This window comes from Heteronotia binoei, chromosome 3 (assembly GCF_032191835.1).
Source record: "Heteronotia binoei isolate CCM8104 ecotype False Entrance Well chromosome 3, APGP_CSIRO_Hbin_v1, whole genome shotgun sequence".
Classification (NCBI taxonomy): Eukaryota; Metazoa; Chordata; class Lepidosauria; order Squamata; family Gekkonidae; genus Heteronotia; species Heteronotia binoei.
Window position 1 is genome coordinate 25,910,141 of NC_083225.1, and position 1,003,760 is coordinate 26,913,900.

Here is a 1,003,760-nt window from a genome sequence, read left to right on the forward strand (position 1 = left end):
TAAAGTGTACGTTGGATATACCTTTTATTACGCTAAAAGATAAGAGGAAAAGACTCTGCCTGCAATCCTGAAGAACTGCTGCCCATAGCAGCAGACAATATAAAGCTAAATGAACCAATGCCTTGATAATACAAGCATATATGTTAAAGCCTTGCATAATGTCTACATCTTATATTACTGGAAAGACTCATGGGGTAGCGAATAAAGCCAGGAACAAGGAAACAGAAAGCAATGGACTAGTTCTGGAAAAATAGCATTCCGCTTCTGTCTTCAAGACGATTAATATAATAACAGTCAGCTTAGGTGTTTCCAAAAACGCGTATACCCTCATACGGCAACATTTTTTCAGGGCAGAACAGACACTGTTCAGACGTGGTTCCTGATGTGATATGATCTAAAGCCAGCTACTTCCACTTGATCGGTTAGGTCATCTCTATCCTGAACCTATCACCCACCAATTTAATTGGATGACCACAACTTCAAGTAATACAAGGTGGTGAGGGTCTCTATCCGAACCCAGCACCATGCACAAGGAGAGGCACTGTGGACTAGTTGTTAGAGCACGGTTGTCAAACATGCAGCCTGCAGGACACTTCTAGCCCACTCAGGGCTCAAATCTGGTCCCCAAGCAACTTCCTTCTGCTTCCTTACCTACAATGCAGCCACACCATAGTCTATCCCTCTGCATATCACACCTAATCCAATCAAGCTTGCTATTGTCATTCACCTGCTATTGCCATGTGACATCCGAAATTACCTTTATAAAGTTTATATCTCTGCTACCTCATGTTACATTTTCTAGCATGCATGGCCTGGCCCAACAAAGTGAAATTTACATTAGATCCAGCCCTTGAAACATGAGTTTGACACCTCAGGGTTAGAGTACTGGAATAAGCAGGGGAGACACAGGTTTCTATCCCCACGTAGTACCATGTGAGTTCAGACAACATGTACACTTAGGCATGTGTCAGCGTGTATATGGTGTACTATCCAATTCAAGATGGAATCCACAGTAAAACAGACCAAGTCTGAGGAAGCTTCCATGTCTCGCTCCATTCCTTCAAAGCAAACCCTGAAATCTAAACAGTGACTTCAATTAATTTCAAAGAGTGTAACTTCTAAGGAATGCTGAAATCGCATGAAGCAAAAACCAGAAACCAAATTTGTTATGGGGAAAGTGATAAATATCCAGACTAGGAAATTGGCAAATCTCTCAAGCAGTCTAATAATACCAAGTACTCAGCACTGAGGGCCCAGTAGAGAAATACATAACTGTCATCATCACAGACGACCTATGGTGATCCCAGCAAGAGACTTTCAAAGCAAGTGAGAAGCAGAGGTGGTTTGCCAGAGGTGTCAGCAGCACAAATACATGTCTGTTGTGAGGACAGGAAGGGAAGTGTCAGTTGCGGGGAGAGGAAAGGAAAGTGATTATAAGCCGCTTTGAGACTCTTTTGGGTAGTGAAAGGTGGGGCATAAAAACCAACTCTTCTTCTTCCTTCTAAGTACTAACTGTGCTTGAGCTTCCATGATCTGATCAGGTGCCACTTTCCTTCCCTCCCAGTAAAGAGCAAATACCCACATTATAAACAAGTTATTCTACTCAAGAGGTTAAGGAAGAAGAAAAGGAGGAGGAGGAAGAAGGAGAAATGGGATTTATACCCTGCCCTTCACTACCTGGAAAGAGTCTCAGAGCGGCTTACAATTTCCTTTCCCTCCCCCACCCCTCACAACAGACACCCTGTGAGCAATGTTCCCTCTGAGCTGCAGAGTCTTGTGAGCAAAAATTCTACTTTGTGAGCTAGTGGCATTAAAGTTGTGAGCTACTGCATAATTGTGCTTTGGAGTCAATTTTCTTGAGCTAAGACAAAAATGTATGAGCTGGAGGCTAAAAATCTGTAAGCTAGCTCACGCTAACTCAGTTTAGAGGGAACACTGCCTGTAAGGTAGGTGGGACTGAGAGAGCTCTCCAAGAACTGCTGTTGAGCAGAAAAGGTCTGAGAGAGTTGTGAATGACCCAAGGGCACTCCAGCAGGAGCATGCAGAAGAGTGGGGAACCAAACCCAGTTCTCCGAGACAAGAGTCTGTGCACTTAACCAGTACACCATAAAGGACAGCATGAGAGAGAGAAATCAACTACCAATCCTGAAGTCTGATGGGGTCCAATGCTTGGGGGTGGGGGGAGTAGCTAATAATCCAAAGGGGGAAAAAAAGCACCAAGGGCTTTTAATACAGCTGTGGATTTAGAAGAGGGAAGGTAGCATATGTGGTATAGTTACCTAAGTGTCCTGGCTGGTAAAAGTAAAAAAGTCCTGGGAATAATTATATTGTTTTACCTATCAGAACATTTCAGAGCCGCATTCCACCACTTCAATATTCTACAACCACTTTCTCTGGCATGTGTCAATCAGGTACAGGTGGAAAGGGTTAAATTGCATGCACAGCATCCCCTACCCGATGCTGTACCCCTAATCTGAATTGGAGACATTCGTGGGAGCCCGCCTGATGGATTTCCTAATGTCTCACCTAGGTACGGGCCAAGAAATGAGGTGCAGAGGGCCCAGGTGGTAGAGAAAAAGAAAAAAGGACACACAGCTGGGAGTGCAGGCAGGACAGCAAGCCTACCATGCACAAGGAAAGATGAAGGAATGCTGTGGAGCAGCCAGAAAATTATTATTGTTATTATCATATGGCATTGTTTGTAGAATAGCCAGGAGATCCTAAGATTGTCTGGCAGCCAAAAGTTCTAGATCGTTTAGTGTTATGCGCTACTGGCTAGCTGGACTTGTTTTCAAGGCAAGTAACATTGCCTGCCCTCCTGTCAGGAGCTGGAGCCTGCTATTCCTTTGAGGTTGCCTATCCAAATACTAGCCTAAGGCAACCTTGCTTAGCTTCTGAGATCTTATGAGACTGGGCTAGTCTGTGCTATCCAGATCAGGGTAGCCAGAAAATAACAGGGGCAGAAACAGAAATTAAGAGTGCCCTGTGGAGATACACACAAGAAGGACAAGGTGCTGAGAATAAGGAGGAGGGAGGTAATCGGTCAGGGGGGAAGGCAACCATTAAATTATAGCAAAAATAGTGCAATTAATCACAAAAACACTTAATGATGACAACAATATCCTTTTTAAAAACAGAAAAACTGGTCACCAAAGTAATCTGAGGCATGTACTTGACACAGATTCAGCCCAGCGCCATCCCACATTGGTTCAGGTTCTCACTGTACACAAAAATTAAGAAGGAAAGACTAATTGGGCAATAGTTTTCTCGTGCTTGTGGGTCACCCTTCTTATAAATTAGGACAACTATGGTATTTGTCCATGAATCAGGCATGGTCCCTGTTCCTTCACTGTGATTTTTGTGGGGAAGTGTGGGACTGGATAATCAAACTTATCCCGTCTAACCTTTATGGATTACCTGAGGTGAAGCTGGTTTTCTTTTTACTATCTGACCCATGTTTCCACATCACAAGCCTAGCTGCCATAACAATCAGAGAGCAGAAGATTAGTTCCCCTTCTTGATGTTTGACTGTTTTTTATAACTGAAACGCTCTGTAAATTTGCCATGCTGTACTTTTTATTTCTATGCCAATAAAGGTGTTTGGATTGAACAAGGCAAGATACAATGTCCCCTCTAAGCTGTGGAGTCTTGTGAGCAAAGATTCTACTTTGTGAGCTACTGGCATTAAAGCTGTGAGCTGCTGTATAAATTAGCTTGCTCTAGGAGCATTTTTCCTGAGCTAAGACAAAAATGTTGTGAGCCAGAGGCTAAAAAATTGTGAGCTAGCTTACACTAACTCAGCCTAGAGGGAACACTGGAGATCAGGCATCATTCATGCCACCAAGAAAACCATTAACCAGCTGATGAAACGGAGGGAAGTGAAAACTCTCCTTCCCAATGGCTTGGTCCATTACCCACGAGCTCCGGGAACCCCCCCCCCCCGTTTCCCAGCGCTCCCCCCCCCAAGAGGGACCGAAGCCCCGCCTATTTATCCAGGCCACGCCCCCTTCGCTTCCTCCCATGTCCCAAGTTCAGAATCTTGAGAACTCCGCCGAGGCAGCAGTCGCTGTCGTTGCCGGCCCGGATTGGAACGCGGCTTTGACCAATGGGGAGAGCCGTGCCGCGGGACCTTGAAGAGAACGAGGCGGGCGCTGGAAGCGGGAGAGCGCCGCCATTGGATGGACCGAGGGGAGGGGGCGGAGCTGTAGCCTTCCCTTGGAAGCAGCTTTGCGTGGCAGCGTCTCCCCGGCATCTCCAGGAAGGGGGTCATGGCGGGGCTCGTGCCGGCGGCTCTCTTGGCCGGGCTGCTGCTCCTGCTGTCCGTCTCCCCGCGCGGGATCTGGAGCTCCCCGCGCAAAAGGGTGACCGCACGGCTGGCGGCGAAGAGACCGGCGACGCCGCTGCTGCTGGAGGCAAGGTGCGTGCGAGTGCGGGGATAGGATCTAGGGGAAGGACTGTGGCTCAGTGGTAGAGCATAAGCAGAAGGTCCCAGGTTCAGTCCCCGGCATCTCCAGCTCAAAAGGGTCCAGGCAAAGAGGCGTGAAAAACCTCAGCTTGAGACCCTGGAGAGCCGCTGCCAGTCTGAGTAGACAACACTGACTTTGATGGACCCAGGGTCTGGTTCAGTATAAGGCAGTTTCATATGTTCATATGATTTCTCCCCGGGCTAGAGAGGAGGAGGGGGGACTCCGCAGGTGGACCCCTAGAAAGAAGATAGATCCAGGTGGGCAGCCGTGTTGGTCTGAAGCAGTAGAACAAAGCAGAGTCCAGAGGCACGTTTAAGACCAACACAGTTTTATTCAGAATGGAAGCTTTCGTGTACTCTAAGCACACTCTATCAGACAGTAGGATGGAATGGCAAACTTGTGATTCTTTTTAATCTGCTAAGGGGCATCTTCATGGTTTTGCATGCTGATTCACTGCCCACTTTCTCTATATTTAGGACTGCTTGCCATTCCATCCTACCGTTTTATGAAGTGTGCTTAGAGCCCACGAAAGCTTCCATTCTGAATAAAACTTTGTTGGTCTTAAAGGTGCTACTGGACTCTGCTTTGCCCTAGAAAGGATATCTGTTGCTCCACAAACCCCAGCACTTAGTGGGGAGGGTGCAAACCAACGAGCCTGCTTTGCACTGGCTCTCTGAAGGGAGGTTGCAAACCACTTTCTTCCTCCAAGTGCAAAGGCGGGATGAGAAGAGTCAAGGTGTGCGGGGATCTGGGGGCGTGTCTCTTGCTTCCGAGGAAGAGAGAAGGGAGTTGCTTTGCCAGAACAGCAGGTGGTGGGGGCTAGGAAGGGGTTTAGGATATGAGGAGTTCCTTGTAAGTGTGGTTGTTGGGCTGAGCACAGTGCAATCCTGAACAGTTACTCCTTTCTTAGTATGAACTGGTTGGGGACTGCACTGTCAGGGAGTGGACAATGAATGTCCCCTATGGAGCTCCAAGCCCCTATGGGGAGACAGGGCATAATCTGAGCGGTACCCACATGGGTTGCAGAAGTAAAATGTGATGTTAAATTTGTTGTCTGAGGATATTCGCACATGCATGCCCCTCCCTTGGTGTAGGAGTTGTTTCTTTGAACTCCCGTTGAAGTTTAAAGGTTTGTTCCAGGGTACTTTTAAAAACTTTAGTTTGGTGCTTTTAAAAACTTTAGTTTGATGCCCCTGACTTTTGTTTCTCAACCCTTTTGTCATACATTTATATAATTTGAAGTAGTGTGTGGATCATAGAGTTGGAAGGGACCTCCGGGATCATCTAGTCCAACCCCCTGTTGAAGGATGTCCTTCAATAAGACATTCCAACAAAGAAGGAAAAGTGCTTGACTAGAAGCATATTTCTTACATGATCTGTGACCACGTCTGTGGCATTTTGCTTCCAGTAGCCCCATGTCTTATGACTTAAGTGACATAAGGTGTCAGGTGACATGCTATACATACATTGCAGTCCCGTGTAGAGATACCCCAGTAGCTGACATATGACTGAACTGATAAGTGCTTAATTGTACATGGTCATCTGTGCCAATGACATGATAGCATGTGAAAATGCTTATTATCCTGAATACTTGAGAGTTTGACCAATTATTTAATTTTAAATACATGTGTTTTTGCTTTCTTTGTGTGTATTTTCTCTTTCTTTCCAATACCCTCTGTCCTGTTAAAACAATTCTGACACGATTAGCAAAAAAACCCAAACAAAGTAAGAGTCCAGGACAGGAATGGCCAAACTTGCTTGACATAAGAGCCACATAGAAAAAATGTCAGAGGTTTGAGAGCCTCAAGGCATGAACATCAGAGAGGTTTGAGAGCCGGAAGGAAGGAAGGCAGGCAGGCAGATGAGGAAGGAGGGAGGGTTGGAAAGAAAGCCACTTAAACTTTAAATGCATTTTCCAAACTGGCTTGGCTTGGAGAAGTGATTTAAAGAGGCAAATGCTTTCTCCAAGCCAACTGACGGGGCAGTGGAGGTTCCAAGAGCTACACAATATGTGTGAAAGAGCCACATGTGGCTTCCAAGCCGCAGTTTTGCCACTCCTGATCCAGGGGCACTTTTAAGATCAACAAGGTTCCTTACACAAAAGCTTATACCTTGAATTAATACACTGTGCTCTGCTGCTTCAGACCAACATGGCTACACGCCTGGATCTACTGTCACCAAAAGTAAAAAAACAAACTGGAGTGAGCGACAGGATTTAAAAAGAATAAAAGTAATCTCTTGTGCTCAGCCAGAGACTGTTTCAGTGGAGTTCAGTTTGGTATCCTGTGGTCACTCCCACAACCCCCAAAATAGTTGCGTTTGAATTCAAGCAATGTCTCAGCAATAAATAAGCCAGTCCGTCTTCCGAGGCTGTGCCATAAAAGTCCGCTGTTGGGTTGAAGACATTGCCTAGCTATTCATATTCCTTTCATAAAAGGAAGAAAAAATTCAGTTAGAAGTTCTAAAAATTGTGTGCGAGAATTATAACAAAGTTTGAGTCCTATGTGCCACCTTTTAAGACCAACACATTTTTATTCAAGATATAAGCTTTCATGTGCTCACACATTTCTTTCTTTTTTTTTATAGAAACACACAGTCTCTAATTTAACCCAATCAGGAGACTACAAAGTAATTATATAACAAGTATTTAACACTACTTGTTTTGAGGAATAGTATAGAACAGGGGTGGCCAAAGGTAGCTCTCCAGATGTTTTTTGCCTACAACTCCCATCAGCCCCAGCCAGCATGGCCAATGGCTGAGGCTGATGGGAGTAGTAGGCAAAAAACATCTGGAGAGCTACCATTGGCCACCCCTGGTATAGAATCAGTTAGGTAAGAAAACAAAACACACACCCTCCCCAAAAAAAATCTTGATATTGTTCATTACTTGTTTTAAAAGATGCAAGAGTTTTTCCTTGGTGATCTTTGTGCCATCAATTTTTGGAAGTGCTATATTTGTTTGAGAATGAGATGTCTTAGCTTGCTTCTCTTCTTTTTGCCCTTGGTTTGATGTACTCATTTTAGGCATGCAGTCCTGTCTGCTGAGCTCATAGCCAACAGAGTTAATTTTATATGGGTGGATGATAATAGTAGACTTGTTAAATACGTTTCCCATCAGTTGAACTTGTCATCTAAGCAACTGATGACTTAATACCCAATATATTTGTGGGTCACGAGTCCTTTGATTTCAGTAGAACAGGGATCCCCAGCATGGCACTTGTGAGCTCATGGCACCTTCCAACACCTTTTCTGGTTCCCAAAAAGTGCTTTTAGAGAATGCATGGTGCTTTAGCCCAGCAGGGCATCGGTTTTGCCATTGGAGATCTGATTGGCTGTGCATATTTTTAAAAAACTCCTTAATGACAGCTACCACCATATTAGTCTTATTCTTTCTCTGACTCCTCCTTCCCAGTGCATTTTTAAAAATGGCGTCTATTTCCCCCTACACGTGGGCTTCCTGCGTGTGTGTGTGTCTGGCTCCACCATGGTAGCCATTTTATGCACCTATTGCCTTGTATCAGAAGCTCTCTGTGTGAAGTTCTTTGCTTCCCACCTGCATGGGCGCAATTGAAATTAGGGACACAAAGAGAAAGGGTAAGGGGTGTCGAACTAATTTGTTATGAGGGCCAAATCTGACATAAATGAGACCTTGTTTGGCCGGGCCATGTCGGGCCAGGCCATGTGTGTACCTATTTAATATTAGGTAGCTGAAATATAAATTTTATAAAGAATACAAATATATGTTTTTTAAAAACTTAAAACCTGCTTAAAACGTTAGCACTCATTGGTCTTAAAGATGCTTTCTTTTAATTTCTCCCATGGGATCCAGTGAACTGGACAAAGGAAGCTCTGGCTCTTTCCTTTCTTACCCAGGGAACTGGGGGGGGGGCTTAGCCAATAGAAGGAAGAGAGGCTTGGCTCAGTAACTCTGCTGTGCAATTGAAAGAGCCTGGCAAAGCAAGATATTCTTCCCCCCTTCCTCCCCAATGGAGGAGCCTCAGCCAATGAAGAAAATAGAGGTTTTGCTCTGTAGCTCCTGTGCAGTTGAGCAAGCCTTGTTATGCAGAAGGAAGCAAGATACAGAGAGGAAGCAGATGACAGCTAGTTGCTTGGGGGCCTGATAGAAGCCCTCCAGGGACCTGATTCGGCCCCTGAACTGCACCCCGACTTAGACCTTACTAATGCACCAGTTTTCTCACCCAAAACAACTCCAGGGAGCCATTTTTTGTCCCACTGAGGGCTGTATGTGTATTGATGAGGTAATGTTACATTTCCACAACTAGCCAAATAGCACCCATTTGGGGTCATTTGAAGCCAGGAAACTGGCATGGAAGGGCGGGGGGAGGGTCTCTGCCATTTCTGTCTGTGCACCTCAGTCATGTAGACAGGCCCTGGACCTTAATGTGTTTCCTTTGGAGTAGCACTGCAATGCTAACATTGCTTTCTGAAGATTTTTGTTTCTGCTTTGAGCTCTGTGGTAGATTCCAATGTTATAACTCTTCGGGTTTGATTTCCTCAAAAAGGTGTGCATTGTGAATTCTTTCAATGGACTAACAATTATGAACCTTTTAAACAGTGAATTCATTGCCGAAGAAAGCAACGAGCAATTCTGGCAGTTTTTGGAAACGGTGAAAGAATTATCAATATATAAAAAAGGAGGTAAGTGACTTAAATGTTTGCTGTGTCTGCAGTGGCCAGTCTTGGCATAACTCATACCTCGTAGTACCAGGGACTGCATTCAGATGTTACAACAAACCTCTATTCTTTATGGGTGGGAACTTAATTTTTTTGTGCTCATATACTGCTCTCCCTCCTCTCTGGGATGCAGAACATGAGTGAAAGCTTCCTGAAAACCTTCTTCCCCAGCATACTCTTTTGCTTTGTGTAATAATAGGGCCAAGTTGTGTTATTAATAGGTTCTGTTACAATATCCATTTATGTATTTAGGCAAATACTATGTCCTGTTCCTACACATTATCCTGCATTTCCTTCTTAGTTATCAGAGATGTTTTCCTTTTAAAAATTTCTTTCCAGCATATAGAATCATAGAGTTGGAAGGGACCTCCAGGGGCATCTAGTCCAACCCCTTGCACAATGCAGGAAACTCACAAATAACTCACAAATGTTAAATGTATTTACCGTTAACATCTTAAAGGGGGGCAAGATGATGGGAGGGGAGGAGACCATTTTTATCTACACACTCTACAATCTCATTGAGATATCTAGAGATATTCGTTTATTTTTATTCCATTTTATTCCATTATTCCATTATTATTTTATTCCATTTTATTCCATTTTATTCCATTATTCCAATGTTAGTGGTGTGCGCAGGGATGTGTAGTGGTGTGTGTAAAGATGTGCAGTTGTTACATCTACAGTAACCCTGAAGCCACATTCTGAGAGCAATGAAGCCTGTGCAACCAATCCGTGAATGTCTGGAAGACAAACAAAAGGAAACACTACTAACCGAAAAACAGGAGCTCCACACTAGACAATGCTCTAAAACCACCTGTTTGACTATGTATTTTATAGTACAGAGGGGTCCAAGGGGATATAGAAGTTCTGCCTCTGGTGTTGATATGTAATGGCTGTTTTCATATGGAGGCCATGGCTTGATGTCACAGTCACTCTGTGATAACTGTGCCTTCAAGTACTGAACCAGAAGTCTGATGCCTTTGTTTGTAATGTGCTGTCAAGCTGCAGATGACTTACATCAGCCTCAGAAGGGGCTTTCAGAGCCAGTGAGAAACAGAAGAGGTTTGCCGTTGCCTCCTTCTGCAGGGTTATCCTTGGTGGACTCCCTTCCAAGAAGCGACCCTGGTCAGCTTCCGAGATCTGACAAGATTGGGCTATATTGTGCCACCTTCCCTCCTGACATCAGCCATGGAAGAATTAAATATACTAATAGATTGGATTCACTGGAAAATGTGCTGGGGTCATTGTGCTGGAGGAAGTGGGGAGGGGCGTGGCTCAGTGGTAGAGCATCTACTTGGTAAGGAGAAGGTCCCAGGTTCAATCCCTGGCATCTCCAGCTAAAAAGGTCCAGGCAAACTGGTGTGAAAAACCTCAGCTTGAGACCCTGGAGAGCCGCTGCCAGTCTGAGTAGACAATACTGACTTGATGGACCAAGGGTCTGATTTAGTATAAGGCAGCTTCATATGTTCATATGTGTGTGGGGGGAACCCACAATCTAATCTCATGTCCCAAATTAAACACAGCCTGTCCCGAACCATTTTCCCAGTTGTGCAAGGTTTTGTGCAGGGAATTTCTTGGTACTATGAGATACAGAAAGCACTAGATGTTGTACAGAACTGCACTAACTCTGTTTACATTTCTACTTATACATCCCTGGGTCCAAGCCATTGTAGTAAATAGCCCTGGGCTGATTCTGAACCATGAACACCGCACAGCTTGAAGAATATTAGCACATTCTGAATTCGGAGAAGCTGTCTCCTTCCTACCATTTGGGTTTGCATTAATGTTTTTGATATGCTACTAGAAGGAGGGGAGTTTTGGACTTGATTAATCAAGCCCCACCCCCCCACTCCCGTCTTTCACAACCAGAACATTCTGTGCATAGTGGGGATAACATAGTTCTTGTACAACACCTTTTTACTGTGTTGTTGTGAGGGCAGCATTCTCATCTCAATCTTTAGTCCTTAAGGACTTGCCCAGGTGTTCAGTCAGTATTGCAGCCATAATTGCTATTTGCGAAGCAAAATTATACACCTAAACACTCAGTGGGGAAAGGGCCTGATTTCTGTTCTTTGTTTATCCATTCTTCTAGTACCAGTTTCTGGGCTTTTTTCTTTTAACTCAACAAATAGCCAGCCGGTCTCCGTTTTTCTTTTTGCCAGCCGGTCTCCGTTTTTCTTTTTGCCTTCAAATCTCTGTTTTTCCTTTTGCCTTTGCTTCAGTGGAGCAGTTTGTGTTCACGATGTTTCAGGCCTTTTGTCTTTTGCCATCTTTCACTTCATAAAGTGACACAACATTATGTTAGCTGTCTTGTACTTCTTTGGTTCTCTCTGCCTCTCTTTTAGAAACAGATGAGGCGCGGAGAGGTGATGTTGGGAGTAGGGTCAAGTGTCTGCACTCCTAGAATGTCTTTCTGCATTCTTCATGTTGTCTTGCAGCCAATTTTGGCATCAACAGCTGCTGCAAATTCTCCCTGCCCCTCAGAAACCCTAGAGAGGTAACTGGTGCAGTCACGGCCATCCCTGTGTTTACTTCAGCCTCTGTTCTTATGGACCATCTTATGGACGTCTTGGAAAGCTAGGTCCCTCATACCAACTAATTTTCCTCACAACCTTATTAGTATTCTAGGCATGGACAACTCCAAAATAGGACAGATAACACCCCCCCCCCCCGACTCAGGAAAATGGCATGGAGTCTCTCCGTCCCCACACCAAAACTCCGGGTTGAATCAGGCTCCCACTAGTGGGCTGCAAGGAAGGGAAGTCAGGTATAGGAGACCCCACCCATTTCACAATACATGTCTTGTTTCATCCTATGTTGTGCCCCATTTAGAGTCCAATGCATTTTATAACAGTTGATGTTTAATGGCTATCCTTATAATGTCTGACTCTCAAACAACCTCTTAGCAAAGCAAAACTTAAGCACATTTTATGTTTTAGTAATGTTTGTCAGTTAGTACAATCCCTCTCTGGTGAGCAGCATTTCATAATCTGTTTCTATGCTGGGTACCTAAATAGCTGGAAATATTTCATAGAATCATAGAGTTGGAGGGGACCTCCAGGGTAATCTAGTCCAACCCTCTGCACAATGCAGGAAACTCACAAATACCTCCCCCCTAAGTTCACAGGATCTTCATTGCTGTTAGATGGCCATCTAGCCTCTGTTTAAAAACCTCCAAGGAATGAGAGCCCACCACCTCCTGAGGAAGCCTGTTCCACTGAGGAACCGCTCTAACAGTCGAGAAGTTCTTCCTAATGTTGAGATGGAAACTTTTTTGATTTAATTTCAACCCATTGGTTCTGGTCCTACCTTCTGGGGCCACAGAAAACAATTCAGCACCATCCTCTATATGACAGCCCTTCAAGTACTTGAAGATGGTGATCATATCACCTCTAAGCCACCTCCTCTCTTGGTTAAACATGCCCAGCTCCTTCAACCTTTCGTCATAAGACTTGGTCTCCAGACCCCTCACCATCTTCTGTGCTTCTGTGTTTTTTAGTAGCCAAGATCCAGTTGTTGTGTTGACCATTTTTCATCATTGTGGCCAAATATTAACATCTGCTTGTATTTATTGTTTTTTTAATATACAGTCTCTGAACAGTCCTATTACGACTTAATCTTGAAGAAAGCTGGGCAGTTCCTGTCAAATGTACAGATTAACCTGCTGAAATTTTCTCTTGCTTTACGAGCACACTCTCCAACCGTTCAGATGTTTCAACAGGTACGTAATCCTGGGTGGGGTATATTTTGGATTTAAGCAGGGGTGGAATTCTAGCAGGAGCTTCTTTGCATATTAGACCACACTCCCTTATGTAGCCAATCCTCCAAGAGCTTACAAAAAAAGAGCCTTGTAAGCTCTTGGAGGATTGGCTACATCAGGGGTGTGTGGCCTAATATGCAAAGGAGCTCCTGCTAGAATTCCACCCCTGGATTTAAGTATGAAAGATACCTGTAGTATTGGCTACCATTCATAAGCTGTTTGACAACTGCTTCATGTGTAACTGTTTTAAGTACTGGCTGCTGTAGACAATTCCAATAGTGTTTGTCTTCAAGCAGTGAGCCCTTTTTATGCAGAATGGGTATGGATGGGTCTTCACAAAACAGTTTGCCGTAGTACCAAAAAACCCTGTTTCTTGCTTGGTCATGCTCATCAGCTACAGCTTATCCTGAGGAGACAACCAGCTTAGCCATTTAGAGTAACCCCATGTTGTACTTGTTTGGTAAATGTCTGTGGCAGTGTTGCTGCCTTGTGTAAGACTAGACACAAAGAGAATGTCACCCGATTATGTGATAAGAATAAGAATAATTAAGTGTCATCAAGTCACAGTTGACTTATGGCAACTATCAGTGAGGTTCTCAAGGCAAGGGATAAGCAGAGGTGGTTTGCCATTGCCTGCCTCAGTGTAGCAGCTTGACTTCCTTGGTGGTCTCTCATCCAAGTACTTATCCTGCTTAGCTTCCAAGTTTATGCTAATCTGGGTGATTCAGGCTGTTGATAGAGTGTTATTCATCCTCAAAAATTTGCCAAGAATAACAGCAAGAAGCCTCAGATGGTGTCTACTGCAATGACAGAAGCTAGCGAGTGCTCCAGAGTATTTTACTTTCTCAAAAATTCAGGATCTTGCAGTTCACTTGTTAGCTTCTACTTGCTGTGAAAGGAATAAAGAAGGGATCAATCAAGTTTAAGATCCATTTTCAGTGTCTCTTGTAGGATACGGGGGATGAAATCACATCTGAAAAGACAGCTAGACATTTTCCCTCACATAGAGGGAAAACAGCCATGCCTCGTTTTTAGGATTGTCTCTGTTAGAGGGGGTTGTTTTTTAGAAGAAAGAAGTTATATTAAAAGTCGGAGTTCAAGACCTGTCAAGAGTTCCAGCTTATCTCTGTGCCCAACTGACAGCTGAAACTAATTTTTTCTATTCCGTTCTACTGGCCCCCAGGAACAAAATGTCAGGGGACTGAATGGGAAGAAAAAGTGGGAAAGTCCTGATCTGTGAAGTCAACAAATGGTTGGATATGCTTAACTGTTTGTAGACTGGTTTAAACCTTATACTCTAAACCAGTGGCCCCAACCTTTGGCACCAGGGACCAGTTTTGTGGAAGACAATTTTTCCACGAACCAGTAGGGGTGAGGGTGCTGGGGTTTTTGCTGTTCCAGGCTGCCCCCAAGCCCATACCCCATCCCTGCCCCCCGCATGGGGATTTTTAATTAAGGAGTAGATGAAGGTCTCTGCCTCACTCCACGGTCCAGTTGCTAACAGGCCATGGACCGGGGGTTGGGGAACCCTGCCCTAACCTATCCTCCAGGTTTAGAATGGTTCACTTCTTCAGTTTTTTTCATTCTTTGGGCTGGATCAAAAAAATTACGAATGAAAGTAGATGTTAGTAAGTGTTCTACAAAAACACTTGGACAAGTGCTGGTAAAAATATTCAGACATTCAATAGCAACTCTCAGGGGTGTGAAAAAACATCTTGAGATTTCCCTCTCTCATAAATCAGCACTTCTATGAGCAGAAGTCATATTTCACATGGAGAAGAGCTCATCCAAAGTACCGCAACTGGTATACTCTCTTCTTTCTCCTATACCCCTGCAGCCCCGAGAGCCTCTGAAAAGCCACTCATGAGAGCCAATGGATCATCAGGAACAGATGAGGAGGTGTAGGGCACAACAATTTGAAAAAATCAGCAGAAATAACCAGTGTCCTTCATTGTTCTTCCACAGATGAAAAAGGAGCTCACACAAGAGTAGAGAGGGATTTTTACCAATTAACCATTCTTGGTTGAAGCCTCCATTCTGCACCCTTCCTGGGCTCAAGTGAAAAATATCACAAAATTTCCCAGAGAAACACACTCAAGTCTGATGAATATGCAGTAATATATTATATAGAACAAAAATGTTGGTCTATAACGATCTATAACAATAGCAAGTATACTGGTCAGATAACAAGCATGTAATGTATAATGTCAAAAATGCAAAACCAACAAGCATGCAAAAAATACAGAGTCCACTAACAAATGAAACAATAGTCCTCAAAATGTCAAAGTACAAAGGATATAATAATCTTTATGAAAAAGGATATTCTCATACTCTCAATGGATTGTAAAATTGACCTGTTTTGGTATCAAAGACTTTTCTCAAGAGTAACAGGAGAGTAAGACACTGATACACTTGTAAAACCACAATGGGTGCAGTGAAAAGGGAGATTATTTCTGTACATTTATATCCCACTCCTCCCAAAAACAGCTTGGAGTTCCAACAGCCTCAAAAATACTACACAACATAGTAGTATGCAATGCTAAGGGCCACTGCATACTGCTATGTTGTGTATTATTGTAGACAAATCTTCCTGGAGGGACAGTTCTAGAGCTTTGGTGCCATGACCAAGAAGGCCCTCTCCCTGGTTGCCACCCACCTAATCTCAGAATATGGGGGCACCTGAATCAGGTGAATATAGTGGTTGGGCAGGTTCATAAGCAAAACCATATAGGCCTTTGAAGGTCAACATCAGGACCTTGAATTGTGCCAGGAAACAAACTGGGAGCCAATATAGATGGGCTGAGACTGGAGAGATATGGTCTCTGTGACTCACTCCAATCAACAACCTGGCTGTAGTATTCTGTACCAACTGAAGTTCCCAGACACTCCTCAAAGGCAGCCTGTAAAGTTGCCCTGGAGGACCAACAAACATGTCATGAAAGGCAAGGACTCCTTCTGATGCTTTCTTTTAGTATTCTCTGGTATGCACAGTTCTACTGTCTCTGGATGTGAACACAGACCAAGTAAAATTGAAGCAACTCATCTGGCTTATCAGGGAGGGTTATGCAGCAGAGCTGTTTAGCCACAAATTTTGTTAGTCTTTAAGGTGCTACTGGACTCTTGCCTTTTTCTGCTGGGCTTGGATGTCCACTTCAGTCAACGTAGCTAGTAAACTCTACCCAGGTTCTGTCCTGACAGTAGTCTCTAAGACTGAATTGTCACTGGGAACTAGTGATCTTGGCTAGAGTTGAGGGATGCACAGGGTTGAGAGGCTAAGTCCAAGAAAGCGGAAGCTAAAAAACCCAACCGACTAGTAATGGGTAGAATCCTGAGAAACTTGATATGCTGCAATTCCAGATGGATAAAACGCTTCTAGGGTTTTTATCTCTTCATTATTTTCTCCTCACATACTCAGCACTTAGATGCACAATGCGATAGCAGCTGATGAGTTATTTTAATCAAAGGAAGGTGCGTTGCTGTTAGGATGCAGTAGAATTAAGCCAGCCGGGTTGAGTGTAATTGTTGAAATATTAGATTGCAGCTGATGAACCGCCACCGAAAGGCTGCAGTGCGTTTGTGGTTATCCATGGGAAGAGCACCTGTAAGGCTAATGAAATTAAGAAGCTTCTGACGAAGGCGGCTGCAAGGTAACAGTAATGAACTTCGTTAACTGATGTGGTTTTTTATGTTAGAAAAAAAGATATGTGATATTGCATGTGTCTTGAAAGCACATGCTTAAGTTGGTTTGGTCAAAGAAACCATTATGCTGAAGCAGGGGCAGCCAGACTGTGGCTTGGGAACCACATGTGGCTCTTTCACGCATATTGGGTGGCTCTTGAGGCCTCCACCACCCCATCAGCCAGCTTGGAGCAGGCATTTGTCTCTTTAAGATGCCCCAGCTGCAGCTACGGGCCTGAGTGTAGAGCTCTGTCATACAAAGCTCTGTTGCCTTCTCACAGAAATTTATTTTTAAAATAAAATTGGGGATTTTTTTGGGGGAAAGGTATGTTAAAAATCATGGGATCACTTAAATGTTGTTTTAACAGGACCTTAAGCAAGCAGTGGTCAAACAAAATAGTGAGGGAGATAAATTTTTCATACTTTGCTGTTCCCCCCTCCCTTCTCCAAGGAAACTTCAAAGCAGCCAAGAGAGATGAAAAGTTCTCTGATCTCTTATCAGTTGCCGATTCCCCCTTATGGGACCCTCTTTAATCTGACTTGCTTTCTGGTTCTCTGCATGCTTCAACTTTGATGTAGGCATTTACCTTAACAGAACTTCACCTTTTCTGGGTTCAGCTTGTCTTCTAAACATCAACAGTAAGGATCAAGTGGCATGTGATGTTGGGGATTCTTGCTCAGATCTCTTGATGTGTAATTGAATCATAAAAAGCAGCCGCTGCAGGGGGCTCAATACAGATAGGGGCCATGACACTGAGGAAGGTGAGTGTGACAGGTAAAGCCAAGAAAGGTCCCCTAGCAACAGAGCAGCCAATGAGAGCAGTGCTCTGAATCCACCAATGGGGTTGCCCTGGTGGAGTTAACAATGGACAGGAGTGGAGAGGATGTTTAGGCTGAGAGAAAATTATCTTTTGAGGGCTGGTTCAACAGAAGTGCTAATACTCATCTCGAGTTGTGCATTTGTCCTTATTCACTTTTTAAAAAGAAACCGTCTCCTGTTTCATTGGATGGTTCCAAGCCTAGTTCTTAATTTCCCATTGGAGACCCCGGTGCAGTGGAAATAGGCGGGAAATTAAAACTGCGACAGGAGGATGGAAAAATCCTGTGTGAGGCGGTGGCTAGCTTTCAGAGATATCTGCCACAGTGTGTTTTGCTGTTTGATCCTTCTCCCCCCACCCCAACACACACACACATACATATACTGGGCTGCTTTCAGACCCAGACCCGAGTAAAGACAGATACACTTTACTTATTGTGCCTGTTTGGCAGTGGAGGGAGTTATAATCCCCTTTCTGTAGCGCCTTGAGCGTAGTATAGATTGCTTTACTCCTCCCATCAGCTGTTTTTGGTTATCTTTGAATCACCCGCCAGGGGGGTTATCATGACTGCCCACCCAGCATCCCATGTAGTTTAGCTTGTGGGGGTCCAGCCTGAAGCGTTTAAAAAAAGAGAAATGCTCAGATTCAGGTTTTAAAATGCTTACAAATAACTGGATAGATTTTGTAAAAACTCAAACCTACAAATTGCAATGTTCAAAGAATTCTTTAACATCAGGAATGAAATAGATGAAGGTGGCAGCATGGCATTGCTTGAGTGGGGGTGACAGTTTATAAATCCCATTCTGTCCCCCCCCCCCCGAACTAATCTTTTCCCCATGCACACTTTTCCGTTGAACTTGTCTCCTCTCAAAAATATCCCATTCCTCGTTCTTGAGTATATGTAGCCCTCGTAAAGCTGTTTTGAGGATTCCCCCCTTCCTTTTGATAAAGTTGGTGGTTGTACTTTTCTGCGTACCTGGAGAGACCCCCATGGAGATAAAGACTCCCACATTTTGTCTTGGGGTAGCCTGGTTTTCCTTATTGTGTCATCTGTACAGGAGGCAGCCAGTTTGCTATTCAAGAGGGGGACCCTTGAGGAACCATGGGTGAGGCTGGTAGAGATGAGGAACATTTCCTTCACCATGTATAAGCTTGCACTGAAGTAACCAGTTGGGAAATGTATAGCTGGGGTAGGAAAGTGAGGCATTTGAAGTTGTGTGCATGCAGATATGTGCAGATGTATGTCTGTTATGGGGTGTGTCCCCTTTTTAACCTTCTCCCTAATATGGCCAGTAAAATAAGACCTTTGTGAGTTAATCTGCTTTTTTCAAGGATGCCTGTGAGCTGCTCTTTAGAGAGATAGCATATACCTTGTCTAAATAAATAAGAAAACCTTTTTAAAAGAGAGGGCATTTTTTAATAGAAATGAGGGATTTTTGAAAGGTAAAGGAAAAAATCAAGATTTTTAAAGAGAGGGGTATTGAAGAGAAATGTGAAAGAGAAAAGGGGGGAATTGAAAGAGATCTGAGGCGGAAATATGTACCTGCCTTAAGGGTTGCCGACCTCCAGGTAGTGACTACGATCTCCAGGGAGTACAGCTGATCAGGCAACAGGTTGGTTCACCTGAAGAAAATGGCTGCTTTGGAAGGTGGCTTCTGTGGCATTCTACTCCCCTTTCCAAACCCTGCCCTTCTCAGGCTCCACCCCCATATCTCCAGAGCTGGTAACCATTCCTCTCATGGGCCTGTTGAATGTGGCTCAAGTATGCTGGCTGGACACAATTAAGATGCTCTTATTCTGGGCTGTGGCAGATGAAATCGCAGCTTTTCAAGTCACCTGTCAGCGGCATCATGGGCAGGCCTTGAGAAGTGCTGTCATGATATGTGCTGCGCTGTGAGACAGAGGCCTAGTGGGCCTAGGGAGTCTGTGAGGCCTGTGTCTCAGTAGGAAGAGACAGCCTGCAATCCCTAGAATGCTTGGCGCTGGTTTCAGCCAGTCAGCGTCCAAATAGGCTCTGAGGAGAATGGCTTGAAACAGGGGTGGAAGCTTCAGGTGGCACCCCCATTTGGGTCGTGACAGGTGCACTGTCCTTCTCATCAGCAAAATTCTTTTGTTATCCAAGGAGGGAGGGTTAGGCTTCAGCACTCTTTTGGCCTGGCCATGCAGTGTAATGGGGCACAGAGAGAGCCATGTTTGTGGCCCTTTGTCCCTTGGTGAAGGTTAGGATTAAAACACACTAGGCAGAAAAAGAGGCTCTGTAGAAGGTCTGGCTGCTGGGTTTTCCCATCAGACAGCACAGTTTCTATGGCAGCCTCCCAGTATTAAAACTTCTGCATGGGTGAAATCTTGAATAATTTAAAGGGTGTAGGGGGTGCTGGTTAAATCTGTATTGCTGTTTCTAGCAAATAAGCCTTGTTGTCTTTGCTGGATTTCCCTGTTGAAAGTTTACCTACTGGACCACTGCCAAAAACAAATTAACCTAAAAGCATTCTTAAAATGGCTAGGTGTTGCTCTTCACAACAAATGACAGAAAATAGATGTCCTGTTTCAGCTCATTGGATCCCCACAGTAGAAAAAGTGCCCGATCCTCTCAAATGGCTGCTGCTGTAGGTTATTTATGAGGAACAGATGGACGCACATCCTGCCTGCAGTTGCAGGCTTTCTCTGGTTGAGGGAAAATGGTGCCACATTTTCCTAGAAAGTTTCTTGTCTCTTCTTTGGCTGCCACAATGCTTTTTTGACTGCCACAATGAGAGCCAGTTTGGTGTAGTGGTTAAGTGCGTGGTCTTTTATCTGGGAGAACTGGGTTTGATTCCCCACTCCTCCACATGCAGCTGCTGGAGTGACCTTGGGTCAGTCACAATTCTTGAAAGAGCTATCTCAGGAGTGGTTCTCAAAAGAGTTCTCTCAGCCCCACCTACCTTACAAGGTGTCCTCTGGGGAGAGGAAGGGAAAGGAGATTGTAAGCCGCTCTGAGACTCCATGTGAAGAGCGGGGTATAAATCCAGTCTCTTCTTCTCCTTGCTTGACTGGAAGCTCTGGGTGCGCTTTTCAGAATAAATGCTGTACTTCTTTGCATCTTTTCCCCCCTGCTGCCTACGGACATCCTGTGAACAGAACCCAAAACAGTTCTGAGTTCAAACCAAACGTGGGGGGGAAGGGAACGAGATTAGATAGTCATTAAATGTTTGTATTTAACAAATCACTACTGCTTTCACTATGAACACTTCATTAGGCCTTCTTGACTGGGGACTAAGTTCTACTGTTCCACTGAAATCAGTCGGGAGTACTTCTGAATAAGCATGGATGGCACTGGTCTGCACACTTTCTGCTGTGGTTTCTAAGAAGAAGAAGAATTGCAGATTTATACCATGCCCTTCACTCTGAATCAGACTCAGAGCAGTTTACAATCTCCTTTATCTTCCCCCACAACAGGCACCTTGTGAGGTGCATGGGGCTGAGACAGCTTTCACAGCAGCTGCCCTTTCAAGGACAACTGCGAGAGCTATGGCTGACCCAAGGCCATTCCAGCAGCTGCAGGTGGAGGAGTGGGGAGTCAAACCAGGTTCTTCCAGATAAGAGTCCATGCACTTAACCACTACACCAAACTGGCTCTCTAAGGCGAGCGGCGTTGAAGGTGAGCTCATTTCTTGGCTTTCTCAAGAGCAGCTCATGTCAAGATCTACTGATGTCACTCAGCTACAGGCAAGACTGTTCTGCTCTTCCCTGAGGGTTCAGGTTTCAGGACTTGCAGGATGAGACACAAAGTCCTATTGTTGTATGAGACTTGAAAACAAAGATTAAATCTCGGGTTGCCAGCAACACCCCACTCCGGCCACTGGCTGGGGTTGTAGGGGGAAGGGTTGCCAGATCCAGGTTGGAAACCTCATGGAGATTTGAGGATGGAGTATGGAGAGGACAGGGACCTCAGTGGGGTATAATGCCATAGAGTCCACCCTCCAAAGCAGCCATTTTCTCCAGGAGAACTTAGTCCTTTACACTGGAGATAAGCTGTAATTCCATGGGATCCCCAGGTACCCCCTGGAAGCTGGGATCCTTAGCTTGATACTAAGACCTATTTACATTGCAATTTTTAAGAAAGTGATCCCCTTCAGTGAATTTAGAAGGGTGTAACCATTTAGAATTTCACTGCTAGTTATGGAGCTTGAATTGCCCATGTACTGGTCACTTTGCATGCATTCCAGTAACTGTAACAAACGGTATTAAATAAAAAGTCTACATATTACTGGACAAGAAAAACAGAGTAGCTTTTAGTGCCTTTTCTTGCAGCTGCGTGGCTTTTATTTGTGTCTTCATAAAATTGCCATGTGGCGAATGCCAAGTCTCATCTGTGGTTTGAAACCGGAGTTCAGCTCTTTTCTGCAACAAGGTACAGCAATTGTGATGTTCTTTCCATGTCTTTAAATGCTTTTTTCAATTGTTCAGTGACCAGGAAATGGAATAAAGCCTCTTTCCTTCTGCCACACTCATTCAAGCGTCATTTGCTCTGAGCTGAAAAATTATCTGTTCTCAATCCAAGGCCCAGGCCGTATCTGTTCAAAGGAGACCATAAATTCCCCGCGCGCAGTGAGACTGGCCCAGTGGTGATCCTTTATGCTGAAATGGGTACAAAGGACTTTGCCACGTTTCACAAAGTTTTGTCCGAAAAAGCACAAAAGGAGGAAATCGTTTACGTTCTCCGACATTTTGTTCAGGTAGGTGTATGGGGGAAGTGATAGAATTATTTGTCATTAAAAGTTAAGTTTCTCTAAACTTCCCTTGATTTTTGCAGTATGCCTTATTGTTGCATATTCTGTTCTCCTCCCCCCTCCCCCACGACAAAAAAAAAAGCCTTTTGGTCACACCCAGGGCTTTTTTTGTAGCAGAATCTCCTTTGCATATTAGGCCACACACCCCTGATGTAGCCAATCCTCCAAGAGCTTACAGGGCCTACTGTAAGCTCCAGGAGGATTGGCTACATCAGGGGATGTGGCCTAATATGCAAAGGAGTTCCTGCTAGAGAAAAAGCCCTGGTCACACCTAAACACAAAAGGAAGAACACTGTGGGACAAAAGAGATATTCCTGATCTAGGACATCTGTATTGGCACTAAGCATGGTTAATACTAACCAGGGGAATGCCACTGCGACTAGGTTTGGAAAGAATTTTGTACATTCCCATTGTGAAGGAATATGATGAGTACTAAAAGAAGTCTGCCACGGTGCAAACTAATGCTACCTAAAGCAAACCTCTGTAGGAAATGAGTTTGTGAGGCCATGTGTTGATTTGTGGTCCTCTTCCTGAATCATGCATGCCCAGTAGGGTTGCTAACTGGTGGTGGAAATTGCCCTCAAGTCACAGCCAATTTATGGTGACCCCTGTTGGGATTTCCAAGGCATGAGACATTTAGAGGTGGTTTGCCATTGCCTGCCTCTGCGTAGCAATCCTAATATTCCTTGGTGGTTTCCCATCTAACTTATAACTACGGCTGTTCTAGCTTTGCTCCCAAGATCTGATGAGATTGGGCTGGTCTGGGCTATGCCAACTATGGCTTGGCAAATTCCTGGCAATTTGGGATTGGTGCCTGGAAAAAGGAGCTCAGTAAAGATGTAATTCCATAAGAACAAAAGAGCATAAGAACAAAAGAGAAGCCATGTTGGATCAGGCCAATGGCTCATCCAGTCCAACACTCTGTGTCACACAGTGGCCAAAAACCAAATACCATCAGGAAGCCCGCCAGTGGGGCCAGGACACTAGAAGTCCTTCCACTGTTGCCCCCCCCCCCCCCCAAACACCAAGAATACGGAATAACATTGCCCCAGACAGAGAGTTCCACCAAAACCCTGTGAGTAATAGCCACTGATGGACCCCAGCGCCATATATTTATCCAAGCCCCTCTTGAAACTGTCTGTGCTTGTAGCCACCGCCACCTCCTGTGGCAGTGAATTCCACGTGTTAATCACCCTTTGGGTGAAGAAGTATTTCCTTTTATCTGTTCTAACTTGACTGCTCAGCAATTTCATTGAGTGTCCACTTCTTGTATTGTGAGAGAGAGGGAAAAACGCTTCTTTCTCTACCTTCTTTATCCCATGCATAATCTTGTAAACCTCTATCATGTCACCCCTCAGTCGACGTTTCTCCAAGCTGAAGAGCCCCAGTCTTTCTTCATAGGGAAAGTGTTCCAACCCTTTAAAGATGGGGGTGACATTCCATGGAGGCCGTCCTCTGAAATGGCTGTTACCTCAGGAAGAGCTGACCTCTATAGACTGGAGACTCATTAACATAGACCCATGGTTCATAAGGTAAAGCAGTACTGCAGTCCGAACTCTGCTTACGACCTGAGTTTGATCCCAGTGGAAGCTGGGTTCAGGTAGCTGTCTCGAGGCTCACTCAGCCTTCCATCCTTCCGAGGTCGGTAAAATGAGTACCCAGCTTGCTGGGGGGAAAGTGTAGATGACTGGGGAAGGCAATGGCAAACCACCCTGTAAAAAGTCTGCCGTGAAAACATCGTGATGCAACGTCACCCCAGAGTCGGAAATGACTAGTGCTTGCACAAGGGACTACCTTTACCTTTTTACCATTCATTAAAGCATAACAGCTTTCTCCAGCCAAAGGAAGCTCAAAGAGCCACTTAATAAGTGGAAGGAAGGTTTCAGACTTAGCGAAGCAGAGTAGTACTATCCAGACAACATATCTGTGCCAAGTCTTCACAGGCAAGAGAAACAGCAGGCATTCTTGCTGCTTGTATATCAAAAAGTACATGATTGGCATTAGAAGGTAGACATCCAAAAATATGCACTGAGTTTCCATGACAACAAGTTAATAACTATCACTGTCATTGTAATGGGAGCCAGGTTGTGTACATTGAAGTGGCGGGGGGGGGGGGGGCTTTATGTTCAGAGCTATTAAGTGCATTAAATGATTAATTTTACTTAAAAGCTTCAAGCATCTGTCAGTTTCTAATAAACTTATTTCTTTTGAGCAAAGAAGCTGTACTGCCTGGAGTAACCGTAGCTTGCCCATACCTTATTTAAAATATTGCCCATGTACCTATGTGAAATTGAATTAATTGTACCCATGGGATTCATTCCCCAGACAGAAAGGCCAAACTGTGGTTGCGAGCACTATGCCCTCTAAGCTGAGTTAGTGTGAGCTAGCTTACACTTTTTTATCCTCTGGCTCTCACATTTTTGCCTTAGCTCAAGAAGGATGGCCCCAGAGCAAACTAATGTATGCAGCAACTCACAACTTTAATGCCAGTAGCTCACAAAGTAAAATTTTTGCTCACACGACACCACAGCTTAGAGGGAGCATTGTTAGCTGGCCCCAGTTCTGTGCTCAACACTATGTAGGCTGTTCCTAAAACCTTGACTGGTACAGTCCCTGTAAAGCACATGCAGATAGGTAATTCAAACTCTATTGGCTCTGGAGCCAGAATGTTCAGAGTCCATATTAACCTGTTACAACTACCTGTTGCAATAAAGTTTTAGCGTAAATCTTTTGCTTTTGAGAATGTAGCTTTCTTTAAAGTATTAGAGCTTAATCCCTTTTCCAGAATAGAATCTCCCAGTTGAAAGAAACATTTCCCCCCTAACGTTTGCTTTTATTTCATTTTCAAGGTAACATCAATTCACACTAGTTTAGATTAAGTACCTCTTAATACTGTCTGACCATTGGCTCATCTAATTCAATGTCATTCTTTTTAAACCCATCTTCCTTCCAGGGAGTTCAGGGCAGCTTACGTGCCTCCCCTCTTCTGTCCTCATAGGATCTCTGTAAATTGGGCTATGCCAAGAACATAAGAACTTAAGAGAAGCTATATTGGATCAGGCCAAAAACAAAAAAAGAGAGAGAGCATGGGAGGGCTTCTAGTGTCCTAGCCCCACTGATGGACCTCCTGATGGTACCTGTTTTTGGGTTTTTTTGCCACTGTGTGATACAGAGGCCGATTCCTCACCTCATTTGCTCCGCCCCTGCTCTTCTCCCTGTGCCAGCTCAGGCAATGGATTCCCCACTAGTTGCTCCGCAGGTGCCTCTTACTTCGTAGCTACTTCCTGTTACTGTCACAGCAACAGGATGCTGTTTTTTTGGAGTTCCAGATGCCGCGACAGGAATTGGAAGGAGCCCTGAGGCAAGAGGTGCTGCGGGGTGACTGGTGGGGAATTGACAGCTTGTGCCGATGCAAGGAGATCCGCAGGGGCAGAACAAATGCTGGTGAGGAATCGGCCATAGTGTTGAACTGGATGGGCCATTGGCCTGATCCAACATGGCATCTCTTATTTTTTTATGTTCTGTGCCAAGTACATTCAGTGACCTTTGTGGCAGAATGGGAATTTGAACAGATCTGGTCTTGACGCTTCTAGCTCATCACTTTAACTGCTGTTCTATGTTGCCTCTGTATACAGTTCACACTGGTAACATCTCAGTTAGAGGATCTGCTCCCAGACCTTGTTCTAAATGAAGAGACCAGTGGAGCCTTATTGCTTAATTCCTATGCTTACGTCCTAGGGAGTAAGCTCCATTGAGCTCAATGAGACTTATTTCTGAGTAAATGTGCTGAGCCTCGTGGTGCAGAGTGATAAAGCTGCAATACTGCAGTCCTAAACTCTGCTCACAACCTGAGTTTGATCCCAGCGGAAGCTGGGTTCAGGTAGCCGGCTCCAGGTTGACTCAGCCTTCCATCCTTCCGAGGTCGGTAAAATGAGTACCCAGCTTGCTGGGGGAAAGTGTAGATGACTGGGGAAGGCAATGATAAACCACCTCGTAAAAAGTCTGCCATGAAAACGTTGTGATTCAACGTCACCCCAGAGTTGGAAACGACTGATGCTTGCACAGGGGACTACCTTTAAAAAAAATGTGCTGCGGATTGCACTATCAATACTCAAAGAATGTTATTTCATTGAAATATATGTTATTGATTAAAGAAATAGGGCCTAATATTTTGCTGTTTGTTCTACATTCCTATTAAAACTTTTTCTTCCAACTGTAATTTGTAGAAATTCTGTAGAGGGGTTTTTTTTTTTAATCAAAGTAAAATCTGAACAATCTATCCCCAACTATTTCCTTCTCTCTGAACGGATGTAAACGAAAGAAGAGTATACGGTTGTTGGAACGTTTCTGATCAGAACAGTGGCATCTGGTCCTGTGTTTGAAAATACAGCTGTTTCAAAGAATACAGCTGTTTGCAAGCAACGTGCGGCAAGGTGACTGTTGGGTGCCTCTTGGAGTGAATAGCATAGCTCTGCACCCTGCTGCTGGCCACAGCACGATAAGGATCGGCCCTTCTCTTTAGATCAGCTCTTCCTTCTCTTTAGACAAGTAGCTTAAAGAGGATCTGATACGGTCCCTGCTATAGGAAGGAGCTGCTGTTCTCGTGGCCTGCCTCAGAGAAGAAACATCCCTGATTTCACAGAATCATAGAGTTGGGCCGTATAGGCCAGGGGTGTCAAACTCATTTTGTTATGAGGGCCGAATCTGACATAAATGAGACCTTGTTGGGCCAGGCCATGTGTGTTCCTTTATAAGATTAGGTAGCAGAGATATAAACTTGATAAAGGACACAAACACAATTAAAGATTTTTAAAAAACTTAAATTATGCTTAAAACATTAGCACTCATTGACCTTAAAGGTGTTTTCTTTGCATTTCTCCCATGGGATCCAGGGAACTGGGTGAAGGAAGCTCTGGCTCTTTCCTTCCTTCCTCAGGGGACCAGGAGGGGGAGGAGACTCCCCCAATAGAAGGAAGAGAGGCTTGGCTTAGTAGCTCTGCGGTGCAGTTGAGAGAGCCTAGCAAGGAAAGCTCTCCTCCCCAAGGGAGGAGTCTCAGCCAATAGAGAAAATAGAGGCTTTGCTCCTGCGTGATTGAGCAAGCCTTGCAAAGCAAGCTGTTATGCAGAAAGAAGCAAGAGAGAGGGAGACGGAAGCAAATGACAGACAGTTGCTCAGGGGTCTGATTTGGCCCTTGGGCCACACATTTGACACCCCCTGATATAGGCCATCTAGTCCAATCCCCTGCTCAGTGCAGGATTAGCCTAACCTGTCCTAAAGCATCCCTAACAACAGAGCCAGATTAACAATCAGGCCAAGTCGGCACTGGTGTATGGGTCCCCATGTGTTTAGGGGCTCTGGACCGTCTTTCCCCCCCCATTTTCCCCCTGCTTGCAGCCCTCCCAGCCTGCATGTGCAGCCAGCAACTAGCTCTTTGCCCGACTTGCCTAATGTGACTGCTGCTGGTGTCATTGCCAAGTTTGCCTCTGCCTCTCCCCTGCAGCTTTGTCAAAGAGGTTTTGAGAAGGTTCTTGCAGGCTACAGTGGGGGCACTCTGATTCTGAGATAATTTGCGAGGGGCCCCCCATGATTTTGACTGCCTAGGGGCCTCCACAGGGTTTAATCCGGCACTGCCTGACAAGTGTTCATCCAGCTGCAGTTTAAAGACTGCCAGTAAGGGGGAGTTCACCACCTCACTAGGCACTCCGTTCCACTGCTTAACTACCAAAACAAAGTTTAGAGTCCGATGGCACCTTGAAGACCAGCAAAGTTTAATTCAGGATGTGAGCTGTGTGCCAAGCACGCCTCATCAGCCAATAGAATGGGATGGAATTAGCAGTCCTACATATAGCAGGTGAGCAGTGAATTAGTATGCAAAATAGTGAAAATATTTTAACAGATTACGTTTAAACCAATTTTTATTATTCTGTAATATATTGTGATAATACTCATCATCTATTATTAAAAGTTCATACAAAAACATTAAATTTTTCTCCTCCCTCCCCCCCTTTTCATGACCTCCGATGGTGTATTTTAAGTAAATTGCTAAAACTAAAAGGTAATTTTTTCAACTAAAGAATCTTCATAAAAAATCTTACAACAAGAAGATAAAAATGAAAGAAAAAACCATATGTTAAAATTATAATCCATCTTCATTATAATCCTTTAGACCTTATCAAAAGAAAATTAAAAAGAAAATATATTCCCACATTCCTGCTTTTTGACTATAGTCCATGTATTCTTCCTCCAAAGTTCAACTATTGTCAAAAATCGCCAAGTATCCTTTAACCTTCCATTGTTTTTCAACTTATGTTTGAAATTTTCCCCATTCATTTTTAAACTTCTCTAGATCATTTTCTTTTAAGATTCTTGTAAACTTGTCCATTTCACTCCAATGCATAACTTTTAAAGTCCAGTCCATTTTTCTGGTATTTTATCCTTCTTCCACATCTGCGCATATAATGTCCTTGCGGCTGAAAGCATATACCAAATTATCGTTCTATCTTGTTTTGGAAATTTTTCCATTTATAATCCCAATAAAAAGATGTCTGGTGCCTACTTAATATTATAACCCAAAATTTTTGAGATCTCTTGCTGAATCATTTGCCAAAATTGTTTTGCCTTTTCACAAGTCCACCATATATGGTAGAAAGATCCTTCATGTTTTTCACATTTCCAACATCTATCTGATACCTGATTATTCATTTTTGCCAGTTTCTTAGGTGTCCTATACCACCTATATAACATTTTGAAACAGTTTTCTTTAATATTATAACTTGTCAATATCTTCATAGAGTTTTTCCATAAGTACTCCCATGACTCCATCTGTATTTTCTTATTTATATTTATTGCCCATTTTATAATTTGAGATTTAACTAATTCATCTTCCGTAGACCATTTCAACAATAGTTTATAAATTCTGTAAATCAATTTTTTGTTATCACCCAACAGCATTCTCTCCAGTTCTGTTTGTTCTTGTCTTATTCCATCATTTTTAATGTCCTGTTCAAGCAAACTCTTAATCTGTTGCAATTGAAACCAGTTATATATATATTGTAATTTTTCAGCCGATTTTAATTCCACCTTCCCTCCATGTATTTTTAACAATTGTTTGTATGATAGCCATTTCTCTTCATTGATATCAGAATATAATTTTATTACTTCTGTTGGCACAATCCAAAGTGGTTTCCTTTCATCTCCATATCTCTTATATTTTAACCAGGTATTTAACGAATTGCTTCTTATATAGTGATAGGAGAAAAAACTATCCATCTTACTTTTCGCATAACACATATATGCATGCCAACCAAAAACATTTCCATGACCTAGTACTAGTAGTTTTCTATTTAATAACGTCATTCATTCCTTGACCCACACCAGGCGTACTGCATCATGATACAACTTTAAAACAGGTAATTGGAAACCTCCCCTTTCTTTTGCATCAATCAAAATTTTCATTTTAATTCTTGGTTCTGAAATTTTCCTTTGCCATTTGCTAAATTGTTTATTATCTTTCACTATTGAAATTCTTTGAAACAGGAACATAATTCTTGGTAAGACATTCATTTTAATTGCAGAAATTCTGCCCAGTAAAGACAAATTCAACGTGTTCCATTTTATCAAATCTCCATCAATCTTACACCAAAGTTTCTCATAATTATTTTTATACAAATCAATATTTTTGTTGTGATTTTCACATCTAAATATTTTACTTTAGAAGTAACTTCACATTCTGTTAAGTTTTGTAGTTCTTTCTGTTTACTCTTTGACATATTTTTGCACAATATTTTTGATTTTTCTTTGTTTATGTAAAAACCTGCCAGTTCTCCATACTCTTGTATCTTATGAAGCACCAATGGTGTTACATGAGTGGGATTTTCATTTATAAACATTACATCATCTGCAAACGCTCTGTATTTATAAGAAGAACCTCTCAGTTTCAACCCCTCTATCTCCTTATCTTCTTGAATTTGCATAAGCAAAACCTCTAAGTTTTTAAGTACAAGTTACGATTTACTGCTTGCTTATGCTAACAGCCCAGTCCTTTGCATGTTTGCTTAGAAGTCCAGCTTCTTACAACAGGATTTAGGCTGAAATGTTGAATTGCATGTGGTTTAGCACCGGTGGCTCTCAAAATCTCTTGTCTTCTCTCCTTTTTCCAAATGATATGCTCGGCTAGAAACCCAGCTCTGAAAAGATGTATTTGTCTGGGTATGGTGTGGAACTTGCAATAAAAAGCACAGAATACAAAGCAGTAGATGACTCTCAAGCTAAAGGTACGTTTTCCCCCTTCCTGTGTGTGATGTTATTGGAGACATTATTATCACAAAATATTCCACAGTGTCTAGAATTAATCTTCTGCATGGCCACATTGAAGTTAATGGAAAATGTCTTGTTGGGTCAGTAATTCACCCAATATTTGTTTTTTTTCCTGACACACATGGTTGGATGTGATTGCATTTTGTGGGATATGGCAAAGGTAGCCATGGGCATTGAGAATCAATACAGAAATATACTTCTGTAATTTTTGTGTGTGTGTAGATGGGTGGCTTTATGGAATAGAAAATATCTTTTCTCTAACACAGTACACCAAGCCCAATCGACTCTTTTGTCATCTGTTTTGAAGACAGGCTAGTTTCCCCCCTCATTTTAGAAAGTATAAGTTAGGGTCTTCGATGGAAAATCAAATGTCATTTTAATAACTTCTGGAAAGCCAATGTATTCTGAGATTATTATTTTTTTTTATGTGTCATGTTTAGCTGCAAGGAATGTAACAGAGGAAGAAGACAACAAGGGAAGTGATGTCCAGGGATTTCTCTTTGACACATTGAAGTGAGTTAATATGAACCCCATTCCCATATACTGGAGTTTATAAATCGGCTTAAAGAAATCCATCAGCTTGGATCCAGCAAATGCAGGAAAGGAAATACAGGGCTTTTTTGTAGCAAGAACTCCTTTGCATATTAGGCCACACAACACAACCCTGATGTAGCCAATCCTCCAAGAGCTTACAGTAGAAGAAGAAGATTGCAGATTTATACCCCGTCCTTCTCTCTGAATCAGAGACTCAAAGCAGCTTACAATATCCTATATCTTCTCTCCCCAAAACAGACACCCTGTGAGGTCAGTGGGGCTGAGAGGGCTCTCACAGCAGCTGCCCTTTCAAGGACAACTCCTGTGAGAGCTATGGCTAACCCAAGGCCATTCCAGCAGCTGCAAGTGGCGGAGTGGGGAATCAAACCTGATTCTCCCAGGTAAGAGTCCACGCACTTAACCACTACACCAAACTGACTCTCCACAAGAAGAAGGGTTGGCACTTGTTTCACACTTTTTGCTGTATCCAAAGGAGTATCAAAGCGGGTTACACTCACCTTCCCCTCCTCTCCCCCCAACAAGCACCTTGTGAGATAGGTGGGGCTGAGAGAACGTGACTGGCCCGGGGTCACCCAGCAGGTTTTGTGGTTGGAAGACGGAATTGTACCCGGTTGATCAAGCCAGATCTGAGTCCACTGCTCTTCCCCACTACGCCACACAACTACATAGTAGTCCCTGCACTAAGAGCCCTGTAAACTCTTGGAGGATTGGCTGCATCAGGGGTGTGTGCCCTAATATGCAAAGGAGTTCCTGGTACAAAAAAAAAAAGCCCTCTAGAAATGTAAAGGCACTTGGTCCAATTCTCCTTACACAAGCAGTAGCTTTGGTTGTACTGCAATATTTGATTATCCTGATAATTACTTACACCATGTCTTGCATAAGTGTAAATGCAAGTTGGAATACAGTATAAGTGTAACATAATGCAAGGTACTTTTAGTGTTTCTGCTTGTACCAGGGGTCTAGTGAGTGCACCACTGCATCCTACCTAGTGGTTTTGAAATCATTACATTCATTTGTCTTAGTTCATTCATTTGTATTAATGTCCTAGCTAGTCCAATTTTGTCAGATCTAGGAAGCTAAGCAGGTTCAGCCCTGGTTATTATGTTGATGGGAGACCCCCAAGGAAGTCCAGAGTTGCTATGCAGAGGCAGGTAATGACAAACACCGTCTGAATGTCTCTTGCCTTGAAAACCCTACGGGGTTGTCATAAGTCGAGTGTCACTTGATGGCACTTTCTACCACCAGTTCATTTAAATGCCTTGAATCTACCTTATACTAAATTGGTCTGTCAAGGTCAATATTGTCTCCTCAGACTGGCAACAGTTCTCCAGGGTCTCAGATAGAGGTCTTTCAACTCACCTACTTGCCTGGTCCTTTTTAAACTGGAGATGCCAGAGACTGAACTTAGGACCTTCTGCACGCAAAGTAGATTCTTCTGCTAAGCCACGTTCCCTCTCTGCCAATAACATACAATTTCTGCTGTTTGTCTTTAATAGCCATATAATTTTCAAATATTACGGCAGGTAAACTATGGTAGCAAGTAGATTTTTTTAAAAAAACCATACATTTAAAAGAACAGAGTCTCAGCATTTTATTTCCTATAAGCATTGAAATCCTTGTTCACAGGCAACGCATAAATATGCATGGATTCAAAAGTCGTCCACCACTGCCTTAGGGAAAAGCACTGAAAGTACCATTTGTAATATCTGTGGTATTGTAACCTGATAGGTGTAGGGTTACAGATGCCCCTGGACACAGGAAACTCTGCTCCAGGTTGGAAAACTCCCAGAAATTTGGAGTTAGAGTCCGGGGAGGACAGGGAATTCAGTGGAGTACAATGCTATAGAGCCCACCGTCCAAAACATCCACTTTCCCCAGGGGAATTGATCTCAGTAGTCTGGAGGTGAGCTGTAATTCCAGGGGATCCAGAGTTTTCACTTGGAGGCTGGCTTCCCTAGATAGGTGCTGGGTTGTGCTGACTTTTCCCCGTTTTATAATCTAGGCAAAACTACCCGGATCTCAAAGATAATCTGACGGAGTTGAGAAAATACTTAGTTGAAAGCAGCAATGATGCAGAACCTTTGAAAGTCTGGGAACTACAAGGTAATTCACTTTTATCCTGGTTCCAGTTGTGATATGTGATACAATGGAGGCATACATGAAAATAAGCAGGAACAGCCATGAAATCTGTGTAATGGCTACAGTCCTTGAAGGCCAAGGTTTAGAAAACAGGAAGCCCTTGCTTCATCAGCCTCCAAATCAGCCTTTATGTTTAGAATTTGACGAGTTTCCTTTACCACATTACTCAAGAAGCATCTTCCTAAATTCTCTCTTTAGATCACATCTTTTAATTCGACCCTTTTCATCTCTGAATAGTGATTTGCTGCCTTACTCAATATCGTACCAATACCGAGAGCCACTTTGGTGTAGCAGTTAAGTTCGTGGACTCTTATCTTAACTGGGTTTGATTCCCCACTCCTCCACTTGCAGCTGCTGGAATGGCCTTGGGTCAGTCATAGCTCTCACAGGAGTTGTCCTTGAAAGGGCAGTTTCTGGGAGAGCTCTCTCAGCCCCACTCACCGCACAGGGTATTCGTTGTGGGGCAGGAAGGTAAAGGAGATTGTGAGCCACTCTGAGATTCAGAGTGAAGGGTGGGATATAAATCCAATATAGTCGTCATCTGCCTCATTTTCCTCTTCTTCCCCTCCCCCCCCCCGTGGGTCTGATTAAACATACCTAACTTCTCCTCCTCCTTGTTAAAGTCCAGTATAGTTTACAATCATAATAATGTGATGTTTTGAGATTTCTAAATTCCCTCTACACCACTGACACACAGCTGCCATTTTGGGTGGTATTTTGGTCATAAATTAGAACATGTATTGTATTTTTTTATGTTAATTTATTATAAATTTATTTATCTTGATTATTCTATCCTGATGTAATGCTTGCAGGGTCCTTCTTGCAACGAAGGGCAGCCTAGAAGTGTAAAGAGTAAATAAATAAAATCCGTGCATTTATCCTAACTCCTAGTTAGCTCTAAAGAGACCTGTCATTAAATCCTGGATAGGCCAGGCTAGCCTAATCTCATCAGATCTTGGAATTTTAAGCAGGGTTAGCTCTGGTTAGTACTTGGATGGAAGACCACCAAGGAAGTCCAGGGTTGTCACATGGAGGCAGGCAACGGCAGACCACCTCTGAACATCGTTTGCCTTGGAAACCATATTGGGTTGCTGTAAGGTGGCTGTTACTTGACAGACATTCTATAAGCCATTAGGAATGTCTAAAGAGCAAGATCAATGCCTCATCAGACTGGAACTATCATATCCTGCCATTGCAGGTGGTGGTGGGGGAACCACTTAAGAAAAACAAAATCTGTTGTTCTCTTCTGATTTTTTTTGTAATCAAAACACTTGATTTTACTGGTGAATTTTTAATGCAGCATCAGCTGAAGAAATGCATTTAAAATGCTCTTTGGATTATGGCAAAGAAAAGATCTGGGTTCCCCCCCCCCTCGTGATGACCTGCAGGAGGATATTCTGAGGCTGAGTCACTGTCGTACAATTTATCTTTACTGTTTCTATTAATGTGGCACAGGAGTAGGCCATGAAGTGTTATCATTGTAAAATAAAAGCCATAATATTGCTTAAAAAGCTATTTCCTCACACAGACGATATGTTGAGGATGAGGGAAATTGACCGTGAAGCTTGCAGAAGATTAGGCTGTCCCCCCTCCCCGAACCTGGTAATACTTGGGAAGGTTGCATGATAGCATTTCTCCCTTCGAGCATTATGGGTAACCGTTTCTGATATTCTTCACATTAGAGACGGTAGATCTTTTTTGGCTAAAGAAATAGAAATACAGAAGCACATATATTAAAACAAGCTCAGAATCATTGGTCTCAATCCAGTTAAAGTTAATCAGTGCAAGTTAGGGCTGAGGTATATGCCTGTTCGTCCTTTCCTTGGTCTATGCATGTCCTCCATCACATGATCTGAAAACATGTGGAGCCTGGGGAAAGGGAAAACAAGCCCCCCACCACAATTGGTTGAGTCTACCAGGGAAAACAGCACAGGAGAGAAGGCAGAAACCCCTTCCCTTTTAACAGTACTCTGAGACTTGATGGGTATGTGACGTCTCTGAGCACATGACGTGTATAACTAGGCCCTATTTACAGTGCAGTCCTAATTTATGATGCACCTTTTCATAGAACTTACACCCACTGAATAACTCTGAGCAGGGCTGTTTTGTAACAGGAGCTGCTTTGCATATTAGGCCGCACACCCCAGATGTAGCCAATCCTCCAAGAGTTTACAGGGCTCTTAGTACAGAGCCTATTGTAAGCTCTTGGAGGATTTGCTACGTCAGGGGTGTGTGGTCTAATGTGCAAAGGCGTTCCTGCTACAAAAATGCCCTGGATCTGAGTAGGATTGCTGACTTAGAGGTTTTAGTTCAGTGCATTGTGATGAAATTTGGTTGGATTTGTGGAGGGGGAAGGATATCATTTTTGAACTACTAATTCCTTCTGATGCACATGTATTTTCACTAGTTTGTTGTCACCCTCCTAGAGTTTGTGTAAAATAAGTGGAATAATTTTTGTAACGACTTCTCAGGAACTGATTAAGATATTTAGGATTTGAGGGTAACCAAAATTAAGGCTAACTACTTTTAAGGCTGTGTGTGTTCCTACATGGTAAAAAATGGCATTCTGTCCCAAGGCAATTCAGATTGCATGTGAAAAATAAGATGAATTCTGTAACCTGTATGTGCAGATTAAATTTCCTCCTAAAAGCTCAGGTTAACGCTCTAACCATTGCTGATTATGACTTTCTTAAATATTAGTCACTTTTTTTGTAATTTATTTTGCCATTTTCTTGTCATGAGAAATGACTGTGAATGTACACATGGAAACTTGGATCTGTGGAAATTTTGTTCTGCAACCCTGGTGACCTCTGAGATTTCACCAGGCATTGCATGAAACTTTTCGAGTGTATCTCTGGGACCAAAAGGCTATGAACATGCTCTAAAAAGCTGATATTCTTGGGAAGCAGAATTCTGTGATTTTTCTGCACTCCTACAGAATTGCAACATACAAGAGTTATGATAATAAAGCATGCACATGGAGGCTATTGGGAATGTGGAGAGAGGCAAGAGAGGTTAGTAGCAACACTTCCTCACAGTTCGATGTCTTTGGTCAAGTCCACAAAACAGGGTTTGCAGGACTGTAAATGAATTGTAGGCTTGTACCTTCCCTCCCTTCCATTGTCCCTGTAGCTTCCCTGTATGTTTCCTGTTAAGCCTTAGTCATACAGTAGAATCATAAAGTTGGAAGGGGTACCAAACAGGCCATCTAGTCAAGCCTCTTGCTCAATGCAGGGTCATCCTAGAACAGGGGTGGCCAAACTTGCTTAATGTAAGAGCCACATAGAATAAATGTCAGATGTAAGGAAGGAAGGAAGGAAAACAGATGGGAGGAGGGAGAGGTGGAAAGAAAGGAACTTTAAATTGATTCCTTAAAACCAATATAGCTGAGATTTGAACACCTAGGTTGGGACAAGTATGCCTAATCGATCTGTCCATACCATCTATGCCGTCTTCACTAATGTGGGTTGTGGCTTAATTGTCTTAACTTTAAACTGTTTTAACTGTTTTAATTGTTCTTAAACTGCTTTGATGTTTTCTTATGTTGGAAGCCGCCCTGAGCCCACTACGGGAAAGGGCGGCCTATAAATCTACGGAAATAAATAAATAGAATAAAAATGCCAGCTGGCTTGGCTTGGAGAAGTGATTTAAAAAGAGAACTGGGTGGTGGGGGCCTGGAGAGCCGCACAATTTGTGTGCAAGAGCCACATGTGACTCCTGAGCCATAGTTTGGCCACCCCTGTCCTAGAGCATCCCGACGAGTGTTCATCCAGCCACAGCTTAAACACTGTCAGCGAGGGGAAGCTCACCAGCTTCCTCGGTAGCTGATTTCACTGTTGAACAGCTCTTCCTCTGTGTGTGTGTATTTGCTATAGACTCAGGTGGGTAGCTATGTTGCCACCTTGAAGGCAAATCTGGGTATAAGCTTTCGCGTGCATGCACACTTCAGATACTTGAAGAGGTCTGCATGCACATGAAAGCTTATAGGCAGAATTCAGTAGTTTGTTGTGTCATCCGTTATTGGCAAAATGTGATTAGCACTTGCCCTCCAAACCAGCAGCAGCTCTTATCAGGGAACAGAGAACCAGGAAATGCAGATACGGGAACCCCTGACTCGAGCTGACAGCTCTTTGGATTATCCAAACGAAGCTTGTGTTGTCAGCCGTTTCAAAACAAGCTTGACAAACCACTGAGACTGCTGTATAATGAATTCGCTGTCTGAGATGTTTTCATACTATTTACTAACTCAGATAATGATGGCCCTTCTAAAACTGTATGAATACTGATCCCTGTGTCTGGAATAATGTAGTATTTCAAATCCTTTACCATGGGCTTGATACCCGAAATAGATTGCAAGGCTGCATTTTCTTTCCTCTCTCCACAGTTAAAGAAAAAAACCCTCAGTATTATTCTGGAAACTAGTCTCTGATCCATCACATAGGTCACCTGTTTTGCCAGATGCCTGGTTACATCATTATACGATGGTATATGGGGAAACAATTACAAGCCCACTTAATTTTGATATCATTCATAACTTACCAACTTGGCCTCCAGTGGGGTGTACAGAAGTAAAGCAGCTCATTGATACTTTGAAGCCAGGGAAAGCCCCAGCCATTAACCTAATTCCACCAGACCTATTTAAAATGAATGCAGAATTGTGGGCCCCAGTTTTGGCAGCTTTGTTTTCACAAATTGATCAATCAGGGAAAATTCCCAAGGACTGGGGAGCAGCTGTCATCATCCCCATATATAAAAAAGGTAATAAAGAAGATCCAAACAACTATAGGCCGATCAGCCTGTTGAGCGTAACAAGCAAGCTATATGCTAGACACTTACTGTGGAAATGTAGAGACTGGCTTGAGAACGATTTTTGCCTAGGTGAGGAACAGGCTGGCTTCAGAGAAGGTTGTGCCATATGAAACTACTGCATGCTGTTGGACCACTTGATTGTAAAATATTCCTCAAGCTCAAGTGTGTCATTATATGCTGCATTTCTAGACCTGAAGTCAGCCTTTGATTCTATCTCTAGGACCATCCTATGGGATAAATTAAGAGCCACCAATATTGATAGACGGCTGTTATTTCTTATTCAGGCCCTTTATGATCAAACAACCATCCGGGTCAAATATTCCCATCAAGGCTATTTGACAGACCCCATTTCTACCAGCAAAGGGGTTAAACAAGGATGCCTCCTGGCCCCCTACTTATTTAACTTCTATATCAATGATTTGGCGTCGCATATAAATAAACCAGAATGCCACCCACCGAAGCTAGGTAACAAACATATAGGGGTGCTCCTTTATGCTGATGATGCTGTTTTACTTTCAAGGACTCCCTTAGGCCTCAGAAGAGCCTTGAAAGCTTTCGCTCAATATTGCCTGGAAAACAATCTAGAGGTAAATTATGCTAAAACCAAAGTAATGGCCTTTGGCAAAAAGACACCCGGATCACACCATTGGTACTTAAATTCTATTCCCATTGAACAAGTTTCATGCTTTAAGTACCTGGGGGTCATGTTTCAAGCGAATGGAAGAAGAACCACCAATATAAACATGATTGCCTCAAATGCCAAAAGGAGTGCGGGGGCTATCCAAAAATTCTACTGGGGCAAAGGGGGTAAATGCATAATTGCGGCCCTTAGATTGTTTAAGGATAAATCCTTCTGCCAGCTAACATTTGGTGCCCCAATCAACATCACTACAAAAAACTGGAGAGTGTTCAATCAAAATTTTTAAGAACAGTTCTCCAGGTACCCAAGGGCATTCCGAATGCATTAATTAGAATAGAAACTGGCATGATTACGGTAGAAGTGAGACTTTGGATTCTGGCCATCCAGTTCTGGTTGAAACTTATGTTTTTGTCTAAGGGCTTGATCAGTTTAATTCTGCAAGATACTTTGGTCCCAAGATGGATTAGGGCTGTAGAGGACAGAATTCATTATTACGGCCTTTCCAAACAATATCTCAGTTCTCTCACTTATGATAATGCTAGGGAGATAGTGAAACAGAGAATATTGGATGTTGTCAGACAAAATGACCTCAATAGCACAACGAAATGGCGAGCTCTGACAGAAGCAATCAACAGGGTGACCCCGATGCCCTACCTATACTGCTTAACAAACATTGAATACAGGAGAACGTTTACTCTTATGAGGTGGGATGTTCTCCCTTCAGTGATGGTGGAGGAGAGATACAAAAAGGTGCCGTTCCAAGAATGATTATGTCCCCGCTGCTGCAATGATGGTATTGAATCTCTAGTCCATGTCATATTTGACCATGAGGCTTATAATGATCATCGAGAAGTACTTCCATTTTCCACGGCCATACCTTTTACCAGTAGCCAAAAATTGCAACTCCTTAAGGATCTTCTTAGCGATAGGAACCCTGAGGTTACATACAAATTAGCAAAATTTGGCTGGCTTGCCACAAGAATAAGGAAAACTCTAATGATTCAGTAAGGAAATGGCTAAACACCTTTGGCAATCTGTAACTGCCATGTTTTGTTATATTTGTAGTTTTATAACAGTATTTTATGCCCAATCAGTTTTAATTTTGTATGATTTTACTGCTTTAAATGCTGGCTTAGGCAGTGAATAAATAATTTATTTATTAAGGGAAGAAACAAAGAGGTCTAGACAGGGTTTTTAGTTTATCCTTGGTTTTAACACTAATTTTACATCTTTAGTGTCAGTGTCTTAAAGTCTGTATTCGTATTTTATGTATGTTTTAGGTGGTATCATATTTTAGTGTATAATAATTATTGTATATTTATATCACCTTTTATTGGTTATGAATTGGACTTTTATGAATTGTTTGCTGGTCTATGACCATTATAAATAAAAATTCTCCACAGTCCTCCCTGCCATCCCTAACCATGGCTAAGGCCTAACCATGCTTAACCATGCTAGTTGGGGTTCACTATCAACCAGGTTCTTCAGCAATGCTCTATTTTCTTACAGATATTAGTCTGCAAGCAGCATCTCAGATCCTCTCTGTCCCTGCTCACAATGCATTAAAAGTAATGAGGGACATCGCACAAAATTTCCCAATCAAGGCCAGGTATGATAAGTTTGCTTTTGATACATTCATGAAGATTTGGGGTTTGTGAATGTTTAGAACGGCCTTACAAAGAAGCCCCCCAAAGCTACTATCTTGATTACCCACATACAGGGCTTTCTTTGAGCAGGAACACACAGGAATGTAGTTCCGGCTGGCTTTGGTGTCAGGGGTGTGGCCTAATATGCAAGTGAGTTCCTGTTGGGATTTTTCTGCAAGAAAAGCCCTGTCCTCATATACCTACCCAAGATATTTGTAGCCTTAAAGGGAAACAGAAACAACTTTTGAACACCTTTCTGCAGGCTTTTTTTGAGCAGGAACGCAGTTCTGGCTGGCTTGGTGTCAAGGGGGTGTGGCCTAATATGCAAATGAGTTCTAATATGCAAATGAGTTCTAAAAAAAGGGCTTGCTTTTCTGTTTTCCTTGGAATCAGCTAGCGTGTTATAGTGGTTAAAGTGTCAGACTATGATCTGGGTAAACCTGGGTTCGAATCCCTGCCCTGCTGTGGAAACTTGCTGGGCGACCTTGGGCCAGTCACATGCTCTCAGCCTCACCTACCTCACAGGGCTGTTGTGACAATAACACTGGAAGGGAGGAGAATGATGTAAGCCATTTTGGATGCCCATTGGGGAGAAAGAGTGGGATATGAATTAAGTAAGTACAGGCCTCAGATTCAGTGGGAGCTCACAGGAGAACAGCTTCTGAACCTTTCTGAGAGTTCCACCTCCTTGTCCATTGAATAGTATGTGCAGCTGCATAACAATCCCTGGATGAGCTCCACCACCTGTTTTTCTACAAAATGACCCCTGAGTAAGTAAATATATGACTCCAGCTAGCCCCATGTGATGGAGGATGTGACTATTTACCAGTCTGGCACAGTATTGCTAGATTCCACAGGAAAGAGCATCCAGTGGCTCTGGCATTCTCCTGTTCCACTGAGCAAAGTTTTGAAGCCTTTCTGCCATTTCAGGGAAGGGTGTTTTATAAATTGAATCATTCAATCATTCAATTTAAGTGACTCTTTTTGTGGGGAGGCTCTTTAGGCTGGAAGAAGCCTTTGAACTTTGTTCAGTGAGAGTGGGCAGAATACTGTTAATACGGATGTCAAAACACAAAGTCTCTTAGTCCACCGTCAAATTAGAGAACACGTCCCCCGCTGTAGTCAGTTGTGGTAATAGGTAGGTCTGTGTCATCCTTCCTCTTTGTAAGGAGAGATGACTCATAACAGCAGAGATGACTACCAGTGATTATACAGCTTGGGTCTTGTATGAAATTTCCTCCACTTCCAGTCGTTGTCTATTGTGGCTGCACAGATTCTATAGCACTTCCCACATCGCAGACTGCTTTACAACCCTTAACTCCAGAGCTTTTTTTTTCCTGAGGGAATGTGGCAGAATGGTATTCTGGAACCTCTTAATGGAAACAAAATTCTCAAAAAATGTTTAAAAGTTCATGAGAGGCACCCATGTGGTTCTCCTTCATTTCTCTCTTGAAAGTTCCAGCACTTCTTTTTCTGGGGGGAAAAAGTTCTGCATATCTCATATTCCCCTCCCAACAACCCTGTGATGTGCTCTTCCTTCCAGAATCCAGATGCCTTCTCCAGCTGTCCCATCAAGTAATAAACCATGGCCACAGTCTTGCCATGCCTTGAATCCCACATCCTACTTTCTGTACTTCTTTGACATTGTAAGGGCCAGTTGGTCATAGCTTTTGTGATACTGTACCTGTGGTGCAGAGTGGTAAGCTGCAGTACTGCAGTCGAAGCTCTGCTCATGACCTGGGTTCGATCCTGGTGGAAGCTGGGTTCAGGTAGCCAGCTCAAGGTTGACTCAGCCTTCCATCCAAGGTCAGTAAAATGAGTACCCAGCTTGCTGGGGGGAAAGTGTAGATGACTGGAGAAGACGATGGCAAACCACCCAAGTCTGCCAAGAATTCATGATGCGATCAATGTTCCCTCTAAGCTGCGGAGACCTGTGAGCAAAAATTCTACTTTATGAGCCACTGGCATTAAGGTTGTGAACTACTGGCATTAAAGTTGTGAGCTATAGCATGAATTAGTATGCACTGGGGTCATCCTTCCTGAGCTAAGACAAAAATGTGAGAGCTGGAGGCTTAAAATCTGTGAGCTAGCTCTAACTAACTCAGCTTAGAGGGAACACTAGATGTGATGTCACCCCAGGGGTCAGTAACAACTTGGGCTTGCACAAGGACTACCTTTACCTTTTTACTTTCATTCTACAGGGCAGCAGTAAGAATGTACAATTTCTGTTTAACAAAAAAAAAAAGACCAGTAATGCCTGTCATATTGCAGAAACTTAAATAATCTTCTCTCCTGGAATATGAACAGCTTTGTAATTTAGGTGCGTAGAGTTTGGGGGGTGTTTTTTGCACACTTGCATGTTACTATTGTTGAAACTGATGCTTAAATAGAATACCTTTCGCCACCAAAGCCGTTAAAAAAAAATCCTTATCTTTTTCTTTTAAGTTTACAAACCTTACCAAAGAAGAAAGGTTATTTTATTTCTGTCACATAGCCACCTACAATTTTCCATAAGAAGAAATTGTGAGTGGTTGAGCACCCTGTGGTGTGTAACATTTACAAAAAAAAAAATCTCTGCAAAGGCTGAAGTCATGAAAGGATAACTACAAAGAGAAATCAAAGAGAAATTCCTGTTGTGGGCAGAAGTCCTTCCTTCCAGCAAAAAAGTTTCCCTGGATCCAAGCCCCTACCCAATAGTCCCACTTAGAGGAATTCTCTTTATTCCTCTTTGCCCAGTTCCTCCCTGAAATGGAAGAATCTGTTTATTTCCTTCTTTTTTGGAATTTGGCATTTGTTTTGAATCAATTCTGTTTTGATCAAAAGAGAAATTTGAAGAGAGGAGAGGCAGGAGGAAGGTTCTTTTAAATTTCAGAAATTGTCTGTAGATCAGAGGTGTCAAATGTGCGGCCCGTGGGCTGGATCAGGTCCCCGGAGGGCTCCTATCAGGCCTGTGAGCAAGTCTGCTTCCTTCTCCCTTTCTCTTCTTTCTGTGTCACAGCTTGCTTTGCCAGGATTTCTCAATTGTATAGGAGCTACATTGGCCGAGGCTCCTCTTCTGGGGAGCAAGAGGGGGAGACACAGTTTGATTTGATACTGACCACAATATTGCAAGAGTGCTAATGCTTTAAGCATGTTTTATTTTAGTATTTTTTAAAGACATCTTTAATTGTTTCTGTCTGTGTCCTTTATAAAGTTTGTATCCCCGCTACCTGGCATTGCATTTTATGACACATGGCAAGGTCTCATTTATTTATTTTGGTAAATTTATATTCCACCCTTTTCCAGATGGGCTCAGGGTGGATTACATCCAGATAAAACCAGTCACATACAATAAAACCAATAAATACAATTAAAACAGCAACACGACACAGTACTGTATAACAAAGGCGGGTGGGTTCATAGTGCAGGTCAGATCAAGCCCTCATAACAAATGAGTTTAACATCCCTGCTGTAGAGGCTCAGAAGGCAGCAGCGTTTTCCCAGACACACTGCCACTTAATAATGTTATTTTTCCATAAGAGAAAATCATGAGTGTACCTCTGGTTTGCACATTCTCTCCCTCACCTGCTCCTGTGTACAGAATGGAGGGTTTAATTTTCCAAGTTCTGGAGAGATCTTGTATTAATTACTGGGCCTGCTATTTGGTTAGTACTTCTCCCTGCAGTGAGATGGGCAAGGAAGGGAAAATGCAAATCCTCGTCTTTTCCATTGTAGACTGAAGGTGAAAGCTCAGGTGGTAAAATGTACTTTGACAAAAAACTTCCTTCCATCTGGAAAGAGATGTAAAAAATCCAGGAGAAGTTCCTGCCATCTAGTGCTTTATGTGGAGGATTTTTCCCCCTTCTGTCATGTGAGCTCTTCCCCTCGTGTGGTCATTTTCTTGCTGTGGTACCACTGAAATGCAAGCTTAGGATTTGGCCATTGCCTCCTTTACTTAAAAAAATACAACCAACCTATTCTCTACATCAGGGGTGGCCAACGGTAGCTCTCCAGATGTTTTTTGCCTACAACTCCCATCAGCCCCAGCCATTGGCCATGCAGTCTGGGGCTGCTGGGAGTTGTAGGCAAAAAACATCCGGAGAGCTGCCGTTGGCCACCCCTGCTCTACATTCCTGAAATTTAGCTGCTCTCTGTTGTACCTTACAAAGAAAAAAGGCAATTTCTCTGTCACAGGTCAGACCCAACTCTTGTAAAAATCAGAAGTATCTCACAGCACCAAGTACAAAAAGAAGGATGTGCCATTGAATTGTAAACAACTCAAGGTGACCCCATTTTGTGAGGCGTCCCAGTCAGGAGATGAGCAGAAGTGCTTTGCCCATTGCCATCTTCCCAGGGCTGGGCTGGGAAATACCTGGAGCTTTGGGAGGTGGAGCCTGAGGAGGGGATTGGAGGGACTTCAGTGGGGGTACAGTGCCATAGAGTTCACCTTCAAAATCCTAGCACGAGCCTCATTAGGAGAATTGGGGGGAATCTGTGCAACCTTCTAGAAGAAGAGTTGGTTTTAAATCCCGCCTTTCACTACCCAACAGAGTGCTGGAGTGGCTTACAATCAACTTCCTTCCTCTCCCTGCAACGGGCACCTTGTTTGGTAGGTGAGGCTGAGAGAGCTCTGAGAGAACTGGGACTGGCCCAAGGTCACCCATCAGGCTTCATGTGAAGGAGGAGTGGGGAATCAAACCCGGTTCTCCAGGTTAGAATCCACCGCTCTTAACCGCTACACCAAGCTGGCTGGAGTACTGGCAAATTTGTTTCCCAACAGCATCAACAAAGTTGTCATGCCCCCACAATATGCATCAAAACTCCATCTGTTTATTCCCTCCCACAAGATAAAGGGGGGGGAATTTTCAAAGGCAGAACCATTTTTTAGTGATGTCAGGCATTTTTTCCCCTTCAGATCCCTGAGCAGAGTGCTGGCAAACCTGCAAATGCGGAAAGAAATAAAGGAAAATCAAAAGGTTGGTCGATGTTCTTTTTTTTTTTAAATTATCCAAAGGAAATAATGACTCATACCATTCTTCAAGATAATATAGTATCATGTAACTTAAAAAAATAACCAAAATGTTAGTCCCTCCCCTCCCTACAAAAGGATAGTCTTGCGCTAATCAATTATGGTCTTTACCGCTTGTGACATTTTTCTGAAGTAATGCGTGGCCTGGCCTCGTTTGCCAGACTGTTGAGCAACTGGAGTTCCTACTGACAGTGAGGCCCGAAAACCAGGCCATTAATGTTCAAACGATGCCCCCAGGGGCTGAGCTTTGTCAGAAGGAAGCACCTTTAGGTGACCTCTGAAGTCAAACATCAATCAGTTCAGTGCACAAATGCCCACAAACAGGGTAATTTTATACATTTCTCTGTTGGAAATGCATGCCCATTATGCTTTAAGATCTTGCCTTCAGTGCTTAAGTTGTTAGCCATTCTGCTGCTCTTTAGCGTGGACGTTAAATGTGAATTGACGCACAAATCCTTTGCTTGCGTTAGGCCAGGGCTGCTGGCTCTGGTTTCAGAAAATACAGGAAATTTGGAGCTGGTGCAGGGCAGGAAGGAGGGCTGGGGAGGGGACGGAACCACTACTCCCTCTAAGCCAGGGGTATCAAACATGCTACCTGGGGGCTGAATTAGGCCCCCCGGAGAGCTCCTATCAGGCTCCCAAGCAACTGGCTGTCATCCGCTTCCTTCTCCTTCTCTTTTGCTTCCTTCTGTATCACAGCTTGCTTTTGCCAGGTTTGCTCAATTGCACAGGAGCTACAGAGCAAAGCCTCTATTTTCTCCATTAGCTGAGGTTCCTCCCTTGGGGCAGAAGGGGGCGAGGGATAGCTTGCTTTGCCAAGCTCTCTCAATCATACAGCAGAGCTACTGAGCCAAGCCTCTCTTCCTTCTATTGGCTGAGGCTCCTTCCCGCAGTCTCCTGAGGAAGGAAGGAAAGAGCTAGAGCTTCCGTTGCTCAGTTTCCTGGATCCCATGGGTGAAATACAAAGAAAGCATCTTTAAGACCAAGGTGTGCTAACGTTTTAAATATGTTTTAAGTTTTTTAATAGGGAAGGCAATGGCAAACCACCCCATAAAAAGTCTGCCATGAAAACTTTGTGAAAGCAACGTCATCCCAGAGTCGAAAACTACTGGTAGTTGCATAGGGGACTACCTTTACCTTTTTAAGTTTTTTAAAACATATTTTTGTGTTTGTCTGTGTCCTTTATGAAGTTTATCTCTGCTACCTAATCTTAAATAGGTACACACGTGGCCTGGCCCAACAAGGTCAGATCCGGCCCTCATAACAAATGAGTTTGACACCCCTGCTCTAAGCTGCGGAGTTTTGTGAGTAAAATTTTTACTTTGTGAGCTGTTGGCATTAACGTTGTGAGCTACTGCGTTTGCTCTGGGGCCATTTTTCCTGAGCTAAGACCAAGATGTGTGAGTCGGAGGCTAAAAAATTGTGAGCTAGCTCACACTAACTCAACTTAGAGGGAACACTGGAAGGAACCACAGCAGGGCAGGACTTTTTTTGAACAGGAATGCAGTTCAGGCTGGCTTGGCATCAGGGGGTGTGGCCTAATATGCAAATGAGTTCCTGCTGGGCTTTTTCTTTAAACAAAAAAGAAAGCCCCGTGGGAGGGTTTAATGCTTCACAGAGTCCACTCTCCAGAATAGCCATTCTCCCCCCCCCCCCAAAAAAAAAAAGAACTGGTCTCTAGAGATCAGTTGTAATTCTAGATCTCCAGGCCCCTCCTGGAAGTTGACAGCCCTAGTAGACCTTCATCTTTTTTTCTTATTGTTTCCCTTCTCTTTTCCTTCAAGGCATTTTGCTTCTATTGTAATGGAAAACTTGGATTTTCTCCTTCCCCTATTAATTAATCTGAAGTGCAGTCTTCTGTCTTTTTATTATTTATATCCCTTTTTTCTTCCTGCTCAGGGGCTTTTCACATTGTTCCCTCTCCTGCACTTAACGCTCGCAACAACCTCCTTGTGAGGGTTGGTTAGGCTGACAGATTGTGGTGGGCTCAAGGTCCCTTAGTGGGCTTCCCATGTGGAAGAGGGGATTCTAACCTGGTCACCCCAGATCCTAGTCTCTGACACTGTGTAACCCAGGGGTGTTGAACTCATTTGTTATGAGGGATAGATCTGACATAAATGAGACCTTGTTGGGCTGGGCCATGTTGGGCTGGGCCTTGTGTGTAAGATTAGGTAGCAGAGATACAAACTTTATAAAGGACACAGACAAACACAATTAAAGATTTTTTTAAAAACAAAACTTAAAACATGCTTTAAATGCTAGCACTCATTGGTCTTAAAGGTGCTTTCTTTGTATCTCTCCCATGGGATCCAGGGAACTGGGCAAATGAAGCTGTGACTCTTTCCTTCTTTCCCCAGGGAACTTGGGGGGAAAGGCGCCTCAGACAATAGAAGGAAAAGAGATTTGGCTAAGTAGCTCTGATGTGCAATTGAGAGAGCCTGGAAAAGCAAGCTCTGCCTTTTCCCCTTTCCTCCCCAAGGGAGGAGCCTCAGCCAATGGAGAAAATAGGGATTTTGCTCAGAAGTATTTCCCTGTACTTCTGATCAGTTCAGTGGGGGTTGCATGAGAGCACTTGCTGTTCCCTTGGGCCTTGTGTCAGGTCTGTGCCAGCGTGGCATCCTGACTATAGTGTCAGACTAAGATCTGAGGCACCCGGGTTCAAATCCCTACTCTACTGTCGAAGCCTGCTGGGGATCTTGGGCCAGTCACACACTCAGCCTGACCTACTTCAAAGGAAGGTCAGAGCCTTTTTGGCCCTGGCCCCCACCTGGTGGAACTCTCTGCCAGAGAACATCCATGTCCTACAGGATTTATTGCCTTTTCCTAGGGCTTGCAAGGCAGGGATGTTCTGCCAGGCGTTTGGTTGAGGACAGCAACTCTCATACTCCCATCTCTCCCTTTTTCTCCATATCCTCTCCACCCAGGGGTCTGGTGGATAGCAAAATTATCCATCATCTTGGACACAGGAGATGGTATTGCTTAGTATTGATTTTTGATGAATTGTTTTAACGTATTTGAATATTAAGTATTGTATTTTAGCAAACTTATGTAAGCTGCCCTGAGACCTGTTTTCAGGGAACGGGAGGCCTAGTAAATAAAAATGTATAAATAATGAAGGGTTCTTGTGAGGATACGGTGCAGGAGAGGAGAAAGACATAAGCCACTCTGGTTCTCCATTGGATAGAAGAGTCTAGTATGGGGGTGGCCAAACTTGCTTAATGTAAGAGCCACATAGAATAAATGTCAGATGTTTGAGAGGCACAAGACAGGAAGGCAGGCAGGCAAATAGATGAGAGGAAGGAGAGGTGGAAAGAAAGCAACTTTAAATGCATTCTCCAAGCTGCCAGCTGGCTTGGCTCGGAGAAGTGATTTAAAGAGAGAAATGCCTTTTCGAAGTCAGCCAACGGGGTGGTGGGAGCTTCAAGAGCCGCGCAATAAGTGTGCAAGAGCCACATGTGGCTCCCGAGCCACAGTTTGGCCACCCCTGGTTTACTATAAATAGAGTAAATAAATGAAGGCTGCCACAGTAAAGATGCTAGCCTTTAGCAAAGCAACACTTCTATCCTTCCGTGTCTGTTGACATTTTGGGGTATCCTTGACTGCTGAATTGGGACCATTTCACGTTTTGTCGTATGGGGACGCATCTGGCCAAAACGTTCCTCTTCTTCAGGTTTTTAACTTTGTCGTTCCGAATTTAGCAGTGCATTTTCAAAAATGGAACTCTTGCTGAAGAAGTATTTGTTCTACATTTTGTTAAATTTTACACTGATTAAAATGTTAAAATTGCTTGCAGAAAAGAAATCTCATTGATGTCATTGGAACATACTGTTTCTGAGGAACAGTGCTTACTGGCAGGATACATCTCTTTTCCATAGATACTGCAGTGCAATTCTGAACTTCATGTCCATAAACTCTCTATTGAGAACGCAGTGGCTTTTATTCCACAAGACATGGGAGTAGAGCTGGTGGAGGAATCTCTCCCGCTGTACCACACTGAGACTTCCAATATGTTTATTGGTTTGGTGTAGTGCAGGGGTAGCCAATGGTAGCTCTCCATATTTTTTTTTGCCTACAACTCCCATCAGCCCCAGCCAGCATGGCCAATGGCTGAGGCTGATGGGAGTTGTAGGCAAAAAAAACATCTGGAGAGCTACCGTTAGCCATCCCTGGTGTAGTGGTTAAATGTGTGGACTCTTATCTGGGAGAATCGGGTTTGATTCCCCACGCCTCAAATTTCAGCTGCTGGAATGGCCTTGGTTCAGCCAGAGCTCTCTCAGAGTTGTCCTTGAAAGGGCAGCTTCTGGGAGAACTCTCTCAGCCTCACCCACCTCATAGGGTGTCTGTATTGGGGGAGGAAGATAAGGGAGATTGTGAGCCATTCTGAGTGGAAGGCGGGATATAAATCCAGTATCATCATTATCATCATCATCATCATTATGAGGTTGAGGGAGGATCCTCATGAATAGCATAAGGGCCAAAGTGTAGGATGGGGTCTGCAATGGGGAAGGGGGATTCATGGAAACTCCACCCCCCCCATCTCTGCTGACAGGATGCTCCCCAAAACAGACAGTACAATACAGGCCTTTTTGTTTTCATGAACTCCTGACACGTTTATGCCGTGGCCTAACAATTTTCTTCAGTTTTAAAGCCCTGGAGCTGTTTTTTCTCTCTCATCTTTTTGAGCCTCTTGCTCTTTTCAGTAGGCATCTTTTCACAACCCCCTATTTTAATTTTTCCTCGCTCTCTTTGCCTCACTGCAGATTACTCACTTTTATTAGACTGCAGCAGCTGTAGAAAACGCAGTATAAAGATGGTATTGAGATCTGGTAGTTAAACAGCTCTTAAAATAGATCTGAGTGTGTTCTGATGTCAGCGACCGTCTCTTTTAGAAAAATCCTGTTACCTGACAGAAGACCTTTGAGCCTCTCCTTCAAATGTCATCTCCAAACTAACGTTTCATTAGATGCGGCCCTAATACATTTGCACAAATTATATTGTCAAAATGGCAAGCGGGAGCGTATTTAGACACATGCGTTAAATTGTCACTCCCTGTTTTGAACCTGCCATGCGAAGGAGATTAAAACGTAACTTTAAAGAGCGGCAGCAAAAGGCTGTTGGTCCTTTGAACGTGTGTCTGTATAAAACAACATTTTGGGATTAATTTGGGTGTAAATTAAACCTGACCGCATACTGTTAACGCTGTCCTCAGAGACTCCATGAAAAAAATGTTTTGAGTTCACATGAACATAATGGTAAAAAGCAATCCCTATTTTGTCGTAATATAAGTTTTTGGCAGCTATTCAGACATCACTGGTACAGCAGAATAAATTGTCATGCCGTTTTAAGCTACAGGATATTCGTCTAACAGCGGGAGAGGCAAGGTCTCAAGCTGTGCAGAACTGAAAGATTCCCCTCTAAGATAATGAAAGTTGAATAGAAAATGCAATACAGGGAAGAGGCTAAAGGCTATTAAGGACTGAAAAGTATATGATGATTAGATGCAGTCAGGAAAGCATTCAGGGGAACTAGCTACGTTTCGGAGGATGTTCCAACCAAAATAATATATTAAATTTTGTAGGCTTGTGAAAGCCATCTTCTCATTTTTACTTTGGATTTTTACTTAACCCAGTGGAAGGAGCTCACCTCATATGGCCCTTGTGCAGCACAGCTTTTGTAGCAGGCTTGGCGAAATCGTGTCTCCTGATTGAGATGTTCCTTTTTTTCATTGTACATAGGACAGACGGAACACAGTACCGCCCTGTTATACAAAGAGCTTTACAAGCCTTTAATTTTGCTTGTCCTTGTCACACCTACGTTATATTCTGACTCCTATTTTATAGGCTATCTCTGATCCATAAGCAAATGCGGAACTGAGCCATTATTTGAATGCAGGAGGCATGACATGTTGCCGTCCCTTATTGGTGGAATTGACTCCCAAAAGATGTCAGAGCCTTGTGGGACCATGTGCAGTTCTGCAAAGCCTGCAAGATCATGCTATTCCATCTTGCATTTGACTGTTAACTGGAATTAGATGGAATGATTGTACCATCAAACCTGCTAAGCCATTTCTGAGGGCACTAGATATGAAGGATGTCTATTAAGACTACCTGAATGCCACCTACTTATTTATTTATTTAACTGTGGTTTCTGGGAAACTGCTGTTTTTTGGTTGAGTGGGCTGAAGGTGAAGGTGATTGGTGCTGGCTGATTAGGAGTGGCTGTGTTCCCCACCCTCTTTGCATTGTTAAGCTGCGCCTTGCCAGAGGCTGAGCACACTTCAGAGAGGTCTGAGAGAGAGCAGAGCAACTCTGAGATAAGCTGAGATGGCTGGGGAAGTTGCTGAGAATTTCTGAGTTTGGTGACTGCTGAAAATTCTGAGTTGTGGTTGCTGGGAAACTGCTGTTTGCTTGGTTGAGTGGGCTGAAGGTGAAGGTGATTGAAGGTGATTGGTGCTGGCTGATTAGGAGTGGCTGTGTTTCCCACCCTCTTTGCATTGTTAAGCTGCGCCTTGCCAGAGGCTGAGCACACTTCAGAGAGGTCTGAGAGAGAGCAGAGCAACTCTGAGATAAGCTGAGATGGCTGGGGAAGTTGCTGAGAATTTCTGAGTTTGGTGACTGCTGAAAATTCTGAGTTGTGGTTGCTGGGAATCTGCTGTTTGTTTGGTTGAGTGGGCTGAAGGTGAAGGTGATTGGTGCTGATTGATTAGGAGTGGCTGTGTTCCCCACCCTCTTTGCATTGTTAAGCTGTGCCTTGCCAGAGAGCTAAAGGGCCCTTGGCCTGTGGCTCTTAGCCTGAGGGCTCTGTAAGGACCAAGAACCCAGATTCCTAATTTCCTTGTGCTCCCAATAAGGTAAGTTGGCCCTCCAGAAGGGGAGCCACATAAACAAACAGGATTTAAAGGGGACTGTATATTTTTGAAAAAAGCTATCATGAAGGTAGAATGCCAGCAGGGGGGTGGGGGCTTTCCAGTGTTTTGTACTGAGTGTCACATGTATGACTATCTGCCCACTGGACAGAAATGTTGGGTGTGTGCTCGATGCAAGGAGCTCCTGGTCCTCAGGGAATGAGTTTGTACCCTTGAGGCCGAGGTGACTGACCTGGAGAAGCAGAGGCAGTCAGTTAGGCACTCGAGGAAGACTCTCGGGGGCGTACTAGATGAGCCCCGCTCGGAACGTGGCAGCCCCGTTGCTTCCAGGGAGCATGAGGGTTGAGAGGAAACAGGGCACCGTGCTGAGGATAAGGGGAATGCGCCCTCAGAAGGGACCTCTTCTTCAGTTGGTGAGCAGGAATCCTTTCGGGCCAAGGAACCATCCCTGGGCGGGGAGAGAGGAGGGGTCTTGGTAGTTGGTGATTTGATCCTTAGGCAAGTAGACAGCTGGGTGGCAAAACCGCGTACTGACCGTATGGTGCAAAGGTAGCAGACATTTCGTGTGTAGTAGATAGGCTGATAGTGCTGGGGAGGAGCCAGTGGTCGTGGTGCATGTTGGCACCAACGATGTGGGGAAATGCAGTCATGAGGTCCTGGAGGAAAAATTTAGGCTGCTAGGCGGGAGACTTAAGGCCAGGACCTCCAAGGTAGCCTTCTCAGAAGTGCTACCTGTTCCACGTGCAGGGCAGGAGAGACAGGCACAAATTAGAAGTCTCAGTGTGTGGATGAGACAATGGTGTAAGGAGGAAGGGTTTAAGTTTGTTAGGCACTGGGATGCTTTCTGGAACAAGCAGGAGCTGTACAAAAGAGACTGTCTCCACTTGTCCCCAGATGAAACCAGGCTGCTGGCGCTTAAAATCAAAAAGGTGGCGGAGCAGTTTTTAAACTAAATCTTGGGGGAAAGCCGACAGGAGATGAAATGTCTCTGGTTCGGGAGGACTCATCTCAAAGAGATGAAGGGTTAGCTGTTACTTTTCTACCGGGTAATGGATCAGAGTTGTCCACTGAGATGGTGACAAACAGTATGGACTGTCTGCCAAAGTCTCGAGGCAGCAGGAGGAAGGTTGCGGGCCTAACTTGCCTGGGAAGTTATAGATGTTTGTATGCAAATACAAGAAGTGTTCGAAAAAAAAATGGTGAGTTGGAATGTTTAGTGTTGGGAGAAAACATAGAAATTGTGAGAATTTCAGAAACTTGGTGCAATGAGGAGAATCCGTGGGACACTGTGATTCCTGGATATAAGTTATATCGGAAGAATAGGGAGGGAAGGGTTGGAGGTGGGGTGGCTCTGTATGTCAGAGAGGGTATACGGTCCAGTAAGACTGAGGTCAGAGAATTAGATTCCCTTCTAGAAATGCTTTGGGTTGAAATAGAGGGCCCAAAAGGAAATTTAACTATGGGAGTTTGTAATCGCCCACCAAATCAAAAGATAGAGGACTATTATAATATGATGGAAGGATTAAAGATAGTGGCTAAACTTAAAAACTGTGTCGTTATAGGTGATTTTAACTATCTGCAGATTGATTGGGTCAATATGTGTTCTGGTCGAGAGAAAGAGATTGAGTTTCTTGATGCTCTCAATGACTGTGCTATGGAGCAGATGGTCTCAGAACCTACCAGGGGTGGGGCGATCCTGGATTTGGTCTTAAGTAATGTCCAAGACTTGGTGAGAGATGTAAAAGTGATCGCACCGCTTGGGAGCAGTGTCCATAACGTTGTTGATTTCATCATTTGTATAAATAGAGAGTTGCCCCAAAAGACAAGCACAACCACGTTTAACTTTAAAAGGGGTAAATTCTCTGAGATTAGGAGGCATGTGAAGAGGAAACTGAAAGGAAAGGTAAATACAGTCAAAACCCTTGGGGAAGCTTGGAGGCTATTTAAAACTACAATCCTAGAAGCTCAGATAAAATATGTACCACAAGTTAGGAAAGGCACAAACAGGTATAAGAAAAGGCCTGTTTGGTTAACAAACAAAGTAATGGAAGCTGTAAAAGGTAAGAAGGACTCTTTTAAGCGGTGGAAAGCTAGCACAAGTGAGATTAATAAAAGGGAACACAGGCTGTGGCAAATCAAATGCAAGACTGTGTTCAGGCAGGCAAAAAGGGACTATGAGGAGCATATTGCAAAAAACATAAAGACCAACAATAAAAATTTCTTCAAATATATTAGAAGCAGGAAACCAGCCAGGGAGGCAGTGGGGCCCTTGGATGACCAAGGGGTAAAAGGATTACTGAAGGAGGACAGGGAAATGTCTGAGAAGCTTAATACATTTTTTGTCTCCGTCTTCACTGTGGAAGATGAGAAGCGTTTGCCCGCTCCAGAACCACTTATTTTGGAAGGGGTGTTGAAAGACCTGAGTCAGCTTGAGGTGACAAAAGAGGAGGTCCTACAACTGATAGACAAATTAAAAACTAATAAGTCACCAGGTCCGGATGGCATACATCCAAGAGTTCTGAAAGAACTCAAAGTTGAACTTGTGGATCTCCTGACAAACATATGTAATCTTTCATTGAAATCTGCCTCCGTTCCTGAGGACTGGAAGGTAGCAAATGTCACCCTCATCTTTAAAAAGGGTTCCAGAGGAGATCCGGGAAATTACAGGCCAGTCAGTCTGACTTCAATACCGGGAAAGTTGATAGAAAGCATTATCAAGGACAGAATGAGTAGGCACATTGATGAACACGGGTTATTGAGGAAGACTCAGCATGGGTTCTGTAAGAGAAGATCTTGCCTCACTAACCTGTTGCATTTATTTGAGGGGGTGAAAAAACATGTGGACAAAGCAGACCCAATAGATGTCGTTTACCTTGACTTCCAGAAAGCTTTTGATAAAGTTCCTCATCAAAGGCTCCTTAGAAAGCTCGAGAGTCATGGAGTAAAAGAACAGGTCCTCTTGTGGATCAAAAACTGGCTAATTAATACGAAGCAGAGAGTGAATATAAATGGGCAGTCTTTGCAGTGGAGGACGGTAAGCAGTGGGGTGCCGCAGGGCTCAGTACTGGGTCCCATGCTCTTTAACTTGTTCATAAATGATTTGGAGTTGGGAGTGAGCAGTGAAGTGGCCAAGTTTGCAGATGACACTAAATTGTTCAGGGTGGTGAGAACCAGAGAGGATTGTGAGGCACTCCAGAGGGATCTGTTGAGGCTAGGTGAGTGGGCGTCAACGTGGCAGATGAGGTTCAATGTGGCCAAGTGCAAAGTAATGCACATTGGGGCCAAGAATCCCAGCTACAAATACAAAGTTGATGGGGTGTGAACTGGCAGAGTCTGACCAAGAGAGAAACTTGGGGTCATGGTAGATAACTCACTGAAAATGTCAAGACAGTGTGTGATTGCAATAAAAAAGGCCAATGCCATGCTGGGAATTATTAGGAAGGGAACTGAAAACAAATCAGCCAGTATCATAATGCTCCTGTATAAATCGATGGTGCAGTCTTCTTTGGAATACTTTGTGCAATTCTGGTCACCGCACCTCAAAAAGGATATTATAGCATTGGAAAAAGTGCAGAAAAGGGCAACTAGAATGATTAAAGGGTTGGAACACTTTCCCTATGAAGAAAGGTTAAAATGCTTGGGGCTCTTTAGCTTGGAGAAATGTCGACTGCAGGGTGACATGATAGAGGTTTACAAGATAATGCATGGGATGGAGAAAGTAGAGAAAGAAGTACTTTTCTCCCTTTCTCACAATACAAGAACTCGTGGGCATTTGATGAAATTGCTGAGCAGTCAGGTTAAAATGGATAAAAGGAAGTCCTTCTTCACCCAAAGGGTAATTAACATGTGGAATTCACTGCCACAGGAGGTGGTGGCGGCTACAAGCATAGACAGCTTCAAGAGGGGGTTAGATAAAAATATGGAGCAGAGGTCCATCAGTGGCTATTAGCCACAGTGTGTATATATACATGTGTGTGGATATATATATATCATTTTTTTTTTTTTGGCCACTGTGTGACACAGAGTGTTGGACTGGATGGGCCATTGACCTGATCCAACATGGCTTCTCTTATGTTCTTATGTTATTGTATTGTAATTAGCACCTGATCGTTACTTTTTAGTTTAATATTTTTATATTGATGTTGTTTTTTTTATTATGAATTGTGAGCTGCCCTGAGCCTTCTTTGGCAGGGCGGGATATAAATCAAATAAACTAACTCCAAGAACATGAGAGAAGCCATGTTGGATCAGGCCAGTGGCCCATCCAGTCCAACATTCTGTGTCACACAGTCGCCAAAAAACCCCAAGTGTCATCAGGAGGTCCACCAGTGGGGCCAGGACACTAGAAGCCCTCCCACTGTGCCCCCCAATGCACAAGCACTGGGGGTTATACGATGTATCTGTTACCATGTTATCCTTCAAACATACAAGCGGCTAGACTAGTCTAGTCTTGGACCAGATTGGGTAGATGAATTGGTCAACCTCATCCAGTCTAATAGGCAAGTGAGCCCAGTTGTTTCAGCTGGATGTTCTTTCTGTAATGGAGTCTGTAGTAATTACAACGGTGACCACTGTACAAATGCATTTGTGTTCATCCGGTGTTGAAACTCAGGCATCTGGCACCAAGCCTCATTTTCGATGTCAAGAACAAATCTCATTTTGTTTCGTAAAGGGACTGAACCGGGTTAATTGCTGGCTCGCACACTGCCACCTCTCCTCATGCCAGGCCTGAAGACCGAAGTCTTCAGTGAGTTGTGACATTTGAATGTAATTGCCTGGCCAAATGGAGGTTGCTTTTCTTCACCACCACCCCCTCTTAAAAAAACAATAACAACCAGTAAGTGAAATTCCTCACTAGTTGGTATAATAAAAATCAACCTCAGTAAGGTTGTCTACACCAAGTTTTCCTCCGTTGTAGACCGTACTGATCCCCATGAATCCAGTCAAAGGTTTTTCACTAAATGGTTCCCAATCTTGGAGAAAATAGATAATGAGCTTGTATATGTTCATTCTTTTAATAAGAATATGATTTATAAAGAGATTTTGTATTTATAATTTGTCCAGAATCCAGTGTCATGTTCTAAATTCTTGATCCTAATGTTATTTTCATTGTTGTTATTATTTATCATTATTACTATTTTTAATATCATTAATATTACTGTTATTGTTTTTAATATGGATATTGTTTGTGAAATTTATAGTAATATTTTTGTACTTGATCTCACTGTTTATAATTTCTTTAAATTTTTCAATAAAGTTCATATTTTCTTATTAAAAAAAATTAAGGGTGTCTACGCAAGGGGAAAGGAGTGCAGGAGGGAGTGGAGTCTGGCAATTAACCAGGCTGATAATTGTCAAAAATCAACAAATGTTTGGTTTGTGGTATCTGAAATGGGCCTAAAACACAGGGAAGTTGCTTATTTTGAAAGCTTGAAAGATATTTTTCAGTAACACCTTGAATGTCTTGAGCTTCGCTGGATTTCTAAGTAGGACTGAATTCAAATTAGCAATATTGATTAGGGTCACCAGTTGTGGGTTGAGAAGTACCTGGAGATTTGGGGGCGGAGCCTGAGGAGGGTTGGGGGTTGGGGCATCATGCCATAGAGTCTGACTTCCAAAGCAGCCATTTTCTCCAGAGGAACTGATTTCTGTCACCTGGAGATCAGTTGTAATAGTGAGAGATATCCAGTCACCACCTGGAAGTTGGCAATCCCAGTGAATGTTAATGGTAGTTTTGACCCAAAAAGGTTAATACATGAATAAGGCCCAGCCAACTCCAGTTCCCTGCAGCCAGCCAAAGTACTGAGGCAATCGGCCACCGGTGACCAAATTGCAACTTGCCATGTGTGGCTCCTTTATACATGTTGTGTGGTTCTTGAATCCCCCACTGCCCCATTGAACAGCTTGGAGAAGGCATTTGTCTCTTTAAATCACTTCGCCAAGCCAGTTGGTGGCTTGGAGAAGGCATTTAAATTTGCTTTATTTCCACCTCTTTTTCCTCCCTCATCTCCCTCCCTCCCTCCCTCCTTCCCACCTCTGATGTTCATGTCTGATGCTTATTCTATGTGGCTCTTACATTAAGCAAGTTTGGCCACCCCTGCGATAGGCTATGACCTGGGGCCCTCAGACAAAAGCAAGATGAGGCGTAACTGCCCAATGTATTCCTGCTTCCCTCCCTCCAGACACAACAGACACTCCTGTTTGAGACACTCCTCAAAGTTGTTATGCAGAAAAGAAGAGACATTCCTCATCTGTGATAATACTTTAGTTTCATCTCCCCAAATTGACTTGATTCAAGTATTTTGGTCTGAAATCCTTGTGTTTTCCTTAGTTTCCTGTTTTGTACTGTTTGACTAAGTCACAGTAAACTTGGCATTTTGTTTTTATTTTTTTTAGCATTTGCATGAAACCCTCGGACTTCAGCCTGGTGAAGCACGTTTATTCCTAAATGGTCTTCCTATAGACTTGGATTTCCATGATCCATTTAGGTAAAGTATTAGCTATGCCGCTTCTCTTCTTATATTTATTAGTTCAAAAGTGCCGTTACCCTTATCAATAACCTGCTGTAAGCTGTGGTTAGCTGTACCTGAGCGATCCTAAGAGGAATATTAATAGGTCATTCTGCGGTTGGTTCAATACTGTGCTTTATGTCTGAGTCTGGGAGAAAAAAAAAAAGATTGATTGGGAAACAACCTTGTGGCTTAGTAAATAAGCAACAGCTTTTATTGTTAAACCACTGAGCTCGTTACAACAATTATGCTATAAATAAAACAAGATAAATGTGCATTAGCAAGGTTTGAATAAACAACAGAGATTACATATATTGAAGTGGACCCAACCAGCTTTCCTGTTGATAAAAAGGGGGGAAGATTCCCCATCTGACCACTCAAAAAAGCTCTGCTGGGGGAGAATGGATACTTGAAGGGCTGTCATATTGAGGATGGTGTGGAATTGTTTTCCGCGGCCCCAGAAGGTGGGCCAGAACCAGGGGGTTGAAATTTAATCAGAAGAGTTTCTGGCTCAACATTAGGAAGAACTTCCTAACAGTTAGAGCAGTTCCTCACAGGCTTCCTCGGGAGGTGGTGGGCTCTCCTTCCTTGGAGGTTTTTAAACAGAGGCTAGATGGCCATTTGACAGCAATGGGGATTCTGTGAATTTAGGGGGAGGTGTTTGTGAGTTTCCTGCATTGTGCAGGGGGTTGGACTAGACGACCCTGGAGGTCCCTTCCAACTCTATGATTCTATTATTCTTAAGTTGTGAGGTGAGAGGTGTAGCAGGGAGGGGGAAATGAGTAAGTGGGAGATCTGGTTGGATCCACCATCTTTGGAATTTGCTGAATGAAAATCTGCATATTTTTGCCAAACACGCAAAGGAGTGGAGTATAATAAGTCTCATATAATATCCCACAACTCACCAGATTAAGCTGAGCAAATATTTTCCTTCCATTTTTATGCATCTCCCACAGACCGGGCTGCTTGATCGCTAACAACTTTATCTTGATTAGACAACAGGCGTACCACTTGTGCTTTCATTTGCATTTTCGAGAAAAGACACCTAGATTGGTGGTTGCTGAATTTGTTTTTTTTTTAACATGCAGTATAGTCAGTGTGAATACACACAACAATTAGATGGCTATGTCCCGCTAATAATGTGCCAAACAGTTCCCCAGATTTTCAGCTGACTCTCAGGATGTGTTAATTTACAACCTCTCGAAGAGCTAGAAACTGCAAACAGCCATCTCTATACACAGTTAACGTGATCGTGAGACAAGTACTTAAGTAGCTACACTTGAAACAGCCATGACATTTAAAAAAAATAGTAAAGGTGAGGTTTGAAGTTTGTAGCCAAAGAACAAGCTGGTCAGTTCAAGTCAGTATGTGAAATTCAGCCACTTTGCTCCCCCTTTCCCCACTCACATAGCCAAACCATATGGGAATGGGGTATTTTTAGCCCTTGATGGCTGCTGCTGTGATGGTAGAAGCCAGAAATGGTAATATTACCCTGTCAGGATCTTGACCAGGGGTGTCAAACATGTGGCCCGGGGACCAAATCAGACCCCTGTTGGACTCCTATTAGGCCCCCAAGCAACTGGCTGTTATCTGCTTCCTTCTCCCTCTCTCTTGCTTCCTCCTGCTTGCTTTACAAGGCTTGCACAATCTCACAGGAGCTTCCTTTGCCCAGTTCCCTGGATCCCATGGGAGAGATGCAACGAAAGCACTTTTAAGACCAACGAGTGTTAATGTTTTAAGTTTTTAAATTTTTAATTGTGTTTGTATGTCTCTTTTATGAAGTTTATATCTCTGCTACCTGGCATTACATTTTATGACACATAGCCTGGCCCAACAAGGTCTCATTTATGTTGGATCTGGCCCTCATGAGTTCAACACCCCTGATCTAGACTGCATGCCTTGCTTGGCTCCCTCTTCCAGCCCATTTCCTTTCTACCATAGTATGCAACCCTTCTATCCTCTGTGCCCTGTTTTGCTTCAGTCCCACATACTCCATATCTCAGCCACCCACTGTGTCCTCAGACCATTGCTTTTCTCTCTATTTTTCATCTCTTCCTTTAGCTACCTTGTGTCATATTTTCGCTCTGATGTAGAAGATCTTGTCAAATCTTCGAATCTAAGCAGGATCAGCCCTGGTTAATATATGGGTGGGAGACCACCAAGGAAGGCCAGGGCAAAGACAGGCAATGGCAAACCACCTTTGAATGTATCTTGCCTTGGAAACCCTGTGTGGTTGCCATAAGCCATCTGCAACTTAGTGGCACTTTCCACCATCACCAGTCAAGCTTTCTGCCTATTTCAGTTTCCTGTGCTCTCCTCTCCCCTTCTGGCCAGAGCATCCGGCCCTTCCTGTTAAAGTAAAGGTAGTCCCCTGTGCAAGCACCAGTCGTTTTCGACTCTAGAGTGACATTGCTTTCACAATGTTTTCATGGCAGATTTTTTATGGGGTGGTTTGCCATTGCCTTCCCCATTCATCTACACTTTCCCCCCAGCAAGCTGGATTCTCATTGTACCGACCTTGGAAGGATGGAAGGCTGAGTCAATCTGGAGCCAGCTACCTGACCAGCTTCTGCTGGGATCGAACTCAGGTCGTGAGCAGAGGGCTCCGACTGCTGTATTGCAGCTTTACCACTCTGTGCCACAGGGCTCTTCTTCCTGTTAAAAGAGCTCCCTAACTCTGATTGGTCTCATTTTTTCCTGCCTGTTCCTCAAGATGTGATCTCCATCTATTTTTTTCTTCAGGTTCTTTTTTACCAGTCTGTTGATTCCACTGCACCACGTTTTCAGTTTCCTTGCCTTGAACTCTCTGTCCCTTAGATTTTCCTTTGCCTCCCAGGATCCCTTCCCAAAAATCAGCTTCCTGCCTTATAAGGGTTTAGCCCCCAGCCAAACTGACAACTTTCCGTCTCCACATAAAAGATGGACTACATGTTGCTTAGTTCCCAGAGCGACTGACATTCTTTGCCACCAGTCAAAGGACATTGGTGTCAAAGCACTGAATGCTAGAAGTGCAAATGCAGTGTATGTTAAGAGAACACATTATTCATGAAACACTTCATTTATTAAGCTCTCTTTCCTGTGTGGATTTTTATTTTGTTTTGTTTTTTGTTCAAATGCAAAGTATTTTAGAAACTCTGAAGAGTGAAGGGAGAGCAATGCATGGACTTCACACCCTGGGAATTAAGGGAGATATTCTTAGTAAATTCATGAGATTATCCGTCCATGATGCTGATGATGCTTATGCGTTAGACTTCCGTCACTCTTCAATAATAGTGAGTAACATTTATTTTGAAATTCTTAAGTGCTAAAAAAAAATCCCGTAATCGATCAATTGCTAAGAAATGTTTGGGGCTCTACCTTTCTCTTCATTCCGATGTAGCTTTATATGATTGACAGGTGTCACGTTCTCAGGGTGTAGGCAGCCAGGAGTCCAAAGCCAGTCCAAAGTCAAAGTCCAGGAAGTCAAGCAAGAGCCAAGTCACCAATGCAGAATCACAAACCGGAATCAGAAGTCAATGTCCAAAAGCCAAAAGGTCAGGGTGCCAAGGAAATCAAGCAGGTCAGGATCAGGAATCAGGAAGGAGTGTGGATGCAAGCCGGAGAATAGACTTGTTGCTTCCACAAGGTTACCAGGTCCTGGGTGGGAGCTATATGGGAGTCTCAATCAGCCAGCTCCCTGGGTGGCAGTGACTCTGCTAGAACTCAGGGCTGAGAGATCTGAAGCATCGGTGTGCCTCATGTCTTCGCTCTGAAAGTTCTTTCCAGAGCCTGCTTCGAACTCTTGAGATGGGAGGAGGAGATTAATTGTCAACAGCTGACACTGGTGCCTGGAGAGTGATTGATGGGCCAGCTGCTGTTTGTTCAGCTGAGGAACTGGCTGGCAACTCTTCCAGGTCTGTTAACCCTTTCAGCTCCTTGTCAGGGCTCATGACAACAGGTTGCGTAATTCTTTCTAAAGCTTCTGCTGCTTTCCAGCAGTGCTGTTCAGCAGCATTTCTAGGAAGTCCTTGGAATTTCAATTATTTTATTTTAGTTTATTTATATCCCCTCCTCCCCCACAAGGGAGCTCAGGGTCACAATGTGTCAATAGAATACATAAAATACACAGAATGAAAACATTTTAAAAGAGCCAGTTTGGTATAGTGGTTAAGTGCACGGATTCTTATCTGAGAGAACCGGGCTTGATTCCTCACTCCTCCACTTGCAGCTGCTGGAATGGCCTTGGATCAGCCATAGCTCTTGCAGAAATTGTCCTTGAAAGGGCAGCTTCTGGGAGATCTCTCTCAGCCCCACCTACCTCACAGGGTGTCCGTTGTGGGGGAGGAAGATAAAGGAGATTGTGAGCCATTCTGAGATTCAGAGTGAAGGGCGGGATATAAATCCAATAACATCACCAAACCTTCCTCCTCCTCCTTAAATTAACAACTAATTATACATTACTAATCAGATCTAAGATGGCAGCTATTCTGGGCCTTCAGTGCCTTCTGAGGAAGCTGTCCTATTGTCTGGTAATGCTTTGAAGATCTCGTAAGCTGAAGTGACGAGTCAAAACTTTATTCAACAAGCAATGATGTAATTATTTTTGGGAAGAATGCTAATAGCGATGGTAACAGCCATTTATACAGGGCCATCAGTGTACATGGAGCTTTACAGAATGGCATCAGGAGTTAACAGGCAAATTATTGATAACTGGATAGGCAAAGATAAGAAGTGTGAGGGAGTTTAGATTACGAGGGGACAAGAGAATATCTGTCTAAAAATTCTAATGAGTTATGTTAATATGATTGATGATTCTTTGAATGATTTTCATGTCTAATGTTGAAGAGTACAGGATGAAAAATGGGGCTTTGGGAAAGGATTTGAGTATTACAGCCAGCATTCTGATAAACAGCAGTGAGTGTATGGCTGCAGGGATTAAGGCTTGGTGCAGACATCAGAGGAAACCATGGTTTAATTAAAGCTGACTTTGATTAGTATGATTGTCCAAATTTGGGCCACTATGCTAACTGTGGTTAACATTTATATGTGTCAAAAAAGAAGCTGAGATCATGGTTTGATGTTGGTTTATTCACAACCATTAGTCATAAGTATAGTTTCATTCGAGGTATAGAGGTATGCAAAAAAAAACTCCACACCACAACCTCTCCCCACCTCCCCAAATCAGTATTACCTGATATTTCTGAATCCCAATACTGTTATGGTATTCTGATTCAGGATTTTTTTTGGAGAATCTCGAGATTATTTCAGCTCTATTATACCCTCTGGGGACCATCGTACTCAATGTGGAATCTATCTGGGGGTGTCTGGGAGGGCCTATTTTTTGAGGTAGAGAGACAGCTTTTCATCATAACTGTTGGTGCCTCTCCTCAGAAGAACTCCCAGGTTTCAAAAAGATTAGACCAGGGATCTAATTCAACGATCCCTCTAAAACTGTGGTGTCTTTGTGGGCTAAATTAGTTTGCTCTGGGGTAATTTTTTGTGAGCTAAGACAAAAATGTGTGAGCTGGAGGCTAAAAAGCTGTGAGCTAGCTCACACTAACTCAGCTTAGAGGGAACATTGGTCCAGTTCTATTGGCTCCCAAAGAAGGTGCCCCCATCCTCCATTGCTTCCAATGGAGGGGGTAGCAAGGGAGATAGAACCCCAGCAGAACAGAATCGAAGTAATCTCTGCAGTAGAAACTGAAGTGGGAAGGAGGGATTTTTGCAAACCTAGCAGAACCAGTGCTACTGTGGCAGTACAAACCTCACAGGACTAAGACAAACCAGAGAATCTCTGCAGCAGAAACTGAAGGAGGGGGGCATTTCTGCAAGCGCAGTAGAACAAGTGAAAAACACAGAGTGCCCAGCAGAACTCAGTGCCATTGTGCCAATGCCAGCTCAACAGGATGGATGTTAAACACAGACTCACAGTCCAAGCAAGGGGGGATTGGAACTCTGTTGGACCAACCTCTTATTATTATTCAAGCTTCCTAATTATATATGCAATCCATTCTGCCTGTTAAAGGCTTTCATTCAGCTCACAAGCTTTTATAGATGTATCCAGAGTAAGGAAATTTGTTTTGTATGGATCTTTCAATTGTTTGGCTGTGGAGAACTTGAATATCATTCATTAATAACATCCCCAGTTCTTCTTCGTTCAGAATGCTGTTGTTGAATTTGTTAAGACTCGAGTGCAATTGAAAAACCAATTATTCCTCTGTTCAGCCACCATATTTCATCCTTGTATTTGTTAACTGTAAGTGTGCTTTAGCGGATAAACAATTAAAGAAGGATCTTTGGCAATGAATGATAAATTTTCTTATAATTGAGGAAGAAATCGAAAGCGGGAATCTCAGAGAGTGCCAAATTGCCCTATATTGACATGTACAGAAATACTCGTAGTGGCTAAACAAAATTTAATTTCTTACTTAATGCAACAGGTATTGTAGCATTTCGAAGAGGAGTAAATTCTTCTCTTTATGTCGTTTTTAAGTGAAATGTTAATGACTGAAGTGCATTGGGCTGCAGTAGACTGGGTTTTGTCTGTTTTTAAGTCGCTTTTCTCCTTTTTTATTCATTGTGTTTTAACTGTGCATATAAATCACAGTGTCCCCCCCCCCCCCAATTTAACTAATTTAAAAATATATCAGTGCTAAAACACTTTCAGTATTTAGCACTGGAAAATTTTTAAATAACTCCTGGGAAATATATTGGGGCCTCTTCTGTGAAAAGATCATAACACTGAATAAGTTTCGAGTCAAGTGGCAGCTTTTAGACCAACAAAATTTTATTCAAGGTATAAGCTTTGGGTGCGTGCACACTTCTTCAGATACATTGAAGTTGAAGTTACCAGTCCATCCATATAGAGGGTAAGAAGCTAATGAGCATACAGCGTAACAAAGGTGTTTAACAGATAGAGTTGCCAGCCCCCAGGTCTGAGTGGGGTATCCCCCATTTTAGGGGATGTCTCCCCACTACCAGCCAGGTGGCCAATGAGGGGAACCCCAACCCCAAGCAGTGACACACCTGACATGATGATATCACACAGAAGTGGTGTCATCACATGAGGATGCTCTGGTTTGAGGGCAGAACTCTATGGTTTGACAGCAATTTTGCTAGAGTTTTGCCCTCAGACCATAGCATCCCTGTGTGACATCCCCAATATGATGACATCATTGTGTTGGCGACATCACTGCTTGAGGGCACAGCCCCACTTCCTCAAAGTAGGCTCCTTCCCCCCACTGGTGAGAGGGATGGACCTAGCAATGCTGTTAACAGTTGCAAGGGCCAAACTGAAATAACAAGCTTTGTTTATATGGCCACCGTTTGATTGGATTTAATTCTGAGGGGGAAACTTTGTTCTTTCTACTTACTGCTATGGTATGCATAGCTGTAGGAGTCCCGTGGTGCAGAGTGGTAAAGTTGCAGTACTGCAGTCCAAGCTCTCTGCTCACAACCTGAGTTTGATCCTGGCGGAAGCTGGGTTCAGGTAGCTGGCTCCAGGTTGACTCAGCCTTCCATCCTTCCGAGGTCAGTAAACTGCATATCCAGCTTGCTGAGGGGATAGTGTAGATGAATGGGGAAGGCAATGACAAACCACCCCATAAAAAATCTGCCATGAAAATGTCATGATGCAACATCACCCCAGAGTCAGAAACAACTGGTGCTTGCACATGGGACTACCTTTACCTTTTCTATGCATAGCTGCAGGGACATGTGTCTATGCTTTCAGTTCACCTTTCAATAGGCACAGGTAGAACATGCTGCAAAACTGTCTGCAATTTGTGGCAGTTGTTTCATAGATGCTAAGGAGTTCCTTAGAAGAGGAGTCAATGTAGGAAACATTTCCAGGTGGTAGGAAGCTTTAAAAATGCTGCTGTAGCATAATTGGCTGTATAAGTCCTTTTTGTTAAATACAAATTTTAAACATGATACAAGTTTCCATGTATCATGTAAGGGAAACAGTTATCGACCCAGCCGAATGTGGTGGGGACCACTCACACAGGGTCTGACCAAAGAAAATCTGTCCTGCTGAAAGGGTGATACTCAGCAGAGAAGACCTGAATGATCAGTTCCTGTCTTTATGGCTGAGTCATCTTATACAGTTCCTGGCTGTGCAAGAATCCTTGGGGAAGAGCTGTTGTTCAGTGGTAAAGTATCTGCTTTTCAGGCTTGCTTTCGAGCATCTTCAGTTAAAGGGATTAGGTGGTAGGTGTTATGAAAGACTTGTGACCCTGGAGATCTGCTACCAGCACAAATAGGCAATGAGAAGAGGTTGGATTTATACCCTGCTCTTCACACAGAGTCTCAAAGTGGCTTACAAATGCCTTCCCTTCCTCTCCCCACAACAGACACCTTGTGAGGTAGGTGGGGCTGAGTGAGAGAACAGCTCTGAGAGAACTGTGGCTTGCCCAAGGTTACCCAGCAGCTGCATGTGGGGGAATCAAACTCAGTTCTCCAGACTAGAGTCTGGCAACCACTACACCAGGGGTGGCCAAACTGTGACTTGGGGGCCACATGTGGTTCTTTCGCACATATTGTGTGGCACTTGAAGCCCCCACCACCCTGTCAGCCAGCTTGGAGAGGGCATTTCTCTCTTTAAATCACTTCTCCAAGCCAAGTCAACTAACAGATTGGATAATGCATTTTAAGTTAAGTTAAAGTTGCATTTTAAGTTAAAGTTGCTTTCTTTCCACCTCTCCTCCCCAACTATTTCCTCCTTCCCTCTGGCTCCCAGCTCTCAAACATCTGACATTCATGTCTTGCAGCTGTGTTTATTCTATGTGGCTCTTACTTTGAGCAAGTTTGGCTACCCCTGGGCTACGCCAGACTGGTTGTACTTACTTTGAAAGACCAATGGTCTGACTCAGTATAAGGCAGCTTCTTGTGTACATATGGAAAAGCAGCTGCCGCTCAGTTAAGTAAAGGCTTATAAGGGCCTAAGCAATACTGACAGCCTTACACCCTCAGGGGCTTTAGCATGGAACATTCAGGAATGTATTGGTCATAAATACCTTATCTGGTTTCCCCCCCCCCCCCCCTAGTGGATCAATAACATAGAAAAGGACCAGACCTATAATGAGTGGCCTACAAGTTTTCAGGAACTTCTTAAGCCAGCGTTTAGAGGAATGATGCGACAGATTCGGCGCAATTTGTATAACTTGGTATGTATAAGTGTGCTACTGAATTTCTCTGAAATTACAGTCTGTTCAGACACTGGGGTTCTGGATGAGGAGGCCACTAAAAATCCAGTTTCCTGTAGAGCAGCAGTCCACACGTGTGGGTATAACGCTTAGAAGCGCATCAATTGCTTGCAGTGTATACATAGCAAAGCTGGCCTTTTCCTGCTGTCACTAGTGCATGCATGCATACTTTGTGTACAACTGGCAATGAATAGGACATGATGGTTGACAGCATTGCTACATCAAGGGGGGTTTGGCCTAATATGCAAAGGAGTTCCTGCTACAAAAAAGCCCTGCTAAAAATTAAATGTCAGTTAAAAATTTTGAAAGCATCCAAATTAACTTCTACCTGCAGATCACCCACTGATTCTTTTCTAGCCCATCTTTTAGGGAGGAAGCACTTTGATTGTATTAGTCCAAAGAAAGCAGTTGTGTGAATACCGGCATTGATCATGTTTGGGCTGCTACAACCCAACTTTTTTGTACCCTTCCTGCTAGGAAATGACATTAAAATGTGCAGCCTTATGGTTGGGTAGCTTTTAAATACCAAACTTTCAATTCATCCTTACAGAGAAAGCAGAGTTCTATTATCCCTTATGATTAGACTTTTAATTTAAGAACATTTAACTATGAAAGAACCTATTGATGTCTGTCTGGAAGTGTAACTAAACACCGTATTAAATCCTAATGCGGTTTACGTGACGCGGCTTATCTTAGCCTGATTGCTACTGCCTGCACGTATTTGAAAAGGCATGTTCTCAAAGTCAAGAAGCGGAGGCAACCAGAGTTCATTTGTCAATGGCGCATAGGGTTGTGTGAATGGCCCCCACGTCCCTGAAGTCCAAGTTCCTATTTGCACCTGCATAGCGCTGGGTATGAGTTAAGAATTCGAGCACCAGTCTGAAGTATTAAACACCCTGACAAACTGAAAAATAAAAATATATGTCAAGAGTAATATTTTTCCCAAGAGTAAAAAAAACTGCACAAAGCATACCGATTGATTGTATACAGGGCTTTTTTTTTTGTAGGAGGGACTCCTTTGCATGTTAGGCCACATGCCCCTGATATAGCCAATCCTCCAAGAGCTGTTAGTACAGGGCCTACTGTAAGCTCCAGGAGGACTGGCTACATCAGGGGTGTGTGGCCTAATATGCAAAGGAGTTCCTCCTACAAAAAAAGCCCTGTTTGTGTATATTTTAGATTTGATTCTTTTTGGCCAGGGAGAAGAGGTTTACTGCAGGTATTGATAGGCATACAAGTTTTGGGTTTCTGCAAAGTTAGAATAACGATTTTATTACTGTTTATTGCACAGAACCAAATCAATTCTAAAGTTGCTCTTTCTTTTCTTACTTAAAAAAAACACGTCCCTAGCTATTTAACCGGGAATATGCGAGATTACACACTTTGTTCTACTGCTATTTAGCATAGCTCTCATTTATATGGTAAACCTGTATCTGAGCTGTACAAGTTCAGACTGTAATAGGGGATTCACATTAGCATACCAGTAAACAGCTATATTAATTTTTAATTATTCAGAAAACATGGATGCTGCCTCTCCAGAGACGTATTGGAGGCAGCTCTCAAAGAAAAAATGTAAAACTTGCAAAACAGCTGTGTAAAGATAAGCCATAAAAACAAACTAGCTAGAACCTTCCTCTCCAACATGTAGATTTCTTTCTGACAGAAATCTTCTTGTAAGGAGGGAAATTCTGTCCTGTGAGCCAGCTTCAGGGTTGCCAGCTGGGGGCTGGGAGATTGGAGCTTTGGGGGTGGAGCCTGTGGGGTTTGGGGAGGAACTTCAATGGAGTATAATGCCCTAGAATCTACCTTCCCAGGGCTTTTTTTGAGCAGGAACACACAGGATTGCAGTTCCGGCTGGCTCGGTGTCAGGGGGTGTGGCCTAATATGCAAATGAGTTCATGTTGGCTTTTTCTACAAAAAATGCCCTGTCCAAAACAATGGTGCCATCAGGGGATGTGGCCTAATATGCAAATGAGTACCTGCTGGGCTTTTTCTACAAAAGAAGCCCTGCACCTTCCAAAACGGCCATTTTCTCCAGGTAATCTGATCTCTTGTTAACTGGAGATTAGTTGTAGTCATGGGAGATCTCCAGCCACAACTTGGAGGTTAGCAACCATGGTCACCATTTGCAATAACGGAAGAGCCGAGGCACAAGTTTATTTCCTTAGTCAGAACTTGTTTTGTGTGTGTGCGTGTGCTCTCATGTGGCTTTCAGGTCAGCAAGGGAACGGAAAAGTGAGATGAACATAAGGTTGCCAATCCCCAGTTGGGCAGAGAAATAGGTTACAAAAACCTCCGTCAAAAACCAGCCTCAAACGTTATACACCATACCAATGTTCCCTCTAAGCTGTGGAGTCTTGTGAGCAAAAATTCTACTTCATTAACTACTGGCATTAAACTTGTGAGCTGCTGCATAAATTAGTTTGCTCTGGGTCCATTTTTCCTGAGCCGAGACAAAAAATGTGTGAGCTGGAGGCTAAACAATTGTGAACTAGCTCACAGTAACTCAGCTTAGAGGGAACGCTGCACCATACATATATTTCATAAATAACTACAGAAAAATCCTTCAAAATTCATCATAAATCATATTCACAATACATAAGGAACCTATACCCTCACCCACAATCACTTAAGATGAATCAACATCCAATATTTCCAATGGCTGGGTGTAGGCAAAAAATTCCAACGATGAAGTCTTATACGAAGAACAATGCTCCTAATGTTTTTAATGATTTATTGCAATTTTATTTTAGCACTGTGTTGTTTTAACTGTTGTTAGCCACCCTGAGCCCTTCAGGGGAGGGCGGGATACAAATGTAATATAATAAAATAAATAAAGGTTTTAGTTCCAAGTAGCAAAGTCTTCCATGGAGACCAAAGCTCCTACAGGTTTCTTTTTCGTACAGCCAGGCACAGTAAGTGATACCCCACGCGGCAGTCTAGTACTCTAGTCCACGTTTTGCATTCGCTTCTACGAGCCCAATCTTTACAATACATTCATAGAAGACCATCAAGGTTCTGGAACCTGGAAATCTAACAGACATGTTCTGAACCTTGTTGGTCTTCTATGAATGTATTGTAAAGATTGGACTCGTAGAAGCAAATGCGAAACATGGACTAGAGTAGTGTAGCGTATCACTTCCTGTGCCTGGCTGTACGAAAGAAAAACCTGTAGGAGCCTTGGTCTCCATGGAAGACTTTGCTACTTGGAACTAAAACCTTTAGGAGCATTGTTCTCCATATAGAAGAAGAAGATATTGGATTTATATTCCGCCCTCCACTCCAAAGAGTCTCAGAGCGGCTCACAATCTCTATTAACTTCCTCCCCCACAACAGACACCCTGTGAGGTGGGTGGGGCTGGAGAGGGCTCTCACAGCAGCTGCCAGAGCTATGGCTGACCCAAGGCCATTCCAGCAGGTGCAAGTGGAGGAGTGGGGAATCAAACCCAGTTCTCCCAGATAAGAGTCGGCACACTTAACCACTACACCAAACTGGCTTCATCGTTGGAATTTTTTGCCTACGTCCAGCCATTGGAAATATTGGATGCTGATTCATTGTTCAGTGACTATGGGTGAGGGTATAGGTTCCTTATGTATTGTGAATATGATTTATGATGAATTTTGAAGGATCTTTCTGTAGTTATTTATAAAATATATGTATGGTATATAACGTTTGAGGCTGGTTTTTCACAGAGGTTTTTGTAACCTATTTCTCTGCTCCACTATCTGCATAGCTCTTTGTTGGTTGCTCAATCCCCAGTTGGGAGCAGGGTTTGGAGGCTCTCCCCCCGCTTCGAGGTCATCAGAAAGTGGGGCAGGGAGAGAAATGTCTACTGGACATTCCATTCTGCCCTATGGAGACCGATTCCCATAGGCTGTAATGGAGAATTGATCCACAGGTATCTGGGGCTCTGGTGGGGCTGTTTTTTAAGATAGAAGCACCAAATTTGCAGCGTAGCATCTGACGCTTCTCCTCAAAACAATCCCCAAGTTTCAACAGGATGGGACCAGAGGGTTCCATTCTGTGAGCCCCAAAAGTAGATACTCCTATCCTTCATTACTCCAAATGGAGGAAAGGCATTTAGAAGGTGTGTGGCCCCTTTAAATGTGATGGCCGGAACTCCATTTGGAGTTCAATTATGCTTGTCACACCCTTGCTTCTGGCTCCACCCCCAATGTTTCCTGGTTGCACCCCCAAAATCCCCAGCTATTTCTTTAATTGGACCTGGCAGCCCTAGATGAACATTGTGTTGGACCTGTGAAACTTTTTCTCCTGCTAGGTCCTCTTTATTGACCCACTACAGGAGGAGGCACTTGCCTTCATGAAACTTGTAGAAGTCATCTACAATCAAAAAGTACCTATAAGGTAATTTCAATATTATTGTGTCTCTTTTTTTAAAGATGCCATTTTGTTACATACAGGCGGAATCAAATCCTGCTCTAACTGCATTTGATGGGAACCTGGATTTCCCGTGGTAGAACATGTTCTGCCTTGTCGATATATATGCACTGCGTACAGCGTGCAACATTGCTCATCCAACCACCTATCTAAAGGGTTTACTAAAATATTTATACTCCTCCTTTCCCACCATCAAATGGGATGTCAGCTGCAGAATCAGAATTAGTCGTGCCCAGTTTCTGTCTCTGGGGAAATCACTCCTTTTGCTTCCAGCTGTGTTCAGCATTACTGGTCAGCAGAACAAGGAAACTTGATGGAGCAGTTCTCTAATAGGCCACAATGAATGCGACAGAAATGTAGGTGGGTTGCTTAACCCTCAGCTTTAGAGTGATTGCTGTGACAGTGGATCTGTCTTTGAACTACTTCTGCAAAGACCTTGCAGCCATCAGAGTATCGGTGGTTGCCCCCTATCCCCCATTGAGGGAGGCTGGCAATCCTACTAGGGCTTTTTTTTTTGTAGCAGGAACTCCTTTGCATATTAGGCCACAACCCTCTTATGTAGCCAATCCTCCAAGAGTTTACAGGACCCTTAGTACGGGGTCTACTGTAAGCTCTTGGAGGATTGGCTAAATCAGGGATGTGTGGCTTAATATACAAAGGATTTCCTGCTCCAAAAAAATGCCCTGAACCCCCTACACATTATTTTGGGAAGTTTAACCCAAAGCAGGCAAAGCCAAAGTAGACAAGACAACAGGAGCTACGTAAACATCCCTCCCTCTCTCTCTCTTCCCCCCACCCTTGCTCTCCTTTTCTCTTCCTCACAGTAAAATGAATCCTTAATTTGAGTCAGGGCTGCAGCATGCAAAGGGGAGGTGTTCAGCTCTTTCCTCTATGCTATGTGCATTATCTGAATCCTCCTCTCACTCCCAAGAAATGTTCTGTTTCCACGGGGAGTGCTGTGTCTTGCATTTCGGTCCCTGAATTTACATCACAGTGCGGTTACGCGCGCTAAAGGGACCAGCGGGAACCCACGGGTCACCTGACTGCAAGGGACTGCTATAAACAGTCTATGAAAATCTGTGGTGGGAAGTTTAACTGGTCTGGATTGGACCTGACTGGGGAGAGGGTTGTTTCGGGTGAATGTATATAAACGGGGACCCGGCCCCGCCATGTTGTCTTTTGTGATGTACTAGCTAAATAAAGTATGTTGACTGTTACTCGTGTCTGAACCCAGTACATTACAGGGAGCAAAATAAGTCCCTGTGTATTTATCTATTTTTTTTTTAAATTCAGACTGCAAAAATGGTGTGGGATGAAAGATTAGTCTCTTCCCTCCCCCATCCCAAATAAAAACTGGGATTCCATATGCAGCTGCAAGTGAAATTTTTAAAAACGGTGGTGAGTTCCGTTTACAAGATCTCCCATCACTGCCTCAAGCGGAAGTAAAAAGCAACATACGCTGGGTTATCTCTCAGTCTTGCCATATTTCAGCCTTGATCCAATATGGCTTTTGTCTGTGCTGGTCACATGATCGCCAACAGAGCCTTTTTGGACAGGCATAGGGGACCCCCTTTTCCTTTTCACCAGTGGAAAAGTGGGTTGGATTGAACCCGTTGTCTCCTTTCTTCATGCACTGACTGCTGGTACAGTACTGGAGGATACCTTGCATATTATGCTAAAAACCATTGTTTCTGGCACTTTTCTTCTATGTATCTTCAAAAAAATGGTCAAGTGTTTTTGTACTAGTTTAAGCTACTCAGCTTTCTAATGTACCTCCTTGGTCACTTACCTAGGCCACCAAAGTCACTAGTAGGATGTTGTAAGATAACACTTGACTACAATTATTTTAAATGCTGTGTTCCACTGGTACTAGTCTTTTGAATCTCTTGCCATTTCAATTTTGCACACTAAAAATGTCAACGTGCCTGTTTGTGCATATCTAATGTGTGTATCTGTGTTAATCTGCTTTGAATATATGGTGTGTGTGATTCTTGTACAATTTTCATCTTTCCTGAGCAGAATTGGATTTGTTTTCATCTTAAATACTGACAAAGAGGTTGATGGAAATAAGGATGCAGGAGTAGCTTTGTGGAGAGCCTTTAACTACATTGCAGACGAAGTCGACGTTGCTAAAGCTTTCACCATCATAACAAAGGTTAGTGCTGTAAACAGATGAAAATTCATGCTTGCCTCAGGGTTACCTTTGCTTTCCTAGAGGTATGAAGTAGCCACAGGCAATGTTCCCTCTAAGCTACATAATCTTGTGAGCAAAAATTCTACGTTGTAAGCTACTGGCATTAAAATTGTGAACTGCTGCATACATTAGGGTGCTCTGGGGTCATCCTTCCTGAGCTAAGCCAAAAATGTGTGAGCTGGAAGCTAAAAATCCCTGAGCTAGCTCATGCTAACTCAGCTTAGAGGGAACACTGGCCACAGGACATGGTCTCTTCATTTGGAGGCTATGGAAATGCAGTCTTTATTTTTAAAAAAATACCATCTTTTCTTCCTGCCCAGTTTCATTCTTATCAAAACAGCTATTTGCCTGCTTCCTTCCCCCCCCCCAATATATATATATATATATATATATATATATATATATATATATATATATATATATATATATATATATATTGATAGTTTGAGAAAGTTAGAAAGTTACAGTGCAACGATATATGCATAAGTTTTGATTAACAAAATTTAAATTGAATATACCAAGTAAAATGCAGTATTACATCAAATAGCATGAGTATGCATTTGTGTAACTGCTTGTGAATGTTTATGGGATCAACATAAGAGCCCATGAATTACCCCACCGCTTAGCCCCGCACCGCTATATGTGCCCATGCTCAAGCCAAATCTATTGATATGAGAAGAAAAATAAGTAAACATTCAAAAGAAATAATTAGAAGATAAAGAGAGAATTAGAGGGAAAGCAGAGCCTGGTAGAGTGCATTAGGAGGTGAAATGTTTTGTATGGATATATAGGTGGCCCCATGGCACAGAGTAGTAAAACTCAAGTACTGCAGTCTGAGCCCTCTGCTCTTTACCTGAGTTTGTCCTTGCGGAAGCTGGATTCAGGTAGCTTGCTCCAGGTTGACTCAGCCTTCCGTCCTTCTGAGGTCAGTAAAATGAGTACCCAGCTTGCTGGGGGGAAAGTGTAGATGACTGGGGAAGGCAATGGCAAACCACCCTATGCCCACCCTGTAAAAAGTCTGCCATGAAAACATCGTGATGTGACATCATCGCAGAGGCAGAAATGACTGCTGCTTGCACAGGGGACTAACTTTTTTATAGGCAAGAAACAGAAACCATTTTTCAGCAAAAGATTTTTCATGCTTCCTTGAGAACAGCCTGATGTTCTGCATGCACAACTACATGGACCCTAATCAGAGAGGACCAGAAGTAATTTTGGTTCACTGCCTCCGGAAACAGCTGGATTCAAGGCTGTTAGCCCCTTAGAGCTTTGACTCTCTAGAGTTCATAGTCCAAAGATCTTCTTGGACTCTGATATTCTATTAGACTCAAATTTAGCTGTTCCCCTACAGACCAGCAAAGCTAACCCTCTGAAACATCCTCAAGGTAGGGTCCCTCATACGTCTCAGTTCCTTCTAGTTGTCTAGATGGGCAGAGGGGGTTAGATCAGGTCTCAAGATGACACAAATAATCAACCCTTGAGGTGCACATCAAGTGAAGCAATGGAAACTTAGCAATTTACTACTTGATATGGTGGCAGCATGGAGGGAGGGGATGGAATTTCCTTCCTATACCAAAATATGGTTTTCATTGAAGCAATGAGCGTGACTGCGAGTCTAGGTGGGAAAACATTGATAGTAATGGCAAAAAGGGAAGATTCCATGCTAAGAGTTTATGAGATAAAAGACTGAAAGCACAGCGGCCAGTCTTGTAATACCTTTTTAGTCTTAGAAATATGATGTACCTGATCTCAAAAATTGCCTCCTCTCAAAAAGTAAAGCTGATAAAGATGCTGCAAAATGGTCAGTGGAATTGAGCTTTCCTTCCTCTCAAAGAAAGAAACCGTTGTCACTTTTTAGTTCAGAAAGAAAAAAAGATGGTGCACAGCCTATCAGAAGTTTATAATGTTCAAATTTGGGATCTCCCTGGTGAAATTGATCGGCATTGCCTTCAGAGTAGGCAAAAGGCCAACAGTACTTCACACAACACAGAAACTGGCTACTGTGTTTGGATAGCCATAGAAGGAGGTTTGAACCAATTCGTGGAGCAAGAGCTAAATGAAACTTCAGAGGCAGTGTAACTCTGACCACCAGTTGCTTGGGGACAACAGCTGGGGGAAATCCGTGCCTTTATGCAATGCTTATTAGCTTCCTGGAGACATCTCTGGCCGCTGTGTGAAACAGAATGCTGGTCTAGATGGATCTGGGTCTGAGGTAGCAGGACTGTTCTTTCAGGCAGTGTGGCCCAGTGGTGTCACCCACCAGGGTAATAAGCACAAGTCTTAAGACAAGAACTCCTGAGGAGTGAACTGGTAGAGTGACTGGGAGTGAATGTTAAGAACATAAGAGAAGCCATGTTGGATCAGGCCAATGGCCCATCCAGTCCAACACTCTGTGTCGCACAGTGGCCAAAAAACCAGGTGCCATCAGCAGGTCCACTAGTGGGGCCAGGACACTAGAAGCTCTCCCATTGTTGCTCACCCTCAAGCACCAAAAATACAGAGCATCACTACCCCAGACAGAGAGTTCCATCTATACCCTGTGGCTAATAGCCACTGATGGCCCTGATGTTATTTCGCTGTTGTTATTTCACTGATGTTATTGCACTCCCTGATGAGGGAATTCAAGATGTTTTAACAAGGATTAAAACAAATCCTCCCGGACCCACGTAGCCTGAATAAAATAATATTTCTTGAATTCTGTACAACTCTCTTTCTCAAAGCCAGTCGAGTTCCTCCCCCCCCCCCCCCCCGCCAAAGCTATTACAAGGGTTCCAGAGTTGTGCTCCAGTTTCCAGCCCAAATTTATTAACAGCTAATTTATAGTTGTGAGATTTTTTTTATGTCCCCACTTGCCAAATTAAATAGCTCTGCTCAGCCGGATAGAATATTTCTAAAATGACTCTGTATCTGGCAATTCACTCATATTTCTAGCACTCTGCTTTGGAATAGTCTACATGACAGTTTTATTGTGTAAATATCTGTCTTGGTTGCTTGACCCAGTTCATGGTTGGGTGCTGGAAGAAAGCCAGGTGAAATGCACATAATTATGTAGAAAATAAGTATTGCTTTCATTCATTTCTTCCCCCCGCCCAGTACCTTTCCTTTCCCTTAGTGCATAGAAATGCACACGATAGATTAATTTAAGAGTGAGAACAGTTCATTGAAGTTTAATTGGCTGAAGGTATTAAAGTTTCCTGGATACTGCTGGAAACTGGGTAATAAACTTAACTGAATAGATCTGTGATTGGGTGGCAGACACCCACTTGCAGAGTTTGGTAGTAGAGATTTAATGTAATAGGAATATTTCAATAGGTAACCTCTTTCCACCCCTTCTCTTTCACTCTCTCTCCTTTTAATTAGATGTACCATGAAGTAAAAGATGGAGGTGTACTTTCTGTGGCGCACGTGAAGCTTGTTCTTCGCAGAGAATTTCCTTACGCCGACATGCAAGACATCCTGGGTGTCCACTCAGACTACGATGATAAGAGAACGGTATAAGGGGGCAATTGCATGATAAAGGAGAAAAGGTCTTTTAAACATCATGCTTTATTGTAACAACTGACTCTGAAAGCCCAGAGAATGTTTGGCATTGAACACTGTGGGTTCTGACAGGAGAGGTGCCTGAAGACACAGGGTTTCTTCTGTCCCCCCCAGCCCGCACTAGTCTTCTGTGACCCTCATGCTGTAATAATCTGTTCAAACTCATGGGCTGGAAGTAGCCACCACCTCATGACAATATAGTATTTTTAGAAAAAGAAGAGCAAGAACACAACAGCACCTTAAAGACTAACAAAATCGGTGGCACAGCATGAGTTGGTGGACCTCCTGATGTCACCTGGTTGGTCTTTTTTGCCACTATGTGACAGAGTGTTGGACTGGATGGGCACTGGCCTGATCCAACATGGCTTTTCTTATATTCTTAGCTTTTGTGAGTCACTGCTCACTTCTTCAGATACGGAAGAAGTGAACAGTGACTCACGAAAGTTCATACCCTGCCACAAATTTTGTTAGTCTTTAAGGTTCTACTAGACTCTTGTTCTTTTCTACTGCTACAGACCCATCCGGAACTTCAGAAAGAGCGTTACGCATCACACCCAAAGATGGACAGAGTTCAAATGGGGAGCACTAAGAATAGAAACTCCCTCTAGTTTTAAAAGCTTTACTTAGTTTGGAGTCTCTAGTTCAGAGCCCACCAACATCTTTCTTGGCACCCCCTGGGTGTTTCTAGAAAGTGGGAGTGGCCATGTGAGGCTTTTGAGCAGCAGGGCTTCTGATTGACCACTGGAGGTTTAATTGGCTGTGTGTATTTTTAAAACGTTGCTTTGGCAGCAGTTGCCGCCATCTCAAAGATTTTCACTGCTCCTGAACATAAGCTGCAGCAGCCATTTTGTGGCTGTCTTCACCGCTTGCAGTAGGCATTTTGTGGCAATCATTTTGTGGCTGCACCCACCATTTTCTCTCAGAATTCCAGAGGTGCCTATAAAGGGTGGGGACCCCTGCTCAGGAACACCATTTTCTGTTAAGGAAGCAGTCCAACAGAGGTTCTTCTGTCCCTAGCCAGTTGGCCTACCAGAATGACCATCTGCTCTGAAAGGTAAGTGGGTTTGTTCTGCTTAAAAAGAACATGAGGAAAACTGGCGAGGATGTAGCCAATCTTCCTGGAGCTTACAGTAGATCCTTTACTAAAAGCTCTGAAATCTCTTGGAGGATTGGCTACATTGGGGGTGTGTGGCCTAATATGCAAAGGAGTTCCTGCTAAAATAAAGCCCTGGCGATGCATGTTCCTATATGCATGTGTTCATGACTGGAGTGCACAGAGCTTGTAGCAGGAACTCCTTTGCATATTTGGCTACACCCCTCTGATGTAGCCAATCCTCCAAGATCTTACAGTGCCTCCTGTAAGCTCCAGGAGGACTGGCTACATCAGGGGGGTATAGCCTAATATGCAAAGGAGTTCCTGCTACAAATAAAGCACTGGCGATGCATGTTCCTATATGCATGTGTTCATGACTGGAGTGCACAGAGCTTGTAGCAGGAACTCCTTTGCATATTTGGCTACACCCCTCTGATGTAGCCAATCCTCCAAGATCTTACCGTGCCTCCTGTAAGCTCCAGGAGGACTGGCTACATCAGGGGGGGTATAGCCTAATATGCAAAGGAGTTCCTGCTACAAATAAAGCCCTGGGAGTGCAGATATTCGAACACTCCTGTTTAAATGGCGAGATTGTCAACCCAAATAGTTTTTGTAAATTCACAATGATTTCTATAGGTTGTGTATGTGTTCTCACGTGACTGTATTTTGTTTTAGGTTTTGCTTTCTGGGAAGTTGTGCAAGAACAATACATCACTCCTCACCCCCCCCCTCTCTTTCCCGAGAACAGCGCATGGATGTTTGTGTTCCTTGTCTGTTGGCATTTAATCACTCCTTTCCCCTGCAGCCAGCTGCATTCCCCGTAACTGTGACATCCCTGATCTCTCTAGGCAGGAGCAGCATTTTATCAGAAGGCTGGCTTGGGTCCCTTGCCTCAAGCCCTCTTTAATGGCGTGCCCTTTAATAGAAAAGAGATGAATGTCGCAGAGCTCGAGACCTCTCTGCAGAAGATCATGGATGCTACAGAGTCCTTCCAGCGGGCAGTGTTCATGGTGTGTTTAGCATTATCTGTATATATATAATTTTTTTTAAAAAAAATTAAAACCGTGTAATGAAATATTGGGCATCAGATCGCTTTGGTTGTGCTTCTGTGCTACATCTTTTTGTAATGAGGTGGTTTGGAATTAATGTTGTGAGAACCTTAAATGGCATCATTACTTTAATTTGCAGTCATGATTTTGAAACCTAATACATAATGATTATCCATGCCTTAGAATTTAACTAAGCGCTTGTTAATCCTCGAGGCTCTTGGAGTCTTTGTAGGGAGAGAAGTATCGGTAAGAAAACATGGACCAGAAAAGAGTTCTCTCCCTCACCACCACCTTTCCCTCTTTTCTCTCTTTTCTAATCCTTTTCTGCTTAAAAAAAGAGGGAAAGGTAGTCCCCTGTGCAAGCACCAGTTGTTTCCGACTCTGGGGTGACGTTGCTTTCCCAACGTTTTCACGGCAGACTTTTTACGGGGTGGTTTGCCATTGCCTTCCCCAGTCATCTACACTTTCCCCCCAGCAAGCTGGGGACTCATTCTCCCGACCTCGGAAGGATGGAAGGCTGAGTCAACCTCAAGCCGGCTAGCTGAACCCAGCTTCTGCTGGGATAGAACTCAGGTCACGAGCAGAGCTTAGGTTTGCAGTACTGCAGCTTTACCACTCTGCGCCACAGGGCTCTTTGCTGCTAAAGAATCACCTATTTATTAATGGATGTATGGCTGCCCTAACAGCCCAGAAGAGCCTGATCTTGTCAGGGCTTGGAAGCTAAGCAGGGCAGACCACAGTCCGTACCTAGATGGGGCTGCTATGCAGAGGAAGGAAATGGCAAAGCACCTCTGCTCGTGCGACTTCATGCCGTTGCTGTGAGCTGGTTGCAGCTGGACAGCACACTTTACCTTCTTTAAATCTTTGTATTAGAGCATATGTAGGGGAAATATCTATTCAGATCTACCTCATTACTGAAGTTGGTGGGACGCCACAAATACACGCTAGTGCAGGGGTGGCCAAACTTGCTTAGCATAAGAGCCACATAGAATAAACGTCAGATGTTCGAGAGCTGCAAGATGTGAACATCCAAGGTAGGAAGGAAGGAAAAAAATAGATGGGAGAGGGAGAAATGGAAAGAAATCACCTTTAAATGCCTTCTCCATGCTGGCTGATGGGGTGGTGGGGGCTTTGAGAGCCGCACAGTATGTGTGAAAGAGCCGCATGTGGTTCCTGACTGAGCCACAGTTTGGCCCCCCCTGTGCTAGCATCTGTTGTGATGTTAGTTCTTTGGCAGCCTTAGAGAGCCAGAATGGTGGAAATTCCAATAGTTTGAGTCTGCAAAAGCAGCAAATATGACTTGAAATATTCTACTTAACACAGGGGACTTGTGTGAAATTTCACCCCCCCCCCCCAAGTGCAGGTACTGTAGTGTGTGAATACATTTTCTGGCTGATTCTTCTGCCTGTAATGACTTTCTCCATTGCTCAGCTGTGTAGTCCCTTGCCATTAAGAAATCCTGTGAAATCTTCACACTCTGTCTCCTCAGCCTACACTTCACTGAGTTGAGACAGATCCTCTTCCTTACTGGGAAGACCCACAGCCTCCTACTGTCTCTGGGTAGAACTGCACCCTTCCCCCTCTTGGGCAACCCCTCAGGATTTGAGATGGGCTGGCCCTCCCCTGCGTGGGTCACCTGGGCTCCCTTTTCTCCTACAGTAACTAGAGCCACTTCCTCCCCCTGGCCAGTGGAGACCTGCTCTCTGTAGAGACATGTTCTTCCCCCTTATCCTCCTGCTAGGGTTTGGCTGCATGTTACCCAAGGGTGGAATTCTACCAGGAGCTCCTTTTCATATTAGGCCACACTCTGCTGATGTAGCCAATCCTCCAAGAGCTTACAAGGCTCTTTTTTGTAAGCTCTTGGAGGATTGGCTACATCAAGGGTGTGTGGCCTAATATGCAAAGGAGCTCCTGGTAGAATTCCACCCCTGGTGTTACTACATTTACTGACTACTTGCTACCAAGGAGATCTTGGCCAAGTATCACAGGCAGTGTTCCCTCTAAGCTGAGTTAGTGTGAGCTAGCTCAGTTTTTTAGTCTCTCGTTCACATATTTGTCTTAGCTCAGGAAACATGGGCCCACAGCAAACTGATTTATGCAATAGCTCACAACTTCAATGCCAGTAGCACACAAAGTAGAATTTTTGCTCACAAAGTAGAATTTTTTGTTCACCCCAAAGTCTCCTGGCTCCACTCCGAAAGCTTAGAGGGGACATTGATCACAGGATGAGACTGGTTCTGCATAACCCCCATTTCTTTGAGTCCTACCAGCCCTCTCCATTCCACGGTGCCACAGGAACACTCAGGGCAAGTGACTACACAGCCGAGAAATGAAAGAAAGTCATTACGGGCATAAGAATCAGTGACTTGAATCCACCAGAAAAATTCCATTATACACAATAGTCCTTGCACAAATGGAAGAGTGGGAAACAATTTCACCCAAGCCCCCCCCCCCCCCCAGGGCCAAGTTAAACATAGAATATTCCAAGCCAGTTTTGCTGCTTTTGGAAGACACAGTGCAAGAAGTCTGTGGGCAATATCAAATATAGAAAGGGAAGCAGTTGGTGTTGCACAAATAGACCTGCCCTAAGACAGTTTACTTTCCCACTTGCACGTCACTGAACCCAAGCCAAGATTTGCTGCTTGGAACAGTTGGAGCTGCTTGGAACAGTTGGATTTGCTGCTTGGAACAGTTGGAGCTGTTCTTTCGAAGGCCAACCCCCACCTGGGGTCATTAATAACCTTGCCAGGTCAGGAGCGAACAGTGGGCTGGGTGGAGGGAATCTCTCAGGAGCTTGAGAGAGCATGATAGTCTTAGGGTTGCCAGTCCCCAGTTGGGGGCAGGGGATCTCCCTGCTTTAGGGTCATCAGAAAGCGGGGAGGGGGGGGAGGAAAATGTCTGCTGGGCACTCATTATTCCTTATGAAGACTGAATCCCATAGAGTATAATAGATAATTGAACTGTGGGTATCTGGGTCTCTGGGGGGTGTTTTTTGAGATAGACGCACTAAATTTGCAGCATAGCATCCGGTGTGTCCCCTCAAAACACCTTCCAAGTTTCAAATTCTATGAGCCCCAAAAGCAGGTGCCCCTACGTGATTTCCAACAGAGGGAAGGCATCTAAAAGGGGTGTGGTCCCATTAAATGTGATGTCCAGAACTCCCTTTAGAGTTCAGTTATGCTCATTACAACCTTGCTCCTGGCTCCACCCCGATGCCTCCCTGCTCCACCCCCAGAGTCTCCTGGCTTCACCCTCTAAGTCCCCAGATATTTCTTGAATTGGACTTGGCAACGCTATATAGCCTACAGAACTTTCCAACCCATAATTCCTGAGCAGCAGAGCAGACCTCTAAAGGCTCCTGCCTCTGGCGGTTCTTGGCATCCTCTGGCCCAGAACCTCATGTGCACTCAGGGCAGTGACCCTTTTCTGATCGAAAACTGCTTGGGTGCTACAGAATTCGAAGCAGAACGTCTGATGTTGTCCTTTCAGGGCCAGCTGAATGATCACAAAGATGCAGTGGACTTCATCATCGAACAGCAAAATGTCGTTTCCCATATACATGAGAAAATTCTTAGTACTGAAAAAAGATATTTGAATTTCATATCTTTACCAGGTAAACCAAGCCCTGCCCTCCTCCTCCTTCCTCTGGTTTTGGTCATAAAGTTGCTTGATCTTTGATGCTGTCTCATTTTAACTTTTTGCAGTTCCTGTAGATATGGAGGATTACGCCACTTTTTCTTTTTTGGATTCTCAAGACAAAACTGTTGTACTTTCAGATAGTATGAACTATGTCACAAGGAAAGGTATGTTTGTTTTATTAAATCACTTAAGTACAGATCATTATACCTAAACTTCTGCAGTTCCATCTGTTGTAGATGTGTAAGACTTAATCATATCTACCATTAACTTTCGTTTGTTGCCTTAATCGTGGTTAAGATTCTTTAAATATACAGTGAAACTCTTCCTTCCTCCCCCAGCACATAGAGAAAGTTTAGCATGACCTGCAGATGGTGAATTGCCTTAGCCATAATTAGAGTAGTTAACACAAACCACTGTTTGCAAGGCCACTTTCCAAACTTGAAAAACCACTCCTGGGATACAGATTCTGAGAGAGATCTCTTGAATTATAATTAGGAGTTACATTCCTGGTCATTCTCGCTGCTGTTGATATACAAACAGGAATTAGCAGTTTCAGTGGGTAGTCATGTCGGTTTGCAGTAGAACAGCTAGATTCGAGTCCAGTAATGCCTTAGAGGTCGACAAGATCTTCAAAGTATGAGTACTTTCAGAGAGGCAGTTTGGTTTAGAGGTTAAGAGTGGTAGACTCTGATTTGGAGAACCAGGCTTGATTCCCCACCTCCACATGCAGCTGCTGGGTGACCTTGGACCAGTCAGAGTTCTCAAGAACAGTTCTCTCAGAGCTCTCTTAGCCCCTCCTACCTCACAGGGTGTCTGATATGTGGAGAGGAAGGGAAGGCGAGCATAAGCCACTCTGAGACTCCAAGTTAAGGGGGTGGTGGTAAAAATCCAACTCTTCTTCTTTTGGGAGTCAAAGCTCTCTTTGTCAGATACCAAGGGAGGGTATCTGAAGGGCGCTTTGAACTCTGGAAGGCTCATGACCTGAAAATCTTATTGGTTTCTGTGGAAAAACGCCATTTTGTGTGTGTGGGTTTCACCGTCTGTGAATTGGACGGGAAGAGACTGTCAGACTTCAAGTAGGCCTTGGCCTAGTCTCCTCATTTCCCCCATTCCCTTCTGTCTGTAACCAGTAATCTGAGGGCAACTCCTTAGAGAGGACAGGAAATCCTTCAAGGTTAGAGGAGATCTGCCCCAGAATGCTGCAGGAGAGAGAGGCAGTTCCTGGGTGGGAACTGCTGTTTATATTACTGAGTTTGGGGCAGAAAGCCAGTCACTCTTTGGTATACAGTCAGTGGCCATTTGGGGGAAAATATGTGACCAGCTTACCCCAAGAGCAATTAAGTAAGGTGCCTGGCCTGCATACCAACAAGATAGGGTTATGGTAGGGAGAGAGATGGAATGTTTTTGCTGATGTTATTTTATTTCTTCTGTTCCCTTCTGATACGCCTGTAAATAATTGTGAGTTTTAAATGAATCTTTTAACTACTGAAGAAGAGAAGGCCCTCTGTACCTCATAGTTTCCCCAGACTGCTTGGAAATGCTAGGAGCGGGTCAGGGAATCCCAGGGAAAGAGAAAAGTGTTAAAATGGCTATTTGCCAACTCTCCAGAGGAGCCCTGAGGCAGGTTCCTAGTGACACAGGAGGGAGGTTAGGGGACTGTCCCACCTAACCAGAGCCCAAGAGAGGGACAGTGGTGGCAGCAATACCCCGAGGCAGTGGAGTGGATTGACCCCTTCAGGGAAGAATACAAGGAGGGGTTGGCACTGCCGGGGCTCACCAGCTGACACAGGCATGGTCTGCCACAGTTTCTGAGGTGCTACTGGACTCAGATGTAAGAATTAGCAGATTATTATTGATTCACCTGGCCTCCTTAGAAGGTATATACTGCACAGCTGTGACCTAGAAACAAACAAAATGGTCCCTCCCACTTTCACTGTTTCCCAAGTAGAATTGTATTAGATCGACCAACTTAAAGAATCCATCCCACCAAAGTACCAGTGGATAGTGTATTGAGTGGCTTAAGTGTTTTAAGGCTATTATAATATGTAGCCAGAGACGCTTCCCCAAACACTTCTGTATATAGAAGTATACACTTTGTAGCATATTTTTAAAAAAATATTTGTGTATACAGTAATCCTTTTTTTGTTTGTTTACTATTTCACTTTCCCCACTGCGCTCACCTGCCTTATCTTATTTCTCAGGAAAAACTTTGACATGAGTTATGTGTTGCTTTTCAGATGAAGATGTAATATATGCAGTTACCGTATGGATTGTGGCAGATTTTGACAGGCCAGATGGAAGGCAGTTGCTTTCGAATGCACTGAAACACCTGGTCAGTTCATTACAATTCCCGTGTCCATTTATATGGTAAATGTTGCTGAGGATTCTCCTTAGCAAATCTGACAAGAATGGTAATGTAGACTTGATAGCTTCAGTTTCACTCAGCTGAAGAAGATGCCTACTAAACAAATAGCTACCACATCCCCAGAAATAAGAAAGAACTGCAACCCTTCTGAAACGTTTGGGGACTGAACAGCTCTTGAACCTGGAAGCGATACTTTGTGATACGCAGTGAAAAGAGTCCTGCCTAGCTGGGACTGGGGCGGGAAATGAATAAGCTAGCAAGTGGTACACAGCCCCACTAAATAAAACCAGTCAGAGAGATTAATTTGACACAACAGTTCTTTGTTATATACAATAGTTAGCTGTTTGCTGTAGATCAGGGTTGGCCAAATTTGCATAAAACCCACATAGAATAAATGTCAGATGTTTGAGAGCCACAATACATGAACATCAGATGTTTGAGGGCTGGGAGGGAGTAAGGAAACTTTAACTTCAGAAGCATTCTCCAAACTGCTGACTGGCTTGGCTTGGAGAAGTGATTTAAAGAGATAAATGCCTTCTCCAAGCTGGCTGACGGAGTGGGTGGGGGCTTCGGGAACCACACAATATGTGTGAAAGAGCCACATGTGGCTCCTGAGCCACAATTTAGTCACCCCTGCTGTAGATACACACGTTGTAGAGTCAAAATTTCAAAGCTTTTCTTTGACGTGTGTTCCTAAAAAGGAAGGGTACAGTTTAACTGATGATGCACTCCCCGGTCGGACCCTTCAGTTTCATGGTCTTCCCCATCTCTCAAGTACAGAGCTGTTTATGTGCTATGCTCTCATTGGACCGAATCGGCTTTCCAAACAAATAATGATTCAAAAAGAAACCAGTACTTACAAAGTGTTTTGTTCTAAGGGAAGAGAATCGATGTCCTGGGTGTGAAAGGGTACTAATAACAAGCAAGGGTTTACAAGTCTTATTTGTCTTACAGAAAACAAGTAGCCAAGTTCAGTTTGGGATTGTGAATAATCCCGCATCAAAAATAACCAAGGATAACACATTGATCGCAAGGGCAATCATGGCAGCTTTTCTGACGCAGAAAAACACTAGTTTGAGGAGCTTTCTTGATAAGATTGTTAAAGAAGAAACAGCAAAGTCCCTGGCGAGAGGGACAAAGATCAAGAAGTTTTTTGTTCTGGTGAGTAGATATAAAATAAAATGATAGTCTCCCCTTCACGAGTGGTACACAAAACAACACACTGCTCTTCTTTGATATTTCTGAGTGCTGTGCATTATGAATGATACAATTGTGTGATCCTTTAAGATGCTTGCTGGCACCAGTAATGTAACAGCTGTGGTCTTGAATGTTAACTGTGACATCTGTACAGTTGGATTTGTTATATCATGGGCAGTTTAGAATTTGTTGACATTCCTTTACTATAAAGTATAGCTATTTTTACATGATTCTTTAAGGTAAATGCCTTGCTTTAGTTTCACTTCTTACTTGAGTTGTTGGTTGCTGGCTGTGACTTCTTATGGCCTAGCAGTGCTCAGACCGGGCCTTATGTCCTAATAAAGTCAGGGCTACCAAGTTCCCGCTGGGGGTGAGGGATACCCTGCTTTGGCAAGCCCCAACCTACCAACAGGCCACCAGCCCCACCTCCGAAAGAGTCCCAGTGCCGTGCAATGTGTGTGGTGCCTGGAAGTGACATATCATGCCAGACACATTACATGGGGATGCTCTAGCAATTTAGGGGAAAACTCATTTCCCTGCAAATTGCTAGAGCATCCTCATGCAAAACCATAGGGTTTTCTGCAAATTCCTAGAGCTTCCCCGCATGACATGACTGGTGCGGTACGTCACTTCTGGGTGATGTCATTGTGCCGTGCATGCTGCGCTTGTGCAAAAAGTCCCCCACCAGCAGCCTTGAGGGACTTGGCAACCCTAAATAAAGTTGTGTTCTGTTTTGGGACCAGGTGCTGTGGAATTATTACAGTATTCAGCAGGTTTAGACTGAAGGAAATTTGCTTAGGCTTTCGCTGTAAATCTGGTTGTTGATTTCAGGGCCTTTTAACTGTGGAGAGCGAATGACTATAAGGCTTTTATTTATTTAGCCTATATTCCACCCTTTCGCATAACAGGCTCAGGGCATATCACAACATAAACTGAGCAACAATAGGCAAGCATGGTTCCAAAGCCAAGTTATCAAAGACGGTTAAAGATCAATAATATTTTGGATCCGTTCCTCTCATTGCAGTTTTCATTCTGGGTAACACTGATGTTGTGTTGAAGAAGCTGCTCCAGTTAGGGTTGCCAGACGAGGCTATGCCACACTGTGAATTGGATGCTTGAATCTGAGAGGAGGAAGTCCTTGATGGTGCCTTGCTAGAGAGAAATAATAGAATTGAAAATATTGGGGTGTTGTGGGAAATTGCCATAATTTACTTTGGACCTTTTTAGTCAGCGCAGTAGGTTCACCAAAGAAGAGTATTCACAATATACCTAGGATTTTAGTATGAACATATAATTTTCATATGAACAAATATAATGAAGTGAATTTTGAATACTGAATAGGTGGATTTATATTGTATTTGTTGCTTGTAAATGTTATATTGATACTATCAATGTAATTTTTGTGCCCTTGTAGTTATATTCTGTATTATTCTGATATTTACATATGCCTGTCATTCCTAAGGATATTCTATGTAAGTGACTAACAACAAAAAATACATACACATTGTGGTGGGTTTTGGAATTTATTGAGACGTTATTACAGCCAATTTTTTTTCTGTACTTAAGTCCCCAGTTGGGGGCAGGGATCCCCTGGTTTGGAACCCCTCCCCCATTCAGAGCTATCAGAAAACGGGGGGAACAGCCATCGGGCACTCCTCACTACCGTGGAATTACCCCCCCCACACACACACACGCAGGCAAGAAGCTGGAAATAACATGATGTGCCTACATCACCCAGCAGTGACATAGACATGTTGGGTGACGTTGATGGGGGGGCAACACTGGGTTTTTTTTGCAACATTCTATGGTGGAATTAGCTTTTTTGGCAACACTCTATGGTAGAATCACCTGGAGGTGACATAGGCACAGCATGTTTCTTCCCACCGCTCTTCCAGAGTGTCCTGGTAAGTCCCCCACTGACTTGTCCTTCAGACTGGGCAACCCTAGCCCCAGTGCATGGGCTAGCCAAGGCCAGTGCATGCAATCCACATATAAATGTCTTGCTGTGGAATGTGTGATGATGTACTTGGATATTCTCTCACATCTCCTAGCAATTAGGAAAGTACAGTTTCAAGGACATAAGACACAGGTTAGGTCGTTCACCTGAAAATGCCCTCCCCCAAATGTGAGGCCATTTGTCCCTTCCTCCCTCAGGAATATTAGTACAAAGCACTGTTTTCTATCCCTCTCCCTTATTTCCAGCATGATATTTGTATAGGGATGCCAGCTTCCAGGTGGGTCCTGGAGATCCCCTGGAATTACAGTTCATCTCCAGACTAGAGATCAGCTCCTCTGAAAAAAGAGATGGATACTTTGGCGGGCACCACTAAGTCCCCCTTACTTTTTAACATGCCCCCCTGCCCTCCAAACTTTTCAAATCCTGACTACGGACCTGGAGCTGGGAATCCTATGGAGAATGTTTATTTTCCCTTCAGAGACTCGCATGTGTAATGCATGGATGTGAAGAGACATACAAACATGCACAAACTTCGAGTGAGATTCGGAAGCAGGGGGCAGGGGAGAAGTAGGCCAAGTCAGCAAGCTTCTCTCTTCCCATTCCTTTGACTGTAACAATAAAACTTTTTAATGAAGCAGCATTTTCCTTAATATGGCAGAGTTCAGCATGTCTCGCGTAACTTCCTTTTAAGTCGGGTTTTCTCTTAATAAGCACCTGCCGCGTTGTTTGACCGTGAGATTAAAAAAAGCAAAACTCTGAATTCAGTGCTAACAAGGACAATGTCTCCTGCAGGGGTGGATTTGCATCCAGTGTTCTTTTGGGAGACAGTCCTTGAGGTTTTAGATACGTTTTGCTTCTATCTCTAACTTTAGTTTATCTGTTATTGAATGCCTTCTTTATTCTTTCTGTTCCAGGGCATGGATGATGATGCTTTTGAAAAGAAGTACAACACGCTGGGTGTAGATTTCATTCGAGCTCATCGGATCTTTTGTCAGGAGGTTCTTAAGCTGCTCCCTGGGCAAATGGCTGTAGTTAGTAATGGGAGGGTAAGTTTTACAAATCATCATCATTATTATTATTATTATTATTATTATTATTATTATTATTATTATTTATTTGGTTATTTACAGTCTGCCTTCCTCACTGTGACTTATGGCGGATTGCATAGTGACAGGGCTTTTTTATTTAGCAGGAACGCAGTTCTGACTGTCTCGGCATCAGGGGGTGTGGCCTAATATGCAAATGAGTTCCTGCTGGGCTTTTTCTACCAAAAAAGCCCTGCATAGTGAAGCCAATATAGTCAACTGGATGGGACATCCAATGAACACTACTACTGGGTTTGGACTACAGAAGTCTGAAAACAAAGAGAGATCTCATAAGAGAGCTGCAACAAAGCATGAGCTTTTAAACTCATGCTTTGTTGCATGTCTGCAGTGTACTTACAGTGATAGGTAGCATCCCTTTACCAATGCAGCTTTCTGACCACTTCATTACAGTACAGTCTTACTTATCTGTGCCAGAAGCCTGCTTGAGTAATTCAACTTCCCATAGTTTCAGTTCCCACTGTATTGCTGAATTGTCTCTCCCTCACCTCTTGTTCACAGTTCTTATGCATGGTTTAGGCTGGCCTTTGTAATTCCAATGGAGAAATGCCAGTTCTCCTAGATAAGAGTCCGCACATTTAACCAAACTGGCTTTCATTGCCATATAATGCCGTAAAATCCACCCTCCAAAGCATCCATTTTCTCCAGTGGAACTGATCTCTGTAGTCTGGAAATGAATTGTAATTTTGGAAGGTCCCCAGGCCTCACCTGGAGGTTGGCATCCCTATAGCCAGATGGCATTGTCAGCCATTGCTTTGTTATTTTCTGTATTTTATTGGGCCTGGTTGCTGTGGCAACATTAAAAACAATGGCAGTATTATACAAGCGTGAATTGCCACAAGGTTCTCAAAGATTATTAGGACTGCCTGTCCCTTTAAATTTTCTTCTGTTTCACAGCCTAACTACTTCCTGTTCATCTGTTCTTTTTTTTAATCAGGTCTTCACCTGAGGATCTTGGCACAGTACTCCCTTTTCCATTTGTCCTCTCAGCAGTCCTGTGCAATAGACTGGCAAGGAGTGACTGGCCCAAGATCACCCAGTGAATTTCAGGGCGGAGTGCGTCTCCCAGGACCTAGTCCAACACTCTGACTTCATGCCAGGCAATATACACTCTCCCTAAACCCCAGCTTTCGTGAACGCAGCCTTAATCAGTTGTCAAGGGGTGGGGGGGATGGCTTTAATTATGCTTTTGTCTTTGCAGCCAAAGAGATTCATTAATTTCTTTCTCTTGAGAGTGTAATTGTGCAATTATGATCTGAATAAATACAAAAGGGAATTAATGAGCAATCTTTTTTTGATTGCAAACCTAAAAGCTGTAATTAAATTTTCCCCCAACCCAGAATTTATTGTCATCTGGGAAGGCCTGGGTTGCTGTAAGTAGGATTGCTGGCATCCAGGTGGGGCCTGGAGATCTCTTCGAATTGCGACAGATCTCTAGATTGAAGAGGCAAGTTCTTTTGAAGGAAGTGATTGAAGGAATCACTTCCTTCAAAAGAACTGTATGTAATTATACCCTCCTGAACTCCCTCCTTCTCCCTAGGAGGCGGAGGACATCTTGGGTGCTTTCCCACCGTCCAATCAGGGAGGCAGGAATCAAAACTTCCTCTTCCTGTGGCTGTGGGGAACCACCCATCTTCAGTTCCTTTCCTGCCTCGACAGGGAGAGCATGTGCTTAGGATAGGTCCTATCCCTTTAAGTGCCTTTCCTTTCAAAAAAAAAAAAAAAAGATCTTTCTTCCTCCTTCCTTCTATTCATCTTACCAAGCTTTCTCTACTGCTTCTTTGGATCCTTATTCACCTGCCAATACTTCTTCCTTGCTTCTTTGCTTCTTGGCTTCTCTGCTCCTGGGGATTCTCGAATCCCCCCCCCCCCCGAAGAGAAGCGGCGCACCGGCGGCTCGGGCTGCACTCAAGCCGCGGCGCGGAACAGATGGCGCGCAGGGCAAAGGACGCTTGCCCCAACGAGGACTCGGCTGCCTGCGCATCGCGCGGGACCGTGAGGCCGCTTCCCGGAGCCGGCATGACCACGGGGCTTGCCGCGGCTGCCGGCAACGTGCCCTGTAGGGGCAGAACAGGGAGAAGATCCGAAGAGGAGCGAGCGGAGCGGAAGCGGCGCTGGTCGTCCTCGGCAGCAGAGGAGACTTCCTCCTCAGAGCGCCGCCCTGGCCACGAGGGCCATTTTGAAAAGCGCAAACGCGCACGGAAGGACGGGGACCAGCAACTGAGCAGCCTCCAGGGGCGGGGAACCCCCCATGCCAACCTCCAGGCGGGAGATTTCGACACCTTCTAGGTGCAGCCGCAGCAGGAGGCCACGCAGACCCTCCAGCCCCAGACGGGCTTGGGTAATGTACCCATGATGGGACCTTCTCTGTTTTTTCTGATTTCCTAGAATCAATCAGGCAGACTGTAGGAGCTGCAGTTGAGGCAGCCACCCTCAAGAGGCCAAGGCCCTCTAGCCCACCCTCTCCTCCCGGGTCCCCCGCACCCAAAAGGTCTAGGGAACGGGGCTCCCATTACAGGGCCACCAGAGACTCCATAGCCGGTGACTCCCGGGAGGGCGAGAGATCCCAGTACTGGGATCACTCAGATGAGTCAGAACAGGGGGAAAGGGAGGAGGGCGAACTCATATCGGATGAGGAGATAGAGGGTACGACTGTACCAGAACTCTCCTCACGCTTCTTCAGGGCAGAGGAGTTCCAATCCCTCTTACCCAAAGTGCTGGCTGCTCTGGACCTCCAAGGGTCGCCAGAGGACCAGGAGGTTGTCAACCCCCTGACTAGCCCCAGGAACATACCCAAGGGGAACTCAGAGTTCTTCCCCCAGGCACCGACCCTCTGACAGGATCTTCCCCTTTCCAGAGTTCTTCGAGCGCCAGCTAAGAGCCGAACGGGCAAAACCAAGTACCAGCAGGCAGGTTCCCAACTCTTTTAAGAAGCTATATGAGCTACCTGCCTTTGCTAATAACTTACTGCAGGTTCCCCTGGCTGATGCACCTGTGGCAGATCTACAGTCCCAGGGTCTACTAGCAGAAGATGCAGAGTTCCCCACTTATGGCACAAGGTATTCCTTTAGCAAGGACTTGCTCCAGACACTGCTACATGAGCAAGCCTCAGCCCTTTACGCCAGAAATTTTCTGTCTTTAGCTCATCCCATTTGGGGAATTTGAAAGCCAGAATTCTGTGGAACCTCAGGGAATGGTAGTCCCGCATGGGCAGGCAAGGTTCCTTTGTCTCTGAACCTCCCCCCCTACCCAAAGGAAAATCTAACATCTAGACTCGAATGTCTCTTAAAACAGAGAGATCTGGCCTTATTAGGTTTAAAGGTAACAAGGGCGCCTTTTCCCTTGACTAAATAGGAAAACATACAAGCAATGACTTGGACTACAATTAGACCAGGCCATTTCTCCAGGTGAGGCCTGGAGATCTCCTGGAATCCCAGCAAGGGTTCCAGCCTGCAGAGTTAGTTTTCTCTGCAGGGTAATGGGAGCTTGATGTAATATATTTAGGTTAACCCTTTAAAGATGCCAGCATCAAGTACCTGAGAAAGAGAGATTGAACTAGTTTTTATTCATTCAAAGCATTTATAGCAAAATGTAAGAAACTGACCAGCTTTAACTTTCAAATTGGCTGAATGAAATTTAAATGGTATAGCCTCTGAGCTTGTACAGAGTGCCTGCAGATTAGCCCAAATAGAACTGGCTAAAATATGCAAATGCTCAGCACTCCTGCCATCAGGAAGAAATGCTAATTGTTCTCCCTCTTGCTCAATGGAAATCTGTAGCAGTAAAGATTTGATAAGCAACTAAGGCAAAGGAATAGAATTTTAAATGCATTGCCCTGAGAAATTAAATTTTTGTTTATCTCAGGTCTCCTTAAGGTACAAGCAACTCAGTGTCTTTGAGAGAAAGCCTCATTTTCTTATAGACCTATAACTAGCCAGTGGCAAGAGGAACCACAGTTTTTTGGTTTGCCACCATTCTTGTACAGAACTTGTCCCAATATCTTCCAGTGGATGGCTGGCTAGGAAAGTTTTCTTGCAGAGCCTCAGAAAAGATCAAATTCAGTGTTTGTAATATAAAAGGTGTTGCCTCTCCTTCTCAAAGGTCACAGTAACACAAGACAGCTAACCTCAAATGGGCAAGTTTGTCATTTAAATCTGAACGTACAGAAAGTAGAACCTCCAGCTGCAGGAGCAGCAACAACTAATGTAGTACTGATTGGCAAATCTCATGCAGACCCTCTTGAATTAAACTCAGCCAAATTCAGCTTGAGTTAAAGAAACTGGAAAGAGTTACAATTTTGAGTCCCACCCAGGCAGAAAGCTCATTATTCTCCTCCTCCACCTTTCCTTTGTAAAAACTTATCAGGGTCAGATAAGAGTACTGGCCAAATCCATTGTGTCTGTTTTTAGCCTTTGTTAAGGTAAGCATTCACCTAATCCAAGAGGGAAGAAATTTTGGTTTGTCTGTTCAAACCTTCCCCTCCTTTCACATCTGGAGGGGGGGGAGGGTGGAAATAGTGTGGAAATACAGTTGAGGTATTTTTTGTGCTATTTTGAATTCTCATCTTCTGATTTTGGGTCTAAAAAGATATAATTTCAAAAGTTGTTCATTACCAAACTTTTTTTTAATATTGCAGTCTCTCACAGAGACAGCCTCTTCCCAGCCAGAGAAATACCTGGATGGAAGATGTGCATACTACTTTGTTTTTTGTAAGGTTGCCTGTCTCCAGGTGGGACTCTCCGGTTGGGGGGCAACCCTCAACGAGATCCCAACACAGGGCCAGTGGTCGACCAGGGAATCGAACCTCCCAATCAACCTACTAGAGCTTCGGGCAGTTCGCCTAGCCCTCCTACACTCCCAGGACCAGGTCTCAGACCAACACGTCCTAGTGCGAACGGACAACATAGCAGCGAAGGCCTACTTAAACAATCAAGGGGGGTCCAGGTCCAGCTCCCTCTACAGGGAGGCCGGAAAACTGTTCGGCTGGGCAGAACTTCATCTGAAGTCAATAAGAGCAGAACACATCAAGGGGGCGCACAACGTGCAGGCGGACTGGCTCAGTCGAGAGAGCATCCAGGCAGGGGAGTGGTCTCTCAACAGGACTATATTCCTACAGATAGTGGATCACTTCGGCCCGCCAACCCTGGACCTCTTCGCATCTCCGCAGAATCACCAGCTGCCCCGGTTCTTCACAAGGTACTTTCACAGTCAGGCGGAGGCCACAGACGCCCTAACATCCCCGTGGCCTCAAGGTCTCCTGTATGCCTTCCCGCCAATCCCGGTCATCCCAAAAGTTCTCAGAAGGATCAGGTCGCTGGGGGCAGAAGTCATCTTAGTTGCGCCCTGGTGGCCTCGGCGTCCCTGGTTCTCTTCAATCCAGCAGATGTCGGCGGAGCAACCCCTCCACCTACCAACCGGGCCGGACATGCTGCTGCAGGGACCAGTGTGGCACCCCCGCCCAGAATGGCTGAGATTGACCGCGTGGAGGTTGAGAGGAGATCGCTACTAGACCTAGGGTACACCAGCGAAGTGACGAATACCATCTTAGCATCCAGAAAGGAATCCACGACGCGGATCTACAACATGTCTTGGAAAGCCTTCCACAGGTGGTGCCGGAGAAAGAGTGTGGATCCATTACACCCTACTGTTCCCAGGGTGCTACAATTCCTTCAGGATGGGCTACAGCCCGGCCTGAAGCCAGCCACCCTCAAACGCCAGATCGCGGCACTGTCATCAGTACTTCAGCAGGTGGATGGTGTATCCCTGTCGTCTCACCCTCACATCCGACGGTTCCTTAGAGGGGCTTCCTTAAGCTCCCCACCGCAGACCCATCGGTTCCCGACCTGGAGGCTGAACCCAGTGCTGACCGCCCTAACAGGTCCACCCTTCGAACCGCTCATGCAAGTGCCCTTAAAGATGCTTCGCATGAAGACGATTTTCCTGGTGGCAATAACATCGGCCAGAAGGGTCTCCGAGTTAGGAGCTCTATCTGCTAGGAAGGAGCTATGCGTGTTCCACAAGGACAAAGTCGTACTCTACCCGGATCCTACCTTCCAACCAAAGGTGTCATCCAGATTCCACCAAAATCAAGAGATCAACCTACCATCCTTTTGTCCGGATCCCAGACACCCCAAGGAACGAACCTGGCACACCCTGGACGTGCACAGGGCGATCAAAGTCTACCTGATTAGAACAGAGTCACTACGTAAGTCAGACTCTATGTTCATCAATATCTCTGCACCCAGATTGGGGCAAAAGATGTCCAAGTCGGCCATTAGTCATGCCATTAAGCAGTGCATAGCGGAGGCCTACAAGGCCTTGCACCTCGAGGTTCCGCCTGGGATCACAGCACACTCGACCAGAAGCGCAGCCGCCAACGCAGCCTTCAGCAGGAACGCCTCAGTCGAGGAAGTGTGTAAGGCAGCTACGTGGTCGTCAATCTCCACCTTCGTTCAACACTACAAGCTGAACTCTTACGCGTCGGCGGATGCGGCCTTCGGTAGACGAATCTTACAGCATGTACTGCCTGAGTAGGGCGATCCCTCCCTAAGTAACCTACTGCTCTAGGAGCACCCAAGATGTCCTCCGCCTCCTAGGGAGAACGACCCTTGGCACTTACCGTGAGGGGTCCTTCTCCTAGGAGGAAAGGAGGACATCTTGCCCTCCCATCTATCGCCCTACCTCGGGCAGCTGAATTCTCCACTGTACCTAACTACATCTCTACCAACATTTGATGGCCTTCGAGCCTGTTCCCTACTTTTCCTATCAATAAAGTTTATACCTTCGTCGATCGCCCATCTCCTTTATGGGCACCGACAGACTAATAGTTGTTGTTGTTTCACTTGTTAGAAGTTTTTATTTTTATAGATACAGTTAACGTTATACTGCTGCTCGGAGTCACCCGAACTGAAGATGGGTGGTTCCCCACAGCCACAGGAAGAGGAAGTTTTGATTCCTGCCTCCCTGATTGGACGGTGGGAAAGCACCCAAGATGTCCTCCTTTCCTCCTAGGAGAAGGACCCCTCACGGTAAGTGCCAAGGGTCGTTCCCAGGTTCCTGGGATTTCCCAACCCAGAGTTGGCAACGTTAGCTGTAAAAACCCAGAAATAAACAGAATTTCCCTCTCTCCATCAGAGCAACAACAAAAGAGGACACAGGAAGAAAGAGGAAGACAGGAGTGAGGAGTTACGGGAGGGGTGGGAAGGTTACTTTATACCTTGCAGCCTTTGCCCCCTCTCCTCTAGCAGTGGGCTGCTAGTATTGAGAGCCAGTTTGGTGTAGTGGTTAAGAGTGGTGGAATCTAATTTGGAGAACTGGGTTTTATTCCGCACTCTTCCACATGCAGCTGCTGGGTGACCTTGGGTCAGCCACAAGCTCTTTCAGAGCAGTTCTCTCAGAACTCTCTCAGCCCCACCTGCCTCACTGGGTGTCTGTTGTGGGAAGAGGAAGGGAAAGGAGATTGTAAACCACTCTGAGATTCAAAGCGAAGGGTAAGGTATAAATCCAGTCTCCTTCTCCTCCTTGTCATCCTCCTCCTCCTCACTGGGCTAAGTAGTGTTTTCACTTCACATTTGTATTCCTCCTCTTCTTAAGCCAACCTGAGGCTATGGGGAGAAAGACGGGAGCCTGGAGAAGGAAGTGCTTTGTTGGGCATGGGTGCTGGGGATGGGGAAGACAGCAAAGGCTGTGGGTGGAATGAGCTCAGCACAGATTAATGAAAGGACTACTCAGCTGCTCTTCTACACACACCTTTGTCAGTGCAACAGGGCTTGCTGTTGAGTAAGTATTTAGGATCAGCCCTGTGTGACTGGCGTTGTGGAGTTCTTAGGAGGAATATAGCGCTGCGCTAAGTACCATGTGGAGGAGGGATGCCAGGGAATTACAGCTCATCTCTAAACTACAAATATCAGTTCCCCTTGTGAAAATGGATGCTCTGGAGCAGGGGTGTCTGAACTTGCTAAACGTAAAAGTCGCTTTGAATAAACGTCAGATGTTTGAGAGCTGTAAGACATGAACATCAGATGTTTGAGAGCTGCAAGAGAGGGAAGGAGGAAGAAAGACAAACAGATGGGGGAGGGAGAGGTGGAAAGAAAGCAACTTTAACTTTAAATGCATTCTCTTAAGCTGCCAGCTGGCTTGACTTGGAGTAGTGATTTAAAGAGAGAAATGCCTTCTCTAAGCCGGCCGACAGGGCAGTGGTGGCTTTGAAAGCCACCTAATATGTGTGAAAGAGCCACATGTGGCTCCCGAGCCACAGCTTGGCCACCCCTGCTCTGGAGGGTGGACTCTGGCATTTTGACCACTGAGGTTCCTCTTCTCCCCAGGCTCCATCCCCAAATCTCAAAAGAGTTTCCCAACCTGGATCTGGCAGCACTAATGTAGAGCTATGGATCTATTTTTCTGCTTCTGGTTCTGGCTGATAGTAGACTAACCCCTACGAGCTAATGGGCATTAATTTGGAAAGGGCTTTCTTTAATTATGTCTGAGAATAAGTCAATTTGTTGTTTTGTGAATAAGCTTGCCACCCCTGAGCAAAGGGCAAAGTTTATAAAATGAATAATTGAAGGTTATGAAGCAATTTGAGGTTTCTCTACTGGATTCTCCAGAGGTACCTCTTGACTTCAAATGCAGTTGTCATTTTATTAAATCTGAGTTTATTTGTATTCTGACCCTCAGGCCAAAAGCTCTGGATGTGGCAAATACTGCAAATGGCAAAAGTTAACTCTGCGATAAGTAGGGAGGAGTTTGTGTTTTGCAGAGGGTTTGAAACCTTAGAGCCAGCTGCATCACGCCTTGGTTACCAGCTGTATCATTGTCAAGAGTATTTTAGCAGAAGAACTTGATTTGCTGGATCCTAGGATTGTCTAGTGTGAAAGCAGAGCTGTGGTTACTGATAGAGTGCCCAGAAGTAAGGTGTGATCATGGAACTGAGACCTGGATTTATTTATTTATTATTAAATTAGACTATTAGGCTGTCCTCCCATGAAAAACAGGGCTTAGGGCAGTGTTGTTGTTGTAGTAAAGTCACACAGTCGAGTCCGACTCTTTGCAACTCCATGGACCAAGTCACGCCAGGCCCTCCTGTCTTCCACCATCCTTCAAGTCTGCTCAAATTCTTGTTAGTTACATCAAGAATGCTTTTGCTGTCCCCTTCTTCTTTTGCCTTCTGTTTTTCCGAGCATCGGGGTCTTCTTCAGTGAGTGTTCCCTTCTCATTTGGTGGCCAAAGGATTTGAGCTTCATCTTCAGCATCTGACCTTCCAGGGAACAGTCAGGGTTGATTTCCCTTAAGACTGACTGATTTGATCATCTTTCAGTGCAAGGGACTCTGAAGAGTCTTCTTCAGCACAGATTCTTTCAAGATTTCAAATAGTTCTTATGGATATGTATAGTTATCCCTTTTGTTTAAGATGTTGGCTTTTGCTGTAAATAAAATCTATCTAATCTATCTTTCAGGATTCTTCTCTAGGGCAGCATACAGCACAGTAAAATCCCAATAATATTTACAAATTATAGTGAAACATTCCAGAATTTAACAATCAATTATATAATACAATTTAAAACCAATAAAAAACATTTAAAACATTGTGTGGTGCTATACAACTTTGATATTGCGGGATCTTTCTTTTTTCTGTTCATGACCCCATGATATTCGTAGCTCCTCAGCGGTGAGAGGTGGTGGTTCTCTCCCAGATTCAGGTGTTGAAGGCCTGTCGAAACAGTTCAGTTTTATAGGCCCTGTGGAATTGTGAAAGATCCTGCAGGGCCCTTATGGCCTTTGGAAGGGCATTCCACATTTCTGGTGCCACCACCGAAAAAGCCCTAGCCCGTGTGGAGCATAGCCTGGTTTTCTGTGGTCCAGGGATGGACAATAGATTTTGTGTCCCTGAATGCAGTGCTTTCTGGGGAACATGCGGAGAAAGGCGGTCCCGTAGATAGGCAGGCCCCCCGACCATAATGAGAATGACAATGCCATCCCTGTACCGAACACCTGGTAGAACATCTCTACCTTACATGCCCTATGGAAAGGTAGCAGATCCTGCAGGGTGAGGATATTACCCAGCAGAGAATTCCACTAGGTAGGAGCCAGGGGAGAAAAAGCCCTGGCTCTGGTTGACGACAGTTGGGTCTCTCTTGGGCTAGGGACAATCTAGGATCCCAAGTGTAAGAAACCATTCATATCCTTGGTGGAATAAGTATTGAATATACATAAAGAATGTAAATAATGGCTGTATTTTAGTATTAAGAAATTGTAAATAATAAAAAGCTAACCTCAGCCACGTTGCTTGCTTGTTACATGCTTGTGGTTCAGTGGTTCCATGCTGTTGCTTGAATTTAAAAGTGATCTAAGCCTGGAAAAGTTGAGTATCACTTATCCATGAGTGTGGGGAAAGGTGCAAAGCAATATTCCTGGATCCTTCTTAAATGGAGCAAACTTCTAACAACTGTGGCATTGTTTCGCTTTGTTTCCTCAAGGAAGGCATACGATTACACTTTTAGTTGTTGTGTAATTCCCTTGCTTTCTTGAGCATACAGTTCTGACTGCCTTTCTAATAGTGCTGTTCAGGGCTGGAATTCTAGCAGGAGCTCCTTTGCATATTAGGCCATACCCCCTGATGTAGACAATCCTCCAAGAGCTTACAAAAAAGAGCCTTGTAAGCTCTAAGAGGATTGACTACATCAGGAGTGTGTGGCCTTTTTTTTTTAATAAATATTTTTATGTTTTATTGACTCTTGTACAATTGGCCATTACAGCATATGAATGTTGGAATTACAAATAACCCTCTCCCCGCCCCAACCCTCCCCAGGAATGTGTGGCCTAATATGCAAAGGAGCTCCTGCTAGAATCCCACCCCTGGTGTTGTTACTCATAATATTTACAGTTGTAGGTGTGCCCTGTTTTCTCAGGAATTTTTTTCTTCAAGTCTTTTTAGATATTTCTATAGAGCGTTTGAGTTTCTAGATTGAATTGTGGTTAGAAGTGGCTGTGATTATTCAATGAAGGGGAAAAAATGTGTCCAAAGACAAGCACAGGTACAGGAAAAAAATGTGTGTGTGCACTGAAGCGGCATGCATTAAAATAACCAGCATGTGCACCCACTCTATATCTGCGTGTGTAAAAAGTGCTGTCAATCACAGCTGACTTAGGATAACCCTGTTGGCTTTTCAAGGCAAGAAATGTTCAGAGATGGCATGCCATTGCCTGCCTCTTTGTAGCAATCCTGGACTTCCTTGGTGGTCTCCCATCTGAATACCTCAAAGCATCACATGCCAAGTGAAAAGTGTCTGTTTACAGTTTAGAACTACAGTTGCTTAAAAATGCCTTCCCGTTTGTTCCAGGGGACTTTCTACCCCACTGATGAATTTTCATGGTTTATCCTGAGTCTTCTGTGCACATAGGAGACCCACATTAATGCCCTCTGTCCTTTTCTTTCTGTCATTCTTCTGCTTGGCTGTTCTCTTCAAGTCAAATCTTCCTGAATTTGCTGCACATGTTGGCATTATTATCACAATCCATGGATTGGCACTGCAGTTTTATTCTGCTGTTTCCAGTGTAGTTTGGAGAGCCTTCTCCTTAAGGAGCTATTGCTAGAGTTTGGCTTTGGTTCCTGATCCACAAAGGGATACAATTCTGAAAACTGAGATTGGTCTTCAGAATGAAAGGGGAACAGGAATTTGCACTGTGTGAAACTTGGGTGGGGGGCAGGCAGTTGGATTAATTAAGCAATTTTTTCTAAATGCCAAACTGAACATGATGCTATTGAATATAATAGTGGTTCAATGAATTAGGCCCTGGAAATCTCCTAGAATTACAGCATCCTCCAGCTACAGAGGCCAGTTCCCCTGGAGAAAATGGCTGCTTTGGATGGTGGACTGTGTGACATTGTACCCTGCTGAAGTTCCTCTTTTCCCCAAACATCACATTTGCCAGGATCCATCCCCAAATCACAGGGATTTCCCAGCTCAGAGTTGGCAACTCTTATCATTAGCCCAGATGAATTGCTGAAGGAAGATGGAGAAGTGTTCTTATTAGGAAATGTCAGGGTACTGGCTTCCTAAGTATAATATGGTGAGTTCAATGCATGGAGGAGACGAGGTTGCAGTGATCATAGCTCTTTATTGAGTTACAGCATAGTAACTAGTAAGCTGGAAAAGACTGCTGAACGGGCCCAACTATACACAGTCCTGGGTTCCCGTGCTAGAATGCCATTGGATCGTTTGAACCAGCACGGGGCTTCTGATTCGCCCAGGGCAGCAGGGCTTTGGCTTCTACTGCCCATTGTTCCTGAGTCCTCAAGCTCAGTCCTTAAGGCTCCAATGAGCCAGACAGGAACACTGATAAGGAATATAACATGAGTCCACATACACAACACTAAGACGACAAGATTTTCTTGTTATTTAGAAATTGCATAAAGGGGGTAAGGAGCCTCTGTTTTTCTCGTGATTCTTGTTATTTAGAGATTGCGTAAGGGTTTTTTTCAGGAGTGGTGGGGGTAACAAACCCCTAGAGGTCCTGTGGTGCCCACAAAAGCAACTTTGTGCTACTTCAGGACTCACCTTTTGTCTGCATTTTTGAAAACTCTTCTTTCTGGCCTTTCCGTTAAAGCGCAGTATTGTTGCTGGGGCCATTTAAGTAGTACAAGATTCCATCACCTCTCCTCTCCGTGTAATCATTCTTGCCTTTAAGGGCGCAGTGATGTTCAGCCCTTTTTAAAAAGCAGGATGTAGCTTTTTTTTTTTTTTTTTAATGCAAGACCTGTCAGCCTCTTGATTTTCTGTTTGCAAAGGTAATTGGCCCTTTACATGAAAACGAATTCCATACAAAAGATTTCGACTTGCTGGAGAAAGTGACACTAAGCTCTGCGGCAATGAAGATTAAGACCCTTGTCAAGGAAATGGGCCTTGGCAGTAAACGGTAACATTTCTGGAGTTCATACGTTAAAATAATTTTTGTGTCATTTTACTGAACCTAGCCAAGTCTCTCTCACTAGCCCAGAGCGATACAGCCTTCAGAATTCATTCCTTCATATTCAGATCAATGTGACCCTTGCATTTGAAGCTTAAAACCCATCGTTTGAACGTGAACACCATGAAAGGGAAAACTGGATAAATCTATCTGTATTAGGAAGGTTAATATTTTTTAAGAGCCATATATCTTTATTTTAACAAATCTGATACTCGCATGAAAGGAGAAAATTTCTCAAACTGAAAGTGCTTTTTCTGCAGTATACAATTTATATCCTTGGATGAAATCATATTTTACAAATGTATTGTATTTCTGTCATAAAATAATAAATCTCTGGCTTATGATACCGTAAGAAAAAACAAAAACAAATTAAAAATAGAAGAATCAGATCAATGTCTCAAACTGCTTAGTAATTCTCCAAACGTGGAAGAAGAGAATAGTCAGCATTTTTTCTTTGAGTGGGCTTGGTGTATTTCCCTTAAGAGGGAGCTTCACAAGAGAAAGGAAAACCATACATGCTACAGATCTTTTGCTGTGTTTTGATAATTAAAAAAAGAAATAACTGTAATGTGTGTGTTTTCTGTGACAGGTGCTGATCTAAAGAGCCGGTGGCTTTAAAAAAAGCACCTTAATGTCTACAACAGAATATTTAATGACCAATAAGCAATTTGATCTCGTGCACTTCCATCTATAAATGACCTCACACCCCTTCTAAGTCCACTGAAGTCAATGGGCTTAGAATGGTGTAACCCTGCTTAAAATGGTACTGTTACACACCTTATGCCTGTATGAATAGGGTGGGTAATACAACTAAAGTAAGAAAATTGAAAATCTTCAATTGCTTGTGTTTGCCCAGTTCAGAATAGATCATTAAGTTGCACACTGCCCCTGGTATTGATAATAGAAGAGGAAGTCCGTTTTCCTTCCTCAGTTACAGTGTTTTCTACCGGTATAAGATCTGCAATGTTGAATTTCTGGAGCAAAACCTGGTGATTAAAAACAGATTTTTTTTTTGAAGCTTCAAGTCATTTTTGATGGCTTCAGCTGATGCAATTTGCACATTGCTGGAACAGACACACACAGTTAAGGTGGAATACCAGAAAATGAACCAGCTCTAGAGCAATACACATTTTTGAATAAGTTTCCCAAACAAACTGTTGCGGTTCAAATTCTTGTTTTCTAATGTTTTAAAGTTCATTAATACCATTGAGAGTTTACATCCTTCTCATGTTTTTGGCCACCAAAAATCCTTGAAGAGAATATGCTATATTGGATGTTAATGTAATGTAATGTTATATTTGAAGGATCATATGGGGGCAGTCTCCACTACTGAGGAATTTACTTGTGACTGAAAGGCAGACTGAAAAATAAATGCTGGATTTTCCTCTCCTTTTAGTGGCAGTTGTTTAGTTATGAAAGTGGATGCCCTCCTTTCTTCCTTGCCGAAAACAGAGGCCCGCCAAGATGTTGAATTTCTCAAAGAGCAACTCAGGTTAAAAGACTCTAAGTCGTTTGTTTTGTTTAAATCATAATGCATTTGTGGTTTTATGATATGTTAGTGTATCCAAGTGTCATATATAAGATCATTCAAAACCTCAAGAACCTTCTTATAACTCTTGATTTACAGTTAAATACATGGTGAATACTAGGGAGGCAATGAGCAGTGCTCTCCATCTACAGTGATTTATTGAGGCCTCAGCTGCCCGACTTTGCCCATCAAACATGATTCAGCTTCCAATAAGGTGTTTTCTTGTCTAATCTGAAAAATAAAAAACCTAAATGTGCTGTCATAAGAGAGCTTAGTGATGCCGTTAAGAGTACAGATTAAATACTTTTACTAGAATACCCAGAAACAGACCTTATTCTAAGACATCATCAGCTAAAATCTTCATAACTGAAAATAAATGTTCTTCATTTTCATTTTGTGGTGAGACACCAAATTATGTGGTTGTATGTTCTGAGCCAGGATACATATTTTGAAATAATGTAAAAGTACACAAAGTTTGTGTTATGTAATGGTTCCTGTAGATAAGTGGTCCCCAACATATGGTAACCATTGCTCCACGATTGTCACCAAATGTTTTTAGAAAGTGGATGTGGTCAGGGGAGCTCCTTCCAGCAGGACTTCTGATTGGTTAAAATAATATTTTGGTGGTAGCTGCCACCACAGTGTTGGTTTTAGTTTCTCTCTCTTCTTTTTCTGTGCATTTTTTAAAAATCACACCTCCTTTACACTTAGGCTTCCTCTGTGTGTGTCTCTGGCTCTGCCTTCTATGGTGACCATTTTGTGGCCAGCTCTGCCTTCTGTGGCAGACATTTTATGGTTGTACCCACCAGTCTGTGTTAGAATTCTAAAGGTGCCCACAAGCTAGAAATGGTTGGAGACCTCTGCTGTAGACATTATGCCTTCAAATCGCACATGACCTTTTCCATGTCACACTTAAAGTCTGAATTTATTTTCCCTCTGCAGTGTACTGAAGTTAGAGCCACAGCAAAATGAACCTTTCCTGGATGTCATTGGTATTGTAGATCCACTGACACGAGAAGCACAGAAGTTGTCACACTTATTAATCGTAAGTTTTTACTTATTCCTTGTATGCAAATGCAACGTTGTGATTTATCTTTCTGTTAATTTAGCAAGTATATGCTGTTAGAAGACATTTGATTACTATTTCCAAGGTATGAGTTGTGTGTGTAATGTGTTGAGAGATCCAGATTCCATTCCCTCCTTAGCCACGAAACTTGGTGGGTGACTTTGGGTCAGCCACATGCTCTCTTGGAGGTGACCCGCCTCACGGAATATTTCCCTGAGATACTTGAGGGAAGGATAGGCAGCAAATGTGGCACATCAAATATAATAATTTTAATATGACTTAGGAGAGAAAGTATTTAAAATGGATTGCCTCACTAGAAAGCTACTGTAAAGTATGGGTTTTTCTATTTATGAAACTGAACATATGAAGCTGCCTTATACTGAATCAGACTCTCGGTCCATCAAAGTCAGTATTGTCCACTCAGACTGGCAGCGGCTTTCCAGGATCTCAAGCTGAGTTTTTTCATGATTCCACAGTAGCAGTTGCTCCGCTCTCGGGCTTCTGCTTTTCCCAGCTCAACCGATCAATTCCCTACCAGTTGCTATGCAGCCGCATTTTGACCCGTGTCTTGCCCTGATTCTCTCTGCATATTCCTGATCTCTGAAAAACAAGATCAGGAAGACATGGGGAAAACTGGAGAGAGATGCAGGTCAAAATGTGACTGTGCAGTAACTGGTGGAGAACTGAACAGTTGAGCCAGGGAAAGCAGAAGCCCCAAGGGCTGAGTAACTGCTACTGCGGAATCACTCTGAATATTTCCCTCCAACCACTTTTTTTAGCCAACCAATGACACTTCATGGTGTCTAACAAATGTTACATCATACATTTCTCTCCCCCCCGCCCCTCAAGTCCTGGAATCAGAGCAGGGATGTTGGCCTACAAAATGGAGGAGGGGACAGGCCTACTGTGCCTTCTAATCTCCGTACAACAGTCCTGGTAATGGGGATGGTTGTTCACCGTTCCTTCTTTTACAGCAGTTTTTCCTCAGACACATTATAATTCCTGAAAGCCTGGGCCTTCCCCTCTCCCTGGTGTTGCCCTCTGACCTCACTAGCTGACTTTGGAACTCCAAAGGATGTTGTTGTCCACCACTTAAGTGGGAAGTTCAGAAAATTAGGGTAATCTGGATAGCTACCTTTCCTGCAGCTGCTAACTTTGACACCTGACCTCACCTCACCTTAACAAGTAAAAATTCGCCCCTCCCTTCAGCAGCAGGAAGAACTTTTGATCTCCTGAAAGTAAGAGCCTTATCCAACTTTTCAATGCTGGGTGATAAACGTATGGAGCAGAGGTCCATCAGTGGCTGTTAGGCACAGCATATTGTTGGAACTCTCTGTCTGGGGCAATGATGCTCTGTATTCTTGGTGCTTGGGGGGGGGTCACAGTGGGAGGGCTTCTAGTAGCCCTGGACCCATTGGTGGACCTCCTGGTGGCACTTGGTTTTTTTGGCCCCTGTGTGACACAGAGTGTTAGACTGGATGGGCCATTGACCTGATCCAACATGGCTTCTCTTATGTTCTTATGACTTAAAGTAGCAAACTGCTTCTCCCCAACAGAGGGAGAACAGGAAGAAACCAGCATTATTTCTGCCTGCTTAAATTCGAGTCTATGCTCAAAAGCTGTTTATCTCAAAATCAATCAATCAATCAATCAAATTTTATTCTTATATCCCGCCCTCCCCCACCAGAAGGCGGGCTCAGGGCGGCTCACAGACATGACACGTCATGATTCAATTAAAACAAATAAGCAACATTTTAAATATAATACAGTTACATAAATAGATTAAAATAGATAAAATAGGTGCTAGGGGGGTAGCTGTGTAAATGTTAGTGAGCCACAATATAAAGTTTAGTAAGCCACTTAAATATGGGGCTTCATTTATCACAAAGAATAAAAGAGTTTATACCAGGAAGAATGTTTGTGTGTCTAGATCTGGAGACAGTCCACCGAAGTAATGTTTTAAAATGCGAAAATTGTTTTTGTTAGGTTCTTGGTCAGGTGGTCAACATGAGGGTGAAGCTGTTCATGAACTGTAGAATCAAGCTGTCAGAAGCACCTTTGAACAGGTAAGTAGGAGGCAAAAAAAAAATCTGGGTGAAATATGTGATGTAATCAAGCCTTTTTTTTTTTAGCAAGAATGCATGGGGATGCAGTTCCAGCTGGCTTGCCATCAGGGGTGTGGCCTAAGGTGCAAACGAGTTCCTGCTGGGCTTGTCCCACAAAAAGCCCTGCGTGAAACAATGGTGGCATCAGGGGGTGTGGCCTAATATGCAAATGAGTTCCTCCTGGGCTCTTTCTACAAAAAAGTCTTGGATGTAATACAAGATGCATCTTGAAGTAGTAGCCTTGCCTGTAAGGGGGGGCGGGGTCACTTTCCCAGTCCACTCCAAAACGTTGTGAAAGCAATGTCACCCCAGAGTCGGAAATGACTGGTGCTTGCTTCCCTTTTCCTTAACTTCCATCGAGTCATGGCCAACTTAGGGCAATCTTTTACGGTTTTCAAGGTGAAAGATGTTCAGGGTGGTTTGCCGTTGCCTGTCCCTGTGTCGCAACCTTGGACTTCCTCTGTTGTCTCCCATCCGAGTGTGAACCTGGGCCAACCCTGCTTAGATTTCAAGAGTTGAAGAGATTGGGCTAGCCTGGGCCATCCAGGTCAGGGAAACAGTATTTGCAATATATTAAAAAGTTGCACAGCAGAAATGTTGGAATTCTCCATCCTTTGGTGTGCATAAGAAACCTTAGTCTTGAATTAATGCGGCAAAATTATCCTTTAATCAAAGTATGTCCTCACAGTAAGAAAGCTCATAATTAGAAACGCTTATCGCAGCTAATAGTGTTACCATTTATTTATCATTTTTGCTGTATTTGCTTTTTTACTTTGTAACCAACAGCCAAGAAACCTGTTCCTTTTACCAAACTAATTAGATCATTTGTTACAATATTATGAATTTCTGTGATTTGTATTTTGCTTTCTCCCAGGCATAAAATGGATTTTGGGCAGCAAATTAATCATTATCTGCTTCATGTTTGTGACAAGGTAGTGGACTTGCCCATAGAATAGGACAGTCGCATTTTGCTTGCAAATGCTATATCCTGAAATGTTGTTCTATTTTTAGAGGGGTTTTGATGATTGCTAGTACATTCATAGCACATGTTGACCATGAACAGAATGTTTTGTTGAGCATTGGACTAGTAGTCGTCGTACATTATTCAGATCTGGGTTAGAACTTTTATAAAGCCTTTAGAAATCAAAAGGGACCAAAAGGTTGTCTCCTAAACTTTGTTAAAAAAAGAAAAAAAGAGCCCCAAGGCGCAGAGTGGTAAGCTTGCAGTACTGTAATCCAAGCTCTGTTCATAACCTGAGTTCTTTCCCGGCGGAAGCTGGGTTCAGGTAGCCGGCTCAAGGTTGACTTAGCCTTCCATCCTTCCGAGGTCGGTAAAATGAGTACCTAGCTTGCTGGGGGGAAAGTGTAGATGACTGGGGAAGGCAATGGCAAACCACCCTGTAAAAAGTCTGCAATGAAAACATTGTGATGTTATGTCACCCCAGGGTCAGAAACAACTGGTGCTTGCACCTTTACCTTTTAAAACTTTGTAAAGTAAGGACTCACGACTTCACAAAGAGTGTTGTTACAAGCAGGGACCCACAAGGAATTTGCAGGATGGAGGCATCCCATTCACCCTGCCTTTATTTAATCTCTCCCACCCCTTTGCTGACACTCATTCCTTCCCCCCCAGCCTCTAAGTTTGTGCCCTCCCCCCCTTGTAACATTGCTAGCTTGGTGGAGATGGTGAATAGCAACTACTGCAACTGCACCTCCCTCCGGTGTTGCAAGCTTAAACTTCCCTCCCCACCTGCTTCTTTCCCAGCTGGGTGGGAGTTAGCATTGACTCCCACGAACCTCCCCGCTCCTCTCCAGTTTTGTTGCCTCAGCAACTTAGGGGAGGGAGCAGAGAACGACTGTACCTTTTCTCAGCCTCCTCCTCACCTGACAGCAGGTGCTTCAGCAGCAATCTGGAGTGCTCCTGGGCTCCACCACCACCACAGTCAGAGGAGGTAAATCCATTGTCTGCACATGCGCAGACAGTAGTATCGTTTGGGGAAGATTTAACCTCCCCCCCTTTTTTTTGTTTCACATTTTTCTGCAAACTTGGGGGGGGGTCCCCAATGCATATATTCCATTTCCCCCTCCAAATTCCACTTTTTGCCAGGAATAAAATGGAGGAAGATATCATTCCGTGGTTTCAAAATTTCCAGGAGTTGTACGTCACCAGATACAAATTTTTGCAGCTGCTTTTTACCTGTTATTTTTCACTCTTGTCTAACACCTGCCTTCTTGTGTTATTTCTGTTCAGTTTTTATCGTTTTGTTTTGGAACCAGAGCTCACTTCTGGGACCAATAATGTCTTTCCTCGTGCACCTGGAGCAAACTTCCTGGAAATGCCAGAATCTCCTCTTCTTACTCTAAACATGATCACACCAGAAAGCTGGATTGTTGAAGCAGTGAACAGTTCTTATGACCTTGATAACATTCATTTAAAAGAGGTAAGTACTAGTTCCTGAACAAATTTGTAGGAATTGTGAAGTATAATTCAGTGAATTTGTAGGAATTGTGAAGCAATTTGTGAACTTTTCATCAGGATAAAATAGAAGTTATGCCAGTTACAGGTCAAGAACCTATGAAAAATTCACAGGGAGGAGAATTTTCATTCCTCTCACTGGTCTCTCCTTCCTTTCCCCTGCCTCACATCCCCACCTGCCTGTCACGACCTTCTCTTTCTTCCCCCTAATCTCCCATGCAAGGCTTTTTCTGTAGCAGGAGCTCCTTTGCATATTAGGCCACACTTCCCTGATGTAGCCTATCCTCCAAGAGCTTACAGGGCTCTTATTACAGGGCCTACGGTAAGCTCTTGGAGGATTGGCTACATCAGGGGGTGTGGCTTAATATGCTAAGGATTTCCTGCTACAAAAAAAGCCGCGCTTCCTCCTTGCCTGCACTGCTACCTTTTATTCTCTCCACCACCCTCCTGCCATGGCTTTCTCCCCCTCCTCTCTACTACTCGTAACTCTTTTTTTTTAGAATTCCTTGTTGGATGGGATTCCTAAGCAATCCCATAATGTTGTGGGATCTTGATTAGCATTCTTTGAAACCTGTGATATATGTGTGCGCACACATTGCTTCTCCTTCTAAATTCCTCCGCCTCAGTATCGTTTATTAATTTATGGGATTTTTTAAAGCTTTTCCTTCTTTTGTATCTGATCCCAGTATGCAGATGTTCTGATTCTTACTTTGAGGTCACATTCAGAATTAGACATATGATACAGAAGCGACTTATTGCTTCTCCTTGTGTTACTGAGAACGTTGCACTTATGAGCATTTTGGGGTGAGAGACTTGTTAGAACAGAATAGCGTTTGGGTTCTAACTCTCCAGTATTGGCAGTATCAGATACTCCCCACTACACAACCCACTTTAGCTTAGAGATCCACTAAAATGAGAGCAAGCCCTAGATCAGGGGTGTCAAACATGTGGTTCAGGGGCTAAATCAGGCCCCCAGAGGGCTCCTATCAGGTCCCCAAGCAACTGTCTGTCATCTGCTTCCTTCTTCCTCTCTCTTGCTTCTTTCTGCATCACAGCTTGCTCTGCCAGGCTTGCTCAATCACACAGTAGAGCTACTGAGCTAAGCTGTTCTTCCTTCTATTGGCTGAGGCTCCTCCCCCCTCTTGGTCTTCTGGGGAAGGAAGGAAGGAAAGAGCCAGAGCTTCCTTTGCCCAGTTCCCTGGATTGCAAGGGAGAGATACAAAGCAAGCACCATTAAGACCAACAAGTGCTGATGTTTTAAGCATGTTTTATTTTAAGGGGTTTTTTTTTAAAGAAAAAGATTTAATTGTGTTTGTTTGTGTCCTTTATATAGTTTATATCTCTGCTACCTTCCATGACATTTTATGACACACATGGCCCGGACTGACAAGGCCTCATTTATGTCAGATCTGGCCCTCCTAACAAATGAGTTCGACACACCTGCCCTAGAGTTTTGTAGACATCGTGATGGGTGTAATGTTGCGGTGTGCTGTCGCTTTGCAGTAAGCTCAGTTAGGTTGGGAGGCAGTTAAGTTCACTGCCGTATTCTTCCCGTGAACCCAAAGACCAGGAGTCAGCCTTGCTTTTGCATTTATTAAAAGCTAATTATTAGCTTTATCCAAAATATGTGGATGAAGATAAGTTCTAAATAGGAGCTGCTCTAATAGAATTGTGCTGCATTTGCATCTATAGCTGCTAAAAGGATGGGCAAGGAAAAGAAGTCTATTGTATTTTGGATGAAGAGCGAGGATCTGATGTAATTACCACCTTTGTAGTTACTGCAGAGTGGGATTATTTTTCTTCCTTGTGTTTAAATGAAGGCTTCAGTTTGGACACTATTCACCAACTTTCACAACTGCTAAAATTTAGTACTAATTCCTCTCCCAAATTGGCCTGTCTGCAAAAAAGAATTCTCCTCTGTGTGTTGGAAATTCTGAGGAAAGGAAAAGACTTCCACCCGCCAACAGTCTGGACGTTTGGCAGTGCTGAAGCTGCAGGACAATACTTTAAATTTGGTGTTACCCTGTGCTCTGAAGGCCAAGTTAGATGTGACAAAACAGAGCCTAATTACAATGCTCTTACCATTTTTAAAAAGCTATATAGTAGCCCCACTGTGACCTAATAGCCCAGACTAGTCCGAGCTTATCAGAGCTTGAAAGCTAAGCATAGCCAACCATGAGTAGTACCGAGATGGAAGATCACCAAGGAAGACTGAGTTTACTATACAGAGGCAAGCAATGGCAAACCACCTCTGCTTGTCCCTTCCCTCCTGATCCTGGGGTTGCAATGTGTTGGATGCTGGTAGTAGTAGTGGCTCTACGTGGCTACTTTGAGTTGGATAAGGATCTCTGAGCTAGTAGTTGTGTCAAATCTTTCTTCCTCTTCCACAGTTAAAATTCCCTTTAATACTCTGATTACCCCACGTGGGAGAAAAAAGATAGGCGCCTAACTCAAACCCGTCTTTTTTCTACTCCAGAGTTAAGTACAGATTAAGAGGAGGAGGTAATTAACTGATGGAAAGAGATCTGGAGAAAATTTAAACACTCCATCAGCTGATAACTCTCCCACTCTGTATATTCAAATCAGCCTCATGGGGGTTGCTAATTATGATTTCAAAAGCTGCTAGAGATTTTAATCACAGATACTCTAGAAAAGAAAATGAACAGAGCAGAGACTGCTGTGGCCCCTTTCAATGGCCACTTTCCTAGTTTGGGAGGTTCAGGTGCTGCTGGAATCAAAGTACAGTGAATTGCTTGAAACAATAGCCTCAGCTGTTGAGGCAGGCGATATGGGGCGGCAGTGGTGCTTCCAGTCCCTTTCTCATCTCCAAAAATGCAGAGCGAGGCAAAGATACCTGTTTCTCTGTTTATCACACTTTTATCCTGTCCTTCCTCAGAGGAAAGAGCAAGAATCCAATAGCACCTTAAAGACTAACAAAATGTGTGACAGGAGTATGAGCTTTCGTGAGTCATTACTGACTTTCTTCGGTGACTCACAAAAGCTCATAACCCACCACAAATTTTGTTGGCCTTTAAGCTGCTACTGGATTCTTGCTCTTTTCTACTGCTTATGTACAGACTAACAAGGCTACCCATCTCGAACTCCTCAGAGGAGTTCATGACGGTGTACATGGTACCAGCCCCTTGAGGCATCTTTCTGCTGTTGTTGCAGCACATACTCTTTTGAGGAAGCCTCTTTTTTCCTCACAGAGGAGAACTCCCAGTCCTATATCCTCTTAATACGACTGCAAAATTTTTACAGCATGAAATATAGGGTGCAGTGGGACTAAGCATTGGTATCTTATATCCAAAACACTGTCCTCGGGTGAAATTCTAGCAGGAGCTCCTTTGCTTACTAGGCCACACACCCCTGATGTAGCCAATCCTCCGAGGGCTTACAAGGCTCTTTTTTGTAAGCTCTTGGGGGATTGGCTACATCAGGGTGTGTGGCCTAATACGCAAAGGAACTCCTGCTGGAATTCCACCCCTGACTGTCCTTATATATTTTTTTTCTTGCAAATGGGCTTCTAAACCAATGTATTTTTCACAGGTGGAGGGAATGGTTGCAGCAGAGTATGAATTAGAATATTTGTTGCTCGAAGGACATTGTTTTGATGTGACCACAAGACAACCACCTCGTGGCCTGCAATTCACCTTGGGAACCAAGAATATTCCCGTGAAGGTTGATACTATTGTGATGGCTAATCTGGTAGGTGTTGGTTGAATTTAGCTGGGACAAAGTAGGAGGTTATGATACAGAGACAATATTTCCAAAAGAAAATTTGAGATTAATTTAATAACTTGGAACAAATATTCACAGTAAGCTGGGATAGCAGTGGGGAGAGGAACAAAAAGGGCTTTTATTGAGCAGGAATGCAGTTCTGGCTGGCTTTGTGTCAGGGGGTGTGGCCTAATATGCAAATGAGTTCTTGCTGGCCTTTTTCTATAAAAAAGCCCTGTATGAAACAGTGGTGATGTCAGGGGTGCGTGGCCTAATATGCAAATGAGTTCCTGCTGGGATTTTTTCTACAAACAACCCCCTGGGGAAAACTAACTGAATCCACTAACTGAGAGGAAACCTCTCTGCTTTGAATATCTTGGTGCAGAATTAAGAAGATGAGCTGCTTTGATTTAGATGTGAACTTTGAAATTTCCATTGGACTATTTATGGTAAACTTTAATTCAGTTATGAAGGGTAGATAGTGTTTGGTCATGCATATTTGATGAGTTAGACACGAAAGCATGGTTTAATTGGGTTGTTGATTTTTACCAATCCCTGCCCCCCCCCCCCCCGCCTTCATCAAATCTCCACATTGAACTCAGTGCTGTTTCTGGATGCCCCCAGAAGCCCCTGGTAGCATTTTGGGGGGACCAGTGAGTTACCGCTGTACAGGGAAGGGAGGAAGTTTCATTCCATAATTGGAGGTGATTATGTGCTGGCTTTTTTATTACTGATATAAGTGTACCTACCGCTATCTACCAAAGCATATCCATCCACCATCCACCATCCAGATGAACCAGTGGTACCCCCCATGCCCCCACCAAATAACAGTGTTTTTTTTTTTATTTTAGGGATATTTTCAGTTGAAAGCAAACCCAGGTGTTTGGACTTTAAGGCTGCGTGAAGGAAGATCTGAAGAGATCTACCAAATATTCAAGTAAGTCATAAAGTAATCTTGAAATAGTGTTTGTGAACACAGCAAGACATCAGAGTTGCTTTCAGGATACCATCTAAGGCCTCCTCAAAAGATGCTGTTAGTTTTGATTATCATCATATGGCATCATGACTAACTTTGCTTGTTCCTGCCATCCATGGCCTCTGCAGAATTGATGGTGACTGAACCTTTTGTGCTTTGAGAGGAGCCTGTACTTTTAGTCTCTTTCTTTAATTTCAGCTGAAGTGGGAATCTGACATACTTACAGTATAAACTAAGCCCAAATCTATTTAAATGCTCTGTGATTCTGTACATGAGAGAAGGAGAGATTAAAAGGAGATACTAGTGAAAGATGCGGTAAACAAATCTTCCCATACGTTTGCATATTTTATATTAATTTGCTCTGTTTATAATGGCCAAACCAGATAGGATGGTTTGTAACTCATATATAAAATGAGAAGGTGGTGGTGGTCTTGCATTAATAAAAAGAGGGACTGGCAGAGCTGTGCAACCCTAGTCAATATTGTGTCCTTCTAAATCTGTTGACCTCATTCTGAGGCCTAGCCCCCAGAAATGGAAGAAAGTAAGCTAAAATATGCAACTATGTACTCATTTTCTTTGAATACTATATTACTACAAATAGTCCAAAGCAGCTCATCTTCTTAATTCTGTACCAGCATATTCAAAGGAGAGAGATTTCCTCCCAGTTAGTGGATTCAGTTGGTAGTTCCTCTTCCCACTGCTATCCCAGCTTACTGTGAATATTCATTCTAAATCATTAAATTGATGTCGAATCTTTTGAGAGCCAGTTTGGTGTAGTGGTTAAGTTTGCAGACTCTTATCTGGAAGAACCGGGTTTGAGTCCCCACTCCTCCATTTGCAGTTGCTGGAATGGCCTTGGGTCAGTCATAGCTATTGCAGAGCTGTCCTTGAAAGGGCAACTTCTGTGAGAACTCTCTTAGCCCCACCTACCTCACAGGGTGTCTATTGTGGGGGAAGAAGATAAAGGAGATTGTAAGCTGCTCTGAGACTCTGATTCAGAGAGAAGGGCAGGGTATAAATCTACGATCTTCTTTCCTTCATGAGTATATTTTTCAGAATTTATTTCTTCTTTGTGCAGGACTTGAGTTAACTGTGGCTTAGAATTTTTCCAAGCCCTGAATGTATGCCCTGCCATGATCCACGTTACTGCAAAGTGCACCGAATGTTAGAGAATTCGTTGAAAGTAGACATGTTCGGTTTGTTAGCTTTTAGAGTCATGGGGTAATCAGGCATTTTTTTTCAGAACATATTAGCTTTCAGGCAACCAGCTCCCTCCTTGTAATTAATTCTTTTTAAAAAACCCTTCTGCTATTTAGACATTATGTTGATGCTGTTCGTGACAACAATCATCTTGAAGTAGCTGCACCTGTAAGCCAGAGTCTCTTATGATGTGTCACTGTGGATGACAGCAGCTCTAAATTTGCTACATCGGATGACAAGATTTCAGTCTGATTATATTATGATTCATTTGCAGTCCAATCCTGTGCCTTCTCTATTTATAACTTCATCAGTTGCTCTGGGGGTCCCCAGCCAAGAGCCTTGAAGGGTCAGGCACCAATCCCTATAACTCTGCACCATCAATGCTGCTAGTTTGTAGGGTTGCCAGCTCTGGGTTGGGAAATTTGTGGAGATTTGGGCTGGAGGCCTGGGTGGGGTGGAGTTTGGAGAGGGCCCTCTGCAGCATATAGTTCCACAGAATCCATCCTCTAGAGCAGCCATTTATTTCGGGGGAACTGATCTCAGTAAGAACATAAGAGAAGCCATGTTGGATCAGGCCAATGGCCCATCCAGTCCAACACTCTGTGTCACACAGTAGCCAAAAAAAAATTATATATACACACACACACACTGTGGCTGATAGCCACTGATGGACCTCTGTTCCATATTTTTATCTAACCCCCTCTTGAAGCTGTCTATGCTTGTAGCCACCACCACCTCCTGTGGCAGTGAATTCCACATGTTAATCACCCTTTAGGTAAAGAAGTACTTCCTTTTACCTGTTTTAACCTGACTGCTCTGCAATTTCATCAAATGCCCACGAGTTCTTGTATTGTGAGAAAGGGAGAAAAGTACTTCTTTCTCTACTTTCTCCATCCCATGCATTATCTTGTAAACCTCTATCATGTCACCCCGCAGTCGACGTTTCTCCAAGCTAAAGAGTCCCAAGTGTTTTAACCTTTCTTCATAGGGAAAGTGTTCTAACCCTTTAATCATTCTAGTTGCCCTTTTCTGGACTTTTTCTAATGCTATAATATCCTTTTAGTAGTCTGGGTATCAGTTGTAATCCCAGGGGATCTCCAGGTTCCACATAGAGGTTGGCAACCATAGCTGAGTGGATGATTATACTGTTTGTCCCTGAGGTTGATTCATCTCAGGAAATCAACAAAGGGAAGCAGGTTAACCCACAAGCCTCTTGTAGCTTGAGCCCCACAGCTCCTGGGAATGTTATAAATAGAGAAGGCACAGGGTTGGACTGGAAATTAATCAATAATCAAACCAAAGTCTTGTTACTTGGTTTGTGCTGATCATAATGTCTCGTTTGGACCTTAAGAAGTTACTGGCCGAAGGTCAGTCACCAAGCTTTGTGGCAGAATGGGGATTTGAACCTAGATTTCCCTGATCATAGTCTTGACGCCTTTAACTATTACACAACACTGTTATAGATGGCTTTAAAGGGGGATTAGACAACTTCCTGGCAAATAGGTCTGTCGGTGGCTATTAACCATGGTGGCTAAATGGAACCTCCACATCCAGAGGCAGTAAACCTCTGAATCCCAGAGCCAGGAGACAACATCAGGGGAAGACCTTTCCTCTGGGCCCTGTTGCTGGACCTGTAAAGGAACTGGTTGGCCACTGTGTGCGACAGGATGCTGGACTAGATGGACCACTGGTCTGATTGAGAAGGGCTCTTCTTATGTTCTTACTGTGAGGCAGGTAACAATACTTGTGACAGTGACACAGAACACCCTAGTAAGTTGTGAAATGCACCTTACTGAAAAGAAATTAAATTTTCTGTCTATTGTGTGTTGGGGAAAGATTGCATTCTACTATAACTTTAAGATTTTCTATCTGGGAGTAGGTATGAACATGAAAATGTTGTTAGCACATTAGAGAAATTAAGTAGACATGGGGAAAAAACAGTCTTTGGAGAAATGTCTTGATGGACATCCAATAATCCTGGGCGGGGGTGTTTGTGTGACAGTTTAATTTAGAAATTAAATAGACTATTCCCTGAATAGCATGTAGAAACATCTTGATTAGGAGGAGAAAGATTGGATACTTTGTAAAATAAGGCTAAGGTCATTATTGTGTCCAAATCTCTCACAGAACTGATGCTGTAGAAAATGAAAAAATGTAAGAAGTTGGTGGAGGGGCAGAGGTTTGTTACTGTAGATTCTAAGCACTTTGTACTTCTTAAATTCTTAAAATTGGCAAGGTTTCCTGGGGGGGGAAAGTGTTGGCATTGCACTAATTATAATTGGTTGGTGGCAAAATGTCTTGTTTTCACTTTGGCACTTGGCTTTCTGAAAGACCTTCTAAAAGAAGTGAACATTCTGGGGACAATCAGAATTATGCAGTGACGTTACTCTCAAAACCATACGGCTTGCTTAAGCATTTGACATATGTTCTAAGAATTCAAAACATCAAGAGGTGGTAAGATTTAAGAACTTAGCATCTTCTTTCAATTGTAAAACATAATGGTGAATCTTCAGTATGGCCCGGGCACGAACCCTCCCCCCCCCCCCATATGTTCTAGCACTAGAACATAGCGGTAACAGCATTGGCCTTCCAGCAATACAAGTGAGCTGTCTCAAGCTTCTTCATTGATTTATTTACTTCACTTATACCCCATGTTGCTCCCCAATGGAGCCCCAAAACAGCTTGCATCATTCTCCACGTTATTTTTACAACAGGTCTGTGAGGGTAGGTTAGGCTGGGAGTCCACAAAGTGGCCCAAGGTCACCCAGCAAGCTTCCATGTCAGCACGAGGATTCAAACCTGGATCTCCTAGATCCTAATCTGACACTCTAAGCACCACACCACTCTGGTTCTAGCTAATACACCAGATTGCCTCTCACAAGTTGCTTCTTACTCTTTATATCATTGTGGTTGAATTATATTTTGTTCACATGTGAGAGAAGACTTCACCTTCAACAGAGAGCTTTGGTATGTACCTTCAGGGGAGCCAGGGCATACAGTGCTGGGCCAATATCGGACTACGTATTGAGCTGTTTGCTGCTGTGGCCTTTCCGTTGACTACCTAGATGTCTCATGCCCATTCTTCCTTCTCCTTGGTGGGCCTTAGGAACGTCGCCCTCCTTGGTTCTAGTCCTTTCTCCCCCCCCCCCAAAAAAACTGTAGTTTGGCTTGCACATGTGGTTATTGGTTGTGAAGCAAGGCAGCGGCCTTTGCTTTTCAAGAGGGTGCTTTAGCAGCTGTGAGTGAAAAAGGAGGCTATTAACTATTGGTTTCCTTTAGCCTTTCTTCTCATTGGGATGCATTAACCTCTACACCAAACCAAATGCATTACCTAGGTTTCTAGTATTGCCCTGCTATTATTAAAAATTCATCCATCTATCATCCATCCTTCCTATCCTATATCCTATCTTATCCATCCAACCTATTTTATCCATCCAATCTAATCTATCGACCCATCCCATCCCATCTCATCTCATCCCATTACTGCTGCTTTCTGGCAACTCTTATCGGGTTTCGAAGTCAAGAGACATTCAGAGGTGGTTTGCCATTGCCTGCCTCTGCATAGCAACCCTGGACTTCTTTGGTGACCTCCCATCCAAGCACTAACAAGGACCAGCTTGGTTCTGAGATCTGACGAGGTCTGGTTAGCCTGGGATATCTGAGTCAGGGCGCCATGATCAATATGTATGTGCCTACTTGTGGCAGGTGGGAAGCAGAGCTAACTTGCCATTGCCTTCCTCTGCAGAGAAGATGATGATGATGATACTGGATTTATATCTCACCCTCCACTCCGAAGAGTCTCAGAGCGGCTCACAATCTCCTTTACCTTCCTCCCCCACAACAGACACCCTGTGAGGTGGGTGGGGCTGGAGAGGGCTCTCACAGCAGCTGCCCTTTCAAGGACAACCTCTGCCAGAGCTATGGCTGACCCAAGGCCATGCTAGCAGGTACAAGTGGAGGAGTGGGGAATCAAACCCAGTTCTCCCAGATAAGAGTCCGCACACTTAACCACTACACCAAACTGGCTCTCCTTCTTTCGCAGTCTCCCATCCAAGTATCAACCCTGCTTGGCTTCTGAGAACTGACAAGATCATGCTATAGTGTTGTGCCTTCCCTTCCACGGTTATCAATAGGGAGACAAAATTGATATTTGGAGTGGGGGGAAGATTGCACAAATCAAGTTTACAAAACGAGATGTGCTTTCTAGCTAGTGTGTGTGTGTGTGGAGAGGATGATGTATACTTGTTTCCCATACTGTTGAAGTTCTCAACTAGTTGAATATGTGAATTGGCCCCTTAAACCAGTGGTCCCCAATCTTTTTGGCACCAGGGACCGGTTTTGTGGAAGGCAAATTTTCCATGGATTGGGGAGGTGGTGGGGCATGATGGTTCCAGATGATACAATTGTGCATTTTATTTCTATTAGTTTGGTGTGGTGGTTAAGTGTGCAGACTCTTATCTGGGAGAATTGGGTTTGATTTCCCACTCCGCCACTTGCAGCTACTGGAATGGCCTTGGGTCAGCTCTTGCAGAGTTGTCCTTGAGAGGGCAGCTTCTGGGAGAGCTCTGTCAGCCCCACCCACCTCACAGGGTGTCTGTTGTGGGGGCAGAAGGTAAAGGAGATTGTGAGCCAGTCTAAGACTCTGAAATTTGGAGTGGAGGACTGGATATAAATCCAATGTCGCCTTATTATTATTATTGCGTTGTAATATATAATGACATAATTATACAACTCATGGCTCAGTTGCTAATGGGCCATGGACTGGTACTGCTTCACAGCCCGGGGGTTGGGGACCCCTTCCTTACACAGACTATTTACAGAGATGAGATTAAAAGAAATTCCACTGATTCGCCTCTCTGTTTAAAACAGAAAGATGTTGGATCAAGACATTAATGAATAGCTAGAGCAGGGGGAATTGGTTTTTTTGTTGTTGTAACGATGGTCTAGCTGTTACACCAAGCTACCAATGGGGATCTTGATGTCTCTTTTTGAAGGCCATCTATTTGTAATATTCTGTGCCTGCTCTCCTTACTTAAGGCTTACAGAGAAAGGGGCAGATATTTGCAAGAGACTGCCAGATGGCTCTTTTCCTTCTCTTCTGTGGATGCCTAAAAGCAGCTCGGAGGCTGAAATCAGTAAACCTTTTTTTCTTAAATGGAGTAATCCAGTCTTGCAGATACTTGTGCGCGATATCGGCATTAGCAAAAGGGGCTTCAAGGGCTTGGCGGATGGGTTTGGCAACAGACTTCTGAGCAGCCACTTGTTGCCATTCAGCGTGATTGGGGATTATTGTTTTAAATGGAGCTTTGGCTACATATTTTTGCATTCTGAATTAGCTTTGAGAAGCGGAGTCCGTGGCTCGTAACTACGGATATCTCCCCTGTGCGGCGTAACGGCAGGCAATTTTCTGCACAAAGACTTCTGCTCTGGAATTCAGCTGTTGTGTATATTAGGGAACATATTGCTTATGCTCTGTTGAGCCAGCTTGCTTGCTAAATTGATACACACTTTTCCCAAAAAAATCTCCTGGTAGAAGCCTCTGCTGATGTACAAAAATGTTAAGAAGCCTTCCTAAATTAGTCAGTTCATACAATATGGGGGTTTCCATTCGCATCTGAGCAAACTGTTTTGTGTGTGTGTGTTGTATTTAAATTACACATGAATATTTTGAGCTGACATTATGTAATTGACTCTTTCTCCTCCCCCCCCCCCCCCCCACCATAGGCACGAAGGGGCTGAATCTTCTGATGCTCTAGAAGAGGTTATTGTGGTATTAAACAGTTTCAGAAGCAAAATCATCAAAGTCCAGGTACGTAAGCCAGTAAATCCTTAAAGGGGATTATTAGGCTTCTGTTTTTTTTTCAGTGAAGTTAAAGCTCAACATGCTGAGTAAGGGTACTTGCCTAGTGACTTAACCAGTGCTTTTTTTGAGCAGGAATGCAGTCCCGGCTGGCTTGGCATCAGGGACTGTGGCCTAATATGCAAATGAGTGAAACAATGGTGACGTCAGGGTTTGTGGGGCCTAATATGCAAATGAGTTCCTGCTGGGCTAAAAAGCCCTATGTGAAACAAAGGTGATATCGGGGGTGTGGCCTAATATACAAATGAGTTCCTGCTGGGCTTTTTCTACAAAAAAAAGCTCTGGTCTTAACCATGTTTGACCACACTACTTAACTTTAATGGGCAGGTACAGAAGAAAGAGAATAAAATTAATGAAGATCTCTTAAGCGATGGGGTGACAGAAGAGGACAGTTCCTTTGCAAGGTAAACAAGCTACCTTCTCTTGGGCCTTGGGTTGCCCAATCTTAATTCTCTTACATCTGTCTATGTGTCCGCTAGCTCATTGCTGGATCCAAGCCATGGGATCCAACCTGATTCTTATAAAATCTGGATTACCTTTTTAAAGTGGTGTGTTATCTTTGTATTGTGATGACACAAGCATGCTTACTGCTTTATGTATAATCATAAATTAAAACTGAATAACAGTCTTTTAAAGTTCTGCAGGACGAGCTCAACTGGAAGAGAAAGAGAAGAAAACTGATATTTTAAACATTTTTTCGGTTGCTTCTGGCCATTTATACGAACGCTTTTTAAGGTAGCTGAAAACTTCTGTTGGGGTAGAATGTGTTGCTCCTCTGCATTCTGATCTTTGTAGAGGGGAGCAGAATGTAACTTGCGTCTTATGAATGCTGGGGTCAGGCCTTTTTTTGAGCAGGAACACACAGGAATTCAGTTCCAGCTGGCTTGGCATTGCGGTGTGGCCTAATATGCAAATGAGTTCCTGCTGGCCTTTGTCTACAAAAAGCCCAGTGTGAAACAATGGTGATGTCGGGGATGTGGCCTAATATGCAAATATGTTCTGCTGGGCTTTTTCTTAAAAAAAAAAAAAGCCCAGTGTGAAACAATGGTGATTTCTGGGGGTGTGGCCTAATATTTATTTATTTATTTTAAGATTTATATCCTGCCCTTCCCACTAGGTGGCTCAGGGCGGCTTACAACATATAAAACTAACATAAAATATAAAATTAAACATTAAAATTGACATTTCATAATTTATAGTTAAAAATCTAAACATTTGTAATATACATGAACATGCAAATGAGCTCCTGCAAATGAGCACCTGCTCAGCTTTTTCTTAAAAAAAAAAAAGCCCTGTGTGAGAAAATTCTGATGTCAGGGGCTGTGGCCTAATATGCAAATGAGTTCCTGCTGGGCTTTTTCTACAAAAAAAGCACTGGCTGCGGTCCTGCTTGCTCGAGCTGTACATGCAAGAAGGATGTTTGTTAGATAGGTTTACTACTGGCTTGTTTTACCCCTGGTTGTGAAGATCTGCAATATAAAGTTACCTTCTGGCATTTTTGTGACAATATTATGTTGTGCAAATGCTAGCATACTTATCGATTGCATTTTCCCTTCCCCGCAGAATCATGATGCTATCAGTTCTGCGTCATACCAAGACTCCAGTTAAATTTTGGTTTTTGAAAAACTATCTGTCACCAACTTTTAAAGTAAGTACTATTTTCTCTCTCTCTTAAATTCCTTTGTGAGACTTTTTAATAAGTATCAGTGCTTGGCTTTTATAGCTGACAAGTGTTAATGCCAATTCGTATTTCACTTCTGACACTGTGAATTAAATGTTATGTAAGACAACCTTATTGCCTTTTTCATAATTAAGTGTCAGCTTTGCCTATATATGTTTACAGAGCTATCCACAGCCATTTTCTGTGTTGGTACTGCTATCAGGACATCTCATTAGTAGATTGTTAGATTTCTTCTGAGGGTAAAAGCAAGTTTTTGTAAGCTTTGTTTTGCAGCTGATTGCATGACCTAAAAAAATTCAGCAATGCAGTTACTTAAGACTGTATATCACTTGATTCTGAACAATTGGCTAGAAAAGAGGAGGAAGCAAGCAGTTAACCCCTGGACAATGTTGTAACTATGGTGAAGAGATTGGAAGAGGGCCAGGGAACCACACTGTTACCCAAATGGGGGGAGGGGGCTTCTAGTATCCTGGCCCCACTAGTGGACCTCCTGATGGCACCTGGGTTTTTGGCTACTGTGTGACAGAGTGTTGGACTGGACAGGCCATTGGCCTGATCCAGCATGGCTTCTCTTATGTTCTTAAATTTCCATATATGTGCAGGTCCTTTCGCTAGCAAAAGCATCCTTTTGGTAGTACGGAGAAAACACATCCATTTGGGGGTAAAAATCTAATCAAGATCTTTAATCCTATGTATTCCTAGGTCAAGACTCAGACCAACCCTCAAAAAAAAAATGAGGGGGAGTAAGCTTTTAAAAATAAAAAGAGGTTTTTATTTCATTAATAGGGAAGAAAATTAGGTTCAAAAGTGTGAGAAGCCTATGAGGTAAACATGGCGATTCACAGAACTGAAAAAAACAACAGTAAATCCTACCCCTAGCCAGCGCCTGCCTATAAGGGAGAAACTGAAAAGGGGAGAACCCAAAACATTCAAACCTGGTCTTTGACAAGAAGAGGAAAGGTTCCTCTGCTGGGACAGAGCAGCTCTGGGAGAGTGACCAGGCAGGAGAAAGAGCACAACAAAGCCAGCCTCTATAGTAGAGAGGCAGAGAAGCCAACCGTGAAGTTGGGGTAACTGTAGAGGGGTTGAGGGGTCACTTTTTATATGCTTCTGCCAAGAATGGGGAGGCGGCATTGTCAGTGGGAAGTGAGAGTAATATAAATCCAATCTTTCCAGAGATGGGCTGTCTGAAAAGAAATCCTTCATTTTCATCATGGAGAGGGGTTTTTTCCTCCCTTTGCATTAAAAGTATCAGAGTTCCTTTGGGGAGGTTTGGAAGTAGATATGTGAATATTGATGGCTAGATACTTGGCATGATTAAGGAAACGTTTCCTGACCAGTCATTAGGAGAAGGGGGAAATTGCTGGAATTGGCGCATTGCTTATTGTCTTGGAGATCTGGGTTGTTCATTAAGAACATAAGAGAAGCCATGTTGGATCAGGCCAGTGGCCCATCCAGTCCAACACTCTGTGTCACACAGTGGCCAAAAACCCCAGGTGCCATCAGGAGGTCCACCAGTGAGGCCAGGACACGAGAAGCCCTCCCACTGCTGCTCCCCAAGCACCAAGAATACAGGGCATCACTGCCTCAGACAGAGAGTTGCATCTATGCCCTGTGGCTAATAGCCACTGATGAACCTCTGCTCCGCATGTTTATCCAATCCCCACTTGAAGCTTTCTATGCTTGTAGCTGCCACTACTTCTTTACCAGGGAGGCGGATCCTAGGTCCTTGGGGAAAACAGCCCCCTCTGTTGACTCCTTTTTAGAATGGGCTTTGCATAACTGATGGAGGAGTTGCCTTTCATTCCTTTATGCCTTTTGAGTGACTCACTGCCATTTCATGCAGTTTAATACAGACTTCATCTTTCATTTCTAGTCCCATGCTGAGATGTATATGTGCACAAGTGGGGATCAAAATACAGGTCCCTGTGAGTGGGGAGGGGTCCGACTCCTGGGGCATCACCACAGCTCTCCCCCCCTCCTCAAGCAAATTCCCAATTCAGCTGCATTTGTTCAGCACCACCAATTTTTGGGTAGCTGCTCTTCATCTCCAGACTGAAGTATTCTCTCTCATTACAGACCCTGGAGTTAAAATCTGTAGTATTTGGAGAAGGTATAGTTTATCACAAAGTATGCCTGGAAGCATACTCGAAAAAATACAGCAGACACACTTGACTAGACAGCTAGCCAGAAAATGCCTTTGCTTAAGGACACAAGTTTTGAGAGGACAAATTTGTGAGTACTGTGTAGAAAAGGAGCCAGGGCTTCTCACCTTCTAAAGTAAGAGATTTCCCAAATGATTTGGCAATTGGTGACCTAATAGGGAACAATTAAATGAAGATCTGCTTACAAAGTGCCATGGAGATGGAATATGTTTCAGTTGTAAAGTGAGCTTATATTGGTGCTTTGATGGTACTCTAATAGCAGATGAAATTGTTAAACACATTAGAAAAATATATGCCATTAAAATAGGAGCCAAGGATATATTAGATTCCCTTAGGACAAAAAATATTTTGCGTTAGAAGGTAGGTTCCATGGTACTGAAGGACTGAGATCAGTTTTCTCATCTACTTTGCACTTTTTCTCATTTCTGCTTAGAGTAATTAAGGGAATATCAATGATATGATAGCCAAAAAACTAACATGGCTAATGACAGGTAATGCACTTGCTTAAATCAACACGACAAGTCTTCTCATAAGCTCCCAGGAACTGCAGTTCTTTTTTCCTTGTTATCTGCCATGGTCTCACTGTGGCTGCTTCCATTCAGAGGTTTGCTCTGGTTTGGCTTCCAAATCAGAGCTGTTTTCTTGGGGAGCGGCCGCATGGTGTTCCTTAACTGTCCACTTTCTGTGTTTCCCCCCTGCTTTTCTTCAGTCTCTCCCAAACCTGGTTTGATACAGTCTTTTGGGAAAGGTCACATTCAAGGTGTGTTGTTGTGCCACGTGGGAAGGTGTGCATGTTTTCCATGCCACAGCTGCAATTTCACCATGCCTTCAGAGGGCTTTTAAAAAAATCAGGAATTGACCTATCTGCTAGTTTAAAATGCAGGCAGATCTTTATTTTTTGCCTTCCTCAGTATATCTCTGCAACAAAAAGGGTTAGAGGGACACGTTTTAAAATGAAAGCTGGGAATTCAGAGGTACTTTACTTTATTTGATTTATAGCCCACCCTCCCCACCGAAGCAGGCTCAGGGCGGCTCACAACAGTAAAATCACAACAACCAATTAAAATTTCACAGCATTAATACATCCAATTTTAAAATTCAGTAGTTAAAACAATCTGGTGCTAACATCATTTGGTGTTATTTCACTTCCGATGGCTTCAGTATTAGTCGGTAGTAGTAGATAGCTCATTAAAATGTCATAGCACTCCAGGAATAATACGTCAATGACTGATTTAAAGAAAAAGCCCTCCAATGGTGTGGAAGGGGAAAGGGTGGCCACAGAGGGCTGAAGCAAGGGAATTGTAGGGAAAACTACTACGTAGATGCTCTGCTGCCATTTTCAGTGGCAAAGAAAACCATACAAAGAATCATCACCATGTGAAAGTAGCCTGTATTTCAATCAGGATTCATTTGAGAAACCAGCATTTGTGTGATTTTATCTGCAAAGAAGCCCCGTTTTGCTGCAGAGATGTACTGAGGAAGTTAAAAAAAAAAAGATGTATATGGTAGCAGGAACCAGTACTGAAAAAATTCAAATAAATAAAGAATATTCAATAAATTGTGCAATTCACTAATTTGTTATTTGTCCCCTAAGACCATAGTAAACTCCAGATACGACAAATTCAATCACTTTGGTAGGACTAGATTTTTTTAAAAAAATACATAGATGTGACATTTGGGAGCCTACTCACTTTTGTCACTACAGCACTGGAAACATCTTTCATGTATTATTTGACATTGAAAACTACTGAGTTACACAGAGATTTTCTTCTTACCATACTTAGGAGATACTTGCCCCCAAAGAGCGATTGTCATCAGATTCAAAGAAGGTGTCCTCCCATGTTCCATGCACCAATGTTCCCAAGGCTTTTTACTTGCTCGTGTGTAATTGTGCAAGTCAGCTTTGACTTTTGGGGAGGGGGAGGGGCTTTGCCAGGAATTGGACTAATACTTTCACCATCTATGATGAAACTGGATTACTCTGTTTTAAGAATAATATGGCCTTCAAGGATACAAATGTAGGCCAAGTCTGAGATGTTTTCATCAGTGGAGTTTCTCATGTAACCTAGACTAATTTGTGTTGGCAGCTGTAAACTCATAGCCTGGGCTTTTTTTGTAGCAGGAACTCCTTTGCATATTAGGCCACACACCCCTGACGTAGCCAATCTTCCTGGAGCTCACAGTAGACCCTGTAAGAAGAGCCCTGTAAGCTCTTGGAGGACTGGCTACATCAGCGGTGTGTGGCCTAATATGCAAAGGAGTTCCTGCTACAAAAAAAGCCTCGCTCACAGCATTCTTTCCTCTTTTTTTGTAGGAGGTTATCCCTTACATGGCAGAAGAATATGGATTCCAGTATGAGCTTGTGCAGTACAAATGGCCCCGTTGGCTTCATCAACAGACAGAAAAGCAAAGGATCATCTGGGGCTACAAAATTCTCTTCCTGGATGTCCTTTTCCCCTTGGCTGTAGACAAGATAATATTTGTTGATGCTGATCAGGTACAAAGGTCAAGTTTTCAAAAATTCACATAGAAAGTTATTTGCACTGGTGGGGTGAGGTCCCTCACAGGGCTGCATATCTGCCTCATGACCAGATTAGTAGAATAAAAAGGTAAAGCTTTTCCTGGTCTGGAAGTGGGGCACGATTTGAATATTCCCCCACTGAAATAACATTCTCTGAACATGTTAGGAGGGCGAGGCAGTTGGCCCCCTTCCTGGAACGTAGCGAACTGGCAACAGTGATCCATGCAACGGTCACCTCAAGGTTGGACTACTGCAATGCCCTCTACATGGGGCTGCCCCTGTACCGAACTCAGAAACTGCAGCTAGTCCAGAATGCGGCAGCCAGGCTGTTAGTGGGACTACCTTGGTGGGAACATGTACAGCCTAGGCTGCGGGAGCTACACTGGCTGCCAATTGTGTTCCGAGTTCGTTACAAGGTGCTGGTTATTACCTTTAAAGCCCTATATGGCTGAGGACCTGCCTACCTTAGGGACCGCCTCTCTCCATATATCCCCCAGAGAGCACTGAGATCTAGTTCTCAAAATCTTCAAAAAATCCCTGGACCAAGGGAGGCCAAACTGAAAACAACGAGAGAACAGGCCTTCTCAATAATGGCTCCCCACTGGTGGAATCAACTGCCAGAGGAGGTGTGAGCCCTGCGGGACTTTAATCAGTTCCGCAGGGCTTGCAAAACTGCCCTTTTCCAACTGGCCTATAAGATGGAATCCTGAATGTGACATCTAACCATCTGTATATATATATATATACACACTGTACTGCAGCACCTTTTAATTTGTACTGATTTTAATTAATTTATCTAATGTGTTTTAATTGTATCTTTTTGTATAATTGTGTTTTATAATCATGGTACACTCCATGTCTTGTGAACCGCCCTGAGCCTGCCTCGGCAGGGAGGGCGGGATATAAATAAAAGATTATTATTAGATGATGGGGGAACATCTCATTGAATGTTTCCCCTGATTTGCTGATTATGTGCCAGGAGGGCCTTTGTATGGCAGCTGTGCATGAGAGTTGGGATGGAGAAACCAGCAAAAAGCACCGTCACTTGTTGCCAGCCTTCTAAACCCGATGCTTAGCTGGGAGACTTGTATGCTCCATTATGCAATAGTGTAATGGTTCCTCTAACAGTGCAGAATTGTTTTCTGTGCTTGTCAAGGTAGGACCCTCTTCAAGTACCTGAAGGACTATCATATAGACGAGGATGGTGTGGAATTGTTTTCTGTGGCCCCGGAAGGTAGGGCCAGAACCAATGGGTTGAAATTAAATCAAAAGAATTTCTGGCTCAGCATTAGGAAGAACTTCCTGACGGTTAGAGCAGCTCCTTAGTGGAACAGGCTTCCTCGGGAGGTGATGGGCTCTCCTTCCTTGAAGGTTTTTAAACAGAGGCTTGATGGCCATCTGACAGCAATGTGGATCCTGTGAATTTAGGGGGAGGAATTTCCTGCATTGTGCAGGCAGCTGGACTAGACGATCCTGGAGGTCTCTTCCAAATCTATGATTCTATGGCCTCGGCACACAGGTTTATTTTCTCACTTGCCACTTTGGCCAATAACTTCCACAAAGCTCAATGATCCCAATTTGCCACCCAGGCTAATAACTGTCACAATAACTGTTATCTAATGCTCTTCAGCACCTCACTTAAGCTCCACAGACAGACTCGCACATACACTATTCAGCGCTAACTCTCACAAGAGCCTCTCTCTGAACAAAATAGTCAACTTCACGCCTTAGAGCACGGTACCATCTAATCATAAAACATTTCACTCACCCCATCCAGCCCCCATCTTTCTTACTCCGTAGGCATGCATTTTAGATCATCGTAACATATGTTTAACACTCCATATCTAAAACTCCTTATTAAAACATAGAATCAAACATCCATACAGTATTTACACAACAAAACACCGCAGGAGGTAAAGAATCTTGGAGAGGCTCATTAGCAGAAAGTCAGTCTCTTCTGATAATTGAGGTCTATAAATGAACACACAGAGTTCTTCTGAGTGCTGAAGACTATGTAAAGGTTGGGATCCTACGATATATGAAGCATTTATAGTGAAGAGCCAGTACTGAATGCCCAGTGCAATCCTTCTTATATGCCGCCTTCTTAAGGAGGAGTGATTTGCTTAATGTCACTGGTTTTTGCTAGGGGGAAAATTCATCCTCTTGACAAATGTCAAGTTTTTGCAGCTAGTAAACAAGGACATTCCAAACCTTGCTAATCACTTTTTCAAGGCTTTTTTAAAAAGTGGTCAAATTATTGATCTTGTGACATGACCAACAAATGTCTTTAATAACATTTCTAGAAAAGAAAGGATTTGTTGTTGTTTTTTTGCTGGCAAGTCACAGGCGACTTACAGCATAGGGTTTTCAAGACAAAAGACATTCGGAGTTGGTTTGCTGTTGCCTGCCTCTGCGTCACAACCCTGGACTTCCTTGGTGGTCTCCCATCCACGTACTAGCCAGGGCCAGCTCTGCTTTGCTTCCGAGATCTGATGAGATCAGGCTAGCCTGGGTCAAGAAAGGATTTGTTCTTTATCTAAATAAAAACAACAATCCAGATATTTACACAAATCCTAATTCTCTGGGAGTTTAGGGTTTCATTAGGAATATATGTCAGACAACACTGAGCTGTTACACAGAATGTCTCCTTTCTCTTTCAGCTGAATGGAACCTTTGATAGCTACTGACACAATACAGGCAAGATGGCCTTCTGCCATAAATCTCTCTCTCTCTCTCTTCCCTAACCATCCTATTTCATTCTCCTAATGTCTAGATTGTAAGAAGTGACTTGAAAGAACTCAGAGATGTAAACCTGAAAGGAGCACCTTATGGTTATACTCCATTCTGTGACAGTCGTAAAGAAATGGATGGCTACCGTTTTTGGAAGTCAGGCTATTGGGCTTCACATCTTGGAAGAAGGAAATACCACATCAGGTAGAAGAATTAAGCCAAGTAATCTCCCCACCCCCTTTTTCCATGTATGGAGGTTTATTAAAAAGGTAAAGGTGCAAGCACCAGTCATTTCCAACTCTAGGGTGACGTTGCTTTCACAACGTTTTCACGGCAGACTTTTAATGGGATGGTTTGCCATTGCCTTCCCCAGTCATCTACACTTTCCCCCCAGCAAGCTGGGTACTCATTTTACCGACCTTGGAAGGATGGAAGGTTGAGTCAACCTGGAGCCGGCTACCTGAACCAGCTTCTGCTGGGATCAAACTCAGGTCATAAGCAGAGGGCTCCGACTACAGTACTGCAGCTTTACCACTCTGCGCCACGTGGCTCTTATGGAAGTTTATTACCAGGTGTTTTTTCTAACAGTGTTCCTTGCTGAGAATCTCAGTAAAAAGGAAATTCCGAAAGGCATGTAAATAAAAACATCAGAGCTTCAGTGGCTGCTGTATTTGATCACCATATGTGCTTTATCTAACAATGACAGAGTGACATTTGGGTCTTGCATTTGGCGTTTTCTTAAATGTGGCTAAATAAGATGCTCCAAAAGTTTCTCTCTCTCTCTCCCTCTCTATTTTCTGTTTCTGTTTTTTTGGCAGTGCTCTGTATGTTGTGGATCTGAAGAGGTTCAGAAAAATAGCTGCAGGAGACAGACTTAGAGGTCAATACCAGGCCCTCAGCCAGGACCCGAACAGCCTGTCCAACCTGGATCAGGTATTCTGCAACAAATAGTGAATGTCACACATATATAAGATGGTGGGGTGTTTAGATACTTCATGCCTTAGCATCTCTTAGTGGCTTTCCAGAAGGATAAAGACAGGATGGAGATACCGCAGGGCCAAGACAATGGAAATTATAGAGGAGTGCTGAGCCCAATTCTTACAGCTGTCCAGTTTCCCTGCCATGGAAACAATGGAAGGAGAATATGCTAGCTGCTTCCTTATTTGTTCTGCAGTATCAGTGGTAGGGTAGTGGGAAGGAGGAATCCTTTAGTTGCTGTGACCTAGCCTTCTTTCAGTATCCAGTTTCCCACCTTCCAGCAAATAGAGCTTCAAAACCACACTTTGCAGTATTAACTTGAGGCTTACTCTTATAATTTTTTTTCCAGGATCTTCCCAATAACATGATCCATCAAGTGGCCATCAAGTCTCTCCCTCAAGAGTGGCTATGGTGTGAAACTTGGTGTGATGATGAATCCAAGCGAAAAGCCAAAACGATCGATCTGGTAAGTCAGTGTATTACAGCAGCACCTCCACTCCCACTCCAAGCACTCATTCTAAATGTCTTTTTCAGGCCTTGAGGTTTATGCTGGATTGGTGTTTGATTTATGTATTCAACATATCTAAATACTACTCTGAAGATTATATTGGATTTATATCCCACCCTCCATTCTGAATCTCAGAGTGGCTCACAATCTCCTTTATCTTCCTCCCCTGCAACAGACACCCTGTGAGGTGGGTGGGGCTGAGAGGGCTCTCCAAGAAGCTGCCCTTTCAAGGACAACCTTTGCCAGAGCTATGGCTGAACCAAGACCATTCCAACAGCTGCAAGTGGAGGAGTCGGGAATCAAACCTGGTTTTCCCAGATAAGAGTCCGCGCACTTAACCACTACACCAAACTGGTTCTCACTCTGAATAAAGTTCTCAAGGCAGTAGTAGTGTTGTGAAGGCAGTTCTTATGTGCCTTGTCCTTGGCCTCTAGGATCTGACCTGTGCTAAGGTCAAGAATGTATCTTGGGCTAGCTCAGGGTGGATGAGATGCTGGAAGTTCTGTGAATGCAGATCTCAGGTCCTTTTCCTCTTTTTTTCCAAAATATCAATTGAGAGGGGTCATGATTTAGATCAGGACTACAGTATGAGGAAAGGGGGGATTTAAGCCTCCTCTTCAATATAACTGATCCGAAACAAGCCCTGGGGAACTTTTCTAAGGCAATTTCAGATCATGAAAATAGGGGGCAGGGGAGAGTGACGAGAGAATCCCCTTGTGCCATTGTCTTCATCTAAATCAAAATATTGCAAACCTGATTTTACATAATGGGAAAAAGCATGTCTTTGAGTTACGCTTACCATTCTCTATTTGGGGATGGGGTATTCCCTCGTTTTGTGTGTTCCTGCCTGCCACCAGTCAACTGGCAGGTAGAAGAAAATCCGCCCCCCCCCCCGCCCCAACATTAATGTTGCACGATGTGCTACATTACCTGGAAGAGCTGTGGGCACACCAGAGGTGATTCTCTGGTTTTTGGGCAAAACTCTATGGTTTGAGGGTATTTTCACTGCAGAGCTTTGCTCAACAACCAGAGCATTGCCACCGACATCATTTCCAGGTGACATAGATGTGTGATCTTGGGACATCGGGGTGGTGACACTTCTGGCTCTCAAAATGTCACCCTCACCCCTGTTGGCATCTCAAATGAACCTGGCATGCCTACTTTGAGTCCTGACTTGCTCCATGCCATTCCTGTCTTTGGTAGTAATGAACAACTTAACCAAGGACATATTGTTATGTATTCCAATGTAGATGCACTCTGTTTCTGCAAGAGAGAACCCGTGGGGGAGAGAGGGGTCATTTTTAGATTTGGAGATATTCTCTGTTTAAAATGAACTTATTTTTGTTGCTTGTCCATCGATTCCTACTCCAGAAGGAGGCATGTAGTAGGAATCAAGAAGTCTAAGCTCTGCTTCAGTCACTCATGAGTGAGTGAAAAGGCCTAAAAAAATCATTCGCATAAAGACTGTCAGTAGCTTGGACAGATGTTGATTGTTAAACTTTTCTGATGCTTCATTCTTTAAAAGGGGAGGGACTGTGGCTCAGAAGTAGAGCATCTGCTTGGTATGCAGAAGGTCCCAGGTTCAGTCCCTGGCATCTCAAGTTAAAAAGGATCAAGCAGTAGGTCATGTGAGAGACCTCTGCCTGAGACCCTGGAGAGCAGCCAGTCCGAGTAGACAATAGTGACCTTGATGGACCAATGGTCTGTCTCAGTATAAAGCAAAATACATGTGTTCTGGACAGGGCTTTTTTTGTAGCAGGAGCTCCTTTGCATATTAGGCCACACACCCCTGATGTAGCCAATCCTCCAAGAGCTTACAGGGGTCTTCTTACAGGGCCTACTGTAAGCTCCAGGAGGATTGGCTACATCAGGGGTGTGTGCAGGGCCAGAATAACAATTATGCCAAGTTGGAAATGGCTTATGGGCCCCCACACCTTTAGGGGGCCCAGACCACCTTTCCTCCTGCTTGCAGCCCTCCCAACCTGCACACACAGCCAGCAACTGAGCTGCTCTTTACCCGACTTGCCTGGTGTGGCTGCTGTTGGCATCATTGCCAAGTTTGCCCCTCTCTGCCTCTCCCCTACAGCTTTATCAAAGGGCCTTTTGAGAAGGTGCCTGCAGGCTGCAGTAGGGGCCAAAAGTGGCGGGGTGGGCACTCAGACTCTTGAGATAATTTGCAAGAGGCCCCCCAAGATTTTGACTGCCTAGAGGCCTCCACAGTGTTTAATCCAGCACTGGGTATGTAGCCTAATATGCAAAGGAGTTCCTACTACAATAAAAGCCCTGGTTCTGGAACAGGAAGCTGGTGTTTTACAGCATCATCGGTCCACCTTGTTCAGTATTGTGTGCTCTGACTGACACCACTTCTCTGTAGTCTCAGACAGAGTCTTTCTTAGCACCTATCACCTTCAACTGGGGATAAAACGTGGATGCTTCAATGTGCAGTTCAGGTATTCTACCACTGAACCCCTACAAAAATACCTTGGCTCATGCAAGATACAGCTGTGGGTTCCTTTTTTAGGAAGAACAAAATGCTGTCAGTCTTACTCTACTATATCTTTACTTTAATGGGCTTGTGTTACTGAAGATTCCTGCCAAATTTCATATTCTTGCCCATTTTTGTGAGTTGTAGCAGAGACAGAAGAAACTAGTTGGGGACAAGCCAGTTGAAAAAGATGAATGGTGGGATTGAAGACTCCTGGGGGCTGGTGACAGATGCTCCTGTTTATAAAAAGAATGCTTTCCAGATGTTGAGGCTGCCTAATAGAGCGGTGATTGAAAAGCATGGCATGCTGTTCTCTAAAAAATTAATAAGTGGCTTCTTTTTTGCCAGAATAATTTGCATAGTAGTTTGCTGAGGTGTCAGCAGTTACAAGCTCTAATTTTGTTGTGGAACCCAAAATGGGGGTGTATCTCCAGACATATGGGGGTCATTTTGCTGCTAACCTACCAACTTGCTGAATAACCTTGGGGAAGCGCCAGCAAAAAGAATTCTGCTGTATCCTACCAGTCTGCTCATCACCATTTGGTGCTCTCCTTCAGCTTAATTAGTATGAACAAGTTATGTTCGGAGAAGATCCCTTGCTAAGATTGTCAGCTCCGGGTGGGGAAATACCTGGAGATTTGACTTAGAGTATAATGCCATTGAGTCCATCCTCCAAAGCAGTCATTTTCTCCAGGGGAACTGATTTCTATTGCCTGGAAACTAATTGAAATAATGGGAGATCCCCAGGTCCCACCTGGAGGTTGGCAGCCATAATCCTTGGGCTGGAGGTCACCATCTGGTTTTGCTGAATGGAGTAGTGGGATACAGAACAACAACAGTGACTTACTTCACAGTTGTCTACTTTCTCCCAACTACCAGTCTTTAGTGAATGCTGTTTCTGAATATATAGTTTGATTCTCAGCAAGTCCATTGCCTGGGTTTTAATTTAGCTGATCATGCAGGGCTTTTTTTTGTAGCAGGAACTCCTCTGCATATTAGGCCACACCCCATGATGTAGCCAGTCCTCCTGGAGCTTACAGGTCCTGTACAAAGAACCCAGTAAGCTCTTGGCTACATCAGGGGGTGTGGCCTGATAGGCAAAGGAGTTCCTGCTACAAAAAAAGTCCTGATCCTATATTTTTTAATTGGTGTGTTAAAACTTACACTTGATGATCTCTGTACTTGATTAAGAAGCCTTCTTACTGTTGTTTTGTCTAAATGTTATTGCTTGTTTTTTTTTTTAATGAACAACTTCAGTGTAACAACCCGAAAACTAAAGAACCCAAACTTGAAGCTGCTCTCAGGATAGTTCCTGAATGGGCTGAGTACGATTCTGAAATACAGCAGCTAATCAATCGAAACAGGAGAAAAAAGGGAACTGTGATCCAGCCCTCCAAAAAAGGTGAGGCCCTGAAATGTTTTTAAAGACTTGTGGAAATAGGGTGTGTGGGGGGGAGATATTGAATGAAAGGTTTTGAGGTGTTCTAGATATGTGCTACAGAAAACAGGATGTGGGGGTCCCTTTGGCAAATTATTCTGAGGACTTCCTTAACCTGGAAGAGATGATGTCTGTAAACAGAATTTGTTGGATGCTATGTGTGAAATGTGAGCAAAGGTACTGTTGGGGGATTGGGTTCTTCCTTAGTTTTGGAACCCTGGCAAATGTTTACACCAAATCTGGCCCTGTTACAAATCCACTTCAGGCCATCATTCATATATCATCCTTGATGGTCAACTAAGAACATAAGAAAAGACATGTTGGATCAGGCCAGTGGCTCATCCAGTCCAACACAGTGACCAAAACCCAGGTGCTATCAGGAGGTCCACCAGCCAGAACTCCAGAAGCCCCGTCCCACTGTGGCCCTGCACGTACTGAGAATACTTCACTGCCCCAGATGCTGCTATGTTCTGTTTCTGTTCTCTGCTTCCATAAATGGAAGCTCAATCATAAACCTGTTTACTTGAAAGGAAGTCCCACTGAGTTTAGTATGATTTACTTCCAAGAAAGTGTGCATTATACTACAGCTTTAGTGAAAGGCGGCGAGAATAGTGTAAGCTGTTCTGGGTCTCCATTCAGGAAAAAGATGGGGCATAAATTAATTCCCAGGCAACTTTAATATCCATATATAACAATATTTGTGCTTAAACTTATTTTGGATTTGGCTCCCTATAGCTTACTTCCACTATCTCTCAATATGCCTCGGGTGCTGGCCTTCTGGGGGTACCAAATTGGGCACACCCCACATGACTTGGTGACATTATCAGTGCAGGGAGAGGGGCGGGGGGGGCGCCAGAAATTAGCCTTGCCTAATCAGCATTACTGATTTAACAAACACAAATTTGAGCAGGCTTCGGAGGATGGTGGAAGACAGGAGGGCCTGGCATGACTTTGTCCATGGGGTCGCAAAGAGTCGGACTCGACTGCAACTGAACAACAAAAAGGGTGCCGGACAGTCTAGGTCTGGCCCTGAGAATCCTCAGTATCTAGAACGCTGCATTATAATTCTTCTCTAGATTATACTTTATTTTAAAGATTGACACTGTATTATATATCATAAAATGCATACTGATCGATTGTATCTGACTTTTAAAATTTAATAAAAGTTATATTGGGGGAGGCTGACTTACAATGACCCTGACAGAGATTTCAGGGCAAGAGACAGACATTTGGGAGTGGTTCGCCCTTGCCTTCATTTCCATTGCGACCCTGGACTTTCTTGGGGGCCTCCCATTCAAGTACTAACCCGGGTTGACCCTGCTTAGCTTCCAAGATCAGAGAAGATTGGTCTATGACTCAGTCCACCTTCCATTGGCATAATACGGGATACCTGGCAAAGTTATCTGAAGGAATTTTGAGGTAATCCACATGGAGCTTTTTAACATACTGAAAGACCAGTACTTACAATGAGATCCTTGAATATGAGAACTAGCCCTCATAAGGACGTTAAAAAACTCGATTACAGGGCTGGTTGTTTGATATTATTGTGCCATATAACCAATTGGAAGTCTCTGGAAGAAGCAGGTATTGTAGAAGAAGAAGACTGCAGATTTATACCCCGCCCTTCTCTCTGAATCAGAGTGTCAGAGTGGCTTACAATCTCCTTTATCTTCTTCCCCCACAACAGACACCCTGTGAGGTAGGTGGGGCTGAGAGGGCTCTCACAGCAGCTGCCCTTTCAAGGACAACCTCTGCAAGAGCTCTGGCTGACCCAAGGCCATTCCAGCAGCTGCAAGTGGAGGAGTGGGGAATCAAACCTGGTTCTCCCAGATAAGAGTCAGTACATGTAACCACTACACCAAACTGGCTTTCTGTGGGCGCTATTTTATCACTTGTTTCAACCCTATGAACACACTTTGGATTTTTTGAAAGGGTCGTGGTCATCACCACCAAATAGCTGCCACCGTGGGGCCACTCACAAAAGGTTGCAAACTGAAGGCAGCTACTTCCTGTAGAAAGAAAGGTGGTGTCTTTTGGGCTCTTCTGAACTAATGTCTACACTGAAAAGGGGAAAGAAAGCTGACATCAGCTTTTTATTTTGTGAAAGGAATACAGTTTGCTTTCGATTCCCAAGGGAAAATGTTTGTCCCCCCATGGCCAGAGCAAGAGATTTCCAATCCAAGAGATAAGAAAGCCTGCAGCTAAACGGAGGGTACGGAGCTGTAACATACCCAACCGGGATAAGCTCTTTGCTAACCAAACAGCTGGTTGGAGTGGGGAGGGGGTAACCTTAAGCTCCCTGTTTACTGCCCATCCATTCAAGACCCTTTGGATTTTATCCCCAAGACTTGAGAAATAAGTGGCCACCAGGAAACATTACTTTGGGAATTAGTGAGGTAATATATGACTCCTGGCTGTCTCTTTTTCCAAAGGCACCACTTAATATTATTGCCACCAGCTTGGACAGAGGATTAAGGCATCAAATTAAAATAACGATTCTAGCCGTAATGAAACCGTGACATTAAGAATTATCCAAACATTCTCAGCTGTGTGAATTAACATTTTTTGTTTGGCTCTGTTAAAGTCATGGTGTTCTTGAACGCACAGAACAAATGCATGGGTTTTTTTTTTCTTGTTGCAGAATCTAAACACGATGAACTTTAATTGCTGCTTGGAATTCATGACGACGACGCAACTGCCCTCCTACCTACCGTGGACTTGAGGGGGGAGGGAAGAAACAGGGCAGACTGCTGTTGGCCATGGATGTAAATATTTCAGAGACGCTCTATTTTTTAAGATTCATGGATGTGATATTAAATTAATACATTACTTCAGTGCCTATTTTCCTTGGAAAGTGAAAAAGCAGAATAGGATGGAGCTCCAACAAAACCAGCAGCTCTATGGTTTCTAGTTCAGCCTTGCTGGGCTTTGCCCCTCTCTTTTGTTTCCAGAGGCCATGAAGATTCTGGTGCTATTTACCCTAAAGCACAACGTGCTTCTATTCCACACACAGTTCTGGTCTGTGGTCTCTGGTCATTCAGAGTGTGTGCCTTTGCACGGTCATGTTAAACTGACCGGCTGCAGCAAACACAGCACTTCCTCCAATAACTTCAGGCAACAGAATTGGAAGCCTGAATAGCTTTTTCTGTCTTCTATCCGGTAGCTTCCTCAGACAACTCGAGTGTACTCTTACTAATTTAAGAATCGATTGATAAAATACTTTCTCAGTGGATTAAGTGCTGGATTAGAAGTGCCTCCTGATGTCATGGCTCACCTCTTCTCAGTGTCATTTGTAAAATGTATTTAAAAGCATTGATGGTGGGGGGGCTGTCACTGTTCCGTTCTCTTATTAAAACTGTCAGTTCCTAGCGACTGTTTTAATTTGTTCCAAGTGCATCAAATCTACATGTTGTCAGCATTTTTTATACATACACACACAGTACCTTCAGCACTGTAGAGAAGGGGCAAGATTGAAAAAGTGAGTAGCTAAGGCTGCAATCCTATGCCTGTTTTCTTGAAAGTGAACACTAGAAGATTTGGTAAACTAACTCTTACCTCTAAATTAAGCAAGCACAGGATTGGGCTGTATAAAAATATCAATAGGTTAGTAATGTCTCTCTTTGAAGAGTTTCCCTTTTTATTTTACTTCTCCCCAAGGCTTTTCTTGTAGCAGGAACTCCTTTGCATATTAGGCCACACTGTCAAGCATGGTGAAATTGCATTGATAATTGATTGTTATAGGGTCCTGCCTAACCCTGGTCTGTGAAGTATCATGGAGGATCCAGCTTTGCTAGTTTTCTTATTCTTTCCCTCTCTCCTCCTTGCTTTATTGCCTGAATAGTAGAAGTAGGGAGAAATGAAACTAACTTGAGAAGAAGTAATCAGCACCTTCCCATACATTCCTGGTAGGCAGTGCGACACATCTGGGGAAAGCAAGGACAGAGTCTTGATAATACTGTGAGAATGTAGACATTTATGATAGTTGACGTGTGAGAGCTACCCCGCACCCCCATCCTTTGGAATCCTTTTGAAGTAAGCCTTAAAATTATTGTATCAATGTATATTCTCAAGAATCTGTTACACAGAAAGTATCGGTCTATCAATAAACGTAGTCTTTGTATCAACTTCAACTCGTCATTGAACCCGCATGCTTGACACACACACCTGATGTAGCCAATCTTCTTGGAGCTTACAGGAGGCCCTGTAAGCTCTTGTAGGATTGGCTACATCAGGGGTGTGTGGCCTAATATGCAAAGGAGTTCCTGCTACAAGAAAACTTGCATCTCCCATTGTTGCTCTGTAACAAATTTTGCTAGTAAAGCAGTTAAAATGATGGGTAAACAATTGCCTGGGTGGTTCGACACACTGGACTATTTTTAAATGTTCAGATTCTATTTTTAAAAATGCACCTTCTGTCAAAACCCCATTCTTTGTCAGTCTGTTTCTCTGTAAGAACCAGATGTCACAGTGGGGGGGGGGGGGGAGGGTTAGCTGTTTTGAATTAATTACTTTTTCAGCATGCTGTAAAGTTTGCTCATGTATCGATGCCACCGCAGTGTATATTTCCTGGGCCTGGCCAGTGGCAGCCAGTGCTGTAAAGTTGGGTGAGAGGAAATCATGAAAAATAAATTAAACTTGATATGTTACTTTCTTTTTAAAATGCACTTTGTAATAAATGCACTTTGTAATAAATGCATATATTCTGTTTGCATGCATACATTGTGGAGCTGCCGCTGCCGTGCCTCTAAACCTGGCCCCTATTATGTGGAGTCCTTCCCTGTGGTCCATATCCCACCATTGCAGAGTGGGAAAGAGCCATGTTGGAGTAGCCTCCACTGTCCTGAAGGCAAAAGGACACAATTTTACACTGCCCGCCAAGAAATGTTTATACTGTTAACTACATCACGTGCATGAATTGCTCAGAGTGCAGAATCCAAACCTGACAAGAGATGTGATGTGCTCTGTCACCACAAATTTAACGTGACTATTTATGAACACAGAGCAGCTTCCAGACATTCAAAAGAGAATTAAAAATATAATTTTAAGAACATAAGGGAAGCCATGTTGGATGAGGAATTGCCCATCCAGTCCAAGACTATGTCACACAGTGGCCAAAACCCAGGTACCACCAGGAGGTCCACCAGTGGAACCAGAACTCCAGAAGCTCTCCCACTGTTTCCCCCCAAGCCCCAGGAATACAGAGCATCACTGCCCCACATACAGTGTTCCCTTTATTCCTTGTGCCTTAATAGCCACTGATGGGCCTCTGCTCCACATGTTTATCCAATCCCCTCTTGAAGCTGTCTATGCTTGTGACAGCAATTTCAATGTTTTTAGTAGTACATTCTTCAACTCAAGACTATTTACCTTATTTACAAACCAAACTACCACAGGGCCAAAGGGAGATTTGTTGCTGGAGAATATCTGAGCAAATAAAGTGAAACTACTTCATTGTTTTCACGTCACAGGGATTGACAGAACAGCAGCAAAAATGGAAGATTTCTAAAGGCTAAGGGGAGGAGCTCACGGCCAGAAGGTGTAGCAATGGCCACAGGCATTGACAGTGTTAAAGAGGGATTTGGCAGATTCACAGAGGATAGGTCTATCAGTGGCTACTAGCCATGGTGACCAGAGCCAGGAGGCAACATTGCGGAAGGCCTTGGCCTCTTTGCCCAGTTGTTGGCCATCCAGGCTGGCCACTGTGTGGGACAGGATGCTGGACTGGATAGACCACTGATCTGATCCAGCAGGCTTTTCTCATGTTCTAGGTTCTGTGGGTGATTAGTAACCTTATGGCTCAAGAACAGCCCACAAAAGCTATTGCTGGCCTCCTTGGCACAGCCAGGGCTTTTTTTGTAGCAGGAACTCTTTTGCACATTAGATTACAACCCCTTGATGGAGCCAATCCTCCAAGAGTTTACAGGGCTACTGTAAACTCCAGGAGGATTGGCTACATCAGGGGTGTGTGACCTAATATGCAAAGGAGTTCCTGCTACAAAAAAAGCCCTGGGTACCATTATTCACTGGAAGCAAGTGCCACATTGCATCCCTGTTGTCCTGCAAGGGGAGAAAAGACTTGATCTGCTATTCCGCTGCAGTGCATACACTGTTACATCGAAGTACCAGTAGAGGGCAATTCTGCACTCGTTTGGCCTAATTAGATACAAATGGGCAGCTCCATCTATCTAAAACAGGTTGAGGAGAACGGAACTCTCTGCTCCTTCCACCTCTCTAAGCTAGGAGGAAAACAGCATGAATCCCAGGCACCTTTTCTCCTGACAAAGCAGAACGAGGACTGCTAACTGGCTTGGAGAAAGTTGTCTTCTCCTTTTTAACAGAGGGTTAACAGGATGAGGTTTACCTGCACACATAGACAAGCTTCAATTGCTTGTCATTAAGCCTCTGTGAAAGGGACACGTTTTTCTCCAAGCTGTCTAGCAACCTAAAGTAGACCTCATTTGAGATATGAAAGGTGCAGGCCTAGGAACAGTGATGGCTGCCATCATGGCTTGGCTTGCTCTAATAAACAAGTGTCTGGCCTAGGCCACCTCAAACTGTATATGGAATGGTCCCCCCATTCACAAAAATCTCACAGAAAAGTAAGATGCCAGACAGAAGGGTAGATCAGAAGCCACACAGTTGCAATTGGGCGGTGGGTCAAATGAAATAACGAAACAGAATTTTAACTTCCAGTATTCACTCAAAGTAAAGGTAAAGGTAGTCCCCTGTGCGAGCACCAGTTGTTTCTGACTCTGGGGTGATGTCACATCATGACTTTTCATGGCAGACTTTTTTTACAGGGTGGTTTGCCATTGTCTTCCCCAGTCATCTACACTTTCCCCCCAGCAAGCTGGGTGCTCATTTTACTGACCTCAGAAGGATGGAAGGCTGAATCAACCTTGAGCTAGCTACCTGAACCCAGCTTCCACCAGAATCAAACTCAGGTCATGAGCAGAGGGCTTCGACTGCAGTACTGCAGCTTTACCACTCTGCACCACGGGGCAGCATTAGTTATTCACTCAGCATGTATTAAATTTCAGGGTGCCTTTAAAGACCTATGAACAATGGTTTTTGGAAAAAGAAAAAGGTCTCACAGCTTGTCCACGTTTAAGGCATTTAATAACAAATACCGATATCGTCCTACAGCAACCCAGAAAACAACCCCTGAATTGCTCTGTAAATTGCTCTCTTAAGTTTCCAAAGAGGAGAAGTGGATGCATTTCCCATCATATTCCCTCCCCTCCCACTCTCATCCAATGAAATACAAGCGCACGGAAACACTGGCACAGTAGAAAAGTTTCTGTAGCATATAACCAATTTTTAAAACTATGGCACTCTTGTTCATATTAATCTGGTTTCACATATCCACACAGACGAAAAAAAAAATAGGCTTGCTGGTGTTAACAGAAGTTTGAAACTGTTCGATAAAACTAGGAAACAGCTTTTATCTAAATTGTTGCTGCCAGTTTGCTACCTAGCTTGTTTTCAAACTTATCTTCAAAAGAACGTCTTAGCTTCATAGCACTGCTGTTTTTTTAAAAAAATTCGGATCTTTACAAACATTTGGACAGTGTGCCTCTACTACAAGGGCTTATGTTAATTGACAGAGGCTGGTCTTTACCGATGTGATTAGCAAACCTGCCTTGAAGGACTCCTGGCCCAGTCCGCTTTGCTGCTGCTAACAGTGCCCCGGGCAACAGCGACAGACTTGAAAAGCCACATGCAGCTGAGTCCATGCTTAAAAGTGTATGTAACGAGCCATCAAGTTCCAGCTGACTTACGGTGACCCCAGCAAGGGGCTTTCAAGACACAGGAGAAGCTGAGGTGCTTTGCCGTTGCCTTCCTCTGCAGAGCCTTCCTTGGTGATCTCCCTTCCAAGCACTGAGCTTGCTTAGCTTCTTAGATCTCCCAGGCCACCTTCCCTCCCATCCATGCAAAATGGGGCTTGTCACTGAACCTCCTTGTTAGAACCAAAATGCGGCGAGCCTGAGCATTCAGAAACAAGCCCCGTTGAGCTCAGGGGCACTTACACCTTTGTAACTGCGTTTGGGATTGCAGCAGAAAGCGAGAAACGTTTTCTACCCCCTGGCTATTCCATTTCTGATGATGGTGCTAAAAAGGAATAAAGCATTATAAATACTGTTGAAAATACCTGGCATTAGTTGATTTACAAGTTTCCTGGTTAATACAGTGAGACCCATACATCTTGACAAACAGTACCAACCCTTCCAGTGCTTCCAAAACGATGCAAGCCAGTTAATGGTATCCGTAAGATACCCATTACCAGCATTTAACTTCTTCTCAAATAGATGGAGTTATAAAACATCCTACAGCCACAACACTGCCATCTTACAAGTCACCCCTAAACATATCCCATCCCTTTCTTTTAAGAAACAGTCTCAAGGGCCGAAATAAAATTCCGCAGATCTGGCACAGTGTCCACCCCGCTCCAATGCCAAGTATATACTGAGTGCAAAGTTCAGAATGGTTTGCAGAACAACAATTAAGAATACCGCTTTAGGTATCTTTCTGTAGCAAGTCTTCAAGACAAAAGGGGGTAAGATATGTTCTTAATCAGAGAAAATCATCCTTTATGAATCAGAATACTATCCACAAGCCAGGACCCCTTTCCACAAACACAAGTCTCAGAAAGCAATCCTCAGCAGGTCAACTGAGAGATATATCCTATTTTACTGAATGGGGTTTACTTCCAGGAAAGTGCTCATAGGATTGCAGCCTTACAGATGCTCCTGATGGACATCTGGGGCACTGGAATGACCTGAAGCTGCCTTCAGCCATCATACAGAACACTGAAACAGAAAAATGTGCAGAGACCCAGCACATTTCTTATATAGAGAATTGCACTTAAAAACTAACTCCTTTAACCTGCATCTTACCAATGCAGGCATGCAAATTAGCTCAAGTTGCCTTCCCCATCTAGATTCTACACCAGGTTCACTATCCTAGTGAATGAGGACCACTCACTCTAGTGAATGCACACACATCTATGTGTAAATCCCAGGCAACTGCACTTAGTTTTTAAGCTGATTTTCTGCAAGAGAAAGGAACAGGGGAGTAGCGAGGCGCACATGCAAACCTGGAAACAGTTTGCAGTTTATGCACATTTTTCTGAACCCTAGTTCAGTGTCTGAATTCAGTCTTGCTAAAGCATTCCCATATCATCATCCTAAAAGGTAGCAGAGAAGGGGATATTATGCCGACTCCCAGGGCAGGTCTAAATAAGCTCGAGCCTCTCTTGGAAATTTCTCCACTTGAGTTTCTTCCTGTTTCAAGGGTAGACCTGGATGGTAACGCAGAAGTGTTTTTGACAAGATGGCAGCTTGCAGGAGTGAGGGGGAGGGGCATCCAGTGTTTCCCAAAATGCAGCCAATCAAGAAGAAGAAGAAGAAGAAGATATTGGATTTATATCCCGCCTTCCACTTCGAAGAGTCTCAGAGCGGCTCACAATCTCCTTTACCTTCCTCCCCCACAACAGACACCCTGTGAGGTGGGAGGGGCTGGAGATGGCTCTCCCAGCAGCTGCCCTTTCAAGGACAACCTCTGCCAGAGCTATGGCTGACCCAAGGCCATGCCAGCAGGTGCAAGTGGAGGAGTGGGGAATCAAACCCGGTTCTCCCAGATAAGGGTCCGCACAATCAAAATATTGGCATCCATACTGAATACAATATTGTACTTTCTCATCATTTCTACAAGCAAAAACAGAGTCCCACAAAAGTAACTAGAAAGTATGCAAAAGTGTAAAGTGCATTCTTGAATAAGATGCTTTCTTTGACAGGGATATGATGGGCTAAAGGCTTCGAATCGCTTGTGAAAAAGCGGTCCAAGGACTGCAGCCTTACCTGTTCTTTCACATCTTTTAGCAGAGGTCAGGAATTTGACATCCAGAAACAGAAAATCAATTAGTACTAATAGGACTGCTGCCGTTATCACATTCATTTACCCTTCCATCACCAAAGGGCTGGTTTTCATTGAAGTCCTTGAAAGATTTCACTATTTTAAGTTACTCTAGAAATAAAATAAAATCAAACTCATAGAAGCAAAGCGGGAAGGGAGAGAGGGAAGTTTTCTAACTGAAGTGGAACTTAAATTTAAAAGGTCCTCCAGAACTGAAGGGGTCAAACCCCTGCCAGGAATTCCATCCTCTGTGGAAAGGGTTTCCTCCGCCTTGCTGGCTTTCCGCGTCCAGGGGGTCTTCTCCTGCGTCAAACTTCCGCCGCATTTCTTTTTTAAAAAGATGAAATCCGTAAGCATGAGATCATAAAGCATGGCAAACAATGCATTCTGCAAATAAAACAACCAGGAATGGTTGAGTTAAAAGCAGGGGGACTATTGTAGCAGGAACTCCTTTGCATATTAGGCCACACACCCCTGATGTAGCCAATTCTCCGAGAGCTTACAGGACTCTTCTTATAGTGCTTATTGTAAGCTCTTTGAGGATTGGCTACATCATAGGCGTGTGGCTTAATATGCAATGGAGTTTCTGCTATTAAAAAAGCCCTGGTTAAAAGGAAAAGGGAGATGCATGAGGAATCAAGAGCCTATGAGAACCAAGATGGCATCTCTATGTTACTGTATCTTTGTCCTAGCAATGAGAACCCTCAATGCAATTTCTTATGGATGTGGCTTGAGGTCTGGGTGTGGCCAGAGGCAAGGGGGAGGGAGGGAACTGGGGACATCTAAGCCATAGAGAAAGGCCTGCGCACAGACCAAAAGCTCTTGGTTCTTTACCCGAGGCACTGTGTGCCTTAGACTGAATAGGAGTCTCTGGGTTGAGTCCAATGCCTCCTTCTGCACCGTGGGGACCAAAGCAGCTTATATCATTCTCCTTCCACCTTCTTTATCCACACAACAATCCTGTGTGGTCGGTTAGGCTGAAAATGTGTGACTGGTCCAAAATCACCCAGTGAGTTTCCATAGCAAGATGAGGATTCAAACCTGGGTTTCGTAGACCCTACTCTGAAGCCCTAACCACTATGCCACACTGGCTTTCACAGGGTAGCTAATGTGAAACAGTAACAAGGAGCCATGCCTAGTTCAATCATGCATGGTATCAGGCAGGGCCTTTTTTGTAGAAAAAGCCCAGCAGGAACTCATTTTCATATTAGGCCACACCCCCTGACCACCATTGTTTAGCATAGGGCTTTTTGTGGAAAAAGCCCAGCAGAGGCTCATTTGCATATTAGGCCACACACCCTGATGCCAAGCCAGCCGGAACTGCGTTCCTGTTCCTGCTCAAAAAAAAGCCCTGCTATCAGGTCACCCAGAGACTGCCAATTTCCAAATGGGACCTGGAAATATCCCAAAATTACAACTGAACTCTAGATAACAGAAATCTGCCCCCCTGGAGAACGTGACGGCTTTAGAGGGTGGACTCTGTGGCATTATATTTAGCTGAGGCCTCTCCTCCTCAGATCCTGCACTCCTCACAGACTTCATCACAAAATCTCCAGGAATTTCCTAACCTGGAGTCAGCAACCCTAGCCAGGCCAGGCCCCGATTAATTCTCCCTCAAAGGCCAAAATAGGGCTGGGAAGGGCCTTCCTCCCTCCCCCTGCCTTTTTACTGACAAATTAAAGGCTAGAATACTGAGGTTGCCTAGCAACAGCTCTGAGGGAATCTGCTGCTTAAAGATACAGGCATTCCTTTTATCTTTTTTGGATCTGTTTAAGCTGCCCAGTGTCTTTTTTAAATTATTATATTCTAAGATTTCACATTTTCCTGCAAACCTAGGGCCCTTCTCAGATTTTGAGAGAGATCTGTCTGGTCTGCTCACAGCTCCAGTCACCAGATTTAAGTATTCAAAGGTACCTTGACTTTGCTATTAAAATATAAGACAGGGTGAAATCCCAAACTTGTTTGATGTTAGGTTCTTCATTATCAGTGAGGCCTACTGAAAACACAAAGGAGCTGGCAGATAACAGACCTGGATCAGTGAGGACTTCTTTGGCCGCTGCTATGTCAATGAATTTTTTCTCCGCTTTCTTCTTCTCTTCTTCATCCTGGAAGTTATCTGGGTGCCACTGCATTGCTAGCTTTCTATACGCTTTTACAATTTCTTGTTTCCTGGCGTTCCTGCAGAAACAAACAGGAAAGAACTACAAAATGAACCTCCCAGTGTTTTCATGCCAAACAAGACCTCCATCTTACTGGATTTACGAAAAATGAGAGGAAGTCAACATTTCCTAGATGGAGCCTTTTCTTTTACTGAGCTTTAAAAATTTTTCTAGTGATATATCTAAAGAATAACAATAAAAAATAAAATTTACTTTGCACTATGGAGGGTGCATCAGACTTATCAGTTGTCTCACATAAGCCCTTCTCCATTTATTTATCTATTTTATTTATTTAGTTCTATTTATATCCCACCCTCCCTGCCCAAAGCAGGCTCGGGGCTCAGGGTGTTAAACAAGGTCAATGGCAAACCAATTAAACCCATAGGTACAATTATAGCTTTAAAACATTTAAAACGGCAATACAATAGTATTGAGCATTGTGTTAGTAATGGCAGTGCGCCAATCCTTTCCATCATAATTTGCATCATAAATTCAAATGCCTTCTGAATTTTATCCTCCTCCATTGGATTTTGGGTCAAGTGGAGCATCTACTGTGATCCTGGGACCGAATTAATCCAGTTTTGATACAGGTTGCTCTGCTGTTAACCAACATTCAAAAGAGTTAAGGAATCCATAGGAGATGTGGGGGTTGGGGGTGCTGGGATTAGTCATTCTTCAGTCTAGTGCAGGGGTGTCAAACATGCAGTTTGGGGGCTGAATCAGGCTCTCAGAGGGCTCCTATCAGGCCCCAAGCAACTGGCTGTCCTCTGCTTCCTTCTCCCTCTCTCTTGCTTCCTTCTGCATCATAGTGTTTGGAAACGCCAGCGGTCTGTGCTGGGCTCACAAGAGCGTTGTAAAGGCAATATTGTCCCTCAAAATATGTAATTTGGAGCACACAGGCGCCTGAGGAAACGATTCCAGGAAACGGGGTCCTGTTGCACATGACCTCCACACTAGGGACTTTTGGGCTTTTTTGGACTGAGGCACCAACACTGGAAGCTCTACAAAGCCATTATAAAACATGTACAAATTTGTATGTGTCCTTAAGGGTCCTCAGGAAATGAAGCGAGTGCTTTCTATGTACCACTTCAAGTTTTTCGACTGAGACAGCACGCAGGATTAAAAACACCGATGAATTTATAGAAGTGTTTTATAAGTATTTGCACCACTACAGGCTGTGTGCCCTGCATGGGCTTGTTTTTTTCCGGTGTCTGTTACACAGCCTTCTCTTTGGTTTGGATTGGTCCTTCTGCATCACAGCTTGCTTTGCAAGGCTTGCTCATTCGCACAGGAGCTACAGAGGAAAGACTCTATTTTACCCACTGGCTGAGGCTCCTCCCTTGGGGAGGAATAGCTTGCTTTGCCAGGCTCTCTCAATCGCACAGCAGAGTTACTGAGCCAAGCCTCCTTCCCTTCTATTGGCTGAGGCTCCTCCGCCTCCTTGTCCCTGGGGAAGGAAGGAACGAGCCAAAGCTTCCTTTGCCCAGTTCCCTGGATCCCATGGGAGAAATACAAAGAAAGCATCTTTAAGACCAACGAGTGCTAACATTTTAAGTATGCTTTAAGTTTTTTAAAAAAAATATATTTGTGTTTGTCTGTGTTCTTTATAAAATTTATACCTCTGCTACCTAATCTTAAATAGGTACACACATGGCCCGGCCCAACAAGGTCTCATTTATGTCAGATCTGGCCCTCAAAGCAAATGAGTTCGACACCCCTGCGTAGTGGGCAGTTAGTTGCCTCAGAATTCTCTCCCCCTCCCCCACACACACAGCTGCTGCACTCTCTCTCTCAGTCTAACCTATCTCACAGGTTTGCTGAAGGGATAAAAGAACCCTCTTATGCCATCCGGAGGGCTTCGGAGAACAGGCCTCAACAAATGCGCCGACTAAGCAAACACATGAGAGCAGGTTTGCCTTTCGAGCGCTCACCTTTTCACGCCTAAGATTTTGTAGTAATCTCTCTTCTGAGACTGCTTCAGCATCCTCTGGGCTCTCTCCAGGCCTTCCAGGATCTCTTGATCATTGTCGTTGTGCTCTTTTGCCGCTTCGAAGTCCCGAATAGCTACCCAGAACACATAATTAGCGTGCCTTTAATTATTCCGCAATGATTTATCTTCTGCAGATGGTTAAGCCTCAAATTTTAACTTACGCCAAATAAATTATCTGATTTAGTTGAGCATATGAATGTCAGAAGCTGCCTTGTCAGTGAGTCTGCTGGCCCAGTCTACTCTCCTCAGATGCTGAGGCTCTCCCTGGTTTCAGGCCGAGATCCGCCCCTCGCATCTGCAGTCTGAAGATGTCAAGGGCTTGAGGCCCTCAAGGATTCTGAGCTGGGCACTCTCTCCAGGAGCTAAAGCTGAGTCTTTTATTAGGTCTGATGCAGCTCAACAAAGAGCATGACCTGAGCCTGCTGCCTAGGGTTGCAGCTGCCTACTGGGAGCTGTGTGGGAGACCTCCCTACCGCCACTGCTTGCTGCCTACCTGCTCAACCGGGTTTGATTCCCCGCTCCTCCATTTGCACCTGCTGGATTGGCCTTGGGTCAGCCATAGCTTTGGCAGAGGTTGTCCTTGTAAAGCAGGGATGGGGAACCTCTGTCCCGAGGGCCATATGCGGCCCTCGAGGTCACTTGGTGTGGCCCTCGGGGATTGCTGGGCTGAACCGAGCTATGTGGCAGCCTCTCTGGGGCCTGGCTGGCCAGCGAGGATCGTGGGGCCCAGCTACGCTGTGCAGCAGCCTCCCCAGGGCCAGGCAGAGATCACAGGGCCCAGATGTACTGTACGGCAGCCTCCCTGGGGCCTGGCTGGCCGACCAGAATTGCTGCAGGGCCTGGAAAAGTTACTGCCACGATTCAGTTTGCACTTGATTATCCCAGAGGGTGTGGCCTAATATGCTAATGAGTGTGTGACCTAATATGATAATATTAGGGGATGTGGTCTAATATACTACTGAGTTCCTGCTGGGCTTTTTCTACATAAAAGCCCTGGACCTATGCATTTGCCTAGGGCAGCGGGCCGTGTGTGTGTGTGCGTGCGCTCCAGATTAGGCTCTCCCCACATGACTTCAAATAGAAAAACAATTATTTGTATTAATTTTGCCTGCCTGAATCATTCTCCCTTGGTGGAGCAGTTTTTTAAGTTGATAATTTTTTATGGCCCGCGAATGATGTTATAAATATCCATATGGCCCTTGGCAGAAAAAAGGTTCCCCACCCCTGTTGTAAAGGCATCTGCTGTGAGAGTCCTCTCAGCTCCACCCACCTCACAGGACTCGGGCGGATGAAAGAGGCGGTGTGGCCTCACTCCGTGCTGGCTGTGCTGCCTCTTTAGTTCAGGGCTGCTCTGCCTCGCTCTGTGGCCCGGTTGCTAGCAAGCCACGGACTGGTGGTTGGGGACCCCTTCTCTAGTTTATGAGCAAAACTCTATGGTAAATTTGGGTTCAAGCCAGAAGCTCCTGGGAAGGCCTGAGGATCCCGCCAGCTAAGAATCAGGCAGGACCTGGTAACCTTACTGTTCAGCTGGGTGGCGGGAGAAAAACAGTGAGCAAAATAGAGGGCGCACAATCAGCATCCCCAGCATAATGGTGTCACTTCCAGTGAGACCCGGAAGTGATATCATCATCTAACACTCTAGCATTCACCCAAAACTCTATGGTTAACCCTGCACAATGACATCAGTTCTTCAGGTTGCGCCTGGCCTCTCACTCCTCCACTACTCGACTAAGGCCATTATATAACATGTTCCTTTTCCATAAAAGTAAGAATTTCAGAAACTCAGTTATCCTGCGGTAAAGCAGAGCTTCTTTAAAACAAACATTACAAAATGGATTTCCATAATTGCATTACTACTCTAAGCCAAGAAACGGAATGCTTAAAGCTTCAGCCGCCGTGCCCTTTGCCCAGGACTGCTTTGCATTCCCTACGTAATGAGTCCTTTCTGGTTTTCTCTGTTTCTAATCTTGGAACGTCTCATTACGGATCTAAGACTTCTAGCTTCCCTAAGTAAGACAAAGTATTTGCATCAGATTATCTCCCAGCAGCTGTTCCCTCTCAGTAGGCATTACATTTATCTTTTCGTTGTTTCTGGGCAGGCCGGCAGGAGATGGTGACCAATTTATATCACTTAGACGCTCGGGGGCTGCCAGCAATTCTTTTCTGAAGATTCTTTTTTTTTTTAAATACTTTTGATGCCCCAGTGATTTAAGCATCCATCCACCGACAAAGTGCAAACATCACTTTCTTCTTTCATCCTCGCTAGCTGGCCTACTGTGACAAGCCACTAAAGTGCCTTGCTTGCCGCATATGTTTTTTTTTAACATTCTGGCCATTCAGCTTGGAAAGCCAGCAGGAGAGAGCTGTACCTGCCCATAACAAACACTCCACGGCTACATCTGAATGGGAAAGGGAAACTTCGGGGACCTTTCCATCACGCGGCTTTATTGCTCTGGTAACATTAAGCACCTGATGACCACATCTATTCCATCTAGTGAACCCGTTATGAAGCCTCAGTAATGAAGGCCTACCGCAAGATAGCCTTTACCATTTATTGCTACTGGCAATGGCCATACACCCCTGCTTGGGGTGGAACACCACCATGCTGTTAAAACAATCCAGTTTATATACTTGACCCTGCTGCAAAGCATAAAAGGTAGCCCACTCAAATGCCCAGGTTTCCCTGAATGCAGTTTTACATTTAGGACAGACGGGTCGTCAGTGACAACCACAAGACTCCCAGCCCTGGGTTTGCACCTTTGGTAGGGAGGGCTTCCACCTTTGGCAGGGAGGGCTGGCTGTCAGCAGGAGAGGCAGGCAGGGACTGAGAGAATGGCACCATGCCAGCGATATGATTGTCCTTTCCAGCAAATACCAAAAGCTCTAGTTTTTTGCCAAAATCCTAGAGCAAGGTGGCCAAACAGTGGCTCAAGAGCCACCTGTGGCTCTTTCACACATACTGTGTGGCTTTTAAAGCCCCCACCACCCTGTCGGCCAGCTTGGAGAAGGCATTTCTCTCTTTAAATCAATTTTCCAAGCCAAGCCAAGCCTGTGGCTTGGAGCTGCTTTCTTTCCCTCCCTCCCCCCATTTGTCTTCTTTCCTTCCTGCTTTGTGGCTCTCAAACATCTGATGTTCATGTCTTGTGGCTTTCAAACATCTGATGTTTGTGTCTTGTGGCTTTCAAACATCTGATGTTTGTGTCTTGTGGCTCTCAAACATCTGATGTTCGTGTCTTGTGGCTCTCAAACATCTGATGTTCGTGTTTTGTGGCTTTCAAACATCTGATGTTCGTGCCTTGTGGCTATAAAACATCTGATGTTCATGTTTTCCAGCTCTCAAACATCTGAGGTTTATTCTATGTGGCTCTTACGTGAAGCAAGTTTGGCCACCCCATCCTAGAGCATTGCATCGATGTCACATCAGTGACATGACATCACTTCTGAATATGTTAGAAGTGACATCACATTACTGGCATGCCGCCATTTAAAAAACCATTTACCTCCTGCCAGCCTTCAGCAGGCTGGTGGGCAACAGAGAGGGAGAGCCAGTATCCTTACCACCAGCAAGCCAAAGTGGTGATGGCCGGTTGGGGGGAAGCAGTGCTAGAAGGACAGCAGATGCTTAACGCTCCCCTCACCTGCTGCTTTGTTTCTGCAGCCTCTTTTTTCTCTAGCTTTCTCATTCCACATGAGCACACCTGATATCACCCTTGGGTCCATCAAGGTCAGTATTGTGTAGTCAGACTGGCAACGGTTCTCCAGGGTCCCAGGTTCAGTCCCCAGCATCTCCAGTTAAAAGGGTAACAGGTGACATGAAAGGCCAAGCAGATGCTCTACCACTGAGCCACACCCCCTCCCCGTGTGGCATCAGGACTGGACTCTGGGACACAAGTCCAGGGCCTCAGGTGGGGCAGGAGAAGGAGGAGGGAGAGCAGGCTGTACTTTTGCATTTCAGCCTTGGCCCCTGCCTGGTGGGATGAGCTCCCCCTCGAGATCCGGGCTCTGTGGGATTTACTTCAATTCCTCAGAGCTCTTTTGCCAGGCTTTCAGCTGTAGAAGAAGAAGAAGACCATAGATTTATACCTCTCCCTTCTATCTAATCAGAGTCTCAGAGCGGCTTACAATCTCCTTTATCTTCTTCCCCCACAATCGACACCCTGTGAGGTGGGTGGGGTTGAGAGAGCTCTCACAGCAGCTGCCCTATCAAGGCCATTCCAGTAGGTGCAAGTGGAGAATCAAACCCGGTTCTCCCAGATAAGAGTCTGCACACTTAACCACTACACCAAACTGGCTCTCTGAGGCAGCGGATACCACTTGTTATTGGCCTCCCCCCTTCCATTCCATCTCAGTGCTGTTGGACCTGGACAATAGGCCATGCTTGTGAGACAGAATTTGTTATTTTAGTCTCCACTGTTTACTCTGTAATTTTAGACCTTATATATTTTATTTGGTTTTAACTGCTGGTTGTCTTCTTTTACAAGAAGGGCGGGCTAAAAATCTAAATCAACCAATCCAGGGCTTTTTTCTGAGCAGGAACGCACGGGAACGAAGTTCCAGCTGGCTTGGCATCAGAGGGTGTGGCCTAATATGCAAATAGGTTCCTGCTGGGCTTTTTCTACAAAAAGTCCTGTGTGACGGGGGTGTGGCCTAACATGCAAATGAGTTCTTGCTGGGCTTTTTCTACGAATAAAACCCTCAACCAACCAACCAATCAATCAATAACCACAAGGCACGGTCCCCATAACACCTTCCAGTCCAGCATCTAAAATCCCCCTTCTCTATCTCCTCCCCTGCCTGCCAGAAGTGAGTATGGGAGTGGGAACCCCACGCTTGCTGCTGATGGAGTGTCTCGGACATCACCCACAAACATAACCTTGCTCTGTTCTCTTTCTCCTGCCCATTCTCCTTGGCGTGCTGCAGAGCTGTGTCTGTGGCATGATTAAATGGATCAGGTATTTTGGGGCAGAAGGGCCAGATAACAACTTACAGATATACAAATTTGCCCTTTACTGAGCCCAAATCATCTGAATCCATCTAACAGCATTTTTCCATTTCTCAAGCTACGTACAATAGAATCGTTCAGGCTGGTATTTTTGTAATAGTGGGAGGGCTATACTGTAATATAATATAAACCTTCTTTGGAGATTTTTAAGCAGGGGCTAGATGGCCATAAGGAGCCCCGTGGTGCAGAGTGACAAGCTGCAGTACTGCAGGTCCAAGCTCTGCTCATGACCTGAGTTCGATCCCAGGGAAGCTGGGTTCAGGTAGCCAGCTCAAGGTTGACTCAGCCTTCCATCCTTTCAAGGTTGGTAAAATGAGTACCCAGCTTGCTGGGGGGGTGGGTGGGTGGGTGGGATGTAGATTACTGGGGAAGGCAGTGGCAAATCACCCCATTAAAAAGTCTGCCGGGAAAACGTTGTGATACGACGTCACCTCAGTCGGAAACGACTGGTGTTTGCGCAGGGGACTACCTTTACTAGATGGCCATCTGACAGCAATGCTGATTCTATGAACTTAGGCAGATCATGAGAAGGGGGAGGTACTTGTGATTTTCCTGCATTGTGCAGGGGGTTGGACTAGATGACCCTGGAGGTCCTTCCAACTCTATGATCCTATGAATAGTTCAAGAAGGCACTTAATAAAGGGAAAGGGGCTGTGCACTATATCACTATGTACGCAACATATTTCTTTGCTGTTGTGTACTATCCTGCTCTCGCCCCATTGTTTTCTACTGATGTAATGCCATTTTTCTGCCTTGCTTAACATACTGCATCTAATACTCTACTTCAGATGTCTGTAATCTCAAGTCTTTGTACACTGCTTATTAGATGTCTTATCCTATTGATTGCATTGACTTTCACCATGTAATCCACCTTGAATCTCAGTGAGAAAGATGGATTAGAAGCGTAGCGAATAAATAAACAACCCTGACTGATGCTGGTTCTCCATGGGTCTTTCTTGGGATCTTTTTTAACTAGTACATTAACATGAATGGAGCTTGGAAACTTCCGAAGGCCATCATAGGCATTACGTTTTAAGTGTGCCCATAACATGATAAGTGTGAATGGAAACAAGTACGTTTTTCAAAATGTGTATCATACAGGTACAACCTGTCAGGGAACCAGGACTGGCTACGTAACCCTACTGAGGTTATACTAACATTTCACAACCAAGCTTATGGTTTGAACCCACCCATTCAGCCATATGGTTTGAGCACACCCATTCAGCCACATTCACAACCCTGGGAAGCTGAACTGTCAGGGCTCATTCAAGGTATTTTTGTACCCATTCCGTTTTGGGGCCCAGGGATTCCAGAGGGGAAGGGAAGCCAACCGCATGCCATGCCTTTTGTGTTAGGGACTCAGCCAAGTGCATTGGTCACCTCACTGGGTCAGCCCAAGCAGTCACATGAAAGCCTTGGCCAGAGAACCAGTCCTCCAACCTATATCCTTTTTCTGCTACTAAGTCACAGGTGATTTATGGGAACCCTGTAATGCAGGGGTGTCAAACAAGTGGCCTGGGGGCCAAATCAGACCCCTGGAGGGCTCCTAGGCCACGAGCAACTGGCTGTTATCTGCTTCCTTCTCCCTCTCTCTTGCTTCCTTCTGCATCGCAGCTTGTTTTGCCAAGGCTTGCTCAATTGCACAGGAGCTAAAGAACAAAGCTATTTTCTCCACTGGCTGAGTTTCCTCCCTTGGGAAGGAAGGGGGGGAGGGCTGGCTTGTTTTGCCAGGCTCTCTTCATTGCTCAGCAAAGCTACTGAGCCAAGCCTCTCTTCTTTCTATTGGCTGAGGCTCCTCCCCCCTCCTGGTCCGCTGGGGAAGGAAGGAAAGAGGCAGAGCTTCCTTTGCCCCGTTCCCTGGATCCCATGGGAGAAATACAAAGAAAGCATCTTCAAGACCAATGAGTGCTAATGTTTTAAGCATGTTTTAAACTTTTTTTTACAAAAATTGTGTTTGTCTGTGTCCTTTATAAAATGTATATCTCTGCTACCTAATCTTAAATAGGCATACACATGGCCCAGCCTGACATGGCCGGGCCCAACAAGGTCTCATTTCTGTCAGATTTGGCCCTCATAACAAATTAGTTTGATACCCTGTAAGGTTTTCAAGACAAGAGATGTTCAGGGGCAGTTTGCCATTGCCTAACTCTGATTGCGACCCTGGACTTTCTTGGCAGTTTTCCATCCAAGTACTACAGGGCTGATCCTGCTTAGCTTCTGATCAGCATTTTCTCTAAGCTGAGTTAGTGTGAGTTAGCTCACCATTTTTTAGCCTCTGGCTCTCACATTTTTGTCTTAGTTCAGGAAAAATGGCCCCATACTAATTTAGCAGTAGCTCACAACTTTAATGCCAGTAGCACTCACAAAGTAGAATTTTTGCTCACAAGACTCCACCGCTTAGAGGGAGCATTGCTTCTGATATTTGACAAGATTGGGCTATCCAGGTTAGAGCAATTTGTACCCTGGTCTCTGTATATAAATTGTACATGTTGCCAGGACAAGAAAACCCATCATGAGGGGGAAAATTGCCTTTTTGGGGGGCTGAGCCCTTTCATGTTCCCACCATGCTACTTATTATCACATTGGTATGCAATTCCTCAAGCTTTGCTGTTAATTACTCAAGGGCTTGCAGCAAAAACCAAGGAGATTGCAATCATCCTCCCCCTTGACATGCTGCCATACAAAAAAAAGAAAAACAAACCCCAAAAACACCAAACCACAATTCTTACAGCTGCATAGAGCAACAAAAATGAAGCTCCAAACACAATCTATCAGGGCACAGTGTCTGTTGGAACATACTGGGCAGTGTGTGTGTGTGCGTGTGTGTGTTCAGAACCATTTGTTTTGAACTGGATCCTATGATCTCCTGTCATTTTTTCCCCCAGCCAACAAGCAAAGAACTTTTCACTTAACCTGAACGAGCTTTCACACCATTCGGACCTCCACCCAAACCTTTATACCCCAAAAGTTCTGCAGTAACATGAATATTTGAGGCCAACCTGGCCTGTCGTATGTTCAGAAACGTTATCCATAATCCATGACGGCATACAGCAAACAGCCAAATACCACACAAAAATGAAAAAAAAAAAAGGTTTAGCTGTTTTTCTGTATGCTGTAGCTCTACATCCCTGTCACACAACATAAATACATATACATACTGAAAAATCGTACCTTCTGTATAGCATGCTTACTCCTACACAGCACCATGCTTAATCCTTACCTTCTATATACCACAAATTCAGCATATTTAAAGAGGAGAGCCAGTTTGGTGTAGTGGTTAAGTGTGCGGACTCTTATCTGGGAGAACCAGGTTTGATTCCCCACTCCTCCACTTGCACCTGCTAGGATGGCCTTGGGTCAGCCATAGCCCTGGCAGAGGTTGTCCTTGAAAGGGCAGCTGCTGTGAGAGCCCTCTCCAGCCCCACCCACCTCACAGGGTGTCTGTTGTGGGGGGGGGGAAGGTAAAGGAGATTGTGAGCCGCTCTGAGACTCTTCGGAGTGGAGGGCGGGATATAAATTCAATATCTTCTTCTTCTAAAAGGGATTAACTTATTGAGAGGGTAAGAGACTTGGGGACCTTCTGAAAACCACGGTTCCCTTCCCACTACCACGGATTGCTAGACAAATCCACACCCTTTCTCCCTACACTCAGTTCCATTTTTGTCACGGTTCGAAGGTATTCTTAGCCAATGAGGATGTACACAGATATACCTTTAGACAAAACTCGCTCTGGTTCTGCTTCACAAAATGAACTTGGACTCATCCCACTACAGGAGGATGAGGGGGTGTCAGGGGGTGGACTCCTTAGACAACTCAAACACTGATCGTCTGTCTTGCCACTCTCGTCCTATGTCCTGTCCATCTTCTTTATTTCTAGCATAACATAAATGCTAAGTCATCACTTCATTATTATTTTTTTTAACAAAAGAAAAGTTGTAAAACTGCTTAGGGACTGGGATGGGCTTGTGACATCAAAGGCACCAGCCAATCCATACTATGCATACCTGGCTTCCTTTGCAAAAAAACAGAAAAAAGTGGCAGAACTGATTTTCTCAGAGCTGAACTTGAGAGACGAATTATTTGTACACTTCCACAGTGGGATGACTGCTCTAGACAATAAATTTAGATGCACAAATTATTCTTAAACTAGAGGCTTTTGGTGAGATTATTCTTCTATGATGCCAAAATGGCAGACACACATGCTGGCAAGTTTCCCCTGTAACGCAGCACTGCCAATGAATGCAGCCTGTCTTCCTTCAACTTTTACCTTCCTCGTACTGCTCTTCCAACAAATATGCTTCAGCTCTGGCTTTGAGGACGTTCACGTTGTCTCGTTCCAGTTGCAGAACTTCAGTGCAGAGCTTGATGGCTTCCGCTGACTGCTGGTCCTGGAAAAGGGAAAACGGACGAGGTCAATGTTTGTTTTGTTTCGCTGCACTAAGCTCCTATAAAGGGCAGACCGAACATTTTACCTTGGAGAGGCAGTGGCAGATTCTCTCTTTGGCACGTGTGGTATAAGCAGGAACGTTGGGCTCCGTTTTCATCACTGTCTTGTATTTATCAATGGCATCCTCGTACCTAGACACGGTAATTAAAAAACTAACAGTAGTTCCCTTGCATCAAGGCTCCTGCTTAATAATTAAAAATTCGGCTGTTCCTCCTGAGAGCCAGTTTGGTGTAATGGTTAAGTGTGCAGACTCTTATCAGGGAGAACAGGATTTGATTCCCTACTTCTCCACTTGCAGCTGCTGGAATGGCCTTGGGTTAGCCATAGCTTTCGTAGGAGTTGTCCTTGAAGGGCAGCTTCTGGGAGAGATCTCAGCTCCACCCACCTCACAGGGTGTCTGTTGTGGGGGGAGAAGATATAGAAGATTGTAAGCTGCTCTGAGTCTCTGATTCAGAGAGAAAGGCAGGGTATAAATCTGCAGTCTTCTTCTTCTTCCCTTGCCAACAATGTGCACCCCAGAGTATGACAGCAGAAATGCTCAGCAAGAAAGGAAGACTTGTGCCAGAGGTGAAACCAACTTTGGGACTTCAGTACAGCTTTTGGTGCAGCAGGAATTGGATTCTGGGCTTCGGATTGGTGACTCACATTATCTAAATGTTCCGTCATACAACTTCCTGTCCCAGAAGTAGAAGACAGAGGGAGCTAGAAGTTCTGGAAGCCACCCTTATTAGTCAGTAAAGACTGTTGCTGCAGTCATGCCTGACTGACAAAGGACAGGGGAAGGTACGGGGTTAGCAGAGGCTGGTTTGTTGCGGAGGGAAGGGCCAAGCTGAGCTGAACTAACGTGAGCAAGGAGAGAAGTAGAGCTCAAGTTGTGAGCAGACAGGACAAGCCAGCTGATTTGCCATTGACAGTATATATAAAAATAACAATGTGGCTGGAAGAAGAAGACTGCAGATTTATACCCCATCCTATACTCTGAATCTCAGAGTAGTCACAATCTCCTATATCTTCTCCCCCCAGAACAGACACCCTGTGAGGTGGGTGTGGCTGGAGATGGCTCTCACAGCAGCTGCCCTTTCAAGGACAACTCTGCGAGAGCTATGGCTGACCCAAGGGCATTCCAGCAGGTGCAAGTGGGGAAGTGGGGAATCAAACCTGGTTCTCCCAGATAAGAGTCGGCACACTTAACCACTATACCAAACTGGCTCTCCCACCTTAACCATTACACCAAACTGGACATTGTGCCAAAGGCAAAAGTGGCAAAACCAGGTTATCCACAGACAAGGCAAGAGGTAGCAACATGAGAAAAGGCCTTTCCTGTGGTGGCACCAACATTTTGGAAATCCTTCTCCAGGTAGATTAATCTGTTTCTCTCTATTGGTGTCTTTTGCCATCATGTGAAAACTTTCTATTTCATTTGGTATAACCCAAGTAATGGTTATTGGCCCTCTTTCTAGTTTGGTTTGTTTATGGGTTTTTAATTGAACTGTATTTTAATTGCTTAAATATTTTGATTTTTTTAAAACGTTTGCTACCTTGTGGACCCTGATTGGGTGGGAAAGGCGGCATGAAAATATTCCAAATAAATAAATATGCATTCCCTCACCCCAGAATAAATAAATCCCCCCAAATAAATATGCTCTAGAACTGAATATGCTAGAAGGAGGAGGAGATTGGAAGGGAAAGGAGACTGCAAGCCACTCTGAGACTCCTTTGTGAGCTCCTGCATAAATTATTGTGCTCTGAGGTCTTTTTTCCTGAGCTAAGACAAAAATGTGTGAGCTGGAGGCTAAAAATCCGTGAGCTAGCTCACACTAACTCAGCTCAGGGGAAAGTGCCTGGAAGAGCCCAGGCTAGCACAGCCTCATCAGATCTCAGAAGCTAAACAGGATCAGCCTTGATTAGTACCCGGATGGGAGTTCATGGTTGCTACGCAGAGGCAGACAATGGCCAACCACCTCTGAATAGCTCTTGCCTAGAAAGCCCTAGGGGATTGCCATAAATCGCCCACAACTGGACAGCAAAAAGCAGGGGAGAATGCCATATCCCTGAGAAAAACGAGTCATTCTTCGATGGAAAACATCTGGATTCCATGCGGCAAACAAGCCACCATGAGCAAGGCAGCCCAACGATGAAGCATCAATGGTCTCGGTGGCTAAAGATAGATCCAGGTGGGTAGCTGTGTTGGTCTAAAGCAGTAGAACAGATTTTGAGTCCAGTGGCACCTTTAAGAGAGCCAGTTTGGTGTAGTGGTTAACTGCGCAGACTCTTATTTGGGAGAACCGGGTTTGATTCCCCACTCCTCCACCTGCAGCTGCTGGAATGGCCTTGGGTCAGCCAAAGCTCTTGTAGGAGTTGTCCTTGAAAGGGCAGCTGTTGTGAGAGTTCTCTCAGCCCCACCCACCTCACAGGGTGTCTGTTGTGGGGGAGGATGATAAAGGAGATTGTGAGCCGCTCTGAGATTCGGAGTAGAGGGCGGGATATAAATCCAATATCATCATCATATCGTCATTAGGACCAACAAATTTTTACTCAAGGTATGAACTTTTGTGTGCACGCACACTTCTTCAGATATCAAGCTCCTACCTTGAATAAACTTTTGTTGGTCTTAAAGGTGCCACTGGACTCAAAATCAGTTTGACAGCGGCTAAAGGTATGAAAACAGTAGGGGCCAAGCAAATCCAGCTCCTGTATGAGTTCAGTGGCAGGGCAGAGAAGCATGGGCACTAGACTCTGTTCTCATTACTGGATAAACTGCACAGTTCCAAACAAATGCCTACGCTTATTAAAATGCATTAAAAGACAACACCAGTCACAGAGCCAGAAAGCCAGCAGAGGGAGGTCGGGGGGGATTATCCAGCGCATTATAAAACACAATTCTTGTATGACTCTTTGCCTGACAGGCTTCGTGCAATTGGCTACTAGCTCTCCAAGGCTAAGGTTGCTGACCTGGAGAAGTGACAAGAGCAGGGGTCGTTTTGTAGAAAAATAGGTGGTGGGACTCATTAGCATATGCCGTCCCCTCCCCCAGCCAAAAGCAACCCGATGCAAGAAAGGAGAGCCCCGGGCGAGCAAGGCCTGCTTGGTCTGGCTAGAGATCCAGCCAGCCCAAGCAGGCCTCGCTCACCTGTGGCTCTCTTTGGCCCCACAGTTAAAAGACCAGCAAGCTACCTGCTGCCCAAAATCACATCAGAAGTGGAGAAAGGGTGGTGTGGGCTTCTCCAGGGGTTAATGAGGGGTGCTGGGATGTGGCAAAGCCCCTGGTGGCTGACCGGCTGCCCGCTCTCCTAATCTAGAGATTGTTATGCAGCTGCAGTTACTATTCAATGGACAAGGTAGGTGGGGAGGAAGAGGGGGAACCCTCAGAAAGGTTCAGGAGCTGTGCTCATGTGAGCTCCTGCTGAATCTGAGGCCTGGACAAGAGGGCAGAGAGAGGTGACCTTCAGGTGCGCCACCGAGCATCTTCCAATGCCACGTTCAAGTTTGGACTAACTGTACCTTTTGTTATGTTTCAAGTTCCACACTGAAGTGACATTTGGAACAACGTTCTGCACAAAGCATCTCTCGCAAGCCTCCTGGAGCTGCGCTCTGATCTTATTTCCCCCGAGCACCAGCAACCTGATGAAGATTTATTTATGGGGCAGCTGTAACATTTTATTTGCAAATATGCTGTGATCTCCACATTTAAACGCTGAGACATTAAAATACCGTTTTAAATAAGAGATGGCATTTAGCGCTAAAACTAACAACCCTGACACTTTAATTTACTGGGGAGATGAATAACTACATAAAGCTTTCCACAGAGGCCAGGCGGTAAACCTCTCTAATTACTCACAAAGCCAATCGATTTCCTTTTTTTGTGTTTATCAGCAACCGGGCTGATAATGAAGCTCCACTTCCCTTTGTGTTCTGTGCAGCATCGCAAAGCAAACTTCCCAACACCTTCGGCTATGGAGGGGTAGCTTGCGCTCAGATGTGCCAGACTGCATGCAAGGAGAAGTCTGGAATATGAAACGCTGCAAACTGGAACATCTATGTGAAGTTATACTCTAATTACGCTCTAATAGCAACCTCGCCCCCCAAGTGGTACGCTCTTTCCTAAACTAGCTTTTCCATTATGCGCAGTCCCAAGAGCATTATTATGCCATTTGCCTAGGGAAGTGTGTGTCTCCCAAAGTCCCAGTCACATCAGAGCCAGTTTGGTGCACTGGGTGAGTGCACTGACCCTTATCTGGAAGAACCGGGTTTGATTCCCCACTCCTCTACTTGCAGCTGCTGGAATGGCCTTGGGTCAGCCATAGCTCTTGCAGAGCTGTCCTTGAAACGGCAGCTTCTGGGAGAGCTCTCTCAGCCTCACCTACCTCACAGGGTGTCTTTTGTGGGGAGGGGAAGGGAAAGGAGACTGTGAGTCATTCAGAGACTCTGAGATTCAGAGTATAGGGCAGGGTACAAATCCAATTATCAGTGCCATTTTCCTTCCACTGGATCACTTTTTTAAAAAAACACCAGCAACTGCTATAGCATTAGAGCATTATACAATGCTACAGCATTATGATGCTGCAGCAATCACTGCTGTTTTGTGAGCTGAGAGAATGCACAGGTTGCACCTTACCTGTCTTCTTGGATTAGTTCTTCTGCCGACATAATCTGCTTGTTTAGCTTCTTCACTTGCTTATAATGAGAGAAGCATTCCTTGTGGTCTTGGTCGAGCTTCAGGCACTCACGAACTTCACTTTTCACCAAGGAGAGAGAAATAAGAGAAGAGTCAGTTTGCATCTGTGGACAGCATGCTACATTCCAGAGGTTTCGGTTCAAATGTTACTTTGAGACTCACAGAATGAGGCATGTGTGTGGAAGTGTAGCAAACCGTACTATCTCAACGCACACTTCTGAAAAAGGAGGCTATTAGTGGCCCATCAGAGGTCCCAGGTGAATATACATGTAACAGCAGCAATAGCAAAGGCCTTTGTACAGCCAGTTTGGTGTAGTGGTTAAGCCAGTTTGCTATAGTGGTTAAGTGTACGGACTCTTATCTGGGAGAACCGGGTTTGATTCCCCACTCCTCCACTGGCAGCTGCTGGAATGGCCTTGGGTTAGCCATAGCTATTGCAGGAGTTGTCCTTGAAAGGGCAGCTGCTGTGAGAGCCCTCTCAGCCCCACCCACCTCACAGAGTGTCTGTTGTGGGGGGAGAAGATATAGGAGATTGTAAGCCGCTCTGAGAGAGAAGGGCGGGGTATAAATCTGCAGTCTTCTTCTTTTAACACTAATTGTAAGCTTTATGGCTTGCAAGTCATTTTAAAGGGGAGTATTTAGAGAAAACAACTGTTTTCTCTGCTTCCACATGTGTTTCTCCAGTGTGTCTCACTCAAAGTTCTATAGAACCAGTATTTTAGGATTTGGGGCTAATATTGGATAGATGTCTCAGTGTACTTGTTAAGAATTATAAAGTAGTGTTGGGGGTGGAGTGGGAAGATTTGGATCATACCCAGGGCTTTTTTTGTAGCAGAAACTCCTCTGCATATTAGGCCACACACCCCTGATGTAGCCAATCCTCCGGGAGCTTACGGGGTTCTTATTACAGGGTCTACTGTAAGCTCCAGGGGGATTGGCTACATCAGGGGTGTGTGGCCTAATATGCAGAGGAGTTTCTGCTACAAAAAAAGCCCTGATCATACCCACAGCATGCACCGCCCCCCACCCCCCCAGCTGCAAGTATCCTCACTAAGGAAAAATGACACCATTTCACAGAGCCCGTTTTTCATAATCCTCCCGTTTCATCATTAAAATCTTCTCTATAAAAGCTTCTTCTGCTCCCTACCTGAACTATCAGCTATCTACAAAAGCATTCTTCTAGTATCAACAGAACACAGAGGAATCTCCACACAGGTTTCTGGAAAAGAAGTCCCTCCCCAATATATTTAGCTTTAAAACCATGTAACTTTAATTTAGTTTCCCAGCACTGGAAGCAATGCCTCTGGGAGTTTCCTGATAATTTAAGTTGTTTGGTTTTCAAAGGGAGAGTCGGTAGCCCTCGCAGGCATGGGGAAAAAAACCTGCAACGAATGTGCAATCTCATGAGAACACCCCCCTCATGCATTTATGTTTTAATTTTGAAACTGATAAACAGACCGTTGCTACATTTTAAAAATTTAATTCAATTGGGACCCCACTTTTCTTCAAAATAGGGATTCAAAGCAGCTTATGTTGTTCTTTTCTCCTCTGTTTTACCCTCACAACAGCCCTTGGGATGAAGGTTAAGCTGGGAGGGCATGCCCAAGTTCACCCAGTGAGCTACCATGGCATGAGTGGGGATTCGAACATGGGTCTCTCCGATCCTAGCCCGACATTCTTAGCCACTACGGCTACTCACTGAGCAGCCTTGGACATACTCTGGTTTGTTTATGAAGTGTGATTTATCCTTCCAGTTCCACACGTGTGCTCCCAACTCCCCCTGGACAGAGAGCCGCCACTTCAGACTTCCTGATTTAGGAAGTCCTCATTCTAAGAACAATTTGTTGTAACATGCAGGGCCTTTTTCATAGAAAAAGCTCAGCAGGAACTCATTTGCATATTAGGCCACACCCACTGATGCCAAGCCAGCCAGGGCTGCGTTCCTGCTCAAAAAAGGCCCTGGTAACATGTAAACTGAGGCTCTAATAAATTGTAGGGGGTGGGGGGAGCAAACCACATACTTGAATTCCAAACCAGGGCTTAACCTTGGTTTCTAGGTAATATACAGCCATTTATTAATGGCCGTTAAAGCACATCATTTGAAGGCCACAACCACTTACTATTTGATCGAAGACTTCCTAAATCAATCAGGAGGTCTTCAATCAGTACTGCAAACCACAGGAAAGGGAAGGGCGAGAGCCGGAAGACAAGCCAGGTTTGTTCTCATCATAAACAACCCGGAGCTTATTTATGACCACTGAATGCAGGCTGCATCCCTGTAAAGTTTCATTTCTCTGGCCTCTCTCATCGCAAAATCACGAGTGATTTCACTACAGTCAGTTTCTCTTTGGTTCATGCTTTGCAGACAAAACAGCAAGGTAAATGACAGTGCCATCCCGAGCAGGTCTACCGAGAATCCTACTCAGGCCTACTCAGTGGGGCTGACTCCCAGTTCAGTGTTTTTAGGAGTGCACAGCTAACCCTTCTTCTATCATAACGGGACCCCTGTGGCTTTCGATGAACGCTGGTTTGCGGTTGCCTCTTTCACCTTCCGCCACAGTTATCGGCAGCGTTCACGAAATCTGTCAAGACTATGTATACTTCACTGAACATTAATTGCTGAGAGGCTTTGTTATACATCTTATTTAATAAGGTAAGCGAAGGCAGTTCAAGCTCTCTTCTGAAATTAAAACTGCACCCCCCCCCCATTCAACATTTCACACAGAAAGTTCTTAAGAGCTGTAAGATTGTTGCAAAGGACACATTTAACAGCATCAGATAGTTCTTCAAGCAACATGTTTTAGGACTAGGATTGCCAGGTCCTCACCACCACCACTGGCAGGGGAGGGGGGGGGCAGGGGTTGCTAGCTCCAGGTTGAGAAACTCCTGGAGATTTGCAGGTAGAAGAAGATATTGGATTTATACCCCACCCTATATTCTGAATCTCAATCTCAGAGCAGTTCACAATCTCCTTTACCTCCCCCCCCCCCAACAGATGCCCTGTGAGGTAGGGGGGCTGAGAGAACTCTCCCAGAAGCTGCCCTTTCAAGGACAACTCTGCGAGAGCTATGGCTGACCCAAGGCCATTCCAGCAGCTGCAAGTGGAGGAGTGGGGAATCAAACCTGGTTCTCCCAGATAAGAGTCTGTGTTCTTAACCACTACACCAAACTGGGGAGAACCATGGGAGGACAGAAACTTCAGTAGGGTACACTGCCATAAGAGTCCACCACTGCATCCATTTTCTCCAAGGGAACTGATCTTGGTATTCTGGAGATGAGCTGCAATTCCAGGGGATCCCCAGGTCCTACCTGGAAGCTGACATCCCTAACTTAGGGCTGAATGGAATGTGGAATAAACAATATCACATCAGAGTCCTAACTGACAGATGACACTCGACAATACTCCACAGAACACATGCCTTCAGAAACCAGGGGAAGAGTGGACTAGTTTTGGAGCTTGACAAGTTCTGGAGGAGGGTTGCCTGAGCACCACATACCTCTCCAAGTCTTGGATCCTTCCTGCTCAGTATTTATACAGCCTCACCAGTATAAAGTAACAAAAGCAAAAATCATGTCTCCTGCAATAAACAGCTTACAATAAAAATTAATTCTGCATTTATTAAACAGAAAACTTTGTTTTAATTCCCATGAGAATACTGCAGAACTCACAGTGGATAATATCATCACTCAGAATGTATGGGCAGAACCACAGAAAAAAACTGGATTTCTAACCCAACTTTTCCCCATGATGCAAACAGAAAAAAGTAAAGAAACACTTGCAGGGGAGAATTAGAAGGCAGGAGAGGCGTGATTTCTTTATTTCCCCTGCAAATGCATCTCTTGGATGTTTTTTTTTTAAATCACCTTTTCTCTTGAGCCTTGGCCCCAAAATCCAACCTAAGCCCAGAAGAGGGGAAAGTTTCTGAGAAGGGTATTTCTGAGGGTGAATTAGCGGGCCCAGGTTACATCCTTATTCTCTTGCTTCTTCTTTGGACTTATTATCCCAGCAAACAGGGAGTTTGTTTCTGCCAAGGTAGGGTGTTTTGTTTAAGGATTAGTGCTCCGAGAAAACATTTTACACTATTACAGATAACAACCACCTTACCTCAGAGACAGCTCATGGTCCCCTAGCTGGTAGTATATAGTGCTGAGCTTATAGAATGCTTCTGTATTATCACTCTTCAGTTTGGAGGAAGCTTTTAAATCACTGATGGCCTTCTCGGGTTCTCCTTCCTTGATGTAGCATTCTGCTCGAAGCTCACGCAGTTCTGCAGCCCAAACAGAAACCTTGAGAAGCCAAAATAGAAGGAAGACTTTGGTACACAAATCACTTTAAACATCTTTTAAGACAGAATGGAGCTTGATGTTCTCTTAAGGTGAGGCCAAGTTTGTTAGGGACACACATTATTTGAGACAATCATATTTTAAAACGTTTATATGCAGGGCTTTTTGGGTAGCAGGAACTCCTTTGCATATTAGGCCGCACCTCCCTGATGTAGCCAATCCTCCAACAGCTTACAGGGCTCTTATTACAGAGCCTACTGCAAACTCCAGGAGGATTGGCTACATCAGGGGTGTGTGGCCTAATATGCAAAGGAGTTCCTGCTACAAAAAACCACGCTTATATGCCCCCTCTTCAGGCACTGAGTAAAGAAATCTAACAACTAGAGCCCCCATCGCCCATGATGTGAACTTCAGTGCAATATGCTCCTACAGGTTCCGATTTTCTTCCACAAGTAGGGTTCCCAGATAGGAAATAACTGGAGATTTTGTGGGTGGGGTCTGGGGAGGGCAGGGTTTGGGGAGGGTTAGTATCTCTATACCAGGGGTGGGCAAACTTGCTTAATGTCAGAGGCTCATAAAATAAACATCAGATGTTTGAGAGCTGAAAGGTATAGAAATCAGATGTGGGAGGGAGGGAGGAAGGAAAATAGATGGGAGTGGGAAGATATGGAAAGAAAGCAACTTTAACTTTAAATGCATTCTCCAAGCTGCCGGCTGGCTTGATTTGGAGAAGTGATTTAGAGACAAATGCCTTCTGCAAGCCAGTTGATGGGGTGGTGGGAGCTTTGAAAGCCACACAATATATGTGAAAGAACCAACTGTGGTTCTGAACCACAGTTTGGCCACCCCTGCTCTATACTGTGTAAAGACTGAGGATATTTCATAAGCATTCGGCCAAAAGATCTCATTCCATATACAAGCATTTTATTGATGTGCAATTTATTGTCCGAGTAATTGGTTCTTAAAACACTTCTGCAATATAGGAGTATTCATTACCAGTAAAAATTACTTTTTAAAAAATCACATTACTGCTATTTTATTGGTATAGACACAGTCTTTTCTATTCGCATTTGTTCTACTGTGTGATTCACTTGTTATATTTCCCCACCTGAAGGCTGGCAACCCTATCTGCAAGAGGGACTAGAAACTTGGATTTGGTTTGAAACCAACCACATTATATGTTGAGACAACAGTCAGTTAAAGACTTAAAGTCATGCAGGAATTTAACCAGCTGTGAGCGCTGACCCTCTGAGGAGGCTTTTGTTTCTGGTTCTGTCAAAGTAGAGTTTGTTAGGAGGAGATGTTCAGTGGCTATTTGCAGAACCCCCCATTTATTTCTTGTCAGCTGTTTCCCCTCTGGGACTTACATCCAGAATCTCATCCAAGAAGCCGATAGAGGTATAGTAATTCCCCTGGTGATACGCAGACTGTGCTTGAGAACACAGGAGCTGCATCTCATCAGACTTCAGCAGCTGGGAGCGAGCATCTGTTTCTTCCTTATCACTAGGATTAGACTGGAGCTGTGAATGTTGACAAAAATACAACCACCGTTACACTTTGAAAGTGAAAGATTCTACAAACTGACGCAGGCCGCACAAAAGGCAGAAAAAAAGAGGACACTGAACTCCTTTGAAAAGCTCCTCTAGAAAAGAACTCTTGTTACCGAACCTCAGTGATTCAAGGCAGTGGTAAATGTAATCAGGGCTTTTTTTGTAGCAAGAACTCCTTTGCATATTAAGCCACACACCCCTGATGTAGCCAATCCCCTTGGAGCTTACAGTAGGCCCTGTAAGCTCTTGGAGGACTGGCTACATCAGGGGGTTCTGGCCTAATATGCAAAGGAGTTCCTGCTACAAAAAGATGGCCGGAATGTGATAGTTGTAAGTGGGGAGCTCTTACCAAACCACAACCAATCCCCTATTCATGTCAATGGAGAGGCAGCATTCTCCGTGTGAAGCGCATAGGAAAACTCACACAAGGTGGCTGGCTGCTACGTAGTCACCAGAAAGCATCACTACTTCTGAACAGGAATCCGGTAGTCATACATTATTGAAAGACCACATCATTCTTCACAAACCCATATGCCAGTTTCATTCAGTTCAACAATTCCTTTTGGAAACGTCTGTCTTGGTGGGTGGCTCAATCAGCTGCTATCCAGTTGGACCAGGGAGACAGGGGTGCTCTAGACACGTGTCTGGCAAAACAGGGCTCACTTTCTAATTTGGTGCCAAATCTATACTCATTTGGGGAAAATGGCGCAGGACCAGATAAGTTGGCCAGCATGCTCTCTGATTGGCTGAAAGTGAAGATGGAATTCTCAAGTTCCCATCTCTGAATAAGGAAAACAAAGGGAGGATCCCAAAAGAATGTTGCATTCACAGACTTGAATAGACTTAAATCTGCAAAGGATAACAACTGTTCTTAGCTCGCTTAGCCAGAGTTTTGGCAGAAGATTTCCACAGGTCAAATTAGATCAGCTTGGACCAAGGACTACTGAATGGAGGATCCCAGCACGGCCCTGGTTCTTTTTAAGACTGGGTTACTAGTGAGACCCAGTCCTCAATATATTCTGATTAACTACTTTGAGTAACGATCTAAGCTCTAGACATGGGACATGGTTGCATTGTTTTGGGATCTGCTACTATTCTGATGACCTTACTGTGTGGTTACAATGGATTCTGCCCTCTCTCTGCAAGATCTCCGCCCCTGTCTTGGAGGGCAACCCAAAACTCATTTTCTGGGCCTGATATGATTGGCAGAAATGGTCTTGGCATCATAATGATGAAGAAGAAAGAGAACATGCCAAAAGTCTACCTTGGTAACAACAGTCTACCCAAGGACCATCTTGGTTGTTGACTTTACCCTTTGGGATGGACTCCAAGAAAAGTCTGGATGGCTCCAGCACTTCAAGCATAAGGGTCACTATTTTATTTGCAAATATCCTGGAAAATTTATGGAATTAATGAATTTGGCATTGAAGTCCCTACCTATTGTTTGAGGACTTTAAACTGATTTTTTAAGGTCTGATCTAGTAGGGGTTTTTTAAATTTTTAATTAATACTTAGAAGACAGGTTATTGGTTCGTGGTGCAAATATATTTGCTAATTGCTCTGGAGTCATTTGGAAGGGCATGGTTCAACACTTGTCATAAAGAAATATTATAAAACTTCCTGATTACCTTCACTGTCTTGGTCGCTTATTTGGTGGCCTGCCTTCCCTTCTTCCTACAAATGTCAAAGTCAACCCCACAAAACAAGCATTTTCACATCTAAAGTGTAAAGTAACAACCCCACATCAATTTTTTAAAAAGAGGGTTTCCCTGAGTGCAATTTCTGTTTTACGTGGTTAGGTCTCAAGCACGTATGCCTGTTTCCTTTGGACTCCATATAGCATATATAGCATATAGATGACCTTGAGCCAGACATCCTGGAGAGTGAAGTCAAATGGGCTTTAGAAAGCATTACTAACAACAAAGTGAGCGGAGATGATGGTATCCCAGTTGAGCTATTCACAGTCCTAAAAGATGATGCTGTTAAAGTGATGCACACATTATGTCAACAAATTTGGAAAACACAACAGTGGCCACAGGATTGGAAAAGATCGGTTTATATTCCAATCCCAAAGAAGGGTAACGCCAAGATATCTTCAAACTATCACACCATTGCACTCATTTCACATGCCAGCAAGGTCATGTTAAAGATCCTACAAGCTAGGCTTCAGGAGTATGTAGATCGGGAGCTACCAGAAGTTCAAGCTGGGTTTCAGAGAGGTAGAGGAACTAGAGATCAAATTGCCAACATTCGATGGATTATGGAGAAAGCACGGGAGTATCAGAAAAATGTCTATTTCTGCTTCTTTGACTATGCTAAAGTCTTTGATTGTGTGGATCACAACAACCTGTGGCAAGTCCTTAAAGAGATGGGAGTACCAGACCACCTGACATGTCTCCTGAGAAATCTGTATAAGGGTCAAGAAGCAACTGTCAGAACAGGATATGGAACAACTGATTGGTTTAGAATAAGAAAAGAAGTTCGACAAGGATGTATATTGTCACCCTGCTTATTTAATGTATATGCAGAGTACATCATGTGGAATGCTGGCCTGGAAGAAGCACAAACCGGAATTAAGATTGCTGGGAAAAACATCAACAACCTCAGATATGCAGATGACACTACTCTAATGGAAGAAAATGAGGAGGACCTAAAGAACCTCTTGTTGAGGGTGAAAAAGGAGAGCACAAAAGTAGGCTTGAAACTCAACATAAAAAAAAAATAAGATCATGGTATCAGGCCCCTTCACACCTTGGCAAATAGAAGGGGAAGACATGGAAGTAGTGACAGACTTCACATTTCTGGAATCCAAGTTCACTGCGGATGATGACCGTAGCCATGAAATTAAAAGACGTTTGCTCCTTGGGAGGAAAGCTATGGCGAACCTGGGCAGTATAATAAAAAGTAGAGACATCAGCCTGCCAACAAAAGTCCGTATAGTTAAAGCAATGGTACTCCCAGTAGTAATGTATGGCTGTGAGAGCTGGACCATAAGGAAGGCCATGCAGAAGAATAGATGCTTTTGAGCTGTGGTGCTGGAGAAGACTCTTGAGAGTCCCTTGGACTGCAAGAAGATCAAATCAGTCAGTCCTAAGAAAAATCAACCCAGACTGTTCACTGGAAGATCAGATGCTGAGGCTGAAGCTCAAATACTTTGGCCACCAAATGAGAAGGGAGCACTCCCTGGAGAAGATCCTGATGCTGGGAAAGACAGAAGGCAAAAGAAGAAGGGGATGGCAAAAGATGAAATGGCTGGACAGTGTTACTGATGTAACAAACATGAATTTCAGCATACTTTGGAGGATGGTGGAAGACAGGAGGGCCTGGCGTGACTTTGTCCATGGGGTCGCAAAGAGTCGGACTCGACTGTGCGACTTAACAACAAAAAAAGCAGCAGTTATATTTCAGGAATTTTGCCACTTAACAAATGAGGCTGATTACCTTCCCCCAAATCCTGCCCTTGCATTTGTAAAGGAATCTTTATTTCCATTTGTGAAAATATATTCATCATGATTACAGAAACGCTTGAAGACTAAGAAGAGATGAAAGTGAGGCCATGTATCTTCCTTATGCCCTCTCGCAAGTGCAAGGTAGGAGCACTAGAGAATGTCAAGAGAGGGAGGCAAGGAGGTACATACAAAGATGGCTGCAGGATTACACAGGAAAACCTACAGTAACTCCTGGTTGGAAAACTCCTGGAGATTTTGAGGTGGAGCCTGGGGAGGACAGGAACCTCAGTGGGGTACAAGGCCACAGTACCCAAAGCTTCCACTTTCTCCAGGTAGGGTTGGCAGCCCCCAGGAACTGGGGGATCCCCCAGCAGCCATGTGACATAATAATGCTGGGGATGCTCAATCCGCCTGTCATGATCCTGGGCCTAGTGAGGCCTGCAGGCCCAGAGAAGCCTGCCTAGGAGTTACAAAAGAGCCTACATTGCCCAGGATCCCCTCTGATTGGGTGGCCAGGTTTTGGAGGGAAACTGGCCCAGAGAGGGGTGGGGCCTGGGAGGAGAACATAAAAAGGCCAAGCCCAGGCAGGGTGTGTTCTTTCCCTGGAAAGCTGAGCTGGAGAGTTTGCAGCAGGGAAAAGCTCCCTCATCCAAGGCAAGGGGTGAGTGTTGATTAGTAGAGTAGGGATTGGATAGTTAAACACGTCAGGGCTTTTGTTTCTCTGCACCAACCGTTACTGTTTTCATATTCCCTTTAGCACTCAATCTTTGTCACCCACTTAGTATTTGAGCACTGTAAATAAACTGTTGTTGTTATACTCCTTGGATCCTCACATCTCCTTGGTCACAACTAGGGGGTATCTATTAATAAGGAGGATACAGGGGTGGTTAGGTGCTCTGGGCCCTTCCATACAGACCTGTACCAGAGTGGTGGCAGCCAGTAGAAGGGCCCTGCTAGGCCTGGCTGTGTGACACTGCCCCACTCCTAGAAAGCTCTCTTTCACCCCCCGCCAGTAAGAAGGTAGGACCCATCAACCCTATATCCAAGGGAACTGATCTCTATAGTCTGGAAATGAGCTGTAATTCCAGGTCCCACCTGGAGGCTGGCAACCACAGGTGGCCAACCTAATGACAAAATGAAGCACAGGATTCTCTGCATTCACTCCAATTGCAAAAGCTGTAGCAGCCTGAAAAGATCACACCTGTGTCTGTTTGGCTTCCAGGCACAGACGGAGAAAGAACCCAGAAGCTGTTTGATGTTCCTGTATGTTGAAGGTTACTTTGCACAGTATAGGAAACATTTTGTGATTTGTGCATGATGGAATCATTTGCCTTCTGGTATGCCCGTGCTAAGAGGATCAGCATTTGAAAACAGCCCTCTCCTATGAGCGAGTGAATGGAAAAGACATCACAGTTTTCATTCAAACCAGACGTCTGAAGAGGGACCAGGCATCCAGAACCCATCACAGCAGGGAGGCCAAAATATACATATAAACCTCAGGCTCCTGCAGTGAATTTTTAACGATGTCTCTATCAAGTAAAATCAAGCACTTGAGAAATGAGCAGAACAGTTTATGCTAACAGCAGCTTCATACAAGATACTCTTGACAGGGCTTTTTTTCTGGAAAAAGAGGTGCCGGAACTCTCAAGAGAGAAAAGGATTATTTGAAACAAAAACACGAGATTCTTTGAAACAATATTGTTTTCATGCACTACATACTAACTCTACTTTAAAGCAGTTTCCAAACTTTAGACATGTCACCAACTTCCTCAGTTCTTTTTCAGGTCTTGCTTTGGTGCCTAATGCTGAGTGATCACCTTGAAGCAACCATGTTTTAACATACTTTGTTGGATCAAAGACTGCCATGCTTCCCTGGTGTCCTTCATGAACTTTTAGACACTTTTGAGACTTCTGTTTCCACAAAGAAGTTCCAGAACTCTGTTCCGGTGAGTTCCCCCAGAAAAAAACCTCTTGCTTTTGCAGTATGATATCACTTCATCTCCACACAGCATCACTGCACAAAATAATTGTGTGGGTTTCCTCCACCCCCTTGCACTGGGGTCAAATAAAACTAGCAATGCCATCCTACACAGAATTACCACCTTTCTAAATCCATTGATGTCAATGGGATTAAAAGGATATAACTCTGCTTAGGGTGGAATGGACGGTCATTCATCCAGCTAACTTGGTTGCTGTTTAAAGAGGCATAAAACAAACCACACAGTAGCAGCCATTGACAGCATCTGAATCAGGTCTTCATTTTACGTGGAAAGCCATTCTAAGCAGTGATATCCTTCTAAAACCATGGAAGTCAGTGCACTGAATAAGGTGGGGCTCTGTTGAGGACGGCTCTGTCTGATTCAGCCCATATATGCCAAACTGAGTTCCATATAGGAAGTGTAGCATACAGGTTTGAAAAATACATTTTCTAAAAATCGATGGTAGTTAAATTAGGATGGCTATCAGATTAAGCCCATACAGCCAAACTGAGTTCCGTATAGGAAATGTAGCATACAGGTTTGAAAAATACATTTTCTAAAAGTCTATGGAAGTTAAATTTTATCATGTAACGATATTGGGGAGGGGAATTTTCCACAAACAGGAGGGCATGTACACTTTACGTACACCACAACTGGGGAATAAAGACCGAGAACGACTACAGCTTTCTTAAACACTACCTTGTGGAAACAGTGTAAGAGTACACAGATCTGAGGAGTAACCATGTTAGTCTGTTGCTGCAAAACAGTAAAAAGGCCAGTAGCATCTTTAAGACTAACCAATTTTATCGTAGCATAAGCTTTTGAGAAACACAGCTCTCTTCGTCAGATGCATCTAATGAAGAAACAATAAAATTTGTTATGTCTTAAAAGGTGTTACTGGACTCTACTATCACCTTTCCTATTTGTGGCCCTCTTTCCAAGTGCTTCAGTGCCATCCAGTCCATATCTGACAGCCAGCCATGTGGTTACATCATTAATAATAGGACACTTTGGAGGTCATTAATTCTTATTTTTTTAAAAGTTTTATTGGTTTTCTAAAAGTTGGGGGTAAAGGGGTAAGAGGGAATAGAAAATTATAGTTACAAATATATCTTAATCTGCATGTAGTATACTTTCTTTGAATACAGGTGTGCATCTAATATACTTTCTTAGGATACATATATTGTCACATATTATCTTTAAATCGTCAACATTTTAATATATTTATGTTATGTCTTCCTGCTGAAGTACCTATTCAGGTTGACATTTCCAACAAAGACAGTCTTATAATAATAAAAGATACAGGAGAAAGGAAATATAAGTTCATACCAAAGAATCTTAAGAGTCTTGAGTATCTAGCCAAATATGTAGTTTCAACCAGTATTTTCTTGCTTCTTCCTTAGATTTCCCAGCCAACAACTGGGATAAGTAGTCCAACTCAGCCGTTTCCACAATTTCCCCCACCAAGTCCATTCTCGTGGGGATCTCCTGAAGCTTCCATCTCTGTGCCAAAAGAATCCTGGTCGCTGTGTTAATATGCGACAACAAATGTCTCATCTATTTGGAATAATCATCTGGATATATGTTCAATAAAAACAGTTCTGGTTTAAATTGAATCTGTGTCTTCAAAATTTTCTGTAATGGTTCATGAACCATTTTCCAATAGTCTTTCACCACCTCACATGTTCACCACATATGATAAAAAGATCCCACATGTTTAGTATATTTCCAACATTTGTTAGACATGTTGGTATACATCTTACACAATTTCTGTGTTATGTACCGTCTATAAAACATCTTATGCAAATTTTCTTTAAAGGTAACTGACTTAGTTAGTTTAATGTTAAATTTCCACAGCCTCTCCCATTCTTCTAACCTGATGTTATGTCCCAAGTTTTTCGCTCATTGGACCACAGAATCTTTTACCACCCCATCTTGCATCTTCATCTGTAATAGGTTTGCATATAGCTTAGAGGTTAGCTTTTCTTGAGGACCTAAAAAGATTTTGTCGAGGACTTCCAGATTTTGGTCACGGTGGATTGAGCTGCTTCTCAGTTGAGGAGCAGACCAGAACTTTCTCTGTTCTGGGCAGAGAAGGTGATTACAACACCTGCTGCCTACTTCTTCCAGGCAGGGAGAAGGCCAAGATATCCATATTAAGTTCTGAGGGGATTTACTTTGGCTGATGAGGGACTCCAGTGGGGTTCTTTTTCGGCTTTGAAGAGTCCCCTGAGAAGGACTGCATTCAATCATCTACAGAGGATCTCTGAGGTCATTAAGTTGGCTTAAATCCATCAAGATACAAAGCTTCTTTGGGACTGATTAACATCTATTTTCGAAAAGAGCAGTGCGCAGAAGGATATTGGCATTGAAGGTAAAAGATTTATATCTATCACTCTGGGACTAATATAAGACTAATTTAAAATAAAAACAAAGGTCTGGATCCAAAAATTGGGACTGGTGATAATGGAGGGATAAGATTAAAAGAGGAAAAACAAATATTGTTTGGAATACCTGTAGTCAGGAACAGACAACCCCCTCCGAGGAGGACTGCTGATTTGGTAAATACAACACAAGAAATGTCATCATTGAAATAACGCGAGACTACTTAACCACTGAGAACGAGACTTTGTGTCAAGAAAGGAAGGAAGGAGCCATTAAGAGAAAGGAAAATAACAAACCTCCCAGCCCTCTCTAGGACCTCAAATCATAGAGAAGTACCAGCGGCCATTATGAGAAGGTCAAAATTTTAAAAATTAATTAAAAGAAAACGGGACATTGAAAAATAGTGGAGTCAGCAGATATTGTTATTAAAAGGTGAGATCTATTGGATTTTATGCTTAGAATTAATTTTGGTGCAGATTTGGAGAAAAAAAACTTTTTAAAAGGACAAAAAAGCCGTGGATGCCATTTTGAAGGATTTTTTTTTTAATTAATATTTGGACTCAGGAGCATCAGAGAACGGCGATTTTGGGCTCATATAAAATGGCATGCCCTAATCTATGTGTATTTGAAATTAGATTCTGAGAGGTCAACTCTTGAGCCTATTTAAGTAATGGGCAAACAGTGATGTCCCTGCAGAAATCAGCAACAAAGCAGATCCGAACGAGGATTGGGTCACTTGAAGAAGAAAAAATGGCTAAATGGCAAGATGCAATGGATACTATGAAAGCAAGACTGGCAAAGATGATTAAGGAATCAAAAATAGAAATAAAAAAAAAGCTAAAAAAAGATATTGAGTCCAGTACATAAGAAATTAAAAAAGGCATTGAAGAGCTCAGAAAAGACCTCAAGCAGTGTTAAAGAAAGTTCAAGAAGTGAAGAAAAAGGTGAAAGACCATGATGCAAGAATGGACACAGTGGATTCCACTATTCAAAAATGCAGGAGAAAACATTACTACTAGACTGTAAATTAATGGAAAACCAGATACAGCTAAGAGGGGTGCCTGAATCTATTGAGATTGACTTAAGGTCATACATAATAAAAATTATTGCTGAATTTTTAGAAGACGACCCAGATGAAACTAACCATTTCTATGACTACATATACAGGGTCAATTCAGAATATGCCAAAAGAAATAAGCTACCAAGAGATGTGATGGTGAGATTTGTAACAAGAGATATGGTGGGAAAGATTCTGAGTAAACAATTTAAGAGCACATTGGAGGTGGATGGCAGTAGAGTAAGAATCATGAAAGAGTTGCCAAGGAAAGTCATCAACGACAGAAGACACTATAAAAAGTTGAGAGAAAAAGAAATGAGATACAGATGGGAACTTCCAGAGGGCTTAAGTTTTGAATTCAAAGGACTGAGATTTACTATCACAAACACTCAGGAAATGACAAAGTTTCTGGGGGAACATGAGGACTTGGGGGAACAGATTAAGAATAAAAGCCATTATGGATTACAAATTAATATCATGGAATGTAAATGGACTTATTTTATTTATTTATTTAAGATTTGTATCCCGCCCTTCCCACAAGTGGCTCAGGGCGGCTTCCAATAGTAGATCCAACAAAATTACAATAGTTAAACATATAAAGGGATCCGTATTTAAAACAGATAAAACAGATAAAACCTTAGTTATTAATACACATTAATAAATATTGCAACTGTATATAAAAGAAATCCAGCAAGTTACATTAAAATTCTCAAGCTTGATCATGGTGTCTCCCCTGCCAGGCTGCGAAGTGGTAATGTGCAGAAATGCCGGGAGGAATGGGACCCTGTATACGACTGGGTTAAAAACAGAGGTTTTGATATAAAATAATTATATCAAGTTAAAGTAGCGATGGAGCAATGAATGTTTTATTTACAAGTTTAATCTTCTCCTTCTCCAGTGGGGGGGTATTTGTAGTTAGTAGTTGTTGTTTAAAGATTAGAGGTTGTATGGTGTAGTATGTATATTGTGTTTTGTGTTTTATGTTTCAGTGCTTTTGTGTTTTGTTCTGTTTGTATTTTATCTTTCACAATAAAAAACTTAAAAAAAAAAATAAAATTCTCAAGCTAGTTATAATTCAGCACAAAAAAGAAGGGCAACCTTTAATTGGATTGGGAAACAAAAATGTAACATAATTTGTTTGCAAGAAGTACATATCAAACAAACGGATTATAAATTTTTATGGAACGAACAGCTTGGCATGGAATTTTATTCATTGGCTAAGGAGAAAAAAGGGATGTGGTTTTTTACATCAAACAAGAACTGGATCCAAAATTAATTTTTAAGGGTGATAATGGAAGATATACTGCGGTGGAAGTAGCATTGAACTGCAAAAGAACCTTGTTGTTGGGAATATATGCCCCAAATGGAGCAAAAGACTCTTTTTAAAAAGATATTTTGCAACAATTAGACCAAGTTGTACATGAACAAATTATGATAATGGGAGATTTTAATGGAACAGTTAAAAATACTTTGGATAGATCGGGGGAAAAAATAATGAAGGAAAATTACCAAAGTCATTTTTTTAATTGGTGTAACAAGGGAGTTTAGAAGATATTTGGAGGGAGTTAAACCCCAAAGAACGTGACTATACCTATTTTTCAGCAAGACATAATTCTTTTTCTACAATTGATATGATATGGACTACAAAAGATCTTGGACTGTTAACAAAAAAAGTAGAGATACTTCCTAAAATAAGAGCAGACCACAATCCAATAATGTTGTCTGCAAAGTCAGGGAAAAAGACTCTGAGGTGGCGGATAAATGAAGACCTGTTACAGAAACAGGAGATAGTGGTGTCTCTGAAAAAGGAAACTAAATGCTTCTTCCAAATACATGGGAATGAGGACACTCAATTTCAAATTGTGTGGGATGCCTATAACGCACTAATGAAGGGTATTTTAATTACATTGAACAATAAAGATAAAAGAACTAACATAAGCAAATGATGGATATTCAGAAAAAAATTGGAAAAAAGGAGAAGGAGCTTAAAAAGCGACTGGAGAAAAAGAAAATTATAAGAGAAATAACAATACTACAAAGCCAATTAAGACATTTGTTGAACAAAGAAGTGGAATGGAATTTAAAAAGACTTCAACAGAAATCTTTTGAAAGAGTGAATAAACCTGGAAAATATCTTGCTTGGTAAATGAAAAAAAGAGGGGAGAATAAAGTAATTAATAAGATTGTGTCGAGAGGAAAAGAGACTGTTGATCATGAAGGAATTAAAAGGGAATTTTATAAATACTATGCCAAGTTTTTTAAGTCAAAGTGTAGATAAGGAAAAAGCTGATGTATCTGTACAGAAAATTAAGATAAATCCTTTAACAGAAAATATGGAGAAGATGTTGAACAAACCAATTAAAAGAGGAGAAATTGAGGAGGCAATTAATTCAATGAAGCTAGGAAAAGCACCTGGTCCAGATGGCTTTACGGCAAAAAGTAAACACAGAGACGTTATTACCAAAACTTCAGAAATTGATGAATATTATAAAAGATGGAAAAATTCCCAGTACATGGAAAGAAGCAGTAATTTCTTTGATATCAAAAGAAGACAGATGCTACAAATGTGAAAAATTACAGACCAATTTCATTACTTAATAACGACGATAAAATATATGCAAGAATTTTAGCAGAACACCTTAAATAGCATTTGAACAGTTTTATTAAGGAAGAACAAGCAGGATTCCTTCCCAAGAGACAAATTAGAGACAATATTAGAACACTTATAGACATCATTGAATACTATGAAAAACATCCTGAAAAAGAAGTAGCAGTAATTTTTTTGCAGATGCTGAGAAAGCATTTGATAATGTGCATTGGGATTGTTGCTTCGTAAAATACAAGAATATGGAGAATTGGCAGGTTTTTATATAAATAAAGAAAAATCAATAATTATGTGCAAAAATATGTCAAAGAGTAAACAGGAAGATCTACAGAGGTTAACAGAGTGTGAAATTACCTCTAAAGTAAATATTTAGGGGTGGAAATAACAATGAAAAATATCGATCTGTATAAAAATAATTAAGACAAACTTTGGTGTAAGATTGATGACGATATGATAAAATGGAATAAACTGAATCTGTCTATGCTGGGAACAATGTCTGCAATTAAGATGAATGTCTTACCGAGAATGATGTTCCTGTTTCAAACAATCCCAATAGTGAAAGATAACAAACAATTTAATAAATGGCAAAGGAAACTTTCAGAATTTGTTTGGGCCGGGAAAAAACCAAGAATCAAAATGAAAATTTTGACAGATACGAAAGAAGGGTGGATTTCAATTGCCCAATTTAAAACTGTATCATGATGCAGTAAGCCTGGTGTGGATTAAGGAATGGATGATATTACTAAACATTCTTTGACCCTTGCCCTTTGTGAGGAATATATTGATTCTATTGTTCTCAAGAAATTCTCACCACATTCCATTCCCTTCAATTGTTGCAACATAAATTGCCAACGAACGTTATCAAAGGCCTTCTCTGCACCCAGACAGATTAATGCCAATTGTTTCTCTGGGTGACTCTCATAGTATTTCATTATATTACATACTGTTCTAACATTGTCTTTCAAACATCTTCTAGGGAGAAATCCTGCCTGGTCTTGATGTATTGTGGACTGTAAGCCCTTCTTCAGGCGTTGTGCCAGTATTGCTGCAAAAATGTTATAGTCCACATTTAAAAGAGAGATAGGCTGATAATTTTTAATATCTTTCAGATCTGCACCTTCTTTTGGAATTAAGGATATTGTAGCTTCTTGCCATGAAACTGGTATTTGGGCTTCCTCTTGAATCCTTTCAAGAAGACGTTTAAATGGCTCCTCATAGGCTTTACAGAACTCAGCAAGTAGTCCATCTGGACCCAGAGCTTTGTCATTCTTTTGAGATGCCATTGCGTCTTCCACTTCCCTTATTGTTACTGGTTCATTTAAAAAATTTTGTTGGTCTTCTGTGGATTTGTTATGGTTATTAAGGTCTTCTAAGTCTATCTTTTGAACTTGTTTGTCTTCATATAGTTTTTTATAAAATTGTTCCACAATTTGGTGTCTCTCCTGTCTTTGAACTTTCTCCTTATTAGTCTCGTCTTTCAAAACCGGTATTATTCTTTTGACATTCTCCTTTCTCATCCTGTAAGCCAACCACCTTCCAGGTTTATTAGCATGTTCAAAAAAATTTTGTCTGGCAAATTTCAATTTTTTCTCCGTCTCCTCTATAAATAAAATTAAGTTGATGCTGTGTTTCTTTAACCTTATTTTGGAACCTCTATCTTGTCAGTTGTGCTTTTAAATTCGTTTCAGCTTCTCCTGCTTGTAACAATAATTTTTGAAAATTTTCAGTTCTTTCTTTCTTCTTCTTTGCACTGTGTCTAATTGCAAGACCCCTAAAATATGCTTTAGCAGTGTCCCAAACTACTTGCATCTTTACATCTTGAGTTATGTTCTATTTAAAAAAAGATTCCATTTCAGCCTTGGATTCTTTAAGAAAATCTTTATCTTTTAAAAAAGAAGTATTTAACCTCCACGTTCTTCTCATTTGTGTACCTTTGAGTTTTACCATTACAGGACTATGATCTGATATGACTCTAGTTTGGATTTCTGTCTCAACTAAGTCTTTAACCAAATTTGTGGAGAGCCAACATATAACAATTCTTGACCACGTTTGATGACTGGCAGAGTAGTATATAAAGTCTTTTGAATTTGGATATCTTGTTCTCCATACATCAACCAGGTCTAGTTCTTCTACTAACTTCCAAAAACTTGTTGGTAGTCGAGGACTTTTAATTTTGGTATATTTATGTGATTTTTTTTGTCCAACTGTCTGTCAGAAACAGCATTAAAATCTCCTACGATGAAGAATTCTGCATACTCCAAATTTGACAACTTGAAATGTAAATCTTGGAAAAATTTCTCTTGGTGATCATTTGGAGCATAAATATTTGCCAATAAGATTTTTTTATTGTCCACCATGACTTCCACTAATAGAATTCTTCCATCTTCAGAGGCATACTGTAATTGCGGGTTAAATTTGTCCTTGGCATAAATTGCCAATCTCCTTTTCTTTTTGTTCATAACTGTTGCTATAAACAAATTGCCAAGTTTCTTATTTTTCAAAAAGTGTTGATCTTTAGCCAAAATATGGGTTTCTTGTAAACAAACTATATCAGTTTCCAATTTTGTCAAATATCTAAAGGTCTTCCTCCTTTTTACAGGAGAATTAAGTCTATTCACATTAATAGAGATTATTAATGCCATTATGGATTTTTCTTATCACTATCTTTTTTATCTTTTTTAGTCTGGAATCTTGTTGGATATTTCCATGGTTCATTTGGATCCTCTTCATCTGAGCCTTCTTCCTATTCCTCTTCCTTTTCCTTCCCTTCTTTTTTCTTCACTCTCTCCAGAAAATTCTGAGCTTTAAAGATAGAGTTTATCCTATATCTGTTATCTTCATAAGTTCTTTTCCCAGTTGTTCCACCTTTTGTATATTGTCTGTCACCTGTGCATCTAGTACCTTTAAGGCTTTATTGGTCTCTGTCTGTTTTCTGTTCTCTTGAAGCTCTTGTCTGCCATCTGCTCTCCTATGTTATTTACTTTGCCAGTCAACTGCGCTATGGCAGTAGAGTATTTTGCATCTCTTTCATATTTCCCTGCATGGTCATAAATTTCCCTGGGCATTGGTGGTTTATCTTCTCGATTGTCTTTTTCTTTAATTGTCTCTTTAAAACCAGCGGCAGATTTATTTTCCATCCTTATTAGTATATTTGCACTCACGACCACAAATTCCATGCGCTGCCGCTTTAGGGATTTGTTTTAGAACTCAGTGTTCCTGTTTATATTAGATAAGCTAGTATCTTTCAGACAGTACCAGTATTATACAGCGATCATAGAAAAACAGCCTTCTAGCTTCTATCAACAATTTGCCAAACCCCAAACAGTGTTGAAACATATTAAACAAAACCTTTATAGTACAACATCTTTAGCACCACCTAGCCAAAACAGTTCAACTGATTGAAACAGAAACAGTTCGCTGTGATGTCTTTTCTAAAGAAGATAGTTCAATGAAGTCCAAGTCTTAACAAACTTCTCCAACTGCTCTAAATTATAAATTGTAATCCAGGGCTGAATGATCAATTTGTAATCCCCAGGTAAAATCAGAAATTAAAAATTAAAAAGTAACCCAGAGAAAAAATAGGATAAACCAAAACAAAGCAATTCAGATATTCCCAAAATAAAAATAAAAAGATAAAAAAACACAGAGGATATAGAAAAGAGGAGAAATGGAAAAAATGAGTATATAAAAATACAAAGTCAAAAGTATTCAAACCATATAAAAAATAAGACCAAAATTAAAAGGTTATATCCATAATATCCACCACCAGGAGTTTATAATCCACTTTAAAAGCTTTCACAGGTATTCTTCCATCAGCCAACAATAAAGTTATATTTTATAATCCAGTATAGAAATCCCACAAGGGTTTAAATGTCTATTTAAATCTCACATAAATGTATTTAGAGCACTTCAGCATAGACTTCAAACTCCTTATGCCAGTTGTCCTTCTCATCCATATATACTTGCAAACAACTTTCCAAAAGCCAAGTCTTTCTCCAAAAAGAAGTTTAAAACGAATCAGTTTAATTCAGCCATCAAGCCTTTTCTATCTTTAGAAACTGGTGTGATTCATATTTCTCATGTAAAAGTTGTAAAAGTCAGCAGGTTAGGCAGGAACTTTTGGAAGCCTCGGAGGAGAAAGGAAGAGAGTTCCCCCCCCTCTTTCTCAGCCTTTGCCTCTATCTGTGTTCCGCTTCAGACCCAGCTCTCCAGTTCCTCTGCTTAACGAAGTAGTGTCTCAAAACTTGATATTAAAAAAGGAAGGAAAACTTACAGTCTTCATAATAATGATGCAGCTTATTCGGCTCATGCAGAGACGTTAGATGAAGAAAGAAGAAGTCCGGCAGTCAACCCCTATGCCATTTAAAAATGGCGATTGGGGCAGCGAGGCTCACAGCGAGCCGGGATCGGAAGACAGCCGCCGTTGTCAGCCCTGATCCGCAGCTCAAGCTGTCTGCCTTCTGGGACCCTTCCTGGGTCCCAGAGTCGTGTCTCCAAAGAGGAGAGACCCCTTGACTGCTCGATTAAGGAGAGGCTCTGGATGCGCTGGTCCGAGTCGCTCCTTAGGTCGGGTTGCCGAAACTGGAAGTCTGGAGGTTATTAATTCATAGGGTTGTCATAAGTCAGAACTGACTTGGCAGCAGTGTTCCCTCTAAGCTTAGTTAGTGTGAGCTAGCTCACAGTTTTTTAGCCTCTGACTCACATATTTTTGTCTTAACTCAGGAAACTTGGGCCCACAGCAAAATGATTTATGCAGCAGCTCACAACTTCAATGCCGGTAGCCCCCAAACAGAATTTTTCCTCTTAAGACTCCACAGCTTAGAGGGAACATTGCAGTAGCAGTATATAACATGCACATGCAATATATATATATACCTTGCCCATACAATATCTAAATTGTTTATGGGTTAGTAGGTTTTTAGTGGCCTCCCCTCTTCCTTACAAAATCTTCCCTTTTTTTTTAAGAAAATACAATACTAAAGGGGGGGGGGGAAGAATGATCTACAAGACAGGGACTATTCTCCCAAATTTTGTTGGCTTAAGCTCTGTAGCCATAAAAAAATAACCATCTCAGCAGAATTTGGGGCTATAAAAACAACACTACGGTGAACTCCCTATAGCAAGACAATGTAGACAATAAAAAAATCATTTAGTACAGTTTAATTAGTGTATTAACACCAATATAAAACCGATGAGATGCGCGCAGTCAAAGCAGTTTTAAAAATGATTTATATGTGCGATTCATTCCTGCTTTATGAATTCAGTGCACTTTTTAAAGCAAACAACAACAAAAAACCACACCAAAGGAAGACCGACAACATGTGTCGAGTTTAACAATTCCTCCACTGAGCTCCATCAGCTTGCTGCTTTGGACTGCATATTCCTGAAGCCAGAGATGTGCAGTGTATTCATTTTTCATAGCTAAGCAATCTTATAGTCTGCAGTGAACCATCTTTTTTTTAAAAATCCATAAACACGCCACTAGGCACGGCCAGGAGTCTTTTAATCAAACTCTGAAAGCAAATCTTTTTGAAGAAATAGATAACTTGGATGAAACAAAGAAACTTTCTGAAGTTCAGGTTTTGCAAATACATTCAGCAATGCTCATTGCTGAAGTGAGATCACCTACTACAGGGCCTGGAAAACGGAGCTTTTCCACTTGGTCTGAGGTTGGCAGCAGACATCTCCTTTCTACCAGGCCTCCCCCTCACTCCAGTGACCCCGAATGACCATCTGTATCTGTCGAGGTATCGACTATTGTTCTGAATTTTAGATGTCTTTTAATCTGTGAATTTTAAAAGCTGTGCTTTTAAATGTTGTTAACTTATGGTGAAACCTGTTATGTATTGAATCTCACTGGGTCTTGTTGCCTGAGCTTGAGACAGGCACTCCTTGCAAACCAGGATCCGGAAGCCTGGAAGAACTGGCCAATCAGGATGCTAGGCGTGGAACAACTTGTAACAAAGGGATGCAAATGAAGGATTCTGGAGTGAGCCAATAAGAGTGACTGTTGCCTGCTAAGAGGGCGTGGTTAACCATGGCCAGATTGTATATAGTTACAGTTTTGCCTGTGTTCCTCTGTGACTGTTTCCTTTTTGCAATACAGTGTTCTTGGTTGATTCAGAGCTGGTTGATTCACCTTATTTAAGAACCTGCCCTGTGCCTGCTTGAGGGAAAGGGAGGATATAAATAAAATAAAAATAAATTTGTCTGCATCCAGGCTTTGCAATAAACTGTGGTTTGTTCAAGCTAGTTTGTCACACAAACCTGATTCGCCTAGCAGACGTACATAAAAGACTACACTGGAGAGGAGATGACTGAGAGATGATAAGATCACCATCTTCATGTACTTCAAAGGCTGTCACATAGAGGATGGTGTGGAATTGTTTTCTGTGGCCCTGGACGGTAGGACCAGAACCAATGGGTTGAAATTAAATCAGAAGAGTTTCTGGCTCAGCATTAGGAAGAACTTCCTGACTGTTAGAGCGATTCCTCAGCGGAACAGGCTTCCTCGGGAGGTGGTGGGCTCTCCTTTCTTGGAGGTTTTTAAACAGAGGCTACATGGCCATCTGACAGTGATGAAGATCCTGTGAATTTGAGGTAGGTATTTGTGGGTTTCCTGCATTGTGCAGGGGGTTGGACTAGATGACCCTGGAGGTCCCATCCAACTCTATGATTCTATGAGTGTGCAAGTCCCAGTTAATCTGCTGCTTTCCTTCCTGCCCACCTCCAAACAGAGTCCCCACATGCTATTCTAAATTTAACTTGGCACCTATCCATATTGCTACTGGTTGTTGTGAATAAATGAGAAAGAAAATGGAAGTGAAGCACAAGACAAGTCAAGTCTCCTTTGGTGGAGTGGTTAAGTATGCGAACTTTTATGTGGGAGAACCGAGTATGATTCCCCACTTCTCCATTTGCACCTGCTGGAATGGCCTTGGGTCAGCCATAGCTCTGGCAGGTATTGTCCTTGAAAGGGCAGCTGCAGTGAGAGTCCTCTCAGCCCCACCCACCTCACAGGGTGTCTGTTGTGGGGGAGGAAGATAAAGGAGATTGTGAGCCGCTCTGAGACTCGGAGTGGAGGGCGGGATATAAATCCAATATCCAAAATCCGATATCATCTTCTTCTTACTCACTCTTGGGTAAAGACAGAACAAAGCGTGAGTCCAGTGGCACCTTTAAGTGGCACCCTTTATTCAATTAAATAAAACTTTGTTGGTCTTAAAGGTGCCATTGGACTCCAACTTTCTTCTGCTGCTTCAGACCAACATGGCTGCCCACCGGATTCTGGCTAAAGATAATTAGTCTGACTTCTCTTCACCCTTTACATTTAACACCTTCACTGGATTCTATTTTTTTTTTTGTCTGTGAAAACAAAACAGTTATACATGCCCGCCTCCTTCTCTAGTTTTGGCACCTTTTGAATTTCTCTTTAGGAAAGTCTCTGAAACACACTCTTGCCTTGCGAGCCATGGCTAGCACAGATGGTCCAATTCTATGAGACCCAAAAGAAGGTGCCCTTATCCTTCATTACTTCTAAGGTGTCCTGTCCCTTTGAATGTGAAGGCCAGAACTCCCGTTGGAGTTCAATAATGCTTACCACCAATGTTCCCCCAATGTTGCCCCTAAGCCGCAGTGTCTTCTGAGCAAAAATTCTACTTTGTGAGCTACTGGCATTAAAGTTGTGAGCTACTGCATAAATTAAGTGCTCTGTGGTTATCCTTCCTGAGCTAAGACAAAAATGCGTGAGCTGGAGGCTAAAAATCTGTGAGCTACCTCACATTAACTCAGCTTAGAAGGAACACTGCTTGCCACATCCTTGCTCCTGGCTCCACCCCCAAAGTCCTCAGATATTTCTTGAATTGGACCTGGCAACTCTAGCTGCAACATAGGTTGAATTTCCTTATCTCTGTGCACTTTTGATGACACAGTGTATATAGATACACTCAGCTGGCTCTCACTGCATTAGAAACAGAGTCCACATAAACATTGAGGGACGCTTCAAAAACATCACTCAGGATATTCTGGCACTGTTCTGCCTTGCCCTTCATGGAAGAAAAATCCTCTGCCAAAAGGTACCCATGCAAAAGTGGGAGAAGTTAACATTCTGCAGGGGAGAACTTTTGTCTTAGGAGGAAGAAAACAAGGAGAAAGCAGACTATTTTTAGAGAACAGACTGGATAAATATCAAATGCGTATCTGAAAATTTCAGCTCTGGAGATGGTGATTGATGAGCTTTCTTCAAAACAATAAAGGGAAGATTAGAATAAATATGGAGTGGACAATGAAATCTATTGTTACACTGAAAAACACTCCAGCATGTCTAATTGTACATTAAGGAGTTTGCATTCAAGCACACATTACACAAGAGAGATAATTTTTAAGTAGTTTTTAATTGTAAATAAGCATGTTCCAAGTTGGGGTGGGGGGAGCTGTTTGTAATTATCTATCCTCTAGGATAGTGTTTGCTGGCCTCTAGTGGAACAACACAAAATGGTCAATAAATTTACCATTTGTAACTCCAGAAGCAGATCCACAAGAGAAAGTCTTCCGCACATAACTGTGAGGCACAGGGTTAGATGTGGGACAACTGCAGAAACACCAGTTCTGTATGTTCAGGACCAATAGTACACATAAACTTGTACAGAAGAAATCACACACATATGCATAACACCAGAACTCCAGGTTCTTTCCACTGTGCATAACCCATGTACATGGGCTGAGATCGTTCCAACAGCCAGTTAGGCAAATGGAAGCTAGGTCTATCAATGGCTGTTATCCTGCTAATTAAAATGTGTGGATCAACAGGCAGCATGCCTCCAAATACCACTTGCTGGGGCCAAGGCACATAGCAGGGGAAACCTGCACCACTTTCCCACTCACCTTACGCCACTCTCACATTCCTCTTCTCAGTGGGGCTTCTTTCCCATTTCACACTATCTGCCCCCGGGGCTGCAAGTAACGTCAGCATTTTCACGCAGCAAAAAAAACCCCTTCTAAAAACAAGTTTCTGTTTGCCGTGCAAAAACGTCGACATTACTTGCAGCCCCGGGGCAGATAGTGTGAAATCGGAAGGAAGCCCCGCTGAGAAGAGGAACATGAGAGTGGCGTAAGGTGAGTGGGAAATCTGTCCTGTACAAGTATATAAACCTTACGTCTGATCCAGCAGGGCTGGATTTGTGCCAGTCAAAGGAATCTTCCTCCAAAATGCACCAGATAGACAACTCAGCAACTGCCCCAGGGAAAGGACACATTGGATATCTGTACCACATCATACCCTTGTGCCTATTTCATAGATTAGAGCCTTTACTTTCAATGACGCTGCTGATGACACCCCGAACTTACCACTTTTCTAAAATCCTCTGCTGCTTCATCAAACTTGCCCTGCTTAAGAAGCAGCTGTCCTCTTTGTAGCCTTGCCTAAAATACAGAAAACAATTCCATAATCCACAGGATTCTAAAAGGGAAGAAAACATTCAACACATTTTTACAGTTAAAAACATAGAATGTTTGTTTTTCTGCTTACATCCACACGTTCTAAACTTTCTTACCCTACAATTTTACCAAGACAAATATTCTCTGGGTTTTAAATTCAAATACTAAGGAGCATATCCCTGGAATGAATCCAAAAACAAGCTATTTCTTTGTGGGACTCCTTAGGCGACACCTTTTCACAAATACCTAGGCTTGGATTCCACCTACATTTGGGGGGGGGGGGGCGGCGGGCAGGGTAGAGATCTTCTCTGATCCCCTTCTCCAATAAGAGATCTCTGACCCTCCTCCCATCTAGTCTTGGGGTGCTCTGTCTTTAATGTTTTTAATTGTTGATTTGTAAACCACCTTAAGCCACAAAGAAAGGTGGAACATACATATTGTATTAAATAACTGCAGATTTTAGAAGAGTTCAGGTTCTGGTTTGAGTATTCTAATGTTCATGCTCCATTTTTTATCCTAAATTCTGATGTGTAATCTAAGACGTGTCAAGTATCTCTAGATTTAAAAGGAAGTGAGGGAGGGGAGTAGTTTTCTTGATCAAAATGGTTAAGAACATCAGACCTCTAAGTATCCTGATGGAGAATTTCTCAGCACCAGTAACCTTGCTAGTGTGAGCGCCCTCTCTTTATAGGTTAACTCAGGGGTGGCCAAACTTGCTTAACGTAAGAGCCATGTAGAATAAACATCAGATGTTTGAGAGAAGGGAGGGTGGGAAGGAGGGAAGGGAAATAGATGAGGAGGGAGAAGGGAGGAAGAGGTGGAAAGAACTTTAAATACATGCTCTAAGTCGCCAGCTGGCTTGGCTTCCAAAAATGATTTAAAGAAAGAAATTCCTTCTCCAAGCTGGCTGACAGGGCAGTGGGGGCTTCAACAGCCATGCAATATGTGTGAAAGAGCCACCCCTAGGTTAGCTTAAGCAAAAGAGACACATCCGTGGCCAAAGAGTTTATGGCCCAACTTTCAGTAGAGAGCGGGGCACTTTATGGAGCTACATCATATATATGGACATATGAAGCTGCCTTATACTGAATCAGACCCTCGGTCCATCAAAGTCAGTATTGTCTACTCAGACTGGCAGCGGCTCTCCAGGGTCTCCAGCTGAGGTTTTTCACACCTATTTGCCTGGACCCTTTTTTGGAGATGCCAGGGATTGAACCTGGGACCCTCTGCTTCCCAAGCAGATGCTCTACCACTGAGCCACCATCCCTCCCCATATATAGGTTCAGAACAGGCCCAGATTTTGTTACTCCCTTTAAATTGCAAAATGTTTCTACATTTTTACACAGAGAACTCAAAGCAACAGAGGGGGCTGGAAGCTGCACTCCACAAACTGAAGGCACACAGATTTTTCCTGGGTTCTCCTCCCTCCAACACAGCTTATTCCCAGGGTTGACTGCAGTGGGGAGGAGGAAGTGGGGCCATGAAAATGCTCATTTTTTCCTCTGCCATCAACAAAGCTGCACAGACAAAAGGGGCAATTTTCATCTCCTTCTCCCTCCCCATTACAGCCTCCAGACCAGGGGTGGCCAAACTGTGGCTCGGGAGCCACATGTGGCTCTTTCGAATGTATTGTGTGGCTCTTGAAGCTCCCATCACCCTGTCAGCTGGTTTGGAGAAGGCATTTCTCTCTTTAAATCACTTCTCCAAGCCAAGCCAGCTGGTGACTTGGAAAATGCATTTAAAGTTGCTTTCTTTCTCTCTTTCCCTCCATTCCCCATTTATTTGCCTTCCTTCCTTCTGTCCATCCATCTTGTGGCTCTCAAACATCCGATGTTCATGTCTTGCAGCTCTCAAAATCTAACATTCATTCTATGTGGCTCTTACGTTAAGCAAGTTTGGCCATCCCTGCTACAGACCTAAGGGGCTGTTACTTCACACAGGTCCCCCATCCCTGAGAATAAGTTTTTCTGGGGGTCAGAAAGGACTGAGGAGGTAGGGGAACTCACAATAACATCTGACACCATCAGTGCCCTTCACTGACAGAACATGCAATAGATCAAAGGAGGAGTCCAGTAGCACCTTTAAGACCAACCAAATTTTATTCCGAATGTAAGCTTTCGTATGCATGCACACTTCTTCAGAAGAAGGAATGCTGTACAGTGAGCACCACCAGCTATATGTAACTCTGTTCACTGTACACCATTCCTTCGTCTGATGAAGTGTGCATGCATACAAAAGCTTACATTCTGAATAAAACTTGGTTGGTCTTAAAGGTGCTACTGGACTCCAACTTCAATGGAGCGGGGTACAGTGAGCTGGTGGGCAGAAGTTAAGAATGCAAAGTGGTTCAAAGTTAGAATCCAATGGCAAAATGGTGAAATTAACAAATTGAAAGAACATGCAACTCTCAAAGATTTCAGGTTTTCACGGCTGGTAACATCATTAGGGTTTGTAGAATCTTTCGGGCTCAAGTGCCGTGTTCTACTGGAGAAAGTTTTCCTTCCAGACGTTTCGTTCTCAGCTGCGGAGAACATCCTCAGTGGCGTTGCATCCTCAGAGCGCCTGCTTCAGCTGCAACGCCACTGAGGATGTTCTCCGCAGCTGAGAACGAAACGTCTGGAAGAAAAACTTTCTCCAGTAGAACACGGCACTTGAGCCCGAAAGATTCTACAAACCCTAACATGCAACTCTGTTTGGATTCAGGGCTTGGTAATAATATTAAAAACATCAACATGCCATTTGGCATAACAGTGTAGTATAACAAGTTCGAAAAGAACGCCTTCCCTGTTAATAAGCCTCTTTGTATTGCACAGCTGCTAGATTCAGGATCGCATTTAACCACTCCAAGTTATGGGAATAATAAAAGTTTTCCTCTGAATTGTACCACTTCGTGGAAACTCCCATTTATTTGAAAAAGCAACACAACAGACACACACACACACACAAAAACCCAAGACACAAAGCCATTTCTCATCACCCTGAAGGAATCTTTAGGAAGTCTTACTTACCGATGTGAAATCCTGCTTTAACTCAACCACCCTGCTTAAGTCACGAATGGCAGCTTTAGATTTGCCCAGGGCTAAATATACTGTGGCTCTTCTGTAATAGGCAAAGTAGTTATCAGAGTCCCCTTCTGCAAGTGAAGAAGGAGCAATCAGAATGGTGCCTCAAGCTAGCCAAATCTTCGGATACAGCTAAGCAAGCAATAAGGAGGAATAATAGCCCCGCTGCCAGAATTTTTAAACAGCGTGACACCTACCTTTAATTAGTATTTCATATTACAGTCATACTTCACGTGGCATGCATTTGCATGTATTAATGCTAATGAACCTTTTTAAACGGTATGCATTCTGCAGCATTTCGGCTCCCAGGTTATATTTAAGGGCTTCAGAAAGGTGGGCATCTAAGTGCATTCCAGCTGCGGAGTAAAGTCAGCCCCCCCCCCCGCCGGACCTGTTAAAGCTTTTTATCGCAAACTGCAGGCTTGCGTTCAGTGGGCTGTTTTACATTTTGCCACTTGGCGGTCCTGGCTCCCGCGTCTCTCGTTTACAGAAGGCCAAATAACTATCTCACTAGAGATCAGCTAGGGAAAGTTCTTCTAAGCACCCCCAACAATTCCACTCGTACCACCAAATCCAACTCGGCTTTCGTTGCTATTTGCGAGTCGAGACACAATGGGAGTTTTACGGGACTGTCTCCTAGATCTTTACTGAACAAAGTTTGAGACCGGGAAAGCTTACCAGGGCTTTTTTGGTAGAAAAAGCCCAGCAGGAACTCATTTGCATATGAGGCCACATCCCCTGATGGCACCATTGTTTCACACAGGGCTTTTTTCTAGAAAAAGCCCAGCAAGCATTCATTTACTTATTAGGCCACACCCCTGACGCCAAGCCAGCCGGAAATGCATTCCTGTGTGTTCCTCCTCCTCCTCCTCCTCAAAAAAAAAAAAAAAGCCCTGCTTACACCAGAATTAAAATAGAATTAAATTTTTAACCCATCCGGTGGATTCTTGAGGAAGTGAATTCCATAACTGTTATAACAGTGGAAAAGAGCAAGAGTCCGGTAGCACCTTAAGGACTTGCAGCCTTTGTGGCAGGCTATGAACTTTTCTGAATAAGTGAACAATGACTCATGAAAGCTCATGTCTTGCCATAGACTGTGTTAGTCATTAATGTGCTACTGAGTCTGGCTTTTTTCTACATCTACAGACAACTAACATGGTTACCCAGGACTTTTTTTTGAGCAGGAACGCAGTTCCGGCTGGCTTGGTATCAGAGGGTGTGACCTAATATGCAAATGACCTCCTACTGTGCTTTTTCTAAAAAAAAAAAGCCCCGCGTGAAACATCGGGGTGGGACCTAATATGCAAATGAGTTTCTGCTGGCTTCTTCCGCAAAAAGAGCCCTGCGGCTACCCATTTTGAGGTGCTATAACTGAGATGGCAATGCAGCATCCACCTGGTTCCCTACATCTAATCTATAAAAGTGAGAGATATTGGAAACCATACTCTTTGAAAGTCACCCCCAAAGAAGCCCTGGAGGAGTCTCTTTTTGGCATGGGGCTTTTACAGCAAGACAGGGGCGCAACGGCAGTTGTTCCTGTTCTTTCTGTATGTCCTGAAGCTCTCCTCGTCGTGATCACCATTACAGCAGCAAGAGGTGAACGCCCAATCACTTGCTTCTCTTCTCTTCAATAAGCTTTTGATCTTCAATAAGCTCTCTACCTCAAGCATGACAATTCTACATTGCAAGTAAGTCGGCTTTCAATTGCCAATGGCTAATGGTCGGTTTTAAATTTCAATAAACTGGCAGTTCAAAGGAAGAGAAAGAGGTTGATACCTCTATTTTCCCTGTGAATGAGCTAAAGAACATCTCTAAGTACTGGAAACAATTTGAATTAATCTGAATATGAATATTTAAATCGACCCAGATCATAATTGGATATTTGTTAAAGAAACTATTATTCGGCTGCAACATAGTCTGAACAAATTGAGATACTTGAGAGGGATTTCTCCTTGTAGTCTGATTTGAAATTCATACGCTAACATTTAAAACTCCAGTTGGAGGAGATTGGGAAGGACGGACTATCTGGGACTCTGAGCTACTTTTCAACCTGGATTAATGGACTGAGTTTGCTGAAAGAGAAAAATGGCTTTGCTATGCAAAATTTTTCACAAAAAAAAAGATATTTTAAGCAGTTTGAAGTCTCTGAGGCAAGATCTTGGTTTATTGACAGAGTTGGTTAAGAAGCCAATTGAGCTTTTGTGCTGAAAGCTAGAGAAATCTCAAATCTACATTAGCAGAGTGCTAAAGAGAACCCCGTTACATTTGTGGAATTGAAATGGGAGAGTGACTCGTTGGGAAACGAACAAAAGAAAATCAAAATGGAACCCTATGGCGTAATTAAAAAAAGAACACCGGAAATGGAGACTGATTCAAGTTAGAGAGGAACAAAGGCTGTGGAATTTTCCCCACTTTCTTTGAGAAGGATGACTGCATTAAGAAGAAGCATTTTAACCAGAAAATCATGATGTGGAAATCTTTCAGAAAGAAGAGCCTCCTGAACAAGATTTTTCTTTGTGGATAGTTGGATATGGACTTTGTAAGAAAATCTGATATGTGATATTAGAAGGCTAAGTGAGATTCCTTTTTCTTTTTTTGTTTTTTTTGGGCTACAATTAAGTTGTCTTGTATAAAATAATATGGATATAAAAACTAAAGGACTAAAAAGTCTTTGAAAAGAATTTTATGTAAAAATAATTAATCTAGATTAATTTTTAAGAAGGCAGATAGCGTAATTATTTGATAAATTGGTGAACTTGTCTTTAATAGATAATTATACTAGCTTCTTATGTTTGTTATTGATATGGGTAATCCTACAAATTAATCTATAATTGTTAAGAAGGTCGACCGTAATTATTTTGTAAATTAGTAGCTCTCCTAATATGTTTGTTTGAAGAAACTGTCTATAATAAGATAGATAAATTATTGTGCTCTATTTCTAATCTGTCAAGGATAAAGATATTGGTCACAAACTGTATTAAGGAGACAGAAGGTGCATATTAGATACAAATGAGGAGATATATTTCTTTTAAGAAGGGTTTCTTGAAATGTCCTTATCATGGTGGGTAGTTGGGTATGAAACTCAATAAGAACAGGCATGTGATTTTTACTTTTGGGTTATAATAAGTTGTTTTTTCTAGCCCAATAGGGATATAAGAGTTGGATTAATTGTTAAAAAGGCAGACAGCACAGTTATTATGTAAACTGGCAGATTTGTCTTTAGTATGTCTCCCAGGAGAAACTGTTTGTATTGAGATAGACAAAATACTATGTTGTATTTTTTCTTTTAGCTTCTTAAGGATAAAGATATGATTTTTTTTGTGTCTATGTTAATGAGGATAGTGTTAAACTAACAAACTAGCCTGTGTTTTCAACATGGTTAAGCCAAAGCAGCTAGTTCCAGCTTAAGCTGGTCGGATGACCGTGAATAAAGTACTACTACTACTAGTTCCGTGTTGAGATTGCTCTGACTTGTTTATACTTATATGTGTTGAAGAAGAATTGTTTAGACTTATATTACAAATAATAGTTTAGTAAAAATGTTTTACAATGAAAGATAAAGATGGTAAAATATATGGAGAACTCTATACTTGCAGGTAGAATGAATTGGGTATTTTATTTGGAGGTAGAATTAAAATTGATATATTTGCATTTTTTTTCCTGCTTTTCCCATTCTGTATATGCCCTGCCCCCCCTTTTTGTATCTATGCTTACTCTTCTTTCTTTTGTAGTTAAAACCAATAAAAATTACAAAAACCTCAAAAGTCATGCCTTCTGCTAGGAGGCCTGCCAACCTAATACCTGCAATTGCACAGTGGTGCAGAATGTCTTTGGTACATGCTCAGACGGATTCATCTTTGAAGAATAGTCTCCACACCCACACAAAGAAAGGAACACTCAAGTTGCTATACTGGAAATGGAGATTTGTAAGCCAGACAATAACTTTTTTTTGCAATAGATTATTTTAAAAAAACAACTTGGCTTCTTGCTCAGTTCCTGAAAAGTGGTTGTTCAAATTTCACCCACAGAAATGAAAATAAGGGTAAACGTGCTACAAAACTGCTGATTTTAGATTGGGAACATCCGGAATGGAAAAGACCTGCGAAGACTAATTGATCCCTTCACCTCAGATCTGGGCTTTGAGATTAGCGATGCAGGATCACAGCTCCAGCAAATGCTCAGTCAGTCCAACTATCTGTTTATGTCTACAAAGAACCCAAACTTCTTATCACATACATAAAAACAGCTCAAGATTTAGAGCCCGAGTACTTTTCTGCTGCACAAAATGGATGTGCCGATGCCTCAGCTCAGTAAATCGGGAGAATCAAACTCAGGTTTAACAAACTGTGTCTAAGAACAATTCTGAAAATCATCACTGCACGCAGTGAAGGTTCAGAGATGGAAAAGCTTATCAGTAGCATTCCAGGAGCATCCTTATCAAAGGGGTAAATTGGGGTCCAGGGAGAGAAGGAGTCATTGGGAGGGGAGACAGAAAATCTCAAAATAGTAAAAACAAACATCTTGAACATTAATTACTACACTGATGTTGCTATTCTAAAAAAAACCCTGAGCCTTCTTGATGTTCACTGGCTATCTGCAAATTTACTCCCCGGAAAGTCAGAGCTGCCTCTTCACCAGCAGCCTTTTACTCCAATAGGGAGAAAATCTCTGTGCATGAAAAGAAAAACATTGAGTCTCCTATGAAGAGCAGCCCTTTTCACATGCTAAATTTTGGTTATTCAAGCATGCGTAATGTGTGAACTTCCCACCATGTGAGCTTGCCATTTTAGGTGCAGATGAACAGAAGTTCAGATTTTTGCAGAAATGTATTTGTGCATACTAAAGCCATTTAAACACACTACATACACACACAGAATGCTGCATTGAAAATATATGCATTGCTCCATCCACATAAAATGGTGCCTGCATTTACCAGGAAGACTGCACATAGCACGTGCTCCCATTATGCATTTCTGGAATGTCAAAATCAAACACTGAAAAGGGGCTACACAGCTCAAGTACTTCTTTAGCCCTGAGTAGCCACACTAACATGGAGCTGCATCTCCATGTTGCAAGCCCTGGCAACCAGTGAGAGATGGGGGAAGTGGGAGTGACATCACTTACCAGGCAACCTAGAAATGGTGTCAACCCTCTCTAGGAATCACCAGAAACTCTATGGTAAAATCATAACTTTTCCACTGATTCCTAGAGAGGAGTGAGATTACCTCCAGGTTTTCCCCAGAAGTGACTTCACACTGTCAAACTAGCTATTTTTTGTTTGTTTGTTCATTTTTCTTTCCTGACGCTCCCCCAATTTCCTCTACCAATCTCCAGGAAAATTCCAAGCCAGGGTTGGCTAATCTTCTCTAGATTTTGAATGCTCAAAGCAAGGTACAGACCTGGGCCTGCATAGGATATTAATTGTGGTCAGGCCTATTTTTGAGCAGGAATGCACAGGAACACAGTTCCAGCTAGCTTGGAGTCAGTGGTGTGGTCTAATATGCAAATGAGTTCCTGCTGGGCTTTCTCTACAAAAAAAGAGCCATGATTGTGGTCCAGAGACAGCTTCAATAAGGTAGGATACCTAAACAGGTCCCAGGTCCTGGAAATAAGGTAGGATACCTAAACAGGTCCTAGGTCAAATTATGCCACCAAAAGAACACTGTACAAGAAAAGAAGTTCAGCAACTTCAGGAAGAAACCTGAGCATATTTCTCCTAGACTTAAGCCCTGTCTAGATCTTGGGAGCATCTGAAATAAAAGTAATGTGCCGGACACAAAAACAAAGAAATCTTTCTCTGACAGGGGTTATTACCTACACAGCAAAGGAACGTCAGTGTGCACTTGTGCACTGAATGTGCCCAATAAAGTGAAGTCTATTGAACATGACAAAAGACTCCCCCAGAATACACAACCAAGACTGCTCATCACAGCACTGATTCCCAACCTGCTTTTACTACCCAAGCGTGAAAATGCTCACTGAGAACTAACGTTACTGCCAAGAGCACATCACTTTCATTTACAGAAGCTCAAAGAATAAGCACCGTTGAGGCAGAACAGACTGCACCCCAGTCCTCCTAACCCGCCAGCTGATATGAGCCATGCCCACGGCTTGATTGTTTAAAGGGCTTTTTTTCTGGAAAAAGAGGTGCTGGAACTCTCAAGAGGAAAATGAAAGAGAAACAGATGGGGGCCCCTCATGAACTTTTAAACATTTTTTGAGAACTATGTTTCCAAGGAGAGGCTCTGAATTCCATTCTGCCGCGTTCCCCCAGAAAAAAATCCCTGTTTATACAGACTCTTCAGGATAGGTGGCACTTCACATGGCCGGTCCCAGGTCTGGCCCTGCCTCTAGGCAAATTAGGCATTTGCCTAGGGCACCGGGCTGGGGGAGGTGCCAAATTGGACACACACACCCCACTTCTGGTGCCCTAGGCAAATGCCCTGGTTGCACAGTGGCCAGCAGCTTTGCTTCCCTTCCGATTGGAAGGAAGGTAGAGCGAAGCCAGCATCTGTGCACAGGCCCACTGGCTTTGATTTGAGGTGAGGCCAGTAGGCTGGTGCAGAACTGCAGGCTTCGCCCTACCTCCCTTCCAATTGAAAGGGAGGTGGAGCAAAGCAAGCCAGCTGGATGGCTTGCATGCCTTCACCTGCCTTTCCAGGTGCCCTCCCTGCCCTACTTCACCTGCCCTACTTCACCAGGCGGGGGCCGCGGAGGAGGGCAGCCGGTCTGCCTAGGGTGCCATGTGCCCTAAGACCAGCCCTGGTTGGTCCATGTATCAAGGAGCTCACAATCTCTACTTCACCAATGTGGAAGAAAGACATAAAAAGAACAGGATATGGGTTTTAGACAGCCGGTGTGGTGTCATGGTTTAGAAGTTGAATGCTGGACTAGGAACTGAAGAAACCCTCGTTCAAATCCTCACTTGCCGTGAAACTTACTGAGTGGCCCTGGGCCAGTCACCCTCTCACAAGCCATCTCACAGGACTGTTGTGAAGATGATATGAAAGGGGGGGAAACAGGTACACTCTCCTGAGCTCCTTGGACAAAGAGTGGGATAAAACACACACTACACAATAAAATGAAATAATAGCCTGTCAGGGAGCCATTACAGGTGCTTTTAGATTTGTTGCATCAGAGGAGGAGAAGCCATGACCAGGGTTACAGGTTTAGTGGAATGTCCTGCTGCTCACCAAAGGCTAAAGGAAGACAGACTGAATAGACATAATCCCCAATGTTCCAGAACTTTTAAAAAAAGAACAAAGAACACAGGAAGCAACTTTACATCAGGGCTTTTTTTGTAGCAGGAACTCCTTTGCATATTGGCCACGCACCCCTGATGTAGCCAATCCTCCTTGAGCTTACCATAGGCCCTGTACTAGGAAAGGAAAGGTCCTCTGTGCAAGCACTAGTTATTTCCGACTCTGGGGTGATGTTGTTTTCACAATGTTTTTACGGCAGACTTTTTACGGGGTGGTTTGCCATTGCCTTCCCCAGTCATCTACACTTTTCCCCCAGCAAGCTGGGTACTCATTTTACTGACCTCGGAAGGATGGAAGGCTGAGTCAACCTTGAGTCAGCTACCTGAAAACCCAGCTTCCGCTGGGGATCAAACTCAGGTCGTGAACAGAGCTTAGTACTGCAGTACTGCAGCTTTAACACTGTGCGCCACAGGGCTCTTAGGCTCTGTACTAAGAGCCCTGTAAACTCCAGGAGGATTGGCTACATCAGGTGTGTGTGGCCTAATATGCAAAGGAATTCCTGCTATTAAAAAAGCCCTGCATCAACTTATTACAATACTAAGACACCAGCAAGCAGAGAGGCCAAGAATATTTTCAACACTGAATAATAGTCCTATAAAGTCCAGTTTCCCATCTCTCTGGGAGACAGAAGTCACTGCAAAGCGAAAGAAACCCCAGATATTGTTAGTGGCCTTCCGATACAGACCTATCGCGGCATGGAAGTGAGACAAAGCATCTGCCAGCTGCCCAGCGGCTAACAGCTTCTTTCCCATTTCGAGCTGCTTTTCCACTTCTGCATTTATTCCGCATTCTGCTCCTGGAGGAAGAAAACAAAAATGATGTCAGCAGCTGAATTGTGACTTCACTTGCTTTCTTGTCCCACTGACATCATAAAGTTATGAGAGACGCAGAAGGGAGGAAACTGGACCGGCAGGCCACAGTGTAAGTCCTGATGCTGAGTATGTTATCTCCCACCCAAGGCGATATTTTTGAAAAGCACCTTAAGCCTGAACTGGTCCAGAGGCACAAGACCTGGACGGGATCCACAGAACAACAACTCAAGTGCTCTTGGCCTGTGACCCTGCCAGCTGGGAGGGGGACCCATCTGATAAGAAGAGTAAGAGATTCTCAGTTCTTGGCTTGTCCTGAAGGCTGTTATGAGAAGGAAGAGAGAGGAGGATCAAATCCAAAGAAAGAGCTACATACCAGGTTGGCTTGGAGGAGTACCGTTTATTGGATTTCCCCACTTAAATTGTGGGTGGTGGGTGGGTTGGCAGGGGGGTGTTGTATGTCACTTTTGATCCCCATTAGATAAAAAAGCACGGTAAAGTACCTAGATTAAGTTATTGGTAGGGGAGACCACAGAAGTGTTAAGTCTTTTCTGACAGGCTACGAAAAAGAATAGTTCATGAGATCCAACCCTCCACTCCTAGCTTTTGGCTGTGGCTCAAACCAGTTTGGTGCTTACAAAAGATGAACTTTGAAATATCAGGCTCAATAACATTAACTTTCCTGCATCCATAATCTCTTGGGGGACTACTGCAAAAAAGGATAACTCCTCACCCTGTATTAGATAGCACTTCACAGCTAATTTTCTACTTTTGTTGCTTTATGTACCATTTTATTAAAAGTGCTATTTCACTCTATGCAGCTATTCCAGCTCTGCATGAAAATAAAGAATTAAGAGTAAAATGCATTTATGAATACTTTTCAATTAAAAAAAAAACACAGTGCCACATATATATGTTGATGCCAACTTTCTTTGTTCAGTCATGATTGACTGGAAGTTATTTTTCATAGGCCTCTTAATAACATGTACTGATAATGTGTGGGCGTGAAATAATATACGGGAGATAAATGCGTAACTGAGAGAGCGGCATTTGCAATTCCCACATGACTACTGTATGCCCCAAGTCCAACAACACACAGCCAACAACGAATAACATTTTAAATTACCAGAGCATCTCTGAGAATGTTGGGTTATATTCCCCCATTGCTGGGAGTTTTGCTGCTCACCAAAAGATACATATGTGTATATCATGGTTTTGAACAGAAAGAAGTAATGATGCCTAGCAACCAGTGGGACGGCTGTGGGCACGGATGGGGGAGGGGGCTATGACACTAACTGGGTTAGTGTCATGGTAAAAACCTGAAAGTTTTTACCTGAAACCTGAAAAAACTGGGTTGTCATGGTAAAAACCTGAAAGTGACAAATGTAGATGTAGGAATTGCCAGAAACATATATTTTCACACACGCTGAATAGTGCAGTACTGCAGTCCTAAGCTCTGCTCACGACCTGAGTTCAATCCCGGCGGAAGCTGGTTCAGGTAGCTGGCTCAGGTTGACTCAGCCTTCCACCCTTCCAAGGTCGGTAAAATGAGTATCCAGCTTGCTGGGGGGAAGTGTAGATGACTGGGGAAGGCAATGGCAAACCACCCTGTAAAAAGTCTGCCGTGAAAACGATGTGAAAGCAACGTCACCCCAGAGTCAAAAACGACTGCTGCTTGCGCAGTTACCTTTTAGAGCCCCATGGTGCAGAGTGGTAAAGCTGCAGTACTGCAATCGGAGCCCTCTGCTCATGACCTGAGTTCGATCCCAGCAGAAGCTGGTTCAGGTAGCCAGCTCCAGGTTGACTCAGTCTTCCATTCTTCTGAGGTTGGTAAAATGAGTACCCAGCTTGCTGGGAGGAAAGTGTAGATGACTGGGGAAGGCAATGGCAAACCACCCCGTAAAAAGTCTGCTGTGAAAACGTTGTGAAAGCAACGTCACCCCAGACTACTTTTACCTTTTTTTAAAATTCATTTCCAATGCACTTTACAACTTAACTTTACCATGTAAAATGGCAAAACCCACTTGAAACCATCTCTAAAGTGCATTCAAAGTGGACTGGAAGTGCGTTATTCAGGGAATGTGACAGTTTCTGGCGTTTTCTAGAGTTACCTTTTGTCACTTTGAGGTGTTTTTTTTTCCTGTGTGTAAGTGATGCAACATCACATCCAGAGTCCCTTTTATAAAAAATTTTTTCCTCCACTACTGCTCTGTGCAGCAGCGAGGGATCTCCCCCCAACCAGGGGCCTGGTAGCCCTGTTGTGTTATGGATTAGTATTTAACAATGGCAAACCCTATTCCACCACCTCATTGTTTTATCTTGGGACAATAGTAACGATGAAATTACCCCAATGTCTAAAGTGATTACCTACTTTCCCTGAACATGGGGTAGGTGACACATTGGGGAACGGCAGGGCTTTTTTTGTAGCAGGAACTCCTTTGCATATTAGGCCACACACACACACACACACACACACACACCGTTGTAGCCAATCCACCTGGAGCTTACAGTAAGCCCTGCACTAAGAGCCCTGTAAGCTCTTGGAGGATTGGCTACATCAGGGGTGTGGGGCCTAATATGCAAAGAAGTTCCTGCTAAAAAAGCCCTGGGGAACAGTTTGGAAGAGCTACAGGTGGCTCATCAAGGGGCCACACATGGTACTGGAAGCAGTGCATATCGCTGGTATAACTGATGAAAAACGGAACAGGTAGGAAGGAACAAAGTGATCTGCTATAGGTCACTGAGTGAATATTTGTGTAACAATTCTTCAATCTATTACGTCCTGGTCTTGCCAAGAATGCTTCTTAGCTAAAGATTGCTGAGGTGTGACTCTTTCAGACTCAATTCCCTATATGAATGAGGTGGACTGTTGTGGAAGTCACATCGAGTGTCACTGTAAAACAGCTCCACTCCTTAGTTAGCAGGCTACCCATGTATAACCTTAAAATGCTTCTTGAATTACAATGGTCATAATAAAACCTTACTCCCTTAATACTTTTTAAATTACTTTCTCCTATGTGGCCACAGTGGCATGATGAAGATCTGTCTGCTTTATATGTTTTGTTATTTTCCCCTTTTTTGTGGGGAAAAATAATAGAAAGTTTGTCAAATCTTAAAGTTCAGCAAAATTCTCAGAGGGGGTTTGAACAATGGAACCCAGAAGCAAGTATTTGGGGGAGGTTGGTAAGAAAGAAAGAGCACAATAAAATTTAGAGATTCTGGAGTTTTACCCTTGTGAGTTCTTGCCCAAAATGAGGCATGCTTCTACTGAAACTTATTCCTAATCATTACTTCTTTCTATTCAGAACCATGACTTACATCCAGTGTATCTAGAGTATCTAGTAAACACTACATGGCAGTTTAAGTTTTTCCCCCCTCAGGTACTATCACTCTTATACATATCTACTCCTCACGCAAAGAGTAATGCTTGTATGCTTGTAGCTGCCAATGGGTTTTTTTGTTTGTTATTGTTACTGGATTATGTTTCATGCAATTGTACATATTCAGTGCACATATATAGGCCTGATTCACTGTGTTTATTTAAAGCCAAATCGCTCACACCCTTATTTATTTAGGAAATTGATAAGTCTCTTCCCCAGAAGCTGCAAAAAAGCGGCTCACAATATAACACTTCAAAACCCATCCGCTCAAGTAAAAGTGTGGCCAACAACAAAACCTTCAGCCTAGCAGCCATAAAACCAATAGCATATCAGTCATCCCCCCAAACACCCCCCCCCAAAAGAAGCATGATATAAAAGCACACTAGAGCCTGACTTTTGGGTGCTAGTTTTACTTTTCACAGAAGATAAGTAGCTAACTAAAAAGTGGGATAAAACTCAAATATCTGGACAAACAAGTCAGTTTGGACATACGGTTGCCAGCTTGGTGGTTTAAATTATTACCTCACATCAATTATTATATACCAGAGTCAGTTCATACACAGAAACTGCCCAAGAACTGTTCATACATGGATTTTGTCAATTCAATGCTGCAACGCTAGCAGTGATAGGCATGTGGGAGTGGGCCATCACAGATGTAAAACACAACAGAAAGAAATATGTCACCTCAGGCAGAAACGCTTTTTCAGTTCACATTTTCATCTGCCAATCACCACTTGTATCATAATCAAGTATAGACAATTGAAGAGATCACTGCTAATGATTACTTATCAGGCACTCATGGGAAACAGGGTTGTCTGTTACTCACATGTGTTGTTGGTGCTATCTCATGTACTAAATAATGCAGTTTCAATCCACTTTCAGTGACTGTCTGCAAGCAGATTTTGCCGTTTCACACCGTAAAAACCAGTTGCAAAGTGAACTGAAAGTAGATTGTAAGTATAGTATTTAGTATGTATGAATTGCTCTGCCTTGCCCCACACCCAGAGAAATCTGCAGCGACGGCCCTACAAGGACCCAAACTTGTGTAATAGTTAAGAGTGGTAGACTCTAATCTGGAGAACTGGGTTTGAGTCCTCACTTTTCCTCCACATGAAGCCTGCTGAGTGATCTTGGGCCAGTCACAGTTCTCTCAGAACTCTCTCAGACCCCCTACCTTACAGGGTGCTTGTTGTGGGGAGAGGAAGGGAAGGTGATGGTAAGCCACCTTGAGACCCTTAAGGTAGAGAAGAGCAAGGTATAAAATCCTTCTCTTCTTCTTCCATTGGGAATGCCAGTGCAACAGCCCCCTCACCTGATGGGACCTTCCCCCCCACAAGCCACAGAGCCGTGCCATACAGCAGGTAAACTGCCTGGGTGCCAGTGCCAACCTCCAAGTGGTGGCTGGAGATCTTCCAGGATCACAACTGAGGCAACAAAGATCAGTTCATCTGGAGTTCACCCTCCTCAGGCCCCAACTCTCCAGATGTTCCCCAACCCAGAGCTGGCAACCCAAATGACAGCCCTCTGGGACCATTGGCTCATGAACGGCCATGGCAGGCTGAGCGGGAAACAGAGGCACACGAGGGTGGTATCAGCTGACAGAGACGGCTTTCAGAAGCCCAGTGACAAATGCGTCCCAAAATGCAGGGGTCCGGTGGCTAAGGGGGAGGAGCTTGCCCTCTGAGCAATGCTGGTTAACTGAGCTTTTTATAATAATAATAATAATAATAACAACAATAAATTTTATTTATATCCCGCCCTCCCCACCTCGGCAGGCTCAGGGCGGCTAACAACATTTTATAAAAACATACAATAGTAGATAAAAGCCTGGATCATCAAGAGAAGTTTTCACTATCCACACATGTGCAAACCAGATCTCAGCCACCAGAAACAATAATAAAACAAAACCTTTCCTTATTCAGCTACAATATTCTCTAGATGACATTTGACCACTATGTCTAAGCCAAGTAAGGCAGATAAAATGGCACAGAGGAAAGCTTTATGCTTCAAAGGCGGTGAGATAAATACCTAACACTTTAATATATTTTTGTTTCATTAACAGGCAAAATACAAAATAATCCCAAGTGTCTTTACATGCCATTAAAACAGGCATATTCTCTTGGTGATGATAGCTATCAGGACGTTCTGTAATTTCTCTTTTCTAAAAACGAAACACTTTTGAGTTCAATCTCTCAGATAAGTAAAACAGCCGGAGGCAGTATATATAATTCATTTGAGTTGGAGGACCTCAAGCACGTGCTTTGCATTTAATAGTGCCATCAATGCTAACAAACATTACCTCACTATACTTTCTAGCAAGTTATATTTAAAAAGCAAAGCAGATACATGGAAAGTGGTGTGCGTGTGTGTATGTGTGGCAGTTAGGTGTGTTGCACCGACTTCCAAATCAAAGTTGCCATTTTCCAGCCCAAATAACTTTTCCTTCTAAATGTTCAACAGATTCGCTGAGCTCTGACAGCCAATATGGTGATTTTCTTCCCCATTTCACGCATCATCAGGGACAATAAAAACTCTGGAGGCCAAATTACATTATATCAGCACAATCTCTTCTTACCTCATGCATGCCCTCAAAAATATGAAGTGGGGTTATCTGGGTGTTATTAAGAGAAAAAACTGAAAGCAAATGCTACACTAGTGTTTTCAGAGATTATACAAGACTCTATTGCAGGGGTGGCCAACGGTAGCTCTCCAGATGTTTTTTGCCTACAACTTCCATCAGCCCCAGCCATTGGCCATGCTGGCTGGGGCTGATGGGAGTTGTAGGCAAAAAACATCTGGAGAGCTACCGTTGGCCACCCCTGCTCTATTGCTTTTCGATAAGGGAGCTATAAAAAAAAATACAACTTTATCTTGCAAAACCAGAGGGAGCATTTTATAAAACTGGAAATTACTTGTGTGTGTTCCTCAAAAAGACAAACTTCAAAACTCCAGCTGCTCACAAACACCTGTTAAACATACAGCCCTATCTGGGACTGTACCACTTTAGAGGACTGTTTACATGCTACTGTGTGTATATAAGTGGTCACTAGTGTACTTTGGTGCTTAGAATACTAGCAAAATAGGGACGGAGATTCTTTCCTTGACCTCTCCTTGATAAGAAATTCACTGTATGCAGACAACTAGCTTATGTGAACTAATGTTTAAAACATGCTGCTCTACCAATTTACAGTTTAAAGTGGCAAAGCCCTGACTGGACCCAACCACATGACTATTTTGAACATACATAGGCCCTTTTCACACTTACCAGTGGAAACCGGAAGGGAGTCGGTATTGTGCCGCTTGCAGTAATCCGAGACAGGGATGGGAGTTTTCAGACACGTTTTTTTTTCCAGTAGGGTTCCGTGATTGAAGCGAGCCATTTCACACTGTTCCGCTCTTATCTCGCTTCCACCAGCGCCAGCCGTTTTTGCCTGCCGGCTCGCGATCTCCAGCTTATTTTTTTTTTTTGGAACGTCAGGCTAAGATCGCTATAGCGACGTATCACAACAGCAACACCATAGAGATGGCTAGGCTCTATTGAGATAAGTTACCAGGTTTCAGCAGTGGCGATATCTGGTATCTTAATGGAGCCCAGGCATCCCTATGGTGATGCTGTTGTGATACGTCGCTATAAAAAAAAAAAAAAAAAGCCGGAGATCGCGCGCGCCGGCGGGCGAAAAAGGGCGCGAAAACTGCTCCCGGGTTAGATACTGGACATTTCACACAGCACCCCATAGCGATTTCAACCCGGAAGGAGGGGTTGAAAAGTGGAAGAAGCTGCTCTTTGTTTGTAACGACTCAGGCACGCCTCACTACCGGGACAGCCGCGGGAGTGTGTGAAAAGGTGAGAGTATTCCGGTAGCAGCCAGTTACTGAATCGGGTCTGTCTGAAATGCCAGCAGAAACCCGTTACTGTTCAGTAACTGACCAGCTTCCATACTGGAATACATAGACTGTGTGAAAAAGCCCAACGTAAGCCATTACCGCTTGGAAGCTGCGCTATTTATTTGATCCAAGTATATTCCTCTTCAATAGTATATGCAGTGCGATCCTAAGCATGTATACTCAAAAGAAAGCCTTAGTGAAATCAGTGGGACTTATTCCCTGGTTAAGTGTATTTAGGATTACAGCTTCTGGGGACTAATAATAGTCAAAGCGATGGTATTCCCAGTAGTAATGTATGGCTGTGAGAGCTGGACCATAAGGAAGGCTGAGCGAAGAATAGATGCTTTTGAGCTGTGGTGCTGGAGAAGAATCTTGAGAGTCCCTTGGACTGCAAGAAGATCAAATCAGTCAGTCTTAAGGGAAATCAACCCTGACTGTTCCCTGGAAGGTCAGATACTGAAGCTAAAGCTCAAATACTTTGGCCACCAAATGAGAAGGGAGCCCTCACTGAAGAAGACCCTGATGCTGGTAAAGACAGAAGGCAAAAGAAGAAGGGGACGGCAAAAGATGAGATGGCTGGACAGCGTTACTGATGTAACAAACACTAATTTGAGCAGACTTTGGAAGATGGCGGAAAACAGGAGGGCCTGGCTTGACTTTGTCCATGGGGTTGCAAAGAGTTGGACTCGACTGTGCGACTGAACAACAACCCTGTCTCACATATAGGGATTACAACTTTCTGGTGGGTGGAGATCTCCTGGAATTACAATTGTTCTCCATGCAACAGAGATCAATTCACCTGGAGAAAAATGCCACTTTGGAAGGTGGACTCTATAGCATTATACCCTACTGAAGTCCTCTCCCCAAACCCTGCCTTCCTCAGGCTCCACCCCCCAAATCTCCTGATGTTTCCAGAGCTGGCAATTCTCCCCACGTGGCCATCATGAGCCAAGAAGAAAGGCATGTAGGTGTTTGAAGGGGCGGAATTCTAGCAGGAGCTCCTTTGCATATTAGGTCACCCCCCCCCCCGATGTAGCCAATCCTCCAAGAGCTTACAAGGCCTGGAGACTGGCTACATCAGGGGTTTGTGGCCTAATATGCAAAGGAGCTCCTGCTAGAATTCCACCCCGGGTGTTTGTATAATATAAAGTGTGTGACTGCATCCTCAAACACCAGTATTAATATACAACATTATATTACTAACTTAACACTTTAATATGTATCATGCATCCCTAGAGCAAAGTCCTATAACCTAAGCAGCCTACGTAGACTTACAATTAAATTGCAATGTTTTTAATGTGCAAAATTTATACCCTGCCTCTCTGTCCTCATGAAGGCCACCAAGGCTGAGGACAGTGTCAGGACAATAAATAACCTGGCATTCTCAGGTTCCCCAGCCTCCGTACCTACCTCCGAAATTGGGGAGTGGTGACACCTAACTTTTTGCCATCTGAATTATTTTAAATTAGAATCTGTATTTGAACTGCATTTTAATTATTTGGTGTGACTGATTTAGACTGTTTATCGTTTTGAGTGTTTTAGCTTGTAAGCTGCCCTTAGCCCTGTGTGCTAACTGATTTAAAACATAATAAAAGCACATATAGAATCACACATGATTAAAACCAAAGCTAAATTACACACACCAAAACTTCAAGCAACAATTAAAACATCAGGCTGGAAGGAGGGGGTCACTGGGGGAATACCAGATGAAACAAATAAAAAAGTCTCCACCTTCTGGTGAAAGACAGCAACAGAAGAGGACAGATGAGTCTCTGGAGAGAGAGAAAGAGAGTTCTGGTGTCACCACCAAGAAGGCCTTCTCCCACATTGCCACCTGCTTCATTTCAGAAGGTTCCAAATTCTTCTGTCGTTTGGCCTTCCCTGCCGGTGGCCTTGCAGCTAGTGGCCAATGTCACGACACCACTTATAATACATTATAGTTAAGCCGCCATCAAGACAATGTCCTATACTGTTTTTTATTAACACTGTTTTAACACTTCATTTATGTCACAGCTTGTGCGACTTGTAACCCGCCCTGAGCTGCTCACAGGGAAGGCGGGATATAAATTGAATAAAATAAATAAAGCAGCGCCTCAAAAGATGTTGTGTGACACACCAACATGATGAGGCATTATCACATAATTCTAGCCCACCATTACCCAGTGCCAAAGTTTGATTGACGCACAGTTTACGTAAACTACAGTCTGGGGCCTCATACAATGAGCAGGCACAATATTTTTAAAAGCTACTAAACTGCCATTTCCCCCCTGATCCTATGGGATCTCTTAAACTTGCCTTAAACTGGTCCTGGTGGATTGACCTCACCCCCACAGTGACTGAGGGTAAGCACTGCTGCACTTGCAGGAAGCCGTTATTTACGATGCTCTTGATCTCCCAGTTCACACATTACATTTGCCAATGCAAAAGCACCAGGAGTGCTTGAGACTGACTGCATTCATCAAAACCTAACAGAGAGAATTAAACTCCATTGCACCACGTTTTCCGCTAACAAGAGTTACTTTTCGATCCCACAGAATAACAGCAGCAATAACTCAAACCTCTACTACCGAATAAAAAAGACAGTATTAAGAATGCCTATAGTTCTTCCCCCAGCTTCACAAATCACTTTATACACTTACTCTCAACAGTGAATATGCAACGGCCACCTGAAGCTGCATTGTTATTTCCACATTGATCAAGAGATAACATTAAGCCTGGAAGGCATTTTTTGTTGTTGTTTTGGCCTTTTTAAAAAACCATCCAGGGATGTGGAATGGTATAGTATAGGCCAGTCCCGTCAGACCTTGGAAGCTAAGCAGGGTGGGTACTTGGATGGGAGTCCACCGAGGAAGACTCTGCAGAGGAAGGTCATGGCTGACCACCTCTGCTTCTCCCTTGCCTTGAAAGTCCCTTGATGGGGTCGCCACAAGTCAACTGCGACCTGACAGCACTTTACACAAACGCAAGCACAGTGATATTTCAACAAAGTGGAAATGAGGTAAGATGTGAGCTGGAAAATGCCAAGTTCACAATACCACACCAACAGAGGCCTTCTCCAGTGACGGGCAAACGTAAGATATCAAAGCGACACAACTCTTGGCCAATGTTCCCTCTAAGCTGCAGAGCAAAAATTTTCTTTTGTGAGCTACTGGTATTAAGGTTGCAAGCTACTCGCTTTAAAGTTGTGAGCTACTACATAAATTATTGATCTCTGGGGTCATCCTTCCTGAGCTAAGACAAAAATGTGTGAACTAGCTCACGCTAACTCACGCTAGAGGGAACACTGCTCCTGGCACATGTTTCAAGTCTCCTTTCTCCCAGGGCCAGTGAATGAAAGAGAAGACCCTCCATACTCCTCAGCAGTGTTCTCTCTAAGTTGTGAGCTAGCTCAGTTTTTTAGCCTTCGACTCACACATTTTTGTCATACCTCAGGAAAAATGGCCCCAGAGCAAACTAATGAATGCAGTAGCTCACAACTTTAATGCCAGCAGCTCACAAGGTCAAAATTCGCTCACAAGACTCCACAGCTTAGAGGGAGCTTTGCTCCCCAGTCTTTCCAACCCTTGCAGCACCATCCACTGGCACTGCCCAGCCAAGAGTCCTATTCTGCCAGGACTGCGCAGACCCCCACTACAAGGGCAGCAACCTCTGCTTCCCCCCAACACTGGCTTCGCGCCTTGGATCCTAAAAAGCTAGCTGACTGATGCTGCCAACTCGCCAGGGAAAGGAAAAATGCCCTTTCGTCGCATACCCACCAAAGGCAACTGGTGCACCCCCGCCTAGGGTTGCCAGATCCAAGTCAAGAAATATCTGGGGACTTTAGGGGTGGAGCCAGGAGACTTTGGGAGTGGAGCCCAGAGACACTGGGGGTGGAGCCAGGAGCAAGGCTGTGACAAGCGTAGTTGAACTCCAAAGGAAGTCCTGGCCATCACATTTTAAATGTTTTCCCTCCACTGAAGGAAGGGGCACCTTCTTCTGGTGCTCATATAATTGGACACCCTGGTCCAACCTGTTTGAAACTTGGAGGGTATTTTGGGGGGAGACGCTGGATGCTATGCTGAAAATTCGGTGCCTCTGCCTAAAAAAACAGCCCACCTAGCGCTCCAGATACCCGTGGATCAATTCTCAATTATACTCTAAGCCTATGAGAAACGGTCTCCATAGGGCATAATGGAGTGCCCAGCAGACATTTCCCTCCCCCGCCCCCCGCATTCTGATCACCTCTGATCCAAACCGGCAGAATCCCCTCCACCCCTATTCCCTGGACGGAGCATGCCAGGGCTGGCGCCCACCTCGTTCCCTCCTGCCTCCTCCTCCTCACCCTCGTAGTGTAGATCCCAGAGCACCAACAGCAAGGGCAGCGCGGAGCCCAGCCTATTCACGCCGGCCCGAGGAGACACCATGACTGCTGCCACGCACGTGCCGCCCCGCCAAAGAGTTCGCCTCCGAACTCTGAAACTCTTGCAAACATTCTACAGCTGGTTCCCCGGGGTGGGTCGTGGGAGCCGCAGATTGGCTGCTGGGGCCCTCGCCCCGCCCCTTGCTAGGCAAACGTGGAGAGCAGGAGAGGCTACTGTCAAGAGGCCCCGCTCCCTCCTCCGCGCGGCTGCGCGCAAAGGAGAAAGGAAGCCGGAGATTGCACCGGGGTGCCCTCACTTGGCCAAGGGAGACTGGGGACAAAACCCAACAAACTTGTTTTTCCTCTGGGATTCAGAGGAATGTGGAGGTTCCCCTCATTCACCAGGGCTAGTGGCCACTGATAACTAAATCAGGGATGGCCGAACTAGCTCAGGGCTTTTTTTGAGCAGCAACGCAGTGCCAGCTGGCTAGGTGTCAGAGGGTGTGTCCTAATATGCAAATGAGTCCCTTCTGGACTTTTTCTATAAAAAGTCATTTGTGAAACAATGGTGTTGTCAAGGGGTGTGTCCTAATATGCAAATGAGTTCCTGCTGGGCTTTTCTACAACCCCCCCTGAATTAGCTTAATGTAAGAGCCACATAGAATAAACGCCAGATGTTTGAAAGCCGCAAGACACAAACATCAGATGTTTGAGACCTGAAAGTCGAGGAAGGAAGTTCAAATAGAAGAGATGGAAATAAGGCAACTTTAACTTTAAATGCATTCTCCAAGCCACTGACTGGGCTTGGAGAAGTGATTTGAAGAGACAAAGGCCTTCTCCAAGCTGGCTGACAGGGCAGTGGAGGCTTCGAGAGCCTCACAATATGTGTGAAAGAGCCACAGACATGAGGCTCCTGAGCCACAGTTTGGCCACCCCTGGACTAAATGAATCCCTCTAATCCCCCTTTAAAGCTGTTTATCCCTGCATCCTCTGGCAGCAAAGTTCACGTTTTAATCACTCTGCGTAATTCCTCTGTAGTATTTCCTTGGTCCATCCTGAACCTGTTGCCCATCAGCTTATTGGATGCCCTCAAGTTCTAGTGTTTGGTGAGAGAGAGAGAAAATTCTTTTTATTAGCTCTCTCCACCCCATGCATTATTTTATAAACCTCTATCGTGTCCAGTGTTCCCTCTAAGTTGAGTTAGTGTGAGCCTAGCTCACAGTTGTTTAGCCTCTGGCTCACACATTTTTGTCTTAGCTCAAGAAAAATGGCCCCAGAGCAAACTAATTTACACAGCAGCGCACAACTTTCAGGCCAGTGGCTCACAAAGCAGAATTTTTGCTTACAAGACTCCACAAATTTGAGGGAAAACTTAGTTGTCTCTTTTCTAAACTGAAAAGTCACAAACTCTTACCTTCCTCCCCAACAACAGACACCCTGTGAGGTGGGTGGGGCTGAGAGGACTCTCACAGCAGCTGCCCTTTCAAGGATACCCTCTGCCAGAGCTATGGCTGACCCAAGGCCATTCTGGCAGCTTTAAGTGGAGGAGTAGGGGAATCAAACCTGGTTCTCCCAGATAAGAGTCCACACACTTAAGGACAACACTAAACTGGCTCTCTTTCTCTTTAGCCTTTCTTATAAGGGCACAGACTTCTGGGAGCTTCAGAAGGGTACAGAATTCTTGCGTATCTTCTGTTTGTCTGAACAAGAGAACTTCCCAACGGATTCTCGTGTCATAGTACAGATCTGTCCGTCTCTTCCTTGAACGGTTGTCAAATCCCATGGCCTGAAGTAGTCCCTGTGGCAAGACTCCTTCTGATGCTGAGAAAGGCTGCGGCCTCTAGCAACTGACCAAGCTTTTCCTGGATTTTCCAGTTGAATACCATTTCCTTTCATAAACTGAAGACATTTTCATCTCCTGCAAATTAAAATCAGCCTTAAGGGAGAGCAGAGTGGGGTGCAAACCAGATAAGGGAAATGCAATCGTGCTGAGATGTTGACATGATGCATTTCTGTCCCAGGTAATTGCTTCAGTGTTTCATACACTGTTCCAAAAACACTCCAGCATCTTAGAATGCTTTCTTGATTTTATTGCAATTCCTGGAGCACACTGCTTCAGACTTTCATGACAACTCTCTGGTTTTGTATCAACTTGGTTACATATTTTATATCATCACATACTGTGTGTAACTCCTGTGTGTAACTCTGTCATACGATAAGTAAGGAAATAAATTTCTTGGCAACCCTGGGAAGAGATAGCTTTTCGGTCCAGCAGAGGAGACAGCTTTCACATTACCAAAAGGCTTCCATGGCTAAAGAGCAGCTGTTGTAAACAGTGTTCCCTCTAAGCTGAGTTAGCATGAGCTAGCTCACAGATTTTTAGCCTCCAGCTTACACATTTTTGTCTTAGCTCAGGAAGGATGACCCCAGAGCACAATGATTTATGCAGTAGCTCACAACTTTAATGCCAGTAGCTCACAAAGTAGATTTTTTGCTCACAAGACTCTGCAGCCTAGAGGGAACATTGATTGTAAAAGGCTAATTGTCCATCGGTGTATGTGTAAAGAGCTGTCAAATTGCAACTGACTTATGGTGACCCCAGCAAGGGGTTTCCAAGGCAAGTGAGAAAGAGAGGTGGGTTGCCACGTCCTTCCTTGGCAGAGTCTTCCTTGGTGGTCTCTCTTTCAAATATGGACCCTGCTTGGTTTCCAAGACCTGCTGAGATTGGGCTGTGCTGTGCTGCCTTCCCTCCCTAAATGTACATAACCCAAAACAAGAGCATCAAAGCACAGGTGGGCATGGCTCTGTACATCTGAACACCTTAACTAATACAAATGTAGGTGGTCTTTATCTAGCAAATTACACTTAGCAGAATCAAGCACCAGTCAAAGGAAGCCAGCAACAGCCACTGCAGGTCCAGTCAAAACAGCCCAGTAATTAATTGTGTACTACAGGCAGTGGTGTAGTAGTTTATGAATGGCTGCTGTTGGCTGAACAGGATTGTAGTACTTCATGGGATATTACACTCCTAGCCTGACTACTGCCAGTATCTGCTGCTGGCTGTGTAGAAAAAAACCAGTTTTCCTTCTTTGGATTCATTAGAAGAATTACATTTCCTAAAAACACAATTATACTCCCACACAATCTAATATAGTATTCTTATGAGGGAGTGTTAATGTTAATTTTATGCATGCATGCATACATACATACAGGGCTTTTTTTGTAGAAACGGCCCAGCAGGAACTCATTTGCATATTAAACCACTCCCCCTGACATCACCATTGTTTCACACAGGGTTTGTTTGTAGGAAAAAACCAGGAGGAACTTATTTGCATACTATACTACACCCCCTGGTACCAAGCCAGCCGGAACTGCGTTCCTGTGCGTTCCTGTTAACAACAACAACAAAAAAGCCCTGCATGCCTACATATGCATGAGCACACACATATATCTTATTTATTTATTGATATTACAGGGATTTTGGGGAGCAGGAACTCCTTTACATATTAGGCCACACACACCCTGATGTAGTCAATCCTCCAAGAGTTTCCAGGGCTCTTAGTACAGGGCCTACTGTAAGCTCTTGGAGGATTGGCTACATCAGGGGAGTATGGCCTAATATGCAAATGAGTTCCTGCTACAAAAAAAAGCTCTAAGGTTTCGAGACTGCTCTATAAAGCAGGGCTTAGGGCAGTGTACAGCAATAAAAACACATGCAGACATTAGTCAACAATTAAATCAGTAAAAAAATACAACAATTAACATTTCTAGATGGTGCTGAAAACCTCAGATTGTGCTACTGCCCCCATGGGGGGAAGGCAAGAAGCAAAGTCCAGGGAAGGAGAAAACCATCGCTGTCCTCAACCAAAAACCTGATGTAACATTTCTGCCTTACTGGCCCTGCAGAACTGCATTAAGTCCCACAGGGCACAGATGCTATTTGGCAGAGAGTTCCACCAAGTTGGAGCCAGGATTGGGACAAAAAAATAATTAATTTATACTCCACCTTTCCCCCAGCAGGGACTCAAAGTGGCTTACATCATTCTCCTTTTCTCCGTTCTGTCCTCACCACAACCCTGTAAGGTAAGTTAGTCACCCAGTGAGCTTCAATGGCATGAATGGGAATTCGAACTTGGGTCTTCCAGACACTAGTCTAACATTTCTAACCACAATACCACACTGGTTCTCATATATAATGTTCCACCTCCAAAAAAATCTCACTTGTAGGGCAGCAACATGACATCATACAAGTCGCCAGTACTCATAATCCAATAGAATGCTTGCATGCTTATAGAGACAACCCCCCCCCCCCCCTTAATTTCTACCACTGGCACAAAAACAAATTTTGAGTCCAGTGGCTCCTTGAAACAAACAAAGTTTTATTCAAGATGTGAGCTTTCATGTACACATACACTTCCTCAGACGTGTGTAGCCCAGACAGCCTCAGAAGTCCTGGCTTCTGTCTCATAAAAGACCGTTGTAAGGCAGAGGACACAAGAGAGTTGAGAAAATTATGCGCGTGATGAAGAAAATTCTCCCACTCCCACAATTCTATACCTCAGGGACAGCCACTGAAGCTGATGGGCAATATGTACAGGACAGATAACAACTCATTGAGTAATTGGCAGTGGAAAATGCCATCAAGTCACAACTGACTTACAGTGACCACTCATGGTTTTTTTCAAGGCAAGAGATGTTCAAGGCAAGAGGTGGTTTTCCGTTGCCTGCTTCTGCATAGCAACCCTGGACTTCCTCGATGTTCTTCCATCCAAGTCCTCACCAGGCCCTGCCTCTTGAGCTTCTGAGACAGACAGGTTCAAACAGGGCTTGGATAAAAATATGGAACAGAGGTCAACCAATCCACAAAGTATAGATGGGGCGTCATGTATGGGGAAGTGATGCCCAGCATCCTTGGTGCTTGGGAGGCAGTGGGAGGGCTTCGGGAGTTCTGGCCCTGATGGCACCTGAGTTTTGGCCACTGTGTGACACAGTGTTGGACTGGATGGGCCATCAGCCTGATCCAAAATGGCTTCCTTTAGGTAACTTAAGAACATCTCTTATAACAAGGTTGGGATAGCCGGGGCAGAGTCAATGCCTAATTAAACTGGAATTTGCTGTGGGTGGGTGTAGTCACGTCCCCCAGTGTAGATAGCTTTTGACAAATTTTGAGACTCGGCGTGGTGCAGACCCAGTGGCCAAAGTTTTCCAGACTAGGATCTGGAAAACCCAGGTGTGAGTTCTCACTCTTCCAGGAAAGCTTGCTGGAGAATCTTGGGCCAGTCACTCTCTGCCTAACCTATGTCACAGGGCTGTTGTGAGGACAAAACGGAGGAGAGGAGAGCAATGTAAGCCGCTTCGGGTCCCCAACGAGGAGGAAGGTGGGATATAAATAAAGTAAAAACAAGAAAATGAAGGAGACCTCTGTCAGTGGCTAGTAGCTACTAGCCATGCTGACAAAGGGGAAACTCCAGAAGCAATTGGCTTTTGAATAGTAGCGCTAGGCTTGCCAGTCTCCAGATGAGACCTGGAGATCTCCTGCTTTTACAACTGCCTCTGGAGAAAATGGCTGCTTTGAAGGGTGGACCCGGCCTATGACATTGTGCCATGAGGCCCCACCCCTCCCCAAACCCCACCCACTCCCAGATCCACCCCCAAAGTCTCCAGGTTTTTCCCAACACAGACCTGGTAACCCTAATCAGGAAGCATTAGGGCAATGCTTTGGCCTTAAGCACAGAAGCAGTTGGCTTTTGAATACTGGCGCTATCACTGATGTGGAAGGACAAGGGCAAGGCCTTTGGCCTCCGTGCTGCACCGTTTGTTCGCCCTGTGAAACAGGCTGGCCTCGGCCCTCTCTGGCCTGATCCAACATGGGTCTCCTTCTCCTTGGCTCACACTCTGACAACCGCGCCTCCTGCAAGCACCCGGGCCCTCGTGCCTCAGCTCGCCCCTTCTGCAAATCCTGCGATCCTCGAGGAAGGACGAGCCGAGGCACGAAGGCGGACGGAGAGGGACCCAGGAGAGGTGGGAGGCGGCGGTCTGTTCCGAGGGCGGGTGGGAAATCCGATCCCCCCCCCCTCGGGGACGTGCAAAGAAGGGAGCGCGGAGGCCAGTGGGGAGCAGAAAGGAAAGCCACTGAGCTGCAGGGGAGTGGGGCCGCCCGATCCTGCGGCTTAGCGCTTGCAAAGCGTCTTTGGGGCCGAGTGAAAGACAGCTAGTGGCCGAGAAAGAAGGAGAGCAGATGCCTGGTGCGCCTTTTCTCCTTTGCACCGGCGCATCGCTGCCGGCAGGGGGAACCCGTCGTTCTCCAAAGAAACAGGCGAAGAAAAGCAAAGAGGTGTCTCGGGGGGAGTCCTGCGCGCCTCCTTCGTAGGCCTCGGGCGCCTGGCTCTGACCTCCCGGCTTCATCTTTTTGCAGGGCATCCGAAGGCAAACGCTTAGGAGACCTGGCCAGCTTCCGGCGCCAGCTGCTTCTGCAATGTTTCTTTGCGCGCTTTAGGTCTGGCCGCCTCTGCCTCCAAGAAACGCTGAGAGTCCCCGCGGAATCTTCGCGCCCGGACCCCTTCCCAGATTCCATCCCTGGGATCAGAGTAAGTTTTGCGCATCTTCGAGAAGTTTGCGGGTATTGGTTGGCACTGCAAATGTGTGTGTGGCTGCGGTCCAACGCCTAAGCGAAAGCTTTCCTTGGCGGATTGAAATCGCCTCTCCGTTCATCAGCCGGGTTGCAGTTTGCGTGCATGCCGACCTACATGAATGGAAAGGAAGTTTGAATCCACATGGAAGTGGCACGTGGAAGACCAACGAGGTTTTATTCTGGGTGTAAGTTTTCGTTTTCACGCACCTTCCTTCAAATACATTGAAATGGAAATTGCCAGTCCATACCTATAGGTAGAGGGCCAGCAGCAAATTAGCATAAGCATAATAAAGGTGTGTTTTACAGATGGATTGTTGTATGAACTGGTAACTTCCGTTTCAAAGTATCTGAGGAAGAGTGCGTGCACATGAAAGATTATACCAGGCGTGGCCAAACTTGCTTAAGGTAAGAGCCCCATAGAATAATCTCAGATGTTTGAGAGCCGCAAGACAGGAGTGTTAGATGTCTGAGAGCCGCAAGACAAGGAAGGAAGGAAAGCAACTAGAGGGGGGGGGGAGTACAGGTGAAAATATAGCAACTTTAACTTTAAATGTATTCTCCAAGCTGGTCTATGGGGCAGTGGGGGCTTTGAGAGCCACACAATGTGTGTGAAAGAGCCACATGTGGCTCCCGAGCCACATTTTGGTCACCCCTGGATTATACCTCGACATAAACTAAGCTTGTTGTTCCAGTTTGGTCCTTGCATCTGTTAAACACCTTTGTAATGCTGTATGCTAATTTGCCACTCACCCCTCTACCTATATGTATGGACAGGTAACAATTAGTTTTGAGGTTACTAGTGTCTGATGAATGGAACTCTGGGAAGCTTATCCCCTGAAAACCTTGTTGATCTTTAAGCCTAAGGTACTACAGGCCTCTGATCCAGCTGTTGTCCAACTTTGTATCCAAGGACAGCTGATGTTTCACTTTCATAGTTTTCCTTTTGGCAAGAGTCAGGAGTAAGTGAAGCTTGGCTAACTGGGTTCTCTTGAAATTAATGTTGCTGCACCTTTTCAATCTAGAGCTTTCAAAACACTGATGGGATTTTATTTCATTCCATGTTAGGCCATTGTGACCTACAATGTTGCTAAAAGGGGAATATGTCATGATGCAAAAATCCCAAAGCTGGAAAAAAGAAGTTAAAGATGTCGCTCTCTTATCTAGTAATGATTGTAAGCCTAATAGAGATATAAACTATTTACATTTGAGCAAAACTGTGCTGTTTTCTGTAACACGCACACACATTAAAGATTTGAGGGGGGGGGGGGAACAATCCATTTTACTGAAATTGGATTGATTACAATTGAAATGATTAGTCTGCTAAAAACACCTTTGACCAGTTGACAGATTTACAGTGCAACCCTATGCGTTCTTACTCAAAAGTAAGTTGCACTGTGTTGAATGGGATTTAGTGCCAGGTACTTGTTTATAAGATTTCAACCTCTGTATTATGCAACTCACAAACTACTGGAACAGATACATTTACACAAACCCATCTACATCCCAGTCTTATGGATGTCTATTTGGGAAATTATTGGTAAGACTGTGGCCTTCCTTTGTTAATGGGCTGTTCAAGTGTGTTGGTTTCAGAAGTAGCAGGTAAGCCCTCAGCCATACGCGGAAATACTGGCTATTAACATACTGGCTTCAATGACAATATTAAGGATTTAATTAAGGTAATCCCCAATGCTAGATCAGTTCTGAAATAGTTGATGTTTCAATAGAGAGAAGTCTTTCAAAAATGTTCAGAATGCTTCTTTCCTAACCATTGAGTAATTCCTACTCGCCTCTGCATGTCAGAGAGCGTGCCCTTTAGGCATTCTGAAAATCTGGCACCTTCGTTTGCTGAAAATACTCACAGAGACTATGGCAAATGGGGCATGTTGGCAAAAGAATCTCCTTTCTTAATTCTTCAGACAAAACAAGAGAGTCTCTGTGTTATAAAACTTAAATGTTTATGTATGACTTTCAAAGTCCATTCACGGCTCTCAAACATCTGACACTTATTCTATGTGGCTCTTACGTTAAGCAAGTTTGGCCACCCCTGGTCTTTATGAATTGGAACCTGCCATCAGGTTAATTAACAAGTCCTTGGGATTTCTCACTACAGATGCTGATAGCATATCCCTCACCTCTTACAGAGGATCACTTTACCTTTATGCATGTTAACTTTTATACTTTTCTAATTGAATCTACTTACTATATTTAGCCTTGCCCATTCTGTTAACCATTAACACCGCTTAAGCAATCTGAGTGGATTGATTACTCTTGTTTTAGAAGAAGACTGCAGATTTATACCCCGCCCTTCTCTCTGAATCAGAGACTCAGAGCAGCTTACAATCTCCTATATCTTCTCCCCCCACAACAGACATCCTGTGTGGTGGGTAGGGCTGAGAGAGCTCTCACAGCAGCTGCTCTTTCAAGGACAACTTCTGTGAGAGCCATGGCTGACCCATGTGGAGGAGTGCAGAATCAAACCCAGTTCTCCCAGTTAAGAGTCGGTGCACTTAACCACTACACCAAACTGGTTTAAAGTAGCCTCTCTTTGTAACACCCCCCTCCCCATCTTTTTGTATACATGTACCTGGCTAGTGGATGAACTCTTCATGCTTCTGATGAAGTGAACTGTGACGTTCAAAAAAAATTATACGCTGAGATAAGTTTTGCTACTCTCAGTGTCAGGTTTCCCCAGCATGATGGCTGTGAGTGCCAAGGTGCTTGTCAATACTTTGGCATCTGCCAAGCTTTTCAGAAAGTGGGCAGAACCATTGCAAGAAAGGGCTGCATCTCTGCTCTGGGAATTAAGGTGCTCTGATTGTTTTAACCTTGATCTTGACTTTTGGGTAAAGGAAGATAATGGTGCAGAACCTTTGAACTATCTGTCCTTATTTAGTTTCTTAAATCTGGGTTCTAAAAGTATCCTGTAGTAAAATCTGGAGGAGTGGCCATGTTAGTCAGTTGCACTGAAAAACAACAGTCCTGAGGCAACTGGCAATACGATCTCAAAAAGAATTACTGCAGTCTTAGGCAATTTAAACCAATTGGCTTGAACTGGAGTAACTATGCTTAGGACTGTACTATTAAAGGCACAAACATATGCTTGTAGCATTAGCTTTTATACATGAGCCACCTACTGGATCAGATGTTTTAAAATAATATTCAGTGTTGAGTTATAAGGCATTGACTCTGCATAGTTGAATCTGAAAATATCTTCAGTTATAAAATTAGCTGAAATATTGTGTTCTGTACAGTCGGACCTGTCTTGGCGGCTCGTTGTTGTTAGTTTATATCCAAACTTGGATATAAAAATAAGTAAACAAATTAAAGTTTTATCTTTCATGCATATTAATTCCAAGAAAAGAGTATGATTTCCGCAAGATGATGCAGGTTTTGATAAAGTTAAAACATAAATATATTGTTATAAGCTAAAATATCAGACATAAATTCAAACAGATTAGATTGTAAGAAAGTGTAGTCTATAAAGATTATTTTTTAATTTGTATTTTTATTGCTGTCAACAGCTACTGTTCTCTGAGCTATAAGATTTTTAAATGTTAACAAATCATTGGAGGAAGTCACAGAATCTTGTTCAACAATTACTTATAGATATTAATTTGAGTAATTTGCTCATTGAAAGGGGGAACTATTAGCTTTCTAAAGTAGGGGGATGGAGTAAAGTAATAATTTTTAAAGTTTTGCTTTAAAAAAAAGAGAGGTACCACAGACTGTATATGTTGAAAACAGAATGCTGATAGCAAACCTGTTATGTATCACGCTACAATCTGATGCACAATTCCTTGGGAGGAAGTCTAGGTCAGACTAACCTCTGAATAAACATATATGACTGAAAATCCCATTTTGCCCCATCATTAGAACTAAAAGTAAAGTGGAGATTCTGACTGATTCCCCACTAGCCTTATGCTGCTCTCACTCTCCTCTTCTCCGTGGTGCTTCCATCAGATTTCACACTGTCTGCCCTGCCCTATCTTCAACTTGCTCCACCTCTTTGGTGCAGCAAACAAGATCTTCTAAAAACGGTTTTGTTTGCTGCGCGAAAAAGGCAAAGTGAGTTGCAGCCCCAGGGCAGATAGTGTGACATCCAATGGAAGCCCCACAGAGAAGAGGAGCAGGAGAGCAGCATAAGGCTAGTGGGAAATCAGTCTCTCTTCTCCTCTCATGCCCCAAGATCTGTGGACAGCAGTAAATTAGCATACAAATACAAGAGTTAATAAACAGATGTGAGAATTGAATTTGGGTCCAGGGGCATCTCCAAGACCAACGAAGTTCAATTCTGGGTATAAGCAAGAACTGAGAGACTTTAGTGTGTGTAGATGCACACTTTTAGATACATTGAAACAGATTTCTTCAAATGTTACATATAGGTAAAAGGAAAGGCTAGAAGATGAGCAAGTGAATAAGCCTGAGATGGTGTAGTTGATGTTGTTAGGTCCAGTGATTGTGTTGTCTGGGTGTATGTGGCAGCAAAATCGGCATTTGGGTTTATTACAAGTTCTGGTACCAGTGTCCATGTCCAAATTAGATGTTGTATTATAGTGAGTGAGAAATTGTTTGAGATGCGTGAAAGTTTTTGTAAATCGTTTGTAAATATTTTGTAAATAGCTTGTCACTCAAAGACAGGGTCTGTGTTCCAAACTGAGCTAACATTACCTCTATGTAAACCTTGAGGACACTATCAGAAGAAGTATGTGTACACCTGAAAGCTTATACCTAGAATAAAACTTCGTTGGTCCTAAAGGTGTCACTGGACTGGTGTGCACACACACGAAATATCCAGAATTAGACTTTGTTGGTCTTAAAGGTGCCACTGGACACAAACTTTGTACTACGGTGAATGGTAACTGTATTTCAATTACAGCAGTCGTGTGCATCTATGAACCTAGGTTAGCACAGCAAACGTTTGATGCTTTTTGAGGGAGGCCTCTTGTCTCTTTTTAACATAAAAACATAAGAGAAGCCATGTTGGAGCAGACCAATGGCCCATCCAGTCCAACACACTGTGTCACACAGTGGCCAAAAAACCCAGGTGCCATCAGGAGGTCCATCAGTGGGGCCAGGGCACTAGAAGCCCTCCCACTGTTGCCCCCACCCCCAAGCACCAAGAATACAGAGCATCACTTGCCCCAGACACAGAGTTCCAACAATACGCTGTGGCTAATAGCCACTGATGGACCTCTGCTCCAAAAGAATAGAGCAGATGGGTTAGGACCAGACGAGGTCTACCCTATAAGGCAGGGGTGGCCAAGGGTAGTTCTCCAGATGTGTTTTTGCCTACAACTCCCATCAGCCCCAGCTGCTGGCCATGCTGGCCTAGGCTGATGGGAGTTGTAGGCAAAACATCTGGAGAGCTACCCTTGGCCACCCCTGGTGTAAGGTAGAGAGGCCTACAGGGAGAAGAAGACCAAGATAAATCGCATTGTTGTTAGGACCCTGAGAAGGGCCGGGTGTGGGCTTCCTTTGCAGGTCGTTTGTAAGGGGGTGGGGGGGAGCTGCAGTGGGGTCTCCGGTCGCTGTGTGGCCGGGGAAGCCGCGCGGGGCGAGGGGACCCCCTCCCTCCCTGCGCCTGGGGAGGCCTCTGCAGCAGGCGCAGGCCCTGAAGAGGCCGCCGCGGCCTGCGCTCCTTGGTCTCCATAGCAACGCGGGCGACGCGCGGGAGGCAGCGAGGCCTCGCCGGCCCGCCCGCCGGCCAACCGGCCTCGGAGAGCCGTCGAGGGTCGGGGGGGGATGCCGGCGGTGGCGTCCGGGAGGGTGGCCGGCCGGGCCCGTCCCGCCTCGAGCGCCGACTGAGCGGCGGCCCCGGCCTGTTGTCTCCTTCTCCTTCCTCCCCTCAGGCCGGCCATGGCTTCGGCGCCCGCGCTGCCCCCTTTCCAGTTCCGTGCCCGGCACGAGAGCCCGGACTGGCGGCGGCTGAGCGCGGTGGACGCGGGGCGGGTGGCGGCCGAGCTGGACGTGGCGGCGCTGCAGGAGCACCTGGAGCACGTCACCTTCTGCAGCGCCGAGCGGGAGCGCTGCCCGCACTGCCAGGCCCCCGCCGACCCGCTCCTGCTGCGGCTCTTCCGCCTGGCCCAGCTCTGCCTCGAGTACCTCCTCCACTCGCAGGACTACCTCAGCGGCCAGCTGCGCGCCCTCCACGCCCACCTGCGCGACGCCGACGCCCACCGCGCCCGGCTGGCCGACGACCTGGCCGCCAAGGAGCAGCTCCTGCGCGCCCTCAAGGACGAGTGCAAGCGCCGCCGCAGGATGATCGGCACCCAGCAGATGATGCTCCAGACCGCCGCTGCCGCCTGCCACCAGGTAGGGTTGCCAGCCTCCAGGTGGGGCCTGCACATCTCCCGCTGGCAGGGGTCAGCTCCCTTGGAGAAAATGGCTGCTTGGAAGGGCGGTCCCCACGCTCTCCCAGCTCCACCCCCAAGGCCTCCAGGGATTTCCCAACACGGACCTGGCAATCTACTCGGAATTAACCCATCAGAATTTTGAGAAGAGGGAACATGGTTCAGTGTAGGGGATGATCAGCACCCAGCAGATGACGCACCAGACCACCGCCTGTCGGCAGGTAGGGCAGCAGGGGCCACAGCCCCCTCTCTTCACTCCGGAATTAGGGTTGCCAGCCTCCAGGTGGGGCCTGCAGATCTCCCGCTTTTACAGCTGATCTCCAGATGGCAGAGATCAGCTCCCCTGGAGAAAAAGGCTGCTTTGAAGGGTGGACTCTGTGGCATTGTGCCATGCCCCAGACCTCGCCATCTCCCGGCTCCTCCCTGGTCCTGGCAACCCTACTCCGAATTAACCTGGGAAGAGGGAACATGGTTAAGTGTAGGGCAGAGTTTCCCAAACTTCTTTCCTGTGGCCCAGTTATTTTTACACGTCTCCTTCATGGCCCACTAAAATTTGGGGGTGGAGCCAGGAGACAGGAATTATGTCATTTCCTGTGGTGTCAAGGGCCAAGTGATGTCATTTCTGGGGCACACTGAAACAAAACACCACCCTTTCCTGCGATGTCACTTCAAGGGCACTCCCCCAAACGTGTCGTGTCTCTTCTGAAGTAAATTCATTTTCAGAAAAATCTCTCTGAAACTCGTGCTGAGCCAAAATGAGGGTGGAAAGTGGGCGGTCCTCTCTTTCCACCCCCACACCTGCTTGCACCTACCTGTTTGTGTGTTCTTCTTTAGCTTGCAAGCACTCCTAATGCCCATGTTCAATTGCTTGCACCACCTACACATCCCTTCTTCAACAACACTGACCAGTGTATGCAGTTGGGAGTGCTGTTGCCGTTGCCATCAGGAATGTCAGCACTGTGTACCACCCACACTGGGCCCTGACAGCTGCTCTACTTCAAAATATGCTGACACATTTAGTAGGCCCTTCCTTCAGCTGCTACTAATGGAACCCTAATACAAGCTTGCTTGGTTTCAAGAAAATCTTTCGACAGCTATTTTTCATACTTTTCTTTGGTTGAAACACTGGGAAATTGCTGTGAAAGGTAGCAGAGAATTGTACTGCAATTAATGAATTAATTTCAAGTTATATGTTCCTACAAGCTTTTCTGCAGTTATCCCAAAAAGGATATTTATGAGGGGCTTGCAGCTTCTTACTGGCCGTGTTTCCCATGCCTTTAAAAGCAACCAGTTGTGCAGATACTTAGCCAGTGAACTTTTCATCCTTTTTAATATCTACAGGAGGAGTTTAATTTTGGGGTCAGACAGCTGTAAAAAGCAGGACCAGTAAAATGGTGCCAAGTTCATAGTACCATCACTTCCAGTGCTGTCGAGATATACCTCAGTAATCTTCAATAATCTCTTTCTGCCCCACACCTCTCACTTTCACTCACTCACACAGAAATCTCATAGAAGGCCAGCTGGCTACAACTGGGGGTGCCAGCTTTTCATTGGCAGAGCTCCTATGTCTGCAGCAGCAGTATGATGAACATACTGTTCATCCAGTAAAAATGGAAGAAAAAGAAAGAAAAAGGGAAAGAAATAAAAGGAAAGAATGAAATAGAAGGAAAGGAAAAGAAAGACATGGGAAAGAAAGAACATAAACATAAGAGGAGCCATGTTGGATCAGGCCAGTGGACTATCCAGTCCAGAATTCCCTCATACAATGTCCAAAAAGCACCAGAATGTCCTCCAGTGGGGCGAGGACACTAGAAGTCCTCCTACTGTCGCTTCTCCCCCACTCCCAGCACCAAGAATACAGACAGAGCATCACTTGCAGGGAAAGAAAAAAAGAAGGGAGGGACAAAGAAAAAAAAAGCCTTCCTCACCATCAGATGACAACAGCCAGCAACAATTCTGCCCAGGGGTCATTTGGTAAAAAAAATAGCTACTAGAATGCCCACTCCCCCCCTCCTGGCTGAAAAAAACCCACACACACCCTTCCCAGCTCCACCCCCAACGTCTCCAGGTATTTTAGACCTGGCAACCCTACTTGGAATTAACCCATCAGGATTTTGGGAAGAGGGAACATGGTTCAGCATAGGAGATGATCAGCACCCAGCAGATGATAATTCCAGACTGCCACCAGGTGGGGAGGGAGGAAGGGTTGCCATCTCTGGGGTGGGGAATACCTGGAGATTGTGGGAGGCGTTTCAAGGATGTATAATGGCATAAAGGCTGCCTCCCACTTTCACCAGGTGAATTGATCTCAGGTTCTGCCACCTAGAGGTCCGTTGTCATCCCAGATCTCCAGTCGCCACTTGGAGACTGGCAACCTTACCTGAGGTAGGGCAGCAGGGACCACATTGCACCCCTTTCACTCCAAAGTAACCCGTAGGGGTTTTGGGAAGAGGTTGTGTGGTTAAGTGTATGGTTGCCAACTCTTGGTTGGGAACGACCTGGAGATTTTGGGTGGGGAGCCTGGAGAGAGGAGCAGAGGAACCTCAACATGGTACATTGCCATAGGCCCCATCCTCCAAAGTAGCCACAAAGAACTAATTCCTGTTCTCTGAAGATCAGCTGTAATTGCAGGAGATCTACAGGCCTCACCAGGAGGTTATAACCTCAAAATGAACCAAGGGTTTTAAAGAATAAACATCAGATGTTTGAGAGCCCCAAGACATGAATGTCAGATGTTTGAGAGCTGTGAGATGGATGGATGGAAGGAAGGAAAATAGATGGCAGGAGGTGGAAAGAAAGCAACAAGCTGGCCAATGGGATAGTGGGGGCTTTGAGAGCTGCACAATATGTGTGAAAGAGCCATGTGTGGCTCCCGAGCTGCAGTTTGGCCACCCCTGATTTATACAATCCTGACATATTGAAAAGATTAGATCATGAAAGTGTTTTGAAGCACTTTATTGTGGAAGAACAAGGACTGGTACTTTAAGCTTGCCCTTGGAGCAGGTGAGATGACGTCAGCACTTTATGAACTTTGTTGAACAATATATGAACTGTCTATGAAGATCTGTGATGAGATTGACTCTATTGCGAATATTTTTGATGAAATTTTAGTATATCGATTATTGGTTATTTCTGATATACTATTGTTTATGAGCATAGAGTCTTAGTATCGATCTCAATTTGTTCATTTTGGTTGGTTCATTTTGAGGTTGTATCCTGCTTCTGTGGTTCTCTGTGGTCTCACCAGGAGGTTGGCAGCCATAGATCAGTGGTCCGCTGCATGTGTAGGGATCTGGTTTACTGTCCAGTTAAAAGGACTAGGCAGTTGGTGATGTGAAAGATCTCCACTGGAACCCCAGGCAACCTGTTGCCGATCAGAATTGGCAATACTGACCTGGATAAAATGGTTACTCTGAGGCTGGTCACTGTAGGTGCCCTCTAGCTCAACCCTCATGGTTCATAACTTAATGGTTCTTTTCTAGGCAGAGAGTCAGTGCAAGGTACTGGTTGCAGTCTTGGCCAGGTTCAAATGCCCACTCTTGCTATGGAAACTTGTTGATTGACCTGTGTGTGTGTGACTGTTAAGTGCCATCAGGTTGTTTCCACGGCAACCCTGTGGTTGGCCTAGGGCTAGCTATAGACCAGGGGTGGCCAGTGGTAGATCTCCAGGTGTTTTTTGCCTACAACTCGCATCAGCCCTGCCATTGGCTATGCTGGCTGGGGCTGATGGGAGTTGTAGGCAAAAAACGTCTGGAGAGCTACCGTTGGCCACCCCTGCTATAGACTACTCTCAGCCTAAACTACCTCACAAGGTTTTTAGGAGGATGAAAATGGAAAACAACGCAAGCTGTTTTGGGGAGAAAGGTGGAGTTTTAATGAAATAAAATAAGTGTTATGGTCTTTTAGGCCCATTGGCAACTGTAAGCTTCTCAAACGACATGTGAAGGAGGCCTCAGAAAAAAAGCAAAGCAAGTGTCCTTTTAAGTAATGGATTTCATATTTCTATTGAAGCTACTCATTCTAAGCTGTGGAGTCTTGTGAGCAAAAATTCTACTTTGTGAGCTGCTGGCATTAAAGTTATGAGTTACTGCAGAAATTAGTTTGATCTGTGGCCATTTTTTCCTGAGCCAAGACAAAAATGTTCGAGCCAGAGGCTAAAAACTATGTGAGCTAGCTCACACAAACTCAGCTTAGAGGAAACACTGGTTGAAGGCTATGCAAACCAGTGCATCGTCCTTTCAGAGAAATGATCACACCCTTGCTTTGTACCATATTGATTTTCAAAAATGTATTGTTTAAGACAGCGGTGTCAAACTCATTTGTTGTGAGGGCCAGATCTGACATAAATGAGACCTCGTTGGGCCGGGCTGGGCCATGTCAGGCTAGGCCATATGTGTACCTATTTAATATTAGGTAGCAGAGATAAACTTTTTAAAGGACACAGACAAACACGACTAAAGTTTTTTTTTTTTTAAACTTAAAATAAAACATAGTTAAAACATTATTAGCACTTGTTGGACTTTTTTGTATTTCTCCCATGGGATCCAGGAAACTGGGTAAAGGAAGCTCTGACTCTTTCCCTCCCTCCCCAGGGGTCAGGAAGGGGAGGAGCCTCAGCCAATGGAGAAAATCGAGGTTTTGCTCTGTAGCTGCTGTGCAATTGAGCAAGCCTGGCAAAGCAAGTTGAGATGCAGAGGAAGCAAGAGAGAAGGAGAAGAAAGCAGACAAGAGCCAGTTGCTTGGGAGCCTGATAGGAGCCCTCTGAGGGCCTGATTCAGCTCCCAGTCAACATGTTTGACACTCCTGGTTTAAGATTGCCATCATATCTGTATGGTGCAATTTCATCCTATCATTTCTGTGAGAGGCTCAGGGTGACGTACATGGTTCTCCTTTCCCCTTTTTTATTTTCACAACAGCCCTGTGAGGTGGGTCAGGCTGAAAGTGCATGACTGGCTCAGGTTCACCCAGTGACCTTCCACTGTCGGAGAATGGCACTTCCGTGGCAGATGTTATAGCACACTGGTTTATAGTATACTAAATAGAACTAGTTATGTAGATCCCTGTGTTAGATTGAAAGGAAATGATTGGGTGGATTCTTTCTCCTGGCCCTTGAAGGTACAGATTGGCAGGGGTTACATAACAACTCACTCTTCACAAAATCCTCAACTGCATTAACAATAGCAGAGATACCACTGGACCTTACTAGACATGTCAAAGTTCTGGAACCTTGTGAAAAAAACAGAAATCTCAGGGAAAATTGAAATATTTGCAATATATGTTTAAACGACACATTATATGCTTAAGCAACGTAAAATGCATCACTGCACTGTTTGTAAGTATGTGGTATTAGCTGGCATATTTGTGGAATTTAAAAGTATAAAATCCAAAGAACATTTTCTCGGGGCAGGGGGGAGGGGAAGAGGCACTTAAATGTTTGACTTGCAGCTGCTTTTTTCTATTAAAAAATACTGATGTCGAATTAAGAGACTGCCCAGCCTCCTGCTTTTAAGTCTGAATTGCATAATGTTACTCACTCAGTTAAAAACGGTGTCAGCAAGAGACACAGAGGCTGTAACTGAAACATCTGTTTGCCTGTTGTCTTTATGAGCACGACTGCAAACATTTACTTGTCGTCTGTCGATAAGATTGAAGTCGTTGGGTACTGTTGAATCCAGAGCCTGGTTGTCTGTGCCCAGATTCCATTGAAATCTTACCTGCCTCTATTTATTTAGAATATTAGTGACCTCTGCTCATCATGAAACCATTTGAGACAGCTTACAACGCTATACTAATATAGTAAAAGCAACTACATCAGTAAAACACAAAGCTGCATCATACACTTCTAACAGAGAGGATAAAATAGCAGCAGTGCAAGCAAGCAGGAGCATACAAGAATTAAATACAATAAATGATTGGATATATTTACACTGGTGCCTTCTGCCAAGGTTCCCAGAGTAACTTTGAGCACAACTGTACCAGAGTTGCATCCCAGGTTAGTGATCTTGGCTAACACACATGGAATATCATTCACTGAAACAGAGAAGGGATTGGATCCTAGGTGTTTGTTCCACTAATGTCAGTTCCATCTTCCAGCACAAAATGCCTCCTCCTAATGCAAGAGACTCTTTCACTAGGAGTGTCAGGGGAACCCAAAGACCGTAACCAAGGCTTTTTTTGTAGCAGGAACTCCTTTGCATATTAGGCCACACACACACAACACCCTCCCGATGATGTAGCCAATCCTCCAAGACCTTACAGGGCTCTTAGTACAGGGCCTACTATAAGCTCCAGAGGATTGGCTACATCATCCTGAGTACCCTGGTGAAATAATAATTGTGTGCCATCAAGTTGCAACCAAATCATGACCACCCCAGGACTCTGGGGTTTTCAAGGCAAGAGATGAACAGAGGTGGTTTTACCATTGCCTTCCTCTGTGTAGTAGTCCTGTTCCTGTCTGAGTACTAACCATGGCCTACCCTGCTTAACTTCCAAGCTGTGGCAAAATCAGGCAAGTCAGAGCTACTCAGCCGGCTACCAATACGTAGTAAGCCAGTAAATGACTAAATTTTTGCCTGGTACATAAAGGTGTTAGAGGAATGGATGCAGAGAAGGAATTTCATAGGTAGGCACAACAGGAGCAACAAAAACCCTTTTATATATGATCCTTGTGATGTATAAGTCTCAGAATGCTTCTGAGCATCAAGGGTAAGAACCAGCCGTTTTTGATTGTGCCTGGAAACAAATAATCAGCCATGTAATTCTTTCAGTACTGGCAAACTAGACCTATCTCTGCTTCATTTGCATCCCAAATTATATGTGCCCGCACTCATTGCAGTCATTCGTGCAGTTTCATTCATTACATTTCTTGTCATCTTCACTGATAGGACCGTGTATAGGTAGGAATTGGGCCATGCACACGTTGTGGGGGAGAGGGGGGAGAATAAATGAAGCAGTAACTGGTAACTCAGCTCTAAAGCTCTTTACAAATTAGCATCGTTTTAATTTGTATTTAATGCATGATTATGCAAAGAAAGCCAGAAACATTAAAATGTCACTCAAACGTGACTGCTGCTGAGATGAGAGATGGCATCAAGGGACCAACTCCAAACCTCTTTCCTTTCTTTTAAAGTGTGAAAATACTTTGTTGTTGCATAGAATTTATATTTATTTAGGAATAAGAGGGCTGATTTAAGACCTCAGTATGTGGCTTTTCACTGCCAACACGAATGCAGTTGCCTGTGGAATCAGGCATTGCATCCACTACAGACAAGTGGGACCATTACAACACCAGCGCTTAGTTAGATATAATATTTTATGGCCAATTTGATGCATTAAGTCATGCAGTGCACTTTGGACGAGAAGTCCCTGCTGCGTTTTGGCATTTCCGCAGCATTCAACCCTTTCTGCCAGGGCTTTTTGTGTTCTTGCATTTATCCAACAAAAAATGTAACTCAATTATTTATGCTCTTAGTGGCTGTTTCAACACATTTATATTTAATAGCGTAGTAGCTATCAGTAGTGGGTTTTTAAATAGTAGATGAGAGTTGAGAATTCAGCCATAAGAATCGGGTTCTGATTCTGCTGAACACGGTCCTAAATTGCGTTTACATGTGTTTCACACCATGCTCATTGGTTGCCTTAAATGCAGCGGTAGGGACTCTGGCAGGAAAGTCTGTCTATACCAGGTGTGGTCAAACTTGCTAAACGTAAGAACTGCATAGTATAAGCACCAGATGTTTGAGAGCTGGAAGAAAGGAAGATGGGGAGGGAGATGTGGGAAGAAAGCAATGTTACGTGCATTCTCCAAGCTGCCAGCTGTCTTGGCTTGGAGGAAGTGATTTAAAGAGAGAAATGACTTTTCTGAGCCAGCCAACAGGATAGGGAGGGGGTTTCAATATATGTTGAAAGAGCCACATGTGGCTCTCGAGCAGCAGTTTGGCCACTCTTCATCTATACTCTTTAGGAGTGAGGAGCAAGTGATTGCAAGATCATGCATCTTCAGATTGCTAACAGAAGAAAGCTAAATCCAAATAGGCAGCCCTGTCGGTCTGAAGTAGTAGAACAAAATAGGAGTCGATTGCACATTTAAGACCAACTTAGTTTTATTCAGAACGTAAGCTTTCGTGTGCATGCACACTTCTTCAGACGAGGAATGATGTACAGTAAGCAGAGCCACATATAGCTGGTGGGGTTTGGAATGCCAAGTTAAAATCCAGTAGCAGAATAGTAAAATTAACAAATTCAGAAAACCTTTGATCTGGGTTGCATTAGCGTGGGAAACCATAAAACAGTAACATGTCAGAATGTAAGAATGCCTGTTAATCATTCTATTGCTAATAAACCTGGGTTCAAAAGAGGGCATTTCTTTCCTAGCAGCCGGTTCATTTTTCATTCTTTATACATCAACAAATGAACAAAGTGGTTACATCTAACAATTTTAAAACATAAATGTAGAGCAACTGATCATGTGCCCATTTATATTTTTTCTGAAGCAGTCGAACATATGTAAAAAGCACTTCATGTCTCAGTTATCTGCTGACTTTATAATATTTTGTGTTAACAAAGCTTTTTGGGAATCAGTCTACCATGGAGTATTTCATCTGTTTGTAGAAAAAACCCATTCAAAATGGAGAGCCATCCAGTTGAGAATGGGCTCCAGGCTAGCATGTATGGAGACATGTTTCCTCAGCTGTATGCAGGGGAGGGATTCTAGGAGGAGCTCCTTTGCATATTAGGCCACACACCCCTGATGTAGCCAATCCTCCAAGAGCTTACAAGGCTCTTTTTTGTAAGCTCTTTGGGGATTGGCTACACCAGAGGTGTCTGGCCTAATATGCAAAGGAGCTCCTGCTAAAATTCCACCCCTGGCTGTATGTATTACAATTGTATATACTAATGTTTTGTTTTTTAATTGAAGCTCAACTTTTATTTTGCAGTGTCAGTTCTGTGAAAAAAGTTTTATGAACTATTCCTTCCTGCACAATCATTTGCAGCGTCGCCACGCCGAGGAATCACTCAGTGGTAAGCTGAAGTTCTGGAAGAAAATAACATATAGATCAGAGCTGGCCATTCATCTTGTTTTGTTTTGTTTTGTTCTGGCATAGAAAGTGTAACTAAATGCAGTTGACAGTAACCATTCAAAGAAGGAGTTGGCTTTGGAGTCCCATCACTTTAACCCAGTTGAATGTGATCGTGATTTAAGGGTTCAGTCCTGTGACACTTAACCTGGGTGTATGTCCCACCGAATACAGTGCAGTTTCAAGTAAGCATGCATAGAATGAGCCTACACATAGGAGTGCCAACTGCCAGGGATGAAAAATGTCATGTCCCTTTAACAGAGGGTTAATGGGTGGCTATTTATCAGTTGGTATTATGAGCCCTGTGGCACAGAGTGGTAAAGCTGCAGTACTGCAGTCTTAAGCTCTGCTCACGACCTTTCGATCCTGGCAGAAGCTGGGTTCAGGTAGCCAGCTCAAGGTTGACTCAGCCTTCCACGGTCGGTAAAATGAGTACCCAGCTTGCTGGGGGTAAGGAGTAGATGACTGGGGAAGGCAATGGCAAACCACCCTGTAAAAAGTCTGCTGTGAAAACGTTGTGAAAACAACGTCACCCCAGAGTCGGAAACAACTGGTGTTTGCAGAGGGGATTACCTTTACCTTTATTATTTTCCCACCCTGCTATGAAAAGCTTCACTTTGTCCGTTTCTACTCATTAAATTTCTATTAAAGGGATAGAATATTTTTCCCCAGGCCTGTTGACAACTCTGCTTATATGGCATGCCTGGATTTCATTTGTAGCAGCTAGTTGACTGGTAGTCCAATTTTACTAGAAGCAGGGCTTTTTTTGACCAGGGACGCAGTTCTGGCTGGCTTGCCATTGGGAGGTGTGGCCTAATAGGCAAATGAGTTCCTGCTGGGCCTTTTCTACAAAAAAGCGCTGTGTGAAACAATGGTGATGTCAAGGGGTGTGGCCTAATATGTAAATAAGTTCCTGCTAGGCTTTTTCTACAAAAAATAGCCCTGACTAGAAGTAAGTCTCACTGTAACCAGTGAGGCTTATTTCTAGGTAGGTGTGCATAGGATCCAGCTATCAGCTACTAATGGTATTCTACCCAAACCCTCGCCAATTTCTTTTCTCTGACATAATTGAACCTGTAATCACCGTAGTCTTTGCTCTAGTGATTTGCTCTAGTGATTTGCAGGCACCTGAAAGGGGCCTTTTCTTTATTCAGATCATTGTCTCTCCTGTTCTGTTTTTCTTGTTTTCTTCCTATAGTAATCTCCACTGCAGCTGCTGTCTGATTAGATTAGAGGATTGATTTTTGGGGGGGTGGGCTGGGGATGGGAACTACTAGGTCTGAAAGAAATTATAGTCCCCCCCCTCACACACAGCAGTTCAACTTTCCTGTTTATCATTCCCCCCCCTTTTTTTTTTGCCTTGCAGAGGTGGGGCCTATAACAAAAGTGATGCCTGAAATAGCAAAAACTTTGGTATAATTTTTCAGGATTCAGAGCCCACAAAGCTTGTTCATGGTCTGATATGGGGACCCCATTCTTTTTGAGCCTGTGGGCACCTTTGGAATTCTTAAACGGGGTTGTGGGTGCAACTACAAAATGGCTGCCAGAAGGGGTGGAGCCAGAGACAAAAAGTCAGTGTGGTCATGCACAACTCTAATAGTAACTCTTCAGCATTTTAGGCAGAAGCTCTGTTTAACAAGATGTCTTTTACAGTGAACAAACTACTTAAAAATATTAGGGTTTGTAGAATCTTTTGGGCTCAAGTGCCGTGTTCTATTAGAGAAAGTTTTTCTTCCAGACGTTTCGTTCTCAGCTGTGGAGAACATCCTCAGTGGCGTTGCAGCCGGAGCAGGCGCTCTGACCTTCTTGGCTGCTGTGCATTGAGCTGCTGTGCATTGAGCTTGGCTGCTGTGCATTGAGCACATCAATGCACAGCAGTCAAGAAGGTCAGAGCGCCTGCTCCAGCTGCAACGCCACTGAGGATGTTCTCCGCAGCTGAGAACGAAACGTCTGGAAGGAAAACTTTCTCCAGTAGAACACGGCACTTGAGCCCGAAAGATTCTACAAACCCTAACGATGTTACCAGCCGTGAAAACCTGAAATCTTTGATACTTAAAAATATTGCGCTTCAGTGGCATCTGCTGCACAGCCAATGAGATCTCCAATGGCCAGTTAGAATCCCTGGTGGGCAAAAGTTCCATTTGGCTCTGCCCACTATCTAAAAACCCTTGGCAGGCACCAGGAAAAAAATTGGCGGACACCATGGCACGCACAGGCCCCGTGTTGGTCTGTAAGGTACTGTGAGGCTCATTGTTACTTTGGCAGCAGAAGACTTAACATGGGTACCTCTTTGAAATTCCTCACTATAGTCAAAGACGACTCTTGTGAAGAGCTGGGGCTGTTTGAGAAGCACAGTCACTACGTATTTCATTTGAGGTTAAATCCTGAGAAAACAAACAAAATGCAACATAGAAACAGAACTGGAAGGGATCTCAAGGATCATTTAGTCCAACCCCCCCGCACAATGCAGGAAATTCACAACTATTCCCCCCTCCCACTTCCCCAGTGACCCCTACTCTATGCCCAAGACAGGCAAAAAAAAAAAAAAAACCCTTCAGGATCCCTGGGCCAATCTGGCCTGTAGGAAAATTCCTTCCTGACTCCAGAGGCAATTGGCATTACCAAGTATGTAAGAAAGGGCCACAAGAGCCAAGCACTGACAAATCTCTTTCTGCCCTCCCTCTCATGATCTGGCTAAATTCACAGAATCCACATTGCTGTCAGATGGGCATCTAGCCTCTGTTTAAAAACATCCAGAGAAGGAGAGTCCACCACCTCCTGAGGAAGTCTGTTCAACTAAGGAACCACTCCCAGCTGTCAGGAAGTTCTTTCTAATGCAGTGCCCCAAACTGAACATAGTACTCCAGGTGAGGTCTAACCAGAGCAAAGTGTCATCATCACTTTGTGTGTTCTGAACACTATACTTCTGTCGCTGCAGCCCCAAATTGCATTTGTCATTTTAGGTACCGCATCATACTGCTGACTCATGTTCAGTGTATGGTCTGCTGAGACCCCTAAGATCCTTTTTGTATATACTACATTCAAGGCAAGTCTCCCACGTCCTATAGCTATACATTTGATTCTTCTTACCTAAATGCAGAACTTTACATTTATCTGTGTTGAGATTCATTATGTTTTAGCCCAGTTTTCCATCTTTTCAAGATCATCCTGTGTCTTGACTCTGTCTTTTACTGTATTTGCTACAACTCCCAATTCAGTATCATCTGCAGTATCATAATTTAATGAGCATTCCCTGTATTCCTTCATCACCATTTATCAAGGTGTTGAACAGTACAGAGTCAAGGACAGATGCCAGAGCCATGCTGAAATCAAGATACGCTATGTTCACAGCATTCCCCTAATCCAACAAGGTAATAGCTCTCTCAAAAAAGAAAATAAGGTTAATCTGCCATGACTTGTTCTTGAGGAACCTGTGCTGGCTCTTAGTAATCACAGCCATCCTTTCTACATACTCAGGGTGATTTGTTTTAAAATCTGTTTGGTGATTTGTTCTAAAACCTTTCTAAGCCTTTCACAAAAGTGACGACTGCAGATTTATACCCCGCCCTTCTCTGAATCAGAGACTCAGAGCGGCTTACAATCTCCTGTATCTTCTCCCCCCCCCCACCCGCAACAAACACCCTGTGAGGTGGGTGGGCCTGAGAGGGCTCTCACAGCAGCTGCCCTTTCAAGGACAACTGAGATAGGCTATTGCTAGCCTAAGGACATTCCAGCAGCTGCAAGCGGAGGAATAGGGAATCAAAGCTGCTTCTCCCAGATAAGAATCCACACACTTAACCACTACACCAAACTTGCTCTCTAAGCTGTGGAGTCTTGTGAGCAAAAATTCTTTTTTTATGAGCTGCTAGCATGAAAATTGTGAGCTGCTGCATAAATTAGTTTGCTCTGGGGCCATTTTTCCTGAACTAAGACAAAAACGTGTGAGCCATAGGCTTAAAAAAGTGTGAGCTAGTTCACACTAACTCAGCTTAGAGGGAACACTGGTAGCCACCTAGATCTTTCTTTTTCCTCCTCTTAAAGATGGGGATGACATTTGTCCAGTTTTCAAGCATTTCACTTGTTCTCAGAAAATTCTCAAAAATAATGGACCAAATTTTTGAAATTATGTCAGCAAGTTCCTTTAGTTCCTTTGTTTGCAGCAAAAGCTGGCTGTGGATAGTACTGATTGGTTAGGGATTATGACATGACCAGCCTACCTACCTGCCTTCCTCATGCCTTAAAACAGTCTTAAACTTCTTTTTCATGTTTACAGCTGTTACCAAACAAAGAATAATTGAATTGGAATGTATATAATCCCTCACCAAAAAAAAATAAAAATCAGAAGTTGGGCAAAGATTTCAGGTTTTCACGGCTGGTAACATCATTAGGGTTTGTAGAATCTTTCGGGCTCAAGTGCCATGTTCTACTGGAGAAAGTTTTTCTTACAGACGTTTCGTTCTCGGCTGCAGAGAACATCCTAAGTGGCGTTGCAGCCAGAGCAGGCGCTCTGACCTTCTTGGCTGCTGTGCATTGAGAGCAGAAGTTGGGCAGCCTGTCCAAAGCGTTGAGACAGGACGAGACTGATGGCTGACTTCATTTTCTGCTAGATAAAATATTTGCCATTTAGATTAGGAAATGGAAGAAAGCTGGACTCATCTTTATGGGAAAAAATTGGTTCAAATTTCTCATTCTGGGTTCATCTTATATTTGAAAGAGGGGAACTGGCTGGCGTAGTTAAAAGGAGATGGAATATTAAGAGCCATTGATTAAATCAAAAGTAGCTGCATTGCTTTTATTCATTCACACTGCTCTTTCTCTTAATTTAGGATAATGTTTGAGAACTACATGAAACCAAATGTTTTTCTGTCTAATGAGCAAAGGAGAAAGGGGGAATCAAACTGAACCATAAATGTTCTGAGAATGTCTCAAAGGTTGAGCTACAGCAGATAAAATTTGTCTCAAAAGAAATATATTCTGTACACAATAATGTAGTTTAAAACATAGGGCCTAAATATCAGGCTACATTAAAAATAATTGAGAATCAGTTTTACATAAGCTATTATAATCTTTCATACAAAGCTGTAGCCAGCTCGAGTTTGGCTCAGTCTTCCATCTTTCCGAGATTGGTAAAATGAGTACCCAGCTTGCAGGGGGGAAAGGGTAGATGACTGGGGAAGGCAATGGCAAACCACCCCATAAAAAGTCTGCCATGAAAACATTGTGAGAGCAACATCATCCCAGAGTTGGAAATGACAGGTGCTTGCACAGGGGACCTTTCCTTTCCAGTGGTCAATAATACATAATAACATCGTTTTTAGAAACACATCTTGGAAATAAACGATATACATCAAATCTGACCAGATGATTGTATCTCATATATAGTGTGGTTTCTCTTATCTTATAAAGCAAAAAATAATTATGGAATCACCTTAAAAATACAGATAAAAATGCTGTGATAAAATTTGTTATTACACTAATATGGTGCATTTAGATGACCCTGGGATGAATTCAGAACGTCTAAATGCACCATATTAGTGTAATAACAAATTTTATCACAGCATTGTTATCTGTATTTTTAAGGTGATGCCTTCATGGAGAGTTTTGGCCAGCAATGAAATGGAAGGCTCTGCACAAGTTTTAAAAAAAGATACTGGCTTACGCCTTCACTACATATAGCTCAACAAGAAAACATTAATAATACTGAAGAAGTGGCAACACGAAATGCGTTATTATTATTATTAGTTTATTACAGGATGTATGACTAATCTACAACGAGCGCTGTTGAAAATTGTTTTTGTCTATTATTGTGAAATTCATAAGTAAAAGGAGCTATGTTTAACGGTCTTATAAATCAGCATGCCGTTTAAAACTATTTTCTTGCATACTGACAGCTTGCCTTTAACTCATGTAGCGAAGAGCCTTGTGTTGTGGTGGCAGCTGCTGCCAAAGTAATGTCTTTAAAAATTTGCATAGCCAATCAGATCTCCAACAACCAGTTAGAAGCCCTGCTGAGTAAGAACCCCATCCCCTCCCTAAAAACAAGGGCTTTTTTTATAGCAGGAACTCCTTTGCAAATTAGGCCACACGCCTGATGTAGCCAATCCTCCAAGAGCTTACAGTAATCCCTATACTAAGAGCCCTGTAAGCTCCAGGAGGATTGGCTACATCAGGGGTGTGTGGCCTAATATGCAAAGGAGTTCCTGTTACAAAAAAAGCCCTGCTAAAAACACTTGGCGGGCACCATGAAAGGTGTTAGTGGGTACTGTGTTGCCCACGGGTACCCTGTTGGGGAACCTTTCATCACTTTGTCAGCAGGCAGCCTCGTTTTACTGCTTTTGCGATTGGCAGGGAAGCCAGCCTCGACTTGAGTGATGACAGAAAGGCTTCTATAGGAAGGACTGCATTTCCCAAACTGTAATGAAAAGACCCCTCAATGTGTGTTTCTTTCAAGCAGATCAGAAGAAGAAAGAACAGACAGATAAACTGCAGGAGGAGATTGACAAGCTGAAGGATCAGTTGCAGCTCACCAGGTCTCAGTTAGAAGCTGAGCAGCACACTCACATGGTCAAATTGGCTAAGGTGGGGCATGTTTTGTGTCTGTGTTCTGTCGATCCAACGATAGCCTTAATCCACTGCCTGTACTGTCATCACATAGGTCATATTTAATGCTATTGACCATACTAGAATAAAACTGGAATTGTTCTATTCCTCTGCCATGTGGCACTCATTGCTTCTGGGGACTCCATTACAAGACAAGAAAGTTGCTCAGCATGTCTGAACAGAAGAAGAAGAAGACTGCAGATTTATACCCCGCCCTTCTCTCTGAATCAGAGACTCAGAGCAGCTTACAATCTCCTTTATCTTCTTCCCCCACAACAGACACCCTGTGAGGTGGGTGGGACTGAGAGGGCTCTCACAGCAGCTGCCCTTTCAAGGACAACTCTGCGAGAGTTATGGCTAACCCAAGGCCATTCCAGTGGCTGAGTGGAGGAGTGGGGGATCAAACCCGGTTCTCCCAGATAAGAGTCCATACACTTAATCACTACACCAAACGGGGGCCTAGCTGCACTGGCAAGCAGGCCTTGTTTTTTGAAAAGCGCTTTCACTGCTTTTCATTGTTAAGCAAACCTTGTGAGAGACTGAAATACTGCAAGGAGCAGAGTCAAATATAAGGTTATTTCAGTAAGTAACAAGCAGCTTAAAAGCTATTGGGGAATCCACCAAAAGAGACATACATGTAACTTGGGTTTCTCAGCATGCCGACTTTGTGCTGTTTTGAACTCAGGTGTTTGTGGCCTCCTTGGCAGAATTCTCAGCATAACTTGAATGATTTCAGGAATATGAGGAACACAGGTCCAAAGAGGAGGAGATTCGGCACTTGTTTCACAAATGGAAAGAAGAGGAAAAAGAAAAACTGGCCACTGAGTTAGAGAAAGTGAAAGAGATGTTTATGAAGGAGTTTAAAGAGCTAACTACAAAGAATACAGAATTAGAAAATGTAAGTATTTGGAATTCAATTTCAAACTGCATCTTGTCAAAACGTTTAAAGTGCAGAATATAACCCCACAAACTTAAACACTGGTTTTCTTGGGCTAAAGGTTTACAAAGTCTTTGGTATATAGTTTTATGTAGCAATGATGAAACATGCTAAAGCTCCTAAACTTGTCCCCCTGCCCAATTTAGTTAGGGCAAAATAAAACTAACACACTGTTAGCTGTAATAGCACACAAATAAAGAACAATTTTCAAAAATGTCAATGATGACAAAATCTTATTGTATTTTTACACAATATTATTGCCTCTTAACATAGAGCATTAAAGCAACAGGGAGAATACATAAAGTCTAATAAACAAAGAAATTAATTCACAAAGTCCATTATAAGTTCACACTCATTAGTTCTCAAATGGAAATCACCAAGTCCATGAGAAGTCCAGTATGAAATCCTAGTCCACACGAGGATTCTAGATAATCCCTGGTTCCGATGACTTCTTCCTCAGTGAACTATACAACTATACTATAAACAATGTTTTACACTATGCACTATGTAAAGCCGCAAAGAATTTAACAGAAACCAATGTAATGCATCTTACCCCCCAGATAGTAATGGCATGTACCAAACAATGCCATCATAGTGGTTTTTATGTCCACCCTGAATATTTTGTAGGTAGAATTAATTAATTGCGTGATTAAGTCTGTAAAAACAAAGAAATTATTCTGGTATTTTTATTTTCTAAAAAAGATGGAAAATTCCTAGCAATATTATGTTACTTCTATCAATCCCATATTACTTAAACTAAATTTAGACTTACCCATGTTTTCAGGTAATTATTTTAGGCAAGGCACTCTATTTGATTCCAAAGCACTTAAGGCAATTTAGTTAGGGGCCAAACAGTTATGGAATCAAGCCTTTTGCATGCGTTTTGTGTCTGTCTGTCTGCTCACCTGTCTCTGAAAAGGGCAGATTACTATTTTCCTTGCAACCATTTAAAAAAACCAAACAAACCTCATAACAATCTTTAAAAGAAAACTGGTTTCCATTTTGTAGTGCTTTCTTGTATTGTGTATTGAGAGTATCATTTTTTTTAATTTTTCCTTGTAGCATCTGGTAGAATTACAGAAGTCCAACAAACACTTGAAATCTAATTTAGGCACGTTAAAAGACAGCTTTGAATTTCCAGAAGAGAAACCTCGGAACGTTGCAGAAGACCAGAGTGTAATTCAGCTTCTTGAAAAACAGGTAATTTGTGATTGAAGTCAATGAGCAATGATCACAGAGGCTGGTTCCCTCGTGCCTGTTTATACAAGAGGGGGCATTAAGAAGAAGACAACTGCAGATTTATACCCCGCCCTTCTCTCTGAACCAGAGACTCAGCAGCTTACCATCTCCTATATCTTCTCCCCCTATAACAGACACCCCGTGGGGCTAAGAGGGGTCTCACAGCAGCTGCCCTTTCAAGGACAACTCCTGCAAAAGTTATGGCTGACCCAAGGCCATTCCAGCAGGTGCAAGTGGAGGAGTGGGGAATCAAACCCGATTCTCTCAGATAAGAGTCCGCACACTTAACCACTGCACCAAACTGGCTCTCTTAAACATTGGGTCTTTGGGGTGATCTTCTCTTGCTTTCTCAAGGGAAGAAGCACCAGTTCCAGAGCCCCCAAGCTTGCAAACTTGTGCTTGAGAGATGCGGTGAATGTGCCTTTCAATCCACGATTGGATTTAGATTTCACGTCCTATAAGCATTGCAAAACATGCCATAGAAAAACAAACAGTTTCTAATAATAAGGTAAAGCCTTTGTGAATTAACATGCATCCATTAAGGATAATAAAGCATAGTGTAGCTAAACAAAAGGAAAACAGCCTGCGGAATGTAGTGATTTGGCACAGCACTGTAATGATGCATTGCTTCACGGTGGCTGTTTGTAGAGCAGACTCAGGCATCAGATGTTTTGTGCAGAGGCTGCAGCTGTGGGCATATTATGTCTGACCACACATGCCTCAAAGAGGTTCGCAGGTTACTCCTGCTCTCTGCACCCAAAACTGAATTAGCTTGCCCCAGCATAGTACAAATACTGCCTTCTGCTATGTGTTGTGAAAGGCTTTCATGGCTGGTGTTCATTAGCTGTTGTCAGGGCTTTTTTTTGAGCAGGAACGCAGTTCCAGGTGGCTCGGCATCAGAGGGTGTGGTCTAATATGCAAATGAGGTTTTGCTGGGCTTTTTCTTAAAAAAAACTTGTGAAACAATGGCGATGTCAAGGGGTGTGGCCTAATACGCAAATGAGTTCCTGCTGGGCTTTTTCTACCAAAAAAGCCCTGGCTGTTGTAGATTTCTTGGGCTGTATGGCCATGGTTTTGACATTGTGAGGCCTGACGTTTCGCTAGCAACTGTGACTGGCATCTCGGTTATACCTCTGAGGATGCCAGTTGCAGTTGCTGGTGAAACATCGGGTCTCACAATGCCAAGATCATGGCCATACAGCCCGGGAAATCTACAACAACTGATGCCTTCTGTTAATTGGGAAGTTTGTGCAAGCAACTGCTTTCCTCCAGCAGCCCTCCCTGCCCATCCGGCAAGCCAAACAGCATGAATGACTACCACCCATTGACTGTTTCATCTCAGATAACTCATTTGAACTGTCTGCGTTGCTATAGCAAGTGTGGATGAGTATGTGGGTGCTGTGAATGCTCTCTGCTCTACTCTTCTGTACCGACACATTATTGTAATGTTACTAACTAATTTTAACACATTATTCATGAATCATAATGTTATGCCAGTAGAGCAGCAATTACACATTGTTCAGACTGACTGCTTTCTGGTGTGGCAGGGCATATGGTGGTAGTATGTAGTATAAAGGATATTCTCTTAATATGTTAAACACTCACTGCTGCATTGGGTATCTAACAGTGTGATGTATGACCCTTTTGCCACATATGCTCTCTTTTATGGGCATCCTTAGACACGTCTGGTCTCTCTGACTTGGGCTCACAGGACCACAGCCAATTTGGGGCAGTGCTAGGGAGCACTCTTCCTACCGCCGCAGCTTGGCTAGCTTGGAAATGTGACACATTCAACCAGCTCAGGGGAGCAGAATGTGTGGTTTTCTTGGATAGTGGGCAAGCATGCTCAGAGTGCCTCTGTTAGGCTACCATGCAACAACTGTATCCTGTAAAAAGGTAAAGGTAGTCCCTTGTGCGAGTCATTACTGACCCATGGGGTGGCGTCACATCATGATGTTTTCTTGGCAGACTTTTAACGGGGTGGTTTGCCATTGCCTTCCCCAGTCATCTACACTTTACCCCCAGCAAGCTGGGTACACATTTTACCGATCTTGAAAGGATGGAAAGCTGAGTCAACATGAGCCGGCAATCTGAACCCAGCTTCCACCGGGATCAAACTCAGGTCGTGAGCAGCTTACCACTCTGCGCCATGCGGCTCCTAAGCCTTAGATCTGTAGAAAGATATAAAACGTGTGCGTATACAGGGCTTTTTTGTAGCAGAAACTCTTTTGTATATTAGGCCCCCCCCCCCGATGTAGCCAATCCTCCTGGAGCTTACAGTAGGTCCTGTAAGAAGAGCCCTGTAAGCTCTTGGAGGATTGGCTACATCAGGGGTGTGTGGCCTAATATGCAAAGGAGTTCCTGCTACAAAAAAAGTCGTGTGTGTGTGTTTAGTTGACCCTTCCAGTAACCTGCCACTATGCTTGTACAGATGTGGTAGAAATCGAACAAAGCACTCCTTTAAAAAAATAGGATTTTTTTTTTAAGAGGGGTAAGGATCAGCTAATGGAGGGGCACACAAGTCCAGGGTGTTTGGGGAGTTGGAAGGAAAATGTACAAGCGGACAAGTTAGGGTTGCAAGAGGAAAATGCTCTACTCCATGTATTTGGGATGGTGGTTCATGGGGAGAGAGCAGCAGGGAACAAAAAGGGCGGTTAGGCAGAGCAGGGTGGGGTGGAGCTGCAGGGAATGGATTTCCCCTGCCCTGTGAGTCTTCACGCTATCTTTATAAAGTCATGTTCCTGAGTCTTCATGCTGTGTTTTATTTAGTTCAATTTAAATGTAAAGTATGCTTGAAATATAAAATATACAAATGGTTAAACAGTATGTACTGTGTTTTACGCAGGAAAGTAAGTGGGCTTCTAAAGTACAGACTCTTCAAGAAGAACATGAAAATGAAAAACATCAGGTAAAACTATACCTTAATTTGTGTATACCCAAAGCTATCTTTAATGGAGGGAAATCGACCTTGGGGTCATAATGGATAGTTACATGAAAATGTCAGCAAAGTGCTACAGCAGTGAAAAAGACAAACTCTGTGCTGGGGATGTTTGACACCCCTGCACTAACCCGTTCTTTAAAAAGAGAGGGGACCATAATGTTTCAGGCGACGTCTAGAACATCTTGTATTTCCTGGGCTTGTATTTTTCCCCCCCTTCAGCTTCTGTCCCAAATTGAGAAGCTCAAGACGACGATGACCGAGGACCTAAACACAAGCAACGCCTTCTATAAGAAGAGGATAGAAGAACTGGGGCAGAGGCTTCAAGAACAGAATGATCTTATTATTGCACAGAAGCACCAGGTCGGTTTGATACTGATATCGTGCCCCTGAGACCCCAGGGCTGAAGGCAAAAGGCCTGTCTTGTTTTAGAACAGAAGAGGCAATTTCCAGATGGTGTCGGTGGTAAAAACAGTGCCATCAAGTCACAGCCAGTTCACGGCATCCCTGTAGGCAAAACAGGTTCAGAGATGGCTTGCCACTGCCTTGCCTCTGCACAGCAACCTGGGACTTCCTCAGCGGTCTCCCATCCAAGTACTAACCAGGGCTTGACCCTGCTTTGCTTCCAAGATCTGATGAGACTGGGCCATTTCATAAGCTGTGTTTCCCACAATGATCCCAGGCTCTGTAGCATCGCAGTCCCTTCCACTGGCGCAAAAACACATGGTGCAGCACTGCAGTCATGCCACAAGCTGTACAGTGGTGACGCAGGGAATGGAACACCCTTCCTCCTGATAATCGACCCACCCTGAGTATTTGCAGCTCAGCTGGGGGTTCCCCATGCAGAAATAAAAGATCTTGCTTTCTCTTACCACCCAGGGCTCCGCCATTAAGTGCCGGGTGGGGGTGGTCTGCTGCACTGCTAGGGGCTCATCTGTCAGCCTGGAGACAAGCGGGATGTTCAGAAGCATCCCTGCTTGCCCCCATGCCATCCTGCTTGTCAGGTGGAATTCTAGCAGGAGTCCCTTTGCATATTAGGCCACCCCCACCCACCCCCGATGTAGCCAATCCTCTAAGAGCTTTCAAGGCTCTTTTTTGTAAGCTCCTGGAGGATTGGCTGCATCAGGGGTGTGTGGCCTAATATGCAAAGGTGCTCCTGCTTGAATTCCACCCCTGCTGCTTGTAAAGATTCCTCCCTCTTTCCCCCCTTGGTAATATTAGACAGCATAGACAGCTTGAAGCATAGACAGCTTCAAGAGGGGATTGGATAAACATGGAGCAGAGGTCCATCAGTGGCTATTAGCCACAGTATATATATTTTTTTCATTTCTTGAAATTTATTGGATAAAACAAAAATCACAAAACACATGTCAAAGAAACAATACAAGAAAAATAAAAAAACTAACATAACATATAACAAACAAAGGAGCTTAAGGATTAAATCATTAAATCATTAGATGAATCATTTTCCATCTTTTCCATTATCATACATTTTTGCCCAACCGTATAACGGTTTCCAAGTTTCTTTACATTTCTCTGTCTTTCCTTCTCTCAGTTTAGTCATTAAAAAGTCAATTTCTGCCACTTCATATAACTTTTGTAAAAATTCTTCTTTCCCTGGCACCTGCTGGGTTTTCCAGTGTCTAGCATATATTAGTCTAGCCACAGTTACTATATATAATAATAATTTTCTGGTTACTTTAGGAATGGAGTTCTTACATATATTTAACAAATATAATTCAGGTGTATGCGGTATATTTATTTTCAATATTTTTTTTGCCCATACGTAAATCTGGGCCCAGTATTTTTTGGCCTTCTCACATTGCCACCAACAATGATATAAAGTTCCTTTTGTCTTATTACATTTCCAGCATTTGTTAGATGAGTTAGGGTAAATTTTTGCTAATTTCTCAGGCATGAAGTACCAACGATATACCATCTTGTGGAGGTTTTCCTTAAGTGTAGCCGATTTAGTTAGTTTAAGATTTTCTTTCCAGATTTTCTCCCAATCCACTAATTCTATGTTATAACCAAAATCCTGCATCCACTTTACCCAACTTTCTTTAACGACTTCATCCTGCATTCTTACCTCTAACAACCAATTATAAATTTTTGAGATCAACTTTTGATCTGTACTTAAAATTAAAATGTCAAATTTGTTAAATTTTTAACAAAACCTAATTCTTTGTCAGCTTTATATCTTGATCTAATTTGTAATTTAACCCACCAATCTAAGGAATTTCCATCAAGTTGTAAACCACCTTTATCATCTAATAAGGACCCATAGTTATGATTATGTTCTCACTGAAAAAGATTCGAATGGATTAATGCTTCTACCGGGGATAACCATACAGGCGTGTATTTGTAGAATTGGGATTTTACTCCTATTCAAATTCTATAAATAGATTTTCTTATTTCATGACTGAAAAATATACTATTCTTTTGAGGGGGTTGATACCAAATATAGGAATGCCACCCCCTTATTAAGTCCGCCCCTTCCAGTATCAACAATCTCTTATTCTTTAATAATAGTCAATCCTTAACCCAAGTTAAAACACACGCCTTATAATATGTTTGCCATTCTGGCAATTCGAAACCCCCTCTTTGTTTACTGTCTTGTAATATCTTCAGTTTTATTCTGGGTCTCTTATTTTGCCATATAAACTTATTTATTGCCTTATTCAGTTGTTGAAAGAAAACTGTTGGGATTACAATCGGAAGCCACAGTATATTGATGGAACTCTCTGGCTGGGGCAAGTGATGCTCTGTATTCTTGGTGCTTGGAGGGGGACAACAGTGGGAGGGCTTCTGGTGTCCTGGCCCCACTGGTGGACCTCCTGGTGGTGCCTGGTTTTTTGCCTGCTATGTGGCACAGAGTGTTGGACTGGGTGGGCCACTGGCCTGATCCAACTTGGCTTCTCTTATGTTCTTATTAGCTTCCAATATTGTACTTGGCCTTTTTTCAAGACAAGATCAAATAGCAGTTTAGGGAAAAGGGCATTGTGGGGGGTGGTAAACTCCCTGCTGCCATCTGTGCCTGGGCCTCAATCCATACTCGGGGGGTGGGGCTTACAGCTCCTTGTTAACATAAAAAATATGTTGGGAAATCTCCCACGCCTTGCATAATTTGACCACAAGTAGCAGGTTCTCGCCTAAATCTGTGTCCGGCCTTCACTGTTTTTGTCTTCCAGATACAGAAATTGGCTACGAGGTCAGTCGAAAGCATCAAGCTGTCTGACAGTAAGTAGAAATCAGAAGCGAGGGAAACTTCAAAGTGACATGCCTCTTCCCTGCTTGATAGACAGTGGCATATATCCCACCCCACTGAGCAAAGGTTATTTTTAAAATTTATTAAAAAGTTTTGTCTGGGGGGGGGGGGTAGTCGCAGCTTCCTCCCTGTTTACGAGGGGTGAAGAGGAGAGGGTCAGCTGGCACAGGCTGTCTGCAACAGCCCTGCCTTTGCCGGTCAACTCAGCAAAGGCAATCCAGTCTTGAATGGACAGCTTCAAGAAAGGGGTTGGATCAGCATCTGGAACAGAGGTCCATCAGTGGCTATTAGCCACAGGGTATGGATGGAACTCTCTGTCTGGGGCAGTGATGCTCTGAATTTTTGGTGCTTGGGAGGGAAACAGTGGGAGGGCTTCTAGCATCCTGGCCTCACTGAGGGACCTCCTAATGGCACCTGGGTTTTTTTGGGCACTGTGTGACACAGAGCATTGGACTGGATGGGCCATTGGCCTGATCCAACATGGCTCCTCTTATGTGACACAGAGTGTTGGACTGGAAGGGCCATTGGCCTGATCCAGCAGGGCTTCTCTTATGTTCTTATGTGACACAGAGTGTTGGACTGGATGGGCCACTGGCCTGATCCAACATGGCTTCTCTTATGTTCTTATGTGACACAGTGTTGGACTGGATGGGCCATTGGCCTGATCCAACATGGCTCCTCTTAGGTTCTTATGTGACACAGCGTGTTGGACTGGATGGGCCATTGGCCTGATCCAACATGGCTTCTCTTATGTTCTTATGTGACACAGAATGTTGGACTGGATGGGCCATGGGCCTGATCCAACATGGCTCCTCTTATGTTCTTATGTGACACAGCGTATTGGACTGGATGGGCCATTGGCCTGATCCAACATGGCTTCTCTTACGTTCTTATGTGACACAGAGTGTTGGACTGGATGGGCCATTGGCCTGATCCAACATGGCTTCTCTTATGTTCTTATGTCTCCATCTAGTAGGTCCGTTGAAACTGGGCCTACCCAAGAGGCCGGCAGCACTCCCCACCCAGCAGAGTCAGGCAAGGGAGAAACAGTTGCCGTGTGGGGTGACCCTGAGTTATTATGTGCCAGTGCCAGCGGGTTGCAGGGCAGCTTTTGAATGGGGGTGGAGGGTGAGGCGGGAGGCCACTCTAGCATAGTCACACCAGAATCACAATAGCTCCTGTCAGTCGACCAATGAGAGGGAGCAGTCGTCATGGAGACGGGGAGGGAAAGGGGGTGGGCATACCCCTGGGGATGCTCCCTCAGAAGGGCCAGGGGACTCAGATCTGGGAGGATGTGTGAGCAGTTTTCCCTCTAGCTGAGTTAGTGGGAGCTAGCTCACAGTATTTTAGCCTCTGGCTCACACATTTTTGTCTTAGCTCAGGAAGGATGGCCCCAGAGGCAACTGATTTATGCAGGAGCTAAATCACTCACTTGCAGCTTTAAGGCCAGTGGCTCACAAAGTAGAATTTGGGCTCCCAAGACTGCAGAAGACTGCAGATTTATACCCCGCCTTTCTCTCTGAAAGAGACTCAGAGCGGCTTACAATCTCCTGTATCTTCTCCCCTCACAACAGACACCCTGTGAGGTGGGTGGGTCTGAGAGAGCTCTCACAGCAGCTGCCCTTTCAAGAACAACCTCTGCCAGAGCTATGGCTAACCCAAGGCCATTCTAGCAGCTCCAAGTGGAGGAGTGGGGAATCAAACCTGGTTCTCCCAGATCAGAGTCCGCCCACTTAACCACTAAGCCAAACTGGCTCTCCACAGCCTAGAGGGACCATTGCATGGAAGTCCTCCTGTTCACTAACCAGCTATGTGGGAGGGCAGTAGAAAGAGGAGGAAGATTTAAGGTGCTGCAGACTCCTCCTCCTCTCTAATCTAAGGCCTGAGGACCTGAGGTGGTGGAGGTTGGGCTGCCTTGTCCAACACTGACATTGCAGAGATGCTCACACAGTCATACCTCAGGTTTCCTTATGGCTCAGATTTTAAGCCTTCCTCCAGTGTAAGTGGCTCTTCCATTGGATGAAGAAGAAGAAGACCGTAGATTTATACCCCGCCCTTCTCTCTCATTCAGAATCTCAGAGCGGCTTACAATATCCTATATCTTCTTCCCCCGCAACAGACATGCTGTGAGGTAGGTGGGGCTGAGAGGGCTCTCACAGCAGCTGCCCATTCAAGGACAATCTCTGTCAGAGCTATGGCTGACCCAAGGCCATTCCAGCAGCTGCAAGTGGAGGAGTGGGGAATCAAACCCGGTTCTCCCAGATAAGAGTCCAGTACACCAAACTGAAGAACCCCTTAAGGTTGGACAAAAGGCTACTTGAAAGATGGTTGAATCTACTCCATTGTTTCTCTATTGATAATTGCTAAATATGTAGTGGAGGAGAGGAAACAACTCCTGCTATTGGAATTGCATTGAGAAGGATCTTTGGAAGCAGAAGGATCTATAGTTTCTGTCTTTTCCCTTCACTTTTCCAGCAAAAGCTTCAGGACAGAATGTTGCCCCGCCTAAATCAAGCCTGTCATCTGTGCCTGGTGAGTGTCTTCGGCAGACATGTAATCTTGAATGATCACTGTCCTCTGTGATGACAATAAACAGGGGTGGAATTCTAGCAGGAGCTCATTTGCATATTAGGCCACACCCCTCTGATGTAGCCAATCCTCCAAGAGCTTACAAGGTTCTTTTTTGCTACATCAGAGGGCTGTGGCCTCATATGCACAGGAGTTCTTGTTAGAATTCCAGCCTTGACAATAAGTCACAGCTAAATTTAATAGAGCAAGAGTTTTCCCATTAGACTTTTCTCAAAGATGTTGGTCAGATCAACGTCAGGGATCACCTGGAAATTTAACATGTTGGCCTTTTCTTCCTGAGCAGCGATTCATTCTATAGCCAGTCAGAACTTCTTGATGGAGCAAGACTTGACTGTGTGGTTCTGCTGTACTAAAACAAACAGGGCTGGGCAGATCCAGATTATTGCCCCCAGCAGCCAGAATGCTGAGCATATTAGGTCTTGGAGGCCACCCTAATCCTGAGTGAGGAGCCCATGGTGTGGAGTGGTAAGCTGCAGCACTGCAGTCCAGCCTTTGATCACAACTTGAGTTCGATCCTGGCGGAAACTGGGTTAAGGTAGCCAGCTCCAGGTTGACTCAGCCTTCCATGCTTCCGAGGTTGATAAAATGAGTACCCAGCTTGCTGGGGGGAAAGTGTAGATGACTGGGGAAGGCAATGGCAAACCACCCTGTAAAAGTCTGCCAACAAAACGTCGTTATGTGACATCACCCTACGGGTCAGTAATGACTTGGTGCTTGCACAGGGGACTGCCTTTATCTTTATATTTAATCCTTTATCTTTATATTTAATATCTTTATATTTAATCCTGAGTCAGCCACCTCCACTGCCTAATAGTAGGGCAAACCCAGAATGAAGCTCACAATAATAAAATCGTAAAATAGTAGACAACCGTATTTAAGTTCAGTTTTATCTCACAATCTCTGAACACGCTAACGGTGTGGGAAATGAATACATTTGTGAGCATGGAAGCCAGTTTGTTGACTCTTCCAGTTCACAAAAAGGGTAAAGGCAGTCCCCTGAGCAAGCACCAGTCGTTTATGACTCTGGGGTGACGTCACATCACGTTTTCATGGCAGACTTTTTAACGGGGTGGTTTGCCATTGCCTTCCCCAGTCATCTACACTTTTCCCCCAGCAAGCTGGGTACTCATTTTACCGACCTTGAAAGGATGGAAGACTGAGTCAACCTTGAGCTTACGACCTGAACCCAGCTTCCGCCAGGATCGAACTCAGGTCGTGACGTGTGAGCAGAGAGTTTGGACTGCAGTACTGCAGCTTTACCATTCTGCGCCACGGAGCTGCTTTCCGTTTCACAAGGCCATGTTTATGGCATGGCGATTGCAGTCCTATTGTCTGGAATGACCATCTCCTCTGGCATCTCGCAGATGGAGGCTGATGGTCACGCAGGTCCTTGGCTAGAGGCTGTTGTACCCTGTGATAACTGTCATCTCCACTAAACTTATTGAAAGAGCAAAGACAAGAGGAATATTCTCCACACTTTCTCCAATCACTGTTTTTTATCTGTTCTGTTTCCATGTTTTTGACAGGCGGGGGGGGGGGAATGGTTTTCATTAAATTTAAATCCATGTGTTTAGTGTCCATTACTATTTCTTTTTAGTATAGGCAGTGGGAGCTGTGATTGTTGGTAATATCCAGGGCTTCTTTCAAACCGGAGAGCCGGTTTGGTGTAGTGGTTAAGTGTGCGGACTCTTATCTGGGAGAACCGGGTTTGATTCCCCACTCCTCCACTTGCACCTGCTAGCATGGCCTTGGGTCCGCCATAGCTCTGGCAGAGGTTGTCCTTGAAAGGGCAGCTGCTGTGAGAGCCCTCTCCAGCCCCACCCACCTCACAGGGTGACTGTTGTGGGGGAGGAAGATAAAGGAGATTGTGAGCCGCTCTGAGACTCTTCGGAGTGGAGGGCGGGATATAAATCCAATATCATCATCATCATCATCTTCTTTTGTAGAAAAAGCCCAGCAGGAACTCATTTGCATATTAGGCCTTGCCCCCTGATGTCACCATTGTTTCACAGGGCTTTTTGTAGAAAAGCCCAGCAGGAGCTCATTTACATATTAGGCTACACCCCCTGACACCAAGCCAGCTGGAACTTTGTTCCTGTGCATTCCTGCTCAAAGAAAGCCCTTTATCTCTAGGCATATAAAAAAAGAACTGTTTTTTCAGTATTCAAAAGGGGGTGGTGGTGAGAGGTGCTGGGCTTAAGGACTGAAACCGCAATTGGGTATTCACTTTGGTTTATGTTGCTGGTGATTATTTACTTCTATTTATCTCTGCAGGTCTTTTCTATCTCTCTTTTCCTACCTTGTTCCACTTCTCCTGGCCTTTTTAATAATGAGTTATTGTAATTATTATAACTGTAATTATAGTTATAAAAATTATAATTCAAGCTGTGTCTTAAAGGGAAAACCCTAACTCACCTCCTTTCTAGCAACAGACTGTAAAAGTCCGATAAGACGTGTTGCTTTTTTGAGTAAACAGTTGAAACATTTGGAGTTGTATTAATAATCCATGCTTTTGGATAAATAAATGGCTTGGATCCACTGGATCACACACGACTCCTAGTTCGATCCTAAGTTGCACCCCTTTGAAAGCCTAAGGGTGCCATTTGGTTATATTTAATCAGTGGAGAATTACATTTTGGCTCTAATCCAGAGAAAGTTTGTAATGCCTAATATCTGTTGAAATCAGCAGGACTTAAAATCTTGATCAGCAAGACTTGTAAACAATTTGAAGAGCACTGGCAGAAAACCTGCACGAACTTTTTGTTGGCTGCACGTCTTGTTGAGTAGAAAGGAGGGAATGGTGTTAATCAGCTGAATGATACAAAAATGGTCATAACTCACATTTGAATGGTATTTCTTCCACGCTCCTGTTTGTGGACATTGAAATCGGGAATGGGATTTCGGCTTGCACACAGTCTCCTCCCCACAGGAAGCCATTTCGCTTCACACTTTTTTTTAAAAAAAAAATCTATTTTACTTATATTCTGCCTTTCTCCCTAATGGGGACTCGAAGCGGTTTACTTCATTCTCCTCTCCTCCATTTTATCCTCGCAACAACCCTGTGAGGTAGGTTAGGCTGAGTGTGTGACTGGCCCCGGGTCACCCAGCGAGCTTCCATGGCGGAATGGGGATTCAAACCTGGATTTCCCAGATCCTAGTCTGCCACTTTAACCACTGCCCCATGGTGGCTCACGTACCCTGTACATAGAGGCTGTGGGGGAAAGTGTCATCTGGTCTCCCCAATTGTGTTCTCTGGCCTCCTTGTGCCAATCCCAAAAATGGTTTTGGCTTGCAGAGGGATCAGGGCTTTTTTTGTAGCAGGAGCTCCTTTGCATATTAGGTCACACCCCCATGATGTAGCCAATCCTCCAAGTGCTTACAGTAGGCCTTGTAATAAGAGCCCTGTAAACTCTTGGAGGACTGGCTACAACAGGGGCTGTGGCCTAATATGCAGAGGAGCTCCTGCTACAAAAAAAGCCCTGAGATGGATAACCGCTTAAACCGAAGCAGAGAGGCAACTGTAGCCGAACGTGACTGTAATCCGTCACTTTCTTTTGTACTGTGGACTGCAGACAGTAGCATGTCTTAACCTAAGCCAGGAGTGGCCAAACTTTCTTAAAGTAAGAGCCACATAGAATAAACGCCAGATGTCTGAGAGCCGCAAGACGTGAACGTCAGATGTTTGAGATTTGGAAGACATGAACATCAGATGTTTGAGAGCCACAAGACATGAAGGAAGAGAGAGAGGGAGGGAAAGAGGAAAGCAAATATATGGGGCAGGGGAGATAGAAAGAAAGCAACTTTAACTTCAGATGCATTATCCAAACTGCCAACTGGCTTGGCTTGGAGAAGTGATTTAAAGAAGTGATTTAAATGCCTTCTCCAAGGCAGTGGGGGCTTCGAGAGCCACACAATGTGTGTGAAAGAGCCACATGTGGCTCCCAAGCCACAGTTGGCCGCCCCAACCTAAGTGGTCACTGCAATTCCTGGTGTCCTGAACGGATGAGTGATTGCGGTTTGCTGGGCTCTGGAGTTAGCGAGCAGGAAGAAAATCATCAAATGCAGCCTCCTCCGTGTATTCTTCTGTGTAGCTTTCACCCTCTGAACCTTTAGCTTGATCTACTTCTGTCCTGTTTGTCTTGTCTTTCTGTCTGTGCTATTCCTCTTTTCTCCTCATTATTAGAACAGGCCCTTTTGGTGCACATGCTGGAGCCCATAGAGGAGCTTCCAGAGGATGAAAAAGGTAATGTTAGGACCAGTCAACTGCCCTGCCATGGTAAATTTACTGGGAATGTAAATACATCCATTTTTGGTGTCTCGCAGGCTTCAAGCATGGTTTATGGCTCGGGTGGCGGAATAACATTTTCCAGTCACATGCAGAAACTGTCAATTGGGTCAGGTTCTAAAACATTCCACCGATCATTTCTGTCTCCCCTCCAAAACAGTTTGTCCTTTGCTGCCCTTCAATTCCTACATCATTCTTCCTCCGGACTGCTAAGACTGCAGGTTTAACTCTGGATCGGGGTGGCCAAACTTGCTTAATGTAAGAGCCACATAGAATAAACGTCAGATGCTTCAGGGCCTCAGGACATGAATATCAGATATTTCAGAGTGGAAGGAAGGCAGGCAGGCAGGCATGCAAATAAATGGGGAAGGAGGGAGGGAGAGGCAGAAAGAAAGCAACTTTAACTTTAAATGCATTCTCCAAGCCGCTGGCTTGGTTTGGAGAAGTGATTTAAAAAGACAAATGCCTTCTCCAAGCTGGCCAGCGGGGCAGTGAGAGCTTCAAGAGCTGCACAGTATGTGTGAAAGAGCCACATGTGGCTCCTGAGCTGCAGTTCACCCATTCCTGCTCTGGATTAAATTTAGTGAAAGTCCATCATATATGACTGGAAGTGTAGATATTATGATGAGGTTAGAACGCACAGAACGCCATGTGTGAAAATGGGAGCGTGCAGTGGGTCACACTTTAACCCTTACATGTGAAAATGCTGGCTTAGGAGTTGTTCACAGCAGAGGGTTTTGGAACCAGCATGCCAGGTATATGGATTTAGAGATGCCCTCTTGCATTATTTTAGGGCCTATCTGTACTTAAAGTGACTTTGTTTTTGTGTTGGCTGAAGATGCCATCTACCCTTTACTGTAGGGTTACCAGTTGTCCTCTAACAAGAGCATATCCTCTTTTTTGTGTGTTTGTTGAGGCTTTTTTTAAAAAGCTGACAAAAATATCCTCATTTTGGGTTGGAAGGTTAGAAATATTCCTATTTACTTCCAGAGCTCATTTTGTAGCAGGAGCTCCTTTGCATATTAGGCCACACACCCCTGATGTAGCCAATCCTCCAAGAGCTTACAGTAGGCCCTGCAATAAAGTCCCTGTAAGCTCTTGGAGGATTGGCTACATCAGGGGGTGTGGCCTATTGTGCGAAGGAGCTCCTGCTACAAAATGAGCCCTGGTTACTTCTCCTTGCAGAGTAACAAACTATTGTTTGTTCTTGCTCTCTAAACTAGCTTCACACTGCAGTTTGCAATCTTGTTCAGAGGGAAAGTGCAAACCATGTTTTTGTGATTTGGAAGTAAACCTTTCATTAAATCAGAAGTCCCCAGTTATCTCTAAGAAGGAGGGGTGGCTAGCTGAGCATGGGCTTATTCATGTAATTCCAAACAATTGTTTGATGTTGTATCAGTCTGAACCATCTTGATCTTCTTCACATTCAGAAATTTGGGGCATTATTATAGATCAGGGAGGGTTGGTGGCTCAGTGGTAGAGCATCTGCTTAGTAAGCAGAAGGTCCCAGGTTCAATCCCCGGCATCTCCAACTAAAAAGGGTCCAGGCAAATAGGCATGAAAAACCTCAGCCTGAGACTCTGGAGAGCCACGGCCAGTCTGAATAGACAAGACTGACTTTGATGAACTGAGGGTCTGATTCAGTGTAAGCCAGCTTCATATATTTACAGTTCTTCTTATCTTTTCTGTAGCTCTTTCCCATGTACAAAGTGATTACTCTCATCCTTTATCCTCATAAAACCTGTGAGATGTGTCAGGGTGGGGAACTGTGACTTGCCCAAGAATGCGTTAAGACTTTTATTACCAGGCTAGAATTTGAATTACAGTCTCTTACAACCAAACCAAATTTATATATAGCAAACTTGCATTGTTTTCAGAATTGCAAATTAACCAAGCGGCGTTACAAATGTCCATATGATATCATTGCAAACCTCTTTCATGAAGTTGTAATGACCCACGCCCCTCCCTAACTGAAACAGGGTGGGGCTGTTTTTCGGTGGCTCAGAGATTTACACAGAAGGTACTGGAGTGGGCAAAAAACCCCCACTCCAGTCTGACAAGGTAGAACTGTCACCAACTTGTCTCTCCCTTTATTGGAAGCCCACTTTATAACAGATATGGTAGCATGTCTGTTAGAGGCATTAGGTCCCTTGTCTATTGTGGCAACCAAGACAGTGGAGGAAACAAGGGTTTATCAAAATTCCAATTTATTACTAAAGCAAGCAATTTAAGGTAAGACTGGTGAGCAAAAGAAATAACAGCTCATAAAGTTTCACTAGGTTACCTTCAGCGACAGGATCACCAATCCTTAACAGGTTCCTAAACTTCAAAGAGAGTGCTGCCCTGATCTCCTTCAGGAAGGCCTTTCACTAGTGAAGGTAAATCTCAAGTTTTAAACCCCCCAGCCCACACCTCCCACCCCAGGAGCACACAACACAAATTGATATCAGCTGGCCTACAAGTGGTACAGTTGTCAGCATACAGTAATTGGATGGAAGATATGGGATCCAGTTAACTTACATAAGCACTTACACACAGGTGTTAGTGCATTAACATTTCAGCTTCACACGTCTTTAGAACACTATTATTTAAAAAAAACCCATTTAAAAGGCTGTATTCATTACAGAAGTGTTTGTATAGCGGTTTTTGCCTCTGTGAAGTGTAGACCTGGTGTATTTTGATGCTGTGACATATTGCTTGAAAAAATAATTCCTGTTGTGTTTCAGAAACGGAGAAAAGTGAGACCAGAGTAGGGAAGAATAAGCATCATATTATAAGCACTTTGAAGAATAACCCTTCTTTAACAAAAGAGTTGAGAGCAGTATTGGAGCAGACTCTGACAGAGAAGTTGGAATCCTTGGGAATTAAATCAGTAAGATCACTTTACATTCTTTCAAGAGATGGAGGGGACAGATACTTCTCCCAGTCACTCAAATTTCTCAAGATTCTTTTGAGACAACCGCCTCTTCACATGTTACAGGACCATGGGCATTTGTGTTATCCTTGCCCTTCGTATTTGAATTATGGTTAGCATATTTCCATAATGCTAGCAATATTTGTTATACTTAACTTAGGGGTAATTTGAGTCATGGACATAATGCACTCTGCCCTTGAAATCAGTATTTCATCAGAGCATCTAACTTGAGCTGGTGAATTAGGTGCACGTTAAGGAGAAACGCTCATTAGTGAACGGGTAAAGGCAGTGATAAAATCTGTTTTGTTTGTTTAAAAAAGCTACACATACGTCATTATTATTGAAAAATTAGGAGGGGGAATTGGTCTTCCCACACGTAACTTGTGTCAGAGCAAACTACTGTACAAAAGCAGCGCTTTAATGGGACAAAACGGAAGCCCTGTGGTTTCTTAAAGACTAAAGGCTCTTCTGAATTCTCCTTTTCTTGCTTGTAAATTCCTGTTTCTTTGTGGGGGTGGGTTTATGCTCTACACATGTTTTGCTCATTCTGTTGGTTGATTCAGTATCACATGGGTTCAGGGGTCATATAATAGAAAAACAGGTTCCGGAGCTCATCAGACCCTGGAGAGCCGCTGCCAGTCTGAGTAGAATTCAGTATAAGGCAGCTTTCATATATGTTCACAACTCATTTGGATATGCCACACACCGCTGACATCACCAGAAGGTGTACTAAATTAAATCAGCAGTTCAGCATCTACCTTAAAATGCTTCTTGAATTATAATTGTCATAATAAAACCTTACTCCCATCATACTTTTAAAATTATTTTCTCCTCTGTGGCCATAGTGTCATGATGATGATTTCCATCTGCTTTATATATTTTGATTATTTCCCCATTTTTTGTGGGGGGAGATATTGGAAAGTTTGTCCAGGAAAATTCTCCCAGGGGGTTTGAACAATGGAGCCCAGAAGAAAATATTGGGGGGGATTAAGAAAGAAAGAGCACAATAAAATTTAGAAGTTCCGGAGCTCTGGTCCTGTGAGCTCCTGCCCAAAATGAGGCCTGCATGGATTTATGTTCAGGATATCTCGCAGCAGAATTAAACTGCAGGTTTTTATGCTAGACATAAGCTGCTGTAATATCAAATCAACCACTAGAGAGGGCAAAACATACCCCCCTCCCTCCCAAGGAACAGGAACTTAAAGAAAGGGAAATCTCTAACACTGTTTATTCCACTTGGAGTGTTGTGAGTCAGAGATTGTGTCCTTAGATACAGATTCTTACACAGTAGCATAAGTAATGTAAGAATCCTTCTGAAGGACAAATACTATATTTTAGCTTGGAACAAGTCCAGAAAAGGGCAACTGGAATGATTAAAGGTTTGGAACACTTTCCCTAAGAAAAAAGGTTAAAACGCTTGGGGCTCTTTAGCTTGGAGAAACGTCGACTGTGGGGTGACATGATAGAGGTTTACAAGATTATGTATGGGATGGAGAAAGTAAAGAAAGAAGTACTTTTCTCCCTTTCTCACAATACAAGAACTTGTGGCCATTCAATGAAATTGCTGAGCAGTAGGGTTAGAACGGATAAAAGGAAGTACTTCTTCACCCAAAGGATGATTAACATGTGGAATTCACTGCCACAGGACGTGGTGGCGGCTACAAGCATAGCCAGCTTCAAGAGAGGTTTGGATAAAAATATGGAGCAGAGGTCCATCAGTGGCTATTAGTCACAGCATATTATTGGAACTGTCTGGGGCAGTGATGCTCTTTATTCTTGGTGCTTTGTGGGGGGGCAAAGTGGAAGGGCTTCTAGCCCGACTTGTTAACCTCCTTTTTTTTTGGCCACTCTGTGACACAGAGTGTTGAACTGGATGGGCCATTGGCCTGATCCAACATGGCTTCTGTTATGTTCTTATAAGCAAAAGTATTTATATCCTATAATGGAACAAAAGAGTGTTTAAATCTTAATAAGTATTACCAGGCCTCAGATTCAGCAGGAGCTCACAGGAGCACAGCTCCTGAACCTTTCTGAGGGTTCCACCTCCTCCTCCCCACCTACCTTGTCCATCGAATAGTAGGTTCAGCTGCATAACAATTCCTGGATTAGGAGAGCAGCCAGCCAGCCACCAGGGACTTTGTCATACCCTCAACAGCCCTCATTAACCCCTGGAGAAGCCCACGCCACCCTTTCTCCAGTTCTTATGTGATTTTGGGTGGTGTGTGGCTTGCTGGGCTTTTGACTGTGGGGGAGTAGGGTGGCCACGGAGAGCCTCAGGTGAGTGAAGCCTGCTTGGGCTGGCAGGCCTCTCTTGCCCAGGGCTCTCCTTTCTTGCGCTGGGTTGCTTTTGGGGGGGGGGTGACATATGCTAATGAGCTCCACCACCTATTTTTCTACAAAACAACCCCTGAGTATTACATTGCTGTACATTAAGAGTGCAATCTTCCTCTCCCAGGGAGTTCGTGGTATCCCCAGTGATCATTTGACCAGAGTGTTAATGTCTGTCGAATCTGCTCGGGAAGAGAGAAAGAAAGAAGTCCCCGACATTCAGCACATCCGAGAGCAGCTGGAACGGCAAATGAACGTCAGAGTTGCAGAAAAAGCATCTTGCATTCGGCATTTTTCCAGCCCTCTTCTGTCTTCAGAAGGTGTTGTAGCTTCCCAAGTGTTTTGTTGTTGTTGTTTCCCGTCACTGGATTCAGATTTGGGTAACAATGCCCCCATATAAATTATTCTTGGAAGTAATTTGCCTGCTCAATTTATAACAGTGAGCTCTTCACACTTAATTAATCCTTTTAAAAACTGATTGTCTTTTGACTAGTTTATGATTGAGCACTTTAAAAATGATGTTGCAAAATCGTGTTACTGATGCTGTGTTGAGGGCAATCAGCCAAGGCCACAGGGTTTCTTTGTGTGCATCAGTTTCTTATCTTATTTTTATTTATTTACATAAATTATCGTCTGCCTTTCTGACTTGGACTCAAGACGGGGTACGCAGGGTGAGCCAGTACAATCGAAAGGATGGGACGTTTAATGAACAATGTAATAGAGAGACGGTTTGGTGTAGTGGTTAAGTGTGTGGACTCTTACCTGGGAGAACCGGGTTTGATTCCCCACTCCTCCACTTGCACCTGCTAGCATGGCCTTGGGTCAGCCATAGCTCTGGCAGAGGTTGTCCTTGAAAGGGCAGCTGCTGTGAGAGCCCTCTCCAGCCCCACCCACCTCACAGGGTCTCTGTTGTGGGGGAGGAAGGTAAAGGAGATTGTGAGCCGCTCTGAGACTCTTCAGAGTGGAGGGCGGGATATAAATCCAATATCATCTTCTTCTTCTAATAGGATGCAGGGCTCTTTTTCTAGCAGAAGCTCCTCTGCTAGATGTAGCCTGATGTAGCCAATCCTCCACGAGCTTACAAGGCTCTTAGTACAGGGCCTACTGTAAGCTCCAGGAGGATCGGCTACATCGGGGGAGTGGCCTAATATGCAGAGGAGCTCCTGCTAGAAAAAGAGCCATGGGGTTAGGGTTGTAGAACTATTCGGGAATCTGAAAACAGAACTGAAGCAAAGCTTCAGTGTAAGTCTTTGCTTGGCACTTCAAATGATACAAAAATTGCATAGTAGTATCCTAGTTTCAGCAAGTTAAACACAGTAGCATAGACCAGAGTCCCTGATAACTTTCCTAAGTAAAATCAAGATGAATAGCTGGATGAGTCTTTCTGTAGCTGCTCTTTTCGTATCTAAGTAACTTTGTGAATCATTTAGTACAGTGTGACTCTATTGCCTGCATTGAAAAGCTCTCTTTTGCAGAGGTTGCGGAAAGCCAGGAGAGTGGGAGCCTCCCTGACCTCCTCTGGCAGGCCAGTCTATAAAGTGGGGGCCGCCACAGAGAAGGCATGTGTAGGGCAGTTGTTGATTTTGCCCACTTGCAGGTTGGCACCTGCAGAAGACCTGGCTCGGATGAGCGAATCCAGGGCCATGCATGGCCTGCAGAGGGCTAGATATGGGCTTGCACCATCTTCCGAAATGCCTTTAATTTCCTCAGGAGAATCTTCAGCTCTGGCACTAGATACTTTTATAAACTGTGGTTTAATGTTTTGGCAGCTGGATGAAGATCTCACAGTTTCTGTCTGTGATTATGAGGTCACACCAGTTTGTCTACTTGTAATTTTATGCTTTAAACACCTCTCTCCTTTTCCGAATGTCACAAACTCCTTTCTTTCCACAAAAACTTGGGAACATCACTCATTTGATGACCTTCACTGGGATAACACAATACTGAAGAGGGTACCTGAAGTGATCTTAGGTTCTTCACTATGTAATCTTTTACTAAATTTAGGGGAAGTTTTTTTGGGGATTTCTTGTGAACAGTATACAAAATGTTTCTATCCAATTTGGAGGAAGCAAAGTCACTTGTATTTATTATGGACATAACATTTATCTGGATTTTATTAGACCGACTCCTCCCTGGGTTTGTGGGAAGGATACCCGTAATTACCACTAAGAACGTAAGAGATGCCATATTGGATCAGACCAGTAGCCCATCCAGTCCAACACTCTGTGTCGCACAGTGACCAAAAAAAACAGGCTCCATCAGGAGGTCCATCAGTGGGGCCAGGGCACTAGAAGTGCTCCCACTGTTGCCCCCCCCCAAGCACCAAGAATACAGAGCATCACTGCCCTAGACATAGAGTTCCAACAATACTCTGTGACTAATAGCCACTGATGGACCTCTGCTCCACATGTTTATCCAATCCCCTCTTGAAGCTGTCTATGCTTGTAGCTGCCACCACGTCCTGTGGCAGTGAATTCCATGTGTTAATCATTCTTTGGGTGAAGAAGTACTTTCTTTTATCCATTGTAACCCGACTGCTCAGCAATTTCATTGAATGTCCACGAGTTCTTGTATTGTGAGAAAGGGAGAAAAGTACTTTCTCTACCTTCTGTATCCCATGCATAATCTTGTAAACCTCTGTTCTTTCTTACCCAGATGCCATTTGACTGTATGTTCCTTACTAGCAGTGATTTGTTGCTTTCCTTTTGGGTACCTGCATTCTGATTAGAACTTGCATTTCCTTACAGTGAGGCAGAAGGCCCATCGTATAGGAGGCTCGTTATCTACCGTGTTACCCAAACCAGCAAAGCGCTCATTTGTCAAGCGCCCAACTGGACGAAGAACGATGGCTGTTGAAAAAACATCTACACCAAAGTAGGAGGCACCTTGCAACTAAGTCTATACTGTTGAAGTGTTGGGTTGGTTTTACAGTTATAAAGTGGCTTCACGGCCAATACAGTATAAAAGTGAGAAGGAAACAGGAAACCTATTCCTTTGATCCCGGCTTCTTCCAGGTGAAGTTTGACATGTTCTTTTTGTTTCAAACAATTTTTATTAGTAACATATGGTAATATATTCAGTTTCTTACATCCTTAATAACTACTTTTTCCTCTATCCCATGTATTACTTTCTACCTACCCCTCCCCCCGTTACTTGACCCCCGCCGGTGTACTATACTTAAAACATTATTATTAAAGGTACCCTTAATTAAGAAGAACCAAAATTCATATCCTCCTCCCTCTTATACTTAATTATTATCAAAAATGGTCCAATGCCCTCTCTTTTTCTTCAGTTGCCAAGCCAAGTACTTCCCAGGCTTGTTTGCTCCCTCAAAAGATTTCTGTTGTAATTTTTTTAAATTCCATTCCATTTCCTTATTTAACAAATGTCTCATTTGTGTTTGCAATATTGTAATCTCCCTTATAATTTTCTTTTTCCTGGGCCTTTTTCTTAATTTCATTTTGAATGTCCAAGATCTGCTTATCTTTTGCTCTCATCTTTATTATTCAATGTTATTAATATTCCTCTCATTACAGCCTTATAGGCATCCCACACCGTCTGGAATTCTATATTTTCTCTGTCGTTTATTTGGAAGAAAGCTTTAGTCTCATTTTCTAGAGATGTCACTATTTCTTTATTTTGTAGTAAATCATTTATTCTTCATCTTCTCAATTTTTTAGACAATTTTGTAATCCACATTATTGGGTTATGATCAGCTCCTATTTTGGATAAAACCTCTATTTTCTTTGTTATAAGTCCCAGATCTTTGGTACCTCACAACATGTCAATTCTAGAAAAAGAATTATGTCTGGCTGAAAAAAAGGTGTAGTCCCGTACCTCAGGATTGAACTTCCTCCATATATCCTCCAAACTCTCTTGTTTAACCAGTTCAAAAAAAGATTTTGACAATTTCTCTTCTTTGTCATTTTTTTTCTTCCCAGATCTATCTATTGTGTTCTGGATTGTTCCATTAAAGTCCCCCATCAACAAAATTTGGTCATAAGTCATTTCATCAAGATGTTGCATAATATTTTTTAAAAAAATGTTCTTTGCACCATTTGGAGCATAAAGTCCCAACAACAAAGTTTTTTTAGCATTCAATAAAATTTCCACTGCGAATGTACGTTCCATCTTTATCTTTAAAAACCAATATCGAGTCTAATTCTTTTTTAATATAAAAAATTACTCCTCTCTTCTTCTGTTCAGCCAATGTATAAAATTCTAGTCCCAACTATATTACAATTTTGGTTTTTTATCCAATGAAATGTTGCCCTTCTTTTTTGTGGTGAATTTAGTCCGTTTACATTCCAAGATATTAATTTGTAATCCATCATGATGCAAATTCTTTATTTTCTCCATAAAATCTACGCAGTTCCTGTGTGTTTGTAATTGTAATCCTTTTCCCTTGAGGTTCAAAGCTCATACCTTCAGGTATTATCCATCTATATCTCATTCCATTGTCACGTAATTTTTCTGTCAGTTTTTTATATGCATTCCTGTCAGTTAACACTTGTCTTGGCAACTCTTTCATAATTCTTATCCTACTACCTCCACTATCAATGTCTTTTCAAAATTTTTGTTCATGATTTTTCCCGCCATTTCTTTTGTCATAAATCTTATGACCACATCTCTTGGCAGATTGTTCTTTTTTGCATAGAGTGAATTCACTCTATACATATAATCATACATATTTCTATTCCCTTCAGGATCTTCCTCCAAAAATTCTGCAATTATTTTTATTATGTATTCTTTCAAGTCAGATTCTTCATCTTCTGGTACACCTCTCAGACGAATCTGTGTCTCCATCAACTTGCAGTCATGTATTATCACCTTTTCTTGTAATTTTAATAAGGTGGAATCATGTGTTTTCACTCTCTCTTCCACCTCCTGTACTTTTTTTGTTATTACTACAGTCTCATTTCTGAGATTCTCTATCTCTTTTTTTAATTCTTTTTTTGAGTCCTCAATATCCTTTCTTATTTCTTTTTTAGAGGCAGTTATCATTTCTTTCACCTCCTTCATTATCCTGGCTTCCATTGCATCTAGTTGGGCTTGCATTTTCTCCATTGAAGCAGACCTAGTACGAATTTGCTTTGGGTCTGACATGTAAAGATCGAAAATTTTTATCTCACCAAATTAAATTTGGACCATCAGGTTTAATAGAGTGAAGCTTGCCCTTTCCAATGAACCCAATTTCGCCGTCCTCTGAGCCTCACAGGCTCAGATATTAATGCTTAAACTTTTTATTTTCCCCAAAATGGCGGACTCAACTTTTGCTTCACTTTAAACATTTTTCCTTCTTTTCCCTTTATCCAATTCAGATCTTCTTCACCACTGTCCAATAGTCCTTATTTTAAAATTACCAACTCAATTAACTCCACCAATTTTTAATGTCCCAGTCACTTTAAAAACGTTTTTAAAACTTTGTCCTCCCAACAATGGCTGCCGATGTTTCTCTCTGATATTATAATCCTAGAGTAGGCTGTTTACTTCTTTTACTTCCTTCTTCTTCCTCTGGTACTTCTTGCTTTTCCTGCTACCAAGTCTCGTTTTGCTGGTAGAGAAATCTCGCGATGTCTGACATACTTCCTGTGTTGACTGTGAGTGCTGCAGATCTATGACGATGGGGCTACTTCCTCAACCGCAGATAGACAAAACAATAAATTCCTTTCTCCTTTTAGCACTGTCTTTAAAATTTACAAAGTTCAAATTTAGCCCCTTTTCTTCTCCTCCTTTCAGGCTTCCATTATATCCAACTCCCACCTTTTAATTTTGCTTTAGTTTTGCTTTAGTTTTAGTTAGTCCCGGAGTTAATTTTGCTTTAGTTTTAGTTAGTCCCGGAGTGAAAAGATAGCGATCAATACCATTTTTTTGTAGTTTATCCAAATCGACACCAGTCTTTTGTAGATTAGATGTTTAAAGTTGTAAAAGAAGACTCAGATCCTGTCGAGTTTAAGTCAAATAAATGACTCTGGAAACTTCTGTAGATGATGAATATGCAACTTCTCTCTGGAGATCCCTCAAAGGAGCCCCCTCCGGGACTCCCTTTCAGTCAAGGTAAGTCTCCTCAAAGTATCTGTGAATATCTTGGACAATTCTCTAGCTGAGAAAAGTAGGCAGAAGGCATCAGTTTGCCTTTTACTACCCCGAACAAAAGTGCCAGCCTGCCCCCGTTAGGGAAAGCAGCTCAGCTCGCCATTTTCCGATCCCGGAAGTTTGGCATGTTCTTTTAAGCAGGGCTTCTCTTGGAAGTGTAGTGTACACTGCATGTTTTGTTTACTTAGCAGGGCCTTTTTTGTAACAGGAACTCCTTTGCATATTAGGCCACACCCCCTGATGTAGCCAATGCTCCTGGAGCTTACAGTACACCCTGTACTAAGAACCCTGTAAGCTCTTGGAGGATTGGCTACATCAGGGATGTGTGGCCTAATATGCAAAGGAGTTCCTGATACAAAAATAGCCCTGCTTAGAACATTTATAATGTTTGTCTCTTCCAAAACTTACAGTGCAGAGATAATGCCCTCCTACACCCATTGTCTTCAGTGTACTTAGAAAGGTTTACCTCTGGGTAGGAATGTATTCTAAATTGTCCAGCTCAAGCATGTTAAGTAAAATTGTAAGAGGTCAATATTTCTAACGCTGTTACAGGAAAGAGTAGTTTGCATATAGCTTCTCTTTGTTTCTTCCAGAACCAAGGAGAGTGTTTTGGGGGATAACGTTCCCAGAAAGTCGCTTAGTATTACGTAAGTTTTTCTTCTTTTTGGGCTATGTGCAACACCGTAACCCAAATTCTGTACTCTGCTGAAATACTGCACAAGAATACATGTGAATTGGTGTAAACCATTTTGCAAAATCAATTCTAAGATCCAAGTTTGTCAGTTTGCAATTTAGGGGTGCCAGCTGACTTGAAGAAGAGCGTCCTTTCCCTTCAATAAGAGGTCATTTCCCAGGAGAAGTGACTTGCTTCCCTGCTGCGATGACCTTCAGCTGCCTATTTCCACACATTGAACCTCTATTAAAGCGACAGGGCATTTTTCTCCAGGTCAGTTGGCAACCTACTGTGGAGCAAAATGTGTACGAGCTTTAGGATAGATAGTTAGGCAGTAGGTTTCTGGGGCAAGAGAGCGCTGTGGTGCAGAGTGTTAAAGCTGCAGTACTGCAGTCCTAAGCTCTGCTCACGACCTGAGTTCGATCCCCGGTGGAAGCTGGGTTTTCAGGTAGCCGGCTCGAGGTTGACTCAGCCTTCCATCCTTCCGAAGTTGGTAAAATGAGTACCCAGCTTGCTGGGTGGAAAGTGTAGATGACTGGGGAAGGCAGTGAAACCCGTAAAAAGTCTGCCGTGAAAACGTCGTGAAAGCAACGTCAACCCAGAGTCGAAAATGACTGGTGCTTGCACAGGGGACCTTACTTTTCTTTCTGGGGCAAGGCAGTGAAAGAGAAAAGGGACAGGCTATTGCACAGTCTATTGGGCTTGAACATCTGCAAGCGTTTTAATAATAATAATAAATTTTTATTTATATCCCGCCCTCCCCGCCGGGGCAGGCTCAGGGCGGCTCACAAAAACATGATGTGGTATCATTTTGCTGATTTTTATTTATTTTTTTGCTCTCAACAGCTGTTAACAAGCAATCAGGAGGGATAGAAACGTGTTTTATTAAAACAAATCAATGAACGATTCTTTTGATGTAATAATTGTTGCGTATCAAAATTCACTGATGGATCATGTATTTATAGCCCTGCTTATTCTGGACTTGCTTACTATCTTTTTTTTTTTTTTTGCCATTAAGTCACAGCTGACTTATGGTGAACCTGTAGAGTTTTCAAGGCAAGAGATGTTTATAGGTCGTTTGCCATTGCCTGCGTCTGTGTAGTGATGCTGGTATTCCTTCCCCCCCACCCCCAAAATTAAAAGTTTTATTGGATTTCAGATATAGGAAAAGGGAAAGGAAAGATTCTGTGGGGAAATATAGGAAAATCAGGGTTGGAGGGGGAGAGCAAATGTTTCTCTTGCTTACATTTTCTTCCTTATTACAAATGCATCTAGTTCAATCACATCTCCATCTGTATATCATTTACAATTAGTATTTTCCATTTTGTCTCTTATAACATTCTGTCTCTTTATAACTCTTACTTTGGCTTACAAATACACATTTCTTATAATTGCACCATCTTATTCAGTGTATAATACAGTACTCACTCCTTCTCTTATATTCTTATCTACAAATATGTTGCCACTTAATTGTCTCAAATTCCAACCTTATACTGCACCCAACCAATCGTACAGTGGCTGCCAAATCTTCTTATTGTCTTGTATATTTCCTTCTCATAATTTTACAGAAAGCAAGTCCATTTCTGCTGTCTCTAAGATGCTGGTATTCCCTGGTGGTCTCTTGTCCAAATACTGACCAGCAACGTAAACCCAAAGGATACTTTGACCAAAATTACTAAAATACATACATTGATTTTTTCCCCCTTTTAGAACCCCACCATTTAGCTCAGAGGATGAAGTGGACGACAACGACATCATGCAGTCCTACATCTCACCCGAATTATCGCAGCCCCGACCCTCCGTGAGCGGTAGCAAGAACGCCTTGGCCAGAGCAGCAAGCCAGAGTGACGGGAACTCCCTGGAAGAAGACGAGGTGGAAGAAATCAAGGGGAATCTGAAGCCTTCGCAAGGTGAGGGAAACTACTTCCACTGACATCCTTACAGAGGAGCAGGCAGCACCCCGCACTTTCGTGAAGCACAGCTAGCACATATCCACCGAGTCTGACCCACCCCAGACTTCGTTTCACTGTGGTTTCCTATATGGCCCCCAGAGACTATGCTGAACCCACTGACGATTGTAGTAAACTTCCATTAGATCCTAGCTTTAATATTCCTGATCAAGCAGACCACAAATGGGGGCTCACAGATTTCCGTTCCCCGTGTGCATTTGAATCATCTTGCCCTATTTCTCTTTCTCACCAATCCATAGTTTGCCCAGAAACCAGAACTGCAAATCACAATCAGATGGTTTGATCCTTGGCAGGGCTTTTTTAATAGCAGGAACTCCTTTGCATATTAGGCCACGCACCCCTGATGTAGCCAGTCCTCCAAGAGCTTACAGGGCTCTTATTACCAGGCCTACTGTAAGTGTCAGGAGGATTGGCAACATCAGGGGTGTGTGGCCTGATATGCAAAGGAGTTCCTACTACAAAAAAAGCCCTGATCCTTGGTATGGAATACCAGTTGCCAGCCAAACAACAGGGAGAGCAGCATGCCTGCATGTTCAAAGAAACTCCCCCACAAGGCTGGGCCCATTGTACCACTCGTGAGCTTCCTCCTTTGAACCAGAAATTATGGGGAGGCTGCAGGTAGAACTAAAAGACTTCAGCCTGTTGATGCTGCCGCTTTTCAGGTCATCCATCAGAATAAAAGTGTCATCCCTGTTTCCCACTTCAAACAGATGAGCTTGTTATTCTAAATTCCTATCCATTTCATAACATCATCTGCCAAAGTGCATCACCGCAATCTTTGTGTGTTGCGCAGCAACAGTTGCATGTGATTTTGTTTGTAAGCCGACCTCGTCTCATTTCTGCAACCGCATAGGTGTGCCCATTCAGAAGGGGACCGAACAAGTGGAGAAGACTTCTCTGTGCCAAAGAAAAGAAAGCCAGTCTTCCGGAGGAATTAACGTTGCCCTGTCATTTGTTCAGAAGAACGCTCAGGGAGTGAAGGTATTGGACGGTATTGTTAATGACTTGTATCGTCAGTGAGATATGCTTCCTTTCATGAAACTCCCGCTTTTATAGGGGACAGTTTGAAGGATAATTTATTATTGCAAGAAGCTCCTTTCCAAATCATATTGATTGCTTTCTGTAAATGAGTATGTTTCTAAAATGTTTATGGTCTTCATTTATTCAGGGTACACTATCTGTCTATTAATGTACACTAAAGGTAAAGGTAGTCCCCTGTGCAAACACAAGTGGTTTCTGACTCTGGGGTGATGCTGTTTCACAATGTTTTCATGGCAGACTTTTTACGAGGTGGTTTGCCATTGCCTTCCCCAGTCATCTACACTTTTCCCCAGCAAGCTGAGTACTCATTTTAACAACCTCGGAAGGATGGAAGGCTGAGTCAACTTCGAGCCAGCTGCCTGAACTCAGCTTCCGCCGGGATCAAACTCAGGTTGTGAGCAGAGCTTAGGACTGCAGTACTGCAGCTTTACCACTCTGCGCCATGGGGCTCTTTAATGTACACTACCTATCTGTTAAAAGAAACCCTTGAGGCTGCAGCCAGGTATCATTCAAAGCATATCTGGAAAAACAGAGCCTGCACTTTTTGTTTTGTTCTAATTTATATCCTGCTTAAGAGCCCCATGGTGCAGAGTGATAAAGCTGCAGTCCTACAGTCCAAGCTCTGCTTAGGACCTGATTTCGATCCTGGCAGAAGCTTGGTTCAGGTAACCAGCTCAAGGTTGACTCAGCCTTCCATCCTTCCAAGGTCAGTAAAATGAGTACCCAGCTTGCTAGGGGTAAAATGTAGATGAGTGGGGAAGGCAATGGCAAACTATCCCATAAAAAGTTTGCCAAGATGGTGATGTGACATCACCCCATGGATCGGTAACGACTCAGTACTTGCACGGGGAACTACTTTTACCTTTTTATACCCTGCTTTTCTTCCTGATCTGTGGCCCAGAACAGTTTTTCACATGGTCCCTGCCTAGGGTGGCCAGACCGTCCCGGTCTCCCGGGACTTTCCCGGTTCTGGCCACCAATTCCCGCCTCCCGGGCTGCCTATACCGGGACCATTAAAGGTCCCGGTTTAGCCAGCCCCGGAGGCGGTGGGCCGCGGGCGCCTGCGGGGAAGGCGGCGAGTGAGGGAGGGAGTGTCCCTGCGCGTGCGCAGGGCCCCTCCCTCCCTCACTCGCCGCCTTCCCCGCCCACACGCGGGGCCCGGCGGCGGTGGCGGAGGCCTCTCCGCGGCCTCCGCTGGTCGCAGGAGGCCCTCCAGAGACTCTGGAGGGCCTCCAGCGACCAGCGGAGGCCCCGGAGAGGCCCCGGAGCGACCAGCGCCGAACAGCTGAGGCCTCTCCGCGGCCTCCGCTGGTCCCTGGAGGCCCTCCAGAGTCTCTGGAGGGCCTCCAGCGACCAGCGCCGAACAGCGGAGGCCTCTCCGCGGCCTCCGCTGGTCCCTGGAGGCCCTCCAGAGACTCTGGAGGGCCTCCAGCGACCAGCACCGAACAGCGGCACGCTGAAGCAGCCTGTCGGTCACTTCCAGGTTCCTGTCCTGCATCTCGACCTGTGTTATTAGTGACAGGCTGCTTCAGCGTGCCGCTGCACCAGCCCCCTGGGTCCCACAACGATGGGACTGATGCCACAGGGACGGGCTCGAAACACTCTATAACCCCTCAAAAGAACAGCAGTCTAGCTCGCTTCCCCCGAGCCCTGCCGCCATAAGCCTCAAGGGGGCTAATTTTGCGGCATTTCCTGGCGGGAGGGTGGCACCCGCACGGGACACCTATCAAATGAAAGAGGGGGCGCAGGGCTATCAGAAATAGCCGGCGGAGGGAGTCGGGAGACCACCCCACTGGGGGATCCACACCCCGAAAGTGATGAAGGTGGCGCAGATAGAGCCAACAGAGCAAACAGGACAAAATAAATAGGCTGCATTATGCAGCACAGTTGAGAAAGTGCCTTATCCCATATACTGATGAAGTATATACAGGATTTGAGAACAAAATTGTTTCCGGCGGTGATATTTGGGGGATTTTTGGGGACGTCACAGGAAGTGCTGTGAAGTCACTTCCTGTTTCCAGCAGTGGCATTTGGGGGAAATGATGTCATTTGGGGGAAGTGATGTCACTTCCCGTTTCCGGCAGGTGACGTGGGGGAAATGATGCCACAGGAAGTGGCGTCACTTCCTGTTTCCGGCGGTGGCATGACGTCACCGGAAGTGACGTCACTTCCTGTTTCCGGCGGCGCACGCGCTTCGCGCGCACGCACCCCTACCTTCCCCCCCCCCCAAAGGTGTCCCTGGCTGGCCTTCAGACATTATGGTCACCCTATCCCTGCCCCCCTCTACCCAGTCCTCACAGCAGCAACGTTATGAAGACAGGTTATACTAAGGGGTCATCTGAGGTCCCAAGATCATCCCAACAGGCTTCCCTGGCTGAGCAGAGGATTTGAAACCAGCCTTCCTAGGTCCTAGTCCACTACTCTAACCGGTATGCTGTCCCAGCCCTCGTATGATTAAAAACAACAACAATCTCCTATGCTCTGTAACTGCATGAGCTCCTTCCTGGCTTCTGAGCCCATTCAAGCTGTTGGTGTAGCTTTAGGAAACTGTAAAAACTCTTCCAACATTCTTACAAATGGTAAAATATTTTTAACGATAATATTGCTACTTTTTTGCGTTCATGTCTTGTTCATACTAATTTTGCCTGCTATGGCACAAGGCGACCGAAGCTAAGGATGTTCCAGGCCTTTTTAATTTCAGTGGAGAGTGCCTTACCTGTCTCCAGCAGAAACTGGTAGAAAGTAAAACTGATTGAATCTTGGCCAGGTTGTAAGAACATCAGATGAGCACTGCTGGATTAGACCAAGGGTCCGTGTAGTCCTGCATCACACAGTGGAGGACCAATATGTGTTAGATAGCATAACAAAGAAATTATAAATGTATGCAACTGATCTATTGTGAAAATGATACTATTTTTGAGCTAGACCTATTATTGTATCCTGTCAGTAGAGGGCACTGTCTTCATTGCTAGAGACCAACAATGGCCTCCCCCCCCCTTCCTGTTTGTTCCGGTAGTATTGGTAATGTGTTTCATAAAGCAGTTCACACTACTGATCTTTCAGCACACACACACACACACACGCACGCCTTTTGTCTAGTAGAGAATGGTGTTTTTCCCCAGAAAAAATGGCACTTATTTTGTGATTTCACAGTATATTTAGACCTAAGAAGCAGATTCCTATCTGGAATTTTAAGCCAAGTATACAATTTATCTGAAAAAGAAGAGTTGATTTTTTAACTGTCAGACACAAACTCCTTGGTCTCACGCAAGGCAAGGCTTTTTGCACTTGCAGCTAGAAAAGTTAGATCCAAGGCGCTCCTAGTAATGCACTACATTGAGCTTTATAGTTCAGCATATTTATTTATTTATTTAGAATTTATATCCCGCCCTTCCCACAAGTGGCTCAGGGCGGCTTCCAACAGTAAATAAAAAATTAAACAATATTTAAATATGAAAGAATTAAACATTTAAAACAGATAAAACCTTAAAAATTAATAAATATTCTAAATATAAAAGAGGAAAACTGGCAAGTTGCATTAAATTCTCAAGCTAGGTATAAGCTAGCCGGAAGAGGGTCGTCTTACAGGCCCTGCGGAACTGAACAAGGTCATAGTAGTTATAATTTTAAAGATGCATTCTTGAAATTTTAGAAGTGTATAGTTTTAATCTGAAGATTTGGTTTTTAAGGAAGATATTTTTGAATGTAAATCTTTATTTTAAAAAAAGGTAAAGGTAGTCCCCTGTGCAAGCACCAGTGGTTTTCGACTCTGGGGTGACGTTGCTTTCACGTTTTCATGGCAGACTTTTTACGGGGTGGTTTGCCATTGCCTTCCCCAGTCATCTACACTTTCCCCCCCAGCAAGCTGGAGACTCATTTTCCCAACCTCGAGCCGGCTACCTGAACCCAGCTTCCACCAGGATTGAACTCAGGTCATGAGCAGAGCTTAGGACTGCAGTACTGCATTTTCACCACTCTGTGCCACGGGGCTCTTCTGTAAATCCTTATACTGTGATCTTATATTGTAATGGTCAATGCCCACATACAATAAAATTATCCATTCATACTAGGCTGTTGACAGGTTAACAGGACATACACAGAACTGTTCTTCTGGAACAGCTCCAGCGTTTCAGAAAGTGGAATTTTTTAAAAAACACAGTTCTTCCCTCCCCATTTTAGTTCACAGGAGTCATGGAAGAGGATGAGGACGACTGGGATTTGTCCTCTCTGGAAGAGGAGACCTCTTTGCCAGCCAAAGATGCGAAAGTCAGAAATGGAGCTGCCACTAAGAAGGATGATACAAACACCACATCCGCGGTCCAGCCTGTGGGGAAACTTACCAAGACAGAACGTACGATATTAGCGGTGGTAATAAGTCCTTCTCGGAAGCTCTGATGCTCCCAGGTGGAGCTGGGTCACGTACCTCCCCTTGAGTAGACTGGGACCAGTTTCTCACTAGACCTTTAATTCTGGTTTAGCCGTGTCCCCAAGCTGACATTCTACACTAAAATCATAGAGATGGTTTCTCTAAATCCCCGATTCTGGTGTAAAATGTCAGTTTGGGGGCAGGGGTAAACTAGGGTTAAAGGTCTAGTGCGAAATTGGTTTGGGAGAGATGAAGATCTCACGGTCCACATGGTGGGACTAAGGGTGGGGTTTAGTCAGACCTACGGAGGCTGCAGAAGGAAGATATTAACCAGTGTATTTCCTGTATTAGGGCTAGAAAGAACTGCAGCAGAGCGTTCTGCCGAAAGGCAAATTTCCCTTGGCAAATGCTCATGATGAAAGTTCTTGAATCAGGGCAGCTTCCCTCTCTCACGTGCACTTCCTAATTGCCCCCTGAGCCTCCTTTCATCTCCTCCCAGGCATCCCTTCTCAACCGAACGAGATTGCCTGTGATCCAGCTGTATCCAGTTTGGTGTAGTGGTTAAGTGCGTGGACTCTTATTTGGGAGAACCGGGTTTGATTCCCCACTCCTCCACTTGCACCTGCTGGGATGGCCTTGTGTCAGCCATAGCCCTGGCAGAGGTTGTCCTTGAAAGGGCAGCTGCTGTGAGAGTCCTCTCAGCCCCACCAACCTCACAGGGTGTCTGTTGTGGGGGATGAAGGTAAAGGAGATTGTGAGCCACTCTGAGACTCTTTGGAGTGGAGGGTGGGATAGAAATCCAATATCTTCTTCTTCCTTTGCTCTTGCAATCAAACCTTGGGCCTTCCCCCCCCCCCCCCCGCTTAATCTTAACGCATTTGGAAACAGCTTGGTTGCACTGCACTCGCTGGTTACTTCTTGTCCTTCATCACCTGATGTGTGTTCTCTGCAGGGTCATTATGCAGAGAGTTGCTTCATACCATCCCAGAATCACAAGCATCCCACAGCCCAAGCGGAGTTACATTCAACACCTTTTACCCTGCAAAAGTATTGCTTTTGGGATTAGAAGGCGATGGGTACCTGGTACCTACTTCCCACCCAGAACCTCTTCCCAAATTCCTTTTTCACCTTCGGTTTTCTGCAAGACCATCAGTGTACTCAGCTGGGCAAAAAGCACTTGGGGAGATGGGTGATGGGGGGGAGGCAAGCAGTGGGTCTGAGGAGGATTGGATTACCGCCTCCTTCCTCTTTCTGTACAACTGAGAGAGTTTGCAACCGAGGAGGAATTGCTGCTGCCATAGAAGTTTTCATGGACAGTGGAGGTCTTTGGCATGATGGTATTGTTTAGCTAAAGAAATAGTCTTGCAGCCTGTCCCATAATACTGAATAATTGGTACATCTGATCTTCACAAGCTATGCAGCACTGATCCCTGTCAGTCCACAGTGCCGGGAGAGGAGTAGGGGCTCCGTGAGGCCCAAAGATGTGCAGTTCACCAGGTCTCATATCACTTATAGCAACCCCAGATGGCACCTGCAAAGTAACGCTGGGCCAAAGGGATGAGCAGGCGGTCAAAGGAGCCAACTGGGTGAGGGGAGGAAGGTTCCTTCCCCGCAGGTCCTTCTCTGTGGATCCCTGTGGGTCCTCCTCATTTAGAGCCAGTTTGGTGTAGTGGTTAAGTGTGCAAGCTCTTATCTGGGAGAACTGGGTTTGATTCCCCACTCCTCCACTTGCAGCTGCTGGAATGGCCTTGGGTCAGCCATCGCTTCTCACAGAGTTGTCCTTGAAAGGGCAGCTTCTGGGAGAGCTCTCTCAGCCCCACCCACCTCACAGGGTGTCTGTTGTGGGAGTAGAAGATATAGGAGATTGTAAGCTGCTCTGAGTCTCTGATTCAGAAAGAAGGACGGGGTATAAATCTGCAGTCTTCTTTTTTAAATGTTTTGATTTTCCACTGCTGTTTGGCCCATCTAATTGAGTATTTCCTTTTTTTTCTTTTTTCAAACCAACAGGTCTTCAAGATGCAGATAGCACACTGAAAAGCAGCTTAGTCACGGTCACAGACTGGAGCGACTCTTCAGATATCTGACTGTCCATCTTTGGAATGCGATCTTATCTATAACGAACTGATTTCTGTTGACTTTTCATGTGCGCTAACAAGGGACTTTTGCTTACAAACCTCAGACATCTTTAATTTCTTTCTGAATGTGCAACGCTGGTTAAATACCTCTAGCTGGTTCTCCACTTTCAGGAAGGCAGTATTCATCAATAAAACAGTATTACCCGATCCAGTATTTTAAGTAATCGAAAACAAAATAAAGCAACTTTATACTGAACTTCATATAAAAGGGGAGCAGCATTTGAAATAAAGTTATTGTTTTTTTCATTCAGATACTACTTTGTTCAGACACAGGAAACTGCAAGTATGAAATTGGTAATACGGTGACATGACCAGGACATATTTTAACTAAAATGAAGACCTAGGTATTTAAAATGCCTGACCTGTTCTATTTCTTTCCCATCGAATAGCCATTTGTGGATTTTACAAGACTTAGCAAGCACCAGCATCTTAGATTTTTCATAGTTCAGATGCAATTTGTTTTCTTGAAAAAAACGGAGACATCTATTCAACGGTCATCTGAGCCCAACCCTCGTGTGAGAAAGGAGTACTGTGTCATCCGCGTATAACAAGATGGGTACGTGCAGACAGCCCAATTTTGGGGGGTGGCAGTCTATTTCTGTTAGTACAGGAGCCAAATCATTGAGGAATAGATTGAATAAAAAAGGAGCAAGTATGCATCCTTGTTTAACTCCTTTATCCAAGGTAATTTTGGGTGTTAGTTCCCCAGTAGTTGAGGTTTTGATTGGGCAAGTGGTGGAGGAATGTCGAGTTGTGATTAATTTGAGAAGTCTCTTATCAATGCCCAGTTGATGGAGTTTAATCTGTAGTTGCTCTCTGTCTAGAGTCGAATGCCCCTTTAAAGTCCGGAAAAAGCTGCATAAAGTTTGGAATTCCTAGGGGTAGTACTCCATAGAATCATCAGGCCCTCAAATTAGTAACCACCTACTCTGCCTGGCAGCACTTTCCAAGGTTGCCAACGGAGAATAAGTAATTCCTGGCCCCTGCTAATGGAGACCCTCTTAACTGGAGATGTCAAGGATTGACCTTTTGCATACAAAGCCATGCTCTTCTGCAGGGAGGGCTGAAGCGTTTCTTTGACCAGAGGAATCTGCAAGGGGTTCTGCGGAGCACACTCCTGCCCCATCACCCCAGAGGCTCCGCCTTTGTTTGTGACGGCATCTTTGCCCTGCACATCCCAGGGAGGAGAGGGGAAGCGATTGTGCCATCTGGTTGAGAGCCAGTTTGGTGTAGTGGTTCAGTGCGCAGACTCTTACCTGGGAGTACCTGGTTTGATTCCCCACTCCTCCACTTGCACCTGCTGGAATGGCCTTGGGTTAGCCATGGCTCTCACCAGAGTTGTCCTTGAAAGGGCAGCTGCTATGAGAGCTCTCTCAGCCCCACCCACCTCACAGGGTGTCTGTTGTGGGGCAAAGGAGATTGTAAGCTGCTCTGAGACTCCAATTCAGAGAGAAGGGCGGGGTATAAATCTGCAGTTGTCGTCTTCCTCCTCCTCTCCATTGGGCGCAGCTCCCTCTTGAGCTCTGGCACCCCCTGAATCCTCCCCCACTTGCCAGCAGATCCTCCCTTTCCATCCCCCTTCGTTCAGGATATGCCCTTCCCCTAAATGACCAGTGCAGCCTTTTCCTTGGGGCCTGCTGTGAGGGAGGCAATTTGGGGCCCTGGGTTTGCTCCTCCTGCCCATCTCTCCGGGTAGCTGCAGCTGAGCCCTCCCAGGCACCACAAGTTGCCCCTGACCTTGGAGGAAGGCTACACTCTCCTGGACATGCTCATTCTGTTCTTACTGCTGATGGGTCGGGGGTCTTGGGGTTGGCCTCACCCAAGGTGGGGCCCCAATTGCTCTTTGTTGTCCCAGAAACACAGTCAGCAGCAGGGCTTTTTTGAGCAGGAATGCAGTTCCGGCTGGCTTGGTGTCAGGGGTGTAGCCTAATAGGCAAATGAGTTCCTGTTGGGCTTTTTCTACAAAAAAGTCCTGCGTGAAACAATGGTGCTGTCAGGGGGTGTGGCCTAATAGGCAAATGAGTTCCTGCTGGGCTTTTTCTACAAAAAAAATTCCCGTGTGAAACAATGGTGATGTCAGGGTGTGTGGCCTAATAGGCAAATTAGTTCCTGCTGGGCTTTCCCCACAAAAAGTCCTGTGAAACAATGGTGGTGTCAGGGGGTGTGACCTAATAGGCAAATGAGTTCCTGTTGGGCTCTTTCTACAAAAAAAATCCCTGGTCCGCAGTTGCCTTTTAGCCAGCCCAGGGATGATACAAAAGACCTGCAGTGTGCCAGGTGAGGGTGGATGTTGTCCCCCAAACAAAAACTTTCTCCTCAGCGGGAGAGAGAGGGCTGTGTAGAAAGGCTCTGCTATGTTTGTCACCCTCAAAACCTATAAGCGGGACTCCTTTTCACCAAGGGCATATCATAGGCTTGCTGTATCACAGAAAGGCTCCATGTAGGACTTAAGCTTGTTCAGTGAATTATGTTACAATGCAGTGATATGTAACATACTACAATCTAAGCCATTGCAAGCATTACTTGGGTGGTATCAGGGCATCATATAACCACTGCGTCCGTGCCACACATGACAGCTAAGGGTGCCAGGTTCCCTCACCCAAAGATAGTGCCTACTCATTTACTTGTTCTGAGAGACGATGCTGCTTCTGCCCTCTTCTTCATCCCCACCTCCTGTGGGTGGCAGGTCTCCCAATTTTGTAGGTAGTGGGGAAGAGCGGCTGAGGGAATAAGTGGAGGAGTTCAGAAAGTGCATCTTCCAACGCCTTGGAGCCTCGAACAGGGTTGCCACCATCTTCAGGAAAGGAGATGACAACTGTAACAATTAGTCATCATTGAAATTCATCCTGAAATGAACTTTGAGGGGTTCAGCTGAAGAATTTCAAGAACGGCTAAAAGAGTTAACCTGGTGAGTACAGGCTGTTTTTGAAGACCCAATACGGTTTTGCAGATTTCCGTGAGGAAGATACAGGCAGGGGTCGTTTTGTAGAAAAATACGGTAGGTGGTGGAGCTCATCCAGGGATTATTATGCAGCTGCACCTACTGTTCAATGGATGAGGTGGGAAGGAGGAGGTGGAACTGTCAGAAAGGTTCAGGAGCTGTGCTCCTGTGAGCTCCCGTTGAATCCGAGGCCTGGATACAGGCATGGAGAATTTTTATGTTGGCTTTGTGTGAGAGAACTCTGGAAGTCTTAGGAAGCGTCGCTTTGAGGTTTGTTGTGAAATGTAAAGCACTGGGAATGTGCACCAGAACTGTTTCAGCAGAGTGGATCCCAAGGTCTATAGCCACATTGGCACCCAAGATAAAAAATGCAACTTTTTGAGGTCTCCTGCAGTGTCCCAGTCTACAGAACCTTCGACGTCACTGGCCACAGCCAATATGACTTTATTTGTAAATGGTTGTTTTTTTTTACAGAAAGCAAAAATAGTAAATGATTTACAGATATAATTTACGCACGGCATCTGTATAAATCTTAATACAAGGCATGAGGAAAATTTACAAGTAGACAAAAAGTTCATTTATAAAATATTTTCGTTCCCGGTGCAAACGACACCAGTGCCTTTCTAAAAAATTATTCTGTGAATGAACAGCACAAACACGATTTATAAAAATAGGACTCTTGGAACCATCGGGGTTTACACATAGACGTTTTTGTCAAAGTGCTTTGGGGAGGCGCTGGGTGATTTCAAATCTGGCGAGTCGTTGTAGACCTTTGTTCGAGTTGATATCGCCGAAGCCGCTGTGTTGTACGTATATCCCATCCTGAGAAAAGAAAAAGCTACTGAGTTTAAAATGCATTCCCAAATACAAGCAGATATTTAGAGGAAAATAGCTGTTATTTTCATTGGTTAAACCCCCCCACACACAAACACATACTGCTGTTTTGAAACAAAGTCCATTGACTGTCAATACAAAAAGTGGCAAAATTTGTTTTTGTTTTTCTAACATGAAACTTAATGAGGACAGCATTTATAACACTTTTCAGGCTTCCAAATCTTATTACCGGGGTGGATCCTGCCTGTATCTGTTTCTACCACTCAAATGAAAAGAACACCACTGTAGATTTATAACCCGCCCTTCTTTCTGAATCAGAGTCCCAAGTGGCTTACAATCTCCTTTATCTTCTTCCCCCACAACAGACACTCTGTGAGGTGGGTGGGGCTGAGAGAGCTCTGAGAAACTGTCCTTTCAAGGACAACCTCTGAGAAAAATGGCTGACCCAAGGCCATTCCAGCAGCTGCAAGTGGAGCAGTGGAGAATCAAACCCGGTTCTCCCAGATAAGAGTCCACGCACTTAACCACTTCACCAAACTGAGTGAAGCTTGAAGCCTTCCTCCAACCAAAGGAGCCCTTTTCTAAACGGTTCTTCCTCCACTGAATACACACAAAGCTGCCTTAAACTGAATCAGATCATCTGTCCATCAGAATTGTCTGCCGATTGGCAGTGGTTCTCAGGGTTCCAGGCAGAAGTCTTTCACATCACCTACTGGAGATGCTGGGGATCGAACTTGGGACCTTCTGCATGCAAAGCCGAGGCTCTTCCACTGCGCCACCGCCCTTCGCTGGAAGAGCCATCCAAGTTGGAAGGCCTGCAGCAATGTTTGCTTGATTGTCAGGCGACCTTCAGAACAGTGGCTGAGATCTTGCAACACAGCTTTGTAAGATCTTATGTTTTCTCCAGTATGTTTCAGCTTGGGGTCATTTTTCAGTTGACACCCTAGGACCATTGTTCAGAAACATGTAACAAGTGGGAATCCATGATAATTTCAGGGAAGGATTCCCTTCTCCCCCTTAGCTGCAGCTCCTCCTCACCATTACTGGAAACTGTTGCAGCTACCTCCCATCATCTGCACTAGATACATCTCTAGCTCCTCCCACATACCTTACAGTGCCACCAGGCCTGCCACGTCCCCTTGCCTCCATTCCTGGCAAGCCCAGTGTGGATCTTAGCCTTTGCTTTGGGTGGGGGGGATTAAGCTCCTCCGATGTATTCTTTTAAAGTTTTCAGATTTTCTCAGGTTTGCAAAACTATAAGTTTTGGGTAAGTGTGGCTCACATTCACAGATTCAGATATCTGAAGGTGGGGACCACAGTTGAGAAATAGATATATAATGATAGAGATGCTTTGTCTGGAATGCTGTTTTTAAATCCTAATTTTTTACTAGTGACTAGAGGAGCATTCAGTGATAGTGGTACATACTGGGATTAAAGGTTATGAACCACTGTGATAAATCTTACATGGAACAAAGTTAGATTCCAATGGCATCTTTAAGACCAACAAAAGTTTAAGTCAGGGTGTGAGCTTTCGTGTGCATGCACACTTTGTCAGATAGAATGGAATGATGCTTACCAGTCCATACATATAAGGCAGAGGTTGCACAGTAGATTGGCATGCAATATAATGAAATGTTTTAACAGATACAAACAAGAATAACAAGCTAAGTTTATAAGGTCATTGTTGTTTAGATTCAATTCTGGGAGAAAACAGGCAAATAAATGTGTTAATTATGCAATGTTATTTTACATAATAAGTCTTCAGTTTGTGGAATGAGAAACTCATGTAGATCTCACCTAAGCTCTCTTATTTAATCTTTCAAGTAGGGATACACACAAAAATTCAGATTTTTTGGATTCAGGTATATTGTACCCCCCCCCCCCCCCAAATTTGAGATTCCCAAAAAACCACCCCAAATTCTAATACCAATATGGTATTTGGATTTTTTTCAGGAATCCTGAATTTTTTTGGTTCTGTTCTACTCTATCGGACCATTATAATCAATGGGGAATCCAGAGGGTCTGGAGGTGGCTTTTCTTTTTTTCGTGGCATCACATTTTCAACATAGCTTCTAGTGTCTCTCCTCAAAAGACTCCCCAAGTTTCAAAAAGACTGGACCAGGGAGTCCAATTCTATGCCCCCAAAGAAAGTGCCCCCATCCTCCATTGTTTTCAGTGGATGGAAAAAACAGCAAAACCAAAAAACAAGGACTGATGTCAAACTAGAAAGTCTGTTCATTTTTGCAAGTCTAGCAAAATCCAGTGCCCCTCCCCCACTGCCAGTTTGACATCAATCCCTGCTTTTCTTTTTGCTGGGTTCCCCCCCTCCCCCTTCCCCGTTTGTTGTCATAAGATTGTATCTTTCAATTTTTTTTGTGAGTGAAGGTGACTGAAGTGCTGTTATCTTGCTTTCCCAGATAATCCAAATTATTTTGGGGGGGATTATTCGGTATGGGCTATGGTGGATAGCCGAAAATACCCCCAAAAAAATATTCAGCTGAAAGAATACCAATAAGGTGGTGGGTTTTTTGGGGGGGTATTTTCTCAGCTGGGATGTACTTCTAAGCCACCTGTCCCTTTAACAGACTTCTCCTTTGCACCCATCTTGGGCTGCCACAGAATGTCCTAGAGAATTCACCTTTATCTTGAACTCTGCTACAGGAGAGATTCTGTTGCCATTCTTAAGAACATAACAGAAGCCATGTTGGATCAGGCCAGTGGCCCATAAAGTCCAAAACTCTGTGTCACACAGTGGCCAAAAACACCAAGTGCCATCAGGAGATCCACCAGTGGGGCCAGGACACTAGAAGCCCTCCCACTGTGCCCCCCCCCCACTGCCACACTCACGACACTACAGGGTACTGTGATTGTTGGGGCAAAATTAAAGTTCTGTGTGCTTCTTCAGATGAAGGAAGTGGGTGATCAGTAGGGCCTAGGAAAGAAAAGGGCCCAGTGGAAACCATTCCTTCCGCAGTTTTGCTGAAGGTTGTAATTCAGCAACCCCCAATCCATCTTCATATGAAAGCAATAAAGTGTCTGGGAGACTCAGAGGTCACATAGCCCAGTTCTTGAGTCATGACATTTTTCTTACTTAAGAACAATGAATGAACACACATCCCTTTACAGAGGACACGTTAAAGCATTCATGTAGTGAAAACGATAGCTTTGCTATCGGCTCCTTCCATACGACATTTCATACCACACTAAAACTTACGCAGACAAATGATACCCAATAAATATGCTCCTTAAAAGGAGCTGGGGTGTGTGTGTGTGCGCTTCCAACTCTTTAAATCCCTTTTGTGTTTCCCAAGCCCTCGTTCCAAACTTCAATTGTAAGGTTGGTTGGGAAAGATATGCAAACCGGATCTGTGTAGCATACCCTCTTAACATAGTTAATAATTAGAAATATGCTAATGCATTAATTTCAATCAAGCCGGGTTTGTTCCGTACCTTCGATTCTTATTGTCTTTAACCAATGAGAAGCAGAATATGCTGCCGCCAATTATGCAAAGCGACGATCCCGCCCATCCGATGAACAAAGCTGCTCCTAGTTCATACCTGCAGGAGAGCGATACACTCACACTTAGTAAAAAAGTTACATTGGCAAAATGGATTTTGTGCTAAAAGTTCTATCAGCAAAATGGGTTTCGTGTTATTTTATTTTGGTTTTTGTGAGCAAGACAAACAAAACCATCCAAAGCATTTACATATATTTCACTAGACGGTTGCAGAAGATGCACTTAATATGCAACAAAAGAGAACAAGAAAACTTCTGCTTTCCCCTTGAATATTGGGTTTTTAAAAATCCAATGAAGAAGGAGACTGCAGATTTATACCCCACCCTCTTCTCTGAATCAGAGACTACAATCTCCTTTATCTTCCTCCTCCACAACAGACACCCTGTGAGGTAGGTGGGGTTGAGAGGACTCTCACAGCAGCTGCCCTGTCAAGGACAACTTCTGCCAGAGCTATGGCTGACCCAAGGCCATTCCAGCAGCTGCAAGTGGAGAATCAAACCCGGTTCTCCCAAATAAGAGTCTGCAAACTTAACCACTACACCAAACTGGCTCTCCTGATTGTCACTTAATAGCAGGGCCCCCCAACCTGTTTAAGTTGGCAGGCACCTTTGGAAATCTGATAGGGAGGTGGGTGCAACCACAAAATGGTCACCACAAAACGGATTAAGAGGCATCATTTAAAAAAAAATACAATGGGAAGGAGGAACAGGAGAGAATAAAACCAACACTGTGGTGGAAGCTGCTGCTGGAATAAAGTTATTGTAATTTATACAACCGATCAGAAGCCCTACTGGTCAGAAGCAGTGTTCCCTCTAAGCTGAGATAATGTGAGCTAGCTCACAGTTTTTTAGCCTCTGGCTCACACATTTTTGTCTTAGCTCAGGAAGGATGGCCCCAGAGCAAACTAATTTATGCAGTAGTGCACAACTTTAATGCCAATAGCTCACAAAGTAGAATTTTTGTTCACAAGACTCCACAGCTTAGAGGGAGTATTGGTCAAGAGCCCCATTTGGCCCTACTCACTTTCTAAAAACACTTGGTGGGCACCAGGAGAGGGGTCAGCTATTTTTTTTTTTAAAAAATGGAATTCAGATTTATCAAACTAATCCCCCATCTATCCATCATTTCCTCTGTTTTTTCTCTCTCCTGTTTTGCATTCATTGCAAGCAGAAGAATTACACAGACAAGTCAATACACAGTAAATTAGTTTATTAGAGTTACAGGGGTATAAAGCGTCACACCATCAAAACATACTTGTAACAAAGAGTGATAACATTTCACATCCTAGAAAAGCAATTTTATAACCCTCTCTGTAGTTGTACCCAACCAAGTGGCATAAAGTTAGTTTGTTTAGGAAATTACATTGCTTTGTGGATTCTATCTGAAATATTCTCCATTATATATTGATCCTACAGTTTGCAATTGAGTTAAGTTTTAAGTTGATATAAGTTCTATAGGATTCCTCAGCTTCTGTTGTAAGCCCCAGAGTGGAGCCATCAGCTGCATGGTATCAGGCCTTGATCGCCAATTCGAAGCTGGTGGACTAGTAAAAGGGGAGATTTTCCTCCTAGCTTTAGTCTTCTGGCTTTTTGCTTAGGCAAGGAGCTGTGGCGATCTGAGGGTCAGTAAGAGCATTATTGGGAATCCTAGTGGACTTGACTGGACCATCCCAGACGGGAGTGCCTGTGGAACTCTGAACCTTTTTAACTCTCCACAACTGGCCGGAGGGTCAAGGTAACTAGACAGCTTTTGAAGCTTTTTGTTATTTTGTTACGTGGTGTTGGGGAAAATACCTGTACTGTTAAGAATAAATTTTTGTTAGCCTTTTGTTTGGTGTCAGTGGCTTGCAAAGGGACCGGTGCCTTTCAGCCCTACTCAGAAGAAGGTGTGAATGCTATTAAGCATCTCTTTGGTTATCTGGAGGCTGTTGATCTCTCTGGGGAACCACGATGGATTGGGCCCTGTAAAAAATACCAGTCTGGTGGCAGCAACCTTGGCAGAAGGTGGAAGAGCTTTGCCTTCCCCTTGATATTAGATTTAAAGTGCCCTGGTAGTAAGTCCCTAGACTGGCCTCCTCACAGGGAGATGGCTAGAGGGTCTACTGGGCACCACAGCAATACCATAGAGATAGGCTAGGTGCTGCTTGGTTTTTCCATTTGGTGGTAATTGATGTTCTGGCAGCTACAGTCATTGTATCTATTAGGTCTTTTGTTTCTTGGAGGATATGTTCCTTGGGGCCAATAGTTCAGCCATAAGATTTCAGGTCTAAGTGGAATGTCCCACCTAGATATCAATTTAATTCGGGATAGTGCCTCCTTCCAGAATTTTTTGTATTTTTTTCACAGGACCACCAACAATGAATATATGTCTGTCTGTTTACAGTCTTTCCAACATTTAAGGCTTTGGGATGGTATTATATGTGAGATCTTAAGAGGTGTATTATACCATCTAGTCATGTGAATGATTGGAGCTTTGTTGTTAAGATCGGTGAAGTTAACAGTTTTGAGTTCCACAGCTTGGTCCAGATTCCGCAATCCCTTTGCCATTTGGATTGGTATCATGATGTGTTAGGTTTCAGACTATTTTGTAATGTTTTGTAAATACGTGAGACTAAGCCACGATTTATATTGCCATATTCCTGTATTATTTTTTTCAAATTCTATTAAGGGCTCTTTTGAGAATTTTAGAGATTTTTAATCGATCAAACATGTGGTTAAATTGCAGGTAAAGAAACCAGAGTATGGTTTGCGTGCTAAGTCTATTCTTTCCCAGTTTGCGTTCTAAGTCTATTCTTTGTAAGATGCCACTACTTGAAGATATATCAGTTATTCATGGCATATTTTGCTGTGCCCAGTATTTAAATAATATAGATCAGGGGTGTCAAACATGTGGCCCAGGGGCTGAATCAGGCTCCCAGAGGACTCCTATCAACCCCCCTGAGCAACTGGCTGTCATCTGCTTCCTTCTCCCTCTCTCTTGCTTCCTTCTACATCACCACTTGCTTTGCCAGGCTTACTCAATTGCACAGGAGCTACAGAGCAAAGTCTGTTTTTTTTCCATTGCCTGAGGTTCCTCCCTTGGGGAGGAAGAGAAGGAGGAATAGTTGCTTTGCCAGACTCTCTCAATCACACAGCAGAGCTACTGAACCAAGCCTCTCTTCCTTCTATTGGCTGAGGCTCCTCTCCATCCTGGTCCTTTGGGGAAGGAAGGAAAGAGCCACAGCTTCCTTTGCCCAGTTCCCTGGATTGCACAGGAGACATACAAAGAAAGCACCTTTAAGACCAACGAATGCTAATGTTTTAAGCATGTTTCATTTTAAGCTTTTAAAAAATCTCTGTGTTTGTCTATGTCCTTTATATTTCTGCTATCTGGCATTATATTTTATGACATACATGGCCTGGCCTGACAAGGTCTCATTTATGTCAGATCCGGCCCTCATAACAAATAAATTTGAAACCCTTGATATAGAGTTTTGGCCAGGGGCAAACCAGTTTTGATTAAGAAATGTTGAAAACCTTGAAATTATTGGTAGGAGTTGGTGCCTTTTGTTATTCTTGAAAGTTATAGATGGGTATATAAATTCATTTTGTGTGATCTCTGTGGGAATTTTTCCTTTACCATTCCATAGTATTTTGTCTATTCTTTTAGGCACTATGTTATTGTTACATATTTTAACCCAGTCTATTACCCTTAACATTTTAATAGTACACGAGAGGTGTATTGCTTTGTAGTATAGGGTAGGGTAGTTGAAACCTCCTTTATTGGTTTGTTTACTCAATATATGAAAACTTATTCTACACCTTTTCCCTGTTTCCAGAAATTTGAGCATTGTGTTGTGCCACTTTTTATGAATCCTAACTGAAATTAGGATTGGAATAGATCTGAAAAGGAAAATGAATTTTGATAAGATAAAGGATTTTATCCCATGAAAATGATCAAACCAAGATAGATTAAGTTGGTTCCATTTATGCATCTTACTTTGAATGTCTTTATATATTTGATGATGATTTAAATTGAGAATATTTGCTATGGTCAGAGGGATTTTAACACCTAAATATGTTAATGATGTTATTTCCCACAGATTTCAACTCATTAATTATAAAAGGATAAAGGTAGTCCCTTGTGGAAGCACCAGTCGTTTCCAACTCTGGGGTGATGTCGCATCACGACATTTTCCTGGCAGACTTTTTTACGGGGTGGTTTGCCATTGTCTTCCCCAGTCATCTACACTTTACCCCCAGTGAGCTGGGTACTCATTTTACTGACCTCGGAAGGATTATATTGGTAGGTAAATGACTGGGTAGTAGGTTGGATTTGGAGTGATTTCTTTTTAATCCAGAATGTTGGCCAAATTGACACAGGGTTTTTTGGTTAGCAGGAAATGAGGGGATTGGTGACATATAATAACACGTCATCCATGAAGTGTTTCAGGTTCAGAGTTGCTAGAATGCAACCTCTGGAAAATACACTTATTCTTTTAAAGTTGGCCTTAGTCCTTTAAAGTCACCAGTGCAGGAGGGAGAGAAGGAGCCTTTTATCTGCTTTTGGCAACAAGAGAATTGCTTCATTTAACTGTCTATGACATTTCTATGCCACCGTAAGGGAAATGAATTTTTCCACCACAGCCACCGTCCTCTCTAAGGAGCTTGCTGCAGTGTATGTCAGGAGCAGTGTTCCCTCTAAGCTGAGTTAGTGTGAACTAGCTCAGTTTTTTAGCTTCCTGCTCATACATTTTTGTCTTCGCTCAGGAAAAGTGGCCCCAGAGCAAACTAATTTATGCAGCAGCTCACAATTTCAATGCCAGTAGCTCACAAAGTAGAATTTTTGCCCACAGTTTAGAGGGAACATTTGTCAGGAGTCCCCAAAATGGCGCTCGTGGGCACTGCTGTGCCTGCAGAAACCTTTTCTGACATCCACCAGCTGTTTTTAGAAAGCGGGTGCAGCCAGGTAAGGCTTTTGCCCAGGAGGCGTTCTTATTGCCCACTGGAGATCTCATTGGCTATGCAGATATAACATTTGTTTCCAAAGCAGCTGCTACCACAGTGTTTATTTTATTCTCTCTCTCTCTCTCCTCTTTCCTGGTGTGTTTTTTTTTTAATCTACCCCTCTGCACATGGGCTGCCTCTTTGTGGCTGGCTCTACCTCCTGAAGCCACCATTTTGTGATTCTGCCACCACCCTGTGTCAGAATTGCAAAGGGGCCCATAGGCTCAAAAAGACTAGGGATCCCTGGCGGTACATGGTTCTCCCCTCTTCATCCTCACAGCAACCCCAAGAAGTAGCTAAAGCTGAGAGAGACAACCCAGTAAATGTCATAGCCAAACACACTTTTGAACCTGGATTAGTTAAGAGCCCCTTGGTGCAGAATGGTAAAGCTGCAGTACTGCAGTCAGAGCCCTCTGATCACGACTTGAGTTCGATCCCAGCGGAAGCTGGTTCAGGTGGCTGGCTCCAGATTGACTCAGCCTTCCATCCTTCTGAAGTCGGTAAAATGAGAACCCAGCTTGCTGGGGGGAAGTGTAGATGACTGGGTAAGGCAATGGCATTCTGTCGTAAAAACGCTGTGAAAGCAACGTCACCCCAGGGTCGAAAATGACTGGTACTTGCACAGGGAACTATCTTTTACCTTTTAGTTTAGTTCAGGGGTGGCCAAACTGTGGCTCAGGAGCCACATGTGGCTCTTTCACACATATTGTGTGGCTCTCAGAGCCCCCCTCCAGCCCCGTCAACTGGCTTGGAGAATGCATTTAAAGTTAAAAGTTCCTTTCTTTCCACCTTTCCCTCCCCTCTCCCCATCTATTTTCCTCCTTCCTTCCTTCCTGCCTTCCTTCCTGTCTTGTCAAACACCTGACATTTATTCTATGTGGCTCTTACAGTAACCAAGTTTGGCCACCCCAGGTTTAGTTTTATTTGATTTATATCCCGCCCTCCCGGGCGAAGCAGGCTCAGGGCGGCTCACAATACACAGGAGAGTAACAAATTACATTAAACATTAAATTAAAACAATTTAAAACAGTTTAAACAATTTGGTGCTAATTTCCATTTAGTTTAAGGATGGCATTCAGTGTTCTTGGACATCCATTTGAATCTAATATTTTGGCAGTGGTCGTCATTCAGTTAAAGACTAAGTGAAATAGTATCGTCTTGCAGGCCTTGCAGAACTGGGCATGCTGACCCTTTAGCTGTTACACCATGCTGGCTTTCTGTACAATGTACAGCACCTGGCCGAGAAGGCGGGTGCCAGGACCAAAACAGACAGAAGGGGGAGCATCTGCCTCTTCTCTGTCAGCAGCAGGATACATGCATGTAATCCGGCTGCAACCAAGCTGGACTATTCATGTTATTTTCATCTCACGCTTCCTGCAAGTCATTTGTGTTCTCACATAGACAATAAAACAGATTGTAGAAACCACTGATTCAAGCATTTGATGGGCCAAAGGGTAAACTGTGACACAGCATCAAATCCGGACATTTTCCCAGCAATACTTACTTTTGAGCGACGTACGAAGGGTCAAAGAATTCGACGGTGATTCGGTTTGCGTACAAGGAACAGCTCGTCATGGCGCACAGCCCTAAAATGGATCAGATGGAGAACTGTTCAGCAACAGAAGCCTGTAATGAATGCACCTAGCCCTGATCCTCTTGACTGGTAAGGGTACTGCAGCAAAGGGGTTTTAAAAACTTTCTTTCATATGGTTATACGCAGGGAATTCTAGCAGGAGCTCCTTTGCATATTAGGCCACATACCCCTGATATAGCCAATCTTCCAAGAGCTTACAAAAAAGAACCTTGTAACCTCTTGGAGGATGGGCTACATCAGGGGCGGGGAGTGGCCTAATATGCAAAGGAGCTCCTGCTAGAATTCCACCCCTGGTTACACACACACACACACACACACAAGGAGGGACCAGGAAGTATTCCTGGAGAAAAAGCATTTGAGGAGGGTTTTGTTTTGGTTTTTTTTTTTTTTTGCAATTTTATATTTACCACAAAGGATGAAAATCATCCCTGCTAAACAAGCAATTCTAGCTTTATTCTGTTCTGAGCCTCCAATTTTTGTGCACTTCATCCCAACCAGGGCAAAGATGGAGCCGAAAAAGCCAAGGCAGATGGCGGCGATCATCAGTCCCCTGCAAGCTTGGATGTAACCTGCACAGACACAACACAAAGGCAAAAGCTGGGGTTAGTTGGCAGTTTCCAAGAGCTTGTATTCTAGGGTCTAGTCTAGTTAGATTGGGAGCAAGCCGCAACCTCCCTCCCATGAATATTTCTTCCCTTCTCAGTCTTACCCATGATTCATTAGTGCCTTCTAATCGTTAGGCTCAAGGGTATTTGATTTCATGTTGAGGCATACCAGCAGTCCTCCTGATACCTTGGTTTTACGTAGCAACCCTGACCATATGCACAGTGCCCACTTCAAACAAAATGGTGACCATGTGTGTAATCTATGAAGTCATGATCGTTAGCCTTATTCCTCCACCCTGCTGTATTCCAGGAGACACATTTTATTGACTTGGGCGGTGAGCTCTCTGGAAGTCAATCCATCTCAACAAGGTTATCTAAAGAATTATTCTCATCAAGGTTGACATACCCATTGCTAATAGTTCCAGCATACCTAGAGGATTCATTTTGGGCCTTAAACTTTAGAACATGTGTGTAATATTTCTGGGTCCTAAAACAAGGAAAGTAGAAGGTGAACAGTTTTTAATCTAAGGAGCAACTCCAACAGGTTTATGCAAGAACTCCCCATTAACTGAACTGCCTGGGGTTGCCAGGTCCTTCCTGGCATATTTATGAAGGACTAGGGCCGATTCCCCACTAGCCTTGCTACCACCTCACATTCCTTTTTCCCGCAGTGCTTCTGCCCGATTTTGCACATGCTACTGCAAAGCTGTGACTTGCCTCACCTCTTCCACAAGTTCTCTGCAGCTTCAGAATCCAGCTTCAGAGAATCCTACAGCCATGGAGAGAACTTGGGAAAGAGGCAGGGCAAGTCACAGCTTCATAGCAGCGTGTGCAAAATCGGGCAGAAGCACCACAGGAAAAAGGAATGCGAGACCACAGCAAGGCTAGAGGGGAAACAGCCTATAAATTGTCACTAATTATTTTCTATTCACTAATCCCATGATCTCTCTTTGGTCACCTTAAGGTCCTACCTGGCTATCAGTGGGGGACTCCAGTGTCCCTTCTGGGATCCTGTGGTGTGTGCACCATCATAGCATCCCCCAGAAGTGATGTCACATTGCAAATGTTGGAGGGGACACTCTAGTTTTGGGGCAAGACTATAGGTTGGGCTGAATTTTACCATAGAGTTTTGCTCAAAAATGAGAATGTCACCCCCTAATTGCAACTTGATGATGTCACTTTCAGGTGATGTCATTACATCACATTTGTGGGCAGGGTTTCCCCCACTGTCAGGTGGCGGAAAGGGGCTCACAAAAGTGGGGGAACCCGAGCCCAGACTGGGGGCCTGGCAACCCTAGAACTGCCTCTTGAACATGTGACGTTAGGGAAATTAACACACAAGGCTAATATAAGTAAATATTTTGAAAGGATTGTGGAGTAGCATACATTTCTTGTGCATGAATTTGGATATCCTAAATTGTAATGTCCAAAGAAGACTCGTTTTAAGTTGACGCTGGTACTAACCAAGATTGCTTTCATTAAAAGTGGACTTTCAAATTCTGGTTGTAATGATAGTCCTGGTTATTATTACTGATGGTTATTCAAGCTACAATACTATGCTTTGGTTAAATGCTAACCAAAAAGGACTGGATGACTTTGTGGAGGACAGGGAAGAATGCATGGCCTTAGCTCAGATTTTGCTCTCTTGGACCATTGTTTGGCTGATTGTCAAAAATTGGGCACAGCTGCAATTCTTCTTTGGGAGTAAGTCCCATAGAATTCTCTCTGGTCTATGTCCTCTCTCTACCCTCCTCCATCCCAACACAACCACTTGTCATTAAGTATACTCCTAGTGCCTGCTGAAAGCCTTGAGCCCAGAACAGAATTCTACACAGAAGAAGCAGATTACAAAATTCAAAATTGATTGATGGACACCCAGGAAGTCTGACAACAGAATCATGGCCAACCTTCCTGCAGTTACAATGTGCATATGATTTGGGTCTTCCAGGAAAATAACCAGACCGATTTTGCACTAGGCTTGTTCTAGGCGGAGAGCCCTTTTGCTCCTGGTGCTTCTCTTGGTTTTTGCACAAGCTGCCCCGGAGCTGCGAGTTGGTGCACTGCTTTTCTGCAGCAAGCGAGATCCTCTTACAAGCGGTTTCTGCTTGCCGCGGAAAAGTGGCGCACCAACTTGCGCTCCGGGGCAGCTTGTGTGAAAACCGAGAGAAGCGCTGGGGGCAAAAGGGCTCTCCACCCAGAACAAGCTCTAGTGCGAAATTGGTCCCAGTTTCAAGGACTAATTTGTGTTTGCTTAAGCACTGTGCAGAATAGCTAGAAATCTGGGTAAACCGCTTTCTTACCAATGCAGCAACCATAAAATTGAAACAATGCAATAAAGATGAACTTGTTGAAATCTCCTAACACGGCCAATAGCCTCTCTGCCCATTTCCTTCTTCCTCTCCCTTGATACTTACCTTGCCTATCTAATGGGTGTCACAACTGTTGACATCCATAAGAATTAAGCAAAAGAATGACGCATAACAAAGTGATTGTTTACAATTACTGCATCCGATTGGGATTTTTTTCATATAACTTTGAAAGGTTGAAGTTTAACCCTCCTGCAAACGCCATGCCCAAACATTGGGCTAATTCAGAGATACGGAGAACCATTTGCGTCCATATCCCAATGCGCATGGATCACTTTTGCTCAGTTAAAAAAAAACAAATATAAGCTCTTTCCATCAAAGGCTTCCAACTGATACCTTGCTATGCCAATCAACTGATATTGTTGGAAAGATATTTACCAAATAATCTTGGTAGAATATTTTATTTTTATTATTTTAAATAATTTTTTCTTTATTATAAACTCAAACAGCTTACAGAAAAACATAAATGTTCCAAAATAGGAAACAACATAAACTCAACAGTAATGTTACACAAATTAAGACAAAGTTAAATAATTAGCAAAACGGATTCTTAAAAAAGGAGACCATTTTTCCATTACAGATTTATGTTGTGGTGTATTAGCACGTGACTGCACCTCATCAGTAATCTTATCTAGTCTAAAGTAATCCCAAACTTTGTGATACCAAGCCCATAGACTAGGGGATCGCTAATCTTTCCATTTACAAGCAATAACCGCTTTAGCAGCAGTGAGTAAAGTCATTATAAGCTCTTTATCCTGTTTCAAAGCAAATCCAGATTCCCAGAGATTTAAAAGAATCAAACTCGGAGAGAATGGGATCATAACCCCTGTAATTCTGAAAATTTCCTTAACCACCTGTTTCCAGAAGGTGACAATCAGCGGGCAAGACCACCAAGCATGGTGGAATATTTTATAATGTATCTTAGAGATGGGCATGAACCAACAAATGAACCCAGTTCGAGCACGGAAACCAGGGGGTTGGGAGAATATGTCTCCCATGATCCACCCATGAACCTTCATGTATCTGACTAAATAAAGATGTTTCCAGGCCTATCTAATAAATGTTGGAAATGCGAGAATAATGTGGAAACGTTTTTCCATGTATGGTGGTCTTCTAAAAGAGTCAAGGGATTTTGGACAAAAGTCCATGAAACACTCAAAAAAATGTTAAAAACTGTTGTTTCTTGCCAGATAAAATGGGGAAAGTTGAGAAGCACCTGATAGTCCATGTCATTATGGCTGTGAGGATTTTGTTAGCGGAAAATAAATGAAATGCCAACAATGGATGAGTTAATTGTAAAAATAATAGATACTGCTGAAATGGATAAACTTCCTAATATGTTAAGAACTAAACTTAAGAAGTATGTTGATGAAAATTGGAATTTATTTTATGAGTGGTTAACAAAGGGTTGAGTTGTTAAAACTGAGAGAGATAAACGAAGGTCACTGAAATGAGATGATATATATACGCTAAGTGAATATTTTCTGATATCGAGGTTTATATTTACTTAAGATTGTGAGGTTTACAGGGAGTTTTACCATATCCCCTATCTCCATTTTGTTGAATTTGTATTTTCTGTTTGTCTGTTTTCATTATTGTTGGTTACTTGTCAGTTAATAATAAAATATAAATATCCAAACAGACCACAAATGAAATCTAGTCCAAGGAAGGTTGGGGTTGCTATGCAAAGGCGGGCAACGGCAAAATGCCTCTAAACATCTCCTGGGATTGGTTCAGATCAGGAAAATGGCACTGGAGAGAGGTTTCACTCCCTTTTCTCTCAGTCCTGATCTGAATTGGGGTCTTGTGCCTCAGACTTTTTTTTTTTTTAATTGCTGGCTGCTCCATTTGCCGAATTCTCAGCATTTTCTCTGCTTAAGCCCTATCAAACTGATCCTATCTCTCTGGACTTAGCTGAACTTGTAAGAGAAGGAAGGGGATTTATCAGTTTTGGGGGCTGAAAGTTTATGAAAAGAGAGAAAATCGTGCACTTGAAGCCCAACAATAAGCACTGGGAGCTAGGATGCACTTGAAATGCAACTTGAAATGCAATCACACAATGGGAGAAGGCAGCTGTGGCTGGTCCCATCCTTTCTGCCCTCGGTGCTCTTGTCTGCACTCCTTCCCTGCCTGCAGTAGAAAGCAGAATTTTATCTTTGCTCTAGACAGAGCCAGAAGCAGGAGGAAGGCAAGAAGGGCCAAGAGACAAACTAGCAGGAGCATTTTCCAGCTGGTCGCTCGAGCACTCGTATTACTGCAATAGTCAATGACTTCATTTTCAAGCCTGTTCTTTGGGAATGATGGATATGTTGCTTATTAAAAATCTGAGATGGCTTAGGATGCTAAAAAAGAAGAGAAAAGCCAGTGGGTCCTTTGCAGATTGCACTAAGAGAAAACTGCAGCCCCCAAGCCTTGCTTAGCCCATGAGATCCAATTCGTATTGCAATCCGCTGCTGAACAGGTGGAATGGATCCACAGAGCCACTCCAGGTGGATGAATGCATCTTATTCACATCTGCCAATTTTTCTTCCACGCACTCTATTGTATAATACCCAAGCTGACGGCAGTATTAGTACCCAAGGGTCCGACTCAGAGTAAGGCAGCCTCCTGTGTTCAACAGGTGTACTCCTGGTCTATTAAGATCATATATGAACATATGAAGTTGCCTTATACTGAATCAGACCCTTGGTCCATCTAAGTCAGTACTGTCTATTCAGACTGGCCGTGGCTCTCCAGGGTCTCAAGCTGAGGTTTTTCATGCCTATTTGCCTTAACCCTTTTTAGTTGGAGATGCTGGGGATTGAACCTGGGACCTTCTGCTTACCAAGCAGATGCTCTACCACTGAGTCACCATCCCTCCCATGAAGGTCAGCACTGTCTACTGGTAAATCTATGCCAGAGCAAAACCTCCTTATACAGAGGCAGCAGACTTTCTGAATAGCGGCAGCATTTCCCTGGTGTCAACCCCCCCCCCCCCGCCCCCAATTGGAGAGTGATAACAAGAGGCTGACGATTGCGGGATGGGATAAGGATGATGCTGTCTGATTGTGCATTTTAAATCTGGAGGGGAGCAACAGCAACACCAGATCAAACATCGGACCGCACCCCTGGAATACCACGTGCAGTTCTGGAGGCCACATGAAAAAGGATGTGGACAGAATGCAGCGGATGCAGAAGAGAGCAATGAAGACGACGAGGGGCCTGGAGACCAAGCCCTGGGAGGAAAGGCTGAGGGACTTGAGGATGTTCAGTCTGCAGAGCGGGACACTGCAGTCAAACATAAGAACATAAGAGAAGCCATGTCGGATCAGACCTATAGCCCATCCCATCCAACACTGCGTCACACAGTGGCCAACAAATTAGGTGTCATCAGGAGGTCCATCAGTGAGGCCAGGACACTAGAAGCCCTCCCACTGTTGCCCCCCCACAAGCATCCAGAATACAGCGCATTGCTGCCCCAGACAGGGAGCTCCAACAATACATTGTGGCTAAAAGCCACTGATGGACCTCTGCTCCATATTCTTATTCAATCCCCTCTTGAAGCTGTCTATGCTGAACATGATTGCCCTCTTTAAGTGTTTGAAGGGCTGTTGCTCAGAGGTTATTCCTCCTGGCAGCAGAGGATAGGACTTGCAATAATGGGTTTATATTATGGGTGGAAAGATACCCCCAGGGTATTAGGAAAAAATTATTCACAGGAAGAGTAGATTAGCAGTGGAATTGGCTGCTTAGGGAGGTGGTGAGCTTCCCTACACTGGCAGCCTTTAAACAGCAACTGGATGAAGACTCGTCAGGGATGCTTTAGGCTAATCCTGCATTGAACAGGGGGCTGGACTCAGGGCTGGCAGCAAGGTTCCTGGTGCCCTAGACCCCACGCCTGCCAGACCCGGGAAGGCAAGGGCAGGGCGGCAGCCTGTGCACTCCTCAGAGCCTGCCTTTGAGGAGCACAGAGGCTGCCGCCCCGACCTCACCTTCCTGGGGCTCTGAGGAGAGCACATACTGCTGCACCACCCCACTGCTCTCGTCTTCCCAGGTCTGTGCAGACCAAAGAAGGTGAGAGTGGCAGGGTGGGGGGATGGGTGCCCGGCGGTGCCCCTGTCAGCTAGGTGGTGCCCTAGGCAGCCACCTACCTGGCCTACTCCTACATGCTGGCCCCGGTTGGACTACATGGCCTGTATGGCTACTTCTAACTCTATGATTCTATGAAGACGCTCATTCTGTTTTGGCCTTTTAAACGCACAAGGTGGATCGTTATCACGCTCCGTCTTCTGGCAGCAAATGACAGCTAAAAGTTTCTGCGAACTTCAGCGGTATAACAGGGAAGAGAGAGATGCCGTTTTATGACTGCAAATTAGGGACCGCCAAAGGGCAGGATTATTCCTTGTGATTTCATTTGCCTTTTAAGTTCAAACGAACCTTTCATAGCCTTTCACTTCAACTTACAGATCAGCAGTGAAGTGAAACAAACCTTCTCTAGGATACAACAAATGAGGAAGGGACCAAGAGTCTATCAACAAATTTCTCAGTGCATGAATGAGGGGGAACTTTACATGTATCCATGGGGGCAAGGAAACAATGAAAACAGAACTCAATTTAGATTTTTTAAGAGAGGCAAGAATATCCAAAAGATTATTACAATCTGCTATTACATTGAAATACCTCACACACATACAATAAGACATGGCAATTTGACAATCCTTCCACGGAAGCTGTAAAATTTCAATAAAATATGATAGCAGAGCTATCACGGGTTGACAGGGTTTGTGTGTGTTTTGGCTAGCCCTATTCTTGTGCCTTTAATAGCAGTCGTACATGGTAGATTTGCCAGTGAAGATTTCCGCAACTCTGGTCTGTGTCAGGATAAATGTATCTATTTGACGTCTGCTTGTCATGCTGACACTCTAGCTATTTGGATTGTAGACCCTGCTTTTCTCCTCAATCTACAGAGCCCCGTGGCGCAGAGTGTTAAACCTGCAGTACTGCAGTCCTCAGCTCTGCTCATGAACTGAGTTCAATCCCCGGCGGAAGCTGGGTTTTCAGGTAGCCGGCTTGAGGTTGACTCAGCCTTCCATCCTTCCGAGGTTGGTAAAATGAGTACCCAGCTTGCTGGGGAGAAAGTGTAGATGACTGGGGAAGGTAATGGCAAACCACCCCATAAAAAGTCTGCTGTGAAAACGTTGTGAAAGCAACGTCACCCCAGAGCCAGGAACGACTGGTGCTTGCACAGGGGACCTTCCCTTTCCTTTCTCCTCAATGGGGATCCAAAGCAGTTGATATCATTCTGCTGTTCTCCAGGTTCACAATGTGCTTCAATGACAGAGTAAAAAGGGCCTACCCTGAATCTTCCAGATCTTGGCACAACACTCTGACCACTAAACCCGACTGCAGTGACCCCCAACATGGAGCACATAAACAACACACTGCCTGTTGGTGGGTTTCATGGTGCCCATTTCTTTACCTTCCCAGAGCATCTCTTCCTCAAAGCAAAGAGTCACCTCTGGCTGACTTTCATCTCACTGGAGGAGGGGAACCCATAAGCAGTTGACTTCATAGAAGAATGCCTGATCAAACATTTTCTGATTGGCCCTGGCTCTCAGTGGCAGCCGTTTTGTCGCAGCATCCATCCCCTCTTGTTCTTAAAATTTTTGAAGTGCCCACATTTTAGGGTTGCCAGGCTATGTCATGTAATGTCAGTGCCAGAGAGTTTCCAGCAATCCCTAGAGCCACCTGAAATCACTTCCAGGTTTCTCTGGAAGTGATATCATGGTGCACATGACACTGAGTGGTTTTGTTGGGCAACAAGGGTTGTCGATGCAAGGGTCAATACACTTGGTTATTCTTGCTCTATACACATTATTCAGCCATGCTGCAAGGGAGGCAATGTTGTCCTGTACAGAGCAGGGGAGCTGCCCATAAACTGTTGTTCCTGCATATCTCACCATCACACTCTCCAGTTCTGCTGAAGACAGTAACAAGGAGGAGATTGTGGTCTGCAATTTGCCATTATTTTGTCACCAGGGAAATATGCCTATCCACAGAGCTTTGCAGGACTTGTTCCATAACATATTGCAAGCGTCTTAAAGGAAGTTGGAGAAGCCAGTCGTTTTAAAGCAGACCCACAGACACCAATCACTAGATGGTGCCCATTCTTCCAGCTAATTTGGATTGTGATCTCTGGAGCCAGTCAATTCTGAAAGCCTCCTTTCTGAGTCAGAAGTTTAATGCAAACATGGCAAGATCATGGGGAAACCACCATGGAGCTGCTGAAACAGGCAATGCACACAGTTACTACTTTCCTGTGATGCCTGCATCATCCGATGTGTTAAGAAAGGGATATTTCAAAAAGCTACCAGCTGAGTTGACTACTGAATCTATTCCCCATCAAATTTGATTGGGTTTGGTGCAAAATTTGGGTATGACTCCCGGGCAATTGCAGGGTGGGAATCTGGCCCTCCAACTCGTGTGAATTTAAACCCTGTGCCAGGGTGATCAGGTGCAGAGGAAGACAGGGATCCTGTACCTGGATAAAAATATGGAGCAGAGGTCCACCAGTGGCTTTTAGCCACAAAGTAAAGATGGAACTCTCTGTCTGGGGCATGTGATGCTCTTTATTCTTAGTGCTTGGGGGCAGATGTGGGAGGGCTTCTAGTGTCCTGGTCCCACTGGTGGACCTCCTGATGGCACCTGTTTTTTTTGGCCACTATGAAACACAGTGTTGGACTGGATGGGCCATTGGTCTGATCCAACACAACTTCCGTTATGTTCTCTATGTACCTGTAATGGCTATTAACAATGCATTTTTTACAAATAATCTTGCAAGGATGAGGAAAACTGCCCTTCTGCAAGTGTCTTTGGAATACAGCTGTTAAAAGCATAGAACTGCTTCCTTCCTTCTCTTGCAACTGATCACTATAAACACAGGAGCGTCCATTTAAACCCTCCAAAGCAGACATTTTCTCCAACAATGTGACCTGTCGCCTGGATATGACCTGTAATTTGGGGGGATCTCCATGTTCCTCCTGGAGGCTGGCATCCCTCTGTCCCATAGAGTCACTGTTGGACACTAGGAAAATTATATGTAACCACACAAGTAATGTTTTCTTTGCAAAGGAGTCAATGGCAGCTCTGCAGTGAAAAGTGCACTGCGAAGGAGAGGCTGAAGCTGCTTCATCCTTATATTAGGCCACAAACCCCTGATGCAGCCTCTTGGAGCTTACTACGAGCCCTGTAAACGCTTGGGAGGATTGGCTGCATCAGGGGTGTGTGGCCTAATATGCAAAGGAGTTCCTGCTACAAAGAAAAGCCCTGGGGAAACTGCTGGAGATTTGGGGGTAAAGCCCGGGGAGGGTAGTGGGAGGGCCCTCAGCAGAGTGTAATGCCATAGTCCACCCACCAAGGCAGCCATTTTCTCCAGTGGAATTGAGCTCTGGAGATCCGTCAGAATTCTGGGAGATCTCCAGACCCCACCTGGTCTGGTAATCCTATCCTATACCCACTTGCACGATACAGATTATTTATATGTAGTCCTTGTCCGATGAGCACCTGTGCCACAGTGTTCTGCTATACTAGTCCTTGGTCAAACTCTAAGGCTAATCTTTTTAAAGGAATATTTGCTTTAGCTTCCAAGACTGAGAGGGAAATTGTACTTCAGCTCAGGGGCTTGGACTGGATGACCATTCGGCTAATTATTGTTCTCCCCCTCCCCTCCAAGCTGAGACTCTGTGCTGGTTGAATTTACTGATTATGCCTCACACTGTTCGGCTCCCCAACAAATCTTGCGTTGACCTTTGGCCAGTGAATGGCGGCCATTTTGTTGTTTAGCCCATACGAGTTAGGGTTGGTTGGGGTAAATGTTTACCCATTTCTACCTAGGAGATTTAGCTATAAATTAAACTTGAGAGGACCTCTGGGTAAATACCTTCACACTTCAGCGCCTTAATGCGTTAATTAGCTACTAACAGTGCCAGTAAATTAGACCCGTCAGAAAAATAATGGCTTCCTCAGGCCAGTCTTGATTTACAGGTGTTCCTAAAGAATGTAACCTAGAAAACCACTACAGAGAAGAAAAATCTTTGAAATTAATACCCACATTTAAGAATATTAGATCAGGTCTACATAACTGAGGTCCGAAGCCGTATCCTGGTCACGGCTATGTCCGGTGGCCCACCAGGGCCTGGCCTGGCTAGTTTTTCTGGTGGTTTCTTGGGACAGCAACAGTGAAGGGATTGCCAGGCATGTGGCAAGGGAGAATATCCTGTGTTTGGTTCAGTGGGTCACAGGTTTTTGTAGACGTGCGTTAGAATTTAGCAGTAGTTAATCTTGACTACGTGACCCTTCTTAAAGACCATTTCAACTTCTGCTTAGGGGGCTTAAATCTATGTCTAAAATGCAAGAGTGAATGGCAATGTTTTTAATGGGAAAAGGCACTTTCCTCCCATGGTAAAATAATAAGGAACTCACTGTCCCTTTTCTTTTTATCTGCTTCTTTACCTAGAGTTGCCAATCCCCACTTAGGGGCAAGGGAATCCCCTGGTTTGGAGACCAAGGGTTATCAGAAAGCAGGGGTGAGGTATGAATGTCTGCTGGGCACTCCATTTTAACCTATGGAGACTAGTTTCCACAGGGTATAATGGAGAATCACTCCATGGGTATTCGGGGCTTGGGGGCGGGGGAGCTGTTTTTGAGGTAGAGGCAACAAATTTTCCACATAGCATCTGGTGCCTCTCCTAAAACGCCCCCCCCCAAATTTAAAAAAAAATGGGGCCAGAGGGTCCAATTCTATGAGCCCCAATGAAGGGAAGGCATTTAAAAGGAGTGCAGTCCCTTTAAATGTGATGGCCAGAACTCCCTTCGAAGAGCAATTGTGCTTGTCAAACCTTGCTCCCGGCTCCACCCCCAAAGTCTCCTGGCTCCACCCCGCAAATTCCCAGATATTTCCTGAGTCAGACCTTACTTTGGGGACCCTACTATCCAAAGAACCAGTAGGACAGGGCTCCCCAACCTTTTTGTGCTCATAGGTGCCTTTGGAATCCTCACACAGGGTGGTGAGCGCAAATACAAAATGGCTGCTACAGGAGGCGGGGCCAACAACAACATTTCAGGGAGTGCAATCATGCATAACTCTACTGGTAACTCTTCAATTTTTCAGGCAAAAGCTCTATTTAATAGGATACGTCTTGCAATAACACATACAGTAACACAGTGAAGACCCTTATGTTATGGTGGCAGCTTTCGCTGAAGCAACTTTTCAAATATTTGCACAACTGATCAAAACCCCAGTTGACCAATCAAGAGCCCTGCTGGGTAAAAGCCCCACCAACTTTCTAAGAACACTTGGTGGGCATTAGGAAAGGATTCAGAAGGCTCCATGATGCCCATTAGGAGCATGCTGGAGATCCCTGTTTAGAGGGCAAGGTTGGCCAAATATTGCCGAGGAACCCTTTCGCCCCTTTAAAGGCCCAGAGTGATTTGCAGTATTCCTGCCATACTCAGTGGGCAAAATTTTCCTTCTATATCTCCATGCATGGAAAAGCATCATTGGTTGAATTTCCCTCTCAAAAGGCAGATAAGCATGGGAAATGGAATTGTGACATCTATCTAAACAGATGCCATCAGAGACTGTGGAATCCTAACGTCACGCATGGAACATTCTTGAACAGAAAAGCCTCTCGGCACTTGACAAAAATCTATCTTTTGCAGAAATGCAAAACGGTTGCGTACTGCTGTGTTGATTTAATATTCCCATTCCGACACAACCCGCCCCCGTTCATAATGTTCCAAAGCAATCTTATTTCAGGACAGGTCATTTTCAGTATAGAACTTGGCAATGAACATGTTGGATGGATATGCCACATTCTGATAGATAAGTAGGTAGGTAGGTAGGTAGATAGATGGATGAATGAATAGATATGCCACATTCTGGTAGGTAGGTGGATGGATGGATATGCCACATTCCATAAGAAAGTCCTACAGTGGTGTACAACAACAACAAAAACTATAGCAACTGCAGTGGGACAGAACTAAAAACTAAAACTAAACCAACAAACCCACCAGCACCCCTCCCATCCTATAAAATAGCAATGCACCCTTAGGAGTAGACAGCTAGTTCCTTAAAACTAATCCCAAAAGTAAAATGTCAAGTCTGGCAAACATATTAACTGGTTCTCTGAATTTTTTTATAACGATGCAACCTCTTAAAAACCTACTTAGTGCTTAACCTGTTCTTTCAATACTTGGGGAATCCCGAAGACTTATCTCAAGTAGCCAATCTAAAGAGAAAATGGGATGCCTTGGAGAACCCAGACGGCTCTCATGATAACACTGTCATTTCCTTACGAGACAAATGGACAGATTTTTTTTTTTTAAAAGCAGCCTGATGCATTAGAGATCATGCTAGGATTCACATTACAATTATACCTGCCAACCTGTTTCTAATTCTTTCAGAGCCAAGGGGCAGAAAGACATTCTTTGCAGACAGAAAAGGAAAAGAAAACACAGACTCTCTCTGGGTCAAAAGGTGTCTAGAGTGGTCTTCAGCAATGCCACTCCCTGAAAAAAAATACCACCATGGCTCCAAAGCATAAACAAATGGGAGGAGGAGTCTACGGTTACCTTGCTCTTCTTCAGAAAAGAAAGGTTACCTGCAGGACTTTTTTTGTAGCAGGAATTCCTTTGCATATTAGGCCACACACCCCTGATGTAGCCAATCCCCCTGGAGCTTACAGTAGGCCCTGTACTAAGAGCTCTGTAAGCTCTTGGAGGATTGGCTACATCGGGGGTGCGTTGCCTAACATGCAAAGGAGTTCCAGCTACAAAAAAAGCCCTGCTTACCCCCATTGTATCTTCCCGATAAGTCTCCCTCTAAGTTGCTGCAAAATTTCTATCAGGTGTTTCTGAGAAACGTGACTCAAAAACCACATTGTAAACTCAAGGCATATGTTGTTACACAGTGCAGGGGTAAAATACTTGTTAGATGTATCTATAATGACTTGATTACATGATCCGGGTCCAGCAACATTCCAGCAGAAATCGATCTCAATCTTTTTTTTTTTCTTTAAAAGATATATTTAAAAGAATCCAATCAGACTCGGCCGCTTCAACTCTGGATCCCCTTTCCAATGTCAGGCCTGACTAGGCCTCCAGTCACGACCCCCGGTCCCATCGCTTGATGCTGCACCAAACAATAGTGGGAAACAAATATTTAACAGCTGTGTTGCATGTGCTGTTATGTCACTTCCTAGGGAAACCCAGAAGTGACGTGGGTAGCTCTAGGATTGGCTAGATTTTTCAGCAATTCCTAGATCTACTCTCCATCATCACTTCCAGGTTTTCCCAGCACATGTGACAGGTTCCCACCACCCATCCATCCCTCCTGCCAACTGCAACCTTAGGCCTAATTCATGAGGACCACACCTACGACAGCAGTCTGCTTTTTATCACTCTCCAATGGTTTTTTCAACCCTGTTTTGTCCTACACTAACAAACACAGATCCCTAGCGGTGATTCTTTTACTCTGCTAAAAACATTCCCATGATTCCACACTGCCCACTTATATTAAGTATTGCCGCTTGCCATTCCCATTTTGTCTGATGAAGTCTGCTTAAGAGCATACAAAAGCTTACATTCTAAATAAAACTTAGTTGGTCTTAAAGGTACACTTGTCTACTGCTTTGTTCTATTGCTTCAGACCAACATGGCTGCCTACTGGGATCTATCTTCATGAGGAAGGGGAACGTACCTTTCAGAACAAACATCCATTCACACAGGCAGCACCATTCTAAGTGAGATTACACCTTCTCTGTTGTGCTTAAAAGGGTGTAACTCGGTTTAGGACTGCACTGTTTGTAGCCTTAACACAGAGAGAAGGAAAACTTGGGAGAGCTTTTTAAGATCAGAGAGGGAGAATTCTAAGAAAACTTCAGTCCCAGCATTTTCTATAAATGAATGGCCATTATTTTAGCAACTGATTTGCTGAAGGAAACCACAGTAAGTCACGTGCTTCTTTACTGTGTTCCAATATTATCTATCATGTTTGACTGGAGCAACTTGATGGTATTCCATATCTGTTGTACTCAGGGCTTTTTTTGAGCAGAAACGCACAGGAACACAGTTCCGGCTGGCTTGGTGTCAGGGGATGTGGCCTAATATGCAAATGAGTTCTTGCAGGGCTTTTGCTGTAATAAAGCCCTGTGTGAAACAATGGTGACATCACAGGGTGTGGCCTAATATGCAAATGAGTTCTGCTGGGCTTAAAAAAACCCCCCAAAACAGAAAAGCCCTGTACATAGAAGCCTGTCACGCTTTTTCTGTTTTAAGAACGGGAAGGCGATCTAAAACTTTCCAATTTCACCAGTACTGGATTTGAGGCATCAGGGGGACAAAATACCATTCAGGTTGCCAGCTGACCAGGAAACCTGACTTTGTATGATCTTATGCATTTAACACAAGTGCAATCTGTACAAATAAAAAATATATCCTTTCACAGCATTGGGGGAAACCATCAACATCCACTATTGTCTGCCTATCAAGGAACTGCAAAAGGTACAGTAGCCAAAACCCAATGTAAAAAAATGGTAACCTGATATTGCAAGAGCTGCAGGCATATACTCCGAATGTGACATTCTGGGCTGAGAAAACTGTTCCCAGTTGACCTTCTCTGCCGAAATACTGGGAAAGGTTCAGAAGTCCTTTTGCGTTTGATCAAGATGAAAGAGAAATGGCATTCCCCCCCCCCCCCCCCCCGCCAAGGTGCTCTCTCTCCTCAAACCCCAGGGCTCAGGTTTTAGGAAATACTCTGCTTCATTGGCTATGGCTTCCATTTCAGCTCATAAATTTACCTCAAAGACAAGGTGAAGACCTTTATGTTTTGCATTCCAAACTCAAGAATGAGTTCACAATAGCAGGATCCCTTAGTCTCTTGTAATAGCAAAAAAAATACTGTCTGTAGAGAAAGCTATAGAAGCACACTAGGCCTTAAATGAAAGGGAGAGAGATGCTCAACAGCAGACATTTGGCAAGGACCTTGACAAGGCAGATGTCGGGAGCAATCCCTCTTGGAATCCTACTCTTAAATAGGGCTTACTGTCAGAGAAGGGGCCTTAACAAACAGGCCAAGTAGGCACCGGCCTATGGGCCCCCACACCTTTAGGGGATCCAGGCCAGTTTGCCTCTTTCTGCCTCTCCCCTGCAGCCTTGTCAAAGGGGCTCTTGAGAAGGCACCTGCAGGAGATAATTTGTGAGGGGACCCCCCCAAGATTTTGACTGCCTAGGGGCCTCCACAGGGTTTAATCCGGCACTGAAGACTTTCAATAAGCACTGGAGAAGATTTATGATAAATGTGCATCCTTAACAAAAACGAGGACAGTTCTTCTCAGCTCAAATACTTGCCTACCAAATCCACATAAAAAAGGATCAGTTCCTTCCTTTGCTTGCCTATGATCTTCCCTCCTTTGCTTGCCTAAGCACTCCTCCAAGATGTCACTTTGCAAAATGTTGGATCAGCCCTGTCCTTTTATTCTCATAACTGGGTGATAACAGTGGTGGCAGATATCTATGTCCTTCTGATGCCGGCATGCTGCAGAAAGCCACACATGACCAAAATCGATATGAGATTTGAAATAAGGGAGATGGAAGAATCAGCAGAAGGTACAGAACATTACTCAGGTGTAGGTGCTCATTGGGAATGATGTTGCTCACGGAGTTTCGTTGATCCTTGAAAAGAGTGGATACCATACAGTGATTGTAAAAGCTATCATTCTAAAGACATTCTCAGTATCACTTGAAGACAGATGGTATCTGTTTTGTGCTGTCAAGCTGGTTCTGACTGATGGTGACCCGATGAACTAATGACCTCTAAAACATCCTATCATTAACAGCCTGGCTCAGGGCTTACAAAATGAAGGCCACGGCTTCCTTTACTGAGTCAATCCACCTCATGTTGAGTCTTCCTCTTTTCCTATCGGCTTCAAGTTTTCCTAGCATGATGTTTTTCCAGTGAGTCTTGTCTTCTTATGATGTGACCTAATAGCCTCAGTTTACTAAATAAGAAGCTAAGTGATAGTGATTCAACATGGGATGAAACTGGACTTCAGATTCTTTGTCGAGCTCTATCACAGAAATGCCAAGGAGTCCTTGAGTACAGACATACATGAGGGAGGCCACTACTGAGAGAAAAATCCGTTCCCAAAGCTGTCCCAAACAGAAAAATCTGCTTATTCCCATAGCTTAAAAAATGCTTCCAGATTGCAGAACTACACAGAACACATCCAGAAGAACAAGTCTAGAAAATTGCCACAAGAGAGAGAGAGAGAGGGAGAGATCATTCCTGTTATACCAGATTTAAACAAACTCCTTGTTCGTGGTGCTGTTTAATGTAATCTGGAAAAAGGGCAAGTTATTAATAAGGTGTTGGTGCAGTACATGACTTTGTTCATATTTATTTAGAAAATGAGTAAGCTCCCTCTCTAGAACCTGTTCAAGGTGGCTCAGCACTAAAACAACAAGTAAAAACAAGCCAAACCAATAAACAATCAAAACAAGTCAATCCATAAACAAATAAAGCTAATGAAACCAGGTCATCCAAAACCCGCCAAGGAAGAAAAGCAGTTTAAAACAAACAGTGCAGTCTAAAATGATAATTGTAAAATAGTCCTCAGCCTTAGGCCACAGAAAAGATGGATCCTCTTAGTTAAAAGAGAAATGTTTTGACCCGGAGCCTAAAGGATAGCAAGGCAGGTGTTGGGGAAGCCTCAAGGCAAGGTGCCATCACTGAAAAGGCCCTGTCTGGAGTGGCCACCTGACTCACCTCTGCAAGTGCAGGCACAGAGAGGAGAGCTTGAGAAGATGACTTCAACGGGTACTCTAGTCCCATACGGTAGCACCTTGACTTGTGCTTGGAGACAGACGGGCAACCAACATAGCTCTTTCAACACTGGGTGATATGAAACCTGTATCCAACCCCGACAATAACCTGGCTACCACATTCTGGACGTCAAACAGTTTCCAAAGCCAGCCCCATCTATTTATTGTAAACAAAGGTGAAAATGTGGCATAGCGTGTGGTCGCTGCCATGACGTGGGTGGCCCAGGTTAACCCGATCTCATCAGATTTCAGAAGCTAAGCAGGGCTGGCCCTCGTTAGTATTTTGGATGGCAGATCACCAGGGAAACCCAGGGTTGCTACACAGAGGCAGGCAATGGCAAACCACCTCTGAATGTCTCTTGCCTTGAAAACTGCACAGGGAGGAAGGAATTCAATTTTGGTGAGGGATGGTGGCTCAGTGGTAGAGCCTGGTAAGCAGAAGGTCCCAGGTTCAATCCCCGGCATCTCCCACTAAAGAAGGGTCCAGGCAAGTAGGCATGAAAAACCTCAGCTGGAGACCCTGGAGAGCCACTGCCAGTCTGAGTAGACAATACTGACTTTGATGGGCCGAAGGTCTGAGTCAATATAAGGCAGCTTCATATATTCAACACATTATTTTTATAGCTATTTACATACTCAATAAAAGCATCTCACCCCTGTACATATGTTCACTGGAAGCCACAACCAATCTCAGCTCTCTTTCAAGTTAAACACAGGTGGCTTCCCCAAACAGGCTGTTTCCACATGGACCCTTGCTCCATCCTGTCGTCTGTACAGCAGTGCCATTTTCAGGAGCATCCATACAACGTCATCCTCTCTTCATCCTGCTTTGGTGTTTTCTCTTGCTTTGCTGTGATCTTTCCACAACTTTGTCTTTTGACAGGAAAGTGCCTTTGAACATCTTGTGGGTAAGAAGGTGTGCATTTTTGCAAATCCCGGTCTCAGTGATGTCATTTCCCTTGCTTCAGCCCCTGCAGCCACCCCCCACAAGCGCTTTTGAAACAACATACTAGTTTCCTGCTTTCATTTTCTTCCAGCAAAAGTAAGTCTCTAGCCTTTTTGGTTGTAGGATCATAAGGGAAAAAGTGTGCCTGCTGCACATTTCCCATTATAATTCTGCAATGAAAAGGGCTAGAGGCTTTTTAAAATGACCACTGGAAACTAGTATGTTGTTGTGACAGATTGTGAACAATACTGTGATCCCTGAGGCTTTTTAAAAAGTTCTCAGGTGGAGAAATGGTGGCTGCAGGGGTCTAAGACAAGGAAAGCACAAGGAAAACTGTTGTGTGGATGCTCCATTGCTGCTGTGAACATCTCCACATTCAAAGTGGCAGTGAGAGCTATAGAGACAATCATAATCATGTGCAAGCAGCAAGAGTGCCCAAACACAACCAAGTACTTAGCTTTCTGAAGGCAGACTCTGCCAGTCCCCAGGGAGGGAGCTGGGTAGGAGGCGGCAGGGAAATAACCTTCTAGCTTTGTGTATTCTGTCTCTCTCTAGTATCTTTTTTGTCTGTGAAAGGTGGGTGTTCTTGGTTATTTGGCCCTGCGTGTAAACTTCCTTCAGAACAGGGGTGGCCAAACTGTAGCTCAGGAGTCACATGTGGCTCTTTCACACACATTGTGTGGTTCTTGAAGCCCCCACTGGCTGGCTTGGAGAAGGCATCTGTTTCTTTAAATCACTTCTCCAAGTCAAGCCAGCCGGGGGATTGGAGAATGTATTTAAAGTTGCTTTCTTTCCACCCTTCCCTCCCTTCCTGTCTTGTGGCTCTCAAATATCTGATGTTCATGTCTTGTGGCTCTCAAACATCTGACATTTATTCTGTGTAGCCTTTATGTTAAGCAAGTTTGGCCACCCCTGCTTGAGAAGAAAAACCTACCAACTCAGTAGACCTTACCGCTGAGTAATGATGCTTAGAATCAGATTATTTATTTCATTTGTATTTTGTCTTTCTCCCCAATGGGCACTCAAATCAGCTTACACTGGCCTTCTTTCCTGTTTTATCTTCACAAAACCCGTGTGGTAGGTCTGTCTGAGAGTAAACTACTGGTCCCAGGTCATCCAAAAAGCCTCCATGGAAGAGCAGGGATCCCAACCTGCATCTATCAGATTCAAGTCCACCTGTGTACCCTACATGCTGATCTGCGGAGATGGTACAGTACAAAGAGATGCGCTAAGTGAATGCTCTTTTGGTGCTTTGCATTTGGCTAATAACATTAAGAGCTCCGTGGCGCAGAGTGGTAAAGCTGCAGTACTGCAAGTCGGAGCCCTCTGCTCACGACCTGGTTCGATCCCAGTGGAAGCTGGTTCAGGTAGCCTCCAGGTTGACCCAGCCTTCCATCCTTCCGAGGTCGATAAAATGAGTACCCAGCTTGCTGGGGGGAAAGTGTAGATGACTGGGGAAGGCAATGACAAACCACCCCGTAAAAAGGCTGCCGTGAAAACGTTGTGAAAGCAACATCACCCCAGAGTCGAAAACGACTGGTGCTTGCACAGGGGACTACCTTTACCTTTTTAATAACATTTTACCAGGGTTTGTTTGTTTCTTTTTTTTTTTGAGCAGGAACGCAGTTCTGGCTGGCTTGGCATCGGGGTGTGGCCTAATATGCAAATTAATTCCTGCTGGGTTTTTCCTACAACCCCCCCCCCTGCATATTACCATCTAAGGGCCCCCACCTTTATGACTGTGCCAGCCAGAGTCTGAAATTCCTTAACGGCACCACTGGTGATAAGAAAAATACTGTTTCCTTTATAGATTCTGTGGGTCAAGCAATGTAATTACTCCTCCTCACCCCCCGCAGACTGTGGGAATTAAAAAAATCCGCACCCAATAATACTGCTGCTGGATTTCAAAGCCAGGATTCAGCTGGAATGGAGCCAAATGGGGCAGCGATTTCACCTCTGGGACTCGGATGTGGGTCTGCTTATGCTTGTTACAGATTTTTATTTAACGCATTAAATGATGCTTTTGATTTTTAAATACACGAAGCCTTTGGGGATTAGGGCTGGCGGACAACTGCACCAAAATTAAGTCTCACTGATTTTCTTAGCAGAGCTAAACGTGTCCAGGATGCTATGGTTAAGAGGGTTTTGGATTCGGATCAGGCAAGCCCATGTTCAAACAGTACTGCCGTGAAGCGAACTGAGTGATCTTGGGCAAGTCACACTCACCCTACCTCACAGGGCTGTTAGGAGGAGAAAACGAAGGAGGTGAGAAGTGTTCCCCTTGCCCTGGTGGTTAGACAAATGGATTAACTAATGGCACCTGCTGAGATTGTACCTTTGACTAATATGCTTGAACATATGAACATATGAAGCTGCCTTATACTGAATCAGTATTTGCCTGGACCCTTTTTTGGAGATGCCAGGGATTGAACCTGGGACCTTCTGCTTCCCAAGCAGATGCTCTACCACTGAGCCACCGTCCCTCCCCAATGCTTAATTTTCTATTCCTTTAATTTTCTATTCCTTTTAGCCAACCAGCCTGATTCTTTACCTCCACAAATGCACAAATATTTTCCCACTCAAAGTATACTGCATCCTTTTATATCATAAAAGAGGGCGATTGTGCGATCAACTTCCCCTCCCTCAAAAGATCAGACGACACTCAAAACATATCCATTTTCCTGCCTAGGCATCACTACTGTGCCGGCAAGAGAAACTTTGATCTTTGTGACACTTGGCCTTAGGCACCTTGTGTTGGATTCTCTGGTTTTAGTACAGCCAGGAATCACTATCAATGTAGCAGAGTGCACAAAGCATTTACACGCAGCAACACCTTGGTACTCAGCGTGCTAGCAGACTTACAAAGTTACACAGAGCCAGTGGTCAGATTCAAAACTAATAAAGAGTTCATTATCTGAAACTCTATTATAGTCAATATAGATGAGAGACAGAGATAGGATCTAACTTAGCTAACTAGGATGGGTGTGGATGCAAAGGACCTGTCTACCTAACTGAATCTATTGTGACCTCCTGAAGTCTGAGACAGGAGACAGCAGCCAGTCCTTCTCTTTTCTAACACTTGGAAGACTTGCGTCAGTTCCATTTGCTCATTTCTATCAAGAACAGCGGTGGCCAAACTGTGGCTCGGGAGCCACATGTGGCTCTTTCACACCTATTGTGTGGCTCTCAAAGCCCCCACTGCCCTGTCAGCTGGCTAGGAGAAGGAATTTGTCTTTTTAAATCAATTCTCCAATCCAAGCCAGCTAGACACTTGGAGAATTAATTTAAAGCTAAAGTTGCTTTCTTTCTGCCTCTCCCTCCCTCCCCATCTTCCTTCCTTCCCCCCTCCCTGTCTTGTGGCTCTTGAACTTCTATTTGGCTCTTCTGTTAAGCAAGTTTGGTCACCCTTGCACTAGAAAAACTGAACTGTTCCTTCCAACAAAGAAGACGACAACCACAGATTTATACCCCACCTTCTCTCTGAAGCAAAGTCTCAGAGCGGCTTACAATCTCCTTTATCTCTTCTGCCACAACAGACACGCTGTGAGGTGGGTGGAGCTGAGAGAGCTCTCACAGAAGCTGCTCTTTCAAGGACAGCTCTGCAATAGCTATGGCTGACTCAAGGCCATTCCAGCAGCTGCAAGTGGAGGAGTGGGGAATCAAATGCGGTTCTCCCAGATAAGAGAGTCCACACACTTAACTACTGCACCAAACTGGCTCTCTTAGCCCTGAAGCAGTTGCTGTACCAGCTGATTGGCTATTCACTCCTACAGCAGAAGACTGTCTTTAAGAAGCAAAACCACCCCAAAGCTCTTCCACGGAAAAAGGTGAACAATCTCCCCCAACACATAACACTTTCTTCCAAACAACAGTTAACTCAGACCAGTGCTGGCTCCAGTTTGGGATCGGGGCTGCAAACGAGACATTCCTGGTGAGCCCCTTGAAAACAGCAGGGACTGGAATCTAGATCTGCCCATCCTCCATAAACCCAGCAGCTCTTGAGGCTTCATTCCCTACTACAAAAAGGAGAAGATGGCAGCCAGGCAAGGGAGCAGAACACTGGTGGAAGAGAGAGCCCCTTCCCGTCTTGCCCAGTCTCCTCTTCACTGCTCCTGCCTTCCCATCAGCTGTCCAGGTGAGCAAGGAATCAGATGACATCACCGCTGTAAAGGCAGGCCAGGAGCCCGGGCAGATAGCACAGTGGGGTGGGACTGGCCGCAGCTCTTCCCTGCCTTGCCAGCTGGCTGCCCTGCAGTGACACGTCTGGCATCAGGAAGTTCAATCAGTGGTGGGTCCCCTGCCAGCATCTGGGCCCTGACAGATGCCCAACCGTGCCAGGCGGGGAACCCAGGCCCACTTCCAAAACATTTTGCTAAAACCAAGAGCAAGGTTTGATTCAGGGGAAACATGCACACAGCTGTTTTCACAATGGACTATTACCGTACGTACTTCCATCAATGTGACACACACACACCCCGGTAGGTAGAGGAGGCTGCAGTGTTCAGTTCCACTACAATTGCAAACTTTTGGCTCCAAGTAAAAGTGCCAGTTCCTTCTTATGCAAACTTAAAGAGACTGATTCTGAAGTTAATACATAATAGGATAATTGCACGTTTACTAGGAAGCAAACCCCACCTAATTCAACAGGGCCTATGACCTAGACTTATTGCAAGAGCAATTAACAGGCAACTTTTATTACCTTTTATTGGTTTCCCACGCAAATGCTATCCAGACCAAATGGTCTTCCAATTTATTACAGTTTTGCCACTGATCCTATCTTTGTATCAGTTTACACTCTTAACCCAGCAGCTATATGTAGTTCTGATCACTGTACCCCATTCCCTCGTCTGAAGAAGCATGCATGCATACGAAAGCTTACATTCTGAATAAAACTTTGTTGTCTTAAAGGTGCCACTTGACTCCTACTTTGTTCTACTGCTTTAGACCAAAGTTGTCTCTTCCTGTATATGCCCCGGAGGTCGGTTCGTTCAGCCTCCCAAGATAGGCTGACTGTCCCCGGCCCAAGAGATGCCCGCCTTGCCTCTACCAGGGCCAGGTCCTTCTCGATCCTGGCCCCAACCTGGTAGAATCAGCTCCCTATGGAGATCCAGGGCCTACCTGGCTCGCTAGCCTTTCGTAGGGCTTGTAAAGCAGAGCTGTTCTGCCAGGTCTTTGAGTGAGGTGGCGGGCATCTATCCGTTAGATCGGTTGGCCTCCACTACTGTACTATCCTACGGCGTTGATTTGCTGCACTGTCCTGCTACGCCATCTTATCATATTGCTCTGTTGGACTATTGTGTTGTATTGAATATTGTAATGGGTTTTTTATTATTATGCTGTGATTTTATTATGTTGGACTCTGCCCTAAGCCCCTATGGGGGAATGGGCGGAATATAAATAAACTAATAATAATAATCTACCAGTAAGCATGTAATCCTATGCACACTTACCTGCAAGTAAATCCCACTAAACCCTGTGGGATTACTTTCAGGGAAATAGGCATAGGATCAGACTCAGTTCAGTACAAACCACTGTAGAATGTTCACATCAACAGGAAAGCACTACATTGAGTTAAAAGCTATTAAGGGAAGCAGATAGACGTTCTTGGTCAAATAAGAGGCTGGTTTCCAAGCACTGCAAAATAACATGAATAGTTTGCAGGGGGCAGGGAGTGTCAGAGAATAACGAAGATTCAGGTGGTAGCTGTGATGGACTGAAGCAATGCAGCGAAATTTGAGCCCAGTGGCTCCTTTAAGACCAACAAAAGTTTATTTCTGGGTAAAAGCTTTAATGTGCCGCCAGACACAAACTTTGTTCTAGCAAATAAAGAACTCGTGCATGGCATACCTTTGTACAAATCAGGATCCGGCATGGATGCAATAACTCCCTGCTTCTATACAGCGAGAAGGGGACCCAGAACTAAGTCCTGCGCAATGGCAAAATGCTTCAGCTACACTTGGCGACCTCTTTCCAGCAAATAACAGACACAAAGCCAGGCAGGGGAGCAGAGATAGCAGAATGTATGTTGGACAGAACTGTGGCTAGATCCAAGTGGGCAATTGTGTTGCTCTGAAATAGTACAAGTAGGAGTCCAGTTGCACCTTTAAGACCAGCAAAGTTTTATTCAGAATGTAAGCTTTTGTATGCATGCATACGCCTACAGACGAGGGGAGTGCAACTTGATCCTACTTACGATCCGTGGCTAGCGAGGGGCAATGGCTCAAGTGGCAAAGCATCTGCTTTGCCTGCAGAAGGTCTGAGGTTCAATCTCCAGCATCTTCAGTTGGCAGGGGGTAGTGAACAACCAATACCCAAGACAGCCGCTGCCAGCAAGAATGGACAAAACTGACCTTGACAGATCAAGAAACTAAGGCAGCTACACATTCATGTGAAGACACTAGGGGTGCCAACTCTGGGTTGGAAAAACCTGGGGATTTGAGGGGCGGAGCCTGAGAAGGGAGGGGCGTGGGAGGAGCAGGACCTCAATGGGGAATAATGTCATAGAGTTCACTCTCCAAAACAGCCATTTTCTCCAGGGGAACTGATCTCTGTTGCCTGGAGATCAGCTCTAATTCTGGGAGGTCACCAGGCCCCACCTGGAGGTTGGTAACTCTAGAGAACACCTGCTTCTTGATGAATAAGGAGCTAGGGTTTGGCCATGCAACAGGTGGGGTTGGGAGAGTTCCGGACATTTGCAAAAGAAAGTGTGTTTCAGGTACAAAGTTTGAGTCCAGTGGCACCTTTAAGATCATTGAAGTTTAATTCTGGCTTTTGTGTGCATGCACACATCTACCTGCAGATGCATTGAGAAAAGCTAGAGACAAACATCCCTGTGATGGATTAGACCTCTGTTTCTCAGGAATACATTTGTTCCAACAGGTAGATGTCCTCTGTGATAAACTTATCAGCCACATATGCTGTGTGGGAGGAGGGGGAGAATCATACCAAAAACGCTGCATTCCAGGATTTTTAAACATGTCTATACCTTTATTCATCCAAGCAGAACGGGACACACTTCAAGCTGGAATCTGTTCCAGTGTGCCTTTGGAGTCCCAAGCAATCACAGGCAAGACAGTGGGATCTATTTCAAAACTAGCTTTTTAGGAGAAAGAAATCTGGTCCAAGTGATGGCAGCTAAACTGTTCTGCACAAGTGGTGTATGCCATTCACAGAGTGTTATCAGGAACCAGATCATTTCTTTTTTTTAGGAACAAATATTTTGTTCACTAGTTCTGGTTAGTTAGTAAACTCCAAAGACTGGCCAAAATGTTCTTAGAAATATCCGGAGAAGAATGCAAGGGGAGGGGAGGGGAGGATCAACTCAGGCACTGATTTTTTTCCCTTACTGGCACTTTACATTTTTGCCTGTGCGTAAAATGTCAATTTTTGTGCACATCCCTATCTCAAACCAGCTGTCACCCCAAGGTGTTAGGCAACTTATAGACCACAAGCTCAGCAAAAACCAAGGCAGAGAGGAAGGAAATCATAGCTGCGTGTGTGTTTATTCCTTCAAATAAGAATTCTCTCCCTAATTCAAATCTTTGGATTTTAGTTGGCAGACGAATGCCCATCTCGTCTTATGAATCTCTCCCCTTCCTCGCCGCCCCCCCCCGCCCAATCTAAATGCTGCTGCCTTTGCAGCTCCATCATGCTTAACGCGCGTTTACTTGGAAAGAAGTCCCACTGAGCTCAGCAGGCTTACTCCCAAGTAAGGATCCGGCTCTACCCCTCCTCCCCCGCCCAGGCCCTGCAAAAGCACATGGGCAAGCCGAGGGGGTGGGGTTGGGAAACCGCGCGTTGCGATGCAGACCGTCGAGCGCCAGCATGGAGGGGAAGTCCTTGCAGTTGGAGACGCCGGTGGAGTCGGTCACGCAGGTCTTCCAGAGGTTGGCCCAGAAGGTGGCGGTGGTGATGACCGTGCCGTCGATGGAGGACACCTTCCAGTAGTCGGTGGGCAGCGTGGACGACACCAGCACCCAGCCCGAGATGACCAGCAGGAAGGCGACGAGCTCGGCCGTGCCGGCGGCCATGGCTGGGAACGCGGGAGTCCGGCGAGAGCGCACCAGCCAGCCGCCGCCGTCGCCTCCTCTTTGCGCAGCTGGCCGGCCGTGGCCCTGCGGGAGAGGAGACCCCACCCGCGCAGCATCCTCCCGGGGAGGAGGAGGAGGAGGAGGGAGGGAGGAGCCAGCCCGGCCGGCCCGGCCCCAAGCTGGTCACAGGCGGGCAGAAAGCACCAGGCGCTCCGGCCGTGCTCCTGCGCCCTGAAGGCGCGTGGTGAAGGTGGTGGTGGAGGAGGAGGCCTGGAAGGGCGGGCTGCCGGCTTGGGGGCGGGGAGAGGAGTCAGGGAACCTCCCCCCTTCGCCACATTGAGACGCCCGGTTGGTCCGGCAAGCTCGGTCTTGGCAGCTCTTTGACCAGCAAGGCCAGCAAATAAGGATGCCAAGTCTGGGTTGGAAATAGTATCACCAGGTCCAATTCAAGAATTATCTGGGGGCTTTGCGGGCGGAGCCAGGAGACACTGGGGGGTGGAGCCAGGAGCAAGGGTGTGACAAGCATAAGCGAGGGAGTTCTGGCCATCACATTTAAAGGGACTGCACAGCTTTTAAATGCCTTCACGCCACTGGAAATAATGAAGGATGGGGGCACCTTCTTTGGGAGCTCGGAGAATTGGACTTCCTGGTCGAATCCTTTTGAAACTTGAAGGGTACTTTGGGGAGAGGCACTGGATGCTACACTGAAAATTTGGTGCCTCTATCTCAAAAAACAGCTCTCCCAGAGCCACAGATACCCGTGGATCAATTCTCCATTATACCCTATGAGAACCAGTCTCCATAGGGAATAATGGAATGCCCAGCAGATATTCCTGCTTTCTGATGACCTTGAAGTGGGGGGAGGGCCTCCAAACCGGGGGATCTCCTGCCCCCACCTGGGTATTGGCAACCCTAGGCAGGCAGCCGGCTTAGGGGCGGGGAGAGGAGTCATGGAACCTCCCCCCCCCCATATGGAGTCACCTGGTCAGTCTGCTCTTGGACTCACAAGGCCAACGAAGTTGAATTCAAGGTCAGTAGACACGTAAAGGTTGTGCCCAGTAGCGCCTTTAAGACCAACGAAGTTACATTCTGGATATTAGTTTTCTTGTATATAATATAGTGGGTTTGATGCATGGCGAGACGAGGTTGCAGTGATCAAAGCTCTTTTGCAGGTACAGCATGGTGGGGACTGAACTCTAAGACTGGAGAACTGGGGCAACGGAGCCAACTATATGCACCTCAAGGTTCCCGTGCAAAGACGCCATTGGATCATTCAAACCAGCAGGGGGCCATGATTGGCACAGGGCAGTTGGGATTTGGATCCTACCGCCCATTGTTCCCGAGTCCCCAAGCTCAGTCCTACAGGCTCCAGTGAGCCAGGCAGGGACACCATTAAATGTGCACACCCTTAGTTCACATACACAACAGTGTACATGCACGCTTCAGTCCAGTGGTACCTTTAAGTAGGGCTCTTTTGTAGAACCAGCCCAGCAGGGACTCATTTGCATATTAGGCCACACCCCTCGCCCCCAAGCCAGCTGATTCTGCGTTCCTGTGGCTTTGAAGAGATGTGCATTTTTCAGCCCACAGAAAGTTTTGTTTTTTAGAGTAGCTTTAAAAAAAAAATGTCTGATGTAGTGGTTAAGAGCAGTAGACTTCAATCTGGGAGACCTGGGTTTGATTCTCCACGCCTCCACATGCACCTGCTGGGTGACCTTAAGCCAGTCACAGTTCTCTCAAGCGCAGTTCTCTCATAACTTTCTCAGCTCCACCTACCTCACAGGGTGTGTGTTGTTAGAAGAGGAAGGGAAAGAGATTGCAAAGTGGAGGGTGGATCATAAATCCAATCTCTTTAAAAATCACATGAAAATTAGCCATGAGCTAAATGTAAAATGTGATAGAGCTTTTGGTGCCAATCACTGCCTCTCATCTCCCGTTTGTTTGTGGGATAGTCATGACAACCTGCCATATATCTGCAGTATAGCAAACCACCAGCTAATTCAGGGAAAAGTGATTTGCTTATGATCATACCAAGAGCTCGTTGTTGATATAATTACAGGACTTACGTTCTCCTCTCAAAAGATGCTGCAGGGCAGTGTTCAAACCAGCACTGAGAAAGCTAGGAGTGGCTGGATGGGGGAAAACAGCAATTAATCAGCGCCTTAATTACTGAAATGGGAGATTCCCAAGTTGCATCTACCTACGGATCGCTTCCTCCTAACCTGATACCAGGTTGACATTTATTGAATGAAACTATTTTTATCTTGCTTCACCTCCTTAGTCTCAAGGCAGCTAACCAAGCAACAATGAGTCATTCTGGTGTAGTGAGAGGAAAGTGCTCTGTGCATGTGAAGAGTGCTTCCAGTCTTCACATTCAGATAATGGTCTGTTCTTGGGGCAGAATTATTTTGAGCTTCCCATAGATCTTCTTTTTCTTCTTTTTGAAGAAAAAGCCCAGCAGGAACTCATTTGCGTAATAGGCCACACCCCCTGACATCACTCTTGTTTCGCACAGGGCTTTTGTCGAAAAAGCCTAACAGGAACTCATTTGCTTGTTAGGCCACACCCTCTGACATCACTATTGTTTTGTGCAGGGCTTTTGTAAAAAAAGCCAACGGGCTCATTTGCATGCTAGGCCACACCCACTGAAACCACCATTGTTTTGCATTGGGATGTTTGTGTAAAAAAAGCCCAGAAGGACCTCATTTGCATGTTAGGCCACACACCCTGACGCCAAGCCAGCTGGAACTGTGTTCCTGCTATTAAAAAAAGCCCTGGTGATAAGTGATAGGATCGTCTGGGTGGGCTTTGTTTTTTGTTTTTGGCCTCATCAGCCTTTTGACCTTTGTAGTAAAGTTATTCTTTTTTTCTGTTGTGAAAGATTCTCAAGTTTAAATCTGCCCAAACATTATGCCCTAATTCCCAGATTCTTCTTCTTTTAGGAGGAAGGGGTTGGAAGAAGTGTGGTTATTCATTGTTGGGTAAAAGACAGGAGCCTGATTGTGGTTATTCATAGTTGGATAAAAGACATTTTGCACATGGTCAGAGGCATACGTTCCTTTGCACAGGCAAGTTACAGCAAGATGGTTTGCAACTGAATGACTTCAAAGCGAGATACTAGGTTGAGTGAAGCTGTGCCTGCCCCCCCACTCCCACAGCCCCACAGACTCCTAAGGCAAATCTCCCGGTGGGGGATGTTTCTGTGGTATCATAGAGTTTTTAACCCAAATGCTAGAGCATCCTCTGCATGATGACATCACTTCCGGGTGTCGTCATCATGCTGGGCATGTTGGCCGCCAATGGAGCTCTTTGGGGACAGGGATCTCCCTGCTAGCCAGCTCTTAGTAGGGGTTTGAATGTATTACATCAGGATATGAATACTAAGATTTTTATTTATTTTTAGCTCCAACTGCAACTGTCTATACAACTATTGTAAAAGCTGGAAAGTGTCTAAATATAAATTTGAAGGAAATACTGGGCATTCCATTACTGAATGGCCGAGGACCTGCCTACCTTAGGGACCGCCTCTCCCCATATGTCCCCCAGAGAGCACTGAGATCTAGCTCTCAAAACCTTTTACAAATCCCTGGGCCAAGAGAAGCTAGACTGAAGACAACTAGGGAGCAAGCTTTTTCAGCAATGGCCCCTCGATGGTGGAACCAACTTCCAGAAACGATGCGAGCCCTGCGGGACCTGAATCAATTCCGCAGGGCTTGCAAAACCTATCTTTTCCAGCTGGCTTTTGAGGTAGAACCTGGCTAAATTGAAATTAGAATTGACCTGTAACCATCTAGCCATCTTATGTTTGATTGTAATTTTATAGCACCTTATAACATCTGTTTTTATTTATTTTAACTAATTTGTGTATTTGAACTGTATTTTAAAATTTGTGTTTACATTGTATTGTATTTTATTTAAATCACGGTTTCCATGTCTGTGAGCCGCCCTGAGACCGCCTTTTGCGGGGGAGGGCGGGATATAAAAATAAATTTGAATTGAATTGAATTGAAGGGTGAGAATATTTTCCAGTTTTCAGAATTGTAACCCTTCTGAGGTTTTTGGTTCATATAATTGTTATAGTTTTTACTTGCATATTTACAGCTTTACCTAGTGCACTGCAGCCTGAAGAAGGCGAATGAAATGGATAGTGACCTAGGCAAGCCATTGCTGCTGCTGCTGCTGTAACATCAACTTTTTTTGTAATTCCGTAGGGTCTGCAGGACGGAGCTGTTCCGCCGGGCCTGTGGTTGAGGCAGCGGGCGTCCTATTATTCCAGCATTGGGCCTCCCTTGTGGTGAGATCATGCTTATTACAGTGCTATCCTATTGTTATTACCATCGTTTAAGGTGGGCCTACAACTGGTTACTGATATGCTGTGCCCTGACCACCGGTGGTGCATTTTATTTATTTTTTGTACTGTTAATTTTAAATTGGTGTTTTAACTTTTTATGTGTAGGTTTTTATTGTTATTTTTATAAGTTGTGATCTGCCTTGAGCCCATTTACGGGAAAAGGCGGAATATAAGCCTATTAAATAAATAAATAAATTTTGCCAATGTTGTTAAAATCCGGCATGTAGTGTGTCGTGTTTTTCTGTCAATAATACTGATAATAAATGGTTTGTTTCAAAATATAGACTAGCAAGCCAAGACTTGTATCAACAGTTGTTACTTTTATAGTTTTTTCCTTTTGTTACAATATCACTTTTCTGTATAGCCATCTCTTTCTGTAAAACTTCAGGTGGTGGCTGGACACCGCCTGGGATTACTACTGATCTCCAGGTGACAGATCAGTTCACCTAAAGCAGGGGTGGCCAAGGGTAGCTCTCCAGATTTTTTTTGCCTACAACTCTCATCAGCCCTAGCCAGCATTGCCAATGGCTGGGGCTGATGGGAGTTGTAGGCAAAAAACATCTGGAGAGCTACTATTGGCCACCCCTGAAAAGAATTTGGAAGGTGGACTCTATGGCATTATACCCCTCCCCTCCTCAGACTCGACCCCCTCAGTCTCCATCCCCCACATCTCCAGGTATTTCCCAACATGGAGCCGACTACCAGTGTTCCCTCTAAGCTGAGTTAGTGTGAGCTAGCTCACAGTTTTTTAACCTCTGGCTCACACATTTTTGTCTTAGCTCTGGAAAAATGGCCCCAGAGCAGGCTAATTTATGCAGTAGCTCAGAACTTTAATGCCAGGAGCTCACAAAGTAGAATTTTTGCTTACAAGACTTCACAGCTTAGAGGGTAGGCTTGCTGATTTCCAGGTCCCAGCAAGGGATCTCCTACTTTTGCAGGCTCCTTCCTGCCCCCCAGTCAGCTGGCCGGTGGGGGGAAACCCCGCCCCAACAGCCACCATGTGCCTTTCCACTTTAGAAGGCTTAAGAAGACACTTGGAAAGGTTTCATTTTTAGATGGTGTGTGTGCCTTTAAGTCTGTAGAGGCCAGGCTGAATGGGGGTGGGGTGAGCCAGCAGAACAACATGGCTACTCCCAGTAGCTGTGAAAGCAGCCCACACCCTCTGTTTGTCTTACATTCTGTTCAGAGGTTGTATGCATAGTAAAGGGTAAACTTGAACCTTTGGTTTCCGTGTGTTAGTCTGAAGAACTTGGAACTTCATCAACTCGTAAATTGCCCCAATGAGACCACACAAACGTGGGATTGCAAACTGTTTATTTTGGCTGCTCAGTGTGTGTGTGTGTGTGTGTGTGAGTGAGAGAGAGAGAGAGTATACAGGAGACCTGCAGCTGCTTGGGGGCTGAGGAAATGAAGACTGTATTCAGGGAAACCGCACTGCTGTGTTTTTACTTATTTATTTTTGGGAATGTGAAAATCTCCTGGCTCCACCCCCAAAGTCCCCAGATATTTTCTGAGTTAGATTTGGCAATCCTAAGAGGGAGTATTCTGACCTAATTGAAAGCGAATTCCACTATTTAATTGCTCTTTGAATAAAGAAGTACTTGCTTTTGTCCATCCTGAAAGCAGGTCACAAAATATATGCAACAGGAGAAAACAAGTAGCCTAGTTAAACACAAGCAGAATGGTAGGAAATTAATTAAAAGCCTATAAAACATTTTAAGTTTACTTTGGGGAGTAAATCCTACAGAATGCATATGCAAAAGGCCTACTCTGGAAAAGGCTTAGGTTGGTAGGGATTCCGGTGTGTTAAAGGAGGCATGACAAAGACATTGTTGCCCAGATTGCAGACACATTTCGCCTTGTCCATTAATTGCATCTGCTAAAACGGGTTTGTCAGGTTTTGGAAACATTACAAAAACCTGCAAAACCAGAGAGAAACACATGAATCTGCCTTATAGGCTGTGATCTCACACACACTAAATAATGCACCTTCAATCCACCATCAATGCACTTTCCAACTGGATTTTGCCAGTTCACACAGTAAAATCCAGGTGGAAAGTGCATTGCATCTGTATTGAAAGTGCATTAATTAGTGTGTGTGAGCACAGCCATTCTGAGTCAAACCTAAGGTCAGTATTGTCAGAGAGGTCTTTGACATAACCGACTGCCTTTTAACTGGAGACGCTGAGCCTGGAACCTGGGACCTTCTGCATGCCAGGGTGGTACTCTTATCACTGAGCCACAGCTCTTCCCTGATGGTGGTAGTGGGAAGAGCATATATAGCCAAGCTTGAGCAACAGTATTGCATTCCAGCAACCTGTGAAGATACCCTCTCTTGCATTAGTTCAGGGGTGGCCAAACTGTGGCTCTTCCACACACATTGTGTGGCTCTTGAAGCCCCCATCTCCCCATTGGCCAACTTGGAAAAGGCATTTCTCTCTTTAAATCACTTCACCAATCCAAGCCAGCCAGCAACTTGGAGAATGCATTAAAGGTTAAAGTTGGTTTCTTTGCACCTCTCTCCCCCTCTCCCCCATCTACCGTATTTTCCTTCCTTCCTTTTCTTGCAGCTCTCAAACATCTGACGTTTAGTCTATGTGGCTCATACAGTAAGCAAGTTGAGCCACCCCTGCTTTAGTTTATCTTTCCACAGATTATTCAGAAGCCAGTCAGTTAAAGCACTGCAGCCCAAAGCTGAATCCATTGTCAAGGCCAAAGCTGTGAGCATACAAAATGAAAGCCTGGCTGGCATCAGGATCTTGCCCCCTTTTGGCCATAGAGCTGACTACAGGGGCCATTAATGACCCAGACAACAACTAGAGTTGCCAATCCCCAGGTGGGGGCAGGGGATTCCTGTTTTGGAGGCCCTCTCCCTGCTTCAGGGTCATCAGAAATTGGGGAGCGGGGAGGGAAACGTCTGCAGGGCATTCCATTATTCCCTTTGGAGACCGGCTCCCATAGGATATAATGGAATCTATCTGGGGCTCTGGGAGAGCTGTTTTTTTTAGGTAAAGGGACCAAATTCTCAGCATAGCATCCAATGCTTCTCAAAATACCCTCAATGTTTCAAAAAGATTGGAGCAGGGGGTCGAATTCTTTGAGCCCCAAAAGAAGGTGCTCCCATCCTTCATTATTTCCAATGGAGGGAAAGCATTTAAAAGGTGTGCAGTCCCTTTAAATGCAATGGCCAGAACTCCCTTCGGAGTTCAATTGTGCTTATCACAACCTTGCTCCTGACTCCACCCCAAAGTTTCCTGGCTCCACCCCCAAAGTCCCCAGATATTTCTTGAATTGGACCCGGCAATCCTAGCAACAACAGAGTATTTCTGCGATTCCATTACAGAAAGTGACTCGTTCCACCTTGAGATTACTTAATTGAGGTGTCCCAGACTGGATTGGGTCGCCCATCAGTCCCATATTGGGTTGAAGAACCCAGAGTTCTGCAGAGACTATTTTGCTTGTCATGGCTGAAAGACAATCTATCACCGACAGCCTTCTTTTACAGGGGTTAAAAAAAAAATCACAAGCAACTATTTCTCGTTCCATAAATTAAATGCCGGATGACAGTATTGTTTGTTCTTTAGCCAGAATAAACAGATTAGGGTCGTCATGCCTGCTGTTCAGGGATTGGTTCTTTCTGTTTCATGGTTGGGCCACATCAAACTCTTCCTTGCCCCTTAAAAAGACAAGAGTTTGGGTGGAAGGGTATGCGGTGTGTAGGGGGGAAGTGCAGTTGACCAAAAAAAAATCAGAATCATTAATGCAGGGCTGAAACGTTAACCCTTGTGTATGTAGAACAAAGTTTGAATCCAGAGGCACCTTTAAGTCCAACAAAGTTCAATTCTGGGTATAAACTTTTGTGCAGATGCGGATGAAAGCTCTTACCCAGAATTAAACTTTGTTGGTCTTAAAGGTGCCGCTGGATTCAAACTTTGTTCTGTTGCTTCAGAGCAACATGGCTACCCACCTGAAGCTACCTTGTGTATCTAATCCTGTTTGTTTGGATTCTTGGATACTGAAAAGGAAAATACTTCCAGAATTTAGTAGCTTTCCCCCCCTTCAAACAAAAATAACAAGGGAAAAAATTAAAACCCAGCGACTAAATAAGATTTTTTTTAAAGATAAGGAAAGAAACTTATAAAGTAAAAACAAAAATTTAACAACAGTGGTAGAGGATCTACACATAGGTTTCTATAAATAGTTTCCAAATATATAAAAATAAGTCCATATGCAATTGTAAGCTGTATGCCGGGCATTCAAATATTGATAGAAGTCTAAATTCCTCAATCTATTGATTTACCGTGAGTGGGTTTTTATTTTTCCATTGTTGCAATATGGGATTTTTTTTAGCTGTGTGTAGTGGTTAAGTGTGCGGACTCTTATCTGGGAGAACCGGGTTTGATTCCCCACTCCTCCACTCGCACCTGCTGGAATGGCCTTGAGTCAGCCAAAGCTCTGGCAGAGGTTGTCCTTGAAAGGGCAGCTGCTGTGAGAGCCCTCTCAGCCCCACCCACCTCACAGGGTGTCTGTTGTGGGGGAGGAAGGTAAAGGAGATTGTGAGCCGCTCTGAGACTCTTCGGAGTGGAGGGTGGGATATAAATCCAATATCATCTTCTTCATCTACAGATGATCCATTTTTGTTGACCATTGGATAGCTCCCCAAAGGCATGCAAATAGTTTAAAAGTACATACACTTCCTAAGGGTTAAGGCCTCATAAAATTATTTCCTTGGCTGAAAAATGCTGGGTGACATGTACAGTACACCAGGGTGGTTAAAAATGGAGATTGTTCAAAAAACATTCAAAAGGATTTAATACAGTTCTGTGCCGTTACAGCAACCTTAGCCCAGTGGTTTGGCTCCTACCACCTTTTCTTGCTCATGATCCTCAATGCAGACTCTTCCATAGTCATTTGCCAGTGGAAAAGCTGGCAAGATCCTGCCATCGAAATTGATGGACTTACAGTAACTGTGCATAGAACTGCAGGTTAAAGAAATTGCAGGCAGAATTTGCTGAGTAGCAAAATGGCAGCTTCACGTGGTGGGATTTGGGGTTCTGTGTCTAAAGAAGGGAAGGGGAACCCCAGGGTTTGGTCCACATTCAGTGTGAGAGTTGCAAGCCTGCAGGTGAGTCTTGGAGATCTGGAATTATAACAAATCTCCAGACTAAACAGATCAGTTCACCCGGGGAAAGTGGTTGCTTTGAAGGGTGGATTCAGTAGTATTGGTGTCGTTTTTAAGTGCGCAGACTCTTATCTGGGAGAACCGGGTTTGATTCCCCACTCCTCCACTTGCAGCTGCTGGAATGACCTTGGGTCAGCCATAGCTCTCGCAGAGTTGTCCTTGAAAGGGCAGCTGCTGTAAAAGCTCTCTCAGATCCATCTACCTCACAGGATGTCTGTTGTGGGGGGAGAGATAAAAAAGATTGTGACCGCTCTGAGACTCTGAGATCCAGAGTATAGGGTGGGATATAAATCCAATATCTTCTTCTTCATCATCATAATCTTTTTCTTCTTCTTCTTCCCTGATGAGGGTCCCACTCTGTCCGAAATCCCACCCTCCCTAGGCTGTACCTCCCAAATCTCCAGGAATTTCCAAACCCAGAATTGGAAACCCTATAAAATACATCTTTCGGTCTTTGAATGCCATTGTTTTCATTCCAGTGGGCAAGAGGCTTGGTTGTGGATCTCTGCAGGTGCAGTTGCTGAGTTTCCTGCCCACAGGTGCCTCCTTGAGCAGCTGTTTCTTTCTCCTCTCCATGCTTGGGTGCACGCTAATGAACTCCCTTCCTTGACCTGTTCCCGCTTAACGGTGTGTCTTGTTCCAATAACCCTCTGCCCACATGAAAAAAAAAAGGATAACACTTCCAGGACTCCTGCATTGTTATTAATCTATTTCCAATTATTTCCAAAGCACTAAAGTCAACCAGGCACGGTACAAAGGAGGCAGCGATTCCTGCCCGCAACATGCAAGCTAAACAAGGCGGACACATTGTGAGCAGGGGAAGGAGAAAGAGACGGTTGTTAATTGCAGTTTTATTTAAAGGCTCTGGAACCTCTAAATTGCATTGTGCTCTTTATTTTATTTATTTATTTTAGTACATTTCTATTCCGCGCTCAGATTACCATGTCATCACATATTGCCCAGCCTAGCTGTTTCACATCATGGCAGCTTTTATTCCATTTCCTAGCACAGAATTACAGTAGTCTAGTCTGGAAGTGACCATTGCATGGATCACTGTAGCCAGGTCCTGGGGGGATAGATATGTTGCTAGCTGCCTGATCTGCCGAAGATAACAAAAGGCAGACCTGGCAGCCATCATGATCTGGGCCTCCATGGAAAGGGAGGCATCCAAGGTCACTCCTAAGCTCTTCACCTGTTGGGCTAGCACCAATGGGGCACCGTCCAAAACTGGAAGCTCGTTGCCGATACCCACCCCACCCCGACTCAGGTACAGGATCTCCACCTTAGCTGGATTCAATTTCAGCCGACTCTGTTGTAACCACCCAGCCACGGCTTCCGATGCCTCAGACAACTGGTCAGGGGCGGCGACTGGCCGGCCACTCATCAATAGATAGAGCTGGGTGTCATCAGCATACTGGTGGCAACCCATCCCAAAACCTCGGGCAATCTGGGCAAGGGGGCGCATATAGTTGTTAGGGTTAGGCGAGAGAATGGCTCCCTGCGGCACTCCACATATAAGTGGATGCCACAAGGAAGTCTGCTCGCCAAGCACCACCCTTTGTCCCCGTCCCTGGAGAAAGGAGAAAAACCATTGTAAGGCCACCCCCCGAACTCCGGCGATGGCGAGGCAGTGGGTCATAAGGTCGTAATCGACTGTGTCAAATGCTGCTGACAGATCGAGAAGTATCAGCAGTGCTGACCTGCCTTGATCCAGGTGCCGTCTTAGGTCATCTGTGAGAGTGACTAGGACAGTCTCCGTCCCATAGCCAGGGCAAAAGCCAGACTGGAATGGGTCCAAGGCGAATGTCTTATCCGGGAAAACCTGTAACTGCTCCACCACCGCTTTCTCAACTACCTTACCCAGAAACGGTAAATTTGAAACTGGGCGGTAGTTGGCCAAGACCCCAAGGTCTAATGATGGTTTTTTCAAAAGGGGACGAACCACTGCCTCCTTCAGTTTCTCTGGGTCCCTGTTGAAAGGGACCAGTTGACAATATCACCCAGGGAGTCCCTGATACCATCCCGGCTGGCTTTCACCAACCAGGAAGGACAGGGATCCAGGGGGCAAGTGGTAGGCTTCACTGCAGCCAGGATTCTGTCCACATCCTCCGGTAAGAGCCTGCTGAAGCAGTCCAATATAGGACCAGAAGACAGCCAAGGGGCTTCCAGCTCATGTACTTATAAATCGTGGCAGGTAGGTCCTGGTGGAGAGTCAGGATTTTATCTGTGAAATATGCCGCAAAAGCCTCAGAGCCAATATCCAATTCTCTACCATTTTGATTGCCTGATGGCAAGACTGTTAATGACCGAATTACTCTAAAAAGTTGGGCTGGGCGCGACTTCGCAGACTCTATGGAGGCCTCATAGAACTCTTTCTTAGCGGACTTCACGGCTCCTTCATAGACCTTCATAAATGTTCTATAAGACGTTCTTGACTCTTCATCACGAGCATGTTGCCACACTCTAGCCATCTAAGTTGCCGTTTCATCCTCAGCAGCTCCACGGCATACCAAGGGGCAGCTTTGGTGCGACAACGAAGAAGGTGCCAGGGAGTGATGTCATCTATGGCGGTGGAGAACCGGAAGTGCCAGGCCTCCACTAACTCGTTCAATGACCCGCCAGGAGGCATCAGATCCCACAGAGCCTCCTGAAACTGCTCTGGGTCCATTTGGCTTTTACCACCCCCCCCCCCCCAAAAAAAAAATTACTTCTGGACTTCATTGTTCAAATCCACTGTAAGAATTTCACTGAACTTTGACAAACTTCCTAAAAAAAAGGCACACACACAAAAAAGGGAAAAATAACCAAAACATATAAAATAGACAGATGGAAATCTTTATCATGTGACTCCCGTGACTCCTTTTCCCTCATTTATTGAGAAAAGATAGGGGGCAAAGGGAGGTCACCATCCTGTACCTGCTCCAACACTCAATATGCCTCCCAGTTCTGGGGCTGTTAAGACATGTAGTGGCGACGGCAGTGTCCCTTTGCCCCTCCACAGGCTTCCAAGACCAGGACATCTTTCCCCTCAGAGTGGCATGCACAAGACAGCCTAGTTGCTTCCCAATCCATGTATTGATCTCCTTTCTCCCCAACTTGCTTCATTTCTTCATTGGCAGACCACGTGCCCACACTCACTAACCCCCTTCGCAGTCACCATTTGAAAAAAAAGTGAAGCTGGTTGATAGTGGTGGCAGCATTGGCTTTTTGGCTCCACCCCCCATCCAGTGGTTTTACCAATCCTTGTTGAGCTGTGGTCAGAGGAGGCGGGACGGGAAAAACACTGCACTTCCTTTTACTCCACTTTTGTTGCTATTCCCTTCCTATTTTACCTCAGCCTCTTAGCCTCTCCCTTGTAGCCATTTCCTTTTTATTTCTTGACAGATTCAACCACACACACCTCACTGCGTGTGCCCATTCACCCCTCTCCCAGCAGCCTCCTGCCTTCCCTCCCTCACACCAGTTGCCCATTCACCCCTCTCCCAGCAGCCTCCTGCCTTCCTTCCCTCACACCAGTTGCTTGTGGGCTGGATACAAGCCCTGATGGGCTGGTTCTGTCCCACAAGCCATATGTTTGACACCCCATCTAAACTAATTTAGAAACACTTTTCTGTTTTGTTTTGGGTTCTGTGTGTCTGAATGAATCACTTTGGGTTTGTTTGCATCATCCTGGGAAACTAAAATATGTTTCCAAGGTAACTAATTTACTAATCCTTAACCTCAGGTTTAACACTCATTGTGAATGCCACAGCTTTGAAATCACGCCTCTGTGCGTCCTTTAGCACTTGCGGTCATTTTTGATGTGAGATGTGGAACATGTATAACTCCACCCAACTACAATTTTGACTGTAGTGCTATTTATAAAATCTGCAATCTGAAAACAACCCAAGACAAAAGGAAAGAGTACCCGAAAAACTGGGTTTCAGGAGCATAGTCATGTTGGTCTGTGGTGGAAGCACTAGATTTGAGTCAGAGGGTTGCCAGCTCTGGGTTCAAAAATTCCTGGAAATTTGGGCGTGGGGCCTGAGGAGGGCAAAGTTTGGGGAGAGAAGGACCTCAGAGCAGTATACAGTCATACAGTCCATCTTCCAAAGCTAGGATTGCCAATCCCCAGGTGGGGGCAGGGGATCTCCCGGTTTAGGGGCCCTCCCTCACTTTAGGATTATCAGAAAGTGGGGGCAGGGGAGGAAACGTCTGCTGGGCACTCCATTATTCCCTATGGAGACCGATTCCCATAAGGCATAAAGGAGAATTGATCTGCAGGTATCTGGCACTCTGGAGGGGATGTGTTTTGAGGTAGAGGCACCAAATTTGCAGCATAGTATCCAATGCCTCTCCTCAAAACACCCTCTAAGTTTCAAAAAGATTGGACCAGGGGGTCCTATTCCATGAGCCCCCAAAGAAGGTGCCCCTATCCTTCATTATTTCCAATGGAGGGAAGGCATATAAAAGGTGTGCGGTTCCTTTAAATGTGATGGCCAGAACTTCCTTTGGAGTTCAATTATGTTTGTCACAACCTTGCTCCTGGCTCCACCCCCAAAATCTTCTGGCTCCACCCCCAAAATCCCCAGATATTTCTTGAATTGGAATTGGCAATCTTATCCAAAACAGTCATTCTCTCCAGGCTATTGTGCAGATGACTGCTTGAAGCATTGTGTATTTCTTGGCTTCCTCCCTCACTGCCAATGATCTTGTAAAGCCAAGCGCAGTAAAGAAACAATACAGAGCATATCGGTCTCTGTGGACTAATCTGGCTTAAGCAAAACTGGGATGGCAAAGATAAAAAGAAGAATGAGGCCAGAGCGACAAAGAAAGGGTATCTTTGATGGGCAGCACAGGAAGCAAAAGGGAAGGAGGTCACACGGGAAAGCGGCTTCAGACATAAGACCAAAGCACACACCTTCCAAAATTGCATATAAAAGAAGAACAAGAATTGCAGATTTATACCCCACTCTTCTCTCTGAATCAGAGACTCAGTGGGGCTTTCAATCTCCTATATCTTCTCCCTCCACAACAGACACCCTGTGAGGTGGGTGGGGCTGAGAGAGCTCTCACAGAAGCTGCCCTTTCAAGGACAAGCTCTGTGAGAGCAATGGCTGACCCAAGGCCATTCCAGCAGGTGCAAGTGGAGGAGTGGGGAATCAAACCTGGTTCTCCCAGATAAGAGTCCGCGCACTTAACCACTACACCAAACTGGTTCTCATATAACTGACACTGCAATCCCTAAAAAATGGCTTGTGCTGACATAACCTGAGAACCTGAGGATTCTGTCTTTATTATGCAGTGAACTTTTTGTCTGTGATCTGGTTCCAAAAGAAGCAGCTGGCAAGCAGTTAGCCAGATGGAAATTGCAACTGATGAAGATTAATTGAAACACCGCAATATCTAGAATGGGTCTTTAAAACTGCTATCTTGTTTGTATGAGCATTTTTTTGTCTTGGCACAGTGAGTTTTTCTGCTGTTCTATATTCAGAGTTGGCTATTGTGGAAATATTATATTTACCTTATTGGTAGAAGGAACTCCATTGCATATTAGGCCGCACTCCCCTCATGTTGCCAATCCACCGAGAGCTTACACTAGTCCCTGTAAGAGGAACCTTGTAAGCTCTTTCAGGATTGGCTACAGCAGGGGTGCGTGTCCTAATATGCAAAGAAGTATTAGTACACAACCTGACTTAAAAAAAAAAACAACTTAAATTTTTATTATTATTTTTCAAAATTTTAGCTTTGTCAACATACAAATAATATAAAATAGCAAATGAACAGATATTAAGAAAGAATTTGGTAATACAGAAGGCATATCAACAAAATCTAAATCAAATAAACATATGAACCTAAATACAGTCTAGCATTAGCCAAAAGGAGTAAGTCAATAGTTATACAAATTATGTTAATATAAGATAAAGTCCAAGTATTTTCTTGGCATTCAATTCTATTTTGAAGATTTTTTCATTGACGTGTTAAAAAAAAAGGTGAACAATTTTTCCAAAAATGTATCCCCTGCCGTAGGGTTCTCACTTAATAAAATTTGTGAAGCAATTTTATCCTGAATCACAATGTCCCATATTTTTTGAAACCACAAAGTAAGGGAGGGAATTTTTACCATTTCCCAATGTTTAGCTAGTAAGATTTTTCCTGGTAATATTAGTAGGGAGATAAGTTCCACTTTAAGTTCAGCTTTGAGAGGAGTGAATTTGTTGTGTGGCCAAAAGTTTAAAAGGATAGATTCTGGGGAGCGAGGGATAGAGTCATTTATTATAACCTCGATCTTCTATTATAGAATTCCAAAAGGTTTGGATCTTCGGACAAGGCCACCAACAACGCAAAAACGTTCCTGCTTCCCCACAACCCTTCCAACAAAAAGGATTTGGATTTAACTTCACCCTGTAGAGAGAGAATGGAGTTAAATACCAACGGGAAACAATTTTGTAGTGTTGTGGTTTAAAAATGGCAGATTTTGATTTAAACGGTGGTGAGACCCAAAGTCTTGACCGCTGCTCTTCTGTAAGCTGTAAAGCGCAATCTTTTTGCCATGAGTTTTGCTGAGAAGTATTGTGTGACCACTCTTTCTGATTCAATAAACAATATATTATAGAAATTACCCCCCTCATGTTTGCGTTTTCCTCTTTCATGAGTTTTTCAAACTTATTTAGTTGATTTGTTGCTGGTATCACAGGAATTGTTTTATTTCGAGTATCGTGAACTTGGTGATATTCGTACCATGGCATCTTAATTTTTAACTTGGATTTCAGTTGTTTATGTGAACATAAATGGCCTAGTGTACTGATGTCTGTAAGCCTGAGAATTTTATTTTTTGCCTCCATATTTTAAAATTAGAAGAAGGATGCCCAGGAGGAAACCATGGTTGACCTAACACAATCTGACATTTTGATGTCTGTGTGCACACGTTGCTGAAATGATTGTTGGCGTCTGTAAGCACTATATGATTTTCATGAATATACTTTTGTAGAATCGCCTTTAGTGTTGTTTACCACCAACCTTATATTTTTATATTAATAAGCAATACAGAAATCTTTATATATTTATACTATTGTGATGGTATTTTCCTAGCGTGCTTTCTTTCACATGACATAACCACAGTGGTATTGCATGTACACGGCTGGGACTGGTTATGCAGCAGTGCTGCCCACCCATGCTCCCTCTAAGCTGTGGAATCTTGTGAGCAAAAATTCTACTTTGTGATTGCTACTGGTATCCAAGTTGTGAGCTACTGAATCAATTCGTTGGCTCTAGGGCTAACCTTCCGGAGCCAAGAGAAAAATGTGTGAGCCGGAGGCTAAAAAACGTTGAGCTAGCTCACACTAAACTCGGCTTAGAAGGAACACCACTGGCCACCTGCGATTCAGGAGGTCACCAGTTAGGGGTCCCAAATCCCCCGCTAGGCCTGGAGACCCCCGATTTGGAGCCTCCTCCTCCCGCTGGCCATAAAAGGGAAAGCGGGGGGGGGGAGGGGGAGAACGGCAGCCCTTCGCACCCAGCCCCGATCGCAGCAGCCAGAGCTCTTCCGTTTTCTCAGGCTGCTTCCCGCCCCAGTCAGCTGGCCGGTGAAGGGAGGGGAGCCCAGCCACGCCCCCAAAGGACCATGTGCCTTTGCACCTCCGGAGGTGAGTGAGTTCTGTCCCCTGCATCAGATTTCCCAGAAACGGGCGGGGGGGGAGGGGGGTGGAGAGGGAAACGTCTTCTCATAGGGTATAATGGGGAATTGATCTGGAGGTTTCGGGGGCTCTGGGGGAGCTGTTTTTTGAGGTAGAGGCACCAAATTTTCAATATAGTATCTAGTGCCTCTCCCCAAAGTATCCCCCAAATTTCAAAACGATTGGACCAGGGGGTCCAATTCTATAAGCCCCAAAAGAAGGTGCCCTTATCCTTCATTATTTCCTATGGAAGGAAGACATTTAAAAAGGTGTGCTGTCCCTTTAAATGTGATGGCCAGAACTCTCTTGGAGTTCAATTATGCTTGTCACACTCTTGTTCCTGGCTCCGCCCCAATGTCTCCTGGCTCCACCCCCAAAGTCTCCTGGCTCCACCCTCAAAGTCCCCAGATATTTCTTGAATTGGACTTGGCAACCCTATCACCAGTTCGAATCTCAACACAGCTGGAAATTCACCAGTTGGACATTGCAGGCCGGTTTCAGTGGCCGTTGGGTTATAGGTGCTGCTGCGGCAGAAACTCCTGACTCTGGCTGCCGATACTATTCCAGAAGGTGATACATGCACTCAGGGCTTTTTTTTTGTGGCAGGAACTCCTTTGCATATTAGACCGCACTCCCCTGATGCAGCAAATCCACCAAGAGCTTACAGTAGTCCCTGTAAGAGGAACCCTGTAAGCTCTTTCAGGATTGGCTACGGCAGGGGTGTGTGTCCTAATATGCAAAGGAGTTCCTGCTGCAAAAAAAGCCCTGCATGCACCTCCATCCCTCCACCCAATCCCACATAGCAATTTGCCAGCACTGAGTTGTCAGATTATTTTTTAACAATCCTATTCATGACAGTCGCACTAAATGCCCAACTTTACCTGTAGTAAAATTGACAGTAGAGTAGATACTGGGAAGATTGGGTTTCAGAAGCTGGCGTCTAAGAATTAAAAAGAACCGATAAGATCTGCAAAAGCTTGCTCCCAGTAAAGATTTTAAACACCTATCGCGTGGGTGCAAGATGAAGAAGCAGGAAATAGCGTCAAAATTGCCATATGGGAAAGGGTAATTTACAGATTAAATGCAGGCACTGTTTAGGAGCTCGTTAGGGCTAAAAAATAATTAGGCTACCTTTCAACCGTTCTTCTGGTGCTATTTTAAGGAGTTGCTCAGGTGTTCCGAGCCAGATGAATATCGTTTCAGCTATTATTCTCCGTGTTTCTTCTTGGCCAATTATATACAGAAAAAAAAGAACACGTTGTGATTCTGGTCAGAGTAACTGAGACCTCATGTCACGAAGCGGCTTAAGAAGTCATGCCGAAAGGCCCATGTTCAGATCTGACCTCTTAACTATGAGCACATGGGGTGGCTTTTAAAGTCATACAGAAGTTGCTATATTGTGGGTTAGATCCAGGGATTTTTTTTTGAGCAGGAACGCAGCACCAGCTGGCTTGGCATCAGGGTGTGTGGTCTAATATGCAAATTAGTTCCCGCTGGACTTTTTCCACAATAGAGCCCAGTGCAAAACCATGGTGATGTCAGGGGTGTGACCCAATATGTAAATGAGTTCCTGCTGGGCTTTTTCTACAAAAAAAGTCCTAGTTAGATCCAACCAGCTTTTTCCGCTGCTAAAAAAGGGACGAGGAGGTTCCCTGGCCATCAAAAAGGCAATGCTGGGGATCATTGGATGTGCTTGTGCAAAAGCTATGTGAGATCAAGGCTGTAGTAAGCGGGCAGGATTGGTGACCCTGAGTGGAAAAGCCAGCTGTATCCCACTCTCCACATTTAAGCACAATTGTCTCATCATGTGGACAGATTGGGGTGTGTGTCCAATTTTAACAGGAAAAGAGACCCCTTCGAGTGATGAGTGCAAATACACTCTTCTCTTTACCTGTGTCCCAATAGTCCTGCTGCCCAAACGTAATTTCTGGCATTGGGAGGCAATATGGCTTAGTGGTAGAGCACCTGGTTGGCATGCAGAAGGTCCCAAGTTCATTCCCTGGCATTAGAACATATATTTTTCAATTGTCCATATTATAAGAGAAAAAGAGCAGGAATCATTAATCCCCTAATAGAAAGATTCCCAGGTAGAGCAAACAAAACTATGTTGGAATACTTGCTTTCAGATAACGATCGTGTGACAACACACCAGGTACTGTGCACAGGTTTACAAACATTGAACGCTACAGATGGTCATTTAAGAAAGATCTGTTCTTTTAGGTAGACAACTGAGGATTTTGTATTTTATATTTTATTATGCTACTATATATAATTTGTTTAGATTTTAATATTGAAGCTAAAATGTTAATTTCAAATTTTAATGGATTTCCTAATATGACTTGTCCTATTTGTTTGGACTATACTGGTTGTTGACTGTAATAATAAAATATGCATAATCCCTGGCATCTCTAGTTAGAAAATATCAAGTTGTAGGTGGTGTGAAAGAACACCTTAGACCCTGGAGAGCTGCTGCCAGCCAAAGTAGACAATATTGACCTTAATCAGGGCTCTTTTTCTAGCAGGAGGTCATCTGCATATTAGGCCACACCCCCTGATGTAGCCAGTCCTCCTGGAGCTTAGAGGGCTCTTAATGCAGGGCCTACTGTAAACTCCAGGAGGATTGGCTACATCAGGGGGGCGGGGCCTAATTTGCAGAGGAGCTCCTGCTAGAAAAAAAGCCCTGATCTTGATGGACCATTGGCCTGACTCAGTATAAAGTAGTTTCATTTGGCATAGGAGTTCAGATAAACTGGGATTAGACAGATTAATGGAAGATTTGTGATTATACTAGCCATGGGGATTAAGGGAACCTCCACATTCTGAGGCAGTCGGCCTCTGAATGCCAGTGCCAGGAGGCAACATCATAGAAAGGTCTCATCTATGCCCTGCTATAGGCCCTCCAGAATAACTTGGTTGGCCACTGTGCGAGACAGGATGCTACCCTAGATGGACTACTGGCAGGGGTGGAATTCTAGCAGGAGCTCCTTTGCATATTAGGCCACACACCCCTAATGTAGCCAATCCTCACAAAAAAGAGCCTTGTAAACTCCAAGAGAATTGGCTACATCAGGGATGTGTGGCCTAATATTCAAAGGAGCTCCTGCTAGAATTCCACCCCTGACTACTGGTATGATCCAGCCAGACCTCTTCTTATGTTCTTAAGAAAGCATTCAGGGAGGGAAAAAAAGGGTGGAATGGTAAACTGTCAACTAGGATAGAGTTCTGGATCCTTAATCTGTGACCTTCTTTTGCTTTTAAAATTAAGTGCTGTTCTTCTATTTCTAATGTTTAGGCATGTAAATCACACTCACTTCACAGACTTTTACAGGTGCCCGTGAAGCACTACATGCTAAGTATTGGTGGAGGGAGATGATTGGAGTAATGGCCTGGGAGAGTACTAAATCCCCTATCAGTTCTCTGTGCAAAAACGCCCCTCCCCAAAGTGTTTTTGCTTCCAAGAGCTTGCAGGTGATGTGTAAAGTTAACTTTTGATAAAGTTCCTCATCAAAGGCTCCTTAGTAAGCTTGAGAGTCACGGAGTAAAAGGTCAGGTCCTCTTGTGGATCAAAAACTGGCTAATTAATAGGAAGCAGGGAGTGAGTATAAATAGGCAGTCTTCGCAGTGGAGGACGGTAAGCAGTGGGGTGCCGCAGGGCTCAGTACTGGGTCCCATGCTCTTTAACTTGTTCATTAATTATCTGGAGTTGGGAGTAAGCAGTGAAGTGGCCAAGTTTGCAGATGACACTAAATTGTTCAGGGTGGTGAGAACCAAAGAGGATTGTGAGGCACTCCAAAGGGATCTGTTGAGGCTGGGTGAGTGGGCGTCAACGTGGCAGATGAGGATCAATGTGGCCAAGTGCGAAGTAATGCACATTGGGGCCAAAAATCCCAGCTACAAATACAAGTTGATGGGGTGTGAACTGGCAGAGACTGACCAAGAGAGAGAGATCTTGGGGTCGTGGTAGATAAATCACTGAAAATGTCAAGACAGTGTGCGATTGCAATAAAAAAGGCCAATGCCATGCTGGGAATTATTAGGAAGGGAATTGAAAACAAATCAGCCAGTATCATAATGCCCCTGTATAAATCGATGGTGTGGTCTCATTTGGAATACTGTGTGCAATTCTGGTCACCGTACCTCAAAAAGGATATTATAGCATTGGAAGAAGTGCAGAAAAGGGCAACTAGAATGATTAAAGATTTGGAACACTTTCCCTATGAAGAAAGGTTAAAACGCTTGGGCTCTTTAGCTTGGAGAAACGTCGACTACAGGGTGACATGATAGAGGTTTACAAGATTATGCATGGGATGGAGAAAGTAGAGAAAGAAGTACTTTTCTCCCTTTCTCACAATACAAGAACTCGTGGGCATTAAATGAAATTGCTGAGCAGTCAGGTTAAAATGGATAGAAGGAAGTATTTCTTCACCCAATGGGTGATTAACATGTGGAATTCACTGCCACAGGAGGTGGTGGCGGCTACAAGCATAGCCAGCTTCAAGAGGGGGTTAGATAAACATATGGAGCAGAGGTCCATCAGTGGCTATTAGCCACAGTGTGTGTGTGTGTATATATATATTTGGCCACTGTGTGACACAGAGTATCGGACTGTATGGGCCATTGGCCTGATCCAACATGGCTTCTCTTATGTTCTTATGTGCACTTTCCCCCTAAATGACTGTGGGTGTTTTTACACTGACAGTTTGTGACTATCAATGCATTGGAAACTCACCTTTTACATTACCTAACGTTCTCACAACTGTTTTGCATCATTGCTACCTGAAGCATCTACATTTGTTTTGGTGAGATGAGTTCCGGTGCTGCTGTTGCAACGTTTTTCTCAAAACTAGTTTTGATCCGGTCATTTCTCTATAGGCATTTCAAACTTTTATTGTAGACGTTTTCATGTGTTTTAAAAGACTCCTCCAAAAGCCACAAGGTGCAGTAATTTGCATGAGAAGTGACAGCATTTGAAATTTTTACATATCATTGCTTGCATCATCTTGTAAATTTGTATGGTTTTTGCAGTGTTGACATGATTTCCAAGCAATCGTATACCTTTAACTAAGCACTGGCATTCTGTCTGCCCTCTGATTAGAGACCCTTCCCCCCCCCCAAAAAAACCCCCAACAACCCTGAAACGCTTTCAGCAGGAAATATAGAAGTTTGGCTATGCAAAATGAGCGCAGCAAATCCACCAATGTAAAAGGAAAACAATTAAAGTGGAACGGTGGCAGGCGATTTGAAGACTCAAACTTTGGATCAAACTGAATGTAAAAACATCCTGTGGCAGTTTCTGGTGAAAGTTATACCTGAACTTGTGAACCTTCTTCAGCTTGCTTGGATGAGCAGGCTGGGTGGGGTTCCCATGTAAAGTATTTGTTACTGTGCTTATCCTACTGATTCATACTGCATTCCGCAAGTTCATCTTTTTATCCTTTCATGTGGTGTGTTTTGTAGCGTTGAATATTCTGAGCAATTGTTCATTGCACTATAAACCTATGCGGCTTGGTGTGCCCGTTGGCCACAAATAATAGATCTTGGGCTATCAAATCTCTCGAAAAAGTCAGTCTTTCCCTTCAAAATAAGAATGTCCCGCAGTTTCTTTCCAAATGCTTCCTGCTACTGTGCCATTAATAGGCAATGAAAAGACCACTGAGAAGAACAATATTTCCAAATTTGATTAAACGTATGTTCCATTCAGTTCTCAGATTCTTATATCAATTTATATAAAGTGTTTATACAATACATAAAATTCATTAATAAATTTCAGACAGAAAAACAAATTTCCATGAGTACAATTCTTAGCCAGAGTATAGACTTCTCTCATAATTTCCTTTTTAACCCCCACAATAATTTAAAGTTCAGTCATCTGAATCCACACTTTTCCATGAAGGATATGAGGACGGAGCATATAATATCTAGTCAGCCTTCACAAAAGCCGCCCATTCCAGATATTCTGAGGCGTTTCCAATCTTCCTCGGTTTTGAGGCTGTAAAACGGAACCCGATTTCAATATCTCCATTCAAAGATATACCGTTCATAGTTTTCACAGAAGAACCCAATGACTGAATATACATTTAATTAAATTTGGAAATATTTTTCTACTCTGGTCTTTTCATTGCCTAGTACTAACACTTAGATCCCTTCATAGGTCCGTTTCTACTGTGCCATTAATAGCAGTGTTGACACCCAGAATTGGACCCGGCTAAATTTCCATTGGCATAGAGTACCAACTGCCACTCAGTGGCCCTGTTCACACAGCGTGTTGAGTCCATGGCGTTTTCGCACTGACCTTAATCGGCAGCGACGTCCTTCTTCACCGTGCAGGATCTGCGCGGATTTCGCACCAATTGCTGCGGAGCACCCAGAAGAGCCGCAAAGTCCCGCGGCTTTTGCGGCGCAAATGGAAACCGCCAAAAACCAGTTTCCATTTGCGCCGCAAAAGCCGCGGGACTTTGCGGCTCTTCTGGGTGCTCCGCAGCAATTGGTGCGAAATCCGCGCAGATCCTGCGCGGTGAAGAGGGACGTCGCTGCCGATTAGGGTCAGTGCGAAAACGCCCCATGTTAAACTGACCCGGTTCTGTTCCGAATATCTCTGTTCTGGAAATTATCGATCAAACTGCCATACTGCAATTCGAATCACTCCATGGTGAAACCATCTTCTGCCGTCCACAAGACGGCAACATGCAGTTCTTTTTTTCTCCGCTATTATGCACATGTGCGCATTATGCACATATGCGCATGCACATGGGTTAAACATTATGTGGTTATGCAGTTATGCGCATATTGCTAAGCAGTAAAAAAAATGGCGACCATAAACCGGATGCCTGAGGCTCCTTTTGCTCTGGGACAGTCTTCAGACATCCGGAAGTTGGTTAATATCGCAGCAGAACTATCCAGATGGAGAAAACTATGAGGTGAAACCGGAGAACTCAAAAAACACCGCAAAGAAGCAGGTAACAAAATAATCCGGTTCCGAGAAGGATTGGAGGGGGCTACCATGAGTTAATACCGGGAGGCAGGTGTTGCTGTCTGATCAGCCACTTTAAATCTGGAAGGAAACAGCAGCGACATCTGATTATACTGTGCATCTGAACAGGGCCAGTGTGTGAGCCACAGGATAAGAACGTAAGAAAATTCCTGATGGCTCAGACCAGTGGTCCTTCTAGTCCAGCATTCTCTCTAACACAGAGGTCAACAACAGGGCATAGAGGCTGAGACCTTCCCCTGATGCTGCCTGCTGGCTTTGGTATTCAGAGATTGAATGCCTCTGAATTAGGGCTGCCAAGCTCCTGGGTGGGACAGGCGTTCTCCCACCCTGGAGGTTCTCAACCCACTGGCCCACAGTGGGCCAGCGGTGGGATCCCCACCCAATGTCACTGGCGCGATGTCATCACTCGCACGTGACATCACATGCCGGCCGTTCTAGGAGCTTCTGAGGAAACTCTATGGTTTCCCGTATACTCTAGCAATTTGGGAGGAAAACCTCTATGGTACCATAGTGGTTTCCTCCCAAATTGCTAGAGTGTCTGGGAAAACCATAGTTTTCCCGGAAGCTCCTAGAGCAACCAGTGTGAGATGCCGCTGGTGCAATGACGTCACTTCCGAGTGACTTCAACATGCCGTACGAGCTATGTGCGTGTGAAAAAAGTCCTCCAGCAGAAGCCACGGGGGACTTGGCAACCTTACTCTGAATGTGGAGGCTCACTTTAGTCACCATGGCTAGCAGCAACTGATAGACCTACCCTTCATGAATCTGTCTGATCTCCTTTTACAGCTTTCTATGACTGTGGCCATTACAACCTCCTTTGGCAGCGAATTCCGCATTTCAATCACTCAGTGTGTAAAGAAGTATTTCCTTTTGTTCATCCTGAATCAGCTGCCCATTAGCTTCACTGGATGCCAGGACCGGATCTACATATTATAAAAAAATGGCGCCCCCTTATGGGCCATTCTATCTTATGGTCCCATAGAATACAATGGACTCCATACCCAATTTGGCTCCCCTCCATCCGTCGGTGCCCAGGGCAAGCACCCCCTCTGTCCCCCCTAGATCCAGCCCTGCTGGATGCCCTCGAGTTCTTGCATTTTAGGGAGAGCAAGAAAAAGCTCGTTTTGTCAACTATTCACCCTGTGCATGATTTTATAAACCTCTATTATGTCTCCCATAGTCGTCTCTTTTCTAAACTGAAGAGTCCTTAACTCTTCAGCCTTTCCTCACAGGGAAGGTGCTTCAGTCATCTTGGTTGCCCTCTTCTGCACTTTTCCCAGCTTTACAATGTCCTTCTATGAGATACAGTGACTAGAACTGTACACAGCATTCCAAACAAGTCCATACTGTAGATCTATACAGGGGAATTATAATATCAGCTGTTTTATTATCTACCCCTTTCCTAATAATCCCTACCTCAGAGTTTGCCTTTTTCACTGCTGGAGCGCACTGGGTTGACACTTTCATTCAGCTGTCTACAACCCCAAAGCCTCTCAGTCTCAGCAAGTTCAGACCCCATTAGCCTATACTTGTTAGAGATTTTTCTGTCCCAGTGTGCATCACCTTATGCTTACTGATGTTAAACTTAACTTGCCACATTATCACCCACCCAATTTGTGGAGACACTCTTGAATCTCTTCACAATTGTCCTTGATTTTCACCATCCTGAATAATTCTGTGTCATCTGCAAATCTGACCACTGCATTACTCACCCCTAGTTCTCAATTGTTTATGAACAAATGTAAAAATACCAGCTCTAATACCAATCCTTGCAAGGCTATCTGCTTACTTCCCTCCATTGTGTGAACTGTTCATTTATTCCTTTTCTTTCTTTCCTGTCATTTAACCAGGTTTTAATCCATAAGAGAACATGTCTGTTTATCCCATTAATGCCAAGTTTACTCAGGAATCTTTGGTGAGGTACCTTGTCAAAAGCCTTTTGAAAGACCACATGTCTAATGTCTGCACACACACCAGTATTTACATGTTTGTTTACTTTCTCAAAGAACTCCAAAGGGTTGGTGAAGCAGGACTTCCCTATGCTGAAGCCATGCTGATTTTCCCTCAGCAAGCTTTGTTCTTCTATGTGCCTAGTAATTCTATCTTGGATTACAGTTTCTGCTAATTTGTCTGGGAAAGGCTGACTGGCCTGTACTTTCCTGGTTCTTCTCTGGACCCCCCTTTTAAAAAAAGTTTAAAATTTGCTACTATGCAGTCTTCAAGTACAGAAGCTGGATTTGATGACAGGATTGGGGTTGCCAGCCTCCAGGTGGGGCCTGAAGATCTCTCACTTTTGCAACTGATCTCCAGCTGGCAGAGATCAGCTCCCCTGCTTTGAAAATGGCTGCTCTGAAGGGTGGGCCCTATGGCATTGTGCCGTGCTGAGGCCCCTCTCCTGGATCCACCCCCAAATTCTCCAGGTATTTTCCAATCCCTAATGGGTTAGTAGATCAACTGTCTCACATTTCTCACAGGATACTACATCAATGTGTCCCTATGGAGGCAGGGTTGCCAACTCCAGGTTGGGAAATTCCTGGTGATTTTGAGGGTGGTGCTTAGGGTGGGCAAAGTTTTTTTTTTTAATTTATTGTCTTTACCATTTTTGAAACCAGAGTAATCAACAGCAAACCTTTGTCCCACAATAAACCTCATTCCACAGGAAAACATGGAAGAACTGAAAGGTTGCTGCTGCAAATGTTGTCACGTGATTTGACAAAAGCTGATAGAAATTTTGCCACACAGGGTAGTTAATTTGTCTTAGTCACTAAGCAACTAGGATAATTTTACTTCTGGAGAGAGGAAGTCCTGATTAAATAAAGAGGAGGTCAGGTTGTCTCTTAGAGCTGAAAATTTGGGGCAATCATGCAAAATATGATCCACAGAGTCGATTGTATTTTTGCTGTAATTACAGAGTTGATCTGAATATGAAATCCCATCAAATATTCCTGACATCACAAGTGAAGGTAGGGCTCTCAGGCATGCTAGCATGAATGCTTTTCTACATTTGGGAAGAATTACCTCAGACAGGGCTTTTCTTATAGAAAAAGCCCAGTAAGAACTCATTTGCATATTAGACCACACCTCCTGACTCCTAGCCAGCTGGAACTGCATTCCTGTGTGTTCCTACTAAAACAAAAACAAAAAACATCCTGACCTCAGATAAAGATTGAAGGAGCAGGGCATGTTTAGCCTGGAGAGGAGGCAGCTGAGAGATGGTATGATCACCATCTTCAAGTACTTGAAGGGCTGTCATATAGAGGAGGTTTGCAGAATTGTTTTCTGTTGCCCCAAAAGGCAAGACCAGAACTAATGGGTTGAAATTAAATCAGAAGAGTTTCCAACAGAGCAGTTCCTCAGTGGAACAGGCTTCCTCGAGAGGTGGTGGACTCTCCTTCCTTGGAGGTTTTTAAACAGAGGTTAGATGGCCATCTGACAGCGATGCTGATCCTGTGATTTTAGGGGGAGGTATTATTGAATTTCTTGCATTGTGCAGGGAGTTGGACTAGATGACTCTGGAGATCCCTTCCAACTCTATGATTCTATGACATCGTTCAGCATTGTTTTGGAGTTTAAATGCCCGCTGAAAAGGATGAGCATACTCTGTGTCCTCTAATGGATGAACTCTTGCAAAGTCTCTCTAATGGCTTCCAATGAGCTGTGACAATGTTCAGGAAGGGGTGGGATTTCACTGGGGTGTAATACCACAGAGCCCACCCTTCAAAGCAGCCATTTTCCTTCAGGGAACTGCCCTCTATAGTCCGAAGATTATTTGTAATTTCAGGAAACATCCAGGCCCCACCTTTAGGTTGGCAACTGTTTTGAGGGAGGGGTGTGAGGTTGCCACCTGGGGCGTTGCTCACCTGCTTTAAAATTTCCTGATGAAGCTGTAGTGGTGCTACCCTGCGAATGGTTGAGATCGACAACTGCCCGTTTCCAGGCATTCTGCATTGAGGCCTCCACTAGGTGGAACAGCCTGTCTGAAGAGGCCAGGAAGGTCCCCCTCATGACTGCCGTTCCATGGGCACACCAAAACTGTTGAGCAAGTCGTTTCTATCTCTTGTATAAGTTTTTTAAATAAGTTGTTAATGCCTGTGGAAATTTTCTACGTCTTTTTTTATTGTAGGCTTTGTTTTATTTTTTATTTTACTTATGATTTTATTACGTTGTCAGTTTTTAACTTCTGCAAGTCACCTTTAGTCCCTCTGTGAGAAAGGTAGAATATAAATGAAGTAATAAGTAAGCAAATAAATGGTTTCCCCTGCTGTTTCCTCGTCTATTGCTTCTCCTCTCTCATGTCCTCTCGTCTCCCTCCCCACCGCAGGGCAAGCAGAATACTAGGACCTGCTGGTGGGATCATAGTTTAGTGCAGGGCTTTTTTTGTAGCAGGAACTCCTTTGCATATTGGGCCATACCCCCTGATGTAGCCAATCTTCCAAGAGCTTACAGGAGGCCCTGTACTAAGAGCCGTGTGTGCTCTTGGAGGATTGGCTACATCAGAGGGCTGTGGCCTAATATGCAAAGGAGTTCCTGCTACAAAAAAAGTCCTGGTTTAGTGTTTTGCATGCACAGAAGCCAAGGTTTACCTCCAGGTGCCTTCTGCTAAAGGATGAGCTCATCTTTTTATCCTAAGGAAAGACTTTTCTTGGCCCAAGTCCCCGGAGGGTTGCTGCCAGTCAGTCAACAGTGCTGTGGTCTGACTCAATCTAAGATGAACCTGTGGTCTGACCAGGGGTGGAATTCTTAACAGGAGCTCCTTTGCACATTTTTGGAGCCAGGCCTTTTGGTGGTCAAAGAACCAGGCCTCGTTTTATGCAGGAGCTCACAGGAGTGGAGTTCCAGAACCTCTATATTTTATTGTGCTTTTTCTTTCTTATCCCACCCCTCCCAAATACTTGCTCCTGAGCTCCACTGTTCAAACCCCCTGTGAGAATTCTGTTGAATTCTAAGATTTGACAAACTTTCTAATATCCCCCCGCCCCCCCCACAATGGGAAAATAACCAAAATATATAAAGCAGACAGATGGAAATCTTCATCATGCTACTGTGGCCACAGTGGAGAAAGTAATTTAAAAAGTATGATGGGAGTAAGGTTTTATTATGACAGTTGTAGTTCAAGAAGCATTTTAAGGTAGATGCTGAGCTGATAAAATTGAATACATCTTCCAGTGATGTCAGGGGCAGTGTTCCCTCTAAGCTGCAGAGTCTTGTGAGCAAAAATTCTACTTTGTGAGCTGCTGGCATTAAAGTGGTGAGCTACTGCATCAATTATCGTGCTCTGGGTTCCTCCTTCCTGAGCTAAGAGAAAAATGTGTGAGCTGCAGGCTAAAAATCTGTGAGCTGGCTCACACTCACTCAGCTTAGGGGGAACACTGCTCAGGGGTGTGTGGCAGATGCAAATGAGTCATGCAAATGAGTTGTCCTAATGAGCTCTGGCACCTCTTTCTCTACGAAATGACCCCTGCAAAGAACCATCTTGGTGGATGGGAGGAAAGAGTCATCGACAGGGCTTTTTGTGTAGCAGGAAGTCCTTTGCATATTAGGACAAAAACCCCTGACGTAGCCAGTCCTCCAAGAGCTTACAGGGCTTTTCTTACAGGGCCTGCTGTAAGCTCTTGGAGGATTGGCTACATCAGGGGTGTGTGGCCTAATATGCTAAAGAGTTCCTGTTACAAAAAAAAAAAGCCCTTGTCATCAAGCACTGATTCTGAAACCATTACTAATGTTTTGACAGCTTAACTTGCCTTTGAGAGATCTCTTTATCTCCAGAGAAGCTGAGAGATTCCAGCCCAAACGCATTCCCTCCGTTTGCCAACTGACAGCAGCCACTTGATCTGCCGAAATCAGCAGAGGGAGCTTTCCATGACATCGCCATAAAGTTTGCAACCCTACATTATTATACCGTAAAGGCAGAATTGGTTTCCTGTAGTCAGATTTGATAGCTATTAAGATTGCCTAGTCCACACCCTGAGAGGGGGCCTAGAGCGTGTGTTGCGTGAAAGGGAAAACACAGCTGGGCACAGTTTCTTCCGTCAATGTTGCTGCGAAGAGATAAGGAAAGCGGTTTCTGCGTATGTTTTCCCTGAGTCAGAATTGCTCTGCAGGAATATGGTTTATTAGGGTTGCCAGGTCTGTGTTGGAAAATACCTGGAGATTTTGGGGGTAGATCCGGGAGATGGTGGGGTTTGGGGAGGGAAGGGACCTCAGCATGGTCCAATGCCATAGAGTCCACCCTTCAGAGCAGCCATTTTCCCCAGGGGAGCTGACCTCTGCCAGCAGGAGATCAGCTGTAAAAGTGGGAGATCTCCAGGCCCCACCTGGAGGCTGGCAACCTCTACCAACATTTGCATACATACTTATGTTTATTATAAGATCTGAGTCCGATCTTGTATTTTGCCAGCTGGGACTAAGTCCCACTATTTCAGTTACAAAGTATATTATCTAACCAAAGGCCATTAAAACAATATTTGGTAGAATATAAAACACAACAGAGGCTAACAACAACAAAAAAGACAATCTCCAAGGGATTCCACTGTCTATTCCAATAAGTTTCTTAAATCCAACCAAATTAAACTAATCTCCTTGACGCTTCACCAGATCATCTTTTACAAAAGCAGCCTTTACTTTTGGACAGATACAGCAAACACCTATAAGGCAGGTTAGTAACCAAGGTGTGTCTGTAGATTAGGGTTGCCCAGTCCCCCATGGTATCTGGTGGGGGACTGTTTCCGCACGCCGTAGAGTTTTCTTCTGAAACTGCTAGAGTATCCAGGGAAACCATAGAGTTTTCCCGGGTGCTCCTAGAGCGGCTGGTGCACGACGTCACGTCTGAGTGATGTCATCATTGCAGCGACATCGGCAGAGGATCCCCAATGTGGGCCGGCAGGTTGGGAACCTCCAGGGTGGGAGAACCCCTGCCCCTGCCCGGCCCGGGAACTTGGCAGCCCTACTGGAGATATTTGGGGAATTTGAAAAAAGGCACTGGGCATCACCACAAAATGTTTATCACAGGTGAAGGGCCAGATAATTTAAATGGCAGTCTCTGCCACTGGTAGGCTTGCCAGGTCCCCCCATCCCCTGTCCACCAGCACGGGATGGAGTGGTTAGGGTTGCTAGACCCAGGTTGGGAAACTCTTGGAGATTTGGGGATGGAGCCAGGGGAGGACAGGGACTTCAGCAGGATACTGCACAGAGTTGCCATAAGTCAACTAGAACTTGATGGCCCTTTACACCACCCCAAAGACAAAATGCATGTGCCAATGAAAGGCAAACCTTCAGGAACAAATGGCAGTTAATTCCCTGTTTTTTCCACTTGCTTTCATCCTTCTAAAGCAGTGGTCCCCAACCTTTTTGGCACCAGGGATCGGTTTTGTGAAAGACAGTTTTTCCACAGACCGGCGGGTGTGGGGCGGGGAGTGATGGTTTTGGGATGATACAATTGTGCACTATTTTGGTGCGGTGGTTAAGTGTGCAGATTCTTATCTGGGAGAACTGGGTTTGATTCCCCTCTCCTCCACTTGCAGCTGCTGAAATGGCCTTGGGTCAGCCATAGCTCTTGCAGAACTGTCCTTGAAAGGGCAGCTTCTGTCACAGTTCTCTCAGCCCCACCTACCTCACAGGGTGTCTGTTTTGGGGCAGGAAGATAAAGGAGTTTGTGAGCCACTCTGAAAGGAGTCCTCACGGTTTCTCTTGTCTCATACTTCATCAGCCTCTGGAGAGCCAGTTTGGTGTAGTGGTTAAGTGCATGGACTCTTATCTGGGAGAACCGGGTTTGATTCCCCACTCCTCCACTTGCACCTGCTAGCATGGCCTGGGTCAGCCATAGCTCTGGCAGAAGTTGTCCTTGAAAGGGCAGCTGCTGTGAGAGCCCTCTGCAGCCCCACCCACCTCACAGGGTGTCTGTTGTGGGGGAGGAAGGTAAAGGAGATTGTGAGCCGCTCTGAGACTCTTCGGAGTGGAGGGCGGGATATAAATCCAATATCTTCTTCTTCTTCTTCACCGTTTTCTGGAGAGCCAGCAGCAAAGGTTTAGAGCATACATTGATCTGTGTCTGAAACAAAGTTACTGTGGCTCCAAAAAAAGTTGAGAAAAGAGGCTGACGAAGTATGAGACAAGAGAAACCATGAGGATTCTTTTCTGTACAGTTCCTCCATATTCTCTCCATTACAACGTTACAAGTGGAAATTTTAAGGTCTCCACCCTACAGCACTTAACTTATGAACTTTGCTAAGGCTGTTTCCTATGTAGAAATTTCAAAGCGTATGAAGTGTATGTTCCTTTGTCTTTTTTTGTCTTATATTTGCACTAAATCAAATGCATGTACACACAGTGAGAGTGTGAATATCTTTATTGTTGATTGGTGGTTTTTGTAAATATTCCATTTTCTTCAGGGGAACTGATCTCTGTTGTTTGGAAGTCAGTTGAAATTCTGAGACATCTCCAGGCCCCACCAGGAGATTGACAACCCTAGCCTGTCCTCCTGAGGCTGTTCATATATGAACATATGAAGCTGCCTTATACTGAATCAGACCCTCCTGGGTCCATCAAAGTCAGTATTGTCTTCTCAGACTGGGAGTGGCTCTCTAGGGTCTCAAGCTGAGGTTTTTCACACCTATTTGCCTGGACCCTTTTTTGGAGATGCCAGGGATTGAACCTGGGACCTTCTGCTTCCCAAGCAGATGCTCTGCCACTGAGCCACCGTCCCTCCCCTAAATTCCTGAATTAAAATGGAGTTCTGTGGATTAAGCATGGCATTTGAACAAGATTGTGTTAAAGTCTGCCTACAAAGTTTCTTCTCCATGTATAGTCGGGAAATCGAAATCCTACTTCTCAGTTTATGTTTATTTCAGCTTTTGTTGGTTTAAATTGACTTGGCTCCTGTTGTTTTGTTTTTAAAAAGAAAGCCATCCCATCGCCATCCATCTCACCCCTCAGCAACAAGCGTTAGTAGAGGATTAGTAGACCCTAGTCTGGATTTTTGATTTTAGACCCAAGTCTGTTATTCCTGCTGGAATTCCTCAGTGCAGTAGGTAGGGTTGCCACTTCCGGGTTGGGAAATACCTGCTGATTTGGGGGACGGTTAAGCCAAGAGAGGGCATGGTTTGGAGAGGGGAGGGACTTCGGTGGGGTACCATGCCACAGAGTCTCCCATGCAAAGCGGCCATTTTCTCCAGAGGAACTATCTCTGTCGCCTGAAGATCAATTGTAATAGCGGGAGGTCTCCAGCCACCACCCAGAGGTTGGCAACCCTAGAATGGGGAAGGTGGGACAGAGATGCAAAATTGATAAGGTGGTATCTGGAGCCCTGGGAACTGATAACTGCTCTCCCCTGCATGCCACAATCTTCATTTGAATTGGGCCACCCCCACATATGGAAAGAGCCCCGTGGCACAGAGTGTTAAATCTGCAGTACTGCAGTCCTAAGCTCTGCTCACGACCTGAGTTCGATCCCCGTTGGAAGCTGGGTTTTCAGGTAGCCAGCTTGAGGCTGACTCAGCCTTCCATCCTTCTGAGGTCGGTAAAATGAGTATCCAGCTTGCTGGGGGGGAAGTGTAGATGACTGGGGAAGGCAATGGCAAACCACCTCGTAAAAACTCTGCTGTGAAAACGTTGTGAAAGCAACGTCACCCCAGAGTCGGAGACGACTGGTGCTTGCACAGGGGACCTTTCCTTTCCACATCTGGAACTTGCATTTCACGCATGCAACTGCAAGTGTACATGGGTTGACAGGATTCATGGGGGTGGGGAACATGTGAAGAACATGAGGACTTTGTGATTAGGCCCCAAGAAACTGAAATAAAGAGCTTTGATCTCTGCCAAGTAGAGAGATCCATGATCAACACTAGATGTGTTTTAGATTTTAAAATATGTGTGGGTAAAGGCAGGGGCATTTGAGCACTGTGGTGCTAACCGGGTGGTTAACCTTCTTCCCCTCAGCTGATTGCATAACTAGGGAATAATCACTGCACAATTCTTGATTGCAACTGAATTTCACCCAATCACATTTCACCCTGTGGTTCTTGCATTTCATGGCCCCTTGGCCCTACTGTGTTTTTCTCATCTATAAAGTGCCAACATAGAGAAGGTTCGCTCATTGTATCTGAAGAAGTGGGCATTTGACTCTTTGCTGGAACAGCGTTTGGTTAGTCTTTAAAGTATAGCAGAAGAGGGTCACATCAAAAATAAAGCAACCCCCCCAAAATTAAAAAAATAAAATAAAAGAACATTAGGGTAGTGAGGAGAAAAATTGTTTCATTTAACTGTGCTGCCCCAACATATTTCACATACGTTTCTTCAGGAGGGATCTATAAGAATGTAAATAAAACCAAGGACAAAAATAGTTTGCCACAGAAAGCAGAATTAAGGAGCTTAGTAAAAAGACAGTAGTCACTGAGCGTGCGAAAAATGCATAAATGTATCCAGAACCACGAATCCATGAGCATGGTTCAGACATTGTACAGGCACCGTAAAGGGACACTACACAGATGATGCACGAACCAGTAACAGAGATCTTAAAACAAAGAAACTATATAGATCGCTCTAAAAACTTTCACAAGTTAGAAAAATATAACTAACCTGTAAAACTGTATACCTAAAGAAGTTCCCACAGCAACAGGGCTTCAGACAGAGGAGTCTGATGGGGTGACTCAGATATTATCTCACATAAGAGATAACAATTGGAGGCTTTCGTTTAACCCTCGAGGGACCAGAGCCGTCACTCTAAAAATTCCACTCTGCCTCTTTTTCAGTGACCAATTATCACTATAGTGTTCTGATGTAAAAATAACCTAAAATGTGAAGCCCATTGGATCACAGTTATGGTCTAGAGAGTGCTGAATCAAAGGGGTATCTGTTTGCTTGGGAAGACAAAACATTTGTGTTCTGCAGCAAACGTTCCAAGTTTTCGCAAGGCTTATCACAAAGACTTTGGTAGCACGATCTTGAGGGCCACTGGAGTGGAGGTGGCCAGTTGCTGATGCGGTCACCCCTGCTCTGTTCCCTATGGACATCCTGCGGGTGGGGGCAAGTAACAACCCCTCTGTGAAGCGCCGAGGCAAGCAAGCCATAGCAATTTCGGCAAGACCCACCAATCTGAAATGGCCCCCATTGATCCCCCTGTGGGTGGCACAGGCAGGCACAGCCAATCACTGCCTGTCTATCTGGCCACTGCCTCTTGACACCGCTCCCCCCCCCCCACAGTGGAGAGCCAGCAGACAGGAGGGAAGGCCCAGGAACAGCATGACCACGACAAAGGCACAAAGGGAAAACTCTATGGTTTTTCCTGGACGCTGTAGCAATTTGGGATGTAAAAACTCTATGATACCTATTGTACCATAAAGTTTTCCCTCCCAAATTCTAGAGCATCTGGGAAAACCATAGAGTTTTCCTGGAAATGCCTAGGGCAGCTGGTGTGTAGCGGTGTCGGCGTGATGATGCCACTTCCGGGTGATATCATTGCACCGGCGATGTAAGGGGAGGTTCTCCCCGCGGGCTCAATGTGGGCCGGCAGGTTGGGAACCTCCAGGACAGGGAAACCCCGCCTGGCCCGGGGGGCTCACCAGCCCTAGTCCCTCTGGCAAGGGAGGGGAGAGTAGGGTTGTCAGATCCACGTTGGGAATTCCTGGAGATTTGCGCGTAGAAGCTGGGGAGGACAGTGACCTCAGTGAGGTACAGTGCCACAGAGTTAGGCTTGCCAAGTCTCTCAGCTGCTGTGGCAGAGGACTCCTCTTGTGTGCGCTTTGTGCATGCAGCATTATGACATCATCCCGCCAGGCACATTGCACAGCAACGTCCCCGTTTGTAGACGGGGTTTCCCCTGCAAGCCAGCTGGCCAGTGGCAGAGCAGATCAAGGTCCCGAAAAAACAGCAGAACCCCTACTAGGACCTGGGGGCTGGCAACCCTGCAGTAATATATACTACCCAATCAGAGCTGTATGTGGTAGAACTGCTGAGAGTGTATTGTCTAGGGTTCCCAGCTCAGGGTCAAGAAATTCCTGGAGATGTGGGGGTGGAGCTAGGGTTGCCAGGCCCTACCTTATCTCCCATGGGGGATGGGAATGATCTTTCTGGAAGTTGGGAGGGTGGACACTGGGGATGTCCTGTAGCGACACTCTGAAGATTGGGTCAAAACTCTATGGTTACCAGAGCGTCACCATGTGACTTCCCTGGCATGAGGACATCATTTCCACATTGATATCATTATGCTGGGGATATTCTTCTGGGTGCTGGCTGTTGGGGGCAGTGTTTCCTCCTGCTGGTGAGGAGCCCACAAAATCAGGGGATTCCCCCACTCCCACCTGGGGGCTGGCAACTTTAGGTGGGGCCTTGGGAAGGGTGGGGTTTGGGGAGGAGAGGAACCTCAGCAATAAACTATTATGCAGTCTACCTCCAGAGGAATTGATCTCTGCAGGGATGGAATTCTAGCAGGAGCTCCTTTGCATATTAGGTCACGTACCCCTGATGTAGCCAATCCTCCAAGAGCTTCTAGGGCTCTTTTTTGTAAGCTCTTGGAGGACTGGCTACATCAGGGGGTGTGGCCTAATATGCAAAGGAGCTCCTGCTAGAATTCCACTCCTAGATCTCTGTAGACTGGAGATCCGTGGTCATTCTGGAAGATCACCAGGCCTCACCTGGAGGCTGGCAACCATAGTATTGTTCTTTGTGTGGGTTAATACATTTTCTTAGGCTGCCAATAAGCTCACAGGATGAGCATGTCCCACAACAAAAATGTCCCATCGGTGGACTGAATCCCAGCAAGGTTTGTTACAAATCACCAGGCTGATATGTATTAACAGTGCACCAATTGATCTTTCACCTTAGGTGTTCTTCTGAATGAGGTGATTAGTTTCTTATTACATCTAGGAGTATCGTACGATATAGTTCCATTTATATATGCTGGCAGATATATGCAAGGGTGGAATTCTAGCAGGAGCTCCTTTGCATATTAGGCCACGCACCCCTGATGTAGCCAATCCTCCAAGAGCTTACAAGGCTCTTTTTTGTGAGCTCTCGGAGGATCGGCTACATCAGGGGTGTGTGGCCTAATATGCAAAGGAGCTCCTGCTAGAATTCCACCCCTGCTTATATGATTGATGCTTTGGCTGCACGTGAGTCTCCCAAGGTCAATTTTGTCCTTTCTTTGCAACAAACATCTCCAGTTACAAGCAGTGGCCTTGAGATAAACAAACTGTAAACCCTGACGGTATCCCATAGTTGCCGGATTCCACTCTACAATAGTAGCCTCCCTGTGCTGTTGTGGGAACTTCTTTGGGCATACAGTTTTACAGGTTAGTTATATTCTCCTAACTTGCGATAGCTGTAGAATGATCCATATAATTTTTTTGTTTTAAGATCATTCCGCCACGCATAATCTGTGTAATGTCCCTTTATTGCATCTGTATAATGTCTGAAACATGTCCACCAGATTTGTGGTTCCATTTATGCCCTTTTCACGTGCTCAGTGATTACTGTCTTTTTATTAAGCTTCTTAATCCTGCTTTCTAATGATAAATTATTTTTCCTTGGTTTTAGTTACATTATTATAGATCTCTACAGGGCTTTCTTTGTAGCTGGAACTCCTTTGCATATAAGGCCACAGACCCCTGATGCAGCCAATCCTCCAAGAGTTTACAGGGCTCTTCTTACAGGGTCTACTGTAAGCTCTTGGAAGATTGGCTACATCGGGGAGGGGGGGTGTAGCCTAATATGCAAAGGAGTTCCTGCTACAAAAAAAGCCCTTAGTGGCAGCCAGCTGAATATAATAATGTTTAATTCCATTAACCCCATTGCTTTTTTTTGTTAAGGTCTCATGGGTCTCTGGTGCGTTTTGCCCATGCTGTTTCCTAGAAACAAATTGCCCCCCTCCTGAAGCTGCTATAAGTTCTTATGGGGGGGGGGTAAGACTGTCAACCAGTGCTTTTTTTGAGCAGGAACACAGTTCCAGCTGGCTTGGTGTCAGGAGGCGTGGTCTGATATGCAAATGAGTTCCTGCTGGGCCTCTTCTGAAAAAAAAGACCAGCGCAAAACAATGGTGAGGTCAGGGTGTGTGGCTTAATATGCAAATGAGTTCCTACTGGGTTTTTTCTTTTTTAAAAAAGCCCTGCAGTCAACTATCTTTTATTCCTCTGTATTGGGGTTATCAAGAAGAAGAAGACTGCAGATTTATACCCTGCCTTTCTCTCTGAATCAGAGACGCAGAGCGGCTTACAATCTCCTATATCTTCTTCCCCCACAACAGACACCCTGTGAGGTGGGTGGGGCTGAGAGGGCTCTCACAGCAGCTGCCCTTTCAAGGACAACCTCTACCAGAGCTATGGCTGACCGAAGGCCATTCCAGCAGCTGCAAGTGGAGGAGTTGGGCATCAAACCTGGTTCTCCCAGATAAGAGTCCGTGCACTTAACCACTACACCAAACTGGCTCTCCGCAGCTGCTGAGAAATGGCACTAGATGGAAAGAGCTATTCATTCTCTACAGACTTCAGTGCAAACACCTTGATCCAAATCAGTCCCCACCCACCCGTCCACAGCTGCTTTGTACCCCAAATTAAAGACCTTTCGATCTTGGGATCTTGTGTGTCTTTTCTAAGGTATTTGTATTCCCCCAGTTCATACACTTTGAAATTTCTACATAGGAAACAGCCTTAGCAAAGTTCATAAGTAAATGCTGTAGGGTGGAGTTGCCAGGTCTGTGCTGGAAAATACCAGGAGACTTTGGGGGTGGATCCAGGAGAGGGCGGGGGTTGGGAAGGGAATGGGTCAGCATGGTACAGCACCATAGAGTCCACCCTTCAAAGCAGCCATTTTCTCCAGGGAGGCTGATCTCTGCCAGCTGGAGATCAGTTGTAAAAGCGGGAGATCTCCAGGCCCCACCTGGAGGCTGGTAACTCTAGCTCAGGTCCCTATAAAGTTGATCAACAAGGAAAGAGACTGTTTGTTTCATGATTATTGTTTTGTAGTACTAACTTTTCCATCTATGGCTCATCTAGACAAGTTTCTTTGTAATAAAACTTAGCCTGACACATCCAAATATATGGCAATTATAGCTTATCACATGGAACTTAAGATATTTAAGTATCACCTTTATTCACATATTGCAAGCCTGGCCTTTTACTGATAACCTCTTAGATTGTATTGAATTCAGATAGCAGGGAGTGGATTGGTTGATAGGCCACTGATGTCACAATGCCTCTAACTCTCCAGGGTAGTTTCTCCTAGCAGGATATGGTCCTTGGAGGGGAACCACCTCCCTGATGATAGTCAGGGGTGGAATTCTAGCAAGAGCATCTTTGCATATTAGGCCCCCCCCCCCCCGATGTTGCCAATCCTCCTGGAGTTTACAGTAGGCCCTGTACTAAGAGCCCTGGAAGCTCTTGGAGGAATGGCTACATCAGGAGTGTGTGGCCTAATATGCAAAGGAGCTTCTGCTAGAATTCCAACCCTGACGATAGTCACCAGTTCCTCAAGCACAGCTTGTTCAACTTCTCCCTCTCAGCTGTCTGATAGAACTTTCCTCACCTTTGCCAGCAAAACACTTCAGGAAATGGACATACAAATTCATAGACGAATGGACCTTGAGTGATCTTGCAAGGAATAGCAATGTAGAAATTTAAGACGGGGCATCACTTGGTTTGAACAACGGGACCACTATATGGTTTTGGCAGTGGAATCTGCAGAGGTGAGAAGGCTGTTGGGTGAAGGACAGAGAGGAAAGGGTTGTGGTGGTAGCCAAGACTGAAATGATGAGAATGAAGCATGAACTGGTGGAAGGAAGTGAAGAGAGGAGCAGGTTTTCAAGTATAGGGAGAATGGTGTGACTTGGAGGGAGATTGACTATGGGCACCCAAAGGAGAGAGGGGAATGAAAAATAAGAACCAAGATTTGGTGCCTGATTGATAGAGAGGGTGAAGTCATTGGAAACAGAATGTAAACAAGGAGGGAAGGTTTAGGTGGGGAGGGACTATTTCTGTTTCACCTCTACTATCAAGTATGTTAGTTCATAAATAAACCTTTATCTACTCTTCAATCAGGTTGCTCACCATTGCTATAATTACTTTGCCAATATTCTGCTCCATTCAGCCACTGCCCCTCAGTTCAACTGCCTGCCCAACATATCTTCTTGGATGTCTCTAACTAAGAGAATGTGGAACTTCTGAGAAGAAGAAGGAAGGGACTTCAGTGGTGTACATACCAAATTTTACGTAGCGATGAGACATCCAAGAAAGATATGTTGGACAGGCAGTTGGAATTGAGGGGCAGGGGCTGAATGAAGCAGAATATTGGCAACATAATTAACATACCAATGGTGCACAACCTGATTGAAGAGTAGATAAAGGTTTATTTAGGAACTATCATACTTGATAGTAAAGAGGTGAAACAGAGATAGGGTCCTCACTACATCTCTAGCTGAGAGAGGGGGTAAGACTGAGTGTGGAACTTCTGAGAAGAAGAAGGAAATTGACCTAAGAATAGAGATCTGCAGATAGACAAGGAATGACACTTAAAAGAGAGAAGGTGCTGACCTATCTAATGGTCTTCTTGTGGCCCCCTGCAGGGCCTTCTTCTTTGTACACTGGACATTTTTTTTCCTAACAGAGAAAAGTTTAATACAGATACGTAATAGAATGAGGAGCTGGGAAGGTGGTGTGGCATAGCCCAGTCTTGTCAGATCTCAGAAGTTAAGCAGGGTCAGCAGGGGTGGAATTCTAGCAGGAGCTCCTTTGCCTATTAGGCCACCTTTGATGTAGCCAATCCTCCAAGGGCTTACAAGGCTCTTTTTTTGTAAGCTCTTGGAGGATTGGCTACATCAGGGGTGTGTGGCCTAATAAGCAAAGGAGCTCCTGCTAGAATTCCACCCCCGAGGGTCAGTACTTGGAAGTGAGGCCACCAAGGGTAATTCTGCCGATGAAGGCAATGGCAAACCATCTCTGCTTCTCACTTGTCGTGAAAGCCCCTTGCTGGAATGGCAGCAACTTGGTCCAAGTTGACCTTTCAGTGTCAAGCCCTTGAAATAAAAGCACATGTGCTGCGCAGAGGTTTCAGGAATGTTTTATTGGTTATGGCAAAGATTGCATTAGCAGTGATTGTGGCAGCTTCTGTTGAGATGACATTTTGATTTTTACGGTTTAATGGTTTTACCGCTTTATTGTGCTTTTTTATGAAATGTAAGGCCTGAACATGCCTTTGGAAAGCGGAGTTGCAAGTTAATAAAATAAACCAATGAAACTGGGTTATCGTGAACGCCGTGAGATCATCTGGGGTGAAAAAGCAGGGGGCCAGGTAGGGGGCTCTGGATACCTGCAATGGACAGGAAGAAAGCAGAGCAGAGCCATCTCACGGTGGAAAGGTTGAAGGATCAATTTGATTGTGAGGACGAGAACCAGCTAAAGGTCACTGAGATCCAGGGGTGGAATTCTAGCAGGAGCTCCTTTGCATATTAGGTCACACACCCCTGATGTAGCCAATCCTCCAAGAGCTTACAAAGTTCTTTTTTGTAATCCCTTAGAGGATTGGCTACATCAGGGGTGTGTGGCCTACTATGCAAAGGAGCTCCTGCTAGAATTCCACCCCTGCTGAGATCTAATGCAAAGAGGAAATATGTCAGTGGACCAAAAGCGGACCGAGTCTCCGTTGACCATAATAGTCCCCATTTGGGTATTATAGAGCAGAAAAAAAATTGAGATTTCTGAAAAATCCTGAATCTGATACCATACTGGTATTGGGATTCAGGAATATTAGAAAATACCATTTTCCCCCAGATTCAGTATGCCCAAACCCCAAAAATACTTTGCTTATTAGATATCTCATTCTTTTGACTTCAATGACTTACATTCTATAATCTGCCTTGGGCCTCAGTGAGAAGCCAATTTGGTGTAGTGGTTAAGTGCATAGACTCTTATCTGGGAGTTTGGTTCCTCCTCCACTTGCAGCTGCTGGAATGTCTTGAGTCAGCCATATCTCTTGCAGAGCTGTCCTTGAAAGGGCAGCTTCTGTGAGAACTCTCTCAGCCCCACCTACCTCACAGGGTGTCTGTTGTGGGGAAGGAAGGTAAATGAGATTGTGAGTCACTCTGAGATTCTGAGTGAAGGGTGGGGTATAAATCCAATATCTTCTTCTAAGAAGGTGGTCTATAAATAACACAAGTATTTGTTTCTTCTTGTGTCTTGTTGTAGCATCGTCAACAGCCTTGAGTCTAAGGGGAATAGCTGAAATGTTTTAACTAAATACATAAAATAAAGAACACTCCTTTTTTAATTTTGCTGCAACAAACATGGCTGGGCCCTATATAATTATTATTGCACCTGACTTTCTTTTTAGAGGAATGTGAGGGATGGAAGGTAGATTATATTGTATGACAACAGGAATTTGAAGAAAAAAGCTGGAAGAGCAGGAATAATTCTAGAGGGTTTTGTAGGTGAAGTACAGGATAGAAATGAATGGTTTAACAGTCAGTAGAGACTAGGGGGAGTTTTTGACAATAAATGAAGTGGCAATGTGTTTCAATGCAGTAGGAAGAAGCTATGGAGGGATGAGTGGATCGTACGGTAGAGTGGGAAAAGAATGGTGAAGGAGCAGAGAAAGGGTAGGATCAAAGTGGACAGAGGAAGACAACAGGTACCGTATCTATTTTCGAAGGTGGCACCACTGTACAGATGAAAACATCCACACAATGGAGCAATATGGGGATGGGGGAGATGACCCCCTAGGTTTGCAGGAAAAAAAATGGGGATAAAAAACCCTACAAAACATAAAAACTACATCTGTGAAGACAGTGGTTATAACTTTTACAGCCCAAAAAGAATGCCAAATGACATCTCAGGAGTCTTCACCTTAAGATCTAGAATACACAGGAATGCATGAAGCTGCCTTGTACTGAATCAGACCCTTGGCTCATCGAAGTCAGAATTTAATTTAATTTAATTTTTGGATTCATATCCCGCCTATCCCGCAAGTGGTCTCACAGCAGCTTAGAACAGTAAAAACAAACATAAGGAATGAAATGATAATAAAAACAGTCTACCCCGACTGGCGGTGGCTCTCCAGGGTTTCAGAAAGAGGTCTTTCATACCCCCTGCTATCTGATCCTTAACTAGAGATGCCAGAGATTGACCCTATGACCACCTGCATGCCAAGTAGATGCACTATCGCTAAGCCGCAGCCCCTTCTTGTTACCCTGTTGGAGTTGCTAGGCAACCTCATACAACATTGCCACCCCCACTCCCACCCCCAAAATACAGAGTGGTCTTCTTGAGTATTTGCTGAAGGTCTTCGAGGCGTCAGTTTTCAATAGCAACAGTTAAGGGGGACAGAGTTGTGGTGAGATCTAGGAGAGGAAAGCAGGGGCGAAAAGAGTGTGGGGAGGAGGAATGTCAAAGGGAAGAGAGGCTTCCCTCCTCCAGAAGTCCTAGCAGTCTCCTTGCGTACAAACATCTAAAGAGGGAGGACCAGGGCTTTTTTTGTAGCAGGAACTCCTTTGGATATTAGGCCACACAACCCCGATGTAGCCAATCCTCTAAGAGCTTACAATAGGCCCTGTAAGAAGAGCTCTGTAAGCTCCAGGAGGATTGGCTACATTCAGGGGTGTGTGGTCTAATATGCAACGGATTTCCTGCTACAAAAAAAGCCCTGGGGAGGACTGCGCAAACGACAAATATCAACACAGCTTGCCAGCTATTTTGCATGCAGTGAGGCCCATGTAACTTCCCTGGAGGAAACACTGCTGCTTCTTTTCCTAGCAGTTGCACTTCTAGGTGAAGAAAATTAATTTGCTGGTTCTTTCCTATTCAGAAGCCTTGCCAAAAAGGAATAACTGAGGAGACCAGGTAATAATGTCCCCCTAGGGCAGCAGGGAGCATATTTAGGGAGAGCACGTGCAGGAAAAAAGTAAAGGAGGATGCAACCCGGCTACCTTGCCTGGTTCTCTACTGTGGTAATGCCGGCAGAGCTGCGAAGAACAGGGCAACCTATTTCCTTCTGAGCACACTGCCGCTTCCTGCTCCACACCCGATAATAATGTCAGGCTCCAGCAGCCCAATGAGCAGATCTTTATAAGCAGCGGCTGACTCCCGCCTTAGCAATTACAAGATCCCAGCTGTTTAATAATATAATCAGATTGGCCTCTCAGGGGAAGGAATGGATTACTGGAATGGATTACTCGGCTACTGGAAGGAAGAGGGTAGAGAGAAGGAAATAAGTGGTGGCTTCAGGCCAGCTGGCTTCCTTCTCTGCGGGAATTTTTTTCTTCTTGCTGTTAAGTCACAGCTGACTTCCGGTGACCCAGTAGGACAGGGGTGGGGAACCTTTTTTCTGCCAAGGGCCATATGGAAATTTATAACATCATTTGCAGGCCATAAAAAATTATCAACTTAAAAAACAGTGCTTATATAATAAGGCGGGTTTACAACTTATGGAATTTTGTATTCCATATGGGTCACCCATATGGCTTCCTAAATGGGTCACCCAGACCGTTTTTGCACACAGCTCACCTCGCAGTCACTATCCTGTTCCCTCCGCAACGTCTGGTCGGATTTCCCACCATCTGCGCCGAAGTTACAGGAAGTGCCGCAGCTTTTGCGTAGCAAACGTAAACCGCTAAAACCCAGTTTTCGTTTGCTATGCAAAAGCCGCGGCACTTCCTGTAACTCCGGCGCAGATGGTGGGAAATCCGACAGATGCCGCGGAGGGAACAGGATTGTGACTGAGAGGTAAGCTGTGTGCGAAAACGGTCCCAGTTTCCCAAATGCAAATGAATTTACCTACTCCGTTATTTCCAATGGAGGGAAGGCATTAAAAAGGTGTGCTGCAAGTGGAGTGGGGAATCAAAGCTGGTTCTCCCAGATAAGAGTTCACACACTTAACCACTACACCAAACTTGCTCTCTCTACTCCTTTAGTAAACCTAAAGACTACTCCTTCAGTGAACCTTTAGTTCTGCATAAAGGATAGTTAAGATACAGGTGGTTTATGTAGAGAAGAGAGATGGGAAGTCAAGACAGGATTGCAGAATCATACGTAGGTGAACCAATTTAAACTAAAAACATATAACCAGTGGTCTTTTTTTTCCTTCCCTCATTATGTGCTCTAAAATCTTTCACAGCTTTTCTTTCTGACTGGCTTTCTAGCATGGTGTTGCTGAAGGTCTCAGGAAGTTACAGCTCTCTTTCATGGTGCTCTGAAGGTTAGTCAATTTCCTATCGGAAGAGCACCTTATCTTTCTTTCCCCCTCAGAAATCTCTTTCTCTTTCCTCAGCTGTTCCCTCCATCTCCCCCAAAAGCAGGGCCGGCCCTGCCTATAGGCAAACTAGGCAATTGCCTAGGGTGCCAACCTTCTGGGTGCGCCAAATTGGGCACCCCCCATGTGACAGCCCGGGGCCAGCACTGCCCGGGGCCAGCACTGCCGACAAGGACAAAGGCTGCTATTCTAAGAGCACTTTCTTGGGATAGCCTGGGAAGGACAGAGTTTGAGGAGGGGAGGAACCTCAGTGCGGTGGAACCCCATCAAGTCCATTTTTCAAAGCAGCCATTTTCTCCAGGAGAACAGATCTCTGTAGTCTGGAGAACAATTGTAATTCTGGGAGATTTGAATCCCACTTTAATGTGGAAAAGAGGGATCGTTCGATAGATGGTTGTGTGCAGCCATCCAAAGCTGCGTTTAGTAGTGACTCATTTGGAAAAATCAAATGCAGAGAGAAATGATGATAAATCTTTACCGCCACTAGAGGGCAGTAAATGCAAAGGATCTCTATTTGCGGGAAAAAAGTTGGGAGTCCAGCGGCACCTTTAAGTCCAACAATATACTCAGAAGAAAACTCATCTCACAAACCGGTCTGAGGAACAGTGACAGCTGTGCTATTTGAGGGACATATTTTGTGGCCCATGCCTGCTGAGCAGCCAGGTTAAAACGGATAAAAGGAAGTCCTTCTTCACCCAAAGGGTGATTAATGTGGAATTCACTGCCACAGGAGGTGGTGGTGGCTACAAGCATAGCCAGCTTTAAGAGGGGATTAGATAAAATATGGAGCAGAGGTCCATCAGTGGCTATTAGCCACAGTATATATATATATGTGTGTGTGTGTGTGTGTGTGTGTGTGTATGTACACACACACATATATGGGCCACTGTGTGACACAGAGCGTTGGATCCAACATGGCTTCTCTTATGTTCCATGTTTTTAAGTTTTGTCCTTTTAGGGGCGGGCAAATGCCTAGGAAAAGGAGTTGTGTGCTGGTTTTGCTATCATGCCCTTACCCCGGGGTTGCCTCTCTCCCTCCAGGTGGGGGATGAGCACTTCCAGGGATTACAAGCAACAGATCAGTTCTCCTGGAGAAAACGGCTGCTTTGGAAGGCAGACTCTGTGTCATTGTACCCCGCTGAAGTCCCTCCTCCAAACCCCACCCTCCTCAGCCCCCACTCCCACAATCTCCAGGTATCTCCTAACCTGAAGCTGGCAACTCTTTGCTATGCTGATGTATTCAAATGGATCAGCCGTCTCCCTCTTTCGTCAACTGATAACAGCAGGTTTGGACTGGGGTGCCCTTTAGGCTGGGGAAAATAGCAAGGGGGCTTCATTCAAGCTGGTTGGTCCTGTCTATGGCTACCTCAAAGGGACAAAATGGCAGGAGACGTGATCTCTTAACTCTGCCTTCCAGCTCCCCTTCCCCAGACTCCCACCAGCAGGCCAAAGTGGCCAGGGGTGGAGTTCTAGCAGGAGCTCCTTTGCATTTTAGGCCACACACCCCTGATGTAGCTAATCCTCCAAGAGCTTACAAGGCTCTTTTTTGTAAGCTCTTGGAGGATTGGCTACATCAGGGGTGTGTGGCCTAATATGCAAAGGAGCTCCTGCTAGAATTCTACCCCTGACAGTGGCCATGGGAAGGTTTACCTGTTTTTTTTTTTCTGGGGGAATGTGCCGGAACAGAGTTCCAGAACCCCTTTGTGGAAACAAAATTCACCCCAAAAAGGTTTCAGAATTCATGAGGGGCACCGGCACTTGTGACATCACAAAAACATTAAAATAATTTTTTTAAAAAAAATATTTAGATGAGGGGATGTCCAGTAGTGGCTGGGGGTGAACAGGGAAGCAGCTTCAATGTTATCATTCAGCGTTAGGCACCAAAAGCAAGGCTCAAAAAAGAACTGAGGAAGAAGAAGAGAAGAGATTGAGTTTATATCCCACTCTTCATTCAGAGTCTCAGAGTAGCTTATGATCCCCTTTCCCTTCCCCTTACCACAAAAAAAACACCCTGTGAGCAGTGTGCCCTCAAAGCTGAATTAGTGTGAGCTAGCTCACAGATTTTTAGCCTCCAGCTCACACATTTTTGTTTTAGCTCAGGAAAGATGGCCCCAGATCACAATAATGTATGCAGTAGCTCACAAATTTAATACCAGTAGCTCACAAAGTAGAATTTTTGCTCACAAGACTCTGCAGCTTAGAGGGAACATTGCCTGTGAAGAAGGTGGGGCTGAGAGAGCTTTTTCCAGAACTGCTCTTGAGAGGAACAGCTCTTTCAAGTACTTTGACTGACCAATGGTTGCTCCAGCAGGTGCTTGTGGAGAAGTGGGGAATCAAACCAAGTTCTCTAAGAGTCCACACATTCAACCACAACACCAAATAGGCTCTCAGTTTGTTGACAAGTTGGTGATACCTAAAGTTTGGAAACTGCGCATGAAAATAATATTGTTTCAAAGAATTCCATTTGTTTCCTCCTTCATTTCCCTCTTGAGAGTTCTGGCACCTCTTTCTCCAGAAGAAAAGCCCTGGGCCTACTCTTTCCCTCTTGTCCCCAAATCCCTTGCCCCTGGCATTCTGTGTCCCATGTGCTAGGAGCTCTGGGGTGTACAGTTTCTAGAGCACTAGACATCTGTAAGGTGTGTCTGGGCACCCTAGAGAATAATGTTTCCTGGGCTCTCAGGTGTGCTATGCTCAGTGCTGGGTGTGAACTTGAATACGCAAAGATAAATGGGAAGGGTGTGTGTCTGAATGAATTAGAATGCCACTGGAACCTAGACTCGCTTATAAGAGGATGAGGGAGAGGCAAGTTTGCTCCCCTTTACAGATGTTGGCTTGGCACCATTGCTACTGGCAGCCAATAGTCTCGAGATTGTCATGTTACACCGAGACTAAAGAATCCACCGAGTTCCTAGCCACCTCTTCTCATACCCTCCTGTTTCCGCATCCTCAGGTTGTTGGCACTTAAATTATTTGAACTCTTTACCTTGCCAATCACAGTCCTGACGCCTATGACAGCACAGCCCTGAAGTTTTCCGTATCTGTGGATGATCGTTGTGTTTTGAATGTTAGACACTATTGCAAACTTGCGCTGTAAAGCTTTGTCGATAATTGTCCGGAGGGCTGTGGGGGAGGGGGGGGGGAACCCTGCAAAAGAACAATAGTGCTGGAAATGACATATGAATTTACTTCCTTTCCGTAAATGGGCTGCCTCTGTTTCCTTTGCATGGAAAAGAAGTAGCTGATTGCCGCTTGTCTGCCAAGGAACTGAATCATTGGTTGAAATGAAAAGGTGGCTTGCTCTTTGCATACTCTCCGGGGTTGCCTTCATCCCATTTCCCTGCTAACCTTCTGGATCTCTAGGGCTTTTCTAGGAACACAGGAGGGTCTCCTCCACACCTCTGCCAGCACCCTGATCAAAGCCTCTTCTCACCTGTTAGCTAGACTAGGGGCAAAGTGTAGCCACAATCCCAGTGTACTGGGAATGGGAGCATTTTGCAGGGAAGAACTGGCCTACTGGAAGTGGCGTGGCGCTCCTGTTTATTCCTCCGGCTGGTTCTCTTCTGTGAATGCACTGGAATTCGTTGCCAGGGGATGTAGTGATGATGGCCACAGGTGTAGACGTCTTTAAAAAAAGGGATCTGACAGGTTCATGGAGGCAGGGCCGGTGCTAGGGGTTCTGCCACTCAAGGCAGACCCCTGTGCAGTGCCCCCCCGACCAGCTCCCTCGGGAAATGAAATCGCGCGTGTGTGCAAAGCGCTGTGCGCATGTGGCGCAATGATGTCAAAAGTGATGTCATCAAGCAGGCCAGGGACAGAGAGAGCCAACGCTTGTGCATCGCACTCCTGCAAGGAGCGTGGTATGCAAGCCACCCCCTGCTCAGGCTTCTTGCTTTGCAGGAAGCCTGATCATGGGTGGGGAGAGCTGATGCTTGCATATCACGCTCCTTGCAAGGAGCGCAGGACACAACCCCCAGGCCTGGCTCATCAAGGGAGAGAGGGGGCGCCCAGCGGCACCCCCAAGTGGGGTGGCACCCTAGGCAGCCGTCTACCTCACCTTCTCCCACATGCCAGCTGTGCATGGAGGAGAGGTCTGTCAGTGGCTACTAGCAATGGTGAGTAAAAGGAACACTGAGAGGCAATCTGCACTTGATAGTCCAGGCAAGCCCGATCTCATAAGATCTTGGATGCTTAGCAGGGCTGACCCTGGCAAGGACTTGGATCTCCAAAGGAATACCAGGGCTGGGATGCAGAGGCAGATGTATCAAGCCACCTCTTTGCAAAAGTCCAGGCCCCAGTTGGGTGTCACCAAAGAGAGCCAGTTTGGTGTAGTGGTTAAGTGTGCGGACTGTTATCTGAGAGAACCTGGTTTGATTCCCCACTCCTCCACTTGCACCTGCTGGAATGGCCTTGGGTCAGCCATAGCTCTGGTAGGAGTTGTCCTTGAAAGGGCAGCTGCTGTGAGAGCCCTCTCCAGCCCAACCCACCTCACAGGGTGTCTGTTGTGGGGGAGGAAGGTAAAGGAGATTGTGAGCCGCTCTGAGACTCTTCGGAGTGGAGGGCGGGATATAAATCCAATATCATCATCATATCATCATCACCAAAGGTCACCATGCATGCAAGTACACACACACACAGAGACATAGAAAATACTAACTCCCCCCCCCCCCGAAAAAAAAAAATTAATAGCACTAGGAGACAACATCAAGGGAAGGCCTTGGCCTCTATGCCTTGTTATTGGCCCTCTAAATTCACTGGTTAGCAGCTGTGTGAAACAGGGTGCTGGACTAGATGGACCACTGGTCTGATCCAGCAGGGCTCTTCTTAAGTTCTTACGTGTTTAACTTCTTCCCCCTCCAGCCAGACTGTCTCTTTGTCAGACAGTCTTCATGTTTACATCCGCCTTTGTCAGAAAGACTGAGCGAGAGTAGAAATTGCTTGGGGAAGTGGGAAACAGTGGATGTGGAATGGGTTAAGCAGGGTTAAGAAAACAGAGTGATTCCCTCCTGCCCATTCATTCCTAGGCCTGAGACAGAATGACTTGCAGGGAGTCATTTTGCAACTTTCCGGCTGTCCCAGTCTCTGCCGACCAATCCTGCTGTCAACACAATACAAAGTAGGATGTATATCAGAAGGAATTCCAACAAGTGCAGCGTCTTGGGTCATGTCAAGGCATGCTTGGTGGAGTTCCCTCTTCTATGCAACCAGAAGAGGAATCTTGCTTCACTGGGCTTCGGGTCACTCTTTTCCAGGGCTGGTTCCACGTGGGCGTTCAGCTCCACCTTGGCTTCCTTACATCAGCGCTCTTTTTGTGAGCCTCAATCTTACATCAGCCCTGCTTGCCCTGCTTCTGTGCTCCCCTCGCTTTGTTGTGATCTTTCGCAAATCTGGTATGATCTTTTTGTAAAGGTCACAGTCAAAGGACATTTGGATGCTGTGTGGATGGGAAGGTGTGCCTTTTTACAAGTCCTGCCCACAGCAGCACAGCTTTCCTTTCTTCAGCCTTCAATTGCCATTTTGCCCTCAAATACACACCAGGGGCCGGGGGTGGTGGTGGTTTAAAAATCAGAAATTGCTAGATCATCATAGCATTATTATATGTTGCAGCAAAGTGCTGATCTATCTATCTATCTATCTTTCTTTCTTTCTTTCTTTCTTTCTTTCTTTCTTTCTTTCTTTCTTTCTTTCTTTCTTTCTTTCTTTCTTTCTTTCTTTCTTTCTCTTTCTTTCTTTCTCCCTTTCTTTCTTTCTTTCTTTCTTTCTTTCTTTCTTTCTTTCTTTCTTTCTTTCTTTCTTTCTTTCTTTCTTTCTTTCTTTCTTTCTTTCTTTCTTTCTCTTTCTTTCTTTCTCCCTTTCTTTCTATCTCCCTATCTATCTATCTCCCTATCTATCTATCTATCTATCTATCTATCTATCTATCTATCTATCTATCTATCTATCTATCTATCTATCTATCTATCTGAACCGGGTTTGATTCCCCACTCCTCCACTTGCACCTGCTAGCATGGCCTTGGGTCAGCCATAGCTCTGGCAGAGGGTGTCCTTGAAAGGGCAGCTGCTTTGAGAACCCTCTCCAGCCGCACCCACCTCTCAGGGTGTCTGTTGTGGGGGAGGAAAGTAAAGAAGATTGTGAGCTGCTCTGAGACTCTTCGGAGTGGAGGGCGGGATATAAATCCAATATCATAACCTTCCTTCCTTCCTTCCTTCCTTCCTTCCTTCCTGTCTCTGGAACCATAGAGTTCTTCCCCAAATTGCTAGAGTGTCCCCATGTGAAACCATCGAGTTTCCTGCGAATTCCTAGAGCATCCCATGCAACGTGTCCAGTGTGATAATAACTTCTGGGTGAACCGCGGGGGACTTGGCAGCCCTATTTGCCAATAAGCCCATCTGGGAAGGGTGGGGTGTAAATATAATTGATAAATAAATTTTGCATTATTGTTGCTGCCTACTTTGAGTGCCAGGCCTGGGATCTTTCTGCAGTTCACAAATACTTTTCTCTCAAATCAGACTAGATTTCACATTCTAATAAAATGGGTTCTAAGGACTCAAGCTGACCAGATCCATATTTACAGACTCGGTCCAAATATGCCAGTGCCTGCAAATTGGCCTTCTAGTATGACTGATGGAAAAAAGTTTAACTGAGCAAGCATAAGTGCTTTTCTATAATGAGGGCTCCTTAGAAGAAGAAGAGATGAAGAAGAGAAGAGATTGGATTTATACCCCATCCTTCACTTAGAGTCTCAGAACAGTCTCCTTTCCCTTCCTCTCCCCACACAACAGACATCCTGTGAGATAGGTGGAGCTGAGGGAGCGCTTTCAAGAACTGCTCTGCTGAGAACTTGTGACTGACATAAGGTCACACCAGCCGCTGCATGTAGAGGAATGGAGAATCAAGCTCAGCTCTCCTAGATTGGAGTCCATGCTCTGAACCACTACACCAAACTGGCTCTCAAACTTGTTAGGTCTTCTTCAATGCTTAGAGCTTAAAAGCACTTTTGGCTCTGAATGACAACTGTTTTGGAGCTCTTCAAATCAGCTAGACCTTGCAGTCACAGCTCTCCAGATATGTCCAATCTGCTTCCTTCAGAAGATACTCACTATGGAATCAGGCCAATTTTCCTCAGCAGCATTAAGCTAATAAACTGCTTTACCCGAGCCAACCCTCAGCCAGTGCCTTTTCTTTCTTAGAACCGGGGTGGAATTCTAGCAGGAGCTCCTTTGCATATTAGGCCACACACTCCTGATGTAGCCAATCCTCCAAGAGCTTACAAGGCTCTTTTTTTGTAAGCTCTTGGAGGATTGGCTACATCACAGGGGTGTGGTCTAATATGCAAAGAAGCTCCTGCTAGAATTCCACCCCTGTATAGAACAACCGTTGGGAGTCTCCCACACAGTAGTCTAACGTTTTCTCCCTCCTGATTGGATCTTGCTATGACAATGCATGTTCAAAACTCAGTGATGGGATTGGTCCTTGACTCAAAAAAGGACAGGACAGCCACCGACCTGTTCAGCACACCATTCAACACACTCTGGCAGCATCTTAAATCTTTGTTCGAGAACAAACTCTGATTTTGTGCCCTGCCCTGGAAGCTAAGCAGGCTGACTCTGAGAAGTATTTGGATGGGAGACCTCCAAAGAATACCATGGCTGGGATGCTGAGGCAAGCAATAGAGCTGCTTTTCTGAATATCCAAGCCCCAATAGGGTTGCCAAAAGTCAGCCATAACTTCCAGGCGTGTGTCTGTGTGGATGCACACATACACAAAATACACAAAAAATAAAAGAACAAGCTCTGATTTTGACATGCTGTTACTGGAGGACCTTGGTGATATTTTGGATGAAGGTACTTACCCCTATTACACTTTGTATCCTGAGTCATTAGAAGAAAATGTATAACAAACATCTTCACCCTTGCTTTGAAATTTCACTACTGGGCATTATCTTATTTTCTAGCATCTGAAATAAGAACTCTGCTAGAGCCAAGTCAGAGCATGCTGCTTTTTATCTGTACGTGATGTTATATTTTGCATCTGAAATTGTGCCAGTTACCCTGTACTATATCTCTGTTCATCAAACAGTAAAAAAGTCAGGGCTCACTGTCTAGCAGGTGCTGCTTTGCATGTTAGGCCACACCCCCTGATGTAGCCAATCCTCGAAGAGCTTACAGCAGGCCCTGTAAGAAGAGCCCTGTAAGCTCTTGGAGGATTGGCTACATTAGGGGGATGTGGCCTAATATGCAAAGGAGTTCCTGCTAGAAAGTGAGCCCTGAAAAAAGTAATGTATTTCTGGGCTTGGAGATCCTCAGAAACTGAGGCTTGAAGCATCAGAGGACCAACAAACACTGGAAGTCTGACCATCTTTGGTTTCAAAACAAAAGCAAAAGTACTCCTCATAAAAGCTTGCAGTATAACCTCACAACGACTAAAGATGCTTGGAGAAAGAAATATTCTGATGACATCTCCAGAGGGGAAGTGTCACAATCACATGACTTCTAAATGAGGCTTTTCAAGTTAAGTCATGCAGCTTTTAGAAGTGCCTTTTGAAGTTTAGAGCTTTACTTTGAAGGTAGCCTCTCTCTGTCTGGGTCTACCAAAAAGTGGAAAGGGGGAACCCTTTGTGCTGGCCTCAGTCTCACAGTGTACTTTCCAAAGACTTCCAAAAGCAGTTCTTGTTCTGCCTCCCTGGAACAAAATGATTGACTGGTGGTTAAAGTACAGCAGAGAAGGGTGACTTGATTGACATAACATCTTTCCATAATCCTTGGTGGAGGAGAGGCTGGATAGGAAGGGCAACTTTAATCTGACTTCAGCTAGGGCACCGGACCAGCTAGGGCTGACCCTGTGCCACGTTTTGTGCGGGTGTGTGTTGATGATGATGACATGGGATTTATATCCTGCCCTACGTTCTGAATCTCAGAGTCTCAGAGTGATCAAAATCTCCTTTACCGCGCCCCCCCCCCACAACAGACACCCTGTGAGGTGGGTGGGACTGAGAGAGCTTTCACAGCAGTTGCCCTTTCAAGGACAACTCTTACAACAGCTATGGCTGACCCAGGGCCATTTCAGCAGCTGCAAGTGGAGGAGTGGGGAATCAAACCCAGGGCTGGCTTGCCTGCTAGGCAAACTAGGCAGTTGCCTAGGGTGCCGGCAAGGCAGGGGCGCTGAATTCGGCCTTCCACCCCCTCTTCTCTAGGCAAACGCCCAGTTTGCCTGTTTACCAGCCGCCTCCTCCTCCCTCCCTCCCCCACCAGATGAATTTTAGTGGCAAGGAATGGGCGGTCATGCCGCGTTCCCCTCCATGTTATTCTCACAACAACCCTGTGAGGCAGGTTAGACTGAGAGAGTGTGGACTAGTCCAAGGTCACCCAGCAAACTTCCATGGCAGAGTGGGGATTTGAACTCGGGTCTCCCCGACCCTCCAACCCTCGTCCGACACTCTAACCACTATACCACACTCGTTTTCAAACACCGAGCTGGTTTGGTGTAGTGGTGAAGCATGCTGACTCTTATCTGGGAGAACCGGGTTTGATTCCCCACTCCTCCACTTGCACCTGCTAGCATGGCCTTGGGTCAGCCATAGCTCTGGCACAGGTTGTCCTTGAAAGGGCAGCTGCTGTGAGAGCCCTCTCCAGCCCCACCCACCTCACAGGGTGACTGTTGTGGGGGAGGAAGGGAAAGGAGATTGTGAGCCGCTCTGAGACTCTTCGGAGTGGAGGGCGGGATATAAATCCAATATCTTCTTCTTCTTCATCTTCTTCACATCTCAAACTCTCCAGGTTTAACGTATGTCTAATTCAATTCCAACATTCATACTTTACCTGCCTAAATCCAAAGCAGGTAAATGAGGGAACTAAGATTTTGGAAGGGAAAAAAAAAAGACTTCAGGGCGATTAAAATAACTTTTCTGCTTTGCTGGTTCCAAGCGGCCAAAGGCAAAAGCTTACAAATCTCTTTCACTTCTTTTCTCAGTTATGTGCCAATATGCCGATGCTGGTTTCAATAGAGTTAAATTAGCTTTAATAAGACCAGGTTAACAACTTTATTCTCCCAGCTGAAACTGTGTTGCCAAGTATTTTGGTACGGAATGTGCTTGTGGAAGGACTTAGTTCCCTAACAAGTGATCCGATCATGCTGTGTAGCTTGGGACACTCTGTGTGTTGTAAATCTCAGCTTCATTACTGTAGGAACTGTACAGAGGTGTGTGTGCATGGGTGGGGGAGGAGATGAGCAGTAGATTCAAAAGCATGATGCAGATGTCTCCTATGTTAGGGACCAGGGGTCGTTTTGTAGAAAAATAGGTGGCAGAGCTCATTAGCATAACATTAGCATATGCCGCCCCCCACCCAGCCAAAAAGAACGTGATGCAAGAAAGGAGAGCCCCAGGTGAGCGAGGCCTGCTTGGGCTGGCTGGATCTCTAGCCAGCTGAAGCAGGCCTCACTTGCCTGGGGCTCTCCTTCCTAGCTGCCCCTGCCCCAGTCAAAAGACTAGAAAGCCACCTGCTGCCCCAAATACCATGAGAAGTGGAGAAAGGCTGGCACGGGCTTCTCCAGAGGTTAATGAGGGCTGCTGGGGGTGTGGCAAAGCCCCTGGTGGCTGGCTGGCTGGCTGCCCGCTCTCCTAATCCAGGGATTGTTATGCAGCTGCACCTGCTATTCAATGGACAAGATAGGTGGAGGGGGAAGGGGGAGAACCCTCAAAAAGGTTCAGGAGCTCCTGCTGAATCTGAGGCCTGGTTGCCAGTCTCCAGGTGGGGCTTGGTGATCTCCTGGAATCACCATGGATTTCCAGACTACAGAGATCTATTCCTATGGAGGACATGGTTGCTTTGGTGGTGGATTGCATGGCATTTTAGTGCTGAGGTTTCTCTTCTCCCCAAACCCCACCCCAAGGCCCCACCTAAAGTTGCCAACCCCCCGGGTGGGAGTGGGGGATCCCCTGATTTTGTGGGCTTCTGACCAGTGGGGGGAAACACTGCCCCCAACAGCCAGCACTTGGAACAACACCCCCAGTATAATGATGTCAATGTGGAAGTGATGTCATAATGCTAGGGACGTCACACGGTAACCATAGAGTTTTGCCCCAAACACTGAGCGACGCTACAAGAATTCTATCTTTTTGCAGCTGTGCTGGGTTTGGCAGTTCTGAGTTGGGAAATACATGGAGATTTTGGGGGCAGAGTCTGAGGAGGGCGGGGTTTGGGAAGGGGAAGGACTCCAATGGGATATAATGCCTCAGTGTCCACCTTCCAAAGCAGCTGTTTTCTCCAGGTGAACTGATCTCTGCCTCTGGGATGCTTCTGTGATACCTAGAGAGCCTTCTCTCACCTTTGGCTGATATGCCAGCTATGCTCTGCTAGAATGCAGTTTTTTTGAGATTATGAGGGATTACTATATTAAACCTTTATTCAACCACTTGTCCCCCCACACACCAGAAACCCTGGCTCTTTTGCTCAGTGATAAGGCTACAAAGATCACTCTAGCAATTGCAGAATTTGTCTCAGTCCTTTTAGCCCTTGCATAAAAAAAAATAAGAAATAAATGTCTTCTGCTGCTCAAGATTTGTAAATCAATGAGCTTCTAAGGGTACAAAAGGAAAGGAAAGAACATGCCAGCTATGGCTGTTCCTTGAAAAGCATGATCTGGCTGTGTTGCTCCTCACTTGGATCGCATCCAGGATAGACGACTGTAGTCCACCTTACATGGGGCAGCCCTTGAAGACTGTCCAGAAACTTCAGCTGCTTTAAAACACAGCAGCCAGCCTTCTGTCGGGATTGATACAGGGACCTCACCACTTTAGTGTTGAAAAATCTGCACTGGCTACCTATCTGTTTCCAGGTGCAATCCATGCCTTTAATGCCCTAAATGTTTTTAGGGATGCCAGCCTCCAGGTGGGACCTGGAGATGCCCCAGTGTGGTTGGTAGATAGAACTTGGTGTCATTCCGATTGTTTATATGCATTTTTATAGAGCACGGGACATTAACCTTCAAACGGCTGTGCCTTTTGGAAGCTCTCCATTTGGGAAAGGAAATATTTAAACCCTCGAGTCCTTGTTTCTGAATCAGAGTTCCTCACTCAAAGCAAATCTACCATTTCTCAAATAATATTTTCCAGGAATAGGTTGTATCACAGTTCCAGCTCAAAAGGCATGATCAAAGCCTACCCAAGCACTCTGCTCTAGAAAGACAGAAAAAGGAAAGGTCCCCTGTGCAAGCACCAGTCGTTTCCAACTCTGGGGTGACGTTGCTTTCATAACGTTTTCACGGCAGACTTTTTACGGGGTGGTTTGCCATTGCCTTCCCCAGTCATCTACACTTTCCTCCCAGCAAGCTGGGTACTCATTTTACTGACCTCGGAAGGATGGAAGGCTGAGTCAACCTTGAGCCGGCTACCTGAAAACCCAGCTTCTGCCAGGGAACCTGCCTGCTACTATCTCATAAGATGCCATGTCTTGAAATAAAAGGGGGGAGCACAGTGGGAGGGCTTCTAGTGTCCTGGCCCCACTGATGGACCTCCTGATGGCACCTGGGTTTTTTGGCCACTGCGTGACACAGAGGCCCTGTTCAAACAGTGTGTTGAGTCCGTGTTAAACTGACGCGGTTCTGTTCTGAATATCTTTGTTCCAGATATTATCGATCAGACTGTCTTACTGCAATTCGAATCACTCTGCGGTGAAACCATCTTCTGCCGTCCACACGACGGCACCATGAAGCTTTTTTTTTGTTTCCCGCACTATTATGCACATAAGCACATAAGCATTATGTGCAAATTGCTAAGTAGTAAAAAAAAAGTGATTGTAAACCGGATGCCTGAGGCTGCTTTTGCTCTGGGACAGCCTTCAGACATTCAGAAGTTGGTTAATCTCTCAGCAGAACTATCCAGATGGAGAAAACGACGAGGTGAAACCGGACAACTCAAAAAACACCACAAAGGAGCAGGTAACAAAACAATCCGGTTTGGAGAAGGATTTGGTGGGGGGACAAGAACAACTGACTACCGGGAGGCAGATGTTGCTGTCTGATGAGCCACTTTTAATCCAGTAGGAAGCAGCAGTAACAACTGATTAAACTGTGCGTCTGAACAGGCCCAGAGTGTTGGACTGGATGGGCCACTGGCCTGATCCAACAAGCTTTCTCTTATGTTCTTAGGTGCAGAAAATAACTGCCTACAGCAGGGGTGGCCAAACTTGCTTAATGTAAGAGCCACAAAAAATAAACATCAGATGTTTGAGAGCCGCAAGACATGGATGTCAGAGCTGGAAGGAAGGAAGGAAGGAAGGAAGGAAGGAAGGAAGGAAGGAAGGAAGGAAGGAAAGGAAGGAAGGAAGGAAAGGAAGGAAGGAAGGAAGGAAGGAAGGAAGGAAGGAAGGAAGGAAGGAAGGAAGGAAGGAAGGAAGGAAGGAAGGAAGGAAGGAAGGAAGGAAGGAAGGAAGGAAGGAAGGAAGAGGAGGGATGGAGGAGGGATGGGAGGGGGGCTTTGAGAGCTACACAATATATGTGAAAAAATCCCATGTGGCTCCTGAGCCACAGTTTGGCTATCCCTGGCCTAGAGAATATGCATGGCTGGAAACCATTTAGTTGAAATATTGTGGCATATATTTAATATAGGGTTGTCAACCTCCAGATGTAGCCTAGAGACCTCCCAGAAGTACAACTGACCTCTTGTCTATAGAGACTGGTTCCTTTTGGGGGAATAAAGGCTGCTTTGGAGGGTGGAGTCTATGGCATTATGCCCCCCGAGGCCCCTCTCCAAACTCCACCTTCCCCAGGCTCCACCCCCAAATCTCCAGGAATTTCCCATCCCACAGCTGGCAACCTTATGAGTAAATGATAGTTCTAAAGGGCAAACACAAAGCTAGCACAATGAAAAGCGGGATCTCAGTGTTCTTAGCTTAGTTTTTTAGCAGGAACACACAGGAATGCAGTTCTGGCTGACTTGGCATCAGGGGGTGTGGCCCAATATGCAAATGAATTCCTGCTGGGCTTTTCTACAAAAATTGGGTGATTAACGGGGACCTCCTATGCTTTTTCCACCCGTGGAGATGCTGGCTGGAACCAACCCATGACCTATTATCATATGTGCTCCCAAACTATGATTTAGGGTCTGGTCTACATGTTGCTTGTAGTTCTCGCCACCAAATATTGAACCATGTTGCTAACTTCCAAGCACAACCTCAGATGGAAACAGGATTGCCAGGCTGACCCTGCCAGTGTTGGGAACAGGAACATGCAGGGCAGTGTCACAAGTGTGGTGACATCACTTCCAGGGAAACCCCAGAAGTTACGGAGGTAGCTCTAGGAATTGTTGGAAACTCTATGGTAAAACCATGGCATTTCCAGGGATTCCTAGAGCTGCTACCATCACATCTGGGTTTTCCCTGGAAGTGATGCCATCACCTTCACGATGCCAGTAGGTTTTTCTCCCCACTGCTTGGGGCAGGGAATCCCCAGCCCTGAACAGGGTCTTGACAGGTCCAGGTGGAAAGGCACTCAAAAACCATAGCATATTCCCCCCCCCACTGTTATTATAGTTTAAAGTTAAGCTGGCTGTAGGGGAAGATCTTGCCTCACTAACCTGCTACATTTCTTTGAGGGGGTGAACAAACATGTGGACAAAGGAGACCCGATAGATGTTGTTTACCTTGACTTCCAGAAAGCTTTTGATAAAGTTCCTCATCAAAGGCTCCTTAGAAAGAGTCATGGAGTAAAAGGACAGGTCCTCTTGTGGATCAAAAACTGGCTGAGTAATAGGAAGCAGAGAGTGAGTATAAATGGGCAGCCTTCGCAGTGGAGGACGGTAAGCAGTGGGGTGCCGCAGGGCTCGGTACTGGGTCCCATGCTCTTTAACTTGTTCATAAATGATTTAGAGTTGGGAGTGAGCAGTGAAGTGGCCAAATTTGCGGATGACACTAAATTGTTCAGGGTGGTGAGAACCTGAGAGGATTGTGAGGAACTCCAAAGGGATCTGTTGAGGCTGGGTGAGTGGGCATCAACGTGGCAGATGCGGTTCAATGTGGCCAAGTGCAAAGTAATGCACATTGGGGCCAAGAATCCCAGCTACAAATACAAGTTGATGGGGTGTGAACTGGCAGAGACTGACCATGAGAGAGATCTTGGGGTCATGGTAGATAATTCACTGAAAATGTCAAGACAGTGTGCGTTTGCAATAAAAAAGGCCAACGCCATGCTGGGAATTATTAGGAAGGGAATTGAAAACAAATCAGCCAGTATCATAATGCCCCTGTATAAATCGATGGTGCGGTCTCATTTGGAGTACTGTGTGCAGTTCTGTTCGCCGCACCTCAAAAAGGATATTATAGCATTGGAGAAAGTCCAGAAAAGGGCAACTAGAATGATTAACGGGCTGGAACACTTTCCCTATGAAAAAAGGTTGAAACGCTTAGGGCTCTTTAGCTTGGAGAAACGTCGACTGCGGGGTGACATGATAGAAGTTTACAAGATAATGCATGGGATGGAGAAAGTAGAGAAAAAAGTACTTTTCTCCCTTTCTCACAATACAAGAATTCGTGGGCATTCGATGAAATTGCTGAGCAGACAGGTTAAAACGGATAAAAGAAAGTACTTCTTCACCCAAAGGGTGATTAACATGTGGAATTCACTGCCACAGGAGGTGGTGGCGGCCACAAGCATAGCCACCTTCAAGAGGGGGTTAGATAAAAATATGGAGCAGAGGTCCATCAGTGGCTATTAGCCACAGTGTGTGTGTGTGTGTGTGTGTATATATATATATTTGGCCGCTGTGTGACACAGAATGTTGGACTGGATGGGCCATTGGCCTGATCTAACATGGCTTCTCTTATGTTCTTATGGCTATGGATAGTCTGTTTTTTCATAGAATTAAAAGCTGTAGCTGAGAGTGGTTTCTTTGATAAGCATACTCATCTATCACCTCTGCCAAAGTGATTTTAGAAATTTTAAATAGCATTTGGGAAAAAAATTGCCAAAACTATTTTGCATTGATGGGGCTTTAAATACTTCCATTCAGTTTTCTCCTGCTTTAAACCAGACAGCTGTAATAATGGTAACATTTCCTCTATTGCCCATGCGTTTTCTTTAGCTTGTACAACAGTTATCTTGTACAACAGTGGTAATTTCCCTCCATATTTACCAGAATGCTCCAGGCTAAATTCTTAGTGCCCTACTGACACAGAACTTCATTGTTTCTCTCAATAATGATTACTTTTGTGATGGCTCTGGAAGAAGAGTTCTGTAATGAATAAACCCAAAGTGAATAGAGGAAGCGGAGATGTGTTTGACGGGGAGGGCCCTGATGTCAAATAGCCTATTGGATGGATGGACTTGAGGAATTCAACCACTGACTTTAATAAGAATGTTAATTAACAGTGCAGTGAGATGGGGTGAACTGAGGGGAAGATAGACTCAAAGATGGCGATGGAAGTTGTTCATTCAATCTCTAGCAATAGGTGGGCAGCCATGTTGGTCTGAAGCAGAGGTGGCCAAACTATGGCTCAGGAGCCACATGTGACTCTTTCACACATACTGTGTGGCTCTCAAAGCCACCACCACCCCATCGGCTAGATGAAGAAGGCATTTGTCTCTTTAAGTCACTTTTCCAAGGCAAGCCAGCTGGTAGCTTGGAGAATGCATTTAAATTTAAAGTTGCTTTACTTCCACCTCTTCCTCCCTCCCCATCAATCTTCCTTCCTTCCTTCCTTCCTTCCTTCCTTCCTTCCTTCCTTCCTTCCTTCCTTCCTTCCTTCCTTCCTTCCTTCCTTCTTCCCTCCCTCCCTCCCTCAGACATTCATGTCTTGCTGCTCTCAAATATCTGATGTTTATTCAATGTGGCTCTTACATTAAGCAAGTTTGGCCACCCTGAAGCAATAGAGCAAAGTCGGTGTCCAGTAGCACCTTTAAGACCAACAAAATTTTATTCGGAATGTAAGCTTTCATGTGTATACATACTTCATCAGATGATGAAATGGGGGTACAGTGAGCAGAGTTACATATAGCTGGTGGGCAGTGATTAGTACCAAGTCAGAATCTATGCCAAAATAGTACAATTAACAAATTGAAAGAACAACAGGATCGATTTCCCACTCACCCTATGCCGCTCTGACGCTCCTCTTTTCAGCGTGGCATCCTTCCGATTTCCCACTATCTGCCCCAGGGCTTCAGCAAAGATTGATGTTTTTGTTCGGCAAGGAGAAACTGGTTTTTAGCGGTTTCTCTTTGCCGTGCAAAAATGCTGATGCAGGCTGAAGCCCCGGGGCAGATAGTGGGAAATCAGAAGGACGCCGCGCTGAAAAGAGGAATGTGAGAGTAGGGTAGGGTGAGTGGGAAATTGGCCCAGGTTTGGTTTTAGATACCATTGGTTGTATTGGAAAACAGCATAGTCAAGAAACATGTCAGAATTGAAGAGTGATGGTGAGAGTGTCACGGGCAATAAATGCAGTCTGTCTGGATGGCCCAGATTAGCCTGATCTCATTAGATCTCGGAAGTTAAGTAGGGAAGCCCTGGTCAGTACTTGGATGGGAGACCACCATGGAAGTCCAGGATTGCTATATAGAGGCAGGCAAAGGCAAACCACTTGCCTTGGCTTGGAAACCCCATGGAGTTCCCATAAGTCAGCTTCAACTGACGCGCAGGGCTTTTTTTTTGAGCAGGAACACACAGGAATGCAGCTCCAGCCGGCTTGGTGTCAGGGCTGTGTGGCCTAATATGCAAAGGAGTCCCTGGTGGGCTTTTTCTACAAAAAAGCCTTGTGCCTAAAAATGGTGACATTGGGGGATGTGGCCTAATACGCAAAGGAGTTCCTGCTGGGCTTTTCCTTCCAGAAAAGCCCTTCTGACATGTATAAGATGAATTCTATAAAATAAGTTAAAAAATACTCAAGTATGTGGCATACCTAAAACAGGACAGGCTTAACTGTAGAGAATCTTCTTTTCTTTTAATCCTCGCAATTATAAACTGTTTTTAAAAATGCTGGGTTACTATTCAGTATTTAGTTTCACATGGAATAACATAGGTTATTCTATCCTGCACAAACCCTTGCATGGAGCAGTTAAAATTAGTCTTCCTAAATGTCACTTCCGCGTGCGGCTGCCTGAACTGGAGCGCCTGTCAGTCTTGTTTATCCGAGGATTTACAAACAGGGCAGTCTAAAGTTTGTATAGTATGCTGTCCTGCGGCTCCAGAAACATTTGTTGCACTGCTAGATGTTAGTGGAAAATGCATGGTAAAGAGTAAATAAATCAGGAATAGTTCTAAACAGCGATGTTTCTGGTTATCTGTCTGACGCATGTATTAAGGTTGCTTACACTTTGGAATCCTTAGTAGGGAAAAGGCCAAAATTGCTATCAGTGGTGCTTTGAAGATAATAAAGTAGACCCTACTGTCATGGAAGAGGATCCAATCACTTCTTGCCTGAGGCCGAGGCACGGAATGGGGAAGGCCCATGGCTCAGTGACAGAGCATCTGCTTGGTGTGCAGAAGGTCCCAGGTTCAATTCCTGGCATTCACATCTAAAGGACTGGGCTGTAGGTGATATAAAAGACCTTTGCCTGAGACCCCTGAGAACCGTTGCCTGTCTGAGAAGACACTACAGGATCACTGCCAGAAGAAAGAAGACTGTAGATTTATACCTCGCCCTTCTCTCTGAATCAGAGACTCAGAGTGGCTTACAATCTCCTATATCTTCTTCCCCCACAACAACCCTATGAGGTGGGTGGGGCTGAGAGGGCTCTCACAGCAGCTGCCCTTTCAAGGACAGCTCCTGAGAGAGCTATGGCTAACCCAAGGCCATTCCAGCAGGTGTAAGTGGAGGAGTGGGAAATCAAATCCGGTTCTCCCAGATAAGAGTCCGCACACTTAACCACTACGCCAAACTGGCTACACCAAGCTATGATCCCGCCTATACTGAAGTTTTGAGCAGCACCATGAAATGCATTTTAATTGTTATTTTATTGTTTTAAATTACAATCATAAATTGTTTTTGAACTGACTGTTAGCCACCCTGAGTCTGCTTGTGGAAGAGGGTGGGATAGAAAACTAAAGTAATAATAAACAATCTGTGAAGAATGTACATATTTGTACACCGACGCTGCCTTATTTCATTTTAATGGTTTTAACTGCTTAAAATTAATTGTCTTATGATGTGATTTTAACTATTTTATTATGTTGTAATCCGCCCTGAGCCCGACCTGGGAAAGGGTGGACTAGAAATCAGCAAAAGTAAATAATAAATAAATATTAAATAAATAAACAAATGTCTACAAACCTTAATGGGTCTGATACAGCCTAAGGTAGCTTCAGGTATGCTCCTATGTGGGGTATTTGTTTCTAGGTGATAATTGTTCGGTTCTTTTGAGTCCAAGGAAGGCTTTTACAGGAAGGACTTCACCACTGCCTCTTTCATGGCATTCAGCATTTCCCTCCCTTAAAGATTCATTTGTTAGTTCCTGGATCCACACAGTTGATTCCCTACATCCCCCTTCCCCTTCTAGTAGACTTAATCTACCCGGCATGGCCAGGTTTGTATTGATTGGCTCAGCTGGTCTCCACCAAAACATTTGTCCACATCTGTGGGCAACTGGAAGCCAGCTGAACTACTCTAGACCGTGTTCTGGTAATGTTCTGAGGCTGAACTGCAGAACTGAGAGTCCAAATCATGGTGGATGAGAATGACTTAGCCTGCAAAATGTCTTGTGAGCATGCGACAGCATGTGGCCAATGCATTCGATTCAGCTTCCGTGTGTGTGTGTGTGTGTGTCAGGTTTCTTTAAAAATGACTTGGAGCAACTCAGCTGGACACCTGTTACATTTGACCTGGGCCAGACCTTGAGGGGATAGTTTTTAGCCTTTCCTCATTGGCTGGTTCAAAGAAAGATAGCTGCATGTTTTCTAGGAACTACTGTGTATCGGAGTGGATACTGTGGTACATTCTAAGACAGGGGTGTCAAATGTTTGGCCTGAGGGCTGGATCAGGTCCCCAGAGGCCCGTGAGCACCTCACTGTCATCTGCTTCCTTCTCTTTTTCTTGTTTCCTTCTGCATCACAGCTTGTTTTGCCAGGCTTGCTCAATGACACAGGAGCTACAGAGCAAAGACTCTCTTTTCTCCATTAAACAATATGAGATAACCACTGGAAGCAATGAAACTTTCACGCAAAGCATGTAAATATGCGTATTTAGTGAGATTAAACAAAAACAGAACTAAGGAACATTGAACATTCTTGAAATTTCCCCCACAAAGTCTCTCAACAGTCACAAAGAACGATAGCCTCTTCAAATAGGACTTAGTGAAGATGTGGGTGAAGTCTTTAATTTCTTAGTGTTCCACTCATGATGGTGTGGAGAGAATAAGGAACTGCTTTTAAAAGGACTCCTCACGGTTTCAATAGTTCTTCCTCAGCCTCTTTCTCCCGATGTTACATGGAGCCACAGCTCTACTCTTTACAACATGGATCCACACATGCTCTAATTTGCTGCTACCGGCTCTATTTTCTCCATTGGCTGATCAGCACATGAAGCAGTTTATGTACAAAAGCTCACAATGCCCAGCCATTTCATGTTTTCCTCTGGGTCTTAGGCTCAAAGCATTGACCAGGAGATTTTTGTAATGGATGTCAATAAATCAAAAGTGGGTTTGCAGCTTACAGACAGACCCCTGAACTACACCTGAACAGCATAGTTAAGCTTGCTACAGCACAGACATTGTCTCCAGATTGTGATGCAATAATTCAGAGCAAGAGGTGTCAGTTATCAGTGACTGTTAAATAAGCAAAATATTGCAAGAATGCTAATCTTTTAAACATCATATATAAGTTTAAAAAGCTTTCATTGTGTTTGTCTCCGTCCTTTATAAAGTTTATATTTCTGCTACCTGGCATTACATTTTACGACACTCTTGGCCTGGCTTGACAAGGTCTCATTTACGTCCGTTCTGGTCCTCATAGCACATGAGTTTGACACCCCTGCTCTAAGACATAATACACTCTGTTTGTAGCTGGATCTGTGTGCCCTGTGGCACAGAGTGGTAAAGCTGCAGTACTGCAGTTGGAGCCCTCTGCTCACGACCTGAGTTCGATTCCAGCAGAAGGTGGTTCAGGTAGCAGGCTCCAGGTTGACTCAGCCTTCCATCCTTCCAAGGTCCGTAAAATAAGTATCCAGCTTGTTGGGGGGAAAGTATAATGACCGGGGAAGGCAATGGCAAACCACCCCGTAAAAAGGTCTGCTGTGAAAACTTTGTGAAAGCAGCATCACCCCAGATTCGGATACGACTGGTGCTTGCACAGGGGACCTTTCCTTTTCCTGTGGGCATCACTAGCTTTGTGTCCCCTCTCTACGTTACCTAATATACACTCAATGTAATCTTTTATTGCAAATCGACATTCTGTCCTTCGAGGAACTTGGATGTGAATAAATTCTCTGGTAGTGTTGGAATAATTTAAGGAATGGAGATTCTAGCTTCCATACAGTTTTCCTGGTGGTTTCCCTTCTCTTCTGACCTACTGTTTTGGAATGGTTTAAAGCCAGATATCCCTGTGTGCTCCAGTCCTAGACTTTCCCCGGAGGGGTAATCCTCGAGACACTGAGCCCAGTGTCAAGGGTGAGCTCTCAAGGAAGGGGGTGAGGGTGCAGTAACCATGGCCCACACTTCTGTTCCTGTGTAGCCCACCACGATGGAGGGGGGCAGAGGTTAACCGGCAGGTGCAGGAATATAAAGTTCAGTAGTGCCGCGTTCTCTTGAAAAGGGATTTGCATGCCAATGTGGGAAAGATGCATAGAATATACAAACTGGCTTTGTTCGTCCTTTAGACAGGAGCGTCTAAACCTCTGAGAGGCATGTGCTTCACAGCTATTTCCCCCCTCGTCTGACATCTTCATTCTGCCTACCTGCTCCTGCTGTCTGTGTTACAGTTTGTTGGCAGGCTGACTGCCATTTTTGAGCTCAATACATATTTAGGCACTTGGTAAAATGCCCACCGTATATTAATAAACACAACAATGATGCCCCTATGGGCGGTACCATGGTGGTTAAGTATAATGTCCATTCTTACATTAAAGCATTAGGTGTATACAAACGTTTGGATGAAAACATGGTGACATTCATAGGTGGGGAGGCAGGAGGAATAGTAGTTGTAATGTCACCTTTTGGCTGCAGATTTTCAGGTTAGAGTACTCACTCAGGTCTCAGTTCCATTCAGCAAAGACAAGCTGGCTCGAAACATCAGCCATATATTTGCAAAGAGACAACCCCAACAACCAACACTTCAGCTAACATCCAAAACTGGAAACTGAACAAGAGCTCCACCCAATCAGACCAACTAAATGACACAGAGGAGGAGCAGACTGTTTCATTCTATACACTCATGTACAGAATCGGGGGTAGAATTCTAGCAGGAGCTCCTTTGCATATTAGGCCACACACCCCTGAGGTAGCCAATCCTCTTGGAGCTTACCAAAAAAAGAGGCTTGTAAGCTCTTGGAGGATTGGCTGCATCAGGGGTGAGTGGCCTAATATGCAAATCAGCTCCAGCTAGAATTCCACCCCTGTATAGAATAAATATGCCACAGTGGTGGTAGCAGAAGGTAAAGGAGAAAGAAGTAGCAGGTAGGACTCAGAGTAGAAGCTAACACCCCACCAATCTTGGTCCCTCTCCAGCGATCTAAATAAATATACTTAGCTTTGGTACATACCTCTAAATAGCATCAAAGCTACATTTGTTCGAATATCCCTATGACCCAATGGGAAAACTTATGGACAAAAGAAATCAAGTTCATTGAATCTCACATGCTAAGAGAGAGAATTGGCACAAAATGTTTTTCTGATGGTACATCACGCCCAAAGAAATTGCAAAAGCAAACATGAGCCGCAATACCAGATGTTGGAAATGCAAGACACAGCTTTCTATCATATGTGGGGGTCTTGTAACAAAGCTAAAAAATATATTGAAAAAGATCCACAAAGCTACATTTGTTCCTTAGCCCACAAGGTCTACACTTAGATACAGCTTCTCAGCTGCTGCACTGACTGCTGCAAGTTTCCCTTTGACTTACCTTCTGTTTTGAAGATAGTGAGATGAGGTCTACAGTGGAAAGCCCCTAGCGCGTTCCCCGCACAATCCATCCAGAGACCCTGGAAGACCCACGTTGCTGTTATCACCGACGAAGCTCTGCTAGTCACTCTCCATTCATTCGAGGCCACGGCTGCAATAATCGCTGCAATGCCACAAAAACTGAAGACGAACCCTATGATCTGCGTCCCTAGCATGTTCTCCGGGTGGCACGGAATCCTTCAGTGGCTTTTTGCGTCAGTGCGGGATGCTGTTTGCTGCCTAGTACAACATTAGCAAATTGCATGTTAACAAGCGCCACCAAACGTTAATATGGATGTAAATTTTGTTTTCTGTCATGTTTGGCGGGCACCCAAAGCTGTCAGCCTGCTAGTTAGGTGGTGACAAAGGGCAGCCAATACGGACAGGAAATGATTAGCAATAGCAGTCGATACCAACATCAGATTATTGATTTGCAGCGCTAGATGTTTGTATCATTTTCTCTTTTGGCAAAGCTCGATGTTCATATTATTTTCTCTTTTGGACATCTGTTATGAAGTTAATGCTTAATTTTCAGTTAATCTCAAACACGACAGACCTCATAGCTAGAAAATAAGTGCAGAGTCCAAGTTGCACAGCGTATTTGACTTTAGCAAAATTCGGTTTGAATCCATTTAATAGGGGGGGCTGAAATTTTCAGATGTGATTCAGGGCTGCATTCCGGCATCCATCAGACTTCACAGAATTCTTTTTCTGTCTTTAAAAAAACCCTGCCGTGATGAAATTTGTTATGCTTTTAGATGGGACTCATTGAAGGTCTGCCGTGATCTGAATAGCACGGCTAGCCCGATCTCATCAGACCTTAGAAGCTAAGCAGGATCAGCCCTGGCTAGTATTTGGATGGGAGACCACCAAGGAATGCCAGAGTCATGATGGGGACCTGATCCAAAATGGCCGCATGCAGGGCTTTTTCTGTAGTAGGAGCTCCTTTGCATATTAGGTCACACACCCCTCTGATGTAGCCAATCCTCGAAGACCTTACAGGGCTCTTCTTACAGGGCCTAGTGTAAGCTCCAGGAGGATTGGCTACATCGTGTGTGTGTGTGGCCTAATACGCAAAGGAGTTCCGGCTACAAAAAAAGCCCTGGCTGCATGTGATTATTAAAACACAAATAATTGTCTTGCTGTAGGAGAACAATTTGCGGCTGATGCCATCACGTCGGCCCACCCTATGGCTCTTGCTATATGTGGCAAATGGCCCTGACCAGAGCGGCAGGAGGATGTCAAACTCATTTGTTATGAGGGCCGGATCAGACATAAATGGGACTTTGTTGAGCCGGGCCTTGTTAGGCCAGGCAATGTGTGTACCTTTTTAAGATTAGATAGCAGAGATATAAATTTTATAAAAGACACAAACACAATTGAAGATTTTTTTTAAAAAAAACCTTAAAATAAAATATGCTTAAAACATATTTGGTCTTAAAAACATATAATTGGTCTTAAAGGTGCTTTGTATTTCTCCCAAGGGATCCAGGGAACTGGGCAAAAGAAGCTCTGGCTCTATCCTTCCTTCCCTAGGGTACCAGGAGAGGGAGGATCTTCAGCCAATAGAAGGAAGAGAGTCTTGGCTCAGTAGCTCTGCAGTGCGATTGAGAGAGCCTGGCAAAGCAAGTTCTCTTCCCCTTCCTCCCCAAGGGAGGAGCCTCAGCCAATGGAGAAAATAGAGGTAGTTCCTGTGCGATTTAGCAAGCCTTTGCAAAGCAAGCTGTTATGCAGAAGGAAGCAAGAGAGAGGGAGAAGGAAGCAGACAAGAGCCAGTTGCTTGGGGTCCTGATAGGAGCACTCCGGGGGACTCATTCGGCCCCCAGGCTGCATGCTTGACATCCCTGCCATAAGGGGTTGCCATAAGTCAACTGTGACTTGACGTCACTTTCCACCATCATATGACAAACTGTGGCTCACCACAGGGATCAGCTGTAGAAAAATCCTCAGCACATGAATGACTCTCTTCATAAAAATAGCTACCATATGCAATCATTGAAAGCGGCTTCCGCATTAATGTGTCGATCCTTTGTAGTGATCATTATCTGAGTCCAATAAACAGGGGGCCCACAATCTAAATTAAAAGAAAAGCAGAGCAGGGCGAGAAGTCAGAAGCAAGGGGAAGAGCCAATAGAATTGTTCAGATTCTGGGTCAGATTCTTGAATCTGATCCAGCAACATGGGCCTCATATTCTTGCATTCCATTTCCCTGGTGGCTCAAAAACATATGATAATGAAATGTGTGTTGTTTCTCCTTTTAAAATCTCTCTCTCAAAAAAAGTTGTGTCTCTGTAGGTTGCAAGAAACACATTAGTGGGAGGGACTTCTAACCCTTTCTTCTCTGGAAATTGATCATATGTGCCCTCCATCCATCCCAAGGAGCGAATGCAGAGCTTTTTTGGTAGCAGGAACTCCTTTGCATATTAGGCCATACCCCTCTGATGTAGCCAATCCCCAAGAGCTTACAGAAGGCCCTGTAAGAAGAGCCCTGTAAGATCCTGGAGGATTGGCTACATCTGGGGTGTGTGACTAATATGCAAAGGGAAATGGATCAGAATTGTCCACTGAGATGGTGACAAACAGTATGGACTGTCTGCCAAAGTCTCGAGGCGGCAGGAGGAAGGTTGCGGGCCTAGCTTGCCTGGGAAGTTATAGATGTTTGTATACAAATGCTAGAAGTGTTTGAAGTAAAATTGGTGACTTGGAATGCTTAGTGTTGGGAGAAAACATAGACATTGTGGGAATTTCAGAAACTTGGTGGAATGAGGAGAATCAGTGGGACATGGTAATTCCTGGATATAGAAAGTTATATCGGAAGGATAGGGAGGGAAGGGTTGGAGGTGGGGTGGCTCTGTATGTCAGAGAGGGTATACAGTCCAGTAAGACTGAGGCCAGAGAATTAGATTCCCTTCTAGAAATGCTTTGGGTCGAAATAGAGGGCCCCAAAGGAAATTTAACTATGGGAGTTTGTTATCGCCCACCAAATCAAAAGATAGAGGACGATTATAATATGATGGAAGGATTAAAGATAGTGGCTAAACGTAAAAACTGTGTTGTAATAGGTGATTTTAACTACCCGCAGATTGATTGGGTCAATATGTGTTCTGGTCGAGAGAAAGAGATTGAGTTTCTTGATGCTCTCAATGACTGTGCTATGGAGCAGATGGTCACAGAACCTACCAGGGGTGAGGCGATCCTGGATTTGGCCCTAAGTAATGCTCAAGGCTTGATGAGAGATGTAAAAGTGATCGCACCCCTTAGGAGCAGTGACCATAATGTTATTGATTTCACCATTTGTATAAATAGAGAGTTGCCCCAAAAGACCAGCACAACCACGTTTAACTTTAAAAGGGGTAAATTCTTTGAGATGAGGAGGCATGTGAAGAGGAAACTGAAAGGAAAGGTAAATACAGTCAAAACCCTTGGGGAAGCTTGGAGGCTATTTAAAACTACAATCCTAGAAGCTCAGATAAAATATATACCACAAGTTAGGAAAGGCACAAACAGGTATAAGAAAAGGCATGCATGGTTAACAAACAAAGTAATGGAAGCTGTAAAAGGTAAGAAGCACTCCTTTAAGCGGTGGAAAGCTAGTCCAAATGAGATTAATAAAAGGGAACATAGGCTGTGGCAAATCAAATGCAAGACTGTGATCAAGCAGGCAAAAAGGGACTATGAGGAGCATATTGCAAAAACATAAAGACCAACAATAAAAATTTCTTCAAATATATTAGAAGCAGGAAACCAGTCAGGGAGGCAGTGGGGCCCTTGGATGACCAAGGGGTAAAAGGATTATTGAAGGAAGATAGGGAAATGGCTGAGAAGCTGAATGCATTTTTTGCCTCTGTCTTCACTGTGGAAGATGAGAAGTGTTTGCCCACTCCAGAACCACTTATTTTGGAAGGGGTGTTGAAAGACCTGAGTCAGCTTGAGGTGACAAGAGAGGAGGTCCTACAACTGATAGATGAATTAAAAACTAATAAGCCACCAGGTCCGGATGGCATACATCCAAGAGTTCTGAAAGAACTCAAGGTTGAACTTGTGGATCTTCTGACAAAAATCTGTAATCTTTCATTGAAATCTGCCTCCGTTCCTGAGGACTGGAAGGTAGCAAATGTCACCCCCATCTTTAAAAAGGGTTCCAGAGGAGATCTGGGAAATTACAGGCCAGTCAGTCTGACTTCAATACCGGGAAAGTTGGTAGAAACCATTATCAAGGACAGAATGAGTAGGCACATTGATGAACACGAGTTATTGAGAAAGACTCAGCATAGGTTCTATAAGGGAAGATCTTGCCTCACTAACCTGTTACATTTCTTTGAGGGGCTGAACAAACATGTGGACAAAAGAGACCCAATAGATGTTGTTTACCTTGACTTCCAGAAAGCTTTTGATAAAGTTCCTTGTGGAGAAACGCCATCTTGGTTAATGTTGGTGCTTGGTTGGAGGGGAACATGAAACTACTAGGCAGGCTGTGTGGCCTAGCCTTCCCTTCACTCCCCCCCTCCCTTCTGGAGTTAAACCATCAACTCTAGGGGGAAAGCCTCCTAGAGGGGCAGGAAGTTCTTTAGACTTCCCCTCATTCCCTCCTCCCTTCTGGAGTTAAACCAGCAACTCTAGGGGGAAAGCCTCCTAGAGGGGCAGGAAGTTCTTTTGGTTTTTTTATTTGAATTAGGCAGGAAAAGGGCAGTTTGCAGCTGGCCCTCAAAGAGAGAGGTTGTGAGTCTGTGGGCTCCTGACTGTGGGAGAGGCCTACTCAGGAGGAGGAGGACCCCAGGCAGTCAGACCGAGTAAGTAATTCACAAGGTAGATCAAGTTTACACCAGGGACGAGAGGATGCGTTTAAATCCACCTTTTATTTGTCCTGCTTGTTGCTGTTCAGGTGCTGTGCTAAACTTTTACATGTAACTGTTTTTGTTTTTATTTTTCTTTCTCTTCTTATTAAACATTTTTACTGTTTTGAATGCTGGCAGTCAAACTCTGTATCACATAGATCCCCAACCGCTTAGACCACGCTGCTTTATGAAGGAGGCCCCGGGGAAGGGGGAAGGCATGCAGTTGGATAAGGTGCCAATCCTCCAGGAGTTCCCCGAAGAAGTTCTGTGGTCTCTGTGATACCCAAGCACAGGGTGGCAGAGGACCTTGAGGCCTGGCCTCAGAGCTGGAGAGGGGGATTGGGAGTCCTGTTCCTCTCAATCTGAACCCCTAGACTGAGCAGGTGGTGGCAGCGAGCCCAAGTGGCCGAAGGAGAAATAGCTCCCTCCAGGAGTTGCCGACTCAATGGGGAGTTGACGGGACCTGGTCTGAAGGCAGAATTGGGCCGGTTCCGTGACATTCCTCATCAAAGGCTCCTTAGTAAGCTTGAGAGTCATGGAATAAAAGGACAGGTCCTCTTGTGGATCAAAAACTGGCTAATTAATAGGAAGCAGAGAGTGAGTATAAATGGGCAGTCTTTGCAGTGGAGGACGGTAAGCAGTGGGGTGCCGCAGGGCTCAGTACTGGGTCCCATGCTCTTTAACTTGTTCATGAATGCTTTGGAGTTGGGAGTAAGCAGTGAAGTGGCCAAGTTTGCAGATGACACTAAATTGTTCAGGGTGGTGAGAAACAGAGAGGATTGTGAGGCACTCCAAAGGGATCTGTTGAGGCTGGGTGAGTGGGCGTCAACGTGGCAGATGAGGTTCAATGTGGCCAAGTGCAAAGTAATGCACATAGGGGACAAAAATCCCAGCTACAAATACAAGTTGATGGGCTGTGAACTGGCAGAGACTGACCAAGAGAGAGAGATCTTGGGGTCATGGTAGATAACTCACTGAAAATGTCAAGACAGTGAGCGATTGCAATAAAAAAGGCCAACGCCATGCTGGGAATTATTAAGAAGGGAATTGAAAACAAATCAGCCAGTATCATAATGCCCCTGTATAAATCGATGGTGCGGTCTCATTTGGAATACTGCGTACAATTCTGGTCCCCATACCTCAAAAAGGATATTATAGCATTGGAAAAAGTGCAGAAAAGGGCAACTAGAATGATTAAAGGGTTGGAACACTTTCCCTATGAAGAAAGGTTAAAACGCTTGGGGCTCTTTAGCTTGGAGAAACGTTGACTACGGGGTGACATGATAGAGGTTTACAAGATAATGCATGGGATGGAGAAAGTAGAGAAAGAAGTACTTTTCTCCCTTTCTCACAATACAGGAACTCGTAGGCATTCGATGAAATTGCTGAGCAGTCAGGTTAAAATGGATAAAAGGAAGTACTTCTTCACCCAAAGGGTGATTAACATGTGGAATTCACTGCCACAGGAGGTGGTGGCGGCTACAAGCATAGCCAGCTTCAAGAGGGGGTTAGATAAAAATATGGAGCAGAGGTCCATCAGTGGCTATTAGCCACAGTGTGTATATATATATAAATTTTTTTTGGCCACTGTTTGACACAGAGTGTTGGACTTGATGGGCCATTGGCCTGATCCAACATGGCCTCTCTTATGTTCTTATGCGTTCCTGCTACAAAAAAAAGCCCTGAGTGAATGAAAGGTATGAGCACCAGTTTGGGGGGGGGGGGGCAGTTTGGTGTAGTGGTGTGCGGACTCTTATCTGGGAGAACCGGGTTTGATTCCCCACTCCTCCACTTGCACCTGCTAGCATGGCCTTGGGTCAGCCATAGCTCTGGCAGAGGTTGTCCTTGAAAGAGCAGCTGCTGTGAGAGCCCTCTCCAGCCCCACCCACCTCACAGGGTGTCTGTTGTGGGGGAGGAAGGTAAAGGAGATTGTGAACCACTCTGAGACTCTTCAGAGTGGAGGGCGGGATATAAATCCAATATCATCTTCTTCTTCTTCAGTGGAGAATGAATTTTTTCACAGTGAAAAAATGCTCCAGGAGGAAAGGTGAAGCGTCATCCCCCGCCCCCCTTCCAGCATCGCAACTCTCAACCAACACACTGAAAGCTCAGAAGTGGGAGGAGAAAGTGAATCAGTCATTGGTTTCAAAGTTAAAACCTAATGTGCTAACCTATTTGCACCTTCCTTAAACAAGGAGCCAACTGAGGCATGGGAGTGGGGGGAGGGGACTGGCATAGTGGGTGAAAAAGTATTTTTGTGTAAGGAGACAAGGCAGCCATTCAGGCTTGTGTAATGACTTTTCGTGTTACTAACCTCAAAGTTGGCATCTAATACAGAGCTAGGGACATATGAGCCCCTGGAAAACTAGAAGGGTATGTGTCTCTAGCTGTGGGATGATACAGAACATTTGGTGTAGTCAGGGATCTTTTTGTAGCAGGAACTCCTTTGCATATTAAGTCACACACCCCTGATGTAGCCAACCTTCGAAGAGCTCACAGGGCTCTTAGTACAGGGTCTACTGTAAGCTCCAGGAGGATTGGCTGCATCAGGCGTGTGTGGCCTAATATCAGGGGTGGAATTCTAGCTTGAGCTCCATTGCATATTAGGCTACACCCCCTGATGTAGCCAATCTTCCAAGAGCTGACAAAGCTCTTTTTTGTAAGCTATTGGAGGATTGGCTACATCAGGGGTGTGTGGCCTATTATGCAATGGAGCTCCTGCTAGAATTGCACCTCGGCCTAATATACAAAGGAGTTCCTGCTACAAAAAAAGCCCTGGGTGTCGTGGTTAAGAACAGCACACTCTAATCTGGAGAACCAGTTTGATTCCCCATTCCCCCACATAAAGCCAACTGGGAGACTTCGGGTCAGTTGCAGTTCTCTCAGAACTTGCTCAGCCCCATGTGTCTCACAGGGTGTCTGTTTTGAGGAGAGGAAAGGAAGGTGATTGTAAGCCACTCCGTGACTCTTAACGGATAGTGAAGGGTGAGCTATAAAACCATCTTCCTCCTCTTTTAGAAGAAACCAGATTACTATATGAAGTGAAGCAGATGTTGGTAACCTAATTGAAAGGCATGGGAACATCCCAAGAAAATGTTAGAAGCTGACCACGTAGTACACTTATGAGGAGTGTCTCTCTGTAACCCGCTCTTATGACAGCACCACATGGTCAACTTTGATAATTGAAGTCCTTTTCCAGAAAGCTCTAAGTCTGTTTGGTGGAAGCAACAATCAGGAGGGCGGTCACACTACAGGCTTTGGTGCCTCTAAAGGGCTCAAGTCCGCTACAGAGAGATCAGATGCTGGAAGTTTATTGGGTGTTTATCCAGAAAGTGGGGGGTGAGGCTGGGCAGGCAATGAGAGGGGAACGAAGGACAGATGCAGATGTCTGGACGAGCACTTTAAATCCGTTGGGGAGAAGCAACAACAACGGAGCAAAGTGTCGTCTGACCACGCCCAAGGTGTATATGCTGTGTCACCATACCTTGGTTGCCTTCTGTAGTGATGATTCCAGAGGGTGTCCTCTGGTGGTGGGTGGAAACTGCCAGCAAGTTGCAGCTAATTTACGGTGACACAATAAGGTTTTCAAGGAAAGAGGCGTTCAGAGATGGCTAGGGGCAGGGCTTTTTTAATAGCAGGAACTCCTTTGCATATTAGGCCACACACCCTGATGTAGCCAATCCTCCTGGAGCTTACAGGGATTTTCTTACAGGGCCTACAGTAAATTGCAGGAGGATTAGCTACATCCGGGGTGTGTGGCCTAATATGCAAAGGAGTTCCTGCTACAAAAAAAGCCCTGGCTAGCGGCTCCTTAATGTCTAACAAAATTTTATTCCAGGATAAATTTTCATGGATTAAGGCTCACTTGGTGGGATTTCTGTAGCTGTTTTCACTAAGTAGACAATTCTATATGAAGCTGTTTGGTGTAATGGTTAAGTGCATGGACTCTTATCTGGAAGAACCGGGTTTGATTCCCCACTCCTCCACTTGCAGCTGCTAGAATGGCCTTAGGTCAGCCATAGCTCTCATAGGAGTTGTCCTTAAAAGGGCAGCTTCTGGGAGAGCTCTCTCAGCCCCACCCACCTCATAGGGTGTCTGTTGTGTGGGAAGAAGATATAGGAGACTGTAAGCCGCTTTGAGACTCTGATTCAGAGAGAAGGGCGGGGTATAAATCTGCAATTCTTCTTTTTCTTCTTCTTCTTAGCTTTTTTTTTTTTAATAAACAATAGAATTAGTGGGCTATGAAATGCAGGGAATATCTGGAGAGTTGTAATTATGTAAAATTCACAAGTGATCAAGGAAAGTACAGAGACCAATCTCAGAATATCAATCATTGACAAGCTCCCTAGTTTTGTTAAAACTAATTAACACCTGTAATTGCTGAGAAGTCCAAAGTTTGACCAGGCTTGTCTGCATGCTTGGCCTACTCCTGATTTTCTTGGAAGTCAACTCACAAGCCCTGGAGTCAGACTGGGCACAGTTCTTCTGCCCTTTTGCATTTTCACGGTTGTGAGGGTCAGTTTATTTTCTTCTGCACATGCCCTAAATAATAAGGATTTCCAAGAGAGGGCGCTGTTGTCATCAGTGTTGTCACAGCACCTTCCCTTTTTATTTTCTGTGCATGCTTATATTGATATATCAATATACCAAACTTGGCCAAACTTGCTTCATGTAAGAGCCACAATGAATAAACAGCAGATGTTTGAGAGCCGCAAGACGTAAATGTGACCTAATCTTGTCAGATCTCAGAAGCTAAGCAGGACCAACTCTGGCAAGTACTTGGATGGAAGACCTCTTTGAAGTACCAGGAGGGCAGAGACAAATTTTATTCAGCCTCTCTCTCTCTCTCTCTCTCCCCCCCCCCCTCTCTCTCTCTCACACACACACACGCACAAATACCAAAGGGGGTGGGGAAGGAATACCAGAACCTCTACACAGAGGCAGGTGATGGCAAGCTGCTTTTGAACATTTCTTGCCCTGAAAACCCCATGGGGTCACCATAAGTCAGCTGTGACTCAGTAGTGATAATAGTAATGGTAATAATAATAAAATTATTAATTATATTAGTGTTAATACAAGATATGAGTCCTCTGCATTGTGATTGGGAAAGGGACTTGATCAGAAGCTGAAGTTTAAGGAGGCAGTCTGGAAGACGCCTTCCTTTAAATCAATTGATGTCAAGAGAAAACTCCTTGGAACTATTATACACGTGGTGCTTTATACTAGTAAAACTTAAATATATCTATAAAACATTTTAGACTAGTATTGAGGATGCCATAATATTGGTACCTACTTTCATATGTGGTAGAGCCAAGGATTTTTTAAAGCAGGAACACAGTTCAGGCTGGCTTGGTATCAGGGGGTGTGGCCTAATATGCAAATGAGTTCCTGCTGGGCTTTTTCTAAAAAAAAAGCCTTGGGTAGAGCTGCCTAAAAATTTTGAGGTTGGGGAGTTGATATATGATGAGATTAATGAAAATTTTAAAATAAATCTAATACTTGATCCAAAAGTAGCTTTGGAAGAAAGTAATTAGCACACAAATCATTAATCAAAATTTTAAAAATAGCAGTGAGTAAAATCAACCAATCAGATTAGATTAGTGCAAAATGAAATGAGTGATGCTTTCGTGATGCCACCTGGAATCCATTTATATATTTTGATAATCAACACTCAACAACTCTTCATCCTCCACTCGATACTGGGAAGCTATGGAAAGCTTAACAGTAATTTGACAAATTAGTAGGCATGTGGTGGAGCTGTAGTAACATCTTGTTAAAGCTGCAAAACCAAATGTATGAAAATAAGTGTAAATCTTTCTTTCTTTCTTTCTTTCTTTCTTTCTTTCTTTCTTTCTTTCTTTCTTTCTTTCTTTCTTTCTTTCTTTCTTTCTTTCTTCCTTCCTTCCTTCCTTCCTTCCTTCCTTCCTTCCTTCCTTCCTTCCTTCCTTCCTTCCTTCCTCATTTGCCTTTTGGGGTATGGCTTTTTGTTGTGTTTTTGTTAATGTATGATTATACGCAATTAAAAATACCCCGCTTTCCATCCTTTTCTCTTTTAAAATTCTGTACTAATCAGTCTGACAAAGTGTTCTGCTGAGCTCAAAAGCTTGCACAAATTTCCGTATCAGTTTGTTTGATCGTATTAAAAGGTGTGATGTGAACTGAGCCCCAGCTATTGCCTTCCATGGGAAATGCCTGCTGTTTTGTTCTCAGAGGAGCACCTGTCCATCGTAATCAGATCCCCGACTCTTTCAGTGTAATCAATCTCTCAGGGCCATTTGAAGATAAAACGAGATAACCTCATGGATGATACAGGGAATTCACTGGGAAACGTGTGGGAAATGAAAGAGATGAATCAGCTGTAGTTCTCAAAAGACTACGGAAAAGAAATGTAGTTCTCAAGAGACTACGGAAATATTATGTAACAAAATGAAAAACTGTATTGAAGTAACAATTGTTAATACAAGTCTTGGCTTGCTACTCTATATTTTGAAACGAACAATTTATTATCAATATTATTAACAAAAAACACTAGATGCCAGATTTTAACAGTTGCACAGAGACATTTTGAATCTGACAAAGCGTAACCGCTAGTGGAAGACTGTTGATCTCTGAGGCTGCAACTGCCAACTGTCTATGCAACAATTGTAAAAGCTGGAGAGTGTCGAAGGATAAATTTGAAGGAAATACTGGGTATTCCATTATTGAATTCAAGGCTTTACCTAATGTACTACAGCCTGAAGAAGGCAAATGAAATGGATAGTCCAAAGAGCCAGTTTGGTGTAGTGGTTAAGTGCGTGGACTCTTATCTGGGAGAACCAGGTTTGATTCCCCACTCCTCCGCTTGCACCTGCTGGAATGGCCTTGGGTCAGCCATAGCTCTCACAGGAGTTGTCCTTGAAAGGGCAGCTGCAGTGAGAGTCCTCTCAGCCCTGCTCACCTCACAGGGTGTCTGTTGTGGGGGGAGAAGACATAGGAGATTGTAAACCGAGTGGATATCATCATCATCTTCTTCTTTTGCTGTAACATCAACCCCCTATTATAATTTTGCCAATTGTTGTTAAAATCTGGCATCTAGTGTTTTTTGTTAATAATATTGATAATAAATTGTTTGTTTCAAAATATAGAGTAGCAGGCCAAGACTTGTATTAACAGTTGTTACTTCAATACAGTGTTTCATTTTGTTACAATATCACTTTTCTGTATAGCCATCTTTTTCTGTGTATGTAATATTATGGGGCTTTTGTTTTGTTCCAGTGGATTACTTGCAAACCTTTTTCCAGGGTGTTTTTTGAGCAGGAACCCACAGGAATGCAGTTCCATCTGGCTTGTTGCCAGGGGGTGTGGCCTAATATGCAAAACCAGAAATATACTTATTATCACACCAAAGTGTATACAAACATATTTTAGTGACAAAAACAACATACAGTGATGCTCCCAGAATAACAGCTGGTTACAAAATGCAATCACGGAAGAAGTATAACGCTGAAAAAGTCCACACAACTCCATATATGGGGGAAATATGACTTCCTGTGCACGTCTCTGTGACCTGCTGTCTTCCGTGCTGCTACTAATGAATAAAAAAAATTCCACTGGAGAGAGAAAGGGGACCACACTCCTAGGTCAAATTACGGTTTCGTTCCTTGTCCCTTCATCAGTCTGGTCTCTTCACAACCATTGTTTCACGGAGCCACAGAGAAATACTTTTGCTTTTGGATCAACGCATTTCTTTTTTGCTCTTCCCTCCTCAACCCTGTTCTTATGCTTCTTGGCTCCAAATGTTCAGAAACTGAGATTAAATTCAGAAAAATCACATTTTGTGACTTCTGTCCTTTCCTCTTGCTCATTGCCCCTTTATATTGACCTGTTTGTTTCTGGCTTGCCCTAAAGGACAGAGAGAGATACCTCCTATCCATAAGTCACTCAGTAATGTAAATATTCTCTGTACTTAAATGGAAATCCTTCTTTAGTTGATGACTAATCAGTGCCACCAGAGGTAGTGGTGGCCACAAGTATAGATAGCTTTAAAAGGGGGTTAGACAGATTCATGGAGGAGAGATTCAATCGTGGCTACCAGCCATGGTAACTGAAGGGAGCATCCATGTACAGAGGCCATGAATATCAGTGGGAGGCAGCGACGCAGAAGGGCCTCAGTTTCTAGGCCCTGTTTGTTGGCCCTCCAGGGCAGTTGATGGGCTGCTGGGTGACACAAGATGCTTGACTAGATGGACCACCAGTCTGATCCAGCATGCTCCCATTATGTTCTTAAGAACATAATTATGTTGTTTAAGAACATAGATTGTTAAAGAACATAGGGAACAGCAGGTGGGGAAGGGGAGTGGCAGCAGGGGGTGGGTGGGTGGGGACGCTGCAGAAAACCAGTGTGAGAATTTGCATGCACAGCCGAGAACATATATTCAAACACAAGTGAACAATTTATTGACCATTCAGCTGTGCTGATCCTAAGCTGCATGCCCCTTGAGAACAAAACTGTGGTGCAAGTATCTATTTACACTAAAATTGCCCCCTAAGTTGGAGAGCTGTGATAACTGACATAGAACTGCCCTTTGTCCATGGAAGTTATGAGCAACAGTCAGAGCTTTTTTTGTAGAAAAAGCCCAGCAGAAGTTCCCCATGCCTTCTCTAGCATGCCTGAGGGGGCATGGTGGGGAAAACTGAAGCCCTCGGGGAGGCGTTTAAAGATGCCTTCCTCAGCGTGCCAGCCGGAGCCCTGGCCAGCCCAGGTGAAGCTCTGCTCCTGTGAGCTCCTGCCCCCCAAAAGCCCTGGTGATAGTTCTTAGAAAAAATGTGCAGCCCTTTTTGTGCCCTTGGCTTCCTTAATACTTCAGGCAACAAAGTTGGATGGCATGTTCAGATAACCAGAAATCCTCAGAGAAAATTACCACATCATCCCAGCCTCTAGGTGGGACCTGGGGATCCCCTGGAATTACAAGGGATCCTCAGACTACAGAGATCAAGTTCCCCTGGAGAAAATGGATGCTTTGGAGGGGTGGGCTGTATGGCACTGTATCACACTGAGGTCTCCTCTCTAGGCTTCACCTCCAAATCTCTAGGCATTTCCCAACCTGGAGCTGGCAACCCTACGCATCATAAAGCAGCCTTGCTGGAGATAAGCAGGTCTAGGCCTTGTCAATGTGCAGATGGGAGATCTGGAAATTTCAGGTAAGTCACCGAATCAGGGTTGCCAGGTCCAATTCAAGAAATATCTGGAGACATCGGGGATGGAGCCAGGAGCAAGGTTGTGACAAGCATAACTGAACTCCAAAAAGAGTTCTGGCCATCACATTTAAAGGGACTGCACACCTTTTAAATGCCTTCCCCCCCACTGGAAATAATGAAGGATGGGGGCACCTTTTTTTTTTCACTGGATGCTTTTGGCACTGAAGACTCCATAAGTGCCGAGTGCAATAAGGTGCTTGTATAATAATAATTTTAGAAAGTTCATTCCCAGAAGACCCCAACGGAGGTGGACTTATGGAGTCTTCTGGGAATTAACTTTCTAAAATTATTATTATACAAGCACCTTATTGCACTCAGCACTTTATTGTGTAAGTGTACGGTATTTGTTTTGAGAAATTCTTCTTGTGCTCAGTGGTTGTCTATATTCATGTATTACTAATGTTGTTACTATATTTCATTGATGTGATGTAGAAATATTAATATAATAAGTTATTTGTAAGAGTAGAGGTAATAGTATTCATTATTAGGGTTTGTAGAATCTTTCGGGATCAAGTGCCGTGTTCTACTGGAGAAAGTTTTCCTTCCAGACGTTTCGTTCTCAGCTGCGGAGAACATCCTCAGTGGCGTTGCAGCCGGAGCAGGCGGTCAGACCCTCTTGGCTGCTTTGCATAGCAGCTAAGAAGGTCTGAGTGCCTGCTCCGGCTGCAACGCCACTGAGGATGTTCTCCGCAGCTGAGAACGAAACGTCTGGAAGGAAAACTTTCTCCAGTAGAACACGGCACTTGATCCCGAAAGATTCTACAAACCCTAATGATGTTACCAGCCGTGAAAACCTGAAATCTTTGATAGTATTCATTATTCTTTCATGGTATTTTTTGGTTTTGCTATCTCCCCGTGATTCTCCCTGTTTATATTGTATCCCACCTGGGGATTGGCAACCGTACACTGAATGGTAGGATACATGAATGCGATTGATGTGCACACAAGCTATAATACACATAAACTGACACCTCTTTTCCATCTCAGTTGCTTATCATGATAAAATGTAATCCCAAGGCTTTTCCAAATGTCATGTTTTTGGGAAAAATCCAACGATGTAAACTGCAAGTGTGCCTATCAGTGATGCTCCTGTTACTCACAGTTTTCTCTGAACAGAAAAAAAAATGCATATTTTCCAGCTTCAGTGTTTGTAAATGGAATACAAAATAGTTTAAGGTACCTAAACTGGAAAAGACATGTTTCCCCAATCAGACAAAATGGCAACTACATGTATCAGGCACATAGTGGGTAGTATGTTCTCCAGAGTGCACTGTTGCATCCCTCCCAAATCTAACATCTGAAAACATCTCCAGGGAATTTAAAGAGGTTTTATAGAGAGAGTTGCTGGAAAGAAAACAAATGTAAAATCCCATGATTGCGAAGTCTAATTCTACTTTACAAGAATTCCAGAATGCTTCACTTATATAAGAACGTCCAGAAACTAATCGTTAGTGATGTAATAACTTCCTTGACAATTTTAAGAGATGTAGCAAAGACAGACTTCTACGAATAGTATCTTAAGCAACAAGGAACTGGATAAGAATCACAAAGACTGAGAACTGGGGAAGAAGACACAGGTGCTCTTGCGTTAAATCTTGCCTTTAAAAAAAGGTAAAAGGTAAAGGTGCAAGCACCGAGTTGTTACCGACCCATGGGGTGATGTCACATCACGTTTTCTTGGCAGACTTTTTACAGGGTGGTTTGCCATTGCCTTCCTCAGCCTTGCCTATACATGTCTAAAAACACCATTTTAAAACCAAGCCTTTGTGAGAGAAATCAGGACAATCACTCTTTACTCGCATGCACAAAACGACTAAAATGTGGTGTAACAGTAGATTTTAAGAAGGGATTGTAGATTCTAAACTGCAGTAGATACTCTAGAAAAGATGCCTTGAATTGTTGATGTTTTCAGATGGGATTGTGGTGCCCCAAATAATTACCTCAGATAATTCAGTGCCAAGTTCATTCTGTTCCTTTGGGTTTTGCTTTCTGCCATAATTGTTGTGAAATTGTTCACTTCGTATTTCAAAGGTATGTGCTTCTGGGAAGAAATACTTGTTCTTTTGTCTTTTTGATCACACAAACTGCTAATTTTACATCCCTTAGAACCGCTGGTGGCGGATTATAGGAATTAAGTAGTTTATAGAAAATCTCACTAGGTACTACTCAGGTTTCGGAAGTGTGTGAAGGGGTGTATACCACTTCAGAAGTCCACCCCAATTATCCTTACTCCATGTTTTGTAGTACTTTACAGTAGTTTACATCCTATGTACGTTCAGTTTGGAATAAATCCCACTTATGTCGGTGTTTTCTTTTTAGTGAACATGTCCGGGGATTAGGCTGCAATCCTAAACTCAAATTCTAGATGGCATGTTCCTTTGAGCACAGTGGGATTTACTCAGAGCCGGATTAACAATTAGGCCAAGTAAGCACTGGCCTATGGGCCCCCATACCTTTAGGGGCCCCAAACCAGCTCCCCCCCACCCAGTTTCCACCCTGCTTGCAGCACTCCCAGTCTTCATGCACAGCCAGCAACTGAGCTGCTCTTTGCCCGACTTGCCTGGTGTGGCTGCTGCTGGCGTTGTTGCCAAATTTGCCTCTCACTGCCTCTCCCCTGCAGTTTTGTCAAAGGGGCTTTTGAGAAGGGCCCTGCAGGCTGCAGCGAGGGCCAATTGCGGTGGGGCTGATGCTCAGATTCTGAGATAATTTGCAAGGGGCCCCCGAGATTTTGACTGCCTAAGGGCCTCCACAGGGTTTAATTCAGCACTGGATTTACTTCTGAGTAAGCCTACAAGTGTATCAGATTCCAGTCCAAGTTTTATGTACTGCTCAACTTCTCCGAAGAGTAGTCCTAGCAGGTTGCCAGGACAGATTCTGGTTTATACTGGTGTTTGCACCTATTTGTTTATAATAAACCCACACTGCCTGGACCATCTCTCTGTATGAAGACTGGGAACTTTTTTGCAGGGTGGGCTCTATGACATTATAACCCACTGAGGCCCCCCCCCCTTTCTCCCCTTCCCAAATCTTGCTCACCCCTAAATCTCCTGGAATTTCCCAGACAGGAGCTGGCAACCTTATGCACTATGTTGCTGTGGTCGGAGTGTCTGACTAGCAGTGATGAGGCCTGGGCTCAGTTCCTTTCTCTGTCAAATCCTGGGCTAGTCACGAGGAGGTGGAGGAGGAGGAGGAACAGAAGATTAGTAGGGTTGCCTGGTCTGTGTTGGAAAATACCTGGAGACTTTGGGGGTGGATCTGGGAGACAGCAGGGTTTGAGAAGGGGAGGGGCCTCAGCATGGTACAATGCCACAGAGTCCACCCTTCAAAGCAGCCATTTTCTCCAGGGGGACTGATCTCTGCCAGCTGGAGATCTCCAGGCTCCACCTGGAGGCCAGCGACCCTAGGTTGGATTTATACACCACCCTCCACTTGGAGTTTCAGAGCGGTTTACAATCTCCTTGCGTTCCTCTCCCCACAACAGACATCCAGTGAGGTAGGCGGGGCTAAGAGAGCTCTTTTGAGAGCTGCTCAAAAGAACAGCTCTGAGAGAACGGTGGTTTGCCCAGGGTCACACCGCCAGCTGCATGTGAAAGAGTGAAGAATCAAACCCGGTTCTCTCAGATAAGAGTCTGCTGCTCTTAATCACTACACCAGACTGGCTCTCCTAACAAAACACATCAAACCATCTCTCAGCCTAACCTACCTCACAGGATCGATGTACATATAAAGTACAGGATAGTCTGTTCATCTGTCCATCCATGGCTTTTTTTTTTCATAGCAGGAGCTCCTTTGCATATCAGGCCACACACCCCTGATGTAGCCAACCCTCCAAGAGCTCACAGGGCTCTTAGTACAGGGCCTACTGTAAGTTCCAGGAGGATTGGCAACATCAGGGGTGTGTGGCCTAATATGCAAAGGAGTTCCTGCTGCAAAAAAGTTATCTATCTATCTATCTATCTATCTATCTATCTATCTATCTATCTATCTATCTATCTATCTATCTATCTATCTATCTATCTATCAACGTCTGTCTGTCTGTCATCATCATCATCGTCGTCTGCTGCTGCCCCTGAGCTCCATGGAGAAAGAGTAAGCTAAAAAATTCAGTGTTTTAAAAATCGCAATAAATGTTCCATCTAATTTTTTCCGCTCTTGAGTGGAGCAGTTCACATCCTGAGCAGAATGTCACTGAAGTAATCTTAGAAGGGGCAAAGGGCAGTGGAAGACCCTGGAGGGCTCCGGAGCGGGGCTTCTTGTGTTCATGAGCGGCCCCTCACCCGCCCAGTTTAGAGGGAATGCTGAAAATTTGTAATAATCCATTTTGTGATGTATTTTAAAATGTCCATGGTCAGAACTGAGGAGACAGGGTTGTCTCAGCTGCGACGCTCCCTGCCAGATGTGCAGACAAAAGCCATTAAGGATACAGACTGCACATTTTGGGTGGGTATTCCGGCAGAGACCGGCCTTCCTTTAAGGAACTATTAAACTGGTACAATAAACATTAGCAACAAAGGGATCTTCAACTAAGAGAAAGATTTAACGGTTTGTTCTGAAGCCCTATGCTATGCAAAAACATTTCAGACACAATGGCCAGTTTTGGAATATTTGCTTTTTTTGAAACTGGAGACAGACTTGATTATTGGATATTTTAGGAGGTTACTGGTTGTTGTACATTTCCTCTTGAAACAGAGAGGAAGTGTGGAGTAGTGGTCAGAACAGGGGCCCCAGTGGGACGTCCAGGGCTTTTTTTGTAGTGGAAACTCCTTTGCATATTAGGCCACACACCCCTGATGTAGCCAATCCTCCAAGAGCTCACAGGGCTCTCATTACAGGGCCTACTGTAAGCTCCAGGAGGATTGGCTACATCAGGAGATCCTGCTACAAAAAAAGCCCTGTGGATGCCTATGGGCACAATGCCACCTGCCAACACTTTTCTTGGTGCTCACTGAGCGTTTTTTGGAAACTGGGTGGGGCCAGCTGGAGCAGTTGTCCAGCAGGGCTTCTGATTGGCTGTGCAGATCTTTTAAAACTGTTGTTTTGGCAGCAGCTGCCACCACAGCACAAGGACCTCCACATATGACCGAAAGTAAGCTGTACTGGAGAGAAAAATTATGTTCATTTAAAGCAGATCTTCTACCTGGAATGCTGAAGAGTTACTATTAGAGTTACTGTATGTGTAATTGACTCCCTGGCAAGTTGTGGTTGGTGCTGCCTCCTGTGACAGTCAAGGGCTTTTTTAAATAGAAAAAGCCCAGCAGGAACTCATTTGCATATTAGGCCACACACCCCTGATGCCAAGCCAGCTGGAACTGAGTTCCTGTACGCTCCTGCTAAAAAAAAAAGCCCTGGAAATAGCCACGTTGTGGATGCACCCACTCTCTCGAGTCTGAATTCCAAATGAGCCTGCAGGCTCAAAAAGATCAAGGAAGCTGGGTTAGACTGTCAGTCTAGGACTTGGGAGCCTCAGGTTCAAATCCCCAGTCTGCTGTTATGCCCACCAAGTGATCCTGACCCAGTGACTCCCACTCAGCCTAACCCACCTCACAGGGCTGTTGCGAAAACAAACATGCACAGCCTTGGAGTAGAACCGACCACACTAGCTTAATACAGAAAGCATACAGCAGTTGGGGGGAGTGTGCTGTTTTTGGGAAGCTGCACTATACGGCAAGCAAAACCATCTAGGTGAAAATGAGAATTTTACTGGTAGAATACAGAAGAATAAAGCAGCCCCAAAATAGGGGGCTTGAGAAATACGACTTTTGCTCGTTTGGTGTTGATGTAGGTTTTGAGGAAATAATATTCCGTTTCTTGGACATTCCTACACAGTAGCTGGCCCTGGCCTGGATAGCCTGGTCTCATAGAACTCAGAAGCTAAACTTTGGTTAATACTTGGATTGGAGACCACCAAGGAAGTCCAGGGTTGCTACACAGGGGCAGGCAACGGCAAACCCCCTCTGCTCATCTCTTGCCTTGAAAACCTTATGGGGATCACCCTAAGTTGGTTGCTACTTAAGGGCACTTTCTACCACTGCACAAAGGGTGAGCATATTTGCAACTTGGCAAGAAATACAACGGGCATCAGTTTCCTTTGACCTGTCGGCAATAGCCTCATTTTTCAAAACTCGATTGGGCTCAACATGTTGATTGCAGCAAAACAGCCTTGAGAAAAACTTCTAGGGCAGGCCAACATAGACAATTTCCATGATTTATGACTTCTCCAATTTTGAGCTGGTATTGTATTTTTTTTTTTTTTAAAAAAGCACTTTTCTCCCTTTCTCACAATACAAGAACTCGTGGGGATTCGATGAAATTGCTGAGCAGCCAGGTTAAAATGGATAAAAGGAAGTACTTCTTCACCCTAAGGGTGATTAACATGCGGAATTCACTGCCACAGGAGGTGGTAGCGGCCACAAGCATAGCCACCTTCAAGAGGGGTTTAGATAAAAATATGGAGCACAGGTCCATCAGTGGCTATTAGCCACATTGTGTGTGTATGTATAAAATGTTTTGCCACTGTGTGACACAGAGTGTTGGACTGGATGGGCCATTGGCCTGGTCCAGCATGGCTTCTCTTATGTTCTTATGTTCTTACCCTTAAAGAAAGTTACCTTTTGCAATTACCTATTGTCAGGGCTTTTTTTGAGCAGGAATGCACAGGGACGCAGTTCCGGCTGGGTTGGTGTCAGGGGGTGTGGCCTCATGTGCAAATTAATTTCTGCTTGGCTTTTTCTACAAAAAGCCCTATGTGAAACGATGGTGACATCAGGGGGTGTGGCCTAATATGCAAATGAGTTCCTGCTGGGCTTTTTCTACCCCAAAAGCCCTGCTTATTGTCTTTGTAATGTTCTAGCCCAAGAAATTTTCTGCCTCAATACATTTGTTAACATCAGGGCTTTTTTTTTGAGCAGACGTCTTTCTTCTTAGATCAATTTGTAAAGAAGTGAAGCCGGGTTTCTCCTCCCAGTGTGTTAATAGTCCAAGGCAGATGGGTTGGGAAAGCGGTTCCGGCTGGCTTGGCATTAGGGGTGTGGCCTAATATGCAAATAAGTTCCTGCTAGGCTTTTCCTTCAAAATAGCCTCACGTGAAACAATGGTGACATCAGGGGGTGTGGCCTAATATGCAAATGAGTCTCTGCTGGGCTTTTTCTTTAAAAAAAGCTCTGGTTAAGCTTGGTGTAGAAGAAGATTGAAGATTTATACCCTACCCTTCTCTCTGAATTCAGAGCGACTTACAATCTCCTATATCTTCTCCCCCCACAACATACACCCTGTGAGGTGTGTGGCACAGAAGAACTCTCCCAGAAGACAACTCCTACGAGAGCTATGGCTGACCAAAGGCCATTCCAGCAGGTGCAAGTGGAGGAGTGGGGAATCAAACCTGGCTCTCCCAGATAAGAGTCCACACACTTAACCACTACACCAAACTGGTTCCCCTGTAGTGGTTAGGTGTGTGGACTCTGATCTGGGAGAACCTGGTTTGATTCCCCACTCCTCCATCTGCACCTGCTGGAATGGCCTTGGGTCAGCCATAGCTCTGGCAGAGGTTGTCCTTTTGCAATTACCTATTTGCAGCTGCTGTGAGACCCCTCTCAGCCCCACCCACCTCACAGGGCGTCTGTTGTGGGGATAGAAGACATAGGAGATTGCAAGCCACTCGGAGTCTCTGATTCAGAGAGAAGGGTGGGGTATAAATCTGCAGTCTTCTTAACATCTTTTAAGGTAACAGGACTACGTTTGTGGGGTGCCATTGGACTCAAACTTTTGTTCTGTTGCTTGAGACCAAGGCGGCTGCACAGCTGAATCCGTCATTCCAGTGGAAAGAAGTGAAGCCGGGCTTCTCCTCCCAGTGTGTTAATAGTCCAAGGCAGATGGGTTGGGAAAGGTTATTACTTCTTATCAGGGTAATGATGTTTCTTGATGTGCCCCATTTAACTCGAATGCATTAATCAGGCTCTGTGTCTCAGCTAACCTAACTTAGGATATGGAAAAACAACCCAGGCGTGAATATTCCCTGGAGCCTGTCGTCTGTTTTCCCGGGCCGGAATCAGTAAACATGCTGTGCAACCATCCTGGGTTCAACTTGTGTACAAAAGGAGATTTGTGGCGTCTTTCTTCTTAGATCAATTTTATATTGCTACAGTACACATGCAGGGCCAGCCTTAGACTGCCTGGCACCCTAGGCAATGCTAACTTCTGGCACCTCCCCCCCCCAACTGATAACGTCACTGAGTCTCATGGGCGTGCCCAATTTGGCACCCCCTGAAGGCTGGCACCCTAGGTAATAGCCTAGTTTGCCTAGTGGCCCTGTTACTGTACACATGGAAAAATATATTTCCTACTTATGATCTCCCATCAGTTTCAGTTCCAGTCCTGGGCACTTCCTTTATGGCATACGATTATACAAAGTGCTCTTTCTGTCGTCATGCCCTGCTCTTTGCCGTTGGGTTTCCTATTTTTAATCTTAAGTGAGGATCTTATGATTCTGCTGACTCATGTCCGCGGCCAGCTTTCCTCTCCCGGGTCTGTACTTGGTCGTTTCCTTTGGTGTTTTAAAGGTCTCCGATTTGATTTGGAACCCGACACTCACTCTCCGGGCCTCCTAATCTGCCGATTCCAATCCAAACCAAATAAAATCAATCGGACATTATTGTGCTGTGCCAGGAGGTTTGGCTTTGCTTTCCTGCAGCCAGACTTGCCGTGCAGTTCTCTGCAGAGGTGGGTAGCCCTATCGGTCTGAAGCAGCAGAACGAAGTTGGAGTCCAGAAGGGCGCTGGCCCTTGAAGACCCACGAAGTTGAATTCTTGGTATGCACTTTCGTGTGCACGCATGAAGTGTGCGTGCACCTTGAAGACCAGCTAAGTTTTTTTATTTTGGGTATGCACTTTCGTGTGCGTGCGTAAAGTGCACGCGCACACAAAACCTCATACCTCAAAACTTCGTGGGTCTTCAAGGTTCCCCTGGACACCATCTGAATTCTCTGCAGAGGGACTCCAGTGCTCGAAGTGACTCTTGCAAGGGCTGGCACGCACCCGCCTGCCTGCGAACCCCGCCTTCCGTTGCGCTCCTGGGCGCATTCGCCGCAGGCCTCTATCCAAAAATCCAGCAAGAACGCGCTGGATTAAAGTGCAAATTCGCAAGGGACTGCGGCACTTTGCTGGGAACCTCCGTGCAAGCTTTGGAGGGCTATGCACCGCTTTCTGCAACTCCACCCACCCCGGCTAGGGTTGCCAATCCCCAGGTGAGGGCAGGGGATCCCTCGGATTGGAGCCCCCCCCCCCCCGCTTTAGGGTCATCAGAAAGTGGGGGGAGGGGAGGGGAGGGACATGTCTGCTGGGAACTCTATTATTCCCTATGGAGTCTTATTTCCATAGGAAATAATGGAGAATTGATCTGCGGGTATCTGGGGCTCTGGGGGGGGGGTGCGTTTTTTTGAGTTAGAGGCATCAAATTTGCAGCACAGCATCCAGTGTCTCGCCCCGAAATGCCCCTCCTCCAAGTTTCAAAACGACTGGTCCAATTCTATGAACCCCCAAAGAAGGTGCCCCTTGCTCGTCACACCCTTGCTCCTGGCTCCACCCCCAAAGTCTCCTGGCTCCACCCCCAACGTCCCCAGATATTCCTTGAACTGGACCTGGCAACCCTAACCCCGGCAGCGGATCTCGCAGAGCCCACCAAGGGAGCCCCGGGCCAGCGAGGCGAAGGCGCGCACAGCAATTTCTGGCCCCGCGGCGGCGGCTGCGGAGCGCGCGTCCGCGGCCCCCTCTAGAGGCGCCCGGGGCTACAGCAGGTGAAGCGGGGCGGGCGGGCTCAGGTTCCCCGGAAGTTGCCCTGCGCCCGAGGAGCCGCTTCCCCCAGCAAAAGCCGGGCTGGGAACGCCGCGCGTGGCGGCGGCTGCAGCAGCAGCAGGAGGAGGAAGAGGCGCAGTTTCTGGGGCTTTGTTTGGAGAGCGGCGGCCGGCGATGGAGGCGCTGGGCGGCCGGGACGACGACAAGCCCAACCCGCTGAGCCAGGCCAACTTCTGCTCGCGGCTCTTCTTCTGGTGAGTCCCCGGCGGCCCCGGCCGAGCACCTGCCCGCCTTTCCCCCTCCTGCTCGCCGGCTCCTGGCTGCCACCAGCTCCTAGGGAGGGAGGGAGGGGGGGGGAAGAGGCTACGCTTGAGCGGGGCTTTGTTTGGACCCACGCCCCCCGGATTTATTGAGCCCTGGAAGGCTTCTGAAACAAGTGGAGCTTTCTGGGCATATGCAGAGTGTCGGTTTCTGATCTGGGGTTTTTTTTTTGACGCCCTCTCCCTGATTTATTTAGCTCGGGAAGGCTGAAACAAATAGAACTTTCTGGGCATGTGCAGAGTGCCGGTTTCTGATCTGGGCTTTATTTGATCCCCCTCTCCCTGATTTAGGCTGTCATCACGCGTATGAAGTAAGGCACTTTCAGTGCACTTTCCAACTGCATTTTGCCAGTTCAGACAGTAAAATCCAATTGGGAAGTCCACTGAAGGTGAATTGAAAGTGCATTGTTTAGTGTGTGTGATCACAGCCCTTGTTAGCCCTGGAAGGCTAACAAGTGGAGCTTCCTGGGCATGTGCAGAGTGCTGGTTTCTGATCAGGGCTTTATTTGACCCCGCTCTGCCTGATTTATTTAGCCCTGAAAGGCTTAAACAAGTGGAGCTTTCTGAGCATGTACAGAGTGCTGGTTCTGATCGGGGCTTTATTTGATCCCCCCTCTGATTTATTTAGCCCTGAAAGGCTGAAACAAATGGAGCTTTCTGGGCATGCGCAGAGTGCTGGTTCTGATCGGGGCTTTATTTGACACCCCCCCACCCCCCAATTTAGTTAGCCTTCGAAGGCTTAAACAAGTGGAGCTTTCTGGGCATGAAGGGCGGGGTATAAATCTGCAATTGGTCTTATTTTCATTTAAATAATTTTATTTATAACATATGGTAACATTATCCATTAATAACTTTTTTTAATCTTCCCCATATGCTATTTTCTAAATCCCCCTCCCCCCGTTACTTGACTCCTGCTGATGTTATAAACTTAAAATGTTAACATTTAAAGGTACCCTTAAACCATATGAACCATATAAGCCTAAATTCATATTCTTATTTTTTCTAATACTTAATCATTATTAAAAAATTGTCCAATGTCCTTTTATTTTCCATTGTTTTTCTACATAACCTCTAAACTTTTTCCACTCCTTTCTATAAACTTCCAAATCATAGTCTCTTAAGAGTCTTGTTAGTTTATCCATCTCACTCCATGTTATTACTTTTGTAATCCAATCCCATTTTTCTGGTATTTTTTCTTGCTTCCATAACTGCGCATACAATGTCCTAGCTGCTGAAAGCAAGTACCAAATCAAAGTTCTATCTTCTTTGGAAATGTTTCCATTTGTAATCCCAACAGAAATGTTTCTGCTACTTTCTTAAATTCATATCCCAAGATCTTAGAAATTTCTTGTTGAATCATCTGCCAATACTTTTTTGCTCTTTCACAAGTCCACCACATATGGTAGAAAGAACCTTCATGTTTTTTACATTTCCAACATCTATCTGGCATCTTATTGTTCATGTTTGCCAACTTTTTAGGGGTCATATACTATCTGTACATCATTTTAAAACAGTTCTCTTTAATACTCTGACATGTTGAAAGTTTCATAGAGTTCTTCCAAAGATATTCCCATGTATCCATCTGTATTTCTTTATTTACATTGATTGCCCATTTAATCATTTGAGATTTTACTACTTTATCTTCCGTAGACCATTTTAAGAGTAACATTTATTTTTGAAATTAATTTTTCATTATCTCCAAGCAGAACTTTCTCCATTTCTGTTTGCTCTCGTCTTATTCCTTCAGCTTTAATATAATTTTCCACCAGGCTCTTTATTTGTTGCATTTGAAACCAATCATATTTGTTATTCAACTCCTCCGCAGATTTCAATTCTATTTTACCACTTTGTATTTTTAATAGTTGGTTGTATGACAACCCTCTTTCTTCATCGGTCTTAGCTGTTATTTTTATCACTTCTTCTGGCACTATCCATAATGGCTTTCTCTCATCACCATACTTCTTATACTTCATCCATGTATTTAACAGATTATTTCTGCAATTCGTCTTCTGAGCTGCTGGCATTAAAGTTGTGAGCTGCTGCATACATTAATGTGCTCTGTGGTCATCCTTGAGCTAAGACAAAAAGGTGTGAGCTGGAGGCTAAAAATCTGTGAGCTAGCTCACACTAACTTGCCTTAGAGGGAACACTGGTCCTGAAATAATTTGTTAACATCCAGGAGCGAGTGGAAGAAGTGTTTAAATGAAACCGGCAAGTTCTCCTGTTCCTGTAGGTCCACCAGTGGCATGGACGATTTTTGCCTGCGCTGCACACTGAATTTCACACCTTTGGGTGGGCCAGAAACTACACCAGGATCATAGAACAGTTGATTGAAGTTTGTCACATTTTCAGTCGTGGACTTTTGGGGGCTAGCTACTGTATGTTTAGAGCAGGGGTGTCAAACATGCGGCATAGGGGCCGAATCAGGCCCCCGGAGGACTCCTGTCGCCCCCCCCCCCCGAGCAACTGGCTGTCGTCTGCTTCCTTCTCCCTCTCTCTTGCTTCCTTCTGCATCTCAGCTTGCGTTGCAAGGCTTGCTCAATTGCACAGGAGCCACAGAGCAAAACCTCGATTTTCTCCATTGGCTGAAGCTCCTCCCTTTCTTTGCCCAGTTCCCTGGATCCCATGGGAGAAATACAAAGAAAGCACCTTTAAGAACAACAAGTGCTAATGTTGTAAGCATGTTTTATTTTAAGTTTTTTTTAAAAAAATCTTTAGTCGTGTTTGTCTGTGTCCTTTAAAAAGTTTATATCTCTGCTACCTAATCTTAAATAGGTACACTCGCGGCCTGGCCTGACAAGGCCTCATTTATGCCAGATCCGGCCCTCATAACAAATGAGTTCAACACCCCTGGTTTAGAGTGTGGACACTAAAGCCTCTGTTTCCTTATTGTAGTCTCCCATAGAGTGTGGCTAGCATTGATAGTTTAGCAACTTGTGTGTTTGAATTCATTGCCTGTTTCTGAATCTGAATCTTATATATTTATGTCCGAATGAGAATATTCAAAATAAGACACAGGTGTTTTTTAGAAAAGCTTATTGGTTCGTTGTTTCAGGGAATATTACTCTTCCTCGTTGATTATCACACTGGTACTGTCCATGTTGTTGTAAGCTGGTGACGGCAAAGGCATCGCTGGGTTCGTCTGTCAGAGCAAAAGAAAGCCGAAGTCAAGTGGCACCCTAAAAAACTAACAAAATTTTTTTGGATGTGAGCTTTTCTGAGTCGCTCACTGCTGACTTCTGCAGATCCACTGGCCCTGGACTGTGGCACCTAGGGAAGGCTAACTTCTGGTGCCCCCCCCCCGCACTGATAACATCACTGAGTCACATGGGGGTGTCCAATTTGATGGCCTCAGAAGGCTAGCGCTCTAGGCAATCACCTAGTTCAGGGGTCCCCAACCCTCGGTCCGTGGATCGGCACTGGTCCGTGGCCTGTTAGCAGCTGGGTCGTGAGTTGTATAATTATTTCATTGTATATTACAATGTAGTAGTAGTAATAATAATAATAAGATATTGGATTTATATCCTGCCCTGCACTTTGAATTTCAGAGTCTCAGAGCGTCTCACAGTCTCCTTTAGCTTCCTCCCCCACAACAGACACCCTGTGAGGTGGGTGGGGCTGAGAGAGCTCTCACAGAAGCTGCCCTTTCAGGGACAGCTCTGCAAGAGCCATGACTGACCCAAGGCCCTTCCAGCAGCTGCAAGCGGAGGAGTGGAGAATCAAACCTGGTTCTCCCAGATAAGAGTCTGCACACTTAACCACTACACCAAACTAATAGAAAAATGAACAATTGTATCATCCCAAATCCATCCCCCCCTTCCTGGCTCATGGAAAAATTGTCTTCCACAAAACTAGTCCCTGGTGCCAAAAAGGTTGGGGACCGCTGGCCTAGTTTACCTAGTGGCAAGGTCGGCCCTGGGAACCAGCCAGAATTTTATGAAGGCCATTTCTATGTAAAAGCAGCAAAAAGTGTTTTGTCTTATTCAAATGATGCTTCACAGGCCTGGCCAGTTTGCTAGCCTTCCCCTCTCCTCTTGGCGAGCCTGTGTTCTGTCTAGAAAAAAAATGACTAGTTTATTGTGGATTGACTGTACAATCAAGAAAGGGACTAACTCAGATCTTTTGATTTCAGTCAGGTTCCCTGGTTTGAAATTCACACATTTCCTGAAGGTTTCGTGGTGGTTGGCTGAACTTGGTATAGTGATTTGGGTGAAGGCTTTGGGAGATCCAGGTTTGAATCTCGACTCTGCCATGAAGTTTTGGTGGGTGACCTTAGGCTGGACACATACATGCTCTCTCTCAACCTGCCCTACCTCACAAGGTTGTTGTGAAAGTAAAATAATGGAGGACAGGGGGATCAGTGTATGCCGCCCTGTGCTCTTTGGAAGAAGGAAAGGAAAGGTTCCCTGTGCAATCACCAGTTGTTTCCGACTCTGGGGTGACTTTGCTTTTACAACGTTTTCACGGCAGACTTTTAACGGGGTGGTTTGCCATTGCCTTCCCCAGCAATCTGGGGACTCATTTTACCGAGCTTGGAAGGATGGAAGGCTGAGTCAGCCTCGAGCCGGCTACCTGAAAACCCACCTTCTGCCAGGGATCGAACTCAGGTTGTGAGCAGAGCTTAGGACTGCAGTATGGCAGCTTTAACACTCTGCACCACGGGGCTCTTTCTTTGGAAGAAAGACAGGATTAAAATGTAATAAAATAAACTGCCACAATGCATATTAGTTTGCAGCTGAATAGAGCCCTTTATAAAAGTAAACGTAGTCTCCTGTGCAAACACCTCAGTTGTTTCCAACTCTGGGGTGACGTCACATCATGATGTTTTCACAGGGTGGTTTGCCATTGCCTTCTCCAGTCATCTACACTTCCTCCCCAGCAAGCTGGGTCCTCATTTACCGACCTCGGAAGGATGGAAGGCTGAGTCACCTTTGAGCCAGCTACCTGAACCCAGCTTCAGGTCGTGAGCAGAGCTTCGACTGCAATACTGCAGCTTAGCACTTTGCACCACGGGGCTCTCTAGAGCCCTTTATATAGCATCCCTAATTGCCTGATTTCTTCAAAGCTTGAAAGCTAAGCAGGGTCAGTATTTGGATGGGAGACCACCAAGGAAGTCTGGAGTTGTTTTGCAGAGAAAGGCAGTGGCATACCATCTCCGCTCATCTCTTTGCCTGGAAAACCTTGTAAGGTGGAATTTCATGGAGTTGCTATGAGTCAGTTGTGACTCAATGGCAAATGTTACCCTTTGAAGCCCTTTAGGCATGATTCAGAACCTCTAGCTGTACATCCTACATCCTTTTTGCCTTATACCAGGGGCAGCCAAACTTGCTTAATGTAAGAGCCACATAGAGTAAACGTCAGATGTTTGAGAGCCGCAAGACAGGAAGGAAGGAAGGCAAATATATGGGGGTGGGAGGAGGAGGGGGAGAGAGGTGGAAAGAAAGCAGCTTTAACTTTAAATGCATTCTCCAAGCTGCTGGCTGGCTTGGCTTGGAGAAGTGATTTAAAGAGAGAAATGCCTTCTCCAAGCTGGCCGACAGGGTGGTGGTGGCTTCAAGAGCCACACAATATGTGTGAAAGAGCCACAGTTTGGTCACCCCTGCCTTACACTGTTACCAATGTTCCCTCTAAGCTGCAGAGTCTTGTGAGCAAAAATTCTACTTTGTGAGCTACTGGCATTAAATTTGTGAGTTACCAGCATTAGCGTTGTGAGCTACTGCATAAATTAGTGTGCTCTGAGGCCATTTTTCCTGAGCTGAGACAAAAATGTGTGAGCTGGAAGCTAAAAATCTGTGAGCTAGCTCACGCTAACTCAGCTTAGGGGGAACACTGACTGTGACACAGGTTTAATGGGAGTAATTGTGAAATTAAGGAATTTCTGATTACCCACGCTGAGGTCACTTCCTTGAAAGTGAGGTTTACATGCTGGATTGTGGGTTGGATGCCCAGAACTTTCCAGAAGCGAGGCTGGTAAACTCATTGAGTAAATCATGGTTTTTCCATGAGGCTGAATGGAAATATTTATGTTCTTTCATAGCATCATCAATACTTGTCATTTATTGCCGTCTCAAATATATGGTGTTTGACCTTGTGCATCTTATTTACAGTCTTGACCACAAGTTAAATATTTTCCCTCAGGGTTTTCTTTTATTTAGAAAAGAGGATTCAGTGTTGTTTGTAAAGGTCGTGAACTCAGTTTTGAATTTAGGGAGCTTGTCTTGACATGACGTGGTCAATTCTGAACTTGGCCCCAATGCGTAGTTATAAAATGCCCCTCAGCTGAGGAAATGATACTTAGGCTTATGCAGACATGACAAGTCAAAAAGGGAAGGGTGAATGAGGTCCTGCGACATTATGTGGTCAGAGCTCTGTGGCAACCTGGCCAGAAGTGGTGTCTGTAGTTTTGTGTTTCCCAACCTGTGGGTTTCTCAAAAAGCATCTGGTTACCTCCTGTAGAAAATGGAATGCTGAATTAGTTGGGTTCTAAAGTCATCGTTTGCTTAGGGTGCCAAAGAACCTTGGGCCAGGCTTGGATAGGTCACTGTACCAACTAAATTTGGGCTTGTGGGTCACCGTACCGAAATTGTTGAGAACCGCTGGTGTAGAGAAGAAGAGGAGATTGGATTTATACTCCACCCTTTACTCTGAGTTTCAGAGCGGCTTACAATCTCTTTCCCCTCCCCCTCCCCACAACAGACACCCTGTGAGGCAGGTGGAGCTGAGAGAGCCCTGACAGAAACTGCTCTTGAAAGGAACAGCTCTGAGAGAGTTATGACTGACCCAAGGTCATTCCAGCAGCTGCATGTGGAGGAGTGGAGAATCAAACCTGGTTCTCCCAGATAAGTTCACACACCTAACCACTACACCAAACTTATAATGGTGAATTCTTTACTCCAATAGCTGGCTGGCAGGATCACTTGACATTGCAGTGGGGCTTGGGGGAGGATGCTTGGAGAATGCATACTTTTTGCTCCAAACTTCTCTCTCTGCCTGGTCCTTTCCGTAACCTGACCAGTGGTGGGGGAGGCTTACAGTGGTAAACTGCTGTGTACAGTTTCTACTTCAAACCACCTCTTGCCAAAGTGGGGTACCAGCATGGGAGGGGAAAATGTGATGTCCCAGGCTAGTGAGTGCACAGAAACCCTCTGCAGGCCTGACGTTTGCACTGACTTGGAGCCTGGCAACTGTGTTTATTAGGAATGGGCAACTCCTTGGAAGCAGCCTGATACATGCAAATGTTGTACCATGGGTATTAGGCAGCAGAGGTCATTTTGTAGAAAAATAGGTGGTGGAACTCAATAGCATAATTCATTAGCATATGCTGCCCTCTCACTAGCCAAAAGCAACCCAACGCAAGAAAGGAGAGCACTGGGTGAGTGAGGCCTGCTTGTGCTGGCTAGAGATCCAGCCAGCCCAAGCAGGTCTTGCTCACTTGGTGCTCTCCTTGTCCACCCCCCCAAGTGAAGAGGCCAGCAAGCCACCCGCCATTCCAAATCACATAAGAAGAGGAGAAAGGGTGGCGTGGGCTTCTCCAGGGGTTAATGAGGGCTGCTGGGGGCGTGGCAAAGCCCCTGGTGGCTGGCTGGCTGCTCGCTCTCCTAATCCAGAAATTGTTATGCAGCTGCACCTACTATTCAGTGGACAAGGTAGGTGGAGAGGAAGAGGGGGAACCCTCGGAAAGGTTTGGGAGCTTCATTCTTGTGAGCTCCTGTTGAATTCAAGACCTGTTAGGCAGCATATAGAATGTACTTAGCTGATAAATTGGGTAACACATTCCACACATTGCCCAGTAAACATAGCGGTTGCCTGCATTGGGTGCCTTGTGGGGGCCACACAGTCCTGATCCACGCAGTTGGCAGTCCCTGAGTGCATGTGAACATGTCTATACTAGTCTTAACAGAACAGAAAACCAGCTGTGCAATAGCAGCCCACTGATAAAGCAGTGTATACGAAAAACTCTTCTGTTGTCTCAATAAACACATATCATGGACAACTTAGCAAAAAGTCCAGCGATACCCAGTGATTAATATAAATGTCCAAATAATAGAAGGACCCCAACTGTCCTCAAAAATGAATGAACGTGATGCTGTGAATAGTCCTTTAGATTCTCAGAACCGTGGAGATGTTGGCTTCTTGGTAAGGCAGTTTGCATGCGAAATGCGGAATATCAGCTGGCGATCACGTAGAAGGAAGAAGAGCATTTTTAGGACCAACTTACACTTGAGGAGGACTCCATCCTATTTATACTTTGAACATTGGGTGCAATGATATAGAAGCAAAGCATTGCTGAGCATGCCTTTTTGACAACTGTTGGGGTCCTTCCATTATTTGGACATTGATAGTACTCATTGGGTATCACTGGGCTTTTTGCTAAGTTGTTCATGATACATGTTTATTGAGACAATAGAAGAGTTTTGGCATGCACTGCTTTATCAGTGGATTGATACTGCCTGGTTGTTTTTCTGTTCTGTTTGTGCCCTGTGCTGCCGCTTTGTTTTGCACTAATTTTAAAGCAGAGTTGCTACAGACCGAACCTTGAACTTTCTGTGTGCAGTGCAGATGCTCTGCGAGACAGCCCCTTTGCCAGCAGACTCAGCATAAGGAGAGCTGACACTGTCAAGAGGGATAGTTAAAGCAGGGATCAGGCCCCCGGAGGGCTCTTATCAGATCCTTGAGCACCTCACTCTCACCTGCTTCCTGCTCTCTCTCTTGCTTCTTTCTGCATCACAGCTTGCTTTGCCAGGCTTGCTCAATTGCACTGGAGCTACAGAGCAAAGCCTCTATTTTCTCCCTTGGCTGACCAGCACACTAAGCAGCTTATGTACAAAAGCTCATAATGCCCAGCCTTGCCATGTTTTCCCCTGGGTCTTAGGCTCAAAGCATTGACCATGAGATTTTTGTAATGAATGTCAGTAAATCAAAAAGTAGGTTTGCAACGTACACACACACACACCTGAACAGCATACTCAAGATTGCTACAGCACAGACATTGTCTCCAGATTTTGTTGCAGTAATTCAGAGCAAGAGATGTCAGTTATCAGAGACTGTTAAATAAACAAAATATTGCAAGAGTGCTGATCTTTCTAGCATTCTTTTAAGTTGTCCTTTATAAAGTTTATATTTCTGCTACCTGGCATTACATTTTGTGACATACATGGCCCAGCCCAACAAGGTCTCGTTTATGTCAGATGATCCATCCCTCGTAACAGATGAGTTCGACACCCCTGAGTTAAAGGGCTTTATTTATTCCTTTTACAGTGATGACAGAAGGATCTGCAATATGAATCCTTTTTTACAATAACACATTTTATTGACTTTTCATTTTTTAAAATAAATAGTTGAACAATGATGATATATGAAAAAAATGTTAACGTACATCAGTATAAAGACTGTATCAGTATATTTGATAAATGAAGGATAACATTAAAATATCTCTATTACATTTGAGGTAAGTAATGATAATATTACGCAGATGCAAATTATTGTAAGTATTAACCTTATAGAACTAGGGGTTAGAAGTAAGTAAATAGAATGTAATAGCAATTAGTAGGGGTTTTCGTATATTGACTATCTTATTGGTAAGGTAAGATAAAATTGGAAACCGTTGTTCTGCAAAACTTGAATTATAATTTTGGTGATTCAGAAAGGCAGATCTGATCTGACAACTTTGCCATTACGGAGAAATCCAATAGTTTGTTAATGCAGAGGTTTTCTCTTAGGGGTATGATTACACACAGCCAGGGTTTTTTTTTTTTTAAAGCAGGAATGCAGTTTAGACTGACTTGGCATCAGGGGGTGTCGCCTAATGTGCAGATGAGTTCCTGCTGGGCTTTCCTCACAAAAAAGTCCTGTGTGAAGCAATGGTGATGTATGGCCTAATATGCAAATATGTGGCCTAATATGCAAAAGGGGTGTGTCCTAATATGCAAATGAATTCCTGCTAGGCTTCTACAAAAAAACCCCTGCACACAGCCCTGCTTATGTGAAGAGTTGTGGAGTCTTGAGGGAGAATCTAAGTGCTAAGGGCTTTTCCAAGGTACATTTGTTTGGAATAAATTTTATCTTGAGTGTATTTTCCATGAAACAAGCTCCACTGAAGCCAGTAGCTGGCATTTCTGACCTCTGTCTCTGAACTTTGTTGATCTTGGAGGTGGACTCAAACTTCTTATTCTCGCATCAGTTTGTTATATTTGTATGCTAATTTACTTCCACCAGGCCTCAGATTCAGTGGGAGCTCACAGGAGTGCAGCTCCTGAACCTTTCTGAGAGTTCCACCTCTGCCTTCTGAGAGTTCCACCTCCTCCTGAGAGTTCCACCTCCTTGTCCATTGACTAGTATGTGCAGCTGCATGACAATCCCTGGAAGAGCTCCACCACCTATTTTTCTACAAAATGACCTCTGACTGCCACTCACAGATCTTTACCTACCACCTTAATCCAATCACAGTTATAACCACCCAATTATTTATGCATTTTTACTCTAATTAGCCCTTCCTAGCAACTAATCCTTTCCCTATATGTAATGGTTGAGGAAATTCTGTTTCAATGTATCTGACGAAGTGTGCTTGCACACAGAAGCTTACACCTTGAATAAAACTTTGTTGGTCTGGAACAGGGTGGCCAAACTTGCTTAATGTAAGAACCACATAGAATAGGCATCAGATGTTTGTGAGCTGGAAGAGAAGACCACAGCGGGGCTCATCTGGCCTACCAGCTCCCGAGACGCTGACCATGCCCCCTCTGATTCACTGTGCAGATGTACTGGTATATTATTACACATTCAGAGAGAGAAAGAGAGCAGCCTTGAATAAAATAAAGAAAACATGCTGTGCCAGGCTGCTTTTAACTTATTTCAATTTTTAGCTGATCTTTGATGTAATAAACTGAACTACTAGATAACTAGACCTATTTGTTTCCTGAATTTTTTCTTGAAAGTGATATATTTTGGCAAGCATTCTCTAGCTCCTTCATTGGGAAACAAATGAGAAAGAGAGTGGAAGGAAGGAAGAAAATAGATGGGGGAGGAAGGAAAAGGTGGAAAGAAAGCAACTTTAACTTAAATGCATTCTCCAAGCCCCCCATGCGAACTGGTTTGGCAAAGGGATTTAAAGAGACAAATGCTTTGTCCAAGCTGGCTGACATGGCAGTAGAGGCTTCAAGAGCCACACAATATGTGTGAAAGACCCACATGTGGCTCCTGAGCCAGTTTGGCCACCCCTGGTCTGGAAGGTGCTAGTGGACTTAGACTTAGTTCTGACCTCTACTTGAACATTCATGAAAGGAAGAGATCTTCCAAGAAGCTGGAGAAAGCCACAGAGATAGGCAGGACTTTGTTTGTAGTAGGAACTCATTTGCATATTAGGCCACACACCCCTGATGTAGCCAATCCTCCAAGAGCTTACAGGGCTCTTCTTACAGGGCCTACTGTAAGCTCCAGGTGGATTGGCTACATCAGGAATGTGTGGCCTAATATGCAAATGAGTTCCTGCTACAAAAAATGCCCTGTGGATAGGGTTGCCAACATCCAAATGGGCCTGGAAATCTGCTGTTACAACTAATCTCAGTCTAGACCAATAGAGATCAGTTGCCCTGGAGAAAATGGCTGCTTTGGAGGTTGGACTTTGGAGGTTATAACCCTGCTGAGGTCCCTCCCCTCTCTAAACCCTGCCCTCTCCAGGTTCCACCCTTAAGGTCTCTAGGTATTTCTCAGTCCAGAACTGGCAACTGTGCTCATGGGTCATGTGTGGCATGCCTCACAGTATTTGGCAGAAGAAGGGAGCCAACCGAGGAGGAGGAGAAGGAGAAGGAGAAGATGATGATGAAGATGATGATATTGGATTTATATCCCGCCCTCCACTCCGAAGAGTCTCAGAGCGGCTCACAATCTCCTTTACCTTCCTCCCCCACAACAGACACCCTGTGAGGTGGGTGGGGCTGGAGAAGGCTCTCACAGCAGCTGCCCTTTCAAGGACAACCTCTGCCAGAGCTATGGCTGACCCAAGGCCATGCTAGCAGGTGCAAGTGAAGGAGTGGGGAATCAAACCCGGTTCTCCCAGATAAGAGTCCGCACACTTAACCACTACACCAAACTGGCTCTCCACTTTGGAGAACTTTGTCTGGCTTCTTCCTGGGTGAGTTTTGGAGCAGAGGGCACAGGTGCTGCAGGGAAATTTTTGAATGCTGTGGTGAGCTGGGACCTGGGTGGTTTGCCATGGCCTGCCTCTGTATAACAACCCTGGGCTTGAAGAAGAAGAAGAATGCAGATTTATACCCCGCCCTTCTCTCTGAATCAGAGACTCGGAGCGGCTTACAATCTCCTATATCTTCTCCCCCCCCCCACAACAGACACCCTGGGTGGGGCGGAGAGGGCTCTCACAGCAGCTGCCCTTTCAAGGACAACCTCTGCCAGAGCTATGGCTGACCCAAGGCCATTCCAGCAGCTGCTAGTGGAGGAGTGGGGAATCAAACCGGGTTCTCTCAGATAAGAGTCTGCACACTTAACCACTACACCAAACTGGCTCACTTGCCTGTGGTGTCGCATCCGGGTATTAACCAGGGCCAACCCTGCTTAGCTTCCAGGATCTGATGAGATAAGACTAGTAACTAGGAACAAATGGAGCCATGCCCCAGTAGCTCTCCTTCAGCACTCCATGGGATGCTCAGCTGGAGTTGCTTCAGGGCCATTTGAACTTCCCAGTTCATGCCTGCCCTCCTAATAGGTTGGGGTAAACTTGACCACCAGCAATGTCCTATCTAAGCTGAGTTGCTGTGAGCTAGCTTACAGTTTTTTAGCCTCTGGCTCACACATATTAGTCTTTGCTCAGGAAAAATGGCCCCAAAGGAAGCTAATTTTTGCACTAACTCAAAACTTCAATGCCAGTGGCTCACAAAGTAGAATTTTTGCTCCACAGTTTAGAAGGTATATTGGCCACCAGTTCTAGTACACTTATAGACCTCAGCTCTCAGTCGCTCAGTGTTGCTTGGGGACATTTAATACTGTAAATCTCAAAATCTTGTTTGGACAGAGTTTTTAGTTGGCTCACAGCAGGGCTTAACCAGTTGGGGGTATCAGCATTGCCCTTTTGTGTTAGTTGCCGATAGACTAGGAAACGGATCCTGCTGATTTGTTTTATCAACCAAGCAATGTTGCTTTGGGTATGATTTGGCCTGATTAAATTTGTCATGTTTCCTTTGCTGAATTGTTGGCATAAAAGGGAGAAAAAAGGCTCAAAGTCACTTGCTGGCCTTTAGTGGTTTTTCTAACAGAAGGTCTTACAGTTGCATAATAGATTCTGCCTGTAAGCAATTTATATTTACAATAAACTATGAAATGTCAAAAATAATAATAATGCGGCTCTCACTGGTCAAGGTAGTATATCCTGGGCTGGAATTATGTATACTTTTTTTTACTGAGATTAATTCAGAAGAAATGTGTTTGCACACAAGAGCTTATACTTTGCATCAGGGCTTTTTTGTAGCAGGAACTCCTTTGCATATATATTAGGCCACACACCCCTGATGTAGCCAATCCTCCAAGAGCTTACAGGGCCTACTGCAAGCTCCAGGAGGATTGGCTACATCAGGGGGTGTGGCCTAATATGCAAAGGAGTTCTTGCTACAAAAAAAGCCCTGCTTTGCATAAAACTTCGTTGGTCTTGAAGGTGCTACTGAATTCACACCTTGTTCATACACTGATAATAGTTTCCGTTGTGTTGTGTTGGTGCAATTCCAGCCCAATACATTGATATAGATCCTAGAGCTGTACCCAAAGGAAGATGAGTCCCGTATCTGGAAAGGTCGAAGATCGCTGAGCTAATGGTATACTTTGTGAGCCTCTACAATTAATCGCTGTTTTCCAACAGCTAAACAGATGTTGCTGCAGAGTTGCCATGTTTATAGCTGGAAGTCCAGATAGTATAATGTGTAAACAGCCTAGCATTTTGGTAGTTTCTCTTCTGAATTGTTGGTACAGCTAAAGGGATTCACAGCGTCTGAAAATAATTTTTAAGGCTGAATGAGCGTCATGGCATCCAGGTGACGTGATGGCTGTATATCTGGTTCTTCTGATTCCTTTAGTCTTTTGTGTTTCAGTTGTCATCAGGTGAGGTTTGCAATAATCAAATCCTTCTTGTTTGCTTTTGCAGACCCATGGATAGTTTTGCAATCTTTCCTGGGGATAAAGAAGGATCGTCAAGCAATTTTTTTGAAAGAGCTGCTGACTTTTTGTAATAGTTACGTAGGAGTTTGGGCAGTAGCCACAACATTGCTTTAGAAAGATGGGTTATCGTGAGTTGGTTTGGGCACTCATTGAGATCTAAGGAGTAAGAGCATTCCAGCTTTGTCTACAGTAGCTACGCACAACTGGTTGACCCACCAAGATGAACACAGTCAAACGATCTTGTTTGCCAAGAGGAAAGGCAAGGTATAGACATTTTAGTAAATAAAAAATTTAATAAATGTCGAATACTTTTGAGTCCTGGGCACACAACAAAAAGAGGAAGGAAGCTTATGGACTGTCAGAGGCTTGGTGGACTTCAAATTAATGCAAGTTTGGTCTAGAAACTCAGTGTTTTGAAATATTGCTGGACCCACAAGTGAATTGGATTTACCCTCCAGGGATTGCAATATAGGATCCAGATAAGATGCACAGTATCTACCACAGTAGAATCTACAGGATAAAAGTACGTGGTCTGTTCCTTCAGTTTCCTTCAGCTCACAGGGACATAGCCTTTCTAAGAATGGTATTTTTTTAAACCTCCCATATAACACAGGAGAAGGAAGCACATTAAAACGGCTTAACGTAAACACCCTTCAAATATGGGGGTCAATCAAACAAGAAAAATACTCTGTAAGTGAACCTCTACAAGGAATCCCCCATTGCATGGGAGAGCAACGCCCAGAAGCGAGACAGGGTGTCTGTTGTGGGGAGGGGAAGGGAAGGGAAAGGAGATTATTGTCGGAACTTGTATCTGTTATGTATGCTGAGCTTGGTGATATTAGCCTAACCGACTCCATATTGTAACTGTCTACTAATTCTGTGTCCTTGTAGTCAGGCCTACTAACCAAATGCTTTGCATTTCAAACAAACTGTAACCACTGAAGGGTGACAGATAGCCTCTGGAAAACATCTGCAGGTGTCCTTTGAAGCTAGCCTGCCAGAGCATCACAGCAGGGCTCCTTCCTCCTCCATGGAGATAAGGGACCCTGGGAACAGACAACTGTCTCCCAGAGTGTGAGAAATGGTTTTATTGTTTCTGTTACAACTGCATAAAGAATGTATCGATAGCTGAACCCGTTATCAGAGTCAACTTGTGCTTTCCCTGAACACAGTTCTCAATAAACGTCTTATACTTTTGCAACAAAGTAATGAGTTTCGTTTGAAGTTCTTCAAGTTCTGACAATTATAAACTGCTCTGAGTGAAGGGGGTTTAAATCTAATCTCCACCACCACCAAAACTTCTTGTAAGTAACAATTATAACGAATGTATCTCGTCAGATCTTAAAGGATTCCGTTGGCTCCTCTCCTTCCCTCTCCTCTCCAAAAGCTGTATGACTCAGTGCCTTGAACAGTGTAACAATTTGAAATTTCATTTGTACTCTGTTTACTTTCCAAAATGTTATAAATTGCCTTGAGCCCTGTCTGGGGGAGGGCAATCTAGATATAATAATAATAATAATAATAATAATAGGATGAAGATGATGCTTAGTCAACAGACACATAAGGGAAAACATTTAAGGCAGAACTTCTATCCTTTGAGCCAGACCTCTTAAGGGAATTGGACTTCCAACATGAACTGTTGGAAGATTTGAAAGTAATTGCTACTCTTTGCCTGGACTTATTCTGTGAAGACGGTCTTAGTGGAATCATCGCCCTTCTTTGAGTTTTGCTACTGTGGACTTTGGTATCATTTTCATTTTGCTATAATGATGTTTGCATAAGAAACAGAAACAATGCAAAATTTTTTTTCTATATTATCTGGGTGCGCACGGTTGTTTTTGCTTGCTCGTTCTTTACCGTGTTACCACTTGCTTGCTGCTGTTCGCTACCTGTGCTTCACAGTGCTGGGGTGGGAAGATCCATTTCTTCATACCACAAGGAAAGTGCTGCTCCGGATGATGCCCTAGTGCAGGGTTCTCCAACACAGCACCCATGGACCTTTTCAGAAAGTGTTCAGAGCCGCTATAAGGCTGGCTTTATTACTGGCTCTTTCCCCTCCCTTGGCTTTATTTCTTTTTTTATTCTCCCTTCTCTCCCTTCTCTTTCTCCCCCCACCTATAGGCTGCCTTTCATTCCTTTTTAATTCCACTTCTGAGATTTCTTTTGCAAAGTGTGGAAGACGACATTAGGTTTTGCTTCCGCCTCCTGAGGCAGCCGTTTTTGGAGTGCGACGGACCATGCCATCTCAAAATCCCTGTGGTGACCTCAGATTCAGAAAGGTTGGGAACTTTTGGCCTAGTGGACAGGCTGGCTGTGTTGGAGAGTGAGTGCTCAAGAGTGTCATTTTTCTCAGATTTCAGTAGGAACAAGCATTAAAGTGTCACTAATTAATAACTGGGGAAAGGCTTTGACGAGGGGCACAACTTGCAGAGTAATTGAAAGTCCAAAGGGCAGTGAATCAGAGGATTTGCAACACAAAGCTTCTTTCTTGAAGAACTGAGAATGGTTTCTGGGGCTTGAGCAGTAGCGTATTTTCTCCCCTTGGCTTGCCCTTGCCTTGCTACAGGTTGCTGTACAGAAAGAAACAGGCATGCCAGTAACTAGCAATACCAGTGTAAGGGATTGTTTGTTTCCCGAGTGTGACGTTACAGCCCCTTTTGTTGAAAGTGTGAGATTCAAATCTCTTTTCTGCTATGGAATGCTAGATGTAGAATTTTCTTCTTTTGAAGTGAGGCCAAAAACAAAAAAAATGGGAGGAGGGAAAGAAAAATCTCTCGGCTTGACTTCGCGAATGAAGATTTAAGAAGGGTGCAGTAGTCCACATCTGCTGCAGGCTCGCTGGTGGCTGACAAGACCAAAGCGGGACAGGCAGATCCGGCCACAGTGGCTGCAGGGAAAAGTCTGATTTGGGGTTGGTGCTGTAGCAGTGCGATTCTTCCTCAATCTCCTTTTGTCCTCAAGACCAGCTATGCGTGCGTTCTCAAAGGAAGAGACAGCCTGGTGGATGGTGTGCCTCCATGCTTTGCGATCTGAGGCTAGGTCAGACCACTGGTGATGGTTGATGCGACAGGTGCCAAGGGATTTCTTCAAGGAGTCCTTGTACCTCTTCTTTGGTGCCCCTCTATTTCGATGGCCGGTGGAAAGTTCGCCATACAGAGCAATCTTGGGAAGGCGGTGGTTTTCCATCCTAGAAATATGCCCTGCCCAGAGCAGCTGCGTCTTCAACAGCAGTGCCTCGATGCTTGAAAGAAAAATATGAACCTTATATAAACTGAGATCTTAGTTGTGTGGGAAGGCTTGGCAGTGAATTTGGTTAAAAACACAGGGTTTTTTTGTAGCAGGAACTCCTTTGCATATTAGGCCATACCCCTCTGATGCAGCCAATCCTCCTGGAGCTTACAGTAGGCCCTGTACTAAGAGCCCTTTAAGCTCTTGGAGAATTGGCTACCTCAGAGGCGTGTGGCCTAATATGCAAAGGAGCTCCTGCTGCAAAATGAGCCCTGTTAAAAACATAAGAGGATGACTGTTTTATGTCACTTTTGGAGTATTCAAAGTGCTTCTTGGGCAGTTTCTGTTTTGACAAGCCTATTATAAGCCTGGTCGGTATCATCCCATTAAGCAGGCGAGAGAGCTGAAGCTGACAAAGGCCAAGTGATATACACAGTTGAACTGGGCTTTGAACCAGAACCTAGAAATGTCTCAGCTTATGTTCAGCTGCACCACCAGCTGCAAAGTCCAATGATGCATATGTCAAGTGAAGTAAAAGGCTGATTAGGGAAAGAGCTTATATAATTCAGGAGCAGCAGAAGATGGAAAATGAGTTGTTGAGCAGTTGCGGACGGTTCCAGAAAGGCATAGTGGTTGAAACTGTGCTAGCTGGTGTTGCGTCCTGCATTGACAGTGGTGAAGGGGATCAGGACAGATGTGTAGATTGATTTAGGGTTGCTAATTTTCAGTTGGAGCAGGGAAGAAAGTTATAAAACCCTCCACGAAAACCAACCTCCAAAAGTATACAAAATTAATATTTACTAAATATGTTCTAAGAGTAGTTCAAATATTCAGCAATATGCCATTCCATTGAAAAGCGCAAAAGGAACATCCACCCTTCTCTCAAAGTCGCTAGAAAGGCAATAAATGTCCAATATTTTTTGATAGACTGGTGCGGATAGTAATTCCACAGGTTGAGTTTCCCACGGAGAACAATGCTTCTGATGATTTCTTCTGTACAGCAAGGCACAAAAGGTGATACGCGATGCAGTTGTACTTGTCCCACATTTCTCAATGACTTCTACAAGCTTATGAAAAATATTATCCAATTCAAATGCTGACGCTTACAGATACTCTGTAAGCATCAGTATTTGAACTGGATAATATTTTTCGGAAGCTCTTTGTTGGCTGCACAATCTCCAATTGGAGGAGGCAGGGGGTCCCCCAGTTTGGAGGCCCTCCCTCAGCTTCAGGGTTATCAGAAAGCAGGGGAGAGGGAACTGTCCACTGGGCACTCCATTGTTTCCTATGGAGACCAGTCTCCATAGCATATATTGGAGAATCAATGTGTGGGTATCTGGGGCTCTGGAGGGGCTATTTTTTGAGGCAGAGGCACAGTTTTTCAGCGCAGCATCTTGTGCCTCTCCTCAAAACCTCCTCCAAGTTTCAAAAAGATTGGAACATTGGGTCCAGTTCTATGAGCCCCAAAAGAAGGTGCCCCCATCCTCTATGGTTTCCAAGGGAAGGAAGGCATTTAAAAGGAATGCAGTCCCTTTAAATCTGATGGTCAGAGCTCTCTTTGGAGTTCAGTCATGCTTGTCACACCCTTGCTCCTGGCTCCACCCTCTTAAGTCTCCTGGCTCCACTCCCAAAGTCCCCAGATACTTCCTGAGTTGGACCTGGCAACCCTAGACTTGCTGCATGGTTTGATCCTCCTCCAGTTGCCGTGAACAAAAATACAAAAGTGAGAAAACGGGGGGGGGGGGGGGGGGTGAAAAAACCCAAGACTCTCCCATCGGCTCACTGCTTGGGCATTTAAAATGAGGCTGTTACACCTCGGCAAAAGGTCTCACACAGGGATTCAGCAGCACCCAAATCTCTTCTGGGCTTGGCTTTCTGCTAATTCCGCTAGCCGTCTGGATAGGTTCTTTGCAGTGTTTTCTCCTGCTCACATCTGGCTTGCAAGCAAAGTTTGCCTCCTGTAGCTTTTGTTCTTTTCATTGTATTGTATTTTGCTGGCCAGTTTGTGGAGCTGGCAGCATGGGATGGGAGACAGTGCATAGCTTTGCAGTGCATATAGTGAGGTCTGAAGGCCAAATGTTATGCTGCTTTTTGTTATCCGGGTGGCTTTGTGTGCAGTCACCTAGGACTCTGGAATGCATACAAGAGAATGGCTGTTTTTACACTTGACAGAAGATCCTCTCTTGGTGCACATTTAAAATGTTCATCTGCATTTGCATACCACTGTCACTTCTGTCTTGTTTTGCATTATTTTCCATTTCATTTATTAGCTTCTATGACCAAAGGTCCTAAGCTCAATCAGGATGTAACAATCGTCAAAACATGCATTAGTATACAGCAGAACTAAGCATATTCACAGAATTCAAATGTTACAGTCAAAATATTCAAATCTAAAAATAAAATGGTAAAACAGCCATTTCTAATAAAACCTATCATAAGGTAAACCTAAAATTGTCATGTTAACCACATATATGCCAGATTCCATTACCATCAGATCAGTCCAGATTTCTGTCGTTTCGCAGATAAGATTATCGTTAAAAATTTTGTAACAAAATAGGTGGTTTCAGGATTAGTACCTGCTAGCAAATAAGGGACCACTCAAAGTTCAGTTGGCAGTTGGTGTTTAATAAGAACAGGAGTTATCTAAATTGATCTAGGAATCGACCACTGACGACAGTGTAATAGAAGATGGCCAAGTGTTTCCACAATTCCAGACCCACAATCACATAAGCGATCTGCGTATGGGACTCTAGAAAAACGACCTGTCCACTCAGCAGTGGGAAAAGAATTAAGCCTAGCAAAAGTGAAAGCACGTCTATGACGAGGTGTTTTTAGGGATCTAGTATATGAAGGAAGCGACTCCGGAGGAGGAATACCTAGGGCAAGAGTGGAACATATGCGTCTTGCTCGATCTAAGGTACCAGCCTGGTCAAGATTGATCACCTTCATTATAGTCCGCTTCAAAGCTTCCTGGTAAATTAAACTATTCCAGGCTGTTGGAGGAAAGCCCAAGGACTCAAATCTAGTATCTAGATTTCTTTCCCAACTGCTTTTGTAATTGTCCTCCAAGGCCACCTTGGACATTTGGTGCTAAATAAAAGACTTTTAGTCTCAATTTAAAAGCTGCAATCCAGGCTCTAGACTCCAAAGAGCGTTGGGCAAATTCCACTCTAATTGCAGTTCCAGCCACACACCTAGGAGCCTCTGCCATCCTGCACAGAAAATAAAGTATACGATCAAGGGATTCAGAAACTGCATTAATCCAAATGGCCATGCCAAATAAAATCTGAGAAGTTACTTTAGCATGAAAAGCTGCAGTGGCACATATTGACCCCCCCCCCAGAGAAGAAATATCTAAGGATAGCATTTGCTTTGCATTATCTTAAGTCTACGCTAATTTTCTTGAATTGACACTGAAATCGGGTTCACTCCGGAGTTGCTCCTCACTTTACAAGGGTACTTTTGAACAGGAATTTTCTGCAGGCAGATTCAGTACTCATAAAATCAGAATCAGCCCTGAGTGTAGAAACAGCTTATGACTGACATGTTGCTCTCCTGTTTTTGGAACAGGTGGCTGAATCCTTTGTTTGTGCTTGGCCATAAACGGAGACTAGACGAAGATGACATGTATAAAGTGCTGCCTGAAGATTCCTCGAAGGTGCTCGGGGAAGGGTTACAATGGTAAGTAGCTGAACATTGGCTTTCTGTGCAGTTTGGTGCAGTGGTTAAGAACGCAGACTCTGATCTGGGAGAAATGGGTTTGGTTGCCTGCTCCTCCACATGCACCTGCTGGGTGACCTTGGGTCAGCTACAGTTCTCTCAGAACTCTCTCAGCCCCACCTGGCTTATAGGGTGTCTGTTGTGCAGAGAGGAAGGGGTGGTGATTGTGAAGCCACCCTGAATGAAGGACGGAGTATAAAGCCAATCTCCTTCTCCTCCTTTGCCACATAGATGCCAAGGTCACTTTCTATCCCCTCAACCATCTCAGCCTCTCTTGCCCCCCTGCCTCTCATTCACCACAGGGGCTTTTTTATTTTAAATAGGTTTGGATAAGAACATTAGAGAAGGCCAGTGGCCTATCCAGTCCAAAACTCTGTCTCACAATGGCCAAAAAACCAGGTGCCATTAGGAGGTCCACTGGTGGGACCAGGCCACTAGAAGCTCTCCCACTGTTGCCCCTTCCCCCCCAAGCACTCAGAATACAGAGCATCACTTGCCCCAGACAGTGAGTTCTATCTATGCCTTAGGGACAGTGTCCCCTGTAAGCTGCAGAGTCTTGCGAGCAAAAATTCTACTTTGTGAGGTACTAGTATTAAAGTTGTGAGCTACTGCAATAAATTAGTGTGCTCTGGGGTCATCCTTCCTGAGCTAAGACAAAAATGTGTGAGCTGGAGGCTAAACATCTGTGAGCTAGCTCACGCTAACTCAGCTTACAGGGAACACTGCTTGTAGCAAATAACCACTGATTGACCTTTGCTCCATATATTTATCCAATCCTCTCTTAAAGCTATGCATGTAGCCGCCACCACCTCCTGTGTTAATCACCCTTTGGGTGAAGAAGTACTTCCTTTTATCCCTTTTATTGTTATATCAAATAATGTTGTAACAGTCGGAGTGCCAAGATATCTGAATTCCTGCCTTTTAAAAACATCTCTAGCCTAGGGTGGCTAGGTCACTGCCTGTCATCACCAGAAGTTTTGGAGGTGGGCCAAGGGACAGAAATGACATCATGTAATGCTGCAGTGTCATGCCCAGGTGAAAACCTGGATGTGATGTCAGCATGCCAGGCGATGCTCTGGAATTTCTGTGAACCTCTGGAGGTTTCAGGGAAATTTCCAAGCAACACCTGATACGTTGAGTAAGGCATCTGGGTTTTTACCTGGAATTTACATTGGTGTGGGCTAGGAGGCAGATGTGACATCACACAGCACATTTCTCCCGCTGGCTTGGAGGCAAAGATGGGTGCGTAGGCTGAACAACTGGGAGACTTAAGTCTGCTGTACCAATTTCATTGTGGAGATATAAAGGGAAAGCCGTATCTCTGCAGTGAAATGGGCTAGAAACTTGCTTTATAAAAATGAAATCTGGGAGTCTAGAGAATAGGTTGTTGAAATGTTGTATTGCTAATATTTAATTGTTGATTTTTTTTAAAAAAGCCCCAGTGGTCAGTGGGGTGGGGGGCTGCTGCCAAGGGGCTGGGACAGGAAAGCTGTGGGGAAATTGGCCATATGGAAGCCCCGTTGCTGCTGCGCTGTATTTGTATTTGCAGCAGCAATGAGGAACCAGGGGTGGAATTCTAGCAGGAGCTCCTTTGCATATTAGGCCACACCTGCCTGATGTAGCCTATCCTCCAAGAGCTTACAAAAAGTGCCTTGTAAGCTCTTGGAGGACTGGCTACATCAGGGGGTGTGGCCTAATATGCTAAGAAGCTTCTGCTAGAATTCCACTCCTGGGGGAAACCTTACAAACTGCTCCCTGTGTGGATGCCACTTTATTTCCCTGCTTTTGAAGGAAAGGCAAACAATTCCTGCTTCCAGTTTCTCCAGTTATATCAATGTCTTGGATTATAGGCAGACTGAATTCCAGCTTTCTGTGGCTTAACTGTTTTGGTGACTATCTATGAGTGTGGCTCAAGTAAATTGATAGCTGCAGTCTTTGTAAGGAGGCTGTGGATCCATCTCAGCTTAGTGATGGTAGGACTCCTAAGATTTCACCCCCTACAGCAGAACCTTTTCCACCCACGTGATGGAGAAAATACAAAAGTGTTTTTGGGAAGGCTAAAAGAAAGGAACCTTGGGTAATATGTATTTCCAGAATGCTGGAGTCATTGGGCTAGAGACTCTGGACTATACGTCCCAGGACTATTTGGCTGTTCAAAGCACCAGAGAGGGAAATGAATCTTCACAGAGAGGATTCTAGTAACACTTTTTCTGCTGTTGATAGCACAAGAGGACACAGTAATCATGATTCAGAAATTGTGTGTGTGTGTGTGTGTGTGTGTGTGGCAGGAGGCATTTGACCTTGTCACACTATCAACCATGATTTATTTTGGAAAACAAAACAAACTTGTGCATATAGCCTGTTTTAAAGCGAGAGAAATCTTTTATTCAGGGTTTTCTTTCAGGTAAATACGGCAGACGCTGTTGTGAGAGGCACAGATCTAGATATATTTTAAACTTTTGAAAGGCGCCTGAGAGGACATTCGACCATGCACTGGAGCTGTGGGAAGAAGTGGGAATGTCTCCTTTTTCTTGCAGTGTGCCGATTCTCCTCCCTTTCTCATAAATATAACTTGTTCTTCATGTGCTGCTCTGAATTGATTTTATATTGTTAATTGTCTTGGAGGCTCTTTGAGTCGAGCAGCAGATTATAAATGAAGTGAAATACATAAAGGTGTCGCATGGGGTCAACTTGGTGGCTGCCTGTCTTCACCTTGGTTCATTTCTATATTATTTATTTTCCCCCTGTAACATTTGCACGTGTTTTATTGGCACCTTACAATACTCTGGAAAGCTTGGGGGAAAATGATATCTGCATGATACTGCCTAATAGGTAAAACGATCCGTTTAGCCTTTATATAGTCTCTAATACCTGTGTAATTTAGAGATATTGTCAGATTTTTCTGTATCGTGTTGGAAATAAAATATTAGGTAATTTGTGGGCCTACTTTCCGGAGAAAAGACTAGTAAGTGTACTATGCCATGTGCAAATGGCTAATAAGCACTAAAGGCAATAAGTAATATTATTTGCAAGAGAGAAATAGAATATGACTTTTAAAAAGTTTATGGGAAAAAAACTCTCTGGAAAGTTATTTTATCAGGGTTCTAAGCTTACCGTGAAGAGCCCCGTGGCGCAGAGTGTTAAAGCTGCAGTACTGCAGTCCTAAGCTCTGCTCACGACCTGAGTTCAATCTCCGGTGGAAGCTGGGTTTTCAGGTAGCCGGCTCGAGGTTGACTCAGCCTTCCATCCTTCCGAGGTCAGTAAAATGAGTACCCAGCTTGCTGGGGGGAAAGTGTAGATGACTGGGGAAGGCAATGGCAAACCACCCTGTAAAAAGTCTGCTGTGAAAACGTCGTGAAAGCAACGTCACCCCAGAGTCAGAAACGACTGGTGCTTGCACAGGGGACCTTTCCTTTTTTCCTTTCCAAGCTTACCCTAAGAGCTCCGTGGTGCAGAGTGGTAAAGCTGCAGTACTGCAGTCGAAGCTTTCTGCTCACTCCCTGAGTGCGATCCTGGGGGAAGGTGGGTTCAGGTAGCCGACTCGAGGTTGACTCAGCCTTCCATCCTTCTGAGGTCGGTAAAATGAGTACCCAGCTTGCTGGGGGAAAGTGCAGATGACTGGGGAAGGCAATGGCAAACCACCCCATAAAAAGTCTGCCGTGAAAACGTCGTGATACGACGTCACCCCAGAGTCGGAAACAACTGGTGCTTGCACAGGGGACTACCTTTACCTTTTTAAGCTTACCCTCTCCATGACATCTTAGGTGTCTACATCCGAAGACCTTTTAAAATGCTGCATCTCAGCTACATCACATTTGCTTCCTCAGTGGGAACTTGGGCTATGATGCGAGTTGAAGGCAACCCTGGTCCCTAACCTGTATTTCTGTCTTGCCTGCTAATCCTTGAGGGGCCTACAGTGACTGTAGCCCCAGCAGGTAAAGGTTTCTGACTCTGTTGCGGGACAGAAGCAAAATGCCATGATGTAATAATGCTGTCTTATTCTGATAGAAGTTCAAGTCCCTAATTGCCTTGTTTTTTCTGCAAAGAACATCCAAGTAACATTTCTGTTGCTTTCTTAAACCAGAGAGAAGGCTTTTTGTTTTGCCCAGTAAAAATATTTTCCTGGACAGTGAATCCGTCAAAGCAATCGATCTGTGGGCTGTTCATGTGAATTTTGGTTGCGGTGCTCTTCTCGACAGTCTCTCCCACCCCCCCTGGTTTGTTGTTACACCTCCTCTTCTTCTTTCCTTCTTGCAGGTTCTGGGACAAAGAGGTGCAAAAAGCCAAAAAGGAAGCAAGAGTCCCACACTTGACAAAGGCCATTATACTTTGTTACTGGAAGTCTTACTTGGTTCTGGGATTTTTCACCCTGATTGAGGTAAAAGACCAAAACAGACGTGCTATCGTTACTTTGCCAGCAAGAATTCAAGGAGGGCTTGGCCTCCCACAGTCATACGAACATATGAAGCTGCCTTATACTGAATCAAACCCTCAGTCCATCCAAGTCAGTACTGTCTACTCAGACTGGCAGCGGCTCTCCAGGGTCTCAAGTTGAGGATTTTCACACCTATTTGCCTTAACCCTTTTTAGTTGGAGATGCCAGGGATTGAACCTGGGACCTTCTGCTTACCAAGCGGATGCTCTACCACTGAGCCACCATCTCTCCCCAGCCGGTTTCTCTTTCCCTCTCCTTTGTTATTTAATATCAGGGCAGTATAACTTTTGTGTGGCTTTTGCTGATCTCTGATATTAAATTTGGGGTGGGGAGCTGTGAATATTAGTGCTAAATGGTGCATTTTTGCTTTTTGCTGCATAAGAGGAGTCCTGCTGGATTGGACCAGTAGTCCATCTATTCCAGCAACCTGTTTAACACAGTGGCCAGCCAGTTTCCATAGAGGATCAATGAACAAGTATTCTTCGCTTTAAGCTGCCTCTCAGCAGTGGTATTGAACACGTGAAGATTTCCTATACAAAATTTGATCATTGGTCCATCAAAGTCAGTCTTGTCTGCAGCTCCCCAGGCTCTCCCCAATTTGGTGTAGTGGTTAAGTGTGTGGACTCTTATCTGGGAGAACCGGGTTCGATTCCCTACTCCTCCACTTGCAGCTGCTGGAATGGCCTTGGGTCAGCCATAGCTCTCGTAGGACTTGTCCTTGAAAGGGCAGTTGCTGTGAGAGCCCTCTAAGCCCCACCCACCTCACAGGGTGTCTGTTGTGGGGGGAGAAGATATAGGAGACTGTAAGCCACTCTGAGTCTCTGATTCAGAGAGAAGGGTGGGATATAAATCTGCAGTCTACTTCTTAGACAGAGGTTTTCCTCATCATCTACTTCCTGGTTTTTTTAACTGGAGATGCCAGGGATTGAATCTGGCACCTTCTGCGTGTCATACAGATGCTCTACCAGTGAAGCTTGCTGGCTCTGCACATGGAAGTTCCCTTTATTCAGCACGGCTGGTAGCCGTTGATGGGGATGTTTTTAACACTTTATAAAAGCCTCTTTGAGAACAGCAGCTGAGAAACAGTTTACAGCCTTTACCAACATCTTTGAGGTACAATTCTTCCCCAACTGCATTTTTGGGAAGCAGAATACATAGAGATGCTAGTCCACTGGTTTGACTCCTCTGTTTAAGGCAGGAGGGAGGTAAAGATCTGAGCTTGTCTGAATTGGATTCTTGGTCTAGGCCAGGGGTGGCCAAACTTGCTTAATATAAGAGCCACATAGAATAAATGTCAGATGTTTGAGAGCTGCAGCACATAAACGTCAGATGTTTGAGAGTCACAAGGAAGGAAGGAAGGCAAAGAGATGGGGGGGGGAAGGGAGGACGGGGAGAGAGGTGATAAGAAAGCAACATTAACTTTCAATGCATTCTCCAAGCTGCTGCCTGGCTTGGCTTGGAGAAGTGATTTAAAGAAACAAATGCCTTCTCCAAGCTGGCCGACGAGGCAGTGGGGGCGTTGAGAGCCATGCAATATGTGTGAAAGAGCCATATGTGGCTCCCGAGCTGCAGTTTGGCCACCTCTGGTCTAGGCATTCTTTCTGCCATGAGGGTGGAGTCCTCAAAGCCCACTGCTGTGATTGCTGCTGGTCACTTGTGTCTTCACTAGATAAGACCTTTTCAGTCACTAAATGTGAGGGTGTCGAACGACAAGATCCATGGGTATGTGGCACCGATGATGTGCCTGATACATTCAGTTGCCATTTTGTCTGAATGGAACCCTGCGCATATGTATTCAGACAAAATGGTGCCCACATATAGGGGGATCTTGGGTAGTGTACACTCCTGGTATTGGTGGCTGGACAGCTCTATGACCAGCAACCCAAATGGGCTACAGTGTTGAAGCAGCAGCTTCTGCTATGATCAGAACAGAACAACCCAGATACGAAGCACACTTAAAAGGTTTGTTTTTGCTGCAAAGTGTGCTTCCTTCCAGGGCCGGCTCTAGACTGTCTGACACCCTATTGTGTCAAAAAACTAATTGACAGCTTACGAAAAATTAATGCATTATATTATGGAAAACATCCAGACTTAATACCAACATTCAGACATTAAAGAACAAAGAACAATATCCCATATAAACAATATCAAAGGATGACTCCGAAAACCAGTCTTCATAAAGTCTATAAGGAGTGCTATGACTCAAGTGTAAAGTTTCAAACGGAGTCCTTCCATAGCGTCGGCTTCAAAGGAGAAATTCTTTCCTTCGCGCAACCACCGGTTTGAATTGCGTTCCGCTGCCTTTACAGCTTCTTCGTAAGCCAACTCTGAAATGGTCCTCAGACCAATATCTCTCACAGCGCATTCAGGATATCAAATTAATGATTTTTGCTTATATTGTGTTGCCATTGTTCAATTGTCCGGCACCCTAGGCAAGGCTAACTTTTGGTGCTTCCCCCCGCAGTAATAAAGTCATTGTGTCATATGAGAGGCACCCAATTCGGTGCCCCCAGAAGACTGGCGCCCGAAGCTATCGCCTAGTTTGCCTAGTGCAGGGGCGGCCAAACTTGCCTTACATAAGAGCCACATAGAATAAATATCAGATGTTTGAGAGCCACAAGATGTGAACGTCAGATGTTTGAGAGCTGCAAGATGGATGGAAGGAAGGAAAACATAAATGGAGACCAGAGGTGGAAAGAAAGCAACTTTAACTTTAAATGCATTCTCCAAGCTGCTGGATGTCTTGGCTTGAAGAAGTGACTTATAGAGACAAATGCCTTCTCCAAGCCAGCCAAGTGGGCAGTGGGGGCTTCAAGAGCCACACAATATGTATGAAAGAGTCACGTGTGGCTCCCGAGCCACAATTTGGCTACCCCTGGCCTAGTGGCAGGGCCAGCCCTGCTTCCTTCGGAGCTCAGACCTTACAACTTAGCTGCGTAATTACAAGAATGCCGTCTGGTCTTTGGGGTGGGATGTGGATACCTGGCTCATGATCAGATTTCAGGGTTCTTTGGAGAGGCGTGGATAGAGTATAGTGATACTTGATACACGAAAGCTGCCCTGTACTGAATCAGACCCTTGGTCCTTCAAGGTCTGTGTTGTCTACTCAGACTGGCAGCGGCTCCCCAGGGTCTCTGGTAGAGATTGTTTACATCACCTAGTGATGTCACAGTTGAACTATGGCAATGGGGAGAGTGGAACCCAAGCGAGTCGTTTCTCACAGCTTCAGCCTTCATCTGAACTGTGGGGAGAATTATCCTCCTCTCCTACCTTTCAAGGTTGTTGAGAAGATCAGGGCCTTAGCCAGGATTTTACAAATAGGGGGGCTTTTTTAAAAGTCAGGGGGCACCCTTTTCCATCCACTTGCCACCTCAGAAGCTTTCTGCGGTAGGGGCAAAAGCTGGAAGCTCTGAATGTGGCCAAATTGAGGCAGCCAACACTAAAATTTCGGAGTGAAGGAGGGACTGCAATCAGGGGGAATTCCTTCCACCTCCCTCTCCCCCACCCTGGCACTTTGCAGCCAGCAGCTCCGTCTGTCCAACCCCCCAGCCCATTCCACGTGGCTTCCTCTGCCTCCCTCCTTTCCACCTGTTGCTTTGGCTGCCGCAGCACACTGTGCCCTGCTCAGTTGTCTGGGCTGTGACTGCCACTGATGACGCTTTGCCGGCTCCGCCATGGCAGAAAGAAAAGGAAGAAAGCAAGCTGCACACCAGAGGCTCTGCCCGAAAGTCAGGAGGCAGTGCCCTCACAGGCCCCCCTTGTGGCTACAGGCCTGGAGAGGATACAGTGCATGGTTATTGGAACATGATACATCCTGCATTTTGGCCACCACACCAGAAACACACCAATGTCAGCACTGGGCACAGGGTGTTGATATAACGATAAGCAGGGCTTTTTTTTTTTGTAGAAAAAGCCCAGCAGGAACGTATTTGCATATTAGGCCATACCCCCTCATGTCACCAGTGTTTTGCACAGGGCTTTTTTGGTAGAAAAAGTCCAGCAGGAACTTATTTGGATATTAGGCAACACCCCTTGACACCAAGCCAGCCGAAATTGCATTCCTGCTCAAAAAAAGCCCTGGGGATAAGAATGCGTTAATGATTATTGCAGAAATATATAGTAATTGCATAGGCTGTATTAGCGAAGAGAGACTTATTGTTTCCTGGCTAAACCGAATTAGTTTTTGATGCAAGGTAGAGTGAGGCAGCTGTCACTGAAAAAAAGTTTTATTTGTAACATTTTCTCTTTAGGAAACACTCAAAATAATCCAGCCAATCTTTCTGGGAAATATTATTAGCTATTTTGAAAAGACCGGTTCATCTGGCCCCCTTGAAGACAGCAGTGGGGCTCTGAAATACGCTTATGCCTCCGCGGCGGCCTTGTCGGCGTGTACTTTGCTTTTGGCCATAACGCATCACTTGTATTTTTATCACGTACAACGTGCCGGCATGAAGCTGAGAGTGGCCATGTGCCATATGATTTATCAGAAGGTAAGTGACTCTTTTTTTTGTAAATAAACGGGGAACTTGACGTTGGCTCACCTCTTTGCCTTCTTTGTCTTTAAAGCAAACACTCAAAATGTTAGCTTGGCGTCAGAAATGCTTCTTAAAAGATGTGGATGTTCAGTGAAAGGCATCTTTGGACTGCCCTCAGTGTTTCCGATATTCTGCATGATTCCAGCGTGAATGACAAGAAACTGCGAGTGAGGGGGGGCATCAGGATCTGTTTACATGTATATACCAACCACTAGGCCGCAGACCTGTACCAGTCCGTGGCTTGATAGCAACCGGGCTGCACCGCCCCCTTTTGCCCACCTAAGACCTGGACGGATGAAAGAGGCGGTATGACCTTGCTCCGAAGTTGCCTCCCCTTGCCGGGGAGTCAGCCTCAGAGCAAGGCAACACCGCCTCTTTTGTCTGCCTGGTTCCGGGCTGGCAGAAGGGGCAGCATGGCGACCCTACCCCTGATTTAAAGATCACCTAATCTGTGGGGGTCTTTACATAGGAAGGGGAGGCAGATTGGCTGCTTCTGCCCCTCGTCACTTAGCGGGGAGGTGACAGAAGCAGCTCTAGGCTCACCCCCCCATTTACAGACTCTCATGGTGGGGACAGGGGCAGGGGGAGAGGCAGCCTGGGGCAGCAAAAACTCCAGCACTGCCCCCCCCCTTCCCCCGGTCCCTGGAAAAATTGTTTTTTTAGGAAACCGGCCCTTAGTGCTTAAAAGGTTGTCAACTGCTGCCTTAGAGAAAGTAGAGCATCTCACACTGAGGATGCATCCAGGCATATGACAGGAAGTCACATGGCATCAGAGTCATGTGACAAGAAGAGGGGAAGCCAGCGTTACGGCCCCTCTGGCATGGGGTCTAGGGCCACAGTGAGCAGACCAAGTTAGTTGGGCAGGATGCCCAAGCCAGGCAATGTGAAGTGTAATTTAGGGTCAGAGCCGTGGAGGAATTATCACCACTGCTGAGTGACCTCACCTTACTATCCCTTTGCTCCTCCTGGTGTGTGTACAAGGGCAGGCAACAATGTGTCCTCATTCTCTCTGCATGTGCACTGGCAGCTGCCGCTTCCAAAAATGAGCAAAACCCTCCTTCCATTTCTGTAGGATGTTGTGACCCAGCAGGTAGGTCCTCTTTATTTATTTAATTTGATTTTTAGCCTGCCCTTCCCGTAGAACAGGCTCAGGACGAGATACATCATAAAAATAGTCAACAGTAAAAGACTAGTTTAAAATATAAAATTAGATGGACTAAGATGGCAGATTCTGCCTCACAGATGTGACCTATTGTCCAGGTGCAGCAGATCTCGTAGTGCTGGGATGGAATGAGGCGGTGAGGCTGATAACAAGTGACGCCCACAAGAGCTCTGTTTTACAGGCCCTGCAGAATAGTTCCTGACCCTTAAATGGTGGGCTTATGAGTATAGTATGTACACATGTTGGCTCTGTCCTAGCGATTAGAGCTGAGTTTTTGAAAAAAAGCAGAATTCCTGGTCTTGGGGATGGAGCCTGTGTGCATACCCTTTATTGTTTTCACAACATTATGGGCGGTATGGCCTCTGAATATGTTTTGTATGGATGTTCGTATGAACATATGAAGCTGCCTTAAACTGAATCAGACCCTGGGTCCATCGAAGTCAGTACTGTCTACTCAGACTGGCAGTGGCTCTCCAGGGTCTCAAGCTGAGGTTTTTCATGCCTACTTGCCTGGACCCTTTTTAGTTGGAGATGCTGGGGATTGAACCTGGGGCCTTCTGCTTACCAAGCAGATGCTCTACCACTGAGCCACCGTCCCTCCCTATGTAGATGCTTTTCTTACAAGCTGGTGTCTGCACATAGGTGGGGCGAGTGCTTTTGTGACCGCTCACCCTCCTGTGTGTATTGATTTCAAAGTACATAATATTGTTGGAAGAGTTGTTGCGATAGGGCTTGTTGAAAGAGCACAAGCCCCTTCCTTTTTTGGGATATTGTCCCACAGGGGAGTGTTTTCACACTCTGAATGTACCTGAGAACTTCCAGCAGGAAGAACTGATGTGGGTTAATAGCACTCTTAAGAGAGATGGGCATTGCTGACAATCTGGAACAAGGGTGGCCAAACTTGCTACACATAAGAGCCACATAGAATAAATGTCAGATGTCTGAGAGCCGCAAGGCATGAACATCAGATGTCCGAGAGCCAGAAGACATGAACATCAGATGTCTGAAAGCCACAAAATACGAAGGAAGAGAGGAAGGGCGGGAAGAAAGCAAATAGATGGGGAAGGGGAGGGAGAGAGAGGTGGAAAGAAAGCAACTTTAACTTTAAATGCATTCTCCAAGCTTCCAGTTGACTTTGCTTGGGGAAGTGATTTAAAGAGACAAATGGCTTCTCCAACCTGGCCAACAGGACAGTGGGGGCTTCAAGAGCCACAGAATTTGTGTGAAAGAGCCAGATGTGGCCCCTGAGCCACAGTTTGGCCACCCCTGAACTGGGAAGTGAGTATAAGTGTTTTCTCCACCCCTCTCCCCCAGCTTCTGGGTTTCAGTCCCATTAGGAGCCCCAAAGCAGAACACTTTGCTATTGTTAGCCATCCTCGCTAAGAGAGGATGCTTCCTTGGTTCTTGAAGCGCCTGAAATCTCCCCTGCTCCTTAGGGGAGGGTTACCTTGTCTAACCTCACCGGTGGTGGCTTCAGTCAAGGCGCATTTTGCAGCACAAATCAGTGCATGTTTACTCTGAAGTCAGCCCTCTCTGAGTCCAGTGAGATTTCTTGCCTGCTTGGGGATTGCGGCCATAGATGCCCCCGGGGCTTGCGGAGCTCATTCCGTAGGTGTTCAGATCAGACTTATGGAGTGCAGCGTGTGGGCAGAAGATGAAGTCAGCAGAATCTTGGGCCATCTTGGGAGAGCAGAATTTGTTTTTCTTGCTCCCTCTTTGGATACCGGGGAAATGATCCCGGAGGAGCCATGCTGTAATAACTCAGACCGCTTCCTTGAACATAAACACATCTCAGAGGTATTAATTTGCCGTTCCAGTGAATCATAACTTGAGATCTGATGAGGGTTTAATAAGTAGCCCTTCACAATAAACGCTGCTGGTCGTGCAGCGAAAGCTTGCACGGGTGGGTTGGAAACTTGGAAAGACACAAAGAGATTTTCATATTTCATCATTTTATCTGTAGTAGTTTCCTGCACCTCTTATGGCACCCTTTAGATGCGCAAACAATTAAAAATTGGAAACCAGCTGGTGGTGCTTGTAGAAAACATTAAAAGATTCATTCATTCATTCATAGACCTTTATTGGCATATCAGCTGTCACATAATAAATAAAATACTCAATCCATAATATATAAAATATATCCAGTGCAAAATTCCAAACAAAAAATTACATGGGACAAAACAATACCGTCTGAAATTTCCTTGAACTTTGAGGAATTTGACAAGAAGTTTAGCAACAACATTAGTAATTTCAGGAGCCGAATCATTCAGAAGAAACGGACACAATAAAAGATTGTTGTCACCTGTGAAATGGCCCACTGAAAATGTCAAAAGACCAGGATCCTGGCAGAGTGAACAGTGTGCACATCTGGAATAGAACGCCTGGATCATCGAGCACAGGTTGTTCCACAGCTGAAGGTCCCGCTGTGCTTCTGGGACTCAGACAATGGACCACAGCTTGGGCGTGCCCCATAGGTTCCTTTCCAGAAAACACCGAGAACACGGTCATGCTAGAGATGAAGGAAGAGAAATTGATCTGATGCCTAGTCCTCAACTTTGACTAAAACACATTCACTAGAAATGCTTCAGTAACGACAGGAGTCCTCAATTTTAAGAAAGGTTCTTTTTTGTTGTGCAAAAATGTTGTGGTCCATGTTAAAAAGTGCCTGCAAGCAAGTGCTTAGATGAGGAAGTTATCAGTTGTGACAATGCAATTCCACAGACTGACATAACAAGCATTGTGGAAATTCTGTCCCCACCAGTACTCCCTTTAAGCTGTGGAGTCTTTTGAGCAAAAATTCAGCTTTGTGAGTTACTGGCATTAAAGTTGTGAGCTACTGCCTAAATTAGTCTGCTCTGGGGCCATTTTTCCTGAACCAAGACAAAAATGTGTGAGCTGGAGGCTAAAAAACTGTGCGAGCTAGGTCACACTAACTCAGCTTAGAGGGAACGCTGGTCCCCACATCTCAATATCTTTTCATGGCCAATCAAGACAGCCATGTTTGAATATATGTTCCAGTATCCTCACTATTTCCCCTCCACATCATATTAGTTCTCTGCTAAATCTTAGATAAGCTTATTTGGAATTAGGACCTATGTACAGAGTACTGCTTTTAGGGGTGAGCCGAAAAGGCCAGTGGTGTTTCTTACAAAGAGTTTTTGGCATGGTTGATACAGTAAGTATTCTTTCTCTTTTTGGGGGTTTGGAGGGGGGTTGTGTTGGCCAAGGTGTTCAGCCATGCTGACTGAGGGCAGTCACTAATCTGATTGGCTGTTGGCTGAGGTTATATCCATGACTGATGTTAGAAGTGCTGTCTTCACTTTCAGTTGGCTTGCAGTCAGTAATGTTGTCACAGAGCCCATTGTGGGTTCATCATTGTGCCTCATGGCATCAGAAAACATAAGTGTGTCTGTTGGCATAACTCTAGTTATAAAACCTTAGAGTGTTGTGTCTCTTTTTTGTAGGCACTTCGTCTGAGTAATACAGCTATGGCAAAAACGACAACTGGTCAAATTGTGAACCTCTTATCGAATGATGTGAACAAGTTTGATCAGGTACGAACCGTTAGGGGTTTAAAACTATAGACTTAGTACTGTACTGGCTGGATGTTGGAAGACCGCTGTGTGTGTATATGATGTATATATTTTTGGTTTGTCTAAACCATGGAGGTAAAACACTGACAAATTTTAGACTTGAGGTTCAAGCAACGAGACACCTCTTGAACCTGAGTCAATTTTGCTGCATCTGGACGCCCACACCACTTAAAAACGTAACTGTTCAGTAATGGCGAAATCAGCAACTTCTCCATCTTGAAATATGAGGAGGGGTGGATTGTATATTATGCAAGCAGGAGACAAACTTAAAATGAGAAACTCTAAAAATGGTTTTTAATGCGAGACAGAAAGATGCAGTATAATGCTGAAAAAGAGAACCAGTTCTGAATATAAATGTATAAGGAAGTGGATTTTGAAGTAGATAATAGATTTTTCTTTAAATTTTGCCATATAGTATGTCATATTGGTATGTAATACAGAATATGTATCTGTGATGAACCATTGTGGAAAATCTAACAATTCTAATGAAGGGAAGATTGGGAAGAAGTATTTATCTGCTTCCTTGTTAAATATATCCTATAAGTATAACAACAACCTTTGATAAATCCCTGTATAATAATCCCTAGATAACCCCTTTCTTTTTTTTTTTGGTACCTCTTTCACATTTTGTTTTTAAAATAGTAAAAAAGTATTAAAGAACTAATTGCCATAGTATGCAAAAGCAGTTGCCACTGCACAGACTGTTAACGATGAGGAGGTTGCTGCTGGTTTGTAGTGATTTCTTTAAAAGCTGGGAGTACTGAACTTTGGTAGTTTTTGCCCCCCACCCCCATTGGCTCAATTAGTTTTTGAAAAGGAGAGTTTCTTGCTTTGCTGTGGGTCCATGCGGGTACTTGGAGGTGTTGCTTAAATTACTCTCCCTTGGGGTCCTGTGGCTTACAGATAGTTCATAGACCTAGAGCAGCAGCATTGGCGGTTATGCTATCGTTGCCCTGTAGCAACCATCTGCAACTAGACTGTCCTGCGTGGAGAACTCAGTCCAATAGCAAATGTGATTGCATGATAGCCCTTCATGTGGCTCTGATTGCGCAATATCCAGTGTTGCACAGAGGTAGCCCTGCATGGCCATATGCATATGGGCACATTGGGCTGCAGCTGAACTGCTGCTTCCAGCTCCCACGGGATAGTCTCCATGCCGTCGACAGCTCATCTGAACCCAGGGGCAGTCAAACGATGAAGTGATTCTTCCATCACTCCTGTCAGTGAATCAGTGAATACTGAGACACGTCAACTGCTGTCAGTCTTCTTGGTTGATCTTAGCATTCCCACATTTAAGACGGAGACTTTTATACAACCGGTCTCTCATTTTGACATATTTATTGTACTCCCCCACCCATTGAATCCAAACAAAAGGTGAGCATGTGAACTTATTATTCCTGATTAGTTTTTGCATCTGTTAAAGCTTCCTTGTGTTTTGTGCTGATTTGCTGCTCACCCTCTCTCTATATCATTGAACTGTTACCTTCCATTTCAGTGTGCACGCACACAAAAGCTTGTGCCTTTAATAAAACTTTGTTGGTCTTAAAGGTGCCACTGGACTCAAACTTTGTTCTGCCGCTTCAGGCCAACGCAGTCTTCTGACTCAGTTTGTGTAGTTCTGCTTTCTGTTTGCCTAGGTGACCATTTTCTTGCATTTCTTATGGGCCGGACCACTGCAGGCGGTTGCAGTGACAGTCCTCCTTTGGCTTGAGATCGGCCCGTCTTGCCTTGCTGGGATGGCAGTTCTCATTATCCTACTCCCTCTGCAAACCTGCTTTGGAAGGTTGTTCTCCTCGCTAAGGTCAGTGGGTTTCCTGTCTGCAGCTTAACTGCAACATAAATCTTAGAATAGAAAATATAGGATAGGTGTAAGAGGACATTATTGCAGTGGGATTGTTCTGAGGCTGCAGCAAAGACCAGCCAGCATTAAGGTCCGGTCAAGGGATCCCAGTGCTCCTGGGGCGGGGAAAGTATAGCGGTGGGAACAGGCAAAAAGTGGAATGCCCTCCCTGAAAACATCAGGGCCTTGTGGGACTGCCGCAGTTCCGCAGGGCCGTAAGACCAAATTATTTAAACTTGCTTTCAACAGTTAGGGGGAGGTGGCTGTTATTCCACAGCACCGGCAATCTCACTGAACGGAAAGAACTGAAACCAAAACATTGGAATAATCAGAATATCAATGTAGGCGGAGACCATCTTGGACGTAACGATTGTAAAATGTATGGAAATGATTTTACCGTATATCTGGTTTTAAAATTTTATGTTTGTTTTAACGGTTGGGAGCCGCCCTGAGCCCGTTAGGGGGAGGGCAGAATATAAATTTGATAAAATAATAAATATATAAATAAAAAACTTGGAAATTTATGCCTTCTGAAAATGTGAAAGCTTAGAAGAAAGCGACAAATTCCATCCTTACCTACCTATGTGCAGAGCTTTTCTGAACTGGAACGCACAGGAACGCAGTTCCGGTTGGCTTGGTGCCAGGGGTGTGTGGCCTAATATGCAAATGAGTTCCTACTGGATTTCCCCCACCAAAAAGCCCTGTGCGAAATAATGGTGATACCAGGGGGTGTGGCCTAATAGGCAAATGAGTTCCTGCTGGGCTTCTCCTACACCCCCCCCCGGCTTGTGTGTCTTGTGTTTGTGCATGACTCATCGCAAAAGTTCAGAAATACAAGTGCACTGAAGTCCAGTGGTGTCTGAGAGGGAGAATATACCTCGATTGCTTTAACACACACACACTTTTGAAAAGGCCAAGATGCTTGGTTTTGAAATACCGGGCAAGCCAGGCTAAGGAAGACATTCCTGCATACTTTCCTTGCCTGTTGTCATGGGTGTGTTGAAGTGGCACGCTCTGAGCGAAATTGCTTAGAAAGGTTGGACATTTCAACATTTGGGGTTGTTTTTGAAAAGATAAATTGACGGCTTGCACTGTTCCTACGTAAACTGAAAGCCTGGTAATGCATTTTGAACATTTTTAGCCCATTAGTCCAGTTAATGTTTAAGTGCATGTAGATTGTTGGCTGCCTAACATCTATATGTCCTAACAAGATATTTCCTGTCTCAGGGCTGGCCTCTTAGGGTGTGCAAAGGGTTTTTCAGTCTCAAGTTCCTTCAGTCCCAGGCAGTGTTCCCTCTAATCTGTGCAGCCTTGTAAGCAAAAATTCTGCTTCATGAGCTACTGGCATTAAAGCTGTGAGCTACTGCATGAATTAGTTTGCTCTGGGGCCATTTTTCCTGAGCTAATGTGTGAGCCAGAGGCTGAAAAACTGTGAGCTAGCTTAGAGGGAACACTGGTCCCAGGTGCTCCCTTATTCTCAGTCCAAAAGCTTTAAAGCTGCCCTGAGCCTGCTTTGGTGGGGTAGGGCGGGATAAATTGAATGAAATAAAAAATAAAAATAGAAATCCACACTGGGCACACTTTTCTTTGTCTCTTACAGTAACCAGAACATCTTTTACGGTCTTCTTTTGCAACAAGCCAGTGGGCACCTTATTTGTTAAGAGGACCACATGCTTATCCTTGTTGGTTTTTTTAAATAGTTGCATATTATTTAGGCCAGGGTTGTCGAACTCTTTTGCTATGAGGACCTGATCTGACATAAATGAGACCTTGTTGGGCCGGGCCATGTCAGGTTGGGCCGGGCCATGTGTGTACCTATTTATGATTAGGTAGCAGAGATATAAACTTTATAAAGGACACAGACAAACACAAAGACTTTTTTAAAACCTTGAAGTATCCTTAAAATATTAGTACTCAGTCTTAAAGGTGCTTTCTTTGTATTTCTCCCATAGGGCCCAGGGAATTGGGCAAAGGAAGCTCTGGCTCTTTCCTTCCTTTCCCAGGGGGACCAGGAGGGGGAGGAGCCTCAGCCAATAGAAGGAAGAGAGGCTTGGCTCAATAACTCTGCTGTGCCTGCCAAAGCAAGCCCAAGAGAGGAGTGTCAGCCAATGGAGAAAATACAGGTTTTACTTCGTAGCTCCTGTGTTAGAGAGGCTTGGCTCCTGTGAAGAGAGGCTTGGCTCAATAACTCTCTATGCCTGGCAAAGCAAGCCCAAGGGAGGAGTGTCAGCCAATGGAGAAAATACAGGTTTTGCTTTGTAGCTCCTGTGTTATTGAGCAAGCCTGGCAAAGCAAGCTGTGATGCTGAAGGAAGCAAGAGAGAGGAATAAGGAAGCAGATAACCAGTTGCTGATAGGAGCCCTCCGGCGGCCCGATTTAGCCCCTGGGTCGCATGTTTGACATCCCTGGTTTAGGCTGTAATTTTATTAAATTTGATTTTAAACTGAGCTCAGGGCAGTGTACAACATTACTGTCATATAAACCTATGATTTAAAAGCAGATCAAAGCCCCTTTTTGATTGACGTTGCAATTACAGGAGTAGGACCGCATCCTTCACAGACGTGAGGATCAGGACCATGAATGAGGTCATAACCGGGATGAGGATCATCAAGATGTATGCCTGGGAAAAATCGTTTGCTGATCTGGTGAACAGCATGAGAAGGTAATTGGAGTCCCACGGACAGCGTTGCATCAATAGCCTTGCCATTTTTCAAAGGGTTTTTGAAACACAGTGTTTGTGTTGGAATATAAGATAGCAGTGGCATTTTTCTTTGACTCTGGAAAAGAATCTGAGAACATTTTTCTTGAGGCCATAGAGCAGCTTTTTACTATTTTATGATGGTGGTGATGATATTGGATTTATATCCTGCCTTCCACTCCAAATGTCAGAGTCTCAGAGTGGCTCACAATCTCCTTTATCTTCCTCCCCCACAACAGGCACCCTGTGAGGTGGGAGGGGCTGGAGAGGGCTCTCACAGCAGCTGCCCTTTCAAGGACAACCTCTGCCAGAGTTATGGCTGACCCCAGACCATTCCAGCAGGTGCAAGTGGAAGAGTGGGGAATCAAACCCCGTTCTCCCAGATAAGAGTCTGCACACTTAACCACCACACCAAACTGGCTCTCAGCTTTACCTGAAATAAATCTGTGTTGCCTGTTTTCTTCTGCTTAATACTGGTGGTACTTCTGCTTAAGTAATACGTTAACAAAATTATGATTGTCACATAAAAAGAACTAGATTTATCATTATTTTAAAAATTAAAAAACAACAACAAAATAATGTGGAATATTGATTTTGCAAGAGGAATAATGAGGTGATGAGAGCCAGTTTGGTGTAGTGGTGAAGAGCGGAAAACCCTAATCTGGAGAACCGGGTTCGATTCTCCACTGCTCCTCTGCATGTAGCTGCTAGTTGTCCTTGGGCCAGTCACAGTTCTCTGGGAACTCTCGACCCCACCTGCCTCATGACACATACACACTTTTGAAACAATACACACATTGTTCTGGGGAGAGGAAGGGAAGGCAATTGTAAGCTGCTTTAAGAATCCCAAAGCTAAAAAAAAATTAGGGTATAAAAATCTACTCTTCTTCAACTCTCCTATCATCCTGGAATGTATTTTCAAATCTGCAGGAGAAAATAGAAGATCCCTCCCATCTATTTTCACTATTGGAAAAGTTGGTTGGATCTGAAGCATTGTGGTGTGCTCTAAAGCATTCTAAAATGCTCATGTTTTTCAGGGACTTTTACAAGCTGGACGCAAATTTAGGTATTTATAGTAAACATCAAATTGTTTCAAATGGTTCTCTCTTTCTTTTTTAATTCCAGGAAGGAGATTTCCATGGTTCTTAAGAGTTCTTATCTTCGGGGATTGAACTTGGCCTTTTTCTTTGTTGCCAGCAAAATAACTGTGTTTATGACCTTCATGACCTACGTACTACTTGGCAATGTTATCTCGGCAAGTCGAGTTTTCGTGGCCGTGTCGCTGTACAGTGCGGTGAGGCTGACGGTCACTCTCTTCTTCCCAGCAGCCATTGAGAAGGCATCTGAGGCAATGGTCAGCATTCGACGAATCAAGGTATTGCCGGCCATGAAATTTCGATGTTTGTGAGTTTTTTTCACTGCACTGTTGCAAACAAGTCCACAGAAGTTGCATACAAAAAGTTTTATTATTTCCTCCTCCTCCCCTCAACATACCCATGTTAGTCATTTGTGGACTGCTAGTTATTATTTTTTAAATAAAACAAACGTGAAGACTTCCTGTCAGATTACAATATGGAGTGTTAGGATTAGAATTAAGCAGAGGAATCTGTTTGTGGGTAAAGGCCTACATGTTTTCTGCGGCCTTGCAAAACAGTCATGATGAGTCACAGAGGAGGTGCAGTGTGTGTGGGGGGTCAGTTTCACTGATTTTGAGCCTGGTCCAGCCAGGTCCAGAATCAGAGTTAATTATTTATTAAATAACTGCCATTTGAGCATAAGGTGATTTCTCTACTTGTTATATTTTTAGCCTTAACAAGATTAAGAGCAGTGGACTCTAACCTGGAGAACCAGGTTTAATCCCCAGCTCCTGCTCTGCATGAAACCTTCTGGGTGACCCTGGGCCAGTCATAGTTCTCTCAGAACTCTCTTAGCCCCACCTGCCTCACAAGGTGCATGTTGTGGGGAGAGGAAGGGAAGGCGATTGTAAGCCACTTAGAGTGTCCTTGGGGTGGAGAAAATTGGGGTATAAAAAACTAACTCTTCTCCGATAGTCTCTTTCACCAACAACTTTCCTTTCTGCCATTTTGCCCTGTGAGGAGATTGGGCTGAGAGAGTGTGGCGGGGCCAAGGCCCCCTAGTGAACTTCATGATGGAGTGTAGATTTGAATCTGGGTCTTCCAGTTCTAAGTCCAATATTATAATCAGTGCCTCACACTGGCTCTTAGTGTCTGTTGTTCATGTCTTTATTTGGACCTAGGGCACACTCCAGTGGCATATATCTTCTTGCTGCCCACCCCTCCATCTGCACATGATGATTGAATTCCCCTGTCCTTCCAGAGAACTGGGTTGGGAGAAATAACGGCTTTTTGCCTTGCAGGGGACATTCTGACTGAAAGCATGAACTCTTTGGAAGAAGGGAGGGCCAGGAATGCAACTCTAGGAAGGAATTCCTGCAGAAAGCCACCTCGCTTTTCATTCCTGTTGACTATATTACCATTCTGCTTTTGCATGACTGCTTTGGCTCTCAAAAACCATAGAGTTAAAAATGTTTTGCTTGCATTTTGTGGGGAGTGTATTTCCGGATAATACTTGCTAAGTTTATCAAAGTATCTTTCCTGTGTATGTCTGCAACATTTTGGAGCCAGTGGTACCTTGTCCCCATGTTGCCCTCAAGTTGCTGTTTCCTTATATTGAATTCTAGTTTCTACCGTACTTATAGAATGGTGCAGCCTCCGTGAAAATTGGCTTGGCTTCCTCTAAGAGGAATTCCTTATATTGTTTTGTGTTACAAAGAGATAAATGTGAATGGTGGGTGGGTGGGGGGGTAACCTGGTCTAGTGGCAAACCGTTACTTTGCACTTTGGTTTTTTTTCCGCTTATGTGTCATTGAATTCACCTCAGAAACTGTCCTAGTAGGCCGTTGCTGGGCTACAGTTCATCATGTGAGGAAATATAGGAAGAGGCAGCACCTGTGCTTTGTACGACATATGGTAGTTTAAAAACATATTTTTTTTTCCTGGCCTTTTGGTGGAGTAAATGTTATTCATTTTAGAGCTGTAATTTTTTTATATTGTAAGACTTTCATTGTAAAAATAAGAATTAAAAATGCAAATTGCACCTCTCCCCATTAGGTTTTTTTTTTTAAGTTAAAGTTGTGTGGGGTGGGATTGTTGAGGAAGGAGCTGCTACTTGGACGTTACTGTTTCGGATCAGGGCCAAAGGGTAGGTCACTTATTTCTTGGTGCCTGTACCTGTCAGCACCCTTGGCTCTCTGCTGAATATAGTTGCTTCTGGGAGCTCATCTATGAATGGTTGTAGCAGAGATGGGGGAATTTTTTCTTTAAGTTAGTTTCTCACTGCCCTGACCTGGACAGCTCAGGTGGACTCGATCTCCTCAGATTTTGGCAGCTAAGCATAGAATCATAGAGTCTGAAGGGACCTCCAGGGTCATTTAGTCCAACCCCCTGCACAGTGCAGGAAACTTACAAATACGTCCCCCTAAATTCACAGGATCTTCATTGCTGTTAGATGGCTATCTAGCCTCTGTTTAAAAATCTCAAAGGAAGGAGAGCCCACCAGCTCCTGAGGAAGTCTGTTCCACTAAGGAACCACTCTGACAGGAAGTTCTTCCTAATGTTGAACCGGAAACTCTTTTGATTTAATTTCAACTTGTTGGTTCTGGTCCTACCTTCTGGGGCCACAGAAAACAATTCCACACTATCCCTTCAAGTATTTGAAGATGGTGATCTTATCACCTCTCAGCCACCTCCTCTCCAAGCTAAACATGCCCAGCTCCTTCAACCTTTCTTCATAGTACTTGGTCTCCAGACCCCTCACCATCTTCGTTGCCCTCCTCTGGACCTGTTCCAGCTTGTCTATATCCTTCTTAAAATGTGGTGCCCAAAACTGAACACAATACTCTAGGTGAGGTCTTACCAGAGCAAAGTAAAGCAATACCATCACTTAACGTGATCTGGACACTATACTTCTGTTGATACAGCTCAAAATTGCATTTGTCTTTTTAGCCACCACATCACACTGTTGACTCATGTTCAGCGTAAGGTCAGCTCTGGTCAGTATTTGGATTGGAGACCACCAGGGAAGCCCAGGGTCACAACGCAGAGGCAAGGAATGGCAAACCACCTCTGTTTGTCTCTTGCCTTTGAGGCTGCCATAAGTCAGCTGTGACTTGAGGGAGAAAAAAGTTTGAGGAGAAGCAGCATTATGGATTGATTTACTTTCTACCTTTCATGTTTTATGCTTAAGAACTCTTTGTGCTTCCCCCTGACCCCAGAACTTTTTGATACTCGACGAGATTTCTGAGCTTAGCCCACAACTCAAAACCGATGATGAAAATGCCCTTCTTCGCGTGCAAGATTTGACCTGTTACTGGGACAAGGTAACACCTCTTTTCATTAGGAAGCCATAATATAGGATGTGCTTTCAAGTCCCACCTCAAATTCACCTTTGGCAAACTTCTTTCTCCCTGTTTTTAGTAAGTAGAGATCATAATGCTAGTGTAGCGTATGAGCTTTTTTTTGTTGAGAATTTCTGAGGTAATGTATACAAATCACATAGGAATGTTTGATACCTTATGAATGCTAAGAATTTTTTTAAAAAAATTCATACATTTATCATGCTCTCTTTCCTGGGGTCCTAGTAGTCTACTCTGTCCTACAGGCTTACTAGATCTGTGTAGGACAGCCAGGCAAGCCGGACAACCAGTAGCAGGGTTGGGGGGGGGGGGCAGATATGTTGATGACATCACCAAATTCACTGCATGTGGTACAACCCAGAAGTGACAAAGGGTAGCTCTAGGAGGAACTGGTGGAAGCTCTGTGATAAAACCATAGAATTTCCAGCAATTCCTAGAGGTACCAATTGTTACACTGTACACACACCCCAAGATACCCAGAGGAAGTACACAGTGGAATGATTTTGCTACTAAGTGCTGTTTCTAAAAACAGTTCATCTGCAGAGGTAAGTGCTGATAAGCCTGCTGCGTTCAGTGGGCTTGAGGGCACTTAACTCTGTGTTGGATAAGTGGCCAGCAGTTTTGTTTTAAAAAATATCTTCAGGTGCTATCAGTCCTAAGGCGCCGAGTGTGGCGTCTCGACTATCGGGCCTTCCCCGTTCTGTGCGGTTTGAACTGGGGAGTGATAATGAAACATGATGTTGCTGCCACCATGTGGAGCAGCTTGAGAATAGGATTTATGAAGACGAATGCTTCCAGAGGGTTGTTTTCTGTAGATAGTTTTCTGGAATAGAGCCACTTAAGTGTGATGAGCAGACATTGTCTCCAGATTGGGTGACCTAGAGTGGAATTGTTTTCCAATTTGGTTGAGAGTAATTGGCTTGGATCCTGTGGAGAGTAGTAGGTAATTCTGCTGATAGAAACATTTCTGTCAGTGCCATGTGACTTTCTGACCCTGCCCCCTAGTGGTAGCCCAGAATGCCCACTGAAGTGCTATTCCTGGGGGACAGAGGACCTCACAAACAACATGAGGGAACAGTGGGAGAGCTGTAGTCAGAGGGAGGAATCAGTTAAAATTCTCCCCTTCCATCAGTTAAAATCCACCCCGCTTCCATAAAGTTGTAGAATCCAACTTGTTACCTTTTCCTTCTCCTTAGTTCTCCTCCCTTCAACTTGGTTTCCTAAAAGCAGGTTTTGTTTTTTTTAACAGGAACTTCTTTGCAGATTAGGCCACACCCCCCTGATGTAGCCAAACCTCCTGAGGCTTACAGTAGGCCCTGTACTAAGAGCCCTGTAAGCTCTTGGAGGATTGGCTGCATCAGGGGTGTGTGGCTTAATGTGCAAAGGAGCTCCTGCCACAAAAAAAAAAGCCCTGCCTAAAAGTCCTAGAGTCACGTTATGTGTGTGTTTTAGTATTTTCTTTGGCCTTAAGAAAATAGCACACTTTTAGTTTTTAGAGTTAGATTTCCTATATGTTTTTCTAAACGAGTTAATGTTGGTTTTAACTGGTACAATGTAAATAAGTTGCCATGAGACCCTTTGGGTGAGCGGTGATAAAAAAAAAATCTAATAAGTGAATGAATGAATAAATTAAAGACTTTATTTGCAGGGCTTCTTTATAGTGGAATGTATTATAAAATGAGTAAGTTGATCCTAAAATGCCACAGATGTTGATAAACCACAGCTGATTACAAAACAGAGAGTGAAAATATGCTGCATAGATTAAACCTGTCAGAAATTATGCTGAGAATGTATGTGTCCCTCATAATTCTGAGGCATTTACTCTGAGACTTATGCTATTTACTTGGAAGTGAATCCTGTTTAATTTCAGCTTAGGCAGTCAGGATTCTCAACCTTCAAATCTAATACTCGGTAAGAATTAACACACAGCTTTTCTTCACAAATGCATAGACTCTGGAAGCGCCAACCCTTCAGAACATTTCCTTTTCTGTCAGACGGGGAGAATTGCTAGTCGTGGTTGGTCCAGTGGGAGCCGGAAAAGTAAGTAATAACTTCAGCTCTTTTCTGTGTTGAGAATTAGAATTAAGCTGTTCATAACATGTTAAGAATGCGTTCTTCTAATCCAGAGGCATTTGGAAGTTACAGAAAGCAGTGTTTCTTCTCCTCTGGTTCTCTGCGACTGTAGGCTAAACCTGTTAGAATTTCGTTTTTGCTGAATTTTGTACTCTTAAAAAATGTATACAGGTATTATTATGATGTGTGCTGTACCTGAATTGTGATGTGCCAGGAAACCACAAAATACGAAATACCTTTGAATAGGTGTACACTGGTAATGTTGAGAGACATTTATGCCTGACGGGGCTGCTCTGGCCTAGTAAGACAGTTCTCTTGTTGTAAGTGATCCATTGAAGGCTCTGCAATTCTCTGTCCCTTCCCAAATCCCAGTTTATGGCATAACTCAGCAGTCTTAAACCTTAGGAACGGGGCTTTTTTTGTAGCAGGAGCTCCTTTGCATATTTGGCCGCACACCCCTTCAAGAGCTTCCAGGGCTCTTCTTACAGAGACTACCATAAACTCTTGGAGGATTGGCTACATCGGGGGGTGTGGTCTAATGTTTTTTTGTAGTTCCTGCTACAAAAAAAAAGCTCTACTTAAGAGCCATAGGAACTACTGAGCATCAATCATGTGATAGAAAAACATGTGACATCAGAATCATGTGATGGGGAAAGCACAGGGTCAAGTCTTCTGTTACAACTTGGACCGTAGTTCAGTGGTAGCCTTGTGTGCTGAAGGTTCCAGGTTCAATCTCTGGCATCTCCAGTTACAAGAATCAGATAGCAGGTGATGTGAAAGACCTCCACCCGAAACCCTGGAGTGCCAATGAGCAATAGAAAAGGAGATACTGACCTTCATAGGCCGATGGTCTGACGCAGGATAAGGCAACTTCGTTTGTTTGTGATCTCATTGGTGTCAAGGCCAGGACATGGGCAGCAGATGAAAAGAGCTGGATGGGCAACGTAAGGCAAATGCCAGGACCATGTGGTGAGGGTCAGAAGCATGGAGCAGTCTTATCTGCTGTAGAGTGATCTTGCCGGCCGCTCTTCTCCTCATGAAAGCATAGAGGGCAGGAGGTACGACAGTTGGGGTTATGATTTGTCCACTTATGGGAAGCTTCCACTGGAGGGCCCGCCCCCCCACCCTTGCTCCCTAGACTACTGGAAGAAAGGCCTGGGAGTAGAAATGATGTTGCATGACATCACATCACTTGGATGTGATGTAAGTGTGTTGGGCAATGCCCTGGCCATCCCCCAAAACTCCAGTTTTTGGAGCTTGCCAGATCATCATCTGACATGCTCATGTCCATGGGTGAAATTCTAGCAGGAGCTCCTTTGCATATTAGGCCACACACCCCTGATGTAGCCTTTCCTCCTGGAGCTTACGAAAAAGAGCCTTGTTAGCTCTTTGAAGATTGGCTACATCAGGGGTGTGTGGCCTAATATGCAAAGGAGCTCCTGCTAGAATTCCACCCCTGCTCACATCACACCTGGATTTTGGGGCAGATTAATGTCACATGTGGCATGTTTTCTTTACTCATTGTCCTGCCTCTGAAGGTCTGAGAGGTGCTGGTGGGCGGCTTTCTTGCATGGAACCCTTGCTTCCTGTGCAAGAGGTATTTCCGATATGCAGCAAAAATAACCCACCTATGGTTCGCACCTTAGTAGTGCTTTAGTAGGAAATGACAAACCACCTCTGAACATCTTTTGCCTTGAAAACCCTATGGAGTCACTAGAGGTCGGCTGCAATTTCACATTAAGGAAAAAGTAACTTTTGATGTATGTATTCTGGCAAAGCAGTGTTATAATTATTATTATTTATTAGATTTTTTAATGGCCCTGTTCCAGCTTGCGCCATTAACAGTGGTGGTTACAGAGTGGTGGTTGATTGGTCTCTGTATTAGAGCAACGCTCAGTGCGGGGGCGGGGGGCACAGTTACTAACGCCAATTCTTTTGTGCAACTGTCATTGTCTGGTGGAGATTTGTATCCAGTGGTCTGTTGGAAGTATAAATAAATTTAAGCATTGATAATGCTTTTAATTTGTTTTTGAGAAACCAGTTTTTAAAAATCTAGAACAACTACAGTGGTGTAAGCATTTGTGTCCAGTCGACTAGCATGCCTTGGTTAAGAGGACACACATGGTTAGCATTAATTATGGCTAAAAACAAACCCGAACAAGTCTTAACTATGGGAAGAGCTGGTAGAAAGGTCAGGAGTGTGCTAGAAGCTGGGAGTGGGTGGGTGAGAAGAGGAGCACACATTCCTGAGACTGACCCCCAGTTTCAGAACCATAGATAAGAGATGGGGGCAGGGCTTTTTATTTATTATTTTAGCAGAAACACAGTTCCAGCTGACTTGGTGTTGCGGTGTGTGACCTAGTATGCAGATAAGTTCCTGCTGGACCTCCTGTACAAAAAAGCCCTGTGTGCAAAAACGGTGACATCAGGGGTGTGGCCTAGTATGCAAATGAGTTCCTGCTGGGATCTTTGCACAAAAGCCCTGCGTGCAAAAAAATGGTGACATCAGGGGGCGTGACCTAATATGCAAATGAGTTTCTGCTGGACTTTTTCTACAAAAAAAGCCCTGGATGGGGGTTTTATATTTGTAAATGCGATATTAAGAATGAGAGGATTTTAGCTTGTGTACATATTTCATCTTTGAAAACCTGATCTTTGTTTTCCCCAAATGCTCCTGCAGTCTTCAGTCTTAAGTGCGATCCTCAGTGAGCTGACTTCAAGCAAAGGTTTCGTAGACGCTCGGGGGAAAATTGCCTATGTTTCTCAGCAGCCTTGGGTGTTCTCTGGCACTGTCCGAAATAACATCCTATTTGGAAAAGCCTATGAAAAAGAAAAATACGAAAAGATTCTACGAGCCTGTGCTCTTAAAAAAGTAAGTTGTTCCTTTTGAAATAATACGCGTTAGGTGTTTTGCCATGACAAAAAATCTGGTGTTTAAAGCTTACCCGTTAATGTGTAAAACTGAAACTAATGTCTTTGAGGAACCATTTTTGTTTTAACATGTCTTGTAAATAGTAGGAATGGGTTATGTCAAAAAAGGTTGTTGTTATTGTTGTTGTTAGTAGGAATGGCAAGTAAAAGGTAAAGGTAGTCCCCTGTGCAAGCACCAGTCGTTTTTGACGACGTTGCTTTCACAACGTTTTTACGGTAGACTTTTTACGGGGTGGTTTGCCATTGCCTTCCCCAGTCCCCAGATGATTTTACAGGCAAACTACCCCATAAAAAAGTCTGCCATGAAAATGTCGTGATGCGATGTCACCCCAGATTCGGAAACGACTGGTGCTTGTATAGGGAACTAGCTTTATCTTAAATATTAGGAAAACCAGGTTCGGTGTGCTTACTTGGATGCAAATGCTATCGATTATACTGGAATTTACTTGGTGTCAGGGGGTGTGGCCTAATATGCAAATGAGTCCCTGCTGGGCTTTTTCTACCAAAAAAGCCCTGTGTATAACCTCAACCAAAGCCCTGAGTGTGCTCTTCTTTCTCTCTCTGCTATGAGACTGATACAGATACCCTACATGTGGTATGATGCCGCAGCAAAGTGTTGCTGAGTGCCCAATGCCAGGGCACTCACAAAGAGCCTTTCTGGAGCCTGTTGTATTTATTTTCACATTGGTCCTTATTCCTAGTAGGTTATAAATAAGTTAAATTAAACTATAACTTGGAAGTCATTTGAAAAGTGAGGTTAATCAGAGTAACTTCCTTTCTATCACACACAAAATATAAACAAATATATAGTATGTGTGCATGTATAAAAGACATAGAAAAGTTCATGGTAGCAACTTACTGGTCATTTATACATAATTTTTTCCAAATGAGCAAGGCGGCTACATTCCTCATATTATCTATGATGTCAGTGAATACTAATCAGATTTCAGTTTATGATAATATGTGACTTGGGCCATCTTTCAAAGATTATTCTGCTGCTGTTGTAAGAAGAACAAAAGAAACCCTCCCAGAAAATAGAGTATGTCAGACCATCCTTTATGCTGTCCCGATTGTAGTAGAAAAGGTTGCTAGAGGCTGTATCCACATGGAGATGATTTTCTGTTTTGAATTCATTGGCAGTGTGAATACAATGACATTTGCAGCAGCAACCGAGAAACCACATGGAGGTTTCCGACGCACTTTCTTTGGTCATCTCGTAGCTGCCATCTCCCCTGTCACTATTCCCCTGTTGTGCCATTGAAAGGCTTTAAAAAACGTTGCTAGTTCTTACAGATTCTGTTTAAAAATGCTTTGCTGCCATAGTCAGGAAAATGATGTTCAAAAATGGGATGAAACAGTAATGTGGTGCTGGAGATGCAAAAATACATCTTTTACAGCAGAATTAAAACATCAATCATTTAAAAAATAAAATCAGATCCAAGTTCTTTAAGTTTATGCAGAACTCACAACTGATGAAATAAAATCCCCCAAAGCACTTGAAGGTTAAAACTGCTCTCTAGCGTAGACCTGGGCACAAACTGAACCATGAATCACAATTCATGCATGAATTAGGCTGATTCGTGGTTTGCTCCGAACCAGTGCGGACCTTGGTGCTTCATTGGGTTTGTTTTCTCAGACAGGCTGGTGCTGATTCAATCAATTCCTAGGCAACACTGGGAGATGGTCTTCTGGGAGCCCTAAAAACACCCATAGCAGTTGTCCATAGCTTGATTGGGAGCTCTGGGAGCCAATTACAGAGTTCCCATTCTGCAGCATAAGGAGTCGTCGTGAGAGCTGAATCTGAGCTTTCCTGGGGGCACCTGTTTTGCAGGGCTATAACTCGGACATTTCAAATCCAGTCTTCGCCGAACTTGGAGGGTGGGTGGAGGAGAGCCTGCTGAAGACTCCCAGTGAATTTTACACCTCCCAAACCAACAAAACACAAACTGGGTCAAAAATCATACGAAACAAACTGGGTCAGAAATCAAATGAACCGCCATTTCCCCTGGTTTGTGCCCATTCCTACTCTAGTGTGACGTTCATCTGCAGCTTTGTGGAACTCTTTCATGAACATATGTAAATGAGCATATATAGTGTGTGTACATATGGGTGTTCTTTTTGAAGGAAAGTGTCAGATTCATTCTATAATGGTGTATTTATGTCTGTTTTAGTTACAGAAGTATGATCCTTAAATATACAATGTTGAATCCTAATGTTTGTGCATTTGGGGAAGGAGCTAGAGTGTAGTTGGCTTTACCCGCAATGGCAGCCATTTTTGGGATTTACTTCACCTTCCGTGTCAGCCATTTTGTGGTTGGTCTGCCTCCTGTATCAGCCATTTTGTGGTAGTGCCCACCACCCTATGTCAGAATTCCAGAAGTGCCCACAGACTCAAAAAGGCTTAAACCAGTTAATTTCTGTGGCTCTAAAAATTTAATCTCACTCTCTGTTGGGATATATTAAAGCTCCCCCCACCGACAGTTACGTTTCTTGTAAACTGTTTCATTCCCTATAGGTTATTGGGCCCTTCCTTTGTCTATTCTTCCTTGGTCCTCAGTCCATTAAGTAGCAACCATTTTGGAAGCTGAAATATTAATTCCTAGGTTGACCCATCAGTGCTTCTGTTTCTTTTGGAATCAACCAGCTATGCAGTTGAGTAAAATTATTCTCATACAGGAAATTCACCTTTACAAATAGGATCTGGAAATGCTGCCGGATGGTGACCTGACAGTGATAGGAGATCGGGGAGCTACACTGAGTGGAGGACAAAAAGCCAGAGTTAATCTTGCCAGGTGAGTCTTTTCCAAGACTTTTTAAAGTTCACCCAAGCCTGTAAATGAAAATTTAGTGTACTTAACTTAATGGATAGCTTCTCAGGAACTTACAATACGTGATAGGCCCACAATAGCAACAACTGCAAATCAGTAGCACTTTTTGAAAATATGGCGTCTGCTTGCACCCTGACTTTCAGTATTGTAAGCTGCATTATAGAGAGTATCCGTCATTGCTCTGGCAAGTAAACAGTGAAAACACCTCATTAGATTGATGTACATTTATCTGTATCCTACTTTTCTCCTCAGTGTTGGGATGGATTATAATCCACAAAACCCTACAAGAGAAACAAAGAGGACACAAGAGTGGGAAAAAGCATCTTTGTAGAAAGGAGGATTCCTCTCACTCTCTCTGACCGATTTCCAACTAGTCTTCTACCGCTCTTACTCTCCTCTTCTTCTTGGGGCTTCTGTTGGATTTCACACTATCTGTCCTGGGGCTGCAATTTGCTCCGCCTCTTTTGTGCAGCAAACAAGATTGTCTAAAACCCAGTTTTTGTTTGCTGCGAAAAAAAGGTGAAGCTAGTTGCATCCCCGGGGCAGATAGTGTGAAATCCGATGGAAGCCCTGTGGAGAAGAGGAGTGTGAGAGTGGCATAGGGCTAGTGGGAAATCAGTCTCTGTCTTTTGGCAGATCTTATGAGGTAAAAGATATGTTACAGGTTATATGAGCTCTCTGCTATTCATAGCTTGTAAATTGGGGGCCAGCCTTGTCCTCCCCTCTCCGGAACAAATCCCACCCTTCTTTTGTCTGAATTAGCCATAGGGTAGAGTTGTACGTATGCCAGCTGTAACAGTAGTCCTCACAAATCAGAATTTGAAACCCTGGTTTGAAATGGGAGAGAGAAAAAGCCTGGCTCGCTGAGGCTAGCTTGTGATTGGAAAGACCTGGTTTGCAGACAGAGTTCCCTCTGTGTCAATCATTGTGTAGTTACAATCAGCTGAAGGAGAAAATGTGGCATCTTGGCAAGGTGAGCCATCCTTTTGTTCAGAGCAGGGTCAATGGTGAGTGTGTGTGTATTGTTCAGGGTTTTTTTTTTGTAGCAGGAACTCCTTTGCATATAGGAAATCTAACTCTAAAAACTAAAAGTGTGTTATCTTCTTAAGGCCAAGGAAAATACTAAAACGCATACACACACAATGTGACTCTAGGACTTTTAGGCAGGAACTCCTTTGCACATTAGGCCACACACCCCTGATGCAGCCAATCCTCCCCCCCCCAAAAAAAAGTGGTGGGGATCCTTTCAAAAGTATACACTTGCTTTGGGCAATGATTCAACCGATACTTTTTTGTGTGTGTGCTTTCAGAGCAGTGTACCAGGATGCGGACATCTACCTCCTGGATGATCCGTTGAGCGCAGTGGATGCAGAAGTGAGCAGGCATTTGTTTGAAAAGTAGGTGGCTTTCCAAGCTGTTTATATTCTTATCTCTCTAAATGGGCTCTTGTGTGCGAAAATCTTTGTTTGGCTTGTGGCATCTTCGGTTTTTGCAAGCACAATCTTTAGCTGAATTATACCTCTGATAGTAAAACTCTGGTTTGGATGTCTCTACGCTTGTCTGCTAAAAGAAAACTGTTGGCATCTTTGCATTTGATTGGATGATGCTGCCTTATACTCTGGGCTTTTTTGTAGCAGGAACTCCTTTGCATATTAGGCCACTCACCCCTGATGTAGCCAATCCTTCAAGAGCTTACAGTAGACCCTGTACTTTTAGCCCTGTAAGCCCTTGGCGGATTGGCTACATCGGGTGTGTGTGGCCTAATAGGCAAAGGAGTTTCTGCTTGAAAATAACCTCTGCTTATACTGAATCAGACTCTCAGTCCTCCAATGTCAGTATTGTCTACTCAGACTGGCAGCTGCTCTCCAAGGTTCTCAAGCAGAGGTCTTTCTTATGATCTACTACCTGGCCCCTTTTAAGTGAAGATGCTGGGGACTGAACCTGGGACCTTCTCCATGCCAGACTGGTGCTCTGTCACTGCGTCATGGCCCTTTCTTAAAAATTTAACAATGTTCAGTATGAGATTTTGTGGCTGCCATCAGACATACTAAATAATGCACTTTCAATCCACTTTCAGTGCACTTTACAACTGGATATTGCCAGTTCACATAGTAAAATTCACTTGGAAAGTGCATTGAAAGTGGATTGAAAGTGCATTATTTAGTGTGACTGATCACAGCCTAAGAGTCACAGCTCATGTCCTTAGATGTGCTTGTCTGGGCATTTCTAATGGGTGAAATGAAATCTCTCCCCCCAGCATTGTATCTGTGTTCCATAGTGGGACTTCTGCTCCCCTCCTCCCTTCTTTCTTCTGCTTGACTACATCTCTATGGTTGTGAATGTGGATCTTCCAGTATTATGTATAGTTTGGCTCCAAATGTTTACCTTTTGGAACTTCCTGTTTCAGCAGTAAAGAATTCAGAACAGCGATAGAGAATTTGTAATTGAATTAGACTTTTTTCTCTCTAAGATTGGTTATGCACAGATTTTAAACATAAAATTTATGTAGTTCATTAACTGTTACAAGCTGAGAAGGTAGAGAGCCAATAGCAAGCAGATTGTTTTTGCATAATAATATTTTGAATGCTAGTGGGCTGTCATCCAGTTAAAGTAACAGCTGATTAATTGTGTGCCGTTTAACTGATTTAATGAGCTGATTAAGTCTGCAGCATCTACATGTGAATAAAACTATAGTTGAAGAGAGTTTTTAAAAGTAGCTTATAATGTATTGCAACAGTTACTACAGAAAATCATTTCACGTATGCACATTATCATTTCTAAGTTCTAACAGTTCTAAGCAACTCTCTGTATTAACACAAGAACATAAGAAGAGCCCTGCTGGATCACACCAGTGGTCCATCTAGTCCAGCATCCTGTTTGATTCCACCCAGTGGCCAAACAGCACCTTCCCCTGTTGTAGCCTCCTGGCTCTGGGATTCAGAAGCTTAGTGCTGTAGCCACCAATAGACTTATCCTCCATGAATCTTTCTGATTCCGTTTTAAAGCTGTTTATTGCTGTGGCCATCACTCTATCCTCTGACAGTGAATTTCATATTTTAATCAATCTCCGTGTAATATAGTATTTCCTTCTATCTATCCTGAACCTACTGACTGTTAGTTTCATTGGATGCTCTTGAGTTCTAACGTTTTGGGAGAGGGAGAAAAAAATTCTCTTTGCCAACTCTCTCCACCCCATGCATAATTGTACAAGCTTCTATCATGTCCAATGTTCCCTCTAAGCTGCAGAGTCTTGTGAGCAAAAATTCTACTTTGTGAGCTACTGATATTAAAGTTGTGAGTTACTGGCATTAAAGCTGTGAGCTGCTGCATAAATTAAGGTGCTCCGGGGTCATCCTTCCTGAGCTAAGACAAAAATGTGTGAGCTGGAGGCTAATTCAGCTTAGAGGGAACACTGATCATGTCTCTCCTTAGTCGTCTGTTTTCTAAACTGAAAAGTTCCCAACTCTTCAGCCTTTCCTCATAGAGAAGGTGCTCCAGTCATCTTGGTTGCCCTTCTCTGTACTATTTAATTGGAATATTGTATGGTTATAGTAGCCAATACTTAAGATTTTTCTCTCAGGACCCTGCTTTCCAGTTTTGTTCCTCTGCCTACTACTCTCATATCCTCTTTTCTTTTATTTAAAGTTGTTGTTTTCAGATACTGCCTATTACATATTAATGTACATTATCTGAGAGAAAAGTGTCCAGTACCAAAGAGGTGGTGAATACCTCAAAAAAGATGGCATCTGAGGCCTTCCATGTCAATGATGTGTCCATTAATAAACAGACAAAACCTGTAAACTGAAATCTAGTTTTTCTCTTGGTTCTTGTCTACATGTTTTCTTACTCTCTGAAAGCACTTGTATGTAAAATATTAATATCATATACGTAATTCTAAACTTGGTCTTCAAGAATAATGATGCCTAATGAAGCAAGTTACAGAAAAGGAAGATCTGTTTTCTGCAAACCTACCCTCATTTTGTGAGGAAAATTCTAGAATAGAGAACTTTTAAAAAAGCATTCAGTATCTCATGAGGTCACAGTTGGCATTATGGGATCATCTAGCAACCCCACACAACCAGGCTTTTTTTGTTTTAAAGTAGTGAGCAGAGGTGGAACAGGGATAGGTGGTGGAACTGGGATAGAGGAGGTGAAACTGGAATAGAGGAAAGAAGAGGTGTTTTGAGGGATGAAAGAGAGGGGAATGATGGAAGAGGTGTGAAATATGAGGTGTGTAGAGCATGTGGAGAGATGAGAAGGACAGAAGAGAAACAAAAGCTTTGATAGAAGAGGAAAAGGGAATGCTGTGGAGGAAAGGATAATGGTATGATCAGAGGAGGAACAAAAACAGTGTGGAAAGGAGACCATCAGGAAAAGGATAAGGCAGGGGCTATGCCTGTGATTGGGGAGAAATGGAATGGGGTGATGAATGGTTTTGGGGAGAATGAGGCAAATTATAGAAAGGAAAGATCCATCTTCTGCAAACCTGAGAAGACTCTGATTTTTTTTTTTGTAAAACAAATTTTATTTTTTTGCAACATATTGAAATATATTAAAACATATACTTTAAGATTTTAACCAGTACATTACAAATTTCCTCCTCCCCCCAACCCTCAGTTTCTTGACCTCCGCCGGTGCTTAAAATAATTTTTTTAAAACGTAAAATTCACAATTATAGAATCTTCACTTAGATTTCCAGTTAACACAAAATAAACCAAGACTATTCGTTAGTAATTATTAATATTAACCTTCTATTTTTCTCATAAACTAACCACCTATAAAATTGCATATCAGATCAGAAAACCATATTAACAACTTTATCTTCCCATTAAAAGTTCATGTAATATTATCAAAGACCACCAAGAGTCTCTTGACTTTCCATTGTTTTTCAACACATTCTTGAAATTTCTTCCAATCCCCTTAAATTTTCCTGAATTACAGTCTTTTAAGATTCTAGTAAGTTTATCCATTTCACTCCAGTGTAACACTTTTAAGATCCAGTCCCATTTCTCTGGTATTTTATCTTCCACATTTGTGCATATAACGTTCTTGCAGTTGAAAGCAAGTACCACAACAATGTCCTATCTTATCAAAGATTTCAGATTTTCACGGCTGGTAACATCATTAGGGTTTGTAGAATCTTTCGGGATCAAGTGCCGTGTTCTACTGGAGAAAGTTTTCGTACCAGACGTTTCGTTCTCAGCTGCGGAGAACATCCTCAGTGGCGTTGCAGCCGGAGCAGGCGCTCAGACCTTCTTGGCTGCTGTGTATTGAGTGGGGCCAGGGCTGCTGGAGAGCTGCTATTTCTAGGCTGGAGGGGGTGTGATGAAAGGGCAATTGGTTTGTGGATGTGCCCATTGTTTGGTGGGGCTTCCTGGAAGGGTAGTGATAAGGAAACTGGCTGTTGAATGTGACCATTGTTCCGTGTTAATTGCTGGGAGGGTTGGAAGGGGTTTGAAGATAAGGAAGATGGTTGTTGACTGTGCTGATTGTTCTGTGGAATTTGCTGGTTGTTCTGAGACTTTCTGCAATTTATAGTCTGTGGGGTGTTTTGCAGAGTCCTATCTTGTTTCAGAAAACTTTCCATTTGTAATCCCACCAGAAAGATATCTGGTGCTCTCTTAATGTCATAACCCAAAATTTTCGAGGTCTCTTGTTGGATCATTTGCCAAAACTGTTTCGCTTTTTCACAAGTCCACCACATATGGTAGAAAGAACCTTCATGTTTTTTACATTTCCAACACCTATCTGATATTTGATTATTCATTTTTGCTAGTTTCTTAGGTGTTATATACCATCTGTACAACATTTTGAAACAGTTCTCTTTAATATTGTAACACGTCGATATTTTCATAGAGTTCTTCCATAGGTGTTCCCATGTTTCCATTTGTATTTCTTTGTTCATATTTATTGCCCATTTTATCATTTGAGGTTTCACTACTTCCTCTTCTGTAGACCATTTCAATAGTAACTTATAAGTCCTTGAAATCAATTTTTCATTCTCACCCAACAGCATTTTTTCCAATTCTGTTTGGTCTTATTCCTGTATTCCTAATATCCTGCTCCACCAAGCTTTTGATTTGTTGCAGTTGGTACCAATTAAATTTATCCTGCAACTCTTCCACTGGTTTTAGTTCCACCTTGCCTCCCTGTATTTTTAGCAGTTGTTTATATGATAACCATTTATCTTCCTGTGAACATATGAACATATGAAGCTGCCTTATACTGAATCAGACCCTTGGTCCATCAAAGTCAGTATTGTCTTCTCAGACTGGCAGCGGCTCTCCAGGGTCTCAAGCTGAGGCTTTTCACACCTATTTGCCTGGACCCTTTTTTGGAGATGCCAGGGATTGAACCTGGGACCTTCTGCTTCCCAAGCAGATGCTCTACCACTGAGCCCCGTCCTTCCCCTGAGACTGAGACCCCGTCCTGTGGGTCTGACAATAACTTTATGACTTCGGTTGGCACAATCCATAGTGGTTTTCTCTCATCACCATATTTATTATATTTTTTCCCAAGTATTCAACAAGTTTCTTCTTATGTAATGATGTGAGAACAAACCATCCATCTTCTCCTTCCCATAAGCATGCCAACCAAAAACATTCCCATGGCCTTCTAATGCCAATAGCTTCCTGTTAAGTAAAGTTTTCCAGTCCTCAATCCATACCAAACAAACAGCATCGTGGTATAACTTAAAATTGGGCAACTGGAAGCCACCCCTCTCTTTGGCATCCGTCAGAATTTTCATTTTAATTCTTGGTTTTTTACCTGCCCATACAAATTCTGAAACCCTTTTTTTGCCAATGATTAAATTGTTTAATGTCTTTCACTATTGGAATTGTTTGAAAGAAACATCATTCTTGGTAGAACATTCATTTTGATTGCAGAGATCCTACCCAGCATAGACAAAATCAGCTTATTTCACTTTAACAAATCTTCTTCAATTTTATGGCAAAGCTTTTCATAATTGTTTTTATACAGATCAATATTTCTCATCGTAATCTCTACACCTAGATATTTTACTTTCGAGGTAACTTCACATCCAGTTACACTTTGTAGTTCTTTCTGTTTGCTTAATGACAGATTCTTGCTTAAAATTTTCAATTTTTCTTTATTTATATAAAAGCCCGCCAACTCTCCATACTCTTTAATTTTACTTAACAACAATGGCGTCACCTGTAATGGATTTTTGTTAATAAACATCACATCATCTGCAAAAGCCCTATATTTATAAGAAAAACTTTTCAATTTCAGCCCCTCTATTTCTTTATCCTCTTTGATTTGCATCAGCAAAATCTCCAAAGTCATTATAAATAGCAATGGAGATAGAGGGCAACCTTGCCTTGTACCTTTACTAATTATCATTTGTTCTGTCAGATCTGCATTCACACAAAGTTTAGCTTTTTGTTCTGTATAGATTGCCATGACCATTCTTATAAAATCATTTCCCAATTTCAATTTCTCCATCACTCCAAACATAAAGTCCCAGTTAAGATTGTCAAAAGCTTTCTCTGCATCAGCAAAAAATAATGCCACCTCTTTTTCTGGATGCTTTTCGTAATATTCTACAATATCTATTACTGTTCTGATATTGTCTCTTATTTGCCTTCTCGGGAGAAAACCTGCTTGCTCCTCCTGAATAAAAGTGTTTAAATGCTGTTTGAGTCGTTCTGCTAGTATCCTAGCAAATATTTTATAGTCATTATTGAGTAATGAAATCAGTCCATAATTTTTAACACATATGGCATCTCTGTCTTTGTTTGGTATCAATGAAACAACTGCTTCCTTCCATGTGTTTGGCACTTTTCCTTCTTGACTAATAATATTCATCAACTTTTGGAGCTTCGGTACTAATGCATCTGCCAGGACTTTGTAAAATTTTGCTGAAAAGCCATTGGGACCCAGTGCTTTACCTAATTTCATTGAACTAATTGCTGCTTCTATTTCAACTTTTTCAGTTGGTTCATTTAAGGCTTTTTCCATGGTTTCTGTAAAAGGCTTTACTTTTACTTTCTGCAAGTATGCTTCTATTTTCTCTTTATCTTCTTGTTGGACTTTAAATAGTTTAGCATAGTGTTTATAAAATTCCCTTTTAATTCCTGCTTGATCCACAATCTCTTTACCTTCAACTATAATTTTGTTTATAAATTTGTTCTCCCTTTTTTTCTTCATTTGCCACGCCAAGTATTTCCCAGGTTTGTTAGCTCCTTCAAAAGATTTCTGCTGCAGTCTTTTTAGGTTCCATTCCATCTCCTTATTCAATAGGTGCTTCAGTTGGCTCTGTAAAATTGTAATCTTCCACAAAATTTTCTTTTTCCCCAGTCTCTTTCTTAATTCTCTTTTTTGCCCGTTTCTTTTTGTAAATCCACCATTTGTTTTTCCTTGTCTCTTCTGTCTTTATTGTTCAATGTAATTAAGATTCCTCTCATTACAGCTTTATAAGCGTCCCACACGGTCTGGTATTGAATGTCCTGATTTTCATTCATTTGGAAGAAAAATGTAGTTTCTTTTTCAAGAGATGCCACTGTTTCTGCGTTTTGCAATAAGTCCTCATTTAATCTCCATCTCCTCACCTTTTTCCTGACTTTTGCCAACCATAATAATGGATTACGGTCTGCACCTATTTTCGGAAGAATCTCTATTTTATTAGTAATAAGTCCCAAGTCTTTGGTGATCCATAACATGTCAATTCTTGAGAAGGAGTTATGCCTTGCTGAAAAGAAGGTGTAATCATGCACATTAGGATTAAACTTTCTCCATACATCCTCCAAACCTTCTTGTTTTATTAGTTCAAAAAATGACTTTGGTAACTTGCCGTCTGTATTTTTTTTTCCGAATCTGTCCAAAGAATTTTTAATGGTTCCATTAAAATCTCCCATTAACATTATCTGATCATATGTCACTTGGTCTAACTGTTGCATAATGTCTTTGAAAAAATCATTCTTTATAGTCCCAATAGCGTTTTTTTCTCGTTTATCAACACCTCCACTGCAACATATCTACCATCACTGTCCTTAAAAATCAACTTTGGTTCCAATTCTTTTTTAATGTAAAAAAATCATTCCCCCTTTTTTCCCCTTAGCCAATGAAAAAAATTCTTCACCTAAAAATTTATTCCATAAAAATTTATAATCCATTTGTTTGATATGTACTTCTTGTAGACAAATTATATTACATTTTTGTTTTTTAATCCAATGAAATGTTTTTCTTTTTTGTGGTGAATTTAGTCCATTTACATTCCAAGAAATTAATTTGTAATCCATAGTGATTCTTCAATTATTCTGTATCTCCAAATTCCTTGTCCGTAAAAAACCTTTCCATGCCTTGAATATCTATTATTGTAATTCTCAGTCTTTTATACTCAAAGCTAAGACCTTCTGGTAAAATCCATCTATATCTTATTCCCTTCACCCTTCGCTTTTCTGTCAATTTTTTGAAATGTCTTCTGTCACTTATAACTTTCCTTGGCAGCTCCTTCATTATTCTTATTCTGCTTTCTTCCACCACCATTGCTTTTTCAAATTGTTAACTTAAAATCCTTCCCACCATGTCTCTTGTAGTAAATTTTACTACCACATCCCTTGGTAGCTTGTTCTTTCTAGCAAATTCAGAGTTAACCCTGTAAACATAGTCATACAGATGTCCCGTCACCTCAGGGTCCTCTCCCATATACTCAGCAATAATTGTTGAAATATACTTCTTTAAGTCCTCTTGTTCATTTTCAGGCATTCCTCTTAGACGAATTAGGTTTTCCATTAACTTACAGTCTTGTAGTGTTGCTTTCACCTGCATTTTCTTGATGGTAGCATCTTGGTCCTTAACTTTAATTTCTATTTCCTGTGTCTTCTGAGCTGTAGCTTGTGACTCTTTCCTGAGCTCTTCAATCTCTTTTTTAATTTCTTTCTTGACTTCTTCAGCACTGGAGTTTATTTCCTTCGTTAGTTTCTTCTCAGTTCCAATTGCTAAGTCTTTCATCTCCTTCAACAGTCTTGTCTCCATCGCATCTAATTGCTCTTGAACTTTAGCCATCTTTCCACCTCCCAGTGAACCTGATCTTAGTCGCGTAAGCCTTGGTTCCAACTTTTGATCAGACATCACTGTCCTCCCATTGCACAGAATGGGCTTATAGGTTGACCTCACCAATCAGCAAACAAATGATATATTCCAATAGATTAGGGCATGCCCTTTCCAACAAGCCCAAAATCGCCGTCCTCTGAGCTTCCTAGCTCAAGATATTAATTTTTAAAGTTCTAAAAAAATCCAAAATGGTCGTTGTGATTTTTCCAAGCCCCTTTTTTTCAAAAAGTTTTCCTTTTTCCAATAAGCCTTAAAGTTTATTTTTAAACAAATAGTCCAAAATGTTTCTTCTTTTTAGGATGATTGCTGCCAGTTTTATAAACTTTTAAAGTCCCATTCTGTTTTAAAAATATAAAACCTTTGACCCTTCTTTAATGGCTGCTGATGTTTCTCTATGATTTCTGTCTCTAGAGACGCCCCCAGAGGGTAAAAGAAAGCTCTTCTTTCAGTGCTTACTTCCTGACTTTCTGGCCATGAAGTCTCGTTCTCTATGGTTAGTAGTCTCACGATAGTTGTAGCACGTCACTTCCTGTTTCGTCTTGAAGATCAGCAACCTTGTTATGTTGGGATATTTTTTTTTCAAAGCCACAGGTACGTCAAACATCAGTTATTTTTCTGCATTTTCCTGCTTATCTTAAATTCCAAAAAGTCCAAATTTACCCCCTTTTACTTCTTAACTTTATGCTCTTACAGTTCATTCCATATCTTAATCATTTGCTTTTAAAAACCTTATTTTAGTCCCGGAGTGGTAGATAACAATCTTTACCTTAACAAAAGGTCTCTTCTTCTTTACACCAATCTTATTCACTTCAGAAGTGACTTCCGGGGTTGGGAAAATAGAGAGCTGACCCGCTTCTTCCAGAGGAGCGGACAGGAGCCTTTGTTTTGGACATAAAAGGCGATCCCAACACCTGCTGTCTACCTTTTCCAGAGAGGAAACCGTCTATGACATGCTTGAAGAATTTTGAGGGGTTTACTTTGGCTGGTGAGGAGTCCCTGAGGGATTCCTTTTCGGCTTTGAAGAGCCCCCCGGTGAAGAACTGCATTCCATCGTCTACAAAGGATCTCCTGGGTCATTAAATTGACATAAGCACACCAAGATTCCAACTTTCTAGAAGACTCTGATTTTGTGAGGAAAATTCCAGAATGGAGAACTTTAAAAACATCTAATATATCACGAAGTCACAGTTGGCATTAGGGGGTCGCCTGGCAACACTATGCGACCAGGCTTTTTTTGTTTTAAAGTTGTGAGAAAGAGACAAAATACTGGCAAGAGGGATGGGGCAGGAAGAAAGTAGGTGGAAACAAGCGTGTTGAGAAGGAGAGGACAGGAGCTGAAAGGCCAAGTAAGATGACGTGGATAGGGATGTTGGAGGAAGAGAAAGAGGCAGAATTAGGGAAAGGCAGAGGGGAAGAGAAGGGAAAAGAAAAAAAGAAAAGGAAAAAAGAAAACATTTAGGGAGGAGAGTTAGGGAGAGCAGAGGTCTAAAAATTATGTTGAAATTTCTTCTCATCAACTCCATAATTCATACTTCTGCCTGCAGGATGAGTTAAGGGGCACATGAAGAGCAAATTATTGTATTGTGAGTTCCTCAGCTGTACTTTCAAAAAGTATTAAGCCACTCTCTCTGACATACTTTGCCCATTTCCTATATCTGCAAAAGTAGGTAATGTAATTGCAGCGTGACAAGTATTTTTGTATTTTACTTTCATGTTTTAAAAAAATGTTGGGATCTGAATCTCTCTTCCTCCCCCTCCCCCCTTAGAAAACCATCAGTGCTCAGCAAGTGAACATGAGATGGTGAAACCGAAAGAATAGACTACAGTCTCGTTTCATGCCTTGCCTTTGTAGCAGGATTGCTTTTGCAAAACTGGTCTCCTATGTCACAGTGGTAGCATATTGGTAGTATCTGTTGATGTGGGTACCTTGAGGTCATGAGAGGACTTTGTACATGAGTATCAGTGGCCCTGAGGGAAGGGGATGCTAATTTGGGTTGTACCCGCATGATGCATGCTGCCTAAGTTGCTGGATTGTCCCAACAATACTGATAGAAGAAGATGATTATATTGGATTTATACCCTGGCTCTTCACTCTGAATCTCAGAGCGGGTTACAATCTCCTTTGGCTTCCTCCCCCACAACAGACACCCTGTGAGGTGGGTGGGTCTGAGAGAGCTCTCCAAGAAGCTGCCCTTTAAGGGACCACTCTGCGAGAGCTATGGCTGACCCAAGGCAATTCCAGCAACTCCGAGTGGAGGAGTGGGGAATCAAACCTGGTTCTCCCAGATAAGAGTCCGCGCACTTAACCACTACATCGAACTGGCTCTGATGTGCCATGGGAGGCAGTTTAGGGACAGCCTCTTTGACGTATCAATAGTGAATGAATGGGATCTCAGCCCTGCTGTAAAACCCTTATGTGTTACCTTTGAATGAGTAGTGGTGTGGTTTTGCAAAAAGATGCATCATCCGTCAGTCTGGATGGAGCATCCAGGTGAGTGACTGTTGTGCACCACAGAACGCCATTAAAAATAGCCTGTTCTTTCAGGTTTGCTGAAGGCAAATCCTGCTGATTTTTCCATCCCCAAAGTAAAGCACACCCCGTTCGACATGCTAAGCTGCCACAGCCGTGCAAACCACCAAGGCGTCACCCTAACCAGAGTGACAAGACAAAGAAGGATGGGTAAGTGGCTATTTCACCCCACAGTGGTCTCCCCTTTCGAGCTTTTCAGTTTTGCCTTTGCAATTAGATAATGTAGCTGTGCGTGCAGTTCTAGAACTTGTTCTAAATATTGTATAGGGCATTAAATTTTTAGCACGGGCCGTGTCGAAAGAACAGTGCCGAAGAGCTACGGGCGCATTATTTAGTTTCGAAAGGCAATTTGAAAGGCTTCAAGGCCACCTCTTCCTATTGTGCATTTTTGCAGCTTTTAGTTTCATCCGGTGCATCTTTCCTCCCCTGCCCTTTTCTAATAATTGCAAATGGCACAATATGATTTTAAAAAGCCACTTACGCAATCACTTCCAAGTCTAGCTTTAAACTCTGCGTGGTTCTCGTGGTGCGTTACCACTAGTTTTTAGAATGGATTTACGCATTACAGGGCAAGCAAGGGTTTTCAGGCTTGTGTTTTCCTAGTGCTGAAATGCTGCAAGCAGGGCTTTTTTTGAGCTGGAGCGCACAGAAATGCAGTTTCGGCTGGCTTGGTGTCAGGGGATATGGCCTAATATACAAATGAGTTCCTGCTGGTCTTTTTTTAAACAAAAAAGCCCTGTGTGAAACAATGGTGATGGCAGGGTGTGCAGCTTAGTATGCAAATGAGTTCCTGCTGGGCTTTTTAAAACAAAAAAGCCCTGTGTGAGACCATGGTGATGTCGGGGTGTGAGGCTTAATATGCAAATGAGTTCCTGCTGGGCTTTTTCCACCCAAAAAAGCCCTGGCTGCAGGGAAGGGAATTTTTCAGGGGGGAATGACAAGTGGGAGGGAGGGCTTATCCCTGCTCCCACCCACTGAATTCTTTCTGCAAATATCATTTATGTCTGTGTTTAATCTCTGCCCTTTGACTGCCCCAGACAAGGGAAAAAAACTGGGGAGAGGGGTTTTGCAGAGTAGAATAAGTTGGAGTAAGAAACGTTAAGCATTGTTCCTGAGCTTGCATGACAGTTACAAACAAAGATCTGGGAACCAGCATTCCTTCTAATTTTTATCCCCTACGGAGCAGAACAGTTCACATCCTGAGCAGAATATAACAGCTGTGATCAGGACTTTTTTTGCAGCAGGAGCTCCTTTGCATATTAGGCCACACACCCCTGATGTAGCCAATCCTCCACAAGCTTACAGGGCTCTTCTTACAGGACCTACTGTAAGCTCTTGGAGAATTGGCTGTATCAGGAGGTTGTAGCGTAATATGCAAAGGGGTTCCTGCTACAAAAAAAGACCTGACTGTGATCTTAGAAGGAGCGAACGGCAGTGCAAGACCCTGTGCGGCTCCAGATTGCTACTGAACGGAGCTTCCTGTGTTAATGAACAACTGCTCACTCACAGTTTAAAGGGAATGCTCTTGGAGGAATGTCTTTTTGCTGTGTTTGATGTGTAGTCCCTTCCTTTTGCTCTTTTTCCTTTGTTGTTGTTGTTGTTCAGTTACACAATCAAGTCCGACTCTTTGCGACCCCATGGACAAAGTCACTCCAGGCTCCTGTCTTCCGCCCTCCTCCGAAGTCTGCTCAATTTCGTGTTTGTTACATCAGTAACACTGTCCAGCCATCTCATGTTTTTCTGTCCCGTTCTTCTTTTGCCTTCTGTCTTTCCCAGCATCAGGATCTTCTCCAGTGAGTGTTCCCTTCTCACTTGGTGGCCAAAGTATTGGAGCTTTCCTAGATGAGTGAATCTGTTTCCTAGATGAATGTATATAGAATTGCAAAGCTAGTTGCTTAAAATTCCAAGGGAAAACACCTGTTAGATGTTTAAAAAATTGATCTGATTTTTTGAAAAAATCCTGATTTGTCTTGATGATGCTTTTTATTTTGTTTTCGCACGTTTTATCCACCTTGCGTAGTTATATTCCTGCACAAGGTCTCATGGCAGCTTTGAGTCAGCCCTGTTGTCTGCTTTCCCCTCATAGTACAAGCAAACAAAAGAGGAAGCCCAGTAGGAAGCCGTGTTGGTCTGAAGCAATAGAACATAAGAACATACGAGAAGCCATGTTGGATCAGGCCAGTGGCCCATCCAGTCCAACACTCTATGTCACACAGTGGCCAAAATATATATGTATATATACATACACGCTGTGGCTAATAGCCACTGATGGGCCTCTGCTCCATATTTTATCCAATCCCCTCTTGAAGCTGGCTATGCTTGTAACTGCCGCCACCTCCTGTGGCAGTGAATTCCACAAGTTAATCACCCTTTGGGTGAAGAAGTACTTCCTTTTATCCGTTTTAACCTGCCTGCTCAGCAATTTCATTGAATATGAGTTCTTGTATTGTGAGAGAGGGAGAAAAGTACTTCTTTCTCTACTTTCTCCATCCCATGCATAATCTTGTAAACCTCTATCATGTCACCCCACAGTCGACGTTTCTCCAAGCTAAAGACCCCAAGCGTTTTAACCTTTCTTTATAGGGAAAGTGTTCCAACCCTTTAATCATTCTAGTTGCCCTTGACAGGGCACCATTGCTACACGCCTTTGGGTGAAGAAGTACTTCCTTTTATCCGTTTTAACCTGTCTGCTCAGCAATTTCATCGAATGCCCACGAGTTCTTGTATTGTGAGAAAGGGAGAAAAGTACTTCTTTCTCTACTTTCTCCATCCCATGCATTATCTTGTAAACCTCTATCATGTCACCCCGCAGTCGACGTTTCTCCAAGCTAAAGAGTCCCAAGCGTTTCAACCTTTCTTCATAGGGAAAGTGCTCCAGCCCTTTAATCATTCTAGTTGCCCTTCTCTGGACTTTCTCCAATGCTATAATATCCTTTTTGAGGTGTGGTGACCAGAATTGCACACAGTACTCCAAATGAGACCGCACCATCGATTTATACAGGGGCATTATGATACTGGTGATAAAAAGCAGACTGCTGTCATAAGTTTGGGGTGCCATAAATGTAGGTAACATTCTGGCTTTGTTAGTTTAAATAGAACAAAGCAGTAGACAAGTGCACCTTTAAGACCAACTAAGTTTTATTCAGAATGTAAGCTTTCGTATGCTCTTAAGCACCATCAGACAAATGGGAATGGAAGCAGCAATTCTTAATATAAGTGGGCAGTGTGGAATCATGGGAATGTTTTTAGCAGATTAAAAGAATCACAAATAGGGATCTGTGTTTGTTAGTGTTAGGACAAAACAGGGCTGAAAAAACACTGGAGGGTGATAAAAAGCAGACTGCTGTCGTAGGTTCGGGGTGCCATAAATGTAGGTAACTGGCTTTGTTAGTTTAAATAGAGGGCGTGGTTTCTCAAGAGATTATAACATCCATATAGTTTGCACGGAAGCCGTGTAAGCAAGCCAGAAATATCAAAGCACAAGGCTCACAGAGGAATACTCCAAATACTTATATATTTATACACACATGAAAATTGACATTAAAAATACCTTGTCAAAAATACAATTTTATATGCACACACAGTCGCAAAATCACAAAACTGATCCAAACCAAAACAGTCATTTCATAATTCTGCTCCACTTGCAAGATACGCGTCTTTTCTTAGTTAAAGAGCAAGCACTCTATTTTAATCCATAAGATCACATGGAGTCCAATGAAGTAAGGTGAAATTCTCTTGTAGATGACCAGTATATTCCAGATGTCCCAAAGTTGGAAACCCAGGTGTCCGGAAGAGACAGCACTGCATGACTGACTTGAAAAGCAACTGTGATTGCATCACTTGTTAGTTCCAATATTACATCTGCGCCTGACGAAGCATTCTGGGAAATGGTTTGTTTACCGGTCCACCGTTGCACTTGGGTTTAGTGCGCTTGCGACAGTGTATGCATATAAAATTGTATTTTTGACAAGTCAGTTTTCATGTGTGTATAAATATATAAGTATTTGCAGTATTTAGCCGTGAGCCTTGTGCTTTTGTATTTCTGGCTTCCCCTCATAGTACAGGGGAAGGGACGGTGGCTCAGTGGTAGAGCATCTGCTTGGTAAGCAAAAGGCCCCAGGTTCAATCCCCGGCATCTCCAACTAAAAAGGGTCCAGGCAAATAGGCATGAAAAACCTCAGCTTGAGACCCTGGAGAGCCGCTGCCAGTCTGAGCAGACAAGACTGACTTCGACGGACCGAGGGTCTGTTTCAGTATAAGGCAGCTTCATATGTTCATACGTACATCTGTTTCTTCCCTGGCTTAGACAACCAGAAGGAAAACTAAGAGCTTCCTATGTACTTTCATGACCGGTGGTTTCCTTGACAGAAAGCTTGGTTACTGTAGCATTACCATTGTTGCCTTTGCAAAGCAAGAAGTGCTTTTTGTTGGGCCAAAACTTTCCATTTTATTATGTTTTGGCCGCATAGGAAGTTGAGGTGTAGAAGCAACTGTGTGGTTCTCTGCTCTAACACATATTTATGTAGTTTGAGGCCAGCGGCACCTTTAAGACCAACATAGTTTAATCTGGGTATAAGCTTTGATGGGAATGAACACTTCTTTAGAAAGCTTATATCCAGAATTAAACTTTGTTGTTCTAAAGAAGAAGAAGAGGAGTAGTAGCTTGGATTTATACCCTGCCCTTCACTTGGAGTCACAGAGCAGTTTACAATCTCTTTTCCTTTCCCCTCTCCACAACAGACACCGTGTGAGGTAGGTGGGGCTGAGAGTGCTCTGAGAGAAACTGCTTTTGAGAGAACAGCTCAGAGTTATGACTGACCCAAGATCACACCAGCAGGTACATTTGGAGGAGTAGGGAATCAAATCCAGTTCTCCCCAGATTGGAGTCTCCACTCTTAATCACTACACTAACTGGCTCTTCTGTTGCTTCAGACCAACAAGGCTACCCATCTGAACATGTTTATTTATTATGTGCAGGAATTACACACAGGGATTGCTTTGTAGAAAAACAGGTGGTGGAGCTCATTAGCATAACTCATTAGCATATGCTCCCCCCCCACCAACCAAGAACAACCCAATGCAAGAAAAGAGAGCCCCAGATGAGCGAGGCTTGCTTGAGCTGGCTAAAGATCCAGCCAGCCCAAGCAGGCCTCGCTCGCCTGGGGCTCTCCTTGCCCCCCCCAGTCAAAAGGCCAGCAAGCCACTTGCTGCCCAAAATCACATAAGAAGTGGAGAAAGGATGGTGTGAGTTTCTCCAGGGGCTAATGAGGGCTGCTGGGGGTGTGGCAAAGCTCCTGGCGGCTGGCTGACTGCCCACTCTCCTAATCCAGGGATTGTTATGCAGCTGCACCTACTATTCAGTGGACAAGGTAGGTAGGTGGGGAGGAGGAGGGGGGGAACCCTCAGAAAGGTTCAGGAGCTGTGCTCCTGTGAGCTCCTGCTGAATTCAAGGCCTGGTTACACATATGAGTTTGCATGTGTGATCTGGTGAGGTATAGTAGTTAAGTGTCAGGCTGTGATTTGGGAAACCTAAGCTCAGATCCCTGCTGTGCTAAGATGCTTGCTTGATGGCCTTGGGCCAGTTGTGAACTCAGTTGCCCTGCCTCAAAGGGTCCTTATGAAGATAAAACAAGGAAGGGAGAGCAATGCACTTTTTAGAGGAAACACACAATAAAAATGTACCAGATAGATGGCTAAGTAGATAGATAGCATGTATATGTTATTTTGTTCAAAATTTTCTTCAGGTAAGCCCTGAATTAGTAATATGGTACCTCTGTTCAAGAGACTCTGGCACTTAACTCCAGGTTCACACGCGTCTGCCTGAATAGCATTGCAGGCTGGTCGGGTGGCCTGGCCAGTAACAAGATGTGTCAAATTCAAGCCTTACATTTTGTAGCTTGTACTGCCTGTAAATGATCTGTGTACTGGTCAATGTGAGTAGCTTCATGCCTGACTACTCTTATCTATGCTGTGAAAATGGTGACTTGGCATTCTTTTTCTCAGTTGATGAATCTCTGTGTCGTTGGGTCAGTTTTGAAAGGGGTGTGTCTCTGCTCCCAAATGTGGTGTTCCTTCTGCCTAGAAATGTGAAGACCTGGAAAAAAACCAGAAAAAAATCGGGAAAAAAAACTTTTTTCCCTGAAGCCTTTTTTGTCCCCCCCCCCCCCCCCCCAAATAGGAAAAATTGAAAAAATAAAATAAATTGATTATGGAACATTTTATTTTAACATGATAAATAAAATATTTTAAGACAAGGTGTTCAAATATTTTCCAAATCATTTCTAAAAAATATGTATGGTATCATATTATTCTAATTTCTGTGCACTGAGGACAAGCAGGTCCTGGATCATGCCCATTCATTGAAATTTAGTCCTACACTCCCTTCTGTACACTTCCCCCCTCTTCAATTATTTCTATGAGAATGAGTTTTTTTATTTTTATTTAATACTGTGGAGAGGAAATATGAATAATTGTTACTTCTGGATTTTTAAAATTGTTTTGTGGAGATTTTTTTTGTCTGTTCCACATAAGCTAGTAAACAGTTCAGGAGATTGTTGCTCCATTTGTTACAATTACAAATAAATATTATTTAAAAAGTGAATTCTGTTCATAATAATTGTTTGGATACACTATATTTTTGATATGCTAGTTGTGATAATTTCATGCCAAGTAAAATTGTCCATAGTCATATTCTGTGTTCCTAAAGTAACACAATGACTTTCAATCTGGAAAAGAAAAAAGTGGTATTGTAGCATTTTTTTTTCAATTTTTCTGAAAATTTCCGGTTTTTTACAGAAAAAAACGGGTTTTTAACGAGCTTCAAAATTTCTGGAAATTTTACATATCTACTTCTGCCTTCTCTTCCATTTAACCCCCCCCTCCCACCATGTGGAGTCCTTTGATGGGGGAGGGGACTTCATTTGGGGACATAATTGAAGAGCAAGAAAAATTTACCTCCCAACATTCATAGCGACCCTATTTTCCTTCTCCATTGGTGTTGCATAGACTAGAGTGGCCATTTTCTTTTCTGTGAGAAGGTGAACTGGCTCAGTTCCATTCTAGTAATCTGCTTTGTGAAAAATATCCCCTCATATAGACATCTAGATGTGCATTTGTGATCTTTGATTAGAATCGCTGTTGTTTGATTATTCAAACCGCTAAGGGACTATGGTCTTTCTTTTCTCTTTGTAGTACAACCGAGTCTAAAAGCATTATAATTAACTTCTGATTCCTCTCAAGCATTGTGTGCTGTTTCTGTGGTAAACAACAGTTTTGCCCACTATTTCATATGAAAAGCCCCCTTTCCCTTTTTCCTCCTTTAAAAGGAATTAAACATCTCATGGGAATTTCCTCTTTATTACGTTGAAGAAAAGAGAGGTGGATTTTGACTGCTTTCCTTTCACTTGGTTCTTTTCTGGACAATGCAAACGAGCAAGGTGTGAAATCTGGTAGAATTGGTGTTCTTTTGAATCTAGGGTAGATTAGTTTTAGATTTCAGTTCTTCTTGCTTTGTTTTGAATATTAGACACTACAATACAGGCTTTTTGAATATATGTTCGTACTTTATCCTGGAGCACCTTTCTTCCTGTTTTTTGGGGAGTAAAATCTGCAGATGTTTAGGAACCTGGAGTTTCACTTTGTTTCTTCCTTTTTTTTTTTTTTTGCAGGTGCATTTGTCAGGCTTTGCGTAAAAAGGTGTCTGTTTTAGTGACCCACCAGTTACAATATCTCCAGGCTGCGAGCCAGATCCTAATTTTAAAGGAGGTAGGTAGTGATAAGTTTGTTTTTGGAAAGTTGGCTGTGTTTGTGTGGTTATGTTTGTTCCAACACTCTAATGCTGAAGGGTTGTAAAGTGAAAATAGCCTATTCAGCCCACAGACCTGCTTTGGAACTACAGAGTCAACTGAACTAACATAGCTAGCATGCATTCCTGCTGTATTTCTTTCTTAAAATGTATTTTTACATTAAATTCAGTGCCACGTAATACTGCAGTCATAAAGCCAATATGAAACTAGTATAACACTAAGTAAATTATTATTTATGTTGGGTCCCAGGATGTGGAGGTCATGTAATGGGACAGGTGCGCTATTTAGATATCTACGAGTAACTTGAGTTCTTCCAGTTCTAATTGACTGGTTGACTCCAGGGGTGGTAATGGGGGATTGCTTCTTGGCCCCACTGCATTTATTCTGTAGATCTCATAGGGGATTCATTGAGTTCTCTATGCTCTGTAAGTTCAACATGAAACTGCTGGGAGAGATTGGAGTAAGGTGAAACCAATATGCAGATGACACCCAGTTTTGTTTCTCCCTAACCATTGGGTTGGGTGGGAGGAGGGCTTTTACACTGGCCAGATGTGATGCCATGCTGTCCATGATTTTGGAAGGGAGGTATAAGAAGATTGCATACTCTGAAAAGATTTCCCCTGCCCTCTAGTGGAGGTGGAAACAATGGGACATTTTTTTTTCTGTTGCCCCCTCTATAAACATGTTTGAGATGAGAGATTCTTTCTGTTGTAGACAGTCCTGTGGTACGGGCGGACCAGATATGCTTAGATAAATTATTAACAGATGAAATCTCGGCTATTACCAAACTAACTGCTAGATTCTATGCTCAGGCAATTAAAGTGTCCAATAAATTTCAGTCCTGTCCTCCTGAGCCCGGATTTAAGTTCTCTAGGTGGTTTACTGTATAGTTCCCATTTTTTAGATTTCTAGGTTCAAATTTTGAAATAGTTATCTGCACTGTTACTTATGTATTTTATGTATTAGCTTTCAATGATGTAGTTTTATCTAGTTTTTGATACATTTTATTATTTACATTTTAACTAGAATTTTTAACTTGTATACTAGTATACCCAGGGCCAGGGGTGGAATTCTAGGAGGAGGTCCTTTGCATATTAAGCCACACATCCCTGATGTAGCCAAGAGCTTACAAAAAAGAGCCTTGTAAGCTCTTGGAGGATTGGCAACATCAGGGGTGTGTGGCCTAATATGCAAAGGAGCTCCTGCTAGAATTCCACCCCTGAGTATGCCTGGTAATGTTTTGTTTCATCAATTGGATCTGGTCATGGACTGTAATAAAGCTGAATCTGACTTGGGTGGGTCTGTGGAAGTCCCGAATGGGGGCTTGGAGTGCAGCATTGGATGGATAATGACCAGTAAACTGAATCTCGAACTGAAGTTATCCCCCCATGGCTTCAGGATTTCTGGAAATGTTATGTCTTTGGGTCTTGGGTCTTTTTTTTAAGATTAGAAGAAAATAACACAGTAGAGTTTATATAGACTTCAGTCGTAAACACATTGGTCAAGAAACACTCCTGGAATCCTAGGGAATTTGCGACTAGGGGTATTGGAATGCCCTTGCATATAAGGTGTTTGGTTTGAATTACTGTAAAATATTCTGCATGTTTGATATGATGATAATCAGTTTAACTTCTGAAGCCATGACCTGGATAGCCCAGGCAAACCCAGTCTCATCAGATCTCAGAAGCTAAGTAGGGTTGACTCTGGTAAGTACTTGGATGGGAGACCTCCTTGGAATACCAGCAGTCAGGAGACAGGAGCAGGCTTTATTCAGCCACCTCTCTGTAAATCCTCCAGATCCCTAGTTGGGGTCAGTCACCAGAGGTCAATCAACATGACTTCCAGGTGCAGACAGACAGATACATGTAACTTCTGAAAGGAAGGAGCTGAATGCCCCCTTCAGGCTGAAAGACTGATGAGATACCATTGTGTTTTTGACATTAACATAGAAAAAGGGCTTTAGCGTTGACCTGCTGTTCACAAAAACTTCTTCCCATCTCTTTTTAAAAAGAGGGCGAATCCATACGTCACCTCCTATTGTGAACCAGTTGCTATATCTCTTTCTGAATGTCACCTTAAAATCTTAATGATAAAGAGGTGCTCTGGACACATAGGTATGAAAAGTAAGATCACTTATTGTGTCTTCCAAAATATTGAATGCCCTATAGCATTAGAACTTTCTCGTTGGTTTATACAGAATTGGTATAGGAGGCCAGCAATTGCAGTACAGTTGATCTGATGGGGCTGCTAGGTTTCATGCTGAAAATGGCCATTTCATTAAGAGTATTGTATATTCTACTTCCAGGGCAAGGAGGTAGCAAAGGGGACCTATTCAGACTTCCTGAAATCTGGAATAGACTTTGCTTCTCTTTTGAAAAAACGTGACGATGATGAATCGCAGCCCGTTCCAGGAACCCCCAGTCACAAGTTATCCAGAGTGCGTACATTTTCACAGTCCTCTATTTGGTCAATGGAATCTTCCGTACAATCGCAGAAAGAAGGGGCTGCAGAACCGCTGTCTGTGAGTAAATGAGATACATAACTTTTTAAAAGTTACATAGTTTTATTCTGAATTGTGAGTGGCAAAAGATCAAAAGGGACAAACTGGGAATCTAGGAGATACTCAGGGTTGGGAAATCTCTTGTCTCCCCCCACACTTGCTCCCACCTTCTCTGTAGCCTTTTCACCACCACCTCACCTAGTTTTCCTTCCTCATATCTCCCTGTCCTTTCCTCCACTTCGTTCCACTCCTCACTTTGCCTTCTCTCCAGCTGCTGCTGTAGCTTTCCCTGAACCTTCCATCCTGTCAGCTTTGCTTAGGCCCAGAATCTGGTGTCTTACTTGCTTGGTCAGCGGCTCCCAACCTTTTTGGCACCAGGGACTGGTTTTGTGGAAGACAATTTTTCCACGGACTGGTGGGGGGGTAGTGCTGGGGTTTTTGCCGCCCCAGGTCCACTTCCTTATCCTGTCCCTGCCCCCCATAGGGATCTTAAAATGTGGGGTAGATTAAGGTTGCTGCCGCGCTGTCCCTTTGACCCACCCTGGACCCAACTGAATGAAAGAGGTGGTGCTTAGGAGCGAGACCATGCTGCCTCTTTCATTGGCCCAGATCGTGGGTGGGCGAAAGGGGCAGTGTGGTACCTCTGCCTCACTCCATGGCCTGGCTGCTAACAGGCGATGGACCGGTACCAGTCTGCGGCCTGGGGTACCCCTGTGCTAGGTGACCTTGCAGTGCTGACTGTGACATCATAGAATTTCATGAAATCTCAGTCAACTTTCTCTCCGCCCCCCCCCCCCCGCCCCCAACTGCATATATTTCCTGCAAACCTGGGTTTGGCCCTGAGCCTGTAGAAAAAAGTCCTCTCACCTGTACACGGCCTCATTATGTGAATTTTTTGGTCCGGGTTCTGTGGCCATGTTCATAATTAGATACACCAGGGATGGTTCGTGGTAGCTCTCCAGATGTTTTTTTGCCTACAATTCCCATCAGCCCCAGCCAGCATGGCCAATGGCTGGGGCTGATGGGAGTTGTAGGCAAAAAAACATTGGAGAGCTACCGTTGGCCACCCCTGTGATACACAGATTTGAAAATATCCTTGTTTGAGATTTCTGTGGGGTATGTTCCACTGGTGCATCTGTTATTGGTGTTGTCCAATGTTCCTTCTAAGCTGCATAGCCTTGTGAGAAAAAATTCTACTTTGTGAGCCTACTGGTATTAAAGTTGTGAGCTACTGCGTAAATTATTGTGCTCTGGGGTCGTCTTTTCTGAGCTAAGACAAAAATGTGTGAGCTGGAGGCTAAAAATCTGTGAGCTATTTCGCACTAACTCAGCTTAGAGGGAACACTGGCGTTGTCATGCAGTAATTTTTTTTCTAGAAGCTATTTTAGATTGTTAAAATAATGCTAGGGGTTGCAAACTGTGATTGCTAGATCAATTAGCAAAAAGTGAACTCTAATGAAGAGAGCAAACGGAAGTATTTATGGCAGTCTTCCCTTCACATACTGTGTAAAAGCTTTGGTTTATTAAACTGAAAACTGTTGCAGTATTTCAGAAAACAGTTTGCGTTAAGGTTTTATAGTATGCAGTAATAGATTTGTTGAAATGGTCAATCAACTGAAATCCTTTGGTTGACAGTCTGTCAGAAGTTGGTTTTTATAAATGCACCTGGATGTATTACATTATTTTGACATGGGAGAAGTTAGCTGCTAATTTATTTCTGACTCCCCACAAAAATGAAAATTGAGAGACACATTTTGAAGTTGTTTATGCCTCCATTAAGAATTTAATGGATTTTATTTAATTCTCAGAGGTGCCTTTTTGGAAATATTAGTTTTAGAGATGTTTTGCTGGATCCTGGTACAATTTGAATGCCGACTTTCTTACTTCACTCTTCATTTTATAGATGGAGCCTGTGCTAACCACGTTGCCAGAAGAGAGCCGTTCAGAGGGGAAAATCGGATTGAACGTTTATAAGAAGTATTTTGCTGCTGGGGCAAACTACTTTGTCATTTTAATACTTTTATTCCTCAGTGTTTTGGCACAGGTAAGTCATTTGGCATCATGAATAAAAGCATTATTGAGGTATGCTTTTACAGGCTTTCAACACATCTGACTTGCTGCTTTTTTTTTTTGGCACAACAATTTTCAAATGTGTTAAGATTTTCCCCCCTCCTTTGGATTAAAAGGTGTAGATGACAAACTAGCTGGAGGCTTGTTTGGTCCTGTTAACTTCATTGGGAGTCGATTCAACCAAAGTCAAGTAAATATGGTTTAACAGAAGCCATCTTGGATTTACTCCAGTTGTCTTGGATTGTGTCTCATATAACCCCATGTAAAAAGCTGTCTCCCTTTACCCCACCTCAAAATATAGAATTTGGATTTTCTATGTTAGAATTCTGAATATGTGAAATCTTAGCAATGGGGCAATTCAGAGAAGGGTGCACTTACAGATTTCTCCAATGTGGTGGGAGACAGGAGTGTGTCCCTAAACATTGTCCCATGTCTGGCCACAGCATTTGCACAGGGGCAGCTTGAAACTGTGCTGTGGCTTCCAGGACTTTCTGCAAGTTCAACAGGTACTATTCAGTCCAACAGGCGCTATGCTGTATACCTGGAGATTAGGTGCAGACCAGTGTTCCCTCTAATATGAGTTAGCGTGAGCTAGCTCACAGATTTTTAGCCTCTAGCTCACACATTTTTGTCTTAGCTCAGGAAGGGTGGCCCCAGAGCACACTGATTTTATGCATTAGCTCACAACTTTAATGCCAGTTGCTCACAAAGCAAAATTTTTGCTCATAAGACACTGCAGCTTAGAGGGAACATTGGTGCAGACCAGTGTTTAATTTAATTTATATCCCTCCCTATCCCGTGAGCAGGCTCAGGGCGGCTTACATCAATAAAACTACAGAATTAAAATAATATAAAAACAGATATTACGAAACAGGAGTAGCACAGTAAACAATCTTACAGACATAGGCGGTAAACAGCATGTGGCTGATGGCTAACAGCATAACATAACACCATAATGGTGAAATGCTGGGGGAAGTGATGACTTTCAAAGGATGCCCGCTGGATTAATTAAAAGCCTAGCGGAAGAACTCTGTCTTACAGGCCCTGCAAAACTGTGATAAGTCCCGCAGGGCCCGGTTCTCCAGCCGGAGCTCATTCCACCAGGTAGGGGGCCGGACTGAAAAGGCCTGGCTCTTGTTGAAGCTAGCTGGGTATCCTTAGGACCAGGGACTATGAGAAGATGTTGAGCAGCAGACCTCAGAGCCCGGGGGGGGGGGGGGGGGTTCAAATGGGGAGAGGTGGTCCTGAAGATATGCTGGCCCCTGGCCGTAAAGGGTCTTAAAGCGAGAGATTTGGCTACCACTGCCTCTAAGCTGAGTTTGTGTGAGTTAGCTCACTGTTTTTTAGCCTCTGACTCACACATTTTTGTCTCAGCTCAGGAAGGATGGCCCCAGAGCAAACTCATTTATGCATTAGCCAAATCTCTCACAACTTTAATGCCAGTAGCTCACAAAGTAGAATTATTGCTCACAGGACTTAAGAGTGGATGTCTGTCTGTATCTTAGGTATGTCCTACAGTGAGGTGAGTGGGCATGAGTCCCCTTCCCATATCATCTGTAGGAGGAGCTACATCTTACAGCCATATAGATGTTCCTTGACCTCTTTTCTATCTTAGACGCTTGTTTCTAAACTAAAGTGCTTTGCGAAGCTTTCCTGGCTGTTCACTGGGTGATGTTGGAATTCATCCCAAGCAACGGGGGAGGTTAGAAGATTGGTATTGGAAGGGTGCAATTGGGGAGGCAGCCCTCTGCAGGAAGAGTGGGTTATAAATTCAATAACATAAAAATAAAATAGAATTTTAAAAATGTTTGTTTCTGAAAAAACTGACGAGTGAACTGGTGCCCCTGACCATTAACATGGATTCAGGTGGGTGGCCATGTTGGTCTGGAGTAGTAGAACAAAGTTTGAGTCCAGTGGTACCTTTAAGACCCAGAGTTTTATTTAAGGTATAAACTTTCATGTGCAAGCAAATGAATTTACTTTAAATTCATTTCTATTGATTTTCAGTGGACAACATCAACTTTCTTAGACCACATATGAAGCTACCTTATACTGAATCAGACCCCCGGTCCACCAAAGTCAGAATTGTCTACTCAGACTGGCAGCGGCTCTCCAGAGTCTCATGCTGAGATTTTTCACGCCTATTTGCCTGGACCCTTTTTTCATTAGAGATGCCGGAGATTGAACCTGGAACCTTCTGCTTACCAAGCAGTTGCTCTACCACTGAGCCACCGTCCCTCCCCATATTCCATACCAATGAGATTCCCTTTGTCAGAACACAAAAGGGTCCCAGTTTCTAAAGAAAATCTGAAGCAAGATTGTCATTCCCCCCCCCCCCCATTGGGTTGTTAGAATGTGTAGAAAAGTATTTATCTGATTATTTTGGTGCTAGGGGAGACATCTGCACCCATCAGGGGATTTTTCAAGTAAACAGGAAGCTTTCAATCATTCATGAAAGTAGAAGTGATCTCTCATGGCTGGTATGAGGGAGGTAAAGAGAAAGTCAGGAGATGTGCAGAGATACGAGGCTGACACACAGGAAGCATTCAATCAGTCATCGAAAGAGATCTTTCATTTCTGGGACCTGTTTTGATATTTAATTGCTTATTAGAATGGGGATGCTTTCTCCTGCTTTCTTGAAACTTGGCAGAGAAGATTCCTTCCAGTGAGGTATCCAGTCCTTGAAAATTTCATCTGAATTGGATGGAAAATGACCAGGGGGGAAGTGAGAATTAGAAATATTTCCCATTGATATTGCCAGGAATTGGAAATAATACAAAAACCAGATGAATAAAAGAAAGGAGGAACATTTTTGAAGCTGAAGCGAAACTAAGAATGCTCCCAATGTATTCAGGTCTCAAAATTTCAAAGAGCTTCCCCCAAATGCTTGAGGTTAGTGCAGAAATAAGGGCCTTCAAAAAAAAAAAAACCCCTTTCTAAAAAGACATAAAGAATACTTGAGCAAATCTAGTTTCAGAAGGAAGCCATATTGGTATGCAGTAGAACAGCTAGATTAAAGTTCAGTAGTGTGGTAGAGATCAACCACAGTTTTGGGGCATAAGCAGGACTTTTTTTTGTAGCAGGAACTCCTTTACAAATTAGGCCACACACCCCTGATGTACCAATCCTCCTGGAACTTACAGTAGGCTCTGTACTAAGAGTCCCGTAAGCTCTTGGAGGATTGGCTACATCAGGGTGTGTGGCCTAAAATGTAAAGGAGTTCCTGCTACAAAAAGAAAAGCCCTGGGTATAAGCTTTCGAGAGTCTGACAAAGGGGGCTTTGATTTTTCAGAAGATTATACACTGAAAATCTTGGTTGATTCTCTGAAGATGCTACTGGACTCGAATCTACTGCTGACCCTCTGAAATGATATCTTCACGGAATGCACCTCATTCAACAGCATAGTATCTGATGAAGAAAGTATTGACTCTCAAAAGTTTATAACCGGGAAATCGTGTTACTCTCTAGGGCACTATTGGACTCAAATCTCATCGAGAAAAATCTAGTTTTCTTATGCTTTCCCCCCTTGCCCTGTTTCCTCTGATATTTCTTTAAATTTCTTTATTCAAGGTTTCCTATGTGCTTCAGGATTGGTGGCTTTCTTACTGGTAGGTTAATTATTTTTTTTTTTAAAAAAACCCTTTCTATTCAATAAACGTAAAAATTGAATTTTTAAGTGTAGAGTCTGATGGTTGGTATGGTTGAGATGGGAAATAGGAAGAGGCCGTCGAGATGACTGAATTGTTATTAAAGGGGACGAAGATGATATTTTGCCCTGCTGGAAAATAGCATTTTTCCAGTAAACAAGCCTCTGTTTTGCTTTACATTACAGCATAAAAATAGCCCATAAAGGCAGTTTAAAACTAATCAGTAAGATAGCAACCAGTAATTTGACAACAGTGCATCTTCTCTCAGAATGGCTTATACGTCGTGTGCATTGTGGATGTCAGGATAACATCAGGTAAAGCAGATGTACAACCTAAAAGCAAAGCAGCAAAGCAGGGGGAGGCCAATACAGATGGAATTGCCAGCACTTCACTCATAGGCCTGGCAGAACATCCTGGTTTTGTAGGCCCTGCAGTAGATCCTACAGGGCCCAGCTCTCACTTGGGAGAGTGTTCCAGAAGGCTGATGTCTTGAGTTGAGAAGAGTCTGGCTCTGGTTGAGGCTAAGCAGATGTCTTTTGGGCTTGGGACCACCAGAAGACTTAGATCCATTGAGTGCAATGCTCTTTGAGGGACATATCAGGAGAGATGGTCTCATGGGTATGTTGGTCCCAGACCACAAAGGGCTTTGAAGGATAAAGCCAGCACCTTGAACTTGAACTGGTACTCTACGTGGAACCACTACAGCTGGTGGAGCACAGGTTGATACTCTTGCAAGAGTTTCCGAGTCAGCCTCAAGGGGAGCCCTGTGCAGAGTGAATTACAGTAGTCCAAATTGGAGGTGACCATTGCATGGATCACTGTAGCTAAGTCAGTAGGAGAGAGAAAGGGAACCAGTTGCTTGACCTGACATTGATGGGGAAAAGCCAGTTGAACAACGTTTTTGATCTGGGCCTGTATTGAGAGAGAAGTGTCCAGAAGCACACCCGGGCTCTTGACTGTTGGCATTGAAGTCAACGACACTTATCAAGAGTTGGGAACGTTGGATCCCTGTCCCAACTTCCCTTCAACCCAGATACAGGACCTCTGTCTTTGATGGATTTTATTTCAGCAGGCTCTGCTTTAACCAACCAGCCATAGCTTCCAAACCCTCAGCTAAAGTATCTGGGGTGGCATTCTGGACTCTGTCCATCAGGACTCTGGCATTCTGGACTCTGTCCATCTGGACTCTAGGTGCGGGAGGGGGAGACAGTTGCTCTCTCCCAAGTTGCCCCGCCTGGGTTCTCTGTCCTTCACCAGGCCCGGACTAGCGGGCGGGGGGGAGGGGTGGCTTTTTTCATACGGGAGGATTGCTCCTTCAGGATACTTCCGCCACCAGAGATCAAGGGCGTGGAGCGTGTGGGCCTGGTGTGGGACGTTGGGGAAAGTTTGGCAATCTGGCTGGTGTACCGTCCGCCTAACGCACCGGCCAGTGCCCTGCCGTCCCTGATGGAGGCTGTAGCAGGCTGGGCATTGGAGCACCCTTGACTTATAGTCCTGGGTGACTTCAATGTCCATGCTGAGGACGCAGCTTCCACTCGTGCGACGGACCTAGTGCTTTCCATGGCAGCACTAGGACTTTCCCAATATGTAACAGCGCCCACGCATCAGGCTGGACACACACTAGACCTGATCTTTGCGGCGGGAGTAGTAGTGGGTCAGATATCTACCGAGGCAGTGCCATGGTCTGACCACCAGGCCCTGAAGGCCCGTGTGGACATGCCACCCCTGTCCTGTTTAGGCGGTGAGCAGATTTTGGCTCGCCTGCGTAGTCAGATGGACCCGTTGCGGCTTCAAATGGCTATACGGAATCCTTGGCCCACCGGCGACTCGTTGGATGAACTAGTGGAGACCTGGAATAACCGGCTCTCCGAGGCCATTGACGAAATCGCTCCCCGACGTCCTATTCATCCTCAATCACGATCCGCTCCGTGGTATACCCCGGAGCTGCGATCAATGAAGCGACGATTAAGATGACTAGAGAGACAATGGCGCCACGCTCGTGACGAAGCTACGAGAACATCATATAGGTCATTTATGAGGACCTATGAGATGGCTATTCGGATTGCAAAGAAGGATCACTTTGCGTCCAGAATCGCATCTGCGACCTCGCGCCCGGCACAATTGTTTAGTATAATTCGGTCATTAACAGAACTGCCGCAGGGCAAACAAAATAACAGAGAATTGGAAATAGGCTGTGAGGCTTTTGCGAGCTTTTTCGCAGATAAGGTCTCGTCGCTCCGACACGACTTACCCGCTATAATTAATACAGTAGATGAACTTGGGGCACCGAGCACGTCTTCTGGTCCAATTCTGGACTCCTTCGGTCCACTCAGTCTGGAGGAAGTCGACAGGATCCTTGCAGCTGTGCGCCCTACGACCTGTAGGTTAGACCCGTGCCCGTGTTGGCTTATAAAGGCCAGCCAAACGTGGCTGCGTGAACCACTACAGGACATTATCAACAGGTCCCTGATTGAAGGGATCTTTCCCACACCTCTTAAAGAGGCAGTGGTCCGTCCCCTCTTAAAAAAACCATCAGCAGACCTGGCCATATTGGCGAACTATCGGCCGGTGTCAAACCTTCCCTTTCTGGGTAAGGTCATAGAGCGGGCGGTGGCGATTCAGCTGCAGGGATTCCTGGAGGGCACTTCCGCACTGGATCCATTCCAGTCCGGCTTTAGGCCAGGTCACGGGATGGAGACAGTTCTGGTCGCTCTCATAGATGACCTTATGCGACATCTGGATCAGGGCGACTCTGCGGTGCTGTTATTATTAGATCTGTCAGCCGCTTTTGACACGGTTGACCATCAGCTACTGACTAGCCGCCTCGCCGATGTGGGGATTCGGGGATTTGCCTTACAGTGGCTGACCTCCTTTCTCCAAGATCGGGAACAAAGGGTGGTGATAGGGGAGGAAGCATCCCAGAGGCACTCTCTTAGTTGCGGGGTGCCGCAGGGAGCGGTCCTATCCCCGATGCTATTTAACATCTATATGCGCCCCCTTGCCCAGATTGTCAGGAGGTACGGACTGGGTTGCCATCAATATGCAGATGACACCCAGCTCTATCTATTGATGGGTGGCCAGTCTGACTGTACCCTGGAAAATCTAGACCTGCCGTTACAAGCCGTGGCTTCTTGGCTCAGGCTGAGTCGGCTGAAATTGAATCCGACGAAGACGGAGGTTCTCTACCTGGGTCGGGGCGGTCCAGGGAGAGAGATCCAGCTGCCGACTCTTGACGGGGCACCACTGACACCGGTCCCTAAGGTCAAGAGCTTAGGCGTGCTTCTTGAGTCCTCCCTTACAATGGAGGCTCAGGTGGCAGCCACTGTTAGATCTGCCTTCTTCCATCTTTGGCAAGCGCGGCAGCTGGCTCCTTACCTGGAGTGCAACGACTTAGCGATGGTAATCCATGCTACGGTCACCTCAAGAATAGATCACTGTAATGCTCTCTACATGGGGCTACCCTTGACGCTAACCTGGAGACTACAACTAGTGCAGAACGCTGCGGCACGGCTGTTAATGGGGCTGCCGCGACGGGAGCACATTCAGCCAGTGCTGAGAGAGCTGCACTGGTTGCCTGTTGTGTTCCGAGTTCGCTTCAAGGTGTTGGTATTAACCTTTAAAGCCCTCTATGGTTAGGGACCTGCCTATCTACGGGACCGCCTTTCCCCATATATCCCCCAGAGAGCACTGCGATCAGGGACAAAAAATCTGTTGTCTGCCCCTGGCCCAAAAGAAGCCAGGCTATGTGTAACGAGATCCAGGGCTTTTTCGGTGGCAGCACCAGAACTTTGGAACACCCTCCCAGAAGCCATAAGGGCCCTGTGGGATTTGTCTGCGTTCCGCAGGGCCTGTAAGACCGAATTGTTCAAACAGGCTTTTGTGGTTTGACCGAAAAAAGGCTGCCACCGGACATCCTACAGAATGCTGGCGATCTTGGTCGAGAAGTCAATACCGCCTATATTGGACTGAAACAGCGCTATAGAATGGTTTTAAAGTTAATATATGTAAATTATGGTTTTATATTTTTTATTGGACTGATTGTTTTTATAATGTTGTAAGCCGCCCTGAGTCCGCTTGCGGAGAGGGCGGGGTATAAATGGGAAGTAATAAATAATAAATAAATAAATAATAACAGATACAGCTGGGTTTTATCAGCATACTGTTGGCAGCCCAGCTCGAAACTCCAGACCACCTAGGCACAGGGGAGCATATAGATATTGAATAACATTGGGGAGAAGATTGCCCCTTGAGGGGCACCACATATCAAAGCGTATTGCGGTGAGACCCTCTCCCCTAGCGCCACCCTCTGTCCCCGACCGTGGAGAAATGAGACAAACCACTCCAAGGCTGTCCTGCATATCCCCACATTGGTGAGACAGTGAGTCATCAGATCTTAATCGACTGTGTCAGACACTGCTGTCATAAGAGAAGCCATGTTGGATCAGGCCAATGGTCCATTCAGTCCAACACTCTGTGTCACACAGTGGTCAAAAAACCCAGGTACCATCAGGAGGTCCATCAGTGGGGCCAGGACACTAGAAGCCCTCTTACTGTTGCCCCTCCCAAGCACCAAGAATACAGAGCGTCACTTGCCCCAGACAGAGAGTTCCAAGAATATGCTGTGACTAATAGCCACTGATGGACCTCTGCTCCATATGTTTATCCAGTCCCCTCTTGAAGCCATCTGTGCATGGAGCTGCCACCACCTCCTGTGGCAGTAAATTCCATGTGTTAAACACCCTTTGGGTGAAGAAGTACTTCCTTTTATCTGTTCTAACCCGACTGCTCAGCAATTTCATTAAATGTCCACGAGTTCTTGTATTGTGAGAAAGGGAGAAAAGTACTTTTTTCTCTACCTTCTCTATCCCATACATATAAAACAGTCTACTACTGCCTCTTAAAGATTGAGAGTGAGGGGTCCAAATGCACCTTCTTTGTGAGGGTTTCCATAATTGTGGGGCTGCCACCAAGAAGGGCCTCTCTTGTGTACTCACTATTATCAAATCCAATAGAAACAAAAGCGCTGACCTTCCTTGATTCAGGTTTCTCCGGAGGTCGTCCATGAGGGCGATCACAACTGTCTATGTCCCATAGCTAGGTGGAGGCTGGACTGGAATGGACTTGTTTGTGGGTTTTCAAGAATTACTTGTATTACTTGTTTGTGGGTTTCCCAGAAATATCTGACTGGGTGCTGTTAGGATGTAGATGAGGTTTACTTTAAATGGTTCACAGCTGCTGTTATGCACAACATTAAAGGCTTTCTTCTCCTTATACAGGGCAAATCAACAAGAAAAGCTGAACATTACAACAGAGGGCACTAGTGAAATGAATGAGTTGAAAACTCTCCGCTGGTATTTAGGCATATATGCAGGTAAAAAACATTTTCATAATTGCTTTAAGGCTTACAAGGGCTCACTAAATAGTCATGATGGGTGTATTCCTCTGGTTACTCTTTTCTTCCTCCCCCATCACAAAAATGCTCCCTTCCCAAGCACCAAACCCAACCATTGCAAAGGCAGCTGGAGTAACTGCTGCCAGAAATGCTGGGGGAGGGGGTGGTCTCCTCTTTTTATGGGGGAATTAGCAGAGGCAGATGTAGATGGAGCTCTTCAGGAGCAAGATTCCCACAAAGGGTGTACCAGTACTAGTTCAGAGAGATATATTTTGAAATGACCAAACTAATTTTTTTTTAAAAAGGACTTCTATTAAAAATAAAATAATACAATAAAAACACATTCACACTGAATTAAACAAACAGACACACAAGAACAGCAGAAAAATAATAGTTAGCAGAGCAAACAGGAAATGAGGGGGTTTTTTTGGGGGGGAGGAAGGAAGATTCGTAGCTACCTGTACAAAGAGTAGAAGGAGGGGGGCAAGGTGGGGCATCTTGGGTTTGTGGTTGGATCCAGGAACACACAACACGAGTTTGGCCAAAGTGCCGCCTCTCTCCATATGAGCCCCCCCCCCCGGGCACTGCAGTCAGCTACACAACATCTTCTTGTGATCCCTGTGCCTAAGGATGCCCGTCTGGCTTCGATGAGGGCCAGGGCCTTTTCAGTCCAGGCCCCTACCTGGTGGAAGGAACTCCCGCTGGATATCCGGGCCCTGCGGGACCTATCCAAGTTCTGCAGGGCTTGTAAGATGGAGTTCTTCCACCAGGCTTTTACTTGATCCAGTGGGTGTCCTATGAAGCCATCGCTCCCCCAGCATCCAGCACTTTACCATCAAGGTGCACAAGCTGTGTTGAAAGCTTCCAGCCTATACGATGTTGTGTGGTTAGTTGTACTGACTACTGCTCTCAAATCTGATCGACATTTTTGTGGTGACGATGTTTTGAAGTGATTCATTTTAATGTTGTTTTAATGTTGTAAGCCGCCCTTAGGCGGCTTGAGGGATAGGGCGGGGTATAAATTGAAAAATTAAATTAAGTAGGCAAAAACATATCCTGAGGCATAGGTGGTCAGGATGTTCCTTTGAACAATACAAGATGGGATTATGAAGTGATGCGACAATGTGTGCAGGGGCCGGTTGAGGGGTTTTGCTGAGACAGGCTAGGGGTCTTAGGAAGCTGGGTGATGGGTTTTGGGTATGCCTAATAGGTGCAGATGGCCCATTGCTGAAAAGGTTGGTCAAGAAGAATTGGGACTTGGGCAAGGTGATTATATTATTTGAATAGAAGAAGGGAAGCAATTAATTTCTGAGATGGAGCAAGAGAGTCAAGAGTTAGAGACAGGGTGTTGCCAGGAAATAGAGATACACCCAGAGATGTTATTGACAGAAGACAAAGACTGGAGGACAGGAAAATTTTCATAAAAGGAGGAACGTCTTCCAAGTCTTTCCATGGAACTTTCCATGGAAGTTGGAGGAATGATGGGATTAGCCAGGTGGCAGTTTGTTCCAGGGCCACCTTAGCCAGAGACGAAGAGATTGATGCCTACTTCTCTTCCTAAATGCTTGTATGTCCTGAGCCTAGGGGCCATGATGCGTTTGGAGCTGGGGCAGCTTGACCAAAATGCGGCCAGCCTCCATTTTGTGTGCCAAGCCTGGCTTAAAAGTGTCAAAGTGTTCCATGTGCCAGATGTTATTGAGGGTTGCCCACAGCCCCGCGCCACAATGAAGCCTGGCTGTGTCCTCCACAAAGCACATAGGTCAGGGGTCGCCAACCCCCCGGGCTGTGGACCAATCCCGGTCCGTGGCCTGTTAGCAACCGAGCCGTGAGTTGTATAATTATTTCATTATATATTACAATGTAATAATAATAATAATAATAAGATGACGACATTGGATTTATATCCTGCCCTCCACTTCGAATTTCAGCGTCTCAGAGTGGCTCACAATCTCCTTTACCTTCCTCTCCCACAACAGACACCCTGTGAGGTGGATAGGGCTGAGAGAGCTTTCCCCAGAAGCTGCCCTTTCAAGGACAGCTCTGCGAGAGCTATGGCTGGCTCAAGGGCATTCCAGCAGCTGCAAGTGGAGGAATGGGGAATCAAACCTCGTTCTCCCAGATAAGAGTCTGCAGATTTAACCACCACACCAAACTAACAGAAATAAAGTGTACAATTGTATCATCCCAAAACCATCACGCCCTGGCCTGTGGAAAAATTGTCTTCTGCAAAATCAACCCCTGATGCCAAAAAAGGGTGACCAGAACCTATAGGTGGGGTAATATAACCACAGGGAGAGGGGAATAGTTAGCGGTCTTCCAATATTGAGGCTTTTTTGCATTATGACTCCCTCCCCCCCCAGTCCATTTTGAGCTTTATCAAGCAGCGATAGCTAAAAGGTTGTCTTTTCCTACAGTGATTCAGAATCACCTTTTAAAGATTAGCAAGGCTCAGGCTTGTCTCCTGACTAAGGTAATTGGATGTCATGGGGGGAAGAATGGAATTTATCCTAGAAGGAAGAGGTTGAGTGCAGATGTTTTAATTTTCTCTTTTCTGGATTTTGGAAGGCAGATCCGAAACTGAGCACTCCAGAAACCGTTTGCTGTAAGCGCGTGGATATTGCCTTTCCAAACAGAGTGTTCCAGCTAAATCTTCAGTTCTTTTATGGATGGGCAGAAGGATTAGAAATTGATCCTCATTTTTTTTGCTGTGCTCCATTTCAGTTTTGTCGATATAAAAAAGATCAGCCCCTTTAAAAAGGCAACATAGATACATTTTGTTCTCAAGTGCTATAGCAAATTAACTGATTACAACAGAGAATCTGAGAGATGCACACGATTACCAAACTTAACACTCATTTTAAGAGATGTTTTCATGGATTGAGAAGAGTAGAGTGGAAAAGCGGCATGTATGGAAAAATAGGGTGGCGTAGACAAAATTTGGGTTCACATGCCACAACAGGCTCTGCTTAAGCTGAGGCGTATGTGAACACAGCTTGTTGCTGTTCTTGTGGACACACTTCCTCCTCCTCCCCTTCTCACGTGGACCGTGTTTATTAAAGATTCCTGGCTTGCAGGTAACTTCAGTTTCCTGTGAAATGCAAAGGCAGGTACTCAGGTGAACCTTGAGTTCTCCTTCCTGGAAGCTGGGATTCTGAATCAGAGTTTAAACAGAAATAGGTTTCCAGTTCCTGGAAAGGAAGCCAACCCGCTTTCCTGTGGGCTGTGCATTTGTATGTCACAGGGAACTGGAGTGTGTTTCAAGCCAGGAATCCTTAATTGCACTCTGTGTAAAAAGAGACTGTGGAGGGGGAAGCAGCTATTTTTTAAATAATTTTTTCTTTTGTATTTTCCAAAAACTTGGAAAAAAGTGTAAACAGCAAACAATAAATCAGTACTTTTTTTTTTTTTGGCAATTGCTTCTCTCCCCCCCCCCCCCGATAAAAGAAATTTTATTGAACAAATTATTTTATTACAGTCAACATCAAAAATATATCATGATATACAGGATTTGTGGTAAAATATCATTATTATAAGATAAGTCACAACTGGAAACCAAGGTATCGCAACTTTTTTTTTTGGAAGATTGAGAAAAATTTGAAGAATAATATGCCATTTTTGTTAAAATGAATTAATCCCGTATTTTATCTTTCCAGTTACTCAAAGATGGAGGGTTTTTTTATCTTTCCATTTCGTAGCTAGTTCAGTCTTAGCTATGGATAACAATATAGATATAACATCTCTTTTACTGTTTTCAACCTCATAGTCAATCCAGCAATCGAACAATACCAAAAGAAGAAGAACTGCAGATTTATACCCCGTCCTTCTCTTTGAATCAGAGACTCAGAGCGGTTTACAATCTCCTATATCTTCTCCCCCTGCAACAGACACCCTGTGAAGTGGGTGGGGCTGAGAGGGCTCTCACAGCAGCTGTCCTTTCAAGGACAACCCCTGCGAGAGCTATGGCTAACTCAAGGCCATTCCATCAGGTGCAAGTGGATGCGTGAGGAATCAAACCCGGTTCTCTGAGATAAGAGTCCACGCACTTAACCACTACACCAAACTGGCTCTCAAACTGGCTCTCAAAACAGGGTCAATAGGCAGATTAACACTCAACACTTGATTTAACACTGAAACAGTTAAAGGTCCAAGAAAACAGGCTAATAACCCAGAGGAGAGAGTCAGTAATAGAATCTAAATGTCCAGTAAATATAGAGAGCCTTACACAAGCCCAGTAAATAATGGCAGAGTATGACACAGAAATTTTCAAAGTCAAAAGGCTATGTTGAGTGTGCCTCTCACTTAACTGGATGTAAATACAGCCATGATGGTCTCCACTTTCTTAGTAATCTTGTTCTGTGCTGCCAAGTCCAACTGACTCATGGTTTTCCAGGATTACAGGGGTTTCAGGGCAGGAGATGAGCAGATAGATAGGCAGTTTATTACGGCAGTGAGCCATATATAACTAAAACATATAACCACTAATAGCATAGCTAAAAATTACATAAAAACATAGGCAAGTATGGGTACTAGTTAAATGTGTAAAGTTAGGACAAATTTAAGACTTTTTCGAATACTGTAACAAGCAGCACAGGATTTAGCTGCAGCTTTAGTGATCACCTGGTTTTCATCAGATAAAAGATACTTAATGGAATCAGCTTCCGTCCGACTGAACTTTACCTCTTTTAAGGGAGCAATGTATTTGTTGTGTACTAGCTTGTACCAGGGACATCTGAGAAACACATGCTTCCCCTAGATTACGTTGGCAGAGTCTCTGGGCAAAAGAAGTCCTCTTATATCTACTCTCAAGCACTGCTCAGGAGAGCACCGAGTACCTAGCTAAAATAAAGGCCCTTCTAAATTTATGAACAGGACTTTTCTTAGTTCTTGTGGCCCCTTCTTACATGCCTGGGGGAATGCTGTTCAGCAGTTTGGGGTCAAGCAGCAATTTTTCTCCAGGGCAGTTTTACCAGGGATCTTGGAGAGGGTTGTGTGTGTGTGTGTATTTTTTTTTTTTTTTTGCCATCTTCTGGGCATGGAACAGGGGTCGTTGCGTGTTTTGCGGGGGCGGGGGGGAGGCAGGGCTTTTGTTGAGCAGGAATGCACAGGAATGCAGTTCTGGCTGGCTTGGTATCAGGGGGTGTGGCCTAATATGCAAATGAGTTCATGCTAGGCTTTTTCTACCCCCAAAAAGCCCTGGGGGGAGGTATTTGTGAATTTCCTGCATTGTGCAGAGGGTTGGACTAGATGACCCTGGAGGTACCTTCCAACTCTATGGCTGAATTCAGACGGCCAATTTGAGGTGACATAGGCACGGCCCCCAGGCGAATTTAAAAAGCAAGGCCAGACATGCACAGCTGCTGCCTGTCCCACTCTCGCACTCACCCTGTCCTCCGATGTCTCTGAGATGGATCCAGTTCTGCCACACTCTGTCCGTCTTTCCAGGCATCTGAATGTGGGAGCATGCGAATTGGTAGTGTAAACCCACCCATCCGCTCTAGACATTCACCAGTATTCTTTTTTTAAAAAAAAATCACTGCCCAGTGTGCACGACCACTAAAAATGTAAGAGGGGAACAAGAAACCTAAACTGCGCTGTGGGGATGGCGCAGAACAACCATGTGAACGTCGAAAGCACCCCCTGTGTGAGATACAGGCACATCATGCAGGAGCGTCTGATTGGGGTTTGGGTGCTCCATTTTGGGATGCCTCTGGTGCGCCTGAAGCTGCCCGTCTGTACCCAGCCTATGATTCTATGGCACGGGGGGAGGGGGGGGGAGGGACGTTATAGCTGTATATGTCAATGGATGTGTCTGAAACAGAGCGAGCGCATGCTCTTGGAATCTTGAGAATCAGTTAATGAAGACAGATCTAGGTGGGAGATTGGCCTGGAGAAGACCTTCTGGAAGGGAAAATTTGTGTCCGGAAGATTTGTGTCAGGATAAGAATGTTCCCATTCATATCTTCTCTCCCATTTCCCCTCTGCAAGTTGTACATGATTGGATCCAGAATTCACTCACCACTCATCTGAAATTCTTGCTTGAGTCTGTAGATTACATTTCATTCTCTTTATTCTCAGGCTTCACGGTGGCTACCATACTGTTCAGCTTATTGAGGTGTCTCCTCTTATTTCAAGTTTTGGTTAATGCTGCTCAGACATTGCATGACAAAATGTTCCAGTCGATTTTGAGAGCGCCTGTGCTGTTTTTTGACAGAAACCCTATAGGTAAGTTGGAGTCGTTCCTATATAACAGCGGTGAATACGGTTCATTCACGTTATATGATACAGAATTATGATCATTTCTTCTTCTTACAGTTTCTTAGCTGGTGAGAAGAGTAAAAGATTGTGTGTGTGTGGAAATTTTAATATAGCTGATTTGTGATTGTTGAAAATTTTCTTGTGCTGCTAATTCACCTTAAGTCATAATGTCACATGTAGAGAAAATCCAGCATGTTGGTACTGCATGAAAAGGTATTCTATTGTGCTGATGATTTGCTAATAGGAATCTAAATATTTCTAGGCTTAATGAATATGCCCACTCTAGCCTTAAATAAATTATCTGTTTAAAGCTCAACATGGTTTTGAAAAGCATCTTGCTGTCTTGCTTATGTTTCCACTGAGAATGTGTGCTTTTCTTAGGTTCCAGCTAATATTGTCAGTTGTATTGGAGGAGAAATATTGAAATAGCCCTTACAGTTTACAATCTGTGGAGAGGAGACCGATGGAGGATGTTCTTTATTTTATTGCCTCATCTCTGAGAAAGGGGAGGGGAATAAATTCCCTTCCACCCTTCTAGGTTACTTCTAGAACCCTTCTATTCTATTCTGGGTTACTTCTAGAACAGGGGCAGCCACATGTGGCTCTTTCACACATATGCGGCTCTCAAAGCCCTCACTACCCCATTAGCCAGCTTGGAGAAGGCATTTCTCTCTTTAAATCATTTCTCCAAGCCAAGCCACCAACAGCTTGGAGAAGATACTTAAAAGTTAAAGTTGCTTTCTTTCTACTCTTTACTTTCTTTCCACTACCTTTTTACTTTCTTTCCACCTTCCTTCCTTCCATCCTCCCTCCCTCCCATCTCTCAAACATCTGATGTTCATGTCTTGCGGCTCTCAAATATCTAACATTTATTCTTTGTGGCTCTTTTTTTTGGCCACCCCTATTCTAGAATGTAAATATTATAGTGCAGTCTCAAGAAGCTATAGCGTTGTAAATTCTTCTAAGTCCACTGAAGAAAATGGGATATTTAGGCTTGCACTGTAAGTCACAATAGCAAAATCCAGCTTTCTTATTTATAAATAATACCAAGGGTAATTATATTTTTCAAAATTTTTGCTTTGACTCTTGGAAAACAAGATTGGTTTCCCTTGATCACGGAGATAATAGATTTTTATCTGGATTCTGAACTTTCATGATATGTAGATCTGTAGTGATTTATTCCTAAGAGTAATAGTTCCTTATAACTTTGCAGTTCTCTACTTTGTAGAACTGGTTTGGTGTAGTGGTTAAGTGCGCGGACTCTTATCTGGGAGAACCAGGTTTGATTCCCCGCTCCTCCACATGCAACTGGAATCAGTCATAACTCTGCCAGAGCTGTTCTCTAAAGAGAAGTTTCTATCAGAGCTCTCTCAGCCCCACCTACCTCACAGGGTGTCTGTTGTGGGGAGAGGCAGGGAAGGAGATTGTAAGCCGCTTTGAGACTCCAAGTAAAGGGTGTGGTATAAATAAATCCAATCTCTTCATTTTCTTTTTTTTTACCTGTTGTTGAATTACTGTGACTGGTGGAAATTAAAGGAATGTACCTTGCAGCCCCATCCCTGCCCCCAGCAGACATGGGAAGGTGAGGGCAGGGTGGCGGCCTGTGTGGGAGGAGTGCACACGCCCAATGCTCCACCCGGCCACTCTTGCCTTCAAGGCGAGAGCAGCAGGGCAGGGCACACTCTCCTCTGAGCCCGCCTTCCCTTGCAAGGGATTGTGGGCTCGGGGCACATGCTGACATGCTACCCGGCTACTCTCATTTTCTTGGGTCTGCGCAGACCCGGGAAGATGAGAACAGCAGTGCGGAGGGCACTTCTGGTTGCCACCCCTATAGGCTAGGTGTTGACCTAGGTATTCGCCTACCTGGCATACTCCTATGCACTGTCCCTGCTACCCTGGATGTAAAGCAAGCCTTGACAATTTTTCTTTGGATCTACGAGCCAGCCCCAGATTTAAGAAGCTCAGATTCATCCCATTCCAAATACTCCCCCCCCCCCCCGTTATATTAAGCAAGTTTAAGATTAACTGTAGGATATAAATGGAGTTGCCCACTGGCCTGGAGAAAAACGTCCTGCCTCTTTAATCCTTTCTCTTTTCCAACTTTCATACCCATACATAGTAATGAGGACTATTATGGCATGGGTTAACTTCCTCTTGGTTGCCAATGATACATCCTTACTCTTAAAGATTTTTTTAGCTCCTTCATGGCTACCCTTCCCAGTTTCAATCTCCTGTTTTTTTGGGCGCCATCTCCCTTTTCATTGATGATGGAGCCAAGGAATAGAAAATCTTGAACAATTTCTTCACCCTCAACCTTAAAGTTGTATAACTGTCTAGAAGCCGTTACTTTTGTCGTCTTGAAGTTCAGCTGTAATCCTGCTTTGGCACTTTCTGCTTTAACCTTCATCCATGGATGTTTCAAATCTTCACTTGCTTTCTACTGATAACATGGGGTCATCTGCACATCTCAAATGGTTAATGTTCCTTCCACCAATTTTTACTCCACTGTGACCTGAATCTTATCCAGTCTTTGTTGTGATACGTTCTGCATTCAGATTGAAGAGATGGGAAGAGAAAATGCATCCTTGTCTGACACTTTTTCCAATTGGAAGCCATTCTATTTCTTCATATTCTGTTCTAACAGTGGCCTCTTTCCCAGAGTGTAGATTTCACATTAAATAATCAGAAGCTGTGACACACCCATTTAAAGCCTAGTTAACTTTCCATGATCCACGCAGTCGAAAGCTTTGCTGTATTCCATAAAATACAAGATGTTTTTCTTCTTTTATGCTCTAATAATTGACGTAAATTTGCAGTATGATCTCTAGCGCCTCTTTCTTTTCTGAATCCAGTTAGAATACCTGCCATTTCTCATTTCATATACAGTAGCAGAGTTTGCTCTGAGATTTTGAGCATCCGTTTACTTGCATGAGAAATTAATGCTATGGTTCGATAGTTGCTGCAGTCTTTGATGTCTTCTTTTTTGGAATTAGGATATAAATAGAGCGTTTCAAGTCTATGTGTTATTGTTTTGTTCTCCATATGTGTTGGCACAATCTTGTTAAGATTTTAATGGCTCTGTTTCTGTTACTTGGAACAGCTCTATTGATATCCCAACTACTCCTGGTCGTTTGCTTCACTAATTGTTCCCGTTTCACTTTCTAAAGCTGTAGGTTCTTCTTCAAAAGATTCTTCTTGGAAAGAATCTGTCATCCTTTTGCCTCTTTTATATAGTTCTTCAGTGTACCGTTCCCATTTTTTCTTTGTTTTGTCCTGTTCAGTTAATGTATTTCCACGCTGACCTTTAGCATACCTAACTGAGATTTAAATTTTCCTTTGATTTTTTTTGATCTTGTTCTTCCTCCGCCCTCCCCTCCCTGCTCTCTCTATTTCTTTACCCTGTTTGTTATAATAATTCACCTTGTCTCTACATGTGAGTTGCTGGAAAGCTGCATTTAGCCTTTTGATTCTGCGCGGATTGCGCCTGCTTGGAACAGCTGATGAGTTTGTGATTCTTCTTGTGCATGCATGGAGGTCGTGGTGGGGAAGGGGTCAGTGCTGTCAGCAAATTATGACCGGCCACCAAATGAGAAGGGAGCACTCACTGGAGAAGATCCTGATGCTGGGAAAGACAGAAGGCAAAAGATGAAGTGGGCGGCAAAAGATGAGATGGCTGGACAGCATTACTGATGTAACAAACACGAATATGAGCAGACTTCGGAGGATGGTGGAAGACAGGAGGGCCTGGCGTGACTTTGTCCATGGGGTCACAAAGAGTCGAACTCGACTGTGCGACTGAACAACAACAAGCAAGCCAAGCTACAACTTGCAGACCCCCATCATTAGCCGATGACAAGGGTTTAGTCTGTGCAGAGCACCCCAGTGTTAAGGCAGTCTATCTGCCTTTTCAGCCTCTCTGCTTTCAGGGTGACAAACAGATTTCATGAGCAACTAACTGCAGTGATAAAGGTTTGCTGGGCAAATTAAATCACGTCTCCACTGTAAGTTCAGGGGTTTAGTATTAGGGCACCAAACAAGGTCTGGACACTATAATTGCACTGGTCTGCATATATCCGGGCAAGCCCCTCCAGGAGTTTTCCATGTGCTACTTAATGGATCCAGTTGTGTCAGATTATTGGTCAAACATTTTGTCTGACTGTGCCCTGCACTTCTCACTTTCTGGAATAAAAATCCTTTATTCCGCCTTTTCTGGGTTTTCTGTAACTCTATCACAAGAGGGCAGCATGCTCTACTTCATTCTGCTTTTAGCTTGGCAGCAAATTCACTGGAAGCGGCAATAGTTTCTCGTGATTATTTTTACTGGAAGCATTTTAGAATGACTAATTCTTCAAACAGTTTATTGGGTGACAAAGAAATACAGTTACAGCTTTCACCGCGTGCAGGTAAAAAATGGGTTTGGTCTCAGCTGCCTTGCTTCCTTGAAGGTTGGTGTCGGGGGTAACATTGTCTTTTCTGTGGGCTAGCAAATTAAAGCCCCAATTCTGAGAACGCTTATTTGGGAAGTAACCCTATTGAGCTCAGTGGGACTTATTTCCAACTAAATACACAGAAGTTTAAGTTGAGAGTTGTCGTCTATTTTTATCATCTGTTAGCATTGGCTGAGAGTGGAAGCATTTCTGAAACAGATGTTGCAGGGAATGAATGGGGAGATAGTTCAGGATTGTGCTACTAGTGGAGTTTTGTGGGCTAGAAACCTCCACTCTGGGGTGTGAAAACCTTGTTGATATCTTGCTTTGATGGAGTACTGTGTGCCATAGGTACTGGAGAAAGAGCATGCAGAAAAGCTTGTGTCCATATACATTATTTTGATGGGAAAGTGCATCAAGAAACAGGATTCCAGCAGACGAAAGAGAGAGAGAGAGATCAAGACTGAGACTGTAAACTTGATAAAAGGCTTAACAAAACTTAACTTGGGAAGAGAGACTGTAAAGCATTAACTTTGTACATAAAATATCTTAATTCCAATCCCTGGGCTGCCTAGTTAAAAAAAGATTTCTGACATGGGACTATCTGAGAAAGACCTCTGCTTGAGTTATTGTAGACAGTGTGATCAACCGGAAGTCTGAGTCATTATAAGGCAACTTCACGTATTCACCCAATGCTGATAGGGAAGCCAAATACATGCAGAGGAAGTTGTTGTGATTTTCGTATACAAGCTGTTTCCTTTTCTTTTTTAAAAAAATACTGTGCTGCTGCTTGAGAAAAAAGGCCTAGCTGTCATCTCCGTAAGATGCACCAAAAACAGTGTTGAACAAAGCATAATAACATTACCTGTTAGGAAGTGCTGCTTCTGCAAAGCCACGAGGAGGACTTTTCAGTTGGTTAGTGACCAATACCGTGTTTGTGATAGTGTGTGTGTTTGTGTAAAAGGTGTGGAGGGGAGATGAAGCTGAGGTGGCCTCCAAGACCAGGGGTCTCAGACCTCCAGCATATTGAACACACATGCCGTTTCGGAGCGCTGAAAAGTAGCCCATCGATAGCTGAGCGGTTTTAAATTACAGTGCCTATCAGCTGAATGGCGAGACGGCTCTCGGTAATGTTCATTAATCTGTTCTTGTTCACACAAGCGATTTCTGCTGAACCGGTAGCATGTTTGAGCAAGAAGAACTAGTCTGAAGGCCTTTGATTTTTATAGCAGGTAGTATTTTCTTTCCAGATCATACAGGCCATACAGAAGGGAACGCTTCGTGTTAAAATATTTCGCTGGTTGTGTCATTCATCACCGGCATAAACGGTCTGGCGCAGTGCCATAAGGTTTGAGTGTAATGTCTGTTTAGAGTGAATTGCTGAGCTATTCTTTTTGGAAACTTGCTATATTTTGGTTTCTTAAAAAACAAAGGAACAAAACGAGCGCTAAGAGGTATGAATTAACGCAGCAAAAGCTTGGACATCTTCTGACCTGCTGAGTTTGGGTTGTTGTTTTTTTTGGGGGGGGGGGAGATAAATGTATTGGTAGCTTAGGCTTTCTTTTCGCTTTATATTAAATTCTTGCACTGAACTGGCTTTATATTCAGGAGAAATCTATTTATTACAGGTTTTATTTTGGTTGTCAGAAGAATGACAAAGAAGACGCTTGTTTGTTTCTTTCCTCTGGTTCTTTAAAAAGCAACCCCAAGAAGTTCTGACAAAAGAGATCCCTTTTCAAGACAGACGAGCACAATAGAGTGCATCAATCATAAAGATCCCCGGACAGCCACAGAACACTCTAAATATTATTGTTGGGCATTTGTGTGGAATGGTTAGTAGGCTGCAGTTGGAGGTGTGGCACTTAAACCTGTTTGGCTGTCACAAGTTTAAAGGGGGAAAAAAACACCTTAAATGTTTTTTCATATAACAAAAGTTCAGTGTACTTAAAGACTTAATCAGGGTGTGGTGTTGAATTAGTTTTATGGGAGTTGCTCTTTTATGGCTAATAATGTCATAATAGCTTTTGTTACAAGTTTAAATAGTCTTACTTACACATGCACCCAATCTGATTATAACTCTCGACATTGTGATAGCAACTTTTTAATATAGCTGATATCTATAGGAGTAAGTCTTACTTTGGTACATATCACACTAAAGAGTTGTGTGTGTTTATTATCTATGAATACAGTCAACGTTCATCTGTATTTTTAAGAATAATTAAAAAAGAGATAACTTATCGAAGGCTGAATGTATGTGAAGAAGATGAAGATACTGGATTTATACCCCGCCCTGTACTCTGAATCCCAGAGCGGCTTACAATCTACTTTACCTTCCTCCCCCACAAGAGACACCCTGTGAGTTGGGTGGGGTTGAGAGAGCTCTCACAGAACCTGCCTTTTCAAGGACAGCTCTGCGATAGCTATAGCTGACCCAAGGCTATTCCAGCAGCTGCAAGTGAAGAAGTGGGCAGGAACGGATCTACATGTTTTTTGAGGGGGGGGGATTAAAAAACGACACCCCCTTATGGGCCTGTTCTATCTTATGGGTCCATAGAACAGAATGGACTCCATACCCAATTTGGTGCCCCCCTTTCAGCAGTGCCTGGGGCAAGAGCCCCCTCTGCTCCCTAGATCCGGCCCCGGGAGTGGGGAATCATCCCGGTTCTCCAAGATAAGAGTCCGTGCACTCAACCACTACACCAAACTGGCTCTCTTTGTTGCAAAGGACGCGGGACTGTGACTAAAAACGGCAGCTCTGTGTTGAGTTGCTCATTTTTCATTGGTAGCCAGTGTCATGGCACCAGGACATAGGATAACTTGTACTTGAAATGCAACCTAAGGCTGCCCGTGTTGGTGGCAATCCTGTGCCTTTTGTAACATATCAATCTGTTCTGAAAGTCTCCCAAAGAAGCAAACACCAAGTATTCTCGCTGTTACATAAAAGCTCATAAAATAGCCAGGTCAGGGAAGAAGGCTGTGCTACATCTATTAAATGTGTTTGAGTGTGTTCCCACATCACGTTATCAATTGATGTGCTAAGCTAGTGCAGCACAGAAAAGCTAGAGAGGTCCCCCCCCCTTAATTACTGGTTCTGCACTTGTGAGGAGATTCGAAGAAAAAGACTGCAGATTTATACCCCGCCCTTCTCTCTGAATCAGAGTCTCAGAGTGGCTTACAATCTCTTTTATCTTCTTCCCCCACAGCAGATATCCTGTGAGGTGGGTGGGGCTGAGAGAGCGCTCACAGCAGCTGCCCTTTCAAGGACAACCACTCTGAGGGCTGTGGCTGACCCAAGGCCATTTCAGCAGCTGCAAGTGGAGGAATGGGGAATCAAATCTGGTTTTCCCACACACTTAACCACTACACCAAACTGGCTCTCAGGGATGGAGACACTTTCAGAGCTATATTATGGATATAGATTGAGACGACATATAATCCCTTGAGGACTGACCGTACCACATGTCACACTGGATTCTTTTTTTTTTAACATATGATAAGTTTATTGAAAATTCCTAGTTATACAGAACTTTGTTGAGTGAAGTAGTGTCAAGTAGATTAATTCCACACATAACAAAAATTCTACTGTGCATAAAGTACATAGCATATATAACCTTATAGCACATATTATTTAGCATTTAAGATAAAGTCCAGTTCACCAATAATAAATAAATAAATAAATATCCTATATGGGATACGTTAATTGATAATTGGGCCAGAATTTTTGACTCTTACGTTAAGAAAATTGCCTTGCTCCACCCCAAAGGAATACTTAAATGAAATGAGAAAGAGGAGATAGCATAAGTTAGAAAGAATTATAGTTAGAGAAACTGAAGGTAAGTTGTGTTAATAGGTAAGATGTTTTTAGATTCGGTATATTCCAGAAACAGAAGCCGTTTTTCTTCAAAAGATGTGACCTTGGGGTAAATGTTGGACAAGGAAAGTTGTGCCGTGATTTTCTCCAAGATTAAAATTTCCCAGATTTTTGTAAACCAGAATTCAAGTGATGGTGAGGTGTTGGATTTCCATAGAGATGCTATAGCCATTTAGCAGCTGTGAGAAGACTTTCAGTCAAATCGCGAGAAAGCTTTGGAATCTTCAGAGTTTGACACTGATTCTTGAGGGGACTGGGCACTAAATAGATGCGGTTTGAGGTGTTTAGAAGATGTAAAATGGAAAGGAATGGTTAACTGATGTACTTCTGTTGGTGGTCAAGGTTTCTCTTGGAAGCTGTTTGTCTGTCTGTGCTTACTCACACTTCCCAGATCAGTGTCAACAATAAAGTTATGATAGGCAACTTGGTTTTTCTACCCTAAGCACTTACTCTGCCCGGACACTTTGCGGAAGGCTCAAGCAGTTTTTTGGCAGCTTACCTGGTAAGGAAGGTAGGGTGCCAGAGGGAATGAGACTCTGTTATACTACAACCCATCCATGAATTCTGATGAAAAGAAAAGGATACAATTGGACGAGTCTTAAGTCTTGATCACAGACAGATTGAATTCTTAAGGTGCTTTTTCAGGCAGCAAATGCTGCCATTTGACTGTGGCCTTTAAAGGAAATGAAATATTGCTATCACTGGTGGCATACTGTTTGCGGAATGGCTTCAGTAGCCTCTTTGATAAAGGAATGCTGCCCGTTTTGTGGAAAATTCATCTGAAATTTTAAATGTAACTTGAAATGTCCCCTCCCCTTTTTTGTTTGCTTGAGTCTCGAATATTGGTTTGCAATTCAGAATGGACAGTCACTGTGAGCAGTTTTGTATTTTCACCATAGCAGCATTTGATGTGGTGGATGGCCAGGTAGCCACTGATCACCTGTGCTCAATTACTGTGTCCTGTGTCTTTGTGGGATGACTCTTTTGAAAACCACTAAGGTGGTATGCACTGCTTTTTTACCTGCCAAAGGGTATCTTTTGGCAGGGCTTTTTTTTGGTAGCAGGAACTCTTTTGCATATTAGACCCCACCCCCTTGATGTACCCAATCCTCCAAGAGCTTACAGAGCTCTTAGTGCAGGGCCTACTGTAAGCTCCAGGAGAATTGGTTACATCAGGGGTGTGTGGCCTAATATGCAATGGAGTTCCAACTTCCTGCTACAAAAAAAGCTCTGTCTTTTGGCATTCCTCTTCCCTGGCTCCCTCCACAACCTTCCTTTCCTTCCCCCACCACTTTGGTTCTGTTTTTATCCCAGAGGTGCACATCTCTACAGCTAAGAGAGCCGTGGTCAGTTTCACTGTCACTCCTAGTCTCTGGCTTGGGCTGCTATCCAAACTAATATAGGGGGTGCTCACCCAGTTAATGGAAAAGGAAATGGACAAAGGGTTTCCAGCTGCTATGAAAGCTTTGGTCAGTTTCATTTTTCTATACCTTGGGAGAGCATTGACCTATTAAGTTGGGGTGGGAGTTTAGCTGCCAGTCTAGGGAAGGAAGTGAAATGGAAGAAGGCTGTTGAAAGCGAAGGGTCAGTTTCATTTTCAGTCCACTGGGGGAGCACCCAGTTTTTATTAGTTTTGGTGGGGGCACGCTGTAAAAGGAAGATGAAATTAGCCAAGGCTTCATTAGAGGCAGAAGAGCTCCAGTAAACACAACCACAACAAAATATTCCACCTGTCTACAACTTAACGCTTACTAAGAAGCAACAAAATATTTGTCTCTGGCCCACACCTTTGGCAGAAAACTGTTTTTCTTGAGATAATTTTTCTTTGGTGAGACAGACATGGAGGAATGGGCACAAACAGGGCTTTTTTTGAGCAGGAACGCACAGGAGCACAGTTCCAGCTGGCTTGGTGTAAGGGGTGTGGCCTAATATGCAGTTCCTGGTGGGCTTTTTGTACAAAAAAATCCCATGTGAAACAATGGTGACATAAGGAGGTGTGGCCTAATATGCAAATGAGTTCCCGCTGGACCTTTTCTTCCAAAAAAGCCCTGGGCATGAGGCATAGTGAAGCATTGCACCATTATGCATGTGTGGTGTATTTATCATCCAGTACTAGGTATTTTTGAACTTTTTTGGGGGAGAAACAGCCTTTCCCTCCGTGTGTTTGAGGGTGTTGGTAGCAGTTTGCTCCCAGATTTCAATCTGAGCATAGGAGTAATCAGGGCTCTCTTTTTTTGTAGAAAAAGCTCACCCGGAACTAATTTGCATACCAGACCACATCCCCTGACATCCCCATTGTTTCACACAGGGCTTTTTTGTAGTAAAAGCCCAGCTGGAACTCAATTGCATAATTAGGCCACACATCCCTGATGCCAAGCCAGCCGGAACTGTGTTCCTGTGCATTCCTGTGCGTTCCTGCTCAAGAAAAGCCCTGGGAGTAATGAAGCATCTTTTTCTTTTATACAGGGCTTTGGGGGTAGCAGGAACTCCTTTACATATTAGGCCACACACCCCTGATGTAGCCAATCCTCCTGGAGCTTACAGTAGGCCCTGTAATAAGAGCCCTGTAAGATCTTGAAGGGTTGGCTACGTAAGAGGAGTGCGGCCTAATATCCAAAGGAGTTCCTGCTACAAAACACCCCTTATATAAGCCTTTTCTAGTTGTGATAATTCAACAAGCCTTTTTATGACCATAGCAGGACTCCTATAAATGCCCTGGAGAGTAGACCTCCTTCCCCACTTCTACCACTTGGACCATATCTCTAGTGCCAGTGGAAGATGGTGCATTTTGAGAGAAAGTCCACTGCGCGCAAGGAACCTGGCATGTTTTTCTTCAGGTTGTGGCTGTAGTCTTTCAAATTAAAAAAGTAGGTTTTCCTGTAAAGTTGAAATCTTGGAATGTCTCTCTTTCCTGATCACTTCTACTGGGTCTCCAAAACCAGATTTCTTCCATGGGAGCTGCAGATGCAAGACTTGCTAAATGACATTCTATTAAATGGAAGCTCGACTTCCACTTTTCCAATTCACCTTTGAGGAATTTTGAAATTTTTGGAGTACTTCTTTCTTATACACGCCATCACCTTCTTTCAATTAACTTGAAATGCCCACCTAAGCAAAACATAGGTAAGCGTGCTGTTGCCGCTTTGGTTTTTCAACTCGCCCGAAACAGAGAAAAGTTCTCCCCTGCATAAATAAGAGAGCAGCTTCTTGGATATAGTGACTTGGGCAGCTGTGAGTTGGAATACACCAAAGGCCCTTACAATTAAAAGTTATTTCATTAATAGTCTGTAGTTGTTTTGCAGTGCACAGAATATTCTCTCCCAGATGATCCTGGGTAATCTGCGCCATAGCATCTGGATGAATTAATTAGGCTTCTGCCAGATTGCAAGCACCTGGCAGATTATGTAACAGTTGCGGAACATTTTCATGCTCAGGAGAATTGGGGAAAGACTTCTTCTGGGTTTTTTTGAGAGACATTTCTCAGGCTTAAAAGCCAAACCACATATTCTGCAAATGAGAAGCATGAAGGAGAAGACAAGCGGTTCCATTAAGCCTACAGGTTTTAAAAATGAAGATTAAAATCTGAATGGTAGAAACTAGCATTTGGGGTTTCAGTCCTATACAGATTAGCTCCCAAATGCTTTTTAATTTAGAAACAAAATACTTACAATAGCCAAAATGTGCTCCTGGGCACTTTGTAAATAATGGTAAATAAAGCCAGTTATTTTAGTCTGTTCATCATGAAAAAATTTTTCAACTCAAGTTGCAGCATCTGGTGTGTCCACAAAAGCTGCTGCCATTACTGCACCTGTAAATTTTAGGTACTTCTAGTTAGATCTTTTAGAATCTCTAGTAATGTGTCTGGTTGTTTAAATATTGTTTTCAGTTATTATAAGACTATGAATAGGCCTGTTATGAGGAAAAATACAATGGGCTCTAGAAAGAGGTTCTGGGTGAGTGCCCCCCCACCAGACATCTCCAGCCCTCACCTGAAGATTGGCAACAGTGCTTTCCCAGGAGAAAATGGTTGATTTGGAGGGTGGAGTCAATGGCATTGTAGCTCCTCAAACTCCACCCTCTCTAGATTCCACCCTTCAAATCTCCAGGAATTTCCAAACCTGGAGTTGGCAACCCTATCTCCTTCCCAGACAACTGTCAGCCTGCTTTTATTTGCTCCTCTGACTTCAGCTTTCCATCTCCTCCCCACTCCTGCAGCCTCTACCTAGAAAAAATAGTCTTTCTCCACAGTGAGGACCAAAGCAGCTTACATCCTTCTCTCCCCTTTTTGATCTGCACAACAATCCTGTGAGGTAGGTGAGGCTGAAGTCTGTGACTGGTCCAAAATCTCCCAGTCAGCTTCCACAGCAAGAACTTGGATCTAGCAGACCCTGCTCTGAAGCGCTCACTCCTATGCTGCGCTGGTTGTCCTAGGGGGGTTGCTGCTGAACAATAGGAAGCAGCCAAGCCTAGGGTAGCCAGCCTCCAGGTGAAGCCTGAAGATCTAGGACAGCCAGTGCAGCATAGGAGTGAGCGCTTCATAGCTGAATTACAGACAATAGATCTCTCACTCCCTGGAGACAATAATTGCTTTGGAGGGTGGACTCTATGGCATTATATTCAGCTGAGGACTCCTCCTTTACTGGCAGAACCAAGCTTGGTTGCCCAGCAACAGCCACTTCCTAGCAGCCTCCCCAGTGGCCCAATCCTTGTCTGTCCTGGGCAAGTCTGAGAGGAGGAGGGAGGGAGTGAAAGGAAAGAGGTGGCCACCATGGCCTCTGAGAAAACACTCCTGGTGGGTCCAGACCTTGCCGCCTAGTCACATCACCACCTTCATTCTACATTACCACCTCCGTCTCCTTACTGCTGCTGCTTATTATGTTCTCTTCCCAATTCTACAGAGAGTGGGTAGGCAACTATGAGTGGGAGAGAGGCGTGGACTCAACCAATGGAACACAATGGAATTTGAGTGGCAGTTGACAGGCCAATGGCTGATGCAGTGAGTTGTGGCCAATACGTTTGGGCTTTTATATTATAAGGAGATTACCTGATTAATATAAGTGGTTCATTGCATAGGGACCAAGGTTCTGCAGTATCAAAATTCAATTTAGTAACACAGCTTAACAAATAACTGTAGATTTCTGCATTATAATGTGTCAAAGAGAACTGTGGGTGTTTTTGGTCTTGCTGTTGGACATGCTGTGTGCAAAACATCATCCCAAATTACTCAGCTTGGGAAAATGGATCAGCAGCAGGAGGAGAAAAGGAGACAATTTCAGTGGAAGGCTTAGATCCCAAGGAGTCCTCAGTTGTGTGCAAGGAAGCTGGAGAGGTTTGGGGAAGTGGTGTATTCACCACGGTGGGAAACAAAGTTTGAGCCGAGTGGCACCTTTAAGACCAACAAAGTTGTATTCAAGGTATAAGCTTTCATGTGCATGTAGCATGAAAGCTTATACCCAGAATAAAACTTCGTTGGTCTTAAAGATTCCACTGAACATATGAAGCTGCCTTATACTGAATCAGACCCTCATTCCATCAAAGTCAGTCTTGTCTTCTCAGACTGGCAGCAGCTCTCCAGGGTCTCAAGCTGAGGTTTTTCACGCCTATTTGCCTGGATCCTTTTTAGTTGGAGATGCCGGAGATTGAACCTGGGACCTTCTGCTTACCAAGCAGATGCTCTACCACTGAGCCACCGTCCCTCCCCAAATACGTTTGGCCAAACTGGACTCAAACTTTGCTCTGTTACTTCAGACCAACACAGCTACCCACCTGAATCTATCATCACAAGTGCGTGATTCAAGTAATTCATGTGGCAGGTGAGGAAAAATGATTAGCAGATTGTTTGAGTAGGTTTCCCTTGGGAAACCAGGTGTGAGTACAGGGTTGGACAAATACTGTCTACCTGTGTTCAGGCTGTGTTTCCAGAAATAAATCTGTTTGTGAAAGGCTTGGTCCAGTGTGTCTTAGATTCCGCTCCCTGCCACCACAAGAGCCTTGATTACTGGCGGTGGGGGTGGGGGCTTTGTAGGTTCTTTTGTGGGGAACTCTCGCTTATGCATTTCTTCAAATTCTGTTGCTTGCTGGAGCATTGTACTCAAAGTGATGGGAGCATGTTTGCTATGCATCCTTTCCCTGTATTGACTAAGACAACCTGTAATGTTGCTGCTATGTTCTGTATCCCCACGTAAGTAACCTTAAAAGAAAATGGATAGAGAGCCATTGTGGTGTAGTGGTTAAGAGTGATGGACTCAAATCTGGAGAACTGGGTTTGATTCCCTGCTCCCACAGGTTAAGCCAGCTTGGTGACCTGGGGCCAGTCCTCTCAGAACTCGTCAGCCTCGCACTTGCCTCACAAAGGTGCCTGTTGTTGGGAGAGGAAGGGAAGGCAATTGTAAGCTGCTTTGAGACTCCTTAAAGCAGGAGTGGCCGAACTTGCTTAACGTAAGAGCCACATAAAATAAATGCCAGATATTTGAGAACCGCAAGACATGAATGTCAGATGTTTGAGAGCCACAAGCCTTGAACATTAGATGTTTGAGAGCAGGCAGGAAAAGAGATGGGGGGAGGGAGAGGTAGAAAGAAAGCAACTTTCACTTTAAATACATTCTCCAAGCCACTGGCTGACTTGGCTGGAGAAGTGATTTAAAAAGAGTAAGGCCTTCTCCAAGCCAGCTGATGGGGTGGTGGGACCTTTAAGAGCCACACAATATGTATGAAAGAGCCACATGTAGCTCCCAAGCCACAGTTTGGCCACCCCTGCCTTAAAGTAAAGAAAAGCAGGTTATAAAAACCCAACTTTCTTCATATAAATGTGTATGTCAATTCTTTTTGGTTCTGTCTCCAAATCACAATGTTCAGTCATTGATTGTTAGCAGCCTGGAACATTCAGTTAATGAATGAAGGGATTTTGTTTTGTTTTTTTAACTGTAGCAGGGAATGTAACCAGGGAGGCAGTTAATGAATGCAGCTAGTCTGGTGCTTGATCCTAAGTGGAGAAAATGGATTTTTTTCCACACTTCACCAGCAAGATCAGTGAAGTTGAAGAACCAACTGGATCTCTGAAGGAATCCAAGCTATCTTATGCGAGCCTCCTGCAGTTCTCTTCCGTATGCTGATCTGGATTTTCAGAAATTATTCCCTCTTTTTAAAGATTTTTGAAGTCCCGTAATGATTTGTCTCATTTACACCCTGAAACCTTTAAGTGCAGTCCTGTGCGACATGACTCCTTTTGATTTCAATGGGCTTAGACTGGAGAAACTCTCCACAGGAGCGTATGGTCAATTGTGTAACTTGAAATGTTTGTAGAAAAGGTAGCACGTGGAAGTATCCAGGCTGTCTTCACACTCTGAGGACACAATTCTGTATCCTAACATGAGTGCTTGAGCACATGCTGGACTAAGCATTGATAGGTGGATGAAGGATATTGGCTTTTGAAGGGCTAACCTAGTCAGATAATCATCGGATTTCATTTGGGGTGATACAAGAGAGAAAATGGACACAGGTGGCGAGTTTAGTTTATTTTCTCTCTGCAGTTTTGTTGTTGTTCAGTCACACAGTCGAGTCCGAATCTTTGCGACCCCATGGACCAAGTCACACCAGGCCCTCCTGTCTTCCACTGTCCTCCATAGTCCGCTCAAATTCATGTTAGTTACATCAGTAACGCTGTCCAGCCATCTCATCTTTTGCTGTCTCCTTCTTTTGCCTTCTGTCTTTCCCAGCATCATACATCTATACTAATGAGTGAAGAATTACAGAGATCCAAAGACTTGTGACTGAACCCTATATAAAGTCTGATACTGGCAAATATTGTTGGCAGAGCTAATTCTGTTGACTTACTTCCCTAGCCTCTTCGGTAATAAGGAACAGTCTCTCTCTCATCCACTATTTAATTGATGAATGTTACGGAATGTGAATTCTTGGCTGAAGAGTTTGTGAATAAAATAAGTCTTGGTTTCTTTAAAGCCTTTGATCCTCAATTGGCTTATAAAAAATATTTGCATTCCAAGGGTCTTGCTATTTTTTGCATGGTTTGCTGAAGCAAAGTTTGGGTACTACCAAAGACATAGTAACAATTGTTTGATTTCTTTTTGGTGGGGGGAGCCAAGAGAATGAGCTTAGTCTCGGATCCTTTTAAAGTTAAAACATCTACCACTAGGAGCGAAACTTGTTTTTCCTAAAGGCAGCCGACACTCTCTTTTTTTGCACGATTACTCCTTGTAGTGGATAATCTAATTTAGACCTTAGAGGTGAGTCATCCTTCCTCGGTGGGATTTGAAATCCAGTTTAAACTCGGATGTCCCTTTTGAGTTGTATCTGTTTTTCAAACCAAAAAGTGGCCTTTGAGTTGTCTTGGTCTATGCAGAGAAGTGGAGATGAAGCATGAGTATGTAGTCTGTCGATTGTTGAATCCTCAACATGTTTTTAAGTGGGAAGCACACATATCTAGACTTGGTGCCTGATGCTTATTGGATTTGAAAACATCAGCAGTCTTCCCCTTCTTTCCGGTTAGTTGCTACCAGCATTAGTCTGGGATTAGGAATGGTGTGGTGTGGCTTCCTGTTGACATGCTGATAACTTTAGAAGCATTGGGTGAAGCAAAACCCTTGTTACCAGCGAACAACCCCGCATTCCCTTTGTACTCCAGGGATGCTGATTCTCTGCTCTGTTGCAGTAGGTACCGTAGTTGCTTGCTTGGGAACACTCAGTCTTCTTGCCCAGGGCTTTTTTGCATATTAGGCCACACACTCCTGATGTAGCCGATCCTCCAAGAGCTTACAGTAGGCCCTATAATAAGAGCACTGTAAGCTCGCAGAGGATCGGCTACATCAGGGGTGTGTGGCCTAATATGCAAATGAGTTCCTGCTACCCAAAAAAGCCCTGCTCTTGCCCATTTAGTAGGAACTTGGAGCGTGTAGGGCAGTGCTTGCTTCAAGAGATTTCTTCCTAACATGGCTGACGTCAGCAAAGCCTGAGGTGGAGCGGCCTTGGGGCCCAGGTCTCCTTGTGGGGATCACTGCTGCTGACCCCCACCCCACACAACTACCTGCCCACCTATCTGCATGCTTTTCCCCAGGGCTTTTTTTGTAGTAAGAACTCCTTTGCATATGAGGCCACCCCTCCCGATGTAGCCAGCCCTCCAAGAGCTTGCAGTACTCCCTGTAAGGTCTTGGAGGATTGGCTGCATCAGGGGTGTGTGGCCTCATATGCAAAGGAGCTCCTGCTACAAAAAAGCCCCGCTTTCCCCCCTCTGCCTGCTGTCAGTGCTGTCAGATTCCAGTGTGACATGTGGTACGGTCAGTCCTCAAGGGATTATATGTCGTCTCAATCTATATCCATAATGTAGTTCTGAAAGTGTCTCCCTCCCTGAGAGCCAGTTTGGTGTAGTGGTTAAGTGTGTGGATTCTTATCTGGGAGAACCAGCTTTGATTCCCCACTCCTCCGCTTGCACCTGCTGGAATGTCCATAGGCTAGCAATAGCCTATCTCAGGAGTTGTCCTTGAAAGGGCAGCTGCTGTGAGAGTGCTCTCAGCCCCACCCACCTCACAGGATGTTTGTTGCGGGGGGAGAAGATATAGGAGATTGTAAGCCGCTCTGAGTCTCTGATTCAGAGAGAAGGGCGGGGCATAAATCTGCAGTCTTCTTCTTCCAGCATCGGGGAAAGGCATGTGGTATGCAGAGATATCAGTGGGAGCAATGGCAGCTCCACACACCAGCCAGTGCTGTTGGAGAAAGAGCGTGCAGGTGGTCGAGGGAACTGAGCATGGGCAATGGGGAGAAGGTGCAGGAGGAAAGGTATGGGTGGGCCTGGTGCTGGGCAGATGATGGCCCCTTGGCGCTGTCTTCCCAGGGCCCCTCAAAACCTGGAACTGACCCTCTTCTGTACTGTACTGTACTGACACTCTTCTGTATTGTACTGACAGGGCAAATTCTTGTCCTTGCACCATTACAACTGCTCTGGTTTAACTAGTAGCCTGAAGGTCTGCGATCCCTGCAGCAGAGGAGGGCCACAGTTCCCCTGTCCACAAGTACCATGGCCAGTCATCTAAGATTGCTTTTCTGTTGTGGCACCAAGGATATTTGATTCCAGTGCTTTGGGGTGCACTTGAGTCCCCTTTTTGCTGTATTGGTTATGCTCCTTGGACGATCTGGCTTCTTCCTCTTCTTTCCTTAGTTTGGGTTGCCCCAAACATGGCTGGTGCCAAAGACCACGATGGCACATCTAGTTCCCTCCCCCTCTCCCCGGCCCAGCAAGAAAAATTTATCCAGGTAGCAATGTTCTGCATTCTGCCCCAATGACTGACTGGAATACACTTGTTTTGGGATATCTCTTTGAGGTTTTCACCTCTTTTGTATTCCCCGATTTCTTTAATATGGAAGCCTGACTTGAATCAAAGCTCTGTGACTTTTTTCTATGTCAACCATCAAGTTCCTTTTAAATGTACCTAGAGAGAGCTGTTCTTGATCTTCATAAACTAACTGAAAGGGCTACGGATGCTTTTATGATGCACTTTTTGAACAAAGAGTTGTTTTGTCCCCGTGTATCTGTTCAGTCTGAACATGAAATAAAATGAAAACCTGTTTAAAGTGAAATCGGTTTTCCCCCTGTGCTGTGAAATCTGGAGTTCTCTCTGCAATAAAAGGTGCACCAAAAAAGTGGATAGTGTAGAGATAGTAGCCCTTGTTCAAATGAATAGTCCCTTGTTGGTTTCTGGGAAAAGTTAGAAAAATTAGAAATGAATTTTGTTACGCACATGAAAACATGTTAACTGCGCATCTAAAATGTTTAGTTCATTTGGAAGCGGTCATTAGATTTCGTGTTTATATTTTAGATAGACACTGATGTTTAGCTCATTTTGCTTCAAGAAGGTGAATTAGCACGCCCTCTTTCAAGGATTGAAAGAGCCCCGTGGCGCAGAGTGTTAAAGCTGCAGTACTCTGCTCACAACCTGAGTTCGATCCCCGGCGGAAGCTGGGTTTTCAGGTAGCTGGCTCGAGGTTGACTCAGCCTTCCATCCTTCCGAGGTCGATAAAATGAGTACCCAGCTTGCTTGGGGGGGGGGGAAGTGTAGATGACTGGGGAAGGCAATGGCAAACCATCCCGTAAAAAGTCTGCTGTGAAAACGTTGTGAAAGCAATGTCACCCCAGAGTCGGAAACGACTGGTACTTTGCACAGGGGATCTTTCCTTTTTCCTTTCCTTTCAAGGATTGCTGTGCAAATAAAGTCAATATTGTGATAATCTGGTAGTGAACATATGAAGCTGCCTTATACTGAAACAGACCCTCGGTCCATCAAAGTCAGTATTGTCTTCTCAGACTGGCAGTGGCTCTCCAGGGTCTCAAGCTGAGGTTTTTCACACCTATTTGCCTGGATACTTTTTTGGAGATGCCAGGGATTGAACCTGGGACCTTCTGCTTCCCAAGCAGATGCTCTACCACTGAGCCACTGTCCCTCCCCATATAGTGTGAATATAGTGTGAGGCTTGACTACATCGTTAAGACTAGCTAGAGGGACAAGACTTTAAAAGCATTTTTGAAGAGGCAATTGGAACGATGATTAAGATGCTTTCACTAAACTTGAATAGATCTCTCTATACATCACGTCAGTAAGGCTTTTTGTTCAGATTAGTGAGCGGAGCTTGCATTGTGAGCCAGGGGCCAATTGGTATTAATTATTCTGATTGTTTGTTGACTGGGAGAAGAAAACCAGAAATGATTTAGGAAATGATTGGAATATAAATCAAAAGAGAGCAAAGGGTTTTTTTTATAAAATAAAAGATAACAAAAATATTCTCCCAGGTAGGCCTCTGAAGAATATTAAATCGCATAATGACAGAACTACAGTAGATTGATGATGAAGCAGAACAGTGTTTCGATGCCTCAGGCTGATGGCTTTGTAAGGGAGTAGCAAAGGTGTACCAGACAGGCAGTCTCTCCCTTTCCCTCCCTCCCCCTGAAACACACACACAAACACACACACACACACACACACACTTATTCTCAGTAGCTCTTACTCCAACTTCAGAGGTATTTGTTTTCTATCCTCGCACTCACTCCTCCCTCTAGAAATAATAATCCAATGTATTTCTGTGCTTAAGATGTGATTTTTGGAGTGGATGCTGTTATTTATAGATATGTGTAACTGTAAATCAGAGAATCATAGAGTTGGAAGAAGCCAGACAGGCCACTGCTTAATGTGGGATCAGCCTAAAACATCCCTGGGAAGTGCTTGTCCAGTTGCTGTTTGAAGATGGCCAATGAGGGGGATTTCGCCCTTGATCCATTTGGTACCCAGTTGCACCCAGGAGAGCTCTTCCATAACAAGCTCAACAAAACTCTCTCTCTCTCTGTAGCAAGACAAAAAGCTCAGACCTTGAATAAAACGTTGTTGATCTTAAAGGTGCTTTGTATCTCTCCCTGTGACTGAGGTAACTGGGCAAAGTAAGGGGATGAGGAGGGAGCCAATGGAAGGAAGATGTCTCTGTGGCTCTGCTGTGTGATTGAGAGAGCCTGGCAAAGCGAGCTCTCTTGCTCCTGTGCAAAGCAAGCTGAGATGCAGAAGGAAGCAGGAAAGGGAGAAGGAAGTAGATGTCAGTGAGTTGCTCGTGGGTCTGATAGAAACCCTCCGGGGACCTCCAGCCCCCAGGCTGCAAGTTTAACACCCCTGGACTAGATGACCTTGGAGGTACCTTCCAACTCTATAATTCTATAAAGGGCTTTTTTTTTGTAGCAGGAACTCCTTTGCATATTAGGCTACACCCCCCTGATGCAGCCAATCTTCCAAGAGCTTACAGGGCTCTTCTTGCAGGGATATCATTGGCAGATTCTCCTGACTAAATTTGGAAGATAGCAAGCATCACACCTGTACTGGACCAAAATCTGCCAGGCTTTCCCCAATTAAAAAGACAAAATAAACCCCCTGATGCTTTTATTTTTCTTTCTGAGCCTTCCACTGCCTGACTGAGAGTCTTGTTGAAATGGTAAATTAATTTTGGTTTTAAACAACGCACCTAGATCTCTTACATGTGGCAGCTTAGAAAATGGGTATTATCTGAGCACACTTCTGCTTAGTACCTTGGTGGCTGTTTGTAGAAGTTGGGGAAAGCTATTATGGTCTTGTCAATTTCAGTCCTCTGGGGGGATATTTAGGAGGGGAGGGGTGAAAAACTGAGCGTACTTTCCCTGGTTGCATTTAGAGAATCCCTGTAGCGAAGCCAGTAATAACTGCATAGCAGTATACATGGATAGGCAATGTTAATGACATATTTTTTAAAAAGATAAGAAGTATATATAAACATTTCTTTCAAAGAACATGGAAAGGAAGCTGGAAGAGATCAGTAATTGTCAACAATTCAAGATATATACATTTCTCCCCTTCATTTTTTTTCTCTAGAAAGATTTTTTTTTTCAGAAACATGGTTCCTTTCAGAGCTTATAACCCAATTTTAATGGTTTTGATGATTTAACGATTGTAGTACATTGAACTTCACTAGTGTTGCCGTGGGGTGTGTTTTCTGTCAGCATTTGATATGGGCAAAACTCACTTGTTTGTCAACGCTTTGATAAACAGGAAAATGCTTACAGTTGCATTGAAAATGTTTTGTTGAAGCAGTTTCTGTTGTAGTCTAACAGGCACAGAGGTAACAGTTATCCTCTTCAAATATTATCAATTCTGAGGAGGGGACCATTCCCGTGGTTGCTTCCATAATGAATTTCAAGTCTGGGGCACGCTTGCACAGTAACAAAGCAACAATCTGGTTATGCAGTTGTGTCTTATTCTGTGTTTCCCTTGTCGAATGTGTGGGCATGATTCAGGCCTGCGCAAGCAGAATGGATCCCTGCAGTGTTCAGTAAAACTCCCCCTCTACACACACACATACATAATAACCTCAGTTAGATTCACCTAGAAAGAAGAAGATGGTGGTGATGATATTGGATATATATCCCATCCTCCGCTCTGAATCTCAGTCTCAGAGCGACTCACAATCTCCTTTACCTTCCTCCCCCACAACAGACACCCTGTGAGCTGGGTGGAGCTGAGAGGGCTCTCACAGCAGCTGCTCTTTCAAGGACAACCTCTGCCAGAGCTATGGCTGACCCAAAGCCATTCCAGCAGGTGCAAGTGGAGGACCGGGGAATCAAACACGGTTCTCTCAGATAAGAGTTCGTGCACTTAACCACTTCACCAAACTGGCTCTACAACTGAGTTCATTGCCAGGCCACCCCACTGTTATCTGGAATGGGATGTGGCTGACATATTCCAAAGTTGTCATGCCAGAGCAATACAGAAAGTTGGGTTTGTTATGGAGAGGAACGATATGGCATCAGATCACATGCCGGTAAGGTAATATCAGGAGATGGCCATTCGAGGCTTCCGTTCCTTGGGTGTTGCTGGTTTTTTTGTTGATGGCTCACATTTTTCAGGATGTTGAAGGCAAAAGGATATTTGGGGTCCATTGCACAGTTTGTTCAAATACAATACAGTAACAAAGGTAACATGCTGAGCACGTGTTTGGGGAAAGTATCATCAAGTCGCAGACAAATTATAGTGACCTCATAGCATAAGAACATAAGAGAAACCATGTTGGATCAGGCCAATGCCTCATCCAGTCCAATACTCTGTGTCACACAGTGGCCAAAACCCCCAAGTGCCATCAGGAGGTCCACCAGTGGGGCCAGGACACTAGAAGCCCTCCCGCTGTGCCCCCCTGCCCCAAGCACCAAGAATACAGAGCATCACTGTCCCAGACAGAGAGTTCCGATAAGCTGTGGCTAATAGCCGCTGATGAACCTCTGCTCCATATGCTTATCCAGTCCCCTCTTGAAGCTGTCTATGCTTGTAGTCGCCACCACCTCCGGCAGTGAATTCCATATGTTATTCACCCTTTGGGTGAAGAAGTACTTCCCTTTATCCGTTCTAACCCAACTGCTCAGCAATTTCATTGAATGTCCACGAGTTCTCATATTGTGAGAAAGGGAGAAAAGTACTTCTTTATCTTCTCTATCCCATGAAAAAAAAAGGATTTTTTTCTAGGCAAGAGACAATCAGAGGTAGTTTGCCTTTGCCTTCGCCTGTGTAGCAACTCTGGACTTCTTTGGTGATCTCCCATCAAAATACTGGTCTGACCCTGCTTAACTTCCCAGATCTGACAAGATCTGGCTAGGACAGCACAGGTTTGGGGTTTTTTTTGCTATCTACTTACATCGGTGGCTACTTATGACTTGCTATCTTCCAGAAAGCAGCAACACCCAAGAAACAGAAGCCTCACATGGCCATCTTCTGATGTTACCTTACTGATGTGGACCTGATGTCATATGTGCTCTCTCCATAACAAACTCAACTTTCTGTGTTCCTCTAGAAGCTGTGAATATAGCAAACAGTGGAGCAAGTAGGTCGTCTTGTTAAACCTGCCAAGAAGTATGGCGGAGGGCAGAGCAAGAGAGAAAGCTCTTTGGTGCTGGGGTGTCAATAAAAGGTTTTGAGACTCTGCTTAGCGTCTGAGGTCTGATGAGAGGAGACTAGCCTGGGCCATTCAGGTCGGGGCTTAAGCAGAAATAATACAGTCAAAATCAAAAGTACTTTCACAGCACTCGGCAAGCCTATCTGAATTTTGGTGACGTTTCCAGTCTTCAGATCCTTTGGCGCTTCAGATTTAAACTCCATTGGGGTTTTTGTTTTTTCCCGACGAAGCATGAATAAGGTTTTCTTTCCTTTTTGAAAGAGGTGGGGTCAGTTGACAATTGCTTCCATTATTTGGATGGGGGCAAAAAATTGAACATCCACTCCGGAGTGTCAACGAACACCTGCATCAGTAAAAGTGGGTATCCAGCCACCTGAGCACATTCTGATTCATGCAACTAAAGCAGTTTACAGAGTTTGTTAAGAAAAAGGATATCACATAATGAGGTTTAATGTCTCTTTTATGAGGAACAAAAGAGTTTCGGTGCTTTCACTTCAAGTTTGCCCTAACCATTGTACAGAGAGGGAGGTTGAACAAATCATTGTTTAACTTAGATACCGCCAAGTATTTGACTGTTACATAGTCCCAAATGTGTACATAGCACTTTGCTGACAGACCCTTATTTAACTATGATTAATTGGCATTGGATAGTTATTTAATTACTTCAGAAGAAATCTTAAGTGCAGTGTGTGTTCTGATTAAGTTATTTAATGTAATAACATTCACAGAACTGCTCAGGTGAGTTCATTCCCACTGAAGTTTAGCATGTATCGGCCGAAGGAGGCAGGAGCTTGAAAATCCCCTACTCTCGTTTACTAAAATCTGGGACATTTTAATCATGGAGAAAATCATGGCACAGCTTTCCATGTCCGAGTCCGTCATACACCCTAAGACCACATCTTCTGAGGAAAAATGGTTTCCTTTTCTCAAGTATACTCAGAACTTTCTTTGTAGAAAAAGCCGAGCAGGAACTCATTTGCAAATTAGGCCAACCCCCCCCCCCCCCGATGTCACTTGATTCACACAGGGTTTTTTTGTAGAAAAAGCCCAGCAGGAGCTCATTTGCATGTTTGGCCACACCCCCGGATGCTGTACCAGCCAGAACCACACTCCTGTACATTCCTGCTAAAAAAAAAAAAAAAAAGCCCGGAGTATACTGCATCTAAAGACATCCTATCTTTTAATACAACTTACCTTCAATTTCTTTCATTATAATTATTTCCTAGTTTATGCTTTCCTCGCTTTCTCCTTTTATTTGATTATTCCCTTTCGTTTGGTTTGGAGTGGTGCAAGGTAATATTCTTAACTTAAGAATCAGTACATTTGGCCCAACTATAATTTATTTTACCCTTAGTAGGATATATATTTATTTATTGGTGAACTGGATTTTATTTATCTTAAATTCTATATGAAATGCTCTACAAAAGGGCTGTTGAACTTATTTGTTATGAGGACCTGTTCCGACATAAATGAGATCTTGTTGGGCCGAGCCATGGGCTGGGTCATGCTGGGCCAGGCCATGTGTATACCTGTTTAAGATTAGGTAGCAGAGATATAAACTTTATAAAGGACACAGACAAACACAATTAAATATTTAATTTTTTTTTTTCAAAAAATGCTTAAAACATTAGTGCTCATTGGTCTTAAAGATGCTTTCTTTGTATCTCTCCCCTGGGAGCCAAGGAACTGGGCAAAGGAAGTTTTGGCTCTTTCCTTCCTTCCCCAGGGGACCAGGAGGGGGAGGAACTTCAGCCAATAGAAGGAAGAGAGACTTGGCTCAGTAGCTCTGCTGTAATTGAGAGAGCCTGGAAAAACAAGCTTTGCCTTCTCCCCCAAGGGAGGAGCCTCAGCCAATGAAGAAAATAGAGGTTTTGCTCTGTAGCTCCTGTGTGATTGAGCAAGCCTTGCAAAACAAGCTGTGATGCAGAAGGAAGCAAGAACATATGAACATATGAAGCTGCCTTATACTGAATCAGACCCTTGGTCCATCAAAGTCAGTATTGTCTTCTCAGACTGGCAGCAGCTCTCCAGGGTCTCAAGCTGAGGTTTTTCACACCTATTTGCCTGGACGCTTTTTTGGAGCTGCCAGGGATTGAACCTGGGACCTTCTGCTTCCCAAGCAGATGCTCTACCACTGAGCCACCGTCCCTCCCCAAGAGATAGGGAGACAGAAGCAGATGACAGCCAGTTGCTCAGGGGCCTGATAGGAGACCTCTGTGGGCCTGATTAGACCCTTGAACTGCATGTTTGACATCCCTGTTCGACAAGATTATATATACTATATCATACTCTATGCACAGTAGAATTTTGTTATGTGCTGAATCAGTTTATTTGACATTACTTCATTTTACAAGGCTATGTACAACTTGGAATTTTTCAATTAAGTATGTCTTATTTTTTTAAAAAGAAAATCCCCTAAAATTTTAGGATGGAATCCCCAGTGTGGTACCCTTGGGTGCCATGGTGTTTTAAGGGAGTGAATGGGGCCTGGGAGAGCTTTTGCCCAGCAAGGCTTCTGAATGACTATTGGAGATTTGATTGGCTGTGCAGATTTTTTTTTATGTTGCTTTGACAGCTGTTGAGGGGGGATTTAACCCAAACAGAATTGAATTAAGAACCTAAAAGTGAAGAAGATCTGAATGTGCAGGCCCAATAATTCTGTTAAATTAAAAACATTAATTATGGATCAAATTGTACAGTGACAACCTAAAATGATGCATTGTAATGTCAGGAGCCATTCTGCAATATCATTTGTTTGGCCACTGAGGAAGGACAGTGGGCTGAAATGCATATGGTCAAGGTCAGTAATGGTCATTTTTGGTTGTCACCATACAATTTGATTCTTAATTGAGGCTATCACCAGGGCCGATATCTGTTTTGAATCTGCTTTGTAATAAATCCATGTATATTTTTTGTGTATCTGTTAATGTTTTTAATTTGACTAACAGAATTATTTGGCCTATGCATTCAGATCATGATAGAGGTTTACAAGATTATTCATGGGCTAGGGAAGATAGAGAAAGAAGTACTTTCTCACAATACAAGAACTCATGGGCATTCAATGAGATGGCTGAGCAGTTGGGTTAAAATGGATAAAAGGAAGTACTTCTTTACTCAAAGGGTGATTGACACATGGAATTCACTGCCATAGGAGGTGGGGGCAGCTACAACCATAGACAACTTCAAGAGAGGATTGGATAAACATATGGAACAGAGGTCCATCAGTGGCTATAAACCACAAGGTATAGATGGAACTCTCTGTCTGGGGCAGTGATTCTCTGTATTCTTGGTACTGGGGGGGCAACAGTGGGAGGGCTTCTAGTGTCCTACCCCACTAGTGGACCTCCTGATGGTACCTGTTGTTTTTTTCCGCCACTGTGTGACAGTGTTGGACTGGATGGACCATTGGCCTGATCCATCATGGCTTCTTTTATGTTCTTACTTTCTTAAACTTTGGCAGCAGCTGCCACCACAGCCCAAATCTGTACTGTGTAACCAAAGCTAAGTGGTGGCAATAATTTTGTTCCTTGCTCTGCCTCCTGTAGCAACCATTTTGTTGCTACACCCACCATGCTGTGTCAGAATTCCAGATGTGTCTGCGGGCCCAGAAATGTTGGGGATCCCTGGTTTAAGGTATGTAAAGTTGAATTTTTCAGGATTGTGGCCACCATTTTCTAAGCAAACCACCCCCAATCCTTGTGCAAAGCCTTGGCAAAGGGGAGCAAACCAGCAACATTCCATTAATAGATCAGTGACTGGATGGTCTTTCTGCATGGCTCTGGGAAAGATTTCATCTTCTGATTCACTTGCATTCAAATAGTAATAGTTTAAATGTTAAAATATGTGTATTGAAGGGCCAGGTTTCCACAGAATGAAAATGGGGAGCAAAATATGAGTTTATGAAGCCCAGCTATTGAAATGTGTGTTTCATATGCATGTCACAGGCTGGATTGCAAAATTTAAAATTCCTGTATCATTATATATTTTTGTGGTGTTGGAAGAGGGGATGTCAACTAGGTGCCCTTAACATATGGGATTCCCCGGTGGTCAGTCCTCTCCCTGATGTCATTTAACATCTATATGCACCTTCTTGCCAACTGGCACAGAGTTTTGGGCTGGGATGCCATCAGTACACTGACGACACAGCTATATCTGTTAACGGAGGCCTCCCAGATACTGTCCCACAAAATCTGGCGGTGGAGTTGGAGGCCGTGGTGAGATGGTTAAAAAAGTTGGCTGAGACTGAATCCAACAAAGATGAAAGTTCTGAGGTTGGGGTTGGGGGGGTGGCTTTGGGGCTGGGGCACAAACTTCTGGCTCTTGACAGGGCACCATTGCTAAGGTGGAAACCGTCAGGAGTCTGGGCATGATCTTGGAATCCTCCATATTGATAGAGGCCCAGGTCACAAATGTTGCCAGGCTGGTATTTTCCCCCCATCTACGCCCTGACCTAGCCACAGTTATTCACGCAATGGTCACCTCCAGGTTAGACTACTGTAACTTGGTTTAGCAGCAGCAGCCACAACAACACAAAAAATCTTCACTGGGTGACTGAAGGTCAGCTATGAGAACCATTTGAGGCTGGCTTGGCGTCCTGTGGAAGCCATTTTGTGGTTGCGCCCTCCATGCTGTGTTAGATTCCCAAAGCTGCCTGCTGTAGGTATTGAGTTATGACACTTAGATCCTGGGAAGAAGCAGCAGCAAGCAGATTGTCTCCTTGGAATGCTGCTGCAGGTTGTATGGGGACCCTCCATATGAACATAAGAGAAGCCATGTTGGATCAGGCTTTTCAGTGAGCTCTCTACCATGACCCCAAGATCTCTCTCTTGGTCAGTCTCTGCCAGTTCACACCCCATCAACTTGTATTTGTAGCTGGGATTTTTGGCTGCAATGTGCATTACTTTGCATTTGGCCACATTGAACTTCATCTGCCACGTTGATGCCCACTTATCCAGCCTTAACGGATCCCTTTGGAGTGCCTCACAATCTTCTCTGGTTCTCACCACCGTGAATAATTTAGTGTCATCTGCAAACTTAGCCACTTCACTGCTTACTCCCAACTCCAAATCATTAATGAACAAGTTAAAGAGCATGGGAGCCCTGCGGTACCCCACTGCTTACCGTCTTCCATTGCGAAGATTGTCCAGAGGTTCACTTGATGAAGTGGAAGGGGCTGTAACTGGGAAGGGGAAACAGGCAATTTCTCTGGGTATGAGCTGAAATGCCTTGGCTGTACACAAATAGCTCTTTGGGTTCCAGCCATGCAGTTTTCATTATTTGCTGTGGCGGTACAAAATGTCGGCTTCACGTCTTCTGAGTGGTGCCATTTGGTGTGCTGTACTCCTTCTCTGGAGCTCGGCTTTCTACACCGCGTATCATTGGAGTCCCTTCTGCTTTGCTGTTTTAATCATGCTCATGTACCGATTCTTTCCAAATCTCATGCTTCCACTTGTTATCCAGAATTAACATGCGAATTAGGGTTAGGCTGATTAAAAGAAATGCCTCGACACCGAGCAAAACTTAGACTGAAAAAAGCTGTTTGCTATACTTTTATTGATTAAAGAGACCCCCCCCCCTTTTTTTTTTTGCCTACCAGAAGCCCTGACAAAATACTCTTTAGAACGCTACGTTACTTAGCAGCACATTATAAGACAGGCACCAAAGCTACAGTTTGTTGGCGTTGATTAGCGACTTGATTACCCATGAGAACTAAGTCGTTATTTTAAAATGTGAATATTGCATATAAATAATCTTCCTCTCAGAATGATTAGTGTAGCTGTTGGCTAGGCTGATCCTCGCTTGGCTCCGAAACGAAATGATATTATTCTGGCACTCACTGGCAGTTGTCATAACTTTAGACGTTACTTTATGCAACACTTTTTTTTTTTGGTGTATTTGTTTTGGGTCACGGTGCCAAGACGGTGCTTCTGTGCTGTACTTATCTCATAAAGCTTATTTATTATGAGCTTTGAAAAGTTTATGGGGGGGGGAGTGAATTACAAGCCTCTGAACTGGGAGGGATCCCTCTTCAAAAACTCCTCAAGCAACCTTTAGTGGTGAAGGCGGGGGGGGGGGAAGGGGGCAAGGCTGGAACTTGGGGAAGGACTGGAGTCGAAGCCCAAGATGTGCTCTGGATTGAGACTTCAAAGAACGGGAAAGCTGCGTGTGACATAGTTTGTGCATATTTTATTACAAGCTCTGCCTGCCCTCCGGCCCTCCTAGGTCCTATATCAGAGTTATAAAGTGAAACTGACTTCTCAAGCAGTTCAGAAGAACTGCATTGGCATCAACAGTGTCAGGCAAGCAAATGTGATTTCACTAATGCAAAGCGAAGACTTTCCAGCACTTGGGGACATTTCATCCGTTCATGTACCTTGTGAGTGCAGTAACTCTGGACCCAAACAGTAGTGTGCCCCAGAGAGCTTTGGATTGATTGATTTATAATATTTCTCTATGTCCTCTTCAGAAACAATAAAAAAACCAACAATCACCCAAACCACACACACACACAAGCTTTGAGATGTAAGCAGCATAAAACTGTCCATAGAAACTATCCACAAAACAGAAGCAGACCACTTAAAAAAAATTAAGGTGAAACCCCTGATTAAAAGCCTGCATAAAAAATATGTATTTTAGCCTGACACCTAAAAGAGAATAAAGTATGTGCAAGGTGAGCCTCAAGGCAGATGGACATTCCAAAAGAAAGATGCCACGGCAGGAAATGAGTGATCAGTGCAGATCTTTCAGTAATGGGGTGATACGGTCCCTGTCGCCATCTCCTGATGGTAGTCTGGCCACTGTATTTTGGGCCGGTTGAAGTTTCAAAGGCAGCCCCACACACAGTTCCTTATGATCATCTAACTTAGATATGATCAGAACATGGATTACCATGGTCAGATTGCACTTTTTGAGGAACTGTGAACCAGCCAGAGCTGATAAAAGGTTTTGTGTACCACAGAGCAGCCCTGAGCCTCCAACTGTAGGCCAGGATCTAGTGGTACCCCCCCCCCCGAAATACAAACCTACTCCTAGAGGGGAGTGCAACTCCCTCCAGGACAGGCTGACTCTGCCGTCTCTGAGCAAGCTTCTCTGTTGACTAATGATGCCTTAGTCTTGTCTGGGTTGAGCTTCAGTTTACTGACTCTCTCATCCATTCCCATAACCTTTAGAAGGCACCTATTCAGGGCTTCCACAGACCCACCTGGCCTAGTTGTTAAAGAGAAATAAAGTTGGGTATTATCCACATATTGATGACATCTCCATCCAAAACTTTACATGACCTCTCCTAGCTGTTTTATGTAGATGTTATGTAGTACGTGGGATAAGATGGAACCCTGTGGGATCCCAAAGCATAGGATGGGGTCAAGTAAGACAGAACCACTGAAAAGCAGTGCCCCTAACTTCCAGCCAGCCTTGCCAGAAGGCTACCATGTGTCAATTAACCACAAACAAGGTCTCATTTCTGTCAGATTCAGCCCTCATAACAAATGAGTTTGACACCCCTGTGAGAGACCTCAGCCGGAGACCCTAGAGCAGGGATGTCAAACATACAGTTTGGAGGCTGAATCAGGCCCTTGGAAGGCTCCTATAAGGCTCTTGAGCAACTGTCTGTCATCTGCTTCCTTCTCCCTATATCTTGCTTCCTTCTGCATCACAGCTTGCTTTGCAAGGTTTGCTCAATTGCACAGGAGCTACAGAGCAAGTCTCTGTTTTCTCCATTGGTTGAGGCTCATCCCTTGGGGAGAAGGGGGGGGGGGAGAGCTTGCTTTGCCAAACTCTCTCAATTGCGCAGCAGAGCTGCTGAGCCAAGCCTCTCTTCTTTCTATTGGCTGAGGCTCCTCTCTCCCCTGGTCCCCTGGGGAAGGAAGGAAAGAGCGAGAGCTTCCTTTATCCAGTTCCCTAGATCCCATGGGAGCTGTACAAAGAAAGCATCTTTAAGACCGATGAGTGCTAACATTTGAAGCCTGTTTTAATGTTTAAAAGGATACATTTGTGTTTGTGTCCTTTATAAAATTTATATATCTGCTACTTAATCTTAAATAGGTACACACATGGCCCAACCTGACATGACCTGGCCCTACAAGGTCTCATTTATGTCAGATCCGGCTCTCATAACAAATGAGTTTGACACCTCTGGCCTGGAGAGGGGGCTGCCAGTCTGAGCAGACAATATTTCCCTTGATGGGCCAGAGGTCTGATTTGGTATATAGCAGCAACATGTCTGTTCATGTGAGTCCATGTATTTCCTGGTGTCCTGCTGTAACACCAGAGCATGTTCTAGACTTGGCACTGGAGAGCCAGTTTGGTGTAGTGGTTAAGTGTGCGGACTCTTATCTGGGAGAACCGGGTTTGATTCCCCACTCCTCCACTTGCACCTGCTAGAATGGCCTTGGGTCAGCCATAGCTCTGGCAGAGGTTGTCCTTGAAAGGGCAGCTGCTGTGAGAGCCCTCTCCAGCCCCACCCACCTCACAGGGTGCCTGTTGTGGGGGAGGAAGGTAGAGGAGATTGTGAGCCGCTCTGAGACTCTTCGGAGTGGAGGGCGGGATATAAATCCAGTATCATCTTCTTCTTTCCTCGGGTAAAGTTTTTGCAACGGGAGTTTAGCATAGGCCTTTGCGATCTCTGAGGATTCACTGTGACTCTTTTGCAATGCAAGGCTAAGTGCTTTGCATCGGTCTGCTGCAAATACTTTCTCTGAAGGACTGTTAACTGGTTGTTGTTTGCTTGAGCCACCGAAGCCAATTTTGTTTTATCAGTTTTGTGAGAAGCAGTCACTGCCTTTAAACACACACACACACACTTTACCACTCTGCTGTTGCCACTCCTGGAAATGAGTAACAAGCAAAGTGGCAACACAGTATATTACAGACCAAAATCAACACCACTGTGTATACAGACAGCAAAGAATTTATAAATCCAAATTTGAAAAGTCTCTTCTTATTTTCCAAAGATACCTTATACACAGTACAAAAATTCCCAAGAGGGGTGGATTCCACAATACAAATTTCTAACCAGTTCTTTCACTGTTGTTCCATACATTTTTTACAGGAAAGTTCCTTGTTGAAACTTTCATTTAGAGCATAAGTTCCTAGTCCTTCTTGTTGTGGCAAATCCAATCCCCTAGAATAACAGCTCCAAAGGCTTCCGTCTTCTCCTTATGTTCCTGTCGACTTTATGGGTCACGTTTCGCAGAGATGCTTGATCACAGAGCCATTCTGCAAATTCAATCTTTTGACATCAAAACTAAGACCGTGCAGTCACAAAAGGCACAAGCCTCAAGCAATGTCCCCTCTAAGCTGTGGAGTCTTATCAGCAACAATGAGCTACTGGCATTAAAGTTGTGAGCTACTGCATAAATTAGTTTGCTCTGGGGCCATTTTTCCTGAACTGAGACAAAAATGTGTGAGCTGGAGGCAACAAAAATGTGTGAGCTGGAGGCTAAAAAAATGTGAGCTAGCTCACACTTAACTCAGCTTAGAGGGAACACTGGCCTCAAGGTACGTGACTGGATAAGCGTGTGCCTTAAAGTTGATAGGCACGTAAAGAGGAGACTGGAGCCTTTGGAGCCATTATTCTAGGGGACTGGATTTGCCACAACAATGAGAAGGCCTAAGAACTTATGCTCTAAATGAAAGTTTCAACAAGGAACTTTCCTATAAAAATTGTACGGAACATTGGTGAAAGAATTGGTTAGAAATTTGTGTTGTGGAATCCACCTCTTTTGGAAATTTTTAGACTGTGTATAAGGTATCTTTGGAAAATACGAGACTTTTCAAATTGTGAAGTGAGTCAGTATGTTTCTCCTACTCAGACCCAGTGTTGGAGTGACTTATTACCCATTCAAAGTATAGCCTACCTTGTTTTCACACTGACACCTTTAAATACCTGCTTTCAGTTTAGCATATATTGTTACATATTTGTCCTCTAGGATGTAAGGTAACTCATTTGCACGAGTTCCCGAAACTGACATGACAATTGTTTCAAGCAAAAACAGGCAATTTGAGGCTTGCTTAGATCTAAGCCAGAGCTTCTGAATTAACACTGGGCGAATTATGATTGTACATAAGGAAAATGGTTTATTCTTTAGAGGCCGGGAAGTCAAGGTATGTAAGATTTATAGGAAATGTAAAAGGCACTTATACTGTATTATCTCAGATGCTGAAGGCTAAATGATAAGGGAAAACAAAAAAAGTAAATGTATGTTTTCCAAAGAGCAGAAGTCTTTTTCAGGAGGCTTCCCAAAGGTTCAAGGGCTGCTCTCAATTCAAAGGAAACACATTTCTGTGCTGACTGGCTGGCTCAGCTTTAACACGTGGTGTGTTTTTAAGTATACAGGGATGTCAGTGAGGTGTGAAAGCCAATCAGGTGTGCCTGTTAGAGTGTTGGGTTATGCTCTGGGGGACTCAGGTTTGAATCCCCCCCTTCTGCCATGTAAACTTACGGGTGACTTTTGGGACAGTCCCACGCTCTCACCCTAACCTCTTCCTCACAGGGTTGTTGCTGTGAGGATAAAATGGAAGAAAGGAGAATTCTGTTAAGGCACTTTAGGTTCTTATTAATGAGAAAGGTGGGGTATGAATTAAAAATAAATAATACCTGGTTAAGGAAATATCAGATATATTTTATCTGTTTAAGCATTTTATACCTCACTTTTCCTCATGGTTTTAGGCAGTTTACAGTAATTGTTTAAAAAAAAAATCCAGTTAAAACCAAAAATGAAATAACCAGGGCTTTTTTTATAGCAGGAACTCCTTTGCATATTAAGCTACACCCCTCCTGATGTGGCCAATCCTCCTGGAGCTTATAGTAGGCCCTGTAAGAACAGCCCTATAAGCTCTTGGAGGATTGGCTAGGGTGGGGGGGGGGGGCGGCAGGATGTAGCCTAATATGTAAAAGAGTTTCTGCTACAAAAAAAGCCCTGGAAATAACAAACCCCAAACCTTTCCCTTCCTCCCCTCTTAAAAGATGCCTGCCAATTAAAACCCCTTCAAAAGCTCTGGCAAATAACTAGGCCTTGGAGCACCTTCTGATGATTTCCAAAGAGGGGGCTTCCCTCACCTCTTCTGGGAACCATTCCACAGATCAAGAGCCATGACAGAAAAGGCCTGAGCTCCAGCCACTGCTAGGTGAGCTGTGCTAAATGGCAGGATACCCAGCAAATGGCTGCTTGAAGACCAGAGTTGGTGAACAGTGACATATCGAGATGGCTCTTCAAATAGGTGGTTTCAGTGTTCCCTCTAAGCTGAGCAAGTGTGAGCTAGCTCAGTTTTTTAGCCTCTGGCTCACACACAAATTTTGTCTTAGCTCAGGGAAAATGGCCCCCGAGGAAACCAATTTATGCAGTAACTCACAACTTTAATGCCAGTTGCTCGTGAAGTAGAATTTTTGCTCACAGGACTCTCCACATCTTAGAGCAGGGGTGTCAAACTCATTTGTTATGAGGGCCGGATCTGACCTTTTCGGGCCAAGCCATATATCTGTGTATCATAAAATGTAATGCCAGGTAGCAGAGAGAGAAACTTTATATAGGACACAGACAAGATTTTTTAAAAGCTTAAAATAAAACATACTTAAAATATTGGCACTCATTGGTCTTCAAGGTGCTTTATTTGTATCTCTCCTGTGTGATCCAGAGACCTGGGCAAAGGAAGCTCTGGGTCTTTCCTTTCTTCCCCAGGGAACCAGGAGGGGGATGAGCATCAGCCAGTAGAAGGAAAAGAGGCTTGGCTCAGTAGCTCTCCTGTGTGATTGAGAGAGCCTGGTGAAACAAGCTATTTCCCTCCCTTCCTCTCCAAGGGAGGAGCTTCAGCCAATGGAGAAAATAGAGGTTTTGCTCTGTAGCTCCTGTGTGATTGAGCAAGCCTGGGAAGGCAAGCTGTTATGCAGAAGGAGGCAAGAGAGAGGGAGAAGGAAGCAGACAACAGCCAGTTGCTCAGGGACCTGATAGGAGCCCTCCATGGGCCTGATTAGGCCCCCGGGCTGCATGTTTGACACTCCTGGCTTAGAGGGAACATAGTGAAGGTATTTGGGACCCATGTATTTGAAGGATTGTCTCCTTCCGTATGTCCCTTGTGCCAGCTATGGTCTTCAGGCAGCCATCTATTGACCATCCCGCCACTCAGGGTGGCGCATCTGGTATTTTGGGGTGCTTTTAAATAAAAAGTATAGTTTATCTGGCCATTAGGGATGGGCATGAACTGAATTATGAACCAAAATTAATCATGACCTGGGCCTGGTTCATGCTTTGTGAATCTGGGTTCATGCCATCCCACCCTCACGAACTTCTCAGGTGGTTCATGTCGGCAGACATGCTGGTGTTGGCAGCGGGATTTGGAAAAGGCATATTTAAATCTCCTTAAATGTCTTCTCCAAGTGCAACATGGCTTGAAAAAACCATTTATGGGGATCCCTTTAAATGGCTTTTGCGAGCTGCATCACTGCCATGGCGTGTCTCACAAGTGAACTGAGAAGGCATTTAAATGGCTCGAACTGGTTCATTAAATGGAAAGGTTCACGGAGGTTCACCATGAACCTCCATTTTCCTGGTTTGTGGCTACTGCCCATCCACTTTCCACTCTAAAGTAAGTAATGTTTATAATAATCTGCATGTCTTATTACACACTTAAACAACTTTTTTATATGGATCCTATATATGCCAAAGCTTCTGTGAGTTCTTGAAGTTCTTGCCTGCAATAGGTTTTATATGCAGATGGACATGGAGGATTACAACATTCTTCTGGAGCAGCCTGATGTAATTGCCAGGAACTAGTTGCATAGTTGGTGGGACGAGATCAAAGATCGAGTGATAGCTATAAAATCGATATTGAAATCCAATATACATCTAGATGGGTTTGTCACAGTTCCAGAGCCTTTTAACTTGAACATTTTTACCTAAAGCAAGCTGAACAAGCAATATGGAAACTTGGGAATTTAATGGTAATATTTGGTTAAAGCCCAAAGACTTGCAGATAGAAGAAATCTGGTGTCTTGTTTTGTTGTAAAAAGATAACTGATACATTTTTTGCTCTTCTCTTGTTTTTTCTGTTTTTCCCCTTCTTTTTTTCTTCTGTACCCCCTTTCTTAAACTTTTTAATATGGATCCTATATATGCCAAAGCTTCTGAGTTCTTGAAGTTCTTGCCTGCAATAGGTTTTATATGCAGATGGACATGGAGGATTACAAAATTCTTGTGGAGAGCCAGTTTGGTGTAGTGGTTAAGTGTGCGGACCCTTATCTGGGAGAACTGGGTTTGATTCCCCACTCCTCCACTTGCACCTGCTAGCATGGCCTTGGGTTAGCCCTAGCTCTGGCAGAGGTTGTCCTTGAAAGGGCAGCTGCTGTGAGAGCCCTCTCCAGCCCCACCCACCTCACAGGGTGTCTGTTGTGGGGGAGGAAGGTAAAGGAGATTGTGAGTCGCTCTGAGACTCTTCGGAGTGGAGGGCGGGATAGAAATCCAATATCTTCTTCTTATCTTCTTATCCTTAAGACCAGGGATTGCTTTGTAGAAAAATAGGTGGTGGAGCTCATCCAGGGATTGTTATGCAGCTGCACCTACTATTCAATGGACGAGGTGGAACTCTCAGAAAGGTTCAGGAGCTGCGCTTCTGTGAGCTCCCACTGAATCTGAGGCCTGCTTAAAACTAATAAAAAGTTAAAATGCAAACGCCTGATGTTTATTCTATGTGGCTCTTACGTTAAGCGAGCTTGGCCACCCCTGACCTAGAACAATATTTCTCAATTTTTCATATTCCACACATTAAAGAACTTGGGTCCCACCGTGATAGGGGTTGCCAGGTACCTCCTGGCAAGTACTGGGAGGGTGGGGGGACATAATTACGGGCAGCAAAGAGAGGCCTAGGCCAGCATTGGCAGTGACGTCATTTCTGGCTTGCGCCGGAAGCGATCTCGTCACCTCACTGGCAACATGGGAATACTCTGGCATTTGGGAAAAGACTGTTATGGGAGAAAACCTTGGAGGTTTTTAGACAGAGACTAGATGGCCATCTGACAGCAGTGAGGGTCCTGAGAATTTAGGGGGAGGTATTTGTGAGTTTCCTGCATTGTGCAGGGGGCTGGACTAGAGTCCCTTCCAATTCTGTGATTCTATGATTCTAAGTTGTTTTTACCATATCTTGCCCAAATACTAGATTGTCCTGTGTTGTGAATAGGTCACCTCCAGTGCGCTCTGGAAGAGACATTGCCAATGATGCCAGTGTAGGCTTTCTTTTGCTGCTGGTAACCCATCCCGCAAGCCAGCTGATCAGTGCCTGGAGGAGGGACGGGTGGGAGCCAGGCAACCCTACACCACGACAGAAACAAAAGGCCTACTTTTCTCTGAGAATAACATATGGCTAATAGCCACTGATGGACCTCTGCTCCATATTTTTGTCCAATCCCCTCTTGAAGCTGTCTGTGATGTAGCCAGTCCTCCCAAGAGTTTACAGTAGGCCCTGTAAGAAGAGCCTTGTAAGCTCTTGGAGGATTGGCTACATCAGAGGTGTGTGTGGCCTGATATGCAAAGGAGTTCCTGCTTAAAAAAAAAAAAAAGCCCTGACTACTGTACCAAAAGGTCAAGGATGGGCAATCTGCAGCATGTAGGATTGGTATATTTCACTTGCAGGTAGACATTGTGGGGGGAAAGTGAGTCTCACAAAAGCTCAGATAGAAATAACCAATTCGGCTTTAGCCTTTGTCCTGGTCTCATTGTCGGCTCCCAAGTTTGCATGGGGCATGGAGCAGGCAGAAAACGTACAGCCTTGCTCCAGGGATGCCAATGAAGAATCTGGGAAAAAGAGCCGCCACGAGGGCACCCTGTGAAGAAAGGTGGAAGCGCTAATTGTGGAATGTGTTGATGTTAGTCTTCAAAGTGCCACTGCTCTTCTTGTTTTATTTTGCTGCAACAGAGTAACGCAACTACTCCTTTGCAAATTGTTAGCAATTTCCCCCCAACGAACTACTTCTGCATCCCACTCATGGTATGTGTATCATCGGTTTACCACGACTGCTTTAGAAAACTCAGAAAAGTCTGCTCTGCTTTCTCTTTTTCATAAAAGCTTTTATTTTGTAATATTTTTTTCTGTGCAGCTTGTGGGGGGTGGGGGGGAGAGTAGCTTAGGATATTTTTTTCATCCCCCAGAAGTAGCTCTCATTAAAGAAAAGGTTGGTGACCCCTTGATAGGAGATCCATTCATTCTTTCTGGAAATGACGTGCCATGTCCTCTAAACAGTAGCAGAACTCTGGTTTCAGAAATAGCTGCAACGTCAGTGGGTATGCATCAACCGTACCTGCTGTGTTGAAACCTTCCATGAAATCTAATTAGCTGAAATGCTCAAAGTTAGCAGCATATCTTCTATCCAGACGCATGGCTCAGTCTAGGCCCAGCTTGGCTCCAGTTGTTTCATCAAGTACTGATGTAGGGGGAGATGTTCCTCTGTTGCTCACCGTTGGTAATAAGGGATTAGCGAGAGTGATCTTGAAACCAAGCAAGCTTGAGAAGTAATTCAGTGCAGCTCTTTTTGCATACGCAAAGTAGAATCTCTCCCCATCCCCCCATAACAGTCCTTTTTGTAGAGGTAACAGTCACTGTCTTTATACCCGCTGATACATTGGTTCAACTGCACGTCAGTGGCAGCAGTTTTGTTTGGATTTAATCAGCTCATCTAGCCAATTTACTAGTGTGTGTGGCCTAGTATGTAAAGGAGTTTAAAAATACTTTCTGTTTTTAAATGGCAGAACCAAACCATTAGCCGTGTACACCCTCGGTTTAAACAAACAAACTTCAATTTCTTTCACATCCTGTTTTGTAGGAAGGATTCTAAACCGTTTCTCCAAAGATATTGGCCACCTGGATGACTTACTTCCCTTAACATTTCTGGACTTTATACAGGTAAAAGCAGAAAGTGTTGTAGAATCTGATGTTGTATTTATACTCTCTCTCTCTTTCTCTCTCTCTCTCTCTCTCTTTTCCATCCCCTCTCAGCATTTCAGCTGGGTTTTAATGAAAGAAATTTTTTAAGAAGGGTGTAGTCAAAGTGGAGTGCAGGGGGGGAAAGGAATGAGCAATGGGGGGGGGGAAGGGTGGTGTTGGCTCCCTCACAGTTTACCATCATGTCAGGGTTTCTGTACGTAGTAGCTACATGCTTGGTAAGTTGCACCTAGTTTTGCCTCGGAGCTATTTGGCAAGCTTGCCGCAGCGTTATGAAATATGTCCACAGTAAAGAAACAGTCAGCTCACATGAAAAGATAGCACCGATTAACCTAATTATGCGTGTACTTCCTCAAAGAAGCCAATGTTTACCACACTGTTTGGGATTAAAACAGGTGGGGCTATTTACAAAGAAGAGATTAGCAATAATAGGGCTGAAAATAATAGCTGTAATGAGAACAAAAGAAAGAAGTTGTTATAAATACAAAAAAAGAGAGAGAGCAGTTTAAGTGCAAAAGTGTCGGGGGAAGTAGGGAGGAATTAATTCTGTGGCAATGAACTGGCTTGCTAATGGCTTCTCCACCGGCAAAACTTGCGCCTCACTTCCCCGTAGACTGTCTCACGGCCTTGTCTTGGGATTCCTGTTGTACTCAGATCTTTCAGTAGCTTGAATCTGAAGTGGCATTTTTATTCACACAGAGGACTACAGGCAGACTTTTCATTGGCAGGGCTTTTTTTGTAGCTTGAACTCATTTGCATATTAGGCCACACACCCATGATGTAGCCAGTCCTCCTGGAGCTTACAGTAGGCCCTGTACGAAGAGCCCTGTAAGCTCTTGGAAGATTGGCTACATCGGGAGTGTGTGGCCTAATATGTAAAGGAGTTCCTGCTACAGAAAAGCCCTGTTTATTGGTATGCATAGAAGAGTAATGTGCAAGCCCTGTAGCATCTTAAAAGTCCAACACAATTTCTAGGGTATAAGCTTTCAAAAGTCAAAGCTCTGATAAAGGGAGCTGTCATGAGCCCTGACGAGGAGGAGCTGGAAGGGTTAACAGACCTGGAAGAGTTGCCAGCCAGTTCCTCAGCTGAACAAACAGCAGCTGGCCCATCAACCACTCTCCAGGCACCAGTGTCAGCTGTTGACGATCAATCTCCTCCAAGCTCTCCTCCTCCCATCTCAAGAGTTCGAAGCAGGCTTTGGAAAGAACTTTCAGAGTGAAGACATGAGGAATGCCGATGCTTCAGATCTCTCAGCCCTGACTTCTAGCAGAGTCACTGCCACCCAGGGAGCAAGTTGATTGGGACTCCCATACAGCTCCCACCCAGGAGTCCAGGACCTGGTAACCTTATGGAAGCAACAAGTCCATTCTCTGGCTTCCATCCACGCTCCTTCCTGATCCTGACCTGCTTGATTTCCTTGGCACCCTGACCTTTTGGCTTTTGGACATTGACTTCTGATTCCAGTTTGTGATTCTGCATTGGTTACTTGGCTCCTGCTTGACTTCCTGGACTTTGACCTTGGACTGGCTTTGGACTCCTGCCTGCCTGCACCCTGAGAACAGGAGCTTTGACTCTTGAAAGGTTATACCCTGGAAATCATGTTGGTGTTGAAGATACTACCAGACTCAAATCTTCCTATTCATGTTGTACACAACCTTTTACATAAAGTTCATGTGTTATCAGTGTCTGTTCATGTGATCTCACCCTCCCCACCCTGTCATCTTTTATGAGGAGGACGGATTGCATAGATTTGGTGGCCCCACAATCAGGGATCAGAATAAAAACCCCACGGGACAGAATGGGGTGAGAAATGGTGCCATGATTGATAGTATGTGAGGCAGGGTGAGGTATGGTGAAGTGAAAAGAACAGGCTGGGGAAGGGATAGCAGAGACTTGCATGCTGTGGCCCCTTATGGTTCTTCTTCCAGCCAAAGTGATGTTCCATATCAACAACCCGCCAGGCTGTAGAATCCTGTTGCTAACTGCTAGAGCAGTCTCTGGAAAAACTGCAACCCTCCAGGATTTAACTCTAGATGAGAGGGCTGACTTGGCAGGTATTACTGAGACTTGACTTGGGGAAGAAGAAGATGAAGACGACAACATTGGATTTTATTCCGCCCTCCACTCTGAATCGGCGTTTCAGCGTGGCTCACAATCTCCTTTATCTTCCTCCCCCAGAACAGACACCCTGTGAGCTGAGAGAGCTCTCCCAGAAGCTGCTCTTTTAAGGACAGCTCTGCGAGAGCTATGGCTGACCCAAGGCCATTCCAGAACTGTTCTACAGATAGGGGGCAGTCTTGGAAAATGGCAAGCTGAGATCATCAGAGCAATGGTCCATCTAGTCCAGCATCCTGTCTCACACAGTGGCTTACGTTCTGAATAAAACTAAGTTGGTCTTAAAGGTGCAACTTGACTCCTATTTTGTTCTACTACTTCAGACCAACACGGCTAACTACTTGGATCTATCTACAGTAGCCAACCAGTTTCTGAATGGCCAACAACAGGGCATAGAGGCCGAGGCCTTCCTCTGGTGTTGCCTCCTGGCTCTGACATTCAGAGGCTTAGCGAATGTGGAGATTTTCCTTAGTTACCATCAATGTTCCCTCTAACTGCAGAGTCTTGTGAGCAAAAATTCTACTTTGTGAGCTACTTATATTGAAGTTGTGCGTTACTGGCATTAAAATTGTGAGCTACTGCATAAATTGTTATGCTCTGGGGTCATCTTTCCTGAGCTAAGACAAAAATGTGTGAGCTGGAGGCTAAAAATCTGTGAGCTGGCTCATGCTAACTCAGCTTAGAGGGAACACTGGTTACCATCAATACTTTCTCTAAGCTGTGGGGTTCTGTGAACAAAAATTCTACTTTGTGAGGCACTGGCTTTAAAGTTGTGAGGGAGCAATTTGGCTACTGCATAAATGTGTTTGCTCTGGAACCATCCTTTTTGAGCTAAGACAAAAGCGTGTGAGCTGGAGGCTAAAAAACTGTGAGCTAGCTCACATTAACTCAGCTTAGAGGGAACACAGGTCATCATGGCTAGTAGAAAACCAGAGTACTGTCAGCGGAAGAAGGAAATTGTCACATAGGAACGTGGAGGGAGAGATTGTCCTTCAGATATGTGGACCCCGGGTCATGAAACTAGGCATCAGCGACTGATGCGTAGCCTGGAATCTAATTGGCAGCCTGTGTAGTGACCTCATAATGGGAGTTATATGGTCTTGTGCCAGACACATCACTGCTTAAATCAAGAATAAATATTCAGCTTCTCCATACATGACAAAGACAGAAGAAAATTTCATTTGGATGTCCATTCATTGGGCTCAGTGGATAGGTGGATAAAAGAATAAATACCAGTCAGCAGACAACATGGAGAGAGAGACATACAGCTCACATAAATTGAAACCAGTGAGTAGTCCACCAGCTTGGACCAATGATCACATGGTTTGTGCGTGTGTGTGTTGTGATGGGTTTTATATAATAATTGCGTTAGCAAAGGAGTTCATCCAAATAAAAGTGATACTTAACACTTAGGGAAAGCATAACTGTACAACAAAAGCAGGGAAATACAACACTTTCCCTATGAAGAAAGGTTAAAACTCTTGAGGCTTCTTAGCTCGGAGAAACGTCGAGTGAGGGGTGACATGATAGAGGTTTACAAGATTATGCACGGGGTAAAGAAAGAAGTACTTTTCTCCCTTTCTCACAATATAAGAATTCGTGGACACTCGATGGCATTGCTGAGCAGTTGGGTTAGAATGGATAAAAGGAAGTACTTCTTCACCCAAAGAGTGATTAGCACATGGAATACACTGCCACAGGAGGTGGTGGCAGCTACACCCATAGATGGCTTCAAAGAGGGATTGGATAAACATATGGAGCAGAGGTCCATCAGTAGCTTTTAGCCACAGGGCTGTGATGCTCTGTATTCTTGGTGCCGGGGGAGGGCAACAGTGGGAGGGCTTCTTGTGCCCTGACCCCACTGGTGGACCTCCTGATGACACCTGGGTTTTTTGTGGTTGTTTTTTTTTTTGGCCACTGTGTGACAGAGTGTTGGACTGGATGGCCCATTGACCTGATCCAACATGGCTTCTCTTATGTTCTTAACTCACCATTACAAGCAAAATCCAGAAAGCTTTTGATAAAGTTCCTCATCAAAGGCTCCTTAGTAAGCTTGAGAGTCATGGAGTAAAAGGATAGGTCCTCTTGTGGATCAAAAACTGGGTAATTAAAAGGAAGCAGAGAGTGAGTATAAATGGGCAGTCTTCGCAGTGGAGGACGGTAAGCAGTGGGGTGCCACAGGGCTCAGTACTGGGTCGCATGCTCTTTAACTTGTTCATAAATGATTTGGAGTTGGGAGTAAGCAGTGAAGTGGCCAAGTTTGCAGATGACACTAAATTGTTCAGGGTGGTGAGAACCAGAGAGGATTGTGAGGCACTCCAAAGGGATCTGTTGAGGCTGGGTGAGTGGGCGTCAACGTGGCAGATGAGGTTCAGTGTGGCCAAGTGCAAAGTAATGCACATTGGGGCCAAAAATCCCAGCTACAAATACAAGTTGATGGGGTGTGAACTGGCAGGGACTGACCAAGAGAGAGATCTTGGGGTCGTGGTAGATAATTCACTGAAAATGTCAAGACTGTGCGATTGCAATAAAAAAGGCCAACGCCATGCTGGGAATTATTAGGAAGGGAATTGAAAACAAATCAGCCAGTATCATAATGCCCCTGTATAAATCGATGGTGTGGTCTCATTTGGAATACTGTGTACAATTCTGGTCACTGCACCTCAAAAAGGATATTATAGCATTGGAAAAAGTGCAGAAAAGGGCAACTAGAATGATTAAAGGGTTGGAACACTTTCCCTATGAAGAAAGGTTGAAATGCTTGGGGCTCTTTAATTTGGAGAAACATCTACTGCGGGGTGACATGATAGAGGTTTACAAGATAATGCATGCGATGGAGAAAGTAGAGAAAGAAGGACTTTTCTCCCTTTCTCACAATACAAGAACTCGTGGGCATTTGATGAAATTGCTGAGCAGTCGGGTTAAAACGGATAAAAGGAAGTACTTCTTCACCCAATTAACATGATTAACATGGGGAATTCACTGCCACAGGAGGTGGTGGCTGCTACAAGCATATCCAGCTTCAAGAGGAGGTTAGATAAAAATATGGAGCAGAGGTCCATCAGTGGCTATTAGCCACTGTGTGTGTGTGTGTGTATACACACACACACACACACTCTCTCTCTCTCTCTCTCTCTCTCTCTCTCTCTCTCTCTCTATATATATATATATATACATATATACATATAATTTTTGGGTGCACTGAGTGACACAGAATGTTGGATTGGATGGGCCATTGGCCTGATCCAGCATGGCTTCTCTTATGTTCTTATGTAAACCCAGCTGGTCACTATAACCACTGTTTCTGCCTTTAATGGAGTTCCATCCAGCCACCTTTGGGTTCTTTGTGGCAGTTTGCCTCTAAATTTTCTTGCAGATAGGAAAGAGTGAATCGAGGGGGATACACATTTTCCATGGCAACAGTTTATGTACCAGCTGGGAAACCAGCCTGGTATGTTTTGAACCCTTGACTCTGTTTTCTATGTTCTTTGTGCCCTGACTTTGGGAACTGCCACCTTGAGCCAATAGGAAAGGTGGTGTATAAATATTTGACTAAACAAAAACTGCTCATTCACTTTTAATGTGACTGCTATGGTCACATTTGTATTGGCATCCGTTGCTTTTCTGACATTGACTGGTGCTTTATCTGATACAAAATCATATTCTGAGGAAGGAGGTGAAACAGTTGATTTAAATACGGGTTTTTAAAAAGCAGTGTTTACTCAGTGTTAACACAGTCTGTGTTTTCCATTTCTCCTGAAAGTAAACATTGACATAGCAATCTACTGAGTGGTATCCTTTCTTCTTTAAAAAAGGAAGACTAATCTTGTCAGCAGTATTTGGGGGAGGGGGGGGGGAGAAACCCAACGTTTCCTACTGCATCGTGTCCTGTTTTTCAAGGGCTCTGTGGTTCAACAGATTTTAGGAAACTAGCCGTTTCTTAAATCTATTTTATAAGCTTTCTTTCATCTTACAGTTCTATCTTTCCAACACAATATATTAAGCTTTTAAACTTACAGGCGTACTAAACTATTCAAGAAAATCTACTCTGGACAAAAAAACCCCCCTTGCAAACTACCATAGCAGACTGTCCCACTCAGTTGTGTCAATTGCATTGAAACAAATACTAAGCTCTCCATGCAGTTTTGTAGTGCCAGATGGCAAGGTGCCCTTGGTAAGCCATGACACTTTGTATTGTTGGCTGTATGAACCTTTATTAGAACAACTGGCTGTTCCATGCTTGTATCTTACAGTCATCTTGTGCTAGATTTATAGCCTATTAATTTGTTGCATCAGACCTAAAAAACAGGTGCGCACGGCAATTAAACCATGCAGTTCAGAGCGCTCACTTTTTTCCGTGCAGCTTTCTACCATGGAATGTTGTCTTCCTCACTCAGATAGAAAGACTGACCTCCTCTTTGACCAGTTGAATTTTATGACAATAGGCAGGATATATATTGCTTGATTTGTACTTTTGTTGCAGAAGCCGTGGATCCCTCTTTCTTAGCTGTGGTTGAGAGACTGGCAGTGCAGTCTTATGCAGTGTTGTTCCAGTCTCAGCTCGTTGATTTTTGTAGGCTTAGATTGGATTAACTACATAGGATTTCATTGTGGGAGTGGGTTTGTACAAATTCTCCCCAGCTTCCCACAGTGACCTTGCTATTTAAGCGTTTTATATGTAGCACCCTTTAGCCATTGTCAATGTGAACCAGGATTCAACCAGCAATTTATATTGTATGGGGGAGCGAGACAATAATTCAAAGCCTCGTATGATGCCAATAACTGGAATAAGAACCCTAAAGATTTGCAGAGAGTGGCGCATATGCTAGGTGACATTAACTTGCAGGTATGTACAGAAACCAAACCCTCAGGATGCGTAAAACATGGATTCCGATGTCGCTACACTAATGCACAGAGTATGGGAAACAAACAGGAGGAACTGAAAGTCCTAACACAGGTTGGACTTCGCCTGAAGCTCTGGTAAGACCTCACCTGGAGTATTGTGTTCCGTTTTGGGCACTACATTTTAAGAAGGATATAGACAAGCTTGGAACGGATCCAGAGGAGGGTGATGAAGACGGTAATGGGGCTGGAGATCAAGTCCTATGAAGAAAGGTTGAAGGAGCAGGGCATATTTAGCCTGGAGAGGAGGAGGCTGAGAGGTGATATGATCACCATCTTCAAGTACTTGAAGGGCTGTCATGCAGGATGGTGTAGAATTGTTTTCTGTGGCCCCACAAGGTAGAACCAGAACCAACGGGTTGAAATTACATCAAAAATGTTTCCAGCTCAACATTAGGAAGAACTTCCTGACATTCAGAGCGGTTCCTCAGTGGAACAGGCTTCCTTGGGGGGGGGGGGGCTCTCCTTCCTTGGAGGTTTTTAAACAGAAGCTAGATGGCCATCTGACAGCAATACAGATCCTGTGTATTTAAGGTGAGTGTGAATTCCCTGCATTGTGCTGGGGGTTGGACTAGATGACCCTGGAGGTCCCTTCCAACTCTATGATTCTATATCAGATTTGACCAAACCAGGTTCTCCATATTGCCTACCTATCACATGGGCCAGTATTCTAGACTCCTGCTGGTTTCTGTGTGCTCTTAAAGTTGTGAAGATTCTGAATATTTGATTTGAGTTCTAGCTACAAATCACAAGTTTCCTAGTTTAGGTCCCAGAGTCCCTGGGGGTTGTATCCTGCTGCTGTGAGGAGACAAGTCTTAATCCTTCCAACCAGCAGAATATTGTGGGAAATTATATTGATCTTTTAAGGTATTATTAGTCTTAAATGTGTTCTATTGACATGGCTACATACCTGAAACTGTCCTGCAACAGAAGGGCTCTTGGGCCAAAAGAAAGATTTGGACTTTCTAACCAGAGTTGCCCAGGGTAGCCTGGTCTAGTCAGATCTTGGAAGTCAAGCAAGGTCGGCCCTATTTAGTAGTTGGATGGGAGATCACCAGGGAAGGCCAGGATTATGACACAGAGGCAGGCAATGGCAAACCACCTCTGAACGTCTCTTGCCTTGAAAATCCTATGGGGTCAACATAAGTCAGCTGTGACTTGATGACCCAAAAAACCAACCAAACAAGAAGTAGTAGTATATAAGCAATGTAAAAGCATTTTGTATAGTGTCATATGAAGGGTTCATTCAGGGATATATGAATTTATCCTTCATACCCATGCTTTTCATATATTTTGTTTGGCCTAAGATTCTCTTAGATGCCTTCTTTCTAGATATGTGGTATGGCTTGCCCTCCATTCAGCCCTTCTTTCTATATTTTACCTCAGTTGAATATTGGCAGTACTGATTTAGTTGATGTATGTTGAGCTGAATTGTGAAGGACTGCTGGTTTATTTACGTCTGCAGAAGCCCAGCTTTGTACAAAGGATAACTGTTATGGAATATGATAGAGATCCTTTGTCACTTGTTTTGTTTGCAGGTGTCTTTTATAAGACATCCTCTAATCCCTTCAGGAAGAAATATTTTCTCCTTCTTAAAAAAGAGAGCGAGAGAGAAAGGAATCAGTATTAACTAAGTATAAAAGCGCTGAGCCTCTCCCATTGTTGTTGATTCTTTGAGGGACATTTCCCAACAGTCATTGTTCAAATGGTTGTCAGGAGGAATCAAGTGAAACTCGGTAAACAATGCAGTAACTGGTTCTTCTCTCACTTTGTGTGGAGAAGCTTTTCTTGAGAGGATTTGCATCGAAGAAGTGGTCCATTTTCTGAGTTATCGTTTGGTCATTGAGAAGCCTTCCAGCCTTTTTTTGCTAGTCAAGCAGTTGCATATTTCAGTTCTGCACAAATAAACCTGGCCTGTCAGGACCTTGGGATGCTTCAAGAAATGCACTGAAGAGAATTTAAAAAATAAAAATAAAAACTCTCTATGGATACCATAGTGTTACTTTTAAGCCTTTCAGAGCCAGGAGTGTGAATTTTAAGAGAAATTTAAAATTTCCATAGTCATATTGTCAATCTGCTTGTAGCACAGTTGTAATTATGATTAGCATAGGAGGCTTTATAGGAACAAAGAGTTTTAAGTGATTTATCCCCCCCTCTCCCATTTTGCTGCTTTATTAGTTGAAACCAGAAAGTCACATACAGCATGATTCTGTTCACGCTTACCTAGAAATAGACCCCTCTTTATCTAGTGGGCCATAGCCATGAGTAAATGTTCACAAGATTTCAGCTGTGATCTGTGCACATTTTGAATTAAGCCTTCTTGTACCCATTGGGATTTAATTCCAGTCAAAAGAGGGGATTTGAGTGAGAAAGAGATGTTGTGAGACATACAGAAGCTTTTATTTCATACATATGAAGCCTTCTTGTTCCAGAAGTCTTGATTTAAACTGTTCAGAAAGCTTTGTGACCTGTAGAGAGCTTTAAACATGGCTCTCTTGGTGATTCTATTTAGCAACTTCGAAAAATATTGCCTCTTAAATTATTCTGGTTGTGTTTGTCTCAGTCTTCCATTTTCTCCCCCCCCCCCCCCGTTATCTCTTCTCTGTCTTTTTTTGAGAGTAGATATTGATAAACTACAAATTACAGTTGTTAATTACAAAACATTTGTTTTTTGATGTTTTAATTATACTGCATTTTCCTAGACCAGAGAGCTGCTTATTAGGTTAATTTATAGGACATTTGAAACTATTTTGCCCATGAACTTTTATTTCTATTTCACCCCGCCCCCCCTTTAAAAAAAAAGTTGCATTTTTAAAGCCTACCTCAGACTTTGCTTTGTTTCTGAGAGAACATTGTGTGCTATCCGCAGCTGCCCTTGGAAAAAAAAAGGGCAGTGATTTATTGAAGCAAGTTGAATTGAAAACTCCTTTTTTTCTCCCCAAAATCAACAGCTTGACTGAGTTTAAATAACTGACTTTTCATATCCTTTCATCGCACACAAAGACCTAATCCTGAGACTACTTGAGCCACCAATGTGGGCTGTGGACAAGACCACCACTAGAAATGTCACTCCCTTCTCACCGCACACAAAAACACATTGACTGCAGCTTTATGAAGTGAAAATGCCGAAGAAAAGGAAAAATGCGAGCGAGGTGGCCACAGTCATTTCTTTGAAATAAAAAGGCTGCTGCATCTGGATATTAAGAACAAAAAAGCGCCTAAGACAACAAGAATAGCTCTGGGTCACTCGCTTTCATAAGTTCGAAGGAGTGGAACTGCTTCTGTTAGTTTCACTACCACTGACCCTTATATTTTGTTGTGTGGAAATGTCAGGGAAAGTGTGTTGAAGGCATTCCGGCTTCTCTTTGCTTCCCATTTACTTTGTCATTTTAAGATATTCGCAAGTGTTTCTTCCACCATTTTCTACTTTTCTTTTCTCACCTTCTCTGTAAGGGCATGTGAGGAAAACTGAAAATGTCATCTTGGACAACTAATGCAAGTACTACTTTGGGGCTGGTTTTCATTTGCAAGCTTAATGACACAATCATCCTTTCTCCACCTAACCTACCCATACCTGCCCCCACTTCTGGGGGGGGGGCGGAGTTGCAGTCACACAATTCTTATAGGATTCTGTGAAACAAATAGGCAAAGCACCATGATGTGAAATTACTGCCACAATTTGGAAAGCTATCTAAGTATTTCTGCTACTTCTTTCCTGCCAAAGAGGTTAGATTCCTAGACAACCTCTGGCCCAGTCTTTCCTGCATCAATGAGAAGTAGACAGATTCCCTATCTGGCACCAGTAATCTGGTATGAGTTAATGTGCACAGCATCTTCCTGCTCTCTACCTGCTCAACCAATTAAAGATGGCATTGACAAAGAAAAGTTCTAGTGCATGCCAATCTACAGTGAATAAGAGCAGTGTTCCCTCTAAGCAAGTTCCTCTGAGCTAGCTCACAGTTTTTTAGCCTCCAGGTCACACATTTCTGTTTTAGCTCAGGAAAAATGGCCCCAGAGCAAACTAATTTCTGCAGTAGCTCACAACTTTAATGCCAGTACCTCATGAAGTTGAATTTTTGTTCACAAGAGGGAGTATCGGATAAGAGGCTTGTTAAATTTATCAATTAGTTAAAATTACGTCAGACTAAGACAACTAAGGATGACTAAGACAACAGAGAGTTGGAAGCAGAGGAATACCTTTGCACCTCTTCACATTTCATATTGTATAGCGGGTTTCCCCAACATGGTACCCGCCACTACTTCCCCTTGGTGCCTGCCAAACTTCAGAAAGAGGGTGGAGCCATTGTAAGGCATGGCTTATTGGTTGCCCTCATTCAACCAATTTGGTGTAGAGCCAGTTTGGTGTAGTGGTTAAGTGTGCGGACTCTTATCTGGGAGAACCGGGTTTGATTCTCCACTCCTCCACTTGCAGCTGCTGGAATGGCCTTGGGTTAGCCATAGCTCTGGCATAGGTTGTCCTTGAAAGGGCAGCTGCTGTGAGAGCCCTCTCAGCCCCACCCACCTCACAGGGTGTCTGTTGTGGGGGAGGAAGATAAAGGAGATTGTGAGCCACTCTGAGATTCGGAGTGGAGGGTGGAATATAAATCCAATATCTTCATCTTCTTCAATGCAAGGGCTTTCCACTGGAAGATCAAAAGGTCTAGTGAACACCTGGGCTTTCCTTAGTCAGTGTGTGTGGTTCTATTTCTCTTTCGTACTATCCTTCATCCCAGAAGGTGTGATAAGGGGATATTCCATTCATTCTGCCTCCTGTGGCGGTCATTTTGAGGTAGTGTTTACCACCCCCTCGCAAAATCTCAAATGTGCCTGCAAGTCAGGGCTGGCCCTAGACTGTCTGGCACCCTAGGCAAAGCTAACTTCTGGAGCCCCACCCCCAACTGATACCATCACCGAGTCACGTGGGGGCACCCAATTTGGCACCCCCAGAAGGCCGGCGCCCTAGGCAATTGCCTAGTTTGCCTAATGACAGGGCTGGCCCTGCTGCAGGCTCAAAAAGATTGGGGACCCCTCTTGTCTAGGCATTCGCTGGAAACTGTAAAGCATGAATATGGCACACTCACCATACAAATCAGCTTGACAGAGTTAGGATTGTCTGTGGCTCTGTGACAGACACAGGTTTGCTGCAATGTAATGTGTGAAATGCCTCCTACTCAGAGTAGACAGCCCTGACCTTGGTAAATGAAGGGTCTGATTCAGTAGAAGGCAAACCTTCTACTGTGCCACATATTTGCATTTAATTCAGGCTTCAAGGAAGCATTCTGGGCTACCCTAACTTGTTCTGCGTTTGTTTGTTTTTTTGCATTATAAATTTCCTTTTGCTTGGAGCGTTTATCCTTTCGGAACATTTTATAAAATAACTTGCCATTCTGGTAACATAGCTGTGGAGGAAGGGGGAAGAGAAAAAGAAAAGACCAAGCAAGGTCATTAACATTTCTAACACCTTCTCTGCTGCTCCAAATCTTTTAATTCTCCTGTCAGTCATAGAGTGTAACAATCCTGTTCTAAATGGTGATAAAGTACAAATCTTCTAGATTGCCTTGAACTATTGATATACTAAAGATATGACTTAACTATGCTTACAAACAAAGTAGGTTTTTCCCGTTTGGCAAAAAGATTTCTCTTTTTGATTCAATGGGGGAGGGGGGAAGTCTTTAAATATAATTTGAATTGCCAGAGTATGTTTAGTGCTGTTGCATCTTGGTACATAAATATGCATAATGAGTTAAACAGATCTGGGTACAGGACTCTGTTACTGGCAACAAACAAAACACACACACCCCTTGCAATGTTCTTGTAGGTATTTGTGCACATTTTGTATGGAATTATTTCACTTTTCATGAGATCTAAAAACAATACACGGGCTCATCAGCAAGTCTTCTGGCAGATGAAGTAGTGTTGATAGCAAAAAAAATTATTTCCTTGCTGGCCAAAAAATAATAGCTTCTAGGGAAATGATGAATGGTAGTCTTTGAAATAGGAAACAAATTCAAATACTTGGAGTAAACCCAACAATAGTCACCTGGTTGGTTGTGGCAAGTAAGAACATTTTTTAGACAACGAGACAGTGAACTGAAAGTTGTTTCTTCAGTCTCACCCCACTTCTGTTTAAGAACATAAGAATGTAAGAGAAGCCATGTTGGATCAGACCAGTGGCCCATCCAGTCCAGCACTCTGTGTCACATAGTGACCAAAAATCCAAGTGCCATCAGGAGGTCCACCGGGGGGCCATTTCTTCATGTGAAACTCCTGGTCATGTTTTACGAAAGCAGAACATCCCAAATTTGCTTTGAATTTCACTTTAGATTGGGGTTCTTCAAACTTCTGGTCATAGGCAGCATGGCAGCTGCCACTATATTTCTTGGTGCCCACTTATTTCTCACCCAAACCCAAGAGTCAGTCCTAGTTTTCTTCTGTTTCACTAGGAGATGTTTCTGAAGAGCCCCAAAGTGAATGAATTTTAAAACAGCTGTCTCTGCATTGGAGAATATTTGGCTTCGAACCTCTGAACACTTTGAGAACCTCCTGGCATTTTGTGATTGGTCCCCCGCCCCACATACACCATAGCCGTTATCAGCACTTTTTTATAGCGGGAACTCCTTTGCATATTGAGCCACACCTCCATGATATAGCCAATCTCCCAAGAGCTTACAGGGCTCTTAGTACTGGGCCTACTGTAAGCTCCAGGAGGATTGGCTACATCAAGGGTGTGTGGCCTGATATGCAAAGGAGTTCCTGCTACAAAAAAAGCCCTGCCAAAACAAACAAAGAGTCATGGCTATAAATTATTGGCACTAACCAACAATTGTACAAAAATATATATAATTAATATTGTAAGAAGAAGAAGAATTGCAAATTTATACCCCTCCCTTCTCTGAATCAGAGAGGCTTACAATCTCCTTTATCTTTTCCCCCCACAACAGACAGCCTGTGAGGTGGGTGGGGCTGAGAGAGCTTTCACGGAAGCTGCCCTTTCAAGGTTAACTCATATGAGAGCTATGGCTAACCCAAAGCCATTCCAGCAGCTGCAAGAGGACGAGTGGGGAATCAAACCCAGTTCTCCCAGATAAGAGTCCACATACTTAACCACTACACCAAACTGAATCAATGAAGAACAATTTAAAGTGTGCTAATAAGCATTCCACAACAACTTAATGCTTGTTTTTTCTTCTTTGACTTGACAAAATCCTGCTGGAAACGGGAACCAGAAATCAGCAGTTCAAAATTCCATGAATTCCACTGCAATCATTTTAGTGACTTCATAATGAAAACCAGTGCTCTTCTTTTCATTTTATGATGAAAACCAGTGCTCTTCTTCAGTGATTGTCATGGAGATGAGACTGTGTCCCAAATTTCTGAACTAATCACGGGGCTGCAGGCTGGAACCCGCCATTTCACATGTTGCTTCGTCAGATATTCAGACTGGGGTTGTAGGGTTGCATACACATTCATATATTTACACTCCGTTCTCAAACATGAAGAGTCAAAGGATGTTGGCTCCTCCCAGGACATCCAGATTCAACAATATTGGGGACTTCTGCTTTATGAAAAATGTGTTGCTGTGTTTTTGATGTGTTTTAATGGAGGAGAGAGGTATAGGAGAAAAATAGTTGCGTGCATATACATCTGTGTATAATGTTTAATTTGTGTATGTGCATACAGTTTGTCCTTTAGATTCCTGCTCTTACAATGGCAGCGTTGTGAGAAGTGCTTCCATTTTTTAAGGATGCTATTCAACCTGCATGGGAGAAAGGACTGTTGGGAAAATAGGCAATTAAGTCCCTCTACTTTTTTTTTTTAAAAAAGATGAGCTTAGTTGGTATTTATACATAGCACTGTCTGCCTTTGGAGATAACTTCATTAAGAGTTCATTTGCATGCAAGTTTGATTTTCCAAAATGCACAAACGTTAGAGTGATCCGCCCTATTGTAAATTTGATAGTGATCAGATGCTGCAGACTTGTCTGAAATTCCTTCCAAAGATGGAGTCAGACTTCCATCTTAGTCATCCAAAGAACTTTCCCTTCTAATTTGCATCCCAGTTTTGTTGTACTAATAACATATAGCTTCCCCTTCAGCAGTTCTAGTGCTGCAACTGAGTGTTGTAGATTAATATAACCAGAGAAGAACCAGTTTGGTGTAGTGGTTAAGAGAGGTGGACTTTAATTTGAACAGTGGGGTTACTCCTCCACATGCAGCTTCTGGGTGACCGTGGGTCAGTCACAGTTCTCAAAGCTGTTCTCTCAAAAGCAGTTAGAGCTCTCTCAGCCTTATCTCCTTCATAGGGTGTCTGTTGTGGGGAGAGGAAGTAAAGGAGATTGTAAATTGCTCTGAGACTCCAAGTGAAGAGTGCGGTATAATTCAATCTCCTCCTCCTCTTTCTCTAAATTCTAAAATAAAAATACTAGCCAGAAATGGACTAAAAGCAGTGAAACAAAATAGGCATTGACTGGAAGTACTGGGATATGAAGATGCAGTGTGTAGTGAAGGCATGAGAAAAGCAGAGCTGTGGAAAACCACAGATTTATTTATTTATTTGATTTGATTTGTATCCCGCCCTCCCGGCCGAAGCAGGCTCAGGGCGGCTCACAACATAAAATCCCACAAACAATTAAATTAATATTAAAATTACACATTCGATAATAAAATAGATATACAATGATTAAAGCAGTTAAAAAAAATAAAACAGAATATTGAGTTGGTGCTATTCTGGTGGTGACGGCCTTCTTCCACTTCTCTTGAATACCGGTGCCGAGTCAATTGAATGCCAGCTGGAAGAGGACAGTCTTGCAGGCCTTGCGGAACTGCACAAGGTTCAACAAGGCCCTCACTTCATCTGGCCATATAGGGCTTTAAAGGTAATAACCAGCACCTTGTAACGAATCCGGTATACTATTGGCAGCCAGTGCAGTTACCGCAGTCCCGGTTGAATGTGCTCCCACCTGGGGAGTCCCAATAACAGCCGGGCAGCCGCGTTCTGCACTAGCTGCAGCTTCCGGGTTCGGCACAAGGGCAGCCACATGTAGAGGGCATTACAGTAGTCCAGCCTCGAGGTGACCGTTGCATTGATCACTGTTGCCAGGTCGCCGTGCTCCAGGAAGGGAACCAACTGCCTTGCCCGCCTAAGGTGGAAAAATGTGGATTTAGCAGTAGCTGCTATCTGGGCCTCCATTGTCAAGGCAGGCTCCAGTAGCACCCGCAAACTCTTAACCCTGTGTGCCATTGCCAGTGGCGCACCATGAAACGCCGGTAGGGGAATTTCCCTTTCCAGACCGCCACGACTCAGGCAAAAGACCTCTGTTTTCGCTGGATTGAGCGTCATTCTACTCAGCCTAAGCCATCCAACCACGGCTTGTAGCGCCAGGTCCAGATTTTCTGGGACACAGTCAGGCCAGCTGTCCATCAGTAGATAGAGCTGGGTGTCATCAGCGTGCTGGTGACAACCCAACCCATGCCTCTGGGCAAGGGGGCGCATGTAGATGTTGAACAAAATCAGGGAGAGTGCTGCCCCCTGAGGCACCCCGTAGTCAAGCGCGTGTCTCCGGGACAGTTCACCCCCCAATCACCACCCTTTGTCTCCGACCATCAAGGAAGGAGGAAAGCCACTGCAAGGCCAACCCCTGAATCCCTGCGTTGATGAGACGGTGGGTCAGCAACCGATGGTCGACCGTATCGAACGCTGCCGATAGGTCCAACAACATCAGTACCGCTGAGCCGCCTTAATCCAGATGCCGCTGGAGGTCATCCACCAGGATGACCAGCACTGTCTCCGTCCCATGACCTGGGCAGAAGCCGGACTGATGAAGGCCTAGGACGGAAGCATCATCCAGAAAGCTCCATAACTGTAGCGCTACTGCCCTCTCAATAATTTTACCCAAAAAGGGTAAATTTGAGACCAGCCGGTAATGTGCTAATTCGGCCGGGTCTAATGTCGATTTTTTGGGTCCTAAGTTCAGGAAGTGCTCTGTACTAGGTGTACAAGCAAAGTGAATAGCAAAGAAAGGGTTAGAAAATTGGAGACTGTGAACCAAGAAACGCACAACATATAGATGCCAGAAAGAACGGTATTGGGATCGTAACAGGAACTGAAACAAATGGTTTTTATGAGTTCTTTGTGCCCTTTTAAAAGCATTTTTTAAAAATTAAAAGGAGACTTTGGGTTTAATCAGGACTGCTGTGTGATTTTGTTGTTGCAGGTTCTATTTCAGATTTGTGGCGTGGTCGCAGTGGCCGTGGTTGTGATTCCATGGATCCTCATTCCTCTAGTCCCGCTTCTTATTCTTTTTATCTTTCTTCGCCGGTATTTCTTGGATACATCAAGAGATATTAAACGTCTAGAATCCACAAGTAAGTGTATTGATGTGATTTGTTTTTTAAAGATGAGAGTATAAGTTCAAAAATGACCAAAGAAGGAAGTCTTGTCCTCCACAATGTCCTCACTTTTCCCCAGCTCTTTATTTCCTTCTCTCCCACCTCATCATCAGCTATTTCTTTTCTCCTATTTACTGCTGTTGCTCTCCTCCAAGCTGCTGTCAGGGTAGAATTGCCTAGGCCTGGATTCTACTACTGCAGTTGTTGCTAGGTAACAACGTAGTTCCGACTGTGATCATGTGAGTTTTCACGATATCTCAGTAAGTATTCTCCATCTGGGGAAGGGATTATCCCTCTACAATTGTTTTTATTAACTTTTGGGATTTTTTTGCAAACCCTAGAATGCCTAAGCTTGCAGAAAAATCCCCCCATCTGTACATGACCCCGGTGTCTGGATTTTTTAATCCTCTTTCTAGGGCCATATTTATAATTAGATAAATTGTTTAATAACATGGGATTCTCAAATATTGCTAATGATACAGGAGCAGGATTTACACTGTATTCTGGTCTTGAGACTGTAATAAACTAAACTACAGGAGCAGGATTGGTTTTCTTCCTTTTGTACAAACCATGTATGTCTTAATGCTGATTTTCAAATTTGACTTGCTTATTCTTGCTTCAGTATCTGTTAGATCCTGTTTTACCCTACTGTTACTCCCGGTACAGTAGGCTTAATGAGATTTGGAGCAGCCTGTGAATTGAATCCTGTAGTAAATCTCTCCTGACTGAAAGCAGCAGAATGGGACTTCTCCACTAATCTGCACTATAACCCAAAGTAGTTCTTGAAATGTTGCTCCAGGGAGACACGGGAGCACAGGAACAGCATGGGACTGGGGAGTCAGGTTGGCTAGACATATGGAGCAGAAGTCCATCATTGGCTATTAGCCACAGGGTATAGATGGAACTCTGTCCGGGGCAGTGATGCTTTGTATTCTTAGTGTATGGGGACAACAGTGAGAGGGCCAGAGCTCTTTTTCTAGCAGGAGTTCCTCTGCATATTAGGCCATGCCCCCCTGATGTAGCCAATCCTCCAAGAGCTTAGAGGGTTCTTAGTACAGGGTCTACTGTAAGCTTTAGGCGAATTGGCTACATCAGAGGGGCATGGCCTAATATGCAGAGGAGCTGCTGCTAGAAAAAGAGCCCTGGGGAGGGCTTCTGGTGTCCTGGCCTCACTGGTGGACCTCCAGATGGCACCTGGTTTTTTGGCCACTGTGTGGCAGAGTATTGGAGTGGGTGGACCATTGACCTGATCCAACATGTCTTCTCTTACGTTCTTATGTTCTGCCATGGGAGAGAGGAATTAATGCAGAATAGGCAGTTGAAGGTAGAATGCCAACAAGTGGTTGAGGGCTATCCAATATATTGCACTGAGTGCAACTTGTATGACTGTCTCCCATACTGGACAGAAGTCATGGGTGTGTGCTCAGTGTAAGGAGCTCCTGGTTCGCAGGGAACGAGTTCACCCCTTCAGGGTCAATGTGGCTATCCTGGAGAAGCAGAGAAGGTCAACTAGGCAGATGAGACTCTTGCAGACTTCTTAGACGTGTCTCACTCTGAGAATGGCAGCCCGGCCGCTGTCAGGGAGCATGATGGTCAAGGGGAAATGGCACCATGCCGAAGAAAGGGGGAATGTTCCTGCAGAAGAGACTCCTTCTACAGTGGGTGAACAGGTATCCCTTTGCACCAAGAAACCATCCCTGGGCAGGGCGGGAGGATGGTTCTTGGTAGTTGGTGATTTGATCCTTAGGCATGGAGATGGAAGGGTCGCAAATCTGTGTACTGACTGCATGGAGACTTGCCTGCCTGATGCAAAGGTAGCAGACATTACACGTGGTCAAGACAGACTGGTAGACAGTGTTCAGGAGGAGACAGTGAACAGGGTACATGCTGGCACAGATGATATACTACCAGAACTCGAGCTTTTTCGGTGGCAGCCCTTGCCCTCTGGAACGCTCTCCCCAAAAATATCAGAGCCCTGTAGGACTTGCCACAATTCTGCAGGGCCTACAAAACAGAACTATTTAAATTAGCTTTTAACAACTAACGGGGAAGCGACCACTATACCCCACAGCATTGATAACTAAACCCATCCCAGTATAAATATGGAGCGCTAAACAATATTTAACAACATTATCATATGCAGTGCCAAATACAAATTAATAATATTGACGCCAACCTGGATTTTAGGACTGAAACTGCAAATGTATGTGTACAATGAATTTTTTCGATTTTATTGTATTTTATTTTAACACTATGTATTTTAACTGTTGTTAGCCGCCCTGAGCTTATTAGGGAAGGGCAGTATATTGAATGAATGAATGAATGAATAAATAAATAAATAAATAAATAAATAAATAAATAAATGTGGTTGTGTGGTCCTTAGGAAAAATTTAGGTTGCTAGGCAAGAGACTCCAAAATATCCTTCTCGGAAGTGTTTCCTGTTCCATGCATAGGTGAGATGATGATATAGAGAAGAAGGCTGTAAGTTTGTTAGGCACTGGGAGGCTCTTTGGAACTAGCAGAACCTGTACAAAAGAGACAGCCTCCACTTGTCCCAAGAAGAAATCAGGCTTCTGGCATTTAAAATAAAAAAGACGATAGAGCAGTTTTAAAACTAAATCTTGTGGGAAAGCTGATAAGAGATGTAATGTCTTTTGTTCAGGATGGCTCATCTCAATGTGATGTTACTGTTCTAAAGGGAAGTGAATTAGAACTAGCCACTAAGAGGGTGACAAGCAGTCTTGACTGCCTGACAAAGTCTAGAGGCTACAGGAGAAAGTTTGCAGGCCGTCTGTGTCTGGAGAAATATAGACGTTTATATGCAAATGCTTGAAGTGTCCGAGGTAGAATTGGGGAGCTGGAGTGCTTTGTGTCAGAGGAGAACATAGACACTGTGGACATTTCAGAAACTTGATGGGATGAAGATAATCTGTGGGATACAGTAATTCCTGAATATAAATGATTTTGGGAAGGAAGGGTTGGGGTGAAGGGTCTATAGTCCAGTAAAATCGAGAGTATAAGAGAAATAGATTTTGTTACAGAAATGCTGTGGGTGGAAATAGTGGGTTGAAATGGAAGCTTAACTCTGGGGTTGCTGTCGCCTGCCAGACCACAGGCTAGAGAATGATGTAAAAACAGTGAAAGAATCAAGGAAAACAGCTAGACAAAATAACTGTGCCATAATAGGTGATTTTAACTGATAGGGTCAATGCGTGTTCAAGTCAGGAGAAAGAGGTTGGGTTTCTGGATCGTTTCAGTAACTGTGCCATGGATCAGATGAACACTGAACCTCCAGGAGGGAGGTGACCCTGGACTTGGTCCTGAGTAATACTCAAGACCTGATGAGAGATGTAAACATGGTAGCACGTTGGGAACAGTGACCATAATGCTATTAAGTCATTTATATAAATAGGGAGTTGCCAAAAAGACCAATAGTACAACCACATTTAGCTTTAGAAGGGGTAACTTCTCTCAAATGAAGGGGGCTTGTAAAGAAGAAACTGAAAGGAAAGGAAACAGACGCTTCAGTTTGGGAAGCTTGGGGGCTATTTAAAAGTAAAATACTGGAAACTTAGATAAAATATATAGTACAGGTTTTTTTTGTTGTTCTTCAGTCGCACAGTCGAGTCTGACTCTTTGCGACCCTATGGACAAAGTCACGGCAGGCCCTCCTGTCTTCCAACATCATACGAAGTCTGCTCAAATTCGTGTTTGTTACATCAGTAACACTGTCCAGCCATCTCATCTTTTGCCGTCCCCTTCTTTTGCCTTCTGTCTTTCCCAGCATCAGGATCTTCTCCAGGGAGTGCTCCCTTCTCATTTGATGGCTAAAGTATTTGAGCTTCAGCTTCAGCATCTGACCTTCCAGGGTACAGGTTAGGAAAGGCATAAATAGGTATTTTTAAAAGGCCTGCATGGCTAATGAACAAAAAAATGGACGCAGTAAAAGATAAGAAGGATTCTTTTTAATTGATGGAAGACTTGTCTGAGTGAGGTAAATAAAAGGAAGCACAAGCTTTGGTAAATAAAATGCAAATGGGTGATCAGATAGTCAAAAAGAGACTATGATGACCAACAATAAAAATTCCTTCAAATACATGTGAAGCAGAAAACCAGCCAGAGAGGCAGTAGGATGTTTGGTTGATGAAGGGGAGAAAGGATTACTAAAGGATGATAGGGAGATGGCAGAAAAGCTGCATGCGTTTTTCACCTCTGTGGAAGATGGAGAGCTTGCCTACTTCAGAACTTCAGACTTCAGGAAGGATGTTGAAAATCGTGAGTCGGATTGAGGTGACAAGGGAAGCAGTCCTATGACTGACGGGCAAATTAAAAACTGACAAACCACCAGGCCCAGATGGCATTCATCCTGGAGTTCTGAAAGAAATCAAATGTGAACTTGTGGATCTCCTTTGCACCAGTCCACAGAAACAATATCTGAAAAAGTGTCTTACTTCCATGAACTTGAACGGAACATGGAAGAGCCACAGAATAGTTTGTTAATAAGAAACCCTAGAAAGAAATTGCCTTCCCTTGTTTTATAAATTGGGTAGCAAATAGCATGCATTTTTGCAGATAAATTTAGTGTCTGGCTGTAAGAATGATCAGTGCCGATGGGTTACAGTATTCATTTAATCCCCATGTTGCAGCTCGAAGCCCAGTATTCTCCCATCTGTCATCGTCTCTCCAAGGACTTTGGACCATTCGAGCGTTTAAAGCGGAGCAAAGATTCCAAGAGTTATTTGATGCCCATCAAGACCTGCACTCAGGTTTGCAAAAACTAAAGCAGGCATTTTGCTTCTAAACACTGTATGTTTTTTAGACCCAGTGACAAAACCTCCCTGGAACTGTGGTGCTCCGAGATTCTGGTGTAGACATGAATATGAGATGGGGTATGGGATTACCATCCTGCTCACAGAAACTTATTATGTCAGGGAGCAAGAAACAGCTTGCCTTTTCTCTGACATGCTCCCCCTCCCAAGAGGAGCAATCCATCATCTGAATCCAGAAAGTAGAGTCCAGAAGGGACATTGCTACTTGAACCTGCTACCCAGGGGTCGTTTTGTAGAAAAATAGGTGGTGGAGCTCATCCAGGGATTGTTACGCAGCTGCACCTACTATTCGATGGACAAGGTGGGAAGGAGGAGGTGCAATTCTCAGAAGGGTTCAGGAGCTGTGCTCCTGTGAGCTCCTGCTGAATCCGAGGCCTGCTGTTACCTATATAAGTGAGTCCTGGTGTGTCTTCCTCACGAGTTTCCAGGAACACTCGCCTGGGTTGGATGTGTTCCACTTTTCTGAATATCTCCCATTCCCTTTCAAGTGCAATACCAGTACTCGCAGAATGTGAATTAGTGTATGTGAACAAGTTCCTTAATCTTGGTTGGTCACAGGATAGATGATCCCTTTTCCACTCTCCTATGCACCTCCTGATCTAACACTGATAAGAGGTTGGTATGTGGCCGGGATGGCCAAACTGCGGCTTGTTAGCCACATGTGACTCTTTCACACATACTGTGTGTCTCTTGAAGCTCGCATCGGCTGACTTGGAGAAGGCATTTCTCTCTTTAAATCACTTATCCGAGCCAAGCCAGCTGGCAGTTTGGAGAATGCAATTGAAATTAAAGTTGCTTTCCTTCCACCTTTCCCTCCCTCCTACCTCCTCTCCGTCTATTTTCCTTCCTGCCTGCCTGCCTGCCTTGCAGCTCTCAAACATATGATGTTCATGTCTACTGAATAGTAGGTGCAGCTGTATAAGAATCCCTGGATTAGGAGAGCAGGCAGGCAGCCAGCCAACAGGGGCTTGGCCACACCCCCAGTAGCCCTCATTAACCCCTGGAGAAGCCCACACCACCCTTTCTCCACTTACGGTATGTGATTTTGGGCAGTGGGTAGCTTGCTGGCCTTTTGACTGTGTGGGGGTGGTGGCCAAGGAGAGCCCCAGGCGAGCGAGGCCTGCTTGGGCTGGCTGGATCTCTACCCAGCCCAAGCAGGCCTCGCTCGCCTGGGGTTCTCCTTTCTTGCGTCAGGTTGCTTTGGCTGATGGGGGACTGGCATATGCTAATGTTATGCTAATGAGCTCCACCACCTATTTTTACAAAACGACCCCTGGTGACCTGGATAACCAGGCTAGCCTGATCTTGTCATATCTTGGAAGCTAAGCAGGGTTGGCCATGGTCAGTATTTGGAAAACAGATCACCAAAGAACACCGGGGTTCTGACATAGAGGCAGGCAATAGCAAACCACTTCTGAACATCTCTTGCTTTAAGAAACCCACAGGACAGGGCTGGTGTGTGGGAGTAGGCCAAGTAGGCAGCTGCCTCGGGCGCCACTCTCCCTCTCCCCGCACCCACTGACGTCCTCTCCCCGCTGCCATACTGTCCCCTCCCCACAGCCGCCAGCCGCTGTTCAACTGCCCGCGGCTGCTCACAGCCGTCCCCATCCCACAGCTGCCCGCCACCATTCGCCTCCCTGTGGCTGCTTGCTGCTGTCCCCACCCCTCAGCTGCCCACCGCCATCCCCTCCCCGTCCCCCCCGCTCCAGCTGCTGGCTCAGCAAAGTCCCAGGGGGGGTTGCGTGGCCGTGATGTCATTATGACGTCATTGGGGCACGTACAAATATCAATGGGGGGGCGGAGGTCAGGTCTTCGGCCTAGGGGCGTAGGCACCCCCAGCCCCAGGCCTGCTACAGGGTCGCCATAAGTCAGCTGTGACTTGACAGTGAAACAACAATGAAACGGTGTCATACAGCAGATTTCTTTTTGGTCTTCTGGCTGCCTCACTGAGTGATCAGGTTTCTCCCTGAACTTCCTGAATGGGTCTCAGATTTTGTTCTTGTTCTTTGAGTTTAGCTTGGAACTCCGTAACTTCATTAAAAAGAAAAGAAAAAAACCAAACTTGTTTTCCTCTTTCTTTTTAGGGGCTTGGTTCTTATTTTTGACTACCTCAAGATGGTTTGCTGTCCGCCTGGATGCCATATGTGCTGTTTTCGTGGTGGTGGTCGCCTTTGGGTGCTTGCTGCTTGCCCAGAGTAAGTATGCATCCTATGGGGAACTTAGCATTTTATACTTTCACTTTGCATTCTTGTTTCCCTCCGATGGTTTTAAGGGCAGCAGCTGAGTGAAATGCTTGGTTTCAGACACTGATCTCTCTCTGCCTGAGGCCAAGGTATCTAGCAAATAGACTATGAATGCGCAAGTAGACTTCAAGTTTCTTTACCAAAGCTTTAGGCCAGGGGTGTCAAACATGCAGCTTGGGGGCTGAGTTAGGCTCCTGGAGGGCTCCTAGCAGACCCACGAGCAACTGGCTGTCGTCTGCTTCCTTCTCTCTCTCTCTTGCTTCCTGCTGCATCACAGCTTGTTTTGCTAGGCTTGCTCAATTGCACAGGAGCTACAGAGCAAAGCCTCTATTTTCTCCATTGACTGAGGCTCCTCCCTTGGGGAGGAAGGGGGAAGGAATAGCTTGCTTTGCCAGACTCTCTCAATCACACAGCAGGGCTACTGAGCCGAGCCTCTTTCCCTTCTATTGGCTGAGGCTCCTCCCCTCCTTTCCCCTGGAGAAGGAAGGAAAGAGCCAGAGCTTCCTTTACCCAGTTCCCTGGATCCCATGGGAGAAATACAAGGAAAGCACCTTTAAGACCGAGTGTTAACGTTTTAAGCATGCTTTAAGGGTTTTTTTTTAAAAAAATCTTTGTCTGTGTCTTATATAAAGTTTATATCTCTGCTACCCAATCTTAAATAAGTACACACATGGCCCGGCCCAACCTGACATGGCCCAGCCCAACAACATCTCATTTATGTCCGATCTGGCCCTCATAACAAATGAGTTTGACACTTCTGCTCTAGGCCACTCTCATACCAGCTCCATCCCTCAAACTTCAAATCTAAACCTAACCTAGCCTTTTGCATCCTCAGCAGTTGAGTTCTCTAAAAGATGGGCTTATCTGAAGCTGAGGAGGGAGGAGGTACAAAATACCCTTATTCTGATTTAAAAGGCAGTATGATCTCTGGCACTGTCAAGTATGAGGGTTAAGAACAGTCGGAACTCTGGTCAGCAAAGACGTTTGGGAAGTTGCCATTTTTACTTCTGACCCAACCAGGGCTTTTTTTGTAGCAGGAACTCCTTTGCATATTAGGCCGCACCCCAATGATGTAGCCAGTCCTCCAAGAGCTTACAGGAGGCCCTGTAATGAGAGCCCTGTAAGCTCCTGGAGGACTGGCTACATCAGGGGTGTGTGGCCTAATATGCAAAGGAGCTCCTGCTACAAAAAAAGCCCTGGACCCAACTATTTTTGACACGGGAGTGTTCCTGTCTGCTTGCTAATCAGACATCATAGCAGAGACTACTTGTTCAAAAATGTTTATGTTCATACAGAAGTTTAAATATTATGTGGAGACACCCCCCCCACACATAAATTCACCCTTTTGCTGGGATGTGGGTGGTATGTATACTCCCCTTCTTTCTGTCATGTTCAATTGCATGCATTTTGTCCATTCTCCTCCAGTGTTCATGTATTTATATACACACTCTCTTGTTTGGCCCTTATACATGCAATCAGCCAGCACATCCAAGAGTTGCTTGTTTTTTTTTCTGGCCTCTTTCCTAGAAACAACACTCAGTCCCATCTATTGACCTGACTTGTTGTTCTGACTGTTTTTAAGCATGTGAAGTTGGAATGTTCCTCAACATTCCGTAGCTCCTCAGCAACCGGTTAAAGTGTTGATAGATTCCTTTTTAATTGGGTGAGCGGCAGGGGGGGGAGGGGTAACAAACTAACATGGCAATCCCTCTGGAATTGTCCCCTGTTTGTCTCTTGGTGTTTTTGGGGAGTGTTGAGTTACTCTGATTTGGGGAGGCCAAAAATCACTGTGGTTCTCCAAATATGAATGACCTATCATTAACTTTTGTATCACCTTCATCTTGTGGCGGCCATTGGACATACTCTAAAGAATATCCAAACCTCCTTTGACCGCACAGCTAGAGTTGTACTGAATACTTTTTGAAGCTATGTTTCTTCGGTTTTGCATAAATGACTTTACTAAACAGTAAAACTAATTCTTCTGAACTTGTACATGTTTTGAAAAACGTGCCTTTGTCTCTCATTCTGTAGCTCTTGATGCGGGGCAGGTCGGTTTGGCTCTGTCCTACGCCATTACTCTCATGGGAATGTTTCAGTGGGGAGTTCGGCAGAGCGCTGAAATTGAAAACTTGGTAACGTTATTCATTTGCTCCTTTTTGAGGCTTTTACGCTCTTTTGTGCTGTAGTCTGAAACCAGTCCAGATAGCCTGTCAAACGTTCCTGGGGCTTTGTTGAGAAATGCCATTACTTGCTTAAAGGTCTTTGTCCGATGATAATTTTTCTTCAGCCTAATGGAAACGTAAATGTGCATAATCGTCATTCAGGTAGGGTTAGAAACAATCAGCTGATCTTTGTGCATATCTGTAAAATGTGGCAATCCAGAATGTCAGATTCCTGTCCCTTCCCAGACTACTCTCCTGTACCTTATGTACTTAGTAGCAAACTGCTCATCAGTATGTCAAGCTGTTATTTATTTACCCCTGTCAAGAAGAATGAGAGCCATTTATCACCCCAAAGGGCAAATAGAAGTTGGAAGTTGGTGACAGTGTTAAACTGGGGACAAAACATGGACCCCGCTCCTTCTATCAGGATTGCCAATCTCTGAACTCGAATTTTGTTCTGACATCAGAAGTTTTATCTCTTAGCCCCCTCTCCCCTCCTCATGACAGTGACCAGCCATTTCAAGAGAAAACGGAAGTGTCTGGTGGGGGTGGGGAGGCTCCTTTCTGGACAAAGAGGAAGCAGTGCTATGAAGTGAGGGGAAAATGGCATTTCCTCAGCCTCATCTGCCACCTGAGAGCCAGTCTGGTGTAGTGGTTAAGTGCGTGGACTCTTATCTGGGAGAACCGGGTTTGATTCCCCACTCCTCCACATGCACCTGCTGACATGACCTTGGGTCAGCCACGAGTTCTCTCAAAGCTGTTCTGCTCAAGAGCAGTCCTGGGAGAGCTCTCTCAGCCCCACCTACCTCGCAGGGTGTCTCTTGTGGGGAGGGGAAGGAGATTGTAAACCGCTCTGAGACTCCTTCGGGTAGTGAATGGCAGGGTATAAATCCAGTCTCCTCTACTTCTTTTCCTTCTTCACTATGGTTGCACCGGTTACTGCTCTGATCTTTTCAGCCTGCTGACTCAAAATGGGAATAGAACAAAGTTCGAGCCCAGTGGCAGCTTTAAGACCAATGAAGTTTAATTCTGGCTGTAAGTTTTCACGTGCTTGCACATGTCATCAGATATCAGATGAAAGTTTATATCCAGAATTAAACTCTGTTCTGTTGCTTCAGACCAGCACAGCTTTTCACCTGAATCTATTTAAATACGAATGTGAGGTGAGAGAAGCTAATGGTAGTAGATAGAGCAGGTCAGAAGCCCTTAAGAGCATACTGTAAAGCAATCTTTCCCCCTTCCCTCCAGTGCATCTGTCCACGTCTCACACTTCTGTTGTGGCCAGATAGACTCTGAGTGATTGCGTCTCGCAATCTAGGGCAGATGAGAACTCTGAGAGTTAATTACAGCTGCGTAGGCTATAGGCCATCTTGATGTACACTAGGTTTAAACCTACCATGGATCATTCATGAAGATAGATTCTGGTGGGTTTGCTGTGTTTGTCTGAAGCAATAGAACAAAGTTTCAATCCAGTGGCACCTTTAAGACCAACAGAGTTTAATTCTGGGTTTGTGCTTTCACGTGCACACAAAATTTTATGCCCAGAATTAAACTTCGTTGGTCTTAAAGATACCACTGGACTCAAACTTAGTTCTTTGGTCCAATCAGATTGTGTCAGGTCTTCAGGACTAATCACCCCCATCTGTAAAATGGAGTGACACTGAAGTGGATGAAGGAAATGGTGAGTGGGATGGGGAAAACGCTGTCCACAGTTCCAGGCTCTAGAGGACTGGGTAATTTTTTTTGTTAGCTCACTAACAAAAGATGAAATCTGGAAATAGCTGCTTGGAAGAGTGGCAAAATCTGTATGAAGTCCCTGACCTGGATGGTCCACATTAAACTAATCTCATCAGCTCTCAGAAGCTAAGCAGGGTTGGCTCTGATTAGTATGTGGATGGGAGACCACCAGGGAAGTACAGGGTCGCTATGCAGAGGCAGGCAATAGGAAACCACCACTGAACTTCTCTTGCCTTGAAAACCCTATGGGGTCACCATAAAGTTGGCTATTCAGAAGAAGACGACTGTAGATTTATACTCTGCCCTTCTCTCTGAATCAGTCTCAGAGCAGCTCACAATTTCCTTTGTCCTCTTCCCCCACAGCAGACACCCTGTGATGTGAGTGGGGCTGAGTGAGCTCTCCCAGAAGTTGCCCTTTCAAGGACAGCTCTGTGAGAGCTATGGCCGACCCAAGAGCCATTCCAGCAGCTACAAGTGGAGAAGTGGGCAATCGAACCCGAACACTTAACCACTACACCAAACTACACACATCACACTACACCAAACTTCTTGTTAAGAAGCAACAAACTTTTTTGAATTGCACAGAATTAGAAGTAGATTTGGGGAGGGGGGGACTGAGAGAGGTAGGTGAGACTGAGAGAGCTCTCCCAGAACTGCTCTTGAGCAGAACAGCTTTGAAAGAACTTGTGGCTGACTCAAGGTCACATCAGCAGATGCATGCAGAGGAGTGGGGAATCAAACCCGGTTCTCCTAGATAAGAGTCTGTGCACTTAACCACTACACCAAACAAATTGGTAGCACTTTCAACCACTACCAGATGCAGTGGAGGGAAAGGTTCTGGAGAGACGTAGAAGTCTTTTCAGTTGAATGGTTGTTTTTTGCAAGCCCTGATTCTCCAAAAAGTATGCTGTTAGCTTTTGTACTTGCATCGGTGCTGATGTTGGTTAACATACATGAATTAAAGTTGCGTTGCTCTTCCCCCCCTCAGATGATTTCAGTAGAAAGAGTACTGGAATACACAGAACTTGAGAAGGAAGCTGCTTGGGATTCCAACAAACACCCACCTCCTGAGTGGCCGGCGGAAGGAGTTATAGCGTTTGAAAATGTGAGCTTCACTTACAGCTTAGATGGGCCTCTGGTGCTGAGACATTTATCTGCTTTAATCAAGTCGAAAGAGAAGGTAGGCATTGGATTACTTACTTGTGTGACATAGAGCTAAAATGGATCTCAAGAGTAATGCCATCTGATTTTCTTCACGTCTTGGCTATAAGATAAAACCATAAACAGGAACGCACATTGCCTTCAAAGATAAAGACTTAAAAATTAAAGTATTATATCCCAGTCCTCTTCTGACGCTCACTTTCCCCATGTGCAGACAACAATTTTTGGGGCCCATGCAATGCTTCCTTTAAGCTGTGGGGTCTTGTGAGCAAAAATTCTACATTGTGAGCTGCTGGCATTAAAGTTGTGAGCTACTGCATAAATTATTGTGCTCTGAGGTCATCCTTCCTGAGCTGAGACAAAAATGTGTGAGCTAGAGGCTAAAAATCTGTGAGCTAGTTTACACTAACTCAGCTTAGAACACTGGGTCCATGTGTTGTGCAAAACCTGAGATAACCTTGACGCCCAGTCTTTGATGTCTCCCTTAGCCATTGGCTGAGGTCCTGTGATGTCACAAGAGCTTAGCAATTACATATACCCTCCTCCCTTCTTGGCTGGATTAGAGAGTTGCCATGTGTCTAAAGGGGAGAAGAGGCTGAGCTATTGATGGGAAAAGAGTAAGTCTGTTGAAGCGGTAATGATAGCAGAGTATGTGAATAGGAGGCCTAAATGGTGATTGAACAAAATATATATTTGTGTAAGACTTGGATGGTGTGCAAGAGCCCATGGCTCAGAGTGTTAAAGCTGCAATACTGCAGTCCTAATATCTGCTCACGACCTGAGCTTGATCCCCAATGGAAGCTGGGTTTTCAGGTAGCCGGCTCAAGGTTGACTCAGCCTTCCATCCTTCCGAGGTCGGTAAAATGAGTACCCTGCTTGCTGGGGGGAAAGGTTAGATGACTGGGGAAGGCAATGGCAAACCACCCTGTAAAAAGTCTGCCATGAAAACGTTGTGAAAGCAACGTCACCCCAGAGTCAGAACCGACTGGTGCTTGCACAGGGGACCTTTCCTTTCCTGGATGGTGTGCATGAGAGAGAACCATGTGGGTGAATAGTGTTACAGGTTTGGCTTGGCACCAGAAGCCCCCATGTGTGTGTCCAAAGCATGGATTGGTGAATGCATGGGGGGGGGGGGCAGTTCTGCAGTCTGAAAAAAAGCTTTTCATGAGAGGTGTCCAACCTAGATTGTGGAAAACCTGCCACCAGAAAGGAGAAGCTGTAACACTCCCCCCTGCCGCATAAGCAGTTGCAATCTCGTATTTCCTGGTTCCAAACGAAACCAAATTATATTGCAAGTGAAAAATGTCTCCCTATTTCTCCAGTCTTCCGATGTAATATTACAGGTATATTAATTTTCTGGAAACAGTAATTTGGGTGAAGGGGAGTAGATGCTGGAATAGAGAAACATTGGTGTGCGTCTTTGTGTACAGACAGGGACTGCTTGGCAACGAACACGTGTGTATGTGCATGCGTGAGTATAAAGTGCTATCCAGTTGTCAGGGTTGTAGCCAGGATTTCATGTTTGGTGGGGCTCGCTGCAGGATTTGTTTCTTGGGGGAGCCTGGGGGCCAGATTTGATGGCCACATGCACTTGGCACTGTAAGCTGCCTTGAGTTCTACAAGCTAAGCCCCCTTCACCTGAGCAGTTACAGCAGCGTCGCTCTCCCTACCCCCTTTCTTATGTGCCCCTCTCACGGCAGAGAGTCCGGCAGAAATGTTACAACTTCTTTAGAGTGGCGGTGAGCAAAGGGGACAGATTGGGGGTGCTCCAATGGAGGGGCCATGCAGTTGGAAGGGTTTTTTTTTGAAAAGATGGGCCTGGCCTCCCTCGGGCCCCACTGTATCTACGGGCCCTACCAATTGTGCTCATGGTGACCCCGGTAGAGTTTACAAGGCAAGAGTAGTTCAGAGGTGGTTTGCCATTGCCTGCCTTTGCATAGTATCCCTGAACTTCCCTTGGTGGTCTCCCATCCAAATATTAACCAGGTCCAATCCTGCTGAGATTCTGAGATCTGACCAGATCAAACCAGCCTGGGCCATCCAAGTCAGGAGACAGACTTACTAAATTTATTCTTAGAATTAACGTTTTGAAGCCAGTTTACAAAATGCAAAGATGACAACTGAGATAGACACCAGGCTTACATAAGAACATAAGAGAAGCCATGTTGGATCAGGCCAACGGCCCATCAAGTCCAACACTCTGTGTCACACAGTGGCAAAAAATTTTATATACACACATACACTGTGGCTAATAGCCACTGATGGACCTGTGCTCCATATTTTTATCTAAACCCTTCTTGAAGGTGGCTATACTTGTGGCCGCCACCACCTCCTGTGGCAGTGAATTCCACATGTTAATCACCCTTTGGGTGAAGAAGTACTTCCTTTTATCCATTTTAACCTGTCTGCTCAGCAAAGAGTAAGATGCTCTGACTTCCTGGGGTGGTGTTGTTTTCAGTAGTTCATCTTGCTCTGAGAGCCAGTTTGGTGTAGTGGTTAAGTGTGTGGACTCATATCTGGGAGAACTGGGTTTGATTCCCCATTCCTCCACTTGCAGCTGCTGGAATGGCCTTGGGTCAGCCATAGCTCTCGCAGGAGTTGTCCTTGAATGGGCAGCTTCTGGAAGAGCTCCCTCAGCCCCACCTGCCTCACAGGGTGTCTGTATGGGAGGGGGAAGGTAAAGGAGACTGTGACCGCTCTGAGACTCTGAGATTCAGAGTATAGGGCAGGATATAAATCCAATATTTTCTTCTTCTGTGCCACAAGGACGGGGGCATGGGGCTTGAGAGCCCTTTGGCTCATCCCCAGGGATAAAGACCTGCAGCAGAGAAGAAGAAGAAGATATTGGATTTATATCCCGCCCTTCACTTCAAATCTCAGAGTCTCAGAGCGGCTCACAATCTCCTTTATCTTCCTCCCCCACAAAAGACACCCTGTGAGGTGGATGGGACTGACAGAACTCTTCCCAGAAGGTGCCCTTTCAAGGACAACTCCCGCAAGAGATATGGCTGACCCAAGGCCATTCCAGCAGGTGCAAGTGCAGGAGTGGGGAATCAAACCCAGTTCTCCCCGATTCTGCACACTTAACCACTACACCAAACTGGCAGAAGATCTGTCCAGGTCTTGTCTGGCAAAGAGATGTTCCCATCCTCCCTGTCCTTAAGGGCAGAACCACTTAAGAATAGTTGAGCAATCCAGTGGGATGTCTGGACAGCTTATGAGTTCCCATGCATTGGTCATACTCAGAAGGAAGTTGGACAAACCTCTGGTCGGGATTTGGGTGGGGTGTGGTCGAATATCATTTCCTAGATTGTGGGTTAGATGAGATGTTTCATGGAATACTTTCTGTGATCATAGTTTGCATGATTCTAAAGTGCTTTCTCATCTGCCTAATTAAATTCTGAAAGAGAATTATTTTTCCAGAGGGTGGGGGGGATAATCATCCTGGCTTTTACTGTCGTTGAGGTGGCTTTGCATGAAAAAAGACAGGAGCTGAAGCTCTTGAGGTTTTTATGCAGTGCGTCTGTTTATCTTTTTTTATGCTTCCTCTTGCCTTTGGGCCAACTCTCTTGCAGTGGTAATAAGCCTTTCTAATAGTGGATAAGAAGATTTACATTTCACGGGAAGAAACAAACAAAATAAAAGATGAAACACGAGAGGGGAGAGAGAAAATGTTGCATAGACAGTAGCTCAACGCTGCTCACTGTTTTAGTTTTCTGTCATTCTATCTTCTTCTCTTTTTTTGATCGAGTGATAGTGCAGTTGGTCTTGCCACCATAAAGTAGGGCTGTGCACCCTGGAGCACTTTCTAAATTTTGATATAGGTATCTTCCCCCCCCCCCCCCCACTTTTAAGTTGGTATTAAGTTCTATGGATTGCATTCCACACTTACCTGCCTCTGCTAAGAAACCTGCCCATGGCCGAGCTTGCAAAAGAAGAGGAAAATATTCTTTTTCTCATCATGGTTATCTAGAGGCCCCATTGGACTATGTAATGGCATATTTTTTTAAAAAATAAAAATGTAATATGAGATCTGCTTATTTCTCACCCACATTGCCATTCTACATATGCAAAATTCCAGTTTGGTATAGTGGTTGAGTTTGCGGACTCTTATCTGGGAGAACCGGATTTGATTTCCCACTTGCACCTGCTGGAATGGCCTTGGGTTAGCCATAGCTATCACAGGGGTTGTCCTTGAAAGGGCAGCTGCTGTGAGAGCCCTCTCAGCCCCACCCACCTCACAGGGTGTCTGTTGTGGGGGGAGAAGATATAGGAGATTGTAAGCTGCTCTGAGTCTCTGATTCAGGGAGAAGGGCTGGGTATAAATCTGCAATTCTTCTTCTGCAATTCAGAATAACTTGTATATATGGAGGACGGAGAAGGTTGGGATCAATGTTCCCTCTAAGCTGCAGAGCCTTGTGAGGAAAAATTCTACTTTGTGAGCTACTGTCATTAAAGTTGTGAGCCTACTTGCATATATTAGTGTGCTCTGGGGTCATCTTTCCTGAGCTAAAACAAAAAGGTGTAGGCTGGATGCAGGCCCGTAGCTAACCAGGGGCCTACGGGGCCTGGCCCCCTAACAGGGTTTTGGGCCCTCACACCCTTCCCATGGCCACCCCCTCCTATTGATTTAAATAGCACCACTGTGCCTTCCATGCCATTTAAAGGCCCACCAATCAGATGATTGGCAGGCTCTTTAAATTACACAGGAGGGAGAGGGATGGCTTTCAGTCTCTCCAGCTTTCTGCACTCACCCCTATGGGCCCCCTCCCCCTGTGGCCCTGAGCTACAGGGCTGACTGGCAGCTAGTGCCCTCCAATCCCTCTCTCTTCAGCTTCTGGGACAACCATGGGGGAGCTTCCACCCAGTGCTGAATTTGCAGTGTTGAGCATGGTTTTAAAGCCATTAATGTCGGTGGGTTAAGGTATGCCTGGGATTGGAGCTTTCAGTAGCCAGGAATTTGAATTGTGAACCAGGAAATCTGCCCTTCAGATTTCACTTTTCAAAGTAGTAGTAAAATAGCTTTCGAATTAGCCACCTCCCACTCCCTCATGGGTATCATTATAAAGACATTATATTGTGATGGACAGCCTCTAGTATCACCCTCCACTTCTCCTGGTGGTTTCTCCTGTTTCTCTATTACTTCCAGGGCTTTTTTTTTTTTTTGTAGCAGGAACTGTTTTGCATATTAGGCCACACTCCCCTGATGTAGCCAATCCTCCAGGGCCGTACAGGGCCTACTGTAAGCTCCTGAGGATTGGCTATATCAGAGGTGTGTGGCCTAATATTTATTTATTTATTTAATTTAGTATATTTCTATTCTGTCCATTCCTCGCAGGGCTCAGGGCAGAGTACAACATACGATAAAACAATATAATACAATAAAAACATTCTATATGCAAAGGAGTTCCTACAAAAAAAGCCCTGGTTACTTTTCCAAGCCCTGCTTTCCTTCCCCTTAACTCACCTCAAGGTTCCATAGTCTCTCATTGCCTATTTAATATCTGCCTGATTGTCCTGTAGGCAGGGATTTGCTGGGTTGCCTGGTGGGTGAAACTAGAGACCGTCCATCATGTTTGCCTCATAAAGATTGTCAGAATGCATGGCCACTCCCCATCTCACCTCAAGCCAACACAGAATAATTCCACCACCATTCCTATGTGTGCTTAGTTAGATGGAAGATCCCAGGTCCGGGAGCTAGTAAGTCAACTGCAGGCCAAGGAAGCTAAGCTAGAAGGGTAAGCTTTTGTATGGATTTCCTCATCCAGCCCTAATAGCTCCAAGTCTGAAGAAATGAGCAGCTCCTCATGGGCATTATAGATTGGGGAGAATGGGGGGGTTGTGCCATAGTCCCAGGGCTTTTTTTGTAGCAGGAACTCCTTTGCATACTAGGCCACACACTCCTGATGTAGCCAATCCTCCAAGATCTTACAGGGCTCTTGGTACAGGGCCTACTGTAAGCTCCAGGAGGATTGGCTACATCAGGGGTGTGTCGCCTAATATGCAAAGGAGTTCCTGCTACAAAAAAAGCCCTGCATAGTCCTAATCTGGATCAGGGTCCTGTGACCTTGTAAATAAAAATAATAAAAGCACTAGGAGCTCATGATGCACAACTCCCAGCACCTTACGTGGCACGGCCCCAGTCCCAGTCGATTGAGAGCTATAAGCAGGACCAGATCTACATGTTTTTTTAGGAGGTGCAAAATTAAAAAATGGTGTGCCCCCCCTTATGGGCTCATTCTACCTTATGGGCCCATAAAATAGAATGGACTCCGTACCCTATTTGGTGCCCTCCTCCAGTGGTGCCTGGGGCAAGCACCCCCCTCTGCCCCCCCCTAGATCCAGCCCTGGCTTTAAGGGGCATCTTTTTGAAGGTTCTTGGAACCACATCTGCAGCCACTAAAGCTCTTGCAGAGCTTGCGAGAACTATTCCTGTCTAGCGCTTGGCTTCGCATACATGCATTCTGCATTCACTGAGGTGTCTGGACAGATTTTCCAGGCTGCCATAGTTAGAGAGGGCTGCCATAATTAGCTCTAGATGTGGTCAGATAGAAGGGGTGGATGAGCTGTATGTTGGGACAAGGGGGAGTGTTGTACCATCTTAAATACCTGGTTGCTTTTAACTGTCAGCCACTTTGCTCCAAAATGATAAACCATCTTCTGATGCACTCAGTGTGTTCTTTTCCATTGGATGCCAGCCTGAAGGAAGAAGGGTTTTGTTTTGTTTTTTTGACAATGAACAGAGCAGCTGCATTTTTATTTTAAGTATCAATTTTATAAAGGACTTTTATGCAGCTAATACCCTACTGTACAAGAGTGACATCAGAGGAAACACTTGAACTCTTTTGTTCTTATGCAGAACTCTGCATAGAAAGATGGTTTTGCTTTCTTCTTTTTTTTCCTGGTTTCCTTACGATTTTTAAATTCTCATTCATGCTTCAGAGAGAAAAGCCACTCTACTAAATACTTTTTCTGAAGTCCTAGCCCTTGTTTGCCTTTCCTGTTAATTTCCATTTAAAGCCAGAGCTGCACAAAATACAATTTTATTTTCATATATTATTTTAAATGACTTGTTTTGATCTTGTAGCAAAATTTAAAGAGACAGCAATTGTGATGGGAGATTTGTCTAAGGAAGAATTAATCTCATACTATTGAGAAGTGCCCATAATAGCTGAGTATGGGATATATTGTGGTTTGATTGTCCACCAGAACATGGGGACCAAGATCTATTCAATAATCTCTTGACCACCCAACAGTGGTGGGAGGAAATAATGTTTGAACTGTCACTTAAAGTTCAGTTTTGCAGATAGGACATTTCTAAGCACTTTCAGAGTGCTATATTCTCTGTTAACTGGTACCAGGAAAATGGCTAAAATATTTTTAATGGTTTAAATTCTACCTTTCAGGTAATCCATAACTAAAAACAGATTAGCTTGATGAGGCCAAGGAATGGTTTTTGAATTTGTATTTCTTAAACAATAGCTCCCCGCCCAAGATGCGTGTAGGTAGTTCTCAAAACTGAAGAGAGCTTCAAAGGCCATTTGTGATAATCAGCATGAACTCATTTGCATATTAGGCCACACCCTCTGACATCACCATTGTTTTGCACAGGGTTTCTTTGTAGAAAAAGCCCAGCAGAAACTCTTTTGCATATTAGACCACACCCCTGACACCAAGTCAGCTGGAACGTGTTCCTGTGCATTCCTGCTCTCTCCCCCTCCCCCCCCCCAAAAAACCCCCTCCGGTGATCATTACTAATTATATACAGAGCTTTTTGGGTAGCAAAAGCCCAGCAGAAACTCATTTGCATATTAGGCCACACCCCCTGACACCAAGCCAGCCAGAACTGCGTTCCTGCTCAAAAAAAGCCCTGATTATATATGTTTATCTTTATTATTTTTATTTTTAACCTGTCCTTCCCACAATGGACTCAGGGCAGGTAACAAGAAAATAAATTTACAAAGTTAAAAATTAATTCATATTATTGAAAACAGTATTGCACACTAAAAGAAGGATTTAAATTCTACAGATGGCAGTATCAGATTTCATCTACTCACAAAATTATCCTAAATATCCCCCCAGCTGGTATAAACCAGATGACAGACCCTTAAGGTAGCGGCTCAATTCAAGCAGGATCATTTCAGCAGGGCCGTTGCAGCAGGGAGGCCCCATATTGATAAAACACCCACTGTCTCAGCCAAAGGCCTGGTGGAACAGCTCTGTCTGATATATTTATAAATATATAAATAAAATAATATAAATATATAAATTTATTTATTTATATCCCATCTTCCTCCCCTATGGAGATCCAAAGCAGCTTACATCATTCTCTTCTCATCCACCTTATGAAAGTATGATATTGAGGGAAGGCAGAAGTTTAAATTTCCGCCAAACGTCGCCTAAGTAACTGTTGCTTGGGTCTTGTCTCCCATTTCTTGTGTTAAAGCTGTTCTGAAGACTTCACATTATACTTGTTACACTTGAACAAGTTTACTTGTAGATGACATGAATGAGAACTATCAACCTTAGAGAAGGCCCCCCCCCCCACCGCCCCAATTTCTGGGTGCTTTGGACTTTTCAGTATATTGAAAGTTAAAATGTAGCATGCAGAGATTCAGCGCACAGTTTTCCTTTTAAGGACAAGCAGGGGTGGAATTCTAGCAGGAGCTCCTTTGCATATTAGGCCACACACCCCTGATGTAGCCAATCCTCCAGGAGCTTACAAGACTCTTTTTTGTAAGCTTGTGGAGGATTGGCTACATCAGGGGTGTGTGGCCTAATATGCAAAGGAGCTCCTGCTAGAATTCTACCTGCTGGGTGTTTTGTAATGGGAATGATTGAATGGTCCAATGATTCATGGTGTGGAGATCAAGGAAGGAGGATCTTCCCCGGCTGGGGGCTATTAAGCCAGTCTAGAGCAGAAAACCCAAGATGGCCAGCAAGTACTGTGGAACTAGATTAGACTTTGCATTTATCTCAGGACATATAGTTCGAGAATTGCTCTAAGGGGAAAATGGATGTGCTTATGTCTGTTTTGGCCCTAAAAGTTTCCTGAATTAGAAAATCATTGGGTGGATCACCCAATTGTTCTCTTTTCGTAGCCCCCCTCCTCGCTGTCTTTTGTCTAGGCAGGTCCCATGTTCCCCAGCATAGCTTTTTTGGGTGGCAGTGATCCCTCTAAGCTGAGTTAGTGTGAGCTAGCTCACAGTTTTTTAGCCTCTGGCTCACACATTTTTGTCTTAGACGCTCAGGAAGGATGGCTTCAGACCAATCTAATTTATAAGGTAGCCAAATTGCTTGCTCACAACTTTAATGCCAATAGTTCACAAAGTAGAATTTTTGCTCTCAAGACTCCACAGCTTAGAGGGAACATTGTTGGGTGGTCAAATGGGATCCCTCCTCTCCTTTTTTTACCCAGGGAAGAGCCCATTCTTTGTACAAAGGTACTCGCCTGGTTTTGCATTTTTCCTAGATTTTTCACTGCAAAAGAGGGTTCTGTTTTGCTATAATGTTGTTTATCAAACTCCCAAATCATATTATTTAAAAATGCATTTTGTATTTTAGTAGCGTGGCATTGTGAAGGAATTAGTTGAGGTCTGCCCAATGGGGGAGCTAGATCCTGTGCTGGTGTAGTGGAATTTGGACAAGAAATAACAGAGGTTCACCATGCTTTAATGGAAAAACCCAAGAGACTTGCTTAGAGGGTAGGTGGAGTAAAGGAAATGATATCTCCATCTTGGGGGGAAAAATGTTTTGTGAGCCAGCTCCCCAAAGATTCATCATATTTGACAATAACTTAAAATGACCAGTGTTTCCTCTGAGTTACCATGAGCTAGCTCACAGATTTTTAGCCCCCCGGCTCACAGGTTTTTGTCTTAGCTCAGGAAAATTGACCCCAGAGCACGATAATTTATTTAGTAGTTCACAACTTTAATACCTGTGGCTCACAAAGTAGAATTTTTGCTCACAAGACTCTGCAGCTTAGAGGGAACATTGGAGGTGACATAAAATTTAAGCTCAGTTTAAATGGTGGCAAGACAGTTATGCCTTCCAGGAAGGGTGGCGTTCTGGTTAGAAAGGACTTTGTTTTATCCATTTCACTTTGGAAGAAGAAATCATTTGCATCTGACTGATGCTGGCTCTATATCACTTGGGTGGGTTTTGTGTATCTAGGATGGTTTACAGATCGTTTCTAGCGATCTGCACTTCTTTGTCCCCTTGTCTTTCTCCTGTGTGGCTTGTAAACCTTGTCCAACATGAATCTGAAATTTACAGTGCAAGATAATTATGAATCGTGCAACAGGAAAAAAAATGCTCTGTTAATCAAAACTGGCTTGGCTGGTTGTTTGTGTCTGGTTTTTTTATAAGGTTGGAATTGTGGGAAGAACAGGAGCTGGGAAGAGTTCTCTAATAGCTGCTCTTTTCCGGTTGGCTGAGCCCCAGGGAAGAATTTGGATTGATAAGTTTTTGACATCAGAACTTGGGCTACACGACTTGAGGAAGAAAATTTCCATCATACCTCAGGTACAAAGTCTGCTTTTCTGTATCAGTATGTTTCAGAGGTCCAGCAGATTCCACAGATCTTAGTCTTGTAATACACTCTTTATTTATTATGCACGCTGTCCATGATAATTTTTTTTTAAATCCTTTATATTGCAGTGTTCCCTCTTTCTTTTTTGCAAGTGTTAATCCTGGTTTTTCTGAACATCTTTCAATGTAAAATGATTTCTTTAAGGGTCATAAAATTTGCTTCAGTCATACGCAAAATTGTTTGGTTTGGGTTATTAGTTATCACTGCGGATACCTAGTAAAATCAGCAAAATAATCCCTCCCCCATATGGTTTTCATGGGGATAAAAATGCAAGAGGGGTAGGAACCCTTCCTCCCCTGCAGTACTATTCTTTAAAAAAAAAAAATCATTCCCTGCAACTGCTAATGTGGCTGCAGGGAACACAGTCAAACTAGTGAAAACAAGTGAACAAACGTCTTGTGTAGTCTGCCCCTAATATGCTGTATTCCACAGAAATGATCTAAAAGCATTTTTAAAATACAGTTATAATCTGATGACCTAACAATCTTGAACAGAACTAGACTTACAAGTTACAAATACCATCGTCTGTTTGCATCCCTGCACAGAAGCCATTCACAGAAAGGGTCTTATATATCTTAGAGCAGACACTGTGCTATGATGCCCCCTTCCCAGATAGGCACTGGGAAAAATAAACCGTTCTTACATTATACTAGTTTCTTTGTTTTCACCAGAACATGACCTGTAGAGGAAGCAGTTTGTGTGAAATTGATCCCCATGTGGTTTGGGTGATTGTAATCATGCTGGCAAAGCCCTCCATTGAGGGGAGTTATTCTAGTGTGCTTGAAATATCCTGGACAAGTTGATTTAGGAGCTCGTGGGATTTGTGTTTTCGTGTAATGGAACAGGTTCTAAGCTTCTGCGATGTTGCAGAATGTTCATTAATACTCTAATTTTTGAGGCAGAAGATACTCACAAGTTCTATCTACTGCCACTTTATAGCCCACTCTTCTTTCAAGGAGCTCAAGGTTCTGTCTTCCCCAAATTCTCCTCACCTGACCTTAATTTTTTGAGATAAGTGAGGCTGAGGGAGCGACTGGACCAAAGCTACCTACTAATGGCAGAGTGGGTTTAATAATAATAAAAATATTTAATTGGTATTCCGCCCTCCCCGCCGAAGCAGGCTCAGAGCGGCTCACATAGCGTAACATAACATAAGACACTTCAGCAGTTAAAGCAAACATCATAAATCATACATACGTATTATAAATAATACATTTAAAACCATCTAAGTTCATTTTGGTGCTAAAATCTTGATGTTATGCATCTTTCAGTTTTATCCATGGCGGCGGTATTCCGTCTACAGTAGATTCCACATTAAGTAAAAGCCAGCTGGAAGAGGGTAGTCTTGCAGGCCCTGCGGAACTGGGCAAGGTTCCGCAAGGCCCACACCTTTTCTGGTAATTGGTTCCACCAGTGGGGAGCTGTAATCGAGAAGGCCCTTTCTCTGATTTCAGTTTGGCCTCCTTCGGCCCAGGGATTGCCAATAGGTGTTGAGAACCAGACTGTAGTACCCTCTGGGGAATATATGGGGAGAGACGGTCACTAAGGTAGGCAGGTCCTCGGCCATATAGGGCTTTAAAGGTAATAACCAGCACCTTGTAACGAATCCGGTACACTATTGGCAGCCAGTGCAGTTCCCGCAGCCCCAGCTGTATGTGCTCCCACCTAGGGAGCCTCAATAACAGCCTGGCTGCTGCGTTCTACCCTAGCTGTAGTTTCCGGGTTCGGCACAGGGACAGTCCCATGTAGAGGGCATTACAGTAGTCCAACCTCAAGGTGACCATTGCATGGATCACTGTTGCTAGGTTGCCGTGCTCCAGGAAGGGGACCAGCTGCCTCGCCTGCCTGTTTGAAGCCAGTTCTTCCAGATCCTGGTCAATATACTACACTGGTTCTCTGTTATGACCGTTTCTTCTTAGCTGCTTGTGCTGTGGAATTCTACCCCGCTCCCCATTGCACTTTTGTACTCTGGAACATTTTCTGAGTACAAAATGTACAAAACTTAATATTGGTGCTGAATGATGTATACATGTTTGAATTGCCCCTTCCTCAGCCAAGTAGCATGAGCTTCGTCTTTTCCCGGTTAGCTGTTGTATTGTCTTGTTGTATTAAATGGTAATTTTGAAATGTGCATTTGTCATTCAGAAGAGAAAAGAAAAGCACTTGTCCTGTACTTGGGTATCTTTGTGAACTCTGTTGAAAAGCATTGTTGTTTTGAGGTGATGAGGTGATGTGATATGAACGCTCTTTCGGTGGAATTTAATCTGTGTTGGCTTTTTCACATATGACAATTATCGGAGGATGTCTTCTGGAGAAAATGGCTACTTTGGAGGGTGAACTTTAGAGGTGTGTGCTCGGCATATACCAGGACGAATACTCCAAAAACCCCCTTATTGGTACTTTTCAGGTTTTTATTCAGCTGAATACAAATTAGACAATCTGATTCAGCTACTAAATAGTCACACCTAAATAAAAGCCAACTTTAAGTGTCTTCTGAACTCATTGAATGAAATTCTCCACTATACCCTTTGGGGTCGGTCCCAATAAGATATACTGGATCCAAATAAATGTGGGTTTCCTGGATATATACTCAAATACCAGTACAATCGTGATACTGGTATTTGAGAATATTGATATTTTTCTGGTCCAGTAGACCTAAATTTGGGGGGGAGGGAAATATATATATATATATATATATATATATATATATATATATATATATATATATATATATATATATATATATATATATATATATATATATATATACACACACACACACACACACACACACCCCTAATGAACATTATGGTATTATACCTGAGGCCCCTTGCCTCCCCAAACTTCTTTATCTCCAGGCTGCACCCTAAAATCTCCAGGAATTTCCCAACTCAGAGCTGCCAACCTTGCATCAGCCCTAGACCCTCTTTTCAGTGTCAAGGCCCATACCAGGAAAGAAAACATAAGGAAGTTCTGACTCTGCAGTCCTCTCCCTCAATACTAAATACTCAAACAAAGTTCTGGAAGGAGGAGGAACACCAGGACCAAAATGTGAACTTGCAGGTTGCATACTTTGTTTTAAAAAACATCCGCCAGATTAAAGAGAGACTTGGGTACTGTTGGTAGATGGAGGGATGGGAAAAACAGAATAGGAATTGGCTCTGAGGAACAGGGAACTTGGAAGATATATAAGAGGGAACCAAGGAAGGAGTGAACTTAGTGAAGGAAAAACTTCATATGAGAAATCTCAGGACCAGAAAGGTGGCGGGCTATGGAGAAGAAGAATTGCAGATTTATACCCTGCCCTTCTTTCTGAATCAGAGACTTAGAGCAGTTTACAATCTCCCATATCTTCTCCCCCCACAACAGACACCCTGTGAGGTGAGTGGGACTGAGAGGGCTCTCCCAGCAGCTGCCCTTTCAAGGACAACTCCTACGAGAGCTGTGGCTGATGCAATGCCATTCTAGCAGGTGCAAGTGGAGGAGCGGGGAATCAAACCCGGTTCTCCCAGATAAGGAGGAAAAACAACAGCTGGTGAGAAGAAGGGTCTAGTTTGGGTGTTTCTGTATATGTTTCATAAAACTGACATAAAAATCCATCACATTATGCTGATTTTGGAATGTGCCTATTCCTAAAAGCATGAACCCAACAAAGAACCCTCCATGGCATTTAGCCGGGATTGTGATAGATCAGTAGCCATGTTTTCTCAAGAAAAGAGGGCTGACACTTCTTTGCTTATCCATCTTTTTTTTGTTTCTTGTGCTTGGCTGTTTGTTACAATGCAGCTCAGCCCTGGGAAACCTGGAAGTTGCTCTGATTTTTGTAATGCCTATTTATCTCTATGGAGGGACTGCAGTAATTATGTTTATGTGGGGGGATTTCGCCCCACCTTATTTTTTTTAACCACCATGGTAAAAAGTTTATTAAGCGAAATGGCTCTCTCTAAAAGAGAGAGAGAGACCCTCTTTGGATAATCCTTCTCCCCCCCCCCCCCCTTAGAAGAATAGAAGGCAAAGAAAGAGGTAGGTATGCTATTACTAGCAAAGAAATACAATTGGATTGCAGCCTAATGCGCCCTCCCTTTTTGTTTCTGAACACTGAAGGCTTCATTAATGCACAGTAGTGCTACTGAGTGAAGTTGGTGACCTTTTTGTGTCTGAAGAGGACTTTACATGGACTTAAATTCTTCGGCTTTTGTGTTTGCACAATGCCCTTTTCTCTTGAAAATGGACGGTGATCAGTTCATTCAATGGCTTCAGGGTTTTGAAAGCCCCTTTTCCAAGGCTCTCCGCTCCCCCACCCCCAGGTAGGATTGTAAAAGATGGATTCTGTCATTGCTCAGGAAATGCACATTTTAAGAGGTAGCATGGTTCTCACTAAGCGAATTTTGCCTCCCATCCTTCGATACATTTATTGTTGTGTGCATTATTGATACACTAGTATTCTGGTATAGGTGTATGAGCTGCTGAAAGGGATTTAAAAAAAAAAAAAAACCACAGGGCTTCAGTTATAAGTAAGCTTTTAGTCAAAAATCCCTGAGGGGAGTTCAAGTGTCTTAGGGCTAGCAGGTAAGATTACTTTTGCAGGTGAAAAGAGGGTTTTTGTTTTCCTCCTATCTGGAAGCTCATGTTTGGGACTTGGAAGGTTGGTGAAGATATTAACCATGTGAAGAGGAGCTTCTTTTGCCAACAAGGCTACATTTATTGAAAGCAGCTAATTCTCCCTCTGAGTCGGAGGCCATCTTGGGTGCTTTCCACCATCTTGTCAGGGAGGCAGGAAATAGAATAATTCTTCTTCCTCTTCCTTGACCCTGGAGCACCCAGATCTCCTCAGTTTCTTTCCTGCCTCTAAAGGGAGAGCAACTAGCTACTTTAGCTCCTAGAAAACAGGAAGCAATTTAATCCTATTCCTTATTCCTAATCTAATTCTTCCTTTTTTCCCAACCTTACTCCTCTGTCTAACAATCTTCTTAAGTTCCAGTCTTTTACACTGAGCTACTTTCACTTTCCATCTGCCGTCACACCTTCACAGTAGTTGGGAGAGCGGCACGGCCGCGACTGCCTTTAAAGCGGCTGACTTTTTTTCCCCCTTACCTTCACTTGCGGATTGCGGCAAAGAGCGGCAGTTGGAAAGTTTCAGAAACGAGTTCCTAGAAGACGTGTCCTCCGTAAGTCCTCGCACCGAGGCTGTGGGAGTGGACCCCGGGACCGGCATGTCTTCCCAGCTTGCTGCGGTTCCCAGCATCGTTGCCCATTTTAGTAACTCCAGTCACTGCGGGCTGAAACGTCCAGGGGCTTCAACGGAAGGGCTTGAAGTTCCTCCCCACCAGAAGCTCACATCGGACGGCAGCCATTTTGAAGGAGGATTTTTGGCGCGTGTTTTGCCAGACAGGCAGGGCGGGATATAAATAAAATGATGATGATGATGATGATGATGATGATGATGATGATGATAAGGCTAGTGGGAAATCAGTCTATGTCTCTCTCCTCCTTTCAGACTCCTCTCAGGAGATAACCCACAAAGTTGCTAGATTTTGCCTGTGGGTGTACAGGATACGCAAGTGGCGGTAACTTCGCCTGTCTGTTGGAGGAGGGGTTTTACTTTTCTTGTCCTCCTTCTTCACCTGTGTTCATTGTTCTATGTTTGCCGCATTGCATGCATTTCACTATTTGCTGATTTTTCAGAGCTGATCTTGTATCAAAATAAAGTTCAATATACTATGTGTTCAAAGCAAATGAGTGGCCAACGTTTGCCAGATTGAAGATTGCAGTGAATTATTAGAACAAAGTAGGAGTCAAGTGCACCTTTAAGACCAATAAAGTTTTATTCAGAATGTAAGCTTTCATGTGCTCCAAGCAAACTTCATCAGACGTTCTGAGAAAGAAATGCCATCCTTTTTTTTTGGCCCAGGCTTATACAGTAGAGTGATTAACAAATATTCTCACATTTTGACATATTACTGTTTTATTGCTTTCTCGTACTCATGCTACCCAGATCAAAGGTTTGCTCAGTTTGTTCATTTTACTATTCTGTCATTGGATCTTAAATGTGTACCATTTTGCACTCTAAACCACTGTCTTCCAGCTATATGTCGCTCTGCTCATTGTACCTGATTTCTTGTCTGATAAAGCACACGAAAGATTACGTTCTGAATAAAACTTTGTTGGTCTTAAAGGTGACTTGACTCCTACTTTGTTCTACTGCTTCAGATCAACACGGCTGCCCACTTGGATATATCCGCAGTGAATTATGACATTGCGAAAAACAGAAAATAGAAGATAGAATTAGTGTCAAGAGAGGTTTATTTTTATTTATTTATTTGATTTGATTTATATCCCACCCTCCCCGCCAGAGCAGGCTCAGGGTGGCTGGGCAGTCTGCCCCAAATGAGTCCTAGATTAATCTGCTTCTGAGCTTGGTGGTCATTTCCAGGCAGGATTCGGAGATACCCATCATGCCGGTAGAAATCATGCTACTTAAACTCCTAATTGGGTTCTTTGGATAGGATTGTGTGGAGTTTGTATTTCTCTCTCTTGATGCAGTTATCATCTGTTTCCCTTATAAATTACAATTATTTATTGGTTTGGCTTATTAACTTCCTCTCGTGGAACAGGCAATTTTAATATAACAATCCTTGTCAGAAATGGTAATTAAAATTATCCTTATCTGCTGTTGCAGTACATGTGTGCCGTTATAATTTTATAACAGTTATGAAGATTTTATGAATTCAGATTTCCCATTTTGCCTGCCTATAAAAAATAGATTGAAATAGAAAACAACCTTAATAATTTTAAAATGCATCCAATAATGTAATATAATCTGTATTGGTAAAAATTATGGGCTTTTTAGGAGGTTAAAAAAAAATCTTCTTAATGTTTTACTGAATCTCCTGATCAACAAGTTTTGCAATTGAAGTTATACTGAGATTTTAAAAAATGGAACATCTTAATTTGAGAAGAAAATACAAACCTTTATTAAACTGTGTTCTGTTTGAGTTTGACTTGAAATAATTTTATAGTTTGCCAGAAACCGTTCAGAAATAATAATAGCTTTGAGTAGGCAGCTTAATTTGGCTTGGTGTACCAGTTTATTAAAATCAGAATAGCTAAATGAGGTGTAATCATGTCTCCAATTAATCTGAAATTGTTTCAGAATTAATCGTTGAACAAGCTAGCTCCTTTTTTTGGTAAAACTTGTACAACTGAAGAACTCTGGTTACCAGTACAGTGTTTTAGTACCTCGGCTCACTTATGGACAGAAAACCAGAGTATGCATCGATTCCTTTTCTTTTTGCTCACTCTCATCCAATTTATAATAAGTTCCATTTGGTAAGACATCTTTCAGTGAATCACTTCATGAGAAACGTGCTAGGGGTGTGCAAAAAAAAAATCATGTTCAAATATGGTGGACTGGGAAAATACCAGTATTCCCCAATATTCCCAATTCCCAAATCCCAATAAATATTTGGGATTGCTGAATTTTTTTCAGCATGTAGACCTTGCTGGGATTTGTTGGGCTCCAAGCTTCAGTCACAGTTTGTAATTTTATATGAAGCTCTTCTAAGAGATTGAACTTTGTTAGAGCTCATATCTTCAGCAGCAATTCATTTTTTGAAATCTCTTTAGGTGAATTCAGTATCTCCTAAACAGGAATATAGCAGCAGTGGTGGCTGACAATTACCATATCATAAAGCTTGCTGTGATTTATACAAGGTCGCTTTTTAGTATGTTGACAAAGCAAACAGTTTATGTTGTTTTCAGCTGTAGATTTGATAAACAGTTGCAGGGTGATAAATACCACTACTTGAAGACCTTGAAACGATTCTTGTACGGTGCTAAACATAATGAATATTGTGATTCTCTCACAAAGAGAAAAATCCACATTTGTTTAGTACGAGGGTATTCTCTCCATTCTGACATGGAACAGTTATAATCTTTTATCATTCATACATACACATGTGCCCTCATCACAACCAACTCATGGCCACTTCTACAAGGGGTTTTCAAGGCAGGAGTGACTTGGCATTGCCTTCACCTGCACAGTTTTCCTGTAGGTGATCCATGTACCAACCCTTCTTAACTTCTGAGATCTGACAAGATCAACCTGTATCAGGTTGCCTTCCCTCGTGGTTTTCCTTTTCTCTAAAGGATGTTGCCTTCTCTCATTTTATCATTAAAAATGACCTGACTTTGGTTGGATCCTATCAGGTTTCTGTTGGTGCAAGATGAAGCTGGGGTAATCTTGCTTGATTCACTGCTTCTTACTGCAGCTCCTCTCCCAGTGTAGCTTTGTGTGTAGTGGTTAAATGCATGGACTCTTATCTGGGAGAACCAGGTTTGTTTCCCCACTCCTCCACTTGCAGCTGTTGGAATGGCCTTGGGTCAGCTGTAGCTGTTGCAGAGCTGTCTTTGAAAGGGCAGCTTCTGTGAAAGTTCTCTCAGCCCCACCTACCTCACAGGGTTTCTGTTGTGGGGGAAGAAGATAAAGGAGATTGTAAGCCACTTGGAGACTTTGATTCAGAGAGAAGGGTGGGATATACATCTATGGTTTTCTTCTTCTTCTTCTTCTTTATTCCCTGAACCACAGGATAGTCTTGATCAGTCAAAAGGAGGGGGTATATGATGGGAAGGCAGGATGTTATCCACTTGGTCCATTGCAAACCTGGTAGCTGGTAGTATCCATCTCTATATGTTTAACGTTTTTTTTCCTACATAGATTTGTTAATTTCTCAAAATCTTTGGCTCCACAGTAGGCCTGTAGCCATGGGGGGGGGGCATGGCCCCCCACCCAACTTCCCCCTTGGACCTTTATGGCCCTCTGTTCTCTGGCCTCCGCTCTCTTCACGCTGCTTTGGCGGCCCCCACTCCACTCCGTGGGCGCCTCCCCCTTCCTCCCTCTCAGCTCACCAACACGGTGAAACAGGGAAGAGCGGGCTTCACTGGCTCTTTCAAGATGGCCCCCCCCGCCACTGCTGGTCACATGACCAGCGGGAAAAGCCACTCAGAGGCCGGCAGTTCATATGCTGGCTTTCCAGTGTGCTCAGCAAGTTCAGCACTGAATGCCCCAGCGTTGAAGGTCCTGAACACGCTGGAAAGCTGGCTTAGGAACTGCCGGCCTCAAAGCGGCTTTTCCCGGCGGGGGGGCATCTTGAAAGAGCCCTTGAAGCCTGCTCTTTCCTGTTTCGCCACATTGGTGAGTTGGGAGGGAGGGGGAGGTGCCGCGTGGAGGGGGGCGGGGCCACCAGACCGGCGCAGAGATTGGGGCCAGAGCGGGGCCGCCAGAGGGGGGCCCTCCATCCAAAAATGTTTCCCGTGCCCCCCCCATCTGGAATTTTCTGGCTACTGGCCTGCTCCACAGACTGACTTCCTTTGTGTGTTCGAGAAGTTATCATATAGTATAATTTGCAGATTAAATATAAAAATCTATTGAAAGTTATCTTATATTCATCTTGTTGTAGGGATTTACTCATACATAGGATTTAGTTATATAGTTAGTGACTGAATATTTCTCTCTCTCAAGCGGTTGTGATGACAACCCTGATCTACGGCTCCGAATCGTGGGTTTTATACCGTCATCACCTGCGACTCTCTCTCTCACTCTCTTTCTGCCTTGTATTTTCCCCATTATTTGAACCTCTGACTGTTATTGCCTTAAATGAATAACGAGGCTTTTCTCATGAAAGTTTTGGCACAACCAAAGGATCTCTTAGGTCTACTCTTAGACCCTTTAAGGGTTATCCATCAAGGGCGGTGTACCATTTTAGTGAAAGGAAAAACCTTTCCCAGTACTTCTTGCAGTCTTATTTTTATTGCATTTATTTCATGCACATGGGTGTAATAAAAACACCATGGCTGCTACATCTAGGCACCTTTTAAATAAGAAGACTTATTGTGAAAAATGGCACATTGCAATTTAGCCCTTCTCTGTCCACCACTCTTTCCCCACAAAACTTGTCCTATTCCAAGGTAGAGTTCTGAAAGAATGTTGGCAAAGAAGGGGGTGGGATCCTAAAAGTAGAGGGAAGGATTACTGGATCAAGGTTTATTGCACTCATGTGAACACCCCCACTGCTAGTCCAGTGCAAATCTCCCCCCCCCCCCGAGCTATTTTGCCTAGAAAAAGTAGCTGTTGATGTTGTGTTGTCTGTCTTTTTGTGCAGCATGTAGTTATACCCTGAGCAGCCTTTCACATGACTGGAAAAATCTCCCTTTCCCTTTCCAAATGTGAGTTTAAATTCTCTGACCTACCAAAGCAAAACATTTTGAACAATATTATGTTGTGTTTTAGGAGCCAGTTTTGTTCACTGGAACTATGAGAAAAAACTTGGATCCTTTCAACGAATACAGCGATGAGGCGCTATGGAATTCTTTGGAAGAGGTAATTGTGTTTTTTCATTCACTCACTTCTGTGCTTTTCTCCCCTGTTGGGACCCAAAACAACACATAACATTATTCTCCTCCTCCTCCACTCTCTCTTTATAACTCCACTTTGCTGAGGCAAGTTAGGCTGAGAGAATGTGATTGGCTGAAGGAAGCGTCTGTGGGCAAAGCGGAGATCTGAGCTTCAGTCCCCCAGATCCTAGTCTTACAGTCTCAATTAAAAAAAAACATTTTTTTTGCTGTCAAGTCATAGCTTATATATGGTAACCACAGGATTTTCAAGGTGCAAGATGAATAAATGTGGTTTGCTGTTGCCTGCCTCTGCATGGTGACCCCAGTATTCCTTGGTGGCCTCCCATTAGTGTTGCCAAGTCCAACTCAAGAAATACCTGGGGACTTTGTGGGGTGGAGCCAGGAGACTTTGGGGGTGGAGCCAGAAGCAAGCACAGTTGACCTCCGAAGGGAATTCTGGCCATCACATTTAAAGGGACCACGCTGCTTTTAAATGCCTTCCCTCCATTTAGAATAATGAAGGATAGGAGCACCTTTATTTGGGGGCTCATAGAATTGGACCCCTGGTCCAATCTTTTTGAAACTTGGGGGATGTTTTGAGGAGAGGCACCAGATGCTATGCTGAAAATTTGGTGCCTCTACCTCAAAAAAGAGCCCCCCGCCAAGCCACAGATACTGACAGATCACCTCTCTATTATACTCTATGGGAGTATAATGAAGTGCTCAGCAGACATTTCCCTCCCCCGCCACACTTTCTGATGACCCTGAAGCAGGGGGAGGGCTTCTAAACCAGGAGATCCCCTGCTCCCCACTGGGGATTGGCAACCCTACCTCCCATCCAAATACTAACTTAGCTTCCAAGACCTGATGAAATTGGGCTAGCCTGGGCCATCCTGGTCAGGGCAATAGTCTTAACTATGCCACCACATTTTTAAAAAAATGTATTAAAATATGCTTCTGCATACTGAATGATTGTCCCCCTTACGTTTGTGCTAGGGTTTCTAGTTCTCCTTAGCCACCGGTGGGGGGGGGGGGGATTAGGGGCGTGGGTGCCAGCTCCAGAATGGGAAACTCCTGGATATTTGGGGGTGGAGCCCATGAAGGACAGGGACTCCAGTGGGGTACAGTGCCGTAAAGTCCACCTTCCAAAGCCTCCATTTCACCCTCTGAAGCATCCATTTTCTCTGGGAGATCTGATCTCTGTAGTTTGGAGATGAGCTGTAAGCCCAGGGGATCCCCAGGTCCCACCCGCAGGCTGGCTTTCCTGGTTTGTGTACGTTAATTTCAGAGCTTTTTTTTGTAGCAGGAACTCCTTTGCATATTAGGCCACATACCCCTGATACAGCCTCCAAGAGCTTACAGGGCTCTTAGTACAGGGCCTACTGTAAGCTCCAGGAGGAGTGGCATACTCCTAATATGCAAAGGAGTTCCTGCTACAAAAAAAGCCGTGGTTAATTTAGTTTAACGTGTCCCAACCTAAGTCTATTTGATGGTGTCTTTGTAGTTAGGTAAATCCAGAATAGAATTTTAATTTTAAAAACCAGCTTCGTGCTGTGAAAAGGTGTTGCTTACCATCGGGCTTGTGTCTGCAGGTCCAGCTAAAGGAGGCTGTGGAAGAGCTGCCCAACAAACTGGAAACACAGTTGGCAGAATCTGGCTCTAATTTTAGTGTCGGGCAGAGACAACTGGTTTGCCTGGCCAGGGCTATCCTCAAGAAGAATAAAATACTAATTATCGATGAAGCAACAGCCAACGTGGATCCAAGGTAGGGCTTGTTGAATCAGTTGGCCTTCATTTTAACTTCTGTCCCAGTTCTTAGTATAAAAGTCAGTATAAAGTTAGCATCTCCTAGTCTTCACATCTTTTGATGGCATCCTTGAGAGAGCAACTGTTCTTAGAAAAGGCCCAGAAGAAGGCTTTACTATATGTTCTGTGTGTGTTTGTGGTGTGTGTGTAGTGATTTTTTAAAAACCAATATAGAATTATACTTAATAACATCAAATGTTGTTGGTAGTTGTGGCTTTTGTCATATAAGTTTTATGGGAGGGACGGTGGCTCAATGGTAGAGCATCTGCTTGGTAAGCAGAAAGTCCCAGGTCCAATCCTTGGCATTTCCAACTAAAAAGGGTCCAGGCAAGTAGGCATGAAAAACCTTAGCTTGAGACCCTGGAGAGCCGCTGCCAGTCTGAGTAGACAAGACTGATTTTGATTCAGTATAAGGCAGCTTCATATGTTCATAAGTTGCAGCCTTGGCCTGGGAACTGGGTTTGATTCCTCACTTCTCCACATAGAGCCTGCTGGGTAACCTGAGGCCAGTCCCAGTTTTCTCTCTCAGCTCCACCTACATCACATGCTGTCTGTTGTGGCATGAGGAAGGGAGGGAGATTGTAAGCTGTGAGACTCTGAGAGAAGAGCAGGCTATAAATCAAATTCCTCCTCTACAGATACATTTAACATTCAGAAGCTGGATGTCATACTTCATGGAGGGGGTTGTGGATAGCTACCATGAGATCATTTTATGCACACAGAAAAGGACTAATGAAGCTAGGGGAAACTTCCATTTGTGTTTCCTTTCTCTGTAATATATGAGAGGAATGGAAGTGTCTTACCACAACTTGGTGTGTGTTGGGTGGAGGGTTGCTGTCAAGTCACAGATGACTTATGGCGACCTCTGGCAAGAAATGTTCAAAAGATGGTTTGGTATTCCTTGCCTCTCTGTCACAACCCCGGTATTGGTTGTAGGTTTTCTGGGCTGTGTGGCCATAGTATTGGCATTGTGAGACCTGATGTCTCGCCAGCAACTGTGACTGGCATCCTCAGAGGTGTAACTCAGAAAACTGGAGTTCTCTCTGGGTCAAATTGAGGATAAGTTGGTAGGCAGGTAATTTATATTTACTCAGGCAGGTGGAGTAGGGCAGAGTCATTATCTTGCGGGAGCTTCCTGGGCTGTGACATTCTCATGGAGGAGCTTACCTGAGGGGGTTCTTTTGTATGCGGATTAGCTATTGAAATTCTAAGCTTATCTGTAGTGCTGTTGTAAATTGTAGGGCATTTTGTGTTTTTCAGGACTGGAAGCCCTGCCCTATTCATTTTTAAACTTCCTTGCTTCCTGTTGAAATTGTGTTTATATTTATGGATTTCAATGGCTTCTCTGTGTAATCTAACATAATAATAATAATAATAAAAATTTTATTTATACCCCGCCCTCCCCGCCGAGGCAGGCTCAGGGCGGCTTACATGGTAATTGGATGTGTTGTCCAGCATTACAGTGTCTTGGAATAAAATATGGTGTCCTGTTTGAGTTAGGCTATGTTCAGCCACTGCTGATTTTACAGGTTGGCCAAGACACTGCAGAAAATCTATAACAACCAATGGACTCTGGCCTTGAAAGCCTTCAACAACATATTATATGACCCAGTTATTCTTTGGCAGTGTCCCATCCAAATACTGACCAAGGCCGACCCTCCTTAGCTTCCAAGATCTGGTGAGATCGGTTTTGTTTGGGGTATCCAGATCAGGGCCCACCACTGTATAACTGATTATTTCCTTAATTCTGTGACAATGAATGTGGAGGGAGAGAATGTCCTACAAGTTAAGTCTTTTTTCTCTGGCAGACAATCTTTTCCCACCACATCTGTATGTAACTTTTATTTCAGAACGGATGAGCTGATCCAAAAAACAATCCGTGAGAAGTTTGCCCAGTGTACCGTGTTGACCATTGCGCATCGACTGAATACTATCATCGACAGTGACAAGATTATGGTGAGTTGCATGTTTTAATGGCCTAATACGTTCATGCTTTGGGATTTTAATTTAGGAGAAGAAAAGCTACAGTCTTGCTGAGTGGAATTGTATAGAAACTGTGGGCAGGTTCAGAAGTAACATTAGAACAGGATAGATCCAGGTGGGCAACTGTGTTGGTCTGAAGCAGTAGAACACATGTTAAGACCAGCAAAAGTTTATTTAGGGTATGAGCTTTTGTGTGCACACTTTTTCAGATACATAGAAATGGAAACTAACATTTCATATGGGGGGGTGGGGAAAGGCAGATGTGTTTACATAGGTGAACAACAAATTAGCATACCAGCTTAATGAAGATGTTTTAACATCTAAATAGCAAGGTAAGGTCACTTTATGTTTGAATTTAATTGGGGGGGAACAGTGGAGCAATAAATATGTCAGAGTAGGAGACTAATGTGTAAAAGTATCATCTTGTTAAGAGTAATTGAGACTCTGCTGTTACATACTGTTTGTAACAGCAGAGTCTCAATTAAAAGATACTTTTACATGTTAACTTACTCTCCTTCATTGCCCTTTTGGAAGACAGAATATGCCAATAAAGGTTGATATGCCAATAAAGGTCTATGGATAGATGGATGTAGAAGACAGCGGTTTTGCTGCAGAAGAGTTATCTTTCAGTCATTGGTTCCAATTTCAACACGGGAAACAAGCATGACCAAGAAGAAGATACTGGAAACACGTTAATAGTCCGGAATACATGCTGTCACTTGCTACAGTTGCGAATGTCTTTGAGTCCTTGGACACAGTCCTTTGGAAACTTATGGGAGTCCTTGTGTGACCACCATTAGGGTCTGTAAAGACCTTGCTTCTGTTTTCTTCATTTGTGTTGTAGTTACATCAGGAGTAGTATTTGTTACTGGTTCAAGTAGCTGGTGGTCATTTATTTCGTTGTTATATTTCAAATCATAACAAAACTATTGTAATAGACTTAAGTACTATATCTCTAATGAAAGTGTATTATATACAGTGGTTTTTTGTTGTTTCATGCTGAGCCATCAGAATCAGCTGCTGTGGGCTGCATTGCGTGCATTGGCAAGCTATGTGTCTTTTCTAGGCTGTATGTTGTATGCCCCAAACATAACCTTCTATACCTTATAGTTTTTGTTATGCCTGGTGTGGTTTTCCTCTAAGCTCAGTACTTTAAATGCTTTTTCTGTTTTAACCCTGTTAAACCAAAAGCTCAGTTCCAGTAAGGTTGCGTATTTTCATTTTCATTAAGTACAGCATCATCTTAATGACAACTAATTGTTCGTTTTGACTTCGACTGCAAAATACCGGAGGAAGACAAATTAGACATTTCCTTTCTTCTCCCAAGTGTTTGTTCCCTGATTACTAAAGACAGATTCTCTTTGTACTTGGGGAATTAACTTTCCATTTTTGCTTTTTTTTTATTAGGCCCCTTTAGCCAATGGTTTACAGCACAGACTTTGAAAGCACTCCTCCATCACCAGCGCAGGCACCATGTAATTAGTACGGTCGGTGGTGGAACATTTTGAGGATCATAGTCTACAGTTTCTGTACAAACTCATTATGTCCCTTATTATCCCATCAAGCTTGCATTACAATCTGCTCCACAGCTTCTCTTAACCATTTTTATTATCCCATGATTATTGTTTATCTTGATATCTCTTTCTGTCAGTAGCTGGGAGATTATATTTGAATGGCAGGGAGAAATAGTCAGTAGTCTTAAGTTTATATAATCATTTTCAGTAGGGTAAAGGTTCATTTATATGTTTATCTTTCCTGTCATTCTTGCCCAGAGATGTTTTCTTGTAATCGTGCCTTTGCTAATCTAGAGTGGTTATAGCCTAAGATTGACAGGTTGAATTCAGCTACATTTCCCCCCTCAATTTCATTGAATTCTCCTTGCTGTAGTATATGTGTGTATATTCGGCTCACTTTTCCGTTTGTGTATTTATCAGGCTCAAAAACAAAAACACAAACCATTTGATAGGTCAGGGGTGGCCAAAATGTGGCTCAGGAGCCACATGTGGCTCTTTCAACATATTGAAACTAGCATGGCAGGTTCCAGTGAGGTAGCTCTAGTAATATATTGTATCAGAACAATAACAAATCTTGTGGCACCTTAAAAACTAATGAATGTATTGTAGCATAGGCTTTCATTAGGCAGGGCCCACTTTATCTGATCCCTGGAGCATTATGTTGGCAGACACGTGCACAGCCTCAAACTGGAGGAGGGAAATGCTGTAACGTTTCCTCTCGAAATGCTGCGTTTTCATAAGGAGAGAAATGTCTCTGTGGGGAATGTTCAGATGTGTACAGCCAGTGTGGCATAGTGCAGGGCCCGCCCACCTTTTGAGCCCATGGGTGCTGTGACGGAACCAGATTGATTTGACCTTCAGTCCCAGCCCTGTCAACTCCCTTTTGGGTTGCTAACTCCTGGAGGGAGCTAATCTTCTTCCTGCCACTTGGGCCCGCTGCCACCACCTGCTCAATTTAGGGGTTCCTGACTGAGAGGAACAGGACTCCCAATCCCCCTTTCCAGTTCTTGGTCTGGCCTCAAGGTCCTCTACCAACTCAGCACTTGGTTATCACAGAGACCAAAGTCTTTCTTTGGGAGACCCCTGGAGGATTGGTACCCTTGCCAACTACATGCTTTCCTCCTTCCCTGGACTCACCTCTTACAGGAGCATGGTCTAAGGCAGTTGCGGAAACTATGTGGCACAGAGGGACTCAAAATTATAACAAACAAATATTTATTTACATTATATAACTATTTACAGGCATTTTAAAAAAAAGTGAACAGAAGCAACAAATCATAGTAGGGGAAAAACGCTCCTTCTCTCCCTATTCTAATACTTGCACTGACCATACCTTCCAGAACAGACAGACTCACCAACTCAACTGAACTGACTGAACTACAAGACTCAGCTGAAAGGCTTCCTGCCCAAAATCTTCAATATCAAACCCAGTTTCCACCTAGGAACTGGTTTACCCTCCTGCAGCCTTCTGGGAGACCAGCCTGACAGACTTCCTGTCACTCTAGGAGGCCTCTTCAGAATTGCTGGTTCCAGATAGGAGGGGAGGGGGGAGGAGGAGGAGACTAGGCCCCAAAGCCTGCTGCCAGAGTTTAATAGACTCCAGCCAACTCCCAGAAAAAGACCAGCCGATATGGCATTTCTCCACAGGTGCCATTGGAATTCTGTCACAAAGTGGTGCATACAACTATAAAATGTCAGCCAAGGAGGTGGCGCCAACCACAAAATGGCTACACCCCTTTCCTTGCAGGACAAGGAGCTTATCACAGAATTTCTCAGGGAGTAAGATTATAACCCTAATTGTAAATCTCTAATGTTACAAGCCAGAACCTCTGCTGAATAGGATGCCTTTTATTATGAACATAGTGTTTAAAAATATTTCCTTACTTCAACGAACAGTAAGGCAGTGGCAGGTCTTGAGCTGTGGTGGCAACTGTTGCTGAAGCAGTTTTTAAAAAAAATCTGCACAGCCAATCAGATGTCCAGGGACCAATCAGCGACCCCGCTGGGCAAAAGCCTTACCTGGTCCCACTCAGTTTCTAAAAATACTTGGAAAGGTACCAGGAAAAGGGTCAGCAGGTGCCGAAGGGGACCATGTTGGAGACCCCTGGCATAGTGGCTTGAGTGCTGGACTAGGATCTGAGAGACCTGTATTCAAATCTGCACGTGGCCATGTAGCTTGCTGGGTGACTTTGGAGTAGTTGCACACTGTCAACCTAACCTTCCTCATAGGGGAGTTATGAGCCTCTCTCCCTAGAGGAGGAGCAAGATAAACATATACTAGGTATATTTGGCTGTCTCTAATCCAGGATGCTGTTTATTCTTAACCTGTGGGTCAGTCCAGGTTTGTCTCTGTCAGAGAAGATGTTAGCAACTCAGGTTACCATGGGCAAGCAAGCAATAAATATACTTCCCTCTTAAGCCTTTGTGTGTTGCTACAGAACAGGGGTGGTCAAACTGTGACTCGGGAGCTACATGTAGCTCTTTCACACATATTGTGTGGCTCTTGAAGCCCCTGGCGCCCTGTCAGCTATCTTGGCGAAGACATTTTTCTCTTTAAATCCCTGCTCCAAGTTAAGCCAACCAGTGGCTTGGAGAATGCATTTAAAGTTAAAAGTTGCTTTCTTTCCCCTTCCCCCATATATTTTCCCTTCTTTCCTTCCCTTACTTCCTTGTGGCTCTCAAATTATAATAATAATAATAATAAATTTTATTTATATCCCGCCCTCCCCGCCTAGGCGGCTCAGGGCGGCTAACAACAATTCAACATTAACATAAATAGATAAAACATTGAATTTAACAATTAAAATTAAACATATAAAAACCAGTTAGTTAAGTTAAAATACATAGTTTAAGTTACATTATATATATCTGGCAGCAATAAAACTGTTCTGGCGCTGGTTCTGCCAGTTTAGATAATATTATAGATGGCGGTTCTTCGTTCCTAGCAGCTCAGCAGTCGATATCATTATAAGCTTGTCTAAAAAGGGCGGTCTTGCAGGCCCTGCGGAACTGGTCGAGGCTCCGCAGGGCCCGCACTTCCTCCGGGAGCTGGTTCCACAGTGCAGGAGCCGCAACTGAAAAGGCCCGTGCTCTGGTGTTTTGGAGTTTGACCTCTCTCAGCCCAGGGATGGTCATTTTATTTTTACCCACTGACCTCAGTGCCCTCTGGGGTTCATATGGGGAGAGACGGTCCCTTAGGTAGGCTGGTCCTCGGCCATATAGGGCTTTAAAGGTAATAACCAACACTTTGTACTGGACTCGGTAGGTAATTGGCAGCCAGTGCAGTCCGCGCAGCCTCGGCCGTATGTGCTCCCATTTCGAGAGCCCCAATAGTAGCCTGGCCGACGCGTTCTGCACCAGCTGCAACCTCCGGGTCCGGCACAGAGGTAGCCCCAAGTAGAGGGCATTACAGTAGTCCAATCTTGAGGTGACCGTTGCATGGATCACTGTTGCGAGGTCGCGACGTTCGAGGAAGGGGGCCAACTGCCTTGACCGCTTCAGATGGAAGAATGCTGACTTGGCAGTGGCTGCCAACATCTGACATTCATGTCTTGTGGCTCTCAAACATCTGATGTTTATTCTATGTGGCTCTTAGATTAAGCAATTTGGCCACCCCTGCTACAGAGTCTCTGATCTCAAAAGGGTATGACACTTAAGAATTTAAAGGGGGCAGGGGACAGCATATAATTATTTGCAATTTAAAATGCAAGAAAAAAGACAACCTGGAAATAGTGAATTACTAATTGTGCGTTATATAAAAAGAATCGTTATTTATAATGAAAGGAAAGTCAAACTAAAGTGAGTGGAAGTAACAGACCTCCCTCCTGCTGCTGTCTTTAAAAGGCACCTGTAGTCAAATAGGTGAAGTTGTTAATAATTTGCCTGTAGGAAAGGGGTGTAAGAGAAACTAAAAAGCTGTGGAATTTCTTTTCCTTTTGAGAAAGCCATGAGCCAGCTGGAAATAGTTGGAGTCTAGTGGATCCTTGGTGACGGTGTGTGAATCAGAGCAAGTAGTCGCCTTCGGTTTTCATCGGGTTTTATTTTCCCTAATGAGAGGAGCCTACCGGGAGAACAAAAGAAAGAAAAGAATGCACTTTACACAACTGCAGACAGAATTGGCCCCAGGGGCTGTTTAATTCCAAGTTTGTTCCCTACTCCAAAGCCATACTTCTGGTTTCATAACCCAGTCACGCCTTGAGCGGGGTATCTCCACAATATCTTTTTTTAATTACGAATATGCTTATCAGACTTCAAAAGGCACCGAATCGTTGAGAGGATCTGTATTGTGTAAGGTGATACTGTCCTAAGACAATCACCCCAATGAGTAATAATAGTTTGTTCTTATAAGTAGCTTTTCTTCTGGGAATGACAAAGCCTGGTTACAGACATGTATTGACTAAAACAATGCAACATTCTGTCCAGGTAGGGAAGTCATTGTAGACTTACAGATCCACCCACTCTGCTCAGCAAAGTTGGAAGCTTTCTCCAGCCTAAGGAGCCTTCCTCCACACTGGAAGAAGAGGAAGGAGGTCTGGTCTCATCCAGTCCCTCTACCTTATTGCCATTCCGTTTCATTTTTAAAAAAAATCTGCACAAGTCCCACAGTCCTCTGGCATAGTACTTTGGAAATCTAAAGGAATCTTTCTTAAAAGATTTGCCTGCAACAATGCTGTGCATTAATAGTGCTTATGTACTTCACCCCTCTGCTAGGATAACGTGGGTTCTGAGCAGGGGTGGAACTCTAGCAGGAGCTCCTTTGCATATTAAGCCACACACCCCTGATGTCGCCAATCCTCTTACAAAAAAGAGTCTTGTAAGCTCTTGGAGGATTGGCGACATCAAGAGTGCGTGGCCTAATATATGCAAAGGAGCTCCTGCTAGAATTCCACCCCTGGTTTCGAGAGGTAAACAAAAAAAAGTCAGTCTGGCCATAGCCAAATGCTGTTCAACAGTGATGGCGCATCATACAGCTGTTCAGAACCAGTACGTTGATGGAACAGTAATTTTATCAGTGTCATCAGGGTAAAAATGTTAGAAGGGTTTGATTTACTGAAATGTGAAGATCCTGGTAGAATAAATTATGGCTAGTGCTTTTTTGTACACAAAATGAAGGTGGCTTCCATGTGGTTTCCCTGTCGCTGGAGCAGCTGCTAATGCAGTATAGCAGCAATGGGGCTTCCCCATGGCAGATGGAAGCGCTAGAATATCATTATATTGATATATCACTGTAATTATAGGTATAGCAGGTTCTCTGAATTTCCAGCTTTCATTTTTAAAATAGTAAATCTCTATCTACCTCCCTTGTGGAGTTATAAGGAAAATAACATTTCTTCACAGGGGAAGATACTAGAGACTTACTATTTAAACAAAAGGAGGCTGAGAATTTAGAGAACCTACTTTACTTATTGTTACAACAGTATATCATTTTAACAATATTCTAGTGCTGAATGTTAAAAACACCTAAAAGCACCCGGAAGGTGGGGAATTAAATGGCTGTCACCTGGGCCGGAAAATCTGAATTTTCCAACCCACACAGCGGCCATTAAGACATCATTGCTATCTTTCTGAAAATTTCAGAGCAAAACTGGTTTGAAAAAGATCAGAGAAAAGCCTGGAAAATCCCTGGAGATCCAGGAAAGCAGAGGTGGAAAAACTCCACTTGCCAAAAGTATTGAACTCAGGGCAACAATGGTCATAAAAATATTCTGGATTTTTACATTTCATTTCTCAGCTATGGATGGAGCAGCCAAGATGTAGGAAAAACTGTTTGATCTGGAATTGTAAACTGTGAATATGGTATGAATGTTTCCCTTGTGGAAAGTATTTTAAGGTGCAGTGTAAGCAAGTCTACAAAAGTTACTTGCACACAGTTTTTCCCACTAATGGTCTTATTCACACATACCCATGTGTAGTAGTGGTGAAAATGTCTCAAGGGACTAATGATTAAATATTTTTAGAATAAGAGGTCTGTGGAAAGCCTTATGTAAAATCTAAATTATACAGGACTTCCCTTGCTAAATCCTCCTGCAGTAGTGTTTTCAACTGAAAAGGGTCCCTTTGCACATCAGCCTATCTGTCTTAGAATTAGGGTAGCCAAGTCCCCAGCTTCCTGTGGCGGGTGACTTTTGCGTGCAAAGCACAACACAGTGACGTCACCTGGAAGTGATGTCATCAAAAAGGCAGCGTGCTCGTGGGGCCACTCTAGGCGTTTCCAGGGAGCCTCTATGTTTTCCTGGACACTCTGGCCATTTGGGAGGTAAAAACTCTATGGTACCTATTGTAGCGGTGTAGGGGGGGTTCCCCCGCCCGGACCGGAGGCTTGGCAGCCCTAGTTAGAATCCATGTCCTTTGCAGAAGATTCAGGGATCAGTTCAACAGCACATAGTGTAGTCCTCTCCCAAGGAACAGAATATTGGCTGCCTTTGCAACTGCTTGGGGAGGAGCCAAGAACATCATGTTTGATAGAGAGAAGTCTTGCATTCATGAAAGTGCTGTGCTATATCCAAACTTCCATTTCTCATAGTAGAACCCCTTATAAGATTCCAAAGAATGCCCGGGTTTCTTAAAATACTGCTCGGAGATGACCATCATACTTAGGGTGTTTTCAGATGTTCGTTGTTTCAGTCTGATAGGAAAGCATTGCATAACTTGGTATCATTTTCCAGTCAGTTTATGGCTACATGGCTGGTAATGATTTTCCCCCCCCTGGGTGGCAATGTCAGTAGGATGTACGGTTGCCAGGCATCAGCCAGAAGTTTCCATGAGGAAATGAGGGGCGGGGTCTGGTGTGCCAGCATCATGCAGTCACACTTGCATCGATTCTAGTGAAAACTGGAAGTAACATGGTAGACTCTCTAGCATTTTTGAAAACTCTATGGTTTTACCATAGAGGTTTTACCGAATCCTAATGTGTCTTTCATGTCATTTCCAGTTTTTGCTGGAAGTGATGTAAGCACATTGGTGTGTGTTCTCCTTTACCCCTTTCCTTCTGTCGGGATCTCAGGGGCCAACAGGTAATGAGACAGGGTGCTGAGAGATGTTCCACTATAGGGGGAAGTCTGGCGTCCCTACTTGGATGCCATGGGACAATTTGCTACTACTTTGACCTTCAGAAAGTAAAATATGGTAATATCTTAAACTAATTCCTCTGATAAAGCATTATAATTCTTACATGAACTATGAAATATCTTCAAGGGGGCTTTCCGGTCAGGAAGTTTTGCAGTCATATTTGTTATGCTCACTGTCAATGGTTCATTTTGTATCTGACTGCTTTGAATTAAAAGGCAGGCCTTGTGCAAATTCCTCAGAAATAGCTGTTTTCAGATACATTCTACCTCCACAATCTTTAAGGTTCATTGCAGTGTTGTGAATGAAACAGGCAATTTATATACCGGTCAGAGCTGCTTTTTAAAAGGGTGTTGATATTTTCTGATTCCTAAGTAAAGGTGACCCGAACCATGTTCAGTGTAAAGAAATTCATTCTGCCAACTAAAAATTCCTTCATGACAAGGTTTTTGGGTTGACCCAGAAATGCCCTGATGGTTCCCTAAGGAGGCATTGCCAGATTACAGCTGAGCTGAGAAATGTATCAGGATTGATTATTTACCTTGCCAAGTCTAGGCCACACCTCACAGACAAATTGGCACCACTAATACATATCCTTAAAGAAAGAGTCAGGCTTAGTTTCAGTGGGACGCCCAAAATGATTGCCTTCACTGAAGTAAGGCTTCTAATAGATTGCTCCCGTCTCTCCACTGTTTTTGGATCTGCCTGGTAATTCTCAAATACATTCAGAAATTTTTTCAGAATTTTTTCCTCCGGTTTTCCTAAGACAACCCAGATACATTTGGGGTGCTGGAATCTGCCCCCAAAATACTGATAAGGTATTTTGGGGGGTAGATTTTTGGCTCAGATAAATTTGAATGCATACCCCTAGTGAACTCTTTAAAACTACAAAAACAACAACAAACAAAAAACAATTATTCTTGTGCAAACAAAAGTGCTGGTGCAAGACAAAGTGCCCTCCACAGCAGGGACTATCTAGCATAGATAGACTCGTCCATAGGATCCAAGTCATGGTCTCTAGAAAACACAGAGTGAGCGAACAAACCTTGCCTCTTTGAAGCAGGAATTCCATGGAAACAGAGAAGGTTGACTGGATTACCCAGTGAACAGATAGCAGGGCTTCAGCAAGGTATCTCCAGAAGATCTTAAAGCAGGGATGTCAATTCATTTGTTATGAGGGCTGGATCTGACATAAATGAGACCTTGTTGGGCCGGGCCATGTTGGACTGTGCTGCGTTTGTTCCTATTTAAGATTAGGTAGCAGAGATATAAACTTTATAAAGGACACAGGCAAACACAATTAAAAAATAATAACTTTTTAAAAAAACCCTTAAAATAAAACATGCTTAAAACATTAGCACTTGTTGATCTTAAAGGTTCTTTCTTTGTATTTCTCCCATGGGATCCAGGGAACAGGGCAAACAAAGCTCTGGCTCTTTCCTTCCTTCCCCAGGGGACAAGGAGGGGGAGGAGCCTCATTCAATAGAAGGAAGAGGCTTGGCTTAGTAGCTCTGCTGCGCAATTGAGAGAGCCTGGCATAGCAAACTCTCCCTCCCCAATTGAGCAAGCCAAGGGAGGAGCCCTCCCCCTGAGACTCTGGAGTAGACAATACTGACCTTATAACAAGCCTATCGAGGCAATTTCATGTGCTTTTGTGTGTTTATATATGTGCACAGATAAAATGTTTTGTCTTTAGATGGATAACTTTAGTGGAGTCAGTTCATATTCACCGTAAATCATCAATTGTGAGGTAATAAGGGAGATGCTCAAAAACTTGACTTCATGGGAATATATTAAAGTTGTAGTTTATGAAGGTAACTTTCAGGAAAGTAAAACAATACAGTCTTGTTTTATTATTAGGCCTATAAGGACTATAAGAGATCAGCAAGTATTCCATCAAGCACATTGAAGAAATTATTCCTCAGATATAATAATATGGACTACAAAGGGTTTATCAATGAGAGAAAATTGTCAAATAGGAGTAGGTGGGAAATACTGTAAACCAGGGGCGTGAAACTCATTTGTTATGAGGGCCGGATCTGACATAAATGAGATCTTTCCGGCCGGGCCATGTGTGTACCTATTTAAGATTAGGTAGCAGAGTTACAAACTTTATAAAGGACACAAACAAACACAAAGATTTTTTTTTAAAAAAACCCTTAAAATAAAACATTAACGCTCGTTCGTCTTAAAGGTGCTTATTTCTCCCATTGGTTCCAGGAAGCTGGGCAAAGGAAGCTCTCTGGAGGTGGGTGGGAGGGTGGGTGGGTGGGTGGGGAGAAACTGGGAATATATTTGCTTTGGCAAAAATATAACTATATTCTGTCAATGTGTTGTCTCTGTTAATGCATTAGGACATGTACCAAGTTCAATAAGATGCTAAAAGTATAAGACTAATATGAGTAAATCAGAAATCATGGAGATAAATGTGGGTGACAATATTGAGCAGGAATTGGTAAGACATCTCAATAGGATATGAAAAAAAACCCAGCAGTTAGATGAATGTCATGCCTAAATCTTGTTTTAAAATGTTGCATTCCCTTAACAAAGTGGGTCCCTGAAGGAACCATGAGTAGACCAAAAAACTGGGAATTCCTGCTTGCTCCTAAATTATTATTGTGTATGCTGACTCAAGGGAAGACTGAAAATGGGTGTTCCTGCAGGCTCATTGGAGCCAGATGAATGGAGCTTGGCGACTTGGGAGCAATGGACAGCAGGATCCAAATCCCTGCTTCCTTGCACCAATCACAGGCCCCCTGCTGGTTTGAATGGTCCAATAGCATGCTTGCGTGGGAACCCTGAGTTGTATATAGTTGGCCCTGTCGGCTCAGTTCCTCAGTCTTTTAAGTGCAGTCTGCTTTATGCTGTACCTAATAAAGAGCTGATGTTCACTACCATCTTGCCTCTTCCATGCATCGAACTCACTATAATTATAAACTCTTGGGGACTTCAGTAGGGCAGTTTCCTCTCTTCCCTTAACTGACTCACTATTGGACAGTATTCCAAAGGTAATGGGCAAATTTAGTCATCAGATTGATAAGGTTTTTGTTTGGTAGGGGGTGTCTTTTTGTTTTGCAAACTGAATATTTTCTGCCTCCTTTGGGAATCGCTCAAGTGTGTAAAAATCCTTACCTCATCTGTGACTAGTTGTTCTTAGCAGCTTTTGGGTCCGAGGCTCTTGATCAAAAACGTTTGGATTAGAGGGAATCATTTTAAAACTGCATTACTGGAAAAACAAAAATGTCAAATGGTTTTGTATGGGGTAGTAAAACAAGCTAGAGTAAAACTACAAATGTTGCTGAGGGAGGAGGCAACATAGTGAGGCAACATAGCACATCAAACTAGGAAATGAGCAGAGAAAGAGGAGATTCCTCATAGACAGGGGGGCGCACAGTTTGTCTTACAGGGCTTTTTTTGTAGCAGGAACTCCTTTGCATATTAGACCACACCTCCCTGACGTAGCCAATCCTCCTGGAGCTTACAGTAGCCCCTGTTCTAAGACCCCTGTAAGCTTTTAGAGGATTGGCTGCATCAGGTGTGTGTGTGTATGGCCTAATATGCAAAGGAATTCCTGCTACAAAAAAAGTCCTGGTCTTGAAACAGCAAACTATATAAGGGCCATTGGAAAAATATCCCATGTGACAGGAGGAAGAGAAGAGATACTGTGTGAGAAGGATGATGCAACGTCTGTGAAATTCTGAGATAACTATCAGAGAAGCCTTAGTCCAAGAGCTTCTCTTGTTGAATCAATCAGTCAATCGCACATCATAATGATTTTAATCAAGGATCCTTTGTAGGCCTAGTTCAGCATAGATGTTATAAAGAGTTTGTTATGAAAACAGAAAAGGGTTGCTTCCTATGGTTGTGATGTATTATTGGGATTGGTTAGTGATAAAATAGATGACTATCAATAGCAATAGTGCCGAGTTTTTCTGCAGTCCTTGAAGTGGAACAATGGAATCTAATATTACAAACATAAAATATGAATCACTTTCACCAGATTTTGTGTCAATCCTACTTTTCCTGTCTTTGCCTATCGTTGGAGTGCCCCTCACCCACTCTGAGTGAACTGATTATGCTTTTTGTTAGATCTTAATTTTAATCCACCTCTGTTTGTAATAACATTGAAGAAGACTTCAGATTTATACCCCACCCTTCTCTCTGAATCAGATTTCCTATATCTTCTCCCCCCACAACAGACACCCTGTGAGGTGGGAGGGGCTGGAGAGGGCTCTCACAGCAGCTGCCCTTTCAAGGACAACCCCTGCCGAAGCTATGGCTGACCCAAGGCTATTCCAGCAGGTGCAAGTGGAGGAGTGGAGAATCAAACCCGATTCTCCCAGATAAGAGTCCGCACACTTAACCACTACTCCAAACTGGCTCTCACTGTTGACCTAATAGATGCGCCCTTCAATGTGTGTGATGATGTGAGGTGTGACTCCCAAAAGCTTAGGCTGGAATAATTTGGGGGGGGGGGGGCGGCTTTAAGGTGCCACTGAATTCCTGTTTCAGATTTTAAAAATTGTTTAAAGGAGTGCCATCTTCTAAGTACTTTATAGGTGGTGTCTTATACTATTATGACAACCCTGGTGCAGCCCAGGCCAGAGGCAGGGCAGTGGTCACTCACCCAAGGGGTCTGCACTCTGCCGAAGCCAACAGGAGTGGGGCCAAAGACACAGCAGTGATGGAGCTGAGCTCTGTTTCTGGTGCACCAACCAGCTGAGTAGCAGGAGCTGGTGTGTGGCTAGCAGGAGCTGTTGTATGGCTTCTGGCCCCTGCAGGTGCTGCCAAAAGGTGCGTAATTGCCTATGGATGGGCCAAGCCACTTGGCACCCCTGGGGCACAGGACTAGATCTGAGGGGAGCGTGACAGGGGAGATGGTGAGTCCTGATGGCTCATGAGAAGGCTACATAGGAAGAGATGGGCTGGACACCTGATATAAATGAGGCAGAAGATGGGCAATGGGGGTAGGCAAGAGAAGTTCTAGGAGGAGTTGGAGGGAGGAGGGAGAGAAAGCAGGAATTATTTTGTAAAACTTTGTTTTTAGATTTTTCTGCAAGTCTGCAGAGAAATCTGTTTAGCTTCCATATGTACCTGATATGTGGGAGTAAGTATTAGAATGGCAGGAATGACTATTAGATATATAGGTAGGCATTGTAAATTAAGCTTGGTTCCACCTCTGGCAAGATGCAGAAATTAAGAAAATATAAGGTATTGACAATAAGGAAAGATATTCCACTAGACAGTGTTCTACTGACAGAGAGCCAGTTTGGTGTAGTGGTTAGGACCACAGACTCTAATCTGGGAGAAGTGGGTTTGATTCCCCACTCTTCCACAAGCAGCTGCTGGAGTAACCTTGGTCAGTCACAAGTTCTCACAGAAAGCCAGTTTGTTGAGCGGAGGGGAGAGCTCTCTCAGCCACACTGACCTCACTGGATATCTGTTGTGGGGAGAGGAAGGAAAGGAGACTGTAAGCTAAACCCAATCTTTTCCTCCTCCTCCTTCAGCTGTTAGTTAAAGTGATGATATGAATGTGGCCATGAATCTCAGACAGATTTTGCACTAGGGTGTGTTCTGAGTGGAGAACCCTTATGCTCCCGGGGCTTCTCTCCATTTTTGCACATGTTGCCCTGGAGCTGTGAGTTGGTGTGCCGCTCTCCCATGGCAAGCAGAAACCTCTTGGAAGAGGATCTTGCTTGCTGCAGAATAGCGCTGCGCCAACTCGCAGTTCCGGGGCAACTTGTGTGAAAATGAAGCCCTGGGAGTGAAAGGGCTCTCCACCTGGAACAAGCCTCGTGCAAAATCGGTCTCAGTGTAGGATTTTTAAAAATAAGTGTTAAACTTTTTTTTGTTTTGGTGGTGATAAGGCTTGACTGATCACTGTTGCCAATCAAAGGAAACTTTTAAAAGTGTGTGGATTGATCCTTATTGTGCTTGAAGGCATTACTCAATTTGGGATTCAAATTTTTGAGCTTTTTTTTTGTTTAAGTAATGTAATTAAGAGGTAATCAAGTAATTAACTCAAAGAAGTTGTTAAATAAAAATTACAGACTTCTGAATATTCTTTCAACCCCAGGAGTCCGTTTGGTTATGAAGAGCTTAACAGAACATTGGTTAAAAGTATTTTCCTGAATGCTTAGAAATGTAAAAGCAATCAGATACACCCCCTAAGAGATTAGCTTCCTTTTGAATTGGGGAACAAAGCAACATTTATGGTCAACCCTTAAATGTCCAATTTTGCCTCTAGCCATAGGAGGAATACATGAATATAAATCTTTAATAGCCTGATATACACCCACCGCTACCTTCTTCACCCTTGTTTAAAAACTTCAAAATAAAATCTAACAACTTGTTTTCTCTGACTCTTCCTTATTGGTGTTCCTGTTGTAACTTTTGACACAATAATGTAATACATTAAAGCCATCATTTCAGTCTTTTTTTAAAAGCAGGATTCTGTAGGTTGGATCCAGGCTCAGGTTTCCACTCACTCAAAGCACTTTTGTCAATGTAAGAGAATGTTCCTGACATCCTCCATTCACTGCTGTCCACTCATCTCTCCAAAATGCTGCTCTTGGGGGACAAGGAGGGACCCATAGGAGATGCCTAAGAGGCAAATTGGATGTCTGCAGCAGGAAACGTTCCCTATCTGAGATGTATGACAGGGAGGTCAAGTGCCTTTCCTTGCAGCTGCTAATGCAGGCGTGTCGAACTCATTTGTTATGAGGGCCGGATCTGACATAAAAGAGACCCTGTTGGGCCAGGCCACGTCTGGTCGGGCCAAGCCATGTCGGGTCAGGTTATGTGTGTACCTATTTAAGACTAGGTAGCAGAGATATAAATTTTATAAAGAAACAAATATATTTTTAAAAACTTAAAACATGCTTAAAATGTTAGCACTCATTGGTGTTAAAGGTGCTTTCTTTGTATTTTTCTCATGGGCAAAGGAAGCTCTGGCTCTTTCCTGCCTTCCCCAAGGGAGGAGCCTCAGCCAATGGTTATGTTCAGGATATGTTCTGTAGCTCCTGTGCAAGCCTTGCAAAGCAAGCTGTTATGCAGAAGGAAGCAAGGTATAGGGAGAAGGAAGCAGATGACAGCCAGTTGGTCAGGGGCCTGATAGGAGCCCTCCGGGGGCCTGATTTGGCCCCCAAACTGCATGTTTGACACTCCTGTATTAATGTGTCCTTACCTCTATAGCAGGGGTGGCCAGACTGTGTCTTGGGAGTCACATGTGGCTCTTTCACACATATTGTGTGGCTCTTGAAGTCCCCACTGCCCTGTCAGCCAGCTTAGAGAAGATATTGGTCTGTTTAAACCACTTCTCCAAGCCAAGCCAGCTGGTGGCTTGGAGAATGCAAACTTTCCTTTCCTTCCACCTCTCTCTTTTCCCATCTGTTTGCTTTCCTTCCTTTCTTGTGACTCTCAAACATCTGAAGTTTATTCTGTGTGGCTCTTAAATTAAGCAAGTTTGGCCACCCCTGCTGTGAACATTCAGGTTCTTTTCACTTCATGAGGTATGAAGTTGATGGAACTTTTCTAATATGCTGAATTATACCAGAGAGAAGAAATGTTTACCTGTTGTAAGTGTTCCTTCTAAGCTCAGTTAGTGTGAGCTAGTTCACAGTTTTTTTAGTCTCTGGCCTCACATATTTTGGTCTTAGCTCAGAAAAAATGGCCCCCGAGGAACCCAATTTATGCAGTAGCTCACAACTTTAATGCCAGTAGCTCACAAAGTAGAATTTTTGCTCACAAGACTCCACAGTTTAGAGGGAACATTGGCTGTAACTAATAACTAATGGGAGCCAGCATAGTATTGTGGTTATAGTTGTCAGACTAGGATCTGGAATACCCAGGTTTGAATACCCACAATGCCATGGAAGCTTGCTGGGTCAGTCTTAACCCAGTCACACACTCTCAGGCATTAGCTAACTCACACGGTTGTTGTGAGGAAAAAGCACACACATGAAGCTGCCGTATACTGAATCAGACCCTTGGTCCATCAAAGTCAGTATTGTCTACTCAGACTGGCAGCAGCTCTCAGGGGTCTCAGGTCATCACCTAATGCCTGGTCCTTTGAATTGGAGATGCCAGGGATTGAACCTTCTGCACACCAAACAGATGTTGTTCCACTGAGTCATGGCCCCTCTGCCTAAGATGATGGTCAGGTAGATCCAGGTGGACAGCCGTGTTGGTCTGAAACAATAGGACAACGTTGGAGTCCAGTGGCACCTTTAAGACCAACAAAGTTTTATTGAGAATATAAGCTTTTGTGTGCTAGAATCACACTTCATCAGACAATGAAATGGGGTACAAGCTATATGTAGTACTGCTAACCGTACTCCACTTCATTGTTTGATGAAGTGTGCTTCTAGCACATGAAAGCTTACATTCTCAATAAAACTTTTTTGGTCTTGACACAGTTAGAGTCTAGTAGCAGCTTTATCTTGGTCAACGTTGTATTTGCTCTAAAGCAGGGGTGGCCAATGGTAGCTCTGCAGATGTTTTTTGCCTACAACAACCATCAGCCCCAGCCATTGGCCATGCTGGCTGGGGCTGATGGGAGTTGTAGGCAAAAAACATCTGCAGAGCTACCGTTGGCCACCCCTGCTCTAAAGGATCAGTTCTGGGTCTAGTCCTGTGTTTCTGCACTTACATTTATCAAGTGTGTGTTCTTCCAATTCTTTTTAACATGCCAAATGCACATGAGAACCTAGATATCCTACTGTGGAATCATGTTGGCTAGAACCATTGATGTGTTCTGCCTGAAATTTCCATTTAAAACAAAGGAAGCCACAGGTAAATGGCACCAGTTTACATATTTCCTGTATATTGAGACACTCTAGATGGAAGCTGGAGCTGCAGTATCCTTAGTAATAGAATCAATCAGTAGGAAACATGTTTTTCTTCTTTGGGCAGAGTTGTTTTGGTTGCCTGTCTGATTCCTGGCTCAGCTCAAGGTCCTGGTTATCACCTGGAAAGTAGGTAGCAGCTTGGGAATGCCAAGTGAATCTCTCCGAGGTCGTCTGTTATGGTAATCCCAGGAAGTCCTGCTCAGTGGGATTAAATGTGAGAGCAGGGTCACCTTTCTGGAGCACCATAACTAGAGAACTCACTTCCCATAGTCAGCTGTATTGCTTTTCTCTTTTAAAAGAGGGTATGTAAAGATTTGTTGGGTTTTAAGCAGTATGTGTGAAGTGGGAAGTTGCGTAAATTGATCAAGCAGCAGAGCTGAAATTTCAGCAGGATATTATTCATTTGGTGGTGGAAAATGACCATCAAGCTACAGCTGACTTATGGAGACCCTGTATGTTTTTCAAGACAAGAGACGTTCAGAGGTGGTTTGCCATTGCCTGCCTCTGCATAGGCATCCAAGTGCTCCCATCCGGGGCTTTTTTTTTGGTGGCAGGAAACTCCTTTGCATATTAGGTCACCTCCCCGATGTAGCCCATCCTCCTGGAGCTTACAGTAGGCCCTGTACTAAGAGCCCTGTAAGCTCTTGGAGGATTGGCTACATCAGGGAGGTGTGGCCTAATATGCATAGGAGTTCCTGCTACAAAAAAAGGCCCGTCTCCCATTCAAGTACTAATCAGGGCTTACCCTGCTTAGCTTCCAAGGTCTGACAAGATCAGGCTAGCCTAGGCTATCCAGGTCAGGGCAAATATTCATTTAAAAAGGAAAAGGTGGTCTCCTGTGCAAGCACCAGTCGTTTCCAACTCTGGGGTGACATTGCATCATGACGTTTTCATAGCAAACTTTTTACAGGGTGGTTTGCCATTGCCTTCCCCAGTCATCTATACGTTTACAGCCCCCCAAACAACAACTACAGGGTTTTTGTTTTGTGTTTTTTTTTAAAAAAACTTTTGTGAACTCTTTCCCCAAGGATTTATGCCTCATAAGTTGTAGAAGACTGTGGCACCTCTTCTCAGGTACAAGAGCTATTCAAGGTGCTAACTCATTTACCAGATCTCATTGCTGCCCTGGGTGAAGTGAGAGTGCTACCCTATAATTTAGCAATGATAAGCTATTAGAATAATAAACAACTTTTCTTTTGAATAGCATAAGAAGTCATGCAGGAGATATAGGAGAAAGACACCATTTATAGCTGTGCTGCTGACCACTCAAGTTGTATAAACTTAGGCCTGGGATACAGGTTGATTTGAAGGTCTATGCCTCTCGCTCCTGTAGTCATTCTACATCAGCATTTAAGAGTGCTTGAATGTTATGTCTGCACTGAGGGCTTCTTGTGTCCTGGCCCCACTGGTGGACGTCCTAATGGCACCTGGGTTTTTTGTCCATTGTGTGACACAGAATGTTGGACCGGATGGGCCACTGGCCTGATCCAACATGGCTTCTCTTATGTTCTTAACTGCACATGAAGAATTGGGCTTGGTCTGGACTTGGAGTCCTTTTTCCCCTGTGCAGACTTTAAAATAAAATAAGAGGTAAACAGGAGGAGTCCTTTTTTGGTTGGTGAAGATTCAGACCAGTGTAGGAATTATGTCTTCTTTTCTCACAGGGGTTCTAAACTCATCTCAGACATACACCTATAGCCATAAAAAAGGTGTTTCAGAGGGGATTACTGTCCGAAATCAAATTTTAAAAACTTAATTAGGAATGTTGATGTCCCTTTTGCATCTCCCCGCCTCCCCCCTCCTAATACCATCAACTGCTTTATCTCCTCTTGCTTTGCTGCTGTGTTCTTATACTCCCCAGGGCTTTTTTTGTTGCAGGAACTCCTTTGCATATTAGGCCTAATGTAGCCAATCCTCCTGGAGCTTACACTAGGCCCTGTGCTAAAAGCCCTGTAAGCTCTTGGAGGATTGGCTACATCAGGGGTGTGTGGCCTAATATGCAAAGGAGCTCCTGCTACCAAAAAAAAAAAAAGCCCTGCTATTCCCAGTACATGCCAGTGAGTAGCACCAGCTCACTTATCAATAAGCCATGGATAAAAGGGACAGTAGAAGGCAGCAGCGGGTTTCTCCATCTGCCCAAACTCAAATTTGCTTCTCGTTTGAGACCCATCTGGTCACATCTGGCTGTTCTCCCTAGGAGGCGGAGGACATCTTGGGTGCTTTCCCACCGTCCAATCAGGGAGGCAGGAATCAAAACTTCCTCTTCCTGTGGCTGTGGGGAACCACCCATCTTCAGTTCCTTTCCTGCCTCGACAGGGAGAGCATGTGCTTAGGATAGGTCCTATCCCTTTAAGTGCCTTTCCTTTCAAAAAAAAAGATCTTTCTTCCTCCTTCCTTCTATTCATCTTACCAAGCTTTCTCTGCTGCTTCTTTGAATCCTTATTCACCTGCCAATACTTCTTCCTTGCTTCTTTGCTTCTTGGCTTCTCTGCTCCTGGGGATTCTCGAATCCCCCCCCCCCCCGAAGAGAAGCGGCGCGCCGGCGGCTCGGGCTGCACTCAAGCCGCGGCGCGGAACAGATGGCGCGCAGGGCAAAGGACGCTTGCCCCAACGAGGACTCGGCTGCCTGCGCATCGCGCGGGACCGAGAGGCCGCTTCCCGGAGCCGGCATGACCACGGGGCTTGCCGCGGCTGCCGGCAACGTGCCCTGTAGGGGCAGAACAGGGAGAAGATCCGAAGAGGAGCGAGCGGAGCGGAAGCGGCGCTGGTCGTCCTCGGCAGCAGAGGAGACTTCCTCCTCAGAGCGCCGCCCTGGCCACGAGGGCCATTTTGAAAAGCGCAAACGCGCACGGAAGGACGGGGACCAGCAACTGAGCAGCCTCCAGGGGCGGGGAACCCCCCATGCCAACCTCCAGGCGGGAGATTTCGACACCTTCTAGGTGCAGCCGCAGCAGGAGGCCACGCAGACCCTCCAGCCCCAGACGGGCTTGGGTAATGTACCCATGATGGGACCTTCTCTGTTTTTCTGATTTCCTAGAATCAATCAGGCAGACTGTAGGAGCTGCAGTTGAGGCAGCCACCCTCAAGAGGCCAAGGCCCTCTAGCCCACCCTCTCCTCCCGGGTCCCCCTCACCCAAAAGGTCTAGGGAACGGGGCTCCCATTACAGGGTCACCAGAGACTCCATAGCCGGTGACTCCCTGGAGGGCGAGAGATCCCAGTACTGGGATCACTCAGATGAGTCAGAACAGGGGGAAAGGGAGGAGGGCGAACTCATATCGGATGAGGAGATAGAGGGTACGACTGTACCAGAACCCTCCTCACGCTTCTTCAGGGCAGAGGAGTTCCAATCCCTCGTACCCAAAGTGCTGGCTGCTCTGGACCTCCAAGGGTCGCCAGAGGACCAGGAGGTTGTCAACCCCCTGACTAGCCCCAGGAACATACCCAAGGGGAACTCAGAGTTCTTCCCCAGGCACCGACCCTCTGACAGGATCTTCCCCTTTCCAGAGTTCTTCGAGCGCCAGCTAAGAGCCGAAGGGGCAAAACCAAGTACCAGCAGGCAGGTTCCCAACTCTTTTAAGAAGCTATATGAGCTACCTGCCTTTGCTAATAACTTACTGCAGGTTCCCCTGGTTGATGCACCTGTGGCAGATCTACAGTCCCAGGGTCTACTAGCAGAAGATGCAGAGTTCCCCACTTATGGCACAAGGTATTCCTTTAGCAAGGACTTGCTCCAGACACTGCTACATGAGCAAGCCTCAGCCCTTTACGCCAGAAATTTTCTGTCTTTAGCTCATCCCATTTGGGGAATTTGAAAGCCAGAATTCTGTGGAACCTCAGGGAATGGTAGTCCCGCATGGGCAGGCAAGGTTCCTTTGTCTCTGAACCTCCCCCCCCTACCCAAAGGAAAATCTAACATCTAGACTTGAATGTCTCTTAAAACAGAGAGATCTGGCTTTATTAGGTTTAAAGGTAACAAGGGCGCCTTTTCCCTTGACTAAATAAGAAAACATACAAGCAATGACTTGGACTACAATTAGACCAGGCCATTTCTCCAGGTGAGGCCTGGAGATCTCCTGGAATCCCAGCAAGGGTTCCAGCCTGCAGAGTTAGTTTTCTCTGCAGGGTAATGGGAGCTTGATGTAATATATTTAGGTTAACCCTTTAAAGATGCCAGCATCAAGTACCTGAGAAAGAGAGATTGAACTAGTTTTTATTCATTCAAAGCATTTATAGCAAAATGTAAGAAACTGACCAGTTTTAACTTTCAAATTGGCTGAATGAAAATCTGTGAAACTCCCAAGTTCATCTTTCTCTCTCTTGCTTATAAAGTCAGGAAATATTTATTTCCTCAGTTCTATGAAATTTAAATGGTATAGCCTCTGAGCTTGTACAGAGTGCCTGCAGATTAGCCCAAATAGAACTGGCTAAAATATGTAAATGCTCAGCACTCCTGCCATCAGGAAGAAATGCTAATTGTTCTCCCTCTTGCTCAATGGAAATCTGTAGCAGTAAAGATTTGATAAGCAACTAAGGCAAAGGAATAGAATTTTAAATGCATTGCCCTGAGAAATTAAATTTTTGTTTATCTCAGGTCTCCTTAAGGTACAAGCAACTCAGTGTCTTTGAGAGAAAGCCTCATTTTCTTATAGACCTATAACTAGCCAGTGGCAAGAGGAACCACAGTTTTTGGTTTGCCACCATTCTTGTACAGAACTTATCCCAATATCTTCCAGTGGATGGCTGGCTAGGAAAGTTTTCTTGCAGAGCCTCAGAAAAGATCAAATTCAGTGTTTGTAATATAAGAGGTGTTGCCTCTCCTTCTCAAAGGTCACAGTAACACAAGACAGCTAACCTCAAATGGGCAAGTTTGTCATTTAAATCTGAAAGTACAGAAAGTAGAACCTCCAGCTGCAGGAGCAGCAACAACTAATGTAGTACTGATTGGCAAATCTCATGCAGACCCTCTTGAATTAAACTCAGCCAAATTCAGCTTGAGTTAAAGAAACTGGAAAGAGTTACAATTTTGAGTCCCACCCAGGCAGAAAGCTCATTATTCTCCCCCTCCACCTTTCCTTTGTAAAAACTTATCAGGGTCAGATAAGAGTACTGGCCAAATCCATTGTGTCTGTTTTTAGCCTTTGTTAAGGTAAGCATTCACCTAATCCAAGAGGGAAAGAATTTTGGTTTGTCTGTTCAAACCTTCCCCTCCTTTCACATCTGGAGGGGGGGGAGGGTGGAAATAGTGTGGAAATACAGTTGAGGTATTTTTTGTGCTATTTTGAATTCTCATCTTCTGATTTTGGGTCTAAAAAGATATAATTTCAAAAGTTGTTCATTACCAAACTTTTTTAATATTGCAGTCTCTCACAGAGACAGCCTCTTCCCAGCCAGAGAAATACCTGGATGGAAGATGTGCATACTACTTTGTTTTTTGTAAGGTTGCCTGTCTCCAGGTGGGACTCTCCGGTTGGGGGGCAACCCTCAACGAGATCCCAACACAGGGCCAGTGGTCGACCAGGGAATCGAACCTCCCAATCAACCTACTAGAGCTTCGGGCAGTTCGCCTAGCCCTCCTACACTTCCAGGACCAGGTCTCAGGCCAACACGTCCTAGTGCGAACGGACAACATAGCAGCGAAGGCCTACTTAAACAATCAAGGGGGGTCCAGGTCCAGCTCCCTCTACAGGGAGGCCGGAAAACTGTTCGGCTGGGCAGAACTTCATCTGAAGTCAATAAGAGCAGAACACATCAAGGGGGCGCACAACGTGCAGGCGGACTGGCTCAGTCGAGAGAGCATCCAGGCAGGGGAGTGGTCTCTCAACAGGACTATATTCCTACAGATAGTGGATCACTTCGGCCCGCCAACCCTGGACCTCTTCGCATCTCCGCAGAATCACCAGCTGCCCCGGTTCTTCACAAGGTACTTTCACAGTCAGGCGGAGGCCACAGACGCCCTAACATCCCCGTGGCCTCAAGGTCTCCTGTATGCCTTCCCGCCAATCCCGGTCATCCCAAAAGTTCTCAGAAGGATCAGGTCGCTGGGGGCAGAAGTCATCTTAGTTGCGCCCTGGTGGCCTCGGCGTCCCTGGTTCTCTTCAATCCAGCAGATGTCAGCGGAGAAACCCCTCCACCTACCAACCGGGCCGGACATGCTGCTACAGGGACCAGTGTGGCACCCCCGCCCAGAATGGCTGAGATTGACCGCGAGGAGGTTGAGAGGAGATCGCTACTAGACCTAGGGTACACCAGCGAAGTGACGAATACCATCTTAGCATCCAGAAAGGAATCCACGACGCGGATCTACAACATGTCTTGGAAAGCCTTCCACAGGTGGTGCCGGAGAAAGAGTGTGGATCCATTACACCCTACTGTTCCCAGGGTGCTACAATTCCTTCAGGATGGGCTACAGTCCGGCCTGAAGCCAGCCACCCTCAAACGCCAGATCGCGGCACTGTCATCAGTACTTCAGCAGGTGGATGGTGTATCCCTGTCGTCTCACCCTCACATCCGACGGTTCCTTAGAGGGGCTTCCTTAAGCTCCCCACCGCAGACCCATCGGTTCCCGACCTGGAGGCTGAACCCAGTGCTGACCGCCCTAACAGGTCCACCCTTCGAACCGCTCATGCAAGTGCCCTTAAAGATGCTTCGCATGAAGACGATTTTCCTGGTGGCAATAACATCGGCCAGAAGGGTCTCCGAGTTAGGAGCTCTATCTGCTAGGAAGGAGCTATACGTGTTCCACAAGGACAAAGTCGTACTCTACCCGGATCCTACCTTCCAACCAAAGGTGTCATCCAGATTCCACCAAAATCAAGAGATCAACCTACCATCCTTTTGTCCGGATCCCAGACACCCCAAGGAACGAACCTGGCACACCCTGGACGTGCGCAGGGCGATCAAAGTCTACCTGATTAGAACAGAGTCACTACGTAAGTCAGACTCTATGTTCATCAATATCTCTGCACCCAGATTGGGACAAAAGATGTCCAAGTCGGCCATTAGTCATGCCATTAAGCAGTGCATAGTGGAGGCCTACAAGGCCTTGCACCTCGAGGTTCCGCCTGGGATCACAGCACACTCGACCAGAAGCGCAGCCACCAACGCAGCCTTCAGCAGGAACGCCTCAGTCGAGGAAGTGTGTAAGGCAGCTACGTGGTCGTCAATCTCCACCTTCGTTCAACACTACAAGCTGAACTCTTACGCGTCGGCGGATGCGGCCTTCGGTAGACGAATCTTACAGCATGTACTGCCTGAGTAGGGCGATCCCTCCCTAAGTAACCTACTGCTCTAGGAGCACCCAAGATGTCCTCCGCCTCCTAGGGAGAACGACCCTTGGCACTTACCGTGAGGGGTCCTTCTCCTAGGAGGAAAGGAGGACATCTTGCCCTCCCATCTATCGCCCTACCTCGGGCAGCTGAATTCTCCACTGTACCTAACTACATCTCTACCAACATTTGATGGCCTTCGGGCCTGTTCCCTACTTTTCCTATCAATAAAGTTTATACCTTCGTCGATCGCCCATCTCCTTTATGGGCACCGACAGACTAATAGTTGTTGTTGTTTCACTTGTTAGAAGTTTTTATTTTTATAGATACAGTTAACGTTATACTGCTGCTCGGAGTCACCCGAACTGAAGATGGGTGGTTCCCCACAGCCACAGGAAGAGGAAGTTTTGATTCCTGCCTCCCTGATTGGACGGTGGGAAAGCACCCAAGATGTCCTCCTTTCCTCCTAGGAGAAGGACCCCTCACGGTAAGTGCCAAGGGTCGTTCTCTGAAGCCCTGTGAACGAATCAATCTATATTCAAGTAGGAAACAACAACAAACCCCACAGAAATAACAGGGTTGCAATCAGTTCTACAGAAGTTGTCACCCAGGTCATGTTCTCTTGAGTTCACTTCTCAAATGTTTTTCCCTTTCCTGTCTTTTGACTTAATTCTTGTCTTGCGGCAACCCTGGGTCTGTCTGGATTATGAAGAGTGAATTTAAGCAGTCGCATTTCTCAGACGTGTCTAGAGCAAAATTAAGTCGTCATGTTTTCTTGGGCGAGCCCCAGAATCTGGGCATAATCTTGACGACAAAAGCATGAACGGTTGTGTGTCAGATGGATTCTGTCACCCTCTTCCACCGAATTTAGCCTCTCTTTCGCCTGGCTTGGGAATTTTCTCTTTTATCTGAGTTCGGCTCGTGGAGCGAAAGACACTTACTCAGCCCAAGCAGGAATGTCAGAAACTTGGCTGGAGCTTTGGGTTTTGATTTTAATTTATATACACGGCTGTTGAGAAAGAAGCACCCATCCCTTGCCCCGGGCCTGACTTGACATCTGTGACTTGACATCAGGCGCTATTCTGAAATACAATCGCACAATAAACTGCTCTTCCAAGCCTCCCCAACGCAAAACACTTTTAACCGTTTCATTCCACCGGGCTGCGAGTGAAAGGCCTGCAGCTGTCAGGAATTCCCACTGGATCCTTGGCATCGCGTCCTTGCAGATTATCAGTTGGAAAAATTCACCATGTTTCATTTAGCCTGGGAGGGAACGGAAACTTTACCTTATAAAGGGGTACTCCCCTGCTCAGCTACCTTCCCTCCTGTCTCAGGGCCATATTAAACATAATGTGTGATCTCTACAGATGTCTCTACAGCCACTGGGAGGCTTCTTTTCACATCACAACTTGTTAAGAACAAGTACATGAGTCAGGACTATGTTTATGCTTTTTTTGTGTGTGCAAAAACAACCCCCCCCCCCAAAAAAAAAGAGAACCGCCTTATACTTTATAGAAGAAAGCGAAGCCTGTATTTACAAGCTTCTCCCCCTTTTATTTTGAAGGGAGCGGTTCCACAACAAAAAGCGCTACTTAAAAACACACATTCAAAGCATCTAAATTGGAATACAAAATTATAGGACATCATATTGTGCCGATGCAGTGCGTAGAGATTCCCTGGTGTCTTAAGAAAATTGCTTTTAATTGTGATTAACTGTGGTGAATAAAAGGTACAATGAACATAACATTGTAAGGTGGTTGTATAATATTAGTAATGCATCTTTGTGTGTGTGTATAATTTATTTATATTTATTGTGTGTGTGTGTATGTATATATCACACACACACAAAGATGTATTACTAATATTAATAACAATAATATTATAATACAATTACAATTCTAATAATTTGTTTCAGTTCTGTTTTTAGATTTCTGATTGGTTCTACAATGTTCCCTCTAATACTTGTTGTTTTTTTGCCTGCTGAGCGGAGCAGTTGACATCTTGAGTAGAATATACCTGCTGTAATCTTAAAATGCAACAATTCAAAATAAACCACACCATGCAAAACTCAAATCACTCCTCTATATGAATAATCTCTAAAGGAGTGGACTGCTTTGAACAAAAATATATATGGAACACATGCAAATATTTGTGACATGGTGGAAAATATTGACTGAAGTTTATTCAGACTCAGACGACTAGAAACTCAGACGACTAGAGAGGCAATGGTGGCGTGCTCAAAAAGAAGCGACTAGAACATCTTATAGAGAGTTTATGAGGTCCTATGAGATGGCAGCCAAAGCCGCAAAGAAAACATACTTTGCAGCTAAGATTGCGTCTGCAATTTCGTGCCCAGCATAATTGTTCAATACAATTCAGACTTTTACAACGCTGCCGCAAGGCAGACCAAATTCTAAGGAATTGGAGATCGGTTGTGAGGCTTTTGCGAATTTCTTTGCAGATAAGATCGTATCGCTCCGCCACGACCTCCCCGCCACATTGGAGACGGTATGCGAACCTGAGGCCCTGTGCCTGTCTTCTGATCGTGTTCTGGATTGTTTCAGTGTTCTCAGCCTAGATCCTCTTGACTGCACACCCTACAACTTGGATCTGGACCCTTGCCCCTCCTGGCTTATTAAAGCTTGCCAGAGGGAGTTCAGATATCCTGTATGGGATATCGTGAATAGATCCCTGATGGAAGGGCGTTTTCCAGCACCTCTTAAAGAGGCGGTGGTCTGCCCTCTCCTGAAAAAATCAACAATAGATCTGGCCGAATTGGCACACTATCGGCCGGTCTCGAATTTACCCTTTTGGGGTAAAATTATTGAGAGGGCAGTGGCGCTGCAGTTACAGAGTTTTCTGGAGGATGCTTCCGTTCTCGACCCCCATCAGTCCGGCTTTCTCCTGGGCCATGGGGCGGAGACAGTGCTGGTTGCTTTGGTGGATGACCTTCAGTGGCATCTGGACTGAGGCGGCTCGGCGGTGCTGATGTTGTTAGACCTATCGGCAGTATTCGATACGGTCGACCATCGGTTGCTGACTTGCCATCTCGTCGATGCGTGGATTCAGGGGCTGGCCTTACAATGGCTTTCCTCTTTCCTTGATGGTCGGGGATGAAGGGTGGCAATTGGGGGTGAACTGTCCTGGAGACACACACTTGATTGCGGGGTGCTTCAGGAGGTGGTGCTTTCCCCGATGTTGTTCAACATCTACATGCGCCCCCTTGCCCAGATTGCCCGGAGGTATGGGTTGGGTTGTCACCAGTATGCTGATGACACCCAGCTCTATCTACTCATGGATGGCTGGCCTGACTGTGTCCCAGAAAATCTGGACCTGGCGTTACAAGCCATGGCTAGATGGCTTAGGCTGAGTAGATTGAAACTAAATCCAGTGAAGACAGAAGTTTTTTGCTTGGGTTGACGTGGCCCGGGAAGGGAAATTCCCCTACCAGCCTTTGACGGTGTGCCACTGACAGTGGCACACATGCTCAAGAGATTGGGGGTACTATTGGAGCCTGCTCTGAGAATGGAGGCCCAAATAGCAGCCACTGCTAAGTCCGCATTCTTTCATCTTAGGTGGGCGAGGCAGCTGGCCCCTTTCCTGGAGCATGGCGATCTGGCAACAGTAATCCATGCAATGGTCACCTTGAGGTTGAACTACTGTAATGCCCTCTACATGGGGCTGCCCCTGTGCTGAACCCGGAAGTTGCAGCTAGTGCAGAATGCCACCGCCTGGCTGTTATTAGGGCTCCCCAGGTGGGAGCACATTCAGCCGGGGTTCCGGGGACTGCACTGGCTGCCAATAACATACCGAGTTCGGTACAAGGTGCTGGTTATCACCTTTAAAGCCCTATATGGCCTAGGACCTGCCTACCTTAGGGACCATCTCTCCCCACATGTTCCCCAGTGAGTGCTTAGATCTGGTTTGCAAAATCTGCTAGTAATCCCCGGGCCAAAGGAGACCCGTCTGAAGTCAACCAGGGATAGGGCCTTTTCGATTACAGCCCCCTGCTGGTGGAACCAGCTACCGGAAGAGGTGAGGGCCTTGCGGAACCTTGGGCAGTTCCGCAAGGCCTGTAAGTCCTCTTCCGGTTGGCATATAACTGACTGGTGTCTAAAAACTACAAAGGAAGGTTGTAGAATAGCACCACACTGTTAGATCATTTTGTTTTATTGTTTTAGCTGTTGTAAATTATTTAATGTATTTTAATATTTATTAATCTTATTGTTAGAATTCCATGTTGTAAGCCGCCCTGAGCCCGCCTCGGTGGGGAGGGCGGGATATAAATAGAATAAATAAATAAATTATTGTATTATTTTTTCCCCCACTCTGGGTTGTTTTCTTAGGGTGTTATTGGATAAATTTTAAATCCTTATAATTTATTATTGATAATTCAGCCTAAATTTTATCGTGATCCATAATTTTACTGTTGTATTGAATGTTTTATTGAGGTGTTTTTCTATTAAGTCTAGTTAGTTGCTATGGCATTTTGTTACTAATGAACTAAAGCTTGATCGATTATTGTATTAATTGTTTATGTATGCAGCAAGTTTAAGAGATTATGGGTTTGTAGTAGATATTTGCCCGGGGCTCTCCCAGTAGTAATGTACGGCTGTGAGAGTTGGACCATAAGGAAGGCCAAGTGCAGGAGAATAGATGGTTTTGAGAAGTGGTGCTGGAGAAGAATCTTGAGAGTCCCTTGGACTGCAGGAAGATCAAATCAGTCAGTCCTAAGGGAAATCAACCCAGACTGTTCCCTGGAAGGTCAGATGCTAAAGCTGAAGCTCAAATCCTTTGGCCACCAAATGAGAAGGGAGCACTCACTGGAGAAGACCCTGATGCTGGGAAATACAGAAGGCAAAAGAAGAAGGGGACGGCAAAAGATGAGATGGCTGGACAGCGTTACTGATGTAATTTGAGCAGACTTTGGAGGATGGTAGAAGTCAGGAGGGCCTGGCGTGACTTTGTCCATGGGGTCGCAAAGAGTCGGACTCGACTGTGCGACTGAACATCAACAACAAAAGTAGATATTTACCTTTTGTAGTATTTATCACACACTAATAAATATAAGTTATTTAGAGATATAGCAGGAAGAAATTGAGATATAGAAAGAGATATAGAAACAGAGATCTAGCAGGAAGAAATGGGAGTGGGTGGGGGAATAAGAGAAACGGACAAGGAACAGGCCACCAGTGACAGACAGAAGCAAGATCAGAAAGAAGCAGAGAGTGAAGAAACCAGACCTCAGATTCAACAGGAGCTCACAGGAGTACAGCTCCTGAACCTTTTTGAGGACTCCCCCTCTTTCTCCTCACCTACCCCCCTGTCCATTGAATAGTAGGTGCAGCTGCATAACAATCCCTGGATTAGGAGAGCAGCCAGCCAGCCACCAGGGGCTTTGCCACGCCCCAAGCAGCCCTCATTAACCCCCGGAAAAGTCTGTGCCACCCTTTCTCCACTTCTTATGTGATTTTGGGTGGCAGGTGGCTTGGTGGCCTTTTGACTGGGGGGAGGGCTATCCAGGAGAGCCCTGAGCGAGCAAGGCCCGCTTGGGCTGGCTGGTCTCTAGCCAGCCCAAGCAGGCCTCACTTGCCCGGGGCTCTCCTTTCTTGCATTGGTTTGCTTTTGGCTGAGGGTGGGGTTGGCATATGCTAATAAGTTATGCCAGTGAGCTCCACCACCTATTTTTCTACAAAACGACCCCTGAAGAAAACTATGCAGAAGCATGGCATTCATCAAGGGAGTCCAGGAGGGATGGGACAGAGATGGCTATCGTACTTCGTTTGTGCTAGTAAGCGTGTTTTCCTGGACTTTTCGGACTGACAGTGAGTTTGTAACATACAAGGGCGCAGGGCTTTTTTTTTTAAAGCAGGAACACAGTTATGGCTGGCTTATCACCAGGGGTGTGGCCTAATATGCAAATGAGTCCCTTCTGGGCTTTTTCTACCAAAAAGCCTTGTGTGAAACAAATGGTGATGTCAGGGGATGTGGTCTGATATGCAAATGAGTTCCTGTTGGGCTTTTTCTACCAAACAAGCCCTGGAAAGGCACCTTCAGCAAACCTCCCTCTGTCACGGAAAGCTGCGTGCTTCTTTAATGGCTTTCCCCTTGCATGTTACAGTCTTCATATTCTGTTGTTTTCTTTATCTGTGATTATTTATGGGATGGGGAAGTTGTTACCTATGAGCATACCCCACAGCTAACAACACATGTCAGTTTTATTCCAAGGGTTTGTCACACCCACAGATTGCTTAGTCTTCCTCTTGCAACTTTTGCAATGTCATACCCATTTCTGGTATCATACATGTAGACAGTGATTGAGACTGATGTTCCAAATAGGGTTGCCAGGCCCGACTCAAGAAATATCTGGGAACTTTGGAGGTGGAGCCAGGAACAGGGGTGTGGCAAGCATGGTTGAACTCCAAAGATAGTTCTGGCTATCACATTTAAAGGGACTGCATGCCTTTTAAATGTCTTCCCTCCATTTGGAAATAATGAAGGATGGGGCACCTTCTTTTGGGGCTCATAGAATCGGACCCCCTGGTCCAATGTTTTTGAAACTTGGGGGGTGTTTTGAGGAGAGGCACCAGATGCTTTGCTGGAAATTTGGTGTATCTATCTCAAAAAAAAAAAAACCCAGCCACCCCTGAGCCGCCTATACCCACAGACTGACTCTCCATTATACCCCATATAGTCTTCATAGGGTATAATGGAGTGCCCAGCAGACATTTCCCTCCCCCCACTTTCAAATGACCCTGAAGTGGAGGGATGGCCTCCAAACCAGGGGATTCCTTGTCCCCAACTGGGGATGGTCAACTCTAGTTGCAAAAAAGTTATAAGCCTAATGAAGGAAGTGAAAGCTGTCCTTATGCAATGTTGACAGTTGTTGGAGATTGATCCATTAACCAGGGAAGTCCTGTGCTCATTGTATAGACAAGGCAAATTGTATTGCTCTTATGGCAGTGAAGCCTATGTAGGGTGACCATAATGTCTGAAGGCCAGCCAGGAACAACGGGGGGGGGGGGAGGCAGGGGTGCGCGCGTGTGGAGCGTGCGCCGCCGGAAACAGGAAGTGACGTCACTTCCGGTGACGTCATGCCACCACCGGAAACAGGAAGTGGCATCACTTCCTGTGACATCATTTTCCCCGCGTCACCTGCCGGAAACGGGAAGTGACGTCACTTCCGGTGACGTCATGCCACCACCGGAAACAGGAAGTGGCATCACTTCCTGTGACATCATTTTCCCCGCGTCACCTGCCGGAAACGGGAAGTGACATCACTTCCTGTGACATCATTTCCCCCAAATGACATCATTTCCCCCAAATGCCACTGCCGGAAACAGGAAGTGACTTCACAGCACTTCCTGTGACGTCCCCAAAAATCCCCCAAATATCACCGCCGGAAACAATTTTGTTCTCAAATCCTGTATATACTTCATCAGTATATGGGATAAGGCACTTTCTCAACTGTGCTGCATAATGCAGCCTATTTATTTTGTCCTGTTGGCTCTGTTGGCTCTATCTGCGCCACCTTCATCACTTTCGGGGTGTGGATCCCCCAGTGGGGTGGTCTCCCGACTCCCTCCGCTGACTGTTTCTGATAGCCCTGCGCCCCCTCTTTCATTTGATATGTGTCCCGTGCGGGTGCCACCCTCCTGCCGGGAGATGCCGCAAAATGAGCCCCCTTGAGGCTTATGGCGGCAGGGCTCGGGGGAAGCGAGCTAGACTGCTGTTCTTTTGAGGGGTTATAGAGTGTTTCGAGCCCGTCCCTGTGGCATCGGTCCCATCGTTGTGGGACCCAGGGGGCCGGCGCAGCGGCACGCCGAAGCAGCCTGTCACTAATAACACAGGTCGAGATGCAGGACAGGAACCTGGAAGTGACCGACAGGCTGCTTCAGTGAAATCTCAAATGATAAAATGGGCAATTAATGTAAATAAAGAAATAAAGATGGAATCTTGGGAATATCTGTGGAAAAATTCCATGAAACGCGCAACATGTCATAGTATTAAAGAGAACTGTTTTAAGATGATGTATAGATGGTATATGACTCCAAAAAAATTAGCAAAGATGAACAATAAGATGCCAGATAGGTGCTGGAAATGTAAAAAGCATGAAGGTTCTTTCTACCATATGTGGTGGACTTGTGAAAGAGCTAAAATGTTTTGGCAAATGATTCAACAAGAGATATCTAAGATCCTGGGATATGAATTCAATAAAGAGGCAGAGACTTTTCTGCTGGGATTACAAATGGAAAAATTTCCAAAAGAAGATAGAACATTAATATGGTACTTGCTCTCAGCTGCTAGGACATTGTATGCGCAGTTGTGGAAGCAAGAAAAAATACCAGAAAAATGGGACTGGATTATGAAAGTTATGTCATGGAGTGAAATGGACAAATTAACAAGAAAATTAAGAGACTGTGATTTAGAACTTTTTAACCAAGAGTGGAAGAAATTCAGAAGATATGTAGAGAAAGAGTGGAAAATAAAAGGACATTGGACAATTTTTGAGGATTAAGATTTTTAAGATAACAATATAACTCTTGAAGGGGGTTCTTCTTCCCTATGTTTCTTTTTTGTTTCGTTTTTTTTCTTGATAGTTAAGGGTACCTTTAATATCTGTTTTTTTAAAGAAAATAACACTGGCGGGGGTCAAGTAATTGGGGGAGGGGTGGGAGAAAGTAAGATGTGGGGTAGAATGATGGTCTTTTTCTTAATATATATTAAGCTTTTTATAAGTTGTAGTTATAGTTCTACTACCATATGTTACTAATAAAATTGTTTATTCACATAAGAACATAAGAGAAGCCCTGTTGGATCAGGCCAGTGGCCCATCCAGTCCAACACTCTGCGTCACATAAGAACATAGGAGAAGCCCTGTTGGATCAGGCCAGTGGCCCATCCAGTCCAACACTCTGTGTCACACTTAAGAACATAAGAGAAGCCCTGTTGGATCAGGCCAGTGGCCCATCCAGTCCAACACTCTGCGTCACATAAGAACATAAGAGAAGCCCTGTTGGATCAGGCCAGTGGCCCATCCAGTCCAACACTCTGTGTCACATAAGAACATAAGGAAGGAAGGAAGGAAGGAAGGAAGGAAGGAAGGAAGGAAGGAAGGAAGGAAGGAAGGAAGGAAGGGAGGGAGGGAGGGAGAAAGGGAGGGAGAAAGGGAGGGAGGGAAGAAGGGAAGAAAGAAAGGAAGGAAGGAAGGAGGGAGGAAGGAAGGAAGGAGGGAAGGAAGGAAGGAAGAAAGGAAGGAAGGAAGGAAGGAAGGAGGGAGGGAAGAAAGGAAGGCCACCCCCAACCGCCAGCCCCCCCCGCTTTCGGCCCCCTTACCTACGGCGGTGGCGAGTCCGGCGGTGGCGGCGGAGAGGCCTTTCCGATGCCCTCCCGGGCCTCCGCCAGCATGGGGGGTGGTGGTAGAGGCCGGGGAAGCGTCGGAAAGGCCCGCGGGGGTCGCTGGAGGGCCTCCAGCGACCCCCGCGGGCCTTTCCGACGCCCTCCCGGGCGGAGGAGGACAGGGGGTGGGGGTTTCGAGCCCCGGGAAGCGTCGGAAAGGCCCGCGGGGGTCGCTGGAGGGCCTCCAGCGACCACCGCGGGCCTTTCCGACGCCCTCCCGGGCCTCCGCCGCCACCGCCGGGCCCCGTGCGCGGGCGGGGAAGGCGGCGAGTGAGGGAGGGAGCGTCCCTGCGCGTGCGCAGGGCGATCTGCGCACGCGCAGGGTCGCTCCCTCCCTCACTCGCCGCCTTCCCCGCCCGGGCGCGCGGCCCCCGGCTCTCTGGCTGGCTAAACCGGGACCTCAAAATGGTCCCGGTATACCCAGCCCGGGAACCGGGAATTGGGGGCCAGATCCGGGAAAGTCCCGGGAGACCGGGACGGTCTGGCCACCCTAAGCCTATGTCACCTGTTGACTAAGGGTATGCAAAAAAGTTTCACTATCTGTATTCCTGAATGCTCCTAAATATCAGGATTGGTATTGTATTGGTATTCAGGTAAATATTCAGGGAACTTGAATTTATTTGACTCCATTATGCCCTGTGGGGACGGTCCCCATAGGGTATAATGGAGAATTTCACTCATCGAGTTATGCCATGGCTGTTTTGGGTGTGGCTATTTGGTAGCCAGATCAGATTGGCTAATCTGTATTCAGCTGAATAAATACCAGGAAAACATCGATAATGTTTATTTATTTATTTACTCAGGGTATATCAAGTGCACATCTCTACTGTTGACTGGTCTAGTGATAGCACTGGATGTCCCCACTACTCTGGAAACAAATCAAAGGTTTACATTCAAATTTCTGTAAGAAAGAAAAAGCAGAATAAAATTTAGAGGTTTCGGAGCTTTGCTCCTATGAGCTCCTGCCCAAAATGAGGCCTGATTTGAAGAAAGGTCGGATGAGAGAACCAGTTATCTGAACGAAAGGCCTGGAAACGTCTCTTTCTTCCGTCACTTCAGTAGTGTGACTTGGCAGTCTTCATGAGGCAGTGAGGGGGGAAACAAGCTGAAGTGTTGAATTTTATGTGATGATACTTGGTGGCGTGCTTCCATCTCTAGATAATTAACTGCATATTAATAAAACGTATGCTCGTTTTAATGCACCACTTTACTATATTTTAAACCCTATTATTTACTTATCTTTTGCCCACCTTTTTCTTAGAAATTCTGTTTCTCCAAGTTTGCCTGTTTCGAGGGTGATTATCTTTCCCTTTCTGAGAATTAATTTTATTTTTCTTGTCCATCTGCTGCTAACGTCACATTATCAAGAGAGTACTCTGATCCACCCTGGGTGGGGCTCTGTCAGATGATTTTCTGCCTCTATACTTCAGATTCTTACAGTCACTTTTGTGTGTTATGTGGCGGCCAGGAAATTACCTTTGCCTTTCGTTTTTTGTACCATGGGCACCTTGTTTTGAATGTGCTGCTGCGTAGTAAAGTCAGAGGCTTAATGACATCCTTCATAACCCAATCTTCAGATAGTTCTGTAAGTCACTATCTCACCATACTTTGCAGTTAAAGGCTTGGATCCACCAAAACATTTTCCCATGCCACTCGCCTTCTGTGTTGTTAGACATAGCATATCCTGAGCCATTTTCCTCTTTGCTGAAGATGTACACGCAATTTCTGAGGTGTACACTCTGAGGTGTAGGTAGGGAAATGCTAAGCAGAACTGTGCTCAGGGCTGGCCCTGCCACTAAGCAAACTAGGCAATTGCCTAGGGTGCCAACCTTCTGTGCGCATCAAATTGGGTGCCCCCATGTGACTCGGTGATGTTATCAGTGTGTGTGGGGGGGGCGGGGACCAGAAGTTAGCCTTGCCTAGCTGCCAGACACCCTGACCAATGTTCCCTCTAAGCTGCAGAGTCTTGTGAGCACCTGGCATTAAAGTTGTGAGTTACTGCATAAATTAGTGTGCTCTGGGGTCATCCTTCCTGAGCTAAGACAAAAATGTGTGAGCTAGAGGCTATAAATCTGCGAGCTAACTCGCTAACTTTGAGGGAGCAAAGCTCCGAAACCTCTAAATTTTATTCTGCTTTATAAATCTCACGCTAACTCAGCTTTGAGGGAGCACTGACTCTGACTGCACTTGGCCCACTTACATTTCTGCTCACATATCATCGGATCCACGTCAAGGTGCTGAAGAGCACGACAGAACTTACATTCTGTGTGTACTGTGGAAGAACTTGGGAGAAAATACTGAAGAAAGAATGAGAGAGCTTTTTATGTTGGATTCTGGCACTTGGCTGATGCATTTGCAGCATGTTGTTCATGCTGTTAAGAGTGTTTTGAGTACATCAGGATTCAAAATCTCTTAATGTCTGCTGTTTGCCATTCCCGGTCCAGCTATCCATACTCTTTTGATCGAACCATCTGAAGTCAAGTCACAGTCAACTTATGGTAACCCCATAGGGTTTTCAAGGCCAGGGATGTTCAGAGGTGGCTTGCCGTTGCCTGCCTCTGCATATGAACCTTTGACTTTCTTGGTGGTCTCCCAGCCAAATACTAACCTGGGCCAACCCTGCTTATCTTCTGAGATCTGACAAGATTGGACTACAGGTTAGGGCTGTTGATAAATCACTGTGTATTAATAAAATTTATACTCATTTTAATGTACCACAACTATATTTTAAAACCCTATTATTATTGTCCTCCTTTGGTGTCTAAATAGTGTTTCCCAAGTTTGCCTGTTCTAAGGATCTTTACATAAGAACATAAGAGAAGCCATGTTGGATCAGGCCAATGGCTCATCCAGTCCAACACTCCCAGTGCCATCAGGAGGTCCACCAGTGGGGCTAGAAGCCCTCCCACTGTGCCCCCCTCCCCCCAGCACCAAGAATACAGAGCATCACTGCCCCAGACAAAGAGTTCCAACAATATGCTGTGGCTAATAGCTACTGATGGACCTCTGCTCCATATGCTTATCCAATCCCCTCTTGAAGCTGTCTATGTTTGTAGCCGCCACCACCTCCTGTGGCAGTGAATTCCATGAGTGAAGGGCAGGATATAAATTCAGTATCATTATCATCTTCTTGATACAGCAGCCTATATGGTTCTACGTGTCTTTCCATTTCTTTGAAATAATTTTAATTTTGGAAGACCTCTTCCTAGAGGCTTGGGAAGACGGGTGTTGATTTGGCTTTTGTTCCCGTACTTGCCTTTTCTGTGAGGTTTAGCCTTTTAATCTTCATTCCAAACCTGTAGTCAATATTAAGCATATATAACTATGATCTCTCACTTGTATCCTTTGCTAGCATTGTTTCTGTTGGCTCTTCATTTATTTTGTTTTTGTTTCCCCTCCACCTGATTTAGACTGGCTAGGGTCAGAGACCTGTCTGATTGTTTACTCCTTAAGCTCTTTAAAGTGCTGTACAAACTGATGGGACTGGGTAGTCTATTGCGATAGAGGGAAGTGAGTGTAAATGACTAAGGAATAGTTACAACTAGCATATCTTTAGCAGCCCTAGCATATCCAGCTGTTAGGCCCTAAAATCCATGTTAATCCATGTTAAAATCCATGAGAGCCAGTTTGGTTTTATGGTTAAGTGCGCGGACTCTTATCTGGGAAAAGCGGGTTTAATTCCCCACTCCTCCACTTGCAGCTGCCGGAATGGTCTTGGGTCAGCCATAGCTCTCCCAGAGCTGTCCTCGAAAGAGCAGCTTCTGTAAGAGCTTTCTCAGCCCCACCTACTTCACAGGGTGTCTGTTGTGGGGAAGGAAGGTAAAGGAGATTGTGAGCCACTCTGAGATTCAGAGTGAAGGGCAGGGTATAAATCCAATATCATCTTCTTCTTCTTGATACAGCAGCCTATATGGTTGCCAAATTTCACCTGTTGTTAACTATCTTCCTCCCGCTGATTCATCAGGTCCTGGATTCGGGACGGCTGAAAGAATTTGACGAGCCATACATCTTGCTACAAGATACGGAGAGCCTGTTTTACAAGATGGTTCAACAAGTGGGTAAGGCTGAAGCCACATCACTGGTGGAAACAGCAAAACAGGCAAGGCATTTCCCTCCTTTCTTCTTTCCCCCTCTCCACAAAATGTTATAATTAAGTCTTGTCTCAATGGTTTATTTTTCACAAGTTAGCACATTCAGTATTGCAGAATGCCCTGTCTTTTCCACTATAGTTAACAGCACTCATTGCTTCTCAGTTCTAAACCCTTGTTTTTCAGGGCTTTATTACTGGGATTTGGAATAATATATACCCAGAGTTTGCAAATGACATGCTTCATTGGCTGTAAACAACTGTGCAGGGGATTGTTTGTTTTCATAAATGTGGGGAGATAATACCCACTGTGCTCCTAAACATACTCTGGTACAGTGCATACGTCGCCCCACCGCTGCATTACATACTGTAGTTAGAAGTGAAGTGAGGCTTTACTGTGATCCTCAAGGTCTTGCTTTGGACTACCAAATTTGCTGCTTATGCATGAGCAAATGCGGGGTGGGGGGGATGACATATTTACTTGTTGGCTGCGGGCATATAAACAATGCTAAAATATAATACTTTTTAAAAACACTGAATATGTTGCATTCCAACTCAGAAGATACATATACACAGGGCTTTTTTTTTTGTAGCAGGAACTCTTTTGCATATTAGGCCACACTCCCCTGATGTAGTCAGTCCTCTAAGAGCTTACAGGGCTCTTCTTACAGGACCTACTGTAAGCTCCAGGAGGATTGGCTACATCAGGTGTATGTGGCCTAATATGCAAAGGAGTTCCTGCTACAAAAAAGCCCTGCATATACAAATAATCCCATTTCCATCAACTTCCATTAAAATACTTGTTTGCAATAATGTTTACTAGCCCTCAGCCCCATGCACACATATAGATTCTCATGCATGCAGCAGTCCTAGAACAAGCGGTATTAGTAAAATTACTTCTTGTTGTCTACTTGTGCAAAGAGAAAGTGATTGTATCCCCACTGTGTTTTCTGCATGCTCAAGACATAGCACAGGTACAGTCTTAAAAGCAAATTAAGTAAAATCCATGCAAAACCATCTGATGTATATTCTGATGCTTCAAGTGTGCTCTGTTATTTTGTTAAAAGTTACATTTCAGGGCCATGCAGCTACAGACGTTGCACTACTGCCAGCGGCGTCACTAGGGCGGGGCCAGGGGGGCCATCGGCCCTCCCCCAGAGCATTCTCATTGGTCCCAGTTTGCAGAAGGCCGGGCCGAGGAGCGAATGTCAAAGGTGCAAACGTAAAGCGTGCTCTTGTCTCTTAACAAACATCGTACCCCTATTTAGGATTTAAGTAGCGTTATGCATTTGCATTCTTTTTTTTTTAGAACAGTTTTCAATATATATCGTAACCCACCCGCAGTCTTCTGGATACGCTAGGGGGGGGATTATTGAATCTAAATGCAATATCATATTTTCAGGGGGGGAAACCCTCCGGAGACGCTGCTAACAACTTTGCACGCTGCTTTCTCTTCCCCCCCACTCCCTCCTTGCTCCCGCTCCCTGCGAGGACTTGCACCGGCTCTGTGTTGGGGAGCGCCAGCTCCCGCAGGCTGCTGCTGCTGCACGAACAGTGCACGGAGAGAAAGGAAGCGGATCAGCTCCACACCGGTCCCAAAGGCGAAAAGGAAACTGAGGAGGGCCGGAACCAGCAACAAGAAGGGCAGAGGGGGTGACGCAGCCCTCCAAAAGGGGTGATGCCCAATGGGGGGGGGGTGACTTGAATCAGTTACACCCCAGGGTGCAACCCACCCTAGTGACGCCTCTGACTACTGCTTGAGCATGCATTACAGTCAGTGTTCCCTGTAAGCTGTGTCAGCGTGAGCTAGATCACAGTTTTTTAGCCTCTGGCTCACATGTTTTTGTCTTAGCTCTGGAAAAATGGCCCCAAGCTAAGTTAAGCATTAGCTTCCAACTTTAAAGCCAGTAGCTCACAAAGTAGAATTTTTGTTCCCGAGACCACATCTTAGAGGAAGCATGAAATAACATTTTTCTTTCCCCCTTTTGCATTGTTGAATCCATCCCATACTTCTGTACCATCTTCAACCTGAAAGAACAAAAACAAAGTGCCTCTCTGTGGAAGGGACTTATTTGTCACAGGAGTGTGGCTGATAACCTCTCAACTGCTTCATTCAGGGTTCTGAGTAATAGAAATAATAGTAGAAGTTGTTGAACAGTGGTGCAGCTCTTTGCAGGATGGTGTGGAATCTCTTCCATTGAAGGCTATCCCAAGAGTAAAGATGGACACCTGGGGTGAAGTCAGAGGTAGAATTCTAGCAGGAGCTCCTTTGCATATTAGGCCATACAAACCTGATGCAGCCAATCCTCCTGGAGCTTACAGTAGGCCCTGTACTAAGAGCCCTGTAAGCTCTTGGAGGATTGGCTACATCAGGGGTGTGTGGCCTGATATGCAAAGGAGCTCCTGCTAGAATTCTACCCCTGGGTGAAGTATGTATAGCACTTAGTGGTTTGGCTAGCTTCAAGTCCGGTAACACTTTAGAGACCCAACAAGATTTTGTGAAGGTGAGCTTCTAACAGTCAAAAGCCTCCCAAATCTGGTCTCAGAGGTGCACCTGAACTCAAATATGGCTGTTCTACTGCAGACCAACATGGCTACCCATTGAAATTGCTTTCTGGTTTAGTGCTGGAAAGCAGAATTAGGGGGGGAAGAACCCTCCCGTGGCTTGCTTTGAATCTGAGCATATGCAGCAAAAATTTAGATTTTCAGCTATGGCAAGTAACTTCTTCTAGAAAGTTTCATCAGTTTATTATTGTGGTGGAATGTCCCTGTTTCTGTGCAGTGGAAGATCCTTCTAGCATATATCAGGGCCTTTCTGTATCTTACAGTGTTAGACTTGGGCACAAGGAAAATGCTTTTTTCCCTCCTCTCTGAGAAGCTTTCAATGATATGGTTGAAAAGCTGCTGCTGCTGCTGCTTTCATGATGTCCTAGAGTAAAGTAGCAGTTTTATAATAAAGGAGGCTCACTTTTACAACCTATGTTAAAAAAATGTTTTGATGGCATGCCACATTTCTAAGAACGTAACAAAATGATTTGAGAGATACAGAGATCTGTCTCTTTTCCTCTTTGCTTCATAATCTCTCTCTCTATAAAAGACAAGCCGTGTAGCCAGTGATTCACCTAGCCTTGCATTGGCTGAGCTATGTGTCACTCCGTCTTAACAGAGAGCAACCCCACCCTCCAGCCCCAGGACAGATGAGGATTGGGACACTTGGGAAGCTGCCTTCATTGATGACTCACTTTTCCCTCAGTGGCAGTTCCAAGGCTACCATACTATTCCAAATTTTGTTCTGTCAGTAAAAGGCAGGGGGAAGAATTTCTAGGCCTATTTTGGCCTTTGAGGGATGACTCATTGGGGCCAGTTCTGACTAGGGTTGCCAGCTCCAGATCAGTGGGAAATTCCTGGAGATTTTGTGGTTGGAGTCTAAGGAAGCCAGAATTTGGGGAGGGGAGAGGCCTTTGCTGAATATAATGCCATAGGGTTCACCCTCTAAAGCAGTTATTTTATCTGGGGGAGGGGGGGAGAGATCTGTTGACTGGAGTTCAGTTGTGATACTAGGAGATATTCAGGCTCCAGCTGGAGGTTGGCTACCCTAGCTTGGCAGCACCCTCTGGGTAACTTGAGGCCACTAGACTGGCATGTCTTAACTAGGCTTGGCTGCTTGCTACTGTTCAGCAGCAGCTCCCTATGCCAGTGTGGCGTAGCAGTTAGCACTTCACACCAGAGTCTGCCAGATCTAGGTGCTTGCTGTGAAAGCTGACTGCTGATTTTGGACCAGTAAAAACCTCCAAAGGAAGTTTAGAATACTAAGGGAACAATAGTTAAAAACATCAATAGTTATTGACAACAGTGCATGTTTATTACAAAAACATATAAAAACCTTGTAGGGGACTCAAATGAAGCCTCATGAAATGCGCATGACTGATACATGCTGATGTTACACTGGCCCTGATAAGGGAATTTTACTCTTAGGACCTAAACTGGAAAGTGCATATTTACAATATTATTTGCTGTATAGGCAATTGCTGCTGACATAAGGCCAGACACATTTTTGGCCTTCAAAAAATTGTGTCAGTTCTTTCCATATTGGAACATTCCATTTTGGTCCTATTTTAAATGGTTTATTGATTTATAAGTGTAACTGGGACTTTGTTGTATTTTGACCTCTGAAGAAGGCCTCTGTAGGCTGAAACACATCAGGTTATATATGTATCTTTCATGTGCATTTGTCACTTTAATGATTTTATGAGGCTTCATTTGGGCCATACAAGGTTTTTATATGTTTTTTGTAATAAACACGTGTACTTTTGTCTATAACTATTGATGTTTTTAACCTTTGGCCCCCTTAGTATTCTAAACTTCCTTTACAGGTTTTTGCTTTTTTGGTTTAGTTTCTCTTTCCCTTTTTTTTGTGGTTGATTTTGGACCAGACGCAGGCTTTCAGCCTACCTCACAGTGGGAGAGGAAAATGATGTCAGCTGCTTTGTTCCCCATTGTGGAGAAAGACTGTCCTTTTCTTAGGTAGAGGCTGCAGGGAGAGAGGGAGGAGATGGAAAGTTGAAGTCAGATCACTTCCCCTACAGAAAACAGCCACCTTGAGGTACATACTCTGTGGTATAACATAACACAACCATGCCAAGCCAAAAAAGACAGATCATACCACAAGCATACACTGCTGCTAAATGCCACAAGACCAAATACAACAGGAAAAGGCAGCAACTATGCACTGCAGACAAAAGGAATGCTAGGCTTCAGCATCTGCAGGATTGTCATCATATTATGCTGTTGCAGAGAACTGAGAGTATGAGAGTGCCAGTTTATATACTGTCCTGCTGATGTCCTCAACCAAATGCCCGGCAGAACATGTCTGCCTTGCATGCCCTGCAAAAAGACAACAGATCCCCCAGGGCACAGATGTTCTCTGGCAGAGAGTTCTATCAGGTGGGGGCCAGGGCCAAAAAAGCCTAGTTGAGGACAGCCCAATCTCTCTCAGGCTGGGGGGCCACTAGGAGGTTCTTGGTTTTTTTTTTTAATTTATTCATTCATTTATTTATATTTTTATTTATATTCTGCCCTTTCCCAGACGTGCTCAGGGCAGATTACATCCAAGTGAAACCAATCAAATACAATAAAACCAATAAAATGCAATTAAAAACAAAACAACACAACACATTACTATACTATATAACAAAGGCGGGTGGGCTCATAGTGCAGGTTGGAGTATAGGCGGTGGTCCAGATATAATAGTTCAGATGACGAATCACTGTGGGGAGGATAGCTGATGGTAAAGGCAATGAGGAGAAGGACGCCCGCTTGCCTCAACCGAAGGCCTGGCGGAGCAGCTCCCATTTTACAGACCCTATGGAAAGGTAGCAAATCCGGTAGGGCCCATATCTCTACAGGGAGCTGATTCAACCTGGTCGAGGCAAGATGGACGTCCTTTGGGCCAGGGATGGCCAAAAGATGTTGGTTGGCAGATCACAGCAACCTTCGGGGCTTATTTCCTGAGCGTGATGCTTATTCAGGGGCATACTAAGAGAGGCGGTCCCGAAAGTATGTGGGTCCCTCCCCCCATGACCCTGTTTCTCAATGTTATGTAGGCTTTCCGTACCAACAGCCCTTTAAACATAAATCTCATTGGTGCAATCTTCACCCTCTCTTTGAGCTGGAAGAACAGAATAAACCAAGTCTCCGATACAAATATTATCTGAACTTCAGATTCTAGCCCAGTTTAGCCCAAGCTCATTAGAGCTTGGAAGGTATGCAGTGTCAGCTTGGACAGGAGACAACTAAGGATGACTGGGGTTGCTGTATGGAGAAAGTCAGTGGCAAACCACCTCTCCTCACCTGTTGTCTGGAACTCCCCGTGGATGGGGTCACCGTGAATCATTTGCAACTCAACCTCATGTTCTTCTTGTCCTTAAAAGTCCACTTTAGGTCTCTAAATTTTCCGTGCACTGAATCCAAAGTTACGTTTAAAATGGGGACCACCGGTCTTGTTTTGTATTACAGCTCCTTTGCGGCTGGCAGATATTCATCCTAAGCAGGGGTGGAATTTTAGCAGGAGCTCCTTTGCATGTTAGGCCACACCCCCTGATGTAGCCAATCCTCCAAGAGCTTACAAAAAAGAGCTTTCTAAGCTCTTAGAGGATTGGCTACATCAGGGGTGTGTGGCCTAATATGCAAAGGAGCTCCTGCTAGAATTCCACCACTGATCCTATGAACAGATGAAGCTGCCTTATACTGAATCAGACCCTCAGTCCATCAAAGTCAGTATTGTCTCCTCAGACTGGCAGCGGCTCTCCAGGGTCTCAAGCTGAGGTTTTTCACACCTATTTGCCTGGACCCTTTTTTTGGAGATGACAGGGATTGAACCTGGGACCTTCTGCTTCCCAAGCAGATGCTCTACCACTGAGCCACCGTCCCATCCCCTAAGAACCTTTGCTCTGCATCAGGGGTGTGTGGCCTAATATGCAAAGGAGCTCCTGCTAGAATTCCACCACTGATCCTAAGAACCTTTCCTCTGTGTTCAGATGCATCGGTAGAAATATGTCAGTTGGACAGCTACAAACCCAAGCTCAGACAGACTTGGGAGCCCCTGCCAGAAAATGTTACCCTTATCTGACTCTAAAGGGAATTTTGAAACTGCTTTGGTTTACATGGGATAGTGGTTATGCCGAAAAGTTATGCCAGTCCCATTGCATATGTGTTAGGAGTCTGCTGGATTGTGGCCCTTGTCTATGAGAATGACGTATTATCCAAGTAAGTACTTTGGTGGGAGCATCTCCCAGTGATGGAAAAATTACTGGAAATGGTTTTGCCCTTTATTTCCAGGGCAGCATAAATATTAGGCCCAACTTATGACATATGTCGGCCTTGGGGAAGATAGTGTATTTTCTCTCTCTCTGTGTATGTTTTTTTTAAGGACTCAAACAAAACTTTTCACATTCTTCTTTGGGGAAAAAATACATTTTGAAGTCCTTTTTCACCCAAACACATTTTTCGATAAGAGCACACAAGCCTTGACATTATTTCATTTTGTTACACGCATCTGTCAAGGAACAGAGATATGATACAGCTCCTAAAAACTGATGATTGTGGAACAGTGAAACTTGACAGCATTTCATTTCCTTTATGTTCTGATTATACATTTATCAGGGAACCTGTATCTCTTTGGCAGTTGAGCTAGAAATTGGTAGAATTCAAGAACTCAAAGGGCCTCGGTAAAGAACTGTCCTATTATTTGGTATCATCTTACATTTTTGAGAAGTTGCTTGGTGGAGCCATTGTTCCTGCTTTCCCTTTCCCCTTTCATTATTGTGGCACCCTATCCCCAGATCACATTTCTATATACGGCTCTATGACTCCTCCACAGCGCAAATTAAACGCCGGGATATTTTGTACGTACATCCTGAAGGTTCAATGGCTGTCAATCATAGTTTGTAAAATGCAGGGGATTACAACCTTGATATTAACATCCAAATCCATTGTGCTCATTTTTATGTGTTGAAATGAAAAGCCCCGTTGGCAGACACTAGGTTTCGAAGCTGCTTTTTTTGTCACCCTGTTTTTAATTTATCTCCATTTCTGAGCAGGTAAAAGGATTTTATTTATCAGTTTAATGTCAAGTGATAAAGTTATCCGTTGATCTGAATTATTAGCACTTTGAGTGGGACAGCAGACCCATATGTTGATATTGTCTGGCTTTGTTGCAAATGAGTAGGAGACCAGAAAGTAATTTTTAAAACTGTTTTTTTTTGGGGGGGGAGGGAATAATTCTGGATGGGGAGCCATGCTTGTGGGTAGCAGCAAAATAAAACTGGAGTCCCGAGGCACTTTAAAGTCAGACAAATTCTAGCATAAACTTTTGTGATTTAGAGCTCATTTCATCAGATACACAAAGTATCCATAGTAGTTATATATACTAAAAGTTAAGAGCCCTGTGGTGCAGAGTGGTAAAGCTGCAGTACTACAGTCCTAAGCTCTGCTCATGACTTGAGTTCAGTCCCGGCGGAAGCTGGGTTCAGGTAGCCAGCTCAGGGTTGACCCAGCCTTCCATCCTTCCAAGGTCAGTAAAATGAGTACCCAGCTTGCTGGGGGGAAAGTGCAGATGACTGGGGATGGCAATGGCAAACCACCCTGTAAAAAGTCTGCCGTGAAAAGGTTGCAAAAGCAACATCACCCCAGTGTCAGAAATGACTGGTGCTTGCACAGGGGACTACCTTTTGATACTAAAAGTTAACAAGCAATGTATCAATAACTGCTGTGGATGTACATTGCACGCATCTGATGAAGTGAGGTCTGACTCACAAAACCTTAACGTTTGGTGGAGTAAATTGTTTTAGACTTTAAGGAACAACTGAACTGCTGTTTGATATAGGGAAAATAGGAACGCTTCAGAAATCCTTGTGGTAAACTTTTTCTTTTCCTAAAGAAGATTTGTAATGCGTACTTGATTCACAATCTTTAGAATAATCTGTATTATAAAATTATCATGAGAACTTTTTTTCTCTCTCTCTACCAGGTTTATTTCAAAAAGCATTACCCTAAAGTTATTCCACATGATCAAGCAGTCGCCAATTCATCAGCTGACATTTCTCCAGGACTAATTATTTTTGAGACTGCACTATGATCTATACAACAACAGAGGATTTTTTTTTTTAAAGAAGAAGAATGGAATAATAATATAACGCAAACCAGATGTTGCTAATAATTGAAAAGACTTTTTACACTTGATAGATAATCGCTGTATTGGAAATATTTTTCATGACTCGTTCCTTTCATTTGAATGCGTAATAGTTGAATGTTTTTTTAAAAAACGTGATAGATTTTTACTAATGACTGGCTGATCCCATGGATTAGTCTCAGCAAGCAGTTTTCCCTACAGAATCAGACTCCATATTTTATATTGGACAAGCGAATATCAGGGCGACCAGATTTGCCTTGCTTGTTATCGACGTGCCTTGAAATGGGGAAGTTGCGGAGCTACAGCGTAAATGTCCTTTGCCCCAGTTGAGTCCTCCTTACGATACAGCTGTTTTATGTGGGCAGCTGGGGAATGTTGCCAAACAGCTGTGTCCCCGGTTGCTGCAGCATCGGCCTCTGCATTGGGCCTGAGATCAGGCTTGGCTAGTGGCACCCCATAAACCTGCTTCGGTTGTCCCAAAGGCTCAGACAGTGAAGAAGTCCCGCATGCCTTGTAACCTGTTCTACTGCCTTTGGCCCGCAGGCCATGTGTTGTGGCCCGTCTCTTGTGTTTCAGCCTTCAACCTTGGACTGCCTTGAAGAAAGCTCTCAAGTGCCTGGCAGGCCTCGTTCTGCTTGGTGGGCCTGTATCTTCTGTGTAGGCCTGTTGTGAAGGAGCGAGGCCCCTGCATACTTCATTTGATTGTAACACTGCCTGGAGGCATGTGTTTGAATCACAGGTTCCCAGGGTGCCTTGTACTCGGGAATGTGCGGTCCACTTTCTCAGGATAGAAATGAAGAGCGTGTTTTTCTAAGGCTGTGAGTAGGAGCAAACCGAAGGGAAGCATAAATGGCTGCATCCTGACCAATACATGGCTCTAAATTCTCAGCGGCGTTCACAATACGTTTATGGCAATGCTTTTCAAAGCTGATTTACAAACTGGCTAGTTCCAGAAATGAGCAGAGCCACATTTTATTTTTATTTTATTTTTTATCTGGGAGGGGAATTCTAAACATTTGTGCCTTCAATTCGTGCTTTTAACTTGTTTAGATTTGGGGACTAGACAACTGAATAGAAAGACATGAAGGAATGACTTTCAGGCTCATATACGCAACATAATGCCGCTGGTCGTAAAGGAGTGTCACCAGCGGCAGTTCGGCTTTCTTGGTTGAATCAGTGCTTCCAGAGGTGAGAAGCAAGAGATGTACGCCTTCACCTGGCATATTTGCAGAGGCTGGGTGAACTGCTTGACCAAACAGTGACTCGGCACTGCATTTCTGTGACTAGAAGCTTGTTGCATCCGTCCCTTGAACTGTTGTCATTGCTAGTGACATGCAAGGGTAGAATTCTAGCAGAAGTGCATATTAGGCCACACCCCCTGATGTAGCCGATCCTCCAAGAGCTTACAAAAAAGAGCCTTGTAAGCTCTTGGATGATTGGTGGCCTAATACGCAAAGGAGCTCCTACTAGAATTCCACCCCTGGTGGCATGGATCTGACTTCCCGCTACATCTGTTCCTCATTGGAATGGAGGAACCATGTGAGCAGGGGGAATGTTGTGGACAGGGCTTTTTTTGTAGCAGGAACTCCTTTGCATATTAGGCCACATACCCCTGATGTAGCCAATCCTCCTGGAGCTTACAGTAGGCCTTGTAAGAAGAATCCTGTAAGCTCGTGTAGGATTGGCTACATCAGGGGTGTGTGGCCTAATATGCAAAGGAGTTACAAAAAACAAAAAAAAAAAGCTCTGGTTGTGGAAGGTCTGGATGGGTCGGGGGGGACTGTACGATTCCTCAGTGGTTCTCACCCAACCCGAATACGTGGTTCTGCCTGACCTATGTTAAGCCACAAGAAAGAATAGCCCATGCCAGAACCAATGAGGTCTGAATTCATTCACTGTGATATCCAGAGAAGCATTAGAGTCAAACAGACCTTGGTGTAAAAAAAAAAAAAAGTTAATGTACATGCTTCTATGTTGAACATTGGACCAGAAAGAAGTCACGTATGGGATTATTCATGTTTTGTGAAGCTGTTGGTTCACAGACTGTTAAAATGTATTTCCACATGTGTCTTTCTTTTTAGCAAGCATTGCATCAGAATGTTTTGCCAACCTAAACTCTTTGAAATGAAAGTTCTCAGTGCATTGTATAGGTTTGTTCTGTGTGCCTTACTGCACTGCGAGCCAAACTTATTTAAATAAATCAGGTTTTGAGCCCTCGGTGTGGTTTTGTTTTATTAAAAGTTACATCACATTTTTGTGCAGTTCCTTGTCTGTGGATAGAATTACCCATGATGTTTTGCGCCACTGAAGAAAGAAAGTCCAATATAAACCCAACAGCCATTTCGTGAAACGTTTCTCAGGACCCAACTGAGTATCTTACTGAAAGCATCAATATTCATGTCCGCTGCACAACCAGGACAAAAGTTGTACCCTGGGCTTTTTTTGTAGCAGGAACTTCTCTGCATATTGGGCCACACCCCTGTTATGTAGCCAATCTTCCAAGAACTTATAGGGCTCTTATTACAGGGCCTACTGTAAGCTCATGGAGGATTGGCTACATCAGGGGTGTGTGGCCTAATATGCAAAGGAGTTCCTGCTACAAAAAAAGCCCTGGTTGTACCTAATAGGCAGCCACATTGCGCTGATTTCTTGACGAGCATATATCAGCGGTGCAAGTCATCCTGTTTGTATTGGCAGCCTTTAGGCTTTTTAGAAAAGCTTTTAAAAGAGAGAGAGTTCAGAAAGCTCTGACAAGTCTTTAAATGGTGCTTTCACTTTAAAGAAGAAACATTAACATACCTTTATAAGGGGGGTAAGGACAAACTGGGTAGGTGCATCATGACTACCACAGTTGGCACTGGCTCCTTGTTTGTTGATTGGATGGTCAAAAGTGCTTCCTCCCACATTCTGTTAACCTGTCGCAAATATCCTTGCTGTGTGAAGTGTTAACTCTGCTCTTAGACACTATGTGGTTTCCAGGAAATGCTGCTGATGAAAGGGAATGATAATGGGTCCAATGTGACCGCCTCAAGATCCTACCCAAGCTTTTGTTTCCTTGATTGTGTTTTGATTTCTTATCTAGGTAGTTCTCACCAAAGTTCCTGGTTTCTACCGTTGCAAGCTGCATGTGGGTGGCTCACATGATTCAGATGTTCCTCCTTCCCGCTCAAAAAAATAGAAAACCAGTAGCTCAGAACAAGGCAAGCCTGGAACTCTTTCCCACAATACCTAGCTTTCTGTTTATTTCTCTGTCTGCGACAGTGATGCTCTGTATTCTTGGTGCTTTTCCTACGGTTCTGCTCTTTACACATGTGCCTTCTTCTGGGTTGGCAGCTGGGTTCCAAAGTAGTATCCTCCAGGATCCCAAATTAGACCTGATGGTCCCCTCTAAGCCAGGGTTGTCAAACATGAGACCCGGGGGCCGAATTAGGCCCCTGGAAGGCTCCTATCGGGCCCCCAAGCAACTGGCTGTCATCTGCTTCCTTCTCTCTTTCTCTTGCTTCTTTTTGCATCACAGCTTGCTTTGCCAGGCTTGCTCAATCACACAGCAGAGCTGCTGAGCCAAGCCTCTCTTCTTTCTATTTGTTGAGGATCCTCCCCCTCCTGGTCCCCTGGGGAAGGAAGGAAAGAGCCAGAGCTTCCTTTGCCCAGTTCTCTGGATCGCACGAGAGCACCATTAAGACCAATTAAGATTGAGTGCTAATATTTTAAGCATGCTTTTTAAGTTTTTTAAAAACCTTTAATTGTGTTTGTGTCCTTTATAAAGTTTATATCTCTGCTACCTGGCCTTACATTTTATGACACACATGGCCTGGCCTGACAAGGTCCCATACGTCAGATCCGGCCCTCATAACAGATGAGTTCAAGACCCTTGCTCTAAGCTATGCAATCTTGTGAGTAAAAATTCTACTTTGTGAGCTACTGCATCAATTAGTGTGCTCAGGGGCCATTTTGCCTGAACGAAGACAAAAATGTGTGCGCTGGAAGCTAAAGAACTATGAACCAGCTCACACTAACTCAGCTTAGAGGGAACTCTGGACCTGACGCCACCAATTGCTGATCCTTGCATTAACAGTTCACAGTGTGATAACCCTGCACTTGAAAGTTGTCCTTCAAGAGTGCAAATAATCCAGTTGAAATTTAACATGCTTGCAAATACTTAGTGCACTTAGAACTGTTCAGTTTTGGAGGGGTTTTTTTTCTTTTTCCTTTTGCTCCAGATGAACTCTTTGAGGATCAGCATCTTAGCTTTGGAAAAGGTCAAGTGTGTTTCAAATTACTGGTGTTGGAGATTAAAAATATATATATGTCAAACACTTTTCTGGTTAGTACCTTTTAAAAAGGCATTTCTCCCCTGGATATAAGCAGAAGTGAGCCAAGACCATAACAACCACTATAATATTTTAAAATCAAATGCCTGCAGAAACTTGTACAGGAGAGAAAACACAGGTAGGAACCAATTTTGTCATGTTATAATCATTGTGGAATAACTTCCGCTGCATTTATCTTGAAGAGTGACCAAACAGAATCGACTGCCATCACCAAGGATGCGAGACTTAGCTGCACAATAAATTTAGAGGCATTAAAACCAGTGTTGGGGCTGGTGATCTCAAAGGTGTGCGAGGATGGGGAGTCCAAGAGAGTGCTGTATCCAGTGATAACTAAGCTATTAGTCTGTGACAGTAAAAATCTCAAACTTGCCTTTTCAATTGTGGCTCTGAGTGAACCTGTTTCAATTGTGCTTGGTCCAAAATAGTCCCATTACAACTTCTTAAGAAGCTCAGTCTTATTTAAATAGCCAATGTGTGGTCTACTTTAGATTTAATTTTATAATAGTGCAGTTCTTCTCAATTCACTCGATACCAGATTTGTATTGGGGTTGACTACTATAATACTATTTCGTTAGCAGAATTTTGTACTATAGTAATTAGAAAGCAGAAATGTTTGGAATTATTGAATAGATTTTTAGTGTTCTGAGTTTTATGAACGTAAGATGGCCTTAAGAGATGTTTTGATTTTATGTTGCTCTTCAACTGTAATAAATACTGACATAATACCATTCACTTGTTTCTACTTTTTTAAAAAAAAGCAATAACAGTTTTTAGAGCCAATAGGGGTGGAATTCTAGCAGGAGCTCCTTTGCATATTTGGCCACACCCCCATAATGTAGCCAATCCTACAAGAGCTTACAAAAAAGAGTCTTGTAAGCTCTTGGAGGATTGGCTACATCAAAGGGAGTGGCCTAATATGCAAAGGAGTTCCTGCTAGAATTCCTCCCTTGAGTGCCAGTCCAAAACCTTCTAAGTTAGTAAAAATATTTACATGTACTGGTCCAATGGCGTTTAATATACATCATTTCATCCCCAAATTGAATCCAAGGTGCTAATCAAGAAAGCAGAAAGCAGGAGAGATTGGTTTCAGCAGAGCCTCCCTGTCAGAAAAATCAGACAGATCTTGCTACACCAGGCTGTAAAAAAGCATACTTTCCAAATAAGAATCAATTTGATATTTTAGTTTTTAAAATGCTAGGTATCTGAGAGAATGCTGAATGTGCTGTTTGAACGTGTTTTGACAGGATAATCTTGGCTTTTTGCAGCTGATGTCATTGTAATAGATATCAAAATGGGGCAGGAACCCCACTAAGAACTGAATTGGTATTTTGTGTTGGGGAACATTAAACAGCACCATTAAATCTTACGTTTTCGTGCCTTTCTAAAAAAAAGTAAATAGGAACTTTGGCTTGGATCCAACCTATTACTTACACATTGGGAGTCTCCCGTACTCCCCCAGCAGCAATCCCTTCTGTATTCCACATGCCACACCACTCAAGAATAACAACTTGTGAGTAATGAGTGAGTAAAAATGTGTTTGCTCATGTACCTGGGAAGTTGAATCCAGGCCACGCTTTTTGAAACCGAGATGGTTGGTTGATTGTAATTATTACTGAAGAGACGCTGGGTTTCAATAATGACCTTTCTTATTTCTCTTGTATTAAGCAATACTTGATTAATATAAAATAATATGGGTTTGGAGGGTAAATTTGAATAAGACAAGGAATGCTATCCCTAGCTTCTTTTCACACATACAGTCCTGTTCAATTTGTGGACAACCGTATTTCTGAAAATTGTTAGTTGCCGCTAGTAGAAAACAGCTAGTAGCTGCTGGATTTCCTGAATAAATGCATCTTAATATATTTGGATACTACTACTGCAGCCCAGTTTTTAAAAAGAAATAAACAGACACTGGAGAGAGGACTCCCAATTACTGCACAATTAAGAAGTTCCTCTGTCTTAATTTTTTGTCTTTGTAATTCTCCTGGAACTTTATAGAGGACATGTGTCCAGGGCTTTTTTGTAGCAGGAGCTCCTTTGCATATTAGGCCACATGCCCCTGATGTAGCCAATCCTCCAAGAGTTTCCAGGGCTCTTAGTACAGGGCCTACTGTACAGGCCAACTCTGCTTAACTCCCAAGATCTAACAAAATCAGGCTAGACTGGTAAAGGCAGACATAGTATTAAAAAGGTAAAGGTAGTCCCCTGCACAAGCACCAGTCATTTCTGACTCTGGGGTGACGTCACATCACGTTTTCATGGCAGACCTTTTTATGGGGTGGTTTGCCATTGCCTTCCTCAGTCATCTACACTTTACCCCCAGCAAGCTGGATACTCATTTTATCGACCTTGGAAGGATGGAAGGCTAAGCTTACAGAATGCTGGCAATCACAGTCGAGAATTCGATACCGCCTATATTGTACTGAAATAGCGCCATAGAATGGTTTTAAAGTTGATATATGTAAATTATGGTTTTATATGTTTTATGGATTGATTGTATTTTATGATGTTGTGAGCCGCCCTGAGTCCGCTTCCGGAGAGGGCGGGATATAAATGGAAAGTAATAAGAAATAATAATAATAATAAGTCAACTCTGAGCCGGCTACCTGAACCCAGCTTCTGCTGGGATTGAACTCAGGTCGTGAGCAAAGCTTGGACTGTAGTATTACAGCTTACCACTCTGCACCCTGGGCTATACTATACCTAGTATATATTAAGTATATACTTAATATAGTGCACTGGAAATGGTCCTGAAATTCTGGTGTTAAGATTAATGCAATAGCCAAAGACTCTTTTATCAAAAGGAAGGCCTGAGGAATTTCCTGAGGGAACTGGGGAAACAAAAGTCACCTGAAGAAACACCCTGCGCAGAGCCCATTTAGTGAACCAAAACTACTGTTTATTTGTGTACGCAGGCAGGAAATGATGTACTTGTGCTCCATTTTTACCAGAACAATTGATGGGTTAGGTAGAGTTGAGACAGAATCCTGATTTGTTTCCAGACCCAAAGGGTCACATGGAATTCACTGCCACAAGAGGTCATGGCAGCTACAAGCATAGACAGCTTCTAGAAGGGATCGGATAAACATGTAGCAGAGGTCCATCAGTGGTTTTTAGCCTCATGGTATAGATGGAACTCTCTGTCTGGGGCAGTGATACACTATTCTTGGTGCTTTGGGGGGCAACAGTGGGAGGGCTTCTAGTGTCCTGGCCCCACTAGTGGACCTCCTGATGGCACCTGGGATTTTGCCCATTGTGTGACTGAGTGTTGGACTGGATGGGCCATTGGCCTGATCCAACATAGCTTCTTTTACGTTCTTATGACAAGGTAAGGAAAGACTTGAGTCTGGGTCAATAAAACAGGGTGGAGGAAGAACAGGAGCACTCCTAACAAATATCTTTTTAAAACATACAGAAGTTTTCATTTCTTCCTGCCTCCTTCGCTCACTCTCCACTCACTCAGTGGGTTGAATCTAATGGGGAAATTCTGCTAATGGAATGGAGGTATGAGTGATTTTCGTCATTGCCCCCACTCACTACAGAACCCTGACTCACCCCTCTCGCTATTCCTGGGTGTATTCTGCCCAGGAGCAATATTTTGGGTTCTAGCGGAAGCTCTGCTCCATCAACTGATAGCCTTTCCATCCACATAAATTTTCCTCAGGATCTAAGCCAGTATCTTTCCAACTCCCACAGCTTAATTCCTGCCTCAAAAAAAAAAAATGCTGCTTTGCTGGATAGAAACAGTTAATGGCTCTGAGTATTTGTTCTCTACTTCAGTCTTCGGAAGATGGTATTGAATTGTATGTGTCTCTTTTTCATACCTTTTAAAATAACAGGCATATTTTAAATTCTGTACTTCAGCCACCATATTTATTATATTGCAAATTCCACAGTACAATAAACTGTGGTAATAAAAGGCTTATTACAAGCATGGTTTGTTCCATGAGCATCAGGGAATGTTTCAGGTTGTATTTTGCATTTCTCTGCACGTACACAATATGGTCAGTTCCTTGAACATTCAGAGAATCAAATTGATAATCAGCTTACAATAATCCATTCTGTGTAGTCTTCATTGTGCACCTTGGAATGTTTTCTTCATTTTTCCGTAACTAAAATTCAGCTGGGAATTATCGTTTTTTCCCTCCATTTTGGTCTCAGTCCCAGTAACGGCTGTTCGTTACAGAGGGATTTCACCAGGGCTTTTTTTTGTAGCAGGAACTCCTTTGCATATTAGGCCACACCTCCCTGATGTAGCCAATCCTCCAAGAGCTTACAGTGGGCCCTGTAAGAAGGATTCTGTAAGCTCTTGGAGGATTGGCTATATCAGGGAGGTGTCTCCTAATATGCAAAGGAGTTCCTGCTACAAAAAAAGTGCTGGATCTCCCGCAGTTTAACAAGCTCACCAATTTGGTCCTGGACAACTGTGTGGGAACATCTGCGTTTTCCTAAAAGCGAATTGGGAACCCTGTTTTGAGGCTGTTTTGAAGGCCTGGGAAAGGCTGCTAGGTAAGAGGAGGTTTAAGCCTTCTATCTGATGCTTCTCTTGCAATGTAAAATTCCTGTAATTCGCTCTACTTGGGAAGGAAAGATTGGCTCAGGCACTTAATGCCTATATTTTGTGCCTTTGGGTTTATACAATAGTAACCTCTGCTCCTCTCTTTCCTTGAACACCTCATGGTTGGAGTCGCCATTAGTTGTTTGCGACTTGATGGCACATTTTAGCCCTGACCTGGATAGCTCGGACTAGCTTAATACTGGAAGCTAAGCAAGGTTTGCCCTAGTTGGTACCTGGATGGGAGACCACCAAGGAACTCCAGGGTTGCTATGCAGAAGCAGGCAATGGCAAACCATCTCTGAATGTCTCTTGCCTCAAAAACCCAAAGGGGTTACCATGAATCAGCAGATGTTGTTTCTAAGTGTGTGACAGGTAGAGGGGGGTGGATCATAATGGTGTAATAGAGAAGTCTCTTTAGTGTAAGACTTACATCACCAAACTGGATCACTCACTTCTTAACCATCTGTAAATAAGTATGTGAGTATGTGAAAGGGAATAATAGCTGATATAAGTTTTCAGTTTATGCTTCGGCACCTTTAAGACTGGACCATGTGACATTCTCGGTAATGGAAATGTCAGGTAGAGATGGCAGACTTAAGCGCTGAAGTGATTTTGGTTTTAAAAGTTTTACTTCATGTTTAGTGTGTTCTTAAGAAATAAAAACATCAACATTTTCTACACATCCGAGCTTTTTTTCCCGACTGGCGTGTAACATGTACACAGACAAATAACGTGATGGATTTCCTGAATGTTAGATGCTAGTCTATCATTTTTGTCATGTCACAATTTGCCTCCTACCCATACTGCATTGTGGTTCCCAGCACAAAATTAACATAGCTTGAGCTGATAGAATCTAGACCTAGGCAGAAACCCACTTAGGATTTTTATTTATCTATTTATTTAGGGTTTTTTTTTAACTTTTTTGGTTTGTAATCTATGCTAAGTTTTAGTAAAAGTTATCTAGGAGGGGAAGGAGCCTCAACCAATGGAGAAAATAGAGGTTTTGCTCTGTATCTCCTGTGCGATTGAGCAAGCAAGCTGAGATGCAAAAGGAAGTAAAAGAGAGGGAGAAGGAAGCAGACAAGAGCTATTTGCTCAGGGGCCTGATAGAAGCCCTCCGAGGGCCTGATTCGGCCCCTGGGCTGCATGTTTGACACCCCTGCCCTATAAGGTCACCATAACTCAGTTATGACTTAATGGCAAAAATATAAAGAAGAATAAAGGGGATGGGGATCTGTCACAGCACCCACGTGTGCATTGGGTGGAGAAAGTAGACAGGAATTTTTCTCACTCCCCTGTAAACTTAGAACTTGTGGGTGACCTTATCAAAATATTCCAGCTAGACGAAAGGAAGTACTTTTCATTTAAAGACTAGTTAAACTGTAGCATTCATTGACTCTTGGCTTTGATTAATCTAAGGAGGTTGGACAAGTCTATAGAGGACTGGTGTATATCATGGCTGCTGAATACGACCACAATGTCACTGACCACCAGATATAAGTACAGGGAACTGAAACTGTGAAACTGTAGTCTGCCAAGAGCTACCTGCAAGTGACTAAGGAAAATGACTGGGAATTTCTGGCTGACAACTCATATTTGTATATACTAGCTTTTCCAACAAAAGCACTCCGTTTTCTGGCTCTTTTCAGTGATGATTCCAGCTTGTAAAACGGGGGCTTAGTTCAGGTTTTTGGGCCATCTTTTCTTTCTCCATAGCTCTCAGTCTCCGAGGTTCTACCTTATGCTGTTCTCTTACACCCAAGGAAAAAGGTAGCCCCCAGCACCCAGTGTTGAACACAGCTGAGATTACGTCAGAGCTCTCCCCATAAACATTTCAACTATCCAAACCAACGCTCGGGACAATTAAAGTTGTCAGATGAGGAAGTGGACTCTGTCCAACGTTTGCTTGCTATTTGCATTTGGAATGGGGGAAATTAAGATTGGGTTTTTGGTTCAAGCAAGCAGATTAGCTGTTTAACTAGGGAAACGGCCACTGGCAACTTAGAGGAGGACCAGGGGTGGAATTCTAGCAGGAGCTCCTTTGCCACACACCCCTGATGTAGCCAATCCTCCAAGAGCTTTCAAAAAAGAGCCTTGTAAGTTCTTGGAGGATTGGCCTACATCAGGGGTGTGTGGCTTAATATGCAAAGGAGTTCCTGCTAGAATTCCACCCGTGTGGAGGACCATTGGCAAGCAAAGCCAAGGCCCAACAGTTTTTATGCTACGTGGGCTGCTCGGCTCAGCCCCAGTTGGTGGCACCAGTAATGGGGATTTGCTCACCCATTGCCAGCACCAGCATAACATTGTCAGGGCCACTTGTCTTGGCTTGCTTTTAGGTCATTTTAGCCCCCCCCCCCCATTAATGTGGGGAATATCAGCACATGGCCGGCCCTGCCACTAGGCAAACTAAGCAATTACCTAGGGCGCCAGACTTCGGGAGGTGCCGAATTGGGTGCCCTCATGTGACTCGGAAGCAGTATCGGTGCTGGGGGAGGGACTTCAGAAGTTTGCCTTACCTAGGGTGCCAGACAGGCTAGGGGCAGCCCTGTGTCAGCAACTGGACCTAATGTTGTGGGTGCATCAGTGCTTCCTTAATTCAAAAACAGGCTCCCCTAACGAGATAGGCACTTATCTCCATTGTTGACTAACTTGCCCAGCAATTAACCCCATTGGATAGAAGTATCTCAGAGAATAAAAACCATCACAGGTTATCAAGTTGAGATCTCACCGCAAGCTTTATTGTTACATTTGAGAATAAGTGAAAAAATACCATCTATTGTAAATAAAACCGTAGCAATTTTGATATATACTGCAAAAGTAATAATAGCTCAACTATGGAAAAGTATACAAAAGCCCATGATTCGTCTCTGGCACAAAAAGATCTGGAACCTTTATATAATGAGTAAAATCACAGAAAACCTGAAAACTTTTAACAAATCCTACTCAAACTACAAATGTTTCAACTAGTTGGTTTCCAATTTTAGATTATTTAATTTCTCAGGGTGAAGTACCTAACATTATTAATAAATGGTATCTCTATTGAATGCAATTTTGAATGTATATAGGAAATAAAAACACATGTGTGTGTGTTATGTGTGTATGTGAAGATAATTGTCTGTTTCAAGCAAACTGGAATACACATGCTTTCTTTTTTGCTTTATTTATTGTTAATTTGTATGTGTATCGTAGTATATAGTAGTGATAGTTATGGCATTATATGTTCTCTTTATTTAAAAAAGTTAATAAAAATGTTATTTTAAAAAATGTTCCCTGTTATTCATTAACGACAAGGGTTCTAGTCCTTATCAAAGATTTCAGGTTTTCACGGCTGGTAACATCATTAGGGTTTGTAGAATCTTTCGGGCTCAAGTGCCGTGTTCTACTGGAGAAAGTTTTTCTTCCAGATGTTTTGTTCTTGGCTGCGGAGAACATCCTCAGTGGTGTTGCAGCCGGAGCAAGCGCTCTGACCTTCTTGGCTGCTGTGCATTGAGTGAGGCCAGGGCTGCTGGAGAGCTGCTATTTCTAGGCTGGAGGGGGTGTGGTGAAAGGGCAATAGGTTTGTGGATGTGCCCATTGTTTGGTGGGGCTTCCTGGAAGGGTAGTGATAAGGAAACTTTCACCACACCCCTTCCAGCCTAGAAATAGCAGCTCTCCAGCAGCCCTGGCCTCACTCAATGCACAGCAGCCAAGAAGGTCAAAGCGCTTGCTCCGGCTGCAACGCCACTGAGGATGTTCTCCGCAGCCGAGAACGAAACGTCTGGAAGAAAAACTTTCTCCAGTAGAACACGGCACTTGAGCTCGAAAGATTCTACAAACCCTAATGTTCTAGTCCTTGTTTATTCACAAAGGGCTAGCAAGCAGCTCTCCGCTTGGGTGCTAAAATTTAGGTTTAAAAGCACAATCCGGTGTGTTTAGGATTTTGAAAACAGAGACTATAGGCTTCAGAGAGGTGGTTTGATTCAGGATAAACTATGACTGATTGCAAAGTGGCTTTGGGGGCAGGAGAAAGCTGGGTTCTCTGCATCATCTCTGGGCACTATACCGATGGCCCCATTGGAACGATATTAAAATTAGCAGCCTCTGCTGCGGTGCCTGTGCCCGAAGGGACGAGAGGAGCCGCAGGGGCACACAGCCTGTGTTTTCCTCTTTTGTTGCTTCAGCGGTATTTTCCATTTCCTATATTATGCGCCTCATGCTCAGATTTAAGCTGGGAAAAGTCTGTGAGTTGCATTCATGACCTTATGAAAGTCTCTCTTAAGAAACAGGATTTCAGATCTGCTGACTTATTTGAAAACGTGTCTTGTCTGCATGAAGAGCAAAGCCTTAACCGGGGTGGGGGTGGGAGGACTGTGTGTTCGCAATGCCTTTTTCAGAAATGGAAAGACCGTAATAAACTGTCATTTGGTGTTTTGCTTTTCACCTGACAATCTTGACTGTATGAGGAGTTCTTCCATGACGTTCCTGCTATGCGTACCATTGGCGGCGAGATACTGTTAGGGTTGTCAGCCTCCAAGTGCAGGCTGGAGAGCACCTGAATTACAGTGGAGCTCCATATTACATAACAAGCTTATTTTTTTATTTTATTTAAAACATTTATTCCATGACAGCCAGTTTGGTGTATTGCAGAGGTGACCAAACTGTGGCTCAAGAACCATATGTGGCTCTTTCACATATATTGTGCGGCTCTTACAGCCCCCACTGCCTGTCAGCCATCTTGGGTCAGTCATAGCTCTCACAGGAGTTGTCCTTGAAAGGGCAGCTGCTCTAAGAGCTCTCTCAGCCCCACCCACCTCACAGGATGTCTGTTGTGGGAGCGGGGGGGAGGTAAAAGAGATTGTGACCACTCCGAGATTCTGCGTTTCAGAGTAAAGGGTGGGATAGAAATCCAATATCATCATCATCTTCTTCTTCTATATGCTGAAGCTATGCACCTAATTAGTATATGCCCAGGACTTGCCCTAGACTGTCACTCTAGGCAAGGCTAACTTCTGCCCCCCCCCCCCAATACTGACAACATCACAGAGTCATGTGGGGACATCCAGTTTGGTGCCCCCAGAAGGCTAGTGTCGTAGGCAATTGCCTAGTTTGCCTAGTGACAAGGCTGGCCCCGTATATGCCTCCAATCCCTTTCCATATACTATTCGTTCTCACAGGCTTTTCAGTCATTGTACCAGTTCTGTGGTTGACAAAAAGGAGGTCCAGCCAGCACCATTGTTGCCTATATTTAGAAAGCTACGCAAAGGCCATTCTCTTCCAGAGTGCTTTTAGGTTGAGTTGCTTGTTTTCAGTGTGCTGTTCAAGACTCCAATAAGCCTGGAATGAGAATAATTTACACTCATTATTTCTGATGAGTTGTTGATTTATGTTTTGTGATTTTCTAGTCACTTTCTTGCCTGTTGGCATTTGTTAGATGTCTCGAATTGCCGGAGAAAAGGGAGATGTAAATATTTTAATGTCATCAGAATCGTGACCTTGCCAGCAACGTGTGCGAATTGGGTGTGCGTGGTAAAACACTTCCCAGAATCCTCTGCAGTGTGCAGACGATTTTGAGGAGTTGTTGCAGAAAAGGGGCCCTTTCAACCAGTAAATTTGAAAACCACAGCCTGTCCAATCGAGGAATAGCTGAGGTAGAATTCACACATCAGGGTTCCCTGCAAGAATCCTTCTGCAGCTGTACATTCCCTCAGGGAACTAATCTGTGTGGAAACCTTGACTCAAATCCCTGTACCACCTGCTTGCCAATTTAGGACAACCTACTAGTAAATCTCCCTCTTGACAACTGTCTGGGATTACGGTGGGAGAAGTTGGGCATCCATTTTTTTTTCAGTAGTTAAAAAACTATTGACTAGTGACGGTATGAATGTCACTTGTAAAGCTGCCTAATTTTACTGTCCACATTTCAGCTTTATCAAAAGCACATAAAGAGGGTTACCATATTTGGAAAAGGGAAAAAAAAAGCGAAAATACTTTTCCTGACTGACTGCTTCAAACAAGTGATTGCTATGACAAATCTCATTTTGGACACCCTTACTATTTATGATAATTGTTACTAAATGGGAATATTCCTAACCTTCCAACCCCCAAAGAGGACATTTTCATAATTTTTTTCAAAAAGCAGCCCAAAAGAGGATGAACACACACACACAAAGAGGACATCTGGTAACCCTAAGATAAAACATACAACACCAAAGAAAATACTAGCTTTCATGTTAGGGGTAGCTGAACTGTGGCTCGTGAACCACATGTGGCTTTTTCACACAAATTGTGTGGCTCCTGAAGCCCCCGTCGACCCTTACGCCAACTTGGAGAAGGCATTTGTTTCTTTAAATCACTTTCCCAAGCCAAGCCAGCTGGTGGCTTGGGGAATGCATTTCTCTCCATCTCTCCATCCCTCGCTTCATATATTTTCCTTCCTTCCTTCCTTGACTTGCGGTTCTCAAACATCTGACATTTACTCTATGCAGCGCTTACGTTATGCAAATTTGACCACCCCTGTTTCAGGTCTTCTCTTGGGGAAAAAAATAGTTTCATGTATGGGTGTTTGCCAAGCAAACAAGTCCTTATGTGAAAACTGTAAGTTCTTGACTGAGGATTGTACCTTCATGCTCTTACACTGGACATTGTCCTTAAAAGCAGCAGGGGCCATTTTAAAAATACAAACATCAAAACTTACTAGCTCCAGGCCCCATTATGCTGACCCCATCTCCATGTGATTGCCTGCTTGTGAGCATGATGCTAAGCCCAGACAGGCAGTGCCTACATGTATGCATATTCATGGGCAGTGCCCCTGTGCGTATAGACACTGCATTTTCTTTCTTTTTTTCCCGAAACCAAAATCATTCTTTTATTTCTTCAACATATAACAACTTACAGCATTAAATAAACCAAAGAAAAAGAACAAAACTACAAACTTTATATACAGGAGGAGTGTGGATGTGGCCAAAATATAAACAAGAGAAAAATAAATAAATAAATATTATAAAAATAAGAGGGTTTACTAAAGATAATTTCGATTTTGATAAAATATTTTATACGGATAAAAATAAGGTAATTAAAAAGGTGTACAATTATCTGAACCAAATAAAGTTAGATGATGAAATTGAAAAAGAAACTATGATTAGTTGGGCCAAAAACCTAGAAAGAAGTGTTAACTTAGATCAGTGGTCCCTTTTTTGGAAGATAAACTACAAGATCCTTAAACCAGTTAATTATAGAGAGAACTTTTAAAAATTATTTCATCGATGGCATATTACCCCGATACAGCTTTCGAAAATCAATGTAAAAATATCACCTATCTGTTGGAAGTGTTGAGAGAAGATAGGTACTTTTTATCACATGTGGTGGTTGTGCAAAGTAGCAAAAAAATTCTGGGTCAAAATTCATGGATTGTTAAAGGAAATTTTAAATATAAATATACAACTAAAACCGGAGATGATGCTATTATCGTTGGTAAGGAATGAGGTCCCACAGGAAGACGAGTATCTAACAATTTATATCCTAACGGCGGCAAGAATCTTGTTTGCTAGATATTGGAGGCAGGAAACATGTCCATCTCAGGAGGAGATTATTGATAAAATCTTACAGGCCACCGAAATGGATGTTTTATCTAATCGGTTGAAAGGGGTGCCGAAATGTGATACCTTTAAAAACTGGGGGAAATTTTATAACTGGATGAAGAAATAATAATTGGAGGGATGAGAAAATGACCAGGGTAATTGTGGGTGGGTATATAAGTCTATGATATGTCCTTTGGTTCTCAACCCCAAATATGGCACTGCATTTTCAAGCTAGCAATCATGTTGAGGCAGCGGGCAGCTCTAGCACATTCATTCTCTCTCTTTCTCTCTCTCTCTCTCCCTCCCTCTCTCCATGCATTTGCTCAATATGTAGAAGGCTTGCAGGACAAAGAAAAGTGGTGTTATTCTCTACCTCACACTGTAAAAAAAGGTAAAGGTAGTCCCCTGTGCAAGCACCAGTTGTTTCCGACTCTGGGGTGACGTTGCTTTCACGTTTCCATGGCAGACTTTTTATGGGGTGGTTTGCCATTGCCTTCCCCAGTCATCTATGCTTTCCCCCCAGCAAGCTGGGTACTCATTTTACCGACCTTGGAAGGATGGAAGGCTGAGCCAACCTGAGCTGGCTTCCTGAAACCAGCTTCCGCTGGGATCGAACTCAGGTTGTGAGCAGAGAGTTCAGACTGCAGTACTGCAGCTTTACCACTCTGAGCCACGGGGCTCTGCAACGGTAAAAAAAACCAAAAACCCCAAACCCTTTTTTTGTTTTGCTGTCAGATTTCACCTAGCTTATGGCGAGTTCTCATGGAGTTTCAAGGCAAGAATTGTTCAGAGGTGATTTGCCATTGCTTGCCCCTGCAAAGCAACTCTGGGCTTCAATGGCAGTCTCCCATCCAAGTACTAACCAAGGTTGACCTAGGCTTCCCAACCCTCCCGCTCTGGCGGGAGACCCCTGGGTTCGCAGCCTCATCTCCCGCTCTTCAAAAATCGGGAAGCGGGGGGTGGGAGGTGGAGGGGGGGAGAACATACCTGTAGGCTTCATGTTATTATAGAGCTCCTGAGCCGTTTGTAAAATGTATGCCCCTTTAAGGCTGGGCAGGAAGCAGGAAGGGCTTGGGAGAACGGCCCCTCCCTTTCTTTTGATTTCGTTTTCACAGCAAGAGTTCTCCGGAAGAAGATCTGGTAAGTATTTGTGTGTGTGAGAGAGGGAGGGGGCAGGGGATTCCCTGGTTTGGAGGCCCTCCCCCCCTTTAGAAAGCAGGGGGGAGGGAAATGTCTACTGGGCACTCTATTATTCCCTATGGAGAACGATTCCCATAGGGAATAATAGGGAATTCATCCGTGGGTATTGGGGGCTCTGGGGGGTCTATTTTTTTGAGGTAGAGGCACCAAATTTTTAGTATAGCATCTAGTGCCTCTCCCCAAAATACCCCCCAAGTTTCAAAACGATTGGACCAGAGGGTCCAATTCTATGAGCCCCAAAAGATGATGCCCCTATCCTTCATTATTTCCTATGGAAGAAAGGCATTTTAAAAGGTGTGCTGTCCCTTTAAATGTGATGGCCAGAACTCCCTTGGAGTTCAATTATGCTTGTCACATCCTTGTTCTTGGCTCCACCCCCAATGTCTCCTGGCTCCACCCCCAAAGTCTCCTGGCTCCGCCTCCAAAGTCCCCAGATTTTTCTTTAATTGGACTTGGCAACCCTAGGTTGACCCTACTTAGTTTCTGAGAGCTGGCAAGATCAGGCTTGTCTGGGCTAAAACAGACTATGGCTGGGTCAGCCATAGCTCTGGCAAAGTTGTCCTTGAAAGGGCAGCTTCTGTGAGAGCTCTCGCAGCCCCATCTACCTCACAAGGGTGTCTGTTGTGAGGGAAGAAGATAAAGGAGATTGTGAGCTGCTCTTAGATTCGGGGTGGAGGGTGGGATATAAATCCAATACTAACATCATCAGGGTGGAATTCTAGCAGGAGCTCCTTTGCATATTAGGCCACCACCCATGATGTAGCCAATTCTCCAAGAACTTACAAAAAAGAGCCTTGTAAGCTCCAGGAGGATTGGCTACATCAGGGTGGCATGGCCTAATATGCAACGGAGCTCCTGCTAGAATTCCACTCCTCCTCCTCCATCATCAAAAAGGTAATTCTTTCCATTATAATAGCCCAACAGTGTATAACTAATGAGGAACAGAGTCAAGCAAATATGAATCCTCCATTGGTGGGATGTTGCATCTGCTTGTTTAGAAGCGTCCTATGCCTTCTTGGGAGACGGTCCTTCCATTTTGGCCAAGATTATACCCTTTAGGAAACTGGTTCCTTGCTGCTGTTACCAGGGTTCAACTTGCTGCTTAAATCTCTGTCACCCTTCCCCATGAGCTATGACAGCGATGAACATTTATTTTGGTGCACAAAAGTATCATGTACACTTAAAAAAAAAAATTGGGTTGAACTCTCAACGTTGCACTGTTTGTTATTAAATCAGTCTTGTATGACTCTAGGCAACTTTGTTTGGTTTGCACATGTTTTGTTCAATATGTCATCTTGCACATACGGCTTCGAGACAGGACATAATAGACTAGTCTTAAGAGGCAATAGGTTCCAAGATGATGTCACCCAACACTGCCAGGTGGGTTCTCCATTCTGGAAGAGTTTAACTTCGGGTGAACTCTTGTCTACGTGGGCTGGTTTCAGCATCAGAAGATTGAGATGTCGGGTACTTTGCGGGAGCCAGGGCTTTTTTTTGTAGCAGGAACTCCTTTGCATATGAGGCCACACACCCTGCTGGTGTAGCCAATCCTCTTGGAGCTTACAGTAGGCCCTGTGCCCTGTAAGCTCTTGAAGGATTGGCTACATCAGGGGTGTGGGACTAATATGCAAAGGAGTTCTATGAGCCCCGTGGCGCAGAGTGGTAAAGCTGCAGTATTGCAGTCCTAAGCTCTGCTCACGACCTGAGTTCGATCCCCGGTGGAAGTTGGGTTTTCAGGTAGCCGACTTGAGGTTGACTCAGCCTTCCATCCTTCCGAGGTCGGTAAAATGAGTCCCCAGCTTGCTGGGGGGAAAGTGTAGATGACTGGGGAAGGCAATGGCAAACCACCCCATAAAAAGTCTGCAGTGAAAACATTGTGAAAGCAACGTCATCCCAGAGTCAGAAATGACTGGTGCTTCCACAGGGGACCTTTCCTCTCCAGAGAAGGCAGAGAAAGAAGTACTTTTCTCCCATCCTCGCAATACAAAAATTCACGGGCACTCAATGAAATTGCTGAGCAGTTGGGTTAGAACGGATAAAAGGCAGTACTTCTTCACCCAAAGGGTGAATAACACATGGAATTCACTGTTGCAGGAGATGGTGGCAGCTACAAGCATAGATGGCTTCAAGAGGGGATTGGATAAACATATGGAACAGAGGTCCATCAGTGGCTATTAGCCCACAGGGTATTGATGGAACTCTGTGTCTGTGGCAGTGATGTTCTGTATTCTGGGTGCCTGGGAGGGCTTCTAGTGTCCTGGCCCCACTGATGGATCTCCTGATGGCATCTGGGTTTTTTTTGGCCACTGTGTAACTCAGAATGTTGGACGATGAGCCATTGGCCTGATCCAACATGGCTTCTCTTATGTTCTGATGGTCTTACCTATCTCAGAAGATGCCTGGTGTGAGGAGAGGAAGAGAATGTGACTGCAAGCCACTTTGAGACTCCTTGAGGTGGAGAAAAGCAGGGTATAAAACCTCCTCCTCCTTCGATCAGATGAACAAAAGGGTTTTCCCTTGACCTGTGTTTGAGGCTCAGGACAGGGTAAAAATAGATGCAGGGCTGGATTAACCATTAGGCCAAGTAGGCACTGGCCTATGGGCCCCCACACCTTTAGGGGCCCTGGGCCGGCTTTCCTTCCTGGTTTCCCCCCTGCTTGCAGCCCTCCCAGCCTGCATGTGCAGCCAGCAACTGAGCCACTCTTTGCCCAACTTGCCTGGTGTGGCTGCCGCTGGTGTCGTCGCCAAGTTTGCCTCTCTCTGCCTCTCCCCCATAGCTTTGTCAAAGGGGCTTTTGAGAAGGGCCCTGCAGGCTGCTGGCGGTGGGATAGGTGCTCCGACTCTGAGATAATTTGTGAGGGAACCCCCAAGATATCGACTGCCTAGGGGCCTCCACAGGGTTTAAACCGGCCCTGAATAGATGTTGTAAAAATAATATGTAGAGTTCTATAGTAAGTAATAGGCAGATGAAGCCACACTGTCAATGTTAAAGAGAGCTGTGAATATAAAACTCCTGGTTTTGGTTCATGGAATGAACTCTCTGCAAGAGGGTGTCTGATGCAACTTCAAAACGCTCACCTTCCCAGTCAAGGTCATAAAAGGAACAATCTTCCCATAAATGGGAAATTTAAATAGACTGCCGCTACACCCTACCTTGAGGCCGAATACTGAGAGAAGAGCTTGGTCTGTTGCCAACTTCGCTGAAGAACAGCGCGATAAGCATCCATAATGTAGGTCACTCTTTATCTTGATTCAGCTGGAACATGTGGGGTTGTGCCACTTCAGCCGTGAATCCACTTCTCCCTCGCGTGGGCTAAGTACCTGTTTCTTAGCCAATGCGTGGCACTGAGTGATCTTTAAGTGTTTAAAATCCACTGAACTTGCAAAGTGAGAGCAAAGCAGTGTGTGTGTGTTTTGGGGAGGCGGGGCTAGGGTTTGCAATTCCAATTCAAGAAATATCTGGGGACTTCGAGGGTGGAGGCAGAAGACTTTGGGGGTGGAGCCAGGAACAAGGTTGTGACAAGCATAATTAAACTCCAAACTCCGCACATCTTTTAAATGCCTTCCCTCCATTCGAAATAATGGATAGAGGCACCTTCTTTTCGGGATCATAGAATTGGATCGCCTGGTCCAATCCTTTCGAAACCTGGAGGGTATTTTGGAGAAAGGCACTGGATGCTATGCTGCAGATTTCTCCATTATACCCTATGGCAACATTTACTCTGGTTTTTATTTTTAGTATTTATTTTATTTTTTATTTTTATTTTTCACGAGATTGCATTTTAATTGTGGGGTTTATATTGCCAGTTTGGTGTACTGGTTAAGTGTGTGGACTCTTATCTGGGAGAATAAGACCGCCGGTTTTATTCTATCTTGTTTTTATTAATTTATGGTTAATTGTATTTTAATTGTATTTTTAAATGTTTTAAACTGAAGTGTTTGAATTATTATGCTGTAAACTGCCCTGAGACACTTAGGTGAGAAGGGCGGGGTATAAATCCTAATATAAATAAATAAAATAAATAAATAAAATATAAGAATCAGGTTTGATTCCTCACTCTTCCACTTGCAGCTGCTGGAACGGCCTTGGTTTAGCCATAGCTCTCGCAAGCGTTGTCCTTGAAAGGGCAGCTTCTGTGAAAGGTCTCTCAGCCCCACCCCCCTCACAGGGTGTCTGTTGTGGGGGAGGAAGGTAAAGGAGATTGTGAGCCACTCTGAGACTCTGTCCTTGAAAGGGCAGCTGCTGTGAGAGCCCTCTCAGCCCCACCACCCTCACAGGGTGTCTGTTGTGGGGGAAGAAGATAAAGGAGATTGCAAGCTGCTCCGAGTCTCTGATTCAGAGAGATGGGCGGGGTATAAATCTGAAATTCTTCTTCTTCTTCTCTTCGTCACTATATATGCGACTGTTTAAGATGCCCTGAGCCTGCTCAAAGGGAGGGCAGGATAGAAATCGAAGGGATAAAGTAAAATAAAACGAAAACCGGAAAGTGGGATTTAAAAATAACCAACAAGTGGGGATATTTTTTTTATTATCAAGGATGCAAAGACAACAGTATCAAGTGCATTCCTGATTTCTGCAGGACTTAACGTGCCTACATTCATCCAGAATATGTGAAGGGGAGAAAAGGAATTTATGACCCATTGTTTCAGCCAAAAACTCTGGAGGGATAATGGTTTTACCAAGAAAAAGATCCCGTCTCCCAAGGGTTTACAGACCAATTAAATTATACAAAAGATGTGGGAAAACAATTAAGATTTTTTTTTTTTAAAAAAGGAAGCATGTTTTATATAAAGGACAAGAATAACAAAAAGTTTTGTGGCATGTTAAAGACTAATGCACTGATTGTGATATCAGCTTTCATAGACAAGAACCGACTTCTGCTGATACATGAAGTCAACACAAAGCAGACAGGACCAAAGGGCATATAGCAGGTATGTTTGCAAGATTATTTTTCACATATTCCTGCATGTTTTCTGCCTAAATGTTTTTCAAGGGAAGAACCTATAAATGGAGGCCAATTACAATGTTAATTTCTTAATTTTTCAACTTTTCCCAGAGTACACTGTAATTATACAATTGCTGAATTGATAATTTTGTTTGAAAATTATTTCCTTCCTTCCTCCCTCCCTTCTTTCTTAAAACAAACAGAAAAAAGAACAAGGGAAAGATAAAATCTAGCAACTAATGAAGGAAAGATATAGATGAAGTAGAAACAAAGATATAACAATTGTGGTGAATCTGCACATAAGTTTCTATAAATGGTTTCCAAATATCTAAAAATAAGTCTATATGCCATGCATTCAACTTTTGAAGGTCTTCAATATTCAATAGAACGTATTCTAAGGTCTTCAATCCATTGATTTACCAGAGGTGGGCTTTCCAACGTTGTGCCAAAAGTGACATGAGTTTCGTAGGTGGAAACCTGAATGATGTCATGGGTGCTGCCCAGCCGTGACAAATGAAACTTCCAAACCAAACCTTATTCATGAGATAAGCATTTCAGTTGTTCATTTATTGATGAGAAGATTCTGATTAAATACAATTTTATATTGATTAGTTTGCAGAACTTGCGCGGGAAATTTCAAAGCCTTGATTTAAACCAGTTTAGGTGTGGTGGAAGGGGTCCTCTTAGTAACAGTAGTCTGCTCATAAACCTGCCTTATCACTCATTCTCTTTGTCCTGCTGTAGGACTTGGCCTATCTAATCGCAGCCAAAGAACAGATGAAAATACCCTATTATTCCATCTCTACTCATGTTTGCTTCTCTATGTCCATCATGCTATTTGTGTGCGCAAAGCTTCTTCACCTTTTTGCTCAGATTATTCTTTCTGCAGGACCTTCAAGTATCCCACAGACGTGAGTGTGTTCAGAGCACCAATGTATCCTTGCTAAGTTGTCTTCTGAGGTACATTAAGTGGTTTTCCTAGGCAAAAGAGGGTTGGCTCGGATGAAGAATGATGCTACCTCTGAAAGCCTGAGCCCCCATTTAATCAGTTATCCTCCTAGGTGCCACAGCGCTTGTGGTCTTCATATTAAATATTTGATCTGGCAAACTCAGCTGGCAAAAGTCATGCCAATCAACAGATGCCCCTTTATGGCCAAACAAATAACATTCGAGCCCCTCTATTATGCACAGAATATATTTACTTTCTCCACTCTCCAGTGGAACCTTTGGTGACACAAAGGCACCTATTAGTGTGCCAGACTTTTGTGCTAGAGAATTCAAATTGACGGTGCCATCTGCGATGTCTACAGCGACAAAAATCTAACTTCAGAATTGCAAGAGACCTCTCTGGGCTGGGTTCCCTGTGAGTTTATTACCTTCTCAGGAGTACATTTGTGGCAAATGGCTAGAATTATGCATGAACCAATTTACGGTTTTGTGCACTATTCCCTCTTTTTTTGAAGTACACAAATCAATGATTATACACTGCTACTTGCATCGTGCACTCATTTCTGCCCATGAAATCCTTGACGCAAAGTCTACGTTTGAGAACTATTGAACCCCTAAAAATGGAGCTGTGTTGTATGTGTCTTAAGTTTCTAGAAATAATGGTGAGGATTCCGTAAGGTGCCTGGGAGAAATCTTAGCCTTACTGCATCTCGAGGGAGCCGGGAGCCCCTGATACCTAGATGCATTTTCTGTATTTACAGCTGTTGTATAAGCGCAGGGGAAACAAAATAAATATGCAAAGCCTCCCCCTGCTTTTACTGCCACTGAGCAAGCCCAGTTTGCAAAAGGCTTCTCTCCCCGAGCTCTTCGGCCGATGCTGCCTTCAGAGGGGCTTTGGTGAGCCAGAGGGCAAGGAGGCAGATCCCAGCAAAACGCGCAAGCCAAATATTATTTGGGGGGGATGCTCGACAATGAGGCAGCCGCAGCGGGAGGGCAGGTAAGGAAGACGGGTGATGAAGGAGGCATGAAATCCAAAGTGACAAAGAAACAACTCCTGCTGGAAGGGAGATCCGATTTCCTTAAGCAGCATTTGACACGCACTCTGGATTCAGGAAGACAATGAGCTGTGCCGAAAGTGGTCAGCGACATGTTCCCTTCTGCTAAGAAAATGGGTCTCTTCCGTGGGTTGTCGAAAGCTGATTAAGGACCCAAGCATCCCCCAAAGAAGGCTCTTTTTCAGCGGCAGTGGGTAGTGTTGGATGCAGCGGAGGGAGGCGTTTCATTTACCTGCCGGGCAATTGATTTCCTCTGATGCCGCCGTTTGCTGTACATGTAGTTTAATTATATAACAATATGTTTGGGGGATGCATGTCAGGGTCTTCACAGTGAAAAGTGCTATACAGAAGGTGTTGTGGCGCAATAGCACATATATAGATGTGTTTGACAACTATGCCCTGATCCATCATTCGAAATGTCTTGGGCATACCTTGGCATGAGTTTCTTACGCTTATCTTGTGTTTCATCTATAGTTTTGTAATCTGGAAATGAAGAGAGTTACGAAGTTCTTTCGCTCTCTTTGCTTAACCTGAGTCTTGTTTAACTAACACGTTTTGAGTACACCCAAATGCCATCTTCAAGCTAAAATTGTGCAGTTTCTCTTGTTATGACACAGGCTTGCTATAAAAGCATCCCAAAAGTTACACAGATGCAAAATGGATCAGCTTTTGGTCCACATAAAATATCCATGCACTAAAAGTTCAGCTTGTTCTCATGCTGAGGGTGGGGGGTGGGGGTGGAACTATGCATGCTTGTGCGCACTTCTTTCTGAAAGAGCATAAAGCTATTAATGCTCTAGTGAAACTTACTAAAATATACACTTTCACATACTCAAGATACCTGTGTAACTGTAGCAGCTATTGCGATAACGATTTAAATAAACTCTGTGTGTCTTTGGCACTGGTGAAGTATAGAAAATGTTTTAAATATACAAATAAACATACATGTGGCTACCGTTTTATTATTTATCCCATAACTGTTTATATGACTTTAACATTGAACATTTCATGGGAGTAAGTGCGTATTTTTTTAAATACAGTGTATTAATACAGTGTGTGTGTGTGTGTGTGTGTGGATGGATGGATGGATGGATGGATGGATGGATGGATGGATGGATAGATAGATAGATAGATAGATAGATAGATAGATAGATAGATAGATAGATAGATAGATAGATGATAGATAGATAGCTTTTTTGTAGCAGGAACTCCTGTGCCACCCCACCCCCCCGCCCCTCATATTAAGCCACACACCCTGATGTAACCAATCATTCTGGAGCTTACAGTAGGCCCTAAGAGCCCTGTAAACTCTTGGAGGATTGGCTACATCAGGGGTGTGTGGCCTAATATGAAAAGGAGTTCCTGCTACAAAAAAGCCGTAGGTAGATGGTAGGTAGATGGTAGGTAGATAGATAGATAGATGATAGATGATAGATGATTGATAGATAGATAGATGATAGATAGATAGATAGATAGATAGATAGATAGATAGATAGATAGATAGATAGATAGATAGATAGATATGCAAGGGAAAGGGCATAATAATGTTTTTTAAAATTATTATCTCTCTCACATACTGACTTCAACCATCTGCAGGAGAAGGGCATCTACATGATGAGTATGAAATTTAGGATTGAGGTCAATGACCACTTTCCTAGGAGTAACCCACATTGAATATAATTGGACTAACTTCTGAGGAGAGCTGCTGAAGATTAAAGTTAAAGGTAGTCCTCTATGCAAGCACCAGTTGTTTCTGACTCTGGGATGATGCCGCATTACGACGTTTCTATGGCAGACTTTTAACGGGGTGGTTTGCCATTGCCTTCCCTAGTCATCTACACTTTCCCTCCAGCAAGCTGGGTACTCATTTTACCGACCTTGGAAGGATGGAAGGCTGAGTGAACCTTGAGCCGACTACCTGAACCCAGCTGCTGTACTCTCTGCTCACAACCTGAGTTCGATCCCATGGGCAGCTGCTGTAAGAGCTCTCTCAGCTCCACCTACCTCACAGCGTATCTGTTGTGGGGGGCGGGGCAGAGAAGGTAGAAGAGATTGTGACTGCTCTGAGACTCTGAGATTCAGAGTATAGGGTGGGATATAAATCCAATATCTTCTTCTTCTGTAATAAATAAACAGAATTAATAGTTACTCATATGATCAGACAGATTAGAAGAGTAGTGTAGGATAAATGGGGAAATCTTTTCCATAGTAAGAAATCCAGTATGAGCTTCCCTTTACATATCTACAGAAGTAAGCAGTGACTTCTAAAAGCTCACGAAAGGTGCCGCTGGACTTTTGTTTGATTTGGGAAATCTATCGATCTGGTCCATTTGCCTGCTGGACCAAGGCAGATCTGCTTCTACCTCAAAGCAAAACACAAATTGGTGCATTCTGGTAGATGGGACTGGCCATGTCTTGGTGCTCCACATTCTAAACTTGGTAGTGGCAGGGTGCAGCTTTTTGCTGTTGATGAGCAGAATTAGATTTGAGCACTTTCACACACACACTAAATAACACACTTTCAAATCTATTTCTGCATCATTGAATGCGGACCTTAAATTCAGCAGAAGTTCACAGGGGTGCAGCTCCTGAACCTTTCTGAGGGTTCCCCCTCCTCCTCCCCACCTACCTACCTTGTCCACTGAATAGTAGGTGCAGCTGCATAACAATACCTGTATTAAGAGAGCAGGCAGCCAGCCAGCCACCAGGGGCTTTGCCATGCCCTCAGTAGCCCTCATTAACCCCTGGAGAAGCCCACACCACCCTTTCTCCACTTCTTACGTGATTTTGGGTGATGGGTGGCTTGCTGGCCTTTTGACTGGGGGTGGGGGGGGGCTATTTTTCCACAAAACAACCCCTGATTGCATGTATCGTGTCAATATCTATGCTTTGTTTCAGCTCTGTTTCAGATTTCAGCTTGGTTTCAGATTTCTATGGATGTCCCATCCTATTGATTGTATGCACTTAACGCTCTGTGATGCACCTCAAGTCTCAGTGAGAAAGGTGGACTACAGACACACAAATAAAGCTGTCAAGAAATTGGGAGGGCCGGTGAACTCATTAGCTGCCATCGGCATGCAGCGGTTTTGTAAAGGGAAGATCTGGCCCGTTCCTCTCTCTGTTGGTATTTGGCAATGGTAGCTGGTGATGAAAGACAATAGTCTTTCAGTTTTTCAGTGGCGCCATCCTAGCAGTTAATTCATTTAAAAGATTTATGTTACCCTTTGGCCATCAGGCTCCCAGGATATCATGAACCACTGAGTGGGCTGCCCTTTCTCTGTAGAGAACCTACTGATTCTACTGTAAACTATGAACCTTGAGTCTGTGTTAGAAGTCATTGAAATCAGGTTCCAGTTTGACAGCCTGATAACTGAAGAAGACCAGTATTGAAACGTCTTGAAATCTAGAGGGGGCATCTGATGAAGACTGTAAGGATTTCCTGGTCCTTCCTACTTGAAAGAATTTCAGAACTTTTCATGGGCTGTATTATGAGCTTTATTTATTGAAGGAAGGAATTGTTGAAGACTATTAATCCTTCCATTGGAAACTGTGGAAGCAATTGATTTGTAATGAATTGTAGTAATTTCTTTGGAGGGATGGTATGATGATATTATATACACTGGTTTGAATTATATAACGATTGAAGCATATGTATTATTATTAGATAGATTGATTGATTTTATTTACGGCAAAAGCCAACATCTTAAACAAAAGGGATCACTATACGTATCCATAAGAACTATCTGTAAAAATATGATAAAAGTGTTATAACATTATTAAAATTGAAAAATATACAGAAATGGCCATTAAAACAAACGTACTCCGGCATTTTAAGCTACTAGTAATTTTCTCATCCCAAATTTAGCTATTTTAAGAGAAACTGCAGGATATTTGCCTTCCAGGATTTCTTTACATTGGCATATTTTTGACTGCTAGTAGGCGGAGTAATCATGGAAGGCAGGAGGGATTCCCTATGCTTACTTATTATTGTTATTGTTTTCAGCTGTACTGTTTGCAGCAGTATTTTTTTGCTTTCTCTGTAGAGCACACATCTGTCTGTATGCCAGGTTTGTTTAAGAAACCAAAGTTCTTGGTTTGTAGCTTGCAGAAAAGGGGAAGGGCATCTCTACATGAGTTGTGCAAGGTGGAGAGAACAGAAACAGCAAGGAATGAAGACAGAAGATGTCCACAGTTCAGAGCGCATGCACCTGGAAGTTCCCAGAGCTGGGGTCTGTGGTAAAAAGGTCTTGAATGGCTGGGCTGGAAAAGATCCCCACTGAAAAACATTGGAGAGCCGCTGGCCAGTTGGGATAGAAAGACTTGTGTAAATGGGCCAACGATCTGGCAAAGAATGGAGAACATGTGGGGAGAAAAGTTGGGGCTGTCTTTTGCGAGTTCAACAAGAACCAGACTGAGTTTATTCCTCCTCTGTTTCAGATACATCAGATGGGTGCCTGATCAAGCCAAACTACTGAAAGCATCTGCAGCCCAGGATGCTAAAACATCATAAGAAGCAGCATGGTGTAACTGTTTGAGCATCAGACTGCGATCTGGGAGAATCAGGTTCAAGTCCTCATTCTTCCACAAAAGTTTGTTGTGTTACAGTAGGCCAATCACTCTCTCTCAGCCTAATAGGGAAGTTGCTCTAGAGATAAAATAAAGGGAAGAAGAATACTATTATAAGATACTTTGTTTCCCCCATTGGAGAAAATTGAGGTGCAAACATCTAAATAAATATTGCATTTGTCTGATATAAGCTGCCTGCTTTGTATCTCCAGTTAAGGGAGAAAAGCAAAGTATAAACTTACTAAATAAAATAATATTATATCAAATAGCACTTTTATGCTTCAAGAAATAGAACAGAATGACGCTGGAACAAGTGTAGCCAGAGACCGATTTCCCACTCACCTTACGCCGCTCTCATGTTCCTCTTCTAAGCGGGGTTTCCTTTCGATTTCATACTATCTGTCCTGGGGCTGCAGCTAGCATTGGCGGTTTCGCACGGTAAACAGAAACTGGTTTTTAGAGGTTACTGTTTGCTGTGTGAAAAAGCCGACACTAGCTGCAGCCCTGGGGCAGATAGTGTGAAATTGGAAGGAAGCCCCGCTGAGAAGAGGGACATGAGAGCGGCATAAGGTGAGTGGGAAATCGGTCACAGTATCTTGCTAGCTTCCCCCAACCATTCATGGACATTACTGGGAGAACTGAACAGCTTGGTGAAGAGGAAGACCCAAGAAAGTGAAAGAAGGGGCATTGTGCATTGTTGTCAAAGACACACAACATGCTAGTCAATGAATTTGCCAGTGCTGTTGTTTTACCCAGTCCCGCCACCGCTAATGAGTGCTTTACCTGCCTCCCCACTACAGTGCTGAGTAAGCACCCAGCTCTTGAGGAAAATTTTGACTTTAAGCAAGACTCTCACCTCCTCTTCAAGAAGAAGAGGAGCAGGAGGTGGTGGTGGTGGTGGTGAAGGCGGCCTCCCAGGTGCCTATTAGAAGATAATTAGAGAGGTCTTGGTCAGGTTTAATAACAGGCTTCCACTCTGTGAAGGTTCGATCGTCATAAAATTTAATGTCTTCACTAGTCTGAAGGGGGAAATGTCTGCATGGAAAGCTAGCTAAATAACCCTCTCTGAGGGAAAACAAAACAAATGTGCATTCACGAGTGTGTGTGTTGTGTTTGAGCAGGCTTCGGGCCTTGCTGTTTGGCCTACATAATGAACTCGGGACAGGAAAGGCCATTTAAAATCCTAATTGTAAGCAACTATTCTCTTCAAGCCAGATTTAGCTCTGAACATCCTAAGAGAATCTGCTAAATTTCAGTTCTTCCCAAATCCCACATAGAAAATATTTTTAATTCTTTTTTTTTTTTTAAGGGAGCCAAATACAATTTAGAATAGTGTGGGAGGAGGAAGCTGGAAATTGAAATGGGAAAGGTAATTCCAGTTGAACTGTAAAGTCACAACTCTTCTAAAATACTTATTAAATACACACACATACACTCATACATATTTGGAAAATGGAAAGGTTTGGTGAGGCAGGCTGCTGCTAAAATGAGCCAGTAACTTCCTTCTCTCTGTTAATACAGGATTTCAATGCATAGGGATTCCATTCTGGTAAAGTAGGGCCACTCCAAATCCGCCTGCATTTATTCTGCTTAAAAATATGATATAGGGCATTTTTTTGTATTCCCATTTATCGCTTGCCAAGAAATAATTAAGCATAGGAGCTAGAAGATTAATTTTAAATAAAAAAAAAATCTCCTCAAATGAAAATGTCAGGTCATAAAAATTCCTTTTAAATCATAACAGCATATAAATCTTTGAAATTAACCATGTAATTACAATGTCTATCAACTTCTACCTTGAGCTTTGAGCCTCTCTTTTTAATCTTCTATTCTTTTTTTAATGAATAGCTATTTTGAAATTAAAAAGTACTGTTCATTACACATGCCCCACTATAATAGGGTTTTTATCATATTTGCTCTATTTAAAAAATACTTGCTACTTTGTAATTATTCACACGCCGATCCCTTCCTATATCGAGCAGAAAATAAAAAATGAAATAGAAGTCAAAGGTGCTTCAGAGCTGAATGATTTACACAATTCATTAAGGACGGTGATTTTTCAGTTAGCATCAGATTAAATGGTTACTTACTCTCAAATAGCCCTCGGGGAGTTGAATTGCTGGGTAGCAAACAGATTAAAGTTTGCATTGAAAGAAAAATTGAATTCAGAGGTAATCAATAGCATAATAGGGGCAGTGAGTGGAGCCTGCTGCCTGAAATGAAATTACCATATTTTTAATCTTAATTTTCCACTCTGTTTATCTGACAGTGCGGATGTGCAATCCAAACAGATAATGAGAGAGTGGGATATTGACACTGCTGTCCTCTGGAGTGCTTGTTTTCAGTGATTAAACGCTGTGATCTGTGATTACTTTGTGCGGGGATGTCAGAGCTGCTGGCCAGACCTATGGGAGGGACACTCAGCAGCTGCAGCAACCCAGTCTCCCAGGCCCATGTGTTAGAAATTCATTTTCTGCCAACTGTATGGCTATAAGGCAGTAAAGCGGGAGGGGGGGAGGCGTCGGGTGCAGCAGGAGGGGATAGGAGGGCAGGATTATCTATTTATGTATATACCTCTACCACTGCGCAAAACGACGAGAATTAATCCTCGTTTCTTGTGATTCTTTTTTTTAAAAAAAAAAACCCCCAAAACCAACATCCAGCATTTAATTAGATCAATATGCACAGCGCCTTCGTTTCCAGCACCGTACATTTATTTCCCACTTAAAACTTGCAAGTGGTGGTGGGGGAGATGAACTGCTATTAAAAGAGACAGACAGAAAGAAACGATCCGCACACCTAGTAAACTTTGGAAGGGCGATGTGAATTATCTTCACGAGCAGAAGCGCAGGAGGACGAATATTGTGCAGTCAAAGTGAAGGCTGTAAAAGATCCAGCAAAGCAAATTGCTGGGGATAGATGGAGAAACCGGAGTGTAAATTTAACCGATGGTCAGTCATAACTCTTTTAAAATGCAGACAAAGCAAAGGGAGAAGATTGACTACCAACCAGTATTTAAGAAGGTGTTGAACAGAAGGGGATATTCCAGAAACAAGGGTTGGGCTAATATAGGCAATGTAGCGGAACAGAGGGCATGTGCTTCTCTGGTTTTATAGCACAGTATTTTACAGTACGGTTAAGAAAAAGTTTATTGTGTAATGAAGCGTCATAACACGAGAGATAATTCAAATCTGTTAAAATTTCATGGCATATGTTTGGCCAGAGGGATAAGGGACAGGGCAGAAGAAGTGTTATCTCAGTAGCCACAAGGGGCGCTGTTGTGCAAGTGCAGGACAATGTGTGTTGCTCAGGAACTAGCGGGGGCTGCCAGCTCCGGGTTGGGGAATTCCTGGATATTTGGGGAGTGGAACCCACGGAGGGTGGAATTACGAGAGGGGAGGGACCTCGGCAGAGTCTAATACCATAGAGACAGCCTTCCAAGGCAACCATTTTCCCCAGGGGAACTGATCTCTATAGCCTGGAGATTCGTCAGAATTCCAGGAAATATCCAGCTACTATCTGGAAGTTAGCAAGCTGATCCCCTCCATAACATCTGCATAAGAGTAGCATCTGGCAGGACACTATCCTCACAAAATATACAGAAAGAGCTGAATGTGGAAGAGTTTTCCTTCTCCACCTCCACCTTGCTATTTCACTGGAAGCCTATGACCTTCTGAAAACTGGGTTTAAAGCATTTATAAATGGATAGAATCCTGTCCCTATTGGACCCAATGGATTGTTCTTATCTTGATGGAAGCTTACTAGCATCACTACAACAGTCATGCACTAGTTCTCTGCACTTCAGCTGAGAAAGCAAGGGGAAGCTGTGGAAGACCTTCCAAGCAGCCATTGCACAGCCAAGAAGCAACTAGTGCGGAGCTGTGACAGATCTGTTCCAGGATATGTTGGAGGCTGACTTGTGTAAATTTTCCTCTCAGTAATGAGGTATTGGCCCAGCAAAATCAGATGAAACAGTTTCGGACCTGTGAATGGAAAAGCTGTAAGACACGTGGCTTGTGCAAATGGAAGAGTCATGCAATAGAACTTGCAAGATGCTACCTCTGTATGAATGGGCCTTGCTTTTGGGGCTCCTTCAGTAGACATTTGAACACCTAAGGTTCAGAATCAGTAAGTAAGCTTCTGAAGGACTGCCTTCTCCTATAGGAAGCTGCGCCATCTCTGAGATCATCTTTTGAGGCCCTGCTTCAGATGCTCCCGCCTTTGGAGGTTACTGGGAATAGGGACTTCTCTGTGGTGGCACCTTCATTATGGATTAATTCCCCCCAAAACACTTATATGGTACCAGCTCTAAGCAGTGAACTAAAATCATTTCATTATACCATTCCGTGAATGGTTGATCATCGTGTGTGTGTATGTGTGCTGCTGTTGGTTTGAATTAGTGATCGGACATGTGTGTTTTGTGTGTTGAATATATCTTATGGGTTGAATGCTATGAATGAGTTCCATGTGTGGCAGATAGTCTGATACCATGCGTGGTAAATAGAGTGTAAGGACTCCACCCCCTCCTCAGCTAAGACCCTCTTGATTAGTGGGATTCCCTCTTATTTTGGACTTCATAGTTTTAATAGGCACCCCCTTTTGCAGCCTAAGTGCCAAGGTGTCAGAACTTGTATCTTTACTGCTGGTCTCCTATAATGTGACCAATGCTGCAATGTATTTTTACTATGACTTAGAACTGCTTTGCTACTGAACCAAACTGACTCCATGTTGTAACCCTTGCTTGACCCAGAATGCTTGAATAGTAATTAACCTTGCCCCACTGGTATCCAAAATATTTGGGGTTGTAGAATGAGTTATGTTATGTCTCTGCACATTCTCACCCTGGGACCCTTTGAAGCCGAGCAGCATGGCCTTCGAAGTAGGGAGGCATCCTCTCTACTGATAGCGATGGTGAGAAGACAGATGTGCCTGTAACGGTGTGAATTGGGGCTTTGTGAGATGTTTGTTTTACGTGTATAAAATTGTGCTGGTGCTGGCTCTCGCCATCACTGTTATCTTGCCTCTTCCAGTGCTTAGTTCTCTTCAATAAAATCCTAACTTTGTAACCAAGTATGGGATCCGCTTGAAGTTCTTAAGTTCTGACATTATAACAGTGATCCCATTGTTAGTGGCTTATCTGTACTGGAGGCTTGGCCCGATGGCGGCAAAAGTACCAGACGACGGAGAGCCCACCACCCCAACAGAGGACCCGCCGCTCGACCCTAATGTGACGGGAGTCCGGCGCAAGATTAAGGTCCCAGCGCCTTTCTCGGTCGACGCCGCGTTCCCAGCCCCGCGAACCTGGAGCCCGCGGAAGTCCACGGCAGCAATCGACGCCGCGGAGCAGCGGTACCGAAGCATGCTGGGCGAAGGGGGAGCCGGAGACGGCGACGGCGACCAAGAGGAGGGTCCGGCGCCCCGAGGGGGAGACGACCAGATCCGGACCCTTCGCAACGACTTATTCGACTGGGTCCGGGAGATACACGACGACGTGCATCGATCCCGCGTGACGATGGCCGAGGAGTTGCAGCAGAACCTGGGCGCGATCTACGACCAGCTCCGCACCTTGCAAACCGCGGTCCTGGGAGTCCCGATAGGAGGGCTACCGCTGGGGCAACCGCCCGTAGCCCCGCCGGCTCCGCTGGTCCCAGCGCCGCAAGCTCCGGCCGCCCCGGCGCCGCCGGCTCCACCTGCCCCGGCACCACCAGCCCCGCTGGCCCCGGCGGCCCCGGCGCTGCCGGCCCTGCCCGCCCCAGGGGCCCCAGCGCCACCCGCCCCGATCCTGCCGGCTCTACCGGGCCCCGCGCCGCCGCCGGGGGCGCCGCGAGCCCCGGGAGGGGCCGAGGGTCGAGGAAGAGAATTGAAGATTACTTTCGATGGGAATCCGGAGGACGTGGAGTACTTCACCATTCAGTGCGACACGTTCTTCACCCACTGGGGTGCGGATTACCCGACCGAAGCCAGCCGAGTGTACCACATCGCATCCCGACTGAGAGGCGCGGCCCGCAAGTGGTACGTCGGGCTTTTTATGGGAAGAAAACCCGAACTAGCTACGGTGGCGGGGTTCCTGCACGCGATGCTCCGCCAGTATGGCGATCCCCTACGGGAGGAGAAGGCTGTCGCCGCCCTTCAGCGCATAGAGCAAGGCAACCGCTCCACCCGCGAGTATGCCACCGAGTTCCTGGGGTACTGCGCGGCGGCAAGGGGATGGAACGAGGTCATGAAATATACCGCGTTCATCAATGGTCTGAACCCGACAATCCTCGACCGCTGTTACAGTCAGGGGAGACCCGACACGTTGGTCGGATGGATCCAGCTGGCCGGAGAGGTGGAGACCAACCTCCAACATGTGGGGATGCGACGGCAGCAGCTGGCAAAGAAGGCGGCGAAACTCACCCCGACTAAATCCGAAGGGAGGAAGACACCGGCGACCTCCACCCCGTCTCCGGCTCGCAAGTGCTTCAAATGCGGAGACCCAAATCATCTCGCTGCCAACTGCCCAGTGAAAGTTGGTGCCGCCCCACCCACGGCGAAGACGACTACCCCGGGGCCGAAGAAGAAAAAGAGCGGCCGCTCGAAGGAGCCCAGCCGGGGCTCTGTCGCCACTTCCCTGGCGACTGACGAGGATCTTACCACCGAATTGGCTACCGTGGAAGAATCGACCGAGGAATCGGACGACACCGAGTCGGCGGGAAACGACAGCGACCTGCTTTAATGGGTGCCGCAAAGCAGGTCCAGCAACAGCCGGCACTCCTCACGGTGAGAGCAACAGGGGGTTTACTTTTTATGGCCGTTACCCTCCTCAACCCTAACCTAAAAAGATTCATGCACGCCCGAGCGCTGATCGACTCCGGGTGTAACAGGGAACTGATCACCCCCCGCCTAGTTGAGGCGTTGGGATTAGCCACTTCCCCCCTACCACAGCCGATGCAGTTCCAGCAGATGGACGGGGGGCCCATGAGAGGGGAACCATGTGCGTTAGAGACTCAGGCAGTCCCGGTGGGAACCGAGGAGCATTGGGGGATTGAAACTTTTGTAATTGCCCCCTCTTGCTCTTTTGACGTGGTGATGGGCTCGTCTTGGCTCGCCCGCCACCAACCAGACATAAGGTGGGAGGAACAGATCGTCCGGTTCCCGGATTGGAGGTGTGAGCATCACCACTGGCGCCCCGAATGGGGGCCGCACGCTCCTCCCCAGAACATGCGGGCTTGCCTCACTCTCGAGGAAGTCGCCTCGATCCCCAAGGAATACCAAGATCTAAGATTAGCGTTTAGCGAGAAGGAAGCGGACGAGCTACCGCCCCACCGCCCTACGGACTGTGCCATCGAGCTGATCCCAGGGCAACAGCTTCCCAAGGCGAAACTGTACTCCATGGGTTGGGCGGAAAAAGCTGAACTCCGGAAATTTTTGGACAAGAACCTTAAGCGCGGCTTCATACGGCCGGCCACTGCCCCCCATGCCGCCCCCGTCCTCTTCCGAAAGAAAAAGGACGGGTCTCTTAGGCTTTGCACAGATTTTCGTGCTATAAACGGGATTTCCATGTCCAACGCCTACCCGATCCCGTTGATAAAGGATTTGTTGAACACCGTAGCAAAGGGCAAAGTATTTACTAAGCTTGATCTCAGAGACGCGTACTTCCGCGTCCGCATCAAAGAGGGGGATGAGTGGAAGACGGCATTCAACACCCCCCTGGGGCAATTTGAGTACCTAGTCATGCCCTTCGGACTGCAGGGAGCCCCTGGTGTTTTCATGAACTTTATCAATGAAGTGCTACGGGAATTCCTGTTTAAGGGGGTGGTGGTGTACCTTGATGACATCATTATCTATTCACAAGATCTAAAGTCTCATGTGCCCCTGGTCCGAAAAGTGTTACGCACCCTTTGCAAACACAAACTGTACGCTAAATTGTCAAAATGCGAGTTCCACAAGACCGAATTGGACTATTTGGGTTTCCGGGTGTCGGGGGAGGGATTGGCCATGGACCCCGCAAAGGTCCAAGCGGTACTGGACTGGGAGCCCCCTCGAACCCGCAAGCAGTTACAAAGTTTTATCGGGTTCGCTAACTTTTACCGCGATTTCATTAAGGGATTTGCCACCGTCATGCTCCCCCTCACAGAACTTCTCAAAACCAAAGAGAAGGGTGAAGAGGCGAAAAAACCGGGCGCACGCCTAACGTGGACGCCTGAATGCCAAAAAGCTTTCAATGAACTAAAACGCCTCTTCACCTCCGAACCCGTGTTGGCTCATCCTGACGAGCGGAAACCCTTCGTGGTCCAATGCGACGCCTCCGACGCCGCAGTGGGAGCCATACTAATGCAGAGGGGGGAAAATGGGGTGCTCCGTCCATGTGCCTATATCTCAAGAAAATTTTCTAACGAACAAAGAAATTGGTCAGTCTGGGACAAGGAGGCGTTTGCAGTCATGTTTGCCCTGAAAACTTGGCGCTCCTGGCTCGAAGGAGCGAGAGTGCCCTTTGAAATCTGGACCGATCATAAAAACCTTGAAGCCCTCACCGGGCGCCGCAAAATGACTGCAAAACAAATCCGGTGGGCAGGTTTCTTTGCTAAATTTGACTTTGTGCTGAAACACATCCCGGGCTCAAAGAACTTTTTAGCAGACGCCCTCTCTCGCATGCCACAACACGACAGTCTCCGGGAGGAGGTAGTGGACTCATTAATTTCCCCCTCGGCCATCTCGGGGGGGGTCACTACCCGCTCAGGCAGGCAGACCAGCCCTCCGGATTCAGAGCTGCTGCCTAGATTCCTCTCAGAATACAACCAAGAAACCAACCGCCCACCCAACTTGGTTAAAGCCGAAAACGGGCTCTGGCTGCACAATGAAAAAATCTATGTGCCCGACCCCCTCAGGAAAGAGGTCTTGGAGCGCTGTCACTCAAGTCGCCTGGCCGGCCACTTTGGCTATGTCAAAACCCTCAACTTACTCACCCGCCAGTTCTGGTGGCCAAAAATTAAGAAAGATGTCTCTGAATTTGTTCTTTCATGCCCCACCTGCCTCATGGCAAAAAGAAGGGGGGGTAAACCCCCAGGCCACCTGGTTCCACTCCCTACAGCCACCAGACCTTGGTCGGTAGTCTCCATGGATTTCATTGTCGAACTCCCACCCTCACAGGGCAAAACAGTCATCCTGGTCGTAGTCGACACATTTTCTAAGCAAGCCCATTTCATCCCATGCAAAAAACTACCCACGGCCAAAAAACTCGCCCAGCTCTTTTTCACCCACATTGTACGCCTACACTCATTCCCGGACAAGGTCATTAGTGACCGCGGAACGCAGTTCGTTGCCAACTTCTGGCGGGAGTTCTGCAAACTGGCTGGCATCGAGCAGGGGCTAAGCTCTGCCTACCACCCCCAGTCGGACGGACAGACGGAGAGGGTTAATGGTCTTCTGGAACAGTACCTCCGCTGCTTCATTAACTTCCAACAGTCCAACTGGGTAGACCTCCTCCCTTTTGCAGAATATGGCTACAACAACAGCCTCCATAGCTCAACCAAAACCTCCCCTTTCCAAATTATCAATGGTTACGAGGGCAAACCGTTTCCCACTCTCGCCCTCCCCGCCAGCCCGGCCGAACCCACTTCCTGTCAGCAATGGTGGGAGGGCCTCCGTGAAGGCTGGAAGGGTATTCAGGAAAACCTGGAGGAAGCGAAAAAGGCCTACAAAAAGCAGTTTGACAAAAAGCACTCCCAAGAGTGGGACTTGAAGGTGGGGGATACAGTTTTTCTGTCCACAAAAAACCTCCCCCTTCCCCAGGCCTGTCGCAAACTCGCACTGAAGTTCCTGGGCCCCTTTAAAATAAAAAGGGTAATAAACAAAGTGACCGTGGAACTCGAACTGCCCAAATCTCTAAGTAAGATCCATCCTGTTTTTCATTGCAGCTTGCTTCGGAAAGACCCTGGTGCTACGTCCTTCCATCCCAGGGCCCCACCGCCCCCTCCGACGACAGTGAGGGGTCAGAGTCACCATGAGGTCCAGGAGATCCTGGACTCCAGAGTCAAACGGGGGAAACTGTATTATTTGATCAGGTGGAAACACTTCCCCCCGAGCTGTGATGAGTGGGTCGAATCTCAGAATGTAGCCGCTCCGCAACTGCTGAAAAAGTTTCACCTACTGTACCCACACAAGCCCAAGGCAGGCCCCGCGGGAGGGGGTGCTTAGGGGGGGCAGTATGTCAGAACTTGTATCTTTACTGCTGGTCTCCTATAATGTGACCAATGCTGCAATGTATTTTTACTATGACTTAGAACTGCTTTGTTACTGAACCAAACTGACTCCATGTTGTAACCCTTGCTTGACCCAGAATGCTTGAATAGTAATTAACCTTGCCCCACTGGTATCCAAAATATTTGGGGTTGTAGAATGAGTTATGTTATGTCTCTGCACATTCTCACCCTGGGACCCTTTGAAGCCGAGCAGCATGGCCTTCGAAGTAGGGAGGCATCCTCTCTACTGATAGCGATGGTGAGAAGACAGATGTGCCTGTAACGGTGTGAATTGGGGCTTTGTGAGATGTTTGTTTTACGTGTATAAAATTGTGCTGGTGCTGGCTCTCGCCATCACTGTTATCTTGCCTCTTCCAGTGCTTAGTTCTCTTCAATAAAATCCTAACTTTGTAACCAAGTATGGGATCCGCTTGAAGTTCTTAAGTTCTGACACAAGGGGATCTAAAACTTTGAGAGTCTCATAAGGCACTTGGGCTCAGACATGACCGTGGGAAATCCTATGAGAGGAAGGGTATGTTGGAAGTTTGCAGTCTCCCCCAGCTCAGGGTTCTCAACAACAGTAAGACTTCTTCATAAGACTTCATTTCATTCTCAACAACAAAAGACTTTTCAACACTGGAATATCCTACCATACCCAGAGATGTCTGCCCAGCCTAAGAAAGTTGCTATTACATTAACCAATGCCTGATTCCTTTCCTTTCCCCACATTTTTTACTCGATCAAGAAGCGCACTCATGTCATCCATTTATGCTCCATCCTGTTTAAGGAGCTATCTTGACTCACCCACACTTTTCTGGAAATGTAGCTCTGGCTCACTTCAATCTAATTGAAGTATGATCCAGGTGGGTAGCCGGTTGGTCTGAAGCAGCAGAACAATATTTGAGTGGCACCTTGAAGGTCAACAAAGTTTAATTCTGGGTATAAGCCTTCATATCTGAAGAATTGTGTGCATGCACACAAGAGCTTATACCTCAAATAGAACTTGGTCTTCAAGGTGCCACTGAAATGTTCTAGGAAACATATGAACATATGAAGCTGCCTTATACTGAATCAGACCCTTGGTCCATCAAAGTCAGTATTGTCTTCTCAGACTGGCAGCGGCTCTCCAGGGTCTCAAGCTGAGGTTTTTCACACCTATTTGCCTGGACCCTTTTTTTGGAGATGCCAGGGATTGAACCTGGGACCTTCTGCTTCCCAAGCAGATGCTCTGCCACTGAGCCACCGTCTCTCCCCCTAAAACGTTCTAGGTAAATGTTCAACCAGGCTCCTTATGCTCATGCAGACTTGGCTCACAATAGCCTAATCAAGGTATTTCCCCCAGTTTTTCGTGCCAAAGTTGGACAGAAGTTCAATTTAAACCAGCCAGTGAGATTCAAACTTTCTCTCTTTTTTAAAAAAAATTAAAATTTATTATTCAAAAATCACAAACTATCTACATACTCAAAACTTATAGTCGTCCAAAGATATAAAACATTTTGTATATCAAGGTCTATTACAGATAACACGTTTTATGAAAATAAGGATTAAAGGTAAAGGTAGTCTCCTGTGCAAGCACCAGTTGTTTCTTACTCTGGAGTGGCATTGCTTTCACAATGTTTTCACAGCAGACTTTTTATGGGGTGGTTTGCCACTGCCTTCCCCAGTCATCTACACTTTCCCCCCAGCAAGCTGGGTCCTCATTTTACCGATCTCAGAAGGATGGAAGGCTGAGTCAACCTTGAGCTGGCTACCTGAAACCAGCTTCCGCCGGTATCGAACTCAGGTTGTGAGCAGAGTTTAGGACTGCAGTACTGCAGCTTTACCACTCTGTGCCACGGGGCAATAAGGATTAGGGGGAAATATTTTACCAGTAGGCAAATATTCAACAGTAGGAGACCACAGTGTAATAAATTTCTTTTGTCTACCAAACTCAATAGGAATTGATGTATTACTGATTTTTTTCCATTATAAAAAGGTCCCATAATTTATTGGCCCATTGTTCAATTGTAGGTATTGAAGAGTCCTTCCACTTCGCTGCAAGTACAATGTTTAGCAGCTGCTAACAGTTATTGCCAGCCTTTCAGAATCTATTTTATCTAGTTGTAGGGCAGGCTAATTTTCTAAAAGAACTATTTCAGGTATATTATCTAGATGGACCCCTGTGATACTGTTATGTATTGGAACTGGAGTTTGGCCTTAGAGCCAGCAGAGACTTGGCTGAGCTGAAGACCCTAAAATAATAGCCACCTGGATTCAGGAAGGAGGCCCATCAGGGATCATTAGGCCAGCTATTAACTATAGTTGTGTGTAATGGGATGATGGTAATGGGTTTTGGGGTGGGGAGGTTTGCATGCATATAAGTAGGGCCGTTGGTCCTGCCAGACAGTTCTGTTCCTATCTCACTAAGGTGAATCACTGAATAAAGAGCTGAACTCACTATCTCTTGGGTGTCCTCATGCTTTGAACTCAGTACATTTTAGATACGTTCTATTTGGGAACGAATGAGGTCCCCAAAAGCATAAGTTTTAGAACACGCCCACCAATTATGCAAAAAACTTTTTCTCTTGACCCAAGCTGAAGACCCTGATGGCCAGATCCTACCTACCTTGGGGGTCCTCTCTCCCTAATATAGGGACCCCATGCCATAGCAAATTGTTCCTCAGATCTCTGGCCCAGATCTCTGCTTCTCTGAACTCAGGTTTCCTACTGAAAACCCCTACTGCACTTTGCAGGCTTTTCGTCCTTGCTTGACCAGCTCCTCACTCTGCTCCATGGACCTAGGCTGCGTTTGCCCCTGGGCCTCTCCGGGCTTCAAACCCAGGATTTCAGGTTCTATGTCCCTTCCCATAAACTTTCCAATTTCCTCCCTCATACCTTTGCTTAGGCTTGCCAATCCCTAGGTCACAGCAGGGGATCCCCTGGTTTAGCAGGCTCATTCCTACCCCAGTCAGCTGGCTGGTGGGGGGAAGCCTTGCCCCCCTCCCCCCAGCCACCATGTGCCTTTCCAGCTTGAAAAGCTTAGAAGACCCTTGGGAAAGGCTTGCTTTTTGAAGTGTGTGTGCCTTTAAATCTGAAGAGCCAGGCTGAATGGGGGTGGGGCGAGCCTGCAGAACAATGTGGCTGTTGTGAGAAAGGAAAGGAAAACAGCTCATTTCCTCCATTTGATTTACAGTTCCTTCAGAAGTCATTTGCACAGTAAAATAGAACTTCTAGTTTCCCTGTGTTAGTCTGAAGAACTTGGCTGAGTATACAGCATTCATTAACTCTCATGGTGAGTAAATTGCTCCAGCGAGATCACAAAGTGTGTGCTTCCAAAATGTGTTTATTTTGGCTGCTTTGTGTGGGGAGAGAGGTGGGAAGTAGAAATGCAGCCTGCTGTTGGGGGGATGAGGAAATGAAGACTGTATTCAGGGGAACTGCAGTGTTGTATTTTTATTTATTTATTTTAGGGAATGGGGAAGTCTTCTGGCTCCACCCCCAAAGTCTCCCACCCTCACCCTCAATGTCCCCAGGTATTTGCTCAGTTAGACTTGGCAACCTTATATTTTTTATAAGTCTTGGTGTGTGCATGTGCATGCATGGTAATTTAGGGAATTAATTCTCAGGCATGCAGTGTAGGTTCTTTGAATTTTTATTCATTTTATTTTATTTTGTACATAATACAATTATTTGTTTATGTTTACCATCACTCTCTCACATTCTCTTTTTTTCTTCATAATTTTATTTTAGGGTATCAATATCAGCCCTGAAATACCAAGGCTACAAAGGTCTCATTCCTTTCTGACTTCTTAAAGCTGATTTCCCCTTCTCTGGGTCCAGTTTGGGCCACAAGAGCATACTTCCACTAATGCTTCCATACGCACAAAAGCCCACTGAAAACCATTAATCTTGGGCAAATGGAGATTTCCATGCAAAAGGATGTGTACTCCATGGCAGACTGTCTAGCATGCACAGAATTCATTCTTAGGACCCAAGCCTTAGCCTTTTTAATATTCTTCTTGTTTTATTATTAATCTATGCTTTTTGTAAGCATCCTCAAGGGTGGAGATGAAGCACACGTTTTCTAGATTCTAAGAGTCTTCTGGCTGAGGAGGGTACTTTTGTGAGAGGGTATGTCTCTAAATATAGAGGGGGGGAATGGCTTCCTTCTCATTTGTACGCACTGAACCTAGAGATGACATTTACAAGACAAATATCACATTTATTAAATATATTTTAAGTAATAATTAAGGCAACACCTACAATTTTTCAGGAACCCAATCTATTGGCAAGTATTTAAGTTATGATAACTGTCATAATGCTCTAATAGTTGTTGTAACAGTTCTTTTTGTTTCTGTCTTATGCACATTTTGTATAATGCTGACTGAGCCCTTATTCAAATAAAAATTGTGACGAACCTGCATTCAGAAACCAAACATACTTTAAAAAAAATTGCCATGTTTTAAATCTGAGCCGCAAGTAGTGTTGCCAGCTCTGTGTTGAAAATACCTGGAGATTTGGGGGAGAGGGGTGGAACCCGGGGACGGCAGGGTTTGGGGAGGGGCTTCAGCGGGGTATAAGGTCATAGAGTCCACCTTCCAAAGTATCCATTTTTTCTCTCTCTCTGGCAGCTGGAGATCAGTTATATTGACAGGAGATTTCCAGCCATCACCACGTAGAAGAAGACTGCAGATTTATACCCCACCCTTCTCTCTGAATCAGAGTCTCAGAGTGGCTTATAGGGCTCTTAGTACAGTGCATACTGTAAGTTTCAGGAGGAATGGCTACATCAAGGGGGTGTGGCCTAATATGCAAAGGAGTTCCTGCTACAAAAAAAAGCCGTGGATATATAAATTCAATCCCCATTTTGTGGTTCGTGCCACCTCCTGCAGCATTTTTATGTAGTTGTTTCTACCTACTGTGGCTGCCGTTTTATGATTGTACCCATTTTTCTGTGTTCAGAATTCCAGAGGTGCCCACAGGGACAAAAGGGTTTTGGGTCCCTGATATAGAAGAACAATAGGGTTACTATCACAAACTTCCCTCCACGCTTGTATTTCTTTTTTATTTTCTTGCAATAGTTGGGCATGCTGTACACACTTCACATCCGCAGCCTTTTGGTCTTTGCAAATTAAATGTCAGCAGAAGTAAAATCAGAACTAAAAAGTAGCCCATCGTGATGAAAGGAACGGCGAATGTTCATTACTCAGCCGAGTTCAGAAACTCGCAAGAGAGAATAAAATAGGAAATCAGCAAAACATTCCTATTGTTGAGGTCAGTGCAGGCAACCGATTTCAGACAAACAACCAGGCCGGCAAATGTATGCAGCCTTCAGGAAATTATGAATGCAAATGTATATGGCCATCTGTCCCCACCCCCCTTGCTTCCGTTTCATCTATATTCATAATAGCGTCTGCTATTGTGTTATCGCTCAAAGTTTCTTGAACTTTTTATCAGAACTTAAAATGCTGATCTTTAAAACCTCAGCATGTTGCTGATAATAAATACGCACTGAAATGAAAAACGCTTCAAGCAGTGCCTGGCCTTTTTCCTAGAGGCCTTGTTTTAATATTCTATCAGGCCCAGTAGAAAGTTGAGTGTACGGTGCCTTTTCCTGTCGTTGCGATCACCATTTTAACAAGGCCCTCCTTTTCAAAGTTACTGAATTCAGTGGGCTTAAACTGGAAGAACACAGCACGGGACACTGCTGTATTAAACTTCAGAAATTCTGGGAAGCCCCACCCCTTGAGGAAAATCCAGAACCAATCCTTTCCCCTTTCACTTTGTAAGACCCTGATATGCTTCGTGACCTTTTCAAAACACTGATCTGCCAACGCAGGACAAAATTAGCATTGCTGTCTGATCTCCAGATGACAAAGTTCCCCTGAAGATAATGGTTGCTTTGGAGGGTGAATTCTGTGGCATTATATCCTGCTGAGGCCTATCCCTTCCCCAAACCCCAAACCCACCTTCCTAAGGTTGCCAGTCCCCAGGTGGATAAAGACAGCACAACCAAAGTTATAGTGACCGAATAACTAAGGATGTATTGAAACAAAATCATACAAATATGTTCAACAGAAGACTAAATAGCAATACCAATTCCCCAAAGTTTCATAATTCCATCAAAGAGCCTTTTGGAGTGTAGTGCTGTTTTGAAATCTTACTGGAGACTTTCTGTCCCATTTGCCCATTGGGAATTCTATGTGCAGTCTTTGGACACACTGATGTAGGCAGTTCTCCAAGAGTTTACAAAAAAAGAACCTTGTAAGCTCTTGGAGGACTGGCTACATCAAGGGTGTGTGGCCTAATATGCAAAGGAGCTCCTGCTAGAATTCCACCCCTGGCTCCATCCCATCCTCTCTCCCAGGTAATACCTGGCAACCCTACACCTTACAATCCTACACCTTATAACCTCACAACCCCAGTATCTATCCTCCAAATCTCTAAGGATTACACAAACAATATCTGGCAACCCTAAATCAAATCAACTGGAAAACAATGGCAAAACCCCCAAACAATCTAGTCTTTAAAGGAGAGAACATTGTTCTGAAGAAGAGGGCTCTCAGAATGATGTTGCTTCCTTTTGAGAGCCACTTTGGTGTAGTGGTTAAGTGCACGGACTCTTATCTGGGAGAACCGGGTTTGATTCCCCACTCCTTGCACCTGCTGAAATGGCCTTGGGTCAGCCATAGATCTGGCAGAGGTTGTCCCTGAAAGGGAAGTTGCTGTGAGAGCCCCCTCAGCCCACCCACCTCACAAAGGCAAAAGCTCACATGTGGGGATCATGTGGTTGTAATATTATCTGACCATCTGCACCCCACATAATCTAAAAACAGGAGCGTGGGAGGATCATGCGTCTGGCCACCCAGATTCCGTTACGTCTGCAGACACAAGAGCACAAGATCCTTACACCCGTGTTTAACTTTATTTCTGCTCCCTCAGATAAATCTATTCCTGATAACTGCTGAGTTTGTATTAGTAGACTATGCAGACATGACCTCCTGGTAACTGGGCAGATGTTTCCTGTCTGGGCGACTTCATTATTATGAGAGCATGTATAAAATAAAGGAACCTTGCTGAGAAGAGAGGCTTTTACTCTCGGAACACGTGTCGAGTGACCATTCCTAAAAGTGGCGCCCGAAGCAGGGACTGCTCAGACAGCTCAGCTCCTACTTATCAACGCCTGGCACAGGCCCCAAGTGCACAGTCCGTTGTTCTCAACGACCCCTTTCATTGGTAAGTATGGGTGGACAGTTATCACAGGCTGATCAGAAACATTAGATGAGTTAAAGTTTTTGATCCAAAAGTCCGGCGGGTCCGTGACTTCTGGTTAACTTAAGACTCTGTTACAAGAGATCAGTAAGCAATGCCCCTAGTACCCGGAGGGAGGTTCTCTTAAACTTCGGGACTGGGAGAAGATAGGGAAGACCTTTCACACAGAGCCCCGAGCTTCTATTGAACTTCTGCAAGTCTGGCGTAAATACAGGTATGCAGTAGATAAATTTATGTCCGTTTCTAACCCAAGCCAGCTCTCCAAAGATTGTCCCCTAAAAGGCACTGGTGTCCAACTTGTGCCCCCTGCCCCTCCTCTTCTTCCTCCTCCTTCTCCCCCTCCTCCACCAACAGATCCACCCGTGGGCCCACCATCTAACGCCGCAGGACGCATGGTCTGTGAAGTTTTGGAGAAGGAACTTGGTCAGGCTAAATTGGAAAATGTCCCAGAATTGGCAGAAATGTTGTCTGTTTGCCCTGTACATTTGACTGGGGAGGAGTTGCCTGACCTTTTATCGGTATGCCCAGTAACATATGCACAGAATGAGAATAGGCAGCAGGTTGTTAACTATACTGTGTTGCCCCACTCTGTCTTGAGTGAAACTCACAAGGCTATCAGAGATATGGGCATAGGGGGAACCAATGTGCAAGGTCTTTTAGAAGAAATCTCTAACGGATACACTGTGGTCATATTTTCCTCAGGATTGGAAAAATATGATAAGGATGATGTTAACTCCTGAACAGTATGTGGTATGGGACAGTGAATATTGTAATTTGGCTGATGCTCAAGGGTGTGGCTCCAATGGGTCTTATACTGCTGAACAACTATATGGATCTGGACAGTTCAGTACTATTGAAGTACAAGCTGTGCTCCCTGTTGCAGCCCTTACAGAAGGGAAATCAGCCCATAGTTTTGCAATTGTCTGTCAAAAGCCACAAGAGCCCTATTTAGACCTTATCAACTGTCTTCAGGTAGCAATCAGAAGACAGGTTGATAATCCTGATGCAGCAGGAGAATTGATGATGAAATTGGCCAAGGAAAATGCTAATTTGGATTCAAAAAGAACCCCGTGGTGCAGAATGTTAAAGCTGCAGTACTGCAGTCTTGAGCTCTGCTTACGGCCTGAGTTTGATCCTGGCGGAAGCTGGATTCAAGTAGCTGCCTCAAGGTTACTCAGCCTTCCATTCTTCTGAGGTTGGTCAAATGAGTACCCAGTTTGCTGGGGAGAAAGTGTAAAAGACACACTTTACTTTGCAGCAGTGCTCAGTGCAGTAGGCTGAGATTGCTGCTAAAGCAATGGCTTTTTCAGCTCTATTCACAACGGCCTTTCAACTTAATAGCTGACACCTTATATGCATTTAATTTGATTCATCAACTTCCTGGTGCATGTGTCTCTCCAAATTGACCTTAATTTGATTGGCTATATTTTGAACCTTGCAGTTTTTAATTTCTTATTGTGAGTTACCTCTTTTCTGTTGCTCATAGTGGAAGCTATTTTAATCTTCCTGGTGTGATTGCTCAGGGCTATGCATTTGCTGATAAGACTTTGAAAGATGTTACTTCTCTATTTTACTTTTCCTTTCTCAGTCACAGCTATTTTTACCAAAATGCCAAGGCACTAGACAGACAGTTCTTGTTGCTTTTGATCAGGCTCAGCACATTGTGACTCTACTAATCATACTCCTGATCATGCTGTTAACCTGTGTGGTTTGCAAACTAACATAAGAACATAAGAGAAGCTGTGTTGGATCAGACCAGTGTCCCATCCAGTCCAGCACTCTGTGTCATCCAGTGACCAATATATGTGTCAGTTTGGTGTAGTGATTAAGTGTGCAGACTCTTATCTGGGAGAACTGGGTTTGATTCCCCACTCCTCCACTTACAACTGCTGGAGTGACCTTGGGTGGTCATAACCCTCTCAGAGGTTGTTCTGGTTAAGAGCAGTTTCTGTCGGTGCTCTCTCCGTCCCACCCACCCCACAGGGTGTCTGTTGTGAGGGAGGGAGATAAAGGAGATTGTGAGCCGCTCTGAGACTCTTGAGTGGAGGGCAGAACATGAATCCAATGTCTTCTTCTATGCATACACACATGCACATACACATGTATATCTATACTGTGGCTAATGGCAACTGATGGACCTCTGCTCTATATTTTTATCTAGTCCCCTCTTGGGACTGGCTATGCTTGTAGCTGCAACCACCTCCTGCAGCAGTGAATTCCACATGTTAATCACCCTTTGGGTGAAGAAGTACTTCCTTTTATGTGTTTTAACCTGACTGCTCAGCAATTTGGTCTTTGGGCTTATTAACTTGGCATGGTCCAGCTCTCCTTATTACCTGGGGGTGCAGGCATGCTGCTGTGTTTTTTCTTGCAGGTCCTTTGTGGGTTCTGGCACGTTGCGTTCGCCCGGCTAAAGATGGCATGGTATCAGGGTCTCCCAAATCTGATTCCCAATTTCAATCTCAGCCTCAAACAAGAGATTGTGCGACACCCACACACCCAGACAGCTCGTGATATCACATGGGGGGATGTGAAGCGTCTAACTAATCAAGCTCAACAAATGCTGGAAGAGGCTGGGCAAGAGCCTTCTTGAGAATTTGGTGGCTGCTGTTTTTGCAGCTCAGAATGATTTTTTGTTGTTTGTGTTTATGTATTTTGTCTCCTGTCAAGGCTATTAGTTTTACATTTAACAGTTTTCTATCTTACTTTGAACTTTCCCAATTTTTCATTCATTTAAATCTGAAAATTCATTTTGTTGTTGGTACTGAATTTTTATTTTCTGAATAGAACAGTGTTTTAAAATTCTTCCTCACAAATTTTGGTTCCTACAAGTCCTCTTTTCATTTGAAGTTATAGCATGTGTTATAAAAGAACATCTGTACCCTTCCTTGGATAAAACTACCCTCTCACTGTGCATCTTCTCTCTTAAGTCTTGAAAAACTAATACTTTGTTTTACCAGTGACCCAATTATTCTCAGTGTCGTGTTTCTCATAGAAATGTCTTTTCTAGATTTGTTGGTAATTCACTGGGCAGAATGATTATTGTTGTTTTGTTTGTTTGTTTCTCCAAGTATATTTTCAAGGCTCATCCATATCTACCCAGAGGTCCTGAAATTTCCCTGGTCATGCCTCACTGATGTTGGAAGGTAGGCCTCCCCCAGAACCCCATCCAAACCAAGTTATGGAGAAAACTTATTTCCAGGGAAATTCCTCTGCCTAGCAAAAGGCTGGTTGCCCCAGCTGATCACAACAGCAGCCCCACTGCCATTTCCAAGTTGTGCTTCCAGGAAAAGGAATTCCTTTTGGCTGCAATAGAAACAGATTTCCCTGTGAAAAGATTGTCATGCATAGAGCACGCAAACTCTCCATGAACTCAAGAAGGAAGACCTTTTGTTAGACTAAGGGAGGAGGGGAACAAGGAATTAGTCAGGAAATGGTTTTTGTATTGTAATAATGTAGCCAGTATGGACTGCCCATCTCTGGCAATGCTCTCACCTATGTTAATATAGCCAGTATGGATCGCCCACAACTGGCATTATTTCCAAGTATGTCTGAATGTGTGTATCTTAATCACCTAGGCTACAACAAGGTGTTTGCTATAAAGGCACATGAATTGATTCCGTTTATAGCATGTCACTTGCATATGTCCCTTATGTGTTTTAGAAATTGAGATGAGTTCTTGTATTCTTGCATCATAACTAGTAATTAGGGTTTGTAGAATCTTTCGGGATCAAGTGCCATGTTCTACTGGAGAAAGTTTTCCTTCCAGACGTTTCGTTCTCAGCTACGGAGAACATCCTCAGTGGCGTTGCAACACGGAACAATGGTCACATTCAACAGCCAGTTTCCTTATCACTACCCTTCCAGGAAGCCCCACCAAACAATGGACTCATCCACAAACCAATTGCCCTTTCATCACACCCCCTCCAGCCTAGAAATAGCAGCTCTCCAGCAGCCCTGGCCCCACTCAATGCACAGCAGCCAAGAAGGTCTGAGCGCCTGCTCTGGCTGCAACGCCACTGAGGATGTTCTCCGTAGCTGAGAACGAAACGTCTGGAAGGAAAACTTTCTCCAGTAGAACATGGCACTTGATCCCGAAAGATTCTACAAACCCTAATGATGTTACCAGCCGTGAAAACCTGAAATCTTTGATAACTAGTAATGTTTATTGCTAAAGAATTGTCAATACCAAGACACATAGCTTTCCCTCATGCATGTAGAGCTTACTTTTTGATGGTTGACATTCCTAAGCCCTTTCCCTTTGTCCCAACTGTGTCTCAACTCTGGTTGTTTGAAATCTGAATGGCAGTGTATCATGAAAAGTGGCACACATCATCCAAGGATTAGGCAGCAAAAGGAGGGGAATTGATACCGGGGTACTGCTAAATAAAGAGGGTAGCCTTCCATGGGGGGGCCCTCTCTAGCTAACTTGTGTGCTCAGTAAAGCCTCATGATGGAGACCAGGAAAACTCCATAGTGGAAGGCTGGGCTGCTTAGGCAAGGCATGCCTCTGAGTGACTTTTTCCCCTCCACACATCCACATATCTTTTCTAGATGGAACAAACATCTTCTCTAAATGGAATGATCCTGAGAGGTGCCAGTGTAAGTGAATAATCCCATCACTGTCTCTTTCCTCCTGTGTTTCATCTTTACCCTGTCTCTGTCCATCATTACCCCATTGTAGTGTCATTTCACTCCTTTCTGGGAATGTCAAAAACCAAATTGTCACCTAGCTGCCCTTCCTGAGTGGTCACACAGAATTATGGTCACACAAAATTGCCTTAATAAAATAAGCTTTCAGAAGAAAAGAAAAAAGAGTGGAATGTGGGAATCACGGGGTTGTAATGTTATCTGACCATCTGCACCCCACATAGTCTGAAAACAGGAGCGTGGGAGGATCATGCGTCTGGCCACCCAGATTCCGTTATGTCTGCAGACACAAGAGCACAAGATCCTTACACCCGTGTTCAACTTTATTTCTGCTCCCTCAGATAAATCTATTCCTGATAACTTCTGAGTTTGTATTAGCAGACTATGCAGACACGACCTCCTGGTAACTGGGCAGATGTTTCCTGTCTGAGTGACTTCATTATTATGAGAGCATGTATAAAATAAAGGAACCTTTCTGAGAAGAGGCTTTTTCTCTCGGAACACGTGTCGAGTGATCATTCGTACAGTGGGGGAGGAAGATAAAGGAGATTGTGAGCCGCTCTGAGAGTCAGAGAGGAGGGTGGGATATAAATCCAATATCTTCTTCTTCTTCTTTTGAAAATAGGTGGTAAGCTCATAAATTACCCCAACTCTGTTAGATTGGCAAAGGTTTCAGAAGGTTTTAGACCTTGCAAAAGGGGTGTTAACATAAAACTATATCATTGCCTTTTCTTATGAATGTTATATTCCAGGGGTTGTCTTACTGTTTTGTGCTTGATGCTTCAGTATATAATTGCTAAAATGTATTAAGGATCTGGGATTAATTGGAATCAGCGTTACCCAGCCTCAACCTCTCAGGCTCTTTTTAAATGCCAAGGGTCCGAGGAGGTCTGTGAAATAAGATCAGATTCACTGTGGCCACAACTAATTCTCCCCTATTTCCCAACTTTTCTGTCTTTCAGACAGGGCAAGCAGAAATGTTTGGAGCCAAGCAGAAAGCAAGAGATACCACACAGCTCTCTTCAATTTGGTTGCCAATTGTCACAGCTAAGTATCAAATAAGGAAGAATATCAATCAGGCAGTTTTAGATTCCTTGCCAGCTAAGCTTGTGGTGGTGTTATTGTCTCAAAAGACAAGACAAGGCAAGGAACTCTGGTTACTGGGAGTCACTGCCTTGACAGGATTACCAACATCCTGAGGAAATGGATGTCTAGCCAACACATCTGATTTGAAAATGAGGGAACTGTAGGGAAGCTTTTCCTATTTTGTGTCTATTTCCTATTTTACATGAAGAAAAATTAGTTATTTTACCCAACATTTCCATTCAGTTCTCTTCTGTCAGTTCTCATAGCAGCAGCTAGCCCCAGCAGGAACTCATTTGTATTTTAGGCCACACCCCTTGATATCATTATTGTTTCACACTTTTTTTTTAAGAAAAGCTTAGCAGAGGAACTCATTTGCTTATGAGGCCAAACCCCTTGACATCACCATTGCTTCACACAGGGCTTGTTTGTAGAAAAAGCCCAACAGGAAGCATATGAGGCCACACCCCCTGATGTCATTCAATTGTGAAGGTAATCAAGGGTCATTTCCTCATAGTTTATTTACTCAGGGTTTGATGCTGTTGTGAAGCATTTATCCCCTGCTTATCCACAGTATGCCTCCCCAGCTTTTCACCAATATTCTTTGAAATCTGCTTGGCTGAGAAATTTTTGAAAAATCATAGTAAAGCCTGGCTGGCAGCGCTGTGAGTGGGGAAGTTTATATTTTCCTGCCCACATAGCAGCCATTTTCCCTTACCCTGTCCTTGTGGTGACAATATCCCCCTCCACAAACACACACACACACTAGGGGACTTTTATTTTATTCAGCAATTGAATATCAGTAATAAATAAAAGCCCTACCACAGTGGCAAATCTGAGGATTTTCATTAGTTGGATGTGGCCTATGCAGGACCTGGCTCTCACTCTGTCTCTGGCATGCCATTGGCTGATTCTGCCCTCTCCCACTCACCATGAGTCCCGTTAGGCAAGAACCCCACCAGAAAGCCACTGACCTTTGAGGGAGACAGTTCTCTGCTGACAGGTTCTCCTGGAGGCTGACTGATCACTTCTGCCTTTCCTCAGTCCCTGTCGTAGGAAGTCCAGAACAGTATGTCTTCCCCGTCCCCCCCCAAACAATGCTTCTATGAAGGAAACAATTAAGCAAACAGTAAACTCTGAGAGACATGTTCATTAGATAAAACAGTAGCAGTTCCTTTTCTTCAATTGACACAAAAGGAATGTTCATTCACAGCAGGGAGGGGGGCCACTTCCACAGCAGCAGATAAAACAGGCTGCCTTGGGGGAGGGGAGTGAATGCCTTCACTTGGGTGGGTGAGAAGACAGTAAGGCTGGTGGGGTGGGGGGGTACTCACCCAGAGCCTTTAGTGATACCTCTCCATGTTGGTGGGAATTCCTAAGAGATCACTACAACAGTGGTTCCCCAGGCGGAAAGGCCTCTTCCTCAGAGGCCTTTCTGCCTGGGGAACTACTGTTGCCAATCTCCAGGTGATGGCTGTGGAAGCGGACTGAGTGCTTTCAGACCAGTCACAGACTTTCAGCCTAACCTTCCTCACAGTTGTTTAGAGTTGTTGTTCATATCAAAGTGAGAAAAGGAGAATGATGTAAGCTGCTTTGGTCCTCCCCATACTATTAAGAAAGACTGTCCTTTTCCTATGTAGAGGCTGCAGGGAAGGGGAAGGAGATGGAAAGCTGAAGTCAGCGGGCAGATAAAGGGAAGGAAATAGGGTTGCCAACTCCAGGTTAGGAAATCTTGGAGATTTAAGGAGTAGGGCTTCAAGAGGGGTGGGGCTTGAGGAGGGATAGAACCCCAAGACAGGTACAATGTCATTTCTACTGGGGAACCACTGGAGATCATTCAGATTTAGAACTGCTTTCTAGATGACAGAAATGAGCTCTTCTTGAGGTGCCTTCACTTGGGTGGATGGGAAGACAGCAAAGGGTGGCAGGCATTTGGCCAGAGCCTCCTTCTAGAGCCCACTGTATTTTTCTTCACAACAGGCCTTATTCCTAGTATCGCTGTAGTGTTTATAACAATCTATGTACCAGGTTCTCTGGATCACCAATTTTTTTAAAATAATGAAGTCTCCATCCCTATTTATTGCAGAGATATAAAGTGAAAGGCATATCTCTGCAACAAAAGATTTACTTCTAAAAAATCAAAAGATGGATATTCAGAGAATCTCTTACAAGATGCTCAATTCTCAAGTGCCTTTTTAAAAAAGATTACTCAGGGTGGTCCATGCAAGGGGGTGAGGGAATGACCATTGCTGACAGACAAGGGCAGGAAAACCTCAAGCAAAACCTGCCATGTGGAAGCCCTGTTTGCCACTGTGCGTATCGGCCAGCTGCAGCATCAATGGGGAAGCCACATAAGCCTGTTTCCATGTAAAAACCAGTGAGATCTCTATCTGTGGAAAGAAAAAGGAACAATAAGAGTGTATCTACTGCAAGTTCACTGTAAGGATGAATGAACACCAATGAAATATTTTCTGTTTTGGGATAAGTAAAATGTTTTATAAAATAAGGTTTCATTAATCAGAAATGTGTGATGTGGAGATTTTTGCACAAAAATAATCTACAGTATTACAGAGTGATAACTGCTGTAAATCTTGTAGACTTATTCAGCGTAGTTTTGAAGATATTCCATTATTTAAAGATAATTTTGTCCTGTATTAATATGCTATAATGAGTATGATGATAATATTCTGTTAATTGTTTATGAGTCTTAAAACTATCTAAAATCCAAATGCTAGTTGTTTTTAAATTCAGGTGATCTAGTTGATACCTTTTACAGAAGAGCTGCTTCTTTTTTTTGTCAGCAAGTATCGAACATACTAGCGAGCCCTGTGGCGCAGAGTGGTAAGTTGCAGTCCAAGCTCTGCTCATGACCTGAGTTTGATCTAGGGTTGCCAAGTCCAATTTAAGAAATATCTGGGGACTTTGGGGGTGGAGCCAGGAGTCTCTTGGGGGTGGAGCCAGGAGACATTGGGGGCGGGGCCGAGAGCAAGGTGTTGTGACAAGCATAATTGAACCCCAAAGGGAGTTCTGGCCATCACATTTAAAGGGATTGCACAAATTTTTAAATGCCTTCCTTCCATAGGAAATAATGAAGGATAGGGGCACCTTCTTTTGGGGGCTCATAGAATTGGACCCCCTGGTCCAATCCTTTTGAAACTTGGGAGGTATTTTGGGGAGAGGCACTTGTTGCTATACTGAAAATTTGGTGCCTCTATCTCAAAAAACAGCCCCCCCAGAGCCCCTGATACCCACGGTTCAATTCCCATCATTCCCTATGGGAATCGTTCATGGAGGTGCATGATGGCTCTGGGGGCGGGGGCTTCCCCCGCCGGCCAGCTGGCTGGGGGAGGGGGAAGCCTGTAAAACCGGGGGATCCCCCTCTGGGACCTGGGGATTGGGAAGCCTAGTTTGATCCCAGCGGAATGGAAACTGGGTTCAGGGAGCCGGCTCATGGTTGATTCAGCCTTCATCCTTCCAAGGTTTCAAAAAGATTGGACGGTGGATCGAATTCTAGGGGCACCCTAGAATTATTTTCTATGATGGGAAAAAACTGTCAAGCTCCTGAGCAGTCTCAATAATCCGCTTCTATCTGGTGTTCTGAAAAGGTTCCTTTCATTGATAGACTTATCACAGCAGTATGATTCTTGTATCAAATCTGGCTTTGACCCTTGGAACCAGATCTATATACTAGGAGTGGCCAACCTGCGGCTTGGGAGTCACATGCGGCTTCTTTCACACATATCGTGTGGCTCTCTAAGCCCTCACCACCCCATTTGACCAGCTTGGAGAAGGTATTTACAGTCTCTTTAAATCACTTCTCCAAGCCAAACCTGCCGGTGATTTGGAGAATGCTTTTGAAGTTGCTTTCTTTCCACCTCGCCCTCCCCCATCCCTCCCATCCGCTTGCTTCCTTCCTTCCTTCCTGTCTTGCAGCTCTCAAGCATCTGACATTCATATATTGTGGCACTCAAATATCTGATGCTTATTCTATGTGGCTGTTAAGTTAAGCAATATACCTTCTCCAGGCCATTTGAGCCCACCAAAATTCAGAGCAAAAAGCCTGCACAAAGCAAAGGTCACAGTTTCTCACCCAGTCCCCCATTGCAGTGTTAGTAGGTGCCAAGACAGCCTCTGAGGAGAAGATAGCATCTCTTTAAATTCCAGACACGAGCATCTCCACCAGGGCAGAGGGATTACTTTGTACATTACAAACAAAAGCAAGCAAGCAAGGCACAGCAGAGCATAACAAATATTCCCAATACAGTAACAGCAAATACAAAAACCAGCAATACTAATGGTAAGATCACTTGACATTAACTCCTTCTGCAGCACTGCCCACTTTGGAGGAGGGGAGGGATTTTCTCAAGAATCTGTTCTTTTGTGGGGTTCCTCTTTGGGTCCTCTGTTATATTCCCCTGGGAGATCTGGGAGAACTGAGTTTGATTCCTCACTCCTCCACTGGCACCTGCTGGAATGGCCTATGGGTCAGCCATAGCTCTGGCAGAGGTTGTCCTTGAAAGGGCAGCTGCTGGGAGAGCCCTCTCAGCCCCACTCACCTCAAAGGATGTCTGTTGTGGGGGGAGAAGATAAAGGAGATTGTGAGCCACTCTGAGTGGAGGGCGGAATATAAATCCAATGTTGTTGTCTTCTTCCGGCACTGTGCTCACTTCTCCTGAAGAACCCCTTCAGATTGCCAGCCCTTGCTACTGGGTCACCTGGCATTACTATCTTTCTGCGATGATCCTTGGGTTTTCAGGGTTCTGGGTTTTAACTCTAGATATCTCAGGAGAGAAAGTCCTCCTCTCTCCCCCCCCCCCCCAATTCAATCCCTGGGGGCTGCGGGAGGTCTGTAGTCTCCTTTCTCCACTTTCCTCCCTTCTCTCTCCTCTGGATTTTGGGGTCCCTGGGGTGGGCTCCCCCAATCCCCTAACCTTCTGCTGCGGGTTCTGACCAGACCTGTGCCAGAAGCCCCTCCCCCAGCCCTGCTAGAGCCATTTTTGTCTTTTTTTCCTACCTCACTGCATCTCTGGCACCTCCTGTGGCTGTGGTGCCCACTCTTTGGGTGCCTGCTGCTCCAGGGGGTCCCCTACCCAGTCCCCTTTGCTGTGACCTTGCAGGGCTCCCTGTTTCTCAGATATCTCAGGGTATGGGAGGAGCCCCTGTGCACTGGAGTGCTGTTGTTGGAACTGCTGGCTCTTCAACTCCTGGAGCAATCTCTGGGAGTTGCTGACTCACCAAGCTGGCTGGCATAGGCCAGCAGCAACACTTGCCTTGCTAAAGTTCACATGCATGGCTGTGATTGGCTGTTGGGGACCCATCTCCATCTTTCCCTCCCACCCTGAACCCAGGAAAGTGAAGGAAGAGGCAGGAAAAGCCCAGAAACGGTGGGAAAAAGATGGAAGTGCACTCCCTTTAACTCTTAACCCCCCCCCCTTCCTGCTACTATTCAAGAACCCCGAATACTGTCTAAAACGTATTCAGCGCAGTTGTACTCGGCACCCAAATAACATCAGAGATTCTGATTTGGCTGTATTCTGCACTGAATGCAGCCAAATCAGCTGGTATTTGGGGTTGTATTCAGTTTGGCTGAACCAAATGCACACACTAGTCTGCCTTGGGCTGCCTTTCCTGACGGTTCAGGAATTTCAGGTTGTTCACAATTCTGCCTCCTTTTCTTCAGAAGCTGATGTAGTAGGAAGCCTAACGCTCACCAGTTAGTGCTAGAGTGCTGGCTCTCTGTTAGCTTTCAAGGCCAAGGGTTGGTTATTACTTTTAAAACTCTAATGGTCTAGAGATTCCTGCATACCTTAGGGAGAACCTTCTCCCATATGAGTTTCTTAGCCCTTCCCCAACAAGATATGACACTTTGTTCTCTGTATCTTCTGTTGCTGAGATAAAATCAATGCCTCCGTTGCATGGACTCATCTACCTGGAAAAGTCAACTCTCAATTGTTACCCACTTCTTGCCAATTTGGTAAGACTTTTAAAAAAAAACTTACAAAAGCTTACTTAGTTTTTTCCACTTTTGTCAAAAATGGCATTTTATTATTTTTACTTCTATCACTGCTGATTTCTAGATTTATAATTAATTTTGAAAATAGGCTGCCTATTAAACATAGGATGTTTTACGGAATAGGTATATTGCCTTGATCTTTTTTTTGGGGGGGGGGGGAGTGTCTAGATCTTAAAAACAAAATAAAATCCCAGTATTACTTATGGCCCTCTAATGCAATGTGCAATGAAATGACCCCCTTCCCCCAGCTTAGCGTGCTCCAGGTTTTGGGCTCATCACTGAAAAAAGGCCGAAAAGGATATGAGTGCTACACCAGATTTTCAAAAGGATTTTAATTAATAACTCTGTCTTGCCAAGCTCCTTTACAATAGAGCTTCGTTAGCTTATGGACTATAATTCTAAAAAGGAACTATTGATATGTTAATTGCATATGATTATGAATGGCTATTTGTGGCATTGGATCTCAGTGCTATACCAATTAGGCTCTTTATGTGTGATCTCCATTGTAGTACAGCTATAGAGCTTTTCAAAATTCTTTTCTGAGGTTTTTTTCCCCCCTCCACAGACTGTACTAAGAGTTCTGTATATGGTTGCAAGTTCAGGTCCCAGTTTTGCGTTGTGTGCTTTGTCTCATGAACAGCTAAGCACCTTCTCCCAGTTTTCAACGCATGGGCTAGAGCAACGATCACCAAATTGACCTGGGACATTCATGGTTGTATCTGGACAAACGTCACTTGCTCATCCCTGAGTGGTGAGCCCATCCCAATTATATGACTGATCAACCTATAGGAACATAAGAGAAGCCATGTTGGATCAGCCTAATGGCCCATCCCCAGTCCAACACTCTGTGGTCACACAGTGGCCAGGGCCAGCCCTAGACCCGTTGGCACGCTAGGTAAGGTGAACTACTTGTGCCCCCCTGCGGCCAGATCTCTCCATTCTATCCTGAGAGCCCACAGGATAGAATGGAGGAATTGGCTGCAGCAGTCCCTGAGAAGGGGTTGCCCCACTGCCTGTGCCTCTCAGAGTCTCCAAGAGGTGCACGGGGAGAAATCCTTTCACTGCTTTTGCACTGGAGGGGTGCAAAAACAGGGGAAAGTCCCACTGCCTGGGGACTCTGAGAGGCATGGGGAGGAGAGATCCTTTCCCTGTTTTTGCACCCCAAGGGTGCAAAAGCAAGGAGAAAGCCCCGTTGGCCATGCCTCTTGGAATCTCCGAGAAGTACATGTGGGGGAGATCCTTTCCCTGCTTTTGCACCCCTCAGAGACTCTGAGAGGGCCATGCGGGGGTGGGGGTGGGACTGGGAGAGGCAGCCAGGCTAGATGACAGCATGACATCACTGAGTCATGTGGGGGCACCCAATTCGGCAGCTCCGGAAGGCTGAAGCCCTAGGCAGTCGCTAAGTTTGCCTAGTGGCAGTGCCGGCCCTGACAGAAGCTAAAACCCAGGTGCCACCAGGAAGTCCAATGAGGGGCCAAAACTTCAGAAGCCCTCCACGGTTGCCCCCCAAGCAACAGGGATGCAGAGCATCACTGGTCCAGACACTGCGTTCCATCTATAACTTGTGCCTAATAGCCACTGATGGGCCCCTGCTCCATAAGTTTATTTAATCCCCTCTTGAAGTTGTCTATGCTTGTATTTATATATCTATACTTTTCTCCCTTTCTCACAATACGAAAACATTCAATTAAATTGCTGAGCAGTCAGGTTAGAACTGATAAAAGGAAGAATTTCTTCACCCAAAGGGTGATTAACCCATGGAATTCACTGCCACAGAAGGTGGCGGTGGCTGCAAGCACAGACAGCTCCAAGAGGAGATTGGATAAACATATGGAGCAGAGGTCCATCAGTGGCTACTAGCCACAGCATATCGATGGAACTCTCTGAGGCAGTGATGCTCTGTATTCTTGTCCTTGGGTGGGGGGGGGGCACAGTGAAGAAGAAGAAGATATTGGATTTATATCCTGCCCTCCACTCCGAAGAGTCTCAGAGTGGCTCACAATCGCCTTTACCTTCCTCCCCCACGACAAACACCCTGTGAGGTGGGTGGGGCTGGAGAGGACTCTCACAGCAGCTGCCCTTTCAAGGACAACCTCTGCCAGAGCTATGGCTGACCTAAGGCCATTCCAGCAGGTGCAAGTGGAGGAGTGGGGAATCAAACCCAGTTCTCCCAGATAAGAGTCCGCACGCTTAACCACTACACCAAACTGGCTCTCCACACCACCAGTGGGAGGATTTCTAGTGTCCTGGACCCACTGATGGACCTCCTGATGGCACCTGGGTTTTTTTCCCACTGTGTGACACAGAGTGTTGTACTGGATGGGCCAATGGCCTGATCCAACATGGCTTCTCTTATGTTCTTATGTTCTCATTGCTCTACATAACAATCCTTATGTTTAATAGCAAATGGAAGTGCGGATAGTTAAATCTACACAGAGGGGCCAACCATAATGTTGATGTAGGGTTCTGCAAAGCTGAGGGACCCCCAGGCTTCTAGAGGGGGGAAAACAAACCTGGGGAATTAAAACTCCTCCAAATCTGTGCAGATGTTGCAAAAAGCAAACCACCGGAATTTAGGCATCGTTTTGGATTGCAAATCAAAATGGTGTCTGAAAAGGCAGCGATGGCCACCTAGAAAAAGGAGAAGAGGCAGGGGTCATTTTGTAGAAAAATAGGTGGTGGAGCTATTAGCATAACTCATTAGCATATGCCCCCCTCCAGCCAAAAGGAACCTGATACAAGAAAGGAGAGCCCTGGGTGAGTGAGGCCTGCTTGGGCTGGCTAGAGATCCAGCCAGCCCATGCAGGCCTCGCTCACCTGGGGCTCTCCTGTGCAGCTCCCTGCCACCCAAAATCACATAAGAAGTGGAGAAAGGGTGATGTGGGCTTCTCCAGGGCTTAATGAGGGCTGCTGGGGGCATGGCAAAGTTCCTGGTGGCTGGCTGGCTGCCCGCTCTCCTAATCCAGGGATTGTTCTGCCGCTGCACCTGCTATTCAATGGACAAGGTAGGTGGGGAGGAGGAGGAAAAACTCTCAGAAAGGTTCAGGAGCTGTGCTCCTGTGAGCTCCTGCTGAATCTGAGACCTGAGAAGAATATGTCTCCCTGATCATTTATCCTGTTCTCCTGCCTAACTTTTTCCATCCTTGCCTGTGTTTGCAAGAACATTCATTTCCATCAGGCTATTCTGAGAACGCTCAATAATAGGTTTGAAATGATGGCGTGTGTCGACAGACCTCATCCTTGTTTCGTGTTCATGTAAACTGCCTCTCCTCCCCACTCACAATTGCTGGAAAATCTGTGACTGGAGTTTTTTTTTTGTTTTTTTTTAAGAGAGAGGTTGTTTCTCTCCATGGATTGTAAGGAGCAACAAACTTTTTTGAATCACACAGAATTAGAAGTAGATGGGGGTGGGGTGGGGAGAGTGGACACTGCCAGGTAAAGGTAGTCCCCTGTGCAAGCACCAGTCGTTTCCGACTCTGGGGTGATGTTGCTTTCACAACATTTTCACAGCAGACTTCTTACGGGGTGGTTTGCCATTGCCTTCCCCAGTCATCTGCACTCCCCCCACCCCAGCAAACTGGGTACTCATTTTACTGACCTCAGAAAGATGGAAGACTGAGTCAACCTTGAGCCGGCTACCTGAACCATCTTTTTGCTGGTATCGAACTCAGGTTATGAGCAGAGGGCTCTGACTACAGTACTGCAGCTTTACCACTCTGCGCCACGGGGCACTGCCAGGTGGTGCCTTTCAAATCCCGATGCCTAGCTGAATACTTAGGAGCTTGCTTGGAGAGGTTTCCTGTTAGCTTTCCAAAGAGGGCGTGTGGCTAATGCTGCCAGGTCCCCAGCTAGGGTTGCCAAGTCCCCTGCGGCCTCCGGTGGGGGACTTTTTTCATACCATAGTTTTCCCTCCCAAATTGCTAGAGTGTCCAGGAAAACCATAGAGTTTTCCCGGAAACACCTAGAGTGGCCAGCATGATGACATCACTGGTGATGTCGTGGGAGGTTCCCAACATCACCTCTCCAAGCAAGCTCCTAAGAATTCAGCTAGGCATCGGGATTTGAAAGCCACCACCTGGCAGTGCCCCGTGGCGCAGAGTGGTAAAGCTGCAGTACTGTAGTCAGAGCCCTCTGCTCACGACCTGAGTTCAATCCCAGCAAAAAGCTGGTTCAGGTAGCCGGCTCGAGGTTGACTCAGCCTTCCATCTTTCCCAATGTGGGCCGGTGGGTTGGAAACTTCCTGGATGGGAGAACCCCTGCCTGGCCTGGGGGCTTGGTGGCCCTATCCCCAGTGTCCCTAACCCTATGACTCAGGCCCCGATTACACATTCCATATAACACATAATTGCAGCAGGACATCAGCTGCAAGTTGCTTGTGGGAACTCCATTCTGAAGCACTGCAGGGAATAGGGCTTTTTTTTGTAGCAGGAACTCCTTTGCATATTAGGCCACACACCCCTGATGTAGCCCATTCTCCTGGAGCTTACAGGGCTTTTCTTACGGGGCCTACTGTAAGCCCCTGGAGGATTGGCTGCATCAGGGGTGTGTGGCCTAATATGCAAAGGAGTTCTTCTACCAAAAATAAGCCCTGGCTGGGGCCCAATTCAGATATGGACTTTGATGTGGGGGAAAGAGGGGTCCAGACTTCCACTATGGCATTTTACCCACCTGAAATGGTCCCAAGTGGCATTATTTGCCCCAGGAGGGGGGGTTCTGCCTATGTAAACATTCAGCGTCAGATTTTGGTTTGGGGGTCTTAGAAGAAGTCATCCAGTGTGTGGGCTCGCTAGCAGACTGACCTCAGATTTTAACCTGTTGCCCTGGAAATGAGCCCCCAAACCTGGATCTTGGGGGCAAAGCCTGAGTATTGCAACCTTAGTCATAGACTACTACTGATTCAAGGGGCAGAGAATGATTTCCCTGTGGCTCAGCCCTAGTTTGGTGTGGGGGGGTCACCAGTGGGCCCCTCCAACAACTGTGCCATGGCAACCCTTTCTTGTGTTCTGCTCTTCAGCCAGACAGAGATAAGGTGAGGAATCGCCTCATGTTAGCTGTTATCTTTGTCCCACCTAACCACCAAGCATGAACAGGAAAGATCCAGAAGGACCCAATCCTGCCGCATCCCCTTTCCTGGGGAGACAAGGCAAGCCCTTATGAGCCATTCCATGCAACAGTTCTGAGAGGAGAGATCTTTCAGGGTCGGGTTGCCAACCTACAGGCGAGATCTGGAATTACGACCAGTGTTCCCTCTAAGCTGAGTTATTGTGAGCTAGCTCATAATTTTTTTTTTAGCCTCTGGCTCACACATTTTTGTCTTAGCTCAGGAAAAATGACCAAAGAGCAAACTAATGTATGCAGTAGCTCACAACTTTAACGCAAGTAACTCATGAATTAGAATTTTTGCTCACGAGACTCCACGGTTTAGAGGGAGCGTTGATTACAGCTAATCTCCAGACTACAATGATCAGTTCCCCAAGAGAAAATGGTATTCTACCTTGCTTGAAATCCTTCCCCTCCCCATACTCTATCCTCCCCAGGCTCCATCCCCAAATCTGCAGCAATTTCCCAACCACAAATTTCCCAACTGCTTCAGGGGCAATAAGACCTCAGGAACTGCCTGATGGTTCATTTTGCATGAATCCCTCCCTGGTAGTCCAGCTAACATCCTGTTTGCCATTCACAAACATGGAGCGAATTTTTGATGGGCTGTTTGTCTATTTGGATAAGAGCCCCGTGGCACAGAGTGTTAAAGCTGCGGTACTGCAGTCCTAAGCTCTGCTAACGACCTGAGTTCGATCCCAGTGAAAGCTAGTTCAGGTAGCCGGCTTGTGGTTGGCTCAGCCTTCCATGCTTCTGAGGTTGGTAAAATGAGTGCCCAGCTTGTTGGGGGGGGGGGAGTGTAGATGGCTAGGGAAGGCAATGGCAAACCACCCTGTAAAAAGCCTGCCGTGAAAACGTTGTGAAAGCAACATCACCCCAGAGTCGGAAACGACTGGTGCTTGCACAGGGGACCTTTCCTTGTCTATTTGGTGACCCATTCATGGTCACAAATTATAGTGACCAACGATTCCTTTTTAACGGTGCAGCTCAGCACCATTAGCTTTCCATGCGTGTGAGTTCTCACACAACCCAGTAGAGTTCTACTGCGCCCCCTTTATGGTGCTGCTGCTCCACTTGGAAGCAAATGTTTAAATAAATGGGTCAGTCAGTCACAAAACTCATCATACAACAGTCATAAATAAAACCCTTTATTTAAGAAAACTCCTACTGTTCCATGTTGGTCTAAGTAAGTAAGTAATTGCTGCCAATTGATTTGAACGGGCAATGTGGTAAACTGTGCAGCACCCCTCAATGATGTTTACAGTATAAAATGTTATTGAAATTGACAGAAAGGCTCTGTGTAACTCTGTAAGTTTGCTAGCACACTCAGCACCAATGCTTCACTGTGTGGTTAGCTTTAAGCACTTGGCTACTTAAGGTAAGGTTTTGTGGCTGTACCAGACCAGAGAATCCAACATATATAAGAGCCTTAACAGCATTTTTGGACATGTGCAGTTTGAAAAATACAACTTGTAAACCTAGGGTTGCCAGGTCTGACTGAAGAAATATCTGGGGACTTTGGGGTGGAGTCAGCAGCAAGGATGTGACAAGCACAATTGAATTCTGAAAGGAGTGCTGGCAATCACATTTAAAGGGACTGCATGCCTTTTAAATGCCTTCCCTTCGTTGGAAATAGTGGAGGATGGGGCACCTTCTTTTGGGTCTCATAGAATTGGACTCCTGGTCCATTATTTTTGAAACTTGGGGGGGGGGGTGTTTTGAGGAGAGGCACTGGATGCTGTGCTGAAAATCTGGTGCCTCTACCTCAAAAAACAGCCCCCCTCCCGAGTCCCAGATACCCATGGATTTCATGATTATACTTTATGGGAATTGGTCTCCATAGGGTATAATGGAATGCCCAGCAGACATTTCCCTCCCCCACCCCCACTTTCTTTTTTGATGATAAGTTTTATTAAATTTAACAGGGAAAATTAGGGAAATGGGAGAAGGATCAGGGATAGGATACAGAAAATAAAAGAATAGATTACAGTTATTACTACATCAAGGAAAACAAAAGAAAAAATATAATTCATTATACCTGCAAGTACTCAGAATTAATACACAGATATTACCTTTAAAGTCTACAAATATTTTATGATCTTTTGATATTACTGTAAAATTCTGTTTTACCATTTAGTGGCAGATTCCAGATTCTTATCTATCGTATCTGTGATCATACAAAACCAAATCTATGTATCTTTAATCTACATAAAGCAACAGAAAGAAGAAGAAAAAATAAGAGAAAGAAAGGTTCAAATTCTGATCTTCAGTACTAGCTTATTAACCAAGAGGTTTCAATATGTAGCAACAGCAGCTGCATCTCTATCTAATTTACAAAGGAATCTCAAGGCTAAACTAAAATAAAACAAGCTTCTCATTAACCATGAAAGGCTTTTGAGTTAGATGGGTACAGTTATGATACTCATGTCTTATTAGCAAATGTTGATAACTTTAGGCATCTACTTGAACAGTTAGCTTTCTTTAATAAACAAAAAGGATGGGTTTTCAAAAAGAAAAGAGAAAAAGTAAGCAAGGGAGGAGAAGAAAAAAAACCCCACAAACCCATGGAATGCTGTTTTTACAGCAGCCCTCATCTCAGAAGGCGCTAGGCATTCCCAGTTGCTCCCACAACTTCACACTAAACAGAAAGGAGAACCTTGATCTATAGGGAAGATTCATCTCACTCCCAACAAATTGTACTCATTTACTTCCCTGAAAAGCAAAGAAAGAAGCTCTTAGTGGATTAATTCATTGACAGACATCTCCCCCATCCCCACTTTCTTATAATCCTGAAGCAGGGGTGGGGGAGGGCCTCCAAACCGGGGGGATCCCCTGCCCCCACCTGGGGATTGGCAACCCAAACCTGATCGGCAGGTGTTCAAACATCAAACAAGGGGTGATCAGCTCATAGCTGAATGCAGCGTTCAGCCTTTGAACACTTCCATGTCAAAATTAGCAGGGTCTCTACTGATGATACTGTTGGGGGTCCTCGCCAACCTGTGACTCCAGCCTCTGTTTCCCCTTTCCAAATCAGACCACAGTGAGCATAACAACACTTTGGAACCCTCTCCCAAGACAGACTCGCTTATCCCCCTCTGTTAATCATCTTTTGCTGGTAGGTGAAGACTTTGATTTGTCTGGTGTTGCCTCCTTCCTGCCCAGTGTTTTAATTGTTGTTTTTATTAATGTGTATGTTTATTTAAGCTTTGGTTTTAATGGTGTGCTTTTGTTTGGCTTTAATGGTTTTCAAGATGTGTTTTTTTTTAACTTTTTAACTTTTTTAATTAGAGCAATTAGAAAGCAACACAAAGCAGAAAATTTCACCAAAGGTAAGTAGGTAAGTATTCAATTGTCATTTACATTATATCAGTGTCACAACTGAAAATAAAACAATCATTTAAACAAACATATTTAGAAATATAACATTTATTTGTATAGCGGATGTCTAGGTATTATGTCCAGAGTTGCCAAATACTCGACTATTGGAAACCAGACCGGTATAAATTGTTTTTTATACTTGTCTAAATAGGAACAAGCCATTGAGTTGGAAATCTTTGCCATTACAAAATGTTCCCACAGCCTTTGTTGTCATTCAATGATTGTTGGTTTATATTGTGAGATCCATTTACTGGCGATAGTGGTGCAAGCAAGATGTAGCCCTGATGAGAACAAAAAGGAAGGAAGGAAGGAAGGAAGGAAGAACCCATGTGGTCTAATTTAGGCCCCCTTCTCTTATTATCTTGGCAGGAGAGAGAAATCTAAAGTGACACCCATTTTACTGTCATAAGTGTTGGATTCTCTGGTTTGGTACAGCCACAAATCTTTACCTTAAGTAGCAGAGTGTTTAAAGCTAACCACGGAGCAAAGCACTGGTGTTGAGTGTGCTAGCAAACTTACAGAGTTAAGTTACATAGAGCCGTTTTGTCAATTTCAAGCTAATCAGAAATGTTTATTAAAAGCAACTACATTCTAGATAGTGCAGGTGAGAGGTAGAAATAGATTACCTGTTCTAGTCCACTGGATGCTCTTGGAGGCTGGACATATGTCCTGTCTCTAAGAACATCCAGTTGACTAGAATAGGCAATCTATCTCTCACCTGAACTATCTAGAAAGTAGTTCCTTTTAACAAACATTTCTTATGGTGTAAGATGGAGAGAAACATAAAAAGAAGACTGGGGCTGAACAAAGGGTGGGGGGTGATATTTGAGGAAGCAATTAACTCTTCATTAACTGCACAGCTTTGGCAATTCCACACAAATACATAACAGGAGCAAAGAGTGTGATATCGGATCCAGTTTCCAAAAAATCCCAATTTTCATCTCTAAGAGTACAAAGGTATTGAAAGGCACATGGCCAATGTTTGGTGAAAATTCAGAAGCAGACAAAGTGGTGGATGAAAAGATTCCTAAAGTTTAGGAGATGGGGTTTCTTGCTCTGAAAGTGTCCAAGTCAAGGCAGCCAATCATAAAACACTAAAGCCAAGAAGGGACTGCAACCTTGTGTGTCAGCAAGGGAGTTTCCTTCCACCTTCCTCTCCTCCACCACGGCCCGTTGCAGCCAGCAGCTCCATCCGTTCTCTCTTCATCGGCCCAGACCATGCGATTTCCTTCACCTTCCGCTCCTCTACCTCCCTCCTCTCAAACTGCTGTTTTTGCTGCTGCAGTGCCGTGCAGTGCCCTGCTCAGCTCTTGTGGCTCCAGCTGCCACTGACGATGCTTCGCTAGCTCTGTTATGGAAGAAGAATAATTGTATTTATTTTATTTCAGTATATTTCTATTCTGCCCTTTCCCCATAGGGCTCAGGGTGGAGGAGGAGGAGGAGAAGAGAAAGAAGAAGAAGAAGGAAAAATAATTTTATTTATTTTATTTTAGTATGGCCGTTTTCCCACTGACCTTACTCCGGAGCGACGTCCCTCTTCACCGCGCAGCGTCTGCGCGGATTTCCCACCAACTGCTGCGCACAACCAGGAAGAGCCGCGGCTTTTGCGTCGCAGATGTAAACTGGTTTTTAGCGGTTTACATCTGCGACGCAAAAGCCGCGGCACTTCCTGGTTGTGCGCAGCAGTTGGTGGGGAATCCGCGCAGACGCTGCGCGGTGAAGAGGGACGTTGCTCCGGAGTAAAGTCAGTGGGAAAACGGCCTATATTTCTATTCTGCTCATTCCCCATAGGGCTCATGGTGGAGGAGAAGAAGAAGAATAAAGAAGAATTTTATTTATGTTATGTTAGTATATTTCTATTCCGCCCATCCCCCATAGGGCTCAGGGCAGAGGAGAAGAAAGAATAATTTTATTTATTTTATTTTAGTATATTTCTATTCTGCTCATTTCCCATAGGGCGCAGGGCAGAGAAGAAGGAAGGAGAAGAAGAAAGAAGAAGAATTTTATTTATTTATTTATTTAATTTTAGTATATTTCTGTTCCGCCCATTCCCCATAGGGCTCAGGGCAGAGAAGAAGAAGAAGCTGCCCCCAAGAGGCCCCCCTGAAAGTCAGGGGGCTACACCTGGAAGTCGGGGGACAGTGCTCCCACAGGCCCCCCTGTGGTTACAGGCCTGACTCCATTGAGGTGCCTTACTAAACTTCATCCTCCCCAGACACCATCCCTACATCCTCAGGAATTTCCCATCCCAGAGCCGACAACTCTGTCCCAAGCCATGGGGAACTCAAGGCGACTGACGATACTTCTGCACTTTTCTGCAGGCACAAAGCAGGGGAAAGGGAAGGAGGGGGTGGAAACAACAACAGGAGAATGAGAACAGGTACCTGGGGATGCCACTCCTGGCCTCTTCCATGCCACTTGCTTCTGCTGCCATGTCCTGTCCCATTGTTGCGCCCCCTACTGGAAGATGCCTCTGCTTGGACTACGGGAAAAATACGACTACCTGTAAATTAATTGCTTTACACAGAATTTGAAAGGACTGAAATCTAAATGAATACAACCCGTCCAAGAGCAAGGAAGTGAAATGACCTTAAGAATAAACATAATGCACCCATCCATCCATCCATTTTGATTTGCAGCCTGCCCACCCTAGGCTTAGGGCTGGTTCTATCATAGAATTCATAGTATTAACCAAACTGACAAGTTAAAATACGTCTAAAACCAGTAAATCAGCATAACACATAACTGACGCCTCAACAGATCTCAAGAACCATCCATCGCAATGCTTCCAAATCAAGTGGGCAATCTCTTGTATCTTTTGGCAGCCGCTATAGGGCAGTTTTGGAGCCCGTTTGAGATGTTTTTCCAGCAGAGATGGACTGCTTTCATTTCGTCCGCTTTGCTACAGCCTTCTGCAAGACTCAGGGGGGCGCTAGGCCCCCAAAGGATGCTGGACATTTGGATGCCTTTTGCATTACCCGTTTTAAATTTTGCCCGGATCTGGTGCATGGTTTCTTTTGATTAGTATTTTAGACTGAAGCCCAGAAGTGACTGTTGTTATGTTTCTTCTAATACAATTGTAAGGGGAGGAGAGGTTTCCTTTCTAGAAACAAAGAAATAAAAAGGAAAGGAAAGGAAAGGAAAGGAAAGGAAAGGAAAGGAAAGGAAAGGAAAGGAAAGGAAAGGAAAGGAAAGGCAGACTTAGGGAGGGAGGTTGTGGGCGCAGATACCAGCCTGTAGAAGCAGCTCTTCACTTACTGCACCGTCTCTTCTGTTCCCTGGCATTTGATAATATAAATCTCACTTCCAAGCTTGACCCTCGGGGAGGGGGAAGAATCTGTACGTGGAGATGGCTGGTGCTAATGATCTGCTCTACCATGTAGATTAGAGGGAAGACAACTACATAATGTTTACAGGGTTGAATTAACAGTGCTATATAATAGATAAACAATTATTAAATTAGCGAACCCGAGAATGCTCACTTTTCCACAGTAGTTGCCTGATTGAGACTGCAGCGATTGCGTACCCAGAGCAAAACATGACAAGGAGAGATGTGATTCTGAAACACCGTTTTTTAGCAAAAAAAAAAAATTCACAAAACTAATTTTTTTAAAAGTGGAGGGAAAATGCTGTACAGGAGAAGATGAGATGAATAGCTGCTACGGGAGAATCATGTCGAAAGCATTCTGATGCTTTAACTGGAAACTCTACCCAATGCTTATATTATCTCTTTTCACATAGCTCAAGCGCACCAGTTTCAATGGAGACCGGCTTAATAGCAAGAACGTCAATGCCGCCAAATGTGGAGAGACCCATAAAACAGTCCTTTATATTAGCGGGGGGGGGACCAGGGCTGCGATTTTGCAAAAAAGAGCGGAATCCTGCATTGTGGGTTAAAGTGGCTATTGTGCAGTGCACAACCTATCGCTCCATGTTTTCTCCTCCATGGCTCCCGCCTCCCTCCAATGTTCCCTTTTCATAATTATCTAAAGCATGGATGAGTCTTGAAAAGACAATTGTAAACTTCGTTGTGTTGCTTCGTGGGCTTTAAGTACCCACCAAAAAAAGGATTCCTTATGCTTTAATTTCTCTTTATTTTTCTGACTGTAAAGACCCACGGGGTAAATGCCAGTCCCACAATCCTGCAGTTATACGGTTACTGTCAGCCTGTTCAAATGATGCTTCCTGTTCATTAGGCCTCCTTTCATCTAACAACAATGTATGAGCTTTGCTGCAATTCTTAGTCGACGCCCATCTCTTCAATAGCCCATGAATAGTATTAAATAGTGTTTATGCTAGCTATTGTTGCCTTTTGTGTGGTTTGTCTAATTCACAGAGAAAAGTCTGCTTTTGTGGTCTAAGACGGGCTACGTCATGGCACACCATGTGCCTTCTGATGGGATCCATTCCCGCTGAGTGATAACATTAGAGGCCTGGACTCTCTTTGCAACACAATCCACCATTCTTAATACAGTCAATGCACTCCCAGGCAGACTAGTTTACTCTTTATATTAAGAGGTTTAGGGAGATAAAGGCGGATGTAAATACCTGCTCAGGCAACAAATAAGGGGGAGGGAGGGGAAGGGGAAGAGGGGATTCTCGGCTGATTTGCAAAGTGTTTTGGAAAAACTCCCACGCTCTGTTATGTGAATTAAAGCAAAATAAAATAAAACTGCGAACCAGGAGGGAAAGGATGGTCCTGTATCACGGCAAAGAGAATAAGAAACGTTTCGAGTCCATGATAACAGAAACTATCCTCCCCCCCCCTCCCCCCAATTCTTTTGTACAAATAAGGTTGCATTATTGTAGCCAGGTATTGTTCAAGACGACACCGAATACTGGAGTCGGTGTTGCTTCTTTTCTTTGCCGAGAACGCTCACAAAAGAGAGGAGATATTGTATGGATGCTTACGTTATCGTCCGGTTTGGAAGCCTTTGGGAAGACCAGGTATGTTGCCAGGGCCCTGAAAGGCCTTTTGATGCAAGGCCATCATTAGGGGCTTCTGCGTGTAACTGATCCCGAGCTCTCTCAGACTCTCGCCGCTCATGGGCCAGCTCTCTTTCGAAGCTGGCTGCTCCATGCTGATCGACTTCAGGTCCTCTCTCCCATAAACATTCCGATATTTTGCCATTTGGGAATAGTTTATTGGCTTAGCCATAGGTCATAACAAAGAGTTATGAACAACAAATAATTTGGTGGGTTTTTTTTTTTAAAGTATAACATCAGTAAGAACAAGGAAACACAGTAATGTTTCCCATTATCCTTATGGCAGTCTACCTCATGGGCAATGTTCCCTCTAAGCTGCAGAGTCTTGTGAGCAAAAATTCCACTTTGTGAGCTACTGCTGGCATTAAAGTTGTGAGCTCCTGGCATTAAAGTTGTGAGCTACTGCATAAATTAGTGTACTCTGGGGTCATCCTTCCTGAGGTAAGACAAAAATGTGTGAGCTGGAGGCTAAAAATCTGTGAGCTAGCTCACACTAACTCAGGGCTGAATCTAGGGGGGGCAGAGGGGGGTGCTTGCCCCGTGCTCCAATGGAGGGTGGGTGCCAAATTGGGTATGGAGTCCATTGTATTCTAGGGGATCATAAGATAGAATGGCCCATAAAGGGGGCGCCATTTTTAAATTTTGCCCTCCCTCAAAAAACATGAGATCCGGTCCTGCGCTAACTCAGCGTAGGGGGAACACTGCTCGTGGGTAAGGCTTATTGCAAAAACAAATAGAGCCCATTTTTCAGTGATTGTATTTGTGTCAGAAGGCAAAATATATGGGTTTTTTTTGTTATTGATGAAACCAGTGGTCTAGTATTCAAAACTTGGTGCTTTGCGACTGGGGGGTGAGGGAATTAAACAGGCAGTGAGCAGTACCTTCAACCACTTCAGCCCATACATTTTGTTTTAGGGTTACCCAGGACTTTTTTAATAGGGGGGATGCGGCGGAACAGAGTTCCGGAACCTCTTTGTGGAAACAGAATTCTCAAAAAATGTTGAAAAAGTTCATGAGGAGCATCCATGTGTTTCTCTGTATCCCTCTTGAGAGTTTTGGCACCTCTTTTTCCAGAAAAAAATGCCTCGTTACCATCCTCCAAGTGGGGCCTGGGGATCTCCGGATATTGCAACAGATCTTTAGATGACAAAGCTCATTTCCCCTGGGGAAAAAATGGCTGCTTTGGAGGGTGGACTGAATACTCCTTTGAAGTCCTTCCCATTCTTAAACCCCATTCACCTCAGGTTTAAGACCCCATATCTCCAGGCAGGGGTGGAATTCTAGTAGGAGCTCCTTTGCAAATTAGGCCACAAACACCTGATGCAGCCAATCCTCCAAGAGCTTATGAAAAAGAGCCTTGTAAGCTCCTGGAGGATTGGCTACATCAAGGAGGTGTGGCTTAATATGCAAAGGAGCTCCTGCTAGAATTCTACCCCTGCCTTCAGGTATATCCCAATCTGGAGCTGGCAACCCTATTTCAGATACCTGAATAGACACTGTTGTATAGATATTTCCAGGGCTTTTTTTTTTTTTAGCAGGAGCTCCTTTGCATATTAGGCCACACACCCCTGATGTAGCCAATCCTCCAAGAGCTTACAAAAAAGAGCCTTGCAAGCTCTTGGAGGACTGGCTACATCAGGGGGTGTGGCCTAATATGCAAAGGAGCTCCTGGCAGAAAAAAAGCCCTGGATGTTTCCATATTCCAAATATTGAGGGTTAGTATGGTGTAATCACTGAAGCATCAGACTATAATACGGGAGACTGAGGTTCAAATCTCCATACGGCCACAGAAGCTTGCTGGGTCAGCCTGGGCCAGGCCCATGCTCTCAGCCTAACTTACCTCACAGGCTTGTTGAAATAATGCTAAAATGGAGGGGAAAGATGCTAACTGCTTTGGGTACCCATTGTGGGAAAAGGTGGTGTATAAATGAAGCAAAATAAGCAAGTCGATTTTTAAAAAGCAATCACAGTAACATTGTTCCGCAAGCTGGACCCTTTTGGGCACAGGAGTTGCAGCCACGGAGTCCCATTTCATTCAAAATTAATTATGATGAAAGTCAGGACTTTATTTGTAGCAGGAACTCCTTTGCACATTAGGCTACATCCCCCTGATGTAGCTGATCTTCCAAGAGCTTACAGGGCTCTTCTTACAGGGCCTACCGTAAACTCTTGGAGGGGGTGTAGCCTAAGATGCAAAGGAGCTCCTGCTCCAAATAAAGCCCTGACTAAAGTCAGTGCAGTTTAGTGGTGAGAAGGCTGGGTTAGGTCTGAGGAAACCAAGATTCAAATCCCCAGGAAGAACACTGGGTGACTTTAGGCCAATATTCCCTCCTGGCCTAACCTATGCAGCTAATCAGAAAAGCAACTGGCATTTACAGGGTTGTTGTAAGCCATGCTGAAATTATATATGCAAAGTGTGAATCCTGAAATCCTGTATTTTACACTATTGTAACCAAAGCTTTGGAGTGGTGTAATGGTAAGGGTGTCAGACAATGACTAGGGAGATCCCAGTTCAAATCTCCAGTCAACCGTGGAGTTCGCTGAGGGACTTTGGGCCAGGCATTCTCTCTCAGCCTAACCTACTTCACAGGCAGGGCTTTTTTTTTTTTTTTTTGAGCAGGAGCACGCAGGAACGCAGTTCCAATTGGCTTGGCATCAGGGGGTGTGGCCTAATATGCAAATGAGTCCCTGCTGGGCTCTTTGTACCAAAAAAAGCCCTCTTCACAGGGTTGTTGTGAGCGGGGAAATGAAGGAGGGGAATCCTATGTAGGCTGCTCTGTGTTCCTTGGATGAAGAATGGGATAAAAATGCACTGGATAGATAGTAAGAAACATATCATTGGTTGTTGTAGATTTTCCAGGCTGTGTGGCCATGGTCCTGGCATTGTGAGACCTGACGTTTTGCCAGCAACTGTGACTGGCATCCTCAGAGTTGTAACCCAGAAAACTGGAGTTCTCTCTGGGTCGTATTTATATAATTATTGCATGACAAATGCATAGTGCTATAATGTCAGGTTCTCTCTCCCTCTCATTCTTTTTCTTCTCTGTGTACAGCCTGCGTGCAATGTTCCCTCTAAGCTGTAGAGTCTTGTGAGCAAAAATTCTACTTTGTGAGCTACTGCTGGCTTTAAAGTTGTGAGCTACTGCATAAATTAGTGTGCTCTGGGGTCATCCTTCCTGAGGTAAGACAAAAATGTGTGAGCTGGAGGCTGAAAATCTGTGAGCTAGCTCACGCTAACTTAGCTTAGAGGGAACACTGCCTGCGTGACTGATCTTCTTTGGTCTTGAATATCAAATCCAAAGCAGAGAAGAAATCTGTTTCATGGGGAGTTTTGTTGCCAGGCTGATCACAGAGAATGAGATACGGGAATGCCTTTCGCCCATGGAGTGGGGTGAGAGAAAGGGCCTCTTCCACTTGAGCATTTTTATTCTTAAGCAGCCTGAGACAAGGCCAGCAGCTAAAACAGAACCGCTGATCCTGCTCTGTCTCCGGCAGTCAGGCCAAACTGTGTTCTCGCCTCAGTGCCGAGCTCTGTCTAGATCACAGCGTCCCAACACAATGACCTCTCGACATGGCAAATTGGCGCCTCAGACGGAACAACAGCTTAAGAGAAGGCCGTGAGGCACAAACTGACTCATACAGTAATACCATCAGCCTTTGCTTGGAAGAAATTCAGAAGTGAAGAGTTGTTTTTGTTTTTTTTTAAATGGCACCATATTACATAATTTTCCACATCTAAACATTTGAGCTTTGTGAGTGTTTAGAACAGGGGTGGCCAAACTTGCTTAATGTAAGAGCCACAAGGAATAAATGTCAGATGTTTGAGAGCAGGAAGGAAGGAAAACTGGTGTGAGTAGGAGAGAGGTGGAAATAAAGCAACTTTAACTTCTCCAAGCTGCTGGCTGACTTGGCTTGGATAAGTGATTTATAGAGACAAAGCCTTCTCCAAGTTGGCTGAAAGAGTGGTGGGGGTTTCAAGAGCCACACGATATGTGTGAAAGAGCCACATGTGGCTCCCGAGCCACAGTTTGGCCACCTCTGGTTTAGAATATAATGAGCTGTGACTCTTTATGCTTGAATTTGTATTGGTGCTCGAATGTGAATGCTCTCAAGAACTCTTATGCCTCCAATCTGCCACAAATATGTTTTTATTTATTATTTAAAATATTTATATCACTCCTTTCCTTTGTAGCTCAAGGCAGCTTACGATTTAAAAAGTTAAAAACGACTACAAAATGCAGTAAATACCTTTCCACCCTCCTCCCCTCAATGGTAGTGGTAGAAAGTGTCATCAAGTCACAGCTGACTTATGGTGACTTCCCAGGGATGGAATTCTAGCAGAAGCTCCTTTGCATATTAGGCCACACGCCCCTGATGTAGCCAATCCTCCAAGGGCTTACAAAAAAGAGCCTTGTAAGCTCTTGGAGGATTGGCTTCATCTGGGGTGTGTGGCCTAATATGCAAAGGAGCTTCTGCTAGAATTCCATCCCTGTTGACCCCACAGGGTTTTCAAGGCAAGAGACATTCAGAGGTGGCTTGCCATTACCTGTCTCTGTGTATTCCTTGGTGGTCTCCCTTCCCAAACTAGCCAGGGCCATCTCCCTTCCAAATACTTGCTTAGCTTCCCAGATCTGATATGGGACTAGACTGAGCTATCCAAATCAGGGTTTTGCCTCTACCATGCCTTAAAAACCCTCACAATCAAAATGGCCCTGTAGACCTCCTAAAAACCTCTATAGATGGCACCCCTCACCTCCTCTGAGACTGGATTCCACAATGGGGGAGTCTGATATATTTTCTAAACGAACAGGCTCAAGTAGATGTCAAGTAAGGTCACCTTAAGCCTGGGTGGTGAGGCAGAATGACTAGCAGTTGGCTACCACAATACTGTAGGTGGTATATAGGAACATCTCAGGAGAGATGATCCTTCAGATATATTCAGACTTTTCATGTATAAGTTATCTTCCTGACTTTTGTGTGTTTCTCCATTGCTTAAGCTCGGTCTACATTATTAAATAAAACCCCGTTTCAGTTTCGCTTCATATGGAGAGAGAGGAAGGAATGTACCTTGACGATGTCAGAAGAGAACTGTTTTCTCTCTGCCTTTAATATATAGCTTTTTAAAAAAAGGAGATGGGGAAACACCTTCATACTCATCCTGTGGGCAGGATCCTGTGTCGAGTACCATAGTTTTGTTCTCACAAGAATGACTAGTGAAACGCTAATTTGGCTAGATCTTTAGACTCTTAAAATAGATCTATAAAAAGGCTCTTCCTGACTTTCTTGTTGGTATGAATCACCTCTGAACAGTCAACGTGGGACAATTTTGTACTGGGCTTTTTTGTAGCAGGAACTCCTTTGCATATTAGGCCGCACCCCTCTTAAGTAGCCAGTCCTCCAAGAGCTTACAGTAGGCCCTGTAAGAAGAGCCCTGTAAGTTCTTAAAGAATTGGCTACATAAGTGGGGTGTGGCCTAATATGCAAAGGAGTTCCTGCTACAAAAAGTCCTGATTTTGTAAATTGTAAGTTAATTGATTTTTTCCCTTTAATAATAATAATAATAATAATAATAATAATAATAATAATAAATTTTTATTTGTATCCCGCCCTCCCCGCCAAAGCAGGCTCAGGGCGACCCATTAGTATTCCATGAAGTGTTACCATTGGTACATATGACCAGGTAAAAGTTGCTGTGGACTAGTAACTTTTGAGGACTTATTTTAGGAGGCTGACTAATGGTTCAACAAGCTGTTGTGATTAAATTTGTGGCTGCTGCTGAAAGTGAACTCAAACTGCTAACTGCTGTAAGTGGACTCAAACAAGCTTTCTTCTTGCACCCTGTACTATTTGGTTCTCCCAGCCTGACATTACAGAATTCTGCATTTCTGCCATGTTTGCTGATAACAGCGAGTGATGTGGAAGAAAGGTGGAGGAAAACTGAATGTTGTGGTGGCAGGATACAGGTAAGCTCTACTAGACTGTAAAAGGTAAAGGTAACCCCCCATGCAAGCACCAGTCATTTCCAACTCTGGGGTGACATTGCTTTCACAACATTTTCATGGCAGACTTTTTTTGTGGGGTGGTTTGCCATTGCCTTCCTCAGTCATCTACACATCCCCCCCAGCAAGCTGCGTACTCATTTTCCCAACCTTGGAAGGATGGAAGGTTGAGTTGATCATGAGCTGGCTACCTGAACCCAGTTTCCTCCAGGATCAAACTCAGGTCATGAGCAGAGCTTGGACTGCAGTACTGCAGCTTTACCACTCTGTGCCATGGGGTTCCTACTAGACTATAAGGACATCTTATATTCTAATAGTGAAGTTGGGATATCTTTGGATATCTAAATAAGGTGACCAGAGCTGTAAGCAACCCATTGAGGTTGCTTCCGTCTCCAAACCTTACCCTCCCAAGCTCCACCCCCAAATCCCCCAGGAATTTCCCTACCTAGAGCTGGCCACCCTAAGGGGAACTGATCTCTATAGTTTAGGGGGAGGGACGGTATCTCAGTGGCAGAGCATCTGCTTGGTAAGCACAAGGTCCCAGGTTCAATCCCCAGCATCTCCAACTAAAAAAGGCCCAGGCAAATAGGTGTGTAAAACCTCAGCTTGAGACCCTGGAGAGCTGCTGCCAATCTGAATAGACAATTCTGACTGTGATCGACTGAGGGTCTGATTCAGTATAAGGCAGCTTCATATGTTCATATGTTGGCAGATCCACTGTGATTCCTGGAGAGCCACTGCCACTGCTTTGGGGGGAAGGAGCAGGTGGGCAGCTGGAAGCACTGCGGCCACTGCTGCTGCTGTGGGGGAGATGAAGCGGGCGGGAGGCTGGGACAGTTATGGGGGGCAGACAGAGTGACGGGGGCATAACGAGAAAAAAATGTGATGTAGGGAGGCAGAAACAGAAAGTGGCATGCACGGGGGACAGAGAGAGTAAGAAAAGTGATGGCAGGAGGAATGAGTGGAAGACTGAGAGAAGTAGAGGGAGAGGGGAGGAAGCAAAGGTGGGGGGAATGGGCATCCACTCTTGCAAGTTTCTTGGGGGTCCCCACTTGTCACGGTCCAATTGTCTACTTCTTGAGTTTCTCCTTGCTTTGTTGTGATCTTTCCCAAACTGCTTTGATAACAAGCTTTGTGGGAAGATCACACTCAAAAGAGCCTTTGCACACCATGGGAAAGTGATGCTCTGTATTTTTGGTGCTTGGGTGGGGGACAGTGGGGGGGCTTCTAGTGTCCTGGCTCCACCAGTGGACCTCCTGATAGCACTTGGGTTTTTTGGCCATTGTGTGACACAGAGTGTTGGACTGGATGGGCCATTGGACTGATCCAACATAGCTTCTCTTATGTTCTAAAGTGTGCATTTTTAAAACATCTTGCCTGCATCAGTGCCATTTTTCTTGTCTTGACCCCTCTGGCTGCCATTTCTTTTATGTCAATGCAGGGCTTTATTCTTTTTTTTTTTAAAATAGTGTTTGCTGAATTGCTATAGCACTATAACACTATAGCACTATAACAGTCTATCGTCTAATTCTGAATTTCTAGCTTTCATTTTTTTCCCCTTTAAAAATACATCTCCAGCCATTTTCACTGCGGAGCTATAAGGGGAATTGTGCACCTTGTGTCTCCACAACGACAGGGGATTCAGGTAGTAAATAGATTGTTATAATCTTATAAAGCTGTAGTGATCTAGAAGATGGCATTTTTAAAAAGCCCTGGGGTGATAGTTGAGCTACAAGGGGCTGAGACAAAAAAAAAAAAGGCAGAGAAAACTCTAGTGTAATGAATTTATACTCCCCCCCTTACCCCTTTTTTCCTTCTGTAGCCCCCTTTTTCTTTTGAAAATAAAATAAAACAGGAAAACTGTTGTATGGATGCTCCTTTGCTGCTATGAATGCATAGAGAATCGCCACAGTTTAGAAGCAGTTTTATACATGTGACTGCCATTTTTTGGCAGTAGCACTTCTTCAGCACACTGTCTAGCTTGCTCCTTAGAACGCTGGAGAATGAACTAGACTTGCTGAGAGAGTCCATTGATTTATAGGAGCTCTTTAAGCCGTACTTTATAGTTTGGAGAAACAGGGCTCCTCCTTAAAAACTAATTTTTCAAAGTATTGTTCATCTTTTACGCAAGCAACGATTGTTTCAGAAACATTTCCTACACTCAGCACTTAGTCCGAAGTGTGATTATTTGATAAGATTTTGCAGATACCAACACTTTTCCTCCTCCTCCCGTTAATATGTTTTCCCTTCTGTTTATCCTCCAGGATTGATTTCCAATCTCTAACATTTAAACAATAAAGACAACTTCAGTTTCCAGCGCTGCAAATAAGGGAGACAATGTATGCAACCTCTTGCATTGATTGACTCTTCTGTTTTTACAGATCCGTCCTCCCGAAAAAAAAATCATTAAATACGAGAGAAACCGATTTGTAGCCATTGATTACATGGCATGCTGCTCTGACATACTCCATTTTTAATATCTGAGTTATTAATTATGTCGTTAATGTAATTTGCAGACGGAAAGATAAATCATTCAGGGAGCTGACTGGTACTATAAGATTTGTTGCATATATAAACACTTCTGTAAGTAGGAAAAGAGCCGCCGCCAAGAATAATACACGTAAAGGGCCACTCAGTCTACTTATTAATCATTATAAGAGCAAAAGGGAAACTTCCTCGGCCTCTCGTCTTCGAAGATCTGTGCCTTGGGACATTTCATACTGTGGCCTGCTGCATCATAAGTTTATGAAGACTGTATGAAACACCCATATGCCAAGTTGGACATGGGTAGGCTTCCCAAACCTCCCGCCCTGGCAGGGGACCCCAGGATTTCCACCCTCTTCCCCCGCTCCCCCAAAAAATGGAAGCAGGGGGAGAGGAGGGAAACGGCGCCGGGGAGCATGACGAGTCCCCCGGAGGCCGCCGCACCGTTGCCGCCCCCTCCCCGCCCACCGCAGTTGCTCCTCTAAGATGGGCCCAGGCTGAGCCCATCTCGGAGGAGCAACCAAGAGACGGCAGCAGTGCAGGGGAGGGCGAGGCAGGCCAGGAGCATTGCGAGCCGCGAATCCGGGCCCTTCTAGGACCCGAACTTGCGGCTCGCCATGCCCCCAGCCCGCTTCCACCCCCCCACCTCCGCTTCCACCCCAGAGGCGGCAGCAGCGCGGCGGCCTCTGCTCCGCTCACCGTGGCTGCTCTTCCAAGATGGGCTCAGGCTGAGCCCATCTTGGAGGAGCAGCACGGCGAGTAGAGAAGAGGCCGCCGCGCCGCTGCCGCCTCTGCTCCGCGGCTGCTCTTCCGAGATGGGCTCAGCCTGAGCCCATCTCGGAGGAGCAGCACGGCGGGCGGAGAAGAGGCTGCTGGGCGGTCCGCCACGCTCTCCGGCGCCGTTTCCGCCCCTCCCCCTAGCTCCACCCCAGTGTCTCCTGGCTCCACCCCCAAAGTCTCCTGGCTCCACCCCCAAAGTCCCCAGATATTTCTGGGGTTCGATGTGGCAACCCTAGACATGGGTCCACCAATGTTCCCTCTCGTGAGCAAAAAGTCTACTTCATGAGCTACTGGCATTAAAGTTGTGAGCTACTGCAAAAATTAAGCTTGCTCTGGGGCCTTTTTTTTCTTTGGGTTCCCCTGACCTGACTCGGACTCAGTCCCATGCCAGGTATGGGGGGAACTTGTTTCCCAAGTGTTCAAATCCCAAGTGTTCAAGAAATATCTGGGGCTTTGGGGGTGGAGCCAGGAGACTTTGGGGGTGGAGCCCTGATTCAAATCATGACTGCAGCCAGCCCCGTAGCCAGGATTTGAAGAATTGGGGGCCCCCGATTTTTTTCAGGGGGTACATAGTGGCCCCAACCTCCATGGTCTTCTCTCCTACCACTGCTGAGGATTCTCTCCTACCACTGCTGAGGAGGAAAGCTGCCAGCTCGCTGCCATACAGCCTCCCCCCTCCCCACAGCTACCCCAAGATGATCCCTTTCCATCCCTCTTCCAGCAGCTCTGGTGGGGAGCCACTCGGAGGTTTAGATACATGCCGCACTGTCTCCTGTCCTTACCTGTAGCATGGTCTCCGCATGGTCTCCTGCCCTTACCAGCTAGGCAATCCTGGTGAGACAAAGGTGGAGGGGTGGAAGGTGCCACCAAATCACAACTGACTTCTGGGGCTACAAGACCTCCAGTTCGGATTTCTTCCTGTCAGAGGGCGAGCCGAGGCTGCCCAAGCGCAGCTCCCACCCTCGCTCGGGTGGCCAGCGAGACCAGGCCAGAAAACCCCTGCAGGCGAACATCACCTCTCCACTCATCTCCAGCCCAGGACTGCAGCTGCGACCTCCACTTGTGTGCGCCAGCCTATCCTACCCTGCCCTGTCTGCAATAGAGCCATCTGCCCCCTACCCCTGCCACCCCACTTGAGGGCCAAAATGGCCTCTTCTTGCAGGTGCCCTCTAGCCCAACGTCAGCCCAACGTGGAGCTTAACTTTCAGTCCTGGGTGCTGAAAGTGCCCCGTTGTTTCTGCTTACTGGGGGGTCAGAGATTTCTTCCAGCCCCTAAGCAAGCAGAAGCAACTCAGAGCCTAACTTTCAGTCCTGGGCTCCGAAAGTGCCCTGTTGTTTCTGCTTGCTGAGGGGTCAGAGATTTCTTCCAGCCCCTAAGCAAGCAGAAGCAACAGGGAGCTTAAGTTTCAGTCCTGGGCTCCGAAAGTGCTCCATTGTTTCTGCTTGCTGAGGAGTCAGAGAATTCTTCCGGCAAGCAGCAGCAACGGTGTATGACGACGGCAGAATGGAGAAGGATGCAGCTGAGGCACTGGAGGCTGGTTAGGGGCCCCAAGTCAGGGAGCCCTGCCTAGCAGTCAGGGGGCTGTGCCCCCACAGGTCCCCTCGTAGCTACGGGCCTGGCTGCAGCACTGGAAGGAAAAGGGACTTCATGTTTTCCTCTTGCACCCATATTCCGTACCTGAAACAGTCCTTTAAAAAAAAAAATTAAATGTATAACTTTTATTTGCAATATTAATTCTTTACAAATAGACAGAAATGATCATGAGCTTATCCAGTAATATCATCATTATAACATTAACATTAATACAATCCAAATAGATCTCAAGTAGGTGTCAGTTTACTTATAAATATTAGATTCTCAAACAATAATAAAATAATCAAAAACACATACTTCTCTGATATAATCTATTCTTTAGAATAATTTCATTTTAGTGAGGTTTTCTGCAATTGGGTACCAAACAGCTATTAATTTAGACTCGTAAGCTTCTGAGGATGTTGTAAACCAGGGGCGTCAGATCTGACATAAATGAGACCTTGTTGGGCTGGGCCAGGCTGTGTGTGTATCTATTTAAGATTAGGTAACAGAAGGAAAAAGAAGAAGGGGATGGCAAAAGATGAAATGGCTGGACAGCATTACTGATGTAACTAACACGAATTTGAGCAGACTTCGGAGAACGGTAGAAGCCAGGAGGGCCTGGCATGACTTTGTCCATGGGGTCGCAAAGAGTTGGACTTGACTGTGTAACTGAACAACAGTTTTTAACTTAACATTAAACATGCTTAAAACATTAGCACTTGTTGGTCTTAAAGGTGCTTTCTTTGTATTTCTCCCATGGGATCCAAGGAACTGGGCAAAGGAAGCTCTGGCTCTTTCCCTCCCTCCCCAGGGGACCAATGGAGAAAAACTGAAGATTTGCTCTGTAGCTCCTGTGCGATCGAGCAAGCCTTGCAAAGCAAGTTGAGATAAAGAAGGAAGCAAGAGAGAGGGAGAAGGAAACAGACAAGAGCCAGTTGCTCAGGGGCCTGATAGGAGCCCTCCGGGGGCCTGATTTGGTGCCCGGGCCACATGTTTGACACCCCTGTTGTAAACAGATTAGATGTAGTCTTATGCATTATTAAACTTTCCCATACTCGATTTTGCTATGTTGAAATGGTGGGTATAGATTTATCTATCACTTGAAACAGTCATGTTTGCCCCATTGGGGGGCTGCACATTTACCAACAGGGTACATCCTGAACTGAAGTAGGGGCCCTGGGTACTTGGGGACCAAATCAAATTTGGGGGGGCGGGGGGATGCAGACATAACACATTAAAAGCTGTATTGTTTAGCTGAGTCCTTGTGTCTACCTGGCCTGTTTTCTGAGATCCATGTGCCTATACATGCCAGAAACAGAGATCTTGAACTTAAGATTGTTATTGTTTTCGCACAAACACGTTAACACGGCAAACAAGCTCTTCCCTCAGGCACGAAACGGTTGCTTATCCCTGCCCTCAGGGGTGGAATTCTAGCAGGAGCATCTTTGTATATTAGTCCAAACCCCCTTGATGTAGCCAATCCTCCAAGAGCTTACAAGGCTCTCGTTTGTAAGCTCTTGGAGGATTGGCTACGTCGGTGGTGTGTGGCCTAATATGCAAAGGAGCTCCTGCTAGAATTCCACCCCTGATCCTAGCCATCAGGAATCACACCGTCTACAGGAATATTGATTTATTTAAGATATTGAGGACCCACCTTTCTTCCTTACGGAGCTTGGCAAATTACAAACATAGGTGAAACACATAGAATAAAATATTTTTAAAACATAAACCCAAAATTTAAAATCACTAAGGACTGCTATTAAATTTAACAAAATGCTATCCTAAATAAAATAAAAGCATCTTCAACTGCCTTCTAAAGGCTGAAGTGGAGAGGACCAGGCGCACATCTCTGGAGAGGTTGTTCCATAATTGCGGGGCTGCCACTGAAAAGGCCCTCTCTCATGTGTCCGCCAACCAAGCTTTTTGGATCGATGGGACACTCAGGGGGGGCCTTTCCGTGTAATCTTAATTCCCAGGCAGGTGATACACCACTGCAATGCATAGCCAATCAGATCTTGCTCTGTGATGACATCATGGGATAACAAGAGTCAATCGAGAGAGATTAATACATGTTTTTTTGCAACTCATGCTGGAGAATCATAGGAAAAAATAAACTATTGTTGACGCATCTAAAAACGCTTCCCCCACCCACAAAAAAAATCCCTGAATAGTTCTTCAGTTCATCTTTTGGTAGCACCAACACTATAGTTCCCTTGGAAGGACACTGGGCGATTATGCATGCTTGCCTGACATTTGACAGGTGACCTTAAAAGGCACACTGCTTCCTTTTCAAAAGGAGCCAGAGGGTAGGAATAGTGAAGACCGAGACCACATTTGTGAAGTGAGCGACATATGTTTAAATGTCAAGGTAGTCCTAATGAATAAATAAGCACAGTCCCTGAACAGTGCCTGAATGAGAGACTGGCTGAGCAATGCTCTTTATAACCGTTGCTGTGTATCCCTTTAAAATGGTCCTAGGCAGGCCTCAGTTTCAGTGGTAGCGCAGCTCCTGAACCTTTCTGAGAGTTCCACCTCCTCCTTCTGAGAGTTCCACCTCCTTGTCCAATGAATAGTAGGTGCAGCTGCATAACAATCCCTGGATGAGCACCACCACCTATTTTTCTACAAAATGACACCTTGTTCTTAGAGCAGGGATGTCAAACTCATTTGTTATGAGGGCCTAATCGGACATAAAAGAGACCTTGTTGGTCCTGGCTATGTATGGTTGGGCCAAGCCATGTTGGGCCGGGCCATGTGTGTACCTATTTAAGATTAGGTAGCAGAGAAATAGATTTTATAAAGAACACGGACAAACACAAATATATTATTTCAAAAACTTAAAACATGCTTAAAACATTAGCACTCATTGGTCTTAAAGGTGCTTTCTTTGTATTTCTCCCATGGGATCCAGGGAACTGGGCAAAGGAAGCTCTGGCTCTTTCCTTCCCCAGGGACTTGTGGAGAGGGGAGCCTCAGTCAACAGAAGGAAGAGAGGCTTGGCTCAATAGCTCTGCTGTGCGATTGAGAGAGCCTGGCAAAGCAAGCTATTCCTCCCCAAGGGAGGAGCCTCAGTCAATGGAGAAAATAGAAGTTTTGTTCTGTAGCGTCCTGTTAAATTGAGCAAGCCTTTGCAAAGCAGGCTGTTATGCAGAATGAAGCAAGATACAGGGAAAAGGAAGCAGAGGACAGCCAGTTGCTTGGGGCCTGATAGGAGCCCTCTGGGGCATGTTTGACACTCCTGACTTAGAGAGTCTGTTCTCACAAGGCGAAGATTCTAGTTTAGTTTTTCTTCTGAGTATCTTGTCTGGGCAGGTGACTTGAAGAAGAAGAAGAAGAAGAAGAAGAAGAAGAAGAAGAAGAAGAAGAAGAAGAAGAAGAAGAAGAAGAAGAAGAAGAAGAAGAAGAAGAAGAATTTGGCAGCATACCGACATTTACTATTTCACGTGCAGATCTGAGGAGGTCTAATGCAGCAACAGATACATCACAGGGGCCAGTTACTAATTCTGTATTTTGTTACTGAGCATCATTCTGAAGACAGGATTCCCTACTTTAAAGAACAGGGGAATCTTACAAGTGGTAATCAGTATGAGCGTCTGAAACATTCCCCCCCTACATTTGAGGAGATAGTTGAAAATATATCCTGAAAAATTAGAAGAACACTTTGGAAAAAATTACAACACATCCAGAGCCAGTTTGGTGTAGTGGTTAAGTGCACAGACTCTTATCTGGGAGAACCGGGTTTGATTCCCCACTCCTCCACTTGCACTTCCTGGAATGGCCTTGGGTCAGCCATAGCTATCACAGAGCTTGTTCTTGAAAGGTCAGCTTCTGAGAGAGCCTCTCAACCCCACCTACCTCACAGGGTGTCTGTTGTGGGGGAGGAAGATAAAGGAGATTGTGAACTGCTCCGAGACTCTGAGTGGAGGGTGGAATATAAATCCAATGTTGTTGTTGTCATTGTCGTCTTCTTCTTCCAGAAACACACAGGAACACAGTTCCAGCTGACTTGGTGTCAGGGTATGTGGCCTAATATGCAAATGAATTCCTGCTGGGATTTTTCTACAAGAAGCCCTGTGCTGAACAATGGCTACATCAGGGGATGTGGCCTAACATGCAAAAGAATACCTGCTGGGCTTTTTCTACAAAAAAAGCCCTGGTTACACATATAAAGTTGATGGATATATCTTACAATCAGTAAGCTGTTCGAGTTTTGACCCCGTAGGCCCTTCCTCAGTGGTAGGCCCAGGCGGGGGACCCCCGATTTGGAACCTCCTCCCCTCGCTCGGCAAAAATCCAGAAAGCGGAGGGAATGGCGGCCCTTCCCACGCAGCCTAGATCCCAGCAGCTTCTCCTCTCCCCTTCCCATCGATCCCTGAGCCTGCTTCGGCGGGGGAGGGCGGGATACAAATAAAATTTTACCTTACCTTACCTCACCTTACAAAAAAAGCCCTGAGCGAAATGATGGAGTACACAGTCCTTATCCAACAAATCACTCCTTACCAGGTTTTTTTTATTGATCTAGTGGACGTTTCATGGTAGTGAAAATGCTACAGAATTCAGCCCCCGAGTTCAAATCCTAACTTTCAGCAAGCTTAGAAAATGGGCTATATACAGTTTTCTTTCCATACCTCTTCCAAAATTTCAGAATGCCTTTCTTCAGCAGCTCACCTAAGACAGAGGGTCATTTGCAGACTGATGCATTTTCACACAGATGGATTGGCCATCCCTTTCTCACTTGTCAACTAAACTGACTTTGAACTGGGTTCTCTAGAGAAGCAATGCTAGTATATTGAGCAGTAGCAGCAATTAAATCTTCCATTGATTCATGGCTACAGTAGATACTTAACATTGCTGCATCTAAGCCCAAGTGAACCAAGTTATTAGCAGGAGACAGGTAGAAAAATCCTCACTAGGGGAACCGTAAACTAATTATTGACAGTATCATTTACTCCACTTTCCATTTATAACATCTACAGAATTGTGTGCTTGAGAAGTTCACGTTCCGGAGAATTTTCGCAGGGAATTTCCATCACATGAACAACACATTTTTCGGTAGCTATTGGCTGGCATTCCAGAAATTTAAACCAGTGAGATTAGAAACCTTCTTGACCAGGAATACAGCATGTGACATAGATTCTGGATACTAGCATGGAATGACAGGTGAGTAGGTCGCATGGCCTTTTTTCACACTTCCAGGTAACACCTAAATCAGTGGCTGAGCAGGGAAATGTAATTATGTTATCGAATTAGCATGCATGTTTGTTAATTGTCTGGGCTTAAATAATCTTACTCTGGTTTTTTCCTCATAAAGAAATAGAGGAAATCAGATTTGGCTGCAGTGGTGCAAGCAGCGATTTGCAGCACAGCAGCTGGGGAAATGAGAAATAATAGCATTCCTTTAAATACTGGCGCCCATAAGAATAATTGTCGTCTGTCGGCTGCAGAAAACACTCCTCCCTTTGGGGGAAATTTTAAATTCACCCCCATTTTAAAATAAACAATTGGAATTTTCTTAGGGCCTATTTTAAAAAGTCCCCTGTTTGCACCTGGCCCCATTCCGTAGGTTTTTTTGATCTGCACTGGGCCCAGGTTCAGAACTAATTACAATCAGGGCTTTTTTGTGTAGCAGAAACTTCTTTGCATATTAGGCCACACCCATCTCACGTTGCCAATCCTCCAAGAGTTTACAGGGCTCTTAGTACAGGGCCTACTGTAAGCTCTTGGAGGACTGGCTACATCAGGGGAGTGTGGCCTAATATGCAAAGAAGTTTCTGCTACAAAAAAGCCCTGATTATAATGATATTTATTTAGTATAGTTTTACCCCACCTTTCACCCAAGTAACTCAGGGCAATGTGCCGGGTTCCCTTGTCCTCCTCCAATTTTTTCCCTCGCAACAGCTCTGTGAGGTAAGTTGGGTTGAGAAGTAGTGACTGGCCAAAGGTCACCCAGGGAGTTTTGTGGCGCAGTGAGAATTTAATCCATCCTCCTCCTCATCGCACTATCCAAATCTTCAAAGACTCCAAACCAATGATCCCAATAGGACTTAAACTTGCCCACAAATCTCAAGATCACATTTATGCAGAGAAGTCACCTTTCATGATCTTTCTAAAGCCCCCAAGGCCTATTAGTTATTAACTATGAAGAGAAGACCCTCATGAAGAAACTTTTTTTAAAAAATTAAAACTGAGAATGTTGTTACAATGGTGTGTTGATATAGTGATATCTTAGTGCCATTTAAAATAAAAAGCTCCCTGGTGATGCAGGGAAGAGATGGCTGCTGTGGAGACAGGCTCAGGGAAAATGGCTGCCATGTTGGCTGCAGTCATCCAGGTTTTACTGCCATCTTTCCCAAAACTTCGGAGCAAAGCTGGTTTTGGAAAGCTGAGGAAACCCCTGGCAGTGCCCAAAAGCATCTCAGTGCTGTGACGAAGTTGTGGGGGGCGGGAGGGAGACTTCCTAAAAGCACCTAATGTGGACCAGATAAACCTATGTGTTAATGGTCTCGACTGATCCAGTTCTCCACAGATACTGATAGAGGCTACTTTGCTTCTAGAAAATTTACCTAGAGAGATGTGGATGGCTGTTATTTGCACTTGATGGATTAACATGCTCTTTCGAGACCTGTATTCCTCCCTATCATCATCATCTACATTTATATCCTGCCCTGTCCCATAATGGGTTCAGGGCAACTCACAGCATATTAAAACATCAGGACCAATGTTCCCTCTAAGCTGCAGTCTTGAGAGCAAAAATTCTACTTTGTGAGCTACTGGCATTAAAGCTGTGAGCTACTGCATAAATTATTGTGCTCTGGGGTCATCCTTCCTGAGCTAGGATAAAAATCTGTGAGCTGGAGGCTAAATATCGGTGAGCTAGCTCACACTAACTCAGCTTAGAGGAAACACTGCTCAGGGCTGATTTTATCCACTGAAATTATAGGCAGTTACAGTTATATTTCCTGAAAGTCCAGGGGTGGAATTCTAGCAGGAGCGCCTTTTGCATATGAGGCCACACACCCCTGATGTAGCCAATCCTCCAAGAGCTTACAAAAAAAGTGTCTTGTAAGCTCTTGGAGGATTGGCTGCATCAGGGATGTGTGGCCTAATATGCAAAGGAACTCCTGCTAGAATTCCACCCTTGCCTGAAACCAATATACTTCATGTACAAACAGGGCCTTTTTTTTTAGAAGGAACGCACAGGAATACAGTTCTGACTGGCTTGGTGTCAGAAGTGTGGCCTAATATGCAAATGAGTTCCTGCTGGGATTTTTCTACAAAAAAAAAGCCCTGTGTACAAATAAAGTTTTATTAATAAAGTTGTCCACATGTTGCACTCCATGGACTTTTGACAGATGCATGCTGAGATTTTGCTACTGGGAAATCAGTTCCTGGGTTTTGCATAGACCTGATGGGGATTGGGTAGATGGTATGTGAAGAAAAGGGGATTAAGCTCTCCCTTCGCCATGCCGTTTTCCCAGTCTGAAACAATTTTAGGTTCTATGTGCCTGTTGAGAAACTTACATGGCTACATATAAGTTTCGCCAGTGGGATAAATAAATGGGTCCATTTCAGGCTGGGGAAACTGTGTATGTGTTGAATTGGACTTGGATGCACAAGGGAATTCCTGGGAATTCCAAGGACACATCTAATTGACAGCCTTCATAGCAACCATGTGGTGGACATGAAGACTTTGTAAAACGGGAATCAGCAGTTAGTAGAACAGCTATTTTATGAGAGCATAATGGGAAGTGGTCCCCCAAAAGAACAAAGGGGATACTTGCAGTGGCGGGCTGGGTCTAAAAATATTGGTTGCCAAGAGACAAAGGGGGCCCACCCACAACTATAAGGCTATCATTTAACTAAAACTTTTGTGAAATAAATGTATCTATGTGTGTGTATATGTAATTACAGCGTATATATATTGCATATTTTATTGGCAGTATGCAGTAGATATTAACTGAAAAAAACAGATTGCATTTTCTCCAGGGGAGCTGATCTCTGCCAGCTGGAGATCAGTTGTAAAAGCGGGAGATCCCCAGGCCCCTCCTGGAAGCTGGCAACCCCAAATACAATATAAATTTCAGTGGTTTCACAGTGATAATATTGGGACTTCTATTATATTTTCAAGCTACTAAAAGGACATTAACATTTTTAACATATTGTCTAACGTTTAAGGGAGCCCACTTCATCAGGGGCCCATTTGCCGTTGGGCAAGCTGACACCCTGACCAGTCCGCCAATGGATACTTGTGACAGAAGGGACAGTTTTAACATCAACCCTTAACGTACTCATAACGGCTATGAAAACTATCTGTTTTTTGGGATCATTTTTTTTCTTTTTTAAAGCCCTTTTTAAAAATCATAGCATGGTTAGCAGTAAAGAACTGTTGACATTGCTAATGTTTATTATGGATAAGAAAACGTATCAGTTTCATGCAAATTACATTTAATTACTGTTGTATGGTAATAATTATTTTTCAATAATAGAGCCCCTAAATCTTTAAAAGCCCTAAATGCTGTATATCTCATTACGTTACAGCGTACAAAAAGAGAGAGAGAGAAAGAGAAAGCCTTTCATTAATTCATTAATGATTAGTTGGAAAAGCAAAGTGACAGTTTATTATACATGCTACAGAGTACTATTAGCCTCCTGATATACACAGTTTAATTTAGAACTTTCATATTAGAGTTTTAGTTCTTCAAGCATGGAAATTGAATAGAAAACAAGTATGGAGATAATACACACTTGATTCTTCCTCCCCTTGCTGTATTTCCATTCTGTGCAAAATCTTTTCATTCCCATTCTTTCATCCCCACGCTACTCACCCCAAATACACCTATAGAATATTTTAGGCCTGCAATGACATCTGGGTACATTTCACTCCAAATGAAAGCCCCACAGAATTAAATTGGAGAGAGAGAAATCAACACATGCATAGTTCTCTCTGTGAAGTCAATGGTGTGTTTTTTTTTTTTAATTTGAACTGCTGCATTTTTGGAAAGCTGAATGTTTCATAAATTTTACATATACACAGGTCTCAGATTCAGCAGGAGCTCACAGGAGCACAGCTCCTGAACCTTTCTGAGAGTTCTCCCTTGTCCTCCCCACCTACCTTGTCCATTGAATAGTAGGTGCAGCCAATCTCTGGATTAGGAGAGCAGCCAGCCAGCCAGCCACCAGGGGCTTTGCCATGCCCCCCAACAGCCCTCATTAATCCCTGAAGAAGCCCACACCACCCTTTCTCCACTTCGTATGTTATTTTGGGTGGCGGGTGACTTGCTGGCCTTTTGATGGGGGTGGTGGTGGATGGATCTCTAGCCAGCCCAAGCAGGCCTCGCTCACCTGGGGCACTCCTTTCTTGCTTCAGGTTGCTTTTGGCTGGGGGGGGCGGGGCGGCAGCATATGCTAATGAGTTATGCTAATGAGCTTCACCACCTATTTTTCTACAAAACGACCCCTGCATATACGTGCTGATGCTTTCACTGAATTTCATAGATTTTCACCAATCTTGCCAATTTACACAAGGTATACATGTTATGGTGTGGCAGTAGTGGAGAAAGCTGAGTTCAGATTATGAAATGTAGACTGTAGAACGCTTGGGGGCAGGGCCCCTTCTTTGTTTATGAAATTTTGTAATATCCTCTGTACGTTAATAGCTGCATCACACCTTCCAATAGCAAACATGATAATCTCATGCCTGTAAATAGGGCAGTGAAATGAGGCCACCCACAGACAAGGCAACGAAACCCTGACGTTGCCATCAGTTGATATGGGATGTTGAGGGCCATTGAGTGTCAGGTGGAGTAAAAATAAAAGGAAAACAGGTAAGAAACAGGTGGTTGGTCAGATCACAGTTTGAACCATCCCGGAGTAAAGGGTAAAATTAGGACTGGGGGATGTAATCCATGAGGTGCATGATTCCCTAGCCCTGTCAAACTCATGGGGGTACGGGGTAAACATAAACCCTACTCTGTACCACAGAAATCCCCAAGATGGCACCCACTGGCACCTTTCCTGGTACCCATCAAGTGCTTTTAAAAAGTGAGTGAGGCTAGATGGAGTTTTGCCTAGGAGGGTGTGACAGACAGCAAGCAGAGGCATGCTTATAGGCAGAGCTGCTTGGGAGAAAGGGAGTTAGCTGACCTGATTGACAGCTCATAGAACTCGCTCGGATTGGAGAACGTTTACCTGAAATGTTGAAGAGGTACTATTAGACTTACAAAAAAGCTCATTCCTTGATATTTTGTGGTTGGCTCCGCCTCCTGTGGTAGCCATTTTGCGATTAGCTCCACTTCCCATGGCAGCCATTTTGTGATTGTGTCCACTGCTGTGTATCAGAATTCCAAATGCGTCCACAGGCTCAGATATTTTGGACCCCTGCTGTACCACATAAGCATCAAACAAGATGTGGCTTCTAGAACTGAAAATTCAACCTGATGAAGGATTCTGAAGAACTCAGAAGTTTTCACCAAGTTTTGTGATGTCCGGCTAGAGTTCTCCCCTGAAAACATTTGTTTTCCCATTACATGGCAGCAATGTTATATAGTGAATAGAACGCTACACTCAGTACAGGGAAGAGCTGGGTTTCAACTTCTGCTTAGCCAAATACAGTTCTTTGTTAGTGTTATGTTAATGATGAAACAGCATTCAGTTCCCCTCCCCCATATGTCCTGCTTAGTAATAAAGCCATGGCTAAGTTGATAGGAGGTTGATGCACTTGGTGGAACCCTGGGGTTACCGAGGAACCTGTGACCGAATCATTTTTTTTTAGTTAAATAACGAACGGTGAAATTAAAATTGAATAGGAAAAATTCCATTGAGAAAAATGCCCTGGAGAGGAAGGCGGTGGGAATTGAAAGAGGATTGGTTATAGTTTCTTTTGCCTGTGATTGGATGGGTTGGAAAGCTGGGTGGCTGATTGGTGGAGGATGGAAAATTCTAAAGTTGTGGCAAGTCAGAGGCAGTTAATGTCACTGAGAGGCAGCTGGCCAAAGGGAAGAGCTGAGAAGACAGTGAAACAGTCAAGAAAATGGGTCCTGGAAAGGCTTGCTTAGCAGTTCAACCGAGGGAGGTGTGGGTTCATATGGAACAGAAATCAAAAGGTTACTGTGTCTGATCAAGTGCGTACCTATTTGGCTTCTGTAATGTTGCACCACTGGATACTCAAGACTTCCTGCTGAATCTTGGGAGATTTCTCATTTGCTAGCAGATTCTGATCCAGAAATAACTGTCACCAAATTTTTGGCAATAGCCATCTTCTTCAAGTGCTACTAAGATGGATTCTAGTTTGTTGACCAATCACGGGAAAATAGTGAATATGCATTGTAAAATTTTACCTTGTCAGGTGTTCTGTTTTATTCTATTGTATTGGTTTTATGCTCAAGACCTTTGGTTAAATGAGCTTATCAATGAAAGGAAAGATGCCCCCCAGACTACTCACTGTACCTCTATTCAGTTACCTTTGTATTAGAATGAAATAATTGTCCTGAAAAATATTTGGTTGACTAACAAGAAGAAATTGGATTTATATCCTGCCCTATACTCTGAATCTCAGAGTGGTCACAATCTCCTTTACTCCCCCCCCCCAACAGACACCCTGTGAGGTAGGTGGGGGTGAGAGAACTCTTACAGTAGCTGCCCTTTCAAGGACAATTCCTATGAGAGCTGTGGCTGGCCCAAGGCCATTCCAGCAGCTGCAAGTGGAGGAGTGGAGAATCAAACCCGGTTCTCCCAGATAAGAGTCCGCACCACTACACCAAGAAAAATGAACTATTGGTGCTGTTTCCTGTTCATTGTGGAATCGACCTGATCCCCACCTTGCTACATCCCACCAAAGACAGGATATTTTCTAAGACCTGGACTTCAATACATATCTTCCAGATTCACACCTTTGTGATTCAGAAGACTAGGTTAGGTTTGCCAACTCCAGGTTGAGAAATGTCTGGATATTCAGTATTGGAGCCTGGGGAGGAGAGGAAACTCATTAAGGTATCATGCCAATGAGTCCATCCTCCAGGGCAGCCATTTTATGCAGAGCAACTGATCTCTGTCATCTGGATATGACTTTGTAATTCTGAAAGATCTCCAGATCCCACCTGGAGGTTGGTGAGACTACTGAGATAAAGAAAAGGAAATGGAGGGAGGGGAAAACCCCACTGAGTCATTCATTGTGACAACTCTGACCCAAATCCCAGTTTACTCATCTTGTTTTTCTTTCTAACTATGAACACCCTGATTACCAATACTATGACAGAACATTAGGGGAAGACTTTGTCCTCTATGCCTTTTGCTGGCCCTACTGGGCCATTGTTTGACCACTGTACAAAACACGATACTGGACTAGATGGACCCCTGGTGTGATCCAGCAGGGCCAGACTCATCTCTTGCTGCCAGGTTTCAGCACTGGGTGTGGGCTTCTGGCATTTTGTGTTAGCAGCAGGGCTTTTTTTGTAGCAGGAACTCCTTTGCATATTAGGCCACACACCCCTGATGTAGCCAATCCTCCAAGAGTTTACAGTAGGTCTTGTAAGAAGAGCCCTGTAAGCTCTTGGATTGGCTACATCAGGGGTGTATGGCCTAATTTGTAGGAGTTCCTGCTACAAAAAAGCCCTGGTTAGCAGTACAGTCTCTTTAAAAACATTTTCGCTCTGTGTCCCAAGTAGCAAAGTCCTCAGATAAGTCCTAAAGCTCAGGCGAAAGCATGGTGCCATTTGATACTTCTAGAATCTTCTCTGGTGCTCTCGTTATCCCTGGCGTTCAAGGAATAGTGGCCAAAGCCCTGCTACAAACAAACCTGTTTCTGTAATCTTTGCTGATTTTTCACTTGGTAGACTAGACTCTTTTATGGATTTAAAAACAACCCTCTTCCACCCCCTCCCTCCCGTTTAGTTGTGTAAAGTGGCGTTCATTGAAGCTTGGCCAATAGATGATATCATTGCAACCCAGACTCTATGCCATGGGAGGCCTATGGAAGCATATCTTCTCAAGGCATTCATGCAAATTATTACTTACTGCCCTATATGCTCATAAATTAATAGCTTCTCTGTGGATGAAAAACAGAAAATTAGACAACCATTAAGGTTGAACAATGTATAAAGAATATTAAATATTAATACGAACTGAAACGATATTGTGAGAGATGGGAATAGATATGCAAGGAGCGTAGAAAGCCAGTCCTTAAAAATATAAGTAATAATACATAATTAAAAAAAAAGATACTTCTGGATAGATATTTTGGATGGCTCGGTCTTCAAATGACATCTTGCAGTAAAAAGAAACCAAAAAGGCTAGCCAACATAGCCACATCTACAGGACACTCGGTTAATACCCAGAACAGATATCATGCTTAAGTTGAAAAGCTTTAGCTTGCCTATCTCTTTCGTCCAGGGTTGCCAGATTCCCCCAGCCGCGGCTCCTGTTTTCTCACTGCTCTGAGTGGTACAGGAAATTTTTTTTTTTTTTTTAAAAATGGCTGTTGGTTCAAAGGCATGATGTCACTTCTTGGGGAACCTGGAAGCGCCAAGTCCTTTCTAGGAATCTCTGAAAACTCCATGGTTCCCCAGCAATTCCCAGAGAGGCATGACATCACTTCTGGGGTTTCCCCTGAAAATTACAGCACATAGTTACCAACAGCCACCCGCATGACTCTGCCTTGGGTTGCCAGGTCTCCCCCGGTAACCAGCAGGGGGTGGGGGGTAGAGTTGCCGGATCCAAATTGGAAACATCCTGGAGATTTGGGAATAGAGCCTGGGGAAGGACAGGGATCTCAGTCGGGTACAATGTCATGGAGTCCACCCTTCAAAGCAGCTATTTTTTCCAGGGGAACTGTTCTCTGTAGTCTAGAGATGAGCTGTAATTCTTGGGGGATCCCCAGGTCCCACTTGCAGGCTGGCATCCCTATTCCTGCCCCTGGCAATTCTGCTTTCTGTTTCTCATTCCATAGTGCTTTGGGGTCAGCATTATAAGGCCTGGAAGATGCTTAGTGAATAGGGCTGCCAGATCTATCAGCGAGTCTCTCTGGATACATGCACATGGTGAGAATTCTTTGTTTTCCTGTCATCTCTGCCATGAATACAGTGGCATCTGCTCTGGCAACCGAGTGTCTAGATCAGGGGTGTCGAACTCATTTGTTATGAGAGCCGGATCTGACATAAATGAGACCTTGTCGGGCCAGGCCGTGTCAAGCTGGGCCATGTGTGTGTACCTATTTAAGATTAGGTAGCAGATGTAGGAAATTTATAAAGGACAGACAAACACAAGTAAAGAATTTTTTTAAAAAAACTTAAAACATGCTTAAACCATTAGCTGTTGTTGGTCTTAAAGATGCTTTCTTTGTATCTCTCCCATGCAATCCAGGGAACTGGGCAAAGGAAGCTCTGACTCTTTTTTTCCTTCCCCAGGGGACTAAGAAGGGGAGCAGTCTCAGCAAATAGAAGGAAAAGCAGCTTGGCTCAGTAGCTCTGCTATGCAATTGAGAGACCCTGGCAAAGGAAGATGTCTCTCACCCACCCTTTCTCCCCAAGGGAGGAGCCTCAGCCAATGGTGCTGTTGAGCAAGCCTGGCAAAGCAAGCTGTGATGCAGAAGGAAGTAAAAGAGAGGGAGAAGGAAGCAGACAGCCAGTTGCTTGAGGGCCTGATGGGAGCCCTCCAGGGGCCTAATTCAGCCCCCGGGCTGCATGTTTGACACCCCTGGTCTAAGAAACATAAGCATGTATACAAATCACTGTGTCTTTAATTTTTTTTTTTTTAAAGCCATTATTTACACCAGAGACTCCATGAACGGTTGTCATTTTAAGATTTTCCCACTGCAGGAAGACTGTCACGTGACACTGGTCCCGGAAGAGGAACATAGTTCCCAGGGCTCTTTTTCTAGCAGGAGCTCCTCTGCATATTAGGCTATGGCCCCCTGAAGCAGTCAATCATCCTGGAGCTTACGGTAGGCGCTCTACTTAGAGCCCTCTAAGCTCTTGGAGGATTGACTATATCAGGTGGGCATGGCCTAATATGCAGAGGAGCCCCTGCTAGAAAAAGAGCCCTGATAGTTCCATAGGGAAGCCTAGCTAGGGACTATTTTCAAAGCCATCCCACCAACACAAACAAGAGTAAGGGTTGTTATCTTTTCTCCATATGTTTATCCAGTCCCCGCTTGAAGCTGGCTATGCTTGTAGCTGCCACAACCTCCTGTGGCAGTGAATTCCACATGTTAATCACCCTTTGGGTGAAGAAGTACTTCCTTTTATCCATTCTAACTCGACTGCTCAGCAATTTCATTGAGTGCCCACGAGTTCTCGTATTGTGAAAAAGGGAGAAAAGTACTTCTTTCTCTACGTTCTCTATCTGCAGAATCTAATATTTATTTTTAGGTGTACATTTTTTTTAGGTTCCCACTTACAAATATGAAGTATGAATGCATAGAACATCTGTTTAAAAACACGGGCATCTTACAGAGACACTGCAAATAGCTTCAATCGGCAGTGGTACCCTATTGAATGGGCAATGAGCTGCTTAACATGAGACTTGGAGCTGCTTAACATGAAACTTTCTGTCTTGCGGTGTAAGAAATCTGATTTGTACCATGGACCTATACTTTGGGTGTGTCTGGCTCATCGGGAGAGATGACCCATACCAAGGAAAACAGCATTTGTCATGTTGCTCCCATCTCAGTAAGTAGCCTGGGTTTTTTTTTAATATAACAAGTAAAAAACGCAATGGCAAATTTAAGGCAAGAAAAGCCCCAATTGTCCCCATGTGTTGCATCGCAAACTGCCATGTAAAAGCTGCCCAGCATGGCTTAATCATCCTCTTTCCCTTTCCTTTTTCACTCATTACATTCATTATTGGTCACAAAAGACTGCTCACAAAACAGCGAGTGGTTTTAATTTAATGCATCCCTTCCAAAAACCTGCAGGGAAATTAAAGGCGGGGGAAACCTGGAGTGGGCTGGGAGAGCTGGTTGTGTGTGTGTGTGTGTGTGTGTAAGGGGAGAATATACAGGCCTTCGCACATCTGAGGCTTTGCGTGCTAATCAACAAATATTTCTCAGATAGATCAGCGCTGACCCCTAAACGCACTGGGAGGGCTTCTCTCATTAGTTTGCAAATTGAATCAAATTGACACCAGGCGTTTCTTCGCGTTGCCTTGAAATCTCTGATCGAGGGTGGCAAGTGACCCCTCAAGCTGACAGGACAGTGACTGCCAAGTTATCGAATGACTGCGGAAGCCAATAAAAGCAGGACTTCCAGTGTTATCCCAGGAGACAGAGAGAGAGACTCGGGTTGGCTTCTAGCCTTAGCTTGTTACAAATGGAAATAAAAATGTCCCCATCTCCACTTAAATGTAGACATTAGTGGTTTATGCAAGGTAATTAACAAAGAGGAGAGTAATCAAAAAATCTAATCAGGACATGCTGTAATATCTGGGGAGGGAGTTGAAAAATGAGACACGTAGCAAAAAATAGTATCAAGGAGATGGCAGGGAAGTGTTTTGAGAGGCTGCCGCTCTGATTAAAAAGCACTGACCCCAAGCCCGGCAAGCGCATGCAGCAGCCAGGGTCCCATGCATGTGTAACCTAGGAAAAATAGCTGGAACCTTGCCAATTGGCTGCTTGGCAGGGAAGGTGGGGCACAGGGGTACAAAATCCAACCACTCGTTCTCTTTCCTGAACAACAGTTTGATCTGGATCCAGTCTTGTGTCCCAGGCAATGCGCACGCATCCTCAGCTCCTACATCAGGCTGAGGAATTGCGTACATCATACCCATTTGCATAAGGAATCCAGGGTGCAAAGATGAAGAGGGCAACCTGGCGGGGGGAGCACAATGCTGAAGGCCCCTCTCTGTATTGGATGCCTAGAGATGAAGGACAAATAAGGTTGTGTCCATCCAAACACTGAGTTACAGAGTCAAACAGGAAGCATACTTGTCTGCTTTGGGAATTAGACTTTATTCATTAATAATTTATCATTAAATGGAGGTCTACTGGTGTGGCTCACGTTCTGGATCAAGGTTGGGGTCTACATGGATGTCTACACAGCTGATTTTTTTTAAATATAGGAACGGTGCTTTATTTCTTAATAACTGACACACTCGGAGCTGGATTGAGCATGTGAGATCTAGCACATTAATATTTCCCAGTGTCTTCCCAAGCAATGCTTTTTAACCGTATCAGTTCATGAGACATCCAGAAAAGTACCTTGGTGTATATAACATCTTTTAATTTTTTTTCTTGTATACAATCAGCTGGATCTGAACGAGCAGAACTCTTTCTTTCTTTCTTTCTTTCTTTCTTTCTTTCTTTCTTTCTTTCTTTCTTTCTTTCTTTCTTTCTTTCTTTCTTTCTTTCTTTCTTTCTTTCTTTCTTTCTTTCTTTCTTTCTTTCTTCCTTCCGTCCGTCCTGGAGTTTCCCCTAGATTGAGTGCTAACTGATATCCCAGAGTGCTAACTACTCCAGCCTAGTAGCCTAAATAGCCCAGCTAAACCCACACTCATGAGAAGTTGGAAGCTAATAGGGTCAGCCATGGCTAATGCTTGGATTGGAGACTGTCAAGGAAGTCTGGGGTTGCTACAAGGAAGAAGGCGATACCACACCACCGCTTTTCATCTCTATGCTGGAATGCCCTGTGGAACTACCTATGGCTATTAGAAATAAGGTGAATCTCATTACACAGAGGTACTGATCCATGCATGCAGAAAAATTAATAATAATAATAATAATACTTTTTATTTATATCTCGCCCTCCCCGCAAAGCAGGCTCAGGGCGGCTCACAACACGTAGATACAATGTACAGTAAAACCATATACAATAATTACAATTTCAATTATAAAATCATCCTTAAAATAATTAAAACTTGCATTAAGATGAACATTATGGTGCTATAGTTAAGATCTTCCATAAAATTCAGTGACAAAAATGTAAAACATATCCAGCAGGACTTTCTTGGCTCGGTATTAAGTGAAGGCTATTTTAATGAGGTGGGTCTTGCAGGCCCTGCGGAATTGGTCTAAACATCACAGGGCCCGTACCTCCTCCGGGAGTTGGTTCTACAGTAGGGGAGCTGCTATGGAGAAGGCCCGATCCTGGGTGGTCTTCAATCTGGCCTCCCTTGGCCCAGGGATATTCAGCTGGTTCTTTCCAGCTGACCTCAGCGCTCTCTGGGGTTCATACGGGGAAAGACGGTCCCTCAAGTAGACAGGTCCTCGGCCATATAGGGCTTTAAAGGTAATAACCAGCACCTTGTAATGAACTCGGTACACCACCGGCAGCCAGTGCAGTCCGCGCAGCCCCGGCTGTATGTGCTCCCATCTTGGGAGCCCCAACAACAGCCTAGCCACTGCGTTCTGCACCAGCTGCAGCCGCCGGGTTTGGCACAAGGGCAGCCCCATGTAGAGGGCGTTACAGTAGTCCATTCTCAAGGTGACCGTAGCATGGATCACTGTTGCTAGGTCCCGGTGCTCAAGGAAGGGGGCCAACTGCTTCACCCATTGAAGGTGAAAAAACACGGACTTGGCAGTGGTCGCTATCTGTGCCTCCATTGATAATGAAGGCTCCAGAAGAACCCCCAAGCTCTTGACCCTATGGGCCGCTTTCAGCGGTACACCGTCAAAAGCCGGAAGGGGGATTTCCCCTCCCAGGGCACCACGGCCCAAGCAAAAGACCTCTGTCTTCGAATTACATGTTGGAAGATTAGGCTTCATGTACTGCAGTCCTTTAAACAGAGTTACTCCCTTCTAAATCCACTGAAGTAAATGGTCATAATCAGGGGTGGAATTCTAGCAGGAGCTCCTTTGCATATTAGGCAACACACCCCTGATGTTGCCAATCCTCCAAGAGCTTACAAAAAAGAGCTTTGTAAGCTCTTGGAGGATTGGCTACATCAGGGGTGTGTGTCCTAGTATGCAAAGGAGCTCCTGCTAGAATTCCACCCCATGGTCTAAACAGGGCGTGACCGTGCTTAGAATGACACCGTGTGAAGAGTTTCTTTGCTTGCCATGGCAATTCAAACATGCAGTTTCCCTTTCCTTGGAATCTGAAGTGCTACCGTCCAGAGTCTTTACCATTCAATTGTGTGTATAAACTGATTTGACCCCTGTCTGCATCCCTTATTTTGTGAAAAGCTTTGTATTAGTAATTTATTTGGTGAACTTCCTCAGTGTGTGAAAACTTTCCATTAGATTCCGCTAAAACAATTTTGCATGAGTTACAGATGGTGTGATTGGGCCACACAGAGATTGCGTATCGCTTTCAAGCTCATGTCTGACAGAAAACACAAAAGAGAAAACTCTTGATATGTGATGTATGGGGAGGTCTTTCCCAATGTGTGGCAGCTGTTTAAAATTCCACAGAACTTATTAAAAAGAAGTGTACCCTCTTTAACAATTCTTATCTTGTTTTCTAATCCTTTAATTAAGTCCAAGATTGTTCAAAACTGTTATCAACTTCTTTGGGGGCCATATATTTTAATCGCAAGTTACTCAGTAACAAAAATCTGATGATACGATGCTTTCTGTGCCTAATCAGGAAGAAAGGAGGGAGGACTAAATTACCAAAACAAAAGTTTTGTTTTGATTTTTCGAGGCAAAAGGATTAGAAAAATAGATCCAAATGAGGCCATGGGGCAAAGAACTCAGACTTCAAACATTTCCTTCAAAAAAAAAATCAAATACAAAAAGTCATCTGGTTTTTACAAATAAGGTTTAAGAAAATAAATTTGTTGACAACTTCTCCTCCAGAGAAACTCCCATCTCTTCATCAGGCTCATTGAGTTGTTTAAAATGGCTTTGAAGTTCTTTTATAGTTGAAATAACAAATTAGCACCGAATATATTATGTTTGGGAACAAAATAAACACCCATATATATTTGAAGCCTTCAATGGGAACTTTCCTTCCAACCAAATTAAAGATCATGATTTCCTGGGAGCAGTTCTTGGATTTTGTCTTAAAAATTAGCCCTTAGCAATATATATATATTTAAAAGACTCATTTCAGTAAAAGGACTGTTGTAGCATTGTATATTTTTTATTATGTAGAATAATTTCCATCACCTTTGACCCATTTGCTAAAGTTGCCAGGTCTGTGGTGGAAAATGCCTGGAGATTTTGGCGATGGATCTGGGAGAGGGTGGGGTTTGGGGAGGGGAGGGGCCTCGGCTTGGTAGAATGCCATAAGGTCCACCCTTGAAAGCAGCCATTTTCTCCGGGGGAGCTGAAATCTGTCAGCTGGAAATCAGTTGAAAAAGTGGGAGATCTCCAGACCCCAACTGGAGGCTGGCAACCCCACCTTTTGCTCATCATAAAAAGATTGGCTTCCAGATACACCATCAGCAGGATCATACTGTGTCTGTTCCTGGGCTGTACCACTCAAGATTTCAGGGAGAGAACTGAAGGGCTTGGATCCCATCTAGAATTTCTACAGACATGGGGGGAGGAGTGATTTCCCCCAATGTTCCCCATCCACAGGAGACCTCTGGTTTCACCCAAGCTATTGATGGATGTCTCCTGTCCCCCAGGAGCAGCATGAGGGGCATTTTGGGCTGCTTTAAAAGCAGGGAATTGTAGAAAATTGCCCTTCAACTTTACACACATGGAAATTCAAGGTGGGATCCAAGCTAGTGGTGAGATCCAGCAATGTGCATGTGGAACCATAAAGGGATCTAGCACAGTTCCACTTGTGCAAGATCTTGTGCAACACTTTCCTCCCTATAAGCTGTGGTCCCCAAAAATTGGTTGCACAAGAGGAAATGCAAGCAGGAAGGCAATACATTTGACTTGGTGCATATAGCTATTGCACTTTTTTCCTTGCATTTCTGCTTGTGCAATAGCTCTAGAGCAGGTGGAGATTTTGTTCCAGATTCAACCCGTTGAGGAACTGCTTGTCATAGAAAAAAAATCTGTGTGTGTGTACAAAATCAGCACGGCAGGAGGAAGGCTAGTTTAGAATCCTTCTCTCTGGCTTAGCTTCATGTCTAGCAGTCTTTTAACGGAAATGTGGTACATTCCTCCAAACAAATGGAAGTCATTATTGTGTGCTCACCACCAGGGTTCCCTCTAAGTTGAGTTAGCGTGAGCTAGCTCACAGATTTTTAGCCTCCAGCTCACATATTTTTGTTTCAGTTCAGGAAGGATGACCCCAGAGCACAATAATTTATGCAGTAGCTCATAACTTTAATGCCAGTAGCTCACAAAATAGAATTTTTGCTCACAAGACTCTTCAGCTTAGCGGGAACATTGCTTACCACTGTGGTGCTGGTTTGAGCTTGGGCTCAAATTCCAAAGTGCTGGTTTAAGCCTGGGTTCAAATTCTTACTCAGCTGTGAAGCTCAGAAGGCAACCTGGGGCCAGCTATGCTCTCTCAGTTTAACCTACCATAGGATCATTGTGCAACTGTAACAGAAGAGGGGACGATCAAAGACGCATGCTGCTCTGGGAGAAAGGGTGCGGTATGAATGTGATGGGTTCCGGTTGTGTGAAATGCATGCATTATAATGTCCCATGATTCTACTCAGACCTGATCAGGTTAAATTCGATGAAGCATGAGTGAAAATCCACCTATGTAAGCAATAGTGAAAGGGCTTCATTGACTGTTCAACTGATCGTTCATGAGTCCAGGTTCTCCTTAAAATGTCAAAAGTGTGCGGGTCTTCCATTTAAACTAGTAATAACTCACAAGCATTGTGCACAAATACATTTCCATCTGCCTGTGACTTGTCCCTGAAAACTGCCCAGCCAGAAAAATGAAATATACAATATTGAACCAATAGGAAGCTACTTTGCATGGGGGATTTGCTCCTATGGAAAAGGGAAATCAGATTCTATCATTTATATAGAGTGTAAGTAGCCTTTGAGGTTTTGTTTTTAGCAGGGGTGGAATTCTAGCAGGAGCTCCTTTGCATATTAGGCCACACACCCCTGATGTAGCCAATCCTCCAAGAGCTTACAAAAAGAGCCTTGCAAGCTCTTGGAGGATTGGCGACATCAGGGGTGTGTGGCCTAATATGCAAAGGAGCTTCTGCTAGAATACCACCCCTGGTTTTTAGCACTTCCACTTGTCTGAGGAATATGGGAATATTGCATTAGATCCAACTCATGGCTTGGATCCACCAAAGTTTTTGCAGGAGTGCAAGATCTCTGTCTGTGGACTGTGACTTTCTCACCTTCCTCCTCCTGCAGCAGCCTCCAATCTCCCCCCAAACCTGTTTCTGGGGGGTACAGCCTTTGGGGGACTTTTCAGGTCACTATGGAGAAAGGAGATAAGAAGGTCATGATCTGCAGCTGAAAATCCTTGCACCCATGAGGAAACGCTGGTGGATCCCAGCCCATCATGCAGAAAGGTAGGTAGGTAGGTAGGTAATTTTATTTATATCCCACCCTCCCCGCCGAAGCAGGCTCAGGGCGGCTGACAACATCATTCAATTATACAAAAACAACAAAACAACAAAGTTACATTTAACGTTAAAATTCTAATAAGTTTAAAATTGATTAATTAATTAGTAATAAAAGTGCTAGTGCTGTTTGTTCTTTATCTGATGGCGGTAATCCTTAGCAGTCACTTCCTTCATCAGCGAAAGCCAGTCGAAAGAGGGAAGTTTTGCAGGCCCTGCGGAATTGTTCAAGGTTCCGCAGGGCCCGCATTTCCTCTGGAAGTTGGTTCCATAGGTTCGGGGCTACAGAGGAGAAGGCCCGATTACGGGTGCATTGCAGCTTCACCTCTCTTGGTCCGGGGGTGGTCAGCAAGTTTTTTCCAGCTGACCTCAGTGCTCTCTGGGGTTCGTATGGGGAAAGACGGTCCCTAAGGTAGACAGGTCCTCGACCATATAGGGCTTTAAAGGTGATGACCAGCACTTTGTAACGAACCCGGTATGTAACTGGCAGCCAGTGCAGCTCGCGCAGCCCAGGCTGTATATGCTCCCATTTAGGGAGCCCCAGTAACAGTCTGGCCGCTGCGTTCTGCACCAGCTGCAGCTTCCGGGTTCGGTACAGAGGCAGCCCCATGTAGAGGGCATTACAGTAATCCAGTCTCGAGGTGACCGTTGCGTGAAGTACCGTTGCCAGATCTTGGCGCTCTAGGAAGGGAGCCAACTGCCTTGCCCGCCTCAAGTGGAAAAAGGCTGACTTGGCAGTGGCTACAATCTGGGCCTCCATTGATAATGAAGGCTCCAGTAAGACTCCCAGACTCCTAACCCGGTGCGCCGCTTTCAGCGGCGCCCCGTCGAAGACCGGAAGAGGTATTTCCCCTTCCCGGGCGCCCCGACCCAGACAAAGGACTTCTGTCTTCGCTGGATTCAGTTTCAGCCCACTCTCCCTCAACCATGTTGCCATATCCTGCAGGGCCCGGTCTAAATTCTCAGGGACGCAGTAAGGCCGGCCGTCCATCAGCAGATAGAGTTGGGTGTCATCTGCATATTGATGGCACCCAAGTCCATATCTCCTGGCAATCTGGGCAAGAGGGCGCATATAGATATTGAATAACATTGGTGAGAGAACTGCCCCCTGAGGCACTCCACAATCCAGTGTGCGCCTCCGGGACCGCTCACCACCAATTGCCACCCTTTGTCCCCGATCCTCGAGGAAGGAGGAGAGCCATTGTAAGGCAGACCCCCTCACCCCTATATCGGCGAGGCGGCGGGTCAGTAGCCGATGGTCGACCGTGTCGAACGCGGCCGACAGATCTAACAACATCAGCACCGCCACACCGCCCCGATCCAGATGCCGTTGGAGATCATCTACCAGGGCGACCAGTACTGTCTCCGTCCCATAACCCGAGCGAAAGCCGGACTGGCAAGGGTCTAGGATGGAAGCTTCATCCAGAAAGCTCTGCAACTGCGACGCCACTGCCCTCTCTATTATTTTACCTAAAAACGGTAAATTAGAGACCGGTCGGTAGTTTGCCAATTCGGCCGGGTCTGCTGTACTTTTTTTTCAAGAGGGGTCGGACCAAAGCCTCTTTCAGGGATGATGGAAAGCGCCCCTCCGAGAGGGATCTATTTATGATGTCCCGTAAAGGACATTCAAGCTCCCTCTGGCAGGATTTAATTAGCCAGGAGGGGCATGGGTCCAGATCGCAAGTTGTAGGGCGCGCAGAGGAGAGAATTCCGTCGACTTCCTCCAGGTTGAGCGGGTCGAAATGATCCAGAGTTAAATCAGAAGACAGGCATGGGGCCTCGGGCTCATGTACTGTATCTAAGGTGATGGGCAGGTCCTGGCGGAGCGACGTGATTTTGTCTGCAAAAAATTTCGCAAAAGCCTCACAGCCTATTTCTAATTCTCTGACGTTTGGTCTGCCCTGGGGCAGTGTAGTTAAGTGTCCAATTATTTTAAACAATTGTGCCGGGCGCGAATTTGCAGACGCAATCTTGGCCGCGAAGTACTTCTTCTTCGCGGCCTTGACTGCCATCTCATACGACCTCATAAACGTTCTGTAGGATGTTCTCGCCGCTTCGCCACGAGTGCGCCGCCACTGCCTCTCTAGTCGTCGGAGTCCTTGTTTCAGCCGGCGTAGCTCCGGGGTATACCAGGGAGCCAGCCTTGAACGAGGGCGCAGAGGACGTCGGGGTGCGATCTCGTTGATTGCCCCAGATAGCCGGTCTTGCCAGGTATCAACCAGGGCATCAAGGGAATCGCAAGGGGGCCAAGGATCCCGAAGAGCCGTTTGGAACCGTTCCGGGTCCATCAGGCTCCGCGGGCGAGCCAAAATAGGCTCTCCGCCCTTACAGGGTTGTGGTAGCGTCTCCATACGAGCCTTGAGGGCTAAGTGATCCGACCATGGTATCGCCTCCGTTGCGATTTCGTTCACTTTAATCCCGGCCGCAAAGATCAGATCTAATGTGTGCCCAGCCTGATGCGTGGGAGTCGTAACAAATTGGGAGAGTCCCAGTGTCGCCATGGAAGACACTAGGTCCATCGCCTGCATGGAAGCCGCGTCATCGGCATGGACATTGAAGTCACCCAGGACCAGAAGCCCTGGGTATTCCAACGCCCAGCCGGACACCGCCTCCATCAGGGATGGTAAGGCGCTGGCCGGTGCGTTAGGCGGACGGTACACCAGCCAGATCGCCAACCTCTCCCCGACATCCAACACAAGGCCGACACATTCAACACCGTCGATCTTTGGGGCCGGGAGGGCCCGGAAGGAGTAAGCCTCCCGTATGAATACCGCCACCCCGCCCCCCCGCCCGCTAATCCGCGACTGGTGGAAGACCGAGTAGCCTGGGGGAGTCATCTGGGAGAGTGCCGTTGTCTCTCCCTCTTGAACCCAGGTCTCGGTCACGCAAGCCAGGTCTGCATCCTGCCGAAGCAGGAAGTCCCTAATGGTCTCGATCTTATTATTTATAGACCTGGCGTTGCATAACACCAGTGTCGGACGCGGGCAATTTCTCTTGGTCCCCCTACTTGTCACCGTTGGGATGGGAAGTAGACTAGAAGGGGGCCGAGCACTGTAAAGAATATTGACTTTAGGTTGCAATTTGGAGATCCTCTCTGGGGGCCTCCATTCAAAACTGTCTAAGGCAGTGGTCCCCAACCTTTGTGGCACCGGGGACAGACAGGGTGAGGGCACTGAATTTGGCCCCGGCCCCCCCGTGGTCACACAACGCCGCCCCACCCCCCTGCCCCGCCTTGCTGCCCCACTTGCAGCCTCGCCACCCCTCCCGCGGATCCTCCAGCACCCTCCGTTTTTACGATTTTAAGGCCAGGGAAGGGGTGAAGCGCTGCCTTCCTTGACTCTTTAAAGGCCAACAAACCCGCCCCCCCCCACCAATCGGCAATGAAAACCTTCGTAGCAGCAGCGGGCAACCTGTTGAAGAAGCGCCACCGCCCTTGTCTCCTTACCACATCCTTCCTGGGCATTAGGGGGAGGAGGCAAGGGTAGCGCCACTTCTTCAGCAGGTCGCTCACTGCAGCTATGAAGGTTTTTGCTGCCGATTGGTGGGGGGGCGGGTTTGTTGGTGCCTCACCCGCTCCCTGGCCTTAAAATCGTAAAAACGGAGGGTGCTGGAGGCACCGTGGGAGGGGCGGCGAGGCTGTGGAAGGTGTGGGGCCGGGGGAGAAGACTGGTAGTGGTCCGTGGCCCGGGGGTTGGGGACCCCTGGTCTAAGGCACAGAACAAAGTAGGAGTCAAGTTGCACCTTTAAGATCAACAAAGTTTTATTTAGAATGTAAGCTTTCGTATGCATGCATACTTCTTCAGGTGAGGGGAGTTTAATTCTGGATTGACAAATTAGAGTTTAATTAATTTAATTTGTGTGCATGCATAGTTCTTCAGATATGTACATGTATCAAACTTGGTTCTGTAGAACTTTTGTCTTCCACTGAAGCTTTGAACTTGAAGATGTACACCAAGCTCCAATGGTGTGTGTGTGAATACAGACAGACAGATTTGTTGTTTGTTGTTCAGTCACACAGTCGAGTCCGACTCTTTGTGACCCTATGGACCAAGTCATGCCAGGTCCTCCTGTCTTCCACCATCCTCCAAAATCCGCTCAAATTCATATTGGTTATATCAGTAACGCTCTCCAGACATCACATCTTTTGCCGTCCCCTTCTCCTTTTGCCTTCTGTCTTTCCCAGCATTAGGGTCTTCTCCAGTGAGTGCTCCCTTCTCATTTGGTGCCCAAAGTATTTGAGCTTCAGCTTCAGCATCTGACCTTCCAGGGAACAGTCATGGTTGATTTCCCTTAGGACTGATTTGATCTTCTTGCAGTCCAAGGGTCTCTCAAGAGTCTTCTCCAGCACCACAATTCGAAAGCATCTATTCTTCTGCGCTCGGCCTTCCTTATGGTCCAGCTCTCACAGCCATACATTACTACTGGGAATACCATTGCCTTGACTATACGGGCTTTTGTTGGTAAATGGAGATATCTATATATCCAGAAAGAGAGAGAGGGAATGAGATTGGATTGAAGTATTTTAAGGATAGGTATAAAAGTTTTTTCCCAACTAAGAATAGCTAATAAGCAGACACAAATATTTCCGGAGTATAATCCAAGAAAGGGTTTTATCAAAAAGGTGTTACCACCTGTTTTAAGCATTTCTGATGGACGTTTGTGCCAAGGGAAATGAGCCCAGAGGCATGCGCTTCTCAAGCATCAAGAAAAACCATATAAGACCCACGTTTGCGATGTGATGTCAATAAGTCCCCCCCCCCCGGGCCCCCACCTTAGACAGCGGCAGGAGGCGGCCGAGGATGCAAATCACATTAAAATGTAATGTTTATCAATGGCCGTGATAAAAAGAGAAAACTTTCCCCCCTGCCTGTTCCCAGGTACGACGCACCGCCAATCTGAATACATTGGTAATGTGAGGGTCTGATTAGTCCTGCCAGGCTGCCTACAGGTTAGCGGGCCTCATTTCAAACCTCTGACAGCAATATGTGCCGTTCCATGCTTCGCCCGGATTCCCTGTGTTCAACACAAACTAGGGTCATTCTATATATGGAAATGACTGTCTCCGGGGCAAAAAAATTAAAAAAGGTGAGATTGCCGCTTTAACCTTGCTGGCCTCGGAAAATATGTTTTAGTCTGATACATTATACTAGTAGGAATTATTTATCAAGAAGATACAAGCTTGATATTTCAGAAATAATGAGATGTTCAGGCTTTGCAGCTGAAATGTTATGGTCGAGAGAGCATCGGCTATGAATCCGGAGGAATGAAGTAAACTGGCACTGAAAACGATAGATACACTCTGGGCAGCTGAAATAAAAATGGCTGTGCAAAAATAAAAAGGGAGGGGGGGGGGTTGATAGGAAAGTTCTTTACACGGGAAAAAGGCTTCTCAGTGGCTGAAATGCCTTTGCTGATTGTGGCATTTTGAAGGTCCGGTCGCACAATGTTTGCTTACACAGGGTTTTCTTAGGGTAGGTGCTTTTGTGATGGGGTTTTCATTTGGTAATCCTAAAGGCTGGAAACTTCTTCCGTCCAAAAAAAGAGAGAAAGTACAGGGATGGCATCTTCGGTTTATAGAAGGGAAAGTGAAATTCTGTGTGCAAAATGTCAAAAATGTACATCTGGGTAACTTTTTTTAAAAAAATGCAATATGTCCTGTATTTGCACAATATGGTCATTTCTGCCACAGATAGTGGGATTTTTTTTTTTTTTTTTGCTGTTCCAAAATTTATTGGTGTTAAATTATGCGGATTCATATACTCAAGACAATTGAGATTGGAGACCACAAGGACAAACAGCGAAAAGTACCTTCTCAAACTGTTAGAAGCTGTATTTGGGCTGGTTCACAGAACCACGGAAACTCTGGATGCAATATTGTTCTCTGGAGCATGCCTTCTCTCATACATTCAGAACATGATTGGACACACCATTAGTTGATTGATTGATCTGAGCTTGCCATAGATGTCTCTCACAGAATTTGGATGAACAAAACAATAGCCCCTGAAAATCTGAATAGAAGACTGCAGATTTATACCCCGCCCTTCTCTCTGAATCAGTCTCAGAACGGCTTACAATCTCCTATATCTTCTCCTCCCCACAACAGACACCCTGTGAGGTGGGTGGGGCTGAGAGAGTTCTCCCAGAAACTGCCTTTCAAGGACAACCCCTGTGAGAACTATAGCTAACCCAAGGCTATTCCAGCAGCTGTAAGTGGAGGAGTGGGGAATCAAACCTGGTTCTTCCAGATAAGAGTCCGCACACTTAACCACTACACCAAACTGTGGACCATGTTCTTGTGTTAAAATAATTTGTAATTAGACTGCCTACGAACTTATTGAAAGCAAAATACTTATGGGGGTGTGACTGTGCGAACAAGTCACTTTTGTTGCATCACACTCATTTGGCATATTGTTAATATTGCAGTCTTTGCATTAGGTTGCTTTCCCCTGGGGCTGGACACTGCAAAAGGTCTTGAACATTTACTCTAAACTCTTAATGCCAATTCAAAGAGAGTAGAAAGTGTGATTGATTCTTCACTCGCAGTCGCTCCCCCCTCCCCCCAGGGCTTCTGTTTTTGATGGATCAAGTGATCAGCTCCTCACCAATTGCTGCACAGGTGCATTTTGATCCACGGCTCCCTCCAATTTCCCTCCCAGCTTCCTGCTCTGGTTTTTTGGAGACTCCAAAGCTGCAAGGGAAATTGGAGGAAGCCGAGAGTCAAAATAAAGCCATGCAGTGATTGGCGGGGAAATGATCACTTGATACTAGGAAAGCAGAAGCCTGGGGGTGGAGCAACTCTTAGTGAGGAATAAGTCTTAAGGGAGAGGACCTTTCACAAATTTTGTCCTGTATTAGACTATGCACATTTTAGAGAAGGTTATGCTTCCATGGATGGCTACCCTTGGGTTTCAAACAAGCAGGAATGTTGGATGACCAAGGATCGAATGGCAAACACTCTTGTGGAACAGAAGATGGGTCACATTCAAGGTATCAAAGACCCTGCATTTTATTTGACATATTACAACTGCTGTTGAATAAATTGTACAAACTGCATGTTTGCAGTTCAAGTCATGGTTCTTGGCTGAATCACAAACACAAATTGGGAGGTGGGTTCATAAACTATTCACAAGCCAGTTAAAGTTTAAACCCCTGCTTTCTGCTCCTCGTGACTTTTCGCGGGGAGCAGAAAGCAGGGTGCCATTTAAACCAAACACATGAGCTCAGCTGTTTTTCATGAAGCACATAAAGCAGGAGTTTAAACCCCTGCTTTCTGCTCTTCATGAACTGCCACGAACCACCAAGAACTGCATCGAAATTCATGGAAGTTCATGGTGGTTCTTTCAGTTCACAAACATTGCTGGCAAAAATTTGCGATGAACTTTTAGTTCATCAGCCGGTTCATGCCATCCCTAATTGCAATTCCACAATATGTGAAACTCAGGAGTCATAAATTCTGGACACAACTTAAGCCAGCTGTCCAAAAGTGGTGCAGAAGCCTTACAAATCATGAGACTGGGCAAACAATTTGCATCTGTCCTTCTTGATGCTAACATTCTGATTTGTGCCAGTCTTTTACAGCAGACCTCTCCGAGTCAAATTAAATTCAAATTAAAAGCTGATACAGCCATATTTATTGTTATCATGATGGACTGCCAGGGCCACGGAGGAACTGCTGCTGAGTAAACACACAACCTCGCTCCATGTAAAAAAATAACAGCTTGTAACAAATATTATAGCAAGTGTCTCTTCTATCACAAATCCAAATAATAGTGTTATCTGCAAGTACAAAATATACGAACTACGAGAGACCATACAATGAAATCTCCAAACACAGTTCACTCTTACTCCTACAGTTTCTTCTGATGTGGACATAGCACACCGAAGAAACAGTAGGAGTAAGAGTGTACTGTAGATGGAGATATCGTTGTATGGTCTCTTGTAGTTTGTATATTTTGTACTACATATAACACTGTTATTTGGATTTGTGATAGAATACAGACACTTCTTGTAATATTTGTTCCAAGCTGTTATTTTTTTTACAGGGAGCGAGGTTGTGTGTTTACTCAATATTTATTGTTATATCAGGTAAAAAGATCCCATATTCTAGATCTACAGCAGAATCAGGTGGTATAGCATGTCCTAGACCAGTGATGGCTAACCTTTTCAGCTTGGTGTGTCGAAAATCGGGAAAAAGTGTAGTCTTCCTCGGGTCGTGTGTCACTTCACCGTGTCACTTCAAGAAATATCAATAATTTGATGATATTTGCAGCCCCAATAAAGAAAGAGGGTTGCCAAGTCCAATTCAAGAAATATCTGGGGGCTTTGGGGGCGGAGCCAGGAGACTTTGGGGGTGGAGCCAGGAGACATTGGGGTGGAGCCAGGAACAAGGGTGTGACAAGCATAATTGAACTCCAAGGGAGTTCTGGCCATCACATTTAAAGGGACAGCACACCTTTTAAAATGCCTTTCTTACATAGGAAATAATGAAGGATAGGGGCACCATCTTTTGGGGCTCATAGAATTGGGCCCCCTGGTCCAATCGTTTTGAAACTTGGGGGGGGTATTTTGGGGAGAGGGGGATCCCCTGCCCCCACCTGGGGATTGGTAACCCTGCGGGAAAGGGTGTATCTTTTTTTCTTCCCGCCTTTTCTCCTCCAGCGCTTGCCAAGGGAAGCCAAGGGGGGCGACCCAATGCTCCCCTCCCCTTGCTCTTTTGCAACCCACACACAGCCCCCATCGCCCACCCCCTTCCTCCTCTTCCAAGCTGAAAAGGGCAGCTTGTCCTTTAAATCTGAAACCCCGCCTCCGGCAGGCGGCCATGAGAAAGAGCAAGAGAGCAAAGTGAGAAAGATCATGTTGGTTGCAAAAAAAACAGGACCGGGTGGAGGAGGAGGAGGAGGAGGGGGGGTAGCCCCACAACAGGCCCAAGAGCGACACCCCCTCGAGCATTGCACCCCACACACACTGCTGCAATGCCATCTCTGCCTCCCCCCCCCAGCCGCTCCATGCAAACAAACGGAAAAAAACACGCCTGCCTTGCTCCTGCATTTGCAAAGCCCCGGCATTGCAAAGGCGCGACCCGCCGAGGAGGGCACTTCTTTCCCCCCCTGCCTCTTTTTTTGCAATGCTCTTTTTTTCTTTCTTGCTGTACCCACCTATTTCCTCAGGCCCCGGGGAGGGCGGGAAAAGGGGGTTGCAAAGCTCGGCCCTGTTGCGAGGAGGAGGAGGTGCGTTTGGCTGCCTCTGCTTTGGGTGGGGGATGAGTTGCGCCAGGAGGCTGTCTCCTCCCACCCCCAGGTCAAGGCGAGGCGCTGGCAGCGTCGGCCAACCTTCCCTCCCACCCCCACCCCCGGCCTGGAGCCGGGGAAAGAGGCGGCGGCGGCCTGCTGCGCTGCTGCTGCCTCTTCTCGCCTTCACCTTAGCAGCTGCTGCTCCTCCGAGATGGGCTCAGCAGCCTCCGAAGGACTCGCGGCTCGCCACGCTCCTTGGTTTCCGGTGTGTCAGCCAAATTGCCTTGCGTGTCACCAGTGACACGCGTGTCATAGGTTCGCCATCATGGTCCTAGACTGTACTACTTCAAATGGCAGATAGGTGGATTGCATGTCTGAATGCTCTTCTCTGGGCTGGGGGACTCCCTGTATATAGAAATCTGAGATGTCAGCGAGATGACTATTTTTTAACATAAAGATCTTACTTGAGGTGTCATTCACACATGGAGTGTTCTACTTGCAACTGACAGTGGTACAGTCCAGGAAAGGCTGTGATACCTGTAACCAGGGGACATTTTGTAGAAAAATGGGTGGTGGAGCTCACCCAAGGATTGTTATGCAGCTGCATATACTATTCAGTGGACAAGGAGGAGGAACTCTCAGAAAGGAGGAGGTGGAATTCCCAGAAAGGTTCAAGAGCTGTGCTCCTGGGAGCTCCCACTGAATCTGAGGCCTGCTTGTAACCCAGCAATCACAGGAGCCAGATAAAGAAGATGACAACATTGGATTTATATCCTGCCCTCCACTCTGAATCTCAGAGTCTCAGAGCAGCTCACAATCTCCTTTATCTTCCTCCCCCACAACAGGCACCCTGTGAGGTGGGTGGGCTGAGAGAACTTTTATAGAAGCTACCCTTTCAAGGACAACTCTGTGAGAGCGATGGCTGACCCATGGCCATTCCAGCAGGTGCAAGTGGAGGAGGGGAATCAAACCTGGTTCTCCCAGATAAGAGTCTGCACACTGAACCACTACACCAAACTGGCTGAGGAAAAGTTGCAGCTGGCTAACTAGTCAAAGATGGTAAAAGGTACTCCTGGCCACAACAGCCATCTGTTTCTACAGCAGTAGGCCTGGGCCCAAGAACACTAAAGACTATGGACCTGTTCCTTTAAAGGGAGTGCAGCGCCATCCAGAATGGGTGACACTCCAGATCTTGGGACAGACCTTTAGTTCACCAGTAGCACTTCCATTTTTGTCAGAATGAAGCTTCTGTGTTATTAGCTGGACTCTACTCCAAAACTGCTTCCAGACACTGTTTTAGAGTTTCTCTAGCTTCCCTGGAATCAGCTGAAAGTAAGAGAGAGAGAGAGAGAGAGAGAGAGAGAGCGCTCAGTGTAATCCTCACCCAGTGGTTTTAATTTAGGATTGCCGGCCTCCAGGTGGAGTCTGGAGATCTCCTGGAATTACAACTGATAGATATCGGTTCTGCTGGAGAAAATGGCTGCTTTGGAGGGGTGGGTTCTATGGTATTACTCCCTACTAAGGTTCCTCCCTCCCCCAAACCCTGCTCTTCCCAGATTCCACCCCACAAATCTCCAGGTATTTTGCAACCTAGTACTGGCAACCCTCTTGGGGATAAGTTGGAGCCTCGTGGAATCCCAGAGGTCAAAGGGCTGAGCAGCAGTCTTCCAGAACCATCTTATGAAATGTGCCCACCAGGTAGCACTGGAACCACCACAAAATGGTACCTCCCAGTTCCAGCCTAGAAAGATGGTCCAGAAGGATACCAGGACCAATTGTGTTGAAAGCCACTGGGAGGTTCAGGAAAATGAGGAGAGTCACACTCCTTGTCCATCTCCAGGCCAGCCACGAGAGCAACCAAAGCTGCTTGAGTTCCATAACAAGGCCTAAAATCAGACCATGATGTCCACCAATGTGTTTCCTGGTATTTACTTCATTCTTCCCAAAAAAAATTTTTCCCCAAAGCCAGACTTCGCTTTCCTCCACTTAATTGAAGCAGGAGATGCTCTACTTCAAGTCTGCAGGAAGGATCCATCTCCCCTCCCCATACCATTTTCTCAACCAAAAATGTTGGTGGGGGAAATCATTTCCCCTTTAGGGAAACACACTTGTACACAGGAGTCTACAGAGCTTTCTCCAGTGGGGGCAAATAATAGCAACCACATAGGGTTGTTTTGAGTTGGAAGAATTATGATTTCCCAGGGCACCATGATCTCAACCTGAATTGGGTGCTGTGCACTTGGGGACTGAGGTGAACCTGCATGTTACATGCGGGGATGGAATTCTAGCAGGAGCTCCTTTGCATATTAGGCCACACACCCCTGCTCTTAGAACAGGGCCTACTCCAAGATCATGGAGGATTGGCTATATCAGGGGTGTGTGGCCTAATGTGCAAAGGAGCTCCTGCTAGAATTCCACCCCTGGTTACATGTGACAGGAAAACAAGGGAAGGAACCCAGATGCAGCCCATGAACTCTGTGATGTGATTCAGCCCTAACACATTTTTCTGTTCATTAAGGGGTATTAGAAGGGAGAGGAAGAAAGGCATATTATTACCTAGAATGATGGCGAAAACTTAACTTTAAGTTAAATTAAACTTAAGTTAACCCATGCAAGGACTGCCTCAATGGAGAAAATGCAAGAGAAATTAGAAGCAATGGAAGCCAGGATGATGAAAGGGGTGAGAGACATGATAACTGCTTCTAAAAAAGAAATTAGAAAAGACATTGAAGAAAAAGTAATCAAAAAGGTTTATAACTATATGATGCAAATTAAACTAGATATAGAAGATCTCAGAAATGAGACTGTGGTAACATCAAAGAAAGTGCAAGAGGTGGAAGAGAGAGTGAAAGTACATGATTCCACATGCTAAAAATGCAGGAAAAGGTGGCAATTCATGACTGCAAATTGATGGAAACCCAGATACGTCTGAGAGGAGTACCTGAGGATGAAGAGACTGATTTGAAAGGATATATAATAAGAATAATTGCAGAATTTTTGGAAGAAGATCCTGAAGGAACTAGACGCATGTGTGACTACATGTATAGAGTGAACTCACTATATGCCAAGAAAAATAATCTACCAAGAAATGTGGTTATAAGATATATGACAAAAGAAACGGTGGGAAAATTTTTGAAAAGACATTGATAGTGGGAGGCAGCAGAGTAAGAATCATGAAAGAATTGCCAAGACAAGTGTTAAATGACAGAAAAGCATATAAAAAATTGACAGAAAAACTACGTGACAATGAAATGAGGTATAGATGGATAATACCTGAAGATATGAGCTTTGAGCTGCAAGGAAAAAGGATTACAATTACAAGCACACAAGAACTGCGTAGGTTTTATGAAGAACATAAAGAATTTGCACCATGATGGATTACAAATTATTATCTTGGAATGTAAATGGACTAAATTCACCACAAAAAAGAAAGGCAATGTTTCATTGGATTAAAAAGCAAAATTATAATATAGTTTGTTTACAAGAAGTGCATATCAAACAAAAGGATTACAAATTTTTATGGAATAAACAACTGGGACTAGAATTTTATTCATTGGATGAACAGAAGAAAAGGGGAGTGATTTTCTATATTAAACAAGAATTGGAGCCGAAATTAGTGTTTAAAGATAAAGATGGAAGATTTGTAGCGGTAGAAATAATATTAAATGTAAAAAAAAGTTGTTATTGGGACTGTATGCACCAAATGGTGCAAAGGATGATTTTTAAAAGACATTATACAACAATTTGATGAACTGACTTATGACCAAGTTTTGATAATGGGGGACTTTAATGGAACAATTAAGAACACATTGGATAGGTCTGGGGGTAAAAAAAATAATAAGGAAAGAAAATTGCCAAAGACTTTTTTTGAATTGGTCAAACAAGAAAATTTCGAGGATATATGGAGGAAATTTAATCCTGAAGTGAGGGACTATACCTTTTTTTCAGCAAGACATAAAACGATTTCCAGAATTGACATGTTGTGGGGCACTAAAGACTTAGGCCTTATAACAAAGAAAGTAGAGATTTTACCTAAAATTGAGGCTGACCATAAACCAATAATGTGGATTACAAAATTGTCTAAGAAGTTGAGAAGATGGAGATTGAATGAGGATTTACTACAGAATAAAGAAATAGTGATATCTCTAGAAAATGAAACTAAAGCTTTCTTCCAAATAAACGATAAAGAGGATATAGAATTTCACACAGTCTGGGATGCTTATAAAGCTGTAATGAGAGGAATATTGATTAAATTGAATAACAAAGATAAGAGTGCAAAAGAAAAACAGATGTTGGACATTCAAAATGAAATAAAGAAAAAAGAAGGGGAACTGAGAAAAAGGCCAGGAAAAAAAATTATAAGGGAGATTACAATATTACAAATGCAAATGAGACATTTGTTAAATAAAGAACTGGTTTGGAATCTGAAAAGATTGCAGCAGAAATCTTTCGAGGGAGCAAACAAACCCGGAAAATATTTGGCCTGGCAACTGAAGAAAAAGAGAGAAAGTAAAATTATTAATAAAATTGTGCTGGATGGAAGAGAGGTGGTAGATCAAGAAGGAATAAAAAGAGAATTCTTTAAGTATTATACCAAGTTATTTAAAGGTGTTAAAATAAGGAAAGAAAAGATGGATGAGTACTTACAAGAGATAAAAATAGCACACTTAGCAGAAAATATGCGAAAAGTTTTGAACGATCCAATTGAAAAAATAAAAAATTGAAGCAGCAATTAATGCAATGGAAAATGAAAAAGCACCTGGGCCAGATGGATATACAGCTAATTTTTTTTAAAACCCTCAAATAGGAGTTAATCCCAAAACTTCAGAAATTGATGAATATGATAAGAACAAAAGGGAAAATACCAAATACGTGGAAGGAAGCTGTTATTTCGTTGATTCTAAAGGAAGATAGAGATGTTACAAATGTAAAAAATTATAGACCAATTTTATTATTAAATAATGACTATAAAATATATTTAAGAATCTTGGCAGAATGGTTTAAACAATATTTGATACATTTTATAAAGGAACATCAAGCGGGGTTTCTTCCCAAAAGGCAAATAAGAGACAATATCAGAACTGTTGTAAATATTGTAGAATATTATGAAAGACATCCAGAAAAGGAAGTAGCATTATTCTTTGTGGATGCAGAGAAAACATATGACAATTTAAATTGGGATTTTATGTTTGCAGTAATAAGAACATAAGAACATAAGAGAAGCCATGTTGGATCAGGCCAACGGCCCATCAAGTCCAACACTCTGTGTCACACAGTGGCAAAAAATTTTATATACACACATACACTGTGGCTAATAGCCACTGATGGACCTGTGCTCCATATATTTATCTAAACCCTTCTTGAAGGTGGCTATACTTGTGGCCGCCACCACCTCCTGTGGCAGTGAATTCCACATGTTAATCACCCTTTGGGTGAAGAAGTACTTCCTTTTATCCGTTTTAACCTTTCTGCTCAGCAATTTCATCGAATGCCCACGAGTTCTTGTATTGTGAGAAAGGGAGAAAAGTACTTCTTTCTCTACTTTCTCCATCCCATGCATTATCTTGGGATGAAGATATGAAGACTGATGGATCTTTGTTCTTACTAGTAAATGAAGAACTGAGTTTTGATTCACAAAAGCTATACCCAAAGGAGATGTGGTGGAAACTGCTATCAAGTTGCAGTTGATTTATGGCACCCCCATGGGGTTTTTGAAGGCAAGAAACAAACAGAAGTCGTTTGCCAGTGCCTCCCTCTGTGTAGCAACCCTTGACTTTCTTGGTGGTCTCCCATTCAAGTACTAGTGAGAGTCCATCCTGCTTAGCTTCCGAATGGAGAAAATGGAGCTGGGAGAAAGCTTTATAAGAATGATAAAAGCAATATATACTGAACAACGTGCAAGGCTATGTATAAATGCTGATCTTACAGAAGACATGATAATTAGTAAAGGTACAAGACAAGGTTGTCCACTTTCCCCACTGTTGTTTATAATGACTCTTGAAATATTACTGATGCAAATTCAAGAAAATAAAAGAAATAGAAAGTTTAAAAGTAAAAGGATTTACTTACAAATACAGAGCATTTGCAGATGATATAATGTTTATAAATGAAAACCGCATACAAGTCACACCTTTGTTGTTAGCCAAAATTCAAGAATATGGGGAGTTGGCGGGACTTTGTATTAATAAAGAAAAATCAAAATTTCTATGTAAAAATATGCAAATAAATAAGCAACAAGAAATGCAGAGACAAACAGGCTGTGAAGTTACCTCCAAGGTAAAATATTTGGGTGTGGAGATAACAATGAAGAATATTGATTTGTTCAAAAATAATTATGAGAAGCTATGGCATAAAATTGATGAAGATATGTTAAAGTGGAATAAACTTAATTTGTCACTGTTGGGTAGAATAGCCGCAATTAAAATGAATATTCTACCAAGAATAATGTATTTGTTTCAAACTTTTCCAATTGTGAAAGACAGTAAACAATTTAATAGATGGCAAAGAAAAATTTCAGAGTTTATGTGGGCGGGGAAGAAACCAAGAATTAAAATGAAAATTTTAACAGATACAAAAGAGAGAGGCGGATTTCAATTACCAGACTTAAAATTATATCATGAAGCAGTTTGCTTAGTATGGATAAAAGAATGGATAATGTTGTTAAACAAAAAACTCTTAGCGTTGGAAGGTCATGGAAATAAATTTGGCTGGCACGCTTATATGTATTATGGGGAAAAAAAGATAGACAACTTTTTCTCTCAACCTTATATAAGAAACAGCTTGCTAAATACATGGATGAAATATAAGAAATATGGAGATGAGAGAAAACCGTTATGGATAGTGCCAGCAGAAGTGATAAAAATAACAGCTGAGACGGGTGAAGAAAAGTGGTTGTCATATAATCAACTATTAAAAATACAAAGTGGCAAAATAGAATTGAAAACTGCTGAAGAGCTGAATAATAAATATGATTGGTTTCAAATGCAACAAATAAAGAGCTAGGTGGAGAATTACATTAAAACTGAAGGAATAAGAAAAGAGCAAACAGAAATGGAAAAAGTTCTGCTTGGAGACAACGAAAAATTAATTTCAAAACTATACAAATTACTTTTAAAATGGTCTACAGAAGATGAAGTAGTGAAATCTCAAACGATTAAGCGGGCAATTATTGTAAATAAATACAGATGGAAATTTGGGAATATTTGTGGAAGAACTCTATGAAGCTTTCGACGTGTCATAGTATTAAAGAGAACTGTTTTAAAATGATGTATAGATGGTATATGACTCCTAAGAAATTGGCAAAGATGAATAATAAGATGCCAGACAGATGTTGGAAATGTAAAAAACATGAAGGTTCTTTCTACCATATGTGGTGGACTTGTGAAAGAGCAAAAAAGTATTGGCAGATGATTCAACAAGAAATTTCTAGGATCTTGGGATATGAATTTAAGAAAGTTGCAGAGACTTTTCTGTTGGGATTACAAATGGAAAAATTTCCAAAAGAAGATAGAACTATAATTTGGTACTTGCTTTCAGCTGCTAGGACATTATATGCGCAGTTGTGGAAGCAAGAAAAAATACCAGAGAGATGGGATTGGATTGTAAAAGTTATGACATGGAGTGAGGACAAATTAACAAGAATTTTAAGAGACTATGATTTAGAAGTTTTTAAGATGGAGTGGAAAAAGTGCAGAAGATATGTAGAAAAAGAGTGGAAAATAAAAGGACATTGGACAATTTTGATAATGATTAAGTCTTAGAAAAAAGAAGAATATTAATTTTTGTTTTTATTAGTTAAGGATACCTTTAAACACTAGTACTTTAAGTAAATAACACCGGCGGGGGTCAAGTAACAGGGGGAGGGGTGGGTATAAAGTAATATATGGGATAGATAAAAGAAGTTATTAATGATGCAAGAAATATAATTTGTTACCATATGTTACCGAATAAAATTGTTTTAACCAGAATGATGGCGAAAACAAGGTCCACTGAGAAGAGTTAATGATCCAGCCAGTGAGTCCCAGCTGGTGAGGAATTGGCAAAGTAAATGAATACTGTACTTGGTCTTCTACAGGCAGAGCATTGCTTTCCACAGTGAACTCGCAACTCTACGGTCCTAATGAGTCCGTCTAATAGTGTCAGATTTGCATATGAATTCCAACTCTTGGGATTCTTTGGATTGTAGTAATAAAGGACAGAGGCCATGAAAAGGAGCCTGTAGTTGGTAAATGTCCAGCTTCTGTTCTATTGTATGTGTTGTTAGTCTGTGGAGATCAGCATTGGAGGCTCTTTTCTGCGAAAATCTTTATAACTCATAGGCATTTTTCCAGTGCAATCCTAAGGCCTTTTTTTTTTTTGAGAGAGAGAGTATGCCCTATAGAGCAGACTGGAGTAGGACTCTGTGTAGACCTTTTTAGGTTTGCTCATTTTATGTATGACATTAAGAGTGCAACTGGACTCTTGTTTGCTTGAGTACTCTTTTCGAATACTTTTAATGTTATTTTTTCGTATAGTTTTAATGGTTCTGTTTGAAAAATTCACAATTCTCAATTTTTTGTACAGAACTCACATATAAACTCAAGTGTCCATCTGTACACTCTTGTCTTTGGCCCATTAGACACACATGCAGATTTTCAGAGCAGTAAACCTATAGTCTTGATTTTGGATTCTGTGTCCGCCTTATGCATCATTCTTTTTCCTCCAGTGTATTTATTCTGCAGCTACAATTTTAAAAATGCACTTTTAAAAACTGGGGTGGAACATCATTAGTGACATGTTGGGGCTGGTGTCCAATTTTTTTTTTTAATTTATGCAGGGCTTTTCTTGCAGCAGGAATTCCTTTGCATATTAGGCCACACACCCCATTATACACACATGCAGATTTTCGGAGCAGTAAACCTATAGTCTTGACTTTGGATTCTGTGGATGCCTTATGCATCATTCTTTTTCCTCCAGTGTATTTATTCTGCAGCTACAATTTTAAAAATGCACTTTTAAAAACTGGGGTGGAACATCATTAGTGACATGTTGGGGATGGTGTCCAATTTTTTTTTAAAAAAAATTATGCAGGGCTTTTCTTGTAGCAGGAATTCCTTTGCATATTAGGCCACACATCTCTGATGTAGCCAGTCCTCCTGGAGCTTACAGTAGGCCCTGTAAGATCTTGGAGGATTGACTATATCAACGGGGTGTGACCTAATATGCAAAGGAGTTCTTGCTACAAAAAAGCCCTAAATTTACACAATTGCCCTATAGCAGCTGCACAGTAGTGTCCAGGAACCGCCTTCCATTTAAATCCTCCTGGTTCAGGTTTTGCACATGCACTTTAATTTACTGAATGAAAGGGAACAGAAAGGAACACAGGCAAAGTTTCCAACTTATGGAGACCCATGAATTAATGACCTCCAAAACATCCCATCATTAACAGCCTTGCTCGGGTCTTGCAAACTGAGGGCCAGGGCTTCCTTGATTGTCAATCTGTCTAATGTTGGGTCTTCTTCTTTTCCTACTGCCTTTATATTTTCCTAGCACTATTGTCTTGTCCAGTGACTCTCATCTTCTCATAATATGACCAAAGTACGATGGCCTCAGTTTGGTCATTTCAGCTTTTAGGGAAAGTTTGGGCTTGATTTAATCTAGAACACACTTGTTTGTCTTTTTGGTGGCCAACTGTGTCCATAAAACTCTCTTTCAATACCACATTTCAAACTAATCAACTTGACAGAGGGACGTCATTTTCAGCGGCAGTAACTGCGTTGAGTACTACATCTAGTTATGCTCCATGAGTACCTGTTGAACTATTGTTCACTGTTTGCTGCCTCTGATAATACCCGTTTTTATGATGCCATTTTTATTTTGATATGTGGTTTTTAATTTAATCTAAAGAGCCCATTGTGAGAGCAATGTCACCCCAGAGTCGGAAATGACTGGTGCTTGCACAGGGGACCTTTCCTTTTCCTTTTAATTTAATATGTTGTTTTTTATTGTTGTAAACCACCCTGAGCCTGCTTGCGGGATGGGGCGGAGTATAAATAAAAAAACTAAATTAAATTACCTTCCACATATACATCCCAACTTCTCCAGCTTTCCACTTTTCTGATTTCAGGTTATTTATTAATTCTTTTGAAATGTCTATATTCCCTTTCTGCCCTATAAGGGATCCCACCTTTCAGGAGATGGAAGAAAGCAGCAGCATTGATGGGAATTTGGAAAAGAAGGGGTAGCTATAATATAATTGAGATTAAATTCTTATTTGAACGCTACCCTTGCCAACTTTCCTGTTCTCTTTGGGAAGAGCTGCATTTCCCATTAACAAATCAAGTGAGAACCAGACTTCTGGGGGAGGAAAATGTCGAGCTGAGCTGCTTCTCATAATGGGAGCAGGCTGGAATTTCTGTTTGGGGTAGTGGAAGGCAAATTGATGTCTACTGCCTACTTTTCTCAGTCAGAGATTAGTCCAAGATATGCACAGGAAACTTTGAAGAGATTTACCTTGGCTAAAAGGGAGTCCCGGGGGGGGGGCTCCTTTGAGGCTTTGAGGGGTCTCCAGGAAGAGTTGCATTTTCATCATCTGCAGAAGTTTTCAGTGTCATTTATTTGACATAAGCTTGACAGAATCCTAACCTTCTTGGACATTGCTAAACATCTAAAGCTATGCAAGATCGGTGGGAACTTGGATAATTGGAAGAGAAGGTACAGATTACTATCTTTCACTCCGGGGCCGAGATCAGATGCACATAAACTGACAAGATGGGCATGGATGAAAGCCAGATGCATGTCGGATTTTATGCAGTAGTCCAAACATCAGCATCTGGCAATGGTCGTTGGCTCGTTTGTATCCCGAACTGCCATGACTGAGATGCGGACTTTTTTGATAGTACATTAAATTTGGGATAAGAATGCTTCCGACGACTCCAGCGCGTACTTTCTATGTTTGAACGCTCCATTGTAGCTGGCTCGTCACAAGTACACATCTGCTTCCCTGCGAGAGCCCACTCCAAATGATATAATTGCACCAGCAATTGTTGACTCAGCCTTCCAACCTTCCGAGGTCGGTAAAATATGTACCCAGCTTGCTGGGGGGGAAAGTGCAATGACCGGGGAAAGCAATGGCAAACCACCCCGTAAAAGGTCTGCTGTGAAAACTTTGTGAAAGCAGCATCACCCCAGAGTCGAAAACGACTGGTGCTTGCACAGGGAACCTTTCCTAAATTGGGGGGGGGGGGGGCAGATCGCCCACTTTTGCTTTCTCCCTGCCAGGGGAGGAGGATGACCCACCTTTGCCATCTCCCTGCCAGGCAGAGAGACAGCAAAGAGAGTTGCCGTGCTCCCCCCACAATTTAAACACCACAATTTAAACACACACCTTTGCTGTCTTCCCGCCAGGCGGAGAGACAGCAAAGAGAGCTCCTGGGCTTCCCCTTCCTTTCCAAGTGTTTAAATGTGGGGGAAATCGCCCACCTTTTCTGGCACCTTTTAAAAAAAAAAGCCAACCATGATATCCCATGGTACTGCACTTGCGCGAGTGTGGAATGCCATCTCAAAATATGAGGTCCGGTTGAGACCTCTGATCAACCAACAACGGGACCAATGCTGCTTAGAAGTGAAGGATGGAGGGATGTCTGATCAGGAAATTTGTTGTAAAAAAACTGCAGGGTGTAATAGCGACAGGTTAGGGATGGATTTAATGGTGAGTGTGACTGCAGCCCAGGACTATTTACAATTTAATGGAGTAATAAACAATTGGGACTAGAATTTTTTTCATTGGCTGAACAGAAGAAAAGGGGAGTGATTTTTTTATATTAAACAAGAATTGGAGCTAAAATTAGTGTTTAAAGATAAAGATGGGAGATTTGTAGCAGTAGAAACAATATTAAACGGAAAGAAAACGTTGCTATTGGGACTGTATGCGCCTAATGGTGCAAAGGATGCTTTTAAAAAAGACATTATACAACAGCTTGATGAACTGACCTATGATCAAGTTTTGATAATGGGAGATTTTAATGGAACAGTTAAGAACTCATTGGACAGGTCTGGAGGGGAAAAAAACAACAGTAAAGAAGGAAAACTGCCAAAGTCTTTTTTTGAATTGGTTAAACAAGAAAATCTAGAAGATATATGGAGGAAATTTAACCCTGAAGTTTGGGACTATGCTTATTTTTAGCAAGACATAAAACTTTTTCTAGAATTGACATGTTGTGGGGAACTAAAGATTTAGGACTTATAACAAGGAAAATAGAGATTTTACCTAAGATTGGGCTGACCATAACCCAATAATGTGGATTACAAAATTGTCCAAGAAATTGAGAAGATGGAGATTGAATGAAGATTTGCTACAGAATAAAGAAACAGTGACATACCTAGAAAATGAAACTAAAGCCTTTTCCCAAATGAATGACAAAGATGACATAGATTTCCAGACGGTCTGGGATGCTTATAAAGCAGTAATGAGAGGAATGTTGATTACTTTGAATAATGACAAAAGAGTAAAAGAGAAACAGATGTTGGACATTCAAAATAAGATAAAGAAAAAAGAAGGGGAATTGAGAAAAAGGCCAGGGAAAAAGAAAATTATAAGGGAAATTACAATATTACAAACTCAAATGAGACATTTGTTAAATAAAGAAGTGGAATCGAGTTTGAAATGATTGCAACAGAAAACCTTTGAGGGAGCAAATGAACCGGGAAAGTATTTGGCTTGGCAATTGAAAAAAAAAGAGGAAAAGTAAAATTATTAATAAAATTGTGGTAGATGGAAGAGAAGTGGTTACCCAAGATGGAATAAAAAGAGAATTTTTAAGTATTATGCCAAATTATTTAAAGGTGTTAAAATAAAGAAGGAGAAGATGGATGAATATTTACAAAAGGTAAAAATAGAGCCCTTAACTTAAAATATGCGAAAAGTTTTGAATGATCCAATTGAAAAAATAGAAATTGAAGCAGCAATCAACGCAATGAAAAATGGAAAAGCACCTGGGCCAGATAGATATACAACTAAATTTTTTAAAATCTTCAAAGAGGAATTAATACCAAAGTTGCAGAAGTTGATGAATACGATAAGAATGAAAGGGAAAATACCAAACACATGAAAGGAAGCTGTCATTTCGTTGATACCTAAGGAAGATAGAGATGTCACAAATGTAAAAAATTATAGACCAATTTTGCTATTAAATAATGACTATAAAATTAATACAAGAATCCTGGCAGAATGGCTTAAACAGCATTTGATAAATTTTATAAAGGAAGATCAAGCAGGTTTTCTTCCCAAAGGCAAATAAGAGACAATATTAGAACTGTTGTAAATATTGTAGAGTATTATGAAAGACATCCAGAAAAAGAAGTAGCATTATTCTTTGCAGATGCAGAGAAAGCATTTGACAATTTAAACTGGGACTTTATGTTTGCAGTAATGGAAAAAAATGGAGCTTGGAGAAAGCTTTATAAGAATAATAAAAGCAATATATTGTGAACAAAGCACAAGATTATGTATAAATGCAGGTCTTACAGAAGATATGAAAATCAGCAACGTTACTAGACAAGGTTGTCCACTTTCACCATTGTTATTTATAATGACTCTTGAAATATTATTGATGCAGATACAAGAAGAAAAAGATATAGAAGGATTAAGAATAAAAGGATTTACTTACAAATACAGAGCTTTTGCTGATGATATAATGTTTATAAATGAAAACCCCATACAAGTTACACCTTTGTTGTTAGCTAAAATACAAGAAAATGGGGAGTTGGCGGGACTTTGTATTAATAGAGAAAAATCAAAAATTCTGTGTAAAAATATGCAGATAAATAAACAAGAATTGCAGAAACTAACGGGCTGCGAAGTCACTTCCAAGGTAAAATATCTGGGGGTGGAGATAACAATGAAGAATATTGATTTGTTCAAAAATAATTATGAGAAGTTATGGCGTAAAATGGATGAAGACATGTTAAAATGGAACAAGCTTAATTTGTCATTGTTGGGTAGAATAGCTGCAATTAAAATGAATATTCTACCAAGAATAATGTATTTGTTTCAAACTAATTCCTATTGTGAAGGATAGTAAACAATTTGATAAATGGCGAAGAAAAATTTCAGAATTTTTGTGGGCCGGGAAGAAACCAAGGATTAAAATGAAAATTTTGACAGATGCAAAAGAGAGAATTTAAGATTATACTGAATTTAAGATTATATCAGGAAGCAGTTTGCTTAGTGTGGATAAAAGAATGGATAACGCTGTTAAACAGAAAGCTTTTCATGTTGGAAGGTCATGGAAATAAATTTGGCTGGCACGCATATTTGTATTATGGAAAAAAGAAGATGGAAGGTTTTTTCTCTCACCATTATATAAGAAATAATTTGTTAAGTACATGGATGAAATATAAGAAGTATAGAGATGAGAGAAGACCGTTATGGAGAGTACCGGCGGAAGTAATAAAAATAACAGCTGAGATAGGGGAAGAAAAGTGGTTGTCATATAGTCAACTGTTAAAAATACAAAGTGGCAATATAGAACTGAAAACTGCTGAAGAGTTGAATAATACATATGATTGGTTTCAAATGCAACAAATAAAGAGCTTGGTGGAGAATGATATTAAAACTGAAGGAATAAGGAAGGAGCAAACAGAAATGCAAAAAGTTCTGCTTGGAGACAATGATAAATTAATTTCAAAAGGATATAAATTACTTTTACAATGGTCTACAGAAGATGAAGTAGTAGAATCTCAAATGATTAAATGGGCAATTAATGTAAATAAAGAAATACAGATGGAAACTTGGGAATATTTGTGGAAGAACTCTATGAAACTCTCAACATGCCAGAATATCAATGAAAATTGTTTTTTAAGATGATGTACAGATGGCATATAACTCCTAAAAAATTGGCAAAGATGAATAACAAGATGCCAGACAGATGTTGGAAATGTAAAAAGCATGAAGGTTCTTTCTACCATATGTGAAGAAGACAGAAGTTCTCCACCAGCCTGCACCCCAGGAAGATTATCACCCTCCTTGCATCACTGTGGGTGAATCAGTTTTGAAGACAGTCTAGTAGTTCAGCTACCTAGGGTGCATCATCTCCTCAGACGCCAAGATCGACAAGGAGATTGACAATAGACTGGCAAAGGCAAACCGTGCATTTGGCCGACTGCATTAAAGGGTGTGGAGCAACAAGCATCTGAAAAAAGGCACAAAGATCAATGTTTACAAAGTGGTTGTGATGACAACCCTCATCTATGGCTCCGAATCGTGGGTTTTATACTGTCATCACCTGCGACTCCTTGAGCGCTTTCATCAGCGCTGCCTTCACACCATCCTCAACATCCACTGGAGTGACTTTGTGACCAACACTGAAGTCCTCAAGCGGGCGGAGGTTACAAGCATCGAGGCATTGCCGTTGAAGACGCAGCTGCGCTGGGCAGGGCATATCTCCAGGATGGAAAACCACCGCCTTCCCAAGATTGCCCTGTATGGTGAACTTTCCACCGGCCATTGAAATAGAGGCGTACAAAGAAGAGGTACAAGGACTCCTTGAAGAAATCCCTTGGTACCTGTTGCATTAACCATCACCAGTGGTCTGACCTAGCCTCAGATCGCAAAGCATGGAGGCACACCATCCACCAGGCTGTCTCTTCCTTTGAGAACGCACGCATAGCTGGTCTTGAGGACAAAAGGAGATTGAGGAAGAATCGTACTGCTACAGCACCAACCCCAAATCAGACTTTTCCCTGCAGCCACTGTGGCCGGACCTGCCTGTCCCGCATTGGTCTTGTCAGCCACCAGCGAGCCTGCAGCAGACGTGGACTACTGCACCTTTCTTAAATCTTCATTCACGAAGTCAAGCCGAGAGAGAGAGGTGGACTTGTGAAAGAGCTAAAATGTTTTGGCAGATGATTCAGCAAGAGATTTCTAAGATCTTGGGATATGAATTTAACAAAGTTGCAGAGACTTTTCTGTTAGGATTACAAATGGAAAAATTTCCAAAAGAAGACAGAACTTTAATCTGGTACTTGCTCTCAGCTGCTAGGACATTGTATGTGCAGTTGTGGAAGCAAGAAAAAATACCAGAGAAATGGGATTGGATTGTTAAAGTTATGACATGGAGTGAAATGGATAAGTTAACAAGAATTTTAAGAGACTATGATTTAGAAGTATTTAAGATGGAGTGGAAGAAGTTCAGAAGATACGTAGAAAAAGAATGGAAAATAAAAGGACATTGGACAATCTTTGATAATGATTAAGTATAAGTGAGGGAAAGATATGAACTTTGATTCTTATTAATTAGGGGTACCTTTTAAAATGATGTTTTGAATTTAATACACCAGCAGGGGTCAAGTAAAGGGGGGAGAGGTAGGTAGAAAGTAATATATGGGATTTTTAAAAAGTAGTTATTAATGCCATATGTTACTAATAAAATTGTTTGAAATCCAACAAATCAAGTGAGAACCAGAACAATGCCAAGGAAAGGAATATTCCTATTTGGCAAAAAAAAAAAAAAAGCAGATCTCTTTCATGACGGAGTGGCTTTTTTTTTAGAACTGTGCCGAGGCATTATGTAGATTCCTCATCCTGCCCCTGTCATCCTCCTTTTCTTATTAACATTGTGACTATTGAGCTTTTGCAATACTTCAGCAGGGGGGGGGGGGGGAAATGCATTTGCGAGATACCAGTTCTGTGCAGCCAAGTTTCTGATTTTTTGAAATGTGTCCTTCACTTCAGGGGCTTTTCAGCCTCTATTGAGTACTCGTTCTGAGATACAAAGTGCAAAGGGGGGGCAAAGTGTGTGTGTGTGGGGGGGAAGGAATGATAATAATAAAAAGTCCTCACCAAACAAAAACAGTATTTTCAGAATTCCACTCTGCTGCTTTCAGAGTGTTTCCATCCAGCCTCTTATTCATTTTGATTTATTTCCATCCATAAGCAGACTCACTCTTTTCTATGCTTTTATTGTTCTTGGAGAATGGGCCTTCTATTGGAGAAACATAATGTCTCCGCGACCACTACTATGCTCAATGCAGATCTTCATTAATCTGCAACCACAGCACAGGGCTTTTAGCAACAAGCACTTTTGATGGGAATTGAATTTGATACTGCATTATAGTCGACGGGGGCTCCTCACAATAGGCTGTGTTCTTTTCTGTGTCTGTGCACAATCAGAGAGACCCAATTAAATAATTTGGTGCAATAATGGAGAACAAAAGCGGACGAGGGGCTTAAAGTGAGGGCTGAAGCATTTGTAGTCTCCTCGTTCTGTATCATGTTAATTAATTTGCCTCGGAAAAAAAAAGCCCAAAGAAAGAACATAATGTGAAACTGCCTAGCTCATCTACAACATAGAGGCACTTTACATGCAGATACCATACCGAATCAAAGACCGAACAAAAGGACATTCTCAGCATTTCCATAGCGGAGGTGGGGGAGGAACAAAAAAAAAATGTAGTCATGCGACTGGTCATTGGCCATCTCTGTTGTAAACAAGGGATGGGACGGCTCCGGGAGCAGGGCTGAATCTCAAAAAAAAAATCGCATAACCCAATCGATAACTAGGCTTGTCAACACAAAGCTGGCAACTGGTGGAGGACTCATCTTTGTGGAAGCTGGCGACCAGAGAATTTTGACCAAATGCTAGAGCATCCCCAGAGACACGCTGATGTCATTACTGTTCATGCTGGAAGCGTCATCAGCGCATTGCAATACTCAGACCGATTCCCTACAAGCCTTGTCCCAGTCTCACGCTCCTCTTCTCCACAGGGCTTCCTTCCGATTTTGCACAAGCTGCCCCGGGGCTGCAATTCTTTCACACAGCAAGCAGAAATTGGTTTTTAGAGGATCTTGCTTGCCGCATGAAAGAGGTGGAGCAAGTTGCAGCCGTGGGGCAGCATGTGCAAAATCGGAAGGAAGCCCCACGGAGAAGAGTGTGAGACCGGGACAAGGCTAGTGGGGAACTGGCCTCACCATTACCTCTCATTTTCTCCTCACCTTTCTCCCACTGCCCAGCAGTGTGGTAGCAAGAAGGGTCTGCTGGAGTTGCCAAGGGAGGGTGGAGCTTGGGGAGGGTGGGGTTTCAGGAGGGGAGGGACCTCAGTAGGGTATATATGTAATCAAGCCCACCCTCCAAATCAACCATTTTCCCCAGAGAACTGATTTTGGTCATCTGGAGATCTCCAGGTGCCACCTGGAGGGTAGCAACCCTTGCTGGAGATGGGATAGCCACTGTCTCTAGTGGAAATGTGGCAACCTTATAAATGGTGCAAAGCATTTGCTGGAAAATGCTCTTTCTTTTATTGCCACACTTTAGGAATACTCTGTGTGCCCCTTCCACCACAGGTTTAATAGGTATGGGAACTTAAAAGTATACACAGAAAACTACAAGCTAGGGGTTACCAACCTTAATGAGGTTGTGAGCATTTAGGAAATGTTGAGAACGATGAGTGGGCCACACCACAAAAAGGCTGCCATAGGAAGAGGTAGGACCAGTCACAAAATGGCTGTAAAGGTAGTCCCCTGTGCAAGCACCAGTCGTTTCTGACTCTAGGGTGACGTTGCTTTCACAACGTTTTCACGGCAGACTTTTTATTGGGTGGTTTGCCATTGCCTTCTCCAGTCATCTACACTTTCCGCCCAGCAAGCTGGGTACTCATTTTACCGATCTCAGAAGGATGGAAGGCTGAGTCAAGTCATGTCAAGTTAGCCTTTATTGGCATAAAATATATAGATGTATATTTCAGAGCAAATTGGTTTAAAAGAAAAAGATAAAATGGAACGATTGCATACATATACATCAGGAAAAGCATAAACATAAACTATTTCTATTAGATCCTCTGACGTGCCTTTAAAACAGAATAAAGAAACTTAGCCACTTTCTCAGCAACACTAGATGAAGTATCGTTCAAAAGATTATAAACCTTAAGTGCATCAGAACAATCAACCACGCTAACTAAAAGAGGATGTATATACTTGTGACGAAGATCTGTATACAAATTACACTAAAGAAGAATATGAGTAACTGACTCCACACATTTTTGCTTACAGAGGCAGTATCTGACTGAGTGGGCTATCTTGTTAAAACTGCCATAAAGAATGGCAGAGGGCATGGCATTGCATCTGGCAAGGGGAAAAGCTCTACGCTGCTGTGGCACCTGCAAGATGGATAGAGAGGAGGCCATTTCCCCAATACTAAGAGAGATCTCAAAACTCAGTGGAGAACAAGTTTTCTTAGCCAGACTGTATAGGTCTTGGCGCTCAATATCTAGCAACCTGTTTTTAATTTGTTGGACTGCGGTGGTGAAAGACAGCATGGACAATAGTTCTAGGGATAAACCCATTGCTTTTATTTTTTTTTTCTCAATTTGTGCTGACCAATTTGACAAATTAAATCCAGAGAGCATTTGAGAGATATAGCTCCCCGGTTCAGAGTTGTAGTGCAAGTATAGCCAGCATTTGAAGGTCATGAGCCATGCACTAATAACCATTAAAGACATGCCAGTTTCTAAGCAGATAACTGCATATGGGACACATTTTGGCATGCCCAGAATGTTACGCAAGAATTTGGACTGGACACATTCGATAGCACCTTCATAAGATCCAATCCAGATTGGGATGCCATACAGAAGTTGTGAAATCACTTTTGCTTTGAATATTTTTATGGCAGCTGGCACAAATTGGTTACCTCTGCCATAAAAAAGTGAGCTGTGGCAGATGCACTGATGTTAGCAATCTTCACTGCATACTTGCGATGGGTAGACCAAGTCACATTATATTGAAAATAAACACCTAAGTATTTAAAATACTTGACTTGCTCTATCTCTTTACCATCAATAACCCATTTGTAAAGTCTCCACTTTTTTGAGAAAACTAAGATTTTGGACTTCTCATAATTGAGCTGGAGCTTATTACTAGTAAAATACAGAACGCCACGGGACAACAGATGTCTTAAGCCCACTCTAGAGCAGGACAACAGCACCGTATAGTCAGCATAAATTAACAAGGGTATATGTAATGCACCAAGTTTTGGACTATGGCAGTCAGGACCAGACAACTGAATAGCCAGGTCATTAAGGAAGAGATTGAATAAAAAAGGGAGCCAAAATGCAACCCTGTTTGACATCCTGGAGCCAGCTACCCGAACCAGCTTTTTCTGGGATCGACTCGGGTCATGAGCAGAGGGCTCCGACTGCAGTACTGCAGCTTTACCACTCTGCGCAATTACAAAACATTGGGAGGTCCCAAGATAATCAGGGAAAGATGTCATGGGCAAGATCAGTTCTTAGGTTTGGGAAAGAGGCGCTTTGGGGGAGAAACAAAGGGGACACCAGAAAAAAACACATTGGCAGGCACCATGTTTGGGATCGCTGCTTTAGAGTATCCATAATCTGTGACAGTCACATCACTTGGATTATCCCATTATTCAGTGAGTTTTGTGGCATTGCTGGCTACTTAAATGAGTGGGTGATGCTCACATGGAAATTTGACGTATGACTAGCAGTGCTCTTATTGTTACCGAAAAGCATATGAACGCACAAACTTGCCTTAGAGCGAGGAAGACCACTGGTTCATTAAGTTGAACGTTGTCTGCTCTGCTTGGCAGCAGGTTTCCAGGTTCTAGGAAGAGGTTTTTCATGTCACCTGATTCCTTTTGAACCGGGAGATGCCAGGGGCTGTACCGGGGTTGCTTGGCAGGAAAAGCTGATGCTCTGTTTATTATTTATTTATTTATTAAACTTGATTTGTTACGCCACCTTTCCCTGTGAGCAGGGCTCAGGGTGGCTTACATAAGAAGGTGAATACGGTGAATAATAAAGTTAAGAGCAATATTAAAAATACTTAAAACATCAATAATAGAACAATACACTATCCAAGTCAGCAGAAAGAATTTCAGTTCCCACCAGCTCCCTGGGGTAGAGGGAAAGTGAAGGGATAAGGTGGGAGTAGGAGAGTGCTAGACCATCACTGCCCTCAACCCAATGCCTGGCAGAACATTTCTGCTTGCAAGCCCTACAGAAAGGTAATAAATTGCATAGGGCGCAGATGTTCTCTGGCAAAAAGTTCCACTACTTGGGGGCCAGAGCTGAAAAAGCCCTGGCCCTAGAGAGCTAGTTTGGTGTAGTTGTTAAGTGTGTGGACTCTTTTCAGGAAGAACCAGGTTTGATTTCCCCTCCTCCACTTGCAGCGGCTGGAATGGCCTTGGGTCAGCCTTAGTTCTCGTAGGAGTTGTCCTTGAAAGGGCAGCTTCTGGGAGAGCCCTCTCAGCCTCACCCACCTCACAGGGTGTCTGTTGTGGGGGGAGAAGATATAAGAGATTGCAAGCCAATGCCTGGCAGAACATTTCTGCTTGCAAGCCCTACAGAAAGTCTCTTAACAGTCTCTGATTCAGAGAGAAGGGCGGGGTATAAATCTGCAGTCTTTTTCTTCGAGGACAACCTCTCAAGAGGAGATCTCTCTCAAGCTGGGAACCACCAGGAGGTACATGGAGCCAAGTAGATTATTCAGTTTGGTGTGGGCAGGGCTTTTTTTGAGCAGGAATACACAGGAACGCAGTCCCAGCTGGCTTGGCTTCAGGGGGTGTGGCCTAATATGCAAATGAGTTCCTGCTGGGCTTTCTCTGTCAAAAACCCTGCACAAAACAATGGCGACGTTAGGGGGTGTGGCCTCATATGCAAATGAGTTCCTGCTGGGCCTTTTTCTACAAAAAAGCCCTGCACAAAACAATGGTGATGTCAGGGGGTGTGGTCTAATATACAAATGAGTTCCTGCTGGGCTTTTTCTACCAAAAAAGCCCTGGATGTGGCTCAGTATTGATTTCCTTTATACAATGTCATTCTTGGAGCTGGAGGACCTTCAGCCTGAATGACAGATGGCAGCTTTCATACATCACTAGAAAAAGATCAGAGAACAGAAGCTCTGCAACCCCACAATTTCCTGTAACACGTCTGCATAATTAGCCCAGAGTCCGGTTTAAGGCACCAAATTCAGTTTCCCATGCAGCTCGACTTTTATTCAAAAGAAAACAGCAAGTCCACAGTCCTGTTTAAAATGAATCCAAGGAAGAGGACCTCCTTTGATCCAATTTGAAAGGGAAATGCAAGGTGGCTTCTAGTGGAACTTCCATAACTATGTTCCACCTGCAGATTCAGGGGTGTTGAGCTCATTTCTTATGAGGGCTGGATCTGACATGACCTTGTCCGGCCGGGCCATGTGTGTCATAAAATAAATAATCAGGTAGTGGAGACATAAACTTTATAAAGAACATAGATAAACACAATTAAAGATTTTTTTAAAAAAAATAAAACATGCTTAAAACTCTTGCAATATTTTATTTAACAGTCTCTGATAATTAAAGGAAGCAAGAGAGAGGGAGAAGGAAGCAGACTTGCTTGCGGGCCAGATAGGAGCCTTCCAGGATTTGGCCCCCAGGCCGCATGTTTGACTCCCCTGATCTAGAGAGGCGGATACACTAAATTCCCATTTCCCTCCTGTCTTTTCAGCCCTTTTAGTGGACTTCTCTGCTTTGTTCCCCCTTTCACAGCTAAGCGATGAATCTTTCAGTGCCATGGCTCAGCTGTGGAAGTGGAAAGTGTGTGGGGGGGCATGTTGCTGGGCTTTGGGGGCCGGCAGGAGATTATAACCACCTTGGCACTTCTGTGCCAATGCAACAAAGGGGTGCGGCAGCAGCAGCAAGCAGAGCAAAGTCAGGCATACGGTGTCCCTGCCTGCCCCCATTCTGCCCACTGTTGCCTTTTTGCACCTCCATGTGGAAACAGCCATAGACAACATAATAGCCACGTTTAGGGCCAGCCTTGCCACTAGGCAAACTAGGCAATTGCCTAGGGCGCCAGCTTTCTGGGAGCCCCCAAATTTGGTGCCCCTCCCCGGTGTGACTTGGTGACATTATCAGTGCAGGTGGCGCACCAGAAGTTAGCCTTGCCTAGGGTGCCAGGCAATCTGGGGACAGCCCTGGCCGTGTTAACTAAATGAAGCCTCCATCTTCAACAGAAATACATTGTTGAGAACTGGATGGAACTTCCATGTCCAGGGGCAGTCATATGCCGAGTTAAAGCAGGCCATTCGCTTAATGCCAGGCTTGGAGGGCTTCCAGAGGCTCGTGGCTGGTCTCTGTCAGAGTAGATAGATGGGCAATTTTTGTGTTCTTATACTAGGAAAACTGGACCTGAGTTGTATCTTTTTTATTAGCTCTTCTTCCAGGCTGCTCTTCCACCAAAGAGTCCCTCAAAGCAAGTCTGATCCTAGGAAGGTTTATGATCAAATTTCAATTTGGGGATGGGTTTTAAATGGGTGATTAATTGCTGTTTGTTATATGTGATTTGCTGCTTTAATACATTGAGAATGTCAGAAAATTAAAATTGAAACATTCTTTTTAAAAAGCAAGCCTTTTAGTAGAATAAGTAAAATATCCCGAGCTTCTTAATTACTCAGGTCAGGGGTTCTAGTTTGTTTATTCAGGGTAATAATATGTCCCCCAAAAATCGGGGTGGATCCAGATCAATGGAAATTTAGTCTAGAAGCTGAAGTCCAACGCTGATCAGAAATTTTAGCAGGAGCTCCTTTGCATATTAGGCCACACCCCCTGATGTAGCCAATCCACCAAGAGCTTACAAGGCTCTTTTTTGTAAGCTCTTGGAGGATTGGGTACATCAGGGGAGTGTGGCCTAATATGCAAAGCAGCTCCTGCTAGAATTCCATCCCTGAGGACAGGGGTAAGCAACTTTTTCATGCCTCTCAAATGCTGGGTGGTGGGCATAATCTCAAATGCTGGGTGGTGGGCATAATCACCCAGTCACAAACTTGCAGGAGGCAGAACCAATCACAAAATGGCTGCCATCGCTGAGGTCCATGTTGAGGACCCCAACTCTAGGATATTTTAACATTCTCCCTCAAGTGCCTGATAATGGGGAGTATACTTCCTCTCAATACGGACACTAAAGTTCTGAAATAAATGTGCCAGTCTAGCCTATTGTGGGCAATTCGGGTTTCAATCCTGGCTGAGTCATGACATTCACTTCCGCCGATCTAATCTGCTGGTTCAAGTGTGATAAGAATATGTTGTGATTGAATCCTTTGAGATAAAGCGGGAAAAGACATCTTAAAAGCCTCAGAGAAATTTTGCTTCTCAGCACAGGAGAAGATTCGGCAGTTGTTTCAGTCTGCTCAGTGTTTGCTATTTCTGCTTCTTAGAATGTAAAACCAGTCTTTTCCGCTGCTGCTTAGGGTCACGATCGGCATTAATAACCAGAGAGGATAAATAAGGTTCTCATTACTGTTGCCCACAAAGTACCATTTTAAGTATATTATGAAGGAACAATTTACCTAAAGGTTATGAATCTTATTTCACAGCATGTTAATAAAGCATCAATGACAGAGTGAAACAGATCACAGATCATCCACAAATTGCCTCTTGGACGTTCTCTGGGAAAGTTGGCCAATTATATGTTTTTGAATAGAAGATGTTATTTAGTCTTCAAAGAGAATTGCCTCCCTTCTCCCTGCTTCCTCAGAGAGAGAAAAAAAATGGCAGTCCTATTTTATCACTGAGGTCTGCGGTAATTCATGTTGCATCTCTCAACCGTCTTTATCGTCTGTACCAAAAGGAATGGTGAACTCTCTTCACGTCGAGAGATATCGCACACATTTATTGCTGAGGCTTTGGGCTTTCTGGTAAGAGGTCCATTTCTAGCAGGATGTATTCCCCCCACCCCTTAAAAACCATCTCATTGTAAATATAATATGCTTTGACATGGAATTAAACCTGGGGGTTGGGGAACTGCTGGGTAACTTTGATACAGAGATATGGAAAGAGGAGAGCACTGAACAACTGGGGCTTTGGGTATTAAATTTAATGTTGCCAACATTCCCTAAGATTAAATAGAAAGGTATTACACAATGCATTGTCTCTTTAGTAACATGCCCCCACAATACCTGGCATATGAAGCTGTCTTATACCCTCAGTCCATCAAAGTCAGTCTTGTCTACTCAGACTGGCAGCAGCTCTCCAAGGTCTCAAGCTGAGGTTTTTCACGCCTACTTGCCTGAACCTTTTTTAGTTGGAGATGCCAGGGATTGAACCTGGGACCATTTGCTTACCAAGCAGATGCTCTACCACTGAGTGACTGTCCCTCCCATACTTTGGTGGCATTGGTGACTGGAATGGCAGCGAGTTAAGTTTAAGGCTGGAAGTGCAGTAGGGACTGTGTTGAGACTGGGCCCATGTGACCTGATATCATTTGACCCACGGAGTTAGGTAGGGCTTTCTCTTTTTTTGGTAGCAGGAACTCCTTTGCATATAAGGCTACACTATAGCTAACCCTCCAAGAGTTTACAGGGTTCTTCTTACAGGGCCTACTGTAAGCTCTTGGAGGATTGCTACATCAGGGGGGTGTAGCCTAATACGCAAAGGAGTTCCTGCTGCAAAAAAAGCCCTGGTTTCCAGTTGAGAGACCCATAAGAGCATCATGGAACTTGGCTTGGGCAGGTCAGCTGACCTAAGTTGAAGGAGGGTCATGTTACTAGGCTGGAGGGGGGTTTGTGTGGGAACAAAAGATGTAAGAGAAGAAAATGTTTAGGAAAAGGGCTCTTATGCTGCTGGACTGTTGGAGGGGGGAGATGTCGATGTGTTGGATGAGTTCTCAGTCTGAAGCCCTTTGTTCTAGAACTGTGGTCCAAGGAGGGTTGGGATACTTTGACCTGGCTCTTACATTGCAGTACACGAGAATCATGCTACGGCTCTGTGCTGCATTAGGTCTAATCCTGTCTTAGAAGGATGGTGGAAAGCCAGCACTTCAGGCCTGCTAAAGCATCCCACATTATTATTATTATTGATATTATTTATTTATTTATTTACTTCATTTCTACCCAGGGCTGGCCCCAGACTGTCTGGCACCCTAGGCAAGGCTAACCGTCTGGCACCCCTCTCTGCACTGATAACATCACCACGTCACATAGGGGGGTGCCCAATTTGTCACCCCCTGAAGGCTGGCGCTCTAGGCAATTGCCTAGTTTGTCTAGCGGCAGGGCTGGCCGCGTTTCTACCCCAACTTTCTTTTCAATGGGGACTCAAAGCAGCTGACATCGTTCTCCTGTCCCCCCGTTTTATCCTCACAACAACCCTGTGAGGTAGGCTAGGCTAGGAATGTGTGACTGGCCCAAGATCGCTCAGCCAGCTTCCATGGCAGAGCAGGGATTCACACCTGGGTCTCCCAGATGGTAGCCTGACATTCTAACCACTACACCACACTGGCTCTTCTCTCTCTCCCTGTGGTGTGAGAAGGAACAGCGCTGCAGTTGCTCCCTGGCTACCGGAAGAGTGTGAAAGCCCACCCTGAGATGCACGGTGTCTTAATAGCAAAGCATCAGAAGTGGCCTTTTCAGTCAGTTGTCTGCAGTAAGAAGGATGTAAGAATTGCCTTGCTGAGTCTAAGGGTCAATCAAGTCCAGTATCCCAGTTCCAACAGCAACCTGATAAATGTCTCTAGACTAGAGATGACAGATCCCACACAGCACAGTAGGGGTGGGAGTCTCTTGCTGCCAGGCTCCACCTCTCCAGAATTTTGGGAATTACCTCCCCACAAAAGGGAGGGACATCTGGCATTTTAGTGACATGCCTACGTGACCCGTAAGTGATGTAGGAACATCGGGCTGATGCGCTGGTTTTTGAGCAAAAACTCTATGGTAGAAGCTACCATAGAGTTTTGCCTGAAAACCAGAGTGTTGCCCCCGGTGTCCCTGATATGCCCACATCACTTTCAGGTCACATAGACAGGTCACTGAAATGCTGGGTGTTCCTCCCTCCTCTTGGTACGTATCCCCCCCCCATCCCCCGCCAGCCGCTCAGAGGTTCCCGGCAGTTCTCCTCTAGGTGGTCAGAGCAAGAAGGTGAACACCGTTCCCTGCGGCTTATCCATGCCTTCCCGTATTGAGAAGTATACAGCTTCTTCCCATGGAGGATCCATTTAGTTACTGTCATTCATAGCCATTGATAAACTTATCATGTGTGCAGAGCTTTTTTTGTAGCAGGAACTCCTTTGCATATTCGGCCCCTGATGTAGCCAATCCTCTAAGAGCTTACAGGGCTCTTCTTGCAAGACTTACTGTAAGCTCTCCTTTTCTGCTTGCTGAAGGTGCCCACGGAACAAGGGAAGGATAGTTTTTGGAGATTCTTCCCTTCCATAGCAGATCCTCACTTTGTTCCTCCTGCTGCTCCAGGGACGGTACAGTGACCACAAGGGATACAATATTGGGAAGAGAGGGTATAGCAGGCTGCAGTGGGAGGGGGGACCAGGAAAACCCCCCTTCATCTAGTACAGATCTGCTTTCACTAGACAGGACCTGCCCGTATGAATTTGCGTAACTTCCCACATTTTTAAAAACCTACCCTCACATCTTGCGATAGCGAATTCTTTATGTGTTAATCCTTCCCTCTCCATATCCTTTGCAGAGAGCTGGGCTTTGATCCCCTAGGCCTCTCTTTCCCCTTCTTCAGTCTCCAACGAGGCGTTACTGCTCTAGTTGTGTGTCTTTTGTTAACTTCAGTACATTCTTTGGCAGCCACTTTCCTGCCGCGCACTGGTAAGGATTGCCGGGAGCCACTTGGATAACCCCCCAAATTAAACGGGAGGAAATGGCCGTACCCTCAAGCCCAGACGGCAACAGCCCTGACATAAACAGTTTTTAGAGGACTTTCCCCCAATTAGGGTTGCCAAGTGCAATTCAAGAAATATCTGGGGACTTTGGGGGCAGAGCCAGGAGACTTTGGGGGTGGAGCCAGGTGCAAGTTGTGACAAGCATAATTGAACTCCAAAAGGAGTTCTGGCCATCACATTTAAAGGGACCACATTTTAAAAGCCTTCCCTCCATTGGAAAAAATGAAGGATAGGGGCACCTTCTGTGGGGGCTCAGAGAATTGAACCTCCTGGTCCAATCCTCTTGAAACTTGGAGGATATTTGGGGGAGAGGCACTGGATGTTATTCTGAAAAAAATGATGCCTCTGCCTCAAACAACAGCTGCTCCAGAGCCCCAGATACCTGCTGATCAATTTTCTGTTAAACCCTATGGGAATAGGGCTGCCAATCCCCAGATGGGGGCAGGGGATCCCCCGGTTTGGAGACCCTCTCCCCGCTTCAGGGTCATCAGAAAGCGGGGGGAGGGGAGGGAAATGTCTGCTGGGAACTTTATTATTCCCTATGGATATTTATTCCCATAGAAAATCATGGAGAATTGATCCGCGGGTATCTGGGGCTCCGGGGGGGCTGTTATTTGGGGCTGTTATTTGGCACCAAATTTTCAGTATAGCATCTAGTGCCTCTCCCCAAAATACCCCCCAAGTTTCAAAAAGATTGGACCAGGGGGTCCAATTCTATGAGCCCCAAAAGAAGGTGCCCCTATCCTTCATTATTTCCTATGAAAGGAAGGAATTGAAAAGGTGTGCCATCTCTTTAAATGTGAGGGCCAGAACTCCCTTTGGAGTTCAATGATGTTTGTCACAGCCTTGATCTTGGCTCCAGCCCTAATGTCTCTTGGCTCCACCCCCAAAGTCCCCAGATATTTCTTGAATTGGACTTGGCAACCCTATATGGGAATCAGTCTCCATAGGGAATAATGGAAGGGAAAAATGGAGTGCCCAGCAGACATTTCCCCCCTCCCGCTTTCTGATGACCCTGAAGTGGGGGGAGGGCCTCCAAACCAGGGGATCCCCTGCCCCTGCCTGGGGATTCAGCCACGAAATGTTTCTCTTATATCCAATGCTCCACTCTCTTCAATCCTGGCGATTCTAAAAGGATGAGAGTGGAGCACTGGATATAAGAGAAACATTTTGTGATGATTGATAAGCTTCTGCTGGTGATAAAGCAAGAAAGCGAAACAGGAAAAATAAAATTGATTGATCCTGTCGCGCTGCGCTACAGCTTTAAGCAGCTGCGGAAGTATCGTTTGTAAGCAGCCTAAAAAAGAGAATGTATTTGGTGTGAATATACAGAAACTTAAAATATTCCACACTTTTTTCAAGGCTTATTGTTTTATGCCTCCATTAATAAACTAGAAGTGCAACATAAGAGTGGTGAAATTGACTTTACTGAAGAATACTTTAATTACAAGAAGTGTGTGTGAGCGAAATATACACGGAGCCGGTTGGGCTTTTTGTCTCCATCCCACCTGGGGATTGGCAACCCTACCCCCATTCCATTTCTGCCTTTCCCACGATACTAACCCCACATCTTGTAGATACGCACTAAGTGAGAAGCATGCGTGTGAGTGTGCTGAACTAGGCATCCCCCCCCCACACACACACCAGTTAATGCGGCCTTGCATGCATTCAGCAGCAGTTAAACTCGGCAGCAATGAGAGCACAGCAATTTCCAGCTAAACTGGAGGATAATTAGAAATGCCCTGTAGCAGGCGAGTTGGCGCTTCCAATTTATTTACTGTTTATTACCGAGTCCCTGCCCCTTGGGTGTAATGACGATAAAGCAGCACCTGCAGCTTGCGCGGGCTTTGATTTAGTGGGGTAACCGGTGCTCAGAGAGTAGATTAAAGCTGGAATGTGATCAAACCTTATTTGCAATCCGATTATACAAACTGCTCCTTGCAGTGACCAGATTGAAGTAATTTCCCTATAGAAACGTTACACTCACTTTGGTGTAAAAATGATTAACATTTGCTGACTGGGGGTCAGCCTTTCACTTCCAGTGTAATTCTTTATCAGGCAACAAGCCTGCGCCACCTCCCCCACCCCGTCTCCACCGCCCCCTCCCGCCATTTTGGTCACATTTGTGTACAAGCCGGTATTTAACCAATGGGTATCATTCCCCAACTCTTTTTTTTAAAAAAAACTCAAGGCTTTGCTGATGAGCGATTATAAGAAATAAGTACTTCAGCATAAGCAGATTAAACTATCGCCCCCCCCTTTCCCCTCCACTTCCCTCCTGCCTGATTGTTCAGCAGTATTGACATGCTTAATGATCTAAAGGAGACGGACTCGATAATGATGCAATTTCCATATTTTGCTGAAAAGGGCTATTGACGTCTTTATAAACAAGCCGTCTGTATGCACATGGCACATTAACTTCAGCATTTGTTATGATTTATGGACAACCACATCAATCACAGAGCTAACTGTGCCTCGCTTTAAAGGGGGGGGGGGTGGGCTTAACTGGTAGCTACTGCTGCAACAAGCCCATTTGCTGTTCTGTTATCCGTTGCCCAATGTTGCTTAGGACCACCCGTTCAATCTTCCATTTTGCATCACATCAGGAACGGTGTCGTTGGAGGGACTCCCGTTTCTCCAACAAGGAGCCCATGCTGCTTCACTCTTCGCCTACTTGTACGCCAATCAAAGAAAACATTTTCTTTTTATTGCTCCAAGTGCATTTATCCAGCCTGACTCAAATTCCAGCGACAACATGTTTTGTCATATAAGGTTTCAAAGCTTTTTCCCCCCCTTCCCCTGCAGACATTGGGGTATAACTATTTGAAAGTGGAGGATGCCTTGACATGCGCGCACGTATGGCTGTAAAAAGAACATACAGATGTACTATTAGCCACAATGTATTGTTGGAACTCTCTATCTGGGCAGTGATGCTCTGTGTTCTTAGTGCTTGGGGGGGCACAGTGGGAGGGCTTCTAGTGTCCTGATCCCACTGATAGACCTCCTGATGGCACTTGGGGGTTTTTTTGGCCACTGTGAGACGCAGAGTGTTGGCCTGGATGGGCCATTGGCTTGATCCAACATGGCTTCTCTTATGTTCTTATGTGATACAGAGTGTTAGACTGGATGGGCCATTGGCCTGATCCAACATGGCTTCTCTTATGTTCTTATGTGACGCAGAGTGTTGGACTGGATGGGCCATTGGCCTGATCCAACATGGCTTCTCTTATGTTCTTATGTGACGCAGAGTGTTGGACTGGATGGGCCATTGGCCTGATCCAACATGGCTTCTCTTATGTTCTTATGTGACGCAGAGTGTTGGACTGGATGGGCCATTGGCTTGATCCAACATGGCTTCTCTTATGTTCTTATGTGACACAGAGTGTTGGACTGGATGGGCCACTGGCCTGATCCAACAGGGCTTCTCTTATGTTCTTATGTGACACAGAGTGTTGGACTGGATGGGCCACTGGCCTGATCCAACATGGCTTCTCTTATGTTCTTATGTGACGCAGAGTGTTGGACTGGATGGGCCATTGGCTTGATCCAACATGGCTTCTCTTATGTTCTTATGTGACGCAGAGTGTTGGACTGGATGGGCCACTGGCCTGATCCAACAGGGCTTCTCTTATGTTCTTATGTGACACAGAGTGTTGGACTGGATGGGCCACTGGCCTGATCCAACATGGCTTCTCTTATGTTCTTATGTGACGCAGAGTGTTGGACTGGATGGGCCATTGGCTTGATCCAACATGGCTTCTCTTATGTTCTTATGTGACGCAGAGTGTTGGACTGGAGGGGCCACTGGCCTGATCCAACAGGGCTTCTCTTATGTTCTTATGTGACGCAGAGTGTTGGACTGGATGGGCCATTGGCTTGATCCAACATGGCTTCTCTTATGTTCTATGGATTTATGGTGAAGAAGATGCACACACCTCAGTCAGTCGTGGCAGAATCAAAAGCTGGCTCTTTGAGTATGAGCGCTTGAGACCACGCTAGCTTGCAAACATTTGAATACTGGTTTGCAGAAGTCTTTACCTTTTGAAACAGTCTATAACTCTGACAGTGTTATTTTCACTCAAAAGCGGTAGTTATACATCCGCATAGATGCCCCATGTCAATAGCCTGTGCATATATGTCCTGTATGTTAAGACTATCCAGAGTTACGAGAGATCAGACAACTAATGAATATTTAAAGGATGGAGACAGGTGAATGAGAGTGGACAATCACTGTTGCTCAGGCAATGCTGGGAGATCTGATATTGTATCGTATAGCCCAGGGGTGGCCAACGGTAGCTCTCCAGATGTTTTTTTGCCTACAACTCCCATCAGCCCCAGCCAGCATGGCCAATGGCTGGGGGTGATGGGAGTTGTCGGCAGAAAACATCTGGAGAGCTACCGTTGGCCACCCCTGGTATAGCCCAATCTGGTATTGTATTGTATAGCCCAATTGTGTCGCTCAATAGGACTCTGGAGATCTGGGCCCTGCGGGATCTGCTTCAATTCCGCAGGGCCTGTAAAGCAAAGCTCTTTCACCAGGCTTTTCGTTGAGGCAGTGGGCGTCACTTGCTATCAGCCTCCCCCCTTCATTCCATCCCAGTGCTATAAGACCTGCTGCACCTGGACAATAGTCTGTGAGACAGAATTTGCCATTTTAGTACCTATCGTTCTCTGTAATTTTAAATTTTATATATTTTACATTGGGTTTTTTTTTTACTGTTGATTGTTTTTATGATGTAACCCGTCCTGAGCCTGTTTTACGGGAAGGTAGCAAAACTATAGGATCTTAGAGTACAGCTGTGTAAATAAAAAACCGCTAAGAGACACCATACATTTTAAACAACCAGACAGTGTAATGTAGAGGTCAGTGGTGTTCTGACCAAGCTTGCACATAGAACTTCAAATAAACAAAAGCATGTAGCAAAAAGATGTTCACAGAAGACAGTTCAAAAACAGTCTTTCCAATCACAAAGGAGTAACAGTATTACAGTCATAGAACTAAAGGAAGCCCTTCCAAAGACCTTTGTTCTAGATATCAAGACATTTCATCCTTCTTTCTTCAGTTTGGAGGCTTATCTATCGAAGAAGAAGAAGAAGAAGAAGAAGAAGAAGAAGAAGAAGAAGAAGAAGAAGAAGAAGAAGAAGAAGAAGAAGAAGAAGAAGAAGAAGAAGAAGAAGAAGAAGAAGAAGAAGAAGAAGAAGAAGAAGAAGAAGAAGAAGATGATGATGATGATGATGATGATGATGATGATGATGATGATGATGATGATGATATTGGATTTATATCCCGCCCTCCACTCCAGAGAGTCTCAGAGTGGCTCACAATCTCCTTTACCTTCCTCCCCCACAACAGACACCCTGTGAGGTGGGTGGGGCTGGAGAGGGCTCTCACAGCAGCTGCCCTTTCAAGGATAACCTCTGCCAGAGCTATGGTTGACCCAAGGCCATTCCAGCAGGTGCAAGTGGAGGAGTGGGGAATCAAACCCGGTTCTCCCAGATAAGAGTCCGCACACTTAACCACTACACCAAACTGGCTTTCAAACTGGAACCCAATCTTTACAATACATTCATAGAAGACCAAGGAGGTTCAAAACATATCTCTTAGATTTCCAGGTTCTACGGGAAAAAATAAATAAATAAATATTGACAGATCTCACAAGCTAGGCAGGGTCAGTACTCGGATGGGGGACCAACCAAAGAAGGCTCTGCAGGGGACAGCAATGGCAAGCCACCTCTGCTTCTCACTTGCCCTGATAACTCCTTGCTAGGGTTGTCACGTATAGATACATAGTGGATGCTGACATAATCCAGTGGATAACTAATATTAAATGTGGGCAGTCTTCATACTTCCAGAGTCCTCTAGATTGGGGGTCCTCAACCTAGCACAGCCTATGAGCAATTTCAGAATTTTGAGAATGAGTAGCGGACACCACCACAAGCCTCTCTCTTCTTGGTCTTTCATTCAAAGACAGGTCCGTAATAGGCTGTTACATGGGGTAATCAAAATATAAACTTGCTATCTTTTTCACCGTGGAGCTTTGCAGGTGCTAAATATTTTTACAGGGGTGTTTTTTTTAAGGACGCACCCTGTCTTTCTAGCCCTTCCCCATACCCAGCGATTGGATGTCTTTCTGAACATACATTGGTTGTTGAAAGATTGGGAGAACAGATTTTTTCCCCCTTTCGCATCCAAAACTCAAAAGTCATGATTGAGCCTGCTTTTTCTCTCATCTTAATTTTTTTCTCCTGCCAAACAAAATTTGATTGCACAATGAGGGTAATTGTCGCCCTTTAAATTATGAAGTAATTAAATTTTTCAAATAAGCATTTCCTTTTGGGCGAGGGGGTGATTAGGCTTCTGGAAAAGGTTCTTGACAGCAGGACTATTAATGCTTCCATCCAAAGAGTTGCAGGGAGACTTTCTTTTTAAAACTTTACGATTACATTAGGGTTGTAGATAGCAAGTTTTTACCTGGCCACTTCTGGGGAAACCAGGGCTTTTTTTGAGCAGGAACTCACAAGAACGCAGTTCTGGCTGGCTTGGTGTCAGGGGTGTGGCCTAATATGCAAATGAGTTCCTGATGAGCCTTTTCTACTAAAAGCCCTATATGAAACAATGATGATGTCAGGGGTGTGGCCTAATATGCAAATTAGTTCCTGATGGGCTTTTTCTACACACACACACACACATACAAAAGTCCTAGGAGAAACAAATTTGCTTCCTGATAGCCAGGCAGCGAAAACTTTGTAAATTGGAATGCTTTTTTTTTAAAAAAAATATGGTATTACAGTAGGCTGGTTAACTGTTGCGTTGGTCGTGTTGTGAGCCTGCTGCATTTGTGGACATAGTTGGAACATAAGGGCTGGAACACTTTCCCTATGAAGAAAGGTTGAAACGCTTGGGACTCTTTAGCTTGGAGAAACGTCGACTGAGGGGTGACATGATAGAGGTTTACAAGATAATGCATGGGATGGAGAAGGTAGAGAAAGAAGTACTTTTCTCCCTTTCTCACAATACAAGAACTCGTGGGCATTCGATGAAATTGCTGAGCAGACAGGTTAAAACGGATAAAAGGAAGTACTTCTTCACCCAAAGAGTGATTAACATGTGGAATTCACTGCCATAGGAGGTGGTGGCGGCCACAAACATAGCCACCTCCAAGAGGGGTTTAGATAAAAATATGGAGCAGAGGTCCATCAGTGGCTATTAGCCACAATGTGTGTGTATGTATAAAATTTTTTGCCACTGTGTGACACAGAGTGTTGGACTGGATGGGCCATTGGCCTGATCCAACATGGCTTCTCTTATGTTCTTATAGTTACAAAGTGGGTATATATAGTGTTTAGAAAGTTTAAAATACATCACATTATTTCTGGAATTTGTACAGCAACTTTGTGAAGCAGAACTTTATTAGAGATAGGAGGCTTTGGGGTAGTAGTAAGATTTGAACCAGGCACTTCTCTGCTCAGCTACTGCACTACATACATCACCTATCAGATACAGAGCTTGCTGGGAGCAGTTATTAAAACACCAAGCAAGCATCTAGTTGTCTCTGTTTTGGAATAAAATCTATAGTCTCTGAAATGAATGTTCCATTGAGAAACTCAAATTCCTGCTGTTATGTTTCTAGCTAAAATAACGACAAACTGTACATTGGATGCTTTCATCCCATTGCATCCATTGAAGAAGGGTCCCCCAAGTTTTGAGCCTATGAGCAACTATGGAATTCTGACACAGGGTGGTAGATGCAAACACAAAATGGCTGCCGCAAGAGGTGGAGCCATAGACACACCCAGAGGAAGCCTCAGTGCAGGGAAGAAGAGGAACCGTTTTTCGAATACATTGGGGAAAAGGAGTAATCAAGAGAATAAAAACCAACACTAGTGGCAGCTGTTTCAGAAGCAATGTCCTTTCTATCTGTACACCTGGTCAGGTCTTCAATGGCCTACCAGAAGCTGAGCTAGGTAACAGCCTCACCTATTTCCAACCACTTTGTGAAAACGGTGATCTCCAGATCAGGTGTTGGTGGGCAGCATGGTGCCTTCAGGCAACATGCTGTGGACCCCTTAAATAGAAGGAGGAGCTTCATATCTTCCTTGTATGCTGTGTGTGTGTGTGTGTGAGAGAGAGAGAGAGAGAGAGAGAGAGAGGTTTTGCCCAAGTTCAATCATGAGGCTCCTTAGGCTGGTTCAAAAGAAATTTTTAATGATGAGGCTCGAAGTAAACATTAACGGCATGCATTCACAAGACCAGGCCTTGCCAGACTGAGGTAAACTGAAAGAATCCTAGCAATTAAAGGTTACAACAACATAACGGCTCCCCTTTTTCCTGCCCCCGCCAAAAGTCTTTTGAATTAATATACAGTCCTTTCTCGGGCCTCAGTGTTACCTCCCATCAAGGTCACTTTCCATACACTCTTCCTATTTCAGCTGGTCCATATCAGTGTTACCAAGGGAGACCAGATTAGAGCTGTCTCCCTGCACTCCTCCTCCATCTGCAGGCCTGGAACATCCCACTATACACAAAACACTAAATGTCTTAAGAAATCACTGGGTGTTAGTATTCATGAATACATTCACAATATGGGATTAGTACATCATATAGGTGAAAATATAACAACATAATAATAGACCATTAATGGACAAGGATAATAATACTATCAATACAAACAGCAGTGCCATCTTGAAGTCATAACTGTCAGGCACTTGTTCCTCACACACACACACACGCACAGAGAGAGAGAGAAAGAGAGAGAGAGAGAGAGATTGATTTTTTTCTAGAAGAGTGTCCTGAGCTTCAATACATTTGTTAGACCGCTTAAATTTAATTAAAGATACTGGTTCACACCCAAAAATTCCTTTCTACCAAGAGAGGCGCCAATGGGTCACCTTTCATGGCCAAACATTGATTTAGAGACATTTAGTGCATATACATTTCTGTTTTGTCACATTTGGATTTTAGACCTGGCCAGGGGTGGAATCTGCTTTGCATATTAGGCCACACACCCCTGATGTAGCCAATCCTCCAAGAGCTTACAAGGCTCTTTTTTGTAAGCTGTTGGAGGATTGGCTACTTCAGGGGTGTTGACCTAATATGCAAAGGAGCTCCTGCTAGAATTCCACCCCTGGGCCTGGCATTTGGATAACTTTTTCCACCTGGGATCAGTAGTTCTTCAACAGAAGCTCTGTTTCTGGGTACACATTCTCACACTGTGTTTGGGGTGTTGCCACTTAGTCATTTTTTAAACTTGTTTTTCACTTGCACTTTTGGCCATATGCATGGTATTTCGTTTGCTAGAACAAGTATGCAGAAATGGTTGCGCGCATGTCAAGGGGATCGGTCCACCTGGCAATCAAGGCTCTTATTGCGGAGTGACACTCTCTTTCTGTTTTACAGGCTTCTCTGTGTTTCCCCACCCACTGCTGATAGGAGCACTGATTTTCAGATAACTGCATCATCCTTTGCAAGATGGGGTGACTGCTCCAGACCACTCCCACATTCCACAAATGGTTGACACAGAACAGGATCAGGGGCATGCTGATATCCATGCCAAAGAAAACTGACGAGAAGATCCCTTGCCAGGCCGAGATCTATGCTGCATGCAGAGACAGCACATGCATTTCTCAGTGATTCATAGTGTGATTACCAAACGAGGACCAGGCTGTGTCTCAACTAACTTGAAGTACTATGTGGTGGATTGCATTCGTCATATTCTCGTGACTCAATAGGGTTGCCAATCCCCAGGTGGGGGCAGGGGATCCCCTAGTTTAGAGGCCCTGCCCCCACTTCAGGGTCATCAGAAAGCGGGGGGCGGGGGGGGGGAGGGAAATGCCTGCTGGGCACTCCATTCTTCCCTATGGAGACCGATTCCCATAGGGTATAATGGAGAATTGATCTGTGGTTATCTGGGGCTCTGGGGGGCTGTTTTTTGAGGTAGAGGCACCAAATTGCAGCACAGCATCCAGTGCCTCCACTCAAAATACCTTCCAAGTTTCAAAAGGATTGGACCAGGGGATCCAATTCTATGAGCCCCAAAAAGAAGGAGCCCCTATCCTTCATTATTACCAATGGAGGGAAGGCATTTAAAAGGTGTGCAGGCCTTTTAAATGTGGTGGCCAGAACTCCCTTTGGAGTTCATTGATGCTTGTCACAACCTTTCTTCTGGCTCCACCCCCAATGTCTCCTGGCCCCACCCCCCAAAGTCTCCTGGCCCCACCCCCAAAGTCTCCAGATATTTCTTGAATTGGACTTGGCAACCCGACGACTCAATGATTCTGAAGAAACCTGAATGCCAGCAAAGGATGATGATGAATGGAGGAAAGCTTCTACATCAGGACTTTCTCTTCACATCAAAAAGATCTCTCTCTTCAGGGTTACAAAATGTAGTTAGTTATCAGAAACAATTTCAGTCAGTCTGGATTCCGATTTCTTCAAGAGAGAGAAATTCTATCGTCTAATCTTTTTTTTTTTCAGGAGCTTATATTTTTTTTAAAAAAGGATAAATTACTTTTAAATGATAATAGATAAAAGAACAATGAACAGGGGAATAACAGAGTATGGAATTATAGGAAAAGAAATTTTGCTTAAGGTTTTAGCTTGGTTGTAATTTTGTTTTATATTTCATATTATCTTTTGTGTTACTAATGTTTCAAATAATTTTTTTTTAAAGACTCACATTTTGTCACTTCCCCTGCCTTAGCTGCTCTACATGGCCAGATTCCTGCTATACATTTAGTAAATCACACATATAGGCTGTCAGATGTTTAAATGCAGATTTTAGATTTTTTTTTTAAATGATGGATTCAGTGATCTGCGGAAACAAGGAGGAGCAAGGATAGTCACTAGGGGTACTTTTACACAAGTGTGTGAACTCTTATCTGGGGGAACCGGGTTTGAGTCCCCACTCCTCCACTTGCAGCTGCTGGAATGCCTTGGGTCAGCCATATCTCTCACAGAGCTGTCCTTGAAAGGACAGCTTCTGGGAGAGCTCCCTCAGCTCCACCTACCTCACAGGATGTCTGTTGTGGGGTGGGGGGAGGTAAAGGAGATTGTGAGTCACTCTGAGACTCTGAGATTCAGAGTATACGGTGGAGTATAAATCCAATATCTTTTTCATCTTCACATTTAAAGGGATTGCATGCCTTTTAAATGCCTTCCCTCCGTTTGGAAATAATGGATAGGGGTATCTTCTTTTGGGGCTCATAGAATTGGACTCTCTGGTCCAATCTTTTTGAAACTTGGGTAGTGTTTTGAGGAGAGGCACCAGATGCGATGCTGAAAATCTGGTGCCTCTACCTCAGAAATAATAATAATAATAATAATAATAATAATAATAATAATAATAATAATAATAATAATAATAATAATTTTTTATTTCTATCCCGCCCTCCCCACCGGAGCAGGCTCAGGGCGGCTCACAACATAAAACACACATTACATCAGTTATAATTATAAAACACGGTTAAAACAATTACAAAGTATTAAAATTCACATAACAGTATGGCGTTATAAACAAGTTTCAATAAATTTCAGAAGTAAAAACATTTCAAGAATAAAAGCATTTCTAGCAGCATATCTAGTTTTGTCACAAGTTTTTTCACTAATTTTTTCGCTAGTTGAAGGCCATCTTGAAAAGGTGGGTCTTACAGGCCCTACGGAATCCCTCTAAACATCGTATGGCCCTCACCTCCTCAGGGAGTTGGTTCCACAGTAGTGGAGCAGTAATAGAGAAGGCCCGGTCCCGGGTGGCTTTCAGTCTGGCCTCCCTTGGCCCAGGGATATTCAGCTGGTTTTTCCCAGATGACCTCAGTGCCCTCTGGGGCTCATATGGGGAGAGACGGTCCCTTAGGTAGGTAGGTCCTCGGCCATATAGGGCTTTAAAGGTAATAACCAGCACCTTGTAGCGAACTCGGTATGCCACTGGCAACCAGTGCAGTCCGCGCAGCCCCGGCTGTATGTGCTCCCACCTTGGGAGCCCCAGCAACAGCCTAGCCGCCGCGTTCTGCACCAGCTGCAGCCGCCGAATTCGGCACAAGGGCAGCCCCATGTAGAGGGCGTTGCAGTAGTCCAGTCTCGAGGTGACCGTAGCATGGATCACTGTTGCTAGGTCACGGCGCTCTAGGAAGGGGGCCAACTGCTTCGCCCGACGAAGATGAAAGAACGCGGACTTGGCAGTGGCTGCTATCTGTGCCTCCATTGATAATGAAGGCTCCAGAAGAACCCCCAGGCTCTTGACCCTGTGTGCCGCTTTAAGCTGCACACCGTCAAGGACTGGCAAGGGGATTTCCCCTCCCAAGGCACCGCGACCCAAGCACAGGACCTCTGTCTTCGTTGGATTCAACTTCAGCCCACTCAGTCTGAGCCAGCCTGCCACGGCTTGCAATGCTAGGTCCAGGCTTTCTGGGACGGAGCCAGGCCGGCCATCCATTAGCAGATAGAGTTGGGTGTCATCAGCATATTGATGGCACCCAAGTCCAAACCTCCGGGCAATCTGGGCAAGGGGGCGCATATAGATGTTAAATAACATCGGGGAGAGAACTGCCCCTTGTGGGACCCCACATACTAGTGGGTGCCTCCGGGACCATTCCCCCCCAATGGCCACCCTTTGTCCCCGTCCTTCGAGGAAGGAGGAAAGCCACTGTAAGGCCAATCCCCCAATCCCCGTGTCGGCGAGCCGGCGGGCCAGTAACTGATGATCAACCGTATCAAATGCGGCCGACAGATCTAACAATATCAGCACCGCCACGCCGCCTTGATCCAGATGCCGCTGGAGGTCATCCACCAAGGCGACCAGCACTGTCTCCGTCCCATAACCCGGACGGAAGCCGGACTGGTGAGGGTCTAAGGCGGAAGTGTCATCCAAAAAGCTCTGCAGCTGTAACGCCACTGCCCTCTCTATAACCTTACCTAAAAATGGTAGGTTCGAGACCGGCCGGTAATTTGCCAATTTGGCCGGGTCTGCTGTACTCTTTTTTAGGAGAGGGCGGACCATGGCCTCTTTCAAAGATGTTGGAAATTGCCCTTCCAAGAGGGATCTATTTATGATATCCCGTATAGGATATCTAAGCTCCCTCTGGCAAGATTTGATTAGCCAGGAGGGGCATGGGTCAAGGTCGCAAGTTGTAGGGCGTACAGTTGAGAGGACTTCGTCGACTTCCCCAAGACTAAGCGCGTCGAAGTGATCCAAGATAACACTAGAAGACAGGCACGGAGCCCCGGGTTCATCTGCTGCAGTCAATGTGGCAGGAAAGTCCTGGCGGAGTGACGAGATTTTATCTGCAAAAAATTTCGCAAAAGCCTCACAGCCTATTTCCAATTCTTTCATGTTTGGTCTGCCTTGGGGCAGAGTGGTCAGATTCTCAATTATCTTAAATAATTGTGCTGGGCGCGAATTTGCAGATGCAATCCTAGCCGCAAAGTATTCCTTCTTTGCAGCTTTGACTGCCATCTCATAAGACTTCATAAACGTTCAGCCTCCCAGAGCCCTAGATACTCACAGATCAATTCTCCATTATACCTTATGGGAATCGGTCCCCATAATGAATAATGGAGTGCCCAACAGACATCCCCCCCCCCTGCTTTCTGATAACCCTGAAGCAATGGGAGGAACTCCAATTTGGGAGATCCCCTGCCCCCAACTGGAGCGTGTGCAAAACTAATAGGGAGAATCACAGAAAGACTGGAAGCAGGGAAAAAGCTGTAATGCAATAACGAAAAAATAATAAACAAAGTCAAAAAATTATTGATTTACAAAACCTTTAAATAACGTGAATTATCCACAAACACTTGTTCATTAATCTCTTATGAAGGAAGACAATTCATTAATTCCACAACAATATGGATCTAAGCACACATACAACATTTTACAGAAATTAATTCCATCAATAAAGTGCTTAGTGCAATGAAAGTGCTTGTGCAATAAAATGCCAAGATAGACACATTAGTCCATTTTATGAAGACTCCATAAAATCCACCTCTGATGGAGCCTGGAGCCGGCTTGTAGCGCCGTTTCCAAACGGGTGTTTGAAGTCCTTTTAAACCTTCACATTATAGAAAAATACATTAGCTCATACAAGCACACATAATTCTTCCAAGGGCGTATCTGGGGATTGGCAACCCTACCCTGGGCATGTTGATTCCTGAGGTCATAGGCCAAGTATAGCTTCACTGATGGAGGAGGGAAAAGTAGCAGTTTTGCTTGCCTTCCCCTTCTTGGTGCAACTCACTGAGCCATGTAACAAATAGACAATGTGGATCCCATGACCTCAGGAATCTACTCTGCCTGGGCTGGGAAGGGACTATTAGGGTGAAAGGAACATGGCAATGAGTACATGGTCTCTATTACCCACTCGAGAACATCCTGACTAGCATTCTGCACCATTTGAAGATTCTGAACAGATTTCAAGGGCAGCCCCAAGTAGACCACACTGCAGTAATCTAATCTAGGAGTGACCAGGCATGTACCACACTGGCCAGTGGCACCAGAGTTTCATTTTTATCTATGTATTTGTGACAATATTTACTGCCTTTGGATAATATATAGTACGGAGGGAAGTTATTTGCCAAAATGCGTTTGGCTTTTTTAGTATTCATATCGTACTGTTTTGGTTCTTTTATGGTACACATTTTGGCATATTTTTTTTACAATTTCCAGGTCTCTGTAGTTATGCATGGATTATTAATTCTGATGTAATTCATGGTATATTAATTTTGCATATGACACTTATATGTAGTGTTTGTAGGGCACCTATTAGACTTTTTTGTATCATTAAAGGGGATGTTCTTGAGAATCATTAAAGTTATCAGTTTGTTAACATGTATACTTATAGACATTTCAATTATTTTGTGGTTTTTCCAACCGTTTGGGTTATCTAACCTGTTTTCTTTGGTTAGGTGTCCCTTCTTCCCCTTCCCCTATTGTTTTTCTGCTAGATTCAAGGCCCATAGCACCCTAAAGACCAACAAGATTTCCAGGGTATGAAATTTTGAGAGCCAAAACTTCCTTCATAAAATATCTATCTGATGAAGGAAGCTTTGACTCTCAAAAGCTTATAGCCTGAGAAATTTGTTGAGCTGTACAGGGCTTGTTGTTCAGTCGCACAGTCGAGTCTGACTCTTTGTCACCCCATGGACAAAGTCACGCCAGGCTCTCTTGTCCTCCACCATCCTCCGAAGTCTGCTCAAATTCTTGTTTGTTACATCAGTAACGCTGTCCAGCCATCTCATCTTTTGCCATCCCCTTCTTCTTTTGCCTTCTGTCTTTCCCACCATCAGGATCTTCTCCAGGGAGTGCTCCCTTCTCATTTGGTGCCCAAAATATTTGAGCTTCAGCTTCAGCATCTGACTTTCCAGGGAACAATCTGGGTTGATTTCCTTTAGGACTGACTGATTGGATCTTCTTGCAGTCCAAGGGACTCTCAAGATTCTTCTCCAGCACCACAACTCAAAAGCATCTATTCTTCTGCGCTCGGCCTTCCTTATGGTCCAGCTCTCACAGCCATACATTACTACTGGGAATACCATCACCTTGACTATATGGACTTTTGTTGGCAGGCTGATGTCTCTACTTTTTATTATACTGCCCAGGTTCGCCATAGCTGTCCTCCCAAGGGGCAAACATCTTTTAATCTCATGGCTACAGTCACCTTCTGCAGTGATGTTGGATCCCAGAAATGTGAAGTCTGTTACTACTTCCATATCTTCCCCTTCTATTTGCCAAGGTGTGATGGGGCCAGATGCCATGATCTTAGTTTTTTTGATGCTGAGTTTCAAGCCTACATTTGTGCTCTCCTCTTTCACCCTCAACAGGAAGTTCTTTAGGTCCTCCTCACTTTCTGCCATTAGAGTAGTGTCATCTGCATATCTTAGGTTGTTGATGCTTTTCCCAGCAATCTAAATTCCGGCTTGTGCTTCATCTAGGCCAGCATTCCACATGATGTACTCTGCATATAAATTAAATAAGCAGGGTGACAATATACATCCTTGTCGAATTCCTTTTCCTATTCTAAACCAATCAGTTGTTCCATATCCCGTTCTGACAGTTGCTTCTTGACCCTTATACAGGTTTCTCAGGAGACATGTGAGGTGGTCTGGTACTCCTATCTCTTTAAGGACTTGCCACAGTTTGTTGTGATCCACACAATCAATGGTTTCAGCATAGTCAATGAAACAGAATTAGACGTTTTTCTGATTTTCCTGTGCTTTCATAATTCAGCGAATGTTGGCAATTTGATCTCTAGTTCCTCTACCTCTCTGAAACCCAGCTTGAACTTCTCGTAGTTCCCAGTCGACATACTGCTGAAGCCTAGCTTGTAGGATCTTTAACATGACCTTGCTGGCATGTGAAATGAGTGCAATGGTGCGATAGTTTGAACATTCCTTGGCATTACCCTTCTTTGGGATTGGAATATAAACTGATCTTTTCCAATCCCATGGCCACTGTTGCGTTACAGGGCTACTGGACTAGAATCTAGATGTTCTACTGAAGACCAACACAGCTTCCCTCCTTCCCTCTCTCCCTCCCTTCCTTTATATCCTGCCTTTCTGGCCTCACAAGGGCAACCAAGATGTCTGAAAATTTAACACATACACAATAAAAATCACATTAGAAAACCATTAAAGTCAACCCATTTGATTTTTGGACACCTTGGTGAAATTGACATGTTGGACAAGAGGTGTTTCCCCAGCTGGGAAAACAGCAGCTCCCTGGAGCCATTTCTGCTCAGGAGCACAATCATCCTGAAGTGAATCTGGCCCCCAGTGGTGGCATCCTGTTTTATTTATTTCTTAAAACATTTATACCCCATCTTTCCTCATGGCTCAAGGCAGCTTACAATAGAATATTCTACAGCTGTATTGTTTCCTTGGCTGCTTAATTCTTTTGAATGCTTTTATTTAGGGTGACTCGATAGATTAAAAAAAAAAATTTAATTGGAAACTATTTTTGATGGGTGCAGTATAAATCAGTTAAATAAATAAGCCGCTCCATGTGTGCCAAGAAAACTGTGGTCAAGGTACTTTCCTTCCTGTTCTGGCTTTGAATGAAAGTGACATGCAGAATTTGGCCATCTGAGACTTAGCTTAGCTGTGCACTCTGGACCAGGGTCCACTGTATGTTTGGGACCTTGGCCATGGCTGAAAGTGACAGTGAGTTCACACACACGAAATAACTTTGCAACTGGATTTTACTGTGTGGAATGGCAAAATCCGCTTGCAAACGATCACTGACGTGGATTGAAACTGCATTATTTAGCATGTGTAAAAGTGCCCTGTGTGCGTCTGAAACGAGCTGTGCAATTGTGTTTCTGTTTAGGATACTGAGTGTGTATGGACGGTAGCCATTTATAGATTATGAGCTTTTCTTCCTTCCTCAGGAAACCTTCATTTACTGAGACACAATATCCTCAGTAACCTTCATACACACTGTGCTTAGTGAACTAAAGCCTCCTTTTACCCGCTCTGAATAAAACCCATTCCTGCCCATGCCTTGTGGGCTCGGGATTTGAGTGCAGTCGCCGGTTTCAAAGCCCATCCTTTCTATTTAACAATCAGTGCATTAGGCTAAAATATTCACACAAATGCACCAGCGAATTGAAAGGGTTTGCAGTGTAGTGACAAGGCCCTTCTTCTTTTACCTGGGTTCGCAGAATGATGAATGAGCATTAGCAAAATATTCTTTTTTGGCCTTTAGGTTTACCTTGATCTTCTCGCAGAATGCAAATTGACATTATACCCACATTTCTATGGGATTTATTACCATGGTCATGATGTGAGGGCTCCCCTTCACTTCTCTCTCTCTCTTTCTCTCTCTCTCTTCCCCCTCCTCCTCTCCAATATGAATAGTGTAAAAGGGGAAACATATTACTGCAAAGAAGCATTATTGTGCTAGGAATGTATAAACAGCTGAGAAGAATAGAACGACATGCTCATAATGGAGAGTGAAAGCTCTTCATTTTGTCCTGATTGTCTACCCTTCCTTTTTAAACAACCTTCCTTTTTCCCGTAGCTATCAATACAAAGTTCTTTCTTTTTTGCTCCCCCCCCCCCTCCTGCAAAATGAAGGGCATTCAAGCTGCCTGAAAGAAGCTTTTAAAGTTGATCTGGGCCCACACAAAAGGCCAGGCAGCCGAGAGCACCCATCACCTCAAGCAAGCAAACTTGGTCAATGTTCATTACTCATTGGCTCGACACAGCGAACCCCAGCCGTTATCGGGGCTTTTTGTTAAGGGGGGGGGGAAATCAGATAAACTTTCCCCCCTCCTCGATAAACAACTGAAATAATTTTTCTTCCGCTGTCAAGTTCCTTTTCTCCTCTTCCCAGCTCGTTCTCACACTTCTTTTCCCAGCTCGTAAAAGGCAACCGAGCGTGGCTCTTTGGCCTGATAAATGGGTTCTTTTCAATTGGTAGCAGGCTGCAGGAAAAAGAGATAATCCTGGATAATGTGGACACAGTTTTCATTTCATGTCACCCAATTAAACTGCAATTATCCGGAGTGCAAGGGCAGAAAAACTGGGGAAGAATGGCTGGGGGGACAAGGGGCTCTCGCTCCCTGGGACTTTTTTGACAGCACACATTAGCTGAGGTTTGTTCTGTTATATATTAGAGATATATAAATAATAATGTGCCAGAATAAGCACTTAACAGCCCACAACAAGGGACAGGCCAGTTGCAACCTGTAGCTCAGAAGGAAATGCCATCACATAAAGGATGGAGGATGGCACGGGGAGCCTATGGGCAGTGGCAGAAAGAATGTTCCCAAATGTTTCGGTGTCAACGGATTTTTGCAATGTTTTTGAAGGCGAAATTTCAAAGCAAAATACCATTATCTCTTTGGGGCTCCAAAGTGTTTACGGCAAGATCCAAGTGACTGACAGTGCTACCTAAGCAAAGTTTACAGTCTTCTAAAGTCTAGCAATGAAAAGAGCCCCATGGCACAGAGCGGTAAGCCGCAGTACTGCAGTCCAAGCTCTGCTGACGACCTGAGTTCGATCCCGGCGAAAGCTGGGTTTTCAGGTAGTCTAGCCAGCTCAAGGTTGACTCAGCCTTCCATCCTTCTGAGGTTGGTAAAACGAGTACCCAGCTTGCTGGGGGTAAAGTGTAAATGACTGGGGAAGGCAGTGGCAAACCACCCCGCAAAAAGTGTGCCATGAAAACATCATAATGCAACATCATTCCGGAGTTGGAAACGACTGGTGCTTGCCTTTGCCTTTAAAGTCTAGCGAAGCCCATGTGCTTAAGAAGTTATAACTCTGCTTAGAACTGCATGGTTAGATTATGTATCGTATATTGTTTGTTTTGATTGCAGGAAACATCAGATTAAAAATATCCATATGTTGTCAGCTTTCAGATAAATAATACAATCGCTTGCCAATTATCAGAGCTGTCTAATACAGTAGATGGTCTGTGACTTCCATTTCTGGTACAGTATACGATAGAGACTTGAAGAAACTGTTTCCTGTAAAGACACTAAACGCCAGAGGCTGGTTGAGGATGTGTACAAGGATGGGGAATGCAGTTGGCCCTACAGCTTTTGATTAGTTGTTGGCTAATTTTAAAATAAAGAGCCCCATGGAGCAGAGTGGTAAAGCTGCAGTTCTGCAGTCCAAGCTCTCTGCTCACGGCCTGAGTTTGATCCCTGGTGGAAGCTGGGTTTTCAGGTAGCCGGCTCAAGGTTGACTCAGCCTTCCATCCTTCCAAGGTCAGTAAAATGAGTACCCCAGCTTGCTGGGGGGGAAAGCGTAGATGACTGGGGAAGGCAATGGCAAACCACCCCGTAAAAAGTCTGCTGTGAAAATGTTGTGAAAGCAACGTCACCCCCTGGTACTTGCACGGGGAACTACTTTTACCTTTTTAAAATAACACTTTATTTTTTTTTATTTATTCGAGATTTATATCCCGCCCTTCCCACAAGTGGCCCTTCCCACAACCTGCCTTGAGTCATTTTAAATAGAAAGGCAGATGAGAAATCCTTATATAAATAAATACTATCTCCAAATCCTCTGCAGCCATCAGGAGTTCTATGGGAGAAACAAAAATGCTCCTTGGCAGGTATAAGCCTACAAAGTGTTCCCAACAGGTTTTTTTTTAAACAGAAAACCTTTGTGCTATACTCTGTTAGGTATCAGCTAAGTACTGTCAAATACTAAATACTGTTGCATGTCAGCTATGAAATACTGGGAAAGTATCTAGTGTCATATATCAAATACTGAAATGAAATGTTACGGGATCCTGAATACAGCATCCAAATATTCAAGGATATTCAAGCAACAACAAGGAATCACCCTGAGAACATTCAGGGTGTTTGCAAAGGAGAATTTTGAACAGAATTCTTGGACACGCATTTGTGTCTGCTTTGCTGGGCAATAGTATACTGGAACTAGGCTGCCACAAAGAGGCGATGTAAAAGTCACACATAGTCCAATATTGTACTGCAGTCAGTCAGATGCTTCTGTCAAGCAAGATACTGAAATGACATTTCATTTCAGCAAGATACTGCTGAATCAATGCCAGCATCTGATACTTAGAGGTAGACTGCCTGTAAACGTGAGGGTTCCATTTGGCTATCATGGCTCCCATTTTTTTTTTTGTAGCAGGAACTTCTTTGCATATTAGGCTGCACACTCCTGATGTAGCCAATCCTCCCAAAGCTTACAGCAAGCCCTGTAAGCTCTGGGAGGATTGGCTACATCAAGGGGGTGTAGCTTGATATGAAAAGGAGTTCCTGCTACAGAAAAAGCCCTGCCCATAGCCAAATATCATAGGAGACCTGCCAGCTCAGTTCCATTCCAGTCTGACAGGCAGGATTTCTTTTGAACAGGAACACACAGGAACGCAGTTCTGGCTGGCTTGGTGTCAGGGGTGTGTGGCCTAATATGGAAATTAATTTCCGCTGGGCTTTTTCTACCAAAAAAAAAGGCCTTTGTGAAACAGTGGTGATTTCAGGGGTGTTGCCTAATATGCAAATGAGTTCCTTTCTGGGTTTTTGCTACAAAAAAGCATGGTGCAAAACCATGGTGACTTTAGGAGGTGTGGCCTAGTATGCAAAGGAGTCCCTGCTGAGCTTTTTCTATTAAAAAAAAAAGGCCATGCGGACAGGCATATTGTACTCTGTAGCCTGGACTACCCTTACGGCGTGAAAGACACGCTGATTATGGCCATCACCTCACAAAAGTTTATCCTAGTCGATGAGACATGAACTTTATTTGACAAGTGAACTGATTGTGTCTGCTTAAATTTGCATGTGGATAAAGCAATCATCTTGGAGGGGGGGGGGAAATTCCAAATGTAATGATGCGTGCATGTGTTAGAGCACACACCTTCTTAAGAGGTGCTCGGCTGGATCAGTCCAGTAGTCCATCTAGTCCAGCATCTTGTCATCATGCAGTGACCAACCAGGAAATATCAACAAACAGGGCATAGAGGCCAAGGATCCTCTTGGTGCTTCTTTCTAGCATTGGTAGTCAGAAGTTGGCTGTCCCCATCTATGGAGATTCCCTTTATACTCGCATAACTAGTAGCCATTGCTGGACCTTCCCTTCATGAGTCTGCCTAATCTCCTTTTAAAGCCATCTAGGATAGCAGCCATTCCTACATTCCCTGGCATGAATATCTTTTTCTCTGTCCTGAACCCAGGCCTCATTTTGGTCAGAATCTCACAGGAGCGGAGCTCCGGAACCTCTAAATTCACTCTTTCGTTCTTAAACCCCCCTCCCCCCCCAATAACTGCTTCTGGGCTCCATTGTTCAAACCCCCTGGGAAAATTTTTGTCAAACTCTAAGATTTGACAAACTTTCTAATATTTCCCCCCACCAAAAAATGGGGAAATAACCCAAACATATAAAGCAGACAGATGGAAATCATCATGCCACTATGGTCACATAGGAGAAAGTAATTTAAAAAGTATGATGGGAATGTTCTCTCTAAGCTGCAGAGTCTTGTGAACAAAAATTCTACTTAGTGAGCTACCGGTATTAAAGTTGTGAGCTATTGACATCAAAGTTGTGAGCTGCTGCATAAATTATTGTGCTCTGAGGTCATCCTTCCTGAGCTAAGAAAAAAAGGTGGGAGCTGGAGGTTAAAAATCTATGAGCTAGCTCACTCTAACTCCAGTTAGCTCACTCTAACCCCAGAGCCAGTTTGGTGTAGTGGTTAAGTGTGCGGACTCTTATCTGGGAGACCTGGGTTTGATCCCCCACTCCTCCACTTGCACCTGCTGGAATGGCCTTTGGGTCAGCCATAGCTCTGGTAGGGGTTGTCCTTGAAAGGGCAGCTGCTGTGAGAGCCCTCTCAGCCCCACCCACCTCACAGGGTGTCTGTTGTGGGAGGAGAAGATATAGGAGATTGTAAGCCGCTCTGAGTCTCTGATTCAGAGAGAAGGGTGGAATATAAATCTGCAGTCTTCTTCTTTAAAAAAAAATCTGCAGTCTTCTAACTCAGCTTAGTGGGAATACTGGGGGAGTAAGGTTCTATTATGACCATTATAATTCAAGAAGCATTTTAAGGTAGATGCTAAGCGGATATAATTTAGTACACCTTCGGGTGAAGTCAGGGGTGTGTGGCAGATGCAACTGAGTTGTGCTAATGAGCTCTGGCACCTCTTTTTCTACAAAATGACCCCTCCACCAACTGCATGGTGTGTCCCGGAGTTCTAGTATTCCTTCCTCTGTGAAAGAAGAGCATGAATGCCTTTGATGGTATCTGCCCGTACTATTATTAAAAATAATGAACACCTTAAAAAAAAAAACACCAGCTTCCCAGTTAATCAGAAACATCTTTTTAACTGATCAAAAGATTTTAATAAGTTCAATATTGCTACCCTAATCTTTATGCATCGTGTTTACTTACTCCTCTTCCTTCAAAGACCTCGGGGCATTGTATAACCCCATTTTGTTAATTTATTTATGTATTTATTTCATTTGTCTACCATCTCGCTTCCATTTTGGCAGCATCCCTGTGGTCGCCCCATCTGGGCGCTGAGCAGATCCAAACCTGTTTCGTTTCAGCAAGGTTGCAGGATGGCATGCCTCAAAATCATCGCCTGAGTTCTCACAACATCCCTTCGACTCAGGACTGAGCGTCCTTGGATTGGTCAGATGTGCTTAGAACAGGGGTGGCCAAACTTGCTTAACATAAGAGCCACACCATACAAAAGTGGCAACACGGTCTAAAGCAGAAAACAACAACAACTGTGTACAAAACACACCATAAAAATATATACAAAGTAATTCTTATTGTCTATGTTTGCTTCCAATAATACCAAATTCACAGTACATCAAAAAGTTTCACAAAAGAAAAGGATCCACAATATTTCAGTGTCCAGAAAATGTCCAGTCCTTCTCTCTTCTTAGAGCCCCGTGGAGCAGAGTGTTAAAGCTGCAGTACTGCAATCCTAAACTCTGAGTTCGATCCCCGGTGGAAGCTGGGTTTTCAGGTAGCCGGCTCAAGATTGACTCAGCCTTCCATCCTTCTGAGGTTGGTAAAATGAGTACCCAGCTTGCTGGGGGTGGGGGGGAAGTGTAGATGACTGGGGAAGGCAATGGCAAACCACCCCGTTAAAGGTCTGCTGTGAAAACATTGTGAAAGCAACGTCACCCCAGAGTTGGAAACGACTGATGCTTGCATATGAACATATGAAGCTGCCTTATACTGAATCAGACCCTGGGTCCATCAAAGTCAGTATTGTCTTCTCAGACTGGCAGCGGCTCTCCGGGGTCTCAAGCTGAGGTTTTTCACACCTATTTGCCTGGACCCTTTTTTGGAGATGCCAGGGATTGAACCTGGGACCTTCTGCTTCCCAAGCAGATGCTCTACCACTGAGCCACCGTCCCTCCCCAAGGGGACCTTTCCTTCCCTTTCCTCTCCCTTCTTATTCAGTCCTGTGTGGTATCCAAATTCCTTACAAATCCTGGCTCCAAAGGTGATGTTCCCTTACGTGCCCATCAACTTGGATCACATTTCACATACAATGCTTCCTCCAAGAGCCAATATGCTCACTTTTTCTTTTTGACGTCAGCTAAGACCGCTTGATCAAATTTCCAATAGGCACTAGCTCAAGGAGTGGTCAAGGGAACATCTCCTTTGGAGCCAGGTTTTGTAAGGAATTTGGATCCCATGCAGGATTGAATAAGAAGGGAGAAGGACTGGACATTTTCTGGACATTGAAATATTGTGGATCCTTTCCTTTTGTGAAACTTTTTGATATACTGTGAATTTGATATTGTTGGAAACAAAACATTGACAATAAGAACTACTTTGTATATATTTTTATGATGGGTTTTATACACAGTCGCTGTTGTTGTTTTCTTCTAACATAAGAGCTACACAGAAGAAATCTCAGATGTTTGAGAGCTGCAAGGCATGAATGTCAGGTGTTTGAGAGCAGGAAGGAAGGAAGGAAGGAAGGAAGGAAGGAAGGAAGGAAGGAAGGAAGGAAGGAAGGAAGGAAGGAAGGAAGGAAGGAAGGAAGGAAGGAAGGAAGGAGGGGAAAGAGGAGGGAGGGAGAAGTGGAAAGAAAGCAACTTAAATTTTAAATGCATTCTCCATGCTGGCTTGGCACGGAGAAGTGATTTAAAGAAACAAATGCCTTCTCCAAGCCAGCCAACAGGGCAGTGGGGGCTTTGAGAGCCACACAATATGTGTGAAAGAGCCACATGTGGCTCCCGAGCTGCAGTTTGCCCACCCCGATCTAGACTTTGTATCTCCTGTCTGGCCAGGTAACACCTGGGTCAGATGCCTAAAGCCTGAATAAGTGTTCTATTTAGTCTCATTATTTTCTTCCCTGTTTTGTACTACTCTTATTTTCTACTTCTGCAACTTTCTTTTAATAAACCTTATTAATTATACTGCTATGGAGTTATTTGGGGTTTCAGTCTCACCCAGCACCTCGGCTGCTTTGGCTACAGCTACTGAAGTAATTGTTTTTGGCCCTCAGCTTGCAAGTGTCCTATTTTGCAGGGCTGACTGGCAGGGCGGGAGACTGCTTAACACCTGGTAGGGCCAGAGACTTGGTCCCTCAGGCTCTCAGCAGAGGGTTAACATAGAGGTGCTGCTGGTAGCTCCTTACCCCGGGCAGTGAGGATTCACTCCCCAGCCTCGTGCAGGGCTCGTTTTGTAGCAGGAGCTCCTTATTTATTTTATTATTTATTTATTTCCGTATATTTCTATTCCACGCGTTCCCCGTAGCGCTCAGGACGGAGTACAACATATGATCAAACAATAAAATACAATAAAACTATTCTATAAAGAGGCAACTCAACAGCACTCAGATTACCATGCCATCACATATTGCCTTGAGAGAACTTAGTCCTTTGCATATTAGGCCGCACCGGGGATCATTTTGTAGAAAAAGAGCTGCTGGAGCTCATTAGCACCAGTCATTTGCATAGGCCACCCACCCCTCACATCACCAGAAAGCATACTAAATTATATCCGCTCAGCATCTACCTTAAAATGCTCCTTGAATTATAATTGTCATCATAAAGCCTTGCTCCCATCATACTTCTTAAATTGCTTTCTCCTACGTGGCCACAGTGGCAGGATGAAGATTTCCATCTGTCTGCTTTATAGGTTTTGGTTATTTCCCTATTTTTTTTTTTTTTTGTGGGAGAAACTATTAGAAAGTTTGTCAAATCTCAGAGTTCAGCAAAATGCTCACAGGGGGTTTGCACAATGGAGCCCAGAAGCAAATATTTGGGGGAAGGGGGAAGAAAGAGCACAATAAAATTTAGAAGTTCCAGAGCTCCTGCTCAAAATGAGGCCTGGGCTGCACCCACCTGATGTAGCCAGTCCTCCAAGAGTTTCCAGGGTTCTTAGTACAGGGCCTACTATAAGCTCCTGGAGGATTGGCTACATCAGGGGTGTGTGGCCTAATATGCAAATGAGCTCCTGCTACAAAATGAGCCTTGCTTGTGTGTTTTCCTCTTGACCTTCACCTCCCAAAGCCTTCTGGTGAAATGAGGGAGCTTTGATGCTTTCCACCCGCTTCATTGGGTCTTCCTCCAGCAGGGGTGCCATTGTCATCCAAGGAAGGCTGGAGGAAGGCTTCAGACTTTGCTGAGCAGAGACGTAAGAAGAAGAGGAGAGACTGGATTTACATCCCACCCTTCACTCGGAGCCTCAGAGCCACTTACCATTTCTTTTCCCCTCCCACAACTACTAGGTGCCATCAGGAGGTCCATCCGCGGGGCCCGGACACTAGAAGCCCTCCCGCTATGCCCCCCCTCAAAGCAACAAGTATACAGAGCATCACTGCCCCAGACAGAGAGTTCCATCAATGCCCTGTGGCTAATAGCCAATGATGGACCTCTGCTCCATATGTGTCTCCTCTGCATATTAGCTCCTAAACCCCTGATGTAGCCAATCCTCCTGGAGCTTACAGTTGCCAGCCCAACAGGCAAAAGATGCTGCTTAGCAACAGAACATTGGGGGCAGTAGGGCATTTGTCATTGGTCCAGTACCTACAAAGCATCCCTCTGGTAAGAATGTTTTTGATCATTGTTCTTAATGTTGTCATGAAGTTACATCCCAAGAACTAATTTGGCCCCTCCACACAGTGCAATTTACAAATGTCAGGTTTGCTCCCATTAAACACCTCAGTGCAGGGCTTTTTTTTTTTTTTGTAACAGGAGCTCCTTTGCATATTAGGCCACACACCCTTTGATGTAGCCAGTCATCCAAAAGTAGGTCCTGTAATAAGAGCCCTTGGAGGATTGGCTGCATCGGGGTGTGTGGCCTAATATGCACAGGAGCTCCTGCTACAAAAAGAGCCCTGCCTTAGTGCATTCATCATGCAGGTAAGCTGGAGAGAGCAGGACTCAGGGCCCCTTAGCGTCAGTGTGGGGTGAGGAAAGCGGGGCTGCATCGACGCCCCATGGCCGCTGGAGCTGCCAAGCGCATCAGCTTCAGCTTCACGGTTTCCAGCTGAGCCGCAGGTTGCTCAGACCTGCGAGGCAAGTGATAGAGTGACCGAATACCAGCCGTGCATTTGATATCGAAAACAGTGCCGTGCGTATGCAGGCAACACCCTCTCCTTCATAAAGCTCCCTTCAGATATGTTGTCCAACCAGTTGTCTTGTATCTTATCAGCCAATAAAAGGGAGAAGGGGAGGAAAAAGGTGAAGCTTTTGTCTCAGAAGAGAGAGGTAGTTATGAAATGTTTCCCAGGCGCTTTTCTTTTCAAGTGAGCAAACTGCAGCGTCTGTGTCAGTAAAGCAGCGTAGTTAGAGAGGTTTTGAATTCATCTCACTCGCGGTGGAGAGGGACCGCGCATATCAAACATGTCTTTTGTTGGAAGAGTTCACACTCCGGCTGTCATGCAACAAAGTGGTTTGCTTCTCCTATAATGTTGTTTCTAGATGCATAGACGGTCCCTATTGATGGAATTATTATTCCTCCATAGCAGTCAGAATAATAGTTCCATTGATCCCTGATCCTTCTATCGTTTTATAGGTCAAACTGCTGCTTAAACAGGAGCCGTTAGACAGCTAGAAACTTGACACGGTTTATTTTGCTGTACACGGAGCCACTTTTTAGACTGAAATGGCTTATTTTCTGCTATAAGAACGGAATGCTGTTCGAAGGCCTTGGCTCCCTTTTGATTTCATAAAGTGAAAGTTATTTTAGAGGGGTTTTTTTTAAAGTTGAAGTTTTAAATGGTCACGAAGCTGACTTATGACTTACAAATAGGGAAGTTAAAAGCGTAACATTGAAACGCCAATACTATTTTTGTGGGGAGGGAGCATCATTGGGGAGTTTGCCCTCCATTTATCTCTCAGGTTTTCTTTAAAAACTGAGGCACTGGGGTGTAGTGGTTAGGGTGTGGCATTAAGGATGTAGTGAGACTGGAGTTCAAATCCCTGTTCTGCCATGGAGGTCACTAGAGGACTCTGGGCACATCGTTCTCACTCAGCATAACTTACCTCACAGGATTGTTAACCAAATGTGGGGGGAGGGGCATGTATGAGTTCTAGGGAAGAGTAGGATAAATATATATATCAAGAGGCAGAGCCTGATTTTTGATTACTCAGTAGCTTTTAGGTACTTTGGTTGGAGCATGCTACTACAAGGCCCAAGACAAGAAGGTTAGGAAAAGTTGGAGGCCACAGGAACAGAGGAAGACACAGGGCTTTTTTTGTAGCAGGAACTCCTTTGCATATTAGGCCACACACCCCTGATATAGCCAATCCTTCTGGAGCTTACAGTAGGCCCTGTACAAAGAGCCCTGTAAGTTCTTGAAGGATTGGCTACATAAGAGGGGTGTGGCCTAATATCCAAAAGAGTTCCTGCTACAAAAAAAGCCCTGGGAAGACCCAACGTGAGATGAGAGTGACCTGAGCCAAGCTGTTTTGGACACTGTTTTGGAGTGACTGGATGGCACATAGCACACATACAAAGCTTGTACACATGTTTAACAACACCCATCAGTTCAGCTTATTTTCTGTTCACTGGTCTCATGCAGGAAGCCGGTTTTTCAGTGGTCTGTTCAGCTGTCTGTGAGCTTTCCATGTACTCAGAACCATACAGTTGGAAAGAGCATGGACATCTAAATCGCCATGCAGGGATCTAGAAGATGTCCCTACTCCTTTCAAGCAGCATTCTCAGTCTCATCCTACATGAGCATGAGTTTTTATCCAAATGCTAGAGTGTCCCCCACATGACGTGCCCAATGTGATGACATCACTCAGAGAACGCTACAGAGACTGCACACTAGATCATCAAAGAGGAAACGGGGGGGGGGGGTGCCTGTCCAGCGCACTGTCTCTGTAGCGTTCTCTGAGCGATGCTCAGAGAACGTTACAGAGACTGCAAACCAGCCAGGCGCCCTCCCGGTTCGCTGTCTGATGATCAGCATCATCAGAGAGCAGGCGGGGAGGGCACCAAAATTTGGGCATTTGCCTATGGCGCTGGTCCGGGAGAGCCCTACTTGGCTGCCTTCCCAGCCTGGTGCCCTAGTCAAATGCCCAATTTGCCTAGTGTGAGGGCTGGCCCTGGCCTTGCTTATGATCTATCCAAAAGTAAGCCCTATTTTTAAATCCCATTTAGTTCAATGGGAGAGATCTCAGCATAAACTTTGCTCCTCGAACTTCTAAGTAATGTACAAGTACTTAACAGTGTCCTTAATTAACTGTGTACAAGTAATTAACTGTGGCAAGATGATGCTCTTTGTTTGTAGATACATATATACTACCCAACATGCAGAATTCTAACCTCTACTCCCATGCATTTAGAAGCCTTCCAAACTAAATTTAGGATGCTATTTGAAAAGAGTAGGGACACCTTCTAGACCGCTATGCAGGGATCTGTGTCCCTACTCCTTTCAAACAGCATCTTCATCAGGGCTTTTTTTTTTGTAGCAAATGTACCTTTGCATATTAGGCCACACACCCCTGATGTAGCTAGTCCTCCTGGAGCTTACAGTAGGCCCTGCACTAAGAGTCCTGTAAGCTCTTGGAGGATTGGCTACGTCAGGGGTGTGTGGCCTAATATGCAAAGGAGTTCCTGCTGCAAAAAAAGCTCTGATTCTCAGTATCATCCTACGTGAGTTTGAAGCAACAATTTCACTTTTGTGAATGATCCCTGAAGAGCATTCGTGTTCACTCTACTATCTTTACCAAAGGTCTCTTTTTAAAATTCCCCTACCATTTGGATTCTTCTGTGTATAAATTTAACCACATCATACTTTATCACACAGTGGTCTGCTGGATCTTGCTTGAAGCCACCGCAGTCTAAATAAGAGTGACACAAAGTAAAGACAAAAATATTTACAACTGTGGTGGTGGATCAACATACATAAATGCTTTCCAGATAGCTAAAAATAAAGGCCACACACAATTGCTGTCTATATGCCAAGTGTTCAAATATTGATAGAGTTCTAAGTCTTCGATCCATGAATTCACTACAGGTGGGCTTTTATCTTCCCAGTGCTGTAATACAAGTCTTTTAGCTGTAGTAAGGGCATGGAGAATCCATTTTAGTTGACCATTGCTTAGCCTCCCAGGGATGGGCAGATAGTTTAAAAGTGCATAATCTTCCTCAAAAATCAATGAACATACTGATATGGGTAATAACTTCTTCCCCAAAAAACCAAATGACTGGACAAACCCAACGCATATGCTTAAGGGATGTATCTTGTGAGTTACAACCCCAACAATTAGACATTTTACTCAATCTTTTGCTAAAGAGTTGCTGTGGTGTCCAATTCGGAGGTACTTCTTCACCCAAAGGGTGATTAACATGTGGCATTCACTGCCACAGGAAGTGGTGGCGGCTACAAGCATAGACAGCTTCAAGAGGGGGTTAGATAAAAATATGGAGCAGAGGTCCATCAGTGGCTATTAGCCACAGTGTGTGTATATATATATATATATATGTATATATATATAAATTATTGGCCACAGTGTGATACAGAGTGTTAGACTGGATGGGCCGTTGGCCTGATCCAACATGGCTTCTCTTATGTTCCTATGTGACACAGAGTGTTGGACTGGAGGGGCCACTGGCCTGACCCAACATGGCTTCTCTTATGTTCTTATGTGACACAGAGTGTTGGACTGGATGGGCCACTGGCCTGATCCAACATGGCTTCTCTTATGTTCTTATGTGACACAGAGTGTTGGACTGGATGGGCCATTGGCCTGATCCAACATGGCTTCTCTTATGTTCTTATGTGACACAGAGTGTTGGACTGGATGGGCCGTTGGCGTGATCCAACATGGCTTCTCTTATGTGAGACCCAGTATACTCTAATCTGGAGGCCAGGTTTGATCCTCACTCCTCCATATGAAGCCAACTGGGTGACCTTGGGTCAGTCACAGTTCTCTCAAGAGCAGTTCTCTCAGAGCTCTTTCAGCCTCACCTACTTCACAGGGTGTCTGTTGTAGGGAGAGGAAGGGAAGGTGATTGTAAGCCACTTCGAGACTCCTTCAGATAGTGAAGGGTGAAGTGTAAAACCAATTCTTCTTCTCCTCCTCCTTCTCCCCCTCCTCCTAAATGAAAGTTTTTGCTGGATAAGTCTCAACTTAAGAACCATGAAGAGAGCTGGCATAACCTTTCACACCATGCTGTACCTTATGTATATCTTTTCCTCCTTCATTTCTTTTTTCCTTTTAAAAACATTTAGTTTGTTGCTGGGTTTTATATGAAAACAAAAGTAACGCTGCTTTCCTGTCTCTGCCTTTTCCCCTGACGTGGCACTCCTAAGCAGCAAGAGAAGTTTTGCCGTACTCTGGTCTCTCATTGTACGTGGTTGTGCTTTGCAGATGGAGTTTCCCCTAGGAGAATAACCGTCTGTTGTTGAACAATGTGCTGTAGTTGATACCCTCCTGAACTCTGACATCTGACACCAGACACCTTTTAAACTGTAAAATCACTTGTTAAGCAAGCAAGCAAGTAAATTCTTTATAGGCACCGAATCCTCTGGAATATCGCTAAACAATGCCACTCTGATAGAATCCTGGGAAAACAGAGGCATTGCTTTCACTGCTGTTGCATGGGCAGGCAGGCCAAAATAGCTGCCAAGGGCTGTAGGGAAATTGTTCCTGGTATGTTCCGCTTAACCCTGTGGCTTTCTTTGGGTTTCACATGGGAAGGCTCCGATGTGATCCTACAGATTAGGGGGTTGTGGAAATGGGACAGCTTGGCAAGCATTTCAGCAGGGGAAGGTGTATTTTTGAAAACACACTGGTTGAAAATTTTAGGGCAAGGAAAGCAAGAGAGGCTATGGGGCAGCAGGCCCCAACCTTTTCGGCACCAAGGACCGGTTTTGTGGAAGACAATTTTTCCACGGAACGGGGTGTGTGGCAATGGTTTCAGGATGATACAATTGTGCACTTTATTTCTAAAGTGTTTGGTGTAGTGGTTACGTGTGCGGACTCTTATCTGGGAGAACCAGGTTTGATTCCCCACTCCTCCACTTGCAGCTGCTGGAATGGCCTTGGGTCAGCCATAGCTTCTCACAGAGTTGTCCTTGAAAGGGCAGCTTCTGGGAGAACTCTCTCAGCCCCACCTACCTCACAGGTGTCTGTTGTGGGGGAGGAAGGTAAAGGAGATTGTGAACTGCTCTAAGACTCTGAAATTTGGAGTGGAGGGCAGGGTAATAAATCCAATGTCTTCTTATTATTACTTCTACATTGTAATATATAATGAAATAATTATACAACTCACGGCCCAGTTGCTAACAGGCCACAGACCGGTACTGGGCCATGGACCGAGGGTTGGGAATCCCTGCTATGGGGGATGAAAAAACAGCAGGGAACAAGGGTAGGATTAGCCTGGAGGAGGAAAGGTGGTAGCCACCACTAGTTTCTGCTTCCCTGGCCATCCTATGAAGCGAGTGATGATGAATTCAGCATATTTAGGTTGCAGTTCAGTGAAGGAGCATCTGCTTGGCATGCAGAAGGTCTCAGGTTCAATCCCCAACGTCTCTAGCTAAAAGGATTGGGTAGGAGGTGGTGGGAAAGACCTCAGCCTGGACAACCACCTTCTTGGTCTAATGGTCTGATTCTCAATATAAGGCGGCTTCATGGGTTCATAGAGAGCCAGTTTGGTGTAGTGGTTAAATGAGCACTTATCTGGGAGAACCAGGTTTGATTCCCCAGTCCTCCACTGGCAGCTGCTGGAATGGCCTTGGGTTAGCCATAGCTGTCACAAGAGTTGTCCTTGAAAGGGCAGCTGCTGTGAGAGCTCGCTCAGCCCCACCTACCTCGCAGGGTGTCTGTTGTTGGGGAAGAAGATAAAGGAGATTGTAAACTGCTCTGAGACTCTGATTCAGAGAGAAGGGCAAAGTATAAATTTGTGGTCTTCTACAGGGCTCTTTTTCTAGCAGGAACTCCTCTTCATATTAGGCCAAGCCCCCCTGATGTAGCCAATCCTCCAAGAGCTTAGAGGGCTCTTAGTACAGGGCCTACTGTAAGCTCCAGGAAGACTGGCTACATCAGGGAGGCGTGGCCTATTATCCAGAGGAGCTCCTGCAAGAAAAAGAGCTCCTGCTAGAAAAAGAGCCCTACCTATGTTCATATCCTGAGCAGCTATTCTCTTACCATAAGAAATACTTACAATGGTACTTCTGCAAGATGGGTATGGGATCTCTAGCAGAATTTTCAGACAGCCCATCACTACAACTCCCAGGATTCTTTGGGGAAAGTGATGACAATTGATTTAATACAAAATGGATTTTAAAATGCACAATGTCCTTTCGAATTATTTTTTTCCTGACCAATGCATGTATAAATAAACTCACTGTTCTCACATTGTGTTGCTAATTCTGTTGCTCTCTGACAGCTGCTTCCCATTTTACAGAGCAGCTGAGGCACCCTTATTCTTCAGGTGTTTGAAAGGAAAGAAAGGAAAGGAAAGGTCCCCTGTGCAAGCACCTGTCGTTTCTGACTCTGGGGTGATGTTGCTTTCACAACATTTCCATGGCAGACTTTTTATGGGGTGGTTTGCCGTTGCCTTCCCTAGTCCTCTATGCTTTCCCGCCCCCCAGCAAGCTGGGTACTCATTTTACTGACCTCGGAAGGATGGAAGGCTGAGTCAACCTCGAGCCGGCTACCTGAAAACCCAACTTCCACCGGGGATCAAACTCAGCTCATGAGCAGAGCTTAGGACTGCAGTACTGCAGCTTTAACACTCTGCGCCATGGGGCTCTTAGACGTTTGAAGGGAAAAGACATCTCCAAACATGCAACAGCTGGACAATAAAGAACTATAGCCAACTGCGCTTTCCCAGTTTCTATTTTCTTTCATTTTCAAAGCGAACCAGGGACATGAAGTTGGAACTTTATTAATCGTGATCCATCACTGCCCTGATCTGGATGGCCCAAGTTAGCCCAATCTCATTAGATCTTGGAAGCTAAGCAGGGTCGGCCTCGGTTAATTCTTGGATGGAAGCTCAGGCTGCCAAGGAAGTCTAGAGTCGCTACGCAATCAGGCAATGGCGAACCGCTTCTGAACGCCACAGCATCATAGAATCGCAGAGCTGGAAGGGGCCAGACAGGCCATCTAGTTCAACCTTCTATTCCAGGGGTGGCCAACGGTAGCTCTCCAGATGTTTTTTGCCTACAACTTCCATCAGACCCAGTCATTGGCCATGCTGGCTGGGGCTGATGGGAGTTGTAGGCAAAAAGCATCTGGAGAGCTACCGTTGGCCACCTCTGTTCTATTCAATGTAGGATCAGCCTAGGGCCTCCTTGACAAGCGTTCATCCAGCTGCTGCTTGAAGACTGCCAGTGAGGTGGAGCTCACCACCTCCGTTGGCAGCTGGTATCTCTTGCCTTGAAAAGCCTACGGGTCACCTTATGTTAGCAGTGGCTTGACAACACTTTCCTCCACTGTTTCACCACTGGCCAACCTAAAATGAGCACTGGCCATACCCTTAGGTAGAATGAGGTGGCCTCTAAAATCAGCAGATTGGAGGCAGCCTCAAAAGAGCAATATCATTATAAATTATTCACCTGTCCCCTCTTCCAGGGCTTTTTTTTTTTGTAGCAGGAACTCCTTTGCATATTAGGCCACACTCCCCTGCGGTAGCCAATCCTTCAAGAGCTTACAGGGCTCTTCTTACAGGGCCTACTGTCAGCTCCAGGAGGATTGGCTACATCAGGGGTGTGTGGCCTAATATGCAAAGGAATTCCTGCTACAACAAAAATCCTGCCCTCTTCTAAACCATATTGCCCCAATGGCCTAGGGTGAGGTTCTTCCTGATGGCTCTGAAATGCTGCTTCACTGGATTGGGGTGTGTAATGGTCCCATCTCTGTGCTGAAAACTTAATCATTTCTCCTAAGGCAGAAGGACCTGAAATGGTTGCCTGGCTGAAGTCCAAAGGAGGGCGACAGATCCAGAGGAGAGCGACAAAGATGGTGAGGGGTCTGGAGACCAAGTCCTATGAGGAAAGGTTGAAGGAGCTGGGCATGTTTAGCCTGGAGAGGAGGCAGCTGAGAGGTGATATGATCACCATATTCATGTACTTGAAGGGCTGTCATGTAGAGGATGGTGTGGAATTGTTTTCTATGGTCCCAGAAGGGAGGACCAGAACCAATTGGTTGAAATTAAATCAAAAGAGTTTCCAGCTTAACATTAGGAAGACCGTTAGAGCGATTCCTCAGTGGAACAGGCTTCCTTGGGAGGTGGTGGGCTCTCCTTCCTTGGAGGTTTTTAAACAGAGGCTGGATGGCCATCTGACAGCAATGAAGATCCTGTGAATTTAGGGGGAGGTATTTGTGAGTTTCCTGCATTGTGCAGAGGGTTGGACTAGATTACCCTGGAGGTCCCTTCCAACTCTATGATTCTATGAAGTGGCATCGTGCACTTTCGCTCCCTCCATCTGGCTCCACTTGTCAGCCTGTTGCCCTTTTCTGACACCAACCCCACGGTCGAGGAGGCGGTGGGTATTGTTAGGGCTCCTCCATACAGTAGATTGGCAGCCAAGAGAACAGAAGAGTGACAGGTTCAATAATACCCTCCTCCTTTTGGAGATGGAGACCGTCACCTCTGCGACATTCCCAGCTTTCACTAGCCTGAATGCAATTGTGCAATGTTTAATTTTTGGAGTGTTTGCCGTTCTTTTTCTTGAAGCAAATGGCTGTTTGGACACAGTGTCCCTATTATATCGCTGCAGTCAAAGGGAAGGAAGATAAAGGCATTGTGCGGAGTTTCAGCGGATTTGCTGACAAGGATTAGACGTACCAGAGAACTCTCACCTCCAGGAGAATTTGCCTTTCAATGCAGATGGGACTTCCAGTGGGGCACTGCCAAGACTTTTTTTTGAGAGCCTTCCCAAAATATCGGTCCTCTAGCATGTGGGGCGGACAGATGTATTGATAGCTAGTGTTTAGTTACGGGGAAGGGGGGAGCGCTTCTTAATGCAAATCTGCATTTAAGAGTGAAAATACCATGAGGCATATCAAACAAAGGCTTGGGGCATTTGAAGAGGTGGACTCTCTTCAGACATCAGCCACCAGTTTGGGCACAGTAAAGTCTGAGTCCTTTGGAGTTGAGTTCAAAGGTAGCTTATCCGAACTGGGTGGCCTTGTAGTTGCAATTGAACAGGAGGTTAGTCATAGCTGTTGAAACCGGAGGGATCTGTCGCTGGGTAGGTAGGCAGTCTGTCTGACCATCTCTCCCGTGGACAGCTCTGGGGATGTTGCATCATGGAGGACTTTTCAGCTTGGCTAGACTCCGAGACGTAGAGACACCATCAGCACCAAGAGCCAATTTGGTGTAGTGGTTAAGTGCACGGACTCTTATCTGGGAGAACTGGGTTTGATTCCCCACTCGTCCACTAGCAGCTTCTGGAATGGCCTTGGGTCAGCCATAGCTCAAGCAGGAGTTGTTCATGAAAGGGCAGCTGCTGTGAGAGCCCTCTCAGCTTCACCCACCTCACAAGGTGTCTGTTGTGGGAGAGGGAGATAAAGGAGATTGTGAGCCGCTCTGAGACTCTTGAGTGGATGGCGGAATATAAATCCAATGTTGTCTTCTTCTTCTTCTTCTTCTTCTTCTTCTTCTTCTTCTTCTTCTTCTTCTTCTTCTTCTTCTTCTTCTTCTTCTTCTTCTTCTTCTTCTTCTTCTTCCATAAGGCTCATATAGCTTTATACAAACCTGCTAAAGTAAGGTTGCTGGCTCTGGGTTGGGAAATGCCTGGAGATTTTGGGGGTGGAGCCTGGGGATGTTGATGATGATATTGGATTTATACTCCGGCCTTCACTCCAGTATCTGAAGAAGTGTGCACACACATGAATGCTTATAAAAGGTAAAGGTAGACCCCTGTGCAAGCACCAGTCGTTTTCGACTCTTGGGTGATGTTGCTTTCACAATGTTTTCACGGCAGACTTTTTACAGGGTGGTTTGCCATGGCCTTCCCCAGTCATCAACACTTTCCCCCCAGCAAGCTGGGTACTCATTTTACCAACCTCGGAAGGATGGAAGGCTGAGTCAACCTGGAGCTGGCTACCTGAACCAGCTTCCGCTGAGATCGAACTCAGGTCGTGAGCAGAGGGCTCCGACTGCAGTACTGCAGTTTTACCACTCTGCACCACAGGACAGAATACCCCAGAATTAAATACCCAGAATTAAACTTTGTTGGTCTTAAAGGTGCCACTGGACTCCAACTTTGTCCTGTTGCTTCAGACCAACACAGCTACCCACCTAAGTGTAGTATCTGTGAGGGACTTCCGGCAGCCACCTTTGGCTTGAAAACAGTTATGAGCGCCCAAGAATGTCACATGTTGTATATGTGATCGGAATTGTGACTAATACGTGGAGTTCTTGCCTGGCTCATTGGAGCCTGTAGGACTGAGCTTGGGGACTCAGGAACAATAGGCAGCAGGATCCAAATCCCTGCTGCCCTGCTCCAATCATGAGCCCCCTGCTGGTTTGAATGGTCCAATAGCATGCTAGCGCAGGAACCTTGAGTGTATATATAGTTGGCCCTTTTTGCCCAGTCTTCAGTCTTTGAGTGCAGCGCTATACTATTCTGCATCTAATAAAAGAGCTACGACCACTACCACCTCGCCTCATCATTGCGTGGAACCCACTATATTCTATCACAGTTTACATCTGCAAAAAGTTCTACAACTGCTCGTTTCTTACCAAGTGCTCCTAAGATAGCAGACCTCCATATGCAGAAGTGTTAAAACGCTTTATGAACAGTTGCCCTTGGGTGACGGGCATCTTCCCACTCCATGTAAAAGTGACAATTAGCTACTTTTGTGCTGGGTGCATGGCTTGAGAGATCCCAGGAAGGTAAAAGAGCATCATATCTGCTTTTGGATTGTGTGGAAAATCCACGTCAGCCTATTGTGAAAACACATCAGAATGGGATCAATTAAATGCTTCCTTATAAATACAGCATTAACACATACGGGCTGTTCTGTGCCAAGCGCTTCCAAGAATATGCCTTCTGTGCTGATACGGAACGTTGCCTCAGCCAGAATTCCTCCTGGGGTTCCCAGGGAGTCTTTGCTGAAGCAATAGCTTCGCTGCCTTTGAAGAGAAGCCAGCTTAGTTTTCTTCTCTCATGGCCTCTGCCCCTCCCTCTCAGCCCAGCAAATATTTGAGATAAATTGATGAGGAGTGCCTGTCTCCTCGTGAGAACGTTTAAACCAGGAAACCTGCTGCTTTGTTATTGTGAGTGACCCACGATGGTTTCAGACATCACAGGAAACATTTTTCAAGATCGTTAACTAGGGTTCATAAACATGTGGAGCAGAGGTCCATCAGTGGCTAATTAGCCACAAGCTATAGATGGAACACTCTGGGGCAGTGATGCTCTGTCTTCTTGGTGCTTAGGGGACAACAGTGAGAGGGCTTATGGAGTTTTGGCTCTGCTGATGGACCTCCTGATGGAACCTGGCCATGTGTGGACACAGAGTGTTGGACTGGATGGGCCATTGGCCTGATCCAACATGGAGTCTTTCATGTTCTGATGTTTCAGTTTTCCAGTTGCTCTGCACTTAATTTCATAGGTTTGTTGCCATCTCTGAGGTTGGGGTTTCTGGGCCTCCTGCTATTGAGGGGGCCTCCTGCCAGCAGGACTCCAGAGAAAATATGCATGTGATGTAAGGTACCTCTAGGAACCGCCAGAAAAAGTATTTCACAGAGTCTCTGGAGATTCTCAGACCTGCTCCTTGTCACTTATGGGTGGTGCAGATGACACTTCAGACCACCCCCATGTTCCCATCCTCAACCCTCCTGCTAATTGGTACACTGAGCTGTGATACTTGGTGGTTTGGGAGGACATCTGATTGGCCTCAACTAGGGCCAGAGCTGGTGAAACAAGCTCACACTCAAGATCAGGGCCCCACAGGGCCTGTAAAATGGAACTGTTCCATCAGGTTTTTAGTTGAGGCTGTGGACATCTAAATCTTCATTTTTGGCCTCCTCTGCTGTCAGCTCGGCCTAGTGTTTAGCAGCTCAGCTTCCCATGACAGTGCCCAGAAGGCTTCTATTGGTGCGTTGCCATAGTGGTAACTTCCATTCTGTTTTCCATATGACTCTGATTTCTAACTGTGTGAATTTTAAACCCTATTATGGGTTTTATCCATTATTTGCCTGCATCATGATATCACATGATTTGTAAGCTGCCCTGAGCCCACCCCATGGGGAGGGCGGAATATAAAAGGGGGGGGGTAGAAAAGAAATACATGTGGGTCTTCTGAGTGCTGTTTCCCAATTTCATGAAAGCTGGCAAAGCTGGGTTTGATTCCCCACTCCTCCACTTGCAGCTGCTGGAATGGCCTTGGGTCAGCCGTAGCTCTGGCAGAGGTTGTCCTTGAAAGGGCAACTTCTGGGAGAGCTCTCTCAGCCTCACCTACCTCACAGGTTATTTGTTGTGGGGAAGGAATGTAAATGAGATTAGAAGCTGCTTTGAGACTCTGAGATTCAGAGTGGAGGGGGGGGTATAAATCCAATATCATCATCATCTTATTATTATTATTATTATTCCTCCTCCTTCACCAGGGGGGTAATCTATTTGACCCAAGATATGAAGAGAGCATGATCTTTACTCTTGAAACCATTAAAAAGATACATTCAGCATACTAACACCCCATCACCAGAAAAATGTCTGAGTCCAAGAGCACCTTTAAGACCAACCAAGTTTTATCCTGAGCATAAGCTTTTTTGTGCATGCACACTTCTTCAGATATCCCTTCATCAGTCAACTGATGTTGATTTCAAGGTATAAAAATTACCTTGGCATGTGGCTTAATCTGTAGACACAGCATGGTCTTGTAGTCAGAGTGTCTGACAGGAAGAACAAGAAGACTGCAGATTTATACCCCGCCCTTCTCTCTGAATCAGAGACTCAGAGCGGCTTACGATCCCCTATATCTTCTCCCCCGACAGCAGACAACCTGTGAGGTGGGTGGGGCTGAGAGGGCTCTCACAGCAGCTGCCCTTTCAAGGTCAACTCCTGCGAGAGCTATGGCTGACCCAAGGCCATTCAGATGACCCAAGGCCATTCCAGCAGTCGCAAGTGGAGGAGTGGGGGATCAAACCTTGTTCTCCCAGATAAGAGCCCGCGCACTTAACCACTACACCAAACTGGCTCTCCTTTAGATCAAGGGTCTAATCCCTTCTCTGTCATGGAAGCTCACTGAGTCACCTTGGGCCAATCACCCTTTCTTGGTCTAACCTGCACCACAAGGTGGCTGTTGTGAGAAGAAAATGGAAGATGACAGAAGGAGAGTGTAAAGCACTTCCCAAGGATATGAACAGAGAAGGTGATACAGGACTGGATTCTGTTAGTGAAACAGAAAGCAAGCTCGGAAGTTCTTATTAGACCCATTCCTGTATGGAAATGTACAGAAGGCGATGAAGAGAATTAAAACAACATACAGCAGAGATTACACATGCTTCAAGCCAATTAACAATGCAGATGCTCAAGTCAGTTTAGACAGAACAGTTTTAGAAAGGCCTGCATATCTCCAGGACTGTTTAATGTTTCCGTAAGGTTTTTAATGTTGTAAGCCGCCCAGAGCCCGCTTATGGAATAGGACAGGGTATAAAATGAAAGATTAAATTAAATTAAAGCACAGTGATCTCCCACATGATGCCTATGAGCACCTTGATGCCCACTGATGTGTTTCCCAGTTTTGGCTTGCTTTGCACCTCAAAACACCTCTTCCCCAAAGCAAAGAGATGGTCTGGGTGTGGAGCAGAAGATACTTCAGATGAGCCTAAGAGGATCGCGTTTGGGTCTTCAGGGAGCTCCCATTAATGAAGAGCAGGGGTGGAATTCTAGCAGGAGCTCCTTTGCATATTAGGCCACGCACCCCTGATGTAGCCAATCCTCCAAGAGCTTTCCAAAAAAAGCCTTGTAAACTCTTGAGAGATTGGCTACATCAGGGGTGTGCGGCCTAATATGCAAAGGAGCTCCTGCTAGAATTCCACCCCTGATGAAGAGTGGCTTTCATTCTAGGAAGATTCTAGATTTGGCACGTCCCAACATATTGTTATTGCCTGCCACGGCAGCCATTTTGTGGCGCCACCTGCTACTCTTTCTCATAATGCCTGTGGTGCCCACATATCAACAAGGCTGGGAATTCTGACCCTGACGTAGCACTGAGTTTTCAAGGACTCAAAAGCTGGAGAGATTGTCAGGCAGTAAAGTCACTTATTTCTATAAGGCAGCTTTCTAGCCCAGCTACTAATTCTTCCCTTGAAGAGACTCCACAAATGAGACTGAATTACCAAATGCTAGAATAAGTAATTAAGGAACTGGGTGTGAGCGGGTACAGAATATTGGCAAATGCTTTCCCTCACATTCATCACCGTGCTTAGTGTTCAACTCGAACATGAGAATTTTAGCCTCCTCCTACCCCCAAGTAATCCAGTTTGGTTGGGCTGATGTCTCTCGGTCGTTCGATATTGAGACACACTTTACTCCATCAAATTTATTAACTCTTGTAAAGATTAGGAGGATCCCACCCCACCATGTTTCTGCATGAGTCACAGATCTGGGTATGTTGTCTGAGGAGATGAAGGCATGCTCAGAGCATTCATGCAATGGATGGCCTCCTCCAAGGGCAGATAATCCCATCGCGTTTCTGCCTCAGGGAGTTATAGGGTGACCCAGTCCCATCTGATGTATGGCAAAATCACACATCTTGGGAGGAAAAAACGGTTCTCGAGAGTCCCAGAAAATTCTCATTATCTAATTAATTTGTTCTTCCTCTCACTAGCACATTCCGGTATCCCCTTTCTCAGAACGAGCGGGCCATTTCGTTTTTCTATCACGTTCCTGATCGCTACAGGAGATATTTGGTGGGGAGTATCACTTGTGTGCAATTGAGAATATGGTAATGTTCCCCTTTGGAATGAAATTGAATTCTGAGACGTTCCCCCTAAAGGCAAAAGAGCCGGTTTTAGTCCAATTTCGCTCCCCTGCTTCTTGTTGGTAGGTTGTTTTTTCTTTAAGTGCCCAGGCAGGAACTCTGCTTCTGGTACTTTTTTCATTTTCTTATCGTGCTGAACTGGAATGGAGGCACATCTGAAATAAATGTTGTCATGTTTAAGGTTTCCTTCGCACACAAAGTTTCAAGTGTCATGGGAGCATCTTCCCTTGTGGACCTTTCCCCTATTGCATGGGTAGGGACCCCAGCTTGGCGGTAGAGCACCTGCTTGGCATGCAGAAGGTCCCAGGTTCTGTCCTCAGCATTTCCAGTTAAGGGATCTGGTAGTATGTGAAGTGAAAGACCCTCTGCCTGAGACACTGGAGGACAGCTGCCAGCCTGGTTAGGCAATACTGACTGTGATGGACTGTGATGGGAGGGTCCGATTCCATATAAGGCAGCTTCATGTGTTCATAAAGGTCCATATTGTGTCTCAATCCTGGCATAGCAGGAGCAGGGCCATCATGTGGATCTTTTCAGTGGGTACTTTCCAGGGGTGGCATTCTAGTAGGAGCTCCTTTACATATTAGGCCACACATCCCTGATGTAGCCAATCCTCCAGGAGCTTACAAAAAAGAGCCTTGTAAGCTCTTGAAGGACTGGCTACATCAGGGGGTGTGGCCTAATATGCAAAGGAGCTCAGGCTAGAATTCCACCCCTGGTGCTTTCCCTCTCAGGTAAGGAGAACCCTTGATAGGCGACTGCCCATATTGGGTGCAGGCTTCACACACCTGCCCTCTGATATCACATCTCAAAGACATGGTGCCCATGTTACAGCAGGGATGTCTTAATCAGTCTGGTAGTTTTGTACCACAACCTTCTTCCATGGAGCTCAGGGTGGGGTACTCAGTTCTCTCTTCCCCCATCTTACCCTCACCACAGCCCTGTGAGGTTAGGCTGAGAGTGAGAGAGCAACTGGTCTGAGGTCGACCAGCAAGCTTCACAGTCCGGTGGGAATTTGAACTCTGGGTTTCCCAAGGCTGAGTCCTGCGCTCTATCACAACATCATTTAGCATTTTGGAGCCCCAAGATATAGCAGGAGGTGTGGTTCTCGGCCATAACCATCGAATGGCTCTGCTAGTAAGCTATTCTGTGAAATAAGACACACCGTCTTCTGTGGGGCTTTTTTTGTAGCAGGAACTCCTTTGCATATTAGGCCACACACCCCTGATGTAGCCAATCCTCCAAGACAGGGTTCTTAGTACAGGGCCTACTGTAAGCTCTTGGAGGATTGGCTGCATTAGGGGTGTGTGGCCTAATATGCAAAGGAGTTCCTGCTACAAGAAAAGCCCTGGTCACTCTTCTGCAAAAGATAATTTTCTGGGACCTTGGTGTGGCTTGATCGTGCCCTCTTGTCACTGGTGGTTTATTAGCCTCACCATCAGTGCTTCCAAAAATCTGGGATGCAAACTACACCTCCCAATCAGGGTGGGGTCTGAGAGCACACTCCTACCTGGGAGCATGTACAAGGAGAGAGGGGGAAATTGAACAGAGGGAAAGAGGAAGGGAATTCTGGAAATGCTTGCATTGCTAGAAGCAGTTGAGGAAGGGGGAGCAGGAATGCAGGGATATGATACTGCATTTGGGAACTCACGCTGCTATCAGGAAACAGACGCTTACCTATATGCATGCTAGCTTTTTGCATCCCGTAGCACTTGTCTCTTTTAAAATATTGCAAAAGCAGCTGGCATTCGATAAGTAAATGAATATACAAAAGCATCATGGCTTGGATCCTGCCTGGAATTTCTGTAGGTACGAGATTTTGCCAGTTTCCTGCTCGCACAGAAGTCCAAAACACACCCTGAAATGTTGCTCCTGGGGACTCCCAGGAATGGCTTTGGGGGAAAAATCAGAGGTCTCCCAGGGAGGAGGGAATCAGTGAACATCACCTGCCCCCACACAAACACACCTGCAAAAATGTAGATGACTCCAGTGGAGCATATAACTCTGTTTAATATAAGGCAAGATGGGCAGCCATGTTAATCTGCCTGTAGCAGTGGGGGGGGGGGGGAAGCAAGAGTCCTGCAGCACCTTAAAGACCCATACAATTTGTGATAGCATATGAGCTCATATCCTGCCACAAGTTTTGTAAATCTTTAAGGTGCTACTGGACTTTTTTCTACCATATGCAGGGGGTGGGGCGGGTTATAGAAAAAGCACAGCATGGACTATTTGCATATTAAGCCACACCCCCAGTGACACCGTTCTTTCACACAGGGGGTTTTAAAGATCTCATTTGCATATTAGGGGAGGGCGGTGCCTCAGTGGTAGAGCATCTGCTTGGTAAACAGAAGGTAGGGGTGTGCAAAAAAAAAATTGGAATTAATCGGATTCGGAAATATACGGAGCCAAAAAAATTCAGAATACCGTATATTTCCGAATACAGGCACTCGGAATAGCCGCATATATGGTAGATGTGTGGCTATTTCCGAATATACGGCCCCATTATACACTATGGCCTTTGAAATCAATGGCAAAATAAGGTAAATTGGAAGCCGCTTGAAGGGGAGGGAGTTTGAGGGAGCGCCCCCAAATTTGCAGGGGACCTGCAGGGGACTCTCCCCTACAAACCCTCCAAGTCCCAAATAGATTGGGCCAGGGGGTCCCATTCCAGGGGCACCCAAAGAGGGTGCCCCTATCCCACCATTATACCCTATGGGCCATTGGAATCAATGGCAACATAGGGCATAATTAGAGGCTACTGGGGGGTAGGGGGTTTGAGAGAGAGCCCCCCAAACTGCAGGGAACCTGCAGGGGACTCTCCCCTACAAAACCCCCAAGGTCCAAAAAGACTGGGCCAGGGGGTCCAATTCCTGGGGCACCCAAAGCCAAACCTAACTTCACACCACAGAATTTCTATAGGATCCAAATGCACTACATCCATCTATGTACTCTATGAACCCTGCTGGCCTGGAACCAATATAAACCCAGTTGCCAACATCACTGCCAACAAAACACAATCTGTTCAAGGTCTGCTCCCCAAAAAACCTTCACCCTAACCCCAAGAAATCCAAGCCACCCAAATCAGGAAAAATAAAAGGACACTGCACTTTTAAAAGTCCTTTCACTCAACCCTAACCCCAAATAAGCTAACCAGTACTCACCCACCCAAATCTGGATAAGTAAAGGGACTCTGAGTCTTAAAAAGAAACAAGAACTCCAAGGGCGTTTTCGCACTGACCTTAATCAGCAGCGACGCCCCTCTTCACCGTGCAGGATCGGCGCGGATTTCGCACTAATTGCCGCGGAGCACCCGGAAGAACCGGAAAGTCCCGCGGCTTTTGCGGCGCAAATGGAAACCGCCAAAACCCAGTTTCCATTTGCGCCGCAAAAGCCGCGGGACTTTCCGGCTCTTCCGGGTGCTTTGCGGCAATTAGTGCGAAATCCGCGCCGATCCTGTGCGGTGAAGAGGGGCGTCGCTGCTGATTAAGGTCAGTGTGAAAACGCCCCAAGACTGTCTTACCTTAGACGTCTTCTCTTTTCTAGGTCAGGCAAGGCTGAGAGAGAGCAGCAGCAGCTGAGGCCAAGGACCAGCGCAGCACAATCTCTCTCACACCAACTCACCAACGCAGCAGCAATGGAATGGAGTCCAGCCAGGCAGACTCCTTAAAATGGTTCTCTGGCCCTACACAGAGCAGTTTCAAAAAATATCACTGCTCTGTGATTGGCCACAGAACACTGTTTACTTGGATACCCAAGTAAACAAAAGAACAACAATGTTGCTGATGGCTGGGGGATTAGCCCAGCCATCAGCTACACAACAGCCCTACAAAGCATGTATTTGCAATGCATTTTGCAAATGCATGCTTTGGATTGGCTGCTGGGGCTCCTCTCCCCCTCTCCCTCCCTCCCTGATCCCAGGGAGGCTATGGGAGAGGCGGGAAAAGGCGGGAAAGGAGGCAAGCAGCTCCCCTGAGGCTGCAGAAGCTCCTTTCCCACCTTTTCCATGGACTTCCATATACTTCCGAATATCTATTCGGAAGTATACGGCGAGCCATATACGGCTCCCGTATAATGGCTTCAAAATGGATTCAGAAGTATACGGTGCCATATACTTCCGAATCAAGAATGATTCGGGGATTTCTTTGATTCGGCCGAACCGAATGCACACCCCTAGTCCCAGGTTCAATCCCTGGCATCTCCAACTAAAAAGGGTCCAGGCTAGTAGGTGTGAAAAACCTCAGCTTGAGACCCTGGAGAGCCACTGCCAGTCTGAGTAGACAAGACTGACTTTGATGGACCGAGGATCTGATTCAGTACAGCTTCATATGTTCTTCATATATTAGGCCACACCTCCTGATGACACCACTGCTTTGCACAACGTTTTTTTTGTAGAAAAAGCCCAGCAGGAACTCATTTGCATATTAGGCCCCTGACACCAAGCCAGCCGGAACTGCATTCATGTGCATTCCTGCTTTAAAAATAATAAAAAGCCTTGACTGTGCGAAGTGTGAAAACCCCAAAGTTTCATGCACCCCGAATTCTCCACAAGTATGTGGTCCAGTGCCAAATGCACTTTGCTTCGAAGCTTGATTACACCCCCCAAAGGGTTTTTTCTGCTCTCTTCTCAGAAGCAAGCTGCTTTGCATAATTTCTGAAGAATGTCTTGGCTCAGAAGCACCAAAACCTAATTGAAATGACCGCAATAATTACAGTAACTGAGGCATGCATTGTATGACCCTTAATGATAGATCTCCGGAATACCATACAAAGGAGCAGAAGGTATTATAATCACCTGTGGAAATGGGAAAATTAAGATACAGGAAAGTTAAGAAAAGCACTTGAAGTACTCAAACACACCTTGAAGGTAACTAGCAAGCAGATGGGTTATTAAAAATACTGAATGCCTGCAGCTTTCATTAACTTCATGGGGATTAGTAGGTATTGAGGAATTAAACTCAGGCTAATTTTATTCCAGCATTTAATACTGAATAAGGTGTTGATATTCGTGCCATCTCAGGATAGTAGCAATCATGCCACTAAACAATATAACCTTGAATATGAAATCTGGTCATTCATTTTTTCAAAGCCTGAAGAGATTGAGTTGGATCCAGCTAGTTCAAACTCACCTATTTTTCCTCTTTACTACAGGCCCCATCTTACCTGTTTTTTCTTCTACATGGGTCCCATGATCCTCAGCATAGACTTTTGGGTTGGTCAAAACTGAACCCTCCTCCCTTTTTCACCAATGGAAAAACTGGGTGGACTCAGCACATATTTCATTTTATCCAAGGTCTTCCTTTTTTTTTAACACAGAGAAGTTGCTTGCCCACCAAAAATTTATGCTAGTATGCCCACTAACATCAATGTAAGCCTCTCCATGACAGCTGAGACAGACAGAGAGAGAGAGAACTGCATGTAGAACATTCTTGTGTAAAACACTCCCATACTCTCGTTTGTGGTGGGTGCATCACATAAGTCAGGTCTACTCATGGTAATTTCGCCAGATATTTCCTTCTTGTTGTTGTTGTTCAGTCGCACAGTCAAGTCCGACTATTTTAGACCCCATGAACCAAGTCACGCCTGGCCCTCCTGTCTTCCACCATCCTCCGAAGTCTGTTCAAATTCATGTTAGTTACATCAGTAACGCTGTCCAGCCATCTCATCTTTTGCCGTCCCCTTCTTCTTTTGCCTTCTGTCTTTCCCAGCATCAGGATCTTCTCCAGTGAGTGCTCCCTTCTCATTTGAAGGCCAAAGTATTTGAGCTTCAGCTTCAGCATCTGACCTTCCAGGGAACAGTCAGGGTTGATTTCCCTTTGGACTGACTGATTTGCACTTCTTGCAGTCCAAGGGACTCTCAAGATCCTTCCCCAGCACCACAGCTCAAAAGCATCTATTCTTCTGTGCTCAGCCTTCCTTATGGTCCAACTCTCACAGCCATAATTACTACTGGGAATACCATAGCTTTGACTGTATGGACCTTTGTTGGCAGGGTGATGTCTCTACTTTTTATTATACTGCCTAGGTTCGCCATAGCTGTCCTCCCAAGGAGCAAATGTCTTTTAATTTCATGGCTACAGTCACCATCTGCAGTGATCTTGGATCCCAGAAATGTGAAGTCTGTCACTACTTCCATATCTTCCCCTTCTATTTGTCAAGGTGTGATGGGGCCGGATGCCATGATCTTAGTTTTTTTGATGTTGAGTTTCAAGCCTACTTTTGTGCTTTCCTCTTTCACCCTCAACGAGAGGTTCTTTAGGTCCTCTTCACTTCAACTAGATATTTCCTAGTTCACATTAAATGTTAGTGGGGGTCGTGCTGGAAACATCTCATTTTCCCTCTGTGCGGGGCGCTTTTTTTAATAGCAGGAACTCCTTTGATTATTAGGCCACACACCCCTGATGTAGCCAATCCTCCTGGAGTTTAAAGTAGGCCCTGTACTAAGAGCCCAGTAAGCTCTTGGAGGATTGGCTACATCAGGGTTGTATGGCCTAATATGCAAAGGAGTTCCTGATACAAAAAAAGCCCGGCTCTCAAGGATTCTTCCTTTCTCATTCTCTGTCACTCTACTTTACATACACCTCCCCATTCTCTGTCACTCTACTTTACATACGCCTCCCCCCTCCCCAGCCAACAACCTTACCTCCTGAACTATCTGTCAAGAACTATATTTCAAGAACTGTTGTAAGAACATGTTATGCAAAGACCAGGCATAGACTCTTGTAACTATATTACAAGAACAATCACAACAATATATGGCATTATCTACAGAGGCTGTGTGCATTGGGACCTTCCCCTCACCATGACAATGTCCTGCTGGAGTTTATAGTAGGCCCTGTAATAAGAGCCCTGTAAGCTCCAGGAGGATTGGCTACATCAGGGGTGTGTGGCCTAATATGTCCACCCTCCAAAGCAGCCATTTTCTCCAAGGGAACTGATCCCTGTCGTCTAGAGATGAGCTGTAATAGGAGCAGATCTCCAGTTGCCACCTGTAAGTTGGCTATGCTGATTAGAGAAACCACAAGAAAACCCCCAGCAACCCTCTGCTGTGAGAGATGGGCAATTTTTAGGTTTTTATCCCTCAGACATTTCATTTCTGGATGTTTTGGATTGCTCCCCCCCTCCTCCCTCCTTCGCCAACCTTCCCTCCACCTGCCCAAAAGTGACCTCAGCGTTTTGCGAGAAGGACCAAATAAATAGGCTCATATAAAAGGGTAGCCCTTCCTGTATAAATCCATTGGCAAGTGTATCTCATAATTGCACGGGTTCAGCGTTTTTTTTTTTTTCTTCCCCTGGCGATAAATGAGTAAACTTTAAATGTATCTCTGAGATGCGCTATCGCAAGCATTGCCGTGGGCAAGTTTTATCCGGCGATGAAACAGCTAGGCCTCACGAGATAAAGATGATAGAAGGGGGGGTTCTATCAGGTGGCAGCCGGGTAATTACAACTCTGTATTTGGACTCTGTGGTGATCCTGCGTTTGATAAGTAGAGAATAATGAAGAAAAAGGAGTAGTGATAATGGAGAGAGTTAAATGGTAGAAAATAGCCTATCATAGCCCAGAGCCCTCTGGGAGCCTTATGGGGACTTTGAACTATCTTCCGTTTGCAACCACAGGAAAAGGAAGGGGGGAACCAACCCCGTGTAACTTGCTCTTTCTTTTTTCCTTTGCTAAATTTGTATCTGGTGGGACAAAGGGGGGGGAGGAAGGCAGAAAAGAAGTCATGGCGATGTGATGAGAATATAACCTTTGGAAATATCTCTGAAGGTCACTGTGTAATTATTCTAAAATAAAAGTATCCTGTAATCTTGTCTGTGCCCACAAAAGACGCGAGACCCTTGTTTTATTTGTTAAAAAGCAAAGGGGGAGAAAAAAATGGGATTCAGTCCCGTTTTGCCAGGATCGTCGTGGAGGAAAGGTCAGCTAAAGTATTTCTAATTATGTCTTGTCGAGTTGCGCCTTAGAAGATCCCTAAATGTAATTTATTTTTTCTATGAAGGCAAATTTTGATTAAAGCTGAGGACAAGGTGAAGAAGCGGTTCTTAATAGATACAGCTCCTCCCTTCTTGCCCCCGGGTACACCTCTCAGACAAATACAGGGAGAGATGAAAAATGCATTGTCTGTATATACTTTTCCTCCCTTCCACCCATTCTAAAAAGCCCTCACCACAGACATACTTTTCTTCCTAATGATTATCAATGCAATTCAGGTCAGCCTAAGCAAAAGGAAATGTTACTAGAATGCTCGTACTGGGTACTTCCCTACAAAAAACATAATTGTTGCCCCAAAAGATAATCTATATTGTAGTGTCCTATCTGTCATACTTTGTAGTGCCCTATCTGTCTTTGTAGTGTCCTATCTGTCATACTTGAAGCTGAGGAAACACTTTCAGTAACCTACAATGCCTTCCTAAGTATAGAAACTCCCTCCAAGTTCCATTCAGCTCAATGGTTTTAGCTCAGACAAGCCCCACCTCGGTAGAGCTCAGAAGCCAAGCAAGGCTGGCCATAGTTATTACTTGGATGGGAGACCATTGAAGAAGTCCAGAGTTGCTACGCAGAGGAAGGAAGACAGCAAACCAGATCTGCTCATCTCTTGCTTGGCAAGAAAGGAGCGTGTCTGAATGACAGGGAGTGAATCAGGTTATCCAGAGAAGTTCACCCTAGCTCAAGGAAAGATCTGAGTCCGCAGGTATCATCATATATTTATCCCAATGAGTCTTCCCAAGAACAAACATCAGCCATTTGGGCTCCAAGGTGGCTTCCGCATGCAGGTGGGAAAAGCTGCAGGAGTGAGCAGAACAGAGGTTTGCGGGCATTGCATCTACATACTGCTCTCACCAAATTGCCCCCTCTCCTTTGTTGTGTTGGCGCAGCTTCATGTGTGTTCGTATGTTCATGCAACAGTCGCTGAGCCAAAGTGTCCTCCTCCAACATCGCTGATGTGCCTATATCATTTCTGGGTAACATAGAAATATTGTTTATTTCTGATGTGCCTCCCTGCTCCTGGTAAGTTCACCTCCTATCCCCTGTGAGCTGGTCCAAGGGACCTGGCAACGCTAGCATTACCTTTAGCATGTAAGAAAGGACCATTCCTTCCTGCAGCAACTCATCCCTTCCTGGTCTTATCTCTCATGATCTGCCTAGGTTCACATCAGGGGTGGAATTCTAGCAGGAGCTCCTTTGCATATTAGGCCACACCCCCTTATGTGGCCAATCCTCCAAGAGCTTACAAGGCTCATTTTTGTAAGGTCTTGGAGGATTGGCTACAGCAGGGGTGTGTGGCCTAATATGCAAAGGAGCTCCTGCTAGAATTCCACCCCTGGTTCACATAATTTGCTTTCCTATCAGATGACCATCCAGTCTCTGCTTAGAAACCTCCAGAGAAGGAGAGCCCACCACCTCTAGAAGAAGCCTGTTTCACTGAAGAACTGTTCCGTCAGGAAGCTCTTCCTAATGTGTAGTCAAAAACTCTTTTGATTTAATTTCAATCAGTTCTCAAAAAGATCCAAGCATGAGCTTTGACAGATAAGATCCTTCTTCATCAGATCCCTTTCCACAACAGCCTGCCTTATTTATTTAGATCTGACTATGAGTGGAAGAAGTTTTGTGGGAATGCGTAGCTTTTAAAATACTATACCATTCCAATTCTGTTTTAGCAAACAATACAAATGCCAATAAGAGAGTAACCCTCCACCTCGCTATTATGACTTTTAATCTACAGGAATTTGGGAAGTTTCTTGTAGATATCCACAGACTCTCTATCGACCTTATATATCAGGAAGCGTGTATCGCTCATGTGGATTTAGATGATGGAGTTGTAGCTTAACTAAAATCACTCCCACGGAGTTGGAGGATATGTCAGCTTTCAAACAAGATAGGAGATATCTCTCAGATAGGTGAAGAGCAGCTCTCTTTTTCAAGTTTGGTCCTATCGTTGTGCATTACAACCAATCATTTCATTGTGACAAAGCTCCCATAACCAGAAGTAAATACCGCTAGTTGGCACGTTACATCTAAGGAGTGACTAGAGAAAATGCACCAGAAATAATCATGTTATTGTTGATAGTGATAGCGTTCCCTCAGTTTACATGATGCTTTATTGAGCAATAGATAGCAAAAAAGAAGAAGAAAAGGTAGTAATCTGCTCTAACAGAGCTTAAAGTCTTGATTTCAGCAAAGGAATAAGAGGGGCAAAGCAGGAAGAACAAGCAATGAGATGGAACAAGAGCAAGACTAGCAAGGAATAGGTGTATGCAGACTTATCAGAAAGCTACAGCAGCCATCAGATGGGTTAAAATTTTACATTACATTACAAAATGCTGACAAATGGCATTCAGTGATGAGTTTGCTACAGGGTGAATACTATAAAAATATAATGTATGCTTAAGTCCTTAAAGAAATGCATCTTGCCACATGTCAAAATTGTCTCTAGGTTTGCGGCTTCCCAGAATCAGCATCCTTTCTGTCCAGGATTTCTTAATTGTGGAATTAGCAATCCTAGATAAACCTGGAACCAGCACAACCTTATCCTAAGCTTCAACAGGTGTGTGTTGAGGGGAATGACAAAGCAGTCCCAGCTGTTAACTGGGGACTGAGCAGGTTCTAGTGATTAAAATTACAAGGCTACATTACAATACCAAATACCAAATGGTTTAATCAATCAGATATACTCATAGAAGTCTCACAAGTCCAATTCACAGAGCAAATAGACAATTCTTCTTCGAATCCCATGAAAAGTAGATCGCTACAGGATTGTTAATTTGCACTTCCTGTTTCATACATAAATTTCGTATTCTGTTAACTGGGGACTGGCAACTCTAAGCTTCTACTTTGTGTGAATGGAAAATGGACAGGGGGCTAAAATCACTCAGACACAGTGCTTCCATTGCAAATAACATGAGAGGGATCTGGAGATCATCTATGCCAGGATATTCTAGTTCCTTTCACTTTTGGCCCTGGAGCTCCCACAATAATCTCAGAAGTTTTGAGATTCTTGGTTTTATTTTCTGAAAAGCCATGGCTGCCACAAATGTAGATAGATCCAGGTGGGCTGCCGTATTGGTCTGAAGCAATAGAACAACGTTGGAGCCCAGAAGCATCTTTAAGATCAACAAAGTTTTCTTCAGAATGTAAGCTTTCGTGTGCACGCACACTTCTTCAGACGAGGAATGAGATATAGTGAGCAGAGCTTCATATAGCTGGTGGGCAGCGGTTTAGAATGCAAAATGGTACAAAGTTAAAATCCAGTGACAGAACAGCAAAACTAACAAATTAAGAAAATCTTTGCTCTGGGTAGCATTAGCGTGGGAAACCAATAAAACAGTAACCTGTCAGAATATGAGAATGTCTGTTAATTATTCTATTGCTAGTAAGCCTTGGCCAAAATGAGGGCATTTCTTCAAATGGGCAGACAGATGGACTTGTAGATTATTTTATTATTAGAGATGTATTGTAAGAGTCTGCAATGTTGTTTATTTTGTTCTGATATTTTGGTTTGCATCAGGGTTCTATGGGGGCCCCCAGAGGGAATCTTTGTCTGGGGGCTCATGATGGCTCTCAGCAGTCCTAATAGCGATCAGTTCCTGTGGAGAAAATGGCTGCTTTGGAGGGTAAGCTCTACAGCACTGTACCCTTCTCAGGTCCCCACCCTGCCTAAACCCCACCCTCACCAGGACTGACTCCCAAATTTCCAGGAATCTCCCAACCGAGAGTTGGCAACGTTAGCAGTGTGTGATGACCAGGCATGTATGAAACAGGACTGATTTAGAGGAAGGAAATAAACTGGGGGATGGTATAGCCAGGGGTGGAATTCTAGCAGGAGCTCCTTTGCATATTAGACCACACACCCCGATATAGCCAATCCTCCGAGAGCTTACAAAAAAGCCTTGCAAGCTCCTGGAGGATTGGCTACATCAGGGTTGTATGGCCTAATATGCAAAGGAGCTCCTGCTAGAATTCCACCCCTGGGTATGGCCACACGTTTTACAGAACTGGGGTAAGGAAATCTGGGGACAGGGATGGTCCTACAGGTTTGTGCAGGATGAATGGAAATGTCCATATATATGCATGGATATTTGCATGTTATCCATTGACGATATGTTTACAGTGGTCAGCCACAGGATATACATAGTTGGAGTGGATCCAACCACCTTCCTGGAGCCTTCCTCTAGCTGGAGTCTTCATTCATCTCTAGTAGCTCTTCTGTTGGACAAAGAGCTGCTTAAGCTGATGGAAGGCATCAAACTTGGCTCAAGGGAGGGGTAGGGGATGGGTGGGATCCATTCCAGCGATGGAAGAATTCGTGCAATTCACACCCAAACTGGAAATATTGTTAGACATCTCATCATTAACTCTCTTAGACAATACAGCAGGGAGTAGGCATTAGTTTCAACATAAGCCTGTCTGCATTGTTCCCTTTCTGGTTCTAATAATTGTAAATCAACCTGAATGACACTAAATTGGAAGCTGGAATGTGCTGATGATGGCTTAAAATAGATCAAAGAGGTTCCAAATTACCGGTATTATGCCAGTGGGAGTGCATCTCTCAAGGGGTGTGTGTGTGCGCATAAAATACTTCTCCCACCATTTTATGTTATTTTATTTTTAAAATCCGCCCCCTCCTCTAAAGACACCTGCTGTTTGGATTGTCAGCTGCAGGGAAAGTGTAGATGACTGGGGAAGGCAATGGCAAACCACCCCGTAAAATGTCTGCTGTGAAAACATTGTGATGCGACATCAGAGTCAGAAATGACTGGTGTTTGCACAGGGGACTACCTTTTACCTTTATGTGGCCACAGGGGCATGATGAAGATTTCCATCTGTCTGTTTTATAAGTTTTGGTTATTTTCCCATTTTTTTTTGTGGGGAAAATCTTAGAGTTCAGCAAAATTCTCACAGGGGATATGAACAATAGAGCCCGAAAGCAAGTTTTTTTGGGGGGATGGAGTAAGAAAGAAAGAGCACAATAACATTTAGGGGTTCCAGAGCTCAGTTCTTGTGAGCTCCTGTCCAAAATATGGACTGCAAATTCCCAATACCCTCTGTAGCTTTGTATCAGAGGTGGGGGAAAACCTGTAGCTGTTGGAATAAAAACTCCAAAAATCAGTCTCAAGCTTTGTAATGTGTTTCCATAATGTTCAGCTTCTTGTAAAATTATGAGTGAAACAGGATCAATAATGTTCAATGGGCTGTGTTTGCTACTACTGGAGTTCTGGAAAAACCAGAGAACCACAGTGAAGGTTAATAGCAATAAAAAAAAAATAACTGTGGAAAATCATGAAAAACCAATAAATGCGATTTCTAATACTTTAAACAGAATTCAAAAAGCAGCAGCCAAAATAATTTCATGGAAAATTTAGTAAATATACAAAGCACTACTCTGTACAGCATCTATAAGATCAGATTCACAACAATACAATTAAATAGCATTACTCATAAATCACAATAAACAATTCATTAAAGTCCTAAAGTACGTCGTTGCTCCAGAAGACTTCTGAACGTTTAGAAAGACAATCCTGCCGCTTCTCCCGTGGTGGATTAAAGTGTTAGTGCGCTCCGACAGTCCTGTAGCCAATATTGATCTTAAACGTTGATAGATGTCTCAATAAGAATTTTAATCCAGCCAAAATCAAGGCTTCAGTTCTTAGAAAAGCAAACTAGTGGGTGCGTGGAAAACCTCTGACGGAGACACACATATATCACCGTTTCTGACGCAGTCTTTTATCGAAGAGGCATCTCCCACTCATCAACTTGCCCAGGTAACAGCCTCACAGCACTACACACAGAGAAACTCCTGGAGTTCTGCCTGGGAGACTACTGGAGTTCTGCCTGGGTCATATTTTGCCTGATAGTTGAATCGCATCAGGCAGAGAAGTCTTTGGCATCTTATTGGTGCCTTGTCCAACTCTTTACAGTTTATCAATAGTACAAAAGCTTTATGATCTGTGAAAAGCTGGAATGGAGTTCAATCATAAAGATATTTAGAAAATCTTTCACATGTACAAACTTCTGTTAGACTCCCCTTTTCAATTTGAGCATAATGCGTCTTGGAATCTGTCAGTGTTCTGGAGCAAAATGTAATAGGTTTCAGTTCTTCTTTATATTCCTGAAGGAGCATGCCTAACAGGTAGGAGTGTGCGTTCAGCATAAACTGAACCAAATGAATAGTAAAAAATACCTTATTGGTATTTTCTGCATATTATTTAAGCTGAGTATAAAAAGGGAAAAGGTAGTCCCATGTGCAAGCACCAGTCGTTTCCGACTCGGGTGACGTTGCATCACAACGTTTTCACAGCAGACTTTTTACGGGGTGGTTTGCCATTGCCTTCCCCAATCATAAGGACATAAGAGAAGCCATGATGGATCAGGCCAATGGCCCATTCAGTCCAACATTCTGTGTCACACAGTGGCCAAATAAACCCCAAGTGCCATCAGGAGGTTCACAAGTGGGGCTAGAAGCCCTTCCACTTTGCCCCCCCCCAAACCCCAAGAACACAGAGCATCACTGCCCCAGACAGTTCCAATAATATGCTATGGCTAATAGCCACTGATGGACCTCTGCTCCATATTTTTATCCAATCCCCTCTTGAAGCTGGCTATGCTTGTAGCTACCACCACCTCCTGTGGCAGTGAATTCCATGTGTTAATCACCCTTTGGGTGAAGAAGTACTTCCTTTTATCGGTTCTAACCCGACTGCTCAGCAATTTCATTGAATATGAGTTCTTGTATTGTGAGAAAGGGAGAAAAGTACTTCTTTCTTTACTTTCTCCATCCCATGCATAATCTTGTAAACTACACTTTTCATGTATACTTCCCGCCTCCCCCCCACTCACAGCAAGCTGGGTACTCATTTTACCAACCTTGGAAGGATGGAAGGCTGAATCATCCTTGAGCCAACTACCTGAACCCAGCTTTCACTGAGTATAACTGAGCCCAGAAGAACACCCATGGGACTTTTTTTGAGCAGGAATGCACAGGAACGCAGTTCCGGCTGGCTTGGTGTCAGAGGGTATGGCCTGATATGCAAATAAGTTCATGCTGGACTTTTTCTACAAAAAAGCCTCATGTGCAACATTGGTGATGTCAGAGGGCGTGGCCTAATATGCAAATGAGTTACTGCTGGGTTTTTTTCTGCCAAAAAAATTCCTGAACACCCACAGTTCTGCAGGGCCTGTAAAACCAAATTATTTAAACTTGCTTTTAGCAGCTATTACTTCACGGCACCGATAATCCCACTGAATCATTATAACTGAATCAAGAACATCAGAGTAATCAGAAACACACATCTTGGTTTTAATGATTGTAAACTATATGATTGATTATATTGTGTTATTTGTTTTTTTTATGTTTTATGTGGTTTAATTTGTTGTTGTTAGCCACCCTCAGCCTGTCAGGAGAGGGTGGGATAGAAATCTGATTAAATAAATAAAATTTATTTGCAAGTATTCAGTGAAACCATAAGCAAGCTCCAGCCAAGGAGGCGCAGAGCTCTCAGCTCTCAGCTCTGCGCCACCCCAGCTAATCCTCTCTTGCAATTCTGACCTGCAAGAGAGGATCAACTGGGGTGGCATGGAACTGAAAGGTCCACACTGGTCCAGCCCTGGGGCCGAATCAGGCCCCCAAGCAACTGGCTCTTGTTTGCTTCCTTCTCCCTCTCTCTTGCTTCCTTCTGCATCTCAGCTTGCTTTGCAAGGTTTGCTCAATCGCACAGGGGCTACAGAGCAAAACTTCTAGTTTCTCCATTGGTTGGGGCTCCTCCCCCTCCTGGTCCCCTGGGGAGGGAGGGAAAGCTTCCTTTGCCCAATTCCCTGAATCCCACGGGAGAAATACAAAGAAAGCACCTTTAAGACCAACAAGTGCTAGTGTTTTAAGCATGTTTCATTCCTTTTTTAAACTTTAATTGTGTTTGTGTTCTTTTAAAAAAAGTTTATATCTCTGCTACTTAATCTTAAATAGGTACACACATGGCTCGGCCCAACAAGGTCTAATTTATGTCAGATGAAGAAAAAGACTGCAGATTTATACCCCGCCCTTCTCTCTGAATCAGAGACTCAGAGCAGCCTACGATCACCTATATATTCTCCCCCCACAACAGACACCCTGTGAGGTGGACGGGGCCAAGAGGGCTCTCACAGCAGCTGCCCTTTCAAGGACAACTCCTGCGATAGCTATGGCTAACCCCAGGCCATTCCAGAAGCTGCAAGTGGAGGAGTGGGGAATCAAACCTGGTTCTCCCAGTTAAGAGTCTGCACACTTAACCACTACACCAAACTGGTTCTCATAACTGGCTCTCAGATCCGGCCCTCATAACAAATTACTTTGACATCCCTGCTCCACACTGTCTTAGCTGGGGCTGACTGGCTCTTCTAGCATCTCAGTTTAAACCGAGATGCCAGAGGAGCCAGCCCAGAACTGACCAGGGTGGCAGGAGCCAACAGCTCCATGCTGTCCCACCTGATCCTCTCTTGCAGCTCCAAGTGTGAGAGGATTGGCTGGGGTGACACAAAGCTGACAACCGCCTCGATTGAGGCTGGATGGTTCCTCTTGCATCTCAGTTTAAACTGAGCTGCAACAGGAGTTAGCCCACCCAGCCAAGGTAGTGTAGAGCTCTAAGTTCCTGCCACCCCAGCCGATTCTGGGCTGGTGAGTTCACCTGGAAGGTATTTAAAGGGACTGTGATCCCTTTAAATGCCTTCCCTTCTCCATTGGTTTATATGGGGCACCTTTTTTAGAGAGCCAGTTTGGTGTAGTGGTTAAGTGTGCAGACTCTTATCTGGGAGAACTGGGTTTGATTCCCCGCTCCTCCACTTGCACCTGATGGAATGGCCTTGGGTTAGCCATAGCTCTTGCAGGCTATGGGTTAGCCATAGCTCTTGTCCTTGAAAGGGCAGCTGCTGTGAGAGCTCTCTCAGCCCCACCCACCTCACAGGGTGTCTGTTGTGTGGGAAGGAGATAAAGGAGATCTTAAGCCGTTCTGAAACTCTGATTCAAAATGTTCCATCCTTTTACATAGGTAGCATTCAACACTCTTTGCTGGACACTCAGTCCTCTGAGCATGCACTTTACGAACATAAGAGAAGCCATGTCAGATCAGGCCAATGCCCCATCCAGTCCAACATTCTGTGTCACACAGTGGCCAAAAAACCCAGGTGCTATCAGGAGGTCCATCATTGGGGCCAGGACACTAGAAGTCCTCACGCTGTTGTCCCTCCTAAGCACAAAGAACACAGAGCATCACTTGCCCCGGACAGAGAGTTCCAACAATACGCTGTGGCTAATAGCCACTGATGGACCTCTGCTTTATATCCCCTCTTGAAGCTGGCTATGCTTGTAGCTGCCACCACCTCCTGTGGCAGTGAATTCCACGTGTTCACCCTTTGTGTGAAGAAGTACTTCCTTTTATCCGTTCTAACCCAACTGCTCAGCAATTTCATTGAGTGCCCACGAGTTCTTGTATTGTGAGAAAGGGAGAAAAGTACTTCTTTCTCTACCTTCTCTATCCTGTGCATAATCATGTAAACTTTCCAACAGCACGTGCACTTAGGGGCCTGTTTTTTTAGGATGAAGTGACTGCTTGTGGGGTTTGGTGGGGCATTTCTGAGAACGCTTTAATCCTGTCTCCATCCAGTTGGAGTGATTGAGGAACTGCACTCGTTGAGCTATTTCCCGAAGCTCTTTGAAAGCTCCTAGGGTCATGGACTTGTTCCTCGATAAGTTCTGAATTCCTAACTATTTGTATTGCCCCTTCCAAGGTAAGGTCACTGTTCAGCTGTAGTTGCTGGGATAGTTCTTTGTCTTAAATACCTACTCTTAGTTGATCCTGAATAATTTCACTTTTGCAGGCACCAAATTCGTGGTTTAGGTCTATCAGCTTCTGGCATTTATTCTATATTTCAAGTGGAAGACAATGGCCAGTTGACCAATGAACAAAAGACAGAGAACAATGTTCTATAACCCTCATTATCAAGCTATCTTTCTGCTTTGGCAGCAATGCTGTTGATTTCCATAATGCACTGCCATGTCAATGCGTGTTAATTATACATGTTGTCTGATAATGTCTACAAGTTACGTAAAAAGGGAGTTAATTTGCCACACCTAGTTAGGCATAATGAGGCTCCCTGATTCAAATACCTTCTCCTCTCATGTACTTTTGAGATAAACAAGTTCAAGCAGTTGCTTCAGGAGCCTGTATATTGTGTTTGGTTACCTTTGAAATGTAAATTGGTAGAAACACCTTGCTTCTCTTAGTCAATGGTGCTTTGAAACACTATTAACATGTGAATATAAAGGCAGTTTAGGCTAACCTTACAAAGCAGAACAGCTCACAACAGATTAATGAATAAAGAAGAATAAATGTGGATCCCAGAGAATGGCTGGGAAACACCAAGCTTGTAGTACTGGGGGGATTCAGAAGTTGCAGATCCAGTCAATGGGAGCCAGTTCGCTGTAGTGGTTAAGTGTGCGGACTCTTATCTAGGAGACCCAGGTTTGATTCCCCACTCCTCCACTTGCAGTATGCCTTGAGTCAGCCATAGCTCTCATCAGGACTTTTTTTTTTTGTAGCAGGAACTCCTTTGCGTATTAGGCCACACACCCCTGATGTAGCCAAACTTCCAAGAGCTTACAGTAATAACAGCCCTGTAAGCTCTTGGAGGATTGGCTACATCAGGGTTGTGTGGCCTAATATACAAAGGAGTCCCTGCTACCAACAAAGTCCTGGCTCTCACAGAGGTTGTCCTTGAAAGGGCAGCTGCTGTGAGAGTTCTCTCAGCCCCACTCACTTCACAGGGTGTCTGTTGTGGAGGAGGAAGGTAAAGGAGATTGTGAGCCACTCTGAGACTCTGAGATTCGGAGTGAAGAGCGGGATAGAAATCCAATGTCTTCTTCTAAGAGCTTTCCCAAGGAAGACGCATCATCAACTGTAATTTTCTAGGAAAAAATTAATTCCACAGGCAATACTGTTTCCACAGGTGGTGTTTTCCATGCCCATAAAGTTGTTCCTTCATTACAATTCAGTTCCCTGTTCATTGTTCAGCATATTTGGATGTAGTCAAGACTTTTTTTGTAGAAAAAAGCCCAGCAGGAACTTGTTTGCTTATTAGGCCCAATCCCCTGATGCCAAGACAACTGGAACGATGTTCCTGTGTGTTCCTGCTCAAAAAAAGCCCCTGTGGTTGTGGCGCTTTATTTAGTTATTAATTTAGTTAGAACATTTAGTTATTATTTAGTTAGAACATTAGTTAGAACAGGCCTTCCCAGCCATATAGTGTTGTTCCCCAATGTGGCAAAAGGTCCTAGTTCAAATCTCAGCCATGAATTCACTAGATGGCCTTTGGATAGCCTCTTTTGTCATAACTCCAGGAACAAAAGAAAATACCGGCCCACCTTATGTAGTCAGTTCATTGTCCCTGATTATCTCCTTGAAGGAATCGCTCAGCGATGGGAAACATCTAAGGAGGTGTTTCTGGGAGCCCGACTGTCCTAGTTTGGTTGCCAGACTCCTGAAATACCTTCTTGGAGGACTTTCATCACACCAGTGGATCCAGTTCTAATCATCTAGCAACAGCTGGGACTTTGTGGGGTCTTTCCCTACAAAGCAAAGTATATTGCTGTCAGTGCTGGATTAAACCCTGCGGAGGCCCCTAGGCAGTTGAATTCTTGGGGGTGCCTTGCAAATTATCTCAGAGTCTGAGTGCTTGCCCCACTGCCCATGGCTCCCGCTGCAGCCTGCAGGCAACTTCTTAAAAGCCCCTGCAGGGGAGAGCAGGAGAGAGGCAAACTTGGCGATGGCAGCAGCCGCACCAGGCAAGTCAGAGAAAGAGCAGCTCAGTTGCTGGCTGCGCTTTCAGGTTAGGAGGGTTGCAAGCAGGGGGGAAACTGGAGGGGGGAGCCAGCCTGGGGCCCCTAAATGTGTGGGGGCCCATAGGCCATGGCTTACTTGGCCTAATTGTTAATCCAGCTCTGATTGTTGTCAAGAATGTGTGTTTGTCTTCTGTCATCAGGAAGGCTTTTGAGGGACCCATGGGGGGGGGGGCGGAATTAGGGTTGCCAGGTCCAATTCAAGAACTATCTGAGGACTTTGGGGGTGGAGCCAGGAGACTTTGGGGTGTGGCCAGGACCAAGGCCGTGACAAGCATAGTTGAACTCCAAAGGGAGTTCTGGTCATCACATTTAAAGGGACCACACACCTTTTAAATGCCTTCTCTCCATTGGAAATAATGAAGGATAGGGGCACCTTCTTTGGGGGCTCATAGAATTGGACCCCCTGCTCCAATCTTTTTGAAACTTGGAGGGTGTTTTGAGGAGAGGCATTGGATGATATACTGCTAATTTTATGCCTCCTATCTCAAAAAACAACCTCCTAGGGTGGCCAGAACGTCCCGCCCTCCCGGGAAAGTCCCGCCCCCGCCTCCTGAATCCCGTGTCCCGATTGGCCAAGCTCGGGACTCATTCAGAGTCCCGGATTGGCCAGTGCCCCTGTCCGTCATTTTTTCTCCATTATTTTTTTAATGATGAAGCCAATTACAAGGCAGCCTGCCTCCCCCAGCCAATCACAGGGGCACCTGGAAGGCGAGGGGGGCATGCCAGGCACCAGGGCTCTCACCAGATTGGGCCCTGCTGCCTGCCCTGGAGGCTCCGCCTCCAGGCTTCCCGCCCGACTGCAGTTAACTAGAGATGGAAGAGCGGAGAGAGAAGAAGGTACGATGGGGAGGGGAGGGAAAACTGGGGTGTTTGGGGGAGGAGGGAAGCCCCAGGGCCATGTGCTTTTGCACCTCCTGTAGCAGCAACTCGTGAGTAGACAGGCCATTCCCCCCTTCAGAGCCAACTAGCCAGGAACAGGGAGGAGGGAAGCCCCAGGGCCATGTGCTTTTGCACCTCCTGTAGCAGCAACTCGTGAGTAGACAGGCCAATCCCCCCTTCAGAGCCAACTAGCCAGGAACGGGGAGGAGGGAAGCCCCAGGGCCATGTGCTTTTGCACCTCCTGTAGCAGCAACTCGTGAGTAGACAGGCCAATCTCCCCTTCAAAGCCAACTAGCCAGGAACGGGGAGGAGGGAAGCCCCAGGGCCATGTGCTTTTGCACCTCCTGTAGCAGCAACTCGTGAGTAGACAGGCCAATCCCCCCTTCAGAGCCAACTAGCCAGGAACGGGGAGGAGGGAAGCCCCAGGGCCATGTGCTTTTGCACCTCCTGTAGCAGCAACTCGTGAGTAGACAGGCCAATCCCCCCTTCAGAGCCAACTAGCCAGGAACGGGGAGGAGGGAAGCCCCAGGGCCATGTGCTTTTGCACCTCCTGTAGCAGCAACTCGTGAGTAGACAGGCCAATCCCCCCTTCAGAGCCAACTAGCCAGGAACGGGGAGGAGGGAAGCCCCAGGGCCATGTGCTTTTGCACCTCCTGTAGCAGCAACTCGTGAGTAGACAGGCCAATCCCCCCTTCAGAGCCAACTAGCCAGGAACGGGGAGGAGGGAAGCCCCAGGGCCATGTGCTTTTGCACCTCCTGTAGCAGCAACTCGTGAGTAGACAGGCCAATCCCCCCTTCAGAGCCAACTAGCCAGGAACGGGGAGGAGGGAAGCCCCAGGGCCATGTGCTTTTGCACCTCCTGTAGCAGCAACTCGTGAGTAGACAGGCCAATCCCCCCTTCAGAGCCAACTAGCCAGGAACGGGGAGGAGGGAAGCCCCAGGGCCATGTGCTTTTGCACCTCCTGTAGCAGCAACTCGTGAGTAGACAGGCCAATCCCCCTTTCAGAGCCAACTAGCCAGGAACGGGGAGGAGGGAAGCCCCAGGGCCATGTGCTTTTGCACCTCCTGTAGCAGCAACTCGTGAGTAGACAGGCCAATCCCCCCTTCAGAGCCAACTAGCCAGGAACGGGGAGGAGGGAAGCCCCAGGGCCATGTGCTTTTGCACCTCCTGTAGCAGCAACTCGTGAGTAGACAGGCCAATCCCCCCTTCAGAGCCAACTAGCCAGGAACGGGGAGGAGGGAAGCCCCAGGGCCATGTGCTTTTGCACCTCCTGTAGCAGCAACTCGTGAGTAGACAGGCCAATCCCCCCTTCAGAGCCAACTAGCCAGGAACGGGGAGGAGGGAAGCCCCAGGGCCATGTGCTTTTGCACCTCCTGTAGCAGCAACTCGTGAGTAGACAGGCCAATCCCCCTTTCAGAGCCAACTAGCCAGGAACGGGGAGGAGGGAAGCCCCAGGGCCATGTGCTTTTGCACCTCCTGTAGCAGCAACTCGTGAGTAGACAGGCCAATCCCCCCTTCAGAGCCAACTAGCCAGGAACGGGGAGGAGGGAAGCCCCAGGGCCATGTGCTTTTGCACCTCCTGTAGCAGCAACTCGTGAGTAGACAGGCCAATCCCCCCTTCAGAGCCAACTAGCCAGGAACGGGGAGGAGGGAAGCCCCAGGGCCATGTGCTTTTGCACCTCCTGTAGCAGCAACTCGTGAGTAGACAGGCCAATCCCCCCTTCAGAGCCAACTAGCCAGGAACGGGGAGGAGGGAAGCCCCAGGGCCATGTGCTTTTGCACCTCCTATAGCAGCAACTCGTGAGTAGACAGGCCAATCCCCCCTTCAGAGCCAACTAGCCAGGAACGGGGAGGAGGGAAGCCCCAGGGCCATGTGCTTTTGCACCTCCTGTAGCAGCAACTCGTGAGTAGACAGGCCAATCCCCCCTTCAGAGCCAACTAGCCAGGAACGGGGAGGAGGGAAGCCCCAGGGCCATGTGCTTTTGCACCTCCTGTAGCAGCAACTCGTGAGTAGACAGGCCAATCCCCCCCCTTCAGAGCCAACTAGCCAGGAACGGAGAGGAGGGAAGTCCCAGGACCATGTGCTTTTGCACCTCCCTTGGCAGCAACTCGTGAGTAGGGAGGCCAATCCCCTCTTCAGAGCCGACTAGCCAGAAAGGGTGGGGGCGGAGAGAGGGAAACATCTTCATTTCCTATGAAAGGAAGACATTTTAAAAAGGTGTGCTGTCGCTTTAAATGTGATGGCCAGAACTCTCTTGGAGTTCAATTATGCTTATCACACCCTTGTTCCTGGCTGCGCCCCAATGTCTCCTGGCTTCACCCCCAAAGTCTCCTGGCTCCACCCCCAAAGTCCCCAGATATTTCTTGAATTGGACTTGGCAACCCTATCCTTAGGCCAGCTTGCTTTTTAAAATTGGGGTTTCCTCTCCCACTTTGCCGTGTAAAATTGTCTATCACAGGGTGCTTAGGCTGCTTGGTGTAAAGGTTGCTTGTTGGCTCTCTGGATGTTGTTATGGTGGTGGTGGTGTATATTTTTTTTTAAAAGAGAAATAATATCTGTCTCCGACAAGAGGCTTGTTGTGGAAAAGACCAACCCCCTGTTGTCTTTTTCCCCCCTCCTTCTCTCTCTTCTTTCTTTCTTTCTTTCTTTCTTTCTTTCTTTCTTTCTTTCTTTCTTTCTTTCTTTCTTTCTTTCTTTCTTTCTTTCTTTCTTAGGGATCCCTGGAGGTCCCTTCCAACTCTGTGATTCTTTGATGCTAAGCAGGTGCTCTGCCACTGAGCCACAGACTCTTCCAGTCTGCTGTAGACTGACCTTTTGTCTAGCGAGATGGGTATTGTCTGCTCAAGCTAGCATTGGCTCTCCAGGGTTTCAAGTGGGGAGGTCTTCACATGACATGATCCTTTTAACTAGAGATGCCAGGGTTGAACCTGGGACCTTCTGCATGCCAAGCCAAAGACGCTTTCTAGCTGCTTATACTGCTTTCTAGCTGTCTTATACTGACCTTTGGTCTATCAAGATGGGTATTATTCAGAGGTGGAATTCTAGTCGGAGCTCCTTTACATATTAGGCCTCACCCCCTGATGTAGCCAATCCTCCAAGAGCTTACAAAAAAGAGGGTCTAGTTCCATAGAACTTACAGCAAAACCCAAGAAAGAGTTATAGTGTTTTAAAGGCAATCTTTTGTGTGTGTGTGTGTGAAATCCTTTTCTGTTTGCCATTGGAAGTTGTGGAAAGTACTTCTGAGCATCTTTTAATAGAGGCATGTGAGAGTCCTCAGATCTGGGGTGGCAGGGTGGCATCAGGAAATACTTCTTAGTTTTAGGAAAGGAGAATCTAGGTTGTTTTTGTAATAGTTATTTGAGGGTGGAAGATAAAGTGAGTAAAAGTTTTACACTGCCCACAAATAACGTTCCTGAAATGACCAATAATATTAGTACTGGGATCAATGACTAGGAGTTGTTGCATTCATAGGATGTAATAGAATGCGGGCAGAATGAATTACTACAGAAACTCTGAATGTGCCAGTATTCTCTTAATGGATTGCAAAGCATGTCTCTCTGCTGGGAGGGAGGGCTGCTTTTGCTCTTTCCTCAGGATCGGAGGAGCGCCTGTGGGGGGAGCGCGGCAGGGAGGAAAGCCGGACGAGAGTCGAGATTGGCCAGCCGCTGGCCGTGAAAGCAGCCTGAGGGATAGGGTTGCCAATCCCCAGGTTGGGGGCAAGGGATCCCCCAGTTTGGAGGCCCTCTCCCCACTTCAGGGTCATCAGAAAGCAGAGGGGAAGAGGGAAATGTCTGCTGGGCTCTCCATGATTCCCTATGGAGACTGATTCCCATAGGGTGTAATGGAGAATTGATATAGGGTATAATGGAGAATTGTCGGGTGTCTGGGGCTCTGGGGGGCTGTTTTTTGAGATAGAGGCACCACATTTTCAGCATACCATCTGGTGTCTCTCCTCAAAACACCCTTCAAGTTTCAAAAAGATTGGACCAGGGGGTCTTATTCTATGAGCCTCCAATGAAGGTGCTCCTAGCCGTTATTACCAATGGAAAGGAAAGGTCCCCTGTGCAAGCACCAGTCGTTTTTGACCCTGGGGTGACGCTGCTTTCACGTTTTCACGGCAGACCTTTTTAGGTGGTGGTTTGTCATTGCCTTCCCCGGTCATCTACACTTTCCCCCCAGCAAGCTGGGTACTCATTTTACTTCCTGTTTCCGGCAGTGGCATTTGGGGGAAATGATGTCACAGGAAGTGATGTCACTTCCTGCTTCCGGCAGGTGGTGCAGGGAAAACGATGTCACGGGAAGTGATGTCACTTCCTGTTTCCGGCAGTGGCATGAAGTCACTTCCTGTTTTTGGCGGGCGCGTGCTTCGCGTGCGCACACACACATTCATCCCCCCCTCAAGGTGTCCCTGGCTGGCCTGCAGATATTATGGCCACCCTACAACCTCCCCAGAGCCCTAGATATCCACAAATCAATTCTTTATTATACGCTATGGGGAATCAGTCCCCATAGGGAATAATGGAGTGCCCAGCAGATATTTTCCTCACCCCCACTTTCTGATGACCCTGATGTGGGGGGAGGGTGTCCAATCCGGGGGATCCCCTGCCCTCACCTGGCATTGAGGTGAGGCGTTCTTACCCAGTGTGTGAAAATGATGTGAGAAGCTTGAAGAAGCTAACACGAAACAAGGGCTCCTGTACAACCTTGTTCTTTTTTGAACTGCTGGCTGCACATATTAAGAGACACTGAACAGTCTTGGTATCAAATTTATTTCACCTGGATCTCTTTGGATGAGCTTGGCATTAATTTGCTGAAAATAATTGAACTGGTTTCCGGTGAATACGTTCCTTGTCTGTTATAGAGGACTAATTGTATGGTCTACTGGGAAGGGATGGTGGCTCAGTGGTAGAGCATCTGCTTGGGAAGCAGAAGGTCCCAGGTTCAATCCCCGGCATCTCCAAAAAAGGGTCCAGGCAAATAAGTGTGAAAAACCTCAGCTTGAGACCCTGGAGAGCCGCTGCCAGTCTGAGAAGACAATACTGACTTTGATGGACCAAAGGTCTGATTCAGTATAAGGCAACTTCATATGTTCATATGTACTGTGAATTAATATATGCACACAATTATTTATTATTTACACAGTTGACTTTTTCCTTTTTTGTACAGAGGCCGGTTTTCATGGAAGCTTAGTGCTTTGGACCTCTCACCTGGGGATTGGCAACCCTAGGAGGGATGGTGGCCTTCTTCCATGGGAAGCTTCTCTTTGGTTCTGGAGAACTTCTGGAGAACACACACAGTTTGACTCCAGGTTGTTCTTGGGAGTTGGGACATCTTCCTCTGCCCAGCCCCAGCCTTTTAGAGGGTGTTCCCTTATAATTTTCTGGCCCAACTTTTCTTCTTCACGAGTTGTTGTAAGCGCTATTGAGACAATATGTATGGAATGCTTTGAACTCTTGAAATGAGATACATAAATGCTGCACATTAGTACTAATCATTTACATGACATGGTTAATTTGCAGTGCTTGATTCTCTTGCTGGATTGTGACCTGCAATGCACAGGAAACCTCCATGCACTTTTTAACAGAGCGTCTGTAGCCTGTATTTGCAGTTCCGCAGGGCCTGTAAGACAGAGCTGTTCCACCAGGCATTCAATTGAGGCGGTGGACATCTTATTATTCTGTGGCCTCCCTGCTGCAGGGACCCTGCTGATATAATTTTGCTGACCCGTTTATCTTACACCAGCTGGGGGGTGTATGGAAGGAACAGAGGCAAGTGATATTACCAACTGCAGAACTGGAGTTTGTTTTTAGATTGTTATATTGCTTTAAGATTGTATATTGTTTTATTATATGTATTTGATTTTAATCTTGTATTATTGATTGTTGTTACCTGCCCAGAGCCCATTTGGGAATGGGCAGGCTATAAATTGAAAATAATTAATAAACAAACAAACAAACAAACAAATATCCCCTCTCCTACAAAGGCATGCAGATACAGAAGGTCTCAGTTCTAATATATTGGGCCATCAGGTGGGGGGGGGGAGCAGGTACATAATGGTGTGCTTGGCAGGGGTGCAATTTTAGCAGAAGCTCCTTTGCATATTAGGCCACACACCCCTGATGTAGCTAATCCTCCAAGAGCTTTCAAAAAAGAGGCTTGTAAGCTCTTGGAGGATTGGCTACATCAGGGGTGTGTGGCCTAAAATGCAAAGGAGCTCCTGCTAGAATTGCACCCAGGTGCTTGGCAAGCAGAAGAGCAGTGTGAGTCATACTGCGTCAAGTGATTTCTTCTGATGGACATGGGAACTGCAGTGGAAACGTTGGTGTTTCCCCCCCTCCCCAAGCTAGACCTGATGGATCTTTCACAGAAGAACGATGAGCAGAAATTAGTTTAGTGTGCCCCATTCTAGAGATAAAGATACCAGTCTCCAGGTGGGAACAGGGGATCCCCTGAAATTGCAGCACATTTCCAGATGACAGAGATCAGTTTCCCCTGGGAAAAATGGATGCTTTGGAAGGTGGACTCTATGACAGGGGTGTCAAACACATTTGTTATGAAGGCCAGATCCCACATGAAAAAGACCTTATCAGGTCGGGCCATGTGTGTCATAAAATGTAATGCCAGCTAGTGAAGATATAAACTTCCTGTGCTGGTCAGCCAATGGAGAAAATAGGCTTTGCACTTTAGCTCCTGTGCTATTCAGCAAGCCTGGCAAAGGAAGCTGTGATGCAGAAGGAAGCAAGACATAGAAAAGGAGCTCTCCTAATAGGAGCTCTCTGTGGAACTGATCCGGCCCTCAGGCTGCATGTTTGACACCCCTGCTCTATGATACCATACCTTGATGATGTCCCTGTCCTCCCCAGGCTCCACCCCCAAATCTCCAAGAGTTTCCCAACCAAGTTCCCCCTCCCCCTTGCTCAGATGTTTTTTGAAATATACATCACAACTGAGGTTTTTTGCTGGGCTCTGCTTAGACCCACCAATGGCCACTGAACTATGCCTAAGGTTGCTAATTGGCCCAGGAAAAAGTCTTGTCGCTTTACAGAGGTTTAATCTGCAAAAATGGGCCAATGAAACCTTTCATGGCATGGCGCTAAACAACATCACCTCATAATTGCTGCAGATCAAACTGGTATCAAAGGGTCAGCTAAAGGACCAGCTTAAAGTTGTAAGCCTTAGTTATGTCTTCTGGCTCCACCATACAATAGCCAGACCTGCACTGGCAACCCCTGGGAGCACTTGAGGGAGGAACATGGGGGAGGGAGAATGGTGCTGAGAAGGTAAGAACCTGGAAGTGAGGTCACTGCATCAGCAACACTCTAGGAATCCCCCCAAACTTTATGGTAAAAACCATAGAGACTTGGGGAAGTTCCTAGAGCATTATGGACAACATTACGTCATCATTCTTTTCTTTCGCTGGATGTTCCATCAAGCAACTGTTAGGGATGCAGAGCAGGTCCCCACTTGTTTATAATGACTCTTGAAATCTTACTGATGCAAATCCAAGAAGATAAAGCAATAGAAGGATTAAAAGTAAAAGGATTTATTTACAAATATAGAGCATTTGCAGATGATATAATGTTTATAAATCAAAACCCCATACACTCACACCTTTGTTGTTAGCTAAAATACAAGAATATGGGGAATTGGCGGGGCTTTGTATTAATAAAGAAAAATCAAAACTTCTATGTAAAAATATGCAAGTAAATAAGCAAAAGGAATTGCAGAGGCTAACGGGTTGTGAAGTTACCTCTAAGGTAAAATATTTGGGTGTGGAGATAACAATGAAGAATATTGATTTGTTCAAAAATAATTATGAGAAGCTATGGCGTAAAATGGATGAAGATATGTTAAAATGGAATAAACTTAATTTGTCATTGCTGGGCAGAATAGCTTCAATTAAAATGAATATTCTACCAAGAATAATGTATTTGTTTCAAACTATCCCGATTGTGAAAGACAGTAAACAATTTAATAGATGGCAAAGAAAAATTTCAGAGTTTGTGTGGGCTGGGAAGAAACCAAGGATTACAATGAAAATTTTAACAGATGCAAAAGAGAGAGGCGGATTCTAATTACCAGATTTAAAATTATATCATGAAGCAGTTTGTTTAGTGTGGATAAAAGTATGGATGATGCTGTTAAACAAAAAACTTAGCGTTGGAAGGTCATGGAAATAAATTTGGCTGGCACACTTATATGTATTATGGGGGGAAAAAGATGGATGGTTTTTTCTCTCACCATTATATAAGAAATAATTTGCTAAATACATGGATGAAATATAAGAAATATGGAGATGAGAGAAAACTGTTATGGATAGTGCCAGCAGAGGTAATAAAAATAACAGCTGAGATGGGTGAAGAAAAATGGTTGTCATATAATCAACTATTAAAAATACAAAGTGGCAAAACAGAATTGAAAACTGCTGAATAATAAATATGATTGGTTCCAAATGCAACAAATAAAGAGCTTGGTGGATAATGATATTAAAACGGAAGGAATAAGAAAAGAACAAACAGAAATGGAAAGAGTTCTGCTTGGAGACAAAGAAAAATTAATTTCAAAACTATACAAATTACTTTTAAAATGGTCTACGGAAGATGAAGTAGTGAAATCTCAAATGATTAAGTGGGCAATAAATGTAAATAAAGAAATACAGATGGAAACTTGGGAATATTTGTGGAAGAACTCTATGAAGCTTTTGAAGTGTCATAGTATTAAAGAGAACTGTTTTAAAATGATGTATAGATGGTATATGACTCCTAAAAAGTTGGCAAAGATGAACAATAAGATGCCAGACAGATGTTGGAAATGTAAAAAACATGAACGTTCTTTCTACCATATGTGGTGGACTCGTGAAAGAGCAAAAAAGTATTGGCAGATGATTCAACAAGAAATTTCTAGGATCTTGGGATATGAATTTAAGAAAATTGCAGAGACTTTTCTGTTGGGACTACAAATGGAAAAATTTCCAAAAGAAGATAGAACTATAATTTGGTACTTGCTTTCTGCTGCTAGGACATTATATGCGCAGTTGCGGAAGCAAGAAAAAATACCAGAGAAATGGGATTGGATTGTAAAAGTTATGACATGGAGTGAAATGGACAAATTAACAAGAATTTTAAGAGACTATGACTTAGAAGTTTTTAAGATGGAGTGGAAAAAGTTCAGAAGATATGTAGAAAAAGAGTGGAAAATAAAAGGACATTGGACAATTTTTGATAATGATTAAGTCTTAGAAGGAAGAAGAATGTAAATTTTTGTTTTTATTAGTTAAGAGTACCTTTTAATATTAGTATTATAAGTAAATAACAACGGCGGGGGTCAAGTAACGGGGGGAGGGGTGGGTAGAAAGTAATATATGGGATAGATAAAAAGAAGCTATTGATGATGCAGGACTAAGCTATTGTTACCATATGTTACTAAATAAAAATTGTTTTAACCAGGGATGCAGAGCAGGTGTGGGAGGTGGCCAGCAATCAGCAGGCAACTGGTAAACCTACTCCACCACCAGACCAACTTTAGATTCTACAACCTGAGCTCGAAGGTTCCACCACAGGCCCCATCCAAATACCATAATATTTTTTTAAGGTCCCCCAGAGTTTTTCCAGGGGCAGAAAAAAAAAGGACTTCATCTCCCAGAATGTAATTTTCCAGCCTTCCCGCCACATACACACACACAGCAGCCTGAATTGCCACCTGAAATTTTGTTCCTGGGAGTTGCCTGTCCCCCAGGAATAATGGTGGGGATTCCAGATAGTTCTCTGTGTGTGTGTGTGAGACAAACATGCATTTCTTCAGCAGACATCCTTCCACCCAGAGAAAAAACTTCAGGCCATCATCTTAGGCAATATATAATTTTTGAGGACTGGGTAATGGAGCAGCTTTTTATACACTCAGAAGCTGATTTTGAATCCCGGAAGAACAGAGTGGCTCTCTGTGTTTAACCTTATATGTTCTTCTGGTATCATTTAGAAAACCTGAATGGAAAGAACTGCAGGTCCATGCAGGTAGGAGTATGAACGAAGAGCTACCTTAGTCATTTATTCTGCTGGCCAAAGAAAACGTAAAGCTTTGGTTGGATACATCACACAAAGCTTCCTTATACTTGGTCAGTCCATCGGTCCATCAAAGTCAGAATTGTCTACTCCAGGGGTAGGATTCTAGCAGGAGCTCCTTTGCGTATTAGGTCACACCCCCTGATGTAGCCAATCCTCCAAGAGCTTACAAAAAAGAGCCTTGTAAGCATTTGGAGGATTGGCTACACCAGGGGGGGTGTGGCCTAACATTTTATTTATTTATTTATGAAATGAATCCGGAATGCCACAGGCAACCAGTGTAACGTTTCCAGCGCAGGTTGGATGTGCTCCTGTACAGGTAGCTCCAACAACAACCTGGTTGTTGTGTTTTGCACCAGTTGCAGCCTCCTGAGTTGAGTCAAGGGCAGCACCATGTAGAGGGCATTACAGTATTCTATTCTCAAGGCAACCGTCTCATGGATCACTATTGCCAAGTTGTTACGCTCCAAGTATGGAACCAACTGCCTTATCCACCTGAGATGAAAAAATGCAGATTTGGCAGTGGCTGCTACCTGGGCCTCCATTGTTAATGAAGGCTCCAGGAGCACCCCTAAGCTCTCAACCCTCGATGCTGGCACCAGTGGCATCCCATCAAAGGCTGGCAAAGGGCTCTCTCTACCCAGGCTGCTGTGACTAAGGTACAGGACCTCTGTCTTCGCTGGATTCAATTTCAGTCAACTCTGCCTGAGCCATTTCACATATGCAAAGGAGCTCCTGCTAGAATTCCACCCCTGGTCTACTCAGACTGGTAGTGGTTTTCCAGGGTCTCAGGCAGAGGTCTTTCATATCACCTACTGCGTGATCTTGTTTTAACTGGAGATGCCGGGGATTGAACCTGGGACCTTCTGCATGCCAAGCAGATGCTCTGCAAATCAGGTGCTCTGCCACTCAGCCATGTCCCTTCCCTCCTTCACACCCTTAAAATAAAAAGGGCAGGGAAACTGAGAAACTACACAAGAATTGAAACACTTCCACAATGGGGCTGAAGATACCTGAAACTTCCTGGAAAGAGCTGCCTTCAAGGAACATCTTACAGATAATTCAAATAGAACTCTATCGGTGGGGAAACAAAGCCATACAATACAATCGACTGGACAAGGATGGGAGAGAGAACAAGCAAATAGGTAGAAAAATAGAATAGATAACATCAAAATTATCCAGTATTTTCAGTCCATATGAAAAATGAGAAGTTTCTATTTTTGAAACACAGGAAAGCAAGGGTTTGAGTGATGGAGCATCCACGTTGCATAACTAAAGTTAGGAGTTAATCATACGTCTGGACATAAGGTGAGTCATTGTTCATGCTTGTTTATCAGATAGACATATATTACACGGAGTCTTCTGGCACCATGAAGAGCCACAAGATTTTATTCCAGTGTAAAACTTCTGTGGGCGAGAACCCACTTCTTCTGAAGCATGGGGCAGGCTTTCATCCATGGAAGTTTATGCTGGCATGGAAATGGTGGGCCAGTGTCTACTGCAAGGGACTTGCTGGGCGTTCAGGGATTGAATATGGGTCAGGTGCCCCCTGGCTACCAGTGGAGGATGAGGGCTGCCAGATCCAGGTTGGGAAATTCCTGGAGATTTGGGGATGGAGCCTAAGGAAGACAGGGACCTCAGCGGAGTACAGTGCCATACAGTCCACTCTCCAAAGCATGCATTTTGTCCAGAGGAATTTATCTCTGTAGCGTGGACATGAGCTGTAATTCTAGGGGTTCCCCAGGTCCCAACTGGAGGATGGCATTCTTAGATGTGTGTAGGATTAAATAGTATGTGACTAGGATCTGGGTGATCTCTACAACAGCATGGAAGCTGCAAATTTGGTGTCTCATGAGGCAGGTGGGGCTAAGAGAGTTTGGAGAGAACTCTGACTGGTCCAAAGCCACCCAGCAGAATTCATGGGGAGGAGGGGGGAGGAATAAAAACTGGTTCTCCAAATTAGCAAATAGGAGCTGAATGCAACGGTGCCAGATTCAGGAATAAAAGCAGGGCCTGCTAACAAGACAGTTCATGAGGTGCATCTACTTTGACAAGGACTTTTTGCATGGAAAATAATCCCCCTCCCATTGTTCTCCAGAGCAAGGGGTCCACACCATGGATGGCTGAAAGGAGACTTGAACCATCTGTCGGCTCCCCTTTCTTACAAGAGCTTCTGCAGGCAGCCACAGATGGAGAATGGAGGTCACAAAGAGAGCAGTTCCTCCTCCCTTTCCCCTGGACAGGTTTGGACTATATGACTCAATAGCTAAAGAGGATCAAGCACTGAACCTGATTATCTTCCCCGGTGTTTCTAGTTCCACATGATACAGCCAGGTAATATTCTCAAGCCATATTAATTGGCTGGGAATATCTGGTGCAATGATGGTGATATGATCACCAAGTACGTGAAGGGCTGTCATATGGAGGATGGTGTGGAATTGTTTTCTGTGGCCCCAGAAGATAGGACCAAAACCAATGGGTTTAAATTAAATCAGAATTGTTTCCGGCAACATTAGGAAGAACTTCCTGACAGAGCAGTTCCTCAGTACGATAGGCTTCCTTGGGATGTGGTGGGCTCTCCTTCCTTTGAGGTTTTTAAACAGAGGCTAGATGGCCACCTGACAGCAATGTGGATCCTGTGAATTTAGGGGGAAGTATTTGCAAATTTCCTGCATTGTGCAGGGGGTTGGACTAGATGACCCTGGATGGTCCCTTCCAAGTCTATGAATCTATGCAGCCAGTTTTAGGGCCTGTGATTGGGTTCAATTTCAATTTCAAACCTTCAATGGCATAGCCTAAAATACAGAAAAAGATTTGGATAGACAAGTCAGGATTGAACTTAGGTTAGACATAAAATCAAGCACAGCCAGAGTTGTGTTGAAGAATGGTGGCCAAAAATTTTGCAACAGCACAGGTAATTTCTTTGCATTTCAAATAATGAAGTGCATCCATCTCATGTTGGATCTTTTTATCATATGTGGTGGACCTTTAAGGTGATGAAAGACTATTGGAAGATGGTACATGAACTATTACAGAAAATATTGAAAACACAGATCCAATTTAAACCAGAATTATTTTTATTAAACATATACTCCAGTGAATATACAAAAGAGGCACATATTGACACAGCAGCCAGAATATTGCTTGTACAGTAATGGAAACTCCAGGGACTGCCTACAAGGCAAGAACTAATTGGGAAAATACTGGAGACAGCTGAGATGGAATACCTATCTTCATTACTTGGTGGCAAATCTAAGGAAGAAGCAAGAAAACACTGGGAGCCATTTTATGTTTGGTTGGACACTTTAGGCTGATTTTCTGAAATAAGAGTAGTTGATGTGAATTTCTACCGCTTACTATTGTATACATATTGAGAACATGATCCAATCTAGATAAGTATAAGCATGAATTTACAATATTCATATAATATTGATCATTTTGATTCTGTTTTGATTTTATTGAAATACTCTATGGCCTTTCTATTTTTAATGACATATAGACATGCAGAATGTACTACTTTTCTGTTTATCTGTGTATTATTTCTTTTCTATTCCCACTTCCCCTTTTTTCCCTTTCTTCTTATGGAAATTCAATGAAACTTTAAATCATGTTTAAAAAAAAATGTTGTTGTTTTGGTGCACCCAGTCCAATAAATGTGATTCCAGATGTTTGGCATATAATTTGCCCACTGTTGATAATAGACTGATGGGACAAAAATTTTCTGGGAGTTCAGGACTCCCTTTTTTATAAATTGAAATTATTATAGAATCAAGCCAAGAGTCAGGGATGGTACCAAAAAAGTCAATCGGTGTAAATAATTTCGCAAGGGGTAAAAGCTACCAGTCAGCAAATTTTTTGAAGACCTCTGCAGGAAGGCCATCTGGGTCTGGTGCTTTGCCCACTTTTAGATTTCTCAATAGAATACTGATTTCGTTTGAGGTTACTGGGGGCCAGATTGGGTTCTAATTACCAGATTTTAATTTAAACCTTTGCTCTGCAATGGTTTCAAGGAGAGCGGATTAGAAATAAAATGAAATATGATCACCATCTTCAAGTACTTGAAGGACTGTCCTATAGAGGATGGGGTGGAATTGTTTTCTGTGGCCCTGGAAGGTAGGACAAGAACCAATGGGTTGTAATTAAATCAAAAGAGTTTTCAGCTCAACATTAGGAAGAACTTCCTGACCTTTAAAGCAATTCCTCAGTGGAACAGACTTCCTCGGGAGGTGGTGGGCTCTCCTTCCTTGGAGGTTTTTAAACAGAGGCTGGATGGCCATCTGACAGCAATGAAGATCCTGTGAATTTAGGGGGAGGTATTTGTGAGATTCCTGCATTTTGCAAGGGATTGGACTAGATGATTCTGGAGGTCCCTTCCAACTCTGTGAAATAAATAAATGAGTGCAACGAAAACATACTCTCCAATCCAAAAAAAATTATCTAGGCCAGCTGTAGGCACTGTGTGGTCTGACCGTGAAAACCGCTGATCTAGGCAAAGTATTAGAGAAACTTTTTACCTGCAAGAAGATTAATGACAATAGAGAAAACAGAGAAGAAAGGACTTACTGTAAGCTAGTTACTCATCTGTTAGGGAGGGTTATGGCTCTTGCAAAGAAAGTTAATCCTGGATATTACTTTAGCAGCCATTGCATAAGTTATCAAAATCCCCTTTTAAATTAAGTACAACAAATGATTATTAAGATGATGCATGTTGTTTATTAAAGGATTACTACCTATCGAGTACAGTGTGTGATGCAAACATCATAAGCGAAGTCACATATTAATAGTTAAATGAAATTATTTTAAATTGCATGGCCTTTCCCCAAGAAGGTATAACTGCACGTTATCTAATCCCTTCCATTGTGCTGACGTTACTATAAAGTATCCTATTCAACACTGGAGTGAAATAATCTGCCATTCAGCTCTCAAGAAGGAGTGATTCCCACAGAAGAAAACTACAAGGGAAACAACTAGAAAGCTACAAGGAACGTGGAGATAACATTTTTTTTTTTTTGTCGAACTAATGTTGCCTCAGTAAGATTAAATTCTCAGAGAAGCTGTTGTTTTGTGACAGGAAATGACTTGTAAAGAAGACTTGTAAAGAGCATCATGGGGGAGGAGTTAGAGTACATCACTTCTTGCAGGGGTGGAATTCTAGCAGGATCTTCTTTGCATATTAGGCCACACACCCTGATGTAGCCAATCCTCCAAGAGCTTACAAAAAAGAGCCTTGTAAGCTCTTGGAGGATTGGCTACATCAGGGGGTGTGGCCTAATGTGCAGAGGAGCTCCTGCTAGAATTCAACCCCTGCAAGAAGTGATGTACTCTAACTCCTCCCCCATGATGCTCTAGGACTTGACCCAATCTCTATGGTAAATAGACTTAAAGAATTGTGTGAGGACATGTCTGTGATGTCATTTCCTCCTCCCCATTTTTCTCCCACTGGTTCAAGAAAGTGGGAGGAGGAGTTCATCAACTGATTGGGCACAGGAAAAGATAAGCTAGATCCTCTCTGTGGCCAATTTTTGTTGGAATCCAAGCTTTCATCTGTGATAGGGGGATAAAAATTCAGACCTAACTGAGACGCTTGTTGTAAAGTTTACTGAGACAATGTCTGTGGCAGGTTTTGGACACTGCAAGACATTATACAAATAAGTAATCAGTGTCATTATTACCTTGGTGTGGTGTAGCAAAACTTTGGTGAAGAGATTATGTGGTTGAACATGTGGGAAGCTCAGGTTGATGGCTATCTTAAACCTTGATTATTTTCCAGACTTCTGACTCTGTGAGAATAATTTGGTAGCTTCTTCAGTCCCCCCACCCCCCACTGCCTCCTCCAGTGTCCTGTCCAACACATTCACATATACACACAATTCATAATGTGTGGATAGTGCCCTGTGAGTATGCAGTGCATCTTTGTGAACCGAGTTCACATATCAGATAATTGTTCTTCATACTGTTGAAGGCTCAGTATCAAAGATTTGCATTGAAATACTAAGCAATGCAATAAAGGAACTCGTCATCTGAATAAGAAATAAACAGGCAGGTTTTCAGTCTATTAATGGATAGTTAATGAAGAAGAAGACTGCAGATTTATACCCCGCCCTTTTATCTGAATCAGAGACTCAGAGCGGTTTACAATCTCCTATATCTTCTCCCCACACAACAGACACCCTGTGAGGTGGGTGGGGCTGAGAGGACTCTCACAGCAGCTGCCCTTTCAAGGACAACCTCTGCCAGAGCTATGGCTAACCCAAGTGGAGGAGTGGGGGATCAAACCCAGTTCTCCCAGATAAGAGTCCACACACTTAACCACTACATCAAACTGGGAGAAAAGAGGAGGGAAAGGAAGTTGAAGAAAATTGTATAAGAAGGAGAGTTTGGAAATCATTTTGGGATGGTACTTCAAAGCAGGGGTGGAATTCTAGCAGGAGCTCCTTTGCAGATTAGGCCACACACCCCTGTTGTAGCCAATCCTCCAAGAGCTTCCAAGGCTCTTTTTTGTAAACTCTTGGAAGACTGGCTACATCAAGGGTGTGTGGCCTAATATACAAAGGAGCTCCTGCTAGAATTCCACCCCTGTTTCAAAGTATCTGTGTGTCTGGACTGGATACAAATTTTGAGAGGCAGTGGTTGTGGTAGATAACTCACTGAAAATGTCAGGACAGTGTGTGATTGCAATAAAAAAGGTCAACACCATGCTGGGAATTATTAGGAAGGGAATTGAAAACAAATCAGCCAGTATCATAATTGATGGTGCGGTCTCATTTGGAATACTGTGTACAATTCTGGTCACCGCACCTCAAAAAGGATATTATAGCATTGAAAAAAGTCCAGAAAAGGGCAACTAGAATGATTAAAGGTGTCAGGTCTTTGGTGCCCCTCCCGGTCCCCCGGCGTCGCCGTTGCCCCACCCGGGCACTCTGGGGCGTTCCCCGGAGGTCTCAGAAACAGGGGGGTGGGCACTGGGTTACTTCACCGCAGGCCCTCGTTCCCTCCTGGCTGTGCTATGGCTCCTGTCCCTCTCTCTCGCGAGGCAGCCTCTTTGCGCATCAGCCAGCTCTCCTCAGCGACCTCCTCCCTCCCTCCTTTTATGCTTCCCGACCCATCCTCCCCCCTCCCAGGACCTGCCCCTCTCTGGCTCCTCCCCCCTTCAAAGCCCCAGACGCCCAGGAGAGGTGCGTCGGGGCCGGGCTGACTGGGCGTGCCTCAGGCGTCCCAGCCCTCAGCGGCGTGCTGCAAGGGAGCGTCTCGTGCTGCGACGAGCTGAATGGCTCTCCCTCTTGCTCTCCGGCGTCTTGCCCCGGCCAGACCTCACGGACTCGAAGCCGGGCTCGCCGTCTGGGAGGCGTCGCTCGGGTGGCTGCTTTCGCCCCGTCAGTCGAGGTGAGGGGTGGGGCCTCCACAGGGGCTTGGAGAGGTGGGGGGGGCTCTTGGGGCGATGCCGGGGGCTTGGAGCGGCTGGCAGGCGCCGGGGGGTCTCCTCCGCGCAGTCCCTGCCCGGGCTGGGCGGGACACACCCCCCCCCGTGTCCCTTGCTTCTCCGCTTCCTCCTCGAAGACCCGGGAGAGGTAGTCGGCCACGCGGTGGTCGGCCCCGGCTTGATGGTGCACTGTGAAAGAAAAGGGGAGAAGAGACGTATACCAGCGAAGGACTCGGTCATTGGAGTCCTTCATCCTCGACATCCACAGCAGGGGGGCGTGGTCCACCACCAACCGGAAAGGGTTGTTGGTGAGGTAGAATTTCAATGCCCCGACGGCCCACTTGACCGCCAGGGCCTCCTTTTCTACGGTGGAGTACGCCCGCTCGGCGGGCAGGAGCTTGCGGCTGATGAATAGGACCGGGCGTTCGTCCCCAGGGCCCCCCTGGAGCAGGGCTGCCCCGATACCGGTCCCCGAAGCATCTGTGTGCAACACAAAGGGCTGGGAGAAGTCCGGGTTTCTCAGCACGGGGTCTCGGGAGAGGCTCGTACGCAGTGCCTCAAACGCTGCGTCTTGGGCTGGCCCCCACTGGAGGACGTTCGGGCACGCCTTCCGCAGGCAGTCCGTCAACGGGGTGGCCACTGCCGCAAAGTTGGGGATAAATTTGCTGTAATAGCCCGCGAATCCCAAGAAGCGCCGTAGCTGCTTCTTGGTGCGCGGGCGGGGCTGCTGCTCCAGGGTGACGACCTTCTCGGGCAGGGGTCGGAGTTGGCCTTTCCCTACCAGGAACCCTAGATATTTTAGCTCCTGGAAGCCGAGGCGGCTTTTCCGCGGGTTAGCGTGGAGCCCGGCGGCCTGCAGGGCGTGGAGTACCTGGCGGAGGTGGAGCAGGTGGGCCTCCCAGGTGGGACTGCACACCACGATGTCGTCGATATAGGCCCGAGCGAAACCCTCGCATTGGGCTAGGGCCTTGTCCACCAGCCGCTGGAATGTGGCCGCAGCCCCATTCAAGCCAAAGGGCATGCGCTTGAATTGGAACAAGCCTTGTGGGGTGGCGAAAGCGGTCTTTTCTCTGTCGGCCGGGTGCATGGGCACCTGCCAATAGCCCTTGGTGAGGTCCAGGGCGGAGAGGTACCGGGCCTCCCCCAGCTGGTCGATTAGGATATCGGCCCGCGGCATCGGGTAGGCATCGAATTTGGCCAGTTTGTTCACTTCCCGATAGTCCACACAGAAGCGCACGCTGCCGTCGGGCTTTGGCACCAGGACCACCGGGCTGCGCCACTCACTCTGTGATGGTTCGATGACGTCGAGGCGCAGCATCTCCCTTACCTCCCGGGCGATCACGTCCCAGCGCTTCTGTGGGACGGGCCTCCACCGGGCGCGTGCCACCTGGCCTGCAGGGGTTACTACCCGGTGCTTGACCAGGGTGGTCAGGCCCGGCTGGTCGGAGAATACCGTCGGGCACTCGGCTAGGACCTTCTGCAGCTCCTGTCGCTGGCTGGGGGTGAGAGCGGCGTCCAACACCGGGCCTCCCCCGGCGCCCCCCGCGGTCGTCCAGGGCAGGGTTCCGTCCGGGAGCTCGCCCGGATCTTCGGCCACGAGCCCCTGCTCCGGCTGCGCCTCCCGCCGCACCCAGGCCTTTAGGCTGTTCACATGGAGGGTCTTCCTTTGGCGAGCACGAGGCCCGCACTGGACCTCGTACGTCAGGGGACCCAGGACTCGGGTGATTTGGAAGGGTCCCCGCCACGGGTCCCCCTGGCTCTGGCCCATCGCTCCCCTGTGGACCAGGACATCGTCTCCCGCCTGGAACCCGCGGGCCCTAGCGCCCTTGTCATAACGCCTCTTCTGGACCTCCTGGGCCTGTGCGAGGTTCTCCCGGGCCTCCCGCCGCACGTCTTCTAGGCGTCCCTGCAGCTGCCTGACGTACTCCTCCGGGGCCTCTCCCGGCACTGCTCTGCCTTGCACCCACTGCTCTCCGAGCAGGCCCAGGATGCCCCGGGGTTGCCGCCCGTACAGCAGCTCGAACGGGGAATACCCCAGGGATGCCTGGGGCGTCTCTCGGATGGCAAAGACCAGCGGGTCCACATAGAGGTCCCAGGCAGTGGGGTGGTCATATGCTGTCTTCCTCAGCATGGCCTTCAGGGTCTGGTTCATCCGCTCCACCAGCCCGTCAGTCTGGGGGTGGTGGACGGAGGTGAAGAGCTGCTTGATGTGCAGCGCCTGGCACACCTGCCGCATGAGGCTCGCCGTGAAGGGTGTGCCTCGGTCTGTGAGTATCTCCCGGGGCAACCCCACATGTGCGAAATAGTGCATCAAGGCCCTGGCCACGCCCGCGCTCTTCATGGTGGGCAGGGGGATAGCCTCCGGGTACCGGGTGGCGTAGTCCATGAGGACCAGGATGTAGCGGGCCCCACGTGGGGTGCGGGGTAGGGGCCCGACAAAGTCCATAGCCACTCGTTCGAACGGGACCCCCACTATGGGCAAGGGGGCTAGGGGGGCTTGCGGCTCGGCCCTAGACGCGAGGCGTTGGCAGATACCGCAGGAGCGACAGTAGGCCTGGACCTCCCGGGCTACGGAAGGCCAGAAGAAGTTGGCTAGCACCCGGGTCAGAGTACTCTTCACCCCCTGGTGGCCCGCCCATTGGTGGTCGTGGGCGCCCTTCAGGACCTCGGGCCGGTACCTGTGAGGGACCAACAGCTGCTTCCCGGGGCCCAGCCGCCCTTTTACCTCTCTGAACCACACGCCCTCTTCCCGGATGATTCGAGGGAGGCGCCGGCTCCGGCGCTCGTCTACAACCACCCCGTCTCGGACTGCTTCGTGCCGCCGCAGCACCTCCAATTCTTCGTCTTCGGCCTGAGCCTCCACGAACTGCGGGTCCGCCGGCCACGCCTCTCGGCCCCCCGCCACGGGACGTTCTGCGTTGGACGGGCCCTCCCCGGGGTCGCTGTCCTCTGTCTCCCCAGCGGGGGCGGCGTCATCATACCCGCCCCGGCAGGCTGGCCTGGTCGGCCGGGGTTGGCTGCTTCCACTACGTCGCCAAAACGCGGAGCGTCCCGCCCGAGCAGTATTGGGTAGGGCAGGCTGCTTACTTTGGCGACCGGCACGCTCCAGTAGCGGCCTAAGTATTTCAGTGGGATGGACACCACCGGGCTTCTTTCAATGTGCCCATGGACGCACCGGATGGCGGCGGTGCGGATGACAGGCAGCGGGGCGGGCACCAAGTGGGCTCGTATCATAGACAGCGAGCTGCCGTTGTCGACCATGGCCTGCAGTTGCCGCCCTCCCAAGGACACCGGGATCGTCCAGGGGGGGGGGCGAGCCCCCGCCTCAGCCGTCTGCCAGGACTCTTCCCAGCTCACGTCGCACTCCATCAGGGGGCACTCGCGTTTGAGATGGCCCCACTGGCCACAGGTGAAGCAGGGCCCTATGTCTCCTGCTGGACGGCGGGCCTCCGGCGGCGGGTGCCCCTCCTTCTCCCCCTCGCGGCCTCCGGGGCGTAGACCAAGTCCGGGTAGCGCCGGGCGTGCTCCGGGCCCCCACCACCCCGGCGTGGCACGGGCCGACGGCGTCCGCGCCCGGCCCCCCCGGTCTCCGGCCCCGGGCGCCCTCCCGGGTGTCGCTCCTGGGGCGGCCCGTCCGCCGGGTGGGGGCAAGCCCTTCCCTGGCTTGCCGCCCTCTGCGCGGAAGGGCAGGCCGCGGTGGTCGGCGGCCTGAAAGTTCTCCCACAGCTCCTGGACCTCGCTGAGACGGGTTGGCTTCCAGCAGGCCACCCAATGGCGGGTACGCGGCGGCAGCACCTGCAGCAGCTGCTCCACTACCACCAGCTCCACGATGCGCCGCCCGTCGCTGGTGGTGGGGTTGAGCCACCGGGTGGCGGCATCCTTGAGGGTCGCTATTGCTGAGCGTGGTCGCGTCTCCCCCGTAGGCAGCCAGGAACGCAGCTTCTGGCGGTGGGCCTCAGGCGTGATCTCCAGGCGGTCCAGGATGGCTGCCTTGAGCGCTGTATAGTCCGCCGCCTGAGCCCGCTCCAGGGCCTTCATGGCAGCTTGGGCCTCCCCGGTCAGGTAGGGTCCCAAAATAAAGGCCCACTGCTCTCTGGGCCAATGAGCGGCCTCAGCCACTCGCTCAAACGCTTCCAGGTATGCCTCGACATCGTCCTCCGCCCCCAGCTTCGTTAGAGGGGGCCAGGGGCTCCTCCCGGCGCCGAATGGTGTTGGCCCTGCGGGCTCCGGGCGGGCGAGGAGCGCCTGGTGAAGATCCCGCACGAGGGTGGCTTGGGCCGCCGTCTGCTGCTGGGTGACCTCCCGTAGGAGCTGCGCCTGGTGGTCTGCGAGCCACTGCCCGAACTGGGCCAAATCCACGGGGGCGGGGTTAGTGTCCATGGCGGCGGTCCGCCCCACGTGTATCACGGAGTCCTCACTTGACTCGTCCGTCGACGACTCGCTGGACTCCGGCTCAATGGTTGGGGTCGCCACTCGGCTTGAGTGCCACCCGGGCGGGGCCGGAATATGGGGGCGTGGTCGTCCTAGGCTCGGGAGAGTGCCCGCATCCTCCACCACGTTGTCAGGTCTTTGGTGCCCCTCCCGGTCCCCCGGCGTCGCCGTTGCCCCACCCGGGCACTCTGGGGCGTTCCCCGGAGGTCTCAGAAACAGGGGGGTGGGCACTGGGTTACTTCACCGCAGGCCCTCGTTCCCTCCTGGCTGTGCTATGGCTCCTGTCCCTCTCTCTCGCGAGGCAGCCTCTTTGCGCATCAGCCAGCTCTCCTCAGCGACCTCCTCCCTCCCTCCTTTTATGCTTCCCGACCCATCCTCCCCCCTCCCAGGACCTGCCCCTCTCTGGCTCCTCCCCCCTTCAAAGCCCCAGACGCCCAGGAGAGGTGCGTCGGGGCCGGGCTGACTGGGCGTGCCTCAGGCGTCCCAGCCCTCAGCGGCGTGCTGCAAGGGAGCGTCTCGTGCTGCGACGAGCTGAATGGCCCTCCCTCTTGCTCTCCGGCGTCTTGCCCCGGCCAGACCTCACGGACTCGAAGCCGGGCTCGCCGTCTGGGAGGCGTCGCTCGGGTGGCTGCTTTCGCCCCGTCAGTCGAGGTGAGGGGTGGGGCCTCCACAGGGGCTTGGAGAGGTGGGGGGGGCTCTTGGGGCGATGCCGGGGGCTTGGAGCGGCTGGCAGGCGCCGGGGGGTCTCCTCCGCGCAGTCCCTGCCCGGGCTGGGCGGGACAAAAGGGTTGGAACACTTTCCCTATGAAGAAAGGTTAAAACGCTTGTGGCTCTTTAGCTTGGAGAAACGTCGACTGCGGGGTGACATGATAGAGGTTTACAAGATTATGCATGGGATGGAGAAAGTAGAGAAAGAAGTAGTTTTCTCCCTTTCTCACAATACAAGAACTCGTGGGCATTCAATGAAATTGCTGAGCAGTCAGGTTAAAATGGATAAAAGGAAGTACTTCTTCACCCAAAGGGTGATTAACATGTGGAATTCACTGCCACGGGAGGTGGCGGCAGCTACAAGCATAGCCAGCTTCAAGAGGGGATTGGATAAAAATATGGAGCAGAGGTCCATCAGTGACTATTAGCCACAGTGTATATATTGTGACACAGAGTGTTGGAATGGATGGGCCATTGGCCTGATCCAACATGGCTTCTCTTATGTTCTTATGTTCTAACACATGTCTGACCAAAATTTCAGATTCTAACAAACCACAGTACAGTTTCTTCTCTCTCCCTAGGCCCGAAACGAAAGGTTCTGCTGTCCCCCCCCCCCCAGGAGCTGAAAGTGATGTCATCGCACTGGCATGCTCTGCTGGCCCAGCCAGCTCCCTCTGAAGGATTGAGGGGGGTGGAGCAAGGGGCAGGCTGAGCGTTCTTGCTTGGCCCGCCCCTCACCGAGCCCTCCCACCCCCTTCAAAGGGAGCTGGCTGGGAAACGGCCGCTGCATGCTTCTTCCTCCATTCTGATTTGGAACAAAGGAAAAAACATGCTGGCGGCTGCTTCCCAGCCAGCTTAGTCCCTGTGAAGGGGGGAAGTGGGGTGGGCAAAGGGTGGGCTGAGCAAGAACACTCGGCCCACACCTCGCCCAGCCCTCCCCCCCTTCAAACGGAGTTGGCAGAGATGTGGCCGCTTGCATGCTTCTTCTTCCGTTCCGAATTGGAACAGAAGAAGAAGGAAGCGGGAGGTTGCTGCCCAGCGACCTGAGTCCCTCTGAAGAGGCAGAGCGGAGGGACTGGGCGAGGGGCAGTCCAAGCGAGAACGCTCGGCCTGCCCCTAGCCCAGCTCACTCCCCCCCCCCCCTTCAGAGGGACTCGGCTGGCTTGGAAGTGGTGCCAGTTCTTCCTCCATTCCAAATCGACACCCGCTTCCCAGCCTGCCCCTGCCCTCTGCCCCTGCGACCAGGTGGGGCCCAAGGCAGCCACCTACCTAGCCTACTCCCACACGCTGGCCCTGTGTACCTTCAGTAAAATCTTAAAAGTACAACAGTTTTGTTTACCCAGGTATAAACTGTCTTCCTTATTTTAATGGGGTGAGGGCTGCCATGGCCCAGCAAGTTCCAATGAAGGTCCATTTTGGCCCATACAGCTGTGTTCTGTGTCTCCATTTCAGGTTGTCCAAAGTGTTGCAATCCATGTTGAGCAGACAGATGTTCTTTCTATTATTCAGGGAAGGGCAGTGGCTTAGTGGCAGAGCATCTGCTTGGTAAGCAGAAGGTCCCAGGTTCAATCCCTGGCATCTCCAACTAAAAAGAGTCCAGGTAGGTGTGAAAAACTTCAGCTTGAGACCCTGGAGAGCCGCTGCCAGCCTGAGTAGACAATACTGACTTTGATGGACCAAGAGTCTGATTCAGTATAAGGCAGCTTCATATGTTCATATCAACTCATCCCAGAAATAATCCAACATGTCATAAAGAGCATCAAGCTATAATTATCTCTATATTAGATATATTAGAGAACTCTGCATTTTCAAAGTGCTGGGCAGACATGGGATAATGAAGTACTAGTGACATCCATATACAACTGGCCAATAAACATGATGAGGAAACTGAGACAGGGAAGAAGCCAGCAGCTTTCCCATAACCAAGAAGTAAGCCATTTCCTTGGCTCCAATTTAATTTATATTCGCCTCAGACTCAAAACTAAAACTTTTATCCTGGGGAATCCAATCTGAGATGGGAGAACTAAACTTCAATTCCCGCATTCTTTGAGGAAAGCCATGCCAGTTAAAGTGAGGTAAAACTGACATATATTTCTAGTGGTATTCTGCCTTTAGCTTTGAGTCTAATTATGCATACAGTTTTATCCTTTCTCCAAGAAAGTCAGGGCAGTATACACAGTTATTCCATCCATCTCTCTGTCCTCATAAGAACACTGCTAGTTAAGCTGGAGAGAGTAACTAGTAGTCTTGCCAACTCCCTGGGGATTGTTTCTCACTGCTGCTTGGAGCAGCAGGGGGAGTAAAAGGTTTTCTTTTTTTAAAAAAAGCCATTGGGCCAATGACATGGCATTACTTTTAGGGAAAACCTGGAAGTGATATCAGTCCTCTCTAGCAATCAGCAAAAACCTCTATGGTTTTACAATAGAGTTTCTGGCAATTCCTAGAGAGGCATGACATCACTTCTGGGTTTTCTCAGAAATCACCAATGGCCACTCTCCCATGTCCCTGCCCCCCCCCCCACTTTCCTGTTGGTTACCAGGCGAAGTTATCAGCGGGGACTTGATCTTGAGTCTCCCAGGTCCTAGTCTGACTGTTTAAACCAGTAATCCTTAATCCTGCAAACCTTAACATTGTGTTCATTACTTTTGGAAGCAAATGGTGGAGGGTATATGGGATTAGGCCACTTCTTCTCCCCACTTGCAAAGGCTTCTAACAGCCAGCAGAAGAGAGTTCTTTCATGCTGCTCTCTAAGGATAAAATCCCAGATCTTAGATTTTGCCTCCAAGTCCTTAAGAAGTGGTTCACAGCACTAACGTTAAGGAGCAGCGGGGCTTGTGAGGTTGCAGTTCATAGGCACACCTGTGCCACCAGCCCCTGCTGAAGATACTGGCCATCACCGGGAGCTTAAGGGCCTTGGGTTCCCCTCCCCAGTTCTGAGTTGCAAGTGGCCAAAAGGGCATTTTGCAAACAGTGGCACAGCACAGGAGTTTCAAGTGACTCTTAAGAAGAAGCAGAAGATACTGGATTCTATCCCGCCCTATACTCTGAACCTCAGAGTGGTCACAATTTCTTTTACCTTCCCCCCCCCCCCCACACACACACAACAGACACACCAGTGTGTCTTGTTTAGGAGGCCCCAAACGAGCATTAAGGGGGTGTAATCTATCTAGGTGCCCTCAGATTGCACATCAGGATGTGGTTTGCTCTCAGGTTTTATAGGATTTCGAGGAGTGGTTTTCCCTCCTGGAATGTCATGGGTTTAATGACCATCAGGGCTTTTTTTTTTTTTTTTTAGCAGGACTTCCTTTGCATATTAGACCGCACCCCCCTGATGTAGCCAATTCTCCCAGAGCTTACAGTAGGCCCTGTACGAAGAGCCCTAGAAGCTCTTGGAGGATTGGCTACATCAGGGAAGCAAAAGAGTTCCTGCTACAAAAAAAAAAAAAAAAAAGCCCTGACAACTGTTGATGAGCTTTCCAGAGCAGATTCATAGGCACACCTGAGAGAGCCAGTTTGGTGTAGTGGTTAAGTGTGCGGACTCTTATCTGGGAGAACCTGGTTTGATTCCCCACTCCTCCACTTGCACCTGCTGGCATGGCCTTGGGTCAGCCATAGCTCTGGCAGAGGTTGTCCTTGAAAGGGCAGCTGCAGTGAGAGTCCTCTCAGCCCCACCCACCTCACAGGGTGTCTGTTGTGGGGGAGGGAGATAAAGGAGATTATGAGCCGCTCTGAGACTCTTGAGTGGAGGGCGGAATATCTTCTTCTTCTTCTTCTTCTTCTTCTTCTTCTTCTTCTTCTTCTTCTTCTTCTTCTTCTTCTTCTTCTTCTTCTTCTTCTTCAGATTGAAAAAATTCCCCATTATAGACAAAAGGTGGGAATCGGTTCCCATTCCTGATGGGAGTCAGGAAGGATTGTGATGGTTTAATATTTTGCATTAATTTAATTTTGGTACTCTAAAGAGGAGACAGGAAATATGAGTATGTGTACAGTTGAGTCGTATATTAGGATAGGTATCTTGCAAAAGGGGAAGGGGGGGGCGTTCTGGAGCTGGGAAAAGAAGGCTGCAGATTTATATCCCACTCTTCTCTCTGAATCAGAGACTCAGAGCAGCTTACAATCTCCTGTATCTTCTCCCCCCACAACAGACACCCTGTGAGGTGGGTGAGGCTGAGAGAGCTCTCCCAGAAGCTGCCCTTTCAAGGACAACTCCTACAAGAGCTATGGCTGACCCAAGGCCATTCCAGCAGCTGCAAGTGGAGGAGTGGGGAATCAAACCTGGTTCTCCCTGATAAGAGTCCGTACACATAACCGCTACACCAAACTGGCTCTCAGCCAGCTGTTGGCAGAATGCAGATACGTTACCAGATGGGACTCATTGTCACTGTCCTTCTATAGCATGGAAGGGGAGGGATGACAGGAAATAGCCCTTTTTTTATTTGTTAGCTTCCTTGACCAATGGTCTTAAGCTCAAGATAAAACAAGACAGTAAATACAAAACAAATTGCAAATGATTTAAAACTGAAATAGACTAACAACAAGGAGGAAAACCAAACATCATGATCCACAAGACATAACTGAATAATCTGAAAGACTACCGAATATTAATATAATATTAATATTATATTACTGGGGGTACTATTGGAGCCCTCCTTAACGATGGAGGCTCAGATAGCAGCTACTGCCAAGTCCGCCTTTTTTCATCTTAGGCAGGCAAGGCAGTTGGCCCCCTTCCTGGAGCGCGACGATCTAGCAACAGTGATCCATGCTACGGTCACCTCGAGGTTGGACTACTGCAATGCTCTCTACATGGGGCTGCCTTTGTGCCGAACCCGAAAGCTACAGTAGTGCAGAATGCCGCGGCCCGGCTGCTGTTAGGACTCCCAAGATGGGAGCATATCCGGCCAGGGCTCCGGGATCTGCACTGGCTGCCAATAGCTTACCGAGTCCGGTACAAGGTGCTGGTTATTACCTTTAAAGCCCTATATGGCCTAGGACCTGCCTACCTGAAGGACCGTCTCTCCCCACACGTTCCCCAGAGAGTACTGAGATCGGGAACTCGAAATCTCCTAGTTATCCCCGGGCCAAAAGAAGCCCGCTTAAAATGCACCAGGGACCGGGCCTTCTCTGTCATGGCCCCCTCCTGGTGGAACCAGCTGCCAGAAGAGGTGAGGGCCCTGTGGGACCTTGCCCAGTTCCGCAGGGCCTGTAAGACAACCCTCTTCCGGCTGGCCTATGACTAGCTGGTACAAGCAACAAGAAACAAGAAATCAGGTGTAGTTATAATAGAAGTTGCTGTCCCTAATGTCTTAAATATTTAAATGGTTTAAATGCTTTAAATGTTTTAAAATTTTAAATGTATTAATTATTTTAACTGTTTTATGCTTAAACTGTATTTATGTGGAACTTCGTGTTGTGAGCCGCCCTGAGCCACTTGTTGGGAAGGGTGGGATAGAAATTCTAAAAATAAAATAGAATAATAAATAAAATTCCGTAAAACCCTTTAACATTATAAAATTAAGAGTTAAAACCTTAGTGCACAATAGCAGCACAACAAGGCCTCGAGGATGCATTTTGCGACCTTAGACAAAAATCCTTTTGTGGAGCCTTCGGTTCAGGCAGAGATTGTTCTCACTTGGCCTGAGGTTGGAGATTTCTGATTCGGGTCGACAGGAACACCCTGCCTTTTGGTGTGCTCCCATGAGCTAGGCAGTGCCTCTTGGCTACAACAGCCCATGAGAAAAAAAGTCACACATTTCACCTGCTCCTTCTTCCCATGAAAGTCTCCAGGCCTCAGATTCACCAGGAGCTCACCGGAGCACAGCTCCTGTCTTCCTCCCCACCTATCTTGTCCATTGAATGGTCGGTGCAGCTGCATAACAATCCCTGGATTAGGAGAGCTTGCCACCATCCGTCCAACAGAAGCTTTGCCATGCCCCCAGCAGCCCTCATTAACCCCTGGAGAAGCCGACACCACCCTTCCTCCACTTCTTATGGGATTTTGGGTGGCAGATGGCTTGCTGGCCTTTTGCCGGGGGGGCGTGGCAGCCCAGGAGAGCCCCAGGCAAGTGAGACCTGCTTGGGTTGGCTGGATCTCTAGCCAACCCAATCAGGCCTCGCTCACTCAGAGCTCTCCTTTCTTGCATTGGGTTTCTTTTGGCTGGGGGGCGGCAGCATATGCTAATGAGTTATGCTATTGAGCTCCGCCACCTATTTTTCTATAAAATGATCCCTGACAATCTCAGAGCCCCAGCGACAGAACAGGAGAGGATAGGCAAATCACGCATCTCCAAGAAGAGGAGATGATGAGGTCTGGCTATTTATAGGAGTATTGCCAACTTCCGGGTGGGTCCAGGAGATCCCCCAACTAATTTCCATACTGCCGGAATCAGATCCCCTGGAGAAAATGGCTGCTTTGGAGGATGGACTCTTTGGCATTAGACCTCCACCGAAGTCCCTTCCAAAACCTGCCAGTCCCATTCTCTACCTTGACATCTCCAGGAATTTCCCAACATGGAGTTGGCAGACCTGATGTCTAGTTTGGTAAATAATCATTGAGTCTAAAACAATGAAGGAACAAAGCCAACACTGAGGGGGAGGATTTCCATTGTTTCCCGCTGTGCACCGTGTACATGTCTACTGTCCTGGAATTATGGGTGTGCCCTTAGTACCAGGACTTCTTGGTTCTCAGGGCATGGTTATGACCTCTTGAAGCCAAGGCGGCTGATCTGAAAGATCTGAGAAGTTTGTGGATGAGACATTCTAGCATCTTGTAGAGAAATCCTACTCATGCAATGACAGTACATGTTTTACCTTTTATTGTTTTTCAATAAAACCAGGACTTTTTTGGAGCAGAAACACACAGAAACGCCGTTCCGGCTGGCTCGGCATCAGGGGGTGTGGCCTAATATGCAAATAAGTCCCTGCTGGGAACAATGGTGATATCGGGGCCTGTGGCCTAATATGCAAATGAGTTCCGGCTGGGCTTTTTCTACAAAGAAGATCATGAATAAAACATCTTTCCAGTTGGACTTCCGACTGGTTTTTTAAAGAGTTCTCTAAGGGAAAATCCCAGTCTATATAGGTGGGAAGATCCCAGTTACCTGCCTCTTGCTAAGTTAATTTCCCCAATTAATTCATAAACTACCTATTTAGGTAACAATTCAAGTTCAGGACCATCAAAGTAATGTTCTCAGTTATGCTAGCTGTTGCCCATGCAGGGCTGGTTAGACTAGTAGACGACGTCCAAATGTGGATGTGAGAGTTGTGTAAGAAGGAAGAGTTCTGATTTTTCAGGGACTGGGTGACATTTGGGTACAGGCTGAGCCTGTAGAAATGGAATGGACTTCAACAGGGCTTTTTTTTTTGTAGCAGGAGCTCCTTTGCATATTAGGCCACACACCCCTGATGTAGCCAGTCCTTCCAGAACTTACAGTAGGCTTGGAAGATTGGCTACTTCAGGGGTGTGTGGCTTAATATGCAAAGGAGCTCCTGCTACAAAAAAAGCCCTGAGCTTCACTTGAACCAAAATGGAAACAAGCTGCTACTGTTTACCATTAAAAAGGTTGCTGAGGAACTCTTGAACTGACCCATGGAGAGAAGCCAATAGGAGCAAAGAATCCTCCATGTCAAGAAAACCCGTGGGGATGATGGTGAAAATTTGTCAGATCATCTTTGTGGGGATAAATTGTGGGTGAGTATTCAGAGACAAATGACCTCCATCTAGAGGAGGCAAAGAGTCAAGAAAAAAAATGAACATGGCAAAGGTGCTGAAAAATTTATGAGATGTATCAGGGTCTATATGCCGATGGTAGAAGCTTCCAAGCCAAGACATGGAAACTGGTTGTTAATAAAGGAAGATATAGTTGTAGGGACTGACCACACGGTGAACTATATAGAATTTGTCCATGGATACCCATACACCTCTAGCTGGCAACAGTTACTCTTATTGGCGATCTTCAGTAGCCTTCATTTGCATCTCCTTGTTACATGTTGTTACATGACTAGTGTCCCGAATGACCAGTTTGTCCAGGCTTCAGGATCCTGGTTTGCAATGAGTACCTGCCTCAAGCTTGGGCAAGAAGAGCCCAGCACAACACAATACATAACAAATTCTAAGAAACAGGTAAAGGCAGTAGCGTAGTAATAAAGAGAAACTTCAAATGCCCTCACATTGATTGGGCACATGTCTGGTCAAACTGTGACATAGAGTGGACATTTCTAGATATGATAAATGAGTTGTGTCCTTAAATAGTTAGTTATGCAACCAACTCAAGGGGAGGTAGGTCCTAGATTTTATCCAGAGTGGTAACTGGGATCTGGTGTGAGAGGGGAAATTGGTTGAACAACTAGAGATTGAACCTGGGACCTTCTGCATGCCAAACACCTGCAAACCGCTACCACTTACCTCACAAACACACACGCATGGGAACACTCCCATGTGCACTCGCACACAGAGAGACAAAAAGAAATCAGATGGACAAAAGGAAATGCTTCTTTGCACAATGTGTGAGCAGCATGTGGAATTTGCTACCAGAAGATGTAGTGATGGCCACAGGAATGCACAGCTTTAAAAGAGGATTAGATGGATTCATGGAGCAGGATAGGTGAATCACTGGCTACTTGCCCTGGTGACTGAAGGGAACCTCCACATTCAAAGGCAACGTCAAGGGAATGTCTCAGCTTCTGTGCCCAGTTGTTGGCCCTCCAGAGGAACTGATAAGCTCCTGTATGAGACAGGAGGCTGAACTAGATGAACCACTATCAGGGGTTTTTTTTGTAGCAAAAGCCCAGCATGAACAATTTGCATATTAGGCCACACCCCCTGGCATAATTGTTTCACACAGGGCTTTTTCTAAAACTCTACAGGAGGAACTGTAGGCAGTCAAGACAAAAACCACAGAAAAACCAATCAAATGTTAATTGCCCTTGCCCAAAGTGACGATAGCCCCTATGCAATACAACAGTCACACACCCAGCCATTAGCCCCATCAATCTGAGCGATCCACCAGCACACAAATGCTGGGCAACTTCCACTGGAGAGCCGGAAAGGTCAGAAGCAACAGGATCACAAGTTGCCAATGAAACCCACAGAACACAGAATAAAGGAGCAAAATACTAAATCAGGCTCTGACAAGCAGCACCCACACAGTTTGTTCTGAAAAGAAAAAAATATTCAGTCCAGTGAGCATAAAAGCCCAGCGCTGTCGAGGGCCAGCAGGGCCCTGCATGCAAGCAATAAGCAAAAAAAAGGCAAGGAAAACAAGATGTGGGAGAATAGGAGACGTATATAAAACGGTGTGGGATAGAAAAGGTGAAACTGGAGGGGGTCTCCTAGATCCCAGATCAGCACACTAACCAGGGCCGGCTCTGCTACTAGGCAAACTAGGCAATTGCCTGGGGCACCAGCCTTCTGGGGGCACCAAATTGGGCACCCCATGTGACTCGGTGGCATTATCAGTGTGTGTTGGGGGGGGGTGCCAGAAGTTAGCCTTGCCTAGGGTGCCAGACGGTCTAGGTCTGGCCCTGACATGAACTATTACAACCGGCTTCCCCAGCAGTTAGTATTTTGCACGAACGAGTTCCATTTAATTCACTTTGCCAACAGCTATCGACAGACCTACCACCCCCTCCTCTGTTGTTCTTTTCAAAGCCATCTATATGGAAAAAAGGGAAGGGGGTGGTCATAAGCTGCCGGAAGGTTACCCACAAGGCTTCTGGTTGCTATCTTGTCAAATCCAAATGTCAAAACATTGAGGGTGGCGATTGTATGTACCAGATGAAAGCAGTTCATCATTGCAAAATGTTGGAAGAAAAGGCCACTTGAAATGATCTATTAAAAAAGGGTGAGGGTTTGTTTGTTTTTTTTCTTCTTTGAGGCAAAATCTAAAACAATGTTCTCCCAGGACAGAACAACCTGGAGTAAAATTTCATAGCACGTCATTATTATAATCTGCAGAAGCTGCCGTTTCGTTACTGATACAGGCCGGTGAAACATCACTCTGGGCTTGATTTGCCATTTATGTAACCGATCGTCGAGTGGAAACCTGCAAGTCCTCTATTCAGTTGGTAAACATGGGCCTGTCTGTCACCTCTCTTTGTTCTTCTTCAAAGTACAGTTGCCACCTTATCTGGCAACAGTGTTCTTGAAGAACGCGGGGCCTGTGAACTCGTCTTTCAATGCTGAGACCGGTGTGTTCAGAGCAGAAGCTGAGACATTAATCTCTACCTTCTTGGTTAATTAATTCCAAAAATGTATGTCTCAACACAATTCTAATACTAATAATCATCATGAAAGGAAACTCGAAGATGGACAATGGAGCCCAAAGCCCCCTTCGTCACATTGAATCCCTGTTTAGTGCTTCCAATGTCATCCAAAACAGAGATAAACTTCTCTTTCATGAATTGTCCTCTTGAATGATTTATATGTGTTGTGTTATCTGAACCCTTTTCCAGATCCCCTTGTGGGTTCAGCCAGCCATCAGCTGAATAATTGTTAATTTTAACACTATAAAAGGTTCTGATGCCAGAGAGATAAAGTATTGAAGGGGAGAATTAATTGAAATGTATCTTCTAATCACAGCGGCTCGCCAATTTTTTTTTTCCAGCAAGACAAAAATTATTCTTTGGGTCGGTGGCGAAAAGAAATTTACATCTGCGAGGCCCGTAAAGCTTTGAGGGTCACAGAAAATAGATAAGTTAATTGTTTCTCAGAGCTATAAAAGGGACGCCCTGAAAATATTCCAATTCAGTCTACATTGATGGAGCAGAACACACCAAGCCGTAATATGTCAGAGCTTTCCCAAGACACAGCAGGCCTAATCGGTCAGGAGATGTCTGACAGGAATCTTTGACAAGAGGGAGAAGAGCTGAACAGAAAAAGAAGGCAGAAAGAGATTCAAGTTCTACTAGAAGTTAATCCGGTTATTAAACACTCTGCGCTTCTGAGAGTTGCCAATATAGTTTGGCTGACGTTTCTGCATATAAACATTGAGTTAATCGGCTATTTCCCATTTCAGTAAGGGAGCTGCAAAAAGATACCAGTGGATGGAGAAAAGGGTTCAGCAAGATTCGGAGCCTGGCTCTGGGATACCTTCAAGATTAAATTGCAACTTATTTGAAGAATTGTGGGGTTTCTTTCACCCTTCCTGGCAATAACATGGACAGTGCTGTCAACCGGACTGGAATCTTGGTGGCTCATGCATAAAGGTTCCTTATGCTGAATCAGAAAAGGGCTTTTTTTGTAGCAGGGACTCCTTTGCAGATGAGGCCATAAACCTCTGATGTAGCCAATCCTGTTGGAGCTTACAGTAGGCCCTGTACTAAGAACCCTGTAAGCTCTTGGAGGTTTGGCTACATCAGGGGTGTGTGGCCTAATATGCAAATGAGTTCCTCCTACAAAAAAGGCTCTGAACCAGATCATTAGTCCATTGAGATCAATATTGTCTACTCAGACTGGCAGAAGCTCTCTAGGATCTTGAGTAGAGGATGGTCTTTCAAATTACCTACTATCTAGTTCTTTTTGTAAAATTGGCAATACCAGAGATTGAACCTGGGACCTTCTGCGTGGCAAGCAGATGCTCTTCTACTGAGCTACAGCCCCTCCCTAACTTTCTTTTGAGTAGGAAGATTTGCACTTTTTTCATGCTTACCCATCCTTTTGGGGGTATTTTTCTATTTGTGTGCGCGTGTGTTTGCACCTGGAGGCCATGACGACCTCTGGTGACTGACCCCAATTGGAGGCCTGGAGGATATTCAGAGAGGTGGCTGAATAAAGCCTGCCCCTGCCTCCTGGCTCTTGTATTCCATCCATACTTGTAGCTGCCAGCACCTCCTGTGGCAATGAAGTCCATGTGTTAATCACTCTTTGGGTGAAGAAGTACTTCCTTCTATTTGTTCTAACCCGCCGAATGTGTATGTGCATTTTACAGTCCGTGAATTGTTAACCTCAGGAATGTATAAGCTGCATAATGACAGACATTTTAAAATTCAGAAGCTCGGATCTCCTCGTGAGCACCTGCCTTAAATAAATAATAAGTTGTGACCGAGGCTCTTCTGAACAAGCAAATTTCATTCTTTTTGGATTTTCACCGTAATTAACAAACAGACTGTAACATACAACAATCTTGCATCCTTTAGAGTTTTACATGGATTTTAGAACTGAAGTACTTCAGAAATTCCTATTAGATGATAAACAGAGCTTTTTAACTCATGCAGTAGCAAAATTTTGTAACATTGTAATTTTTAAGCAGAAATATTTGGAAGATCCTTGGTTTCATCGATCGCTTATACATCTATGAGTTGCTTTGATGTCTTCTTTTTTGCTTTCTAGTGGTCTTTGACCGTAATAAATATTGACTGACTGGCATCCAAAATAAATAATGTCTGGTTTAGCATCTAGTTGGGTCCCATTTAAATAATGTCTGGTTTAGCATCTAGTCGGGTCCCATCTATCAGACCTGCCCCAGGTCTGGTTGGTTTCCAGATCCTCAGAATGCTGCATTCAAAATATTTTGCATACTAATTTTCTTACTTTTAAAAAGACCATAAGACCCAGAATTAATCCTAACAATCAGTATTCATTTCAACAAGAACAACAACAAAAACCTGTACTTTCTTCAGCCAGGTTTACTTGGAGGAAAACACTTAATTTACCATTTTCTAAGTGTATAATTGCAGGATACTTTTTCAGTACAGAAATACATACACAAATGCAAACTCATATTTACACAAAAAAAAACCCCATTTACTGGGAAAGCTAGAATACGAGAATTGGCAATGGATGCATAGAATGCCATCCAGTGTTGATTGCTCCTTTACTTTGGGATAAAAAGAATTTGCAGATTCATTGTGTTTCTATTCATTTTACAATAAAGGCTGGAGGAAAAAGATCACACATAATAGCTTCCACTCGATTATGTCCTATTGTCTCAAACCAGCTTAGAAATACTGGAAACCACCACAATGGCTTTGCAACCTTGGCTGTAGATGGTCTTTGATAGGCCATTTGCTTTGATCATCCCTTGAGGAATGTGATCACACCTTATATTGTTCGTCTCAATAGACAATATTGATGGGAAGGCTCTTTTGTGTGGGTGTGCAAATGGGGTGGGAGAACCACTTTTCCTGGAATCCTCATATATAGCCCGCTGTATCCTTGTAAATCTTTTATTTTTCAGTTTTCTTTGGCCCTTTAAATAACAAGACAGGGAAAATATCCCCTTCATATCTGTTGTAGGAATCGTCCCAAAATGCCTTAAATGGACATTGTGGGAGACCTCCTACTGCTGAAAGCAGTAGTCATATGCTTTTTAAAAATTTATTTCCTCTCAATAAGTAGTAGTGGTACACAGGGCTTTTTTTGAGCAGGAACACAGAGGAACGCAGATCTGGCTGGCTTGGCATCAGGGTGTGTGGGCTACAATGTTCCCTCTAAGCTGAGTTAGTGTGAGCCAACTCACAGGTTTTTAGCCTCCAGCTCACACATCTTGTCTTAGCTCAGGAAAAATGGCCCCAGAGCAAACTAATTTATGCACACAAAAGTAATGTCAGTAGTTCACAAAGTAGAATTTCTGCTCAAAAGACTTCACAGCTTAGAGGGAACATATGTAAACGAGCAGGCCTTTTTTTTGTAGCAGGAACTCCTTTGCATATTAGGCCACACACCCCTGATGTAGCCAATCCTCCGGGAGCTTACATTAGGCCCTGCACTAAGAGCCCTGTAAGCTCTTAAAGGATCAGCTACACCAAGGGGGTGTAGCCTAATATGCAAAGGAGTTCCTGCTACAAAAAAAGCCCTCCAAATGAGTTCCAGCTTTTTCTACCAAAATAACCCCAAAAGCCCTGGTTGTATAACTGCTAGGATACCACCACATGGTGATTCTCTGCACCACTTTATTGATTGCTGCTTCTGAGGACATGAAATTTCACAAAAGGTTGTCACTTCATGTGTTTTGGAGCAATAGATGGTACTGGGGAAGAAGGGTGGAGGAAATATGGGTCTGCAGTTTCCAGTGGAAATCACATATCTCTGGTAGTGTCAAATTCCTGGTGGGCCAAAGTGCTGTTAAGACTCAACCAACTTATGATGATCCATAGAGTTTTCAAGGCAAGAGACATTCAGAAGTGGTTTTACCACTGCCTGCCTCTCTGCGTAGCAACCTGATTTCCTCGGTGGTCTCCAGGGGTGGAATTCTAGCAGGAGCGTCTTTGCTTATTAGGCCACACAGCCCTGATGGAGCCAATCCTCCAAAAGCTTACAAAAATGAGCCTTGTAAGCTGTTGGAGGATTGGCTACATCAAGAGGGTGTGGCCTAATATGCAAAGGAGCTCCTGCCAGAATTCCACCCCTGGTGGTCTCCCATGCACTTATTAACTAGGGCCGAACCTTTTTAGCTTCTGAGAACTGCTGTGATGGAGTTAGCTTGGGCCGCCCAGGTCAGGCTTAACTCAAAACCTGGATTAGGAAAGACTGTATCATTTCACTCTGTTCTGTGTTTGTGTCAGGCCTGATTTAAGTCCAAAAAAGTCACGCCATGTTCTAAGCAAGATCAGGCTCATCGTTTCTATATCTGATACAAAATCTAAGCAGAGATTCAAGGATCAGGGCCAAGATGTGTCACAAAGATATGTCAAGCAGAAAAGATGAAGTGTGGAGGCAAGGAGAGAAGGAATGCAGGCAAGCTAACTTTAGCTTTTCTTTTCTTTTTTTAAGCAAAAGAATTTTCTTTTGGACGATTCTGGAACAATGACACTTACTAGGGAATTGCAGTGCAATCCTAAAAGAGTTCCACTCTTCTAAACCCATTGGTATGGGAATGCACTGTAAGTTTGACTCCTCTTGCACGTTGGTCTTATACCCTACCCTTCACTACCTGAAGGAGTCTCACAATCTCCTTCCTCTCCTCTCCCCACAACAGCCATCCTGTGAAGCAAATGGTGCTGAGAGAGCTCTGAGAGCGCTGTGACTAGCCTAAGGTAACCCAGCTGTCGCCGTTCGGTGGAGAGGGAAACTGAACCCAATTTCACCACTCTTAACCACTACACACTGCTGGCTCTCCTCTGTCGTATCATAGAAACAAGTGGGGCTGTTTTTGAGCAGGAATGCACAGGAATACAGTTCCAGCTGATTTGGTGTAAGGGGGTGTGGCCTAATATGCAAATAAGTTCCAGCTGGGCTTTTTCTACAAAAAAGGCCATGTGCAAAACAATGGTGATATCAAGGGTGTGTGGCCTAATATGCAAATGAGTTCCAGCTGGACTTTTTCCTACATAAAAGGCCATGTGCAAAACAATGGTGATATCAGGGGTGTGGCATAAATGCAAATTAGTTCCTGCTGGGCCTTTTCTGCCAAAAAAGCCCTGGTTCTTAGTATTATTGCCTTAAGCAGAAGGCAGAAATGCAACCAAAATCCTTACTGAGTTGGGGACAAGACTTGAATCATCTGTATTGTACGATAAGCACAAAGAGGTAGCCCAAAGCTTCTGTCACAGAAGCTCAAAAACAACTGCAGGAACAGCTAAACAGTCAAAGTTTACTCATGACTCAGATGGGAAATAAATTCCCATTTCTCAGTAATTCAGGTCTTTAATTGCCTCATTTAGAGGCCAAAGGTAGGTAGACAGAAGCGTAGGTAGAATTACAATAGAGAAATTGAGAACCAATGGTTTTCTAAACTGACCTATTTAATTTTGCTTTTCAAATCCATAGTGTGGCGGGCACTTAGGCATACAATAGAAGAGAAGAGGGGCCCCCATCAGTTTATAAGGTAGTCCGAAGGAAATGCATGAGAGAGCAACCAGATATATAAATAGAATAATGCAAAGAAACCTAATCTACCACCAATGCTATAATTCACCACTTCTGCAACACAAGCACAGAACTAAACTGCCTTATGAACAAGCATCGCAATTGACAGAGGAGGCCGAGTAACCCTGAATTATCGTTGACCACTTGAGAGCCAAGAAATAAAGGCACTTAATGACTGTGTCCGAAACAGGAAATATTAGTAAATACTAATTTTGCATTGCATCGACCACAAAAGACCGGGTTCCCCACCCCCTTCCGCTGTGCTGGCCGTCCCACCATCTTTTCTTACACACACACAATTCTTTTTATCTCTTTCGTTTTCTTTGTTGCACATACAAAGACTGGGAGAAAGTGATTATGGAGCACAGCACAGCGACAGGCCGCCCTGGTCTTTAGTGTGAGTGCCATTCTCCTAGAATCAAGACAGGATATGTGGAAGTAGAATTTGCTTAGGGATGGCAGATTCCCAAACCCTTGACCCTGTGCAGGGCTTTTTTTGAGCAGGAACGCACAGGAATGCAGTTCTGGCTGACTTGGCATCGGGGTGTGTGGCCTAATATGCAAATAAGTTCCTGCTGGGCTTTTTCTACAAGAAAGCCCTGTGAGAAACAATGGTGATGTCAGGGGTGTGGCCTAATATGCAAATGAGTTCCTGCTGGGCCTTTTCTGCAAAAACGCCCTGTGAGAAATAGTGGTGATGTCAGGGGGTGTGGTCTAATATGCAAATGAGTTCCTGCTGTGCCTTTTCTGCTAAAAAAGCCCTGAACCTGTCTATGCATCAACATAGGGTTGCAAGTTCCCACCCAGCTGCTGCTGGAGGATGGGGGGGGGGGGGTCAAGTTGCTGGCTTGGCACCAGGGGGTATGTCCTAATATGCAAATTAGTTTCTGCTGGGCTTTTTCTACAAGAAAGCCCTGTGTGAAACAATGGTGATGTTAGGGGTGTGGCCTGAGGTGCAAATGAGTTCCTGCTGGGCTTTTTCTGCTAAAAAAGCCCTGAACCTGTCTATGCATCAACATAGGGATGGGGGGTGGGGGTCAGGTTGCCATTTCCAGGCTGGGAAGCTCCTAGAGATTTGGGGTTGGAGCCTGAGGAAGTCAAGAACCTCGGTGAGATACAATGCCATAGAGCCCACCATCCAAAGCTTCCATTTTCTCCAGGGGAACTCTTCTCTGGAGTCTGGAGATAAGCTGTAATTCCAGGGCATCCCCAGGTCCTATCTGGAGGCTGGCATCCCAAGCCTGATATGTCACATATGTCAAGATAGGTCTACACATGCTGTAGAATGAGGTGATAGAATGGACTGTATTTATTCCTTTACTGCATCAATACCTCCACCTTTCTCCCCAGTGGAATAGGTACTCAAAGCAGCTTACATCCATTCTGTGTTTTGTCCTCACAACGCTATGAGGTAGGTTGGGATAAGAGAAGGCGATTGGCCCAAGGACATCCAGCAAACTCCCATGGCCAAAATGACGGAAGGGGGATTTGAACTTGGGTCTCCCCAGATCCAAGTCCAACACTCGAACCATTACACCAGTCTGGCTGGCTGTGCCACTTCAGGCTGCAGGGAAGAGATGACCTCTAGGCCGAGAGTATGTGACTAGCCCAAGGTCACCCAGTGAGCTTCCATGGCTAGGGTTACCAATGTCCTCTTTTTTTGGTGTCTGTCCTCTTTTGGGCTCTGTTTTAAAAACTGATGAAATGTCCCCTTTTGGGGTTGGAAGGTTAGGAATATTCCTAATTAGTAACAGTTTGAAATGAGGTTTGTCATAATGATCACTTGATTGAAGTAGTCAGTTGGAAAATATGCCTCTTCCTTCCTTCCTTCCTTCCTTCCTTCCTTCCTTCCTTCCTTCCTTCCTTCCTTCCTTCCTTCCTTCCTTCCTTCCTTCCTTCCTCTTTCTCTCTCTCTTCCTCTCTTTCTTTCTTTCTCCCTGCCTGCCTGCTTGCCAGAGATTCCCAGAGAAGATTCCCCACTCTTGCAGAATTACCAGCCAATGCTTAAGGAGGTGGCAAAATGGGGAGGATTTCCTGTCAGGCACCACAGTGCATGCTGGGATAGAAGCCTGGTCCCTGTGGGAAGGCTGAGGAAAGCACAAAGATGCTTCCCTAGTGAAAAACAGCACAACCCCAGTGACAGAAATGGTGTCTGTTAGAAGATCCGTTTTTGGACAATCTGTTTTCAGGACTGACAATTTAGTATTTAGATTTTGTTCACCATGACTTGGTGTTTTAACCTGCTTATCCAGTTTCTTGTCAGGGCTTAGGCTTGGGTAATCTGGTTGAGACACAGCACAGATTCATCAATGCATAGCTAAACGGGATGGGAAAGGGTAATAATAAAGACAGAGGAATTTTATTATTAAAAGCAATGACTGTGGCAGGAGTGTGATGCTTGATCTTGTTATCTCTGGCATGTTTCTAGAGCTGGTAGCATTACTGGCACACTGAGTGGCTACTTATTTTCTAGGGAACTGCCTCCCAGGAAGAATTGCATGCATGTGCAGCGAAGGAGTTTCAATACCCCTGTGAGGAGTATCTTCTCAAGATCCTGGGTTGCCAGCCCCCAGGTGGTCATGGACAAGGGGCAGAGCAACAATCCAACATTGTGACTAGTCAAAAATGCCATGTATGTAGTTAGACAATATTCTTGTAATATTTTAGAGAGCCAGTTTGGTGTAGTGGTTAAGTGTGTGGACTCTTATCTGGAAGAACTGGGTTTGATTCCCCACTCCTCCACTTGCAGCTGCTGGAATGGCCTTGGGTTAGCCATAGCTCTTGCAGAGTTGTCCTTGAAAGGGCAGCTTCTGGGAGAGCTCTCTCAGCCCCACCTATGTCACAAGATGTCTGTTGTGGGGGGGGGGGGTAAAGGAGATTGTGACCACTCTGAGACTCTGAGATTCAGAGTATAGGGTGAGATATAAATCCAATATCTTCTTCTTATCTTATAAACTAGAACATTACTACATAAACTTATATAAAGGTGCAACAATGAAGTTTAACTTGCAGCTCTCAGTTCTTGCCAAAGTCCATGAGTTTTTCACTCAAGTCCACAAAAACGGTCCAAATCCCAACCTTGACATCTCCAGAGTGCTCGTGGAAAAAGATGTTTATGATATTTACATCTCCAAACTTGAAAGACAGAAAGTGCTTGTAGTGATCACACGTCCATTTTCCATAAAGGTAAGGAACATCTCGAAATCTCCTCCAACAGAAATGCCAGCTTTAATAATCCTCTGTTTCAAAACAGTCTTTTTCAGGGAAGGGTGGGGAGTTGAGAAGAGGCCCAAACTCCAATGTATCTCAGAACTTCAACATCACAAGCACCCATTCCTTGGAGATTCCATGGCATTATACCTTGGCTGAAGGCCCTTTCCTCTCCAAACCCTGTCCCCAAAAATCTCTAGACATTTCTCAACTCAGAGCTGGTGACTCTGCCTGCATTGCAAGAGGGAAATGCATGCCAAGGTACAAGACTGGGAGCAACATGTGGTGATCGAATTGTGCATTGTCAGATCGCTCTAGTGTATATCACAGGGTGTTGTTTCCAAAGGCATTGAAAGGGATTATCGCAGAAGAATAAAGGAAGACAAGGTACGCTGTGACTACCTGAAGGTGCCACAAGGTAGCCAAAGGACAAATCTTCCTGAACGTGTTCCCGAAGAGAGTTAAATAAAAGAAAACTTGCGAAAGACAAATAAGCAGCAATATTCAGAGCCAAAACGAACTCTTGGCAGAGTTTAGGAATATTCGTGGTGTCAAGTAGGTACATGATATACTGAGATGTTATAATTTTCCATTGGAGAGCCAGAGTGGTGGAGAAGGATCAGAGGGTGGTTTCACACAGGAGATTTGGCCCAACCTAGCCCCACCTCCCATTCGGATTAAAAGTGCACAATCACATGAGCACAGCTGTCCTCCAAGCGGCACCCGTTCTCACCCCATCTCCAGATGCCTCCTATCCGCATCAAAAAGCTACCTGGATTTTCCCAGTAGCATCCCTCTGAATCAGATGTAGGTCATATAACCAGCTGCTGTCTGAATGTCCTGGGGCGACTCATAAGCAGAAGAGTTGTGTGATCAAGCCAAGCCATTTCCGGCAAGGTTTGCGTTTTTCCCCCCCTCTAACCTATCTCCGAGGTGCACTTGTGTGCTTCTCCCACTGAGCGTGCACACAGGGGCCTTTTTTAAAAAGACAACACTTTCCGCAGTAGGTCCTGGTGGAGCTGGGCGAGCAGTGTGAATGGGCAACGACTGAATGCTGCCGGGATCCTGCCGCTTCAGCAACAGCTGCCTGGTAGTCCAGAAATGGTTCAAATGGAAGCGGATTTTTTCACTACGGGATAAAATTGTGTCAATTTCACATCGCGAAGTCAGCCAGTGAAATACAGGTCTGAATTCTCACTTGGGCCTTGGCAGCTGGTGGGGTGTCTTTGGGCTAGTCACATATGCTCAACCTAACCTACCTCACAGGGTTATTGTGAAGATAAAACAGAGGCGAGGAGGCTGAGGTAAGCTGCTTTGGGTCTCCAGTCCACTGGGGTGAAAGGCCAAGGTATAAGTAAAGTGAAATGCTCAATCAATAAATTAGAGTTGCCAATCTCCAGTCGGGTATGTATACAAAAACAACCACAAGGTTATAGTGACCAAAATTACTATAGATTATAATATGCTACATTTAATTCTAAAGGTAAAGACAGTAATTGCTGCTGACAGTAAGAAATATCACAATTCCACCAAAGTCAGGGGTTTTTTGGTAGCAGAAACTCCTTTGCATATTAGGCCACACACCCCATGATGTAGCCAATCCTCCAAGAGCTCACAGGGCTCTTCGTACAGGGCCTACTGTAAGCTCCAGGAGGACTGACTACATCAGGGGTGTGTGGCCTAATATGCAAAGGAGTTTCTGCTACAAAAAAAAGCCCTGACCAAAATATACAAAAAAGTATACCGAATGAAAAATTCATGAGTTGTAGAGTCCCAGTGGACAGGAAGTCAACTTGATGCTCCTGTTTCAAATATTCTTCCAGCAAGGGATACTCCACAGTCTATATTTCCATATGAAAACTTCAGTGAACTAATTCTCAGCACTTCTTCAGCACTCCAAAACTTTCAAAAACTTTCAGACGAATTCTTAATGCACATTTAACAAGCACACAAAGTCTCTACCACGAGTTTCAAACCAGCGTTTGCTTGGAATGGCTCAAGGCCTGGAGATCCCATGCTCAGGGCTCTTTTTCTAGCAGGAGCTCCTCTGCATATTAGGCCGTGCCCCCATGATGTAGCCAATCATCCTGGAGCTTGCAGTAGGCCCTGTACTAAGAGCCCTGTAAGCCCTTGGAGGATTGGCTACATCAGGGGGTGTGGCCTAATATGCAGAGGAGCTCCTGCTAAAAAAAAGAGCCCTGACCGTGCTATTGCAATTCATCTCCAGACAACCAGGTTCAGTTCGCTTGAAGAAAATGACTGCTTTGGAGGCAGCATTCAATGGCATTAAAGCCTTCTGAGGTACCTCTCTTCTCCAAAGCTTGCCCTCCGCAGGATCTACCCCCCAAATCTTCAGGTATTTCCCAACCCAGAACTGGAAAGCCTACAGGGCACTCGGGAAATGCAGTATTTGCTTAGCGTGAGCAAATATCGCTTCACATAAAATGACATAAGAGAAGCCATGTTGGATCAGGCCAGTGGCCCATCCAGTCCAACACTGTGCCACACAGTGGCCAAAAAACCCAGGCGCCATCAGGAGGTCCATCAGTGGGGCCAGGACACTAGAAGCCCTCCCACTGTGCCCCCCCCACAAGCACCAAGAATACAGAGCATCACTGCCGCAGACAGAGAGTTCCAACAATACGCTGTGGCTAGTAGCCACTAATGGACCCTCTTTCATTTCATTCCCAGTCTTAATAAATATGGACAGATACAAAAAAATTATGCAAAGATAATATATTTATTTTGATACTTCCTATATTTTTCTTCCCTCTGGGATCCCAAAGCAACTTACTATATCATTCTCTTTGTTTTATCCTCACAAAAACTACAACCCTGTGAGGTAGGCTAGTTGGAAGACTTTGACTGGCCCAAGGTCACCCAGCATACAATGGACTGGAAGAAAGGACTGGAAGCTGGGTCTCCCAGATCCTACCTAGTCTACCACTCAAGACACAAAGGAAGAGCACATTGATTTTCCTGCTTCCTTCTTTGGATCTTTTTTGTAAGCTCTTGGAGGATTGGCTACATTAGGGGGTGTGTGGCCTAATATGCAAAGGAGTTTCTGCTACAAAAAAAAGCCCTGATTATAGGGGAGGGGAACTGAAGCAGACCCCAAAAGGGAATTCTGCTGCGCATCTTGCTTTCTGAACCACTGTCCTCCATCAAGTTCAGTCCCGTATATCTTGTTTCCATAATGATTGTTTTTTCTCATTTGGCTAGAACCACGAACAACGTTTGTGTTCAGGCAAAGGCATCGTTGAACGCTTACGTAAGAAACAGCATGTGAGCGCATTAGCGCGTCTTCTTGCTTTTTCTGTGTGCCATTTAATATTCTACAAATGTTACCACTTTTCAAAATAAATCAACTGTAAAGGCCCGCAGGAGATCTGGCTGTTTTAATTTCTTGTTTTGTCATATTTTCTTTTTAATAAAAAAGCTTTTACTAGGAGCCAAAACAAACTATTCACCTCTGCTCTTGGAACTCAAGAATCTAAAGTGAATGTTCTCTCTCTTCTCTCTCTTTTGAAAGTGGAAGACATCAGTACCCCTCTTAAAGGATATGACGATTATGCAGGAATACAGATATATATTTTTTTCTCCTACAGGTTACAGCTGCTGGAACGATTCATTGTCAAAGTCAATGGGTTCTACCAATCCCTATTTGCAGGGGACGGCCCCAATTTCTTGATGCTTCTCTCTGGTCATCAGACCTCATGTTTAAAAACTAGAGGGGAGCAGGGCTTTTCTTGTAGCAGGAACTCCTTTGACTATGGCGTTCCAAGCTCGCTTCAAGGTGCTGGTTATGACCTTTAAAGCCCTATATGGCCTAGGACCTGCTTACCCCCGAGACTGTCTTTCCCCACATGAGCCTCAGAGATCACTACGATCAAGCTCACAAAACCTTTTAATGATCCCTGGGCCAAAGGACGCTTGGCTGTTCACCACCAGGGCAAGAGCCTTTTTGGTGGCGGCCCCAACCCTTTGGAATGCTCTCCATGAAAAATCAGGGCCCTGTGGGACTTGCCACAATTCCACTGGGCCTGCAAGACAGAACTGTTTAAACAGGCTTTGGACACCTAAAGGAGGCACCCAGTATTTCACCACCCCACAGCATAGGGTTGCCAAGCCCCCAGTCTGGGTGGGGATTCCCCCCCCCCCCCCGGGGATGTTCCCAACCCGCCAGCCCCACACACGGGGCTGCTCTAGGCGTTTCAATAGATACCATAGAGTTTTAACCTCCCAAATGGCTAGAGCGTCCAGGAAAACCATAGAGTTTTCCCGGAAACGCCTAGAGCGGCCCGCATGCATGGTGCCATTTTGATGATGTCACTTATGGGTGACGCCATTTCGTCACCTGCCGAGACTTGAAAACCCTATTATAGCATGAATATCTTAATCTGACCCAAACAGAAATGCAGGGCGCTCAATAACACCCAACATTACAGTAAACAGCGCTAATCCAGAAGGAATAATAGCACCATCTAGGAATTAAAATTGTATACGTTTGAGATGGTTTAACAACTTGTTGTGATTTTATTCTAATAATGTAATTTTATGTTGTTTTAATTGGTTAGCCACCCTGAGCCCGTCAGGGGAGGGCAGGATACAAATACAATTAAAAATAAATAAAATATATTAAAAATATATTAGGCCACACCTTCCTGATGTAGCCAATCCTCTTGGAGCTTACAGTATGCCCTGTACTAAGAGCCCTATAATCTCTTGGAAGATTGGCTATATCAGGGGTGTGTGGCCTAATATGCAAAGGAGCTCCTGCTACAAAAAAAGCCCTGGATGTTGCAAGCCCCAGTTTTGAAAGTCTGTGTGCTTTTTCCAGTTACTTGAATTAGTATTACATGGCTTTTTGGATTTTTCTTATCATTCATAGCTCACCTGCAGACACACAGTGAAGATCCTTGCGCTGTGGTGGCAGCTGGAACCAAAGGAACATTTTTAAACAGCCAGTCATCTCTCCAGTGGCCAATCGGAAGCGTTGTCGGGGAAAACCCCCACTGGTCCTGCCCACTATCAAAAACACTTGGTACCCAGGGCTTTTTTGGTAGCAGGAACTCCTTTGCATATTAGGCCACATGCCCCTGATGTAGCCAATCCTCCAAGAGCTTACAGGGCTCTTATTACAAGGCCTACTGTAAGTTCTTAGAGCATTGGCTACATTAGGGGGGTTTAGCCTAATATGCAAAGGAGTTTTTGCTACAAAAAAGAAAGCCCTCCTGGTACCAGGAAAGGTGTTCGAGTGTGCCATGGCCCCCATTGGCACCACACAGGGAAGCTCTGAGCTAAACCTTTAAGATATTAATGTGCACATGTAGACCAGCTGTTACGGTAGTGCAGTGATCACCAAAAGCCCCTGCTGATGTGTTTCTTGGTATCCCCCGGTTTCTTCCCCCAAGCAAAGAGAACTGTTTTCCTCCCCATCACTGGAACAGGAGATAGTGCAGAAGAACTGGGAAGGCATCACCTTTGGGTCAGCAGGAAACACCCATTCTGAAACAACTGCACGCCTTCATAGTCTTTTTGCGGAATCTTCCAGTGTTTTGTGATTGGGCCCAACCCCTCATTTTATGATTGGCCCTTACCCCCTCTGTGCTACCCAGTCCCTGTTCTCCACATTCCAGAAGTGCCCATGGACCAAGCAGGGTAGGAGGCTCCAGTTGCCACGTGTTGAACTGAACTGAGTTCCCTTCTTGTTCAAGGATTCTATGACTAATGTGGCCCATGTAGAAGTGCAGCATTCATAAATCCTGAGGCTAAGAAGGGGAGAGAGAGAGAGACAGAGACAGAGAGAGAGAAGGAGGGGAACTATACAAATGAGGAATGCAGTCTTGCAAGTGTGTTTAAGGGCCTGGCAACTTTTGACAACTGAAAGTGATGTGGAATCGGTGGCGGAGACCGACACAAAAGAAAAATGTCAACTTTGAAGGGAGTGTATAGAAAGGCTTTTGTGCACAAACAAAGCAGCAAAACACAAAGTGCCTCTTGAAATAGTGCAGTGATAAGTCTATTGAGAGTGTGAGTCATCTTTTCAGTGAGTGAGAATGATTTGGTGCAGATTGCTATCTCGAAAACCACTATTCTTCGAATACTTTTTTTTAAAAAAACTGTTTTGCTTGCCAACTTGTTATTACATTCAAATCACCCCCAATTAGATTTGGAGTGCAGCTTTTTCGCTTGCTCAGAAACGTGATTGTTCTTAATAGTCATATGTTTGTTTTTAAAATTTATTTATTTGTGTCATTACAGTCTGGCTTTCCTCTGAGACTTGAGATGGATTACACCAGGTATATACCTTTTTGGCACCAGGGACTGGTTTTGTGAAAGACAATTTTTCCACGGACCGGGGAGGGGTGTGTGTGCAAGGCAATGGTTTCAGGATGATACAATTGTGCACTTTATTTCTAAAGTGTTTGGTGTGGTGCTTAAGTGTGTGGACCCTTATCTGGGAGAACCGGGTTTGATTCCCTACTCCTCCACTTGCAGCTGCTGGAATGGCCTTGGGTCAGCCATAGCTCTTGTAGGAGTTGTCCTTGAAGGGGCAGCTTCTGGGAGACCTCTCTCAGACCCACCCAGCTCACAGGTTGTCTGTTGTGGGGGAGGAAGGTAAAGGAGAGTGTGAGCTGCTGTGAGACTCTGAAATTCGGAGTGGAGGGCAGGATATAAATCCAATGTCTTATTATTATTACTACTGCATTGTAATATATAATGTAGCTATACAACTCACGGCCCAGTTGCTAACAGGCTACGGACTGGTACTGGTCCATGGACCATGGGTTGGGGACCCCTGGATTACACAGTGTGAGAAGATTTATGTTATTGGGAACGGGATGTCCGATAAATAATACAAGAAAGGTTTTCTACTGCAGAAATCTGAAAGTGAGTGGAAAATCTGAAAACAGAGCTGAAGCCTGAAGCCAAGCTGAACCAAGCATAAGCGTGAACATGACACGTTAAATGGTGCCTTGTGACATTAAAAGATCCTAGGTGTGGCAGACTTCCAGGGGAGGAAAATGCCGAGCTGAGCTGCTTCTAATAACGGGAGCAGGCTGGAACTTCTGTTCAGGGTAGTGGAAGGCAAATTAATGCCTACTGCCTACTTTTCTCAGTTAGAGATTAGTCCAAGATATGCACAGGAGACTTTGAGGAGATTTACCTTGGCTAAAAAGGAGTCCCAGGGGGGGGGGCTCCTTTGAGGCTTTGATGGGTCTCCAGAGAAGAGTTGCATTTTTATCATCTGCAGAAGTTCTCAGAGTCATTTATTTGACATAAGCTTGACAGAATCCTAACCTTCTTGGACTTTACTAAACATCTAAAGCTACACAAGACGGGTGTGGATCTGGATAATTGGCAGAAAAGGTACAGATTACTATCTTTCATTCCGGAACTATTTACACTTAAACAGAATAAATTCAGAAGGTGGGAAATGGAAATCTAGAAAGCTTGGAAGAAGAAAGGAGGAAGAGGTGAAATTTGGACTTTGTAAATTTAAAGGACAGTGATAAAAAGTGGAAAGGAAGTTATTGTTTGGTCTACTTGCAATTTTGAAAAAAGAGCACTATCGTCACAGACCTGCAGCATATACAATCAACACAGGAAGTACGTCAAGCATCGTGAGATCTCTTTACCAGTGAAAACGAGATTTGGTGGCAAGTAAAGCAGGAAGTAGCGGATGAAAAGCCTACTTTAGGACTATAATACCATTGAGAAACATCGGCGGCCATTGCTTGGAGGTCAAAATTAAAATAATGTTTTTAAAGTGTTTGGGACATTAAAAATTGTTGGAATTAATTGAGATGATGACAAGAAGATAAATACTATTGGACATATTGTTTGTAATGGACTTTAGAAGTCTTTAAAAGAAAAAGGGAAAAAAGTTGCAGAGAGAAGCAAAAAGTCGCAACCACCATTTTGAAGGATTTAAAAATTTAAAAAATTAATATCTTGCCCTGGGAAGCTCTGAGGATGGCGAAATTAGGCTTGTTATAAAAAGCAAGCTCTAATCTTTTGAATCTGATAGTTAAATTTGAAATTGGTGAGATCAAAATTTTCAGTGTTTTTAAATGTCAGAACACAAGCAAACCCGTACAAGGGCCTCTTCATTGGAGAAAATGCAGGATCAATTAGAGGCAATGGAGGCCAGAATGATGAAAGGCATGAGAGAGATGATAACTGCATCAAAAAAAGAAATTATTGAAGAGATTAAAAAAGATATGGATGATCTCAGAAAGGAAACAGAGGAAACAAAAAAACACAATTACAGATTTTGTATCTCTCCTGTGTGACTGAGGGAACTGGGCAAAGGAAGCTCTGCCTCTTTCCCTCCCTCCCCAAGGGATGAGGAGGGGGCAGAGCCTCAGCCGATAGAAGGAAAAGAGGCTTGGCTCAATGCAATTGAGCCGCCATAGAGCATGATGCCAAATTGAAACCTTTCTTGGAGAGAATTCCTATTCCCACATCATTATATATGTAAAAATACTTAGCAGTGAGGAACGCATCGGAAAGTGCATCAGTAAGCGTCATTGAACAGGGACGCCTTTGTTGAGATTTAATGGAGCACCCTTTGCTGGAAGAGTGACAATCAGAGCAGGACTTTTAAAGTTGGCAGCCTGCACATCGGGACTCCTTTTTGGAATATTTTTCATGAATTGTTTTTGTATTTTGTATATGCACTTTATTACATAGTAATTTGTCACTATACCCAATCAAACTGGGCCATGTAAAAGGGGCTTGAACAAAGTGCAGAGAGGACTGTACCTAAAAGGCAATGGGGCACAGCACAAAGAAGAAGGGGAACTCACAAGCATGTAAGAGGGTGCGAGGACAGGGAAACACGCACAAGGGAGAAAACTGAACGAAGCCCTCAAGTAGCACCTTTAAGACCAACTTATTCGGAATGTAAGCTTAAAGCACCTGAAAGCTTATATTCTCAATAACATTTTGTTGGTCTTAAAGGTGCTACTTGACTCTGCTTTGTTCTACTGCTTCAGACCAACAAGGCTGCTCTCCTGGATTTATCTACAAGGGAGGAAATTGTAAGAGCTCTCTATAGGGGAGCAGTATTAGCAGTTTCCAACCACGACTCGAGTTGAAGCATGCTGGGGTGTCCTTTGGATCATGCTGGTAGGAAAAAGCACAGGGAGATGCCCCCGTACCCTGCGCACAAGTTCTCAATATACGCTTGAAAAAAATGAGCGAAGCAGATAATGACAGGGAATATTTAGCGGTTTCAGGGCGGGCTCTCCATACACATTTGGCGGTGAAGTCAAAGCAGTAGGGAATAATCTAGGACACCGAGTACAGTGCGGGGGACTTTCATGGGGATCCATAAGAATTAGTTTGGGTGGGGAAACACATGGGGTGCAGAGAAGAGCAATGTAAATGAAGCAAAAAGTTATCAGGAATATTTGCGGGAGGAATCAGGAGGAGTTCCCACAGATCACCCCGCCTGGGAAGGACTGAGAGTGAAGCGCAGCACCTTATGGGGGTGGCAGAACAACGTAAAGAGGGAGAAAGTTGGGGGGGTCTTTCAGGGCGGGGGGTGGTGGAGAAGGGCCAGTTAAAATGGCAGAGAAGGTCTTTCGTTCCCTCCCCTCCTTCCCCCCGACTCACCCTTGGAGTAACTGCAAAATGAAAGTAAAATGCATGTTCCGCCTGACTTCTCTTAATAACCATCTGGAGACTTTGAGTGACCTCAAGGGGAGACCTATGCAGAGTGCATTGCAGTTGTCTAATGTTATCCTGGAGTAGATCCAAGTAGGCCATGTAAGGTAGGGAGCAATCTAGGGGGTAGACTTAAGTTGGAAGTGTTTTTTGCTGCTGCATTGACTTGTTTCTCCAACATTAGAACTGGTCCAGTAGAATCCCTGGACTCTTAACTGAGCCCACAGGGGTTAGCTGAACCTCACTAAAGGTGGGAAGCACAATGTCCTTCAAGATCTCTGCCTTCCCAGCCATCATCACTTCTGTCTTGTCTGGGTTCAGTCGCAATGTGTTCGCTTTCAACTATTTAACCTCAGCAGTCAGGCAGTGGCTCAAAACTTCGACCTCATCCTCAGGAGATTTGGCTAGAAATATATGATCGATTTCCCACTAGCCTTATGCCGCTCTCATGCTCCTCTTCTCAGCGGGGCTTCCGTCGGATTTCGCACTATCTGCCCCAGGACTGCAACTAGCTTCTCCTTTTTCACGTGACAAACAGAAACTGGTTTTTAGAGGACCTTGTTTGCTGTGCAAAAGAGTGAGTTGCAGCCCCCCAGGCTGATTTTGGAGGGTTGCATTTTGTGTGCATCTGTCTGTGTGTGTCTGCACCTGGAAGTCATGGTGACCTCTGGTGACTGACTCTACATGAACTAGCTGACGCAAGGGTCCCAGAGAAATAATGTTTCTTGGCCACGACCACCACCTCATAAGTCTTCCAAAGGGCTCTCTGGTTTGGTCTGTCAGATTAGGTGCAGGTTTTCCACCAGGGTCTTTCTAGATGTCTTCCGACCCTCATTAGGTCACCCAGAGCCACAGTGCACCACAGAGCAGACATACCCCAAGAGCAGGAGAGGTCGGCAAGGAACGATCTTGTCCATAGCTTTGAGGAGCTTCATGTACCAAATTCCCTCCACAGCTTCAACAGAGCTTGTGTTTGGAATCCTATCCCGCAGAACATTTTGGAATCCGCAAGGACCCCTGAGCGTTCATGGGCAGGCCATGTTAACTGCCTCCCCTTTTTGCCTTGCAAGGATAGTCGTCAGACCGCCTTCTTGTAACCGTGCCCAAATATGATCAAGGGGACAGCGCTGGTTCTACATCCCTTGCCGAAAGCTCAGCAACAATGAACCAAGGGTGCATTTTAAGCCCCACGCTCTGCAGTTAAGTAGCAAGAATGCAACGCCGTTCCAAAATGCTGCTCCTGTGCTCATCGAGGCCTGTGAAACAACTTATTCAAATCAACTGTTGCCATTTCCAAAGAGAGTTTATTAATTTTTTTTTTTAAAATCTTTGACATGGTAATGGATCTATTCATTAGGTGACTGGAAGACAAAAATGAAGGGCTTGGGTGTGCGTTGCATCATGTGCTTCAAATGCAAATCGGCTGCCTTGCACAAGACGACTTTCTCATTATTCCCCGTAATTATATCGATACCATTGCATCATTGCACAAATTAAGACATAATAAAGGCCATGTTAGCCAAGCATCAAAGGGCTTTTTTTTTTTCCTTTTTAAAAGTAAGCCACTGAATTCATTTAGACTTCCCTCTCCTAATTAATAATTTTTTTCAAGGGTCTAAGTGAGAGCACAGCGGAGAACAAGGCGAACCGGGTTCTGCTGAAGTCAGTGGGAAATCTTGCAACGTCTACAGAACTCCATTCGTATAATAGCCCTGCCAACCTGGCTGGAAATGTGAAAAAGGGGAGCACAGCGGGTGGGAGCAAAACGGGGAGCCCCCGAGAGATGTGGCGAGGTTATCACGGATTGAAGGAGAGTAGGGCTAGCCCTGTCACTAAGCAAACTAGGTGATTGCCTAGGGTGCCAGCCTTCTGAGGGTGCAAAATTGGCTGCCCCCCCCCGACTCGTGATATTATTAGTGCGGGAGGTGGGGTGCCTTGCCTAGGATGCCAGAAAAACTAAGGCTCGCCCTGAAGGAGAAGGGGAAGTTCACAATGCTGGGCACAGCAATTCAGATTTCAGGAGGGGCAGAGAAATAAAATGTCAGGCAGAGCACAGGGAATTTTCAGCAAGTCTGGAAAAGTTCATTATAAATACATACCTAAGTGCTGTCAAAGAGCCCTGTGGCACAGAGTGGTAAAGCTGCAGTACTGCAGTCGGAGCCCTCTGCTCACGACCTGAGTTTGATCCCAGCAGAAGCTGGTTCAGGTAGCTGGCTCGAGGTTGACTCAGCCTTCCATCCTTCCGAGGTCGGTAAAATGAGCACCCAGCTTGCTGGGAGGAAAGTGTAGATGACTGGGGAAGGCAATGGCAAACCACCCCGTAAAAAGTCTGCCATGAAAACACTGTGAAAGCAACGTCACCCCAGAGTCGGAAACGACTGGTGCTTGCACCTTTACCTTTTCAAGTGCTGTCAAGGGGCAACTGACAACTGATTTGGTGAGGAGGGCGGGATATAAATCCGATAAAATAAAAATAAATAAATAAAATAACTCCAGCATGGGGCTTCCAAGGCAAGTGAGAAGCAGAACGGGTTTCTTAATACCTTCCTCTGCAGAGGCTTCCTTGGTGGTCTCCCGTGCAACAACCAGTCCTCCTTCCAAGATCTGATGAGATCGGGTTTATACCATGCTGCCAACGCGGCATGTGGGAGTAGGCAATGTCGGTGGCTGCCTAGGGTGCCGCATGGCCTACGGTACGCCTCTAGGAGCCCCCTCCCCACATGCCAGCCGCCTGCTCAGCTCCCCGTGCTCCAGTGCCCCACACCCAAGAAGAGCCTGGCATGCAAATGGGGCCATTTGGCCCGCTTTGCTTCCCCACGCCATGGAGAGGTGGAGTGCGGCTGGGTATTTGCATGCCGGTCTCCTCAGTGTGCAAACGGGGACCTTGGAGGGCGGGGCCTTGCCAGGGGTGGCAAAACCCCCAGTGACAGGCCTGCATGCTGCCTTCCCTCCAAATTGTTAATTCTTGCTATCAGTTTAACTGTGTTTCTCAGCCTTTTTGAGCTCATTCCCCTGTCAAGGAAACATGAGACGAGGGCTTTCTTTTGTAGCAGGAGCACCTTTGCATATTAGGCCACACCCCTCTGATGTAGAAAATCCTCCAAGAGCTTACAGGGCTCTTCTTACAGGGTCTACTGTAAATTCTTGGAGGACTGGCTACATCAGGGGGGTGCAGTCTAATATGCAAAAGAGTTCCTGCTAGAAAAAAGCCCTGCGGGTTCCCAGGGTGGATGCATATAAGAACCAGACCATTGCTATAAAATAATATTAAAATTAATCAAAGGAGTAAAACAAAGAAAATAGCTAGTACCAATACATTACTCGAAATCATACAGAACAGAAAAAACAAAGCTAGCTTCAGTGACTTATTGCAGTAGACAGCTGTGTTAGGTGACACCAACCTTAATTTCATTAAGAAGGCCTCAAATAGCATTATCTACTATTCTAGCAATAGCAGGACATAGTCTCAGCCCCAAATTCCATGAAAATCTCAGCAAGCTAGCTGTCCACACCCAGGCCATTGTTCAAAATATAACTTTTGGTCCATCACGTCAGGCGATGGAAGCATCCAATCAGAACAGGTCTCCATCAGAATCCTCTAGAAGATTACATCACCTTTCCCAACCTCCCTCCTCCCACCACAGATCACAGGTTCCCATCAGAAGTTAATTAACAGGCCTCCATCTTTGGCCTTGAAGATGATAAGAGGATTGCCCGCCAAAAAACCCAATTAGCAAGACCTGCAGGCCCGTGGAAACCCTACGGCATTCACTTCAATGCTTTGCTTCAGATCAGCCTTCTGAACTCATGCTGTCTTCTAGGTTCCCCTGGCCTAGTCATCTCTTCCGTGGGTGAAGTAACCAGAGACCATCCATGCTGTGTAAAAGGCCCTGGATGACTGAGGTAGTCATCCAAAAACGGCATGTTTCCTATTGGAAGAGAGGCAGGATTGGGTCCTTTAGACATAATTAATTAGTAAATAAGAGGAGAAACAGTAAGCAGGGGTGTCAAATTAATTTGTTATGATGGCCAGATCTGGCATCAATGAGACCTCGTCAAGCCAGGCCATTGTATCATAAAATGTAATGCTAGGTAGCAGAGACACAAACTTTATAAAGGACCAGGGGTGGGATTCTAGCAGGTATTAGGCCACACCACCCTGATATAGCCAATCCTCCAAGAGCTTACAAAAAAGAGCCTTGTAAGAATTCTGCTAGAATTGCCATCCCTGTAAAGGACACAGGCGGACACAAAGATTTTTTTTTTAAAAAAAAACTTTAAATAAAACATGCTTAAAAGATTAGAACACTTGCACTATTTTATTTAACAGTCTCTGATAACTGAAAGAAGCAAGAGAGAGGGTGAAGGAAGCAGACTTGCTCAAGGGCCTGACAGGAGCCCTCTAGGGACCTAATTCGGCCCCCCAGGCTGCAGGTTTGACACCCCTACACAGGATCTCCCTGCCAGACTCCTCCTTCTAAAGCAGAGGTGTTGAACTCATTTGCTATGTGGGCCGGATCTGATATAAATAAGACCTTGTTGGGTTGGGCCCTGTCAGGTTGGGCCGAGCCATGTTGGGCTAGGCCGTGTGTTTACCAATTTAAGATCAGGTAGCAGAGATATGAACTTTATAAAGGACACAGACAAACACCATCAAATATTTTTTAAAAACTTAAAATGTGCTTAAAACGTTAGCACTCATTGGTTTTAAAAGTGATTTCTTTGTGTTTCTCCCTTGGGATCCAGGGAACTGGGCAAAGGAAGCTCTGGTCTTTTCCTTCCTTCCCCAGGGGCCTGGTGGGGGAGGAGCCTCAGCCAATGGAAAAAAGAGAGGCTTGGCTGAGTAGCTCTGCTGTGTGATTGAGATTGCCCGGAAAAACAAGCTCTTCCTTTCCCTCCCTTCTTCCCCAAGGGAGAAACCTCAGCCAAAGGAGAAAATAGAGGTTTTGCTTTGTAGCTTCTGTGTAACTGAGCAAGCCTTGCAAAGCAAGCTGTGATGCAGAAGGAAGCAAGAGAGAGGGAGAAGGAAGCAGATGACAGCCAGTTGCTCAGAGGTCTGATAGGAACCCTTGGAGGGCCCGATTTGGCCCCCGGGCCCCATGTTTGACACCCCTGTTCTAAAAGTTCTCAGACACAGAGTCAAAGTGAGAACCAAAGGGCAGCTCTTTCTTTGCTTGCGTCTTCACAAATCAGTGTGAGGCACCCATCTCCAGTGTGGATGAATGTGGGGCCATGCAGCCAGTTGGCATGAAGTCTTACCTGGGCTTTGATTGGTCGAAGAAGAAGGCACCACTGCCTTCAGGATCCTGTCCTGCGACTTTGTACTCACTCAACAGAAGTCCCATGTATAAAACTACATCCTTGACTGGAAACAATGAACTCAGTTAGGCGACTCTCTGCAAAGCCCCTTCTGATAGGAACCTAGCTGTGCAGTGCAAAAGCCAATCTATCACTGTTTTGGTAGTGGAAATTGGTTGGCCACTGTGTGAGACAGGATGCTGGACTAGATGGATGACTCGTCTGATCCATCAAGGATCTTTTTCTGTTCCTCCACAGATCCAAGTAGTCAGTCGTGTCAATCTGTAGTAGTAGAACAAAACAGGAGTCAAGTTGCACTTTTAAGACCAACTTAGTTTTATTTAGAACGTTCTAAATAAAACTACGTTGGTCTTAAAGGTGAAACTTGACTCCTGTTTTGTTCCTACACAGGTTTTCCTCCTCAACATTCAGGCAGAAAGCTGGGGGCTTGCTCATGCCCATCTCTTCTTACTATCTGCTGGGATATTCGTTTTTAAACCAGAGGTGAGGTGGACGCATAAATGGAGACAAGACTTCTGCTTATCAGAAGAAATAACATTTACTGGTCTAAAGCATCAAGGAAAGGTATGTGGGATGAAAATAAAACAGAACGCTGTTTCTACATTTCTTACTGCATCCTTACAGCTACATGGCTAAATCACAATCGATTGCCCCCAGGGCTTTTTTTGTAGCAGGATCTCCTTTGCATATTAGGCCACGCCCCTCTGATGCAACCAATCCTTCTGGAGCTTACAGTAGGCCTTGTACTAAGAGCCCTGTAAGCTCTTGGAGGATTGGCTGCATCAGGGGGCGTGGCCTAATATGCAAAGGACTTCCTGCTACAAAAAGAAGCCCTGGTCCTTGCCTTTCTTCTTCCCCTTAGAGCACAGGGACAGGAACTTCTGGAAGGACAGCTGTTTGGCTTGCATACGAGATCAAAGCATTCTTACACACAAGGCTGTTAACTGACCAATACAGAGGTTAGATGTCAAACTATTTCCTTCTGGATTTCCTGGGGCTTACAGCAGACAGTTCCTGATTGGATAGAAGCTACAATACAGCATATCCGTTTTTTTAGTCAATAACATTTGTTAACCCTATAATGGCTGGAATGTCAGTAACTTGCGTTCCCACACTAGCCGTAGAAACCTTCTGCTCTTTACATCCCATTCCTCTTCTTGGCTGAGTAAGAGAGAAGTGAACCATTTCCATTTCCTGTACAGAAATTTAAAGTCATCATATCTATGGGATTGCCTCTTTCTATAGAAGAAGGAGGAGGAGGAGGAGACCGTAGATTTATACCCCGCCCTTCTCTCTGAATCAGAGTCTCAGAGCACCTTACAATCTCCTTTATCTTCTTCCCCCGCAACAGACACCCTGGGAGGTGGGTGGTGCTGAGAGAGCTCTCCCAGAAGCTGCCCTTTCAAGGACAACTCCTATGAGAGCTACAGCTGACCCAAGGCCATTCCAGCAGTTGCAAGTGGGGAACCAGATCCGATTCTCCCAGACCACTTAACCACTACACTAAACTGGCTCTCTCAGAGACCTCTCAGAGAACATTACACTCCTCTGGTCCCAACTTACTGGTAGTCCCTGGTCCCCAAATAACATGGCTGCTTCAACATCAACCTAACCTCAAGTGGTCTTTGACTTGGGGTTCCAGGCATCTGTGATGGCATAATATTGAACAGTGCGACAAGTGCTTCTGAGCATGTGCAGGGAGCTCTGAATTGTGCCCCCAGGTTCCATAGCAGCATCTGAGCAAGCAAGCTGTCCAGATCTGAAGCAAGAAAGCAAGCTTTCCAGATCTGAAGCAACTGTAAGAACCCAGCCATCGTATTTTTTTTTAAAGAATAGCTGTAAATTGGTGGTAAAGAAGGGGACTCATTTGCAACCGATTCTCTGCAAAGCCCGTTCAAATAGGAACCTAGTTGTGAAGAGCAAAAGCCAATCAATCTATCACTGTTTCGGTCTCATTCAAGAGGAAGTGGTAAGCGATCTTTATTGAAAGGCACATCGCCTTTGAAAAACCTCTCAGGAGGTGGAGAGTTTGACCACACTAGACCTTTAATCCTGGCTTAGCCCTGTACCCAGAATCAGAGAAACGAACCAGTTTGGTGTAGTGGTTAAGTGCGTGGACTCTTATCTGGGAGAACCGGGTTTGATTCCCCACTCCTCCACTTGCACCTGCTGGAATGGCCTTGGGTCAACCATAGCTCTCGTAGAAGTTGTCCTTGAAAGGGCAGCTTCTGTGAGAGCTCTCTCAGCCTCACCCACCTCACAGGGTGTCTGCTGTGGAGGGAGAAGATATAGGGGATTGTAAGCCGCTCTGAGCTTTTGATTTAAAGAGAAGGGCGGGGTATAAACCTGCAGTCTTCTTCCTTTATGATTCTCTAATTCTGTGATTTTATTGCTCTGGGTTCGCATAAAATGCAATCCAGCGCTGGGGAGTCATAGCATTGTAAGGGGTGGGTGATCATCTCGAAACTGCAGGCCAGGGGGTCTGGAACCAGAGAGGCAATTCTTCCCGGTTGGACTGAGGTTTGGGAGGGAAAGTTTCCTTCCTTCCACCTTCAACTCCAGAGCGGTTCATGTGTAAATGAAGTTAACCAGAAAAGTGGTCGGCCACTTGCCGGGATTGGGTCCTTGCGGGGTGGGGAGGAGAGAAAAGAAACCTGGGAAAGGAAGGCATGCGGCTCAGTGGAAGAGTTTCTGTCTTGCAGGCAGCAAGGCCCCGGGTTCAAATCCTCCTCCAGCATCTCCAGTTCAAAAGGAGCGGGCAGCGGGGGATGGGAAAGGCCCAGACCTTGGAGAGCCGCTGCCAGCCTGAATGGGCGACACTGACTTCCAGTTTCAAGTTTTATTGAATTTTCATCCGAACGGGAAAAAGAAGGGTACAGGGGATCAAGAAAAACAGTAAAGAGATAAACAGAAAAGTAGTACATTCTGCATGTCTTTGCGTCATTCAAAATAAAAGAGAAAGGCCATAACATATTTCCATATTGTTAACTTTAAATGATGAATATATAATATGGATATTGCGGGTTCACGTTTAAACTTATCTAAGTTGGCTCATATTCTCAATAAGTAAATATTAAGTAAATACTGATAAGCCATCGCATTTCACATCCACTAGTCTTAGTCAAAAAGCCAGACTGAAGGGTCCCACCAAACACACCAGGGTTCCCAATATCTTCTCGCTTCTTCTCTAGATTCGCCACCAAGTAATAAAGGCAAATAGTCCGTCTCTGCTGTCTCCACAATTTCCCCAATCAGTTCTTGCTTCGAAGGCACTTGCTGAAAGTTTCCATTGCTGCGCAAACAATCTTCTAGCTGCTGTATTAAGGTTCCCCATTAAATGTCTTGCCCCTTTCGTATATTCGCTGGAGAGCGGCTGCCAGCCTGAGAGGGCGATACTGACTTCGATGCAGAGGTCGGCAGCTTCAGGGGTGGGTCTTGGCCAACGTTCCCTGTAAGCTGCAGCGTCTTGTGAGCGAAAAATTCTGCTTGGGGAGCTACTGGCCTTAAAGTTGTGAGCTCCTGCGTCGAGCACTGTGCTCTGGGGGGGTCATCCTTCCTGAGCGAAGACAATTATGTGTGAGCTGGAGGCTAAAAATCTGAGCTAGCTCACACTCACTCAGCTTAGAGGGAACACTGCTTTTGGGACGTATTGGGGGGGGGGGCGATGGCGATCGCTCGGGGGGATTCGCCTTTCCCAAGCTGGGCTCTTTCAAGATGGAGAGGCCAGCTTCGCCTTCCCTTTCCAGCTGTCTGTATCAGAGGCAGCCCGCAGATGGTCCTTCTTGTTCTCTCCCCCTCCCCACCTTGGCCGAGGAGGCCAGAGACGACTCCCTCCCCCCCCCCCGCCGCCGCCCCCTTCTTCTTCTTCTTCCTCTCCAGGCTGAACTCTGTGGGGGCATCCATCACCCCCTGACACCTCCATTCATCGGGCGGGCGGCGGGCAGGGAAGGCTGAATGCGCGGCCCTTGGGAAGCTCGGAGGGGATCGCCTGGCCGCCATATGTTGGCCGAGGCCCGGCCTGGCCCCTCTGCGGGAGGGGGGATTCGCCCACCCGGCCTGCCTGCCTGCTTGCCTGCTTGCCTGCTGGCGAGCGGTCCCCCGGTTGGGGCCAAGGGGACGGGCCAGGCAGGGAAGAAGAAGGAGGAGGAGGAGGAGAAGGAAGAAGAAGAAGGAGAAGGAGAAGGAGAAGGAGAAGGAGAAGGAGAAGGAGAAGAAGAAGGAGAAGAAGAAGAAGAAGAAGAAGAAGAAGAAGAAGAAGAAGAAGAAGAAGAAGAAGAAGAAGAAGAAGAAGAAGAAGAAGAAGAAGAAATTGGATTTGTATCCCGCCCTCCACACCAAATCTCAGCGTCTCCGAGCGGCTCACAATCTCCTTTACCTTCCCCCACACATACACTCAACAGACACCCTGTGAGGTTGGTGGGGCTGAGAGAGCTCTCACAGCAGCTGCCCTTTCAAGGACAACTCCTCCGAGAGCTATGGCTGACCCAAGGCCATCCCAGCAGCTGCAAGTGGAGGAGTAGGGAATCGAACCCAGTTCTCCCGGATAAGAGTCCGCACACTTCACCGCCGCCACACCAAAGAAGGGCTGGAGTTGCGGGGGCTGGACGGGGCGGGAGCGAGAGGAAGACCGGCTTCGCACTACTAGACCTTTAATCCCGGTTTAGCCCTGTCTCCAAACTGACCTGCTACACTAAAATCAGAGACTCACAGAATCATAGAGTTGGTTTCTCTGATTCTAGTGGAGAAGGTCAGTTTGGGGACGGGGCTCAACCAGGATTAAAGGTTTAGTGCGCAACTGGTCGAGGTCAAAGCGAAGAGGGCAAAAGCCGGAGGGCGAGGGAGCCAGCGGAGCCGGGGAGGCGTCTCTTGTTCCCTCTCCTGGCCCGAGGAGGGAGGCCAGACGTGGGATTTCTCAGAAGGGAAAGCGCCTTGAGAGATTCCTGGAGGAAATGCGAGGTTCCACAGGGGGGTCTGCGGCGGTGGCACAGAGCCAGAGGCCCGGAGCTTCTTCCAGAGGAGCCAAACGTGGCCCCGGGTCTTTGAGCTCCCTTCGCCCGGGCTCTGCAGCGCCCTCCTAAACAGAGGTCGGCCCTTCGAAGCACCTGGACGTCGAGGGACGACAAAAAGGCTGACTTTGCCTACGATCACCCGCACAGCTATTGGGTGGCGTCTCGAGGAATCGGAGCTGTGAAGTCTCCCTTGCCCTCTCCCTTCCCGCCCCCCCCCCCGATGCTGGCGCATGCTCGGATAAGGGGTGCCAAACCCCCTCCCCTGGGCCCTTTGCGGAGGAAGGGCGTCCCTCCCTCTCCGCCTCCCAGAGAACACGCCTGTCGGGGGGGGGGGGAGGCGCCGAGCAGGCCATCGAAAGTTCAGCCCGCTGGATTGGGGTGGGAGGGGGGAGAAGGATTTGCTACCCAGCAGGTCGGCAGCCTTCTTCAAAGAGAAAGCCCGTCGTCTTTTGGGCTCTACCTACCTACCTGTCTGTCTGTCTGTCTATCTATCTCATCATCATCATCTACCTACTGAATAGCTAGCTAGCTATCAGTCTATCTTCTAGCCAAGCAAATAGATGTGAAAAACCTCAGCTTGAGACCCTGGAGAGCCGCTGCCAGTCTGAGAAGACAAGACTGACTTCGACGGACCAAGGGTCTGATTCAGTAGAAGGCAGCTTCAGATGTCCATATCATCTGTCTGTCTGCCTAATCTGAGTTAGCCTGTCTGTCTGTCTGTCTGAAGACGTGCCCGTGCACACGGAAGTTCATACCTTGAATAAAGTTTTGTTGGTCCTAAAAGTGTCACTGGACTCAAAATCTCTGTGTCTGTCTGTCTGTCTGTCTCTCGCTCCTTCCTAGCCATCCGTCCATCCGCCCGTCGGTAGGTCTGTCTCTGCCCTCCATCTAATCTCCAAGTTTGCCAGAGGTCTGTCATGGGGTCACAGCGGCTGATTCCCCGAGCTGGCCCTGGATGCGGGTGAATCCGGCGCCGATGCCAGTCCGCGCCGGAGAAGGGCTCCATTGGAGTGCAGCCACCCCGTTCCAGACCAACCCGCGACTGGGGACCGGCGGGATCAGCTTGGGAGACCCTCAGCTCCGCTTTGACCCCGACCCTCCGCCTTGGTGTCTGCGGTGCCCCCGGGCTCCTGCAGACGAACCCGCGACCCCCTGGGAAACTTCCTCCCCGGAGGCTTCCTTCCATCCCCTCCCCCGAGATCCGTAGGTCTTCCAAGCCCTTCGGCTTCCCATGGGCTCTGCCGGCTTCCAGAAGCGATTCTTGCTCCCGAATCCTTCGGGCTGCCGGACCAAAGGCTCTTCTGGGCGGGATGGGCGCTGAACAGAGCGGGAGCTGTTTTGCTGGGCAAGGCGGGGGGGGGGGGGCGGTTGGGGGGATTTCATATCTGGTTGTGCCACTTTGGATTCGTGAGAAGACGCCGTCGGGGCACGAGCTGGCCGCCAAATCCCGGCGAAAATGCAGGGAAAGCGTGAAAGCGATCAAAACACCAGCCCCCTCCCAGCCGCTGAGCCCCTCTTGAATTCGGAGGCAACAAAACGGTTTCCACTACGGGAGGAGGGAGCCCACCGCAAAACGCCACGGAGGGAGGTTAAAGCCCTGGCTCTCCAGAGTGACCTTCCGGGCGCAAGGTCTGTTCAGCTTTTCATCTGCGCAGCCAAGGATCAGTCCCGCCTGGTCCTGTCCCATTCCCTCAGAACACTAGGCGGGCACCGTGTTGGAGACTCCTGAAATAAATCAAGGGGGCAATACCGTTTCTTGGAAAGGCTCGAGGGAGAAGAGCGACTGCAGAAGAATCTGAAATCCTGCAACGCTCGGCCTGGGATCGCACCCTTACCCGCGCAAAAGGTTGGACGTTAGCAGCGTTTCAGACGATTTAGGTTCAGAGCTCCTGAGTTTGCGATCCGGTCACAGGTTACTTGGGAGAGATACAGGAGGGGTAGCCAGTCAAGCAGCAGGACAATAGAATCAGAGTTGGAAGGGACCTCCAGGGTCATCTAGTCCAACCCGCTGAACAATGCAGGAAATACACAAATACGTCATCTATCTATCTATCTATCTATCTATCTATCTATCTATCTATCTATCTATCTATCTATCTATCTATCTATCTATCTATCTATCTATCATCTGTCTGTCTGTCTATCTATCTATCTATCTATCTATCTATCTATCTATCATCTGTCTGTCTGTCTGTCTATCTATCTATCTATCTATCTATCTATCTATCTATCTATCTATCTATCTATCTATCATCTGTCTGTCTGTCTGTCTATCTATCTATCTATCTATCTATCTATCTATCTATCTATCTATCTATCTATCTATCTATCTATCATCTGTCTGTCTGTCTGTCTATCTATCTATCTATCTATCTATCTATCTATCTATCTATCATCTGTCTGTCTGTCTGTCTATCTATCTATCTATCTATCTATCTATCATCTGTCTGTCTGTCTATCTATCTATCTATCTATCTATCTATCTATCTATCTATCTATCTATCTATCATCTGTCTGTCTGTCTGTCTATCTATCTATCTATCTATCTATCTATCATCTGTCTGTCTGTCTATCTATCTATCTATCTATCTATCTATCTATCTATCTATCTATCTATCATCTGTCTGTCTGTCTGTCTATCTATCTATCTATCTATCTATCTATCATCTGTCTGTCTGTCTATCTATCTATCTATCTATCTATCTATCTATCTATCATCTGTCTGTCTGTCTGTCTATCTATCTATCTATCTATCTATCTATCTATCTATCTATCTATCTATCTATCTATCATCTGTCTGTCTGTCTGTCTATCTATCTATCTATCTATCTATCTATCATCTGTCTGTCTATCTATCTATCTATCTATCTATCTATCTATCTATCTATCTATCTATCTATCATCTGTCTGTCTGTCTGTCTATCTATCTATCTATCTATCTATCTATCATCTGTCTGTCTGTCTATCTATCTATCTATCTATCTATCTATCTATCTATCATCTGTCTGTCTGTCTGTCTATCTATCTATCTATCTATCTATCTATCTATCTATCTATCTATCTATCTATCTATCTATCATCTGTCTGTCTGTCTGTCTATCTATCTATCTATCTATCTATCTATCTATCTATCTATCTATCTATCTATCTATCTATCTATCATCTGTCTGTCTGTCTGTCTATCTATCTATCTATCTATCTATCTATCTATCTATCTATCATCTGTCTGTCTGTCTGTCTATCTATCTATCTATCTATCTATCTATCATCTGTCTGTCTGTCTATCTATCTATCTATCTATCTATCTATCTATCTATCTATCTATCTATCTATCATCTGTCTGTCTGTCTGTCTATCTATCTATCTATCTATCTATCTATCATCTGTCTGTCTGTCTATCTATCTATCTATCTATCTATCTATCTATCTATCTATCTATCTATCATCTGTCTGTCTGTCTATCTATCTATCTATCTATCTATCTATCTATCTATCTATCATCTGTCTGTCTGTCTGTCTGTCTGTCTATCTATCTATCTATCTATCTATCTATCTATCTATCTATCTATCATCTGTCTGTCTGTCTGTCTATCTATCTATCTATCTATCTATCTATCTATCTATCTATCTATCTATCTATCTATCTATCTATCTATCTATCTATCTATCATCTGTCTGTCTGTCTATCTATCTATCTATCTATCTATCTATCTATCTATCTATCTATCTATCTATCTATCTATCTATCTATCTATCTATCTATCTATCTATCTATCATCTGTCTGTCTGTCTGTCTATCTATCTATCTATCTATCTATCTATCTATCTATCTATCTATCTATCTATCTATCTATCTATCATCTGTCTGTCTGTCTGTCTGTCTGTCTATCTATCTATCTATCTATCTATCTATCTATCTATCTATCATCTGTCTGTCTGTCTGTCTATCTATCTATCTATCTATCTATCTATCTATCTATCTATCTATCTATCTATCTATCTATCTATCTATCTATCTATCATCTGTCTGTCTGTCTATCTATCTATCTATCTATCTATCTATCTATCTATCTATCTATCTATCTATCTATCTATCTATCTATCTATCTATCTATCTATCTATCTATCATCTGTCTGTCTGTCTGTCTATCTATCTATCTATCTATCTATCTATCTATCTATCTATCTATCTATCTATCTATCTATCATCTGTCTGTCTGTCTATCTATCTATCTATCTATCTATCTATCTATCTATCTATCTATCTATCTATCTATCTATCTATCTATCTATCTATCTATCTATCATCTGTCTGTCTGTCTATCTATCTATCTATCTATCTATCTATCTATCTATCTATCTATCTATCTATCTATCTATCTATCTATCTATCTATCTATCTATCTATCTATCTATCATCTGTCTGTCTGTCTGTCTATCTATCTATCTATCTATCTATCTATCTATCTATCTATCATCTGTCTGTCTGTCTGTCTATCTATCTATCTATCTATCTATCTATCATCTGTCTGTCTGTCTATCTATCTATCTATCTATCTATCTATCTATCTATCTATCTATCTATCATCTGTCTGTCTGTCTATCTATCTATCTATCTATCTATCTATCTATCTATCTATCATCTGTCTGTCTGTCTGTCTGTCTGTCTATCTATCTATCTATCTATCTATCTATCTATCTATCTATCTATCATCTGTCTGTCTGTCTGTCTATCTATCTATCTATCTATCTATCTATCTATCTATCTATCTATCTATCTATCTATCTATCTATCTATCATCTGTCTGTCTGTCTATCTATCTATCTATCTATCTATCTATCTATCTATCTATCTATCTATCTATCTATCTATCTATCTATCTATCTATCTATCTATCATCTGTCTGTCTGTCTGTCTATCTATCTATCTATCTATCTATCTATCTATCTATCTATCTATCTATCTATCTATCTATCTATCTATCTATCATCTGTCTGTCTGTCTATCTATCTATCTATCTATCTATCTATCTATCTATCTATCTATCTATCTATCTATCTATCTATCTATCTATCTATCTATCTATCTATCATCTGTCTGTCTGTCTATCTATCTATCTATCTATCTATCTATCTATCTATCTATCTATCTATCTATCTATCTATCTATCTATCTATCTATCTATCTATCTATCTATCTATCTATCTATCTATCTATCTATCTATCTATCTATCTATCATCTGTCTGTCTGTCTGTCTATCTATCTATCTATCTATCTATCTATCTATCTATCTATCTATCTATCTATCTATCTATCTATCTATCTATCTATCATCTGTCTGTCTGTCTATCTATCTATCTATCTATCTATCTATCTATCTATCTATCATCTGTCTGTCTGTCTGTCTATCTATCTATCTATCTATCTATCTATCTATCTATCTATCTATCTATCTATCATCTGTCTGTCTGTCTGTCTATCTATCTATCTATCTATCTATCTATCTATCTATCTATCTATCTATCTATCTATCTATCTATCATCTGTCTGTCTGTCTGTCTATCTATCTATCTATCTATCTATCTATCTATCTATCTATCATCTGTCTGTCTGTCTGTCTATCTATCTATCTATCTATCTATCTATCATCTGTCTGTCTGTCTATCTATCTATCTATCTATCTATCTATCTATCTATCTATCTATCTATCATCTGTCTGTCTGTCTGTCTATCTATCTATCTATCTATCTATCTATCTATCTATCTATCATCTGTCTGTCTGTCTGTCTATCTATCTATCTATCTATCTATCTATCATCTGTCTGTCTGTCTATCTATCTATCTATCTATCTATCTATCTATCTATCTATCTATCTATCTATCATCTGTCTGTCTGTCTATCTATCTATCTATCTATCTATCTATCTATCTATCTATCTATCATCTGTCTGTCTGTCTGTCTGTCTGTCTATCTATCTATCTATCTATCTATCTATCTATCTATCTATCTATCATCTGTCTGTCTGTCTGTCTATCTATCTATCTATCTATCTATCTATCTATCTATCTATCTATCTATCTATCTATCTATCATCTGTCTGTCTGTCTGTCTATCTATCTATCTATCTATCTATCTATCTATCTATCTATCATCTGTCTGTCTGTCTGTCTATCTATCTATCTATCTATCTATCTATCATCTGTCTGTCTGTCTGTCTGTCTGTCTATCTATCTATCTATCTATCTATCTATCTATCTATCTATCTATCTATCTATCATCTGTCTGTCTGTCTGTCTATCTATCTATCTATCTATCTATCATCTGTCTGTCTGTCTGTCTGTCTGTCTATCTATCTATCTATCTATCTATCTATCTATCTATCTATCATCTGTCTGTCTGTCTGTCTATCTATCTATCTATCTATCTATCTATCTATCTATCTATCTATCTATCTATCTATCTATCATCTGTCTGTCTGTCTGTCTATCTATCTATCTATCTATCTATCTATCTATCTATCATCTGTCTGTCTGTCTGTCTATCTATCTATCTATCTATCTATCTATCATCTGTCTGTCTGTCTGTCTGTCTGTCTATCTATCTATCTATCTATCTATCTATCTATCTATCTATCTATCATCTGTCTGTCTGTCTGTCTATCTATCTATCTATCTATCTATCATCTGTCTGTCTGTCTGTCTGTCTGTCTATCTATCTATCTATCTATCTATCTATCTATCATCTGTCTGTCTGTCTGTCTATCTATCTATCTATCTATCTATCTATCTATCTATCTATCTATCTATCTATCTATCTATCATCTGTCTGTCTGTCTGTCTATCTATCTATCTATCTATCTATCTATCTATCTATCTATCATCTGTCTGTCTGTCTGTCTATCTATCTATCTATCTATCTATCTATCATCTGTCTGTCTGTCTGTCTGTCTGTCTATCTATCTATCTATCTATCTATCTATCTATCTATCTATCTATCTATCTATCATCTGTCTGTCTGTCTGTCTGTCTGTCTATCTATCTATCTATCTATCTATCTATCTATCTATCTATCTATCTATCTATCATCTGTCTGTCTGTCTGTCTATCTATCTATCTATCTATCTATCATCTGTCTGTCTGTCTGTCTGTCTATCTATCTATCTATCTATCTATCTATCATCTGTCTGTCTATCTATCTATCTATCTATCTATCATCTGTCTGTCTGTCTATCTATCTATCTATCTATCATCTGTCTGTCTGTCTATCTATCTATCTATCTATCTATCTGTCTGTCTGTCTATCTATCTATCTATCTATCTATCATCTGTCTGTCTGTCTGTCTATCTATCTATCTATCTATCTATCTATCATCTGTCTGTCTGTCTGTCTATCTATCTATCTATCTATCTATCTATCTATCTATCATCTGTCTGTCTGTCTGTCTATCTATCTATCTATCTATCTATCTATCTATCTATCTATCATCTGTCTGTCTATCTATCTATCTATCTATCTATCATCTGTCTGTCTATCTATCTATCTATCTATCTATCATCTGTCTGTCTATCTATCTATCTATCTATCATCTGTCTGTCTATCTATCTATCTATCTATCATCTGTCTGTCTATCTATCTATCTATCTATCATCTGTCTGTCTGTCTATCTATCTATCTATCTATCTATCTATCTATCTATCTATCTATCTATCTATCATCTGTCTGTCTGTCTGTCTGTCTGTCTATCTATCTATCTATCTATCTATCTATCTATCTATCTATCTATCATCTGTCTGTCTGTCTGTCTATCTATCTATCTATCTATCTATCTATCTATCTATCTATCTATCTATCTATCTATCTATCTATCTATCTATCATCTGTCTGTCTGTCTGTCTGTCTGTCTATCTATCTATCTATCTATCTATCTATCTATCTATCTATCTATCTATCTATCTATCGTCTGTCTGTCTTACTTTGGAGTAAGAGTGCAAGGGAGCCGGCTTGTGGGCGGGATTTCCACAGCTAAACACGGCAGTCCTGCGGGGGTTAAAAGCCATCCCTCCACCCCTACCTGCGTGGTCCGCATCCCATCCTTCCCTTCAACAAACTCCAGAGCTGTAGGAGTCGTTGCTAAGAGCTGGAGGTGGGGAGTTTGGGGTTCCTCTCAAGAGACGGGCCATTTCACACAAGTTGGGGGATACACTTCCCCACGTGCTTTAGCAGCTGTTTGCAAGTAGAGCTTCCTGTTTGGGGCTGCGGTGGCACACACGACAACGATGCACTTTCGATGCACCAGCTCTCTGAGCTGACCATTCCATGCGTCTCTAGACAATCTTTTGAGGGACAGACAGGAGTGAACCGAGATGGAAGGTCTAGCGCGGAATTGGCCTGGATTGTGAATTGACAGCATCCGGCTGGAGAGTGCGCTGGAAGTGGATTGAGCGTGCATCATTTACTGTGTGTATGTGAGTGTGTGTGTGTGTATGTGTGACAGCAGCCTACCCAGAGGGAAAATCCAGCTGCAAAAGCACAGTGAAAGCGCCTGCAAAATTAAACCAGTCGGATTTGTCCCATCTGTTGGTGTCCACCACGCAAAAGGGGGCGAGCAGCAGAAAGAATGACTTTCTTTTTCTTTTTCTTTCTCTCTCTTTCTCTCTCTATCTTTCTGTCTCTCTCTTTCTTCTCTCTCTCTTTCTCTCTCTTTTTCTTCTCTCTCTCTCTTTCTCCCTCCCTCCCTCCTTTTCCCTCCAGGAAATCCTCAGCTTGCGCCCCCGGAATGGGCCATTCCTCGTCTCTCCCCTCCCCCACCCTCAGCCCTGGCTGCCGGCCTTCATCTGGGTGGGTACCTCAGGCCTCCTCTCTCCGTCCCTTGCGGCTCAACCCCGGGAAGAGCGCGCCCCCCGCCGCCCTCGCAAGCGCCAGGGGTTGTTGAGATTCCTGGGTTCCTCTGCATGGTTTGGACGGGCCACCCGGGCCTTGGGATGTACCCCAGCATGGGCCGGCGGAAGCAGGGGAAGCACTGGAGAGAGGGGCTGCGATCACACACAAGAATGTACTTTTTCAATCCACTTCCAATGCACTTTCCCACTGGATTTTGCTGTGTGAACCAGTGTTCCCTCTCAGCTGAGTGAGCGTGAGCTAGCTCACAGTTTTTTAGCCTCTGGCTCGCACCTTTTTGCCTTAGCTCAGGAAGCATAACCCCAGAGCACACTCATTGATGCTGTAGCCAAATCGCTCGCTCGCAACTCTACTGCCAGGAGCTCAGGAAGTAGAATTTCTGCTGGCAAGACTCCACAGCTTAGACGCCACACGTTGGTGTGAACTGGCCAAATACAGTTGGGAAGTGCATGGAAAGTGGACTGAACGTGCCTTTTAGCCTGTGTGCTTGCAGCCAGGGAGAGGCGCTCCCGTCGGAAGTTTCTTGGGGGGAGATTCAAGAGGGGGGAAAACCCCACAGATTTTTTTTGGGGGGTGGGGGGTGGGAAGAGATGAGCCTGCCTCGGTGGGAAATCCCAGCAGCTGGACCTGGGATACAGCCTCTGGCATCTTCTTGCATGTGAGCAGAGAGGCCCAGATCCGTGCCTGGAGAGCGCTTCTGACCACAATTTTTTAGCCTCCGACTCACATCTTTTTGTCTTCGCTCAGGAAGGATGGCCCCCAGAGCACACTCATTTATACCGGAGCTCACAACTTTAAGGATAGCGGCTCACGAAGTAGAATTTTTGCTCACAAGACTCTGCAGCTTGGAGGAGGAGGAGAAAAAGAAGAAGAATTGCAGATTTATACCCTGCCCTTCTCTCTGAATCAGAGACTCAGAGTGGCTCACAATCTCCTATATCTTCTCTCCCCCCCCCATAACAGACACACTGTGAGATGGGTGAGGCTGAGAGGACAACTCCTGTGATAGCTATGGCTGACCCAAGGCCATTCCAGCAGCTGCAAGTGGAGGAGTGGGGAATCAAACCCCATTCTCCCAGATATGAGAAGAGAAGAAGACTGCAGATTTATACCCCGCGCTTCCTTCTGAGTCAGAGACTCAGAGCGGCTTACAATCTCCTTTATCTTCTCCCCCCACAGCAGACACCCTGGGAGGTGGGTGGGTCTGAGAGGGCTCTCACAGCAGCTGCCCTTTCAAGGACAACCTCTGCCAGAGCTATGGCTGACCCAAGGCCATTCCAGCAGCTGCAAGTGGAGGAGTGGGGAATCAAACCCGGTTCTCCCAGATAAGCGTCCAGGCACTTAACCACTACACCAAACTGGCTCTCCCCCAAACTGACAAGGGAGCCTTGCTTCTGACTACATCGCAGCGCTAAAGTCACCGGGAGGGGGGAGAACCAGGCCGCCTGGGCCGCTCTGCAAGCCGGGACCCTTTCCCCCCCTCGCCGGCTCCCTCGCCGGTCGAGCGCAGCCGGCCCGGGATGCTCTGGCTAGAATCCCAGCACTGCGCCTGCGCGGCGGAGAGCGCCTCTCTTCCCCGCCCTCCGAGCGCCGCGGCGTCATGAATGGGAGAGCGGCGGCGCGCGCGCTTTTCCTCAATGGGCGCGAGGGGCGGGGCCGAGGTTCCCGGGCGGCTCCTCCTTCTGCTGCTGCTCCAGCCCCCCGCGGCAAGCTCGGGCCGCGCGCCATATAGGCAGCCTAATGCCTGGGCAGGCAGACGGCGCGCGGGGCTGGCGCGCGAGGAGAAAGAGCGAGAGTGCCGCTGCTGTCGCCCGGGCCTCTGGAGCAACCACGTCGGGGGAGCTCCTCCGCCTCCTCCCGCCGCTACTCCGCCGCCGCTTCCCGGCCCCCCGAGCTCGGCCCGCTGCAGACGCCGCCGGAGGAGGAGCAGGAGGGGGAAAGGGACAGGGAAAGGTGGAGGCCCGCCGCCGCTGCCCGAGCCTGAAAGTTGCAGCCGCTTCTTCGCGGGCAGCGACGGCCACCGCGTCCTCGTCGTCGCCCGCCCCGTCCGGGCGTGCTCGGCTTTGCCCCGGAAGAGCGGCCAGGTTAGGAGCCCGCCACATGACCCCGGGAGGATGGCCGTCGAGGCCGCGGCTGGCCCCGGCTCCACCTAGGCTGCGGGGACTATAGATCCAGGGCGGTAGATCCGGGTCCCGGGACGCTCCGCAGAAGGGACGCCGCCGTCTGACCTGCCTCGCTTTTGCTGGTTCGTCCCGTCGGTTTATTCTCCCCTTTCTGGGCTTCTACGGTGATGCGGCGGCCGGGGAGAGGCGGCGGCTGCTTCCCTCTGGCCCCCTGGGTCGGGCGAGGCTCCGACTAGAGCCGCAGAAGATTCCACCCCCCGTCGACCCGGAGCTTGCGTGAAGCGCCTCGACGGCTTTCCCGGTGGCCGGCCCTTGGAGCCAGGCGGCGTCTGGGGAACTGCTGGCCTCCCGAGCCTGGCCGCTTTGGGCTCCGTCGGGAGCGGAGGAGGAGCGCCGCCGCGGGGCCACCATTGATTTCCTGCGGGTGGCCCGCAGCGACGGGCTGGGCGCAGCCGCCGCCGCCGTCGCGGGCATGGCCAAGCCGGTGGACCACGTCAAGCGGCCGATGAACGCCTTCATGGTGTGGTCGCGGGCGCAGCGGCGCAAGATGGCCCAGGAGAACCCCAAGATGCACAACTCGGAGATCTCCAAGCGCCTGGGCGCCGAGTGGAAGCTCCTCTCCGAGGCCGAGAAGCGGCCTTTCATCGACGAGGCCAAGCGGCTGCGCGCCATGCACATGAAAGAGCACCCCGACTACAAGTACCGGCCCCGACGGAAGCCCAAGACCCTCCTCAAGAAGGACAAGTTCGCCTTCCCCGTCGGCCCCTACGGCCTCCCGGACCCCGCCGACCCCCACGCCCACCCGCTGGGCGCCCACCACGCCGCCGCCCTCAAAGCCGGCGCCCTCCACGCCGCCACCCCCGAGGCTTTGCTCGCCAACCCGGAGAAAGCTGCCGCCGCTGCTGCAGCCGCCGCCGCCCGCGTCTTCTTCCCGCCGTCGGCGGCCGCCGCGGCAGCAGCAGCCGCAGCGGCCGCGGCGGGGGGTCCCTACTCCTTGCTGGATCTGGGCTCCAAGATGGCCTCGGAGATCTCCTCGGGAGGAGGGGGCGGCGGCGGCGGGGCGGGAGGGGGCTCTCCGGTAGGTCTGCCTTACGCCGCTTCCTCCCTGGTTTACCCGACGGCCGGCGGCGCCTTCCACGCAGCGGCTGCGGCGGCGGCCGCGGCGGCGGGCGGGGGTCACACTCACTCGCACCCCTCGCCCGGCAACCCGGGCTACATGATCCCCTGCAACTGCAGCGCCTGGCCCAGCCCGGGCCTCCAGCCTCCCTTGGCCTACATCCTCCTGCCCGGCATGGGCAAGCCCCAGCTGGACCCCTACCCCGCGGCCTACGCGGCGGCCCTATGACCCCCAGCGCCGCCCTTGGGACTCCCCTTCCGGGGGGGCTCCGGGGGCAGCCGCCGCTTCCCACCGCTGGGACTCTAGACGGCTCCGGAGCCTGCCCCGCTGACCGTCCCGTCGGAGCCTCGGCGCAGCCCCTCTTCGCCCTGTTGCCTGGACCCGGGACCGGGGCTCTGGGACCGGCGCTCCCCTCCGTCGGGGGGCTCTGCTGCTGGAGAGAGACTAAGAGAAGGGGCGCGCGGTCCAACAGTCCATCCATCCCCGGCTCCGAGCAGACCCGTCGGCTTCCCTCCCTGCCCTAGAGAGGCGCTTTCCCGAGTTCCAGGAGATTATTGCGGCTTCTCTCTGGGCCCCGATCCGCCGCAGCTCTGTTCCTGGAACAGCTAGGAGGAGGAGAGAGAGACCCGGCCTTTCCAGTTTGGCGTCTTCAAAGAACAAGCCGCCCGGGATCCTCCAGAGTAAGGCGGTGCCTCCTCTAAGAAGCGAGGGAGGGCGTGGGAAAGCAAAAACCGACGGGGGGGTCTCTGGCCCGGCTGCTCCCAAACCCAGAGAAATTCCGAGGAGGGTCTCCCGTCGGAAGAGAAGAACCACCGACCGCCTGCATCGTTTCGCCCGCCCGCCCCGTCTCACCTAAAGATTGTAAATGTGTGTGTACAGTCCCCCCGGAAACTTTAGGTGTTAAGACCGCTGTGTATCTGCATCCTTTTTTCCTTTGGGTCTGGGATCCCTGTAAGCAGGGGACTTGCTTCCAAGCAACCGGCGTTCTAGGGGTCGTGGGGATGCTGCGTGTTTTGTTTTGTTTTGTTGGAAGAGTAAATTTCCCGCAAATTTAAAACAAACAAACAAACAAACGCGGATCCTTTTAGGGATCGCAATTTGATTTAGAGTTTAATTTAATTTTCTTTTTTTAAAAAAAAATCAGACTTCTTGTCTGAGGGATAATTCTGTATTTATTCTCACGGAGGGGTGCCCCCCCCCCAAAAAAAACCTCCGCTGCCTTGCGAGAGAAGACAGGAATTCCGCCTACGGAGCTCAGCCGTCATTTACAAGCCCCCCGGATTTTGGGCTGGGGGGGGGGGGCTTTTAAAAAAAGAAAACCGCATCAACGATTCCGTTGCAGAGAAACTATGACCGAGGGGGCGGGCGAGAAATTCCTTTGGGAAAGAAGCCAAGCCTCGCTGGATTGACATATGTCATTCTGTATATTTGGATGAATGTTTGTGAAACCAGTTACCTAACCTGTATTTAGTTTTGAGGGTTTTTCTTTTCTTTTCCCTTGCTGTAATATAAGATTTTGGAGAAGAGAGAGAGAGAGAAAACAAAGTTTTTAAGTATTGGTTTTAACCTTTGACGTGTATAAAGCGAGTTTGCCGGTGTGCTCTAATTTAAAAAGGAAAAAAAAAACAATTAGACGTCTAAGCCTATATCTGTACAATTTAGAAGCCGAAGACCTTTACTGCTCTGTTCGTTTTGGGAACAAAGAGTTTAAATAAAAAGCCTGGAAAGGGGGGGGGGGAGAGAGAGAGAGAGAGAGAGAAAGAGAGAGAATTCCTCTATTTCTTGTCGAGTTACTTAAACGATGTTAATCTCCGCGGGCCTTACCTGCGCGGCCCAGGTGAAGTGAAAGCGATCCCCTAAAGGCCGCCTTTGTTTCCCTCCTGAATACGCCGGAGAGGAAATCTAAAACAGGCCTTTGTGTGAAGCCGGATTTATCTCGCTGGGGATCGTGAATGGGACAGACATTTTTTTTTAAAACAAAACAAAACAAAACAACCCCCCTCCCCCCCCCCAAAAGTAGTTCTATTATCATTCGAGGGGGGGTGGGGGGAGAGACTGCGATCACACACACGAAAGGATGCACTTTCGATTCACTTTCAATACACTTTCCAACGGGATTTCACTGTGCGAAGTGGCAAAATCCGGTCGAAAAGTGCACTGAAAGTGAATGGGAAATGCATCATTTAGTGCGCGTGATCGCAGCCAGGAAGAGAAGGAAAGGACATCCCTGGGGTCGCTGAAGGCGCAGGGGATTCTGAACCGCCTTTGCAGGAGGAGAGAAAGTGCTTTGGCCGCTCTGCGCTGCGCCGGATCCCAAGAACCCCCCTCTCTCTGGCTCTCCCTCCCTCTCTGTGTGTGTGTCTGCGATCAGATATTTTAAATAATGCACTTTCAATCCACTTTCAATGCACTTTCCATCTGGGTTTTGCCAGATCACACAGGAAAATCCAGTTGAAAAGTGCGTTGGGAGGGGATTGAAAGTGCGTCATTTAAAGTCTCTGATCGCAGCCTCTCTCTCGCTGCTTCGGAGCTGGCTGTTTCTCTGGTCCTGCGACCTGCGTTGACACACCGGAGGGTCACGCCCCCCCTCTTTCCTGGAAGTTGGGTCTTGCGCCGTTTCAATGGAAGGGGTGGGGGCAATGTTCCCTCTAAGCGGAGCTAGTGTGAGCTAGCTCACAGTGTTTTAGCCTCAGGCTAATACATTTTTGTCGCGGCTCAGGAAAAACGGCCCCAGAGCAAAGCCACGCGTACAGGAGCTCGCAGCTTTCAGGCCAGTAGCTCGCGAAGTAGAATTTTTGCTCGTAAGACCCCGCAGCTTCGAGGGCGCGTCGGTGGGTGGGAGAAATCTGTGGGCGCGGACCAGATAGAATGAAGCGCTTGAGAAGTCCCCGGGGGTGGGGAGAGAGCGGGAACTTCGGGCCACTCGTTCCATAGGCGGGGAGCGCTTCGTTCCCGGGCGCTTGGGGGTGGTTAGAGGCCGCCGCCGCCTCTCCAGCCAAACTCTCCCGGGTGGCTCCAAGGAAGCCCAACACGGGGTGGGCTCCGAGCAGGCTCTGCGCGCTTACTGGGGAATAAATCCCATCGACGAGGCGGGGGATGCTGCCCCGAGGCCCGGCTGGCTTCCAGAAGGGCTTGGTTTTTGGCTGGATCGCGAACTGAAAATGTGTTGATTTGCTGGAAGGGAAGGGAAGGAAGGAGCAGTTCCACGCACGCGGAGTAATGCGCGTTCTGCAACTGAATTTGACTGCGTGAAAAATCAAAAGCGACTTGCCAAATGGTCTCCAAAGTGCATTGGAAGTGGACAGATTGCATTATCAGCATGTGCGAAGGCACTAAGAGGAAGGGAGGAAGGAAGGAGGGAGGGAGGGAGGGAAGAAGGAGCACTTCCACGCACGCGGAGTAATGCACTTTCAATCCACTTTCAGAGCACTTTGCAACTGAATTTGACTGTGTGAAAAATTAAAGGCCACTTGCAAATGATCGCTAAAGTGCCCTGGAAGTGGACAAATTGCATTAGCAGTACCTGGGAAGGAAGGAAGGAAGGAAGGAAGGAAGGAAGGAAGGAAGGAAGGAAGGAAGTCTTTAGAGTTCCTTGCAAGATCAACCTTGGTTCCCCTGGAGGTGTCGGCTGACCGTTCATCTCCCGGACTCTTCCCCACCCCTCCCGGAGACTCTGTCGTCAGTCCCAGCCCCTTTCTTCTTCCTCCCACTCCCCTTTGACATTTCCCAGCTCCTGGGAAGGAAGGAAGGAAGGAAGGAAGGAAGGAAGGAAGGAAGGAAGGAAGGAAGGAAGGAAGGAAGGAAGGAAGGAAGGAAGGAAGGAAGGAAGTAAGTCCCCGGCTCAGGTCAAAGGTCTGACTCCGAAGCGAGCGCGCCTCGCCTTGCTGTCGGGATCCTAGACGGGTGTCTCTTGGAAGTCTGTCTGTCGAATGGAAGGAAGGGCTCCCCTGGGGTGCCTCGCCTTCTGGGCCATCCGAAGGCAAGAGGCTTGGGCGGATGTCTCGGGGTGGGGGCGCTGGAGGGAGATAACCGTCGGGGGGCGTCGATGGGCGAAAGGTCGCTGCCTTTGGTCGACCCCTGCCGGTTCTCCCCGGTCCCTCCTTCCCCGGCCTCTCTGTAAGCTTAGAGCCAGGCGGGCAGCCGCGTTGGTCTGAAGCAGCAGAACAAAGCAGGAGCCAAGTGTCACCTTTAAGCCCAACAAACCTAAAACGAAATAAAAGCTAATTGGTCTGAAAGGCGCCGCTGGACTCCTGCTTCGTTCTCCGCGAGCTTCTCCGCGAACGCCATCGGGTGGGAAGCGATTAGGCAACCCTAATTTGAACCGTCCGGGGGTAATTAGCCCGGATACGGTTAATTAGATCCTTTCAGCTTTGGCCATCGAACCCCCGCCCCCCTCTTTTATTTCCCAACAGGGAACTTCCCGCTGCTCTCTCCCCCCACCCTTCCCAGCGCCCTAAATCTTCCCTCGTCTCCTCTGTGCTCCGCTCGACGTCGGCGGAGAAATCTGTCGAAGGCAATATGCTCAGGCTAGGCTAGGGAGTGTGGTGAGCAAAAATTCTCCTTCGTGAGCCACTGGCGTTCAAGGGTCGAGCTGCTGCATAGATGGGTTGGCTCTGGGGCCGTTTTTCCTGAGCTAAGACAAAATTATGTGAGCCGGAAGGTAAAAAACAAACAAACCTGTGAGAGCCAGTTTGGTGTAGTGGTTAAGTGCGTGGACTTTTATCTTGGAGAACCGGGTTCGATTCCCCGCTCCTTCACTTGCAGCTGCTGGAATGGCCTTGGGTCAGCCATAGCTTGCGTAGGAGTTGTCCTTGAAAGGGCAGCTCTCTCAGCCCCACCCACCTCACAGGGTGTCTGTTGTGGGGGAAGGAGATAAAGGAGGTTGTGACCGCTCTGAGACTCGGAGATTCAGGGTATAAGGCGGGATATAAATCCAATATCACCATCATCATCTTCTTCTTCCGTCCGCTCCCCGGAGCTGGCCCCGACCAAAGGACCAGGGAGGTCGCCGCAGAGTTTGCCAGCCTTGGATTTCCGCAAGGTCCCTGATGGAGCTGAGAAGCTCCGCGGAAGGAGCGTCGGGGTCGGGGGTGAAGGATTTCTTCCGCCCCTGAGGTCCCCCGGACGTTCCTTCAGGCTCAGGGAACAGCCCCCGTTTCTCTTTTAACCCACCCGCAGAAATGGCTGCGGGTTCCAGCTGAGTCCGGCTGTGGTTTTGCAAGGCCCTCGGGGCAGGGAGCGGCCTGCCCGCCTTTGGCTTTTTGCAAGAGCCGAATCCCCCCCCCCCGCTGAAACCGGAAGGAACTTGGCTCCGGGCTGGGTCAAAGAGCAAAGCTGGGCCCTTTTCATCCGCCCAGGACCTGGGGGTGGAATGAGGGAGACGTGGGTGTCCCGACCAGCTTAGTTAGTGTGAGTAAGTTCACAATTTTTTAGCCTCCGGCTCACACGTTTTTGTCTTAGCTCAGGAAACGATGACCCCAGAACAAGCGAATGTGTGCAGTAGCTCACAACTTGAATGCCAGGAGCTCACAACTTAGAATTTTTGCTTACAAGAGTCCACAGCTTAGGGAGTATTGGCCCTAACATGTAACCAAGTATTTCAGCAAACAGATGGATAGCACTTCTGCTCCGGCGGCCCTCTGGCTGGCAAGGCGGTCCTGATGTGTGTGTGTGTTAGAGAGTTGTATTTCCTCGGGTAATATTTCTTTTCCCCTCCGGGCCTGGACGACCAGGCGGTGAGTCTCCAGCTCAAGCGAACCATCCCATAAAAAGGAGCCCCGAAAACTTCTGAAAAGAACGCGGAGGAGCCGAGCACCCACCGAACGTCCAGGCGCTGAACATTCCACGGTGGAATCTTGAGACGCTGAAGATTCCATCATGGAACTTTCAGCGCCTCAAGATTCCAAGTGGGTCGCTCGACGCGGGGGAGGGGAGGAAATCACCCCAGATGGGTCCGACGGACCCCGAGCGATGCGGGTTCCGCTTGCCCCCCAGATTAGCCCTGACCCCCCCCCCCCCTTTTCCAGCTCCTCGCGGTCCAGCGAGGGCTTTAGAAACTTTCCTAATCTCTTTCTGCCCCCGTCCCTCCCTCCTTCCCTTTCGCCTTTCTCCTCCGGGGCCGACCTCGCTCAAAGGTCACCCCCTTTTCCTTTTCAAAGACTTGATATTATTAATTCGCTGACAATCCTCCTTCACCCCCCCCCCCCCACCAAAAATCTCCTTTTCCCCTCCCTCTCCTTCTCTCTCTCTCTTTGGCAAAGGAAATGAAGGACGAAGGGGGGAGGAGAGGATGGTGAAAAAGCTCTCTCTCGCCCTCTCTCCCTCTCCCCCCCCCCTCCAGTGGGAGCCCGTTTAGGCCGTCGAGGGTTTCTTTTTCTTTTTTTCTTTTTGTGGTCGAACAAAATCTGGGGTTGGGAGGTTTTTGTGCGGCCCTTGTTTGTTGAAGTGGAGCGGCGAGAAAGCGGCGCCTTTCTCCCCTTTGTGCGCAAAGCAATCAGCGGTATTTGGGGAACGGCTCGCATTGTGCGCTCCTTCTGGGGCCATTGTGCGAGGCTCCCTTTTCACCGCGCTGCCGCTTCTCCTCGGCTGGCTGCTTGCCTTTCTTTCCCCCCCTTCTTCTTCTCCTTCTTCTTCAGGGCTGCTTTTCCCCTTTCTCTCTCTCCCCCCCCCTCCCCTCCTTCTCCTCCTTGTGGGTTCTCTCTCTCCCCCCCTCCCTTCTCCAGCCCGTCCAGCTGGCCAGACTGAATAGCGGCGCAATTGTGTCCACGCTTTGTCCCGCTCCCGGCCCTTCAAGTAGCCCCTTTGAATAGACTCAGTTGACACTGCGTGACAGAGAAACAACATAATAAAAAATACATGAGCCCCCTGAATGGGAACAGGCGCATAAATAAATAAAATGGGTGACCAAAACGGGATAAACTGAATGACAAAACGGTGAAAGGGGGAACAAAAAGATATTTAACACGCCAGATTAGCATTAGAATGCCATCGACAAGGGCGAACAATTGATGAATAGGGTTACCGGCCAAGAAAGAAAGAAACTAAATGCCCTTTGAATAGACGGGGGCTATTTTTTTCTTCCTTTTCCTTTTTTCCTTTTTGGCAAGGGCACTGAATAGATAGGCTTCTGTGCAAGGCGGAATGAGGGCGGGGGGAAGCTAAAGACGAAGCTATACATAACTGGAGGGTGCATGCATGCATGTGTGTGTGTATATGTGTACACACATATATGTATGTATACACAAACACACACACATGCATTGTATATACGTACATTATATATGTGTGCATTAATTTTATATATACACGCAGGCATGCATTATTTATACACAAACGCACATATATGCACACATATGCATTGTATATACGTGCATTATTTTATATATACTCAGAGAAATGCATTATTTATACACACATACACAATGTATATACATATATGTGTGTGTGTGTATATGTGTGTGTGTGTATACACACATGTACATGCATACATAAATACACACTGTATGCATGTACATTGCATGTATATGTGCGTGCGTGCTTTGTAGGCGCGCGCGCGCACACACACATGTTCTTTACACAGGCGCATATATCTCGCCCACACACATTTAGTATGTAACTCCAGCAAGTCGTGAAATTATCATAGAGATTTCCTAGGCATTACGTCATGCAACCCCCAGCAAGCCCAAGGAATGGCTAGAAGACTCTGGCAGAGCGGGGGTGGGTGGGTGGCGGGGGCGAGTTCTGGGTCCAGCAGGGGTCTGGGCTGCAAGGGCCTTTGGCTTTGCCCGGGACGTCTCAGTCTCGAGCCAGGAAGCCGCAGACAGCCGTGGGCAGAATCCCTCCGCAGCCCAACTGGACCCTTTTCTCCAGGCAGGCGTAAAGTGCTCGGCCTCTGCGTCGCGGGCTTCCCCTTCCTGCCTGTCACTGGGGCATCTCTCTCCCTCCCTCCCCCGATGGGCCCGGGCCCGGGATTGCAGAGAGCCGCGCTCGACTGGAGAGCCGGACCCGGGAGGGCAGGGAAACGAAGCGCCGCCTCGGAGCCAGCGGACTCGCTCTGTTCCTCTTTAAGGGGGGTGGCGGGGAGAGACCAAGTGCAAAGGGCCTTCCGGGGGGTGGCCTGGCTGCAGAGCTGGCAGAGAAAGGGCGTCCAAAATCAGAAAGGAAAGGCGCTGCGGAGAACTGAGGGGGGAGGGGCTCCGAAAAGTGCGCGGAGTTTGCAGGGGGGGGGGGGCGGGAGGGGAGAGAGAGGGAAACACTCTGGGGCCCAGCCGGGCAGTTTCAGGGCAGGCTGGGAAAGAAGCTCCAAAAAGGCCTACTAGGAGCATCACTGGGCGGAGGGAGGGAGGGAGGGAGGGAGGGAGGGAAGGAAGGAAGGAAGGAAGGAAGGAAGGAAGGAAGGAAGGAAGGAAGGAAGGAAGGAAGGAGCAACGGAGGAGAGAGGGAGGGAAGGAGGGAGGGAAGGAAGGAAGCAAGGAAGGAAGGAGGGAAGGAAGGAAGGAGAGAGGGAGGGAGGAAGCAAGCAAGGGAGGAGAGAGGGAGGGAGAAAATGAGGGAGGGAGGAGAGAGGGAGGGAGGAAGCAAGGGAGGAGAGAGGGACGGAGGAAAGGAGGGAGGAAGGAAGGAGGGAGGGAGGGAGAAAGCAAGGGAGGAGAGAGGGAGGAAGGGAGGGAGGAAGCATGGAAGGAGGGAGGGAAGGAAGCAAGGAAGGAGGGAGAGAGAGGGAGGGAGGAAGCAAGGGAGGAGAAAGGGAGGGAGGAAGGAGAGAGGGAGGGAGGAAAGGAAGGAGGAAGGAAGGAAGCACGGAGGGAGGAGAGAGGGAGGGACGGAGGAAGGAGAGAGGGAGGGAGGAAGCAAGGAAGGTAGGTCGGTCGGTCCTGGCCTTCTCTCCCCCCGCCCCCCCCCATGGTGATGATGCTCTGGTCCCTCTCCGGGTTGGGAGACAAGGGACGTTGGTCTTGGGAAAAGCCTGCAGTCCAAATTCCCTGTGGCCAAAACTTCCTTCCAAAGTTGCGCCGGTAAAGCAAACATTTAGCTTCTAATGCCTTTCTGGTTTCCGCACCAAATCATCTTTATCTTCATCATCATCATCTTCTTCTTCTTCCTCCTTCATCAACAAGTGTGCGCTTGTAGGCGTCCAGGTGTAAAGCAAAGAGCGTTTTCTGTTTCCATCTCCTACAGGTAAGGACGGAGCTTTCTTTGACCTTGACCCTGAAGGCCCGTCGAGGTTTCCCGCGGGGCTTTTCTCCCCGCAGAACTTCGACAATGGAAATCGTCCCCCCCGCCCCCGCACAGATCCCAGGAGATTCCCCTTTAAAAGCAGGGATCAGGCCAGCCGGTTTCTGCCAAACTTCCGACACGGAGGCATTTCAGGGGGTCTTCCATATCGACCTTTGGGCCTCTTATTTTGCAGTCTCCTACAGGCGATGAAATCTCTAGGGCCGTCGCAATCCTAAAACACATTCGGAAACCAAATCTGGTGGGATGGAGTGGGGTTGAATTCCGAGCAAGCCTGCGCAGGATCCAGCTTGTATATGGGCCGGCGTTTCCAATCCCAGCGACGTCGAAACGCGCTCGAGATTCGCTTAAAGAACCCCCTTTCCCTTCTCCTACTCGCGTTTTGTCCTTGTTGGGCTATTCCCTTTAAATCAGAGGCGACGAGTTTGCGTGGAGCCAAAGACCATGGCTTATCAAAAGCAATAACTTGCATCAGGAAAAGATACTTGTAAAAAGGAACAAACATTGCATTCTGCATGTTGCATCGACGTCCTAACTGCTGCATGGTTAGTTTGTAGCTCTTTGTTGGGCTGCTTCTCCTTCCCAGAGAGCATTGAGACCGGGAAAAGGACAATTCAACTTGCAACTTGAGAGCCAGTTTGGTGTAGTGGTTAAGTGCTCGGCCTCTTATCTGGGAGAACCCGGTTTGATTCCCCACTCCTCCACTTGCAGCTGCTGGAACGGCCTTGAGTCAGCCACAGCTCTCCTAGGACTTCTCCTTGAAAGGGCAACTTCTTGGGAGAGCCCTCTCAGCCTCACCCACCTCACAGGGTTTCTGTTGTGGGGGGAGAAGATAGGAGGTTGTAAGCCGCTCTGAGTCTCTGATTCAGAGAGAAGGGCGGGGTATAAATCTGCAGTCTTCTTCTTCTTCATACAAAAATCAAAGCTTCTCACACACATAAGGTGCTGGCTGACCAATACAGTGTTTACAATTTTCCCGGGGCTTAGAAGAGGCAGTTCCTAATTGGATTTTAAGTTACAATACATCACACCCGTCTTTGCTGGTAAACAACAACAGCTAAACTCGATAATATCTGAACTGTGCATAGCTTGCTTTCCAGCAGTCCTTTATGTCACTTTCGCCTGTGCAAACCGTCTTTGCATTCCTGGCTGCGATTCTCGGGTCTTTCGCAAACACAGCTCTGCCTTTCCTTTCCCTTCAAGGGAAAAAAAAATTGCACAAAACGGAGAATCCCCCCCCCCCCCCCCCCCGACAAACAAATACTCTCCGGCAGTTTTCTAATTCCTCCCTTTCGACTCTTTCCGCTCGGAAGAGAAAGGAATCCGGCGTTGTCAGGGAGCCTTTCGAAGAATCTCCAGCCATCGGCTCTGCAGTTTTGTGTACAAAAAACTCACAGATCCCCCAAAAAGGCAGGAGCGGGGAAGTTGTCTTGAGATCAGGGGTGGCCAAACTTGCTTCATGTAAGAGCCGCATCGAATAAATATAAGAGGTCTGGGAGCTGCAAGGCGTGAACGTCGAATGATTGACAGCTGCAAGACGGAAGGAAGGAGGAGAGGTGGAAAGAAAGCAACTTTAACTTTAGATGCATTCCGCGCCAGCTGGCTCGGCTTGGAGAAGAGATTTAAAAAGAGAATGGGGTGGGGGCCGGGAGAGCCACACAAATGTGTGTGAAAGAGTCTGGCCACTCCTGCTTCAGGTGGCTTAGGAGGCGACCCATTTGATTCAGATCTCATTTCCACCCACATTTCTGGGGACTTTTTAGGTGAGTGAAAGGATTGAGGCAGGCATTGGAAACACCTCCTGGCCTCCCCCCCCCCCCGCCTCAATTGCTTTGCATGTGCTTATTATCATATTAGCAGAGGCGTCGAAGACACATGGCCTATTACTCATCTCTGTGGCTCTAGGCGAGGAATTCTCCTATTGAAATCCACCCGTCGAACCAGATTTCTGATGGGAAATGACAGCGGGGCAGCTCTTGAAGCACTTCTCCCGGAAAGGCATTGCTGGCGTGCCAATCCCCTTTCCCTCCCCCACCAGCTTTGAGCGAGAAAAAAAGTCATTAGGCCTTCCCACCTCCCGACCTGGAATTGGGCAGAGAAGGCGAAAGGACAGAGAGGATGGCTCTGAACCAGGACCGGATCGACTTGTTTTTTAAGGGGGGGGGGGGAATAAAAAATGGTGTCCCCTTATGGGCCCTTCTATCATGATCCCCTAGACGAGCCAGTTTGGTGTAGTGGTTAAGTGTGCGGACTCTTATCTGGGAGAACCGGGTTTGATTCCCCACTCCTCCACTTGCATCTGCTGGAATGGCCTTGGGTCAGCCATAGCTCTGGCAGAGGTTGTCCTTGAAAGGAGAGCTTCTGTGAGAGCCCTCCCCAGCCCCACCCACCTCACAGGGTGACTGTTGTGGGGGAGGAAGGTAAAGGAGATTGTGAGCCGCTCTGAGACTCTTCGGAGTGGAGGGCGGGATATAAATCCAATATCTTCTTCTTCTTCTAGAATACAATGGACTCCATGCCCAGTTTGGTGCCCCCCCCCCACTGTCAGCGCCTGGGCAAGCACCCCCTTCTGCCCCCCCCCCAAGATATAGCCTTGCTCTGAACCTCTCGGGAGTAGGGTTGCCAATCCCCAGGTGAGAAAAAAAAATCAAAGGTACATAACCCACTGTGAAAACCAGCTTCTATTATTAAATTATACAAGGTCAACAAAAAATAAACACAAATTCCACCATCATAGATGACAAAACAACCATAACTTTTAGTCCTTAATAGAAAAGGAAGCAATAGCACAAAGAGTCTTTCTTTTCATCCTACCGTAAAACTTCCCATGCAGCCAATAATCCAAGTTTCCAAGGACGAGGTCGTACTGAACCCTTGTGAGCTTCTTCAAGCTGAAGGTGTTCCTTCCAATATGCTGGCTGTTTGGCCTAACGCTTAAGAGAAATTGCGAAGAGGATTGTTGCAGCTTGAAGAAGCTCACGAAACAAGGGTTCAGTACGACCTCGTCCTTGGAAACTTGGACTATTGGCTGCATCTTTGTACAGACATTAAACATCTGGAGTACTATACCAGGACTGCATGGAATAAGATGGGAAGTTTTACCATAGGATGAAAAGAAAGACTCTTGGTGCTATCGCTTCCTTTTCTATTAAGGACTAAAAGTTATGGTTGTTTTGTCATTTATGATGGTGGAATTTGTGTTTATTTTTGTTGACCTTGTATAATTTAATAAGAGAAGCTGGTTTTCACGGTGAGTTATGTATCTTTGATTTTTTTTGTCCTTTTGCCGTGTTACTCTCTGTGTGTTGTATAATCCCCCCCAGGTGAGGGCAGGGGATCCCCTGGATTGGAGGCCCTCCCCTTCCTTCAGGGTCATCAGAAAGGAGGGAGGAGAGGGACATGTCTGCTGGGAACTCTGTTATTCCCTATAGAGACTTATTCCCATAGGAAATAATGGAGAATTGATCTGCGGGTATTTGGGGCTCTGGGAGGGGGCTGTTTTTTGAGGTAGAGGTATCAGATTTGCAGCACAGCATCCAGTGTCTCTCCCCGAAATGCCCCCCAAGTTTCAAAAAGATTGGTCCAATTCTATGAGCCCTCGAAGCAAGTGCCCCTATCCTTCCTTATTTCCAATGGAGGGAAGGCATTGAAAAGATGTGCAGTCCCTTTTATATGTGATTGCCGGAACTCCCTTTGGAGTTCAATTATGCTTGTCACACCCTTGCTCCTGGCTCCACCCCCAAAGTCCCCAGATATTTCTTGAATTGGACTTGGCAACCCTACTCAGGACAGGAAGATAAAACAGGGTGGTTCCTTCCCATGCGGTGGATACTGTTTACTCCATCTGAAAAGCAACTGGGGAACAGGTTTCTGAGTCGCTTGTTCCAAAAGTCGCTCAGCGCAGGGGTGGCCAGACTTTAAACTGGGACCAGTTTCACACTAGACCTTTAATCCTGGTTTAGTCCTGTCCCCAAACTGACATTCCACACTAGAATCAGAGAAACCAACTCTCTGGCTCTATAATTCTCTGATTTTAGTGTAGAATGTCAGCTTGGGGACATGGCTAAACCAGGATTAAAGGTCTAGTGTGAAACTGGTCTGGCTGAAAAAACAAATAACCATGACTATTTAAAAAAAAAGTCAATGAGGATCAATCACCCCAGCAGGCAGAAAAACACCACTGGTCTAGAAGGTGAATGTGTGTGGTTTCTCGTCTTCTAAATGTGCTTCATTCTTCACAGAAATCTGTGTGTGATTTACATGCACAGAGCACAGACGGCAGTGTGGTTTATGCAGACGAGGACATTGCTGGGTTATTTGATACCGTAAAATTGTGGCTGGTTTGCACACTGCAGATCGCTTCATGTCTCTCTCATCCAAGTGATGGATGAGGACTTATGGCAAAATGCCTGCTGTGTGTGAGCAGTCCACCCCATTACAGACAGAGAAGATGACTATATATTTATACCCCACCCTTGTCTCTGAATCAGAGTTTCAGAGCAGCTTACAATCTCCTTTACCTCCCCCCCCCCCACAACAGACACCCTGTGAGGTGGGCAGGACTGAGAGAGCTCTAACAGCATCTGACCAGAGCTATGGCTGACCCAAGGTCATTCCAGCAGCTGCAACTAGAGGAGTGGGGAATCAAACCCAGTTCCCCCAGGTAAGATAAGAGGAAAAAGGAGAAGAAGACTGCAGATTTATACCCCGCCCTACTCTCTCTCTCTCTCTCCTATATCTTCTCTTCCCACAACAGACACCCTGTGAGGTGGGTGGGGCTGAGAGGGCTCTAGTCTTACAGCAGCTGCCCTTTCAAGGACAATGCCTGCGATAGCTATGGCTAACCCAAGGCCATTCCAGCAGCTGTAAGTGGAGGAGTGGGAAATCAAACCCAGTTCTCCCAGATAAGAGTCCACACACTTAACCACTGCACCACACTGGCTCTCGAGCACCACTGTATCCTCAGTGCCATGTTTTGTAGTGGAGAAAGGGGACCTTACCAGATCTTCGAGATGTAGCAAAACCGTGATGTACCTAAAGCAAGGGATATTGCCTATACACTCCTTGGTGATTGGCGGCTGAATGTCTGAACTGACTCTAATGGAAATGCTTTTTTTTTTTTTTTTAAAGAAAAGGGCACATTGGGTAAATTCTCTGGTGCTTTTTTCTATGACAGCCTGTCCACATGTGCAAGCCATCTCTGGTAGTGGTGACCACTGACTGATGACCAGTGTTCCCTCTAAGCTGAGTTAGTGTGAGCTAGCTCACAGTTTTTTAGCCTCCAGCTTACATATTTTTGTTTTAGCTCAGGAAGGATGACCCCAGAGCAAAATAATTTATGCAGTAGCTCACAACTTTAATGCCAGTAGCTCACAAAGTAGAATTTTTGCTCACAAGGTTCTACAGCTTAGAGGGAGTATTGGTACACATTTGTGTGAACCAGACAGCAAAGACTGCCATTGTCTGTCAGTGTCTTCTGTGGGCTTCCTCTGGTAGGGTCACAACATTTGGTTCCAGAACAGGACATAGCACAGGGGTGGCCAAACTTGCTTAATGTAAGAGCCATGTAGAAAAAACATCAGATGTCTGAGAGCCGCAGGGCAGGCAGGAAGGAAGGAAGATGGGGGGTGGGGAGAGAGTTAGAAAGAAAGCAACTTTAACTTTAAATGCATTCTCAAGCTGCCAAATGGCTTGGCTTGGAAAAGTTATTTGAAGAGTGAAATGCATTCTCTAAGCTGGCCAACAGGGCAGTGGGGGCTTCAAGAGCCGCACAATATGTGTGAAAGAGACAAATGTGGCTCCTGAGCCACAGTTTGGCCACCCCGACATAGCATCACCGTGCATTACCAATAATATACATTATCTACCTGTTTATTTAAAAGATTCATCTCTTGCCTTGCCCCCTTAGCTGGTTAACAAGGCAACAAAAGTTACAAGGAAACATACACACACAATAAGGGTCCATCAACAAAGTTAAATGCACCGGCCATCCAAAAAGCGACCCGTTTGCACCCATTGCCTTCTGGTATAAAACTGTCTTGCACAAGTTCCCAGATGCAGCCATTGGAGCTGCCCTCTGCCTCCATCCAGGTTGACCATTCAAGAGCACAGGAGCCTACCTCAGAAGAAGCCGGTGACTTGACTGTTGCCATACAGCACCAGGCAAAACCCATCTGCACAGCAGAAGCCGTAGTTAGGATGGTGACTTTCCAGCACAGAACTGAATCTGGTAACATGTGGAGCAACTTCTAATCTTTCCAGATGCTACTCAGCAAGCACACTTGAAGACACGTTTCTTTATCTTTAGAGTTCTCAAATATCACAAGAATCAGCCAAACAAACACCAGTCCCTCTCAATAAGATTCAGGCAATCATTTTGGTTCACAGGGCCTTTGGGGGGGGGGGGGTAGAAAAAGCCCAGCAGGAACTCTTTTGCATATTAGGCCACACCCCTGACATCACCATTGTTTTACATGGGGCTTTTGGGTAGAAAGAGCCCAGAAGGAACTCATTTGCATATTAGGCTGCACCCCCTGACACCAAGCCAGCCAGAACTGCATTCCTGTACGTTCCTGTTAAAAAAAAAAACACTGAGGGTTTATATAAAATATAGGATGGTTACTGCAAACAATACGGTCATCGTTCAGTGAAACCCATGGAGAGAAATACAGAGGATGAAAATAAAGGCCCTGTGCTAGATAGCCTCAGGCAAGCCTGATCTTGTCAGATCTCAGAAGCTAAGCAGGGCTGACTCTGGCAAAGGCTCAGATGGGAGACCTTCAAGGAATACCAGAGCCGGGTTGCAGAGGCAGGCAATAGCTAGCAAGCCACCTCTCTGATATGTCCAAGCCCCAAGGGATTGCCAGAAGCCATGAGTTCCAGGCACACACACACACACACACTTACAAAAAAATAAAAATAAAGCAGTGTCTAAACATAGGTTGCACCAGGCATCTTTTTAATAGTATCTGCTAAAGGAAGTTTTGCTACTCAAAAGCTAATCCCTTGAAAACCTTGTTGGTATTTAAGAGGCTACTGGATGCAAATCAACTGCTGACTAATATATGGTGACCTTCTGAGACTCCCTTCTAAATCAGGGGTGTCAAACTCATTTGTTATAAGTCTGGACCTGACATAATGAGACCTTGTCAGGCCAGGCCATGTGTGTCATAAAAGTAGCTGAGATATAAACTTTATAAGGGACACTGACAAACACAATTTAAAAATTTGTATCTCTTCCTGTGTGATCAAGGGAACTGGGCACAGAATTGGAAGGTATCCCCCAGGGTCATCTAGTCCAACCCCCTGCAGAATGCAGGGAACTCACAAACACCTCCCCCTAAATTCACAGGATCCTCATTGCTGTCAAATGGCCATCTAGCCTTTGTTTAAAAACCTCCAAGGAAGGAGAGCCCACCACCTCCCGAGGAAGCCTGTTCCACTGAGGAATCGCTCTAACGGCCAGGAAGTTCTTCCTAATGTTGAGCCGGAAACTCTTTTGATTTAATTTCAACCCATTGGTTCTGGTCCTACCATCTGGGGCCACAGAAAACAATTCCACACCCTCCTCTATATGACAGTCCTTTAAGCACTTGAAGATGGTGATCCTATCACCTCTCAGCCGCCTCCTCTCCAGGCTAAACATCCCCAGCTCCTTCAATCTTTCTTCATAGGACTTGGTCTCCAGACCCCTCACCATCTTGGTCGCCCTCCTCTGGACCCATTCCAGCTTGTCTATATCCTTCTTAAAATGTGATGCCCAAAACTGAACAGAATACTCCAGGTGAGGTCTTACCAGAGCAGAATAAAGCGATACCATCACATCACGTGTGAAGCTCGGGCTCTTTCCCTCTGTCCCTAGGGAATGAGGAGGGGGTGGAGCCACAACCAATAGAAGGAAAGCGGGCTTTCATCTGGAGCTCCTGTGCAATTGAGCAAGCCTGGCAAAGCAAGCTGTGACATGGAAGCAAGAGAGAAGGAGAAGAGTGCAGATTTGCTCGTGGGCCTGATGGGAACCCTTCAGGGGCCTGATCCGGCTCTTGGGCCGCACGTTTGACACCCGTGTTTTAAATCTATTTCTTGTAGAGTTAGTAAAGCAATATTGGTATGTTGTAGTTTTTGCTAGCATTAATCCAGACGCTTGCAGATTTCATTGCTGAGTGATCCTGTCTGCAACAAAGAGACTTTTCTCAAGCCACGCTTTGCCTTTTGCTTCCCCTTTTAGTTGCCGTTTGGGATTTTTGCAGCTCTAAAGAGAAAAGGCTGGTAAACCACTTCCCTTCTGAAGAATTTTGGTTTTTAGGCAGTTCAAGAAATTGCCAGGAGATGCATCAATGTGTGATAACTATCCAATGCATGTAAAAACTCTGCTCTAGCCAAAGACTTGTTGAGCTTTGAAGAGAGAGAAACAAAATATTGGCTTGAGGAACAAGGTGAAAAAAAACCCTAGTTTCTAATAGGGTGAGTGCAGCTCCTCAATACGCAAAAGAATTTGATAACTCTCTCCCTCCTCATTCTCTTTTTTTAAAATTAAACTTTAAAAAACAAGATACAACAAGTACAGTCAAATAGTCACCAAATACTTAACCCTTTAAATCCCCCAACAAACCTCCAAAGCCAACTATATGAACCTCTGCTGTTGCTTGGGGAGGGGGTGGGAGGGATGGAGAAGAGATTATCTGGCATACTTTCTGTTTGGTGGTACCAAAAAAACCCCCAAATGGCCAGACCTTCCAACATTGGTTGGATTCCTTGTGCAGACTCTTATTTGGGAGAACCGGGGTTGATTCCCCACTCCTCCACCTGCACCTGCTGGAATGGCCTTGGGTCAACCATAGCTTTCACAGGAGTTGTCCTTGAAAGGGCAGCTTCTGAGAGAGCTCTCAGCCCCACCTACCTCACAGGGTGTCTGTTGTGGGAGGAAGATAAAGGAGATTGTGAGCCGCTCTGAGACTCTGAGATTCAGAATGGAAGGAGGGATATAAATTCAATGTCATCATCATAACATCATATAGGAACAAGCACAGCACGAAGTCTCATTTTCTTAATGTTTATTAGCAAGATGCAATTATTTTTCATGAGATTTGGAATGACAGATGATTTAGAGGGGAACCCCAGAAGGGGATCACATTCTGGAGGCCTGCAGTGACCCTTGGCAGTCTTGCAAGGACTGCATGTGCATAAGTGGGTTGAATTATGGGGTCCTTTGATCCACAGGCTGACCTCTCAGAAGCCAAGTAGGGTCAGCCCTGGTTAGTAACTGGATGGGAGACCACTAAGGAAGTCCAGGGTTGCTACACAGGGGAGACGCAGTGGCAAACCACTGGTTAATCTCTTGCCTCAAAAACCCGATGGGGTCATCATAAGCCAGCTGTGACTTGATAGCACTTGTTAGCATTTTACACACAGACACACACGTTGCCCCTTCTATTGAGTCTCTGCTGGGCTTTTGGGGAGCATTGAATGGATTTTCCCCTACTGCAATGGCTTCAAGGTGCTTTTAAACCCACCAAACAGCGCACTTTCAATCCACTCCCAATGCACTTTGCAATTGGATTCTGCTGGGTGAAATGGCAAAATCCACTTGCAACAGGCACCCAAGTGGATTGAAACTGCAGCATGTGTGAAAGTACTTTTTTTCCAAACAGGACTGAAGGGCAGTCCTTCACTGATATGAGTAGCTCAACCCCTGGTGGTGTATAACGCTAAAAGGGCTCGACCCTCTGGCATCCAGGCAGTCTTAGCATCTCCTGACCAGGGCTGGTGCTAGGACCTCAGGTGCCCCAGGTTGGCACGTAACCTACAATCCCACCTGCACCTGTCCCACCATTGTGCCCCCGCCTGTGGGGAGGACAGGTGTGGCAGGGGAGGTCAAGGCGAGAGCAGCCAGGTGGAGCACGTTCTCCTCCAAGCTCCCCAACTCTTGTAAGAAATGGGGGGTTCAGAGGACAGCACACACCAACGTGCCATCCTTCAACTCTCAGCTTCCCAGCTCTGTGACCCGGGAAACGGAGAGTGGCGGGGCGGAGGGAGCGATAGCCCGGTGGCGCTCCCGTAGGCCAGATGGCACCTTAGAAAGCTGCCTTCCTGATATATTCCCTTCCCCTGGCCATGCTGCTGACTACGCTACACACATCACCAGATGCTGCTGCTGCTGATGACAATGATAACAACGGCGACAGTATTAAAAATATGTGTGTATATTTAATGCTATACGAGGTCTGGCTCCAGCAGCGCCTCCAAACAATAAGCCTGTTCCTTTAGGAGGTCTACAACCCCAACCAGAACATGAGATCTTTTAGTTCTTGGGTCGATTGTTCTCCCCACTGCTAGCACCTCCATTTTGTCAGGATTAAGTTTACAATTAGCCCCCATCTGTCCCAACACTGCCTTCAGGCATCTGTTCGTGGTTTTCATGGCCTCCCTTGGATTTGCCGGAAGTGTGAGACAGAGCTGAGTATCGTGAGCATATTAGTTGGAACTCAGCCCAAATTGTCAGCCCAAGATGGTCTCTTCCAGTGGCTTCACATCGATATTAAGAAGCACAGGGACAAGATGGAACTTTGTTGGGCCCTGTTGGCTAGAGGGCAAGGGGTTCAGCACCACCCTCAGAAAACAACCTTTGAGGTGGGCTCAAAACCACCACAGAAGATGGAGAAGAAGACTTGGTTTGTATATACCCAGCTTTCCTCCACCTCAGGGAGTCTCAAAGCGGCTCGCAGTCATATTCCCTACCTCTCCCCACAACATGCCCCTTGTGAGGCAGGTGGGGCTGAAAGAGTTCTATAATATAGTGGGTTCTATACAGTAATGAGGCAAGGTGGTAGTGAACATAGCTCTTTTATTGAATACAGCATGGTATAGCACTGCCTACAAAGACTGAAAACTAGGGCCACAGGGCCCCCTGTATATACACACCCAAAGTTCCCACGCTGCCTGTGACTGGACCACTCAAACCAGTCGGGGGCTCTTGATTGGAGCAGGGCAGCAGGATTTGGATCCTGCTGCCTATTGTTCCCCAGTCCCCCAAGCTCTGTCCTTCAGGCCCCAGTGAGCCAGGCAAGAACTCCAGGTTATACACACAATTCTAAGCACATATACAGTAAGTTCCAAGAGAGGTTACCCAGCAGCGTTTACATGGAGGAGTGGGGAATCAAGCTCAGTTCTCCAAATTAGAGTCCGCCATTCTTAACCACTGCACCATGTTGACTCTCAACACCAGTGGTTCCCCAACCTTTTTGGTACCAGGGACCAGTTTTGTGGAAGACAATTTCTCCACGGACCGGGGCAATGGTTTTGGCATGATACAATTGTGCGCTTTATTTTAATTAGGTTGGTGTGGTGGGTAAATGTGCAGACTCTTCACTCCTCCACTTGCAGCTGCTGGAATGGTCTTGGGTCAGCCATAACTCTCACAGAGTCGTCCTTGAAAGGGCAGCTTCTGGGAGAGCTCTCTCAGCCCCACCCACCTCACAGGGTGTCTGTTGTGGGGCAGGAAGGTAAAGGAGATTGTGAGCCGCTCTGAGACTCTGAAATTCAGAGTGAAGGGCAGGATATATAAATCCAATGTTGTCTTCTAATTCTTATTATTACTACATCGCAATATACAATGAAATGATTGTACAACTCGCAGCCTGGTTGCTAACAGGCCACAGACTGGTACTGGCCCATGGCCTGGGGGTTGGGAACTCCTGCTCTACACCACACAATAGTGCCAACTATAAAAGGTGGTTCAGAAGGATATGATGAGCAGTGGTATCAAAATCCACGTAGAGGTCCACAGGACTGCCCTGCCCCTTTCCACTTCCCAGTGCAGATCATCCACCAGGGTGACTAATGACATTTCAATCTCACGACCAGGCCTGAAACCAGATTAGAATGGATACAAACAATCCATTCCATTCAGGAATATCTAGCAAGGGTGTCAAACATGAGACCCAGGGGCTGAATCAGGCCCCCAGAGGGCTCCTATCAGGCCCCTGAACAACTGGCTGTCATCTACTTTCTTCTCCCTCTCTCTTGCTTCTTCTGCATCACAGCTTGCTTTGCAAGGCTTGCTGAATTGCAAAACCTCTATTTTTTCCATTGGTTGAGGCTCCTCCCTTGGGGAGGAAGGGGGGGAGACAGACTGTGCTTTGCCAGGCTCTCTCAATCACGCAGCAGAGCTACTGAGCCAAGCCTCCCTTCTGTTGACGGAGGCTCTCCTCACTCCTGGTCCCCTGGGAAAGGAAGGAAGGAGCCAGAGTTTCCTTTGCCCAGTTCCTTGAACCGCACAGGAGAAGTACAAAGAAGGCACTTTTAAGACCAAGTGCTAATATTTTAAGCATGTTTTATTTTAAGTTGTTAAAATCTTTAATTGTGTTTGTCTGTGTTCTTTCTAAAATTTATATCTCCTCTACTCGGCATTACACTTTATGACGCTTATGGCCCAGCCTGACAAGGTCACTATTATGTCAGATCCAGCCCTCATAACAAATGAGTTTGGCGCCCCTGTACTAGAGCAATATATGTCCCTTTTTAAAAAAGAAATTTAAAGAAAGAAAAAAAGAATTGCCTTCTCCAAGCTGGTGGACAGGGTGTTGGGGGACTTCCATTTCGCTGTAGTGGTTAAGTGAGCAGATTCCTATCTGGGAGAACCGGATTTGATTCCCCATTCCTCCACTTGCAGCTGCTGGAATGGCCTTGGGTCAGCCATAGCTCTAGCAGATCTGTCCTTGAAAGGGCAGCTTCTGTCAGTGCTCTCTCAGCCCCACCCACCTAACAGGGTCTGCTGTGTGTGTGTGGGGGGAGGGGGGAAGGTAAAGGAGATTGTGAATGAAGGACGGGATATAAATCCAATATCTTCTTCTTTTTCTTCTCCAAGAGCCACACAACATGTGTGAAAGAGCCACATGTGGCTCCTGAGCCACAGTTTGGCCACTCCTGCCCAGGTGCTAACCTGGCACACACAGTTTAAAAAGGACCTCTCGGCTAGGCATATACCTGTACCTGAGATCCCAAAGAGCTGTTGTCATTAGTCAAAAAACACAGTGTATGATGGACTTCTATCTCAGTATAAGCCTGCTTCGTGTGTCTGGAGGAGTAAGACTTCTTTTTCTGTGTTAATAGGATTTCTGCTTTGTTCGCAAGCAACCACAGAACCCAGGCCAAGGCTGGGAAGCAGCCTCTGAGTAACATGGATTACTGCCACAACCCAATAGACAGTCTGGCTCCTTTAACTTCATGAAGCTAAAGCACGTGTGACTCTTTGCTGGGTTGCAGTTTACATGTATTTCTGGAAATCCCATCATATATCTGAAGTGGATTATAGGCAGGGGATTTTTTTATTTTATTTTTTGCCATCAAGTTGCTGCCAATTTATGGCAACTCCATAAGAGTTTCAAGGCAAGAGACGCTCAAAATTGGTTCCCCATTCCCTGCACCCGCGTAGTGGCCCTGGTATTCCTGGATGGTCTGTATCCAAATTTTAATTAGAGACCACCTTACTTAGATCACGCTCGCCTGGGTTATCCAAGTCTGCACGTGGATGAACAGATCAGCAAAATGAAGCTAGACAGAGATGGGGGAGGGGGAAGCTCAGGGCCAGAGTGTGGGAGTAGGCAAACTAGGCAATTACCTAGGGTGCCAGCTCCCAACAGGGGCAGAGGGTGGGTGCCCCCTCCTTGCTCGTGCCATCTCTGAGCCTCCGTCTGGACACTGAGAGAAGGAGCTCCCCAGCCCCTCAGAGCTTCCCCAGCCCCTCAGCGCCCCAAAACAATGAAGTTTTCAGTCCTCAGTGCTCTCCGAACTTGGAGAGTGCTGAGGACTGAAAGCACCTCGAATTCTATCTGGGCGCTGAGGGGTCGGAGGAATTCCCCTGGTCCCTCAGCACCCAGAAACAACAGCGCTTCAGTGACTGATGTGATGCCGCCTATGCACGAAAACTTTTCCCCAGTGGGGGTGGGAGGTGGGTGGGCGCAAATTGGAGTTCTGCCTCAGGTGGCAGTACCCCACACACCGGCCCTTGGGAGGCTCTACAAGCCTGAAGGAATTGCCTGGTATAAAGAAAAACCTGAAATTTAAAAAAATGAGGGGATTAAAAGTTGCCAAAATCATATAAACACTGCCTGTAGCTGAAGAGGAGGAGGAGACTGGATTTATACCCTGCCCTTCACTTGGAGTCTCAGAGCAGTTTACAATCTCCTTTCCCTTCCTCTCCCCATAAAAGACTCCCTGTGAGGTAGGTGGGGCTGAGAGAGCTCTTTCAAGAACTGCGACTGACTCAAGGTCACTCAGCAGATATATGTGGAGGAGTGGGGAACCAAACCTCTTAGACTAGTGTAGTGGTAAAGTGCACTGACTTTACTGGCTACACCAAAAGAATGCCCACTGAACTCTCAGAAGACATTATGGAGGTTGTTAGGCAACCACAACATTGCTGAATCTTCCAAGACTTGGTTTCTTTCAATCAAAACCATGGGGGTGGGGAGCAGGGGTGGACATGGAGACCAAAACAGCCCTCAGATACCAGAGACTGAGTCTCTACACCACTTGGCCCAGCCTGATGGCAGCTGTTACTGTGGAACTGGGTCCAGAACAGTGCCAGCATGACTGATCCAGACTTTTCCTGGGTGAGAGAGGAAAGCTAAAGATGGAAGCAAAGAAAGATTGGTGGGCTAGTGGGTGGGCAGGTGGGAATGACACAGGAAAAAGGAAGAGGCTATGGGGGCAGCCAGGGAGGGAACAGAAGTGGAAATGAGATGCCCCCTGCAAATCTTTGCAGCTTCCCCCACTTGTAGTATTATATTAGTAGGCTCTTTTCAGCAATGAATATTGCTGAAGTGTTTTGTCAGTATTCCATTCCTGGCAGTATTTCACCAGATTCACCAGTGGAATGGGTCCTTTTCTACTGGCCAGGGAGCTAAACTGGAACAGAAAGATAATTGATAATGAATTCCAGAACTTTGCTGTGTTAGTCTTTTGTAGTGAAAAACACAAAGAGTCTTGAAACATCCTAAAAAGAATATGTTTATTATTGCATCAGTTTCCCTGTGCTGTATCTGCCTTTTCAAATACATAAAGTTCCTTAATGAGTAGGCACACATAGCCACAACTACAGACAGTTTTACATATTTTTTTTTATGAAATAAGACCAGAAGATCAAGCAATAAGATAGCAGCAAATGTATCACGACCCTATGTAGAGCATAAGTATTGAATCCAACCAAATGAACGTGTGCTGGTGACTGTTGGACAAGAACCTGGTTCACTATGGAATTTACGAAGTGATCTTGGATCAGTCATTCACTCAAAGCACAAAGACAGAGAGTTGTTGTGAAGACAAAATGGCGGAGGGAAGAACCACACAAGCCACCCTGAGTTCCTTGGAAGAAAGGAGGGATAAAAATGCTCTCAACAAATATAAAATCAAGTTCCAGTCCATGCAGATGTGATCCACAACTGGCACACAACCGGCAATAAATATTATGGTATTTTATTTATAGTATGAACAGATCAATAATGCAAATAAACAACTGAAGAGAGTTAACTCCTTTCAGCAGTGATATGGCAATTCCAAGAATCTATGGAGTCTAAATTTCTCTGTGGCAAATTTGCTAATGAATTCCATTTTGGGTGCCTTCACCTTGCAATTTCTCTTCATAGGTTCTTTGGGGTGGGTGAGTATATACAGAAAATGGTATTTGGGATTGGATAAACATATGGAGCAGAGGTTCATCAGTGGCTATTAGCCACAGTAGCTGGCTCAAGGTTGACTCAGCCTTCCATCCTTCCAAGGTCAGTAAAATGAGCACCCAGCTTGCTGGGGGGGGAAGTGTAGATGATTTGGGAAGGCAATGGCAAACCACCCCGTAAAAAGTCTGCTATGAAAAAGTTGTGATGCGACGTCACCTCAGAGTCAGAAACGACTGGTGCTTGCACAGGGGCCTACCTTTACCTTTATTGATGGAACTCTCTGTCTGGGGCAGTAATGCTCTGTATTCTTGGTGCTTGTGGGGAGCACAGTGGGAGGGCTTCTAGTGTCCTGGCCCCACTGATGGACCTCCTGATGGCACCTGGGTTTTTTGACCACTGCGTGACACAGAGTGTTGGACTGGATGGGCCATTGGCCTGATCCAATATGGTTTCTCTTATGCTCTTATATACCACAAGAGAACTCTTATGCTCTTATATACCACAAGAGAACACAAGTGGCTTTGGTTGCCACTTTAAATTCCCAGTTTGTTCCATTTATTTTTTTTTTTTGATGGGAACATCCCTGTTTGGTCTTTGTAACGAACAGGAGTTGATGATTTCAGGGATGTCAGATGACGGTGTGTATCGCATGAGAAGATGTTCAGGGAACAGAGATGGCATGCCTGATATCATGCAGTCTGTATGTATCAGTCTTTGTATCTATTGGGATACATTAGCCTTTTGGCTAAGATTGAGCATAGTGGAGTGTATCCAGCTGAAACGTGGTGTTGGAGGGAAGTTTTACGGATACCGCAGACAGTAGAAAAGACAATTAAGTGGGTTCTAGATCAAATCAAGCCTGAACTCTCTCTAGAAGCTAAAATGACTCAGCTGAGGCTCATGTGAAGACAGGTGTCACTGTAAAGGCAAGAACGCTAGAAAAAGGTGACGGCGGCAGAAAAAAAGGAAGACCCAACATGAGATGGATAGAGTCCATCAATGCAACCACAGTCCTCAGTTTGCAAGACCTGAGCAAGGCTGTAGTTGAAAGGATGTTTTTGGAGGTAATTAATTAATTGATTGATTAATTCTATCATATTTATATCCCACCCTCCCCTAACAGCCTCCCCTAATTCATGGGGTCATCACTGTAAGTCGGAAGCGATTCGATGGCACGTAACATATACATAGAGCAGATCCAGTGAAGTGGACTTTGGTCCACGAAAAGCAATTATGCCTCCATTGGTGACATTCCTTCATCTGGATCTGGAATGCCTTTGCTCAGCATATAGGGCTTCTCTTGTTTTGCTAATGCAGAAGAGGTAAATCAAAGCTTACAATGGGATTGATTTCTTTGCTTTCTTTTCCTTTTGGGGGGAAGCGTTGGGTTCCAGATATAAAGAAAAAGGGGCAGAGCTAGTGTTTGGCCACTAGGCTTCCCAGCCTCCCTCTGGAGGTAGGTTTTCCCCCAGTTTTGGGGGCCCCAACCCACTGGCACAGAATTGGCCGGTGGGGGGATCCCCACCCCCAAAGAGCTCAGTTGTGCCCGATGTGCCTGGCATGATGATGTCACTTCCAGGTACCGGGGAACACTCTAGCAATTGGGGTAAAAACTGTATGGCACCATAGAGTTTTAACCCAAATTGCTAGAGAGCCCCATATGATGTGCTCTGCATGATGACATAATTTCCAGGAAGATTCCCCCCGTCAGGAGCTAAGTAAGACCTGGCAACTCTATTGGCCACTGATTGGCAACATGGCAGCCATCACATTCTTTATGATCAAACAGCTTGGGGAAAGAGAAACAACAGAAGCAGTGCCCCTCTGATACGTTTCATATATATTGTGGCAGCAGAAAATATGAAAATTCAGAACTGGATACAATAAAGATTTGTAGGACGAGGACCTGGTCATGGGCTGAAATGCAGGCACTTAAAAATTTGTGGGTTTGTGGGGTTTTTGGCAGTAATTTCACCCTCTGTGGCTGCTTTTTTAAAAATCAGTCCATTTCCTTGGAAATGCTTTTACATGTTCTCTCTTTTTGAGGTTTTCTTTGGCTGCCAGAAATGAAATTTGAGAAATTGTCATCAATTACGAGGCTAGGGAAAAGCAAAAGAAGCTCCGGGGGGAGGGGGGGAGGGAGGTGTCAGAGCCAAAGAAATGCCTAGTTATATAATTGAGGATTTCTGCATGTTTTTAACTAAGTAAACAGAACTAGCTTTAAAGCAGTGGGAATAGCCATGTAGAATCAGGTATGCACAAGATCAGGCTTCTTAATTCCAGGTGAATTAATTTGAAATGAAGACTTTCTCTCCTCTGCTTCTGCCACAGTCACAATAGTCTGCAATAGCAAATAATACATTTAAAATGCTGCCCTGTCATTTTGACGGCTTTCTGAAGATCAGTCCACGCAGATTAGCCACCGTTTCAAAGACCTTTGATCACTCTTTTGTTCAACTAGCCAATAATGGCAAAATTTACACCCCTCAACATTGCCAGGGCCTATCTGTAAGACTGTTCTGACCATCTTCTGTTAATCTCATTTATTCCAGACATACATCTGGACTGTTCTCCCAGTCACCAATACAGATTAGAAAATCGTATCTACACTTTGAAATATCCTTGGAAGAATGGGATAAAAACCCCCTCCTTTATCACTTTCAATCCTCATGTATGTCAGTGCACACACACCAGTGATCAACAAGTGGTAACTAGCTAGTCCGTGTGAGGGGCATAATTCTACATAGATGAACCTGAAAGAAACCCTCTATAATATGGTGGGTTCAACGCATGGAAGAAGCGAGGTAGTAGTGATCATAGCTCATTTGTTAAGTACAGCATTGCAAGGGCTGAGCTCAAAAGACTGAAGAACTGGGCCAATGGAGCCAACTATATACACCTCAAGGTTCCCGTGCATGGACGCCATTGGATCTTTCAAACCAGCAGGGGACCCGTGATTGGTGCAGGGCAGTTGGGATTTGGATCCTACTGCCCATTGTTCCTGAGTCCCCAAGCTCGGTCCTCAAGGCTGCAATGAGCCAGGCAGGGACACCGTTACTAATACACAGCTTTAGTTCATATACACAACATCCTCATTCTTGGCAACTGGGATTACTCCTAAGTAGACAGGGATAGGACTGAGTTGCATATGAACCTGTGGATGCTTCTCCCATGCATGTGGGGCGCCAAGAAATGTAACTGTTTTGAAACAGACATACCCCACGTTCCATCCCAAGTCCAGTGGAGAGCAGTAGAACTGTAAGAAGCTTTACAAGCCGCCCCCCCTTTCTTTTTTTAAGGCCACAAAAGGTTGCATAGAAACATTTTAAAAATTAAAGAACCAGCAAATGCAAATGCAATCCTCAGATAGACGTATATCTGGATATTTTAGCGCCTTCGACCAGCATAACTCAGAGCTGATTCACAGAACTGTCTACTTAGTATTTATTGTGCGTATTGGTTCTTTATCGAATTCATGGTGAGGCTTCTTTTGTATTGTTTGTTTTTAATTTTTGTACTCTGCCTTGAGTCTCTGTGAGGAAGGAAGACCAGAAATGCAGTTAATAAATAATATAATACTAAACAGCCTGTTTGTAGTGGGATGTAATTGCCAGTGAAATGTTTTGAGTTTGGTGTCTCAGTCTGTGGATGTTCCAAGACTTCTGAAACAATTGAGGCTGTACAGCTTAATCATGGTGGCTCAGTGGTAGAGCATCTGCTTGGTAAGCAGAAGGTCCTAGGTTCAATCCCCGGCATCTCCAATTAAAAAGGGTCCAGGCAAGTAGGTGTGAAAAACCTCAGCTTGAGACCCTGGAGAGCTGCTGCCAGTCTGAGTAGACAATACTGAATTTGATGGACTGAGGGTCTGATTCAGTATAAGGCAACTTCCTATGTTCAATACATTTGAAGATGATCAGGGATTTTTTTTTGTAACAGGAACTCCTTTGCATATTAGGCCACACACCCCTGATATAGCCAATCCTCCAAGAGCTTACAGTAGGCCCTGTAAGCATGATTGGATCCCATGCAAAAAAAAAAAGTTAACTTGGAGTAGCTTCACCACACTGAATGGTCATATACATACCTACATAAACACACATAGACACACACACACACACACACACCCTTCTTAATCCCAACAAAACTTTGAATGAAGTATGTATAGTTGAAGTCAATACCCCAACCAAAGTTCTGGCTGGCTGCCTTATTTGGGGAAACAAAAAAAAAAGTATGCTTAGATGGAATACAGCTGCAGTCCTAAACACATCCTTACAAGGAAGTATGTACCATCTAAAACTTTGGAGAGAGTATGGTTGGGTTAAGAATGGACTATATGCAGAAAAGGTATCTTCAGCTGTATTATGCAGTCTGGCAAGAAGAGAAAAGTGGAATATTGGGAGGACCTAGGCCAGCGGTCCCCAACCTTTTTGGCACCAGGGACCAGTTTTGTGGAAGACAATTTTTTCTATGGACCGGGGTGGGGGGGTGGGCGGCGGTGATGGTTTCGGGATGATACGATTGTGCACTTTATTTTGGTGTGGTGGTTAAATGTGTGGACTCTTACCTGAGAGAACCGGGTTTGATTCCCCACTCCTCCACTTGCAGCTGCTGGAATGGCCTTGGGTCAGCCATAGCTCTTTCAGAGTTGTCCTTGAAAGGGCAACTTCTGGGAAGAGCTCTCTCAGTCCCACCCACCTCACAGGGTGTCTGTTGTGGGGGAGGAAGATAAAAGAGATTGTGAACCACTCTGAGATTTGGAGCAGAGGGCAGGCCCAGTGTTCTCTCTAAGCTGAGTTAGTGTGAGCTAGCTCACAGATTTTTAGCCTCCAGCTCATGCATTTTTGTTTTAACTCAGGAAGGATGACCCCAAAGCACAATAATTTAAGCAGTAGCTCACAACTTTAATACCAGCAGCTCACAAAGTAGAATTTTTGCTCACAAGACTCTTAAGCTTAGAGGGAACATTGGGCAGGATATAAATCCAGTGTATTATTATTATTATTATTATATCAGGGCTCTTTTTCTAGCAGGAGCTCATCTGCATATTAGGCCACACCCCCTGATGCAGCCAATCTTCCTGGAGCTTACAGTAGGCCCTGTACTGAGAGCCCTGGAAGCTCTTGGAGGATGGGCTACATCAGGGGGGCATGGCCTAATATGCAGAGGAGCTCCTGCTAGAAAAAGAGCCCTGATTACTACTACTACTACTACATTGTAATATATAAAGAAATAATTTTACAACTCACGGCCTGGTTGCTAACAGGCCACAGACTGGTACTGGTCCACGGACCGGGAGTTGGGGACCCCTGACATAAGCAACTGGACAATAGATAAGGAAATGTGTAGATGGTCTGAGAAAGCAAGCACCAGGAAACTCAGCACCAGGTGCATCATCATTGCCTTGAGTGTTCCCATAAATAGTTGGGAAGGCCCACAAAAACAAAGGCCATTGAGAATTCCATCATGGGGACAAAGATAATCAGGGGGAAATGGCCTTGTGTTGTATAGGTTTGGGATGCAGGGAAAATCAGTAAGTGGGCTAGTCAGAGGCATTTAAGCATGCTAAATGAATTTTAGCTATTGATTATGGAAGATATGCGTAGCTCTACATTTCCAGTGAGGTATCCATCTTAGGCCCTCTTCTGGATGGTCCAGACTAGTTTGATCCCAGAACTGTCAGTTAACCCATCAAACTAGAAATAGTAGGTAGAAATTGTAACTGGAGGGGGTGCCCAATTTGGTGCCCTCGGAAGGCCAGCGCCCTAGGCAATCGTAGTTTGCCTAGTGGCAGGGCCAGCCATGACTGGAAACTTCTACCGAAAGTCTGGAGGCGGAGTCTCGATCTACTGAGCTTGGGCCAGAAGGCTCACAGTAGTCACTTCACTGGTTTCTTTGACTAGCACATGAGTAGTATTTGCCTCATCTGAACAGATGGCTCTTGGTCAGTTGTTGCCAAAGCTACCTGACTCTTGCCATGATTATTCTAGAAGCGCGTATGTGGAATTTTTGAATTCAGAAGAGATGGGAGTAGGAATCAGAGAATACATTTTGGCTTTGTAATCCCTGAGACAAAAACTTGTTATGAAAATAAGCACTGTGTGCATGTTCTTAACTTAAGTAGGATCAAATAGAGAGTGTGTGATTTGTGCCCCATTAAATAATGACAATTGTTAAAAACTAGCTCTCCCCCCACCTCCCACAACAAAGTGGAACCATTATTGACTGGAAATGGGTAAATTTCTCCTCACTGCTATCGGTAGAGCCTGCAGAAATCTAGCTGATGTACTGTTTCCTGGCATGGAAACAAAAGTCATGGGAAACATTTATCTGCTTAATTTCTATACATCAAGCTACTGTTTAAAGACATGGAACAGGGCCAGGAAAAATCCTGTCAAAACAAAGCAAAAAAAAAAAAACTTATTCAGCCTGTCAATAAGATAACGTAAATAACTTTGTGTGAGTCTGAATAAAACAGCTCATTAAAAAACATCACTGATTATTATTTGAGACACATTTCACTCACAGAACAGAAGGACAGAACAACCAATTGGTTAAGCTGCAATCTGGCTGAGATCTTTCTTACTTGAAAATGGTGGTGCTGAGAAATAAGGGAAGCACCCTAAAGGCCTAGTAATCTAGCCACCTTTTAAAGACAGGCCTGTACTGAAATGAACCCGACCAAGATGGCTCAGGCGAGCCTCATCAGATAACAGAAGCTACACGGGGTCAACCTCAGATAGTACTTGGATGGGAGACGGATCAAGGAAGTCCAGGATTGCTAAGTAGCTGCTATGGGGGTCACCATAAGTCAATCACAATTTGACAGGGCTTTTCAGTCACTGCCATAGCCAAACCATCCCCACCCAAAGTTAAGCACATATTTATTTTTCTTCTAAAAGAGTTTTTGTTAATGAGAATTGTATATACCAGGAGCAGGGCTTTTTTTTTTTTTTGTAGCGGGAACTTCTTTGCATATTAGGCTGCGCCCCCTTGATGTAGCCAATCCCCAAGAGCTTACAGAAGGACCTGTAAAAAGAGCCCTGTAAACTCTTGGAGGATTGGCTACACCAGGGGTGTGTGGCCTAATCTGCAAAGGAGTTCCTGCTACAAAGAAAGCCCTGACCAGGAGCCATTTCTTCTGCTGGTGAAGGCTTTCCCTTCTAGCAGAAGTTCATCTTGTCCTCCTACAGCAGGCTGACTCTAGATCTACTGAGTTTGAGTCAGAAGGGTTCATAGTAGTCTCTCAACTTTGACTACCACACATGATTAGTATTTGCCTCACCTGAACAGGTGTCTCGTGGTCAGTTGTTGCCTAAGCTACTTGACTCTTGTTCACATATTCTGCAACCTTTCTTGTCATGACTATTCTAGAAGCACACCCATATGGAAAAGACCCTCTTGTATGGTGAAGGCCTTCTTCTGCTTGAGAAGCCTCCTTTTGCTAGAGGGACACATTGCTGTTAGCAGAATAGATCTGCAGGATCCAACCCAGCAACTGGTTTGTCTCAGAATATGGTTAGAGACCATCTGATACTAGAAACTTTCCTGAAGTTAAGCAGACTGGGTCTGGTCCATGCATGAATGGGAGACCTGTTGGGTACCCCAGGGCTTTTTTAATAGCAGGAACTCCTTTGCATATTAGGCTACAACCCCCTGATGTAGCCAATCTTCCAAGAGTTTACAGGGCTCTTCTTACAGGGACTACTGTAAGCTCTTGAAGGATTGGCTACATCAGGGAGGTGTGGCCTAATATGCAAAGGAGTTCTGGATACAAAAAAAACCCCCTGGGGAACAAAGGTCACTTTGTCTTCCATGATGGAAGGAAAAAGGAGCATAATTGTTATAAATAAAATTAATGTATTTCTCCCAATTCCTTTTCAGCCTTTTAATGTTCTACTTAAATTGTGGTTTCTGCTGAACACAATGCTCTGAATAAGGTCCTATGTGTATTGAGTGAAATAGGTACCGTTATATCTACACTGCAGGCATTATTAACATTTATTTATATTGTTGTAATGAAATTAATAAAAAAATGAAATGCCCAGAAGGGACTCCCCCCCCCCCCCGAATTATTATTCTAAAACTGCCTAAATATACTAAATAAATAAATAGCTGAAATTAATACAAATTATGTGTCTCTTGGACAAATACAAATCATTGCTCTATTGTTTCTCTGTAAATAAATGCCCAGCTCAGTTCTTAAAAGCACAATAGCAGTATAAGCATCAAATGACCATTGAATCAAGAGAAGACGCCAACCATTGTAGTCTTTAAATTAGTATTAATTCATGTTTATTATTCCTTTTCAAAGAATAGTAAAATTTATATGCTGAATGGATATTGTCTTGTAACACCAAAGCACATCTTTATAGTCAGCTTTGTAAAAACCCAGAAGAACCCAATTTTTCTACATAATTTCAGGGGACATTGAAGCAAAACAATACTGCAAGGTTTAATTAATTGGGAGTGCTATTTATATGAGTAATATGATATGGATTGACTTGGTAGATACATGGTGAATTTTTAAAAAAAATTGTATTATGTAACAAAGATTCAGAAAATGTGAGTTAAGTGATGATTCTGTCTTGTAAATAATTAGTGCCAAGGTATACATAAAGCAGCTATTGGAGTGAGGTGTATATATTGGTTCAGGATTTAATCATTTACAGATGGCATTTTGAAAAAGATCAGATAACGCCAAGGATTGTACAGCTACCTATCTACTATCTTCTAACATTACCTTCAGTTTGAAGAAAATTTCCTTTGTGGAGCATCAAAGAGAAATATAAAAGAATTAGAGAAACAAAAGAAGTTGTGTATTTTTAATTGTAAGAGTCCATCTTGCCCTCCTTATGAAGTATTTAAACTCAAAATGTAACCAAATATTATTTAAAAGCCACTGACGCTGCTGCATTCTGTGCCTGATACTATATATTCCCTCATGCTGTTATCTCCTTTGGGCCTGACATTATTTTACTGGGGCTCTGCATCCTTAGCAGCGAATTCAAACCGGCAGTGTGGAGAATTAAGAGATTATCAGCCATCAGATGATAGACAACTCGGATTTATGTTTAAACATTACTGTATCGCTGGTTTAAGAAAAATATCAAAAGGTACGTTTCAGTGTGGTTTGAAATGTGATTTGAAAAGATGACCCTAATCTTAGGAGAGTCTATCTGGACACATGTGTGTTTCACTAGATTGCACCTTTTCTCTCCTTCTCTTCTCCCCCCACTAAGGAATTTAAAGAGATATGCTAAACTCCCGCCTAATACAGTCTTGCTGTACAGGAAGTGTTAAACTACAGCGACTGATAAAAAAGAGCTGATAAGGCCCTTGCTATGTATGCCACAGCATAGAGCTGCATTTTTTTACAGGTTTGAAAGTAAAGAGCAGTTTGCCTGGAACCAAAAACTTCTTCTGTCGAAATTCTAAGGGGGGGAAAGGCAGATTTAGGCTGTAATGACAGCAGTTATCTGGCTTCGTATCCTTAACAACTGGTTTAGATGGCTTTCTAATGGCAGCATTAATACATTTTAATTAGGGCGACGCTTCCTCGTTTTTCAAGGATGATATATTAATATTATAGATCATTAACATTCCTTAATGGCTGTAATGACACAGAAGTCTTTAATTGTCCCAGTTAGACAGAGACATACTTTTTCATTTTCTTTCTCTCTCTCTCCCCCTTCCCCCTCCCCAATTGGTTTTTTAGAGAATTCAGGCACGACTCAAATATTTAAAGCATTGACGCAAGAAGCAGCTGCATTTGCACCCTCCTTACTAAATTATTGTTGGGAAAAAATCCCCCCAAATATAATGCTATCCCTTCCTGAGACTGCACGGCAGCTAATATTGTCTTTCTAATACCCACTTCTTCAATATCAAAAGTTAAGAAACTTTGGCTCTTGAGCCGGGGCTGTTTAAAAAAAAATAATTAGAGCAGACTGTATTTAACATTTGCAAAATACTCATGCTTATAAGGAATGAGATGTTTCATTCTGTTTGCAATGGTTTTAATCTCTTCACTTCAATATATGTCCTCTAGCAGACTATACGTCTTGGATTTCATTTTTAGATCCTTAAGGCTGCATATATCTGTCAAACAGACATAATGAATTTAAAGTGCTAATGCTTAGGAGGCCAGGGGGGGAAAAAATAACACTGAAATATATCCTTGGTTGATTAAATTACCACCTCCAGCTACTTTACCTCCTTATGTCCAAACTGATTTCCTTTTCTGCTTCCCAAGTACTGGATCTAGAAGATGTGGAAGATTTAATTTAATGGTAAAAACATGCACAAGTCTTTAAACAAGTACATTTTCCTTAAGCGTCTTTCTGACTCTGTGCCTACAAGATAGGACTTCTAAGTGACTAGGGGGCCTTCCAATTATACTCAACCTCCAGGCTGACCCTAGGCTGAAGGAAAAGACTTTTGTATACTGGCACTGAAACGTAATTAGGGTTAAACTCTCTGACACCAAATTTCAATATAGTTTAAAAATAATAATAATATAACTGGGCCCTGTAAGGATAACTCCATGCTTACTAATTTTTGCCCGATTTATTCAATTACTCACTGTTTGTAGCTTGTACTGCCTTCCTACATATGGTGCGTTCGCACTACACTAAATAATGTGTTTTACATCTGGATGCTTGCTATTCTTACACAGTAAAAATCCGGATGTAAAATGCATTATTGAGTGTAGTGTGAACACACCAATAATGTTATGCCTTCTTGCAATTGAAGGCCTGTTGCTGGGCATTTTAATGTAATGGATGGAATGGCCTTGGGTCAGCCATAGCTTTTGTAGGAGTTGTCCTTGAAAGGGCAGCTGCTGCAAGAGCTCTCTCAGCCCCACCCCACCTCACAGGGTGTCTGTTATGTCTGTGTGTGGGGGGGGGGGGGAAGGTAAAGGAGATTGTGACCACTCTGAGACTCTAAGATTCAGAGTATAGGGTGGGATATAAATCCAATATCTTCTTTTAAAAAAGATTATTGCAATATTTTAAGCAAAATTATATCCGGGGGGGCGGGGGACAGGTTCTTCAACCAGCAACATTATTCTGTAACAAAAGATGGGTTCTTGGTGGCTCCCTTGGTTTGCATCTGTAGTCTAAGCTGTTTTCTTTGTTTTTCAGTCACACAGTTGAGTCCAACTCTTTGCGACCCCAAGGACAAAGCCATGCCAGGCCCTCCTGTCTTCCGCTATCCTCCAAAGTCTTCTCAAATTAGTGTTTGTTACATCAGTAACGCTGTCCAGCTATCTCATCTTTTGCCGTCCCCTTCTTCTTTGCTTTGTCTTTCCCAGCATCAGGATCTTCTCCAGTGAGTGCTCCCTTCTCATTTGGAGGCCAAAGTATTTGAGCTTCAGCTTCAGCATCTGACCTTCCAGGGAACAGTCAGGGTTGTTTCCCCTTAGGACTGACTGATTTGATCTTCTTGCAATCCAAGGAACTCTCAAGATTCTTCTCCAGCACCACAGCTCAAAAGCATCTATTCTTTGCTCAGCCTTCCTTATGGTCCAGCTCTCACAGCCAGAGCTGTTCTCTAGATAAGTTGTTTTCTGATATGCAGGCCCTGGATGCATGATGCCCTCTATGTCAGCCTGGCCCATTCTTGTGGTATGGAAACTTTACATACTGGTGGAAGACTCACATTGCAAGTAGTGCTAGATATTATTGGAGTAGTTGAAGTAAGAGCACACATAGAATCTCTGTGGAGGGCCACTGCTCAGTGGTAGAGAATCTATTTGACACGCAGAAGGTCCCAGATTCAACCCCTAGCATCTCCAGTTAAAAGGATCTTGGTGTAGGCTATGTGAAAGACCTCTGCCTAACACCCTGGAGAGCCTCTTGCCAGTCTGAGTAAACAATTCTAACCTTGATGGACCAAGGCTCTGACTCAGTATAAGACAGCTCTCTGTGTGTTTATGTGTATTTCTGAGTGGTAAAAAAAATGAGTAGAACAGGTCTTACAAGATTTCTGAAAGCGGAAAGGATAGGAAAGGATGTGGGTGAAAAGTGAATACAAATACTCTAACTTGTGCCTTGGCATTTGGAACACATTACTTCGAAACCTCTCTTTTAGAACAGGTCTAGGAAAACTGATTTGAACTGGCATACCTGGGCCATTTCCTGGTGGTGGAAAGTGCGGTCAAGTCACAGACAGGGCTGCCCCTAGACTGTCTAGCACTCTAGGCAAGGCTAACTTCTGGTGCCTTCCCCCCTACACTGATAACCATTTTTTTAAAAAAAACAGATGAATTGTGGGGGGAAATGAAAAGCGAAATTTGGTACCCCCATAAGATCGGCACCCTAGGCTATTATCTAGTTTGCTGGCCCTGGTCACAGCCTACTTATGGTGGCCCCTTAGGGTCGTCAACAAAAGAGATCTTCAGAGGTAGTTTGCCACTGCCTGTCTCTGCATAGCGACCCTGGTAGTCCTTGGTGGTCTCCCACCCGAATACTGACCAGGGCTAACCCTACTAAGCTACCGAGATCTGATGAGGTCTGGGTAGCCTGGGCTATCTCAGTCAGGGCACCTGGGCCATTTACACATACTCAAATTCTCACCCCAAAATTCAGGAACACAGAAGTGCAGATGCACATTCAGTACACACAGAAGACTCCTGTAGATACATGCCTTTAACTAGGGCTTTTTTGGTAGAAAAAGCCCAGCAGGAACTCATTTGCATATTAAGCTACACCCCCTGATGTCACCCTTGTTTCACATAGGGCTTTTTGTAGAAAAAGTCCTTCATTTACATATTAGGCCACACATCTGACATGAAGCCAGCTGGAACTGTGTTCCTGCTTAACCAACACAACATAAACATAGGCACTTATTCACATATACATATGCGTATGAATATCTATGTCCAGAAAAACACATTTGTAAATGCAGATGGTCAAATACTTTTACAAAAGTAGAAACACAAGCAAGGGGGATTTTTGTAGCAGGAACTCCTTTGCATATTAGGCCACACCTTCTTGATGTAGCCAATCCTCCAAGAGCTAACAGGGCTCTTCTTACAGGGCCTACTGTACGCTCTTGGAGGATTGGCTACATCATGGGTGCGTGGCCTAATATACAAAGGAGTTCCTGCTACAAAAAAAGCCTTGAACAAGTACAGATATACATTCACCCCATTCACACTGCATAATTTATATAATTATGCAAATAGTTGTCCTTCTCATCTTTCAGTAAAGACTTATATAGAGCAGCTCCATGTTCATTCAACCTGTATGTATAAAGTGCCATCAAAGTTACAGCCGACTTATGGGGACCCCAGCAATGGGCTTTCAAAGCAGGTAAGAAGCAGAGATGGTTTGCCATTGCTTTCCTCTGCAGTCTTCCTTGGTAGACTTCCTTCAAAGTTACCTGCTTGGCTTCCGAGATTTGACAAGATCAGGCTATAGGCGCTATACCAGGGGAGTCAAACTCATTTGTTATGAGGGCCAGCTCTGACGCAAATGAGACCTTGTCGGGACGTGTGTACCTAGTTAATATTAGGTAGCAGAGATATAACCTTTATAAAGAACACAGACAAACACAATTAAAGATTTTTTTAAAAAACTTAAAATATGCTTAAAACATTAGCGCCATTGGTCTTAAAGGTGCTTTCTTTGTATCTCTACCGTGCAGTCCAGGAAACTGGGCAAAGGAAGCTCTGGCTCTTTCCCGCCTTTCCCAAGATACCAGGAGGGGGAGAAGCCTCAGCCAACAGAAGGAAGAGAGGCTTGGCTCAGTAGCTCCGCTGTGCGACTGAGAGAGACTGGCAAAGCAAGCTATCCTTCCCCCCCGCCTCCCCAAGGGAGGAGCCTCAGCCAATGGAGAAAACAGAGACTTTGCTCTGTAGCTCCTGTGCGATTGAGCAAGCCTGGCAAAGCAAGCTGTGATGCAGAAGCAAGCAAGAGAGAAGGAGAAGGAAGCAGACAGTTACTTGGGGGACTGATAGGCGCCCTCCAGGGGCCTGATTCAGCCCCCGGGCCACATGTTTGACATCCCTGCAGTATACCATGTTGCCTTCCCTCCTGTTCATGCAATACCTCATAACATACACTTATACAAATACTGGAGCCATGGTGTTCTTCTGAAGATACACACACACATACACACAGTTCCTAGGGTTACTCAAATATGAATACAAGTATCAGCCTTCCTGATGTCTTCAAGACTCCATCCTGGCATTTCTCAGGACACACATCCAATTACACATACACAAGCTGTACGTATCTCTCTACACAGAAATGTTTAAGCACTCAGGCAATGTGTGGTTAAATGCTGTAGAGTCACTTCTGATTTCTTGGCCTCATTTTGGGCAGAAGCTCACAGGAGTGGAGCTCCAAAACCTCTAAATTTTTTTGTGCTCTTTCTTCTCTCCCCTCCACCCAAAATACTTGCTTCTGGGCTCCATTGTTCAAAACCGATGAGAATTTTGTTGAACTCTTAAGATTTGACAAACTTTCTAATATTTTTCCTCATAAAAAAAGGGAAAATAACCAAACGATATAAAGCAGACAGATGGAAATCTTCCTCCTGCCACTGTGGCTACATAGGATAAAGTATTTTTGAAAAGTATGATGGGAGTCAGGTTTTATGATGACAATTATAATTCAAGAAGTATTTTAAGACAGAAATATCTAAAATTTTGAGATACGACTTTAAGAAAGTTGCAGAGACTTTTCTGTTGGGATTACAAATGGAAAAATTTCCAAAAGAAGATAAAACTCTAATTTGGTACTTGCTCTAAGCTGCTAGGACATTGTATGCGCAGTTGTGGAAGCAAGAAAAAAATACCAGAGAAATGGGATTGGATTGTGAAAGTTTTATCGTGGAGTGAGATGGACAAATTAACAAGAACTTTAAGAGACTATGATTTGGATGTGTTCAAAAAGGAGTGGAAGAAATTTAGAGGATATATAGAGAGTGGAATGTAAAAAGACATTGGACAATTTTTTAACATGAGTATGAGAAAAGAAAGATATTGAACTTTGATTGATTAAGGGTACCTTTATAACTGAACTCAAGTATATAACCTCGGCGGGAGTCCAGTAACGGAGGGGGGATTGGAAAATATCATATGGGTTAGGGATAGTAATGATATAATTAGACATTGTTACCGTACGTTATCAATATCAATAAAAATTGTTTAAACGCAGAAGTATTTTAAGACAGATGCTGAGCTGATATAATTTAGTACACCTTCCGGTGATGTCAGGGGTGCGTGGCATATGCAAATGAGTTGTGCTAATGACCTCCAGCAACTCTTTTCCTCCAAAATGACCCTTGCTGGTGACCCTATGAATGAATGATGTCCAAGGCACAAGGTTTGAGCCCACCTTTAAGACCAACAGAATTTAATTCTGGGTATCAGCTTTATGAAAGTTGATACCCAGAATGAAACTTCGTTGGTTCTGAAGGTGCCACTGGACTCAAACTTTGTTCTATTGCTTCAGACCAACATATCTGCCCACCTGAATCTGACCATTAGGCAATATAGCACCCCAAATCTACCATCCTAAAGAAATATATCTCCATGTTCCCCCCAATACTCAAATGGTACACTCCTAAGAACAGCTTGCTATTTATTTATTAAAACATTTAGACCGGGGGGTGGGGTGGGGGGGTGGAACACATTTGTTATGAGGGCTGGATCTGACATAAATGTGATCTTGTTGGGCCGAGCCATGTCAGGCTAGGTCATGTGTGTACCTATTTAAGATTAGGTAGCAAAGAGATAAATTTTATAAAGAACACGAACACAAATATATATTTTTAAAAACTTAAAAACATGCTTAAAATGTTAGCACTCATTGGTCTTAAAGATGCTTTCTTTGTATTTCTTCCATGGGATCCAGGGAACTGGGCAAAGGAAGCTCTGGCTCCTTCCTTCCTTCCCCAGGAAGAAGGAAGCAGATGACAACCAGTTGCTTGGGGGCTTGATAGGAGATCTCCGGGGGTCTAATTTGGCCCCCGAACTCCATTTTTGACACCCCTGATTTAGTCGCCCTCCTTTCCTTGTGGTTCAAGGCAGCTTACAAGTAAGCCCCGCTGAATAGACCTTGTGAGTATGATTCTGAGTAGACCTGCTTAGGACAGTGGTACCAAAACAGTCTCATTCTGTTAATTCTCTCAAGATACTGCCTGCGTTAGAGGGCAACTCCTTATGCTGCAACTAAGCCTCACACATAGCCACGTCATACCTGGTGTACTCATACACCAAATACTCTCCTCTAGGGTTGTCCCATATTTTGAAAGGCAAAACAGAGGACACAACTCCTGACTGACTTCCAACAAGTGGTCAGTATGGCAAATTTCATTTTCAGTACCTTTACTATTTAAGACGTGGTAATTGCTACTCACTAGGAATATTCCTAACCTTCCAATCCCAAAAGAGGACATGTAGTAACCCTACTTTCCTCTCTTCTCCTCACACACCCAGGGCTCACAAGCCAGCAGTAGGGTTGTGAGGTTTCCCCTAGCCACTGGCAGGGGAGGGGGGTAAGGTTGTCAGATCCAGGTTGGGAACACCTGGGGATTTGGGGGTGAAGCCTAGGGAAGACAGGAACCTAAGTGGGGTACAATGCCACAGATAGGGTTGCCAGTCTCCAGGTGGGACCTGGAGATCTCCTGCTTTTACAACTGCTCTCCAGCTTGCGAAGATCAGCCTCCCTGTAGAAAATGGCAGCTTTGAAGGGTGGACTCTGTGGCATTGTACCATGCTGAGGCCCCTCCCCTTCCCAAACCCCACCCTTTCCCAGCTCCATCCCCAAAGTCTCCAGGCTTTTTCCAACCCAGACCTGGCAACCCTAGCCACAGAGCCCACCCTCCAAAGCATCCAACTGATCTCTTTAGCTGTAAATTCTGGGGGATCCCCAGGTCCCACCTGGAGGCTGGCATCCTTAAGTAGCTTAGGCCTGGCACCCCGCTCCACCAACACCTCCACACCAGGCAGACGCACACAAACATTTTCAGATAGCTCCAAGTGGGCGGCCGTGTTGGTCTCAAGCAGTAGAACAAAGCAGAAGTCAAGTGGCACCTTGTAAGACCAACAAAGTTTTATTCAGAATGGAAGCTTCCGTGTGCTATAAGCACACTGCCATTTGCATCCTAAAGCACTGCCTATCAGCTCTATGTAGCTCTGCTCACTGCACCCGATTCCTCCTCTGATGAAGTGTGCTTAGAGCGCACGAAAGCTTACATTCTGAATGAAGCTTTGTTGGTCTTAAAGGCACCCCTTGACTTCTACTTTGCTCTACACGTTTCCAGAGAAAGCCCTGGACGCTCCTCTCCCCTCGCGACGCCATGACGGGAGCTCTTCGGCCATTAGAGAGGGAGGAAGCGCTTCCGCCATGGCGTCCCCTGGCTGGGCCCGGGTGAAGTCTCCTTCCTGGCCGCCTCTCTTTTCCGCCCTGCCCTCTCTCAGCAGCCTGTCGGGGGACTCCAGGAGCGGGGATGCGCCCGCCATGCCTCCCCTCGACTGCATTGCAAGAGGGGAGCAAATTGGGCGACGTGGCCCGCGCTTTTCTTTCCCGCCCTGTTGCTCGGGGTGGGGAGAGGCCGGCGTGGCTTGGCAAGTCCCAGAATGAGACATTGGGGGGGGGGGGATAAGCAGCGTCTCCTGAGTTCTTTGGTTATTTTTTAAAAAAAGAATGCCCCCCCAAGAGGAATTAAAGTCCCATAATGGGGGTGGGGGGGGGGGTGAAGGGCAGGATCCAAGGGAAGGGAGGGAGGCAAAAAGTGAGCTGCAGAAGAGGACCCAAAAGAAAAAGAAAGAGGGGGGAGGAAGGAAGAAGCCCATGGAAATGAGTGAGACAAAAAGCAAAGCAAAGAGGAAAAAAGAAAAGAGAACAAGAAAGGGGGGGGGTAAGAAAAAGAAGTAATATTTTTCCTTGATAAAAAATGCACAAAAGGGAAAGATGAACTTTGTTCTTTTTTCTCTTTCTACTCTCCTCTCTTTTTCTGCTTTTCGCCTCGCAGCACGCCAGCCTAAGCTGAGAGCTGTAATGTCATTAAATTGCAAATGCTTTTTCATTTCCGACACACACTGTTTACTTATCTGGCAAAAACATATGTTGGAAGGAATCCGTTAAATTCTGCCCATTGCCTTGGGTAAAAGTGCAATGGAAACGGACCCAGCGAGCGTCTTCTTTCTTCTTCTTTTAGCACTTCCCTTATCTACAAGACTGCTTCGCAGCAAACTGGCTAGTTCAATGAAAAATGAAGATACAGCAGGAGATTAGAGAAGAACAGTGAGCAAAAAATTCCTGGAGAGAGGGTCACTTCATTGCAAATGATTTCACTTCTCTAGATCTGCATAAATTACTATTTTTAAGGCATCTCCAAAGTCTGTATATTTTTCTCACTCTGTCAAACATTTAATTTCACGCCCCGTGTTCTGAATATGCTAAAATGCATATCTCTGATGCACCTTTAAGCCAGAAAAACGAATGCAAAATTGAAGATAAAATGATGTGATTTGCACTACAAGCCTATTACTTGAGGTATTTACATATAGTTTACCTCTGCAGTTCTGAGAATGATTTATTTTTTTAAAAAAAAAATCGGGATTAAGCTCATATAAATATGTATAAATCTTTGTTTAGAAAATAGATTTTGCAGCTGTTGTGTCAAAAAAAGTTCTTTAAGATTCTGTGAAGAATTTTCCTTTCAGCCTGCCTTTAAAAAAAAAAGGAATTTGACATCCTTCTTTGGCAAGGAAACACTCAACGTTTTTTCTAATATCAACGATGTCCCCCCACTTCAAGATTCACTTGTTCTTTTTATTATTATTATTATTATTTCCCCCCTCCACCTTTCTTCCTAAATCGACTTAGATCCTCTCTGTTCGTTCGTCTTATTTGCTTGGACCCTGAAAAGAACTCTGGATTTCCCCCAATTCAAAGGGAATATTTCCTATTTATTTATTTGTAAAAGCTGTGAATTTCTCTGGGTGCATGTATTTCCGCTAGAGTCCTATAGATCCCGACAGCCAGCTATGAGAAAGAGCCTTTCAGGCTGGCTTCAGAGATCTTGCTTGTACCCATATTTTCTCTTTTCTTTTGAACCTGACGCACCTTAATTGCCTCTGTTTAGAGGCTGGACGAATATGTTCTAGATCTAGCTGGGGGGTCTTTGCTCGGGGGTCGTCTTCATGGGAAACCATGACTTCGCCACGCACCCATCCTTCCCACCAGCAATCCCTGCAGTCCAGACCCCCAGCCCAACCCACCCCATTGCACCCACAACTCTTCCCTCCGGTCTCTGCTGCACGATATCAAAGAGGAGAAGGGCTTGAAAAGCGGAAGCTGCGCCAATGTCACTGCAGCCTCCAAACTGAAATCGAGGGAGATGCTTTTTTCTCTGTCGGACTGGGAAACAGGCACCTGAGAAAAACCTGGTGCTTCAAAGATGAAGTTAATGCAATTAAAAGAGGGAAGGGCTTTGGCCAGGAATAGATTGTATGAGAGAGAGAGAGAGAGACAGATTGCTTTCACAAACTGGGTTTGAGGTCTATGCTTACTTAGAATTGGCTAAAGATCGATGGAAGGGGGAGGGGGGGGGAGAAAAAACTTAGCAGTCACTTTTTCAGAAATCCAGGTTTCATTTCCCTCCCACCGAAAATGGTTGAACAATGCCCCTAGTGGCATCGCCAGTGACATTGTAAGTAGGCAAATCCAACACCCACACATTTCTGGCTGCAATTATAGCGCCTTTAAAGAATGGGAAATGAATAAGTACAACCAATACAACCTGCTGCAATAGAGTGAGTGACTCTATTGTTACCTTCCATTACACACACGCTCCATGTTTGTGGGTATATACGTGTGTGAGAAGAAGTATACAATAGGACGTTCTTTTACCTTCTTATGGTGCGGTGGGGGTCTCAGATCAAATGCATTGGCTCTGAGTTCGTTTACCCAGCGTCATGGATTAAAAGGAGAAGAAAATAAATACAAATATCCCTTTTTGCGGCGTAATTAGATTATTTGTCCTTTGTGCCAATCCATCCACTTCGCAGGAAATTGCAGTTACCTAAGATGGGACAGTCTACAAAAAATTAATTAACACACTCTGGGATAAGATTGAAAGGAACAGAATCTATGTGTTTGTTCTCACAGCAACCAACCATCTACTCACTTTACGGGGGGAGAACTGAGGCAGATGGAGATTTGTTCAAGAACTGCAGTGAGTTGTCCTGACACAGGTAGCCCAGGCAAGTCCGATCTGGTCAGATCTCAGAAGATAAGCAGGGCTGGATCTGGCAAGTTATTGGATGGGAGACTTCCTTGGAATACCCAAGTCGAGTGGCAGTGGCAGGCTTTATTCAGCCACATCCCTGAATATCCTCCAGGCCCCAGTAGGGGTCAGTCACCAGAGGTTACCATAACTTCCAGGTGCTCACACACACGCACATATAAATATAAAAATATCACACACACATTAAGAACTGCAGTGAGTCTACGGCCAACCAGAAACCTAAAACCATGCATGCTCAAACTGAAGGCATTTTCTCAAGTGATGTTCAAAAATTCTGAATCTGTAAATCAATTACAAAAACTGTATTGGGCTGAGTAGGGTATATATGCAGTATTCTGCTGTGTTCTCTACTGCACTTTAAAACATTCACAAGGTAGCGCATTTCAGACTGAAAGGTATTTTGTTGTATCATTGGTAAATATACACCACGTCCAAGAAGTATCTCTCTGCACCGTGCACAGAGTGAAGTGGTAGATTGAGGGGACAGATTACTAGACTGCACGCCCTTATATTGCAAAGGAGAGATCATATTTGCATGTCCCCCAGGGCTCTTTTTGCAGCAGGAATTCCTTTGCGTATTAGGCCACATGCTCCTGATGTAGCCAATCCTCCAGGAGCCCAGTAAGATCTTGGAGGATTGGCTACATCAGGAGGGTGTGGCCCAATATGCAAAAGAGTTCCTATTCCACAAAAAAAAAAAGTCCTGAAGTTCCCAAGTTTAAAAAGTGCATCACACCTAGTGATGCTAGCATATCGGGGAGAAAATGTTTGAATGTGGTAGAGTTGCTACAGAAGGGATCCCCAACCTTCCTGAACTTATGGGCAGCTCTGGAATTCTGACAGTGTGGTGGGTCGCAACCACAAAACAGCTGCAGGAGGTAGAAACAGACAGCTAGAGGAAGCCCAAGTGCAAGGGAGAAGAGGAGTGAGAGATAATACAACCAACCAGGGGTGGAATTTTAGCATTAGCTCCTTTGCATATTAGGCCACACACTCCTGATGCGGCCAGTCCTCCAAGAGCTTACTAAAAAGAGCCTTGTAAGCTCTTGGATGGTTGACTACATCAAGGGGGTGTGACCTAATATGCAAAGGAGCTCCTGCTTGAATTCCACCCCTGCAACCAACACTGTGGTAGCAGCTGCTGCTGAAACAATGTTCCTTTCCTCAGCACAGCTGGTCAGAAGCCCTGCTGGAGTACAGCCCACCTGACTCTATCCACAGTCTAAAAAAAACTTGATGGGCACAAGAAAAAAAGTGTCAGCTGGCATCGCAGCGTCCATGGGTGCCTTATTGGAGATCAGGGCCTTTTTCTTGAGCAGGAACGCACAGGAACGCAGTTCCAGCTGGCTTGGTGCCAGGGGGTATGGCCTAATATGCAAATGAGTTCCTGCTGGGCCTTTTCTACCCCCAAAGCCCTGTTGGAGACACTTGCATCAGAATGTTAGATTGGGATCTGGGATGGCCAGGTTCAAGCCCTCCCCCACCCCAACTTGCCCAAAACTTTGCTGAATGACCTTGGGACAGTTTCTTTTTCTTAGTCTAACCTACAACACAAGATGGTTGTGATTGTGCAGGGCTTTTTTTTTGTAGCAGAAACTCCTTTGCTTTTGCATATTGGTCTTATGCCCTCTTAATGTGAGCCGCCCTGAGCTGACGGGGAGGGCGGGATACAAATTGAATAAATAAATAAATTTGCATATTCGGCCACATACCCCTGATGTAGCCAGACCTCCTGGAGCTTACAGTAGGCCCTGTACTAAGAACCCTGTAAGCTCCTGGAGGATTGGCTACATCAGGAGGGTGTGGCCTAATATGCAAAGTTCCTGCTACAAAAAAAGTCCTGGTTGTGAGGATAAAAAAGAGGACACTATGGACACTCCTTCAAGATCCTTGAAGAAAGGGTGGAGTTAATAGAGACAGGGATTTGTTCAATGTCTTGTGTGCCATTTTAGTGCAAGGAGAGAGCTTGCTATGTGAGAGAACATTATCGAATATAGATCTAATCTACCTTCAACCTTCAAGTGGTATAATCCGGGCTTTGGCTATCTCAGTCTATCAGTAGATAATGTATAAAAAAGGCACATTTGCCCACTGGAACACCAGAGCCAAAAAGCATGCAGCTATGTCATTTAATCTGGCCTGTGAATGGCTGTTGTCCAGCCTCAGACACAGTTAAATGGGTGAAATTCACTGTATTTGAAATTCTACATTATTTAAAGGACCTCACAGAATTCGGCTGTCTCATTCTAGCTACCCAAAAGAGTTTGTGTTGTCATACTGGTTATTTTGCATCACTCTGTAGACATTCCTGAAATTCAAAAGGTACAGGTTGGGCAGCAAACAGAGGTATTGTACCTTGGAGCCATTTGACTATGAAACGGCAAGTTACGTGAAATGACCAGCTTTACTTTCATCTTTTGTTCCGTTCCTCTGCTTTTGAATGCAGCAAGACAGCAACAACTTGTGAGTTTTGCGCACAGTATGGCTCACTGTCATCTATTGTCAAGTTTTGAGAGAAGGTACCTATAAGTGTGCGTTTTACTCAGTGTCTATAATAACACCCCCTTGACACCTTCTAGAATTATATGTACAGTATACTTGATAGCTAACTGCAGTTGCCAAAGGCATCGTACATATTCGTTAAGAAAAGTTAATCTGGAAGGAAATCTGGTCCTCTTCTCTCTTTTTAACTAATTCTTTAAACATCAGGGCACAGGCGTTTAAAGTTTTGTCTCGCTGGTACCTAACACCTGCCCAGTTATCACATTCATCTAAAGGCATTTTTACTTAATTGTGTTGGAAGGGATGTGGAGAAAGAGGGGTTTATTTTCATATGTGGTGGACATGCCCCCAAATCTCCCCTTTTTGGTCTCAAGTCGTCACTGAAATTTATTTTATTACAGATGTCCGGATCCCACAATCCCCTAAAATTTGCCTTCTCAATCTCTGGGAGGACTTTAAGATATCTGAGCAGGAGGAGTTGATGCCCTTGCTGCTAACTGTGGCAAAGTTTGCAATAGCAACAAATTGGAAGTTAAATTCGCCTTCATCGTTGGTTGTCTGGCTGAGTAAGCACTGGGAGTATTTTATCTTGGATAAAATTGCTCACAATCTGGGTGGTAGGATGAGACCAGGTTGCAGGAATACCCTTCTTCTTAAGTGGTCCCCTTTTCTAGATTATTTTGCTTGTGGTATTTTTGGACAGGGCATGTCTAATTCTAGTTTATTAGTTTGGCATTAATAAGTGCCAATTATTTTTATATCTTGTATTAACATTTAACAATCTATTTGTAAACTGTCAATTTTGGCTTTGTATATTTGTTATCTTGTATATCATTTCTGAAATAAAATTATTCTGAACTAAAAAAAAAAAAGAAAACTTAAAAACAGGTAATCATTTGATAGGGATGGCTGACAATTATTGAAACTTCAGATTATGTTTTGTTTTCCATGCTGACTTTTGACAACACAGCATCTATATGAGCAGTAGATGATGAAGAAGAAGATATTGGATTTATATCCTGCCCTCCACTCCGAAGTGTCTCAGAGCGGCTCACAATCTCCTTTACCTTCCTCCCCCACAACAGTCACCCTGTGAGGTGGGTGGGGCTGGAGAGGGCTCTCACAGCAGCTGCCCTTTCAAGGACAACCTCTGCCAGAGCTATGGTTGACCCAAGGCCATGTAGCAGGTGCAAGTGGAGGAGTGGGGAATCAAACCCGGTTCTCCCAGATAAGAGTCCGCACACTTAACCACTACACCAAACCAGCTCTCAGTAGAACTCGCTGCAATGGAATAGGCATTAGGGCATATGATTTGAACAATTTTTTTTTTTAGAGCATTCACACCACCGTACACATTTTCCAAACCTGTATTTTAAAGAACCGTTTGCAGCACAAATATTCCCTGTCTTTCTCATTTCAGTATAGGAATGGAGCTGTCACAGTAGCAGCTTGCTGGTAATCTCAGAAGTTAAAACCCAAATGAAATTATACAGCTTGCATTCATTCTGTCTAAAAGTAGTATACTAAAATATATATTCCATAATTTGTGCATGGAGAATAAACGTTTTTTTTTCCCCCATACACTAAACTGATTACACAAATTAAGTACGTCTGAACCCTGTCGTTCAATACATCCTGACGTATATGTGCGCCACATAAACAATTATTAAAATCTGTATTCTCTGGATAGATCCCTAATGCTAAATCCACTTCCAAGCAAGTATATGGAAGGGGGTATGGTGGGGAAGATTCTCTGTTCTGCATACAGAAGATCCTGGGTCCAGCCTGCAGCATCTCAGCTTAAAAAAACCAGGCAGAAGATGATGTGAAAGACCACTGCCTGGGACCCTGGAGCACTGATGCCAGTCTGAGTAGACAATGGACCCATGGCTTGCTTCAATTTAAGGAGCCTTCATGTGTTCATGTGTTGTTATCCCCTTGATATCACTGGGATGAGTTTACAGAACTTTATATTGGATCAGGACAATCATCTATGGGAATTCAGGCATAATAAAAGAAAACAGGGCATTAATATGTCAGTTAAGGGTTTAGTGCCTGAACTCCATTTTTAATCAGTTGCCAGTGTGTGTGTGTGTGTGTGTTTCTGAACAAATCTTCAAAGCAACCTACAAGCAGCAAGAAGTTACAGCAAAACTTGTAAAAGATAAACCAATATGAATACTAAGTGCACAAATGGCTTTAAAATAGAACATAAAACTACTACAGTGCGAGCCTAAAAACAGCACAATAAGCCCTTCTAAAACAACCCATGGCCAAAATTAATTTGACCACTTCAATATGTTTTTTTTAAAAAAACATAAGCAACAAAAATTGTCCTTTGATACTTTTTAAAAAATGCTCATTGATTTTAATAGGAACTTCTGTTTCAGGATTTTAAAAGGTTGTGTTCTTTTGCCCCAGTACTCAAATTTGTGCATGATGCTAACCTTTGTTTTTAGGCTTATTCAAAGCAGTTAATAAATTTAAGAAATCATTTAATCAAAAGATATAGTTTTGAAATTATTTGTTCCTATGTGAGCATTTCCATCAGGGGAGATAACTCTACTTGGATTGTACATGAATTTATTTATTTATAACCTGCTTTGCTGCCAATGGGAACGTAAGGAACTTCTAACCCCATGTTTCTCTCTTTCATTTTACCCTGACAACAACCATCTTGTGAGGTGGGTTAGGCTAAGACAGTGACTGGCTTCATACAGTTTAAGAAGAAGAAGAGAAGAGACTGATGTGAAATTACCCCAGCCTTCTCTAGCCAAAGGAGTCTCAGAGCAACTTACAAATCTCCTTTTCCTCCCCCCCACCACAACAGACACCCTGTGAGGTAGGCGGGGCTGAGAGAGCTCTCTTGAGCTGAACAGCCTTGAGAGAACTTGTGGCTGACCCAAGGTCACATCAGCAGATGCATGTAGAGGAGTGGGGAATCAAACCTGCTTCTCCCAGATAAGAGTCTGCGCACTTAACCACTACACCAAACTGCCTCTTTCATTAAAGACTGAATTCGAGAGTCAGACCATATAAATAGACTGAAAACAATGTCCTATGGCTGTGATTTCTTTATTTGCAATTAAGAAGCTATAAAATTAATAATTTGAGAGCCTTTCCTAAGAAAGTGTTGCTTATTACTAGTCTAACAAATTACTAATTGCATATTACTATTACTATTGCATATTACTAGCGCTGTTGATTCTGATGCTTCTTCCAGTACTTAGAATGTCTTGGAGTAAATAAACATTCTGAACTGGTTTAACATGTATTGAGTGTGTTAGAAATATTAACAGTAAGTACACAGCATGGGCATACTCTTCCAGGACTCAATCAATGGATTTCTTACAATGCAATCCAAAGCAGAGTTACATCCTTCTAAATCCATTGAAATCATATGAAGCTGCCTTCTACTGAATCAGACCCTCGGTCCATCAAAGTCAGTATTGTCTTCTCAGACTGGCAGCGGCTCTCCAGGGTCTCAAGCTGAGGTTTTTCACACCTCTTTGCCTGGACCCTTTTTTGGAGATGCCGGGGATTGAACCTGGGACCTTCTGCTTCCCAAGCAGATTCTCTACCACTGAGCCACCATCCCTCCCCATTACTCAATGGACTTTGAAGGATGGAACTGTTTAGAATTATACTGTCAATGCTGGGAAGTTGCCAAAGTGGTCTAAGAATAGAAAGAAGAATTCAGAGACTTTTCAAATACTTCTTTTATTAATTTCATTAATAATCAAATAAAAGACTTCTTTTATTAATTTCATGATGTTACAATGCTAATGTGTAGAGATCATTCCTTAGGAGGTAGATAAATTTGCTTGGGTTTTTTTTTCAGTCTGAGTCTCTTGTATATGTGGGTGGCTCTCATTCACTGGGTGGAAGGAGGGGGGAGACCTCTGTGTAGATTTTCAAATAACCTGCATGAAGATCATTTTGCCATTCTACAATGAGAAGGAAAACCAGAGAATTTTCAGAAGCGAGCCGGGAAATCAGAGAATCTTCAGCAATGAGCAGGAAAACCAAAGAATCTTCAGAAATGGGCAGAGAAACCAGAGAATCTTCAGAAATGGGCAGAGAAACCAGAGAATCTTCAGCAATGGGCAGAGAAACCAGAGAATCTTCAGCAATGAGCAGGGAAATTTGAGAATCTTCATAAACGCATCTGCAGCCTTTACTTTGATCACTGGATCTCTGCGTTGCCCTGGAGAGCCAGTTTGGTGTAGTGGTTAAGTGTGCGGACTCTTATCTGGGAGAACCGGGTTTGATTCCCCACTCCTCCACTTGCACCTGCTAGCATGGCCTTGGGACAGCCATAGTTCTGGCAGAGGTTGTCCTTGAAAGGGCAGCCCTCTCCAGCCCCACCCACCTCACAGGGTGTTTGTTGTGGGGGAGGAAGGTAAAGGAGATTGTGAGCCGCTCTGAGACTCTTCGGAGTGGAGGGCGGGATATAAATCCAATATCTTCTTCTTCTTAAAAAAAACAACACTAAAGCCTTCCAGGATGAAATAGTTGTTGATGCAGAAATAGTAAGGAAACTAGCCAATACATATTTCTAGAAACTTTCAGTATGTACTGATATCTGTGAAGAACTATACAAATACAGGATATATACCTTCCCAGGGTAGAATACTAGCAGGAGCTCCTTTGCATATTAGGCCACTCACCTCTGATGTAGCCAATCCTCCAAAAGTTTACAAAAAAGAGCCTTGTAAGCTCTTGGAGGATTGGCTACATCAGGGGCGTGTGTCCTAATATGCAAAGGAGCTCCTGCTAGAATTCCACCTCTGCACCTTCCCAATGTCTTAACTAATGCTATCAGCTTACCCTGGGTTGTTTGGCTAAACTGCAAGCTGCCTGAGAGTTTTGTGTGTGTTCCACTGTATTTGTGGATGTACCTAGAATTTGATGAGAATATTCATTAGCCTGCAAGTCGCAACATTTCCTATTCTTTAGGAAGAAATAGCCCCAACCTGGAGAGTACAGGCTAGCCCAATCTTGTAAGATCTTGGAAGCTGAGCAGAGTCAGCTCTGGGTGGTTAGTACTTGGATGGGCGACCACCAGATATCCAGAGAAATCCAGGGCTGCTATGAGAGGCAAGCAACAACAAATCACCTCTGCTTGTCTCTTGAAAACCCTATGGCACAGGTGGCCAAACTTGCTTAATGTATAGAATAAACATCAAATGTTTAAGAGCCACAAGACAGGAAGGAAGGAAGGCAGGCAAATAGATGCGGGAGGGGGAGGTAGAGGTGGGAAGAAAGCAGCTTTAATTTTAAATGCATTCTCCAAGCTATGAGATGACTTGGCTTGGAGAAGTGATTTAAAGAGAGAAATGTCTTCTCCAAGCTGGTTGATGGGGTAGTGGGGGCTTTGAGAGCCTCACGACATGTGTGAAAGAGTCACATGTCGTTCCCAAGCCACAGTATGGCCATTCCCGGCCTATGGGGTCACCGTAAGTTGGCACTTTCTACCACCACCACCACGAAGAAGCAGCCCACACGGGAGTTCCGTAGCTGCTCTAAGTCCTCTTCCTTTTTAGATTTAATCCAGCCTCTCTGAAACCCTTTGTCTAAGAGCCATTTTATCTGGGAACGTTTGTTTAAAAAGTCACCTAATGGCCTCCACTGGCTGTGTATAGCCCAGACTGCCTATCACTCAAACACATATTTGAGCTTGGAGCATCACCTTGAGTGCCGAGGCGGCAAAAGGCCTCCTGTGTCGCCGAGAAGCGGTCGCGGCATGCATACGGCAGGCACCTTTCAAAGTGAAAGATAGCTGTTCCATTTTTGTCTCTGTTTCAAAATACCCAAAGCAGTAAAACATCACATAATTGACTAATCACTTGCCAATTCCCCCCCTCTTTTTTCTAAAAAAATCTAATCTATCTTAATTTAGAACAGTGCCAAAATGCAAATGAAACTGGTTTGTTTCCAAAGGCGTCCCCCCCCCCCCTTGCCTTTTACAACACAGTTTAAGGTATTCATACTTTGAGGGAAACATTTTTTTTTTTTTTAAATAAAAGCATTCCTTCTCGTATGCTTGAAATGTTGTTTTGCAAGTTTCGGCCTGAAGCGAAGGTTCGTGTTAAAGGGACTGAACGGAGATCTTTTCGGTAAATATTGATCCACCCTTGACTTTGGTGTATATTTTTTTGAGCTCATAGATGGAAATTCATAACTCAATTGTCTTAAAGAGGCTCACATGCCTGGGAGGTGTTTGTCTAATGACTTACTAGCCTGATTGCCCTTTCGGCTTTACCTACCACATCAAACAAACCATTGGACTGAGCCCCCAGAGACCGCCTGTTTGCATAGTTTCCCCTAGTGAGCTTTCTCACTGTACCGTGAAATAGTCATTAGCCAACCTTAAGTACACTCTTCAGGGCTTTATCCCAAAGTGAGAAAACACTGTTTAAGGAGGCAGTTTAGATTAATCTTTCCACCATTTTTTTCTGTTGTCATTTGATATGTGGCACTTGTCTGTACGTCGGATCGGCTAGCTTGCCGTTTCAAAACAAATCAGTCTCGTCGTCTCTGCGTTTAGAGATAATTGTCCTGTTGCTGTTTGTACATGACATATATATTGAAACTCACTCAGAAGCTACGTTTATTTATTTGTTTAAGCATTTCTTCCTCCTAATTCTTCAATGCTATGCATAAGAAGGCCTGTGGCACAGAGTGGCAAGCTGCAGTACTTCGGTCCAAGCTCTGCTCATGACCTGAGTTTGATCCTTGTGGAAGCTGGGTTCAGCTAGCTGGCTGAAGGTTGACTCAGCCTTCCTGAGCCAGTCTGGTGTAGTGGTTAAGTGTGCGAACTTTTATCTGGGAGAACCGGGTTTGATTCCCCACTCCTCCACTTGCACCTGCTGGAATGGCCTGGGGTCAGCCATAGCTCTGGCAGAGGTTGTCCTTGAAAGGGCAGCTGCTGTGAGAGCCCTCTCAGCCCCACCCACCTCACAGGGTGTTTATTGTGGGGGAGGAAGATAAGGAGATTGTAAGCCGCTCTGAGACTCGAAGTGGAGGGCAGGATATAAATCCAATATCATCATAATCTTCTCCTTCTTCCTCTTCTTCTTTCCTTCCGAGGTCGGTAAAATGAGTACCCAGCTTGCTGGGGGGGAAGTGTAGATGACTGGGGAAGGCAAGAGCAAACTACCCCGTAAAAAGTCTGCCAAGAATGATGTCATGATGTGATGTCACTCCATGGGTCGGTAACGACTCGGTGCTTGCACAGGGGACTACCTTTACTTTTTAAAATGTCTAGCTGGGACAGGTTTTTTTCTTTTAAAAAATCAAGCTTTCTATTATATTACCATTAGCAAGAAGTTTGTGCATAGCAGATTAGAAAAATGGCGGGGAGGGAGGAAGAATCATGTTCAGTGTGCAAGGCAAGGATGGCAGCCTCCAGGTGGGACTGCGGGATCCCCTGGAATTACAGCTCATCTCCAGATCACCGAGATAATTTCCTTTGGAGAAAATGGATGGGCTCTGTGTTGTTACACCTTTCTGAGGTCCCTGTCCTCCTGAGGCCCCATTCCCTACATCTCCAGGAGTTTTCCAAGCTGGATCTGGAAACTCTACCCCACCCCTCAATCCCTCAGGACCGGATCTACATGTTTTTTGGTAGCCAGTTTGGCGTAGTGGTTAAGTGTGTGGACTCTTATCTGGGCGAACCGGGTTTGATTCCCCGCTCCTCCGCTTGCACCTGCTGGAATGGCCTTGGGTCACAGGAGTTGTCCTTGAAAGGGCTGCTTCTGGGAGAGCCCTCTCAGCCCCACCCACCTCACAGGGTGTTTGTTGTGGGGGAGGAAGATAAAGGAGATTGTGAGCCGCTCTGAGTCTCTGATTCAGAGAGAAGGGCGGGGTATAAATCCGCAATTCTTCTTCTTTTTCTTTTGAGGAGGGGGGGGGCAAAATTAAAAAATGATGCCCCCTTATGGGCCATTCTATCTTATGGTCCCATAGAATACAATGGACTCCATACCCAATTTGGTGCCCCCCTCCGTTGGCGCCTGTGGCAAGCACCCCCCTCTGCCGCCCCCCCCCCCCAATCTGGCCCTGCCATCCCCTGCTCCTGGCCATGGGGGCAACCCTAGTCCAAGGCTCTTCAAAAACAGAAGCATCCCCATCTTTACTAACCTCACAAGACTACTTCTCACTCTTGGCTCTAAATATGTGACAACTGACAAGAATGAAATAAAACGTATGGATTGATTGGGTCTGCACAGATCGAGTTCAGCCTTCCTTTCGACCCTGCTCTGGTTATTAAATTTATCTGCTGCTTGTTTTCACAGGCCTCTACAGCTGCTCTTCTCAGCCAATAAGGCTCATTTGGATACTGTTCAAAGGGGGGACCGGATCCTGCAACATTCACTTTCTGGCAGACTGCACAACCTCCCCTCTGATGTTCAGAAAGGAGAAGTGCTCGTGGAGTAGTTGGGTGCTGGCTTCCACGGGTTGCCCCCTCGCACCGGTGCCTGGATTTATTACCATTCTGCTTTATCATCGAGAACTTGTTCTTATGGGACTCCTACTCAAGAGGAGACAGTTCCAACCGATGCTCCCTCTCAGTTGGGGTGGCCAAACTTGCTTCACATGAAAGCTCCATAGAATAAATGTCACGTTTGAGAGCCGCCAAGACATGGATGTCAGATGTTTGAGAGCCACGAGGAAGGGAGGAAGGAAAATAGATGGGGGAAAGAGAGGTGGAAAGAAAGCAACTTTCACTTGAAACGCAGTCTCCAAGCCGCCAACTGGTTTGGCTTGGAGAGGGGTTTTTTAGAGACATGCCTTCTCCAAGCCAACTGACAGAGTGGTGGGACTTTGAGAGCCACACCATATGTGGGAAAGAGCCACATGTGGCTTCTGAGCTGCAGTCTGGCCACCCCTTCTCTAAGCTGTGGGGTCTTGTGAGCAAAAATTCTACTTTGTGAGCTACTGGCATTAAAGTTGTGAGCGATTTGGCTTCTGCATAAATTAGTTTGCTCTGGGGCCCTTTTTTCTGAGCTAAGGCAAAAATGTGTGAGCCGGAGGCTAAAAAACTGTGAGCTAGCTCACACTAACTCAGCTCAGAAGGAACACTGGTTCCAGTCTTGAATTATGTAGTATTTACTAGGGCATTATAAGCTAATACAGGTACCTCAGTTTGGGGTTTGGTATACAACTGTCAGAGGACCTGCTAGGACATGTGGGGGACATCTTCACCCCCTATTTCCTCTTTCTGTTCACCAGCAGCCCCAATAGCCCCTCCTATTTTCATGCTTCCTTCTATCTTTCACAACCACCAGCCAACCTACCCCTTCCTTCAGCGTTTCTTCCCCTAGTAGCCTCTCTCTGGAAAAAGTTTGGGCTAGCTGTGTGGTGCTAACTATCAATGCTGGACTGAGTTGTCTTAGTAGTTTTCAGCAGCTGCCACTAGGTTTGTCCTCATCGAGTCCTCCTCCCTCAGGGGACACGACGAGAGAGGAGGACTGGACCTTTTCCAAAGCTGTTTCGTTTTGGCCTCCAAGGGTTCTTCCTCCACCCTGCTGGGCTTTGCTGTACAGAATCCCAGGCTTAGAAGCCTCAGCATTGTTATAGTTGCCTAGCAGCTTTCAAAATGGTCGCTGAAAGCTCAGTGGGTGTTCTTTTCTTAAAGCTCCAGTCTCTATTTCTGAGATTTTGGGGCGGTATTAGCCCCCCCCCCCAGTTTTTTTTTTGCTTGTCTGTTATTGAGATTTCAGGTTTTCCTTCCCTGGAGAAACCTCCCTTAACTGTCCTTAGAGCCATTTTGCGGACCTTCTGATCACATCCTCAGAATTTGATATGTGATCTCCAGGGTTTTTGTAGCAGGAACTCCTTTGCATATGAGGCCACACCCTCCTGATGTAGCCAATCCTCCTAGAACTTACAGGGCTCTTAGTACAGGGCCTACTGTAAGCTCCAGGAGCATTGGCTACATCAGGAGGGTGTGGCCTAATATGCAAAGGAACTCCTGTTACAAAAAAAGCCCTGGATGTGACAACTGCACCTCACTGTTGGTAAAATTAGTTTTAAACCTTTTATTATTAGGAACAACCAGGGCTTTTATTGAGCAGGAACACAGTTCTGGCTGGCCTGGCATCAGAGGGTGTGGCCTAATATGCAAATGAGTTCATGATGGGCTACGTGAAACAATGGTGACATCAGGAGGTGCGGCCTAATATGCAAATGAGTTCATGATGTGAAACAATGGTGACATCAGGAGGTGTGGCCTAGTATGCAAATGAATTCCCGCTGAGCTTTTCCTACCAAAAAAGCCCTGGGAACAACAGATGCAGAGTTGCATGCTTTGGACTTTGGGACCAGCGAAGTGTTTGTGAAACCAGCTAAGCATCTACTGTCACCACATCCCATCCCCCCTCTGAACAGCAAAGCTGGGCCATACATCGGGGCTGAAGTCTTCTGCTGCCCCACTGCCAGGTCCTTCCACCCTAGGACCAGTGAATGAGTCCTTATGCCCACGTTCGCTAGTGCTCAAGAGTCACGCTGTAATGAACCATGTATCACTCTGCTGAAACAGAGGCTCTCAATCAGTATGAAATATTACCTGGTAAAAATACAACACAGTAAATTGCGTAACATGGCTGGAAGTGTTGGTAGGGTCCTATCCTGCTACTGCTAACACTTAAAACTGCGAAGATACCTAAAACAGGCAGAGGGTACAATTGCTGGGGATGTGTGATAGAAGAGACTGGATTTATACCCTGCCCTTCACTTGGGAGTCTCAGAGTGGCTCCTTTCCCTCCCCTCCCCACAAAAGACACCCTGTGAGGTAGATGGGGCTGAGAGAGCTCTCCCAGAACTGCTCTTGAGAGGAACAGCTGAGAAAGTTATGACTGACCCAAGGTCACTCCAGCAGATACAGGTGGAGGAGTGGAGAATCAAACTCAGTTCTCCCTGCTTCTATCCACAATACCAAACTGGCTCTCAGTACTGACATGGGGAATAAGGTGCCTTCACATGTGAGATATAATGCAGTTTTTATCCACTTCAGAGACAGTTTGCAAGTGAATTTTGCCAGTTCTCACATCTAAAATCCAAAGTGCATTAACACTGGATTGAAAGTGCATTATTCAGTGTGCATGAAAAGTCCCCTGGTGGTGGCAGCAATAAGCATAGACATCTTCAAGACGGGATTGGCTGCAGAGGTCCATCAGTGGTTATTAACCACAGGGTGTAGATGGAACTCTCTGTCTGGGGCAAGTGATGCTCTGTATTCTTGGTGCTTGTGGGGGGCAACAGTGGGAGGGCTTCTAGTGTCCTGGCCCCACTGGTGGACCTCCTGATGGCACTTGGGTTTTTTTTGGCCACTGTGTTGGACTGGATGGGCCACTGGCCTGATGCAACATGGCTTCTCTTATGTTCTTATCAGCTGTGTGCTCCTGCACAACTCTTCTGAACCAATGCGCTTTTTCCAATGCAAGCTTCCCCCAAGCAGTCCAGTTGCTATCTTTTCATACAAACACGGTTCACAGAACGGGGAACCTGCATTGAACACATGAAGCTGCCTTCTACTGAATCAGACCCTCAGTCCCTCAAAGTCAGTCTTGTCTACTCAGACTGGCAGCGCCTCTCCAGGGTCTCAAGCTGAGGCTTTTCACACCTATTTGCCGGGACCCCATTGAGTTGGAGATGCCGGGGATTGAACCTGGGACCTTCTGCTTACCAAGCAGATGCTCTACCACTGAGCCACTGTCCCTCCCCATTTGTATTCCATGCTATTACATGTTTGTACCAAGGGGCACTCTTTGTTCTAAACAAACAAAGACAACTAGAATTTTAACACCACTTTGTGGTCCTCAACAGAGACTTGCAAAAAATGAATTTTGCAATCGTTTTTGCTGATGGTGTGAAATCACACGACCTCGTCTTTCCAGCTCCAACCTGCTGCTCCGTCCCAAATTACAAAAAAGCAACCAGCAAGATTGCGCAAGGAACGCATCTCTCAAGTTGTGCCATTTGCCCTCATCAAAAGCAGGCGTCTGTGGAACCCATAAAATGAAATGAAATCCAGGGGGCGATTCTCAACAGTATTCCATAAGCAACTACAAGCTCGATACATTTTTGTGGGGCAAAGGCTTTGAAGACCAGACTGTAAAAACTGCATTCCTAAAATTATGTTCAAGCTTGTACAGCCTCTGTACAGCTCTCTTGCCAGGTTTCTTCTAGAGCAGGGACAGCCAAACTTACTTAACGTAAGAGCTACATTGAATAAATGTCAGATGTTTGAGAGCCGCAAGACAGGAAGGAAGGAAGGAAGGAAGGAAGGAAGGAAGGAAGGAAGGAAGGAAGGAAGGAAGGAAGGAAGGAAGGAAGGAAGGAAGGAAGGAAGGAAGGAAGGAAGGAAGGAAGGAAGGAAGGAAGGAAGGAAGGAAGAATAGATGGGGAGGGAGGAGGGAGAAGTGGAAAGCAAGCAACTTTAACTTCAGATGCATTCTCCAAGCTGCTGTCTGGCTTGGCTTGGAGAAGTGATTTAAGGAGAGAAATGCCTTCTCCAAGCTGGGTGACTATGGGCTTCGAGACCCACACAATTCAAGAGCAAATACTTTGAGAATATATTTACAGCAACTGGTGCTAATCCTGGTTTGAGAGATGAAGTGGGAATTTAGGCTAAATAGGTGGCACTGGTTCTTGTATGTCCTCCTTCTCTTCCTTTCTTCTGGCAATTGGATCAACACGGCGTGAGCCAGCGCTGCCTTAGAGCAACTGGGACGAGCAAATAGGCATGAATCAATCAGCTTTCACGCCTGTTTCCCCGTGAGGGTACACAAAAACAGCACAGGCGCAGGCTCGAGCCTGCAATTGTGATCGACCGTAAAGGAAGTATATTTTTAAGACAAAAATTGAGCTTCAGGGTTCCCCCAGCAAACCAGTCTTTGCTTTAAAATATGGGGGCCGGGGGGGGGGGGAAGCGCTGAATGACAAGAAACGGTCAATTAATGGGAATGCTCTTTTTATGTAGCCAAGAAAAAAGTCCATGCAATTTTCATCTTGGTCAATAAACAGGCACTTCAATAAACTATACATTTACGACAGCCATCTGAACGGTAGGCATCATCTGAAAAGTACGGTTCTATTACAACCGTTGGTAGATGGCAACTACTTAGAACTCTATGCCAACATGGATTATAACAAATCCAGTGAGTATTTTGTTTCTCAATTATTCATAGAAAATTTAATCCTGATTAAGTATCCTTGGGCAGGAATTCATGGGTAGTTGATGACTGAAACGAACGTTTATTTGAAATGCTTCTGCTAATTTAATCTGTGTCTATGGCTTAATTACGACTGAATCCTCAATGTAAGAGTAATGAATTATATCGGGATTAAAATGTGTCGCACATTCCACTTGCTTCCCTCGCTTTGGGAGAGGCCGGCCGGCTGTTTTCATAACCCCTAATGTTGCCATTTAAAATAAACATAAAAATCCGGCGTGGTTAGCCCATTGCCCGCTTGCTCTTTTAACGTCGGCTAAAAACGTGGAATGCAAAAGAAGCAGTAGGAGAGCAAACTGATATCTGAACTGCATCCATATCTCAAGACACTTTTTAAAAGTATGCGCTCGCGCACAAATAATGAGAACGACAGTTTGCTGTAAACATTTCACATTGGTTTCTTGGGTGCTAACAGTTTTCAAGTTCTTTTAAACCTATGCCTAAATTGCACTTCATTTCAAACATAAGTTAAAAAAGCAACATTATGCCAACGCATTAGTTACAAAACTTGTTCTATGTTTAAGCTTTGTGATTTACTGTGATTTGGATCACGCTCCGATTTTTAAAACAAGGCAGTTTTGGAGTGAAAAGCAATCCGGGCTATGGACTTGTTTTGCTTCTCTGTCGTCTTCGCTTCTCTGTCGTTCTCATCCGAGACAACAAAAGACGACCTATTTGCTAGTCGCTCGTTTTCATCAAACATCTCTTATCTCTCAACTCATTGCAATCCAACAACATCAAAATGCTTAGTCTGAACATCTGGATTCTCTGGGATTGAGTGCTGAAAAGAGTCGCGTTTCCAAGTCTCATATTGCACTTTTGCCAATAAACCTTCCTCCGCAGCGTCTCAGAAGTGGTGTCGACTTTTATGTCCGGATGCTACAGTGAGTGGCAACGTCACTGATGAGAGCGAAGACACTTCCCAATAAAGACTGTGGGAAACGAAAAGCCGGTACAGGAGGATCATGGAGAACAACTGGCAGAGGGTGACACCAATGGTAATAATCTAAAAGATACAAGCAGGGAACAGGGGGTTTACCAAAATGACTTGCTTGCAGAAAGAACAAAAATATTTGCTGTACAACACATATGGAGCTTTTTGGATATAGTCAAGAGGGGTTCTGGAATACCCAAACGTAAGTCTAGAAGTTCAGCTTGCATTACCAGAAGAGCTACTGCGGGGTGCACAAGGATGTCCGTTAGGCACGGACACGGAATGTGACCCTAGTGGTTCATTTTGTGGTTCTTTGGGTTACCCAATTCAGTGGTTCAGTTCACTTCGTGTTTTTTTTTTAAATTTTTCAAACAATTTGTGGTTCGTTGGTTCGCTCAGTTCGGGGAGGGCTAGAAAGCACAGGTGCACAATGAGGTGCCCTATGCAATGACATCACCTGGAAGTGATGTTATTGCATCAGGCATGTCATTGGGGGACGTTCTATCATGTGATAGAGCATCCCTCCAGTGATGTACCCAGGGCGACAACGTCGCTTCTGGGTGACATCATCACGCACGGCATGTCGCAGCATGATCCCCTGCCGATAACGACAGTCAAACCACTTCCCAAAAAAGCCGTTTTGTTTTTATTTCAAATGCAGCACCATTTGCCGAACCGATTCATAACAAACCATGGATCGGACATTTTTAGCACAAACTGCAGTTCGTGCTTCGATGCGTGCCCCTGCCTAATGACCATTCTGGGTACCTCTAATATATCACTGCATATTACAACACAAAATCATTTCAGAATTGTAGCCTTTTAAGTTCCTTTGGATCCAGACACTCCCAGGACTACCCTGGGCGCAGGGTGACTGCTTGGGCTGATGGTGCATAAAAAAGCTTTTTCCTGTGTTGTGGCCAGGGCTTTTTTTTGTAGCAGGAGCTCCTTTGCACGCACCCTTAATGTAGCCAATCCTTCTGGAGGTTACAGTAGGCCCTGTACTAAGAGCCCTGTAAGCTCTTGAAGGATTGGCTACATTAGGGGTGTGTGGCCTAATATCCAAAGGAGTTTCTGCTACAAAAAAAAATCCTGGTTGTGGCTCAAAAACAACAAAACCAGTGGCATCCTCTTAGGAGGAGGAGCTGGCAGTGTCCACGCCTACTCACTTGGCCACCACCAATGAAAGACAGCTTTGAGGTTCAGGGAGGGGTTTGGATGCAGTTTGTGGGAACAAGGCTAGAGCCAGAAATACTAGAACAGTATTTGGTTTCTGGATTGATTTGGGAAATCCATCGATCAGCCTAAAGAAGAAGATGACGACATTGAATTTATATCCTGCCCTCCACTCTGAATTTCAGAGTCTCAGAGCGGCTTGCAATCTCCTTCACCTTCCTCCCCCACCCTGTGAGGTGGGTGGGGCTGAGAGGACTCTCACAGCAGCTGCGCTTTTCAGCTGCTATGGCTGCCAGAGCTATGGCTGACCCAAGGCCATTCCAGCAGCTGTAAGTGGAGGAGGAGGGAATCAAACCTGGTTCTCCCAGATAAGAGTCTGTGCACTTAACCACTACACCAAAGTGGCTCTCTCAGTTAGGTTCCTGTAGACTTGTTAGGTTAAACAAAAGGTTTCTAAAAAGCTGACACAATATGGTGGGTGGGGCTGTTGGTGATGGATCATTCATTCTAACCTTCGTAGTGCAGTGGAACCTCTATAACGACACTATGCCTATGCATTTACCACTACCCTAGAGTCCAGGTAGCCGGCTCCAGGTTGACTCGGCCTTCCATCCTTCCGAGGTCGGTAAAATGAGGACCCACTTGCTGGGGGGAAAGTGTAGGTGACTCGGGAAGGCAATGGCAAACCGCCCCATAAAAAGTCTGCCGTGAAAATGTTGTGAAAGCAACGTCACCCCAGAGTCGGAAACGACTGGTGCTTGCACAGGGGACCTTTCCTTTCCTAGAGCCCATTCATGCCATAGGCGACCCCTCCCCCCACTAGGTACCATTTCTTCAATGGCTTTCTCATGAAAATGGGCTGTTAGAATGGGGCAACAAGACAAACATTGTCAAGGGGGGGGGAGTCTCATCTTAGTAAAGCTGCATTTCTGGAAATGCCGATCTATGTTTGTCATTATCAACAACACCTCCTCCCCCCCCAAAAAACCCTCCTACAAGAATCACTGTGGGGGCAAAGGGCTGCATGGATAAGAGTCTTTTATATTAAGTCTTTGTGTATCCATGCAGGGGGGGGGGAATCAAGTTTGTAGTTTATTAATCAGTACAGTCCCCACTGGCATAAAAATGTCCCAAGCATTTGCACTGCGACAACATGTAGGACAGACTGATTGTTACACGAGCGTATAACGGGAGACCCAAAGTCCCAACCAAGCTGTCACACTCAGGTGCCAGTGTACAACACAATAAAGAAATGCCAACAGATGTCTAAAGCCTTTTGTGTTACACCGCACAAAAGCAAAGGCTTCCGTTTGCTGCTTCAAACTTTCTTGGCTTCTTCGACAGGGGTGGGCCCTGCATTATAATGCAGAGGCGTGCATTCCTTTGCCCCACCACATTTCACTGACAAGTCAGAAACTCACACAGTCTGAAACAAAAAATGATTGACAGCGGGAAAAAGTTCATGAAGACAGTTGCGAGTCTTCCGAGTGGTAATAAGCAACGAGGCTGTGGACAGGCAGACCATGTTTTGTGCCATACATCTTTCAATTTGTTAATTTCAACATTCTCCCTATTGGATTCTAACTTTGTACTGCTTTGCAGCTTAACCACTGCCTACCAGCTCTATGTAGCACTGCTCCCTGTACCCCATTTCATCGTCTGATGATGATGATGAAGATATTCAATTTATATCTCGCCCTATACTCTGAATTTCAGAGTCTCAGTGTGGTCACAATCTCCTTTACCTTCCCACCCCACATCAGACACCCTGTGAGGTAGGTGGGGCTGAGAGAGCTTTTACAGCAGCTGCCCTTTCAAGGACAACCCCTACGAGAGCTATGGCTGACCCAAGACCATCCAGCAAGTGCAAGTGGAGGAGGGGGAAATCAAACCCGGTTCTCCCAGATAAGAGTCTGCCCACTTAACCACAACAACAAACTGGCTGAAGTGTGCATGCACACAAAAGCTTATATTCTGAATAAAACTTTGTTGGTCTTAAAGATGCTACTGGACTCCAACTTTGTTCTACTGCTTCAGACCAGGACTCTCTCTAAACTGTGGAGTCTTTCTGCTTTGTGATCTACTGGCCATTAAAACTGTGAGCTGCTGCGTAAATTAGTGTGCTCTGGGGCCATCTTCCTGAGCTAAGACAAAAATGTGTGAGCTGGAGGCCAAAAATCTGTGAGCTAGCTCACACCAACTCAGCTTAGAGGGAACACTGCTTCAGGCCAAAACGGCTGCCAACCTGCACGTTTTTTATGCCCTCCTTTTCTCTACTTTACAGAGCCCCATGGCGCAGAGTGTTAAAGCTACAGTACTGCAGTCCTAAGCTCTGCTCACGACCTGAGTTTGATCCCCAGTGGAAGATGGGTTTTCAGGTAGCCGGCTCGAGGTTGACTCAGCCTTCCATCCTACCGAGGTTGGTAAAATGAGTACCCAGCTTGCTGGGGGGGAAAGTGTAGATGACTGGGGAAGGCAATGGCAAACCACCCCGTAAAAAGTCTGCCGTGAAAACGTTGTGAAAGCAACGTCACCCCAGAGTTGGAAACAACTGGTGCTTGCACGGGGGACCTTTCCTTTAAGGAGTCTCGAATAGGCATACAATTGCCTTCCCCTCCTCTGCCTATGAGGTGCAATTTGCCTTCCCTTCCTCTCCCAATTATAGATGTGATCTAAGGTAGGTGAGGGCTGAGAAAGTTCTGAGAGAATTGTGAGTGGCCCAAGGTCACCCCAGCAGGCTTCATGTGGAGGAGTGGGGAATCCCAGAAGGCGCTTTGGATCAGAGTCCACCTCTCTTGACCGCTACACCGCAACGGCTGGCTGCTGCTTCTGGACTAGGCACAAAATATACCAATAAACAATGCAGGCTCCTTGGTCTTCTGGGTCGGAAGACTGGGAATTAAGTGGCTTCAAGTCAGGAGTCTCTCTCCTGCAGGAAAGCCAGCTGCCAACCCTCTTCTAGGTTGCAACTCATGCACAAGTTTGGTGAGAGCCAGTTTGGTGTAGTGGTTAAACGTGCGGACTCTTATCTGCGAGAACCGGGTTTGATTCCCCGCTCCTCCCCTTGCACCTGCTGGAATGGCCTTGGGTCAGCCATAGGTCTCTCACAACTGTCCCTGAAAGGGCAGCTTCTGGGGAGAGTTCTCTCAGCTCCATCCACCACACAGGGTGTCTGATGCGAGAGAGAAAGTTAAAGGGGATTGTGAGCTGTTCTGAGACTCTGAGATTCGGCGTGGAGGGCGGGATATAAATCCAAAATCCAATCCAAATCCAATCCACTGAGGGTCCATGTCCACAGCAATTGTCACATCCAGGGGTGGAATTCTAGCAGGAGCTCCTTTGCATATTAGGCCACAAACCCCTGATGTAGCCAATCCTCCAAGAGCTTACAAAAAAAGAACCTTGTAAGCTCTTGGAGGATTGGCTACATCAGGGGTGTGTGGCCTAATATGCAAAGGAGCTCCTGCTAGAATTTCACCCTGGTCACATTTGTATCAGAAGGGCACACTGCTCCGGACGCAAGAATCTGAGCGCTAATCTATCTCGAACGAACACGAGGACCTGATCCTCGTTTCACTGCTGTTGCGGCCAAAACTGCTGGTTCTTCTCCACCGGGACTTCCAGCTGGATTTAGTTCATTCAGAGATTCAGCATCAGAGACAGGAGGAAGTGGCCCCACCTGGGTGTTCTGGCTTAAAGGCAGGGGTGGGCTCGAGCAAGGGGGAACTCTTGGTGATGGGAAGGGTTAAAGGGAACAAATAAGAGGGGGCCGATTAGGAGGTGGAGGAGGAGAGGCAGACACTGGCTGGGAGTCCAGAGAGAGCCTTCTGTCCAGGGCAGTGATGCTCTGTATTCTTGGTGTTTTGAGGGGGGGGGCAGTGGGAGGGCTTCTAGTGTCCTGGCCCCTGATGGCACCTGGGGTTTTTTTTTGGCCACTGTTGACACAGAGTGTTGGACTGGATGGGCCATTGGCCTGATCCAACATGGCTTCTCTTATGTTCTTATGAGAGTGGAGCGTGTCTGAGTAGCTGGGGAGGAAGGGATCGAAGGTGCTATAACCAGACCCCCTCCCATTCTGAGACTTCTGGCCCGGGGGTAGGAAGCCAGAAGAGCGGTCGAGGGTGACCAGAGGAGCCCCCGTAGGGAGACGGGGTGGATGTCACACGTACTTGAACCTCTGCAGTTCAAAACTTCTGTTTGCCCTGCAGCGGACTCTTAAGAAGGGGGGCTTTAATAGCCTTGTTTCACAGCCGCACAGTCTGGGACCTGCCATTTTTCAGGTACAGCATTTAAGTGGCTGCAGAAACCGCTCTAACAGACTCCATACGGAGGAAGAATAATCCACTGCGCCGAGTCTCCTTCCCAAAAGAACGGGGAGGAAAAAGTATGCAGCCGTCAATGGAACTATATCGTGCTAATTAATGCGGCTGTCGGGAATAAATGTACTTTCTCCAGATGCCCTGGGAGGCGAGTAATGCGAAAGTGTTCCTTTGTGTTGGCAGGGGCATACTGTCCTTCCAAATTTTCTGCACAATCGTACTCGCGCACAGTCCACTCACCATGGGGAGCACGAGAGCGCTGTGGAGCGATACAGCCGCTCACCTGAGAACAGCGGTGGGCTTTATCTGACTGTGGCAGGCTCTGTATGTGAGCCCACTAGTTCCCAGCTTGGTAAAGGAGTGAGGAAGCCACATAAATTCACCTATGTGTGCTGTTAGCTGCTAAGGAAAAGGCTGGGAGGATCTTGGTCTCCAACGAACCCATTTTGAGGTGCTGCTTCCTGGCTCCGCTTGACTATTTACAAATATTTTAAAGAATCGGTCTAATAGATTTGCCCTTGGGATACTGCCTTAGCAGTAGCGGTTAAGCACGCAGACTCTTATCCGGGAGAACTGGGTTTGATTCCCCACTCCCCCAGCTGCTGGAATGGTCTTGGGTCAGCCATAGCTCTCACAGAGCTGTCCTTGAAAGGGCAGCTTCTGGCAGAGCTCTCTCAGCCCCACCCACCTTTCAGGGCCTCTGTTGTGGGGGAGGAAGATAAAAGATATTGTGAGCCGCTCTGAGACTCAGATTGAAGGGCGGAGTATAAATCCAATATCATCATCTTCTTCCTCCCTGTTCTGAACAATACAGAATAGATCACTTCAGCCGCATACCTTCCTCACAGCATTGGTGAGAGGTGTTCGCTCAAAAAAGATTCTGAAGCTCACTCATAAATACCGAACATGCATAAAAATATTTCATTGAGATCCAGGTTTTTAAAAGCGTCTTGACTATGCTGTCCGTACTCACCTTCTCTCTCTGATAGTCTCTAAACATTAGAGATATGGATACAAGACAGGGGTGACACAAAAACCACAGAACGCAGCCCTGAAAAAGAAGAATTGGTCTTCATTAGCTACTTTCATCTGTTCCTACCATAAAGTGACCTGACCATTAACTGGCGCTTGGTTTACACTTTTATTCCACGAGTTAAAAATCCAGCACTCTGTTAACTCAAGAACAGGCTAGTTCTACATCAAGTCACACAAAGTTACAAAGACTTGGGGTAAAGCATGCCTCACTGAGTAAAGACTCTCATCTGTTATTGTCCTCCAAGCGTTAGATTACTCATTGAGTGGGACTGTACAAGAATAGATACAACACAATATGCCAGTTTTCTGCAGAGCTCAGTTCAGAATGCATTTGTTTCAGCTGGCTTATATGATTAAAAAAAAGTCACAGCAAAATGGCCTAAAACAGGGGTGGCCAACGGTAGCTCTCCAGATGTTTTCTGCCTACAACTCCCATCAGCCCCAGCCATTGGCTATGCTGGCTGAGGCTGATGGGAGTTGTAGGCAAAAAAAAACTGGAGAGCTACTGTTGGCCACCCCTGGCCTAAAAGAAGTAAAAGTAAAAATCCACAATAGAACACTGCATAAAATAGCTACACCATCTTACAACAAATTAGTAAGTATACAATCATCCAGATTTTAAAGCGTCATTTCTTAAAACGGAATTTTAAAAACAGACAGTGAAGCACAAACTTGGCTCCTATACCTTTGCTCTAAGAGCCCTTTGCTATGGTTGCTGAAGAGGCGGCCCTCCGCTATGAAGTGGATCCCTCTCACACTGGGACTCTGAGGCTCCTCTCAAAACACTGGCCAATGCCAGAGGAAGAGAGCAAAAGTGAAAGATTCGAGCCACGGAATTTCTACAGTGGATATATAATATAGTGGGTTCAATGCAAGGAGGAGACGCGGTTGCAGTGATCGTAGCTCTCTTTATTAGTTACAGCACGATAACGTGTAAACTAGAAGACTACGAAACTGGACCAACGGGGCCAACTATATACAGTTCAAGGTTCCCGCGCTAGGACACCATTGGGTCATTTGAACCAGCAGGGGGCCTGGGACTGGACGAGGGCAGCAGGGATTTGGATCCTACTGCCCATCGTTCCTGAGTCCCCAAGCTCAGACCTAAAGGCTCCCATGAGCCAGGCAGGGACACTGGTAAAAGCATACTGCATGAGTCCACATACACAACAGGTTGGGTTTTTTAATGTATTTACATGACCTATACACGCACACACACTATCTATAATGTTCTTTTTTTTACATAACCAAAAAGTTAACGTTACTTTATCAAATGCAGAATAGTTAAACAATTTAATACTTCATCTCTATTTCTGATGAACGGTCGCCAACGATTATGAAGGCAGACTTTGACTGCCTCTCGTCTCTTAGCCATACAAATTCTGTCGATTTGGGAAGTTTAGAGATTTGCCAACCGTCATTCATCCACAATTAGCTGTTCAGGTTTCTTGGTTCTCTGCCAGAGATTAGCAAGTATTTTAAGCTGCCATTTAAAAGATCATGAATCATATTTTTACGATCAGATGGTATTTCTTCTCCTAGAAGAGCTGGACTCTTATAATACCTTCTAATTAGTTACAGGACTGGTTGGTCTGTAAATTTCTGTTGGTCTGGTTCATTTCTGTAAATGAACAAGAACACCATATATGTCCAGTTGAGACATTCCTTTAGTCACCGGCAAAGAAACTAGTAGCACAATTTTTAAAAAAAGAACAGCAAAACTAACAACACATGGTTATCTTCCACTGTTCCTTTGCCACAAACTGAATACAGCACTTGGGGTACTACAGTATCACCTGCCAAACATAGTGAAGGCATCATCTGAAAACTTTTAACAGTGTAAAAAGCTTCCCTCAGTACAAGTGTAGACACAGAACTACTAGGCACACGATCGTCCAGCCTGCAGTGAAATGTAGTCACTGCGCAACAAGGAGGATCACACCAAACAAAGATCTTTCCCATCCTCATCCTGAATCTGTTTAGCTGCTGGCATTTCATAACCTACAACAGTGATGAGCAATGTGGTGCCCACTGATGAAATTTCTGGATGTCCACTGGCTTTTTCCTGAAAACACCTCTTCCTGAATGTAAAGCTCCGACTCTGGCTCTCCTCAACCTCTTCAGAGCAGGAGCTACTTCAGAAGGACCCAGGACACATCGCCTTTGGGCCTGCAGGGAACATCCGTGTGTAAACAAGAGGAAGCCTCGATTGAAACTGCTCAACATTTTCTAATTCCCCACCATGGCAGCCATTTTCTGCTTGGGTCAGCTTCCTGTGGCAGCCATTTTGTGGTGGTACCCTACTATCCATTCTCAGCATTCTATACAGGCTCAATGTTCTACACAATGACACCAGAGGGGTCAAATGTGCAGTTCGGGGGCCAAATCAGGCCCTCAGAGGGCTCCTATCAGGCCCCCAAGCAATTGGCTGTCATCGGCTTCCTTCTCCCTATTTCTTGCTTCCTTCTGCATAACAGCTTGCTTTGCAAGACTTACTCAATTGTACAGAAGCTACAGAGCAAAACCTCTATTTTCTCCATTGGCTGAGGCTCCTCCCCAAGGGAGCCTCTCTCAATTGCACAGCAGAGCTACTGAGCCAAGCCTCTCTTCCTTCTCTTGGCTGAGGCTCCTCCCCCCACCCCTCAGTCCCTTGGGTAAGGAAGGAAAGGGCCAGAGCTTCCTTTGCCCAGTTCCCTGGATCCCATGGGAAAAATACAAATAAAGCATCTTTAAGACCAATGAGTGCTAATGTTTTAAGCATGTTCTAAGTTTTTAAAAAAATATATTCGCGTTTGTCTGTGTACTTTATAAAATTTATATCTTTGCTACCAAATCTTAAATAGGTACACACATGGCCTGGCCTGACAAGGTCTCATGTCAGATCCAGCCCTCGTAACAAATGAGTTCGACACCCCTGTTCTACACATTTTCTGACCTAGAAAATGATCTAGAGAAAGACTCATACAGTGAGTCAGCAGGACTACTCTTGAGACCAAGTGCTTGTACATGTGTGGGAGGTGACCTGAACCACCCAACTACAAATGCCCATGAAGATAAATCCCTGGAAGCCAGTGAAGAAGAAGATGATGATATTGGATTTATATCCCGCCCTCCACTCCGAAGAGTCTCAGAGCGGCTCACAATCTCCTTTACCTTCCTCCCCCACAACAGACACCCTGTGAGGTGGGTGGGGCTGGAGAGAGCTCTCACAGCAGCTGCCCTTTCAAGGACAACCTCTGCCAGAGCTATGGCTGACCCAAGGCCATGCCAGCAGGTGTAAGTGGAGGAGTGCGGAATCAAACTCAGTTTTCCCAGATAAGAGTCCACACACTTAACCACTACACCAAACTGGCTCTCCTATGCACAGTGGACTCTCCTATGCACAGTTTTGACTCAATAATCACAGAGATCAGTGTACAGTCACCTCCGTGGTATTTCTCCACTACAGTTCATACTCATTGGATACAAAGATCCCCACATCAAGACACGTACCTTTGTAAAGGTGATATAAAACTCCCTTTTAAGTGTACTTCTCTCCGTTCGGATGATCTGGTAAAGTCCGCAGCCTAGTGACAAAGCCAGGCAAATCCTCAAGCCGGTGAGAAGTCCCCCTGCTATGCTGTGGTGCGAGTGATAGCTGTGGTGACTGGTGTCTTCAAACTGCTCCCAGATTAACAAGAGACACTGCAAAATAACACACGCACATTTGCAATTAAGATGATGCCAAAACCACTACTAGATATCAACCTTAGCCTACTACTAATCCTAGCTCTATCCAGTCTAATAGTCTACTTTTCCAAGTACATTTGTTTCTGTACATACACATTCTGGTTAGCACTTAGATGGGGAGACTACCTTTTCAGCCCTGGCACAATTCTCTGACGAATAATACCTGTGCCCTGGTATACTGCTTCTCTGACTAATAATACCTTTCTACAAAAAAAGTCCTGGCGATGTTCATTTTGCTCAGCCTCTTGCTTAGCATTTTTTTAGTGAGGTCCACAGTGTGACAACTGGCTGACCTGCACTGCGACCACAACTGCAGCAATGGCCGTGGACGTTGGAGTGGAATCCCACTGGAGAGGTTTGCTCTGAGCTTTCTTCATTCTGCTGATGGCCCAGCCCATGCACAGACTCAGCAGCAGGTACAGCATCTGCATCTGAGAGATTACGTCACACACTAAGTGCGTGGGGGGGGGGGGAGGGAAGAGAAGAGCATCAGTGTATTTAGATAGTATTAATCACAGGCAGAACAGCAATGCAAAATAGCTAATGGAGGACTCTGAAAAGCCAGTATCGTTGATACAATGGCTGCATAGCTTACAGACACAAAGAAGGGAACTTACTCTAAGGGACTATATTTACCTAACCAAGATACGGTTTCAGGGAGAGGTAGAAAAGGTCCTCTGTGCAAGCACCAGTCGTTTCCGACTCTGGGGTGACGTTGCTTTCACAATGTTTTCATGGCAGACTTTTTTTACGGGGTGGTTTGCCACTGCCTTCCCCAGTCATCTACACTTTCCCCCCAGCAAGTTGGGTACACATTTTACCGACTTTGGAAGGATGGAAGGCCGAGTCAACCTGGAGCCAGCTAACTGAAAACCCAGCTTCCGCCAGGGATTGAACTGAGGTCGCGAGCAGAGCTTAGGACTCTTCACCACGGCAGCTTTACCACTCTGCGCCACGGGGCTCTTTCATCCTTCAGGGAGAAGGATGAATGAAATGAACCAGCGCTCCACTCTAAGAGGAATACCCAACCCTATGTTGGGGGTGTAAGTTGGTGGATGCTCCAAAAACACACTGAACAGAGTGTGACTTGATATAACTACTATCAGAGTCCCTCCCTGAGCTTTGTTTTGTAGCTCCTTTAACCTTCAGATTGTGTGAGTCCCCTCCGTCTAGGACAGGTCTGCATGCTTCCAGAAGGCATCTTCCAAAACATTATTTTTCCTTTTTCTTTTTTTGCCATCTAGTTGCAGCCAACTTAGCGTGATCACAAAAGGGTTTTCAAGACAAGGGACATTGAGAGGTGGTTTGCCATTGCCTGCCTCTGCATAGCAACCTTAGATTTCTTTGAATTTAATTTAATTTAGTTTAATTTTTCGATTTATATCCCTTCCTATCCCGCAAGCAGGCTCAGGGCGGCTTACAACATTAAAAACTTTAGAGCAAGATTAAATAAACCACATCCAAGCTAAACAATATCACAACTACAAAATTATCAAATTACATTAAAAAAAAATCCACGTCATTGGCAACAAGTCATAAAGCCAATCTAGTGGGACTGCCAATCTAGCCAAGTCATAGGCTGGTAGTATTCAGCATAACTTGAGCACCTCGGTAGTAAGGTGCTGGGGGAAGTGATGACTTCAGGGGATACCCGCTAGATCAATTAAAAGCCTGGTGGAAGAGCTCCGTCTTACAGGTCCTGCAAAACTTGGATAAGTCCCGCAGGGCCCGGATCTCCAACGGGAGCTCATTCCACCAGGTAGGGGCCTGGACCAAAAAGGCCCCGGCCCTCATTGGAGCCAGTTGGGCGTCCTTAGGACCAGGGATCACGAGATGTTAATTTGGGGGAGGGACGGTGGCTCAGTGGTAGAGCATCTGCTTGGGAAGCAGAAGGTCCCAGGTTCAATCCCTGGCATCTCCAAAAAAGTGTCCAGGCAAATAGGTGTGAAAAACCTCAGCTTGAGACCCTGGAGAGCCGCTGCCAGTCTGAGAAGATAATACTGACTTTGATGGACCAAAGGTCTGATTCAGTATAAGGCAGCTTCATATGTTCATTTAATTTAATTTTTCAATTTGGTGGCCTCCCATTCAAATACTTATCAGGGCTGACCCTGCTGAGCTTCCAAGGTCTGATGAAATCGGGCTACTTGGACCATCTAGTTCAGGGCAAAAATAGACTACCAGTGCTCTGTTAAACCTATACAATGCAGTATATGTTAGCGACTCACAAATCCCACCTCTGACACCTACATATTTGTAACAACTTCAGAAAGAAAGCAACCATAACACCAAAATATACTTACGCTCTGCTAGGCTTCCCATAAAAGGTGCTCCTACTCCATTTTTGGCATATCTAACAAAAACAAAGAAGAAAAGCTTCACTCCGTTAGACTACACTCTAAACCAGGGGTGTCAAACGAGCGACCTGGGGGCCGAATCAGGCCCCTGAAGGGCTGCTATCAGGTCTGCAAGCAGGTCTGCTTCTTTCTCCCTCTCTCTTGCTTCCTTCAGTTATCAGAGACTGCTACATAAAACAGTGCAAGAGTGCTAATCTTTTAAACATGTTTTATTTAAGTTTTTTTTTTTAAATTTAATTGTGTTTGTCTGTGTTTATGTCTCCGCTACCTGGCATTACATTTTATGGCACGTGGCCTGGCTTGACAAGGTCTCATTTATGTCAGACCTGGCCCTCATAACAAATGAGTTTGACGCCCCTGCTCTAAAACGTTCTGTTAAAAAAAAAAGTCATGCAAGACCACATTGTTCATTATACTCTTCAGTTACAAACCAAGGACAGTTCTCAGTATACATGCATGTATTAATATAAAGGTAAAGGTAGTCCCCTGTGCAAGCACCAGTCAATTTCGACTCTGGGGTGACGTTGCTTTCACAACGTTTTCACGGCAGACTTTTTACAGGGTGGTTTGCCATTGCCTTCCCTAGTCCTCTACGCTTTCCCCCCAGCAAGCTGGGTACTCATTTGACTGACCTCGGAAGGATGGAAAGCTGAGTCAACCTGGAGCCGGCTACCTGAACCAGCTTGCGCTGGGATCGAACTCAGGTCATGAACAGAGGACTCCGACTGCAGTACTGCAGCTTTACTACTCTGCGTCACGGGGCTCTTATGTATTAATATATTACACAGATAAATGTACATTAAATTTGCAGTGGATTTAAGAACAAAATGGAGCAAAGCAAGACAATATCATTTGAACCACATTAAGAGTCTGATAGGCAAAGCTAACCTAGGCTGTGATCACACACACACTAAATAATGCACTTTCAATCCACTTTCAATGAACTTTCCAACAGGATTTTGCCAGTTCACACAGTAAAATCCAGTTGGCAAGTGCACTGAAAATGGATTTAAAGGGCATCATTCAGCGTGCGTGATGGAGTTAAAGGGCATCATTCAGCGTGCGCGATGGAGCTAAAGGGCATCCTTCAGCGTGCGCGATGGAGTTAAAGGGCATCCTTCAGCGTGCGCGATGGAGTTAAAGGGCATCCTTCAGCGTGCGCTGTGACGGAAAGCAATGGGTTAACCATAAACTGAAGACGCACAGGGCTGCGTCAGGTGACCTGAGGGTGGGGGCAAAGTGCTGAGAGCTCTCAGGGAGGGAAAAAGTTAGTTGAGCGAGAGAAACTGCTGAGGCAGGAGTTCAGTCAGTTGATGTCTGACAGAGTGGAGGCCTGTCAGAGAAGTCTGTCAGTGGTGAAGTCTGACAGAGACTGAAAGGGTCAGTTCGGGCCTGGTAGAGGCTGAGAGGACAGCTGATCCTGTGAAGAAGCTGGAGACGGAGACGGGGAAGTCTTCCAGAGACTGCCAGCTTGACCAAACCAGCCAAGAGGGCTGTGTGTGTGTGAGTCAGTTAAGACCGGAATGGTCACAGACACCAGGAAACTACTCTAAAGATCTAGTGAGGTGGTTGAGGGAGTGGATGTGGGTCTGAGACACCAAGAAGGGCTGAGAGGAGAGACTCCAGTCGAGGGGTGAGACTTGACACATCAATCCCAAGAGGCCAGACCTTGGCTAGAGGTGGAGAGTGAGTTGAAGGGAAACTGTGAACCGTGTAACTGTGAAAGACTCAAGAAAGTAAAAGTGATTGTAAAGCCTGAAACAACAGAACAAACGTACTAGCCTATGTAAATATCTCCCATATCCCCAGTTTAAGACTTTTTGTTACAATAAATCTGTGGTTTAAGTTAAAGTTCTCGTGAGCCTATATTGTGTTGGAAGAATAAACAAAGCTGCTGTGGTCCCATCAACAGAACAAGTAAAAATACCCCGAAGAGACTAAAATATAGAGATCCAGTGAGGCCTTGAGGCGGGCGCTGCTATAATTGGTTGCCAGCGTCGGGATTTCGAAGAAAAACCCCAAAATAAGTGTCACTAAGACACACAGAAAGTAGAGGGACACTGCAGTAAAGGAATTAAGACAGTTCTGTGAAAAATTCCTGTCAGAAATGGCTCCTCCTAAGAGAACTACCACAGCCACGGGGGATGGGCAGACACAAGAAGAGATTCCTGAGGAGAATCCTAGTCAGAGCATAGAGGCTATGAAAATACAGTTGGAATTGGCCAGAACAGAAGCAGAAAAAGAAATTCAGATGGCCAAAATTCAAGTAGAAAGAGAGGACAGAGAACGCAGAGAAAGGGAAGCAGAAAGAGAACAAAGAGAGAGAGAAGCGGAAAGAGAGAGAGTACATGAGGAAAAAATGTACAGTTTGAAACTCCAGGAGATTCAGGGAAGGCCTGAGTTTCAACGTGATACTAGAAATGAGAGGCGACTCACAGTAGAACAAAAGACATTCCCCAAGTACCAAAAAGGGGATGATGTAGAAGCTTTTTTGTTTAATTTTGAAAGAACCTGTAAGGATTTAAGAGTTGCTGATGAGGACAGAATGATTTATTTGAGACCTCAGATCTGTGGAGAGTTGAGTGAAATCTACTCTGAACTGAGGGATGAGGAAACTTCTGATTATCAATTATACAAGGAAAGGGTCAGAGTCCGCTTTGGCTTAACAGCAGAGCAAAGCAGAAAAAAATTTAGAGAAATCAGAAGAAAGCCTGGAGAAACATGCTCTCAACTAGGTTGTCGGTTAGACAGAGCCCAGAACAGATGGGTAGAAGGGAGTAAAGTTTCCACTTTAGAGGACCTGAAAAACTTAGTGGGCTTGGAACAGTTTTATAACCAAGTCCCCTCTCAGTATAGGTGGGTGCTGAGAGACAAGAAATTGAAGACAGTAGAAGCAGCTATGATTCTAGATGAGATTGAATCAGATCTAGGGAGATCAATGTGGACTGCTCCAACTAAAAAAACCCCGAGTCTGGAACTCTCCAGAGAAGTCTGGGGCGGGTAACAACAACCCTGCAAAGCGGTACAGTCCACCTCCATACAGGAAGACCCAGGCTGCTTGTTTCCAATGTGGGGCAATAGGGCACTATGCCAGAACTTGCCCAGAAAAAGGAAAAAAGACCCCACCAACCAAAACAGTTAAAATGGTGCAGGGTCAACAGAAAGAAGTAGAAACAAACCCCTCACTTCCAGAGAACACACCACCAGAAAGACCCACTAGTGTTCTGAAAGTGTGGAAGCTACAGGAAAGCTTGGATGAGGAGTATACTGAGACTGTGACAGTAAATGACAAGGAAGTCAAGGCTTATAGGGACACAGGGGCGCATGTTACCCTAATACAGCCAGAATTAGTAAAAAGTCATCAGTATTTGCCTGGGAAATCTTACACCATAAAAGGCATTAAAGGACCTACATTTGAAGTGGCCCTAGCAGAAGTTCCTATCAAGTATAGAGAGTTCCAAGGTGATTGGATTGTGGGAGTCCTGAGTGACATAGGAACATCGCTTTTATTGGGCAATGATTTAGCTTCTGAATTAAAGAGACAGCAAGCTAATCCTGTCAACATTGTTACAAGAAGCAGGCCGGAGCAGGTACCTGAGGTGTTGGTACAGCAACCAGCAGAAGAAGAGGAAACAATGTTGCAGACCATCCCTGCTGCAGAATTCCTGAGAGAACAGCAACAAGATGACAGCCTGAAGGAACTATGGCAGAGAACTGGGGTGAGTGATACTGAGATCACAATTGAACACCCATGCCAATTTAAAGTGATAGACCAGAAACTATACCGGGTGGCCTTAAAAAGAAAACATAAGATAGTATGGGAAAGAAAGAAGCAATTAGTCCTGCCAAGAAAGTATAGGATGCAAGTGTTGGATTTGGCTCATGCATCACCCATGGCCTCTCACCTTGGCATCAATAAGACAAGGGACCGAGTGCAAGAACGGTTCTTTTGGCCAAATATGGGCAAGGACATAAGGGCTTTTTATAAATCGTTTCAAGCCTGCCAAATGGTGGGGAAAGCTCTAGACAAAACTAAGAGTCTATTACAACCAGTCCCTATAGTCACAGAAGCCTTTGGGAAGATAGGAGTAGATATCGTTGGTCCTATCTCCAGAGTGACCAGAAGGGGAAACAAGTACATCCTGACCATCGTAGATTATGCCACCAAGTTTCCAGAAGCGGTTCCACTTAAGGATATTGAGGCAAAGACAGTGGCGGAAGCCCTATTGACTGTGTTTTCAAGATTGGGATTTCCAAAAGAGATGGGGACTGATTTAGGCACCACATTTATGTCAAATGTGATGCAAGAATTGTTAAGAGCTTGTGGAATCCGGCATGTGACCACAACAGCATACCACCCACAAGCAAATGGACTCAATGAAAGGTTTAATGGCACCCTGAACCATATGCTAAAGACTTACGCATACAAGCATCCCAACGATTGGGACCAGAGGTTGCAACACCTGCTCTTCGGGTACAGGGAGGTACCCCAAGAAAGTTCCGGGTTCAGTCCATTTGAACTGTTATATGGAAGGCAAGCCAGAGGACCCCTTGATGTTCTGAAAGAGGCGTGGTCCGGGAACGAGGACATCCAGGAGACAGATGTCATCTCTTACCTACACGAACTACAACAGCATCTGCAGGAGGTGAGGACGGCTGCTGCAGACAACATAAAAAGATCGCAACGACGGCAGAAGCAGTGGTACGACTCCAAGTCCAGAGACAGAGAGTTCAAGCCAGGAGACAGAGTACTGGTGTTGAAGCCCAGGAAGAAGAACAAGTTAGATGTGGCCTGGGAGGGACCTTATACCATCGCCCATAAGGTCTCCAGCGTGAACTATGTAGTGAACTTAAGTGAAGATGGGGAACAATGTAAAGTGTTCCATGTAAACATGCTAAAACCTTATTTTGACAGGGGTAATTTGGTTTTAATTGCAAAGAAGGGAGTGAGTGCGGGAACTGAATTGTCGGGTTGGGGGAAAATATCCCAGGAAGAAACCATTAAGGAGGTTCAGTT

General features: G+C 44.7%; 7 protein-coding genes across 9 annotated transcripts in view; 4 read left to right on the forward strand and 3 right to left on the reverse strand.

Moving 5' to 3' along the window:
• The first annotated feature begins 4,157 nt into the window (after window positions 1–4,157).
• UGGT2 (UDP-glucose glycoprotein glucosyltransferase 2) lies at window positions 4,158–141,455 on the forward strand. Of its 2 annotated transcripts, XM_060233610.1 has the most exons (39): window positions 4,158–4,417; window positions 9,043–9,125; window positions 12,752–12,882; window positions 16,456–16,568; window positions 21,958–22,132; window positions 30,364–30,460; window positions 30,944–31,016; window positions 33,061–33,161; window positions 40,156–40,255; window positions 45,187–45,247; window positions 58,562–58,653; window positions 61,796–61,946; window positions 67,698–67,817; window positions 72,137–72,222; window positions 74,275–74,410; window positions 77,810–77,941; window positions 79,931–80,092; window positions 83,621–83,744; window positions 83,836–83,934; window positions 86,008–86,102; window positions 87,090–87,296; window positions 90,204–90,335; window positions 103,180–103,307; window positions 104,755–104,850; window positions 105,829–105,931; window positions 107,939–108,018; window positions 110,309–110,498; window positions 114,083–114,241; window positions 115,105–115,190; window positions 122,154–122,238; window positions 122,617–122,693; window positions 122,926–123,024; window positions 123,853–123,937; window positions 128,450–128,632; window positions 131,430–131,590; window positions 132,205–132,319; window positions 132,714–132,830; window positions 136,615–136,759; window positions 139,437–141,455. In XM_060233610.1, exons 1-39 carry the CDS (start codon window positions 4,269–4,271, stop codon window positions 139,457–139,459), a joined length of 4,551 nt encoding a protein of 1,516 aa, XP_060089593.1. In that variant the 5' UTR covers window positions 4,158–4,268; the 3' UTR covers window positions 139,460–141,455. The 2 variants fall into 2 exon arrangements, with proteins under 2 accessions (XP_060089593.1, XP_060089594.1); XM_060233611.1 differs by lacking the exon at window positions 79,931–80,092.
• A 5,376-nt stretch (window positions 141,456–146,831) lies between these two features.
• DNAJC3 (DnaJ heat shock protein family (Hsp40) member C3) lies at window positions 146,832–214,566 on the reverse strand. The gene is made up of 12 exons (XM_060233612.1): window positions 214,447–214,566; window positions 202,737–202,847; window positions 194,736–194,860; window positions 191,638–191,712; window positions 170,635–170,787; window positions 169,089–169,270; window positions 164,924–165,043; window positions 160,334–160,439; window positions 160,129–160,249; window positions 150,801–150,933; window positions 148,740–148,888; window positions 146,832–147,037 (listed from the first exon to the last, which is right to left on the reverse strand). Exons 1-12 carry the CDS (start codon window positions 214,526–214,528, stop codon window positions 146,883–146,885), a joined length of 1,512 nt encoding a protein of 503 aa, XP_060089595.1. The 5' UTR covers window positions 214,529–214,566; the 3' UTR covers window positions 146,832–146,882.
• A 5,667-nt stretch (window positions 214,567–220,233) lies between these two features.
• On the forward strand, window positions 220,234–280,110 carry DZIP1 (DAZ interacting zinc finger protein 1). The gene is made up of 20 exons (XM_060235235.1): window positions 220,234–220,511; window positions 220,880–221,083; window positions 226,945–227,407; window positions 236,382–236,466; window positions 242,974–243,101; window positions 243,859–244,020; window positions 245,122–245,259; window positions 248,144–248,206; window positions 248,459–248,599; window positions 251,428–251,476; window positions 253,980–254,036; window positions 258,277–258,336; window positions 261,105–261,250; window positions 263,748–263,940; window positions 266,368–266,494; window positions 270,310–270,363; window positions 272,100–272,299; window positions 273,213–273,340; window positions 277,580–277,751; window positions 279,774–280,110. Exons 1-20 carry the CDS (start codon window positions 220,234–220,236, stop codon window positions 279,848–279,850), a joined length of 2,925 nt encoding a protein of 974 aa, XP_060091218.1. The 3' UTR covers window positions 279,851–280,110.
• Window positions 280,111–283,270: 3,160 nt separating this feature from the next.
• Window positions 283,271–389,236, reverse strand: CLDN10 (claudin 10). 2 transcript variants are annotated; one of them, XM_060233615.1, is made up of 5 exons: window positions 389,012–389,236; window positions 294,181–294,342; window positions 293,684–293,765; window positions 287,127–287,234; window positions 283,271–283,664 (listed from the first exon to the last, which is right to left on the reverse strand). In XM_060233615.1, the coding sequence occupies exons 1-5, from the start codon at window positions 389,223–389,225 to the stop codon at window positions 283,538–283,540; spliced, it is 693 nt and encodes a 230-aa protein (XP_060089598.1). In that variant the 5' UTR covers window positions 389,226–389,236; the 3' UTR covers window positions 283,271–283,537. The 2 variants fall into 2 exon arrangements, with proteins under 2 accessions (XP_060089598.1, XP_060089597.1); XM_060233614.1 differs by lacking the exon at window positions 389,012–389,236 and adding an exon at window positions 320,360–320,786.
• Window positions 389,237–412,990: 23,754 nt separating this feature from the next.
• On the forward strand, window positions 412,991–645,971 carry ABCC4 (ATP binding cassette subfamily C member 4). The gene is made up of 31 exons (XM_060233613.1): window positions 412,991–413,160; window positions 434,182–434,292; window positions 438,589–438,709; window positions 443,017–443,256; window positions 447,928–448,017; window positions 449,694–449,857; window positions 452,433–452,558; window positions 453,720–453,969; window positions 456,889–456,993; window positions 458,980–459,069; window positions 461,783–461,974; window positions 464,731–464,825; window positions 466,172–466,258; window positions 485,136–485,232; window positions 487,579–487,794; window positions 489,677–489,817; window positions 493,415–493,452; window positions 498,768–498,862; window positions 504,959–505,105; window positions 544,701–544,780; window positions 562,051–562,201; window positions 566,873–566,992; window positions 569,140–569,250; window positions 571,330–571,430; window positions 574,186–574,377; window positions 584,727–584,882; window positions 595,238–595,327; window positions 596,934–597,106; window positions 598,998–599,103; window positions 637,188–637,322; window positions 645,838–645,971. Exons 1-31 carry the CDS (start codon window positions 413,081–413,083, stop codon window positions 645,943–645,945), a joined length of 4,008 nt encoding a protein of 1,335 aa, XP_060089596.1. The 5' UTR covers window positions 412,991–413,080; the 3' UTR covers window positions 645,946–645,971.
• Window positions 645,972–923,470: 277,499 nt separating this feature from the next.
• SOX21 (SRY-box transcription factor 21) lies at window positions 923,471–924,590 on the forward strand. The gene has a single exon (XM_060235072.1). It carries the CDS (start codon window positions 923,633–923,635, stop codon window positions 924,503–924,505), a length of 873 nt encoding a protein of 290 aa, XP_060091055.1. The 5' UTR covers window positions 923,471–923,632; the 3' UTR covers window positions 924,506–924,590.
• A 60,976-nt stretch (window positions 924,591–985,566) lies between these two features.
• Window positions 985,567–1,003,760, reverse strand: part of GPR180 (G protein-coupled receptor 180) — a 130,849-nt gene continuing 112,655 nt past the window's right edge. Inside the window, exons 5-9 of the mRNA XM_060233616.1 lie at window positions 998,690–998,739; window positions 996,680–996,837; window positions 996,150–996,341; window positions 992,596–992,673; window positions 985,567–986,199 (exon numbers count right to left, since the gene is read on the reverse strand). Of these exons, the coding sequence (XP_060089599.1) occupies window positions 986,041–986,199; window positions 992,596–992,673; window positions 996,150–996,341; window positions 996,680–996,837; window positions 998,690–998,739 (637 nt within the window). The 3' untranslated portion in view covers window positions 985,567–986,040. The remainder of the gene's footprint in view (window positions 986,200–992,595; window positions 992,674–996,149; window positions 996,342–996,679; window positions 996,838–998,689; window positions 998,740–1,003,760) is intronic.

Excerpts from the sequence above, each read along its gene's own strand:
- UGGT2 (XM_060233610.1), top strand. The coding sequence starts at position 4,269 with ATGGCGGGGCTCGTGCCGGCGGCTCTCTTGGCCGGGCTGCTGCTCCTG. Across the intron at positions 77,942-79,930 it reads ACTACGATGATAAGAGAACG|GCAGGAGCAGCATTTTATCA; the intron begins GTATAAGGGGGC and ends TGATCTCTCTAG. Across the intron at positions 103,308-104,754 it reads ATGGGCCTTGGCAGTAAACG|TGGCAGTTGTTTAGTTATGA; the intron begins GTAACATTTCTG and ends CTCTCCTTTTAG.
- CLDN10 (XM_060233614.1), bottom strand. The coding sequence starts at position 320,579 with ATGGCCGCCGGCACGGCCGAGCTCGTCGCCTTCCTGCTGGTCATCTCG. Across the intron at positions 294,343-320,359 it reads CTCCATGCTGGCGCTCGACG|GTTACATCCAAGCTTGCAGG; the intron begins GTCTGCATCGCA and ends GTGTCTGTGCAG. Across the intron at positions 293,766-294,180 it reads GATGATTTTCATCCTTTGTG|GGCTGTGCGCCATGACGAGC; the intron begins GTAAATATAAAA and ends GATCCATTTTAG.
- ABCC4 (XM_060233613.1), top strand. The coding sequence starts at position 413,081 with ATGGAGGCGCTGGGCGGCCGGGACGACGACAAGCCCAACCCGCTGAGC. Across the intron at positions 487,795-489,676 it reads GGGCTGCAGAACCGCTGTCT|ATGGAGCCTGTGCTAACCAC; the intron begins GTGAGTAAATGA and ends TTCATTTTATAG. Across the intron at positions 574,378-584,726 it reads TAATCAAGTCGAAAGAGAAG|GTTGGAATTGTGGGAAGAAC; the intron begins GTAGGCATTGGA and ends TTTTTTTATAAG.
- DZIP1 (XM_060235235.1), top strand. The coding sequence starts at position 220,234 with ATGTGGAAGGACAAGGGCAAGGCCTTTGGCCTCCGTGCTGCACCGTTT. Across the intron at positions 236,467-242,973 it reads CGCCGAGGAATCACTCAGTG|CAGATCAGAAGAAGAAAGAA; the intron begins GTAAGCTGAAGT and ends GTTTCTTTCAAG. Across the intron at positions 245,260-248,143 it reads TTCAGCTTCTTGAAAAACAG|GAAAGTAAGTGGGCTTCTAA; the intron begins GTAATTTGTGAT and ends TGTTTTACGCAG.
- SOX21 (XM_060235072.1), top strand. The coding sequence starts at position 923,633 with ATGGCCAAGCCGGTGGACCACGTCAAGCGGCCGATGAACGCCTTCATG.
- DNAJC3 (XM_060233612.1), bottom strand. The coding sequence starts at position 214,528 with ATGGTGTCTCCTCGGGCCGGCGTGAATAGGCTGGGCTCCGCGCTGCCC. Across the intron at positions 160,250-160,333 it reads TCTGCCACTGCCTCTCCAAG|GACCAGCAGTCAGCGGAAGC; the intron begins GTAAAATGTTCG and ends TCCCTTTTCCAG. Across the intron at positions 147,038-148,739 it reads AGAAGTCCTCACTGATCCAG|AAATGCGGCGGAAGTTTGAC; the intron begins GTCTGTTATCTG and ends TTTTTAAAAAAG.